At 42.6% G+C, this 1,010,552-nt stretch overlaps 3 protein-coding genes across 6 annotated transcripts; all 3 read left to right on the top strand.

The window, feature by feature from the left end:
• Window positions 1–45,348: 45,348 nt before the first annotated feature.
• On the top strand, window positions 45,349–47,168 carry LRRC30 (leucine rich repeat containing 30). The gene has a single exon (XM_059894430.1). It carries the CDS (start codon window positions 45,628–45,630, stop codon window positions 46,531–46,533), a length of 906 nt encoding a protein of 301 aa, XP_059750413.1. The 5' UTR covers window positions 45,349–45,627; the 3' UTR covers window positions 46,534–47,168.
• Window positions 47,169–244,117: 196,949 nt separating this feature from the next.
• Window positions 244,118–991,595, top strand: PTPRM (protein tyrosine phosphatase receptor type M). 4 transcript variants are annotated; one of them, XM_059894847.1, is made up of 33 exons: window positions 244,118–244,564; window positions 425,314–425,436; window positions 523,960–524,231; window positions 541,106–541,184; window positions 550,770–550,885; window positions 574,514–574,688; window positions 583,399–583,692; window positions 678,573–678,881; window positions 686,209–686,318; window positions 700,096–700,297; window positions 703,010–703,112; window positions 726,769–727,042; window positions 728,059–728,095; window positions 757,492–757,624; window positions 840,189–840,340; window positions 843,964–844,038; window positions 844,267–844,293; window positions 848,968–849,155; window positions 891,357–891,444; window positions 906,803–906,879; window positions 910,540–910,576; window positions 932,137–932,234; window positions 958,599–958,715; window positions 959,426–959,476; window positions 963,299–963,453; window positions 963,690–963,825; window positions 965,581–965,730; window positions 966,438–966,611; window positions 967,604–967,735; window positions 971,473–971,598; window positions 975,741–975,904; window positions 982,346–982,481; window positions 990,857–991,595. In XM_059894847.1, exons 1-33 carry the CDS (start codon window positions 244,492–244,494, stop codon window positions 990,908–990,910), a joined length of 4,437 nt encoding a protein of 1,478 aa, XP_059750830.1. In that variant the 5' UTR covers window positions 244,118–244,491; the 3' UTR covers window positions 990,911–991,595. The 4 variants fall into 4 exon arrangements, with proteins under 4 accessions (XP_059750830.1, XP_059750831.1, XP_059750832.1 ...); XM_059894848.1 differs by lacking the exon at window positions 844,267–844,293; XM_059894849.1 differs by lacking the exon at window positions 959,426–959,476.
• LOC132347915 (transformer-2 protein homolog alpha-like) lies at window positions 715,068–716,271 on the top strand. Its single transcript, XM_059894851.1, is given in 1 exon segment — window positions 715,068–716,271. A coding segment is annotated over 1 exon segment (846 nt). The 5' UTR covers window positions 715,068–715,176; the 3' UTR covers window positions 716,023–716,271.
• Window positions 991,596–1,010,552: the final 18,957 nt, after the last annotated feature.

Here is a 1,010,552-nt window from a genome sequence, read left to right as displayed (position 1 = left end):
CCCACTTGCCGCAACTAGAGAAAGCCCTCGCACAGAAACAAAGACCCAACACAGCCAAGAATAAAAATAAATAAATTAAAAAAAAAAAAGTATGCAATATGGTTGGGTAAGAAGGTACTCATCACAGTACTGAATTTAAAATGCAGACGTTCTTAACTATTAAAATATTTAAGTATTAAAGTATTAAGTATTTAATTAACAAATCAATGATGACATTCAGTATTTAATAAGTAATCAAGGATTGAGCATTTAATATTAGACAGAATTACAAGTGTTTCTGCACTGAAATAACTTTGTATGTACATTATACACATACAGATATATCTTTTTGAGTGTCTTAAGAGCATTCATGTAGATTAGCTCATGGGATCTTCCCAGTTCTAGAAGATGCAATTACCTTTGTATGAGAGATGAGGAAGTGAATTCAGGGGGTTTAGGTCCCAATGTCAGCGAATATCCCATCCAGAGCTAATCCCCAGATCTGATTTCTGGTCCCGCGTTCTCCCTAGCTGCACTGAGACCGTGGAGGATGAGCTGAAAGGCAACAGGGGAATCACGAGGGGTCACCTGTCCCCCTCATATCCTGGGTTCCTAGAAAGTCCCTCCGGACTTCAATCAGACCTTGTCTTTGAACTGCAGACAGGGAACTCAGGCTCCTGATTTAGGGAAAGGGTCAGCACATCTGAGGAGTGAATAAGAAGCATCAAAAGTTGCCAAGTTGGCCCGTTTTGTCACTGCTCAAAATTAAGCAGAAAGATTTCAGCGAAAGAAGAATTTCAGAAGCCACTTTAATGAACAAGCTTGGGTAAGATGGAACAGTAAAAATGTCACAATTCTACGTGTCTTATGAAACCCTGCAGTGCAAATGTTCCCATTCTTTAGCAGGCTTGGAAATATCTAAATTAGCTACAGCACCATGGAAGGTCAGAGGTGGCCCGTTCAAGGTGAAAACGATATAAGAATGCTCATGTTTTGTGAGAAAGTAGAAATTCAGCTCAATCAGGCACCCAAAGATGCTGGCTTCAATGTCACCTGTAAATAAAGAACAATGACAATGCCTAAATGCTAAGCAAGGGTTAAATGGTTAATAATTTACAGTAACCAAGTGATAAGCTATTATGTACCCATTTTTAAAGTATGAGACTTTTAAAATTTACAAAAAACACTAAGTTAAGTAAGAAAAGCAAAATTCCAGTTAACATGGGCATCCTGGTTGTAATTATATAAAATAAGCACATGTGTAAACAAGACACTAGAAGGCAGGATACAGAAGAAAACAGTTGGGTTCAGCTGATAAGAGGGCAAGTGGTGGGGTAGGTGCTGCTAGCAATGATAAAGAACTTGAGCGGAGCTCAGAGACGGCTCTCATTCCCCCTCACTTACTAGAAATGACATTGTGGGCAAGTTTCCTCATCTGTAACATAGGAATAATAATAGTGCCAACTTCCTTCATTCAACAAATACTTTTTAAATGCCTGTTAAGTACCAGGTGCGATGGATTCACCATTAAACTAGACAGGTTCTCACCTCTGTGGAACATTCAGTCTGACAGTTAAGACAGAAAGAAAAGTATACTAAAATTATAAACGTAATAAGTTCTGTAAAGGAAACAACAGTTCACTGAGATAGAGGATTTGAGACCAAGCATTGATTGGGCAGTTTGGGAAGGTTTTGCTGAGAAACTTTGTCATAAGGATTCAATGATCCAACGTCTATAAATCACCCACACTCTGCCTAGAATACACTAAATGCTCAAGAAAGATGAATTATTATTTCAATTTTTTTCTAATACTACTATACTTTTCATTAAAAGCAAAAAAAATACCCTGCTCGATTATGAACATTTTTCAGAACAAGTGTTCAGACAGAGTGAGACGGGCTAGATCAGAGCTTTCAGAACCACTTGGGGGATCTTGTTAAAATGCAGATTCCAGTGCAGTAGGGCTGGGATTGGAGGCCTGAGTTTCTGCATCTCTAACAAGCTCCTGGGTGATGCTGATGGTGTTGGTAGGCAGAGCACACCTTGAACAGAAGTCCCTGGCTTGCCTGTCCTTGATCTTGCCTGCAAATTGGAATCAATGGAGGAGTTTGAAAAGATACTGATGCTCATTTCCACTCCCAGAGATTCGGGTTCAGTTGGTAAGGGGTGCAGTCTGGACATTAAAATATTTTAAGGCTCTCCAGGTGCTCCTAACGTGCAACAAAATTTGAGAAACCCTGGGCTAGACTGGCCAGCTCCTGCAGGGAAGTTAATCCGGGTCTAGTCATTGGTGGCTGGGCAGGCTGGAGGAGCCAGTCTCAGAGAAGTATGGTCACAGGCAAGAAGAGGAAGCACGGCCTGACAGATGTTTTCCCGCGAGGACAGACAGCCACATAGCAGGAACCCAGCCAGTGTTGCCCAGAGCATGGGGCAGGACCGTTTCTCTGGAGGCTTGGAATAAGCAAGGCTGCCCTTTAGTTCTGAAGGAATTTAGATTCCAGGCAGGGACATCATACCAGGATCCAGGCACCAAGCCTGGAGTATAAAGCTGGGGGGTTAATCACCAGGAAAGAGGTAAGAGGTCAGTCACTAAAATTGGGTTATGGTGTCAGAATCTGATCCAAGGCAAAGCTAAAGAGGCTGAGTGTAAGCTAAGCTTCTTAATGTCCCACGGCAGTAAATAAGGTGATTAGGAGACTAAGCCTTAGGCAGGGGTGAGGGGTACTGGTCCAGTAGACAGAGTAAGCAAATTAGGGATGGAGGCCGAATAGTGCACCCCAAAGATGTGCACGTCCTAATGGCTGGAACCTGGGAGGATGTTATGCTACCTGACAAAATGCATGAAAAGTTGCAGCATGATTAAATAAGAATTTTTACAATAAGTTTATCTATTGATATTTATTCATTCATAACCCCAAACTGGAACCAAACCACGTGTCCATCTCCAGGAGAGTGGATTTTAAAATGTTGGATGTTTTGCAATGGAATATTACTTGATAGTAAAGCAGAATGAACCACTGGCTCACTCACCACATGAATGCATTTCAGAAACATTATTCTGGGCTTCCGTGGTAGCTCAGTGGTTAACAATCTGCCTGCCAATGCAGGGGACGCGGGTTCGAGCCCTGGTCTGGGAAGATCCCATGTGCTGCAGAGCAACTAAGCCCGTGCACCACAACTACTGAGCCTGCGCTCTAGAGCTCACGAGCCACAACTACTGAGCCTGCACGCCACAACTACTGAAGCCCGTGAGCCACAACTACTGAGCCCATGCACCTAGAGCCCGTGCTCCGCCACAAGAGAAGCCACCACAATGAGAAGCCCGCGCACCACAACGAAGCGTAGCTTCTGCTCGCCTCAACTAGAGAAAGCCCGTGTGCAGCAATGAAGACCCAATGCAGCCAAAAATTAAAAAAACATTATGCTAAGAGAAAGAAGCTGGACCCAAAAGAGTCCGTTTAAGGGAAGTTTAGCAACAGGCAAAACTAATCAAAAGAAAACAGTGCTTGCCTATGGAGAGAGTGAAGATAGACTGGAAAAAAACAAAAGGGAACCTGGGGTCATGGAAATGTTCTGTATCCTGGTTGGGGTGTTGGTTTTATGCATACAAACATTCACCAAATGTTTCACATTCACATTCACCAAAATTCATTCAGTTATATAGATTTAGGGTCCATGCATTTCTCTGTATAAATAAGGATCTTGAGATGAAGTGATTTTCCTGGGTTTTCTGGGTGGGCCCAATGTAATCCCAGATGTCATTGTAAGTGAAACGGGGGGTGGGGGTGGGAGGAGAGGGGAATCAGAGACATTTAGTGTGACAAAACCGAACCTGCCATTGATGGCTTTGAAGACAGGGGAAGGGGACCGTGTGTCCAGAAATTCGGCAGCTTCTAGAGGCTGGAAAGGCAGGGAAACACATTCTCCCCCAGAGGCTCCGGAAAGAACCAGCTCTGAGGACACATTGACTTCAGCCAAGTGAAAGTCCATTTTGGACTTCAGACTTCCAGAACCGTAAGACAATAAATTCGTGTGTTTTAAGGCACTAAATTTATGGTGATTTGTGATAGCTGCAATGGGGAACCAAGACACTAGGTAAAGACTGTGGCCCAGAAATCAGATACAGATGATATTAGGGGGGAAAAATAATAAGTAGCTAAAATCTAAGCAGATAAAAATTGAGATCTAAGCAGTTACTGAAGATTCCATTCGTGTCCATGATAAAGAAAGATCAGAAAAAGAAATAATTTGAAGAAATTACATGAATTATTAAGGAGAAGGGAAAAAAGAAGAGAAGGTCTCAGAGCTCAGTAGTAGAGGAGGGCCTGGGGCCTGCGGAGGGACAGGACTGCTTTTCTGAGGGACGGTGAGGTTTATAAGCTTTGGTCTTCATATAAGAATTGATGTTCTGGGACCTCCCTGGTGGTCCAGTGGTTAAGACTCCTCACTCCCATTGCAGGGGGCCTGGGTTCGATCCCTGGTCAGGGAACTAGATCCCACATGCCACAACTAAGAGCCCACAGCAACTAAGACCCGGCACAGCCAAGTAAATAAATAAATAAATATTAAAAAAAAAGAATTGATGTTCTACAAACTCTGTAAACGAGTGGGCAAAGCAGCTATAAAGTGACGGGCAGGACTCTGCTTGTAGCCCAAGGGAACAGATAGCTACTTGCCTCCTGAGATCCAGGCTTCTCTTTTGAACACATGGTCACCCAGGTGGGACTGCATTTCCAGCCTCCCTTGCAGCTAGGCAGAAATAGTATTAGTCTGCCCAGGCTGCTGTAACAGAATACCACAGACTGCATGGCTTAAGCAACATGAATTTATTTTCTCACAGACCTGAAGTCCAAGATCATTATTCCAGCTTATTCTGTTCCTGGTGAGACCTCTCCCAGCCTAGTAAATGGCCGGTCTTCTTGCTGTGTTTCCATATGGCCTTTCCTGTGTGTGCAGATAGAAAGCTCTCTGCTATCTCTTCCTACAAGGACATAGTCCTATTGGATCAGGGTCCCACCCAGTCCTATTGGATCAGGGTCCCACCCTAATAACTTCATTTAACCTTAATTACTTCCTGAGAGGCCCCATCTGCAAATACAGCCACACTTAGGGGTTAGGGCTTCAATATAGGAATTTGGAGAGGACACAAACATTCAGTCCATAACAGACTCTGACTAGGTTCAAGCCAATAGGAAATGAGCAGAGGTGAAGTGTGTGACTTCAGTCCACCTCCGACCGAAGACCTCCTTGCCCTGCACGCTGGGTTGGCCCCTGTTCCACCGGCTTAAACTCACATGTTGTTTTGCCATGAAGCTTCTACCCCACAACTGTGAGCCAGTCCAGGAGGATGGCAAAGGAACATAAACAACTTCACGAAAGAGAGCTGCCTTGCTGCCGGGACTGCATTTTGGAAGAAAGAAATAAAATGTTGTTAAGCTAAGCCATTGTATTTTGAAGTCCTTTATAAAGCCAACATAGTCTTACCCTAATACATCCTGTAACCCCCCAAACCAGGCTCTCTATGTAGTTAACAGAAGTAACTTATCGTGACTTTCCACCAGATTATTTCAAAATTAAAATAGAAAATTTTTAAGATAGCTAAGCTTACTTAATGAACTAGCCACTCCACAAGAGTCAGCTTCAAAAGAAGTTAAGATAAATACCATCTCAAAGCCAAATCTTACCCTCAGCGTGCTCCAGGCCTGAGTAGAAAGCTACTTTCTCCCTCACCCTGAATTTCTTAACTTTGAATTAATTTTGATTCAAATAGTATGTCCTCATTTCATTACTTCTTACAAGATTTTTCTCTTTTTTTTTTTTTTTTTGGCTATTCATAGCTTTTTCTTTTGCCTCAAACATTCTGTCTTATATCTGCTTCAATGTCAGGGAAAGCTTTACTTTTCAAAACTCTGTTATTAATATTTGTTTGCAAGAGTACAGAACCACATGAGTAGAATTGTAATTAACGTCAGGAGCCTAACGTGTCTTGCCTGGTCTAGAACTGCCTTATCAAATGAGAACATTTCTCACCATTCAATTTAGGCCTGTACTTTTGACGACATTTCTTAGAAAACATTTCTTAAGGAAATTTCCTAGCTTCTCCACTGTCTTTGTAGACATGGATGGGACGGTTTAACCACACTCCCACGCACTCTCTGAGAACTACCTTCCCGTGGTTCTGTTGTCACCACAAGAAGACCCAGTTGGCACCACATGACCTTATTCTACCCACCCACATCCAGGCCACCACTCCCCGCCTCACCCCCCGTAGCTTGGCCAATCACAGTCACTGTCTGAGACCCCACCTAGGTGGTGTACCTGAATCTTGGCACCATCTTGGTTTTTCAGCCTTCCTTACCTCCACCTGCCAATAAACTCTCCTCTTTCTTTAACTATTTTGAGTTGGGTTTTTTTCACTTGAAACTGAGTCTTAATGCACTTTTTAAATATTTATATACCTTCCATTACTGATCGTAGAGAATGTCAGGTAGCATCTGCTTTCTGACCCTTAATGGTTTCTTAAAGTGCTTGTATCATTTTACATTTGCAAATCTAAGTTTTCAGAGCAACTTAGAAAATACATTTAAATAGACTTCCACAAGAATTTCACACACAAAACAAGCCATGGCAAAAAATACAGGAATCAGACAGCCTAAGACCAAATATCAGTTCCCACATTTACTTAACTGGGTGATCGTTGGGAAATTATTCAGCTTTCTTGTCCTTAGTTTCCTCATCTGTAAAATGGGGACACATAGAAGACCTACATCAAAAGATGAGAATCAAGGTTCTTAGTGTAGTGCCCAGTATCAAGTAAGTGTCCAATAATTATTTTCTTCTATTATTGTCATCATCATCATCAGAGGATTAGGAAGCAATGTTGTTACAGCCACTGTCATGAAGATGGGCAGATTTGTCAGCACAAGCTTATAAAAGGCAGTTGGACACACGTGAAGAGATAAACCATTATTCATCTTCTTATTTATATGGAAGAAGCACAAGAGACCCTGAGGGGAAAGGCAAACTAGAAACGAACATCTTCCTGAAAGCCAAGTAGTAGACAGCGATTAATGTAAAATAGCGACCAGCTACAGAAAAACCCAAAAAGATTTTTAAAAAATTTTGGCAGGGAATTGGTCATTAGGGAACTTCGTAAGTGTGTTTTTTCTTTCATCAAGGAAGAGGAAGCCAAATTGGGAGGTGGGGGGTGGTCTGGAAGACAGCTGTTCATAAGGACATGTAAACAGCCTTTGTCCCCCAGACCCTGCAGGACGGCCCTGCCTGCTGGGTATTTGTAACAATGAAAACCTTCAACAGGAAAGTTAGATTTTGAAGTCAAGGTTTGCAGCACACAAGAAATTTAAAGCTGGACACAAATTATCTGAAAATTAGGAAATAGATGTTGATTTTAAAATTTATTTTATTGAAGTATTTACAATGTTGTGTTAATTTCTGCTGTACAGCAAAGTGATTCGGTTATACATATATATATTTTTTTCATATTCTTTTCCATTATGGTTAATCACAGGATACTGAATATAGTTCCCTGTGCTATACAGTAGGACCTTGTTGTTTATCCATTCTATATATAATAGTTTGCATCAGGAAATAGATGTTTATAAAGATACTTGTCATGTCATTTTCATCCGCCCTGGTTTGGGAGAAGACGCCTACAAACCATCACTGTTATTGGTGCTTTCTTCTGTTTTTTATTAAGTTCTCCTTCTATTCACTCCTTGTGGAGGCAGATATTCTACAATATTCTGCACTTTCAGTTCTCAGAGCATTTCCTTTCTCCATGTTTACCTCCAGATTCCCGTCTTTCCTCTTTTTATAACACCTTCTACATATGTTTCATCAGGAAGTCAATTTATAGTCAAATAACCTATAAACCTGGTAGTGATCTAGTGGCAGAGACAATATTCAAATTTTAGGAAAAAGACATTACTAAGAAATAGGATTTGCCGTAGGAATAGACAGCATTCTTCCATCAAAAGGTCCTTTACAGGATGTAGGAAGTAGTTAATTCTGGAAGGCAACGTTGTATATTGCAAATTCAGAAGATCTAAGATTAAAATTGTGTTTCTGGAAAATATGAGCTATTTGACTCTTGGACAGATCAATTACCTTCTCTGAGCCTCGGTGTTTCTCCTCTGGAAAATCTGGAAAACAACAGATGTCGTAATTACTGCCTCTAATGACAGCAATAATAATAACAGCTACCAGGTACTAAATGTTGAAAGGGTACTCTCCCGTATTCTGCTTCAATCTCTGTCCCAGGACTGCATCATGTCCGTGGAACGAGGCTGGACAACTACACTGACCAGTGTCTCTTCAACACATGCCCACAGTCGTTAAAGTCGACCTTTAGAATTGCCTAGAGATCTCAGGACCTGCTCTAAACTGTTCACATGCCACTGATCGACCCCATCCTTTCAGAGTTCAGCCGCATTTCCCTCCGTCTAGGATGCCCATCTCTTCCTTTTTCCTCCTGTTGAATTCCTGGCCATCCTTCAAGACCCACCTCAAACATCCTGTCCCCTAGGCAGCCTTCTGTGATTGGTCCAGTGCTCAAGGACTGCTTGCTCCTTTTTGTCACCAACGTACCTTGTAACGCAATCTCCATCATAACCAACCTGTGGTTTTTATTAACCTGTTTTTCACATTAAGCAACGAATGCCTGCCCCTTTCTAGTTTATTTTATCTTACACTTCCCACAGTGTCTGAAATTAGACAAATTCTTGTTGAAAATGATAATAATGTTGCTGCATTCAACACTATGTAATAATGTTGGTGCAGTTCCTGTGTTATGCTAACATGTCACATAAACTATCTCCAAGTACTCTAAACATCCCAAGGTGGCAGAAGGCAATGTAAGCTACGAAGTACAAGCAGAGTTCTCAGTTACAGGCAACACAAGCTGACTCTGGTCACCTAAAAAAGGGCAAGTTAATTGGGGAAATATTTGTGGAGTGGGGAGAATGGGGGTCACAGAATCCACAGGAACCTGGAGGATGGGGCTTGGAGAACGGGTAGGAACCGAGAGAGTTCCAGACGCTCGGCAACAGGCCCAAGGGCAAGGTCTCCCATCTGAACAGAACAGCTGACACGGACTACAGCCCAAGAGCCATCTGACCTTCAGATGCCCGCTTCATCTTTGTTTTTCTAGTTCAACTTCCAAAACCTGGGGAACCAGTCACTGGCAGAGCTTAAATCCTGTGCCCATGGTGGGGGTGGAAGAGGCATGGACCCCTCTCTTCCCCAGTAGTTTTGCTTATGCAGAAGCAGAACCAGCCCTGGCCTCACTGTGCTGCCTCCCCCTCTCCTAACTCTCTTCATTCCCCTCTTCTCCGTTGCCATGGATTTCACCTCCCAGCTAGAGTATCAGCATTTTAATCTTTGCCTCTGCATCTGTGTCTGAGATGCTGGGCTCAGAAGAGAGCAACTAGGGACAAGTGGGAAGTTGGTTTGGCTACTGCAGTGAGACCATGGTGTGTAGGGAGAAACTGGGGCGAGGAATTTGAGCTTGAAACAGAAGGATGGGAAGGGATTCTAGATTCTTAAGCAGAGAAACAAGAGCGAAGTCTTTCTTAGAAAAGTCTGTCTGCTGGCAGTGAACAGAAGGAGTGGAATCAAGTGAAATGGAAGGTGGGTGACCTGGGAGGTGATGGAGGTGAGGTGGGGAGGACGGAGAAGAGAGGGAATGGGGAGAAAAAGGATAAAACGAGATTTCAAAAGAGGAAACGCGACTTAGTAGCTAATTGGATACAGATGATCAAGGAAATCGGGGATTTACATTTTTCTTTCCAAAAATGCAAAAAACTGGTTAGATGGGCAGGTGAGCCAGTGGCAGAGGAAGTCGCGAGTCCAGTTGTTTGTTGTAATTCTGATGTTACAAGATAGTCCAAGGGAGATGTTAGAAAAACAGCTGGAAATTCGAGACAGATGGAGAGTTCCATTCTCTCTGCATGATCGTGAAGCCACAGACAGTCGTGAGCTCACGAAGTGGGATACTCAGAGAGAGAGGTAGTGAGGACTCAGGTGAGAACAAGGCAAGGAGGGGCTCCTGGCAGACGGCCGAAGCCTTCTGTGGAAAGGAGGTGCGGAATCATCCACGGAAGGCGAGAGCTAGAGGAAGGAGATTCGAGGAAGGAATAGGACAGAGGGTGAACTAATGGCTATGGTGGGCGCTCCAGGAAGCCGTAGGGAAGATGAGTGACATCCACTTTACTGAGCAGTCATGACGCCAGCTGCTTAACCCTCACGTGTAGAATCAACATTATGTCCATTTCAAGGGTAAAACAATAAGAGGCTCCGAGAGGTTAACCAACTTGCTCAAAGTCACACAGCTAAAATGTATATCAGTTCGTTTCTGCTAGGGTCACAAATCACCCCCAAACGTAATGGCTTAGAGCAATAAACATTTATTTTCCTCCAGACGATTCTGTGGGTTGGCAGGTGGTCCAGTTCAGCGGGGAGCTTTTCCTGCTGGTCTTCCCTGGGCACGTTCACAAGGAACTAGTGATTTAGGGGGTGCCATGGTCGGGATTGCTTGGAGCTAAACCACAGGAGAGCAGCATGGTCCGAGGATGCTAATAGATTCCGTGACTTCGAAATTAATAAATTTAGGATAGATGAAATTAGAATGAGAACAAAATATCCAAAATAACAGGAACGGAGAGCGAATCTAATGTGTGGTAGAGAGCAGCTGCCTACAGCACATGGTAATAACAACAATGATTAGAGCTAATGGCTGTTGAGCATTTGCAGTGGGCCAGGCACTGCTCTGAGGGCTTTTATGCATGATCTCATTTAATCCCCACCACAATCCGATCCGGCATGGTCGTTAGCTTTATCTTTCAGTGAGGAAACAGGCTCAAAATGCCTGGTAGCTTAACCAAGATGAGTCCAGGCAGAGGGGTCAGGAGTTTGGAATTTGGAAGAAAGGTTTGACTGAGTGATTACAGTCTTGGTGTAGATGTCTTAGAATAATGAATTCCAGGACATGAGCCTGTTGGATGCTGACTAATACAAAGAAAAGTTTTAAAGGTAATGAGGGCACAACTATGAGCCGAAGATACTGAAGGTCATGAGCTTGGCTGTGGAAGTCAAAAAGAATAAGGATGGATAGATAATAAGGCAAAAAATTTAAAAAAGAATGCAAACCAAGTCCTGAAGGCTCCAGTAAAATACAGGATGTGAAAAGTTTATACAATACTGTGAAACAAAAATAATAGACAGGCTTCCCTGGTGGTGCAGTGGTTGAGAATCCGCCTGCCAATGCACGGGACACGGGTTCGAGCCCTGGTCTGGGAAGATCCCACATGCCGCGGAGCAACTGGGCCCATGAGCCACAACTACTGAGCCTGCGCGTCTGGAGCCTGTGCTCCGCAACAAGAGAGGCCGCGATAGTGAGAGGCCCGCGCACCGCGATGAAGAGTGGTCCCCGCTTGCCGCAACTAGAGAAAGCCCTCGCACGAAACGAAGACCCAACACAGCCAAAAATAAATAAATAAACAAATAAATTTATTTTAAAAAAATAATAATAATTATAGACAAACACAGGAGAGGACGTATTGTCTGGACATGCCAGCTGTACTGTAGTAACAAACAACTCCCGAACCTCAGAAGACAAAATAACAAAGGTATCTTTCCTGATCAACCATGGTGGGTTAGCAGTGGGCTCTGTTCACCCTTGTAACTCAGGGATCCAAGCTGACGGAGGCTTCATTCAATGCCTGCTTCCACAGGGAGATCAGCTCGGTGCTTTGTGTCCACCTAGAGGGATGGGATAGGGAGGGTGGGAGGGAGATGAAAGAGGGAGGGGATATGGGAATATATGTATACGTATAGCTGATTCACTTTGTGATACAGCAGCAACTAACACAACATGGTAAAGCAATTATACTCCATTAAAGATGTTAAAAAAAAAACAAAAGCAAAAAACACCTGCTTCCATAATCACTGTGTCCGCAAAAGAGGTACATCACAGGCCAGCTCTTAAAGTTTCCATGTACATGTTTTGGGCCAAGGCAAGTCACTGGGCCATACTAGCCTCAGGGGAATCTTACTGTGTGCCTGTAAGTGGAGAAGACCCAGAAATACTTGGAGAAAGGCTGCTAATGACAGCCGCAGAGACATTCTTGTGGATTCTGCTACGACATGAGACATGGTGCTATCCCTAGACATGGTATAGTCTAGGGATAGCACAGGGACACCAGCTGAGTATGCAGAATGAAATGGGGTGCAAGGGAGACAGAGCCGGGTGGTGAGGCCAGGTGAGGGGGCAGCAGGATCAAAGCACAGTCAGGGACACTCTCCAAACGGCAGCTCTGCGGATGGAGGTTGCTGCAAACAGGGAAGCTTACTGTTAGAGCAGCTTGGAGTTCTCCTGAGCTCTCTCCTATTCAGGAAACTCTATTTCGTATTGGATGAGAAGGTTCTTTTCCTTTTGGTCCAGGCATCCTCCAAGTCTGCCCTGGGATAATGTATTAGCAATTCAAGGGTGCGGTGAGAACTTCACTGGGGACCAGAAAGGCCTTCAGTAGCAGAAGTGGCCAGAATCATGTTATCCCCAGGGCCAGGGGGTCCATGGCTGGGCATGTGCCAGACTGTTAGAAAAACAAACATATCAGCTGTTAATAGGTGTCTAAGCTGGGCTCATCGTTACAATTCTTCAGAAGGTTTTAACTTTATGTTTCCTAACAACCAACACAAAAATGAAAATGCCCCAAGCTACTTAGTTTTCATTTTCTAATAAAATAAAACATGGATATTTATCTGCAAAGACAAACATTTAAGTGTAAATACATTCCAGGATGAATTTACTATTTGTGAATTACTGGCATAACGGACAATATTTTTCGTTACAGGTTTCCAAGTGACAGTGCAATTCAGAGACTCTTATATTCACCTACTTGAGTGTCCAGGGCACAGCTTCACATCTGTCACTCTGGGAGGGCTTTTAGGAAGGAAAGGGACTTTTGAGATAATGTTTGTTTGGTTTTTGATTACCTACATTCCTAAAGTATTTACAACCTAAAGAAGGTAGAAGAATGCATTGATTATTTTTCTACTAGATTGTCTTTCTTACGTATCAGATGTTTCAGCCAAGCTTGTACTAGATCTCAGTCAATTTATGCGTGAATTCTTTGACAACTACCAGGAACGAATCATGAGCAGAGAACTTAAGTTATGCACAGTCCTGTAACTCACCCATAAAGAGCTTTGTTCCTGAAATCTAGATAGTGGCAGGGACCAGCCTAGGCCTATTTTAATGAGAACCGTTGGTGCAAGGCAGGCGTCTTAAATTTCAGCACAGACATCAGAAATGGACGCAAAACCTATGTAGTGGGGGAAAATAAACATATTTTAAGAGCAAAGCGGCATATTCTTTCCTCTCTGAGAGTTTGGCCAAAAATGTCCTCCCTTCAAAGCCAGCAGGACAAGCAAAGTAGCCAAGGATTGAAAACAAAACAACCCAAATGAAGGGAAGGAAAAGAGAAGTTTAAAGAAGGTCACTCACCACATGTGCCGGTCACAATATCACAGCTTGTTCAAGGGGAGCTTAATCTTCTCTTCCCTAAAGTGCCAGCTCATGGAGCTGCAGGATTTGCTTGAAATGTGTCTTTTCATTGAACAGCTGTTATTCAGTAACAGCTACACACTTTGGGTCCTCAGGAAGGGTTCAACAGGTAATTACCTATTCATGAAAGGCTGCACTGTAATTATGAGATGATCATGTATGATTTTTTTTTTTTTTTTAAATTTATTTATTTATATATTTTTTTATTTATAGCTGTGTTGGGTCTTCGTTTCTGTGCGAGGGCTTTCTCTAGTTGCGGCAAGTGGGGGCCACTCTTCATCGCGGTGCGCGGGCCTCTCATTATCGCAGCCTCTCTGGAGCACAGGCTCCAGACGCGCAGGCTCAGTAATTGTGGCTCACGGGCCTAGTTGCTCTGCGGCATGTGGGATCTTCCCAGACCAGGGCTCGAACCTGTGTCCCCTGCATTGGCAGGCAGATTCTCAACCACTGCGCCACCAGGGAAGCCCCCGATCATGTATGATTAATTCGAATAAGGACGTTAGTGTTCTCGAAGCCTGTAGATCTGACCTTGGGTAGAAGACACACCTGGTTGTAACCCCACTTTCCTTCTTGCTGACAACCCCCCAGTTAATCCAGGTTTCTGATGGTCTGTGTTTGAGGGAAGGTGAGCTCTTTCTCCACCCCAGGGCGTGAATCTCTATAAACCCAGATCGATCAGGGAATTCTATTCTGTTTTCCAGGGATTGGCTTAGATAAGGCTCGTGACTCAGTTCTTTTCTTAATCAGCATTATTGAGGTATATACTTCTACACATAATAAAATCCAGCAATTTTAAGTGTACAATTTGAAAAGATCGACAAACATAAACAGCCCTGTAACCACTGCCAGGTTCACGACATTCATTTTCCTCACCCCCAAAAGTTTCCTATTGTCTTTGTGCAGTCAGCTCCTTCCCCCACCTTCTAGAAACAATTGCTCTGCTTTATGTCACTATGGATTGGCCTTCGCTAAGTCATCACGTGTGTGGAATCGTACAGTATGAGGTCTGTGTACCTTCTTTCACTTAACCTAACGCCCTGAGACTCTTCCATGATGCTCGGTGATTCAGTGGCCTCTTCGACGCATGGCTGAACGGCTCCCCCGCCCCCGGACACCTCTATTACTGTAATTTACTCGTCAGTTTGGATGGCTGACAGATTTTGGGCTCATACTCGCAAAGCTGTTGTGAACATCCAAGGACAAATCTTTGCGTGGACCTGTGTCGCCATTTCTCAGTAAATATCTAGGGGTGAGATTGCTGAGTCATAAGCAGGTATATGAGAACTCTTTAAGAGGCTGCAAAAGTGCTTTCTGAAGCGGCGTTCCCATCAACAATTCTTGATTTCCAAGATTTCCGGTTGCTCCACATCCTTGCTTACATTCGGTATTGTTCCTCTTTTTAAAGCAATGATTCCAGCGGTGGGAATTCAGCGTAGTTTAATTTGCATTTACCAGTGACAACAGATGATATGATAATCATTTTTTCACGTGCTTATTTGTCATTTGTACATCTTCTTTGGTGACATGTCTGTTCAAATCATTTGTCTTTTTTAAAAAAAACCTCAGTTTATCTTCTTAATATTGAATTGTCAAAGTCCTTTATGTACTCTGGATATCAATCCTTTAGCAGATATGCTTCAAAAACATTTTCTACCAGCATATGCTTGTCCTTTCATTTTCTGAATAGTTACTTTTTAAATGAAAAGATTTTCATTTTTAGAACACTTTTAGATTTACAGGAAAAGTGAGCACCTCTCATTTCCTCACTCCACAAAGCTCCTTGAACACTGGTGGGCATGGCGCAGTCTTTTTCTGAAGAAACTATAGGAGGATTAACATTAATAAAGGTAAGTATTCCAGTCCATGAAACACCCTACATCTCTCTAGGAATGTCTGCAGGGGACAAAACATCAGGTGACATAAGTGAGCCGACTCCTGACAAGACTCCTACTCTGTTATCTGGCACATTCTATTAAATATTGTGCAAATTTAAATTAAATGAGGGAGCAAAAGGAAACAAAAGAGCAAAACCCTCCCAAATAATAAGTTTAGTCATAATTGTCATAATTATATTTTCACTTCTAACATAGGCCTAACAATAGATTTTTTTTTAGATTTTATATATATATATATATTATATATTATATATATATATAAATTATATATATATATAATATATAATATATATATATATATATATATATATATATATCTCCTTCTGCTGGTATTGATTATTTATTTCAATTGATGGAAAAATCCTAAAGAGATTCCCTCACATTTTGAAAGCAAGCGTCAAACATTTTATTTGGGAAGTTATTACTGTTATCCTCTTGTTTTCTAAATAAGGGATGCTCAAGAATATAACTGAGCCCTTTTGTGGAAAAAAACATGCTTGGCAAACTATGAAGGAGCTGGACTTCGCTTGTCCTAAGAACCTAATCTAACAAAGAGACTTCTTTTCCCCTTATGTGTGGAACTGGTTGAAACACGTCTACAGACCTGCTTGAGATGATGTGGAAAATGTGACAGAAAAATCACCAGAGTCATACGTTAAAGGGGACTATTTCTCAATACCCGAGGGAAAAGAGGAAGAGTAACTCACAGCCAGGAAATCCAGGAGCGCCTTGGAAAGAGATCCAAGAAGGCCTGTTGAAGGCAGACAGGGGAGCTTCTGGCAGGAGTGCCAACAGAACACGAGGAAGTAGATGGCTGTGAAGGATCACCTCTGGCACACAGACAGTTAAAATGCAGGGGGCAGGACAATCTCCCTATTACATATTTTCGGGGGAGAAGACAAACATTCAAGAAGCGTGTATGTCCCAATGATGCTCTTGGCAGGAAGAGAGGGATCCAAGCAAAATGGCGGCAGGTAGGGCCACGAGGGAATGAGCATGGGGTGAGGGTCTCTCCGTAACTGTGGAGAAACTGAACAACGGTGATGTGTTCTGGTAACTTGTTTAAAAACCCCGCTAAAACGGCCTTTTCTTCAGAAAAAAGACTGTTCCATGCCAGTCCTAGAGGAGTTTTGTGGAGTGAGGAGAGAGGGATTGTGCCTGGGATGAGGAGGAAGATGGAGATGGAGGGAGGAGGTGATGGGGGTGGTGACACAGGGGATGACGGAGAATTCCTCGGGAGCAGAGTTTGAACAGGAAGTGACCCAGGGGCCATGAGGGGATCCTTCAGAGAAGCTCCAGAAGAGGCGGCAGGGCCCAGACTTGCTACCCTAGATGCGGTGGGGACTGATTCATTTCAATGTGATCTTTTTTTTTTTTTAATTTTATTTATTTATTTATTTAGGCTGTGTTGGGTCTTCGTTTCTGCGCGAGGGCTTTCTCTAGTTGCGGCAAGTGGGGGCCACTCTTCATCGCGGTGCGCGGGCCTCTCACTATCGCGGCCTCTCTTGTTGCGGAGCACAGGCTCCAGACGCGCAGGCTCAGTAATTGTGGCTCACGAGCCTAGTTGCTCCGCGGCATGTGGGATCTTCCCAGACCAGGGCTCGAACCTGTGTCCCCTGCATTGGCAGGCAGATTCTCAACCACTGCACCACCAGGGAAGCCCTCAATGTGATCTTAAAGGAAGAAACAGTCCTCAAAGGAAGGGGGATTTGAGGACATCGGTGGGACAGACACTTGGTGAAATAGACGTAAAAAACACCCCTCCTTATGGTTGGTCTATTAACCTGATCAGGCCTTCACTGCTTTGCCCTTTGTGCAGTGCACAAACCTACCTTCCAGACTTTCTCTTCTGTACATCATTTACTGTGTTTGATCTTACATCTGTTTACATCAAATTCAACTGCATATTAACAGAAAAAGCAAAATACTTGTATTTTCTCACAAAGAATTTTGGAGGAGCCAGTTCAGGACTGCTTTGGAGATTCCAGAAAGTCTTCAGAATGTTTCTGCTCCATCATTCTCTCTCTGAGGCTTCTTTCTTGAAGGTTACCTCGTGGCCCAGTAATGACACTGGAGTTTTGGGTGCCTGCAGGTCGTCTTTGGGGAGATGACTGATGGGTGTTAGGAAATGTGAGGGAGACTGGGAAGGGCTGTAGCGTATGAGTCACCAGAATAAACGCGGCAGCTAAAGTCGAGGGTCTAGAGGGACATGGGCTGAGGACAGCTCCCAGGGGGGCACCTGTAGTCAAGGAGAGTAGGGAGTAGCAGAAATGAGCCTACCATTGGGATGGCACAGATAATACTAATACTCAAAACTAAAAAAATTAAAATTAGGACGTTCCTTTTATATCAAAAACCGCAGACCTTTGAGTGTTCTAGAAAATTGTATACACTCAAGATTGTCTCTCTATAATTTCCTAGGATGCAAATGTGTGAAGCAGATTCTCTGAAATATGAGGGAGTGCCAACGCAAGACTATGCATTTCTCACGACGGCAGGGTTTTGCGGTCACCCCACTGCAGCCCAAGGAGGGTCTGGTACACGGTGGGCATTCAATATCTGTCAAATGATAAAATGTTGTTCCAGCCAAAGATCCCTGTTTCCTCCCTTCACTCCTCCCAAAAGTCTTTTCTCTTTAAAGTTATACCCTAATCTGGAATAAATTAAGTTGAACACATGCATACGGAGTAGAAGAGTTGGATGGGAAAGAGGACGTGGGTCCTTACCTGTTCCGGAGCACGGGCAGTTTGTACGCGGAGCCACTAGATGGCGCTGCGTATCCACTCATCAGGAGAAACCCGCACTCTCTGAGCCAGTTTCCAAACGTCTTATTCAAATGTAACAAGTGTAAATTCCTGGATGAGATCACAAAGTGAGTCTACCATTTCATTTGTCTTTAGTAACAGTCTGACTCCCTAAACAAAAAACACTACCTCCTGATAATGGGTAGCACGCCGAACACAATCAACTATCAAACCCTATCCCCCACCCCCGGGTCCTTTTCCTGAGGTTTCCCAAACAACAGCAGGAGGCTACCTTCTCTTCAGTTAAGTAGACGCCTAGAATTTCCTTCTTTTCCTTCTTTCCCATCTACCTCTCTCTTCCTCAAAACCCTATTGCTGTCCTAAAAGAGCCAGAGCCTTTGACCCCTCATCCTAGGGACCCACGCCCTTCGTCAGCCATCTGCCAGGACCACCTGCAAACACCTGGCCTGACTCTGGAAGCCACCATCTGAGACCTGGAGCCGGGGTTCAGCTCCTTCCCTCTACCCCTAAGGAGGGAGGTGTCCTGGCATCTCAAGTCTTCCTTAGGATAAACATTGTTTGACCAGTTGTCAAATGCAGCATTTTACTTCAACTAGACTAAGGATTTAAAGGCTTTGGGGAGGCTGGTGGAGATCCCAGCCACCGATCCTAACAATCCTATCATGTCAGGGGCCCCGAACCTAAACGGGATGATTGGCAGGGATGACAACTAGTTAACAGTATCGCATTGTGAGCTCTGTAATAGGGCTATGAAGAAAACGCAGAGGGCAGGTGATTTGTTCTTCCTGATGCTGGAAGGCTGAAGGAAGACCCTGCAGAGGAGGTGATGCTGAGCTTGAACCAGGAAGAGTTCACTCAGCGGAGGGTTGGGGATGGGTGGGGCGGCCCACAGCGACCATCCCATGCAGCCCCACTAAGAAGTTCCCGAAGCTTGAGTGTAGAGTCAGCGGGAGGTTGGCTGATTGTACGATGGGAGGGACTGCTGAGGATGGACCGTGTGTGCCCCTCTGACATCGAGACCTGAACACTCTGAGCTATGAGGAGCCGGCAAAGGCTTTCCAGGTCTGTTACGGGTTGAACTGTGTCTCCCCTTCAAAAGATACGAAGTCTTGACCCCAGTCCCTTTGAATGTGACCTTGTTTGGAAGAAGGACATTGCAGATGTAATTGGTTAAGGTAAGATGAGGTCCAACACGGCTGGTGTCCTCGGGAGAGAAGAGATACAGGCACGTGACGAGGGAGACAGAGCCTGGAGCCCCATGGCTGCAAGCCAAGAGAGGGACACCAGAGATGGTCCCCAAACACCGGAGGCTGCAGGAGGCGAGGAAGGCCACCCCCCCCGCACATCAGAGGGAGTACGGCCCCGCTGACCCCTTGGCTTTGGACTTCTGGCCTCCAGACCCGTGGGGCAGTACCTTTCTGTGGCTGTAAGCCCCCCAGTCTGTGGTGCTTTGTGACAGCAGCCCTAGGAAATGAATACAAGGTCATTGCCATGTCTGCTGGCCACTGGAGCCTGGCCTGGAAGGCTCACCCTGGCCTCACCCCTTCCCCGTTCTCCTATCCATGCTTCAGGGATGGACTTGAAGCCCAGCTGTCCCTTCAGGGAGTAGCAGCCTTAGATGTCGGTCCCAGGTGTGCGTGCCTGAGCCCCGCGAGAGCAGCCATGGGACTAGCCCTCATCCTGGCACTCCTGCCGCATGCGGGGAGGGAGGGCTTCACACAGCAGCCCCTTCCTCCTTCCTGACTCCATCCTGCCCCTGCCCCGTGAGTTCCCAAACCCGGCCAGGCCTGAGCTGTGGAAAGCTTTGGTTTGAAGGACAGACTTACATTTTGAGTCACAAGGGTCTTGACTTCTCAAGGTCTGAAAATGAGACGGTTCTAATCCTTGAAAGCGACAGGAAAAGCTTAGGGACATCCTCAGGCCTTGGAGATAGGGACCAGATCTTACAGGTGTGAAGACAGTGGGGTGAGAGGGGAAAAAAGTTCCCCTTTCCTTGTTCTGAACAAGGTCAGTTCATTCAATAAATGAGTTAAACACACCGAACGTTTTCTCCCTACTGACTTTATTAGTTTTTGAAGAGTTGGCATCTTAAGTGATCCTAATGACACCGAATCTATCTTAATTATAACCCGTCCTCTCAGGGCACAGAGATGTCTATCGGAGAATTTTCTAAATTTCTTAATTAACCTGCCCTGACTTTACGTTGCCAAAGATTGTGTTCTGAAACCATTATGAGATATTCTGTATACGCTACCCCAGAGTAGTTAAAAAAAATTTTTTTAAAATTTGTTTTAACACCATAAAGCAAAAAAAGTATAGCAATAACCTGCTCAGTGACTAAAGGTCAGAAAGACTAAAGAAAATAGACAACGACCAGAATTTAAAGGTCAAGGGTTACAGAGATTCATATTCTGCACACATCATTTCCAGGGGAATGTTTGAAGATAGATTTTTTTTTAACCTGCCCCAAATCTAATTTTTGATGGTGAGGGTTTTATAAGCAAGCTTGAATTCATTAATATGCGGCTGTTTACTCTCTACTTTATCTTTCAAAGAAAGTAGTTAATCCTTTATCTAAACAGAGACCAGACGTGGAGTTTAATGAGCCGAGTTTAACTGGGAGGAAAATTCATCTTTTTCCCTGTTTCCCTTTATGCTCTGCTTCCTTTCAGCCAGAGGAGGACTTACCTGCAGACGTAATGAACCTGCAGCTCCTTCCTCCGGTTCCTTGTGAGGCCTGAGAGGGACCCACGCTACTGTCACATGGTCTTAATGGCATTTCCGACTGACAAAATTAAGATGATTTAACTGCAGTGGGTCAAGAGCATCCTATCTTTTCACTCCAACTTGTCCTTTCCAGAAGTTTCTTTAAGGTCAGGTGGCATTGGGGAGGCCGTGGGCATTTTGGGGACCCAACTAAGGCAAAGTGGAGCTAATGCGGGTTCAGGGGACAGGCCTCTGAGGTGTTATTGGGGGAACCTCTGGCTTCCGGCTGGTACTTGGTAGCTGCTGCCCTGGGGAGGGTCCCTGGGCTGCCGGGGCCGTCTGAGGCCCACATAGGTTGCCTCTCTGACCCCTCCGAGGGCCCTGGGGTCTTCGGCCTCCCCCCACTGTGGGCCCTGGGACCCTCTTCACCTGCATGGCTCCTGGGTACCTTCTCCTCCAGACCCTCCTGGGCGTCTCCTTGCTCTGCCCCTGGGCCCACACAGGCCACTCAGCACTCCCAGGACAGGGCTTCCTGGGAAGACCACCCCGAATTCTAATCTGGAGCTGCCACCAAGGCCATGCCAACCTGGAGATTATACCACTGAAACCACTGTCATTGCTTTCCTAGAACTCTGCCCCGGGGGGATAGTAGTGGGTGGAGAACAACAGTTCCTTTCTTTGCTTCCTGAGCTTCCCTGAGAGAGGAAATGAGGAGCCTTATTTTGCTTCCTTCTGGATGTCTCTCCTACGCTCTCTCCCCCGTGGATAAAGCAGATCACTCCCCGACCTCATGAAAGGAGGGCTGGTGTTTATTAAGGGCTCACTACCTGCCGGGTTGGGAAGGCACTGTTCGAAGTTCCGGATGTGTATTAACTCCTTTAACCTTTACAAATATCTTCTGAAGTCGTTCACTGTCACCCCCTCTCTATGGATGAAGGCACCAAGGCCCAGCAGCCCAAGTGCCGGGTCACCCAGGCACGCAGCCCCGCTGCCACTCTCCAGACTCACCAGCCCAGGGACCGTCTCCAAGCAGTGCAGGCGCCTTGCTGGGTCTGTGCTAAGACAGGCCTGGAGGAATTTGGAAAGCCCTCTCTCAAGATAGTCCTGCTTTCAAGCCTCTAGTTTTGCTGAAGAGGACAAGATTCATCCTGTGGGTGGGAAGATGCTTATAAGCTTCAGGGGGAGAGTAAAGCATCAGCAAAATATTTCCCAGGTTCAGAAAGCAGTGGGGGAAAGATAAACCCAGGTTGCATTTGGGAATAGTGCTTCCCTTTCCACCAGGAGCCCACCTCCACCACAGAGGCCCCCACCAGACCCCCATCAGGCCTCTCGGCTCCTCGGGCAGGAGCCCGCCCCAGTGGGGATGAGGGTTCATAACCGCTGCCCTAAAGGATGCTGGAAATCCACCCGGAAACAGATTTCTTTCTGGAAGAGACTGCTGATCACCTCCTGCCAGCCCTTCCCCTTCGTCCAGAGACTCAGAGAAGATCACCTCCTGCCAGCCCTTCCCCTTCGTCCAGAGACTCAGAGAAGAAGGCAGCCTACCCCAGCCCCCCGAATGCACGCGCGCACACACACACACACACACACACACACACATACATGTATATACAACACAGCACAGACCACACACACACAGTACACATAAAACACGTACAGACATGCGTGCACAACATGCACACCAAAAACACCTAGTAATCGAGATAATATCTTAATACGATATTTTCAAAAATCAAAACTAACATAAAAATTCCTGATGAACAACATATTAACATTCTAAAGATCGGATTCGACCCTGTGTTTGCACAACCTCACTTGCCTCATGTTCATCCCAGCTCTGAAATAAAACGTTATTTATGAAAAGAGGGGGCCAGCCTGGGAGCCGTGGTTTGCTAACGTGACTTCTTTTTATACATTTATTTATTTTTGGCTGTGTTGGGTCTTCATTGCTGCGCGGGCTTTCTCTAGTTGCGGCGAGCGGGGGCTACTCTTCCTTGTCGTGAGGGGGCTTCTCATTGCGGTGGCTTCTCTTGTTGCGGAGCACGGGCTCTAGGTGTGCAGGCTTCAGTAGTGCTAACATGACTTTTTAAAATACTGCATTAAGATAGTATCTGTCCTGATTAATGAGTTGTCTGGAAACCTCTTAAATTCTGTGCCCAAGGCCAGGGCCTCCCTCTCCTTACCCTAGTCCTGCCCTGGGTAGTGGAGTCAGGATTTGAACACAGAAAGCCTGGCCCTGACCCTGTGCTCTCAGACACTGGGCTCACCTTCCCTTAAAAGGATTGGCGGGGAAGGAGCATTGGGCCATCCTTGAGGTCAGGGGACCTGGGGATGTGAGGAAGCCATTCCTTCATTTACCCGTCCTGGTCCTGGTTGACTTGAAAAAACATCTCTACATGGCCTACACTATGCTCTTAAAAATTTTTTTTTAAACTGGCTCATTTTTAAGATATGGAAACAGATTCAGTGATATCTGAAGCAATTTGCCTCAGTTTACTCAGCTGGTAAGGGGAGGGGCCAGAGTTCATCCTAGGACTCTGCTTCCAAAGCCAAGCTCTTCCCAGGACCGCCTGGAGTGCTTGTAATCTATGATACGTGTATTTAGTGAAACTAGACAAATGTAGGCCTGGAATAGAGATTTTACCCTGAAATGAAGCCCAAGACACACAACGAGATAAATAGGGACACAGGCAGAGATGGGGGGGGGGGGAGGAAAGGTGGGGGAGGGATGCAAGGGCAATGGGGGAGGAGAGGCGGGAAAGTGCAGGGCAGGCCCCGGAAGGATGCTCTCATTAGCAGAGGACGTTTGACGGACAGTACAGTTTGTCCTTCCATCTCAGGGACAGCCCTGTGAGGTACACAGAAGAGATGGCACAGGTGGGGAGTGAGAGGTGAGATGCTAGGCGACTCGTCCAAGGTCAGGCACTCAGTTGTGATGCCAGGACCTGCCGGGGAGGGGGGGGGGGGCGAGCCTGGCGCCCTCAGCTCCAGGCCTGCTGCTCTTTCTATTTTATCAGACGACTGTGTTTGGGAAAGAGACAGGGTTGGAAACACGTGACCATCAGAGCCTCCGTCTGAACTTGGAGTGGGGACCATCGAGGGAGGAGTCGTGGAGGCTGATAGCAATGATTTCCCAAATCCCCTCAATGAAGAGATGCCTCTCCCTCGCCCCACCAACCCCACTTCCTTTAAAGCTCAGCTCACTGGCCTGTTGATTCCTGGAGCTCCTAGAAACACCTGCTCCCCACCCCAGCCTCTCCTATGTGACCTGCAACTCCAGGAATGCTGGAGGTCTTTGAGGGCTCAGGAGAGAGTCTGACAACATTAGAGCAGGGACGCGTTACCTCCCAGGCACTGAGGTTGGGTAACTTGCCCAAATCCCTTGCAGAATAAGTGCAGAGCCAGCGCCCGCTCTCTCCAAGCCAGGCTCTCCCCCGACTGAGACCTGGAAGGAAGTGTCTCCAGTTGCCAGCTCGCTGTCTGCATTAATGTGACTCCATGGTCCTCCCCAAAGTGTTTACTATTCCAGGAAACTCTCACCCAGGAAGTTGCAGATTACTTTGGCTTCCCAAATTTTCTTCAGAGGCCCATCAGCTTTTCAATAGAGAGCATCAAAAATAGTTCACACCCCAAGACGCTTGCAACCTCTGCCTCTCTAATCCTTGCCTTGTGGTGTCCAACTGTCATCCTAAGGGGTGAGGTTAGTGAGCTCACCCTACCTTAATCAAGGCTCCTTCACGTGAAAACCCACCTCAACCAGCCTTCAGAATCTCGGTGAGGATCCCGGCTTTGGCCTCCTCCCTCTGACTCTCCTCCCCTCTCCCTGCACAGTAAGAATAAACACAGCTGAGTCTGCTAATCAGCAGATTGTTTGGGTGATATTTTTGCGGAGCTGGAATTTGATAACAGAAAGAAAAGAGGAAAAGAGAAGTGAGAGTTCCCTGTGCTATACAGTAGGTGCTTATTATCAATAGTTATTTTATATATGGTAGTGTATGGGACAGGAATCTTAAAAAAAGTGGATCTATGTGTGTGTATAACTGATTCACTTTGCTGTACACCTGAAACTAACACAACATTGTAAATCAACTATACTCCAATAAAAAAATTAGTAATATAAAAAAAAGAGAAGTAAGACAAAGAAGAAGGACGAACAGGGACATTTCACTGGGGACCAGGGACCAGCTCATGCAGCCCCAGGACAGACTGGGGCCCCGGGGCCCACAGGGAACTCGGGCCTTGATGGACAGCAGAAGTAGAGGCAGCTACGTGGAATCCCAGGGTTAAACCTGCGGCCCTCCTGTGGCCTGTGTAGGCAGATCGCAAACTTGGTTCCCCATCCGCCAGGTGGAAGGGAAAGCTGTGTCTGCTAAAGAACCATCTTTCAGTCTCCTTTCCGGGAAAGGTTCAGGGTTTCAGGTTCCACAGCCCACGTCTCCCTCCCCAAGATGCTGTCCGTCTGGCCAAGGGGAGCCTGCTGAGCCCCAGGGCCTCGACGGTCCTCGGCCGCGGCCACTACTCACTCTGCGGGCGTCTGCTGCGGGTGGCCCACCCCCGACTCAGCTGGGCCTGGTGTGCTCCCTGCTAGCCTGGCCTCACCGCCCTCTCCCAGGAACAAGGTCCGACCTTGACTCCCATGTGCCCCCTGCAGGGAGTCCAATCCGCGGTCTTCCTAGAGTCCGGCCTCCTCTGCCCGCCCAGGGTGACTGTCCTCCGGCGTGGGTGCTGCCTGCCCCGCCCTCCGCGGGGCCCACACAGCGGAAGACACCCTCCAGCCCAGCTCTGGACTCGTGGCACGCAGGCGGGACCCCTTCACTAGATCGAGGTCTTGTGGAGGTTTTCTGCCCAGAACCCCAGAATGTCCAGAGAACAAATGACCTGCCGTCAGCCTCCCCTCAGCCTGTTCACACATCAACCCTTCTCCAGACGTCAGCCAGGAGAGGGAGGCCGGGGCCTGTGCTACCACCAGCTGGGCGCTCAGCCAGCAGAAGCCTATTGTCGCCCAGTTCGGGTGCTCGAAGTTGAAGAGCAGGGTGTGGGCAGGGCTGGCTTCCTCTGAGGCCTCTCTCCTTGGCTTGCAGGTGGCCGTCTCCTCCCTGTGTCCTCACTGGTCGTCCCTCTGTGCCTGTGTCCTAAATGCCTCTTTTTTCTTTTTCTTCCTTTTTGAATTCCATTTCACTTTTTTTTTATATACAGCAGGTTCCCATCAGTCATCCATTCCACACATACTAGTGTATACGTGCCAATCCCAATCTCCCAATCCATCCCCCGCCCCTGCTTCCCCACCTTGGTGCCTCTCTTATGAGGACACCAGCCGTACAGGATCAGGGCCCACCCATAGGACTTCATTTTACCCCAGTCACCTCTTTAAAGGCCCTGTCTCCAAATGCAATCACACCCCGAGGTGCTGGGGGTTAGGATGTCGACATATGAAATTGGGGTGTGGGACACAATTCAGCCCCAAGAACACGGCTCTTCTCTGCTGTTTCCCTCACGTTCCATTCTGTTCTCTTCCAATCCCCAGGGGCCAGAATCCCCGCCTGCCCATTTCTTTTTTCTTTCCAGATGGGAGTTTTCTCATCATGTCCTCTTTCTAATCTGCCGTCTCCTCTTCCATAATGGGGAAAAGGTGACCGTGGGACATGACTTTGAGGGGAAAAATGAGAAGTCCTTTAACTTCACATTGTCAAAGTCTTCTCTTCCTTAGCTTTACGTGGAGGTCGAGGATACCCATGGATAAGCCTGGCAAGATGGTGAGGAAAGGAGGTTGACAGAACCGACCAGCAGGAGGAAGAACAGGGCCTCCAGCAAAGGAGGGTGAGCTCACCTGGGCTCCGGGATGCCCGGTGTCGCTCCCTCAGCCTTTCCTGCCCAGGCCCCTGCGGCATGTTTACATCCTGGGAGGAAAGGCTCTGTGCCGGTGGGGAGAGTTTGCTCCCTGCTTCTGTAACCATTTGGACCCCGGGAGAAGATAGAACCATAAAAGAGGGAGCCTTTTCCCCACCTGGAGAGACTGCTGGGGCTCTCAGATTCTAGAACAGTGGGAGCACTTCCCAATGGGGCCAAGATTCCACAGTGACAAAATGGGTCTAGCAAGCCACTGAAAATCCAGATCTCGGTGATCATATGAACTCTTTTGCACCCTCAAGCTGTGAGGGTTAGGAATATCCAGATTCTTTGAACTGGATTGGAAAGGAAAAAAGTAAAAAAAAAAAAAAAAAAAAAAAAGGAAACTAATTGACAACATTTTCATGGTAGTTTGTTCTTTAATAGGCAGTATTGAGACCATTTACCATGTCCCTTTTGACCTACCATTCCTTTCGACTGTAATGAAATGAGTTTCTTGTATGGAATTTTTATAATTTTACTTTCTATGTTAGAGTAGTTAGTATTTGACGATGGGCCTAAAGCAAGCTGAACATTCTTTAGAAGTTTTCAAGGTATCTGATTGAGTTTATCAGCTTCTCTTTTGAAGCTTCTTTACTGCCTCTCTGAATGATTAGAGAGTATTTTTATAATTGTGCAGAGCTTGACGTGATAATGAAACAATCAGAAAGTAGCTGCACAGAGAGGGCAGAGCCGCTGCTGCTTTACTGAACAATGAAGGACCAACAGCTCTCCCTAGTGAAATAACAGGGGTACTAAACGTTTCTATGAGCTAACTTAAAAACCCCATTCAATCCACACAAAGTCGGGATCAAACCTCTTTCTATTGCAGATCTTCACAAGTAGAATCAAAACGTATCAGTAAAACTTCTGATTATCAGTTAGGAATAAGTTAAACAATATATTAATTATTCTATTTGCAACTGAAAGACTTTATAATATCATGCCCTTATTTAAAGAGTCTTAAATCTGAAAAAACAGATAAAAGTGAATTTAATTGTCTCAGAACAATCATTCATCTTAACTTATCAAAACATAATTATAAGGGCTTATTAAATGAATAGCAAATATTGATAGACTACTGGTAAGACCAAAATATTTTGACTGGATTTTCATGAGAAATTAATAAATATGGTTAAGAAACTGTCACTAATACATTTGGGGAAAATTATAAAATGCCAAGAAAGAAACCCATATTCAATTTTTCTTTTCTCCAGGTGTGAACAATGCTTAGTAGAGACTGGGATATTCATGACTGTCTTCCCTACTTGCTTCATTCATCCAAATGGAAAGTTATTCTGCATAATTCTCAGTTAATGCACCACGGGAGAGGAGAGATTCCCAGAAGACTTTGAAAATTAAATGGAAAGAGACCCAAAGGCCAAAATTACATGGAGCCACAAATTGCATACAGAAGTCAAATCAATAAGATTTGATAATCTAATGGAAAAGGCTTGATAGAGAAGAAATTACTTCTTTCAGATTCTACTAATTGTTGAATAGAACACGTATTCGTGGGATTCATTCACAATCTAAGTGCATTCACTTGATGGGTTAGAGGAAAGCTCTTAACAAATTAAATTTTTAAATGTAAGCTGTACAGGGTTGGTTAACATTTAATATTAACCCACAATTTTGAGGCATTCAGTGAAAAGAACAAAGAGAAGTTCAAGCTTTGAACCAGGAAGTGAAAAGTTCAAAGTTGTTTGGATTTTTCAGGCAGAAGTATATGTGGTGACCTAGATGGGTGGGATGGGGGGATGGGGTGGAAGGGAGGTCCAAGAGGGAGGAGATATAGGTATACATATGGCTGATTCGCTTCGTTGTACAGCAGAAACTAACACAACATTGTAAAGCAACTATACTCCAATTTTTAAAAAATCGAATAATCCATGGTTAGGCATAGAGTTTCTGACATAGAGACCTAGAAAAATGAGTTTCAAAGCAATTGGTTTTCATTAACAGAATGTGATGGGTCATAAAAACCCCATCTAAATGGATATAATGTCTGGAATGGGATCTAAATTTGGATCCCCACTAATGTGCAGCAGTGGTTATTTGGGTCTCTCTATCCTCCTAAGCCTCTTCAGATGCACCTGTCCTGACCACGGAAATCCCTGGAAGTGAGGAGAGCTTGCTGTTTCCAGCTCAGGAGTTAATATCCTGTCTCCCACTTGCCTGCTTTTAATCCTTTGTGTCTCCCTGGTGACCTTGGCTCTTTGATTCTGTTGTTGTTTTTTCTCCCCTCTCTCGACAATATTTGCTCTCAAAAACTTAGCTATGGGGACAAGAAAAGGAAGCATATTTTCCCAAAGTAGCATCTTTTCAATCATTGTGAATGAGACTATGTTGACACAATATAATCATTGTTGAGATAACAATGAAAAGACAGTAGAAGTCTTGTGATTCCAACACTCGGGTGCGAGAGACCCTGACCAATTCTTCCACTTACATAAACTAAGTCTGCTGGGCTACAAAATAATTAAATGTATTGACAAACTAATAAGAATCTTAAAAAAATGATGCAAATGAACTTATTTACAAAAGAGAAATTGACTCACAGACATAGAAAACAAACTTATGGTTACCAAAGGGGAAGGGGGGGGAGGGATAAATTAGAACTTTGGGATTAACATACACACACTACTATATATAAAACATATAAACAACAAAGACATGCTGTATAGCGCATGGAACTCTACTCAATATGTTGTAATAACCTATAAGGGAAAAGAATATATATATTAAAAAAATATATATATATTAAAAAAAGAGAAAAACAAGTCTTAAAAGAAAAGAAATTAAGGCCAAAAACTAAGTGAAAGTGGAACGTGAAATAGAAAGTACATTGCAAGGAGGTTTTAGCCCTGGGTTCATTTGCCAAACCTGGCGCCTTGGTCTTTGGCTTTCATGGCTGGTCCAAGAAAGAGAATCTAATAGGAGACCCCCTTGGTTTTTTTAATTGATGTGTAGTTGATTTATAATGTCATGCTAGTGTCAGGTGAATAGCAAAGTGATTCGGATGTGTGTGTGTGTGTATATATATATATATATATATATATATATATATATATGTGAAGGCTCTACTACCATAGGAATGGGTCAAAGGGAACATTTGAAGAGATAATTGTGGTGGATTTTTCAGAACTAATAAAAAATTTCAATTCAAAGTTTAAACCCAACAATTTCCAAACACAATTAAAGAGAAAAGAAATCCACATTTAGTTGCATCCCAATGAGACAAAGCGATCTTCTCAAAAGCTAGAGAGAAAACACATATTATCAACAATGGCATGAGATTTATTCTGAGATCTGATTTTTCACAGGCAACTGTGGGAGGCCCAGGAGAGTGAAACTCTATTTTTAGTGCACTTAGAGAAAATAGATGTCAACTTAAATAATTTTCAGATCAATAAAAAAGCCAATAGGGCTTCCCTGGTAGCACAGTGGTAAAGAATTTGCCTGCCAATGCAGGGGACAGGGGTTTGAGCCCTGGTCTGGGAGGATCCCACATGCTACAGGGCAACTGAGCCCGTGCACCACAACTACTGAGCCCACGCGCCACAACTACTGAAGCCCACACGCCTAGAGCCCATGCTCTGCAACAAGAGAAGCCACTGCAATGAGAAGGCTGCGCACCGCAACGAAGACCCAACACAGCCAAAAATAAAAAAATAAAATAATAGAATAAATAAAACAAAAAATATGTAAAAAAAAAAGCCAATAGCTTTTGTTAATAAAATTCTGAAGGAAGTGTTTCATGAAAAGGAAAAGGACCCCAAATATAGATCTGAGATGTAAAAGGGAACACTGAGAAAGGACACATTTATGCAAACACTGGCTGTATAAAATAATATCAATCAACCCTGTCAGATGAAATAAAAACAAGACAGAAAAAGGCACTACAAAAAAAGGAGTAATCAAAGTTATGGTGTTCCAAGTTCCTCGTATCATTTAGCAAAACTATGGAGCTATTGCTTGGCTTTAAACTTGGTTAAGTTAAATAATATGTCAACCATGGAGTTGGTGAGAGACACGGGTGGGATTCCCAAGGTCGTGGTAATTAGTCATTTCTTAATCTAAGCTGTGGGCACACAGTTGTGCGTTATATCCCTATTCTTTTCTCTTACACATCTTGGTATCTGCTCAGTGCTATGAATTAGCCAGGAGAGAGGTTCATGTGATTAGAAAGTTGAGTGAAATGCAATACTGCCTTCAAGGTGCTTTCTCTGCAGTGAAGGAAATACACATGTCCTTGAACAATTAAAGTTCAAGGTAGGAACTGAAAAGCCACTAGGAATTTGCACATCAAATATAAAGTGATAGGAGAGGGCAGAGAGCAAAATGGGGCTCATTAAGTGGCCAGAGAAGATTTGTAAAAGGGGTGCCCCTGGAAATGAGGCTTAGAGGAAGAGTGCCTGCAATGCGGTGGCTGATTCTAGGTAGGACCTGGTGAGGAGAGGCCCTGGAGTCACATGGAGCAGACAGAGAAGAGAGTCGTCATTGCAGATGGGAATACAGCTGAAAACGCATAAAAGGGATGAATATTCTGTCTAGTTCTCAAATTGAATAGACCAGTTAGGGGTAGGTAATTGAAAATAAAAGCACTGATTGTTAGTGATGCTTTACCCACTTTTCTTCATTTCCTAGAAAGACTCTGATTGGAAGGCCAACACTGTTCCATTCTCAGACATCCCTATTTAGCAAGGAATCTGCCCTTTGATACAACTTGAAAATTTCTTCATACCCCTTGGTAATTTTTGCTCCTCTCTGCTTTCCTTCTTCCTTTCTGATCTAGAAGACTTTTCTTCCTTTTCTCTCTCTTATTGCATTGGCAAGGACCTTTAGTAAATGTTGAATAGAAGTGGTGAAGTAGGTATCTTTTCCTTGTTTCTGATCTTAGGGGGAAAGACGTTAATCTTTAGCCATTGAGTGTGATGTTATCTGTAGGTGTTTTCTAGATGCTCTTTATCAGGTCAAGGAAGTTTCCTTCTATTACTTTGGAGACAGTTTTTTTGTTTTTTTTTTTTAAATCAGGAATGGATGTTGAACTTTGCCAAATGATTTTTCTGCATTTATTGAGATGATCATGTAGTTTTCTTTTTTAGCTTGTTAATATGTGAACTATATTGATTGATTTTCAAATGTTAAATCGACCTTGCATTTCTAGAATAAACCCCACTTGGACATGATATATTATCCTTTTAATATATTGCTTGATTAAATTTGCTACAGTTTTGTTAAGGATTTTTACATCTATGTTCTTGAGGGTTATCGGTCTGTAGTTTTCTTTCCTGTAATACTTTTGTCTGGTTTTGGTATCTGAGTAATGCTGGCCTCATAGAATGAGTTGTTAAGTATTCCTTCCTCTGCAATTTCATTGAGGAGTTTGTATAGAATTGGTATTATTTCTTCCTTAAGTGTTAGATCTGCAAAGGGGTCCCCTCCAGTCTGCAGCTGAGTCATATTTTCTTACTTCTTTGCCTACCTAGCATTTTCTGATTGGATAACAATAAAGTTGTGATTTTTACCTCGTTAGAGCCTGGATATTTTGTGTTACTATAAATATTTTTGAGCTTTGTTCTGGAATGCCATTCATTTCCTTGAAAAGGATTCTATCCTTTTGTGACTTGCTTGTAGGTTTGTTGACTGGGTACAAGCACATCTGCTTTTGAAGTTTTTCCACTACTGAGGCAATACTACATGAGTCCTTTAACTGATGTAGTATATAGTTTTAAAATTTATGTTGTTGAAGTATAGTTGATTTACAATGTTGGGTTAATTTCTGCTGTACAGCAAAGTGATTCAATTATATATGTATATATATATATAATTATATATATATAATTTTATATATATATATTCTTTTTCATATTCTTTTCCATTATGGTTTATCACAGGATATTGAATATAGTTCCCTGTGCTGTACAGTAAGACCTTGTTGTTTACCCATTCTACATGTAATAGTTTGCATCTGCTAATCTCAAATTCCCAATCCATCCCTCCCCCACCCCCCTCCCCCAGCTGATGTGTATAAATGGCAAGGGTTCCACTCTGGAGCAAAAACGATGGCTGGTCCTGTGTGAGCTGAAGCAGCTGTTCTCTGTAATCCTTTCCGGTGGTTCTTTTCCTGGCCTCGGATCGTTTCATGACGTGCCTATGCTGATTGGCACTCTGCAGACAGAGGGGAAGGGGCCGTTTGCAGATTTCTAGAGCTCTCTCTATGGAGCTCTTGCCTCTCTGGTTCTCTGCCCTGAAAACTCCAGCCCTTTGACCGCCTCTTCCTCCCAACATCTTCTCCTGAACTCGGGGAGGCTGCCCAGCTCTTCCTGGTTGCCCTCTCCTCCAGGCGATGGCGGGACTCATCTTGTTTGTTTCTCCTATCTCAGGAATCTCTGTCCTTTGCTTTTGTCCAATGTCTAAAAATCATTGTTTCATGGATTTTATCCTCTTTTTTAGACATCCCATCTTGACTAGAAGTGAAAGTCTCAAATTTACTATTTACACTGATTTCGATTTACATGATTCTGTCTCTTCTGCTTGCCTTTCTACTTCTAATCAGATGTTAGGATTTCATGAAACCAAAGTCATGTCAAATGAGGATCCAGGGTTTGGAGGAAAGAAGGAACAGAGAATTAATCAAGTTAAAGATAAAACTAGTTCAATACCTTCACTGGGTTCCTCCTACCTGTGAAGCATCATGCTTGGTGTCAAGCAGGTATTAGACGTTGGCATAAGCCATAGTCCCCTATGGATTTAGAGTTGAATGCAGTTAGGAAACAGGTTTTCTGAGACTTCAGGATTACTCTTTGAAACAGAGAGTACCCCTACCCATTTCTTTTTTTCCTCTGCTTCTCCCTCCATTCATTTCCTAAGCCTCCTAGAGAACTATTTCCCCAGCAAGACGGCCTGTGTTTGCCACTTGGAAGTTCTGCAAGCATCTTTCCCTGGTTGCTAGGGGCTTCCTAAGGCTTCCTACTCAACCATTCAGCCCTGATCTGAGAAGCAACGAGGAAGCCATTAGCCGCATCCACTCAGGGATGATCTTACAAAACCTGACTCTTGTCTGCATCTCAGTTCATTTATGCGTTCTGTTTGTCCTGTAGTTGCTGATGTTTTATTTATGTTGGGCATTCGGGCAGCTGTGCTGGCCTTGTTAGAGCGGCTGGTGCCCTTGCGGGAGCATTCCGTTCTGCTACATTTGTGTCATAACGTTTGCAACACACTGGAAGGCTGAATCTGGGTGGTTCAAGGAAATGTCAGCCCGTGATGGGTGTGAGGCTCAGCTGTGCTTCTCCATCTACCAGAAGAAACATTACTAATTGATTTGTCACTTGCAAAACCACAATCCTAATAAAAGTTTCATGAGAGGGTGCTACCAACTTTTACTGGGACACTGGCGGTCTCTGCAGGCTCCAAATCTGACATGAGCTGATTTTTAAACTTTTACTTATTTTTTGAGCTGCCCATCGAATCATATGGTAACTTCTCCTTAATAGAAGCTTAGCCAAAGAAAGGGCTATATCTTCCTGGTGGGGGTAGTCATGATGCTCAACTGTGCCCTCCCACATGAAAGAGAAGCCTAGGAAGATGTTCAGAAGGAGTAGAGAAAAGTGAGAACCTACTAAGTGCACGGACCAAGGTACCAAGAAGCAAACTCCTCCCTCCCCCCATCTCTTCACACAGGGCTACAGTTAGGATGCAATCTTTGATTGTGTTCCTTGTGTTTATGTACCTTGCCTGGCTCTTCCGTGAGGCTGAGACCTGAATATGTGGCTTTAGGTGACAGGTGAGGTGCAGAGCAGCAGTTCCTCCAGATGGTACCCCTCACCTGCCAGTCTGTCTGTACACAGCATCTCCATCCCTGGAACCAGCCCGGACGCTCACCTCAGCTCTGCGAGTTTAGGTGAAAGCCCTCGTGAGCACTGTCAGCTTTAGTGAACATTGGGGGATGGGGGTGTGGGAGGGGGGTTAGATCACGTGCTCCTCAGCAAAGAACTCGAATGTCCTACCTTGACATTGACATTGATGTTCTCCAAAGTGATTTCTCAGCCAGACAGCAGGCTGCAGCGTGGCCTCTCTTCTTCCCATTACCCTATATCAGCCTCTCTGGCATCTTTCCCCTCAAATGCCTTTCCTTTCTGTCATGGAAAGAACTTCTGCTCTCTACTGGCAACTGCCCTCCAAACTTGCATCCCCGAACTAGTCACCGTTCTTCAGCAGAACTATGTGCTGTCCAGGTAGCAGCTCCATCCTCTTTAGAAGGCAGCTGGTGGCCATCTCTTGTTACTGATTCATTCTTTTCAATCTCACTTTTAATCCAAGAAGATTTTCAAGTGATTTTCGCAAAGGGGATTCTGGTGGAGAAAATCTGCTCCATCACTTTCCATCAGAGTTCAAAGTATGAGGACAGGTGGCTAGGAGATGGAAGGACCAGAGAAGGTGTTAAAGAGAAGGAGGGAGTGGAGTTGGACCTTGACACAAAAGTAGACTTAATGGGTGGGGATGAAAACAGAGGACCACTTCAAGCTATTTTCTGAACTTCCAAGCTGTTCACATGTTAACTCTTCCCAAATAGAAACATGACAAAAAGAGCTGATATTCTCATCACATTCTCCATAGGAGTTGACTAGGAAGGGTTCTAAATCTTTCGTTTGGCTTTTTTAGGTCCCTCATATAGGTGATATCATACAGTATTTGTCTTTCTCTGACTTATTTCACTTAGCGTGTCCTCAAGCATATCTATGTTTTCACAAACAGCAGGATGCCTTTCTTTCTAATGGCTGAATAATATTCCATTGTATGAATACATACTACATCTTCTTTATCCATTTATTCATTGACAGACATTTAGATTATTTCCATATTTTGGCTATTGTGAAAAATGCTGCAATGAACATGGGAGTGCAGATAACTGTTTAAGATCCTGTTTCCATTTTTCTTTGGATAAATACCCAGAAGTAGAACTGCTGGGTAGTTCTATTTTTAATTTTTTTGAGGAACCTCCAAACTGTTTTCCATAGTGGCTGCACCAGTTTACATTCCCACCAGCAGTACACATGGGTTCTCTTTCCTCCACACCCTGGCCAACATGTCATTTCTTGTCTTGTTGATAACAGCCACTCTAACAGATGTGAGTTTTGATTTGCATTTCCCTGATGGTTAGTGATGTTTGTCTGAGGACATCTAGCTTCCATTGTTTCATTCACAGCCAACACTCCAGTGAATTCACCTGAATTAAGTTACTGAATATGCATAGATTCTTCTTTTCCTTGGTTAGGACTGCTTTGTCCTTTTCTCCATCATTCTCATTTCTAGCCTTTCACCATCTGCCACTGTTTATTTGTGCTCTTCCTCATTTCCATTTCATAATTTTTAAAAATACTGACTTCTGACCACAGTTTCATACCTCCAAAGCCCTTAACTGTTTTTTTTTAAGCCAGTAAGGAATATTTAAAAATAACATTACCAAATAACGACATAAAATAAAAACCAAATATCAAGAGCTGTCAGGTAAACTAATAAAACATTACAACTTTTCATCCAAACCAGAATGGATCATGGTGGGTGATTTCTCAAATCCAGATCACCTTTCCTTGGTGGCTGGGTCTCTAAAAAGATCACAGAGTCAGGGAAACCCAACTGAAAATGCAAACATCCTTGTGCACAGGGAGAGCTGCAGGGTTAGTGACAGTTATCCAAACAGAGGGGGTTGGAGAGGGGGTCCTTGCGGGTGGGTGGGACTGGGAGGGGCAAGCTCACCTGAAGACCCAGAGGAGAAAGGAAATATGAGAAAGCCTAGAGAAAAGATTTGAAATGCGATTTAACAAAGGCCAGAAAAGAAGAAGGAGAAGAAGAAGAAGAATGAGGAGGAGGAGGAGAAGGAAGGAGGAGGGGGAGGGAGGAAGGGGGAGGGGGAGGGAGGAAGGGGGGAGGGCGAGGGAGGAAGGGGGAGGGGGAGGGGAGAAAGGAAATCAGGGAGTACATTAGGAAAATTAGGTAGTCAACATCAAAGGAATTGAGTCTGCTTCACCTTTTCTAATTCTTCCCTTTCCGATCTGCCTGTGTGTATTTACTATACTACATACCTAGCGTTTCTAGTCCTCTGTCTCTTATTCCATCCAGCATCACTGCTGAGTATCAGACACTTTGGCATCTGCTAGGGCAGCGGCACCAGGATGTGGACCCTGACCTGAGCAGCAGCCAGAAGGAGGAGGCGGTGATGGGAAGGGCAGGTGGGAAACTGAAGATGTCATCGCAGGGCCGAATAGACTTCTGACAGTGTAATGGTTTTTATTAACTAATTACAAGGCTGAACATAATCCCAAGAATGACATTTTACAGGTCTAACAGATTCAGCAGTTCTATCAACTAGCTAGACTAGCCCCGATGTCACAATAAAACTCTTCTGTTTACTGAAAGTCTGTAAGAGATTGAGCCCTGGGCGTTTTTCCAAAGAGTAGAATAGACAGTGAAACTAAATGGAATAGAAAATAAATGGAGAAAAGCAGGGCGTGGGGAGGGAGCAGGAGGGAAAGAACAAAATAGAGAAAGTGCATGGAGTAAATATGAAAAGGACGTAGGGTTTGATGACTACTGAGAATAAGAGCTGGAGGGATTTGGGAAGGTTAGCTTCTTTGAAAGTCATTGTAGGAGCACATCTGTACTCAGAATCAAGTTGACACAGAAGCAGCCTCTTTTCCTACAAGAATATTCAAGAAAGATTTTGTCTTCAGCACCTTCAACAAGCTTCATTTGAAATAGCCTAACCACAGTCAAGTCCTTCCGTATAACATCCTGCCAAAAAGTTTCACAACTATCTTTTTGGAGCCAAGTAAATTATTTTTAACCAGTAGACACCAAAGACTCTCTCAAGTAGGTCATCAAACTGAAGTCTGTGTTCTTCCCCTGCTGATTCTAATCTCATAATTCAAAACAGTTGAAAGGTCTAAACATCAACAATGAACATACAAAATGCTTAACAAAAACCTAGCTCCTAAAGTGGGGAGGACTCCACGGTCTCTGGTTTACCGCCTCTGGATTTATAGATAGTTGAACTGAGATTTGGTGCCCTTGAGTGATGGTCTCAGAGCTACACAGCTGATAGCAAAGCGGGGGCTGAACTTGAATCCCAGCATCCGGACTCCTGAGAGCAGCATCTCCCCCCTAGCACACCGCCCTCTCCTAGTGAAGAAATAGTTTCAATCTCCTCTTTTTTCTGCAGCCCCTCTGCTTTCAGGATTCTCGCGAGAGTCCATATAAGGTCATAAGAGCAAGACTCGTGCATTGAACAGTCTGAGCTCGGGCACAAAAGTGAAATGTTTTTATTTTCTCCAACTGCTGCCTTTAACTATGCTTTCCCTTTCCTATCGCTTAAGCACATCTTGGGTAAATTCCTCAGTTCTTCTGTTCATTTTATGTATTAAAAAATGTCCACTACCATTTAAAACTTCAATTTCTTGTCTTCTTGCCAACCCACTATTGAATGATTCTTACAATTTACTTCACACTGAGAGAGTAATTGCAACTTATTTAATTGTTCATCTTTACCATTTTTGTTTCATGTTCCATTACTTAAAAAAAATTTAAACACTTTAATTTGAAATAATTTTGGACAGAGACAAGTTTCAAAATGGTACAAACAATTCCTACATATTCTTAGCCCATAATCCCCCAATGATAATATTTTACTTCTTTGGCTTTATTATTCGGTTTTATATATATATTATATTTAAAAAATACACTTATGTGCACATTTTCCTAACCATTTGAGAGTAAGTTGTAGACATTATGCTTCTTTGCTCCTAAATACTTCAGTGTGTATTTCTTTTTTAAAAATGACATTCTCCTATATAACCATGAAATGATTTTCAAAGCATAAAATTGGCATTGATGCAACACTACGATCTAATCTACAGGCCTTATTCAAATTTCAGAATTATCTCACTAATGTCCTTAAAATAAAATGAGAAAATTAATTTTTTTCTGGTTCAAGATCCAATCAAGCATCACTCATTGCATTTAGTTGTCGTTTCTCTTTTGGCTTCTTTTATCTGGAACAATTCCTTAGTCAGGTGTGGGTGTGTCCGGGGGGAAGGGTGGGACGTAAGACTGCGGTTGTGCCGTGGCCCAGGGTGTGGGGGGAGGGGGGGAGGGGGGGAGTGGATGGACCACAGAGGGCTCTGGGAGGGTAGCACGAGGTGCCCTGCTACTCGCTTTGCTAGTATCATCCCATCCATCCTCACTACAGGCCAGTGAGGAGGAAGCATAATCACCATCTACAGATGGGGACGTAGAGGGGCCGCACCTCAGCTGCCCGATGCCCTGCGGCTCGCAGGAAGGTGGGACCAGGACCTTCCTGAGACGGCACCGCCGAGGCCTCCTCTGAGAGATGGACTAGACTTGGCTTGTGGGACAAAGCTTTGCTCGAGGAGCTGCTGCCATGGCGGTTAGATCGGGGATTCTGAAAAAGCAAAACACAAAAAACTGAGCTCATAGATACAGAGAACAGAGTGGTGGTTGCCAGAGGTGAGGGTGGGCGACATGGGTGGAGGGGGTCAAAAGGTACAAACCTCCAGTGATGAAATAAATGTCCTAGGGATAAAATGTACACCCTGGTGACTAGAGTTAACGTCGTGTTGCATGTTTGAAAGTTGCTAAAAAGTAGATCTTATAAGTTCTCACCACAAGAAAACAAAATTCTGTAACTATGTGTGGTGATGGGTGTTAACGAGACTCAGTATGGTGATCACGTCACAATATGTACAGATGTTGAATCATGTGGTACACCTGAAAGTAATATAATGTTATATGTCAATTATAGGCCAATAAAAACAATTCTGGATTATGTGATGAGCCCATGCACACAGGACGCGGGTAAATGGAGGGGTGCATTAAACAGACAAATGTCAGAATATAGTAACAGAGAAGCTATTAAAGGCAAACGGGATAATACTACTCAGCCATAAAAAAGAACGAAAGTTTACCATTTGCAGCAACATGGATGGCCTTGGAGGGCATTATGCTAATTGAAATAAGTCAGACAGAAAGACAAATACTGGATGATATCATTTCTATGCGGAATTTAAAAAATTACAACAAACTAGGGAGTATAACAAAAAAGAAACAGACTCACAGATACAGAGAACAAACTGTGGTTACCCGTGGGGAGAGGGAAGGGGGGAGGGGCAGTGTAGGGGGAGGGGAGTAAGAGGTACAAACTCTTACATATAAAATAAGCTACAGGGCTTCCCTGGTGGTGCAGTGGTTAAGAATCTGCCTGCCAATGCAGGGGACACAGGTTCAATCCCTGGTCTGGGAAGATCCCACATGCTGTGGAGCAACTAAGCCCGTGAGCCACAACTACTGAGCCTGCGCTCTAGAGCCGGCGAGCCACAACTACTGAGCCCGCAAGCCACAACTACTGAGCCCGTGCGCCTAGAGCCTGTGCTCTGCAACAATAGAAGCCACTGCAATGAGAAGCCTGCACAATGCAACGAAGAGTATCCCCTGCTCGCCACAGCTAGAGAAAGCCCGCGCACAGCAACGAACGAAGACCCAACACAGCCAAAAATAAATTTTAAAAATTAAATAAATAAAATTTTTTAAAAAGTAAAAATAAAATAAAATAAGCTACAGGGATATATTGTACAACATGGGGAATATAGCCAGTATTTTATAACAACTATAAATGGAGTATAACATTTTAAAATTATGAATCACTATGTCATACACCTGTAACTTACATAGTATTGTACATCAACTATACATCAATCAATCAATAAAAACAACACACAAACAAACAAGAAAGTCAGGTGCCTTCTCTGTTGTTTTTTTTTCTCACATCAGATTTCCATCAGCACCCAGATGTTTGTTCGTTTCAGTGAGCATTTATTGAGCACCTACTGTGTCCTCAGAATTGTTTCAGGGATCTGGGGAGATAAGGAGCCTGAAATCTAACTGAGCTGAAGGAACAGACTGAGACTGAACAAACCTGTGGATAAGTGAGTTTGGAAGAGGAGCCGGACTTTGAGGGAAAGCAGTTGCGCTTGGATCTACCCCAGGACCCCCCTGCTCACCAGGAGAGCATGCTGTGCCCTGGAAAGAGCTGATTGTCAGCACAGCTTGGCTAAGAGGAAGGTCCAGGAGAGGAAAGGACGAGGCTCGCCCTGCACGGATGAAGTTCCTGTCACTCGAGCCCCGGGGCAGCCGTGGAATCGGCCGTCTTTCCTGTGCTCTGTCTAGTATCCATTCATGGGCTACCTATGGAGATGGGTCCTATGCATTTTATGTGTATTAAGCCATTTAATTCTCACAGCACCCTTATAAAATACTGTGATTATCTCCACTCGACATATGAAGAAATGGAAATACGTACAAGCTAAGTACCTTCCCCCGGTTCACATGGCCTTTCAGTAATAAATCTAGGATGACAACCCAAGATGCTCAGCCCTGGCAACCACGGCTCACGACATTGACCACCAGGCCGGGCTGTCTCTCACTGCAGTGGCTCTGAGCTGGCAGGCGGGGGCCTGCTCTAATCAGAGTAGTAATAAGCCACTTTACTAAGAAGAAAAGCTGTGCAGAGGGATGCTGGCTAGTCACATGGTAGAAAGAGAACAGGATTTAGATCAGAAGACCAGGTGCTGATTGAACTCTGATACTAACTAGTTATATGTCAGTTAACCCCACTGACTCTCAGCTTCCTCATATTTAACCTAAGGTTAACAATATCTACCTCACGAGTCTTCTGAATATCAGGTAGACTGTATAACTGTGTCTAAAACAGCTCCTGGCACTAAGTAAATACTCGGTAAACAGAAGGTGAGTGAAAGATCAGTGAGAGACGCTTCATAGACACAGGTCTGATTGCCCTTGACGAGAGTGTGAAGTTCATGAACAAGGAAAAATAAGCGTCAAACGTGTGGGGATGTTCAGTGAATGAATCTAGGGGTGTCTGTGGGGGGAAGACGGGTGGTCTATGTGTATAATAGCTGCCATTCATGGGGCAACTGTCATTTACTGAGGTCACCATGAACCTTCAATATACCATTAATAACCATGAATTAAGGCATTTTGTTATGTACTTTGGGTTTCACCGTTACATGCATTTTACAGATGCTTGAGCAGGGACTGTTCTGAGACATGGTGGTCCAGCCACCGTGCAGATGTCTGTGAAACCTAGCAACAGGCAGGGCTTGCTGCAAAGATGTGGCCAACTTAGCCCCAGAGCTCCTGCCTCCAGCTATGCTATTGAGGAAACCTGGGCTAAAACAGATGAAAAGAAATTTTTTTTGGTACAAGAAAATACATTGAAGTAGATATGTATAGGAAAAAGCTCGAAATTTACATATGCAAAACATTAACTGGATTGTCTCCATACTTTTCTATACTTTCTATTTTAAAAACTTTAAGTCAATGAAATGGTTATTTTAACAAACAGTTGAAACGGGCACATTTCTTTCTTCCAAAATTAACAGACATGATCTGTAGACATAAGCTGAAAAGCCATAGTGACAATAAAGAGATTTTCAGTGGATGTTCCATTAGTGTAAATTCAGGAGAAGCTCTGGATGTTTTCATAACCTACTATTTTATACTCTCCTCGTTTCAGTTGTATTTTACTTAGGGTTAAAGAAATAAGAAATGTTGATTTTCATATGTTGAACAAGAATCACTTGGAATATATAACAATGTAGTTAACATGGTAGGCTTATTAAATATGTTTCTATAATTCTATAACTTCTTTAGGTTTTAAAGACAGTCAAATTACTTACATGCCCTGGAATTTCAAAAACCTGTCAACAATGCAGCCCTCTGAGGCTTATGCCAAACTGAAATCCACTCAGCCTCAAAGAGTCTCTTTTGGCAAAAATTGGATGTGTAGGCTTAATAGTAAGTCCCAAAGCCCCACAGCATTTCCTGTTACTGTTTATTCCCCAGGGACCAAACTTAATGCGAGGAAAATAAAAGCTGCCTTGGGTTTTGCCTGCTTTCACCAGAAAGCGTTAAGTCTGACTTGCATTTCCCTACAATGGTCTCACTTGTAGTGAGAATCTTGACTCGCAGGGTAGGAAGGGGCTCCGGGAAATCACCGCTCACAAACGGCCCACATCATAGACGAGGACACAACCCAGAGACTATGACCATCCCCTCCGTGAACCTGCTCTGACTGGAGCTCGGACTGGATCACCATGGTTAATAAGAGGCATCATCCATGTTTCAAAAACTTAGAAGAAACAGTCAGCTATCCACACAACTCGTCCATTTGATATATGAGAATCTCGCTAAAGAACTGAACTATTTTGGGGAGGGGATTAAATCCATTATGCCAAAGTCTTCAGGAATGGTATTTTAACTTTGGCTTCTCCTAGTTGTGTTGGGGGAGAGAAAGTAGGGTTAATGCCTAATTATGTAGTTATTTCTATTATGTGGTTACATAGTCATTTCTTTACCTATGTTCTCTCCAGACCTACTCCATAGAAACTTGAAAACAGAAAACCATATCCTAGCCACAGTTATTCCAGCTCTGTATATGTTTAAGTCCAGAGTTTTCTTATGGTTCCAGCCAGGGCTGTTGAGTCAGACTAACTGGGTTTGAATTCTGGTCCTGCCATTGAGTAGATACTTGAACTTGGGCGAGTGACTTGATCTTGCATTAGTAACTTGACCTCTCTCTGGCTTCCTTTTCCTCATATTAAAATGGAGACCATTTTAATATTCATCTTCTATGTAAAGTGCCTAGTGCAGTGCATTTCACATAGTAAATATTCGATCAATATTGGCTATTGATAAGTGCTCAAAAAGTATTTACTGGAAAGAATGTATTAAGGGGAAAGAGAGAGAATTGTCACAAAGAAGAAAGCCATGACTCTTTCTCAAACCATCCCAGCTCCTGCTGGCCCCCACATTTCAGATATTCTAGCATAATTTCTCAGGCTCATGCAAGCAGCAGAATTCTATTGTCACATGAAATTTACATATATAAGGTGTGATCTGCTCCAAAAACCTAGGGCACAAATTTAGTCACGTTACTCCCCCACCACCGTCCCCAATTAATACCTATGGTATACTCAAATATACCATAAAAAAAGTCTAGAGTGTCCACCTTTGTCCAGGAGTGCCTGGGGCTTACTCAGTTGAAAGGGGTCAGAGCGCTCTCAAATGCCAAGTGGGGCAGAAATGGCCTGGCATTGTCTTACACCTCCTGCTGCTCCGCCACAGTGGATGGGCCTGAAGCTTCCCCAGGGCGGCACCCAGCCAGAGCCCAGCTCAAGGTCCTGGCTTGGTGATGACCACAGTCACAGGACCAGCACTGCTGTCCAGGAGGCCCAACTGCTATGCCAGGGCCGTGCCAGCAAAAGCTGCAGGCCTGCGGGCCAAGCCAGCCCTCGCAAAGCCCATACGCCCTTTTCTCAGAACCTGGGCCATCAACCTCGATATCTCTTCTCTCCTTAACCACAACTTATTTTTAGGGTTTTTTCACCTAGGCAGATGTGTCCGCCTGTGCCCCAGCTGGGTGAGTTTGCCAGGGCCGTCACACAAAGCTCCATAGACTTGGCCAGGCAGGGTGGGGGGCGGAGCTTAAACAGCAGAAATTTATTTTCCACAATTCTGGAGGCTACAAATCTAAGAGAAGGTGTTGGCAGGTAGGTTGCTTCTGAGGCTTCTCTCCTTGGCTTGCAGACGGCCGTCTTCTTCCTGTGTCCTCATGTGGCCTTGTCTCCAAACACGGTCACATTCTGAGTTACTGGAAGTTAGGATTTCATCGTTGGAAATTTGGGAGTGGGGGCACAGTTCAGCCCATGACACCAACAACTGACTCTACCTACCTAGGGTATAAGTTAACTTGTTCAGTGAGAGAGATGGAGAGAGAGAGATGCAGAGAGGTGTGTACCCAGGGAGGCCTCTTCAGACTACTTTCCAGGACAATAGGCACCGTGCTTTCCTTACTAAGTGGCCGGTCAAGGGCTGTCCAAACATTTACAGAGCACCCAACCAAACTCAGGAGCTCTCTGCAGAACAGAGGACCCCAGAGCTTCTCTAGGAGAAAATGGGAGTGCGGTCAAGACCCCTTCACCCTCTCTTCAAGGAGTCACCTCTGACCAGCACTGTGTAAAACCCTGTTCTGGAGGATTCCAGGTGTCCGGGCTCCTTCTGTTACTTTTTCACAACGACATGACTCACCGCGGTTTGAATCGGTGTGCATGTTACGTCTGCAGATCCTTAACTTTGGGAACGTGACTCTGCGACTCACATTCAGCCCAGCTCCGCTCCGCGGTCCGGATAAGCCTGAGACCTGCAGACACCCTGGCTTTATTTTTCCCCTTGGCTTCTTTTCGGAGATGGGCTGGTTAATCGCCCTGCTCAGCTGTGACACCCAGAAAAGCGGAGACAGGAAAGTCAGACACGGCCTCCCCTTGACCTGTTTGCACACACCAGGCCAATAAAGTGCAGGCAGAATGACAGTGACAGCTGCCCCGTGGTGTTCAGAGGGACTCGAGAGGTTCAGTTCTGCAGCCTCAGGGACAAGGGTATCATTACAGTCCGGCTGCTCCCAGAGAAGCCGCTTCAACCCAGCCTGGAAGACGGGCGGCTCTCGGCGGCACGGCTAGACATCTGGGACCCCGAGGACCAGGCATCTGGGACCCTGAGAGCCGGGGATCTGGGACCTCCCCCCAAGTCCTACTCCACCTGCAGCACCACCGGCCGCAGCTCCCATCACCCGATCGGCTCCCTGCCGGGCTTCAGCAGTGGGCCGGGAGCCCAGCCCCACCTGCGGCGACAGAGGAGCACAAGGAAAGCAGGTAAATGGGGGCCAGGCAGTCTGTTGCCCGCTGCAAGGACAAGGGCCCCCCGGGGCGGGGGGTCCTGCGGGGGAGGCAGAAGTTCTCCCCGTGGGACGATGCTCTGCTCTCGGGGAGGGACCCGCGCTGTCTGCTGAAGCGGGGCCTGCGGCACGTCAGTTTCAGCCTGGTCACCAAGGGCATGACGGATGCTCCCGACTTCCTGTGGAGCCTGTCAGAGGTGCAGAAGCTCAACCTGTCCCACAACCAGCTCCGGGTCCTCCCGCCCGAGGTGGGGAAGCTGACACGGCTGGTGGTCTTGAACTTGTGCGGGAACCGCCTGAAGACCCTGCCCCGGGAGGTCAGCCTCCTCCAGAGCCTCAAGGTCCTGTTTGTGCACATGAACTGCCTGACGGAGCTGCCGGCGGAGCTGAGCGCCTGCCGGAACCTGGAGGTCCTGAGCCTGTCGCACAACTTCCTGTCCCAGCTCCCCGCCAGCCTCGCCGACCTCTCCCGGCTGCGCAAGCTGAACCTCAGCCACAACCGCTTTGCCCACATCCCCGTCTGCGTGTTCTCGCTCAGGGAGCTCGACTTCCTGCACGTGGGCTCCAACCGCCTGGAGAACATCGCCGAGAGCATCCAGTGCCTGGCCAGCCTGCAGATCTTCATTGCCGAGAGTAACAATATCCACGCCTTCCCCCGCTCCCTCTGCCTGCTCACGAGGCTGGAGCTGCTGAACTTGAACAACAATGACATCCAGACCCTCCCCGAGGAACTCTACCTGCTGTGCAGACTGGCCAGGATCGCTTGGAACCCCATGGACAAAGGGCTTCACATTTCCCACAACCCTTTATCCAAACCTCTGCCGGAGCTGCTGGAGGGGGGTCTGGAGATGCTCTTTAGTTACCTGAAGGACAAAAAACACACCTGACATGGGCGCCGGAGACACAGACAGACTCAGCCGGGTAATTTCCTGGTCTAAACCTTCTCCTCTTCCTGTTTCTGTGGGTCGATGCTTGTGCTATTCTTTGCTAAATCACACTGAACGCCCTTTCTAAGGAGGTGTTTGCTTTTAGCTCTGTATGTTCTTAATAACCCGCATAATACTATGTTCATCTCCTTCTAAACATTAATTGAAAGAGGACTTGGGTTTTCCCCAAAGAGGAATAATTCTGATTCTTCTGGGGAGCGGTGGGATTCAGCCTTTGGAAGGGAGAACAGCTGGTCTGATTCAAAGTCAATCAAAAGTGAAATATTTGCTAAGTACGTGCAGTGGGCCAGGTACGATATAGGAGGCATTGACACCATCTGGTTTCAGCCCCTGAATTGGCCACGTGCAGCTGGGTAGCAATGGCAAGACATGCTGCCACCTCAGCCGCCATCAATCATCCCTTGGGACCAAAGAGCAAGCTGGGGCCCTGCCCTCCCGGCAATGACCAAATCAGCCAGAGCTTCCACACGAGTCCGGGGGGAAACAACCACAGGAAGTTTGCCTCCAGAATGACTGTCGGGTAACAATCCAGGCGCTCATGCTGACGTCTGGTGGTGAGTGACGGGGGTACAGCGTGATGGCTTTCGGAGAATAAATACAAACCAAAGCTAACATTCAGTGTCCACCTTCTTTCCCAATCCTCCTCTTGCACTCGTGGTCACATCCTTGAGCTTTTCTAGAGACGCTTGCCAGTGGCTACATTATCCTTTAATAATTTCATTATTCCTCTCTTACTACATTTGCCTTCTCAGAGATGAGCTAATAATAGGGGAAAAAATGGCCAAAAGGCAGGAAAGAGGAGGTAAGGCAAAGACAGGCCACCCAAAAAAGTCATTACCTTTTTCACATTCAGAGAAGGGTGATATTTGCCACTTGGCTTTCCCATATGGACATTTAAAAATGAGTTGAGCAACATGCAAAACTCTTTAGACAAAAGGAGCTGTAAAAATACGGTTTTGTTTTGTTTTTAATTCTAAGGGTACACAGTTGTCAGTTAAACGCAGAATCAGGATGAGGAATTACAGAGCTCCTGCCACGAGAGTCACTGAACCTCGCTGTTGTCACAGCAGCCAAGAGCCCCTGAGACATCACTATGTGGTGACAGTTCAAGAATTAGAATGAAAAAGTGGCAGTGAACCTACAGTACCTTCAGATCAGGGGAAGTCCAAGCATTCGGGTTTCTTGGCACGTTTGTCTACAGGACACAGCAAACAATAGCAAGACAGGAATGGGGGTTGCTGCTAGGATTTATCTAACTTCTTACTACCCTTAATTTAATTCAGTTAAATTTATATTTATTAGCACCTTCCCTGGGCAAGGACCTCGAGAGGAATAACGCTCAGCTCCTTCTACCAAGGAGCTCAAAGTCTGGTGAAAGAGACAGACCCACCTGGGTTTCCACAATGTAGCAAGTTGTGATCCCCATGAAAGAGAAATTGAAGCAAAGATAACACACTAGATGGCGTAGAGCAGACTGAGCCCCGGGTTTCAGAAACCAAAGAACATGATCGGGATGAATCAGTCAAACCCCCATTCTAGCAGTCATCTCACCCTAATTCCCCCTTCTGCCTTCACCCCATGTGGGGAAGGGCAACAAAGCCTGGGGCAGTGGATGGCTCATTCTCAGGTTCAGACTTAGGCAGCTTTAGTATGGGGGACTGCCGTCTTACATCTTCGAAGAGCTGCTCAAGGCTGGGGCGGGGGGGTCCATGTAACTTATTCACAGGACAAGTGATTTATCCAACAGACCCCAACATCAATTTCCCATCCAGCAAAGAAGGCAGCCAATTCCTGCCTTTACCATCAGACACCATCGTTCCATGAGCACCTTAGTGCATGAGCTCTTGTGTTGAACCACTGCAAACAGATCTTACCAGTGTCACTGGGAGGCAACTGCAGTCCCCTCCACATGCCCCTCCAGCAGCAACCGGAGACCTGCTTATCCCCGCCAGGCACACACAGGCACACTCAGTAACCACACCCACGTTTGCTTGCTGGAGCCAAGACTATTTAAAGACATCAGAGGAATTCTTCCTTGACCTCATGACTCAGTGGGAAATTGTGGGACACACCTTCCTCTGCAGAGCAGGACTGAGGCTGGAGCTGGAGCCCATGTATGCAGCTGTCACACAAACACCACTTGTGCCAGGATCGTGCTCATGGTGTCTGCTGCTGAAGACCCACTTGGGCTCACGCTGAAGTTCCATGACCTTGCTCTGGCGGAGAGGCAGGCTGGAACACCACCATCACGTTTTTCCTGCTGAGCAATCATTTTATTTCCTCTCCTCGCTTTTTCAGTCACTTGATACCTCACGGTAACTCTACTCCAGGGAAAGAACGTAACCATATTTTGAAGGTGACCCAAGAGCTTATTATACTTCTTGAGAAAAGAGTGCTATCAATGTGGTTGCCAGCATCTATCGGTGCCTTTCAGAGTATAGAAGCGAGGTTTTCTTTGTTAAAGCTCGGCATTGAGGACATCATAAAAGTAATTGCGGTTGCCTGATGAGCTTTAGATATTGATTCTCTGTGAATGCTCCTTTTTATCGATAAAGGGAAGTGCTGAGCAAAAACCCGGCTAATGTGCTTGGTTATTCAAAACATGAACGTGGAGGGAATTTGATACAACCCTGGGTGTCTGCTCTCAAATCCTACAGTTTGCTGACGGGCTGTGAAATGCTTCCTGCTTATCTTTTGTAGTTCTGATACTGCCACATTCAAATAACTCCCAGGTATTTCTAAGGCTTCCAAATCAAAGCATTGAGGCTCACTGCATTGGCTGAAGAGTACGTTTAGCAAAAGAATACGAGCTAATTGTGTGCTTGATGTGGGGAGCTGGCCATTCACATCCTGAAGATGGGGTGGTTTGCATGTCACTGGGCCCTCTGTAAGGAAGGATCTCAGTGGTGTGTTCAGAGACACCTTTCGAAGCAGCTTACAAGCATACAATTAAGAAATCCTCTGTTCCTAGGAAAGGAAGACAGCTTTGAAAAGACACATCTGTTCAAGGAATAATACCGCTAAATGCATAAAACTGCTGCACATTAGAAAGAAGAGTGTCGTCATTAGTTACTTGTTGACTTAATAAATGGTTAATGGTAGAAATGGGTTCCATTCTCAGGCTTTAGTTAATGCACTGCGTCTCTATATTAACCAGAGAGACAATCAGGGTGCACGTGTGCTTCACAACCAGGCATGCCTGCAAAGAGATGGAGAGGGAAAGCTGTCATTATTTGCAGAGATACTTTAAACCCTTTTCTTGTGGGAATGGATTATTGCATTTTAAAATTCCATTTCCTATGCCTCAAAGCACAGACTGAGTAGGCATGTGGATGGCTATACACTACACACAGAGGAAGATGAAAGCACTGTGGGCTTGGTCACTGGAAGACGATGCAGGTATCAACATCCTCAGATGACCAGGGTGAGTGAGGCTCGAAGCTGGGCTGGGGTGCCTCTCATCAGTAACATACATCGGTGAGGGAGAGTCTGGACAAAGTCACTGAGATTCTGTTACAAACAGTGAAAAACAGAAGATGAGTTCAGGAAATGGTCTTTTTTTAAAAAAGCAAACATTAAATCTGTTAGATTTAGCTAATAGGAAGACACTACTCCATGACTCCATCAATACCTCCTGAAGTATCCACATGTGCTCTATCTTCTTATCCCACCAAAGAATTATTTTCAGCACTGTGTGAGATATAGAGAAACACAAAATCCCCAGCCTAGATTAAATGCGCAACTAAGTACTGGTAACCGTGATGTAATTATAATTAATCCAAGAGCATAAAAATACAACTTTTCATAGATTTTAAGAAAATGAAACAAAATTCAGAGGAACATGAAAGCTATCATAAACAATAATGGGAACAATCTTGACCGTGTTGAGAAAAGAACTTTTTACGAGTATTCCTTTGATGGTACCCATCAAGTTATATGTTGAATCCAAAGCATTACTAATTTAAAAAAACGACAGCATAGTAATAAAAGGGAAGCAGAGAAGGCTCATAATGAATTTGTAAGAGCTTGGGCGTCATTAGGCGAGCATAACTGAAAGCTATTAGCATCAAGCTTGCTATGCAGATTTTTTTTTAACATCTTTATTAGAGTATAATTGCTTTATCAGATTTTTTTGTAGTGTCGTAGGAATCTATTTGCAAGGAGAGAGCTTATCTCCCATTGCTTAAACTTACTTCTCTTTTTTTTTAACTTTTTATTTTATATTGGAGTATAGCCGATTAACAATGTTGTGATAGTTTCAGGTACACAGCAAAGAGACTCAGCCATACATATACATGTATCCATTCTCCCCCAAACTCCTACTGTATAGGACAGGGAACTCTGCTCAATGTTATGTGGCAGCCTGGATGGGAGGGGAGTTTAAACTTACTTCTTATTTCAGCACAGGACAGAAAATGAAAGTGAACTTGAGTCCATCAGGAAAGTGTCAAAGTATTTCTGGACACTCTGGAGAGAAGCGTACATTATGAAATTTACGGTACTACTGGCTTCTGCAGAATGAGCTATTCTTTGGCCCATATTCTTTGGTCTTCAGCGACTTGAGTTCCCCAGAAGAGCCAGGACATGCCACTGGGGGCAAATCCACATTCCAGCCTCAGTGGCTCCTCTGGTGCTGCGGATTCTCTGATTGCAAAGCCACTGGAATTTGTCTTCTTGGCTGACTTGGATCTTCGCATCCAGCATAGGGAAGAGATTCAATCATAATGCATCCAATGAATAGATGAGAAAGTGAACGAGTATGTACAGGTGACTTCACCTGTCCAGGCCTCAGTTTTCTATAAAGTGAGGCGACTGAATTCACTTTAAAGTAAACTCACTTTAAGCTTTTTTTAGCTTTGAAATTCAGACTGTATTTTTTTTCTTTGTCTTCCCCTTGTCTAATGCCTCAGTAAATAGCTACCTGAGATAAGAATTGTTGTGATGACTCAAGAATAGCCAAAAACATTGATGAAATGGGTCAAGATCACTACCTCCTTGCAGTACCATAAAAAAGTATAATTTAATTTTGTTTGACTTTCAAAAATATGAAAAGAGCTAAGCCTTTATTCAGGGTGAGTCTAGGAGTTTGCAGACCTCTAGATTGTCTGGATTCCATCTATAACTTTTTATTGGATTGGAGGCTCAGAGGGAATATTTCTCTTTGGCTTTGTTGATTGAAAGATTTGAAGCCCCTCTTACGTTTCTGGAAGAGAAGGAATTCCTAATTATCTGTTTCCCATTAAAAAAAAAGAACGAATTGGATTTGATGAAATAATATCATTTGGGTACGCAGAGCTGAAATCTTTTCTCTTATAAAAGAGAAAGCATAATGTGTTCCAAAGCTTGAGTTGAACTCTTTTTTTTTTTTTAATAAATTATATTATCCCCTAGCCCCCAGGACTTTTTTTTTTTTTTTTTTTTTTTGGCTGTGTTTTGGGTCTTCGTTTCTGTGCGAGGGCTTTCTCTAGTTGTGGCGAGCGGGGGCCACTCTTCATCGCGATGCGTGGGCCTCTCACTATCGCGGCCTTTCTTGTTGCGGAGCACAGGCTCCAGATGCGCAGGCTCAGCAGTTGTGGCTCACAGGCCTAGTTGCTCCGTGACATGTGGGATCTTCCCAGACCAGGGCTCGAACCCGCGTCCCCTGCATTGGCAGGCAGATTCTCAACCACTGCGCCACCAGGGAAGCCCCGAGTTGAACTCTGGTAATGAGTCATGCCTTCTCTACATCCCAGTCCACATACATATGTGAGTCAAACTTGAATTTTGCTATAAATTTTCCAAAGCAGCTCCTGCAGGTGGACACGCAGAAAGCTGTGAAACAACTCTTCCTTTGGTTTCTTTGATTCTTAATAAAATTGCTCCTCTCTCTGCCTCTAGTGGTTTAATCAAAGCCACAAATGGGTGATATTTACAGTGTGGAAATTAGAAATTAATGACTATAATTTGGTTTTTGACTACCCTTCCTTCTAGAAGGGCAAATTACAATTGTGTTGGATAAGAAGTCCTGCATAATTTTGTTGCCATAAGTACTTTGAAAATTCAAAGGATGGTTCTGGTATTATCCTCCTTAGCCAAGGTTTATGAGTGAAGGTTCAGGAATATTTTCACTCTGGAAATCACAGGAGTAGTGTAAACTAAGAATCTAGCAAGAAGGATAAATGTCTACTTTATGTTTTATTGTTTTATACTTTCTTCTTATCGTGATTAAATGTCTATGGTAAATAATCAAGAAATCTGTTTAATCTCTCAGAAATGTATATGTTTGTTAGAGAAAATTTTAATTGTTCAACTAACCATGTAATATGTTGGTTATAGAATAACTGAGTTGACCCACTTAGTTTGTACATGAACTTGCCAGGGTCTCACGGATTCATCCACTACTGTCATTTTAGCTGGCTTGCTTCTGTGGCTGAAGAGGGAATATAATCCTTTCTGATCAGAATGAACAGGTTCCTTTTTTTCTGCCACTGAGGTTGGGTCCTTCATGGTCATCATCTATTGTGCAAAGACCAAGGATGCATTTGACAAAACCACACGGCATGTGTGCAGTAAAGGTCTGACTCAGCAGTTCTTGGGTGTTGAAACTCTGTACATTTCAAAGAAAGGTCTGGCCTTTGACCAACTCCTGGGAAATAACCTCTAAGCTTTTGGGATACCCTGTCTGATAAGGGCATCTTTGTTTACTGGGGGCCATGGGTCACACCAGACAGTCTGGGCTCACAGTGTGATTTATGGTGAGGTCTTGGGCAACACAACAGCTATGTAACCTCTGGAGCGGCTGGGAACCGAGGTACTAAGGTCAGCCACGGGGAGCTCCATGCCTCCAAGACACACTCCCAACAAAAACCCTGGACACCAAGGCTCAGGTGAGCCTCCCTGGTTGGCAATACTCCATACACATCACATATCATTGCTGGGAGAATTAAGCAATGATCATCAAATTACTCCATTAGGAGAGGACAATGGAAAGCTGTGCCTGATCTCTCCTGGACTCTGCCTGGATGCACTCCTTTTATCTTTGCTGATTTTAACTTGTGTCCTTTTGCTGTAATAAACCATAATCATGAATATGAGAGATTTTCTGAATTTTATGAGTCCTTCTAGCAAATTGTTGAACCTGAGGGTGCTCTTGTGGACTCCAAAAAGCATGAGCTAAAAAGTAGACTTTATTAAGAAAGCAAGAGAATGGATAAAGAAGATGTGGTACATATATACAATGGAATATTACTCAGCCATAAAAAGAGATGAAATTGGGTCATTTGTAGAGATGTGGATGGACTTAGAGTCTGTCATACTGAGTGAAGTAAGTCAGAAAGAGAAAAACAAATATCATATATTCACACATATATGTGGAATCTAGAAAAACGGTCCAGATGAACCTATCTGCAGGGCAAGAATAGAGACGCAGACATAGAGAACGGATGGGTGGACACAGCAGGGGAAGGGGAGAGTGGGATGAATTGGGAGATTAGGTTTGACAAATACACTACCATGTGTAAAATAGATAGCTAGTGGGAACCTGCTGTATTGCACAGGGAGCTCAGCTCGGTGCTCTATGATGACCTAGATGAGTGGGATGGTAGGGCGAGGGAGGTCCAAGAGAGAGGGGATATATATATATACATATAGCTGATTCACTTCATTGTATAGCAGAAACTAACTCAACATTGTAAAGCAATTATACTCTAAAAAAAAAAAAAAAAAAGAATACTTGCTGGAAAACAAAGCAAGAAAAGGTAAGCGGGAGGTCCTCACATTCCCCCTCCATGCCGGCCACATGTGGGGTCTGCCCTCCTGGGAGATAACTCACCTGCCGTATAGTTCCTTGTTTTTATAGGGAAATCATGAGCACAATATCCAGACACCTTTGGTGTCTGCCTGTCTGGTTTTGATTCTGGGAGTTGTCTAAGAAAGCCAGCTGCAGAGCACCCCAAATTTGGGGGCATGCTGGATTTGCCACAAGGGATGGATGTCACGAGTCCCAGAGAAGACAACCTGGGGTACCATTCCCTCCTCCGCTCCCACCCACTCCAAGCAGCCCGGTGGGAGCTGCCACATCATTTTGGACATTCTTGTTCCTCATACAAACTTTTGAGAATCTATTAGGCATATCACAATTTCCCCCCAGGTGGAATAATTCTGCTCTATTCAGTAGTCATTTATAGGTCCATCTCAGTTATTCAGGATATAGCTAAGACCCCAGAGTTAACATCATACATTTTACTCATTTATTCATAGGTAAGAGCTTTAAGCCATAAGAATAATGAATGAATGAATGAATGAATCCATCCATCCATCCACCCATACTATGTTATATAATGATAAATGTATGGAAGAAAAATAAAGCAGTGAGAGGGAATATGGCGGGAAAGGTATTTGTTACAAGGTGGTTGGGAAAGTTGCCAACAGCATCCTGTTGGAACAGAGAGACCTGTAGAAAGTGAGGGACATAGTCACGTAGGTATTGTAGGAGAAAATATTCCAAACAGAAGAGAAAGCCTATGGAAAGATAGAGTGTGTTTGGCATGTCCGTGGACTGAGGTGGGTGCAGGGGAGGGCACTGAGGTCACTTTGGTGTCAGGATGGCTCATGGACAGCTTTGGGCTGTTGGAAGGACTTTGGATTTCGCTCTGAGTGAGGTGGGATGCCATTGGAGGTTTTAAGTAGAGAAGAAACACATACTAACTTACATTTTAGGGGCATTACTTTGACTACTGTTGAGAATAGACTGTAGGGGCAAGAATAAAGCATGGAGACTAGTTAGAAATCTGTTGCAGTATTTCAAGTGACAGGTGATGGTGGCTTGAACCAGGGCAGAAGTGGTGGAGGTGATCTTACTGTGGAGATACTTTGATAATAGCAGTAGCAGAAATTGCTGATGAATTGGATATGAGGAGAGAGAGAGAGAGAGAGAGAGAGAGAGAGAGAGGTACAAAATAACCTCAATGGGTTTGACTTTAGCAACTGGAAGAGTAGAATTGTCATTTACTGAGAGAGGAAGGGTTTAAGAGGGATCAACATGCTAATTTTGAGATGATTAATAGATTTTCAAATGGGTCTGCTAAGTAGGTACTTAGATAAAGAAAATAGGGTTCAGGGAGAAGTGTCCATTGGAGATATAAATTTAGGAATCACCAGCAAAACATACAGGAAGAAGTCAGGAAAAAATGTATCTATTGTGAAGGGCTTCAATCAAAATCGGTGATTCTTTTTCCTTAAGTTTTGGTACTCAAAGTGCTATGCTCAGTAAGCTGGAAAATTCCATGTTTGGTGATGCTTGTTTTTTCCAGGTGCTGGATAAATAGTATGTTACTATATCTAGATCTCAGAGCTGTATTTGTGAAAACCCTTGAAATTATTGGTTAACAGGAAGAGAGGCTTTCTCTAGTCACATAGAAATTAGAGCACAGAAAGGCAAGTTCCGAGTGGACACTGATACCCCATTTGCCTTCCTTCTGCTAAATTACCATCCACACTGTCCTACCTGGCAGGTGATTTTAGTCAGTCATCAAGTAGACAAATATGTTGGTATTGCTCAAGATTCACCGAAACACAGTTGGAAAAGCCTCAATTTGTCTTCCTTCACCCTTTTTCCTTCTCTGTGTGTTTTAATTTGTTTAGATCTTAAGGAACATGATTAAGATTGTTTAAAACAAGGGAGAGGGGGAGCAAACTCAACACTTGCATTAGATTTCCTCTCCAAACTTTGGAAATGAAATTTTTACTCCAATCTATCATTCTAATAAAAACATTTTAGAGTGCACAATGTGACAAATATAGTTGACGAGCTGGCCCTGCATTTTCTTTTACCTGTGTACTGCACATACCTGCTTCACCCCATGGCATCTGGGTGGGTCCGCAGACAAGGGGCCCAGAAGGCTTCTCTGTTACTCTCTGTTGTCGTGTGTATTCTACTGCTTTTCTTGATCTGAATTACTAATGCCCCTCCTATTTAAGCAGAACCAAAGAGCTTTCTTTTGGAACTCTAAATATGATATTTTATTTTGGCCTCATTTCATATTCTCTCCACAGGCATGGAAACACCACGAAGTCAGGTACAAGGAGAAACTGTGGTACTTTAGATGATGATTATTATGTGTAAAACAGAGAAACTGCCCCATACATTCTGATCCCGTTTTACATAAGTCACAGAGAGAAAGGATGCCCTTTCTGGGATCAATGCAGGATGTGATCCATTGTTCCCCCCCATCCCCCTTTTTTTTTGCACAGCGTATTTGAAAGAAAATAAAACAAAATGCTGAACAGTTTTGAAAAACAAAGAAAAAGTCCTACTGGCATGTATGTGCTCTTATTTTACCCACATATTGGTCCAATAACCTCATCGTCCTTTGCATCTTGTAAACACAAGTCTTTTTGAACATATTGTATGCCCCCAGCTCAAACCGCTCCCAGCTCAAACCAGATAGCCCACAGCATTTTAGCTTCTCACTGGGAAATTATTTTCTCCACATACGTTTTGATGATGACAGCCCTTTTGCCATCTTGCTGTTCCTCCTCCTTGGGGGAACAAAAATGTAAGGAATAATTTCCGATTTGATACTTGCTTTCTACCCATGTACCACTGCAGTTTGAAGACTGTCTACATACCTGCTAATAACTTACTTTAAATCTATACTTTGGGAAGATGAGAGACAAAGGGGAAGAGAAGAAGGAACTTAAAATAATACGTTTGAGAAAATATGTGTAATATTTGGAAGAAAAGATGATTCACTAATTCTACTGGCTGTATCACATTCTATAAAGCTACATCCATAGGGGCTGGGCAAGCTCATGTCTAAGCTAAATTCCATAATTCTGCTACATAGGAAGAATTATAGAATCTCACTCTAAGTGAGGATGTTTTCCTCTATACATCACCTAATTCAAAACTGTCATAGTTCATCATTCATTCGAGAAAAGAATGATCAGTATTTCAGTTTACCTGCTAAAATGACACAGCCATAGGAAAGTAATAGACACACAATTCAAAATTCACAGGATTAATCAACTTTGAAATTAAAATTCCTGATTTTTCTTTTATCGAACTCTAGTTGATATACAGTATTGTGTTAGTTTCAGGGGTACAGCAAAGTGAATTCTTTTCAGATTCTTTTCCATCATAGGTTATTACTGGATATTGAATATAGTTCCTGGTGTTATACAGTAAATCATTGTTGTTTATCTATTTTATATATAGTAGTGTGTATATGTTAATCCCTCCCCCCTTTTGCCTTTTGGTAACCATAAGTTTGTTTTCTATGTCTGTGAGTCTGTTTCTGTTTCGTAAATAAGTTCACTTGTATTATCTTTTAGATTCCACATATAAGTGATATAGTATAATATCTGTCTTTGTCTGACTTACTTCACTTAGTATAATCTCTAGGTCCATCCACGTTGCTGCAAAATGCATTATTTCATTCTTTTTTATGGCTAATATTCCATTTTGTGTGTGTGTGTGTGTGTATACATATCACATCTTCTTTATCCATTCATCTGTTGATGGAAAATTCTTAATGTTCTTTAACTTAGAGGATTGACATTATTTTGAATTTTGTGCAAGAAATGAGGCATTGTTATTCATGTCACCACATTATTTCAAATCTATAAAACTCAAATTTTCATATAATATAACAATATTGTATAATTCAGAGACGTGTCAGTTATTTTGGTATTGAAGGTAATAGAAAACTGTACCTTGTACCCAATTCCATAGGTCAAGATATGGCCAAGCATTTATGTTTTTTCTCTTAATACTACCAGGCTGCCATCCAACCAATACTTGCAAACTCTAGAATTAGAACAAACGAACCTTAAAATTCATCTCCTCTAAATTTCTCCCCCATATGTATGTTTAAGAAAACCATTTATGCTCAAACACTCTTCAACCACAGGGGGCTCACCCATGTGCAAATGGTCCAGTCCATCGATTTCTTGATATGTCTTCTCCTTGTTCTCCATCTCAATAAATGGACCCTCCACCCACCCAGAAACCTGAGATGCATTCTAGCCTTCTCCCCCTCTTAATCCTTCATCTAATCTCTCACCCAATCCTGAGATTCCGCCTCCAAAATCCTCTTTCCACCTCCTCCTTATTGTCCTATTCAAGCCACCACTGGGCCTCATTCTGGCCTCCATATTCATTCCTTTGGCCCCTTTTTCATCCATCCTTCACACAGGCACCAAGAGGGACTTTTAAAAATGCAAACTGGGCCATGGCAGACCCCTGCTTAATGTTCTATCAAAATGTACTTGCAATAAAATCCAAAAGCCTTAACACAATCTACAAGGTTTCGCAAACTCCAGCTCCACTGTTGTTCATTCTCTTACGAATGTGCACCCATCCTGGCCCTCTTTAGTTCCTGAAGATTCTGAACGCTGTCCTGTCTTAGGACTTTCAAGCACACTCTCCCCTCTCCTTGGAATAACCTTGACGACTAACACCTGCTTGCCCTCCAGGTTTCAGATCAAAAGCACTTTCTCAGAGATGCTTTCCCTGACCTTTCACTTTTCCTTCCTAGCGCCTGCCACAGTTGAAATTACATGCATGTGTGTGTAACTGTGTGCACATACAGTTAAATGCATGTCGTCACACATATACACACGTACAACTAGTAAGGATCTATCTCCCACCCTTATGACAGCATGCGGCATATTTTCCTTATTTCACGGCTGCATTGCCCCACATGTAACTTTCTTTCTGGGCCGCGTTAAGTACTTAATGCATTGTACAGAATGCATTCATATCTAATTATTCAAAATCATTAATCTGAAAATCGTGCCTTAGTTGAAATTTGTTTTATCAACCAGATGAAATAAAATGATGTATGTGTATCCATCATGAAAAAGTGCTTTTTGGTACAAAACAAAGTTACATTCATTTAAAAATATCGTACTTGAGAAGCAAAGAATAAACAGGTGAGAGTGGTCATCACTTATTTAGGTGAACGCTAACATTAACGGTGCATAATTAATCACGCAGTCATGAGTTAAATGAATAAATGATGACCTTGGGGACCGAATGGCCACCACGCACAGTATCATCTCATTCACTGTTTGTCTGGTGGACGACATTACCTAATTGCTGCAGTTTAGTTACATATGTTTCTTAGTTGGTAGTATGTGGAATAAATAATAATGATCTAATATGATATTGTAAAAAATATAGATAACATTCCTTGAGTACTTACTCTGAGTCAGATTTATTTAATTCTTATAAGATCTCCATTACATAGATATCATCTTCCCACTTTACAGGTTGGAAAACTGAGACTTGGGGAGCTTAAATTACTTGTCAGTCTAGCAATGGAAGGAGCAGGGCATCGACCCCAGGTCTGTCTGATTCCACTGTTCTGTGTCTTCTCTTGGGTACGTTTCCCTGACCTGCCCAGGGAGGGCACAGGGGACCACCTTCCTTTCTGTTTAGATATCTCCCCTTAATAGCACACAAAAGATTTCTTAACTCAGCTTGATGAGAAAAGACTGAAGTAAAGAGAGCTATGTAGTTCACTGATGATTAAATTCTGTTTGTGCACTTGAACGTGTATTTAAGAAAGAGATTAATATTCAAGCTTGTCCACGGTAGTTCCTGGCATTACTACCAAATTCCCCAATATTGGTATTGGTGAGTCCTCATCTAGGAACTGATCCCCCCTGGGTAACACTATAGTGATTTATATCTCCTAATTAATCTCTACAACAACTCTGTGAATTAGGTATTTTCCATAAATAAGGAAAGTGGGGCGAACACTGTGTCCAAGTCAGGGAGCAGCCAGCCTGGAGCGAGTGGACGCCTCCTCCCCACCTCCCGGAGATGCTGGGCGCATCCCTGCTTCCTTAGGGAAACGTCAAGAGTCAGGACCCTCATGAACAGGGGGCGCCACCCAGGCAGGGACTGTTGTGGGGTTGATCAGAAGTCAGTGTGAGTCCAAGCTGGAACCAGTAAGAGAAAGGAGGGGTGGGCCGTGCGAGTGAAACCAGAGGGGGCTGGATGTCCAAGCTTCCGGCACAGGTGCTGAGCAGGTAAATGGGTCCGAGGGCGCTGACCAGGCGGGCAGACCCCTGCCCGGCCACCAGCCAGGAGCCTTGGGGACAGTCTCGTCTGCTTCTGGGAAGGCCTCCCCCTCACCTCCCTGCTCGCCGGCACTGTCCCTGCTGTCACCGTTAGAGTGGACCCTCCTGAACCACAACCAGCTCCTCTAAGAAAGCTGTTCATTTTGAGCTGTGATGGCCCGCGGTCACATCCTCCAAGGACAGACTTTGCACTTTAGCTGCACGGAGTGCATATCACCACCCTCCCACACCGTCACATTTCTCCCAAAGATGATGTTCGAGTTCCTAGTGGTTGATGCCCCAACTCTCAGCCCTGGGGAGTCAAGGTGCCTCTGATGCGGGCCTCCCACCCCAGGATCCAGGACATCCTTGGCTCCTGTAGGCGTCTTGTTCCCAGACTTCCCTGGTGTTTTCCGGAGAAGAAATTCTCACGTGGGTTGCGTGCTGGCAGAAAGGGCTCTGTCCTTACCCCGGTGGCCCATCCTCTCTCACCCCACAAGCATCCTCTGTCTGACTCTGGGCTGAGGCTGGCAGCCGTGGTCTCCCAGGTGGAACGCCATCTGTGACACGCTTCCAAACCACAGTCAAAGCTGGCCAGCGCTAAGCCCCCCCGCATCCCGGGCTCCAGAGCAACTTCATCGTTCAGGGCTTCAAATGCCAACGTGTCCGCCTAGAAAGTCTATCATTTCTGACTCAAACATTGTAGTAAGTTCCACAAGACATTGTAGTAAGATTTTACTGCTTATTTTTTTCCAGTAAACAAATGCAAACATTTTTACACCCTGGTTTCAGTTGCAGTAACTGAGTTAAAATATTTGGCCGAGAAAATCGAAGACAGTTGAAAGAGTGTTGTAGACGTCAACTCAGCCCTTCAGTAATACGTTCAATACCTCGAAAAGCGACAGGAAATCAAGGATGAAATGAAACAGTAAACAGAGCGAAGGCAGATTTCACATATGGTGGCAGCTCCGTCATTTCAAGCCTCAGATGGAACAGTGAATCAAAATGCCGAACGTGATGGATGAGGTTTGCATGTCCCAGATGAGTTGCTTTGGCTGCTGACGCACGCAGAGCATGCTTTTTGCACAATGTATTCTAAGTCAGAAGAAAAAAAAATTTAATGTCTGGCAAAGTTTAGTCTCATCCCACGGGAACTTCCATGCCCCGGGATATCCTTGCAAGAGATGGGAGTCCAGGCACGCTATTCAGTGTTTAGCCCCTCACTGGGAGAGACAAACAACAAAGAGATCAACAGCTCTGCCAGACACCCCGGGACGGTCCCTTGCAGGATCCTCCCGGGCCATGCCCACCTCTCAGATACTGATTCTGCCCTGACTGTCTCACCAGCAGAGTCCTCTCAAGCCCAAGGCCCAGGCGCCCCTCATGTGTCCTAAAGTCTCCATATGGTAGAGCTTCATCTCCTGCCCACTGCAGCGGCTCCTAGTTCCATTTCTGGCTCTGGTTTCCACGCAGAGTCCTCTGAAGCTATCTCCCTCTGCTGGATGAAACATTATTTGTGGAGGAACAGGATCAGCCACTGGCTTCTCTGATCCCAGGACTCTGTGGGAGCCCCCTCCCCACTTCCCAAGACGCGGTCATGGGATCATCTATCCCCCACGAGCTGCAAGTGAGACGTGGTCCAGGCCGTCCTTGTTAAGTGGCTGAAGGGGATTAGCATCACTTGCCTCTTAGGCTCTTGCTGTGCCTCTAATTTCAAAAGTCACATTGTAGAGCCACCTGTCCTGCACTATATTTATCATGTATTTCAACAAGGCTAATCCCTGTACTGTACAAGGAAACACCTGTGTCCACAGCCTCTGGCTCTGGTATTCCAGCAGCGCCCAAGCATAGTCGTAGGTATGTGCCCGTGAGGGACACTTGTCCAAAGATGTCATCTGATTGAGTGACCAGAACCTTTTGTGCCTTCTGTGGGTGACAGGAGATTTGTGGCCTCGTGGACGCCGTCCAGTGATGTGTGAATTACCTGGCATAGCCCACTTCTGCCTGAAACCATTCCTGACATGCCATCGGTTGCCACAGAGACCATGTCGCAGTGTCTGTTATATTTTTCTCTCTCTATCATGGGTCTTAACCTCCTTTCATCACTTTTTCTCTCTGGACTGAATTCTAAAAAATCTCTTCAGGTCTGTCTTTTAGTTCGTTAATTTCTCTTCATCTGAGTCTCGGTCAGTTAAATAGCCTTCACTGAATTTTAAATTTCAATGGTTATATTTTTCACTTCTAGACATTCTACATGGCTCTTAATCCAATCTCCTAAGTCTGTCTTTCTAATCTCTTCCTCATTACTGTTTTTGATCCCTTTTCTTTCCATGTCATTGAACCTATCAAATGTACTTGTTCTAATGTCTGTTGTCTGATAATCCAACATCTAATATCTTATTCCAGTTCTGCTGAATTTTGTTTCTGCCTCATGCTCATGGGCCTTGCTTCCCTGTAAATTTCATGATTTTTAACCATGAAGCTTTATCTGAAGGAACTGAAAGCATCCTTTGAAAACTAGGTTAAAGGTGGGAAGGAGATTCCTTCAGAGAGGATCTGCATTTGCTTCTGTTGGTTCCTGGGTGCCTTAGCTACCAGGGATGGCTTTCAGCTAATGTATAGGGTTTAAGTTTTGGACTACCCATATAAGACTCACCTGCTTGAGGCCTGGCTTGTCTTTACAAATACTAGGTGGAAATTTTCTTTCTGTACCCAGCTCAAATCTTTAAAATTGGATATTTCTCTAGCTATCTCCAGGGGAGAGGAATGTGGGTTTATTTCCAGTTCACCTTTATCTTGAGGGCTGGCAATCTGGTTGAAGTTGCGTTCTTTTGTGGGGCAGGGGCAGACTTCTCACCTTAGACAGACCCCTGGTTTTGTCTCCTTCTCCTTATGCCCTAAAAAGCTATGGACGTGTAAGCTCAGGTTCATCTAGGTTTGGCAAATACTTTAGTTTGGAAAATACCTGCTTCGGTAATTCCTGTCTTTCTCTAAATCCCCACTTTCCAGGTCTCTGCAGCATCGAAAACATTTTTTAAAATACAACACCCAGGACTTCCGTGGTGGTGCAGTGGTTAAGAATCCGCCTGCCAATGCAGGGGACATGGGTTCGAGCCCTGGTCCGGGAAAATCCCATACACCTCAGAGCAAATAAGCCTGTGCGCCACAACTACTGAGCCTGCGCTCCAGAGCCTGCGAGCCACAACTACTGAGCCTGTGCTCTAGAGTCCGTGAGCCACAACTAGTGAGCCCACGTGCCACAACTCCTGAAGCCCGCACGCCTAGAGCCCCTGCTGCACAACAAGAGAAACCACTGCAAAGAGAAGCCCGTGCACCAACGAAGAGTAGCCCCCGCTCGCTGCAACTAGAGAAAGCCCGCGTGCAGCAACAAAGACCCAACACAGCCAAAAATAAATAAATAAATAAATAATATAAATAAATTAAAAAAAAATACAATACCCAGAATTTGTACCTGTTTTATATGGAATCAATTGGGTTTGGCCATGTGCTAGAGACAAAAGCCTGGAATTCAGACTTTATGAAAATGTCAGTTTACATCTCTTAGCATTCAAGTAACTTTATGCATGTATAACATACAGTTTTAATGTGAGTGTTTTGGGTAACATTTCAGAAATTAAGATTGAACAAAATGTTTATTGCCTTTGTTCTGATTATAACAACATTATATGCTCACAGCAGACATTAAATGAAATGGAAAAGTACTGATAAGGAGGTTATATCACCACTAATCCCACCATTCAGAAGTAGCTGCTATTCATATTTTGTTATATCTACTTTTATTCAGCTTCGATAGGCTATTCTATTTTTAAATAGTTGAAAATGCATTGTTTCAAATAGATTTATTTAACTGGAAGATGATCATTCTTTTTTGAGATGTAAGTCACAGGATAGCTTTATTTCTCTCCCTTTCTATTCTGAGGTCGCAGCAGATCGGTTAACTGGCTTGTAAGATACACTACATTCCTCAGTGTAATCTAGCCTGGTGCATCTAATCAAAAGAATCCACTTAGAAAACCACAGGGGAGTAGTAACTGAAGAAACAGTGCCACTCGGTCAGGGGTGTAAAGTGTCCAGCTGTAAAGGACTGAGGCAGAAATGACCTTGCCATCATTTAAATACTGCTGTAGGCTGTGTTTGAGCTCCGAGGAACAGAAAGGGGGATATGGTGGAATGAGGGCCAGGATCGAAAGTGTCATTTGTATTTTACAAATAAAAATGCTTCGATATAATAATCTGATTATAATTACAGAAGTTTCACATTGGCTCAGACCTCCAGGGCCTGTCTCCAAGACAGGGAAACAGGTACACCCACCTCACACCCCAGGCATCTTGAATGTGACCATCTGGACTCCCTGGGTAGATAGGGGCTTTTTATCCAAGATGCTAAAGTCCCTGAAAAATAACAAAGATCTCCAGCTGAGCTGAAATACTTTGGTCTGTAACCAGGCTTTCCTGTCCATTAAAGCCTGGAAAGGAGCCTCCCTAAGTGAACACGGACCCAATTTCCTGGTGCGGGGAGGTGTAAGGGGTGCAGAACATGGGAGAGGATTCCAACGAAAGGACCCAAGGCCACAGGTGTCAGCAAGGCCCAGGAAACACAAGTACCTCTCGTTAGATCCCAGGAGCACAGAAGGTGGAGGGTCATTTTTTGACTCGTTTAGAAGTCCTAGCTGGGTGTACGCTACCTTTTGACTCAGAGCCAGACGAAGGATAACACATTGAGCTTTATTTAGGGTGAGTCAGACCCCTTTCTATGACAAAAAGCACAGGCTCTGGTGTCACGAAGATCAGAGTCTAGGTGCTAAGTCAGCAGCTCCTTGGCTGCATGAACTCACAAGAGGTACTTACTGTCTCCTCTATAACATGGTGATGATAATCCCTATTGTTGCTGGGGTGCTGGCAGGATTGAAGGTGATCTCTCTACCTGGCACAGGTAATCAGCAGTGATTTCACCTGACTGTGTAGGTCCATGTGTTCTGAAGTCACACTTTGATCATTATTGCTCCTAAAATAGCTAGCACATAGTAATTTTTTTTATGTTCCAGTAAAACTTTATTAAAAAAAAAAAAAAGCAGGTGGCAGCTGGATTTGGCTTACTTGTCAGTTTTTTTAATTTTCTATTTTCTATTGGAGTATAGTTGATTTACAATGTTGTGTTAGTTTCAGGTGTACAGCAAAGTGATTTTTATACATATACATATATCCATTCTTTTTCAGATTCTTTTCCCATTCAGGTAACTACAGAATATTGAGTGGAGTTCACTGTGCTCTACAGTGGGTCCTTATTGATTATCTATTTTATATGTAGTAGTGTGTATCTGTTAATCCCAAACTCCTAATTTATCCCTCCCCCCCTCATTTCCCCTTTGGTAATATAAGTTTGTTTTCAAAGTCTGTGAGTCTGTTTCTCTTTTGTAAATAAGTTCATTTGTATCATTTTCTTAGATTCCACATATAAGTGATATCATATGATATTTGTCTTTCTCTGACTTACTTCACTTAGTATGATCATCTCTAGGTCCATCCATGTTGCTGCAAATGGCATTACTCCATGCTTTTTGATGGCTGAGTAGTATTCCTTTGTGTATATACACCACATCTTCCTTATCCATTCATCTGTCGGTGGATACTTAGATTGCTTCCATGTCTTGGCTATGGTAAATAGTAGCACGTAGCAATTGTTCTGCAAATTGTCATTGAATGAGTGGACAATGTACTTTTGTATAGAAAGAATCGATCTTGGAAAACAGAGGCAAAGGTACATTGATGTCCTACCAGGAAGCTCTCAGAGGGACCAACCTTTGGATGACTTTTTTTTTTTTTTTCCAGGCCAGGCTTTATTGGGGCCCCTGCTGCAGCAGAGGGGAGCAAGGACAAACAACAGGTTCCCTTGCTTGGTTCCTTATAGGGGGTGAGGGTAGGGGGTGTGTCCAGGGGTGGGGCCGGAGGCGTGGCTTAGGTGGTCTGCCCGCCCCTTAGGTGGTGCTGTGTGCAGGGGGCATGCGCAGTACCCTGCTTCTGCTGCGAGCTCTTCAAAACTGGAAGTTGGGTTTTTTGGTCTCTTTGTATCTTTTGTCCAGAATTTGCCCCAACTGTGCATGCATTCCAGTTATTTTTAGTCCCATAGAGTTTCCTTGTATTTTGTTGCTTGAGGAGAGGTGTGTCCAGGTGCAAGCACGGTAGCAAAAGGTCTCAGGTCCCAGCCGGTCTCGTTCCCCCCTGAGAGACTACACCCTTATTCTTTTTTTTTTTTTAATTTTTTAATTTATTATTTATTTATTATTATTTTTTTAATTTTTGGCTGTGTTGGGTCTTCGTTTCTGCGCGAGGGCTCTCTCCAGTTGCGGCGAGTGGGGGCCACTCTTCATCGCGGTGCGCGGGCCTCTCACTATCGCGGCCTCTCCTGTTGCGGAGCACAGGCTCCAGACGCGCAGGCTCAGTAATTGTGGCTCACGGGCCCAGTTGCTCCGCGGCATGTGGGATCCTCCCAGACCAGGGCTCGAACCCGTGTCCCCTGCATTGGCAGGCAGATTCTCAACCACCGTGCCACCAGGGAAGCCCCTACACCCTTATTCTTAAGGGGTAAGGGGCCGAAGGTCTCTGCTTCTGAAACTTCTTCCTGCTGGACAGGGGCCGCAGATCCTAGCCTACCTTAGAGGTGTAGAAGTCCCTCGCTGACTGTTCCAAGGACCTGGAGGGACCTGGGCTGCTTTCCGCTGGAATGCGCTGACTGGGACGTTCCAACAGCTCCAAGCATCCGAGTTGTCCGCTCAGTGTCTGCTCAGGCATCTGGACTTGGGGGTGGCCCCTTATTTCCAAGCCTTCTGCCTGAGTCCTGATTCTGCCCACGAGACTGACCAGATGTCCGTCCACACCAGTTTTTGATGCACCCCACCTCCCCTTGACACCTCAACCTGTCCATCTGCTCTGCTCACGTAGCCGGGATTCCCCACGTGCACGTGCACCTGCGGGGAATTGGAAAGGGAAGCAGAAAGGAAGACACAGGTTTGCAGGTGTGGCACAAGAGGGCGTTGAAAGTTGAGTCCCACTGTGAAAAACGATCAAATCGTTTTACCTGGAGGCTGATTTAATAAATGATAGCTGTGAGTCAGTAGGGTGATGTCAGATAAATGAAATATTTAACACGATGTAATAATCCCTCCAGTAATGTTAGAATGCTCGCATTTGTTAATCCAAGCACCCCCTGATGAGATGGCTGAGTGGCTGAACGTTCTGGAAAGCTGCTCACTAAATCATGGGACCCCCTTGAGTCAGGGGAGGGAGGTCCTTCTTTCCTAGTCCTTTCAGGGAACCCGGCGTGCTTTCCTCCAATTAACAAACCATGGATTTAAGGACACGTAGAAAATTACTCTCTCTCTCTCTCTCCCTTGTGGACAGAATTTGCACAGGCCTCCTGCAAGCTCCCTTCTCGGGTGGAGGATGCTGGTAAAAGTACCTCCTCTTATCTCCCACCTTGTAATTTGGTATCTGCTGTGAACAGAGGGACAGACAATAGACCTTCCCCAGCACGGTGGTTGGTTTGCTTGTTCACAAAACTGGGGTCAGCTGAGGCTTTGTCAACTTTTGGCTTTCTGATGAGCAGCATAAAAGAAAAAAAAAAGAAAAAAAAGAGAAAGAAGAGTTTTTATTCAGAATTCCCAGGCTCACAATAAATAGAGTTGTTAATTCAAGACCAAACTGCTTAGATAAATCGACTCATGGCACCCTATTAATTTATATGTTAAGTACTCAGTATCCATTTCTGGATTATTTTCATTCGATGATCAAACAGTACTACCTCTAAGGGAGACAAGAGCAGTTGTATTTTTCCTGTGTCCCAGAGGCCCCTTTCACTGGCTAAGCCTTCTACAGCACGACTGCAAACTCACCGAGGACCAGACTGGCTGCATGTGACACGGACGGGTCTTTGCTCCAGCCACCTGTCAATCACTCTGGGAAATATATGTGAAGTCATATTTTTAAAGCTTCAAAGAAAGCTCTTGTTCGATTTCAAATAGGATGACTTCCAAATCTTTGGGAAAGATATGAGCAGGAAGAACCTCTTGCACTAACAGAAAACTTAAAACACAAACCTTAGCAAAGAGCCACGAAAAACAGTCAATTTTTAAGGACAAGGGAAAATATGCAGAACTTTATATATACAGTGCAATTCAAATTTTAATACGTGCACATGCATGCATGTGGGTAGATGTTAGAAAAAAGACCGAGGAGAAATGGGCCAGAATGTGTTGGTTTCTATATGAACATATGTTGCTTTCGTATTTAGAGAAAACAATGTCACAGCAACAACCACAAAATAAGAAGGTGGGACCAGATGTGTAGACAGATGTGTAGGACATCCCCAGACCAAACCGTTGGTCAACCTTAGGGGCTGATGGGGATGATGTCTTCCCAAGGGGCTGGGTTAGCAGACCTGCCCAGCCTACCTCTGCTCCCAGCACCTCGTCTTTTTGTCAGGGATGTGTTTCATCATATGAGACACATCATTTGGTAGGAGATGAATGAGTTAGGAAGATATATAGGGCTTAGAAAATGTTTCATTTTTAGAAATGTATCATGCATAGCAGTTAAAGGCACCTCATACCTTGCAACAATCATTTTGTCTCAACGAGAAACAACCAGGTTTAACCTAAAATGGAAAAAAAGAAGCCAGTATAAAAAAACTCCCAAATATTGACATAGATTTTTTTCAGCCATCATTCCTGGATCAACATATAATTATTGAAGACCTCCTATGTGCTTCTAGTCACTGACTGAGGTTTCAGAAGAGAATAAGAAAGTCTCTCCCCTCATGGACCTTACCTTCTTCTGGGAAGAGACAGGAAACCAACGAGGAAGGAAATGCATGACGGGGGTGTGTTCATGGGTGTCCAATACGTTAGTTTGCTTTATAACTGCTATGTATGATTTCAGAGAGTGTTAACTGCTATAGAGGAAAATTAATCCAGGCTAACGGTGTAGATGGTAATATGGGGGGAAGCAGTTGCAGAAGGAGACAGGTTTGGACCAAGAATGCAGAGAAGGTAAGACCCCATCTTATTCACTCTTCTTCCCCCAGACGCTAAGCACAGTCTGCGGAACTACAGCTAAGAGTTTTCTTAGTCAATGTTATCAATATCATAAAAATATCTATTACGACTGACATGCTTTAATAATTTTTTGAGATTTACCTTAAGGAACATTTCTCTGGCCCAGAAAGCCTTCAAATTATCACTGAAATGAAAATGTCATATCAGCATGAAATGAAAATGTCATATCAGAAATTAATTTGACTTTCTAGGCTCCTATTGCAAACGATGTGTGAACACGCTTAGGAGAGAAATTCTGGTCAGCTGATATTCTGGTTAACAGGGACTCACCAAATGTCACACTTAGCAAGGCTGATATGCGATGTTAGGAAATTGGGTCATGGGAAAATAGACTTGACACTAGAATCTCACTGAATGTAACCCAACCATGGATGGTTCAGAGCACCTTGGGGTCTTGTGGTGTCTGCTGTGACGACCACCTGATTCTGCCCGTGTGCCAGTGAATCATGATGGATTATTTGGTCCACTGCAGAGAGAGATGGCATGAATACACGGGGACCAGAATGGGGACTCTTATTGGCGGTAGGACAGGGGATAAATCACATTTCCCCTACTGGTTGTGAAATAAGTCCCACACAAAGGAAAAACAAAGCAGTAAAAAGTTGAAAGATGAAACTTGACAGAAAAAGACCCTCTTACATTGGAGACCATCGTGTTAAGTTATCAGAGGTTATACATGTCTTTGGCTTTGTAAGCAGGGCTGTGGCTCCCACAGCCCCTCTTCACTTTCCCGGGCTGCCAGGCGGAGAGGCTGAGCTGGCAGGAAAAGGATGAGGCTTGTCCCCCTCCCAACTTAGCCCGTCTGAGATCACCTGTCCTGATCACGTGTCCTTGGTCTGATACCACCCTAGTCTTTTGTGCTTCCTTCTGCCCCCTTGATGTGATCGCCATTGTCAACCCTTTTTTCTTTTTTTAAATTTCTAGCTCACCCATGCTAGATAACCCCTGCCCTCACATCTCTCCAAAACTTATTTCAGGAAAGAACTTAACTTAAAACCCTTTGCTGTTTGGAGAAACACATGTGAGTCTGTGTTTTCTTGTTTTCTGTGGTATTTGCATTTTAATACTCACCTTGAATTTTTTCTAAAAGAGCTATGTCTCTTTTTTAGGATTTTCAGAAACTAATTAAGAACGGTGGTCTTGTATATACACTACCAAATGTAAAATGGATGGCTAGTGGGAAGCTGCTGCATAGCACAGGGAGATCAGTTCGATGCTTTGTGACCACCTAGAGGGGTGGGATAGGGAGGGTGGGAGGGAGGTGCATGAGGGAGGGGATATGGGCATATATGTATACATATAGCTGATTCACTTTGTTTTGTTTTGCTTTGTTTTTAAATTTTATTTATTTATTTTTGGCTGCATTGGGTCTTCGTTGCCACACGTGGGCTTTCTCTAGTTGCAGCAAGTGGCGGCTACTCTTCGTTGTGGTGCGCGGGCTTCTCCTTGCGGTAGCTTCTCTTGTTACGGAGCACGGGCTCTAGGCGTGAGGGCTTCAGTAGTTGTGGCACATGGGCTCAGTAGTTGTGGCACACGGGCTTAGTTGCTCCGCATCATGTGGAATCTCCCCGGACCAGGGATCGAACCCATGTTCCCTGCATTGGCAGGTGGATTCTTAACCACTGTGCCACCAGGGAAGTCCCTGATTCACTTTGTTGTACAGCAGAAACTAACACAGCATTGTAAAGGAATTATACTCCAATAAAGATATAAAAAAATAAAATAAAAAGGGAAAATAAATAAATGAATAAGTAAATAAAATGTGTTAAGAAGCAAAAAAAAAAAAGGTGGTCTTTTTTTCCCCTCATCCAAGGAGTGAGCTAACAAAAAATATTTATCATTATCACCATCATAATCACCACTATAGACTTTCAAAGCTCTTCCATAGGCACCATCCTCTCCAGGACCCTACAATGGCATCTATAAGTTGTCAATCACATCACCTACCCTTGAGGCTTGCTACGGTTCTTGAAAAAAAATATTCGAAAATCCTTCCTAGTTCTAACATCCTGCAGTTGACCTGTTCCATGGAACAGGCTCCTGCAATCTTCTTTTTCTGTCTAATCCATAGACATAACTATTTATTTCGATACAGTAACTGTTCATTTTCAGTTGCATCCGCCAAGAGTGTTGCCGTAAAGTGTGGCATACTTCCAATCTTCGGGCGATGCGCCTCTTTAAAGACCCAGATGCTGGAGAACATGTATCCCTAGGAATCACTATGGACGTGTGGTACATTTGCCTGCTCTGAGCTGGGCCAAGCCTCTTGTGGGAACTACGTGATGTAGGCATCATGCATGTATGGCTTCGTGCAACGTTAACATAGAATGTCCACATCTGGCCGTCTGCTTTGAAATACGCACTACTTGTAGGTTCTGACCATGGACAGCAGATGGCGCTCTCGTTTTAGGATCCCAGCTCCTAAGCGCGGCAGTAACCACGGAAAATTTCAGGTGCATATAAACATTTATGCATTTTTTTTTTCTCTGCCAAGCCAGAAATGTACTCCATTTTATTTAATCGGGTTCATTGGCTTCCTACTGTGTTACTTCAATTGGATAATAGTCAACCCGGCTTCTCCCCTGGCTATCTTCTTTCCTAGCGCATGGTATGAGGTTTGAGATTTGCCCGAGTTGGGGAGTTAGTGGTCAGTGCAGGTCTGGCAGAGACGTTAAGTGCTGTATTTTCCTGCAGAGCTGGGTGTCCTTCCTGACAGTTCCAAGTGGCCTCGTGCAGATGCCGTCTTGACGGGGGCATGTTTGCCCTGGGTGTGGAGCCTGTCTGAGGCAAGGGAGCCTGGAGCCGGGAAAAGGCTTCCCCAGAAAGCTGGGAGGGCGTCTATGCCAAGCAAGGAGTGTGATGGGGGCAATTCCCAGGGGCACCCAGCTGGCCTCCCGGGAGGCACCTGTGCTCATTCCCAGTGATGGAGCATGGGCATGCCTTTGGTCAGCTACCGGGCACTGGTTCATTCACTCATTCCTGCAATCATTCATTCAGCAAACACAAGGCCTCCTGTATTCCCAAAGTGCTGTTTGCCCATGTATTAGTCAGGGTCCAATCAGGAGACAAAAACCACATCAGCTGTTTTAAGGGAGAGACTTTAATCTAAAGAACTGCAAACGCTGCATAAATTGTTAATTAGGCAACCAAACAGACAAAACAAGAGCAAGGTATCCTCCGGCGGTGGTGATGGGAGGAGTGGCTGTCCCCTGGGGGTGGGGATGGGGGTGGGTATCATTTCTGGAAGCTCCGACCAGTCCTGCTGGGTCTCAGCTCTGAGAAGGCTCCGCTCAGCTGGTGCGGGTCTCTGAGCCTGTGTGATGAGAGCGGTTCTGTGAGTGTCAGAAAAACTGCAAACTGGAGTCGGCCGCTGCTGTGGACAGGAATTGCCGCCAAGCGCAGCCAGCAGGGGTGCTCAGAGGAATGGGGAGCCTTGGGAGGATCAAGTCCCGGCTTCGTCCTCCCTCCTTGCCGGCTCCCTCTAGCGCCCCCCACTGGCAGGTCGGGGCCAGGGCACAACAGTGACGAGCAGTCAGGGCCCCTGCCTCTGGGGCAAGGTGTAGAGACATTGCTGAGTCATGCACGGAACTTCATTCCCACCCCCATGGGCTCAACGTAGACGGCGAGCAGGACCCATTTCCTCTTATTGCGCCAATGTGACATACAATTTCACTAAACGTAACATAACTTATTTCCTCTCTTCTGCTTGAAGATTCAAATGAAATTTCCTCACTCCCATCTTTTCACCTCCCTCCCATCATTACATACTCCTGTTTCCTTAGCCTGGTCTTACTCTTCACAAAAATCAGATATAAGAGCAAGAAAAGTATGTCACAATGTCATCGTGGGTCTTTTGTTAAATGCAAATGGATGTGTTGGATTGAATTAATGCACTTTGAAACTAGACAGAGCGACTACACTTTCAACAGCTTTCATTATGACGGTAACATCTTGTTATCAGATCTAATCCATTTGACATATACTGGCATTCCCATTCTTTGTTAGAATGTTGACTTACGCATTTCTTAAAAAATCAAGCAAAGTAGAAGTGGAAGGTATTGTGGAGGTTTGGGTCCAAAGGAGAGAAAATAGAATTGAACGGAGAATTATTTTGAAGACCACCTGGTCATTGCTTTTCATCCAGAAAATGCATTTATCAAGGACAATAAGGATCAATGAACAAGCACCAGTCAACACTGTACAGAGGCTGAAAGCTAGGAAGGCAGGTGGTTGGTGAAGGAAGGGTACCAAACTAGAAGTACTGAAGATAGTGGTTGGGCTGGGAATTATCTGTTGGTAATACATCTCCTGCTGTTGTTTCTCATGGTTCACAGGCCAGAAATTTGGAAACTGCATTTCCCCTCCTCCCTGGCCAGGAGCGCTTGGCATGCATTTAACATTCCATCAATGAGATGAGCTCAGTTGATATTTGGAAAGCGGCAGGATGATGTTTCCTCCTCTGGAAGCCATGGTTGTGCTTCCAGCAGATGAGTTATCAGCAACTTCAGCCCTGACATTTGCATCAGCCGGCAGAGGTTCATCTAGGGGACCCACGCAATCCTCTGTAGCTTCCTGACTTGCAGCGACAGCACCTCTTTGGTCTCTAACAGCAAATCTGAAAGTTATAGTGATGCCTGATTCCCCCTCCTTCAGACTTCCAGTGGTTTTATAAGCACCTAATTTGGTGCCTTTCCTGCTTGATCTACTAGAGTGGTCTCTACTTTCCTGAGCAAACTCATACTTCTTCAGAGGTGTGAGGGGAGCACAGTCCAAAAGGCACATTCCTTTATAAAGTCATTTTCTCTGATGAGTAAGTCTTATGCCACCGTGTTTACCAGCTGGACAAGTTTCAAGAAGCTCAGAGATTATATTCGCTATATTTCTTGATGACCAAACTTGGGTTTGGACAAATCTTGACAGCTTCAGAAACCTCTTGTTCCTGATCCAGAATTAAATATCCTTCCAGTACCTTTAAGGTACAAGGGACAGCTGAGGTGGCTATTAAGAGGAAATGACTGCCTTTTTTGCTGGTATGAACCAGACAATCCAAATTAGAAGCAAGCAGACAGTGCCCTCTTTCCTGTGGACAAAGGTAACTGAGAATCACTTTTCACACAGTAAATCTGACTCAAGTCTTTTATGAAAGGTGAAATTTAATTATTCATCCCTGGAATGAAGATTCATCTCTTTAAAAGCTGTTCACTGTCTCAGGGTGTTAGTACTCACGTGGGATGGATTGAGATGGCTCCATCAATTCTGTCTTCCCAGGGGTTCTTGATCTGCAGGAAAAGAATTTAGTCCCTGAAACTAAATTATTTTGAACAGTCCTTGTCACAAATAGATTCTTTCTCTTTGCTCTATCTCCCACTATTTATTCTTTTCTCTAGTTTTAATTTGTCTTAAATCTGCATTATATTATGAGTTTATAAATGTAAAATTTTACAAATTGCAGAGGGTTCAATAAATGCTTTGTTATTATTTCCCATTCACAATTTCTTGAATAAGTTCTTTCCTTGTAAATACTGAAAAGTGGAAGGATCTGGTAGCATTGTTGGTCAGAATAACAGTCTGAATGGAGACCACCTCGTCCATCTGGTCGCGGCGTTTCTGAGCAAGGACCGCGCTGACCCACGCAGACCCAATCTACAAGGCTATTGTCCTTTCATTTGGGTGATGTGTTTGGTATTTGAGTGAGAGACGTTGATTGATAATGCTTAGTATTTGCTTTCCTTAAGTGCTGTCACACAGATGATCTCATTGGTTGGTCACAAAGATACTGGGAGGTAAGGAGAACAAGTAGGAGCATGCCTCCATCTGACCACTTTGCAAGGACACACACTTTTCCCTGCAGCTGTGACAGCCAGGCACCCCAGTTTGGCCCAGACCAGAATTAGTGCAGAGTCTGCCCTGCTCTCTTGGCCTGGCCCTGATAATCCTTGGGACAACAAAAGGGTAAGACAGAAAGAAAAACCAAAAAAGACAAAAAGACGTTTCTCCAAAGAAGACATACGGATGGCCAAGAGGCACACGAAAAGTTGCTCAACATCATTAATCATTAGAGAAATGCAAATCAAAACAACAATGAGGTATCACCTCACACCGGTCAGAATGGCCATCATCAAAAAAGTCTACAAACAACAAATGCTGGAGAGGGTGTGGAGAAAAGAGAACCCTCTTGCACTGTTGGTGGGAATGTAAATTGGTACAGCCACTATGGAAAACTTTATGGAGGTTCCTTAAAAAACTAAAAATAGAATTACCATACGACCCAGCAATCCCACTACTGGGCGTATACCCAGAGAAAACCATAATTCAAAAAGACACATGCACCCCAATGTTCATTGCAGCACTGTTTGCAATAGCCAGGTCATGGAAGCAACTTAAATGCCCATCGACAGAGGAATGGATAAAGAAGATGTGGTACATATATACAATGGAATATTACTCAGCCATTAAAAAGGAATGAAATTGGGTCATTTGTAGAGATGTGGATGGACCCAGAGACTTTCATACAGAGTGAAGTATGTCAGAAAGAGAAAAACAAATATCGTATATTAACGCATATATGTGGAATGTAGAAAAATGGTGCAGAAGAACCTGTTTGCAAGGCAGAAATAGAGACACAGACATAGAGAACAAACATATGAACACCAAGGGGGTAAAGCAGGGGCTAGGAGGTGGGGGGTGGGATGAACTGGGAGATTGGGATTGACGTATATACACTAATATGTATAAGATAGATAACAAATGAGAACCTGCTGTATAGCACAGGGAACTCTACTTCACTTTGCTGTACAGTAGAAACTAACACAACATTGTAAAATAACTATACCCCAATAAAAAAAAACAACTAATTTACAATGAGTTGAATAAATTGTTTATCAATATGAAAAAAACCAAGAAAGTTGGCCAACCACTGTTCTAGAGGCTTTAAAGTTTTAGATTTTATGTTCCTGTCTATGAGCTACTTCACATTACTTTTTGTGTGTGATATGAGTAGGAATGAAGATCCACTTGCTTACCAGTTGTCTCAACACATTAAACATGACTTTATTTTCCACACTGAATGGGTAGGTCATTATCTGAACTTCAGTTTCATTGATCTATTTGTTTATCATGACATCAACATCAAACTCTCCTCGATTACTGTAGCTTTGTATACGTCTTGCAATCAGGGGCTGTTAGTTCTCCAAAATTGCTCATCTTTTTCAGGATCTTTTTTGCTCTTCTAGGTTCATTGCATTTTCATATAAATTTAAGAATCTGTATGTCAGTGTTATAAAAATTTCCATTGTGATTTTGAATGGGATGGCATTAAATTGATAAATCAGTTCAGGGAGAATAAGACCTTTAATACTTCCATTCATTGAACATGGTATGTATAGATCTTCATTTAGGTCTTTATTTCTGTCAGTCGTATTTTGTAGTTTTCAGTGTAGAGGTCTTAAATATCTTCCATTAATTTTTTTCTGCATATTTTGTTATCCAATGATACTATAAATATAATTGTGTTTAAATTTTGGTTCTGCAAATTTGAAGACAAAGTAAGAGTCTATTACAATGAGTCAAAAAAATAAAGACATGTTTTTGGTGTAGAATTTATTATTACAAATTACATTATAATCCTATGATTTCTGCCAAGTGGACATATTTGCTTATGTTGCCACCTCACCCATATTTTGTTGCTGTTGTTCTTAATAGATGGCAATATTTGCATGTGATTCTGGTATACTAAAAATAAAATTTTCCTTTTAAAGAAAAAAAAAAGGAAAAAAAGAAACCTTCAAGAAAAGTAGAAATAAAACTTGTCCAGCTATTCTAAAAGTCTAAAAGGTGAAGAGAATAAATTTATCCTGTCACTTAAAGAGTTGGGATTCTAAAGAGTTGCCATATGATCCAGAAATCCCACTTCTGAGCATATATCTTGACAAAACTATAATTCGAAAGGATACATGCACCCCTATGTTCGTAGCAGCACTATTTATAATACCCAAGACATGGAAACAGCTTAAATGTCCGTTGACAGAAGAAAGGATAAAGAAAATGTGGTGTACATATACATATATATGAATATTACTCAGCCATAAAAAAGAATGAAATAATGCCATTTGCAGCTACATGGAGGGACCCAGATATTATCATATTAAGTGAATTGAGTTAGAAAGAGAAAGAAAAATACCAAATGATATCATTTATATGTGGGATCTAAAATAAGACACAAACTTATCTATGAAACAGAAACAGACTCACAGACATAGACAACAGACTTGTGGTTGCCAAGGGGGAGGAGGGGTGCAGGAGGGATGATTTGGGAGTTTGGGATTAGCAGATGCAAACTATTATATATAGGATGGATAAACAACAAGGTCCTACTGCATAGCACAGGGAACTATATTCAGTATCCTGTAATAAAACCGTAATGGAGACAAATTTTAGAAAAAGAGTTGGGATTCTATTTGACTAAAACTCTAGCCGGCCTTCCAAGCTGCTGATCAACACCCACAAGCACCAAGCTCCGTCAGCTCAATGAGCCTGCCACGCATGTTGGTCGGCTGACGCAGGTGCCCTAGAAGGTTCTCCGTTTCTCTGAGTGTCTTGTCCCATCTCTTTGACTAGATTGGAAGAGTCTTGGACAGAAACTAGGAACCAGAGAGCCACACACAACCACCGTGGCTATCCTGCCTGGCAGCCCATCTCCCGTGAGGCTGACCAAAACACCATGTGGTCACTTCTGACCCTCCAGCCAGCGTTCCCTGGCAGATCCAAGCATGACTCCTGTGTAGGGAGGGAAAGAGGCAACCCTCCCGTGAGAGAGTGTCCCCGCTTTCCACACCCACACCAGCACCCTCTTCCCCAGGAGCTTCTCTTCATCCTAATACAGATCAATACATGGATCAATTGTGTGACTGTGCACTTGTGGGACTGCGAAGACCGTGGGAGAAACGGCCTCAGGGAAGGCTAGATGCAGTGATGCAAATAATGTCATCATTCTCTCTCTCTCTCTCTCTCTCCCGCTCTCTTTCTCTCTCTCTCCAGCTTGTCTTTGCTTATTTTGGTAGGTTGGCTTGTTCTTTCCCTTCTAATCCAAACAATTTATATTCACTTGGCGTGGGGCGCTGCTGAAACCAGGCTTACGTCGCATCAATGCAGCAACCCCAGAGGAGAAGAGCATCTTCCGCCTCCTGAAGCTCTCTCATGGGCCTCATGTGGGTGACACGCTCACTGCAGTGACCAGCCCCTGGGACGGGGCTGGTGTTATGTGTCCCCAGGCAGGCTCTCAGGAACCACGATTGGTAGCCCCACTGGAAACAAGAGCTGTGGACAGGCAGCTCTCCAGAGCAAGGTACCCACCCTGAGTGTCTATGATGGTGATTCCCCTGAAGAATCAACACACCATTTGTGCAGCAACTTCCTCCTCTTACGGATAAAGGGAACAATGAGAGTGAGTATTTGATCCCATAGCCATACATCTCTGCACAACCACCCACGGGCGAGTTCTCCTGGGTTGAGCAGTGGAAATCAGTGGAATTCAGGTCAGAAGTCATCCTCTTTGGCAGAAGCCGGCAGGGAGACATCCCCCGTGGCCATTTCAGCCATTGGTATTATGTCTGGCTCAAGCCAACATTATCTGTCATTCAGTTTCAGGAACATCTGACACACCTTTTCATGCTGAGAGCTAATTGCCCTATTTTCAAACCTGGAACTGTCCCTCTTGTGATGTTTTTCCGATCGCAGTGATCTATTTGTCTAGCCAGCAAGCACAGCCAAAGCCAGAGCTATTCTGGAGAGTAGTCGGGGTAGCGAGCAGGGAAATTATTCAGCCACACAGTAAACAAAGGGAAATTCTCTCTGAATCAAAAGCTCCATCCTTTCCTTAATCACACATATATGATAATAAAAATGATTTGCTATCCATTTTTAATCTTCATGAAATGAATACACTCAATCATGAAAGTTGTGCAGGAGCTGCTTACTTCAAATAAGACAATGAATACATTACAAAAGTAATTAAGTGAGAACCCAAGTGAAATAGAGCTGTGTTCTATACCAACAGTTCTCTGTAACCAGATAAAAAAACAAAACAATCCACAGGTTAGACACAAGAGATAGAGAAGTAAAAACCAAGGCAATAGACATGTAAAAATAAATAAGATCCACTGCAGAACATTGAGCTGGATCTCACATTTCTAATACCCCTCATCATATTATTTTTATTACCTAGGAAAGAAGAAACAATAGGGACTCACTTTAACCTGAACTTTGATTTATTACTTTATTATTAATAGTTATTGAGCACTTGCTATGGATAAAGCATTCTGGCAAGAAATATAGAGAATACAAAAAAAGGGGAATAAAACATTGATCCTGTCCTCCAGGAGATCAGAGTCTAGCTGAGGAATTAAGTTATATCCAGTGCACACAAAACTATGAAATTAGATGATGAGGGTTCTGTGTCCTATAAGTAGAATATATGCTATTTTCCTCTGGAATTTAGAAGAAAAGAGAAGTTAAGGTAAGGCTTTTTGGAGGTGCCATTTGGCCTTGGCCTCGGCATGTGCACCAAGGTGTCATAAAAGGAGATGTTAAGTGGAGGGAGGGAAGGGGTGTGCTCTGGAAAAACATAGTGGGGTCTGGCAAAGAGTGGCATATGCAAGGAACAGAAATGCAGATAGGAAGAGCAGGAAGATGCAGCTGGAAATGGAGGTGGTAACAAACCAGTGCAAGCCTTCAACGCTAGGATGAAGCTCTCCAGACTTTCTGTACAGGGACGAAGAGGCTGTCAGAATTTTTTGAGAAGGGGTGTGCTGTAGTCAACGGGGTGATGTAGAAAAATTATTCTTGGTCATGCAGAAGGACATTGGCATTGGAAGAGGATAAATTGGGGGCGTGGAAAGTGGTCAGTAAGCTAATTAGAGCTTGGGTGTTGTGTTCGTTTGCTAGGGCTGCCATAACTAAGTATCCCAGGCTGGGGAACTTAAACAACAGACATGGATTTTCACAGTCCTGGAGGCTAGAAATCTGAGATCAATGTGTCGGCATGGTTGGTTTCCTCTGAGGCTTCTCTCCTTGGCTTGTAGGTGGTTGTCTTCTCCCTCTGTCTTCTCATGGTCTTTCCTGTGTGTGTGTGTGTGTGTGTGTGTGTGTGTGTATATCTTAATCTCCTCTTCATATAAAGACATGGTCGTATTAGATGAGGGCCCACCCTAATGACCTCATTTTATCTTAATTACCCCTTAGATGCCCTATGTCCAAATACAGTCACATTGTGTGGTACCCGGAATTAGGACTTCAAGCTGTGAGTTTGTGGGGTGGGCACACTTCAGTCCGTAACAGGCATAATAAGGGCTTGAATGAAGATGGTCTCCTTGGGCGTGAAGAAGAAGAAAAAAATCTGGAGGCATCATGAAGGCAGAACTAACAACTCTTAGTGAAATGCTGGAAGTGTGGGGAAGGGAGAAGATGCAGTGGAGACCGCGTTTCCTAAAAGGTAAGGGATGGAGGGGAAGGAAGAAGAAGGATGAACAAGGTGAGCACAGATAAAAGTTTTGTTTTTTGTATAGAGGAGAGTTTAACACAAAAGGTAAACAAAGGGAAAGGAGGCAGGAGACAAAGAAACCAAAGGTGGTCTCGGGCAGGTGGAAGAGGGAGAAACGCAAGCCACTGAATTCAGTCTACCTATGGGAGGGGTCGTTGTTGCCTTTTAGTTAAGACAAGAGAAAATTTAGAGAGTACAGAAGATTGTGAAGACACGTCAAAATGCAGAAGATGGAAAACAAGGGAATTCCCACCAGGTGGTCTCAATTTTCTTGGTAAAACTCAAGGCAAGATATAGTGGAAACATCTAGATAAGTTAATGAACTGAAGTTTTTTTTTGGGAATCAAAAAAGGGTGTTGGGGTCCCAGCTCTGCTGTGAGACCCTGAGCTCCTCCTTCCCTGTTTGCTGCTTTTCTAGAACAGGAAGTCTACCTCCCTGAGTGCACCTGAAATATGAATGTAAAAGCGTCTTACAAGTTGGAAAGTCCTCTGAAGTCATGGGCTGTTAATCATTATTTTGTTTATTTATTATGTGGGCGGGAAGATGACCCATCAAACAGACTCTTCAGGACCATATTGGGTCCAAATGGATCTCAACCTTCAGATGCCCTGGGGCCCCGTCCTCAGACCAGATTGAGCTGAAATAGACCTATTCTCCAATATGTTGGGCAGACTCCCCTTCCCCGGAGCTTCCCACCTTCGACCATTGGACCTTGAACTTGGTACTTTCCTAAAAAGTTACTGATGCGTCTCACCACGGTGTCCAAAATAATTTAGTGCCCGCCCAGTAGGAGTTAACATGAAGTTAGCTGCTGGCACTTCATAAATTACTTCCGTTTCTTGCATTTTTTATATCAGGATGTCATATTCCCTTCTAATCTCATATATCACTTCAGGACACAATGTCACTCGCAGATTTTTGAAAAATTGTAGAAAAGATCTTCACTTCTTTGATACATATCAATGACTCTCATTATTCAGAAATTGTCACTATTACTCTTGGATTGATGAACAGCTTGGTTTCCAAAAGTTTGTCTGAAGTCAACTGTTTTCCCCAAGATGAATATTTTCTATTATAAAAATGATATACGTCAGTTAGGTTTATAGGTCAACCTACAAGAATCTATACAACCGTAAAAGAGAATGGACACCATAGCCTTACATCACCCTGTCCAAGCCACGGGAAAGCGTTTCGTCTCCCAGCTGCCTCAGAAGCAGAGAGAAGATTCTTTCTCAGAAACACACATCTCAGGACCCCGAATTGGGTCATGTGTCCATTTCTAAACACTTTCTCTGGGACAGGGTGTGTTCATTGACTTCAGCCAATCAGGAGGTGGGGGTGATGTAAGACCTCCTTGAAACTCCTGGACTGACGGGGGAAGGACCAATCAACACCTGAATAGAGGAAAAAAGAGGAAGGGAGTCTGGATGCTGGACAGCCAGGTACATCACCCCCATTCACCACACACGTGCTACAGAAAGAAGCAAGAGCAAGAAGTGTTTTCTCTCTGCTCTTTGTACGATGCCAGCTTGGAAACCTCCAACTTCACCTTTCCTCCTTAAATCCCAGCTGCCAGCATACCCAGGCTTCCACTGAGGCCAAAGTGGTCCATAGCAGAGCTCATGTTTAGAAGCCCAGTGCAGAATAACCCATTCAATTCCCCCAGTTCTTCATGCCAACCATTCCCCTCTCCCACGCCCTCCCCCTACACCCACATTGGTGTTGCTGATCTCAGTTGACTAGTAAGAAGTTGCTAGATACACTAAGACACACTGAGATCGATGAGTCACTAACTCAGGTATTTGTGTCGTTAAAGTAGGTGATTATTTCTAACCCCAACATCCCAGTAAATCACGGATTGGTGAAATTTCAGGCTGCATAAACAGAGAGAGATAATAAAAAGAGGAGGAAATGGAAGTAGGTAAGCAAGCCAGCTGTGCCTCGGTCCAGCTGTGCCTGGGTCCAGCTGTGTCTAGGTGTCTTCCTTTGGATGCACTTTTCTTACTATTCCTTCTATTTCACCTATGAACATACATGGCAGTAGCAGCAGGGGGAAGGAACATGGTGGGGACTGTCGCATTTTGATATGTTACGGACGCCTTCCACATTCATTTGTCAAGTGAAGGCCACTGCATGGAGTTATAAATGAGTTACTAGATAGGCAGGCGACGAATGATAGAGACCAACACACTGTATTCCGTCATCATCCATTATAGGAAGCACTATTATTACATAACACTAAGAAAGGGAAAAAATACTGCCAATTATAAGAGTCACCAGTGTTAAAAATGAAAAAAAAAAGTGCATTTCGAATTGATGGAATACAGTATGCACCTTCTTTCCCAAACCAGGTTATTTTCTAACTCATTTAAGTGCAGTTTGGAATAAGGAGTTAGAAGCATCAGAGATCTGAAGATGAAGACTTGAGGAATTCGTTTTCCTTTTTACCAAAAATACATGCAGGGTTTCCCATTCCTGGGTCTTTTAGACCATCCATTCAAAAATCCATTCATAGTATATGAGCAGAGGCCGTGTACAAGGCACTCTGCTCGGCTCCGTGCAGCGCGCAGAGAGATATAAACCATGGCAACCACCTTCAAGACGTCGTCTTTATGACTTAGTCGAGGAGAGGAATCACAGAGAATAAAAAAGAAAACCTTAAACAGAAGAAGCCATCATATTATGTTCCAAATAATTCTGGAAGGATCACTGTGGTCTGGCGCCATAGGGAAGACTTCGGACTTGAACTGGATCTTGAGAAACGGGTACAGTCTAGACAGCAGTGGCGGTGTTCTGTGTTCCGCTACAGGGGAAGAGCAGAGTGCTTTGATGTAAAAAGGTCCTGAAGAACCTAGGGGTAAGACGGGAATAAAGATGCAGACCTACTAGAGAATGGACTTGAGCATACGGGGAGGGGGAAGGGTAAGCTGGGACAAAGTGAGAGAGTGGCATGGCCATATATACACTACCAAACGTAAAATAGATAGCTAGTGGGAAGCAGCCGCATAGCACAGGAAGATCAGCTCAGTGCTTTGTGACCACCTAGAGGGGTGGGATAGGGAGGGTGGGAGGGAGGGAGACGCAAGAGGGAAGAGATACGGGAACATATGTATGTGTATAACTGATTCACTTTGTTATGAAGCAGAAACTAACACACCATTGTAAAGCAATTCTACTCCAATAAAGATGTTAAAAAAAAAAAAAATTCATCGGAGACCTCCCTGGAGCCAGCCAAGTGCTAACGCCCTCCCTCCAGCCTCCGTTAGGGAACAGTACACTGATTTAGTTTCCTCTGCCTTCACCACATTGCTTCTCTCTGTGATCTTCCAGCCAGTGAATCTAAACCAGGTTCTTCTCATTCAGTTCTTAGCCCTGCATCTTGGTGGATTGAATTCTCTTTATGCCCCAACTATCAATATCCTGGGACCGATCGGTAGAGTTGTTATACGGGGAATGGTATTCTGAGAGCACTTGCTCAGGGAGCCAGGACTATTAAAACCCAACCCATCATCACAACTCTCTCCTAAGTCTCTGAGATTCAAGGACAATGATTAGTATATTAAGGGCTAAGGAAGTTGGCACCGCCTTTGGTTTTGACCCAGATCCCAGTGTAGAACTCCAATAGGCTGGGCTGGATCTTGGCAAAGACTCAGTTGTCCAGGACTGATGCCTTAGTAGTCACATTTCTCTCTGTCCAAACCTAAATTTCAGATTATACTGTTGCACAAAGAAAAGCCATATATTTCTATCCCTGACAGATAAGAACTAGAACAGAGAGTCCTCCTTTCCTTGTAAGAGTTTATGCTCATCTCCAAGTTCGACCCGCCCGAAAATGGGGCCCGATCCGCTGGCCCTCCTCATTTCTTCCTTGACCGTGGAGTCAAGCAGGGAGACATCTCTGCCCTGGAAAGTCTCAGGAGTTACCCTCGTTTCTGATCTGCAAAGTAGAATACATCGGATGGCAAAGGAATAAAAACAAAATCACATAGGATTCCCTTTCCAATGAATATCATTTATTGACAAGAGTAAATGATGTGAAAATCTAGGCACTACAAAGCCCAGGGAAAGAGGTAAAATATTCAGAGAATTTTTATATACGTAAGCAAACAGAATGTTTCAGATTAAAATAAAAGAAAATATATTTATTTTCAAAAGCAAGTTGGGGAGGGGAATAACGGAGACATCTTTCAATATCAGAATTACTGCAGCAGCTCTGGACTTGGCTTTGTCTTTTGGGCCATCCGAACACAGACAACGGGGTCAGCTCTCAGCTTGAAATGCCCGCTCTCTCCCCTCCATCCCCTCCTCATCGGCCTCTATCAGGACTCAGCATCTCCGACTTTTCCTGCAATGTTAAATAGTAAAAGGCCCCAGAAAGTTCTTGATTTACTCTTTGTCTTAGACTCATCAACCAGTTCTAGAAAATAACGCTACAAGTCACGCTGTTCTATGGTAACAACAAACGATGGGTCATTAGTCTCAAAGACCAAAAAAAAAAAAGGTTCTAGCCAAAGTTTTGACTTCCCGCTACATTAAAAAAAATGGAGTCAGGGAGACTCCCGTTATTCTGCATGAGGTCCTGTACAGTCCCAAGCTCCACCCACTAGAAAATGAACCAAATCTCCAGCCCAGAATGTGATTAGCTGATCAGCAGAGGGTTGAGTGATGGGTGGGGGCTTGGGACCAGGTGGCTTTCTTCCTTCTCAAAGCCAAATGCTGATCTCAAAGGGAGATGCTTGGCAAGCCAAGTCCAAACTCACATCCTCTCTGAACTTCCCCCTGAGGCCCCATTTCCCATCACACACACTCTCCCTTCCACTCCCACTCCCCCATTGCCCACCACTTTTCATTCCCTGCTTCTCTCAGCCCCCTCAGCCTGATGGTTCCCCCTCAGCTGGGGGCTCCTCGCCACGCCCATGGCCACCACGGTCGGGTCAGAGGGTCATGGGAAAACTACATAGAATTAGTCTTAAACACACAGGCACGCATATGCACACCCCCCCCCCATACGTAAGCATACACGCGTGCACACACATACACACACCCCATACACACATGCACGTACAAGTGTACACACACATGAATTCTTTTTAAAAAACTCATTAGAATGCTTTTTTTCAGACCCACCCAGATTCCTTGCTCTCCCTCCCAGCATTTCCTGTTTGAGTTTACAGTTGACGGTGTTACAGTCAAACGCTGTCAATAATAGTCTCCCACTAAATGACACCTGTTAGAAAGTTCCTTCTTTATGGGTTTCAGAACACAGGGTTGGGGTAGGGGGAGGATGAGAGATGGATTCAAGCTTTTCAAATGTCACTCTATTGATTTATGTATGAAAAAATATGGAATCTGTCAGGGCAAACAGCACTCTGTTCAATGTAAAATGTAATACCAGCTGTGGTAGCCACTGCTGCCAGTATATATATTTCAGGAAGTCAATTTACTTTTAAATGGAATTTTAACATTGGTGAAAGGCGTCACACTGGAACCTTTATTTATGTGAAAACTGTCTTCAGCAGTGAGGAACAATGCACACGCTCTCAGTCTGCAGAGACGGAAACTACACAGACTTCAGGAGACATGTTTGTTTTCTCAATCATTTATTTACCTGCGGATGCAGTGGGCAAAGACGGAGAAGGAGGAGGGGGGCCGGGAGGATCCATGGGACAGGCCTGCCAGCTTTCCAGCTCCTGGAGGTCCATGATCAGTGTGAGTGATCCCCTCTTTGGGGCTTGGGGAGCTACCTTCCTTGGGAGAAAGGGGGGAAGGTGACGATGGCAGAGCCATATCACCCTGCTGAAGGTCTACATGGAAGGGAGGTCCATTCTCTACATCACCTCTGAATTAGAGCTATGTGATCGTGGGCCTTTTGCTTAACCTCTCTGGGCTCAGTTTCTTCATCTGTAAAGTAGTGTTGGCAACCCTTACCTGTCGGGATTTCGTGAGAGTTAAATAAGAGGACACATGTACAAGTGGCATCGGGCAAGCTAGTCAACAATGAAAAGGTACTATTTCTCTTCTCTCTTCTTTTTTTCCCTGAAGTGAAGACTTGTGTCTTGCTCAAGGTCCAAGGGTAAGGTGGATGAGGCCAACCCACCTTTCTGATTCACGGCACGGCCAAGGAAGCCTCTCCCTTCCTTATAGGCAGGAGCTGAGAAGCATCTGAGACTGGTTCGTGCTAATGAATGGGGTAAACTTACTGGTTAAGTCTTCTTGCTCAATTAGTGGAGGTGCTGATTTGTCTTGGCACAGGGGGACTTGCTCTAAGAGCTTAAAAACTGTATGAATAGTAAGCCAAGAAATGCCTGCGGCTGGGCTGGAGACTACCCAAGTAAACAGCAATTCTGATGATGGCACATTTTCAGCACCTAGAAAGGATCCTCTTCTTAGGCAGAACAGCAAGTCCTGTCTCTCCCCACCTTGTGGAGCACGGAGTTGCCTGTGGAGGAAAGTCACAGAATAACCTCTTCAAGAACAATAGTTTCCGACCATCACGGAACCATGAGGGAACGTAAGGTCATCTGTCCAGCTCCCATCAGATGCCCGGTCCCCAGCATCCTGTGGGCATCTCCGGTGACCTGCCCATTGGTGAGGGTTCTGGAGCTGTGTGTGCATCAGGCACAGGCCTGTCCTCAGGCCCCGCGGACGGGGGACTCACTGGAGAAACCCCATTCTCTCGGATCGCCCACTTTGGCTCCCTGACTCCTTCGGACATGGCACGAAAAAAGAGTTTTATTAATATTATAATGTACCAGATAATACATGTTAGTTAACAAGAATCCACACAGCTCATTTTGGTTCTAATTAAAATCTGAAAATACATTCTCCACTGTAAAATCCGTATCATTTAATCATCGAATTACATAACCCGTCCATGTTCGTAGTCCCCAAATTGTGGTGCCTTTGATACAAATATCATTATAGAATGGATTACATGCTTTTAGTTTGACATCATGAACACTGATATGTGCTTTGGGAAAGATTATAAAGAAATCACTTAAGCACCACGACGCCCCTACCCCCCGGCCCTGCCACATAAGCTTTGGGGAGATCCACACAAGGGCACAAGAAAAATGGACCCCTGACTCTCCTCATCCCCAAAACAGCTTTTAACACATTTATGATTACAGTTTCCCCTTCCCTCTCCCTCTCCCTCTATTTCTCTTTTAAGGAGAAATAGAATCCCCCTTCAAATAATTCTTTCTGTGTGTTTTTTTTCCCCCTTCCTTTTTACGCTGCAGGTGCCTTGGTATATATTGTATTATATAAGCGGATTAATTTTCTCCATTTTGGCTCTAAAACATTTCGTTCAACTTGTTTTGGATTTCAAAGCTCAGTCTTTCTGGGTGGGCAGCACTCTGAGTTTTCAAAACAGACTCCTCACAGGCTATTATTTTTGGTCTTTAATCACAGGGAAACAAAACGTGGATTCGGCGCCACGCCCCCTCCATCCCTCTTTCCTCTCTGCCCCTACCAACCCCAGAGCCGGCACCTGGAAAATGCAAGGCAAATACAAAATCGAACCTAGCAAAGACCCAGAAATATGCCTGGTGCCGTCTTTGTTTTAAGTGCGACCTTCATCTGCACCTGCGCCCCTGGGGTCAGGAGAGGGACCCGTCTGCTGTAGGATTCCCTTGCAGAGTAGCCCTCGCCTGTATCTCCCAGCTCCACCCCTATTGGTTGAGTGATGAACAGGGTAACTTAACCTTTCTCAGCCTCAATTTTCTCATGTCTTAAATGGTGATATGGTACCTAAGCCATAGGGTTCTTGTGAGAATTAAATGAGGGACCCATGGAACATGGCAGGGACATGGTGAGCATTCTTAGGGCACCATCATCACCCCTCTGAAGGTTCCTTCCCCAGCAGGTTACGGTGCGCTCCCCACCCCAGTGTCCTCCTGGCCCTGGCAGCCAACACAGCCATTCTCATCCCTTCACTCTCTATTCCTATTTCCTACCAGGGCAGGGGGGCCATTACTTGAAGACAACCTCTCCTGTAACCGACCAGGGCCCTTGGACTCTTTAATCAATAGAAACTGATAAGAGGCCAGAGGAGAATTTCAGGTGGGCAGGATAGGAACTTGGACCTGGCGTTTGTTTCAAGTCACCTGTGACAGGTGTGACAAGGCCAGAAAGGATGGAGAAGAGACAGAGGTCACGGGGAAGCCAGGGGGGCCAGAACCTCTCCTCTCAGGGCTCACAGTGGGTGACTTTCTCAGGGACGCCTGAGACGGTTCAGTCAAGGTCAAATCCATCCTGCCCCTCCTTTCATAACGTGGTGGTTTGGGGACAACTTCATCTCACCCCCAAGAGCAGCATGTGGCTCTGTCCTTAGCGTGTGGTCACCCTTCTCGTCTCTCCTTCTTCAAAGATCATTCCTGTAGCAAAGGTGCTCGTGGATATTGTTTAGAAACCAGTAAGGCTCTGTCAGTAATGTTTCCTGGAGGACTGCAAATTTGAGCCAGTGTCCAAAATACAGTAACCTGGTAATAAATCATTATATCTTCTTTTCCAAAGAAAAGTCACTTCCAGGACAGATCTCTGCTTTTGGTTCTCCACAAAATGATGAATGTCTCCGTACAAAGACAGATATTATATTAACCAAGCCAGATCTGGGTGCGCGGCCGGGGCAGAGCTTAGGGGACTGCATGAATGTAATGCCCAGCCTCGACACAGCTCCACTCACCGCATCTCCCCCAAGACCCCATCACACCCCCACCCCATGCCCCCCTTGGACTGGAGGCCCCCTTCCCTACAAGCCCTCCCATTGTTCGTCCTCGCACTTGTGTTTCAGGGCATAATGAAGAAGCTGGCTTGTAACCCGCACGATTTTGTCCTGACAGCACCTCCCTGTGTTTCCTTCTGGCTGCAGGCTCTCTACGGCAGTCTGGAGAAACTTCTGAAATCTCTCTTCAGACCCATTAACTGGAGAGTGATAAAGCTCCGAACCAGAATACTGGATGATTTGTTATCCCAGAAACATTTCATTTTAATTTTTAAGAAATTGCTCCGGGTGATTCTTGGGGAAAAAGAAAAAAAAAAAACCCCAAAAAACTATAGTTAAATGCTTTCACAGTCAAAACCACTTGCTGTTAAAATCATTGACTACATTTTTTTTGGAATGCTTGACTGATTACACACACTCTTCTTTAGATATATTGACAGATTCTCAGGCTGGGTTGGTTCCCCAAGCACACATAACACATAATCCTTGGCAAAATTACTAAAGGAATCGTTTATATGGGCTGGAAGACTGCAGTTCTGCCTGGAGAATTGCATTATTTCTTATCTCAACTACCCTGCTGTCATTCTCAAAGTGAGCTCGCTGCATGGCTCTCCGGGGACCCGCCACCGGGAGGCTGGGACGCTGGCGGCAGCAACTGCCTCCCGAGATGCTGAGCCCGGGGTGTGGGATAGAGAGCGGACGCCCGCTCACTCCCTCCCTCCAGAGAGAGCTTCTGCTCTGCCCCTTGGACACCGAGGCCCCCTGGGCCCCAAAGTGACACTTGAGGGACAGAGAAATGGCTCAGAGGGTGGGTTCAGGACTGGTGCAGGCCTGGCCTTGGCCGAGTTAGGTAGCATCTGGCTAAGCCTGGCATCCGCATCTAGAACATGGTACCCACCTTGTTTGATTCTATGAGGATGAAATCACATCAAGCAGCCGAAGAGGCAGGCACGAGGCCCTCAAGTCGTAAGCCATCCAGAAACGTAAGCCATCCAGACATGGTCCTGTTCATTCTACTGCTTCATGACCACATTCTCTGCGAGGCTAACGCACCTGTGCTCCCGAACCAAACTGGAAACCCATATTGTTTCATCCCAAGCCTGCTTTTCTGCAAGACTGGAAAAAATGGCTGGGATATCCACACCCACCTCCCACTCGTCTCCCTTAGGAGTGAGGACGTCCATCCCCAACGCTCCCCTGCTGAATCCCCCTCCCTCCTCATTAGCCCAAGTAGGTGTAAGCTTGTCTGTTCTGAGCCACTTCCTGACAAGGCGAATAGAGCCAATAGAATGGTCTAGTATAATCCCCTGGCGGGCAGATGTTGGAGGCTCCTGGGATCTCAGTCTCAGGAGAGCACTGCACAAGTCCAAGGAGCCAAAAGAAGCCCAGCGAGCAAGGGGGCAGGCGGGGGGCGGGGGTGAGTTTAGAGAAGGAATCACATAGGAACTTGTATGGGAGCTACCCCAGGGTTAAGCAGGGGAATGATAGAATCCAACTTGCATTTTAAAAAGAGGATCCTCAACACTCACTCGCCAAATGGCACAGAACCAGAGCAGCCTGGAAGGGAGGAGAAGGCAGGGACCTGGATGAGGTGATGTTTCCCTGTCAGGTGTGAGGAAAAAAGTGAGTTTAACACATGCCACAAAGAGGAGAAACCCTTCCGACTTCTCCAAAGAAAGTAGAACTACTGAGTTAAAGGATGATAACATAATTTCCTAAATTAGGTAAACTTAACGATGCAGGGTAACGCAACGTCTAGTTTAATAACAAAGTCACATAGTCAGGATTATTCTTGGTAGACAGCTGGCCCACGACATCCTTCTAGAAAAAGCCAACAGTCAAACCAAAGAATGCCGGATGGTGACATGAAGCATACAAGAGCGTGGACCAAAATGCCCTCAGTTTGGACCAGGAAAAGATGCTAAGACATAAAAACAGGTGAATTAGAGGAGCAGAAGCCCATTGGGGGGATGAGGGGGAAAGATGGGGAATGATTATGGCAAACAGAACCTGCCAGGACCCAGGATCTCAGAAGACACGGCTTATAGGAGGGAGGCCAGACATGAGGTGTTCTTTCAAAGTTCCTGCAAAGCCTCTCTCTAAGCAGAGCGCATGGGGGCCTCTCCATGGGTTGAGAGGCGCCGACGGTGGCCCCAGTCTTGGTCATTTCTGTGCACACTGAGCACTTTCCCCCCAGGATAGGAGGCCGGGCTCAGCTGTCTGCAGTGATCACCTGCGTATCAGGTCCTGGGAACACGAAGTGAAGACATGTAACAAAAAGATGCTGGGTTTCAGACCTAAGAGCCCATGAAAGGAAAACAAACAGATTGAGGTTGTTTTCATTTTTCTCAAAAAAAAAGAAAAAAAAAAAAAAGTCACCACTTGTCTGAACCGGCATACAAAGTGGTTTCCCAATCAATCCATCAGCAGCTCTAAAAATCCATGTTGATCCACTCCAGAAAATCTGAAGGAGAAGAAAATCTCTTGAGAGAAGGAATGATTTGCTTGCTCTCTAAGTAGACTGTTTGCTATGTCTTTTAACACCAGCTAATGTTTGCAGAACATCACTGAGGTCAAATTGGATAAAACATATTTAGATACAATCAGATCGTTTTGTATTCAAAACAACTTCCAGGAGAAAGGCGGCCTGCTGTCCTGTGGTTGAAACCTTCCAGGGAAACGCGACTGAGGATTTGCAGGTTTACTTGGCCTGCATGCTGAATGTTTATGCTGTTGCTGTGTGTTTATGCAGTCCTGACTTACGGGCGATGTGCAGAGACTCCAGGAAAATCTGCACAAAGGCTGCTTAAGCAGATGGCAAAGCTGGACTTGGGCAGAAAGGGAACTTATTTGTCTCTTTTGTTCTATGCTCATCACTCCTTTCCAGGATTCTCTATTCCCCACCATCGTAGGGTCTTAGAAGCCCATAGTCTCCTCATATTTGCTTCTGTTTTCTCCAAGCTGACTCCCTCCCACGCAGATAGGAGGTTGATGTGACGGGCAGGGTCTGGGAGCCGCTGTTGAGTGCTCTGCCCTGTGTTAGTGTCCCCTTATTCATCCTCTGTGCCTCAGTTTCCCCATCTGTAAAGCAGTGGAAATGAAAGTACCCACCTAGCAAGGCTGCAGCTAAGATCAACTGAGTTGATCAGGTTGAAGCAATCAGGCAGTGCCGGGGTCTGGTAAACACCCAATAGAGGCAGGTGAGACTATTACCATGCTTATCCTTCTCCCAAGAAATTTTCATGGTTTTTCCCCCTTCCCTTCAAAAACTTTTCATCATTTCAGGTCCTCGCTGCTGAGGGAGGGCTTCACTCAGCAGTATAGCATTCCAAGCTCTATCAGCGTCTCTTGATGTCCCCAACCTAATTTTTCACTTCTGTCCTTAAAGCTCATTTGCATCCCGGAGACTCTCTGCCTCATTCAACGTTTGTAGAAATTCCATTTTGTGCCAGGCTCTGTGCTGGGGGAGGTGAAATAAAATGAATGACATTTCCCTTATCTCCCAGGAGATAACAGAGCTCTCCCACGCTGCTCTGCCTTATCACGAGTCACCGGTGGTCTCTGTCTCTCGTTTTTTGGGGATGGACACATTGGTACAGAGCCGCCGCCAGCCATCCGCTGCGGGAAGAGGTGGACCGTTGGTCGCAGCACTGATCACGATGACAAAGTAAGTGAGCGGATAGCACATTTGTAGCAAGACAGCTGAGTGGCTGTGCCCTTCTGGGTGTATGTTTGTTTTTCTCTCAAGGAGTTCTGGTGTTGAAGTCTAATGTGTGATCTCACTGAGGTTTACAAAGAAGCAACGGTTCACGGAGGCACATTAACTGCACAGCTGGATTTGACCTTGGATCTTGCCAGCGATCTTGGGGGAGGAGAGTGGTGGCAGGTCTGCAGCCCCTTCCTCTGTGCGCCCAGCACACAGCACTCGGCTCGCTGCCCTCGTGACCCACTTGTGTGACTGCCACCCGATAAGCCTCGTAGCCCATGGTGCCGGGAGAGTACCCTATTGATTGGGGTGCCCCCGGCACCTGTTCAACTAAACTGAGGAAGACAAGAAGTTGACCGTGCCCGTACATTTTACGGGAACACTGTCTGCTCATTTGAAAGGACAAGGGAAGCATCCCTTCCCCACAGAGATTCCATGAGAAAATAGAGCTGCCACTGCTTATTTCTTATATCTGTTCAAGTGGAATATGGGATTTGCCACTCATGCCAGCAGGCCACACAAAGTAGCTTCTAACCCAGTGCCTTTAAGGGAAATGTGTACACCCAAGATACAGGATGTGATGACCGAGTGAGGGAAGAAAATATCAGAACCTTACATTTAAAGTGAGCATTTACAAATGTATATTTTATGTATATTTTATAATGTACATAACGTATAGCACAATGACACAGGTAGATATATAGAACATAGGTGTATATATTGAGGAGGTTTAACGCTTCTTACGGAGGGGCTACAATACAAACGTTTGAGAAATGCCATACCTGGATAATCATACATAGCATCTGAATTGTGTATAACTTCTGAATGAGTATTAACAAATACCTAAATGCCTGGATGGGGGGTTGGGGAAGGGAAGGATTGGGAGTTTGGGATTAACAGATGCAAACTATTATACATAGGATGGATAAACAACAAGGTCCTACTGTATAGTACAGAGAACTACATTCAATACCCTGTGATAAACCATAATGGAAAATATTATGAAAAAGAATATACATATATATATGTATAACTGAGTCACTTTACTGTACAGCAGAAATTAACACAACTTTGTAAATCAAGTATACTTCCATACAATTTTTTAAAAATAAATTTATCTATTTATTTATTGGGTTTTTTAGCTGCGTGTAGGCTTTCTCTAGCTGCAGAGAGCGGGGGCTACTCTTCGTTGCGGTGCGCGGGCTTCTCACTGCGGTGGCTTCTCTTGCTGCGGAGCACGGGCTCTAGGCCCGCAGGCTCAGTAGTTGCGGTTCACGGGCTCTAGAGCGCAGGCTCAGTAGTTGCGGCACACGGGCTTAGTTGCTCCGCAGCACGTGGGATCTTCCCAGACCAGGGATTGAACCCGTGTCCCCTGCATTTGCAGGCGGATTCTTAACCACTGCGCCACCAGGGAAGTCCCCAGTTTTTTAAAAAATAAAATAAATGCCTGAATGATTCCAATTGTGATTTGCCAACAGTTCTTCCCAGTCTCAGGGCAATTTCTTCTTCCTAAGATGGGTAAAAATGGATTTCGTAGATGAGCAGGTGGGTGGGTTGAGGGACGGATGGACGGGCAGTATTTGTTTATATACGTTAACTGGAGGTTCTTGTGTGGGTGTACAGGATTCTGAGAACCCTCGGAAATTGCGGTCAACCTACCGCTAAAATGTGAAGAACCCCTGTTTAAATAAATATTGCGGGAATCTTTTAGAGAAGTTTTTGTGACCTGATGTAATTCAAGGTGCTTAAAAGCATTTTATTCTTCAGATCCTATTCATTGCCTGCGTTAGTCCACGTGGCAATGTTCTGTGCTGCAGGGCAATTAGAACAGAGCCCCTCCACCCCACCCCACCCCACCCCACCCCACCCCCAGCTGCAGATTTTTAAGCGGGGAAGAAGGGAGAGGATTGTGACAGTAGGAAGAGGGTGAAAATCATTATAGAATTGTTTTTTTCGCTTTGCCTTGGATGCAGTTCCATCCTAAATCAGAGGTTGTAATGTTTAGTCCAATCTGCGTTTCTTTAGCATTTAGACATTTACTGATGTTACTTAACTTTGGAAACCTTGTCAGAAGGGGATGGGCTTCAATTTATTTATTCAGTGTAGCAGACAAAGTCTCAGACCTCGCAGAGTTTCTCTCTCAGAATAGGCTGCTGAGAAAGATCTGTCCCCTGGAATGCCTCCCCTCCCCTGAGCTCAAGGAGCACTTGGGTACGGAGCATCTATAGGGCAGGCGTGATCTTTATTCCCTGGCACCTGTGTGGGTCAGGGGGCCAGGACATCTCCTCCTCAGTCCCGAATGTCTTGTCTTCCTCTCTGTTAAAATTTGAGCAGCATTAAAACCCCACATACCATGATAAAGCCATCATGATGATGAACAGTGGCCTTAACTGGGTATCAAAGGATATTTATGTTGGGATGACTGAGTTAAAACCCCTAATTGATTGGAGACACTTGAGTAACGGGATCCATGGAGCCCCATTAGTATCACATTGACATACTCGCTTATCTTGGTAGCTGATGGCTAAAGGATACAGATGAGAACCTTGCCTCGCATCACATCGAGGGTAAGATTTCTGACCTTAGATTTATGTTTGCTAAAGCAACAAACCCAGATGCTGACTTCATGGTCTGAATTACAGATTTTTCATTTAGCTGGACGACATGAATCTGTGGCTCCAATTATGTCTGCACTTACAGCCCCGCCGAGTGCCCGCCACATTCTAATGCACTTGTTTACCTCCCCCCACCCCAGCCTCCCTTGGAGTAAAAGTACATCGGCAGCATCCGTCCCCTTGTCCCTCATCCCTCGGCAGAGCTGTCACTAGACAGATGCCTGGGCCGCTCTCGGCAGCACCTTCCCCTGCTGTTCTGTTCCTTGCTGCCTTTCTCTCTTCCAAGGAGGCTTCCTTCCATCAGAACTTTCCAATCTAAGAAATAATGAACTCGATCCTCCCCCTCTGTTCAGGGAATGCACAGAGCAGAGCAGAGAAGAGCTTTTTAAATTTAAAAAGCTGTGGCTGAGTCCTGCCTTGCACTGGGCACTAGAGCCCCCTTCCCAGTTTTGGGGTGGAGGGGTGCTCAAGTTCTGTGCAACCAGCAATGTATCTGGTCCCAGAGTTTTCTCCCAAACTTTCCTTCCAGCTGATTGGCTTTGGTCCTGGAATTTTGAGACCTAGTCTGCATCCTACATCCAGGCTCTGGTCTTTCCTTTTTCCTTCCTTTTTTTTTTCTTAAATGAAAATATAATCATCCTATACCTGCTGTTTTATGATCTGCTTTAAAATTTTTTTTAAATTAATTGCAATGGTGATACATACTTTGTTTGAAAGTTCATATGTTACCTAAATACGTAAAGTTAAGTCTTCAAAGAATATTTCCAGACTTTTTCCATGCGGAAACACGAGCATTAAACTATAAATGTACAATTAAAATGAAATTTTAATATACATCTTTTCTTGAAAATTATTTTTTATTTTTATTTAGCACATGGTGGATATTTTCCACATCAACACATTACATCTATATCATTCTAGATGCACAGGTCAGATGTAACATCATTTATTTAATGTGCCCGTTATTGTTAGATATTTAGAATATTACCTATATTTTGCGATCATAAACAATTATTGGATGAGCATTCTTTTAGCTGAATCATTTTTCCTTTTTTTTTCTTTTTATTATGGAAAATTTCATCCATACACAAACTAAAGTGAATAATATAATAAACCCCAAACCCAGTACCTAAGTTCAAAATTATCAACATTGTGTCCATCTTGTTTCATCTGTTTCCCTCCCCAACACACACACACACACACACACACACACACACACACACACACACACTTTTTGTTTCCCTAGAGTACTTTAAAACAAATACGACACTTTCTAAATTCTTTCTAAAAGACAGGAAGAGAAGTATAAAAAAGGATCACCAGATAAGACCTACTTCCTTCCTTTCCTGTCTCACCCCGACCGCTCCGAGGGCCCTGGTTTCAGGGAGGTTAAGCCCTGTCTCCTGCTTTTCCTACGAGGTTAGAACGGCAGGTGTGTTGCACACCTATTTTATAAGGTACGTCATTTCTCACTCATTGTCTTTCTGAATTTAATCGAGTTACTTAGCCTTTCTAAGCTCGAGTGTTGAAATAATAATAATAAGCAGATTGTATGGTTGTCCTGGGCGGTGAATGAGATCATGAAGGTGGGTAAGGAGGCAAGCACAGTGCTGGCATGGAGGAGAAGACACATGGTCCACGCTAAGCCCTTGCCCTTAGGAAAGCAGGTCAAGCAGAGCCTCCGGGCACCTGAGACCAGCAGCCTGGCCTTGACCTTGAGGAAGGTGGCTCTACAGCACCAGTATGTGTCCCGACTCATCTCCACGAAAATAGACACCCCAGTGCATGTCTCTGCAGCAAGACCGTGCCAGACCGTCCATGTGACTGTAACATCATCAATCCTCCAAAAGCCAAATGTCTGACCAGACTGTAGTGGGTTAAACCAAGTCCCCTGTGACCCGCATTTCCTTGGTGGGTCTCACATGGGTTCCAGTTCCTGCTCTGGGGCCTGCGACACCACGTAAGTCATGGCACATCTCTGGGCCATGGTCTCACCTGGGGGACCAGAGCGCTGGATCCCACCATCCCTGAAGGCTATTCCAGCACAGAGGGCACACTTAGAACCTGGAAACACCTGCTCTCTGGGTAGGCTGGAGGCTGGTTGTAGGATGGAGGGTGCACCCGGCGTGCGTGGTGGGGCTGCAGGGCTGGGAGGGCCCAGGGTTTACAGTCACAGACCTGCACCCAAGGCTCATTCTTCACCAGCTCCATGAGTCACGGAAAGTCTCACCCTCACTGGGTTTCTGCTTCCCCAGCTGGGACGCAGACATCATAATGCTACCTCACAGGGTTAGTCGTTCACTCACTAGCTCCTTCACTCATTCACCCTTCAAACTCCGTTGAGTGCCTACAAGGCACGATGTCCCTGCCTGGTCGCTGAGAAGACATCAGTGAACAGAACAGCGGAACTCCCTGCCCGCTTTCTTGTGGGGATGCATAGAACAGAGGCAACATCCTTTATTGAACTTACCCATCACTGTTAGATATTTAGAATATTTCCTATTTTAAGGTCATAAATGATTATAGGATGTGGTTGGGAGTAGAGGAGAAGTGAACAAAAATAAATTGTAAAATAAGTCGTAAGTTGGATGGAGATAAACGCTAAGGAGAAAATAAAGTGGAGGCAGGGATAAGGATGATCAATGGACCAGTGAGAGAGGCGACAGGGTGGCAGTTTTAGAGAGGTAGCCAGGCAAGACCATGGAAAAGGTGACACTGAGGAAAGTCCTGAGGGATGTGAAGGAGTGAGCCGTGAAGACACCAGGGGGAAGAGCTTCTGGGCTGAGGAAACAGAGAGGGCAAAGGTCCTGAGGCAGGACCACAGTTTAGGGCTGGGAAGGAAGCTAGTATGGCAGGAACAGAGGAAGGAGAGGGCCAGGCGAGGCAGGGAACGGGACAGATCATACTGGTCCCCGATAAGATAGAAGGATCCTGCCTTTTATTCTTCCTGTGTCTGGGAGCCACTGAGGGGTCCGGGCAGAGGCATGGTATCATCTAACTTAGCACTTTTCAAAGCATAGTCTCCTATCTCCTGGGAGGCCCTGAGACCTTTTCAAGGACCCTCATGAAGTCAAAATATTTTCATAGTTGTGTAAGGCTTAATTTTCCCTCTCCATTCTCATCTTCTCACGAGTATACGGTGGAGTTTTGCAGAGGCTACACGACATATAATGTTTAATTGCTTGAAAGCAGAGGCAGATCAGAGAATCCAAGTAAACTCTATTAAGCCAGACGTTAAGGAGATTTGCAAAACATACTTTTCAAATTGTATACTGTTACGTTTCTCACTGCATTGTTTTTGTTTTAGAAAATGTTATTTTTCATAAAATTATTTATGTTAATGTGCAATGGGTTTGTTATTTTTTTACTGAATTATTTTTAAATTTTCAGTTTTTAGTCATGATACGGTAAATATCAATGGATATACCTGATGTAGCAAATCTTTTGGGGGTCATCAATTATTTCTAAGGATATAAAATGTTCTGAGACCAAATGTGTGAGCCCCACTGGTCTAACAAAGGTTTGCATGGACCTCGTGTGTGGTGTCAAGATGGAGGAAGTGATTTCAATAACAGGACAGAGGGTGACTAGGATGGTGGCACTGGGGACGTTGAGGAGTGTTTAGATTCTGGATATATTTTGAAGGTAAAACTGACAGAAATTGCTGATTGGACCATACGTAGGTTTGAGAGAAAGAGTCAAGAATTCCTCCTTGGTTGGGACCTGGTCAACCAGAAGGATAGTAGTGCTGTTGATGAAGTGAGGAGGGCAGTGGGGTGGGGGGCAGGATCGAGGTGGGGGAGGGGAGGGATGGGAGGTCAGGAGCTCGGCCATGGACATGACAGCTGTTAGATGTCTGCAGGTGTCCAGGCAGAAATTTCTAGCAGGTAAATGTACATACAAGTCTGACATCCAAGAGCGGCATCCGGGCTGGCGATATAAATTTGGGGTGTCATCAGAATACACGTGGACTTAAAGTCATGCGCTGGCTGAACTCTCCCAGGGTGTGAGTGCAGATAGAAGAAAGAAAGCATACAAAGATGCTGCAACATCCAGGGAGATGAGAAGAGGAAATAGCAAAGGAGACTGAGCAAGAATGGGAGAACAAGAGAAGCTGTGGGGTTCTGGGTTCCAAGTGAAGAAAGTGTGTAAAGAAGGAAAAGTGGTCGACAACCTCGAGCTGTGAGCAGTACTGACTACTGAGTTCACACCTGGAGTTCACAGTGCCTTGGATCCGGGCAGTTTCTGTGATGGCGTGGACGAATGTGGGTGAAAGGTGAGGATAGACAGCTCTGCTGGGGAGTTTGCCGTAACGGGATGGAGAGAAATCAGATGGTTGAGGAGGGGAAGCAAGGTCCAGAGAGAGTTTTTATTTATTTCTTTTCCTTTGATATTGAAGCGGAAAGATAGTATATTCCCTCTTTTGATGAGGACACAAGAGTAGAAAGGCAGGCTTTGACAAGAGAGGAAAGAGCGGGGAGGATGAAGGAATGAAGGAATTCTAGGAAGGAGAGGGGGTGGGGTCCAGTGAAAAGAGGGGAGCTGGTCCTGACCGCAGTGATGGGAGAGAGGCAGGGAATGCGGGCGCAGGTGCAGAGGATGCGGTGTGTGTCCACTCTCTCTGTTCCTACTTTCTCAGTGGGAGTGGAAGCAAGTGCATCACGGGATAGTGTTAGTGTAGCAGGGGATGGAGGCTTAGAGAAAGAGAGGGTGTGAGATAGTAATCTTGGTAACTGTAAGACCACATGAGCTATTCTCCACTGCGGGATAGATGCTTGATGCCATTTCTTGTTAACTATAGATGTGGGAAGACACAGCTATTTTTCACTGGGTCTTATGTGTCCCCAGTATAGAGGGGATTATTACTCACTACAGGTCGAATGCACACATTTAGTAATATTTGCGTTCATGTCGTCACCCTCCCAAATTTCCCACGAGAATCCTCAGGTCTGCAGGGACACTTTATGTAGACACTTTACTGTAGTCTTGATGACTGATGATGAGAAACGCATTCTCTTAGGTTCTGTACCTCCTGCGGCCCATACTCACCCATCAAAGAGCCTGATGGAATTAGGTAAAGTAAGTAACCCAGTGCAATGTCTCTCGGATTATGGAGGACGTGCCTGGAAAATGCTGCCTGGTCTGTACATCCAGAGCCGCGGTACCCGCAGACAGAGGAGGGGAGGAGTGCCAAGTGGGGGGTGGGAAAGGCATTAAGTCATGTGTTCTCTTTCCAGTCAATTTCTCCACGAGGCCCCGAGGGCTTTCCTCCAGCTCAGGCAAGTAGCAGCGATTCATCACTGTCTAAGGGGGAAGTTGCCTTTGCAGAACCAAACAAAGGCATTAAATTCTTGACTTTTAAGTTCAAGAGGCTTCTCTTTCCCTCTCCCTCCTCTAAGGTGGGGGAGAGGAAAAGCAAGATAGGTGGACACTGGCTGTCTCCCCCCTCTACCTGTATTGGGGGTGGTGGAAAGGGGGAGAGCCCAGCCGGACACAAGGACCCAGTGACAGAGGGAAATCACACCAGCATGCGTCACCAGCAGTGGACAGGAGCACAGCAGGGTGCGTCCAGGCCAGGAGAGTCTGTCCCCATCTCAGAGAAGACAGGGAGCAAGTTCTCAAGTTTCCTATGTCCCAGAGGAGTCTGTGGTGAGGACAAGGACGATGCAGAGTGGCGAAAGCCCTTTTGAAGTGATGGTAGAACCCAGTGGATGCGTCAGGGAGGAGTCCACAGGAGAAGCAAAGAGGATGCTCTCATGACACCGCGGGTACCAGCACGAGGAGGACCAAGTCCCAGCCACCACCGCCGCTCCCTCCTGACGGGCGTCACAGCGCCGTGTAAACGTCCCAGGACTGAGCGAGGAATCCTGAATTGAACTGAGTGCATCCAATCCCGAAGAGGACCAAGTCTATCCATTAGGTGGATTGTATTTCTGCCATCAGGAAGCATGAATGAGAGACTAATTGGGTCACAGAAAAAAAGAGAAATTGACATTTCTGCCTATCTGCATCGCTCTTCCTTGGTTCCACTTACAACATGGAAATATTCATCAAAGAAGTACATATTTAAGTCACTAACATCTTAGTCTGAATGAGCTAATCACTGTGGTTCTCAAATGTGGGAGACTGCGCTCCCAGGGGACTTTGGTAATGGCTGGAGGCATTTTTGATTGTCACAGCTTGGGGAGAGGGGTTGTGTTGCTGGTATCTAGTGGGATGAGGGCAGGGAGGTGGCTGGACATCCTATAACGCAAGGGTCAGACTCCACAACAAAGACCGACCCGGTACTGAATGTCGATAGCGCTGAGGTTGAGAAGCTCTCCATTTCTCTCCTGAATCAAAAGATAGTTTCATCATTAAAGGACTGAATTCCTCAAGGAGGAAGGTCATGCAGATGGGGAAGACTAGAAATTGAAACTGAGAGAGAAAATAAATCCTAGCCTACTCCAGATTTGGAAGGGCCCATAGTTTCAGCACAGTCACTGATTATACATACCACCAAGAGAAGCAGGAAGGTCAGGTTAATTGCATCCTACTTTCAAAAGTACACAAGACAAAGATTCCAAGTACTAATAGTCTGAGGGGAGCAATAAATTAGGATTTGGGGATTAGCAGATACACACTACTATATATAAAATAGGTAAACAACAAGGACCTACTTTATAGCACAGGGAACTCTGCTCAGTATCTTATATTAACCTATAATGGAAAAGAATCTGAAAAAGAATATATATGTATATACATATATATGTATAATATGTATATGTATAACTGAATCACTTTGCTGTACACCAGGAACTAACACAACATTGTAATTCAACTAAACTTCAATGAAAATAAAAAATAGTAATAGGCACACGATATGACAACAACACTGAGATTTCATTTCATCCCCACCTGGCACGCACAGCCTCCACTGAATCTGGGTGAGATTCAGGCCAAGTTAGGCTTACAGCTTAGCAAACTCCTACCCTTGGAGGTCAGCGAGTTGCCTTCGACAGTCAAAGGTGAGATAAGCCTTGCAGTTCTTATCTACTCCCATTCTGAGGGAGTCGCCGGATCACTTTTCTTTTAAAAAACCCAGTTCAGTGGAAGTTCCAGGCAGAAGTGACCCCTGGCACACACACACAGCCTTTCTCACTCCTGTGTCAGCCGGTCCCCCTCCAGAGCCAGCAGCGGCCTGCAAGATGGGCTGCTACCCCCAGAGCACGAGCCTGGGACGCAATCCCCACACCATGCAGAACCCCGCCAGGAACTTGACGTCTGTCCTTATGGGCTTGGGTTGACGAGCTGGTACAAGGGAAACCTTTCTGACGATGGAGAAATTCACAGGCATGCGGTTGGGTCAGAAGCCACCAATCCAGCACTGGTGACTATCCCCCTCTAGCCCCATTTCTCCAGAGCGTCTTTGCGCTCACGAGCTGGTCATTCTCTTGTCTCTTGCCTGGTTTTCGCGATGCTGTCATTTGGTTTCTTCCTAACCCAATGTTCCTTTTGGGGCTTTCCGACCTCCCCTTCCTCCTGCGATGTCCTTATTTGTTCTTTAACTCTCATCCTCTGCTTCGCTATTTGGCAACCTGCCTGGACCTCTCGGCCTCCGCTACCTCTTCTTGGTGGATAATTTCTGGATTCTTGTCTCCCTTCTGAATTCCCTCCTGAGGTCAAGGACTGAATTTTCAACTATTTACTACTCATGTGACTCTCTGCCCAGTTTCATCCTCCATAAAATGAGGATAATAATAGTGTCCGCCTCATGGGGTTATTGTGAAGAATAAGTGGGTAATACTCAGCTTGCCACAGGGGAAGTGCTCAGGGAATGTTGGCTATTGTTACTATTACTGTTATTATTGTTATCTATTCCTACTTAGAAGCCCAAACACTACCTCAAACTTAATATGTCCACAACCAGACTCATTTTCCTCCGAAACCTGATTCTTTTTCTCCGTCCTACCTTTCCAGTTACTCCGCTTTAACTAGAGTGATTCTATCATTTCTTGTGCAAACTGGTACACTTGTAAAGAGAGAGGTCTTAATAATCACACCAGAACAGCAGGCTGAGGGCACGAGAGTCCCAGGCAGCCTGGAGGCTGTGTGGTCCTTCTGTCCTGAAACCGCTTCTCTGGACCACCATCCCCTCTAGTTTGCGTTAGTAACAGGCTCTCCTCACTGAGCCCTCTCCCCTCCAGCTCTCCTCCTATTTTCCCCTACGTATCTTTCCCTCCTGCAAAACTTGCAACGTTTTCTAAGAACTTAAGGAATAGGGCAGGAATTATGTAGCCCAGAGTTCAAGGCTTTCTGAGATCTCAGCCAGCGTTTATAACCTCATGACTCAGAACCAAGTCAAACAAATGGGCCACCCACTGCCCAGGGACCTACCCGCCACCTTCCCCTCCCCCGCTCCTGCCTTTGCTCTGGAATGTTCCTCCAGACTCCCACCCCCAGCCCATCTTCATAGATCCACGTCCTACCTACTCACCACCCGGACTCCTCCACAAAGCCTTCCTACAACAAGCGTTGAGAGTGTAAGGGGGCCTGATTTCCTAGCCACGAGTAACTTTCTCTCTTTTGAACTAATATGATACTTTTGTATCCTTTTTGTGGCGTTTATCCCCTCTGACCTTGAATTGGAATTGGAGCTACTCGGATTCATGCATTTATCTCCCCATAATATACTGCAAATTCCTTCAGAGCAAGGACGTGAATTCAATTTATCCAAGGAACTTAGCACTCGGTAGGAACTCAGCAGGTATCTGTGATCCTTCCACAGGATCTTTTGAATACTTTTTTATTGACTGCATGTAAAAGTACATTGACTGAACTTCCTTCCTGGTTTTGTCATCAAATAGTTTCAGCCTATGTACAGTCCCCAGAAGCTGGTTAAAGCTCTCGTTTCCCTTTTTTCCCTGGGTGGGGGGGGGGGGGGCTGCATGACATGAGGGATGCTTCGAGAGAGCTGGAAAGAGACTGCGAAGGTCATTAATGTTCATACGAAGTCAGTTGCCATCAGGCAGTGACAGTGGGGTTTACAGACAGGCAAACTGAGAATTGGGAAGTATAATACAGTTTCGCTGACCGACACCCAGGAGAGGTGCTGCCGAAGGGGCTCCGAAGGGCTGTCTCAAGCACCCCCTTCACTTTACCCAGAAGAAACAGCGACACAGAGGGGTGAGCAAGGTGGCTGCGGGGTCACAGACCACGTGTGACATTCAGAACCCCTATCTCCCACCCTAGATGTTTGTATCTTTAGACCCATGTTCACGTAAAAGAGATGCGTCACTGGGTTGTATCCCTGGGAAGCAGAAGGGAAACATTCGAACTTGCGTTATCTCTGTAAGTGGTAACGCTTCCTCACTGACGGGCAGGGTTGGTTTGAGGAGACAGGGTGGCCTGGCACCTGCCCGGCTGGCCGGTCACTGCCGGCGGGTCCCACGCGGGCACCGAGCAGCGCTCAGCGTCTTTTCACCCTCACGCATCTCCGTGGGTTCCCTGTTCCCGGAGATTAAGTACTTGCCCAAAGTCAGGTGGCTGTCAAGTGGGGAGCTGGGATTGGAAGGCCGGCGGCCTGATTTTACTAACCGCTGTGCCTCGTGCAGGAAGAAGGGAGGGAGGGAGGGAGGGCGGCTGGAGGGGGCGAGGCACATTCACACCCGCAGCCCGCGGCCCGAGGGGAGATGTGCTGGCTCACGTGGCAGCCCCCCCTCGCTGAGGTGCGCTGAGGGCCAGGCAGGCTCCTTCCAGAGGCTTCTTACCTGTCCTCACAACGTGTAACTTATCTGCACACAGACGAAGATAAGCAGGGTCAGCCGGGTACAAACGGAGACACTCCCCAAATTGTTGCCGGCCTCTTTTTTCTTTCAAGAGCATCTTCTTCTAACCCCTGCCAGGCGACCATTGCTCTCCTACATGTCAAAGGTTCTCCAGCACAGCTGTTGATACCGTCTTATACTGTTTGCGTGACATTTCTTCACTCTTCTGTGTAACCTCTCCTGGGCATTAGCAGAGTAGAGCTTTCTAGAGATCCCAGCAGAATGAATGGCCGAACTCGCCTGAAATGAGTTTCAGGTGACATCCAGGCCTTAAGGGAGATCCTTGCGGGGGGGGGGGGGGGGTCATGGAGACTTCTAGTTGTCCTCTAAATCATTCTCTGCCTAAGGTTGGCCTTGAAGGTAAACCTGCTTTCCTTACTGATGCACCTGGGAGTGGGGCCTGAGAAATCTGGATCCTGGATCTCCCCCCAGCACCCTAGAGCAGGGCAGCCCTGGGTTCCTCCAGCAGAGGAGAGAATTCTGAGCAAAAGCCAAGTGTGCATTTTCACCTCCCGTGTTGCCTTTGTCTACCTGAGCTGTAGCAGCAATAATAATAATAGAGTAATGACTCTACTAATTAAGAACCTACTATGTGCCAGGCACTGTCCTCAGTCCTTTACATGCTTTACCTCTGAAGCTGTAATGAGTAAGTGTTTGGATTTGGGTATCAGGTTATCATAGTATATAACTTTGAAGATTTGCTGTAAGAATAAATGAAAAAATCTCTAAATACTTAGTACAGGGACTAGTGTATAAGGAGTGTTCTGTCAGTGTTAGGCTTTCAAGATTGGTGTTATTATCTCCATTTTACAGATTTGGAGACTGAGACTCAGAGAGGTCAAGTATCCTCGATTGTATAGCCAGGAAGCAGAGAAGTTAGGATTTGAACCCGCTCTATCTGATTTTGTCCACTGCTGATACTTTCCACTGCTATTAAGTATCAGGTATGTTACACTGAGTGTCCCATAGGTTTCTGGAAGTATAATACTCCTGATTCAGGGCATCAGATTTGTCCCCATTCATTTGACTCAATGGATCCCATGTACCATCTCCATATATCATAACAGAAGGTGAGGGATTTTCACTTCTACTATAATATGGTAAATATAGTAGCTGTTTGGCAATAAGCAACTTCTTTTTCCAGATTAGCAATTTTACTTTTTAAAATCTGGAGCTCATAGTTCACACATCATAACCAAACCATAAGCCTTCTTCATTCCCATGTCTGAGCTGTTGTTCATGGTAGAAGTTCAAGGAATGGGAAGTGGTGCATGGACTTGTGGGGAGTCATCCCCTGGGGTGTATATGTTCATATAATACTTGTGTATCTTCATATGATACTTGTAAATCACAAGGCAGGCCCACCTGGAATCCCATCCAAGAGCCTACAGAAACTATTACAGCTGCTTTAGTACCAAAAAAGCCTCTAGATAAACTTGCTCGAAGATGTTCCCATGACAACGACCCAAGGACAACTTGAATCAGGTCCAACAAGTGTCCATTTCAGTCCGAGTAAGTGGCTGCACTCCCTCCATTTTACTAGGAAAGCCCGGGCATGACTAACTAGGTCTGTTCTAACCTGTTCACCAACATCCTACTATCACAAAGGATGACTCTTGGGCTTCTTTTCTGCTATTTCACTGCGAAGAGCCCTGAGATATAGGTCCTCAGCCCCTGCCACTCTTGTTATGGGACTTAGGACTATTCATTCACTGTGGTGGAATGGGCTCTAATGCACAGCTGTGGCTGGTGATTGTACCGTAATCTTACTTTTCACTTTATGCATGACCCTCTCCGTGGGCACATGTTCAAAATGAGCATCAGTGCAGCTGTATTATGTACAGCATACACGGCTTTGATACGTCCTTGTTCCCCTTGTTGTCTGGATGGCATTGGCTCTGCAGAGCACAGGAGCGCCTCCAGAGAGACAGATGCAAGGCAGCACCAATCCTGTTTTCCAACTCAGTTGCAAAGGAATATTAGACCTCTTAGTACGTCCTCTAGAACATGTTCAGGCCAGACAGCGTTTCGCAAGGTTTGAATTTAAAGATTTCTGGAATGATCCAAACCAGTGGTTCTAGAAATATCTTGGCAAAGGACCAGTTTGTTTTTGTTTTGCTTTTTTTTTTTTTTACTATTTATAATTCATTGCACACTGATACATATTTTAAATGTGATAAAAATGAATTACTAGAAAACTTAAATGAAAAAGGACATAAAAATATAAGCCCTAAGTTTAAAATATTAGATTCAGCAAGCATAAAATGACTCTGTCAAGTTTCTATAAAAGTTTCTAAATGCTTATTCTCAATGTCAGGACTCATCTCATGGACCTGAAACAAACTGTTGAGGGCCACCTTCCTGGGATGGCGATTTGAGGATTTGTAAGTTTCCGTGGAACAGGACGTGCTCTCAGGACCTTCACCCTCCCCTCTCTGAGAGCCGGAGCTCTGCGTCTATCTTAAGACCCAGCCTGAGCCTGGAGTATCACCTTTGGCTCTTATATTACGACCCTGATTGTATCAGTACCTGGTCCAAGAGCACAGCTGACTGTTATCTACCCCATTCATGAACACACAAATCACAGCTTTCCTCTCTGGTCCCTTAAGAAGGGATGCCTTGCTGCTCTGATTAATTATGCATCAGTTAATTAATTTGTTGGCTTTAGTGAATGGAATCAATTATTTTAAATGGCTTTTAATTGTTCATATATGCATTATAACAAAAGACAAAAGCGGTTAATAGAATTCAACATGAAAACCTCCCAGGACAGGGGCTAGCCTTGTAAAATAAATTATTTAAAGTTTCCCAAAGTGTCTCTGTGACTTCCAAAAAGCCAGTGGTATCTGAAGCAAGACAGGATTCTGTGTAAGCATCCTTTTACAAGTAATCCTAAATGCGGTGTGAGAATATATTGAAAGATCACTGCGACTCATACAACTGCCTCTAAGCTCTTGCATGCAGGTCTTTCAGGAAAACTCAACGGGTCCTTGGGGACAGGATCACCTCTGTTCATCAGTGTGACCCTCATGTACAGCTCAGTGATGCATCGGTGAGGCGGGCATTGAATGTCTGTTAACAAGAATGGGTGGTTGGGAGGGTTCTAGATTCTCTCTTGTTTCAGGGAAGAAGTGAGAGGGTAGACTCTGGACAGCACTGGCTGGGGTTGGAGATAGGAGGGATGTTTCAAGTGTCACTTTCTCATCTCAGCCAGTCTAGAAACCTGAAACCCAGAAACCAGTGCAGAAAAGACATCCACACAGCTTGCAGCCCCCTGGGAGGGACAGGGATACCCTCAGCCACTCCCTTCTCTCTAGGGCCTTCCTCAGCAGCCACAAGGAAGATCTTCCATAATGAGCCAAAGTAGCTCTTGGGCTCAACTTCAGTATTTGTACTAGGAAGTCCAGCTCATCCATAAATAAGCTTCATTTCACAGGCTGATTCCTGCTTTTGAAAACTGTCTGTCCAACGTTCAAAAGGGGCGGCTGGTAGCCAGTAGAATAAAATTGGGTTGAGGTGTTTTTTTAAACCATTATTTTTTTTGAGTTTTCTTAAAAGATATTTATTTATTTATTTGGCTGCACTGGGTCTTAGTTGCAGCATGCAGGATCTTTAGCTGAAGCATGCGGGCTCTAGTTGCCTGACCAGGGATTGAACCAGGCCCTGCATTGGGAGCACAGAGTCTTAACCACTGGACCACCAAGGAAGTCCGAAACCATTTGATTAATTCATTTACCTTCCAAACATTTGAGAGCCCCCTATATGCCAGGCTGTGTGCTAGGTGCTGGGGAAAGAGAGAAAGCTGTCTGTCTATACCCTCAACAGGATGAGTCTCTGGTTGCAGACATTTGCAGCACTGCGTAATGAATGTTACAAAAGGCAAATACTGAGGGCTACAATAACATACTGAAATGCCACTTAACCCAGGCTAGCAGAGTCCTGGAGCTTTCATAAAGGAGGTGAATCTGGAAGGACAGGGCAGGAAGCATCAGCTAAGCAAAAAAAAGTCAGGTCAGAGAGGAAAGGCATGTGGCAGAGAAAGAACCAGAAGACCTGCGAAAAGCGGCACCACTTCTGAGGAGATTGTCAGGGCCAGGGTGTAGGGTGCTGGAGGTCCAGACTGAACCACACAGGTGATGAGAAGCCATCGTGTGGTTTTAAAGTGAAGAATGGCACGACTGGGTCTGTGTTTAGAAAGTGCATCACAGCAGCTGTGTGGAAAATGGATTGGAAATGGGTGAAGAAGGTGAGCAGAAAAACTAGGACCCTGCTGCAGTGATTCAGGAGAAAAGTGATGAGAACCCCGAATAGCTAACCCACGAGGCTGGGGATGGAGATGGGGGTGGCGGTGATGTGGACTCTGTGCTGCGTCACCCAAATGTCCTGTCGGAGAAGGACTTGTTGCCCTGTTACTGGGAACACTGTGGCTGAGCCCTCAGGGATGGTACCTGGAGCGGCACAGAGCCCCTCCCCCGAGGTCACTCCCCGTCCCACTGTGGACTGATGGCTGGGTGATGGGAGGGGGTGCAGGCCTGGCCAACGTGGTTTAATTCAGGGCCACCCTGGAGGGCTGTTCCAGCCCTTTTATTCTGATTTCACTTAAGAAAGCATGGTGAGCTCCTGCTCTAAATCTGGCATCATCTAGGAGCTCAGAGGATGCAGGATGGATAACAAATAGTCTCTTCCTTCCCCAAATTCTCAATTTAGTGGAGACTAACACTTAAATAATAGTGAAGCAGTATGACGAAATCTCAATGCAGACAGAGGTGTTTACAGAATACAGAGTAGAAAGGTTATTTTTGTCAACTCTTTCTGATGTACTAACATCTGGCCCCAACCCACCCATCCAATCTAGTTTTCCCACTCCCCACATTTGTGTGCTCACTGCCTGTGGGAGGTAACGAGCCTCCAGAGATCCTTGACTTCAGAAATTCATGCCCCCCTCCTCAAAACACACCCATTGGTGAGGGCTGCTTTCTCTAACCAGCAGGATTTTGTGGACATGATGAGGTGTAACTTCTGAGGCCAGGTCATAAGACATCATACTTTTTGTGAAGAAAATATACGATGTGCTGGTTTTCAGGACACTGGACATCAGTCATGAAGGACAGTGATTGCCATGAGATGGGAAGCAAGTGATGGGAACCCTGTGACCACCTGAGTTTACTGCCTTGAGAGAGTCCCCAGGGCACAGCACAGGAAGGGGGCGACCAGGAGGCTCACTGAATTGAGGAGACAGAGCTGAGAATCTAGGAGAAGAAGGTGGCCAGAGTTTACAGGACAGGCTTTTTTGGAGGACAGAATGGCATTGAAGGAGAACTCCAGAGATCTGCAGGTCACCCCTGCATGTTCAGCTGAGTACTGATCAGTGCGTGTAGGTGAGGAAAACAACCTAGGGACAGGGAAAGAACCACCCTTTCTTCTCTTAAAGGATGACAAGGACTCGTAATTGACATTCAGAGAGAGCCAGGAATGGTGCCTGTTCCCACCAGTAAGAATGGAAATCTCATAATTCACAGAGCACTGGGTAAAACATTCAGAAGGGTCTTGCCCCAGTGGTGGATGGCACTACTCTTGTCCCACATAACAAATCGTAAATTCAAGACCTGAAACAAACTATTTCTAAACAACTTAATTATATCCCAAAACAAAGCTCAAGAAAAAAATGATAGGAATGCAAAATATCAAGTACCCCAAAAGGCAAAATTCATAATTTCTGGCATCCCATTAAAAAAATTACCAGGCATGCAAAGAGCAGGAAAATATGATTCATAATGAAGAGAAAACTCAGTCAATCGAAACTGACCTAGAACTGACACAGGTGTTAGAATTAGCAGACAAGGACAAGCAGTTGTTAAAAGTGTATTTTATATGTTCAAAAAGTTAAGCAGAGACATACAAGATATAAAAACAACCAAACCCGACATCTAGAGATGGAAACTAACCTGTCTGTGTTGAAAATACATTGAATGGGATCAGTGGCAGGTTAGCTGCTGCAGAAGAAGAGATCAATACACTTGAAGACAGAAACTATCCACACGACCATAGAAACAGTATTTTTTAAAAATAAAAGGAGCATCAGTGAGCTGTGAGACAACTTAAAGCACCTTAATATACACGGCATTGGAATCTCCAAGGGAGAGCAGGGGAGAAAAAATATTTAAAGAAGCAATGGCCAACAATTTTTCAAAATTGATGAAAACTGTAAACTTAGTGTCCCAAGAAGTTCAATGAACTCAAAGCACAGTGAACATGAATTAAACTACACTGACAAATCAAGACAAAATTGCTCAGAAATAGTGATAAAGAAAATTTAAAAATCATCCAGAGAAAAAAGATACGTATGTACATGTACAGAGGCACATGCTAAGAATGACAGCAGATTTCTTGTCAGAGCCAATGTCAGAGATAAGACAATGGAGAAACATCTCTAAAGACAAAGAGTCAACCTAAAATCTATGCCCCAAAAAATATCTTTCAAAAATGGAAACAAAATAAAGATATTTTTAGACATACAAAAGCTGAATGTGTTCATCACCCCAGGAGACTCATCCTGCAAGAAATGCTATTAAAAGCAGTCCTTCAGACAAAAGGAAAAGGATGCCAGATGAAAATGTGGATCTGCACAAAGAAATGAGGAGCATCAGAAAATGGTAACTAATGGTTAAATAGATGATGGTCTTTTTCCTGTAGTTTCATTATGTTGAAAGATAAATGATTGTTTAAACAAACATAATAACCATGCATTCTGGGTTTTATAACATACAAAAGTAAAATATATGACAGCAATAGCACACAGACTGGCAGGGAGAAAGGGACTATACTACTGTATGTCTCATATATGGTATGGACTGAATGTTTTGTGTCCCTCAAAATGTGTATGTTGGAATCCTAATCCCCCCATGTGATGATATTAGGATGTGGGGCCTTTGGGGGGTAATTAAATCTTGAAGGTCCATCCTCATGAATGGGATGAGTGTCCTTATAAAAAGAGACAGGGGAGCTTGTTCTCTCTCTTGCCTTTCCACCAGGTGGGAACACAAGAATAAGGCCATTTGCAAACCAGGAAGAGGGTTTTTATCAGACCCTGGATCTGCCAGTGCCTTCATCTTGGATTTCCCAGCCTTCAGAACAGTGAGAAATAAACGTTTGTTGTTTCAGCCACCCAGTCTATGGCCTTCTGTCATGGCAGCCCAAATGGTCTAAGGCAAAATGTGTGGTGGTGTAATATCACTTGAAGTCCAACTAGGACAAGTTAATGATGTGTACTATAAACCGTAAGGGAACCATTCAAATTACAAAATGGAGTTAGAGCTAGTAAGCCAACAAAGGAGATAAAATGGAAACATAAATATATTTAGTTAATCCAAAAGAAGGAAGAAGAAGAAGGGGAATGAAGAAAAGATGATACAAATGGAAAATAAACAACAAGGTGATGGATATAAACCTATGCAAATCCATATTCACAGTAAATGGTTAATGGTCTCAACACCTCAATTAAAAGGCCAAAATTCCCAGATTGGATAAAAAAGCAAGACACAACTATATGCTTTAAATAAAGGACACAATTTAAATATAAAGACACAGATTAAAAATAAATTAATGAAAAGATATATTCCATGCTAACATTAATTAAAGGAAAGCTGTGGTAGCTATAACAATTTCACACAAGGTAGATTTCAGAGAAGAGAATATTACCAGGGATAACGAAGGTTATTTCATAAAGATAAAGGGGTCAATTTATCAATAAGACATAACAATCCTCAATATGCACCTAATAATAGAGCTTCAAAATACATGAAGTCACAACTGATAGAAGTACAGGGAAAAATAAACAAATCCACAATTATAATCAAAGATTTTGGCATCCCTCTCTCAATAATTGATAGAACAATTAGAAAATCATGAAGGCTATAGATGTGAACACAATTATGAATCCACTTGACCTGATTGATATTAATTCAAAACAGATCATACATCTAAATGTAAAACCGGAAACTATGGAACTTCTGGAAAAGAAGGTAGGAAAAAACACTGGAAACTCGGGTGAGGCAAAGATTTTCTAGATATGACACCTAAATCATGAGCCATAAAAGAACAAATTGATTAATTAGACTTCATTCAAATTAAAGTCTCCTCTTCAAATGACAATGCTTAGAGAATGAAAAGCTAAGCCACAGACTGAGAGGAAATATTTGCAAAGCATATGTCTGATGAAGGACTTGAATCCAGAAAATATAGGAAACCCTCCAAACAATAACAAGAAAACCAAGAACCCATATAAAAATCAGCAAAAGCTTTGAAGAAACATTCCATCATTAATCATTAGAGAAGTGCAAATGAAAACTACAAGGATATACCACTTCACAACTTTTTAAATAACTGCAATTAGAAAAGACTGAACATATTGAAGCGGACATAGAGGAAATAGAAATCTCATTTTCTGCTGGTGGGAGGGTAAAATGATAAAACCACTTCCAAAGACAGTTTTCAGTTTCTGAAGAAAGTACACATACACCTATAGGATCCAACCACTCCACACCTACGTATTTACCCAAGAGAAAAGAAAGGATATATCCATACAAAATCTTGACAGAACTGTTCATAGTAGCTTTATTTGCAAAAGCCCAAACCAGGAAGCAACCCACATGTCCATTAATAGGGGAATGGATGCAAAATTGCAGCATATTCATACAATGGAATACCACTCACCAAAACAAAAGGAAGGAACTACTGATACCTACCAACAACATGGGCAAATCTCAAAGTATTTACACTGAGTGAAAAAAACCAGATGAAAAAGAGTGCATACTTTTATTTATATAAAATTGTAGGAAACGCCAACTAATTTACAGTGACAGAAAGCAGATCAGGGGTCGCCTGCAGGCAGGGGGAGGGGAAGGGGTGAGAAGGAGGGATCACTAAGAGGCATGGGGAGACTTGGGGATACATATATATAACATATGTTTAGCATCTTGATTATGGCAATGTTTCACTGGTGTATACATATGTCAAAACACCAAATAACACAATGTAAATATGTATATTTTATTATATATCGATTATATCTGAATGAAATAGTTTAAGAAAATAAAGAAATTGTGAAACTTATTAGTGACATTATAGTTGCAAAGAAATCTAACCTGGCTATGCAGGCAGCCTCCCTAAGGACTGCGTAAGTGACTGTTGCGGTCCTTCTCTGCCAGAGTGTGTTCGGGTAGAGGGTCCAGAGAGCCCCTCTTCTGCCTACCCTGCAGACAGAGAGTAGTTCTTTTTTATTGCTATGTTCAACCCTATGGCCTGCAGCCTCCACTCTGTTGTGCTAAAGACAACGAGCCCCATATTGGACCATTTGAGGTGCTGTAAGCTCCTCCTTAAGGAAGGGTTACGAGCTGTGGCCTACCCCTTCTGTCCTCCTGGCACCCTAGTTTTGGCTCAAATTCAGCAGTGAATACACATCTATTTTATGAGTGAATGAACAAATGAATGCTTAATGTAAAAAACACAAATTTCCCGGTGATTCTACTACATAATAATATGCACAGGTTGTAATCTAAATCTTAGTTCTAAGAAAGTTATTTAGAATTAGCAACATATTTGCCTACATAAAAAATGAGAGCTAACATTTATCATACATCTGCTATGCTAGACACTTTTCTAACTTTTTTAAAAGCATTTTTTAAATTGAAGTATAGTTAATTTACCATGTTGTGTTAGTTTCAGGTGTACGGCAAAGTGATTCAGATATAGTTCCCTGTACTCTACAGTAGGTCCTTGTTGTTTATCTCTTTTATATATGGTAGTGCATATATGTTAATGTGAACCTCCTAATCTATCCCCCACAGCCCCACCCGCTATCCCTTCTGGAAACCATAAGTTTGTTTTCTATGTCTGTGAGTCTACTTCTGTTCTGTAAATAAGTTCATTTATATCATTTTTTAAGGTTCCATATATAAGCGATATCATATATTTGTCTTTCTCTGACTTACTTCACTTAATATGATCATCTCCAGGTCCATCCATGTTGCTGCAAATAGCATTATTTCATTATTTTTATGGCTGAGTAATATTCCATTTTACATATGTACCACATCTTCTTTATCCATTCATCTGTTGATGGACACTTAGATTTCTTTCATGTCTTGACTATTGTAAATAGTGCTGCTATGAACATTGGGGTACATGTATCTTTTCAAATTAGAGTTTTCTCCAGATATATGCCCAAAAGTGGGATTGCAGAATCGTATGGCAACTCTATTTTCAGTTTTTTAAGGGACCTCCATACTGTTCTCCATAGTGGCTGTATCAATTTACATTCCCACCGACAGTGCAAGAGGGTTCCCTTTTCTCCACACGCTCTCCAGCATTTATTATTTGTAGACTTTTTGATGATGGCCATTCTGACTGCTGTTAGGTGATACCTCATTGTAGTTTTGATTTGCATTTCTCTAATAATTAGTGATGTTGAGCATCTTTTGACTCATGCTTCATCTCATGGAATTCCCCAAAAGCACCCATATTAGTTTGCTAGGGCTACCTTAATAAAATACCACAGATCGGGGAGCTTAAAGAATAGACATTTATTTTCTCACACTTCTCGAGTCTAGGAGTCCAAGATCAAGGTGTCAGCAGGGTTAGTTTCTTCTGAGGCCTCTCTCCTTGGCTTGTAGATGGCCATCTTCTCCCTGTGTCTTTACATGGGCCTTCTTTTTGTGTGTGTCTTTGTCCTAATTTCCTCTTCTTATAAGGAAACTAGTTGTATTGGGTTAGGGCCCACCCATAGGACCTCATTTGATTCAACTATCCCATTAAAGGCATCTCCAAATACATCACATTCTGAGGTCCTGGGGGTTACGACCTCAACATACGAATTTTAAGGGGACACAATTCAGCCCATAATAGTACCTATAAGATCAGTTATAACTATTGTTTTCATTTTACAGAGAAGAAAACTGAGGCAAAGTGTTGCTGAACTGTCCAAGCTCACACCCTTAACCAATGTCAGAGCCTGGAAATTAATACGGGTGGTCTGAGGCCTCTAGAACCACATTCTTACTAAACACGCTGCCCTGAGTCACAACTGATCCAACTGTTCTCAGGGTGGGCACATTCTCAGGCTCACCCTCAAAGCCTGATTTGTCACAGTTGGAATCACCACAGTTGGAATACTACTCAGAGTCTCCAAAGACCTGAGTGCCGGAAGTATTCAGGCATAAAGGGGAGACATTGAGATTGGAAATTAGCAATGGGGGCTCCACAAGCAGCAGCTCTGGGGTGTTGGTAGGGTGAGTGGCAACCGGAATATTTGGTGGCCGCAGCCCTTGTGACATTGTGAGGGGTCGGAGGACCAATGACTGTTTCTATGTTTCTATGTATTCATCAAGTGGTTTACTTCTGAAGCTGCCTGTATTTACAAGAGACAAACGAATAGAGCAGCAGGCATAATTAATATGCCACTGGGATCTCAAAATAATATGTGGATTGTTTTAGGGCTTTTAATTTACTTTAACTTTCTTAATGTACTGTAATATACTACACAGATATATGCAATATAATTTTAAATCACTGGAGGCTTTCTTTTCTGATAGTAATTAATTTCACAGCGCAGCAGTATTTGACTACATCTCTCAGGCAGCCAACGGCACGGATTCCTATTTTCCTCCACTTAAAATGCTCTCAGGAACCTGTCTATTTCTCTAGGCCATTTTTTTTTCCTGGCCTGTTTGTATCCTGTGCAATATTTAGATGTGTCAACCCCAGCTTTTGTTTTGTCTTTATTATGAAGTAATGCACATTCTGAAAGGTTTTTATAAAAGAGCCTATGTGAAACCTAGGGCATTGAGGGATACCCCCCATCCGTGTGGTTTCATTCAACAAATATTTAGGCAGGATTCTAGGCATTGGAAATGCAGCTGTGAAAAAGCTGTCTCGATGACCAGTGATGTATGACAGGTGAGGACAGGCCTCCGACCTAATCATGACTCTTCTCTCGGCCACTGGAGAAGATGATCCCTACAGAGGAAACGCCCAGGTGCAGGAAAGCCAGGCTGGGTCTGCTGGGGAGAAAGTCCAGAATATGAAAAGTTGCCTGGCCCTGGAAATGCTCTCTGCTCAGGGCTGACCCAGCACCCAGCCCTCCAAGCCCAGTGGTCCCTGCATGGTGGCTTTCAGCCTGTGTGCGTGGGTAGGGAACACATCTGGCTGATTTCTCCTCCACCAGCGGCATGGGAGTTACATTTTATGTGTGTAACCCAAATAAATCTAAACCTTCAAGTTCTCAGTACAGCATCACATGCCAAAGAAACACCAGTCAGCTCTCAAAAGGAGCAATTCAAAGCAATTAAAAAATCTGAATACATTTTCAAAAAAGACCAAGAAGGGATTTCATTCATAAATTTGAGCAGAGTTGTTAAAAATCCATTTTTACCATCTGTCTCCCCAAAGCCCCACTCATAGCACAGCAGCTGCCTCCGTTGGCTTCTCAAGATTCTAAAGGAGATGGGGTGGAGGCAGAGAGCTGCATTTGAACTTTTCACCAAGCCTGAGGTGTGCCCATGAACGCAGGCTGGCTCGGGACAGAACAGGAGCCTCTGACTTCTGTGCCATCCTCCTGCTCTGGGAGATCAATGCCTGACCCCCAACCTGGTCCCGTAGAGGATGGGTCCTGCCCGTGCTGCGGGCTGCCCTTCCCTTGGAGCCCTGCTATGCTGTCTGTTTCTCCTGGTGGAGTTCTTGTCGAGGGGAGGGCAATCACTGGAGGCTTCTTTCCTGATAGTAGGTGACTTCATAGCACGGCGCTATTTCTTGGGCTGAATCTCTCAGGCAGCAGATGGCGTGGATTCCCTCGTGATCCTCTTCACTCGGCTTTGCCTACACCTAAAGGAAAACTGGCTCATGGCGGGGAGACAGGTGTAGTATGGGGGCAGCAGTCTAGGCTAGGCAGCTAGGCTTTGTCCTGTCTGGTACCAAGTGACATCTAAGCTCAGGCTGGAGTGTAAACGTGTCCTGGGCTTTCCAGGATGCCTTCCAGCACTGGGTCAGCAGGAACAGCGGGACGCTTCTGTTGGTCCATCTTCTTCTCCCCATTCTTATTCTGTCCCTTCCCATCATTCATGACTATTAAGAAACGTTATTTTGGGGGACTCAGCCTCTCTTCTCCCTGCAATCCTTCTCTCCCTCCGTGCCATCAACTCTTAATTAGATCTTCCCTCCCACCCCTAAGTCTACAGTCCATAAATTTGTAAGCCAAGAGTACCTTCGCGTCAAGCTCCTCTACACCCAAGACACTTGATCATGTTTGGTACCTGCTTCTAGGCCATTGTCAAAAGCCAAGGAACAGGAAGGTTTGGGAAGCCTCATTGAACACCTTTATTTCTTAACAAGAATGAGTGATATTATGTATAAGAAGTCTAAATATTTTATATTAATTGTATTAAAAATGTTAACTTGATACTGATTATAGATTTTTTAATTTTGACTTTTTATTGAAATATAGTTGATTTACAATGTGTTAGTTTCAGGTATACAGCAAAGTGATTCAGATATATATATATATATATTTTCTTAGATTCTTTTCCCTTATAGGTTATTACAAAATATTGAGTATAGTTCCATGTGCTATACAGTAGGTCCTTGTTTGTTATCTATTTTATATACAGTAGTGTGTATCTGTTAATCCCAAATTCCTAATTTATCCCTCCCCCCACTTCCCTTTTGGTAACCATAAGTTTGTTTTCTATGTCTGTGGATGTATTTCTGTTTTGTAAATAAGTTCATTTGTATCATTTTTTTTTTAGATTCCACATATAAATGATGTCATATGATGTTTGTCTTTGTCTGGCTTGCTTCACTTAGTATGATAATCTCTAGGTCCATCCATGTTGCTGCAAATGGCATTATTTCATTCTTTTTTATGGCTGAGTAATATTCCATTGTATATATATACCACATCTTCTTTATCCATTCATCTGTCAATGGACATTTAGGTTGCTTCCATGTCTTGGCTATTGTAAATAGAGCTGCTATGAACATTGGGGTGCATGTATCACTATTGGTGAGAACGTAAATTGGTACAGCCACTATGGAGAACAGTATGGAGGTTCCTGATTATAGACTTTTTGATACTGATTATAGATTTTTTTTTTTGAAATTAACAAAACAAGAAAGGAGAAAAATTTTCAGAATTGTATGGGGTTCCCACCACTTTTGCATAGTACAAAAATAACCATGTATCTCATTGAGTATGCCAAATTAACTTTGTTTAAGTTTCATTTTATTACAAAAGAAAATAAAGGAGTATTTATTATGGAGAGAGACCTAAAGTTGATACATTTCTACAGCGTTTCATTATATATGTATAATATAAATATATATGTATATATTTGTCATAGTTTGGTGTATATGTATCATGAGTTCTGCTATTGCAGTTGTATTTTCTGCTCAAAACTATAAAAAATTTAGAGGAGCAACTACCCTGGTGGCGCAGTTGTTAAGAATCCGCCTGTCAGTTCAATATCAAAAAAACAAACAACCCAATCCAAAAATGGGCAGAAGACCTAAATAGACATTTCTCCAAAGAAGATATACAGATTGCCAACAAACACATGAAAGGATGCTCAACATCACTAATCTTTAGAGAAATGCAAATCAAAACTACAGTGAGGTATCACCTCACACCGGTCAGAATGGCCATCATCAAAAAATCTACAAACAATAAATGCTGGAGAGGGTGTGGAGAGAAGGGAACCCTCTTGCACTGTTGGTGGGAATGTAAATTGACACAGCCACTATGGAGAACAGTATGGAGGTTCCTTAAAAAACTAAAAATAGAACTACCATATGACCCAGCAATCCCACTACTGGGCATATACCCTGAGGAAACCATAATTTAAAAAGAGTCATGTACCACAATGTTCACTGCAGCACTATTTACAATAGCCAGGACATGGAAGCAACCTAAGTGTCCATCGACAGATGAATGGATAAAGAAGATGTGGCACATATATACAATGGAATATTACTCAGCCATAAAAAGAAACGAAATTGAGTTATTTGTAGTGAGGTGGATGGACCTAGAGACTGTCATACAGAGTGAAGTAAGTCAGAAAGAGAAAAACAAATACCATATGCTAACACATATATATGGAATCTAAAAAAAAAATGGTTCTGAAGAACCTATGGGCAAGACAGGAATAAAGACGCAGATATAGAGAATGGACTTGAGGACACGGGGAGGGGGAAGGGTAAGCCGGGACAAAGTGAGAGAGTGGCATGGACTTATATACACTACCAAATGTAAAATAGATAGCTAGTGGGAAGCAGCTGCATAACACAGGGAAATCAGCTCAGTGCTTTGTGACAACCTGGAGGGGTGGGATAGGGAGGGTTTGAGGCAGATGCAAGAGGGAGGGGATATGGGGATATACGTATGCATATAGCTGATTCACTTTGTTATACAGCAGGAACTAACACAACATTGTAAAGCAATTATACTCCAATAAAGATGTTATATATAAAAAAAAAAAAACTAGCTGTGGATTTATAAATAAATAAATAAATAAATAAATAAATAAATAAAAGAATCCGCCTGCTACTTCAGGGGACACGAGTTTGAGCCCTGGTCCAGGAAGATCCCACATGCCGCGGAGCAGCTAAGCCTGTGCACCGCAACTACTGAAGCCCGCGCGCCTACAGCCCGTGCTCCGCAACAAGAGAAGCCACCACAATGAGAAGCCCACGCACCACAACAAAGAGTAGACCCCACTCTTTGCAACTAGAGAGAGCCCGCGCGCAGCAACAAAGACCCAACGCAGCCAAAAATAAATAAATATAAATAAATAAACTTATTAAAAAATATTTAGAGGAAAAAGAGTTAGTTGCTAATTAGCAGCTAATTGGATAAACTAATTTTAGCAGTGGATTTAATAGCTGATAATGGCTAAGGGCTTGCCACACCCAGATAATATGCTGCATTTTAATAAATGCCCTCAACGTCTTATCTAATGACTGAGCAGGAGAAGAAACTTAATTATCTATTTTAGGCTAATTTGGAGATATTTTGTAGGATTTTCCAGTTCACTGCCAGTCCTACTACAAAGACAACTCAGAAGGCCTATTTCAGAAGACATATTTCCCTATCCATATGGAACTGGTCTTGTCCTAAGGAAAACAATGTATCACAGCACACCAGGGAACCTTCTGATAAGATGATCTTTTCAATTTTTCTAATCTCTTGCAATTTGACAAGTGAAAACTTGAAATGAGATCTCAGTATTTAATCTTGCATATCTTTGAGCATTAATGGAATTCAACATTTTAATATATCTTTGGTCATCTATGTTTCTTTTTGTAAGGTGTCTTTTCATATTCCTCGTCCAATTTTTAAAGAGTATTTGTCTTCTTCTGGATTTATACAAGTTCTTTATATGGTAAAGGTTATTATGATATTTTAATCAATATAAAGCCCAAAGGTATAGTAACATAAGTTTCTGCTTTTGTAAATTTGCAGGGATGGGAATTGACTGCAACTGAATGCAATACTTCTGTTCATCCTGAATTCTGCCTTCTATTGTTGGATTACCTGTCTCCCCAAAGGACTGCACATGACATTGTTCTTCCTGGTCTTTGACATTTAAAATATTTATAATTTGGCCAAGATAAAAGGACTAGAAAAGAAAACATATCAGTTTCTCATAATGAATCACCCACAAGAGATTTTTCCACTGTGTGACTGGCATTGTATTTGCATAAAGTGAGAGGTAAGACATACGAAGTGTATGACTCATCAGCAAAAACAATTTCCAAATGTCACATTTAAGCTGCCTTTTACTGATAGCCGAATATGCAATACAGCAGGACCTCATACTCTGGACAAACTATTCTAAGGGGATCTTAGGATCCTTCCCCAGCTCCGTGGCCCCCTTGCCCTTTGCTTTGCTATGCTAAATTCATCTTTGTCACCTACCTCTCTCTCTTACTTGTTAGGAAACATTTCAGACATCAAAAACACGCAGAGACTAAGTAGCAAATATCGGTTTGTCCCTACTCAGCTTAACCAACGACTATCAAAAGCAGTGGGAACCCCCTGTATTGTTCTTCATCCAAAATATCCTGTTTCCTCCCCACCCAGAAGTAACTGCAATCCTGGATGGGGTATTTATTCATCCAATGTGTGACTATACTTACCTTATGTGGTCATGAACCTTTAAACAATATATAGAACTAACTGGTTGGCATGGTTTTTTAAAGTTTATGTAAACAATATAATGCAACATGTAACTTTTATTCAACATTGTTTCTGAGATTTATCCATGTGGTTACTTGTAGCTCTAGTTATTTTTGCTGAGCATGGTATTCCATTGTAAGACTTTTATTCGACTTTCTCTCCTTGAAATTCATCTCCCACCTTCATTTTCCTCTATAAAGCCAGGAAATGTTCAGTGTCCCCCATTCATTTTCACCCCCATAATTCCAGAGCATTCAAAAGAGGAAACCCTTTCTCCACCATTAACTTTTCAAAATATTTTTCAGTGTGTGCTGCCTTTGTGCTACTGTATTACCCTTTTGCTTTATCTGCTATTATCTCTTCTTCATTCTCTATCATTTTATACACAGTGGGAGAAATGAAATGGAAACTTTTCTTTTTTTTTTTAGAAGTCCTGACTCTTATCACCGCTCCCTCATTTGTGTACAGCTCAGTATTTACTGACAAGCAGGGCCTCGAAGTTCCCAGGCAGATTCATACTTTACTCCTACTCCAACCAGACTGATACCCCGCCCTTGACCTCTGACCCACTGCCACCAGGCACAAAGTTATGAAATGGATGAAGTTTGTCTCCAGGAACATAAGCTTTCCTGATTTGGGGGGCTCTTTCTCTTATTCAAAATCTTAAAAAGTTTTGCTTTTGATCACAAATGAAAGCCTGTAGTGTTTTCGGTTCTATCAGAACTTCTGGCCTCTACCAACAGGAGTGGGGGGTCCAGGGGGCTGTCTTTGGCCTGGCATCATTGTTCCCTGGATAGTGCATGGGTGTTGGGATCAGAGAAAGCCATCTCCCATCCCAGCTCTAAGGCAGTGGCAAGTGACTTACCCTCCTTCTCTCAGCCTGTATCTCCTCATTAAAAAAAATAAGTAAACTTCCTCTCAGGATTGAATAGGATTAAACATACTGCATATGCAGAAGCAGGCACCTAGAGCAAATACTAAATAACTTAGTTTTCTCATTTTCTTTCTTCCTCGATGATTCTCCCCAAAGTTCCATTCACACCCAGGTGGATCTGATTACCTCCTCACCCCAGCATCCAGAGGGCTGGGAGTTTGACTGCATCCAGATCTTCAGAAAGGTCCTCCCTGGTTTCTTAAAACTTGGCTAGGAAAAAATCATAGAAAAAACTAAATGAAAGTTAATGTGCTGTATGGACTCAGTTTCATTAGAAATATCCTACATTACAGCTCTTGCCAGAGATGAGATAGGAAATAACCATCCCAATGCTGAGCTCCTGGAGTCATGTGGAATGGCTCAGACTTGGGACTTCAGGGTGCACCCCTCAGTCCCCTCTCCCTAAATGGTTTCAGACACGCTGGAGAACCATGGTGCCCTGCCTTCCCACTCCTAATCCTATCTTGGCTCTCAGCCAAAGATCCAGACATTTGTCCATTTCCTCGATGCCTCCCTGGTCTGGATCCATGGATCAGTTTCTCTCGCATGTTTATAACAGTGCACCTGCTTGCTTCTCCATCCAGGTGCCAGAGTTGCATTTCTCCAGAAGACTATTTGAGAAAAAAAAAAAAAAAAGTATATATATATATATATATATATATATATATATATATATATATATATATATAAGAATTTTTTCATTCGTAAGTAAAGTAAACTCAACTCAAATCAGCCCAGAGCAAAACAGCATGAGTTGGGGCTTTATGGGGTCCTGCAACTTTGAAGGCCAAGGGTAGGCTGGATTAGATGTGGTTGCATCCAAGGGGCATACCCCCCCCCCACACACGCACCTGCTGTGTGTGTGTGTGTGTGTGTGTGTGTCTGTCTGTCTGTCTGTCTGTCTATCCTTTTCTCCCCTTTGCCTATTGTCCTCAGACAAGACTTAAGAAAGTGGCTCTTGTCAGCTCAAGCCCCTTTCCTTTCTGTTCCTGATGCTATAGAAACTGAAACCTGCCTTGCCTTAAAATCTAAAGAGGCTTTGAATTTTAATAGAAATGCAGGATCTCGGGTCAGACAATCCCACCAGAACCATAGGGGGGTCTAGAACAGAAAGAAGGGTGCAGGTGGGTGAAAAGCCTCAGATATTCTCAGGTCCAAGAGACTTCTGAGGCTCTATATTCTGAAAAAATAGTGATAGAAATAAAGAGTGTAAGTGACCATCTGAAGTCAGGTCCAAGGAGCATTCATGAGCCCCTTTCCGTTTTTGGGGTTCACCCAGCCTCTTAGCTCTCCCTTCCCAGACGTCCGCGGAGGTCACCCTTCCTGCCCCCTTGAAGGAGCCATGGCCTTGTGCTTTGCTTTGACCAATGAAATGGGAACAGACATGATGTGGGTCACTTATGAGTGGAGGCGTGTAAGAGTCAGTGTGCAATTTCCCACCCTTTTCCCCCCTGCAGCCACACATGAAGGAGTTTTCATGATGAGAAGGAGGAGCCAGAGATACAAGCGGCCTGAAAGACGAAGCCCCAGCCAGGAGAGTGGTGGGTCACAGATCACAATGGGATCTGGAGAGATGAGCCTTCGTGTCTCCAGCCCCTGAGATCTGGCTGTTATTCTGTAGCATCGCCTAGCCTATCCCAACTAACACAACTGGGTCTTGAACACTAGGTAGCTCAACCTTTTCAGTGAACCCTGTGAACTTGAACATTTCACTTAACTCCCCTGAACATAATTCATTTTTGTGAACTGTCTAAGGTCACTGCAGAGAAGAGCGTCAGTGAACTATGAGTGGAGGTGATGACTGAAATAATACCCAGGGTGTCAGACGGGCTAGATGCCCACCATACCATTGACTTGTCCTGCCCCTCAAGGAGACTGCATTTCCCCGTCTTCCTTGCAATGGCCCCAACAGGGACCACGTGCTGAGTCCTGGCTGGTGGTCTGTGGGCCAAAGAGAATCCTTGCCTCCCAGGCTTTCTTTTCCTTTTCCTTTTTGCCAGGCTGAGCACAAAGGACTCCGTCAAGGATGGAGCCCAATCCCTGAGTTATCATATAAGGGGAAACCTGGAGGATTGTGGTCCTTGAAAATCACGTGACCCACAGCATAACCTCGCCTACCCTACGTAACATGCCAAGTAAGAACTATGTCAAGGCAGCGGACCTGAGTACAGAAAAAGCACCCTGGAAGGTTTCATGATTACGTGGGGAGCATGGGGCCACCATCACAGGCTGAACACCTGACACCCAGGACCGAGGTTCCAAACACGTGGCTTTTACTTAATTGATGACGGCCAGGCTCAGCTGAGTGGAGATCAGCTTGGAGCAAGCCACTCTGAGATGGAGCATCTTTACCAACGACTTCCAAATTTGTATTTTGCTGGCCTGTTTTGCTTCGTGTGTGAGGAACACCTGTGCTCCTCTGGTCTGTGCTCACAGGACTGTCCAGTGTCCTTTCCCCTGGGGGCGGGGCCTTCCGTGATCCACATGGAGCCAGGGCCAGAAAGATGCTGTGGGCCCCCCCTCCTTGCCTCCCTGCCCCCCATCCAACATACATGCCTCTCTTTTTCTCTCCCTCGTTGTTCCCAGGCATGGAAATGAACAATTATAATAATAAATATTAAACAATATTTTAAAAGGCCTTTAATCATGTTCTAGATTTACCCTTAAATACCCTTGGGGAGACTATACCCATTCTGAAGGAAAGTTAAAAGCTTGAACTAGGGTTTTGAAATTCAAACCTAAGACAGGTTAGATGTGCTCTGTCTGGGATTTCAACCCCGTGTGTCGAAGTTCAAAACCTTTGCTAGCTTTAATACATCCTGTTATCACTTAAATAAGGCTTGTCTTAGCTTCATATGTGTCAGGCATGGTGCTCAGTGCTTTACCGGGTGGGATGGATGTTATTCACCCAATAAAGTTCCTTCCCAAGTGGCATAGTCAATCCTTGAACCCCGGCCTGAGTTCAGAGTCCTCAGTTGTAACTGTCTTGTGTTACCCTTTGTGTCTCTGTTGTCCTGATTTGTACCCTTCAGAGGGTTGATGAACACCTCCACACCAGGGAGGGCTCCCTCTTTCTACAAAATGACCCCGGTCACAGCAGGAGGGTTGGGCCGGCATCCAGGGTCGCACAAGATGCTGAGAGGCAGGAGAGAAGGAGGGGAAGGATGAATGAAACATACAAGCAACCCAGAAGCGCTTGAATCCCTGATTATTATATTTCTGCTAGGGTGGAACTCAAGAATAATGAAGCAGGCCTCTCATCAGGTTTACTGTAGAATAAGTCATTTAATAAACACAAAACAGGGGGCTTCCCTGGTGGCGCAGTGGTTAAGAATCCGCTTGCCAATGTGGGGGACGTGGGTTCAAGCCCTGGTCCGGGAAGATCCCACATGCTGTGGAGCAACTAAGCCCGCGTGCCACAACTACTGAGCCTGTGTGCCACAACTACTGAAACCCGCACGCCTAGAGCCTGTGCTCCGCAACAAGAAAAGCCACCGCAACGAGAAGTTCACGCACCACAACGAAGAGTAGCCCCCGCTCACTGCAACTAGAGAAAGCCCACGCGCAGCAACGAAGACCCAAAGCAGCCAAAAATAAAATAAAAAATAAATAAATTTAAACACAAAACAAAGCTGCTGAAAGATGACTGTAAAGCAGTTTGTTTCATGGAGCATAAAGGGTGATTTGAGTTTTGAGTGCAAGCATTAAAACAGTTATCCTGGAGCAATTATGGATGTAAGTGACCTCAGACGGGCTCTGAATTAGCAAGGGATCTCGCCCAGGAAGCCTGAGGTTGGAAGGGGTGCCATCTATTCTTTATGCAGTCAATGCCTCTTTTGCCCTTTTACACACGAATAGAGAAGGAAATACTTCCAGGGCTACTTCTCACAACTGCGGGGGAAACGTGTCTGCATTCCTGCGCTGGCCATTGTGGCCGTTATGATAATAGACAATAGAGGATATGCCCTGCAGGTGGAACGTGGGCTGGGGAAGCAGTGTTCAGACTCCCATCGCGAGAAAGACACTCCGTGAAAGAGCTAATAACACTGACCGCTGACGAGTACTGACCTCAGCATCCGGGCTGGGCCCCGTGCAAAGTGCTTTCCAGCGAGATTTCACGGGAGCTTCATGACCACCTCTGGGGCGAGCGATTTGATTATCCCCGTCCTACAGACGAGGAAACGGGCTGTAGCTGATGTAAGCTCTCTCAGCAGCTAAGTGGCAAAGGCAGCATTTGAGCCCATGTGCTGCTGGCTGCGGACTGCACCCGGGTCTCAGGCCAGGCCAAGGCCCTGCTGCCGCGCCTCTGCTGTCCAAGTAGCACGTCCACACCCGGCTTGGCCTCAGTCTTTCATTCCTGGGAAGATTTGGGTGGCCCTGCGAAGGGGATAGCAGCAACCCAATTTAGGGGCAGAATTAACAGTCTGTGGTGACCCCAGGGGCCCCTGCTACCCCCTTGGCCACCTCTCATTTTGGCTGCTGCTGTAGGAGATGGTCCGTGCAATGCTGCCCGTGGGACCACTCCAGGTGCCCACGGCACCTTCAGCTTTTCCAGCCTCAGGTCTTTCTCCAAGGCCCCCAGAGCTCAGTCAGCCCAAGAACAAGGGAACCCAGACATGGGAGAAGGATGTGGAAGAGGGAGGCAGCCCTCAGCCATCAGGACTGCGAGTGGGTGAGGAGAAGGGAATGGAAGGAGAATCCTGCGTGTTCCTTAGCAGGTCCCTGGAGGACTGAGCCCAGCCGCCCCGGGTAGGACCCCTCAACAGTGCCCGTTGGTGGCTTTTCCTTGTCCCCCACCTTCGTCTTCTCATTTCTTACTCCCATACGCTGGCATCACCTAACAAAGCCCTGCACCCAAGGCTTGACTCAGGCTCTGCTTTGGGGGAAACCAGACTAAGACAGGAAGTACTTGGGGTGCAGCCCTTCTCCGGCAAGGACAGCAGTGGAGAAACAACAGGAGGGGCTGCAGGCCTCTCCCTGGGCCTCCCCTCCCCACACTGCCCCCCGGGACCCTTCTCTGTGTACTGCCCTCGGCTCTCTGGGAGCAGACGCTGAGATGGAGAACAAGGCGTGGAGTGGAGATGGGCCCCTGTGAAAGGAAAGGGCCCGGCTGGAGTGGAAACCAGGAGGCAGCTGGAGTCCAGGCCCCCGGAGACTTGACCAACCCTGCGGGCTCCTCGCTGGGTCACTGGATGTTACTGCCCAGGAAGGGCGTGACCTTGGACACAGCTCTCTGATCTGGACAGCAAGCTCTTCCCTGCACGGAGACCTGGGCGAACGGCCCTGCGTCTGCCGCGCTGCGGGATGGTACCCTTTGCTCGTGGGCCCATCTGTACCCCCGTGTGCAGGGCACACCCCTCAAAGGCAGTGGCCTGAGCTGTTTGGTTCAACAGCCAGCATGTCACCTGACACAAGTAGGCAACCCATAGCTGCTAAATGATTGAATATCTAATAATGATTAGAAAAGCTCCTAGTATGTCCTTCATTTTACAGGAAGAGCTGGAGCCTAGAGTGATTCAGTGACCTGCCCAAGGTCATAGACAGGGAGAGGGAGGGGTGGAGCGGCTTTAAATGCAGGATCTTGACCCTGAGTCCATTGGTCCTTCTATCTGCTCTCAGAAATCTGGACGGGTAGTGTGACGTTTTCTCAATTTGATTCTCTGCAGGATACATACAGCTGGGCAGATTTCCAGCCATATTAAAAATAATAATGAAGAAAAAATCCAGAACCGTTAACCACCTAGGAGCTTCGGGGCTAGAAGGACACAGTGACAGTGGTCTGTCCCCAGCACGGAGGGGAGAGGCTGAGTTGTCGTCTCGTGCGCTGGATGGAGCCAATAGGCATATTTCCTGACAGGTGATCCCAAGCTCTACTTTTAGAAAAGACTGTTCTAGATCACGCCCACCTGCCCATTTCTAATCCTGCCTCTGGGTGGATGAAATGACCCACTTTGTACACTACCCTCCAACTCTGGGGAGTCACACTTACGGGAGGACAGGTCCTTTGGGACAAACCTATAGCCGAGCTAGGGATGCCCAAGGATCAGGCAGGGTGGCGTTTTATCCACCTGGAGCGAGCCAAGGAGCAAGATGTGCTCTTGTGTCTTCCTGATCACCTAGGCAGGACCTCAGCGTGGTAGAGATGCTGTCTCTCACAGCCCAAACCCCAAATGCCGCCTTATCAAGCCACCAGCTGCCGTTCCAGAGGAATCTGATAATTAGTTCCTAAGTTTGGCCAGCTGCAGGATGTAAGAAGAATAGAAGGAAGCTGGGGCCTTGGCGGCCACATTTATAATTAGCAATGTGCTGATTTTCAGGGTGCTCTCAGGATGGAACTCGAATCTCCGTGCTGCACTACTATATTGTGATCCGGGGCTTGGTAGTTACAAGCCCTTTGCAGAGAGCCAAGCACCTATTCCTATTAGGAAAGCAACACAGGGGCCCCGTGCGGCTTCCTCATCCAGGTTAGCGGAGTTACCGGGACAGGCAGGCAGGAGGGCCCATAAGTCACAGCCTGAAAGGGCACTTGGCGTATTTATTACACCTACATCTTGGGTCTCTTGTTATTTATGCACTTGTTACTTTGTACTCAACCTCACCTCTCTGAAATATTTCTGAATCTGGGCAAAAAAAAAAAAGAAGCTAGAACACAGCTGGGTACCTCTACCTCTCTGGTAGCAACCGTCAGGAAAGTCTGCCAACTTCTCACCTCCCAGTGTCGGTCAGTGAGGCATACGTGTCAGGACTCTTCACACACTAAAGAAGACAGAATTTGGAGGCAAGAGAACTAGAGTCAGTGAAAAAGGATGCCCTCAGGGCTGTCCCTCCTCTGCCGGCCTCATCCCTGGCTCGGCCAGCTCATCTGCTCTGTTTCTCCTGTGGTCCCTGTGATGGAGTTTTCACAGTCATTGGGCGTGGGTTCCACTAGGGCAAGGAGGTGCATGGCGGCTGTGAGAACACCTTTCTAGTGACACGTTGACCTGGTGTCTAAAGGGAGGACGCGAGGAAGACACACCAATGCAGACACACCTTCTCCCTTTTCTGGGAGATGCAGGAAACGTCAAGATGGGACCGATAGCTCTGAGAATCTGGATCCCCAGGTCATGAGACAGAAAGGGGCGGGGTCAACAGGAACTCAAGCACCCAAGAACCATCCTCCTCTTCAGGGACCTACCCAACTCACTCCAGACAGCAAACCTGCTGTCAAGGTGGCTCTTGCCCTGGGCTGCTCTCCAGCCGCCACCTGTGCATCAGCTCTGCCCTCCTCCCTGCCTCCCCTTCTAGAACTTTCCGCTTGGATCCCTCATTGGCCTTATTAATGACATGTAAATATCACTGATGACTTTCTTCTTGTAATTTGTTCCCCGGCATCTTCTGCAAAGTATTCAGTTAAAACCGAATTGGAGATCAGAAAGGCCTGGGCAGACAGGCAGCTACATGCCAGATTTTCCTGCCTGGGGGAGAAGCAGCATTCCCACCCTGTTCAACCCCGGAAACGCGGGCTGGGAACGCCAGCCCCGCCGGGAACTGGTGCCAGGGCTACCTTGAGCCACTGCCCTCAGAAAACCAACCCGGCACTGACTCTGGTGGGAGTGCAGCCCGAGAAGAGGAGAAAGTAATCTCCTTTCAGGAAAAGACGTCATTTTCTCCCTGCAGCTGATGGGAGGCGGGGTGGCGTGGAATTCATCAACACAGCACAGCCAGATCTGACCGGGGTTTTGAACAAACATCTTGTGAGTTGTTTAAATTGGAGACAGTCACAGATAAAGACGTATTTGGTCCAGCTGTTTGCTCAGGACTCAGCCCTACTAGCTCAAACGCTGCTCATTGTTTTGAAGGCTTTATATTCCGAAGTTGTTCCCAAGCATATCTGCAGGGGAAGAAGCAGAGCACTGATCGCATGGGTGAGCTGTGATGGGCTGGCTGGACTCAGGAAAGAGACGGAGATAAACTCCAGAGTGGGGGACCACTTACAGTGACCGGATTTTGTGCAGAGGGCGAGACCTCAGGGGACACAGCCACTCCCAGCGGCCCCAAGTTCTCGCTGAGTGGAGGGGCCGGAGCATCTGGGCTCACCGAGGCCTTTTCTGGAGCCGGGCTTTGGCATTGAGGTCAGACGGAGGAAGAGGAAGAGGAGTGGCTTCCTGTCTGCCTGTGTGTCTCCCAGAGTGGGGCTCCCTGGCCCTGGGCAGGAAAAAGATGGCCTTCTCTGATAGGAATGCTGTTGAATTGTTTGGAACAATAGATTAGGGTCTTGGTAAAGGCATTATTTGAACTCAACTGTTTTGTCGCGTTCTGAAAAAGGTTATGATGTGATCTCCATCTGATTAGCGTGGGACAGAGCTAAGCAATCGCTTTTCTGAAATACCAAAGTCTCAACAAGCTTGGCTGTCGTCTTGGCAGCTGTTCCCTGGGATGTCTGAAACTGCCAAGGGCAAAGGGCAAAATAATATATTCGGAAGAGAGGGATAAAATATATTTTGTGGTCGAACCCCATCCCTACACATCCACACAAAGCCTCCTGATGGTCCAACAGCCCAAGAGGGTGTGAGAGAGAAACGCATTGCCTGCTGAGGAAGATGAAAGTGGGCGTGAGAACGCGGAGTCAGAAGCAGCCCAGGATTCGGGCCACTCTTTCCTTTTCCCTGAAGGGGAGAGACAGAGTTGAGGTGTCCTTCTGGGAAGCCACCTGGCTTCTCTGGGCACCAGCGGGTCCCAGACCCAGTTCTCCTTATCTCAGAACAGTGCTCATGGCAAAGTAGGCCAAGCAACCAGGGCTCCTGGGAGCTGGCTGGAGGGTGGAGCCAGGTGGATGAGGGTGAGCTTGTTGAGAGAAAGAGAGACAAACTGGATTGGGTTCCAGCTGCAAAGGGCAGATTGGAGATGAAGACAGGTACATACATACAGAATGAGGAACTAAGCCAGGAGGAGGGGTCAGCAGGGGTAGGGCTGGCAGCGGGATGGTTCTTTTTTTTTTTTTAATTTTATTGAAGTATAGTTGATTTACAGTGTTGTGTTAATTTCTGCTATACAGCAAAATGATTCAGTTATACATATATATACATTCTTTTTTAATATTCTTTTCCATTATGGTTCATCACAGGATATTAAATATAGTTCCCTGTGCTATACAGTAGGACCTTGTTTATCCAGCCTATATATAATAGTTTGCACCTGCTAATCCCAAACTCAATCCTTCCCTCCCCCACTTCCTCTCCCCCCACTTGGCAACCACAAGTCTGTTCTCTATGTCTGTGAGTCTGTTTCTGTTTCATAGATATATTCATTTGTGTCATATTTTAGATTCCACATATAAGTGATATCATATGGCATTTGCCTTTCTCTGTCTGGCTCCCTTCACTTAGTATGATCATCTCTAGGTCCATCCTTTTTGCTGCAAATGGCATGCGGGATGGTTCTTAGCGTGTCACCAGAGGTTACGGTGAAAAGGCCTGGATTCTACCCCATCATGGTATGGTCACGGAGGAACCACTGTACCCCATCGTGAAACAGCTTCATTTAACCTCTTTTGAGAAGTCTTTTGAAGATGTGTGAAGCAAACCTAGTTGTTAAAGTGAAAAACAAATTAACTACTATTCCTAAGTATAAAGTGCAGACCTTTTTGAAGGGGCATCTGTAGGGCCCAGGAACTCATCTCTGAGGTAGAGAATGATTAGGGAAGGGCTGGAAATTTTTCTTCTTTCCCCAGGAAGAAAACATTTGCTCCATGGAAGCCAACTGTATGTGTGCGTGTGCACCGTGAATATTCATGATGGATAAATGCCTGTTGAGAGAGGTGCTTGACAGCAAGTCCTCAACAAGGACAAAACTCCAAAATGGGAAGTCCCCAACTCACGTGCCTACTGGGGCCGGGCAGAAGTAAGTAGAAAGAGGATTATAATCCTCACGAGGACTTGATTTTGGCCTTCTACTGCTATATAACAAACCATTCCCAGACTTAAAGGCTTCAAACAACAGCTTATTATTTTCTCTCATGTTTCTATGGGTTGACTTGACTCAAAGGAGACCTTGCCCCAGGAGTCCCAGAATGTTCCTTCTACATTTTATTAGCCAAGCAAATCCCTCAGATCAGCCCGGATTCAAGTCTCTTTGTTACTTTCTACATTCTTGCATCTGAACAGCTTGCCTTTATCTCCAATGTCCCTTTTGAATTTGACCACCGATTGGATTCTCAGTCTCTCTCTCTCAAGCTTGCATTCCCCCACGAGGCATCACCCTAGAAGGAGCCTGCTTCCATTGTAACTTGGCTCCCTTTTACTTTGCCATGAGCACTGTGCTGGAATCAGAGGAACTGGGCCTGGGATCTGGTCGTACTGCAGGTTACCTGAGTGGCTTCAGAGCAAGACCCTCCACCTGTGTCTCCTCAACTGTAAACGCCCCGTGTTGTTGAGGGGTGACCAGTCACATTACAGGAGAGCCTATGGGAGGGAGACAACGCCACAGCCATCTTTGGAAAAACCATTCCCCACAGCATCTTAAACTGTCCTCTTACCAAATGGACTGTCTTTGCTTTGCACATTGATTGTATAGACACCATATACAAATAAATAATCACTATACTCTCTCCTAGTTTTCTTGAAACATACAACCCTCCCAGGTCTAATTTTCATTTTCCTTCTTTGGGTGGAGACCTAGTACAATCAAGATTCCACTTTCCTTTGAACACATCTGTGAAAGAAATGACAGAGCAAACATGGTGACAAATGGCAGCTGACGCTCTGGCAGGGAGATTCTAGGGAGCGGTGGGGACTATGGTGAAATGGGGCACGTGGGCCCGTCTCTCAGGGTGGCCGAGTATCATCACGTGAGAAAGACTGTTGATTCTGTTGCCTCTAATTTACTTTAAAATACTTCAGTGCATTCAGTAGAATTCATATGTGTGTACAGTTTAATTTTAATCAACGCCCTAGGTGCAGTTAACATTAAAGGACCCTTCTAATTAGAAATCCATACTCCAGGGATGGTTAGTTACCATTTGAAAGACCCCAATCAAAAGTCAACATTCCAGACACAAACACTTCAAATATTGCATCTGGATCTGGGCAAAAGGCTTCAGTAATCATCCTGAAAATGGTGACTCTGCCTCCTGGGGTCGTGCGTTTATACCTGCTGTTCGGGGACCATCATACATGAGGTGTGTGCCCATCTGGCCTCTGCAACTGCAGGGTGCCCTCAGCTTCACTGAAATCAAGGAGCCCATTTGAATGACCAGATCCCCTGCGTTCACACCTGGCCTACAAAAAGGGGCAACCCTAGAGCTTTTCACGGACATGGGTGTTTCCCCTCGTTGATACAGGTCTCTACGCCTTAGTGCAGAGTGTCTTCCAGACCTTCCGGAGGCAGCTGGGCCAGGGCGGACGGATGTGCAGGTCACACATGATTAGTCCAGGTCCAAGCTCCTACCTCCCTGAGTCTCGGATTCCCTCTCCTACATTGTGCGCAAAATCTCCCAATTTGTAAGTGTTGGCAAGTGAATGTGGTCCATGATGTTGGCCAAATAAATCCACATCGTGTGACTTTGGGCAGTTACTTAACTTCTCTGTGCCTTTGTTTCCTTATCCGTCAAAGGGGGATCATAATAATAATACTCACAAGGCTGTGTCATGGGCTAAGATGAGTATATATTGAACATTTCACAGGGACTGACCACACGATAAGCACTATGTGTGTGGACAATTTAAAAATAACTGAGTACATTTCCGCCAGTCAAATGTCCAGGAGCTGCCTACTCTTGACCTCCCCTCAGTTTTCCTGTTGCCCATTTGCACTGTCCTCTTAGCCCCATGGAGGGGGCAGAAGTATGACTTGCAATAAAAAATGCACTAAAGGAAGCCGTTTTACCAATGAGCTGGACAAATACACACCCTGGAAGAAATGTTCAGAGCTCATGACATCACTGCCTTCTCTTCCCTCCTGCTCCTCTGCCATCTCCAGGCTAAAGGCAAATGTGGCTATTGCTGCCGCCAGACACTCAAGAGTTGATTCAGTCCAGATCCGGGCACAGGGTAGGTGCTTAACAAAAGTGTTGACTTATCTGGACACAGTTAATGCCAGATGCCTCATCTGGAAGCCAACTTTCCCTGGCAGAAATGTTGGCCCAACACTCTGGCATGAAAGCACCAGAAATCAGCCTAGCAATTTTCTCTTCAAGCCTGGCCCACTGGTTAAAATCTTGAAGTTCAAATCGAAGCTTCTAATCTTTCCCCCATCACAGTTGGAGTTGTTACCTTAGGAGCAGATGTGTCTGAACTTGAGCACAGGTAGAGGACCATGGCTTCTTTAGGAAACCCTATTGCTTTTCCTCTTCCTCAAGCCTTCTGTCTCTGAGAACTGAAGAAAGATCAGAGGTGAAAGGAAGCGAGAAAAGGAGCTTGTTGCCTACTAGGTGGCTTGGTACCAGTGACAGAAGGGATTTTTAGAGGAGGCAGGATGTCTCTGAGCAAGGCTGGGGCTCATGAGGAGACGGGAGACAGCAGGACCCCCACAGCCCCCAGTGGGAGGTCATCCATGGGGTGTCTCCATCCTGGAGTGACCGTCCCAAAGCCTCATACCCTCAAGTGGGTGCCGTCGTGATGTGGCAATTGTACCCAGAAGCCTGGACGAACTGCTATGCCTTCTCCATCTTCCCATGGGGTCACCCTGTCCGTCCTCTCTGTCCTCTCTGTAAATACGGGCCCTGCATATTTCAGACACTTTTCCTCTGGGCACTGTCTCAGCCCCCAACTTATGCTTAACATTTTGAGCTAATGCCTTTCTCTGCCACCGTGTTTGGGAGTAAACAGGAAAGAAGTTCTCATTTGCAATCTTCACACTCCATACTCTACGCTGAAGGCTTACACAGCATTCCAGAACCAGAGACAAAGTCCATCAAAAGGGTTATGGCTAGAAAGAGAGAGGGACCTCCTACAAGGGAGGGCTTTTCCTAAAACCCTTCCCACCACAGCTGACCCCCATCTTGAAAAGACCCGAGACGCCTTTGTTCACAAGATGCAGTTGGCTCTCTGGGTCCAGGTCCTCAGAAGAAAGTGAAAATTTCCCTGAAGGGAAAAATTCCCTGAAATTCACTCACTCCTATGCATTGTTAATGACACAAATCTGGCAGGACTATGTGATTCTCACTGGAAGAAAATTTCAGGAGAAAACATTCACAATACCATATTTTAGCTCAATTTCGACTCTACAAAGAGTAGCTTATTGATTCAAAGGCTGGATTTGAAAGTCGGTCTGTCCAGGTTTGCACCCTGACTCTACCACTTCCTAATTATGGGACAGACTTCACTCCTCTATACCTTGGTTGTCTTATCTTTGGAGTGAGCACATTAATCGTTCCTCCTCCATAGGGTTCTGGCGATAATTAAGGGAAATAAAAAATATAGGCTTAGGACAGCGCCCGGCACACAGCAAGTGCTCAGTGTTGTCCGTCACTGTTCTTGTGGCTCCTACCGCTCCAGCGTCACTGGTAACTGTTTTCTAGTTGCGTAAGATGAACCACAGTTTTGTGTAGGGAAAAAACCTGTGGGTCTATGTGGATGTGCTGACTGAACATCAAGACACAGAGTTTAAAATAAAATAGGAGAAATAGAGGAAAGGAAACCATACATAGTTGAAAACCATTGAACTGGATGTAAGAACATGGATGTTTCTTTTTTTAATTAATTAATTTATTTTTGGCTGTGTTGGGTCTTTGTTTCTGTGCGAGGGCTTTCTCTAGTTCTCTAGTTTCTCTAGAAACTAGTTTCTCTAGTTTATTGGGAAGCCCAATAAAACTTGTTTTAAAACAAGAAAATCATGTGCTCAGCTGCCCGAACCTGAAATACTGATGCCCCTCCTCCCACCCTGTTTCCTTGGCTGCCAATCCACGTCCACTAAACCACCGGTCACTTAGGTTCTGACTCATCAATACCCTCTCCATCCTTCCGCTCTTCTCTATTCCTCTTGCCGTCAGCTCGACTCAGGCTGCCCTTCTAACCGGGATTCCTGCAAGCAGCCCCCAGTCTGGCCCTCCGACCCAATCTGCCCGTGCAACGAAGAGTGACACTGAAAGTCACACCACCTTCAGATGAGGGGCAGGCCTGTCACGTGACCTGGAAGGCTTTGCGGTCTGATTCCTCTCACTGTCCGCGGCAGCTCCAATGTCCTGGCTGTAGTGAATTTTCCGCACTTCCTCAAACCATCCCTGTCCGTTAAGTGGCCTTTGCTTGTGTTTTTCTTCCTACCAGGACCGATCTTCCTCGCCCTACACCTAATTCTAATTCAACCTGCAATTCTTGGCTTCGATGCTACTTCTTTCAAGAAGCTCTTTCTGCTCAAAAACCCTCCAGGTGGGCCAGATACCCTTCCTGTAGGCCCCTCATATAATGCTTACCGAGCACTCCCGACCCAGAGGTCAGGCCAATCAGAAGGAGCACAGTGGGGCTTCCCTGGTGACGCAGTGGTTGAGAATCTGCCTGCCAATGCAGGGGAGACGGGTTCGAGCCCTGGTCTGGGAAGATCCCACATGCCGCGGAGCAACTGGGCCGTGAGCCACAACTACTGAGCCTGTGCGTCTGGAGCCTGTGCTCCGCAACAGGAGAGGCCACGATAGTGAGAGGCCCGCGCACCGCGATGAAGAGTGGCCCCCGCTCGCCGCAACTGGAGAAAGCCCTCGCACAGAAACGAAGACCCAACACAGCCAAAAATAAATAAATAAATTAATTAATTAATTAAAAATGCAACTGCGGGGAAAAAACACTAAAAAAAAAAAAGTTTTATTGAAGTAGAGTTGATTTACACTGTTGTGTTAATTTCTGCTGTACAGAAAAGTGTCTCAGTTACACACATACATATTCTTTTTCATATTCTTTTCCATTATGGTTTAATCACAGGATATTGACTATAGTTCCCTCTGCTATACAGTAGGACCTTGTTGTTAATCCATCCTATATATAAGAGTTTGCATCTGCTAATCCCAAATAGCACACGATTTTCTCAAATAAGGAGGAAGAAAGAAGGAATTTGGAGGGAAATGATATGGGGTGGGTTTTGAGGATGCTGTGTTAAAGGTGCTTTGGGACATCAGTAGAGGTGAGATGTAGGCCATCAGATATGGGGCTCTGAAGGGCAGGACGGAGTCCTGGCTGAGAAATCACACACACACACACACACACACACACACACACACACACACACGCATGTCTTGGCTCTGTTCCCAAGACTCTATGGAAGGCTGTCATCAAGGGCGTTGGGATTTTGATTGCTGAACGAGTACCGCTTCCTTCCAAAACCCACCCCTCTGGGACAGGATGGGAACACAGCTGGTGCCCAGCAGCCCACATGCCCTGACGCTGGGCACGCCCCACGGGGGATGGGCTCCCATCAGTTTCGGCTGTGCTGCGCCTTCCTTGTTCATAGGGGATGAAGATGCAGACTCAGCCTGTCTGCTCCAGAGTGGGGGCTCCCTGAACTCTCCTCCGTAACTGCAGACGGGGATGAGTAGCTTCCTCGGCCAACATGAAAGCACGTTCAGTGTTGGAGGGGATGCTCATTTTGGTGCTTATAACTCACTCCCACCAAACACTCACCAGGGCGTCCAGGGGGAAAATAACCCCCTTGCCATCCACCAGGTGCGTTTATTGCAGGGAAAGAAAAAGCCTAAGCAAACCTCACCAAATGGTCAGAATCTTAACAAGGACGCAATTCCCTTAACATTCAGGTACAGCATTAACTGCATCCATAAGCCAAATTGAAAAACAGCAGAAATAATAATAAAAAGGAGATATTTACGGTGGCAATGTAGGAGAGGGGATAGTAAAGAGAGTCCCCTCCCCCATCCTCAGCCCCTGAGTTCTGCAGTCCTGAAGGACTGGCGACCTTCCATCCTCGTAAACCCCAAACACTCACCTTCCCAGCGCAAAGCCTTGGGATCCTTACGGAAAGATGCCATGACCAGCCTGCGTACCTTGGGACAGAAGATGAAAGTCGTCTCTATAAAAGTCGGCTTTTATTCTAAAGCAGAAAATTTCCCAGTGTTTATGGAAAATCACCATCTCTGTGTGTGTTTTAAAGTTTTCGTTTAATGAAGGAGCAAAAATGTCAGGTGGGCTCAAGGGGCAGTCCCTGTGCTGTCAGGGCAACCGGCCACCCTCTGAAGGACACGGGAAGCCAGAGGGTTGGTGGCGTGGGTGTTGCTGGATGAGCTGCTACAATTTCTGAACAAAAACCTGGATAAGGGTGTACAGTGAGGAGCAATGGGGCTGGGACAGAAGTGTGAGAGAAATAACAACAATGCTTTGTCTTCAGATCACAGCTCTTGGTCTCGATTTCAAAGCCCTGCATGCATACATTAAATCTCCAACATTCATCCGAGGTCAGCATCCTTACCCCATTTCACAGATTGGGAGAGCCGTCCAGCCAGGCCCGAGAGCAGCCACACGCACAGGAGAGCAGTGAATACAGCCTCTTTTTTTCCCACCCAGGCTGCATCCTTCCTTCTGCGTTGGAGTCACAGCCAAAAGCTCAGACTGGAACAGAAGTAAAATCAGCTGAGCCTTTCCTCCTTCAGAGGGAATCCAGGCTCATCCCCGGCCGCTGCGCATGGAGGTGTCTCTGGAAGAAGACCTTGCAGAAGCAGGGCTCCCATCTGCTCTCTGTGGACATTGAGTATCTTGGAGACATTTCCGCAAAGTTTATCCCAGGCCCTGAGCTGGATGCTCCTTTCATGACACGCAGGGGCTGTGCACTGTCGGTGTTCCTGGCCGTGGCTCTCCCAGCCCTGATGACCCTGGATGAGAAGCCCATCAGGTGGTTTCTGTGTGCTGGTGGCTTAGAAATGGGGAGGGGCGGCAGACACAGAGATGGAACCCCCATCTTTAATCCTGTACCAGCGCCAGCGCAGTTGGTAACTTGCCTCTCTGGAGCTTTGGTTTCCGAGGGGACGAGTCCATTTAAAAAGGACACAGTGTTTTCCCATCAGGCTGATGAAATTGACTTCCCTCAACGGTAGGATGCCCCGCAAATTTGAAAACAGGAAAGCATTTTGCTTTGCTGCAATTCATTTTTTGGTTAAAGAGTATTCAAAGAGGTAGGGAGATAAAACTCATTCTGTCATTTACCAGCCCTGAGGGAAAAAAAAGGAGGGGGGGTAGGGTGGGAGCAAAATATGGAAAATAATGCAATTGTCAAATAGAGCCCAAATGCTGGTCTTGGCTACCTCTCATTTCCTAAGAAATCTTTAAGCCTCCACTTAATAAAACCCAGAGTCTGAAACAGACTCTGATTTTGACACTGTCGATTGGTGTGGTGTGTGACGAGAAACGAAAATCATAGTGCAACTCTTTGGCAGTAATCGTCTGAACACTTGAAGTGCTGCAGGAATGATTTGCCAGACCCTGTGAGGAGTATTGGGCTGCTCTCCACCAGGATGTTGGAGGCTGTTTGATTGTCTGTGTTTTTTCCTCTTTCCTGTTTGTTTTCCAAGCAGAGGGGTCAAATGTAGAGCAGCGAAGCAGACAGAAAACACATTTGGATTTTTTGGGTCCCACTTCCTGCTTGTTTCTCTCCTTCTCCCTTTTGTCAGTTTCCCTCTTAAACTCTGTAAATGTTGCCTCCCCCATGACCTTTCCACCATTTCTATCTTCAAATACTTGCCTTCTTCCCTGATTTACCAACACAGTATATCTCCCTCCGTTCCTCTCTAGATGGAAGCCATTCTAGCTTAAAAAAATATATATCAACGTGTTTTGGGAGGTCAGGATGGTGCGCCCCACACTCAGCAGAATTTTTTCCCGTCATAGAAGATATAGGGGCAACTAGGAAGAAATGCTTCCCCAGACCGGTGGCACCTCCAGGAAAGTAGCTTCAAGCACAGATTTCACCTGTGGTAAAAATTACAAAACAATAACACCGTGAACGGCCCCGCCTCCCGAGCTGTTATAACCTGCAGACCAGAGGCACTGAAGCAAATCTGCTGGGTCCTGCTTGAGCAGTACACACTGGCCTTTCAAAACAATGCATCCAGATGGAATGAGTAAACAGACATAGGAAGGCCAAGTAGTGGAGGGAGTAATGAAAGCTTCTCAAGGGCAAATCTGTACCTACCTGAGATTCTTGGTCTCTGCTTGAAGGAAGACAAGACGTTTTTTGCATGAAGATCTCTCGTGGAACAGCTATGCTTGGGATGCACGTGTGGATGAGAAGGGCCTGATGGAAACAGTACCAGGACCCTGCTGAGCATCTGGGGTGGAGTTCTCAGACATGCCCTGTCTTAGGTTGGGCATCCCAGATGAAATCCCCTGGACAAAGGTTCAAGTGCAATTAACACTTGAGAGGGCACCCAGGAAGCAGCTTTAGGACAGAAAGTGAACAGAGAAGAAAAGGTAGCTAAGAAAGAGCAAGGTAGTTCCTGTGGCAGGTGCCTGGAGCTCCATCCTGCTGTAGAAACCAGGAGCCAGTGTAGAAGACACACTTCCAGACATCCACCAGCTGTTATTGGCTGAGGGCTGCTCCTGGGACTCACGGTCCCTTGGCACTTTGGCTTTTACCATGGGTGGATGAAGTTCACTCTGGAGGCCAGTGAATGCTTCCAGGAAAGGAAATCTGGGTGCTGAGAGCTGTAAACCCAGTGTACTGAAGTGGAGAGGGCCATGGATACAGGTGGGGTGCTGTGATGGCCCCTCATGGCTTCTCATTTCTATGTCACAATAACATATATATATATTTTTCAGCCGAGCCACATGGCTTGCAGGATCTTAAGTTCCCTGACCAGGGATCGAACCCAGGCCCCCTGCAGTGGAAGGTCAGAGTCCTATCCACTAGACTACCAGGGAATTCCACAATAGTATATTATTAAGTGGAACTTAAAGTCACGTGGCTCTTTGGTGAATGATGCTCATAAGTGGTGGCCCAGAGTTACGTAGATGGGGAATACTAAGGATTTAGGAGATTAGTCGCTGAGTGGCCCGTGGAAGGGAAAGCCTTGTCTGAGAGGGGCTTGGGTGAAAGTCTCCCTATAGATCCTACAGAATAAAAGGTCGTATACCAATTGCATATATATTCCTAAGCAGGCAGATGAACAGAGGAGGATGAAGGGCCTTTTCCTGAAAGGAAACCTCCTCCTAATTCAGCAGCTGGAGTGTTCACTATGATCTCCAAATACCTGAGCCTTCTTTTTATAAAAGCCAGTCCTTAGCACGTGGGCACATTCTTTGCATCCTTGTTTCCGCAACATACTTTGACCCAGCACTGGGCACATAGTAAGGGTATCCAAGAGATGTTTGATAAGTCAATCAATGAGTGAATGAGGAGTCATATCTCTCTGACAAAAAGCCTGGTCTCTGACAATTTGTCAGTGACCTTCCCTGCAGGTTTAATATAATTTGGTGTAACCAGAGTGGCATAGGACAGCAACAACCATAAGCTTTTGGCTAGTACGTCCATCAGACATGAGGATAAGCCCGTGAGGGCAGGGACAGTGCTACGTCACACACCAGTGAATTTCCAGGGCTATTGGAAGTGAGGTGAGTGAACAGTCAGTGTTCACCCAGGGCAGCAATTTGCAAGGCAACAGATCTACTCACCACACTCCAAGAGCAGCCGCCTGACCCAGGGGGATGCCATGGATTCCAGAGCCCTGGTCTCCCACCCTACACTGTCCCAGCATGTTCTAGGCAACAAATCCAACTGGATTTGTTGGATGAATGAATGAATGAACAACCAATGTGAAGGCACAGGGTAGAATAGTTGCTAAGAGCATAGACTTGGGAATTATGTGGCTTGTGTTCAACTCTCAGCTCTGTCCTTTACTAGTTCTGTGACTTTGAGCAAGTTACTTAAACTCCTTGTGCCTTGGTTTCCTCAACTATAAAATGAGGTTAATAATAGTATCTAGTCCATAAGGCTGTTGTGAGGATTAAATGACTTAATGCATTTAAATCATTTACGATAGTGCCTAGCAAATAGTAAACCTTATTTAGAGTTTTGCCATTGTTCTGGAATCTCAGAGCCCCCTGAACATCAAGAATTATTTTCCCAAAAAATGAAAATATGTCCAATGTGGCCATTGCCTTTTAAGTAAATTCTAATTCCTGCTTTCATTGTCTGTAGAACTTTGGAGATTTCGCAGCATACCAGGCAAATGAGTTTCTTCAACCTCAAAAAATTTCAAAAATGCAATCCCTATCAAAATCTCAGTGACTTTTTACAGTCATAGAAAAAACAATTCTAAAATTCATATGGAATTTCAAGGGACTCTCAATAGCCAAAACAATCTTGAAAAAGAACAAAGTTGGAGGTCTTGCATTTCCTGATTTTAAAACTTATTATCAAAACAGTATGGTACAGGAATAGAATAGAGAGCCCAGAAATAAACCCTCGCATATATGGTCAAATGATTTTTGAGGAAGGTGCCATTCAACAGGGAAAGGACAGTATTTTCTACAATGGTTTTGGGAAGCTAGATATTCATATGTAAAAGAATGAAAGTGGACCCTTACCTTATGCCACATATGAAAATTAACTCAAGTGGATAAAGAGCTAAACATAAGAGACAAAACTATAGAACTATTAGAAGAAAATGTAGGAAAAAAGCTTCATGACATTGGATTTCACAATGATTTATTGGATATGACACCAAAACACAATCAACAAAAGTAAAAAAAGATAAGTTGGACTGTAACATAATTAAAAACTTATGTCAAAGGAAACAACCAACAGAGTGAAAAGGCAACCCATGGAATGGGGGGAAATATTTGCAAATCTTATATCTGATAAGGGATTAAGATCCAGCATATATAAAGAACTCCTATACCCAACAACAATAACAAAACCTGATCAAAAAATGGTCAAAGAACTTGAATAGACATTTCTCCAAAGAACATGTACATATGGCCAATACATATATGAAAATAAGCTCAACCATGAATTATTAGAGAAGTGCAAATCAAAACCACCGTGAGATGCCACTTCATACTCATTAGAATGGCTTCTATCAAAATACACAAAATAACAAGTGTTTAAGAGGATGTGTGCACAGTCCCTTGTGCACCATGGGTGGGAATGTAAAATGGTGCAGCCACTATGGAAAGCAGTGTGGAGGTTCCTCCAAAAATTAAACAGAATTATCACATGTTCTAGCGATTCTGGTTCTGAATACATACCCCAAAGAATTGAAAACAGACTGTTGAAGAGATATTTGTACACCTTTGTTCATAGCATTATTCACAATAGTGAAAAGGTGGAAGCAACTCAAATGTCCAGTGACTAGTGAATGGATAAACAAAGGTGGTCTACCCATACAATGCAATATTATTCAGCCTCAAAAAGGAAAGAAATTGTAGCAAATGTTACCACATGGATGAACTTGGAGGACCTTATGCTAAGTCGCAAAAAGATGAATACTGTGTGGTTCCACTTATAGGAGGTCCCTAGAGTACTCAGATTCATAGAGACAGAAAGCACAGTGGTGATGGCCAGGTGCTGGGCAGGGGGATGCGGAGGAAGTGGGAGGTGTCATTTAATGTGTATAGATTTCAGTTTGGGAAGATGAAAATGTTATAGACATTGTTTGTACAACAATGTGAATGTACTTAACACTGTTGAACTGGAAACTTAAAAATAGCTTAAGACTGTAAATTTTATGTTATGTTAAATGTTATGTTATTTACCACAGTTAAAAAACTTAAAAACACACACACAGAATTGAAAAATACAGTTGAATGAATGGAAAGCTAGACCAGGGATCAGGAGATCTGGATTCCTATTCTGAGTTTTGTTCATGCATATCTTAGCTCGACTTAGCTAAAAGATAAGTGAGAAGCAGTACTAGAAAAGCACTTTGAGCATTTTTATTTATTTATTCATTTATTAAAATAAATTATTTTTGGCTGCTTTGGGTCTTCATCACTGTGCGCGGGCTTTCTCTAGTTGTGGCGAGCAGGGACTACTCTTTGTTGTGGGGTGCGGGCTTCTCATTGCAGTGGCTTCTCTTGTTGCGGAGCATGGGCTCTAGGCGCGTGGGCTTCAGTAGTTGTGGTGCACAGGCTCAGTAGCTCCGCGGCACATGGGATTCTCCTGGACAAGGGCTCAAACCCGTGTCCCCTGCATTGGCAGGTGGATTCTTAACCACTGCACCACCAGGGAAGTCCCTGAGATTTCTTAAAAAGGATGGTATTGTTATTGAGGACCATTGGCATAATTACATTATTAGAACACTGCACTAGCAAAACAAACGTTTTTGCCCTGACAAATTGTAGGCAAAAAACAGATGACTGAGAAGCTATCTTGTCAGCTCATATTAACACCCTAATAGTAGAAAGAGGGCAAACCTGAAAAAATGCAGTCATTTACTTAAAAGCAATTTTAAAAGGAAAAAAATAATAACAGTAAATCTGTGACCCAGACTTCATTTGCTATTAGGAACGAATTTGGATGGGTCTTGGACTCTTGCATCACGAAACAAAACTAATTTGAGTTTGGATGATTTTCTGTTTCATATGGTGTATTTAACTCTTATCGGATGGATGTATGGGCAAATAAGTATTGACAGGTGCACAATAAATTAAGCTAAAGCCATTTTCTTCCTTTAGGGATTTAATGTGGGGAAAGCATTACACAGGGATGGTTTCTTCAGACACTCGCCCTTGTCAGAGAAAGCTATAGACCTGAGTTATTAACATAGTAGAAAAGGAGAAATGTGGTCCTCACACCCGTGTGCTCGCCCTGAGCCCTGTTGACTGGACTCCGATATGCCCTGTGTAATGGGCTTGTTGCTAGGTAACAGACACAGGGACCCCGGAAAGCCTTTCCTCGGGGCTGCATATATTTTCTACTAAAGCCCCGGCTTCTGTGGTCTGGAAACTGTTTCCATTAGTCATTGTCTCTGTTGCTCTTCCTCCCATTTGTTTTTGTTCACAGATCCCAATTTAACAAATGAGTTCATACATCTTATGCCATTAAACAGCCCTGTAAAATGGAGACACCACTTTAATGGTCCTGGTTTACTCCAACAGGTAATTTAATAAAGAACATTTGGCTACTTGTATTTGTCCCCACTTCGCACAAGGAGAGGCGCTGGGAAAAGCATGCAACCAAATGAAAATGTTTCCTAACAATAGAACGCTGTCTTAAATGTGGTTTCAACCAAGCAAATAAATAAATCAATAAAATTGCTCTTTGAAATCACAACGGTTTGGGGGCAAGTGGAGAAATTTGAACATGAACTAGGCATTCGATGCTTTTAAGGAATCTTGTTAATATGTTAGAGGCAGAAGTTACATCGTGGTTATGTACAAGAATGTCCTCATTTGTTGAACATGATGCTCAAGGTATAAGTGCCATAATATCTGTGAATTACTTTCAAATGGTCCAGGCAAAACTATAGATGAAGCAAATATGACAAAATATTAACAATGATGAGATCTGGATGGTGTAATGTACGGATGTTCATTGTCCGTTCTTTTTTTATATGTCTGAAATTTTTCATAATGGAAAGTAATTTATAGTCGAAACAAACAGACAAAGAAACCCACAACTACTACCTTAGGAGGAAGGTCTTACTTATAACATGGAAGGTCCATTTTTTCTGCTCCTGCAAAGGATGAGAAGAATTTTAAAGGGTAGGGGTGGAGTAGCAAAGTAGGAGGAAAGAGACAGGGGACGCAGGGAGGAAAAGGTGTGATGCTGAGGACCCTGTGACGTGAACTGCCATTAAAAAACCCACTGTTGAGTGAACAAGGACTTGTGGTGTTCGATCTGAAACCGTCATGCTTCTGAAATATGATTCACTCCTCTTGAATCACAATTATTCAGTAAACTGAGCTACACTCAGAATGGGTTGTGAGAGTGAAAAATGAGTCAGGTGTCAACTTCCATGTTGCAGAAAGAGCCATAGACTCATCCATTTCCGTGGAAGCTGGGGTCAGAGGTGAGCATGAGAATCTGGTTCCCATGGAAATCTTTGGAAAGGGTTTGAACCCTACAAAGAACGGAACTGGATATGAAGCAATCTCATCTTGATCTCAGGGCTCAGCTGACATCGGGCCAATAAATTTTAATCTTTTGTCAAGTCTAAGAAGATTGAAATAAAGTGTTATGTTATCCCATTTGTAACAATGTAGGACATACATTAGTTGATCAACTAATCAGATCATAGAATAAGTAGAATATATTTACTGTGACAGTCATTCAATACCTATTTATGGAACATATACTGCATTCCAGGTATATGTTTATGAGCTGAAGACCATGCAGCAGTAGGGGGTTTTATTTTGGCATGGCATTATAAAAGAAGGTTCTAGACATCACTTGAAGACAGAGCAAAAGAATTTGCTGATGGACTAGATGTGAGATAGCAGAGAGAGAGGGGAGTAAATGGTGACAGTAAATGATACAGGGAGACTGGGGGAGGGGCAGGTTGGGGGCAATAGTAGGCGATCAGGGCCTGGATATAAGCATTGACATCAGCTATCTGACATCTAGTGGAGATGTTCAGAAGGCAGGTGTTCACGGTCTGGATAGAGACGAAGAGTTTGGGGTGAGTGTGTGTGTATGAATGTGTGTGTGTGTGTATGAATGTGTGTGTGTGTGTGTGTGTGTGTGTGTGTGTGTGTGGTTATTGCTGTTTTAAGGGTATCTGGGATTTGTTTTAATCAGGTATGGTAAGACACACAGACACAGAAATAACTATCACGAAGGAAGAGTTTATTATACTCACAGTTCTGTAGAAACAGGAATCGTGGCATGTAGGGCCACGGCGGAAGCACCAAGGTGAGATGTGTGGGCAGACAGAAAGAGAAAGAAGTTGTGGGCAAGAGCCTTTATTGTGGTTTCCGTGGGAGAGAATGGGCAAAGCAGGGTAAGCAGGCTTGGGACTGGCTAGTTGGAATAACTTCAGTGGGCTCTGGGGCGTAGGGCTGTGTCTATATGTCTGGTACCTGGCCCCAGGATGATTAGGGCAGGTGGATAGTGGCTCTAGATTGGTTGGTTTGCATTTGAAAGGTGAACTCTGAGGCAGGAGAGCTGTTTACTACATCTCAGAATCTGCCAGCCCCGGGAGGAGCAGTCCCTCCAGGGTCAGCAAGGCCCCAGATGTCAAAGCATCAACATGCAGGAAATAAAAAACATGGTTATTACAATAATATTTAAAGCCATGAGCATGGATGATATCACAAAGGGTTGGGACCCTGTGCACTTCAAGCAAGAGGTCAGCAAGATGAAAAGGATCTTGCAAAGAAAACTGATACAAGGGAAAAAAAGCCAGCAGAGAGTTTAAAGGGAACCAGCAGAACATGGTAGCCCCAAAGTCAAGTGGATGGAGTGAGAAACTGGGCCAGTGCTACTGATAAACCAAGTAAATGACATGGGGGCCATTGGTGACCTTTGCAAGAACAGTTTTGGTGCAGAAGTGGGGACAAAAACGCAAATGAATCAGATTTAAGAGCGAATAGGAGGGAGGATGTGAGACAGAGTATCAGTCCCTCTTCTGGGGTCTTTTGCTATAAAGGGAGGGCAGAGACGGAGCAGGACCTGGGGTGGGGCCAGTTTTAAGATGGGAAGAAAACCTGTTTGCGTCTGATCAAAGGAACAGGAAGAGGCAGAAGCTTCGCGGGAGAGATGCCCAGGGGTAGACAAGAGGGGCCTGAGAGGAGAGTCCGGCCTTGGAGAGGGGCAGGGCCCGCTCAGCCAGAGCCTCAGGGTCAGGCCGAGGACCTGGGCACAGGTGCCGGCCGTCGTGAAGATGCAGTGATGGGAGCGGGTGGAAGCCCGTCCACTGGCTTCTTCTTCCTCAGCGGTGATTAGCTTGAAGCTTGTTCTTTTTTCTGATGCTGATTTGAGGCTCTTGACTGGATGGGAGACAACCATCTGATTCGTAGGGAGTGGAGGAGCCTAGCCCACCTCCTTTTTATTTTGGCATGGCGTTGTGTACGAAGGAAATTGCAAGAAAGAAACGTAAATCTCTAAATATAGTGACATAAACTAGAAGAATGTGATCCCGATTAAATGGCTTATCCCACGTTGTGAACAAATGTTCGGGAGAAGAAAAAGACCCGCATGTGATAACAGTACACATTTTAACGCTCCTTCCAGTAAGCAAAAAGTTACTGACTTACCAGAGTATTCTAAAGGTACAAGAGAGAGGGGGAAAAAAGTGGATTCAGCATTTGACTATTACATCAGGAAGGGCTTAACAGCCTCCAAGGGAGTTCCTGAGAAAGTGGTTTAGGAGGGAGACATGTGCGGGCACACACACCCGGTACACTCAACACGCTGACCCTCCCCCGCCCCGACAGAGCACAGTCTTGGGAGATATGTTCCAAGGACTGGGACGCCTTTATTCTGACAGCTTATTTTTTTGACCTGGCAGTTGTTTTGTGCCAGTCACAATGACATGTCCCCTGCTCCTCAATTATAAATAAAGGCAATTTACTCATCAGCTGTCAAACAGTGCTCCAAGGTACCTATTTTTTCTTTTTTCCCCACGTTCGTAATTTAATCCTCTAAGTGGATACGGTAGACTTCATGGAGATCATGGGATTCTGAGCCTGATAAGAAATCATCACTTCTCCCGCCCTGGTCCAGGGTGCAGGTGCAGTGGCAGCATGCCCTGGGTGCCCTAGGCTACGCCGTTGCCCACTGATTCTCCCGGAGACCTTCCCAGGGGTTGGGCCTCACCAGGTCTGGGCTGCAACTCCCTGTCAAGGGTCTATAAGGAGTTTCATGAGCAGTGGCTGTTCTTGCCTCATTTAGTGAACTCCCCACCACCTTCCAGAACCTACAAGCTTTCCAGATGCCCTGTGAGCATTTATTCACCTCCGTTGGGGGAACGCTCGGCATCCAAATTCAAGTCGACTCACTCGGGCCCTGAAAGTCACGTAACCTTGAATTCATCCATTTGCTACTGAGGAGACAGCCATTGTCAAAATTTCTGGCCTGGGTCATGCCTGGCTCTCGGAGAGACAAATCATAGTTAGCTCCATCATCAGAAAAGATCTGGCAGGCAGAAGGTTTTTATTTGTACAGAAGGCCCCTGTGTTATCTTTTATGCTGGTCACAACTCTTTTTTTTTTTTTCCAGGCCTCCTTCTCCATCATGAAAATGTATCATAGTTAAGAAAGCTCCCGCATCTGGGGTCCTCTGAGGCCCTAACTGATTTAAACCCTGGGCCGACTTTCCTGTTTGCTCTTTCTTCCCATGGAAACAGAATCCACACTGTACGGCCAGGGTTCAGGGGAGGGAGTTATTAGTGTTTACCACAGTGATAGCCAGCACCGCTTCCCAGCTCTCCTTTTCCAGGTCTAGATTACAGATGAATCTTGATTCAGGCACAGAAACCCTTGATTTATGTCACTAATAAGTATGTGCTTTGTGTTGCAGTCACTGTGAACCGCTCAGAATACATGATGTGCTAGTCTTAAATTGATAACCATCTGTTGTAGATCACGGGCAGCTCAGAAAAAGGAGACAAGGATGGGAATCAAATACATACGATATGACCGGAACTCAAGATGCAAATCCCAGCCTCGGGGTCAGGGCGTCTCAGCCGAGTCCAAATTACCCAGCACATCATCAACATCGACTTCTTGAGGTCACTAAGAACACACAGACCCTCTTTCACTTTGTCAATGTCTTGCTTATGCATCAAACTATACACGAAGAACCCTGATCTCACAAATGAAAAATTGCTCCATTATCTGCCTGCCTTATGGGGAAAGGAAGGTCCCACTGCATTAAGAAACAGGTAAATTTCAAACACGACATGAATAAACTTCGACTCCATACTGAAGGGTGCAATGCCTTTTCCCTGCATCTGCACAGAAAAATGCATCCTTTCCACGTGAGAAGCTGCAAGGTCCATGGGAAGTCCAGCAGAGCCTAGCACGTGGCCCTTACTCTCTTCCTTCTGTCCCTTGTCCTACTTCACTTGCTTTCACTAATCAAGATCTCGAAGAAATGTGTTCTCTTAAAGCTTCAGTTTGGTTAATCACTTCATTGGGTTACTTTTCAGAAAGCATTCTTGATAGTCCTTGAAATGGAACATGATTAATGGAAATTCACAGGAAACATTAATGAGGTTGAAATGCCTTTACATCCATCTTGGAATTCTGGGACCTCCCCAACCCCCGGGAGCTGCATTTTAGTCTAGGCAGCAAGGTAATTGAGCTTTGCACAGTGAATGGCATGAGATGGGTGCTTGTGGGCTCTGATAAGTTCATGGAGGAAGGGTGATCCTTGATGTGATGACACTAAAATTTGCCTAATTTTTAGAATCTTCCGGGAGCAATTTTTACAGTTTGTATCAGTAACTGTTTTCCCCAGAAAACGGGGGGGTGGGGTCATCAAAAATCTGGTTGTCCTTTTACATTGTGCACCGGGTAGAGACAATCCCACTTTCCCTAAAGTTCTGAATCGTGACATTAAATAGCACAAGGAAGTAAAAGCATGGCACTCCACCAGGACTGTCAGCTGAGATAGAAAACCTGATTAGCAGCAACTTTGGCACCTGAGACGCCTGCACATGGAATGAATTGCCAAAGGCGTGTCTCGCTGAGAGAACATTGCCTTTTCATTCAGTTATAGCAGAAGTATGTGCTACTTGATATGGTGCATTAATTGTTTTCTTAGGAAGCGGCAGTCTAAATATAATTTGTAGTACGTGCTTTGGTAAGAGGCATTTTATGTAGCTGGATCTATATATCATCGTTGACTATTTTATTAAATGCTAAAACTTTTAAAGCAATTGTGCCATATTTACAAATTATCTAGACTAGCAAAAACCATATAGGGGCGTGCTCAGGTTAATTACTGCCTGGGAGATTTTGGGGGTCTTGACATATTTTCAATTTCAGTAGGAAAAACTCAGCATTGCTAAGAGTGTTATGCCAGTAACTAATTCCCATAGACGCAGACATGTTGTATGAAACTCAGCTGTCAAGATGGACGGTCTGAATCCACGGCCATGCAACTTAGGAAAGGAGGAATTTTAAATGAAAACTTCTGGAAGACAAGGAAAATTCAGCTAGTCTATTCCTCTGACTCTGCTTGTCACCACAGTGACTACATCTCAAACATTTGTTTCCTTATAAAGTTAACTTTGAGGCCCAGGTGACTACCACCTCTGGTAAAGGGTAGGGAGGGGGCAAGTACAATTAAAAATCTAGCATCGGATATATTTGATACGGCATTTTTGTCTTTGTTTTGTGAAATGACGTCATTTTCCACCTGCCCTCCCAGAGCACTAAGGTCTGCTAGAGATGTGTTAGGGACCATTATAGGAACCAACTGGGGAGACTACACAAAGTTTGGGATTAGCAGATGTCAACTAGTATGTATAGGATGGACAAACAAGGTCCTACTGTATAGCACAGGGAACTATATTCAATATCCTGTGATAAACCATCATGGAAAAGAATATGAAAAAGTAGATATGTATCTATAACGGAGTCACTTTGCCGTACAGCAGAAATTAACAAAACATTCTAAATCAACTATACTTCAATAAAATTTCAAATATTTCTCATTATGCCTCCCGCTCCCTGCTCCGAAAAGATCAGCTCCACATGAATCTCCCTGTAATACCAAGGTTTAAGAAAGAAGTATTTTGCTACTTACAGGAGTTTGTAAACAACTGGGTTGTTTTCATCCATTTAACACCAAAATACATTTAAGGATATTATAGGGAAAAAATATAAACATGGAAACCTATGCATGACATACTGTTAAATTTAAAAAATTCTACCAAAGAAGTGTGAACATTATAAGCCCTTTTTGCAAATACCTGCATATTTACATATAAAAAGAAAAAGAGGAATAAAATAAAAATAAACCATACTGAGAGTAGAGTGTTGGAGAGTAAGATAATTTTTTTTTTATATTCTGTTTGCATCTCTGTATTTCTTTAACTTTTAGTTTTGAAATAATTCTAGATTCACAGGAAGTTGCAAAAAGAGTACAGAGAGGTCCTATGTACCCCTAACCCCATTCCTCCTGTGGTAACATCAATAGTAGCATAATTGTAGCGCAATGACAAAACCAGGAAATTAACATTGGTACAATGTTATTGTACCCTTATCAGATTTCTCTAATTTTGCATGCACTTGTGTGTGCGTGTGTCTGCATGCGTGTGTGTGCAAAGTTCTATGTGATTTAATCACATGTGTAGATTTGTGCAACCACCACAAAAAACAAGACACAGGACAGCTCTATCACCAAAAAGATCCCTTGTACTATTCTTTGACGGTCACCACCCCCAACCTTGTCCCTAACCCCCTGGTAACCACTAAATCAGTTTTCTATTTCCATCTCTGTATTTCGGCGATCATTTCAAAAATGTTACATAAATGCAATCATATAGCATGTAACCTTTTGAGATTGGCTTTAATTCACTCAGCATAATTCCCTTTGCTGAGTCGGATTCCACGGTGTGGCTGTACCAGAATTTTTTTTTTTTTTTTTTTTTTTTTTGCCATTTATGCATTGTAAGACATTTCCAACTCTGCAGTCCTTATTACAAATAAAGATACTGTGAACATTTGTGTACACACTTTTTGTGTGTGGACATAAGTTTCAATTTCTCTGGGATAAATTCTCAGAAGTGCGATTTCTGGATCATACAGTAACTGTGTTGAGCGTTTAAAGAAATTGCCAAAATATTTTTCCGAGTGGCAGTGCCATTTTACATCCCCACCAGCAATGCATGAGAAGACATACAAATGAGGGTAAATACTATAGACCCTCCTTCTTCCCTTGAATTTTATAGCATATGTTGGATGAGTGAAGCAAAGACTATAACATTATCTGATGTGGTTCTCAATACATGTAGAGGAAATATTAAAGTCAACTGTACTATGAAGGGGGAGGGCAAATGGACTAAATGGGTGAAAGTTATGTTCCCTTTACTCAAACTTTAAAACGCTGAGATCAGCAGACAGTAATACGTTACTTGTGTATGATGTAATACCTAGACCAACCACTCAGTGTCTGTACAAAAGCTACACTCAAAAACTTTATACAGGGAATTCCCTGGCAGTCCAGTGGTTAGAGCCAGGTGCTTTCACTGCCGGGGTCCAGGTTCGATCCCTGGTCAGGGAACTAAGATCCTGCAAGCTGCATGGCATGGCCTAAAAACAAAACAAAACAAAACAAAATGTTATACAAATCAGAACAGAATTCTAAAAAATGTTCAAATAAACCCCAGGAAGGCAAAAAAAGTGGAATAGAAGAAAGGAAAATGAACAGAACAGAATTATTAAAAATGTTCAAATAAACCGCAGGAAGGCAGAAAAAGTGCAATAAAGGAAAAGAGGACAAACAGTAAAGTGGTAGAATTAAGCCTTAACATACTAATAATTAAATTAAGCGTAAATTCAGCTCATCTTAAAACACCAATTAAAAGACAGAGATGGGCAGACTGAATTTTTTTAATGACCCAGCGATATATTGTCTAAAATAAACATCAAATATATTTGTGTGTAGGTAGGTTGAAAGAAAAAAATGGGAAGAGACGTATCATGTCAACATGAATCGAAAGAAAGCAGAAATTAACCTCCGATCGGGCAGATTTTAGAGAAAGGTGCAAGTTCCCCAGGCTGCCTTCCACCTTCCAGAATCTTTCTGTGCTCACTTACTGTGTTATGTCCACGGATTTGTAGTTAAGAGCAAGGCTGGTGGGAGTAGGAAACAACGGGACCACTACATCTTGGCCAGAATTGAAGTCTCAGTACTTTTCTTATTTCTAAAATAAACTAAGCTAGATATTTAAGTAGTTTATTTAAAGTATATTTAAATTATTAAAATAAACTCTCTATGAGAGAACTTAGAACTTACACTGAATTGCAAATCAAAGTGATTTTTAATTTTGTGAATTTCAATTTGGAAAATTCTATTGATTCATTCTTCAAAAATATTCTTGATCGAGGTTTGAATAAAGCTAATGTGTGTGCCCACAGTCACCCAATAGGTAGGTAGCAGAATCTGATTCCTTTCCAGGGAAGTCTGGCTTCAAAGCCCACATCCTTCCCTTGGCCGGCCCCATTCCGCCTCTCCTACACACCAGCGTAAAACAAGAATGCTGGCTTATGACATTTGCCATGATTTGTATGTTTATCCCCTTTTTGATTTCCATTCCACCCTCAGGCACACCCCTCCTTCTTTCCATTCTTTATGTCCATAGATGAAATATATATCGGTAGAGAAAATATTGCATAAAACATGGCAGCCTTTTTATGAAAATACACCAGATCAAAGGGAAAAATAAACCACTACACAAAGAATCATTGATAACACTAGGGAAAGGGCTTCAGAGAGAGAAAAATCTAGCTTGTTTACCTAACTTCTGGTCATTAAATTGCTTATGGTCCTGAATTCTCATGAGTCACACTTACAGACAGGAGAGCTTCTACAGGAAAAGAAAAGAAGTGAGCAAGGGCAGAAGGAAAGGTGCCCTGGTCTGGCCGGCAGAAGAGATGAGGAAGCCAGGGGTGAGTCCTCCCGTCCCCAAGTGTGTGTGGACAAGACCCTATTTCTTGCCCTCTGTGTCCTGCTTCTGCAAGGGGAAGGCATCTTCCCCAGAGAGTGTTCTGCTCTGTTATGTAGAGACCCAACCGCATTGGCCAAGGGCCTAACTGGTCTTACTTGCTCTTAGCTGAGCGAAATTCCACCCATTTAATGTAGGAAACCTGTAATTCTCCCATTTTGTATCACATACTCTCCATGGCCTTACAGGAGAAGTATTGAGGCCTTTTCAGCTGCCTTGACTCTGTGCCTTTCACACCAAGCCTCATCCAAGATCCAAGAGATAGGCTCAAGTTTAAGAGCATTAGGTTGCACGAAAATAGGGCACTGCATTTAGACGCTCTCCCCAGAGACTCTGGCAGAGGCAATGGGAAATGGCGAGCTGAAATGTAGACGTGAACTGGTGGATTTAAGATAGTTGACCAGACTGTGGGTTCATTACCTGCCGTGATGGACAAAGGGAGACTAGGGCACGGCTATATATTTTTAGATATCAGGTCAAATGGAAAATAAGTAAAGTAGTAAGCTTTTAAAAGGCATTTCTTTTTTTGCCTGTGGACTGAGGTGGACATTCCAGTCAGTAAAGAAGTAAAAAGATAGGGCTTCTTCCTTCTCACATCCATGAAGATTGGTTTTCAGTCCTTTCCTGTGTAGGAAAGGGACGAATCCTGAACTGAATGACACAGCCTTATATGTTAGGACATGCTGATAATCAGAAATCTTTCATTTCCCATATCGTATAAAGAGGCAATGCTGTTTTCTTAAAATTACCTTCTGACAATCTTGTTAAACCTACATCAAACAATAATAGAGCCTATTTTATTCATTCGATAACAAGAGAAATAATCATTTAGAAGCTTTTATCGTAGGATTCCTACGATAGGAATTTAAGTAGTTTTCTTAAACTCTACTTTATGGAGAAATTATGTTCAAAAACCAAATCCATGGAAAGTGCCCCATGCCCTGAGTTTGACAGTTACGTCACCCTCGGGAGATTCTTTCTGCCCCTTTACAGCCCATCCCTCCGTCCACCCACAGACACAGCCAGCCATTCACCTTTTTCCCACAATTTTTTTTTAAGCCACAAATGTGTGTTTCCACTTTTGGTGAGGAGTGAAAGAGGGTCACAGGGGTATAAAGAACTTCTGGGGTTATTTTGAAAGATCGTCCAGGGTCTATGCCATGCACAAGTACTATCCACGAAAGGTTAGTATGCTCTCCTTCATTTGCCTAATGCCAGGGAGGGGCAGATAGGGCTGAAGTTAAGCTTAGCTCTGAGCATTTGAGAAAAAAGGCACAGTGGGGAGACTAGATACGCCCTCTCTTTTTCTCCGGAACATCGGACAATGCAAATTTGATAGAAGTGTTAGCACATGTGTATGTGCTGGGGGCGGGGCAGAGCGCTGGGCTAAGCCAGGTAGTTTCCACCTGTGTGGTTTCAGGTACGTGATTCCGCTCCCAATCTCTTTCACTTCTCCAGTAAAGTGAGAAGGCAGGACTGAATGATCTCTAAAGACTCTTCCGTGTCTACAAATCCGTGTTCAATCATAAATAAGGTCTTTAAAACACCACTGACTGTGAGTTGTTTTAATCAGTTGGAATAAAAACAGAGAACGAAAAATTTGCAAAAGAATTACTTTACAGTTCTCTGTATCTCTTGCAGACATTATCCTATCACCTGGGTGGTCTGGCACAAGCATTAGTTCAATCGTCTCTTTTAGCTCTTTTTAACCTTTATTTTAATGATTCTGTCACTGTGATCTTACTTTGAGAATTAAGAGGAAAATGCATAAAAAGTAAACAACATCAGTGTCTCTGTATCTTGTTGAAAAATACGGTTTTCCTGGAGGAGGTATTAGGTTTACTTTTTAAAGACTGTGGTATTTTAACTTAAGTTCTGGGTCACTTTCATTTAAAGAGGCTTTTGAAACTAATTAACACAAAAATTATAATTTTCTAATACTGATTTTAGCAATTAGAAGAAAAACAGAAAAATACTTGAGGCCTTTCAGAATATTCCAAACAGATTACCGATAGAGGCAACCGTAATACTATTTCAAGTTGAGTTATAACAAAAGTTATAACATCTACTTTCTTTTAATAAGAAAAATATTCAGAGAAGGGGCAAGTCAAACTTCAAAATCACTTTTCTGCTTTTTCAGAGATAATTCTACATTTTTCTTCTAATTCTTACACAGTGGATACATGAATCTTGCAAATGTTAAACTCAATTATTTTGGGGTTTCTGATCCAGTTTGTGGATTATATCACTTTTTCCCTTCTTTGCAATTACCCTCTGATACCGCAAATAAAAGCTCAAATAAGTCCATTATACTACTTATTATTGTAGAATACTTAATGGAAGAAACTAGAATCTTTAAATTATAATGAAATTCATGGGTTTTTGGCAGCAACTTTTATGGAACCAAAAGAAGTCATGTGCATTTTTTAGAGTCTCCATCTAAACCAACTGAAAATGTCATAATTTTTTAAAAATTTAACTCAATTCAGCAAACTGAAAACAATGAGAAAATACATTTCAAACAGCAAGTAAACTTGAATCTTTTCTAACATAATTGTGGAACATGAAAATAATTTCTGAACTTGAACCAAGCTGATAGTTGTTTGATTTGCATCTCAGCTCTATAGATCTATAATTCTGTTTATTCATTATCTCACTTAAAAGTTATCATGGATATATCATCTTCAATCGCTAACCATATATGGACTTCCCTGGTGTGCAGTGGTTAAGAATCCGCCTGCCAATGCAGGGGACACGGGTTTGAGCCCTGGTCCAGGAAGATCCCACATGCCTCGGAGCAACTAAGCCCATGCGCCACAACTACTGAGCCTGCGCTCTACAGCCCGCAAGCCGCAACTACTGAGCCCACGTGCCACAACTACTGAAGCCCGCACGCCTAGACCCCGTGCTCCGCAACAAGAGAAGCCACCTCAATGAGAAGCCCGCACACTGCAATGAAGAGTAGCACCCGCTGGCCGCAACTAGAGAAAGCCCACGCACAGCAACGAAGACACAACACAGCCAAAAATTAATTAATTAATTAATTAATTTTAAAGAAAGCTAACCATATAGATTTTATTTTAAATGATACATATTAATGTAGATTGTGCTTATATAGCAAAGTTGTATATCGTTTCAATAACTTATACAGACATGGTTATATGTGTATATATAGATATATGTATAATGTATATGTCTATATAGATATAATGTAATATATAGCATAATGTAATATTGCTATACCTCACAGGTAGTTTAAAAACTATCAAAGATTTTAACCATTATATATTGATAATATTTCATATATATATATATAAAACATTTTTTCTTTTTTTAAACCTTTCTTTCCCTGGTGGCAGGCTGCGGAGTGTGTTGTAAATTTTTAGTTAAATGCTTACTTGTCCATTAGTTCATTTTAGATCAGCTCAATTTCTTTCAAATCCTGAGCATATAAACCTCTGCTAATTTGCATAGCTGTGCATGCAACCTTAAATGTGAAGGAGATTAACGGTAGGAAATTGGAACGTACTGGAGGAGGGGTCAGCAACTTTGGTCGGCCCATTACCCCTGGGACAGGGGACGGCAGTGTCTCAGGTGTCGAGTGTCACCTCTGTGACTGCTTGGAGACAGACAGCGGCTGAACCCTCACCCGCCAGCTACTCCAAGTCCCAGAAGCAGAGGCCCCAACAATGCCTTCATTCACAGCCTCCAGATACTAACTGGGGACAAAGTCCCACTGAAGGTCAAGAGGGGCTGTAGCTATCAAGACAGACGGGCTCAAGTGTCACATCGAAGCCAAAAACTTGTACCTGCTGCAATTACAGTGATCAGGGCAGGTTCCCATGCTGGCAGGGCCTCTGTCCTGAGAGGGGCCTTGTGGGCTGGGAGGTTCTGTGTGTGGTCCCCGGTCTCTGGTTCATTGGCCACTGGTGATGCCATAGTTTAAGCTGTATTTAAACTGTCAAGGAAGAGAAAGGGTTCATTAGAAAACTAGGAACATTCTCCCAGGGTGGTCACATCCTCTGTGCAATGTGCCTGGATAGACAGGATTTAGGCTTCCTGGAATGCTTGTGACATTCGTGATGAAAAAAGTCAATTAGATTTTTCATAGAACTATCTGAGTGTTTGCTATAAAATGAGAACATTTATTGAGTATTGGCTATAACATGTGAAGTCCATGAGCTTTTGAGATGTGTGTGTGTGTGCGTGACTTCTGTCTCTGGTCCACTGTTGTTTCCCATAATGCTAAGCCCTGGCCCATAGGCACTAAGTAAGTATTTGTTGAATGAGGGATTGTTTCAAGCACCATCTATAGGATCTCATAGTTTACATATAACACGTCACTTAAATTTTAACAACCCAAATAACACAGTGCTCACACCCCAGCTGGCAGATGAGAAAACCTGTCACAGGGAGTTAAGTGACTTGCCCTCCATCACACACACAGAGGTGACAGTCTCAGCGTTTGAACCCTGGTGCTCTCTTTGCAGTCTGTTCTCTTCATCACATCTCACGATCTCAAAGGGTCAGTGCGTCACGCTTACTTTATACTAAAACATAGCCAACCTTACCCCAAATATTTCATGACCAGACTAGTTTCCCTGCTTCTAGCATGTTCTGACACTTGGGAAATAATTTCCTTTCAGATGTGCAGTTCTTGTCTGTCCGCTCCTTTAACTGGCCGTGTCTGAGTCTGCCAGAATCGATCAATCTGATGTCGTGAGCCTGTAAAAGGCTAACGATAGATTTCAGGATATGGCCGTACTCTCCATACATGGGGAGCCCTGACTCTCACCACCTGCATTACCTACTTGCACGAGGGGATGATGGGTTACTTTTCTTTCAGTGTCTTTGAATGGGTTTAGCTCCGAAGATAGATGTTGTATGGAAATCCCTGGAGAAACAGTTTCTTCAGTTCATGCTTACAGGGGACTGTGGGCCAGAGGTACGGTCTGTTACAACCAATGAGCCCACACCTACCCTGAAGGGCGAGCACCTCAGCTTCCACGACTGTTCCCTCCTAAGCGACAAAAGCCATTGGCAGCCTCCATTGAATTAGGAGCTGGGCTAAGACCAGACGGGCAGCAGATTGACTCTAAAACAATATGATTACTTTCAGCTATGATAGGATTGGACCATGGGAGTCGCAGGTGAGCTTCTCGATTTTACCCATTTTCCATATGAAGGTCTGGCTAGCTTTTAAAATTTTTTCCTTAAAGGATTACCTTCACATTAATGTTGTCTTTTTAAAAAAGTTTTATAACTGTCTCATTTGCAGTAAACTTCATTTATGTTCTGGGGAAGAGCATAATAATCCAGAATAAAATGGAAGGTAAGGATTATAATCTACCTCCAGGGCTTTTTTGAGTAACAGTCAAGATATAGAGAGAGAGGAATAGGCTATTTTCACCCACAGAATTCATGCCCTGCTGGAAACAATATGAACTGGGCAATAACGTTCGCAATAACTATTTGTATTTTGGACATGTTCAATGCATAGAGATTAGAGAAGAAAAATGTATTCCAATTGAGCAGCCCATAGCCATTAAAATAAAGTATTCTGTCTGAAAGTTGGCCTGAACTATTCTCCTCTATCTTATTTCCCCCAACGGCCAAAAAATCTAAGAGGGCAATTTAGAAAGTTAAACTGGACAAGGGCTAAAGTGAATTCAAGATCTTATGAAATAAATATTACAGGATACAGGGACAAAGAAGCATGGGTGTGCTCTCATCAAGATGTAATTGTTTGTGTCCCAGAGAGAACATGACACTTGCCATCTTGAAAAGACAGCATTAGGTGTTGGGGGTCCATGAGCAGTTTTCTGAGGAGAGGATTCATAACTTCATCAGGCTCCCATCGGTGGGTATAATTTATTAGGTTATGAAGCATTGTTTTAGCAAAGTATTGAATTTTTCACACTATGACAACATCTGCCTTCTGGTCCTTTAACTAGGATGTCGGAAGGTTTAGATTCCCCAGGGCTCCCAATTGCTTCTAGGAAGAGAGTCAGACCTGGATCTGGGGCGAACAAACTATACCATGGGAGTAAAATGATCTCAAATGAGGCGACATAAGTAAACTTCTCAGGCTGCTGTTGAGCACACAGAAGAAAATGTATTGGATAGTAGCTGGTTGCCCTAAAAAAAGTTTACCTCCTCATCGGATAAGCGGGTCACTCAGAGACACTTCCGAGTCTCATTCTGACTCTCCCTGGACAAAGCGCAAAGAAATCAAGTGCGAGGATGATTTCTCCTCCCAGCACCTCCCGCACTCTCCTGCCCAGCGATGCCGGCCCCATCATCTGCTGGATCTTCCAGGGCATCTTTCTTTGTCTCACTCATTACTTGGTCCAGCTTAAATCCCCCCAAAGTATTTGAAGATATAAAACTTTGCATAAGGAGCAGCTTCACCGGGTATTAAGACACAGCTAGAGTATGAAGACACAGATCAGCTATAGCTGATCTGAAACTATAGACCTCTCAGAGCATCTATTGACGGTCATGGACAATTGCCACAGAAAAGTGCACACTGGCCTCAAGTAGACCTTATAATGTTTAGGTGGGTTCCTGGATCCTCAGAGCCCATCTCTGAGTCTGTGGTTCTCAGATTAAGAAGCCCTACTCTAAAACACAAATGCCATATGATATCACTTATATGTGGAATCTAAAATATTATACAAATGAACTTATCTACGAGACAGAAACAGACTCACAGACATAGAGAACAGACTTGTGGTTGCCAAGGGGGAGGGGGGTGGGGGAGGGAAGGATTGGGAGTTTGGGATTAGCAGGTGCAAACTATTAAATATAGGATGGATAAACAACAAGGTCCTACCCTATAGCACAGGGAACTATGTTCAATAGCCTGTGATAAACCATCATGGAAACGAATATGAAAAAGAATCTATATATCTATATCTCTATCTATCCATCTATCTATCTATATAACTGAATCACTTTGCTATACAGGAGAAATTGACACAACCTTGTAAATCAACTATACTTCAATAAAATAAATTTTAAAAAGACAAAGAAGCCCTACTCTAGAGCAGGAGTTCTCAACCTCGACAGTCACATTTGGGGCTGGAAGAGACTTTGTTGAGGGCTGTCCTGTGCACTTAGGATGTTTAGCAGCATTCCTGGTCTCTACTCACTAGATGCCAGGAGCCCCCTTCCTCCATCTGTGGCAACCGGAAGTGTCTCCAGACATTGCCCCTCCCCAGGTGAGAACCACTAGGGTGGACACATCCCAGTGGGACTATATGAAATCATCTTCCAAGTGGAAGGAGGCCCTCTTATGTCCTCAATGTGGCCAGACTGTCTAGATTCACCAGGGGAACAGGAGCCCACTTTCGTGTGATATTTTTACCTTCATGCACTCACTTAGCTACACAAACACCCAGTGAAATAGCGGCCACAAATGTAATAAGCAGCAAGTTCAGGTTTAAAGCCGAGTCTTCTGTTGCCAAATCCAGGGCTCTTTCCAGATGCATGATAAGGTAATTGGACAATAATTCAAAGTTCTAGTAGGGGTCTGGCCCTTAATCAGCCACATAAGCCCTTAAATTGTCTGCGACTCAGGCTTGCGTGGCCCAGCTGCGTAACATGAAGGATACCTCCGCCTGCTTCCCGGCAAAGTTAGAGGAACAGATTGCTGAGTGACAGCAATTAAAGATGACCCACACCAGTTTAAACGCAAGGTGTTATTAAATTGAAAAGTATCCATTAGTCTGTAAGAATTACATGGGCATCAGCACTCTGAAATCTCCTTTATGAATAGAATCTTGAAAAATGATGATGCTTGTGGAATATTAAAAACTGAAATGGCCCAGGGATTGGCTGTCATACATGACATTAATTTCCTTTTGTACGGTCCGGTAGAGCAGGCATATTCAAAACCGGTTGTTCTGTGTTCCAAAAAGAAGCCACTCTAAGAAGAAATAAAATGAGCTAACAATAACTGACTATTATTTTTTTTTTTTGTCGATTTCCAAACCCTTCATTGGATTTGCAGCCCAACAAGGATGCTATTTGAGTAGAATAAAAATATCCTGACTTGCATCTGTAAAGAATTATAAATGAGTTACGTCTTGCTCTTGCTTAAAAGCAGAAAGCCCACATGACTCCGAAAAATGGGTGTAAAGGAAGATGAACTGGTAGTGGTGGGTCTTGGCTACAATCACCTCACTGCTTGTTATGGAGCCGCCAGGGACAGTCACCCCATCATGAAGGTAATTGGTCCTTCCCCACGAAACACGTGGGCAGGAGGCAGAAGAAATCACATCCCTTGTTAGCTCCTGGGATTCAGTGATGCAGGGCATCAGCAGCCCATCTGGGCATCAGCAGCCGTCCAGGCATCAGATGTTGGTCCCTCATCCTAGGGCTGCGGCATCTTCACGATGATAATTGGAATAATTCTTATTCAATTGCTCTTGGGAGCCCATGAGGACAGAAAAATTATGCTTAGCCCCAGAGGTCACTTGCTTGGCTAATTTTTCACTAATTATTTCTTAGTTGCTTCTTTTTTTTCAGGACAGAGGGGAAAAAAGAGTTCTCTTCTAGGGTTTTATGAAGAAGGGTTTAGAGCCTTTACAAAAGTGCAGGAGTCATAGGACTAGGGCTTTTTTTTTTTTTAATTTATTTATTTTATTTACTTATAATTTTTGGCTGCGTTGGGTCTTCGTTGCTGCGCGCGGGCTTTCTCTAGTTGCAACAAGCGGGGGCTACTCTTCGTTGCGGTGCGCGGGCTTCTCATTGCGGTGGCTTCTCTTGTTGTGGAGCCCGGGCTCTAGGCGCGCGGGCTTCAGTAGTTGCAGCACACGGGCTCAGTAGTTGTGACTCGCAGGTTCTAGAGCACAGGCTCAGTAGTTGTGGTGCACGGGCTTAGTTGCTCCATGGCATGTGGGATCTTCCCAGACCAGGGATCGAACCTGTGTCCCCTGCATCGGCAGGCGGGTTCTTAACTACTGCACCACAAGGGAAGTCCCAGGACTAGGGCTTTTAAAAAGAGGTCAGGACATATATGGTACACTGAAATTGGTCAAGACAGCACCACGCCTACAATATAATTTTTTAAAAGATGAGACTTGGCAGGGTGCGGCACGGCAGGTGAGGGACAATCAGTGATAGGGTGAGAGTAGGCGGACTTGGTCCAGAGATGGCTACGAGGCTAGTTAAGTAATAATAAAAGGACCCTGAGTGAGGCTGGATTCTGAGGTTTATTGAAACACAGATGGAGAAACATTTAGTAGGAACTAGCTAGTCTGAGCATCGTGCAAAGTGGACTGAGCTATTGATAGCTCTCATAAATTGTTATTTAAGACTTAACAACCCGGACTTTGGCACTTGTCCTGTTATCTGATTAGTGTGTTTCTGTTGTTGGAAGCACAGGGTCAGAAGGAACCTCTAAGGAGTGAGAGTGAAGAGTTTCCTTCTAAGGGAATTGATGGTCTTGCTGTCACTCACCCCGGAAGGGTGCCTATCCCAGGGCAGAAAATGTGGTTGGAAGTAAACATAGGACCAGAGGGCGAAGAGGAGCCTCTTCATCTCCCTGGGGCCAAGGAGTGAGTTTGGCGCTGTGATGGGTGTGCAGCCGCTTGGCACTCAAGGTGGTGGCGACGGGCCGGGGGAGCGAGGGCCGAGGAGGTGGGCTGGGTGTGAGGTATCCAGCACCAGTCCCTTCTGCTGCTTTTGAAACTTCAGTAAAGTCTGATGGAAAGCATGGCAGGATCAAGCTCTGAGAAGATGAGAACTGTTTTTCCCCCACGTCACCTTTTGTGGTACTCACCCTCTATCCATTCCAGCAGTGACACACACGGCTGCGGGCTGTCAGACACACCAAGAACAAAGACGTCAACCGAATGTTTGAATACCGTTTTCTTCACTGAAAGCAGAGATGCCGAAGGCTGATGCCAGAGTTACGTTGTTTGGATGCTGAGAAGGGTTTGTGAGCCTCCAAGGCTGGGACAAGTCGAGGAGAATGTAGGCTGACATTTTGGCAGTGCTTTTACCCAAAAGATAAAAACCATCAAGCAACTGATGGGAGGGAAGGTTCTAGAGCAGAGCATGGCCAGAGCGCGTGTGGCAGGGGTGCCTCGGGAAGGCCCCTTCTCCCTGACCCTCTGGGCTAAGCGCCAGGGGAAGAGAGAATGGCCCCCCTGAGGTTGGGGGCATCTCAGCAGTAGAGCCTGAGAAGCAGCCGGTCTTGAAGTAAAGGACCAGCCTGCAGACAAGGTGTGGCTTGTAGAAACGGATCAGGGGTTTTCAGCAGAGGGGAGCTGAACATGTACCTCTTCTTTGCTCCGAGCCTCTCCCAACTCCAGAGCAGTAAGAGAGTAAAGTCGATTGTGTTATTTGCTCAAAATATCTGCACCCTTGTGCCTGGATCCCAATGATACGAGGACATCAGTCAAAGCCGCAGCTGATAACCTTTATTATTGCAAGCCACTGGGATTTTAGGGGGGAGGTTGCTTGTCACAGGCTGATGCAGAAAGCCCATCCCAAAGCTTTCCAAGCCCACGAGAAAGACAGGGAAGGACTGGTGGGCAGGGGACCCTTGAAGAGGCCTTGTGATTCTGAGCAGGGCTAAGATGACACGGAGAGACCTGGGTCGACCTGAAGACCAAAACACAGTAGAACATGGGACCCTCAACGGTAGACCAAGCACGGGAGAATTCAATGAAAACATGGATGTGACATTGGCCATGGATGCAATATTGAACTGGGCCAAATAAAGAAGAAATGAATGCGCCCTGCTGTTGAAGCCACGGTGATTCTTAGATTACCCATGGGGGGAGGTGCTGAGAAGGGAGAGGAAAACATCCCCAAGGATGTACACAAAATAGAGCGAGGAATCCTTAGAACATACTTTCTATTCATTTGGCAATAGCAAGTTTTCTGCCATCCGTGGAAATGGGGCTCAAGAACTCCATTTATAGAGAAGTCAAGTCTCCGTTTTACACACTTGACTTGGTGACAATGGAATTCAGACCTGCGTGTGTGTGTGTTTCGCGCTGTGGGGATGAATCCCATGGGCGGCAGAGAGACGCAGACAAGAAAGAGGGCGGGGTTGCAGCTGCGCTCCTGGGGACACCTTTGACCTTGAGGCCACGGAGCCCACGTGCAGGGGTAGTGCCTGATCCATGTTCCCGGGACCCCTCACATCGCTGCGGAACGTCTTCAGAGACTAATTTCTAGCAATCAAGCTGCTGGGGGGGGGGGGGGGGTGCCACAGTAACTCATCGTAATCCGGTTTGCACAGTGACGGCAGCCATGCTTTATCAGGGGGTCTACTGAGCACCACCCACTTTGAATACAGAGAAGGTTTGCATCTTCTGGCCATTTACTCAAGTATGCAGGACATTAGAACAGGCTTCGCTGTTCTAGGACTCAAGCTCCATTTCAAGCCCCATTCTGCCAGATGGCAGAAAATGTAGTCTTAGGCAATGACAGCTTTTCTCCATCCCTTCAGACGCGAACTTCCCTCCCAGTCCACCTTTCCATGTGGGGTGGCAGCGGCCACAGGCATCCCCCCACTTTGAAACCCTCTCTGATACGTCCCTCTGGGTTCCCTCACCACTTTTCTGCACATCATTTCTGCGGCCCTCTGCCCTCTCTCGACAAATCCTCTTTCTGGGGCAGGAAAAATTTTCAAACAATCCACCTTTCTTAGGGCACAGAAGACTCAGGGGGCTGTCCTGTGTCCTCTGCATCCAGACCCACCCAGCTACAACTTGACTTCCACAGCTACTCCACGGGCATGTCCAGACAGGAAAGACGCTTGGCGGGGGGGGGGGGCGGGAGGGGGGGACTGGGGCCTCGATTGCTTCGAGGTAAAAAGGAGTGTGTGTGTGTGAGTGTGTGTGTGTGTGTGTGTGTGTGTGTGAGAGAGAGAGAGAGAGAGAGAGAGAGAGAGACAGAGACAGAGAAAGAGAGAGAGAGAGAGAAAATTTGGGGGTATACTTCAACTAACACTTCTCAAAATAATCTTGCCATATATCGTATCATTTAATCCTCACTGAAATGCCATAAGGAAAATATTATTACCCTAATTTTACAGAAGGTAGAACTGAGGTTCAGAGATAGTAAATAGCATGTAAATAAATAGCATGCAACTCAGTAGCATCTAAGTAGGTTGCAAAGGTGGTCGATGGTTTATCCAGAGCCCAAGCTCAGATCTGTCAGATTCCAAAGCCTCTGTTTTTTCCACAGTAGCACATTTCAGTGGTTCCCTTTCCTGGGAACTTTTCTTCCATGTTCCAGACAGGGTGCTGATATCTCATCTTCCTCCTCCTATTACCTCAGCTTCACCAGCTAGTAGATCCAACACCCATTGAAGAGCTTACTACAGATGCCGTCAGAATGGCCAACAGCCTGCTCCAGGGAGGAGCGCTGGGAATTATCTCTCCAGGGGTCACGTGTGTTTTCTGCTTAGAACCTATAGCCCATCCTATAGATACATCCTGCAAGGTCCCATCAGTGATTATAGCCGTGCTCCCGTTTCGTAGCCCCAAATGTGTCCTAGCTCCCATCGGCGTTTGATGGCACACACAGGGGCATAACCAGACCTGGCAACCTTTCATTCTTTAATCCATCCATTTGGCAATACTTTCTCCTGCAAGAGCAAAAAGACCATCTTAGGTGTGTTTTCGAGTCGCTGACACGGAGAGTGAATCGTCGCCTTGAAAGCTCTGGGGCACCCCAAGATGCCACCCACCCGTCTGGAGCAAATGCGCACATTTACAGATGCCTGTGGTTTGCCTAATTACTTTTTCACAAGCCCTCAGAAACCACTGAGGGCTTCAGCTGCACCATGCGTGTGGTTTAATGAGGTTTCCGAACTCCGTGTTATGAAATTGTCACCAGTTATTTGTCAGGAAACAAGCTGCCTTGTGAAGAGAGCAGACTTAAAATTTGGGGCACCCACATTTTAATAATAATTCTTTGTAATTACAAAAACATCACATGACTTCAGTTACACGCAACAGATATTTTCTGGGCATTTGTTTTTAATGCACCTGAGGTTTCCAGGTTTTGGGTTCCTCTGAGCGTCTTTGAGGGATTGAAAGTGACAGGCACTGCTACCCTCATCCTTAAATTTGAGGAAGAAATAATGGTTTTCTCATGAAAATAGAGCTCTCGAATTGATCAATGTTGATTTCCTTTCCTTGAAGATGGATTAACTACTGTATGCTATTATGTTTACCCTCTTCACAAATCATTGTATTTTATCATAGTCATTGCATTCAGTGTTTTCTAAAGCGTATTTAATGTAAGTACTATCATCCCTTGGTTATTAAAGGGATTGATTGGTTATTAAGGGGGTGATGATCTGGTGAGTGGATCATTCTTGCCTTTGGCTGGTAGGTTTTTTCTCCTTCCTTCTTCCTCTTTGGGCTCCTTGCTATGTAACCCCGCTGCTGCTAATTACGAGTTCTCCACACCATCTGGACCATCACTACGGCCTCATGCATCCCTGCCCGGGTCTGATAACACCCCTGTGGCCAAGGGAGGCTCCCATGCCCTGGAGCCACCAGGCCTCCTCTCAGAGCCAGGGAGCTTAGTACCGGGGCCTCTTACCCGCTAGCAGGTGGGGTTTGGAAATAAACTTCTACCAGGGTTTGTCCTCAGGCCAAACCGCCTGAGCTTATTCAACTCTCACGATTCACAAAGCCCCCGTGGAGAACTTCTCCAGCCTTTGGGGGAGGGGTATCTCGTTGTCCATATTCCTACTCCAGGAATCTCTCGGGTTTCTCTGTCCTGCTCTAGGGAGAACCCAGTCCGTACTCCGGAAAATAATTAAGTTAAATTACTAATACACGTTCACTGTACAGCATTTGGAAAATGCAGAAAAATAAGCACACCCAAAACAAGGGTAATGTCATGACCCAGAGATATCCCCAGTTTTTAATCTCCATGTATATGTCTATGTCTATTTTATGAAAAGGGATTATATCATAATACTGTTTTGTTAACTGATTTCTTAAATTAACAATCTTATTATTATTTTCACATTGCTAAGTAATGCATCGTATGACTATCATTACTTACTTAACAAATCTTCTAATGCTGCCTACTTAGAGTGATTTCTTTTTTTATTACAGATAAGGGGCAATATAAAAAGATTTCCAAGGATATGGGTGCATATCTTGTTATTTCCTTATGATCAATTTCTAGAATTGGAATTGCTGTGTCGAAAGGTAAAGTGAGGGCTCTCTTCTGGACCTGGTTCTACTTCTCGACCTGGTTCTACCAGTTCTGCTTCCCACTGCTAGGTTTTCCTAGTCCTGTGTTTGTCAGTTCTGATACTCAGACCCCCTTCAGCAGAATTAGATGCAGATTCTTGGTTGCCCCACCCCCGCGACAGGAGCTGCAGATCGAGTCTGCATACCTAGCCTACAGCATGGCTTGGAAACAGGAAAGTCAGGCTCCTCCAACCCGTCTCATGTGACTAGGAACCCTGTATGTTAAAAATGTACTGGGCTTTGTTTTATTTTTAGTTTTAATAAATTTATTTATTTATTTTTGGCTGTGTTGGGTCTCTGTTGCTGCGCACGGGCTTTCTCTAGTTGTGGCGAGCGGGGGCTACTCTTCGTTGTGGTGTGTGGGCTTCTCATTGCGGTGGCTTCTCTTGTTGCGGAGCACAGGCTCTAGGCATGGGCTTCAGTAGTTATGGCACGTGGGCTCAGTAGTTGTGGCTCATGGGCTCTAGAGTGCAGGCTCAGTAGTTGTGGCGCATGGGCTTTGTTGCTCCACAGCATGTGGAATCTTTCTGGACCAGGGCTCGAACCTGTGTCCCCTGCATTGGCAGGCAGATTCTTAACCACTGCACCACCAGGGAAGTCCCTGGGCTTTGTTTTAGTCACATGTAGTAAGATGGCAGACGTGGAAATGAGTGTCACGAAGAAGTTTATACTCACAGATCCTTAGAAAAGGATGCACACCAAGCCACCAGGGCCACATGGGGAAGCACCAGGACCCATCCAGAGACAGAAGAGGACTGGAGAGAGCATGGCCCAGAGCCTGTATTGGGGTTTCCTTGGGAAGGAATGGCAAGGTGGGGTAGGCACACTGAGTAGACGTAGGATTGGACAGTTTGAACAATTTTGGCAGCCCAGGGGCTATAGGGGTGGTCCCTAGCTGTCTGCTACCTGGTCCTGGACTAATTCAGGGCAAGGGGACTGTATGATTACAACCTCCTTTGGAAACAGGTATTTACTAGAATTGAATTAGAATTTTGCTAACCTCTTCAGACTTAATTACAGCTCCACCCTCCCAGATTTCCTAATGACTGGCCCTAGGGATCAGCTTCTAGTAACGCCCACCAAAGTCTCCTGACACCCAGAATAGTCCCTAAATGAGCCTGCCTCCAGCTGAAACAAGATCACCAGGACTCTGCTGAATTCTCCTCTGCGTCAGCTCACCCAACATCAGGCACAACAAAGCTAAAGCATCCGAGCCCAAAACAGGTTAGCTTAGTTCAAGTGTTCTATATAGAGAGGTCTGCTCCGGGAGAGGCTGAAATTCTTGGCGAGATAATATTTACGAATTAGCTGTGAATTTCAAATATCCCTGCATCCATCTCACTTCATTAGTATGGAATCAAAAATTATAATTATGGAGTAAATGTTTTTCAAAGAGGAGAGAAAAAGGGTTTTTGCCACAATCCTTGTTATTTCTCTTTTGTAGGAAAATCTAAAATTGGACCAGAAAAAACGCGACTATGAGCTTTCAAAACTCTCCTTGTGACGGGATTACTACATATTATTATTTCTATTCATAGTTTCATTGCTTCTGATAGAGCTGTTATTACTGGAAACAAAAACACAACAATAACCCTCTGAAATCTTTTCCAGCAAATTCTCTAAATAGGTAGGCATCTTCCTACTTCGTCTCAATTCTTTTCTAGGGGGTCAGCTAATTTTACCTTTTAAAACCATTGATATTCAAATCCACTATTTCTTTAATATCGAGTTGCTTGCCAAGAATTGTCCAACCTCTTCTTGAGCACAGAAGTGAAAACGTCCTTATCTACCGTTGAGGAAGCAACTGTTCTCTGTGATCCCCACTGAGGAGGTGGGGACGCCTTCCCCCCTTCATCAGCATCCTTCTGCCCATGGGCTGTTTGTTCCTGCCTCACCTGACTCTCCTCAGATGTGTGCAGGAGCTGTAAGTTCCCTGTGGCATCAGCCTGCAGCCTCTGTGCCCTTCCTCAGCGTGACAGCCCTGGGCCGGGGAGAGACATCCCTCGCACAGCTGCAGGGAGGTTTGGTCCTCATTAGCCCTCTCAAAGCTGCCAGCTCATCCGCCTGCCCTTTCACGGACAGGCAACAGGTGACATCCTGCAGCAGCCGTGGCGCTGATAGAACTCCTTTCTCTGGGTCACTGTTGTCGCCTGGCGTTTCACTGGTGTTGATCACGTGGGCACAGTTCGCCTTACTAAGACCCTAGGCATCCCTTGTGCGCTCTGGTCCAGCCCTGCAGGCCAGGCGCTGGGCTGGAGCCGTTTTCCACCTCACTGCATGGAAATCAGGGCAGCGAGGAGCAGCAGAGACCCATTTTAAACAGTCTCTCGAAGCTGGGTTTGATGTAGCAATGTCGTTGTCGGAGATCAGCTTCTCTGGTCCCTTTATGCACCAATGGAAAGTTCTGGAATGGTCACCGCAAGAAAGCTCTTCTCTCTCCTCGCCCCTGCCAATCATTGTGTGGATCCCTGGTGTTCTTCTAAGGCGGGCCTCCCACCGCTGACTCCCTCTGTCCCTTTGATGGTCAACCTGGTGTAGATTCCTGTCTATTCCAGCTGCCCTCCTTCTCAAGATTTTCTAAAATGTGATGCCATTTCATTTTGCTTCAGCCAGACCCCAAATACTAAAGCTCTGACAAAGACACTCAAACTGTGTTTTAGAAATGAGAGGAAGAAATCCAAGTTTTAGAGCACCGTGCAGGAGTGAACGTTAGCTCTTTGCAAAGTCAGTTTTGACTTGTACTCAGAATGGATTGAAAGACAATACAGACTGGATTCAGCTACAGAAAATGGTATGAAATGTCCCTGACACAACTTTATGCAGAATATCTAAAACCTCATGGAGAGGGCTTCTAGTGGGATTTCCCCACTGCTTATAAATTGTGTACACTCATGCCAAGAGAAAGAAAAGACAAGCAGGACCACCTCTTCTGTCCGATGAGACACTCTCTTCTTGATATTTGGCTCTGCAAACACCAGCATCATGTCAGCTGCCGGTTCTACAACGAGAAACGCTCTGTACAGATTTCAGTGGCAAACAGGTGATCAATCGCCCACGGGGGCAAAAGGGGGTGCTCTCCCAAATCTGCACACGACTTGTTTCTCCTTTGAAAGAATATCCGTGTTCAGAGACATCTCGGGTCTCATCTGCAGCGTATGTGGAAAGGCACACACATGGAAACAACACATCTTCTCCAAACATGTGACAAAACTAAGTGATGCTCTGGGGACTGTGCTTGGGAGGGAAGGAGGGAGAGAGCTGTTCCCGGGGAGGTAGTTTGCTGAAACATTTCCTTTCCTGTTCTATGGCTTGGGAGAAAGAGGAAGCAAAAGCCAGATTGCAGGAGGAAGCCTTCTTTTCTGGAGCTCACTTGTTTGTCAGCCTTGCAATGCAGAATAATGCTTGTGATTTGGGGTAAGAAGCAAAGGCTGGGACATGTGACTTTTGCAGGCGTCTTTGGGTGGGTAGGTGGGGCTCTCCAGGGCTCTTTGTCCCCTGTTAGTGACTTAAAGGTTGTCATCTTTACCACCCAACCCGGCTGGTCCATCAGTCTTTTTTGATCTGAAGTCCTTATTATTTTATATTTTGTTTGGGTGCTGGCTGTCTCCACACTCCTGGGGAAGCCGTGCTAAGGAACTCCATGTCCCGGACTCCAGGAAATAGAGCAGGGACTTGCATTTTGCACAAAGGGTTTGAATATGAAGCAAAAACAAAAACCCAAAACACGTATTTCCTAAAACTTTGCGGTCATGATGATTTCCATTACTGTAGCATATTTCAATTTATTTCTTTTTTTCTATAAATAACAATAAATGTGTTGGAGAACCGTGTCATTTCTAGCATTGTTTAAAATTTTTCAAATTCAAAAATGATGAATATTTAAGCAATTAGATGGAATTGATGATACGTATTTTGTCAGATGAAAGACGTGTGATTGAGTAAATGTGCTTTTCTCTAGGCAGTTAGTAAAGCACAACATTTCTAGCTGGGGAGAGCAGAGTCATTCACATCCCATGGTACCACCGCTGAGCGCAGTTCACTCTCTAGGCCAGGGCACATTACGGGGTCGGGGTGCCCACTTAGTAACTGGGGCTCTCACTCGGAGCTTGCAATGAACACTCAAGGATGAGCTCCATCAGGAGGCTGGAGGCGGCTGGAGGCGGCTGGAGGCATGGGCTCAGGTGTGAGTGGTGCAGCCAGAGTTAAAGAGTTTCATTCCAGGTCAATTACACCTCCATTAGAAAAATTATAACCCAATACACTGGTAGGATTATGGAAAGAGTGAATGATGTTTGACTTACAAGGATGAACACCTAGAAGCTGGTAAAGATTTTAAGTTCTTAAGTTCACAGAAATCAAACTGAAATCATCCCTTCGTGACTTTGAAGGTGTAATCATATCAACATAGTCTGTTATATGTTTTTAATGTCCAGGAAATAGTCCTCTGTGTGTTGCCAAAACAATCCAAATAAAAAGCACTACAGTCGAGTTAAGTGTGATACGCTTTCTATGTATTTGTATTATTTTGTTTTGTTCTCACACATGGGGCAGAACATATACCCAGAATAAAAATGACTGATACTTTTTAAGCATTTAGTTTAAAAAAAAAAAGAGTTTCAAAATGTTCAGCAGTGGATAGGAGAGACTCTCATTTACAGCATCTTCATATCACCCTTCTCCCTTTCATGTTTCCTGATTCAGTCTAAATTTGGAATGGTATAAAGACAAAAGAGGGAAACAAGGGGGTATGTCTAATAACTGGGCTGTATTTTAACAGGTTAATTCTCCACCAATATCTGGGCTGCCAGTCTAGCTGCTACCTGGCTTCATTTCACAAAACAGTCCCCAGGAAGATCCTTTCTAGAGACAAAGCAGACTATCATCCTCCAGCAGAAGAAGGAAAGACCTGCCTCTCAAAGCTGCTTTCTCTACGGACAAAGTAGCTACGATCAGAAAAATTGGAAATACCAGGCAAGATTAGGAAATCAATAAATTTTTCCCCTTACAAAAGAGCATGTGATTGTGAACAGCTTCACATGGCTTAATTTTTGGCGGTGTAAATGGAATTTAAACGCAGGCAATAAATCAGGGACGCCTTTGATTCATTATAGATAATCAAGAGGGAGCTCTTCTTTTTTTTCTAAATTTGTTTATTTATTTATTTATGTCTGTGTTGGGTCTTCGTTTCTGTGCGAGGGCTTTCTGCAGTTGCGGCAAGCGGGGGCCACTCTTGATCGCGGTGCGCGGGCCTCTTCACTATCGCAGCCTCTCTTGTTGCGGAGCACAGGCTCCAGACGCGCAGGCTCAGTAGTTGTGGCTCACGGGCCTAGTTGCTCCGTGGCATGTGGGATCTTCCCAGACCAGGGCTCGAACCCGTGTCCCCTGCACTGGCAGGCAGATTCTCAACCACTGCGCCACCAGGGAAGCCCAAGAGGGAGCTCTTCTGATGCTCGGTGTCAATGGAGTCATAGCTCCGATTTCCTTCAAACTCTACCATCAGTCAAGAGAAGGGACTGGCCCCTGGTGCGGTGGGAACAGCACTGGGCAGTGGGTCACTGCCACCCTGTCCAGTGCCTCCTGGGAGCCAGGATCCATTTTACTGCAGCCCCTGTGGTAGATGGCGTAACCCTCCGGGGTGCAGGCAGCGTGACCGGGGCAGTTATTTACCTTCCAGGGGCCTCGTACGCCTGTACAGGTAGCACCCACTTTCAGCTCATCCTGAAGACTGCTTCCCCCTCTTCCCACTCCCACCCCCCGGGCCCCCAAAGCCCCTGCTGCCATCTGACCGCAGGCCGTTCCACCAGCCCAGATGTGTGGTTCAGCGCCCGCCCTTCACCCTCGCCATGCAGGCCTGTCTTCCTCATCACAGAGAGAGACCGATGTCACTCAGGTCGTTTCCGCAGCCCTCCCGGTCACATAGGGCCATCCTCCTCATGTGCACACGGGCTCTCGTGGCCCTGGGCCCTTGCACTGACCCTCGGCCCCTTGGGTTCTTCGCCAGCCTCCCTCATGCCACCCCATAGGTTCTTTCTTGGGGATCCTATGGCTTTTCCTGCCATTTTAATTTTTGTCTTTGAAAGCCCAGGCTGTGCTAAGGTTCCTGCCCATTTTCTTCCAGGCAGTTCCGCAGACTAGCTTAAGTTCCATTTTCCTCTAAGATGCTTCTCTGCTTCTTCCCATTTCCACACGTTCATATCCCTGACAGCACATGTGTCTTAGCCTTGATAGTGTTCTGCAGTTAGGACTGACAGCAACTTTTTAAATTAATGCTGCGCTAAATAATGGCACATTCTACAACTGATGGCATCTTAGATTTAATAAAATACAGCAAAGGGAGGCAAAGAAGACGCAAAGCAGTGCCTGGGGCGAAGGCGCTGCCCCTGTATCACTGGTACAGAGCATCCAGACCCCAACACAGTTGTCGGGTCAGGGAGATGAGCTGCCCCCCGTCCCCAACCAGGGCACAAGAACCTCTGCTTGGCAACCAATATTTCCCCTTATTTCCTTAGGAATTGTGAGCCTGTGAGTCAAAAGCTTTCATAGCTATCATCACACAAAGGGGGAAAGTTGCTGTCTAGACAATAGACTATAATTACTAGTATTATTTAAAGTCACTGAAATGCCTGAATTGCAGAAAGGAGCAAAGGGTCTCATACAAGCCAAAAGCCCTACAATGGGCCCCAGCGAACACCTCCCTGGAGGATATGCACCTACTCCAGGCTTTGTTGGGGGTAGGGTGTGCCTGGTAAAAGAAGCTGCAATGGATATAAACTATAGGCCGTATTTCTTTAGTAAGCTTTTTTTTTTTTTAAGTTCTCTTAATTTGGTTTCCTCTGAGGTCAATTAAAATCTTGAAAAGCCTCTGCAAGGCAGCACGGATGCCAACAGAAGCCAAGAACTTGTCAGTAAGTCATTACATTTGTGCAATTGTCAACAGATCCTACCTACCGCCCCTGCTTTTATACTTTAAGAAGTACAACTTATGATTCATTCTTAGATCTACACTGGTCAAAGCACAGTATTTGGAAAACAACCATAAGACTGTGGCAGTGTATATAAACATTGCAAGCTTTTAACAAAATAATTCGGCTTCCAACATTTTCTATTTAACCACCTTTAATCACACTTTCCAACATGTTTGCTCTCCCCACTCACATCCGTACCCTTTTACTGTTTCTCACAACTGCAAAAATACCCTCCCTCCCGGGCAGGATGGAGGGTTTGGATGTGGGCTGGGGAGACGCCCAGACCACCAGAGTAGTCCTCCATGGAACCCTGGGCTCGCCTCAGCCGTGGCTTCCCTTCCAGGCCCCAGCTGTCACCTGCTCCCATGGCAGGCAAGGCCATCTTCCCTGGACAAGTCCAAATCTAAAAAGACATAGGTTGATCTCTGGGGGCTACACACTAGCCATCCTCCTGCCAGGGTGCTCTGGTTCCAACACCCAAGGTCGTCCCTGTGCTTCCACTCTTATACTTGGATAGTGGACCTTGGCAGGCTGCCTCAGCCCATCTGACTCCTGGACCTCAGCCCGTTTGACTTTCCCACCTCCGTTTCCAGGGCCTGGGTCTCTCTTTCCTGAGCCCCAGCTGGGGGCTTGAGTTCTTCACCCATATCCGTCATCTTGACATCTTGGCTTGGATGTCCACTATGCATCTCCAACAGTATATTCTGACTCGAACTGCACAATCTCCTCCCATGGCCAGACACATGCATCTCCTGATCTTCTTCACCTCATTAGTGGTCCTATATTCATTCCATTCTTCAAGCCAATACCCTAGGACTCATATTTGATTTGACAGTATTAGATCCTTGGGTCTCCCTCTCCCTTCTCTGCTCCCTCCTCTCTCCTCCCCTCCCTCCATCCTCCTCCCCTCCCCTTCCCTCTTTCCCTCCTCCCCTCCTCCTCCCTTCCCTCCTCCCCTCCCCTCCCCTCCCCTCCCCTCCCCTTCCCCTCCCCTCCCCCTCCCCTCCCCCTCCCCTCCTCCCCTCCCCTTGCCCTCTGTGCAGCCACACCACATGGGCATTCTTGCTGCTTCCCCTGAGTTCTCCGGCTCCCTGTGCCAGGCCCCTCATCCTCCAGGACAACCACGTGCCTCTCACCTTCACCTCCTTCAAATGTCACCTCCCAGTCAGGCCCTCTGAACCAACCTATTTAACATTGTGACCCAGCTCCATCCTACAGGGCCTTCCCCCTCTCTGAGCAATGGTCACCTTTCAAAACACTGTGTAACTTACTCTTTATATTCTGGTAACTGATCATCTCCCTCCTTGAGAATATCATCTCCCTAGAGGCGAGGCTTCTGTCCGTCTTGTTCACGACACATCCACACACCCAGAATAGTGCCAGCATGTGGTAGGAGCTCCATATATATTTGTTGAGTGAATGAATTCAACAAATCCATGTCCTGAGGAAAAGGCATGTGAATGATCAACACCAGGAAACGTTTTGGTAAATTTCCAGGACACATTTTGGAATTTCCAATTTCAAAAAAGGAATCCAATGGGGATCCAGGCAGAAGAAGAAAATATATAAAGGGGGCAGGGGGAGCATATTCCCCGGGTCATCAGTGCCAGACCATAGCGGGCCATGCAACATTCAGCGGGACAGAGCAGGACACCAATCTTGTGTAAGAAGCCAAGTTTTCCTTTGGATATAGATGCAGCAGACTGTCTGGACCAGGCAAGAACCCAGAGGAGCTAGCAACGCCCAGCCATCTCTTCTTCTTTTTTTTTTTTAACATCTTTATTGGAGTATAATTGCTTTACAGTGGTGTGTTAGTTTCTGCTTTATAACAAAGTGGATCAGTTATACATATACATATGTTCCCATATCTCTTCCCTCTTGCATCTCCCTCCCTCCCACCCTCCCTATCCCACCCCTCTAGGTGGTCACAAAGCACTGAGCTGATCTCCCTGTGCTATGCGCCAGCCATCTCTTCTTGCGCAAGACTGCTGAGAACCGCTCGTAGGAAGGACAGGCCGCACTTGGCCGTGGGCTATCTCTGTTCCCCGAGAGCTGTCACAATGCCACTTCAGCCCCAGACCACAAGGCTGCCATTTATTGAGTGATGGATCCCCTTGGGCCAGGGCTTTTCACCTCCTGACCAATGAAAACCTCACACCCCCATTTAGTAGATAGACGGTCCCATTTTATACATGAGAAATCCCACGTGGACCAAGTTAAGCTACTCCCCTCAGTACACAGGGGTAGAACCAGGATTTCAACCCAGGCACAGTAGCAACCCAGGCCTTACACTACATGGCATTATAAACATTAACCTGGCGTCTATCAAACTGCTGGGTCAACAGCACCCACTGGCCTCCTCATAAAGCTGAGAACTCCATCCCGCAAAAATAGTTTCCAAACCTCTATTTTTCTGCTTTTCCAACAGTTCAAGCAAATGTCAGAAAGCAGAGTCCCCTCCCACAATCAATACAAAAAGTATTGGGACCTTCCATCTGGAAAAGATAATACGAATAAAGGACCTCATGAATATAATCTTTAATATTCTGAGTGTCATGGATAAAGTTGATGTACTTTGAAACTTGAGACCAATTAAGTAATAAGTAGAACGGTGGTTACCAGAGGCTGGTTGGTGATGGGGGGTGTTGGAGAGGTGTTTTGGGGTGCTTACTTGGAACTAGTAGATAAATAAGCCCTGGAGAGCTAATGCACAACATCATGATTATAGTCAACAACACTATAGTATAAACTTCAAAGCGGCTAAGAGACTAGCTCTTAATTGTTCCCACCACAAAAAATAAATGATAATTATGCGATATGACAGAGGTGTTAGCTATGGTGTTAATTGTATCGCAACACACAAATGTATCAAATCAACACGGTTTATACCTTAAACTGACACAATGTTATATGTCAATTATATTTCAATTAAAAAAAAATGGGGCCTTCCCTGGTGGCGCAGTGGCTGAGAATCTGCCTGCTAATGCAGGGGACACGGGTTCGCGCCCTGGTTTGGGAAGATCCCACATGCCGCGGAGCAACTGGGCCCGTGAGCCACAACTACTGAGCCTGCGCGTCTGGAATCTGTGCTCCGCAACAAGAGAGGCCGCGATAGTGAGAGGCCCGCGCACCGCGATGAAGAGTGGCCCCCGCCTGCCACAACTAGAGAAAGCCCTAGCACAGAAACGAAGACCCAACATAGCAATCAATCAATCAATCAATAAATCTTTAAAAAAAAAAAATGAAAGAAGAGGAAGGGGTCTTAACAGTCTATGATAAACCTTTAACGTTCTTACTCAGAAAGGTGAGAGTGAGAGGGAATGAAAATAGATTCAACCTGTTTGGACTCTGTGAGGAATCTCATGCCCTAAAAATCTATATCCCGTGTGAGAATGAAATCATGAGCAAGAGAACTTGAAATCAGAAAGACCTGCATTTGAGACTCATCCCTTATTTAAACAACTCTTCACTTACCCCACACTCTCGCTGTCAGGACAGAGCAATGATTTGTTTCCCTCTGCTCTGAGGACTGGCTTCATTTAATTTGTAAGGAATTATTTGCATCGTTTCTGTTGCTACTTGATAAAGAAATATTGTATCTTTTAAGAAATGGTTGGAAGCTCAGACAACAAAACAATAAAGAGAATAGAAAAATAGCAGGAATGAAATAGAAGTAATTAGACTTGAACCTGACATCACTTTCCATAGCTAACACCATGTATTAGTGCAAAAGGGAGAATAATGGTTTTTCATTTACCTTCATATTTATGTTCATTATGAAAAATCACATAACATATTTAGGGAAATCCTTGGTTTAAGCCAGTGTATAAAAAGCTTTTTATTTGAAGTATATTACACTGGTCTGCTTCTGAGCAAGTAATTTTTTCTGCATAAGGAAAATATTTTTGAAAAAAAATATTACAAGCACCGTTCTTTTTTATTTTAGAATTATATATTTTCAAATAATGAATACAATATCTACTACTGCTCCACAATATTCTCATTATTTCTATATCATCAGAGAGTATCCTTTTGGGGGTAAAATTTCAGAAATTACCAGAACATAGAGGAACACTTTGTTGTATTGTTGTCCTTTAAACACATTTTGTTGAGTAAGACACAATGGAATTGGGCTTATTTTTGCTTTCCTTAACTGGATCTGTATTGTGAAATGAGGTTTGCATCTTATTACTTCTTACTGTTGCATTCTTTAAAAAAATTTTTTTTAATTTAAGCTTATGAATTCTATTCTAAGCAGCATAACTAAAATGAGGTAAGACATCATTACTCACAGCACTCTGGTTCCTCAGTTGGGGAACTCCACACCTCCTGCCTGAGAAGGGAGAAGGGATAGATACACAGCCGACCCTGAACTTGTCCCCAGAGCCACCACTCTGGATGCCGCCTGGCTCCCATCAGGCCTTCAATCCCAGACTCATCTCCACATCACCTTCCCGCAGCCAGGGCCATCAGGTGGGTACCTCAGGCAGCAGCCGTTCTTAAAAGCTTTGAGGGCCATAAGTGCCCGAGGACCTATGACTGTCGTAGGCTTGTGGGGCAGTCGGGGAACCCTACCCACGTGCCCCAGCCTTTCTTGTCCCCATCATCCCTGAGGGAGCCCCTGACCATGTCATGCTCAGAGCCACCCTCCAGACAAACACAAGTTTTGCAACTTCCTCTCTTGGCCAGACCTGGCTGATGGGAGCATGCCAGCAACACGGGGTGGGGGAGGTCCAGAGTCAGCAGGGTGCCCCCCTCAGGGTGCTGTAGACATAAAGCAGCCGCTAGCCACTGTGGCTTTTCAAATTTAAAGTTATTAAATGTAAAAAAAGTTTAAAACTCGGTTCTTCAGTTTCACTATCTCACATACACAACAGTCACACGTGGCCAGCGGCTACCATATCGGACAGCAGAGAGCGTGGAAGATCTTGGCCATTGCAGAAAGTTCTCTTGGGCAGCTCTGCTCTAGAAAGCATCATATTTCTCCCAGCTGTTGATTCTGGGTGAGGAGTTCCGCTGGGTCAGCCTGAGTGGAAGAAATCCCGATCTTGTTCTGGCTCTGTCACCAACCTGCTATGGACCGGGGCAGGTCACCTCCTTACCTGTGAGGGCTTCCTGGAATTAGATTTTGTTTCGTAATGGAAGAAGGGCAGGCCTCACATGACCCAAGGGTCCCAGGTTACTTGTTTCTGCTGTGGCCTTTTGTAGAATCGCTTTTATTGAATGTTAGTTTGGCATCATGCTTTCTACTTATGTAAGGACAATCACATACAATTCAGTACCGTGTTCATTTTGGGGAACATTTGAAAAATTATATTACATAGTATTCTCTTTATGAGACCCAACTGGAAAATTTCTCTCAAGTCTCAGGACCAGGACAAAATGTGTTCCTCATAAGCAAATAGTGGGCATTTAGGTTTCAAAACAACGTGAATATTGTAACTAATCCAATTTTCCTCTTTGTTTTCACAGCAAGGAGGCTCAGAGCAATACCATTAGAAGCAGTTAGACTGAATCTTATGGTCTACATTTTTCTTCCTAATTGTATCTCTAATAAAAGCTGTTGGGAAGCCATCAGAATATTTTTGGGAATGAATTGGAATAAATTATTTTATGAATTGAGGGAAACATATGTTCAGAACCCCCGAATCTTTAAACACATCATGCAAATGCATAACCTAAATCCGTGCTAAAAGAATCCATCTACTGGGAAGATATCCTTAGAAAGACATCTTCTAACCAGACTTGACCTTGGATTTGGAAATTTGGTAGACATGTATTTCTGGAGTATAATAAAAGACTAAAAGATATTAGGGGGCCTGAAGTTAGAAACTCAGATGTTCTAAAGACTGAAAAATGAAAATACATCACTGTTTTTAAGCAGAAGCCTTCGTTGTTGTTGTTAAAGAAAAAAAAAAATTGGAAGTTTCCAGAACTGTCACATTAACAGAGTTCTCACTCCTCCCACGTTAAGCATGACTCTATAATCGAAAAACACCGCTCGATGGAATAAATTAGTAAAAGTAAAAGCATCTCACCTCTCAAAACACTTCCATCCTTTTTGGTTTGTTTGTTTTGATCATTGTCAAAAGTATACTTTTTATGTAAAAGCATATTTTTCAAATAAAAAAGTGTCATAGGAAACTAAATAACTTTCCACTTGGAGTTGTATTGTCATGGTATCAGACTTCATGAAGAAGGAAAAATAAATGTTTTGGAATCAAATTTGAAAATCCAGACTAGAGTGTACCCAGACATAGTATATAAGGATTATGTGGACATCACTGGATTTGTGTGTCCTTGCAGTACAGAGACCCAAAAGAATCTCCTAAACAAACACAACTGTAGGATTCCAACATGAACATGTGCTCTGTAGTAATCATATAACAGGGATTGTTTTCAAGAAGAAACGGTATTCAGCCTTATACTGAAGCATAAAAAACAACACTGAGTGTTCTTTTCACTAAACATCTGAGAGTCTCTTCCTTCCATACCGGTCACACAAATATATGATCATTAGTATATCTATGTCTTCTCAATCATTTGTCAAGTAAAAGGCACAATAAAGGAGGATTATTTAAATAATAATAAACGGCGTTTATTGGGAATTTACTATGTGCCAGGCACTCTGACCCACATTCCTGATGGATTCTCTTATTAACAAACTGTGGGGTAGATACTGTTTCTGTTCTCATTACACAGTGGAGGAACCTTGGAAGTAACTTTTTCAGAGTCCACAGCCACGCAGCAATGGATGGGACCCCAAACTGAGACAGCTTGGCCAGGACCCCGAAAGTCCTCTGCAGAGGGGAGGGGACCTGGCTGCAAGTTAATGGTGGGGCTGAGAGAAAACCCAGGGAGAGGGACCCAGATCTCAGCACCCCTCGCTTCGAGAGCCCTTCCAAGCTCCTTCTCCACTGCCTGGAGAGGATGAGAGGGACCATGTCCTTGGAACAACAGGCATGGACAGGGGGACCCAGGACAGATGGCTTCCCCAATATCTGGGAGAGAGAATTCTGGCCTGGCTTCTTTTCAGCTAATAGCAAAATTTTTCATTTTGCTTCTCCCTGAAGAGAGGACAAATTTGTTTTCACTTACACATGGCTAATTTGCCTGTAGTGTGTTTAATAATCATCATTCTAATTATCAGAGTATTCTGACACCAGATCACTGTGACCCCAAGAGGCTCAGCTCTCCTGTCTCTCTGCTTCCAATTCTATTAAACAAGGACGGATCAAAGGCTTTCTTATCCAAGTACCTTTGATGATGACTGCAACAAACAAACAGACACTGAGCTGCCTTGATATCCAGCTTAAATGGCCAGGCATTGTCCACTCACGGCTCCATCCACAGTGAAAGGCCTCATCCAGATACAGATTCTATACAGAATAAGTAAGACATCCTATTTGAGACCAACATGCTAACATTCACAAGTAATTAAATACTAACAACCGGCTGGGCATCTTTGTATGGTTTGCGGTCACTTCAACTTAGAAGATGCCTTAGTAACATATACACACTACTATGTATAAAATAGATAACCGACAAGGACCTACTGTATAGCACAGGGAACTCTACTCAATATATTGTAATAACCTATAAGGGAAAAGAATCTGAAAAAGAAAAAAGAAATATATGTATGAATTGCTGTGCTGTATACCTGAAACTTACACGATATTATAAATCAACTATACTTCAATAAAAATTTTTTAAATAAATTAAATATTTGTAGTACTAAAAAAAGGATATATAACTGTGAAGTTGTAAAAAAAAAAAAAAGAAGATGCCTTAGTTATCCGTAGAGTGAACATAGGTGGACGCATCCTCCTTTCCAGGTTGAGTAGAAGTGGCTGGAGTGGAGGGAGGGTGGATCAGATGTTTCCCCTTATCTGGAACAAAAGCATCTCAGCTTGAAGACTGAGGCTCTGCAGGCTGCCCAACCCTGTACCTCTGCCCCAGGGGATGCGGTTAACAGGACGGAACCACCTCCTTGATGAGGGAGGACGCCCAGCTGGGCCTGCCCCAACCCTGGGTCCTGGCAGCTGCCTCCTACCCTGTGAAGGCTCTGGCCAGCCTGCAGGATTATTGGGTAAGCAGCCCCAGAGGAGCTATAATTCAAGCATTTTTATGATATTTTTCAGCTCTCTTGGGATCCTCACCATATTTAGACGTTGGCTTTTGCTACTCATTCCATGTGAAAGTAAGTGACTGCCTGGATTTTGGTTTAAGATTACAATTGCTGTTTATAAATCTCATTGACCTACTATTGTTTGTAAATATGTATATAGCTTGTTTAGATACATTTATTTGATTAACACACTTGGGTTCCCTTTATATGTGTTACTTTACATTCTCTCTTGAACTTGAAGGAAAATAGCATTCCCTCGGCTATTTCTTTCGTTCTGGTCCAAAGGGAAAAATAACTTGGCTCTCGTTGACCAGCTACTGGTCACCTGAGCTTGCTGATATGATTTCCCATCCCCTCATCAGCCTCCCACCTCCCACCCTTACCCTACGCCGGCTGTTTAGAGACAAGTGTGTTGACAAACAGGCCCTGGACTTTGCATGTGTTCGTGCTTTGTCAAGTCCGGCAGGTTTGCCGTAGAGCAAGGCGTGAGAACTAGGGGTCCTAAGAGGGTCTTCTCGAGGGGTTGCCATCCAAGGGCCCTCAGCAGACTGGGACGGCTCCTTCCAAGCAAACGGGCAGATCAAAAGCAAAATGATCAAACAGAGTCTTAACAAAGACCTTGAGCTCAGTGTGGTGAAGTGTGAATTGCAGAAGCTCTGCTTCCCGGTCCAGCTCCCCAGGGAATCAGGTACAAAGGCAAATTTTATTGCAGTAATGAAAAAAGCCATTGATTTACAGGGTTCTGGAAATGCATCCAGTCAGATGAAAGAACACAAACGAAACAAGAAATAACATGCTGTCCTCCCAACTCCTCCCTCCTCCTCCGCTCACCGATGTGGATTTGAGGGAAAATATGATTTGTGGATGAGGCAGAGAGCAGGGCTGAACATCAGATGCTGCCTGGTCCCCCCGGTGGAATCGTCCTGCTGGTCATCAATATGGGCCGAATGGCAGGGGGACAGCCTCTTGCCAACTCTAGCCATCCTCATCCTGGCCCTAGCCTACATTTTTGACAATTACTTGGATACAGATATAAAAGGCATGGAGAGTGTATATTTGTCTTTTTTTCCCCCTGCTGGGCGTCTGAACCTCCTTCTCGTGTTTGGAGAATTGCTTACAGAACAAGCCCTGCTGGGAGCAGGGCTCACCTTCGACACCAGAGCCTGAAAGAACCAGATGCCTGTGTTCCCGGCCTTCCTTGCCGCTGGGGGGTGGGGAGGCGAGCTAGGCCCAGCCGCTCGGCCTCACACCCCCCAGCTCTGAACCAGAGGATGGGGGCTCAGAGCAGTAACTGGGGGCAACCCCTGCTGGTGGCAGGAGATGGGCTGCATCGTTAGTTCCAGGTTTCTGGGCCGCACTGGCACACCCACCGCAGGGCCACGTCCCCGGTCCAGGGCCAGAGGCTGGGGTAGCTGTACCTCCAGGCACAAGGGGCAGCAACGTCCTCCCAGTGGGGTTCCGTAGACTGGTTTGTGATGGCATCTTTCCTGCAGCTCAGCCTGCCCTTCCCATGCCTTGGCCCATGGTTCTTCTGTGGCCTTCCCAGTGAAACTCTGAGCCACCCCAAATCTTTACAATCAATTACTTCTCTGCTCGCATCAGCCAGAGTTGATTTTTTTTAAAAATTAATTTATTTATTTATGGCTGTGTTGGGTCTTCGTTTCTGTGCAAGGGCTTTCCCTAGCTGTGGCAAGCGGGGGCCACTTTCCATCGCGGTGCGCGGGCCTCTCACTAACACGGCCTCTCTTGTTGCGGAGCACAGGCTCCAGACGCGCAGGCTCAGCAATTGTGGCTCACGGGCCCAGTTGCTCCGCGGCATGTGGGATCTTCCCAGACCAGGGCTCGAACCCATGTCCCCTGCATTGGCAGGCAGATTCTCAACCACTGCGCCACCAGGGAAGCCCCAGAGTTGATTTTGTTGCAGGCAACTAAGAACATTGACTTGTGGCATCCTTTCCAAATCTGCTGTCCATTAGATGACAGAATTGAGAAGAAAAACGTCTTCAGAAATGCAACCTATTAAGAGGACATCAAGCCGGGACAACTGTGTGACCCTACATTTGGGCCCAAGAGCCAACTCCGTGAGATCAGACTGCAGCTGGAGACACTTCTCCAGCCTGAGTTGGAAAACACAGACACTTTGAAGAAACAGAGGGACACCCTCTGGGTCGATTTAAAAAAAAAAATTTTTTTTACCACATTGCTAGTCAAATATAAAGAAACATAAAGTTAGGTATAAACGCCTTAAGATTGTGGCTCATTTACAGCTATAAAACCAAAACAAATTTACAAATTAATTACCAGCAGAACTACAAAAGCAATAACATTAAAATTAACATCATTAATTTAATGCAAAGATGATGATGTTTTGCTGAAACTGGTTCATTGCTCACCACACGGTCCGGCACCAACCGCTGAGGCTCGGGGGCTTCTAGGCGGGGACGGCCCTGAAGCTAGCAACCCACTGAGCCCTGGGTGCCCTCACATCCATCATTCTTCAGCTTCCTCTGGATCTTCAGCAAGAGGCTTCTCTCCCGATAGCTGGGCTTCTGTCTCATTGCTCTGACTTAATGCACTGAAATTCCTTCTTCCTCCAAATCAATCCTTCCTTAACCGAGTCCTAACACCCTGACATTGAACTCACTGGCCCAGCATGAACTCAATACTGACCCTAGTCAAGCCAACTGAGGCCAGGAGGCAAGATCAAATGGTACTAAGATGATGGCTCCCTCAGCATCCATGTTCACAGTGCAGTGCCAGATACCACTTCAGAGAGTAAAAGCACATGGTGAAGCCCTACTTTTCACTCTGGTGCAAATGTCATGGAAATTAGGATGTGTACCCATCAGGGTCCATGTCTGAGGATGTTCAGCGAAGCACTGTCTATGGTGGCAGGAGGTTGGAGGTGACCTAGTTCCCTTCACTGGGAAGGTGACCCATGGCAGGTGCACACTGTGCTCTACCGTGCAAAAATTAGACCCTGTGGAAGTTCACATATCAACCTACGTGAACCTAAGAACCATGGTAGAATGAGATTTAAAATACTATTTACATTAGCTAAAGATACCTAAAAAAACCAATATGCATTTTGCAAGAAGGCATGCAAATACAAAGATGCATATTACGTTTAAATATTCGCCTGTAACAGTATGACAGGAAGGGTAGTGAAAGATGCTGATAAAAGAGACTAAATATAAAAACAACCAAACTTACTCACTCACTAGCAAATGAGAGTACAGCCTTATATGGGCCAATGATAATGTCCATGAACAGTAAGGCTTAATAAACGCTTAAGTCAACACACTGTACCCAAGGCAAAAAAGAAGAAAGAGAGAGGGGAGGAAAAGGGAAGGGAGGGAGGAAGAAAAGGAGTGCTGATATTACAGGGATCTGCCACACACGCAGATTACAAAGATTCTGGTAAAAATCTTATTTCACGTGATGAGAAAAAAGTCTTTTGAAAGTTGCAATTAGAAAATCTGGCTTTGAAAGACAATAAGAATATTGTTTGATACAGAGTAATGAACAGCTATTAGGATTTGGGCAGTTCCTCCCAGAAGCCTCCTTCTGTCCCACAGATCCACATCTTTAAAAGTAACCCAGGGGCTTCCCTGGTGGTGCAGTGGTTAAGAATCTGCCTGCCAATGCAGGGGACACGGGTTTGAGCCCTGGTCTAGGAAGATCTCACATGCCGCGGAGCAACTAAGCCCGCAAGCCACCACTACTGAGCCCACTCGCCACAACAAGTGAAGCCCACTCCTAGAGCCTGTGCTCTGCAACAAGAGAAGCCACCACAATGAGAAGCCTGTGCACCACAATGAAGAGTAGCCCCTACTCACCACAACTAGAGAAAGCCCACATGTAGCAATGAAGACCCAACACAGCCAAAAATAAATAAATAAATTTATTTTTAAAAAAATGTAACCCAGCCATTACCCTGACTCCAACTTATCCAATGCAAGTCTCCCAAGCGTGATTTGAACATAATGAACATGGCGCTATTCTTTTACTGCATAATAAGTTTGCACACAGCTTTATCTTTTCAAGCCAGAATAGGCTGTGCTATTTCAGTTACATTTGAGTGAAATACCCAAGTCATGATTCATGAAAACATTTCATTAACTGATTATAGATCTTGTCGCTTCAGCGGGGGAGCCAAGAAGAGTACTCTGACCTGAAAATCCTTCGGTGGAGGTTGAGTGACACACCAAGTGTTAGAATTCCTTGTCCAATTTCTAGTAAGAGAGGCTAAGAAAGTGACATTTCTTTCTAACCAGGCATCGACCACATATTAAAAAAGGAGGTGAGTTCCATAGCCATCTTGGGATACACGAAAATCCTTTAGGACTTGGCAAATAAGTTTTAAAAATAGTGGCTTTGTGTCCACAAGAATCAACACCTGTTGATTCTTAACTCCAAGGCATAAAATAAGCTTGTTATGGTTTGGCATTGAATTGAGCTGTCACCTTAAATGAAATCACAGTAAGAAGATAATTATTCTCATTTCTGCAAATAGATGATGTGACATCTCTCGGTGGTATGAAACAGCTACTATCTTGAAACTACTGTCTGACCATCCTAGGTGAGGTCAACCAATTTGCGTGACTGTGAGTTATACATGATACAAATTTTTGCTTCAAAATCTATGTGCTCTCCCAAATTTTGCAGTTAGCCGGGGCCTTGGGAGTTTCTCTGGTCAAAAGGCTGTGAGTGGGAGTAATGGGTGTCACGTCTGATCTGAGGAACTGAAGACCTGGAGTGAGTTCCCCACTCTGTCAACTCCCCACTACAATGACCACAGAGCTCACCTGTGAGGCATGCTGTGTCCGTCAGCCGGGCTCTCCAGGGGATGACGAGGGGCAAGCTCCCCAGAGACCTGTACTGGGTGAGTAGCACCGACAAGAAAGAAGTTTCTGCTCCATTAAGCCACTGAGATCTGAGGGTCACTTGGTCACTGCAGCGACCTAGTCTATACCGACTAATATTCATATTGAATGACTTAATTAACAATAACCTAATTTATCACATCTTGGCGGGAACAAAAACAAATTTAAAAGATAACTATCATTGGAGTGTTAAGCAAAACAAAAAAAATTTGTTTTTTTAATTTTTAAATTCAGAGGAAGAATATCTGGAGGCTGTATCATAGGATGAGGGGAAAAGTAAGTGATCCCAAGATCAAGTGCTCCTAATTCAGAGGGGGTGTCAGTGGGCTATAATGTTAACAGAAGAAGGTGGATAAATTGGGAGATTGGGAATGACATATACATACTACTATCTATAAAATAGATAACTAATAAAAACCTACTGTATAGCACAGGGAACTCTACTCAGTACTCTACAATGATCTATATGGGAAAAGAATCTAAAAAAGAATGGATATATATATATATAACTGATTTACTTTATATATTCCAACTATATTCCAATAAAAATTAATTTTAAAAAAATTAAATTAAATTAAAAACAAAAAACAAAAACAGAAGAAGGTGGGCTGTGAGCCAAGCCTTGTAATTTAGGCCCAATTTGAGAAGCTTAGAGCAAGGAAGTGAGGGAAGATCTGGAATTAAGATTGGGCCTGGACTGGTTCAAGACAGTGGAAAGAGAGGTGTATTTAGGAGAATAATTGGAAATACAATTTGAAAGTATTTTAATACCATGATGTGAAGTCCACTGAAAGTCAAGCTAAGGATTTTGTACTTATATTAAAGGCAATAGAGAGTAACTTGGTTTTTCAGATATTCGACTGAAGAGAGAAAAGAGAGAGACGGAGAGAAGCGGGGAGGGGAGGTGTGACATCAACTCACATCAGTGTTCAGGGTGGATTTGAGAGCAGACTGAGGGGAAGTTGGGAGACCTGTCTTCAGACAGAAGATGCACTGGGTTGTGATGATGACCAGGAAAAGGAAAGGAAAAGCCTCGTGAAGAATTTACAGATATTGGTGAGTAAGTAGATGCAGAAAGCAAAGCAGAAGGATGGCTAGCAAGTCATTCATTCACGCATTCATTCATTCAGCAAATACATACTAAGTACCCACCATGTGCCAGGCACTATTCCAGGTACCTGGAACACAGCAGCAAACAAAACCAAGTCCCTGCTGTTATGGGATTTAAATACTAGTCGAGAGATGCAGACGATAAGCAAATAATAAGGCACCAGAGGTTATGTCGGGGAGGGGGGAGAAAAGAAAAGAACTGGGTGAGGGATAAAGAAGGACAGAGGCAAATCTCCCTGGAAACCTGAGGAGAATCTGAAAAAAGTAAGGACACAAACGTATTTAGGAAAGAGAATATATAGACCACCTAGTTCTCTTTAGGTAATTACTTCTTGGAATAGGTATTCCATGCACATGGAAGAAAAGTCAAAAAGTGCAGAGGGTACACTCTGGAAATTCAGTCTCCTTCCCTCCCAGCACCACCCAGTATTCCCAATGGAGTCAACCGATACGGAGGAATGAATGAATGGGTGAATGAATGAATGGATGCCCACATACATTTTTTTTTGCCGACAATACTTTTCTAATGGAATTTTTAAAAATTGTATTTATTTCTGCATTGAGGAGGAGGAGGAGGGAGAAGAGAAGGAGGGGAGGGGAAGGGAAGGGAAGCAGTATCCGACCAGCTCTTTCCTCTTCCTAGTTCCTGGAGGCTTTGAGAAAGCAGGAGGGATCCCTGGCTTTCCCAGGCACGCCCTAAAAAGGGGTGGAGGCTCACTGTAGCCTAGAGCCTTCCCAGACCTTCTGATCTGGGGGAGATGGCTGGACAGAGTCCTCCAAATCTCCCTGCAGACAGGATTTCAGGGTGAACCTCTCCCCTGAAAGACACAAGCTTCTGAATCAATTGTTCTTTTATTAACCCATAACATGGAGTTTCTTTCTTATTGTAAAAGTAATAGATGCTCATTTGTCTTTTCAAAAAGGGAGAAATCATCAAAGTATGAAAGATAGAAATAAACTGTTAACTAGTCATACGTCTACCATTGACATAATTGTTTAATCCTTAAATATTACTATGGCTACTGAGCTAATAATTGAAAATAAACGAAAGCAAATTAAACAGGAAAGTTCATATCACATCTAAATATCACAATACAAAAAGGGAGCCTTGAAACATCTCCACTGAAAACAGACGTTATTTTCAGTAATTTCTAACATTACTTAATAAGCAGAATTTCAATATGATATTCAGGTTAACTTAAATTTCCTTTACTGTGTCTTTTTTTGACTAAGATGTAAGCATTTGAGAATGCTAAATATACTCCTTGAGGGATGACTTTTAAAGCAAATCAGCTCTGGCGAATAATTCATTGTGTGTGATGACAATTCTGGATGTTTAATTGCTAGCATTTTGTTTGCTGTTCTTCGCAGAAGCTGTGCTTGGTGTTTGTTCCTCATTCCTTTCTTTGTCTCGGTCCCTTTTCGTTCAGAATCAGAAACAAAGATTGTCACTTCACAGGGAGAAAGGAAGCAAGGAAGTCAAACCACAGTAATGCAGAGTCTATTTCAAAATTGGAATTAAGTGTAGATAGGGGCTGATTTTCCAAATGAGTCTGTCTCCTTTTACTGCTAGTATAAACTAATAGCTTAACCAAGATAAATGTTTAAAATATTTATAACCAGCAAGACTTACATATTTTTTGCAGTCAGGTAACTCTTATTTGTTCGTTAAAAACAACTATTTTTTATCCTAGTTTATGTTATGCATCATATTTATCTTAAAGTTTTAAATTCATTTAAAATGAAATGTTTTGTTTTTTCTCCCAGCAAGTCCAAAATAGTGGGATTTTAGTGTATTAACTTTTCCAGGAATTTGCCTTTTTGTCTCTTTGTAGTACATATACGTGTGTGTGTATATATATACACACACACATATACATATATATATACACATATACATATATATTTAATTACACAAAGATATGTGTTCATTATAGAAATAATAGGAAATATAGCTAAGTTTTGAAATATTTAAAAGATCTGAAGGTCTGAACTTGAACCATCAGGTGAATAATCAAGATTATTTATAATGAAGATATTCATAAGAGATATTAAAATTAGACTTCAGTTCATCCCCCAGGATTTAGTTAGGTAATTAGAACACACAAATTTATCACCCACCTTTATTTCATTTAAAAATGAATGCATGGTGACTGTGATACTCAAAATTGCTATTAGTTTTTTTCTCTAATAACCAAATAGAGAAGATATTGACTAATTCAACCCACAGCTGAACTATACCTAACTAGTCAGAAATAAGAGCTTTAAATTCCATTTGTAAAATATCCAAAGGAAAAGACTGCCAGTTTTCCCCAATCACCTGTTACTAAATTTCCTTCCTGCTCTGAATAGCTTTACTGTAAAGAAGCTCTTCACTGCAGTTAATTCAAATCTCTTAAGCCATAACTACAACTCCACTTCTTCTCCTGGGATCAGTTGTGTTTGACTCTATCACCTGTGATGTTCACTTCTCTCCAGGCATCTGTCTTGATTTCTAGGCTGTTTTGGTTTTTCCTTGCCTGTAATTCACTTGTGCTCATTTGTTTGAGAGGGACAACTGTTTGAGTTGTGTACTTGTAACACACAAGGACAAGTACACACACCTTCAAACTCGATTTCTAAAATGGTTATGACCAGTGGGGGCACTTTTTTGGTAAAAATTTGTAAAACCTTGTGAAAATTACCTAAGACATGCCAAATTCATTCTTACTGTAAAAGATTAAAAAATATAGAGTCAAATACCAATACTTGCTCTCACCTAGCTTCACTTACTTCATATCCAACCCTTTCACTGTCTACACTTTGAGTCCAATTCTTTGGCATTCTGTCTGCCTGTGTTGACTTTTTACCCCCAAGATTCAATTTGGCCTTATTTTCTCTGTCTGTGTAGCAATAGAAGAAATACAGATCCATAGAATCAAAATACAGTTAATCATCAATAGGAAAAAAGTCTTACATCTTCTTATAGAGGCTGGATACTCAGATCTGGTAGCTGCTACTTGACCAGCCATCTGAGTCACACCAATGGCTGGATTCAGTGTCCAGTCGCTGGTAATCCACCAGGATACGCTCAGACAGAAGAGCCGGATGGACATCCTCAGCAAAGCCCCACTCTATCCCCCCACAGAAAGCCCGACTTAACCTCAACAACCTTTCACAGACCTACTACCTTTAAATGGTCTTTCAGGGCATTAAAGGGCCCACTCACTAGCTGAGTGACTTTGGGAACCTCGTTTATCATATTTAAATCAGTTAGTCATATTAAACCACTTCTGAATTTCTTCCCTTTTTCTAAATTATTTTATATCCTTTATTTTCTTCAAATAAAAGGCTAACCTAAGATAATTATATTAGCAAGAATATTCCCCAAAAATAGCAAGCATTTTCCACTGGGGAATTTTCTCCCTGTTTTCCTATTTAAAATACTGGTTGAGGCTAACACAGCGTTGTGTATCAACTATACTCCAATAAAATTTTTAAAAAAAGAATACTGGGGCTTCCCTGGTGGCGCAGTGGTTGAGAGTCTGCCTGCCAGTGCAGGGGACACGGGTTCGAGCCCTGGTCTGGGAGGATCCCACATGCCGCGGAGAAACTGGGCCCATGAGCCACAATTACTGAGCCTGCGCATCTGGAGCCTGTGCTCCGCAACAAGAGAGGCCGCGGCAGTGAGAGGCCCGCGCACCGCGATGAAGAGTGGCCCCCGCTCGCCGCAACTAGAGAAAGCTCTCGAACAGAAACGAAGACCCAACACAGCCAAAAATAAATAAATAAATTAATTAATTAATTAAAAAAATAAAAAGAAGAATACTGGTTGAGAGACCTTGACATCCACAACCTAGAATGATTCCTATTCCAGGATCGGAAAGAACCAAGGTATCTTCCCTGAACTATGAAGTCCCTGGCAGGAAGATTTTTCAAAAATCAAATTCCACAGATGAGGCCAGGCCATAAAGGAGAAAGAAAAATATATTGCAAAAGAGACCAGAAATAGACGGGGTATGAGAGTGGGAAAAAAATAGAGTGTCGTGGGGTAGAGAGTTGGAGGCTTTTTGAGTTCTGTATTGGTTATCTATTGCTGGGATAACAGTTTACCCCAAAGTTAGCTGCTTGAAACAACTAACAGTTAATTTCTCTTACTCTTTCTGTGGGCTGGGTAGCTGGGAATGACTTAGCTGGGAGTTCTGGCTCAGGGTCTCTTACAAGGTTGCGATCAAGCTGTTGGCTGGGCCTGCAGTCTCTGAGTTCTTGACAAGGTCTGGAGGATCCACGTCCGGGCTCACTCACATGGCGTTGGCAAGAGGATTCTCTCCACGTGGGCTTCTCTGCAGAGCTGATCACAGCATGATTTCCACAAGCCAAGTGATCTCCAGGGAGAAGGCAAGAAAGAGATCAAACTAAGAACAGCGTCTTTTATAATGTAATCTCATAAATGGCATAAAATCACTTTCACCTTATTTTTCTGGTCACAAACACCATCCTAGTGCAACATGAAAGGGGAGCATACAGGGTGTGAATGCCAGGATCACTGGGGACGTCCAGGGCTGGCTACTTGGCTACCACACGTCCCATGTCATGGCCCCTCTGTTTGGAGATGGTTTTTTGGCATAAAGGAAAGAAAAACTCAGTGTGGACTTCTAATATAAACAAAAGCTTCACAGAGTATGAGGAGCTAGGGTCAGACTCAAAGGTCACTAATGCTAGAGGCTAGGGGAGGTGGGCAGGGTTGCCTGCATAACAAAGTTCCTAAATGTCCATCGACAGATGAATGGATGAAGAAGATGTCATATCTACAATGGAATATTACTCAGCCATAAAAAAGAATGAAGTAATGCCATTTGCAGCAACATGGATGGACCTAGAGTTTATCATTCTAGGTGAAGTAAGTCAGACAGAGAAAGACAAATATAATATGATATTACTTATATGTGGAATCTAAAAAAGTGATACAAATTAACTTATTTACAAAACAAAAAGACTCACAGACATAGAAAACAAACTTATGTTACCAAAGGGGAAAGGTGGTGGGGGAGAGATAAATTAGGAATTTGGGAGTAACATATACTCACTATTATATAAAAAAGAGATAACCAACAAGGACCTATTGTATAGCACTGGGAACTATACTCAATATTTTGTAATAACCTATATGGGAAGAGAATCTGAAGAAGAATATACATATGTATGTATATATATATATATAAAACTGAATCACTTTGCTGAACGCCTGAAACTAACACAACACTGTAAATCAACTACACTTCAATAAAAAAATAGTTAACAGTTAATCAGAGCAGAAGTTGTCAAACTTCTTCTGGAAAAGGCCAGATAATAAATTTCTCAGGCTAAATCTCCAAAATATACAAACAGCTCATACAACTCAACAACAAAAAAACAAACAACCCAGTCGAAAAATGGGCAGAAGACCTTAATAGACATTTCTCCAAAGAAGACATACAGATGGCCAGTAGGCACATGAAAAGATGCTCAACATCACTAATAATCAGAGAAATGCAAATCAAAACTACAGTGAGGTACCACCTCACACCAGTCAGAATGGCCATCATTAAAAAGTCTACAAATAACAAATGCTGGAGAGGGTGTGGAAAAAAGGGAACCCTCTTACACTGATAGTGGGAATGTAAATTGGTACAGCCACTATGGATAACAGTATGGAGGTTCCTCAGAAAACTAAAAATAGAATTACCAAATGATCCAGCAATTCCACTCCTGGGAATATACCCAGACAAAACTATAATTCAAAAAGATACGTGCACCCCTATGTTCATAGCAGCACTGTTCACAATAGCCAAAACATGGAAACAACCTAAATGTCCATCGACAAATGAATGGGTAAAGAAGATGTGGTACATATATACAATGGAATACTACTCAGCCATAAAAAAGAACATAATAATGCCATTTGCATCAACATGGATGCAACTAGAGATTATCATACTAAGTGAAGTAAGTCAGAAAGAGAAAGACAAATACCATGTGATATGACTTATATGTGGAATCTAAAATATGGCACAAATGAATCTATCTGCAAAACAGAAACAGACTCATAGACATAGAGAACAGACTTGTGGTTGCCAAGGGGGAGGTGGGGAGGGAGAGGGATAGAAAGGGAGTTTGGGGTTGGTAGACACAAACTATTACATTTAGAATGGATAAACAACAAGGTCCTACTGTATAGCACAGGGAACTATATTCAATATCCTGTGAAAAACCAAAATGGAAAAGAATATTAAAAAAAAAAAGAATGTATATATATGTATAACTGAGTCACTTTGCTGCACAGCAGAGATTGACACATTGTAAATCAACTATACTTCTATAAAAAATTTTTTAATTTAAAAATAAAGAAATACATTTCTCAGGCTTTGTGGGCCATAAGGTCTCTGTAGCAATGACTCAGCTCTGTCATTGTAGTCTAAGAGCAGCCACAGACAGTATATACAAGGATGAGTATGAAGGTGGATCAATAAACTTTATTTGTGGACGCTGACATTTGAATTTTATGTAATTTTCTTGCAACACAAAATATTATCTTTTTATTTTTTTAAACCATTTAAAAATGTAAAAATTGTTCTTAGCTCATGTGCTATACCACTGTGGGCCAACTTGGTCCATGGCACATGGCTAGCAGATCCCTGAGGCAGAATGAATGTATTGGTGAAGGTGAGTGAGACCTGATTGAAACAGGAGTAATATAGCAAAGTGCTGTTTTCCAAGATAGGTTTTCATCTTAATAATATGGTGAACACTTAATGCTCCTTATCAAGTAATCAAACCTCAAAATATATACGATCCCCTAAAAATGCTTATAAGCAACCTTAAACTCCTGATGTTTTAGTTAATTGGAGGAAATGGAATCAGACCAGATATATAGGAGCCCAAGATTTAATTCAAACTTATATCATCTTTTAAAAACAAAAATCTGAAAGTTCTTTTTTCTTAGCACTTGCTATGTAAATATTTCATTTGATCATATTTACTTGTTGAGAATGCTTTTCCCATCTTTCAATAAAATAATTAAAAAATAATTTGACACACAATTAAGAGGATGTATACAATTTAAGCCAAAGGTATTTCGCTAGGGAAAGCAAAGACAGCCATGGGAATTGGAGATTAGGAACTAATCTTTAAAGGACTGAAATTGTGAGACCAATGTGACTCCTAAACAATAGACACTGAATTCATGAAACGTCATTAATAAAACTGTAAGTAACAGAAAGGCCGGACCTGGCACTGAACATTATCAAGTCTGCTGTGATGGGTCAGGAGAAAGTTAGTGCTGAGGTCTGAACTCTTGCTCTTTTGAATTTTATTTCATCTGTTAAAAAGATGAGGAATACAGGGCTTCTCTGGTGGCACAGTGGTTGAGAATCCGCCTGCTAATGCAGGGGACACGGGTTCAAGCCCTGGTCTGGGAAGATCCCACATGCCGCGGAGCAACTAGGCCCGTGAGCCACAGTTACTGAGCCTGCGCGTCTGGAGCCTGTGCTCCGCAACAAGAGAGGCCGCGATAGTGAGAGGCCCGCGCACCGCGATGAAGAGTGGCCCCCACTTGTCACAACTGGAGAAAGCCCTCGCACAGAAACGAAGACCCAACACAGCCATAAATAAATAAACAAATAAATTAAAAAAAGAAAAGAAAAGAAAAGAAAAAGAAAGCCAGAGCAAAAGGAAAAAGGAGTGTTAAAAAAAAAAAAGATGAGGAATATAATAAGGACAAATTATTTTGCATATTATTTGTGTTTTCCAAATTGGAAAAAAATTGAATCAGTCTGTTTCCTTTAATGATTACTTAGATTTCATTTCAAGAGCCGGCTGAATGCAGGTCCCTTTAATACAATAATAGGACATAAGCCATCCACTGGGCAGTCTCTTCCTAACTGCCAATGGCCTCAAAGCACAGCCTTCTGAGCTGTTCCCAGGGTCGCTCAACTGAGAAGAAGTGTCCCTGAACTGGCCAGATCACCACATGACCATGCCGTCCATTTCTCGGTCTCATGCATGCCCTGCTTCTTAGTTCATCCAGCCATTCAAACATCTATGTTTGAGTTTCTGTAATTTTCCCGGCCCCAAGCTCTGCATAAGAGAGCTGCTACCCAGTGCATATATGACTGAATCCCAGCAAGGCTACGGAGCCCCTCACCTCTAAAAATTTTCCTCAGTTGTGCAGTCAGAGAAACTCAATCCAGCCATTTCCTCTGACATTTATAATAATAAAATACAGTGCCTTTTTTCATTGATTTTATCTTTGTTGTTTTCAAATGTAAGTAGCAGCCAAAGCTAAAAAAAAAAAGCCCAATAGCATATTCTTATACTGATTAAGAAATGAACCTAATATTTATTCTACATAAAGAGTTGCTAAGTAATAACTCTGTATTATTAAATTAGAAAAACAAAACCAAAATGGTGCTTTTAATATTTGTCTTTTAATCACCTCCAAATAGGATGTTGCGTGTTAAGGAAAATACATTTCTGATCACTGTATAGCATCCTTAGTTCAGAGAATCCGTGCTCACACATGGACAAAAGCACTACTTGGATATGATGCCCAGGGCTGTTCTCACTTCTCACATCCGGGAACCCAGCGTGACATCTCAAAGGCATGAGAAAAAGTGCCAGCTGGAGTAGAGGATGTTGCTCATAAACTGTACAACCGTTGTCAGTGATCAGGAGTTGTTTTCGTCGGAGAGACTAGAGCAATGCCCTAGCGAGATCTGATTCTTTACTGATTTCATTTGGTCAGAAGACACACTGCCCTATGAACCACTGCTTTCATTCTTAGGAGAGAGCGCAGTTAGTTAGAAAGGAAAGAAGTGTACGCCCTGAGAGACAGATCATAAGAAGGGACATTCCCTTGCTTGAACTACTACCCATCCGTTAGGGATCTAATAAACGTTGGCACTTGTTGTGATGTCTGAGCTGGGGTGAAGCATGGAAGGCGGGCCCCTGTGTCATCGCTGCGTGGGACGCTCTCCATTTTCCCACTCAAGCCTGCGAGGTCATTAACCAACATTCTCTCTCTCAAACCTCTTTCCGCCCCACTCTGACCTCTGGAAAATTAGGTCTGCTAATGCTTTAGGACATTTGTCAAAATGATAGTTCGAATTGATTTAATAAGAAAGGATGCATATAATTTTAAAAGATTTCTTTTCCATGTGTGATATATTTACTTACAGTCATAACTGAAGAAGAAGGAGTGTCATTCTCAAGCAGGGAAAGAAACGCTTTTAGGATTAGCAAAAAGATATAAATGGTAAGCACCTAATTGCACATCAAAGAGACTTACACGATCTTATTTCCTGTCTTGCCCATTCCGAGTGGAAATCACGTAGATGAAATAGAAACTTCAGCATAAAAGCAATAAACCAATGCATGAATATGCAGTGCCTTATTTACATCCAATTCAAGTCAAAAATGATTTAACGATAGAGATTATGAATAGTAGTTTTTCTGGGGCGGGACTAGTGAGGTTGAACATACAATTTCAATTCCAGTCAGGAGGGAGAAGTTTTAAACTCTTCTTAATCAATACAGAATTTTCCCTATGTATCAATACCTAAAACAAGCTATTACGGGTGTTGGGAAAACTGGACAGCCACATGTAAAAGAATGAAACTGGACCTTTTTACACCATACACAAAAATGAACTCAAAATGGATTGAAGACTTGAACTAAGACCTGAAACGATAAAACTCCTTGCAGAAACCATAGAGTGTAAGATCCTTGACATAAGTCTTGGCGATGATTTTTTTGGATTTGACATCAATCAAAGACAGCAAAAGCAAAAATAAACATGTGGGACTACATCAGCCTAAAAAGTTTCTGCACAGCAAAGGAAACCATCAACAAAATGAAAAATCAGCCTACCAAATGGGAGAAAATATTTGCAAATCATGTATCCGATGAGGGGTTAATGTTCAAAATAAGTAAAGAAGTCATACAACCTAATAGCCAAGAAAGAAAACAAATGATCCAATTTTAAAATAAGCAGAGGAGCTGAATGGACATTTTTTCAAGGAAGACATAAAAATGGCTAAGTGCTCAATATCACTAATCATCAGGGAAATGCAGATCAAAACCAAATGAGATATCGCCTCAAACTCATTAGAATGGCCATCACCAAAAAGACAAGAGATGACAAGCGTTGGCAAGGTTGTGGAGAAAAACCCTTGTGCACTGTTGGTGGGAATGCAAATTGGTGCAACCTCTATCGAAAACAGTACGGAGGTCCTTCAAAAAATTAAAAATTGAACCACTGTGTGATCCAGCAATTTACTTTTGGGTACATTTCCAAAGGAAACAAAATCACTATCTCAAAGATATATCTGCACCCCCATGTTCACTGCAGCATTATTTACAATAGCCAAGGCTCAGGAAACAACCTAAGTGTCCATGGATGGATGGATAAAGAAGATGTGATATACATATATAGTGGAATATTATGATTATGCAGCCATAAAATAGAAGGAAATTCTGCCATTTTAGACAACATGGATGCACCTTCAGGGCATTATGCTAAATGAAATGATAGATAAAGACAAATCCTGTATGATCTCACATATATATACAGGATCTTAAAAAACCAAACTCAGAGGAACAGATGGGTGGTTGCCAGAGGCAGGGGTGAGGGGTTGGGGGAAATGGTGAAGGGGCTCAATAGGTACCAACTTTTAGTTATAAGATAAATAAGTCCTGGAGATGGAATGTAAAGTATGCTGACCATAATTAACAATATTATACTGTATATTTGAAAGTTACTAAGGGAGTAGATCTTACAAGTTCTCATCACAAGAAAAAAAAGTGTGACTTATTGTGGCAATCATTTTGCAGATATACATATATCCAATCATTATGTTGTGCACCTAAAAGTAATACAACATTACGTGTCAATTATACCTCAATAAACCCTGACAGCATAGGAAGTCCTTTCTTTGCCTGCTAATCTGGCTTGAAGAGACCAAATTGCCCAGGTAACAGACTTGCTTTAGCTTCCATGGAAGCTTACTGTGCCCAGGTTAAAGAAATCTTCTACTGGGAACCTAAATTTTCAACCCATTAGAGCTTAGAGTGATGGGGTGGATGTGTACTGAGAGTGATGGTCAAAGAGTCAATCCTACTTTTACCCCTTAGCTTCTGCACCCATGAAGTCAAGCTATCTTTATACCAGCCAGTAATTCAACACATATACCCCATCCTGAAAGACAGCATCCCAAGCTCATGCTTTTTTGGAACCTTTAATAAGCCATTCCAACATTCTTATTGCTTCCAGGTAGTGAGATGTATGGGAGAACCCACTGCATTCCGTGGTCACGTGCCCATTGTCATATATTTTTGCCATCAAATGGGTCCTTTGGTGCAAGACAAAGCTTTTTGGATTCTGTGTCTATAAATGAATCATTCTGTAAGCTCTCAGATTGGTGCTTGCAGATGTACTGCAGGTGTGGATTGCAAAGAGATAGATGTCACTTCTAATAAGGACAAATCACTCCTCCTTCCAGAGTTGAACGTGTCCAGTGTAACTGACTGGCCATATGTCTGGCTGGCAGCTCAGACATATAGAAATAGAGCTCCTGATACTCTCCCTCAAACCTGCTTTCCCTCAGTCGTCTCCCTCATAATTAATGGCAACTCCATCCTTCTGGTTGTTCAGGCCAAAAACCTCAGGAAAAGACTTTTCCTCACATTCTACATCTGACCTGTTAGTAAATCGTGTTGGCTCTGCCTTCAAAATATATCCAGAATTCGTCCTCTCCTTCTCCATTGCCACCACCTTGCACTTACCACTGTCAACTTTCACCTGGATTATTGGAATAACCTCCTAACTCATCTCCCTGCTTCTGCCCTTGGCCCCCTGAAGTCTATTCTCAACCCATCACCTGAGTGAGCCTGTGAAAACACAGCTCATATTACATCATTCCTCAGTTCAAAACCTTCTAATGGCTCCCAGTCTCACTCAGAGAAAAAGGCAAAATCCTTACAAGGGTCCATATATCCCTGTGTGACCCGAGTCCTGGTAGCAGACAGACGCTAAGGTGGTTCCATGATCCCCCATCCTGGGATGCCCTGCCCTTGAGTGTGGGTGGAGGCACCATGACTGGTTTCTAACCAACAGGATACAGCGAAGTGTTGGATGTCATTCTTGTAATTACATTGTTTTGTACAACATGCTCTCTTGCTGACAGACTCTGTCTCACTCTCCCGCTGGCCTTGAAAAAGCAAGCTGCCATGCAGTGAATGGCCGGTGGAGGGGCCATGCAGAAGGGAATTCTATGCAGCCCTAAAAGTTGAGGGTGGCTTCACTGATACCCAGCAAAAAAAAAGAAAAAAACAACCCTGAAGCTCCCAGTCTTACAGCTGCAGGGGAATAGATTCTGCCAACAGCCCAAGAGAGCTTGAAAATGGACGCCTCCCTAGTTGAGCCTCCAGATGAGAACACAGCCCAGCTGACACCTGGACTGTTGCCTTGTAAGACCTGAGCTGAGGACCTAGGTAAGCTGCCCCTGGACTCCTGACCCAAGGAAACTGTGAGCTAATAAATGGGTGTTTTTGAGCCTCTAAGTTTGCTGTAATTTGTTATGGGACAACAGACAATTGATGTAGTCCTGTTACTTCTCTGACATCCCTCCAGTACTGTTCCTTCATCCACGCTGCTTGAGCTACACAGGCCCCCTTTCTGTGTCCCAGAGGAGCCAGACACATACCCATCATGAGGCCTTTGCATTCGCTGTGCTCCCTCAGCTTGGGATGTTCTTCCCCAAGATACACACATGGTTTTCTGCCCTCACTCACTTCCTGCTTTCACATGAAAACCATCTGCTTGGTAGGCATTCCCTGGCCACCTTATCTAATATTTCACATCCCTCCCTCATATCATAACTTCCTTCCCTGCTTTAATTTTTCCTCCTTAGAATTTATCACTCTCTAACTTACTATATGTTTTAATTATTTATCTTGCTTCCTGCCTTTTCTCTCCACCAGGACAGGGATTTGTGTCAGGTTTGCTGTTATTTTTTGTACAGTGAATCCAGTCCCTGTGGGTGTGTGATTCTCTTCTGCCACAATCAATGCTCAGCAGTGGGTACCAATTCAGAGGATATTTGGGTTTAGCCAGGGTTGGAGTATGATGAGGAGATGGGGGCCCACAGGCTCTGTGTGTTTTCTGGGGACTAGTTCTGGTGCTAGATCATGGAGTCTAGGAGAGAAGTGGGGACATGAAGGTCTGGGGTATGGCTTTGTGAGTGACTGGTTGAAGTCAAGCGGAATAAAAGATTACTGGGTCCAAAAGACTAAGGAACTGGGAGACCAAGGTATTGGATAAACCATTTCTTAAATTCTGAAGTCTCCAAGAATGCTGACTGGGTTAAGAGTGAAGTGACTCAGGTTATCTAAGAAGAAGGGAACATACAGAGAGGTTGGCAATTGACAGCCCTGACCTTGGAAGGTTCAAGATGGAAAAGCAGCCTTCACCCCAAAGCTGAGGATAGTAAGACCCCCCATGGAGTAGCCGAGTTGCTGTCAGAGCAAGAATCAGAAAACTACCAAGTCCAGCCTGCCCCCTGATTTTGTAAATAAACTTCTACCAGAATACAGTCACGCTTGTTTACATGCTTCCTAGGCTGCTTTTGCACTAGCGAGGCAGAGTTAAGTATGCAACAGGTGCAAGAGACCGTATGGCCCTTGATGCCTGAAATATGTACTTCTCTGACCTTCACAGGGAAGGATTGCTAACCCCTGAGTTAGAGCAAGAAGGGGAGTGGAATATTCAGGCGAGGAATTGAAGATACTCTGGGACTTTGTTGATGGTGCACCATGAATTTCAAAGGGACCTTTGGAATGATGTGGGAGAATGGAAAGGGTAGAGGGTGAGGTCAGACTAAGGGCATATTCAGGACAACCTGGCCAGTGATGGTGATCTGGAGGCTTGGACTTCCAGTGGTGACTGAGGCAGCCGGGGAGGTGGGAGGCTTAATGGGCTGAACCCAAGGACGCTCCAGGTTGGGGTGGTTGCCGTGGGTGGAGGTGGCAGCTGGTGGAGCCAACAGCAACAGAAGACCTTGGAGGGTTGACTTGCCCTCGGCTGACGCAGGGGACACGCAGCCGTGAAGGCCCGCATGGGCTGGGCTTGCTAGCCTGTGGTCTGGGGACAGGGCAACCCCTGGAGTGCAAGCACTGCCCAGTTCCTGGACAATCAAAGTAAGAAATCTTATTATCAGTGCTAAGGCCTCTTCCGGGTCCTAAAAATCCATTGTTCAACAATAGCAAGATACACTGTGTATCTTTTTTTTTAATTGCAGTATAGTTGATTTACAATATCGTGTTAGTTTCAGACGTACAACACAGTGATTCAGTTATACACACACACGTACATACTTAAATATATATACAATATATATGTGTACATATATATATTCCTTTCCAGATTCTTTTCCCTTATAGGTTATTACAAAATATTGAGTATAGTTCCCTGTGCTATACAGTAGGTCCTTGTTGGATTTCTCTTTTAAATATAGTAGTGTGTCTATGTTAATCCCAACCTCCTAATTTATCCCTCCCTCCACCCCCCTTTCCCCTTTGGGAACCATAAGTTTGTTTTCTATGTCTGTGACTGTCTGTTTTGGAAATAAGTTCACTTGTATCATTACACTGTGTATCTCATTCCTTCTCAATTTAGTATTCTTCTAATCAACTACCCACAGCCCTCACCGTTGATTAGAGCGCTTCCTTAAAATTTACCTGGATTCTCGTGTCAAAACTCTTGCCTCCTAAATGAGTAACACGTGGCCGCTGGCGAGCCCTGGCGGAACTGCTCCCACACCCCCCCCCACCACCCCGTTAACGACTTCTACCTGCCTCAGCCACGGGCAACCTTCCTCACCTTCCATCAAAATAATGACGGGGAAGACATTTCTTCTCCCATCTCCGCTCCACTCTGCTACGAAGATCCACGCCCCGCAGCTCCAAGTCCTCCTCTTTTTCCGGCTTCCCATGAGGATGTATAGTTTTGTTATAGCCTCAGAGAAACTTAACCCAAATTCCCAGTAGGTCAGGGCCAATTCTAGAACATTGCACCAGTTAATGACTGCATTTTAATACATCTTTTCATAAGAGCAGAACAGCCCTCCTCCCTTCTCTTTCAGTCTGGGAGCTGCCTTCCTGATTTGCATACTGTTAAATATTTCTCCGCTCGGATGCCTTTAGCAAAGGTTTTTTTCCGTGTAAACTTCCTTCTACCAAAGGGCCACCCCTAACAGGAAAAATAAAAACAAGATTCTCAAAAGAAGATTTAATAGCAATTCCCAGCAGAGTTGATCTGGTTTCATCATAGAATCCTTGACATTCCACAGGGAAGAAGCCTAATTTAAGGGTGGAGAGGGAAGGAACTCTGATAGCCAAAAGTTCTGAGAGCCAGAAATGAAATCTAAAAATAATATTTGTCAATGTACCCAGAGGCTATTGCATGATGGGCGCCCACAGGAGAAGGGCTCCAGGCAGCTGCCTCTGCCTCGGGCTGCTTATGTTGATTCGCCAGAAATAGCAACAGCAAGCGTTCACCTAAGGCTTCTGCCATCATCCTCCCAGCTACAAATGTAACTCTCAACCTGAGGATCAGACCGATTCTTACAAAGAACGTCTTCCGTCCCCTTTGTGGGCAAGTCTGAATTTTGCTGCAGTGCTCGGTCTGTTTTCTTTGGAATCAATGAATTGCTATTCTTCTTCTAGCTGCCGTCTCCTGTGTTACTACATTTATTTACTTCCTCCTTTCCGTGTGCTTTCTCTACTTTTCCTGCCTTTATTTATTCTTCTTTCTCTGGGCTCTGGAACCCCAGAGGAGGAGCAATTCCAATATGGGAGCTCTCGGGAAGACTTCACAGAATGTTTAACATTCTAGGGAAAGGAAACAGTACAATCAAAGCCACTTGGTATGTTCTGGGACCTATGAGCAGTTTATTGTGGCTAAAGCAGCTACATCAAAGCTCAGTCAGACTATGAACCTTTGTCCTAGAGGCAGTTGTCAGCCAGGGAAGATTCTATGCCTGTGACATGACTGTTGGAACAATTAATGCTGTAGAACAATTAATCTTTATATCACGGAGGTCTGCAATAACTATCTATGGCTGCACAACAAATTATCCCCAAACTTAAGACTTAAAAGTTACTATCTTATGGTTTCTGTGGTGAGGAATCCAGCACAGCTGGTGTCAGCCAAGAAGGTGGTCCTCTCAAGGCTAGACTGGGGGGATCCAGTTCCCAGGTAACTCGAGGGGTTGTTGGCAGGCTCAGTTCCTTGCTGGCTGTTATTTAGACGTCTACCCTGGTTCCCTGAGACTTTGCTCTGGGTTTCTCCATGGAAAACCCAGTTCCTGTCAGCTTCTCCACAGAGCAGCTCACAGTATGGCAACTGGCTCCATCAGAGAGAACAAATGCGAGAGCAAGAGAAGGACACCAAGATGGAAGCTGAAGTCTTTGGGGACCTACTCTCAGAAGGGACATCCTATTCTCCCTATTGTGGTGTCTTCTGGTCATTAGAAGGAGGTCCTTAGGTCCAGTCCCCGCTCAGGGGAAGGAACTACACAAGGACACAAATACCAAGGGGTGGAAATCATGCGAAGTCACCCAAAATAGGAGGAGAATCTGAAGACGGTGGTGTCCATCATATGTGGCACAGAGGAATCAATGCCCTCCAGCCAAAGCCGCCAGGAACCCACTTGCAGCTGAAAAAGCTGAGCATTTATTTAAGTGTTGCAAGGGGGAGGCCACACCCTGGGGAACCTCGCAGTGTCTCAGAAGGTGGAGTCAGATCCTGCTACAGGGTCTGGGCCTCGGTTGAGTGATTGGAAGGCATCTAAGGAAGCCGATCTCACTGTGGCCTGGGTGCTGTTGAGAGCGGGGGCCCTTCTGTGACTGGGTGTCTCAGTGAATCTTACCCACAGGGAAGGGGGGACTGGGAAGGGGATAGAGCTGTAGGTGGTGAAGAAGAAGCAGTCTCTCATTTTGGCTGGGGGTGGGGGTGGGGAGGGGTTTGGTACTTTGTGGTGTCACCATGACCTTGCTCTTGCCTGTTCTTTGGCAAAATTATGAAGTGGCCTTGTTTTGGCTCCTTTACCAGGGTCTGAGGCCGTTTACGTCTAACGGGAGAATAACAGGATCAGCCACGAGCGCAGGGCCAGCTTCAGAGTGTCAGGGGCTGCCCTTTCTTCCTTCTCAGCCGTCAAGTGAAAGAGGCCGTTGATACTGCAGTTAAGACAAATGATGGTTGAGAACATGACTCTGCAGCTAGACTGTCTGGATTCAAGTCCTAACTCCACCGTTTACAAGCAATAGGACTTGGGCCCATTAGTGAAGCTCCCTGGACTTCAGTTTTCCAAACTTAGAGTGGAAATGATAAGAGTATTTATCTCATTGGCTTGTTCTGATGATTCAGGAGTTAACATACATGTCAAGTATCTAGGACAAAACTGGCATATGAGTATCACCTGTGATCCTTGAAGGAGCAATTCTGTCAGAGTGGCAGAAGACAGAAGCCAGGCTGCAACGGCCAAAGATAAATAGCAATTGATGAAGTAAGTTCACTATGTGCTGAATAGCCCTTCAAGAGGGATCCTGACAGAAAAATCTGGAAATCACGCAGATAGGGAAAGGGAATTGGTTTATCCAAGATCATACAGAGCAGTGCTTCTCAAAGTGTTAGAAATGCAAAATCCCCAGCCCTCCAGGTGACTTTTTTTTAAAAACAGTTTTGCTAAAATATAATTGGCATACAGTAAATCGCATTGACCTAAAATGTACAATTTGGTAAGTTTTGACACGTGCACACAAAATAAAACCATCACCACAGTCGACAAATTCATCACCTCCTGGTAATCCCTCCCTCCTGTCCCCCCACCATCCCCAAGAGATTCTGATGCTAATGTGTGAGAACCACTTTGGTCTCGAGACAAAGCATGTCCTTGGGAGGACCTGAAGTCATGGTCCCCAAAATAGTAATAAAGATGAAATTGTAACTGTGAGGAAAGGAAGAAAATGGGAGGTAATTGGCAAAATCAATGCATGGGAAAGGCAGCCCCAGGCTTACAGACCAGGTGAGGATTGTCAGATTCAAGGCTGTGAACAGAGCACATACTCAGTTCTCTCACTGGGCAACAGGGCTGGGGGCAGTGGGGACGTAGGACTTTTGGAAGGTCACCATCTCATACTTCTGCTAGGAAAATGTTTCAACTCCAGGTCTGTGATCATGGCACATCCCTGTCAAGAACCCTTAATGGGGACTTACCTGGCGGTCCAGTGGTTAAGATTCTGCGTTTCCACTGCAGGGGGCGTGGGTTCGATCCCTGGTCAGGGGAGTTAAGATCCTTCATGCTGCACGGCCAAAAATTTTTGAATTAAAGAAATAAATAAATAAAATAAGCCATGGCTTCCTCTTTAAAAAAGAAGAAGAAAAAAAAAAACCCCTAATGGACTCCTTTTTCTATAAGATGCAGCAAAAACAGACAGACAGGAACAAGCTGCAACAGAACCATCTCAGCCTGGCTTTCAAGCAGTCTGACCCCAACTGCCCTTCCAACACTATCTTCCCTCTTTCCGCTCCAGTTAGCTCTGGTCGCATCCCAGGGGGTTGCTTCCTGTTCTGCCTAATTGCTCTCCTTTTCCTCCCTTCAGAGAGCACATCCTCCTCCGTGCGTCCACAGCCCGTCCACTGAAACACTGCTGTTTCCTGAAGCCTCCCCCGGTGGCACACCTGGGATTAATCTCTGTTTGCTTGGGATGGTTATATCATACATGATATGGCGTTCTTGTTGAAAGTGGCAAATTCTTAAAGGCAAGGATGGTGTGCAGCCCATCTTTGCGTCCTAGCGCCTGGCATGCACTGAAACATACACTGAACGTTTGCTGATGAATGGATGGATGAACAAATGAATTTGCCCAGAATTCTTCGTCTTTCATTTGTATGGCTGAGTCAGGGTACCAGGGTTTCTCAAGCTTGGCACTTTTGACATTTTAGTCCAGATAATTCCTTGGGGTGGGGCTCTGTCCTGTGAACTGTGGGGTCTTTAGCAGCATCTTGGCCTCTGCTCACTAGTTGCCAGTAGCATTCCCTTCCCGTTGTGACAACCAAAAAAGTTTTTCAGACATTGCTAAATATCCCCTTTGTGTGTGGTAAGGGGAGGGTTTGGGGGAGAAGGATAATTCTGTTTGAGATACTCGAACATTAACTCCCCAGGTGTTCCTATTAAATATTCATTAAAAAAAAGGATAGTGGGGCTTCCCTGGTGGTGCAGTGGTTGGGAATCTGCCTGCCAATGCAGGGGACACGGGTTCGAGCCCTGGTCTGGGAGGATCCCACGTGCCGCGGAGCAACTAGGCCCATGAGCCACAGTTGCTGAGCCTGCGCGCCTGGAGCCTGTGCTCCGCAACGGGAGGGGCCGCGATGGTGAGAGGCCTGCGCACCGCGATGAAGAGTGGCCCCCACTCGCCGCAACTGGAGAAAGCCCTCGCACAGAAACGAAGACCCAACACAGCCATAAATAAATAAATAAATAAATAATTAAAAAAAAAAAAAAAGAGAAGAAAAGGATAGTGGTAATGATCTAATTCAGGTCAAGGAAAGAAGGAAAATGATTAACCCCTGGAAACCTCCTAAGTCCTAGGAAACTCCCTACATGTTCTGAGTGGCTTCCTCCCCCCATCCCCCCCATTCCCTCCCCGTTCCCTGCTACTTAGTACTTTATTCCGATAGACTGTCCATCAGTTCCTTTTAACAGCAAAGAAAAATATGTCCTAAACCAGAGTAGTGAAGCTTTAGGAATGGAATGACTTCAAGTCAGTTGGAATTTTGAATAGGATACCACCGTGTCTGAGCTATGCATGTACCTCTTACTTTATCTCCTTATCGTGTCCACTGTGTATGATCTACGACCATCTGTTCTCAGGAACTGAAGATGCTAAATCACTTCCCCACATTTGTTGTGAGATAAAACCTTTACCATCTTGACTTCATGTGGACAAGTTCTGAAAGTGAGAAAGTCAGGAAGCATGAGTCATGCTGCATCTCCCTGAGCTCTCTAGATGTTTACAACCTTAAGTATTTCCCCCTCCATCTTTTAGATGCAGTCTCAGTTTTAATACATTTTCTTCCTTATTATAATATGATCTATGGTGCTCATTTTGCAAGTCTAATTCAGTGGACCATTTGCTAAAAATGGACTATTAAAACAGAAGAGCGGCATGTAACCCTAAGCCTCTGTCCAATCAGGCTAAGCCCTCAGTGTACCTCCTGTGGGTACCACTCGCTGCCCCATCATTTCCCCCTCCCCTGCTATAGGCAGGTGGTTGCTTCTCTCCTTCACAGCCTCTTCTTCTTCCCACTTCTCCCCTTTCTTCTTTCTTCTCCATCTACCTCACGCTGACATTTTCCTTTGATCCTTTCATGCTTTACAGACCCTTTGTCTCTGTTCTCACACTCAGCTTCTGTCTGTGCTGTGTGCTTCAATTTCAAATCACCGGGAACATAAACTGTATATCACTGTTCCCCTCCTTAAGTCACAAAAGCAAAGAAAAAAAAATGAAAAAGAACTCATCTTTCTGCCCGAGCGAAGCCTTATTCATGCAGTTAGTTGGTGGGTCTGTTGCTCAGTACCAGCTGGAGCGAACCCTGGACACGATCCTCTTAATGAGAGAACTTCTGATGCAAGTGAAAAGCATATGCTTGTAGGAAGTAGCCTGGAAAATATGGTAAGATACCCACCAGTAGGAAAATCAGATCTCATCATGGTATTCTTAATGTTTTGATATCCTCACAATACTTAGCTTTCCATAAAATTCTAGAATGTGTCCTGGAAGCAATGACATTGGATTTATGTATTAATTTTGAGTGTGTCTCACACGAACGGGAAATATCTTTGATTTTGGTCCTTCACAATCAGTGAGAGATTCAGCAAGATTGCCTCTAGGAAGTCGGCCCCAGGGTGAAGGATTCTGCCATTCTAGGCAGGTCACTGCGACTGCATCCATCTGTTTCTTTCCCTCATTGTTAGCAGGAGCATCTATAGCTGTAGATAAACAGAAATGGACATATAACCAGAGGTGTGGATTCGAGTGTACCTATAATAGCTGCTTAACAAATGTTACAAACAAGTTCGGGGAACAGTGATCCACGGTTCCTTCCTAGAAAAGCATTTAGTTCTTTCTCTCTCTGGTCCTCTGTTCTCTTTTGAACTCTCATTGACTCATCGTGTTCCCTGATTACCTGTGCAGCCTGCAGAACTTAGAAGGAAAGACAGTCCAGGTTCTTACTCCCAACTACCAGAAAAGTCTTTCCAAAACAGAAAAATGCTTATTTATCTCTTCAAACCCCAGGGAAAGTTGAGAACTTGACAGACAAGCAAGTTGAGAAAGGCAAATGTGCTTTGCCTAAAACTGAAAGGTGTTGGCAACTTTTGCAAAAATGGAATCAAGAGACGAGTGATCAGAGAACCAGAGGTAAAATATGGAGACCTTATTAATTCCTCCTGAGTGGATCTTCACAACATGGTCTCAGTATTTCATTTGATATGAATTCCCTGAATAACAAATATACCCAAATTCATGTTGCAGTTCAAAATGTATTTTCCAAAGCCATATACAAATAACCTTGAGTATCCATAACTCTATTACTTTTCAAAAAAAAAAGAATATATTCTTCTTCGTGCTTTTATTAAAGACATTTAAAAGACCAGGCTGTTGTTTTTTCAAATTTATAACTTCATAACATAATATAAAAGGAGTATGCTTCTGTAAAAGATACCTCATCTTTTTTTTTTATAAATTTATTTGTTTTGTTTTCATTTTTGGCTGCATTGGGTCTTCATTGCTGCTCGCGGGCTTTTCTCTAGTTGCGGCGAGCTGGGGCTACGCTTCGTTGTGGTGCACGGGCTTCTCATTGTGGTGGCTTCTCTTGTTGCGGAACACGGGCTCTAGGCATGCAGGCTTCAGTAGTTGTGGCACGTGGGCTCAGTAGTTGTGGCTTGCGGGCTTAGTTGCTCTGCAGCATGTAGGATGTTCCCGGACCAGGGCTCAAACCCGTGTCCCCTGCATTGGCAGGCGGATTCTTAACCACTGCGCCACCAGAGAAGCCCTCCACATCTTTATACTGACATTGACATTTCTCTTCCTGAAAAGAGGCAAGATAATGCTAATAATATTTTAGCCTTTCTTCCTTATGAACTCAATGAATTCATAAAGGTAAATGTCATAAACAGAGATCAGCAATCATACAGTATATATCACAAGGGATTTCATTTTGATCTGGCAAGAGGTATTGCTTTGCAGTACTTTAAAGATTATTATAAAAATTTGGAGGGTTCTTGTTTTTAATATTAACTCTTTAGCTAATGTAACATTTTCTTTCTCTATTCTCTTACAGCTTTTCTCCTTTTTTATTCTCTGAATCACATTTGTTGTGACTGCATCTCCACTGGATGTCCACAAATGTATTATCAATGTTTTTCCCCATTTTCAGTCATAATAGATCCTTGAATTGTAACCTTTTGGGAGATAAGATTCACCAGTCCATAATTTCAGGTAGTCTTCATGATATTCTGAAGTAAAAATATGGCAAATTGTCAGATCTGGAAGTGAGACAGGCTTCTGACAAAATCCAACACCATTTCATGATAAAAAAAAAACCCTTGATAAACTAGGAACAGAAAGCACCTTTCTCAACACGATAAAGACCATATCTGAAAAACTCACATCTAACATCACAGGTAATGGTGAAAGACTAGGTGTTTTCCCCCCTAGGTCAGGAACAAGATCAGGGTGTCTGCTCTCACCATTTCTATTCAACCTTGTACTTGAGGTTCTTACCAGGGCAATTAGACAAGAAAAAATAATTTAAAAGCATCTACATAAGAAAGGAAGAGGTACAACTATCTTCATTCACAGTTGACATGATCTTGTATATAGACTATCCTAAGGAATCCACTTTAAAAAAGCTAGTAAATCGGTTCTGCAGGGTTTCAGGATAAAAGATCAGTATACAAACATCAATTGTATTTCTATACACTTGAACGATCTGAAAAAGAAATTAAGATCTAAATAATTGGAAAAATATCTTGTGTTCGTGGATCAGAAGACTTAATATTGTTAGGATGGCAATACTCCTCAAACTAGTCTACAGATTCAATGCAATCCCAATCAGAATCCCGGCTGAATTCTTTGTAGAAATTGACAAGCTTATTTTAATTTTTTTTTTTTTTTTTGGCTGTGCCAAACAGCATGCAGGATCTGAGTTCCCCGACCAGGGATCGAACCCACTGCCCCTGCGTTGGAAGCACAGAGTCTTAACCACTGGACTACCAGGGAAGTCCTGACAAGCTTATTTTAAAATTTATATGGAACTGCAAGGGACCCAGATTAGCAAAAACAATCTTGAACAAGAAGAACAAAGTAGGAAGACTCACACTTCCCAATTTCAGTGCTTACAACAAAGCAATATTAATTAAGCCAGTGGTGGTACTAACACAAGAGTAGACAGAGATTAATGGAATAGAAATTAGAGTCCACAAATAAACCCGTACATCTACTGTCAATTGATTTTCAACAAAGGTGTCAAGATTAACCAATGGCAAAGAGCATTCCTTTCAACAAATGCTAGTGGGGAAACTGGATAATCATATGGAAAAGAATGAAGTTGGGATATATGAAAAAAAAAACTCAAAATGCATCAAAGGCCTAAGTGTAAGAGCTGAAACTAAAAAACTCTTAGAGGAAAACACAGGGACAAATCTTTTTGACCTTGGGTTTGGCAAAGGATTCTTAGATATGACACCAAGAGCACGAGGGACAAAAGAAAAAATAGGTCAATTGTGCTTCATCAAAATAAAAGCTTTTGTGCTTTAAAAGACATTATCAAGAAAATGAAAAGGCAACCAACAGAATGGAAGAAAATATTTACAAAGTATATATCTGAAAAAGGACTTGTATCCAGAATATATAAAGAACTCTTGCAATTCAATAACAATAAGACAAATAACGCAGTTTAAAAATGGGCAAAGTATCTGAAGAGACATTCCTTCAAGGAAGAATATAGAATATGAATAGAGTAGTAGAATTTGTCAATGTGCCCTCACAATCTGTAGGGAAGGAAATACGCTGATTCTAAAGACTATTAGGGAGTATCTTAGGAATGAATGTTCCTAGGATGAACAAAGAACCATTCTTCTTGTTGCATAGTTAGATAGCCCCTAATTACAGCCAGATCTATCTGTTCTTATTCTACGTTCACTAATCAGTCTGCTGATCCAACAGATGACCAACAACCAACTCCCATCTGAGTGGCCCGAGAGTCAGGTGCGAAGGACCACTAACAGTCATCCTATTAGATACAATTCCCAAGATCAATTAATGGATGAATATGCTCATTTCCAAACCACTCAGTGAGTTGGATCAAGGGAATTGATCCCCTAGAGTCTGCTAATCTTAGATGACTAATAAAATAAATGTACATTCTACATGTGTGGCTCTCATTCAAGATCAGGTATATCAAGATATGGGGCATAGGGGCTTCCCTGGTGGTCCAGTGGTTAAGACTTCGCTTTCCAATGCAGGGGGTGTGGCTTCGATCTCTAGTTGAGGAGCTAAGATCCCACATGCCTTGGGACCAAAAAACCAAAACATAAAACAGGAGCAATATTGTAACAAATTCAGTAAAGACTTTAAAAATGGTCCACATCAAAAAAGTCTAAAAAAAAAAAAAAAAGACATGGGGCATAAACAACCAGTTTCTTTTCTCTCTCTCTCTCATGCTTTTTTTAATCCCCCCAACTTCATTCATTTCGCATTCACTCAGGCTCAAAATCTTAAAGACTTTCTTTGAATTCTCTATCTACATCCTATTCTAACACTCATCAGAGCCAATGGATTTTTCCTTCTTATCCTTTCTCCCACCTAAGTCTAGCCTTGAGGACAGCATAATTAGTGGGGGCAAATTATTTCAAAGTACAAATTGTTGTGCCCACTCATCCCACCCCTACTCCCACGTCAGTCATTCATTTGTTCCCTAAGCGCCCCCTGTAGATCAGAACTAGACAGGAGATGCCCATCGTCACCAGGGAACCAGGAAAAGACAAGGCAGCAAAAGCAGAAAACTCTTGATTCTTAAGTTCAAACCCTTGGGGTAATGCTGAGTCAGATCCACATCTGTGACTCCCCTACCTAGACTGAAAAAAAAAAAAGAATCTCCAGGCTGAAAAAGAGAGAAATGAGGGGATTGGTTGGCAGAGAAAAAGAAGTAGAGTTAAACGTGAGTGTGAGAGTGTGCTGTGCCTTCTGCCTGCTCAGCATGAGTCCTGAGAGAGGACATAACCGATCTTCTTATTAAGTTTGGGGACCCATGAAAAGAAAGTATTTCTGATAGAGGGGGGCTGGGAGATAGCAGACAGCAAGACTCGGAGAGAGAAGCCCCTCCCCAGCCCTGCCCATCTATCCTGCCATAATTGAGAAGAAGCTGGGGATGGGGCTCAGATGCTGTGACAGCTAGGGACAATCCACCTGGTGCCTTATAGGCTGGGGTGGTGTGGGTGGTGTCTGGAGGATCCCACAGTCCTCCAGTTCCGGAAACCAGGGTTATCTAAGGGAGGGTCTGTAGGGGCTCTCACAGTCAGAATGAGGGAGCTCTCAAAGGAGGATTCTATGGGGACAATCTCTGCTCCCAATGACTGTCCAGCCTTTGTCTGAGGGACCATGATCCCATGCCCACACAGAGGACAGACGAGAGGAGTGACATTGGGATCAGTTTCCACCATAGTGTGGAGAAGGTTAACATGAATGTCTCTCATGTCCTCCTGCCCCACTCCTTCCGCCCCCTCCTGAAATGGTGGAGCTCCCAACCCTGAGGGCTTGTTTTACCTGGAAGTGACGAGAGTACAATTTCTTCAGCAAGTAGAATGGAGACTTAGCACCAGAAATTGAAATGAATTCTAGAGAATGAGGGCAGTTACGGGTTTTGTTTATGTTCTTGTTGCCCACTTGAGGAGGACCTTTCAAATCAGTGCCTGCTCTCCTCGTATGACTAAAATATCTTTTTAATAAGCTCCCTGCCTCCGTCTTACATGCAGCTGCCAGGTTAATCTTCCTAAATGCCCACTTTAACAGCGCATTCGATGGCTTCCTGTTGCTTTAGGATGAAGTCCAAACTCTTCATCCCGGAGGCGTGGTGAAAGGCCCTACGCCATCTGTTCCCCAACTACTTGTGAACGTTTTACTTTCTGCCATTTTCATTCAGGATCCTCTGTTTCCAGAAAGTCATCCCTCTGACCTCCAGCCTCTATGCCTTTGTTTATCTTCTTCTCCAACCACCTTCACCGTATCGTAAATGTTCTCCCTGCTTCTTTTTTTAAAAAAATATGAATCTCAAGTTACCCCATCATTTGCTTAACAAACGGTTTTTACAGATCATTCTTGTAGGTTTCTAAACACACCTATCCATTTTCATTCTGCCATGTTATAAGAAAAGTAGTGATGAGTTGCCATGGGAAACGAGAGGAAGGGGAGATTAGTGCAAGATGGGGCTGTCAGGGAAGGCTTCATAGAAGGTATGCACATGTGCTGGGTCATTAAAGCAGGTAAGATTTAGATATACAGAGATAGTAAAGGTGGGGGAAGAGGAGTCTGCAAGGAAGAGATAAAACTATGAACAAGGAAATGACCCACACATTTAGGGATTGTTGAATGGTTGAATCCAGCACAAGCTGAGTTCCATTTTCTTAACTTCTAAAATATTTTTTGTCTGTACCACTTATTTTGTATGTAACTGATCTCTATAGCTATGCCATATCATCTCTCTGTATATACCATATTAAATAAGCTATCTATCAACCTATCTATTGGAATGATTCATGCACATGACTTGTCTCTAAGTAGAAAAACATTACCTGGGTGTGGGTGGCATGTCTTAAGGATCACAGATAATTTCCGACTGGGTTGCACCACCTTTATTAATGACAAGACATGAAAAATTAAGGAAACTTAGATTCTGGACCTGAGCATTGACTTCTCTGTGGAGCTAAATGCCATTTCTTTATCATTTAGAATGTTTCTAGCAAATGAAACATTTAAAGTGACAGATGCACAGATGCTGAGACTTAACAATGATGATTACAGAATCTGAGTACAATAAAAGAAACTACAGCAGACGTAGTAGACATGGAAGAGAGAACAAGAAGATCCAAAGTAAGAGTAATTGGTGTTCCAGATGCAGAGAACTAAAACAAAACAAACAAGATGGGTCAAGCATATAGCAAGGACTTTTTAAAAATGCATAACTATATGCTCCATTACTCAGTGGAGCCTCTGATGCCCTATATCATTGCTAGAGTCAGTTATTCCAGGCAGGATATTGAGCTTCTAACATTACAAATTGGAAAACTGGATCTTTTTTTTTTTTAATTGAAAAAAATTTTTTTTTTTTACTTATTTATTTTTGGCTGTGTTGGGTCTTTGTTGCAGTGTGCTGGCTTCTCACTGTGGTAGCTTCTCTTGTTGCGGAGCATGGGATCTAAGTGCACGGGCTTCAGTAGTTGTGGCTCGTGGGCTCTAGAGCGCAGGCTCAGTAGTTGTGGCGCACGGGCTTCGTTGCTCCGCAGCATGCGGGATCTTCCTGGACCAGGGCTCAAATCCGTGTCTCCTGCACTGGCAGGCGAATTCTTAACCACTGTACCACCAGGGAAGCCCTGGATCTTTCTTCACATAGAAAAAATAAATAGTGGTTAAATTATTTTAGACTTAATTCAAGTAACTTTTGAGTTTAATGGGATTTTGTAGGCTGATTTAGGTACAGAGTCAGTGTTTTTAGTATTGGTTCAATGTGGAAATGCATTCTGAGTGAGAAGGCCCTAACTTAGAAATAAACTTCTAGAACATAAATCACTTTTTCATTTGGGAACTATCTGTATTTTTTTTGTAATAGCTTCAGAGCCTCACAGAAAACTATACTCAGAACAGGAGTCTAGTAAACACCTGTTGGAAAAAGAATAGATGTATGTAGGTGATGAAATCTGAATTCACTTGCAAGAAGAATAGTAGTTTGTGTACTGGATAGGAAACCCTCATATTCTTCAAGTGATAATTATGAGGAATCACAAGCACAAAATAGTTACTACACACTAAAAATGATAGTAAATCTTGTCACAACAGGGCAGAGATGGTGGTTCCACCCATCTCTTGGGAGTTGTATATGGGACAAAACTTTGACATATGTCCACAAAATGAAAGAAAGGATTCAAAAGACCTTGGAAGTGAAAGTGACTTGTGACTCTACAACTCTCTTGGAAACTATTTAACAATTTCCACTCCTAACCTACATTTGATTCACTTATTCATTAATTCATTGTTATTCATTTATTTATGTATTTCCATTTACTTATTCAGCCAATGTATGGATTTTCTACTGCTACGGTTGCCAGTAACACAAATTTAGCAGCTTAAATCAATGCAAATGTATTATTTCACAGTTATGTAGGTTAGAAATACAGGTCAAAATGAAGGCATCAACCAGGCAGGGTCTTATCTGGAGGCTCAGATGGGAGTCCATTTGGGTTGTTGGCAGAACCCAGTTCCTTACAGATATAGAAACAGGTCCTCATTTCCTTCCTTTCTGGCTGCTGGCTGGGGGCTGCCCTCAGCGCCTAGAGGTCCCCTCTCCCAGTCCTTACATGTGAGCCTCTGAATATAAGAGCCAACAGGAGGGCATTGATTCTTCTCATACTTGGACTCTCTCTGACTTCCTGTTACCAGAATAATTCAGAACAGCACCCACCCTATCTTAAGATCCATTACCTTCATTATATCTGCAAAGTCCCTTTTGCCATGAATTGTAACACGTTCACAGGATCCAGGGATCTGGGTGTGAACTTCTTTACGGGGCCATTCTGCTTACCACAGCCAACAATAATTATTGTTGTTACAGACCTTTTTCATTTTTAATAAATTCTCTACTCAGTGAAAATTGCAGGGGAAAAAAAAAGCTGATCATTAACCTTGTTGAAACCCCGCCAAGAAGCGATCTCTTAGTCACATGGTTCATGAGTAACCTAATTTTTTAGCCTTAAAAAAATCATTTCCAACCCTTAACTATATTAGTGGTTCTCCACTGGTTACTTTGCAAATTATCAAAGTGTATTTTTTTATGATGGAATCATGAACAGCATAGAGAAATTGCACACAAATATATAACAAGGATATGATCTGTGTAACTAATTTACTGCTAAATTTTCTACCATGTGGAGAGATGAGCATTTGCATTCACTGGTGTTGAGAAGTAAATTTCTGGAGGGTGATTTGGTCACATATAGAAAAGCCCTAAAATATGCATATTCTTTGACACATAAATTGCCCTTCTAGAAATTACTCTTAAATAAATAATAAGGGAACAGATAAAGCTCTCACTACAAAAATATTCAAGACAGCATAACATGATAGTAAAGGATTAATGCAATCTAAATATATAAACAAGAAAATGGTTAAGTAAATTATACTTCTTTCATACAATGAAATGTTTTTTGATAAAACTCCTGGAGACATTTTGGAGATCTGACCTCACAGGGGACCTCCCAGGTCAGGGCCAAACCTGGGAGAACTAGAAAGGGCTGGGATTTTTCCATGCCCAATAAATGCAGAGACAGAAGAAACATATGCATGGTGAATCCAGACCAAGTTCCAATATGGAGCAGGGAGCATAATTTCCCCTGTCCCTGGGTGGGACTTAGTTGTGGTGAAAGACCTCAGACTATGAGAGGTTTCTGCAATTCCAGAGCAACACAGACGACCTGCCCAAGGTTTCTGACATAGAGCCAGACCTGGGTAGACTGTGGCAGGTGAGGGTGCAGGTCCACGCAAGTTCCCTGGAACTTTCAGGTACAACCCCAGGGCAGGGGGAAATCATGAAGTGAGATTAGTTCTTGCTCCCAGTAGACTGAGAGTTAGAAATAAAAATTAAGGTGAACTTTATTTACATTTCTTAGATACCTGAGATTTCTACACACAACACATGAACACAGAAAGTCTAGATACTCTATAATAGTAATGGTAGTTACCCCTCTAGGTGTTACTGTTATGAGTGATCCTAACTGTATTCTTTGAGATTTTCTATAATTTCCATTTGTTAAGATAATGAAATAGGTATGAGTCTTACATGTGGAAGAAATATGATCATTCTTTATTTTCTGTTAGTCTAATATAGAGTCTAAGCACCAGCCATGTAACAGGTAATTCTACCCCAACTATTCTGGAACTCTCTCCTACATCTAATCAGGCTTCTGGAGCGTATGCTGTATTAAAGTACGTGAACGCCTGGGGAGAAAAGGGTCCCTAGTATCACCACGTCTGTCCACACTGGATCCCACTGTGTCATGAATGAGGTGGGAGATCTACGGTCTTCCCTTTACCCACACCTGAAACAGGCCTTGAAAATGTGCTTGTCCTGAAGGAGACGTCACTGTGCAGCTAAGAGCACATCCGTGAGTTCTAGATTCTGCTCCCAGGAAGAAACAAATACCACCCCCTCTTGAGCAGATCCTATGACTCTGAGCCTACTTCAGTAACAAAGACTATGACCTAAAGTTGCAAAAGATGACTTAGGTGGAAGTGTGCCTTTTATAGATGTGGTAGGTATGGAAGCAAGTTTAATCCCTTTTAATGTTTGCACTGCATAGAAGCTTCTCTTTGGATCCATGCCACATGGGAGACTTTTCTCTGTGCTGCGATGAACTCTTATTTCACACACGAGGTCTACTGGTTTGCAGCTCTGATCAAGTGAAAAGGAATAGATTCTGAGTTAAGGTGTGAAGTAGTAAGAACAATGCGAAGAAGAGCCAGGGCCCAGAACAGGTTACAAATTCTGGGCCATTCTCTGCAAGCCTGGGTCTTTTCGTTTTGATTAAACAAATCACAGAGAAGGAATTACTAAGATCCCTTCCTAAGGGGCTTTCTGGCTTAGCGTCCACACAGATAAAACCAGAAAAATTAACTACACTCCACATCTGGCAAGTGGCCCAGACTCTCTGTGGGAGAATGATGAGGCCTGGCTTGGGTTACATAGATCACTGATTAGGTTTTCAGGTGGGGGCAACTAAGAAAAAGCAGTAAGACAGTACATGATATATCTAATTGTGATCTTTCTTGATGCAAATAACTCCTTGAAAATAAGGGCGTAGACATGTATACCTATCTTTAACTTCTTGATAGAAAAGCGGGATAAAATATATGAGAAAACATGAAAAAATACTTATACCAAGGCAGAATAAAATTTATAACCATTACAGTTTGACGGTCATCAACGCATTTAATATAAATGGATTTTTCTCATCGGGGCTAAATAGACAATAAACCCTACAGTCAGTTTGAGTCTCTATGTACACTCAGAAACTTCTTGGTTCTGCTTGCTCATTATGTGGTGTTTGAAGACTTTAGAGCAATAGGATATAAAAATGTGTCACTTTGGTCTACTTTGCCTTCAAGTGACAGAGCCTGTATTATCTAATTTTAATTACTGTGGGTCGGTCCATATCTGTGCCTTGCTGATCTTACGCCTCTGGTCATGATCTTAAGTGACACTGGCTGACATTCAGAAGACACCCGATGTTTTCTTTTCTAGGGCCTAGAATTCCTCTACTCAGATAAGAGGGCAACAACCCAGGAGACCCCTCCCTGGAAAGGTCTCTCTCCTCCTAATTGGGGGGCTTACTTGGCAACCGCATGTGTGCCTCACTCCTTCACTAGAACTGGACTTAACCATTGGACTTGCTTTGTTCAATCCTGAGTGCCCATATTTTACAATCATTCACACTTTTACACAATCGCTTTTTACCCTCAGGGAGTTTTGCTCTTTTGAAAAATTCAAACCATATTTTTATTATTCAGCCTCAGAGAGGAAATACTTATGAATATTCTGCTTTCTCATGTTCACATTCATTTGTGAATTCCAGAAACTTTTGGCTGTAGTCCAAATGTCCCTGTGTCCATGATACTAGTTCCTCACCATTCAAAGGGATCTTTCATCTCCAGTTGGCTATTAGCAGTGAAGTCAGACTCTCAGAAGAGCCAAGAGAAAACATAAATCGGTGTTCTTTTAATTAATGTCATTCTTGCATCTTACTGGTGTAAGCCGTCCAGTCTGGGTACTAGAATATGACAGTTTTTGGTGAAATCTGGAAGAGTCAAAAGGATGACTTCTTTGCTAAACAATGATAAAAAAGTAGATAATTGGGAAAATAGATATACATTTCTAAGGTAATGCCCCTCACCACCAAATGAATACAAATACTTATTAAGTAAGGGATAATTGCGTTCTACTGTATGAATATGAAACTTTAATTAAACAGTTTTCTGTTCTTGGATATATTTCCAGTTTTAACTTATAAAACGAACATGGCAATGCATATTCATGATTGTTGTTTCTTTAAAAAGTTCTTTATTTCTTAAAAATATTAATCAAAATTTTCATATTATAAATATGACATTTTTTAAATATAAAAATTTTAAGAAATATGCCTAGGGAAAAAAATTTAAATTACTCATAATCCAGCTACTTTTAGGATTTGGGGGTTTGGAATATCTATCTCCAGAATGCATAGTATTCACAGGTGAAATCTTGTGATACTTCACAAGGTGTAATAATAAATACAAGGTGGATAAAATTCCCCATTAAGTGGTAAGTTCCCATTATTTAAATTTTAGCAAATATTTAAATTCTATCAAATATTTAAATTCTATCTGTGAAGGTCATCTCTCTATATTTCATCTCTATGTCTCCCTAAGTCCCTGAAGCCCGGTAAAATCTAGTCATTTTAGATGTGGTTTATGTTGGGAATGACAACTACCCTGAATATAAATAGATATTCATTAAGTAACAATGGTCAGAAATCAAATGTCTATGAGGGCTCTGCCAATGGGTTCTAAATTTCCTGGGCTAAGATAGGGTAATACAAACACCCCAAACTTGCCCAGCCTGGCCATCGGTTTCCCAAATATCCGGAGGGAACTCAGAGCTGCTGTGACATTGATCCCCAGGAGACAAAGCAGCTCATGGGCGCAGCAAATCAGGGGCTAATCTGTGCCCTAATTGGGGACTTCTCTTCCCTGTGGATCAAACAAAGACAGCTTTCCTCTTCCCTCCAGCAAAATATGTATAAAGGGAAATTATGCCTGACTTATATACTAGCGTTTTTGAGAGTAAATAATGAAAGAGCAAAGGGAAAACTAATAGATCCAATTAACATAAACCTTCAAAATAAAATCTGACAGTTTCAAAAGAAAGGCAAATGAGCCATGTCAGGTTGGGTAGGGGGCTGTGATATTCGGTCCTATCAGAGACATTTTGTTAGCATGGAAAACTCTTTGGGAATAAATAAGCAGGTAGAACGCTGCCTGGTTCAGCACTGAAACTGGTCTTATTGTCAATTTTACAAAGTTTCAAAAAAGGGGAGAATATGGTGAGACGTCCAAATGTGCACTTGACATCAGGCTCTCCTGCAAAGAAATGGGCCAAGCCAAATGGAGACGACGTGTAGACCTTTTGAAGTGGAAATGAGCCACTGAAAGGGCTTCAGTGTGGATAAGAAGAGGGCAAATTATAGGAATAATGATCTAAATTGTGCTTATTGATTACAGCTTCATAACAGAACATTACTAGCATCTGTTAGATGCTTTCACACATATTTTTCAGATAATCTTCCAAACAAATCCTGTAAAATGATGTATCCCCACTTTACCTATGGAGAAACTGACATGAGGAAAGTGTAAGTGACTTAGCTGAGGTCATAAAGCTCATAAGAGGCAGAGCTACCCCTGACAGTCTGCAAAGGTGGGGCAGTTATTATCCAAGAAAGCGGTGTGGAAAGTACTGTGGGCACACACCACAGACTCGGGCACAAGCTCTTACTGTAGCAAACACTGTTAATACAAGTTTTTAGACATAATCAGAAAGAATATTAAAAAATAAATGCAAAATATTATCCTAACTTTATGTCAGAGTGCATTCCTCTTTGGAATAATGTGTGTGATCTTTACGTTCAACTTTTCCAAAAGGAGAAAGGTCAGAGCTGCAGAAGGTCCAGTGATTGGGAATAAAAACAAATCTGCTCTGAGCCAGTGGTGTCTGTTCAACTCAGTGTATCCCTGAGAAGACGTTGTCATCACAGCAACAAAATGAGTTCAAGTGCACTGATGTTAAGTCTTGCGTGTATATGTTAACTTTGTCCTCTCTTCTGTCTTCTCCTTTCAAACATGAAGCAGATATCTGCCGTGTTTTGCCTCTTCTCCCCAACCCTCATCCATTTCCAGCTGTGCTTCCCTTTTGGGGAACCTCCCCCTCCTGTACTTGGAGTTCATTTGCCCTTGAAAGTCTCTGCCTCTACTCCAAGGATGAGATGGATAAGCCGGCTGACCTGACAGCGCTCAGTGATTGGTTCAGAGTTGGTCATGTGACTCAGGGTGTTCGAACCAGAGCGACCTGCTTTATCTGATGTATTAGTGTCCTGTGGCTGCTGTACCCAGTGAACACAAACCTGGTGGCTTAAAACAACAGAAACTTATTCTCTCACAGTTTTGGAAGCTAGAGCCTGACATCTGTTTCCCTGCGCCACAGTCAAGGTGTCTGCAGGGCCATGGTCCCTCTAGGGGCTGCCAGCATTCCTAGACTCCTGGACGCATCGCTCCCATCCCCACCTCCATGGTCACGTGGTCTCCTCCTCCTCTGTGTGTGTGGTGTCTCCCTCCACTTTCTCTTATCAGGACACTTGTTATTGCATTTGAGGTCCACCTGGAGAATCTAGGATAATGTCCCCACGTCAAGACTCTTAACCTAACCATATCTGCAAAGACCTTTTTTCCTTATAAGATAACATTTACTGGCTTGAGGGATGCCGACCTTCCATCTTTGGGTGGCCATTACTCAGCCTGCTGCATCTAGGCAGAATTAATGACAGGAAACATATCTTTTTCATTCTGGACTTGGGCTTGCTTCCAGTGGGCGAGCCTGTAGAATTCTTGCCTGAGAAGCGACCAGCAGGAGGAGAAGTGGGGCAGAACACAGGTCTTGATGACATCCTTTCAGGATTCAGCCAGGCCCCAAACTAGGTCAGCCTCTGGACTACAAGTTATTTTAGCCTCTAAATTCCCTTTTTCCTTTAGCCAGATTTTTTTTTTTCCCACAGATAGAGCAATATAAATTACATCTCCACTATTAGAATACATCTTCTGGAAAAGTGTCTCACATTGGGCCCATTTCATAATCTAGGGGAGTGGCAATTTTCTACTTAAACCCAATACTTTGGAATATCCATGTGTGCATTTTATGATCATTTACTTTGAGTCAAAGGTAGAATCAAGTTGTTTCTGAGAATTCCTGTTCATTTTTTTTTTCTCTCTTTTTCCATTGTCTGGAGGTGTTTCTTATCCCCTCCTTTCATGCTGTTTTTCTTTCCACTTCACCTGACTCTCATTCCATTCCTTTTCCTTTCTCACTTCAAAGGTCTCCTAACTGAAACGTGCTGAGGCATTTGAAATGTGGTACCTTGGCGAATTACTGTCAGACACTGTAACCTTTGGATCAGCTAGAATCTTGCTGTGAGAGGAGACAGCAGATATTGATGGAAGCTTAGTAAAAAGAATCATAAGGAAGTTCACATTGGTAAAGTTCTTCTATGAAGAGAAAATAATAGAAAAGAGTTAAGTTGTAAAATGGGCAATTAGCTGTTGACAATTAAAATGTTTGGTATAAAATATTCTGAGCATATAAAGTAAAATATATGTTGCAGATACAGAGATTTGGGGTCATGAAGCAATGTAGCTTTCAAGATTTAATTTCAAGAAGATGGCTTTTTAAAAAGTTTCTTATGGTGTTTCTGCTAACAGGATGGGGAAACTTGGGCTGAACAGTTGGATATGTGCTGAGTGTGTGGCCAGGTGAAAACTAGATTGAAGGGGGTTTATCCATGTACCCATGTTTATCCAGACGTGGATAACAGCAGATTTAGAAGATCTGCTAAAGGCTCTCTTTCATTTGATGTGTTTATTAGTAACTTCACTCAGGCATGTTTATCAAGTTCAAGTATGACATGAGCTGGGAGAGACAGAGATGAATATACTGAGTGATAGAATCCAAAATGAAACTGTCAAGCTGGATCTTGAACTAAATCTAATGAAACCAAAGTTAAGTGGCCTCTATATTAGGTTCACATTCAAGTTCACAAACTCAAGATGAGGGAACTATGGCTTAACAGCACTTTCAGGAAAAAAAAAGAGTTATTTTTGGTTAATGGCTAGAGTCAAAAAGTTTTTTAAGTTGCCAAAAGAGTTCACTGAATCTTGGTTGTCTGGCAACTAACAGAGTCCGGAACTGGGGAGATAACCATGACCCTCAGCCCATAGCAATCACTGTGCTTTCAGTGAGAACCAGGTAAACTGGCTTTGGTCCAAAGGATAGGGACCAGGTGATGAGTGGCAGGAGGAAGTACTGAAAAGATGCTTAAGACGCTTAGTGAGAAAAAAATATAATTCCAAAGTCATAAGACGTGTGTTCAACATTTGAAGCCACACAGAGTCCCAGGCCATATTTCAGAAATTTAGATTCAGTAGTTAGGAAGGAGACTTCAGTAATGTATCTTTTTACAAACCTCCCCAGGTGATGATCAGACGGACTAATTTTTAAAACTCGGACTCTAGATTCTAGAGCAGCTTCCAACTTTTTATGCACCGAAGAATTTTTGCTTTCCAAATTGTCCACATCTTTTAAAGTATTCCTTAAAATCGATCCATCCTCAAATATACATCATGGGTTTATCTTTTGCCGGATACCGAGTTGGAGAACACGGGGATCACTGCTGCTCTCAACCCCAACCTCCAATCACATCAAGAGCTTTAGGAAATGCCCCACCCCCATCTCCAGCCTCAGGGGTGATAAATACAGGCCTGGGAAACTGTCATTCTGAAAAAGCTTCCACAATACACTGAATGTGACATGCAACAAGCCTTTCTTTTGCTCAAGAATTCTGTCTTCCATAAATTGACAAGTTTTATTTCTGGAAGTGCTAGGGAAGCAATGATGAAGGTAGAAACAAAGGCTAGAAAGAATCACCGACAACAGCTGGCTAAGGAGTTACGATTCTACCTCTCCAGATGTGGTGGGCATACACCCACCCTCTGCACATCTGCATGTGACACAGGAGGCCCTGGGGGACCAGACCCATCATTTATGTCCCTAACAGGTTCTCAGAATTTCACACGTGTCACCCCATTTCTGCTCATGCGAGCTTGTGCGCACTTAAGCTAGGGAAGAGATCCCTGTTAACTGTGGGATTCTGTATTTGAAAATAAAAGGCTCACTGAATGTTTCAGACTTTTGTGAAGCCTTCCTGGCAGCCTTATTAATTTGTTCTTATTTTGGTACTCACTGTTCTTTCGTCTGAGTGGTTATTTTAAAATGGGAAAGGAACCTAAATTAGTATTATACATTTTAAGACATACATTTGCATACATCATGAACTTTAATTTATAGTTGGGCCAAATAATTTTAACAGTTGCTATAAAATCCGTTATTTAATAATAGTTTTTACTACCATACTGAATGCAACAGTAGACAAGCTTAATAGCCTCGTGTCCACAACAAATTTCCAGCTATTATGTGTACATCCCGCACGCCTTTGACAACTCCATGGACCAGTCAAATTCCCACTGATTGCATTATTTGAATCTTGCTAGAAACTAGTTCACCATGTGAGCACAGTAGTTTTTTAGTGAATACATCTGTTTTTCCGACCTCAATTTCTTTTGCTTTCTTAGATTTACATCATTATAAAAACGACTGTTATTTTCAATAGAATAATTTTCCATAATCATATATGTACCCCTTCATAGGGCATCTGCAATTCAGTTCTAAAGCACAAAGAGGAAAATGTGCATAAATTAACTACATTTAACATTTATACTTCTGGTAGTAAACATAAGAGAAGATTTCAAGGGGATTAAAAAAACCCATATTTTAGACATATACCAAGGTAGTTAAGTAAGGAAATTTAAATTGGGCAATTGGAGAGAAAATGTAAAATTAAAAAGTATAAAAATATAACACTAACTTGATCTGTTTTTGGCAACTTGCTTTTTAAAATTATGTTTATTTTCTTAAAAGTGTGACTGCGGTTTTAATTGAGTTACCTAAACTTGAGGTAGTTTTGGTTCTCTGAATTTAAGAAACTCTACAATTATTAAATCTGATTATGCTAAATACTCAATTTATCTCATTTATCTTTGTACCAGCCTCAGTTAACAATAGACTTGTTTTTTGTTGGCTTAATTTTCTAATCATCTAATTTCTAGCACCAATTCATTCCAAACTCTACCTATAAATATCTAAATCTTCTCCCAGCATGTTTAAACATAGCATTCTATTAACTTCATCTTCTTGGAGACATCTCTCTTGGACTCCTGACCCAGTGCAGTCTTCTCTGGATCTTCCACACGGCTGTTCTCCTAGATGTCCCTATGCTTTAATCCTGAGAATTCTGTCTTTTCTGTGTTGCTTCCCTTGTTATCCCAAATTCTATGCTTTTGAAATTATTGGTTTGCTTATCTGTCAGTAGTTTCCTTAGAAGGAGTTAATTTTTCCGAAACTTTGCATATTCGAACAGGTTTTTATTTCACCCTTATTGCAGTATGGCTGAGAATGTGATTCCAAATAGGAAATAATTCACTTTCAGAATTTTGAAGGCTTTGCTCTGTTGTTTTCCGGCCCTTCTGAGTGCTACTGAGAAGTCAAAGTCATTGTGCATCACACTGCATTTTCTGAAGCTCGTTTTATCCTCTCTGGAAGCTCAGGGGTATTTTCTCTGTCCAACTGTTCTGAAATTTCACAATGATGTGCTGTGGTTTGGATCTATTTTCCTCTATTATGCTGAGCACTCAAAGGGCCCTTTCAATCTGGAGGCCCTTCTTTTCTTGGAAATTTTCTTGGTTTATTTCCTGATTATTTCTTTCCCACTGTTTTCTCTTATCTTTCCCCTTGGAACTTCATTATCTAGATAATGAATGTTCCTGGCCTAATCCTGTGATTTTCATCTCCTTGTCTTTTTGTTCTACTTTAATGGAAATTAAATTTTTTCTACTTTAACGAATAAATTCATCAATTTTATTTTCCATCCTTTCTACTGAATCTTTCATTTCTGCTATTATATTTTTAATTTCTCAGAATTCATTTTTATTATCTGGATATTCCTTTTCTCCAACATCCTGTTCTCATTTTATTTTATTTTATTTATTTATTTATTTTTGGCTGTGTTGGGTCTTCGTTTCTGTGTGAGGGCTTTCTCTAGCTGCGGCGAGCGGGGGCCACTCTTCATTGCGGTGCACGGGCCTCTCACTGCCGAGGCCTCTCTTGTTGCGGAGCACAGGCTCCAGACGCGCAGGCTCAGTAGTTGTGGCTCACGGGCTTAGTTGCTCCGTGGCATGTGGGATCTTCCCAGACCAGGGCTCGAACTCGTGTCCCCTGCGTTGGCAGGCATATTCTCAACTACTGCGCCACCAGGGAAGCCCCTGTTCTCATTTTAAAGAGTCTCTGTCTCATTGCCCTAAGAGTGTTATTGATAGATTTTTTTCTTGTAGTTTTCATGTCTCTGTCCAATATCTGGTATTGTTTTTTTTTTTTCTGTTTATTATTTATGGGTTTCATAGTAGAGATTTTCCTCTGCTTTTTGTTAGTCTCTGGTTCCCTCCTCATATTTAAAAGTGGGGCTTTATTTTATGGTTGTAAGTTATACCTCAGTAGGGCTGTAAACAGACAAAAGAGAAACAATGGGGTATTATGAAGCTCCAAGCATGTGGGTGAGTCTTGTCAATTCCAGTGAGCTCCTGGATGGTTTCACTGGGAGAACTCCAATGTCAGACTCCACGTCATGTCTCCTGGGCTGGTCAGATTGCTCAGAGAAGAATCTTCCCATCTTCCATCTGGAAGGCGAAAGCCTGGTTGTCAGTGTTCTAGAACCTGAGTGGGGAAAAAAATGGTTGAGGTGTTTCAAAATTCATTATTTACACTGTCCCTTAAGCTCATTTTCAACCTGGTATTCCCAACCTCAGTGGTGCCGAATGTCCCCAAGCTGTGTCACCTCCTGTCATGACTTTGCCTGAACCTTAACCTCTTGTCTTCCGCCAGAGCCGATGAGAAGCCGTCGCCTGTGGAAGCCGACGAAGGATGATTTGGCTGGGGACTGTTAACTACATTTGAACAAACTCTTAGCCAGTCCTCCTGTTTGCAGTCCAAATAGACCCCTACTTCCTAAAACCTTTGGAACTTCCGGTGCTTCTTGAATTTCTTAAATGCCAGCGTAGGGTTTGTTTTTCCTTGTTCTGCTGGGTAAATTGCCATTCTTCTTTCCACTTTTCCACTTTCAAAATTTTGTTGCCCTTGCCCCCTCTCCCATTTATTGTCTGTGGGGTTTAACTCTTTTGTCCCCCTTATCCCTTTTTTTTAAGGTTTCAATATTTCATTCAAGTTTTATTTTAAGCGATGTTAATTACAGCATTTGAAGGGGAGGATCTAATTCCACACAAAATGGAAGACTCTAAAATGTACCCATTAAAACTGCTTAAAAATGAACTGAATGGCGAGAATACAACAGAAGTCCAATTTAGATTCTGAGTGTGGTCACCATGTGATTATCATTATTTGGGGCTTCCAGGAGGAGGCAAAGGTACACATGTGGGTTCAATATACTAGCTTTAACCCAAAGCACTAATACATTTATGGGTCTTTCTGCCTGCAGTATCTTTTCCTATAAAAGGGGAATAAATATAGGCTCATGATACTATTTATAAGACAATCATTTTCATCTCTGCATCGCTTTACACTGTATAAAGCGTTTCACATATATCTCCTTTCGTCCTCCTGATACTTTTATAAGTCAGTTAGGGCAGGTACTGTTAGTCCTTTTACTTAAGTAAACTGAGGAACACAGAGGTTCCTTTGCCGGAGGTCACATGCCAGCCAGGGATGGAGTTGGATATGCAGTGCTTCTGGGTGCCTGGGGGTCTGATGGAGCTATTTGAACAGAACAGACAGCAAGGAGAGGAGCAGAGCTGATTCTGGAAGCTGACTGAATGTCTACATAATTCAGAAAAAAATGAACGTGTTAGGCAGGGATAAAAGATCTCAGTTTCTATCAAGTAAATGGTTAAAAAAAAATTCCAGGTGAATCTGTGGTTAGGGAAACAGAATGAAACCTAGAAATTTAATCAAGATTTCAAGACATCAAATTAGATTCCCTGGTAAGGATGCGTATGACACAAGTCATTATCTCAGCACAAAGCCCTATTTCTTAAGGTTAAATACTGATTTTCTTATCTTGGATGTCCTCTGGAAATCTTATTACCCTCATGGCTATTCTTCTGTATTAAAGGAGCATGGAAACACAGAAGGCAGCACACAGTATCTGCAATCACCATCTACTAGCATCTCTCTCCTCTGCTGAGCTGTACGGCCCATTTGGAAGAAAAATACAGGAAACCTTGGGACTTATCATCCTTTTTTTCATCCTAATTCTGTCATTTTTATCTTCAGCCCCTTATTTAGTGAATTAACAAATAGCCATGGAGTCCCTTGGTAGGTGGCCCCAGAGGAAATACAAAGAGGGAAAAGGCGACCTCTGCCCTGAAGAAGTCATCATTTTTGAGGGAATAAGACATCAGATCATAGCACTGAGGTCGAGATCTCAAATCTTATCAAAATATGGGATATTCACATCCTGTCACAATATGTCATTGAAAACAATTCATTCATTCAACACAATCTAGCTCCTTTCCTGGGCAGCTGTTGAGTGATGGTGGCTGATCTGGTTGGATTAGGGCCATGCTGGACTTGGGATTTCTGCAAGAGGCATGCCATCTTCTTAGACTGTCTCTGAAATTGGGCCATTGACTCCACCATTCTTGGGCAGCTCTGCCTTGATGTCTGGCCTCTTAGTTCTACTTTCACATCCTTTTTTTTTTTTTAATTAATTAATTAATTTATTTATTTATGGTTGTGTTGGTTCTTCATTGCTGCACGTGGGCTTTGTCTAGTTATGGTGAGCGGGGGCTACTCTTTGTTGCAGTGTGCAGGCTTCTCATTGTGGTGGCTTCTCTTGTTGTGGAGCACGGGCTCTAGGCATGCAGGCTCAGTAGCTGTGGTTTGTGGGCTCTAGAGTTCAGGCTCAGTAGTTGTGGCGCACGGGCTTAGTTGCTCTGCGGCATGTGGGATCTTCCCAGACCAGGGATTGAACCCATCCATGTCCCCTGCATTGGCAGGCAGATTCTCAACCACTGCACCAACCAGGGAAGTCCCCACATCCTTTTTTCTTCCAATGTTCCACCGCGGCAGGAAGGGTATGGCTCTCCACCTTGTGTTCTCTTTGACGTGGACTCTCACATACATCCTCCTCCCTCCTGAGGGGACTGCATCCTGCCCTCGTAGCAGGGGACACAGTAGTGTACCATAGGCAGGGAGAAAGCCCTGCTTGTTGAGAATATAAAAAAGAAAAAAAAATCATCCCTCTTACGCTGCCGATTGAATTAAGCATCATGAAGGAAATAAACAGTACGAAAAAGAGGATAAGAAGAGAGACCTGGATTCATTCATGAGAGAATTCCTTCCCCAGGGGAAGGCATTCACTGGAACCTGAAGGATGAGAAAAACCAACATGCAAAAGGCAGAGAGAACCATAAATTAAGTCCGAAGCAATGGTAAGTCATGTCCATTAAGCTGATAATTAGGGAGGACAAGCAGATGGGAGGTGAGCTGGGTCTTCTCGGTGTTCCTAGAAATCAGTTCACCCAACAACCATTCCCAGCCACCTTCTCCGATGCTTCCTCCACTAGAGAGGCTGGGAAACTGCGACTGAAATTCCCAGCACCCTGGGAGCAAGACGTGGCCATAGGACACCATTTTTGCTGATGAGTTGTAGGAGAAAGTCCTTTCGGGGGCTTTCCCTTCCCCAGAAAAAGTCAAAAGCCCACAAGAAGAAGTCATCTTGTCCCTTGCCATTCCTCTTCCTCCCTGCCTGGAGTGCAGAAGGAGGCACTTATGTTTCACAGGGCTGAGAATGAGCAGTAAGACCGGAGGAACGTAAGCCCTGCATGGCGTGGTGATGGGGCTGCATCGCCTGGGCTACTCATCTCCAGGTGAGAAACTATAGCATGGTAACTTCTTCTTCTTCTTTTAAAAACATTTTCTGAGCAGTTTACTTGAATTCATAGTTAAACCTCATAAGAACTTAAAGAAAGTAGGTGCTGTTGTCATCCCAGTTTTTAGATGAGGAAGTTGAGGCATGAAAAGGTTGAATAATTTACCCAAGCGACTCGGTTAGTCAGTGGAAGAAGTTGGACTTTGAACACAGGCAGTGTGTTCCTCAATCCCATCCCCTTGACCACTGGCTACATGCCAGTGTTGGCTGGGTTTTCTGTTACCCACAGATGATTGCAACCCTAACCTATCCATCCTTGAAGGATGGATAAAGTTTAGACGGCAGCTTTCAGATCATATCAATACATGTCGGTGCAGTGTGTGCCAGAGGAGGGCAAGTGAGACAACAATTTGATGAAGAATTTAGGCTAGGTAAAGAGACAAAGGTGAAGACAGAAAATACAGCACAGTGAAAAGACAAATACCATATGATATCACTTATATGTGGAATCGAAAATATGACACAAGTGAACTTATTTACGAAACAACAGACTCACAGACATAGAGAACAAACTTGTGGTTGCCAAGGGGGAGAAGAGGTTGGGGAGGGATGGAGTGGGAGTTTGGGGTTAGCAGATGCAAACTATTATATATAGGATGGATAAACAACAAGGTCCTACTGTACAGCACAGGGAACTATATTCAATATCCTGTGATAAACCATAATGGAAAAGAATATGAAAAAGAATGCATATATACATGTATAACTGAATCACTTTGCTGTACGCCAGAAACTAACACAACACTGCAAATCAACTATACTTCAGTAAAATAAATTAAAAAAAAAAGAAAAAGAAAATATAGCAGAGTGAACCAGAAAGGGAACGTTAGGATAATTGCCTACAAATCACAGATCTACCGGCTACCACTGACTGTGGCCTAATTATACTGCCTTATCTTTAGCAGATCTAAGTCATTCTGTCTTTAAGCCTCAGTTTCCTCATCTCTCAAATGGGCATAATAATCATACATGTCTTTTAGAGTTTCAATGCCCTAGCAAAATGCACTGCTCCGAGTAAGACTTCAGTAAATATTAGCCCCCAAAACATAGTGAGATAAATTCAAATGTTTTCCTCTGTGGCTTGTCTCATCTTCACAGTAATGACTGTCTGGAATTTTCAATTCAAAATGCAACATTTGGAAACTTTAAAATATTAAAGATGAAGAGAAAGTAAAGATGATCTTTTCTTTGATGTTAGCAGTGAAATGTTTTTTCTTTTTTTTTCATATTCTAGTGAAAACCTGGCCTTATTACAGATCACAGGCCCCTGCACACCATTGTTGCAATAATTTAATCTGAGGGAGGATTCTGACATTGTCAGTGTAACGTTTCTTAATAGTATTAGTCAAGCAGACCTTGAAGGAACCTACCTATTGACTTCAAAGGATTTGTTTTAAAGAAAGTGAAATACAAAGGAAATAAGAATTCATGGGAACTGGATTGGATACCATGATTTCCACCCCGAGTTTAGGAAAAGCTGCCTAACCTCCAAACTGTGTTCTGAGAAAACAGTTGTCTGGTACAAAGGCACAAGGACTGATATAAAACGTTAGTTCAAAGCCTTTGGGGAAAAAAAGAGGGACCCAAAGACAGTCATTCTCTCCTTTAATGAACCCCCATGTGGAGAGTGGCTGCAGCATGGGGAGCTGGTGCCTTTGAAGTGAATGTGAATCAGACAACCAAGTGCCACCTCACGGCCTCTCACTGAGCTAGCAGATTTCCAAGGCTTCACAGCTCCCAAAGAGCCTGCACAAAGCATTTTCTTCCAGGACTTCTTGCAGACTTAAACAAAAGACGCAGAGAGTGACTGTACAGGGACCACCAGTGGACTCTGAAAAAATCTTCAGAAATCAGGGTTTTTTTTTTTTTTTTTTTTTCCTTTGTCTTTTTCCATATTCAATGAACCAGCCTGAAAACTATGGCCGATGTGTGTGCGGAAGGCTGTTACCGTGTCTCTAAGGTTGCTGCTTCCAACAGGAAAAGCCTGCTGCTGGCTCTCCATCCCCCGGGACAGAGCAGACAGGCTTTTCTGGTCAGAGGGGTGTTTTTGTGCAGGCAGTCGTTTCCCCTGGTCCAGGATGCAGGGGTGGAAGTAAAGGGTACAGCATGGCTTGTTTCCCCAGAGGGGCCCTCGGTGTGCAACAGCCTGAGCACCCTGCCCTCCCAGCGCAGGGAAGGCCCCAGAGAGCTGTGTCCTTCCCCGCAGAACATACAGAGCAGCCCGCAGAGGCGACAGACTTTCTGGAGATCAGACGGTTGCCAGGGACTCTCCAGCACAGCCCTTCCTATATCTGCCGTTCCCGGGAACACAGGTTTGGACGTGGCTGTAATAAGCATATTTTCTAGTATCTTGACGTCACCATGTGGGGTCCACCTTGCTACAGACCCCATGAGTAAGCAGGGAATATTTTGAGAATATCAAGCTACCATTTTACCTAAAATAAAGCAAAAGGAAAAAGTTCCATAGAAACAGATTGTTATAAAAATATGACCTATTTGCAAATCGCGAACTTATAGTCCCACCTGGTAAGATGAAAGAGAAGAGTTGCATAGTAAACTAAAAGTTTAGCCATCGGGGGCCTGTTTATAAAGAACTTGTCCCGACAATGTCGTTGACAGTCTTACGACACAATGAGGTAGACAGGACAGAAATTATTATTCTCATTTTGCAGAGGAGCAAACGAGAAAGAGCTGTCATGATAAATCTTGTGGTTCCCTTGGATGTGGCCTGGTGTTGGGTCTGGCAGCTGATATAAACTCAATGTGCCCAAAAGCAGAGACCGTTGAGAAAAGATGGAGGGGAAGCCCTGTTGAAGGTCGTCCCATCTAAATGGTAATTGTGCGGCCCAATTAGATGTTTCTGTCCCATCTCCCTGCGCAGAACCCCAGCACAGAACTTCGTGCAGAGTTGATTCTCTTCAGTATTTGATTTTAAAACCAGCGCTTAATAACTTATATACCTGTAATGATGTGCCAGGAACTATTCTGAACACTTTATATCACTATCTCATTTAATCCTCTCAACAACTCAGTAAAGTGGGTACAATTATTACCTTCATTGTACAGGTAAGGAAACCGAAGCACAGAGAGGTTAAGTGACTTGCCCAATGTCACACAAACTAACGGTGTCAGAGTTAAGATTTTTAAAAATAGGCAAATGCATTGTCCTAGTATCAGCATTTCAGGAGCTTAATTTCTATTCTGAGGGTAATGTGGGCAAAGCAAAGAACTGAAACCTATTCCCTCTCCCCTTTTAATTAGGCCTTGAGAAGGAATTCCTGGGGCATCTAAAAATTCAAAAAATTTAAGCCTTTATGCACAAGTGGCTTTGAAGTCTGCTTGGAGGAGCCTTGCCTTTTGCTGGTGACAGGTTCTGGCCTCAGGTAGGATACGAACAACTTCAAAAAAGGGTACCTGCCCCCATTCTTTCCTCTGTGCAGGTGAGAACAGGGCTTCACTGGTGAAAGTTTAAATGCCCTGGTTTCTTCTGACCCCGTGAACCGCTAATGTTGTGTTTTTCACACACATTCAGAAGGTGAGTGAAGCTGTTAAGTCCTGACTGAGTAAGCCGACTCTGACGGCGAGGGCGTGCACCCGCTCAGCACTGCGTCCACGCTCCCCACCCCCCAGCGCTGCCCCGAGGCTCACGTGCTTCTCCAGGTAACGACTAGTGGGGGCGGGGGGGCGGGCAGAGACTGTGATGCACGGGCGGGGGTGGGGGCGGGGGCGAGGGGGCGAGGGGGGAGGGGGGCGGGCAGAGACCATGATGCACGGGCGGGGGCGGGCAGAGACTGGGATGCGCTCTGCACCCTTAGGGCTTTACTTCATCAGAGAGGTTTGTTCAGGGCCTCAGATACACGCAGAGCTGCCACGTGTAATGCCATTTCTGCAAGCCAGGAAATGGAAACTAATTTAAATCACACAGTTGGGACTCAATCAAGCTAGACTCCAAATTCCAAGCTAGCTCTGTCTCCCACTTCCTCTCTTTCCCCCTTCTTTCCTTCCTTCCTTCCTTCCTCCCTCCCTCCCTCCTTCCTTCCCTTAGTTATTTTCTTTTCAACAACATACTATCTTTGATCAAGGAAAGAATACATCATCGTGAAACCCATACGAGGGGGCTTATTTACATTTTCCATTTATTATCTCAAAATACACTTCCACAATCTCAATGTGCCTCTAAAAAGGGAATTAATCATTGCAGCAGGGCCTAGAGAACAAAACGTGAGTTTTCTAGGACAATGTTTTCCGTTTCTGCTGGGTCATGTTAGCCCCAGTTAAGCCACCTGGGAGGTATTTAAATGATTCTTTTGTCGATGCTTTTCGGCAGGTGTGATAGATACTTTTGATGGATCAGGAACTTTCTGCCTGTGGTTAATCTCCAAATTCAACCTGACATTGAGGATAGGTGGGGATAGCTTATGGTCAGTTTTCTTTTTTTATTTACATTTTGACTTTCAAGAGGTTGGGACAAATGTCACAGAGTTACTGATGCTAAAAACACTGTCACAGCACAGACAGTGGGCAGCGTGGGCTCCTGCCCTGGGCCTGGGCCTTACAGGACCCTGGGGGATCACTAACCTATAAAAATAAATGTATTAAGGGGCACGTGGTCACCTCTGTCACTAGGGATCTGGTGCTCAGTGTTGAGAGACCATAAACCGTAACCCTAAACATCCAGTCTCAAAACCAGCTCTGGGCTGGCTCTAGAGAAACGCTTCACCCTGAGTTTTGTCCCCTGGCCTTGGAAGGGCACTGTGAAGATTTCCAGGGTGTGCTGCCACTGACACGCACATGGACACACCTAGGTGGGTAGATGATGTCATGGCAGAGGCACTTAGTTAAAAGTCCAATCAATTAAAAATCAAATCCTTGCTTTCAGGTAGCAGGAATAGGACACAGTCTTAAATGTGAGTGAGTGGGGTTTCCTCGCAATGCCAACCACCAATTTTCTTGCTTCTCTTTGGGTTCCAAGTCTGTAAGAAGTCACACGCTAGTGTAGTATTTGCATGTGTTGAACTTGCTGATTGAGGAACATCTTTCAAAATGAAATGATTAATATTACTGTTAAAATGGTAGATATGCAGTTATACGTGAAACAGGATACTGATTCTTTACATTGACAACTAGGTGGGCATTGAATGCTCACATGGCTAATAGGTTTCTGTTTATTCAAAATTCATCACGTATCACTGAATTTAAAATCTTAAAGAAAATGTTAAGCTTTTTATGAATCATTTTATTTCAGTCTTGGTATTCATAATCCTAATTTGTAGTTTGCATTTTACTTCTAGCAGATATCTTTGAATCATTGGGAAGAAAGGAATTTTCAGCAACTATAGGAAAGTAATTTTAATTTTCTGATTATAAATTTTTGAATTTACATTTTTGATGAAAATATATACTCAAATTTTGCATAATTTGAATACACTAATCCTTTCTCAGTGTTTTCCAAAAGAGCTTTCTGTGATGACGGAAATGTTCTATATCTGTGCTGTTCACATGTAGCTACTGAATACTTGCAAGCACCACTGAGGAACAAAACTGGGTGAAATGTGGCTATAAACGTTCCATACAGAACAAATCATTGCTATCACTAGGACAAAAATTATGTGACAGTCTCGATTACGGCAACATATGAGCAATTTTACTAAAATAAAGGCAAAATAAAACTTATGGAATAAATACATAATAATGCATGAATTATGTATGTCTTTATTATTGATCCATACAGCCAGACTATCAACAGAAAATTAAGATACGCACAATGATATATTCAGTTGTCTTTGATATTCTGCTGATTTTCGTCATATGAAAACTATAGGCTTTCTTATCTTTCAGTATTGTTATCTTTGTCAAGGTAGGAAGATATAACATATTATATAATAGTTTGCCAGCTTGATGAATAACTTCAAAATATTTAGACATATGATGGGGGCTGGCTTGACAGCACCCCTGTGACCAGCCATTCTGCAAATGTCACTGTTGTCCCCAGAGAGACAGGAGTGTCATGTGGTTGGATTAAAATTTAAAAAAACCTCTCTGCTGAAAAAAAAAAAGTGACAAGAAATGTCCCATTGGAAGGACTCCTACAGCATCCTTTCCTTAGAGGAAGTCCAATCCATTCCTTTTGAAGAGAGGCCTTCCATTTGGGCTCAGTGCTGCTTTGGCCAGTTACCTGGAAGAGTGAAGAAACAGTAGCTGTTAGAATTGCCAGGGAAGGAGCTGCTGGCAAAAACCCCACCACTGTTTGCAATGCGGATTTCAGGCTAATAAGGGCAGAGTTGGCTTAACACTGTAATGTTTAGAGATCAGAGATAATGGAAATTCACTGGGTTTCCCACTGAGCTTTAAGTAACCTGAGGAAGGGACAGGGCATCTTCCGGTTACCAGGGTAACAGCACTGGGAGTCCCTACAGGGCTTTCTCCCCACTGGTGAAGGGACCCCTATCTGCGTAGCTGTCTCCCATGCCCCCACCCAGCCACCTCACACACGTCCTTGCCCTGGGGTGGGGTGCTCCAGCTCTAAGGCTGTTCCATACTTTCTCCTGGAGGTCTCCAGGGGAGTGAGTTCCAGTTGCCCAGAGTGGCAACTTGCTCATTCATACACCCTATATTGACTCCACCTCACCCTTCTGTCTCACTTTCCCATTCCTCTTGTACTGCGTCCTGGGATTACTTCCCCAATAAAACCTAAAACCACTTATGCTTAAATCCTTAACTTCAGGCCTGTTCCTGGGGGAGCCCACCATAAGACAACCTCCAGCCCATAGCTCAGTGCCTGGCAGATATATGGCCTTCTTAGATATTTGCTGAAAGAATTCACATACTTTGCAAATGAAATCCTACCTTAATATGAACTTCTTCACCCAACTCAAAGAAGGAAAATGACTAGATTGACATCTCCCTCCTTATCTGGATCCATCTCACATCTACTAACATAACAGCTCCATTGGAAAGCGCATGACCATTCAAATAAAGGAAATTTGGGCTCCATCACATCACGGGACCTCAGCACCAGGGAAAGCCCAGGTGACAGACTCTCACTGCTGATCCATGGAGGTATGTGACCCCCCCTGCCTCTCCATACTTCAAATGTTATTTTGCAATCGAGATAGGGCTCAACAAGTACATATTTGGGAGAAGAAGCAGGATGATGTAAGGTCCGTAGTATTAAAACGTTAATGATTAATACAGAGCCTTCGAAAGAGCACTTCTGATAAGGATCTAATAAGTGGAATTCTGCAAGAAAGAGGAGCTAGCTGTTCGTTGGGCACCAAAATCAAAAGTCCAATCCCTCAATTTGCCCCAGGGAAGTGACAGCTGTGACATATCCTTGTCTGTTGGTTCTAGGGTCCACTGGAGACAGCGTCGAGGTGAGCGTGGGATCAATGCACTTTCTGGGCCTTTGTCAGTACCGGGAGGGAGCCCGTGGCCCACTTGCTTCATGGGTTTGCCCTCTTGCTGGCGCGGTTCCCCGCCCTAGAATACCGTGCAACTCACGGGTAGTTATTTGGTTTCTAATTTAACCTCTTCCCAGGCCTTCTACTGCTTTCAGTTAGCTAGGCCTGGCGTCTGCAGCTCCATGTGTGTTATTCCAAGGGAGATAGAAGGATTCCCCCCCCTCACCCTGCCTTTTTTTTTTCAATTTTACAAACTGAACCTCTTTACTGAAGCATTGGAAGCTATTTTATCCACTTAATGAAATAGGCATTCCACACCCCAAATGGTAAATTATATATTTCAAGACATCATTTGATTCATTACCCACGCCTCCTCCCGCGTTTCCCAACACTTTGCACCAGACACAGAAATCACAGGATACGTAGGTCCGTGTGACCGCCGCCTTCCGTGCATGGCCCGCGGCTCGCTCGGGCCCACCCGGGACGGCTGGGACGCAATGAAGCGGCCGAGCGTGTCCTGCTCAGAGGGTTCGAGGTTCCGGGGGCAGGAGCGCGGGTGTCCCGCGGGGCTGCCGGTGCGCTGCGGGGTCTCGGTGCCCGCGGCCGCAGCTAGCTGCCCGGGCGCCCGCCAACTTCGCGGCGCCCACGGCGCGGAGAAGCCGCAGATCCTCGCAGCCCCGGGAACTGCCGGCTCGCCTGGACCGCAGCCGCCGGGGAGCGCGGGCCCCGCGACTCCCGGTGCCTCCGGCCCTGCCCGCCGACACTGCCGTCCGGCGCCTGGATCGGAGCCGCCTCGCCCGCCCGCGGGGCCGCAGGCCGCTGTCCCGCCCGCCGCGCTCGCCAACTCCCGGCGGCCCGTGACCCGGGACAAACTTCTGGTCCTGGCGCGGCCCCTGCGCGGTCACCCTCCCGGAAGCCAGCCGCGAAACCAAAGCTGCGGCGGGGCGGGAGGGGAGCGGGAGGGAGCGGGTGGCACCGCCCGGCCGCCGCTCTCCGCGCGGTGACGCCGCCCCCGCGGCCACCCCCCGCCCGGCTCCCCCCGAGGCGCCGCGGCTGCCGAGCGCCGGGCGCGGGCCGGCGGGGCCGGGCGCTCACGCCCTCTAGCGGGCCGAGGCGGCGCGGGCGGCCGTGACGTGGGCGCTCCCTTCAGTCGGCCTGCGGGGCACCGCCAGGCAGTCGGGGAGCAGGAGCCCCGCTTGCAGCCGGCGCGGGCTCGGCCATCGGCGCGCCGCCGCCCGGGGGCTGGCTCGCCTGGCGGCGCAGAGGCGGCGGGCGGGACGCGCGCGGCCACGGCCCCGGCCCTGGCCACCGCGGCGCCGGAGGCGCGGGTCCCGAGCCGGGGAAGGAGAGCGGCGGCCAGCGCAGCCGCCGGCACGGAGGGCGGATTTTGGCTCCACGGGCGCGCCCTCCGCTCCGTCTCGCAGCGGCGCAGCTCCGAGCGGGGCCGGCGATAGGGCGGGAGGACCCAGGACCCTCGCTCCCGGCCCCGGGAGCCGCCGGAGTTGGGACTTTTGCAACTGTTAGCACTTTGGGCGTCTGGCTCTGGTTTTGGCTGTTCACCCTCCTCTTCTTGCCGCCTTGGAGGCAAAGCTCCCGGCCGCCCTCCGCCCTCGCGCCCACCCAGCGCCGCCGGGAGCGGCCCGGCGCGCACTCAGCACCATGGGGAGACTTGGGACTTGCCTGGCGACTTTGACCGGACTTTTGCTAACTGCGGCGGGGGACACGTTTTCAGGTAAGCGGGGTTGCGCCTGCCGGGGCCTGGGGCGCGCGGGCCGGTGGGGGCCCGGGACGCGGGCAGCTCCCTGTGGGAGAGCCCCAGCGGCGAACGGCAGGGCCGGGCAGGGGGCGCGGCGGGCCGGGCACCGCGTCTGCCCGTCCCCGGCGCGGGCGCGGGGCCGGCGGGGAGGGCGGGCACCTAGCGCTCCGGAGGGCCGAGCGGACGAGTCCCGGCGCTGGCCCCGGAGCCTGGCCCCCGTCTCGGCCCCCGCTCCTCCGCGGCCTGGGCGCGTGTCGGGGCGGACGGCGCCACTCGGAGTCCCGGGTCGGTTCCGAGAGCAACAGCAGAAAACTTTGCCTGAAGTTGGGAGTTGCAGCCGCCGGCCGCCGGGCGTGGGCGCTGCGCGGTCCTTCCCACGGCGAGCGGCGGCCGGGCCGGGTCGCCGTGCCCGCTGCGCCCGCGCGATCGCCCGACCAGTCAGTGGCTCCGGCGGCGGCGGCGATCGTCGGTCCTACCCCCGCCGCCCGGCTCGCGGCGGCCTTGACCCCGGCTCGTCCCGGTGGCTGCGCGGCTGCCCGGGAGAGCCGAGGCGGCGTCCTCGTCGGTCCCGAAGGGAGGACCGGCGGCCCGGAGGGAGTGGCCGGCCCGCAGGCCCTGGGCCGCCGTGGCTGTGCCCCCCGGGCTCCCTCTCCGCACTCTCGGCCCCGCGGAACGCCCGGCCGGGGGCATCGGTCAGCCCGCCTCGCGGCCCGCGGTGCCGGGTGGGGAGGAAAAGGAGTGGCGGGGAGGTGCCTGCTGCGCGCGGGCGGTCCGAGCTCGGAGAGCTCCTTGCCGGAGGACGCGTGGCCGGGAGTCGGGGGTCAGGAGGGGCGCGAACCCCGCACGGTGTTAACCTGGAACACACACGTGGATGGACAGCCGGCGCTTGCACACCTGCACACTAGCACACTTTCTTTCTCGTGTGTCAGTTTAATTAAGGTCCACGTAGAATGGTGGCACTGGGCTTGTTTTTCTTTTAATAAAAAGCCTGCTATTTGGCCTTGAACTTGGGTTGCAAAATAGGTTTCTATGTTTATTCGGGAGGAATGAATAGGTTGAACTTTTTGTTTGTTTTTTATATTTCATGAAGGACATTTTCACTGACGGTAAAGCGCATATTTTAAAACGTTTCAAACGTTTGCCTCTGTCAGATCTGTGGAAACGTACATCTTTACTTTCCCGGAGCCCGAGGGACACGCAGGCGTAGAGGCCGTGCCCCACTCGTCCCTGAGCCCAAGGACCCTTGACCACAGTTGGCCGCCGCCAGGAAGCCGAGCGTGGAGTTGGCTGCTCGCTCTGTGCTGTCAACTTCAATAGAGAAATACCCTTTTCCCAAGTTTAATATGTCCTTAACTGTCTGGTAATTGCACGTGCGCCGGAGGATTTAACAAATTGATCCACTGCTGTCCGCTATAAACTTGATGTAGATATTGGTCTGCGTTCTTTCTTATTAGTGAATTATGGAGTAGACTCGCCAGTTGTAGAGCCTTGTAACTCATTAGTGTTAGAAGCCAAGGATGAGGGCCTTAGTTGATGGTTTTCTCTTTATTAAGAATCCATAGCTCCCTGCCTGGGATTTGTTTCAAGTTAAGCTGTGTCAGAAAGCATTTGGATGGATTTTCAAGTTGTGGGCAAGGGGGTGAAAAGAAATATTTATGTAGCTTATTTAAATGATCGGTTTCTCATCATTAAAAGGGACTTCAGCCTATGTAGTACTGACCTGTGTCCTTGTTAATGCTTATGTAAATTAATAGTCAAACCAAAAGACTTTTTTTAACTCAATTTTAGCCAGATTTTTCTTTCAGAGGAAATCTGTCATTCTGTTTTTTTGTTATCATACCACTGATTGAACTGTGCCTCCTTTTCATTTGGAAGCCAGAGTTATCCTAGTATGTTAGAGGGTTAAGAGGAAATGAAGGGCAGTATCCCAGAGAGAATGCTTAGCAACGATGAAATTAAAAAAAATTGAAGTTGGCAAAATTGGTGTGTGCAAGGATCAGATAAACTGCAGTGCATTATGCTTTTTCTCTCCACTTTGGGTTTTAGGTGGAACATGTGGGAAGCACTTAATGCTTTGGAAAAGTCTATTTTTTTTTTTTCCTTGTATGTTGGGAAAGTTAATTCTGATGTTATGAGTGACACTGACACTTATTTCTCTTTACGAGTCTTCTGGACGTTGAAATACTTGGCTGCTGTCCCCTGACATGGGGATCCTTTTAGAGACAGAGGAGCTCGATCGTAAGCGGCTTGAGGGCAAAGGCAGTTATTTTTCCTTCTTGGTTCCCATAAAGCACTTACATTCACTGTTTGTTGAATAAATTAGTGATGTGACTTCTGATTATTTGCAAACATTCTAATTGTATGTGAACTGGCTGACATAGAAGGGAGGGAGAGGAGAGAGTGTGAGACTGGCTTGCACCGGCCCTTCTTTTGAAATTAACATTTTCATCACCGATTCTTCTTAGGGCACCCAATGGACTGGATCAGGAGGTTTTATGTAATCAGTGGAGGTTTGTGTGTGTGTGTGTGTGTGTGTGTGTAACCAAGATTTATACACAAGACACTTTGCTATTTCCCCTTTGCATCCTCATATCCTCTTTTGGAATGCATTCAGAATTGATGTGACTGTTGATTAATCATTTCTGGAAGGTACTACACATAATTTGAATGCCAGATATCAGAAATAGAGTGCTAAACATATTGGAAGAAAAAAGAAAAGAATTAGGTTTTTTGTCCAGGAGGACTTTTATTTAGTATATATAAACATTCCATTTTAAACATCACTTTCCATGTTTACAATTTCTAACTTGTTAGGCGAAGTATTGGAGGCTCACTTTCTGCCTTCTATCTAGGCTTTGAATGATCATTCAACATAACTTCTGTAAAAAGATATATAAGTAAGAAGCTAGGAAGAAAGTGAAATCATTCTTGCTTCTGCTTGAAATTCTCTTTTCCAGATTGAGAAGCCACATAGCTGGGAAGTCATTCCTCTTTGACCCATTTTCTCAAAAGCCAAGTTGTAATATATCCTATGCAAGGAAGTGTTTGGTTTTATATAATAATGAGACTGATATGGTAAGGTCTGGTAAGCAAGCCTTGGTTTGCAGAAGTAGAAATGCAAACAGATTGGTCCTTTGCTTCTACCGCAGTATTTGGAATAGATTAAACCTTAGTATAATCTTGTGAATTTGAAACTTCTTGAGAAATTTCTTTTTTAAAGTACTCTTTTAAGGACATTTGTGGGAAAACAGCCAAAATCTGAATGGAGTCTGTAGATGAGTTAGAACTGTACCAATATTTAGTTTCTTAGTTTTGGATAATTCGACTCTGATTAAGTCAGATGTCAACACTAGGCGAAGGCGGGCGAAACATGTACTTGAAATCTTTGTACTGTTTTTACAATAAGTTGAAAATTATTTCAAAATACAAGATTGTACAGTACCTTTTACAAAGAGTGTGAATAGATTTGTTTAGCAGTTTGATTTATTTTTTCTTTTTCAGATAACTAGAGTCATGACATTTTATATTTTTATGGTGCTTTAATGAGATTGATAATGGACGTGATGAAAAGATTTCAAGTTTAAATCAGGGCGCATGATAGAAATATGCCAAGAAATCACTTTAACATTTTTAGTGTTATGTGGTTATGTGGATGTAAAGAAGTACTGCTTGAGCTTAATCAATTGTTCTGATCTGGAAAAATCACAGGTTTTAGTCTTTGATGTTTTCAAAGGGTTATTTTACAGATTTTCAGTAGAGAAGTTACTTACATATATTGATATGTAGATACATGTGTATGTAATTTGAGTAATTCTAAATGAACAAGTAATCTGAATTATGTCTTCACGTGATATGAACCCCACCTGAGTCTCAAGCACAGCCTTTAGTTTTGGGAAAAGTAGGTTTTAGAATTTAGGTACTTCTGTGACAATTCGATAAAAGTTGATGGCTTTATTGGAAATTGTCATAGTTTTATAACAATTGTAATACATTCCAGGAATTGATAGGCTGTACATATCTGTTTCAGTAGAGGCACTGTTTTGGATTAAGCATTGTTTTTTTTTTTTTTTTTTTTTTTTTTTTTTTAATATATATATTTTTTAATTTTATTTATTTATTTTTGGCTGTATTGGGTCTTCGTTTCTGTGCAAGGGCTTTCTCCAGTTGCGGCGAGCGGGGGCCACTCTTCATCGCGGCGCGCGGGCCTCTCACTGTCGCGGCCTCTCCCGTTGCGGAGCACAGGCTCCAGACGCGCAGGCTCAGTAGCTGTGGCTCACGGGCCCAGTTGCTCCGCGGCATGTGGGATCTTCCCAGACCAGGGCTCGAACCCGTGTCCCCTGCATCGGCAGGCGGATTTCCAACCACTGCGCCACCAGGGAAGCCCGGATTAAGCATTGTTTTCTCTCAGTTTTTGTTTTAGGTTTCTCGAATAAGTGTGTATTATCTAAATATCCTAAGACAGTTTTTAGTTAGGGGTCAGGCATTTTAATAAGTAGTTACATTCTTTTTCAACAGCATAACATTTTTTTTTTTAAGGTGGTGTCTATCATGCTTTGTAATTCTAGGATTCTTCTCTTTGAAAACCAACTTTCCCACGAACTTTTCTCCAGGGGCTTCTTATCTTTATGACCACAACCTATTAATAAGCTTATTTTGTAAGTGAGAGAAGGTTTCATTACTAATGTTTTTCAAACTCACTAATGAAAAGTTTAAAGAAGATGCAGAAGCACATAAACCTCCCATCAGAAGAGGCTGCTGCTTCTCCAGTTCCTACGATCCTGCCGTGGTTTAGCGTTTAGTCATCAGAAAGCCTGCGTTTATACTGTTGCTCCGAAAATCAGTAGGTAGGGCTGGTGTTAGGTGGGGAGCAGGAAAGCTTTCGTCATTACCCTTGGTAGCCTGTGGTCCCCCCGCCATCCAGGGGAGGCGGCTGGCAAGGCCAGAGCCTGATAAAGGGGTGGGAACGTGGGAGAGGAGAACGAAAGAAGAACACAGGCCTGAGAAGGGAAGGGTTGTGTGTGCTCACCCGTAAGAACACAGGTCTGCAGATCCCGGCAGGCAGGGTCGCCGCTCCTCCCCTCTCTTTGCTGTTAAGGGTGAAACGTATGGAGAGTTTAGGGAGGAGGATCAAAAGAGTGACAAACGGGCAGGGAGAGCAGGTGACAGTCCTACACGTTGGTGGCTTTAGGTGGCCTGGGGGAGGGCGTGGGCTGTGTTCAGCCTGTGCTGCTGGTGAGCTATGTGTATACCTGTGCTGCTCAAAACCAAGCGTGCCCGAGGGTCACCGGGAGTGGTCCTTCCCAACTTGGTCTCTATGGCCGGCATGGTGACTGTGATGTCCAAGGCCCCTGGAGGGTCCCACAGCATCCCCAGGTGATCCTGGCCATCTTTCGAGAAACGTTGTTCCAAAAGAACAGTTCTTAAAGTGTTATTCTTGGATTAGCAGCCTCAGCATCAGTCAGGAACTTGACAGGCAGACTCCTGCCCCCCCCCGCCCCTCCCTGCCCCCCCCCCCCCCCCCCCCCCCGCCAGCGGGACAGAATCAGAAAGTCCTGGGTGGAGCTGGGGGTGGGGGCAGCAGTAGGTGCTAGAACCAGCCCTCCGGGAGCTTGGGATGCCAGACAGAGTGTGAGTTCTAAAAGGCCTGGCATCCTCATTCTGCATTTTCAGCCTCCCTTGACAAGAGCTGAAAGGACCCAGGGATGAAAATATAACTCACGTCCATGCACTTGTGAACACCCCTGCCCCGCCATCAGCATGGCCCAAGTTATGAACAGGCCGATGGGATGGTGCTGTGACTCTCAACCTGTTAGGGGAAACCACCAGCGTGACGTTTCAAATAATGGTCTTATCTGGGGAAGATACTGGATCCAGCCAGTTGTGAAACGAAAATGAAAAAAAGGCTCCTCTAATTTTACTTACCACAGCGTAAAGTTTTAATTAAATCTTGCAGTCACGATTAGCCACTGGAAATTTCTCTGGGTTGATACTGTGTTTCGAAGATATTTGTTGGCTTGTTGTAAGAAGGGCGTAGCCCAGTGCACCTATTAAAATGATGCTTTTAATTCAAGTAGATATTTATTGAGCACTTACTGTTGGGAAGTCCCCTTTAGGGGGTCGGGCAGGCATTGGGGGGTGGTAATGGGCAAAGATCGGAAAGATATAGTTAACCGTACTTTGGAAAGTTGTCCAATTATTAAAAGTTTCAAAATCTACTGAAATCGAAAGAAGCAAGGACTTTCTTAGGCGAGAATGAGAAATTTGCATAAAATTTGGAATTTTAATATGGGAATGTGACACTTTGCCTCTGGAAATGAACTTCACTTCCAAACAGAAAAGAAAAGCTTTTCAATATGTATCTCTTTAAAGTACTGATAACGTACTTTAACGTATCTCCTAAGATAGAGCCTCGTTTCTCTGTTATCCACAAAAGACAATCCCTGACTCTCTGTCATTTAATGCTCCAGGTAAACAAAATCTATTGTGATGTCATTTAACAGATTTATCTTAAAAACATTGTCACCAGACTTTCAGAGAATCAGTGGCAGGTGGAGTGCTTTCCACGTGGCAGGCGGGCCTCCAGCTCCCTGCTCCTCGGGCTGCCATCCCCAGCCCATCACCAGATGTAGCTCCATCCCTAAACCCACCTGCCTGCACCGGGGGGAAGGCCCAGCCTCACCCGCAAGGCTTCCCGGATGCATCTACTTACAGCTGAAGGAAAGCACACTCTTGATGGGCCTTCACCTGCTTGTAACTCATTCACATCAAAAGAAATTCTTTAGTGGAAGTTGCTGCATTAGTCGCACTTCTCAACACTGACCTCAAGACAGCTTTAGACTCTGCCGTGATTTCTTCTTTTTTTGGCTGTTTCATAAATGGCTGCTATTCTGTGTATAGCAGTAGGACTTGGAGAAGTAGTATATCTGGCAACTACCTAAGAGTTCGTGGTAACCTCTGGTGCCTTCACCATCAGGCCTTTCGGTAACTGACCAGAAGAGTGGCCACGAGCAGGTGTGTGTGATGTGTTCACGAGGAACGGGGGTACCGCGCTTACATCTGCAGGAGATGCCTTCTCCAGCATCGCCGGTTCACGTATATAATTCAGGAAGTCATTGAAATTTGCATGGACATCTGGATTCAGTCCATTTTTCTGCTTAAAACTGAGAAGACTCCTGAGTCGTTAAAAACTTTTTCTACGAAGCAGAAGGTTTGGGCCCCGAGTTGGAGGCAGAGGGAGGGTGGAGGATCTGATGCAAGGCTGCGTCACTTCCCTTCAGGCTGGGGCTCCAGGGGAGGGAAACTGTGGTGGTCAGTGATCCAGGACCTGCAGCCAAGAGCGGATGGGAGTTAAGTTGTCAGAGACTTGTCAAAACGGAGAAGTTTTTAGACCTTCCCTTGGAGGAGGAGGCTAGTGTTTAACAGAATGATTTATTTAAAAATACAACAGCCTAGGACTTCCCTGGTGGCGCAGTGGTTGAGAGTCTGCCTGCCAATGCAGGGGACACGGGTTCGAGCCCTGGTCTGGGAAGATCCCACATGCCGTGGAGCACCTAGGCCCGTGAGCCACAACTACCGAGCCTGCGCATCTGGAGCCTGTGCTCCGCAACAAGAGAGGCCGCGACAGTGAGAGGCCCACGCACCGCGATGAAGAGTGGCCCCCGCTTGCCGCAACTAGAGAAAGCCCTCGCACGGAAACGAAGACCCAACACAGCCAAAAAATAATAAATAAATAAATTAAAAAAAAATACACCAGCCTAAGCAGAAGCAAAGCATTTGCTTTGTATGGGGCACAGAGCAGAAACACTTAATAGAGCATTGGTTTTTCTTCAGATGGGTGAATGCTCACTTTCATCTCTTTCCTATTCAGTATGCAGAAAGCAGATTTATTTCAGACAGTGAAAAGAATATGTTTTCGTTTGGGTTACTGTGGATGTCAGAGGCCCGGTACTTCTCCCCGGTTCCAGTGGTGGAATCAGAACAGGGTCTCGGGTGGGCTTCTGAGCATGGGTGAGGGGGCTGGAACACACCCTTCCTGCAGTCCAGTCTCGATGGGTTCTATTTGATCTCTCTTCTCAGTTGGTGTAGTTTGAGATATTTTAAATCGTGTCATGACCACATGCTTGAAGTTGGCTCATTGTGATATTCTCTCTAGATACAAAACTATAAAGTCTAAAGCATTTCTTTTAAAATAAATACTCATAATGTATAAAATCAAGTTACTGAACAGTGTTTACCATGTAGTAATCACATAGTAAATTAATAAAGTTAATAAATATTTGTTGAAGGAATGAATAAATGAATAAAGTTCCCTTAGGGAAGAAAAAAATCAAATTACTTCTGCTTACTGCTGTTTTTTTAATCTTTCTATCAAGTTTGATTTTTTTTTTTTAAAGCATTTGTAATCATCTTAACAGTAGGCCCAGGTTGTGGGTTCGGTGCTTGACACCCTTAGCAATTTATAGGTGCGTAGAAATTCAGTCGCTAAATTTAAAGGAAAGCAGTTACCTTTTGTTAATTAAGTGTGCAAAAGTGAGCCTATAATTTTATCGTGTACAATAAAAATTTATAAATCAGTTATTGCCATAAAGTAGAATTTTGGTATAATACTGATCTCTAAAAAAAAAAAAGAAATTTACTATGTGGTAGATTGACCATGTTTCTACTCTAGGGGCATTCGATTTTAGTTACTGGTGTGTTAAAAGAAACATGTATCACCAGTAAGAAGTTTCCATGACAGGCAATAGTGTGTATCATCTCCTGTTTTTATTTCTGATATAGAATGAAATTAATTGCACCTTCTCAGAGTTCAGCCTGCACCTTTCCATCCGCTCACGTTTGGTACGCAGGCAGGCTCTCATTCCTTCTTCATTCACTGTGGCATATTCTCAGGTGATGAAACTTAATAAAATGAGGCAGCTTTGACAACAATCTTGTGATCTGTTCTCCACTTCCTTGACTTTTGACACCTAAGCCTAGGAACGTGGTGTGAAATCTCCATGATTGACATCCATTGGCATACGTCCTGTGTGTATGTTATGGGGACTCTTGCCCTATTTTCTCTATTTGTCAGTTACCATTTCATCCTGTTCGTGTGGCTTTTTAGAGAGCCTCTCCCTTTGTTTCTAGCCCCTGTGGGGAGCTTGCTGAGAGGCCTGGGTTACCGACCTCGGAAGGTTTGGAGCGGGGGTCCGGCCATCACAGTGGGACTTGGATAACTGGAGGGTGTTGTGGCCTGATGTCAGCTCTGGGGCCCCTGGGGGAGGAAAGAAGGGCAGAAGTGCCCCGGCACATCAGGTGTTCCTGATTTCAAATTCTGTTTCCGCCACTGAACAGCCATGTGGTCTTGGACATGCTGTTGGATTTTTCTGAGGCTTAGTTTTCTTTTCTGGAAAAAATACCTTGCAGGAGTATCCTAAAGACTAAACAAGTGGACCAATGCCGCGAGGTTAGGAGACCTCATGAGGAAAAGAGGGGACCAGTCGGCTCTGCCATTGCCCCTTGTAGGTGTAACCACACGAACTCCCTGTTTTTATGTCAGAAAGGCTTGAATGTTGACAATGTCATATGGTTCAAACTCACAGACCCCCTTTCTGGGTCCAAGGCTTTGTTATTTGAGTTGCCTGGGGGCTCTATGGGTGATGTGTATGTAGATGTGCTTATACACATATTTATGTTATAAACATATGGCCAACCTTATGTTTTAAAAGAAAAAAAAAAAACCTTGAAAATTACAAAATGACCCCCTCAGAATTGGCACCGTGAAAAGCCAGCACTGCTTAGTGCTGGAAGGCAGTGTTGGACACCTGCATTGGAATCACCCGAAGCTCTTCTTATAAATGCAGATTTCTGGTCCCACAGAAGTACTGAGTCACAATCTCTGGAATGGGGCCACAGAAACTGGTAAGGAAACACCTCTGATGGTCTTTTTAAAAAAAAATTAATTAATTAATTTAGTTTTGGCTGAGTTGGGTCTTTGTTGCTGCCCACGGGCTTTTTCTAGTTGCGGCGAGCGGGGGCTACTCCTTGTTGCCGTGCGCGGGCTTCTTATTGTGGTGGCTTCTCTTGTTGCGGAGCATGGGCTCTAGGCGTGTGGGCTTCAGTAATTGAGGCTCACGGGCTCTAGAGCCACAGGCTCAGTAGTTTTGGCGCGCGGGCTTAGTTGCTCCATGGCATGTGGGATTTCGCGGACCAGGGCTCAAACCCGTGTCCCCTGCATTGGCAGGCGGATTCTTAACCGCTGCGCCACCAGGGAAGCCCCCTCTGATGATCTTAATGCTCGTTAAAGTTGAAAGTATACTGGCAGGATGTTAGCAATGACTCAGAGACCCTGCCCTTTGGAGAATTTACCACATCTTTTCGAACTAGTGTTAAGAAAGCATCTGAGGATGGTTACATGAAGTTTCACGTACCACACTATAATTGACTGGAGAGTATTTCTCTTAAGAAGCAGAGGCTTTCTGGTGTCAGAAGAGAAAATGAATTACAAAACACGGTATTTTATAGAAACTAAGCCACTTTGTACCCGTCTTTCAACTTGGTGACCTCCAGTAAATGTGACATCCATCTGGAATTTTTAGGGTATAATAAAAGAATAAAGATATTTCAGAGAATCAGAACACAGATCATTTTAGATCTTTAGATTTGCAGCTGTGAGCCGAATTTTGCGATGACTCATTCAGAGAAGATAACAAGACATGATGACATTGGGGAGGTAATTTTCCAGCACTTATTTCTATCTGACATTCATTGAAACATGGACACTGTAGAAGAATCGGTCTTAGGGGCCCCATAAGCAGGGGCCAAAAGCGTGGCATTTTTATTGTAGTCGTTCCTAAAAGACTTGCTAACCTCAAAATGGGCATCCCCGTCTGTTACAGCACTTGAAGTTTCCACCAGCTCATTATTTTTGACCAAGGAAGAAAGGTGCTTGTTGAAATGACATCTCTGGGAGCGGTGGCTCATTAAGTCATCTTAAATATGACATCCCCAACTCGCTATCACCTCAATAAGTTAATATCCTTAGATGTCAGATTTCTCCCTCGTAAAATGAAGACGTTTGATTCAAGGATCTGTAGGGTCTCTCCAAATACTTAGAGTTTGAGGATTGTCACCTGAGTTCACGTTAGTTTGTCAGGTAGCACGGTGTAAGGGAATGAGACCTGGATCCTTGGGTCATTTTTGATAGGTGAGGATGAGAGAAATGTCTAGAGCAGCAGGTCCAATCTGAGATGGCGCTTGATGCAGCAGGAAGGTGCTTGTTAACACGAAGTGGGTGTAGCAGGGATGTTGGAAGGATTTTAGGTGCTTCCCACGTTTGCCATCGGCTGCCTCTGCTCAGATGTGCACAGATGAAGCCTACTCTTTCCCTCCATACTTGGGGATGTAGCTGCCACCCAACAGCTGCCACCAAAGGCTCTGCAGCAACAAGGATGTTTAGGCTGGGCTTTTCTGCTTAAATCTTGGCAACATAGATAAGCCTTATTTCAGGGGCTTAGAATTGATAGTAATGAGTGATAACTATATATTGGGCATTCATTGTGTGCTGGGTACCATGCTGAGAGACTATGATATTCTCAAACCTACCGCTGCCCACTAGCTAGTCAAAGCTTGGCTGAGGTCTTTGGTGGGAGCTTTGGGAGGTAAAGCGGTCTCCATTCCTAACAAAGCCAGGTTCCCTGAGCACGGGGTGCATGCACTGTATTCTCTCTCTCCTCCCCTCCCCGTGCGCACAGATGCAGGTTGCCTTTTCCTGATTTATGCCTTGATTTGATGCCATGCACCTGTACTGAGGTGTGCTCTGTGCAAAAGCATTTCAAATGGAGTGTCGGATCTGTTAGAAAGATGCTGGGTGATGTTTTATTATGTGATGTAGAATCTTTATAATGACCTTCTGGGGAGCTTCCTTCGGGGTCACAGTTCCAGGAAAAAGTTTGAGTTTCCTTGTGATCTTCCTTCTTGTGGACACAGCGAATTGTATAACTCATCACGTTTTCCTCTTTACGTGGGCTGTTAGGATGCCAGATTCACATATGTGTGCTGTAGTAGTTAGAACTTTTTTGAACAGAAAACCTCAGTCAAACTGGACTTCATCAAACAGGGGATTTGTGGGCTCTTGCAACAGAGAAGGCTATGGGTGGCCCAGCTGGTCCTAGTGGCTCAAGGCGGCAGCCAGGAGAGTTCTGAGTCTCCTGAGCTGAGTCCTCCAGCTCCAAGCCCAGTGGAAAGAGAAATTCCCTCCCCCGAGCCGTACAGACCACTCCTGCCGCGGGGCTTGTAGAGTCAGCTCACATCACCTGTCCCCACTTTAACCTCGTGCCCTGCTTGGCCCGCCCACTGGGCCAGGCGTGGGGTCCGCCCGCAGGAGCCACAGAGAACAAGAGTGCGGAAACTGAGGCTTCTCCACGGAAACTCAGACTCTGTTACCAGCTGGAGAGAGTGGCTGCTGCCTGGGCCTAAAGCCGCCAAACACCGAGAGCCACGATCTCTGCAAGAGAACCTTAATTCTGCCTCCTTTTCTGGGCCTGAGTCTTAGTACCCCTCTTCACTTGTCTTACCTCATGCCCCTTTATCATGCTGTGTTTTATATATCATGATCAGTGCATTGACTCTTTTGGAGCTGGGTGGTGGTGATGGCAGAAAATAAATGAGTTCCAAGTCTTAGCATCTGAGCGTTCCGTACGCAACTTTTGTGTATGTGCACTTCTTTTACGTCCTAGTGACACCAGGAACACGGTCTTAGCTCATTAACAGTGAAGAACACGGGTGTGGGAAGACGTCAGGGAGGGTATGATAGCCGAGTTCAGTAGTTCCCCAACTTATTGTTTAAAGCATCAAAACCTTTTGGTTAAGCAAACTCTTACATAGGTAGAAAAGCATAAAAATCTTTTGGTTAAACAAAATTTGATGTGGGCAGGTTTAAAAAATGACTCTCCAAATTGGAAAACCAGATATCTGATGAGCTACTGCCCAGTAACAGATGCCCCCAGGCTTGGTGGCTTAAACAACAGCCATCTACTGTTTTGCCTGTTCTGTGGAGGGGACGCGTGTCTGCTGATCTAAACTGGGATTGTATGCTTTCTGTATACGTCTTTACTCAGCTGACCTTGGCTGGGCATCTGCTGATATTTTGGGGTTGGCTGGCTGCAGGCTGGTCTAGGATTGGCCTCGGCTGGGCTCCGCTTCACATGGTCCTCCACCCCCCAGCAGGGAGAGTTTCCAAAGAGAGGGCAGAGGGTTGCCAAGTCCTCTTGGCTTACGCTTGGCGAGGGCACATTGTCACCTCTGCCTCATCCTTCTGGTCACAGCCAGTCACACGGCCAGTCTGGAATCTAGGGTGGGGAAATAGGCCTTGCCCTTGGTGTGCGGGGCGGCAGGGCCACATTGTGAAGGGTGGACACAAGGACAAGGGGAGAATGGGGCCCTACACAGGGCTCTGCCAGGCCCCAGGGCCTGCGTCCCGAGATGGCCTCTGCTTTGCAGAACATAGTTGGGAAATCATTGGCACATGAAAAAAGGGAGTATAGAATTGCAAGACCTGCGTTCAAGGGCCCACCGGCCACTTGCTGTCCTCTGAGAGGAAGCTGTTGAACTCAGTGAACCCAGTTCCTTATCTGTAAAGAGGGTCATTCTGGGATGTTCTGATTCAGAGGTTGGTTGGCTTCAGAGATCGCATATGTTAATGGATGGTATACAAAGAAACTTTTACAAACTGCTGTGTCTCTGGGTGTATTCTGGAGGTGATTAGAGCTTGCTTAAACCTGAGTTCTCATCCTGGCTGTGTCATTCATCAGCGGGACAGTCACGTGGCTTCTCTGAGGCTGGTTTCTGCATCTGTGGAGAGCGATGCTGTCTTCCCCCTTGGTCACCCTGTGGAGAACACAGCACGCCATCTGTAAGAGCCACGGCCCCTGTTCCTAGAGGCCTGTGACCACGGGATAACCTCGAGCCGTTGTCTGGTGTGTTTCCTTTATGTCTGCAAGCCCCAAAGGGTGTGGGTCCCAAAGCCCCAGGTTTTCTTCTATTTGTAATCCGATTTATCAGCTTATTGCTACGTCCTCTGGCTTCTCAGGAGCAAGGGAAGAGGAAATAGGAATATTTCGTGCCACTAGGTGTCGGCCCTTCACGTGTTCGTTGCCTCCCAAATCAGTCCTGTCAGGTGAAATGATGGCTCTGTCATTTGATGGTTTTTTGGAACTGAGGCTCCAACATTTCAGGATGTGGCACAGACACTGGGTACAGCTCTTTGTGGAGCCTCTGGGGCCCAAAACACAAGTCATAATTTTTAAGTGTGCTTAAATATTTGGTACGGTTTCTCATTTTAGTGTTAAAGACGATTGTAAAGTTGGTGTAACCCAGCAGTGCACTGTAGCTACTGCTATTTTATAGCCTCTGAAATAGCAAATTAGAAGGAAAAGTACTTAGCTTCTAAGTAACTTGTACGAAATGAATGGATGAGAGACGTTATCCATATTTTTCACAAGCAGAGGAGGGGTGAATGCTGTTTTCTCCATGGTTTGAAATCCTCTAGATAGAATTGTATTTTTGTAATTTCTTGTGTTTAGCATCTGGAGATCGGATTGAGGTGAAAAGTGTAAAAACCTTCGCAAAACTCTTGTCTGTGTGCGTTCGTGGTCTCGGGCAAAATGCCACTAAGGTCAGTGAGATTTTATTTTAAGACTTTTCACTTCAGGTGGAGGTGAACAGGCCTTTGGAGATTGATGTTAATTACCTTCTTTAGAACAAATTGCGTTTGCTTTTGAGGTTGGACAAAGGCAAAGATAGCACGTAGATCCCTATTGGAAGGATTGAAAACACTTCAGTGAGTCAGGTCTGATTGCAGTCGTCACGGGAAAGAACTATTTGGTATATAATAGTTTACAAAGGTTAGGTACTTTGCTTATTTAAATCACTTTTTTTGTTGCAACATCATTGGGGAGATCTATGCCAAAATAAACCGTGCATTAATAAAAGTAGAATAAGTGAACATTAAGAGGTTATTAGCATCTTACAGAGTGATTTTTAAGAAATTATGGATTTAGGTTTTTTCAACAGAAGTATTTGTGAAATGACTGTCATTGTCAACAGATGCAAATTTGCATGGAAGTACCTATTTTGGAAAGATTCCTGAGCAGCTGGAGGTAAAATGAGGGGGTCTGTCCATTGCTAGGGATGAGGGAGAAGCCAGGACTGGACCTTGGGATTCTGATGTTTGGTTCTACCTCCAGGTGGCACGTGATTTGGGTCAGGTCTCCTAATTGTGACTCAGGTCCCAGAAGAATAAAATGGATATTATAATAACTCCTTCGAGTGCCTAAATTATGAGGATCAGATTAAATAATTTAAACATTTGCTTTCTCAGCTGCAAAGTCTTGGCCACTTGTGGTCATCACACACCCTGGGTTGGCTCTTGCTCGGGGTTGCAGCCTGAGTCAGGACCTTCTGGGGGGCTAATCTGTGTGCCTGCAACCCCCCTCCCAGGCTGGCGTTTAGTGAAAATCAGAAAGCTGCCAGCACCACGTGGTTGTCCTTTTGCTCTTTATAGATGGGAAACTGCTATTAAGTTGGCATTTTTTTCTTCTGGGGATGTTTTCTGAGTGCATCCTGTTTGTTCTCTTCTGGACCAGCCCCCATGTGCCAGGATTATCGTTGATGTCTCAGTTCTATGGACTGAACCCGAACACGGGGTGAGGCATCTTCCATGGTGGGGCGGATAGCTCAAGAGTTGTTTGTAGGGCATCCTTTTCCAGAAACGAATAATTATCGAGGACTAAGCTTGGACTGAGGCAGGATGAGGTCCTCCGCCAGAGGAAGTGGCTGTGGCCTCGAGGGTGAGGACTCGTGGGCTGCTTTGCGCTCAGCCCTTGGGGTCCAAGGGTGTCCAAGATGAGGGCTGGCTCACAGGCACCCACAGAAAAACTCGAGGGGCACAGGCAGGCGGAGGGCTGGCCCGCAGGGAGCTTGAAGCTGACTCTGCAGGAAGGGAGACCCTTGAGGGCAGCTCCCCAGCCCACAAGGGTGGATGTTGGTGGAGATAGGACCCCCCCCAGGGGGCCTGTGGGGACTCCTAGGTGCTATTCAGAGGGAAGGGAGAGAAGTGACTTCCAAATATCATCTTTAAGTGTTTTGGGTTCTTTTTTTTTTCTTTTTTAAAGATTTATTGATTGATTGATTGCTATGTTGGGTCTTCGTTTCTGTGCTAGGGCTTTCTCTAGTTGCGGCGAGCGGGGGCCCCTCTTCATCGCGGTGCGCTGGCCTCTATCGTGGCCTCTCTTGTTGCAGAGCACAGGCTCCAGACGCGCAGGCTCAGTAGTTGTGGCACACGGGCCCAGTTGCTCAACGGTATGTGGGATCCTCCCAGACCAGGGCTCGAACCCGGGTCCCCTGCATTAGCAGGCAGATTCTCAACCACTGCGCCACCAGGGAAGCCCCTTTTTTTCTCTTTAAATGGCATGTCTCCTAAGCAATTAAGTTGTTTGAGGTGGTGGTCATCTACCTAGAGTAGATGCAGAAGGGAAAAGGCCTGGGGAGTTGGGGAGAGGAACCCACTTTTCATACGTGTTTAAATTGGAAGATCATTTTGTGGCTGACGTGGTTTCTCTCCCTCTGTCCCCAGGCTGTGGGGCCTGTTTGCTGCTGTGTTTAAGGGTCTCTGTGCAGGGTGGGAATTTGGCCACAAGTAGGAAAATGTGGGGTGTTAGCGAAAGTTCAGGAACCAATAATTTCTTCTTTATTACCACACTTGGTATCACTGTCCCGGGCTTTCTCTTTTTCCTTTTCTTCTTTCCTCCTCCATCTACATCTCCTGTAATAGGTGGGTTTTAAAAGAAAGTGATGAACAGGTATCTGTATCCCGCTGGACCATCATCCCTCTTATTGTTGAGAAATTATCAGTGACAGGCTACTTGGTGTCCTGTTCCTCCTCTGAAGGGTGAGGACAGGACAGAGGGTGTTGGTCCCAACAGAGAGAAGTGGTGAGTGAAAGCATGACCACGGCCATGCCTGTGAGGCACTGGTGGGTGCTTTATCTGTTTTATTTCTAATTGGCACAGCAGTTCTTAAGGGTTAAAAGATTATAATACAACGAAGGGACAGCCAATGCTTATTGAATACTTAAAATGTCTAGGCCTTATTCGAAGTGCTTTTTATATGTATCACCTGGTTTAATACTGATAAGCAGCTAAGTGACCCCCATTGCACAGACCAAGGAATAAGCTCAGAGGCTAAGCAAAGGGGCCTAGCTCAGGCAAGTTGCACGGGCAAAGCCTGAGTCTGAAGCCGCCGAGCCATAGAACCTGCCAGTTCTTTGTATCCGACACAGTCAGGATCCCCCTGCACACACCATGGATGTAACCTGCTTCTATTTCAAGACTCTGCATCTCTTTGTATGTATCCCTTTGATTTGTTTGCTGGGAGTCCAGGAGGGTGGACGGATGCTTCAGGTGGACAGGGCACTGGTCCCTGAATGACAGGCTGAAGGAACGGAGGAGAATCCCAGCTCTCGGGATGACTTTCCCAACAGAGTCAACGGGTGGATTTACTCATTCTGGAGACAGTGTTGTAACATAACCAGCAAAACTGGTAAGAGTCAGGAACAAGGTTTGCAAAACTGGTAAGAGTCAGGAACAAGGTTTGCAAAACTGGCAAGAGTCAGGAACAAGGTTTAGATCCTGCTTTATGAGCTCTTGCTCTAGTTAAATATTTTTGCTGAACCAGGAGCCAATGCTGGTAAGTTCCAAGATTTGTGGAACTTGTGTGTCCAGAGGTAAAAATAATCAGACACTTCCTTGCACGTTGATAAGCTCACATCTGAAATTTTGCATCATATGTTTATACAGTTGAGAAGGAGGAAATTTATGCCCTATGGTAAATACTGACATTTTAAGGTAAGACTTGTACAAAAGTCTTATAAAGGCATCCATCAGAGAGAGAATCCAAATACCAAAGGCATTTGATACTTCCATTGGCCATTTAAAAATACATGAACAAGGTTTTCTTTAATTGAGAGAAATTTTACCTGACTAATTTTTCTTCCTGAGCTGTTATTTACATTTTATTTCTCCATAGAATCTTATCCTATTATAACATGTTTAAACTTGAGAGTCTTTTAGTGATGACTTATCAAACTTGTCTGCAACAAAAAATATGTATAAGAATGAAATTTTAATTCTATTTAATTTAATTTTATCTATTTTAATTTCTAGCAACAGAAATTATTCTTAATGACTTATAAGTTGACGGCTTGATTAGTTTCATTCCCAAAATTTTTCAAAACAAAAACTTGGAAACCAACTAGTCTCTAAAGGACTTGTTGTCCAGTCCTGTACCTTCTCATTTGCTGGCAGGTAAACCGAGTAGATCACACCTGTTGGTTTTTAACTTAAAGGCAGCTTATTTAACCAGAATTATAGAAATATTCAGAAGTGGTTCTGAAAACAAAAATAATATTAATTTTAATATACTTTATAGTCAATGCATGCTTTAAATATACATATATATTATGTAAATATATATATACACATATATATTGGGTTGCCCAAAAAAGTTCATTCGGGTTTTTCCATACATCTTATGGAAAAACCCGAACGAACTTTTTTGGCCAACCCAATCTTATGTTAAAGAAATATCTATGTATATACACATATACACGTTTTTTGGTCAAACCTTAGAAATGAAGATTTAGGCTAGTCGGTGAATGAAAATATCTATGATACCATTCCGTTTATCATAGCAGTCCTCATCAAAGCTGTCATTCAAATCAACCTTACTTTCTATCAGAAAAAGTCTAACAGTTTTTAATTTCAAATAAGTGTTAATTTGCATTTTGAGGAAAAGATTTAAAAACAGCAAAAAGAAATATGACAGATTATTAAAAGCAGTTTAATCAAGTTTAAAATGATGTAGATTTAATAAAATTAATTATATTTTGTAATAAGTTATAAAACCATGGCAAATCTATACTGTTTCTCATTAATTTATAGGAATGTAATATAATGGTCACCTAAAATTATGAGGTATTATAAAGTGAGGATTAGGGTTAAAAAAGCATGCTGTTTTTCTGTTAAATGCGTGTGAATGTGTGTATTGAACTCTGGTGTTTTACCTCTGGGAATAAAGAATTATGGACATACTTTCAAAAATAACTACATCAATTTCTGAAGATACCAGGATCCAGTTTTTCCTATGGATGTAAAAGAGAGAAGTACGTGCTACTCAAAATAAATTGACACGGCAGCAAACTAAAACATAGCATGTTTTTGTTAAGAGAAAATATTAAATATTTGCTGGGGTTGACTTTTCATTGAAAAACTTGCTTTATAAATAAATGTTTGATAAAGTGGATATTAACTGTTTTACTGTATAATGCAAACAGACCCTAAACTAAATCTCAAGGATTTTTATTTGTGAATTTTTCCTGTGTAATTTGAAAAATGTGGCAAGTGTTGCAATTATATTGAAAAGAATCAGCGTCAGGAACATCCACATTTTTACTTGTTTGACGGTTGTTTTATTTCCAGCTAATATCATGCTTGAGTGTGAGTATATTTGCTAAAAAAGAATTATATTTAAGTGCATTTAAAACTGATTTTTTTTCATTATTATTTACTGGTATCATTTTAAAAAAATTTTTCACTAGTTCTTTGGCTGTGAAGTGACTTCTTTATGGTCAAGGGAAGGAAGATGTGTGGTCGTTAAATTTATAATATATCTGATTTTATAACATTCCACAAGGGCTAAAATATTCTATCTCTAGTACGGTACGTTTTCTTACCTTTAAATGAAATATGGATACAACAGGGAAAGTCATGGAGCCCTACAGTGAGCGGCTGGTGTTTGAGTCATCATTAAAGAAGGCTTCCGGGCTTCCCTGGTGGTGCAGTGGTTGAGAATCCGCCTGCCAATGCAGGGGACACGGGTTCGAGCCCTGGTCTGGGAGGATCCCACATGCCGCGGAGCAACTGGGTCCGTGAGTCACAACTACTGAGCTTGCGCGTCTGGAGCCTGTGCTCCGCAACAAGAGAGGCCGCGATAGTGAGAGGCCCGTGCACTGCGATTAAGAGTGGCCCCCGCTCGCCGCAACTAGAGAAAGCCCTCGCACAGAAACGAAGACCCAATACAGCCAAAAATAAATAAATTAAAAAAAAAAAAAAAGGCTTCTTTGACAATTACAGCTCTGTTTCTTTGAAGCCCTGGACGTTTTTATACTGGAAAAGTGTGCCTTCCTTTTGTATGGTGTGACATCTGTTGAGAAAGGGCGGGCAGGAAAGGAGGACCTACCCGATGCTAGGACGGGAGTTGGTGCCCTTTCCCCCGTCAGCGCTGTGTACGCCTTAATTTTCCCATAGCCTTAGCTGGGAAGTCCCCTGCTCCGTGGCTCTGTTGGGACTTGCACACTGACACTGGAAATGATGGGGCCGGGCCCTATGACTCGGGGTCTGTAGCCTTTATCTTTCTAGCTAGAGATCTTAATTTTTAAAAAAAGACATTTTTTTAGAGCAGTTTTGAGTTCACAGCAACACGACGAGGAAGGTACAGAGATTTCCCATATGCTTCTGCCACCACGCATGCGTGGCCTCCCCCTGTCATCGACATCCCCCACCAGATGGTATATTTGTTACAGTTGATGAACTTGCACTGACACATCCTTATCACCCTAAGTCCATAGTTTACATTAGGATTCCCTCTTGGTGTTGTGCGTCCTATGGGTTTGGACAAATGTGTAATGACATGTATCTGCAATTACAGTATCACTGCCCTAAGAGTCCTCTGAGCTCAGCCTGTCTCTCCCCGCGCCCCTCCCCCGACAGGAAGAGGCAGAAACCCAGCTGGTGAACTTGGGTTTACAGTAAGTCCATTCTAGTCTTGACTAAGTCTGTGACTAGACAGATATTTTATGTTTCTCTGCTTCAGCTCCCCCTCCTGAGATGGAAACAGGTCATTACAATTTAAAAAGTAATTTAGATGGACTTTAGCTTCTGTCATTAATAATTATATGAATACCAAACAATAAACTCCTGATTTGACATGAAAGAATCTTGCAAAAACATTAGTTTCCCATTGTGTAACTAAATCTGCTGGACAATTGGTGGTTTCCAGTTGAATTCTCACGACTTGGAGGGAACAAGAGACACAGGGGGCTGTAGCCATCTTTCCAATGGCTGCATGTCTCCAAGGCGCTGTATTTATTTGAGATTTCCCTCTCCACTTTGTGTGGCCTTTCTGATGTTTCTTTAGTGGGATGTGGGTAGGAATTGTCTTACTACCTGGATCTTGAAGCCCAGGCTAAATGGTTTGTTCAGGCCCTAGAGAAAGCCAGGGCTCTGGTTTCCCGTGAGTTCTAAAGCCAGGCAGCAAAGCTTTTGTGAACCCACTACTTGGGGAAATGATGAAGCATATTATCCCTTTACTAAGAGGAAGGCACATTTCTCCTTTGATTTGCTTTCAGAAAATAGAACACCAGCAGCTAGTCATTTTTTTTTTTAGTAATTTTCATACATAAGGATATTTATAATGTGCTTTGAGTGGGACTGGAAAACATGGCAAGATGGTGGGTTATCGGAGATCAACCCATGGGCCAGGGGTTGTTTCCAGAATGATGACCCTCTAAAGCACAGGTCTCTAGAATGTGCACCCCTGGAGTGTGGAAAGGTGATGCATCGGGATGCAAAAGGGGGACAACTTTAAATGTGAAAAAAATCCATCCTAAGGGAATGAGTGGCTATGTATGGAGAATCCCCTGAAAGCAGATTTGTTAAAGCATTATTTACAGTAGTGAAAAGTTGGGAACTACGGAAATATCCAACAATAGAGAATGGATTAAGTCATGGTCTATTCCTATGAGAGAATGTCATACAGCCACTAGGAACGATGACAGAAAAGAATGTTTAAGGACGTAACATGATCACAGTATCGAGATGTGAGACAAAAACTAGTGGCAAAATCATGTGTATAGGATAATGCCAACTTTATCAGATGATTCAAAATGTTTTTTAAAAAATCTATGGAAATGTATAAAGTAAAAGCAAAATATTAATAGTGGTTCTTTCTGGATAGTGGATTTGTTGGTTTTTTGCTTTCTTTTAACTCTTCTATGTTTGCCAGATTTCCTTCGATGTGTTTATATATCCATCTTATGTTGGGAGAAAGTTATTTAAAATAGTTGTTAGGTAAGAGTTGATTCCATGAGTAGTTAACTCAGTAAAGAAGTGTGATGATTTGGGGAGTATGAACCAGCAGAGAGGAACCGAACAAGGGAAAGAGGAAAATTCTCAGAGGACACAATCTACCTCCACTTTCCCTTGCTCTAAAATGTGTAAAACACAAACCATATAAATGTAGGTGTGAGAACACACTGCAGTGTGATTTTTAAAAACAGATTGTACCCTTAGCCAGCTGTCTCCTAATCCTCACTTGGCTGGCTTTTCTGTTGGAATTGTTTCTTTGCTAGGGTGTTAATGGATTGGTTAATTTGTGAGCGGCACTCCTAATTGTATTAAATCTCTAGAACCTTATTAAGCATTTGTGCAGAATTAGATCAGAGAGTTTGGGGAAGCAGTGTGCCAGTGGTCGGAGGGAGGGAGAGCCAGGCTAGCAAGTGGGTCTGACCCCATCCCCAAATAAAACAGCACAGAGTGAAAACCCCACTGCTGGAAGTTCAGAAGGATTCTAAAGCACATAAAACAGCCTCCTCGCTGTATGTTTAAACACCACTAATGAGAGAGAGAGAGAGAAAACCAGAACCAGCTTGTTCTTTTTATTTAGATCTGTTAGGATTTACTTTTATTTGGGGGAAAAGAAATGAGCAATAACTAACAAAATGTCAAGAGTACTAGGTTTTTAATTCTGGTCGCGTGTGTTTCTATTTAGATACCAGGGTAAAGGTATTCTGTGCTTAAAGAGAGAGAAACGGTTTCAGAAAATAGAGTTGGACCATGTTTATTTTGAAAACTAAAGCCCCAATGGACTGAAATATACTGCTTTTTAAAAACCATGGTCGGCAGCTACTTTCTGCCGCAAGTAAGGGGGGTGGATTTGGCCCCTGAGAATGCTTAGCGCGCCTTCCAGCAGTGGGTTTGGGGAGGATGGATGAGGAAGCTTTAACATTGACCTCTGGGCATCCTGACTGTGTCCCATTGCTCATCTGTAACTATCGGTGTACGTTTCCCCCCAAAGTTGAAAGTTTATTACTCAGGATTATCACAACAGTAATGAAAACCAAGTAAAACTTCTTAGCAGCCTTTTGTTTGATTTAAAGTTATCGATTCCTTGTATTGTGTGCTTTAGCACTTTCAAAGGATACCGAAGTACTCTTAAGGATGAAGACGGTTCAAACCCAGAAGCATTCAGAATTTTGACTTTCTTGATAGCTCCACAGTACTGCGCTAAGAGCGTTTTTCTTGTCACTGTGGTTTTAAATTGGATGGTCCCACAGATTTCAAGAGTCACCTGGAAAATAGAAAAATAAAGCCTATCGTTAATTTTAGAAGTTTTACATAATCATGTCTGTGCCGGGGATATGGGCTTGGAGAGTGAGAATAAGGCATATAGGACAATAAGGAAAGAGAGGGGGATGAGACGCTGCCTTTCCAGCTCCTGGGGAGCTCAGCTCAGCGTGTATGCCACACGCCAGGTCAGGAAATCTGTAGGGATGTCCCCCAAAGCGTTCCTCTACCCCACTAGGCAGGGTCTGCCGTCTCCTCTGCCTGGATGCTGTGGGGATGGCCCTGCCCTGGTTGCCACCAGCACAGGGTAGCCTTGTGGCCCTCCCTCCTTGCTGGCTGCAGTGTGCCACCTGCTCTGGACCGTTCCTGCCCCCTGATGTGGGGAGCGTCACACCCAGCTAGTGGCTGCCAGCCTCCCATCTCAGAGGCAAGGGAAGCGGCTCCTTATCTTAGCCCCTGCTCTGGGGCTGTCGGTGAACTGGCCTGACCTTTGCAGTCAACAGGGTCCTAGAATAGGGGAGTTAAAAGATTGGAGTGTGTGTTATAAAAAAGGGGTTAAATGCAAAGGTGGTGAAGTGTGTGTGTGTGTGTGTGTGTGTGTGTGTCTGTGCGCCCATGTGCTGGGGCCAGGGGTTGAACTGCAGATACAGGGGCCCTTTGCTTCGCAGCCCTTCTATGGGGGTTGGGGCGGTGTGGAGGCAGAGAGATGCTGGAGGAACTTTCCATGTTTGTGAGAGGTGAACAGGGGGTGTGGCTTCCCCTCCCACCTGGATCTGAACATTTTCCAGACATGTGTACAGCAGGTTCCTTCCGTTCCTCCCAGATTTTCTAGGTCCTTGTAATGATGTGAACACATTTCATGTTGTTTACTCAGTTAAATATATAGGATGCTTCCTGGAATAAAATTGGTGGCAAGGAACGTGTGCCGACCGACTGCTTAGTTAATAATTGCTGGTGTGGAGCGTTCTTTTACTTTGCTTTTTTCCCCTTAATTGGCTGAGTATTAATAAACTCCTGGTTTGTTTCAGTGGCACAGCCAGTTTTTAATGGTCGTACAGAAATTTCAGGAAGAAAGCTAAAGAATTAACATAATAAATAATTATTGTTTCCAGAATTTTTTTGTTGTTAAGATAATAAAATGTGTTAAAAAGCAAAGCCACTTGAGCGGAAAGTAATTGCCCTGACAAGCACGGTGCCAGCAGCGTTCATAATGAAGCAGCCCTTCCCTCAATGTCAGGCAGATTCGCGTCCCACGGAAACGTTTCCTCACATTATGGAAATGTTCTTTTCCCATCAGCAGTGGAGAATGAAACTCCAGGCTTCTAATTAATCTTGGCTGACGTTTGATTTCATACCCAAGTTCAAGGCAAGAGGTGGTGGGGTCTCCCCCCTCCTGCCATGTACATGACCACAGGCAAATTTCTCCATTAATGTCAGAACACATCTGTGTGGCTCATTGTCACTGCCACATGTCAGTCATTAATGCATTAGCAGTCACTTCCGTCCACTTGCTACCCGCTCATTCCCTGCTGGAGGAAGGAGCATGGCAGGAATTTTACTTTGCAGGCCTTTAACCTTGAACCTCTGTGTTCATGACATAAAGAACTTGTAATGTTTTACAGATTATAACTTGTAACGCTCATACATTTTCTCCCAGCTGTGAATCTCAACAGCTTGGTGAGGAAGGCCCTACACCCTCAGTTCACAAAGGCGGGGACCAAGATTCAGAAAACCTATGTGGCTTTTGTTCCTAAGTCAGATGGAATGATTTTGTTCCTAAGAGGGTTAGAGGGCTGCTTTGAGGATAGAATTGTCTTCACCATGTCTCTCTATGACACCCCTCTCACCTCTTGCCCAGTCTAGTTCCTGAAGATGTTAGGGAAGCAGTAGACATTTTTGATTGTCCAAAGGAAAAAAAAATCAGATGTATAGAAGAAATGGTAAAATCAATTCCCATTAATTAATTTGAAGTGGGGCGTAAAAGGATAAGAAAATTACTAACATAAGAATGGAAAATAAAGCTGTATGTACCATTAGATATCGGTTGTGAGCTCCCTGGCGATCAGCGGAAGAGGGAAATGCAGGTAATCTTGCTCTGAGAGAGGAACCCTTTTCCTGCTCCTGGGTTTCCACCGAGGGCTCCGTGTCAGCAGATCCAGTGATGTAATGGGCCATCCTTCTCATGGACAGTTTCAGAGTCATTATGGCAGCATAATGCACGCAGCTATTTTTTTCTTTCAACCTGACCTCCGGTTTGAAGGAATAACTTAAAACAAGTCAGCGAAGGCAACTCTGTGGGAGGTACAGAGGATGCCTGGCTGATTTGATTGAGGGACAGAAATCAGCATACCTCGCTGAGGGAAAAATTGCTTCTTTCTTAAGTGATCATCCTCGAAGCCCACTGCTCTACGCTGCGTGTTGACGGCCGAGACCTCAGCAGCCCTGTCGCTGCGCTGTGGACTTCTAGAGGCTTCCAGTCTCTGAATGTCCAGGCTGGACTTGGACAGGAGCCAGGGTGCCCTTGAGGCGCAGACAGGACTTGGCTGTGATCCCAGAGAGCCCCACCGTTGCGGATGGCAGGGGCAGATTTTGCTGGGAGGATTTTGGAGCAGGCAGTCACCACGGCTGTAGGAAAACCTCAGGAAGGCGCCCGTGAAGTATCAAAATCTAAGCAACCTTAAGGCTTCCCTGATGTGCTTCCGAGGAGGAATCAGCTGCAAATAGCCCCTCTAGGAAGGAAACAGATTGACCTGCATGTGGAATGGCTTTTTTATTGGCTCCTTAAGTGCTGGGGAATATCTATCAAACAGTGACTTTTGTTCTGTTCAGCACTTTCGGGGGGGATAGTAATTAGGCAAAGGTTGTTTGGGAACACCTGTTCATGACAGTGTCACCCTAGGAGATGCAGTGTGGCTGGGAGATGCTTTTTACCCCACAGAGAAGTCTCAGGCGGTTACATCCATAGAAGAAAGTGGGGCACAGATACTTCAATAGCGGTGTTGCTCTATCTGCACTTTTAATATGTTCACTGTCACTGATGGATAGAGGGCTTCCTCTTGATTGTATTATGAATGCTTCTGGTCCCATTTTGGGGTCTTTGCCACGTTCTGTCGTTTATCTGTGAATATTTGAATTTGATGTACATCTCCTATCCTGAGGCCACTTGAAGCAATGAAGTCTTCATTTACCAAGATAATAATAAAACTTAACGTTTTCATAGTTTTTCAGTTTTTATTTTTTCCTTTCCCCCCCAAACTAATTGTGTCCTAAAAAAATAATCCCGTGAGATTGATAATAGCTCTCACATTTTAAAGTTAGGGAAATATACTTAGGCCTGGAAGGGCTAATAACCAGGATGTGAACAGTGGCCTTTGGGGTCCACACCCAGTATTCTTCCCATGACCCCATAGAAAATGTATCAAAAAAGATGACAGGAAAATTTCCCCAGCTCTCTGTTAGTTACAGACTAGGAGAATAAATACGCATGTGTTAAAACGTCGAATTCAAGTCTTTTACTTCTAAATGATTAAAGATATTGAAACGGAAATTCAGAAGTGAACAAAAGCAAATTGAAATGTAATACATTATTTTCAGTTACCTTTTAAAAAATATTGTATTTTCGTTCTAGATTTCCAGTTATGAAATACTTTTCCACTAAATATTTAACCTTTAATTGGGACTAAATATATAAACTTAATACTTAAGGTGGGTGAGTTTTTTTAAAAAGAATTACTGATAAAGATTGCTCAGGTAAAATCCCATTTGCTATTTTTAGAAAATGACCTAATTTCTCTCTTTCATTTTGGAGGTAAGCTCTAGAGTATTATTTCTTTCTGTGCATAGACTTTTTCCAAGGCGTTATGTTTCTTCCCCCTTCCCCTAATAAGTAGGAGGGTGCTTCTTGGTCATCCAAGTGAAGATTCTCACCAGATAGGCACCTCATTTATAATTAGGTTAATTGTTTTTAATTGAACTTGATTGTTCTGTGTCCCTGATCCCTAGAATGCTGTGTGGCATGTATAGGACACTAATTTCTTCAATAAGTGAATGAGTTTCATAAATTATTGCATTGGACACCTCACTTTTTACCCTAAAACATCGCTAGCAGAAATTTCATTATGCAGATAACCTTTTAAAATGTGTTTGGCACACATACTTTGAATTTAAATCTTCTAAAAACATTTTAGTAGAATCATTTTTTTGTAGTTTCTTTAATTTTTATATATTATACAGTTTCCCCTTTAATTTCTTTTTGTTAAAGATAATATTTCTTTTTTCATAGAGCAAGTTTGGAAAGTAGTAAAAATTACAGGAAGAAGGAAAAAATGTTTATAATGCTGTCACTCATCCTTACCATAATTCAGTATTTTTCTTTCCAGTTTGTTTGCAAATTGTGTATGTGTTTTTAAGAATTAGAGTCATAGAAATTTCATCCTTTTCTTTTTTTAACTTAACCTTACATTGTGACCTTGAATTAAATTAGCCTTAAATAATCTTAAACTATATTTTCCTTATATCCTTAACATTTAAGAAGACATTTGAGAGCATATTTCCACAGCTGCATAATACTCCTTGCTATCGAAGTGTGTTTTTTATGCATTAATGAACACTGAAATGTTCAAAACCTGGAACAATGACATTTCTAAATGCATTGCATTTACCAACATGGGATATTTTGCATTTTCAAAAATGGCCTTTATTGGAAGGGCTCTTTTGAAATGAATGAGAAGTTTTAGATATCACATTAGATCAGATTCTTAAATAAAACAAAGGCTTGTATTTGAAAAACTTCCACTTATACGAAACTAAAACAAGATGAAATTCTTTTGATCTTAATTGGAATATATATTGGCTGATATTTTTTGTGTCTGAGCTCGGAATTACCAAGAAAATCTTTGGTTTTGCAAAACTCAAAATGTTTATTGCCAACAGCCAAATAATGCCTTCTAGTAAATAGCATGGCTCAAAATTGTGTTCCTGTGTTTATCTAACTGAAATCTGAATGGAGTGCTGTGATCGTATTCTGAGTTGTACATACTTTCATAGGAATGAACACAAAGCATAATTATGAGGTTAAGATAAATGTGTTCAGTGTTCATGAAACTATCTCTACTCATCCAGTCTACGTGCATTTATTGAGCACCTACTGTATGCTCAATTCAGTGCTTAGTTCTTTCAGGGGAGAGAGAGGAAGTTAGGCACTCAGAATTTTCCAGAATTAAGTAACATTATCTTTCAGGCAGGTATAAAATAGTGCTAATCTTGTGTCCTTTTCTAACAGGATTCCAACAACCATTGCCGAGCTTTGCTGTACTAATAGTGTTGCTGATGTCAGCACTTTCTTGGAAGAAGTCTTTTTTGCTTATTCAACTTTGGCCTCCTGTTAGATTTTTTTTTCTGCTAAACATTGCTGTTATCTTAGCTTTTTTTGTTGTTGTTGTTGACTGGCTCTGTGGCCTGAGAATTCAGTTCTGAACTTTTTCTTTTTTTAAAGCAACATAGGGTAAGCAAGCCACTGTGTGTACAGCTTAAGATGATTTATACCCACTTACTTGGTAGTCAAGTCTCATTCCTAAAGGATATAAACTCCGTATTCCTAGTAGGGACCCTCACGTTGTTGGAACTCTGTACGTGGTAAAGCATGAGTATCGAGTTTTGGGCCAAACAAAAATATTCTGTCTCCTAATTTTTGCCATTCTGAAACACAGTGGCCTTCTGTGGCTCAAGTAGTTTCATCAAGTGTTTAGAATTTCTTGGCTGCAACCTGTTTCTGAGAAGTTTAACTCAGCTTTTGTTGAGAGAGGTCATTCTTTAGTCACTATGAAGCTATTGTAAAAGTATGTTAAGAGCTGGTAAAGAAAAAGGAACTTGAAGTCTTGATTAGAAAATAAGATGCCCTCCTTGTGCTTTAGGTTTTGAGATGTAGCTAAAATACATATATTTAATTGCTACAGGGCTGTATTCAAACTTGAAATAAAAAATGGCTCGGGGGGGTCCGTGGGGAGGGATAAATTAGGAGGTTGGGATTAGCAGATACACACTACTATATATAAAAGAGATAACCAACAAGGACCTACTGTATAGCACAGGGAGCTATACTCAATATTTTGTAATAACCTATAAAAGAAAAGAATCTGAAAAGAAATATATATATATGTGTGTGTGTATATGTATACATATATATATAAAACTGAATCACTGTGCTGTACACCTCACCCTGTCCTCTTGCCCAGGCTCCCGTGTGGGGTTCACCCCACGTTCCTCTTGGCAATCTTCTCGTCTTCCATAGTCTAATCTCAGGTCACCTTTCACTGTACTTTTCTCCTCCAACACACCCTACTGTGGTGGGAAGTCCATCACTCCCTTATCTGTGTTCTCAGAGGGCTTTACCCAGTTCTTGAATCCCTTTTCGAACCTATTACAGGGCTTGAGGGCAGGATTCTGGAGCCCAAGTGCCTGAATTTGAAGCCTGGCTCCTCCTTTCTAGCTGTTTGACGAAGGGTAAGCTCCTTAACCTCTCTGGGCCTCAGATTCTTCATGTGTAGTTACCTCCCTGTCTGTGCCAAGGACCAGATGAAATAACTGTACAGGATGGAGGAAGTGTACGGGTAAGGAATAAGCCTGCCCCAAAGGTCAGCCGTTGTCGTCTTCATTTCGTCTCTGTTGCTGCTATTTCATCATCATCCTACAGGGCTCCCCAGCCCCAGAAACCCAGAGGGCAGGGATATCGCCACCACTTCACACAACCTGCTCCGCACAGCGTGATGCACTGAATTGACCTCACTTGCGAATCCATTCTCTGACTTGGATGTCGCCCGGGCTTCACCTCAGCAGTCACATCTGTGGCTGTGGGTACGTCTCTTCTCTGCTCCCCTGGGAGCCTCCCCAGGGACAGTCCCGTGGAGGTGGCTGTGCCCGCCGTGAGCTGTCAGCATCGGCACCCGGGAGCCCCTCCTGATCCCCCGCAGGTGCCCTGCAGCGCTCCGGAGCCACACTTGACACTCCCTGGGCCTCCCGGGGCTGCCCAGGTGCCGCATCTCAGGGGAAACTGCTTCTTCATCTGCAGTGAGTACTGCTTGCCCGGGAGCAAGCCCATCCCTCAGAGACGCAGAGCCTGGTTTGACGTTTGGAGAATTCGGCAGTCCTCGGAGGAAGCTAGCCTGAAAAGAGCACCTTGGCCTTGACCCCCCTACCCACCATCCCTGGGTGACCAGCTTAGCCCTGCGGGGGACAAACGTCCACCTTCCTACCTCTCAGAAGACCGAAAACTGACCCAAGTGTCCAGATGACTATTTTTTCCACCTTGTTCAGTTTGTAAACAGTTTCATAGATCTCAAGCCCAAGGGTCCATCAGAGTTTCCTCCCTCCTAGCAGTTTCTGTGAGAAGTACAGTCCTAGCTGTGGACATTGCTCTTCCCCCTTTTATTTCTTACGCAACAGATCACTACGTTTTCTCTGGAATATTTGTTTCCTGGGGCTGCCGTAAGAGATTACCACAAACCTGGTGACTTCAAACGACAGAAATGTATTCCCTTGTAGTTCCGGAGGCCAGAAGTCTGGAATCCAGGTGTCGGCAGGACCGTGGTCCTCCTGGGGCTCTGGGGACAGTCATTCCATGCCACCCCCTGTTTCTAGTGGCCACATCCCTCCTGTCACTTCCTCTGTCTTCACATGGCTTCTCCTCTGTGTTTTTTTCTCTTCTCTGTGTCTCTTTTAAGGATTCTTGTCATTGGATTTGGGGCCCACCTGGATCGATCCTAGATTACCTCCTCATCTCAAGATCTTTAATTCTATCCAAAAGATCCTCTTCCCAAAGAAGGTAGCATTTACAAGTTCCAGGGATTGGGACTTGATAGCTTTGAGTGGCCATGATTCACCCTCCTACATCTAGGTGCTAGGAGTTTCCACCACCACCATCATATATCGTTTCATCATACCAGGTTTATAAACTAGTGTCCGTTAACTTTGGTAATCTGGTTGCTGCCAGGAATTTTTCATATTTGAGAGAGAGAGAATAATAACAACTACAGAAACAGTACAGTTTTTTGAGCCCTTCCTATATGCCGTTGCTGTGCCATTACAGTGCCCTGGGGGAAAGGTGTTACCATGATCTCCATTTTCCTGATGAGGTGACAAAGGCCTGGAGCATTTAAGTAACTTGGCTAAGGTCTGCTTAGCAAATGGCACAGTCGGCCATATACTCCAGGCAGTAGCCTTCAGAATCTGTGCTCTTAAATATGGTCAGCATCTGTAACCGTATAACAGATTCACTTTGCTGTATACCTGAAGCTAACACAACATTGTAAATCAACTGTACTCTAGTAAAAATTAAAAAAAAAAAAAAAAAAGAAAAGCTGGTCAGGGCTGCAGAGAGGTGACCTCAAGTAAGGGCAGGGCAGGGGGTCCTGGTACACTAGTTTCTAGCACTAACATGCTGTTAGACCATGGGTGAATTGGTCCACCTCTGTGAAAATCTCCATCTCTGAGATTTTCAGCCTCATCCAGTAAAAGGACTATGGAAAGGGAATTAATAGGAGGGAAATATCAAAAGAAAGCCAGTGAGAAGCTCTGGACAAAGGTTTGGTTGGCTTCGGTTGAATTTCACGTTAGCTGTTTGGGTTATCTGGGAAATTTGATGGTGACAAAGCTTCTATAAAAAGCACTGTGTAAACTGTTAGGCACTATTCAAATGTTAAATGATTCTGTTACTCAGTCCCATTTCTGCTTGTACTGTCAGCTTGGAACGTTAAAAATAAACTTGGAATAAAAGAAAGGGGGGGAATGCTTCAATGAGTTTAAATATATATATGTTGATATTTGATATTAAAACTATTGGGAGAAAAAGATAAAGTATTACAAATACGTTTGAGAACAGTGTCTTTGGAATAACTTTTATGACCTTTGTCCATGCTCTCCTTTACCTTTATGGTGAAGAAAAAAGTTGAGACTGATTGCAAAACTCCAAAAATATCTTCTTGTAACTCCATTTTAGGAGAGTCGTTTGGCATCTTTTTGGGCGTATTTGATTTGGATGTTAAGCTGACTTTTGGTGAGAGCTCCTGCCTATTAACGTCTGCCAGGCCTTGGCTTGCCCGGCTTTTCCTCCTCCCCCTAGGCCGGGGCTCTGCGAGACCAACGTGAGGTGCTGTGGGTGCAGGACCTCCCATTTCTACCTCCCTCTCTGCTTTGCTGTAGGACAGTTTGTCGGGGGCCCAGAAATTCTCCCCCTTCCTCCATCTTCCTTTCTTTCTACCGCTGGCTGGTGGGTTTGGCTTTAAAACGGACAAACTCCCTGCTCCCCTGTCTCAGAATTAGTGATTTCTGCCCTTTCAGGGAGCCGCTGTGAACACACAGTGGCCTGTTGAGTTTCTGCTAAGCCTGCGGATTCACAATGAAGCATTGATGCCGGGGCTGCAGCAGCCCAGCCTGAGCCCCGGCCAGACGCACTTCCAGTGGGTGTTTGGATTTGTCACGTCGGCTTTTGTTTGTAGTCAAATGGGGGGGGGGCTTGCTCCCCCCTCATCTCCATCCTTTATAACGTGGTGATCAGCCGCCTCATAGGTTTTGATGCCAACATAATCCTTTATGAACTCATCACATCACATCGCACTTGCTGATTTTTTCCTCATATGAGAAATGGTTTTCAGGGGACGTATTGATGGGTGTAGTTCCTGTGAATTGAGCCTGATCTTTTATTTGAGATTCACTAAAATTGTCACTCTCTTTGGGAGACCAAAAAATGATTCAGGTTGCGAATGAGTTGTTCCAAGTCTTTTCATGCCGAGCAAGTCTCCATGCTAAATTTTGGACCTCAGGAGACAGATTTAGGGTCCCGAGAGTTAAGAGCGAGACATGGTGGCTGCCTGGCCACGTGCCAGAAGCCGGGAGGTAAGGCTGGTGGTTCGCGGCAGGGCTTGGACGTAGCAGCTGCTGTGTCAAAGCAAAACGAAACAAAAACCAAACTCCACCTTGCTTCGTGTGGAATATGTGCTAAAATCTAGAAAAGCGAGGTTCTCTGGTGTGGGAAATCCCGTGGAGTTCCCAGCACGCGTTGTAGCCCCTGGAAATACTCATTTCAATTCAGATATGTCTGAAGTGGGCCCTGCAGGGGCTGTAGGGGGGAATTTGCAAGTGGTGTTTGTTTCGGGAATAAGTATTGATGGTGATACCAAAAGTAGGAATGTTGAAGGAACGTGTCTACTCAGGAAGAGGAAATAAAGGGACTTTGACATTTTCGTTTGATACTAACATCCTGTGAGATGCATGGCCTAGCAGAAACTGGAAGCAAAGAGAGACGTGACAGAGGGCTTGGCTCCTGGAAGATGTCCGGAGATGTCCTTTCTGCCTGGTGCCACATTTATTTCCACGGGAATGCGTGGGTGGTGAGTGTCACTGCCAGCCCAGGTTTCTTTCAGCCGCGGTTGGAAGAGAAATATCTCTCCTAACTTAGTTCTGGATGGAATGGTAAAACGGTTCAAATACGCTCCAATTTCTCAGTGGTGTTACACAGTGATTTTCAATTTACATTGCATTAAAGCTGTCCTAGGCCCCCAAAACAGAGTTTTGGCTTTTCTCTTTGGTGCTGCTGCTTTGTTAACATTCAGAATACCGAGAGAAACTTCTAACACATATGAATTTTTAATGTGATCAACTACTTCAGTTTTACTCACTAGAATCTTAATAAATATTGTGCAGCAAAAAGCCTGTGCTTATATAAAACGTCAATGATCAAGTCTTAGAAATTAGCTGTATTTATCACCCCTTTTTTTTTTTTTTTAAGAGATCGGCAAAAATGTCCCCCTTCCCCCTTTTCTTTGGTAGCATGCTTCATAACAAAAAGTTTTAGGAAAGTAAAGATATTCTTGTTCATAGCACATCCACATTCTTTTCTCCAACAGAGGTAGAAGGAAGGCACGGTGAAAATCAGATCGTCTTTTCAAGACCTTGCAGGGGATCAAGCCAAATCTTCTCAGTTATTTGAAGGATTAGTTCCTTGGTTTCTCTGCGGAGTTGAATCGCCTGCAGTGAGTTGATGTTGAGCGGGCCTAGCTCCTTCTGATGCTGCCTCTTCTGGACAGTTTCAGTTCTGTTTCGGTTCTGAGGCCTGTGGTAGGGATTTGGGGAGGGGTCTGCTGTGTTGCCAGCCCAGCCGGCCCAGGCCAGCTCCCTAAGGCCTATTTGGGCCCAGACTGAGAGAAGGCATGGGGGGAGGTGGTGTGGGTGTGGGGTCTGGTCCTCCCCTTGGGATAAGCCTTTGCAGAACAGAAGACACAGGCAGAGGCTGCAGTGTGGGACCAGGGAAGTGCTTCTGGGGGTGAGCAGAGCTGGGAATGGGGAAGTCGGTATGCTCTTCCGGACCCCCCTCAGAGCAGCTAGTCCCTTCACTTGTCCTTTGGATGGATCAAGATGCGGGGGGCGGGGAGGAGGCCTTCAGCCCCCTCCCAGGACTGAATGGGGCGGGGAGGTAGCTGCCTCGCTGTCTGCTACCTGCCCTTGATACCTCCCTAGCCTTGCTGCTACCTGCTACCTGCTCTGTTTCTGGACTGAAGACCTGGACCATCCTGAAAACCCCTGAGGATCTGGTGGCCTGCATTGGGGAAGAGACTTCTCTGGCTAATGGCGTTGAGGCTGGAGAATCAAGCAGTCACCACTCCTAACTTCCTGGGCACAGGCGATTTGGAGGCCTTTGGGGTCGGCCTAGCTCCAGGAAGAAAACACACGCAAGCCGGGGTTGCTTCCGGGTCCATCGCCCTCCTTCCTTGAAAGATGCAGATCAACCTTAGGCTCTGATCCTGGATGGGTGGGGGCCAGACGGGGAGGGGGCAGCGGGAACACTGCTTCTCGTTCTCTACCAACCAGAAATCAGATGTGCAGGTGACGAGCACCTGATCCTAGGGTCCAGTTCTGAAGTCAGCAGAGAAGGTAAAAATCTTTTTACTTTTTCAGGGCAGATTTTGAATTGTCGAATTCACCCAAGGATCACGAATCCTATGTGCGTCATATGGACACACAGTCACGCATGCTACGTGCTAGCGTAGTGTGGCGATGTTTCACAGCGCCTACCTTTTGGAGGTGGGCAGAGCGGTGCTGTGTTGTTTGGCTAGTTTATATGGGTTTAAAGCCCAAAGAGGCTCCTCAAGCCCTCCTGCCCTCAGATATCTTCCTGGTTCCTAAGCTTTTCTCCAGACACAGGGCCTGGCTCTAGTTGGATGTGTCTTTTGTCATCTGTAGCCTGTCGTATGGATGCTGAGGGAAGCTCCCTTGTCAGTTTTGGGTCCCCGGATTCAGAAGCAGATCTGTCTGACCTTCTCGGCCTTGGTTTTTCCACACACTGCTCCTACCTCATTTTGATGGAAGCTGCTCTGTCGAGGCCCCCTGACCCGCCAGCTCGTCCAGTGGCTCCCTGAATGCTACTTCTTGGCCATCACTGACTTCTTTCTGCTGCTTCCATCTTGCCTTGGAGGTTCCTAACCCGCATGTGGAGTCTCCCACTCGAACTTCACAAATGTCCCGGGGAAGGTGGAACCGGGAGCCGGGTGTGTGCAAGGCCCCGGGTGCAATGCTTACACGTGCTGCTTCATCAGATGTTCCCACCAGCTGCTGAGGGGAGGGGCTGCTATTATCACCGTTCCAGTGACGTAGAAACTGAGATTCGGAGCTGCAAGGAACGGAGATGTCTTCTGCACTTTTACTCTGGAAATTCTCACGGCAGCCAGCCGATGCTTCCTTTCTTTGCTCTTCGCATGTGGAAAAGCCCGTAGGTAAACCAAGGCCAGAGAGAGTGACGTGCTCAGCTGTGCCCAGCTGTCTCCTCTGTGCGTTGTCTCCCACCTGAGGGAGGCAGCCTGGTGGAGGGTTTAGACCAGAGCTTACACCCTGGGGCTGGATTTCTGGCTCCAAGACTTTACTGTGTGACCTGGGGCAAATGACTCAACCTCTCTGTGCCTCGCTATGGGAGGTACTGGTTAACTAAATCGAGCATTTTGAGTACAATTCTAATAGTCTCCTACCAGAAAAGGAGTAAAGATTTCTCTTGCCTGTGCCAGCCTGATCTGGTAGAGGACAGGGCTGCGGGGCCTTCTTTAGGGTAGGCTCGAGGCTGTTCAGTTTCAAGTTGCTGACTGCCTGCTGAAGGCTAAGATGTCGCTTTCCTAAAATAAGAATCCTGGATGCCGTAGGTAAGCTGCTCATTCCTGGCTCTGCTGTCCTCAGAGAACTGATCATCCTGTCTACATAGGTCAGAGTCCTCGTGGGTGCTTCAGCCCCACCCACCCCCCAAACGTGATTTTCTTCCACCTGCCTCTGAAACTGAATCCCAAATGGCATGGCAGTGGTGGGGGGGGGGGGGCGGGGGGGGGATGGGCAGCTCCGTAGCTGGCCTGTTACCATCTTAGCCTTACCAGCTGCCCATGTGCTGGCCTTTTAGGGACATCAAGCCCTCTTGCTCTGCAGGATCTGTCCCCCACCTGTTCAGTAATGAATGAAACTGTAAAGCTTCCACTCCCTGGTGAGAGAAGAGGCTGGACAGGCCAGCACTCCTGGGAGAGGCATCACATCGACTGATAGTCACATCAAAGGAAGGAGAATCCCCTTTGCTTCTGAACAGATCTTTTTGGAGACCACAGGATAGAAGTGCCCTGAGAATATTGAAATGGAATGGGAAAGAGAGGCAGGGAGAGTCTGGAGGGACGAAGAATCATTTTTCCTGATTCAAGTTTTATTTCAGGCTGGCAGGCTTCTGCACACTCCTGACATCACACCAGTTTACATACAGCTTGTCCAAGACAAGAAAGGGTTCTACTAATGTTTTACATTCCACTTTTACGGAAAATCTCAGAGTTCCAGGCAAAAGACAGTCTTGTTGATCTGTAAGATTGAATTAAGAAACCACTCTATTGGTTATCTGATTTTTTTTTTCCCTTGAAGCTCCACATTGATCTCTGGAATTAATGTCTGAACTTTCGAGGTCCCTAAAATGAGAATGGGAAGGACGTGGCTCTTCTCCATCGCTGAGAATCCAGATTTCCTTCCGATTTTTCCTTGAGTCTAAAAGCACTCAAATTTTCCATATAGGGCTAAAGGCACTAGAATTTTCCATTCTTGGGTCCCATGCTTGAGCCACAGAGATTTGGGGATGAACTGGAGTGCAAAAAACCGTAGTAGTGTTGGCAGCTCTGAAACAGCTTGAAGAATTTGAGGGGAACTCTCTTGGGAACTGGGGTGGGGCTGTCTGAGTGAAGAGTAGCCTCTCCCAGTTAGAACAGACGTAAGGAGAGAGAGCAAGTCCAGGAACATCTGGAAGACCCTGGAAGTGCAGACTAGTCCCCGTGGGCCCAGAAGGTTGGCAGATCAGCGGCTATGGAGGCAGATGTCAAGGTTAGCTATCCGGGAACCTCTTCACAATCCTTGTTTACTCCCCCAGGGTCCATTTATGCTGTTTTTAAATGAAGACACACTTGTCCATGCCTGTCTAGAGTGTCCTTTCTAGCTAATGTCATTTAAAACTAAAAATAATTCTATACGCCTTAGAGTTCCTGAGATTTTTTTTTTCTGCCCAGCCCTCTTTCTTCTTCTGAGATTTTGGTCTTCTGAAATCATAGTGAGTTTTGACCTCGTGATCTTTTTTGGCCTTGCTCTAAACGATTGGAGTTTCTGGGTTTTTAACTAATTAAGTAATTAATTTTTAATTGAAGGGTAGTTGACATGCAATGTTATATTTAGTTAATTCCCTGTGATAATTATAAATTAAGAAGAACCTTTAATTTAAGGGTTAAACACAATTGAACCCTTACTTATATATTGTCTTAGTCCCTTTTGTTTCATTCAGTAGGAGCTCAATAAATAATGTTTGCAGCTGATGCCGACCTAGTCACCTTGTCTCTTCCAAGGAATTGAAATACCCCTGAGAGTTGGGGCCCTGTTGCTCATGCAATTATTTATCAGGACGTAAATGTTTGGTTGATTTCAGTGCAATGGAGAGGTGACCCTGTTTGATTAATCTCCTGGGATCAGCAGATTACTACTGTCAACCCCAATAGGGCTAACTAATAATTTTTTTCACTTGAACCAGGTGAATAAGTTGCCCTGTTGCTTAGATGGAGAAGAGGGTTGAGTGGAAATCTGAATTTTCCCTGGTAACGTTGATAGCTTTATTGGGGCTGCTACATAGTTACTGGAAACAGGAAGATGGCACATGGATGAATCAGTGGGAGACTGATGGATCTGGCTCACTGAGGCTATAGGATTTGCAGTGGGGAACGCATCACAGTGGAGAAAAACCTCCATTTTCTGCAGAATGATTTAGGGCAAGAAGCAGAACCAGAGAACGTGTGTTAATCAGAATCCAAATCAGACCTACCAATTGTGCAGATGATTTAAGGGTTATTTTGGAAATTTACTTAAACCACCAACTCAGCATAAAATAGCATAAACAGGAGGCAAAGCTGGTGTTGCCATAGTGATAAAGTACACACAGGGCAATGAGCCTACAGTATATGTAAGGCAATCAAGTACATCTGGAATGCTGGTTTCAGAAACAGAAGAAGATGCTACAGGTTTGATTTTATGAGATCAAAGATCGTTTCGAAGCTGAGGAACTGAAGGAATATTAAAGAACCCAGAAATGTTCATGTTTGAGGTGATGAGAGCTTCTTGTATGCTTAGAAGGAGGGAGTGAATGATAAGTGATCCTACAAAGAACAAAATAGTTTGTTGTCACTCTGAAGGGATGTCTTCTTCTTTAGAGAAAATTGGATCACTTGTAGGCAATTGATCTGGTTAATAATCTGAATTTTATCCACTCCAACCAAATCATCTGGGTGAACATTTCTTGCCTTTCCTGCCTAATGTGAAACACTAGTTCAGTGTACCTCTCCTTTTTCATAAAGAAATTGTCAGCTGCTATTGACAAGCAGCTAATGAGTTTGACACGGGATCAATATTGCCATCAGTCTTTAGCACAGACATGTATTTATCCCATAATGTCGCTTCCTAAAGCATGGACTTAAAGAGTTGTTTTCTACTCCATGGGCATGTAAATAAACTTCATTCTAACCACTATTCTTAGAAGATTCATCAAATTTTTAAGAGAGATGGTCAGTCTTTAACTGTTTTTACACATCAGGATGAGACTGGAGTTGAGGATTTGACTCTGACCCTACTTGGCCCTCCTTCACCGACATACGATATTACAGTAGGATTCAACCGGTGGCTTTTTTTTTTCTGTTTTACAATTTGAGGTTGGTGTTAACGTTGAGAATTTTCAGGAAGGTTATCTTCAAAATCACTTGTGGCTTAACTCTGATAATTTTTCAATTTGGGGAGCTGGTTTGATTTTGCTTGAAAAATACCTCCACATTTAGATACACTTACAGTATTTTAAATTATAATTTTAAGGTAACAATAGACAAAATTTGGGACTTGTAAGAGGAAAAAAAAGTCAGTCATGATCTTACCACTGTAATGAAATCACTGTAGTCATTTGTATGTTTCCATTCGGTTTTTTTTAGGAGGATGGTTTATTTCATATTCTCTACTCTTTGGGTTTATTTGTTCTCAATGTACCTGTAAAACATTCAGTGACTGGGTGTCAGGTGCAGAGATGACCCTGGCCCTGCGGGTTATCTGTGACCATCCCTTCACGTATGGTGTGGGGGTGACTGGCGTGGGGTTTAGGGTCAGGAATTGGCACAGGGGAGACGCCCGAAATTTCTTCTTATGCCCACCGATGAGGGTGCCAAAACCTCAGGACCACCAGTTGGGCCTCCCCCAAGATGTGGTCACTCTGTGGCAGAGGCTCCGGAAGATGGCACATCCTGGGGCGGAGCTCTTCAGAAATTTCTGCTCAAAGTCATCTTGACTTGTAAGATTTTCCCCTGTATGTCTGAAAAGTTACCCGTGTATCGATACTTGCTGTGCAGGTGTTTTTACCCACACGTTGGAGCTGCAAAAACCTAACTGGCTGAGCCAGCCCCCACCAGCCAACAAAGCAGCCACATAGAATGTAATTTTTTCCAGAAGAAGTCTGGCTTCGCTTTTGAAGTCACACCCGTGTGTGAATCGGTGTCTCTGGTGGCCTCTCATGTCTGCATTCTCATGCTGAAATAGGAGTGGAGGCACCTAGGACTCTGTTGGAGTTTCCCACCCCCTCTGTCTCTCTCTGAAGTTCTCTGTCATTTGCATCCCCGTGACCTTGCACAGAAAGTATGGGTTGGGGATGAGGGGATCCCTAATCACCATAAGATTAGGGGTCCTGAGAGGGTTTTGCACAGGGGCTGGGAAACAGTGGAGGACGTACGGGGTGGGTGGGGGGATGGAGCATTGCAGCCCAGGCAGACGTGGACCAGCATTGGGAAGGACACACTGAAATACGCTCTTGTCCACCGCGAGTACTTTCTGGAAAGGCTTTGACTGTCCCTCCCCCACAGTACAGGGACCCCTCTTGGAAAGATCTCTGTGCTTCCCTGACAGACTCTCCACATGCTGCTGAATTAGGGAGCAGGAAGTAGTTTGAGATGGGCTGGTCTTCTTAGAGTCAACCTTTATTCTTAAAGTCTCGTCCCTTTATTTTGACAAGCATTGTAAAATGCAGACCAGAGACCTTCAAGATGGCAGAGGAGTAAGACGTGGAGACCACCTTCCTCCCCACAAATATACCAGAAATACATCCACACGTGGAACACCTCCTACAGAACACCTACTGAACGCTGGCAGAAGACCTCAGGCTTCCCAAAAGGCAAGAAACTCCCCACGTACCCGGGTAGGGCAAAAGAAAAAAGGAAAAACAGAGACAAAAGAATAGGGACGGGACCTGCACCTCTCGGAGGGAGCTGTGAAGGAGGAAAAGTTTCCACACACTAGGAAGCCCCTTCGTGGGCGGAGACTGCGGGTGGCAGGGGGGGAAGCTTCGGAGCCACGGAGGAGAGCGCAGCCACAGGGGTGCAGAGGGCAAAGCGGAGAGATTCCCGCACAGAGGATCACTGCCAACCAGCAGTCACCAGCCTGAGAGGCTTGTCTGCTCACCCGCCGGGGTGGGCGGGGGGCTGGGAGCTGAGGCTCAGTCTTTGGTCGGATCCCAGGGAGAGGACTGGGGTTGGCTGCGTGAACACAGCCTGAAGGGGGCTAGTGCGCCACAGCTAGCCGGGAGGGAGTCTGGGGAAAAGTCTGGAACTGCCTAAGAGTCAAGAGGCCATTGTTTCAGGGTGCGCGAGGAGAGGGGATTCAGAGCACCGCCTAAACGAGCTTCAGAGACGGGCGTGAGCCGCAGCTATCATCTCGGACCCCAGAGGCAGGCACACACCACCACTGCTGCCACTGTCACCAAGAATCCTGTGTGCAAGCACAGGTCACTACCCACACCCCCCCGGGAGCCTGTGCAGCCCGCCACTGCCAGGGTCCCGTGATCCAGGACAACTTCCCCGGGAGAACACACGGCGCGCCTCAGGCTGTTGCAACGTCATGCTGGCCTCTGCCGCCGCAGGCTCGCCCCGCATTCCGTACCCCTCCCTCCCCCCGGCCTGAGTGAGCAAGAGAGCCCTAATAAGCTGCTGCTTTAACCCCGTCCTGTCTGGGTGGGGAACAGATGCCTGAGTGTGGCGTGCATGCAGAGGCGGGTCCAAATCCAAAGCTGAACCCCAGGAGCTGTGCAAACAAAGAAGAGAAAGGGAAATCTCTCCGAGCAGCCTCAGGAGCCGCAGATTAAATGCCCGCAATCGGCTTGATAAACCCTGCATCTGTGGAGGAATACCTGAATAGACAACGAATGTTCCCAAAATTGAGGCGGTGGACCTTAGGAGCAACTGTTGACTTGGGGTTTGCTTTCTGCATTTGATTATTTTTGGTTTTATGTTTATCTTAGTTTAGTTTTCAGTGCTTGTTTTCATTGGTGGGTTTGTTTATTCGTTTGTTTGCTCTCTTTTTTTTTTTATCTTTTTGTGAGTGTGTGTGTATGTTTCTTTGAGTGATTTTGTCTATTTAGTTTTGCTTTTACCATTTGTCTTTGGGTTCTGTCTGTTCGTTTTTTGTTTTTTTGTTTTTCTTTTTATGAGTGTGTGAGTGTATGTGTCTTTGTGTGATTTGGTTGGTTTAGTTTTGCTTTTACCATTTGTTTTGGGGTTCTGTCTTTTCATTTTTTTGTTTTTTTGTTTTGTTTTTCTTCCTTTTCTTCCTCGTGCCTTGTGGCTGTCAGGGTCTTGGTGCTGCGGCCACGTGTTGGGCCTGAGCCTCCAAGGTGGGATAGCTGAGTCTAGGACATTGCACCACCAGAGACCTCCCAGCCCCACATAATATTAATCGGCAAGAGCTCTCCCAGAGATCTCCATCTAAAAACTAAGACCCAGCTCCATCCAACAGCCAGGAAGCTCCAGTGCTGGATGCCCCATGCCAAACAACTAGCAAGAAAGGAACACAACCCCACCCATTAGCAGAGAGGCTAAAATAAAAAAAAAAAACAAAAACAAATGGGACCTAATGAAACTTAAAAGCTTTTGTGCAGCAAAGGAAACCATAAACAAGACGAAAAGACAGCCCTCAGAATGGGAGAAAATATTTGCAAACGAAGCAACTGACAAAGGATTAAGTGCCAAAATATACGAGCAGTTCATGCAGCTCAATATAAAAAAAATAAACAACGCCACCTAGAGGGGTGGGATAGGGAGGGTGGGAGGGAGATGCAAGAGGGAGGCGATATGGGAATATATGTATACATATAGCTGGTTCACTTTGTTATACAGCAGAAACTAACACACCATTGTAATTATACTCCAATAAAGATGTTTAAAAAAAAAAATCCGGTCGAAAAATGGGTCTAAGACTTAAAAAGACATTTCTCCAAAGAAGATATACAGATTGCCAACAAAAACATGAAAGGACGCTCAACAGCACTAATCATTAGAGAAATGCAAATGAATAGCACAATGAGGTATGACCTCACACCCGTCAGGATGGCTATCATCAAAAAATGTACAAACAATAAATGCTCTAGAGGGTGTGGAGAAAAGGTAACCCTCCTTCACTGTTGGTGGGAATGTAAATTGATAACAGCCACTATGGAGAACAGTATGGAGGTTCCTTAAAAAAACTAAGAATAGTACTACCATATGACCCAACAATCCCACTACTGGGCATATACCCTGAGAAAACCATAATTCAGAAAGAGTCATGTACCACAATGTTCATTGCAGCACTATTTACAATAGCCAGGACATGGAAGCAACCTAAGTGTCCATTGACAGATGAATGGATGAAGAAGATGTGGCACATATATACAATGGAATATTACTCAGTCATAAAAAGAAACGAAATGGAGTTATTTGTAGTGAGGTGGATGGACCTAGAGTCTGTCATACAGAGTCAAGTAAGTCAGAAAGAGAAAAACAAATGCTGTATGCTAACACATACATATGGAATCTAAAGAAAAAAAAAAAAAAGGTTCTGATGAACCTAGGGGCAGGACAGGAATAAAGACTTCTCTCGTGGTCCAGTGGTTAAGAATCCGCCTTCCAATGCAGGGGATGCGGGTTCCATTCCTGGTCGGGGAACTAAGATCCCACATGCCACGGCGCAACTAAGCTTGCACGCCACAACTAGAGAAGCCCGTGCGCCCCAACGAAGACGCAACACAGCCTAAAAAAACAAGAACAGGATTCTTAACTTGAAGGCCAGAATTGGGATGGTTTGCAGAATATCCTAAGTGGGCTCAGCACTGGAACCCCTGGGGACCCGCTCGGGAACGTGCTGGGTGATGGAGTACCAGGTGCCAGCCATTGGCCAAGCCTGTGGGCTCCTGTGCTGTGGGTATGGAGGGGATGCCCGGGGCCCTTTCTAAAGTCCCACATGTGCTTTGATGAAACGGGGACATGGGCAAAGGAAGAAAGATTGTGTGTCATGGAAAGCAGTAGGTTTGGACCCGGGCCAGAGGTCATGTTTGTGTTTGCTTCTTGTCACTCAGAGGAGGGGCACTTTGGTGGGAGGAAAGTCTCCTTCCGACCCCAGGAGCCACCCTGTCACATGAGAGGTGGCCACAGAGGCACAGAAGGCCTTTGCCTGGGGTCAAAGATCCGGGGTCCCGAGCAGCAGGAGAAGGAGGGAGGGCCACCTGTTCTCCCTTCCCTTCCCTCGAGGTGCTCTGGTGGGATCCTTCCTCCCTTCTTGTAAGGGGACTCCTGTTAGGGATGCCACCTGTGTTTCAGACACACAGAGTAAGGCCCTTCTGCAGCCATCAGGTTCCCACAGACTTGACCCAAAGTAACAGCCGCAGAGCCTTGGGGATTGCTTGCTGATTTCCTTTGGTTTGGGTTCTGGGTCTCAGAAAGGCCCGTGTGCAGGGCAGAGCTTTGGTCCTCTCTCCGGGTACCGCGGTGCGCGGCAGGGATGGGCTCTGGAGCGTCCCTCCCTCTTTGGCCTTGTCCTCCTTCCTCCCGTCCTGGGCTGGCTTCCCAGAGGGCTGGGAAGAGAGTGTGGTTGTCCCGGCTTCTCCCCCTTTCCCTCCCTGCCCAATCCCAGGAGGGAGCTGCTGGTGGCTTCTGGGGCCAGGATTTACGGGAGGCCAAGGTGACCCGCCCGTCTGCACTCATGCGGCCAAGTGGAACCCGGCGTCTCTTTCACGTCTGGCCTGCTTTCCTGGCCGGGGCCCAGGACGTGGTTTCTTAGTGTTTCCACATGTGAGAGGCTGGGCTGGAGCCTCTGACATTGTTCTTACCATCAGCACCTCTTTGATCAAAAGAAGTGCAGAGAGGGAGGTTCCGTATTCACACAAAAAGCAAAAGGGAATTTAAAATAGTATGTTTGAGTAGGTGCCTTGGAAGTGGAATTCACAGCTGAATGGGGCCTCTGGCATGTTCCGAAGCTACCCAACCATGTTAGTCAGTGGATGTGCAGGGATCACGGTTCTGACAGCAGGATCTTGTATGGGGATTTTATAGTTTTAATGGGGATTTTATAGTTTTAAGGTAAGTTTGGAAAGGAAAATTTGGAAAACTTGAAGCGATGGGAAAGACATTTTTATTCGTAGGTTGAAGAATCAAAATCGTCCTCAGTTTTCAAGTCCTTGCTTAAATGTCACCTCTTCCCTGAAGCCTCCCTGGATTCTCCCTGATTAGCACTAATATCCCCCTGCCTGATGATTTTCTAGTGCCCAGAATATATGACTGTTACACATTGCAACACTTACTGTTATTTGTTTAAGTGACTTTGTCCTCCGTTCATCTGTAAACTCTTTGAAGGCATAACCTCCCTTTTTCCATTCTATTTCCCTGGAGCATAATTACATCCTCAATAATAAAGATTTATTGAATGGAATCAAAATATATCAGATAGTATTTCTCTTTTTGTGTATGGGAAAAATGTAGTTTTCCTGAGTAAATTTAGAAGATAGCTGTTTCAATGAAAAAACTTAAGGCTTCATTAAAAAACTTCGTTTCAAAGAGGGTTTGCATCAAGCTTGGACACTGGGCGTGTATAACTATACATCTATTTCACTGTAAGCCTTTTGTGAGAAGACGATCATCGTTAACCATGTGACTTAGTGTGTGTGGCGGAATGTCTGGGAAGTGGGAGGTTCAGGAATGCCGCAGCGATGAATACGTTGAGAACATTTCTGGTTTCAATTTGGTTTACCTACTCTCGGTCTGGAAGATCTGGAGCGCTGCCCTGGACTTGTGGCTCTGCGTGAATTGGCTGTGAGGAGGAGGAGGAGGAATTCTGAGCTTCAGGGGCTGGGATCATGAGAAGTAAGCGGACAGGAATCTGTTCTCTAAGACAAAGCCATTGAGTCTGCCCTGCTGATGACAGCCCGGTGTTGGAACTATTCTTCCCATCATTCATAAAAAAGGTTTTATTTTCACATGCAACTTGCTCATAACATGGCTCAAAGCCCTGAAACAAACAAACCAGAAAGAAAAAAACAAAAACAAAAAAAAAACCACAAAAATTTTCTGGAAGTGATTACTTAACAGTTCCCATTTCATAGACAGTTGAATAAAACAATGTTGTCTTTCCTTTCCCTGAGGGAACTGGGGATGGGGGACGATGAGCTTGAATCTCTGAAGGTATCACAGTCAAGGAAGTCTGAGGCTTGTAACTTTCCCTTCCTTCTCCTCATCACCTCCACTTCTGTTTTTCTCATTTAATATTTATTCCACTAGAATAGTACTTTCTTAAAGTGTATTTTTCTCCCTTTCACTTTGACTTGACACATTTTGGAACTTCTGTTTAATGTGTTCATAACGTTAGCTTGAGTATGAGTCCTTGGTCTATAAGACATAACACCCAGGCTGAGTGAACAAATTGGCTAAGAGTTGTGTCCGGACAGTTGGTGTTGTTTTGCTTTTGCTTCTCAGGCTCTTATACAAGAAAACAAGTCCTTTTCACTGGCTCCAGCCCTGACACAGACCTTCCCCCTTTCTCCTCTGTATAGCACGGTGGCCAGCAGAGTCAACAGGGCAGGGTGGGCAAGGCGAGAGGTGGCGCCCTTCCCAGCAGGAAGGTCATTTCTCCCCGACAAGGATCACACACTGTGGATAATGACTGCCAGACCCCTTCAACCTCAGACGCTCGCTCACCTCCTAAGTTATTTCAGTTTGGTCTCGTTCAAATGAGTTTGTCACATTGAAATGGATTAAGGCGAGAAGGGTGCCCACAAGTGGTAACTGAGCAGGAGAAGCCAGATGAGGATTAAAAATATATCTTGAGGGCATTATGCTAAGTGAAATAAGTCAGACAGAGAAAGATAAATACTGAAGGATATGGCTTGTATGTGGAATCTAAAAAAGTATGACAGACTAGTGAATATAACATAAAAGAAGCAGACTCACAGATGTAGAGAACAAGCTAGTGGTTACCAGTGGGGGAGGGGCAGTATGGGGGTGAGTGGGAGGAACAAACTGTTGGGTGTAATATAGACCCAGGGATGTATTGTACAACACGAGGAATATAGTCAATATTTTGTAATAACTGTAAATGGAAGGTAACTTTTAAAATTTTATAAAAATAAAAAAAATTTTAAAAATTGAATCTTTTAACCCATAAAAATATGTGTCTTGAATGATGAGGTGACCTGATCAAATAGCAAGTGTTTGTAGTCAGGATATTATTGAGAACAACCTCAAGAATTTTTACTAGGGTGCTTCTGAATCTTTTGGTCAGGAATTGAAAGCACTCACTTCATATTTTTCACTACTCGTAGTAACACAGCTAAAACGGGCTCTTCATAGTAAAATACTGTGTTGTTAGAAGCAAACCCAATATAAAATGCTGTGAAAGAAAAAGGAAATGATGATCTGTATTTGACTGTTGACCTACAGAATACCTGGAGGTAAAAACAAAACAAAACAAAGCTAAAAGTAATTGCCCTCTCATGATTTGAAAATGCTGTCTTTTCAAGTTGATATGTATGGACTTATAAAGGATGTCCTCCAACTGTTGGTCAGCCTATAGGGTGTACCCTAATCGAAGCCATCTTTAACATACCAGTAAAGAGTAGAAGATGTATATTTGGGGAAAATAAGGTCCCAGACTCATAGGAAGTACAATGGCTCTTTAATTTAGGGAGATTGGCACAGGATAAGGTATTGCTAATATAGATAGTGTGTCATCATTGTTCCTCCCCCAATATTCATTCTTCCTTTCTTTCTTTCTCCCTCCCTCCCTCCCTCCCTCCTTTCCTCACTCTTTCTCTCTCTCTCTCTTTCTTTCTTATATTGGAGTATAGTTGATTTCCAATGTTGTGTTAATTTCAGGTGTACAGCAAAGTGATTCTGTCACACATATGCATAAATCCATTCTTTTTCAGATTCTTTTCCCATAAGGTTGTTACAGAATATTGAGTAGAGTTTCCTGTGCTATACAGTAGGTCCTTGTTGATTATCTATTTTATATTTAGTAGTATGTGTATGTTATGATTGTTTTTCAAGTCAAGATCCCAGTAGGTACCAACTGTTTTTTACGCCACAACAAAATTAACAAAGAAAGCCTTTTCTATAAATGGCCGACAGCAGAAACTGCATTTATGGAGAGAGACACCTAGGTAGCCTTTTCAGTAGTTAGGGAAGAGCTTGGTTACCTGGTGTGTAAAGAGAGGTCATCTTCATAAAGGAACATAACTTGGGAAGTTCATCATTGGTGGTTCACTTGATAATCTTGCTCCAGGGTTTTCCATGAAGGAAGTAGTATCTTGATGACTGCAGTGTGTGGTGGTTTGTTACGGTCACGATGGGGCAAGTATTGGAGGTCGTAGGGCTGTTGAAAACCATTGCTTTAAGACACTGGTTTTCCAAATGGTCCTCTGCTGGTTCTCAGAAGTTTTACAAGCACCTACATTACTAAAGGCTAAAAACAAAACAAAACAAAAACTTGAGAGAAAAAAATCCAAAAGAAATCCCAAATCCTTATATCCCATATCTACTATCTTTCAAAACCAAATAATAAGAACCTCAGTTCTGCAACGTCTTTCTTCATTCTTCTTTTCATAGTTTGGTGTCACCTTTGATTTGAGTTCAAAACTAAATGTTTAGTGCCAGCTTAAATACACACACACACCCCTGGAACTGTTCTTTTGAATCACCTTAAAAAAAGAAAACCTCTTCAAAACCATCACTACGATCAGACTTCACCCCTGTGACATTTAGGATGTACGTTATAAAAAAATACAGGAGCTGGCAAACCAGCTCCATAGCCCTTGTTAAGCTTTTTCCATTCTGCAAAGGCAGCAGCTCTGAAATACAGAAGTGATTGCATTAAATCCTTGGCTGGCAATTTTGTGTGGGATTGGGTATTGAAATGCAGCAAAGCAAATAATGAAGGCATATGTTTACCTATAATTCTTTTTACCTTGGGAGAAGGATTAAATAGGAACAGTTTGGTTGTTGTCAAATTCTTAGCAGTTGCTTTCAAGCATGAAACAGTCCCTGGGCTCTCGGAGGATTTACTTAGCAGTTTGAATAGAGAGGTCTTTACTGCTAATGGAACTGAGATGGCAGGCTTAAGCAATGGGTTGCTTTATAGCCTCTTTAGCCACTTGAGAAGATGTAACATCAAATAGCTGAAACCAGCTCAGTCTCCATTGGTGTTTAGGAAGTTGTGCAAAATTGGTGAATAAATAATTCAGGGTTGGACGAGCGTCCGGATGCCAAAAGTGTTGAGAGTATCTAAAAGCCCAATTCACGGAAGGTTTCTTTCTGGGAGGACCTCTGGAAGCGCCTACCTGAGCTTGGCCCCAGGGAACAGTTACAGACGATGACATTTTCTATGAAAGAAAGAGTTTTCGTTTGGGATTGACTGAGCTTTGTAAAGAAACATTTCACTGGGGACTCCAATCCTGGAAAAGTGTTATTCATAAAAAAAAAAAAAGAATATTTTATTTTCAGTACAGATGGTTGGCACTGACTGCTTGTGTATGGAGGCATGGATGTGTGTTTAAAATATAGGATAGTGATGATTGCTTAGAGTCTTAAGTAACTGTTTAAGCTCTTTGCTATCTGATGGTTAGGTTTTAAGAAAATACCTCTTGATGCGGTGGGAGAGAATGAGTCACAGTTTGTCTCATGGTAGCTGGTCGAAGCTTCTGCTTCACCCTGTAGTCGGCCTGTTTGTGATCATGATGGAGACATATCTGGAACGTGTTCTCTAGTGAGCAGGTGGAAAGCAGGTGTTGGGGACCGGCTGGATGGATGCATGGATGTTTGCAAACATCCTAACTCTCCTTGGCAGAGTAAGTAGAACTGTGCTTCCATGTCCATTTGAACATAGGTGGCCACGTGACTTGCTTAGGCCAATTAAATGTGTCAGTTCTGGGCAGAAGCATGAAGAGCCAGCGTATGCCTCACCACATCCCATGCCCCCTGCCGGAGCAAACTGCAATATTTTGGCCCCAGGTGAGGAGGACTTGAAAGAGCCCCCGCTGACCTGCAGTGGGCATGGAGGATCTGTGAGAAACGATGCACTCCTTGGTATTTTATGATTGTTACTGCAGCATAACTTGGTTGACCCTGACTAGTATAACCCTTGAGGTCCTAGATTCTTCTTGAGGAAAAGAACCATGCTCAGGAGGCCTTGTAGCTATTTCTTTACCTCGGGCGCAGCAGAGAAATTCCTGCGCTGACCTGTTGAGTCCGAGGTCACACGGCTAATAATTGGTGAGCTGGGATTTCAACCCAGCCCCCAGAATCCTTGCTTTTAATTACTGTAATTTGACTGTTAAATGAAGAGGAGAAGAGTATTCTTAAACTTTTATAAATAATACTTGGACTGCATTTTCTGAAATATGTAGTTTATGGTTCTTTTTTTGGTTTAGGACTCCCCAGATATGTACTGTATGTACTTTTTTAAAAAAAGATTTTATTTATTTATTTAATTTATATTTTTTGGCTGCATCGGGTCTTAGTTGGGGCACGCACGATCTTTGCTGAGGTGTGTGGGATCTTTCGTTGTGGCTCGCGGGCCTCGCTCTACTTGCGGCGTGCACGTTTTCTCTCTCTAGTTGTGTCATGCAGGCTCCAGGGTGTGTGGGCTCTGTAGTTGTGGCACGTGGGCTTAGTTGCCCCACAGTGTGTGGGATCTTAGTTCCCCGACCAGGGATCGAACCCACATCCCCTGCATTGGAAGGAGGATTCTTTACCACTGGACCACCGGGGAAGTCCCTGTGTATGTACTTTTGCTTTATCTTTTAAGCTTCTTACCACCTCCACTCTCTCTCTCTTATGATGGTTGGGGTCAGGGCTGTCATATGAGAGGAACTGATACTGGGCTTCCTTTGGTCTATACTGGGCACTCTGTGGTTCATACTGGACTCCCTGTGGTCTATACCGGGCTCCCTGTGGTCTGTATTGGGCTCCCTGTGGTCTCTACTGGGCTCCCTATGGTCTATAGTGGGATCCCTATGGTCTGTACTGGGCTCCCTGTGGTCTATATTGTGATCCCTATGGTCTATACTGGGCTCCCTGTGGTCTATACTGGGTTCCCTGTGGTCTCTACTGGGTTCCCTATGGTCTGTGCTGGGCTTCCTAATTTATTGGTTTTGTCCTTTCAAAAGGAGCTGTTGACGCAGCTGTTTTCTGCAGGATGAAAACAATTGGAGGAAAAGACCAAGACTGGTAGTGAACTTGGGACCATGCCTGAGATTTGTGAGTCTAGGTGAGGAACTGTCAGGGGGACCCCGGAGGCACAGACGCAGCTGAGACAGGCCTGGCTGACACGTCTGCTGGGGGCTGCACTGTGTCTGGGCCCCAGGTCAGGGTGGTGAGGGAGCGGCAAGCCCGAAGGTGGGCTGGCAGCCCTCATGCAGGTGTCGGGCTGGTGAGGGGCTGGGGCAGGGACAGGCCCCAGGCCAGCTGCAGCGCTGCGTGGGACGGGGCCTCCGTGGTGGCTGAAGCGGCAAGCATGCTAGGCTCCTGGGGAAAGCTGCACCTTTTTCATCTGAGAGTCGAGAATCGAATGCTTGACTTGGCCAGCCTGTGTGTGTGTGTGTGTGTGTGTGTGTGTGCGCGCGTGCGCGTCTGTGATAAGGGAGAGAAAGAAAACAAGAATGGGGCTGTTGAAACAAGCCAAAGTTTGGCCAAGTTCTCCTCCGAATCTATAATCACTCCAGGATATTTTTTCCAGGCCTAAGAGGAAAAATCATTTTCTAAAACTCTGTCTTCCTGATTTCTCTGTGATTCTGTGTGGTCACTTGTGGAGCGTTTTTATCTCTAAATTCTCTGTATGTTAAACTTGCTTTAGTGCTATTTGAATTTCTGGAAATGATCATTTTTTTCTATTTTCCTTTTTTGGTGTTAGGTCATTTCTTGTTGGGATGATATTTTACAGTTTAGCTCCTTAAAAATAGTTTTGCTTATAGTGTTAATTTCACCTTTATTTGAAAAATGTATGTTTATTCTTAGTTGGAAATCACTTTCCGTTGTTGACCCTTTTCTCTGATTACATGAGTCCTGCATCGTCATAGGAAAAACCAGAAACTACCACAAGATAGCAAAAAGAAAATAAAACACAATCCAATTACTTAAAGAAGTACTATTAACAATTTTTTGTCTTTTTTTCCAGATTTCTATGTATGTATATATGCTTTATACATGTGTACTTACACGCAAAATAGTGCAGATGCTACATATGTAGTTTTTACAGCTTGCTTTGTTCAGTGACCAAGATCAGCATTATTTTTCCAGGCTAAAAAAATAATCCTGGAAAACATGATTTTTAATAGCCGCCTATGATTTTAATACTATTCCGTAATTTATATGTTCTTACTTTTTGCAGTGTTGGCCGTTTGGGTTGTTGGCAGTCTTTCACTATTAATGATGCTGTGTTGAGGGTCTTTGTTTCCATGTGAGTTGAGAGATGACGAAGGCCTAGAGTGAAAAAATAACTCCTGTTCCTAAGCTCCTCCCGTGACCGGCTATGTGCCCAAGAACAACCCATTGAGGGGATTAGCATTGTTCCCCGCAGAGACACAGGCAGACCGACCCATCCGGTGCCCGCAGCTGCAGGCCAGGGAGCTGGGATGTGAACCCAGTACCTTGGGGATCCAGACCCAGCTCTTCCCCACCCCTCATTCCGGCGTGGGGAGCGCTGAGACCAAATGATGAAAGAAGGACTCTTGGCTTATATGTGGAATCTAAAAAAAAAAGATGCAAATGAACTTATTTACAAAACAGAAATAGACCCACAGACATAGAAAACAAATTTATGGTTACCAGAGGGGAAAGTCTGGGGGGAGGATAAATTAGGAGGTTGGGATTATTAACATGTACACACTACTATATACAGAATAGATAACCAACAAGGACCTACTGTAGAGCATGAGGAACTATGCTCAATATTTTGTAATAACCTATAAGGGAAAAGAATCTGAAAAAGTGTATATGTATGTGTGTATATGTATATAAAACTGAATCACTGTGCTGTACACCTGAAACTAACACAATATTGTAAATCAACATAGTTCAGTTAAAAAAATAAATTAATTAAAAAAATAAAATACAAAAATAAAAAGAAAAGGAAATTGTGTGGGAAAAGCTATTATGATTAAACAAGAACCTGCCCATGCTGATCAGACCTGAATATACGGGAAACTATCAAACAAACCCTCCTTCCCCAGCCTTGGCATTTTAGATTAAAAAAAGGCGGCCTGGAGGGGTTTGCCTGAGACCTCTGATTCTCTGTAGCTATGAGTGGACCACAGCCCCGAGGTTGGTCCCCCATATTCTTTCCTTCCACTGTGCTGGACTCTTCAGGCCTCCTTAAGACTAAAGGGTGAGGGTACCAATTCTCTATTCATCAGGGGGGCAGATTACATCTGTAAAGGGGCTTCTCCCCACATTACCTAGTTTGAAATCAGTATCTTCCGAAGTCCAAGGGTGGCCGTCCTGCAGACTGGCTGGATTGGAATTCCACCTCCACCTTTTCCCAGCCCTGTGGCCTGGGCAAGTCATTTCACTTCTCTGAGTCTCAGTTTCCTCTTCTGTAAAACGGAGACAGCAAGAGGGTCCGCCCCACGGGCTTGTTGTGAAGACAGCACTAGCAACAGGGCAGCTGAGATCTTCAAGGACGTTGAAGGAATCATTTTTTTTTGCCTCTAACAAAATTTATAGAAACTGCAAGAACTTGAAATATACCTATAGCCGTCATTGAGAGTATATATTTAAGAAGAGTATTAAGATAAAAGTGTTTGTGAAAAAAGCTTTTAGAAGACTAAGAAAACTCCGAGTTCAAAGGTTTTTTTTAAGCCGGCACTAGAATGTCATCTCAAATATGCTTCCTTTGTTTTCAGATATGAGAGTTGTTGGAAAAACACAAAACGAAATAACCTCATCACATATCAATAAGCCAGAGTTCCAGATTTCCTGATTTGGCTTCACCTACTAGTAATTTTCCAGCTCTTGGAAATTGAATGCAGATAGATGTTTTTAAAACATCTAGTTTTAAAACATTTAGTTTCCCACACGATTTGATTCAGTTTGCTCTTTTGGACATGAAAATGAAGAAGGAATAAGGCCTAATCCTGGCCTGATGGTAAGGTCACACTGCAAGGTAAAAGAATAGGGAAGGAAGCTTCCATTATAACTACTCCATGCCTTCTGGAATGGAAACACTGGGCCACAGCAAGGGGGTTGAGGCTCACCAAGATGCATTTGTTCTGTCTTTGTCAGTCACCAGAGAAGTGGCAGTGATACCAGTGGTGGTGGTCGGTCTGTGACATCGGCAGTCACAGGCCTGGGTTTGAAACCCAAGCCTGCCGTGTGCATCGAGGTGACTTAGAACGGGTCACCCCCATGTCTCCCAGCTTCTATTTTATGTACAAGGGAGAGTCCTTCCTCCTGTGAAGATTGAACGAGTTAACATTTGTGAGAGTGTGTGATGGAAGGAGGGCTCCTGGGATTCCCCCCTTTTCCTCTCGTGATGTTCTTTACCCGGGAAAGGGGGCTGCGTGGATCGATCATCAGAACTTCATTCTCCGCATCAGAATCACCTTCTAGGTTTGCTTTTAAACTAGGTAATTTTTTTTTAAAATAAATTTATTTATTTATTTATTTATGGCTGTGTTGGGTCTTCGTTTCTGTGTGAGGGCTTTCTCTAGTTGCGGCAGGTGGGGGCCACTCTTCATCGCGGTGCGCGGGCCTCTCACTGTCGCGGCCTCTGTTGTTGCGGAGCACAGGCTCCAGACGTGCAGGCTCAGTAGCTGTGGCTCACGGGCTTAGCTGCTCCGCAGCATGTGGGATCTTCCCAGACCAGGGCTCGAACCCGTGTCCCCTGCATTGGCAGGCAGATTCTCAACCACTGCGCCACCAGGGAAGCCCCATAAACTAGGTAATTTTCTTATACTATCCAAGCAGGTGATGTGAATATGAATTGGTGTGCCCTCTGTGAGACAAGCACTCACTTTAGAAAAGTTTGTCGCCCCCCCCGCCCCCCCTTTTAAAAGGGCTTAACAATCCTTGGACCTTGGCAGGTCCATAGAGTGTAGGCCTGACGTACAGAGTTTAGGCAGCAAGGAGATTTCCATTTCACAATCTCATATGTAGGGACCGGAAACCTGCAGCTGGCAGCCTGGAGGTCACGACCAGAAGCGCATGTCGGGGGAGACGTCATGGAGAATGGGAGGGAGGCTGCACCTCGCCCCCTGTGCCCGTGATAAAGCTGGGGGCTTCATGAACTTAATGGCCTGCTAGTCACGAACAGTAGTGTGGCTAGCTGTGTCCCTGCCGGGATCTGAGCCTGACCTGCGTTCCTCCAGATCCTACTCTAGCTTGCTTGGATTACAGCTGTGAGGTCTGGGACCGGCTCTGGTGTGCTATCCAGTCAGATCCCCTGGTGGGAACTGATGGTACTCAGCTGCCCCTCCCTTGGACACCTGACTCTGGCCTCCCCACCCTGTGTGGGCAGCTTAGTGTCCTTCCTCTCTGCAGGGGGAACTCCTGGGTCCCCTCCTCTTCTGGTGGCTCTGGGATGACTCACACTACAATCTGGGTGGAATTAGGAGTCCTTCTGGAAGCTGTTTCTACCACCTCCTGACCCCACCGACCCGCACAGTCAGCCACTCAGTCCGCACTCTGGGCAGGGCCTGCTCCCTGCTCGGTTTTTGGCCATCAGACATCACAGTCGCTTGGAGCCTCAGACATTGGCCTTTCCCTTGTCAGGGTCACAGCTCCCTCCCTCGAGGGCCTGGTGAAGCCCTGTAGCTGGACAGGGAAGCGGTTTACTCTTCACTAACGAGGCTCACGTGTCCTGTCCTCGACCCCCTGGTCATCCTGTCCTTGGCCTCCCAGCCCCTGGGAGTGGGATCCTGTCTGCCCAGGGCTGGACTCCAGGCCTTGGGGTCCCCTAGGAGGGAGCCTTTGGGATACAGAACGCCCAGGGACCTGTGGTGATGCTCGGTTCATGGCAGCCAATGTTTAGGAAGCACCTGCTCCCTGCTGGGCCTGTGCTGGATCCTGAGGGAGGGTGAGGATGAGGCCCCTGGGTGGGTACCAGGCGCACAAGCCCCCCTGTGCGTGGGCTGTGCTTACCCTCAGCGCCGCTGGAAATGTTTCAGATGGGGGGATTTTGTGACAGGGAGTAGAACTGAACTTTAACCCAGTTATTTTCCCTCTAAAAGGAGTAGGAAGGAAACCAACAGTACAGCTTAGTTAGGAAACAGGTTAGGGAGGAAACCCTGCTAAAGTGAGCAGAATTCCATTTATTCCAAATCAGAGGCCCTTATTTGTGTAAATGGGAATCCCGCTGTGGGCAGCTCCCCTGCCTCCTCTATTTGAAAAGAAAAAAGCCAACTGGTTTTTTTCTAAAAGAATTTGCAATATTTTCCAATGGCCATATGGCAAGTATACTAAATATATTTCATATTTATTTCCATAGAAATATAAAAAGTATGTATGTCAGGATACATGTTCTAAGAGCCACTATTAGGTTTCTGTAGGCCAGGCTGGATTTTTTAAAGTGTCTGAAGCATTCACTGTTTTTCACTTTAATATAAAAACATTAAAATAATTCAGAAACAAAAAATGTGAAGTCATTTAATGATCCTACTTAAAATTAATGCAGCTGATTTAGTGTATTTCTGTTATCCCCTGGTGTCCTATTGTTGAACAGTAGTTATTATCTTTGAAATGAGAGTTGAAAAAGATAACATCGCTTTCTATCTGTGTCTTTCATAACATTGCAAATCTGGTGCAGAAACTTGTTTCTAAATCAGACATGTCTTATTCCATTTTATTTAATAGGATAACATATTTAAATCACTGTGTGATATGCCAGAACCATTAGTTGGCATTTTAAGAGTCATTTAAAGAATGTACTTTAATTTACATCAGAAGGAAAACTAAATTAGAATTCAATTCCATCTTACTTCTGTTTTTTTTTTTACTCTATTCAAAATGAAAACTTTTCTTATTTTAAATTCTAGTTTTGTCCATGACTGTTAATACAGTCATTCAACAAATAATTGGGTGCCCACTCTGTGTCAGGCACTGTTCTAGATGCTAGCAGTGCTAAACAAAGCAAAGTTGACATGAAGCTCTGTCCTCAGGGAGTCCCCATTCTATTTATGGACACATGTGTGGGCCAGGCACCAGGCTGTGTGCTTTCCATGCAGGAACCATTTTAGCCCTTGTATCAGTCCAAAGAGGAAAGCGCTATTATTGTTTCGGTTTATGGAATGAGGACACAGAGGCTTGATCTGGTTTGCAATCTCCAGGCTCATAGGTGACAGGCTGGGTTTCCAGCCCATTTCCATGTGGCCTCGTGCTGGTTTTGCGACCACTGTGCAGTGGGAGAGCCCTTAACTGGGTTAGCTTCAGGGAGGACCTGGAACCATCCAAATACGGTGTTAGGAACTAAGCTTAAAGAGAGTGGTGGGCTGTGGACTCCAGGTGATGGTGATGTGTCAGTGCAGGTCATCAGTCGGTGGGATGGGGGTGGATGTTGATCATGGGGTAGGCTGTCCATGTGTGGAGGCAGGGAAATCTCTGTACGTTTCCCTCAGTTTTGCCATGAGCCTAAAACTGCTCTAAAAATGGAAATGCTTTAAAAAAAAAAAGAAAGAAAGTATGCAAGCAGCCTCAGAGGAAGGCCATTGAGATGCTGAGGGTGCCAGCCACATCCTATGAAGGGGATTTTAAGGAATTACTGAACTAGGATCAATGGGTTAGAAGGTTCCGGAAAGCAGGTTCCAGGTCAATATAAGGAAGAGCTGTCACCTGCCCACGGAGGGATGGATGGCCTCATTAATGGAGACCCCAGGCCTGTGGGCATGGTCAGGACTCAAGTGTTAGATGCATTCTGGCCTCCTGGAGATGCTTTGATTCTCTAGGTTCAGGTGGGGCCTGATCCTCTGAATTTCCAGTCAACATAATAGATGATCCATCTGTGGGGTGGGAGTGGTGGTGGTGTGGCAGAGGTCACAGAGGTCCAAAAGCCCTTTTTTGAGGAGAGTACATGGATTGTATTAGAAACTGAAAGGCCAACGTGGCTGTAACACAGAGAGTAAAGCGAGCGTTGAATTAGGAAAACGTGGAGGAGTAGGTCGGGGTGTGTGTGCAGAAAGGGGAGGGTTTGCTGAACCCTGGGAAGGATCTTTCCTGTAACTGGAAATCTTTTAGCCTCGAGCAGCGCAGGGTAACAGGATTATATATATGTGTGTGTGGAGTGTACACACACACACACACACACACACAAATACACACAGTATTTTTAAAGCTCACTCGGGCTGTGAAGAGGATGGATTTAAAAGTGTGGAAGGAGAGGGGCAGGAGTGGATGGCCGCAGATGATTCCGTAGACTGGGTAAGCATCCCAGGTGAATGAGGATGGAAAATGAGGAGGGTTTGGGAGCTAAAGTCAGGAGGACTTGACGACAGATTGGATAATGTGGGTGAGGGAAAGGGGAGAATTAAGGGGGGAGGTGGGGAGGATTAAGAGGGGAGGTTGGAAAAAAAAAAAAGAGAGGAGGTTGGGAGAAGGGGGGTGGGATGAATTGGGAGATTGGGATTGATATATATACACTACTATATATAAAATAGATAACTAATGAGAACCGACTGTATAGCACAGGGAACTCTACTCAATGATCTGTGATGACCTAAATGGGAAGGAAATCCAAGAAAAGGGGGATATATGCATATGTATAGCTGATTCACTTTGCTGTACAGCAGAAACTAATGCAACACTGTAAAGCAACTATACTCCAATAAAAAAAAGGGTGAAGGTTGATGGCAGTTAGTCATGGAGGGAACCCTGGAGGAGGAGACCCAGGGTTGGGGTAGTGTTTTGAATGTAGGGGATCTGAGATGGCTAATGGGAGCTCAGAGGGAGAGGTTGGGCAACGGAGGCCCAGGGGCTGCATAAAACTGGGGAGCGAGAAGTGCCTTACTCAAGGTCCAGGGATGAAGGCAGACGTGCCTGATGCTGCCTGCCTGGCGGGGGAGGAGTACCAGGGCAGAGAGAGTGAGTCAGGACAGGAGGGGAGATGAAGCCTGAAGGGGATGGCCTTCGACTCCCTGTCCTGGAGGTGGCCGGGGCTTCGGGGACAGCCCTCGAGGTGCAGCGTGGAGGCTGCAGATGCTGGAGGGGACAGGAACTTGGAGGACCCTTTCTGAGAAATTGGGTTACAAAGAGGAGCAGAGAAGTAGGACAGTGGCTCAAAGGAGATGTGGAAGGGAGGTTTGAAAACAGTTTAAAAACTGGGATAGACTTTTGGCCTCTTTGCTGATTTATTTGAGAATTGGAGGGGGTGAATTAAAAGAAAATTTGGAGTAATGCTTTTGAAGTTTCAACTTTGTTCCTTTAAAACGTTTTCCATCGTGAACTCTGAAGCCATCTTTGAGGGGATGATGGATTTCTGTTGCCAGTCTCTTCTCGGGCGGGCCCTGGAGAAGGGACTTATTTGAGACCACAGCTTTTTCTCCCCTAGAGATAAGATAAAGGCACCGTGAACACCACTCTCTGCCTTATTATCTAAGAAGGGGGGTGGTCCCAGATGCATATTGTAGTTTTAAGAGGTACCAGTGGTTTTGTACCCGGGCCCTGAGATCTGCTCACTTTACATCCTCTGAAAGTGAGACCCCACGGCCAGGATCTGATTTTCCTCTTTAATTGAGCATCACATTAAAATCCGGAGCCCCAGGGACTACCATGCAGAACCATTTCCCCCTCCTCCTGATTTGTTTTTCTGGTCTGCAAATCTATGTCCTGTTTCATTGAAAACAAATGGACCTCTTTAATTAAGAAGGTTTTAAAGTCATGAGATTACAAAGTAATCTTGAATCCAGTCCTCTGGAATTTTTAACCAAATCACCCAATATCTTTAAGCTCTAAGAGTCTGTTCAGTTTTAAATTGAAACTGAATCCCACGAGAAAATATTACCAGGTCTCATCAAAACCTGTGTTAATTTCCTTCTTTGTTTTCACTTTTCCTGTCTTAAAGAATCAATCAGCTTGCTTTTCTACCGCAGTGAGTCTCAAGTTGGGTAACTGTGATAAGATATAATTCTTCCCGTTAACTTGACTGTAATAACACTTTATATTCATAATGGCCGGGAGTTAAGTGACAGAGGGCTGACATTTTAATTTTGTAATACACCAGGGCATTCCTTGTGGAGCTCCTGAGGATGGTAGGGTCCAGTATGGGATTTAGATAATGGTCTGGAGAAACAGACCTATTTCCTATGTAGATGGGTGGTTTTTCTAATACTGTCCCCGTCTCCCAAGTCTGCGTTTTCCCCTGCGATTGTTCTAATGCTATATATCCATCAGGGGTGAGGCAGTACCATTAGCTGTGGACCTTAATGGGTTTTTTCCAACTTTACTGAGGTATAATTGACAAATAAAAATCGTGTATATTTAAGGTATTCTCATACATGTACATTTGGTATATGTATACATTGTGAAATAATTACCACAGTCAAGCTAATTATAACACGCCTATTACCTCACATAATTACCACTTATTTATTTGTTTATTGTGGTGAGAACATTTAAGATCTACTCTCTCAGGAAACTCCAAGTATACAATACAGTATTATTAACCATAGTCATCGTGCTGTAATATATCTCCAGAACTTACCCAGCATAACTGAGACTTTGGACCCTTTGACCAACATCTCCCCATTTTCCATCACCCCCATCCCTGCCCTGCTTTCTTGCCCAGGCTCTAGAAACCACCATTCTACTCTCTGCCTCTACGAGTTCAACGTTTTTAGATTCCATATGTAAGTCAGACCGTGGAGTATTTGTCTTTCTGTGCTCAGCTTATTTCACTTAGCATAATGTGTTTTGGGTTCTGGACGTTAATGAAACGTGATTGTCAATATATCCTGTGCTGATTGTACTCACTCAAGTTAAACAAAATTGTAAGGTGCAGATGGATAAAAACCCAAATGTCAAATGCTGGCTGACCAGTTTACAGTGAAAATGTGATTTAACGTTCTGTGATGGACACGTGGTACCCGGATCTAAATGGTCTCCGGGGAAGCCAGGTGAGAAGGTTGAGTGCCTATGGAATCAGCACAGGGGATGATGTCAGTGGCCACTTGTCATCCGCTGTTTGACATAGTGTATCCATTTCTATTGTAGCCACACACGTATGGCAAGAACCAGACCATGACATTTCTGTGGCTGTGCCATTTTCCTAGCAGTGCTCTATTGGACATTTTATATGCAAAGACATGAATGATATCCTCAGTTTATAGATGAAGAAAGTGAAGCTCAGAGAGGTTGTGTATTGGCCTAAAAGTTGCACAAATCATAAGGGTCAGAATTAGAATTGGAGCTCACGTTTAATTCTAAAGGTTGTGTTTCTACTTACTGTGCCTTACCCTTAAGATGTGGGTGGCCCGTAGGTCTTCAGTGACACAAATCATCTCTAAGAAACCTCAGTGTCCCAGCACCTGATGGCCTTTCCAGGAGCAGAGCATCTGGTTCACTTTGCTGAGGCCTTTTCTGAGCCAGGGCAGCTGAAAAAGGCTCCCTGCTGCCACTGGGGACCACTTCTGCTCTAATCAGGGATGTGTAAAATTCTAGCCATCAACTGGGCCTGGAGTCTGGATAAAGTGAATATTACAGGTGATAAATGATCCCAGGCAATTTATCCAGATTTAGGGATGGTATTTGGGAAGGAGTTGTAGAGAAGAACTGATGAAGGCGCGTTTTAATGGTTTCTCACCAAAGCTGTGTGCTGTTTACTGTTGGAATTAGTATGACTGATTAGTACAGTGCTCTGAAAAGCTGTGAAAACGGCTAGAAAAATTCTGATTGCCTCGGTGCCCTAAATAGCCTTATGTCAGCAATTAGCATTAGCAGTCTTTCGTTAATCCATCAGATTTCTGATGCCACACATCCTAAAGCAGGCGAATCCTCAGGATTAGCCAGGGATGCATCACACGGCGGCTTGTCATTACAGCAGCGGTGTTGAGACAGCGTGTGGAAACAGAAGCGTCAGAGCGAGATGCTTCTCTCAAAGCAGCAGTGCTCTCCTTTCTTCATTCAGAGAACATGGGCACATTACTAAACAGCAGTCTCTATCATGGACTCTTACACTCTTTGGAGGCAACTGGGCTTTTTAGTTGTAGTAATAAGACGTAAAAACAACATTCCAAGTGCCTCTTGGAAAGCGGACTGTCGCTGCTAAATTCCCCGTGGTTCAGAGTGGGCAACCGCTCCTTGCTGAAATGGCCTCTCCGTCTGTTTTGTGAGCACGTGATCTGTTCTGAGCCTCAGTCTCCATGTGCTTTGCCCTTCCTTTAATTCGTCTTGGGTCGATTCTGTATCAGAATCACCCAGCAAATAGTCCACGTCTTTTCTGGTTTCTTCAAGCCCCCAGATGCCTCCCTGTCCCGTGTTGCTGGTACCCTGCCCCGCCTTCTGTTCAATAACTTCCCCATTTTGTCAACCCTCCCATCTTCCCTTCCCTCCGCTCAGAATTCTTCGTATCCCATGTTGGTTCTTGCATCTCACGCTTTATCGAGGCTGAACAGAGAGTGTGCGGGCGTTGGAGTTTGGCAGATGTAGTTTCAGATCTGACCTGCTCTATACATCATGCCGGCAGAGGGACCAGGCACGCCCACGCGTAACTCCGGATTCTCCCGTCTTTCTCTCCAGAGACGACTCCTGCATCTTTCCCATCTCAGTCAGTGACAGTGCCATTTCAGGCCCCCAAAATCTTAGAGCGCTCCTCACTTCCTCTTTCTCTCTGCCCCACCTTCAACCTGTTAGCAAATGCTGTGGGTTCTACCTTCAGCATATTTCTGACCACCTTCCCTGCCATCATGTGGGACTCGGTTGGTGAGATCCTTCTCTGGGATTATTGCCTTACTAACTGGGCTTCCTGCTCCCCACATGGCCCCGTGGTGGTCCACTCATACTTCCAAAGTGTGAACCAGTCATGGAATCTTTGGTGGCTTTGTGTTTCGTTGGGCAAAATCCAGAATCCTTGTCAAGGCCCCAGGTGCTGTGTGATCTGCTCCCCACCCTTCTCTGGTTTCATCTCCTGCTCTTCTCTCAATCCCTCCTCCTGACACAGGCCCCCCCTGTCCTAACCACAATTTCACACACTTCCTCCTGGGAGGCTGTTCTGGATGCTTCCCCTGCCTGGAATACACACCCCCAGTATTCCTCACAGCTTTTCTCAATTCCTTTAGATCAGACGCCACCCATATTAAAATACTCACCCTATTTATTTTATTTCATTTTTATTAAAAACATTTTTAAAATGAAGTATAGTTGATTGACAGTGTTGTGACCACCCTTGTATTATCCATCAAAATACCATTTATTTTTAGTAGTTTATATCCTCCAAGAGGATGTTCTCAATAAAGAACAGGATTTGTGTTGTTTTTTTTTTTAATTTATTTATTTTTGGCTGCATTGGGTCTTCGTTGCTGTATGAGGGCTTCTCATTGTGGTGGCCTCTCCTGTTGCAGAGCATGGGCTCTAGGCACGCGGGCTTCAGTAGTTGTGGCGCACGGGCTCCAGGCACGCGGGCTTCAGTAGTTGTGGCACACGGGCTTAGCTACTCCGCGGCATGTGGGATCCTCCCAGACCAGGGCTCGAACCGGTGTCCCCTGCATTGGCAGGCGGACTCTCAACCACTGCGCCACCAGGGAAGTGCCAAGATTTGTTTTTTTCATTCTGTTCACTGCTGCATCGGTCCGCTCTGTCCCTCTGCCCTGTCACCCCTCCCCCATTTGACAAGCTCGGACCTGTTAAATCAAGTCCAGACCCCTTCCTGTGGCATTTGGTCGAGACTGCAGTGCCCAGGTCCTTATTTAATTTAGGCCATTACAGTGAGCACCCCAGCTACACCCGCGTGTTTACCGGACTCCAGGTTTGCATTGGCTGAGTCTTTTGTTCCCGTGGCCGTGAAGGTCTTTTCTCATTTTTGCTTGTCCAAGGCCCAACTTGACTGCTACCCACAGAAAAATGTCTCGGTTTCCTCCCAATAAAATGTATCCCTCTCTGCTCTGAAGTCTGCTGCCACTTACACAGCACCCATCCCACTGGGCCTTATGGAAGCGGTGAATGAGCAGCTGTCTCCTCGTTATCCTTGAAAGCTCCTTCAGGATGGATTTATTTTCATTTCGTGTTTGAGTCTTGTATCCTTAGTTGTAACATTGTGGCCTGTGTTGACCCAACTTACTGATAGAAACAGTTCTCAATTCATATTTCAAATGATCTCAGTGAGTGGGGAAAGTATATGAATTACTCACTTGAACAAGAAATAACATGCATATAATAAATTAGAATGTGTTATTTTCTTATTATCTTAGGATAATAAACAGTGGATTATTAATAACACACCAGCATATATTTTATTTCATTTTTATGTGTTTAAAATATAAAAACAAAACTAAATTGGACTTATTATTGGTCCTAATAGGGTGTTTTTAGGATTTGGGGGAAAATGAGTATTTTTACTTACAAAGAAATCACTAGTTTAAGAAAAAAAAATTTAAATGTGCATTGTGCCCTCTAAAATGTTGCCATGTATTTGGAATGTATGCTCTAAATGTATTTGGAATGAACATTCTATGTATGTTAGAGTTTTAAATATTTTTACAAAAGTATAAAAAAAATAGAAAAAAATGGACTTCTGTTCATTGTGAAATCAACCTTTATTTTATCTTCCTAAATTTAAAGTTCTTCTGATTTGAACAGCAAAGGCAATCTTATAATGCTGGGTCCAAATCTCATTTTCTTCTTATCTTTTCTTCCCACCAAATAAGTAGCACCTCATGATTTAGTGTACTAATATTTAGCATAAAGTGCATATTACTTTAATACAGAGTAAGCACTCTATAAGTGTTAGCTTTTATTATTCATTAAGAAGTGACCTTCCCTTGTCAGACTCTTTCTTGACTTAGCATTCATCATATACGGCCTTATGTGATACTTATTTTTGTATGTCTCTTCTAACTAACTATTCTTTAAGATGGTAGAGAATTTTGTGCATGGTAAGGGATGAATACATAATTTATCCACTGAATAAATAATGAACTTGTGAACATTCTTCTAAAATTTAAGTCGCTTTATTTGATGTTCCATAACACGGAGCCCAAGCATGGGGAAACACCTGAGCGCAGACAAGTTAATTCCTAAAGGATCCCAGAAAAGCCACTGGAGACAGAAGGAGCCCTTGGGAACTAAGCAGGAGTCCCACCTGCCTGTCTACGGCTTCCTGGCTGGGAAAGTTCTCCTAAATTACTAGGGGATGCATTACAGCCTTCCGAGACCTCTAAGGCACCGTAAAACCCACAGAAGGCCGTCTTCAACTGAATTTGATAGACTTGCCCATTTGGTTAAGATTAGTTACTCAGTTTATTTATGGTGACTGACTCATTTGGCTTCTATTTGTTCAGGAAAGGTAGGAGGGAATGTCAGAGACAGCACAACAGACAGCGGCTTCTGTTTCCCAGCTGTGCAGTCACAGGCAAGAAAGGGGGCCTTTTTCAGAGCTTTTGCTGGGGTCCCTCACGTTTAAGGTGAGAGCAGTTGATTTTTCAGAGCCCGGACCTGGCCTGTACCCCGTTCTTTTTTGTGTACTCGTTAACCATCACAAGACTGGGAATTTAGCAGGCATTCAAGGCATCCTTGGAGGGCTGGCTAGTTGATAGACTGTGGCTCACCTGCTGAACTTGCTCCAGGCGAGTCTTCATTTGGTTCTCCCAAGGCTCTGTGTTTGGCCTGCAGCTTCAATCATTTTCAGATCAATGAATGGAATTGATCATTACATTAATTGTATTGTATTGTACCATTTACTTTCAAGTCAAAGCGGTCTTTCCTGTCATGATGATATTCATTTTATTTATTCTCTTAATGATTCAAACCTACTGTGCATCTCAGAATTGTAAGTCACTCTGCTGAGAAATAGCAGGGTCACACATCCACAAGAGGCATCTTCTGAGCTGCTTGCAGCCCAGCAGGAGACGGGACCTGCCCGCATCACTGTCAGGACAGGACAGCAGGCCTGTTACCTGCTGAAGAGGTTTAAGAGGAGGGAAGGTTTTTGTAGAACTGGAGAAATCCAGGGGACTTCAGAGAAGAAGGTGCATTTTGAACGAGGCTTTGAAGGAAACTTCGGATTTAAAGAAATGGCTTAGGTGGGAGATTTCGAGTGTAGACATTATAGTAAGAGAAAGAAGCAGACATGGTTATTAGTAACTGTGTGGCCATGTCAATGAAGTTATGTAATTAAAAGTGTTAAACTTTTAAACATTAAAAATAAGTTAATTCTTCATCCGTGTGTAGGTATCTAAGTACAGTGATGGATTTTGTCAAATTTAAGCTAAATTTGATTTTTCCCCTTTGGTCTCCTTTTGGTGCAGGACATATTTCAGAATAGTTTTGTGTTGTTCAGGTTTTTTTGTTCTTTTACTGTTTTATTTCTTTTATGTATTGGGATTCTTCATAGTCAAAATAGAAAAGGAAATATCAGATGCTGTGCTGTCCTTTGAAGGTAGGTTGCACGGTGTCCCTGGTGGAGGTAAGGACATCAGTGTTTACTCCGTAATGAGTACACGCCGCCTCTTTCCCACTGGCCTTGGAGCCGTGTCATTCATTTGTTCACTCATTCAAAAACTATTTATTAAGCACCTACTATGTGCCCCAGACACTGTCTGTTGTCTGTAAATGTGCATGCATGCCTTACGGTATGTTTTATTTATTTTTTCTTTCTCCTATTCCATTAACATTTCTTTGGGGAATATGGTAGGTTCCTAATAATCATCATATGAGTGCATGTCGAAAAATCTCAGAAGGGAATAAGGACATTGATGAGCAAGATGGGCCGGTTGAAAATGCCATTCCTGTTTTGGACTTGAGTGCAAATATTAAGCACTCTGTTTCATAGAGGTGCGTTAGAACAGAATGCGTTGATACTTTTGAAACATTCCTGGTGCTTTGTATTAATTTAACAGATAATTCCACAGAAGAATCAGAGCAGTGTTCAAAAACTTAATTTTTCATTTTGATTAATCTTCCTACCTACTGGGGTTTTGGTAGTGACTTAAGCTTGAAGGACTTTTCTTGGCTTTTGACAGAAGAACAGATATTTGAAGTTTTTCATACATTTATTAATGCTAAACTTTCTTTAGCACATTTCAGCTCTTCTCTGATTTGAAGGTGAGCCAAAGACCATTCAATCAACCAAACAGAAAACTAGAGGTCGGTTAGTTAAAGCCTCACAGGGTATGTCTTCTCTACCCTACCCCATGCTCCCAGTTAATGCCATTCTTGGAGAGACCCAGCCAAACAAGATTAGTAGAAAGAGGCCCAGAATAAAATGTCTGATAAAGAGCATTGTATCTATATGAGGAAGCTCTTTTGGAAGACAGAAGTTGAAGGCTAATAGCTTTGACTTTATGTGATTAATCTAGTTTGTTTCATTAAAAATTTTGTGCTTCTTGATGTTTTCATCTAGGGCTCAAGGTTTTGGAAATGCAGAAAGGCAGTGTATGAGTACAATTAAAGTTTCAAATTCTGTTATAAAGAGGAACAATCAGTGTTTCTGCCTGCCCTGTGTTGTACAAACTTCTCAGTGGCTTTTAATGTCCTAAACATGGGTCTAATGACATGTGCCTTCAGGCATCCACCTTTGTGTCTGTTGCAGTCTTTTAATGATTTTAAGTTCATTTTTATTGGTTGAGAATGAGACTGTCTTCTGAGGCAAAATCGCGAAATAGTACATGACTGTATTAAGTTATTTAAATTAGAATTGCAGTTTTAATGCATTTGCTATTTGAGTATTATTAGGTTGATTCTTATGTTAATTTTAGATTTATTAACAGATGTGCTGGAGTCTGAGAGTAATTAATTTTTTCTCTTGATTCAGCAATCATTTGTATAGTCCAAAATGCAGATGGATTTCTTATGGTCTTTTAGAAAATGGTTTTCTTTTGATTTCATCACTTGGTACAAGACATGTTTCATTAATAACACTTCTAAATTTAATTAAATATTACATTATTCCATAAGCAAGAATCATTTCTAACTCTTTTCCTCACAGTGGAAAACTTGATCTTCTTAAATAAACTTAACCATGTTTGTTTCTCTAACACTGTAGTATTTTACCTTGTGTTTTTTTTTTCCAGATGATGCATTTAAACTAGGTATCTCATTTCCACTTTTAAAGCTTTTTTTTTTTTTTTTCTGATTTGATCGACTCGTACTGTTCTGAATGCTTTTACTTCTTATAGATGTTGAGTTAGCAGATCCTTATATTGTGGGGCATGCAGTTTCTTGCTGTTTCGATTGACTGATTTCCTGTGAACAGATAAAATGTCTTTACATTAGTGTTCATGTCCCAGTTAGAATATATCTGTGCTTGAACACTTACCCAGAGAATGCTGCCACCTCTTTTTTTTTTAAAGTTTTTTTTTTAAAAGAGATGTGCGAAATTTATTTATTTATTTTTATTTATTTTTTAAATTTTTTGGCCGCACCCCGAGGCATGTGGGACCTTAGTTCCCGACCAGGGATCAAACCCACGCCCCCTGCATTGAAAGGCAGAGTCTTAACCACTGGACCACCAAGGAAGTCCCTGCTGCCATCTCTTAACAAGGGGATCAGTAATGTAGGAAACAGCCTTGTTATCATGCTTTATTTTACTTGTACCCAGATACAAGTTCCTAAGTCATTCAAAAGAAGTGAATACCAGTCTTTTCCATAGAATTTATTTGGTGGGAATAGTGGGAATAGAGGTGGTCTACAGTTAAAGATGAATGGTAGGATGGAAAAACAATTGGCCGTGATAGATATTGACCTGAGAAAGGAAATTGATACTTCAAATAAGTTTCCTGTATCTTCTAAGGTCAAAAAAATGTCATATACTTTCTACTTTATTATACTGATGATTGGCATTTGGGGTCTCTCTTCTGAACCGGTACAGATAAGCAAGTTTGAAAACCAAAACTCGCTACAGCAAGCAGCTTTTTCCTGGTGTCCAATTGAAGGGATTACTTACAAATAGCTATACCATTCCAAATTATCAGATAGTTACGTAATTTGAAACAAATAATTATATGGAAGGAGACTTGAAGATTATTTTATTGGGAGCAATTTTGTGATCAGGAGGAAAACCAAGGTCCAAGGAAGCTTACTTTTCACAGGTGGTTGTGTGTTAGGATGTTTTTGGTTGCAAGTGGCAGAATCCCCAATTGAAACTAGTTAAGCAAACTGAAAACAAAGAGGTATTGATTTACATGACTGGGAAGTCTAGAAGTGGATTTGGAGCAGTGACAGTATTTCCAGGACGTGTCTCTGCATTTCTTGGTACAGCTATTCTACTGGTGTTCCTACCATTTTCTCCTGCATTGACACAAGAAAATTACAAGACAGTAATTAATTCTGCATCTTGTGTTTCCTACACCAGGCCCCTTAGACAAGTATGACTTTTAATAATAGTGGCGATTTTGAGCCTATTCTAGATTAGCCGTCCCAATAAGGGAGGAGAGCAGCTTTCTCCTGTATATATAGTTGTGTTTAAATTATCAGGAAATAACCCGATTTTCCTGCCTTGGGTCGTCTGCAGATCTCCCAGCCGATTGGGTTGAGTATCATAATTTTAGGTTGTGTGCTCATTCCGAGGATGCCGTGGGAGAAGGACACATACGTAATGGCAGGGCCACTAGAGCCACCTGGAAGGGGAGAGGCAGGTCTCTTAAAAAGGAAGCAAACCCACCTAGCAGAGTGGTATGATTGATGGCTAGTGGGGTCTGGCTTTTCGACTTCCAAGCCAAGGTCATTGCCATCAAAACCTTAATGCATGGTCAAAAGGATGGATTAATTAGGAGGATGCCTGACTCAGTGGAGAACATTGTCTATTTAATTCTCACTTCGAGAAGTTTGAGTTCCAGAACCTTGACTCGAAGCCAATAAAAGCTTGTAGTTACAGTCTTTTGGCGAATAGGGCTTTTATAATACAAATTCATTGTCAGTGATGTGATAAACATAGACCAGAATAAAGTGTGAATTTGCTTTAAAAAAATTTTATTTTTCTAAATGAGAGTGTAAATAACTCCTGAGGGCATGTAAACTGTGATCTGTTCAACAAGCAGGTCCCTTCAGCCTTTCCCTCCCCCAGCACACCTGGGCCTAGCCCCATGCCTCTTCCTGGGGCTGCTGTCCTGGCCTTTTCATAGGTCTCATATCCTCATGGGCTCCAACCCACCCATGCTTTCCAGCTCCAGGGCCCTTTTGGTATCTTCCCAACCACTTTCTGTTCATTTCAATAGATGTTCCCATTTCTTTCACCAGGTGTTAAATTCCTCGAAAGCAGGGCCCATCTTAAGTTTTTCTATATTCCTCACTTTTCCAAGGAGAGTGCTGAGAATGAAGTAGGAGTTTCATAAATACTTGTTGTGTTTCTTATTTGATTTGCTATCGGAAGCATCTTTTATATTCAGGGGCCCATGCTAGGCTGAATTGTATTCAACCAATTCTTCATTTCCTTAGTCATATAAAAGTTCCTGTGTTACTAATCCACAAGGAAGTCTGAATTACTAAGGAGAGAGGTTTACCCAAAGTGTAATTTGTAGACAGGTTTCACCTCAGCCAGTAGATTTAATTTGTCTTTATATGTTAAATACTGTGTGTTTATATATGTGTGTATATTAAATTTACATTTGATTTTTCCTAATTGTTCTTGGTGAGTTGTTATAAATGTGATCAGAAATATTCCATAGTATCAGAAAGGAGAGGAAGAGACAAGAAAAGTCTTTGTTAATCCCCCAACTGCATAATATCAAGATAGGATTGCTATCATGTAACAAGAGAATGTTTAAATTCTCTCACTCAAGATGTACATAGCTTTCAGATATTAATAACAGAAATGTGTGTACTTTAATCATACCCTGTATATAAAACCAGAGGGAGAGTGTGAATCTTAAGAAGAGGGTAATTACCCAAGTCTGTATTTCTGTATCAGATGGGCTGCTATAATCACTAAACATTTTTATAGGAGTTCATATGATACTGAGAACGTAGTGATTAATCAAAGGTAATTTTATTTTTTAATTTATTTTTTGAAGTGTAGTTGAATTACAATGTTGTGTTCATTACTGCTGTACAGCAAAGTGACTCAGTTATACATATGTATATACATTCTTTTTCATATTCTTTTCCATTATGGTTTATCACAGGATATAGAATATAGTTCCCTGTGCTATACTGTAGGACCTTGTTGTTTATCCATTCTGTATATATATCAAAGGTAATTTTAAAATGGAAGGCTTTTATTTATAGACATTGGTTTGTTAGGATGAGAGAATAGGGTAGTAAAATATAGGTGAAAATTTTATTGAATACTCTGGGTCCTGCACTGTGTTTTCATGCATGCGAATCAATGTTCCCTTCCATCCATGAAGCAAGCACTATTGTAAATAATACTCTACTTTACAGATGTGGAAACTGAGGCTTCGAAGGGTCATTAAATGATGTAAGGTGGATCCAGCCCTGACCCCAGGCCCTTGGGGTACTATGAGGGATGTAAAGCACTGTCTGGGAGCACTGAATACATAAGGTGCATACTGAGGGCAGGCATCTGACTTTGCAACCACCCGTTCTTCTACCTGCATCCATGGCAGACACTGCCCCAAATACCTTAGGATCTAAAAGCAAGTAGCTCTGCTAGGCTTATTGACTCCGTTCTGTGAAGAAAAGAAAATTAGACATTTGCTTCTGAGAAAGATTGCACCGAAGCAGAGAGTGCCCTTAAATTGTATTGACTTTTAAGAAGTGTTTTAGGCAAGGCGAGTCTCCAGCTTTTTCCCCAAGAAAAGCTCCACAGCATTGTACCCTGGGAGGAATGGAATATAGATTAACCTCCTTCCAGAGAACCATTTGTTCTCTTTCAGAGATGAGGTCTGCTCTTACCAGTTGGGCAGACTTTACATCTAATTATTCTACTGTCGTTACAATTTCCTCCCCTAATCCTAAACCTCGTGGAGGTTTTATTACATGGGTTGGTGGCATTAGCCTGTCAACAGCTGGATGAGACAGAAGTTAGAAAATGGACTTTTCAAGGTCAGGAAGCTAAGCGGCCAGAAAAACCAATTTGTCAACTTAAATCATCTTGGGAATGGAAAAAATTATTCCACAGCGTGGGAGAGGAAAGGCTGCAATGAGCCCCTGCTTTGTTTTTTGTTGTCTCCTGTTGGTTTTTGTTTTTTTTTTAATAGCAGCATCATGTCTGGATCACAGACGGTTTAAGTGTTGACTTGATTTGTCAGAAGCTGTGGTGTGTGGTCACTTGTGGTGCTTATCTGAACGTTTATCATGAAAATCGTGGGCCCTTTTTACCCTTCTGGCTTAATTACCTGCAGCCACATCAACCTGCAAACACGTGAAAGGTAAAGGGGCCTGAGCATTCAGTAATAGCCTCTCAATCAACGTTTTGTTACTTTTTTTTTTTTTAATTTTTATTTATTTATTTTTGATCTACGGCTGTGTTGGGTCTTCGTCTCTGTGCGAGGGCTTTCTCTAGTTGCGGCGAGCGGGGGCCACTCTTCATCGCGGTGCGTGGGCCTCTCACTATCGCGGCCTCTCTTGTTGCGGAGCACAGGCTCCAGACGCGCAGGCTCAGTAGTTGTGGCTCACGGGCCTAGTTGCTCTGCGGCATGTGGGATCCTCCCAGACCAGGGCTCGAACCCGTGTCACCTGCATCGGCAGGCAGACTCCCAACCACTGCGCCACCAGGGAAGCCCATTTTTTAAAAGACTTTCACCTTTGTATCTGTTATCTTTTAATAATGAGATATTAATACATTTTCCATATTTGGGGTGATAGCTTATGTGGAATGGATTTCACTTACTGGCTTTATAAAAATTATTCTTTCACAATATTTAGGACTATATGGTGTAGTATTTTATAAAATTTAAATATAATCTTCTCTTAAAATAGATATTCTTTGTGCTCTAAGAGCAAAGACATGGATTCCTTTTTGAAACCATGAGATGGGGGTGTTCACGACAGCAAAAACACATGTTCCCTCATGATGCTCCCTTTCAATTAATTGAGCTTTGTTTTTCCTTCGTATAAGTCTTCATAAAAATACAATTTTTTATATACTGCCATGGCATGAAATAAAAGCCATTATTGGAAAGCCTCTGTTTCTTAACAAGGCTCAAAGCTATGTTTCTTTATTTTCAGAATGAATCCATGTTTTTCAGGTTAGTTCAATGGACTGAGAAATCCAAATTACTGTTTCTTTAAATAGTAAAGCAAATATGCAATTTAAAATAATCTGGGCTTTTTATTTTTTTTTAGAAGCCCAAAGAAAAGTTGTTAATTTTTACTCAGCTTATCTTTTTCTTTCTTACGTTGTGTTTGTACATATAAGTACAATTCATGAATGGATAATCTATTGATTAATTTCAAACTATCATTCTGTTATTAAAACAATTTAATATATTGAAACCAAATTTTTAAAAAAGTTTTAAAACTTAAAAGTTTTTAAAATGCAAGAAAACTTGTAATAACCAGGCAGCACATATTTAAATGTAATAATCCTGTAGGAATTTGTTTTTAAAAAATTTCCTGTACACTAGTATTACTTATTATAAGAAGAATGTTTTTCTCTTAAAGGTTGCATATTCATTGAAATGCCATAAATAGAGTATTTTGTAATACTCTGGGGCTTTCCATGACTAAAGATGCTCTGAGATTAATTCTTTTGCAAAATGAGGACTGAGTTTTAAAATAAACACCCTGTTAATTGTGTTACTAAATTTAGATCGTTATATACTGGATTATCTTTTCTTAGAGTGAAGAGCACTTTATTTTCAAATCAGAAAATTTTTATTTACTGTGGAAACATTTTTAACACAGATGACCAATGAATAATCTCCCTTACTTCTGTAAAACATGCTAATTCATGTCCATCTCATGCTCAACACAGTAGAATTGTGTGTCCAGGAAGAGTCACTTGTATATATTCTCAACCCTGTTTGTGCAGGTTGTATTTGTAATCTAATTAATGTACCAAATTACCCTATCAAGAAAATTGATGAGAGTGGGTAGGGGGTAGAAAGAGAGTTGTCCTATAATAAAAACTTAGTTGAATCCTTTGGAACAAACAAGAGTGAGCTGTTTCAGGGCAAAAAAAAGTTTAAAAGTTACAGCACTAAGGTAAGCAAACCAGCTGAAAAAAAGAATTAGAAAAGGGGTAGCAGAAACCTAGACTGGAAATCTGAGAAAAAGCATAAATGGTTGAGGTTTATGCAAAACAGATGAGGGGAACCTCTAATTGGCAAATCCAGGAAAAGGCTTTGGCAATACCCCAGAGGATTAGAGGATGACATGCACGTCTGTCATTTAGCTTCAAAATAAATTGTTTAATTTCTTTATTATTTTTTAATTCTCATTTTGAAACTCCTTTCCAATTAACTGAAAAAGTAAGCATTCCTGAAGGTTGTACAACTGGACTTCTACTTTGGTGGTTATTATTAAATATATGTTTATATATTTTGTAAACATATTTAAGTATATTTAAATACAATTTTAACATTTATATATATGTTATATATTATATAAAATGTTATGTATGTATAATATGAATGTTATATATTATATATAATTAAAACTATAAACAAATGAAATTGATATATGTATATATAAATATATAATTTAAAAAATATATTTAAATTTTATAGACATATTTAAATATATATTATTATAATTTACTAATATTAAAGTATATAAATATATTTAAAATAACCATATATTTCATTTCACTTAATATGTCTACATACAACTTTTGTCAGCTCTTTCAAACAGTTATGCATCTTCTGTCATATTAAAGTAGTTAAATAGAAAAAGAATGTGTTTCTCCCTAAAACTCTTAAAAACCTTGTGTGATTAAACTTCGGAGTAGTTTTGTTGGAAATGTTATGTTTTTAAGTGAAAGCCAGCAAGCATTTAATTAAATATTAAGTATTTAATTGGGATAAAAACCAGTTTAATTTAATTATATAAAAGCGATTTTTAAATAACCCACCTCATTTGACACTATTTATCAGGAGAGTAGGCATCAGGTGCATTAGCATGCCTGTGATTTAATCATGTTTCCATTCTACTTATGTAGCCATTTCAACTATTCCAGGAAAATCCTTAGTGTTTAGAAATGAAATTGACTCATGACCCATCTATTTTATCCAAGGGGCAAGCGTTGGTTTGCTTTTGTTTGGCGTACTTCTAATCGTGAAAAAATAAGGGACACTTTGAGAAAGCATGTGGAAGTAAAACTTAAAGCCGTTTTAGTGGTAGGATGCTGACATGCATCTTGGCAAAGCATTACAACGCACACATGCTACTGTAAAGCATGTAGTAGCAGTAAATTCCTGAGCTTCTTCCCTGCCTCTGCGGAATACTGCTCATTTGGCCATCAGACCAATGACAACTCAATAGAAAATGCAGATGAAGGCCAGCCATGGTGCCATCACTTCTGGATTTAAAACGCCTGCAGAAATTAAAAGAAAAAGTCCATCTAGTGAGTGACGTTATAGAGCAGTAGACCATTGAGCTGCCCAGATCATCCTAAGAGGGCAGTGTCTCAGATCCAGAATCTGGCCTCTGGTCTTGGAAGAAACATAAGTCGAGTTTTGTCAGTTCTGCAGGATTGGGTCTGTCCCAAGCTAGAGTCATGTTGGTATTTTATTATTTATCTTGAGCGAATAAGGCAGACTTGAAAAGAACTGGGTGCCCACACCCTTTAGCCAGGACAGCCTTTCTTTGTTGGCAAGCTCTGTGCGGACCCATTAGAATCACACTGTTCTTGGTGGACCTGGAAGCAGGGAATGGAATGTACTAGGAGGCTTAGGTTTCTTCTGTAAACATGGGCCCGGGTTTACACTCGCCCATGTGAACATTAACAGGAATGCATCCGTGTCCACTGCCTGTGTCCTGCATAGACGGATAAGCTGTCAGGCAGGAGTCCTGTACTTACTGAGCTTGCAGTGTAGACGGGAGGCATCTTGGCCACATCCTGAGGCTCCGTGAGTGCAGGTGATGGAGGCGGCAAGCCAGGTCTCAGGTCCTTGAGGACTTGACACCCATCTGAGACCAGAAGAAAGAGAGGGGTTACTCCTGCGAAAGGAGGGGTGAAGAGCACCGCGGGGAGAGAAAGCCCGTGTGCAGAGGCCCTGGGATACAGAGGAGTGGGTTTCCATGGAAAGGGCAGGGGGCTGGTGCTGGGAGGGAGGCCGGGGAAGGAAGGGGAGGGCCTGTGGTGCTGGAGAGAGGCGGGCCAGTGTCCACTGTCACCCTGGGCATCCTTGCGCTCAGCCTTACTGCCTGCTTGGGTACCCCCACTTCCTCCACTGTGCCCCATGTGCCCACCTGAGGCCGTTCTCCTTCTGTTCTTGCCTTTTATTAGACAGGATCCAAATCAGCAGTGTCGGTGGCCAGAGTCGTCAGTGACACATCTTTGTTTCCTTAGAACCTTCTCTGCGTAGAACTTGCCCTTGAGTTAGTTTGAGGTTGAACCAGGAGGCACGTCTCAGCAGCTGTATCATGGCACCGGGGACCGTCTCTGTTTTGACAAGGGAGGTGGCCTTGCCATTTCTTCATTCTTCAGCCTCCCTACAGGATCCTCAGTTTTTCTTTTTATGCAAGTAGATTTCTGATGAGCTGCCCCCCACCCCGCAGTCTGTCTTAAAATCGTATTGTTGGTTGGGGGGGGGGAACATGGCATCCTTGTTGGGGTGGCTCCTGCATCCATTGCCAGAGTGGCACACGCCTGCGATCCCCACTGGCCAGGTGTCCCGGGGCATCCTCCCCTCTCCTGTGGCCTTGATGGACGCGGCTGGTGTTTGCCTCGAGAATCTCCGTGGATGACAGAGTGACAACAGTGGATCCTTTGATGTGTTTCCTTTAAAGCTTACTTTGCGTATCTATCGACATTTTGGGTTGAATTGTGACGTTTTTGACTTTCAAGTGGCCGTCTCAGTTGCCAAGCCTCGCAGTTCTGAGGCTTTACTTCCCTCCCTGGTCAGGCTTTCATCCTGCCTCTGCTGGATGGCCATCCCGGTCCCTTCTTAATGCCCAGAAAATAAAGGATCGTTTTTTTGTTTTTGTTTTTTGGCTAGAAGCTCTCCAAAGCCATTTAACATTTATCTGGAGCTAGGCATAGTTCCATACTGGTACTTCTGTATATTAGTCAGCTCCTAGTGCCTTTAGTTCCTAATCTGTAAAACGGGAAGTTCACATTTTTTTCAGGGTTGGTATGAGGCTCGTACGACATCTGTGTAAAAAACACGTCCACTGCCATGTTTGGGGTAAATGTCAGTTTTCTTCTCTTTTTCTCCAGTCTGGTCTCTTCCAGGCTTGCTGCCTGCTGTCCTGCTGTGTTTCGGACTCTGTCTCCCAGGGAGGGCATGGGACCCTCACACCCTGGGCTGACTTGCTCTTTGGAGAGGAAGCTGTGAACCGGGCATGTTCGTTTTTCATTACCTGGCTTCGCATTTCACTATGCCCACCTCTCTGCTGAGGACCTTCTCCTGCTCTCCCTGTGCTGATGAGCTGCCCCCCACCCCGCAGTCCGTCTTAAAATCATAGGGCCCTGAGTCACCTTGCCTGTCTCATCTGAGCAGGACTGGCAACTCCTCCTGCGGTGTGCCCAGCACACTTTGTCCTGATTCTGGGCTGACACTGGCCACTTCCTCACACTGTGACGTTGTTTGCATATCTTCGGTAGATGGAAGGCCCTTGCGAGTGACTTGTGTTTACTTCAGCCTTGCTTCCTCCAAGTTGGAATGTTTGGGGAGGTCTCTGTTTGTATATTTTTAGGAGTGGAGGCGGCGTTCTAGAGGGGAGAATGTCACAGATGGAGGAGAAATGGATTTCTGTTCCTCCTTTAAGATATGATCTCTAGTACTTTTTGTCCTATGTCATGAGCACTTTCTGAGGCCACTACAAGCTCTTTTTATCTTTGGCAACTTGGTCATGAGACAAGTTTTGGTGATACCAGGGGTGAGTGAAATAAATTTAAGGTATCATTTTCTTATATATTAAGAGAAACAATTTAAAATGAGAGGGCTTCCCTGGTGGCACAGTGGTTAAGAATCCACCTGCCAATGCAGGGGACATGGGTTTGAGCCCTGGTCCGGGAAGATCCCACATGCCACGGAGCAACTAAGCGCGTGTGCCACAACTACTGAGCCTGTGCTCTAGAGCCCTCGAGCCACAACTACTGAGCCCTCACGCCTAGAGCCCGTGCTCCGCAACAAGAGAAGCCACCGCAATGAGAAACCCACGCACCACAAAGAAGAGTAGACCCGCTCACCACAACTCGAGAAAGCCCATGCGCAACAACGAAGTCCTAGCGCAGCCAAAAATAAAACAAAGTTATTAAAAAAATTTAAAATAATGAAAAGTAAAATGAGAGATGATTTTCAGATGCACATTGAGGGTAAAGATTTATCCTTAAATCAACCAAGCAAAACTCTGATGAACTGTGAACCAGTAGTTTCCTGTCAAGTGCAAGAATTCCGTTGAAAAACTCAGTCTCCCGAGGGTCAGTTCAGATTCTTTCTTGGATGGATGAAAATAAAATCCAGTCATAAAATCTTATGTTAGATTTTTAAAGTGTTGTCTCTCTCTAATATATGATAGTTCTGGGCTTCTCCTTTACTTCTTGTGAAAGTGAGAGTGAGAAAATTATTAGATAAATTATCAGTACTCAGAGGCAACATTCCAGATAAAGGTTCCTTCTACATAAGGGATGTGTATCACGGACAGAGAGAGGCAATGTGAACCCGTGAAGATGTTGTTTTCTACGAGATGTTGTAGCTTGGTTCTATTTTAATTTTAGCTTAACAAGGAAATATGGTATAGTCAGAGGAGGTCTAGATTTGAAAAGCTCCCCGGGTGTGTCCTGGCCAAGTCCCCAGCCAGCTCTCTCTTGAGTCTGCCTCTTAGCAGATTGGAATCTGGCAAATGGTGATGAAGGCTACTTGCTTCCTTGACTTCGAAGCGTGATTGAGGTTGTTGTATAGAATACAGCAGTGGTTCTCAAACTTTAGAGGGCATCAGAACTACCAGGAGGGCTTGTTAAAATACAGGTTGCTGGGCCTCATCCCCAAATTGGGGTAGGGCCTGATAATTTGCATTTCTAACAAGTTCTCACGTGGTGCTGATGCTGGTCTGTGGATGTTCTTGGAGAACCATTGGTATAGATAGGTATGTTGAAGTGCTTTGGAAGCTAAGTTTCTATAATATTCTTGGAATAAAAGGTAGATTTTGATCTCCTTACATTAGCCTTATATTTGTTTAGGATAAAAAGGACAAAACCAATGATTGTTTTGCTTGATGAAATTCTTAATGAAAAAAACATCTTGTTTTGTGTCTTCTGTCCCTTACTGAAACAGCATAGAAGTGTCAGATTCCCCCAATCCATAATTTATTGTGGTATTTGGCACGAAGACTTAAAAATTAATAGGAAGCTCAGATATCTTAGCTTAAAAATACTTAATTCTTGGATTAAAGATCCTTTAATGTTTATCTGAAATGGGTGACAGTATTTTTTCTTTATCTGTGACCAACCCATATACTCTTATTGCTAGAAAGAAGACTTTCTGTATATAGTGCCACAGTGATATGGAAATTCAGGATCCACACTGGTCTGAAGCACCTAACAGCATCTCACATCCCGTTTATTCATTCACCGTCTGTCAGCACAGAAGGTAGAAGGAACATTATGAAAAACACATGGGTCTTGTCAACGGTGGTGCCGGAACAACTGGACATCCCCATGCTGTTTTTACCGACCAGGGTTCTTGCCCTCCTTAATCAATAGAAATTGATCAGAGGCCAGACAAGAAATTCAGGCCAGGCTTTATTGGGGCCCCTGCTGCAGCAGGGGGAAGCAAGAACAAACAACAGGTTCCCTTGCTCATTTGCTCTCCCCCACCCAAGGCGGGGGCGGGTGGGTGGTGGTGAGCTGGGGTGAGGGTAGGGGCAGGTCCAGGGGTCAGACTGGAGGCGTGGCTTAGGTGGTCTGCCCACCCCTTAGGTGGTGTTGTGTGCAGGGGGCATGCGCGGTACCCTGCTTTTGCTCCCAGCTCTTCAGAACTGCCAGTTGGATTTTTGGTCTCTTTGTATCTTCTTGTCCATAATTTGTGCGCAAGTGTGCATGCACTCGGTTTTCAGTCCCTCATAGTTTCTTTGTATTTTGTTGCTTGAGGAGACGTTTGTCCAGGTGCAAGCACTGCAGCAAAGGGTCCCAGGTCCCAGCCTGTCTCAGTGCCACAAATGAACATAGACACTGACATTATCTTTTGCAAAATTTTACTCAAAATGGACCATAGACCTAAACGTAAAATGCAGAACTATAAACTCCTGGAATATATCGTCGGAGAACATTTAGGTGACCTTGGGTTTGGTGATGCCTTTTTAGATACAACACCAAAAGCATGATCCATGAAAGAAAAAAATTGATAAGTTGAACTGAATTAAAATGTAAAAATTCTGCTCTGGAAAAAAACATTCTTAGGAGAATAAAAAAAGACAAGCCACAGACTAGGGGAAAATATTTACAACCACGTATCTGATAAAGGGCTAATATCCAAAATATACGAAGAACTCTCAAAACTCAACAGTAGGAGAACAAACAACCCAATTTAAAAGTGGGCAAAAGATCTGAATACACACCTCACCACAGAAGATGTACAGATGGCAAATAAGCACATGAACGGACGCTTGAGCAGTATACCGTGCAGTTAGGAAATTGCAAATTAAAACAGCAGAGATGCCATCATACACCCATGGCATCCAAAATGCTGACAGCACCAACGGCTGGCAAGGCTATGGAGGAACAGGAACTAAAATCCAGAATGCTGACAGCACCAAAGGCTGGCAAGGCTATGGAGGAACAGGAACGCTCATTCATTGCTGGTAGGAAGGCAAAGTGGTACAGCCACTGTGGAAGACAGGCTGGCGGTTTCTTACAAAGCTAAACATAGTCTTATCAAATGGTTTAGCAGCTGTACTCCTAGGTACAAGTTGAAAACTTATGTTCATTACAAGACCTTGCACGTGACTGTTTATAGCAGCGTGATTCATAATTGCCAAAAATTGAAAGCAATAAAGATGTCTTTCAGTAGATGAAATGAATAAACAAACTGTTTTACATCCAGACAACGGAATATTATTGAGCTAAAAAGAAATAAGCTACCAATCCACAAAAAGACCTGGAGAAACCTTAATTGCATATTACTAAGTGAAAGAAATAGTCTGAAGTCTACATACTGTATAATTCCAATTATATGACAGTCTAGAAAGGCAAACCTCTAGAGACAGTAAAAACATCAATAATACCTTACTATCCAAAAAGGTTTTTAAAAAAAATAAAATAGTGTGTGTTGGTGAAGACATGAAGAAATTTGAACCCTTGTACACTGTTGGTGGGAATGTAAATTGGTGCAGCCACTATGGAGAACAGTATGGAGTTTCCTCAGAAACCTAAAAATAGAACTACCATATGATCCACAATTCCACTTCTGGGTATATCTCCAAAATAGTAGAAATAATAGAGATATGTGCACTCATGTTCATAGTAGCATTATTTTCAGTAGCCAGAAGGTAGAAGCAACCCAAGTGTCCATCGGCAGGTGAATGGATCAAATAAAATGTGGTTTTTACATATAATGGACTATTATTCGGCTTTAAAATGGAATGAAATTCTGACACCTGCTACAACATGGATGAACCTTGAAAGCATTAGACTTGGTGAAATAAGCCAGTCACAGAAGGACAGGTACTGTATGATACATTTCTATGAGGTCCCTAGAGGAGTCAAACTCATAGAGACAGAAAGTAGAAGGGTGGTTCCCAGGGGCTGGGGGAGGGTTGGAGAGGGATGGGGATTTTCTGTTTAATGGGTACAGAGTTTCAGTTTTGCAAGATGGAAAGAGTTGTGGTGATGGTTGCACAACAACATAAATGTAATTAACACTACTGAACTGTACACTTAAAATGGCTAAGATTGTACGTTTTATGTTATGCATATTTTACCACAATTTAAAGCAGGAAAAAAATGATCAGTGTTTGCTAGGGGCTGGGGCTGGGGCTTGGGGAGGGGTGAATAGGGCAGCGAAACTGCCCTAATCATGGGTATATGACATTATACATTTACCAGAACCCATTGTAGGTCCATCACAGGGTGAGCCCTAATGTAAACGTGGACTTACTTAATAGTAGTGTGTCAATAGTAGCTCATCAATTGTGCAAACGTAGTACACCCCAGCAAGGTGTTCATAGTAGGGGAAACTGAGGGTGGAGGAAGGGAAAGGAAATAGGTGGGAACTCTATTTTCTGCTCAATTTTTCTGTAAACCTAAACCTGCTCCAAAAAATAAAGTCTATTCATTAAAACAAGCAAAGAAACTTAAAAAACACATGGGGCTAAGCAACCAAGTGGTACAATTGGGCTAGTTTTTGAAGTAATTCACATACTGGAAATAGTCCCGGTGAAATCAACTACCTGGGATCATTGGATTGTTAATTCGAATATATTGTTAATCTTTCTCTGTGCATCTCACCCTTCCCGCCGCCATCACTGCACAGATGCCCCGGGAAGAATTCAGTGCCACCTTGGAAAGAGAACAAGGGCTCGACTTTAGCTGACGTGTTAAATAGGGACATATGTTAGGAGCACAGTGAGAACCGCCTTGGAGGTGCAGCTGGTTACCTGCCTTCCTTTCCAGGGCTGATTGGCTGGATTTCCCTTTTCTTTGAGAGAATTACGAAAGTTTCCCTTGTTTCCCTGTTTCCTTCGTGGAGGGGACTCACTTGTGCAATGGTTTTCTCTTCCCTCCAGCCTGGTGCCGTGTCGTCATCCTGGGGGGAGCAGTGGGCCTGTCCCAGCAGCATCGTTACCCTAGAGTGACGGTCTGGTCCCCTTCCCACCCTCCCTCCTCTCTCTCCTCCCACTCTCTCAGGCGGAGGTGGGATTAGGAAGCAGAGACAACCCCATTTTCCTTCCATTTCCCTTTGGAATCTTCCGGCTTCTTACTAGCCTCACATTTTCAGACATGCGGTGACCATTTTTGCTAAACTCTGGGTTCTTAACTGAACGGAAGATTGAGAGGAGGTAGTTGTGTCCTGGTCCATTTATTATTCCTTTAAAAGATGCTAAACACGACCATCTTTACCCCGTGAGCCCAGCGATGCCAGATCGTTGGAAGGTTTGAAGGCCAGGCGTCCCCGTGCGCTGCTATTTCTGGATTTCCCATTGACAGCAGCCGGATTACAGTGAAGCCCGTAAACTGACAGTTCCGGACAGGACCACGATTGCCGTAGGCAGTCAGAGACAGCGGGCCTCTCCGTGCTCCTGACTCAGGACAGGCATTCCTCCTGAGGTGCCTTGTCCTTTCTGATGATGGATTGAGAGAGACAGGCGGCACATGGGCAGACAGACACCCCGCCCAGGCATTTGGTGCCATTTCACAGCTTCCTCCCGCTCCTGACATTTTCATTTCCCTCCTTCGCCCCGCGCATCACTAACTGTTTGCATCTTTTCTTCTTTACACAGCAGTAATGCAAAATGACAGAAGCCACATCCAGGCTCCATTCCTCATTTCCTCGCTCTGTTCTAGTTCATTTACACAGTGGGTTTTCCACGAGCTGAGCCACGAAAGGCACGTTCCAGTTTTAATTGTACCCTGGCCTGTACGGGGTGGAGAGGAGGCATCATTCAAGATAGCCTGAAATTTGCATGAACCATCGCTGCTCAAAAAGCAGTGGGGAAACAGAAAGGTGTTTCATCTATGAGTTGCTCGCGCCGGCTTGGGCTTGCCTTGCTTGTCAGGAAGCCTCTTTCCCAGGAAAGAACAATGAGGAGTTTCAGTCGTATCCCTTTGGGAAGAGGACTGATGTCTGCTGTTCGTTCTTGAGTGCGGTTCCGGGCTGTGCGGCAGCTCAAATGTAGCTTCGCAGAATTTGTCTCTTTATCAACGGAATGATCCCTAGGAGGCTTGAGAATCTATTTAAAACTTTGAGACTTCCTTTCTTTAAAAAAGGTAGCTTTCTTTCATAAATATATCTACGTAAAACCTGAACAAATTCAGTGCAGGGGTTGCAGAATGGTCAGTGATTGATGGAGACATTTTTCAAGGTTTTCAGCTTCTGACTTAGATTCCATCAGCTGGCCTCTTTATCTCTTATTTGCTGGCTTTTTTATCTCTTATTTCCAACATATCCCATCACCTGTCCTGTTAGGGATTGCACGTTTAGTCCTTTTATTCTTTTCTTTTTAATATAAATTTATTTATTTTATTTATTTATTTTTGGCTGTGTTTGGTCTTCGCTGCTGTGCGCAGTCTTTCTCTAGCTGCGGCGAGCAGGGCTACTCTTCATTGCAGTGCGCGGGCTTCTCATTGCGGTGGCTTCTCCTATTGCGGAGCACAGGTTCTAGGCGCACGGGCTTCAGTAGTCGTGGCCCGAGGGCTCTAGAGGGCAGGCTCGGTAGTTGTGGTGCACGGGCCTAGTTCCTCCGCGGCATGTGGGATCTTCCCGGACCAGGGCTTGAACCCATGTCCCCTGCGTTGGCAGGCGGATTCTTAACCACTGCACCACCAGGGAAGTCCCCCTTTATTCTATTTTGAGGGCTTGCTTTCTCCTTTCTCCTCCTCGTAGGGGCTTTGTTGGTAGGTTGGGAGGTTGGACATGCAGCCCGACATGACATGACCATGAAGTGTGACAGAGGAAGGGCAGCCCCTGTGTCCCACTTAGAGCAGGTGCTCACTTACTGTTTGGTTGACTTAGTAAACAGCCGAGGATGTGAAGATGTGCTGTTTATCTCACATGAAGTTTGCCTGGTGAATAGCCTGAATGGTGACTGTCAGCAGAGACTGTCTTCTTTCTCTTTTGGCCGCCTTTCTCTGGGTTCTGAGAGTACAGTGGGCCTCATCTCCTTCCCCTCTTCTCACCCCCTGTGCTGCAGTCACACTGATGCCATTTTCAGACTTTAACTCCTTAGCATTGTTTCTGCCGCAGGGTCTTTGCACTTCCTATCTCTCTGCGTGGAGCTCAGGGCTCTGCCCACAGATCTTCATATGGCCAGTGTCTCCATACCCAAATCTCCATTCATATGCCTCCTGGTAGCTAATGAGGTCTGATGTGGTAGCCTCGTCTGCAACTGCAAGGACACACACACACACACAGCATATCTCCCTCCCCTGCTTTATTTTTTCCACACTAAATTTTTCATTATTTTGTTTGTTTGTTTGGAAAGAGCCTGAATAATAGGCATTACTACCTCTAATGGTTTTATTCTCAAGCGGCAATATAGTTACCCAAACATGTTCATATATTGTATGTAGTTGTAATAAAAGATTCATGCTAAGGACCATGTTGTGTTTGTGTTTGCACCTCCTTTAATGGCCTGGAATATACTTCTCTGCATCTAGTAGGTGTTTTGTCCCTGTTGGCAAGATAAACGCGTTATGCCCTCGGCATCTGGAGGCAAGCCTGTGTGAGGGTGTGGTTTCCATGGGCCAGGAAGTTGTCCTCCGAGGGGTGCGTGACTGGTCCAGGTGGGGAGGGCACTCCTGTGTGCCTGGCGCTAGCTCGGTGCCCCCTTCCTGGAGCCACCAGACCACTAACGGCCAATGGCCATGGGAAGGACCACATTCTCCCCATCCCTGGCCGTCAGCAGGCCTGCATCACAAGCTTTCCAACTATTTACCCTCAGCAGTTCCAACTAGTCAAGTTTTCCTGTGCTGGTGACCCACTTCTTTGTAGCCTTGTTTAAAGAGATTTCATCAGAGTGGGACTTCAGTTCATTGAACAGATATTTATTGGGCAAGGACTCTGTGTGAGGCATGGTTCTAGGTACTGGGGACACAGCAGTGAGCAAACACCCTCAAAATCACTGCCTTCCCAGCATGTGAAGGTACGCAGCTAAGCGCCTTAGTTACCTCTTCCTACACAACCAGCCACCTACCCCACGCCCGCCCCAAGCTGAGTGACCTAAAAGCACAGCAGCCATTGCTCTGGCTCAGGAATCGGCAGTTTGGGCTGGGCTCAGCGGGAAGACTCTTCTTGGCTTCACGCGGCATCTGCTGGGGCAGTTCCCATGAGGGCTGGAGCAGGCCTGGTGCACAGGAAAATAAGAGGGCCCTTCTCTGCAAACTATCAATGGAAAAAAGTGCTGTTAAAGGTATTAAAATACAGAACATCTTTCCTTCCTTCCGTGGTCTCTTTCTCAACACGTCACAGTGTTTTTTATTTGTCCCGTAAAGGATGGGTTGCCTTGGACTTGGGGATGCTTCCTGGGCAGTGCAGCCCATTCCTGGCCCCGGGGGTGGGATGGGGTGCCCTGCCTTGCAATGCAGCACACACAGCCCCCCAGCCGGCCCAGGTCAGATGCCCTGTGCCCCGGCCCGGGGTGGGGAAGGCAAGCCAGGCTTCCCCACTTCCTGTGGACCTGCCACCTCAACCCCTAGTGGACGAGTGACCCTCAAGGCGGTGCACCCTCCATGCTGGACATGCTTGGTGCCTGGATTGGGGGTGCATGAGGGTTCACCCACCTCAAGTCACTTGTCACACGTGCCATGGCTGCCAGCTTAGGGGGGGACAGCCCCTGCCATGCTGTGCCCTGAGACATCACAGGATACACCCCTATGTTGCTGCCCAGGCCACAGCTTGGAGCAGAGGAGGCGGTGGTCACTGGCTGAGGGTGGGCAGAGGAGCCAGGAGTTGGAGGAGTGGGCAGCTGGGGACCTGTCCCAGGGACCCCTCAGGAGCCCAGGCTCCAAGTCCCCTGCTCCTGTTTCCTTGTCTCATGTACAGAATACAAACTCAAAGGTAAAGTTGTTGGGAATTGCAAGATGGTGACCACAGAGCATTAAAGCCAAGTGCAAGTCCACGTGAGCCCAGGGCCTGGGTGACAGCACCGATCCCACATCCTCCGCCCTTGGCAGGAGGAGGTGCTTCTTGGTGACTTGCCCAGTGGAGAGCAGGTTGGTGGTGGCTGTCGGCTGGGAGCTCAGTCCAGGCTGAGACGCGCTGAGGTGGGGGGGGGGCTCTTCTTTATGGTGTGGTGGCTGGATTCCAAGAGGAAGCCAGGCGGAAGCTGCATGGCGTTTTATGATCTAGCTTTGGAAATCACGTAGCATCACTCCCGCCGTTAGTGGGGGCGATCACGGAGGCCCGCCCAGGTCCCCAGTGAGACTCCACCTACCGACGGAATCATGGAGGTTCCAGAGGAACTTGGGTCTGGATGTATCGTTGGAGCTGTATTTGTAGAAAACATCATCTGCCCCAGTAAGAGAGTTTGTGAGTCAGGGATTAGTGCTGTGAAACAAATAAGCAGAGCCAGGCAGAAAAGGAGCCTTGGTGAGGGTGAGGTGGTTTGCACCATCGAATAGAGGTCAGGTAGTGCCTGTCTGACATTTAGGGGAAGTTGGAGGTGGAGCCACACAGGTACCTGGGAAAAGGACTTTCCAGGCAGAAGAGAGAACCCGTGTAGGGTGAATTATGAAAGCAGAGGGGCAGATGCAAAGTGAGCGTGGAGGAGAGAAGTAGGAGAGGGTTTCAGAAAGGGAGCAGGGGACAGTCCTTTCAAGTCTTGGAGGATGGTGTAGAGCTTTTCCTTGTGTACACGGAAAGCCATTGTTTTTGAGCCATAGTGCTGTACGGCCTGGCTCACTTTTTAAAGAGATCCCTCTGGCTGTTTTTTATAGAACAGATTGTACAGGGACAAAGGTGGAAGCAGGCTGACCCATTAGGAAGCTATTGACATATTCAATGCAAGTGTTGATGGTTGCTTGGACCCGGTGGTCACGATGGAGGTGATGGAGTGATCAGCCTCTGGATGTATTTTTCAAGGTAGAACCAGTAGGATTTGGGGACGTGTTGGATTTGAGTTAGGAAGGACTGGGTCGAGGGTGACTGCAAGGTTTCCGGTCTGAGCAGCTGGATTGGTGGCATCGCCATGAACCAACCTTTGCCCCACTCTTTCCTATTTAAACAGTTTGCATAGCTATTTACAGAAGGCTTGGAAACCTTATTATATTTGGAGGTTCCAAGACAGTCAGACTTTTGAGGGGATGGGGTGCTGGGCAGGGTGGGTGGGAGGGTATTAAGAGGGAGTCAGAAGCAGGGACCCATGATTCTATTTTCGGGTCGGCCTGGGAGGCGGCTGGAGAGGTGAGTCTGCGGGTCTAGGCCAGAGTTCAGGGGCACGCTCGTTATTTTGAGTTGAAGCACATTTTTAATAAATAATACTGGGGACCAGCTCTGTAATATGCCCGGCTGGGGGAAATGAAGCACAGTTACTTGACTGATAATGATGCCAAACAGTTTCAGGTGTTAGAATGTCATTAAGACGGCGTGTTGTCTCTCACTGTATGGTTTAGATTTTGTTAGGTATTTCAAATTAATCACGAGCATAATTAATAGTTGTAGTAATTAGATTACCATTTTGTGGTGATCTGCAGTGCAACAGAGAATGTGAGGAAGCAAGAAAAACAAGGACCTCGCAGGTCTGTGTCCTCTGTGTCCTCGGTATGAGGGACATCAAAACAGGTCACCTCTGAGCATTTACATATTGGTGCTTCATTACAGGTTGGTATATTACAACAGCTCAATACGGAGACAATTTTAATGTAAAGTGGAACTCTCCTAGGGCCCTTTGGTCCCAAGCCACCAGAAAAGAATTGTTTATGAGGATACTAACATTATAACAATAGTTCAGTTGAAGTGTGGGTTACTTTGGATAACTGTGGAGTAACCAGGAAGCAAATATATGGTTTTACGTTCCTTAAAAGCTTAATTCAGTTAAGGATCAGTATGCATAATCTAACAAAAATAAGGAAGTTCAGCATTTTAGAACTTTAATGAATTACTGAACGTATATCAGACAGAAGATTGTTAAATAGCATTTTGAATAGTTCTTGTTAACCTGAAGAGACACTTAAAACTATCCATAGACTGATAGAAAAAGGGTATTTGCATAGAAGTCCCTTTTCTGCCATGGTTCGCCCTGGAATGATTTCGAAGGGTTGCATAATGAGGGCAAAAAGTTTCAGGGCTACATAGAAACTGCATGCTACTTAATAAATTATTCATGTTAGCCCAAAGGTGTAATTATTCAGTGAAATGAGAACTAAAAAATTAGTTCTGTATTAGTATTTATTTATACTGGTAATTTTTTTTTTTTTTTAACATGCTCACATTTTCCTGCCAGAGGTAATCCAAAGGCAATTCACATAAAATGTTGAATCAGGTTGCAACTCTCGGGGTCAGTTGTGTTCATCCTTTTCTATTTTTGTTGTTGTCTTTTGTTTGCTTTTAGAGAAAGTTTCTTTCATGTAGAAAGAAAAGTCAAACTCTCATTAAAGCTATCCTTTTGCAAAGAAGGAGAGCAGTAAGGCCCTTCACCACAGGCATGCCTGCAGCCCAGGCTGGGGTCTGCCACATCTGCTCTGGAGTGAAGAAGGGTCACAGTGACACAGTTTTGTGTCCTGGTGGTCCTGGGTTCCCCCACTTCCCCGACCTCCCACAGTCCAGGTCAGAAACCATGATTCTTGTCTTTCTTTGTCTCAATTGTTATTACTTAGTTTTCAGTTGCAACAGTGTTTAACACATTTTAGTTCAATAGTCTGTGCTTCTACCCTTGACCCCTAGGTCAGGGTAGAACAATATCCAGAACAATAGGCAGGGTGGTTCCTTCAAAGCAAATGTCAGAGCAAATCATTCCTCCACTTAAAACCTTGCAGCAGGTTCTCATCTCAGAGTGAAAACAGAACTCCTCACCATGGCCCAGAGTCCTGCATGGTCTGTCCTGTTTCCTCTGTGTCCTTCTGTCACTCTGCCCCTCCCCCAGTTGACTGCTGCCACACTGGCCGCCTTGCTGCCTGTGGACCAGGCCAACTGTGCTCCCCACAGAGGGCCCGGATGCCTCAGCCCCATTCCAGGATGCCTGCTCTGCTCACTTCCTCACCCTGGACCCTGGGAGGTCTGTGTAGACGCCACCTTCCCAATGAGGCTCACGCTGACTGCTTGCTCCCTATAACTACTGCTCTGTGCATCCTCGGTCCCAGGCTCCCCCTTACCTTTGTCCCGGTCTGAGATTTTCCTGCTTAGCATTCACCAGTATTTGTTGAATGAATGACTGTTGTATATCCTGAAACTCTTCTGTGGAAGTGCTAAATGTGCTGTCTCCAACGTTTATTAGAGAGCATGCAAAGGCACGTTGTGAATGCCCCACGACCACCAGGAGTGTCCAGTTAGAGAAGAAATCTGGGGAAGCAAGGGCAGGAGGGTGGGAAGCCGTTGAAGCAGTGGAGAGCTTTTGTAGGCTTAGGTCTGGGACTCAGCACGTGCACATAACCCCGTTCCACCCCTGTTTGGTGGTCATGATAACAGGATGAGAATGGCACAGGTGGCTTGAGTGGGTGGCCTGACATGCGTGGATGTCCTGCTTGTGTTTAACCTGAGGGAATTTCACGCGCAGGTGTCTGTCCCTTCCCAGACCTGTTTGAATCCCAGTTTCTAGAGCAGTGGTGGCTGCCATAGCTCGAGTGATCTGTAAAGTGTGTGCTTGCCTCCTGGGAGACGGGGTCACCATTTGCTTGGAAACTTTCATAGCAGGAAGCAGTGGAGCAGAGGAAATTTTTGGAAGACTTAAATGTCAAGAGATAAGGCTAAAGGCAACGAGCTGAATCTTTTGTTTCAGAGACCTTCCTGATGGGCAGCTTTGCAATTCCAGCCCTCTGCAGCACACAGACACACAGACACACAGACACACACACACACACACACACACACACACAGACACACACACACACACACGAAAGGTAGGGAGAAAATGCGTGTTATCTTACACCTTCATTTGATTTAGTGGATGGTTGAATTGCCTCTTAGACTATTTCAACACTGTCCAATAAAAATATAATGTGAGCCAAAATTACAATGTAACATTTTCTAGTAGCTACATTTAAAAAGTAAAAAATTTTAATATCGTTTCATTATATATTTTAATGCATTTTATTTACCCGAAATATTGTCATTTCAAAGTGTCATCAATGTAAAATTTATTAATGAGACATTTTGCATTTTTTTAAACCGAGCTTTCAAAATTTGGTGTGTATTTTATACTTGCATCTCAATTTGGACTAGCCACCTCTCAGGTGTTCAGTAGCCGTACGTGGCTGGTGCCTGCTCTGTTGGACAGTGTTGGCGGCTATAAAGAGTTGGCTGTAAGATAAAAAACTTCCTATGTATGGATTCTCTTTTAAAATGGATTCTCTCTCTTTTGAAAAAGTTTGTTTTGATTCAAAGTATATTTTCAGTCTATTAATTATGTTGCAGCAAGCTTGATGTGATGAATCAGACTATGGAAGACAGAAAAAAATGTGTACTTATAGATGATCATGAACATGGTTATTAGTGATGACAGTTATATTTCCCCTTAATCATTGGTGAATCAAGTAGCAAAGATATAAACAATAGAAACAGAGCAGATAAGAAGTGGAATCCACGCACACATTCATGTAGCAGTCTGATATAGCTTTCTGTTTTGGTACATGCGAATTTATAGAGGTCTGGCTTAAGAAGTCATGTACCAGTGAGTGCTCTTTCGTATATTGCAAGATTATCATCTTTTCAAAACTGAGCTGAAGCTTATATAAAGCAGTTATATTTTGGTCCTCTTCCAAGGAGTTGTAGCTACTAAACACCCCACATGAATTCTGAAGATAATATTCTAAGGGTGCTTTCAGTACTGCAGGGAACTCGACTGACTCTGAAAGATGATTGGAGGGTGTAATGCCTGCTAAGAGTCCTAGGGTGGTCTTGGATGCCCGTGATAAATAAGACAAAGAAAGTAGCTCTTCAAATCAGAATAAATGGCATTACATTTTGTTCTTATCCTTCTGAGCAAAACAAAGGTGACAACCTTTATACTTAAAACAGAAAACCTATTACTTAAAGATGTTAAAATTAAAAAAAAATAACATTGGAAAGAATCCCTGTGTCTCAGTATCTTCCAGTTCATTCCCTTCTGTGAACACTTTGTCCCTCCTTGTGCTGTTTTCCACTCCCCACCCCCAATTCAGAGAGACAAGTAATTATATACACACCAGCTAAATGTCTGGTAAAATCTCTGGGCAAAACTGAGTTGACTCGTGTGGAACTGAATTTAAAAATACTTGATGGAATATTGCTGCAGTCTCTGCCTCCTTGTCAGGTTGCATTTCCTGCCTTGCCTCGCTCGCAAGGCCTGTGCTTTGGTCCTGAGCGCTGTTGCTTTGCCCAGCCTCTCCTCTTCCCTTCCTCCCCACTACGTAACGCTAGTTTCTGAGGGCTTGCCACCTAGCCGTCCTTCATTTTGTCACTCTCAGTTAGAAAAAAATATAATCATAGCCTATTTGAAATTTTTGTTTCATACCTAGACAACTGTCTTTTTAGGAAGAACATATTTACATAGTAAAATAGAGGAATGTTTCATTATTGTGTAAGTGGCAGTGGAATAAAAATAATGCACTGCATTAAAAGTCTGTCCAGATCTATAGATCTGCTTTGGTAAGCTCTTCCTTCTGTTTCTGTCGATGCATAGAAATGAAGCCAAACACTATCCTTTTGCTCAGTTTAATGGAAAAGAAATGACTTTTAGTTCTCATGGTTCAAAAATATAAGTAGGAGTAGCTAAAGACCCAGACTCTTTCCCTAAAGTGACACATTTTGTCCTACATCTAGTGTGTGATTTGCAGTAGAGAGCCTTGTGTGTTGGCATGGTAATAATTACATGTTGAAACAATGTTCATACTCAAGCTGTATCTAGAAATATCATTCTCATCAACCTGGAGTAAAACATAAACGAAATCAGTTTTAATAAAATAATCCTGCCATGTAAATATTACAAATAGAAAAGTATTCTTCTTTTGGGGTGTTATTAGCAGGATCCTTGGATTAGAGATTTTCATTTTAGTTTAGGGCCTTCATTCTTTCAGTGTTTTATAAACACTGTTTCACCTGCTCAGGTAGTTTGCATTTCATTTCATTTCGTTTTGGTTTTTTTTTCATTTTTTTTATTGATATATAATTGACATACAGCACTGTGTAAGTTTGTGTACAGCGTAATGATTTGACTGAAATACATCATGAAATGATCACCACAATAAGTTTAGTGAACATCTATCATCTCATATAGATACAACATTAAAGAAATAGAAAAGAAAATTTTTCCTTGAGATGAGAACTCTTAGGATTTACTTTCTTAACAATTTTCATGTATGGCGTACAGCAGTGTTAGTTGTATTTATCATGTTGTATGTTACATCCCTCGTACTTATTTATCTTCTAACTGGAAGCTGGTACCTTCTGACCAGCTTCATCCATTAGTTTGTATTTTAAATCATCTCACATAGCTTGTTGGAACCTGTAATCAGTGCTGAGGACACTGTGACATTTTAAGGGAAAACTGAATGGCATTCGATGTGTGAGGGGGGTGCCTGGTTTGCTGGACCCACTGGAAGAACATGGGGCTTAAATTCATGACGAGGAGCCAGCTGAGAGCCCAGGCCTTTTGAGGACAAGAAAAGTGTAGACAAAAGTTAAATCCAAAGCATGCATGCAGTGTCAAGCGTCTCTGAAAGTTTCCTGTTATCACAACTTCTTTTCATTCCAGTGGTGAGGACAGAATAAATATCGGCTGTTTGGACTTGTTTTCAGAACCACTTCCTGATCTTCTTTTCACCTGGTGAAGAACCACTGACCTTTTCCCTGCCTTGGACCCTTCTTCACACACTTACTTTTGCAGATAATCAGCAGGGCGCACACCTTGGCGGCTGGTGGGATGAAGTCGTTTCCTTTTTCACTCAGTACATTTTTTTGTTGTGAAACTGCTAAGTGTGTGGTGCTGTGCTAGGCTCCAAGGGATGAAGACATAGTTCGGACTTGGCTCTGGTTCTCCAGAACTGGGTTCTAAGCTTGTAGAAGCTCCGGGAAGCAGAGGCAGTTTTCTTCGCTTACTTCTTCAGTGTTTCCATTCCATAGCATTCTTGGCTTGCAGAAAACAGAAACTATTTATTGTTGCAATTGCTGGAAAAAATTCTTTCCTCTCCTGATTTGCTTCCTTAGTGACAGGTCAGTTGACAGATAACCTGTTGGTCACCTCGGAGCCCTGGCATTCGGGAAAGAAAAGTTTGATAACTGCTGATCATCCCAACCCTGGCGGTGTGATTCTCTCCGTTTCCATTGCTTGGGTGAACATGAACTTCCTGTCTCATCCTTGACCTTGAGCCTGACTTATACTGCATCTGGCTTGCACAGGTCAGCCGTGAAGGATTTACATGTAGCTGAAATCAGTATTACTGATTTTTGAAACTAAACTCTCATCCCCACCCCTCACCAAAATTTCAGGTCTCCATATGGTTGGTTGACGTCCCATCTGGGTAAGTTTTCCATCAGCTGCAAGTTGATTGTAGGTCAGCGTGTGTGTGAAAGATTAGTGTTAAGAGGCTACCCAAATCTAAAGAGTTAACTGCACAGATCTTACTGACAAGTGTGTTACCTGTTTGAATGTGGCAGATTATTGAAAAGTTAGAACAATATAAAAAAGATGATTTTTGTTAAGTCCTCAGAATATGAAAATATTTTTTAAGAAGTACTTTTTTCGTTCTTTGAGAGGCTCTTATAAATCTCTAAACTCATGTTAATTTTCTACGCTTTGCGCAGTTTTGCCTATGAAGTCACTGCTAAGCCAAGTCTAGGGCCAGCCGTAGATACTATTTGGGAATTTAATCTGGGATTTAAAGAGTTTCCTTTTCTCTTGATTTTACTCTAGCTGACACTTTCTAGTCAGACTACATTTAATATGCTACTCATCCCAAACACCCTTCATTTCTCCTCTTAAGATCTTTCTCTTTCCATTCTGATAAAGCAGTTGTATAAACCTATATGTCATTTCTAGAATTGCTTCGAGGCACCCAACGATTACACTTTCCTTACAGTTTATAAAACCCCACCGGACTCTATCTGAACATGAACTTTTAGAATGGTTGGGAGATTAATACGTGCATTGTGTCAGGGAACTACTTTACTTTTTCAGCAGTAGTATTGGATGCTTGCAACCCCAAATGACAAGTGATTACTGGTTTAACAGCTGTATGTTTCAGCAGATATAGCAAAACAATACGTTTCAGTCTCTACGTGGAGAGATGGCAATCCACCAGAGCTTAAGTTTTTTTCCCTCTTATCCTTAGCAAGAGAAGCAGATGGACCACAGTTTAAAAGGGAGTTGATGAGAGGTGCCTTCCTTAGAAGGCCTTTATTTCGCTGGTTGATTAATATCTTACTGTCCCCTTTAGACACTAGTTCCATCAACACAGAGGCTGCTCTGTGTCTGCTCACCACGTGGCAGTGTTCTTGGCTCATTTACTTGGCTTATTTTTCGGAGGAAAACCCAAAGTCCTCCCTACCCGAGCAGACCCACTGCTTCCCCTGGGCTCCCTCCTTGAGCGCCCGGCTCTCTTTGGTAGCCCTCTCCTGCCCTTTCTCCTGCCCGAAAGGCTCTGCCCCCTTTCCTTGAATCTCTGCTTAGGTGCTAACTCATCAGAGTTATTAAAGAGCTCCCCCATATTTAAGAGCTACCTTCGTCCCACATTCCCTGTGCCCCTAACTTGTCTGATTTTTTTCCTTGGGACTTAGCACTCAACCGATGACATATTGATTTCTTTCTTTATTGTCTGTCTACCCTAAGCAGGATGTGACCTCCACAGAGACAGGGTCTCTGGGCTCAGCACTGTTTTATCTCTGGTACCTGAGTGAATGGCAGGCACTTGGTTATTCTTTGAAGGAGTGAATGAAGGATTAGGGGCGCTTGGCAGGTATCTGTGGGATGAATGAGGGAGGGAGGACGTGGCACATATGGTACCTAAGTGTGGAAGGACTTGGACACTGTCCCTTAGAAAGTAGGTGGTGATTGTACTGAGTTAGAGGGATACAGCCATCCCTGAAGAGGACTTACCATGAGGAAAGGGGGTGCTTCCCCAGTCATGGCTCAGTGCTCCTGGGTAGGTGACTGTAGGTCTGTTTTTCCTTTCATACACCTATTTTCTAGCCTAATATCTAATAACACCCTCTTTCATTCTCAGAAGTTTCCTGGGTTGGATGGTAAAATATGTGGCCATCCTACTTAAGAGATCCGATTGCATCCAGGGTTGCAGTTCTGTTATGAGAACTGACAGTGGGAAGCACTCAGAGGGGCAACTTTGTGGGCAGCCCTGGCTGGACAGGGCCCTAGGGGAAAGGGAAGGTCTTCCTTCAAAGGACCACTGAGCGTGTGCAGTTCCGGACCAGCAAATGCTATGACGTCGCCCATCCTGTTGAAGGGGACTTCACGGTGACTCAAGAACAGTAGTGACCAGAGGAGATTCTAGTCAGTCCTCGTGGCCTATGCAATCCAACCCCTCCCCACCAATCCCATCCTGCAAGTCCCCACCCTGGCCAGTTTCAGCTGTGGGTCAGGGACCATTTTCCTACTAATAGGAAACTTGTACCATTAAATGAAAAAACCCAACAAGGTGGGACCAGGAGGCTATCCTGAGTTTGGGGAGCAGTTGATGTCAGGCAGATATCCAAGAAGAGTGTCACATGGGCTATATTTGTTACAGGTATCAGATAATGATATTTAACTAAAAAATTATCTGAATATGCTCACTTATAGTAAATGGAATATGTCAATCTAAACGTCATCCTATACCTCTCAACTCTTCTTCTTACTTTGCTTATAAAAAAATAATTTAAACTTGCTGTTAGAAGAGTTAAGTCTTCTTTCTCTTGTCAACCCAGCCTTCTTGAGGTTTTCAAAGTTACCACTTTGGTTTATGTCTTTCTACATATTTTCTGTGCTTATGCAAAGGCATATAAATATGTACATATATATAAAGCTCACCCCTCTGTTTTATTTTATAGATATGGCATTATGTCATACCCAAGGCTTACCAAAGTCTTTTTCACTTAGCATTTTCAGAACATCTTTGCTGGTCATATTGATCTTCTTCATTCTTGTTAATTGCAGCATAATATTCTATAGATGGATATATCATCATTTATTCGGCCATGTCTCTGCTGATGTGCTTCAGGCTATTTTCATTTTTTACCATTACAAATAATTTTTTAAACTGCATATATCTGTTTGTACCTATCTTTAAGTGTTGATGCTTTAATTTCTATGAAACAGACTCATGCCAGCAGGACTGCTGAATCAAAGGGCATTTAAAATTTTAACTATCATCACAGACACTTTCCCCAAAGGATGTACAGTTCATTCTCCCTGTAGCAACATAGAGCATGCCTGTTTTCTCACACCTTTGCCAGCAATGTATGCTCAAATCTTTTTATATTTTTCTAATACTTTAGGTAAAAAAAAATGAGATTATCTTTTACTTTTGCCCTTTATTTTTGAGTATGTATTTTATCATATAGTCAAGTGTTTTGTTGCATTCTGTACCTCCAAGATACGTAGCGATTACTAACTGCTGATATTCATTAAAGATAATATAGAAAATTAGGAAGATATACTGTTTAAATTTTAAAAATCAATTTCATGTTCATATGCCATATTTTGTCAAGTTATTTCACATACAAGGTAATTTTTTTTACAGATTTCCAGGTTTTATTTCTAAGTATGGCTAATAAAGAAGTTTCAGATCAAGGTTTATAATTGGAAAGGTTTTTCTTTTCTCAGAGATCTATAGGTAAAATTTTAGCATTCAAAGTTTTGTGGTGAATTATGACAGTCTCTAGTAGATTTTGTGTGCCTAAAACAATATGGAAAGTCCTAAGACCTTAACAGACATCTCACCAAAGAAGATATACAGATGGCAAATAAGCATATAAAAAGATGCCCCACACCATATGTCCTCAGGGAAATGCAAATTCAAACGACAATGAGATACCACCATACACATTTTAGAATTACCAAAATCTGAAACACTGACAACATCAAATGCTGGTGCGGATGTGGAGCAACAGGAACTCTCATTCAGTGCTGGTAGGAAAGCAAAGTGATATAGACACTTTGGTAGATGGTTTGGCAGTTTCTTACAAAACTAAACATGCTCTTACTGTATGAATCGGCAGTTGTGCTCCTTGGTGTTTACTCAAAGGAGTTGAAGACTTATGTCCACACAAAAACCTGCTCATGGATGTTTGTAGCAGTTTTATTCATAATTGCCAAAACTTGGAAGCAATCATGATATCCTTCAGTAGGTGATTGGATAAACTCTGGTCCATCCAGACAATGGAATATTATTGAGAGCTAAAAAGAAGTGAGCTATCAAGCCATGAAGAGACATGGAGGAGACTTAAATGCATATTACCAAGTGGAAGAAGCCAATCTGAGAAGGCTGCATACTGTGTGATTCCAACTACAGTTCACCCTTGGACCACATGGGTGTGAACTGCACGGGTCCACTTATATGAGGATCTTTTTCAACAGTAAATACTACAGTACTACCCAATACATGGTTGGTTGAATCCGTGGATGCAGAACTGTGGATACAGAGGAACCGCGTACAGGGAGGGCTGACTATAAGTTATATGTGGACTTTCAACAGTGCAGAGAATCAGTTCCCTTACCCCCTGCATTGATCAAGAGTCAACTCTCTATGACAGTCTGGAAAAGGCAAAACTGTGGAGGCAATGACAAGATCATAGTGGTTCCCAGGGGTGGAGGTGGCGGGAAAGGTGAATGGGCAGAACACAGAGGATTTTTAGGGCAGTGAAAACATTCTGTATGATATTTTAATGGTGGATACATGTTATTATACATCTGTCCAAACCCATAGTATGTACAACACCAAGAGTGACCTGTAATGTAAACTGTGGACTCTGGATGATTATGATGTGTCAATGGGGATTCATCCTGGGTGACATATGTGCCAGCCTGATGGGGGACATCAAAAGTGGGGGAGACTCTGCATATGTGGGTGCAGAGAATATGTGAGAAATCTCTGAACCTTGCTCTCAATTTTGTTGTAAGCCGAAAACTATTCTAGTGAAATAAAAACATTGATAAAACAAACAAACAATATGGAAAACTGTGATCCATTAATTGGTCATGTAATTTTTAAGTTCATAATTAACTTTGGCCATAGACTTTTTTCATCCATTATTGAAGTATGATTTAGTAGAAACTATGCATTCTGAATATTTCCCATCAGAAGGCATCAGATGTGACGGGGAGGGGCAAGTTCATGAGTGATGGTGCACTTGGGCCGTGTGTGATTCTGTGCTTGTGATAATGGCTTTCTTGTCCCTTAAACCAAAAGCAACCATGTAAACAGCGACTTGCTTAGAGCAGTGTGCTATAGTCAAGGTGCAGGTTTCTTTCTCCAAGGGCCTTAGTGTGTCATGAAAACTTCATTGATTGATGCTTGAAATGTTGCAGCACAAAATAAAAATATGTTGCCGTCTGGTAGTGATGGAGGGAATTGTGTGCCTGCACTACACGAGGGATGACATTTTTGAGTAGACAGAGGAAAAATGTCCCCACATGTTAGAACTGCTGTGTGTTTCCTCTGTCCAAATGCACATAGACAAGGGACCGAGGTGTGTGGGAAGTGCTTCTCCACTGCTTTTCCTGGGGAAATGGGCATTTTTTTGCTTGCACAGGGAAAACTGAACAGATACCTATTATCTTATAGCTTTGTGGTGTCTTTGAAAATATTGAAATGTCTCGTTCTCTTTGGTGCTCACACCCTGCACTGGCCTCGGCCTCATCTACCTGTGTGCCATGTGGGTGTCACTCTTCCTTCCTCTGCCCCCCCAAGAATAGCCACCCTTGATTCTGCCTTGGGTGCTGCCTCAGCGTGTGGCTCAGCCCCTAGTGGACCTGCCAGCCTAGCCCATGGGAGATGACCATGTCCCCTGTTCTGTAGATGGCGCAGACATGTTTGGACCTTGGAGTCCAGCATGGAAAGTTTGAAGGCGTTGAGGGGACACGTGTGTGAACTGGGTCCAGAGGTCATCCTTGAGCTCAGAGGAAAGATTGGCCACTGTGCTTTAGAAACCCTTACGTCTCTGAGGGTTGACATGTGCAGAAAAGAATGAATTCATCTTGAGGGTTTTTTCTCCTTTTGTGATATAGTTCTTTTTTTAATGTGAATCTCAGAATTGCCTGAATAATAATAATGATAATAATAATAATGGATACACTTAAAGAGACCTTCTTATTAATTGTTATGTTTTATCTGATTTAATCCTCATAACTATGAGAAGATACTCATAGTATCCATTTTGTTGTTGAAGAAACTGACATTTAGTTGTGTTGAAAGTAGCTTGCCAAGTTAAGCATAGCTAGAAAGTAGAGGGTCTGTCTGCCTATGGGACTTTGCTGAAAGCAGTTTTTCTTAATGAGCAAATTTGTAACTGTTGGTTAGTGGGTAAGTGGAGCCTCTTGTCAGATGCCATCAAATCTCTCTTTGTAATTTTGTTTTTAGCATCCGTTGGATGATGCATATCTCTGCCCTGTACCCTCTCACTTCCTGTGTTTTGGAATTAAAATGGTGTTACATTTTGAAAAAGAATGCTTCTTTGTGTTCAGAAGTGGTTCCCAAGTGCATTGCTGGTTTAACTAGTAAATGTTGCTAATTGGCCCTGCCTTGCAGATGGCTCACCTCACCAGACACATCACCTACTTGGTTCTTGCTTACTTTTCCTTGCATAACAACTCTGAAATTTTTAATATTCATTTTACATTCATTTTGAGTTTTCATATATGTACTAAAAATGAGGTCCTCTCCTACCTGTGGCTGGAGATGAGTGTATTTGTGGTTTAATTGAGCAGATGTAGGGATGGGGGACCCTGGACGAGAAATTCCCAGAAGTCTCTCCTGATTCCTCTTCGTGTGCTGGCAATGGCTGTAGAGGAGAGTTTGTTATAATAGAGCAGAACATTCTCGAGCTGATACTTACAGCCATGCCTCGCACCTCATGAGCCCTATGTAAGTGCTCACCTTACTTGCTACACCTTACGGTGCTGGTCCTCTTGGGATCTTCACTTTCCAGAAGAGGGAGCAGGTTGGGTATCGTTTCTTCTCAAGGCCTAGCAGCTAGTAAGTGGCAGAGCTGGGATTCCAATTCAGTTTGGTCAGATTCTTGAGCCCGGTGTGTTACCTGTAGGCTTTTAGCCTTATCCTGGTTCACATGTATTTTTTTTTTTCCAGTAAAACTTTAAAAAAACAGGTGGCAGCTGGATTTGGCTTACTCAGTTTTGCCAATCACTGGAATAGACCATTTGCCTAGTGGTTTTAAAAAAAAAATTATTGAAATGTAGTTGATTTGCGATGTTGTGTTAGTTTCAGGAATACAGCAAAGTGATTCATTATTTATATATATATATATATATATATATATATATATATATATTCTTTTTTAGGTTCTTTTCCCCTAAAGGTTATTACAAGATCTTGAGTATAGTCCCCTGTGCTATCTAGGAGGGCCTTTGTTGGTTATCTATTTTATATATATAGCAGTGTGTATATTTTCCTCTCAAACTCCTAATTTATCTGTTCCCTCCTCTCCCCTTTGGTAACTATAAGTTTGTTCTCTATGTCTGTGAGTCTGTTTCTGTTTTGTAAATAAGATCCTTGTACTTAAATATTCTGGCTGGAGGGTATCTCATCTCAGGTAGAGCTATTTTGAGGGAATGTCTAAGAAGATATATGAAACATCTTGAAGTCATATATTTCATCAATCCTACAGTTACACCACAATGGGTCTTTTTTGTTTGTTTGTTTTTTTGGCATCTCTAACAAATAGAGCTGTTGAAATACTTTCTACTGGTAAATGCGAACCAAGGGGACACTGTACCAATCATATAATTGTCCCATATCCTGGAAAAGCTAGAATAAATCAGGGAGAGCTTAATAAAAGTCAGGGGGCAGCACTGAGTGAAATTTAAGATGCTACAGGCTTCTTTATTCCTTTTTTTTCCAAGAAAATGTATCATCTTGATGACATAGACCCCATAGCCAAATGATTCCAAATACAATTGCCAGTTAGTGTGTTTTTTAATGCTGGTTTCTCAATCAAGATGTTTCAAGAAGTTTTATAATGTAGCTTAAAATTAGACATTAGTTATTTATAAGAAGTGACAAATTTTTAAGGCTTACAGATAATTTGCTTATGGGCTTGGGCGAAGTCCTTTGGGATTTTTCATTTTAAATGGTGCTGTGAAGCTCTGATTTCCTTTTGTTTCAGGCATTGTGAGGTTTTGGCCAGAGGGCCCTGGGACTGAGACCTACTCTTTGGGTTTCTTTAGCATCCTTGTGACTTTGTGTCCTGCAGTATTTTTCGGGTATGTGTAATTTGGGATCAATTTTAAAGTAAAAATCCAGTTTAGAGAACAGCTTGTTTCTAGTTTGCTTTCATCTGCAGCTGTGTAGCTTTGACCTTCTATGTAACCTAGTGTCTGGGGGGCTTAGTTTTTCCTTCAATGAAACAAGGATGCATTCTCTGCCACCAGGATGCCCTTTTAACATCCCGGGCACTGAAGCATCACTCCTTGAGTGTTACCATCCTTTCCCTTATCTCTTCCCCTTCAGTGACAACTAGAGGATCGTATTGGGTGCAGGAGGTTGGCAGAGGAACTTGGAGAATGATTTCCCAGAGACACCTTCTTTTCCACTGGAAGAGACCTAGAAGCCCTGGTCTGAGAAGTAACTTTCACTGACCCAGAGTTTTCTGATGTATTCACATTCTCTGGTTGCCTAGCAACCACAGACTCAGCAGATGAAGACACCAGGCACTTCTTAGCTCATACTACTCTGTTGGAAGGCTGGGCTGGCTGGCTGTGCTAAGCGCATCACCAGGCCAAAATCAAGGTGTCCCCTGGCCAAGCGCTGGTCTGGAAGATCTGGGGAAGAAGTCACTTCCAGGCTCGTTCATGTTTCTGGCAATCCAGTTGCCTGTGGCTCTTATCTGAGGTCCCCATTTCCTGACTGTCATGGGGCAGGGGGTGCTCTCAGCTTCTTGAAGCCTATCTGCCTTCCTTCTTGTGCCCCTCCAGCTTCAGGGCCAGCAATGTCTCATCCTGTTAAATCTCTCTTGACTTTCCCTTTTGCCACCAGCCCTAGATAGCCCTCTCCTTTTAGGGCTCGAGAGAATAGATCAGACTCAGAGATTAGAATGTCCTACTCTTAAGGTCAACTGTGTCATATGACAACATGGCATCAGCATGTTTTCATAATCGTCATCGTGCGTATGATGATAAAGGTAACAGTGAGTATAATCCCAGGAGTGACATGTCTTCATATTTACAAGTTCTACACGGTGTGGAATCTGGGGCTGGATGCATTTTTAGGATCCCACCCACCATGAGGGCTATCTCTGAGCGACCCCGGCTCCGTCTGTACCCTGCTGGAGTCAGCGCCAGTCTGGACCATTATTCAGTGACCCAGCAAACATCTTATTTCTGTAGGTTTGGCTAATTTCATTTGGTTTTAAGAAATTACCGACAGAAATTTCAGCTAAAGTATAATCATTATCTTGATGCCTCGAAGGGTGTTAAAGATTCCTCATGATGATAATAAACCTATTAGAAAAGACAGCATTGTTCCAGACTTATAGGGCTCTGGATGTGCAGACTCTTAACTGTCTCGCAGGTGAAACAAAGACATGGGTCAGTTCACTGCTCATTTTATTGTGGGAATGAGTTTGCGGAACTGGTTTCCTCGGGGTTCCTGCAAATATAATTTGAGATTATAGGTCGTAAATTAGAAGGTCTGTTATATAAATGGGCAAATGCAGCATTACCTTATCGATCAGTTCCCGAAGTCCTAGGGTGAAAAGCAGCAGCACAAGCCTTAGAAGCAGTTTACCTTATGCTATTGATTTTTTTGAGTTTGCCGCCTAAGGAGTCCTCGGGGCCACCAGGCAAGGTCAGGCAATAATTCATGTCTGGGAAGAGCACCTCGAATGGAGTCAATGTCTGTTACTTTATCATAGAGAAAATCTCACAAAAGGGCACCTGTATCAGTTAGAGTTCTTTGGTTGCAAGCAATAAAATTGGACCACAGTTAATTTAAAGCAGAAAAGGAGTTTATTGTAAAGATATCAGGAAACTCACAGAATCCAGTGGCAGACCAGGGAGCAGGGCTGAGGATAAAGGTCAGGAGAGATCCAGAGCAGTTTTAGGGAGAAGATTTATTACCTAACTACTGTCCTGTCTTTTCAGGGCATGCCGCAGGGAACTAGATGGATTTTTTTTTCTCTCCCTGGGCACCACACTAATCAAGACTGAAAGCCCTGGAGAGACTGTCCTGTGGACCTTTCCAGAAAGGCAGGGACCCAGAGCCTGCACCCACTGGTGGAGGAATGCACACCTGGCAGGGATGCAGGATGCAGTTACCAAGCAAGGAGCGAGCAGCTGCTGGGGAAGTACCCTAAAACAAAAAACCGACCTTCACTCTGAAATCTTTTTGCTTAAAATGCTTTCTTAAAAACTATCCTAAAAAATGTATTGGGTGGTCATTTCAAAAACACACTTTTGCCTTAAACAAGATTGTCTTCTGTTGCTACATAAATGCTGCCTTCAATCATAGAAATCCAAAGTCCTCAAAAGCTAATGTGAAATTAGAATATTTCAGGCGTATCCCCGTATTTGCATAATATCAATGAAATCCTTTGACTAGGTGGATAAGAAGGGCCCATTTAGCATATGACAGTGAAAACCTGTGACCAAAAAAAAAAAAAAAAAAAATCTGCAAGCGAGTAACACAGGAGCAGAAATCATTGTTTGTTGTCCTGGAGTAATGTTTACTGATTATTTGTAAAGTGAATACAAACTACGAAAATAATCCACATTCTATTTGTTGCATGATAATAGCTTTTAAAATGAACAACGTTTGTGTCTAACCTAAAAAACCCTCTGTATCTGACAATTTATGGGTAAGTGATCATGTTGTAATAGCATTGTTTCAAAAGCTGCTTTTCTTTATAAACCCTTATATTTAATCCCTCCAACCAGCCAACAAGCTACATGCTTCCCAGGGAATTAATTTAAGATTGAAGGTAAAAAAAAAGAGGGCAAAGTTAACGATATCAAAGAGAAAGCTCCTGAAAGAGGTAATAGTTTCAAAAAGAATTTTGACTGTTTTATAAAACAAATGTAAGCTGCTGTAGAAAGAATTGGTGTAATATGAGGTTATTGCTTTTGACTTACTCAAAATGATTTTTTTCTAGTGTATAACCTCAACTAATCTTGTAAAAAATGTTTTAAAGTAAAATTTTAATGGGAGCATTGGGAAGGACACTGACCAGTTTTACTATTAGATCACAAAAAATGTTTTAAATATTGGTAACGTAATTTTGACAAGAACAAATCATTACTTGTGATAGCATAGAATTTTTATACTTAAAATATGAGATTTCTAAATGGATAAATAGGCAAAAGGGGGTTTGTTGGTGAGTTAGATAGAATCTAAGATTGAATTCTGTTCTGACAAGGAAATAAAATAATGGCATAAAACCACCAGGGAAAATTAAAAAATGATACTTTTGGTGAATGTTCTCCATTTTAAATAACCTTGCCACATAATGACTTACACCTATAGTGGAATTGAAGCACCATATTATTTACACATTTAATCTTATTTTGATTTACTCTAATTTATCTGATATTGGCAGCCTGTTAGATGATAATTTAAAAATCCGCTGCTACCGTAATTACCTTAGGAAACCTTCCTAATGGTAATTTTATTCCCCAGAATAATTTAACTTTCCATTTAAAATGCACCTGTAAACACGATGAAGTATGTATTGGCAACAGAAGACGTTTATGTTCATGTAGAATGCTAATTTCCTTAATGGACAGCAATACTGTGCTTCATATTTTATGGTAATGGAGATGGACTAAAATTACTTTTTACTACAGGTACCTTCTATGTTTGTGTGTAGCATAAACAAGGAGTTATAAGAGTTGAAGACTTGAAAAAAATTCCCCAGAAGTGCCTTCATGGAGGCAACTGAGATTATGATGTCATATTTTGTCAGTTCTCACTCATACTCCAGTTCAAGCTACTTGCCCAGCATGGTCACACTTTCGAAGACCTACATCTGGCTTTTTCCTCGGAAGATGGGTAGGACTGGTTCTTTCTCAGAAGCATGGCACTCTGTTTCTGAATCTTCATTGCACACCTGAGAGATACAGTCCTCTCCTGCCCTGGACCGTGGCTTCCCTGCTGGAAGCTTTATTCCACAGGGAAGAAATGACAGAATAGTCCTTGAGTCTACCCTCCCTAGAAGAAAGGAGAGGGAAGATGGAAAATCTTCCAAGGAAAGATGGTGTTGGAAATATGGAGATAGTCCTTCCAGAAAAGCTCTGGGGATGGTGTTACCCCCAAGCATCCGAGGATGCTCTCTGAGTGTCCTCTGCCAACCACTGTAGGACGGAGACTTCTAACTGTATTCGGCAAATGTTGAGGACAGGTACAGGTGTTGGGGAAAATCAATCCTAGATGATGGCATTCAGGAGAACCCCAAGGTCAGCCTGTAATGGAGGAAGGTTGAGAAGACTTTCATGCCTAAGGTGTCAACAGCGGGTGCTTAATCAAGTTAGGAACAGAGGAGCCAGCACTTCCAAATCCTGGGGGTTTGCCATAGGGTGAAGACATAGGGCAATAGTTGCCCCAAGAATCTCTCACCCTGTGCTTTTTACTTTTGGTGGAGCATGTAGCCCAGTTGCTTATGGCCCAGTTGGCAGGATATGTTTATTCCGGGAATTTGACTTTGTGGACTGAGGCAAATTTATGCAGATAGAGCTGCTGAGGCAGAAATCCCTCAGAAGGGGCCACTGCTCCTGGCCAGCCCACGGGCATCGTGCTTGTCCAGCACAGGAAGAGACATTCCGCTGTGGTGACTGTGGAGGAGGTCTTAGTGACTAGATGCAAATTAGCATACTACTCCTTCCCAGATTTCTAGAATAAGGTAATTTCAGGAGTTATCTGTTAAGTATTTTTTTTTTTGAACCCATTACTCTGAACAAGATTTGAACTAGCAGTATGACACGTCCCTGTCCTCAAGCATGTCATAATCTTATGGAAAAAAATAAGATAGATACTGAGGCAGTTCCAGTATAAATGTTATATTCGCGGAATATAAAGTAAGTAGAATTGATGTGAAAAAGAGCTACTTCCTGGTTGAAGTGAATTGCAAAGAAAACGTATCAGGGTTTCTGCAAGAAACAGAAGGTACCTTAGAAATGGGTGATTGAGGAGGATTTAATAGAGAAACTGGTTACAAAAGTGGAGCCAGGATTAAGATACCCTACGAGGGGATGGGGAAGCACCTGTCCACCCATCGGGATTGGAGACGGCTGTTGAAGGGAATCAGGCATAGGAACAGTGACTTTCATAGATGAATTCAGCTGGTGCTGAACCAGAGACTTCAGGGGGGGAGGCTGTGGATGAAAATGCCAGACCTCTCCTTCCTTGAGCCTTCCGACCTCCTCCTGATGCCCTTGCTTCGAATCAGAAGCAGAGCCCATGTACATTGGCCTCCTGGTCATGGAGGGTGGATTTCGAGTAGCCAGTGAGGAATATCGAGCACAGGCTTTATATAAAAGTTTGAAGTACACAAATTTATATACCATTTCATGTTGTGATGAATAGTTTAAAGCACAATGAATCGCACGTGAGGTTTACAGATCATATTTAAGATGGTGAAACCTCAATCTTGTCTTTCATTCTTTGGGCTAGGTAATCAGAGGAATTCATCATTCGGTGTTTTTCCTGACACTCCAGAGCACTTCGAGAGGTGTAGGGGGACTTGAGCACATATAGAATCCAGACCCAAGAGTGGAAGTCTACTGGTACCTCTGGGTGTAGGGAAGAGGGATGGATGCTGAGCTACGTATGGAGACACTGAGCTGTAATAACCTCTCTTCATCCTTTTTTGGCATTATACTTTTAAAAGGTGTGAAGTTACTAGAAGCTGTGCAGTGGTAAGCTTTAAAAATGCCAAGGAATCTTGTAAACAGATGAGAGCCGTGACATAGAGCATTTGAATGGAGAATTGAAGCCATGAAGACAGAGACAGAGAGATACAGACCCCATAGCTCAAGGTGACTGTAACTCTCTCCTTTGAGTGTGGCGACCTCATGAATTGTTCATATATAGAGATTTTTTTCCCCCTTTGCCTCTAGTATTTATAGGCACACTGTTAACTCATAGCTTTAATATATTACTCAGAGGAGTATTGTGGGTTACTTCAAATTTCAGAGATGCTGCAGAAAACCATTTTTAATTTGAGAAACAACATATAAACTGTATCCAATGTAACACAAGGGAGAAATGTTCTTAGGTAAATTATTTAAGTATCCTAAGAAAATAACTCAGGACATGATAGAACAGTATCAAGGTGCTGGAAGAACGTTTTTATTATTCAGAATAACTCCTGAATAATATCATTTTATGTGTATCTCTTAAATACACAATAATAAAATATGATCTTTAAAATATGGTACAATGGAAATCAAGCTAGTGAGGAATCATGCAAGAAAGCCTTGTACTTTCATGTGGACTGAGTCCAACAGATACTGATACCAAGCAGGTGTGATAAATACAGTTATTTGGTTTTAGGGATAAGGAAGACTGTTACAGAGGAAGGCAACCTTGTGTCACCTTTATCCTAAAAAGAAAACGTTATAAAATGTGCTTTTAATGCAACTCAAATATAATTTGTGTGCTAAACAGATATTTGAGCTAAGTAGAGAAATATTAAAACAGCAAGTTTGTGCTGCTTAGCTTCTTAAATCTTGGTAATCTGAAGCTGAAGTAATTGTTGCATTGTGTTAATTTAATAAATTATTTGAAAAAAGTTAGTAGGGTGTGTATGACAGCTGAGATCTAGTGATCCTCTTCCTTTATTGAAAAGGGTTGTAAAATAGATAAAAGGACGCAAGCTTGTGCCATAAATAATTATTTTTAAAAAAGCTCTGTGTGTGTGTGTGTTAACAAAGTGAGTCAAATGTGACTTCCTTGGAGTATTTTCTGATTTTCACCTAAGTCAAAGCAAGTTCAGTAATAGTATTTGTACTTTCAAGACTTTCTTTACAATCTACCTGTATCAGAATTTCCTCAATAAATCTAACCATGTAGACATAGAAGGGGTCACATATTGTCTTGGCCTGACTGTACTCTCCTTGGAGGTTCAGGGGAGTGGAGAGCACATGTTTAGTGCACTGAAGGTCATGGATTAATACAGTGCAGATGGTGAATCGATGTGCTGGGGGAGAGTTTCTGGAGAAAAATAGAAAACACCAAAACTCTTTTTTTCAGTTGTTCATGCTGTCATCTTTGGTAAGCATAAAATACTACCTTGTAATTCTCAGTGTGAATAAAATACAATGATCAGAGTAACTTTCCTGATAATAAGTAAGTAACTGATGTATACATTTTTGCCTAACTTGCTTACTTGAATCAAGCTTAAATGAGCCAGTATGTTATTAAATGAGCCTCTGTGCCTCCTTCTGTTTAAATTTTGCTGTGTATGGTGCATTTCTGGGGGACCTGTTCATTGAGAAATGATGGATGCCAGTAAGAGAATGGCAAATTGAAAGAAAATTCATTCAACTTCTAGAGGGAGAAAAACTGTTTCTCTTATTCCTCCCACCAATGAGCCCAGCATGACTGAATTCAATGGAAGTTTCAGTGGGATTGAGAGACAACTTCCAGCTCTCTCTACTGTTCTGGACAAACACTGACAGTTTCCATCTTTTATTCTTACCATAGCCTGACTTGAATAATTCATCAGCACAAATTGAGAGATGATGAAACCCTAAAATGACACAATCAAAACCACAAGTTATAATATCCTGAGATATTTCCAAGTTTACTTGCCAATGAGTGAATGCATCTTTAATGTTGATTTTTATTCTATTCTATTTTGAGATCTAAAATACCAGGTTTTCAGAACTACAAATGCTCTGTAATTTCAACTAATTATAAATACTTGAAGATACTTCTGTCTTTCTGTGTTATACTTTGATATAAACTTAATAAGCATGGGATATTCAGTAGGTTAAGAATACAAGTGGCTTGGTTTAAAATGCCGTGATTTTAGGGTACGAAGCTGGAAATCAGTTTCTCAGTCTATTCCACATTTAACACTGACTGAATAGGTATTTCCTGAATGTTTATAATACACAGGCCATTTTATTACATACTATGAGGAATTAAGGAACGAATTAGACAGATATCCTGTCCTTATGTAGCTTACAAGCTAGTCTGTGAGACAGATTTCATTGACGTATGAAGCTTTTATAATTTGAAATAATAAATTCCAGAAAAGACTTAAAAGATGTGTTAATGCACTGAACATGCCTAATGGGAATGCATTTTGTGTAAGTACTGTGCTGGACACATAGTCATCATGTTTACGTGGCTTTGGGTATGGAATGCCTGGGGAGCTTGGACAGGTAGTTAGAAAGGTTTCTTGGGGTCATGATTCAGAAGAAAGAGAAGGGAAAGATCATATAGCATAATATAATATTTTACTGTATTATGTGTTTAGTAGACTTTAATATTAGTAATATTTAGTAGACTATAATGTAATGCCATATAATATCATATTGCATAAAACTATATATATATATATATATATATATATATATATATATATATATATATATATAGTAAGGAATTTAGACTTTAAAGGCACTGAGGAGCCACCGGACTCTTTTGAGCAGGACAGTGACTTGATCTGAGTAAGATTAATCTGAAAACCAATGGGACAGAGATTAATGCAAAGAAGAGACGTTAAACAAGAAGCAGGTTGGCATCTGTACCTGAGTTCTGCGTGGTGTGACCTCGGACCACGGCAGATCAGACTCCAGGGGCAGGAAAGAGGTCTCATACCCAACCATGTTGAGTGTGTATGCCCACCCAGTGCTGCAGGACCTGTGATCCACAACGGCCCTTGGACCTGGGGTGGCCCCAAGCCCCTCATCCCTGTCTTTGAGGCAGCTCTTGGATTTTCTCCCCACCCAGAAAAGCCCCTCGTACACAGGAAACACTCCACTTTAAAACTCCAAATCCTGTCTACTCTGGGGCTATACTTATGACCTCCCACTTCCTTTTTCATTGACTTGATCTTAGATCTGAAATGAATGAGGAAGGTCTCATCATTTTGTGGATTATTTCTCCAGGCAGGTCTTCTGGAATTATTTGTCCACTCCTCTGGGCTTGGTGGTTTCCTGGTTTGTAACCATGTCTCACCCAGCTGCACGGCATAGAGAAAATGATGTTGACTTATGTGTGGCCTGCCTGACAGCACAGGAGTGCCGCCATCAGCAGTATGACCATCCTTTGTAAATTGCAAAGCCCTTTTATGTAAATTATCCCCTTTGATTCTTAAAACAACCTACCTCTGGGGCAGGTGAGATTCCTGAGCTTAGTTGAGAGTTGAGACAAGTGAGAGATGGTGACACGTGTGAGGTTTCCCAGTAAGTGATGAAGCAGGGGTGTCGCACAAGTACAGGTACCTGAGCAGTCAGGACTGAAAACTTATGGGGCAGGAACAATGAAAGACAAGCACAATTTTATTGCATTTCTAAGCACCAGGCTTTGTGCTAAGCAAATGGCTTATGTGCTCACCTAATCTTCATCACAGCCCACAGGATAGATAAGGAAACAATGTGCCTTATGTTAAAAAGTATCAGAAATCTAAATGTGACCCCGACCGTCCCACTCTGCACCCCACACTCTCAGCACATAGCTCAGTGCCCGGCCCCAGGCTCTGAGACCACACCTGGTGTGCTGTTGCTTTGTAGCGTCAAGGAGCAAAGGGGCCTAGCACAGACCAGCAATGCCAATGTGTGCTGTTCTTACATGAGGGAATCAGGTAAGTGGTGCGAATGTGAACCCGAAATTAACAGTGATCTACTGAAAACTTTACAGACCAGTGTCAGAAAATAAGCAACCAGTGATGCCTACTTTGTGAATTTACTTTCCTGACTATATTCTTATTTATTTTACTCATTAAAGTTATAATTAGTAGCAAGTACCTTTTAATTAAAAAAAATCATTTTCTTAGCTCATATGGGTGGTTTAGATTCAATGTTTTTACTTGAATAATATGCCTTCCTAAGAGGGGTTTATCTGCCTTGATGGTGATAAATCATTATCCTTTATCACTGTACCACAAAGGATCCAATTAAATAATTGCCAGCTGTATTATTTTCCACATTCGGGTACCTTAGATTGTACTGTACGAATTGACACTCTGTTTGTTGGTCAAGAATCAGCAGAAATCAGAGAGGGAACTGTTTGCCCGATGGGTACAATCAGGATCTTTTATGAACAGCTGTGGCATTTCACATCAGCCAAAGTGAAGTCTGCATTGTGATAGATGAACAGAAGCGACGGGCGGCTGGACAGCTCTCTGCTGTTTCTATCTGGAAAAACATATATAAGTAGACGCAGATCCACAGTGGCCCTCTGGTCACCAGAGGACCGCAGCGTGGAGCAGAAGCCTGCATTTCTACAAGGTAATTTGTTAGTTGTTGAGAATGGCTTTGGAAGGGAAATCATCTTTTAAAACTGTGGTTAGGTTCTGAGGCCAGCTCCCAAAGTGCATATTTACCCACTGTGCATTCTTCCATTGCTCTGCGTTGTGTGTTGTTTATATTATTACATTTATCACATTATATTATACCTGCTTTCATTTTTTGGTTTTGCTTATTGGGCTGAGAATTCCCTATGAGCAGGGATGGTGTGTCTCAGAAAGTACTCAGGCCTATTCCTGGCACATAGGAGTCACTAAGAATTTTCCTTTTGGGGAATGAAAATATTGGGTTGGCCAAAAGGTTCGTTCGGGATTTTCCGTAACATCTTATGGAAAAAACTGAACGAACTTTTTGGCCAATCCAATATAATGTTTAGTAGGTTCTAGAAAACTACATGGATAATAAATGTTTTTGAGAGAGAAATCTATTCAGAATTCCAAGTCTGGAAGCCAGGAAATACTCCTGGCACAGTAAATTGGAGAATGTCTGCAAGCAATATAATTCAGTATTTTAAAATGAAGGGTGTAGGGACTTCCCTGGTGGTGCAGTGGTTGGGAGTCTGCCTGCCAATGCAGGGGACACGGGTTCGAGCCCTGTCTGGGAAGAGCCCACATGCCGCGGAGCAACTGGACCCATGAGCCACAACTACTGAGCCTGTCCTCTAGAGCCTACGAGCCACAACTACTGAGGCCACGTGCCATGACTACTGAAGCCCGCGTACCTAGAGCCCGTGCTCCACAACAAGAGAAGCCACCGCAGTGAGAAGCCCACTCACTGCAACGAAGAGTAGCCTCTGCTCGCCACAACTAGAGAAAGCCTGAGCACAGCAACAAAGACCCAATGCAGCCAAAAAAAAAAAAATGTATAAAAAAAAAATGAAAAAAATAAAATAAAATGAAGCATGTTACCTAAAGTTCATTAATTCTGACCACCTTGATAAAACCCTTTAGGAAAAGCTTAACCTTTCTTCAGCTACATAGTAATCAGAAATAATGGGTTCAGGGCAGGCCTTCTTCAAATCTGTAATTGTACTCCAAAGGGAAACTAAATTATGATTATATGTTGAGTTATTTGTTTTCTGGAATTTTAATGGAATGTGAATAATGCTATTACAATAGATCTCAAAAGCCTAGTCCTATGACCCAGAAAGATATTTACCTTTTTTCACTTTGGAGATGAATATTTCTTAGATACCACATCTCCATTGATTAAGTAATTTTAGAAAGAGAATGGTTCAGTGAATGTTTTGATTGTACATTTTTGTATTTTTGAGACCTCTAATTACTTTAGCCAACTTCCTTATAGGGGAAAATAGGAAAATCAGAGTGCTTTTATGCTTGGAAATATTGGAAGTAAAAGTTCTAAAATCTTGTGTTGACTATATGGGAACAACATGGAAATTTTTGAACAGTGCTTAATAAAAACCTGAATCGGGTTGTATGTTTGTATTTTGAGACTTGAGTCTCTGTCACACTGGCCCCCTTTCTGACTGTAAGACCCTTGAGGAGGGATCACGCCATAATTTTCTTTTTACCCAAAGTGACTTTCACAGAGTCTGAAATATAATAGAAATTACTGATGTTTGTGGAATGAATGAATTATGAAAAATTGACTCAGGCATGTTAAAAACCAAGTTAAATATTTTTTGCCTTCTCTTTCCGGGCTGCTATACCTCATGCAGTCCTAACTATATATCAAAACCCATGACAGTACCTTTGATCAAGCCTGAAGGGTATTAAATGGCTTTAAAAAGTCAGAGCATGGCTAGCAGAGCACCTTAACAGGAGCAGACAATGTATTGCTATACTGGCATTATTAAGGACCACCAACATTTTCATTTTGAATGATTATGATGTGGAAACAGTTGGGTAATTAGAAACATTGAAGTGATTTGTAAGGCCAATCATATTTTTTTATGTATCTTTATTGGAGTATAATTGCTTTACAATGTTGTGTTAGTTTCTGTTGTACAACAAAGTGAATCATCTATAACTATGCATACATATATCCCCATATCTCCTCCCTCTTGAGCCTCCCTCCCATCCTCCCTATCCCACCCCTCTAGGTCATAACAAAGCATCGAGCTGATCTCCCTGTGCTATGCAGCAGCTTCCCATTAGCCATCCATTTTAATTTGGTAGTGTATATATGTCAGTGCTACTCTCTCACTTCATCCCAGCTTCCGCTTCCCCTGCTGTGTTCTCAAGTCCGTTCTCTACATCTGCGTCTTTATTCCTGCCCTGCCACTAGGTTCATCAGTACCGTTTTTCTAGATTCCATATATATGTGTTAGCATATAGTATTTGTTTTTCTCTTTCTGACTTACTTCACTCTGTATGACAGACTCGAGGTCCATCACCTCATTACAAATAACTCAATTTCATTCCTTTTTATGGCTGAGTAATATTCCATTATATATGTGTGCCACATCTTCTTTATCCATTCATCTGTTGATGGACACTTAGGTTGCTTCCATGACCTGGCTATTGTAAATAGTGCTGCAATGAACATTGGGGTGCATGTCTCTTTTTGAATTATGGTTTTCTCAGGGTATGTGCCCAGTAGTGGGATTGCTGGGTCATATGGTAATTCTATTTTTAGTTTTTTAAGGAATCTCCATACTGTTTTCCATAGTGGCTGTATCAATTTACATTCCCACCAACAGTGCAAGAGGGTTCCCTTTTCTCCACACCCTCTGCAGCATTTATTCTTTGTATATTTTTTGATGATGGCCATTCTGACCAGTGTGAGGTGATACCTCATTGTGGTTTTGATTTGCACTTCTCTAATGATTAGTGATATTGAGCATCTTTTCATGTGTTTGTTGGCAATCTGTATGTCTTCTTTGGAGAAATGTCTGTTCAGGTCTTAGGCCCATTTTTGGATTGGATTAGTTGTTTTTTTGATATTGAGCTGCATGAGCTGCTTGTATATTTTGGCGCTTAATTCTTTGTCAGTTGCTTTGTTTGCAAATATTTTCTTCCATTCTGAGGGTTGTCTTTTCATCTTGTTTATGGTTTCCTTTGCTGTGCAAAAGCTTTTAAGTTTCATTAGGTCCCATTTGTTTATTTTTGAGTTTATTTCCATTAAGAGGTGGGTCAAAAAAAGATCTTGCTGTGATTTATGTCAAAGAGTGTTCTGCCTATGTTTTCCTCTAAGAGTTTTATAGTGTCTGGCCTTACATTTAGGTCTTTAATCCATTTGGAGGTTATTTTTGTGTATGGTATTAGGAAGTGTTCTAATTTCATTCTTTTACATGTAGCTGTCCAGTTTTCCCAGCTCCACTTATTGAAGAGGATGTCTTTTCTCCATTGTATATTCTTGGCTCCTTTGTCAAAGATAAGGTGACCATAGGTGCGTGGGTTTATCTCTGGGCTTTCTATCCTGTTCCATTGATCTATATTTCTGTTTTTGTGCCAGTGTCTTGATTACTGTAGCTTTGTAGTATAGTCTGAAGTCAGGGAAGCCTGATTCCTCCAGCTCCGTTTTTCTTTCTCAAGATTGCTTTGGCTCTTCTCGGTCTTTAGTGTTTCCATACAAATTGTAAAATTTTTTGTTCTAGTTCTGTGAAAAATGCCATTGGTGATTTGATAAGGATTGCATTGAATCTGTAGATTGCTTTGGGTAGTATAGTCATTTTCACAGTGTTGATTCTTCCAATCCAAGAACACAGGCCAACCATATTTCATCTTGAGTTTCACACGTGAAGGCTGCTCTAGTCATAATGTTCTGTCTTCCTCTATTTTTGCTGGTTAAAACCAAATTTTCTTTGTTTTTCTGATGATACCAGGAGCATGCTATCCCTGTGTCCACAGAATACACAGATTATCTGAGGATTGGAGAGAAATATGGTGACTCAAGAAATGGCATTATTGTATAGTAAGCATGCATGAGAGATTTGGGTGGAAGAGGTATATTTGTCCTTCCTTAATTACCTTGTCAATAAGAAAGAGAGAGTTGGAGAACAAAACCTTGAAAGTTACAGAGGGATCTGAAGAAATAAGATCTCCTGGAATTAGTTTGCTTCTGCTTTGGAAGTAGTATTTCTGGGGCACTGAGTTCACATTATCATCATAGCAAATTCTCAGGCATTGCCTTGGACTGGTGTAAATCCTGTAAACGTTCACTCTGAAGGCGGGGTGGGTGATGGTGCTGGCAGGCTGAGATGGGACTTTCTTGCTTTGACATTGCTCATTTTATTTTTATGTGGGGGGATCTAGTGACCTACATGAATGTGTTTTTATGAAAATGTTAATAACTAACATTGGAGGGGTGACTGCTTGCTGAGCACTCCACCGGCGTGACCTTATTCTACTTCCTACTGACCCTATGAAGGTAGGAGCTGGTGTCATCCACTTTTGCGTGAGACTCTCACATCTCATTTGTTGGGAGAAACTTGCCCACAGTTCCACAGCTAAGATGTGGCAGAACTAGGATGGAAAACCAGACAGTCTGATCCCAAAGACTAACCTTTGCTATTACTAGTATTTTGCAATGCCTTCCTGTTCTAGAACTATTAAAAGGCCAATGAACAGAAATAAACAGAGACACGGTACATGAGTAACCGGTAATATATGCCGAACATTTAACTTAATTCACTTTTTCTGCCAAAAAAATGTATTGACTCTCTACCATGGGATATGCTGTGTGGGAAATATGAGGATGAGTTCCGCACGAGGTTCTCTGCTCAGGAAGTAAGAGGGTATGATAGAGGCCATCTAGAATATCAGTAAACAACTCGAATTCAAAGTGGGAAATAAGTGCTTTCTAAAGGTTATAAGAAGAGTAATTACACCTAAAGAAAGTCTAGGAAGGCATTGTAGAGGATGTGGCATTTGCACTGGGCTTTGGAAGACCAGGTAGTTATCAGAAATGCAAACTCGGGTTGGGGATGGGGGGCATCAGGCTCAAAGGGGAGGGGGACATACATGAGTAGGTATCGGGAAAGGAAGAGATGGGACTGGAATTCTCAAAAATGAGAAATGTGGTTTGAATTGTCATGTGGTAGAAAGAGATTTGGTGGTGCCAGGTGTTAGAAAGCCTTAGGACCTGAGCAGTGATCTGTAGGCAGCGGGGTGTCACAGAAAGCCTTGGGGTTAAGTTGTCTTGGGCACGGCTGGTTTCCACTGTGTCAGTCTAATGATCGAGGCCTGGAGCCAGTGATCCCAGAGGCGTGGTAGCTTGTGTTCTGGGGATGTGGTCTTTCTGAAGCTGGTCAGACTCCTCCTCTGGCCATATTGCCTTTCCTTTGTGTTGTCAACTTCCCTTAAATCGGAAGACTCATCGGCCCCAGATCATAGGAGGGGCGGGCTTGTAATCTTAATGAATCCCATATGTCTCGTGTTTCTGGAGTCATTTTCCATTCTGCAAAATGTCATGAGAAGATACACATGATGATCTGTAATGATGACTCTTCCTCCTAAAGAACAATGCTTTGGAAAACACTTTGAATTTGATCAGGTGTGGACAGTCAATAGTACAGGAAGCACAGGAAACAGTATAAATACAAAGAGAAGGAATAGGACATAAGAAAGTGTTCACGGAAGATTATAGCTCTTTTATAGAATGTGCTAAGTTTCTAATGGTCAGAATAAATACGTTTAAAGCAGTAGTTTAAAAATTGAGGTTGAAAAAAAAAACTTAAAAAAAAGGGAAACAGAAACAAAGCTTTCTTGAAGCCTTACTGAAAACAGCCTTTGTGCTGAGTTTTTCCTAAGTATCGTCTCAATTAATCCTGGCAGTAGCCCTGAGCTGGAGGGTTGCATTATCTCCATTTTGCAGATGAGGAAGCAGAGGCTTAGAGAATTTGAGCGACTTGACCAGTGGGAGGGAAGTGCTCACAAGTGGCAGAGTGGGGGGCTTGAACCCCGGTCAGATGACTCCAGAGGCTGCTGTTCTCCAGCTAAATGGAGGGTCAGAGCTCATCCTGTTAGTAAAATCTCCTAGCAAGACATGCAAACCAAAAAGGATCCCAGACCCTTTGAGTTATTCAGAAACATACATGCATCCCAGTGTTCATAGCAGCACTATTTACAAGAGCATGTAAAGCTATTGTAAGACATGAAAGCAGCCTAAGTGTTCATCAACATATGAATGGATAAAGATGTGGTACATACATACAATGAAATATTACTCAGCCCTGAAAAAAGAATAAATAATGCCATTTGCAGCAACATGGGTGGACCTAGAGATGATCATACTAAGTGAAGTAAGTCAGACAGAGAAAGGCAAATGTATGATACGGCTTACATGTGGAATCTAAAAAAATGATACAGATTAACTTATTTATGAAGCAAAAATAGAGTCACAGACATAGAGAACGAACTTATGGTTACCAAAGGGGAGAGGTGAGGGAGGGATAAATTAGGAGTTTGAGATTGACACATACACACTACAATACATAAAATAGACAACCAACAAGGACCTACTGTATAGCATAGGGAACTCTACTCAATTATCTTGTAATAATCTATAATGGAAAAGTATCTGAAAAAGAATCAATTGCTGTACACCTGAAAATAGCACAGCATTGTAAATCAATTACTGTATATTTCAATTTAAAAGTAAATTAAAAAAAGAAGAAAAGTAATTTTTAAATGTCAGACTGGTTTTGATAATACTTTCCCCCTTTCTGTTGTGGGTTGTGTTTACAGGGGCACAATGAAGCATGAGGCATGGGCTCCCTTTAGCTGATGGAGATGGGGTGCCACACAATCATTTGTGCTACTGTATCACGTGTCAGTCAGTGGCACTTAGCACTGGGATGGGACGTGCCGGGGTTGTCAGGGTGGATACACTGCCTTGCAGTCATTTCTGAAAGTTTTGAGTGCATTCAGTCGTCCAGTAAGTTTATGACAATTTACCTGATCTTTCTGTGCATCATCATGTAATTTTAAGCTTTAAAAATGCCCTGGTGAATTAGAACACTCCCTGACACCATGCACAAAAATTAACTCAAAATGGATTAAAGGCCTAAGTGTAAGGGCAGACACTATCAAACTCTTAGAGGAAAACATAGGCAGAACACTCTATGACATACATCACAGCAAGATTCTTTTTGACCCAGCTCCCAGAGAAATGGAAATAAGAACACAAATAAACAAATGGGACCTAATGAAACTTAAAAGCTTTTGCACAGCAAAGGAAACCATAAACAAGATGAAAAGACAACCATCAGAATGGGAGAAAATATTTGCAAATGAAGCAACTGACAAAGGATTAATCTCCAAGATTTACAAGCAGCTCATGCAGCTCAATAACAAAAAAACGAACAACCCAATCCAAAAATGGGCAGAAGACCTAAATAGACATTTCTCCAAAGAAGATATACAGATGGCCTACAGACACATGAAAGAATGCTCAACATCATTAATCATTAGAGAAATGCAAATCAAAACTACAATGAGATATCATCTCACACCAGTCAGAATGGCCATCATCAAAAAATCTAGAAACAATAAATGCCGGAGAGGGTGTGGAGGAAAGGGAACCCTCTTGCACTGTTGGTGGGAATGTAAATTGATACAGCCACTATGGAGAACAGTATGGAGGTTCCTTAAAAAACTACAAATAGAACTACCATACGACCCAGCAATCCCAATACTGGGCATATACCCTGAGAAAACCATAGGTCAAAAAGAGTCATGTACCAAAATGTTCATTGCAGCTCTATTTACAATAGCCAGGACATGGAAGCAACCTAAATGTCCATCGACAGACGAATGGATAAAGAAGATGTGGCACATATATACAATGGAATATTACTCAGCCATAAAAAGAAATGAAATGGAGGTATTTGTAATGAGGTGGATGGAGTTAGAGTCTGTCATACAGAGTGAAGTAAGTCAGAAAGAGAAAAACAAATACAGTATGCTAACACATATATACGGAATCTAAGGGGAAAAAAAAAAAAAAAAGGCCATGAAGAACCTAGTGGCAAGACGGGAATAAAGACACAGACCTACTAGAGAATGGACTTGAGGATATGGGGAGGGGGTGGGGTGAGATGTGACAGGGTAAGAGAGTGTCATGGACATATATACACTACCAAATGTAAAATAGATAACTAGTGGGAAGCAGCCGCATAGCACAGGGAGATCAGCTCGGTGCTTTGTGACCACCTAGAGGGGTGGGATGGGGAGGGTGGGAGGGAGGGAGATGCAAGAGGGAAGAGAAATGGGAACATATTGTATATGTATAACTGATTCACTTTGTTATAAAGCAGAAGCTGACACACCATTGTAAGGCAATTATACTTCAATAAAGATGTTTAATAAAAAAAAAAAATGCCCTGGTGTATCTTTGACATATAGTTTATTTTCGATTTACTCGGTATTTCTTGTTTAGAGTTTAGCTACCTCAGAGGGCTTTTATTTAGAATTAGCTGCTCTGACCATTGGCTTCTGGAAAGTTAATAGGAACAGTGGTGTTTGGTGCCATGCTGCCTGTTAAGGTGGTTCAGGTGATATGGTCCATGCCTTGTGGCCACCCTCCCATCAAAGGGCAGCTTCGCTGTCTACCTTCACTAAAGCACATGGGTTTTGACAGGAATTGACATTGCTCTCATGATGGTTTGAAGATAAATAGGTAAAAATGTTGTTTAAACTCCTTAATGTAAAATATTTTTATAAAAGTTCCTTTCTCAGGGCTCTGATGACACTGACAGCATTGTTAATACTCAGTATTCTACTGATAGCAATCATTTGACATCAGTTTAATCATTTCACTGGTCAATGTTGGCTTTTTAGCATGATCATTCAAATATACCAAAAGTTTGGGTTGATTATTCCTCACCAAGTAGATTCATTTTAGAGTCAAGAGAATTGCATCACTTGTAACATCAGCTATGCCTTTTCCAGGATTCTCCTTTAAATCAAGTCATTATAACTTATTGTTCTGATACTTAGTTATAGATCTATTTTGACTCATTTTCTTTCTTAATAGGATCATGAAAAGTCCTTTTGCAAATTAGGCCTTCAGAAAATGAAACCAATCATGTTCCCCTGATTCTAACAACACTCTTAAAGTTTAGCACACAATATCTCAATTTTAATCTTCCTCTGTAGAAACAGGTTTCCTGAGTAGATTTCTTTTCATGCATGGTAGTCTGTTGTATCTGTACCACAGATAATTGTTTGCATCAGATTTGTCACTTTCTGGCATACTTTGAAATAGTAATGCATAGGAATGTGTAAATATTTCATCAGCTACAGAAGGTGCAAATGTACCATATAAGAACGGTTTGAAAACTTCTAAGAGCATCTGTGTTTTCACAGTTACCGGTTCATGCCGGTCAGCCTATTGCCGGGTCTTTTTTATGCCTGTTTCTATGCGGAGCCTGTTCACAGGGCTGTCCTAACTGTGCAGGCTTTATCTTTATGGATGATCTATAGACACACAAACAAGGAATTGTAGCAGCAGTATTTCATTCTTAAGGCTGAATGATGACAGGCATAATTACTGAGGCTAACATCTGGAGTATTTTATTAAAGGGAAACCTGCCAAGATTGTTAGCATATACCAAACAGCATTATCCATATGTGCCATTTTATCACTATTGACTGTCAGGGTGTGTTCATATGAAAGGAAATGGATAAAATCCAGCAAAGGATCACTACTAACATATCTTTCCAGAGCGGATTTTAGTTTAGCTCAACGGAGCAGTTTGCTAGAGATTTTCAAGACCATGAACATCACCCATCTGGAGGGTTCCTAGATAGACCAGTAGTACCTGGTTACTTGGTCTTCCCAGAATTAAAATGTACGCTTCATTAAAATCCTGCTGAGGTTTGTTTGTTTTTTTTTTTAATGTTCTCCAAATCCTTAAAAGGAATAAAGGCTATCAATAAAAAATAAACAAGATTAACAGATTTTGAGGGCCTACTGTGTGTTCCATCTTTTTGAAAGCTTGGTACACACACTTGAGGAGTGTAGTAGGGATCTCGTCCCGTCGAGTGATAAAAGAGCACTCTGGTGCAATTATCAAATTTCTTGGAGTAGTACGGAATTACTGTTCACTCTTTTCCTTAGCAGACAGCTCTACAGTTGAATAGAGGGTATTAAGTCGGCAGATTGGTCCTTATCAAACTGTAAGAGGTTCGATTCTGTGCATACTGCAGTTCTTGTAATAATCATGCAATTCAGTTTATTTAAATAGTAATCTAGAGAGGCTACCCCACCCTGGCATGGTCATTGTTGTCCTCCTTAGGCGCGAGTGGAGGGAATCGTGCCCGTCTGTATTCTGTACACAGGAATTGAGGAAAAAGACAGATCTTCAAAAATCATACCCAGATAGTTTTTGATGGAAGGGAGAAAAAAACTGGTCCCCAGAAAATGCTCCTAGTTTGTCCTCTCTGCCAATCACTGCAGATGCTGAAGATTGAAAAAGGAGTGAGAACACGGCCATCGTTTGGTTCTAGTGCGATCTGGGTGATGGATTGTGTTTATGAATAATATCTGCTAGTACTTCACGAGTTGTGTGGTGGAGGTCCATGCAGGGACACAGGGAACACTGGAGGAGATGAGTGGTTTATTGTGCCTGTTGGAGAGATCTGCCTACCACAAAATTGCATCTCCTTCTATCGGAACCAGACAGCAAACTCCCTTCCACACCCCACATGCCGTTCCCTCACCTGGTGCAGATTCTCCCTTTACAACGTCTGCACTGAAAGCAAAGTCTTCCTCCCCACCTGGGTCCTGCTACCCTGCCTTCACTTCCTCGTTGTCCCCTCCAGCACCCACAGCCACAGCATCGGGGCAGCCCATCCTGTCTGGGTCTTTGAAGTCAGCTCTGGCTGGTCTTTTGCTCTATTCTTCCTTTGCTCCCAGCCATCTGCCACGTTGCTGTCATCCCTGCAGGGCACACGTCCCCCCTTACAGAAAACCCAGACTCCCTGGGAAGACCCAGTGGCCTTCTGCCACCCCTCTCACCCTCTCACTGCAGCCAGGACGTCTGCCCTTCTGACACTTTGCCTCTGCCTTTCCTCCTGCCTGCAGGGCTCTTCCCACTTCGGTGGATTTCTTGTTAATTTTCAAAGGGACAGCCAAGTCTTAACATTTTAGTTTCTGGGTGATAGATCTTCCTCCTCAGAGTCTAGTGCCTCTTTCATTCCCTAGGGATGCACGGATCCCATAGCATTTCAGCGTTCTGTCTCCTGCAGTAGAAGGACCAGGAAGATTTGTCAGAAATGAGTACTGAGTAATATGCATTCACCATTCGACAAACGGGGGCAGACCCCTCACTTTTAATTAAAAATGTGTTTCAGCAGAATACATGTCCTGCAGGTAGATTGAAAAGCAGGCTGTGCATGAACCCTGCAGGGAGAGGTGGGACTTTGCCGCTGTTGTCTTCCTGCAGTATTACAAGTCTGTGTCTTAAATATGTGCAAAAAAATCTGTTACACAGCAGTGTTGACTTGAAGCTTTTTACTCATAGCTTCGATATTTGGCTTGTTTGATTTTCAGATATTCTTATTTCTGTATTACTATCTTGCAGTTTTAAAATGCACCAATCACCAGTGCCTTAGTGTTTCCCATGTATGCATGCGCGCGCACACACACACACACACACGTATGTAAGGATTTACACTCAGTCATCGCATCTATAAACATTTTCATGTTTCTGAATGTATGTATACTCTGTAGAGGGAGAAGGTTGCTGAGATCATCTAATCCCAAGTGTCACCCTGAAGACAGAAGTACACCATCGGTAAATACGCACAATTAAAGAGACACTAAGTTGGGACTTAGAGGGACTTCGAGGCTCTGGGAATGGAGGCGTCTGAGTTTGTTGTGGGCATTTTGCCATCCCCAATAATGGGCATCTTTTTTGGCTTCCTTTCTTGCATGAAGCCGCTTCCTGTCCCTCCTCCCCCGCACTCTCCTTTGCTAATCCCTGCCAGTGCCCCTCCCCCCAACCCCTGCATATTGTCTGTTGCCTCCTAGTGACATGAGAGCTGGGAAGACTGTAAGCAGTAAGCAGTCAAGTCCAACCAGAAGCGATGTGGCTACACAGCCTGGCACGCAGGAGGACTTTGGGAGGCTCATGTAGTGACTTACTGACCATGTGGACATCCACATCAATAGTTAGGGAATGCAGGAAGGTGCCCAGAGAAACAAGAGCAACTGACTCAGACTGTATCTCCCACTGAAGTTTTGTTCTTGAAGTAGGTTGGTGGAAGGGAGTTGATTTGCAATTTTTGGATTGATAGTGGATTTGAACATCATCTAAACTTTAATTGTTGATTTGTGTTCCTTCTATTTAATGTCTTTTGCCCATTTTTCTGTGTGACTTTAGTAACAGACAGAGCATTTGGATTCCCTACAAAAGAACTACTTACTTGGTGTATGCCTTGTAGCTGTGAGTAGCTAAGTACGTAAGCTGGCTGGGGCAGGATGTTGCCTGGGATGGCTGAGAATAAAACAGGGAGTTTCGAATTTTCTGAATGTCCTGATTGGTTGATGTTTAGAAGTCAGCTACAAGGATTGAGGTGGAAAATATGTTCATATTCTGTCTTTTCTGCTTCTATTGAATATCAATAGTGTGAGTCCAGCCTTACTGTAAAATGGCCCTGGAGGTGTAGCTTCGTTTCCTTGGTGGTTTTCTTGTTTTGTTTTGTTTTACTTTTTTTCTGTAATGGCTTTCCAGAGAAATAACTTCAGGCTCAAATTACTCATTCTAATCCCAGGATTTCCCTGTTTCACCTGGTTCAATGCAGTCAACATTTCATAGTTCATATAAATACCTTACCCATCCAGCATCATGATAAAAGGAAGGATATGTTTAACATGAGTAAAAATTTCTTGGATGATTGAAACTTATCTCAAAGTACAAAATTTTGCATTTTAACCATTCTATGGGAAAATTACCTAAAATATATTCCCTGTATCAGACTTCTAAGATCTTAGTGTAATCATTATTTTCTGATGGGTGTATATCAAGAAGTGGAATTAATGAATCATAGAGTATGCATATGCTTAGCTCCAGTAGACATGATCAAACAGTTTTCCAGTGTGATTGTACCAATTTACACTCCTTTAACAGTGTAAGAGTGTTTTGGTTTTCCCACCTGCTCACCAACATTTGGTCTGTCATTTTGATTTTATCTATTTTGGTGGCTGTGTGGTATTGTCACATTGCAGTGTTGGTTTGCAGTTCTTTGGTGACTAAGGAGGCCCATCACCTTTTCATATATTCCTAGCCATTTGAATATCTTTGTGTGAAGAGTCTGTTCAAGTCTCTTACACCATGTTTTCTTTGGATAACCTGTCTTTTAAATACTCATTTGGGGTAGTTTTTCTAAATTCTGGATTTAAGTCCTTTGTTGGATACGTTTATTGCAAATACATTTTTTCCACTGGTTGTGTTGCATTGTTACTCTCTAAATGATGTCTTTTGATAAACAGAAGCTCTTGATTTTAAGAAGTCTAAATTATGTTATTCCTGTAATAGTTAACATTTTCTGTGGCCTGTTTGAGAATTTTTTTGCCTATGCCAAGGTTACTAAGATATTTTCCTATGTTTTTCTATAAACACTTTATTGTTTTATCTTTTACATTTATATTTTCAGTCTTCTGGAATTGATTTTTGTGAATTGTGTGAGGTAAGGTCAATCTATGTGGCTTCCAATTGACCTAGCACCATTGACTGAAAAAAGAAGCATCCTTTCCCCCATTGCACTTAAGTGTCATTGCTGTAATAAATCAGTCTTTTGTGCTGTCTTCATTGTGAAACACTCTGATGGGGACTTAGAGAATTTTATACATCTCACAAGTTTTCTTCCAAAAAATGTATAGGTTAGAATATGCCACCAGAGTGAGTTGCTGTGGAAGGTCCCTTATCTTTCCATTCTAATATGAATGTTAGTGTTGTGTGGTTTTAAAATATTCTTCTTTATTGTCTCTGTTTTGTTATTTTTCCAAGGTTAGATTGTAATATTTTATAAGGAGAAGAAAGAAGGTAATCTCATGTTGGAGGAAACACACAAAACACCATTGTAAGCATTATGTAGTATTTATCATATGCAGCAACTTCACAGTACTGGTGATAGGCAGAGTCCAATCAACTATGTCTCGTTTTTTCCTTGATTATAAGGGTTAAGTTGAAGTTACTTCTGCATTTTAAATTCCAGTAAATAATTATAACTTTTTAAATTTTCTTTAAAAACTCAAAGGATAAAAGAACACTATATTGATTATTCAATATATGAATGCATGGATCTTATTTCTCTTTATGATTCTCTACTTGTATAATTCCTTTTATATGTTTTTTTCTTTCTAGACAACCAAAGGACATTGCTTTGGGTCCAGATCATGTGAAAGTGACATATGGCGACCCTGTAGTGATTATAGGCAAGAGGGTATGAGAGAAGTAAAAAAAAAGGCATTAATAGAGGGTTTTTTGTGGGGGACGGTTTTTTTTTTTTTTCTCACTGAGATTTTGAAATAGTTCAAGAGAGGTACCTGTTTCAGATAGAAGATAACTTCAGAAGTATTGGAAGCCGAGATTTGGATAAGGAGAAACAGACTGTCCCAGTGGAACACAATGCAAACTACACTCTTGTTCTTGCCAGTAAAAAAGCAGAGTTGCTTCTACTTATGTAAAAGAGATTATCCTGAAAATAGATGCTGCACATATTGAGAATTTTGAGGGTGTTAGGAATGAGTTGTGATTTAAAACAGAAAAAAATATGAAAAGGAACTATAAATTATTAGCCATCTAGCCTTTAAACTTCCCTAGGAAATAATTTTTTTGAGGCTACCCATGTAGAACTGTTTCAAGATTTGGGGGTCGGGGAGGAATGGAGTAGGAGTGGAACAAATACAAAATTTAACTTTTAAGGCAGTAATTTTTAGATCATTGATAATTGGTGACCCTTTGATGCCTGAATTCCTTTTGGAGATAACTGTGGAATCAGTTTTAAAAACCCACCTCATGTCGGAGAGAACATTTATAAATCTCTTTATAGGCAAATATATACAAAGCACTATTAATTACTTGAGACCATATCCTTTTAACTTTGTATTATATGACATAGATTATGAAGGAAAGAAAAATATTTTATGAATCTCCTGCAGGCTCTTTTGAAATGACTCAAAGGAACTTTACTTCTGGGTCTTTAAGGAAAATATAAATTGACATCCAGTGCCAGCTACCTAAAAATACACTGTGTCATTCTTTACAAGATGTGTCCCATATTTTCTGTGTTAACTGTGGTTTAGAGAGAGAAACAGAAAAAGTGGGAAACCCAAAACTAGTTCTGGCTCTACTAAAAACTAGACATGTGGCTTGGGAAATCATTTATCCTCCTTGAGTTCAGTTTTTTTTCCTATTATGTAAGAGGGTTGAATTTATTAGTAGGTGATCTTCAGAGTCCTTGCTACTACAATATTCTATTTGTGTGTTCAGACACAATGATCCAAAAGTTAATACCCTATTTATTTTCCAGCAAGAATTACATTAGCACTAGAATAGTGTGGAATATGCTGTTTAAAAGTATTTTTGATTATTTATACCCAACTTCTTTATTCAGCTCTTGAGTTGGCTTTCAGAAAACATAGGGTAAGGTTTTTAAATAAAGTGATTATCTGGACTATAGAAATATAAATTAAACAGGAGATCAAGAATATATATTTTTGGTAGTATATGAGACTTTCACAATATCATATTGAGAGCCTTAATTGTAACCAAGTAATGTTCCCAGTCTGTGTTTAACTATACATCAACTCGGTGGATGGTTCATAAAGAATATAATTGACAGCTAGTAAAACCCGTGCAAAAATGAATCAGCTTTTAACTTTGTATTAAATTATCCTTTTCTAGAAGATTGAAAACTATAATCAAGTTCTTTCTGTGTAATTTGCTACAGATTACTACTCTAAGAGAATAACATCCTTTGTTAAAAAGGCTTTTCTATTATTGGCTTATGGTGTCCCCTCCTCCCACTGAACTAAAGCTTTCAGCCTCCTGTCAGATGCCCTGAGCTTTTCACCTGAACATTTTTACAATGAGGGCATAATGAATGTTGGAACTGGTATAGATTATTTAAAATAGGCTTACATTAGCTGTCTATCACTGTTCTTGACCTCCAGAGAGAGAGAAGAAACAAGTTCCTTAGTACAGAGATGGAATTTTTATCAAATGCTTTAAAGCTTAAACTGTACAGGTGAGGTCTGTAGCCTCCTACTGCTAGTTTTTCTTTATTTCTCAGGTCCACTTATTACATGAGCAAGTATGGGTATTCTGACAGTTATAATGTGCCCATTGTATATCATAAACACTAGAAAACAATATAATAATCAATATGTTATACAGAAGAATTAGGAACTTAGAACTGCTCTTTCATGCATTTATCAAAAATAATACTAAACTTTATGTATTAACATTCTGTAGATGGAGTATTGAAAAATGCAGCAAAGGTCCCTGCCTTCATGGACTTTATGGATAACAGTCAAAACCTTTATTATGATTCTCTTTATAGAGGCTAAGTGTAGGCCTTTCACAAAATTTAGCGCCCATTCCTGACTTAAAAAAAAACACTCAATAAAATAGGCATTGGTGACCAATTCTTTAACATTAGCTAAGCTATTTAGATTGAAGAAATAAGGTTTACATCTTTCTTCATGTTGAAATATAAGAAGCATTCCCATTAGCCCCTAAACAATGCAAGGATGACACCATCTTCACCTGGTCACCTTTTTATTAGAAGTATTAGCCAATGAGATAGGACAAGGAAAGATAATTAAAGGCATAAGAACAGTACAAGGGGGAAGTAAAACTATCCCTTTGCAGGTGATACCTGGAAAATCCAAAAGAATCAATGAGAAAACTAACACAAACAATAAAAAATTCAGTAAAATACCAGGATATAAAATTAACTTACAAAAATCAAACATTAACTGATCAGAAGATAAAATGGAATAGAAAATCCTATTTGCGATAGGAGCAACAAGAAAATAAAATACCTGGGAGTAATATTAAACATATATGTACAAAATCTATATAAGGAAAGTTACAAACCTTTCCTGAAAGGTCTGAAAGTAGATTTGAATAAATGGTTAGTCCTAACCCGTGCTTGTATAGGATAACTCAACACGGTAAAGATATCATTTATGTTCAAGTTAATAAATTGAATGCAACCAGTAAAAGTGACAAGTTTTTATTTTGAACCTGACAGTTTGATTCTCATGTTCACATAGAAACTAAACATGCAAGAATATCTAGGAAAACCTGAAAGGGGAAGAGTCATGGGGGATTTGCTTTCTCTGATATTCAAGCCTCTGCAATGAAATAGTGAGGTGCTAACTAATATACCTGTTGGCCACTGGGGGAAGATAAAAATAGACCCTAGAACACATGATAATTCAGTGTACTGAAAGTGGATTCTCAAATCTGGGAAAAGATAGACTTAAAAAATTTAGACATTATTTATTGTATTTTTCATACTGGCAAAATACACATAACATAAAATTTACCATCTTAAACATTGTTTTGGTATATAGTTTAGTAGTGTTAAGTACATTCACATCAGTGTGACCAATTGCCAGAACTCTTCATCTTGCAAAACTGAAATTCTATATACATTAAGTAATAACTCCTCACCTCCCCTCCCTGACCCCCCAGCCCCTGGCAACCACCATCGTGCTTTCTGTCTCTATGAATTTGACTAGGGACCTCATCTAAGTAGAATCATATAGTATTTGTCTTTTGTGACTGGCTTATTTTACTTAGCATGATGTCCTCAAAGTTTATCCTTGTTGTAGCATGTATTAGCTTTTTTAAGGCTGAATAATATTCCATTGTATGCATATCCTACATTTTGTTTATCCATTCATCCATCCATGGACAGTTGGGTTGCTGCCACCCTTTGGCTGTTGTGAATAATGCTGCAATGAACGTAGGTGAAAAAATACCTCTTTGAGACCTTGATTTCAATTTTGGGGGGTGTATACCTAGGAGTAGAATTGCTGGATCATATGGTAATTCTAGTTTTTATTTGAGGACCACCTTACTGTTTTCACAGCAGCTGTACCATTTTACATTCCCACCAACTATGGATAAAGGTTCCAGTTTGTCTACCTTGTCGCCGATAATTGTTATCTTCTGTTTTCACACATGTATTTGCTTATTTTTGTATAAAGAAACATTGGGAAGATAAACCATAAACTATGAAACATGATTACTTGGGAGGTAGGTGGAAAGAGTCAGGATGGGGGTGAGATTTCTCTTAGCACATCTTCTGCTCCTGGCCAAGATGGAGTAATAGGGACTGGATTTGCCCTTCTACTTGAAGCAACCTACAAACCCCACAAAAGCACAAAATACACACACAAACAAAACAACGAAAAGAAGACAAAAATACAAAAAAGGAAGATAAACTGAAACAAAGGTTTTCAAGGCTTGGACATTGGGCAGCGAAGGGCAGTGAGCCCTGAGAGAGGGCATACCAAGGAGGCAAGCCTGTGGTGGTCTCTGCTGAGTCACGGGGAGAATTTCCAGAGCACGGGGCAGGACAGCCTGCGTGGAGTCTTGCCGAGTCACTGAGTTGAGGAGACGGAGATAGGAGTCTGGGGAGAACAAGGCGGCTGGAGTTCACAGCAGAGTCCTGGACAGGAGAGAGCCCCCAGGGGAGGACCCCAGGGCTGTGCAGTGTGCCCCTCTGTATGCAGCAGCTGAGCACATGCAGGTGAGGAGACTTGGCCAGCTCTGGGAGAGGAATCATCAGGAAGGATGGGAAGGATTGGAAGGAACGGTGCCTGGCAGCACACACAGGGCCGGGAACGGAGCCTGTTCCATCAACCAGGCTGAGGAACCTTCTGGACTCAGAATTGGGGAATCATCAACCCTACACTGACCTCCGTCTCAGACCCGCCTAACAGATCATTAATGCAAGACCTACAAGGATCAAACTGTCCAGGTGACTTCACTGCTTCCCAGGTCAAAGCAAAGAAGGTTTGTAGAATGTTCATCCAGTTTTGATTTTTGAACAGTGTAATGCTTTAAATATTCACATTTAAAGTTAAAATGTCAAGGAATGAAAAAAGCAAACCAGAAAATTGAAATCAAACAAATGGTCCTGATGATGACCTAACCACGCAGAAGAAAAGTCTAATTCAGGTAAATCTTGGGCTCCATACACTATATATTCTCTAGAAGAAAAACACACACAACTGCAAAGAAATCTTGAGCTCTCCTTGGTGGTACTGATGTAGGCACTCTGAATTATATTTGTGTATCGTTGGATAGAGTGAATGAGTAAATATATTGATGTTATTGAGAACCAGGGCTACATCGTAGGATGGGGAGATAAAAGTATGGAATGCATAGATCCTGATATTTGACAAAGCTTTTCTGAGGCTACATTGATTCAATACATATTACAAAATGTTCAGAAATAAATTTTCAATTTATTTTTTCATTGTCTAAACGCAGTAAGTTAAATCTTCCTTACACCTACCTTCTAGTGACTGAAATTGAAATGTGTCTGGGCAGTAAGGCTCTACTCCTAGCACCCTCCAAAAGTGACCTGTTTCTGATTTCCTATTGATTTACCTATTTATTTTAAATAAAATCCATAAAAAATATTGTTTATGTTTGGCATAAACTCCTGGAGAACAGTTGGGCCTTTGCCCAAAGCTGTCACTCATACGTATCTGTTGAATGGAAAGTAGTGACACTTTTCTGCTTTTTCATCCCATCATTCTAGTGTTACATATACTAGTGTGATAGTTATAAAACATCATATATATATATTTTTTGTTTTAATCCACCACCATGTTAGGAACTGCAGGTAAAAAGACAATCACGATGGTTTCTATTGTTGGAGAAGTGTGGCTTTAACTATTTTTCCCACTTCTAATTTTAAAATAAAAAAGTGAAAGCAAGATCGACGCAGTAAAACCTGATTTAAATTAAACCAAGCCTAGAGGAAACCTGGCCCTTGACAAGTAGTGACTATATCATTAAAGAAGACTGATTGATTTATGCTGTCATCACTCCTGCAGACTGCCGGTGCATTGCATGGTTTTCCACCAGGATCAATTCCTTGATCTTGAGTGTGAAGATTTTTCAGAATCCAGCTGTGAACTTTCATTATTAGTTTTTAGCAGGACATATGCAATTCCCCTTGGTCAGAGCGCATACACTCAGATAAAACCAAAGGCAGCTTACTGTTCAATGGAAGACAGAGAAATTAGCAAAAATTAAGAAAGTAGTATTAAAGGTTGGCTGCTCCTGATATATACATATATGTTAAATAAACTTTAGAAATTGTAGGGTGATAGGACCCTGGCTCATATTTTATTTTTACTTTTAACTATTTATTGTTACAGTAGTGTTACTGAAGGATGTATTGAATTAAAATGTTCTTATTTTTCATACACTTGTCAGTTACAGACTGGTAGTAATTTAGAGTTGCATTTGAACTTAGATTTCAACAGATCCAAATGGCTTATCTCAGCTCTAAGGTGTTGCATCTATGGAGCTTACTCAGCTTCTCCATGAACTTGTGGTCTTCAGCAGTGAGAGGGCTCATGCTGGTCACTGACCACATCTGAAGGATGGACTCTTTAACTCTGCCCCCGGATTTAACTTGCTTATTCTTCTAAGCATTGATGTTTAAGTCTCCCTTCTGAAATGACAGAGTGCCATTTTTTTCTTCTTAAAAAAACATAGCTTTATTGATACATACTCCACATATCATACAATTCACTGATTTAAAGTGTACAGTTCAATGGTTTTTGTATATCCAACGAGTTGTACAACCATCACCACAATCTAGTTTTAGAGCATTTTCATCACCCCAAAAGAAGTTCTGTACCCATTAGCAGTCAATCCCCGTTTCTGCTCCCCAATCCAGCCCTAGGCAACTACTACTGTACTTTGTGTTTCTACAGATTTGCTTATTATGGGTATTTCATCTAAATGGAATCATACAATAAATAGTCTTCTGTGATTGGCTTCTTTCACTTAGAATAACGTTCTCAAGTTTCATCCTTGTTGTAGTACGTATCAGTGCTTTATTCTTTTTTTATGGCTTAATAATCCATTGTGTGGATATACCACATCTTAACATCTTATATGTCTATTCATCAGCTAATAGGCATCTGGGTTATTCCTTCTGGCTATTTATGAATAATTTTGCTGTGAACATTGGTGTATAAGATTTTGTATGGATGTATGTTTTCATTTCTCTTAGTTATATATCTAGGAATAGAATTCCTGGATCATATACTAATTCTATGTTTATGTTTTAGAAAAACTGCAGGGCTTTTCCAAAGAAGCTGTACCACTCTTATTTCTACCTGCAATGTATGAGGGTTCCAATCTCTCCACATCCTTGCCAGTGCTTGTTATTGTCTATCTTTTTAATTCTAGCCATCCTGATGGTGAGAAGCAGTTCTCAGCATTCCCTTCATGACTAATGATGTTGAGCATCTTTTCATGTGCTTGTTGGCCATTTGTATATCTTCTTCCAAGATCATCTCTTTAGATCCTTTGCCTGTTTTTAATAGGGTTATTTATTTCCTGAGTTTTAAGAGTTCTTTATATATTCTGGTTATCAGTCTCTTATTAGATGTATGGTTTGAAAATACTTCTCCCATTCTGTGGGCTGTTGAGAGTATTTTTATTTTTACTTTTAAGCCCTCATCATCAGTCAAATATTTAAAGATTACTGATCTGTGACTTGCACAGTGCTGGTACCCAGAAGGTCTTCCACAGAGGTTTATGAGTAAATGAACGATGTGTCTTCACATCCCCTCTCAGTCTCCTACCCACACTAAATATACTTCATTCCCCAGTTGAGTCCATATTCTGCCATCTCTCAATCTCTCACTGAGTGGGCAATGGCCATCCTACGGGAGTCTGCTGATTTTCCCTAATGCGGCATCAGAGGTGTGGGTGTACTGGAACCATCACCTCCTTTGAACTTGACACTGCTTTTCTCTTTGCTCAGCCTGAGGTTTCCTGACTTTTGAATGCAGCTCTGTTATTTTTTGCAAGTAAACAAACTGTAATAATCCGTCTTGGAATAACAGGTCTAAGCGACACAAAGCTCTGCCTTTAGTTTAAGAAGAATGGGTAGGTAAGTGAAAAGCAGAGGATGTCAACCTTGACAGCAGCTTTATGAAAAGACCTGGCCTTTTCAGTTAGCTCGTTACATACAATTCACTAGTAGGACAAAGTTTTTTGTTTCGTTTCTGCTGTTGTTGTTGTTTGGGGTTTCTGGGTGGTTTTATTTTTAATGAAGAGCTTCCCATCATTTAGAGCTCTGAAACAATGGAACGGGTAATTTAAGGGAGGGACAGTATGTAAACAGCATCATTGACAGTATGTAAGTAGGGGTTGGATGAACGGTGGTCAGGGATACAGTAGGAGGGACACTTGACTGGGAGGGACTATGGACCGAGTAACTCTTAAGAGCAACCTCTCTCTCCTCTAATTCTTTTCTATGACAAAGATACTTAGGAGAAAGTTCAGTTCTTTTTGTGTTTGTGTGCATTCTGAGGTTATATTTTCAATTTATATAAATTTTCAATTTATTTTTTCATCAGATACTTTTTAACCTCAAAAGATCGCTTTTATTCTTTACTAAATTATTTTGGCTTCTAAGGAAAACATGTCATTCTTAGTATTAACCCTTAATGAAGTTAAGTGTATGCCCAGATAAATTTTTGCTTAGTTGTGTATTTTCACTTTTTTTGTCGTTAAGTCTCACAGCTGTATTTAGTAAAGTCTTCTGAGAGACGGCCAAGTAGCTGATTTTTTTTTTTTTTGGTGTAGCAAGCCAATAGCATGTCAAAATTTGAATTTATGTTGAAAAGCTGTTTTGCAGACATAGAAGTCCATATAAACAGCCAAATTACTATTTCTCCCCAGTTTGGTTGTGGGAAAGTGAGTATGTGTTTGGCTTTTCCTTCTAGAATAACTTGAGAATGGATAAATAGTTTTTCCTATGTGCTGTGTTAAGCATTTGCAATTTTGCAGCAAATCCAAATTGTAAGAAATTTAACCCCAATTAATTATGTTAAGTGGTTGAAAAAATATCCATTACTTAGGGTCATCATCTGTGTGCTAGATGTTTTACAAATGATATTTTTTCAAACGTAATCCCCAAAATAGCACTGTAGGTATTACAGTCATTTCTGTGGTATGGACACTAAAATCAAGGGCATCAGAGTTTAAGGTAATTTGGTCAAGGCCACAGAATCAGTAAGTATGAGTTACAGATTTGGGATTTGAACCCAAATCTTCTTGGCTCCAGTCTCAAACCTTTTCTTAAAGCTTCTCCAAGTTATTCCAGTTTCTGTTCTTTTGTACCATAACATGAGATACTTAACATTCAAATATTTTTATTTATTTGATATTTTATTTATTTATTTTAAAATATCGCTTCAGATTCATTACTCTGGTTTTTCATGACTACCTAATATCCAAAATAGCAGCATTTCTCTTTTAGTAGCTAGAAACAGGAATGATATATCTGTGTCCTGGACTATCTGTGACTCCAACCTCAATTTCTATGTTTATTCATAGGTTAAAAAACTGAAGGATCATAAAGAAACTAGCTATTAATCATTTTTAAAATTAAGTTCTCTCCAACTTTCTATGTGTGGTTTTCCTGAATGAAATGCCTTCATGTTTGTTGTACATCAGAGAAATAGAGAAATGCTCCCTTATGGCTTAACTTGTTTTCCCAGAGGACTTCGCAAGTATGGTTTGTGTGTCCCTGATTCAGGGCACGTGGATCTCCTTTGGGCAGTGAAGTGGACGATCATCACAGGGTAGATTATGGAATCATGCTCAAGGCTGATCGCTGGGTGGAATATTATCTGTTTTCTCATTTTACTGTTATTCTTTAATTTTCTGCTACAGCAGAACTTCTGTTGTATCTAAAACCCAGCATCTATTTGCTAGGAAGGATAAAAAAAACAAGCAGTGAAAAACATTGGAAAGAATATAGTCAAGGTAGGGTTCATGTCAGAAAAAAGGTATAGCATTCATTGAAGTAAAGCAATTAAAAATGATCTTGGGACTCTTACTTTTACTTTCCGTACTGTTTGTTATAAAGCTGCTCTTAAGTGTTTTTCCCTTATCGTCCCAAAGCACACATTTGAGTTTCTTACTTAAATTATTATCCTTACCAGCTGCTTCGATTTTTTAAATCCCTCTGACTTAAAGGATTTTTAAAACCTCTAATCATATGGAACCATATAAATGTAACCTAACTTTAAATCCTGGTCTATTATTTTTATCTTAATGGCAAAATAATGAATTAAAACCAAGCTTTGGGCATTCTGTGTTGTTGAAGTTACCTCTCGTGTACTCCAGGAATGAAAAATATATACTCTAAACATATGTTAATGACTATATGAAATCCCTTTCAAGTGTCAAATGTTTATGGAAAAAAAATCTGCTTTGACTCTGAATTTTTATTATGCCTGAAACCTCACAGTAACATTATCTTTAGATTGTGTAGGCGGGGAGGGGCCATTGTTATAAATATTTGGCACTTACACAGTAAGATCTGTTCTGTAAGGACCAAGATGGGCCCTTGCACGTGAAAGTGGGCTCTCAGTATTATGCTGAAGCACATCACTTTTAAAGAATCTGTATTCCCAGGTTTTTGAGAGTATGTCACCTTTGGATGATTAATGCTGAAAATGAGCCATGTCCGCTCATTTTTTCTCTGTCGAGCATTTAAAAAACCTATTTATTTAAAAAGTTGGCACATACATTATTTTCTTAGCTGAGTATTTAACTGCCATTCATTTCTATATTAGTTTCTGCTTTCCCTCCCCAAGTTGTAAATTTGTGTTTTCATGGGGTAGCAGAGAAGGGTCTCTATTACCGTAAACCATGCATAATTAGAAACATAAATGTGGTTAATACACACAGACTAAGTAAAGAACTACATTGTTGCTGTAAGTACAAATGAGTATTTTTGGATTATATACAGTTTTGCTGATCTGTGATCCTCTTCATTCAAACTTAGACAGGTAATTAAAAGTCATTTATGTGGGATTGTTGTATTACTCAGGAAATAGGGGACATTGAAATGTAAAGTTTCTGTACCAGTGCCTCACAGTAAATTCTTTCCCTAAAGGCAAATAATTGCAGAGCCAGAAGCATTTTCTTTCCCTGGGGGGTGGGGGGAGTTTGCTGAGAGAGCTTACTTAGAAGTCCAAAATACTGCAAATTTGTTGAGACAGTTTCACTTAGCTGACATGTTGATTGCATGTCACATCAGACACAATACCCAGGGACTTATTCTGTAAGGTTTCTGGCCTTCCTCTTTATCATAATTGTGGAGTGTCACATTGGTCTGATGGAGACAGATTTAGAACAATTGTTGATTGGAAGCTCTTGATAAAGACAGGGAGTTCAAACACAGGCCCTGTCTGGAAATTCAGCAGTGAGCATTACTCATCGATCATAATTTAACAAATGGGAAAGATCAAGACAACCTGCCATCCATCACATCCATTTAACTGTACTCCAGCGTGGATTAAATTGTATTTAACAACTTTTCTCTTACAGGATTTACATACTCCAAAAAGGGAGTAACACTTCTTCATCAAGCTTTTGTTTTCTGTTTATCAATGTGAGATTTTGAAATTTTGTTCCAGAACATTCAGTATCTGGTAAATTCTTTTCAAAGTCTTTATGGCCCTTAATTTTCTCCAAAATTTGTTTTTAACAGTAAGCATGAATATCAAGTTAGTAGAACAGCAAAGGAAACATAGTCTTAGGATACAATGGTATAAAATAGTAAGTTATTCTTAAATATGAGTGTTCTGAGTTGAAACAAGTTTGACTGGTACTGCAGGTATTAATTTGGAGCCCTTGAAGAACCTTTAAGGGGCATAATTTTAAGACCATAGCACCCTAGGGTTAGAGAGCACCTCAAGATGTCACCCAGTCCCTTTAGTTCACAGCTAAGAAGATGCGGCCCTAAGAGGTCAGTGACTATCTCAGCACGGTCATCGTGATCTTCTGCAACAGCACCAGGATAAGAATCAGGTTTCCTGACTCCCAGGAATAGCTTCTCTTTTCATTTCCGCTGTACATCGTCATGTATCGATTCTACACGAATTCTGTGAACCTCGAGCTTTATCAGGATCTTGGGGATTTAAGGGCGAGGGGAAGGATGATCATGGTGAGAACAAATATCACTGACTCTTAAAACTTGATACTATCAGTTTGAGTTAAAGAGGAAATGTGTGGGAGAACGTAAGGGAAAGGAGATCACTCCTGTTCCTGTGTCTCTCCAGCTTACTTAACACTTGTGAGCTGATGAAAAATTTATTCATGAATTTTGCTAATGGAGTTGCTGTGTATTAGATACTTTGCTGTGTATTAGATACTAGATGCTCTTAGATACTTTCTACATCTGCAGAGGCAAAGACAAAATACTTAAGTTTTCTTTTTTGAAGAGCAAGAAAATCCAAAAAGAAAACATTTTCTAACATCTTGATGGATGTTATTGGTATAAAACATTATGTATTAATTAGGATTAGATCCAGCCCAAGGTGATGGAAAACACAAATAAGAATGTTGTAAGCAAGTAGAATTTTATTTTTCCTTTCCAGTAAAAGAAGTGTGGAAGTAGACCCTGACTGGGAGGACGGGCAGTCTCCTTCTTTCTGGATCCCTATACCATCCTAATGTGGCACCTCAAGATTCAAGATGACTGCTCGAGCTCCAGCCATCACTTCCTAATTTTAACTAACATGAATTAAGTGATGAAGAACAGAAGCAGGGAGAGGGGTAAAGGGCCAGGGTGAGCTGGTTTATAAGGTAGTTTCTGGAAGCAGACACATAACACTTCCACTTACATTTCATTTTCATTGATCAGAACTTTAGTTATGAGAACACTTCTTGCTGCAAAGGAGACTGGAAATTTTGGAATGATTTTGGAAAATTCAGTTTCTATTCTGAGTGTCAAGGAATCCAGCTAAATCAGCGTTAAATTATTCTATTTGATTTTGGTAAATTACAGTATTTGAATTTGAAAGTTTTATCTGCTGTTTTTTAATTGGCATAAGTTTAGCATGTCAGGCTGGAGACTCTGACATTTGTGTCCAGTGGTGCCACTAAAGCTTTGACTATTAGCCACCTTTTCCATTTCACATTCTCTCTGTAAAGTCCGTGTTTATAGTCAATGCATTTTCCCTGGACCAGGACATTTGCTTTTTTTTTTTTCTCTAATGAGCCTAAAGAATGAAAAGTGCTTGGTACATGCCCTAGGACTTCTAAGAAAATGCCTCAAAGAGAAATTTTTTGGAACACCTATTTATTTTTCAGTTGTCTTTGATTGTCTATGACTTGAGATGAAAGGTACAAGCTAATGAAAAGTCAGGCTCTGGGAAGGATTTCTGGGGGGACCATCCCCCCACACTGGTACCAGCCCATCACTAGACAGACCCATGCACACAAGGCACAAGGCTATCATACAGAGGAAGGGTCTCTTTCAAGCTCTGCTTTGCTATAAAGTATATCTTCAGACTTCCTTTCTCCCCACCCAGATCCTTGGATCCTCCTCTGTATTCACATGCTGCCTCTCCACCTCCCCGTAGCCTTGACCTTGCTGCATCCTTGAGAGAGGGGGTTCGATGTAACTCAAACCAGCACGGGACATTGCTTCTTTAATCCACCTGATCTTTGGAAATTCCTGGGGGGGTGTTTTCACAGTGTGGACTCTTGGGTCTCATACCTGAACCACTGAATCAGAACCTCTGGGCGTAAAGCTTATGGGTTCATTTCCAAAGCTTTCCCAGGGCTCCCTAGGCAGCCAGCTTCCTGCTCTGTTGAGGAATCTTTTCACAGCAATACAGGCACTAGACATAAACCCCCTCCCTCCAAAAATAAAATACTCTCCACACTAAACGTTTCACACCTGTGAAGGGCTTGAAACTCCCAGTCCTGTGTTCCACACCTGCACCAAAGCCAAAGGAGGCCCAGTCCAGATTGGCATTAAACGTGCCAGAGCCTTTTCTGAGCCATCTGTGCCCATGGGCCCAGAGGACACATGATTAGTATTAATATCCAGTGCCACGAAGAAGGACAAAGATGGGGCACCCCAAATCTGTGTGCGTCAAGGGTAGCGTGGTTTGGGAGGGGCTTGGAGAGGGGCCTGTAGGAAAAAAAAGGAACAAGGAGGTATATTGCTTCTGTCCAAGGCGAATGAGGCTTCAGCATAAATGCAGCACGTTTGCCCAGCATCTGTGATATTTCAGCTTTAAACTAGGTTTTGGTTTAGCTAATAAATCTGGAATATATTTATGTAATTGTGATTTTATGTATACTTAAGAGTTTACGTTTTAATTAAGTTGCTACTAGTGTTCTAAGTACTAAAGAATAGCATGGAATTCTGTGAACAGATAAAAATTTGGGGGGGAGAGGTAGGCAAGTCTGGATTCTAGCAGAGTTGATATTAAAAATTAATCAGAGTTGTAGTTTCTTTCTTAAGAAGTGAGGCAGACTACAGATCTATTATGGACGTTAATTAGAAAAGGAGAGAAAATGGTATGGGATTTTACTACTGCTCGAAAAAGCCTTAATGGCATTAATGTCCTCGGAAGTATTGTGACATTGCTCAAGTTCAGTTGAAAATAGTCTCTGGTAGCCCTACTGGCATGTGGGGAAAAGTTAATTCTCTGAAGAGTGATGGTTCCAAATTCATCAGGACAAAAACTCCCTGCCTTCCTCTGGTGTTTATTTTTACTTCAGCTGAGCTCCCGTCTTAGCTGCAGTTCTGCTTTGTAGCAGGGACACCGAACGGTCCACGGCAAGGGCCCTAAACCCAGGTGACTTCCTGGGTGAGTGACAAGTGACATGAGTGAGTGAGGGCTCAGAGAAGAGGGGCTGCTACTCAGTTCCATGTGGGAATACGGGCCCAGCTTTGCCAGATCTGTTGAGTCTGGAATTTTCAAAGTGAAAATTTCCTGATCTATGTGGCCAAGCCATGCAGAGGAAATAAAATAAAAAGAATTGGGTGTTTGATGCTGTGAAACCTGAATGCGGCCCTCGGGCCACATGTTTGCTTCCTCTGCCCAGTGGTGGAAGGTTTCGTCTGACCCCACGGATTAGACAAGGCTCCAGACTCTCATGTTCAACTGGTCTGCATCTGGTTATTAAAACGTTAAGGGTTGGTGAGTTACAGGGCCTGGGGTGGGTGCTCCTGGGAGCTTTGTGTGTGACGGATGTGGTGGCCTGTGCCCGCCCCTTGTCTGCTAGCCTGTCCAGGGCAGTTCCTCTGCCCCGTCCCCCATCCCGTGTTCCCTTTGGACCATGCGGACCAGACCCTGATGGGGACGTGGCATTCCCAGTGGAGTGGTCATGAGACACACTGAAGGACAAACATCTCCCTCAGCCCAGGCAATGGCCCGTTGCCCCACCCAGTGTTGCCCTTGTGTGGCCTATTGTAGGTGCTCTAGCTTCCCTAGTGACCACGCTCATAGCATATGTGGGGTTTCACTCTGCCATCGGCAATGCATGCATCTCAAAAATGCTTTCTCAAGACATTTTGCCTTTTTCTTAGAATGATTCTTTCCCGTGGACACATACTTCTATTTTTCGTTCCTTTGTATTAGTGATGCTTTTCCCTTTGCCTTTTCACACCTCAACCTTGTGATTTAGTGGGGAATGCACACAATAAACAGCTTAACAACGGACTAGATTTTCCTTGTCTCTTATGTTATTTTGCCATGTTCTCTGCGTTTTACATCTTCCCATGTTTAATCATCCAGCCACACGGGGCTGGTGACAGTACTCTCATGCTTGCTTATCGTTTCCTTGTCTTTGCTTGTACTACTCCCTTTGCTTAGAAAATTCTTCTTGCTTCCACCACCTAGGCTGGTGTGGTCAAATCAATTTGATTTTTTACAGTAAGAGACAGTATCTTCTTCCTTGAATTTTGAAAGCAAGAGCCTTCGTCTGAATGTCTCATAGAGCAGGGGTCCCCAACCCCCGGGCCGTGGACCGGTACCTGTTAGGAACCAGGCCGCACAGCAGGAGGTGAGTGGAGGGCGAGTGAGCAAAGCTTCATCTGCAGCTCCCCGTCACTCGCATTACAGCCTGGACCATCCCCTGCACACACCCCGCCCCAGTCCATGGAAAAATTGTCTTCCACGAAACCAGTCCCTGGTGCCAAAAAGGTTGGGGACCGCTGTCATACAGAATTCACCCCTTTATATTTCCTGTCCCGTATGGACACCTATGAGACAAAGTCTTTTCTCTCTCTTAAACTCTAAGGCTGTCCGCTATGGTAGCTGTTAGACACATTGGGCTATTTAAATATAAAAGAATAAAAATTAAGTAAAATTGGGATTGACATATACACACTACGATATATAAAATAGATAACTCATAAGGACCTACTGTATAGCACAGGGAACTCTACTTAATACTCTGTAATGGCCTATATGGGAAAAGAATTTAAAAAAGAGTGGATATATGTTTATGTATAACTGTTTCACTTTGCTGTACACCTGAAACTAACACAACATTCTAAATCAACTATACTCCAATAAAAATTATAAAAATATATATATAAATAAAAATTTTATTCCTCGGTCCATCACACTAGCCACATATCAAGTACTAATTAACCACAAGTGGCTGGTGGGTACAGTGTTGGACTGTTCTGACCATTTCCTTCATTGGAGAAGCTTCTGTGAAACAGGGCTGCTCAGGTCTCTGAGGGCTTTGATTGGTTTTCTCCATCCCACTTTCAGCTCCATCCCTATTCTTAGTGGGTGGGGTTGCAGAGGAAGCCGTGTGGGGCAGTGGTGAGTGTGTAGACTGGAGTTTAACAGCTTGGCTTGGTGAACTGGAGCAAGGTGCTGATAATCTCTCTTGGCCTTGGTTTCTTCATTGATAAATGGGAATAATCATTATATATATGTGTGTATATATATGCATATGGGCTATTCTGACTGCAAAATGAGGTCCTTCATGAAAAATTCTTAGTGTGGCGGTGACCACACACTGGCTGTTCAGTGAGTGTTGCTTGTCTACAGTAGGTGTTCCGTGGGCATCACACCACATCACACCACGCCTCCCCGCCTTGGCTGTACTCATGCTGTGACATGGGGGCGGGGGGCCACCTGGGTCTGTCGTCCAAGGGTTCAGTTTTACTGAGGACAGGGAAGAGCCCATCCTACCTGCTATGGCTGCCTCACTGCAAGGGTGAAGCCAATGTTTGTCACTGCCACTGAGCAAGGGACTAAACTGAATCACTTTGCTGTAAGCCAGAAACTAATGCAACATTGGAAATCAACTATACTCCAGTATAAAATACAAATTAAAAAAAAAAAAAACTAACCCAGAAACAATGAGCCCCTGTAGCAATTAATTTTTGGCCTTGAAACACTATTTCACCACTAAAAGAAACCAAGTTCCTTGGAGAAATGGTTAATTTCTGGTCTGAAGAATGGAACGTATAAAAGGAGCTCAGAACATCTTGTCCTGTCAGATCATAATTAATATTACAGACGAAATAGCACAGTGTCCAAGAAACTCAAGAGACAAACTGAAGAGAATTCCACAGGCCACAGATAGAAAATTTTGAGCAAAAACAGGGATAATAATTGCAATGGACTGAAACACATAAAATATGATGAAATTAGTGAGAGTATAAAGACACTAAAGAAAAATAACTTAATCATCTTTGGAGGATAATCAGGAACCAAGTTATTATTTTGAAAATTAGAAAATGAAGGTGATGTGTTTTTATCTGAACTGTGGTGGTGGATACACAGATCTACACATGCAGTACAATTGCATTAAAGTAAATGTACACACACACACAAATGTGTATACATAAAACTGGGGAAATCTGAAAAAAATAACTAAAATATTGGCAGCAAGTAACTTATTTTCTTGTGCCCAGAAAAATTTATTTTCCTGATTTTTAACAGACCATTATCTTTGTTGGTCACTAATATTTTCAGTTAATGGAAACACAGAGGAATGGTTCTGTTTCCCCTATGACATCTGTGAAGCCCTGAATGTGGTCATTTTTGATAAAACCGTTAAAACTCTTAATAAGCGACTGACCTTTAAGGCTGGGAAACTACATCTTAAGGGATTTTCATCTCGATAAGATGCCCGTGCCTCTGATTAGATTGGATTCATCTTTCAGGTTCTGTTCTGAAAGAAACCATGAATTCCTTTAGTGTAAATGAAACATTATCCCTGGCTTCGCCTCAACAGATGCAGGGGAAATCAGCCTTTTTGTCCTGTAATTGCTTTCATCAGCTCTCTAAGGCAACAGCCAAATTATAGATCCCAGGGGAGGAAGTTTTCCTGCAGGGAAGTTCCTGTTTACAGGAGTGGCTGGCACCCATTTGTCAAGAGCTGTTCTTCTCCTGACTGCCACCTCCATTCCTCCCAGTTCTATAAAAAACACATCTTTTAGAACCTAATTACTTATGTCATTAACACATTGTCCCCTGCTGAAGTTTACCAGAGTTTGAAGGAAGACAAGCTATGGGTGTGTGGGAAATGTATACATATGGCTGCTTCACTTCACTGTACAGCAGAAACTAGCCCAACGTTGTAAAGCAACTACACCCCAATAAATAAAAAAAAGAAATCTTCAGATATCTAAAACTAAAGGGGATAAACTTGGAATTACTTGGAGAAAGGTGATATATGATAGCATAGTATAAAGGAATCCTACATGCAGTTTTCATATTCCCATTTTTAAGGCGTCATATACATTGAAAGAAGAATTTAAGTTGCAGGGAGTGAAATATATGTTGGCTGTTTCCAACAACTTTAAAAAATAATACAACACAGAATTTTGGATAAATGGATGCAAAAATGAGCTTGTCATTTCTTTTCTTAAGCTTCTGGGATTATCTCAGTCTGATTCTGCAAAATAATTTGAGTCCCTGGACTTTTCCTATCCTGTGGTGTGTCTTTCTATTCATCATTTCATTTATTCACCCAACTGTTTATTCATCATTTCTATTTAAGGTATTGCATTAGGAAATTAAATGTATAAAAAGATAAATGTATATTTCTTTATAAAGAAATATAAAGAAATGTATATTTGAGAAAAGTGGTTCTGTCTTTTAAGAGGACTCCTTTCGTTTGAAGGAGACCCTGGGCTTCTGTGTAGCAGATCAGAGTTTGGGCACTGAACAAGTCTCTGAAGCATTCTTGAATTCTGTAAGACAGAAGTGTGAGAAATAGCCAGAGATAGGTTATGGTGAGCCTGCATTTGTAAAATTGTTAATAATTTCTACTGAAAGTAGAAATTTAACTTGAAAATTGAAAATTCAGTTGCACTGATTTATATAGGAGAGTATTGGCCCATTACATGGGCACCAGTGTCAATGCTCTATGTGCTTTTCCTGATTGAATTCTGATAACCGTACAGTGAAACCAGTGATTATATTCCCATTTGACTGATGGGAAAAGAGAGGGCAAAGATGTTAATTAGCATATCCAGTTGTCACCTAACCCTGAGCATCCAAACCTAGGTCCAAAAGATTAGAGTCCAGTGCTTAGGCCTTAAGTTATTCCAAGTAGTAAGGAAAAGGGTCCAAATATCAATTCTGTATTATCACCTGTGTGGCCATTGATGGTCCCTTAACTTTTCTTTGCCTTTTGTCACGTATAAGAATGGTAATGGTAATACCTGTCTTATGAAATTTAAAACACTGTTATGGGGATGTTGTGGAGTAACACATATAAAAATGTTGAGTGTAATGCATCATGTTATATCAGTGAAGCTAAAATTCTTATACTTATGCCATTGCATTTTTACATGGAATCTTTCACAACACTCTAAGAAATTCTTCTGTCCAGGATCATAGCCATGACTTGTCAATTTGTACCTGAGTGTTTACTGGGTGATTACTGTGGAATACCAGAGTGATAGAAATAGATACAATTCCTTGACTCATTTTGAAAAATATTGTATTAAAAGAAAAAGGGAAAGGCTGGCTGAAACCTGGTATTTTCACAAACCAGACAAATGGAACTCTTGCCTTATTTAAGAGATAGATGAAAGCCTTTCCCACTATAGGCTTAAATATGTAGCTGGGTAGGTCTGTGAATCTTCCCTTGAATATTTTGGACACAAAACAAAAAAAAGGGAATTTATGTGTAGTATAAATTATTCCTTACATACATATTGACTTGTAAACTGGTTTACATAGAAACCTATGCTCTTCTTTTAAATTGGAGATTGAGAATATCCATAGAAGCTATCAAAATTAATAATACTTTGTTTACAAGAAAGCAGGAATACATTATTCAGCAGCTCTTGTTCTGAGCTTAGTGTGTTCTTATCTGAGAAGCTTCATGAGTATTCTGAAATTACTGTAAAATTCATCAGACAAATGGCAATAATTACCATGAAATCAGGCTTTTGACTTAGGTTTTTCTGCAATTAGTGGGAAAGCCTCATACTTGGATTTATGTTATTTAGATTGGGGAAATCCTTTTTTTTTTTTTTAACATCTTTATTGGAGTATAATTGCTTTACAATGGTGTGTTAGTTTCTGCTTTGTAACAAAGTGAATCAGCTATACATATACATGTATCCCCATATCTCCTCCCTCTTGCGTCTCCCTCCCACCCTCCCTATCCCACTCCTCTAGGTGGTCACAAAGCACTGAGCTGATCTCCCTGTGCTATGTGGCTGCTTCCCACTAGCTATATATTTTACATTTGGTAGTGTATGTATGTCCATGCCACTCTCTCACTTCATCCCAGCTTACCCTTCCCCCTCCCTGTGTCCTCAAGTCCATTCTCTACGTCTGCGTCTTTATTCCTGTCCTACCCATAGGTTCTTCAGAACCATTTTTTTTTTATGGTTCCATATATATGTGTTAGCATATGGTATTTGTTTTTCTCTTTCTGACTTATTTCACTGTGTATGACAGACTCTAGGTCCATCCACCTCACTACAAATAACTCCATTTCGTTTCTTTTTATGGCTGAGTAATATTCCATTGTATATATGTGCCACATCTTCTTTATCCATTCATCTGTCGATGGACACTTAGGTTGCTTCCATGTCCTGGCTATTGTAAATAGAGCTGCAGTGAATATTGTGGTACATGACTCTTTTTGAATTATGGTTTTCTCAGGGTATATGCCCAGTAGTGGGATTGCTGGGTCGTTTGGTAGTTCTATTTTTAGTTTTTAAGGAACCTCCATACTGTTCTCCATAATGGCTGTATCAATTTACATTCCCACCAAAAATGTAGGAGGGTTCCCTTTTCTCCACACCCTCTCCAGCATTTATTGATTGTAGATTTTTTGATGATGGCCATTCTGACTGCTGTGAGGTGATACCTCATTGTAGTTTTGATTTGCATTTCTCTAATGATTAGTGATGTTGAGCATTCTTTCATGTGTTTGTTGGCAATCTGCATATCTTCTTTGGAGAAATGTCTATTTAGGTCTTCTGCCCATTTTTGGATTGGGTTGTTTGGTTTTTTTTGATATTGAGCTGCATGAGCTGCTTATAAGTTTTGGAGGTTAATCCTTTGTCAGTTGCTTCGTTTGCAAATATTTTCTCCCATTCTGAGAGTTGTCTTTTCATCTTGTTTATGGTTTCCTTTGCTGTGCAAAAGCTTTTAAGTTTCATTAGGTCCCATTTGTTTATTTTTGTTTTTATTTCCATTTCGCTAGGAGGTGGGTCAAAAAGGATCTTGCTGTGATTTATGTCATAGAGTGTTCTGCCTATGTTTTCCTCTAAGAGTTTGATGGTGTCTGGCCTTACATTTAGGTCTTTAATCCATTTTGAGTTTATTTTTGTGAATGGTGTTAAGGAGTGTTCTAATTTCATTCTTTTACATGTAGCTGTCCAGTTTTCCCAGCACCACTTATTGAAGATGATGTCTTTTGTCCATTGTATATTCTTGCCTCCTTTATCAAAAATAAGGTGACCATATGTGTGTGGGTTTATCTCTGGGCTTTCTATCCTGTTCCATTGATCTATATTTCTGTTTTTGTGCCAGTACCATACTGTCTTGGTTACTGTAGCTTTGTAGTATAGTGTGATGTCCAGGAGCCTGATTCCTCCAGCTCCGTTTTTCTTTCTCAAGATTGCTTTGGCTATTTGGGGTCTTTTGTGTTTCCATACAAATTGTGAAATTTTTTGTTCTAGTTCTGTGAAAAATGCCATTGGTACTTTGAAAGGGATTGTGCTGAATCTGTAGATTGCTTTGGGTAGTATAGTCATTTTCACAGTGTTGATTCTTCCAATCCAAGGACATGGTATGTCTCTCCATCTGTTTGTATCATCTTTAATTTCTTTCATCAGTGTGTTATAATTTTCTGCATACAGGTCTTTTGTCTCCTTAGGTAGGTTTATTTCTAGGTATTTTATTCTTTTTGTTGCAGTGGTAAATGGGAGTGTTTCCTTAATTTCTCTTTCAGATTTTTCATCATTACTCTATAGGAATGCAAGAGATTTCTGTGCAATAATTTTGTATCCTGCTACTTTACCAAATTCATTGATTAGCTCTAGTGTTTTCTGGTAGCATCTTTAGGATTCTCTATGTATAGTGCCATGTCATCTGCCAACAGTGACAGCTTTACTTCTTCTTTTCTGATTTGGATTCCTTTTATTTCTTTTTCTTCTCTGATAGCTGTGGCTAACACTTCCAAAACTATGTTGAATAATAGTGGTGAGAGTGGGCAACCTTGTCTTGTTCCTGATCTTAGTGGAAATGGTTTCAGTTTTTCACCATTGAGAATGATGTTGGATGTGGGTTTGTCATATATGGCCTTTATTATGTTGAGGTAAGTTCCCTCTATGCCTACTTTCTGGAGGGTTTTTATCATAAATGGGTGTTGAATTTTGTCAAAAGCTTTTTCTGCATCTGTTGAGATGATCATATAGTTTTTCTCCTTCAATTTGTTAATATGGTGTATCACATTGATTGATTTGCGTATATTGAAGAATCCTTGCATTCCTGGGCTAAACGCCACTTGATCATGGTGTATGATCCTTTTAATGTGCTGTTGGATTCTGTTTGCTAGTATTTTGTTGAGGATTTTTGCATCTATGTTCATCAGTGATATTGGCCTGTAGCTTTCTTTCTTTGTGACATCTTTGTCTGCTTTTGGTATCAGGGCAATGGTGGCCTTGTAGAATGGTTTTGGGAGTATTCCTCCCTCTGCTATATTTTGGAAGAGTTTGAGAAGGATAGGTGTTAGCTTTTCTCTAAGTGTTTAATAGAATTCACCTGTGAAGCCATCTGGTCTGGTCTTTTGATTTCCATTTGCATGGAATATCTTTTTCCATCCCCTCACTTTCAGTCTGTATGTGTCCCTAGATCTGAAGTGGGTCTCTTGTAGACAGCATATATATGGGTCTTGTTTTTGTATCCATTCAACCAGTCTATGTCTTTTAGCTGGAGCACTTAATCAATTTACACTTAAGGTAATTATTGATATGTATGTTCCTATTACCATTGTCTTAATTGTTTTGAGTTCGTTATTGTAGGTCTTTTCCTTCTCTTGTGTTTCCTGCCCAGAGAAGTTCCTTTAGCATTTGTTGTAAAGATGGTTTGGTGGTGCTGAATTCTCTTAGCTTTTGCTTGTCTGTAAAGGTTTTAATTTCTCCGTCAAATCTGAATGAGGTCCTTTCTGGGTAGAGTAATCTTTGTTGTAAGTTTTTGCCTTTCATCACTTTAAATATGTCCTGCCCCTCCCTTCTGGCTTGCAGAGTTTCTGCTTAAAGATCAGCTGTTAACCTTATGGGGCTTCCCTTGTATGTTATTTGTTGTTTTTCCCTTGCTGCTTTTAATATATTTTTTTTGTATTTAAGTTTTGATAGTTTGATTAATGTGTGTCGTGGCGTGTTTCTCCTTGGATTTATCCTACATGGGACACTCTGCAATTCCTGGACTTGATTAACTATTTCCTTTCCCATATTAGGGAAGTTTTCAACTATAATCTTTTCAAACATTTTCTCAGTCCCTTTCTTTTTCTCTTCTTTTCTGGGACCCCTATAATTCAAATGTTGGCACGTTTAATGTTGTCAAAGAGGTCTCTGAGACTGTCCTCAATTGTTTTCATTCTTTTTTCTTTATTCTGCTCTGTGGTAGTTATTTCCACTATTTTGTCTTCCACTTATCCATTCTTCTGTCTTAGTTATTCTGCAATTGGTTCCTTCTAGAGAATTTTTAATTTCATTATTGTGTTGTTCATCATTGTTTGTTTGCTCTTTAGTTCTTCTAGGTCCTTGTTAAACGTTTTTTGCATTTTCTCCATTCTATTTCCAAGATTTTGGATCATCTTTACTATCATTAATCTGAATTCTTTTTCAGGTAGACTGCCTATTTCCTCCTCACTTGTTTGGTCTGGTGGGTATTTAGCTTGCTCCTTCATCTGCTGTGTGTTTCTCTGTCTTCTCATTTTGCTTAACTTACTGTGTTTGGGGTGTCCTTTTCGCAGGCTGCAGGTTCGTAGTTCCTGTTGTTTTTGTTGTCTGCCCCCGGTGGCTAAGGTTGGTTCAGTGGATTGTGTAGGCTTCCTGGTGGAGGGGACTGGTGCCTGTGTCCTGGTGGATGGGGCTGGATCTTGTCTTTCTGGTGGGGAGGACCACGTCTGGTGGTGTGTCTTGGTGTGTCTGTGACCTTATTATGATTTTAGGCAGCCTCTCTGCTAATGGATGGGGTTGTGTTCCTGTCTTGCTCGTTGTTTGGCATAGTGTGTCCAGCAGTGTAGCTTGCTGGTCGTTGAGTGGAGCTGGGTTTTAGCGTTGAGATGGAGATCTCTGGGAGCGCTTTTGCCGTTTGATATTACATGGAGCTGGGAGGTCTCTGGTAGACCAATTTCCTGAACTCGGCTCTCCCACCTCAGAGGCACAGGCCTGACACCCGGCCAGAGCACCAAGACCCTGTCAGCCACACAGCTCAGAAGAAAAGGGAGAAAAAAAGAGAGAAAGAGAGAGGGAGAGAGGGAGGGAGGGAGGGAGGAAAGAAGGAAGACAATAAAGTTATTTAAATAAAAAATAAAAAATAATTATTAAAAATAAAAAGTAATAAAAAAAGAAAAAAAAGAAAGAAAGAAGGAAAGAAGAGAGCAGCCAAACCATAAAATAAATCCACCAGTGATAACAAGCACTAAAAACTATACTAAGAAAAACAAAACAAAACAAAAAAACAGACAGACAGAACCCTAGGACAAATGGTAAAAGCAAATCTATACAGACAAAGTCACACAAAGAAGCACACACATACACACTCACAAAAAGAGAAAAAGGAAATATATATATATATATAAAGGAAGAGAGCAACCAAATGAATAAAGAAATCTACCAGTGATAATAAGCTCTAAATACTAAACTAAGGTAAGCATAAAGCCAGAAACAAATTAGATGTAGAAAGGAAACCCCAAGTCTACGATTGCTCCCAAAGTCCACCTCCTCAATTTGGAATGATTCGTTGTCTATTCAGGTATTCCACAGATGCAGGGTACATCAAGTTGACTGTGGAGATTTAATCCGCTGCTCCTGAGGCTGCTGGGAGAGATTTCCCTTTCTCTTCTTTCTTCGCACAGCTCCTGGGGTTCAGCTTTGGATTGGCCCCGCCTCTGTGTGTAGGTTGCCTGAGGGCATCTGTTCCCGCTCAGACAGGACGGGGTTAAAGGAGCAGCTGATTCGGGGGCTCTGGCTCACTCAGGCTGGGAGGAGGGAGGGGTACGGATGTGGGGCGAGCCTGTGGTGACAGAGGCCGGCATGATGTTGCACCAGCCTGAGGCGCGCCGTGTGTTCTCCCGGGGAAGTTGTCCCTGGATCACAGGACCCTGGCAGTGGTGGGCTGCACAGGCTCCCGGGAGGGGAGGTGTGGATAGCGACCTGTGCTTGCTCACGGGTTTCTTGGTGGCTGCAGCAGCAGCCTTAGCGTCTCATGCCCGTCTCTGGTGTCCGCGCTGATAGCCGTGGCTCGTGCCTGTCTCTGGAGCTCGCCCAAACGGTGCTCTGAATCCCCTCTCCTCGCACATCCAGAAGCAATGGTCTCTTGTCTCTCAGGCAGTTCCAGACCTTTTCCCGGACTCCCTCCTGGCTAGCTGTGATGCACTAGCCCCCTTCAGGCTGTGTTCACACAGCCAACCCCAGTCCTCTCCCTGGGATCTGACCTCCAAAGCCCAAGCCTCAGCTCCCAGCCCTCACCTGTCCCGGCAGGTGAGCAGACAAGCCTCTCGGGCTGGTGAGTGCTGCTCGGCAGCGATCCTCTGTGCGGGAATCTCTCCACGTTGCCCCCTGCACCCCTGTTGCTGCGCTCTCCTCTGTGGCTCCGAAGGTCCCCTCTCTGCCCCCCGCAGTCTCTGCCCACGAAGGGGCTTCCTAGTGTGTGGAAACCTTTCCTCCTTCACAGCTCCCTCCCAGAGGTGCAGTTCCCATCCCTATTCTTTTGCCTCTGTTTTTTCTTTTTTCCTTTGCCCTACCCAGGTACGTGGGGAGTTTCTTGCCTTTTGGGAAGTCTGAGGTCTTCTGCCAGTATTCAGTAGGAGTTGTTCCACATGTAGATGTATTTCTGATGCATTTGTGGGGAGGAAGGTGATCTCCACGTCTTACTCTTCCACCATCTTGAAGGTCTCCTTTCAATCGGGAAATCCTTTTTAAAGCCTAAACCAGACTATAGTTTCAAGAATTACTCAGTAGAACTTCTTTATAAGGTTTTGTGAAAAATAAGTAAAATCAGATTTGAAAAAAATCAGACTCCATTTGTCTGCAGATTTGGGGCTCAAAAAGGCCACAGTGTGGAGAATAGCAGATTCTGTTGCAGAAGAATAATTTATGTATTTATTTTCCTGCAAGTCATAAAGGCATGGTAGTTACTCAGAATGGATATTGAGTGCTAAGGGTTTTGCCCAAGGGCATTCAGGAACTTGAATTGGCAGGTGAAAAAAAGTTCAGTTATTCTGTAAAGAAGCATGTCTTTATGATGAATGGAGTGGGAATGAGGTGGAGTAATTATCAACAGTATTTTAGCAAATCTTTTGTAAAAGTAAAATCCTGCGACCTACCCTTTATCTCCTGTTCTGCCCTCCCAATCGTTTTACACAGCTCTATTTTCCCCCATAGAACTTAGGAGCTGTATAATTGGCCTATGTGTGATGTTTATGTTTATATTCTGTTTCATCTATTAAAATATATCCAAGTGCCTAGAACATTGCCTGGTGTGTAGTAGGTAATAGATAAATACTTTTTGGATGAATAAATGAGCCCAAAGACAGAGTCTTTATTTTGTGGTCTTCAGTTTATTTGTCTAAAGAATGAGAACTATATGAGATTACCCTCCCCTCCAACATTTTCCCAGAGCATCTTTGAGGATAATTGTGACCATAGACATTATCTTATTGTCAACTGAGATGTGATTGTATCTCAAAATGTCTTTTGATTCAATTTAGAATTTATCCTCCCATAGGAAAAGACAAAAGCTAAATGTATTTGGATTCCAAACTCCAGTAGAAAGACTACCAGGAAGATGGGATTTTGAAGTCAGAAGTCTTGCTCTAACCCCAGCATGCCATTTTCTGTGTCTTTCTATCACGTAGGTTATATTAAGGATAAAATCAGAGAAAGTATAATAAATAGTGGTTAAGAGACTCAACTCTGAAGTTCTGTTGAATTGGACTCAAATCCTGATTTTGTTTTTTGGTAGCTGATGAATCTGGGTAAATCATCAAAATTCTCTAATCATCCATCTTCTCTACTATAAAATGCCAAGAATAAGTGGTACTTCTTGGGATGTAAGGATGGAAAGAAAAGGTTATCAGCCCATCAGTCAGTCGTAATAGGACTAAGTTGTTTTAGGTTAACTGTTTTGCTGAGAACAGTTAGAAAACTGGAGTATTTATATATAGCCGTCTATTTGAAGTCAGAGGCCTTCTAAAGAGTAGTTGTGTGATCCAGGAAGCTCAGAGCTGTGAGTCCTGCATGTGGGGCCACTTTCCTCCCCAAGAACAAGATTGAGTGTCTCAGCCTCTTAGCCTGCGCTTTGGTAACTGGCAACAGATATCAAAGAGCAGAGCTTTCAACTTAAGAGCTGGGGGTAGGGCCACTAGATTGGAGCTGAGGGCCTGCCAGGGAGAAGGTAAGTACCCCAGGCTTGGGGACCCCAAAGGCTATGTCCTAGGTGTTAGGGTGAATAGGAAGGAGACTAGCTCAAATCAGCTCAATCACTGATAGATTAAGGGGGTCTGGAATTGCTAGTACCCCAGACCTATCTGCCTGTCAGAAGCCCATCAGAAATAACCAGGCATATGAAGAGATGGCAAACCTGTGACCAAAAACCAAGAGAAAACACAGACAGTAGAAACAGATCTACAGGTTATCTCCAAAAAGGAATTGAGATTTATTATGTGCTTTAAAATAACTATGATTAATATGTTAGAGGAGGTCAAAGACAAGTGTGAGAATTTTGATATGTTACTAGAAATTCTAAAAATGAAAAGTACCATAGCTAAAATTAAAAACGCAATGGATGATTTAAACATATGAAAAGTAGTGAAAAGACAGAATGAAATATCCAGACTGATGAAAAGAGAGACAAAAGATGGAAAATACAGAGAAGAGCCTAAGAGACATGTGGACATGGTAGATACATGTAACTAAACATGGCAGAAAAAGCAGAGAGAAGAATGGGAAAGGAACAGTGTCTAAAGAGATGGTGCCTGAGAATTTCCAAAATTGATAAAAGGCATCAAGCAGACATTTGGGAAAATTTCAAACCTCAACAAGATAAACACAAAGAACCGAGGCACATCATGGTCAAATTCCTGAAGATCAAAGACAAAGAGCGGACTTCTCTGGTGGCTCAGTGGTTAAGAATCCATCTGCTAATGCAGGGGACACAGGTTCGATCCCTGCTCCGGGAGGATCCCACATGCCGCAGAGCAACTAAGCCTGTGTGCCACAACTACCAAGCCTGCACTCTAGAGCCCACGGGCCACAACTGCTGAGCCCGTGCACCGCAACTTCTGAAGCCCACGTGCCCTAGAGCCCATGCGCTGCAACTACTGAAGCCTGTGCTCCACAACAAGAGAAGCCACTGCAATGAGAGGCTCCGTTCACACACCGCAACGAAGAGTAGCCCCCACTTGCTGCAACTAGAGAAAACCCGCACGCAGCAATGAAGACCCAGCGCAGCCAAAAATTTTTTAAAGAGTTAAAAAAAATAAGACAAAGAGAAAATGCTAGAAGCTTTCAGAGGAAAAAAGACATCTGATCTTCAAAAAGCAGCAGTAAGATTTTGAGTTGATTTCTCAACAGAAACAGTGGCATCCAGAAGACAGTGACATGATATTTTTGAAGTCCTGGAAGGATTCTGCCAATCTAGAATTCCACATCCAATGATGATAGCCTTCAAAAGTGAGGACATAAACCAGCTATTTTCAAACATATACAATTTTATCAGTCCACTGATTTCTTTAGCGCCTGGAATAGACCCAAAAATTCGTATTTTAAATCATTAGAACCAGACCGCTATATACAGTGATCTTTCTGTAAAATCATGCTCAGAGTTCCTACTTGGGATATTGGAATACCTCTCCCTTCTGCCTTTTCACCCCATTTTTACTTTGACGGTAGGGTGAGACCCCCGATTCCCACATTTCTTTTACCAGCTGGATGGGAATGTCTGGTGACTGTTTCCATGGAGAGCTTGGTCCAGCCAAGGAGGATGGAGGGGGAAGAAGGGCGTCAGGGGCTGTATCTGTGTGTTCAGGGAGAGCAAGAGGGAAGATGATGGGACTTCAGTGACTCCAGGGGCCCTTACAGTCTTCGCCCTCACTTGAAATAATCACAGGTGGCCAGTAGCCCTGGACTGAATGCCCTTCTCCCCCGTCCTCCATCCTTCCGCCAGAAATGAGAAAGAGCCGGATGGATGGAGCCCCATCTCCACACTGAGGTCAAGGCCACCCCTTTGGACTGTGGAACCTCGGGCTGGAGGGATTCGGATCTCTGGGGACATCGAGGAGCATAGCTGTCATATCCGCCCCGGGCACTTACACAGACTTCATCTGTTTGGGAGGGGAAATCTCTGGTGTTTTGTTAACCCACTGACATTTGGGTTTTCCTGCCCTGTTTGACTCATCTAATCCCCATTAATACAGGAGGCAAAAGCCAAGTGTAATTTCCCAGCCTCATTAGTGATGGTGACAGGTTAGTATTTTATAGCACCCAGCATCCTCGTGGTCACCGTTAAAACGAACCACTTTGGTAAACAGGAGGCAGAGTTCTTGACTTGGGGACCCCAGCCTTCTATTCCCCTGATTGGAGATGGTGCTGATAAGGAAGCCCCTATCCCCCCACAGTGTAAGTAATCCCCGCCATGGATGTGATATGCTAGAAACTTCTCTTCAGTACAAAGCTTAGAGCCACTGGCCAATGTTTCACTCTAGGGTAAGTTTAGAATTCCTCAGTTGATATTTCCTGATAACAAATTAAATGGTCCAAGTCTGCTTAGGACGAGATCTCTTCCAGTGAGGAGTTATTTCACTGAATGTGACATGCTTTGAAGGTCTTCCAGCCTCTCTCACGTTTGCCTTTGGGGTTCTTTTCCCAAACGGGCCCCCCACATGGCCTTGTTAAGAACAGGAATCTCTGCAGGGTTGGGAATGGGATGTGGGCAAGTGGCTCACTGCTGGAGGGGAGTCCTTGGGAGGGGGCGGGATGCATCCTTTGGCCCCCACCCCCGTTACAGCCCCATTTGAGCTGGCAGACTCACCACCCACCTTTTTTGTTGGCAACACTACTGCCAGATGTGTGTGTGTGAAAAACCACCATTTTTTTTGGTCAAGCTGTTTTGACAGGGGTTTGGTCTTTAAATAGTAATTGATCACTAATTGCATTTCTTCCTACACACCAGAACCTGTCTAGTCTCCCTGTATACTTTGGACTATCCAGATGTAAATTAATAAGATTTTTATTTTATCTGAGATTATGGGTGTGTTAAAAAAAATTCCATGGGACCACGTGGGAAACGCATGGGAGGACTTGGAGCCCTATTTAGGTGTAATTACAGTCTGACCCCATTTGCTCCTAATAGCCTGAGCTGTCATCATGGGATGGCAGACGGTTTGTGCTTATAGGGTCACAGGCAGAAAGATGGGGCTTGCTGGGAGAGCCACTCACTTTAACGATGGTTTACCTGAATCTAGCGTTCTGTGGTTTATAAAGCCTAGGTATATATTCTCATTCCCTATGTCAGGAATATTAAAAAAATATCTTTTCAGAAATCCCTAGGGTTAAAAAATTCTGTTTTTTAAGTGAAGTTGCCTGGGGAAGCTAGATCTGCTCTGCTTTGTCAAGCATTTACAAAATTCATTTAAAGCAAGTCGGATAAAAGCCTGTGTTTACAGAGGGCTTAGGAAGCCTGGTATCTGGTGTTGTAATGGCAGTTAAAGTCAGTTAACTGTTGCTTTTTTGACTTCTAAAGCAAGGTCCGTATTCACTTTAGGTTTTAAGACCTGGTATCCTACATGATAAGAGTTTGCATATAAATCCCCGAATACATTATCTCTCTCGAGGTTTTGCTGAGAAAATTGGAATTACAGGCTAGTTTTGTGACTAAAGGATATTTTTCTCTGTTATCATTTTAATAAATGTAAAAGGAAATACTGTGGGGATAAGTTAAGTTCTGATAAGCTACATTTAAATTTATATCCTTTGTTCACTTTTAGATTCTGTTGTTTTGTTTTTAAAAGAACATTCAAATGATTTCTAAGCCTCTTAGTGAAACAAGCTTGCTATTTTTTAACACACCATCTTTTATATTGCCACATCTTCCTCCAACGTACTTTGTGGATTGAACCATTTCTCCTAATTTGGAAGCCACCTGTGTGCTCCTGGGCGATGGTTAGTCTCTCTTTTGTTCTGGTTTATACTGTGCAGCTGCAAATTGAATTTTATTCCTTGCATCCATCTCCGCTCAGGAGTCCAGAATGGCTCTTTATTGGCCATGAGAGCAAATAAAAGTTTTCTGTTAGACGTGGAAGACACTCTAGCACTCTTAAGACCTGACATTCTTACCTGGACTGTGCCACACCCCCATTTTCTCCTGCCCACCTTTGGTCACTCCTGGAACAGTTCTTTTCTCCACAAATCTGGATGGAGCGTGTGCCGTCTCATGACTGCAGTTTATTGCATCCGATTTCTTCATTTGTGGATGAGTGCCTTTCCACTGGAATTGCCTCCTGCACAGCCTCTGTCCCCGACAAAACTGAACTCTAGGATAACAAACCTTCTATGTCCAGGGTTGAACATCCAAGACCAGAAATGATAAGATGGAAGCAAGTGCCCTTGGGTTCGAGTGTATTTGTTTTTTTGTTTTTTTTAAATTTTTATAGATTACACTTTATTTTTTTTTTTTGATAAATTGATTGATTTTTTGGCTGCATTGGGTCCTCGTTGCTGCACCCGGGCTTTCTCTAGTTGCGGCGAGCGGGGGCTACTCTTTGTTGCGGTGCACGGGCTTCTCATTGCAGTGGCTCTTTTTGTTGTGGAGCATGGGCTCTAGGCGCACAGGCTTCAGTAGTTGTGGCACGTGGGCTCAGTAGTTGTGGCTTGCGGGCTCTAGAGCGCAGGCTCAGTAGTTGTGGCGCACAGGCTTAGTTGCTCTGTGGCATGTGGGATCTTCCTGGACCAGGGCTCAAACCAGTGTCCCCTGCATTGGCAGGCAGATTCTTAACTACTGAGCCACCAGGGAAGTCCCGTTGAGTGTATTTGTTGAATGAATGATTTTTTCGTCTGGCATTTACCAAGCCTAAGAACAATTTTTAAATTATTTTCCTCCTTCCTGTTCCCCCTCCAAGTTTCCCTTTGATTATATGTATATAATCAAATGGATAATGTGTTTTTTGGTTTCAACCAACTTCAACTCTTATTGAAAGTATCATCTTGTAAGGATTCACCAAGTTTTCTGCCTAAGTTAATAAACCAAGTTAAATTCTGCTGAATGCATTTCTGTGTTTTTTGGATATTGTCATCTCTGCAGTGTGATTCTGAGCGTCATTTGTGCTTGGCCTGTATGACATTCTAGAAAAGTACCTTGAGTACTTTCTTCTCTTTTAATATTTCTGTGATTTCTAGAAGTAGGAAACATGACAGTAATGGCTAATTTTAGGTTTTATTAAGGTTGGACATGAACTTGTGAGCAATGTAAATAATACTCAAAGAAAACTACGTACCCAGCTCAGATGTCCTTTGACGCCTTAGCTGTGACCACTTGGCAAAAAGTGCTCCTGCTAAGCTTATTAGGGACTTCAATGGATGCTCTTCGCTTAAAGTCTTTCTTGTTTATTTTTTGTAAGTATTCTAAATTTTCTAATGCCTCTTTAAAGGAAAAAGTCATTTAGGAGTTTAATAATTGGGGAGGGGTGGATTCTGGAAATGTTATGATGAACAGGAAATGGAGGAACAGATCTTTGGTTTAGTAGAGAGTTGAAGCCGGTTTCTCAGGGGATGCAGCTCTTTTTCTACCCGTATAAATTTGACTGAACATATTTGGAAATTAGTCATTTTGTAAAACATCCACGGAGAAGTAGCCAGTGATCTCTCTGTATCCCATCCAGTACTTGTGAAAGGAAAAAAATTGAGGTGAGCAAGTTTCGAAAGCAGCCACATACTGACTTGAGGTCTAGTTACTGTTACTGACTTGCTTATATCATCCTGAGAAATTTTTCTCCGCCAGCTTTCGTTTGCTCCTCAGTTGAAAGAGCACGATCCTTCCTAGATGGTAGGGTTGTTAAGTATGCGTGTTCAGTGAGGTATGTCAAGTCACTGCTACATAGCAGGGGGTCAGTAGCATCAAATTCCCTTCTCATCCCCTATGTGTAATATAACCAGGGTTTAAATCAACACACTGAGTTAGTTCATATATGACTGCACACCAGCTTTGTTGTACTACCTTTAAGGTGTTTCAAATAGCTAAATTTGCTTCTCTTTAAAATGCCATTTTTATCATTGTTCACATAATTTTGTTTTGGCTGTGTGGGCTCATGTTTTTGGTGGAATCACACCATTTTCTGTTGGTTTAATTTATAATTCGATTTTCTTTTTGGCTGTATGCATACTCTCTCATTTTGGGACCCGTGGCACTGTTGGATTTTTGACTTCGCTCACCTTTTTTTTTCCCCTTCTCCTCTTTGGCCCATCTCTTCCTGTTTCATTTTGGCACCACTGACATAACTGTTCACGTGTGATTTGTAAGTCTGCCCAGTACATCTTTAATGGTGCAGTATTCCTTTTTATTCTTTTTTATTTTTCAAAATGACAAGCTTATATTTCAAGTATGTGAAAATGCCTTAGAACAGCACGTTGAATATTGATTAGTGGGCATTTAAAATCTTAACCAGGGTTGTGTAGTTCTGTTTTGGTTTTCTATTTCTTCTTTACTTTTTTTTTTATCATATACCTGGTAGTTTTTGTCAGCAATGAACGTTTACTAAGGATCCTTCTGTGCATAGCACTGTGTTGGGTCTTGCAGGAAGCATTTTAAAGAGACCCTTTGCAATGAATCCCCATTTCCTGTGTGTTTTTGTAGGCAGAGTTTCATAGAATATGATTGTCATCTTCTGGGTGCTTGAATCTAAAACAAATATGGACACATAGCCCAAGTAAATATTTGAACGAGAGTATGTAAATAGTAAACAAATAGACATTCGCATCACTTACCGTGGACTAGACTCGGACTCCCCCTCTTCCTGCTCTTCATTTCCTCCAAGTATTGAGATGTTAGGCTGCTCTCCACATCGCCTGGAATAATTTCTAGGCAGTTGTGCTGCTTGAAAACAAGGTAACACGTCCTTTGATTGGACAGGCTGTTGCACTTCCTGTGATGGATAGCATCTTTGCAGCAGTGTTGCTTTATTCTTTCCAGTTTGTTCTCTGGAGAGCTAAGCAGCAGGAGTGGACATCAGTGGTTCGGGGATCTCAGGGCAAGAGGGAGGCAGGCTCACCTCCCTCTGAGGAGGCCAAGCTGGAACGGAGGCCCCTGCCTTCTCCTGGCAGCTGGAATGTGGACCTGTCGACGTGCAGCCAACTTAGAAGCTTAACGCAGGAAATGTGAACCTTGAGGGAATGACCAGGGGGGCGAGTTAGAGATGATTCCCTGTGTGGCTTTGGCAGAGGGCAGAGTGCCGTGAGCGTCCAGTGGTCCTAGGCGGACTGCAGTCCTGTCTGTGTCTCTCCAGGTCACCGCCAGAGCATGGCTCTCCCAGCTACCATTTCTTAGTTACCCTTCTCATGGATTCCTCTTTGTTTAAATTGACCAGGGTACACTTTGTGATATTTGGATCCGAGAATCTGAAGATAATAGGCAAATCAAACAAGTGGTCATAGCGGAGGATGTGCACCCTTACAGGAAAGGGTAGAATTATCCATGAAAAAACAGACAAACCAGAGATTGGCCTGGAAAACAAAAAGACCATCCAGAAGGAGTCAAGGTAGATCTATTAGAGGTGAGAAGGGAAGTTTAGGTCTGATTTACGGGACTTAACAAAGAAGAAAACAAGCGTCGTTTTTCATCTCGAAGGTCCTTTGAGGAGGTAGATATTGTGATCTTGTTAATCAGCCTGGCTTTTTTACGCAGTGAGAAGGACCAGAAGTAAGAAGATGAATAAGAAAATGGCAACACATCCTTTCACAGTGTGGGTAGGGGTGGGCTTCTTGCTACAGGGAGGAGAAGAACCTGTGTGACCCACACAGAGGAATCATTGAAATTAGGTCCATAGCAAACACAGGACTTGAAGACAGTGCAAGAATTTGGTGCCATGTGTTTCATTTGGCTTTTAAACTGATCCAAAATAAAGTGAGATGAAAACACTTTGCTCCCATCTGTTTCTTTTCTTAACTATTGTCGGCCCAGTGTGTGACCAAACGTTTTTGATATAGAAAAATCCTGCCTTAAAAAATGATAGGATACAATTAATTATCTTTGTGCTCTTCCATAATTTTTTAATTTTGTGGTCCCTTTGCCACTTTCTGTGTGGGAGACTAAGGTAAGGATTTGAAGGATGGGAGTTTTGAACTGCTCTGGTCCCATCCATTTCAATGCAAACCTCGCTCTCTCTGTCTCCCTCTCGTTTCACTTGCACAGATTTGTTCCATTTTGGGGTCTTTGTAAGATCTGTCTTCGTCTCCTCTGTCCCGTCAGACTCCTATATTTCCTTGTCCTTTTTGGCCAAACACCATTGTTTTCGTCCTCCTGGTGGAACAGTAGATGCTCTTCGAGCTTTGGTGTTAATTTCTTTTCTCTCGCAGCAGCTTGGAGCTGGCGAGCACTAGCACCTCTTTCCAATGTTGAAGGGAGATTTGATCTCTCAGCACCCTGCCGCCGTGTCTGCGTTTTCTTGATGGTTCGTTGTGGCTGCTTTCAGTGCAAGATTGGATTTCTGATGCAAATGGCAAAGCAAACAAGCAATTAATTCTGTGCATGCTTTTGTCTTCCTGTAAACACACCTGCCACGGCGTGTTACCCCTCTAAGCGCTCCTGCTTAACGTGCTTCGGTTTGTCAAGAATTGATTTGTTTGGCAGAATTACTCGTAGTTGATTCTAGGAGTAAATTTTCTCCGGTATCTATTTGTAGCAATAAATCTCACTTCTCCGTGCCTTTCTTTAATTAGCTTGTTTCTGTTGTCATCAAATATTTATTTAATGAGTCTATAAAGGATCTTCAATGGTGTTAAGTTGTCAGTGCTGTTTGGGGATAAAATTCAAGATTGACATCAAACGTGTCCATTTTAGTAAAGATGCAATTGACTTAAGTAGTCTAAATGGAAGGGGTGTCCATGAAACAGTCATCCTGCTGTAATCATGTGTAACGATCATACTGTAAGGAAAACCTGCCGTGAGGAGTTGCGAAACCAAGGGTCAAGTTCACCTCTGCCGTCCCCTGCCTCCCTACTGTTGGCAAGTCAGAGCAATGGTCTAACCCAGGGGTCCCCAACCCCTGGTCCGAGGCCTGTTAGGAACCGGGCCGCACAGCAGGAGGTGAGCGGCGGGCGAGCCAGCGAAGCTTCGTCTGCTGCCCCCCATCACTCCCATTACCGCCTGAGCCATCCTCTCCTCCCCTCCGCCCCGTCTGAGGAAAAATTGTCTTTCATGAAACCGGTCCCTAGTGCCAAAAAGGTTGGGAACTGCTGGTCTAACCTATTCCTTTGTCTGTAAGATGGGATAACATTGTTGCCCTCCTTTTTCACCTGGCAGTTGTGGCGACCACATGGAATCGTGAACGTGGCAGTGTGGTCATCCCACCTGCCCTGGGAGGACCCCAGCCGGGGGTTATTCTGCTCTGCTCGGCCTTTGCATCCTGGTCTTCATCCCTCCTTTATACTCTTCGTGCTAAACAGCCTTCTCACAGGTCCCCCTCCCTCTGTGTTTATACTCTCCGGAATCCCTCTAACTGCCCCTCAAGGCTGGAGCCATCTTCCTGGACACACCTTAAATGCCTTCTCCCCTGTGGATTCTCCCTTGTTCATCCTGATCTGCAATAGCCTCTTAGTGATCGCTGGTCCTCCATCACCTCAGCGATCTGTGGCTCTCTGTCGTCACGATGCTGAATCATCGTTGGTCCCATATGTGTCCTGGATTTCCAACAAGATTAAAATCGAGGGTCAGGATCCTGAGCCTTGCACTCTGTTACCACACTGCACAGAACCCTGGTGTGGATCAGGGGTTACTGGATGCTGACTGGAGTGGCTTTGATAAATCAGGGAAACCCCGCAGACTCAGCCTCCTTCCTTGCGGTAGTACTTTGGGTGCTCTGTGTGCCTGGGTAGAAATGTAAGTTGACCATCCTTAAGTCTTACTACAGATAGTTAAGGGGTGACCAACCTGGGCAGCCAGGTGCCAGGCTCTGCATCTGTAATAAGATCGGGGTGCTCCCGTGTGGCTGGGGAGACCAGGGCTTGAGTGTACACCGTCCAGAGCAAGAAGAGGGATGTGGTCTCACACGGGAGAGTTATGGGCATTCAGTGAAGAGCCAGTACACTGGGAATAGGGTGAGGGCTGGCACATTCGGTGGCAGTGGGTCTTCATGGACGAGTGAGCAAGAGTTTGCTGGGAAGGTGGGTGGGACGTGCCCCCAGCGAGTGTACAGGAGAGTCCAGGAGCCTGCTGTGCGTGGGGGCCAGTGTGGTTGTGTGCGGAACCCGGTGTGCAGAGCAGGTGAGGTTGCAGGGGGAGTTGCCCTTTGGTCATGTGGAAATGATCTTGGAGAGCTGGGCTCCTTAGGAGAGAGGCACGTGGGAGCCAGAGGAGCCTCGACTTCAGGACCAGTCGATGCCACAAGAGGAGAGGAAAACGGCCGTGGCGGAAGGTCTTCCCTGCCCTTCAGTCAGTGGCAGCATCACAGGGAAGAGACCTAAAATTCAAAGCCCCAGCATTACTTCCAACAATTCTGATTCTGCAGGTCTGGGGTGGGGTCAGGATCTGTGTCTTAAGAAACTATCCAGGTGATCTGATGCGGGGGGGGTCATTGACCCACCCTTTGAGTAAATGCTGAATTGTCCCTAAAGAGCTTTGTAAATCCAAAGAATTATCAAATTTGCACGTTATCCATTTGTCCTGGCAGACAGGTCACGGATAGCTCTGTTCAGAGTCTCAAAAGGATCCATAAATTCTATAAAGCTTAAAATCACTGAGCTAGGAAAAAATAATGTAAGACAGAATGAGAACAGTGCTATAGCCAGAATACAGGAGAGTGGTAACCTTTAAAGAAACATTTTGTGATATAGGGAAAGTTGATGTTTACAAGAACCCGACTATAACACATTAGGAAAGGGAAGGCTTGACATCCCGTTTGTAAATCAGGATTTATGTTTGGGTGAATATCTCAATGTTTAAAAGAGATACAATGCTTGGTGGATCTAGAGATTTCACGATTTATCTATAATAGGTTTTTTTTTTAAACAATTTTTTCCCTGACCTAATTAAATCATCTGGTTTCCCCTGAGTTTTATTTTTTTAATTTTGAAGTTAGCAGTATATAGCAGTTCAGTATCCTGAAGGCCTTTACTGAGAATTTTTAGTAACGGTGCCACATTTTGCTCTCCTGCGGTGAAGGTCACGCCTGCATTTCGATGATAAACATCTTTCTGAAATTTATGAAGGAAAAAATTGATATTGATGCAACTTGGTTTTCACTCCCAACCCAAGAGCTTTCACGTCAGTCAAGTGTACAGCTGAAAAGTGGTACCTGCTCCCTCTTTTCTTCCTAAACCCAAAGTGGGCATATGGTTGATCCTGGCAACACAAGTATCACGAATGGGATGCAGTAACTCTAGGGTGGAGGCTCTGATCACGGATGTATTTCCCAGTGATGGTTGAGGCTGAGGGATCCACTGGTAACCACAGTTGTTCTTGGCAGTGGGGTTCGGCTCCTGGAGTCCCATATTTGATCGTTGGCTTAAACATTACATGAAAGTTTACTGTTTCTTAAGTCCAGTCAATATTCTATTGGTCCACAAGGGTTTATTCTCCATTCATATGGTACCCAGCACTAGGTTAGATATTGTCCATATGGCCAAGCGCACGGGCCAACAACTAGCTTACTGAAGAGCATCCCATAAGGGAGACCCAGGCCACATGTGATCAAACGCAAAATTACACTCTCAGATGATTAAAACCAATTATGCAACAACACTTGGATTAACTAATCCCAGTGACCACAGCTTCTTGTAACAACTCAGCCAGATTGAAAAAAAAAAAATGTTTCATGAGAAGCAGAGTTCTCCACTTTCCTGACTTTATATTAAAAATATCCCAGTGAATCATTTCTGAAGCAAATAGGGCTCATTGCAGGCATGTTATGAAGCCACTGACCTTGATATTATATTCTTTTTTGGAACCTTTCTCCATCAGTGTTTTCTATGTCTAATGTTATCTTTACCAAGATAAGAAATATCTCACATCTTGTTCTTTGTACTTGTGGATTTTTTGCCTAGGCTGCACACGCTAGGTCTAAATAAAAACTTTTTGGAGTGGGTGTGGTTAGAGAACCAGTTGTATGAATACATTTTGGTTAGTGTTTGTTTGAGTTTTAGATTTTGAGCCTCTTTGTTGGAGACTGAAAAATGTAAACTGGTTCAGATAATTTTAGTCATGAATCCACAGGTGCCAAGGAGTGGGGTATGTTGAGAAGAGTCCTACTGAAATTATATTGGTTGTTCTCAAATAATCCTTTCAGCACATATGATGTAATCTTTTGGCGGTGTGCTTGGATAGGAACGATCACCCCAAATTGGTCCCAGCCCCCATAGGATCAAGAATGGTGGGTGCCTGGTCCTATGATTTTGTGTTCTCTGCTCTTCCCAGCCCTCACATCCATGTTCATATCAACTGGGTTTCTTCTACCTACTCACTACCTCGTCCTAAACATTCTCTTCTCTCTTTAATGTTGGGCTCAGCCATCCTTTTGCTTACATTATTTAACATTATCTTATTTAGTTTTTATATGATAATCAGCCCCCCCCAACCATACACCTTGGCTACACACCAACACATTTTAACCTCCATTGTGTTCCTGATAAAGAAGTATTGTATTTAAGGGAAGAGAGAGAAAAATAATAGGATGTATACCTTTAGAATGGAAATACAGTTGACCCTTGAGTGACATGGGGGGTTAGGGGCACTGACCCTCCACGCATTTGGAAATCCAGGTATGCTTTATGGTGGGCCCTTCATATCTGGGGTTCATCCGTATCCAGGGTTCCTCTGTATCTAAGGTTCATCTGTATCCCTGGTCCTGTGTCCCTAGATTCAACTAGCCAGGCCAGATCACGTAGTGCTGTAGTACTTACTACTGAAAAAAATCCGAGCGTAAGTGGACCCATGCAGTTCAAACCCCTGTTGTTCAAGGGGTCCACTGTATTATCTTACGGATCATCTAGACCTGAATTTGTTAAATGTTGTTAAATATTAGATTTTGATGGTACAAGTCTTTTGTTGGAACCCCAACATTTAAAGTAAATAAAAGTTGACTATATCAGGTTGACTCAGGGTTTAGAATGACCTGGAATGGGTCTGGAAGAACCTTCACAATCTGAGGGTTCTGAGGATCACAGTGTGAAAAACCAGCAATTTAGTTCCTCCTGCTATTTTATATAGATCAGGACGCTGAGGAAAGGGAGCCAACATTGACCTATTTACCAGATAGGAAGGTAGGTAAGTGGATAGGTAAGTAGGTAGGTGGGTAGGTAGTGTAATATGTATGTGTATATATAAACACATATACTGTATATCTACAGTATATAGTAAACACATGTACTGTATATCTACAGTATACAGTAAAGTCGTTTAATCCTTATAACATTCTAGAAGGTAGATGGTTTTACAGGTGATTAGATGAGAAAAGCTTTTAAGTTGACAGAGTTGGGGCTCACCTTAGGTCTTTTTGGTGGCAAATCTACATTCTTTGCATCATACCTCCACGCTGCCGGCTGGCGCTTCGCCTGAAGCCACACAGGCAGGGACAGGACTGGGACCCAGACCCCCTGCATCCTGGTCCAGGGTTGTCCCCCTAGACCACCTTTTCTCTTTAGTCAGTGGCCAAATAGTACCTGCTAAAAGAGTAAATGGAATATTGAGGAAGCAATTTAAAAAGAAGGACACTCCAGCTGTGCTGACCTTGAGAAGAGTTAAAGTTCTTAGTTCCGTATGTTTTAGCAACTAATTGGTCATGTAAAATGGCTGGAAGGAAGCTGATTCACAGGGATTTTTGTGCTCTGTAAGTATTGTTCTTAGCTCAGAGAATTTTGCATGGAATCCAGCTTCCTAATTTAAAACATTATATGATGAATTATTTTTCTTCAAAGTATACTCTCTTTATGGCCTGAGAATTGAAGTTTGATGTTGAGTTTTCAAGTATTCACTACTTTTACGTTTCATAAACTTGAAAGGTACAGAACATGTCATCATTAACATTCTTTTTATGTTTCGAACATAAAATCAAACGTGAACGATTGAAGCATTAAACCAGAGTTCCAGTACAATACCCAGAAAATCCCTCTGCTTTTTGTTGACTTATGCTGAGGGCTGCCAAATAACAGCCTTATTATGCAGATGCTTAGAATAACGGGCCGTGGATATCTTAGCTTCTTGCCTCTTGTTGCTGACTCCGATTTTCTTTTTCTCTGGAGCGTTTAGGGACAGGAGATCTTCAGGATGAGTTTTGTTTTTCTCTTGGCTCCTGCAGCATTTTCCATCTTTCTCCTTTGTAACTACTTCCTTGGCCCCCAAGTTGTCTTCCTGGAGGACCAGGGCATCTTTATCACCCTCCACATCTTCCCCGTAACCCTCGTCCCTTCCCCCCAGGGCCCGATATAACATCCGGCACACAGTGAGATGGGGGAGGAAAGAGATGCCGTGAGTCAGATCAGAAAGGCAGGAGCTCCAGAAGCAGGATTTCTTCTTTCCTTGCTGTAGCCAGTGTGGTTAGTGAATAGAGTCCATTAGTATTTCTTTTTCAGTGTTTCTAATAAAGATAGAAAGGTGAACAATTTTCCGTCTTACTTTTGTTACACAAATCTTTAAGAAATTCCATTAAACCCAGTAGATCTGTAATGAGTAGCAGGCACCTTCCAAGGACTGGGGATGCAGAGGTGGAGAGAGTATTTCTAGGCCCAAAGAAGCTCATGGTGCAGTAGAGAAGATAAACAGGTCACAATCGTATCGCCGTATAGGTGATACGGACGTGTACAAGACCTATATGTCTTGTGGTGATGGTACACTGGAAGGAGTGGTTGATTTTATCTGTGAAACAGGTACCCAGGAGAGGTGGCCTGTGAGCTGGGATTTGAACAGCAGAGAACAGGAGTCTGCCAGCCATACTCTGGGCTGGGGATGCAGGGACACAGGGAGAGCACGTGGGCAGCAACATCACTGAGGTGGATCTCCAGACAGTCGGGGATTACTAGATTATACTCTGAAAGGGAAGCGGCGGCAGGAAATGAAGATAAAGAGGTAGACAAGGTCAAGTCCGGAAAACACCCTGGGTTACATGATAACATTTGCACATTATCCCGTGGGCAGCGAGGTGCCCATGGTGTAACACATGGGATAACACATAAAACAGCTGTGTGCTTTATGAAAGGTCAGCTTGCTGGGCGTGTGTGGGGTAAAGTGGAGAGGGCAGAGTCTAGACCTGAGAGGATGGGCCAAGTTCAGTGGGGATGTGAGCTGAAACTCCAGTTGTGGTGTGGCGGGGATGGGAGACTGATAGGAGAAGCTTTTAGGAAGTTGTTTTGGGGGAAGGTGTTGGACAGACTCCTGGTTGACTCACAGAGTTTTGGCTTGAGCCTCTGGCTTGTGGTTCCATCAGCCAAAGTCGGCTGTATCCACACAGAGACGCCTGGCACTTTAATTTCCTGCTTCAGGTAGCATGTCCCCTTGCCTGGCTGTGGCCCCCTTTGATGTTCACCATCTTGTAACAGGGAGTGCACTTTCCCATCTGCAACCAAGTCCAACTGTCACCCTCTCCCTGGGAGATAGATCATAAATATTACAAAAGTGTCCTATCTTCCATAGGCATTAAATCCTCGGGGATTTGCCTGTGGTCAGAATTGCCCTCTGAAAATCCTTCAGGAAACTTCTGGGTTGAAGACCAGCATTCTGTTTGTCAAAAGACTGTAGGTCTTTAAACATGAGAATGATGCTGAACCCAAGAGATGTATGCACTTAGAAAGGAAAGACTTCTATCATCATCCTCCCATTTTCATGGTTGAAACCACACACGTTAATTGTACCTATGATGTAAGCCCTGCATATGCCCTTTTTGTACGGTGAGCGAGACACACCATCTGTGACTTGCCCAAAGATAGAATAGGTAGCTGAAAGATCCAGGACTTAATGAATCCCGGGTCTCAGATTCCAGTTAAGTTGAATGAGTCTTACAAGTTCCCAATTTTTGTTGTAGAATAAGTACTCCTAATAATAGGAAATTGGAATGAATGCTTTACCAAGAGGATATAGGAAATTGTATTTACTTTTTCCTTATACATAATTTGATTCTACCCAATGAATGGGATGTGTAGAAAAAGTGTTCATTGAGGGAAATATATTTGGTTGAGTTTGGGTTAATCAGCGAAAATAAACAATTGGCTGGCTGTTTTAAGCTGAATAACACGGCTTGGCTGTACTGCCTATTGGTGAGTTCAGGAGTTTATTTTATCAGCTGTCCCAGATAATGATTTTATGCTAATAAAATCATCAAGAGATGAATCTGTAAATCATACTAAACTGGCAGGAGCACTACGGGGCATAAAATTAAATTCTGTCCTTTATTAATTTCCTGGGTATCTCTGACCAACAACTAGGATCGTTTTCTACCTAGGATACCTCTTCTTGTTGGACAGTTCCACTTAGGAGAAAAATTACAGATTGGGAGTTTCTTAGCATGAAATTAGAGAATCGAATTCAGTGCTTTCATCAAGCAGTGTTATTCTGTTGCCCTTATTCACCTGAGAGAAACTTAAAAAGAGTTATTTAGAGCAGTGATCTCCAAAAGGCTTTCTCCATGCCCTTTGAGGCATATAATACACAATCTGTTGATGTATGGAAGAAAATAATTGAACTTAATTTATATTTATTTTCTAGTTTGTACTTTAAAAGGTCAATTATATGTGTGTCTAAGAATCTGAATATGTGGAGTACTACATTATATAATTTATAAGTAAAATGGGATGGTTGGGCCTTTTAATTTTTATTTATTTATTAATTTTTAAAATCTTAATATCCAAAATGTTTATTTAGCTTTTTAAATTGAAGTATAATTTACAATGTGTTAGCTTCAAGTGTACAGCAAAGTGATTCAGTTTTATATATATATATATATTTATATATAGTATATATATATATTCTTTTTCAGATTCTTTTCCATTATAGGTTATTACAAGATATTGAGTATATTTCCCTGTGCTATATAGTATGTCCTTGTTGTTTATCTGTTTTATACATAGTAATGTGTATCTGTTAATCCCAAACTCCTAATTTATCTCTTGCTGCCACCTCTGCTATCCCCTTTGGTAAACATAAGTTTGTTTTCTCTGTCTGTGAGTCTATTTCTGTTTTGTAAATAAGTTTATCTGTATCATTTTTTTTAGATTCCACATATAAGTGATATCACATGATATCACTTTCTCTGTCTGACTTACTTAGTTTGATAATCTCTAGTTCCATCCGTGTTGCTGCAAATGGCATCATTTCATTCTTTTTTATGGCTGAGTAAAAGGTTGTGCCTTTTTAAAAATCTGAAGTTACCTTTACCTTCCTCAAAATGTTTGAAACTACTGATCTAGAGCACTTTTCTAAAATGGGTCAAGGATTAGTTTACTCTGAGACCTCTTTTAAGACCCCCTATTCCTGAAGATTCTGGTTAAATAGGTCAGACTAGAGCAGTGGTTATCAAACCTAAGTGTGCATCAGAATTACCTGGGGGTCTGGCTTGTTAAAACACAGAGTGCCGATGCTGGGGCCCACCCCAGAGTTTCTGATTCAGTAGGTCGGGGGTGGGGCCTGAGAACTTATATTTTCAACAAAATTCAGGGAACCACTTTGAGAACCTCAGCTCCCACCTGGGACTCGGGACACAGGCGACTCCCAAAATGAGGTGATGATTACTGATCTAGATTTTGTTCACCTACCCTAGACAGTTCTTGCAGATACTTCAGCATTTTGTTTTCCTTTCCTACTCCTATTGCTCCCATAGAGGCAGGCAGCTGCTTTTCACACTGTGCTTTTCAATACTGGCATGGAGGATAAAAGCACCAGCATGATATTAAGGGAGATTCAAATTTACAGGGAATTCGTATGAGTGGTTTACTTAAATCCTCCCTGAGGTACTTATTTGTATATGAAAACTGAGACAGGTCACTAATGCTATGGCTGCATCTGTACAATATTTTGGAGTAGAAATAGCACCATTACCCATTTTTCAAAAAACAGATCTTGCGATGAATAAGAAAAATACATGCTTGGTTGTTGCCTTTTTAAAATCAGGCCTTGTTAAAAATTAGGAATTGATAGATGGATATGAAATGAAGAATGCAGTAAGTGTGATGAGCCGTAGAAACTTTTAAGGACAAGACAACTCATAGCCTTTGAATTATATAAAGTGTATCTATCGGCAAATAGCATTTTTTACAATAGAGTGTGGCATGAGCCATTTAAATGCCTGTGCCATGTGTAAAAACTGCTTGCTAGATTAAATTACGTAGAAAAGCAATGCTTAGTGTCCGATTCACTAATCATCAGTGGGGCATTCAAAGTTTAAGAGGCATTGTATACTTTCATTGTTGGCAGGCAATTAAATGTAGATGTCACTGGGATTGATTTACAAGAAGAAAACAGTGGCTTAGCTATATTGGTGCAGGGTTTTTTTTCACTCTTAAAACAGTTAGGTATATTATAGCTCACTTCTGTTTATCGTTTGAAAAATGTATTTTATAGCCATTTGTCTCACAGTTCTAAATTTGAAATAAATGGAAAGGACCACCTGAGATTACATGTATTTTAGGAAAATAGAGCATATAGCATTAATTCTTTTAGCACTAGTTTTTGATCTGCCCTCTCTGTAGAGAGTCCCATTTAATACTTTATGCATTTGATAAAGGCTGCCTTAAATGGGGTCATTCTGTATTTAGAACAAATGAGAAAAATGTTCCAGAAATCTCCTCAAGGAGTATTACAGTCTTTTTACAAAATGACTTTTAAAAGGACTGTAATTATGACAAGGAGAATGATTGCCGGAGTATATAAGTCAATTTAACCTGTTAAAGTCAGAACAACTCAAAATGTGTGTGAATCTTACAAAGAGTGTGAAATTAACATTTGATTGTCCTCCATTAGCTCCTTAGAAATGGCACTTTCAGGGGCTTATTTACAATGCAATTCATGTAACAATCATCATATAAATACCACAGGTGGTTGTTTACTTATTTTACCGGGGCAGATTTAGGGTGAAGATGTGTAGACTTGAAAGGCTATGAGCTTTGGACGCAGACTCTGCTTGGACTGCAAGTCCTACACCAAACTCTGGGTGATGTGGGCAAGATATTTGACCACGCCAAACTGCCATCTGTAAACAGAGGGATGTATCCATCAAGATCCAATCAGGAGACAAGAGAACAGGCAGTAATTTGACCAAGGAGAGTTTAATATAAAGAATGTAACAGCAGATTAGAATGGAGAGATTGGCTAGTGGAAAGAGTGCTCTAAAGAATAAAGGAAGAGCAGATGTGAGGGGCGGCCCCTGCTCCAGGGCAGAAATGAAGTCCAAAGAGAAGATCCGTCCAGAGCTGAGATCCAGGGCCCAGTGGATGGCAGGGAAGTCACTGTGGGGCCACACCCATAGAACTTGGAGGAAATGTGTCCTCTAGGGTGGCCGGCAAAGCTGTTCATGGGGGTGTCCTTCTGGGGCGGTCTCTCACAGAGCCGCAGAGGGGAGCGCTGGCAAGCACTGTCTGCAGGGCCTTGCTGGCCACTGTGCACTGGACAAGCTGGGCCTGGGAAGCCCCTGCCTTGTGGGCCTCGGGCTCCTGAAGCTGTGTGCTAGAGAGCCTTCCAGGGACCTCTGCAAGCTCCACCCTTCCTCCTGCCCTGCCTTTCCTGGACCCTCTACTGGCAAAGCTTAAAGTCTTGCCAACTGGGACAGGAAGTGTAGTCAGAGGGCCTGGCTATATTTTTGCAGAGGAAGCAATGGAAAGTGAGTTTAGGGCTGAGAGGTAATACATCGATACTTGGCCAAAGGGTATTGATGCTCGCCTTTAGACCTCGTAAGATTAAATAATACACGTGGACATTTGCGTGGGTTTTGTTATGTGACAGTTTCTTTGATCAGACATATTGAGACCACAGTCTTACACTGGTTGTGAGGATTAAATGAAGTAATGACTGTCTGTTGTCTGAAGCAGAATCTGGCTGGCATGTAGCGGGTGTTCAGGAAATGTTTGCTGATCACATGGCGTTCACATCGTAGTGTTGACTAGTAACTTCAGGCTAAACAAAGGGTCCCAGGTAATGGTTCTCACCCTCACACCTTAAAGGCTACAGGTAGCACCCTTCGATGGATCATGAAGTCAGTTCTGTGGACCCAGACCCAACCTTTTACAAAATAGAATAGAACAGAAATGAAAAAGGCCAGTGTATCTCAGTAGAGATAAATGTGGTTTGTGAAATGTACATATACATGTGCTGGGTTACGATGTCATGACTGTGGGTCACAATAAAAAAAAAAATTTGCTTAAATACTGCTCTAAAGAGTGCACTCTAATCCTTGTCCGTTTGGTTTCCTTTGTCTTCTCTCTAGTCCTGAAGCTTTAGTAGGATGTAGAATGGTCATGTGAAAGAACTTATAAGGTTTCCTTTGGGGAAAAAGTGGACCATCCTCTCCTTTATAGCTCCTGTCTTAATGATGTCATGCTACTCTTGGATCTACTGAATAATTCTCTGCTATTCCAAAGAAAGAAGAAAGATAAATTCCCTCCAATATGCAAATGACAATATTTTATTTTCATAAATCATGGATGACCTTTATAGGCAACTAGCCTTGCTATCTAATTATGGCCAGGAAGAAAATAAGAGTTCAACTTTTCTAAAGCAAAAGTCATAATTTGTGGAGACTTCATTAACGTTTAACTGGCTTATAGTTTTCAACCATAATAAAAAATGAACATGTTCAATGATTTAGTCACATTTGGAGCTGATTCATCTTGGAATACACCAGGACAAGGCTAGGTATTTTGTGGGGCTTAATTGAGGTAGTTTTCATTGTTTAAGTGGATATTACCTTACACTTAGAAAAAAATTTTGAGCAAAATTATTGCAGCCAAATTCTGCATAGAATTTTGGGAAATTCATTATCCATTTTTCTGAAGAAGCATTTATTGGGTGCCTACCAAGTACCAGCTCTAGGAAATGTCAAGACGACTAAGAGTTATAATCAAAATGACTTTTGAGCAGAATTCCGAAGCTTTTAGACACCCGTTCCTTTTAAACTCCGCAGTTTTCATGAAAAAAAAAAAAAATAACATGGTTTCATCTGATTTCTAAAGCACATGGCATCACGCTTCAGTAATAGCACAGACAGCCTGTACTTTTTAGTTGGGGGGTAAATACTCAAGCTCATGGCAGCCCATTAAGACTTTGTTGAGAGAAGCAATATTCATAAAGACTGTTTCAAGGAATATTACAGTTTTATCCTAAAATGCACTGAGCTCCCACTAAATCAAGTTTATCCAATCAAAGTTGGATGACATGCTATCCTGACATGTTACTGAAAAATCCCTAAAACCCATTGCTTTGCTGTGGTGGCCGCCCCTGAGACTATGTTCATTAACTCATGTTGATTGTTTCATACTAGGGCCCTGGGAACATATTTCCCTCTGGATTTAGGATTAGGAGTTGTGTTTCTTTCAAGTTTTCAGTTTGGGAGATAGTGTCACATAGTGTTCAGAATATGGGTTTGAAAGACAGGATCCCTGGGTACAAATGTCTGCATCACTCTCTTCCAGCTTTGGGACCTTGCGTGCAAGCTCTGTAACCCTTCTGTGCCTCAGTTTCTGTGTGTGTAAAACTCGTATCATGGTACCTACTTCATAGGGTTGGCGTGAGGATTAAACACGTCCCCAGTAAATATAAGCCCCTGTTATTAGTTTTAGTATTAATGTTATCATCTCATAGATACTGTGAATTGTGTAATCATTTTTTCCTCTTGGCACTGGCTACCCCAAAGCTTAAAGTGAAATGTGTGGCCAGTGCCCCATGAATGAGCCTAGTGATATTTTTTATGACTTGGCGATAATGGTGGAGTCCTAGTTATAATCCTGATATCATCTTGTCCTTTTTTTTCCCCTGCTCTACTTTCCTTGCTTTTTAATTTTCACTTCCCCTCAATTTTATTAATTTAATTGTCATGTTACTGGGCACTACCTGTCCTGGAACAGGCCATACAGTCATCATGCTTGGTCAGAAGCCATCATCCTTCTTGTCCATTACCTGGGTATTTGACACCCATTGACACTCCCTTTCACATAATAACTCCTTCTTATTCCAGCACAAGTTGTGTGTTGTGTTCAAATTTGCTAAGGAAAAGCCTTTCTCAAGGTATGATGGAAGCAGGTGGGCAGGCACGTGTGTGTGTGTGTGTGTGTGTGTGTGTGTGTGTGTGTATTTATGTAAGAGAGAGAGAATAAGAGTGATGCAGACCACCACCCACCCGGCTTGCATCACCTTTCCTCCATCTCTTGTATGACCTTTGGTTTAGTCCTGATTCCCCTCCACAAAAGAGAAATAATTTACCATGATTGAGGGGTGAATATGGCCCAGCCATGAGCTGTTGGGCCTCGGTCCAAGTAAGACAATTCTGGGGAAACCTTGGCAATTTGTTGCTAAGTGTATGCCTCTACATGATGGCAAACTGTCTGTGTTATCCTGAAAAATGCAGGAGACTTATTTTTGGAAATGCTTCATTTCATGATGTTTCAGGGACTTTGCTTCCTTATCACATTCTTCACTGGCCCTAAGGCACTCACTTGAAAAGCCCAGCTCGCGTCTGTTCTTTGCTCCTGTAGTGCCACAGAGGAGCCCACACACTTCACCTCCTTACAAAGTACACGTTAAATTTTCCAATTCTATATTCCAACTCTTTGCAATGCGGTGAACTCCTGAGAGTCCTTGTAGGAGGTATAGTTGGCAAGGACAATTTAAGACCTAGTAATAGCTGGTACTGGTGGACTTACCCGACTCTGTTAGACCAGCCACACTTGCTGCCTAAATGATTCATCAGAAACACCAGGTGAGGGACATGTTATGTTTGTTTTATAGGTAAAGACATTGGGGTTCCGAGAGGCTAAATGATTTGTCTACAGACACAAAGCCAGCAGGGCAAGAATGAGGAAGTGCCAGGCGTCTGACCCCGGAACCCGTTCACATCACCTCTACACAGTGTTGCCTTGAAACCTAAAACCTTCATTTTGCTCTCTTGAGTTGGTTATATCCCATTGCTTTTTACCTTAATTGCCTTATTTTAGCTCAATAAACCACCTTTGCTATTTTAGGGTCTTGCATCTGTTGGATGAAGGCCAGTGGTGGATCTGAAAATCGATGTGCAGGGGGCCATATCTTTGGGCAACAGGAAATTCAGTCTATCCTATTTTCCAGTGGTTCCATAATCCTATGTGGGTCTAGACGGACCATGGCATTCTTTTTATGTTTCCTTTCAAGTGATAAAAACAGCTTTATGTAATGGGAAAATTATATCCTTGCACCAGTGTTGTATTAGTCTTTGGGGTTTGCTGTCAGCCATGCAAGCTTTCGCCTTTATATTTGGTTATATCTGCAGTGCTAAGAATTGTTTCCTAAACCAGATCTTTAACCAGCCTTGAGCTGTTTTGCAGATGCCCGCTCCCCCCCCCAACCAACAAGCTATTTCTCACTGTTTAAGATTGCACTGCAGGACTTTCATCAAAGTGCTATCTATGCTTCCATTGGGGGGGCCCTTTTCTGTCAAAATTCATGGTTCTTTCTTTCTTTTGAATATTATTAGTGCTACTGCTGTTTGGACTTATTCCTACAGCACTGAAGCTATTTTCTATATCAAAATTAGGGTTTGCAACCAAGGGAAAATATTTCTCATAAATGTTTGCGTAGCCTTCTAACATTTCTTACCCCAGATTGGAAAGTTGTTAGTATTATGTGCTTAAAACAAATCCACTTTGTTTCTGAACTTGTTAAAGCTGAGTAAGAGGGAAGTATAAATTACCAATTGTTGTCAAGGTGAAGTATTGAGTTAATGCTGTATCTTTATAATGAGTTTTCTGTTCCCAACAGAATGTTTAATTGGCCAATTCTGTTAAAAGTGTTACAGAGGATGGTGTCCAGGGCCACTGATTTCACCATCATGCCTAGAGCCAGTGACTAAGACAAAGGCAGAAAGCTGGGGGACACCTCTTAAAATGGCCCGAGGTCCCTTGTCTCTGCCCTGTTGAACACTTTTTATCAGTGATTTGGAGGCAGACAGAAAGCATGCTTAATCAAATCGGCAAATCACCCAAATCTAGGTAGGAAGACTAACACCCAAATGGCAAAATCAGGATCCCAAAAGCTCTCAACAGGCTGGAGAGATGCCCTGAAAACATTACATGGGGTTTAGAAAGGATAAATGTACAGAAAGTCACTTCCCTTAGGCACTTGCCTTATTGCAAAGGGGAGAAATGGCTCGATGGCAGTGGTCTAAGGAAGACATGTGGGATTCCAGGCTCCAGGAATCTCGGGAAGGACCAGCAGTCAGCTCTGACTGTTGACAGTCTGAGGTCAAGGGAAGTAGCCAGTTGAATTCGGGCTGCAGTACTGGGAGTTATTGGTTTGGAAGAGTGCTGATGAACTGGACAGTGTCCAGAACACCTGCCAGGATGGCAAACATCTGAGAACCTTCTAGTGGGAGGGAGGGAGGAGGAGCAAAACATGTTTTGCCTGGAGAAGCAAAAATATAGAACTTGACGGCTCTTTTCAGATAGTTAGCTTTCCCGTGTAAAAGCTGAGATTTTTTCACTGTTTCTTCACAGGGAGGAGGTGAGATAAATGGGTATACATTTCAAGAAGCAGTGTTTGGGCCTTTTTAAGGGGAATTGTCTACATGGCAGGTATGCTTTTCTAAATGCTGGGTGCGCACCTGTTCAGAAGCTGTCTGTCTGTCTAGAAGGTTGTAGAACTGATGGAAGCATGTGGATGGAAATTGGACCAGGTGACCCTACCTCTGAGTTTGTGCAGTTGCTTTATTATTATTGTTTTATTTATTTTCTTGCTGCCAGGGCATACAGTACAGCCATAATGGAATTATATCCTTATGTTTGTGTTTTCTTGACCACACCCTTAAATCTCGTCATTGGCAAGTGATTACAATTAATCTTTTAAATTGATATAATTAATAGCATTATATAATGGGCAGTAGAATTTTCATGATAATTAAGATGATTGATATAATCCTTCACTTTGGCAATGTGAAGCATTGGGGGAAAGATTTGATGCTATAATAATTTAAAGTCAACAGGAGACATTTAAGAAGATGCGGGGTGGGACTTAAAATCATCACAGTGCCCAGGGTGCTGAAACAGCGGACCTGCTTTGCATATACTGCATTTTCTTTTATTCTTTGTTTAAGTTGCTTCATTTTTAGCATCGACATCAAGCAGATGTTTACCACATGTTTAGTTGTGAATTTATTCTTGCCTTTCAAAATTGTGTGGACTGTAGGCAAATTTATAATCTCTTTTAATTTTGAGACCTCAAATCTCCAAAGTATTCAAGCAAAACCTGTTTCTATGTTAGATTTAGAATAATCCTTAGAAAAATATTTTGCAAGCTAGGTCCATAATCTTTACTGTGGTTTGTCCTCTACCAGTGGTATGGTGGAAGTATCTCTCTTCATTTTTTTGGATAAATTATAATGTTTTTTTTTCTATTGAAAACACATTGAACACCTAGGATGGTTCTATTAAAGTTTTGAACATAAGATCAATTATACCTAATTCATATGAATCTGGAAAATATGGGTTATAAATCTGCTTAGGTCTTACTTTCAGTTGGATTATACAGACGTTGGATTCTTTTGGGGGAACAGTATAATATAGAATTATTGACAAGGCATGGTGAATACTCAGCTAGCGCTTCGCAAGGATGCAATGGGGTCAGGATCCACAGTTCCTGAGCAAAAAGGCCAAATCAAATCGCGTTGAGCATTGAGTAGGTTTATGGTTTCCTGCAGTCGTCATAGCTTACCCCAGACCTCTGGTCGTTATTTATTAATGCTACTCTTCCTTCTTTTACATTTTAGGTGGTTGCCTCTTTGATGAGCCTTATAGCACGTGTGGATACAGTCAGGCTGAAGATGATGACTTCAACTGGGAGCAAGTGAACACCTTGACCAAACCAACCTCTGATCCATGGATGCCATCAGGTTTGCTTTTAAAGTTCTCTTTTTAAAACCAAAGGTGCACAAGAGTCTTAATCACAGTAAATGTTCACTGGGTATTGGTTGAATGAATGAGGGTGTTGGTCTTGGAGTTTGGTGGCAAAGGCTGATTAGCTGGTGAGGATGGTACACGAGGACCAATGACAAAGAGTTGACCCTTGTATCTCTCCCTTTAAAATGTAATGCTTACTTCCTTTATTGTTAGATACACCTGAGCTACATTAATGGCCATTACCCAATTGACCCTTCCCCAAGTAGCAGAATATATGGGAAATAGATTGACGTCTCTTCTGGCAGATGAGTTTGGTGTTTGGAACTCTAGCTGGGGAATCCAAATAACAAAGTCTCCATCACAAATAGACCTTGGGAGGTGACTCATCTGGCACCTGGGGGATCTGGAGGTTGCTAGTGATCTTCAAAGCATTCTGATAAAATGGTTTTGCATGCATGTGGATCCTTTTTCCACTGTAGAAGCACTTAGTAAATTTTCTGATGAGTGAGAAACATTTGATCCATTGAACACCAGCAAGAGTTCTACTTCTTTAGTTGCAAGATCAGGAAGATGGTGACTCACGGACTCTAATCAGATTGGTGCTTGATCATTTTGATAGACACCATTTTTAGGCTGCGGGTTGCATATCCATTTAAAATTTTAGATTTGCAGATTCACTTGACAGATGGGGTGATGACTGTGTCCCATTCAGGATTCAAACTGGAAGATATGTTATTCTGATTTGGATTTCAGGTAAAACACGATTTTTATACTTTTTTAATGGCTCTTAAGGTCTTCATCTAACTGTGTCCCAATAGCAGTATTTATGAATACATTTAGTAAGTAATCTTGGAGAGGTAGCTTTTAAACATGAAGTAGGGTTTAATGTTGTTCTTAGTTAAGCTGTAATAGTTATGATGCCCGCCATGTTCTTTCCGTTTCCTTCCCATGTTTAACTCCTTATAACTTCAGAGAAAGGAAATTGAGCTCCTTAGCACTGTGGCTTTACTGGACTCCAAATCCTTCCTAGTTCTTGGTGATTTCCCCACAGCTGCCAGCCTCCTGTTCTGTCTCTTTTTCTCTCATAGGTATGTACTTTTGAATATTACTTGTGTTTGAGTCAGTGGTACTTTAGTTGTTTTTCCAAATTCCAGTCTGGCTCCATTCTTGTCAGTGATGGGAGAAGGGGTAGAGCAGGGGTTAGCAGCCCCCCTCAGGCAGAGCTGTCCTTTCCCAAGCAGCCTTCTCACCCTGAAGGCCTTTGTCCTCACCTGCTCTGTCTCTGCAGCCTGTGTCCAGAGAGGCTGGGGAGGGCACTCAGGTTTAGTTCTGGGAGTTTTCTCCACAAGAGTGCACTCAGGTTTTCTCTGTTTATTATCTTCTAATTTGGTGAACATTTTGTAGTTTTCCACGGTAGGGAATTGATTTCATTTTTGTGGTCCTTTAGACTGAAGCCTGATTAGGAAAAATCGACTTTTACAAAGGAACCCCCAATAAGGCAGGATCTTTGTCAACCTCCACTGGTTCTATTTTTGATATAGGATGACCCATCTCCCTCCATGAAGGAGGGGAAGGTATAGCTTCTTGTTACCATCTTGTCCTTTTCTTCTTTCTGATGTCCCATAATACCATCTCAGACCAAGATGTCCAAGCTTTAAATATAGAAAGGATGGGTTTCCAGCAGAGGCCATTACAAAAATGGTTACACATATCAAAGACCAGTTGTGCCCTGGAATAGTCAGTTGGGTAATTGAAGCAACACAGGGAGAGTGACCTTGCAAGTATTTGGCCTTTGAAGGCCCTTCTGCCTTTGGAAGAATGAAGTGGGGGCATTAAACACGCTGCTTGAATTTATTTTTCTTCTGTTGACTAATAGAATACTTGGTGATTAATATTAGGACTTTGTAACTTAAGATCTCTGAATGTTCTATTTTCTAACACTTTTGTCAATTCCATCTGGTTTCTGATGGTTACATAAGATGTATCCTCAACACCTACCCACAAACAGGGTGCAAGTTTTGGGTTAGGGTTAGGACATGTGGGTGGTTTGGGTGTCAGCAGGTCTGGAGAGAGTTGGGGAAAGACTAGCAGTGGATCGTCTCTCCTCTGACTCTGCCTATGGACATGGGTCCAGATAAGGCTCCTGAAAATGTTTACAATAATATAAAACTGCAGATACTTGTATTTTTTCCTATTTATTAAACAAACTTTAGTTATTAAAAAAAACTTCTTTGAGCCCTAGTATATACTAATCATGATTACTGAGGGAGATGAAGGATTATGAGATGATTGTTTCTAGGAACTTACCTACTTGGGAAAGAGGGTTACAAAAATACAACTAGCGAGCAATCTAAAAGTGCATAGAATTAAGTGTGGTATAGACTAGAAGTATTCTAAGAGCAGTTTTCTTACTGTAAGCCCAGTGTTTTTGGAGGACGTGGACTTGGGCCCAGCTGACCTACCCACCAAAAGTGAGAAGTTAAGTTCTCAATGAAATGTCATTGTTAGAAGTTACTGTCTCGTAAACGTGCATATACTATCCTGAGGTATGGATGTGAAAACTGAGTTTCCAGTAGGTATATATAGCCATGAGTTTTAAATACTCTTCAATTTCAGGATTTTTCCTCTTCCTCCTCCTCCTTTTTCATTAATAGGTATAAAATTTATTCCTTTCAAAACCAAATTCTAAGGCTGGCCTTCTTACACTAAAACAGAAACTAGTTTTATGAATTTCTCAGGGTAAATGGGTGGCAAGATCAGATACAACCATAGCTTTATAAGGGTTACTTTTTAAAAACCTTTATTTAAAATATTGTTGGATTTGTTCTCACATGTGTATTTGTATTTGGTCTTGCATGTGCAGGCTGGTTCTGTGATGCCTTAGACCCAGGGTTGGCAAACTATATCCTGCCAGCCACAGCCAGTTAGCTGCTGTTTTTTCGGTGTGGCTTGCAAGCTAGGAATGGTTTTTACATTTTTATTTTTTATTATTTTTTTAAAACTTTATTTATTTATTTACTTACTTACTTATGGCTGCACTGGGTCCTCGTTGCTGTGCGCAGGCCCCCTCTATGTGCGGCGAGCGGGGGCTACTCCTCGCCTACGTGCGTGGGCCTCTCACTGCGGCAGCTGCTCCCGTTGTGGAGCACGAGCTCCAGGCGCCTGGGCTTCAGTAGCTGTGGCACACGGGCTTAGTTGCTCCGCAGCATGTGGGATCTCCCAGGACCAGGGATCAAACTTACGTCCGCTGTATTGGCAGGCGGATTCTTAACCACTGTGCCACCAGGGAAGTCCTAAATTGTTTTTTAAAATCAAAATAATAATAATACTGTTTTGTGACACATGAAATTCCAATTTCAGTGTCCATAAACAAGTTTTATTGGCACACGGGCATGCCCATTTGTTAAATATTGTCTGTGCCTGCTTTTGGGCCGCAGTGGCAGAGCTGAGTAGTCTGAGTAGTTGGAACAGAGGCTGTAGGGTTCACAAAGCCTAGATATCTCGTTTCTGGACCTTTCCACAACAGTTATGCTAACCTCTGTCTTAGACCATTTTGGCATCAGCTTTAATTGTTGTTTTGGACTCCTGGCTTATATTGTAATGATTTTCTGTATTCATATTATAACTATTAACATATAAACATTTTTTCACATTTTCTTTCACTTTCAGATGACTTCTTTTCCAAACATTGAGCTATTAAAATCAGTAAGAAAAAAAATGTGATGATCAGGGATTTTCTCTGTCTTTCCCATAAATTTGCTATCTATTGGAAAGCATCGTGATGTTCTTTATTGTTTAGTACCAACGTCCTTGTGGAACTCCTGTGATTCTAATAAGCAAATAATCCACCAAGATGAATTTAACAATTATGATGGTGAGATAGACTAAAATTTTTACTCTGATTTTTAAATTTACTGTAATTAAAGTTTACTTTTTCTGTGTCTTTTTGGAAAATGATGCTTCAATGTGCAGGGTTTGTTTCTCTGTATCTTCACATGTGAGGCTATTTTTTAACCACATTTAAACTATTTAAATACAGTCTGGAGCTTTATACAAGCTGGTTGATAACTATTCTGATGCTGTGATGTTAGCTATGGAAAATACATAGTTAGGGAAAATAAATACCAAATGCCATTTAATTTTTTTGTATTTCAAGCCAACATTTATGTGATAGTAGATGATACTTTTGCAGCTAGCTCTGAACCACACAGTTTTCCTGATGGTGAAAGCGTGCTACATGTGATTTCTCTTTTATTGGAAAGCACGTGGTTCATTTCATATTCATTGAGCTCCATTAGCAATGGGCAACTCTCTTAAACTTTACCATAAGGATTATACTCTGAGCACAGGAACCCTTGATTAAGTAACCAAATAATAACCTGGTGCATTTTGATAGCACCATTGCTTCTATCACTTTATATAGTGCAGTGCCTTGTATGATTATCCCTATAGACTAAGAAGTATTTGATTAGGAGTGTTTCATGATGCAAAAACATCTGCACAGTTTGAGAATAGTTGATGTGTTTATATGTTGTTAAAGTATTCATGTTTGGACCCTAGTGCTCCAGTTTTATGAAATGGATATTCAACATATTCCATATCTTATGTATTAGAAAATGTGATCCTCTTTAATTTAAAAAATTAGCAGTAAATTCATCCATAATATTAAAAATGTAAAGATAGCTTACAACCATAGCCATTTGATACTTATAAAATTGACATTTATTTATAACCCCTGTGGTCCCCGTAAGACATCATACCTCTAAAAAGGCTGTAATGAAGTAAATTGGGCCCTAGTGCTGGGAGAATGTAATACTCTTCCAGGTTGTATAGTGCTCCTATACAGGTTGTATAGTGTGCATCCTGGGCAACCTCACTTGGCCTCCACATCTTGGTTTTATGTAATGCAGATTGGGAATGGTGGCCAATCTTTGGGTTGCATATCTTTGTGGAGATGTTGTGACTGAGGATTGAGTCATTTCCGAGGGTATCCATGTGAAAGGCAGAGAGAGGGCCATGCAGGATGAAGGAGCAATGTGGACTCTTAGTGTCATGCCCCAGTAAATAGAAAAAAAGTGACTGCATGTATTTTTTTTGGGAAAGATGATGGATTGACAGACAAAGGAATTGCAGTTTCCTCTTGGGGTGCGTTCACCAGGCATGTTTTCCTCCTACTGGGGAAGACACCCTATGTATTCACACTTCAGGGCTTATACAAAGTCTTCTGCTCTTTGAGTGACAAAGAGCAGAAGACTTTGGGCTTGAAAAGACATTTTTCCTCCTTAAATTTCAGTGTGTATCTAGTGAGTAATATTTTTGGCAAAGAACATTCACACAGTTGTTTAATTATTTCTTTCATTCTTTGAATCTGTCAACATTCAACAAATATTTATTGAACACCTGCTATGTGTGAGGCATCGTTCAAGATGCTTGGGCTTCATCGCTGAATGAACCAAGTAAGGATCCCCTCCCCGGCGATGCACCTACATTCTCAGTCTAGTGAGATCGTTCTTGGATTGCCAAAAGATCAGATCCTGTGAGACCATGTTTCCCCTCATTAATTAATGACTTTCTGGATGTAAAAATGTAAAAGGTAATATGAAATTCAGTTCATCAGACTCAGCACACCATAGCATCAAATTTAGCTTTCTTGGCTATGCTGTCTCTTAAAAACACACAAAGAGCAAAAAACAAGAGCAAAAAAAATTGAAATCCCAGGCAAGTGGCAGTGCAGTACCTTCCGATAATTCTCCCTCATAAACCAAAGTAATCTTGTACAAGTACATGACTCCTAGCAGTTGACAAAAGTTGCTTCTATGCTGTGTATCCTCTGATCCTCATGACGACCCTGGGAGATCAGACGGCGTTATATCTGTCTGACACCCAAGAGGACTGAAGATCAGAGAAGATACACCTGCCCCAGGCTTATAGGAGAGAAAAGCCCCCGTTTTTGCTCTTCTGAGTGCCAGGGAGGGAACCTCCCACCCGAGCACTTGCATCTAGTGAGGGGGGCACGGGCAGCCTTCATCCCAGGTGGCAACTATTTGGATCTTCTGGAAATGAACTCGAAGGCTCTCCCCGTGGGGTTGCTGCCCACTCCCGGGTCAGATTCTGGCTCTGTGGCTTCACAGCTGTGGACCTTGGCCGACTCTTCAGCTCTCAGGTCCTCATGGGTGTAGGATTAGTCCGTGATACATGTTCGTGGAGTGATGGCCGGGGGCCTGGCGCTAGGAGCTGGAGCGACAATAATGACGTCTGTCCTCTTGCTGACTGTGAGGCACGCAGGCTGTGATAAGCAGACAGACTTACGCTGTGATGGGGAGACGTTCTAGGGCTGGGAAGAAAAACTAAATCAGGACAAGGGCTTAGTAAGGGACGGGAGCGGCAGACAGGAGCAGCCGCTGTGTGAGCAGAGATGGGGTCCCATCAGGGACAAGGAGGCCTGGAGGCTGAGGGGTCCTCCCAGAGGGAAGATCAGGGGCAGAGGCTGAGGCAGGGGGAGCTCTGCGGGGGGAGGGGGCCGTCAGCCCTACAGGATCGCGAAGGCGTTGGAAAGGCGTTTAGAACCTGCCTCATGGGGTTACTGGCCAAGGGAGACAAAACTATCCACTTCAGAGACTTAGCCTCCTACCTGGCCTGGCACAGAATTCAAAAAACGTCCTCCTTTTATTACTAAGTAACTTTCCAGGACCAGTTGGTATGAATTCATCTTTGAGTTTAATTTGGACTCTCTGTGAAGTGGGCAGTTCGTGCCGATTTCCTATTTTCCCTTCTGAGTGATACCAAATAAGAAACAAAAGGTATAGATCTTCATATAATTTTTGAATGGATCGAAAAGCAAGTTGAAAGAAGTCCATTAAAATATGAACTTTTTTTGCCAGCATGGTAGGATTTGGGGTAATTGTCCTGTCACTTCTACATTACACATTTTCTTTATGATTAAGTGTAACTTTGTAATAAAAAGTATTATAAAATACTTTTAAAATGTGTGGGGGGGTGGTCATTGAATTTGGTGTTATTTTAGTTGATTCTGAATATTTCTGCTCCAGAACTCAGGAAATGACACGTTTTATTGTCTTTGAGCATCTTATTCAGGTGTCCCATAGTGAGGTCCCTGCCTGACATCCAAGGTGTAGGATGGTCCTTGATGAGCATCCTCTCTGCATCTCACTCGTATCACCCTGGTGATGCTCCAAATGGGTTTCCAGTAGCTTGGAAACAGTGAATGATGAGACACGGTGAGAGGAACTGGACTGGAATTGCATCCTGCCGGCAGTTTCTAAGTTACAAAAGTTAGAAAAATAACTTTAGATGATAACAAAAGAACCCCATTTCAGATCAGTGATCTTTGGGGAGTTCTTAGTTAAACAGCAGAGGGCTCTGGGCGGACTCATCTTAACATGAGTGTAGACAGTGTGCTCCATTCAGAGGCAAAAACACGTAACATACAATTTACCATTTTTTTAAAAGATTTGTTTGGTGTGGACCATTTTTTTAAAAGTCTTTACTGAATGTGTTCCAATATTGCTTCTGTTTTATGTTTTGGTTTTTTTGGCCTCGGGGCATGTGGGATCTTACCTCCCTGACCAGGGATTGAACCAGCACCCCCTGCATTGGAAGGCGAAGTATTAACCACTGGACCACCAGGGAAGTCCCCAATTTACCGTTTTTAAGAGTACAGTTCTGTGGCATTACGTACATGCACACTGTCGTGCAACCATCACCACCATCCATCTCCAGAAACTTCTTCATCTTCCCAAACTGAAACTTTGCACCCATTAAACACTAACTCCCCATCCCCCCTCCCCCCAGCCCCTGGCCACCACCATCCTCCTTCCCGTCTCTGTGAATTGGTCCACTCTGGGTACCCCACGTAAGAGGCATCATGCAATAGTGGTTCTTTTGTGTCTGGCTTATTTCATTCGGCATAATGTTTCCCATGATTCAGTTTTTATTCAAGATCAGGGCAGTCATTCTTTTTTTGAAAAGTGTCTTGATTTTTAATAGTTAAGTGTTTCAAGGGGGCCAGCGTATTCTGTATGACCATTTATTTCAATAGTTTATATTCAGTGTTCCACAAATGTTCTCCTTTAGATTTGTTCTAAATTCCTGTCTTGGCTGATTGGGAAACTGTTACAAAAAGGAAGAACAGTGGCTGACTATTTTTTAAATATTTGCTAAAAAGTATACAAGTGAGCCTGTACATATAAATATGTTAGTTTGTGTTTTTTTAATTAATTGATTAATTTAAGGCTGCATTGGGTCTTCGTTGCTGCGCACAGGCTTTCTCTAGTTGCGGTAGGATTGCGGTGGCTTCTCTTGTTTCGGAGCATGGGCTCTAGGTGCGCGGGCTCAGTAGTTGTGGCTCATGGGCTGCAGAGCGGAGGCTCAGTAGTTGTGGCGCACGGGCTCAGTACTTGTGGCTCGTGGGCTCTAGAGTGCAGGCTCAGTAGTTGTGGCGCACGCACTTAATTGCTCCGCAGCATGTGGGATCTTCCCAGACCAAGGATTGAACCCGTGTCCCCTGCATTGGCAGGCGGATTCTTAACCACTGCGCCACCAGGGAAGTCCCAATATGTGTTTTTAAAATAGGTTTATTTCTTGCTTAATTTCCCGTAAAATTGTACAAGATGACATCATAAGTTATATGAAACCAAGTAATGGAATAAACACGCAGGCCAATCGTGACAGATGCTGTAAATCTCTCTGAGGCTGAGTTGAGAAGGGGCTGAGGGTCCAGGGCGGGGTCCAGGGCGATGGGTCCACTGGGCAGTTGTGATGCCAGGCTGAGAAATTCACACCCAGGCGCTGGCTGGTGCCCACGTACCCTGTGTTCTGTGTGCAGGCGCCCTGGAGCTGGGCCTGGCCGCGTTGTTGGAAGGGAGGAGGGTGGGGAGAAGGGACAGCAGGTTTTGATGGGACACTTGGGGACAGTCTTACCATCTTTTAAGATACCTTGGACCACAGAGGGGCGACGAGTGGGGATGGACTGAAGACCAGAGAGCCCTAGGCCTGAGGAAGACTTACCAGTCGTGTCCAGGGAGTGGCAGCCTCTCTTAATGGAAGGCAGGGTCTTTGGGTCAGAGGAGTTTTGGGTGGGCTGCTGACATGCTAGCTGGCAGGTTGATGGTGGCATGAAGCCGTCCTCACACAGACACCAGCATGGGGAAGGCCTGGGCCATTCTGTGTGGTGCGGGGGTCCGGTCACCCCTGTCTCCAGCCTGCCACAGACCAGACCATCACAGGGGCAAGGTCCCCTTTCTGCCCCTTCGGGGGCTCCCATGGTCCAAGAAATGGAAGAGATGAATACATTTAAAGAAGAACCAGTTAAGCCTGGATTGTTCTTTTTGCCATAGACCAGGAGGAGATGGAAGGCCCTTCCCTCTTTGGGCCTCCAACTGTGTGAGGCCCTGTGTGTGCTCCGGGCACTGGGATGTAGCGATGACCCAGAGCCAGTCTTCCAGAACAGAAGTGGTGGGCCCAGTGCTCCGGTGGGGCCCAGGCTGCTGCCCAGACAGAGGGCAGGGGTGAGGGCAAGGAGGAGGTGGCACCCGAGAGGGGCCAGGCGAGCGTGGGCCGTGGGACCGGAGCAGGCGGGCCTGCCGGGCAGGAGGATTGCCCTGTCCCGCGGCAGTGCTGGACAGTGGGGGGCACAGGCTTGCCCAGGGCTGCTCAGGAGCGGACAGTGTCGGGACTACAGGCATTGTGGACGGGGAGGAGAGGGGCGAGGCTGGAGGAAAGGCTCCCAAAGGCCGTCCTGAGCTGGTGAAGGACGCACAGCAGGGAGGCCATTTGACTGGATTTCTGACAAAGGGAACAAGAAAGAAATTGACCATGTTTGCAGAGAGGAAAAGAAAGAACTGCTCATATGAGGGATCAGGGAAAGATGTAAGAAGGAAGTTTGAGATATGGGGATATATGTATATGTATAGCTGATTCACTTTATACAGCAGAAACCAACACACCATTGTAAAGCAATTATACTCCAATAAAGATGTTAAAAAAAAAAAAGAAGGAAGTTTGGTTAGTAAATAAGTATCATATCACAAAGCATAGTAATAAGTAGGAGAATTCCCTTGTTCTTAGGAGATTCATGTTAAAAAGTGTATGTGTGTGTGTGTGTGTGACAGGGTATGTGTGCAAATGTGGTGAGATGTTAACAGTTGTTAAGCTTGGGTGAAGTATGTATAAACATTTATCATACTACTTTTTCAACTTTTCTATAGTTTTAAAACTAAGCAAAATTTGTACTATAAACGTGGGAAACAAAAGACACATGGAGCGTCACTGACTTAGTGCCAATGAGATTCTTATCCACAGATGCCTTTTAGGCAAAAAGCTATCCTGTCCAATCGCATTGAAAATATTTGTATTTAAGAAGCCTAGGTTGACCCCCGTCTTCCCTTCTGAGCATCTCGGGTTGATTCCTTGGTCTTCACTTGAGAAGTTTAGTGGAGCTGATGGGCCCATGTACAGTGACACACTTCAGGGATATAATTTTAGGACTTTCCAAAATAGGACAGATGCTTCACACTGCGGTCTTATGCCTTGGTGGGTGAATCAAGTATAAAGATCGTTATCCTATTGGTAGATATTTTGGTGGCTGACTGGAACTTTGTAAGAGGATGCATAAGGAATTATTACATTTTATTTTTGGGTACATGCTTGAATTCATTTGTATCTCATCCATAATGTGGGGCTGAACACAGAAAAATTCATAAAGAATTTCTTGGCAAGCTTCATGAAATGATTGAGTGGATCATTAAATAAGTGGACTTTAATTCATAGTTGACTGATATTTTATCCTAGGAGATTGTGATAAATTATATCTTAAAGTGACATTTAAAAGCTTAAGTGGTTGAAAGGGAAATAAATATGGCTATTTAATTAATTGTCGGCTGGACATCCTAACTCTTTTCTGTGGTGGACAACACATCCAGACAACCTATTATGCAACTGACTATACCCCATATGTGCAGGGTAGCACGTGAATACAGCAGTGCTCTCCGAGAGGACACCACGGAAAGTTGTTTTTGTCCAATGCCCTGTTCTTATTTGAATGCTTCAGGTTTCCTAATACAGAGGTGCTTCTTAATTTTATTTTTCCTGGCTCCTTCTAGGGAACATCTTTTCTTCTGTGACCCAGAGAAAATGTACAAAATATTGAAATCCTTGGCACAAGACTTGGAGGCATAGACTGGGTTTGATCCAGGCAATTTTAAGGCAAATAGGAATCAATAGGTTTCTGGGGGTCATCTTGGGAAATGATGAGACCTCTCTTATAGTCATTCCTTTCATGCTGCTTCCTCTTCCCATCTCTGTTGACCGTGACACCTTTTCTGTTAAACACAAACCTTGTGGAAATGGTGCCACCTCCCCAATTGTACTGTATAAACACAACGTGCCTGAGTTCCCCCGATGGTCCTGGCTCACTGCGGAGTGACAGGCTGCAATTTGCCAGCAGGTCAGTGACTGAGCTGATGACAAGCGACCTTTCTGACACTGCAATCGATGCTTGTTATTTGGAAAACAAAATGATAGTTTGTATTTTTCAGCGGATCGGTCATTGGGGCAGCCCACCACTGACATGTGAATTTGTTACTTGGGCTGGATGAGTCAGTTCAGACAGGAATGTTAATTTATTTGAATTGATCTGGGTCTTGCTCTTATAAAAAGGTGTTGGACATTTGTTAATGGTACAAATTATTATAAATAATTGGTTTTACATGTCGGTCAGAGGCATTTAGAATACCTGTTTTACACAATAGCGCTGTATACTAGCTTTGGCAAGCCTTTACCATCCATATTTTGTTTAGATTTGATGTTTTGCAATTGTTTTGAAATAAAAAACAATTGAAATATGTGAATCTGTGTATGTCGTATTTCAGTAGCGTCTCTCCACATGTTTCCTGAAATGGTTTGTGAGGCCCCATTAATACATGGTCACGAGGGTGAATAACTTTGGGACAAGATGATGGGAAGAGAAGAGCCGCCTGAAGGGAGAACCCTGTGGTGTTGGGGGGAGTGTTGAGTCACTGCTTCCAGCTCCCATGTTCTAGAAACAGGGGAGCATGTGCACCTCTGTGCCCTCTGATGTGGATGTGGCCACACCTGCTGTGGCTGGTGAATGTGCGTTCAAGTGACACGTGTCGCTTTCAGGCAGAAGCCTTTAGAGCCAGATTCCCTGTGTTCTCTTCCCTTTTTCCTGCCTTGGTGATTGCGATGCTTTTACCCTGGGTGCCTGAGTGACAAAATGTAGAAACGACTCCTCCTGAAACCCAGTCCTGCTCCCAACACACACACACACATACACACACACACAAACACACACACAGCTGGGTAGTGCCGGGGTCATGTGCCTGAGTGAGAGGAAAACTTCCTGTGTGAAGCCACTGAGATTTTGGGGTTGTTTGTTGAATGGTTCTCAAACTGTTTGGTCTTAGGACCCCTTTACACCCTTAAAATTGTTTTTGAAATATCCAAAGAACTTTTGATCACGTGGGCAATTTCTATTTATATTTTCTGGGTTGAATGAAAACTGAATAATTTTGAAAACAGAGTACATCAGAGTACACGCACTCCATTAGCCATCAGAGCAATGATGTACACCTGTTAGTAACTGAGAGCAAAATGGGAATAATAAAATCAAATAATGTCCTATTACTATCAGGAAAACAGTTTTGACCTTGTGGACTCCCTGTAAGTAACTTGGGGATTTCAGAGGTCCTTAGAAGATACTTTGAGAACCGCTGAAGTAGATCATCTTAAGAGATATGCCTCCCTTGATGATTGACAGTTAAAGGCTTGGAGGAGTCTGGAAGGAAAAGAAAGAAGGGGAAAGGGTTTTGTAAATACAGGTGGTCCTTGACAACGTGAGTTTGAACTGCGTGGTTCCACTTATATGCAGATTGTCTTCAATAGTAAGCACTACAGTACCACATGACCCATGGTTGGTTGAATCGCGGGTGCCCAACTGAATCGTGTATACAGAAGGACCACCTCTCAGTTATACCCAGAATTTTTGTCTGAGCGGAGGGTTGGTGCCCCTAACCCCTGCATTGTTCAACGGTCAACTATTGCAAAAAAGGATATCCTTGAGTGTTACAATTCACATTTTCTTTCTGAATAAAGACGATATAAATAGTTTGTTCCTATTATTGAAAAAGTATTTTCTTTTCACTAATACTCATTCTAAATGAAATAATACACAAAGTTACATTGTATAAAGCCACACAACTGTGAATATTACAAATTCTATGAAGTTGAGTTTATGAAATCTCATGCTCTAGAAAAATTTGAGAGTAGGATTAATATTCATATATTTGAAATTGTTTGTAGGCTTTCTGGACAGCTGTGGGTTGGATAAAGTGAATTATTTAAACTTATTCCTTATGAATAAGCCTGTATAAAGTCATTCAGTAGTGCTGCTTCTGAGATTTTTAACTGTGGAACTGTCGTATATATTGTCGTGATAAGATAACTTCAACCCCTTTATTATGAAGTGCATAGTGACACAGTGCTATAAAGATGGCTGAGCATTATTCATGGAGACTTAGAAATTGTGCTTGATAGAAATTGCATATGAATTGATAACAAATTCTTAGGGGAACTTACCAGTCACACATCTCCTATCAATAGCCCCGTTATGTAAGATAACACATTTATTTCCAAAGACATGAGTTCTAACAGAATTTGCTAATATTTAAAAGGCATGATGGAGAAACATTTTTTGAACTTAATGTTAATATAGCCATGGAAAGAGTTAACGGGGAAATCTGGTAATCTTTATAGATTTTTACAGCTATGAGAGGTAGTTAATACTTAATCTTGAGGAAGAAGACAGATGTGGATGACCTTTCTAGCTCTTTCTAGTGCTAGAAACTTTTCTCCTTTTTCAATAAATCCTTAGGAAGCGCCTGCTGTGGGCAGGCACTGTTTTTGTATCCTAAGAGGTAAAGAACGTCGTGGGCAACCTAAAGTATCAACACAAGGAGGCGATGCTTTGCCTTTCAGAAAGACCAAGTATTAAAATAGAATAATGTGCTGAACGGAAGAAAAGAAAATTAAATTCATGAAGTGGCAGAGACTTACTCAGGATTAATTTAATCTGCTAATTGCCTACCCATTATGGTGGCTTTTGAAGCCTGGGACTCACTTTAGAAAGTCCTTGTTATTTGGAGTCCCCTGCAGGCTGAGAACACTTTAACGAGGCTTCCTAAGAATTGATGGATGTGATGTAGAGCCAGAAGTGGCCATCTGCCCATTGGCTGTGGCTGGCGTCCACAGCTGCCCCAAGATGCTGAGATACACCCTTCTCCTTTCTCAAGTACAGTTGCGTGGAGGGAAGGGCAGCCTCCACTAATGGAGAGTACGTCTCTATAAAATGCCTGTACTTGGTTCATACATTGTTTGCCCTGACACTGATCAAAGAAATGGAGTGTTATTTGTTTCATTGCAACCTTTAAGTGACAAAAATATATAGTTGTGACTGGTATGGCCAGTCACACTTTCTTACCCCTGAAATGAGGTGGTAGTTTCTTTTCTCATTTAATGTATCTTTTAAAAAAACTTTTAATTTTTATTTTATATTGGAGTATAGTTGATTTACAATGTTGTGTCAGTTTCAGGTGTACAGCAAAGTGATTCAGTGTGTCTTTAATAAGAATTTTAATCATCATAAAGCCAAGTCACTTTCTAATTTGGGCAGTTCCTCAAGTCCCCCAGCAGATGGAGACGTGCAATTCTTTGCTCTTTCATTGGATGGACTGCTTCTTACCCCTGTGACATTGCTGCACTTATAAAATGCAGTGTCAAGTTCTGCAAATGAGCTATCAGCCATGCCCTCTGCTCCCCTGCCCTTTCTCTCCTTCGGCCCGGTTAAGAGCTGGTATTTATTCCTGCATTTCATAAGGTCTTCATCATTAGCGACCTTCCCCAGCACATAAGAACAATATTTTCTTTGATGATATATGCACAGCAAAGCAAAGAGCAGAGAACCCCCTGCACCCCCGGGGAGCAGGTTTAAACCCTCTGTGATCCCTCTGCAGGCCACAGCCTTCTGTGATTCAGAGTAAATCCCAGAGGTCAGATATTTTTGCAGCCGGCAGGGTAAACTTTGGTCACAGATTTTTTCTGAGGTCAGCATGGGGAGTAGAGAGAGGCTATCCTCATTTGCCCCTTTCCATAAAACTCACACAAAGAGAAATTGTAAACAGTCTTGGTTCCAAGGAGTCTTTTGATCAAGTGAGTTTTTTCTTTTCTTTCCTTCTTGATTAACTGATACCATTCAGTTCCGGTGAGTTGAAGAAGAGATTGCTCATCTAAGACCCCATCTTTGACAAACTCAACAAAACCTTCCAAAAATATTAATTGTTGTGAAGCCCTTTAACATCATGATATTTGTTGCATTTCTTGCTATTACTACTAATCAATGGGGGAACATGATTGGTTTTCACATTCTTAAGTCCGATACTTTCTGAGCTGATGAATTTTCCTCCAGTGCATTAAAAGGGAAAGAAAGGTAACATCCTGGGGTCATTCATGGGAGCAGCTGCTAACACTTAAGAATTGCAAGTGAGAATTGGTTAACAAAAAATGGAAAACAACTCGACTACCAAACAAGTAAATAAAAACCCCAATTGTGACCAAAAGCATTGTTCTTTAAGGAGCTAGTAGTTTATCATATTTTTGTAGTATTAGACTTTCTCTATAATTGGAAGACACAGTTTACAAATAGGTTGTTTTCCAAGTCAAATCATTAATTACATTCATGGGAGGCATTTTCCCTTACTTTGTCTTTGTGAAGCAAGTGCAGTGATGATGCCACAAATGTCTATTGACTTACTGAATGAGTTCTGAGAATAGGACTCATCCAAACTCAATAGATCCTGTGATCTAATCTAGTTCCTTATTTTCAAATTAAAGAGCTTTCTAAAGAAAATGAAGCTCTTTGTTTTTTGCTAAGAATTTATAGAGTACAAAGATGTAGTAGATACCATGACAAATAAATCTCAAAATCCTAGTGCCTTAACACTGGAGATGTTTATTTTCCATGTATATAATAGTCTAGAGTGGTTCCAGTTTGGAGGCTTTGGGGTTGGGAACCCCATTCCAGACAAACATCCAGATTGAGAAGGACTCTGCCATCTTTATTTTATTTAAGTAATTTATTTATTTTTGGCTGTGTTGGGTCTTCGTTGCTGCGTGCGGGCTTTCTCTAGTTTCAGCGAGCGGGGGCTACTCTTCGTTACGGCGCGCAGGCTTCTCACTGCAGTGGCTTCTCTTGTTGCGGAGCACGGGCTCTAAGCGCATGGGTTCAGTACTTGTGGCTCGTGGGCTCTAGAGCGCAGGCTCAGTAGTTGTGGCACACGGGCTTAGTTTCTCCACAGCATGTGGGATCTTCCCAGACCAGGGCTTGAACCCATGTCCCCTGCATTGGCAGGCAGATTCTTAACTACTATGCCACCAGGGAAGCCCCAAAATGACTCTGCCATCTTTAACATGCCTTCTCCAAGATTGCCCTCAAGTGGACATCTAGACGGCAAAGGGGAAAGTCCGTGGAGGATCCACATGGGAAGTTTCTATGGACCAGACTTGGAAGGGGAGAGAAAAAAGTCAGGGGGGTCCCTGCGACCTGCAACAGCAGCTGGGGGTATAGTTTAGTGAGATTCCCCTGCAGAAGGAAAAATAGAACATTCAGTGGCTAGCCTGTAGCCCCTGCCACACTTGGCCTTAGAGGATTTCATTTAAGAAAAGGTCATAGAGTACTTCCTGGTAAGTTATTATATGAGAAAATTACTTGAGATTGAATGTAATGTTGGCTTTCTTTTTCTTTAAAGAAGTGCCATCTTTAAAAATTCCAGTTAATTGACTAAAATAAATTTTGAGAATTAACTTTAGATTTATGGTGTTTTGATATAAAAGTCAGTGAAGAATTAATCCATAACTGATAGATTTTACACACTTAGAGCCTTTCCTAAGCCCTATGTTATTAAACCATGCCCTAATATTTCTATAAAACAGATATTCTCTTACCTTAACTCTGAGAAGATAAGTTCCCAGATACCGCAAAGATATATGAGCATATATTGCTACTTAATTCAGTAAAGTAAATATCATTGAATAAATGTCAGCTTTTCCAGGGAAATCACTGCATATAACCTCTCTGGATGATATATTTATCAAAAAAAAATCAATACTAAGAGTAAACAGATTTTTAATACATCTGAAGGAGCTTGCTAATAAACCAAAATGCCAACTCATAATTTAAAGCTATTGATACCAATGGGCATTTACAGATGACATCATCATAATTTTTGTAGATTATTCTTCATAGTGGTCTGATGTGATATATCAAATTCAGTTTTAACCTTGGGCCTGGGAGAAGTGGTGTGTTGTAGAGGTATGTAAAGACCACTCTGGCTTTTCTTGCTATGTAGGAAAACTCCATGGGTGCAGAGCCCATGGTGCTTCTTTTCTCTTCCATTCTGTTCTGCTCTGTCAGTGCTGCGTGGTTTCGCTCCCCTCTCCCCCCACCTGCCATTCCTCTGACATCTGTGCTCAGCTTCCTGGGATTCACTCCTCTCATTACATGGGCTTGTATGTCTCAACCTTTTGGTGCCCACTGATTATATGACTGACATATGATACCTTTCTTCTTAATGTCAATCACAAATTTTATTTTATTTTATTAAAAATTTTTATTTTATATTGGAGTATAGTTGATTTACAATGTTGTATTAGTTTCAGGTGTACAGCAAGGTAATTCAGTTATACATATACATGTATCTATTCTTTTTCAAATTCTTTTCCCATTTAGGTTATTACAGAATACTGAGTAGAGAAAATGAATGTTGAACGGTTGTATTTTACATTGGCAAAAATAAAATGGCTTCTTTCCTGCAAAAGATTTTTTTTAACTTTATTTTCAACTTACATACACAGCTGGCCCTTGGGATTTCTCCCCAGCCTATGCAAGGAACATCTCACAACCGAAAGCTGGAAGTTTGGATATTTCAAAACTTGGAGATAATAAGTAGATCCCCAAACCACAGTTTTGTTGCACTCAGCTTTAGAAAATGTTTTCTGATTCTATTGAAGTATCAGGGTGGGTTCTAATTCTCTCTGGAATATGCCCAATGGGAAGGCAGCGGTTAGCATACGTTGCAAGAGCTCCCTGACTTCAGTACCCTGACTCTAGGACCTTGTTCAAGCTACTTGACCTCTCTAAGCCTCAATGTCTTCATCTGTAATATGAGAATATTACTTACGTTATAATGTTGTTGGAAGAATTAAATGAGAGAGAACAACGTTTGGTGCAGAGTCCAGTGAATCATTTTCTCCTTTTATGGAGCATGCTTTTGCTGTTGTACCTCAAGATCAGATCGATTTTGTCTTAGGTTTTCTCCTAAAAGTTCTGCATTTACTTTCTTCCTACATGTTTTCCATTTAGGTTCAGGATCCATTCTGGTTTATTGTTGTATATGGTGTGAGGCAAGGGTCTAAGTTGATTACTTTTTTGGCACTTGTATATCCAAAAGGCCCAATCCCATTTGTTGAAAAGACATCTGTTGTGGACTGAATTATGACCCCTGCCCTCAACCCCCACCCAAATCCATGTGTTGAAGTTTTAGCCCCTAAGGGTAACTGTATTTGGAGATTAGATCTTTAATCCCATGTGACTGGTGTCCTTAAGAGAAGAGGAAGAGACATAAGTAACGTGCTGGCACAGGGGACAGGCCCTGTGAAGACACGGCAGGAAGAGAGCCACCCGCAAGCCGAGAGAGAGGGTTCAGAATGAAGCACCCCTGCCAGCACCTTCATCTTAGACTTGCAAACTCCAGAACTCCAAACATTTAAAATAATGCCGTTTCTTTCACTTAAGTCCCCCAGTTTGTGGTATTTTTTATGGCAGCTGTAGCAAACAAATGCACCATCCTTTCCCCCATTGAATTATCTTGGCACTTCTGTGGGTTTGCTTTGAACTCCCAGTTATAGAGAAATCAGCTGCTCCCAATACTGAATCTGTTGCTGAAACGGGGGACTTGACTTTGCCACGAGAAGGCGTAGACTATCTTTACTGGCACATCTATGACCTACCAGGACATTTCATTGTAGCAAGTGGTTCTTTTTCTCCATGCACAGAGGAAATGCTGGAAATGTGGTTAAAATTTGGTCATTTCCCCTTCCCACTCTTTTATTCAACCGTGCACCAAGGTTGGGAGGCTTATAATGCTGAGTCCACTGGGAGGGTCATGGGTGAGGGTGGAGGGACAGGAGAGCCATAGGCCCAAGCCTCACACTTAGACTCTCCACATTATCTTCAAAAAAGGATAAACTTCAGGGCAAAGAGACACAAGACTGAAAGTAGAATGTATTCCTCATATGGCCAAATCTGTGTCTCACACCTCTTACCGTCTACCCAAAATTAGTATTTTTAATCTCTTTTATTCTCTTCTGAATAGCACAACTATACCGCCTTATAATATATTTAGTGTTTGAAATATTCATATGTAAACAATTAAAATAACACCATTGAAAGATTATGCCTTGGCATCTCTGCATTTTTTAATGCTGCGGGTATCTCAAAAATAGCACTGACATGGGACACATTGGCCCTGAGTTGCCTGGTGCCAACTGCTGCCAGTGAATAAATCAGGGTGTGGGGTGATTGTCCGAGGCAGCTCCGAGCTCCCTGACGGAAGCCTGGCCAGGCCTCCAGTAGGACGACCTCAGAGCACTTTTCCAAGTCTACACCATGCCATACAAAGCAAGCCTCCAATACATCCAGCAAAATGCTCAACCCCAAAGTTGTAGAAAGTTCTTCCTGTAACCCAGCCTGTTCTAAGAGCTGGTTCAAAGGCTGCCTTCGGTGGTTATTTCCTCCTGGAAGGTATTGTGGGAGCAATCATCATTCTCCACTGTACGACTTCGATTTTCTATGGCCATTGTATCTTGGTAGTAGATGGGTGGCCGGCAGTGTCATTTGATGTGGGGATTCTGCCAGGAGACTCTCCTGCTTTCTCTCTTCACATAATCTGGTTCATCATCCTTGCAGCTGGCTTCGGGAGGGCCTCGAGGTGTGATATACATTTATTTTTCCTGTGGGAATAATTTTGAATAGCGCCTCTGTAACTGGGGGTTTCTCTTTCTATCAGGACATCATTTAGGTTGATAGAGGAAATTAATGTGCTCATTCTGGAAAATCCCTATTGGATTACCCAGAGATGCCACATGGAAAATGTTGCAAACTTTTTGTCGTGTCACTGTTTGTGAAAGATTTATGATGGTCCCCTTCCTGAGAACTGGGGGCAAATGTACTGTGCACAGGACAAGTCAAATCTGACTTTCCTCTGCAATTGTCACATCTCCGTGGACCGTTTTGGTCGCCCACCCACTGGGTATCACCAGACAGAGTTAAATGCTCTGTGAGGCCAGCTGCCATGGGCAGAATCACCACCACTCATCTCTCTGCCCCTTTTCTGCCCTGAGTCACTAGGTTTCTAGTTTCTCTGGAATGAAGATGGACTACCTACTACTTGAATAGAGCGTCCAGGACTGGGCTTTAGCCCTCCCTCCTCCTCCTTGCTCCACCATCCTGAGCACTTGAAGGTGCCTGACTTTGCCCGTCTCTAGTACGATTGCTGCTCGAGACCCCCTTCCTGTGAAGCCCGCTTACGCCCTGATGTCCCCCAAGTTTGTTCTAGTCCTTTGGGCTCCTGATACTTCCCGTGGGGGTTTCTGTGGCACAGCTGTTCTTGCTCTGAATGGTGAGATGTCCCCCCATCTGATGTGGTCTCTCCCTGAGACCAGGGGTGCGCCTCCACTCAGAGAAGCCCCATCTTGGCCTTCAGGTGTGTTTGTGTAGCATGCAGTGATCCTCTGTCATTGCAGATAACAGCATTGAGAAGTGTTAATGATGCACACCATCCCTGTGGCTTACCAGCTACTCAGATGCCTATGAACTGTTGTAGGTTTGTGGGCTGTTGCCTGGTGCCTTGGAAAGTACTTAATTGGGCATAGCCCTCGCTTCCCCTGGCCTCTAGGTGTGGGTGAGCACCACCAAGGAGAATGCAGGGGATCTCAAGAACAGCAGAAGCCCTGGGACTTAAGCCCCCAGAAGGCTGCCTTTTTCCTGGCAAGGGCTCTGGGGCTTCTGCAGTGGTCTGGGACATCCAGTGGTTTCTTAAGCCACAGTCTTGGAAGCAGCTAATCCCAGGTTCAGGGTCTACAGCTCCTGTTGCTGTGGCCCCTGACAGCAACACCCTACCCTCCCACTGAGGAATCCCAGCAGGGCCACTGGGCTTGATTTTGACATTGATGCCCTGTGCTGCTTTCACTGAAGCAGGGGAGGACTCTCCCATTCAACTTAGGACTTGAATTAGATTCATTAAAAGGTCTCGGAGCTTTGTGACCACCTAGAGCGGTGGGATAGGGAGGGTGGGAGGGAGATGCAAGAGGGAGGGGATATGGGGATATATGTATACATATAGCTGATTCACTTTGTTATACAGCAGAAACTAACACACCATTGTAAAGCAATTATACTCCAATAAAGATGTTAAAAAAAAAAAAAAGATCATCCTGTTATCTGCTGTTTAGAGTTACCCTGGGGTTAGAACTCTGTTTCTTGACAAAGAGACAGAATGACGGAAATGAGTGAGTTTGTGATGTGCTCTCTTAGCATAAAAGGGGGAAATAAGACATCCATGAAGGTTGGTAGTTTAAGAAAAAAAATCATGGCGATGTTTGAACAGCAATGTGAATTATATTTAACACTACTGAACTGCGCACTTAAAATGGCTAAGGTGGTAAATTTTATGTTAATGTGTATTTTAGCACAATTAAAAATTTTTTTTTAAATTTTAAAAATCATCTCCAAGTCTCTTCCAGGCTTCCCAAGGTTGGTGATGAATGAGGATTCAGAAGCTTATTTATTAATCATTTCAGCAGGCTAAAAGAGGTTTCTCCAAACCCAATCAATATGCATTTTAAAAGTTAATTTTTCTACCATTTGCTCATAATAATCTTGATGTTTTTGTATTAGTGAGAATTTATGTAATATTTCATAAATATTCATTGTTCTTTTACCACCAGTTGGCTTCTGGTTTCTGGTTATAAATATTTAGGCTACATTTCTCTCTGTAATCAGACTTATATTTTTAGTTGCCAACTAGACAGATACTTCAAACTCAAGGTGTTCAGTGTTGCACTTATGTTCTGTCTTGTATTTGCCAGTCTCTGATACTAGATGAAAACACCTAGTGGTCAAGACAACGAAGTGGTTAAAAATAAACATTTCGTTTTGATTTATAAAATTCAGAGGAAAATTAGAGCACTTGGCAGTATTTTTAGTGGAAGATTTTGTTTTGTTTTGTTTTGTGTTTAAGTTCTAGTATTCATATTTTTTATTGTGGTAAAATACATTCACAATGTGTCCATCCATCACCACTGTCAAGTTCCAGAACATTCTCATCATCCCAAAGGAAACCCTGGGCTCATTAGCAGTCACTTTCCATCCCCACCCCAGAACCCCCAGCCCCCAGAAACTATTAGTCTTCTTTCTGTCTCTATGGATTTGCGTATTCTGGACATTGCCTACAAATGCATGGTATTAATTTAATTGAGATTAGTCTTCCGACAGGTAAACCTGTTCTCAATCATTTTGTGGTTTGCTGTTTAAAAAAAATCTCAATGTCCAGCCACCTGGCGTTGGTTAATCTTTGTCTGGGGCATCCCTGTATTAGAAGATGCTAAAGCCGTTAAAAGGGGCTGTAGGTACACGTTTGTTGACCTTTAAAACTATTTATATTATTTACTAAGGGAAAAGTTAGATTAAATTATAAGGTGTGATTGCATTCTGCAAAAATGCAGGCACACAGGCGGTGTCTAGAAGGAGATAACCAAGGTACCGACAATGACAGTTTAAGGTAGATAGCTTGAGTTTTCTCAATGATCTTTCCACATAGGTCCTTAATTTCTGCTTTGTGTGAACATTTGCTTAAATGAGAAATAAACGCTTATCTGTTGCCTCAATCAGCCCTAAAATGATTTGTGTAAGACTTCTTGGTATTTAAAAAATCTAACTACAGTATATTACTCTTCTTTTAATTAATTATCTTAGACAAAAATTTATTGCCCATACAATATTGAAAATGAAAATACTGCAAGTGAATTAGTATTGAACCACATCAGTCTATCTTCACAGAATGCAGTTGTGGCAAAAATCAGTGTTTGAATATTTTAAAGTGTTTTAAAAATGGATGTATAGATTAGCTTGACTAATGCGATTTCCAGAAAAGGGCAGACAACTCAACCAAGCAGTAAAATAAAGGATTTGGACCAGATAAGTTAAAGCTCTTTAATTCTGCAATTATTTGGCATAGTGATTTTAATACTCATGTTACCTGTTTTTTGTGACTGTAAAAAAATGACTTTCTAATTATGTGCCTTATACTATAGTCACAAAACTGGCAAAATGATTGAATTAAAAGAAAAGCTAGTTGAGAAACCTATTAAATATCCCTTTATGTTATCCTGATGGAGAATGCAACATCTTTTCAGAGACAGATTTGAGATGAAAACTCTGTTTTAGTCTAAATTCTTTTATCCGTTATTTGTCTTTAAGATTATTATGTGTTCTCAGATTCTTTTTTTTTAATTATTCTTTTTTAAAATTAATTAACTAATTTATTTTTGGCTGTGTTGGGTCTTCATTGCTGCTCACGGGCTTTCTCTAGTTGCAGTGAGCGGGGGCTACTTTTCATTGCGGTGCATGGGCTTCTCATTGCAGTGGCTTCTCTTGTTGTGGAGCACGGGCTCTAGGCACGTGGGCTTCAGTAGTTGCAGCACGCGGGCTCAGCGGCTGTGGCTTACGGGCTGTAGAGTGCAGGCTCAGTAGTTGTGGCGCACGGGGCTTAGTTGCTCCACAGCACATGGGATCTTCCCAGACCAGGGCTCGAACACATGTCCCCTGCATTGGCAGGGGAGTTCTTAACCACTGTACCACCAGGGAAGTCCCTGTTATCAGATTCTTGACACATCTTAGTATTGCACAAATACTAGCCATGCCTATCTTCAGCTAATTTACATTGATAATGTGCCGTGTTCTGATGTTATTTTCACCATATAATATTTGACAATAATGATATTAAGAGCTGACATATTTCATGCTTTCCATACCTACACATTCTCTGCCTCTAGTTTGCCTTCCTAAGACCCTCACTTCAGCCACTTTTTAATTATGTGCTACCCATGATCATACATGATGATCACTCATTTTTGTTACTTTATGTATATTTTTAATAACTTAAATAGGGAAATTTGAGGAAACAGTATATAGTATTCAAGGTGCCTTGGTGTAGGGTTTCACAGAATATGCTACATATTTATGTGATTTATTGAAGTTCTGGTTTTCGCAAAGCATTTTCATTGTGAAATATACTTACAATAAAGTGATTAAAGTATGAATGTACTGTTAAACAGCTATGATGCTGTTATCTACTTAACCATCAACCAGAAACAGAACATTGTCCAAATCAAAGAAGTCCTATATCAAAGAAGTTATCATTTCCATTCACAATTGCCTTCCTCTCCCCAGAGGTAACAAGTGTCTTGAGTTTATCTTCCTAACTTTATTGCTTTTGTAAAAAAATTTTATCATTTATGCATACACCACACTCAGTTTTAATTTTGCCTACTTTTGAGCTTTGTCTAAATGAAATCTTACTCTCTCTGCTAGCTTATATCTTAGATGTTTTTTCGTCAACATTAAGATTCAAGATTGTTCTTGAGAAAGAAAAATGGAGCTGGAGGAATCAGGCTTCCTGATTTTAGACTACACTACAAAGCTACAGTAATCAAGAGAGTATGGTACTGGCACAGAAACAGAAATATAGATCAATGGAACAGGATAGAAAGCCCAGAGATAAACCCACACACATATGGTCACCTTATTTTTGATAAAGAAGGCAAGAATATACAATGGAGAAAAGACAGCCTCTTCAATAAGTGGTGCTGGGAAAACTGGAGAGCTACATGTAAAAGAATGAAATTAGAACACTCCCTAACACCATACACAAAAATAAACTGAAAATGGATTAAAGACCTAAATGTAAGGCCAGACACTATAAAACTCTTAGAGGCAAACTAGGCAGAACACTCCATGACATAAATCACAGCAAGATCCCTTTTGACCCACCTCCTAGAGAAATGGAAATCAAAACAAAAATAAACAAATGGAACCTAATGAAACTTCAAAGCTTTTGTACAGCAAAGGAGACCATAAACAAGATGAAAAGACAACTCTCAGAATGGGAGAAAATGTTTTCAAACAAAGCAACTGACAAAGGATTAATCTCCAAAATATACAAGCAGCTCATGCAGCTCAATATCAAAAAAACAAACAACCCAATCCAAAAATGGGCAGAAGACCTAAACAGACGTTTTTCCAAAGAAAACATACAGATTGCCAACAAACACATGAAAGGATGCTCAACATCACTAATCATTAGAGAAATGTAAATCACAACTACAGTGAGGTGTCACCTCACACTGGTCAGAATGGCCATCATCAAAAAATCTACAAACAAATGCTGGAGAGGGTGTGGGGAAAAGGGAGCCCTCTTGCACTGTTGGTGGGAATGTAAATTGATATAGCCTCTCTGGAGAACAGTATGCAGGTTCCTTAAAAAACTAAAAACAGAACTACCATACGACCCAGCAATCCCACTACTGGGCATATACCCTGAGAAAACCATAATTCAAAAAGAGTCATGTACCACAATGTTCATTGCAGCTCTATTTACAATAGCCAGGACATGGAAGCAACCTAAGTGTCCATCGACAGATGAATGGATAAAGAAGATATGGCACATATATACAATGGAGTATTACTCAGCCATAAAAAGAAACGAAATTGAGTTATTTGTAGTGAGCTGGGTGGACCTAGAGTCTGTCATACAGAGTGAAGTAGGACAGAAAGAGAAAAACAAGTACCATATGCTAACACATATATATGGAACCATAAAAAACAAAAATGGTTATGAAGAACCTAGGGGCAAGACAGGAATAAAGATGCAGATGTAGAGAATGGACTTGAGGACACGGGGAGGGGGAAGGGTAAGCTTGGACGAAGTGAGAGAGTGGCATGGACTTATATATACTACCAAATGTAAAATCGATAGCTAGTGGGAAGCAGCTGCATAGCACAGGGAGATCAGCTCAGTGCTTTGTGACCACCTAGAGGGGTGGGATAGGGAGAGTGGGAGGGAGACGCAAGAGGGAGGAGATATGGGGATACATGTATATGTATAGCTGATTCACTTCGTTATAAAGCAGAAGCTAACACACCATTGTAAAGCAATCATACTCCAATAAAGATGTTTAAAAAAAAAGATGTTAAAAAATTAATTAAAAAAAAAAAGATTCAAGATTGTTACGTAACTGTAGTTAGTTCATCTACATTGCTTAAAGATCTTCCTGTATGAAAATGCCTCATTTTTTTTATCCATTTTACTCTTGCTGGACGTTTGGGTTATTTCTGCTTTTAGGCTGTCTTGGAACGATGCTGCTACAAATATCCTTGTGTACTAACTACCTAAGAGCATAATTACACAAAGATTGGAACTGAGTACGGAGTATGTGTGACTTCTACCTTATTATCGGTACTGACTGATTTTTTCCAAGATAGTTGTACTCGTTTACATCCTCAGTAACAACTTATGAGAGTTTCCTTTGTGGTACTTCTTTCTAATGCCGGGTATTGTCAATTCAAATTATTATTATTTTTTTAAAGACTTTTTTTTTGATGTGGACCATTTTTTTTTTAAGTCTTTATTGAATTTGTTACAATACTGCTTCTGTTTTATGTTTTGGTTTTTTGGCTATGAGGCATGTGGGACCTTAGCTCCCTGACCAGGGATTGAACCCGCACCCTCTGCACTGGAAGGCAAAGTCTTAACCACTGGACCACCAGGGAAGTCCCCAATTCAGATTATTAACTTAAAATACAAAGATGTTAGGTATGCCATAGAATCCCATGTGGTTGAAGTGTGCATTTCCCTTATTGCCAGTTAGGTTGAACACAATTTCATGCATATGGCCATTCGGTGTTCCTCTTTTGTAAAGCCCTTTTCTCACTGGTTTGTCCTAGTTCTTTAAATATTCTTTATCGGGCTTCCCTGGTGGTGCAGTGGTTGAGAGTCCGCCTGCCAATGCAGGGGACACGGGTTCGAGCCCTGGTCTGGGAAGATCCCACATGCCGCGGAGCAACTAGACCCGTGAGCCACAACTGCTGAGCCTGCTCGTCTGGAGCCTGTGCTCCGCAACAAGAGAGGCCACGATAGTGAGAGGCCCGCACACCGCGATGAAGAGTGGCCCCCGCTTGCCGCAACTAGAGAAAGCCCTAGCACAGAAACGAAGACCCAACATAGCAATCAAGCAATCAATCAATAAATTAAAACTTTAAAAAAAAAATATTCTTTATCAGTCCTTTGTTAGTTGTGTGTTAACTATCTTCTGTCATTCTGTGCCTTGTTTTTCACTTCCTGCATGGTGTCTTTGAATGAGTAGAATTCTTACCTTAGTCAGACTTACTAAATTTTGTCTTTTATGTTTAAGACTTTTTGTGTACTATTTAAGGAATCCTTCTGTATACCAAGGTCTAGAAGATATTCTTCTCTATTATCTTATAGAACCATTATGTATTTTCCTCTCTATTTTGTTGTTTAATCAACTTAGACTTTATTTCTGTGCATGATGGAAGGGCCACATTCTGTTTTCCTCTCTCTTCCTTTCTCCTTCCTTCCCTTCTTTCCTAACCACTAACTTCTAATATGGAAACCTGATTTCCCCAACACAGTTATTTAAAAGATTCTCTTTTCTGCTGTGCCACCTTTGTCATAAATCAACATAAAGACAATAACCATATACATATATGTAGTTATGAATCTGGGCTCTCTATTCTGTTGCACCGGTCAGGTTGTCCATTCCTGCACCAACAACTACACAGTCTTGACCACAACGGTTATCTATTATGTTTTCATATCTGCTAGGACAAGTCCTACCTTGTCCTTTTCCAAGTTTTCTAAGAGTATTTTAGAACATTTCCATTCATATTTCAAAATCAGCTTGTCAAGTTCTACAAAAATGCCTGTTGAGATTTTGACTGGGATTGTCTTAAATCTATAGATCAATTTGGGAGAGATTTAGTATCTTCAATATATCATGCCTCTTAATCAGTGAACATGATGATATCTCCATGTATTTAGATCTCCTCTAGTCTTGCTCAGTGAAGTTTTATAATATAACTTAGAGAGGCCTTGAACAGCTTTGGTTCAGGGTACTTGATATTTTTTAATGCTATAATAAAGTTATATTAAAAAATTCAATTGTTGCTGGTACATAGAAATATATTCCTCCTTTGTGTGTAGACTTTGTATCTACCTACCTTCTTAAATTCACTTATTAACTCTAAAAGTTTTTCTGTAGGTTCTTTTGTATTTTCCATATATATAGCATTCTTATCTTATCAATGCACCTTCATTAATCATTATTAATCATTATTAAAATCAGTGGAGTTCACCGAGACTCCCCGATTGCTGTCCTCACCTGTGATTGGGGAACATACCATCTGTGAATGTATCTGTGAATGTGAGATGATCCTACCCTGCCCCAGATCTTTTAAGGAGTGTGGGATACTTGGATTTGGGCATCTTGCAAATATGAGTCTAGCTAGAGGCTGATCAATAAAGTTGTCCCACTTACCCCAGGCCCTTAAAGTTAATTGTGCATATTATTAATATGATGAGAAGCTATTTAAATCCGACACTGACAGCATTAAACTCCCCCCGCCCTAGTTGCTAGCAGTCAAACTCAATAGGCAGTGAGCCCCCAAACATATAGCAAATCTATTATGGCGCCGCCCGATAGAACTTCTTCTGATGGTGGAAATGTTTTATGTCTGGGCTGTCCGGTATGGTAACCACCGACCACGTGTGGCTATTGAGCACTTGAAATCTGGACAATGCAACTGGGAAACTAAACTTTTAATTTTAATTAATCAAAATTTAAATTTACATAGACACAATTGGCTAATGGTTACTGCTCTGGGGAGTGCTGTAGAGAACCCACATTTAGAAATATCCTAATCCTTTCCTTCTTATAAGTCTGGCAGCCTTTAGCCAGAAGAACTTTTGCTTTCTCCTGTCTCCTTTCTCTGAGGCTTTCTTCTACCTTTCCTAGTTTGAGGCAGCTGTTTAGCTTCATTTGCTGGGCCCTGTGTCCTGAGGACTCTTACCTTGGGCATCTTACCGTGGTTACCCATTTCCCGTTTTCTGATATTTCTACATGGCAGCCCACCGATACTATCACAAATGGGCAGTATTTCATCTGTATTGCAGTTTGGAAAGACGTAGATAAATCCAAGCACTTGATCAACATTGATGTCAGTTTTGAACTCAGCCTCCTAGTAAATTGAGTTCTGCCTATAATAAGACAGCTAGTCTATTTGAGTTCTACAGAGAGTACTACATCTCTTTATTGATTCATTGCTTCATTCATTGATTGTCATTCATTCACTCAAATAATTATTGAAAAACTATTATGTATCTGGTAGGTAGTGCATATTCAACAGTAAACAGACTCAGGAAGGTTACAGTTTATTGAGGAATATAGGCAAGTATAGAGGTAATTCCAATTGTATAATGGCAGTTAGAATTATAGAAGAGCAATGCTGGGAACACAGGGTGCTGTGAAGACCCAGAAGAAAGGGTACCCAACATCGGATGCTCGTACAAAGCTTCAGAGAGGAAGTGAGGTCTAATCGGAGAGCTGGAGGATGGTAAGGATTTATGGTGAGAGGATGGGGAAGGAAGGCTGTTCTAGACAGATACGTTAGTTCCCTGTTGTTGCTGTAATAAATCACCACACATTTCATGGCTTAAAATAAGAAAAACTATCTTATAGCCCTAGAGGTCAGAAGTCCCCACATGGATCTCACTGGGATGAAATCAAGGTGTCAGTAGCACTGCATTCCTTCTGCAGGCTCTAGGAGAGAAATAATTTCTTTGTTTTCTCCAGCTTCTAGAGGCTGCCTGATTTCCTTGTCTCGTCCATCTGCGAGGCCAGCAGCCTGGCTTCTTCCTGTCTACACCTCTGACCCCTTGCCTCCCTCTGCCACTTGTAAGGACTTTTTTGTGATGACGTTGGGCCCACCTGATAATGCAGGACAATCTCCCCATCTAAGGGTCAGCTGATTCGAAACGTTAATTGCACCTGCAATCTTAATTTCCCCTTTTCCATGCAACTGAACATAGTCACAGAGTCTGGGGATTAGGTCATGGACATCATTGGGGGTGGGGGAGGGCTTTATTTTGCCTTCCACAGAAGAGGAATAGTACAGCATATTCAAAAGGCGGAAAGAAATTCAGAATGGCTGAAAGCTTAGCCCATGCAGGAGCAAATAACAGGAGAACGGATGAAGAGGGAAAGCATGAAAACGTGACTGAATTTCATCCTAAGGAAAATGGGGAGGGGTGGTTAGATTAAAGGGAAATAATTAGATTTGGGTTATTGAAAACTTCCTCTGCCTGCGCTTGGAGCCTTCATTGACTATGAATTGAAACTTGTTAATTTAAATTATCAGAACTTAATCTGAAATGTGAAAGAGTAAGAAAAATGAATTGGCCTGTATATAGGCAGAGCACCAAATATGCAATGCTGAAAATAATATGATGGGAGGCTATTCAAAATACTGGTAAGTATTTAGATGTGGTCTCTTCCATCTAGTGAATACCCATCAAAGGTGGACCCAAACTACATAGGAGGATTTGTTGGTTTATGTAAGTGAAAATTGCAAGGGTAATCTTTCAGGCATACTGGGTCCAGGGGCTCAAATAATGCCATCCCTCTTTTCTCCAGGTTGGCTTTGTCATCCATCAGTATGTCCTACAGGAGCTCCAGGCTGTAACCCTACTGGATAATCACCCCAGCACCAAGCGGGGGGCCAGGAGTTCAAGTAGAAGTCCTAGGATTTAGTGCCGTGCTCATCCCTGAACCCGTCTCTGTGGCCAGGGACACATGATATACGAATTGGGCAGGTCAGAGTGATAGTTGTCTACTCTGATTTTTAGGCAATGATATTTTGAAAGCTTGCTTCTGAAAGTAACAGTATGTTTTAAGAGTTGTGAGGAACTTTGTAACCAAATTTCAATTAAACCAGCTCAGATGGGTACATTGTCTAAATTTCTTTGTCCTATGTTACCATCAGTGTGGATCTGAAATCTATATTATCGCTAGTCTCTGATTGCATTCTACAGATGGACCTGGATTTGAAATCTTAAGATGTACATGCCTATGTTCTACAAACTTACCCTTTAAAATCAGCACAAAGGCTTTTGGTAATTGATATCATTTGCCTGACTTTGAAAATGGAAATATTTAATTAAACTTCCTTTAAAAATGAAATAAAACCATGCTTTTATTTTAGATCACTTTCTTCCCTTAAGCAACTGACTGTCTCTTTCAGTCTCCGTCAGCAGACTTAATCTCACTTCCGGTAAGTCCTTTTCAGTCATATTACCTTCATTTAAATACAGATGTACTTTAGGATAATTCCATGTTCTTTATACATTGAGTACGTAATGACATCCTACTCCCAGCATTTCTTGCAGTTGTGCTTAATGTTTGTAAATGAGCCATCTCTACTCTTTTAAGGGCACAATTTCCTAGTGAGCAAATGGAAAATATATTAGAGTGTGGTTATTTCTATGATTGGTTTTATTTATGTGAAAGTGACAGAAACACTTGAAATCACTTCCCATCTTTACCATCTTCTGTTCTGAGGTGCTGCCGTTCCTGACACAGCCTTCACCCACGTTTCTCTGAAGGTGACTCTCAGAAACACAGTTCTGAATCTGACACCTTTCTCTCCTTCCACGTTCCCAGCTTTGTTTTTAACATTTAACTGCTGATAACACTTTTTTTTTTCCAAACATAAGCATCTCTGAAACTGACCTCATCATCTTAGTTTCTCTGTTGCGCTCGCTCCCCCTGTTCTGAAGTCACCATGGTTCCTCATTTCTTCCCGCACGGTTTCTACCCATTTCTTTCCAGAATGATTGCTATCCATCTGTTCAGTTTCTTAGAAGATTTTCTGAACCTCTTCAATAACCTGGTGTGCTTCTGTCTAAATCTCTTTCACTTCAATCTCAGTACGATTGAGATAAAAACTTTCTAAAACACTATTAAAGTCCAAAGAGTTTTGAGAGTTGAGCTTATATCCCACTCCTCCTCTTGGCAACAGGTTTAGAAGCAATTTTTGTGAACTTCTTAGTCCTTGTGCATTATTTGGTAATACTTGTTTGTTCCATGGGCACCTGTCTTTTTAAAAAAAAATTTATTGAGATATAGTTGATTAACAATGCTGTGTTAGCTTCAGGTGTACAGCAGATTGACTGAGTTATACACACACATACACACACACGCATAATCTTTTTTCAGATTCTTTTCTACTATAGGTTATTATAAGATATTGAATATAGTTCCCTGTGCTCTACAGTAGGACCTTGTTGTTTATCTATTTTATATATAGTAGTGTGTATCTGTTAATCCAAAACTCCTAATTTATCCCTCCCCCTTCCCCTTTGATAACCATAAGTTTGTTTTCTATGTTTGTGAGTCTACTTTGATTTTGTAAATAAGTTTATTTGTATCATTTTTTTAGATTCCATATATAAGTGATATCATATGATATTTGTCTTTCTCTGTCTGACTTACTTCACTTAGTATGATAATCTCTAGGTCCATCCATGTTCCTGCAAACGGCAATATTTCATTCTTTTTTATGGCTGAGTAATATTAGATTCTGTATATATACTACATCTTCTTTATCAATTCCTCTGTTGATGGACATTTAGGTTGTTTCCATGTCCTGGCTATTGTAAATAGTGCTGCTATGAACATTGGGGTGCATGTATCTTTTCAAATTATATTTTTCTCCAGGTATATGTATGGTTATCTGTCTTATCGTTTAGCCTGGACCATGAGCTCTTGGAGAGCAGAAAGCATGGTTTATGTTTCCTGGGTAAATTATTTACAAAACCGAGTACTAATCTTTACAAAAGGTAGCTGCTTGGTAAATTTAGTAGGGAAATGATAAAAGAGAGTTTTGAAGTTAGGTGAGAAGCTTGTCTTTTCTTCAAGACGGCAGAACCCGTTGACATGGGTAACCCCTCCAATCTTAAATCAAATGAAGTGCTAGACAAAGGCAGTTGACCCTTAAGCAATGCGGGGGTCAGGGGTGCCGACCCTCCACTCAGTTGAAAATCCGTGTATAACTTATAGTTGGTCCTCTGGATCACAGTTCCATATCCACAGACTCAACCAACTGTAGGCCCTGTAGTACTATAGAATTTACTATTGAAAGAAATCCACGTGTAAGTGGACCCATGCAGTTCAAACCCATGTTGTTAAAGGATCAACTGTACATCAAAATTTTAATGTTAAAAATATTTTAAAAAATACGTACTCAAGCTCAGAACCAATTATGGGAAATCTTCAGGTGGCAGGAATGAAGAGGGAGGCCTCAGCCGTGAAGGACGAGGGGACAACTTGAGCAGTCATGTATGTGCTTTAGGGTCTGGAGTTTTAGGCTGAGGCTGTAGACCTCACTGGAAGTGGTCTTAGACTTGGGTGTGGAAGTCCCACCAGAAAAATTAACTTAATCCATGTTGGAACTTGGACCCTGGCAGGCACCTGCACTTTCATGTTTGATGAGCTAAATTTTCATCCTATGGGGAGCCCCCAATTCAGAAGCGAATGTCAAATTTGGTCTGCAAATCAGTGTACTTCAGTGGGGATGCCTCCACAACCAGGACACTTGTGGGACCTCCATGGGAAAAAAGGATTCTGCATTATTGTGAGTTCACAGCCAAAAATTATGAACACATCTGAAAATCCACTGTCGTGAGGTGTAGTCAGCAGACACAGCAAACCAGATCAAGCTCATCAATTACAGATAATGAAAGCCAGAGGAGTGCAATCTGCAGGGCACAATGAGGGCATTAAAAAATAACATACAACTACTTGGAAGAAGGAGAACCTAGAAATAAACATAGAGCCATTAAATGTTTTAAAATATCCAATATATTGGTTCAAGAGTGGACCAAACACAGCAAAGACAGGATCCGGGTACGGAAAGATGGATCTGAGGCCGCAGCGGGGTTGGTTTGTGCAGAGCTGGGCTGTGACTGCCCTGTAGATGGATGGTGATGGATCCTCGTTCTTCCTCGTTTTCCCCCTTTTCAGTGGACTCGGGGCATCCGATAGGCACAGGTGCAGAACTACAGGCTTCATTGTTTTGCTCCTTTGCTTTCAATTTAGGTGACCTTATTTTTCTTAACTGTGTCTGCAGAGGTGATGTTATGATGCTGGTTCATGAGGAACTGGGCTACCATTTTGGTGAGGATCTGGTACCTAGAACTGTTTCAGGGATGGAGGGAGATAACCTATGTGGATCAAGGCTGCTTTCTGGGGGGCCAAACTTGCTTTTCTTTTCCTTTCTCCCTGATTGCAGGGCTCTCTGCTGGTTTTCATTGTCCACATCTCTTTCCCCTTCTGTATGCGACAGGTGGGTTCTGACTCCTCTTAGGTCCCTGGGTGGTGGTCCTTTTGAGAGTCTTGCGTGCGCATCCTGAGACAGGCAATTTTCTTCCTGCATTCCCGGCGTTTTCTCCTTTGATAAACCTGGGTCTGCTTCCAAGGTTCATGTTTCTTCACATATTCCAATTTTCAAAGATGAAATTGTTGGTGGTGTCATTGTTTTTTTTATAATGCTGACATACAGTGGTTTTTAAAAAAATCAAAGTATAGTTGATTTACAGTGTTGTGTTAGTTCCAGCTGTACAGCAAAGTGAGTCAGTACATATATATATACTTTTCAGATTCTTTTCCCCTATAGGTTATTACAAAATATTGAGTATAGTTCCCTGTGCTATACAGTAGGTCCTTGTTGGTTATCTATTTTATATATAGTAGTGTGTATATGTTCATCCCAAACTCCTAGTTTATCCCTCCTTCCCCAGAGTAGATTTTTTAAAAGCTATCTGCTGAAATGTCTCCTTTAGGAAGACGATTTCCTTATATACTGCTTCTGGAATATTGGCAGCAAAAATGGGAAACAGAAAAATTAAACTTTTTATAAGTTGACTAAAGTTTATTAAAATATGAGCTATTAGGCAGTCCTTTGGCACTTTGTTACCTTAAATTACAACCCCCCCCCCCCCACAAAACACCTGATACCTGTAGGTTTTTAAAAACCTTGTTTGCTACTGACCCACATACCCATCTGTCTGTTCCCTGCCCCCATTTTATGTATTCTACTAACAAGAATGCCTAGTTAAAATTATTACTTAAATATTGAAAAGGCATCTGAAAAAGAAGTTATCTGTGTTTAGGAAGTGATTGTTTGAATTTCTTTTTGTTGTTATCAGTTATTTTTGTGATTTTTAACACCCAGGAAGCCCCCCAAATGACCAAAAATTGCAGCACCATGTTGAGAAATGAAAAATAAGTACTGCCTAATTTGCTGAGCCTTTGATCATTGATTTTAGGTAGTTTTATGTGTTTGAGGAAATAGGTATAAGTATTTGACTATATGTAATTTTTGACTTTATTTTTACATTTGACTCAGTGTGGGTGGAGTCTATACAAGTTTACTATTTGTTCCATGGCTATAGGTCTTGCCTCACATAATTAATTACTCTAGAGGTACAGATATAGCCTTTTATCTTTTCGTCTCAGATTCTTAACATTCTTTTCTAAGTTTAAAGATGAAGTAGTACATCTTTCCGGCTATCCCAGGTAAAGACATGTTTTCTTGTGTCCCAGTGTCCCATGTACATTCATAACATACTGGAGTCTGTCTGTTGAGGGGACTGGGAGGAACTTGAGTGAATGTATTAAAGGCATTTCCCCAAACCTCCTATTTGCCAGTATTTCTTCCTTCATCTCTATTTCATCAAACCTGTGAAGTAGAAACAAACTTGATAGAGTGGAATTTAATGTTCCCTTTTTATGTCTTCTCACACTCCCTTGAAGAATTAGAGCTGTGTCTTGAAGTGGTTCCAAAGCAGAGAGGAGAAGCAGGGGTGGGCATGCGGGCCTAGGAGGCCACCATCCCTGACCACAGGGAGGGGACTCGGTGCCAGTGGGGAAATAGGTCTTCTTCACTGGGAGATTCTGGGCAGTGATTCCTAGGCAAAATCTACTTCATTTAAATGTGTGAACCTAACCACCTAGAGAAAATGTAGCCTGTACTTCTCAAGGGAACTCTATGAGGTTCAAAGCAAAGAGCTGTGTAATTTTTAATTCTTCACTGGATTCAACTAGAAAATGGGCTTGCACTGGGTGACATACTTGAGATTCTTCTCCTGCTGTGCTCAATCTTCCTGTTTGACAAAGGACAAGGGAGGTTGAATTGTTGAAATTACATCTGCAATAGCAAATGATCTCAGCTGATCCTGCAGCAGGTTTTTCATCAGTTGGACATGCAGTTAAACTGTAAATATGCGAGATGAGGCATGTCTTTGAATAAAGAATATTTTATTAGCTTTGTTAGTATTATGTCGTAACTGTCTCTAATATTTTATATTAAAAGTGAATATATGGGACTTCCCTAGTAGTCCAGTGGTTAAGACTCAGCGCTTCCACTGCAGGGGGTGTGAGTTCGATAGATGCCAGGTCGGGGAACTAAGATCCCACATGCTGCATGTCGAGACCAATAAATACACAAATAAATAAATAAATAAATGTTTATCTGTCCAGCGTCTGTGGTTGGAAAAAACTCCTGTTTGAAAAAAAATAAAAGTGAATATAAACTGAGTAGAAACATATTCACCTCTGTTTTCTCCTTTTTTTTTTCTGTTTGCTTTTCACATTCACCCCATCCTTTCCCTGGCTTGCGTCTCTTCCGATTTGTTCTCCTTTTTTTTTCACTTCTGTTTTATAGCATTTTCCTGGTTGGAAGAAATGGAAGCAATTCTGAGACTCTCAGATTTAAATAATAGTAATAATAATAGTGGCCAATTATTATTAGAGCACCTGCTCTAAGTCTGATGTGGTGTTGTTTTCCTGCACACTTAATTCTTTGTAATCATTACCCGCGTTGGGGCAGTGAAGGACCCTGGGGCTTAAGGAGATGAAGGAACTGTCTCAGTCCCCAGAGCCTGGCTTTCCCTGACTGCATCCTCCTGGAATCACCCAGTCTTCCTTGGGAGTTCTCTAGGAGGAGGTGGGGGAGAAGACAGCCAGCTCTGAAGTGGGCCTGGGTTCAAGTTCCCGCTCGGGGGCTCGGGCAAGTTCCTTGGCATCTCTGAGCCCCGATCCCATCTGCAAGTTACAGCACTGCCTCTTCACTAGGCTCCAGGGAGTTAATATAGGAAGAGAGCTTGGAAGGGTAAAGAGGCTCTTCCGAAGCATTCCCTTCTCTGGACAGCTGCTCTCGGCCCGTGTCACCCGCCCTGGGTTTGGGCAGGGCGCCCGGAGACAGGGCGCCTGAGTCTGCAGCTCCTCCTTCCTCGCTGCGGCCACTGCCCGCGCTGTGTCCACAGCCCCTGGACTGAGTTCCTAATTCCTGTCCACCTCCACTGTCCCTGCCATACTCCTCCGACCTCAGCAGCCCTGTTCTGATTAAATGCTCGGGATGACCTGGGCACATGTTAATTTTGCAGTGAAGGTAAGTTTTACTGGAGCCCTAAGTGTGATGGGGCAGGGTGAGGGGGGGAGAATGCGGGTGGGAGCCGAAGAGGGCAGCAGCCTCAGGATACTAGAGACTCATTCCTACCAGAACCTCAGGGGTGCCTCTTGCTTTGGGAGCAAGCGAACATTCTCAGCAACGAGTTGTCTGGAGAAAGTCAGTGGTCCTGAGCTTCTGCACAACATGGCGACTTTGGAATAATAGGAGGCGGGTGGAGTCTGGGAGTGGGGATGAAAAAGGCAACTGGAGAAGCAGCTGGAATCAGAAATACCTACTTTTCGGGATCTACAGGAGCAGAAGACCCCCCCCACCCCCTTTTTAATCCCCTTCCCCGGCTCTGGTCCCCGCTTCTCTGGGCCTCTGGGACCGCCCTGTGGCAAGCTGCGGCTGAGGTATGGATGGAGCTGAGTCCCCCAAATGCAATGCAGTTGCCCTGGAGGCATTGTCACCTGGTAATCAGGTTAATGGTACACGTGTTACAGCGTTATCCCTGGGACACACAGGGCCACATGACTCATTGTGAATTGCCCAAGGATGCAAATTACCTGACATACATAGTTTCCTTAAGAACATTCATTATGATCTCTAGGTAGCCTGCTTACAAATGCATTTCTTGGGCAAAGCCTGTTTGTAAGCAGTGGGCTATATACATTTGCACTTGACTTATAAAGCTTTAGAGATGCCAGAAATAGTGTGAGCTGAGTGCCTTATTCGCCTGAAAGACACCTACTTAGCAGTGTGTGTGTGTGTGTGTGTGTGTGTGTGCCCATGCACACACACACACACACACACACACACACACGAGAGAGAAACGGAGGGAGGGAGAGATTGCAGTTTGAACAGACGTTTAGAAGGTACTGTCTCTGGAGTTTGGTGGAGGGCATTAAAGCTGTGGACAGATTGTAGCAAAATTTCTAAAACATGTCCCTTAGAAGTAGTAGTAGTAGAATGCATTGTACTTGTCAAGCCTATCTTGTATGAAATAGGCTTCAACCAGAGGGTTGATTTTCCTTAGCAACTTTTTTTCCTATTTGAAATGTCTAGCTTTTTACCAAAGCCCACTTTGTTTTTTCAATACTTTTTGTACTTTATGCTATTTTCAATGAAGATAGGAATTTAACTTCATTCTCAATGAATACAAATCAATATTATCCATGGTTTTACATTTTTTTTCTGAACAGTTGAATACTTGTTCAAGTCTGCGTTCTGCTCAGTGATGTTTTTCAATCAATATTGGGCTCAAATTGCCACAAATCAGTTTGCAGCTTTGGCAACCAGCTTGCCTCTAGAAAACAGTCCGACAAGGAAAAGTACGCAAACGTCAACCAGGTTGCGTGGAACATTTCTGCAGGGAGCAGGGGAGAGGCAAGAGTGACCTATCCTATGTCACAGGCTGGGCCGGCAGGTCCTGAACTGGTTTCCGTCACAGCCAACCTCCTTCCAAGTACAGAAGAAGTCTCCCTGCGCCTCATCCCCCTGCAGTGGAAGCTGTTTGCCCTGATCGCACAGCCCCAGTTTGCACTGGGCTGGAGTGGGATGCTGTGCCAGTTCAAAAGCCATGATGTCTGCACTATGACTGCAGCCAGGCCAAGCTGCCATCTGTGGGTTGAGAGCCAAGGTCACGGGGCCCAGGGGCTGGCTTCCCGGGGGCTGGCTTCCCTGTGGCATCACAGAATGACTTGGGCCAGAATGGGTTCCCGTGTCAAGAAAGCCATGCCTAGTTCTCTTTCTCCAGCGACCCCCTAACCCATGTGCTTACATGGCAGCCTCTGTAGATGCGAGACCCTGGAGAGAGTAATATCTGGGATCACCTTTTATAAGATGAAGTTCCAGCGTATGGCATTGGGGTGAACATGAACCCCGGCTCTGAAACCTTTTTATGATCGTTCCTGTCCATCAAGGCCCTTGCCCACTGGTTCAGAATCAAGACAAAAATGAATTAAATCCAGTTTCAGGTTACTGTGTTTTCATTAGCAACCCTGCCTCTGTGATAACATTGTTGGGTAAATGAGACACCACTGAGTGACGGACACTTATTCCTGGAATCCCAGCTCCTCTATGGCCATCCTTCACTTTCCTTTTTTTTTTTTTCTTTTAAATTTAATTAATTAATTAATTAATTAATTTGGCTGTGTTGGGTCTTCGTTTCTGTGCGAGGGCTTTCTCCAGTTGCGGCGAGCGGAGGCCACTCTTCGTTGCGGTGTGCGGGCCTCTCACTATCGTGGCCTCTCTTGTTGCGGAGCACAGGCTCCAGACGCGCAGGCTCAGTAGTTGTGGCTCACGGGCCCAGTTGCTCCGCGGCACGTGGGATCCTCCCAGACCAGGACTCAAACCTGTGTCCCCTGCATTAGCAGGCAGACTCTCAACCACTGCGCCACCAGGGAAGCCCCTTCACTTTCCTTAAGGCTTGCTTTTTCCCTAATTTCAGCTTTGCAAGTAACTTTTCACATTCGTTTTTATTATTTAATGAGACTGTAGGTTCTGTCAAGTCCGTTATGTCTGTTCTTGCTCTTCCTTTTATCTCTCCCCTTCTGTATGCTGGAGTCTTTCTCATAAGCCGCTTTTCTCTTTCCAGTTGAGGTACCTAGCGAACGCCCCATTAAGGTTTGTGGGGGGAGGGTGAAGAATTGTCTTCGCAGTGGGAAGTGAGCCTCTCAGATCTTAAGCTCCCTGGGTTTAGAGCAGGAGGGGCTTGATCTGCCCCCAGAATCTCCTGCAGCTGTTTATCAAAAGGTGAGCTCTTTCTCTTCCCTTTGGGGACAGAATGTGATGGATTCTCATGGCAAGTATGAAAATAAAACTCTACAAAGCAGTATGGGAGAGCTGTGTAATCAGTCCAGAATTTAAAATATCTAGTTGCCAACTTCCCCTCTGAATATTGAAAACTGAGACTTGGAAAGTTGTTTTCTTTTTTTTTTTTCTTTCATAGGGGTACTAGTTCAAAGTGCACTTGCTTGTGAAGGAGAAACTGGGTCTAGACGGTCTAGCTCTTTGAAGAGTGAACACCGGGTACCACTACACAGTGTGTGGAGAGGTGTGAAATGTCAGCGAACAGCAGGAGCGCAGAGGCGCCCGTGGAACTTGTCAGTCTGAGGTTGGACTGAAGCAGAAAGAAGGGTTTGCTAAAACCTGTCCCAGCTCATTTGTGCTGTTCACGTAGAACGCAGCTGACAATGTTAGAGCCACGTCTTTCTATGAGACATCGTGCTGATGAATGTACCCCTGTGACTTGCATGCAATGGCAGATTATGCCCACTTCGATGACGTTTCCCTTCTAGAGGATCTCTTACGCGATTTTCCCACAAGATAAACAGGTGCCAAGGCCAGGTCCCCAAGGTTTTGCATGGAAATCAAAGTAGGAGGGATTGAGGACTTGGCGGGAAGGGGCAGAGAGAAATGAGAGGAGAGAGAATGAACATGGATGTGATCGTAAGGATACAGGAGGTGCGCATTCGTGTGTTGTGATCTCAAGAGCTCTTTTGCAGCGGAAACTTCATTAAGATTGATAAAGAGCGAAAGCTTGAATTCAGAAGCCAGTAAGACTGTTTTTCAAAGACAGAATCAGTCATTCATGTCTGGTTCTCCTTCCATGCCATAGTTTAAGTAGTGCGTATCCTTTATTTTTTAAAAAATATTTATTTGTTTATTTATTTATCTTCAGCTGCGTTGGGTCTTAGTTGGCACTCGGGATCTTTTGTTGCGGTGCCTGGGCTCTCTAGTTGTGGCACTTGGGCTCCAGAGCACGTGGCCTCTGTAATTGTGGCGCTTGGGCTTAGTTGCCCTGTGGCATGTGGGATCCTAGTTCCCCGACCAGGGATTAAACCGACATCCCCTGCATTGCAAAACGGATTCTTAAGCACTGGACCACCAGAGAAGTCCCAGTGCGTATCCTTTCAATGCAACACTTCTGGTATCCACAAAGGAGCTGAGTGTTTAAGACAAGAGGACCTGGCTCCAAGGAGCTTCTTATCCAGGTGTGGGCCTTTGTTCCCTGGCTCCTGCTTGGAACTTCCTGGGTCCTCTCCACTGAGAACATGTGCCTTCACCTCTGCACATTTTTCTTCTATTATTTCTTTGGTCGCTTCTGTTACTGTCTCAGTTTTTTTCTTTCAAAATTCATATTAGATACATGTTAAAATTTTTGGCTTAACTTTTATTTCTCCAGACTTGGGTGGTTTCCTCATGTGCTGATGAATACTCAGATGAGCACTTGAGGGGAATGTGCTGTGGGTCTCAGAGCTCGATCTCCGTGCAGCTGTCTTTTCTCCAGTGCTCTGTCCTGCAAGCTCCAACCACCTTGGCCTCTCCAAACTCTTTCTGACTGTCCCTTCAACCCAGGGAATGTGTTGGGCTCCCTGAAAGCCCCCTATCTGCATGCAGCCTATAGACTCTTGCAAGGGAGTAACTGGGGTGATTGTAGGGTTCACTTCCTTTGTTACCCATCTTTCAAGTATCACTTTCCTTTGTTCCCCGGAATCCAGTGTCTTGTAAACTGTTGTTTCTTATATTTTGTGTGTATTTTATTTGTTCCTTGTGGGATGGTTAATTTGGCCTGTACTCCGTCTTTGTGGCAAGCAGAATTCCCTTTGCGGTGTTTCTCAGATTTTTTTTTTCTTTTTGGCTGCACCGCATGGCATTTGAGATCCTAGTTCTGCGACCAGGGATCGAACCCGTGCCCCCTGCAGTGAAGTGCAGAGTCCTAACCACTGGACTGCCAGGAAATTCCCAGTGTTTTTCAGACTTTGAAGATGGGTCCCTTTTTCCAGAGTCTGTATCTGGACTACCATTGCCTTTGGAAAATGCCACTGTCATAGAGAGGAAGTGGTGTTCTGTTGGTTAAGGAATTTTTACCTGATGCACTAGTCCTTAGAAACTAGAGTCTCAGAGTTGATGTGGCATAAAGAGTTGACATAGGCCAGTTGTCTTCAAACCAGAATTTTTTTAAACAATAATGTGCTCCTCTCACACACTTAAAATTGAATGCAAAGTTTTTCATCATAAGTTGCAATATGTGTAAAGCATGTAATTCCAATAAATTATAAATATTGAGATTTTGATATAAAATCAATGATTATTCTATAAATAATAATATAGCAAAATAAATAATAATATAACATAATAAATATGTCATCTGGAATCTAAATACCATTGTAGTTTGAGGCCCATTATTTTCATTTTTTTTAATTAAAATTTTTTTTTAATATATTCTTTTTAAAATAAATCTATTTATTTATTTATTTATTTATGGCTGCGTTGGGTCTTCTTTGATGTGTGCAGGCTTTCTCTAGTTGTGGCGAGCAGGGCCTACTCTTCATTGCAGTGTGCAGGCTTCTCATTGCAGTGGCTTCTCTTGTTGTGGAGCATGGGCTCTAGGCGCGTGAGCTTCAGTAGTTGTGGCACTCGGGCTCAGTAGTTGTGGCTCCCAGGCTCTAGAGCTCAGGCTTGGTAGTTGTGGCACACGAGCTTAGCTGCTCCAGGATGTGGGATCTTCCTGGACCAGGGATCAAACCCGTGTCCCCTGCACTGGCAGGTGGATTCTTAGCCACTGCACCACCAGGAAAGCCCTATTTTCATTTTAAATCATGAAAGAGTTCTTCTTTAACATTTAGAGATTTTACATTATTCCTCTTTCTTCTTGGTGTCATATTTCCATTCCACTTTCCCCATTTTCTGATATTTTCTAATGTCATATGTTTGCTTCTTTAACACGTTCATGCATCACCCTATTTTGTTTACCTACATCTAAAATTAACATATAAATTAAAATAATACTTTAAAAAAATTTCTCGTGACCATAAAGTTTTATGTTTAAAAATCAAATTCTTCTGGATTGGCTTGTCACTACAATTATCAGTAGCACACAGTTGATCCAAACAACATAAATATATAAAGGACTGAAAGATAATATTTCAGCATAATGACTGAAATTTTATTTGAAATGCATCTCTTTGGGAAAAGAGGGTCCTTTATTTTTTCTAGTTAGTCTATTTACCTGTGGGTAATAATTATTTATTGCTAGAATAAGACCAGATGAAGAGATTACACTGATAATCCAGGTAAATTTGACATGAAGGAAACACACAGTGGTAACTCCCAAAATATGTATGTATTATGTGAAGCAAGTTGACATAAGTATAATGGCACATGACTTCTGTACATAATTTATTTGAAGTTTTGTGAATTTCAGAGACAATGCACTTTTGCCTGGGGGTGGATATATACCAGAGTATTAGATACTATTTTGGGCTAATTTTTTTGTCCTCCTCCTGCTCTTTTCCAGTAGTTGACAGTTGACTACTATATAAGCCTAAACTTGCACAATGGATAAAATATAAGATATGGCTTTTATTATAACAAAAGGATCCCTAGCTTTGTGAAGGATTTTAAACGATTCCATTTACAAAATGATTTCTCTGCTATTGGTCATATCTACTGCGTGAAATGATCATACCTGCCTGGGGATGCACTTTGGCCATCCTGTTGTCCTGTATCGGTATGATGGATAGAACCTTCTCCAGTAGGATAATTGGGGTCACATTGTAAAACTGGACTTGTCTTTGCACCATGTGATTCTCAGAAGTCATGGAATTTGGGCACAGGTCCTGGAAGCCGTCCCGTGCAGCTCTGGGCAGCGTTAATCTCACTGCTGGTCTCCACTTGGAATGAGTTTCAAGGAGGCCAGTAGGGACTGAGGCTACTGCCCTCCTTATCCAAGCACTGAAGGATGAAAGAGGCTTCGTGCCAAAAAGGGACGCTCTGCCACACAGATGGTCCATGTGAAAAATGGTGTCTTTCCTTAACCTCACACTCATTGGCCTAGGGATTTTACAAATTAATTGCTCCTTCCCCCGGGGTGAAATTAGTTTGCTTTTGTCTTGGCCAACACCCTCTTTGGAGGGAGCTTTTAATGAAAGTTGTCAGAGAAAGATGTAACTTAATTTCTAGGGAATATAATTCCAGACGACCAACCGCACTGCCTCTTCTAAACTCGATGAGTTTTGTTTGTTTGTTTTATAAGTAGCTCAGAGAGTAAAGAAAGCATTGTTAATTTCCTTGGCTAGATCTGGGTATTATTGCTTCTCCATGAGAGCTTTGAAATTTATCTGACCGCATTCATTCAGTCATTCAAGAGCAGCTGTGACTCCATCCTAAAGTGAAATTAATCCTTCCCTTCTTTGTGGCCCATCCTCCCGGGTACAGACTGACATCCCGGCCTCTGTGACACTTAATTGCATCCTTATATATCTTCCCTTCACCCTATGGACTCGGGGGTCTTATTCATCCTTGTATCTACTACAGACTCTGGCACATAGCAGATTCTGGGAGGGAATAAATAAAGAATCGTCTTAAGCACATCTGAATCCTGGCTTGTTCTTAGTAGCTATGCTATCTTGGGGACAGTTCCCCACCTTTCTGTCCCAGGTTTCTGCATGCCAACATGGACATAATAAACCCTACACACAGAGTTGTGGTCAAAATTAAATGTCTATGAAGTACTTACTCTGTGCCTGTGAATGAATGCTTAGTCCATGGCCTTCTTCAGCGGTAACCTGCCAATCTTATTGCTATGGATGGAGTGGACGCAGGAATGCACTTGTGTCGTTGCTGACTTCCATGCTAGGACGTGGAATTCGTGTTCTGATAGTGACACAGGGAAACTCCTGGGGAGTACAGTGCAGGAGAAAGGAAGACTCCAGGGTGAAAGGTTTAAATCAGTTTAAGGTTAGGGTTGAGGAAGTTTCTCAGGAGAGATAAGGTGTGGGCAGTGATTTCAGGAAAGAATATCAACATTTTCTAGACGGTCAGTGTAGTAAAGTAGAGGTAATATGGCTGAGGGATTTCCAGGGGTTTAATAATTGTAGGGTGTGCCATTGAGAGTGGGGGTGGGATTGGGGGAGGGTTTTGGGGAGGGGTGGAGAGAGGGTGGAGTGGGAAGCAAGCCCCTCCACAGAGGCAGCCAGGAGCCACGGAAGGGTTTTGTAAAGTAGAGGGTCATGGTCAAGGGGCAATTTGTGAAAAATTAATACCAGATGAGTCTCCAGCTCTGGTGATGAAGTCCATGGCTAATTTATACCTGTGCTGTACCTTAAACTTGAGTGAGACTGCGGGATCTTCCTGGAAAGAAATGGGTAGGGTCTCCAAAGGACCCCTTGGCAAGTCCTTTGGACCCTCAACCCTCACTGCCCCCCCCTCCCCTCCCCTCGATTAGTCACATCTGCGTTGGTCCTGATGTTGTGCCACACACAGCAGGGACCTCCCCTAGCAGAACTTCTCCCTGGAGCCGGGGAGGCAGGTGATGCGTCTCCAGGTGACCTGTTTCCCTCCTGCTTGCCTGAGCCTGGCTGGTGCAGGACCTGGTCGGAGGAAAGTGAACTAACTGGATTCTGGCTGCTCCAGCCCACAGCCGACAGTTGGGATCACCAACGAAATCAAAGGTAGTCCTCTTAGAATAGGTCCTCTCTATTTCCTGGGGCAGTCACCCACGAAAGCTACTCACCCGACACTGTGAAATGCACTTTGCTTTTATTTTTGTGTGGCTTTGGGGAAGGAACACTTAGAATCTGTCCGCAACAGACACTGATCTCGAACGTAGAGGAAATTAGGATGAGAGCCCCTAGGTTTCCTGCTGGAAACTGGCCCCTTGAAAGCTTCCCCAGGCCCCAGAGCTCCTTCCCTGGGAGGCCCACCTTCTCCCTAAAGACTCCAGTGTTCACGTGTTGCCAGGCTGCTGATTCTCCGTTGGTGACTTCTGCTGCCGGTGCCACCGTGGCCAGTAGGGAAGGGGAAGTGCTTTCCCTTTGGCTGCTCTGTCCCGAGCATCGGTCAGACCCTTCCCGTGGATTCTTGACTGGACAGAGCAGGCTGGCATCTGCAACCTGACTTTGCCAGGGCTTCAGCTCCAGTGGAGGGAAGTGCGGCGTGGGGATCCTGCAGCAGGGCAGGACCTACCCCTGGGGCCTCTGCTGACCCCTGCCTGTCTCCTTCTCACCCCTGTAGCGCACCCCTCTCTAACCCCTGAAGTAGACCTACTTACTCCCAGCCCAGACAGAGGGGACTGTTGACTCTAGGAAGGAGGAGAAGTTCTGGAACCCTGGTCCAAATCCTACCTCCACATTTCCTACCAGGGTCCCGGTGCATGCACAAGAACAGCCCCGTCCGCGGTGGTCTGATGGTCACCAGCCCAAGGGCAGTTGGAAGCCACCGTGTTTGTGTGCTGGGGGTTGCTGTGTTTTGATTTTTGCTCCGTAGTACTCTCTTTCTTTGAAAAAAAGATCCTTTAGTATTAAAAAATTTCCTTTTCTTGCTCATTGTTTTCTTCTCTCCTTTTCTCATTTCTTTTTTTCCATTTTCTTTCAGTAACTAGTAAGACTAGTCCTATCTAGACTAGCAAGGTACATTGTTCAGTTCACTTGTAATTGAGGAGGAGATAGAGTAAGAGTTTGGGATTAACATATACACACTACTATATATAAAATAGTTAAACAACAGGGACCTACTGTATAGCCCAAGGAACTCTACTCAATATCTTATAATAACCTATTATGGAAAAGAATCTGAAAAAGAATATATATACACATGTGTATGTATAACTGAATCACTTTGCTGTAAACTTGAAACTAACACAACACTGTAAATTAGCTATACTTCAATTAAAAAAATAAAATAAAATTCAGTTGTACTTTGTAGTTTCCTGTCCAATTACTAAGGTTAAAAGCTCTGCCTTGCCATTTACAACACAACAAGACACCACCTCAAAATACGGCTCTCTCTGGGAATGTGGTGAGAGGGGAAAGACCTCCTGGTTCCAGTGGCCTTTGTCCGGGCTGACTTAGAGCAGGACAGGCACCTGCTGTCAGGTGCACGGTCTGGCCCAGAGGCATGGGAGCAGACCTGCTACGTTACGTAGCGCTGGGCTGGCTGCTCGCTGGAGCCTCTGGGTGAATGGATTATCACTGTGCTTTCCAGACTTCAGTTTTTCTTCATGGATCCATGCCCCATGCTTAAACATGTCCATCTGTCTGCCTGTGTTAAACACGGAGATACAGGTCTTCTCCTGCTCCTGTTGGTAGAAGGCTTACTGTCATTTCACATGTGGTGTCTGTCCGTGCCGCGGGGACCAGGGTCTCTGTCTGGCTTTTAGGAGGAAGTGGCAAGGAGCCAGGATGTGGAACTATGTGGCATCCCTAATTTAGGTGCAGTCTATCCTGAATAGAATAGAGGGTAATTGCTAAGGCCCTGGTTCCCAAACCATGTGCCAGGGCACCCTGGAGCATTATAACAAACATATGCGGTATTGCAGGATCTTTATGTTTTCAGGGGAAACACAGCAATATGGGCTGGACACCATGCAAGTGACTACCATCAAGTTGTTTAGATACTTAATAAGCAGAGTGAGGAGGTATTTCCTCTGGCCTAGGGGCACCGTGAAAAAAAAAATCACTGAAACACTGAGAGCGATGTGAACGGAGAAAGTTTGGGAACTTTTGCCGTCAGGGAACAGTGAAGGCCCTTTAGAGCCAGGTGTGTGAGGGACGGAGTGAGAGAGAGAAGAAAATGCAGATTTGGCAGCTGGGAAACTAGGTCAGAATGACTAATTTAACAGGCATCCAGGGTGGCTGGTAGCCACCGATCTCCGTGGTGGTCCGAACTAGAGATTGCTGCCCTTTCCTCCGACGTGAGAGCCTGACACTCCCACCCCCTGCTGGTCACCCTGCTGCTGGGTGTAGGGCACTGCCCTACACCCCTCAGACCAAGCGTTTTGCATCTGTCTTCTTTCCGCAGGATTCGTTCATCCACTGAGTGTTTCTCGGCTACACCTGCATGAGGAGACGACAGTGAGCAGAACAGACAGAAATAAATCCCTGATGTCTTGAAGCTTACATTTTTCTGGAATAATATCTAATAGGATATTATCGGTGTTTACTGTGAGCCAGGCATTGTTCTAAAAGCTTTGCATATATTAACTCATTTAATCCTGACAAAATTTGTTCCATAAGTATAATTAGTTTTGCCGTTTACATGCTTCCGGTGTAATGGTGATGACGTTGAGACCATCTCACTGCCCCTACTCATTGGCTGGCATCCTTGGCGACCTGGTACCAGTCAGGCAAGACAGCAGCGTTTAGAGTGAAACGTGGCCCCTTTGGTCTGTTTGCACGTATCTCTCTGCTTCTCTGATTGGGTCATGTGAGCCTGCTCTGTATTATCTCACAGCGAACCACACCCTTGACTTTGTCTACAAACCCTGGTGTCTGAGCGTGTCCTCATCTGCATGTGTGAGATTTACGTTTCAGACATAATGGAAGCCGCATTAGCAAAATGTTAAGCCTTTCAATGGGCACGTCCCCTGGTAATGTGTCTTTCTAGGACTTCCTGTAAATACAACACGGTGTATTTAGGTGGATGTCAAACTGGCAGTGCCACCCAAGCAATTTCTGATCACACTGAAGAGTGGTATACTTGCCTGGCGTGTCGTCCTGCGAAGTCAAGGGCTGTGACTTCGGTAATGAGAGTTGGACTTAGTAAAATGGTTTTCTCCCTTTTTTTTTGCTGGGCTCAGTGGTTTCCTAGAAAAGCAGAGTCAGCAGAAACTAAGAAATTAAAGGTGTTGAACAGTGGATAGTTGTATCCAATGAGATTTCCATGAAATAACAGCTCATGCTGTTGTTCTTTTTTTTTATAATGGATGTAATACTTGCTCATCATAGAAAATACAGAAAATTATGTAACAAAAGTAACTGCAGTCATATCGCCCAAAGAAAACAACTCTCTACTTTTGGACATATGTTCTTTTACTCTTTTTCCAAGCAAAGATATGCTTCCCTCTCTTTAACAAAATCTTATCATGTGTTGACGATGTGCATTGTGGTTGCATTTGGTGCAGAGTAACATAGACGTACGTTCCTCATTATTAGTGGCAGAAAGAAAGGCAAATTGTCATCTCCTGAATCTTAGACACAGACCCAGTACTTCCCTCGGCCACACATTCCCCTCCAGTCTGCTGTCCTTCCTTCTTTTTCTTCTCTTGGCTGTGGACCTGATGTCATTAAACATACCTGTGGCCTTGTAGCCCTTCTCAATTCTTCATTAAAATTCACCTAATGGCAGAGGGGAAAGAAAACGTGTCCCATCTTTACCCCTTTGCTCTAGCACCTCCCACGGCTGAGCTCTGGTCCACAAGTCTCTCTCCTCTTCTAGAGAGCAGATTATTTGAGGTCAGGGACTATCTCCTATACATCCTTTACCCTTGCAGAATAGTAAGGGTTCAGTAAGCGTTTGCATTTCCTTCATGCTAGGGCCTTGCCCCAGGGCACCACGGATCTTGGTTGGGCACAGTCGCTGAGTGCCCACGGTCGCCTGAACTCTGACCACAGAAGCCAAAGGGAGTCAGCCCCCCACTGAGCATTCAGGGCGTCTGCCTGCCTCTTTACCAGGGCCCATCCACATGGTCGTACTGGGGTGGATTTAATGTCCCACGTGAACACATGTGCCCATGATAGCATCTGCATCTCCGTCATGGACACATGTGTCCTGGGGTTGTCAGGGAACATGGTTTTCTCCCAATTGTGGACATTGTCAGTTACCTGCCCAAAAATCTGTAGACACATTCTGCTTGTATTGTACAGATGCTTCAGGGGTTCCAGAGAGGGGCCAGACATAGTCCATGACCACAGGGAGTTCACAGCCCAGAGCAGGTGGCAATGCCCGACACAACCTGGCAAAAGAGCTGAGTCATTTGGGAAGTTTTTAAAAAATTGTGTGTGTGTAAATACGTACATGTGTGTATCACATTTATATCTGGTCCCACCTCATATTCACGAAAATCAAATGGGTGCAAGGATCTGGAATTGTAATGCTTCTCCTGGTTCTGATGAGTAACACGGTTTAGGAGCTACTGAGTTGGAATTTGTAGTGCCAAGCAAAGTCTATGAGAGGGGAGGTGGAAACCTGAAAGCCACAAGACTGTAAAATCCTTGAAGCAGGGCCATGCTTCTGCATCCTCATGTGTGCAGGGGCCTGGACCCCTCCCCCCATGCACGTGGGAAGGCCCTTCGTTCGTGAGTTCTGTTGAACTGAGCTGAGTGTGATAGAATTCACTGTGCTATGCATCTGGCAAGAAGGATGCTGTGTTTTTCTAGACTGAAAGATTACAGGGAAGGGGATCATTCCAGGCTAAAGATAACCCGTGTTTTAGAAGCCATCTCAGGACTCTGGGATATATAGCCAGCCCTGTTGGTGCTACAGTCGCTATAATAACTGTGCTGGTGTATTTAGGGTTCTTGAAAAGATAAATGAAGTAAAAGATATGAAGTCTATTTGTAAAAGAAAAATAGTTACAGAAATGAATGATGGCATCCTGTAAGTATTTCAGTAATGAACCACTTTTCTTCTCTTTTTTGTTTGGCCTTCAGTAAGTTCTAGCAGTTCACATTCAGTACTGCTGAGTCCCGTGGTATCAGAGATGTGCATTGACTATAAAAACCAAATTGTATTTTGAAATCAAAATGAAATGATTTTCATATTACCTGCCATTTAGATTATCTGTCCTATTGTTATCATAAATAATGAAAACCTGAATGTAGATGATAATAATAGTGATATCTTTGTGACAGTGTGTCTGGTTCAAAGCACTTCTGTGTTGAGAGGAACAAACAAAATAATGTATATAAATGTTGGAGACATTTTTGTGCATAATATTTTCAGGAAACCTGAAAACCTGAGTACATAATAATTATACATTTGCCTGCCTTAGAATTCAAGATGACACTCTCTTCAGATTCAACATAACAATAGATGCATATTTTACTTCCAGGAAAATACTAGTATGTTCTACCTTACCTAATCAAGGTATTTATATTCCAGAAATAGGTGGCCAAAATTAGATTGCTAATGTAAACTGGAATTTTTATATCATGGGCTTATAGATACTTGGAATATAAATTGCAAAATTATATGGATAAGTAGCCCAAACACGTGATTGTGTTATGTTATTGAGGTTTGAAAATATTGGCTGTGAGATCACTCGTAAAGATGTCTTAAGTCGACGTGACATGTAAATTTCAAGAGTATCATCAAAGATCTGCAAGATCATTTGTAAGACCCTAGAGTATATGTAATTGTGGGTCTCATGCACTGAAATCCTTTCCTTTGGTCATACAAAGGAAAAAGCAAAGACTTCCATGTGGTACTTCTAAAATTTTTCTATTTCTAGGGGAAACTAGATTGCTCCTTCTTGGGAGAGAACTGCCTAACCAGGGTCCTGTCTCCCTTGGGAATTTGTATTTTTCTTCTTTTCTTTCTCCTTTGTTTCTGTCTGTTTACCTATTTATCTATTCACGTTTGCCTTCATTTTACTGTTGAATATTTTAATAATTGAGTATTGATTATCTTCCTTCTTTATGTCCACGTAGTAATGAAATAATCATTTAACAAGTATTGTCTTACACTTTATCGAATGAATGTTCTGGTTAACTTGGACCTAAATGAAATGCCTCCTTTCTTCCCACGGTTGTGAGTTAAATCTCATTAACATAGTTCAATGCACTTTTTTGATTCGATAAATGTAATATAACAGGATTTAGCCAAGGTGCTTTGCAGATATGCAGCCCTTGGAAAAGGTGGGCCAACTATACTTACGATACCTAATACAACATAGATGCTATGAAATAGTTGTAAATACAATGGAAATGCTATATAATAGTTGCCTGAACATGGCAGATTCAACTTTTGGTTTTTGGAACTTTCTAGAATTAAAAAAAAAAAAATTTTCCAGCCAGTGTTGGTTGAATCTGTGATGCAGCACAGAGGGTCAACTGTACTTAAAAATTTCAACTGCAGTGATAGGATTTGTAAGAGATTGGCTTGAAATGTATTCTTTGAAGTCCCAGAATAGGGTTTAGGCAGAATTGTGGTATCATGTGGGGGAGAATTTAACTTTCTTAAAAGTTCTGGACAATCACAGTCTTCAACCTTACTGCACTTCGTTTGGAGGAAAATACACACTCCTTTTATTGTCAACAAGGGCTGGGTTGCAGTTGTCAACTATTGATTCTCTGTACTGGAAAGTGGAGCAGTGGTCTTAAATGTTGCCAAAGGTAATTTATTTTTTACTTTGAAATAAAACCTTTGGGGAGCAAGTCTGCCTTCCTTATCCTGTCAGTCTTACGCCAACACAAAAATATATTTATTTTCTGAACGTTTCAATTAACATTACAGGCAGGATCCCTGACTGGCAGAGGGTGGCTACCTGAGTTTTAAAGTTTGTTCTAGATGAATTTGCGAGGAAAAAAATATACATGTGATTCACTAAAGAATAAGTTAAACTATTTATTAGAGGATGCGTATGCACCTACAGTCATCAGGCAAATTCTTCTTTTGAAAGTATCATATCTTGAGGCTTTGGGGAGAGATCCTGTGGGATGGGTCTGTGATAATCTCTCTGTCCATCTACCTCCAAAAGTTCACAGGGAAAGTAATCCAGATTTGTCACCGTTCTGGCAGGGTCTGTGCTGGGAAAGCATTGGCAATGTGTCCATTATTTTCAGGATTTGGCTTCCTGTTCCGACGTCAGAGTTTGCTGTAGCAAGAAATTGACAAATGGTCAGAAATGTGCCTTCGGTGATGTGCCCCTGTGATGTTGTGTATTCGTCAGATGATGAATTGGCTTTATGCAGAATAAAAGCCATTAGAAACATATGGTATGACAGTTGGCGGCAGAATGTGTTTGTTTTGTTGTAACTCCAGAAGCTGCTACTATTTGGCGTTGACATGCCCTTGAAAATCCAAGATGCTTTGGTCAATGTGTTTGTTGTGTTACACTTCATATAAATTTTATTGGGAGATTTATTGTACGAGGCAGGCTTCCCTTCTTTGTTTTTAAATTTCAAGTTGATCTGAGATGAAAGGACAAGATGCAGTTTTTAAAGCACAACTATGAAGGTACTTAGAGAAGCTGTGTGCAAAAATCAGGTTCATCGCTTTTTAGTCACGTGGCATTATTTTAAGCCCCTTGAGTTGAAAAGCAGATTATACAGAAAGAATTTCTATCAACGCTGAAGCTCCTGGTAAATTGTAAGTGATCATAATGTAACTAAAATTGTATAATTCAGAAAAGATATAAGGGTTATTCTGGAGTCTCTCTTCTGCTTACTGTTTCTTTACAGAACAATTTTATTTCTAACTTTAGGTCAGACAGATTAGGGCATTTGGGGCTCAAACTATTGCTTAATGAGAGGCACAGTCTGCACCTGATTATTCAGAGAGGAATTTGTAGATAATCTGGCACCAGAGTTGCTTAAAATACTCTGACATAAACTGCTTCTGAGGGTACCAGGGTAAGTAATAGTTAAGCTTTCTAGAATTCTGAGAAAGGAGTCACTCTGAGAGTTTAACACAGGAAGTGCCAACGTTTTGAATTTAGCTTTATTGTGAGGACTTCTTTTTCTAAAATGAATGGCGTATTCTTCTGATGCTCAAAATAGAGATGTGGTGAACATAATTTGACTTTCCTTGTTGATTCATAATTCAGAGACCAAGTTCCTGTGAGGGGTTGTAACTGTGGGTCTAGTTCCTGGAGCAGGTTAGGGTACCCAGAGATGAAGAGGACGCTGCCCTAGACTAGCTTCCTCACAAATGCCCAGCGTGGCCCCTTCCTTTTTCCTTCAGAGTCACTTTCACATAAAGGTGGGTGAAGCGTGAGACCAAATGATCCTCTGGTTTGCGAGATTAATTTGTAAGTAATAATTAAGGGACACAAGGGTGCTATTTATAATTTTATAAGAACTACCGGTATAAACCAGGACTTTCCGGGGAAAATCATGGTCGTTCCAGTAATAATTAGCAGGTGTTGAGCATTTAACTGCAGCAGTATGCTAGGCGCTAGGGGCATTATCTCACTTAAGCCACAGGACAACCCAGTGAGGTGGGCACTGTTGCTTATCCCTGTGATGGTTAATATTATGTGTCAACTTGCTAGGCCATGGTACCCAGTTGTTTGGTGAAACACCAGTCTAGATGTTGCTGTGAAGGTATCTTTGGATGTGAAGGTATCTTTGGGTGTGATTAACATTTAAATCAGGGAACTCTGAGTAAAACAGATAACCTTCCATGATGTGGGTGTGTCTCATCCAATCAGTTGAAGGTTCCCTGAAAAAGGAATTTTCTTCAAGACTACGTCATAGAATCCCTGCCTGAGTTTCCAGCCTGCTGTTCTGCAGACTATGACTTGCCATCCCCCAAAATTGCATAAAACAATTTCTTAAAATGTCTCTCTCTCTGATATATACTACGATATAACCAGTGTACACTACTGGTTTTGTTTCTCTGAAGAACCCTGACTCATGCAATTCCTTTTATACAGACGTAACAAAGGCCCAGAGAGGTTAATTAAACCATCTAAAGTCAAGTTAACACTGTTCATAGATGGAAAATATGAGATTTGAGCCTAGATTTTTGGACCCCAGGTCTCAAGCTCTTTACTGTTAAGCTCTGTTGTGTCTTAAGAACATACACAAAACAACCACAAAAAACCCTCATGTGATTTTTGTTTTGTTTTATTTATTTATTTATTTATTTATTTTTGGCTGTGTTGGGTCTTCGTTTCTGTGCGAGGGCTTTCTCTAGTTGCGGCGAGCGGGGGCCACTCTTAATCGCGGTGCGCGGGCCTCTCACTATCGCGGCCTCTCTTGTTGCGGAGCACAGGCTCCAGACGCGCAGGCTCAGTAGTTGTGGCCCACGGGCCCAGTTGCTCCGCGGCATGTGGGATCTTCCTAGACCAGGGCTCGAACCCGCATCCCCTGCGTTGGCAGGCAGACTCTCAACCACTGCGCCACCAGGGAAGCCCGTGATTTTTGTTTTAACTGGCCTCTTTCTTGCTGAGACTCTTCGTTGTTACTGAGAGTTTTGAGCTGTTTCTGAACATCAACCACAGCCTTTGTGATGATTTTTTTTTAATCAGTATTATAGGCACAGATACCTCTCATGGAGACTATGCGTTCTTCAATCGCCCTCATACACACTTTGTTCAGGGCATATGAAGGAATATCCCTGTGCATTTTTCAGAATTTCTGGTAGGTGTTTCAGGGGAGGACCCACTCCTACTGATAGATTATCACTGTCATCATCAGCGCCAATTCAGAGGTGACACAACAGGCTGGCGTTTCTCAAACCTGCTGGAATGGGTAACCCTCTGGACCTAATATTGTACCGGTCATGAGAAACATTCAGACTTTCGCTTTTATATTACAGTCAGAGGTACATTCCTGTATGGAATTTATAATCAAGATTAACATTTTGAGGCACAGACGTGTGCATGGCTCAAAACAACAATCATTATGATCTCTCACCGTTTCCGTGTGTCATGAATCTAAGACATGGCACAATGGGAAAGACTTATCTCTGCTCCATGATGCTGGGGCTTCGGTTGGAGGTCTCAGAGACCAGGGGCTAGGGTTGTATGAAGGGCTGTTAACTCTCGTGTCTAGCAGTGGATGCTGGGTCAGTTGGAGACCTCACTGGGGCTGCTGTCTGGAGCACCCACATGTGGCCTTCTCATGGGGCCTGGGATTCCTCCCAACATGGCGACCATGTTCCAAAGGCAAGCATCCCGGTGGGGAGAGGTGGGCACTGCGTTGCATTTTATGACCCAGCCTTGGACATCATGCAGCATCATTTGCACTGCAGTTGCAGAGGCCCCCCCCATGTTTAAGTGGAAGTAAACAGTGAAGGCATGTCATCACCGCCTTTTAAGGAAGAGTTTCTGGGACAGGATATATACTGGTGTGGCCATCCTTAGAAAATGCAGTCTGCCCAGTGTCCTGGGACCAGAGCCCTTCATATCACATCCCTCCTGTAAAATACTCTCACTTCCTCCCCCAGGACCTATAAGTCTCATCTCATAAAAGCATCAGCTCAAAGCCCAGGATCTCACTACCTAAATCAGATTCAGGTGTAGAAGAGGCACCTCTGGTGTGGTTTTGTACAGTTCAAGTACAGATCTTCTCAGTCTGAAGACCTGTGAACTAAAGGACAAGTTATCCACCCAACCCAACCCCGGCCAACACGTAATGGTGGGGCAGGTGTAGGAGAGCTGCCTGTAGAGCCTCCTATCCAGACAGGGCTGGAATGGCAAGCATGACAGGATCACTTGTCCATAGAAGCTTTGAATCCCCACCTGGCCTGGGCGGTAACTACTTGATCACAGCTTAGTCCTGTGACCTAGGAATGATTCTTCATGACTCTGGTCTTCTGTGTGAGTGCTCTGGCTCTTCCATAAGAGTTGGAAGTTGAGTAGTTTTCCCAGCCTGATTTCTGCTTGCAGTAGTTTGGGTGTCCAATGGCCTCTTTCCATTAGAATCGTTTCCGTCCCGTTTAGTCTGAGCTGGCAGTGTTTCTATCAGCCCAGTTTGCTTAAAACACCTGAATCTTATTGAGGTTCACTGCATAGGACAGAAGCCACACCCATAAATGTCTCTGAGATAAGCCCTGGTATGTCACCCTTAAGGTGTTTAGAGGCAGCACAGGATCTGTGAGGCGTGCCCGTAGCATCCTTAGCCTTTTGTCTGCAGGCACGGTTCTCCAAGGCTCTGATATACGTCTTTCTGGGATCTTATTAAAGGGTTTTATAGTGTACCCTTAGCTTCATCAGTCAAAGTTGTTTTCCAGTGGAATTCATTATTATCTTTCCTAGAAAAGAGATAATACAAACTGTAAAAGTTTGAGGTTCTGAAATTACTTTTTCCTGAAACAACAATTAGAATATGACCAATTGTGTTCAAAATTGTTGTACCGCATGAGCTTTCACTGGGTAAATCTTGGATGAATGTGTGACGCCTGGAGAACTTAGTGAAAACATGAAAAATGCCCATACCTACAGGCTTTACAGAGGCTAAGTTGGGTGTTCAGGCACTTTTTCATGAAGCGATGGACCCTTGTATTCTCACTCATGCAAAAGCATCTCACTTTCTCATGACTATACACGTCCTGAAGGATTTTCTTGTGATTAAAGTTGTTCTACGTTCTTTCCCGTAAGCATCTTTGCTATAGACACCTTGGCCAAAGACATTTTTGTCATATAACTAATTGGCCATAAGGCAGTTTTGCTGTGAAAGATAAAATAATGAAAAATAAAAGAGGGGCATTAAAAAAAGACATAATGAATCATGAGAAATGAACAAAAATTAAAAAGAATTCATTGCAAAATACAAAATATTTGAATACATTTAAAATGTGTGTAGATTCATGGCAAAACTGTGCAAATAATTTTGTTTTATTTTCTGGGTTGTACTGAAGCACTTGTCTTCCAAGTCTTTTGTTCAGAGTGTTTTGTACTTTTTTTTTGCTGTTCAGCCATCATTTGGCATCGCACTTTTTCTTTTTCCCTGAAATGTCTTCCTTCATTAGAAGAGGGATCAGTTTCCACACAGTGGGATGCATGTTTGTATGATCTTTGTATTGCGTTGTGAACGCACACTGCTGTGTGTTCTTCACACAGACAACAGACACTGTTGCATGGCTGTTGGTAGACGTTCCAAAGTTCTGTGGGAAATGTGGGTTCAACTCTGTGCCTTCCAGGCCCTCAGCCTCTTTCTTCTCCAACGTAGTGAATTTCAAAATAAGAACCAGCTCTGGGGGCAAATCATACTCATCTGTCAGCTCAATAAGGCCATAAATGATGTCGCTGACTAGAGGAAATATTAATATGTTTCAACCAGTTGAAACCAAACTGTCAAACCAAAAACCAGTTATTTTATTTTGCCTTACGGCCAATTCATTATGCAGTGAAAATCTTTGTGGTGAAAATGCTTGTAGCAAAGATGCTTATGGCGAAAATACTGGACTGGAATCAAAACTTTTTTTTTTTTTTTTTTGGCCACACCACACGGCATGTGGGATCTTAATTCCCCGACCAGGGATTGAACCCACGCCCCCTGCAGTGGACGCGCCGAGTCTCAACCACTGGACCACCAGGGACGTCCCAAAACTTTTAGTTTGTGGAAATTTTTCAATACGCTGAAGCCTAAATATCTACGGGATCAATGAAACAGCCTGATTAACGATATTCTTCTGTAGCTATTGATTTGTCCTTTTTATAGTTATAGATAAAACTCCCTTCTACTATGAGGTTGGCAGTACCTTTTTTATGTTTGCCTTTTATCTTGCAATAGCAGACATTTAGAAACAGGAGTTCCTTTTCCTTCTTTCTAGAATCCCTGCAGGGTCCACAATGTCCGGAGGTATGACACATTGTTGCAGGTTGGGTCTCCTGGGATGCAGACTGGCGCTCCACTCAGCCATTCTGAGTAGTTGCCGCTGCTCCTAATTCTAATCCCTAATCTTACCAGGGTTTCTGGACCTGTCACTAATATTGGTCCCTCTTCCAAATACTTGTCCTTTTCCTTATTTCTACTGTATTTTATGTGAGCTCTGGGGCTTCTTGGATAACCTACCCCCTATTCGATCTCTCTCCCTATTTCAGAGTAGCACTTTATTCTCAAGAACAGAGCAACCAAGCAGGTTTCAACTATGAATCTTTGGAAGGCCCCTTAGAATTTAATCTGTAGCTAGTTTTCCAGTAGATGCTTCTTGACTGTCAGAGTGCTGTTTAGGTTTGAATGTAGAAGGGTGTTCTAGTCTACTTGCTTGGTTGTAGTTTTTGAAACCCAAATCTAGGTTAATCGTAAATGGGAATTTATTGGTTTATCGAGTTGGGAGTGGAGGGGTGGAGTATGGCTTCAGGCACAGCTGGATCAAGGGGCTCAAAACAATGCCAGCCAGGCTCTGTGGTCCTTTCTATAGCTCAGCTTACTTCCCCTTATGCTCTGGCTTTGTTCTCAGGCAGAGTTTCTTCCTGTGGTATGAGATACAACGAATGACAACCCTAAGCTTATCCCTCAACAACTCCATAAGGAAAAGGAGGAGGGACCTCCTTTCTCCGTTTCAGCATCCGTATTATACATTTCATGGAGAGAGTCACATACCCAAACCCTAGTGATGCACTGATGCACGTGATGCGTCATTACCAGGGCATGGAGAATTCTCATTTGCCAGCCAGAGGCCTCTGCTCACCTTGGCTGACAGACTGACCCAGACCCTGTGCAGTTGGAGAGTCCCCTCAAAGGAGGGGATGCTGGCAAACTCAAGTGCCTACTGTCACCCAAGAGGGAGAGTGGTTACTCACATATAGAGGGCTATTTCTAGAGGGAAATGGACAAAGCAGAAACGGTCAAAAGCTTCATATCACAGTTCCATCAGCTCCAGGAGTCAGAATTTGCATACAAATATATTACTTTTCAAGAAATGTAGACATGATATACACACTACTATATATAAAATAGATAACCAACAGGGACCTACTGTATAGCACAGGGTACTATAGTCAATATTTGCAATAACTTGTAAGGGAAAAGAATCTGAAAAAGTTATATATATATATATAAATCACTTTGCTGTACACCTGAAACTAACACAACATTGTAAATTAACTAAAAAAAAAAAAAAAACTAAAAAAAATGTAGACATAGGGTTGCTTCATACTCACATTGTATTTACCTCCTTCATTCTGGGATGTTCACCGGCTTCCATTCCCTCCTCACCAGATGATGTACCTGTGTGTGCGCCCAGCCTGCAGGAGGCTTGTATAATGTCTGCTGCAGGAAACTGAAACCAGAGAGTCAAGGTTTTTATTTGCATCTCTACTTAAATAAGTAGCATATTTCAGAGTAAGATGGGCCAGGCAGCGCTGCGAGATTTTGTCGTTCTGTAGTCAGATGAAACAGTATGAAAAATACTGAATTTAGTTTAACCATGCAGGTTGTCATGTTGCTGATAAACCTTACTCATGCAATAAAAGGAAAACCACCATATTTCACATGAAAAAAAAAAAAAGATGTGGGTTATTGTTATCTAATGCCTGTTTTCAGTAAGTTTTGAATACAAGGAATTGCTTAAAAGTGAAATTTGCTTTAGGGAACCCCTTCTTTATACAGTAAGGATAAACCTACTGTTTCTAAAATGAAATATTTGCATTTTTCTTTTAAAACTGTGGTAATTTATTGAATGAAGTAGCACATTAATTTCTGGAAATTAAATAGCTCTCCCTGTAAATGTGGCGAATTTGCTTATAAATAAACTCTCAGGGGTGTTTCAGCCTTGATGCTGGCTTAGGAATGGGAAAGTCCTCAGTTCTCTTCCTCTCTAGTGCCACAGGGGAGCGTCTGGCTGACCTGGCTCCGTCTGAGGTGGCATCTGCCTCATTAATATGTATACATTTTTGTCGAATGTGTTACACCCAGAATGATTCTGACTTTCCCTCTTACCTGTGAAATGGCTTTTCCTCCAGTGGCCAACTGTGATGTTTTGCTCATTTCACTTCGGGTGAAATCCTGATGCCTATGATTGCAGGCGCCAAGTCTCATCATTTTCAGTGGGGATCCAGACTGTTTCAAGTTATCAAGAAAGTGCTCTTTTCTCGGAGACTTCTGGTGTGTGTTTTAATGACATTCTCCCCAGGCCTTCCTCCTGTACCCCATGCTCACTCCCTGCCCTCACAATCTTTATTAAGGAAAGAGAATGAATCCTAGACTTGTCTGTTTGAGAGTATATAGTTGAAATATTCAGATCTGGTCGATCTCTAAAAATACATATGACTCTAGCTCCAATTCTTGAGTAGGAGATGAGAGTAAATGCTGGCCAGTGCGTCCTTCTGGGCATGATGGCACCAAACACAAGGGGGTTTTTATGCTTTTAGTCTGTGTCTCAGTTTAAATGAAATGAATGGAATTGGGCTGTCTGTTAATTTGTGTCTTTGTGGCTATGATATGTAGACTTTTTGGAAACACCTTAAAATAATGAGGTGCCGGTGAGAGTTGTGGGGAAATAACTTAAAAGAACAGACTAGCCACACTGTAGAAATCAGCAGTGAGATGCATCTTTATCCAACAAAGATGGAGTGCAAAATATAGGAACGAGAGTCAGAGTGACCAGAAGTAACAGATTCAAGGGAAATTTCCAGTACAAACCATGGAACTGTCTTTAAGAATGCATGGTATGACAGCTGCTACTTACATTCATATTTATTGTAATAATAATAATCATAATAGTTGGCTAACATATATTGAGGGTTTACTACATATAGTAGGACGTACTTTCCTAAATACTTTCATGTGTTTTGTTTACATCCTCATGGCTACCCATGATGTAGGTGGTAAAATGATCCCCATTGGACCAATAATGAAATGGATGCTCATGCTGTCCAAGTTCTAACAGCCAAGATTTGGTCCCAGGCTATCAAATTCCAGACACGGGCAATTCATGCACCTTCACGTCTTGAATAAGAACTTGCATTATATACGTATGTTTACAACAATTTTGTCCCAGTGTTTATTTTAAAATATATGTAATTTGAGAGACAACTAAATGGGCACTTGAAATTCTGGGCTTTGTTCTTGAGCTTTTAAATGACAGTGTAGGAATCCCATTTCCAGCAGTGGCCAACTAGCTTATTTCAGACCATCCTTCATGTCGGACAACTAGATAATCTGGTAGGGGCGAGGGATATCAGTTTCAAAGCATTGGGGTTTGTAAGGCAGCGAGAATTTGTGGGGCTAATATTCCAGGGAGAGGGCAGCCCCCCAAAATGGGCCCAGCATTTGGTGCAGCTTTTCCCATCCAGGCATTTGCTGAATCAGAAGTGTCACCTGGGAAGCTGGAAAGAGGACCAGAGCTTGTGGAAGACACATGAAGCTTTGGAGTCCCATCCTGCCAAGGAGGAGGAGCCCTGGTAGACAGCTGATGCTCTCAGTGGGGACCCCAAAGCCTTCACCGAAGGAACAAGAGTGAACCTGAGAGAGACCAGTTCTCATAGAAGCTCTGGAATAAAGTGATTTGTTCCTAACCCATCTGTCTTCCACAAGAAAAAAAAAAATCCTCCTTGGAGGAAGATAACATCAACTGGAGCCTTGAATTTTCTCTATAATTTTTCATTTACAGTGTTTAAAAAACAATTTAAAAAACCAGGTATCCACAAACATAGGATTTAACTAAAAATCAATAGGACAAGGAGCATAAAAATAGAAACCGTTAAGTGATCCAGATATTGGAGTTATTTAACTTTAATGTAACATTAATCAAAGGACTTTAATATAACAGTGATTGAAATATTGAGGGAATAATTAAATGACAAGATGGGAAATTTTCAGAGAACTGATTCTATTAAAAAAAATCAAATAGAAATTCTAGAATGACAATCTGTATTAATGTAAGTTAAAAAAAGAAAACCCAGTGAGTTGGTTTAACAGAAAATTTTACACAGCTGAAAGGAGAATTACCCAAATTTGGAAAGAAAAAATATTTAGTTTGAAGTTCAGAGAGGAAAAAAAAAGAATGAAAAACAGACAAGACATAAGTAAGTGAAAGGTCTAGCATGTATAATTGGAGCCCCAGAAAGAAAGAAGACAGATAAAGGGGCAGAAGTAATATTTGAGGAGATAATGACAGAAGTGTTTTCAAGATTGACAACATCAAACCACAAATGTATAGAAAGATTAGGAACCTAAATAGAGTAAATGCAAAGGGAATTTGAGCACGCTGTAGTCAAACTGCTAAAAACCAAAGACACGAAAAAGTCTTAGAAGCAGCCAGAGAAGAAGGACAAGTCACCTTCATAGGAACAGCAATAAGACTGACAGCTCCCTCGCAACAGAAATGACAAAAGCTAAAAGCCGATGGATTGACATCCTCAAAGTACTAAGAGAAAGTATTTACCAACTCAGAGTTCTACTTCCAATGAAGATGAAACAAAATTACTTTTATCCAAAAAAATGAGGAAATTAATTACCAGCCCAATTGCGCTAAAGGAATGCTAAAGGGGGTTCTTTAAGCAAAAGAAAAATGACCCTAGATAAAGAATGAAGGTGCAAGAAGCAATTAGGGTTAATGACAAGGGCAACTCTAAATAAAAACCAACTGTGAGAACCAAAGATAATAGTAGCTTTTGGGGTCTCACATAGAGATTTAAAATGCATGAGAGTAACAGCACATAAGTCAGGAAAAATAAAATTGAATTAGAAGTATTTTAAATTTATTGAGTTTTGGGGTAAGTGGTGTAAGTACAATCGATACTGAACTTCAGTAGTTCAGGGAGCCACATTGTACTCTCTGGGGTGATCATGAGAAGAAGAGAGAAAGAATGTGTGAATAACAAGCTACTGGCATAGAAATTCAAATAATAAAAACACTTAATCTGTAAGGGGGCAAGAAAGGGGAGAAAAAGGAACAGGTGGCTTATTAGGAAGTTTAAACCCAAATATAACTAAAATTATGCTAAATGTGCATGAGGTAGATCTCCACTTCCAAGGCAGAGATTGTCAGATTGGATAAAAAGGACAGGAAAACAGTTCTACTGCTTACAAGGGACATATCTTAAATATAGAGAGAAAGGGTAAGAATAAAAAGTTGCATCCCCTAAACCTAAGAAAAGCTAGCGTATTAGACCGAAATCAGAAAAAGTTGACTTAAGGCAAGAGGCATTAGTAGCAAGAGGAAACTTTACACTGGTAAAAGATTCAAGGTAACAGAAAAATAGAACCCTTTAAAATGTCATCTACCTAATGGCATAACTTCAAAATTTTAAAAAGACAGCATATTACCTAATATTCCGGCGGCTTGACTGCAAAGAATAGAATTTGCCAAAGGCACAACAGATAGCTGTCAGGGCATTGGGAAAATCCTGATAATAGCTCCATCTATACGTAGCTTTCAAATTCAGCCCGAGTCACTCCTTTCCACAGTTCCTTTCAAAGGAAATGGATATCTTCTGTCATCTCAGCTGTGTAGTTGATGGCTTGTAAGGGAGGGCTCAATGTGAGGTTGGAGAGAAAAGACTTGGTCTGCCTTCCCAGGGGCTGAAGTTGGTGATGTGTGGGCCACACCTGGGAGCTTCAGATAAAGTCCAGAATTGGTAGTAAGGCTGCTTCCTTTTGTGCCATTAGTGGAAGTCTTACCAGAAATACATGGACTCCAGAAGTAGCTGGTAAAGAGAAAGCATCCAAGAAGGGTGAAAAGCCCAGCTTCCCTTGTTTTTTGGTATCTCACCCAGTGCATCGAAAATATGAGCAACTAGAAAATCTGCACTGGGTTTCTGAATCTCTTCTTTCTTCTGTTTCCCATATTCCTGTTATTCTTTGTCTAATGAAAGCATCTCCATTGACTAGATGTGATGGAGACACGTATTTGCCTTTGGAAGGTAAATATAGAGCTTGAAAAAAAAAGTATTCTTGAAAGAGCTTAAAATAATATTCTTTACCAAGCCAATTCTCATTAAAACTGCTGTTGTCCAGCAAGATAAACAGCTTCAATCAGGGAGCAGTTTTTTCTAATCAGGTTGATAGTTTTGAACTTCAATGAAAACTGATTTTGTAAATTGTTAGCTGGTGGGATTACGTTTTCAGTCTGGTTGTCTTTTTATTCAAAGAAGCCTAGCTGATGAGAGCAGGTGTTGGAGGGAAAATGAACCATAAAATTATCTTTCTCTATCTGTTGGACCTAGACTGCTGAATTGGCCATTTGTTAGAATGCATTTTAGGATTTCCTCCAGAAGTTCTATAAAACAGAAAATTTCAACAGAAATATTAGTCTTTATATATCATAAGAGAATAAAAGAAAATAATTCCTTTAGTTAAAGGAAATGATGGATGCAGTTGCTTGTAAATAAATGGTTGTCTACCTTTTTCTTTTTCATTGTCATTCTTCTTTTACCATATGACCTCTGGTTTTTATTGCTGAAATATAGGAGAAATAAAAGTGTATTACAAAAAGAATTCTGTGACCTTCCAATTCTGGTCTTATACTTCTTTTTTCCTCTTTTGGCTAAAGTAGAAATAATGAGCATCTAGTGTGTTACCCCTTTACACTTCTGTGAAGGTTCTCCTTAACTTTTGTAAGAATCAAGTGAATTCTCGTTGTAAAATCTTGACAGGTCTTGTCAAAAAAAATTAGTGTGAAAAATGTAATGGAGCCTAATTTTATTTTACTTGAAACTCCATTAAGGATTGCAAGTTTGTAGTATAAGATACTGGTAACCACTTGACAGTGCAGGTACCAGAACAGAAATATCCTTTTGCTTGCTTCCTATCCTTGAAATACTATTTAAAGATGAATCTAATATCTGGGGGTGTACACACAAGATTGTTAGCATTTGGTCACCTCTGAGCCATGGAATTAAAGGTTTGAGAGAGTGGGAGATTTTTTTATTTTTACTTTTTAAACTTTTTGACATATTAGATTTTTTTTACACTGATGTGGTTTTTTTTTTTTTTTTTTTTTTTAAACATCTTTATTGAAGTATAATTGCCTTACAATAGTGTGTCAGCTTCTGCTTTATAACAAAGTGAATCAGTTATACATATACAATATGTTCCCATTTCTCTTCCCTCTTGCATCTCCCTCCCTCCCACCCTCCCCATCCCACCCCTCTAGGTGGTCACAAAGCACCGAGCTGATCTCCCTGGGCTATGCGGCTGCTTCCCACTAGCTATCTATTTTACATTTGGTAGTGTATATATGTCCATGCCACTCTCTTACCCTGTCACATCTCACCCCACCCCCTCCCCATATCCTCAAGTCCATTCTCTAGTAGGTCTGTGTCTTTATTCCCGTCTTGCCACTAGGTTCTTCATGGCCTTTTTTTTTTTTTTTCCTTAGATTCCGTATATATGTGTTAGCATACTGTATTTGTTTTTCTCTTTCTGACTTACTTCACTCTGTATGACAGACTCTAACTCCATCCACCTCATTACAAATACCTCCATTTCATTTCTTTTTATGGCTGAGTAATATTCCATTGTATATATGTGCCACATCTTCTTTATCCATTCGTCTGTCGATGGACATTTAGGTTGCTTCCATGTCCTGGCTATTGTAAATAGAGCTGCAATGAACATTGTGGTACATGACACTTTTTGACCTATGGTTTTCTCAGGGTATATGCCCAGTAGTGGAATTGCTGGGTCGTATGGTAGTTCTATTTGTAGTTTTTTAAGGAACCTCCATACTGCTCTCCATAGTGGCTGTATCAATTTACATTCCCACCAACAGTGCAAGAGTGTTCCCTTTCCTCCACACCCTCTCCAGCATTTATTGTTTCTAGATTTTTTGATGATGGCCATTCTGACCGGTGTGAGATGATATCTCATTGTAGTTTTGATTTGCATTTCTCTAATGATTAATGATGTTGAGCATTCTTTCATGTGTCTGTAGGCCATCTGTATATCTTCTTTGGAGAAATGTCTATTTAGGTCTTCTGCCCATTTTTGGATTGGGTTGTTCGTTTTTTTGTTATTGAGCTGCATGAGCTGCTTGTAAATCTTGGAGATTAATCCTTTGTCAGTTGCTTCATTTGCAAATATTTTCTCCCATTCTAAGGGTTGTCTTTTGGTCTTGTTTATGGTTTCCTTTGCTGTGCAAAAGCTTTTAAGTTTCATTAGGTCATATTTGTTTATTTGTGTTCTTATTTCCATTTCTCTGGGAGCTGGGTCAAAAAGAATCTTGCTGTGATGTATGTCATAGAGTGTTCTGCCTATGTTTTCCTCTAAGAGTTTGATAGTGTCTGGCCTTACACTTAGGTCTTTAATCCATTTGGAGTTTATTTTTGTGCATGGTGTCAGGGAGTGTTCTAATTTCATACTTTTACATGTACCTGTCCAATTTTCCCAGCACCACTTATTGAAGAGGCTGTCTTTTCTCCACTGTATATGCTTGCCTCCTTTATCAAAGATAAGGTGACCATATGTGTGTGGGTTTATCTCTGGGCTTTCTATCCTGTTCCATTGATCTATATTTCTGTTTTTGTGCCAGTACCAAACTGTCTTGATTACTGAAGCTTTGTAGTATAGTCTGAAGTCAGGGAGCCTGATTCCCCCAGCTCCATTTTTCGTTCTCAAGATTGCTTTGGCTATTCGGGGTCTTTTGTGTTTCCATACAAATTGTGAAATTTTTTGTTCTAGTTCTGTGAAAAATGCCAGTGGTAGTTTGATAGGGATTGCATTGAATCTGTAGATTGCTTTGGGTAGTAGAGTCATTTTCACAATGTTGATTCTTCCAATCCAGGAACATGGTATATCTCTCCATCTATTTGTATCATCTTTAATTTCTTTCATCAGTGTCTTATAATTTTCTGCATACAGGTCTTTTGTCTCCTTAGGTAGGTTTATTCCTAGATATCTTATTCTTTTTGTTGCAATGGTAAACGGGAGTGTTTTCTTAATTTCCCTTTCAGATTTTTCGTCATTAGTGTATAGAAATGCAAGCGATTTCTGTGCATTAATTTTGTATCCTGCTACTTTACCAAATTCATTGATTAGCTCTAGGAGTTTTCTGGTAGCCTCTTTAGGATTCTCTATGTATAGTATCATGTCATCTGCAAATAGTGACAGCTTTACTTCTTCTTTTCCGATTTGGATTCCTTTTATTTCTTTGTCTTCTCTGATTGCTGTGGCTAACACTTCCAAAACTATGTTGAATAATAGTGGTGAGAGTGGGCAACCTTGTCTTGTTCCTGATCTTAGTGGAAATGGTTTCAGTTTTTCACCATTGAGGACAATGTTGGCTGTGGGTTTGTCATATATGGCCTTTATTATGTTGAGGAAAGTTCCCTCTATGCCTACTTTCTGCAGGGCTTTTATCATAAATGGGTGTTGAATTTTGTCGAAAGCTTTCTCTGCATCTATTGAGATGATCATATGGTTTTTCTCCTTCAATTTGTTAATATGGTGTATCACATTGATTGATTTGCGTATATTGAAGAATCCTTGCATTCCTGGGCTAAACGCCACTTGATCATGGTGTATGATCCTTTTAATGTGCTGTTGGATTCTGTTTGCTAGTATTTTGTTGAGGATTTTTGCATCTATGTTCATCAGTGATATTGGCCTGTAGTTTTCTTTCTTTGTGACATCTTTGTCTGGTTTTGGTATCAGGGTGATGGTGGCCTCGTAGAATGAGTTTGGGAGTGTTCCTCCCTCTGCAATATTTTGGAAGAGTTTGAGAAGGATAGGTGTTAGCTCTTCTCTAAATGTTTGATAGAATTCACCTGTGAAGCCATCTGGTCCTGGGCTTTTGTTTGTTGGAAGGTTTTTAATCACAGTTTCAATTTCAGTGCTTGTGATTGGTCTGTTCATATTTTCTATTTCTTCCTGGTTCAGTCTCGGCAGTTTGTGCATTTCTAAGAATCTGTCCATTTCTTCCAGGTTGTCCATTTTATTGGCATAGAGTTGCTTGTAGTAATCTCTCATGATCGTTTGTATTTCTGCAGTGTCAGTGGTTATTTCTCCTTTTTCATTTCTAATTCTATTGATCTGAGTCTTCTCCCTTTTTCTCTTGATGAGTCTGGCTAATGGTTTATCAATTTTGTTTATCTTCTCAAAGAACCAGCTTTTAGTTTCATTGATTTTTGCTATTGTTTCCTTCATTTCTTTTTCATTTATTTCTGACCTGATCTTTATAATTTCTTTCCTTCTGCTGGCTTTGGGGTTTTTTTGTTCTTCTTTCTCTAATTGCTTTAGGTGCAAGGTTAGGTTGTTTATTCGAGATGTTTCCTGTTTCTTGAGGTAGGCTTGTATTGCTATAAACTTCCCTCTTAGCACTGCTTTTGCTGCGTCCCATAGGTTTTGGGTCGTCGTATCTCCATTGTCATTTATTTCTAGGTATTTTTTGATTTCCCCTTTGATTTCTTCAGTAATCACTTCATTATTAAGTAATGTATTGTGTAGCCTCCATGTGTTTGTATTTTTTACAGATCTTTTCCTGTAATTGATATCTAGTCTCATAGCGTTGTGGTCGGAAAAGATACTTGATACGATTTCAATTTTCTTAAATTTACCAAGGTTTGATTTGTGACCCAAGATATGATCTATCCTGGAGAATGTTCCATGAGCACTTGAGAAAAATGTGTATTCTGTTGTTTTTGGGTGGAATGTCCTATAAATATCAATTAAGTCCATCTTGTTTAATGTATCATTTAAAGCTTGTGTTTCCTTATTTATTTTCATTTTGGATGATCTGTCCATTGGTGAAAGTGGGGTGTTAAAGTCCCCTACTATGATTGTGTTGCTGTCGATTTCCCCTTTTATGGCTGTTAGTACTTGCCTTATGTATTGAGGTGCTCCTATGTTGGGTGCATAAATATTTACAATTGTTATACCTTCCTCTTGGATCGATCCCTTGATCATTATATAGTGTCCTTCTTTGTCTCTTGTAATAGTCTTTATTTTAAAGTCTATTTTGTCTGATATGAGAATTGCTACTCCAGCTTTCTTTTGATTTCCATTTGCATGGAATATCTTTTTCCATCCCTTCACTTTCAGTCTGTATGTGTCTCTAGGTCTGAAGTGGGTCTCTTGTAGACAGCATATATATGGGTCTTGTTTTTGTATCCATTCAGCCAGCCTGTGTCTTTTGGTGGGAGCATTTAATCCATTTACATTCAAGGTAATTATCGATATGTATGTTCCTATTCCCATTTTCTTAAATGTTTTGGGTTTGTTATTGTAGGTGTTTTCCTTCTCTTGTGTTTCTTGCCTAGAGAAGTTCCTTTAGCATTTGTTGTAAAGCTGGTTTGGTAGTGCGGAACTCTCTCAGCTTTTGCTTGTCTGTAAAGGTTTTAATTTCTCCATCACATTTGAATGAGATCCTTGCTGGGTAGAGTAATCTTGGTTGTAGGTTCTTCTCCTTCATGACTTTAAGTATATCTTGCCACTCCCTTCTGGCTTGCAGAGTTTCTGCTGAAAGATCAGATGTTAACCTTATGGGGATTCCCTTGTGTGTTATTTGTTTTTTTTCCCTTGCTGCCTTTAATATGTTTTCCTTATATTTAATTTTTGACAGTTTGATTAATATGTGTCTTGGCGTGTTTCTCCTTGGGTTTATCCTGTATGGGACTCTCTGTGCTTCCAGGACTTGATTAACTATTTCCTTTCCCATATTAGGGAAGTTTTCAACTATAATCTCTTCAAATATTTTCTCAGTCCCTTTCTTTTTCTCTTCTTCTTCTGGGACCCCTATAATTCGAATGTTGGTGCGTTTAATGCTGTCCCAGAGGTCTCTGAGACTGTCCTCAGTTCTTTTCATTCTTTTTTCTTTATCCTGCTCTGCAGTAGTTATTTCCACCATTTTATCTTCCAGGTCACTTATCCTTTCTTCTGCCTCAGTTATTCTGCTATTGATCCCATCTAGAGTATTTTTAATTTCATTTATTGTGTTTTTCATCATTGCTTGATTCCTCTTTAGTTCTTCTACGTCCTTGTTAAATGCTTCTTGCATTTTGTCTATTCTATTTCCAAGATTTTGGATCATCCTTACTATCATTATTCTGAATTCTTTTTCAGGTAGACTACCTATTTCCTCTTCATTTGTTAAGTCTAGTGTGTTTTGACCCTGCTCCTTCATCTGCTGTGTGTTTTTCTGTCGTCTCATTTTGCTTATCTTACTGTGTTTGGGGTCTCCTTATCACAGGTTGCAGGTTTGTAGTTCCCGTTGTTTTTGGTATCTGTCCCCAGTGGCTAAGGTTGGTTCAGTGGGTTGTGTAGGCTTCCTGGTGGAGGGAACTAGTGCCTGAGCTCTGGTGGATGAGGCTGGATCTTGTCTTTCTGGTGGGCACGTCCACGTCTGGTGGTGTATTTTGGGGTGTCTGTGGCCTTATTATGATTTTAGGCAGCCTCTCTGCTAATGGATGAGGCTGTGCTCCTGTCTTGCTAGTTGTTTGGCATAGGGTGTTCAGCACTGTAGCTTGCTGGTCATTGAGTGATGCTGGGTCTTGATGTTGAGATGGAGATCTCTGAGAGATTTTTGCCGTTTGGTATTACGTGGAGCTGGGAGGTCTCTTGTGGACCAGTGTCCTGAAGTTGGCTCTCCCACCTCCGAGGTACGGCCCTGATGCCTGGCTGAAGCACCAAGAGCCTTTCGTCCACACGGCTCAGAGTAAGAGGGAGAAAAAATAGAAAGAAAGAAAGGAAGGAAGGAAGGAAGGAAGGAAGGAAGGAGGAAGGAAGGAAGGAAGGAAGGAAGGAAAGAAAGAAAGAAAGAAAGGAAAGAAAGAAAGAAGCTATAATATAGTGAAGTAAAATAAAGCTATTGTAAAGCAAAGCTATACAGACAAAATCTCCCCCAGAAGCATATACATATACACTCACAAAAAAAAAGGAAAAGGGGAAAAATTAATATATCCTGCTCCCAAAGTCCACCTCCTGAATTTGGGATGATTCGTTGTCTATTCAGGTATTCAACAGATGCAGGCACATCAAGTTGTTTGTGGAGTTTTAATCCGCTTCTTCTGAGGCTGCTGGGACAGATTTCCCCTCCTCTTCTCTGTTCGCACAGCTCCTGGGGATCAGCTTTGGATTTGGACCCGCCTCTGCGTGTAGGTCGCCTGAGGGCGTCTGTTCCCCGCCCAGACAGGACGGGGTTAAAGGAGCAGCTGCTTCGGGGACTCTGGCTCACCCAAGCCGCGGGGAGGGAGGGGTACAGAGGAGGCGGGGCGAGCCTGCGGTGTCAGAGGCCGGCGTGACGTTGCAGCAGCCTGAGGCGCGCAGTGCGTTCTCCCGGGGGATGTTGTCCCTGGATCACGGGACCCTGGCAGTGGCGGGCTTCACGGGCTCCCGGGAGGGGCGGTGTGGAGAGTGACCTGTGCTCGCACACAGGCTTCTTGGAGGCGGCAGCAGCAGCCCCAGCGTCTCACGCCCGTCTCTGGGGTCCGCGCTGATCGCCGCGGCTCGCGCCAGTTTCTGGAGTTCGTTTAGGCGGCGCTCTGAATCCCCTCTCCTTGCGCGCCGCGAAACAAAGAGGCAAGAAAAAGTCTCTTGCCTCTTCGGCAGCTGCAGACTTTTTCCCGGTCTCCCTCCCAGCCAGCTGTGGTGCGCCAACCCCTTCAGGCTGTGTTCACGCCGCCAACCCCAGTCCTCTCCCTGCCGCCAACCCCAGTCCTCTCCCTGCGATCCGACCGAAGCCCGAGCCTCCGCTCCCAGCCCCGCCCGCCCCGGCGGGGGAGCAGACAAGCCTCTCGGGCTGGTGAGCGCTGTTCGGCGCCGAGCCTCTGTGCGGGAGTCTCTCCGTTTTTTCCTCTGCGCCCCTGTTGCTATGGGATCCGCGCTGTTAGCTGCGGCTCGCGCCCGTCTCTGAAGTTCGTTTAGGCGGCGCTCTGAATCCCCTCTCCTCGCGCACCAGGAAACAGGGAAGAAAAAGTCTCTTGCCTCTTCGGCAGCTGCAGACTTTTTCCCGGACTCCCTCCCGGCTAGCTGTGGTGCACTAACCCCTTCAGGCTGTGTTCACGCCGCCAACCCCAGTCCTCTCCCTGCGATCCGACCGAAGCCCGAGCCTCAGCTCCCAGCCCCGCCCGCCCCGGCGGCTGAGCAGACAAGCCTCTCGGGCTGGTGAGTGCTGGTCAGCGCCGAGCCTCCGTGCGGGAAGTGCGGGAATCTCTCCGCTTTGCCCTCCGCACCTCTGTGGCTGCGCTCTCCTCCGTGGCTCCGAAGCTTCCCCCCTCTGCCACCCGCAGTCTCTGCCCGCAAAGGGGCTTCCTAGTGCCTGGAAACCTTTCCTCCTTCACAGCTCCCTCCCACTGGTGCAGGTGCCGTCCCTATTCTTTTGTCTCTGTTATTTCTTTTTTCTTTTGCCCTACCCAAGTACGGGGGGAGTTTCTTGCCTTTTGGGAGGTCTGACGTTTTCTGCCAGCGTTCAGTGGGTGTTCTATAGGAGCAGTTCCACGTGTAGATGTATTTCTACTGTATCTGTGGGAAGGAAGGTGATCTCCGCGTCTTACTCTTCCGCCATCTTCTCTCCTCCCGTGTTATTTTTGAGGAGGGATTTTTAATGACGTAGAAGTTTCCTGTGTAAACATTATAGTATAAGGAGTATGGAAGAGAAGCTTCTTTTCTTATTGTTTCATGCAGCAGACCAGATTTTTGGTCTTTGTTTGACAGATTTGTTTCTAAGGAAATGATTTTTGATAGTTAACCATTTTACACACATATCCTTGGAGGTGAGGTAGCAACAGCCCCTGCCTTCAGATGTGCAAACCCCACTCCACAGCCCTCCGCACGTGGGCGCCTGAACGGGGAGCGCAGCCTGGGGCCTCTTGTGTCTGCAGAGCAGAACCACTGGCCTCACCCTCAGTGCACACTCAGGCCTGACTCAGGCCCCCGGCAATGAGCTGTGCAGGCCCCAGGTCCCAGCCTGCTGCCCTGCCAGGGACGGAAGCTAACTCACACCCCGCCCACTACTGAACACGTGCCCAGTCCCGGCCGTCCCGTGAGCCTGGCCAGAGAGCCCAGGCGACTGCAGAGCCCGCCCTCCAGCCCCACCTGCGGAGGAACCCAGCCAGCCGTCGTCCACCTGTTCCCGGCCGGGGCACAGCCCCCACCCCTGTCCTCTGAGCTCAAACGGATGCCTCCCCCCAAATAAACCCTAACAGCAGGCCCACCTGCCCAAGGGCTTTACCAGCAGACACGCCCAGGAACCCAAGCCCAGCTGACTGGTGAGGAACCGTCTCTGCCAAAGCAAACTGCACAGCCTGGAAGACAAGCCCCACTGCTCAGACGCACAGGTTCCAACGTGAGGAACCAAGGATCATGAAAAGCCAGGTAACTATGACACCAGCAAAGGAAATCAATAAAGCTCCAATGGCTGACCCTAAAGAAAGAGTGAATTATGAACTGTCTGACAAAGAATTCAGAATAGTCCTCTTAAGGAAGCTTAATTAACTATAAGAAAACACACACAGACAACTAAATGAAACTAGAAAAACAATGCATGAACAAAACAAGAAGTTCAACAAAGAAATAGCCACCATCAAAACAACCACAATAATAACAAAAAAGCCCGAGAGTTCAAAAGTACACTAACTGAACTGAAAAATTCAGTAGAGTCTCAAGAGTAGACTGGACCATGCAGAAGAAAGGATCGGCAACCTGGAGGATAGGACACTGGAAATTCCCCAGTCAGAGGAGCAACAAGAAAAAAGGAGGATAAGAGAGAAGAAAGCGGGGCGGAATTATGGGACACGGTGAAAAGAAACAATATTCGCGTTATGGAAATTCCAGAAGGAGAAGAGAAAGAGGAAGGGATGGAAAGTGTATCTGAAGCAATAATGGCTGAAAACTTCCCAGATGTAGGGAGAGAAATGGACGTTTCACATCCATGAGGCCCAAAAGGGCCCCAAATAGGTTAAACCCAAATAGGACTACACTGAGACACATTATAATTAAATAGTCAAAAGTCAAAGACAAAGAAAGAATTTTAAGAGCACTAAGAGAAAGGGAGACGTCACATACAAGGAAAACCCCGTAAGACTATGAGCCAGTTTCTCAACAGAAACCTTTCGGGCCAGGAGAGAATGGGATGGTTTATTCAAACTACTGAGAAAATAACTGTCAGCCAAGAGTTCTATACCCGGCAAACCCATCCTTCAGAAACACAGTAGGGATAAAGACCTTCCCAAACGAGAAAAAGCTGAGGGCGTTCATTATGGCCAGACCTGCCTTACAAGAAATGCTAAAGGGAGTTCTTTAAGTAGAAGTAAAAGAATGCTAATTGATATGATAAAAAACATAAAAAGGTAGTGTAAATCTCCTTGGTAATGGTAAATATATACCCATTGATTCTGCATTATGTTAAATGGTACATTTAACTTACTACCCTAGTTTAAAAGTAAAAAAAAGAACAAGTTAAAATAACCATAGCTACAATAACCTGTCAGTATTTACCCACTATAAAAAACATGTCAATTGTAATAGTGATAACCTGAAATGCGAAGAGGAGGAGAAGTAAAAGTGTAAAGTTTACCAATTCTATTGAAGTTAAGTTGTTATCAGTTTAAAATGCGGTTTTATAAATTTAAGGTATTTTACGTAAGCCTCATGGTAACCGCAAAATTCTGTATTAATTACACTAAAGAACAAGATTGAAGAGGTCAAAGCATAGTGATACCAAAAGACATCAAAACACACGCACAAAAGGACAGTACCTGCTGTCCACGACTTGAGAAATCCAACTGCTAAGGTCGTAGAACTCATTAGCCTGTCCAAAAGGGAATCCTCTGCTCAGCCCCTTTCCTCACTTTTTCTCCTTGTCTGTCTTACCCCTCTGAAATACTCGGATTTTACAGAAACAAGGTTTACCCAGTATGCAGGGAAGTTATCTGAGATGTATGTTATAGAGGAATGATTTTATTCGACACGTAAGGGTCTGTGATTTGCACCAAATTTGCCCAGGGATGGAAATGCTCCTGAGCATGGGAGAGGCCCCCTCTTACCCTGGACCGGCCACTCTTTACCTTACAGGCCGTCTCCTGCCCTTGATCCTGCCTCTACCATTTCAAAGGAAGTCTGCTGATCGGTGCTCTGAGTTGCCTCCCATTTGAATCCCTGTCCTTGTTATTCTGTGGCACAGGTGGCAAACGCATCATTTAAAAATTCCTCCTCTGAGAAAGAAGCCGTTTCTCATCTGACTGTCCTCCCTCCCCCCCCCCACCAACTACTCCCCCCTGTACTACATCCACAGCCTTGCTGTGTCCCCGTTCCCTAAAGGATGAGACTACACCCCCTGTGGCCCAAGGCTCTGTCCTCTTCAGCTTTGAATCCCAGCCCCTAGCTCCCTGTCTAGACCATGAATAAATGGTTTTGAGTGACTGAATGTACAATTTCTCAGCCTCGCTTGGCTTCCCTGTAAGTTTTTTTTTTTTTAAACTGGAGGTTTGCAGTTCTGTAAATCCCTTAAAAAAATGTATGCTTTGTGCTTTTAAGTTTCTGCTTATAAAGTAAACAGAATAATGATTAAAATGAAACACAGTATATATAGTAATATGAAAACTAAGTGAGGCTACAATTACTCACCGGGGATTTTCACATCTTTAATATTTGAACGCAAGCTGGCTTATAGCAGCACAGACTCGCAAGTGACAGCATAATATTTTAAAATATTTATACTTGCACCTAATAAGCATTTGCTATAGCTTATTTTGGATACATTGAAATGAGCCTAAAAACTCTACAAAATATATCCCAAACAAGCCTAAAACCCATCACACTTTGAAGGCTTCTCTTAAATTACCTCCTGTGTTGAGGTGAGGATGGATTCTCCTTCTGAGGATGTGGTCTGTTTCGGTGAATCCAGGAGACAACTGGGCATACAGACCTCAATCCTCTGGTAGACAGAGAGTCTACACAAAAAGGTCTCTACCTTCTGCTTGCAACCCTGCACACCCTTTTCCCAGAGGAGGTAGTTGGATGGAGAGTGTTTGGTATTGGGGTGAGTATGAGTGTGAGTGTGTTTGAGCATGTGTGTGTGTGTGTGTGTATGTGCGTGTGTGTGTGTGTGTGTGACAGAGACAGAGACAGAAACAGAGAGAACCCTCCTATATTCAGGAAGCCAAAATCATGACACAGATAGCAGTAACTACCAGGAAAAAAATGTAGACAGGAATTTATAGGTAAATGGTTGATTGAGTACTGGGGAGAAAACCTTTCCTCCAAAATTCTGTCTTATCTAGGTACCTGAAATTCTGTGTTTTTTAAAAACATCTGTAAAATGCCAATGGACTTAAGGGAAGGGGGATCATAGAAAGGCTTGAGCATCTAGAACATGGGTTCTTAATTGTTTTTGTGCCATAGACGCCCTTGGCAGCTTGGTGAACCCTACAGACCCCTTCTCAGAATGATGTATCTAAATATGTAAAATAAAATCCATTAGATTACAATGGAACCAATTAAATTGCAACGGAGGAATCCATATCTTAAAAAAATATGACATAATAATAACAGTGTCTTTGTAAATCATTGCATGAATAAAGTAGTTAATATAACATGGTAATGTGATATGAACATCTGTGTGATTTTCTGTCTGATGAGAAAGTCAGAAGTACTGCTAACATGATGGTGGTTTGTTGCCTATATTGTATTTGAAGGAAATGCTACATTCAGTTAGAAGGTATTGAAATTCAAGAAGCAATTTCGTTCTCACCCAACTTCGTGAACTCCCTGAATTTTATTCAGGACTCCTACCAGGTATTTTTCTAATTTAATTGAAGAAATCTTTAAGTAAATGAATGCAGAGGCATGGAGGTGCAGGGGAAGAGAAGTAAAATGAGGTGGAAGATGAACTTGACACTTCAACTGGGCTCCTTCTGCTAAGACCATTAATTTGGTTCCCATGACACTGAACAGACTAAGAATTGCAGTTACTCAGTAAATGTGACTAAGTCTGAATAGTTTCACCTTCCTTTGGATCTAAGGGGAAAGTATCCCTCTTTCATGAATACATTAATGATTAATTAATACATTCATACAGAATCAGGATGTCCCCAGTGACAGGCAGGCCTTGGTGTACAGCCTGCCTGGGAAGTTACCTGGCGATTAGGGAGGTGGGCCTATGGCCTGTCAAGTGGGTTAGGTTATCAGAAGTCACTGTAGACACTTTGACCGGAAAAGAATGAAACATGCTCCTATCTTCTTCAGCAAGATTTCTTTTTAAAAAAATTTTTTTAAATTGAAGTATGGTTGATTTACAATGTTGTGTTAATTACTGCTGTACAGCAAAATGATTCGGTTATACATATGTATACATTCTTTTTTATATATTCTTTTCCATTGTTTATCATAGCATATTGAATATAGTGCTCTGTGCTATATACTAGGACCTTGTTGTTTATTCCTTCAGCAAGATTTCTATGGAAACTGTACAGCTTCCTATAGTGATACTTCTTTCTGTTAGGTTTTGAAGGGGGAAAAGTTTGGCAATAGCATTAGTCATCAGAATTTCACCACCCTTTTACGTAAGTGCTTGCCTTTTCTTTTAAGCATTAAAATGTAATATAAACTATGGGTTTGACTTAATTGTTCTGGGGCTTGGTGGTTTCATGTGGGTAGTGAATGAAAAGGCTGTAAGGGTTTTAGATTGTAAGCTTCCCTAGGTAAGAAATTATCTTTTCTTCCTGAAGTGGCCAGAAGGTGGCAATTATTAAACTGATGGCTTTGTGAGGAGTGCTGATACCTGCGCATATTCTGATGCAAGTATTCATTGGATGCTTTCTGAGCTTTAAGTACAGCTGACGTTTTCGTTATACTCCCACCGGTAACATTTCATGGTTACGGATCGAGGATCTCTCTTAGTTGAAATCTCACAGATTCCTAGTAGAAGCTAGGTCCAGCGTCTTCCTGTGGGCTCCAGGTTGGGCCGCAGGCAGGTTAATCTCTGCCACGTGGTCATGAAAGCTAATGGTTCTGTAATGAATGTGCCGCCGAAGTTGAAATCACAGCACAGGCGCGGTCCTCCTCATCCTTCATTGGCAGATGAAGTTGTTCTGGAGAGCTGCATTTCCAAGACGGTTCACGGTTGACCACCGTTAGTACCAGGAATCATTTTCAGCACTTTTACATGAAAATCATTCTGAACTCTCTCAGGCACCCCTCTGCCTTGCTAACATGTTGGTGATAAGCTGAGGTCATCATTAAGAAAACAAAGGCTTCCCCACAGACCTGCTGCAGTGGAGTGGTTACGATGATCTTAACTACCCCCGGCTGCAGAGCTGGCACTTATCCTGGCTTTTATATCTTATAGCGTCTTTCCTTTTGACAACTCATTTTCCTCATTGTTGCCTGCGTGTCTGCTTTAAGGAGTCTCTTCCTTTCTTGTGAATTTTTGAAGGTTCAGAAACCAGATAATATAATTTTTGTATATTTGGTGAGCACAGCCTGTGGGTCATCTGAATAAATGCATGGATTCGATGACGTTTGTTTGGGCTGTTTGAGGTTTTTGTTTTGGTATATTTACACCCTACGACTTAATTTTTCATGTTGCTGATAGATAACTCACTTCTAAATAGATGATAACCCATCCTCCCATCTCTTCATTTCACTGTCCATCTACAAAATATAAAGTCTGATGGATAATTTAAAATATTAAACCAACTGAACGATTTTTTGGATTTCATTGTATTTTTTATTTTTTTCCTTTTCCATTATGGTTTGGTACAGGGTATTGAATATAGTTCCCTCTGCTATACAGTAGGATCTTGTTGTTTATCCATTCTGTATATAATAGTTTGCATCTGCTAATGGAAACTCCCAATCCATCCTTCCCCCACACCCCCTCCTCCTTGGCAACCATAACCAACGAATTAATTTTTATTTGAAAATATGATAAAACCCATTTAAGATTTTTTTCCTTAACAATTTTTAAGTATTTTTTGCCTTTAGTTCGGTTTTCTCCTCTGGGTGTGGAAGTAATTCTGCCTAATGAAAAGGTTTAAAGATGCTCTGTAAAATGTTCTCCAAAAGAACTGCCTCTCTGGCAATTAACTCCCATGGGGGTAAAGGAGCTTTCAAACCCCTCACAGTAATGGTTAGTTTTAAAGTATCTGACTCGTTTGTGTGCCAGGTGGGAGCTCAACTCCCTGGAAGACCACTTAAGGCAGCAATGCAGCTCTTGAAAGAAGTTTTGTAAAAGCAAAGCACCACGCTGTAAAGAACAAAGCGTTTTAATGTGAACCACGACTCCTTCTGGAAGAGCTCAGCTGCTCTCCTGGAAAGACGTCCTGTGATTCCTGAAACAGCCCTGGAAGCGCTGCTCCTTGTGTGGTCCAATCACACCTCGATTTCAGTTGTTGCCTGCAGGTTAATCCTGCTAACGTTTGCACAGTGAATAAAGCAAATCACAAGTATTCCTCTATCTTCCAAGATAAGGATGATCACTATTTGCATTTGTGTGGTGCTTTAAAATGTCCCAGTGATGATATGGTACTGGCACAAAAACAGAAGTATAGATCAATGGAACAGGATAGAAAGCCCAGAGATAAACCCACGCACCTATGGTAAGCTAATCTATGACAAAGGAGGCAAGGATATACAATGGAGAAAAGATAGTCTCTTCAATAAGTGGTGCTGGGAAAACTGGACAGCTACATGTAAAAGAATGAAATTAGAACACTCCCTAACACCATACACAAAAATAAACTCAAAATGGATTAGAGACCTAAATGTAAGGCCAGACACTATAAAACTCTTAGAGGAAAACATAGGAAGAACACTCTTTGACATAAATCACAGCAAGATCTTTTTTGATCCACCTCCTAGAGAAATGGAAATAAAAACAAAAATAAACAAATGGGACCTAATGAAACTTAAAAGCTTTTGCAAAGCAAAGGAAACTAAAGATGAAAAGACAACCCTCAGAATGGGAGAAAATATTTGCAAACGAATCAGCGGACAAAGGATTAATCTCCAAAATATATAAACAGCTCAATATTAAAAAAACAAACAACCCAATCCAAAAATGGGCAGAAGATCTAAATAGACATTTCTCCAAAGAAGACATACAGATGGCCAAGAAGCACATGAAAAGCTGCTCAACGTCACTAATTATTAGAGGAATGCAAATCAAAACTACAGTGAGGTATCACCTCACACCAGTTAGAATGGGCATCATCAGAAAATCTACAAACAACAAATGCTGGAGAGGGTGTGGAGAAAAGGGAACCCTCTTGCACTGTTGGTGGGAATGTAAATTGATACTATGGAGAACAGTATTGAGGTTCCTTAAAAAAACTAAAAATAGAATTACCATATGACCCAGCAATCCCACTACTGGGCATATACCCAGAGAAAACCATAATTCAAAAAGACACATGCACCCCAATGTTCATTGCAGCACTATTTACAATAGCCAGGTCATGGAAGCAACCTAGATGCCCATCGACAGACAAATGGATAAAGAAGTTGTGGTACATATATACAATGGAATATTACTCAGCCATAAAAAGGAACGAAATTGGGTCATTTGTAGAGACATGGATGGATCTAGAGCCTGTCATACAGAGTGAAGTAAGTCAGAAAGAGAAAAACAACTATCGTATATTAACGCATATATGTGGAACCTAGAAAAATGGTACAGGTGAACCGGTTTGCAGGGCAGAAATAGAGACACAGATGTAGAGAACAAACGTATGAACACCAAGGGGGGAAAGTGGCGGGGGTCGGGGGGTGGTGGTGTGATGAATTGGGAGATTGAGATTGACATATATACACTAATATGTATAAAATAGATAACTAATAAGAACCTGCTGTATAAAAAAAGTAAAATAAAAAATTCAAAAAAAAATGTCCCAGTGATGGTCCAGTTGGAGTTCTTAATTTACCCTGACAATAATCCCAAAGTTGCCACTCTTTTCTGCAGTGCTTCTCTACCACTTAGTGATTTGAGTATATCTCAAATAACTTTGCATTCTAATTATTTGATTCTATGGTTGCCTACCCTGTTAGACTTGGAAGTTTCTAAAGGACTGTGTGCAAGTCTTCCTCATGCCCAGGATCAGTGGCCGTTACCTGTAGGGATCTCACCAGTGTTTCCCGACTGAACAAGTGCTGAATCCCTCATCTACTTTCCTTCCACCTCTGGTCTGGCTAACCGCTCACCCTGGGAGACGCCCTTCCTCTAAAGAGCGGTGACGGAGTCCAAGCTCGTACTGCTCGCTGCACAACAGGCCAATAAATCGAGAGGCGAGGTGTTAGGGCAAGGCATAGGGACTTTATTCAGAAAGCCAGCAGACCGAGAAGATGGCAGATTAGTGTCCCACTGAACTATCTTCCCCGAGTTAGAGTTCAGGCTTCTTTTATACTGAAAGGGGAAGGAGTGTGGCTGGTTGTAAACTTCTTGGTGCCTGCCAGACCCCGGAGGGGATGTGATAATCCTCTGTTCTTGCAGCTGTCCAGGTAGGTCTGGTTATGATGTTCCTGTAAACCTCCAACAAGAGGCAGAGCCTTGAGAAAGGGCTACTATGTCTATTTCTGGCTATAGGTAACATTCTTTGACAAGACAGAGGTGCAGAGCCGGCATGAATAAGCACAGGCAACAGAGCACAAGGGTTAGAGCTAAAGGAAGAGATCCAATATGGAGTCAGGTTTGCTCTTCTCTGTTGCAAAGCCATCACTAACACCCACCTCCTCCAGCTGGCTCTAGTGCTCCTTTTCTGTGTGCTCTAATGACTGCTGGTTGGAATAGCTCTATCACTGCTCACACCTTTGCAATATAATTATTCTCCTGCCCCACTAGAATTAAGAATGGGGCTTGAGTCTTACTCAACTTTGAATCAGTGGTGCCTACTACAGTGCCTGGCACACAGTAGTTGCTCAATACATGTTTATAAATTTAAGGAGTGGAAGAAGATAAGGTTGGAATTGTAGACTGGTGAGACTTTAAATGCCTTGCTTAGAAATTTGGAATGTATTGTGGAGGTACTTGTGAAATACCTCAAGTTCACTCTTTCTTCCTAGTGTGTTAATTATATACGTGAAAAAGAGAAAAAATTAAAGAAAAACTATTGCTACCAGTAAGAGATATAAAGTGATTTTAAATATATCCATTGCCATTTCTTTATTTCTGATGCATTCAGGCTGTTAATTCAACAGCTAATCCAGTGCCCACCATATGCTAGATAATATGCAAGGTTGGGGATATAGAAGTACAAAATTTAGTATTTTGCTTTTCGTCAGGTAAAATTCAATTGTCAGTGTAATATAGAATCACTGTTCTTCTACATCATTTGAGCTCAGAATTATATTGGACACCATCACCTCCTCAGCCTCTCAGCATCCATTCAGACATAAATTCCTTTGACTGTAACTCAAAATGTCCCTTTTATCTTTCCCTACTTCTGTAGTATCACTGCCCTAGCTTGGTCTACTGTCATTGGTCTGCTCTTCCTTATATGTCCCCTGTGTGCCATAAACAGTTATATTATTGTTCACTTATATTCATGTTGCTTTGTAACTCTATCCAGTATGTTTATGTGCCCATGGTCTGTTTCTCCATCTGGATTAAGAGCAATGCCTTGTATAAGTTATTCACAAAAATGTTGGCTAAATGAGAGGGAAATTAGTCTTGAATAAAAATACCTAAGATAATCAGTACTTTTAACTCTTCTACATTTCTTCCCATTTCATTGCCAGCAGCCATGAATGGATTCTTTGTACAATAATGAATGTTAGGAATGATTCTTGTGGTGACTCTTGGCAGAACAGATCTGTGGAGGACTCTTTTTGAGGAAGAAGACGCAGTGCACTAAGCACCGTTGATGGCCTCTATGACACATCACAACTGTGTCTGACCCCCAGACTCTTTTAGCACTTAGCAGATAGTATTTGTCTTCTCTAGGCTTGTGTAAGCTAAGGAAATTGGACATCTGCTTTGAATAATATGACCTTAAATCACATTTTTAAGTAAAGCCACATGGTTGTTATTATATCATTTTATTGCATTAGGAAGCAACCAGAACAAACAATATCCTCTGGGCTTCTGAAGAGATGCAGGGGCTGATCTAATTGTTTGTATGATATTAAATGTCTTATTTAAAATTCGTATTTTCCAGTGAACCTTGGTAGTTTTTAAAGAAATAGATTTTATTCACATCTCTTTATTTTGCATTTGGTCACTAACTCTTGTTTACTTAAGAAAAAAATAATAAAACTAATTTTGGCTCCGTACTTTCATCTTAAACATGGTGGGTTTTAATTTTGCTTTTAAATAAGAGAATGGCTCATGTGATTTGAGAATCGACTAATTTTATTTTTAAAGAGTTAATTCAAAGCTGAAGATGACCCTAATACCTTCTAGTGCATTTTTTGTTCCCCTAATTTTAATTTTCTCCAAAGAGCATATGCCACAAATATTTTGCTATCTGACTCTGTGACATGCTATGAAATTTGGATTATCTGTTGGGCTAAAACATTGGCCCTAGAATCAGACTAACTGGGTTAAAATCCTGGTTTCCTGTGTGACCTTGGGGAAGATTTTTTAACCCTTCTGAATATGAAATGATACTAGTACTCCCCCCACCCATCTGTTATTGAGGGGATCAAGTAAAAGAATGGATATAAAGCGCTTAGCAAAGTGAGGGGCACATAGCAAGTACTCAGTAAATATTCAGTAATACCACCAATAGCAATGGCAATAATAATAAACAGAGGAAGCCATGGTGATTGTCTGTGTTTGGAGCAGAGAAGGCCAAGAGGCAGCTTCCTGTGGGCTCAACCCCACTTTCACGTTAGCCAGCCTGCTCATGTTGACCCTGTGACAGGACCACTCTATGTAAACCACTGGCCATTATCATTAATAAATAAAAAATGACGATTTTCATGTCTGGAGCGTTGTTTAGTATTTATATCCCATAAATCAAAACACTGGAGACTTAGAAATGCATATGCCTTTCAGTGCCCTGACTCGTAGGGCTCTATTCTATGGAAAAACAGTGTGTTCACATGGATTTTATTGGAATATACATGGTAGCAGCAGCAGGTTGAAAAGGTTGAGCTGGGTCTGTATGTCTCTATTGGCCTCAAGAGTTATCCATGTTATATTACTGGTTAAGGGACAAAACAAACTCCAGAGGAAAGTGTCAGGTTATTATTCTTTGAAAAACATAGGAAAAGGCTAAAAAAAAAACATACATGTTTGTATGTATATAAAGAAGGATTTTGAAGGAAATACACTATTACTTTAGTGGAATAGGTTTGTGGATATCTGAGTGAGAAATGGTTAATTTTCTCTTTGAAATCCTTCATTTTTTGGCTTTTTATAATGGTATGTGTTACTTTTATTATTTCAAAAAAGTAAAGGAAGAAGTTAAAGCACAGGGAAAGTAAGAACTAGGTCTCTATGTAAAAGAAAAAAGTCTGCAGGGATATTTAAAATGTGGTTATCTATTAATTTGCTAATATACAGATTTTTCCCTGGGATTTTCCCAAGTACACAGTTATCTCTCCTGTAAGCAGAGCAGTTCATCATCAAGTGAGTACATTTTGAAAAGAGCTTAATAAAAATGAATAATTTAATATGGTTAGAATTTAAGCTATATTCAATCGACTTAAAAGGGAAAATAAAATATGCTGGAAACAGGAAAAAAAAAAGCAACCCACCTCTTTAGAACTCTGTGAAAGATGAGAAAGAGAGATGTTTGAAAACCTTAGGTCTTAACAGAAATGATTTATACTGTATTCTGAAGGACAAAAACAACTAAAAGCTAAATAGTGGAACTCTTATAAAAGTAATTTTCCACCCAACCAAGCTCAGAGATACAATGATAGAATAATATATCTGAATTTGTTTCTAGATCACCTAACTAATAAACTGACTCAAGATGTACTAGATTGAACTATTTTAATTAAACTACAGTTCCTACTGGTTGGAAATACTGAGAGAGAAAACCAAAAGCTTCTTTCTGAAATTTTTCGTGAATGATAAGTGAAATATCTAACAGTGGGTAAATTATTCAACCTGTTATGTTATATCCAAGGATATCATGGGTATAAACAGAACATTTTTGGTAACATGCACCATTCTTGTCGAAAATCTGAATGAGCTTTACATCTTTACTTTTTTTTCATTAATTTTGTTTGCAAAATCTGTTCTCTCTCTCCTTGTGTATGTGAATGTGTGTATATATGTATACTATGTGTGTGTATGTGTGATTCACAAACATCATATTGATATAAACTCATTCTTAAGTGATTTTTAAAAAATTAATTTAGATTAAATTAGATTTTCAAATTTATTATCCTTTTTTGAATCACACGTCCAACATGTTCTCAGAAAGACGTATTCATTTTCTATAATGCATTTTCAATGATGTAACATGATCCAAAATTCAGCCCATTTAGGTATTGTTAGCTTAAAAATTGTTTTTATTATATGAAACTCTAATTATGAAAATGTTCAACCAAAAATGGCTAAATTTTGCAATGTAACACAGTGTCCCCAGAGTTGGTGTCTTCAAGTAGTACCCGTAGCTGTCAATTCTGCGGGTCAGCAGTTTGGGCCGGACTCAGCTGAGTGGCTCTGTGATCTGGGTTGTGCGGGGCTGTCTTGCCTGGGCTCCCCCATGCATCAGTGGTCAGCTGTAGGTCAGGGTCAGCTGGGGCCTGGTTGGGACAGCTCAGCTCTGCTTCCCACGGTCCCCGTCCTCCAGCAGGTGGCCTGGACCTTTTCACCTGGTAGTGAACAAGTCTTCTTCTTCTCTGGTAGCCTCAGGTTTATTTATCATAATTAGCCTTTATTTCTTTATAGACACCTATCATATGTATATATAGTATCTAGACTTAAGAGGGTATAATGTTCTTCCTAAAGCTATCTAACTAATGTGCCACATGCTTCATACTGAGAGGCAGCTTGGTATCCTGCTGAAAAGCACAGACTCTGAGACAGTTTGCCTGGGGGTCATATCTCATCTCTACCACTTACTAGCTGAATGACCGTGGACAAGTTCCTTAACCTCTCTACACCCCAGTTTATTGTCTTCTGTAAGAGTTAATATAAGTAAAGCATTTAGAAGAATGCCTGGTATATTTTATATATATATATATTTATGTAATATGTTAGCTATTATTACTCATCATTAATAGTCAATGTATTTACCTATTTATCTGAAAATTCTTAACACTTCATTTTGTAAACACAACTAACGCTTTCACAATCACCATTAACTATTGTAGCATTTTTTCCCTTGCAGTAAAAAATGTACATTTATAATTCAATGGATTTGGTAAAATTTCAACTCAGATTTTTCATTCTGAGTTACATCTAGAATGATTATGCATATCTGAAAATTAACGTTTGGATCTTGGAAAGAAATCTGAATGGCATACCTGGTTAATATTTCTGACCTTGTTAAGCTGAATAGGCAAGGATGATGTAGTCTATATAATCACATGATCATTGATACTCATGACTACAGGAGGGCCAGAAATTACCTTGAAGTAGGCATTCAGCTATTCCATCTCCCTAAGCTAAAACCAGATACATTTGGATAAAAACTGGGGCCGAGGCCAGACTTTGGCACATGGCTATTCTGTACCAGGCACTCCTCTAAGAAGCGTTCTAAGTGAATCATCTCATTCAGTTCACTGAACACCCTCTTTGAAACGGGCACAATTTTATCCCCACTTCCTAGTTTAGGAGACTGAGGCAGAGTGACGTTAGCTAACTCTCTCAGTGACATCCAATAAGTAGCCGAATCAGGATCCAAATCCAAGCTGCCTGGTTGCAGAGCCCCAGCCCTTTCCACCAAGGTCAAGGCGCCCTGTGTCCTATCCCGCACCAGGAGTCCTGGTCCACATAGCCCTCAGAACCTCTTTCAAAGTAGGCACTCTTCTTGTTTCTAGATTAGTCTACTCAGGATTCTCCCCAGCCTGCTCTAGAAGGGCAAAGAGCGTGACTCTATGTCTTTACAATAGGAATGCTGTAAAAATCTCTGTGCCTCCTTCCTGATCACGTGCAGGAGCTTCACCAGAACCTCACACATGTTTGGGTTTGAAATTTTTACGTATTTAAGAAATTTACTCATGTTTAAAATCATACCCGACATTTGCTCTAACTTAAATGTCTTGATTTCATGGTGAGAATGAATATTTTCCCAGGCATCTCTTCTCTAATTGTATTTCTGCTAATATGAATTGCCTCTTCATATCGTTTGCTAATTATTTATCGGTGTCTTAATGCTTTTTCTGATTAATTATCCAACAGATTCCTTAAATTCCAGACTGTTCTGATCACTCATAAATTTGATGGTGTATCATCAGTGTAATGCGAAGACCAGATTAATTTCCTTGACTGACTAACCTTGCTAAATTTTGATAATTCCTCCTTTCTGCCCCATGATCCCGCGAATGCCTGCTGGGCTCCGCCTTCTGACCCCAGCCAGGCTAATGAAACATCTCATGCAAAATCTTTTGCTTCCTCTTCAGGAATACGGGGAGCTCCCAACTGGGGATGTTAACAGAACCCTTGGAGTTTCTTGGAGAATGATTTTTTTTATGGCAAAGGGTGACTCCTTAAGCTGAAAATGTCAAATATGATGCACTTTTAAAATATTTCAGTTTGGTTTACATTTCATATAGAAGCTTACTGTGTAATGCCTTCTTAAAATCTTTTTTTGTTTGTTTGTTTTATTTTGTTTTTTTGTTTGTAATGTCTTCTAGAAACAAGACGTAGTTTAGCTGGTAGACAGACTATCACCAGACACACATGCAAAAAAAAAAAAATCTCTAAATTAACAGTAACTTAGGGAAAAAATAAGCAGAAGCTTATATTGTGATGGCTTGTGTCATTTGAGACTTAGAACAGAAATGAACTCTTTTCTAAAGCCGTCAATTGATTGATAAAAAGCCTGACTTACATGGGAAATTAAGCAGCCTCTTGAGAACATTCTAACCAGGCTACCTGTCACTTCCCCATCCTCGTACCTGGGGCTCATTTGCTGAGATACGGTCATTAGCGTCGTCAGATAGTTAAAACGTGTTTGCTTTACTCTGTGTTTGTTCTTTACTTATAAATTATAAAGCACACACCTAGTATTTTCCAGCTAAGTCATTAAAGCGGTTTGTCTAGATGACACACTAGAATACAAGTGAGTTCTCCTTAAAGCATCACTTTTCTTATGGAAGGAGAGACATTACTTCTCTCAATGGAACCCCCAGGGTTTCTTCTGTTTTCCAGAAACCTCTTCCTTCCTGCTTTGTCTCTCATATGATAACTGTGTCTCAAAACTCTTTTTTTTTTTTTAAGAGTTTCTGGTTGACGGTTCTAGGTTGTAAACCCACACATTTTACAGCCACTTCAGGCTGCAGTTATGTAAATATTGGTGACCTTAATAGATCTGATTTGTTAATCTGTAAATTGTTTTTGTTTCTGTGCTCAATTCAAAATATTTCTAATACGATAGACAGCCTAGCTGTGAGGTTCTTGCTGGAAGAATCGGTCCAAGTTTTGTTGTTTGTAGTTCTCAAAATGCTCAGTACATAATGTATCAGATGAGTCCTGCCATGGCTAAAAATGACTAGTTAAGGCAAATTAATATCTTTTGATCACCTCAGTATTTCTATGAGTAATAAAGAACAAAAATACCCATTCAGTTATGCTGTGAATCACTAAATTAACAATTGCATTATCTTTGAGGCATTTAATTTAAATGTCCTGAAGCAAGTGTTTTATACACATTTTAGGTGTGAGCTATGCTTATTATTTTTTTAAATTATTTTTTTATTGACGTATAGTTGAGTTATAATGTCTCAGGTATACAGCAAAGTGATTCAGTTATACATATATATATATATATGTATCTTTTTCAGATTCTTTTCTGTTGTAGGTTATTATAAGATGTTGAATGTAGTTCCCTGGGCTATACAGTAGGTCCTTATTGATTATCTATTTTATATATAGGAGTGTATATCTGTTAATCCTAACTTGTCCCTCTCCCCCTTTCCCCTTTGGTAACCATAAGTTTGTTTTCTATGTCTGTGAGTCTATTTCTGTTTTGTAAATAAGTTCATTTGTATCATTTTTTTTTTAGATTCCACATATAAGTGATATCATGTGATATTTGTCTTTCTCTGTCTGATTTACTTCACTTGGTATGATCATCTCTAGGTCCATCCCTATTGCTGCAAATGGCATTATTCTATTCTTTTTTATGGTTGAGTAATATTCCATTATATATATTGATATATACCACATCTTCTTTATCCATTCATCTGTCAATGGACATTTAGGTTGCTTCCATGTCCGGGCTATTGTAAATAGTTGAACTATGCTTATTATTAATTTTATAGCACCTAGATTGATGCAGAATTCCCTTGGGGAGCACAGAGTGCCTTTTACTAGCCAGTATGACATGCAAGAAGGCCGGGCCACATGAGTCCCCAGCTTCCCTCCTGCTGAGAGCACGTACTGGACTCTTCAGGAGGGAAGAGATCGTGCAGTTGGAGAGTATAGCTTGAGCTTCCCTGTGGGATGGTGTTGCTTCTTTGCCATCTTACTGTATTTTCACCAGAGTTTTAGGAACATGGCAAAAATCATTGCAACTAACAGATGTTCTTCTAGCTCAGTAATTATTGAGAATCCACAAGGAAGGCAAGAAGAGAGAGGGGAAAAATAGAAAGGGACAGAGGGCATCTGGATGAAGAGAGAATTTTTTTTATTAAAAGTTTTCTTCTCTAGTGGTTGCGAAATACGTATTTCACATTCGTGCTCGGGTGACATTTTCGAAAGAGGCGCAGAAAAGGCCCTTCGAAAAAGGAAGGATGCTTGATGCCTGGTCTGCAGAACAGGAGTGTGGCCGTGGAGAAGGAGGTTTCATCAGGCTGAAATGGGTGCTAATAAGTGCTTTTAAAGTGCTGGTGGCACCTCCCCGCAGAGGTTTTGTTCCCTTGGAGCTTTGTTCCCGAGTTCATTTATTTCTCCACAGTCTTCATCTTCCCTATTTCACAAGATTTCTCATCAGAAAAGACGTTGTCTTTAGCACCATTGTTATACTGGCTGAGGGAGCAGGAGGAGGGATATAGTATTTTGGTATTATGATATTTGAGGGATAAGATCAAATTTAAAATTACACATTGGAAAGAAAAAGCTTTCTCACTGAGGAGGCAGAGCACAGGTTAGATCTTCTTGATTTGGGGATACTGGTGGGCCTTAAAGTACGGCCTTAAAGTGGTCTTGGGTTATGAAATCAGTTGTGGGTCATATCCAACGTTCATTGACTTATTTATGTTGCAAGATGAAATAGGGTAGAATAGGAAATGTGAGTATAATGCACAGACACACATGGTAAGAAACACAGTGATGCATTTTTTTCATGAGAGTTTTGTCCGAATATGTGTGTGTTTGCACACACGTATACTGCCTTGCAGCATGCTGTCTGTTTGATACAATGAGTTATGGTGAAAATGTTTGAGAAATATTGTTTTTGGGGCGTTACCTCCGGAGCTTGAATGTAAAAAATTCAAAGTCGCCCCAGCTCTATCAGATGCTGTCAATGGGCCACTTTGGTGAGTTAAGGACTTCTTTGCGTTTCTTCCAGTCTTTACTATTGGGAGAATTTAATGAGTTGGCCTGAGCACTAACTGCACATCTTACTTCCCTGCATTCTCTATTCCTTAAGAACAGCCCAGGTATATGGTGACCTCCGTGTGCCTTGCCCACCAGCTCTCTTCTTTTCTCCTTGCCTTGAAACCGGTTCTTTTTCAATTCCATTCACCATAGTTGAGTCTGTCTCTTCTCTGTGTGTCCACTTGCGTCCCACTCTTCCTTTTCATTTTCTTGTACCACTTTCTGTCATAGTCAAAGGGCTTAACTTGATGACCGTTATCTCTGGCTTAAGAAACCAGAGAATTTTTTTCCATTCCTTTCTTTCAGTTTTTCTGTCTCCGTCTTCTTCTTCCACTGTCTAGAAAACATGCCTCTTGGGCACCCGGGGTGCTAAGCCATTGTAACTTTAAGTGTATGCCACTCAGTGGGCTCTGCAGGTCAGAGCTGGTCCCCACAATTTTCCTGGTCCAGGACTGCTATAGAAATTGAGGGCAAGTCTTTAGAAATTTTTATAGGAATTTAAGAGTAAGTTTATGTTTATTTAAGCTAACAAATGTGGGCTTGCATTTTGCATGTCTTTCTATTTCCTTTTTTCTAGAAATCCATGTTCATTGTATTTTACATAAACTCGATCTGAGCTGCAGCAGAAAATTACAAAACTGGTCCTTCATCATCAGTGGTTTCAGAGGCACTGCTCTAGATAACTGAATTGTTACAACCGGCGTATCTAACGGGTCAGAGGGAGAATGGATGGCCCTGTAACCCAGATTTTGGATATATGCTAGCAAAGGTGGAACTTGTAAACTTTTTATGTAGCTTTTGGATCTTAAGTCCACCGATTTGAAGGCATGGCAGTAGAGGGGAAAATGAAGACAAAACAGCCAAAGGGAGAGAAGAGCCAATGATCTGTGTGCTTTTACTGAAACCAAGAGGCTTAAATAGTGAAAGTTGTAATGGCTTTAAACTTCATAAAATGCTGCTTCTCTGTCAGCAAAGGTACTGAATAACACACACAATTCTCTCTTCCTGCTGCATTTGTTGTGTGCACAAAGTTTCTCAAATGCTGGAGGAGAATTCTTGCAGTTTCCTCAGCCTTTAAAAATCTGGAGGCTCTAACACCAATGCAAATTTTAATGATGGGGTAGAAGGAATAGCTAACTATATGTCATTATTGCCGCCATCACCAGCAGTGATGGGAGATGGCCTCATCAAATGCATTTGCCAATGGATATGATTAAGCTCATTTAATTCACCCAAAGATTCAAGAATACGAACATCACATGTTCTCATAACAGAGTTCTCCTTTTCAGAGAAACCAAAATAATGATTCTTAAAGACCTTCCAAGTCTGCCTGTAGAGACGGCCCCTTTTGAAGCCAGCTCCATTCCGTGCAGATCTTTCCATTTACCTGCAATGTTATATTCTCTCCGCTTCTGTACTAGGTGACTTAAGGGTGTTTATTATCTGAACAGAAACAGAATTTCAATGTTAATTTGAATTCTGATTTCTTTTATTTATTTGCCCAGTTGGAGTATTTTTTGTAGGGAAAAAAACTGAGGTAAGGGTGTATCAAAAAGGGGGACCCAATTACTCTTTGGAAATGCATTTCCTCACAGTCCAAACATTGAACTAGAAGGTGAAAATTAAATATTCAGCCATACAGGGACATTTAACAAAGCAGACGTAATAGTCTAGAATTGAATAGAAATGCTTTTAATTCTTTAAACATCAGCTATGATGTTGACTTTCCTTCCATAGTAGGTAGGTGATAAATTCAAACAATTAAAAGGCATCTCACCTGCTATCCCTTTAGACACAACTGGGAATTTATCCCAGGATTCCAAGTTGCTAGACGATGCTAAACACAAATGTTCACACTTTCTTCTGTACGTTCAGCATAGGACAATAGTGCAGCACTGCCAGGAAGTACGAGTGCCGGCTGAAATATCTTCTGTACTTCAAACCATGTGATAAGTCCTCATGACCACACACAGAAGTAAAGATCTCCTTCCCAAAGCTCAAATGTAGGGGCAAGATGGATCGAGTTGAAGGTTTTGTAAAGCTTCAGTACTAATGTTCCTCTCCCATAAAGAAAGGGAAGTTAAACATTACCATTTTCGGTGAAAAAGGATAGGACCCAGGAGGGTTGTGGACAGGCAGGCAGAAATAAATATACAGAGCTAAATGCTGAAGAATTACATATAATTTAGAGAAGCAGGCATTAGGAGGTATGAAGCAACATAGTAATCGTAATGATAATCACCAATAATTTTTGAACCTGTGCTATATGGTGAACACTGTCCTAAATGCCTGTATATGCATTAATCGTTCATTGTGAAGCTACACAGAAATACCAGCTGAGCGACACTTCTCAGGGGACTATACCCCAGGGAACAGGTGCTCAGTAAAGAGAGACTTTTTCTCTAAAATATAGTGTGCATTAGAGAAAGACAAATACTGTTGATGTCACTTATATGTGGAATCTAAAAAATACAACAGACTAGTGAATATAACAAAAAAGAAGCAGACTCACAGATACAGAAAATAAACTGGTGATTACTGGGGGGAGGGGGAAAGGGGGAAGTGAACGGAGGGGACAAAATTAAGAGATACAAACTATAAGGTATAAAATAAGCTACAAGGGTATATTGTACAATACAGGGAATAGAGTTAATATTTTACAATAACTATAAATGGAGTATAACCTTTAAAAGTTGTGAATCACTCTATTGTACACCTGTAACTTATATAATATTGTACAGCAGCTGTACCTCAGTAAAAAGAATACTGTGTGTTGACGAGCTGTTCATTGCTTTCTGGACTGTTTAGAGGCAGGACCTTTGCCTGTGACCAAGGGGACAGTCTAGATGGAGCTGCTTCCAGAGGGCAGAACCAGTGAGGTAGGAAGATGGTTCGGGTAGAGCAGGTGTTTCGACCAGCACCACACACCTGTCCTTGGAAACCCTTTGACTATTGCACAAAACCATGCACCGAAAATGCTAGATCTTGTAAGAAGAATGGAGCTGACTATTCAAAATCTACACAGCTTTGTAGCCAGAGAACCAACGAAACAGTCACAGCCCTAATAAAAACCCTGGCCTCATTAACTTCCGCCTGGCACTTAGAATCCCTGTGAGTCCATCCTTCGCCCTGTGCCTGAGGGCTTCCACATCCTCCTTCTCACCAGAGGGGGCCTCGGAGTCAGTCCTTCCCTTCTGATGGAGACCACTCTCTGCCAGCTGAAATATATGATCCGGGTTCATCATCTCCATCAATCAGCGTGCTTTCCTCTCTAAACTCAGGAGGGAAGCAGAAGCTTCACAGCTTCTTCATCTGGTCTTGCAGTTTCCCAGACAGCCTCACAGAGCGAGAAGAGGTATGGCTCTGTAGAGCCACTAAACTTCTTGCCACTTTTGACCCTAAGCGAAGGCCCTTCTGTAGGAGTTTCACTTTTGTCGAAAGGCCATCATGTAGCCCTTTATTGGAGAGAAAATTTGCCTTGATTGCTCTACAACATTAATGTCCTGCAAAAACTTGCACATGGTCTGAAGGGACTCTAGTGTTATATGGATGTCACTCCCCTATTTGCTAATCCTGTTAGCTAATCTGCATTGCAGCAACATGCCTTGTAACAGGATAGACTGTATTCTGGTTCAAAAGGGGGAAAAAAAGGAGAAAGTATAAAAATCAGGATCATTTGAGTGTTTGCAACTTAAAATACCTGAGTTGCACCTTGACCTCAAGATAAAAATTAGTATTTTGTCCTAGAATGAAGCTTAATGAGTAAATATTGAAGGATAGGCTGTGTAGTTGGGGAAAACAGTATTTTAGGGAAACCCAGTGATTTCCCAAACAACTATGGTAGGATGTTACCCGGTTTATACCAACGTGTGAAAAGAGACTCTTCATCCAAACTAGACTTTCCAGGATGCAGGAAACCTACTTTTGCTCTCCTATGCATATTGCCATATTTACCATCTCTGGTCGCCCAAGTTTAAGTGATGGAAACACTCCAAGAAGTAATATTCTTGGCAGAGTGACAATACTAAAGCTTTTGGTGATTCAGAGTTGGCTTCAAGGCCGACTCATGCCTTAGCCCCCCATCAGGGCATATTCTACATTGCAACTATGTTGCAGATGCCAGAGCCCCAAATGATTGAATGTGGAATAAATACACTTATATTTTACTAAGAGCGACAGAGTATAATTTTTAACTCATGTTATAAACACCAACTGCCCTCTTTCAATTTGTGATGGGGTTGGTCCACCCTGTGTATTTTGAAGAGCTTTTTTTTTCACATTTTGTAGAGCATAGCTAACCCAAATCACTGCAGTGATATTCTCTTGTCACATAATCCCTCTTTCTGTCCCCAACTCTTTCTTAAATCACATTTGCAGTTCTTCCTTATTACTGAAATACATGTTCCACAATAACCCTTCCCTTGTGGCTTGACTTTCATATTTCCAGGTGCGTAACATTCGTCTCTTGAAAAATTGCTGTATTTTCAGATAGCTCCCATAATTTTCCTTCACTGTCATGAAAGGGTTTGTTTTCTCTATATGTGCTCAAATGGCGCATGAAGAAATGTGGAGTTATTGGAGTGTAGCAGGATGAGTAATGGGCTGGAAACCCAGAGGCTCCAAGTTCTGATTTCACCACTGACTCATCCTAAAGCCTGGATAAGATGCGTCCTCATCTCTCTGTGACTCAGTTCCTATTTTCCTTACATGGCATTAACACTAGCTGATCTCATGAAGGGGCCCTGAGAGGTAACAGCCAGAAGCAAACATTTTGTAATATTGATCCTTTAACAATAGTCTATTAATTTATAAAGGATATATCTACATTCCTGGTTTTTATTTAGTCCTCCTAATAATTCCCTGGGAAAAGTAGTCTTCTCATTTTGCTGTTTAGGAAATCACAGCTTGTAGATGAGAGAAAATTTCCACACTTTTTCTAAGATTGTGTATGTATCTTTATAGATATGTGTGGGTGTTTACTAAAATATATATACCCACAAACGAGCATACACACACCTCCTTGAAAATTATGGTTCACAATGAGGGATGTTTTTAAAGGAATACTCAACTGAGGGTAATAGTCTCTTCATGCCGTAGAAACCATGAGTCCAACCACCCTGAGTAGTATTTTTTTTTAGTCTTTATTTTCCAAATTTAGTTGTACTTCCCCCTCAGAATTTGCATACATTTTTCCCTCTCTGCTAAAGAAGGCTTGTAATGACCTGTTTTCCCGTTCATCTTAGAACATTTTGATTTACCTTTCTTTATGTGATATATAAAATTCATATATTTATTTTAGTTGCTATTTCTGGTGATCTTAGGCATGGGGAAGGTCCAAGTGACCTTTCCCAAGGTCAGGGTATCTGGGAAGCTTGAATCCATCTGGAAACTCTTCAGCACTCATGGGTGGGTGAGTACCCTGGATGAACAGTTGAAAACAAGGAGCTCACAGAGACTTCTGTGAACGACTGTCCCCCATGGGCACAACCATTGATGGGTAAACTCTGTCATCCCCCCATTATGAGAACACCCCTAGTCAAGGAGAAGCCAGTTGTGACAGTAGTGGGGGGATGGGTGCTGAGCTGCAAGAAAATCATGTTATATTGATGACAAGGAGCATTATCGGGCCAATTTTCTAAGATTCCACAAACCAGAACAATCTGTTCCCTTTCTCTAGATTATATGAGAATCTCAGAGTGTCTGTGATTACTCAGTGGTGGTACCATTGTAGAATAGGGTTGTTTAGAGATGATGGAAAAGTTCAATATCTGTGCAGCCCAGTATGGTAGCAACTGGCCCCATGTGGCTATTGAGTGCTTCAAATGTGGTTCCTGGGGCTGAGGACCTACACTTTCAATATTACAGAACTTTTTTTTTTTATCCAGGTGCTGAATTTTTTTTTTAATTCATCTTTTTTTTTTTTATTGAAGTCTAGTTGATTTACAGTGTTGTGTTAATTTCTGCTATACAGCAAAGCGGCTCAGTTATCCATATGTATATTCTTTTTCATATTCTTTTCCATGATGGTTTATCCCAGGATTTTGAATATAGTTCCCTGTGCTATATAGTAGGACCTTGTTGTTATCCATTCCATATGTAATAATTTTCATCTACCAAGCCCAAGTTCCCAGTCCATCCCTCCTCCATATGCTCCAGCAATTCCACTCCTGGGCATATATCCGGACAAAACTATAATTCAAAAAATACATGCACCCCTATGTTCATAGTAGCACTATTCACAATAGCCAAGACATGGAAACAACCTAAATGTCCATTGACAGATGAATAAAGAAGATGTGATGTATATATAATAATATATTTTATATATATATACACACACACAACACACACACACACACACACACACACACTCACACAATGGAATATTACTCAGCCATAAAAAAGAACAAAATAATGGCATTTGAAGCTACATGGATGGACCTAGAGATTATCATACTAAGTGAAGTAAGTCAGAAAGACAAAGACAAATACCATGTGATATCACTTATATGTGGAATCTAAAATATGACTCAATATTATAGAATTTTAATTAATTAAAAAAAAGAAAACTCCGTGTGGCTAGTGACCACCAGATCGACCAGTGCAGATCTGCAAACCATGCATATACCTATTATTTAGGAAACTAATTGCAGTGACATCAAGGGAATTTGCCATCCCCACTGACCTTGAGAGCACTTTGGGGATGAAAAGGTGTGAAAGAGGTGGGACTTTCAAAGCCAAGGTCAGATGTGTGGAACTGCAGTGTCGACCCATGGAAATGACGGTGACTTTTCAGATATGAGCAGGAAGTAGTGTTTCCGGTTGTGACCGTCCTTTGATTTTCTTTTCGCAGGCTCCTTCATGTTGGTGAACACGTCTGGGAGATCTGAGGGACAGAGAGCCCACCTCCTCTTACCTCAACTCAAAGAAAATGACACCCACTGCATTGATTTTCACTACTTTGTATCCAGCAAGAGTAATTCTGCTCCCGGGTTACTCAATGTCTACGTGAAGGTCAATAACGGGCCTTTGGGGAACCCTATTTGGAATATATCTGGAGACCCAAACCGTACATGGAACAGGGCAGAGCTGGCCATCAGTACTTTCTGGCCTAACTTTTATCAGGTATGCCCTTTATTTTTCATTTCCTGTTTTGATGCATCCTCTAACTTCTGAAACTATAAATCAGTTTTATATTAGTCTAATCAGAGAATGTATTAGAAGTGTTGGTATTTTTAGACCAAGGTGAGGAAAGCTTATGCTCGTGGATAGGGAGTGTATTGAGGCTTTGTTTGTACATTACCTTGAGAAATGAGTAAAATGCACCATTCAAACTTGTTTACGTATGTATCTATTTAAGAAAATAAAAGCAGCCACCTGCAGCAGGGCAGGAAATGCTGTCTGCAAGGATGTTTTACTTTCTATGTTAAGTAGCCACATCTGACCCAGGGAGACCAGAGCACTTGATGGTAGAAGAAAAAGCCTCTTCTTCCATGAGTGGATCTCAGGAGTCATGGGTCATTAGGAAGTGAGCCCGAGTGGAGGTCAGCTGGTGAGATGCAGGGTCCTGCTCCCACCCCATCAGCAGTGGGAAGAAAATGGCATGTAGACCGAGTCCTTGTCATGGAGGAGCTGCTCTGTGGGATGTTCTGTTGGGACCACTTTGCCCACCTAGAGTGGGCACTGAAAGGAAATGAAGAGTGCAGGCCAGAAGCGGTTAGAAAGTGGTACCAAGGAGGTCCCGCTGGTCTGTCCGTCCTCTCGGAGAGGGCCTGTGCCCCAAGAGCATCCCGACTTGGCATCAAAGGTGGGAAATTAGTGACGGTGGTGTTCTGTGTGCTTTCTCCTTTTGTCCACAGCCTCTGAAAATAACTTCACATTAAGACCTCAGTTAATTTCAAGCTAAGAGGATGCATTAAGAGAATTGCAGTATTTTGCTTTTCTCTTTCTTAATTCCTTTGGCTCACTCGGAAGCCAACGGGAACATGTATCCAAGATCATCTCTCATGGTTAATTGAGGTGCTTGGCTAGACCCAGGGAGGAAAGACTGAGTCTTCTCAAGGGCTGCTTGTCATCTGAGCGGCATGATCGGCGCCCGGGAACCCACTCTGCAGGCTTGGTGTTTATTAGGGAAGATTTATCAATCCCAGTTCCTCTATCCCTGGATTTGATCATGGGAATAAATGGGCTGTAAATTCTGTGCTTGTTTTATCTTTGTGCCCTCGTACCTGCAACAATTTCTGGTATTTAAACGTCTCTTAAATGGAAATGAAGGGGTAGTAAAAGCTCTGTTAGCACACATGTAAATTGTTAAAATCCTTTTAGAGTGCACTTGGGCAATACATTTTAAAAGTGTTAAATATTTAAATAAGTCTAATTTTAGCAATCTACTGTTAGGAGTTCATCCTAAGGAAATAATGAAAAGTGGTAGCAAACAGTTAGCTACAAGGATATTCACGGCAGTGTGTTTATAATAATGAAACACCAGGAGCAGTATTACATTTATTACAATAGAGGATGAGTTCATCTATGCTACCTCAATACAAAAATTCATTTTGCAACCGTTAAGAATAATGTTATGAAAGATCATTTCATGATGTATCTCAGCTTATTTTCTTAAGTGGATAAAACTGTATAAAATCATAAAGCAGTATGTTAAATTCAACTTTAAATTAAATATATGTACTAATATGTATTAATTATACATTAATATGCATTAATAATATTAATGTTATTAATATGTTAATAATATTAATATGAATTAATTATATATAAATACATATAATATTAATATGTATTAATTATATATATTATACATATAATTAAACTATATGGTGAAATAAATATATTAAGAAGTAGTATCTCCCCAGCTAGTGACTTGAATTTTTTCTTTCTGTCATCTGTCATATTCTAAATTTTCCCCAATGTACATGTGCTGTTTTTATGTATAAAACAAAAAAAAGAGTTAAAAAGTAGTTTTTCTTGCAGAGGGAAAATGCCCTACTTACTGAATATCCTTCTTTTTTATAAATATATTGATAACCAATCAGGGTATAATTCAAAAATATGGCCTTTGGGACAAAGTTTCTTCTTTCGTAGGATTAAAATGGAAGCAAGGGAAGTGGGTTTGGCTAAGGCAGGCTTCATAAGGCTGTGTATGATGGACTAGACTAAGAGGCTGAGTGTTTTTAGAAACTTCTTTTGGAGGGGACCTTCCCACAGTAGAGAAGGCCTAGCTAGTTCCCCTCTGGAACCTGCACTGGACTCTTCCTTGGTCTCCAGGCATCTAGACAAGATCAGAAGTTCTGTCCTGCTCAACTTTGCCCTGATCTTCTTCTCTTTCCCCTTAGCAATGCCCACCCAAAACCTGTAGGAGTGAGCCCTTGTGGGGCTCCACAGCTGCCAGAGCCTGGGGCATTCATTTAGTTTTGACACTGGCTACAATCCAGATCTTAAATTTTTGTTTTGCCTTTGTCTTAGTCAGCTTGAGCTGCTGTGACAAAAAGAAAAACAAAAGCCCACAGTCTGGGTGGCTTAAACAACAAACCTTTATTTCTCAGCTCTGGAGGCTGAGAAGTCCAAAATAAGGGGCCCTCAGATTCCATTCTTGTTAAGGGCCCCCTTCCTGGCTTATGGAGGCCCCTTCTGGTCTTCTTGTTGTGTGCTCAGATGACCTCCCCATGTGTGCAGCAGAGAGAGCCCTGGTCTCTCTTCCTCTTCTTATAAGGGCACTAATCCCATTACGGGGACTCCACCCTCATTGCCTCAGCTAAGCATAATCACCTCTCTGATGCTCCATCTCCCAATTCCATCACCGTGGGGGTTGGGGCTTCAACATATGAATTTGAAGGGGACACAACACTCAGCCCATAATAGCCTTGAACACACCTGGCTCAGACAGTCAGAACTAAAGGAATGATTTAATTTATCAACAGTCTCAGGAGATCGGCCTTTAAAAGGAATTATCAAGCTACAGTTGGCCCTTGAATAGTGTGGCGCTTAAGGGTGCTGACCCCCAACACACACACAGTTGAAAATCCATGTGTAACTTTTGACTCCGCCCAGACTTAACCACTGATAGCCCACTGTTGACCAGAAGCCTCACCGATAACATGAAAAGTCAATTAGCACATATTCTGTGTGTTATGTGTATTATATACTATATTCTTACAGTAAAATAAGCTAAAGAAGAGAAAATGTTATTAAGAAAATCATAAGGAAGAGAAAATACATTTATGGTACTGTACTATATTTATTGATACATTAAGTTTACATCATCTGTTTATAAGATGAATCACCTGTCAGTACCTACATCAACAGTGTCTTATATGAAACAAACACCATAGATGTTATACGTATTGCTAACATGAGATAACAATAATGAAAAGATAATGTGAAAAGGAAACTGATATTTATTTACAGTTGTAACAATTCATGCATCGATAACGAAGAAGCAGCAATGTGTTTGATTTACGGTCACCTCACACAATCCATACAGTTGCTTCTTCGTAGCCTAGCCTATATACCAATGAATGAATTGTTATCAGATTTTTATGGCACACAGTATTATGTCATATTCATAATACAGTATTGGAAACATTGTTACATTAATAAAAACACCTACCTGTTGATGGTAGGCTGATAGTTTCTTCAATTACTAGAGAGAGAGGTGTAAGGTAATGAAATTCTTTGAAAGCAAAGTTATAAAACAATAAGAAAACAAACTGTTCTAACCTATAAACCTATAAAATGTTATTAATTTTATATTAAATATCACCCACCTTATGCCTATGTAAGATGAGACTAGTATTGACATGTATTTCATGCATTCATGGCATACCTTTTTCTTAATTTTTTCGATATATCTGGGCCATGCAGTTGGCGAGTTTTTTCAAATTGTTGCAAATCTCCAAAAATTTTCCAATGTATTTATTGAAAAATCCACATATAAGTAGACCCACAGAGTTCAAGCCCATATTGTTCAAGGGTCAACTGTATATTGAAAATAAGGTGATCCTGTATATCAGACCATTGTCATTGTCAGTGAATTCTTCCTTTCTTGGGCTCTTTTGAATAAAATATTTTGCCTTCCCAATTGTGAGCCTCTGACCCTCACCCCCAAACTCTCCTGCTCCTCACTGTGACCTCTCACATCGCTGAGCAGTACCTGCTTTACCATATTCAACTGGAATGTAGTTCTCATTATAGCTTTTTGGTTCACTGGGTGATTCATAGTTTCATACTCTGGGTTTAAAGGTGGATTTGCAGAGATTCTTTAAACCAGTGTTGCTAAATGTTTAAGAACTTGGTGATCAAAGTTTGTTAAGCATCTGGATCCACTGAAAATGCATTTGTTCATTTAATTCCCAAGGAGTCTAACCAAGCCTCAGCCTTTCACGTTTTAAAGGCATAGTTAAGGTTGTATTTCCCTCTTTTCTCCCCTTTATCTGCTGGGCAGTAAACATAGTGAAGTCATTACCCTAATAGTAACATAAACTATTAGATAAATGGCACTCAGTAGATGATACAAGAGAGATGTCAGCAGGAAATTTCCCAAATGCTGAGACAGACCTTAAAATCACCATGTTAAGACTTGAATGATGTTCCCAGTTGGCATGAGAAAAATACATTGTATCAACAGGTGGAGAGGAAGGAAAATACCTACCAATCCTATTTCCACCCTTGGCCCAAGATGTCAGCTGAACTGGAGGTGATCAGAAAAAAAGCTGGAAAAATCAGTTGTCCATATTCAGGCAGCACTGCCCTGGATGGGGGCTTCCCCGCTGCAGCCGTGGGGCGAGCACACCCTTACTAAGGAAACGGCTGTCATATCCTGATGTTCGTAAAAACCTGACTTATGCAGGAGCCATCTGCTTTTAAATCAATTTCCCAGACAGATTTCTCCATCAGGAGTTTTGTACTAGCCTGAGGATGTGCTTCTGCTTTAGGTGACTATTATATTTCTAATTGCAAAATACACAAAATTATTTTTCTGGTATCACGTGTACGTGCATGCCTGTGACATTTTCTTTTATGGACATAGTTCATAAAAGTCAGTATCCAAATGATGCATTCTTAGTATACAGATAGGCTGTTTCTGGGACCAAAAGCTGAGGACAAGATAATAGGACATGGACATTTAAAGGAGGTGATAACACAGGGACTCTGCTTCCCCCAGATGCCCCATTAGTATTTAGGCTGCAAGATACGTGACAGAGATCTAAAAAATTAATGTAGAGTGAACAAATGCTTGAAATACTAGTATATTAAAATATTTTATATTCATATAGTACTTTATAAGATGCTCTTCACACTTTGTAAAGTAGTTTTGATCTAATGAATTAAGATTGATGAATTAAGTCTTAAAAGATCTCGTATTACAGTATTGCTTGTAAATGAGCGGCATCATACTGTAGTAAAAGAACATATGCTTTGCATCAGACAGAACTGGATTTGAATATGAGCCCTGTTTACTTATAAGCTTGGGCAGCTTAAATTTACTGAGCCTTCCTGATTACGGGACTAAATATAAAGACAGGGCAGGGTGTGAAGATGGATGAAAGAACACATTTTGGATGTGCTGGCCTCTCAATAAATGGTGGTAGTTTATGGAGATTCAGATGTGTGGAAAACAGAAAAAAGGGAAGCAGGTAATAGTTGAGTGCTTTCTCCTGCTAAGTCACTCCTTAAGTGTGTTTGGTGCGATGGCAGAAGGTATGCAATGAAAAAGGGTTCTGGGAACAAATCCTTCAGTGAAACAGTGGATGAAACGGGATGACCCAAGGGCTTTCCCGCCAGAACATTCTAGCATGTTAGCCCTGGAACTGCTATCGTGGTGCTCTGGGCACTCTGCCTACACTTGGGGAGCAGGTGCTCGGGGGGGGGGGACCGGGAACGGGGGTGCTGGGCTGGGTTCCTTCTGTCTGTCCTGTTCCTGATCCTCCCATGCTTTTGTCAAGAATGTCCATTTCTCCCTCATCTTTGGCTGCAAGATACTGAGTTGATTCTCATCTTGGTCAGAGTCTGAGTCTTGTAAATTGTTGGATTTGGGGAGGTTATTGGTGCAACCAAACACCACTGCACTATGTACTTTGGATAAACATAGTGGGTTCTCTTGGGCATCTCTTTGTTTTTATTACCTTTCTGCTAACATGACCTAGATTAGCATGTGTAGAGTTTCAAAATGGTTCTTAGCAGAGTAAAGTGTTCTTGCCACTTTATGGAGCTTTCCTTATTTATGGGAAAATAATATTCTACCAGTACACATCACAACGGTAATCTGCATGGAATACAGCTAATTGCAGGTTAATTACTGTTCATTAACACATAAATTGTCAAGTATCTGGTGATTAACATGTATTTAATTACTTAATTAGTGTTTGTTCTAACTGCTGTGACATAGAACCTGCCCCTCTGCTGGGTGGCAGCATAAGTGCGGGCTACCTGCTTTCACCAGGGCACCTGGGCTTTCACACCTGCTTCCTTTGATTTAGACACTGCCTTTTGCCCTTTTAAGAATAGCATTTTCCTCTCACAAGCACCCTTTTACTTTACTGTGCTGATTAAAAAAATATTTCACTTTGATTCTGTTTCTTCTCCCCTCCTCTCTCCTCTTATCCACCTGCAAGTTTCCGAGGCCTCTGATGGATTCTTCTGGGTTCTTAACCCCACCTGCACCCAGAGACGCCCCTGGAACCCCACACTCACTGCCTTTCTCCCTGCTTTTGGAGATAGTGATTCTGAGTCCTGTCGGAGGCCAGGAGGGCAGTGATCTTTCATACAGATGGTTGCTTTGAAAAGGAAAAAATGCACAGGTGGCCTTGAAATCCCTCCCCCTGGCCCCTCAATAAAGGTGTTATGCCAGGCTGTGGGCAGTGACAAGAGGGATGGGAAGGTAAAGTCAGGGAAGATACTGGCCTTCTGGTTGCACCGAAGGGCCTGGCAGGAGAGGAGGCGTGGATCCGTGCTCTCAATTCTCTGTGCACTGAGCTTATCAAGGGGCCAGCACTTCGGGGAGGCTAAGCCAAGATTTACCCTTTACCCGTCTGCCATCTTTCCTGGTGGATGAGGGGTGAGGGAATCGGAGATACTTGATCTTTCCCACCCCTTCCCATCACACTCCCACCTGGACTCCTGCACAGCAGCCTCGCTTTCTTCGCTGGACCGGCCTTCAGCCCACTTATTTTATTAGAAGGTCACGTAAGCCACGCTGAGTGGCAGCAGCTCGGCAGGCATTTGCTGCCCAGAGACAGTGTTTAAGATCTGCGTGGGTGAGTGTTTTCCAAACTGTGTTCCAAGGATGGTTAAAAGGCACCGGTCAACCAAATGGGAAGAAGCACTGATTTAAGCGAAGCAGAACACATTCTGTACTGCCAGGCCTTTCAGAGCCCGGGAGCGTTTCTGCATCTCCCCGGGTGACACATGGCAGGTGCAGGTGCCTGGCTGGAGCGTGCACATCCGTTTGGTTTTAGCAGAGCATCTCGAGTCCAGTATTCCCTGGAGCACCTTGGGAAATCCTGATATGTACTGATGGAAAAAGAGAGCATTCCCTGACTCCATAAATTCCTTAGCTTATGGCCGTTATTCCAAGTGTGTGACCATTGAATTGCTTTGTACCAAGTGCAAGACAATCGAATTGCTTCGTCCCTCTAGGAGGACACGGGAATTAGATGTGGCAGTGAAATAGAACCCTGTCTCAATCAGGAAAGCTATTCGAAGCAGGTACTCCTGTCCTCTGCATTTTGTGCTTAAAAAAGATGAGTTTTAAGAAATCAGTGAGGACATATGAGGCTGTCACTTTACTACAGACTCAGAGCTGCATTTAGGAAGAAGCAGAGGGAGTCACGTGACAGTTTCGTATCTTCAAAGATAATATTTTATATATTTATTTTGAAAATCTTACCATGTCTCTGGGTTTCCTTCTCAGTTTGTATTTGTTATTTGATGATCAAGGACAAGTCCTTCTTCTGGGTGAACATCTTCCGCTTCTCTGTGGTCTGTCGCTTCTTGCTTCTGAGCACTTTTCCTTATCACTTTCCTATTTTTTTCCCCCTGCCTTAATTTTCTTACATATCCCATTTTATAGAATGGGCATTTGAGCCATGATTAGAAAAGATTGGAAAAGAACACTACTTCTTTTCAAAAGGGAAAGGGAAAACACAAAAGTGAAGAAAGTTGTGTTATTTATTGGTAGAAAAAATAGATGACATCATTTCAGAATGTCCTAAATGGCAAGACAAAGCACTGATAATTAGCTTCATTGTGAATCTTATCCTTTGAATGCCTTTAACGGAGAGAAAGTAGGTTTTAACTTTACTTTGATAACATGTTCATGGACTTCCCTGGTGACTTCCTGGTTAAGAATCCGCCTGCCAATGCAGGGGACACGGGTTCGAGCCCTGGTCCTGGAAGATCCCACATGCCCCAGAGCAACTAAGCCCCTGAGCCACAACTACTGAAGCCCACGCACCTAGAGCCCGTGCTCCGCAACAAGAGAAGCCACGGCAATGAGCAGCCCGTGCAATGCAACGAAGAGTAGCCCCTGCTTGCCGTAACTAGAGAAAGCCCGCGCGTAGCAACATAGACCTAACACAGCCTAAAATAACAAAACTAAAAAAAAATGTGCATATAAACAAAGGTTTCAGTACTTTGTTCCTGATTTGGTAAGGTCTATCGTTTGTGGTTTTGCTTTGACTCTTCATCATTACAGAAACTTTTCTTTTCCTATGTTTTTGTTTTTTATTTAACTTATTTGGATTAAAAAAAAAAATCAGTTTTTGTGAATATGATCCACCTTAGCTTTTTATTTAAACCAAAACCAGAAAGGAACTACAAGGCTCTGTGTGGGAGGACAGACAGATGCCATGGAATCCCCTTTGTTCTAGGGGACTGACAGTTTCCACCAGCCCATCTTCTGAGGGGAGTGTTTGTGTTGGTGAGATAACACCTTTGCTTTGCTTATACGTGGCAGGAAAAGTGGCAGCGTGGAAAGCTAATTTTGCTCCTCACTAAAGCAGGGAGCATCAGAGATGCTACAGTGTTAAACTTCTTCCCGTCTCCTGTTTGGCAGACTCAGATCCAGGATGGCTTTCCACGAGCAAACAAAACAGCACTAGTCAGTGGTTTAACCAGTTGCTTCCTACCTGAAAGCCAGTGGCTTTTCCCCAAGGCTCCAGAGATGGTGGAGCTGCACCATCTTGTCTCCTGAGATGTTATTTGTTGAGCGGTTGAAAGAATATGGATTCTCTCTAGTCTACATGTCTTTACGTCCCATGGCTGCCAGTAATATCTGGGAACCAAGAGCAAAAATGAGCATTGAGTCCTTCCAATGACCAAGAACTTTGATAGAAGGGGGTCTCGGTGTGAATCCAAACACACGAATACAGTTTTGTTCTAAACATCACGTTGAGCGCCAAATGAGTAAACACTGGACCGCTGCTTCTGGGGGACATAGGGCATTAGTCCCGTGATGAGAGCCTGTGGTCACAAGCCTTTCATCAACTGATCGATACATAACCTTGGTTTGTGTGTGTTTCTGTAAAGATGCCTTATTTAATGTGTATCATTGATTCTTAACAGTGAACTCGGCAAAGAGTGCTAGGCTTAGGCGTGAAGGAAGCTTATTTAACACACATGTTTTCTCTGTAAGACACATCATGGCCTTCTTGCACTTGGCGATACCAGACAGCGTTTCAGCATTGCGTTGGGGGCCATCTTAAATAGCAGCATCGCCAATAAAAGGCATAAAAAGGTGAAAATGTGACACATTTAGACGAAGATAAGGACACTTGTTAGTGGCAGGAGAAGGGAAGCTGGAAGGCAGAGCTTCTCCTGGCCCGGCCTCTGCTGGGATGTGTGTGTCCAGCGACTCCAACCTTTGCCGCTCTGTCCATGTTCACAAGTGACCAAGAATGCTTTGCAGGTATTGATTTTGGGGTTTTGAATAAATTAACGAGTAGACAAATTCACAAATTCAGAATCAGCAAATAGTGAGGATTCATTGTATTTTCTGTTAAGCCAAATTTCCCCCACCAAAAAAAAAGTGATGTAAGATTAAATACTATGTGACGACAAAATTATTCCAGAATACGGTAGTTTGGCTCTGTGATTCCATCATACCCATCCCCCACTTCAGCTTTCAACTTTTCAAATAATCATAGCTTAGATTAGGCTAGAGAGCAAAGGCATTTTTCCTAAAAATGTATGTGTTTGGTAAAAACAAAAACATTTAGCTGTAATCGAGCTAATGCCAAAGGACATTGTGCAGAATGAGATCTGAAAGTCAGGTTGGAATACAAAAGTGTTATAAATTCTCAGTAGTTTAGCTTATTTATAGAGGATTTGCCTTCTAAATGAGCTGGATTTTCTTTCATTTTTTAATTTAATTTTTAAGACAGTGTTTTGAGGTCTATCAAGTAATTCGTGTCTATGGTTTTTGTTTTGGTGTATTGCAATTATGCTTTTAAAAATTGGTAATGATACTCCAATGCTACGTGGGCATTTAAAACACCACCCGTATATTAGAGCTGAAACAAATCAAGCCAGGAGAGGGCTTTCTCCCTGTCATTGCTAGAGTTCAAGGCTCCCCCAGGAAGTGCAAAGCATATTGTTTTTGCCTGAGACGAACTACTGCTATTGATGTGTGCTTTCTTGTTATCTAGAGTAATGGCAGCCTGTTGGTGAGCAAACCAGGAAAGCTTCCTCTTAAAGCAGGAGGCTGGATAGTAAATATTTCAGGCTTTTCGGGCCAGATGGTCTCTGTGGCAGCAACTCCACTGTGCTGTGATTGTGTGAGAGTCGCTGTAGACAATCCATAAATGAATAAGTGTGACTGCCTTCCAAGAAAGCTTTATTTTCAGACATGGAAATTTGAATTTCATATACTTTTCATGTACCACAAAATCTTCTTCTTCTTTTGATTTCCTCCTACCAGTGAAAACTTGTAAAAACCATCCTTAGTTTGTGGGCCAGACAGAAACAGAGGTTGGGGCAGATTTGGCCCATTTGCTGACCCTTGTCTTAAAACTGGCATTGTTAAAACTGTGTCATATGACTGTCCCTTGCATCTGTATTTCTAGGTCAAATAGATGATGACTACATTTCTTAGTTCAATCTGGAAGTAAAGAATTTAGAACATATGTACATCTATGCATTAAAAGTCATATATATTTGTGTGTATGTATACATATGTGTGTGTATGCATGGTTATATATTATACATTTGTGTGTGTATGTGCATATGTATATGTCTATGTATTCTACATATACAGTCTCTCATACCTGCTAGATTAGGCAGTCGGGTAACATGAAAGAAGCCCAGACTTGGAAGTAAAAGAGACCTAGAATTATACCCTGATTGCATGACCTCGGAAACATTCCTTAACCTTACTGAGTCTGCCTACTCATCCCTAAAGGGGAGTTAATATTATCTACCTCATATGGTTGACTGAGAAAAATTAGATAATATGTACAAAATGTACCTGGGACATGGATGTATATGATAAATAATTGTGTTTTGAATTATTCATTTTTTTATAAAGAAAAGATTTGGTGTGTTTCCCTCAGGAGATCCACGTCTCACGTCTAATGTAGATTTTCAGTATATTCTGTCCTGTTTGATAAAAATAAGCATGGCCACATCCCTAAATCAATTTTCACACCTTTCTTTATTCTCTTTCCGGTGGTGCTGTTAGTGGCCTTGTGTTACTGTTTGCTGTGACCTCAATGTTTTTGTCCTTGGATGCAGGCATCTTTAGACATCCCCGTGACTGCCACCCCCATCCCCACCCTGGGCTCTGCATCCCTGTGTTATAATTCCCCTAGAGCAATATCTGTCCTTTCAATAGAGTAGTCCCTTATTTGACAGAAAGAGACAAAACTATTTCTGCTTCTGAAACTTTCTTGGTAGGGGCACTGGCTAGAAAATAGTACAAAATGGAAAACTTGCCAGACAGCAAGAGTTCATGACAAGGAAACCTTTTCAGGGGGTGCTTAAATCTGTTTTTAAGAAACCTATTTAAGATAGGCCTCATCCTTTGAACTGCATGTTTTAACCCTGTTGTTTGTTAGAAAAAAAACAAAGTCGATTTCTTAATGGTGAGGTGGTAGGTAAAATCAAGATAGTCGTCAACCTATGATTGTCCGACAGCACCTAAATTCAGATATCTTCATTTAATCACATTTACTTCAAAGTAGCAAACATTCAGTGCAAATCATACCCACTTTATAGTCGTGGTATGTGTTGAAACATTTATATCCTAAATTATAAACTTGATGAAAAAGCTAACAAAACTTGTACTCATAAGTCCCTTAATTGAAATGAACTTCTAAGAAAGAGCTGGAAAATGACCTTTTAAAAAACGTGCTTCAGTTTTTTGGAAAGAAACATTGAAGTGATTGCTTCAAACTTGCAACACATTATGCACCTTCTGTTGTTTAAAACCTAAGGTGTCCTACTAAGTTTTTATTTATATATTTCATAGAAATCTACATGTCTGTGCATCTGTGTGCAGGTGTATAGACACAGACCCGTAAACATATCTATAAAGATTGTTTTCCTCTTTTTGTCTCTGCAGTTAGCTGTAAGTCAGTGCTGGAACCTGCCAAGTTCAGAAGTTTGCTTCAGAAGTTTCCAGTTAATGGAAAGGGCCAGTCCATTGGTCTCCAGTGTATCTGTAATCAGACTCTGTCTTTCTTTGCTTCTTGGCGTTCCAGCTGGAAGACTGAGAGCAACAAAGTTTCAGGCGTAAACTTATGTTCACTTCTTTGGTTGTGGCCTCACTGGCGAGCCATCTTGCTGGGGAATTTGGGGAATTGGCTTCTTGCTGAGTCTTGCTGTGTCTCTAGCCTGGCTGAGACGCTGGGTAAGTGCTTGCTCAGGCATCTGTGCGTTTGCACTTAGCAGGCTGAGAACTGGGCTGGAGGTAGTGTTAGGTATATCACGGGCATCCTGGCTGGTTAGGTAAGGAGGAGAGAAGGTGTGTGGTCCTACGAGCTCCATGCTGTTCCCATCTGTCATTTGGCTGTTCTTGTCTCCCTTCTGTTCTTTCATTGTGTTCCTTATTTTTTCTCCAACTAAACCTTAAATTACATAAAATTGTCTAATTTTTTGATGCCCTCCCCCCCAGAGCATGTAGTAAATATTCTATAAATATTTGGACAATAAGGCTCAGAATCTTGGGGCAAAAAACTTTTGAGGGTCCTAAGTTCTCTTAATGTGATGGATGAAAAAACAGATTCAGAGGTTTTAACCTGGCTTTTCTAGTGTCTAATTCCTTTCTCCCCACCCCCTTCCTTTCTCTCTCCTTTTCCATGGTAGGGCCATGGCCTTGTGTTGGATTAAATTAAATATGGTGCATTAAATTTACACGTGACAACTTTTAAAAACAGATCCACATGAGCATGCTTTATATATGTACGTTATATTCTAAGAGTTAATGCATCCCTTTAAAAATGAGGATTATTCCATTTTTATGAGACGCTTCAGCCCTTGTAGTTGATAAAGGAAAAAATATAACTTTTGGTAAGAAGAAGGACAAACGTGCTGAGGAAAGGGATCTTCATCTGTTCCGTTCATGATGGACTCCCAAGTGCCTGGAGTAGAGAGATGCTTGGTGGAGACTTGAACCGGATGAATGCATGTATAAGAGGGAGGGAAGAAGGCAGGAAAGATGGATGAACTTCTGGGTTTGGCTTTCAAAGTACCCTTTTCATGGCCAGAGTGATGGCGTTCTCGGGCCACTGGTGGCGCTGGGCATCAGTCTGTGCTGTGGCCACTCTGATCAGAGCATCTGGCCGGTTCCTGCTCTGCCTGTAGCTGCTCCCGCCAGGCAGGATACGGCTGTTTCCCGGGAGCCCTGTCTGGAGAGCCCTGGGAAGGCTTGTTCCTCCACTTGTTCTCAATGTCCGTCTGCTTTTTGCCCCTCAGTTGTCCTGTCTCAGTCTTCAGTAGAGAGAGAAACTAGCAAGATCCCATTACAGGAATATCTGTGCATCTCTTCCTTTCTCTGTATTCTCAGTGAAAAAAATGTATATTAACCCCCTAAACAGGACCGAGTTTCATTTCATTTCTGTTCTCCTGCTGGGCCCCTCCTCCCCCTGTGTGTTTCGTATTTCAGTTTGGCGGCATCCTGGCACAGGGACGTCTAGTATAGCAGGTGTTTCTGGGATGACTTCTATCTGGGAAGCCCCCTGAGCTTTTCCATTGCGGGTCCTGCTCATTGCTTTCTCCATGCTTGCATCCATCGCACAAACATAAATAATGCAGTCCTTTGGTTGCAGTGTTCATTCAGGCAACGGGCAGTAGTGAAAATGCCACGATATTTGGAATCAGGAAGATTGGGTTTTTAAGTTACACCCGCCATAGACTCATCTCATGTTCTTGGACCATTACTTTGTATCTAAATCTCTTTGTTCTTGAAATATTGAATCCTTGAAGAATCTTCACCTGAAATAATAAATAAGACAGTGGAGTAATATCTGCCCAGGGTATGTAACATATTATGTGTGTAGTAAATGGTCACTTATAATTACTTTTTTTAAATTGAAAATTTTATGGGGATAATTGTGGAGTCAGATGCAGTAGTAAAAAATAATACAGATTCCTATGTACACTTCACCCAGTTTCTTCCGATGGTAACGTTTGGCAAACCTAAAGTATAATGTCACAAGCAGGATACTGACATTGTTAAAATCTAGAGCTTTTTCAGAGTTCCCCAGTTTTACTTGTACTTGTGTATGCATGTGGCTGTATTTACTGCTATATAATTTTTTCACTGTTTTATTGTCATAAAATACAAATCACTTAAAATGTATCATCTTAACCATTTTTAAGCGCACAGTTCAGGGGTATTAAATACATTCATAATCTTGTGGAACCATCACCACCCTTCACCTCCAGAACTCTTTCGTCTTGTAAAACTGAAACTCTGCACGCATCAAACAATAACTTCCCAGCCTCAGGCAACCACCATTCTCTTTTCTGTCTCTGTGAATTTACTACTCTGGGTATTTGCCCTTCTAGGACTGACTTATTTCACTGAGCGTCACGTTTTCCAGGTTCATCCATATCATAGCACGTGTCAGAATTTTTTTTGTCCTTCTTAAGACTGAATAATATTCCATAGTGTGTATAGACCGCATTGTGCTTATCCACTTATCCATCAGTGGGAACTTGGGTTCCTTCCGCGCTGTTGTGACTGATGCCGCTATGAGCTGTACGATTTTATTACCTGGGTAGGTTTGCGCCTCCATCACCACAGTCAAGACCCCAGCACTTCCAGCATCACAAGGATTGCTCCTGTTGTCCTTTCGTGACCACACCCATCTCCCTCCTGTTCCTTCTCCCTCCATCCCTGAGCCCTGGCAACCACTCATCTGTCCTCCGTTTCTAAAATGTTGACATCACATGATGCTACGTAAATGGAGTCAAATAGCGTGTAATCTTTCATGATGGGCTTTTTCACTCGGCACAGTTCTCTGGAGATTCATCCAAGTCGGGTGTATCCACACTATGGACGTCCCACTGTCGGTTTAATCATTTACCATTTGAACAGCATCTGGACTGTTTCCAGTTTCTGGCTGTCATAAATAAAAGCTTCTATAAACATTCGTGTGCAGGTGTTTAAAAAAATTTTTATTGGAGTATAGTTGATTTACAGTGTTGTGTTAGTATCAGGTGTACAGCAAAGTGAGTCAGTGATACATATATATATATGCACTCATTTTTAGATTCTTTTCCCATGTAGGCCATTACAGAGTACTGAGTAGAGTTCCCTGTGCTATACAGTAGGTCCTTATTAGTTATCTAGTTTATATATAGTACTGTGTATAGGGATTGACATATGCAGGTTTTTATATGAAAGAAAATGTTCATTTCTCCAATGGTGCAATTGCTGGGTTGTGTGTTAGACTTACCCTCCTCGTGTTGCATCAGCCGTGGTCTCCCTGGTGACACAGTTTCCTGCTGTGTAGAAATGGAGGTGAAAATAATGTCATGTGGACCTTTTATCACTAACACTAGCCTGACAACAGACACCTTTAGACAATCATGTTAAGAACATTGATAATTTTGTTACTGGTTCTTTTATCTCCTTTAGCCTCAGTTTCTCTGAAGTGGCTCCACCATCTCAAAAACGTCATTCTGAGAACCTCAGAGCGTGTTGCCCTTCTTCTGTTGCCCTGCTTCTCCCAGGATCAAACAGTCATAAAGCCCTCTTGATTTTGCCACTGCAGAGATTTTTATATCGCCCTCCTCCTAATTGATACTCTGCTATCTGAATTTCAGTTAGTATAGTCTCTTCTCTGTAGTACTAATGTGCTGTGTTTCCTGGGATCTCCGAGCCGGGTCACAGCTGACCTTTATAGCTGCAGATTGCAGTTCTCCTCTTCATGGCCACCATCATGTCCACCTCAGGGCCTTTGCACATGCCCTGGAAGGTGCCTTATCCTCTTCACACTGTTAGCTCATTCACCTTCAGCTATCAGCTCAAACGCCACCTCCTCATGGGAGGCCATCTGGTATATGTTCTTCTAGTATCCTGTCCTCTTCTTTCATAATACGTTTAAAATTTTAATTGTATGTATTAGTTGTATAAAACCCCACGTGGTTCAGTCTGGTGCTAGAGTTTCCTCAAAGAAGTTGACCAGAAGATATGTCATCTTAAAGCAATTTAAATCTTATCGCCTCTGGAAAATGACTCAGCCTCTGTCTTCCACGTATCAGTTCTTAACCATGGTACCCTGCCCCACTTTTATGAGGTGAGTCCTTGAGGTACAGTGCTGTCTGACCCACCGCCGTTCACGTCCCTGAAAACTGGGTTTGAGTCTTAGTTGTTTTTGTAGTTTTAGAACCTGGAACACTGACTGGAGGATATTGGGCATTCCATTAATATTTTTGGAAAACATCGATGAATGGTTGAAACTACATATCTTATATATAGGAAATGTTTGGTAAAAGTTGACAAAATGAGTGAATAATGAAAACCTTTCTTAACTTTCCAGGTGATTTTTGAAGTCGTAACTTCTGGACATCAAGGCTACCTCGCCATTGATGAAGTGAAGGTGTTAGGACACCCATGTAGTAAGTTACCTTAGCTTCTAATCATCCGGGGACGTGGTTGGGGGTGTATTTATGTTATGGATAAGAGAAGGCACTAAAACCTGGGGGAGGTCATCCTACTCAGAGAGTCCCTGATGGGCCTCTGGGTGGTGCTGTGCTAGCCCAGAAGTTCAAAAACATGTGCGTCATGTGTGATGTCTTTGTACATATCTAAATGTCTTTAAAGTGAAAATCAGGAATAAGGACTAAGGGAACATCCACATTCAACCCCAGCATAGAGCTTTGTGAGCTGAGCAAGCAAAAGTCTGCAAATGTGGGTGTCTGTGTGTGTGCTTAGGTGTACCAGCATGTGTGCTTGTGTGGGCACGTGCATATGTGTGTGCGTGTGTGTGTCTGCATGTGTGCATGTGTGTGTGTGTGTGTACGTGCACTGAGTTTCCCATAATCACTACATGTTCATAAAAAGTCAGACAGTCATGTTTGCCTTTTGTAAATTCTGATGAATGGTAGTGAACTGTACAAATTACTCGGTATTCTTTTTTCCCCCACTTAGCATTGTATTTAGGTCAATCCATGAGATTGTATCATATGAATATACTACATTCTATTTTTTCCTATTCCTCTATGAACGTTTAGTGCCCCCCACCCCGGTTTTCCTCTATGACAAACACGGTTGCCGTGAACATCCGTGTGTGTGTGCGTGCCTCTGTGTGCAGCGTGTGAGAGCTTGGGCGAGGTGTATTCTTCAAGGCAGAATTGCTGAGCGGTAGGGTAGAAACATTTTTAGTTTTACTAGATGCTATGAAAAATGTCTGACCAGTTTATATGCCCACCAGCAATGCACGGACGTTTCATTTGCCCTATATCCTTGCCCCAAATTGATATTGTCAGACATTAAATCTTTGACCATCCCAGGGATGGCAGCCTGCTTTATGTTTTAGGATCCCTGGCATAAAAGAGAAATTGGCTCATTCAGACGATTCTAGATCTCTGCTGAAGGTCCCCACCCAAATTCATGAGAGAATGGTTATATCTACACTGATACTAGAAATACCGACACACGCAGGAGTGTCTGCTTTTACAGCATGGATTGAGAGATTGGCGCCATGATCACTCCCTGTGGTGGTTACAGAGAAGCCTGGGTGGTTGGTATCTGATGGGCTGTCATGACACTGTTGTCTGACTCCATCCAGAGGGGTTCTCCTCTCTGAGATCTTTACCTGGTGCTCCAAGTTCAAGCTCAGCAGTCATCTTGTTCATTACTAAGGCAGACGTTACTTTTGTAGCACGGTGCTTGGCCTTTTATTCTGTCAGCAAGACTGGAGAGTTCAAGAAGAATTTCTGCCCCTTTTTTTCTGAAAAGGCAAGAAAATGAACAATGCTGTACCTAATGGGAACAGCATGGCAAATTTAGGAAGCAGAATATAATTACCTGAGTTGGAGCTTGGCCAAATCCTCAGAGTCATAGCCTCGGGCTTGGAAAAGTGCCGTGAGATCTTCTAATGTGCACGAATATTCAGGGCCTCTGATTCACCTCTTACCGGGAGGTAAAAAGTCAGACAGTAATACTGTAGGCCTACTATGGGCTGAGCACTCCATTTCCCAGAGCAAACCTCGCCACAAGGCAGATGTCGCTGCTTCCCTGGGTATAGGTGTGGTGGCCACTGGCCAACAGAATAGCTCCTCAGGTGTAGCCCCTCCCATCCCGCAGGATCTGAGTCATTGCCTTCAGTAAGAGAGAAAGACTTAATGCTTTTCCTTCTATCAGAGCCTTCCTGAAATGTGTCTCCTGCAGTTTTGTGCATTCTTTCCAAGCCCAGCTGCCTGCAGCCATAGAAATGGAGTTTATGTCTCTCCTTTGGAGAATACCGGTGCTGATAGTTAACTGGCTTTGCAAACTGCTGCTAGGAGATACAGAATCACAAAACAGGCTCTGTCCCAAGGTGATGGATGCTACAACAACGTGTTGAACTGTGAGCTTTAAATGGTTTTGATGATGGCCTTTCTGTAGTTATTTTTTCCTGAATCGCTAAGTTTATGGGGAAAACATGCAAATGAAGATTTTAAAGAATGCAGTCGTTTTGTCTTAAAATGGAAAGCTTTACAGTTTGTATTCTAAGGGCTTTCCTATCAAGATTTCTAAATAATAATCAATTATTTTGAAATGCTGATGATGTTCATTAAATTTACATCGTGAAGAAACATAAGTATTTCATATCCAAAACTATGCTTTCCCAAAAGATGCAGAACTGCTGAACTTTATTTATTTCGCTCTAAAGGCTCCTGTTTGGATTCATATAGGTTTATGGTAGACATTATGACATTTTTTTTTAAAAATAGCTGTTCTGTTAAGTGTATACAGTTGCTCATAAAATTGATTTTCACGTAGTGACAGTAAGATGCCAGATCAGCCTGAAATGTGAAGATGGCTGTGCAATGGCTTCAGACCACTTATAATGAAGATAGATAATTTTTGTATTTGGTACACATGCTAAAGCTATATTTTGAATTTAGTTCAATAATCCTAGTAGGAGAAACTGAAGAAGCATTTTTTTCAGCTTCGTAATATTGTCTCCTGTTTTTAAGTAGGTTGTAACTTATGCATAGTTGGGTATTACTATTATTACCTTGTGGTGCTGATATATACTTTTATATCTTGTAAGCCATGCAGCATTTTAACATCACATATCATTCAATTCATCCACTCAAAGTGTATGGGAACATGGGATGTTTTTCCTTTTACTCGGGTCTTCTAAAAGTTCCTTCAGTAGTGTTTACGGTATTCAGGGTACTAACTGAACTTCTTTCATTATACTTTTTTTGTTAAATCTATTCCTATGTGTTTTATTTTGATACTACTATAAATGGAATTGTTTTCTTAATTTCTTTTTTGGATTGTTTATTGCAAGTGTATAGAAACGCAATTGACTTTTGTATATTGATTTTGTATCCTGAGACCCTGTTGAGCTTACTTATTATAAACTCTAATTGTTTTTTGTGGATCCTTAGAATTTTCAATACCCATGTCATCTTTAGGTCGAGTTAGTTTTATATCCTATTTTTCAATCTGAGTGCCTTTTATTCCTTTTCTTGCCTAATTGCTGTGGCTGGAACCTCCAGTACAATGTTGAGTACAAATGGAGAGAAGACATCCTTGTCATGTTCCTGTCTTAGGAGGGAAGCTTCCAGCCATTCACCATTCAGTATGATGTTAGCTGTGGGTTTGGGTTTTTCATAGATGCTCATTATCAGGAGAGACATACTCTTTTATTCCTACTTTGTTGAGTATTTTTTAAAAATCAATCATGAAAGGGTGTTGGGTTTTAGCAAATGCTTTTCCTTTATGTATGTAGGAGAGGAAAAAGTTCTCCTTGACCCTCTTAGGGTCTCTGACTGGGTCTGAAAATGAAACTGACAGATTCATGGGAGTAAAGCATACAGATACATTTAATGTATGTTTTATGTGACATGGGAGCCTCGTAAGGAAATGGAGACCCGCAGAAACAGACCTGGTGTATTTATGCTGGTTCTCGTGAAGAGCAGACATTCATGGAGGAATATGATATGATAGAGATTGTACAGCAAGTATGGCAAACTGAGGAAGACAAACAAGATGCGTGCATTGATTCTTCTTGGTGAACCTTTGTCTTTGGAGATAAGAAAGCTCCTTTCTTCTGGTGCAAGGAGGGCACCTCTCACATGAGGGTTTTGTGGCCTGTTTAGGGGACAAGGGAAGGGAAGGTCAGAGTGACCTTCTTGCTACTGCTGTTTTCTTGAACTCCTTCAGCTTAATTTATTCAGTGTGCAAAGGCACCATATTTTGGGTAGCATTTCCTGGACTCCATTATTTATCAGATTATCGTATGGCTTTTATCTTTTATCCTATTGGTGGGGTGTGTTATACTGATTGATTTTTGGATGTTAAATCAACCTAGCACTCCCAGGATAAATCTCACTGGGTTACAGTGTACAGTCTTTGTTATATGTTGTCATATAACACCTTAAATATGAAGTTATTTGCATATATGATGCCTTGAATTCTGAAATCTAAAAATTACACAGAATAATGCCTCATTATTTTTCTGCCAATTTTAAAAAATAATAATATAATGAAAAAGATTGCAAAACCCTCATAAACCTATGTGCCATATATGGGATAAAATGAATACAAAAATCCAAGACATTTCTGTATTACTACTTTGCAATATGAAACAAGTCAGCAATTTCTTTAAACATTTAAGAAATGCTGAGTTCATAATATGGCGTCCAAGGTTCAAATTTATTCTTATTTTATAAAACAAAATTAATTTTTCACTCATATTTATTTGCACACTCAAACATTGCTTGCCTACTTTCAAATTTAAATTTTTATGAAGACATTAAACAGTGTGATTAAAATAAGAATAACAGAGACATATAAAAAATTGGAACTGTTTTCTGAATTATGTTTGTTGAATAAAAACTGACCCATGTGCTTTGGTTGAGAGACGCACAGAACTCAGAATTGAGTTTCTTTGAGTTTATCATTTTATTTATTTATTTTTATTTTTAAAAAAGTTTTATTGGAGTATAGTTGCTTTACAATGTTGTGTTAGTTTCTACTGTACAGCAAAGTGAATCAGTCATATGTATACATACATCCCCTCTTTTTTGGATTTCCTTCCCATTTAGGTCACCACAGAGCACTGAGTAGAGTTCCCTGTGCTATACAGTAGGTTCTCATTAGTTATCTATTTTATACATAGTATCAATAGTGCATATATGTCAATCCCGATCTCCCAATTCATCCCAACCCTGCCTTCCCCCTTGGTATACATACGTTTGTTCTGTACGTCTATGTCTCTATTTCTGCTTTGTAAATAAGATTGTCTACACCAGTTTTTCAGATTCCACATATATGCGTTAATATACGGTATTTGTTTTTCTCTTCATTTTACACGTGGGAACTTAGCTTGGATTTTTCTCCAGTGTACTATCATTCTTCTTCAAGAGATGGGTGACTAATAAAAGTTATTTGTACATAGTGCCTAGCTTATTTTTCTATGATAAGGATGTTGACTGTTTTTCCCTTGACAAATTATTCCATTAAGATCCATTCTTACCTCTCAAGCAAAACAAAAGTAGTTTTGTCTTGAACCATGTTAAGAGCTTCCTACTCACAAGAGTTACTTGGCCTCTGTGGCCCTATAACCTCGCTCATGTAGTGGAGAATAATAATGATAATGCTCTCCTCACAAGGTAAATGTAGGGATTAAATGAGTTAATGTGCATAATGAACTTAGAACAGAGCTTAGCACATTCTAAGAGCTCAGTAAATGTTAGCTATTATTATTATTATTAGGCCTACATCCTGATTGGCCCACTAGAATGAATTAGATGGAGATTTTAACTCTAAGTGGCTAAATTGATTGATTTCTTAGATGGGATAATTTAGCAGTGTCCATTTTAAAAATTAAAAAAATGTTTGCGAAATAGATTGTTTTCAGGCAGTCCCGGCTGTTCTTTTCAGCAGAAGTTGGCTCTCTTCTTTGTGATGATGTGCTACACAAATAGAAGCATTGACTGTGCATTCTGGCAGGCGGGCATGGCTGCAGCCCATCTCAACCTGTGCCATTACATTAAAATGTAAATGAAAATACAAAGGGGTCAGGGCACAGTCCGCTTTTGTCCATTTCCGTTTGCACTTTGATCTCGCAAATTACCATTCTCTGATTTTGTTGTTAGTGTTTTGGTGCAGGCTTTGAAGAGGCAATAATATGAGACATCTACAGAAAGATTTGCATTCTGGTCAATGATAATTCCTGGCTTTGGGACCAAATGCTGGTGTGAGATCAATTAATACCCGAAAACCTCTATTCTTTTGAAAACTGTTTTCTTAGTAAGAAACAAAAGAATATGGCAGAAATGAAAAAATAGGAGAGTTGTACTCCAAAACCTTTTAGTATTCATGGAAGATGTTTAGTTTTTAGAACTCCTGCAGATTTTAGAAGAAAACTGGCATAGCATTTTGAAAGGGTATCCAGGAGACAAATGGGCCTATAAATTTAGAGGGAAAGAGAGAATTTTTCTTCCTGAGTATGGGATAGATTGAATTTTTCCACTGTAATGGTGCTCTACCTGTGTTACAATTAGTTTGGCAAGGTTCAGAGCACGCAGCTGAGCGTGGAATTGAAACTTTTCTGGCTGTGGAGCTCTTTTTCTTGGGGTCTTTTCCAGTTTCCAGTGATAGATCAGTTATTTTAAATAATAATGAACATTTCTGAGGCTAAGTACCAGGCACACAGAATACCTCCTCCTGGCAGCATCTTGTTTAATCTTTATCCCAACACTATGAAATAGGTACTAATTTTAAATCCTTATTTTGCAAGTTAAAAAAAAAAATCCACTAAGGCTTGGGTTGAAGAATTTTTGCTTCTATTCAAAGGTAGTAAGAGCCTGAGCTTGAACACGTATTATGCTGCAATCCTGATCTTAAAATAGTATTAACCTTCAGCCGCTTCCTAACTGAAAACAATTGTAGGGTTTACAGCACTAGGCAGGGAGATTCCAGGCATCTTAAACCTCTGGAAAGATTATATATGCCTTTAATGTTTATTGAAAAAACTTACAAATGTCACCAGTAGAAATTTTAACCTTCATGATCTTGGAGGAAACTGATCTGGAACATAGAATTCCACAGCCCCTTTGTCTTATTCACCCTGGTGGATGAATTAATTAATTCAGTTAATTCTCTTGCTTGAAAAGGATAATTTGCTGATAAAAGTGTTTACACTTAATAGGTTTTTCTCTCTTCATCTGGTTTCCATTGGAGGTATGGCTTTATTATTTTAGCCAGACAATTTTTTTTTTTCTGGCAGTCTTCTTCTCAACCAAGAAACACTATTTCCCAAACTGAACACAGCCCATCTGTTCAGAGAAGAACCCTCCCAAAATGCAATTTGAACAGAGGTATCAATTCCTTAGACTCTTAACCTCACTATGCAAGTAATAAGCCCTGGTGTCTTTGAGAAAACCATATTGAACATCAAATCCATTCTAAAGGAGAAGGGATAGCCCTCATTCTGGGCAGCATGTCTTAATAAGGATGGGGGTAAAGAAATACTATCACACAATCCTATCTTTGGCCACCAAATTAAAAATGTAAGTTATATTCTAATAGAACTCCTAATACAATTAGCAAGTTGTATTGATAAATGAGCTTTGCTATGTCTTTCTCTTTGGTTCAGTAGCCATTGCTAGAAACAGGGCCCTTAGGAAAACAACCTTCCAGGGCGGACTTACTATGGATGGACAGACCTATAGCAGAACCAGTGACAATTCTGATATGCCCGTTATTTATTATTGTTAAGTGAGCTGATGAAGCAGAGCACATATATTTAATCAGATTCTCCAGAAAGATTACAGAAATGAACACTTAGCATTTTTGAGGGGGTGGTAAAAAGAGTACTCTTCTACTCTGCTGGTAGAAATGCCAATTGTTATATGCGCTAAGGAAAGCAGTTCAGCAATTTGTGTCAAACGTATTTTAACAATGCTGACTATGGGAGGATACACCAGGGGTGATACTCAAAATAATTAACAGCCCTTCAGCATAGGCTCCGAACTGACCCTGCGCTTGACCACGTGCGGTGACACTGCAGACCAGCAGCCGCAGGTATAACACCCCCTTAACCCAAGTTGCCATGAAAGATGGCTACACACCCAACACTCTGTGTTAGAGACCCACTGTGTTATAGTGACCTGCAGCCAGAGGCAAGCAGAGTTAGGAGGCCACGAGATGGACAGGAGAGGGTAACATCAGTGAGGCGTCCTGACGGAGGACGTGTGATATCTCAAGGGTCTAACAGCAAGCTAAGGGAATCCATGGAAGCTTTATGGAAGGAAGAGCATTGGAGAAGGTCCTTGAAAGTAGCAGGAATTCCAGCAGTCAGACTGGGAGCCATACCTGGTGGGATGAGAGCACGGGAAAGGCAGACACCGGGCTGCAAGGCTCGCCGAGGCAGTGTGGCCTGATGGGCAGAGCCTGAGCTTTGGAACTGGCTAGACCAAAGTTTCCACTCTGCCTCTGACGCTTAGTAGCCAAGTACCCACAAGTAAAATGGAAAAAATACCTTCCTCACAGAACATGGGTGAGTCATCAGTGGAAAAGTTTCCGGCCCCTGAAATGCCCAAAAAAGAATGTTACCTTTTTCCATTTTCTAAAAGCAGTGGGTCTTCCAGCTTCTTGGGAACAGGGAGTAGAAGAGAGATTTGATGCAGGGACTTTTTACACAGATCTTTAAAACCATAGAATCCTGTTATTCTTGACCAAGGGGAATTTGATTAAGTTAATGAGAAATAGTTTACAGGGTTTTAAGTTAACATAATAGTATTAGAAACAATGACCCAGAGTTATACTGGTTTTTTAGAAGTTACTTAGGACATTTTGCATGCCAGGCATCATGAATGCATTGTCTGAATTATTGGTGGCCTCCAAATTAGTAATGGGGGTTTCCTCTGTGTTACTGATAGTAAAATGCATTTTTCTTTAGTAATTCATTTCCACTCCTAATTACGTTTTTTACAGGATCACGTTAGTGCGTGTTTATCATCTTTGGGTGCCCAGGAGTGGGGTACCATTCTTTGAAAGTGTCTAGATGTGGTCCAGAGACACGTTGGCACTGGGGGAGGCTTCTAGCTGTCATCCAGGTTTATCCATCCCTCCCAGAAAACACTGGCATCCTATTTTCTTCTCTTCTACTCCCTCACCTCCCCCCACCCCACCTCTTGCTGCTCTCTCTCTCTCTCTCCTTGTTTTGATAAGAGAATGTTTCCCTAAAAGTAGAAGTTATCATAAAATTTCATTCCTGACCTGTCACTCCAGGTCTTGACACGCATTTTCAGTGTTCTGTGGAAATGGGTCTGTGCTTCTCAGGTCAGACAGAGTGATCCTTTATTTAAACAGCTGTCCCCTATGGACGATGTATGTTGTGAGACTTAATGCTGTTTAGCAGTTGGAATCATTCTTTCTTCTCGAATTGGAAATCAGGATCAGCCAACACCGCAGTGCTATAGCAGTCCCAACGTAATTTCACAGAATCTATCTGTAGGGATAGTATTTTTGGTAGCTGGGAAATATTGCACGAGTAATGCTGCATACCAATGAGTTGTATTAAAATATATATTACTCACAGCTCTGTACTTGGCTTACAGAGTTTCCTTGGCAGCAGCATTTCACTTCTTACTGTTCTTTTCATGTTGCTAGTATAAATAGCTAATATGTTTTTGTTCACAACATCAATTAGGCCTCAGTATAATCTTTATTAATACAGGTCTGTTATTACAAGAAGGCTGCTGAGCTATGATTATTTGCACAGCAGGGACAATAAAGTATCTTCTTTCGTCCTGGTTCTATCCCAGAATGCCCGGCTGTTGCAGAACACACCAGAGCCTTCCAGAATCTCTTTTACAATCCTAATGAAATCTTTAAAGCTCTTAGAAGCAAAGGCATTCTTTCCTTCAAAGGTAAACAAAAGGGAAAGGCCGGAAATTGCAGAGAGATTCAAAAAGGCACCCATGAGTTCAGATCTCCACTTTTAACCTGTTTAATTCTTTCTCTTTGTGCAGCCAGAACGCCTCACTTCCTGCGGATTCAGAATGTGGAGGTCAACGCGGGCCAGTTTGCCGCCTTCCAGTGCAGTGCCATCGGCAGGACTGTGGCCGGCGACAGGCTCTGGTTACAGGTACGGTAACTCACTTTCACGGTTCGGAGAGAGTCCAGCGGGCAGAGTGCGTGTCCCCTGGGGAGGGCCCCAGAGGTCGGGTCAGTGTCAGGCCCCTACGGGAGATGGATGCTCTGAGCACTTTCCCCAGTTCTTTTCCTTCTTCCGCAGTAAGTAGCCAGATTACAAAGAGCTCTAGACAAGCTCAGTGTTGTTTTTCACAAACCCTGTTGTGAATTTCTGGTTTTTCCCTTTGCTTCTGCTTAGCCATCTCATGTGGAAGATCTGGTTACCAAATTACTTTTGGAGCAGTATGTTGGAGTCCAAAATACAGTACCTTTCCCCCACTCTTCCTCTGGAGAAAAACCCAAAGAATCACACGCACACGTGCACACACACACACACACAAGTTTATAGGCCTTTTTGTAATTTTCATTTCCACAGCAATAAGCCTAAACTTATAAATTAATAGCACACCTTTTACCTTTGAGCATTTAAGCAGACTTTTTTTAGGGTCATCATAACTTGTGTGTCTCGTTTTATTGTCTTTCAAACTCCACCATCTGTATTTTGCACAGCCAATAGTTTCATGGACAGATCAAGGGTTTCAGGAATTCTGACCAAATGAGCAGGAGTAAGTGACCTGTCCCCCCTAACCAGCATGCCCCCCACTTCTTTAGACTCTGGGTTTGGTTTCCCCCATAGAATTCTCCAATTTTATTCTTATTGCTTCTTGTCGCGCATTGATCTATAGGCTGCTGGTTCTCCACCTTGACTCGTGTTGATTTTACCCCCCTTTCCTTACAGATCCTATTGTGGGTTTTGTTTTGGTTTGGTTGGTTATTTACTTATTTTAGTTTGCGACTGAGCTGCCTTATGTTCTAAACCTTCTCTGCGTCCGTTCTGTTGCACTTGGGCTCTGTTCCATGGGTGCCGAATTTTCCTTGGTATATGTCACTCTCCACCTATCATGTGTCTCCTTCTGCCGTGTAGTAATGATTGTCATGTGTCACATTTGCCTGACACTCTATTCTTTTTAAATCCCATATTCCTTTTAATTATCACAGCTGAAGTCAGTGGTCACTTTTCTTCTTCCTCCATTTCTGGGGGAAATGAAAAACAGCCAAATGTGCTATCCCAAGATTACTCAGCAATGTGTTGACAAATGGCGAATACATTCTGAAGGAGGCTTCTTAAATGCTTTGGGGTCCTCTGCACACAACCCTCCACCTTCTTCCCTGATGTCACTCTCATTTCTCATATCCTACTGTCCCCATGAGAGAGTCCCCAGGCCGGGAGAGAGGAATGTGTGCAGAGGACTGAAATGGTATGTACCAAATTCATCTTTTTTTTCTGTTTTTCCAAGTGCTTTTATTTTTTTAATTAGCTTGTATTGGTGTGTAGTTGATTTACAATGTTGTGTTAGTTTCAGTTGTACAGCAAAGTGATTCAGTTATTCATATACATATATCCACTCTTTTTTAGATTCTTTTCCCATATAGGTCATTACAGAGTATTGAGTAGAGTTCCCTGTGCTATACAGTAGGTCCTTGTTGGTTATCTATTTTATATATAGTAGTGCGTATATGTCAATCCCAATCTCCCAGTTTATCCCTCCCCCCCATTTCCCCCTTGGTAACCGTAAGATTTCTACAGCTACAACTCTACTTCTGTTTTGTAAATAAGTTCATTTGTACAATTTTTTTAGATTCCACGTATTAGCGATATCATATGATATTTGTCTTTCTCTCTCTGACTTACTTCAATCAGTATGACAATCCCTAGGTCTAAATTTATCTTTACTGTTTCCTTCGCTCTAAAAATTTTGTAACCACTACTTTAAGAGCTTTTTGCAGCATGTGAAAAATGTACTTGACCCTGGTCTTTGGTATTCAAATTTTTTTTTATCCCACGTCCCAGTTATTTTAGCTTCTTGATGTTAGAGCTTGAGAATTCTTTTTTTAGTTAGTGGTTGTTTCGTATTAAATTTGATCAAGTTTGGCTATGTATGTATGTATGGTAATTGATGAGACAGACGTTTTTAATTGGCATTTTTCACAATGCCTTACCTTCCTTTTAAAAATGAAAATACCCTGCCAAAATTTTTTAAAATAAATAATGAAAAAATGAAACTACCCTCGTCATCTTTGATTTATCTCCAGAAATCTTAATTTTTCATGGAAAGCATTTTTTTTGTCCCTGATATTTGTTTTAACGTTATTTGAGAGACTACAATAAAAAGTCTAAGCTTTTGTCTCAACAGTCTTAGACATTCCCAGGAACTTACAGGCAAGTTGAAAATACAGTTTCCTTTTTCGTTTTTGTAAATATCCTGGCCTTGGGAGGGTCCTGCTTACACTTGAGCACTTCCTTGGGGTTGGGATCTTTAACTCCTTCCTCTTAGGAAGTGGGAGACTTTGTTTTAGAGAATCCATCATGCTGTAGGGAGAAAGCTATCTACCAGTTTGCAAAAAGGGTCTAATTGCAGAATTAGATTCTGCATTAGGTCTAAATGCAGAATTCCCATTCCTGATTCCACTATAGAATCACATGGAGAGTTAAAAAAAAGGGTGGTCTACACTGGATTCTGATTTAATTGATCTGGGGTAGCCTGGATCTGACTCTCATGGTGAATTTCCCACCTACCAGGTCTGTCTTGTTTCATTCTATTAAATTTAATCATAGTGTTGATAAATTGTTTTCCAATCAATCCATTAATGCCTCTCTTTGCCAATTACCCCGTCTTCTCTTGCCCTTCTTATCATCAATGACTGCATATTGTCCTGCAGCTTTCAAGAAGGGTCGTGTCAAGAAGGGAATGAGGGTAAGACAGAACTGGGATGACTTTGAAATTCTAAGTGACACCGAGTTTGTCCTGGACTCAGCCTGCTATGTGGTTTGTGAGTCTTTGTGATGTTAGAATAGTTTTAGTGTTCAATAATTTATTTCCTCTGTTTGGATAGGCATTTTGGGGGCAGATGTTTATTTCGTTAGCAGCTGATGAAATAAGACAAGCATCTTTCGCTTGCAAGGATGGCTTCTGTTAACCTGTGTTGTGTGAGATGGTTTCCAGCAGCCATCGGGATTTGTGGCAGGGGATGGTTTCACAGCGTCCTCCTGCTCTCTTGCCTGTGCCCTGGCCCTTTGCTTCAGGCAATTCTTTACAAGTTGTATGGAGAAGCAGACCTGGAAAACTAGACCAGGCCTCTCTGGTCTTGGAGGTATGAATACGGACTTTTCTTCCTTCCTACCTGAATGTTCTAACACTTTCAAAAATGCTTTCCTGCATCTGAACTCCCTTGGATCCTCAAAATAATTCTAAGATTCAGGCAGAAAACTGAATGAAAAAATTGTTTAGGTTTTTCTATCATTTGAATCTTCCCAATAGTAAGTCAAGATTTAGAAATAAATAATACATCCTTTATTGGGAGAACATTGATACTGTGAAGTGTGATCATTTACAGTCATTTGCATTATAATCTTTTGAGTCCTACTGTAGGTACTTTGTGGAGTTTCATGGTGTAGTCCATGGTTTTGTACTTCTTTTTTTTTTTTTAATATTTATTTATTTATTTATTTATGGCTGTGTTGGGTCTCTGTTTCTGTGCGAGGACTTTCTCTAGTTGCGGCAAGCGGGGGCCACTCTTCATCGCGGTGCGCGGGCCTCTCACTATCGTGGCCTCTCTTGTTGCGGAGCACAGGCTCCAGATGCGCAGGCTCAGTAGTTGTGGCTCACGGGCCTAGTTGTTCCACGGCATGTGGGATCTTCCCAGACCAGGGCTCGAACCCATGTCCCCTGTATTGGCAGGCAGACTCTCAACCACTGCGCCACCAGGGAAGCCCTTGTACTTCTATTTTATAGATGAGGCTTTTGAGGTGCAGGATTGGTGAGGTTCAAAAAGGTAAATGGCATAGCTGGGAATAGCACACCCCTGTTTTTTCACTTTTACTTCACCACTGATTAATTCCACTCTGCTGTGCTGGCTTCTCCTATCCTGAGCTAGGTGAATAGGTAATATGCACTTACTACTTTGTTAGAATGATTTGGATGTAACTGACATTACATAATTTACATCCAGGAGGCAGCTTGACAAAAAAAAAAAAAAAGTCCATCTGTATTACATGTACATCTTGATCCACGTCTATGAAAAATGGCCAGTGGTTTGATTGTTTAAAAATACAGATTAAATATGATCAATGTCAGAGTCTTTCACAAACACATAACACACATAAATCTGAGGATGACACTAATGAAGAAATGTTTATGGTTAGCAGATGTGTCCCATCTGCTTCCATTTTCTCCATCTCATCCATGGGCCACACAGGTTATTGTCAACGTGGAATCGGTCTTTCTAGAATACAGAACAAGGAAATAAAACACAGCTCATGAACCTCCATTATTGTAGCTGCAAAGTACGTAAAAGACCTTCGAGACAGTGTGCAGGAGGAAGACAGCATCTATCAAACTATTTTTACTTAGTAAAAAACTGATGTGCATTGAATCTGCTGAGGATACTTGCTATGTGCTACCAGATATGGTGATCTTTGCGTCCAACTGGGCTGTAACCATGGGAGACACTCAAATGAAATGTGTTCGTAAAACAATTCAAGCACCCAAAACAGGACCATGTATTTCTTGGTATTATCAACTTTCTGGTCACTGTGGAGCCTACATTTTGAGATATCATAGAGTATGTTTATATTTAAGATACTGAGAAGAGAAAATAGAATTTTAGATGTTCTTTTTTTACACTTAAATGTTATTTGCTGATGGGCAGTTTCTGAGTTACACATTTTTATAGTCATTGACACTTTAAGCCACATATTATTGTATTACAATTACTATTGTTCTTTCTGAAGTATTTAAAATTTTATTTTCTGCCATAGGCTTGTTTCTCTTGGGAATTAATATTTATAATGCCTCTTTCAGCTTTTCAGTGAATCACCAAAGCTGATATTGACACTGGTAAATCTGAAGATGGTGTGTGCACATTCTTTTCCAGGGAATACAGCCCACTTTGCCCTCTTCTGCATCTGGTCCAGTTTGGGGCACTTTTGTAGTTTCTGCCCTTTAATTCATTTTTGATACATTGTAGAGGCTCTTCCATTCCTTACTCTTTTCTTTTTTTTTTAAATAAAATTTACTTATTTATTTATTTATTTTTGGCTGCGTTGGGTCTTCGTTGCTGCGCACAGGCTTTCTCTAGTTGCAGCGAGCGGGGGCTATTCTTCGTTGTGGTGTGTGGGCTTCTCATTGTGGTGGCTTCTCTTGTTGTGGAGCACGGGCTCTAGGCGCATGGGCTTCAGTAGTTGTGGCACACGAGCTTTAGTAGTTGTGGCTCACGGGCTCTAGAACACAGGCTCAGTAGTTGTGGCTCATGGACTTAGTTGCTCCACGGCATGTGGGATCTTCCCAGACCAGGGCTCGAACCCGTGTCCCGTGCATCAGCAGGCGGATTCTCAACCACTGCACCACCAGGAAGTCCAATTCCTTACTCTTTTTACTCCATATCTTAGTCAACTCGGGCCACTGTAACAAAAATGCCATAGACTGAGGGGCTTAAACAACAAATATTTATTTCTCACAGTTCTGGAGGCTGGCAGTCTAAGATCAGGGGCCAGCGTGCATGTTCTTGGAGAGGACCAGCTCCCGGTTTGCACACTGCCATCCTCTTGCTGCATCGTCACTTGCATCCTCTGGACTCTTCATCCCCTTATAAGGGCCCTAATCCTGCCATGGGGGCTCCACTCTCACGACCTCATCTAAACCTAATTACCTTCCAAAAGCCCCACCTCCAGTACAATCACATTGGGGAGCAGGTCTCATCATATGAATTTGGCGGGCATGCAAATACTTAATCTACAGCACTCAGCTACCACATCAAACTCAGAAGTGGGTGGAAATGAAGGTGCTTCGGCCCCCAGGAGAAATGGCAGAAAGCAAGGAGGCAGTGGAGGTGCCTTTTCAAAGGTAGACGGTTGGAGGCTTTGATAAAACCCGGGATTGACACGTGCGTGTTGGGTGAATAGAAGCTGGTAAAGGAAAGCTGGAAAATCATACTTTTCTCTCAACAGATCTTAGAGGCCCCATCATTTTTAAATGGCTCACTTTTTAGAATCACAAAATTATGTAACTTCTGAATTTGGAACAATCTTCAAATTAAATTCCTCATTTTATTAATGAGAAAACCAGCTCAGAAGAGGTAGAGAACTTTAACACAGTCATCTATCCAATTATTATATTTATTATAGATAATTCCATTCTGCTAGTGAAAGTCAATTATATGTACAAATATTTTTGCTTATTTATAAATTAGTAAATTTTGTCACTTGGACATTTTTCTTCACTGAGTGACCTTGTATTTCACATATTAGCCTTTTAACCAAATATTCTCAGATTTACTATGAAAATATCTGCATTAACTTTGGAACCATTATAGCACAATATAATTTGAGTTGTTTTCTTTGAGCAAACATCCCTTGGTGTTTATTTGAAGTAAGGTACCAGAATAGCATCTTAAAATGACTTCATAGCGTGCATCAATTCACAGAAATAGAAAAGGAAATCAGATGGCATTACTCTGAAGTACGCTCTTAAAAACGCTGGTGCAACCCAGCACCTAGAAGGGTACCTGTCACATAACAAATCTTCAGTAAACCTGCTCATGGCTCTTGGCTTACAGATGCCTGAACGACCAGGTGTCTCCTGCAGGTGAGTCCCAAAGGCACATAGTTGGACCAGGAAAACAGGCACAAACTCTGTCTTTTTGGAATGCTTATTTTAGGTCTATGGTTCATCTTCAGAGGAATGGTCTTTGATGAGAAGAGGGATGGATAGAATCTGGTCGTGTCTTTTCTGCTGTTTCAGAATATACAGCAAGTATCATGCAGAGTTTGAATAATTTTAGAAGAAAATGTGATCAATACATCATCACTTTTCCTTCATTTCTTGTAACCTTTCCCTAGGCTTTTTAAATTCTCTGTTGTAAATTTTTGTTCTTTAATTCCCCCTTCAAAAAAAATTTCTTGCCATTGGACCTCAGTAAATGGTAATAGAAGTATAGGTCTAATAAAGCTGGTCCTCTTGAGTTCTCACCATGACAGCAGACCTGTGTCATAGTAATTGATGAATAACCCCACCCACTCATGTTTTTGGTATGGAATATAATTCAATATGAGCTTTTAATTTGGGAAGCTTGCTCTTTGAAAAATAATATTCACTTGGGATTAATTTTCTTTTTTTAATTACTGGCCTAGCGGTATTGTTTTCTACTGAGAGTTTGCTATATCATTCCTCTTAACTGGGTATGACCTATACAATGGTGAAAAAGGCATTTCCACCAGTCTAATAAGTTTCTCACATTTCTTTTCTGAGCTCAGATAATTTTAGACCTTTTTGAGAAAAAAAGGAAAATCCTGAGATTTTGGTAACTTGATTCTCATAGCTCCTCTGACCTGTATAATTTGGTTCATGAATGAATATGTACATTGTATTAATAATATTTACATTACTAGCTTCAACATATGTGTTTGAAATAAAATAATTATAACTCCTTTTGCTGAGTCCCACTGTTTGCTGAGTACTCTGCTAGGGTGTGTTTAACCATTTTTTCCCTTAACTGATCCCAAGGAGAACTCTTTTATGTGCCCATTTATGGAAGAAGAAAATGGGCCTCAGGAAGTTTCAGTGATTTTTCCATTTGCACGTTGCTAGTAACAAGGTCTGGGTTTTGAACCAAGCCATCTAAGTCTAGACTCTATGTCCTTAACTGTAATGCCTCTTGCATAGCAGAAAGACCCAAACATTTCTTCATGGATTCATAAACATCGTATAGTAATTTAAGTGATACCTTTTATTGACATTTAAAATGAAAATTTTATTCATGTGTGTGTACTATTGCCTTGGCTTCTGTGTTATGGAATGTGTATATTTGGTCAACCTTTCTTGGTGGTTTTTAGTTTCCTTTACAGATTCTGTGGGAAAAACATCACAGCTGTATATCAGAACCATTTTGTAATTATACATAAAAGCCATAAAATGATTTGAATAGGAGTAAAATTATGGCTCCCTTATCAAGCCTAACATGGGTGTTTTTAGACCCAATATTTCAAAGCATAAATTTAACAGCACTTACTGTCATAGAAAATACCAGGGGCTTCCCTGGTGGCACAGTGGTTAAGAATCCGCCTGCCAATGCTGGGGACACGGGTTCGAGCCCTGGTCCAGGAAGATCCCACATACTGTGGAACAACTAAGCCCGTGTGCCACAACTACTGAGCCTGCGAGCCACAAATACTGAGCCTGTGTGACACAACTACTGAGCCCGTGTGCCACAACTACTGAAGCCCACGCACCCAGAGCCTATGCTCCACAACAAAAGAAGCCACCACAATGAGAAGCCCGTGCACCGCAACAAAGAGTAGCCCTTGCTCGCCACAACTAGAGAAAGCCCGTGCACAGCAACGAAGACCCAATGCAGCCAAAAATAAATGTAAATAAAATAAATAAATTTAAAAAAGAAAATACCAAGAAGACACAAAGAGGACTATCTTCAGTGCTATAGGAACCACTGGCTCCTTAAAATTTTGAGTGGTTGAAATCACATCCATTATTTAGTCAGTTAAATATCCACGTATATGATATACTATTGAACATTCAGCCTGAAACCACCAGCAGCCTTGAAAGCATACAACATATCTTTTAACTTATATGATTTTGGATTACCTTCATTTAAAGTTAAAGATTTATTTTACATGGATGAAAGAGTAGGACATATCTAAGGGGATTCTGAGAGAAATTAATTAATGAATTTTACTCTGTGATATTACCTGTCTCAGTCAAAAAAAGGTGTAAACAGCTGGTGCTTTGAGGAGGCTGCACCAGGAGCAGCTGGACCGTTCTCCTCCGTTGCAATCTGAAGGCCTCTGGGCCAGGATGTGAAATTGTACTGTGAAAACTGCAGGTCAGGATGGTTCATTTTGGAGGACAGAAGAGAAAGGCATCAACTACTAGCCTTAAGGACTGCTTGCTTTGGACCCAACAACCACACTTCCTGTAAAAGCATTTGTTCTGTTTCTTTTCTCATATTCATCAAAAGGTTCATTTGTTTCTCTTGCTTCCAAGAATCCGCAGCTGTGTCACGAGAAGGGAAAGTGGAGAAAGCCCTGCTCTGGAATTCCCGTGGTTGAGGGCTGAGAATACTAAACACTGTCTCTGCTGTCTCCTGTTAGTGATCCAGGCCTTGGAGTGAGGGTCCTGGAGAGTTTGGACACTGTTAGAATCTCTGGTTTTTTCCTCTTCTGTCTCTTCTTTTTGGAAGGGGAAGGGAAAACATGGAAAATGTTTTAGCTAGGAGGTAAACATATCTGCTTTAGGTAACTTTGAAAGTTCTAGGAGATTTTCAGTCTGGTAATCTGGAATTATGTACCTAGAGAAGAGAGAGGGAAGAAACATGACAATTTTTGATGGGTTTTGATTTCAAAAATGTCTTTAGGACCAGAGAAATGGAATGGAAAACAAAGCATGCCGCTTGTAGTCCTAGAGGGACCCAGTTTGGGATAAGGCCAGAGACCTCTGAGACAGGCACACAGTGGCAGTCAAGTGGCTCCTATAGAAGATGAACTTTGAAATCATAGAGCAGGTCGTTATTCTCTTCTGCATCTCTCCTACGTATAAAAAAGCCACCCTTCATTCCCTTTGTTCAAAGAAAAGGGAATTGGCTATTGTCCAAGTGTACGAAAATTATGTTTGGACTTCCCTGGTAGCGCAGTGGTTAAGAATCCACCTGCCAATGCAGGGGACACAGGCTCGAACCCTGGTCCGGGAAGATCCCACATGCCGCGGAGCAACTAAGCCCGTGTGCCACAACTACTGAGCCTGCGCTCTAGAGCCCGTGAGCCACGACTACTGAGCCTGTGTGCTACAACTACTGAAGCCCGGATGCCTAGAGCCTGTGCTCCGCAACAAGAGAAACCACCACAATGAGAAGCCCGCGCACCGCAACGAAGAGCAGCCCCCACTCGCTGCAACTAGAGAAAGCCCGCGCACAGCAATGAAGATCCAACACAGCCAAAGATAGATAGATAGATAGATAGATAGATAGATAGATAGATAATTTATTTAAAAAAAAGAAAATTATGTTTTTTCAGTTATAAGAAGTGATGTCCACTAAGCACAAAGGACAAGTGACAAACTAATGGAGTTTCTGTTTATCCTGAAGGTTTAGAAGCTGATGGTTGCTCTCATTCAAGAATTGTGTAGTATATACTTTCCATGTCTGGGTGTATGATTATTATAATAGTTATTCAAATGTTGCTACAGCTTGGGACTGCTACCCCTGGCATATTGCTCCCCTTTCCCAAATTGCATTTTTTTTCCTACTGTGGTGGGATCTTTACCATATAGTGACTTCATGCTTTTGCAGGAGGTGAATGACACCTGGACAGAATGGTTCTTTGATTCCTATAGCTTCGGAGTATTTATAAGCCAGCAGCAAAACCATCTATTTTTCCTGGGGAAATTATGATGGTTAAAATAGTTGTTCAAAAATACAAAAACGAGGGATTTCCTTCTAATTGCTTCTTAGATTTTCTTCATTTATATTTTTTCTTTTCTTTTCTTTTTAAATACTGAATATAGTTCTCTGTGCTACACAGTAAGTCCTTGTTGGTTATCTATTTTATAGATAGTAGTGTGTATATGTTCCTCCCGAAGTCCTATTTTTATTTTTATTCTAGAAATTATAAGTGTATACAGTGGTAGAGAGAATGATGTCATGAACTCAATATACCCAGCATCTGACTTCAAAACCAACAATATGTGACCAGTTACATCCTCTGTGTGTCCACCTGCTCCCCCTCTGATGATTTTGAAGCAGTCTTAGTCATCATATCATGTAACTTGTAAGTGTTCTCTAAAACAGGAGTTGGCAAACTTTTTCTGCGAAGGGCCAGATAGTAAATTTTGTAGGGCAGAGCGTCTTAGTTATAGCTCTTCATCTCTGCCATTGTAGCAGGAAAGCAGCCACAGACAACACAGAAATGGATGAATGTGGCTGTTTTCCATACAACTTTATGTATGGACACTGAAATTTGACTTTCATGTCATTTTCATTGTCACAAAACACTATTCTTCTTTTGATTTTTTTCAATCCTTTAAAAAATGTAAAAAACGTTCTGAGCTTGCAAGCTGTACAAAACAGGTGGCAGGATGGACTTAGCCTCAAAACCCTGCTCTAGGGCTTCCCTGGTGGCGCAGTGGTTGAGAGTCTGCCTGCTGATGCAGGGGACACGGGTTCGAGCCCTGGTCTGGGAAGATCCCACATGCCACGGAGCAGCTGGGCCCGTGAGCCACAACTACTGAGCCTGCGCGTCTGGAGCCTGTGCCCCGCAACGGGAGGGGCCACGATAGTGAAAGGCCCACGCACCGCGATGAAGAGCGGTCCCCGCACCGCGATGAAGAGTGGCCCCCACTTGCCGCAACTAGAGAAAGCCCTCGCACGAACCGAAGACCCAACACAGCCAAAAATAAATAAATAAATAAATAAAGTAGCTCTAAAATTAAAAAAACAAAAACAAAACAAAAAAAACCCCTGCTCTAAAAGATAAGAGCTCTTAAAAAAAAATAGAATAATCACCGTGTATGCCCTGCAAAAACAGTCAGTGTTCGTATATCCTTGGCTGTCTTGTAACTTTATTTCTTTTAGCAGTTTGTTTGATTGTGATTGCAGTAAAGTTCACACTTTGCAATTGGGTGATGAGTGTCTTAAGTCCTTTTTATCTTTAGGCTTCCCTGTTCATTTCCCTCCATTTGTGATGGTTGTTATTGTTGTGGAAAGTGGGTTTGTCCTTCACAGTCCTCCCGTATTTTGAGTTTTGCTTATTGCCCTACAGTAGTGTCATTTAACGTGTCCTTCTGACTGCTGTGTTTCTTGCAAATTATGTCTCCTTTTGTGAAGTTATCAGCCACTGATGATCATTCCTAGGGTCATTAATTCATTCAGGGTTGCAGAACGGTCCCATTCTCAGTCCTTCTTTGTTTAGTCACTAGAATACTTCTAAAAAGAAAAACGCTCTCCCATTATCAACCATTTGGGTATCCTGGTATATAAATCGTAAAGGGAAGGTGGTATTGATACTTGATATTTTTGTTCTTGTAAGCAAATTGTCAAAAATAGTGAGGTAGTTCACTGGTAGTTCACAAGTGACCAAAGGGGTTATTTAGTATTATTGTCACTGATGTCATTATTGTCATCATCAACCTGTGGATTTAAACACATTTGATGAGTTTCGATCCATCGCACTTATTATCTTTATTGCTGCTCAGATCTTCCACCCCTAAACAGTGGTGCTTACCTGACCTGGGCCATCTCGATGGCTTTCTTGCTTTGTGGTGTAACCGTATGTTCCAAGCTTGTATTTTCCATCTTAATGACCTAGAATTGGCCGTTTCTCCAAGGAGCCCTGGTTCTTTTTCTGGGGGAACTGGTAATTAGAAATTACAATCTGATCACAGAGGTGCTTATTCCTACTCGTTATCGTTTCTGGATCTTCCCATCCTATGGAGCTGGGATATATACGTATGCGCACATACACACATTTAAGAATAAAGCCTGTCCTGAGATCGTATTAACAATTCAAATTCAGAACTACAGGGCTTTTAACCTTTATCTTGCGCCTTTATCTTCTTTCAGCTATGTTTTCAGAAAAGAGTTGTATGTTTTAAGGCATATTGATTGGGGAAAAGTGACGTTCTTAGCCTTGTTTATGTTTAACTAGCCTTGCCTCTTAGATTATGGATAACTCGGTAGGTTCTGCCATCTTCCTCATGGTCAAGTTCTGTTATCACAGTTTTGAAGTAAACAGGGTCAAGTCCTGGCCTTGCAAACCCAAACCTTTAACCCAACAGGAAATGTCAGTCAGCATCAGGCTCCTTAGTCTGATGTGGCTAGATTAGTCCCGTCAACAGATTTTAAGAGTAAAGAACTTCTAATTTCATTGGTACTTCTTTTTTTTTTTTTTTTTTTTGTATTTCTAATTACTGCATTCATTATATATATCCTATATTATTTGGATGAACTTTTAAATAAAATTTAAACACAGGTTGTTAAATATTATTCATGTATTGCAAACATATATTGAACTATGTCTAAATATCAGAATGAGGGTCTAAATTTTCGTAATCAAATTCTTTACTTGAATATGCCTATAAGACTATCATATGTTCAAATAATATGTTACTTTGGCTATCTGTATACCCATTAGCCAGTTGAAGAATACGTGTCAATAGCTATTCATAGAATATGATAGCATAAGTAAGAACTTCTGGTTCAGTATTCCAAATTGATAAATACTTGTGTTAGCTTGGTTATGGAATAGAAATCAAAGGTCAGCACCATCTTAGTTATTAAAATTTAAAAATACATGGGCTCCAGAAAGTCGATTTGTTGAGATATTCAATTATTATTGGATTTACATTACAGGAAATGTTTTAAACAAAATTATTCCTGGCTCTGCTGATACTATTAGTGATCCCAGTGTTAAGAATTTCAACCGGTATCTTACAAATGGGCATATTTGAAAGTGGGGTAAGACGGACTATTTTCTCTATTAAAGAAATGCAAGTGCGGTTTAATCCCCACCTGTATGGCTAAGGAGGGGCGAATGGCTCTCCTGTATCTTCTCTTGGCCCCTGCACTCAGAGTGGCTCCAAAATGTGATTAATTTGCCCGCACTGCTGTTAACTGCCCGGACCTCAATTTCTTTCCATCGTTGCTCTGATTATTGCAAAACTCTTTCTGAAAGACTTAATATGTATCTTTTTTGCTGGCAAATTACTGCTCATTTAGAAGTCCTAGAGTTAGTCCACTGCAGAAAGAAGGTTGGAAGTCTAATTTAAATAACTATCAGGGCTTTTTCTCAGGCTTGCTCAAATTGAAATGCATGCGTGTTTGAAGATGCTCTTGCTTTTCTAAAAAGCTGCATTTAAACCATTAAGATCATTTCCTTGCAGATATGGCCGTTATGGTTGTCTCATTAAGTTGACAAAAGATGGGTCAGCAGTTTCTTTAACACCTGGACACCTGGTGCCGTGCTCTGCCTGGAACCGGGGGTTTTGTCCCGAGGACTCGGAGCCTCTCTTATGGGGGGAACTCATATTCTGAAGAACAATCGCAGTCCCATCCTTGGTGATGCCTTATTGTCCTGCTGTAATGTTATTAAGAACCAGCTCTCCAGTCCTTGTCAGGGCCGCCTCTTTCTAACTCTGTGAAAATTGAGAGAAAACTGCCTGACAAAGGTGCTGTCTCTACCCAGTGGACATTTTCATCACTTTGTTTTGCGGGAATAACAGTCTCCCCATAGTTTCCTCGCTGCTCAGGGGTACCCCAGGTTCTGAGCACGTTGTCCTGTCTGGTCCTCCCTGTCATGGGGAGAGGCAGACAGGGAGGGGGACTCGGCCCTTTCACATCGTCCAACATCAGAGAAAATGGGCCAGCCACGGTTCCCTGCCTTCCCTGTTGAATTCTGACCTAAGGAAGAGTATCTGGGGACCAAAAGGCATCTTAAAAATCAGTCTGGGGCTTCCCTGGTGGCGCAGTGGTTGAGAGTCTGCCTGCCGATGCAGGGGACACGGGTTCGAGCCCTGGTCCGGGAAGATCCCACATGCCACGGAGCAACTAAGCCCGTGAGCCACAACTACTGAGCCTGCGCATCTGGAGCCTGTGCTCCGCAACAAGAGAGGCCGTGACAGTGCGAGGCCCGCGCACCGCGATGAAGAGTGGCCCCAGCTCGCCACAACTGGAGAAAGCCCTTGCACAGAAACGAAGAACCAACACAGCCAAAAATAAATTAATTAATTAAAAAAAAAATCAGTCTTTTCAGTTACCCATTCAATGCCTAAATCCCTTTCAGTATTACGCAAGACGGAGGAGATACGGGGATATATGTATATGTATAGCTGATTCACTTTGTTATAAAGCAGAAACTGACACACCATTGTAAAGCAATTATACTCCAATAAAGATGTTTTAAAAATGGATATATATATACATCTCCATTCTCTTTCAGATTCTTTTCCTTTATAGGTTATTACAAAATATTTAGTATAGTTCCTTGTGCTATACAATAGGTCCTTGTTGGTTATCTCTTTTTTATATAATAGTGTGTATATGTTACTCCCAAATTCCTAATTTATCTCTCCCCCACCACCTTTCCCCTTTGGTAACATAAATTTGTTTTCTATGTCTGTGGGTCTATTTCCGTTTTGTGAATAAGTTCATTTGTATCCTTTTTTTAGATTCCACATATAAGTGATATCATATGATATTTGTCTTTCTCTGTCTGACTCACTTCACTTAGTACGATAATCTCTAGGTCCATCCGTGTTGCTGCAGATGGCATTATTTCACTTTTCCTATGGCTGAGTAATATTCCATTGTATATATATGACACATCTTCTTAAACCAATCATCTTGACGCACATGATCTGAGAACTGGACTAATACAGAACCGACAGGTGCTGTTGGACCTGATGAATGTATTCAGCCTCAGGAAACAAGACCAGGATTAAAGTGTGAATGCCAGGATTTCAAAGGGAAAGAATGAATATGGCCCTCAGAAGCGATTCTTTCTCTGGCATTTGGGCACGTGATCTGTTCTCGTTTTAATCCTCCCCCCGTTCCTGTCCCCATGATCTTCGGTCCTTTCCTTGGGGCGCCCCCTCCTCTCCTGTCCTGTCACTTTCCATCTGGCACTGGCATCGCCCCTTCTTTCTCTGCGGGTCTCACTTCTTCCTCTTCCTTTTGTTCTCTCTGTCTCCCTGCCTCTCCGCCGCACCTTCCACAGACTTTCCTGGTTTGTTTCTCTGCTCATCTCATTCCCCTTACGTGTGGCCTCAGTGGTCGACAGTCTTCAGGCAGCTATTCTGCTCACGTTTTCCAAGTGGGATTTTCAACTTGCATGAAATTCCTGGTGATGCCACAAATTTAAATGAGATGCGTCAATCTGAGTAATTAATCTTATAGATATTTAAATATTGCCATGTGTCCCTAATTCTAAATATATATTTTAGGAGTGCTACATGCTCTTCAGTTAAATTATGTTAAGCACACTTAATCTTACTTAGTTTGGTTTGTATTTTCCATTTTGGGGAATATCCAGTTATGGATACTGAAGATGTGAGTCTCAAGGAGCATCCTTGCCTGATGGAAAGAGGTCAGAGTTAGCATCTCATAGTATTGTAGGGAATTTATCATTCTTCAAAATATTAAAAATGGGATTTATTTTAATTTAAAAGTGCTATCGAGTGAGAGAATAAATGAATTTGTACCATAAAAGGCATGTAGTACCACAGAAATATAAATATTCTTCTGAATATTTGATCTTTTACCCAAGATAAGCTTATTTTTCCCCTATTGTATTGGAAATATTAATAAGAAAAGGTCAGTGGTTTAGGCCAATGCCCTGTCCTGTTTGATCTGTTTGTAGTATTTAAAAGGAGTTGGAAAATAACTTGATTTTAGGAGCCATTTGAATTCCCATTAAAAAACACAATTTTTTTTTTAAAGGAAGGTTTTATTTACTTATTTATTTATTTATTTATTTTTTGGCTGCGTTGGGTCTTCGTTGCTGCGTGCGGGCTTTCTCTAGTTGCAGCGAGCAGAGGCTACTCTTTGTTGTGGTGTGCGGGCTTCTTATTGCGGTGGCTTCTCTTTTTGTGGAGCATGGGCTCTAGGCATGCGGGCCTCAGCAGTTGGGGCACACGGGCTCAGTAGTCGTGGCACACGGGCTTAGTTGCTCCACGGCACGTGGGATCTCCCTGGACCAGGGCTTGAACCCATGTCCCCTGCATTGGCAGGCGGATTCTTAACCACTGTGCCACCAGGGAAGTCCAAACAACACAATTCTTATAAATACATAATAACTCTATAGAGATTTTTAGGTTATTCATCCAAAAAAAAAAAAAGTTAAAATTTTTATTCCCTTTTGACCTAATAATTTTAGGAAATAGGGATTGTCCTAAGATCATTTATAATAGTGACGAATATAAATAATTTAAATGTGTAGCAATAGAGAACTACTTATATAAATAATGGCTACAGCCATATAGTGGAAAACATTAAAAAGCATGTTTTTGAAATTATCTAATGCTATGAAAAATTCTACAGATATCACAGGAAATTTAAATGAAGAGATCATATACATATAAAACCACTATTTCAAATTTTATTTAAATTAAAATGATCTGTAACAAAAAATAAACTAAACCTTGCCAACGCTTGTTCTTTTTCTTTTTCTTTTCTTTTTTCTTTCTTTCTTTCTTTTTTTTTTTTTGGTATAATGGCCATTCTGCTGGGTATGAAGTGATATCATTGTGGTCTTGATTTGCATTTCCCTAATGGCTAATGATGTTGAGCATCTTTTCATGTGCTTATTGGTCTGTATTATTTCTGTATCTTCTTTGGGGAAAATGTCTATTTAAGTCCTTTGCCCATTTTAAAATTGGATTGTTTGGTTTTTGTTGCTGTTGTTTTGCTGAGTTGTAGAACTTCTTTATGTATTCAGGATATTAATCCCTTATGAGATAAATTATTTGTAAATATTTTCTTCCATTCTGTTGGTTGTATTTTTACTCTCTTGATAGTGTCCTTTGATGCACAAAAGTTTTTATTTTGATGAAGTCAAGTTTACCTATTTTTTCTTTTGTTGTCTGTGATTTTGGCATTGTATTTAAGAAATCAATTCCAAATCTAGGATCATGAAGATTTCCCCCTATGTTTTCTTCTGAGAGATTTATACTTTTAGCTCTTAATTTTAGGTATTTGATCATTTGTTTTAATTTTTGTATAAAATGAAAGATAAGGGTCCAAGTTCATTGTTTTGCACATGGATGTCCAGTTTTACCAGCACCATTTGTTGAAAAAAGTATCATTTCCCCATTGAATGGTCTTGGCACCCATGTCAAAAATCCACTGACCAGAGATGTGAGGGTCTATTTCTGGGTTCTCTATCCTATTCCATTAGTCTGTGTCTGTCCTTATGCCAGTACCACACTGTGTTTTGATTACAGTAGCTTTGTAGTAAGTTTTGAGGTTGAGAAGTGTGAGTCCTCCAACTTTGTTATTTTATTTTGGCTACAGTGACGGCTTTTGAATAGAACTGTTGCTAGCCCATAAGACCTAAACTGGCCTTAAAGATTTGCTGTGTAACTCTGACAAATCAGTATTCATGACTATTGTGCATCTCTGAAAAGGCACAGGAGTTTTCAATATCCTGATATTCATTGTATTACTGTCCTATTGCTGCTGTAACAAGTTACCACAAACTTAGTGGCTTCATTATCTCACCGTTCTGGAGGTCAGAAGTCCTGAAATAAGGTGATGGCAGGGCTGGCTCCTTCTGGAAGCTGTAGGGGAGGATCTGTCCCTTGTTTCTGCAGCTTCCAGAAGCTTCCTGCATTTCGTGGCTCATGGTCCCTTCCTCAGTCTTCAAAGCACTTGCTTCTCTGGTCACATCTCCTTCTGCATCTGACCTTCCTACCTTCTCCTACCTTATCATTACATTGGGCCCACCTGGATAACCTAGCATAATCCTCCCATCTCTAGATCCTTATTTTTTTATTATTATTTTTTGATGGTGCTAATATATCCTTTAATGGCAGAATGTGGTAATTATTGAATTAATTATTGCTAACTTAGTTTTCAAATGAAAAAAAAATAGAAAAAAAAACAAATTAAATGTGACACAACCTGACCAAACACATGTCAAATTACAGTTTCAAGGTTATTTTACAAAATACCTCCATTTATACCATAGATCCTTATTTTAATCTCATCTTCAAACTCCCAGGTTCTGGTGACCAGGGAGTAGACATCTTTGGGGGCCGCTATTTTGCCTACTACGATTACAATGACTGGGCAGTGTTGCTGACCGAGGGGCACACAGATCCTCTAAAATATCCTTTTAGTTTTCCCTGTTGGTCTCCCTTGTAAATAAAGATTCGCTGTCCAGTTGTAAGGATCAGGTATAAGTCTGTTAATATAACAATCTCACATTTCTTTCCTACCTATGGAACTTTTTTCCACCGAGACTATGATTCCTAGAGTCAGCAAATATTAATTGAGCTCTATTCCCTGTGCACCCATGTCCACAAAATGAATACATCTGTTTCATGACCTTGAGGAACTTATAATCTACTAGAAGAGAAAGATGGTACTGCAGTGTAACCCCCTTTTTAAAAATTTCTTTCTTTTTTATTTAATTTTTATTTTATATTGGGGTATAGTTGATTTACAATGTTGTGTTAGTTTCAGGTGTACAGCAAAGTGATTCAGTTATACATACATATATATATCCATTCTTTTTCAGATTCTTTTCCCGTATAGGTTTTTACAGAGTATTGAGTAGAGTTCCCGGTGCTATAAGTAGGTCCTTGTTGATTATCTATTTTATATATAGTAGTGTGTATATGTTAATCCCAACCTCCTAATTTATCCCTCCCCCCCACCTTTCCCCTTTAGTAACCATAAGTTTGTTTTCTATGTCTGTGAGTCTGTTTCTGTTTTATAAATAAGTTCATTTGTATTGTTTTTTAGATTCCACATATGAGTGATATAATATGATATTTGTCTTTCTCTGTCTGACTTGCTTCACTTAGTATGATAATCTCTAGGTCCATCCATGTTGCCGCAAATGGCATTATTTCATTCTTTTTTTTATGGCTGAGTAGTATTCCATTGTATATATGTACCACATCTTCTTTATCCATTCGTCTGTCGATGGACATTTAGGTTGCTTCCATGTCCTGGCTATTGTATATAATGCTGCTATGATCATTGGGGAGCATGTATCTTTTCAAATTTTGGTTTTCTCCAGGTATATGCCCAGGAGTGGGATTGCTGGATCATATGGTAACCCACTTTTATAGATTATATTTCCTAAATAGCTTTAGAATCCCTCCCTTCCTGTCTCTCATCCCTCCTTTTGTCATGTGTTACTATGATTTTTGCAGAAAATACAGCCAGTTTCCTTGACATCAGTTGGGCTCCCACACTCCTTGCTTTGGGCCATTACTGTACCCACAGATGTGCTCATGTCACCCTTTTGCCAAAAATCCTTGTGTTCCTGGCATCAGGATAAACTGTAACCCTCCACAGGTCCTATTCCTGGGTGTGGGCTCTACCATTCCAGCCTCATCACCTGCCATTCCAGGAGCACTTTGTGCTGTAGCAGAATAGAATAAACCTACCGCCCCACAGTTCAGCTGTCTTGGCTGTTGACTTTTACAGAGCTCTTCTCACTTACTGGCTCCATTTTTCCTCCTTCACTGCCCGAGAAAGTCCTGTGCATCCCCAGTTCTGGCCTCAAGTCTTGCTTTCTAGAAAGCCAACCCTCACCCCCCTCGCTCGTGAGGCTCTTTTCCCTGGGTTTACTGTGTCAGGCAGTTCCTTGCTCTGTAGTGTAATTAATGCCTTACCTGTCTGTTTTTCTAACCAGACTGTGGATTCAGTTAGGTAAGGGCTGATTCTCTTAACCCCATGCTCCCTGTATAGGTAGAGTGCCTGCCTCATAAAAGATGTTAACTAAGTTTGGGTTGAATGAATGCTTGGATCCACGTACATGTGAATGATGTAATAGAAAACACCTGCAGATTGAAGCAAGATTTATGATGGCATATGGATTCTAAGCTAAAGTGATTGCTAGCTAGCACTTGTTTTCTCCTTTCTATATACTGTTTCTCTTGAAGAAGCTGAATCTAACTTTCTGTGTGATTAAATACATGTGCTTAAAAACAAGTCCCATTCCTGAGAGTTCATGTGACTCATTGGAGTTCTGTAAAGCTGTTAGTTTGAAGCTGTTTATTTTAAAGGATAAATTTGTGGCATGAAGTCAACAGCTCTGAAGTAAAGCTCCTCTCAACATATATATGAATCCAACACAGAAGTTTTCTTAAACTTGACTGCCCTCAGTACAGCCTTGAATACTTGTAAGGGATCCATAAGGGCATACTTTAAAATTCTTTTGAATTAACATTCTTTTGAGACAGGCTTATTTCATTAGGACAAATATTACAAGGCAACTAAAGAAGTATATTCTTACAAGATTCGTGCCACAAGTAAGTAAATAAATAAGTAGATAGCCCTTTTGTTTTTGTCATTGTTAATAAACAAAACAAATAATTATAAATGTGAAGTATGCCTTTCTTCAGGGCTCTTTTTTTTTTTTTTCCCAAAACGAGATTAGATTTTCTTTTCAGTCTGAAAAAGACAAACTTAATTTTATAGAGTAGTAGCTCTGAGGTTACTCCTAGTGGTAGAATTTAATTATTTATTATATTTATTTGGGGGAGAGGATGGGAGACAATGTATGAAATACAGAGAGAAATACTTTCTCCTGTTGTATCAATTAATAATGCTGGATTGATGTTTTGTTTTGTTTAACTTCTCAGTGCCCTTTGTCAGACCAAATTGAGAGGATTTAGTAATAAAAAAGACTCACATAGGATATATAAGGTATATATTTAATGTCACATTCAGATCTATGACTGTTTAAGCTATTAGCAAGACTGTTCTGACAGCTAGTACTAAAGATGGTGGGAACTGTTCTTCCGCGTCCCCGACGTTTCCTTCGCTGTGGCAGGAACTGTACTGGCGCAGCACCGGGATGCTTTGTCTCTGTGCACGCGGCTGCCGGACAGGAAGCGGGAGCACGCCAGGCCCAGCCCCTCCTTTGGGAGCTCACTCCCCACAGCAGCCCTTCCTCCACCCTGCGAGTTTGCCAGCAGCACCCCACGTGGCGGGCGGGGGTGTGTGTGGTTTTGCAGTGCGGCCCGTGGCTGGGTGGGTGAGTCTGATTCCGTGCTTCAGTTCTAGCAAGCCCATGGTTACCGCACGTCGGCCGCGTTCTGCGTATTCTGCAGGGCCAGGTCCACAGGTACTAAACGAGGTGTTTGACCGCCTGTCCGCCTTTCTTCTTGAACTCATCCCTCAGCTGGTCCAGAATCCGGGCAGGGACTTGTGGTCCTGGTCATTAGGCAAGTGTCCTTGCGCATGTATATCTTTAAATTCTCACAACTGCCCTGAGAGTTGTATTGTCCCCTTACAGATGAGGAAAGGGGGGCTCCAGGAGCATAAATCACTCTGACGTTAGGTTTGGCACCCTGGTCCGTCTACTCCCAAACTCATGTCCGTTAGGACATACTGACAAAATATCACAGCAAAAGCTTCTAAAAGGCTTTGCATAATGTAAATCACTGAGTTCTACAGGTGAGTTTTATTATTGGTAGCCTGGCGTGTTCATACCTATAAACACAAAACATTTTCATACGGTCTGCGAGTCCCTGAATGCACAGGTGCGCGCCCACCTCCCCAGTTCCCCTGGCCGCCTTGATGTCCTCCAAAGCTTTCGGCTCTTTCTAACCATCCCGGGCCTCCTGTTCTCTCTCCTCTGACCGGAGCGCTCCTTTTCTTCCACCCTCCCCTTTGCCTGGCAGCCCCTACTTACCCTTCAGATCTCAGCTCCAATGTCACTTCCTCAAAATGGCACCATATCTAAAGACGGCCTCATTGTGATTTCTGCCAGCCACCTGCCCTGGCCATCATTGGTGATCATTTCAAGCCTATATTTCCCAGCAACTGAAGCGCTACTGTGAACACTGAGGCCACTTTTCTGTTGTCCACTGTTGTGAGCCTAGTGTCCTAACACAGTGACAGCACGTGAATGGCACCCAGCATGGTTGCTGGGTGAATAATTGGACATAATACTTGGTGTTGTGCATTTGCCTTAAGATCTTTGCCCATTGTTTTCTCCTTAATACTTGCAAATAACGTGTTAAAGATAGCCTCTTTCCTGATAATTGTAAGAAAAAAATATACAGGACTGAAATCTATAGTCTTTCTTGAGGCTTTAAACTGTGGGAAGCATAGAATGGATTTCCAAGTGTACGTAACTAAGGACTTAATGTCTCCGGGATAGTGTAAGACAACACTGTTCCAGTGTTGGAACCTGCTTTGTGTGGTCCTGGGCTGTGGGATGTGTAAAGGAACTTCTCTCCTAGCATTTCAGTGTCAGGTAATATTAAACACCTACTTCTGCTTGGTTTTGATAACTCCAGGAAGAAAATTCTAAAGCTGAGACTAGTCCTTCAGAACTTATGCTAATACCTACTTAACATTTTTAATGTAGTTCTTGATAAGTTGTTTATCAGTTCATGTATAAAATGAGGTCAGTCATAGGGTAGTGTGCGAATTAATTTTGTTTCCTAGCCAAGTATAAAAAAAAAAATGATTAAGTATTACAAAAAGACTAAATGTTGATAGTTTGGGAGCAAAATGAGGAATTTTTCCATGTGCTTTTTGCTCTCCTCCTGTTGAGGCAGAATAACATAATGAACATATTAAAGGGGCAAAACCAAAGACATTTCTGCACACTTAATTTTGCATCCCTCAAATCCTGAAAGTGTTGGTCGAGGCAGAATTTCAGTTTCTGGGCACCTGTTTTCCTGTAACAACTGCCATGGGTAATAAACCGTGGAACCAAGATCTGTAAGGAAGTAGCATCAGTAACATCCATTCTGTGCCTTCAGATGTCTTCCTGGTTCCATGTGACAGCTGATATTGTTTCTTTCTGCTCTCTCCATCCCCACGTTTACAGGGCATTGATGTACGGGACGCTCCTCTGAAGGAAATAAAGGTGACTAGTTCCCGGCGATTCATAGCATCGTTTAATGTCGTGAATACAACCAAACGAGATGCTGGAAAATACCGCTGCATGATTCGAACCGATGGAGGAGTTGGCCTATCCAACTATGCAGAATTGGTAGTTAAAGGTATTTAATGTTATTTTTATACCTCCAAATAGTCTGTTAAAAGAGACATGTGGGATGGTTGTGAGTTCATGATTTGTTGAAAGCTCAGACTTATCCTCGTCTGTTTCTGAACAGTAGTTTGGTGACAGGCTGTACGGATGGATTACATTTTAAGTACAAATTTTGCACATGAGCAATAGTTTTGAAAAATGTATTTTGTTTGTGTTGGTTCAGTTGCATACAAAGCAATGAATGTGCTCTGGGCAAGTTCTTCTGCCAAGTCTGTGTACAGAGATTACAACCCTATAAATTTTTGTTTAAGGAATAAAATTTTTTTACTGATAGAAAATCACTTAAAATGCAAATATTCCCCAGCCAGGGTGTTTATGATAGCAGGGTGGTTAATAAAATGAAGCAGTGTCAGTATAAAAATGTGCCGTCATATCATACAAGCCACGTTGATAGTAGTGGGTTAACATTCATAATGTTGCTCTTAGGTTCTATTACTGTATTTTGCATGACTGAAAAATTGAGTCATTATATTCAGGAAGGTGGGAGATGAGTAAAAAAAAGGGGGGGGATAAATTTCCTTTGGCTGGTTTGATGTTTTTTTGTGTGTGCATGGACTTAGGAGTTTATAGTATTAAACTGGTAAGGCAGTTTTTGGTCCCAGACAGAATTTGGACTTTTAGATATACCATGAGGCATTTTTATATCTTATAGCAAGCCATTGCTGCTTTCTCCTAGGGGAAGAGAACGATACCTGCTTTTTACATGTTCTCCCCTGCATTTATTAAATGGGGAGCATAAAATTGGTCTCTTTTGGATGGACTATTCCTTTTGTCAGCAAATTTCTCTATGTCGGCAGTTTTACAGACTGCAGGGTTCAAACCCCAGAGCTAGCTGTGTGGGCGTGGTCCTATGGCTTACCCTCTCGGTGCTTCTGTTTCCTCATGTTTAAAATAGACATAATAATGTGACCGACCCTAAAGGGCCATCAGGAGGACCGGATGCAAAAGGTATGTGAATGGCACTTAGAACAGGAGACCTAGTAGGCAGCCGGCACCTGTTCAGACCGTGATGGGGCATGGGGTGGCTCTTGTTCTCCATTCTAGTCCATCAGTGGTCCTCAGCTGAGAATGCATGGCTGAACCACCTTTCCAAATAAAACAAAATACAGATACAAATACCTGCCCACCTATTCTCTACCACCACTACACACCCATGTTGAATCAGAATCTCTGGGACCAGAGCCTCTGCCATAAAATCTATAGGTGATCCGGGCAGATGGCTTCTTCTGTGAAATCAGCCCTGCCAACGTTAGTCACGCCTGGCTTGGGGGAGAGCCTGCCCCCCAGCACTGTTTATCTGCAGCAGTGGCTAATGTTCTGTGGAAGGAAGCCAGGAAGCACACCCTGCAATATCTGCTCACACGGTCTAATTTGCCACACCAGAGCCCTGTGATTTGGGGTTTGTAGTGAAACTGTAGCCCGTCTGGCCAGTTTCCGAGTTTAGGTTTCACCTGTAAGAAAACTAAAACTCTGCATAGATGTGCACACCCTCCCCTGCCGAAGGCTCTCGGGGAAGCGAGGGGTTTCCTTGTGGAAAATGGACACCATTTGCCAACAAATCCAGCAGAGCAGCCGCCTCGCTGTTGCCACGGCTGAGTTCTTTACTGTCATCACTGTTACTTAATTTTCATCTTGGTCCCGTTCTTTGTGTCTGCGTTCTGTTTTCTGATTTCTGGTTGCTACGGTGCTTCACTGTGCCCGTGCCCGGTGAGGCGTGGTGCTTTGTAATCAGTATGATAGAAATCTAGTCACCTCTTTAAAAATTGCCTCTGTGGGAAAGTTAATTTGTTGGGAGTTATAAGCAAGTCAGAAATTTCTAGTCTGCCACAACACACATAAGCACAGAGGCTGAGTGGGTCCTTACTCACATTTCTGCCGCACGTTTTCCTGCCTTACGACAGCGTGGAGGGATCTTGGGTCATGTTGATAAAATGTCCGGGCACCCTTTGCATCTCTGCACCCTGCCACAGCTGGTGACAGTTGGCTTGCAGATATGGCTCAAATCTGGAGTTTGACTTTTCCTCCATTTATAATTTTTATAGCCATATTTTGCATGTAGTTGATTTTTCAAAATGAGATAACATGCTGGATTCTACTAATTAAATAAAGCATTGCGTTGACACAATTACTTTAAAATATATAATGGCATGTTTAGACCACCTGTGTGATTGAACACTTTTTATATGCATGTGTTTAGAGTGCTAATTTTTTCAAAATGGGAAAAACTAAAGTCCAAAGAGTTTATAACTTTCTTAAGGTCATTCCCTAATTTGGTGCTGGCCTACAAATGAAGCCCAGGTCATTTTAAACTATAATTCTTGTCTGTTTTATGTCTACCACTGCTTTTGGTAATCAAAGACATAAAAATGTTTCATGTAATCTCCACAATTCATGTATATATGCATATATGCCAACATCATATTTAATTATAGGAGACATATATTAGGAATTCATATATGTGTATCAATTAGAAATATGTATATGATATGTATCTATAGGTATATAAATTCTTTCTTTGCTGGCTTCATTTAGAATTATTTTTATCATGCCCTTTCACTTGGATTAAATATTTTAAATTGCTTTTTATCACTTAGTATAGATTGAGTTCCTCTCTTCTTTCCCTTTGAGAACATTTATTCAAAATTTAAATATTGAGATTGGTTCAAGATGGCAGAGTAGAAGGACGTGCTCTCACTCCCTCATGCAAGAGCACCTGAATCACAACTAACTGCTGAACAATCATCGACAGGAAGACACTGGAACTCACCAAAAAAGATACCCTACATCCAAAAACAAAGGAGAAGCCACACTGAGATGGTAGGAGGGGCGCAATCACAATAAAATCAAATCCCATAACTGCTGGGTGGGTGATTCACAAACTGGAGAACACTTATACCACAGAAGTCCACCCACTGGATTGAAGGTTCTGAGCCCCACGTCAGGCTTCCGAACCTGGGGGTCTGGCAATGGGAGGAGGAATTCCTAGAGAATCAGACTTTGAAGGCTAGCGGGATTTGATTGCAAGACTTTGACAGGACTGGGAGAAACAGAGACTCCACTCTTGGAGGGCACACACAAAGTAGTGTTCACATCGGGACCCAGGGGAAGGAGGAGTGACCCCAGGGGAGACTGAACCAGACCTACCTGCTAGTGTTGGAGGGTCTCCTGCAGAGGCAGGGGGTGGCTGTGTCTCACCATGAGGACAAGGACGCTGGCAGCAGAAGTTCTGGGAAGTACTCCTTGGCGTGAGACCCTCCCAGAGTCTACCATTAGCCCCACCAAAGAGCCCAGGTAGGCTCCAGTGTTGTGTTGCCTCAGGCCAAACAACCAACAGGGAGGGAACCCAGCCCCACCCATCAGCAGACAAGAGGATTAAAGTTTTACTGAGCTCTGCCCACCAGAGCAAAAGCCAACACTACTCACCACCAGTCCCTCCCATCTGGAAACCTGCACAAGCCTCTTAGATAGCCTCATCCACCAGAGGGCAGACAGCAGAAGCAAAAAGAACTACAATCCTTCAGCCTGTGGAACAAAAACCACATTCACAGAAAGATAGACAAGATGAAAAGGCTATGTACCAGATGAAGGAACAAGATAAAACTCCAGAGAAACAACTAAATGAAGTGGAGATAGGCAGCCTTCCAAAAAAAGAATTCAGAATAATGATAGTGAAGATGCTCCAGGAGCTCGGAAAAAGAATGGAGGCGAAGATCGAGAAGATGCAAGAAATGTTTAACAAAGACCTAGAAGAATTAAAGAACAAACAAACAGAGATGAACAATACAGTAACTGAAATGAAGAATACACTAGAAGGAATCAATAGCAGAATAACTGAGGCAGAAGAACAGATAAGTGACCTGGAAGACAAAATGGTGGAATTCACTGCTGTGGAACAAGGTAAAGAAAAAATAATGAAAAGAAATGAAGACAGCCTAAGAGACCTCTGGGACAACATTAAACGCAAAAACATTCACATTATAGGGGTCCCAGAAGGAGAAGAGAGAGAGAAAGGACCAGAGAAAATATCTGAAGAGATTATAGTTGGAAACTTCCCTAACATGGGAAAGGAAATAGCCACCCAAGTCCAGGGAGCGCAGAGAGTCCCATACAGGATAAACCCAAGGAGAAACATGCCGAGACACATAATAATCAAATTGGCAAAAATTAAAGACAAAGAAAAATTATTGAAAGCAGCAAGGGAAAAATGACAAATAACATAAAAGGGAACTCCCATAAGGTTAATGGCTGATTTCTCAGCAGAAACTCTACAAGCCAGAAGGGAGTGGCAGGACATATTTAAAGTGATGAACGGGAAGAAACTACAATGAAGATTACTCTACCCAGAAAGGATCTCATTCAGATTCGATGGAGAAATCAAAAGCTTTACAGAGAAGCAAAAGCTAAGAGAGTTCAGCATCACCAAACCAGCTCTACAACAAATGCTAAAGGAACTTCTCTAAGTGGGAAACACAAGAGAAGAAAAGGACCTACAAAAACAAACCCAAAACAATTAAGAAAATGGTCATAGGAACATACATATCGATAATTACCTTAAACGTGAATGGATTAAATGCTCCAGCCAAATGACACAGGCTCACTGAATGGATACAAAAACAAGACCCATATATATGCTGTCTACAAGAGACCCACTTCAGACCTAGGGACCCATACAGACTGACAGTGAGGGGATAGAAAAAGATATTCCGTGCAAATGGAAATCAAAAGAAAGCTGGAGTAACAATACTTATATCAGATAAAATAGACTTTAAAATAAAGAATGTTACAAGAGACAAGGAAGGACACTATATAATGATCAAGGGGTCAATCCAAGAAGAAGATATAACAATTATAAATATATATGCACCCAACATAGGAACACCTCAATACATAAGGCAACTGCCAACAGCTATAAAAGAGGAAATCGACAGTAACGCAATAATAGTGGAGGATTTTAACACCTCACTTATACCAATGGACAGATCATCCAAATAGAAAATTAATAAGGAAACACAAGCTTTAAATGACGCAATAGACCATATAGATTTAATTGATATTTAATTAAATATTCCATTCGAAAACAGCAGATTACACTTTCTTCTCAAGTGTGCACGGAACATTCTCCAGGATAGATCACATCTTGGGTCGCAAATCAAGCCTTGGTAAATTTAAGAAAATTGAAATCATATCAAGCATCTTTTCTGACCACAATGCTATGAGATTAGAAACCAATTACGGGGAAAAAAACGTAAAAAACACAAACACATGGAGGATAAACAATACGTTACTAAATAACCAAGTTATTATAAGTAACAAGTTACAGTAATCCAGACAGTGTGGTACTGGCACAAAAACAGAAATATAGATCAATGGAACAGGATAGGATGCCCAGAGATACGCCCATGCACTTATGGTCACTTTATCTTTGATAAAGGAGGCAAGAGTATACAATGGAGAAAAGACAGCCTCTTCAATAAGTGGTGCTGGGAAAACTGGACAGCTACATGTAAAAGAATGAAATTAGAATGCTTCCTAACACCATACACAAAAATAAACTCCAAATGGATTAAAGACCTAAATGTAAGGCCAGACACTCTAAAACTCTTAGAGGAAAACATAGGAAGAACACTTTTTGACGTAAATCACAGCAAGGTCTTTTTTGATGCACTTCCTAGAGTAATGGAAATAAAAACAAAAATAAACAAATGGGACCTAATGAAACTTGAAAGCTTTTGCACAGCAAAGGAAACTACAAACAAGGTGAAAAGACAACCCTCAGAATGGGAGAAAATATTTGCAAATGAAGCAACTGACAAAGGATTAATCTCCAAAATATATAAACAGCTCATGCAGCTCAATATTAAAAAAACAAACAACCCAATCCAAAAATGGGCAGAAGACCTAAATAGACATTTCTCCAAAGAAGACTTACAGATGGCCAAGAAGCACATGAAAAGCTGCTCAACATCACTAATTATTAGAGAAATGCAAGTCAAAACTACAATGAGGTATATCACCTCACACTAGTTAGAATGGGCATCATCAGAAAATCTACAAACAACAAATGCTGGAGAGGGTGTGGAGAAAAGGGAACCCTCTTGCACTGTTGGTGGGAATGTAAATTGGTTCAGCCACTATGGAGAACAGTATGGAGGTTCCTTAAAAAACTAAAAATAGAATTACCATATGACCCAGCAATCCCACTAGAAAACCATAATTCAAATTCCCTGAGAAAACCATAATTCAAAAAGAGTCATGTACCACAGTGTTCATTGCAGCACTGTTTACAATAGCCAGGACATGGAAGCAACCTAAATGCCCATCGACAGATGAATGGATAAAGAAGATGTGGCACATATATACAATGGAATATTACTCAGCCATGAAAAGGAACAAAATTGGGTCATTTGTAGAGACGTGAGTGGAACTAGAGCCTGTCATACAGAGTGAAGTAAGTCAGAGAGAAAAACAAATATCGTATATTAACGCATATATGTGGAACCTAGAAGAATGGTACAGATGAACTGGTTTGCAGGGCAGAAATAGAGACACAGATGTAGAGAGCAAATGTATGGACACCAAGGGGGGAAAGTGGCAGGGGTGGAGGTGGTGGTGGTGGGATGAACTGGGAGATTGGGATGGACATATATACACCAATATGTATAAGGTGGATAACTAATAAGAACCTGGTGTATAAAAAAAATAAATAAAATTTTTTAAAAAATTTATTCTTATTCTTGTACAGGTTCTTTCAGCAACCCCAAAGTCCTTTTGAATGGCTGTCTCAGTGATTTCCAAATTCTAGTTGAATCTTTCATTTGATTTAACATATTTGGTACTCTTCTTAATGGGGAACTAATAGAGAAAATAGTCTCGGGACAAATAAGCATTAAAGTCCTGTCTATTTTAGGATACCAGTAACAACGTCCTAAATGAATTGTGTGCTCACTAACCTTTGTGGCTTTGCCCCGAGTTATATTTTGAATGGCAGCTCAGGAACCCTTGCTAGCATTTGCAGCTTCAAAGTAATTAACTGCTCTTTCAGCCTGCCTATGTAAATGTCTTAGGATATACTATGAAAGGCCCATTTCATGTCTTGGTTCAAGGAATCTCCTAATGATATAAATTGATGTTAAATCACTATGAGTTGAATCAAAACTATCTAAAGAAATGAAAAGCTAGCACAAAGTTGTAGTTTATAAATAATAGGAACAATATTTTAGTAAATTTGCACTAAATTTATGGGCCCCCAAATAAAATTCATCTTTTAAGTGTCTTCTTTAGACTCAGTCTCATGAGATTTCCCCAGCTATTTTAAAAGTCAGTATGACTTACCACACCTTGAATACGTTAAAGAAGAACAAAGATGCCCCAACCCAACAAAAGGAACTTGCGTTGCTGGTTTCTTGTTGGTCTAGGGATCTACCTGGTATCATCGTAGGGGCCAGCCTCAGATGGGACCAGCTGTCGTGAGGTCCCCAGCAGCAGGAAACATGACAGGGAGCAACGGGTTATGTCAGCTATGGAACAGACAGGTGCATATGCCAGTAAAAGAATAGCAGGCTTTATTTTACATGCATTTGTGTGAGCTAAATGAGGAGCTAAAAACCCACACCAAAAGGCCCAAACCACCTGCAGAAACATCCTTGAAAAAAATCACTAGGACTTAACGTTTTCTCCGATGGAGACTCATTAAATAGAAATACATTATTTCATACAGTTATCTCCTTCCCTAATGTCATGTGTGGTGCCACTCACAGTGACACTGGCACATGGAATGCCTTTATTTGGTGCCTGGAGGGCCATTCAGCTGGCACCTGATATACTGTTGAAAACAAGATTGCCTCTCTCTCCTGCCTCAGACAAAGATCCAGAAAAAGTCAGTCTCAGGTTTTCAACGATGAGAGAGACCTTCCTGGGTTGTAAAGAGTGTTTGCCATTTATTGCTTAGAGTTTTATCAAGCTGGGCATGACTTGTGCTTTGCTTTAGAGCTTTTCTTTCTATTCACTGCTTTAATAAGACTCATTACTGCAAGATCCCTGAACAGTGGCGGTGCTGGACTTTATCACCCCAAGTGCTCACTGCTCCTGGAGCAGAACGAGTCCATTGGGATAGCTTTTGGGGGGAAACGAGTCATCCTGGAAATGCATTTATGATGAGATAAACTATAATTCCATCCGTGTTTTTCAAGTGATGATATCTTTGGAATACAAATATAAGGAGACTGAATTTAATGATATAACTAATACCTTGGGTGATTTTGAAGACACTCGGGGGTTTTTTTTTTGTTTTTGTTTTTTTTACTCTTGACAATGGAGAGACTTCTAGAGTTTAATTACTACCACTTGAGAGAGTTTTCACAAGTTACTTTTAGTGCAAAAAAAATCCTTTGGTGCCTATGTAGCTGTTCGAGAAAAATGAATTGCGTCCTAAAACAAACTGGGGATGTACCTACCTGAGCAGGCTTAGGTTTTAAAGATGGCTTATTTCACAGATATGAACACTACGCAAACCTCCCTCAGTATGCTTTTTTGTATTAACCTGAGCAAAACCATTCTCATCAGTTCACTGCTGAAATGTTAATGTCTTCCCTGTTTTAGTAATTGATGTGCGTTTAGCTCTTCTCAAGTGTCTGAAGGATGGCCTCCGGTTTGCCTTTCAGAGCCCCCTGTCCCCATCGCCCCCCCTCAGCTGGCCTCCGTGGGGGCCACCTACCTGTGGATCCAGCTCAACGCCAACTCCATCAATGGCGATGGGCCCATCGTGGCCCGGGAGGTGGAATACTGCACCGCCAGCGGGAGCTGGAGCGACCGGCAGCCAGTGGACTCCACGAGCTACAAGATTGGGCATCTCGACCCAGACACAGAGTATGAGATCAGCGTGCTTCTCACCCGGCCAGGGGAGGGCGGCACCGGTTCTCCTGGGCCCGCTCTCAGAACCAGAACCAAGTGTGCAGGTGAGTCCGGGGATGCTGGGACCACTTATCATTGTCTTCTGGGTTTTGACCTGCAACCTCCGTGCAGGTGGCTCATGCTTCCCTCAGCTCTGCTGGGACCCTGTCTGGGTACAAAAGGTCCCTTCACCTGTGGACAGCAACCCAGTAGCCTGTGGACTTCAAACCTCAAGGCTTGATATCTCTCAGGAGGCCTCCGCCCCCTTTTCCCCCGTTCTTAATTTACACCTTCTTAGGAGTATCACCTAATTCATACGGAATCATCCCAAAGTTGACAGAAACTGTTTGCTTTAATGATGTCTGCTCATAGGTCAACGCCTCTCATCTGGGTCCCTTTGTTTTTATGTTCCCCGTTGATGTGCTTGTAGCCTCGAGGGCCTTTGGAAGGCTAGATTCCATCTTAGCGATAGCTTTAAAGCTGTGTTTTTATGGACGGATATTGAGTGGAGGTGCTGCTTGCCAATGACATGGGACCCATTTGTAAAATAAGCCAGGGTGATTTGTGGACTGCACGCCGGCTTTAAATTCTTAGATGATAAAGTTCTAATTGACTGTGCAGAGCCCACTCTGTGGGTTGATGGAGAGAGAAATGCAGAGTCTTATAAAAATCAGACCCTAAAGGAAGAGCCTGTTACAGGTTCGAGTGCTGTTTCTGTCTGGCTGCTCTCGGGTCGGAAGTAGAGAGAAATAACAGGTTGGGATACTGAAGTGTTCTTTCATCCTTTAAATGCAGATTCTTGCACTGAATTGAGGGCTGAATTGAGGGCTGAAAAATTTCTCCAGAAATTTTTATGGAGATAATTGATTCTTCGGGTGGCATTATTTAAGAGGACACTTATCAGTAGGTTTCGTTTCCTCTTAAGTTTTAAAAGTACTCAGAGCGCAGTCTAACCCTGTCTGGTAGGAGAAATGATTAAGCCTTAACATAACTGCTTCATTCTTTCTTCATAATTTGGCGTGTATGGTTTCGAAAAGCCCAAAGCTCATGGAAAAAAATTATTTTTGTATAACTATTTTTGTTAGAAGAGGGAACAGGACCCTTTCTCTTCTTGGGGTATGTTCTATTGGGCCTGCCTTGTCCACCCAGGTCTGTTTCCCAAGTCCCAGGCCCCCACGGTCATATCACACTCAGCGCAGAGCCTCTGGTCTAAGAACTGTGGTGATTCCCACAGCCGCCATGGGCGGTCCGAGGAGAAAGGAGTTTGACAACACTTTCTCTTCCTCACTTCTCTACACCATGTCACCTCCTCTCTCTCTTTAACTGAATAAAATTTCCCTGCCTTTTTTGAAATAATTTATCATCTGTCGTAATGCAAACAATAGCTGTGTAACACTGTATCTATCACTTTACACTATAAGAATTGCTTTCAAATCTGTTCTTTATTTTATAACTGCCTCTTGAAGTCTCTGGGGCCAATACTGTGACCCCCTTACTAGGGGCGGGGAAATAGAAACCCCTGTGGTCCTCCACGCATGCTCTGTGAGCAATAAGTTTGTGTTCTTTCACTTCAGCATTATTTTGAGGAATCCTGTTTGGGGGCATGGTGCTAGATCGTCTTCCTTTCTCTCCAAAAGAAGGTTCGAATCCCATTGTCTAGGCTGGAGAAAGGATCCAATCTGTCATTCTAGTCACTGACAACCCCACCTACCTATTGTTTTCAGTTCTGTTCTTTTGTCTTTTCTCCTGGTTTTGTGCCTGTACATTTCAGGTATCAACATGATTATTATCTACATTTCCCCTAAATATAAGGCATGCAGCTCTGTTTTCAAGAAGCCTTTTTGTTAGGCTGCATGATGTGTAAATGTAGAAACTTTCATAGTAGAATGGCAGTCCTTTTTTAAAACATTAAAACCAATCCTGAATGGATATTTGCATGCCAGCCCTGTGCCTTAGAGGTTTAATCTCACTTAAGCAAGGAAGCCTGTTGAGAAAGCAGGCTTTTTCCTCTTACCATTTGTAACCTGCCATGGATACTGTTGCACACCTGTCCTGCACGGGGATTGAGCATTTTTGAAAAAGCTGTGGTCGAACAAGTCAATCTTAGGAAATAGAAATATGTTAGGTGAGAGGGTCAAAGCTAGAAATGAGAGGGGGAGATGCTGGGTGGGTGAGGAAAGGGAAGTTGAATGAGCCTTTTACTGTTGGAAGAAATACAGTTTCACCTTTTGCTGAACTGAGACTTTGAGAAAATCTGCAGGAGAGCTTGTTGACTGCTCAGGTGAGCCGTGTGAAATCGTGGTATGCAGGACGGAATGAAAAGGGGGAAGGTGGCTGCTATACACTCTAGACTGAAAAATGTGCTAATGGTCCTGGCCTCTTCCTCAGATGGTTCGCGAGCGTTTAGGGTTCAGAAAGAGCAAGTCACGGATCTCAAAACCTGAGAGAGACACTGAGCATTCTGCAAAGCAGATGGAAGATGGAAAATGGCCTTGGCCAGGCATGAACAATGGATGAATCTAATAGGGTGACAGGTAGTAGGAATAATTGGGCATCCATCCCGTGTGGTTTAAAAGGCCAAGAATATATGTCTGGAATTAGAGTAATAAAATTTAGCAGCAGCACATATAAAAAAAGAGATTGAGGATTAGATTTAAATACATATGCATCTACAGTATGGTCCATATTCTGTTAATCACTCTGTAATGCTGTTGCCTCACCACCCCCTCCAAAAAACAAAAACAAAAAACAAACAAACAAAAAACCCTAATATAAGTGTAGGTTGCATTAAGAAAGCAAAGCCTATGTTGTAGGTGGTGATAGTCTTCTTCTACCCGTGCTGGGAAGCCTCCCTATTATTGTCACACTTACTTCTGGTCCCCACATTTTAAGAGAGAAAGCACAGAATAGACTGTGCTCAAGGGAAAGCACCCAGGATAGGAAATGTTCTGGAACTTTGCTCAACCAACGAGGAATGATGGAAGAATTGAGAAAGAGGATGGGGACGAGCAGGGTGTCTGTGCAGATTTGACAAGAGCTAAGTCATGCATAATGAGTTTCTAGTGGCTGGTGGGTTCAGGCAGAACCTGGCGTTGCAGAAGGAGATTCTATACTCACGAGAGGATTGAGCTGGCTGAACCTGAAGGCCTCTTCAACATGAAGAGTCTATGTTCTCTTTCTAATGAAATGATCCAGTGTATATTTCTACCCTGACCGTCTCGGAGTTCACTTCTATTTTATCCTTTTCCAAATTCTCCCTAATCATGCGTATCGAGTGCTCTGCTGGGCAGTGGAGGTCTGTGATGACGTTTGCAAAAATCTGAGCAAACGGGGGAAAACCACTGAGTTTTTCATACAGCTAAACAGGTTAAATTTGAAAGACTGACTCTTATTCTGAGCTTCCCACCTGGTTTTGTGCTAAAATATCACTTTCATGAAATGCCAGGGCCTGAGGATACTACAGCTGGAGTCAGCAGTTGAGAATTTGGGCTCTGGCACCAGGCTGCCTGCGTTTGAGTCCTGGCTCTGCACGGAGCTAGACACGTGACCTTGGGAAGACTTTGTACATTCTCTGAGTTTCTCGTCTTATCTATGAAACAGCGGTGATAATAATAGTGTTGGATCTCCTAGTGTGGCTGTGAAGCCTGAAGGAGCTAATGGTGCATGTAAGGTGCCTAGGACAGAACCTTACACGTAACAAGTAGTCAATACAAGTTAACTGCCCGTGGCGAAAAAAAAAATTACCGTTTAACATTTTCATTCAAAAGAATTAGATGTTGGCAACCTGATTTTGTTGCCTTAGATTACTTATCTGGTAAATCGAAAATCGGAGGGATACAGTTTTATATTTGGACTCAGAGAATCCCCTGCAGTTGGGCATTGTATCCATGGCAAACGCCATTCTCTGATTCTTTTTCTATCAAATCTGTTTCTTTTGGACAAGCTCTGTTTTCATTTCGGTGCTGCACCCATGGGGCCTGTCCTATCACGCTGGGGTGACACCCACGAAACCGTATTTCATTTCATGCATTGAAATGGAAAGATCACTGTTCATGACCCATCTCTGCGCTCTGGAATTGATTTTCACGTGTGGCTTGTAGATGCGATCTCATCACCTGGTCATATTTCTTTCAAGAATCGTACGGGAACACACTGCCAGACCTCTTGCTTCTTATGCTTCTGAAAATTATTTTCAGATATGTGCACAGGCTCTTGCACGTGTGACCCTGATCAAATCACTTGGCTTCTCTGATTCTCCAAACAGGGGCCCTCGACACCTGCCCTGATAATATCAAAGGTGTTTTTGAAGATCGGATTAGACATTATCTGTAAAGGTATTTTACACATGAGAAAAGGCCCTGCCGACATGGGATATTAAAAATGATTATAGTCAGGAGCTACTTTGAAGATTTATACACATATCTACTTATTTTTCAACTTTGCATTTCAGCTATAGTTGGGGAACCTCAGAGAGCTGAAATTATTTCAGTATCCAGTGAAGCAAAATGCAATTTAGTTTGTGTTTTGTATTATATCTTATATCCTGATAATTATGTGCAGCCTGTATATCACAAGTCATTAACTGGTAGCTACTTGAAAAAGAGAAATGGGTGATGCTGTTAGCTTGATTTTCACAGTGGACTTTTTAAGTGCTTATTTGGGGATATCGCTTTTTATGTATCCTGGTTATTGTTTAACTGTGGTTAAGTGGCTTGCTAATAACTGGCACCAGGAGTTAAAACAGGATGATGGTAAACTAATGACTTTACAATTAAGGTTGGTGAGAGTGAAAAAAAGCTGAACTGAAACGTGTTCTTTAGAATTAATATAACTAAAAATATTTGAAAAAAAGAATGATTGCACTGTTTAAAAATTCTATGCATAAGAAATTTATTAAGCACCCATATTTGTAAGGCACTGTTCCAGGCCCTAAGGGCAGAGCAACAAGATGAGATCTGGCCTTCAGAGCTGATATATTTGGGGGTATTGGAGGGAGGAATTGTACAGGCAATAAATAAATAAATATATGTACATGTTTGTATATGTAAATATATGTATATTACATACACACACATATATAATATAATAAATGCTATGAAGAGAAATAGAGAAAGAGATAGAGAATGGAAAGGTAGGATTTTTTCTTATTAGATTATTTTTTATTTCTAATCGTGCTAAAATAACCTAACATAAAATTTACCTTCTTAACAATTTCTAAATGTACGGTTCAGTAGCGTTCCGTACACTCAGTCAATCTCCAAGACTTTTTCATTTTGCAAAACTGAAACTCCATACCCCTTCCCCCCACTTCCCCCCTGGCAACCCCCATTCTACTTTCTGTCTATATGAGTTTGATGGCTCGAGGTCCCTCATGTAAGTGGAATCGTTCAGAATTTGTCCTTTTGTGCCTGGCTTATTCACTTAGCATAATGTCTTCAAGGTTCATCCATATTGTAGCATGTGTGATTGCACCTTTGTAATTACTCTGATAATGTTGTATGGTGTATACTTAGTTTATGGGATTCTTTGTAAACCCCTTTGAGACTTTAAGCAATTGCATTGGTTTTCAATGAATAATTCTCGAAATTTAAAAATGTTTTATCTTTCTGACTTGTGGAAATCTTGCCTCCTAGAGGAGGTGGTAATGCTGTGTTTCCAGACAGTTCAAGTATATGCATGTAAGTGCTGCATCAGGATGGTATAGCCATCCCATCAGCAGACAGCCTTCTGTTTGTCAAGAATAACGAGTGAGATAAGAAATTGGAGGGTTTTTAAAAATAATGAACTATTCTTTTAAACTAGTAAGGGGGGGTACATTTTATATTTGTAGAGAGGTATATATTTGTTCTATATATGCCTAGTTAGAACCTTTTCTGTGACTGTCATAAGAACTTCGATTATGTGTTACATTAAAATGCATTTTTGTTCTACTTGGGATTTGATAAACACAGTTATAGCTACCTTGTCTATCCTACTTGCAGTGACACGAGAGATGGGCCATACTTTTCATCTACTTCAAGTCACTTCACCTTCCATTGCTCTGTGGCCTGTGAGAGAGTGAATTTATGCTCAGCCTATGGTGGTGTACATTTTTGTGCATCTCCTGTTCTTTGCGATGGTGGTTGTACTGCTGCCCTAGAACAAATGTATTTGTGTAGCTCTCTCCTGCCTTTGCAACGTGCTTGGATGGCCATGGGGAATGTTCCATTGACTACAAGTTAATGTTCCGTGATGTCTCTTACCATATACCCTGAGACCATCTTTAACATGCTTTATGTAGCAACACGCCCTGTGCTACCAGGCCTAGTCTAAATCTCACTAGATTTAGGTAAATATTGGTTTTGGAGTATTAATTCGCCATGTTTGCTAAATGTGACACAGGAGTGACTTGTTTTATTTTATTTTTAATTTTTATTGGAGTATAGTTGATTTATAATGTTGTGTTAGTTTCAGGTGTACAGCAAAGTGAATCAGTTATACATATACATATATCCACTCTTTTTTAGATTCTTTTCCCATATAGGCCATACACAGTATTGAGTAGAGTTCCCTGTGCTATATAGTAGGTTCTTATCCGTTATCTATTTTATATATAGTAATGTGTATATGTCAATCCCAATCATTTTAAATACTCTTGAATGGGATTCGCATATTGGAAGTGGAAAGTGATGGGTTTCTTGGCAACAGGGCCTTCCATGAAGCCCAAATTGCGTGATACCTGCATTACACTGAAGGCCGACCTCTCTGTGTCTATTTATTTATTATTCTTAGTTCCTCTTGTGGGGGCAAAAGAGACAATCTGTTTGGGATGGGTCTGATCTGAATTTAAACCCTGTCAAAACTTGATTTATTTTCTTCCTAAATCAAGGGTAGCCAGCTTTGTCTTTTCTGTACAGAACTGTTGCTGGCATTGCAGTACGTCTTTGGACCCGCACGGATCGCCCACAGGCACTGGGGGGCAGGTGGGAGCCCATCTAAGACCTGGCAAAGGCTGAGATTCAGAATGAATACAGGCCAAGACCTCACTGGATGGAACATAATTTATTTTTCATTTAAGTTTATTTACCAGGGAAAAAAATTAAAGTGTGGTAATTCTAATTCTAAAAGAGCTCTGCCAAAGGGCAACAGGTTTTTTTTTAATGCATTTCCAACATATTAAACCATTGAATGGTTTAATGTGACTTCCCTGGTGGCGCAGTGGTTAGGAATCCGCCTGCCAATACAGGGGACACAGGTTCGAGCCCTGGTCCGGGAAGATCCCACATGCCATGGAGCAACTAAGCTCGTGTTCCACAACTACTGAGCCTGCACTCTAGAGCCAGTGAGCCACAACTACTGAGCCTGAGTGCCACATGTTAAACCATTTCCAACACATTAAACCATTAAAACCTCTTTTTTTTTTTTTTGAATTTTATTTATTTTTTTATACAGCAGGTTCTTATTAGTTATCTATTTTATACATATTAGTGTATATATGTCAATCCCAATCTCCCAGTTCATCCTCCCCCCCACCCCGCTTTCCCCCCTTGGTGTCCATACATTTGTAAGAACCTTTCTTAATTATAAACATTAAAAGGGTATTAAAAACTATCTGCCCTATTAGTCTGCAGATGTAAATACATGGCATTGGGGAGTGCATCGCAATTGGGCAGAGGACAGGTGCAGAGCAGCAACGTGGCACCTTTTTTATTATAATATATTCAGTCCCTGCCTTACAGGCTTTCATGCCCCAGAGGCCGTAATACCCAAACCTGAAACCCTGCCTTTACACACTGAGTCAGCACTTTCCCCGTGTCTGAGCCCTGAGGCCATGGCGGGGGAGGAGGGGGATAGGGTTAGAACTACTGGAGCAACTCTGTATGAGAGGTTTGGAAAGGCCTCTAGGAAGACCAGACAGATGGAGGTGGTTGCTTTCAGAGTCCTCGTTATCCTGCCTCTGTGACTCTTAAGTGCCCTGGTAGTTCTAGAAGGTGCCAAGCAGGCCCCTTGACGGTGAAGAGTGAGCATTGCTAACAGACTTCTAGGTGTGAGGTTGAAGCCTTTGTAGGCAGCTCCCTGTGTAGCTTTGAATGCCCTGAGGAGGCAAAGAAATTTAAGAGAGAGATCCGGAGATTATCAGTCAGTGGCTGTGGCTTCCTCCCGGCAGTACCTCTGATGGGCCATTTGACACTGAAAAAAATCACAGAACCCGCCGGGCTGCGTTTTGTATGTCTTATCAACGAAGGGCTTGACCAAATTCCTGGTTCTAGTGCTTGGATCCCATCAGTCTCTGTCAGAGGGGCTTTGCTGTCATAGAGAAACATCCTTGCGGTCAGGATTAGTCCCCTATTAAGTACCGACTCCAGCATGTTGAGTGCGCCTAAAGCCACCAGAAGGCTTAAGGATGCTTCTGCTTCCCACAGCAGTATCTTCTAGAAAGAAGAGGACGCCCACTAAATCTTAACCTGGGTAGTTTTTAAAGAGACCCTGGGTCATCTAAATCTTTCCCCAAATCTCTTATATATTAAAAAAAAAATTAGTACTGAGAATGAAATTTTTAATTTTTATTAGAGCAAATGCCTTAGTTCCTTCTCAAACTTGTGATTCAGTAGAGTTCTATTTTGTGGCCTCTATGTAAGCATTTCTCATAGACTGGGCCCCCTGCATAATCAATGTGCACTGCTTACTTGGGTTTTTTGTTAAGACTCAGGGCATGATTGAACATTCTAAATTGCCTTCGTGAATATTTCGGACATATTCAGAGAAGACAGTGTCCATTGGTTAACTTCTTTCACTTTAAAGTCTGCCTGACTTGGGGTGAGTGCTGCTTCTGACACTAACAGCTAAAAAATATCTCAACAAATTACTAAACTTAGGAACCTAAGTTTCTAATAATTCTAGTCTGTTTTCTACCAATACCAGCACCTTCTTCATAGCACTGTTGGGAGAATTAAATGTGCTAAATGCATGAGAAATGGTTAGCAGAGAACTTCGGTCACTCTGAAGTCTGAGTATTTGGGTTGGCCAAAAAGTTCGTTCGGGTCTTTACATACTATGTTGAGGAAAACCCAATAGGTCTGCTAGCAAATTCTGATAAAACGAATGACACTTCTTGCGACTGAGCATACACACTATTATGGCAAAATCTTCCAATAGGACGTTTAAGCTGGTCAGCTGGGTTTTGGTTGACACACTCATCAAATTGCAGTTTGCTTTAAGTAAAACAAAAAATAGATGTACGTCCTAAAGCTAATGTCAAAAGCTGTTGCAATATTCACTGGAACCTGGGAAAACGGTGCATTTTTGACTCTTTTCCCGTGTTGTCGGGAAAAAGCACAGTGACCTAAAGTCCCTGAAGGGCGGCAAAGAAACAGGATAACTGTGAAGGCGTTATTCACGTGTGAGGCGTCAGTCTGCAGTGGTGGATGTGTTGCCATTATTAGTGACCCGGTGAGTGTTTTTGACACGTTAGCCCTTGGAAGAGCACTGCTCCAGGCCCTAACACCTCTGAGTTTGCTGAGAACACACAAAGCCTGACAAGCACAGTGTGATTAGAGCAGTAAGGCAGGCTCTCACTGTGGTGGAGGCATCCTGGCGGATGTCCTCCCCTTTGCCCATTTACCTGCAGACATCAGGAAGGTATATAAGACCCTCATGGAATGAGATTGGAGGTGAGGGTCCTGATGCTGTGGATATAAGGGACTGAAGTGTGCACAGGTAAATTCTTTCCCTGTGGACTGCTTCTGAGACAGACCCTACCTGGCTTCTGAGCCCCTGACCCAAGAGCAGAAAGAACTAGTCTCAGTATGGCCTTTGTCTTCAGGACATTTCAGGAAAAGCTCACGCACCCTTAACTCGCCAGATTCGCTCTGGGTTTGTGCCTCAAACGCAGCAAATCCAATTTCACAAATTGGGAAATATATGGATTTTATCTTTGACCTCATAGGTCCCGTGTGCTTCTATCCATCTTGCCTGGGCAGGCTCAGATTCATCCTCCTCTTATCACACCAGCTCTCAGCTCATTTGTCCTCTTTAATGTGGATGGATAACTCATTGGAACACATTCAGTGGCATTTGGGCTCCGATTAGAACTTGCCTGCTTCATGTGTAAGGATAATGTCACTCGCGTTGTTAAAAACTAAATTAAAAAGAAGTAAAATAAATGAGAGCTAAAACTTGCAGAGTGATAACAACAGATTATGAAAACTTGATGATATGTCACAATTTCAGTTTATGAGGGTTAACCACATTCCTGTGTTTGGGTAATATTTTTATAAATTAATTTTAAGAATACAAAGAACCGGTAATTGCATTACCTATTAGAATAAATTTTGAGTGAATAGAAAGCTTTAAAAATGAATAATGCATATAAATGAAATTAAAACTACAAATAGCAGAAATTTTATTAGGAAGTATGGTTATACCTATTATTAAAATAAGAAAGATAATAGAACAGTTTGAGATCAAGATTGCTGATCTTCCATCCATGTTATTACCTTTGTAGAATGAGTAATATAAGTAATATAACTACTCAGGTAAAATATTTCTATTGACCAAATAGCAGTATTTCTTTCTTACAGATCTAGACAAATGACTATAGACATGGATTTATAGCTGGCATTGAAAACTCTTTCTAGTATATATTAGCAGTAGAAAAGATACAGGTATTAACATATATTTCCATTAGGTGTTATATATTGTTACATATTTACTATTCCTTAGCTAGATTATATTGCTCTTAAGTTGGATCATGAATTCATCATACATAACATTTTATTTGTTAATGTTTGTAGCTTGTTGATGATCTATTTTAATTACTGAATTCATAGGTACCATATAAGAAGGTAAAAAATATGGAAATATATAGTGAAGAAGGTCATAGATTTCCTCATCTTTCTTGCAGTTCCTTTCTTGGGGATAATACTTGGGTGTTTATCTTTGCACATCTCTCTCTATGCCCATTTAGACATATAAATATCAATCTATGTCCCAGATCTGTTACTTACTAGTTCTAACAACGCGATATTATATCGTACGTAAGGTTCTGCAGTTTGATTTCGCATCACTCAGTACTCTCTGAACACCTCTCTAGTGGCTGGAGTCCAGTGCAATATTTATATATCTTTAACTCACTCTTAGGACCAGCTACTTATTATTATGAAATAAGGATACCCTAATTATTCAGCCCTTCCCCCTTTTGATAGATAGTCACTGTTGTTTTTTCTATTAAAAAGAATATTTCAGTAAATATCTATAAATGTATCTGCTTTTTTTATTTTTTATTTCTGTAGGTTACAGTTTTCAGATAGAATTGGTGGGCCAAAGATACATGCATTTAAGATTTTAGTAGAGGTCACATTACTTTCCAGAAGGTTCTAGCAAGTTAAACTCCATCAGCAAAGTGTGAGAATGTTAGTTTCTAGACATGCTTTTGAGATTGCGTATTAATGATCTTTTACAATTTATCAATTTACCAGTTTAGAAATGGTGTGTTACTATGTTAATTTGCATTTTACTATTTTTCATGTGTGTATTGACTGTATATTTTTTTAACATCTTTATTGGAGTATAATTGCTTTACAATGTTGTGTTAGTTTCTGCTGTATAACAAAGTGAATCAGCTATATGCATACGTATATCCCCATATCCCCTCCCTCTTGCACCTCCCTCCCACCCTCCCTATCCCACCCCTCTAGGTGGTCGCAAACCACCAAGCTGATCTCCCTGTGCTATGCAGGTGCTTCCACTAGCTGTCTGTTTTACATTTGGTAGTGTATATATGTCAATGTTACTCTCTCACTTCGTCCCAGCTTACCCTTCCCCCTCCCCGTGTCCTCTAGTCCATTCTCTACGTCTGTGTCTTTATTCCTGTCCTCCCCCTAGGTTCATCAGAACCATATTTTTTCTTTTAGATTCCATATATATGTGTTAGCATACGGTATTTGTTTTTCTCTTTCTGACTTACTTCACTCTGTATGACAGACTCTAGGTCCATCCACCTCACTACAAATAACTCAATTTCATTTCTTTTTATGGCTGAGTAATATTCCATTGTATATATGTGCCACATCTTCTTTATCCATTCATCTGTTGATGGGCACTTAGCTTGCTTCCATGTCCTGGCTATTGTAAATAGAGCTGCAGTGAACATGGTGGTACATGACTCTTTTTGAATTATGGTTTTCTCAGGGTATATGCCCAGTAGTGGGGTTGCTGGGTCATATGGTAGTTCTATGTTTAGTTTTTTAAGAAACCTCCATACTGTTCTCCATAGTGGCTGTGTCCATTTACATTCCCACCAACAGTGCAAGAGGGTTCCCTTTTCTCCACACCCTCTGCAGCATTTATTGTTTGTAGACTTTTTGATGATGGCCATTCTGACCAGTGTGAAGTGATACCTCATTGCAGTTTTGATTTGCATTTCTCTAATGATTAGTGATGTTGATCATCCTTTTACGTGTTTGTTGGCAATCTGTATATCGTCTTTGGAGAAATGTCTGTTTAGGTCTTCTGCCCATTTTTGGATTGGGTTTTTGTTTTTTTGATATTGAGCTGCATGAGCTGCTTGTATATTTTGGAGATTAATCCTTTGTCAGTTGCTTCATTTGCAAATATTTTCTCCCATTCTGAGGGTTGTCTTTTCGTCTTGTTTATGATTTCCTTTGCTGTGCAAAAGCTTTTAAGTTTCATTAGGTCCCATTTGTTTATTTTTGTTTTTATTTCCATTTCTCTAGGAGGTGGGTCAAAAGGGATCTTGCTGTGATTTATGCCATAGAGTGTTCTGCCTAGTTTTCCTCTAAGAGTTTTATAGTGTCTGGCCTTACATTTAGGTCTTTAATCCATTTTGAGTTTATTTTTGTGTATGGTGTTAGGGAGTGTTCTAATTTCATTCTTTTACATGTAGCTGTCCAGTTTTCCCAGCACCACTTATTGAAGAGGCTGTCTTTTCTCCATTGTATACTCTTACCTCCTTTATCAAAGATAACGTGACCATATGTGCGTGGGTTTATCTCTGGGCTTTCTATCCTGTTCCATTGATCTATATTTCTATTTTTGTGCCAATACCATACTGTCTGGATTACTGTAGCTTTGTAGTATAGTCTGAAGTCAGGGAGCCTGATTCCTCCAGCTCTGTTTTTCTTTCTCAAGATTGCTTTAGCTATTTGGGGTCTTTTGTGTTCCCATACAAATTGTGAAATTTTTTGTTCTAGTTCTGTGAAAAATGCCATTGGTAGTTTGACAGGGATTGCACTGAATCTGTAGATTGCCTTGGGTAGTATAGCTGTTTTCACAATGGTGATTCTTCAAATCTAAGAACATGGTATATCTCTCCATCTAATGTATCAACTTTGATTTCTTTCATCAGTGTCTTATAATTTTCTGAATACAGTACTTTGGTCTCCTTAGGTAAGTTTATTCCTAGGTATTTTATTCTTTTTGTTGCAGTGGTAAATGGGAGTGTTTCCTTAATTTCTATTTCAGATTTTTCATCATATAGTGTATAGGAATACAAGAGATTTCTGTGCATTAATTTTGTATCCTGCTGCTTTACCAGATTCATTGATTAGCTCTAGTAGTTTTCTGGTAGCATCTTTAGGATTCTCTATGTATAGTATCATGTCATCTGCAAACAGTGACAGTTTTACTTCTTGTTTCCCAATTTGGATTCCTTTTATTTCTTTTTCTTCTCTGACTGCTGTGGCTAAAACTTCCAAAACTGTGTTGAATAATAGCGGTGAGACTGGGCAACCTTGTCTTGTTCCTGATCTTAGAGGAAATGCTTTCAGGTTTTCACCATTGAGAACAATGTTGGCTGTGGGTTTGTCATATATGGCCTTTATTATGTTGATGTAAGTTTCCTCTATGCCCACTTTCTGGAGGGTTTTTATCATAAATGGGTGTTGAATTTTGTCGAAAGCTTTTTCTGCATCTATTGAGATGATCAGATGGTTTTTCTCCTTCAATTTGTTAATATGGTGTATCACATTGATTGATTTGCGTATATTGAAGAATCCTTGCATTCCTGGGCTAAACCCCACTTGATCATGGTGTATGATCCTTTTAATGTGCTGCTGGATTCTTTTTGCTGGTATTTTGTTGAGGATTTTTACATTTATGTTCCTCAGAGATATTGGCCTGTAGTTTTTTTTTGTGACATATTTGTTTGGTTTTGGTGTCAGGGTGATGGTGGCCTCGTAGAATGAGTTTGGGAGTGTTCCTCCCTCTGCTATATTTTGGAAGAGTTTGAGAAGGATAGGTGTTAGCTCTTCTTTAAATGTTTGCTAGCATTCACCTGTGAAGCCATGTGGTCCTGGGCTTTTGTTTGTTGGACGATTTTTAATCACAGTTTCAATTTCAGTGCTTTGTGATTGGTCTGTTTATATTTTCTGTTTCTTCCTGGTTCAGTCTTGGAAGGTTGTGCTTTTCTAAGAATTTGTCCATTTCTTCCAGGTTGTCCATTTTATTGTCCATAGAGTTGCTTGTAGTAATCTCTCATGATCCTTTGTATTTCTGCAGTGTCAGTTGTTACTTCTCCTTTTTCATTTCTAATTCTGTTGACATGATCTTCTCCCTTTTTTACTTGATGAGTCTGGCTAATGGTTTTTCAATTTTGTTTATCTTCTCAAAGACCCAGCTTTTAGTTTTATTGATCTTTGCTATTGTTTCCTTCATTTCTTTTTCATTTATTTCTAATGTGATCTTTATGATTTCTTTCCTTCTGCTAACTTCGGGGTTTTTTGTTCTTCCTTCTCTAATTGCTTTAGGTGTAAGGTTAGGTTGTTTGTTTGAGATGTTTCTTGGGGTAGGATTGTGTTGCTATAAACTTCCCTCTTAGAACTGCTTTTGCTGCATCCCATAGGTTTTGGTTGACTATAATTTTAATCATCAAATTATCTGTTTCTGTCTTTAGGATGCTATTCGAATCTTTTCCTTTTCAATTTGTAGGAGTCTTTTATATAGTAGTGTTATTAACCACTTGTCTGTTATATGTTTTCTAAATATTTTCCCTCATTCTACTATTTGTCTTTTGACTTTATTCACGATACATTTTGTTAAAGAGAAATGTTTACATTTTGTATAGTTAAATCTATCAATCATAGCCTTTAGAACTATATGATTAAATTATCACTAGAATTTAAATCAGTCCAAATATATTTATTCTAGGTAGATGGTGAGATGGTGAGATATGCAGTCACTTTTACTAATCAAACTATTGTTTTTCCAGTGGCTTGTTTTCCAGTCTTGTTTTAGAAGGTTTCCACATTTTCTTTGAATATTTTAAAAATAGTTAATTTTCACACTTCAGTCTTCAACCAGTGAAATTCTGGTCCAAAAGACATGCAAAGAAAACCACAGGGCTGGGGAGGCTTCTGGAAAAGGTTCCTTTTGCTCTTTAATGATGTACAAGGAGAAACGGTCCTTTGTCACCTTTGGATGTTATGTGATGTGTCATCCAGGAATGCAGCAGGCATCAAACGACCCCAGGGGAACCAGCTAAAAGGACAGCCAGTGGGAAAGCTGAGTAGACATAACTGAATTAAAATACCCTCCACACCTCATTTTGGTTCCCCCCTCCCCTTCCTCCCTCCCTCCCTCCCTTCCTTCCTCCCTCCCTCCCTCCCTCTCTCCCTCCTTTCCTTCCTTTATTCAACAACTATTTATGGAGACCTTCTTATTTGATAAACACTCTCCTAGGCATGGGAGACAAAGTGGTAAAACACATGAGCGCTGGCCCTCGTGGACACAGTTTTAATCTATAAAGTTGTCCATTTGGTTTGCAGTACATGCACATATTTATCTGGAGCAAAGCTTGCAGGGATTCCCAGGATAGCTGTAGGGAGGAGGTTCTAAAAGGAAACATAAACATAAGGGCACAGAGGAACTTTAGAAATAAATTGTTTTAATCAGGATGCTTTGGGCTGCAAGTAACATAAAGCCTGCCCATACAAACTAACCACAAAGGAAATGTATCAACTTGGAGTAAGAGGAAGCCCATAGATAAGTCACACTTTGCAGTTTGTTGATTTAGTGGCTCAGTAATATTACCAGGGACATGAGATCCTTCCAAACCTCTCCTGCGTCAGCTCCAACCCAAAGATGGTCCTCTTCATGACCATGAGGAAAACATGCTTTGTTCATAGCTGGTGGAGGGGGAGAGAAACCTTTCCCCAAACCTAGAATATAACTCCTTTCTTTCAATCTGTTAGGCCAACTTAGGACCAATAATAACAACCAGTAAATTTTTTTTGAGCTGATTTACTTAGTGTCCTTATTCTCAAATGTTAATGTACTTTGGTGATGTTGGTATACATCAGAATCACCTGGAAGGCTTTTAAAAGATTGCTGGATCCCACCCCAGAGTTTATGATTCAGTAGGTTTGGGGTTGGGCTCAGCAAGTTATATTTCTACCAAATTCCCAAGTGATGCTGATGTTGCTGGTTGAGACTGACTTGGAGCAATAAAGCTGCAGTCTTGCACTAGACACCTATTAGAATGTCCAAAATCCAGAACACTGACAACACCACCTGCTGGTGAGGATATGGAGCAACAGGAACTCTCATTCAGTGCTGATAGGAATGCAAAATGGTGCAGCCACTTTGGAAGACAGCTCCACACTTTCTTACAAAACTAGAAGTATATTACCACACAGTCCAGCAGGAGTGCTCATTGATATTTACCCAAAGAAGTGGAAAACTTATGTCCACCCAAAAACCCGCCCAAGGATGTTTATAGCAGCTTTATTCATAGTTCCAAAACTTGGAAGCAACCAGGATCTCCCTTGGTAGGTGATTGGACAAATAACCTGTAGTCCATCCAGACAAGTGAATATTATTCAGCGCTAAAGAGAAATGAGCTTTCAAGTCATGAAAATATATGAAGGAAATTTAAATGCATATTACCAAGTGAAGGTAGCTAATCTGGAAAGGCTATGTATGTACAATTCCTACTGTATGACATTCGAGAAAAGACAAAACTATGGAGACAGTAAAAAAAATCAGTGGTTGCTAGGAGGTAGAAGGGAGGGAGTGATGAGGAGGCAGAACAGAGGAGATTTTTTAGGGCAGAACAGAGGGGATTTTGAGGGGATTTTTTAGGGGATTTTTAGGATTTTTAGTCTCAATATAAAAATATTCTGTATGATACTGTAATGGTGGGTACATGCCATTGTACATTTGTCCAAAGCCATAGCAAGTAGGACACGAAGAGTGAACCCTAATGTAAACTGTGGACTCTGGGTGATAATGACCTGTCCATGTAGGTTCATCAGTGGCAACAAATGTCCCATCTGGTGGGGTAAGTTGATAATGAGGAGGCTGTGCTTGTATAGGGCAAGAGGTATATGGGAAAGCTCTGTACTTTCTGCCTAAATTTTGCTGTGAGTCTAAAACTGCTCTAAAATAAAAGAAAGAAAAAGATATATCCTTGGATCTAGGGATGGGATGAGTCATACCTAAGCTACAAGGTGTGGAGAACTAAATAACTATTGAGAAATCGGGTAAGGTTTACTCCCGATCTTGAATAAATGTGTTCAAGGTTGTTAGTACTATGTATGAATCAGAATTGAGATCTGCAAAGAAACTTGCTTTTTATTTTTATTTTTTTAAGATGCTGATTTTTAGCAGGATACTAGTAGAATTCACCCTTGGGATCAGTTGGAAATCTATTCTTCATACTGAGTGTGTCTCTAACCTTGAGTCCACTTATGATGAGAGAAATGTGTAACACCTGAATTGTTCAGAGGATGTTGGTATGCCATTCTCCATAGGTTTCTCACGCTTCTGCTCATTTTGCCAGTGGAAGCACTGATGGTCTTTGTTCTGGGCTGTCTTTTTAAGGATGCTGGTATAGCGAACAGCTGCGGGGGACAGAGGCAGCACCTGCTCCTGAAGCAGAGGGCAGGCTGTCTTCCTGTTCAGTATAATAAATGCCTCTCTCTGGAGCAAAGGACAAACAGGTGTACTTACACCCAAGTAAGAGATTTGGATTCCCTGAGCTCAGGGTCCCTCAGGCATAACACAAACCTACTGCGTGTGTAGCACGGCCTGGCCCCTCACTGTTGCCCTCATGGAACTTTGGGGGCAAGGGGTGATGAGAGAAGCTTGAAGCTCATGCCACTTGTCAGTAATGAAGTCCTTCATCTCTGACCCAAGAATCTCATGTCTTCTGCTAACATACATGAAACTGAGGCAGGCAACTCGTTAATTTGAAAGTTGGGTAAAATCTCAGACCCTTCAAAGTTCTTGACAGTATGTACTTAGAAGAAAAAAAAGTTAGTTCTTTATAACGTCATCTGACTTCTACCTTTTGATGAGTAGGAAATTGAGACCTGGATAAGCGAAGCAACTTAACACAAGTGCACAGTGAATCTATTTACACAAGTGCACGGTGAGTCTGTTTGCACAAGGGCACAGGGAGTCTGTTTACACAAGTGCACCACCAGTGTGTTTGCACAAGTACACAGTTGCAGAAGCTGCTCTCAGAGCCAGCCCTTGGGTCAATCAGCACACTCCGCTTTGCCCCTCACCACAAAACGGGGCTCTGTGAGTACAGCCCACAGCCCGGGTTTAGAGTTGATTTAAGGATGTAATGAGAGAGAATTTCTCATTTCAAGAGAGAACCAGATAGAATTGACATAAGCTGAGTGAGGTGGTTAGTGGTATAGAGCGCAGAGCTGTAACCTGACAGGGTGATTCAGCACTAAGAGATGCTTGGAGGAGGAAAAGATCATTATCAGCCAGGGTCACTGAGCTCTAACTCTTCTAAGAACTACAGAGTGAGATTAGTTGGCCTTCCCTGTGATTTCTCGATTTGTGTGTTTTCTGATTGCTGCCATTCTGAGGTGGGTGCTGATGTATTTTACATTATAAAGTGGGGCTCTGTTCGACCCGCAGGTATTAAATATGTCTCATAGCTGGTAGGGTATGCAGACTTCGCAAGGTGGTCCTATTGAAGGTTTTGCCCTCAGTTAAGCTCTGGCACATTAGCAAGGCCCTTCTGCTCACTTATTAGGTGTATGTTGGTGTAGCTTGTCTTGTTTTTACATGGTAGCATGTATCTTTTTCTCTTTTGAAGGAATTTCTTTGTAGTACTACTTTGTAGTAGAAATCGTAACTCTTCTATATTTTATCAATAGTATTCCTGACCCTTCTAGCATACTGATCACGTCTCAGGTTCAGTTATTAAAAAGGTTTATATCATAATAGTAAGGTTAGGATATTGACTGTTATGAAGGGTCTATGAGCAGATGACACAGTCATCTTTCATATAAATTCCAATGTGGTTTCATAATTTTTTGAAAACAAAGACACGTCTCTCCACCTCAGAATTGCCTATAGCTACTTTTTAAAAACAAAGCTTCACCATGGAAGCTGACAGAACGTGGCCCTGGGCTCTGCACCTGGGTTTTCACTGAGCCTCAGGCCCGTGGCAGAGAAAAGAATGTTATCTGGACGACCTGTCTATAAGCTGGTTATTGATTCCACCGTGGTTATTGAAGCTCTCGCTGTAGCCAAAGTGAAAACAAAAGTGAGGCCAGAGAGGTGATTTCTGCGGATGATCTGGATCCAACCAACAGAGGAAATCATTGACACGCCCTGCCACCGTTACAGCTTCCTTCTCTGGCCACCTTTGTCTAACTCTAAGTATATAAAACACACAAACGTTCCAAGAACCGCACAATTTCTGAGAATGATTTCTAAAGAAATCAGTAATAGAGGTCACTATATTTTAAATTATTAGGGATTTGGGAAGCAGAAATTCCAACAGTTAGCAATTATAATTCTTCCTAATAAGTTCACCACTTGGGTACCATTGGAAACATTTTAATAACAGGTTCAGAAAGGTAAACCTAAGCTATTCTTTTGGACAGATTACGAATCTATGGTATTTCATTTGAGACAAATAGCTAACATGTTACGTGATGTGTTTATTAGTCCAAACGAAAAATATTTATGTTAAACCTTCTTCTTCCAAAGAAAGTGTAGAGCCTATAATTTATTTGCATTACTTATCTTTTTTCAGCAGTTTATGCTCAGAAAATGATATCATTTCAAATAATTAGTAGCAGAAATGAAATATAAAATAAAAAAAGAGAATGGGAAATCACAGGCTCTGGGGTCTTGGTGCTGTGGTCAGCGTCCCCTTGTCACCTTGCAGCGGCTGGCACAGGGGACGCTGTGATGGGGATTTAGGAGATGTCAAATGGGCTGCACTGGCATTTCAGTTGAAGCAGCTTTGGACCCATTTCCTCTTCCAGATGGAGAAAGACTGCAGGGCGGGGGATCAGGTCATCCACCCTGGAGCCACCACTCCTGGGAGTGTGCCTGGGTCCCCACGTCCCTGTCCTCAGCCAGCCTGGAGGGAGCTCCAGGTGCTGCCACCCCACCTGGATGCCCTGGGCACCTTCAACTCTGCTTCCCTAAAACACAACTGAGCCTCTTCCTCTTCCCCCCAAGCCTTTTCTCTCTTACCTCTCCCCCCCTCCCCGATAAATGTTCCTCTGCCCATGTCCCTTAGTTCAGTAAATAATTCCACGAACTGCCCACTCCTTCCAGCCAGAAACCTATGACTCACCCTTGGCTCTGCACCGCCTACACCGAACCAGTCGGTACATCCTACCCGTTCTTGGTCCTAAGCGCCCCGGGTCCAGGAGGTCGGTCTGGGTCATGTGCGCAGCGGCTGCGCTGGTCTCAGTCGCCCCACCCGCGCTCCGGCTCTCCGTGCATCCTTCCCGTTCATCATCCTAGGTGCCCTTTGCTCCCCTCCAGGGCTGCTCTGTCCTGTAGTCAGAGATCTCACTGAAGTGCAATGTGATCATACCAAGTCTAAGCAAAAGTGGAAAGACGGTAAAATACCGACTCCTCACCCTGCAGCCACCCAGCTCTCCCGGCCCCTCCCGGCCTCAGCTCTCTCCATCAGCCCTCACATGTTGTGCGTTGATCTTTCTCTGCTCCGGGAAGGCAGGGCGTTTTGTCCTTCTCCTTGGCCGTGCGGGGCCATCTGAGGCACTCGGGGAACAGGAGTGAAGACCAGTCGGCTCCCAGGACCCCACCCTCGGGCTCTGTCCTCCTCTCCATCAGCTCCCCTGGCTCGTGCTGCCTCCGCTTCAGCCGTGTTGTACTTTGTTCGTTTATCAAACGCTGCTCCTTCCTGCCAGGAAGGACCATGGGGAAGGTGCCCCCGCCCACCCCATCTCCCCTGCAGGTCCCTTCCCCAGGGGCTTGCCCTGAGCTCTGGGCTCTGGGAGAGGGAACCGTGCATTTCCGTAGGGTTACTTTTTAGCCGTCTGATCTCTCGGCAACACGGGAAGCCTCACGTCTTCGGGACTAACATCTGTCTTGTTCACTGATAGACACATAGCGCCTGCCCAGTGTGGGCTCTCGACAGATATTTAGTGGATGAATCCATGTCGTTCAGAGTCTGGATTGGCATCTAAGGAGCAGCGAGTGATACGGTTTTTTCACCAAAGGAGCAGTTACGTCAGTCAGAGTGTGAGGCTATCAGTCTGATACCCACCTGCCAGCATCCTGTTCCTCCTGTACTGACCCCCTGAGCTGCCAGAGGGCCTCCAAGGAGCAGCTGCCCTGCCCCAGCGCTTGAGTGCAAACGAGGGTCAAGTACACAGATAGTTCCCTGTGGGGGGCGGTTAGAATCAGGGGCTTTAGGGAGGCCTGTGGGGTCTCTATGTTCAGGACCCCCGCCCCGGGCCAGCTCCTCCCCGGAAGCTAACATTTCGGTCACCTTGGACCTTGCCCCCCCTCCCCGAGCACATCATCGAGGCCTTCTCCGTCACACCTCCGTGCCTTCTCACATGTTGTTCCCTGGCTCAGAAATGCCCTTCCTCCTCTTATCTGCTTGTCAGCCGCTTAGCTCCTCCCCTGAGTACAGGAACCGCGAGGCCTGCTCCGTGCCCCATGCAGCCGGTGCCCCATCCCGTCCGGCGAGAAGACACTGACCGTGCCTTTATGATGGCGTTTATCTCAGGCCCTCAAGACTCGCTCTCCATCTCTGGCTCCATCGTGACTCTGTCGGAGAAAGAAGACAAACTCAGACTGAGTTCTTTTCACCCCGTGTGCACCAGTGCCCGGCACACACGGGCGGCTCACAAACGTTTCGGACGTTGAAAGAACGGCTCCTGCTTCCTCTCATCCCCTCTAGGTCAGACTCCTTTCTCCGTTTAACACGTTCTCCCGTCGTCTTTGGCACTGACCTCCTTGGAGAAAAGAATCTGTGGAAGGTCATTATCAAGTTATCTCAGCGCTTATTTAATGTGTGTTTAGCTGCCTTACTGTCACATAAAAACGTGTGGCCATAAAACAAAGTAATAAAACTCTCAATAAGAGCTCCACTTCCACTCACTATTTAATGCCAAAGAGCAAGAGACATTTGAGATTTTCATCTGTAGTAGTAAATCGGCATCATCAAGGTTGGTAGGCAGTCAATTTGCCTTGAAATATTGTTAACTTGTTGAATAAAAACGGATATCGTTAGAGTAGACAGCAGTGTGTTTCAGTGTTCCTTAAATGGCTCCAGATAAGGTCAGGATATGAAGGAGCCCCACACCATGGGGCCACCAAGTGTTTTTAAACAAAGAAACGTAGTCCCTGAAGAATCAGGAGAGATGCCCCACTGACACCATCTTCAGTGCACTGTCATTTATAAGCTACTGCCGCATCCATTTTCTTACCTCATCCCCCAAATGAGTGTGAGGTGGATAACAGTACCCTCATTTTCCAAATCAGGGAGCTGAGGGTCTGGGAGGTCAAAGGTCACGCAAAACGTGGCTACAGTTCCATGTGTGTCTGACTCCAAACCGTGTTCTTCCTGTCATGGCACAGCTGCTTCATGGCTGGGGAACTAAAAAATTCAAATTGATGCAAACATAGAGACTCTTTAGAAAATACACCATCAGGCTTACTATCCAAAGACTTAACTTCCCGTAGTGTCCAGGGGCCAGGTGGGCTCCAGAATACTTGTAGCCCTTCCGCCGTCCCAGGGAGGGTGTGGATGCCAAAGAAAGTTCGTTCAGAGTCTGAGATTCTTTCCTAAGGACGTCAGCCCATTGTCCCTGATGGTATAGAACTTTCGGAATTCACAGGAAAGTAAACCTTTATTCCCAAATTATACTTTGAAGTCGGAAGATAAAAGGAGAGCTGTCTCAGGCCCAGTACTCAAAAGAGGGGCTAAAGACTATTTTCAAATTCTAGAGACCTTATCAGAATTTGAAGTGAATGTGATAACAGATCTCTCTAGTTCAAGTTCTTAGTACCATGAAACAGGGTTTAAAGCAGCTTAGCTCAGCCTAACACACACGGAATCAAAGCCTTTTGTAGGGTTTTGAAATGTGTTTTCATTTTCTCAGGAAAGAGAAAAGCAGATTCCTGACTTTCATGTACCTGGTTGCCTAGAAAGGTTTTCTATTCTGTGGTTCGGGTCCATTCTTAGAGCAACACAGAGAAGCACAATGGCACTTATTCACATCTGTGATGGCCGGCCCTGGCCAAGCAGTGTTTCCCATCGCCTCGTGTGCCAGGAGGAGCTGGTGGGGTGGGCTTAGGAAGCTCAGGCGCAACATCGAGAACAGCGGACACGCATCCCCAGCCAAGGCTCCTGCACGAAGCTGGTTTGTTAGAGGTTCAGCAGCAGTGGCAGGACCTGGCGTTAACTCAGCATCAGTAAGCCGCAGAGGGTAGGTGTGGACTTAGGATGGTCCAAAATGAACAAATGCTATTAAATTTGGAAAACAGCTTTATACACAGTCATTTATAGTGGTCTTCTGAGTTGGTGTTATGGGCTGAATTGCCTTCTCCCAAAATTCATATGTTGAAGTCCTAACCCCCAGTCTTCAGAATGCCACGGTATTTGAAGAAGGGTCTTTAAGGAAGTAATTCAGGTAAAACGAGACCATTAGGTTGGGCCCTGACCCAGTATGACTGGTGTCCCTATAAGAAGAGGGGAGATTAGGACGCAGACACACACAGAGGGATGACCACGTGGGGACACAGGGAGAAGACGGCCATTCACAGGCCCAGGAGAGAGGCCTCAGGAGAAACCAGTGCTGCCGACACCTTGATCTTAGACTTTCCAGCCTCCAGGACTGTGAGAAAATACATTTCAGGCCACCCCGTCTGTGGTACTTTACTATGGCAGCCCTAGAAATCAAATATAGTTAGTAACCCCAAGGTGGAGACTATCTAAACACAGCTCTCTCAAGCTACGACTGTACCCCCAAATCTATCTTTATTTCCCTCCTCACTATAGTACACCCCTGGAGAAATGTGTACAGTTTTGTGAAAGCCCTCGTTCCGCTGTGTTTAAATATGATTTTGTGAGGATTATTCTTTCATTATAATTAGAGGGAGGTTGAGGCAGCAGTGAGTAGGAGTAACCGCTGAAGCTGGCTAAGCCACTGCTGAAGGACCAAGTGGAGAAATATTTGCTGTCTTTAATTGTTCTTAAATTATTAATAGCATAAGCTCGCACTTCAGAATACTTCATGTGTAATAGACGTGAATGTCCGTGATTGGGGAAGAGGAGCATGATTGTTCCTCGGTGGCCTCTTGGCCATTTCATCACGTAGCTGATTTCAACGAGCAGAGGATAAACCCTACAGCCAACAGCTATGTCAGTGATTCTCCAGGAACGAAGGGTGGAGAGGGTGATCCACTGGACCCCCGGGCACAGCAAGGGCTGGTGTTGAAAACAACCCAGGTGATGTTTTGATTTCAATTTTACCTGGTTTCGATAGACCCACGAAAAGCAAGTGCATTTAACGCCCTTGTTACTATAGTACTATCTCATTTTAAAAACACATCATAAAAGATTAAAAGCAACATTTTCAGGGTCAACACTGCTATGATTGGTCTCTTTTTGTTCACAGTGCCTATTGATTTATTTTGAAATTTTAAGTAAACAAAAACTTTTCACTCTTCTTTACTGTCCGGAAAAGCAAATAGGTATTTGAAAATAAAAACGATTTGGAAATAATTCTGATGATCTGAAGTTTTCAGGAAAATAAATGTACCCCTTTCATCAGTTTATGGTTTGAATAGAATGAATAAAGTCTTCCTAATTTTTATTAAGTGTCATAGGAATCCCTAGTAAGGGTTTTGTTTTTAAATGTTTATTGTGGTGAAATATACATAAGAATATTCATCATTTTAAATATTTAATAAATATTCTTAACATAAGAATATTTATCATTCATAAGTGTACAAGTCAGTGGCATTAAATACATTCACAATGTTGTATAACCATTGGTACTATCTATACCAAACACATTTTCATCATTCCTAAAATATTTTTATCATCCCCAACTAAAACTCTGTACCATTAAACAATAACCCCCACTTCCACCCTCCTCTCAGCCCCCCCTGGTAATTTCCGTTTACTGTCTCAGTGGATTTGCTTGTTCTAGGTACTTCATATAAGTGGAATCTTACAATATTTGTCCTTCTGTGTCTGACTTATTTCACTAAGCATAATGTTTTAAAGGCCCATCCATGTTGTAGCCAAATCAAAATTTCATTCATTTCTATGGCTAAGTAATATTCCATTGTATTGTATAGACCACATTTTATTTATCGATTCATCTCTTAATGGACGTGTGAGTTGTTTCCAGCTGCTGTGAACATGCACATAAAAGTAATTGTTCAAGTTTTAAGGGCTTCTGATACATGTTAGATTTAGGGCCCACAAAATTTTTGGCTGGAGGTTGAGTTTGAAGGAAGCATGTGGAAAATGCATGTGGAAAATCAACTACAGAGTAAATGACTATCACTAACACCTGAAGATTAGAGAAAATGGTACCTTTTCTTAGATATTTTTGTATACATTGCCTATGGTATTAATAGATATTCAATTAATATTTATTGGATTTAAATAAGGTAAAAATTCACTCTGTACTGTTTATGTTTATTATTATTATTACTATATGTTAGTATTAGTTAACATTTGGGCTAACCACTTTTGTCAAGTAATCTATGTCATAGACCAGATGGAGTTAATGGTTTTAGTAGCTTATACTTTTAAGCCTACAGGAGGGGGCACAGTTTCTGCTTTGAATCTGGGCTCTGCCACTTAACTTCATAGATCACCTTGACCCGGGATCAGTAAACTACAGTTCATGGGCCAAAGCCAGGCTGCCTCCTAACTTTGTATGGTCTGAGAATCATGTAGTGGTTGAAAAGAAAAATCAAGAAGACAATGACATTTTGTGGCACATGAAATTGTATGAATTCAAACTCCAGTGCCTATAAATAAAGTTTTATCAGGACACAGTACTGCTCATTCCTTTACGTATGGTCGGTCTTTGGGCTTTAAAGGCCAAATTGAGTAGTCGCGACAGAAACTGGTCCACAGAGCCTAAAATATGTACGCTCTGGCCCCATACAGTGAACGTTTGCCCAGCCCTGACCTTGAGCAAGTTGTTGAACCAGGCAAGGCCTTAATTTCCTAATCCAGCAAATGGAATTAGAAATCGTTTCTCCTCGTTGGGCTGCAGTGAAGCCTAATGAGATGGTGAATGCAGAGCCCCTGGTTTCTCTGAATCACAGTAGACACATAGCCACCGGTAACAGGATTTTTGTTTGGTGGTCATCATGTTTATTATTATAATTATGGTTAACAGCCAGCTGAGAGAGCAGTGTTAACTGATGGAGCTAACTTAACCTAAGGGCAAATAAAGTACCGGGAAACAATGGATGTCGTCTAGTAGCATGCCAGAGGCCAGCGGGCTCTGCTGAAATCTGAGCTTGTCTTGCTTACCTGTCGCTGGTATTATCCCCAAACTTCCCCTCCAGATCCATCTTAACACAGAAATTTCTTTACCATGTGTATCAATCTTCAATTCTTAACACTAATTAAAATCTAACCATGACTTCCCTTGTGCCCGACTTGTAAGAACAATGTGTTTCTTGCCCTCCTGCATCTCCTTTCCTGCAGCAGGGAGCTGCAAGCCTCCCCTCCGTCCGTCACTCCTGTGTCCCTTCACTGCATCCTGCTGGCTAACCTGCTGTCCCCTTGTTGACTTCAACTTTTCTACCATATCTGCTCAATTCTTAGTCATAGTCAACCTTTTAAAAGAATTTCAGCTTTATTTTATTGTATTTTTATTATTATTTTATTTTGTCATTGGATACCTGAGATGTATTATTTGGACAGGAATGTATTTCTGCCATGTAGAGATACTGGTAAATACATGTAGCATGTATGGTCATACTATGAAAAATAAATCCAGGATCAGGGAATAGGCTTGTGCCTATGCTGAGGAGGATATATCTTAAAATACAGTTAAATCTCCATTCTCCAGTAATCATATTCATTTGTTAGATTTCTAGTTTTTAAAATTCCATTTATATACATCTTGATAATTTTTTTGTGCGTGCACACACGTTCAATTCTTTTTCTTCAATTTTTTATTTGTAGACAGTTTTTAAAGGTTACTTTCCATTTACAGTTATTACAAAATATTGGCTATGTTCCCCGTGCTGTACAATACATCCTTGAGCCCATCTTACACCCAATAGTTTGTACCTCTCACTCCCCCACCCCTAGGTTGCCCCTCCCCCTCCCCACTGGTAACCACTAGTTGGTTCTCTGTATCTGTGAGTCTGCTTCTTTTATGTTATATTCCTGGTTTGTTGTATTTTTTAGATTCCACGTATGAGTGATATCCTACAGTATCTCTGTCTGACATTTCACTTAGCGTAATGCCCTCCAAGTCCATCCACGATGCTGCAAATGGCAAAATTTTGTAGTTTTTTAATGGTTAATTTCAGCTTTATTGAGGCATAACTGACATGAAAAATTGTAAGATATTTAAAGTATACATCATGATGATTTGATATATTTATGCACTATGAAAGGATTCCCCCATCTGGTTAATTAACATACCCATTACATATTTACCTTTTTTTTGGTAAGAACATGTAGGTTCTACTCTCTTAGCAAATTTCAATCAAACAGCACAGTGTTATCAACTATAGTCAGCATGTTTTTCATTAGATCCTCAGATGTTAGCCATCTTAAAGCTGAAAGTTTGTACCCTTTTAACTACCTCACCCCATTTCCCCCACCCTCCAGCCCCTGGCAACTACTTTTCTACTCTTTCTATGAATTTGACTTTTAAGTGATACCATGCTGTATTTGTCTTTCTCTGTCTGGCTTATTTCACTTAGCATAATGCCCTCAAGGTTCATCCCTGTTGTCATAAGTGGCAGGATTCCTTTCTTTCTCATGGCTGAATAATATTCCACTGTGTATCGATCTATCTCTCTCTATATATATATCACATCTCCTTTGTCCATTCATCCATTGATGGACACATGGACACCTGGGTTGTTTCCTTGTTTTAGCTATTATGAATAATGCTGCAGTGAACATGGGAGTGCAGATATCTCTTCAAGATCCTGTTTTCATTTCCTTTGGATATATCCCAGAAGTGGGATTGCTGGATCACATGGTAGTTTTATTTTTAATTTTTTGAGGAACCGCCGTACTGTTCTCCATAGTGGGTGCACCACTTACCTTCCCACCAACAGTGCATATTTCCCTCTTCTCCACACCCTCTCCAACACTTGTAATCTCTTGTCTCTTTGAAGACAGCCATTCTAACAGGTGTGAGGTGATACTGTGATTTGATTTTGATTCCCTGGTGATTAGTGATGTCGAGCATCTTTTCATGTGCCCGTTGGCCATTTGCATGTCAGTCAACATTTTTAATGTTGGATTCGTTCACTTGCACACTTTCCACACACTTTCTGTAAGGTTAGATTTCATGCCCAGAATACAGAAGCTGCATTTCTATGTTATCCCCTCTGCTCTCACTCTCAGTCCTCACTTCCCCTCCCACAGGCATAACTTTGTTCTCTCCTCCTTCATTCAGCTCTACAAGGCCTTCTCTAATTTATAACATGGTATTTTCTCCTGATCTCACCTTTCAGAATATACACCTTTCACATCTGTTCCAACACTAAGCATCATTCAAAATGCACCTTTGCATTTTAGCAGTGTGATGAATTGCACGTGAGTGTGAGTGTGTGTGTGCTATGTGTGTTTAGCTTGATTCTCTAGGTAGTTCACGGCAGCCAGTTATCTTATAGTTTCCTAAGAAGGAGGGGCTATATTGACTTTCTGGGATAATGCCACATGTAGATTGCTGTCCAGTGAATGGCTTCAATGACGGTGTTTTTGAGTGGTAACTACTTATATAAGCATTAAAAAATACGAATATAAAATGTATTCCATATACAGCCGAACTATTTTAGGGTTAAAAGTTTCCACTGGGTTATTTTCAGGGTTCAGTAATTCTTCCCAGAAGGTCGGCGGTGCTGGTTAGCATTGATGCACAGGTGAAGGTGTAAGCCTTCCACCCTTGAGAGAAACCACAGGAGGCTCGCACGTGGGCAGTGCACCCCCATCACCTAGTCGGAGGAGTGCCTTCTGCCTTTTTATAAGTTATGTTTTCCCCTCAAGAATGCTCTGTGGTCATGTCAGCCCAGTTCCATGTGTACAAATCATGGTTGGGCCCTGGGGGCAGGGGAATGGGTGATCTCCTGAAGCTCTTCTCAAAGTGCCACGGTTTCCGGCGGATGTTTTTAATGGTGTCTTACATGAATGACTGTTGTAGCTGATGGAGGCCTTGTGGAAATGACTCAGAGTAAGCTTCTGCTTTGCTTGAAGCTTACTGACCCGGTATAATGGAGTGTAATTCAGTGGAATCAGTAAATTGATATTCTTACAGTTAATATCAGTGTATTCTCAAGAATGAAAAAACCATGAATGAGGTTCCTAATCTGTTTTTCTGCTTAGGCCCTGACCTCAAGGAGAATATCATGAAAGCACGGGGGAAATTTTATTTTAAAAATCCTCTTTAAAGACCCTCCTCACCCCACCCACTATTAAAGCTAAGCACCATGTCTGTGGGTCACCATTTTAAGTGAAGAGTGATGCAAATAGAGGGTATAGGTTTTATTCCAGCAACACAGTACTCTTAACCATTTGAGGATTGTAATGACTTTAGCAGTAATGTCAGTGGAATTACTATTCTTTGTCACTGGAAGATGGTTCATGACTGGGGAGGGAGGGAAGAAGGAAAGAAGGAGGGAAGGAAGGGAGGGAGGGAGAGAGGGAGGGAGGAAATGGACAGAGGAAAATCTAAGGCAGCCTTCAGAATTATTAAAGTAAAACAGAAATGTTTGTTTGCAAGGCAGTAGCACATAATAGAATCCCAGGGTCTTAATTTCATTAACATCCTTGCAGCAAATAATTCTCCTTCAAGAAAGGAGCCAGCAGCACCAAGCATATTTATATTTTTCAGTAGCAACCCATCCTAACAACTTTATAGAGACTATCTTTGGTTTGGTTCAGTTTCAGACTAGTAAGGTATTAGATGCCCGATTCAGGAGAACTTGTTCCCATTAGTTTGAGGCTAACTAAGGCTTTTGCTGGTGGTCCATGTGGTTCCTGATTCCCAGGAAAACATGAGCAGTGAAGGTTTAAAGGCTCGTAATTTATGGGACATGCATAGGAAGCCCATAATTTGTGGGAATTATGTAGGAAAGAACCCATCCTGAGATGTGTGGGTGATGTTTCAGATTCTCAGAATTAACAAGCTCTTTATAAGGGTGATGTTGGTTCAAATGTCTGGTCATCTCAAGGCCCAGTCAAGTTGACACATAAAATTAACCATCACAATTATGAATGCCAGAAATTTAATTTGTAGATATCTGAAAATTGTGCTGGATTTAGGCAACAGTTCATATGAGATAAACTATTAGTAAACACAGTTATTAAAGTGATATGTGTATCTTATTCATCAAACCCATTTGTTTATGCCACTCTCCTTGATGTATTATGGTGTTACTATGTGTCAGTAAGAAATAATATGTTTGGATTTTTAAAAACATAGTTACATAACAGAATTCTCATTTCTTATGAGAACCTTGCCTCAATTCACGTTTTTATGCAAAACTAATTATTGATGTGGTAACTAAGCCCTAGTTAAGTAAAAAAATCATCACCCTCTATAACTGAGCTGGAAATAAGACCCTTAGGAGTAAATAGTTGTGTTTATGGACATGAGTCTAAAGTGGGGTCTTAGACCTACCATTCTAGACCAAGTTTGATAGACACATAAAGATGAACCTTACAAAGGCTACATCATCACTGTAAACCATCCATGATGAAGCCACAAGGAAGGAGAAGAAAACCATCAGTTCTGGATGGCGGAGTCCCTAACCGTCCCTAACTGTGCAGGGAGTCAGCAGGGTCGTGGGTTTTCACAGTGGCTCACGCGTCTTCCTACTTTTTCAAAGACTTTTTCACCATCTTCAGTGGCAGCAGGCACTTGAATGAACTCAAGTGGGAACACAGCATATGACTCCAAGATGCAAGAAGAAAGGCAGTTGGAATGAACTGGTGAAGCATTGTGGGCACCCAGGAAAGAGAACACCACTTCCAAAATGTTTAGTGAAAAATGGCATTTTAGAGCAACCTGGAAATCTCTGACCTGAGGGAATAGAGTGAGCACCGGAAGCTTTGAAAGATGCTCCATTCAGCACATGCCTGGCGGCATCAGGCGGCACTGCCTCCATCACTCACGATCCCTGGCAGCCTTGGTGCGGGAACGAATCATCAAAACTCTGCTGAGCAGGGCTGGCCCTTCCTGTTCCTGTGTCCCCGTGTCCCCTGATGGGGGTACAGATGTAGACCTCTCAGAAACCCCAGAACGGAGCTCTGTTTATGCCTGTAGGTGCTGGTGCCTTTGCTGCCAAAACTGCTGGGCTAATTACTTCCACTGCCCAGTTTCGAATGGCATGAATCATTGGCCAAAAACCATAGTGAAAGTTTGTGTGTGTGTGTGTGTTTGTGTGTGTGTGTGTGTCTGGCCTGAAAGGTTTACTGAAAGTTCGACAGAAATTAATAAAAGCTGCTGACAGAGGGGACTGCCACCCAGGCAGCAGGTTTTCTGGCCATTAGAAGGCTGCATGAAAGGTGTGGTTTTTGATTCTCCCCTCTACCTGCCTTCATAGTCACCGACTTTTGTGACTTCAGAGGGCTATCCTCAGATATAGATTCCCAAATTAGGAATAATTCTGAAACGATTTCAAGAACCCAGTAGTCAAGTCTGCTCCGTCCCATCCTGTTCTCTGCACCGATCTCTCCTTGGGGAAAGCCAGCAGGGTCCCAATCGATTGCCTTTCTTTGCTGACCTCCAGCCCCAAATTGGCCTGAGATTGAGATTGACTGATGCCAGGCAGCGCTGTCAGACATTTGGAAACCCTACAGGCAGAAGGCTTTAAGACAGGCCGTACTGCACAAGTCATATTCTGCCAGTGTTAACATGTATATTTATGGCTCGCCGGCCCCAAAGTTCACTGTCAGCGCCTGCTGTGCATTAAAATGGATGTTTCCTTTGGTTTCCTTGAGCAGTTCTGCCTTAGCTCATGCTGTCAAGGTTCAGAATTTAAAAATAGTTCCTGTTAAATGTTGAGAGCTGCTCCTGATTATTGTGGCCACCGGTGGACCACGTGGGATGAGATATCTCCTTGAGATAATAGGAAAATTGCAGGTAATCCACTCACATTCGAGCTGTATTTAGATTTATGAAGCCCTCCTCAGAGGCAGAAATACCACATAGGGCTGGAGCAGGACTCAGAGATATTCAGGTGTCTGTTGCTAACGATACGCATGGACACAGAGTTTCCTTCCTCTTTTCTTATTTGAGCTTGGTTTCTGAAAACCTTGATCACACTGAAAAGCCAACACGCAGAGGGGAATGAATATCCTGCCCTCAGGATGGTAGAGCAAGTAAGTCCTTACCAGGTATGACTTGACCTAAACGTACACCAGCTCCTTGACGCCACCTGCACCCACTGTTGACTAGGTGGCAATCAGAGCCAGTGGCCAAGAAGACAACACCAAGTCAGGAGATGCCTCACATGGGTGAAAATGCTGGTGGGAAAGATCCGAGAGTCTGGGAGAAGCTGCGTGTTCTTGTTCTCAGCCCTTGTGAGGACCAGACCTTTATATTCGACTCTGTCAGGGGTTCTCAAAGTGTGGTCTCTGGACCAGCAGCTTCAGCATCCTGGGAGAACTTGCTAGAAACTGCAGATTCTAAGCCCCCAGCTCAGACATATAGAATCAGAAACTCTGGGTGGCCTAGTTCTCCTTGAGCTGCCTCTTGGCCCACCAGTCTTGTAACAAGTCCTTAACATGATTCCGATGTGTTCTAAAGCTTGAGAACCAATAAAGAATCACCTCCCCACAGAGGTGAGATGAGACCGAATCTTGGTTCCATTTTCCCACAGTCTCAGTCCTCAGGCAGAGGGGAGGTATGAGAAACACTGAGACATCTCTACTCCCCAGCTTGACACCCAAGAGACCAACAGGTGTGGGGAGAGGTGATTTTTAAATTCCAAAGCCAGAGTGCTTCTCGCTTTGGCCCGGCTGGGAAGGAGAATGGGCACAGCGGGCCTCCCATCTCAGGTGGGGACGGCAGAACCAGTGTTCTCCAGATTACAAAGAGGGAGGAACGCTCTCCATCAGAGCACGGGGCCCCTAGGCTGGCAGGAGGTGTTCTCGAGCCTTCTCACACCTGCTGCATGAGGACGCAGCAGCCCCTGCCCTCGTGCTGTCTCGAAGATCACAGAGGCAAAGCAAGACTTTGACTTCTGCAAAATAGTCATAGCTGGGCCTAAAGCCCTAAACGAAATCTCTGGAGTTAACTAGACTACATACATTAAAGATTTGGGGAGATGGTGTGTTTCTTTGCATCTGTATAATCGCACCGTCAGTTCAACGGCTTCATTTACTACACATGCGAGGGCCTACTGCAGGCAAGGTGGCATTCCGTAATGATTCTCTCCTCGAGCTGCCTCTTGGCCTTCTGCCTGTGACCATTCTATTTAAGGTAACTTAGGGAAGAAGGGAGAGAAATATTCACTTTCCTTTTCTTCTCAGTAGGAACACCAAGTTCAGTCTCTCATTTCCTGCCAGAAACTCAGAGAATGCAATAATAGTTGTGGCAAATGGGAGCTGAATGAATTCCTCCAGCCTGGAAAAAACACTCTAACCCTTCTGATGGCCAGGTGCTGCCTGTATGGAAGGATCGTACCCCTCAAAAGAGATGGATATTCTGTCTTCATGGACTGACTTCTAACCTCCATGAGCCCCAGGCGACCTGGAGAGAAAGTGCCAGTGGCGGGGGGAGGGGGGCGGCGGGTGCCTCAGCTGTGCACTGATTTTCTCTAATCCAAATTACTTTGTCTGATCTGAGGGTGAATGCAGGACCTTTTTGAAGGCTAAAAGTGCTTCGGGCTTTAAATTGAGAGCAGTCACGCATCCAGCGTGAGGGCTGAGAGGTTGCACACTGGATAAGCCCCTTGTTTTAAAATAATGAAAGAGATTCATAGAATCGCTGGTATTTTGCAGTTCCTGGATTTTTCCTGTTTTTATGTAAATTGTGTCTGTGTGCGCGCACGTGCACGTGCCTGCCATTCAAGTACTGTCTTTCTTGTACGGAATTGGATAGAAAAATTGCTCAGACAATTCATATTGCTAACACTTGGCACTAGTTAGCATATTTTGACTGGGTGTTTGCCTGCCTATCTGGTGGACTTAAAAAAATAGAAAAAGATGTTCTAACGGACTTGGAACTGAGTGATGCAAAGGTAGGATGGGTGTGGGCCTAAGTTAGTATCCCCTGCAGCTCCCAATAGCCCACTTCAGAGGGCGGCTGACCTGGGGCGTGAAGGAACAAAGTCATAATGAGGAAAAGCAGTAGCACCAGGGGAAGTGGAGATGCTTGGACAGCTAATTGACAGAGATTTCACACAGCGGGAAGGAACCGTGGGAGAGCTCGTGGCTTATGGTGTAAGTCAGAATAAACACGGAATCATATAAAGAAAATCAGCCCCCACCCCACTTTTCCAGAAAACTTGAATTTGTTTTTTAGTTATTTATTTTGGATTTGTTGAGAACTCTTTCCCCTCAAAGGGTTCCCCTGCCCCTTGCATTTTGGTGAGGAATATTTCCTCGGTGCACGTAAGTGATGACAGCATTTACAGCTCTGGAATCTCCAGCTGTCGGGTTATGTAAATGATGCGCACACACCGCATCCTAGTTTACACAAGCGTGTTTGCAGCTTGTTGAGCTCAGTGTTAAATTTGTTTCAGAGCTTGTTTAAAGAAAGGTCCTTTGGGCACGGCAGGTGAATAGTTGCGTGGAAATCTACCTCAAGGCAGGGTAACAAAGCCTCAGAACAGGTATATCTCAATTAAGGAATCCCCTCTGATAATCGAGTTAACTGTGCTGCAAACCAAGCAGATGACTCATGCATCCTCGCAGGTGGGGCCACCTGATTTCGTAGCCGCGGAACCAGAAGAGCTTCACGCTCTGCACCACCTGGGCTTCGTCCTGTTAAACCAAACAGGCTCCCTTTGGACAAGGTCCTGTCTCCGGGGGTTATTCGCTGCCTCCAGCCTTCTGATGCACAAGTATGGCTTCACGTGGATACAGGGCTGAGTACCTTCACAACGCTTTTCCGTAAGTGATCCCAGCGAATTCCCGGAGCCGTAGTGGAGGCTGACATCGTTCCCATTTTATAGATGAGTAAACTGTGCTTTGGCAAATGGAACTGTCCTCGAATTTCACAGCGAGCGAATCGCGGCACGCAGAGTTGTCCCCAAGACTCCTGCCGCCGCCTCTGGTGGCATTTGTCGCTGTGGAAGGGCGTCCTTTTGTCACCTCCGGGTCAGCCGCTCCTGTTTGGGAGCCTAGTCCTTCCCAGGGTGCTGTCTTCCTCTGCTCTGGTTAACAGTTCTCAATAGTCCCATTATTATTATTATTTTACTGTTGTGCAGCCGAAAACTCACTTATACTTAAACACTGCCTCAATCTGTCTTTGGTATTTTAAGCCTTTTAATTCCTAATTTCTGGAATGCGTGGCTTGTTTTCCTTCTGAAAAGTGATTTCAGGGGCTGCAGTGGGTAAGCCTGTATCGGAGATGGGAGATATCCTTCCTGGAATCCCCTGAATCATCCTGGATCTGTGGAGCTCTCCCTGTCAGCGGGAACTTAATTTACTTGGTTTTAGAGTGACTTAGAGGGATGTGAGGTAAAAGGAAGGATTCTTGATCTCTTCGTCTTCTGACGGTTTGTCTGTGGCTGCTGAAGACCTGGCTGAGGTTTGCTGGAGCCGATGAACCGGAGACTTTGGGAAGGAGCTCCTTCTAGGCGTGTTGCCAACCAGCCCAGGTTCCTGCGTTTCGATTACTAATCAGAAAAATCTGTTTTTACGTGGCTTCTAGCTACGGCTCTGTGAATTCCTAGCTCACGTCCTTCGTCTCAGCTAAACATTTATAAATACTTGGAAGATGTCAAGGAAATTTAAACTTCCTTATAAAACTTTATCTTATGAATAATAAGCATGCATGTTTTGCAGGAAAAGCTCATAGCCGTGATCAGTGTTTCCAAGCAGGAGTGGGAGCTACGTCAGAGCTATGGTTCTGTGGGCCTAATGCATGCTCAGCAGAAAACATGTGTGTCACATTACATGATGAGGCTTCCCGCCTGGCCTTCCCGGGCTTGGTCAGTCATAAAGTACCCTAGAACATCCTTGCATAGCTGTAAGTACAAGGCAAAAGAGCACGTGGTGGAGGCAGGTTCCCCTCCAACTTCTCTCTCTGAGCTGTGGGGTTTTCCCAGCAGTGGAAGCTGACATGTTCCTGGCCCTGTTTCCAGAAGATGGGAGTGAGATCTAGAAGGATCTTGTATCCCTAAAACTGTGGCAGCCTCAGACAGAGTCAGGATTTTTTTTTAAATTTTATTGAAATATAGTTGATTTACAATGTTGTGTTAATTTCTTCTGTACAGCAAAGTGATTCAGTTCAGAATATATACATGTATTTGTTCTTTTTCATTTCATTTCCATTTCTATATAGATGTATTCTTTTTCATATTCTTTTTCCATTATGGTTTATCACAGGATATTGAATATAGTTCCCAGTGCTATACAGTAGGACCTTGTTGTTTATCCATCCTATATATAATAGTTTACATCTGCTAATCCCAGATTTCCAATCCATCCCAACCCCCCTCCCTCTTGGCAACCACAAATTTGTTCTCTATGTCTGTAAGTCTGTTTTTGTTTCGTAGATATGTTCATTTGTGTCATATTTTAGATTCCACATATAAGTCATGTGGTATTTGTGTTTCTCTTTCTGAGTTACTTTACTTAGTATGATCATCTCTAGGTCCATCCATGTTGCTGCAAATGGCACTGTTTCATTCTTTTTTATGGTTGAGTAATATTCCATTGTATATATGTACCACATCTTCTTACCACAGATGAATGGATATTCATCTGTCAATGGACACTTAGGTTGTTTCCATGTCTTGGCTAGTGTAAATTGGCTGGTATTTCTTATATGGAATTATCTGCTCCATCCTGAAATAAACAAAGTAGGAAATCAGAGAAGTCTATTTTTAGAAATGTGTTATGGCAGCTGTGATGCCTATAATAGTGGGTAATGCAGATGCAGGAGGACATTCTGAACTAAATGACTTTTTAGGGTCCCTTTATTGTTTATAAGATGCTTCCTGCTGTCCTCCTTTTCCTTGGTGCCATTACCAAATTAATTTTCCTAAAATCTCTTTGGTCATTTCCCTGCTCAAAAGCCTTCAGTGTGTCTTGTCTCACAGGTCAAGTACAGAAGCATTAGTCTTTCTTGTCTGGGTTCATCTTCTTTTCCCTCTCTTACTATTTTCCCTTAGGACATTTCTGTTCCTACGGGTGTGATTAACTCACAGACCTGAAAAACGTCCCAGTTTTTCATGCCATCCTGGTTTTGATGTCAGCAGTCTTACAGCCTAGCTTAGTCTCACAGCCTAGCCTCGTAACAAGCTCTCTTTGTTACAAGACTCAGCTCAAGAAAGAGGATTCACCATGTTGAAACGAGCAGGAGTTGAGAAGGAAACATTAAAATGTTTGTATGACGATTCTCCCTAGGCTGGGTGGCAGCATGTGGTAGGGCAGGCAGATACAGAGGGTCAAGGAACTCACAGACTCGTTGAAGTTGGAGAGAGGTGGAGATGGAGGGTGGGTAAGATCTAAACTGGAGATGTTGGACGTCGCATACTTTGAGGCCGAAGATGTCTCTGGAAATGAAGGTCAAAGAAGAAGAGGTGGGGAGGGGCTTGGCGTTCTTTGAGCCAGATTGACTTGAATGTGGCTCGAATAGATAAAGGCTTATAGGCTGTAGGAGGTGAAGGGCAGGAGAAAGCTGGACGCCAGAGGTGAGACTCATTGGGAGGTTGTTTGTGTGCCGTGGAAGTGATTTGGCAACAGTATCTTGAACGTGAACTAAGTGGTGTTAAAAAAAACAAAAGTCTGGAAGATGCAAAGAGGCATAAAAGAGCCCAACCCAAGATCCTTTCCTCTAATCCAGGGTATTTAGGAGGAGGAAGCTCTTTGGATTTAGGAAAATCCAGATGGAAATAAAGGGAGTAGCTTCCAACAGAACAGGTTTTCCAAAAGGGCCAGGGGAATATCAGGGCCCGTACACCAGGGTGGGGTGGGTTGGGTTGAAATTGTCCAAGGAGAGGTAGAAGAGTGTACAGATCATGTACAGTTCAGGCTGGAAGGTAGATTGGAGACAGACGTTGGCAGTGGAAAACCACGGCTGACATACTGACGCCCCAGACCTCTGGACCTGGGCCTCCTGCTGGCAGGGTGATGGGAAGCCAGCAACTCTGTCCTTGTAAGAGAGAGACTGACTGGGACATTTTCTGATGTTCAGTTCTTCACAGCCAACCATCTGTAGCCTTTAGTACCAGTAAAAAAAACAAAAAAACAAAAGCCTCTGACATAGTTTTACTTCATTCCAGCAAGTTTCTTATAACCCATTTTTAGACTCATTTAAAGGTTTGAGCATTTCCAGTGAGTTCTGCTGCTAATTCTTTGTCACTGAGCTCTGAGTCACTCTTTGGCCAACGCAAACTATTGTATCCTGGAGAGGACTTCTGCAGAAATATGGAAATTGTTTTGACGATTTCCTACTCTGGTCCGTCCACCTTAACTTTCCAATGCGAAGGCATCCTAATAATATTTACTAAGAGTAAATATTGTTATAGATGATGTGCAGGGTTTGGGGTGGCTAAAGAACTCAGCAGAAAGATCAAGAGCAATATACCATGTTTGTAACACAACTAACGATTGAACGTTAACTGTTGGTTTCTGAAGAGATACCTCCTTCACCATTAAAAGAAAAAATATACGTTTATTAGCACTTATCTTAAAATCACTTACAGTAAAATGACCAAATTATCGAAACAGGTATAAAGTGAAATGGTGTTTTTGACCTGGTATTTCCCCTTCCGTCTCTTAGAGAAGAAAATCAGAGTTTTTGTTGCTGTGGTTTCCTTTTCTGTACTTCTGGGGACTCCCTGGTGGGTATATGTGATCACCATTGCCCTGCGGTAACATTAATCTGTGTGACTCATGGCACTGTAGTGAATTCTCACCTCTTTCAAAGCGGTAATTAGACTTCTGGTCGTTTATTTTTTTTCAACACAAAGTTTTCTTTATTGATTCCATACAACTCTGGGAAATGATACATCTGCTTTTATTTCAGACTTAAGGGTTATTTTAGAAATGCTTTTTTTGTTTGGTTTCCTGAAACTCTAAAGGATATCCATTTCTATGATACATAGCTGTAGAGAAATTCTCTAAAATGGTTACTTTGCTTCTTCCAGGAGTCCCTTTGGCATTCCACAGCCTCCCAATTACATTGTCTTTGTTCTTGGTGCACACACCTCTGTCGTGTTTGGAAATACCCTCTGTTAACAAAGGGAATCAGGATTCACGTTGAATGGTATGTCTCTCAAATAAAGTATGTTTTTTGTTTTACCCAGAGCGTGGACAAATAGGAAACACACAAAGGAGCCAGACCACTCAAGGGTGAGCGGTGGGTGCCTCTAGCAGCTCCTTGGGATGGGAGGGTCAGGGCCTTGAGGGGGAGCAAAGGGCCGTTCATCAGCCCCGGCCCTTCCCTGTGGGTGCAGGTCTCTGTCCAGAAGGAGGGAAGCCTGGCGACTTGGGCAAATACAGAGCTTGATGTAAACGCTGTTCTCAGTGTTTTGTGTTTATAAGGACTGGTCCAGTCTTCAACAGCATGAAAACATTCAGGAAGCAGTATGAAAGTAGTATTAAATGACAGAATTTTTTACTTTGTGGCAACCAGAATCCTAGATTTCAATGTCTTTTAACTTAGAAAATCCAGCCCCTGACTCACCTCCCTTAGTCAGCCCCTCTGATGGAGGAATGCCATTCTTTCAGCGATAACAGGGACTAGTGGAAATGGCCACATATTCATTTAGGGGAGAAAATCCATTTGGGCTTCTAAAAGTTTTTCTATAGTTTCAAAAACATCAAACTGTAGGAGTTATATCACTCTATTTATAGAGATTATACTTCTTAGCATTAAAAACTTAGGCCTTTCAAAAGAAAAGTATGAATATATGTTTTAAGTGCAGAGTTCTTTTACATCCATTAGTGAAAATTATATCTAAACATACTATCTTGAAATTCAAGATTTCATCATAAACAATGAAGTCAAGTTAAAATGAAAAAAAAAAAAAAAACCTAAGGTTTTAGTATCATTCCAGTTTTTCTTCTTCTTTAACACAGACAATATAAGAAGAATGAGATTTTATTTTGGTGTAGATTTAATTAGATTTTGAGGAAATTAGGACATTCTTTTCCTGACTATTAGAATATAAGAAATTAATATTGGACCAATTTTTTGAAAAATTACCTATCCCCAGGAATTTAGATAATCAAACTTTTAAAAATATGTAATAGTTAATACTTAAGTTTATATGCATATATGTATATATTTTATTTAGAAAGCCTGTGTTAAGCCAAGGATTCAGTTATTTATTGTAATTAGGCAGTCTTTTGACTGGAAATTTTATTTTTCATATTTTGTCATTTCCAAGATTTCTTGTTTTTGAAGAAGTGATATTCTCCTGGATTAGTGAATTCTTAAAAAGAACATCTTTTCAGTCTACATTTTTTTTTTCTTTTTTGAAGAAAGCAAACATTTGTATACCCACACACTTAAGGAAAAAAGAGCAAGTGTTACAAGATAATTAGAACAGTTAGGATAATTGCCTTTTATGGATATATAATGCTTGAGTTGTTTACTGCTAAATGAAATGTAAGTGTATTAGATGAAAGAATAATGCATAAAATAGATCTAAGTACAAGGGAAATTGTGTTTTGTTTGAAAATGTGTAGATAGGTCTAAATTAAGAATAAATGAAGAATACATATATACACACACACATATATATGTGTGTATGTGTGTGAGAGTTTACACACACACACACACTTATATGCATACACACCAAATACACTGAAACAAGTCTGTACTTAGTGTCACAAGTTTGTGGTGAAAAACAAGTGTGATTTATCCTCTGTAATAGTTCATCCTTTCTGTTGCCTTCCAGTAATGCATTACTATGAATCCAGAGGAGTTTGTCAATTACAGAGTTTATTTTTCATGCTCCAAGAGTTACCTGGTGCCTCAGAGAAAAGACTTAACTCATCCCTGCCCCTCACTTTAGATGTCTGGAAGTGTTGTTTGAGCTCATCAGCAGAACTCATTCTTGAGCAGCTCACTGAATTTCAGAAATTATCCTTTTCAATGAATCCACATTTCTGCGTGTAGCTTAGTGAGCCGCCCACCACTGACTCAGTAATAGCAAGAAAGGGCATCATGTTTCTACATGACAACAAATCTGGGGCCTACGGTCTCTGCTCAGCATAAAGACCCTCTACAAAGAACAGGTTTAAGACAAAATGAACAGTGGCTGCTAGTCAGGTTTTTTTTTTTAATCCCATTTTATTTTAAAATTGACAGAATAAATATGCTTCTCAAACTTCCAGGGGGATTTTTGGTATTAAATAAAGTCATCTTCTCATTTAAAGCTGTTTATACTCAATTCAAAATAGGACACGCAGCTTCAAATCCAACAAAGAAATGTCTGCCGCCCTTTGAATAACACGTGGGGACTTGACTCTGGCCATCTAACCACTATAATTGACAACCTACCTTACTTGGGTAGTTTACTTGACTTGGGATGATTGTCCAGAAATTAATTTAGAGCAAGACCTTTCCATCTTATCTATGACAAGAATGTCTGAATACTTGTGTCTGAGAAGGAAATGGTCTCTATACAGATGCTCCTAAGTTTTGAAAGAGGATTGCTACTAATTATTTTGGAAATAAGTGTAGAATTGAGCATTTATCATTTTAAAGCCTTTTAATTGGAATTATAATAGAAAATTCCACCCCCCCCCCCCACAAAAAAAACCCTACAACTTTTTAGGTGCATAGGTATAGGAAAATTTGAATTTAATGGAATTAACCTTAGAATGAATACTGGAGTTAGTGGGAAAAGCTCCTGAGGTGGATTAGTCCTCAAGGTATAATCCAGTAACGAACGATAGTGCCGTAAATGTCTTCTGAGAAGCATAGCCTGTTAGCTGGGGTGCCTTGTTGTCTGTGTAAACGTTGAAATGAAATTTTGGAGTAAACTTGAGATGGTCCTGAAATGCTGTTACCAGTAAAAGAAATAATTGATGGGGAAGTGGTGGATGGGTAGACAGGGAAAGAGGAGAGAAGTGGAATTCTGATGGCTGATAGGAGAAAACAGATGATTAGGCTTATGCTCTTGAGGGTTTGATGTAAACACCCTAATACGCGTCACTTCTGATGCATCCGAAAGGTACTGATTTCTGCATTCGATGGGTACAGGACAAAACAGAAGCTAAACATGTGGGCGTGGAAGCTAGAGGACAAGAGGAGAGTTGCCAGAAGGGTTACTGAGACAAACAGCATAGAATTCATGCAGCTGTTGGTACCATTTGATCACTCTAGATGCACACTCATTTTTACAAGAACATTTCTGTCCATATAAATAATATGAAGGTGATCCCACATTTTAAACACAGCACATAAGTGAGGGTCTTAGGGGATGATCTGCTTCTCTGCATTTCCTTCCATCTGTGTTGCTGGCCAGTATTCCTGCCTGGGTAGATGTTGTCACTTCTCTGGTCCCCACAGTCACAGGGTCACTGTAGTAGCTACACTAAAGTGTTTGGATGTTCATTATGTAAACTGATACATTCATCTATAATGAATTATTTTTTCACTACATTCATCTATAAATTAGACACCAGTTGGGTAATTCTTTCTCCTGCTGATTTCTGAGAGTATTTTCCTTAAGCATGTTTTTCACTGAAGCGGATCAAATACGCTATTACATAGACCATGTATTCATTATTTCAAGTTGTCTTACATGGTATAAGATAGCTTATCCTTAAAAAATTATACACACATCTAGGTATGATACCTTATACTTGTATAGCAAAACACAATTTACAAAGCAAATTGTCAATTATGCTTCGGGGTCAGAAAAACAGCTTCCCAGAAGCAGGTTTCATGGGTACATTTTACAGTGAGGTAGCAGAGGTGCATGGTATCAGCTGTACAAGGCCGAGGATTTTATAGCTGGAGGGATCTCTGTGGTACATTTGCCAAACATTCAGGGCTAACGTATTGGAGAAACAAAGAGGGGGATGTCCTAGGTGAAGTACAGAGAGAAAATATGCCTGGCCCACCTGTCAAGGAGTGCACCGCCTTAGAAAGGAAGGCTGTATAAATTATTAGGGAGCAAATGGGAAATGCCTGCTTCATAGAGGAACTACTAAAATGCTCTATGACCAGGAGGAGGCATGTTCAAGCCCACAGTGTGCAGCCCAGGCGGCCCTGAGGAGGTGGTCTTTCTGCCGAGCCTTAAAGGATAACTAAGATTGTTCCTGGTAAAGAATACAAGTGGGAGCTAATTTCAGGCATTAGCTGAAAGAAAGGGCATTCATGGAGACACAGAGGGGTTAACGTACTTTTAATTTTACTTTTAATTTTGAACCATCCACGGGACTCCATTAAGTGAAATGGGCGTGTCATATGTTGAGAGCTTACAGCCCAACCTTGATATATGCATTTTTTCTGAATTCATTTTCACTTTTGTTAGGTGACCGCTTAAAAGATAACTTTTTGGTCAAGATCCAACTGAAATAGGAGGCTGATTATTAATAACATTAGGGGTTATTGGGAAACCTATAGAAAACTTTTAAAGTGCCAAATTTTTGTATTTGCTGTGTGTCTGTAAAACTGGGAAGAAGCTGGCTCGTGAACCGAGTTGAGCAGAGAGAGACACAAGTTGTTTTATGTTTGTTACGCTCCGCTCATGGTCAAGGAGCGTTAGACTTGTCCTCTAGGCAAAAGTAGCACTCTGCTCCTGGTGAATAGGGAAGGAAACATTTATCAGAATGACATCATTCTTTTTAAGAACTCTTTAAGGGAAGGAAAAATAATTCATCTACAATGTTAGGGGATCGACTCCTTTAGGAGAGAAAAAAAATATTTGAGTGTAAATTGCTGGATAAATTCATTTTCCTTTCTCATGTAAAATTGTTGTGACATGTTAAAATAATTTATGTAATTATAGAAGAAAATTGGATTTTCTTTCGACCTTTATATATGGATATGTGGTCTTAAGATTGAATATATACTGAATATTACACTAGAATCTGAATGATGACTCAGAAGAGTATAGCTGACATTTGGTTTCATTAAAGATTAATAGTAGCTCGGCTTGTGTGTTTTACCATATCACAAAAAGCAAGATTTAGTGGCTGGGGCTCTGGATTATGTATTAGGTGGCACGGCTTGTGGTCTAAACTGCCACTCGCTGACGTTCCCACTCACCAATGCTCACTTTAATTTCCCCACGCATAATAACAGTAGTAATAATATCCGCAACCAGCATGCCCAGATAAATGGTGAGGATGAATAAGGTCATGTCTACAGGCTTTAGACTTCTTAGAAAAGTAATGAATAAAAACGCAACAGAAAAGCCTTCTGGGGAGCATTCATCACTTCTTCACTCTTCAGAGGAGGAGGACATTAAAACTCTAGTAGGTGGTGTAAATCCCATTGGGATGGTGAGGGAGGAAGCGCAGTGGAGTGACCTTGGACTGACTTTGTCACTCATTGTTCATGTGACTTTGGATGAGTTAGTTGATGTGATGGCGTCTGTTTCATCCTCCTTAATGAGAGGTAACACGCGTAACCCAGACATGTAAGAATTGAATTCATGGAAAATTCCACCTAAATTTCCCTCTTTAGTTTTGGGCCATGTAGAGAAATACATAAAGAGCATTATTATCCTGTAGAGTTGACAAAATGGGGTTGTACACATAGGACGCTTTGGTTATTATTTCTAATAATTTCACCATCTCTCTACTCTTCGTTCTGTATTTTTAACATGCAGCAGTGGAAAAGAAAACACCTTTTATCCTTCCTTGTCTTTCTTATCCCTTGTTGACTGTCACAGAGTCAAAGGAGGAGGATTAGAGATGGAGTTTTGTCTTTGTTAAATGGGCTTGCGGTTCACTGTGTATGGAAACATGGAGTTGATGACATTGTTCTCCTGAGTCAGAGCCCTGCAACTCAGGGTAACTGAAAAAGGATCCTCCCAAGAAAGCTGATTAGTATTTAATAAAGGGGCACTATCACTTTTTCCCCAACAATCTAGGGCAACAAGAAATAGTACTTGTGAAAATCTTACCAAGGAGAATCCTTGAAGGCAAGTTTTCACATGTATGAATCATTTTAATGAACTGTTGACACTGATTCGCATTAGCTCTTTTTATTGAATTATCTGTGGCAAAAAGTATCTGAAGTATCTGAGCTCATTACTCTCCATTTAAAGAAATCACACCCCACCCCATCCTTTGTTTCATGCATATGGTGAAGTCATCCCAATCCCCTGCACAAATAACCTTCATTTAATTTAAATCACACTTAATGGGATTCTCATTGTGGGCTCACATGTCTTTAGGGCACGCACGAAAAAGAGACCCAAGACACTGTCTTTTCAGTATTACTGTAAGCTATGTGTCTGAAAGATAATGCATGTGATTAAAGAGAATTTCCTTGGTCCTGTGAATATTCAAAATTTGAGGGGAAAAAGTCTTAAGACGTATTCAATGCCCTAGATGATGCTTTTTTTTACAAAATGGCATTTTAGTAAGGTGAAAATACTTTTGAAAATATTTATAGATTACATGAGAATTTCTTAATATGGTCTAGAACATGGAGCGTACTCTGTGCTCCATTGGGTACCCGGTATGTTTGCTTCATCAGCTGAATCCCTTCTTGGTCTCTAGTACTTGCTCGATGCACTTCCAGCCCAATTATGAGATATTTATATTGTGCTGTACACTATTCTTGCAGGATTTTTTTTTCGTCCACTTTTGGTGGATGGTTTTGTTCATTGGTGGTATGAAAAGAAAAAGATGACAATCACCCAACGCAGTAAACACCTGTTTTGCATATTGTTTCTGTGCGGCGGGTGAGCACAGAATCTAAATGTGCTCAACAAATGTGCTATCATGTGGAATATTCCTGTAAGGACCATGATTTTTTTAAAGCTCTGGCACTCGTGATCATTGAAGCTTCCTGGGCACAGTGCCAGTGGCATTCTCTGAACCTTTAGTTTCCACTGCAGTAAGGGACTTGGTTGTAACTGGATAAATTCTGATAATAAACGTGTGGCGATCCTGGGCAGAAACACCTGTGGAGAGGGCTTTGAGAAGGTTCTTAGGGTCTAGCAGTCTTCTGAGTAGTACCTAGTGACCGTCCTGCTATGTTGGAAAATTGCATTGGGCAATAGTAAATACTCTCTGTGCATGGTGACAATTAAGCCTTTCTGACCTTGGCCTTGGTTGATGTCAGGTGGCTGCTTCAAGCCATCTCTTAAAGGAGCTGTGATTAACTAGTTAAGTTGCTTTGGTTCCAAGTAATAGAAACCAAGTGATACGTGCTTAAAGCATGAAAGAGGCAGAGATGATAAGAATACAGACAGGACTGATCTGGGACCTGTAACCCTGTCTGGAATGGAACCCAGGACTCTGTCTCCATCTTGCATCTCTGCTTCCTCCCTTCACTTCTTTCTTCTCTCTGAGGGTTGCCATCTCCTGCCCTGTAGGTCCTGTGGAAGATTAAAAGGCTGTCCACAGCTCCCACATTGTATCCAGGCAGGAACAAGGATGCTTCAGCTCTGGGACTCGCTTCTATGGACAAGAGGACCATTTAGAAAGACTAATTGTGAACTGGGCAAAGTCCCCACCATCCTCACACAGTGATGTCTCGCTCCTGACATTCCTCATTCTTGGTCCCAGCTCCCCGTAAACAGAGGCAGGAGCTTAGTACTGAGCGAATCGGGGCAGTGCTGCAGAGAAAGCATAGACTCTAGGGAAGCATTTTCCATCCTTTTCTGTTCCTGCTCTTTTGCTTATTACTCTGCGTGCATCATCCTTATCATTTCACAGCTCATGGCATATCTTTCTTGAATCTGACTCTTTAAGGGACCTTTAAAGATCACCTTATCCCCTCAGCCACGGTCACCTGTACAAAAACTCTGAAAGGTGTCCACCCACCATTACTAAAGCACACATCTGGGTAGGAAGCTCACGCCTTATGAAGTGAATAATGCTTAGCCAGCTCCTAATTGCACTCCTGTTGATCTGAAGTCTGTCTCGCTGTAGCTTCCTCCCCAGGCCCACACTCTCCCTCTGGAGCAACACCCTTCAGCCTTTTGAGTGACCTTCAAATTCCTTAATATGTAAGGAGTTACTCTGTCATTCGCTTGAAGGTATTTCAGTGCTTATGTTTACCTAGTATTGTGTAACTGCTGTGGATGTGAAATGTTTGGCCAAGTGTGGAACAGAAACTGGACAAGCTTCCGAGGGGGTGGGAGAGGACAGGGGAGCAGCAGAATCCCTCTAACAGTGTTTCAGCCCCAGGGAGGCTGCATAGCCTCAATCGCACGTAGCCATCCTCGTATTCAGAGTTATCCAGCCATCGACAAAGTCCTTGATGTAGTAGTGAGAAGTCAGGGTGAGGACGTCTCACACAGGAGCGTAGGGCCTGCCGCGTGAGGTGCAGGAAGCACCAGGGTCAAGGGGTTTGGGATAAGCCAGGCCACCCCCGCTGGGGAGGGAAAGAAGGAAAAGCAAGGAAGGAAAGGGACGGACCATCTGGGAGAAGTGGATAAACTGAAGAAACTGGAGATTTTATCAAGTTCAAATTTGGGGGGAACATGAATTCCAGGTAATAGTAAAGTACTTATATGTTCTCAGGGGCACGATTGCTGAAATCACATACTAATGTAAGAGACCTGCAATGTCTTCTCATTGGTTTCAAAACAAACCATATTTATCTTATCATCTATGTTTAACTTAGTAATAGGTATAGTTCTCATTTTTATTTATTTATTTATTTATTTATTTATTTATTTATTTATTTATTTATGGCTGTGTTGGGTCTTCGTTTCCGTGCGAGGGCTTTCTCTAGTTGCGGCAAGCGGGGGCCACTGCTCATCGCGGTGCGCGGGCCTCTCACTATCGCGGCCTCTCTCGTTGCGGAGCACAGGTTCCAGACGCGCAGGCTCAGTAGTTGTGGCGCACGGGCCTAGTTGCTCCGCGGCATGTGGGATCTTCCCAGACCAGGGCTCGAACCCGTGTCCCCTGCATTGGCAGGTGGATTCTCAACCACTGCGCCACCAGGGAAGCCCTATAGTTCTTATTTTAAGTAAAGCTGGCATAAGTAAGTTCACGTTCATAATTTGACACAAGGACTTTATTCTTAAGAACCCACTACTTTTGTTTTTTGTGGTTCATTGCAGTAAGTTGGTGTATCATTGGATAGTTTTAGATTAGAGCATTCTGGTGTTTTTCTCAGAATTGAACTCTAATGTGAGGGGAGTCTTAGAAAATTAAGTGAAAAACTTTAGGGCAGTGACATCATCAAAATGGCAGTGTAGGTCACTCCCGACTTCAGTCTCCCTCACAAGAAGGACAACTGGCAACTGTCCACAGACAAGACCCCCCTGTGAAGACCCCAGCACCGAGGATGAGGCTGAAGCCACCCCTGGAGCACAGAGACCGAGAAGCCTGGGCTAGAAGGGCCTGAGGAGGGGTTCCACTCTAACCACAGCGCCCTCACCAGGCCAGCCCAGCACCGCACCCAGAGGGCCCTGGGCTACAGTTTCTCCAGTGGGAGGAGGAGAGCCAAGGTGGACACCCAGCTTCCCCAGCATGTGGGTCACTTCCCAGGAGGCCCGCTGGCTCTCACCTCTCAAGGATGCAGGGGCGGGGGCGGGTGTCTGTGCAGCTTGAGCCCTGGGGATCAAACAGACATGGAGAAAGGGCCACCGGCTCTCAGGTCTTGGCAGGCGTCCTCCTGCTTCCAGTGGCACCCGAACAGAGGCCCCAGCCAGTGCCCTCACCAACTGCAGAGCTGAGATGGTGACCCGTCTGGCCAGGGAGCTCAGTGGGCAGTGCCGCCTGGCTTGGATCCTCCGCCGATGGGCCGTATGCACCAGGAACACGTGTTAAGACTCACCCAGGTAGGAATCCAGCTCGCAGCCCTGCCGGGCTGTATGGAGAGCCTCCGGCCCTGCACAGCCAGGGATCCTAACCCGTGACCCCAAGCAGCCTCAGACCTCAGCCTACGGTGCCCCCCGAGCCATGGAGCACAGCCCACGACTCCCCAGCCCCAGCGCCATCCCATGGCTCTGCTGATTGCTCAACTGAGCCAGTAGCCTCTCCGGGCAGGGGTCCCAGCCTGTGACCCCGCGCAATCGCAGAGCACAGCCTGCAGCTGAGCCTGACCTGAGACCCTGGACAGCGACCCCATCTGACCACAGAGCTGTCTGCAGCCCCACCAAGCTGCAGGTACAGCCAAGGGCCCCTCCCGCCAGAGAGCCTGGCCAGTGATCTCCCTGGACAGCAGAGCACAGCCAATGGCCTACCTGAAGTCCACCCAACTTTGAGCACAGCCTGTGGTCCTGCCTGATCCCAGAGCACAGTGCAAGGTCCTGTCCTACTGTGTGGTCAGTGAGCTGTGCCCGGAGCAACTGTGAACTGCCCACAGTCCTGCCCCATCATGGGTAGGTAACCACGTAAGGTGATTGTTGTGTGAACTAATCTTATGGTGGTAATTATTTAGCAATATATGTGTACATCAAACTATCATGTTGTACACTTTAAACTTACAGGATGTGATACGTCAATTATATCTCGGTAAAGCTAGAAAAAAAGAGTTCAGTGTTAGGCAATTTTTGAGAAGGTTGTTATTTTCAATAAAAGGAAAAAGTTTTAAATGTATTAACGTCAGCTGGAATTGAACATCTAAAAAATTGTTATGGGTAATATACAAAGTGAATAATTGATAATATTTACCTATTTATAATGGTTAATTATCAGAATACACACATACACCCCCATACGTACGTATCTCCTCCAAGTGAACCGTTTTCTGACTTTATTCTAATACTTATTTTAATCAATAGAGTGAGAGCTAAGTTGTAATCAATATAACTGCTCTGCTTCACCATGTCAGGTACTTATGGATCAGTCGGCTGGATACATGCCTTTATGTTGGCACTGTGGATTCGTATTAGAAAACTGTGGAAGATGCTATACTTGCCCTTAGGAAATCTCATGTTGATCTGTGTATTATGAGGGCAGAAATGATTTTTCATATCTGGTATGAGACGAGCTCTGTTTCTTTGTTTATTTCTTTGTTTTTAATTTCTACCTCTGTTTAGTATTAGGGATTGTATTCATTGATTTGAACATTTCAGGCAAATATTTCAACTAAATATTTAGATGTCAGATTTCCGACAGCCTTACCATTTGGTTGATCTCCATCCAAGTTTCAGTGGGGACCTGATGTGATTGGTCATGAGTTTGGCTGTCATTCTTATTGTCCCATGGCTTGGGGGCATTTCTGCCAAAGACAACTGTGAGTCTAGAATATGGTGTCAGTTTCATGGCCTATAGGCAAGGTAACCATCTACTTTGTCATCCAAACCCAGATACATTTGGCTAATTATAATTATGCCAGAACAACAGGCTTAATCCTGGGCCTATCCACTGTAAACTATGACATATGGTACTCTACTTATAGGTGACCATTTTTTTGTTCAAAGTCTTAAGTTGTCCATATTTCAGCAAGTCACTTTCTTAAGACCACACTCCTCAAACCAGGAGTATACTACTTCATATGTAAAACTATGGGGTGGAAACGGCACCTTCCTAACATAGCAGTTTTAATCAATGATAAGTATGAGTACTACTCTTATATTAAAATATATTTTTATGAAATAGGATCCAAAGCCTGCATATTTTTAAGATAAACTTTTGGGTCTTCACAGAAATATCATTTTTGCAGTAAGTTGCTTAGTACAGCGTCCACCGGCCTCTGTATTCTCTCTCCTCTGCTGTTAGTGCTATTTTTGTCTACATGTTTGAAAAGAACTGACTTGCATGACCTTAAATTTTGAAGATGAGAAAACTGATTAACTGTTCTGAAAACGTTTGAACAGTCCTGTGGCTCCTGTAGCCTCCAACGACCTAAAGGTTATGACTAGAGGGATGGGAGGACCACCTACCCTGTGTATCTCTTGAAAATCTGCCTGATTTGGTACCACAAGAGGTTCCTTCTTTTGTGTTAACCATTGCATCTCCTTTGAGCTTCTGTAAAGGTTAAATACTCTCAAGGAAGGTATCCATTTAACAAATAACATTTTTTTGTGTGTTTATTTATTATGTTTGTATTTCGTATAATATGGAGTATTTTACAATCATATAAACCTAAGAAATGAGTTATTTCAACAGCTGGCACCAGATTAGGGAAGGAACTTTGTTCATTTGGGAAAATGCCTTGGTAAACCTCTTAGTGTGACATAGAACCTAAGACCATGGGTTTTCAGGTGTCAAGGAAGCAAAGATAGCTCACCCATCCCAAATAAAAACAGGGATTCGAGTATGGGGAGAGTGAGAGGAGATAGGGATGAGCTTCAGGGTAAAAAAGGGCCAAAGGGTATCTTTTCAATATTTCGTTACCTGCCACATGGGTCTGTTATAAAATCCTTCCTGCTCACCCCCTGAGAACCTCAGTAAGACCTGCTGCACATGTAAAATGCCAGTGTGAGAGAGATTTTCAAGAGAGAGCCAGGATGGAAAGTGCTTGTTCAGTGAATGGCTGTATAGCCCTAGTGCACTTGAAAGCTGTCACAGGACCCATCAGCAAAGGAACTGACTCAGAGCTCAGAGCCAAAAGGAAGAGAGAATATATTCCCACCTACTCAAAAGCCCTTAGAGGAATTGTTGGACACAGACACTGGCATCTTGGGCTAACTTCAGGGTGAAGACCACCCCTTCGGCGCCACAGAAGCTGGGTATCTCAACTCACCTCTGGGTTACCAGATGGCAAGATGTTCTGCCTCCAAGTCCAGTCTGAGAGGCAGGGGAGGCTTAGAGAAGGGAAAGCAAATGGTATAGAACACCAACTGCTTCTCCATTGCTTAGATGTGTCAGGCTTCAAATCCTGTCCTGGTACTTGATGTGTGCCGGAACTCCAAGTCAAATGGTACGTAGGAATTAGAATGGTACTTGTGAGTGTTGCACAGTGACAGATAAAAGAATATACTAAGTGCAAAATAATTAGGGTCCAAAATCACATACAGTATTGAGAAGATCGAAAGAAGTAGAGGGAAGAATATTGGTAGTTATGTTTACTTAATTCTACGCTAACTTCCTAATGGATGCAACATTATTTAACCAGTATTTCAGTTATCCTATTTCCAAGTTTTGGTATACTCAAAAATCAAAGTATGCCATTTAGTAATAAGACTTATATGGTCTTGGCTGTGTGTCTTATATTATAAAGCGCTGACTTCTGAGGCTGGTGCTATATTCATAAACAAACTATTTCCCCTGTCAAAGAATCTTTTTAAAAAATAGATACCAAATGTCTCCAGTTATTGATGTTTATCAGTGCACAAATAGATATCCATTGGTACTGATTTATATTCTTCTGTATTATGTATATGAAACAAAGAGCCTTTGCCTGAGTTTGATAATATTTATTTCTTCATCAAAACACTACAAAATATTGTTAAAGTTGATTAAGTCTTGATCTATCCATTCAAGGATTAGTCTTTCAGAAGACTAAAGACTAAAGGATTAGTCTTTCAAAACTTGAGTGACATATAATTCAATACTTTTATTATCTTAATATAAATAAGTTAGACAGACGGTTATTTTGTCTTCCTAGTTACATTCAATTTTTACTTAGAGAGATAACCTGATAATTAATTTCTTATATTCTGGAATGAGACGTGTATCCCTTAAGAAAATAGAAGTCCCAGCAGTTTCGGTATATGAGAGTTATTGGGATTTTACATTCCTCTGGAATGTATTTTGTATGGAAATGTGTACACTCGTGAGGTAATAACCTTCGTAAGTCACTTTGAAATTTCTGTTTAATCAGATTCTGCATATTCCTGCTAACATATTTCAAAGCCAAATATATACATGTATAAATATATTTGTTTATTAGGCATTAGAGACTTCCCACATAGCAAATTTTTTTTTTTAAAGCAAAGCAACATACAGCAGGAAAGAGCTTAACCTGTGAAAGTTTGATATTTAAATGAGGAACATAATTTTAAATTAGTATGGAAGACTCAACAAAGTAGGACATGTGTAAAGTAATAGATTTACTGCAGTTTTAAGAGAACAACTGAATAGAGCCAAGGACAAGTCCTATATTTTAAAAAGTAACAAATAAAAAAAATAGAATTTATCTTTGGGCTCCTTTCCATCTGCTCCTACTTCCTCCCCCTCTCTGCCTTCCCCACCCCCATCCCTTCTTCCCCCTCCTCTGTTACCTTGTACCACTGCCCCCCTACCCCGTTGGTGGTCTTTCTGCTGCTTTACAAGGCCATTCACTGTCTTTCTAAACGCATTCCAATCTGACTCTCCATCCTGATTACCGTTCTTAGCTGTACAGACCCCTAATCTGATTACTTGATTTTTCTTCTTGGAGAGGACTGGGTAGATCCTAGCAAAATGCTTAGCCCTTAGGATCACTAGAGAAAAAATTATTAAATAACTGTAGACACAGCATGTGCATTTTTGTATTTATAGTTGGTACCTTCAGCATGTTTTTAGTTCATGGACATAGTCAGTATGAAATATTATCCGGAACTTGTCCGTTACAGCCTTATGAGCAACTCTGCTTCGATTAAAAGCAAGAATCCATATGAGCATTATTGTCTGTACCACCTCCTAGAGCCCTAATTAGCAGTTCCCATAAGCAATAGATTATTCATTAATTAAGCTAATATTTATTAAGTACCTACCACCTCATACACTGGAGTTATTTGCTGAATTGAATGTTTTCCTCCTTAAGTCTTCCTGATGTCCGAGGCATGAAGTTCAAACTCAGCTGCCGCCCTGGTTGATCTGGTCTCACCTGTGACGGAGGCAGCGTGTCCAGGGGCGCTCGGCCCGGATCCAGACACACTGAGTTCACATCGAGCTTTTGCTAATGCTATCATCCTTGCCGAGAATACCTTCCTTCTTTTTCCCCACCTGTGAACAAGTCAGATCAATCTCTCCCCTTATGCAAGATCCCAGATCCCACCACCTTCATAAACCAATCCCAGCCCGTTTTATGTCCGTCTTCTCAGAACCCTCAAAGAAGAAGTCATGTCTGCTTTGCACAATACAGTGTGGGCATTCTGCACCATCTTCACCTCATATTCCATGTATGTTAGATTCATGCCCACCACAAAAATAACAAATATTTTGAGCATTAGACTTGTCCCATATACTTGGTTTGTATTCCCTGCAGCACTGGACACAGCATTGGGCCTGATGTTAGGGTAATCAGTCATTGTTACTGTAAGTAGAATAGAGTGGGAAGTGATTTGGTGGCCTGGAACCTGATAGACTAGCTTCCCAAAGTCACTGCTAAGTAGGTGTCCAATGATTCTTCCCTTGCCATGTCACCTTAAAGCAAGGATTTATTCAAAGACACGTGCAAAGAATATGTAAACAGTGTTATTGGTGTTTCTGTAGTAAGCAGTCAGTGTGCTAACCTTGGGGTTATCTTAAAGCTCATCTGTCTATTTTAATATAATAAATCTTGAAATATTAAGTTCTTTCATTTCCATTGCTGAAAACTTTTTCTCTGTGTCTCCTCTTTGTAGAACACAGAGAATTCTCCCTTACAGAGTATGGAAAATAGTACCAAGCTTATGAATAATGCACAGACAACATGAGGTTTACAGATGAAATTCTCAATCCAGTAACTAGCACATACTATAGTTCCTCAGTATATAATTGTTGAATAATGAATGAGATCATTAAATCTCGGTGAGACGCTATATGTTGTATATATAAAGGGATAAATTCTGTGTCATAACATTTTGCAAAAGACAAGTCTTTCTACTCTTGATGTGAGAAGAAATTACACATGAACTACCCAGTCTTTTGTTCCTAAATTGCAATATTGAATACTTGCATTTTCGATTTTGGATACTTTTTCTTTTCTTTCTTTCTTTTTTTTTTTTTTTCCAAGAGTGTGTGCTTTGTGTGTATTTGGATTCTTTTCATGGAAATCAGTGGCCATTTCATCTGTTCTTTGAGAAACTTCGTCAGTCAGTTACTTAGTATTTATTTCCATCTTTCCGATTGGGTCATAAGTGGCAGGTTGCGTAGGCTGTTCAGTAGTAAATATTTGAAATAGCCCATGCTGATCACACTCCTAATCTTCACCCACTTGGAGATAACTGATGTAACCTACTAGAAATTAAGGCTGTAAATTTTCAGGTAGGGATTTTAGTGTTAATGCAGTCAATACTTTGCAGATCGTGCTAACAGTTTTTTCTATGAAATATGTTGGCTAGTGGGTGGAAAATCAATGCCTGGGAATGAAAAAGAGGTGTCAAGTTTGATAAGAACATCATGCGTTTGATGTTTGGAGGCCAGAGGGTCCTGTCAACAAACACAGCAGTAATTCTGTCAGATACAGTATGGGAGGAATTAATGAAAATGCCAGAAACAAAACAGTCTGGACAGCAAGCCAGTTCTGCACAAAGTCAGGGCAAAACATGCATCTTCCTCTTGCATGTGAAGTGAATGCATTACATTAAGGCAATGGAGGAGAGGTAAAATGAGGCACATTTGCAGAGCTGTGGTCTCTGATACAAAGAGGAAAGGAGACAAAGGTGTCATAGGTGGCCTTGCCATCAGAGGGGCTGTCACAAGTGTCTGGTCTGGCAGACAAATGGAGACTGTTGTAACAGAGCATCGTGGTTGGGTTTGGAAGTTGCACATCAGCAGTCTTTCCTAGGCTAGTCAAGCTTGGCCTCATGACATTTATCTGTTAATACTTTGGGCATTTTTGCCCCTCTTATATGTCATCATCTAAAGAACTTGGTTCTACTTTTGAAATTCTTACTCTGTATTGAAACAATTGTGTAGCACTGATGCTGATGTAATAGACTCTGAGCTCCTTGGATCCTTCATATGTAAACACCCTTATAATTCATGACTCATTCTCGGTCACTCTCCATTGAATGACTGAAGATTCGCCCTCAAATAGCTCCTGTGAAACTGTAGGATAGAAAGGGGTCTCTACTGCTGTCTTCCATCAGACTCTGGAAACATCTCTGGAATTTAGAATAAGATTAATTGACATGTTAATCAAATTTTCACTGGTTTTAGCAGGAAAGAAATTGCTGCATAGATAGGTGGAAAAAAGGTGCCAGCACAGTTTTTTCTAACATACACTAGCTCTTTGCCTTTTTTTTTTTTTAACATCTTTATTGGAGTATAATTGCTTTACAATGGTGTGTTAGTTTCTGCTGTATAACAAAGTGAATCAGCTATATGTACACATATATCCCCATATCTCCTCCCTCTTGCGTCTCCCTCCCATCCTCCCTATCCCACCCCTCTAGGTGGTCACAAAGCACCGAGCTGATCTCCCTGTGCTATGCGGCTGCTTGCCACTAGCTATGTATTTTACATTTGGTAGTGTATATATGTCCATGCCACTCTCTCACTTCGTCCCAGCTTACCCTTCCCACTCCCCGTGTCCTCAAGTCCATTTTCTATGTCTACATCTTTATTCCTGTCCTGCCCATAGGTTCTTCAGAACCTTTTTTTTTCTAGATTCCATATATATGTGTTAGCATACGGTATTTGTTTTTCTCTTTCTGACTTACTTCACTCTGTACAACAGTCTCTAGGTCCGTCCACCTCAATACAAATAATTCAATTTCGTTTCCTTTTATGGCTGAGTAATATTCCATTATATATATGTGCCACGTCTTCTTTATCCATTCATCTGTTGATGGACACTTAGGTTGCTTCCATGTCCTGCCTATTGTAAATAGAGCTGCAATGAACATTGTGGTACATGACTCTTTGAATTTTGGTTCTCTCTGGGTATATGCCCAGTAGTGGGATTACTGGGTCATATGGTATTTCTATTTTTAGTTTCTTAGGAACCTCCATACTGATCTCCATAGTGGCTATATCAATTTACATTCCCACCAACAGTGCAAGAGGGTTCCCTTTTCTCCACACCCTCTCCAGCATTTATTGTTTGTAGATTTTTTGATGATGGCCAGTGTGAGATGATACCTCATTGTAGTTTTGATTTGCCTTTCTCTAATGATTAATGATGTTGATCATGCTTTCTTGTGTTTGTTGGCAATCTGTATATCTTCTTTGGAGAAATGTCTGTTTAGGTCTTCTGCCCATTTTTGGATTGGGTTATTTGTTTTTTTGATATTGAGCTGCATGAGCTGTTTGTATATTTTGGAGATTAATCATTTGTCAGTTGCTTCGTTTGCAAATATTTTATCCCATTCTGAGGGTCCCATATGTTTATTTTTGTTTTATTTCCATTTCTCTAGGAGGTGGGTCAAAAAGGATCCTGCTGTGATTTATGTCATAGAGTGTTCTGCCTGTGTTTTCCTCTAAGAGTTTTATAGTGTTTGCCCTTACATTTAGGTCTTTAATCCATTTTGAGTTTATTTTTGTGTATGGTGTTCTAATTTCATTCTTTTACCTGTAGCTGTCCAGTTTTCCCAACACCACTTATTGAAGAGGCTGTCTTTTCTCCATTGTATATTCCTGCCTCCTTTATGAAACATAAGGTGACCATAGGTGCGTGGCTTTATCTCTGGGCTTTCTATCCTGTTCCATTGATCTATATTTCTGTCTTCCTGTCTTGATTACTGTAACTTTGTAGTATAGTCTGAAGTCAGAGAGCCTGATTCCTCCAGCTCCATTTTTCTTTCTCAAGATTGCTTTGGCTATTTGGAGTGTTTTGTGTTGCCATACAAATTGTGAAAGGTTTTGTTCTAGTTCTGTGAAAAATGTCATTGGTAGTTTGATAGGGATTGCACTGAATCTGTAGATTGCTTTGGGGAGTATAGTCATTTTCACAGTGTTGATTCTTCCAATCCAAGAACATGGTATATCTCTCCATCTGTTTGTATCATCTTTAATTTCTTTCATCAGTGTCCTATAGTTTTCTGCATACAGATCTTTTGTCTCCTTAGGTAGGTTTATTCCTAGGTATTTTATTCCTTTTGTTGCAATGGTAAATGGGAGTGCTTCCTTAATTTCTCTTTCAGATTTTTCATCATTAGCGTATAGGAATGCAGGAGATTTCTGTGCATTAATTTTGTATCCTGCTACCTTACCTTTACTTTACATTGATGAGCTCTAGTAGTTTTCTGGTAGCATCTTTATGATTCTCTACTTAGAGTATTATGTCATCTGCAAACAGTGACAGTTTTACTTCTTCTTTTCTGATTTGGATTCCTTTTATTTCTTTTTCTTCTCTGATTGCTGTGGCTAACACTTCCAAAACTATGTTGAATAATAGCAGTGAGACTGGGCAACCTTGTCTTGTTCCTGATCTTAAAGGAAATGCTTTCAGTTTCTCACCATTGAGAACACTGTTGGCTGTGGGTTTGTCATATATGGCCTTTATTATATTGAGGTAAGTACCCTCTATGCCTACTTGCTGGAGGGTTTTTATCATAAATCCGTGTTGAATTTTGTGAAAAGCTTTTTCTGCATCTATTGAGATGATCATATGGTTTTTATCCTTCAACTTGTTAATATGGTGTATCACATTGATTGATTTGCATATGTTGAAGAATCCTTGCATCCCTGGGATAAACCCCACTTGATCATGGTGTATGATCCTTTTAATGTGCTGCTGGATTCTGTTTGCTAGTATTTTGTTGAGCATTTTTGCATCTATGTTCATCAGTGATATTGGCCTGTAGATTTCTTTCTTTGTGACATCTTTGTCTGGTTTTGCTATCAGGGTGATGGTGGCCTCGTAGAATGAGTTTGGGAGTGTTCCTCCCTCTGCTGTATTTTGGAACATTTTGAGAAGGATAGGTGTTAGCTCTTCTCTAAATTTTTGATAGAATTCACCTGTGAAGCATCTGGTCCTGGGCTTTAGTTTGTTGGAAGATTTTAATCACAGTTTCAATTTCAGTGCTTGAGATTGGTCTGTTTATAGTTTCTATTTCTTCCTGGTTCAGTCTCAGAAGGTTTTGCTTTTCTAGGATTTGTCCATTTCTTCCAGGTTTTCCATTTTATTGGCATATAGTTGCTTGTAGTAATCTCTCATGATCCTTTTTATTGCTGCAGTGTCAGTTGTAACTTCTTTTTCATTTCTAGTTCTACTGATTTAAGTCTTCTCCCTCTTTTTCTTGATGAGTCTGGCTAATGCTATATCAATTTTGTTTAATTTCCCAAAGAACCAGGTTTTAGTTTTATTGATCTTTGCTATCATTTCCTTCATTTCTTTTTCATTTATTTCTGATCTGATCTTTATGATTTCCTTCCTTCTGCTAACTTTGGGGTTTTTTTGTTCTTCTTTCTCTAATTGCTTTAGGTGTAAGGTTAGGTTGTTTATTTGAGATGTTTCTTGTTTCTTGAGGTATGATTGTATAGCTATACACTTCCCTCTTAGAAATGCTTTCGCTGCATCCCATAGGTTTTTTAAAAATTATTTATTTATTTATTTATTTATTTATTTATTATTTTTGGCTGTGTTGGGTCTTCGTTTCTGTGCGAGGGCTTTCTCTAGTTGCAGCGAGTGGGGGCTACTCTTCATCGCAGTGCGTGGGCCTCTCACTGTCGCGGCCTCTCTTGTTGCGGAGCACAGGCTCCAGACGCGCAGGCTCAGTAGTTGTGGCTCATGGGCCCAGTTGCTCTGCGGCATGTGGGATCTTCCCAGACCATTGCTTGAACCCATGTCCCCTGCATTGGCAGGCAGATTCTCAACCACTGTGCCACCAGGGAAGCCCATCACATAGGTTTTGAGTCGTCGTGTTTTCATTATCATTTGTTTCTAGGTATTTTTTTATTTCCTCTTTGATTTCTTCAGTGATCTCTTGGTTATTTAGTAGTGTATTGTTTAGCCTTCATGTGTTTATGTTTTTTACAGATGTTTTTTCCTGTAATTGATATCTAGTCTCATAGCGTTGTGGTCAGAAAAGATACTTGGTACAATTTCAATTTCCTTAAATTTACCAAGGCTTGATTTGTGACCCAAGTTATGATCTATCCTGGAGAATGTTCCATGAGCACTTGAGAAGAAAGTGTATTCTGTTGTTTCTGGATGGAATGTCCTATAAATATCAATTAAGTCCATCTTGTTTAATGTATCATTAAAGCTTGTGTTTCCTTATTTATTTTCATTTTGGATGATCTCTCCATTGGTGAAAGTGGGGTGTTAAAGTCCCCTACTATTATTGTGTTACTTTCGATTTCCCCTTTTATGGCTGTTAGCATTTGCCTTATGTACTGAGGTGCCCCTATGTTGGGTGCATAAATATTTACAATTGTTATATCTTCTTCTTGGATTGATCCCTTGATCATTATGTAGTGTCCTTGTTTGTGTCCAGGAATAGTCTTTATTTTAAAGTCTATTTTGTCTAATATGAGAATTGCTCTTCCAGCTTTCTTTTGATTTCCATTTGCATGGCATATCTTTCTTCATCCCATCACTTTCAGTCTGTATGTGTCCCTAGGTCTGAAGTGGGTCTCTTGTAGACAGCATATATACGGGTCTTGTTTTTGTATCCATTCAGTCAGTCTCTGTCTTTTGGTTGGAGCATTTAATCCATTTACATTTAAGGTAATTATCTATATATATGTTCCTATTACCATTTTCTTAATTGTCTTGGGTTTGTTATTGTAGGTCTTTTCTCCTTTGTGTTTCCTGCCTAGAGAAGTTCTTTTAGCATTTGTTGTAAAGCTGGTTTGGTGGTGCTGAATTCTCTTACCTTTGCTTGTCTGTAAGGGTTTTAATGTCTGTGTCAAATCTGAATGAGATCCTTGCTGGGTAGAGTAATCTTGGTTGTAGGTTTTTCCCTTTCATCACTTTAAATATGTCCTACCACACCCTTCTGGCTTGCAGAGTTTCTGCTGAGAAATCAGCTGTTAACATTATGGGGATTCCCTTGTATGTTATTTGTTGCTTTTCCCTTGCTGCTTTTAATATTTTTTCTTTGTATTTAATTTTTGATAGTTTTATTAATATGTGTCTTGGTGTGTTTCTCCTTGGATTGATCCTGTATGGGACTCTCTGCACTTCCTGGACTTGGCTATTTCCTTTCCCATATTAGGGAAGTTTTCAACTATAATCTCTTCAAATATTTTCTCAGTCCCTTTGTTTTTCTCTTCTTCTTCTGGGACCCCTGTAATTCGAATGTTGGTGTGTTTAATGTTGTCCCTGAGGTCTCTGAGACTGTCCTCAATTCTTTCATTCTTTTTTCTTTATTCTTCTCTGTGGTAGTTATTTCCACTATTTTATCTTCCAGGTCACTTATTCGTTCTTCTGCCTCAGTTATTCAGCTATTGATTCCTTCTAGAGAATTTTTAATTTCAGTTACTGTGTTTTTCATCCTTGTTTGTTTGCTCTTTAGTTCTTCTAAGTCCTTGTTAAACATTTTTTGTATTTTCTCCATTCTATTTTTTGTATTTTCTCCATTCTATTTCCAAGATTTTGGATCATCTTTACTATCATTACTCTGAATTCTTTTTCAGGTAGACTGCCTATTTCCTCTTCATTTGTTTGGTCTGGTGGGTTTTCACTTTGCTCCTTCATCTGCTGTATATTTCTCTGTCTTCTCATTTTGCTTAACTTACTGTGTTTGGGGTCCCCTTTTCGCAGGCTGCAGGTTCATAGTTCCCGTTGTTTTTGGTGTCTGCCCCCAGTAGGTAAGGTTGGTTCAGTGGGTTGTGTAGGCTTTCTGGTAGAGGGAACTGGTGTCTGTGTTCTGGTGGATGAGGCTGGATCTTGTCTTTCTGGTGGGCAGGTCCACGTCTGGTGGTGTGTTTTCTGGTGTCTGTGACCTTATTATGATATTAGGCAGCCTCTCTCCTAATGAGTTGTGTTGTGTTCCTGTCTTGCTAGTTGTTTGGCATAGGGTGTCCAGCACTGTAGCTTGCTGATTGTTGAGTGGAGCTGGGTCTTAGCTTTGAGATGGAGATCTCTGGGAGATCTTTCACCATTTGATATTACGTGGGGCTGTGAGGTCTCTGGTGGACCAATGTCATGAACTCGGCTCTCACCTAAGAGGCACAGGCTTGACATCCGGCCAGAGCACCAAGACCCTGTCAGCCACACAGCTCAGAAGAAAAGGGAGGGGAAAAAAAAAGAAAGAAAAAAATATATATATAATAAGTAAAGTTATTATAATAAAAAATTTAAAAATATATTATTATAAATAAAAAAGTAATAAAAAAAAGAAAGAAAGAAGAGAGCAACCAAACCAATAAACAAATCCACCAATGATAACAAGCGCTAAAAACTATACTAAAAAAAAGACAGAACAAAACAAAAAAAAACGGACAGGACCCTAGGACAAATGGTAAAAGCAAAGATATACAAACAAAACCACACAAAGAAGCATACACATACACACTCACAAAAAGAGAAAAAGGAAAAACAAAAAAAAATATATATATATATATAAAAGAAGAGAGCAACCAAATCAATAAAGAAATCTACCATTGATAATAAGCTCTAAATACTAAACTAAGATAAACATAAAACAGAAACAAATTAGATGCAGAAAGCAAACCCCAAGTCTACAGTTGCTCCCAAAGTCCACCACCTCAATTTTGGGATGATTCATTGTCTATTCAGGTATTCCACAGATGCAGGGTACATCAAGTTGATTGTTGAGATTTAATCCTCTGCTCCTGAGGCTGCTGGGAGAGATTTCCCTTTCTCTTGTTTGTTCGCACAGCTGCTGGGGTTCAGCTTTGGATTTGGCCCTGCTTCTGCATGTAGGTCACCTGAGGGCGTCTGTTCTTCGCTCAGACAGGATGGGGTAAAGTAACAGCTGGTTCAGGGGCTCTGGCTCACTCAGGCTGGGGGGGAGGGAGGGGTATGGATGCGGGGCGAGCCTGCGGCGGCAGAGGCCAATGTGATATTGCAACAGCCTGAGGCACGCCGTGTGTTCTCTCGGGGAAGTTGTCCCTGTATCACGGGACCCTGGCAGTGGCGGGCTGCACAGGCTCCTGGGAGGGGAGGTGTGGATAGTGACCTGTGCTTGCACACAGACTTCTTGGTGGCGGCAGCAGCAGCCTTAACATTTCATGCCCATCTCTGGGGTCTGCGCTGATAGCCGCGGCTCGTGCCCGTCTCTGGAGCTCGTTTAGGTGGTACTCTGAATCCCCTCTCCTCATGCACCTGAAACAACAGTCTCTTGCCACTCAGGCAGTTCCAGAGTTTCTCCCGGACTCCCTCCTGCTAGCTGTGATGCACTGGCCCCCTTTGGGCTGTGTTTACGCAGCCAACCCCAGTCCTCTCCCTGGGATCCGACATCCGAAGCCCGAGCCTCAGCTCCCAGCCCCCACCCGCCCCGGCAGGTGAGCAGACAAGCCTCTCGGGCTGGTGAGTGCTGGTCGGCAGTGATCCTCTGTGCAGGAATCTCTCTGCTTTGCCCTCCACACCCCTGTAGCTGCGCTCTCCTCCGTGGCTCCGAAGCTTCCCCCCGCCACCCCCTGTCTCCACCAGTGAACGGGCTTCCTAGTGTGTGGAAACCTTTCCTCCTTCACAGCTCCCTCCCAGAGGTGCAGGTCCCATCCCTATTCTTTTGTCTCTGTTTTTTCTTTTTTCTTTTGCCCTACCCAGGTACGTGGGGAGTTTCTTGCCTTTTGGGAAGTCTGAGGTCTTCTGCCAGCGTTCAGTGGGTGTTCTGTAGGAGGTGTTCCACGTTTAGATGTATTTCTGATGTATTTGTGGGGAGGAAGGTGATCTCCACGTCTTACTCCACTATCTTGAAGGTCGCTTTGCCTTTTTTTTTCCCCTCTGTAGTTAGCTTCTTGAATTTTTAGCAGATAGCCTTATTTTTAATCATAATATTGTCACAATATTAGTAGTATTTCCAGTCGCCATTTAGTCAGCCTCTTGATTTTTACCAGGCAAGGCCTCCTCCCCTGTGTGAATTCTGGAAGACTGCAGCATGATTAAAGTTAGACACCTAGCCAGAATTAGGGTGTTTGCTAGAGGTAGTTCTGGGAACAAAATCCACGGTAAAACATGTCATATAACATCTTGAAAAGGTGTTAATATGGATGAATAACTGGGGCTACATTTTTTAGTTTATTTTCTACCAGAAATGTGTTAGCAAAAGCATGATACATTTTATGATTTCATATATCTCAGAAGTAATTACCAAATTCATAATTCTGTAAGTAGCAGATTTTTAATACCTGCATTATTAGAACACACCAGATTGACTGCCTTGAATCCAGCCTTGGAAGTTAATAAAATGCACTTGTCAGTGTTGCAAATACCCGTTAATCTTGTATATTGTTTTGTTTTCATACAAACCATCCATGAGGAAATGATGCATCCTAAGAAGTTCTGGGAACTTTTACGGATTACTGTATTTCTCTCCTCAACGATTTGATGCTTGTTCAATCCTGCTTCCTTATTTAAATTAAAGGAGGTTTGATCTTAATCTTATATTCTATATAATCCCCTCTATATTTAATTAATAATTTTGCCAAAAAATATATACATATACCTGCCTAGTATACTGCTTGGAAGATAACTGTTCAAAAATGGTAGACATTATCTTTAGTGTTATAATTTAAAATGTGGTATTTGATGCATGGCTAGATCCATAATTATTCCTTTCCAGGATAGAAGATTTCCAGAGATAGTGGGAGTTGAGATTAGAGCTCGAGAGGTTCTTGAGACTTTGAGACTATTGAAAGGACTTTCTCTTGTTTGTGGATCCCCATACTCTGGTCCCAAGTAATAATCAAAGGCCTCAATTAGAAGGAAAAAATTCTTGGATGTATTCCAAACTGGATATACTACAAGCTGATATAATATTAGGCAATTTAAATCTTTTTCATTCATAGCTTTACCAAAGAAGTCATCATTTTTATGAGATGGAAAAAATGAAAGCTTTGGTGGATGCCTTCCCCCTAATGTGAGGGTTAGATGCACACAGGGTGGGTACCTGTCCACTACTAGAACATTCGTTTGCCCTGTGATGCTTCCCCAGGCTCTGACGCCACTCCCATCTCCCCAGGTGCATTCAACTTACTCTTGCCCTTGGAGCTCTAGTGAGTGATGATGCGGTGTCTTTGCTTCCCACTGCAATCACTTCTTTTAGTTTTAGCCTCTTGCGTGACCCATCTCAGGCTTCTAGATTTCGGCAGTAACTCAGGGTGGTGTGTCTCAGCTTATGAAAAGTGGACGGGTGCTGGCTGGTGTGCTTTCTCTGAATATGTGTGTACCCTGTGTTTTGATATATGACAGCCAGGCATGAATCTTACTCTCCTCCCCACCCAAATACTGTTGCCATTCCAAATTATTTTTGTACTTGGATGATTCCCCAGGTCCAGAGCCAGATACCCCTGCTTCCGGTATGGTGGTGGGGTACAATAAATGGAAGGTTGCATTGGGATAGCAGCAGATGTGCTACTCTTAAAATCATGTAGCAGGTCAACCAAGCGGACTTGGAGTTGAAGAGATAAGATACAGTTCAAGGTCATTGGTGGAGGTAGCATTCAAAGGAAAAGAATCATAGGCTTTGTGAGAATAGTGATATGGATTTTTTTTTTTTTTTTTTTTTTTTGGTGTGGGGAAACAGAAAAAGAATAAGATTTAGCCAAAAAGTAAAAGTGAATTTCTTTTGGTGCTTTACCTTTTAATCTCAAGTCTCTCAGTTTCCACATCTGTGCTCTATTCTGTCTTGTTGCCAGATGTTTAGAACAGTCGTTGCATAATTGCCTTGTGAGAGGGCTATTTCTGTGCATTCTGGGCCTGAATGCACCGAGCAGTTCAACATGTAGTCCTCCAGTTGATCTGGAGAATATTGTTCATCTCTCAGTTCCTGCGTTTGAGAGTTAATTTGCCAAAGTTGCTTTCATTCTACACGCCTTGGCTCGGGCAGATCACACATATCAGAATGTATCCGTTTAGAAAAAAATGAACTCTGCTGTTTAGCCATGTAGCATTAATTGATGACATTTCTTTAGCATGTATTTACGTGGCTGTGCAGTCTTGTCTCCGGTTCAGTAAAGCCTTGTCTGAGACTCTCGATTTAGCTCACATTGTTGGGCTAATGACTTTGAATTAATGCAGTTTGTCAGCGGCAATAGACTTGCCATGAGAGCGGGTACATCCTGCTACGTCTTCTTTAGACTGATGTGTGGAATCACACATCCCATTTATTTCTCTACAGCATTATAAACAACATCTGTGCCTCTGCTTTCCTGGCAAGGATGGAGCTGCTCAAATCTGAGATTTATACCGTGGTTTATCATCTTCCCAGGTGATTTTCATGGCAACCTTCAAAGCTTAAACCAAGAGCTTAAAGTGTTGCTCAAGTGTGATCATAGATTGGCTTAAATAATGCCTTGAAAGTCAGTTTACTCTCTCAGCTGCTTGGTGCTGTACAGACCCATGTTTGACACGGGGAGGGGTTCTGAATTTAATTAGAGGCATCACAAGGCATGACCTTGGGTTCGTCTGCATCGAAATGCCTTTTGTGGGAGCAGATTTGAAATGGCCAAGCATATTTGTCATTTCTAGTATCGGGTGGTAATATTTTCTGCCTTATAAAATGTAAGAGCTGAAGTTCTGCGTTATGTTTGTGCAGCATTTAAATCCAGGCCCTCTTACGAAGACCCCACTGTCATGCTATGATTGAGTCCAGTTGTGGCTGGGATTCTGAACCCCTTCAACTCTTCGGCTTGGGGTGAAGAGCGGTTGGCAGCCTGCTTACTTCTTGTTGACTTAGATGTGAACCGTGGCACCTGGAGTGCAGTTGGGTCAAATTGTCACTGACATGAGGGTGAGGTGAAAAGCATATGTCTGTAGTCTTTTATCTTTCCTTTAGCAGCTAGACACATGTTTCCTTCATGCAAAGGGAAGAAAATCACAGGGACCCGTGCTTGTCTCCCTTTAGAACTCTCTAGAATTAGCTTGTCATGAAATGTAAAACTAATGTGCAATTGTAAAAACTGCTGCCAGCTCTTTCCTCACTGCTGCCTGATGGCTAAGTAGATTTGGAAATGAAAGGGGTTATTATAAAGTGATTACTGAATAGCTAGGTATGTCATTTTAAACAAGCAGCTAAAATCTCTCTGTTAGACATTCAGGCTGTAGTCTTGTTTTGTATCATTCGTATTTAAGACATGATTTTGATTGTGGAGGAGTAATCAGTAATCAAGCACTAGGGGTAATTTAAGAAAAAAAAGCACATACTGGGTGATATTTTCTTTCATTCCTTATTAAAATACATTAGAATTTAAATGAGGCATTCTCTAAAAATGTGTAACTATTAAGTAGGTACCAAATATAAAAATCCAGATACCAGCTGGCTCTAGTTCAGAGTTGAAGATTCTTCACTTGACTAAAAACTTTTCTTTTAAAATTCAAGTAAAACCTATTATAAAATAATATGTTGAAAGTGGCATATATCAAAGAATGAATGGCTTAAAAATTATAACTCTTAATATCTTATTACTGTCAGTTTCATAGGGGAGGGGAGATGCCTTGAAGAATCTTAAAAGGAAAACATGAAACCAAAATAAAATGAGGTTCAGCTAATATAGGCTTTTCCTTTATCCTTCTTTTTTCTAAATGCTTTTCCTTGGAACCACCATCTGTGTTAGTGGCTTGAACAGTTGCACAGCCTCCAAATCCTTCACCCCTGATCTTGAGCTTCAGGTTTCTCCTAAGGGTCATGCTGGCTGTCCATTCGTGGACGTCATGCAGGCAGCAGACAGTCAGGTCCATCACAACCCCAGCTCTTCTCCCTCTGTCCCCTGTCTTGGCAGGACTGTCTCCTTCCTGTCCCTGGTCCCACCCTCCACTCCAGCCCCTGACCATTTAATGGATGACATTCCGTGGTGCGTATCTCCAGGATGTTTATGGGGCTGCCATTTTCCTGGTACAGGCTGGCTTGGCCATCACCAGCAGGTCCTCCGGGGAGAGCCCAGCCTTGTACCCTTCCCTGCAGGCTCTCCCCTCCTCAGTCCACCCTCTACTGCCAACAGGCCAGTCCCTGTGTCTGCCCCACAGGTCACCAGGCCTCCTCTCCCCGTAGCTGAGGCCCCTTGAGCCCCCGTGTAGGCCTAACCCTTTACTGTCTCCAGGACCCACACTGACCTCGCACGGGGAGGTCTGACGAGGACACGCAGGTCGTCGCCTAGTCCCTTTGCTCTGGCGGCCTTATCACCTTGTCTTAACCCCCGAGATAACTGAGCAGCCAGATCCCAACTTAACTCCACGTCAAGAACTAGATGCCTGTCTATTGCGGTACTGGACCCTCTTGCTTTATGACATGCCTGATACTTTCCCTGGAGCACATTCTATGCCTAGGACCTTGCTGGTCGCTGTTAGAATTTCCTAATGTTACCCTGACCCCTCTGTTTTAGTCTCTGCTGAATGGACATGTTATGGGACCACCCAACATTGTGTCTTCATTTATCAATCGTCTATTCCACCTGGAATATCTCTCCTCTCTCTCTATTATTTGGTCCCGTGATCATATCTTTATAATATATGCCTGCTCTTCTGGTTCATTAGAAGTAAGCTTTGTGTGTACTACGTTGACTTCCTTTTTTTAATTTATTTATTTAGATTTTTTAAAGTTCTTTTTTATATCATCCTCCTAGAATCTCTCTCCTCTCTCTCTATTATTTGGCCCTGTAATAATGTCTTTATAATATATGCTTGCTATTCTGGTTTACATTAGAAATAAGCTTTGTGTGTACTATATTGATATTCTTTTTCTGTTTTGTTTTGTTATTTATTTAGTTTTTTAAAGTTCTTTTTTACATCATCCACATTGGGGGAATGCTTATCCTCTACTCCTGATGCTTCCATGGAGAGGAAAGTCCTCGGTCCCCTCTTCTGCCCTCTATCAAAGATAAACAAAGCCAGATACTAGTTAAAGTGGCCAGGACAGATTTTAACCAGAAATACACTATTGTACTAGGGAAATGAGTCCAGCATGAACTGAACTCAGCTTGGAGATGCTCAGAGGTGACTGGGCCTTTACAGGAAGGATGAGGGGGTGGGAAAGGGGTGATGGGGGCTCAGTAGGGTCAGGGAAGGAAAACATTGGTCCATGTAACACCATCTGGTTTGCTGACCGGCGCTTATGGAATAAGTCAGGTCCTCCCGTCCACAGAGGCTGGGAGCCGGGACCCTGTCCTCAGGTGTCACTGGGACCAACATCCGTTCTCCGGGCAGCCTTGAGTTTCTCAGGGGGCCTAGGGTCCCGTAGGGATGCACCCTTGAGCTGTTAGAAATTATGTCCGTCTTTGTTCAAGTCTCTGTGGGCCCAGGTGGGGGCCTGGTGGAGAGGAGGGCTCAGAGGAGCCTGACTGGGGTTTGGTCCCAGAGAGAATCCTGTCACTTCTCCCTCCTTCCCGTGTGAGCAGCAGGGGCTCATTGGACTGGTGGCATCTGGAAAAGGAAGCGAGGACGTGTGACCAGCTTCTCCTGGGCATCGTCCTCAGGACACAAATGTTCTTTCTTACAACCACGGATAAATTGACCTCCCCTAGGTGGGGGTGGAGGGAGCTTGTATCTGCTGGTGAAGGAAGGGGTACGTGTGCATTTAATTCGAGAATGGATTCACTGTACAACTGCAGTAATCAAGGCAGTGTGGTGTTGGCATAAGGATGGATATATAGAGAAATGCAATAGAATTGAGAGTTTGAAAAAAAAACCCTTATTACATTTATGGTCAGTTGATTTTAAACGAGGATGCTAAGACCATTCAGTGGGGGAAATAAAAGTCTTTTCAGCAAATGGTGCTGGGACAACTGGACATCCACATGCAAGAGAATAAAGCTGGACACCTTCCTTGTATCATTGACAAAAATTACCTCAAAACGGATCATATGTCTAAATGTAAGAGCCAAAATTATACAACTCTTTAAAGAAAAATAGGTATAAATCTTTGTGACGTTTGTGTGGATTAGGCAGTGGTTTCTTAGATATGGCACTAAAAGCACAAGTGAAAAAAGAAAAAAACAAACTGAACATCATTACATTTAAAATGTTTGTGCTTCATAGAACACCGTCAAGAAAATTAAAAGACAGTGCAGAGAATGGGAGAAAAATTTTGCAAATTATATATCTGATAAAGGACTGGCATCTAGTATATAGGACTCCTACAGCTCAACAATAAAAGACAAGTAACATAGTTTAAAAAAATAGGCAAAGGATTTGAATAGACATTTCTTTAAAGAAGATATACAAATGGCCAGTGAGCACAGGCAAAGATGCTTAACATCATTAGCCGTTAGAAAAACGAAAACCAGAACCGCAGTGAGATACCACCTCATATCAACTGGCATCCCTTTAAAAAGATAAAATTAAAAATGGGAAAATTAATAAGTGTTGCCAAGGATGTGAAGAAATTGTATCCCTCATACATTGCTGCTACTTTGGAAACAGTCTGACAGTTCCTCAAGTGGTTAAGTTACAACATGACCCAGTAATTCCACTCTTAGCTACAGACCCAAGAATGTACAGAGGACATATGTCCACACGAAAACTTGTACATGAACGTTCACAGCAGCACTATTCAAATGTGGAAATAGTCTAAAATTCTCATCAATTGACGAATGGATATAAAACTTGTATTATATCTATACGATGGAGTATCAGTTGGCAATAAAAAGGAGTGAAGTACTGAAAAATGCTGCAGTATGGATGAACTTTGAAAATGTCATACAAAGTAAAAGGAAGCCAGTTACAAAAGACCACGTGTGTATGATTCCGGTTATATGAAATGTCCAGAATAAGCAAATCTATAGAGTGGATTAATGGTTGCTGATGGCTGGAGGTGGTGGTGTTGGTGGCAATTGAGGAGTGACTGCTAATTGATATGTAGTCTCTTTGGGGGGGTGATAAAAATGTTCTAAACTTAGACTGTGGTGATGGTTGCACAACTCCGTGAATATAGTAAAAAAACATTGAATCATACAATTTAAATGGGTGAATTTTATGACGTGAATTAAAGCTCAAAAAGGTGTTAAAAAAAAAGGGCTTAAATGAATGTAATAGCAAGCTTATCTGGCCATAGATACAAGCTTTTCTCTTTAATCACCTTTATCAGCATAAATCTGATAGCATGATCTTCACCTGTCTAAAATCAATGGGTCTCTGTCCCTCAGTTGAGAACCTAAAGGGAAGACAGACTATTATGTATTGGCTTCCTAAGACCTCAACGTTATGCATAGCTAAGGATACCTTGTATCTTGTATCCTGCATCTATATTTTATCTTGTATCCACCTTGTATCTAGACTGTTGTGTTTATATTTCTTCATTGGTTCCCAATTTTGGTGAGGCAGTTGTGGAAGAAATGTGATTATTTATCAGCAGCCCCTCCTCATGACCCCCAGTCTGTTGGTCATCCATGATATGACTTCCTGACTTGAATCCATTATCTTTTTCGATCATCATTTATTGTATTCTCTCATCTTCACCCCCGCAAGGAGGTCTAGTCTCCCCAGTGTGGCAAATTAACTCTGTCAGGTCACAGCATTGGAGGAATAAATGTGATCATATTCAATGGGGCTCCTCAAAATCCAGATTCCTGGATGTCCACCCCAAAGCTCAGCATTGCCCCCTCCTCACACCATCCAGGTTCGCTCCTACCACATCTGACCCACCATGTGCTCTGGCTACAAGGTATTAGTAAGTGAGAACGTGTCTGGAAATTCAGGAAAATGAACGCTATACCAAAGAAAGGTTGCTTTTAATTTATGAAGACTATATTCTTTACCAAGAATTCAACTTCAGAAAGGATGAAAAAAGCTAAGATATGTCATACTATTTATCATATCAATAAGTTATTAGAATTATTATCTGTGGATCCTCATGAAAATGTCTGATTTTCAATATGTAAGAATCATGAGTATTTTTTAACTAAACATTAAATGGCAAATGAGTCATCTCTCTTATTAAGATTATAATAATATATTCCATAGTTTTTAAGCCACTTCTAAGAAATATTCAAATGCTCGAGGAAGCATAGTTGTTTGTAATTTTTTAAAACAAGTTTTTGTGGCAAGTTAACAGAAATAAAAGATACATGTATCAGTGAACTGTGATTTATTTTCAAAAGTTGAGTGAGGAATGAGCTGTAATAAAATTCTTATTCATGATCGTTTCCTTGTTCTTTTATTAAAGAACAGTTCTTTTCTTAAAGATAGAAAAGGCTGAGGGAACACTCTGGTGATCCAGTGGTTAGGACTCCGAGCTTTCACTGCTAAGGGCCAAGGTTCAATTCCTGGTCAGGGAACTAAGATTCCACAAGCCGTGCATTGAGGCCAAAAAAGAAAAAAGAAAACATGGCTGAATTGTGTGCTCCCCAAAATTCAATTCAGAATGTGACTGTATTTGGAGAAAGGGTCTTTAAAGAAGTAATTAAGTTAAAATGATGTCATTATGGTGGCCCCTAATCCAATATGACTGTTATACCTTATAAGAGGAAATTGGGACACAGACATACACAAAGGAAAGACACAGGAAGACACAGGAAGAAGATGGCCACTTACAAGCCAAGGAGAGAAGCCTGGAACAATCCTTCCTTCGCAGCCCTCAGAAGGATCCAACCCTGATGACACCTTTGTCTCAGACTTCTAGCCTCCAGAACTAAGAAGAAATAAATTTCTGTTGTTTAAGCCACAAAAAAAAATATAGAAAACATGGCAAGTTAAAAAAAGAAAAGGTAGCACCAAACAACACAGCACACTTTCTCCAGGTGTCAAATTAATAGTGTATGTCTGTCTGTGTTTGTAATTCAGGGATTCCTTACCAGGTGGGAAGAGGGTGGGCCCCCGATCACCTGGGCAGCTGATTCCTGACCCCCTAGGGAGGTGGAGTAGTGAGGTCGACACATGGGGTTTTGGGCGGGGGGGTTGTGACCCCACCCCCCTAATCTTTATGGACTGCAGAGATGGGGATTTGAGTGCTATGAAGTCAGGAGACAAGGGTTCATTTGAAGGAGAAGTTTGGGGTGGTTACTGATAAGGGATATGGGCAGACGACAGACCTGCAAGAGTGTTGCAATAAGTGACTATGAATCAGTACATCATTAATAAGTCATCCATTGATTTTCTGGCTTCCAGGAAAACAAACAAACAAAAAAATCCACATTGCCTTTCCATTTTGTAAATGAGAAAATTGCACTTTTTCATATTACCTGAGGCTTCATATTTGAAAAGGTCAGAAAACTAACACTGCAAAGTAAGAGAGATGGGAAAAAGGAGATGATTCCACACAGAAACTACTTTTAGGGTAAAGTCGATGCTAAAATGGTGCTAATTTGATAGCAAAATATGGAGAAATCTCAGCAGAGAGGTAAACTACACCGTATTTACAAAAAGAGCAAGTTTTTAAAGTTTGTTGTTTGAGGGAACAGAAATAATTTCAAGTTAGAACCTTTGTTTTCTTTCTTCTTACCTTTTTAAAGCAAAGGAAACTGGTTCCTTTCTTCCCATGGAAATCCCTTTTTCTGTCCTAATATTAACACCCCTCAGTGGGCTGCTGGCAGCATGCTGTCCTAGAACTGAGTTTTCTACCCTTCATTCCCCAAGCGTCCCTAGAAGGTAAGAAGGATGGAAAACTTAGGTTATTAAATACAAACTTGTCCATCATATGTGAATTTAAATGGAGGAAAACTCTTTTTAAAACAAGCTTTTGATGAAAACACAGAATTGTTATACAGTGGTCCCCCCTTACCTGCGGTTTCAGTTACCCTCGGTCAACCGTGGTCCAAAGGTATTAAATGGAAAATCCCAGAAATTAACCATTCATGTTTTAAATTGGGCACCATTCTGAGTAGCATGATGAAATCTCTCACCTTCCAGTGTGTCCTGCCCTTAGTCACTTAGTAGTGGTTTACCAGATTGACTGTCACGGTATCACAGTGCTTGTTTTCAAGTGACCCTTATCTTACTTAATAATGACCCCAGGGGCTTCCCTGGTGGCGCAGTGGTTGAGAATCCGCCTGCTAATGCAGGGGACACGGGTTCGAGCCCTGGTCTGGGAAGATCCCACATGCCGCGGAGCAACTGGGCCCGTGAGCCACAGCTACTGAGCCTGCGCGTCTGGAGCCTGTGCTCCGCAACAAGAGAGGCCGCGATAGTGAGAGGCCCACGCACCGCGATGAAGAGTGGCCCCCGCTTGCCACAACTAGAGAAAGCCCTCGCACAGAAACGAAGACCCAACACAGCCATAAATAAATAAGTAAAATTTAAAAAAAAAAAAAAAAATTAAAAAAAAAATAATAATGACCCCAAAGTGCAATAGGAGTGATGCTGGCAATTGGTATGTGCCCAAGAGAAGCCGTTAAGTGCCTCCTTTAAGGGAAAACCTGAAAGTCCTCTACTTAATAAGGAAGGAAAATAAATTGTATGCTGAGGTCGCTAAGATCTCTGGTAAGAATGAGTCTTCTATCCATGAAATTGTCAAGAAGGAAAAAGAATTTTGTGCCAGTTTTGCTCTCGCACCTCAAGCTGCAAAAGTTATGGCCAGAGTGCATAATAAGTGCTTAGTTAAGATGCGAAGGGCATTAAATTTGTACAATCAGATATTTTGAGAGAGAGACCACATTCACATAACTTTCGTGGCAGTATATACTAGTAATTGTTCTATTTTATTATTAGTTATTGTCGTTAATGTCTTACCCTGTCTAATTTATAAACTTTATTATAAGCCTGTTTGTATAGGAAAAAACATAGTATTAGTACTATCCCCAGTTTCAGGCATGGACTGGGGGCCTTGGAAGTCACCTCCCTTGGGTAAGGGGGCCTAGTGTATATAGCAATAAATCTAGCAGATTTGAGTATGGTCTTTTGTGAAGCCATTTGCCCACATTCACAAATAATTTCAAACAGAGAACTGTGTAATCGTAAAAAAAATTGTAAATACTACAGTAAGAGGGTCTGAACAGGTAAAAATGTTTTTAAAAGATTTATCTGCTTAATATCAACTAGTAGAGAGAATGATTCATATGGGTAAAACTAAAATTGTGTTCAATTGGTTTTTTCCAATACTAATCACATTACTTCTGTAACCAGAAGTGACTGGTTTGGGTACTCTTTTGCTCTGGGTGAAATATCAGATCCAAACTTCTAAGGTTTTTTTGTGGGCATCACAGCTTTATGAGGGTTAGAGAAGGTCCAAAGACATTCCAAACCAAGTTTTGACAGTTCTGAAAAACTCTGAAAATCATTTGCCTCCTCCTTTAATATAGCCTGAAATAAATACAAAGAAAGTCTTTTACTGGAGAATCATTTTTATTTCATACAACCGTTTCTTGTAAAGTTCATCTATAGGATGAATTACAGTTCATTCATTCCAGGGCATCAAAACAATTGAAGATTCTAATTTTACTGTACAACAGTAGTGTTCCTCCTGCAGGGATGAACTTTACACTTTGGAAATGTCACTAAGGAACTCAGGCAAAAATGGACTATTCTGGTTGTTAGGGGAGCCATGTTTATAAAGCAGCAAGTAAGACAGAGACGCAAGTCACAGCACAGAACTTAGAAAGGCTTTTCATAGAAAACTGGTAAATACTGGAGAAAAGGAGATGTTTTCTGAATTGACTTACAAAAACAAAGGAACTGAGCTAGACGCTTGGTATTTATTATTCTGTTAGCATCCTTTTATCAAATGCATTGATTAGTAAACATAGGATTCTTCTAGGATAAAGCATTCCTGTTAGACGTGGGATCAGTAGTCAATGAACTTGACTGTTACAGAAGACAAGAAAACATATAGAAACATAATCAGCGTATGAACATGAGGATTTTGACATTGTGGGTGTATGAATGTCTGAGTTTTTATTTAAACTAAGAAGAAATAGTCATAAAAGAGATTGATTTTTGAACCAAGATTGAAAGGGATTGAAGGCTACTTTTTGGCAGATAAAAAGGTGACTATTACTGAGAACAGAGATGTTAATTTTGGAGGGAGAACGGTATTTGGGATACGGCAGACAGACTCACCCGACTGGTGAGGAAAGCGAGAATGGTTACGATCTGTTTGTCACTTGTGACTTACTCATAGAATCATTCTTATTTGGTTCCTATGATAAGGGGGCATCAATTAGAAGTCCTCGGATTGATTCAGACGAACTTGTCAAAAAGCAAAGGTATGAGGGACAGATAAGATTAGGGAGGAGTAGCTAGAACTGGTACCTTCGTGAAAATGCAATTTTAAGTACTATATGTGGATGTATGAATGTTGAAGTTAATATTCATGGTTAAATGGTTAAATGAGTAAATGGTATTAGTTTGCTGAAAAAAATCCACACACTTCTGTCAACAAGCACACCTCACAGCATATGCACTTCTGCAGACCTGCTTTATCAGAAGTTATAAAATTGTCCATTAAATTCTCTCAGAACTCTGTGTGTGCAGCATATATAGGTCTTTTTGGTCATGGAACTTGCACATTTAGAACAGCACATAAACATATGCATGTAGACATACACACACAAGCACACTGATTCCAGCAGGGCCATGGCATACGGTTGTGCAAGCCGTGCACAGCGCAAACATGCGGTGCCGATTCATGGCATGAACCCCATAGATTTGTATATTTATTGTGCAGTTTTCCAGCAGGTGACAAGACGTGCCTTGAGGATGGGCCGGCCATGGCCTTGGACGGTTGGTTACCTTCCTCATGCTCTTTCCCTCCTCACATAACCGTCCTGAGTTCCGTTTTGGACCTCTCTTCAAGTATCCAAGAATGAAAGAGAGCGAGGTTCAGAAGTTTGGACGGGGCAGGAGAAGCAATAACTGTACCCTAAGTGGCCAGAGCCAGGCCTGAGACTCAGCCTTCAGGACCCAAATGTCTGGTTTCAGGGGTGAGAACATCGCTGGTGTGATGCCTGTTACCCCTTGTGAGTACAGGGCTTTGTAAAGCTCTTCAGGTCACAGGCCCCCAGCCATGGGTATGTATCCAGAAGAGTTAAATCTTCAATGAGATATTGTCTTGCTTCCATTAGGTCTGGCTGATAGTAACCATAGTCTCTCTCTCAAAAGAACCAAAGGTAGACTGCTCTCCAGGAAGGAAACTTCAAAGAGCCAACAGTGTTTCTGGGATATTCATGCCTTCCCTGTAATAATATTCTTTTAAGTTATTATGCAATATTTGATAGAAACAAAAGAGTAGAAGTAATCTACCTAAACTGTACAGCATAATAATAATTGACTCCTTGGCTTAAAATAGAGCATCCTTAGAACCTCTGCATCTAACTGCAAGCTTCTCATTTTATCCCTCTTCCTCTAGGACTGAGGTCAACAGTATTCTGAGTTTTCATGTAAATTTGTCCTTTGTTTTTCTCTTCTTTTGTTGTTAAAGTGGTTTTAACACATATGTATGTTCTTAATTCCCTTTTGCTGATTTTTCACTTTTATAAAATTATACAATAGTTCTCTACTGTGACTTGAGTTTTTCCCTCAATTCTGTATTTCTAAGATTCATTATTGCTTCTTTCATATTCACTAGAGAATACTTTTTTATTATTTTTTTAATACAGCATGTTCTTATTAGTTAACTATTTTATACATATTAGTGTATATATGTCAATCCCAATCTCCCAATTCATCCCAACACCACCACCATCCCCCCCCGCCCCCACTTTCCCCCCTTGGTGTCCATATATTTGTTCTCTACATCTGTGTCTCTATTTCTGCCCTGCAAACCGGTTCATCTGTACCATTTTTCTAGATTCCACATATATGCGTTAATATACGATAGTTGTTTTTCTCTTTCTGACTTACTTCACTCTGTATGACAGTCTCTAGGTCCATCCATGTATCTACAAATGACCCAATTTTGTTCCTTTTTATGGCTGAGTAATATTCCATTGTATATATGTACCACAACTTCTTTATCCATTCGTCTGTCGATGGGCATTTAGGTTGCTTCCATAACCTGGCTATTGTAAATAGTGCTGCAATGAACATTGGGGTGCATGTGTCTTTTTGAATTATGGCTTTCTCTGGGTATCTGCCCAGTAGTAGGATTGCTGGGTCATATGGTAATTCTATTTTTAGTTTTTTAAGGAACCTCCATACTATTCTCCATAGTGGCTGTATCAATTTACATTCCCACCAACAGTGCAAGAGTGTTCCCTTTTTTCCACACCCTCTCCAGCATTTATTGTCTGTAGATTTTCTGATGATGCCCATTCTAAGTGGTGTGAGGTGATACCTCATTGTAACTTTGATTTGCATTTCTCTAATACTTACTGATGTTAAGCAGCTCTTCATGTGCCTCTTGGCCATCTGTGTGTCTTGTTTGGAGAAATGTCTATTTAAGCCTTCTGCCCATTTTTGGATTGATTTGTTTGTTTTTCTAATATTGAGCTGCATGAATTGTTTATATATTTTGGAGATTAATCCTTTGTCCGTTGATTCGTTTGCAAATATTTTCTCCCATTCTGAGGGTTGTCTTTTCGTCTTGTTTATAGTTTCCTTTACTGTGCAAAAGCTTTTAAGTTTCATTAGGTCCCATTTGTTTATTTTTGTTTTTAATTTCTCAATGGTGAAAAATTGAAAGCATTTCCTCTAAGATCAGGAACGAGACAAGTATGTCCACTCTCACCACTATTATTCAGCATAGTTTTGGAAGTCTAGGAGGTGGGTCAAAAAAGATCTTGCTGTGATTTATGTCAAAGAGTGTTCTTCCTATGTTTTCCTCTAAGAGTTTAATAGTGTCTGGTCTTAATTTAGGTCTCTAATCCATTTTGAGTTTATTTTTGTGTATGGTGTTAGGGAGTGTTCTAATTTCATTCTTTTACATGTAGCTGTCCACTTTTCCCAGCACCACTTATTGAAGAGACTAACTTTTCTCCATTGTATATCCTTGCCTCCTTTGTCATAGATTAGTTGACCATAGGTGCGTGGGTTTATCTCTGGGCATTCTATCCTGTTCCACTGATCTATATTTCTGTTTTTGTGCCAGTACCATACTGTCTTAATTACTGTAGCTTTGTAGTATAGTCTGAAGTCAAGGAGTCTGATTCCTCCAGCTCCATTTTTTTCCCTCAAGATTGCTTTGGCTATTCTGAGTCTTTTGTGTCTTCATACAAATTTTAAGATTTTTGTTCTAGCTCTGTAAAAAATACCGTTGGTAATTTGATCGGAATTGCATTGAATCTGTAGATTGCTTTGGGTAGTACAGTCATTTTCACAATATTGATTCTTCGAATCCAAGAACATGGTATGTCTCTCCATCTGTTTGTCTCTTCTTTGATTTCTTTCATCAGTGTCTTATAGTTTTCTGAGTACAGGTCTTTTACCTCCTTAGGTCGGTTTATTCCTATGTATTTTATTCTTTTTGTTGCTGTCGTGAATGGGATTGTTTCCTTAATTTCTCTTTCTGAACTTTTGTTATTAGTGTATAGGAATGCAGGAGATTTCTGTGCATTAATTTTGTATCCTGCAACTTTACCAAATTCATTGATTGGCTCTAGTAGTTTTCTGGTGGCATCTTTAGGATTTTCTATGATTAGTATCATGTCATCTGCAAACAGTAACAGTTTTACTTCTTCTTTTCCAAATTGTATTCCTTTTATTTCTTTTTCTTCTCTGATTGTCGTGCCAGGACTTACAAAACTATGTTGAATAATAGTGGTGAGAGTGGACATACTTGTCTTGTTCCTGATCTTAGAGGAAGTGCTTTCAGTTTTTCACCACTGAGAGTGAAGTTTGCTGTGGGTTTGTCATATATGGCCTTTATTATTTTGAGGTAGGTGCCCTCTATGCCCAGTTTCTGGAGAGTTTTTATCATAAACAGCTGTTGAATTTTGTCAAAAGCTTTTTCTGCATCTGTTGAGATTGTCATATAGTTTTTATTCTTCAATTTGTTAATATGGTGTATCACATTGATTGATTTGCGTGTACTGAAGAATCCTTGCATCCCTGGGATAAATCCCACTTGATCATGGTGTACGATCCTTTTAATGTGTTGTTGGATTCTGTTTGCTAGTATTTTGTTGAGGATTTTTGCACCTATATTTATCAGTGATATTGGTCTGTAATCTTCTTTTTTTGTAGTATCTTTGCCTGGTTTTGGTGTCAGGGTGATGATGGCCTCATAGAATGAGTTTGGGAGTGTTCCTTCCTCTGCAGTTTTTTGGAAGAGTTTGAGAAGGATGGGTGTTAGCTCTTCTCTAAATGTTTGATAGAATTCACCTGTGAAGCCATCTGGTCCTGGACTTTTGTTTGTTGGAAGATTTTTAATCACAGTTTCAATTTCATTGCTTGTGATTGGTCTGTTCATATTTTCTGTTTCCTCCTGGTTCAGTCTTGGAAGGTTATACCTTTCTAAGAATTTGTCCATTTCTTCCTGGTTGTCCATTTTATTGGCATAGAGTTGCTTGTAGTAGTCTCTTAGGATGCTTTGTATTTCTGTGGTGTCCATTGTAACTTCTCCTTTTTCATTTCTAATTTTATTGATTTGAGTCCTCTCCCTCCTTTTCTTGATGAGTCTGACTAAAGGTTTATCAGTTTTTTTATCTTCTCAAAGAACCAACTTTTAGTTGTATTGATCTTTGCTACTGTTTTCTTTGTTTCTATTTCATTTATTTCTGCTGTGATCTTTATGATTTCTTTGTTTCTACTAACTTTGGATTTTATTTGTTCTTCTTTCTCTAGTTCCTTTAGGTGCAAGGTTAGATTGTTTATTTGAGATTTTTCTTGTTTCTTGAGGTAGGATTGTATTACTATAAACTTCCCTGTTAGAGCTGCTTTTGCTGCATCCCATAGGTCTTGGATCATTGTGTTTTCCTTGTCATTTGTCTCTAGGTATTTTCTGATTTCCTCTTTGATTTCTTCAGTGATCTCTTGGTTATTTAGTAATGTATTGTTTAGGCTCCATGTGTTTGTGTTTTTTTACATTTTTTTCCCTGTAATTGATTTCTAACTTCATAGCATTGTGGTCAGAAAAGATGCTTGATATGATTTCAGTTTTCTTACATTTAACAAGACTTGATTTGTGACCCAAGATATGATCTACTCTGGAGAATGTTCAGTGTGCACTTGAGAAGAAAGTGTAATCTGCTCTTTTCGAATGGAATGTCCTATAAATATCAATTAAATCTGTCTGATCTGTTGTGTCCTTTAAAGCTCATGTTCCTTATTAATTTTCTGTCTGGATGATCTGTCCATTGGTGTATGTGAGGTGTTAAAGTCCTCCACTCTTACTGTGTTACTGTTGATTTCCTCTTTTATAGTGGTTAGCATTTGCCTTATGTATTGAGGTCCTCCTTTGTTGGGTGCATATAAATTTATAATTGTTATATCTTCTTCTTGGATTGATCCCTTGATCATTATGTAGTGTCCTTCCTTGCCTCTTGTAACATTCTTTACTTTAAAGTCTAATTTATCTGATATGAGTATTGCTACTCCAGTTTTCTTTTGATTTCCATTTGCATGGAATATCTTTTTCCATCCCCTCACTTTCAGTCTGTATGTGTCCCTAGGTCTGAAGTGGGTCTCTTGTAGACAGCACATATATGGGTCTTGTTTTTGTATCCATTCAGTGAGCCTGTGTCATTTGGCTGGAGCATTTAATCCATTCACATTTAGGGTAATTATCAATATGTATGTTCCTATTACCATTTTCTTAATTGTTTTGGGTTTGTTTCTTAAGTCCTTTTCTTCTGCTGTGTTTCCCACTTAGAGAAGTTCCTTTAGCATTTGTTGTAGAGCTGGTTTGGTGGGGCTGAATCCTCTTAGCTTTTGCTTCTCTGTAAAGCTTTTGATTTCTCTGTTGAATCTGAGTGAGATCCTTGCCGGGTAGAGTAATCTTGGTTGTAGGTTCTTCCCTTTCATCACTTTACATATATCGTGCCACTCCCTTCCAGCTTGTAGAGTTTCTGTTGAGAAATCAGCTGTTGGCCTTATGGAAGTTCCCTTGTATGTTATTTGTTGTTTTTCCCTTGTTGCTTTTAATAATTTTTCTTTGTCTTTAATTTTTGCCAATTTTATAACTCTGTGTCTCGGCGTGTTTCTCACTGGGTTTATCCTGCCTGGGACTCTCTGCGCTTCCTGGACTTGGGTGGCTATTTCCTTTCCCATGTTAGGGAAGTTTTTGACTATAATCTCTTCAAATATTTTCTCTGGTCCTTTCTCTCTCTCTTCTCCTTCTGGGACCCCTATAATGTGAATGTTGGTGAGTTTAATGTTGTCGCAGAGGCCTCTTAGTCTGTCTTCATTTCTCTTCATTCTTTTTTCTTTATTCTGTTCTGTGGCAGTGAATTCCACCATTCTGTCTTCCAGGTCACTTATCTGTTCTTCTGCCTCAGTTATTCTGCTATTGATCCCTTCTAGAGTATTTTTCATTTCAGTTATTGTATTTTTCACCTCTGTTTGTTTGTTCTTTAATTCTTCTAGGTGTTTGTTCTTTAACTCTTCTAGGTCTTTATTAAACATTTCTTGCATCTTCTCGATCTTTGCCTCCATTCTTTTTATGAGGTCCCGGATCATCTTCGCTATGATTATTCTCAATTCTTTTTCTGGAAAGTTGCCTGTCTCCACTTCATTTAGTTGTTTTTCTGGCGTTTTATCTTGTTCCTTCATCTGGTATGTAGTCTTCTGCCTTTTCATTTTGTCTATCTTTCTGTGAATGTGGTTTTTGTTCCACAGGCTGCAGAATTGTAGTTCTTCTTGCTTCTGCTGTCTGCCCTCTGATGGATGAGGCTATCTAAGAGGCTTGTGTCGAGAATACTTTTCCATTGTATAAATATCTGTCTGTTTTCTGGTCAGTAGATATTTAGGTTGTTTGCACATTTTCCTTTCTTATTCTTTTGTTAGCAGTGCTGCTAAGAACATTTCTATACATATCTCCTGGTGCCCCAGGGAAGAATTTCTCTAGAGATGTGGTTTTCACTCTTGCTGCAGTATGAAGTGTATTTTACATTGTGACACAGTCATACACACACCTGTAAATTTACAGGAGTGTGTGTAGGTAGAACTAAAACAAAATCTGCACAATCCTCACGTTTCAACCTAAAATGCACTCTAATGTTTTAGTTTCTATCTCTTTCTTTAAAACGAATGCTAATCTAAGACCTGAGGGGCCCAGCCTGCATTCTGAAAAGCACTCCTCTAATTCAGAGTTTCTCAGACTTTAATGTGCACTAAAGATTCGGCTTCAGGAGGTCAGAGGTGTGGGCTTCCTGTTGGTACCACTGCTTATTGTTCACCCCTTGTAATAGAGAAAATGTAGACTCAACCTGTCTGTTCCTCAATAGGGGGATGCGGAAGTAAACTATTGTTCATTTATTTACTGGAATTCGATACACCAGTTAAAATGATCTCTATGATCTATCCATAGATATAAACTAGATCTATGTATTTCAGTTTGACTGATGTTGAACCAGTCAAGTTGCAGAGAATGGTAGCATTTGTGTTAAATTTTAAGCATCCCAGATACATGTAATAAAAGTACAAAATCATGTCTGGAAATGACACATAATAACCTTAAGGTAGCCTGCAGGAACATCGAAAGGATTTGTATCAGCACTATTTTATTTCTTTAATCAAAAGTGATCTGAAGCAAAACACCTATGTTAATATTTGATATTAGTCGGTACACAGGTGGTTGTTTTATTTTGTACTTTTCAATGTGCTTTAAAGGTCTTATTACTTAAAATTTCAAAAACTTTAAACTAACACCAGAAAAGAATACTTTGTATTTAACAGAATAACATCTTTCAACCATTGTGGGACTCCTACCCTTATTCTTTACAGTTAGTCAGTTCAGGTGGAATAAAATATGACAGATGTTAATGTCAGTGAGTGCATTATCAATGCCAACATTTCTTTATTTTGGACGGTTGAAAACAGTAATTTGTTTATTCCCTCTTTTTTTCCAACCCCCATCCAACAAACTCTTTACTTGAGAACATTAAATCTTAAAATTCTTTTTAAAAATTATCCTAGAAGACTTGGTGACACTAGCCTAAAACCAGACACCAAGGGTGACTAACCAAAGGTCTAAAATGTATTCTTTTACTTTAATTTTTTTAATGTACAAACCAAACCAAGACCTAAACAAAGCGTCTATACACAGTAGTCTTTTCGGGTTACCTGACACCACAGGTAAATGCTCCCTCCAGGCTGTCAGTGGTCACTTACGTTCAGAGCATGGGTGCAGCCTTACCCTCTTGCCTGAGAAGGTCTGTGTTCTCACCTTAGTCTGTGTCCTAGTCATGTGTTATGTAAGATAATCTTTACATTTCCCATAAGACATGAATAGGAATTCTTTCTACTGCGATCAAAATTAGAATCATCGGTAGAATTGATACGTGGAGAGTCCATTTCCCAGCAACATAATGTAGTGGGTTACTTACCTTTACGATTTAGGCTGAGTCGAAACCACCACTTGGAAAACAGGAAAGACATTGTGAAGAATATGTCCATCCTAAACCAGGAAATATGGGAAAATGTTTGCTTCTGTGTGAGGCTTGGCATGGCTGCCCTTTCCTTCATTTATTCAATGACTGTTTTTTCAGCTCTGAACTTCGTACTATTTTTGAAATTCAGCTTGTTTTTTAGGAAGAAACTATTCTTTTTTATAGGATTGTGTGGTATATTTAAGAACAGATCGTTTTCAAGTGCATTTCTTGATTCTAATCATGATGTAATGTAAGAATTACTAATGTGAAAAGTATTTTGGTGGAAGAGGCTATTCAAATTCATATAATTCTTATGACAAGTTTTCATTTATTTAGTTACATCACAGGTATATAATGCCTGTAGGGTAGCATAGGTTGAAGGTTGATATATTTCAGAACTTTCAACTACACTGACAAAGGGTAGTTTCTAAACTATGGAAAACATCGGCTAATTCAAAAACTATAGCTGTGTTGCTTACAAACACTGCCATGTGCCTGGAACCTTTGCTGCTTAGGAATATTAAATGACTGGGTAGGCCAAGATAATACTAGTTAACCAGGTCTTTGCTCTGATTTAACTGAATAGTAAAGTAAATAAAGCTATTACCTTATTATTTTGTCACCTTCTTTTGTGTGACTGGCAAGGCAGAAATTCAGTAGCTGAAGATGACAAAAGGAGCCCACCATGCCATTCTGGTTGTTATTCCTTTTATTGTAATAGACCTCTGGAAAGTCCATGAAGAGGCAGAAAAGAGAAACCTGTTAGCAGGAGCCTTGGTTTGTAATCTGTGTTTTTGATTATCAATGACAGGATTCTAAAATTATACCCAGATCTATCTCACAGGTTCTGCAATTGAGTTTCTGAAAAAGCACTGTAGTAGTAATGAAAGGTAAAGAGCAGAGTTCCAGAGAAATGAGCTGTGAATTGAACCTGCAATGGAAATTGATCCTATCAGTCAGTTTCTGCCCTTATCCGTAGAAAAAGAGGACTGAGTGTAGAAGGAATCGGGATCACTGATTAAATAGGATGCCAAAGTGCTGGAGGCTAGAACCGGCTCGCTGGTCCCTCGGGTCAGGATTGCAAGTGTCAGACACCTCTGCTTGAAACCTGGCTCGAACTGGCAGAAAGAGAACAGAAGGAAAAATGCTGCCAGTGGTGCCAGCAAGGGAATCGGCGGGAACTCCCTGCCTAAGCTTCGGGCATGACAGCCACCGCACTCCTCAGGGGCACCGTTCTGGTCTCTTGTCGTGAGACCGTGGGCCCAGACTGGATCCGCTGGCCTTATGACTTGTGCCAACGGGGCCTTCATTTACCCATCCTACTGTGGGCAATGGGGATATGAAGAGAACTGGCCTTGGAATCCACACACATCCTCCAAAGCATCTTTAGGATTGTAAGAAAAGAGAGGCAGATATCCTCCAACTAGTAAATACAATTAACTACCCTATTATCTGACTCTTAAGAGATTTATTTTGTGCACATGGAATGGTAGTAATAGTATGCCAAATTTGGGGAGCAGTATTTGCATTTTGCTCCCAGAAATGCCTTGTGAATTGCAATTAGCCGACTGAAATTACGCATTTCTATCTATGAAGTTGCCGTTTATTTCCTGCAGTGTGATCTGTGTCGACAGCAGTGCCCTTCAAAGTCTTCAGCGATCGTCAGCGTAACTCACTAGGGGAAATGTCCCTGTGGAATGCCTCGTTCACAGCTTGCAGCACACTAATAGACACGGTTCTGGCGGAAACACTGAAGATGAAGGTGCTATAAAACACCAAATTAAGATATAATCATTAGAAGCCATCACTGCATCAGAGCTCGGTTTTGCAGAATGGCAGAAGGAAAGGAGAAAAGGAGTAGTGAAATCCGGCAGTTTGCTTAGCATGAGTTGAAAGGATTGTCAGATGCCCTTAGTCACTGGACATAGCCTAACAGTGCTATCGTCAAAGGGGATATTATCACAGGTACTTGGTAGCCCAGGACATTCAGTCTGTGTTATCAGATGTCATTTCCCATCTCACTTAGCGCTTGCCTTTGGGCCCTGGCAAGAGACAGTAGACTGTGTCGCCTGCATCGTCGTATTGATTCAACTTCTCTCTTAAGCTGTTGACTAAAGGGAGAAGCATTTAGGACTCATCCCTCCCCCTGCTGATAGGATTTGACTCCGCCATGTTGCTATTGACATATTAAGAGACACAACAGAACTGTACTTATGGTAGGCAAAGGTCCACAAAGGGCACAGATGGAAATATTCTGTTTGGAAATGATACTAGAATACTTTTTAAAAAGAAAAAAAAAACAGAAACAGATTTACAGATATCGAAAACAAACTTACGGTTACCAAAGGGGAAACGTTGGGGGAAGGGATCAATCAGGAGCTTGGGATGAACACATACACACTACCATGTATAAGATAGATAGCCAACAAGGACCTACTGTATAGCACAGGGAACTCTACTCAATATTCTGTGATAACCTCTATGAGAAAAAAATCTGAAAAAGAATGGACAAGTTATTGAACCCACCGTAGCCACAATTTTTTCATTTCTATACTGGGAAGAATAGTACTTAAGCCACAGGATTGTTTGGAGGAATAGAGATTATATACAAAACAACTCACACACAATAAGTACACACACAGTACGTGGTAGCTATTTTTTGTTTGTTTTATTTTTTGTTTTGTTTTGTTTTGCTAATCAGTGATTTTTTTTATACTAATTGCAGCTTTATTTTAATAAACCCTATCCTTGGTTATTATATCCTACTCTTCCAATAATGTTCTTTTTATTTTATACAGCAGGTTCTTATTACTCATCAGTTTTATACACATCAGTGTATAAATGTCGATCCCAATCGCCCAACTCATCCCACCACCACCCCCACCCCCCTGCGGCTTTCCCCACTTGTTGTCCATACATTTGTTCTCTACATCTATGTCTCAATTTCTGCCCTACAAACTGGTTCATCTGTACCATTTTTCTAGGTTCCACATATATGCATTAATATACAATACTTGTTTTTCTCTTTCTGACTTACTTCACTCTGTATGACAGGCTCTAGATCCATCCATGTCTCAACAGATGACCCAATTTCGTTCCTTTTTATGGCTGAGTAATATTCCATTGTATATATGTACCACATCTTCTTTATCCATTCGTCTGTCGATGGGCATTTAGGTTGCTTCCATGACCTGGCTATTGTAAATAGTGCTGCAATGAACATTGGGGTAAATGTGTCTTTTTGAACTATGGTTTTCTCTGGGTATATGCCCAATAGTGGGATTCCCGGGTCATATGGTAATTCTATTTTTAGTATTTTAAGGAACCTCCATACTGTTCTCCATCGTGGCTGTATCAATTTACATTCCCACCAACAGTGCAAGAGGGTTCCGTTTTCTCCACACCCTCTCCAGCATTTGTTGTTTGTAGATTTTCTGATGATGCACATTCTAACTGGTGTGAAGTGATATCTCACTGTAGTTTTGATTTGCATTTCTCTAATAAGTAGGGATGTTGAGCAGCTTTTCATGGGCTTCTTGGCCATCTGTATGTCTCTTTGGAGAAATGTCTATTTAGGTCTTCTACCCATTTTTGGATTGGGTTGTTTGTTATTTGAATCTTGAGCTACATGAGCTGTTTATATATTTTGGAGATTAATCCTTTGTCCATTGATTCGTTTGCAAATATCTTCTCCCATTCTGAGGGTTGTCTTTTCGTCTTGTTTATGGTTTCCTTTGCTGTGCAAAAGCTTTGAAGTTTCATTAGGTCCCATTTGTTTATTTTTGTTTTTATTTCCATTACTCTAGGAGGTGGATCAAAAAAGATCTTGATGTGATTTATGTCAAAGGGTGTTCTTTCTATATTTTCCTCTAAGAGTTTTATAGTGTCCAGTCTTACATTTAGGTCTCTAATCCATTTTGAGTTTATTTTTGTGTATGGTGTTAGGTAGTGTTCTAATTTCATTCTTTTACATGTAGCTGTCCAGTTTACCCAGCACCACTTAGTGAAGAGACTGTCATTTCTCCATTGTATATCCTTGCCTCCTTTGCCATAGATTAGTTGACCATAGGTGCATGAATTTATCTCTAGGCTTTCTATCTTGTTCCATTGATCTATGTTTCTGTTTTTGTGCCAGTACCATGTTGTCTTGATTACTGTAGCTTTATAGTATAGTCTGAAGTCAGGGAGTCTGATTCCTCCAGCTCCGTTTCTTTCCCTCAAGACTGCTTTCGCTATTCGGGATCTTTTGTGTCTCCATACAAATTTTAAGATTTTTTGTTCTAGTTCCATAAAAAATGCCATTGGTAATTTGATAGGGATTGCCTTGAATCTGTAGATTGCTTTAGGTAGTATAGTCATTTTCACAGTATTGATTTTTCCAATCCAAGAACATGGTATATCTCTCCATCTGTTGGTATCATCTTTAATTTCTTTCATCAGTGTCTTATAGTTTTCTGCATACAGGTGTTTTGTCTCCCTAGGTAGATTTATTCCTCCTAGGTATTTTATTCTTTTTGTTGGAATGGTAAATGGGTGTGTTTCCTTAATTTCTCTTTCAGATTTTTCATCATTAGCATATAGGAATGCAAGAGATTCCTGTGCATTAATTTTGTATCCTGCAACTTTACCAAATTCATTGATTAGCTCTTGTAGTTTTCTAGTGGCATCTTTAGGATTCTCTATGTATAGTATCATGTCATCTGCAAACAGTGACAGTTTTACTTCTTCTTTTCCAATTTGTATTCCTTTAATTTCTTTTTCTTCTCTGATTGCCGTGGTTAGGACTTCCAAAACTGTGTTGAATAGTGGTGAGAGTGGACATCCTTGTCTTCTTCCTGATCTTAGAGCATCAAACTAATGCTTTCAGTTTTTCACCATTGAGAACAATGTTTGCTGTGGGTTTGTTGTATATGGCCTTTATTTTGTTGAGGTAGGTTCCCTCTATGCCCACTTTCTGGAGAGTTTTTATCATAAATGGGTGTTGAATTTTGTCAAAAGCTTTTTCTGCATCTATTGAGATGATCATATGGTTTTTATTCTTCAATTTGTTAATATGGTATATCACATTGATTGATTTGCATATATTGAAGAATCCTTGCATCCCTGGGATAAATCCCACTTGGTCGTGGTGTATGATCCTTTTAATGTGTTTTTGGATTCTGTTTGCTAGTATTTTGTTGAGGATTTTTGCATCTATATTCATCAGTGATATTGGTCTGTAATTTTCTTTTTTTGTAGTATCTTTGCCTGGTTTTGGTAACAGTGTGATGGTGGCCTCATAGAATGAGTTTGGGAGTGTTCCTTCCTCTGCAATTTTTTGGAAGAGTTTGAGAAGGATGGGTGTTAGCTCTTCTCTAAATGTTTGATAGAATTCACCTGTGAAGCCATCTGGTCCTGGACTTTTGTTTGTTGGAAGATTTTTAATCACAGTTTCAACTTCATTGCTTGTGATTGGTCTGTTCATATTTTCTATTTCTTCCTGGTTCAGTCTTGGAAGGTTATACCTTTCTAAGAATTTGTCCATTTCTTCCAGGTTGTCCATTTTATTGGCATAGAGTTGCTTGTAGTAGTCTCTTAAGATGCTTCGTATTTCTGCGGTGTCTGTTATAACTTCTCCGTTTTCATTTCTAATTTTATTGATTTGAGTCTCTCCATCTTTGTCTTGATGAGTCTGGCTAATGGTTTATCAATTTTGTTTATCTTCTCAAAGATAGTTTTATTGATCTTTGCTCCTGTTTTCTTTTTTTCTATTTCATATATTTCTGCTCTGTTCTTTATGATTTCTTTTCTTCTGCTAACTTTGGGTTTTGTTTTTTCTTCTTCCTGTAGTTCCTTTAGGTGTAAGATTAGATTTTTTATTTGAGATTTTTCTTGTTTCTTGAGGTAGGCTTGTATCACTGTAAACTTCCCTCTTAGAACTGCTTTTGCTACATCCCATAGGTTTTGGATCATTGTGTTTTCATTGTCATTTGTCTCTAGGTATTTTTTGATTTCCTCTTTGATTTCTTCAGTGATTTCTTGGTTATTTAGTAACGTATTGTTTAGCCTCCATGTGTTTGTTTTTTTTGCTTTTTTTCTCCATGTAATTCATTTCTAATCTCATAGCGTTGTGGTCAGAAAAGATGCATGATATGATATCAATTTTCTTAAATTTACTGGGGCTTGATTTGTGACCCAAGATGTGATCTATCCTGGAGAATGTTCTGTGTGCACTTGAGAAGAAAGTGTAATCTGCTGTTTTGGATGGAATGTCCTATAAATATCAATTAAATCTATTTGGTGTATTGTGTCATTTAAAGCTTCTGTTTCCTTATTTATTTTCAATTTGGATGATCTGTCCATTGGTGTAAGTGAGGTGTTAAAGTCCCCCACTATTATTGTGTTACTGTCGATTTCCTATTTTATAGCTGTTAGCAGTTGCCTTATGTATTGAGGTGCTCCTCTGTTGGGTGCATATATATTTATACTTGTTATGTCTTCTTCTTGGATTGATCCACTGATCATTATGTAGTGTCCCTACTTGTCTCTTGTAGCATTCTTTATTTTAAAGTCTATTTTATCTGATATGAGTGTTGCTACCCCAGCTTTCTTTTGATTTCCATTTGCATGGCATATCTTTTTCCATCCCCTCACTTTCAGTCTGTATGTGTCCCTAGGTCTGAAGTGGGTCTCTTGTAGACAGCATATATATATGGGTCTTGTTTTTGTATCCATTCAGCAAGTCTGTGTCTTTTGATTGGAGCATTTAATCCATTCACGTTTAGGGTAATTATCAATATGTATGTTCCTATGACCATTTTCTTAATTGTTTTGGGTTTGTTTTTGTAGGTCCTTTTCTTCTCTTGTGTTTCCCACTTAGAGAAGTTCCTTTAGCATTTGTTGTAGAGCTGGTTTGGTGGTGCTGAATCCTCTTAGCTTTTGCTTGTCTGTAAAGCTTTTGATTTTTCCGTTGAATCTGAATGAGATCCTTGCTGGATAGAGTAATCTTGGTTGTAGGTTCTTCCATTTCATCACTTTTAAGTATATCATGCCACTCCCTTCTGGCTTGTAGAGTTTCTGCTGAGAAATCAGCTGTTAACCTTACGGGAGTTCCCTTGTATGTTATTTGTCATTTTTCCCTTGCTGCTTTTAATAATTTTTCTTTGTCTTTAATTTTTGCCAATTTTATAACTCTGTGTCTCGGCGTGTTTCTCCTTGGGTTTATCCTGTCTGGAACTCTCTGCGCTTCCTGGACTTAGGTGGCTATTTCCTTTCCCATGTTAGGGAAGTTTTCGACTGTAATGTCTTCAAATATTTTCTCTGGTCCTTTCTCTCTCTCTTCTCCTTCTGGGACCCCTATAGTGCTAATGTTGTTGTGCTTAATGTTGTCCCAGAGGTCTCTTAGGCTGTCTTCATTTCTTTTAATTCTTTTTTCTTTAGTGTGTTCCGCAGCAGTGAATTCCGCCATTCTGTCTTCCAGGTCACTTTTCCGTTCTTCTGCCTTAGTTATTCTGCTATTGATTCCTTCCAGTGTAGTTTTCATTTCAGTTATTGTATTGTTCATCTCTGTTTTTTTGTTCTTTAATTTTTCTAGATCGTTGTTAAACATTTCTTGCATCTTCTCGATCTTTGCCTCCATTCTTTTTCCGAGGTCCTGGATCATCTTCACTATCGTTATTCTGAATTCTTTTTCTGGAAAGTTGCCTATCTCCACTTCATTTAGTTGTTTCTCTGGGGTTTTATCTTGTTCCTTCATCTGGTACATAGCCTTTTCATCTTGTCTATCTTTCTGTGAATGTGGTTTTTGTTCCACAGGCTGAAGGATTGTAGTTCTTTTTGCTTCTGCTGTCTGCCCTCTGGTGGATGAGGCTATCTAAGCGGCTTGTGCAAGTTTCCTGATGGGAGGGACTGGTGGTGGGTAGAGCTGGGTGTTGCTCTGGTGGGCAGAGCTCAGTAAAACTTTAATCCTCTTGTCTGCTGATGGGTGGGCCTGGGTTCCCTCCCTGTTGGTTGTTTGGCCTGAGGTGACCCAACACTGGAGACCACAGGCTCTTTGGTGGGGCTAATGGCAGACTCTGGGAGGGCTTACGCCAAGGAGTACTTCCCAGAACTTCTGCTGTCAGCGTCCTTGTCCTCACAGTGAGACACAGCCACCCCCCGCCTCTGCAGGAGACCCTCCAACACTAGCAGGTAGGTGTGGTTCAGTCTCCTGTGGGGTCACTGCTCCTTCCCCTGGGTCCCGATGCACACACTACTTTTTGTGTGCCCTCCAAGAGTGGAGTCTCTGTTTCCCCCAGTCCTGTCAGAGTCCTGCAATCAAATCCCACTAGCCTTCAAAGTCTGATTCTGTAGGAATTCCTCCTCCCGTTGTCGGACCCCCAGGTTCAGAAGGCTGACGTGGGGCTCAGAACCTTCACTCCAGTGGGTGGACTTCTGTGGTATAAGTGTTCTCCAGTTTGTGAGTCACCCACCCAACAGTTATGGGATTTGATTTTATTGTGATTGCGCCCCTCCTACTGCCTCACTGTGGCTTCTCCTTTGCCTTTGGATGTGGGGTATCTTTTTTGGTGAGTTCCAGTGTCTTCCTGTCGATGATTGTTCAGCAGTTAGTTGTGATTCTGGTGTTCTCACAAGAGGGAGTGGGAGCACGTCCTTCTACCCATGGTAGCTATTATTTCTCAAGTTTTCATGCTTATTTTCACTTTCCAATTATAGATCTCTTTATATTCAGAAATGGTGACCACATTCAGGAAAACAAAAATCAAAATATATGGATCAATTGTGTGTATGGATATACTAAAGCAAAGTATTTTAGATTAGTTTTTCCCCAAACCCGTGAAAGATAAACTTCTTAGAAAAGTGTAAGGTACATAATAAGGGCTCAGTAAATGTTATGTAGTTAGTATTACTGTATTTTCATCATCATTTCATAAACAAGTTTAAGCTTTCTCATAAACAGCAAGGCCCTACTGTATAGCATAGGGAACTATATTTAATATCCTATGATAAACCATACTGAAAAGAATATTAAAAAAGAATGTGTACATATATACATATATATGTATAACTGAATCACTTTGTACAGCAGAAATTAACACAACATTGTAAATCAACTATACTTCAATAAAAGAATAGATATGCATAAAAAGAAAGTCTTCTCTGTATATATTCTTTCTTTTAAGCCCATCAGAATGCTTATAGTCCCTGCATTTCATTTAGATTTCTAAGCTCAAAACTCTGTCCCTGGAGCTTGGACTTCAGGGGTAGCAAAGAACTACTTCAGCATTGACTGCGTGTAATTCTCTACAAATCACAACCCGAAAAGGCCTGGAGTTCTGTTCAGAAGTTTATGCTCTTTAATCATTGTATTATTTCATGCTGAATTCTCAAGCTTTTACTCTGTTTTCCAATTACATAATGATGAATTAACTTAAAAAGATAAAAAATATATACATCAATTAGCATTAAGACTGCTTTTGTGTATCAGAGCCCCAGAGGAAAGAGCCTTAAGTAAAAGCACTGTATTTCTCTCTAATGAAAATTTTGGAAGTATACCATTCAGGGTTGGTATGGTAGTGCAGTGATTATCAGGAACCCTGGGTTCTTCATCATCATTGCTTTGAGTTCTTAATGTTTAAGCCTATTATGGTCCATCATGGCTGCATGAGCGTGAGACACCCTATCCTCAATCAAGCTAATAGGAAGGAAGGAGGAACAAGGATGGTGAGCCCCTTCCTTTCAAAGACACCACCCAGAAACCATTCTTGACGTCTCACGTTGTGTGCTACCCACCAGAACTTGGGTAGAAGGATAGACCTCACTGCAGAAGAGACTGGAAATTGTAGTCCTTATTCTGGGCGGCCTCATGCCCAGCTAAGATTTAGGGGTTTTTTTCATATGGAAGAAGAGAAGACAAGATACTGGGGATAAGGAGGATTATCTGTGATACCTGGGCTTCACTGGAACTTTTATTATTCTTTTCTCTTATGTTCTCTTTTTCCTTCTTTTGCATCTTAGATCCCATGCGCGGCCCAAGAAAATTGGAAGTCGTCGAAGTCAAATCTCGACAAATCACTCTCCGCTGGGAGCCATTTGGGTATAACGTGACTCGTTGCCATAGTTACAACCTCACAGTCCACTACTGTTACAAGGTCGGAGGGCAGGAACAAGTGAGAGAAGAAGTAAGCTGGGACACGGATAACTCACACCCTCAACACACCATCACCAACCTCTCCCCCTACACCAACGTCAGCGTGAAACTCATCCTCATGAATCCCGAGGGACGGAAGGAGAGCCAAGAACTCGTAGTACAGACGGATGAAGATCGTGAGTACTTTCAAGTGATATGTTTATGGGAAACGTACAGTCTTTCAAAAAACCAGCTCATGTTTCTTTCTAATTGATATCTTTACACTGAAAATGGAAGGAAGAATTACTTACTGGGTTGAATAACACAGATGTGTATCTGTGAGGCTGTATACTGAAGCACTGATTAAAAGGGGTAAAGGGAATAAAGATCCAGAAGCTTATTTTAATTTTTATGAGTCATATAATTACTTTTCTACATATGATAATTCTGTATGGTTCTAAGTAGTTCTTCATTCAAGTTTTATCATCATGTTGGACTGAAGAGGTGTTGTTCTGGGTATTCGATTATTTATAAGAAATGCTTATTCAAACGGCATTCTGAAACATTTTTCATAGTTCAGATAAAAATTCAGCCCCAAATAGAGGCTGCCCTTGCTGTTCAACACAGTGCTGAGAAATTACCTCATTAGGTCGGTGGTCATGTAATAGATCATGCTTTTCCATAGGAACAATGCTGTAATTGGATATGACCTCAGTAACCAAGAATTCAATAAATAGTGCATGTCTCCAGCAACTCATCAAAAAAAGCAAATACACAATTGCAATAAGCCTCTAAAATAATTTAAAATGGTGAAATGACACCTGGAATCCCATAGCATAGGTATAAATGTGCTTTTACACTGATTATACAGGGGACTTTCATGTACAATAATGAGTCCATGTAGCACATAAAATACAGTGGTGGTTTATCATATATTTGGTTTAAAATTCATTTGCCAGGCATCAGAGTAAGTGGCAAACAACCTGGGGAGCCACTTACTTACTTACTCCTGGGAAAAATAGATTTCACCTTTTTCTCTTCAAGCAGCTGATTATGATCTTTATTGATTGTAACATGTGTTAAATGTTTATCACAACACTATTTTTTCATTTAAAGAGCTGACAAAGTATTTTTGACTGTTGATGACCTATGCAACACCAAGCATGTTGCTATAAAATAAAAACATGGAAACAGCCAGAGTAAATGGAAAGCTCGACCACATCTTCTCTTTTCTTTTTTTGTAGCCCCTCAAGTCCTGCCTGTGTTGGTTGCTCTCAAGTAGTTGTTTTATTCCAGTTTTTTTTGTGAGAAGTATAGTTTGATACGAGTCACTCAGTCTAGGCTGAGCATGGAAGCCCTATCTCTGTTTCTTCCAGATCTTCCTTGTCTCCCAGGAGAGACTCAAGAACGTTTCAGCACTGTCAGCAGGTCTTTTCTGGCTCCCTCCTCCCCTGCATTTTTGTATTTAATTTGGTCCTAACTCCTGTTGTTGCTACTTCCAAAATCTTAGATTGTTCTTTTTTTGACTTAATTATTTTTATTATATTTCTGTTTTTCATATGAAGAAACTGAGTCAGGAAAGTGAATGGTAAACCCAGAGGTCTGGTTCCAGAAACTGTGGCCTGTACTTCTATGTGCCAAAGTACTTCTAAGTACTTACTAATATGATCATTAGTATTCTAGAGGCCTTATTTATATAAACATTGATATTACTGTCTATTCTATCTTCCTGCCCTGAGGTATTTTTTTACAATCAGCTTTTTAATTGAAGTATAGTTAATTTACAGTGTTGTGTTAGTTTTAGGTTTACTGCAAAGTGATTCATTTATATATATATATATTCTTTTTCAGATTCTTTTTCATTATAGGTTATTACAAGATATTGAGTATAGTTCTTTGTGCTCTACAGTAGGTCCTTATTGGTTATTTTATACACAGTAGTGTGTATCTGTTAATCCCAAACTCCTAATTTATCTCTTCCCTGCCCCCTACCTTTCCCCTTTGGTAACCATAAGCTTGTTTTCTGTGTCTGTGGGTCTATTTCTGTTTTGTCAAAAAGTTCATTTGTATCATTTTTTTAGATTCCACATATAAGTGATATCATGTGATATTGGTCTTTGTCTGACTTACTTCACATAATATGATAATAGATCGTTCTTTTCTCCCAACTTCCACTACCTATATCCAGATTTTATGCTGAAATTTCTGTAGTAGTTTCTAACCTTTTATTGTAGTTCCAGCTTTGTCCAGTTCCAGTGCCCTCTACTTGTTCCCTAAACTAATCTCTAAAATACATGTGCATCATGTTACTCTCTCCACAAGAGCCGTCAGTGACTCTCTTTACCCATATCTCGGTATTCCAGGCCCAGGCTCTAGACCTGGTAGCTTTTCCTCCCCGACAGTGCATCCTGCAGAGACGTGCCCTGGGTGCTGGCCCTGCTGCCACACTCCATGCATCCTGAGTGCTCCCTCACTGTCCTCCTCTGCACGTCCTCCCCACCTGGCTGCCTACGTTCCATCTCCTCCACGACCCTCCAAAGTTCTCCTCAAGTTCAGATCCTTCATGAAGCTGTCCCCAACTCTCTCACCCTCATTCCTCTCTCATCCTTCTGACCTCATTTGCACTTGACAAGATCTTTAAATCTCTGAGCCTTAATTTCCTCATCTGAGAAGCAAGAATAATACAGTTCTCCAGCATATTAGGGTTAGAAGCCATTTCCATTGGGTGCTATTTGTAGCTGCAGAGAGGGGCGTTTTAATAGGTGAACGTTATTATTGTTATTGTAAGAATTCAGAGGAACTTATCGTGCCCCTTTCTTGTTCTCTCATTATGTTATATATAATTTTTTCCTCTTAACTGTAAACCACTTGAGAGAAGAAGCCATCTAATTTTCTTCTATAGCAATTTGCATGGTATTGAGTAGGCAATAAGTACTCAAAATACTTATTAGTTTTTAAAGAAAATAGTAAAATTTGCTGATAATCATTTAATTCAGGCTTAAATCAACAGTAATGTTTCCATCAATGAGAGAGGAAAGTCAAGTGCAGTCGTTTCTAGAGATGAGAGATGTTTTCCTGAAGCATGAACTCACCAACACTTTTGGGTTTCGAATTGACATGAGCTAATAATTCTGTTAAGTGCTGTTAAAACGTAAGGTTAAATAAGTCACTTTTTTGTTTGTGTGTTTAAATTATCTTGCTAGTCCCTGGAGTTGGGGCATGCATTACTTCCAAATAAAAATCTATTGTTTACATAGCACACTGGCATCCGGTTCATTAGAAAAACTTTGATTTCAAATTATATTTCCTAACAAGAGCAAAAGAAAAAAAGACTTCAAAAAAGACAGAAATAGAAAAATTGTTAACACCTACCGAGCTTGAAGAAAAAAGAATTGAAGTGTCACTTTACTTATCTGCCATTAACAAAGGCTACAATTTGTTGTACATTGTGAGTTTTATTGTAGTATAATATTTTTATTGAAATATTATTTATTTCATCAGAAAATATGTGGGAAAAAGTTATCTTTTTATTACTGATAAGAGTGTCACTAGACACTATAGGGCTCAGTTCCACAAACTTAGATATTATGGTTCTATATCCCAAATCATGAATTCTTAGAACTTCTAAAAAAAGGCACCAGACCTAAGTTCCTGTGAGGTACCAGTTTCCCTAATTCAACTAAAACTCTTCTGGTATTTTATTTTAATTCACTTGATCTGTTCCTGACCTAACAACAATTATATGAATCACATTTAGGTTTTCCTGTTATTAACATTTTCATGATTACAAGCCCTCCAGTACATTTTATTACATTCATCCTTTTAAAATATCCTCTGTTCAATATAGTTTTGACAATCTCTCTTTTTTTTTTATTTTACTCTAATTTATACTAATTGAATGAAACCAAAGATTTGTTTTTTTCTAAGTTTTCACCCTCTTTACATCTGTACATAGATTACTAAATATTTTCAATTCAGAAATATTATCACAAAATAATAGAACCACACACGCATCATAATTATCTTGATCCTGTGAGGAACCTGATGACGTCAAAATAAACACTTTCAAGGTGAAGAGGAAGAGACTTAGTAGAGCTTTTTTTTTTTAATTTTTATTTTATTTATTTATTTTAAAATTTATTTATTTTTGGCTGCGTTGGGTCTTCATTGCTGCGCATGGGCTTTCTCTAGTTGCAGCGAGCGGGGGTTACTCTTCGTTGCGGTGCGCGAGCTTCTCTTTGCGGTGGCCCCTTTTGTTGTGGAGCATGGGCTCTAGGCGCATGGGCTTCAGTAGTTGTGGCTCGCAGGCTCAGTAGTTGTGGCCCACAGGCTTAGTTGCTCCGCGGCATGTGGGATCTTCCTGGACCAGGGCTCAAACCCGAGTCCCCTGCATTGGCAGGCAGATTCTTAACCACTGCACCACCAGGGAAGTCCGAGACTTAGTAGAGCTTTCTCTGGCATGACCCATCGTAGTCCAACTTCTGATTGTGATGAGCATTTTAGTCTCAGAGTCCAGAATCCAAATATTCTTAGAACTCACCAGTGTCATCACTTCTTAAATACTTTGTTTCTTTGCTTCAGTGTAGTTTCACATCAATTCCTTCAACCTAAGACAAACGATTATTTTCACATTTATATATTTTTTAGAGTTTGGACATTAGGGATCAACTTACTCCAACTTCCTCATTTTAGAAGTGAGGCAACTGAGACCTAAGGAGGATCCGTGAATTGCCCAAATTTCACAGTTTATTCACTGGAAAGTCTTAAATCAGAACCCAGGCCCCCCATCTGAATCAGTGATTTTTTTTTTTCTGCTAAACTCTCCTTACTTCTGCTGAGAATAACTATCAATATAAATGTCCTAGATCTACCTTTAAGTAGCCCCTCAACTAAACAAATGTGTATTGCCTATGAGTCCTTTTGTAATTCTGGTCAGTCTTTCCAGTCTGAGGAGATCTCACCAACCCTTAAAGGGCTATTCATACCCTCCACAAGCTAACCAAACATTTCTTTAGCGCCCATCTTTTAAACTTTATTGAGATATGTTTATACAGTCATGAGTTGATTTGTGTTGTTTCTACTTTTTAATTATTGTGAATAATGCTCCTCTTAATATTTGTGTACAAGTCTTTGAGTGACATGTGTTTTCAGCTCTCTTGGATATATATGTAGGAGTGGAATTTCTGGGTCATATGGTAAATTTATCTGTGTTTAACCATTTGAGGATCTGCCAGACTGTTTTCAAAGTAGCTTTGTGATTTTACATTCCTACCAGCAGTGTATGAGGGTTCCAGTTTCTCCACATTCTTGCCAATACTTGCTATTATCTGTCTTTGGATTATAGCCATTCTAGAGGGTGTGAAGTGCTATCACACTGTGGTTTTGATGTGCATTTTCCTGCTAGCTAATGATGTTGAGCATCTTTTCACATGCTTATTGGCCATTTGTATATCTTTTTTTGGAGAGCTGTTTATACAGATCCTTTGCCCATTTTTAATTGGATTATTTATCTTTTTATTGGGATTTCATAGTTCTTTATGTATTTTAGATACAAGTCTCTTGACAGATACATGATTTGCAAAAGCTTTCTCCCTTTTTGTGTGTTGTCTTTTCACTTTCTTGGTAGTGCCCTTTGAAGCACAAGAGCTTTTCACTTTACTGATGTACAGTTTATCTATATTTTCTTTTGTTATTTTTGTTTTTGGTGTCATATCTTTGAAACCATTGCCTAATACAATGTCATGAATATTTATACCTATATTTTCTTCTAGGAGTTTTGTAGTTTTAGCTCTTATATTTAGCTCTTTAATCTATTTTGTATAATTTTCATATTTGGTGTGAAGTAGGAAACCAATTTCGTCCTTTTACATGTGGATATCCAGTTGTCCTAGCACCACTTGGAAAAATTGTTTTGACCCCACTGAATTTTCTTGGCACTTTTGATAAAAATCAATTGACTGTAAATGTGGGGCTTTATTTCTGTACTCTCAATTCTGTTGTACTGATCTATCTGTCTATCCTTATGCCAATATCATGATGTCTTAATACTGTAGCTTGTTAGTAAATTTGAAATTGAGAAGCCTGAGTCCTCTCAAACCACTTTTTGATTACTCACACCGTCACCAAAAAGTTTGATCGCACCATCCCCAAATATACATATATTTATAGGTAGTACAGATATACTAGTTTATAAATAGGATAGGTACACTAGATACTAAATTGTGTATCATATAAAGCATACTCAAAAACTTAATTTAAATGAATACGAGATAAATGATATTTTAAAAATAATATTATATGTTATTTTGTAGAAAATTGGCAAGTACATTTCTATCTTCCCTTATGTCAATTAGATTTTCTCACTAATCAAAAGGTGTTACATACTTTAGGTTTTAAAAAATGGCCTCAAACTTTCCCAAATCTGTTTTTTGTTTTTGTTTCTGTTTTAATTTTTTATTTATCTATTTATTTATTTATGGCTGTGTTGGGTCTTCGTTTCTGTGCGAGGGCTTTCTCTAGTTGCGGCAAGCGGGGGCCACTCCTCATCGTGGTGCGCGGGCCTCTCACTATTGCGGCCTCTCTTGTTGCGGAGCACAGGCTCCAGACGCGCAGACTCAGTAATCGTGGCTCACGGGCCTAGTTGCTCCGCAGCATGTGGGATCCTCCCAGACCAGGGCTCGAACCCGTGTCCCCTGCATTGGCAGGCGGATTCTCAACCACTGTGCCACCAGGGAAGCCCCCCAAATCTGTTTTATTATTAATAAATAAAATGAAATATTTTAAAAATATTTCATCTACATCACATCTTTGTAGAACTTCTATTTTGTGTGTACTTTTCATAGACATATTAAATATAAGTCCAAGAGTTCATATATATTCTTCTTTGACATGCTTTTATCACTCAGTGTTATGGTTATAGAATTCATCCATGATGATGTATAAAGCTGTAATCGATTTTCAGTCGTTTTTGTATTTTATTGAGTGAATATAAAATAATTTCTTAAACCATTTTTTGTCTCCAATTTATTAGTTTTATTTAAAAATGCTACTATGCTGACATCCTAACCTATGTCTCCTGGTACATATGTGCAAGAATATTACTAGGGAATATACCTGAAGTGGGATTATTGGGTCGTATGACATGTGCCTCTTTAACTTTAGTGAGTACAGGCAGATTATTTTCCAAAGTGGCTCTACCAATTTATGGTCTCACAAGCAATGGGTGGGAATTCGCATTGCTCCGCATACTTCTTTATTTCTGAAGAATAAAAAAGTTTATTTACAAGATGATACTGAGTTTTGTCTAATTGATTCAAACTTTTTAGAGGAAAATGTGATGAAATTCTTTTCTTTATAAAGACAGTATGGCCAAAATGGTTTTAAATTGCAGGTGTTTGCAAGAAAATGGAGTATATCTATTAAAATCTTACACCTCAATAGAGAGTTAAAAACCTGTCAAGTCTAGAAAAATGTATTTTGTTTTTGGTTTACTTAAATATGTATCAATTTTTCCCCCCCTTCTAGTTCCAGGTGCTGTTCTTACTGAATCCATCCAAGGAAGTACCTTTGAAGAGAAGATATTTCTTCAGTGGCGAGAACCAATTCAAACCTATGGTGTCATCACTTTATATGAGGTAGTATATACATTTGTTAGTAATTTAATTTTTACTGTAACTTTTATGATAGCTAGACTATCTAGTATTTAAAAATGCATAGTAACATCATGCCTTTTAAGAAGTTGAATGCCTTTAATAGTTATAATGGTTACTGAATAGAAGCAAAAAAATTAAAAATAAGTTTTCGAATTATGTATAATTTCAGGATGTATATTCACAATGATTTAGGTGCTTCCAGATTACATGTTATTGTATGTAAAGCCACACCATAATATAGTTTAAAAATCACCTTTGTTAAAAACAATAAGTGTTCTGTCATATACATTATTTAGGAGGCAACCATGGCATCCTGTTCTCGCCAGCTCTAAAATATTTTACTCCTGAATTATAGAAGAACACTGATGATCCAATTAGTGGAGTCGATAGACATTGTCTTGGGAGTAACAACAGAATAATGTCTTCTGGTTTCTTAGCACTAGCAAAACAGCCTTTAGACTTCTGTGACATAGTTTTGTCTACTGATAGATAGATAGCAGAGAAGAATTCAATGACTTGTTCAGGGAAAAAAATAACAGCAATAGCGGAGTGGCAGTCATCATCACATCTGTATGAGCGTGATTTCACTCTGCCTATTGTCATAGAAACAAGCAGGTGCATTTTTTTTTTCAAGCTAAGATTTATGTGAATGCAAATTCAACAAAATTATATGTTGTTAGGGTTCTAAAATCCGCAGCCATTCTTCCTATGGGACCTCTACCTGAATACCTTTCAGAGCTACTGACAAAGCTGGAGTAGATTCACTGTCAGACAGTCACCATTGGTGAACCCTCTCCCTGACCCAACTAGCCTCACAGCTATGTTTCCTTGGACCTTTTGAAAATTGGTATTGAAATGCAAAAAAAAATTGTTGTTCGTCAAAAGCTAAACAAAGTAAGAGAAAAGAAAAAAAGTTGATTTTCACATTAAGTTATGATGCTTTCCTTGGCTGCTTCATTGTAAAAGAATCATGAAAATTCATGGCTCTCTTTTGTAGAGTTGGTTTTTATAATGAAATCAAACAAGTTCATTTTTTTTCTCAGTGATCAGAATCTTTTAGTTAATATTTTTGGCCCCATGACCATTTTTTAGTTCTGTTTTGTGGATTCTTACCTCAGGATAACAGAATATTTTACTAGAAAAGATACAGTCTTTGAAATCAACATTAAGTACCAAGAAATCAGTCCACCTCTCCTGAAAGCCACATGTTGATATCTAGACGGACAGAATATAAAGGTGAGATCCTTTCTTTCTGATCCCATGGAGCATAATATTCATGTAATAAGTAACTTTAATGTGAAAACAATAGGAAAATCAGAACCCATCAATCTCTCTGATTTCAGCAGCCAGGATGTCCCTTCTAGCTGAACACTGATCTAAATGCTACTACAAAGGGGATGTGTAAATGTTTCGTAAATCAGCATTTTAAAACGCAAGATATAGGTAAGAAGAGCAGGTCAGTTGTTTTTTCTAGGCACCAAAGGGAAAATACCAAATGTGTGAATCAGGCTTAAGTGATTAAGTATAAGTTTCTGACTGTCGAATCTTTCTCTTCTTTTCTCCATGTTTGCTAGAAGTAGGAAGGAAGGTATTCCAGATCCCCCAAGGTGGGCCTTAGATGGTGTCTGTGCAGGGAGCTCCTCTTTGGCTAAAACACACTGCACCCTGGGGCTCGCCCAGCCTGCACCTGAGTCTGCAGGAGACCCAGCTTCCTCCTGGTGCAGGGCTGCTGGAGAACCAGACCAGTCCCCTCCCTGGAGGACCACAGTCCCCTGGGACAGACATGCTAAGGAAACAAAACCGTTGCCCAAAGGGAGACCAAGACCTTAGGAACAGCGTATTCATGGAAACACAGTTGACTGTAGGCCAAAACTGGAAGGCAAGATACGTTATCATAGTTGGAAAAAAGCTTAGTAATAAATGCTATGGGTGTTTCTTGAGGAGCACACTTTTAGGGTTTTTTGAAGAAGAGAAGGAAAAAACAGAAGGAATGTTGTAAATGTTGTAAGTGAACATACTGTGGGTTCACGTTATTCTCAAGTTCTCTCTTTACCTCTTAAGAAAGATATACCAGATCATTAATGATTGGAAAATGCTGACAATGTCATCTTTTGCCGGGAGTTATGGCAATGACGGCACTAAAGCATCCTTCTGGCCTCAATTCTTTGTCCTCCCCATTCTCAGCCTTCTCAAACTAGCCTTCCTTCCTCTTGCCCCCACCTGTGTTCTAACCCCAGCCCTTCTCATGCCTTACCTCCTGCTCAGCCGTTTCATTCTATCTGAGACATCTTCCTAAAATCTGGGACTGGTAATTACACTTTTCCTCAATGGCTATCCAGATTTTTATTTTATCAAATTATAAATGCAGTATTGTTCTCTGAAAGGATACTTTAAGTACAGAAGTATTCAAAATAAAATGTCTTCGCTTCCCAAATTCACTTTTCAGAGGTAACTACTATGAACAACTAGATGCATGTGCTTCCAGAATTTTACAAGGTAGAAATTTATAGTGCAAGTGCACTTATGAATATACATGGATAAAATCTAATAAATGCTAGCAAACCCAGCATTTTATTACAAGAATAATATGCCATATAAGACCCCCTCCACATCATACAAAAATAAATGCCAAATAAGTTCATGATCTAAACACAAAAATTAAACTATAGCAACACTATAAGAAAAATAAGGAAGACTTTTGTAATAAGCTTATTTTGAAATAAGCTTTTGTAATATATCTTGACATAAAACCCAGAAGTCATTTAAAAAAGATTGACAGATTTGGTTATATAAGAATTTAAACTTCTGAATGATAGAAGATGCCACAAAGGAAAGTCTAAATACAAACAGAAGACTTGGGGAAATTATTTTCAACATTTATAGCAGTCAACTGGCTGGTGGCTGTAATTATAACACACTTGATACAGATTGATAAGAAGTAGACAACACTCCATTAGAAAAAAATGGGTGAAGAATAAAAGGAGTTGATTCATAGGAAAAAAAAAATCTGAATGGCATAAGCAGATGAACCTAACCTTACCAAGGATTAAGAAATGAAATGAAACAAACACTTCAGAAAGTTTAAGTTGGTGCAAATCCAGTGTTAAGGGGTGATGTGGTGAAATTTGTGTGCACAGACCGTTGATGGGGACATACAATTTCGCAACCTCTCATGTAGACAATTTGGGAATATCTATCAAAATTCAGACACTGCATGTCAAGCCTGTTTAGGGAAGTTTCTCAGTCAGTAATACTCCCAAATGCACAGGGATGTATGTCTCAGTATTTTCATTGTACCCCACTAACTTTATATGGCTCTCGATTGCTTAGTGAATCAACTCCAAACTCCTGGTCACGAGAGTAACACACCAACAAGTTTTTGAAAAAAACATTTAGTATGTATAAGGTATTAGAAGAGAACAAAATATAAAAGATCCTCTCTCTCCTCTACTAGAAGTGAGCAGTCCTATCAGCAGCTAATTATAGAAAAGAATGAAATGAGGACAAAATGTCTGCCTCGATGCAGCGTGTGCAGGGTTGTCGGGCACATAGTAAAGGAGAACAGTCTGGACTCATCAGCCCACTGGGGCGTTGACGGATGGAGAGTTGAAAATACCTCAAGACCCCCCACCTGGAGAGCGGGGCTCAGTGAATCACTCTCCCCTGAGACAGGTCATAGGGTGGAGAGAGGGAGAATTGAGGGGTCCTCTTTGCTATCAGTATTCAAGGCCATACATGGTACCATCCCAATTGATACTTGTTACTGCATCTCCCATGATTCTCTCCTGGAACTGAATGAGCCATGTGTATGGAGTTATCTTTTCTCCATGAACCTTCTGATTTTTCACACCTGCTTCTGCTTATCCGCTTCTTTCCTCCTGACTGCCTCCCCTCGTTCTCCTCCTATGGCACTTCTGCTTATCTTTCAGCATTTCAGTCAAATTTTGAACTTTTCCGTGGAGCATCCTAGGTTCTTGCGTCCCCTGGAATCTGATTTACTTGTTGGTTCCTTTGATTGCTTGCCCCTCTGTTGAAGGACTGTATTTAAGGCTGGCTGGCATTGCAGCCTACTCACACTCCCTGGAAGATTGATTGCCCTCGTGGTCAGAGATTACGTGTTATTCCATTTTGGTTCTCCAGAATTTGAGACTTAGAGGAGGGGAAGATGATGCTGGAGTATTTCAGGCACTGACCTGCCAATCAGAAGTCATCCGATGTGAGCAGCAGCTGACTCCACCTCACCTGATCTAACCCCACACATGTTGTCTGCGTGTCGGTTTGCTTTCAGCGTGGGCATCCCATCAAGTCCCTGGGTCCACCCTGGAACGTCAGTGTTCTCCATGGAGACATCATTAGAATCACCTTGGCCCTCAGCCAACGAAACGGCCAAGTGTGAGCTCAGCCCCAGACCTCCCTCCTGGGAGTCTCCGGATGCTCGTCCTTGGCCTGGTACTTACTAGGCACTTAATAAACGTGCTGAATGAACCAGTGAAAAAATAAATACTGAAAGTACATGTTGCATTTGGATGTGAGCGTGGAGCTGGGTGCCCTTCAGAAGTACTGCTCAGGAAGACAGATGCTTACTGACCATCAGCTGCGCAGGCAACAGAGTTCTAGGGTCAAGTTCACCGTGTTCCTGAGGAACCGTTTTATTCCTGGAATTCAGACTCCCAGGGCTCTGGATGGGTTTGAGGGGGAATCCATGCACTTTCTGACATTTTGTGTCCACTTGGACACAACATAGTTGCTTGTTAGGGATTTGTTAGAGGTGAGGGAGAGGATTCATGATTTTTAAGAGCAGCGTATATGTGCTTTGTTACGGGTTGGGGAGAGGATCTGTGCTTTTTAACAAATTGTCAAGGACTGTGACCGAAAGAACCCCAGTCTAGCTGATCCTGCAAGGCCATGGCTAGAGGCGAGTACAAACCCATCAGCACTGGTAAAACAGCAAGTCCTCTGATAATGCATTTGCTTTTTGCTTTGCGGAGCAAACGTCCTTCTTGCCGCACCGTGAGCATGTGTGTGTGTGCGTGCACATCCCTGCTCTCCCTGGAGTCTTTAGGAAAATATATACCGAGTGCCAAATAGTTACTGATCACAGTGGGATCAGAAAGAAGAATAAGCTATCACTATTCAGAAAGAAGAGACAACTGTATGAAAAGTTTCAATTCCTTTGGCATGTTTAAGTCGCGATTTCAGACTACAAAGAGCTCTTACAGCTCTCCATGATTTATTGCCGAATAGATGGTAGGGACACAGTCACAGCAGCCGGTGTTGAGCAGATCCAGTGATCATTAGGACGGGTTTGGGAAGCCTTTACGGATACGTAGAATGGGAGCTCTGGCTCGAGACATGGATAGACATGTTTTTGGTTCCAGTCTCAAACTCCCGGCAGCATCTTTGAAAGCATTTCCTTCTTAACACACTGTGTTCTTTTGATTTCTATGACAGCTGTCTCTTTTGGCTTCTCCCTGCTTTCTGGCTCTCCTTCTCTGCCCTAAATTAAATATCAGCGTTTCCCCAGGGACCTCATCCAGTCCTGAACCGTAATGTTCCAACGCTGCTCACCCCCAGGTCTCTACTTCCAGCCCAGAACTCTCAGCTCCCAGCCCTGTGTCCTACACAGTGTGTCCTCCTGACTGTCACAGGCATCTCAACCTTGACATGCCCACCCCCCAACAGTTAACTTCTCATTCATTCCGTCCCATTTCAGTAAGCAGGACATCCTTTGCTCAAGCCCAAACATGGAACCTGTCTTGGTTCCTCCATCTGTCCCCACATCCAGTCCATCACTGACTTCTGCTCATGTCGGCTCTAAAACTTGCCGATTCCTTTCATGTATTTCTCTCTTCATGGCCCCACCCTTGGTCCAAGCCACTGCCTTCTCTCACCTGCGCTGCGGCCTCACCCATGGCCTCTGCCAGGGCTCCTAGGGGTCCTCCTACTACCTTTGGTGCCCCCTTCAAGAAAGCAACCCTCCACCTGGCAGCCAACATGATCTCTTTATAAGGGAAGTCAGATCATTTTATCATCACACTTAAAATTGTTCAAAGGCCCCTGTTGTATGTCTCCACACTTTCTCCCTTGGGGTACTGAGCACTGCAGGGAATTGCCCCCCCATGTTACCAGCCCCCCAGGGACCATGCCACCTCGCTGGCTGGGCTGCAGCCACAGGGGCCTTCTTTCTGTCCATTGTCTGTGTCCGGAATGCTCCTGCTTCATGGTCTTAGTTCATGCTGTTCTTCCCCAGACTCTTGGCCTGGCTGACTCCTTCCCAAGTTCAGTTAACTGTCATCTCCTCAGGGGACGCTCCCCCGGCCATTCTGAATGGCTGAGCATGGGCCCCGCCCCCAAAATCCCCTTCATCTTAGCATCCTGTTTCTTTCTTCCATGGCACTTGGTGTTTACAAATTATTAATTTACTTCCTGGATGTCTCCCCAGCTCCTCCCCACCCCAGTCCAGATTCTTGGCTGCCCGAGGGCAGGGCCTTTGTCTTCCTGCTGACTGCAGTGCTCGTGCTTGCACAGTTCAGTCAGTATTTCAATGGCAAGAGTGAATCTGAATTCATGGTGGAGGAAAGAGGACAGAGTTAACTCTCTCACATTCCAAGGAAGTGAGAGTTTATAAGCAAAAGCCGCGTCAGAAAAGCCCAGTGTTTGTGGGGCAGTAAATCTTTGTCCCCTAACCAGGACAGAAGAAAATATGATGTCATCCCATGTGAACTTCTGCTGCCAGTGTCCTTGTCCCTGCGGTGAGCCACAGCCACCCCCGCCTCTGCAGGAGACCCTCCAACACTAGCAACCGCGTGGCTGACAGGGTCTTTGAATGAAAAGAATTGAGGACAGTCTCAGAGACCTCTGTGACAACATTAAATGCACCAACATTCGAATTATAGGGGTCCCAGAAGAAGAAGAGAAAAAGGGACTGAGAAAATATTTGAAGAGATTATAGTTGAAAACTTCCCTAATATGGGAAAGGAAATAGTCAATCAAGTCCAGGAAGCACAGAGAGTCCCATACAGAATGAATCCAAGGAGAAACATGCCAAGACACACATTAAACAAACTATAAAAAATTAAATACAAAGAAATATATTAAAAGCAGCAAGGGAAAAGCAACAAATAACATACAACGGGATCCCCATAAGGTTAACAGCTGATCTTTCAGCAGAAACTCTGCAAGCCAGAAGGGAGTGGCAGGACATATTTAAAGTGATGAAAGGGAAAAACCTACAACCAAGATTACTCTACTCAGCAAGGATCTCATTCAGATTCGATGTAGAAATTAAAACCTTTACAGACAAGCAAAAGCTAAGAGAATTCAGCACCACCAAACCAGCTTTACAACAAATGTTAAAGGAACTTCTCTAGGCAGGAAACACAAGAGAAGCACCTACAAGAAACCTACAAGAAGAACACAAGAAAACACCTACAATAAAAAACCCAAAACAATTAAGAAAATGGTAATAGGAACATACATATCGATAATTACCTTAAATGTAAATGGATTAAATGCTCCAACCAATAGACATAGACTGGCTGAATGCATACAAAAACAAGACCCATATATATGCTGTCTACAAGAGACCCACTTCAGACCTAGGAACACATACAGACTGAAAGTGACAGTATGGAAAAAGATATGCCATGCAAATGGAAATCAAAAGAAAGCTGGAGGAACAATTCTCATGTCAGACAGAATAGACTTTAAAATAAAGACTATTACAAGAGACAAAGAAGGACACTACATAATAATCAATGGATCAATCCAAGAAGAAGATATAACAATTTTAAATATTTATGCACCCAACATAGTAGCACCTCAATACATATAGGAAATGCTAACAGCCATAAAAGGGGAAATTGACAGTAACACAATAATAGTAGGGGACTTTAACACCCCACTTTCACCAGTAGACAGATCATCCAAAATGAAAATAAATAAGGAAACACAAACTTTAAATGATACATTAAACAAGATGGACTTAATTGATATTTATAGGACATTCCATCCAAAAACAACAGAATACACTTTCTTCTCAGCGCTTATGGAACATTTTCCAGGATAGATCATATCATGGGTTACAAATCAAGCCTTGGTAAATTTAAGAAAATTGAAATCGTATCAAGTATCTTTACTGACCATAATGCTATAAGACTAGGTATCAATTACAGGGAAAAAAAACTGTAAAAAATGCAAACATATGGAGGCTAAACAATACACTACTAAATAAACAAGAGATCACTGAAGAAATCAAAGAGGAAATTAAAAAATACCTAGAAACAAATGACAATGAAAACATGACCACCCAAAACCTATGGGATGCAGCAAAAGCAGTTCTAAGAGGAAAGTTTATAGCAATACAATCCTAACCTCAAGAAACAAGAAACGTCTCAAATAAACAACCTAACCCTACACCTAAAGCAATTAGAGAAAGAAGAACAAAAGAAACCCAAAGTTAGCAGAAGGAAAGAAATCATAAAGATCAGATCAGATCAGAAATAAATGAAAAGGAAATGAAGGAAACAATCGCAAAGATCAATAAAACTAAAAGCTCTTTCTTTGAGAAGAAAAACAAAATTGATAAACCATTAGCCAGAGTCAAGAAAAACAGGGAAAAGACTCAAATCAATAGAATTAGAAATGAAAAAGGAGAAGTAACAACTGATACTGCAGAAATACAAAGGATCATGAGAGATTATTACAAGCAACTCTATGCCAATAAAATGGACAACCTGGAAGAAATGGACAAATTCTTAGAAAATCACAACCTTTCAAGACTGAACCAGGAAGAAATAGGAACTATAAACAGACCAATCACAAGCACTAAATTGAAACTGTGATTAAAAATCTTCCAACAAACAAAAGCCCAGGAACAGATGGCTTCACAGGTGAATTCTATCAAACATTTAAAGAAGAGCTAACATCTATCCTTCTCAAACTCTTCCAAAATATAGCAGAGGGAGGAACACTCCCAAACTCATTCTATGAGGCCACCATCACCCTGATACCAAAACCAGACAAAGATGTCACAGAAAAACAAAACTACAGGTCAGTATCACTGATGAATATAAATGCAAAAATCCTCAACAAAATACTGGCAAACAGAATCCAACAGCACATTTAAAAGATCATACACATGATCAAGTGGGGTTTATCCCAGGAATGCAAGGATTCTTCAGTATACGCAAGTCAATGTGATAAACCATATTAACAAATTGAAGGACAAAAACCGTATGATCATCTCAATAGATGCAGAAAAAGCTTTCGACAAAATTCAACACCGATTTATAATAAAAACTCTCCAGAAAGTGGGCATAGAGGGAACTTACCTCAACATAATAAAGGCCATATATGACAAACCCACAGCCAATATTGTTCTTAATGGTGAAAAACTGAAAGCATTTCCTCTAAGATCAGGAACAAGACAAGGTTGCCCACTGTCACCACTGTTATTCAACATAGTTTTGGAAGTTTTAGCCACAGCAGTCAGAGAAGAAAAAGAAATAAAAGGAATCCAAATAGGAAAAGAAGAAGTAAAACTGTCACTGTTTGCAGATGACATGATACTATACGTAGAGAATCCTAAAGATGCTACCAGAAAACTACTAGAGCTCATCAATGAATTTGGTAAAGTTGCAGGATACAAAATTAATGCACAGAAATCTCCTGCATTCCTATACGCTAATGATCTGAAAGAGATGATCTGAAAAATCTGAAGGAGAAATTAAGGAAACACTCCCATTTACCATTGCAACAAAAAGAATAAAATACCTAGGAATAAACCTACCTAAGGAGACAAAAGACCTGTATGCAGAAAAGTATAAGACACTGATGACAGAAATTAAAGATGATACAAACAGATGGAGAGATATACCATATCCTTGGATTGGAAGAGTCAACATTGTGAAAATGACTTTACTTCCCAAAGCAATCTACAGATTCAGTGCAATCCCTATCAAACAACGAATGGCATTTTTCACAGAACTAGAACAAAAAATTTCACAATTTGTATGGGAACACAAAAGACCCCGAATAGCTAAAGCAATCTTGAGAAAGTAAAACAGAGCTGGAGGAATCAGGCTCCTGGACTTCAGACTATACTACAAAGCTACAGTAATCCAGATAGTATGGTACTGGCACAAAAACAGAAATACAGATCAATGGAACAGGATAGAAAGCCCAGAGATAAACCCACGCACCTATGGTCACTTTATCTTTGATAAAGGAGGCAAGAATATACAATGGAGAAAACACAGCCTCTTCAATAAGTGGTGTTGGGAAAACTGGACAGCTACATGTAAAAGAATGAAATTAGAACACTCCCTAACACCATACACAAAGATAAACTCAAAATGGATTAAAGACCTAAATGTAAGGCCAGACACTATCAAACTCTTAGAGGAAGACATAGGCAGAACATTCTATGGCATAAATCACAGCAAGATCCTTTTTGACTCACCTCCTAGAGAAATGGAAAGAAAGACACAAATAAACAAATGGGACCTAATGAAACTTAAAAGCTTTTGCACAGCATAAATGAGACAAAAAGGCAACCATCAGAATGGGAGAAAGTATTTGCAAATGAAGCAACTGACAAAGGATTAATCTCCAAAATATACAAGCAGCTCATGCAGCTCAATATCAAAAAAAGAAACAACCCAATCCACAAATGGGCAGAAGACCTAAATAGACATTTCTCCAAAGACGATATACAAATTGCCAGTAAACACATGAAAGAATGCTCAACATCACTAATCATTAGAGAAATGCAAATCAAAACTACAAGGAGGTATCACCTCACACCTGTCAGAATGGCCATCATCAAAAAGTCTACAAACAGTAAATGCTGGAGAGCGTGTGGAGAAAAGGGAAACCTCTTGCACTGTTGGTGGGAATGTAAATTGATACCGCCACTATGGAGAACAGTATGGAGGTTCCTCAAAAAACTAAAAGTAGAACTACCATATGACCCAGCAATCCTACTCCTGGGTATATACCCTGAGAAAACCATAATTCAAAAAGAGTCATGTACCACAATCTTCATTGCAGCTCTATTTACAATAGCCAGGACATGAAAGCAACCTAAGTGTCCATTCACAGATGAATGGATGAAGAAGATGTGGCACATATATACAATGGAATATTACTCAGCCATAAAAAGAAATGAAACTGAGTTATTTGTAGTGAGGTGGATGCACCTAGAGACTGTCACACAGAGTGAAGTAAGTCAGAAAGAGAAAAACAAATACAGTATGCTAACACATATATATGGAATCTAAAAATAAAAACCAAAAAAAAAGCAATGGTTCTGAAGAACCTAGGGGCAGGACAGGCATAAAGATGCAGACATAGAGAATGGATTTGAGGATACAGGGAGCAGGAAGGGTAAGCTGGGACGAAGTGAGAGAGTGGCATGGACATATATACACTACCAAATGTAAAATAGATAGCTAGTGGAAAGCAGCTGCATAGCACAGGGAGATCAGCTTGATGCTTTGTGACCACCTAGAGGGATGGCATAGGGAGGGTGGGAGGGAGACGCAAGAGGGAGAGGATATGGGGATATATGTATACATATAGCTGATTCACTCTGATACAGCAGAAACTAGCACACGATTGTATAGCAATTATACTCCAATTAAGATGTTAAAAAAAAAGAAAAAGAAAGAAGTTTAGAGAAGAAGGTGTAGGCAAGTCTTAAGCACGGAGCTCAGAAGTTTGAACTTTGTCCCGTACGCATTTGTATCTCATTGAAGTTTTTCATAAGGCCAGTCCTTATGCTAATTATACTGCATTATCACTGCTGGGTTGGGTCTCCCCTTACCCACCAGACTGCTACCTTCCCCCCAGCAGGTACCGTGTTTGAATCACCACATGAGACCCCAGCCCAGAGTACAGTGCTTGGCACACAAGAGACATGCAGTGAAGATGCTGTGAATGAGGGAATTAATAAATTTGGAGGAGCAGTTATGTTGTCACAGCTTAGATCTGCCTTCTCTACCTCTTCTCTGGAGCTCTCAGGATGGAGTTCAAAGTGCGCAGCTAAGCGCATAGCAGTGATGTTGAAGTCCCCCAACAGCAGCTGCTGGTGGGCGTGGTCTTGTCTCTTAACTCAGAGGAACCTGGTGCAGGAAGCCCATGAGAGGGTTAACAGCAAGTCTGCTGCCTGACTCTGATGGTGTCGTGCACGGCGGTGATTAATATATACAGCAAACATTTTCTTGCCAAAGTGTAGTTGACTCAATCTAAATATTCTTTCAGAGAGGTCTCCTTAATTATAATGACATGCTATAAATATAAGAAGAAAGAATGTCAATTATCACTTGGTATAATAACAGTGTTAGTGTTCATGCACATAAATTATCAGTAACTTTAACCTATCTAAAAGCAAGAAAAGTGCTCAGTTTTGCAATTTAAAACTTTTGAATATGCCACATTTAAAAATTATGCCATTACAAGGAGGAGAAGTTAGTAATCACCCCTAAAATGCATGTTCTTGAAGAGTTGATGAACTACTTAGAGTGAAATTTTTTAAAACGTCATTTGAAAGGGCAAAATTTAAAGACACCTATGTTATATTTATTTTCACGCAATCCAGACTCATCCAGAGTGATGTGAACACCCGTCATGTGGCAAACATAAAGCTTCCAGAATTGCAATGTGTCCAGAATGGAAACTCCTAGTCATTCGGAGCAATTTAAATTTAAATTTTAGTTAATTAAAATAAAATGACTCACAGACATAGAAGAGATACTTACGGTTACCAAAGGGGGAAGGGAGGGAGAGATAAATCAGGAGTTTAGGATGCACATATACACACTACTATATATAAAATAGATAACCCACGAGGACCTACTGTATAGCACAGGGAACTATACTCCGTATCTTGTAATAACCTATAATGGAAAAGAATCTGGAAAACAATATGTATATATGTGTGTATAATCGTATAATCACTTTGCTGTATACCTGAAACTAACACAACATTGTAAATCAAGTAACTTCAATTTTTTTAAATGATTTTTAAAAATAATAATAAAATGAAATAAATTTTTCAGTTCTGCAGTCTCACCGGCCATGTTTCTAGTGCTCTGTGGCCACTGTGGTTAGGGGCCGCCACATTGAATAGTGCAGAATAGAACATTTCCATCCTGACAGTCCTATTGGACAGCATTGCTCTGAAGAAAAAAGTAAATAGGACACATCGCAAGCACCACAGTCACAGCATTAAGGGCTACTGACACGCATCTAGGATTTATTTTTGGAGCAGGTATCTTTGCCCACATTAAGGAAAACACTTAAAAGTGCCCTTGTTCCCAGCATACGATAATCCTATTCAGGGCAAAATCAGACTCTGGCCCCTGGATGAGAGATGAGGTCTTCCCCTTGTCGGGTCCTTATCTGTTTGAGCTGGTTGTCTATTTTGTTATTTTGTTTTAAGCCAGCTGTAATGTAGTTTTCCAACAAGACACTTTGAAAGCAAACAACTTCAAGGTATTAGCTTAAACCTGAACTCATTCTTTATGTTCTAATCTACTGGCTTTCAGTTCCTCTGTCTATACAAGTAATAACTCATCACAGTTTTGGCTGAGTTCCTGTGCCCCTTCACTGGATCCAGGATTTGAAGAGTCTAGGGGAGCAGGAGAGCTTATCATAAAGCGTCTGACGGTGCATACATCAGGAGGGCTTATTGGATAAAGATGCAGTCTCGGTCGATCTGCCTCAGGTATTTCATCACATCCGTCTTCTCTTACAGATCACCTACAAGGCAGTCAGTTCCTTTGACCCAGAAATAGATCTATCCAATCAAAGTGGAAGAGTTTCAAAACTGGGAAATGAAACCCACTTTCTGTTTTTCGGACTGTATCCGGGAACCACATACTCCTTCACCATCCGAGCTAGCACGGCTAAGGGTTTCGGACCCCCGGCAACAAATCAGTTCACCACCAAAATATCAGGTATCGTACATTCCTGAGCTGTGTCTCTTATCAGAAGTAGCATTTGGGTACTTTCTCATTCCCCTTGTCAAGTCTGCAGAGCTCACCCAAACGTACACGTAAATTCATATTTTTGTAAGTATGAAAATCGGACTCATGGAATTCAATGAAACGCTGCAAATGTTTATCATGTGGGAGCTTCAGATCGTCGTCCTGCGTCAGGAAGTAGGCACTGTTTTAAGAGTGTGTGTCGGAGAACTCAGACATGAGCGGGCGATGCTGTTCCCAGCACTCTCAGCCCTTCGCAGTCCCCTTCGCAGCCTTCCGTGGGGCCTTCACCGTTAGTAGTTTCACGTCCTCAAGAGAGAGGCTACTACGGAGATGGGGGCACCAAGCGCTTACATCCGCCAGCTTGTTTCTTGTAGAGACTCAATTACACCATCCAACAAAGGACATAATTTGGGAAATATTTCTGGGCATGTGCAACTGTGCAGAAAATGTCTTTGTGCTTCAGACTAGAGGAAATGGAGTTGCCATCTGGTGTGGGATATGCAGCAGCAATAAACACAGTTCCAGGGGACGTTTTTCCTTTTCCATGTTTTCCCCTTTGGATCCGAGTAGGGCAGTATTTGAGTTTGGGCTGTGACTGTTTTGGTTGGGGGTAGAAGAGCAGGAGGCAGGTGATGGAGTAACTTTTCATCAGTCGGGGTCAGCTAAGTAATATTTAGCCTGATTTTTATATCTGTTGTTCCTCATCCCTAGTTCTGTGAGCGATTTTCTTTAGGCCTGAAGGAAGGGAAGGAAATACAACACAAGTACTCTAAGCCTTCTACTAGGTTTTGAGGGAGGAGTGAGGTTTGGAATTTTGTTTTTTAAGCAATTATAACTTAAGGGATAACTTTGCATTGTGTAAGATTTAATTTATGAGCACAAACTTAACTGGAAATTTAATAGACACTTGATGTTTGATATAAGACATTAGCTTATAGAAACAACATGGAGAGTTGGAAAAGAGGAAGGATACTTCAGAGGTTAGGAAAATGACATAAGTTGTACAGATGCCTGAGCAGAAAGACCACTGGGCCTGGAATCAGAAAATATGAGTTCTAGTTATAATTTTTCCCAGTGCTGCTTCTCTGATCTTGATCAAGTGAATTTACCCCTGGATGTAAATTAAGATGATATTATCTGTTATATGAACTTATCCTGGAGATTTAAAGAGGTAATGTGTGCCAATGTACATACTTCCAAGCCCCTTTTTTGGTAATTTCTCCCTATGGAAGCCACATTTCAAAGATTATTATCTTAAAGAGGCTATTCTTTTAGAAAAAATAATTCATTTTTACCATTTGTATTAGGTAAAAATTCTGGTTGGTGTGAGTCTGGCCGCTCTTAGCCCACCAAGTTCAACAGTTCTATGCCAAAGCAAAGCCAGTTGACATTTTAGTTAGCCTGCAAAGGCTCGTCAAGAATAACTCTTTGATTTTTCTGGTTCAAAGAAATTACGGATTCTGGGCCCCTATTTTCTACTTCCATGGACCTCAGAGAACTACTCTCTATCCAAAATGTAGTTCTGTGTTATGAACTGGAGTTAATTTTTAACAGAATTAGAGCTAATTTTAATGCTGAGAGAATCCAATGAATGGACCTGAGCTATAACCCATGTCTTTTACATAAAATCTTCTTGTATGGAAGAGATTTAAAAAACGATACTCGCCAAACTGGCCTCTACTGTCCTCATCAGGGACCCGACCTGACGGCCTTACAAAGGCCGGTGCCTCTGCGGCCAGCGTCACAGCCTTCGTGCGGCGATGTCTCTTGTGCACCGTGATGACAGAATTACCGAAGAGCTGTTATCTTCTAGTAACGAGCTGAACAATAGAAAGCAAAGACTGCCAGGAAATGGCCTTGGAAATGGGATCCACACTGGGAAGAGGGCTGACATTTGTAGAACTAGATTTGCCCGTCTCTCTTTATCTATTATCTCTTTGAATTCCCGTAATAACCCTGGAGGGTAATTTCTCCTATTTTGATGGATGAGTTAACTGAAGCTTCAGAGATAATTACCGTGCCTAAGCTCTCATGCTGGTCGAAACAAAAGGCAACAGAAAGTCAAGCCCAAGCCTTTCTCACTTCAACTCATTATCTTTTCCGTGGTTGTGCTTTCCCAGAGAGCCCACCGGTGGTCACTAGGTCCAGCCAGGCCCTCTGACTCCTAAGGACCTCTTCAAATCTCTGGATGGATATTTGGTACACAAGAAACCTTGATTTAGATGGGAGAACTGAAATGATCAGTTTTATGATCCTAGTAATTATTTCTTAAATTTGCATTTAATATTTTAAGAAAAGCATATGTACAGAAAAGCACACAAATTAAATTTATTTTACAGTTTACAATTTAATTACAGTGATGTACATGTATGGATGGATGTAATGGCTACACCCATTTAGCGAGAATCTGAATAGAGAAACAGTATTACTAACACCTTCTAAGCCCCCCTCGTGCCCCCTCCCAGGTTAAACTCAAGACCAAAGTCAACACATGATGGTTTTAACAGCTGTCCCTGATGTTCAGGGTTGGGTATATACGTAAAGGCTGTTCGTGGTTGGTTCACAGACGCAATTTAAACTAAGTGTGCTGTGTTCTTAATGCTCATTGTAAATGAAAGTAGAAAGGAAACGGAAAAGACAAACCAGAAATCATGAGTCTCCTGTCTCTTGAATCTTCCCTAGCACCCTCCATGCCGGCTTATGAACTTGAGACGCCCTTGAATCAAACCGACAACACGGTGACGGTCCTGCTGAAGCCTGCACACAGCCGAGGCGCACCTGTCAGGTACCAAGCGGAGAAGGGGTGGTTTTAGGTGAAAACTGAAGTCAAGTCTCACATGTGTTTTCTGGGGATTTGCTACAGGCCTCGGTCCACATGTAAACCCATATTCTTATGAGCTCTAATTAAAAGAAAGGACTGAGGGGAAGGAAAGGGTTTTGATGTGGGGTGATCAAGTATTGTGTAAAGAGTTTGATTCTGATGCAAGTGGGTTGTTCTTTGAAGATAAGGAACAAAAACCCCAGTCCTTTCGGAGGTGGCTTTACTACTAAAAGGTAATTGCTCCCTGCAATTTAGTTACCCAAGGTCAGGTGAGCCCTATTCCTTAAATGGACTTTCGTGGAGTGCTTTTGTTTGTTTTGTTTACATGGAGTTTTAAGTGCTTAACCTTCAGTAAATTGGCTAATCTCTCAATTGAATATGTGGTGTATAACTATTTTTTTTAAAGAAACAGGTGATTGGAAAGATGATTGTGAAGTCTTTATTTGAACAGATTTAAGTTTATTACCATGCTGTAGGCCTCATTTCTCATCATGTGATGATTTATATAGCTAAGAAATTACAAAGTATAACTTTTACTGTGAATGAATAAGATAAATTTATTCTTCGTAGGAAGGAGCAAAGGAATGCCTGAATAACTCTTGAGTATGAACTTGTCATAAGCTCATTAATCTATATAAATGAAATTTCTACTTGTTTCAGAGGGATTCAGATATTTTTTACTATCAGAGTAGATTCCCTTGAAAATAATCTATTCCTTTGAATAGCATTCTCCAAGGAAACATTTACATTCACAATTAAGGCTACAGGGCCGGGGGTGGGGTTCCTTTCCCTGTGCCTTTTGTAGAATTTTATTTCATTAACCTTTTGAAACCTGGCCTCTCTTTGATCACGTTTTCACTACAGTATCCAAGGCCGATCCATTGGACTTCTTTCTGCCTGATAAGATATGTAAGTTTCAGTTCACAGACTCAAGATGAAAAACAGACAAGCATTAGCTGATAGAGAATTCACATTAGGGTAGAATCAAAGAAACTTTTATTTGAAAACCCTGCAAAATGATATGAAACAAGTTTTAGCTTGTTGACTTACTCAAAGTAGTAGCCCATGTAAGGGATTTCGGATCGCCACTCATAGGTGCAGTAAGTGAGAACTCTCTGAAATATGTAAAAGCTCTGTTCCAGATGTAAGATATTACTTCTGCAAGAAAAGCGATGCCACTGACACTGCCCAGCCCTTTGGGTTGATTTGTTTGGCACTGAGGGTTTGCACGAACTGAATGACCCCAGGCTCACCCTCACTGGATGGCTGTCCAAGACCCAAGCATACCTATGGCCGCGGGTCAGACTTTTTCACTCCAGCAAGCTGAATTATTATTAAATGAAAATTGACGCTCTGACCGTGGCCTTGAGAACATCGTTTTTTTCTGAGCAATTGAGTTACCCAGACTCAGCAAAACAGGCCGTTAGGACAGGAGTCCGGGTTCTACCGCAGAGGCATCTCGATGAAATGAGAGGGTAGAGGTCATTCACTTTAAGAGCCTCCAAACTGAAGGAAGCTGAAACCCTAACCATTTCTCCAACACTCTACTTTATTCTCATAAAAACTCCTTTCACACATTTTCTATTCTTGTTGCTTCTTTCCTTCTAACCCTTTCAGTTGGATTGCCATCCTCATCTTTGTATAGATCTTCCCAAGTCTAAGTTTTCAAATAACATTTCTTTGGGCAATCCATGTTAGTCCTGTGCCCAGAAACCCTTTTCTTATCTTTTCAAAGTGTCAGTTGTGTCCCAAACGACTACTCATATTTTCCATCATCTGCCTTGCTAAGGCACGGTTTTGTTCTTTTACTTTACACCTTTCTAGTTGTTTTTGGAGACTTTGAAGTCTTACTACTTAGTTAGTTGTAAACATCCTCAGGCTTTTTATTCTTATGTCTATAAAAATACAAATTCAGATGCTGGTTGGGGTATCTAAAACGCAGGTCTCACATCATTTCATCAGGCCCAGCTCTAACTCTGTGAAGATTTCAGTTTATCATGTCACATGCTCTTTCACATCTGTCATACTGCCTGATTTTCCAAGTTCAGCACTGCTTTGCTTTTATGAAATATCATCTTGTTAACTGGCTAAGCATTCCTGGAATTGACCGGGGTCATTTTGCATTCTGCCTCTATGATGCCTTCTTCTACAATGTTAGCAGCTTGAAATGAACAAATTTACTATCTATATCCATCGTGGAAATCTACAATGCTAGAATCAAGATCAATTCTTGTGGCAAACAGTTCAATAAGCATTACAGGGAAATCCACTACAGATGCCACCTTTACTGGAAGGATGCTTGTCTTAAATGGGTAAATTTTATTGGCACAAATTTGAGAGAGGAAATTATCTCAAACTCACCTGTCAAAAAGATTTTTTTTTTTAGAAAAGTGAATATTCTCTTCAAAGGATTCATTATGATAGTACAGCATAATGGGACTGATTATCTATTGAGTAGATGGAAGACCAATATATCTAGAAAGACTAGTTTGGAAAAAAAATGTCCATAATACTCTCAATCTAAATGGGGTATATGAAAATTTTCAATTTCATTTAATGTTTAGAGAAATAAGAACTCTGATTAGGGACTCATAGGGACCTAAAATATAAAGCCATAATGTAGATTGAAACATTTGAACACATCTGGAAATTTGCAAAATGCACATGTAATCAACTGCAATACAAGAAAGCTTTTCCCAAATGGTGAGATAAATACTAGAAGAAGAAATAGAAGTGAACATCTGTTGGCTTTCCTGGATTTTGCACAGAATTATGTGTTCAAAAATACTGTCATTGTGTGATTGCAAAAAACCCATTCTTTTGATTGATTTGATTTTTCTTTAATCCATATTCATTGGTGTTGAAAATTTAGTCATACTTCACTGAGGCACTTTACTAAGTGAGGTGGTTGTATATTGATTCCACTACAAACACTCAGCTTGGTTAATGCGGATTCTTGAAATTGCACTAAACTCTCAGTGTAAATGATTGTTGTCTTTTTATCGATCAGCGCATCAGCTCTGTCACATAAAATTATTTAAATCCTGAGATGGCCGGGAAGAACACAAATTCCATCATTCCAGCCAGTAAACTAGCACCTAGGACAGAATTTTAATGTCTGTTCATGGATTCAATTTTTTTTTCTTTAATAAGACAGGGAAAAGCTTAATTTTCTTTTACTCATTTAGAATCACCTCATTTCTCTCTCTTCTTCTCTCCAATGTTTATTACATGCAGACAGAGTCCAACAGAGAAAACCCTAATAATTTGGCAGTAAAAGAGCAACTCTAAATAAAGAATGAGTTTTACACTAACTGTGGTGCTTTTCTTGCACTAACAAAAATTCTGTCTGTGATTTTACTCTTGTGAAGTATGTCTTTATATATAATCTGCTGTGTGCAGTAACCCTCATTAATGATGTTTTATACCTTCTAATGGGCTGTAACTTGAGACTCAATCACATTTTTGTAATTCAAATGACCCTCATTTTTGTTCCTTAGGCATTGTTGCTTTAATTTGTTCATAAATGTTTTGGAGCTCGGTGTCTTCTTAATTAAAACTCAGTGCTTGAATATGTTAACTAATTAAATATTTTGATATTCATTTCAGTGGAATGTTCAAAGATTACCAAATCATTCTTTGATTCTTTCATTCAGGAGAAACTGTTGAGTGGGGAAAACATCTATTACAGTTGTGTGCCTACAGGGAGGGATGGAAGGAGGGCAGTAATCACAGCAACAACCAAAACATTAACACCGAGGCTGAACCATGTGAATGTAATTTTAATTCATGGCAGCCACTTTGTTCTTCTAATGGTAACGTAGTCCAGATTATTTCTTTTTAATTTTATTGAAGTATGGTTGATTTCCAATATTGTGTTTAATTTCTGCTGTACAGCAAAGTGACTCAGTTATACATGTATATAATTTTTCATATTCTTTTCCATTATGGTTTATCTCAGGATATTGAATATAGTTCCCTGTGCTGTACAGTAGGACCTTGTTTATTTATCCTGTATATAAGAGTTCGCATCTGCTAATCCCAACCTCCCGGTCCTTCCCTCCCCCTTGGCAACCACAAGTCTATTCTCTCTGTCTGTGAGTCTGTTTCTGTTTCATAGATACGTTCATTTGTGTCGTATTTTAGATTCCACATATAAGTGATATCATATGGTATTTGGCTTTCTCGTTCTGATTTACTTCGCTTAGTATGATAATCTCTAGGACCGTACATATTGCTGCAAATGGCATTATTTCATTCTTTTATATGGCTGAGTAATATTCATATATATTATATATATACACACACACCACATCCTCTTTATCCATTCATCTGTTGATGGACATTTAGGTTGTTTCCATGTCTTTAGCCCCGATTATTTTAATGCTGTGCATTGGCAGTCATTGGTGACTTATACTGTGGCTATCCTCTAAGTTGAATGCTTCCTCAACAGTTATGTTTAAAAAGCAATTTGTGAATAGTTTCTGTTGCTGAGAATCGGGGCCAAAATCTTAAAGCAAATAGGAACTTCACTACCTTATGAATGGGGAAGAGAGGAGGCATAGGGAACGGAAGACATATTTTGCCTAACTTTTTTCAACAATGTGTCCTAGGTAAATAAGGTTTCAAATGAGATAGGAAATATTTCTTGTTAGTAAAAAGCAAACATAAATGCTTTATTCATCCAAAACACCTCTGATTTAAAAACAGAAAGACTTGTATCATTTAACACTGCAGTTTCATAGATAAGTCAAGAATTTGTTTATTTTTATATACTATGTCCAGATTTTTATCAAACTGATTTTGCCTTGAATTTGCTCTCATGGTAGACTGCAAATGTGTGCTATTTTCATTTACTCCTAACATTTTTTTCCTTATGCTGCTTTGTTTTACGTGGTAAAGTAGGAAACGTTCTGATATTAAAGCGTCATTGTTAACTTCAATATTTCTTGATTTATTCAAATTACTCATCAAATATTCTTTTGTAACAAATTAGACAGAAAATGAAAAATGCATTAAAGGATGCTATTTTTCTCATTATAGAACTCTTTGTCTTTTGAAAAATCCACTCTTAGTCTTAGAAGAAGGTGAAGGACAAGTTTTCATTCCATTGAGGATAAATAGGCAGTAAAGCAATTGTATTTATTTTAAGAAAATGTGTTATATTTCTCATACATATTCCATTTGATCCTGGAGCTGTATGGGAAACGAGCTTTATTCTCTTTGTGGGCCTGCACTCATGTCCCCAAGCTGGGTATCACACAGCAGTTTTTGTTAAAGGGACTCAGCGTGAGAGCGCCAGGGAGTCTGTGACACTTGCCACCTCGGATGGGACAGTGAAACTAACCTTTGTCGGTAAAAGAAAGGAAAGAGATCATTATTACTAATGAAAGGTAGGAGATAATCATGCATTTTGTTCTAAGAAGTTTGCTATTTTAGGAATTACAGTTGTTGGCATATGATTGACTACGGTTTAGAAGTTTGATGTTAGGAAGTATGGACCAGATTCTTTTTACATTTTTTTTAAAGCAGCAGCAATCTATGTGATTGTCTCCCATTTCTAAGTCCCAGGAAAGACATTATCACTGCGTTGTCACCACCTTCTTGGACACCCCTTTCTCTTCTGCTTCATGCAAGGAGCCTTTGAGCATTTCGACATTATAGGGTTCTTGTGAGGATTAAATGAGGTACTGTTTTTCAAATAGTACTTCAAACCGTACTTCGCACACACTAAATGCTACATAAGTGTTTCTTCTTGCCTTCAGACTGTAGCAGTAGGTGGTTCTCATTGTTTCTTTTCACACGACCAGCCCTGGGCCTCTACCTTTTCCTTTGTTGGTCTCATTCTCTTCAAATCTGCTATCACGAAAAATCTAATTTGTCATGAAAAATAAATTAAGAATGTAATAAGTGTGTCTATCAATAAAATCCTAAATAGAATTCCTATAAATTCTAATGTCTCTACTGCATTTTAAATTTTGATTGCCTCTGGTTACCTGTTTATTTATGCATTTGCACATTTTGAGGAACTGATACTATAACTAGGTAATGAACTCTGCCCCAACCCCAGTTCTGTACAACAGCTTTTTAAAAAGGTTAGGTGTTTCCATGTTGACCCCTGAGTCATTAGCTAATTATGGGCTTTATCAGCTCTAAACTTAAGTTTATGAATAAACTTAAGCATAAAACAAAAGGAAACCGATCTTCTGTTTAGAACCACTCTAAAAGTAAAGTTTGCAACTGTGCCATACCAACGAAGAGTCCATGAGACAGGTAACTTGCTTGGCTCAGTGGGGTCTGTTGTTGTCTCCACCCTCAAAGAATCTGCTCCTCCTTTCACTTTCTTAAAAGAAAGGTATCTGTTATTCAAGTACCATTTTATGGTCATTCAATCATTATGATTATATTAGAATTTATTCTCCAGATTCTAAAAATTGTCCTTTTTTTTTTAAATTTTATTTTTCTGTACAGCAGGTTCTTATTAGTTATCTATTTTATCCATATGAGTGTATACATGTCAATCCCGGTCTCCCAGTTCATCCCACCACCACCCCCACCCCCACTTTCCCCCCTTGGTGTCCATACGTTTGTTCTCTACATCTGTGTCTCTATAAAAATTGCCCTTTAATCAGAATAGTTTTATCTATTAGTTTGATCTTGGCTCAGAGGAACCATTTAAATAGCAATTTGCAAATATTTTATTATTTATCCATAAAAAAATTTATCTCTTTATATTACTTTCTTGCTGGATGAAAGAAAAAACTATAGTGTAAAACCTTACAATGCAAAGTTTACCTTAAGATCCAAAGATTCTGTAACTTAAAAGTAGCTTCAGAGACTTGCCTGGTGGCGTGGTGGTTAAGAATCCGCCTGCCAATGCAGGGGACACGGGTTTGAGCCCTGGCCCAGGAAGATACCACATGCCGTGGAGCAACTAAGCCCGTGCGCCACAACTACTGAGCCTGCACTCTAGTGCCAGCGAGCCACAACTACTGAGCCCGCGCTCCGCAACTACTGAAGCCTGTGCGCCTAGAGCCCGTGTTCCACAACAAGAGAAGCCACCGCAAAGAGAAGCACGTGCACCACAACGAAGAGTAGCCCCTGCCCAACGCAACTAGAGAAAGCCAGAAAGCCTGCGTGCAGCAACGAAGACCCAACGCAGCCAAAAAAAAAAAGTAGCTTCATTTTAAATTAACCTATTATAAATCAATGTATAATGTTTAGATCTACCCAGTACTTTGCTCTAAATTAATTGGAAACTACTGAATCTATCAATAATGAATAAGCAAGATCATTACGGCCTAAAAGATAAGACAGTATCAGGTGTCACGCATGGTCTTTTGGATGGGCAGAATCAGTCTTCCATCTTTTGACACAGGCAGGAAACTCTTCTAATATTCAAATAATTACTCTGATTATGCATCACATGAATAGTGGACCTAACTCTCTAAAATGACTCCCATGATACAGGGAAAGAACATACTCTTTGGAGTAAATAAACCCAGTTTCAAATCCCAGCTCTCTCAACAACTATCTGTGTGATGGTTACAAATCTCTTAACATCTCTGAGCCTCAGGCCACTCATCTTTCCAAAACAAGGGGTGACGCCACGTTAGCTCACGGAGCTGCTGTTGGGGTTACATTGACGCGGTAGACGCTAGGTTCCGAGCACTGTGTGACTCCCTGGGGATCCAGAGGGGCCTGTCGTGGGCTCTGTTCTCCCGGGGGTTGCAGTCTAGACACATGAGCCCAGTCTAGACACATGAGCTCTGGTCCCCTGTCTCGGGTGCTGAGGAGCCTGAGGGCGGGGCTGTACCTGGAGGGCGGGGGTTGAATAAGATTCCAGAGAGGAGCTGAGTCTTGACAGATGGATGTTGCCCACGGGATGTATGTCACATGGAGACAGGAGGTTACGTATGTGGCAGGGACTAAATACTGAGCAAGACAGATGGATCCCAGGAGGGCGGGGAGGACCAAGTTGGCCTGCTCTGGTGATGAGAAGTGTGATATAATTAGAGATGGGAGAAGCGGAAGGGAGATCAGGGGTAGATTGATTGATTGGGCGACCTTATGCTCCATACCAGGGAGTGGAGATGTATCCAATGGGCAGTGAGCAGCCATCCCAGGGACTTAGGTAAGGAAAAAATGTAGGGAAGATCAGCTGCAGCCGTGGAGGGTGGGTTAGTGGGACGGGGCATAGGACAGGTGTGCAGGTGTTCCTTTTCATCCGCCCAGTTAAGGTATCGCTAACCCTTAGGGAAGGGATCTTGTACATGTCAAATGCTAATTTTCATTAGAAACGGGACTTAGGGGAACCAGAAACATTTAGTTCTTTTAGAAGAAAAAAAGAGAATGTATCGCCTAATCAAAGTGATTGGTGATGTTAACTGTTTAAAGTACTGTTAAAGTGCATACTAGGACACTCAAAATTGAAAAACTAGCTCAGCCATGACTCTCTGGTAATTTACTGGAAATTACTAATCATGTGAATATTGTTAAATCCCAATTTTCATAAGCGGTAAAGAGGTGGCATTGTTAGTCCTTCTTGCTCAGAAGAACCTTCTGGACCTTTCTCTTTTTGCTTCTCCGTACCTTCCTTTTACTGTATCACCCTAACCCCTTTGCCCTGAGCCTGTGCTAGGCACTTTTGGGACGATTATGAAACACACTGGGGTGTGTTCGCAATGCCAGTGAATGGATGAGGCGGTGTCTTGGCTTTACTGAAGGAGCGCAAGAGGCGTGAATGCTCCAGCACGCTTAGTGGGTGAGAGTGGCTGACGCTTGGCTGAGGGACGGGGAAGACTCCAGGTTTTGATCACACCGTTTCTCGTTTTTCTCATTCCTATACCCAAAGGAACCCATGCTTGTCTCTGCAAAGATCGATGTCTGAGGTTGGACCACAGGCTATGCGAAGGCCCTTGAGTGTCATTTATAGTGGAGGCCGTACGTTATCATACGTGACCGCCTCCCTGGAGGTGAGGTCAATAGTGCTGGGCACAATCCCCCCACCCGCCGACCAGGAGCCCAGAAGCCACCTGTCAGGATGGGGAGGCAGACATGCAGGTTGAACTCACTGGCCACTGACAATAGAGAAAGTTACCTCCTGCTTCTTCCCCCCACGCCGTCTATCTGGACCATCCATAAATGTAACAGTCGAATCACAGCTTTTAGCTGTCTCAGTTGTAAACCCAGAGCCCCAGAAGGTTGCCGATGCCTTGAATTGAACAACTTATCGCCTGAGTGACAAATCTCACTGCTGTGCTGCCATTTGCTCTCAGCAGCTGCTGGGTCTTCCTGATCACGATTATTGATTCCATGGAGTTCAAGGGATGAATTTCTAGAGGTGTTCCAAGCTGAGACTGTTAGCATTTGGGAGACAGGATCTTGGACATTTTGACAAAGACTAACTGATCCGACTATGGGTGCTTCACTTTCATTTTTTTAAGTGTTACAATCACATAAATACGTGGGAAAAGATGACAAGTTCAAAGAGGCTGATAGTTACTCTTGGGGCAGACAGTGAAAGCCAATCCAGGGAGCTGCTGAGAGCTGTGGGCTTTGGGGGCCAAGGAGCCACTCGGAGAGGACCTGACCACTCTCCTCAGGTGTCAGAACCTCGCGATCCTATGGAGGGGGGCAGACATGGCCATATAATGAACACTATTTTATGTCATTCTCTTCAGCAGAACATTTTCTCAACCAGCGCTTCTAAGTATGTACAGTGTAATTGTTTAGGATGAGAACAACAAAGCACAGGAAAATGCTGATGTGCCTTCTATTTCATCAAAAATTATTTTATTAAGTCTATTATTACATTATGCTTGTGATGGTTACCTATATTTGGTTTTCAGCTCCTTAATTTAATTAACAGTCAATTCTTCAATCTGTGAGACAGTAGAACGATTGGGTAGCAATGTTTGTTTTTTCCATATCGTCATATCCATTTTGAGCTGTTCTCTATGTCCTATTTTTTTCATTTCTCTACATTTCCCTAATAGTGTTTGCCTGTCCAGTGTCAGTGTATTTCCTGCTCAATGAGAATTGGTAAGAGCTCTCTGAAGTTATTAGTCTCTAGTTAAAATTCTTGCCCTTTATAATACTGCCAAGTGTTATAGGAAATTTGAGGGTTGACATTTGCCTATTATTCATTCATTTGTGCACCTAATATCTATTGAGCATCTTTATTTTCAAGTCACTGTGCTAGGATGGTGATCAAGCTGTGTACAGAAGTCCAGAGTACACTGAGAGCATATGACAGAAGGATGAAATCCCAACAAGGAAATCAGGATGTGCTGTTTCAGCTGAAACTCAAAGGAAAAGTAGGAAGTGGCCAGTCAGGGGCTGGAAGGCAGGTGTGGGTCCACCAAGGAGAGGAGCAGCCTTTAGAACAGCCTAGGATCAGAGAAAGTAAAGAGATATAGACAGCGGTCATCCCAGCAAATACAATTAAAACCACACACGTAGTAAATGAAGCTTGACCAGCACTCAGGAGTATTAATTAGATTTATGAATTTAATGTTGGAAGTGAGCCTTTTCCTAGGCTAATTATTATGTAAAATGTATGTAAATGTAATAGGAAATGCAAAATGATCACAAAATGATTTTCATAATTTAGTTTCTGAATATCCTTCGGTACCTCAAACCTAATTAAGTGTGCAATAAATGTTTATTGAATTGAACGTCATCTTTTTCTTGTAAGAAGTAATTATCGCTGAAACCTTTATAGATAAGAAGCTGAAGGTCTCAAACCTCCTTTTAACTCGTTGGATGTATAAGGAAGACGAAGAGTTTAAAATTTATATTCTCATCTCTAAATAAAAGTTAAATACCATGACCCTTCCATAGAGTGCAGAAGTATAAAAAAGTATCCTACCCTTACCCTTGGATCAATCTTATTTTTTTTAATAAGAAGAGAAATTCAGAAGGACTACTTCAAATAAGCCATTGGTACAAGTTCAGATTTCCTCAGGAACGTCACTAGAATCTTGCACGCCTATACTGACCCCTTTGAAACTTCTCCTGCTTCTCACCTCTCAGGGTCACTGACACCCTCCTTTCTCCTTTGCTTTCCACCTGCCCCCCATAGGTGGGAAAGGGAGTTGGGAGGTGGGAGAAATGGGCGAAGGGGCATGAACTGTGGGGTGATGGATGGTACCTGGACTTGTCGTGGTGGTCCCTCTGTAGTGTATACAGATGTTGAATTATAATGCTATATACCTGAAAGGTATATTAGAATTATATTTTTTTTAAAAAACTGGGAACCATGGAGAATTATTACAAAGAATTATCTGAAAACAATTATCATCAAAATCAAATTAAAATGTAATGAAAGCTTAATATTAATTACTAATTAATTAAAAGAAAAGAACAATTGCATGGACCAGAAGCCTTGGGTTTGCATCTGGGCTGTGTTGTTTACTACTGTGTGACCTTGGGCATCCTGTGAACTCTGAGTCTTTCTTTAGTTCTGAAATTGGGTCTAACACACGATCTATCCGTTTCACAGCATTGTCGTGAGAATTAATACAGGCGAAAGTTCTTTGTAAACTGAAGTGCTAAGAAGGGTAAAACTGGGGCTTCCCTAGTGGCGCAGCGGTTGAGAATCTGCCTGCCAATGCAGGGGACACGGGTTCGAGCCCTGGTCTGGGAAGATCCCACGTGCCGCAGAGCAGCTGGGCCTGTGAGCCACAATTACTGAGCCTGCGCGTCTGGAGCCTGTGCTCCGCAACAAGAGAGGCCGCGATAGTGAGAGGCCCGCACACCGTGATGAAGAGTGGCCCCCGCTTGCCGCAACTAGAGAAAGCCCTCGCACAGAAACGAAGACCCAACACAGCCATAAATAAATAAATAAACAAATACTTTAAAAAAAAAAAAGGGCCGGAGCCTGCGACCGAGTGGGAGTGGAGTGGAGCAGCTGTTGTTGCCGACTCTTTCCTCCTCCCCACGGTCCAGTCAGCTGGTTGATTAGGCCATCGGCCCTCAAGCCGAGACCTGTCTCTTATTTAGTTCTGGGGAGTGCCTGGCCGACATGAGTGATGTAGAGGAGAACAACTTCGAGGGCAGAGAGTCTCGCTCTCAGTCAAAATCTCCAACGGGAACTCCTGCTCGTGTAAAATCGGAGAGCAGGTCAGGATCTCGTAGTCCATCAAGAGTTTCCAAACACTCTGAATCCCATTCTCGATCAAGATCAAAATCCAGGTCGAGGTCAAGGAGGCATTCTCATAGACGTTACACTCGATCCAGATCCCATTCTCACTGTCATAGGAGACGATCTCGAAGTAGGTCCTATACACCAGAATACCGGCGTTGAAGGAGCCGAAGTCATTCTCCAATGTCTAACCGGAGAAGACATACAGGCAGCAGGGCAAATCCAGATCCCCACACTTGTCTAGGAGTGTTTGGCCTCAGTTTGTACACAACAGAGAGAGATCTTCACGAAGTATTTTCTCGATATGGACCATTGAGTGGTGTCAATGTGGTTTATGACCAGCGAACTGGACGATCACGAGGATTTGCTTTTGTTTATTTCGAGAGAATAGATGACTCAAAGGAGGCTATGGAAAGGGCAAATGGAATGGAGCTGGATGGTAGAAGAATTCGTGTAGATTATTGTATCACCAAGAGAGCGCACACACCTACACCAGGCATATACATGGGCAGACCAACTCATAGTGGTGGTGGAGGCGGTGGAGGAGGTGGTGGAGGTGGAGGAGGTGGCAGACGTCGAGATTCTTACTATGATAGAGGATATGATCGTGGGTACGACAGATATGAAGACTATGATTACCGGTACAGAAGAAGATCGCCTTCTCCTTACTGTAGTCGATACAGATCACGATCAAGATCTCGTTCCTACAGCCCAAGACGCTATTGATAAACAGAGTGGTTGCAGTTGAGGACATCTTTTTCTCTCTTTTTTTTCCCTTTCTCTTTTTTTGTTTAATTCTGGATTTCCCCAAGCTTCTAATCCTTCCTACTCCTTAAAAAGAGCCCTTAAAAACATCTTTGGTTTATTTAGCATCTACACTTTGTCGATTGTATTGTTGTTTTCACCCCTCTTATTATATTCTTAAAGATGTAATTGTTGTCATTTTGAGTAGTTAAACATCTTGAGTTAAAAAGGAACCCCCAGTGTTATGCTTTTGTAAATGGTTTTTTGTTTGTTTTTTGCTTTTACAGAAAATTAACTCCTGCCTAATTGAATGAGGAAAGAAATGATCTTTTTAAAGCTTCTTTTGTGTTAGATATTGTATTAGACATGGTATTAGAGAGCTGCATTTACTACAAACTCCTTTTTTAACTTTCTTTTGGGGAAGTTAGTAACATAAAGTAGTTCAGTCATGTCAGGTTTGTCTGGGATGGCATGGAGCAATCAAATAATTGAGTGTAGAAAGTTTGAAGCTATAGAAGAAAACACTTGGTCATTTCTTTTGAAGAACGGAATTTTTGAACCCTAAAAATTGTCGTTTTTTAGAGATGAAAAGCTTGTGGACTCCTACAAAACATGTTGTATTTAAAATACATTTGTTAAAACTTAAAAACGTAAAGTTTGATTTTTGTGTTGAAATTTTTGAAGTTTAATCAGTGAAGGACAAGCCTTATTATTTATTATTTAGAGCAGTTGTATGCTTTGCTGTTAGAAATTTTGGTATTGGGGAAATGGTTTAAGTAAGCTGTTGTATAGAGTCCTTAGAAATAGTGAGGGGAAGGGTAGTCTCCTTTCAAATAAAAGTTAATTTCTTTGAAAAAAATTTTTAAAAAAAAGAAAAAAAAAGAAAGGGTAAAACTATAATATCAGGATTTGCTTAACAAAACACACTGACTAGATTGATGTTTAGTTTTTATTCCCTTTATTCCTTGCTTTTGGTAATATGCTTAAAATTTCTAATCACTACTGCCCTTTATCTTTTATGCCAATATACCGAGATTATCACTTTAATAGTATCTGTGGGGACTTCCCTGGTGGCGCAGTGGTTAAGAATCCGCCCGCCAATGCAGGGGACACGGGATTGAGCCCTGGTCCGGGAAGATCCCACATGCTGCGGAGCAACTAAGCCCGTACACCACAACTACTGAGCCTACACTCTAGTGCCAGCGAGCCACAACTACTGAGCCCGCGCTCCGCAACTACTGAAGCCTGTGCCCCTAGAGCCCATGCTCCGCAGCAAGAGAAGCCACCACAATGAGAAGCCCACACACCGCAACGAAGAGTAGCCCCTGCTCTCCACAACTAGAGAAAAGACCGTGTGCAGCAACGAAGACCCAACGCAGCCATAAATAAATAAATAAAAACAAATAAATTTATATGAAAAAAATAGTATCTGTATTCTAAAGGAAACCCATACTTTGACAATAAGTTTATGGTCGTTGTAAGAAATATGTGCAGTCATTCTGTAAAATCATCAGAGTTTTAGAAGACCTACTGTTCCAATCCAAACCCCACAGCGATGAGAAAGCACTGCTGGTTGGAGTAGTTACAAACAAGGGCTCTTTCCTGGGAAGGAAGGTGCAGAGGTGTTCAGAAGCATCAAATATGCAGCCAACCACAGCATGGGGTTTGGTGACCCTGCGTTTAAATCCTAGTGCTTATTTGCCCTGTAATCTCAGGCAAGTGATACTTTTCTGTCTCATTTTCTTCCTCAATTAGTTGTGAGTGATAATATCTACCTCAAAGGGCAGCTAGGAGGTGAAGGACAGTAAGCAAAGCAGTCAGGACAGCATCTAACACAGACGTCATCAGCTCGATATAGAAAAGCTTTTCTTATTTATTGTTGACTCTATTCTGGTCTGTAAAGATGGCAGTACCTTGTAGATAACATGGTAGTCTCTTTTCTTATGCCTGTGTCATAGGAAAGTTTCTAAGTCCCAGTATAATACTTCTGAAACTCAGTTATGATCTGACAGGAATAATAATAATTATGATAATTAAAAAATGAAGAATTGTTGTTACTTGGATTGAGTAGCTATAATGTGTCAGTCCCATGCTTGGTCCTTTATGAAATGATTTCTAATCATCCAGAGCAGAGTTCCTGGTCAGATGCCAGCACTCTGTGTACAGATATAGGAACTGAGGTCTGGGGGGATTAACAGTCGGCAGTGCTCTCCCTGTGCAACAGTGCATGGCCTGCAAGGCCCCTCCCAGGAGCCATCGCCACCACAGACATCGTCCCTGCAGAATCTCTCTGGAACCAGTGTGGTTACACCTTCCTTTGCAGACATGGGCTTTTCTGAAAATTAATATCCTTTCTTTACTGTCTCTTCCAGTGTTAAGAAAATATATAATGCCTTTGTTTTTAGATTATGATCCTTGCAATCTTTGGGGTTTCTCTCTAATACTTCATTCTTAGAAGTTAGAAGCAGGGTTTTTGGTTTTGGTTTTCTTCATTATTTCTTCATTATTGTTTTTAAACTAAGACTTCCTTTTTATTTTTTTGGTCAAGCCTAACTCCATCAAAATCTGCTCAATGTTTACTAGCGAAATTTTGAGCACTTGAAGGACTTGGGTTAAACAGCTTTGTTTTAGTGTATTGGATTGTTTTAATCAAATTCATCAGTCTTTTTTTGTTGATATGTATGTTATTTTTCATATTACCGTGTTTAATAGTCTCCAGAGAATAAAGAAAGAAAATACCAATTCTTTTGAAATGCTTATTAATAGTTTTTTTTTTTTTAATTGTTCCCTCTTCTTTATTGAAAAGTTGTAAACTGCAAGACCATCTCAAACCTTTGGGGCTAAAGGTTCTTTTGTCACAGTTCTGGAACCTTTTGAAAAGGTTCTATCCATTGCTAAAATTGTTTAAGGAAAGGAGCTCTAAATACCTGACTTCCAACCTAAAATTTTTCCTTTTTTCATTGGTACACATAGTCACAAAAACCGAAATGTCATTTAACAGTAAAACTTCAGTTTTATATTACTATATTGGCTCAGTTTTTTTATGAGTTATTGTAGCTGAATTGCTACAGAGTGTGTTCACAGAAGGTACTAAATCCCTTATTACCACTGCCACCACCCTTCCCCCACCTGATTTTAGGTGACTTTTATTGTATTAAAAAATAATACTCTGGATTCCTTTACTGCCAGGAAACAAAGATCATTTTTATTAAAGTTGCTTTTAGGATGACAGTGTCAGTCATCTCTTTGAAAATGCATTTTGGAAACTAGGTTTGTTCTTCCAGAACCCTTGAAAAGAAGCCAGAAAAATTGCAGGGGAAGATAATAATAATAGAGTAGATGTATTTGAGCAGTTATACTGTGAAACTTAATTTAACTTTCCCTCAGACTCCATTTCCAACTTGCTTTTGTGCATGAAAATATACTGTCTCGCTTTCCTTCCCTTATGTCTCAGATTTTCTTTTTCTTCAACATAATCCCCTCTGAAGGATTCTGTGTAGGAGATCAGAGCTCCAGTCTGATGCTCCGGGACCTGCAAGGCAGGTGCACAGGCCTTGCTCAGGGCCTTCTCTGCAGAAGGCCGGGCCAGGGGCCACTGGCCTGGGAAGGGCGCAAGAGGCTCCCACTGCCAAATTCTACCACCACTGCCCCCAAAACAACCAACACACCTGTAATATTTTGACTTCACCTTAATGATTAAAATGGAGAGCAAACGAAATACTAAAATTGAGAGTTGATGGCTCTTGTAACCTGCGGCGTGATTAGAGAAGGCAGAAAAGGGAGTTCCAAGTTTGCCTGGCAGGCACCTGTGGGGAGGTGGAGGTGAGCAGAGACCGAGGCTCTGCGTGTTTGCAGGCTGCTCTCCCTGCCCTCCCCCAGAGAGCAATCTACCTGGTTCTTATTCCTCACCTTGGGCATCACAGCGGGATGGGAGTCAGCAACCAGCCCTGATTGTCAGGCCCTGCAGCGTCCTTCTGCCAGGAGCTGGGCGGGATGGAACCTGTGAGGAAAACCCTGCCACTCCTGGGATTCCTCTCCGGGAAACTCGGGCACTGTCGGGACAGGCCTGCTGGGACCCTGGCAGGCATCTGAGCCAGAGCCCGGCCATCACCCTCAGTGTTTGGTCCTATTGATGAAGGATCCTCATGCCTCTCGGGAGTCTGATGGGAGACTTGTTGAGACTTGGGAGGGTCTTTGTTGGCACAGGTGGGCGTAGTGAATGGAGATTGCATTGGGAATCCAAAGACATGAGCTTTTTGTTTGTTCTCATTGCTTTATCTCTAATTTGGGGGGAAAGTTGATGGCTGTAGGCAGCACAGGACAGTCTTCAGGCGTCACCGGCAGTAGGAGCGTTCGGGCACTAGGTCCAGGCCAGATGTCCTTGGGGAAGCTGATGCCACAAGAGATTTTTTTTTTTCAATAGATCTTTTTTGGAGTATAATTGCTTCACAATACCATGTTAGTTTCTTTTGTACACCAAAGTGAATCAGCCATATGCATACACATGTCCCCATATCCCCTCCCTCTTCAGGCTCCCTCCCGTCCTCCCTATCCCACCCCTCTAGGTCATCGCAAAGCACCGAGCTGACCTCCCTGTGCTATGCTGCTGCTTCCCACTAGCTATTTTACATTCGGTAGTGTGTATATGTCGATGCTACTCTCACTTCGCCCCGGCTTCCCCCTCCGCGCCCCCGTGTCCTCAAGTCCACTGTAGACACTGACACTCCCCCTCTGTACCCTCTTTCACTCTGTACAAACCTCTGTCAGCATCTTGTCCCAGTTCTTTGTTGGAGGTACCTGTTGCTAACACCCCGAGAACGGGGACAGTGTGGACCTCATTCCTCTTTTTCTTCTTCCCTTGTGCCTGGCACAAGGCTTGATATGTGATAAATATTGTAGAAAATAAGGAAATATGAATAAAATAGTTTTCTTCTCACTTGCTGATGTCACAACTTGCCTGATCTTGTACCAGGGATTATAAAATATCAGAGCTGGAAAGGACCTTAGTGGTCAGGGGATGATTTGGTGGCAGTGCTGGACCCAGTCACCTGGGCATGGGGCTCCCAGTTCACTGTGCTCTCAGCGGCACCCACTTCGGGATGGTGGCAGTTGTATTCTGGCTCACCTGGCCTGCACTACTGCGACTTTTAGGGACTGAAAGATTCTGACTTGAGTATAATAATGAAGATATTTAGTGTGGCTTTGATAGTATTTGATTTTTCTAGTTTTATTCAAATCCCTAGAGCTATTTAAGAAAAACGAGCTTTAAAAATAGTAGCAGACCTTGAGTTATAATTTTTATAGTCATGCATTTGTTATGAAATTGTGATGATTAAATTATGACAAACGTAGCTGAAATGAAATGTGCAAAGGAAAACGTCTTCACTTGTTAAAAGGAGGAGAAGTCACTCTTAAAGATGTTCCATCTTGGACTAATTTACTTGAAATTTGGTGCCTGTCGTGAAGATTAATAACATGTGGCCTTTTACACAGCTTCTCAGCCCGAGTCTAATGTTCTAGTTGTCCTTTTATTATCCCAAACCTCCATAACTAAAGGATTTTTCCTTCCTGCCCTTTGTTCACAATATGGAGCTGTAATTGAGTTCATATTTCTCACCCAACCTTTCAGCTATAATTAATATTTTATTATATCAGATTTTGTCACTAACTAGCAGAGCAGCAGGGTGTGGGACCACGTGCTCAGGCGTGCTTACACATACACACACACATGTGCACACACATGCAGAACAGAAGTAACTTAGGGATGCCAGGCGAGCTCCTGATGATGAATTATGGCCGAGAGAACATCAGTTTTATTTGTGGTACCCTGAAAATATGCCACAGCAATAGATGGCCGATCCTATCTAGAAGAGAGCAGGACAAAGAGAAATTAAAGTGGGGAACATAGAATATTCGACCCCACGGATCAGTTTATGCTGTGCAGTGTGTTACCCAGGGTCCATTGTGTGTGGAAAACTAGTGATCAGACCTCATTTGTGAGTCAATGAGCAGGACAGGCTCGGTCAGCTGCTCTCAGCACCAGTGTTAATGTGGATCCTAGTCATGATGACAAACACATTGAACTGACCTTTCTTTTTCCTCATTTTAAACTGGTGACAATTCTTTTAAAATGTAGTTCAGTTGTACCAGGTCATTTGGATCTTCAGGGTGTCATTTCAGTAAATGCTGGCAGGTTTAGGGAAAGGATGTGACTGAAAAAGAACAGGAAGAAAATACATTCTGTGTTATTGCATAAATAAACCTGAATTACACATTTATTTTACCTGCCTTGAATATAATTTATACTTTCATTTTCCCTCACCCCCCCCAAAGAGGTAATCTTCAAGAAGATATTAATACTAGACTCTATTCTTTTTTTCTAGAGAGAGAATAGGTGGTTTTTACCAAAAATTGCAGATCAAGCTGAAAGTCACTAATAGTGCCATGAAATGAAAAATATTGTAAGTCCTTGAAATGATGAGAAATGCCAACTTTAAAGGACTGGCAAAAGCAGCAATGAAACGGATCAGTACTTTTCTCCTCCTCACCCCCCCATCCTGCTATCTGGTTGGATAATCCTCCAATATTTTATGCTGATAAGAAACAGAATAAGTAGATAGAAAAATGGACTTATGACTAAGGGCTTAATCTGGAAATGAATTAGGACACACATCTTGAAGTCAATTTCAAATCTGCAGCAGGCTTCCCCTAACATCTTCAAAGTTAGAAAAGACCAAAGCCATTTTGTCACATTTGAACTTTCAAGTTTAACAAACTACATGAAAGATGTTCAGATGTTCTTTTCTAGGTTATACTTCATGGGCTAGTCTATATAAATGCAGATTTCTTATTCACCTTCTAAAAGCCTTAGAGTTTTGTTGTAGAAAAGCGTAGCATCAATTAAACTTTAAATTAAATTTCACTCTGTAAGAAAGTTCGGATACAGTGATGTCACATTTTTGGCAGATTCATCTTCACGATGGATTGTGCCCTCACATTGCACATGCCGTAGGAAAGTTTTATGTGATTTTCAATTCCAGAATAGTGGTGGAGGAAGGCTAGGAATGGTGAGACTTTGATAAACAAAGAGGCCGTGAGTAACACATTAAAAGGATAAAAGAATTTTAATTCAGCTGACTAAGCTAGAAACTTCCGTTTGGTTTTCCATCTGTGAGAATTTGCTTTTTTCAATCATCCTTTTAGGAAAAACATTCAAACAGTGAGATTTTCAAATCTGCTTTTGAGATGACACTTGTGGTTGGAGAGATCTTGTGAAAATCATCAGTGGGATGATGTTATTTGTACAAATGAAAAGCACATCAGTCACCAAGTTCTGTCCAGGTACCATTGACCTGGATGCCAGTAATGTGTTCATTTCCATCCAGGAGGCAGCAATGTGTGGCCACTGGGCAGCAGAACGGATTCAGCCATTTTTCATTAGCACTTGGACTTTGATAAAGGGGAATAGAAAAGAGCTGCTTGACCTTTCAGCGCTTAAATTATTAAAGAGCAAATAGATTTGAGGTCTGGATGCTTGCAAATCTAATTTGTCTTGTGGAGCAAGGATGAAAAGACATTTTGGGTTTGAAATTGCTCTAGTCAACTTAGTTCTTCCTTTAATATATCTGAAGATGAGTAGATGGTAGCTATTTAAAAAGTAATATGTCTGGAGTAGAGTGCATGGCGTAACATACCAACTGGCTGAAATGGAGGCCCACTAAATAATCATTTAATTCTTGCATTTTCATCTGATCCTCCTAAACTTGCTGCTTGGAAAAATTAATTTTTTTCATCCATATTCACTTAGATGGCATTTAAATTACAAAACAAAATTGTCTTTCTCTAGGGAGTGTCAAATATCATGTTGTTCAAGTTAAATCAGGCCAGTGCCTGGCACATACTAGGGGCTCAGAAAGTATGCATTGACTTAATAAATGAGGAAAGCTGGGGAAAGATGGGTGGAAAGTGAGGATGGAGATGAGGGGAGAGAGGAAACAGAGTTGCAGCTTCTGATTCTCTCCATTTCTCCTTATTTGCGGTTGTACAGGGTAAACTTGCAATCTAACCTGCATTATCTTATCGCAAAACCTTTTTCTTGACAATTCCCTTCTCTCTTACCTCTTGGGTATTCAGGAAATGAATACAAAAGAAACTTAGTATTAAATTTTAGTAAAGAGAAGCATATTAGTGAATATCAGTATATTTCCTCCCTCCTACTACATATAAGGTATATAAAGTAAAAATTACTTCTGGATTACATTACGCTTTCAAAAATATGTACTTCGTGGCCCACTTCATTCTGTCTCATGAGATACAGAAGTGACTGACTGTGTTGTCGGATGGTCAGCAGACCACATCTACTATTTAATTAACTATGTGCCCCAGATAGAATGGGCACCTCACCTCTGAACCTTAGTTTTCTCATCAGTAAAACCAGAAAATAAAACCTACATGTGCAAGGCTCCTGGCCTAGCACTTCCTGTATGGAATAACTTCTGCAAATTTTTTTCTTTGCATAAATCTTCATATTTCTACTTTGTCTAGTATACTAGGCTTCCCGGAAGGTGTTTTTAAAGTGGAATTTTGAAAATCATGTCCTATAGCAAGTAAATTGGAAAAGCTTGCTGATAGAAGAAAACCAGTGTTAAAAATTACTTAATGGAGAATCTCTTTGCAAAGCAATTAATTATTCTTTGATTTATCCATCTTGTGAGAGTAGTTCTTGTATGCTGAATAAAAATTCTGAATAAAAAAAATATAAAATGTACCTTGGAGACCCATCTAGTTCTCTCATTTCATAGGAAAAAAATAAGAACCAAAGACGTTAATTTAAAACCCCAGTTTTAGCAGAACTAGGAGTAGAGTCTAGGGGATGCACACGCCAGTGTCTGCTACCCTGACAGAAGGCGTTGCAGGAAAACAGTCACACTCTCTTAATGATGTTTGCACTTCTCTAACCGAAGCCTCGAGTTACACGTTGTCCCTCTGTTACATTCTGTTGGTTGCATGCAATCTTCAAGGTTAGCCAACACCATACTTGGTGGGAGAAATGTCAAAGAACTTGCAGATATAGTGGAATCGCCACATCTGACTGTAGATGTAAGAGGTCAGGGAGAAGGGGGAGTGAAATCAAAGCCCCCTCTGTCTCTGCCTGTGTTCCTTGTTCCCCCCACCCCCAAAGGAAGGTCCTTCCTAAATTCTTCCTTCCATGTTGGATACACCCTGCAGTGAGAACTCTGCAAGATTTGGTGGAGCATCTTATGGGACCAATAGAAAGTCTTGATGTTAGGAAGTAAGAGTCATATTTCTTTTCTTTTCTTTAAGTTTACATCCCTGCTCAGAAGTCCCTTTATCATTATTTACACTGTAAACCTGCTGGACTCCCTGCCTACTGAGCAATCATTCTGATGTTGTACAACCATCGATTTTTGTTTGGACAGAATTACAAACTGAACGGCAGCTGCGTTGCATGACTGAAATAGAATGTGCTAAGTGGTTGTACTTCCAGAAACAGGAGATTCACTGGGTGCAGATTCAGAGTTCACACGGACAGGAGCACAGAGAGGGACCTCTCCGGGCCGACCCCAGCGCGTGGCGTCGGTAGGCACCTCCCTTCTATTCTGTTTCCCCGGCTTTAATGAGTGGCTGTGCTGAGGAGCCCCAGGGTTACAGCGTTGCTCGGGGAGTCACGGTGCTTTTCTGACAAAGTGAGAAAAAGATATATCTCCTTGTCAGAACGACTTGCAATCTAGTCTGGATTCAGTTTTTGAAAGCTGCTGTCAAGGTTTGTTTTTTCTCAGTATTAGAAACTTTTTTTTTCCCCAACCAAACTGCACAACAGTTCATCATTCTAGTAAATGTATATAGCTCAATAAAGAAGTCCATCCCTTCAAGGTTTCTCCTATTCTCCTAAGGTTAATTCGAAATTCACAGATATTGGAAGGGGGTGGGGAGGGAAAGGTGAGTAGGGACCAGGAGATCTACTCCTTGCCGGGGACGTCTGTCTCTCAGGCATCTTCTGAGGATACTCATTCCCATCTTATCTTTATATAGAATTCAAGTAGCCCTGTTCATGATTTACTCTTAGAAACCACTTGTAACTCCAGGGTGTTGGCTTTTGAAATTCCAGTGCCTTTTCTCTGCTTTTCTGATGTCCTCACTTTCCGCTGACCGAATATGGTGCAAGGCAAAGGAATAGAAGGAAAATATGGGAAGTTACACCTTGGTTAACCCGAATCATCACACACTGTATCTTGTGACTTGATAAAACTTCACACACGTTCATACAGATGTCACTGAAGAAAATATTACGTTGCCTTTTTTAATAAACTTACGGTTAATATTGATTGGTTCATTGACTAGGTAAACTGAGTTCATTTTCTACAAATTCATCTTCATTTACATGTAAGAAGAACGTTACCTTGGTGTCCTGCTCGCATAAACAGCAGAGATTGTTATATAAAAACGTTTTAACTATGGTAAATTTTCTTTCCCTCAAGAAATTGTCTTATTTGGGGGTGAGAGAGTTCTGTGCAAAAGCATTAAGCACTTTCCCTCTCTTTCATGGAGCAAGTGTTGAATCCGTGTCCATTAGGCACTAAACACTTATTATTGGCTCTATCCAGTGTGTTCTTTATTTGGGGTGTCCTGTGGGTCTCTGCAGTTGAAGACCATGGGGATCAACTCTGTTATCCGAAACTATCACTGATAATACTCTCTTTTTTCTAGTGTCTACCAAATAGTTGTCGAGGAAGAGCGTCCTCGAAGAGCTAAAAAGACAACAGAAATCTTAAAATGCTACCCGGTGCCCATCCACTTCCAGAATGCTTCTCTACTGAACTCCCAGTACTACTTCGCTGCTGAATTCCCAGCCAACAGCCTCCAGTCAGCTCAGCCTTTTACTATTGGTGATAATAAGACATACAATGGATATTGGAACACCCCTCTCCTTCCCCATAAAAGCTACAGAATTTATTTCCAAGCTGCTAGCAGAGCTAACGGGGTAAGTTTTATAAATGGCTGTTTACTTAGGCCATTCAGCATTATCAATGCGAACACAGTCAGATCACATAAGGTAGCCGTAAGAAGGAAAGTCATGCTTTTGTGTGCTTTTACTTGGAATAAATGTGTTTTATTCTCTCTTTTTAAAATTATTTTCACCTGGAGAAATTCATGGGAAGAAATGCATATATTCATATTTGTTTGGGTAGGAAGAATATATTGTCAACATGATGGTTTTTATTTTCAGTTTTTACTTGTTACCAAAAGTTGGCTAGTAATTCTGCTTAGCCTACTATTTTACAGGGAAATAGTACAGCTCTAACACGTACATTCAGCTCATTTACAATTTTGTGAGATTCACAACATCTGTCTTTTCAGCATATTCTGTCCCATTTCTTTGGTTCCACAAGAGTTTAAGCTTCCTATAGCTGGGACTAAATTAGTTATCTTTCTTTTTTTTCTAAGAGAAAACAGCTTTGGAAAGATGAAATAGAAACAAAATAAAAACTATCAAGTTGTTTTTGAATTTTTTTCCCTTTCCTGTTCAGACCAACCCAGAGCTCTGATGAGATAGGAAAGTCTCCTTAGAAGGAAGGGCAAATTTTCCAGATACGACAGTGGTTTCCTCCTTCACAGCGTGGGTCTCGGTACCATCATTGCCTTTGGCCAGTGAGAAGGGGGGGAAATCAGGGGCACAGATTTTGCCCACAAGTGTCTGCACAGGGAGCCAGTGAGGGTCCGGAGGAGGAAGCCAGGGGGGCCACCTGGCAGAGGCGTTCTGTGTGTAACTCCAGGCTCGCCATCTGCTCCCGGGGTGCCCACCAGCGCCACCGCCAGCACTGGAGCCGGAAAATGTATCAGAGCGCAGTCCAAGCGCTAATCACTGTGTGGTTAATGCCACACTTGGAACAATGAGAACCTCCCTTATCCGTATTTAAAGAGAACTGCAGAGATTTTATTTGTTTCACATAAAACATGAATAGTGATTTTTTTTTTCCCCCTCTTTATTTAACACAGGAAACCAAAATAGACTGTGTCCAAGTGGCCACAAAAGGTAGGTTGAAATTGTGCGAAGCTCTGCTGGCTTCTGTCCTTTACGAGTTTAGATGGCGTTTCAGGACTTCTTGAAATGTTCATGTCATTGAAATCAGTGTGTGGGGGGATGTGTGCTCCTAGGTGTGTGCTAGGATTGTAGGCCAGTTAAATTTGACTGTGTTTCACACAGGTATTTTTTTTTAATGAGAAGTCACATTGCTGTGTTTCAAAGCAGTTTTCAATGGTTCTCTTTTTAAAACTTCTATTAAAATAGAATTGATTTTTATATGATCTCGTTTATACTGTGGTATAAACCACAGTACCCTACATAGTAATACTGTGTCTAGTGAATGTTCAGATGCACAATAGTAAAATACCTCCTGCTGTTTTAAAGCAATTATCTAGTTATAATAGATCTGTAGAGTCTGCGTGGGCTTTTTTCACTGGGGATGTGTGTCTCTTTGAACCCAGGAACCAGGTGATGTTATTGTGGACCTTCTGTTTCCCAGGCCTGGTTACAATACTGAGAAAATGTGATTGAGGATGAAAGGTAGATTAGGATGAACCAGCGTAAGCTCACCACACAGGGCTTCCTAAAGAAGAGAGTGCAGGTGTGTGTGTGTGTGTGTGTGTGTGTGTGTGTGTGTGTGTACACATACTGTAACATCATCTTGTCAACCTCACAGTGTGCTTTTGCCATCCCATGTGGAAGTATTTGAGAAAATGCCACGAGAAACATCCGATGCTGCAGGAAAACGAGGCAGTATACGTTAACACTTGTAGTTAAACGCAGTCTTTCAGATCAGTAGAGGAGCCATGAGCACAGGGAGGAAGTGCTGTGAGACTGAATTTGGGAAGGACGGCAAGAAAGCAGAAAGCACCAGATTTCGTCAGCTCATAGGGAGTCACTTGACAGGTTCTGTTGGATGAACCTATCTTGTTTTTGCTGTTTAACGTTCAGGCAGCTTAGTTTGAATATATCGTGGGTGCCCATCGGCATTTTCAAAATTCTCATTGAATTCTTATTTCCTGAAGAAACATGACCTTTTTATTCCATTAACTTGACACACATTTCTTGGTTTCATGTTATGTGCCAGGCCTTGTGGGAGGTACTCACCTTATTTGTATTTTGTTTGTCCTCATGGGCTCATAGCTCTATCTCCAAGAATCTCCTTATATTGATTTTAAAACACTCAATTCTTTATATCATATTGTACCTGATTAAGAGCCTTTATTTTTAGGGATAAATTAATAAAAAATGAAATTACAGACATTGATGTGTTTTCTAAACTGTAATTCGCTGTTAACTATTAATTATCACAGTATTACAAGGCTTTTGAATGAGGTATCGACGTTCTCAGGCCTCTGATCATGGCCCATGCTCAGGCTGCTTTATTGAATTCTGCTGACCCTTGAGGTCTCAACAGAAAACCCAGTTCCAGAGTGCCTGATTCATAATGCCTTGCATTTCACATCACAGCTGAAAGTTAAAATTACTTTCATATGTATGTTCTCATTTATTTCTTCTAAATTACTGTGAGAAAGGAGACATGTATTGCTATTTTTATTTTTGAGACGAAGAAAATGCATATTTGGGGAGATGAATTGACTTGCCAAGGTCACTCAGCTAATAATGTGTGTGTCAAGGCTTGATCCCAAGCGTTTGGCCTCCTACACCAGTGTTTCCCTGTATCTCATGGCTTTTCACCCAGCAGAACCTCTGGCCAATCGTAGTTCTGCAGCATATAAGTATCTGTCCTCCTTTTTATTAGAACTGAGTCACCACCCAGTTGACTCTGGAAACAGCAGAATATCTGCCATCCTGTTCATGTGCAGAGTTAAATAATTATATAAACAACACACTAGTAAATATGGAAATGTGGCGTTTGCTCTTTTCACAATAGATTGAATTAGATGGTGATTTGGATCGTTTTCTTCTATCATCAGCTAGATTTAATCAATATTGTAATTTGTTTTTCAATTCACCAAAGGATGATTAGGCAATCAGATGACCTGATTGACTAAATATTTCTCCGCTCATATTTTCTGAGTCATTTGCAAACATTTACACAGCAACAAACTCTATCCAACCAAATAACCTTTTGCGAGGGAAGAGGGAAACAAATTTTAATTTTCATTGCCTCACTTTGTCATTCCTATTCATAAAATCACAGCACAGGAGGGAACCTCGGGAGATAGTCTCCTGCTGGGTGAAAACTACACTGTCTGGTACCATTTTATTTCATGAATTTCTATATGTACAGGTTCAGCAACCTTCCTTTACAGCACCGTCCAATGTTTCATCACCTTTATAATCAGATCATTTTTTGCTTATTCATACTAAAATTGATTTTGCAATGAAGGAAGCCATTCCATCTTGACGACTTCATCAAAACAGAGAAATTGGCAGGTCTGACAGTGTTACTGGTACCCTATCATAAAGATGTTTGAAATTTAAAAGAGTTAAGCATCTTGACTGTTTTTGCCACTTAGTGCTGACAATATAGTGGCTTAATTGAATTTTCAGACACTAAACCACTTTCCTGAGCAGCATTTTGAATTTACAAAGATTTCAGTGTTCTCGTGAAACAATTGTTGACAAGTATCTTTATAGAGAAAGTATGGAGGTGGATTTTTTTCCACAAGGAACTAATTTGTAATTTCAAACACGGATATGTCTCTTAAAGATACATTTCATGCTAGTTATAAATTTAATGTAGTGATTATTTTAATCATATTCCAAGGGTACATTTTGATTCTAATCATCTCAAATATAAAGCCTCATAAAAAATTGGACACCAGAAAATACCTAAGGTGGGTCATTACATATCTCCATATGTTGGGGGATTGCCTGTATTTTTATGTATCCTCCTTTAATTTATATACCTAGATTCATCATAAGTACATATGGTTAGCTATAGGCAAACTCACCCCAGACTATTCTATCTCTTGAGTTAAAAAGGCACCATACGGGACTTCCCTGGTGGCGCGGTGGTTAAGAATCCGCCTGCCAATGCAGGGGACACAGGTTCGAGCCCTGGTCTGGGAAGATCCCACATGCCGCGGAGCAACTAAGCCCGTGTGCCACAGCTACTGAGCCTGCACTCTAGAGCCCGTGAGCCACAACTACTGAGCCTGCAATCCACAACTACCAAAGCCCGCGTGCCTAGAGCCCATGCTCCACAACAAGAGAAGCCACCACAATGAGAAGCCCGCACACCGCAACGAAGAGCAGCCCCCACTCGCCACAACTAGAGAAAGCCCGCACGCAGCAATGAAGACCCAATGCAGCCAAAAATAAAATAAATAAATTTATAACAATTAACTAAATAAATAAATTAAATTGTAAAAAAAAAAAAAGAAAGACACCATACGATGACAATATACTTGATGTTTTGGGGTTACCCTCCCAACAGGATTCTTTTTAATCTTTATGGTGGAGTACATAGAATGGCTTTTAGTTATTTTTAGATTCTCCTAATTTTTATTTTGATTTTTAATCACATTCACATTTTTATAGTTGAATTCTGTTTAACACCACTTGATCCAGCTGTGTCTTAGCAATCCTTGTATATGTTTTCCTTAACTTTCACATACCTTATGGCTGCCTATGGTAACTAGTAGGGTGGAAACTCTTTTCTGCTAGTTTTGGAAGAATTTGTTAATGATCAATTCTAAAGAATTTGTTGATGATCAATTCTAAACTGACAGGAAACTTTTACTTTCACTTAAAAGTAAAAATCCGTCTTGTTAGTAAATTAGATTTCTTGTATTAAATGAGGTATAGTCATTCTAATTGATATAATAATTAGTTTAAACTGTTTACTTTGCATTAATCTCCCATAAAATAATTTTTTCCATGACATGATGCCAGCTATGTTTCTCCTTGACAACATAGCCATTTGGGAGCTTTCTTGTTATACATTTATTTAAAAAAAAAATATTTGAGGACACACATAGATCAAAAGTGAGGGGATGGAAAAAGATATTTCATGCAAACGGAAATGGCAATAAACCAGGGATCACAATACTCATATCAGACAAAACAGGCTCTAAAACAAAGGCCATAAAGAAAGATAAAGAAGGACACTGCATAATGATAAAAGGATCAGTACAAGAAGAGGATATTACACTTGTCAACATACATGTACCCAGTATAGGAGCACCCAAATACATAAAACAAATACTAACAGACATAGATGGAGAAATTGGTGGGAATACATGATAGTAGGAGACTTTAACACCCTGCTCACATCAATGGACAGATCTTCTGGACAGAAAATCAGTAAGGCAACAGAGATCCTTAATGATACAATAGAGCAGTTAGAGTTAATTGATATTTTCAGGACATTACATCCAAAAAAAACCAGAATACACATTCTTTTCAAGTGCACATGGAACATTCTCTAGGATTGACCACATACAAGGGCACAAAACAAGCCTCAACAAATTTAAGAGGATAAAAAAAATTTACGTGCCTATTATGTTAGGCATAGTGTAATCTGTAAAACTTCCAAACATAGGTACATAAATATATCACTTTTTAAATTTTGAGGATTTCGAGTTCATAAAAGTTTTGAGGTTTTTGTTTGTTTCTTTGTTTTTAGTGTATGGGGGGAGGGGTGTCATATGTATTAACTTATTCCTCTCCTTGCTATGATTTGACTAGCGGCAGTATAGCTAGAAATCAAGACAAAAACTGCATGAAAACTACATGTTAAATTATTTTCAAAAGTATTATAGTAGTCAGATATAAACCTTAAAGAAAAAGAAAACAAAACCATTATTCTAATGTCATATTTTAAGGTGAATTTTCTGTGTGAAAGTGCTCCACTGTTTTTAAGTGTAGTCTTTTATTTAACTTACATTTTTATGGCAATGTGTTTTGCTGGGAGACCTTCAGGAAACTTTGAAGGATTTCTATTGTTCTGATACAATTTCTAACTATATTCAGAAATGGGAATGTTTCTCTTTTTAATCACTAGGCTCTTTGAGAAGTTTCTCTACACTGTTTTTCTCTTCATTGTTTTGTTCAAAGAAATGCCATCCTTTCTAGGCCACAGTGCTACAGAATGAAAGTACACTGATAAAAAGAACTGAAAAGAATGTCGAGATGTAAAGCTAATTAAGATTCCTTTTAATTACTCATATTCAACACACAAGCAAACAAATTATATAGTAAGGCCGCTCATATATGCTAATCTGCTATCATTTAGCTATGGGTTTAGAAATAGAAACGTAAATATGATACGCATTTGCCGCTCTGCATTTTGTAGAGAAAATATTTCCTTTTCTCGACTTGAAAGTCTCCATACTGTATGTCATGAGTGCATTAAGGCCCCCAAGAAGTTCCTAAGGAAAGGAAACCTGTTTAACTTTGTTCAGCCCTACAGTTTCTAAATTTATTTGACCCAATCTCATTTTTCAAGGAGCCCTAGAGTCATATAAAACCCAGTTTGGTAAATACTGGATCTTCAAATTCCAGAAGATACCACCACCTGTAACTGAAATGGCAGGTTAGGAGCCGATACACCGGGTGTGATGTTTACTCTCCCGTGTGCACCTTTGTACCTAAAGGAGACCCTAAGCTTATCAGCACTAGACGCCATCTTTAAAGCCTAGGAATTTAGCGATACTCTCTTTCATAATGCATTCTTTTGATATTTTAAGACATAGTGCAGCAAGTTGTTCTGTAAAGGGCAGATGGTAAGTATCGTAGGCTTCCTGACCCACACTGTCTCCATCAGAGCCCCTCAGCCCTGCCTTTGCTGTGGAAGGGCAGCCGTCATCATGGGTGAACATGACTCTTTGCCAATAAAACTTTATTTGCAAAAGCAGGCAGTGGGCCAGCTGACCCCTATTTTACAGTAATTTGTAACAAAATCAAGTTTTTTCCTTGTAACCAAGAATAATTGTCACAAAGGAACACTTTACAAGGCAGAACATAGAGATCAGATAGAAACCCTTCCTGATCCCTGTCATGGACTTTTCCATTTGAGTTTTGAGCCTCAGTTTGTAACTTGTCTTCCTTTGAGTTGTGAATACAGGGCTGCCTGACATAGCCCTTTTCAAATATCTTTTTGTTCATATTGTTTACCAATTTCAGTATCGGATAGATGTTCTATTTTTATAGAAACAATGTAATTTTTCTCAGACGTAGAGTAGGTCAAATTTTCCTGTAAGTAATGGAAAACTGCACAGGAATGTTGGTTGAACAACAGTATCTATGACCAAGCAAGTGTTCTGTGCATAAACTTGGAATTGGTACCAACTTTATCACGAGTCTTAGAAATAACATTTTACTGTTTACAGTTTATTATGCAATTTTGCATACTGTGTCATACCAAGAAAATTATCTTTGTGATATCTTGGGAGCTCTCCATTCTCTGTCCAAACTGTTAGTTTATTCATCTCACTGAGCAAAACTAAAAAGTTTTCATTAGTAACACGTGAAAGATGATGATACCACTTTTAAACTCAGTTGCCTCTGTTGTCTGGCTACAAGGAGCAACTCTGTTTGAACAGTGCAAAGGGATATTTCAAACTATTATGTACCAGCAGTTTTGGGTTTAATTGTCTGCAGATGGTAGATGATCTATTTTCCTTACTTGTTGCCACATTTCTGATAGCACCCAGGCTGTTCCATGTAAATTAGTCATCTTTCATGTAAGCCTGTCCTTAATTTTCCAATATTTTTTCTTTGCATCATTTTTCAGCTGTATCATGTTAGAACTGACGTTTTAATTTTCTCTCTTTTTTTTTTTCAATATCTGTGTGTCATGAATGTTAACCATTTAAACTCAACTGCTGAGCTCTTCAGGCAAACCAAGAAACCCGCCTGGTCCGCTTCAAGAATCTTAATCATTTCTCTGGTCACATGTTAACCATGACAACTATAGCAAAGGCAATGATTAGTCTCTTTTTTTTAACTGATGTTTTGAGATGCGTTTTTTTTTCATTCCCTGAATGTGACAAAATAAAATTCCTAAATGGAAATTCTCTACAGGAAATTTAGTTATCAGAGAAATTTCTCTACATAAAAATGTTTTTAGTGAAGGAAGATAATATTCTTCACAAAGGTGATTTTAGCAAGAAGAGAAAATATTGTGACTTAAGCAGAAGAATTTTAAATAACCTATTACATGTTGAAAGCTTCAAGTTTGGCTCATCAGAATTAGCAATGAATCTTTCTACCCCCTTCTCAGGAGCAGTTGAAAACACTATTCCATCTAGATCCTTATTTAGAACGAATGTTTTTGGTTTTTGCTTTTTTTTTCCCCCCTTTAGTCAATCTATCCACAATCTCAGCCCAAGCTTGCAACTGTGTCATGGTTAGAAATCCAAGTGCCTGATGAAAGCCTGTTTAAGGGAAACGAACTCAGAAAATTCAACGGCTCGCTGCGGTTGTTTTCCTTTCTCCTTCTCTTTTTGTTGTTGCTGGAAGAAAGTTGAGATGATGTGATATGCGGATGGAGATTCTCCTTGCTAGCCTAGCTTCAGTCTGGCTTTTTCTTCCCTCATGCATGCTGACCTGGGAATCTTCCTTTGCCATAGCTGCGATAATCGTGACTCAGCTTACGACACCTCACATTCGCATCGCCCCTGCTGCAGGCGACGACCAGCTGACAGGTCAGACCTTCAAGTATAGATGAGTCATCTTGCCCATTTCCTCCTCATTTTTCTCAGCTTCGTTTCCCCTCTACATCTCCTCCTTCGCTTTAAGGCTTGTTGACAATGTCTCCGACTCTGGGTGCAGACCTGTGCCCGCGTTAAATTAAGTGGTGTGCTCGGCCTCTTCTGTGTGCACATGCATACCCCTGCATTCAGCACAACCCCGCTGCATGATCCCATTGTCTGTGTGTCTGTCGGTATGTTCCTTTCTAGCCTAATGTTATACAGAATGAAATTTGCTGGATTTGCAATGGCAATGCCATCCAAGAGGATTTCAATCAAAACACGTAAAGATGTTTTCCCAGCTATCCAAATTAATCCAGAAAGGCGTCGAGATCTGAGCGTGAGAGGTTTATTTTCACCTTGCAGGGTCTAGTTTGCACACGCATTTAGCGATCCACAGGCTGATCTGCCAGTGTTGTCAAGTGAAGCCCCCCAAAGATGTTTTGGGGTGACGCTGTTCAAACAGCTTTTCAAGTTCCTACAACTGGAGCAGAGCAGATCGCATTCCTTATAGATCCTTGTTTCAAAGCACACTGTTTATAGCAAGCAGAGGCACATCTGCAAGTCAAATGCACTGAATAATTTAGGGAAGTTTTTAAAAAATTGAATGGCTTCGAGTCGTGGAATTGAACTATGTGCCTCTTTATACCAAGGGAAGTTAGCTTGTCCATTTGAACTGCCTCTAAAGGTATACGGACAAACGTATAAACTTATATAGGAAAAGAAACCAGTACATTACTGCATATCAAAGGTGAGTGGTTAGAGAATGCCAGAAGACCAGCTTTGGTCCTGCAAGAGAAGCAAGCCATTGTCAAGGTTTCTAACACAGTCACAGGAGCAGGACTCAAGTTCTGCTTTCAGAGGCATCACCAATATGGTAGTTTGTTGCATGAGTTATAGGCGTGAGGAAGCCAAGTAAGAAACATGCAACTGCATTCCATAGGATTTCCACTCCTGCAACTGTTTTGTGTGTATGAGATTAAGGCATATACCCTAACGTTTAAGAAAAAAAAGTAAAGCTTAACTCATAGTAAGAATTCATGAATGTTTATGTTGTTCCGTGAGCTTATTATTTTGGAATATAAAGCAGCTGAGACTCAGGAAAATTATAGACTGCTTTTTCTAAGGTAAAGAACTGTAGGATAATTTTACTTCTTTCTCAGCTGGAATTCCATACATATTTTCAGCCCTCTGTTTCAGGGCCTAAAAGCTATAAACTTATTACTAACAGTTCTGCCTTTGCTTTCAAGTTTCTTTTAAGCATATTTCTTTTACTGGTTGAAGTTCGGTTGTTGCAGACACTCTCTTATCCTGAACTTCTGATGTGTTCCTCCCAACAGTTGAAGTACTTAAGGGATCGTGTCTTTCTTACACAAGTCCTCTCCTCTAAAACCTTTACGTCTCAGGCCTGGCCCATGCACTCTGCGTAGGGTTCTGTGTCCACCTTGAAGGTAACCTGGGATCTTCAGCAAGTCTGACCCCTGCCCCATTACATCTGAGCTGGTACCAGTCTTGTCAGCAAACATTAAAAATAGGTTGGCCTCACTCTCATAAAGTGAGTACTTGTAGGGAGTATAGTTAAATAGCCCCTTTTGAGACTTTCCCCATAACCCACTGCCTTCAAATTCAGCACGTGGTTTACTAGGAATAAAGTAAGAGAAACTTCTGAATATAGTGTTCCCTCTAAAACTCCCATGATTAAGAAGACACCTCATAAATCAGCCTCCTTCCCAAAGCTTTCAGATCCATTGTACCTTGTTATTTTGTAACTAATCTGCGGAGGACGCATACATAGCTGAAGTATGTGGCGGCTGTCTTCTAAGGGCTGCAGGTGATCACCATCATTTACTTTGGTTTATTAGGGATGAAAATGATGGAGTGTTAGAATAAGCCTCAAAAGCCAGTACAAAACTACTCTTGTCCTTTTTTTCAGTATTTCCTGCTGCTGTTAGTGATGGTTACTCTTACCCAGATAAATTCAAGCTCATGTAATATTTCTTTTGTATTTTCTATTTGCATCAGCCATCCACTTGGATAGCAGTAACACTGTCTTTTTAAAATAGATTTATTCCTGAGTTGTACTGCAAGCATGAGACTTCATTCATTCAATCGCTGATTGACATTTAGCACCTTCTGATTGAGCACTGATTGAGCACCTTCTGTGTGCCAGGTCAAGGGCTACTAGCTCTCATAAATACGTTTACTTTGTGTGGTTGCCCAGACTCTTGGCATCAGACATATTTGCATGAGTGACACCAAAACCTAAACGCACACATGCTCTTATGAATGAAAAATGACCATCATGCTTGTCATTTCGTAGTTGAGAAGAGACAACAGCTTTGTAACAATGGGGGGAAAGGACGTGTATTTCAAAATCTTTCTCTTCCTGTCGAGTTGCTTAGAAAATGGTCAGTGGGACAGTTCTGAAGATTTCACATCTGTGACCCATTGTTTACTAGATCAACACAGGCCCTTCCGGAAGCCCAACACAGGCCCTTCTGGAAGCCAACAGGAAATCACGAGGGATGCATTCTGAATGCCTAGCAATTTTCTGGTCCGTTTTGTTTTAATTGTGCTGATATCTTGCCCCTGCAAATGCTATTGGAAGCTGTACTTAGAGGAAACTTTGATAAGACAGTGAGTTCTCCACAGCCTAGATCCTGTTGTCCCAGAATGTAATCCATGCTGGTTCGGTTCACCTCGGTGTAGATGGGACCCCCCTCCCTTCTGTAACAGAGAACGCAAGCACCCGGTGACCTGACTCCCAGCACCTGGACCGTGTCAGACACAGCAAAAGTGCCCATAAATGTTGGCTAATTTAATTCACTGAATGAATGGACCTCAGATGCAGGATGCTGGTATGTTTGATAAGCAGGCCTGTCATCACACTGGGGCTGTTTCTTAAACTTTTTTGTCCTCAATCAACAGTAGGAATACATCACCACCCAACATACACACATACACATACACAGGTGTTTAACTGAAGCAAAAGATTTAGAAACTGTCCTACCAATGCTACTCCCTGAATAAGCTGCATTCCGACCTGTTCTATTCTGTTCTATCTTATTCTATTTCATTTTTTTAAATTTAGGTGCTACCTACCAAATCGATTTCATTTCCCACTAATGGGTTGTAACCCACAGTTTTAAAAAACAATTTACTAAACCACTATAGTTAGGGGATTATGAAAGGGAACAGAATATATAATTGAATTAATGGTCCAATCTTACCTCAAAACTCCTACTGTAAAGAGAGCACACAGAAAATTCTAGAAACTGGAAATGCTTCTTTCTACTTCATTCCCTCAGTTTCGTTATTAATTGTCTATAATATAGAACTGCTTTGGGAAGAAAATTAAAAGCTGCACATGCTAGAAATTTCTCAAGATTTTTTTACTTCACTTTATAAATACCTCTAGGCTGTTTATGTTATATTGATATTTCTGTTTATGATTTAAAACCCCAGCCAGCTCTGAGATGCTGTGGAGAATGGTTTCCTTCAACAAGTACTTTTTATCATCTGTTTTGGTTAAGACATACATCTAAAATGATAAGATCTGTATTGTAGAGTATTTATAAACAAGGTGACTTCTGGGATTCAAGTACAAATCAGATACATCAGAGCATGTAGAATTACTTGCTAGATATAATTAGTACTAAAAAAAATAGAGAACTAGCCAACACTTATTCCCACATAAAGTTTGAAGTTTTGAAAAAGATACGTGTAGGAGATGTGTGTGTCGATAAAGATAAACACAGCCCGACATCAGCTAAAGTGGCGAAAACAGATTTTATTCAGTAACTGCTGACTTGTAAGGGTCGAGCTGTGCTCCAGTCTGATTTGCTGAGAGGTGACTGGGCCTTTACATGGAGGATGAAGGGGTGGGGAGGAGGTGATGGGGGCTCAGTAGGGTCAGGGAAGTGAAACATTGGTCCATGTGACACCATCTGGTTTGCCGACTGGCGCTTATGGAATAAGTCAGGTCCTCCCATCCACAGAGGCTGGGAGCCGGGACCCTGTCCTCAGGTGTCGCTGGGACCAGCATCCGTTCTCCGGGCAGCCTTGAGTTTCTCAGGGGGCCTGGGGTCCCCTAGGGATGCAGCCTTGAGCTATTAGAAATTATGTCCATCTTTGTTCAAGTCTCTGTGGGCCCAGGTGGGGGCCTGGTGGAGAGGAGGGCTCAGAGGAGCCTGACTGGGGTTTGGTCCCGGAGAGAATCCTGTCACTTCTCCCTCCTTCCCGTGTGAGCAGCCAGGGAGTTGATACAGTCTGAGTCCCTGCCCTGGGTTATTGATCATCTACAATCAGCATGAAAGAGCACATGATAGGAAACTAAAGGGACAGGTTCCAACACATCTTAGCAACACGTTGAGTACCTTGGAGATGGGATGGTTTCACTCAGCCTCTTGCCTGAGATCACCACTGCATTTATTTTGCGCGCTATTTACCGGGGTGTGCATGTGAATCAAAACTGGCAAAGAACATAAAGGATAATAAAACTCAGCAATACTGCTTGAATATATGCGCACTGAGATAGTCTCACCACTTTTAGCTGCAGACAGTTATATTTTGCCCTTTCAGGAATTCAGTCATCCATCGACAGATGAATGGATAAAGAAGATGTGGCACATATATACAATGGAATATTACTCAGCCATAAAAAGAAACGAAATTGAGTTATTTGTAGTGAGATGGGTGGACCTAGAGTCTGTCATACAGAATGAAGTAAGTCGGAAAGAAAAACAAATACCATATGCTAACAGAGATATATGGAATCTAAAAAGAAAAAAAAAATGGTTCTGAAGAACCTAGGGGCAGGACAGGAATAAAGATGCAGACATAGAGAATGGACTTGAGGACACCGGAAGGGGGAAGGGTAAGCTGGGACGAAGTGAGAGAGTGGCATGGACATACATACACTACCAAATGTAAAATAGCTAGCTAGTGGGAAGCAGCCACATAGCACAGGGAGATCAGCTCAGTGCTTTGTGACCACCTAGAGGGGTGGGATAGGGAGGGTGGGAGGGAGACGCAAGAGGGAGGGGATATGGGGATATATGTATATGTATAGCTGATTCACTTTGTTATAAAGCAGAAACTAACACACCATTTTAAAGCAATTATACTCTAATAAAGATGTTAAAAAAAAAGAATTCAGTCATTAGGCTCATAAAGTGTTGTACTGGAGATAGTTGCTTGTGTCTACTATGAAATATGTGTGGAAATAGATGGGGTTTTTAAAAATTAATTAATTTATTTATATTTATTCTGGCTGCGCTGGCTCTTAGTTGCAGCATGCGGGATCTTTTAGTTGTGGCATTCAGCCTCTTCGTTGCTGTGTGGAAATAGTTTTATCTACTACTCCAGGGGCCGTATTGTATGTCTCTTTATACTTTCCACAACCTGCCACTCAGAGCTGGGCAAGTGAAAGGTATTCAGAGACCAGCTCTCATTTTCCGGTGGAATGAATTCACTTGTAAAAGATAAAATGGTCTTAAAGGTGTGGACTAATTTCCACACCACTTTTTAAAAATAACATCCCCCCGAGAGGAACTCCTGACTGTCGCTCCGTCAGGACTGGGTCTCCGGGAGGTACAGAGTGTCACGTGACCAAGTGGCCCATGGGCCTCCGATGGCCAGCCTCCCGTCCGGCACTTCCAGGAAGGGCGTACCGTTCAGTTCTGATAGAAATAAGTCACAGCATTTCAGTCCCTGAAGCCCTTAGCTGTCGTGGCTGTGCTCTGCACTGCTCCACGAGCATCCACTGTCCGTACTTTAGGAGGCAAGCTTCTCTCGTTCATCCTTCACATTGAAGACCTTCTTATCTCCTTGGAGAGCTTGATGGGTAATGAGCTCTGCGTTAAGAGATGAGGATTCAAGGAAGTGTAACTTCTGTCTACCATCTTTGTTAGGACTGACATAAAACAGTTCAATAAATAACCCACTTCAACAAATTTACCAGTTTCTTGAACTCTTTGTAATACGATACGTGCATAATGAAATAAGTTAACTTATAATCAGTTGGGCTCTAAACGTACTATCCTATTATTCCCCAGTCATGGAGTCATAGAGCTTCGATTGGACCTTTTGAGAGAATTTTGGGTGAAAATTAAGCAAAGAAAATGCCTCCTTTAGGCTTCCTTATCAATTAAAATGCCAAACTCTTTATTGAAGCCGATAATCAATATATTGGAAATAGTGGCTGAGTAAGACCTACCGTTTTCCAACTAGTTAGGTGTCCTGGCTTTTTTCAAATGCAGTCTCCTGTCAGTACAGAGGATGAGCAATTCACATGCCCCGTCTTGGGCATTTCTTAGTAAAGAGGGAACAGGGTATCAGTGCTGTGCATTTCAGAGGCCAACATGGGCAGTTAATGTGAGGAGAATTTGGTTGGAATTTCAGCATCTCTTATAAGGGTTGCTTGAGGATTCTAAAATTTCCTTTTCATCTAGAAGAATATAAAGTGAGGGGAAATTTTTATTCTTCCTGCAACACCAGCTGAATGCATTTTAATGGGCTATAGTGTCACGGGTAATTTATTGCCCTTTTTTGTTCTTTTATGTGTTATATTTGTCATTTTGCTATGGCAGTTTCATCTATAAAATGGCATAGTTAACAAGACAATGGTGAGAGGATACAGGACTGCCAGGGAAGATTCTGTTCCTTTTTCCTTGTCATTTTTGGAAGGAAACACTGAGTCAAATGTCAAGCATTTAGTTTCAGAAATAATATATTTTAAAAGATATATATTACCCTGAAATAGTGTTGTTTTCCATTTTTACTACATAAACTTTAGAATTTCTATGTAAAAGATTTTCAGTGTAAGGGAGCCATTTAATTTTTCAGTATCCTTTTGTGTTTTCTCTTTCTGTCAGCAGTGTGATAAAGGAAAATAAAACAATGTGTTTAACTGTCTTTTTATTTGCTTAAGGCATAGAGCTTCCTGGCTTGAAAAGCATAAATTGAAATTTTATATTTTAGGAAATCTACCTTATAATTTTGTTATTAATCTAGTGCATTGTGCATATCCAAAAGGAATGCTGAAGGTAAAGTTTTGAGCTTAAAAGAAACCAAAATTTGGGTAAGAGATGCAAAATACTGGGAAAAAGACAATGCCTGCAGTTTTAAAAAATAGAGATTTTGCACAAAAGATTTTATGTCACTGAGTTAAATTATTCTTGCCTTTTCTGTAAGGAATATATAGTATCAATTTTATAGTGAAATTATATTAATTCATACTTGATATCAGTTAACATGGAAAAGGCCTGGATATTTTTTTAAATATTTATTAAAGCTGAGTGACAATACCTGTTTTATGAGGTGTTTCTTTTTACCTCAGTGGCTAGCATGGAACTAGACAACATTGTAGGCATTCACTGACTATTGTCGATAGATACCAATTGTGATACTTTGGTTTTCAGCACTTTACTTGCTTTAGAAAAACGTGACTACCATTTAGAACATAAGGCATCAAGATGAATTCCAACAGCTTAATGTCTAAGAAACCAGTGAATTCCATTGAGAATTTGTAGGCAAAGGGCCATGTCTTACTGCTGTGCTTTTTTGGTTGACTTTGGACTAGTTTCTCCTATAAATAATTATTTTTAGAATACTGTAAAATGCTTAGTATTTGTGAGAGGTTGTTGTTTTGTTTTGTTTTATAAATTTATTAATTTATTTATTTTTGGCTGCGTTGGGTCTTCATTGCTGTGCACGGGCTTTCTCTAGTTGTGGCTAGTGGGGGCTACTCTTTGTTGCGTTGCATGGGCTTCTCATTGCAGTGACTTCTCTTGTTGCGGAGCACGGGCTCTAGGTGCGCGGGCTTCAGTAGTTGTGGCTCGTGGGCTCTTGAGCATAGGCTCAGTAATTGTGGCACATGGGCTTAGTTGCTCTACAGCATGTGGGATCTTCCCGGACCAGGGCTTGAACCTGTGTCCCCTGCATTGGCAGGCGGATTCTTAACGACTGCGCCACCAGGGAAGTCCCTGTGAGAGGTTTTTAAAGTATTTATGGGTGTGAGCCAGTGTACTGAGTCAGAATGGAAAAGAAGTCAGAACTTCCTTCAGCATCTTAACAGGGCAACATGTTGAGGAAGCAAATCAAGAAAACTTCCAGGATAGATCTAGCATAGACAAAACTCTTTTCTGGAGAAAGAATTCTTATTTTAAATACTCTACTGACCTTATACGAGAATCAAGGGAAAGGTCCAGGACCAGAACAGAAAGTTGAAAAAGCACAGTCCTTTCAACCCAGGTGCCTCATCTTATTTGCCCTTTTGACAATATCAGTGTCAAAACTTGTTCATCAGTGTCTCCAGAGGGCTGACGGGGAGGCCCAAAGTCTTTAAAAAGATTGACTTCTGAAGTTCTAGCACGTTCAAATCCCCCCCCACAGGCACACGCAGGCACATATGTACTGCTTTTAGAATTGTCACTGTTTTCATGTGAGAGAATCTTGGATTTGGCTTTGAATGTCTGATTCGTTCTCAGGCCATGGTTTTTCTAGCTTAGGGACCATATATTCTTAATCAAATAACCTGTCTCTCTCTCTGTAACGGTTGCCCCAGGGGGAAGGAAGAAAGAGGGGTCGCTCTCCTTTGTGGTGTAGCCCTTGTCTAGCTGCCTTCCCATCTCATATGCTTGTCAGACTGGAATCCAGGGCTTCCAGAAGGGAGTATCACTTTCCTTGGTGGTAAATCATTTAAAACATTATTTGCATTAAAAATCAGTATATCACAGAGCAAAAGGCAACATTTACATGCTGCATTCAAAAAAATAGAGCTGCGGACTTAAAAGAAAGTTGAAGCCAGTGGTGGGCCACTCAGGATAAAGCGCAGATTCAAGCTTCGGCCTGTCCTCTCCCGCCTGCCTTATAGGCACAAATGATGGGAAAGTGCAAGAGTCGCAGTTACCCTTGACCGGCTCAGAGGGAACAGTGAAGGCCCTCGGGTTTAGACTCCGGATCATCTTCAAAGCCACACTTCCTAGGGCCATTTTCAAACATGTCAGACAGGAATCTGGGCCTGGATTTAACAGGGCAGTTCTCAGGGAAACTCTGGGTCCCAGCGCACAATTCAGAAAGTATTTGCTTTAGATAAAAGGTAGTGAGCTCAGGTCCAGACTTCTTGGGCAAATCTCTTAAACTCCAAAACTCAGCTTCCATATCTGTAAAACGTGAGAATACTATTTCTTAACCTCACAGGGGGCGGTGGGAGAATTAATACAATAACATATGTAAAGGACCTCTCACAAAGCTGGCTGGGGGTCAATGCAGAGGAGTTGGCAGTTGCTGGTAACTTCTTTTGTGGCTTTGTTGTTTGTTGTTGTCCTGATAGAGGATTGTTTATGGCTGTTAGGGCTTTCAAGAGACCAACTTAATTAATGCAGGCCACTGCCCCTCCCAAACTTGAATGCTAACCCCGCCCTTCCTAGAGGTTCAAACTTGAACTTCCCAGAAAATGAATGGATTTCTTGATGCTAGGTAGGGTGTTATCTACACGAACAGCATGTGGCTACTGGGGTCTCCAGGAGCACTAGAGCGTGAGAGCAATGTGATTATTTTATTATATGTCAGGACCTGTGATGAGTCTCCCACGGATGATACTTCCCACTCACCTGCCTTTGGTATATAAACAGCATCAGCAGGACCCAGCCTATTCTCTTGCCACTAGCAACAATGGTGATGATGCTACTGATGAAAAAAAAAAAAAAAAAATCACTGCATTTTCAAAGACAGCTGCTTTATTTGAAGCAGTAATAGCCCAAAGCAGTGCCTAACCTAATGTGCACTTCCCTGTAGCCCAGCGCACGGAATAAAACGCCAGGCTTTCTTTTGTGGTCCTGGCCATTTGGGGGTTCGTTCGTTCCTTCCTCACTGTCCTTGGTTTAGATATGGACACCTCTCTTTGTGTTTGTCTCTCAGTTACACCGGTTCTCAAGGGAGCACGAGACAAAGCGCTTTAATAGAACTCTATTGAGAGGGATGATAGATTATCTCATTGAGTACCTTTTTCAGACACTGGGTATGACGTTGGAAAAATATAGAGCGGTTTGTAAGGGAAGGAGAAGCAACATAAGTTGTTTTCATTTAGAGGAGTGAATAACTATCTCTGAGAAACAGTCTTTGAAAATCAGCCTGGCACCTGCCCGGGAATTAGTAAATGGCATGTGTTCAGCACATCTATGAGAATCTCTGATGAGTTTTCCCATTTCCTCCAGTAAATATCCAAGCAATACATCACTCTAGCCATGTAATTGATGTTCAGTTTAATCTGTATAATGTACTTATTGGTATTGTAATGATGCAGTTATTAATTATGGTTTATTATTAATTATAACAGTTTACTCAAGTTAGAGTTCTTGGTCAAAACACATTATCAGCATACCAGTTTTTTTCTGAGATTTTTGCCTAGGTGCTGTCCTTGCAGTTGTTTAATTTTGTTCTTTTTTACTCAAGATTATATCTAACTTCACAGTAAACGTGATGAAAAAAAAAATTGTGGGATATTACCAATTTGGTGGGTACTTCTTTTATGTCTTTGAATAATCTCTTTAGGCTTTGGCATATATTTATGTATAAATATGTGTGTGCACACACACGCACCCCACACCAGAGTGATTTACATGTGTCTTTTAGCCAGTTTAAAGGCTTAATAAAGGGAATTTTCAGATTTCTACCTTATTTCTTCTCTGAGTAACAAGGAAGTTAGAAAATGCTTCTAAAGTAAGGTCATAGGAATGATATAACCATTTTATTAAATAAAATTGCTCATAATAATTGTAATCATATTAGCATCATCTTAGAAGTTTCTCCTTTTTTTTTTTTGCTTTCTAAAAAGTCCCAGACCATTGTAATTATTCTCCAGCAGAAATTTTGACTCGTTTAAAGACTGCTAAAACAAATTTGACATATGATCATGAAGAATGGTCTACAGCTACCTAATCATTACAAGTATTAAGTTCATAACACTTTATTCTTGACAGATACTCATTTCCTGTCTCTCTGATATGTACCCAGTTAACTTTCTCATCATTGATGGATATATATCTCACTGTTTTGGTGCTGGAAATATAACATTTTGCCACTAGTATTTATTTCCATGCTCTTTCTTTCTAGTAATCTCATTTTATCATTGATGAAAGTTTGGTCAGTAAATTCACTGGCAAAGACTTTTATCTGTCATCAACATACTGAGGAAAGCCTTCTGTGCCCTGGCTAATCTCCGGCCTGGTCCCTGGAGCCAAGGTTCAGATGGTCCTTCTTTCTCAGCGTGTTGTCTTGATGGCCACGGAAGGTCATCCGAAGGCAGCCGCAGACCCCACTCATCTTAGTAACCCCCCGCTAAATGCCAGGGGTCGGTGGAGGAAAGACCACAAAATCGGACTTGTCTTTACACTTCTACTTTTTCCTCTTTTTTCTTTCCTTTTATACCCATCACCCTATGTCTGAGAACTTTAACGCAAATGGAAAAAGAATAGGTCGGCTGTGAAGAGAGTACAGATGAGAAAGACAGAAAAATTAAAGTGAGACTTATTGGGAGAGAGCTTTGATTCAGCATGAACTGCGGGCACGTAATAAGATGCTGGGCCGGGTAATGTGAGGGCTGAAAAGTAAAACCAGCTTTGTCCCAAGGAACGCATATTAGCGTGTAATATAAAGGACTTACCAAAATAACTGAACTCAAGGTTGAAAATAGTCAAGAGGGGGGAAAAGAAGGTGCTATAGCAGTTCAGTAGGAGAGAGAACACTTCCTTCAAAGACACAGGAACAGTGCTGGGCTAGGTGGCCTTTGAAGGATGGGTAGGATTGAACCTATGAAATGTGAGTAGGGATGGGTCCATGGAGAAGGAGCGGCAGGGCCAAAGGGGAAATGTTGCATGTGGGGGGGTGGGGGAGACTGAGCATCTCCATTTGGTTGGAACCCAGGTAGATGCAGGAAGGTAGAGAGAGAAGAGGCATAAAGTTAAGAAAGGGGCTGGGAGCCGGTTCATAGGAGGCCTGGCTGCCTTTTGAAATCAGCATTAGGAGGCTTTTGGGTTTTTTGTTTTGCTTTTTAAATGAAAGAATGGCATAATTAGGGCTCTTCTTTAGGAAGATCAGTATGGCTGGAGTATCTAAGAGGCCGGCTGGGATGTCTCCTTAGGAGTTAAGAGCAAAATCCAGAAGAGAAATAAACCAGGTCCATGGCAGTGGGAAAGGAGATGAAGAAAGTAAAGCGTTTTTTGCATTTTTAGACATTGGGCAGGGAGGTAAACGGACCTAATGTCAGGTGACTGTTCTTCAACCTGAGGATAGAGTAAATAAATATCCTTTGTAATATATTTCTTTTTTATGTGCTGAGGGTCAAAATGTCCTTTCTGGACAACCAAATTCATTTCCTTGCTCTGAATTTGATTAAGTACATGCCACATTCTAGGCACCAAGGATACAGAGAGGGAAAAGGGGCAGCTTTTCTCTGCAGGAACATGGACTCCTGCCTTTGTTTAAGCCTATACATTCAAAAACATTCCACTCACGTACACAGATGGCACATGGTCAACGTTCTCTTTTAAAACTCCCCCTCTGGGGCTTCCCTGGTGGCGCAGTTGTTAAAAGTCCGCCTGCCAATGCAGGGGACACGGATTCGAGCCCTGGTCCGGGAGGATCCCACATGCCGCGGAGCAGCTAAGCCCGTGCGTGTACCACAACTACTGAGCCCGCAAGCCACAAGTACTGAAGCCCGCGTGCCTAGAGCCCGTGCTCTGCAACAAGAGAAGCCACTGCAATGAGAAGCCTGTGCACTGCAACGAAGAGTAGCCCCCGCTCGACGCAACCAGAGAAAAACCCGCGCGCAGCAACGAAGACCCAATGCAGCCAAAAATAAAAATAAATAAATTTACTTAAGGAAAAAAAAAACAACTTCTGTGTTTTAAGACTTTCGTTCAGGAAAGACTTATCAGGTGACCACTAGGTTACAGACATCGGGTTAACGCTTACAAGTCACAAGTGGGTGAGAAATAGTACTTCCTCTTGGGAAGCTCCAGACCAGCCGTGGCACCTGCTGGTCCATCCTTGGTTAGATAAGTGCCCTTTGCCTTTTATCACAGTCCTTCTTTTCTACCCTGCCGATCATGTGTGTTTCTTTTCTTTGATTCCCTTTCAGCCTTGACCAGCGCACTGTGCACTGGAAGGATCTCATGCATGTCACTCCTCTGGTCCAGTTCAGAACCACAGTGATCCGGCCTCTCTTGCCTGGACTTAGGCCTGGGGTGTCCTTAGCCCTCATCTATTTGTCTTATTTTTCTTGCAGGATTTTAACTTCCTTATGGCATTGTTCTGCACTTTAATTTATCTTCATTCTTTTGTTAGGCTCTCCTCTTTACAACTGGTCATGATGATTTAAGCTGGAGTCTTGTCCTCCAGAATGTCAGCCTTAACCACCCGAGTGATTACTGTGTTCCTGGGGGAAGTGGAGATGCAGTGAATCCCGTGGGCTTCAGGGTCACACCGGGATCCCGAGTGTAGCGCCCACCTCCCCCCCATCCCCACTCTCACGTCCCTTCTCACTGGCTTGCGACAGTCTCCTCTTCCTGACTGCTTCTGCTGCCTCGGTTTCCCCATTTGTAAAATGGCATTAATTATACCTCATGGTGTGATGTTAAATAAAGGTTACGTAAGATACCTGGCTCACAAAGTAGGTCTTCACGAAGATCAGCCTTCTTCCTTTCCATCTAACTTAGTAGCACCTGGGCAGTTGGTCAGCATACTTTAAATTCCTTTACAATTAAGAACACTTTCCAATCCCTACTAACTCTGGGTGATCATATAACCAGGGTTTGATTCCACCAGGTTTGCCTTTTCATTGTGTCAAAGGATCTTTTAAAATAGTGCAATGAAGGACATTGGCTAAATGATAAAGTATGATATTAATATATTAGGAGGTATTTTATAAACAACCACCCAATTAAGTATTTTTCCCATTTTGCCATAGTCTGTGAAAACCTTCCTCAAAGATATTTAGGACCAGTGGTTCTCTGGTTGGATTTTTCCTCATGTCGTGTAGAGCATTACCTAGGGCGGAACATACAGATTCCTGGGTTCGACCTCAGACCTTCCATCCGGAGTCCCTGGGAAACCCAGCCATCTGCATATTCAAAAGCTCTTGGAATGATTCTTAAAGTCTCTGTAATTAGAGAACTTCTGTTCTAAAATATATTAACAGAATGATACAACTAATGTAAGCCTTATTTCTTAAATAACTTCATTGTTTGAGGAAAACTATATGCTTAGTAAATGAGAGTCAGGGGATGATGTGACCCCACTCTCTGCTGAGACCCCAGGAATCCTCAGTACGTCTCTAAGGGTCACTTTTTGTGTGTGTGGCTCATTGGCCTGTAAAAAGACATGTCACACTTCTGCAGGCAGTTTGCTACACCCTGTACACTTTTTGAACCTCAGAAATACGGATTTTTCTAGCAAGGACATAGAATTTATTAAGTACACTTAACTTTTTGATAAGAGAGTGAATGACCAATTTCAAGCAGCAGAAAAAGCTGCAAGGGTCTTTTGCAAACAGTTACTGCTTTGTGCAGGATGCTGTGTGATCCTTTCTCCCACATAAATGATTTTTAAGAGCTAAACGTAAGCGTGACCCAAGACACAAAGTATGGAAAAAATGTCAGGGACAGTTGATTTTTATTTTAACGCCTTCAAAGTTTAGTTTCAAACAAGCTGTTGGAAATGTCCACTCTTAACTGATAACATCCTCCAAATCACCCACTCACATTTCCTTTATTGATTATTCAGTTCATATGAAAGGCGAACACAGTTGATGCCTTCTTATTGACAAGCTGTTCACTCATTTTATTACTTGACGGTGATTTGAGAAATGCAGATGGAAAAAATAAAGCCATTTCATCAGACCAGTAACGGCACTAATAATTCTCTGGAAACTTCCAGAAAGTAAGTTATAAGGGTTTTATCATCTTACCCACAGGCTGTAGGCCCCATCAATAAATGAGAGCAGTAACTGTCATGAAATTAGAACAAAAATAAAAAAGTAGATTAATTTTTTAGAGATGGTATATATCAAACAATCTAGCATCTCAGTTTTATATGAAAAATTATGTTTCTGATTATTACTTGTACGTCATACATGCCCTGCATGCCCTATGGTGGAAATGAGGTACAAAGGAAGAATGATAAATTCAAAAGCATAATCAGGTTACAAATAATACATAAAGTGTGAATGGAGATTATTCCAGGGGTACTGACTGACTTTGCATTCCCAGAAAGAGAAACAATGATGTACAATTTAAATGAAAAATCTTGGAGATGTTTCGTGATTATATATAATGTTAAGGTTCAGCTGGAAAAACCAGAGATGGCAAGGAATTCTGATTTTCTGAGCAGCAAGACATGAAAGAACTGACAATAATCTTTAAAACCAGGGTGTTGCTATTTTTAAGACAAAGAAAAGACCTCTGCAAAAGGTGAAAAATAACTATGAAAATTATTTGAAATAGATTCTCTATTCCATAAAGTCGTAAAAATACTAGTCCAAAGTGGCTGAGGCTTCCCTGATGGGTACTTTAGAATATCTTTGGGGACCAGTGCTCTTTTTTTTTTTTTTAATTGACTTACCAGAGCAAGGCTCTTTTTTTTTTTTTTTTTTAATGAATTGACATGTTTTTATTTATTTATTTATTTATGGCTGTGTTGGGTCTTCGTTTCTGTGCGAGGACTTTCTCTAGTTGCGGCGAGCAGGGGCCACTCTTCATCGCGGTGCGCGGGCCTCTCACTGTCGCGGCCTCTCTCGTTGCGGAGCACAGGCTCCAGACGCGCAGGCTCAGTAGTTGTGGCTCACGGGCCTAGTTGCTCCGCGGCATGTGGGATCTTCCCAGACCAGGGCTCGAGCCCGTGTCCCCTGCATTGGCAGGCAGATTCTTAACCACTGCGCCTCCAGGGAAGCCCCGACCAGTGCTCTTTGAAACACACTCGGAGAAACAATATTCTTATGTGTTTCCACAGCTTCTATTTTGTTTTTTCTCATAAGGTTTCTCAACCTCCTGTTTCTCTTTTCAGCAGCTTCCCATGGTTGCTGTCCCCCGACTCTTTTCTCTCTTTCCCCCCTCAAATACCAGAAGTGGAATTTCGGTATTTGGTTTTGCATGTTGTGAGAATGAAGTATTTTGTTGTTTGAATTCAGTGCAAACGTTGAACCCAAACACCAGTTCCCCCATCAGAAAGCAGGCCAGGTATTTCCATGAGTGGCACCGACATCCACGCAGTCAGTGCCTGGCGCTCTTAGACCGGAGGGCACTGTGTGCGGCCAGTAGGGTGCCTTCCGTTGAGTCCCTGCATCCTTGCGGTTCCCATCACACACTTGGACCAGACATTGGAGGCCCCTGGCCTGGGTGAGGCAGTAGCCTTCATTGCTCTCCAAAGGGAACGTCCTTCTTTCCTCCAGTTGGGTTTTGAAGCTCACCCGTGGCACCTCTAGTGGCCTCTTGCATCGGGCACGGAAGGCTGAGGTGTCACTCGTCTTGCTCATCTCGAGTCCCCTGCAGAGCCTCTTTACAGGACCTGGAGCATAAAAGGAGCTGTTTATTTGAAGACTGTGAAAACCAAGATTGGCCGCATCACAGGGATGGGCATAGGATGGCTGGGGCAAGCATCCCTTCCCTGTGTCCATCGCAGCGATGCTCCCGCCTCTGACGGGCTCACTCTCAGTGTCCATCCCACCTGCTCACTGGGATGGAACTCGGAGCAGAGCCCCTCTCTGCCTTTTCTCCTCCTCCTCCTCCCCTTCTTCATCTGGTTGTGAGGAGGGAGGAGGGGGCCCAGCTCTGTGCTCCTGGATAAACCTGCAACCCCACCTAACCCGCCCATGTCCGTCACCGTCCGCCTTGAGATCGTCAGGATTCATCTCATGAGGCCCTTTTTCTCAAGGAGCCCAGCTGTCCACCTCCCCCTTCTTCCCCTAGACCTTCGCCCCCTTACCTCTCTGTACAACTCTCTCCAGGCCCATCCCTTCCGGCCCCTTCAAGGTCACTGCTCCAGCAGCCATCTCCTTTCCCTCCTGCGTCATCAACCTTTCCCTCTCTCGGGGACCGTACGCATCACCGTTCAGAATGCCCTGATTTCTTGCATCTTAAGGAAGAGAGCGTCCCTGGATCCCCACACCCGCCCTGGCTCCGTCCGTAGTGATGCTCCCTTTCTGCCTGTATCACACTGACTCCCTCCTCCTCCTCGCCGATTTCCCTCCTGCCCCCTCCCTCAATCTGCCATTCCTTTTTGTCTCCATTACTGGTCCCTCCTCGTGACGCACCGTCTCTCTTCACCTCCCAGGTGCCCTCCTGAGTCTCATGGCTTTAAAGACCATCATTTTGCTGGCAACCCCCCAAATGTTCACCCCACGTCTAGACCTCTCCCCTTTATGCCCCACAGCCTACTTGAGATCCCCTTTGGGTGTCTAGTATCTCAAAACTAACTTGTCCAAAACCAAATTCCTTATTTCCTCACCTACCCTTCCACACCTGCCCCTCCAAGTCCTCTGCATACCAGGACATGGTAACCCCATCTTTCCAGTCACTGCTGCCAGAAACCTGGATGTTGTATCAACACACCCTCCATCCAGTTCATGGACAGATACTGATGGCTGGACCGTCAAAATAGATCTCAGGTGTGACCATGTCTGTCAACCTCCACTGCCACCTTATTCCAGACCATCCTAATCTCTTGTGTGGCTTATCGCAATAGCCTCGTAACTGACATACCTGTTTTCACTACTGACCCCCAACGGTCTGTTCTAAACACTGCCACCAGTCACCCTGGTGATCCTGCGTGATCCTGTTGAAAGCTAAGCCAGGTCACATCCCTCCTCCACTCTGAATCCCCCCGTGGCTCCCATCTCGTGCAGAGGAAAAGCAAAGTCCTTTCAGATTCTCTTGAGGTGCCCCCAAGTCTGTCATTGTGCCCCCCACTTTCCCCGGCATATCCACTCCAGTCACACCTCAGTGTTTCACAGTCTCGTCTTGTAGCTTTAAACTTTTTCTTCCCGCTGTCCTCCCTGGGTGTCAGCATATCTCACACCCCTTCCTCTTTCTGGTCTCTGCTCACATGTTATTTCTCAGTAGTTCTTCTCTGATAGCCCATCTCAGAGCTCAGCAGCAGCCGCCCTGCCCTGCCATCCCCACCCCACACGGGTTCCTCTGTAGCACGAGCACCGATTGACAACCTGCACAGTATCGTTTACCTCTGGGTCTGTGTCCCACAGGAATCTAATTTCCACAAGGAGAGAGGCTTTTGTTTTACCCACGTGCTCACTGCTGTGTTTCTAGAACAGTGCACGGCACATCGTTGGATGTGCAATAAACTCTTGATGTATAAATGGAGAATATTACTGATTTCCCCCACAGTCAAGGGCAACCAGCCCTAGTCACCATCGTGCAGAGGTTCTGGGTAGCCACGCCCCCTCCCTTCCCTCTAGAAAGGCTCTCCGTTTGCTCAGGAGAGGAAGACGTGGCCCTGGGGCTCAGCCACTCCAGGCAGCGGTGATGCCTCCGTGTCCTTCTGGGCTGGTGTCCGTGGGTCTTCGGGGGAAATTTATGCAGCCTGTTCAGTGGCCAGAACTGGGCCCAGACCCTCGAGCCGGTGGCTGAGTACATCCAGTTCTCAGCCTGAGAGCTGCTGTTAGTGAATTTAACGTCCAACACTGGACCAAGACGGACTGTTTCCTGCCAGGTTAAAAACCAGCCAAACACTGCATTGGCTAATCGCTCCCTTTCTTTTGAGAGTTTTCACGTTAGACATTATATCTGAAACCTTAAATAATGCAGGTTCACTGGAATACCATCCTTTTTAAAAAAAAAAAAAACTTCTTTTGGTCATCGAAACAAAACAACACGCCCGGAGCTGTCACTGGGAGTCAGCAGCGTGGGCATCTGTGGAGATGATGTTCATTCTCCTTCCCACTGAAATATTTAGCTTATTTATCATTTTAATGAATACGTCCAAGCCTAGATAATGCCCACTGTGAAATGCATACATTTGAATTTATTCTCTTTAAAAGGAGCTACATGTGCAGTAACCTCTAAGCAGGATGCACAGTAGAAGAGAATAAAAGCACCTTTCCATGAAGAATTAGAATTTAGACCAAGAAAACAAGAATAAAAGTTTATACCATTAGAAACCCGGCAAGAAAATAACAAAACAGAGGGGGAAATATTATAACAACTCTTTTGCCAAGCAGTTTGTAAATTACACTCTTACGTTCACAGATTTGGGTAAAGGGGGAAAAAACCAAGCTATCAGTTGCAACCACATTCTCACGTTTTTTCAGTTGCTCCCCCATTTTGCACGATTGCTGCCATGGTTACCGTGCAACTGTGTCCCACAGAGGTTGAACATTTCATTTTCTTGACCTGCAACGTGAAACGAGTTAAAAGTAGGTGCTAAAGAAGGATGACCCTGACCTTCGCTGGCTGCATAACAATGTGCTCGCCTGCTTCCTGCAGGGAATGAGGGGCTGCAGGGCTGATCTCTTTCCCCGACCCAAGGATGGGCAGGGTCACTCCTCACTTCTCAGAGAGCTTAGGAAAAAGGCTAAAGCACAACGTAACTAGCCGTTTAGGTAACAGGAGCAAACGTGTGACCATCAACAGGACGCTCTTCTCTTATGGAGTGTTTTACAGTGTATGAGTTGAATCCTTGTAATTTTTTAAATTTAAATTTTTAAGCCAAATCCAGTTTTTCTAAATAGTTTCTTCCCCAAGTGTTGTATTTACTGGAATAACTTAGTTACAAAAAACTTAGAGAATCATTTATTTAGAAAATGTATCTGGAGAACTTGCATTCTATCCCTAGTGAGATAAATGGAATGGTCCCCAATATGCCAGCATTTGGAAGAATAAAACCAATTAGATTTTATTTTTTTAAGTTAAGTTTTCAAATTGGGTAAAAAAAAAAATCAAAATTGAAAACCATTGGACTTTTTGTCAGTTTTGTGAATTTGAAATATGTTATTTTTACAAGAATGGCTTTTTTCACCTTTTATTCATCTTTTAAAACATGCACAATGTTTAAATTTTTCTTAGCAGTTTATTCAAAGTAACAATATCCTCCAAATCTACCACTTGGCTGTATGTTCCAGTGGCCTAGTGGAGTGGTATACTTCAGATGTTATTAAAATAAAAAACAGTAAATATTTTCAAGGTTCATTTGGACAGCTGTTTGAGGGATATTCTTTCAAACAAAATAGCAGGACTTCCTCCTGAAGTGGTCAGAAATAAAAATGGCCTGTAAAGAGTCATTATATCCGGAAGGGTTTGTAATTAATAAGGTGTGATTTTTCACATCACCACTGCTCTCCTTGCAACCGTCGCTTTGATTGGAAAGTACCCGTCGGGTGGAAACTCAGGTGATCGTGGCCCTCCGTCTCCTGCCTTGTGTTTCTCCCCTGATCTTGACCAGCTCCGTCTGTCTGATGGCCACGGCCATGTTCAGGGTGCAGAGTCTCATATAAAATCTTAATATGAATAACTTTTGAAAGAAACATTTGTATGTTCCAGTGGAAACAGATGGAAAGTTGCAGCTTGACACCCTGTTTCTCTGTGATGACTCATCTTATACTAAGCCTTGCCTGGACTGCACAGGAGACAGTGATGGTTACGTTTGTCAAGAGTCAGATGAAGCATGAATGCAAAACCCAGTGGAAGAGTAGAAAGGCCTGGTACCATATAGTCAGTGTTGATTTCATTTTTACCAACAAAAGCAAGAAGAAAATTCTAACATGAGAAATTTGGACATAAAATTCCTCCCTTCCCAATGACCTGTCTCCCTAGGGAGGGGACGTGATGGCTCAGATGCCAAGGACTGTCGTGTTCTGATTAAAAAGGGAGAAGCCCTTCCAAAGTGGATTCTGTTTAGTGAATTGAACATTACAGTCCTAATATTTTTCATCCTGAACTCATTTAGCAGAGGAAATGGATATTTCATCAGACACAGATTTGACATTCCATCACATTATACTGTAAACAGGACAGATAGTGTTTTGAAAATGGGAAAGCAGGAGAGCTAAGACAGTGGCCAATGGAAGGCCCTGGTTATCTCATTTAAACAGATACAAAATGTGGGTGCCAGTAGTGTGATCATCGGCTGCTTCCCACTTTGTGAATAAATTGCTTAGAAGGAGTCTTTTGCCTACCAGATGTGACCTAGATTTAGATTTTCAAAGGCAGGGGGGAAAAGAATCTCTATTGTGTTAAAAAACAATTGCTGGTAAAATGCACAGTAAGTGAGCTTATCTCTCTTCTCCAGGTGTTTGGGCTAATATTGTTATGGAATTACTGCTTCATTTATGAAAAATAATTGGGGGAAATGTTCCAGCAAATCAACTTTGGATAAAGGCTGAGGATGTCTATTGTGTTGTTAGCAAGTTTCTAAAAGGCAGAAAGATCAGGGAGCCCATAGAGATAATAAAAATATTTTAAAAACTGTGTTTGAGAAGAGTCTCTTATAAAAGGGTCAGGTGTGGGTGTGCTTTCCAACTTGCGTTGGGATTTAGTGAAATATGGAAGAACAATGCGAACAATTACATTCCTTTCAGCGCCTGTGAAAGCCGTTGAAAAAAATCAAAGCTCGTCTGTCTGCTAGCTCTGATAAGTCTTATGACTCTGTTAAATGCAGCAAAATTTTAAAAAGCTAACATTTTTATTCTCCCTTACCCACCGTGTCTTCTTTCTCGTTTCCTCTCCCCTTCAGGAGCTGCCACTCCAAAACCAGTCCCAGAACCCGAGAAACAAACAGACCACACAGTCAAGATCGCAGGAGTCATCGCTGGCATCTTGCTGTTCGTGATTATATTTCTTGGAGTCGTGTTGGTCATGAAGAAAAGGTGAGCTCCTGGCCGTTGCCACCCATATGCTCCTGGCCCGCTGTTTGCCGAGAGGCTTCTTGTGTGTGAAAATATTCAGTTACTCATTTGGCTTTGATGACCAAGATACATCTGTGGCTCTGGTTGTTCCTATTTTGCATCATAAAGCAGTCAAGGTTATGGGACAAAATTTAGAGTACGTGGCTATGATTTTGTGTAAATATGCAGTTTCTCACGCCGGGTCAACATAAGGATCATGTGTCTTCCCACGAGTTGGTACATAAAACTTGGCAGAATCAGTAAAATCATTTATTCACCAGGAAATGTTTAGTATTTACTACCAACAGACTAGGTCTTGAGGATATGAGAAAAAAGACTTTTCCTTCTCATAATCTTGAAGATTATGGCGATGACAGAATTTATTGGGCCCATGTTATGTGCAGGCACCATGTTAATATCCCATGAGAAAGGGACTCTCAGAAAGCAGCTGGACAGCAACGCAGGGCATGGACACATAAGAATGGTAGCATGTTGGATGTTATGATGCCCTGTTTGGCCAGGGGTGGTCAGAGGAGGAGAAAAACAGATAAATAAGCAATCTTCACCTCTAATATGTGAAAAATAGGCAGTGTCTTTTGTCTTGTGGAAATGAGCGAAAACTTGCTTAATAATACAATGTTCAGTTTATATAGGAATGATCAACATAAAATATAGACAGCAAGAAGTGAAAAGACAGATTGTCCCTTTTTTTAAAAATTAAATAATTTATTTATTTATTTATTTTTTAACTTTATTTATGGCTGTGTTGGGTCTTCGTTTCTGTGCGAGGGCTTTCTCTAGTTGCGGCAAGTGGGGGCCACTCTTCATCGTGGTGCGCGGGCCTCTCATTATCGCGGCCTCTCTTGTTGCGGAGCACAGGCTCCAGACGCGCAGGCTCCAGACGCGCAGGCTCAGTAATTGTGGCTCACGGGCCTAGTTGCTCCGCGGCATGTGGGATCTTCCCAGACCAGGGCTCGAACCCGTGTCCCCTGCATTGGCAAGCAGATTCTCAACCACTGTGCCACCAGGGAAGCCCCAGATTGTCCCTTTTTTATGTAGTTTAAAAACAATTATAAACAACAGGGTCCTATGTCTAACACAGGGAACTGTATTCAGTATCCTATGATAAACCATAATGGAAAAGAATATGAGAAAGAATATGTATATATATGTATAATTGAATCACTGTGCTGTACACCTGAAACTAACACAACATTGTACATCAACTAGACTTCAAGTTAAAGAAAAGATTTTTTAAAATTATGGAGTGTGAGTAAGGTTACGGATGATAGGAGGTGAGGACAGAGGGGTCGGCAAAACCAGGTCTTGGAAGTCTTGTCTGGTCATCTAAGGAGCTGGACCTGGTCGCAAAATCCACTGGTGGCATTTAAGCAGGTAGTAATGTGATGTGCTTTTGCTCTTAGAAAGATCACTCTGATGTTAGGGTTGAGGCCAGCAAGGAGAGAAAAAGGCTGGAGTTAGGAAGACCAGCAACTTCAGAAACATAAGGAGGTATGTTGTAGTAGCCGTTTGGAGGCCGATCTGAGGGAGATGGAGCAAAATAGAAAGAACCTCATTGCTGCCGTGGCAGTTGGTGGGGGTATCGCCACTCCCCAAATGTGGAATGTGTAGGAGGTGGGACATGTGGGGCGTGAAGACGGGGAGCTCAGCTCTGCACTTTCTAAGTTTATTCTTCCTGTAATGTGGAGTAGACATGACCACTGAGCAGTCAGATATGCTGGTTTGGACCAGGAAGAGTACTTTCCACAGTCAGAGTCATCCATCCACGTACGTCCAGCTGAAGCTGGGGCTGGGACAAGGGCACTTAGAGCTACTGTCGAGTCAGAAGGAGGTCAGGGATGAAGGTAAACCCTTGGGTCACAGCGATATTTAAGGGGGGAGTTAATATCCAAATGTGTATACATACATATACATCTTTCCTTGCTTCTTCCTTCGTTTTCTGGTAACTGGTCTAGTTAGGCCTTAGGACAAACAGCTGCTCTGTCCCAGCTCATATGTGACTTATTGGTCCCCATCATTTCAGCTCCTCCTCCCCACTTGTCATCCATCCTCTCTTCCTTTCTCTTTGCTCACACATCGTTTAATTTCTCTCCATTTTTAAAATCTTTTTTCTTGTGTTGAGAACTTTCATGATCTACTCTCTTAGCAACTTTCAAATATACAGCACTATAGTGTGGTGTATATGTAGTGTTACTAGTATAGTGATATTAACTATAGACACTGAGCTGTACATCCCATCCCCAGGACTTGTTTATCTTATAACGGGAAGCCTCCTCCTCCTTTTTCATTTCTCGTTTCTCTAGCTTTCTTTTCTTTACCCTTCTCTGCTTCTCTAGCTGTCAGTCTCTTTATTTCTTTCTCCCTTCACATCTCTATCTTTTTTCTTCCTTCTTCTTCTCCGTCACCTCTCATAAACTTTTTCCTGGATGTGCTTTTTCTCTCCCCACCTCGGTGTTTATGTGGAAAGCTTAGCTTTAGTACCAGTGGTTGGTACTTTTTTTTTTTTTTTAATATGATCCAGTATAAATTCTAAGCATCACTAGGCCCTTGTACGCCTGGATATTCAAACTAAACATTTTGGAGAGTTGATTTTTAGTTGTGGGAATTTGTTGGATTTTTGTGTCATCTGGCAAGTTCTCTGTGAGGAATAGCCTGAAACTACAAATCCAGTTGCCCTCGTGACCTTAGCTAAATGTTAATTCATCCTCCAAGGGTCTGTTTCTGCAGGAGTAATTCATTATTCTACCTTGGACTCTCAGGCAGTCATGGAGGTTGTGTTATAAATTATGCATTTGAAGAAATTGCCTATGGTAACATATGGCCTTGATACAACTTTAGACTAAATTCCAGTGACTCATATCAAATTTACATGATTATTTACTAGATAATAACCTTAACAGGGTTATTTTCACAGCATGTGCCACTTGTGTATTTGCTTTTTCTGAAATATAGAATATGCTCCCTTGTAAGGCAAATTTGCCAATATACTATGCCTCTAAGTACAAAACTTGTAAGATTTTGACCTGAAGAGTCATGTGGTCCAAACTGTCGTATTTAATAGAAATTCTAAAAACTTCTAACTGTTCAGGGTTTTCTCCCAAAATTTGAGTCTAAATTTTAAAAGTTGTATTTTTAAACAGAACCGTTAAAATATGATAGTAATCGTGAATAAGTGGCTGGAGAGTTATTGATACATAACAAGCTACAGTGTTTGGTTAGCAACAGGGAGTTTAGATTTGGAATTCCTAGACCTGTGTTTTAACTAATTTTGCGATTCTGACCTTCTCCGGGCCTTAGTTCCTTCATCTTTAAGTTGAGCAAATTGCACTCCCCGATCTCTGAAGTCCCCCCAAACTCTCCGGTTTTCTGTTACGCGGCAGCCACTGGTGACACGACTACGCAGTTGCTGTCCTGCAAGTGCAGTGGGGGCTCCTTACTCTGTCTCATGCTGTAAACATACACAGTTGCTTCTCCAAAGCTCGCTTTGTGCAGCAGATTCAGGTCTCCGCGTGTTGGCCGGTGAGGGGTTCATCTTTTAGCCACGTGTTTACCATTGTCACACAGGAGGCACTCAGTTCAAAGGCGAGCAGTGGGGAGATGTAATGAGAGAAGGAGGGTGAACAGGAAAGAGCTGGCTTTCAGTGTAGTGCTAGTCGTGTTTGCTTGTTCGAGCCTGTGCTAATCAAACTTGCAGGCCCACTCCTGCCCGGGCTAGACTCTGGGTCGCCAATGCGAGCACATGCCATTGGTCATAAGGACATCCTGGGCCCAAGAGAAAGTGTGTGTGAAGCAAATGCATCCGTAGTTCTGGAATTACAATTGGAAGTCTGTCCTGCCGGGGAAAAGTCAGTAGTGACCATCTGGGTGGGTCAGCGTGCCAAGCCACGTGGGCCTGAGCTCTTTGGAGGAGGGACAGCAAATTTCACCAGGAGACATTGCCAGTTATTAGCTTAACTAAGATCGTGTGGGCTTCTGAAGGCTCAGCCTTCTCTAAAAATTAGTTGCTGGAATAGAACCTGTAAAATCTGTTCAACTCATACTAACTCATGGAATCCTTTCACACCTAGGCCATAATGACTGAAAACTGAGATGACCTTCAGTTTTATTTGGCTATAATGTTTTACAAACCTATCACAAATTAGACTAGTTGTTACCTGTTTGTGAATATTAATACATTTGAGCCTTGCCTAGACTAATACAATACAAAACCTGCTTTTCCTTAAAACATTTTACAAAACCTTTCCATGTATTTGTATCTTATTCTTTAAGAAAGCAATTTCTTATTACTTTCCCCTTCCCAGAAGTATGTGTTCTTCTGAGGGTGCAGTGTTTTGACGCAGCAAATGTTAAGAAAGGGTGTTGAGATGAATAGCTATGAAATAAAACTTTCATGCAGAGTCACGTGACAACACACTCTCAAAATTAATATAAAATAAGTTGAGTAGCAGATACTTAGTTTTTATCATTTTCATCCCTGTATAATTAAATTTATTTGTATAAATGAAAATGCCTGCATTTTCAACATTTTTCATAAGGAATAATTTATCTCAATAACATGTTTGACAGAATTTAGTATACAAGCACCATCTATTTTACCCTGATTAATTATATTTACTATTGTTTCTAAAATTGCTATAGATCTTTTAGAAATTTGAGAACATTTGTATCAATTACAGTAATATTTCTGTCTCGGTCATTCTGGTAAATAGAAATTACAGAAGTTGTGACTAAATGGAAATCATTAAAGAGATACACATTCTTGCTCAAAATAGCAGATGTTAGTTATTCTACTTCATGAACACCTGTTATAGGTAAATGTGACTATTTTCATCCTCCAGCACCATACCTCTATCTCCTTCCCGTAAAGCTTTTTAACAGATGTACATTTTGCAAAAGCAGCCTGTATCATTGAATATTTAACACCTTTCTATTATATTTTAAAAACACTGGAACTACCAAGATAAAAAAGTTCAAAAACATAGGAAGAGTATCTGAAAACATGAAACAAAAAAGATAAGGGAAAATGTCTGTTGAAAGCCCTCTTTTCAAAGAGACGCCTACAGCATGTGAGTGGAGGTAAGTCGACATTAACTGTTCCCCCACTAGAGTGGTTGACACTTGACATAGGAAAATTTTTTCCACTACAGTTAAGTGTGAGTTACATGTGAAAAATGTCTTAAGTCTGGATGCTTTATTTGAAGTCCTATTTCAAAATCACATTTTCTGAAAGCGCATTGAGAAAGTCACATCTAGACATGTCTTTGTGGTTATTTAGAATATGTGTACTTGATATGTAGCCGTGTAAATAATAATCAGATGCTGAGACTTTTCTACTCTAGCACATGCTTTTGGCATATGTGAAACAGGATACACGTGTTCACAAATAGGTCCGGAAATGCCCTCCTAATCAATCAATCAGCTAGTGTCCTTCAGTTTCCTAGATGATAATTGAGTGGGCTCCTTGTTCAGCGGTAAATTAAATTGACCTTTTTAAGGGCTCTTCTAACCTGGACTTCATATGGTTACTCTAATAGCTGCCATATTCTGACTATTTCTGGACTCAATCTAATGGTTTATTTAATTATGTTCTATTGGGGGCTCTCTGGGCCCTCTTTATAAAGAAGATTTTAAAAGGAAGGTGGGAAACATAGGCACCAGTTTTTTTAGTTTATAGGAGGAGAGTGTCAGAGAATGATAAGGGCAGCCAACAGGCTTTAGAATCTCACAGACCTGTGTTCACACCCCAGCTCCTACCTGATGGCAGCATAGATTTAGGGAAGTCACTTAACCTCTCTGAACTCAGTCTGCAAATGTGAAACGTGACGATAATGATGATGATGATGATAATGTGTACGGGGGAAGTCTGAAAATCAAGTACGGGCGTAGCTGGTGCTTGATAAATGGTAGCCCAGAAGTTCGGAAAGCTGTTCGAGGCCACGCGGGTATACGCGGCAGAGCCTGGGGTCAGTCCAGGGGTGTCTGAGTGTTACCACCCCACTGGTCACAGCAGTCAAGCTCAGAGGTGCCTCTCACTCTGTCAGCCTCAGCTGCTCTTGGGTAACCAGTAGCTGGAAACACCAAATAGTCGTCGGCTTGTTGCTGTCTACTCTTGCTGGAAGTCTACAGATATTTCAAAGTGCCAGCCTGTTTTAATCTCCTTTTTGAGCTATCATTGGAGAATAGCTACATGAAAGCGTTTTCCTCTTCCTCCTTTACAGAAGCGTTTTGTAAGTCCTTTCGAATACATGTGTTCCGTGGCATTCTTAGAGCCGGTGGTTTACTTCTGATAATTTGCAGCAGTGAGGATGCTGTGTCCTCGTCTGGTTTATTGAGTGAGAGAACTCTGTTGAGTTTTTGTTGTTGTTGTTGTTTTTTTAAACATCTTTATTGGAGTATAATTGCTTTACAATGGTGTGTTAGTTTCCGCTTTATAACAAAGCGAATCAGTTATACACATACATATGTCCCCATATCCCCTCCCTCTTGCATCTCCCTCCCTCCCAGCCTCCCTATCCCACCCCTCTAGGTGGTCACAAAGCACCGAGCTGATCTCCCTGTGCTATGCGGCTGCTTCCCAATAGTAAGCCTTCAGCAAGCGAGCTTCTCTCCTTCCTCCTCAGAGACAAACCCTAGATTCTGGGGGCTGTGGAGTGGGCAGCGGCCCCTCGAGACAGAGGCTGACACGGGCTCTGCTGAGCTGTGTGACCCTGGCACGTGGTTGGCTTTCCGTCCCCCAGCTTCCCCAGTAAAATGCCCCGAAGGCATCATAATAGGACTTTCCCATGAGTGTTAGGAGAAGGAAATGAGTTAGGACCATTACAGTGCTGGCCTCAGTGAATATTAACTACTTTGTCAGTACGCATGCTATGCTGCTTTGCCCGTGAGCTGTAGCTGAGGCTAGTCTCAGGTCCATTGCCCACCTTAAAGGCTTTGTTTCCACCCTCAGAGGCCGGCCGGGACCAGGAGCTGATACTCCTTTGGAGGGGGTCCGCCTCTCCGTGCGGAGTCCACGTGGAGAGCATGGGTCTTAGTTGTGAAGGTGGCCGGGAGCACAGCCACCAGGAGTAGGACAGGTCGCAGGCCCCGCAGCCTGAAGCCAGGCCTGGGCAGAGATGCTAGAGCTGAGAGCGTGGAGGAAACGCTCTTGGGCCAGACTGGCCCGGCGGTATTCCTTGTGCAGAGGCCCCTGCTCCATCGGAGGGTTTTACTCCCTACACAGAAGGAAGCTAAGTGCTGGGGCACCGACACCACCTCCCTCGCAGACTTCCCGCTAAGCCCCAAGTTCATCTGAGTAAGCATGGCCTTGGCACTCAGCGCAGATTCTTTGGGTACCCGAACCTGTCAGACCCAGACCCGGGCTGGGGCCGGTGGTCTGCCTCCCGGCTCAGAACAGAGGACAGCATCAGTCTTTCCCAGGTCCTTAAGAGCATCCTGCGTCTATAGGGACGCCCCGAGCCTGCTCTAGCACCTCTCAAGGGGTGTGGACCCTCCTGCCACGTGACCAGCCCTGAGCCTGCACACACTGAGCTGGGCTCTCTCCAGCCATCTCAGGGCGCAGCTGTCCTACTGATTCCTATTGGAGTGACCTGTAGCTTTCCAATACAGCTCGTTTGTATCCTGTATCCGTTAGCACAGCTTATTAAAACGTGTTCTTTCACTGTATCATCTCTCTGAAGTTCAAGTCTGACGGTACCTATAAGGGGTTCAGAAGGGGTTACATATTTACCACTGAGGTTGCTTGTTCTCCGTGGCTGCTATCCCCAGATGCTGTGTTGATGTCCCCAGCTCTGTCCCAGGCAGGCTCTTCATGTTGTAGAGGGCGTCTGTCTCATTCATGTTGACATGACCTCACGTTCTAGTTTGTAGGGTAGGAAATACCCAGGGCATGAAAACTGAGGATGTTTTACTTAGGGTGATTGTTTAAACCTGTCGTCTTGGTTGGTGAATCCGAGAATTCAAACTTAATAGTATCACTTGTTCAGTTCTTTCTAGTTTTGTATTAATGAGTAAAACAGTAATGAAAAATACTCAGACTATAGAAAATATATATATGTTAAAAAAAAAAAAGTAGGCCAATATCTAACCTGACTTCTTTGGGCAAAATTCATGGTCCCTCTTCTTCTAACATAAATCTAAATTTCTTTTTAACAAGGAAAGGAGTTATATCTGGAATCTTTAACTTAGGTTCATTTATAGAAAGTTACATAAAATTAATTTTCAAAGAAGATAAAGAGGAGCTACTGTGTTAGTAGAGGAATGCTATTTTCTTTTTCTTTTCCTTTTTTTTTTTTTGGCATATCTCAGCATTGTAAGATGTGATGCCGTGTTAAATAATATATTGACTAATAGGAAAGGCATGTTTTTGCCCAGTGTCCTCACAGACTGTGCCTTTCAAAGGGCATAATGCTTCACTGGAAGGAGTTTTTGTTCTTATTTTCATGTATACTGTTTTCCTCTTGGCACTGCTGTGGTGGAACTAAAGTCAAGCTATTTTTATGGGTTTTACAGCAACAAGTAAAAATTGACTCATTTATTAAATCCAACATCCTTCTATTTGTTTGTAAAAACAACACAAAACCAAAAATTGGCCAAAATGTAGCCCAGGTTATCCTATCTACGAATGGCCTATTTTCTCTCTCCTGCACATGCAGGCACGAACACAGCTTTCTAAAGTTAGTTATGTTCCTGAGATGACTCGGAGCACCAGTAGCCCGATAGCAGAATTCCAGGGTGGACCTGGGATGTGATGCTTCCCTGACTCACCTCATCACAGCGCTTAGGCTGCACCTTCCATGCATTTAGCCTCCTGAATTATTCGGGTACCATCTGCCTCTTCTGTTAGATTCTAGCATGTTACAGGCTGTGATGTGATCCTATCTAATTCTCTCTGACACCCGAACACAGTCTTTGCCCCTAGTAGACATGGAGTATATTTAGTAATTAAAGACAAAAAGCACTCCTTTCATGCAAGCCCTTCAGTGCCACCCTGGACTTTGAATCGCTTTGGCTTTTTATTATTAGGGATATATAAGTTTTATAATATAAGATGCTTTATTAATTTTTCTGTACTGTAGGTTTTCTGGTGGACAGATTCCCTCTTTTGAATAGTATGATTTTTAAAGGTCTGAATAACAATTATTTACGTTTTTTATTTGATATATTAAAATCATTTAAATGAATAGGAATATATTTAAATTCAGATCTGGCTTAATTAAGAAAAAGAAAAATGGGCTCATATCTATCATTTACTTAAATTATCACTTATTTCCAAACCACCTTTGAAACATTTTTTATAATAGTGTACTGCCTTGCATATTTTTCACAAGCAACATCAATCGAGATAGAAATTATTATATTCAAAAAAAGAATAAGAGCCTCAGGATGAGGTTTTATCTACACAATGAGCATGTGCCCTAAATAAATTAAAATATCCAGTTCTTCAGGTCTTCATTTCAGTGGGTTCACAATGGAAATGCTCAGACTTACGTCTTGGTAATTCATGCGGATCTTCTCATCGCCAGCCCTTCATCTGCTAATAGCACTCCCACTGCGTCCTTGCACAGCATTGTTCCTCCAAGTGTGCTTGATGAGAATTTATGGTAAACATTGGCTCACTGGCCTTATGTCAGAAGGAAAACATTAATAGAAACAAAATCAGGAAAAAGCCATTTCCTGAACAGCTTAATGTAAGTGTGGAGTTATCCGGAGCTATCAAAATGTCCTTCATCCCTTTCCCTGATTTAGCTAAAAGCCTGGGTTGTGGGTTTGGAGTCAGAAGTCAGTTGTGGAAGAATTGGCCGCTCTGCAAAGCAAATTGCTGCCTAATTCCTAGGAATGGTTCTTACCTTTACTGAAAGGGAAGGAGGAAAATCTCAGAAATACATTAAGATGGTGGGAACAAAGTGGGACATAGCATTAACTGAAACTCTTCACTCGGTGGCTGTCATCTGGGAGTGGTATTGTCCCCTTAGGGGACACTGGACATGAATGAGGGTGTCTGCATGGAGAATGGCTTAATTGTATACATCTGTCGGCTGTATAGTTTCATAGTTACAATTGCCAAGGTTTTTCTTTTATAATTTATCCAGGTAGGGTTGACTCAGAGTTCTGGTCTTAAAGTCACAGGAGGTCTAGATTAAGGTCTCAATCAGAACTGCCTACAAGGAGGCCCAGGAGGGCTGACCCGGGGTGGGGGGCCTGGTGAAGAGTGTGTCTGGAGAAGGTTGGGCTGCTCAGGCCCATTAGGTGTGCCACTATGTCACAGATATTACTGTCCCCTCCCACCCCTGGGGAAGTGAGAAATCTTGATTTCTTTTGTTAAATCTTCTGAATTTTTTTCACACTGGCAACTAACCATTTTTTAATGCTGTGTTGGCCAGGTAAAATGGGTATCCAGTTGCCAATTGGTGATTCCTAATTCTATTTTAAGATAAACCAAGCAGGAGACATGAAAATAACCCCATTTTAAAATTCACTTACACGTTTCTGGCTGTAGATAATGCTTATGCCAGAAAAAGACAATAGACTCTTTCCTTGCCCACATCTTCAGTACCTGAGATGCCGTCAAATCGAATAAATGGTTCCTACTTGGAAATACAAGAAATTTAAGCTTCATTTATCTTGTCCGTGATGCCGACAGGTGGTTTGGATTATGTGCCTCCAGTTTATGACAAGAGCCCATCCCATCTTTCCTCACTTAGAATTGCTGTTGACTTCTGTATCGCTCTGTAATCCAGGTTGGGAAACTTTGGAATCTAGAGGAGCCTCAGATTGTAACATCTGTTAGAGCGCTTTCACTCAGAAGATTAACATTAAATTTCTTAAATTCTATTTCTATTCTAATCATCTTCCTGGTCTTTCAGAACAGTTTCCCTAGCATGAGAGGGCCCTAGGCTGCCCCTGAAGTTGAATTTGGCCTCTGTACCCAACACCAAATTAAATCTTGGAGACAGAGTTTTGGGTGAAGTAGAAAAGAAAAGCTTTATTGCTTTGCCAGGCAAAGGGGGCCACAGCAGGCTAGTGCCCTCAAAACTGTGTGTCCCGGCTTGGAGGGGTAGTGAGGAGTTTTATAGTAATGGTTCAAAGAGGGCGTGCTCAGCTCATGGACATGCTCCTGATTGGTTAGTGGGGAGACAGGAGTCAGCATCATCAACCTTCTGGTTCCAACCGGTCTGGGGTCTAGTGCTTGTGGACAGTACACCGTTAACTTCTCCCACCTGGTGGGGGTTCCAGTATCTGCAAAACAGCTCGGAGATATTGTGTATCCCTTGCTGGAAGCAGGACCCTGCCCCAAGGCTGCACTGTTGTTTCCTGACTGCTCCTCCCTTGTCTCTGCATCCCCTCCCTTCCCTGATTAGCACCTGTTTGAACTGCCCCTCGGAACTCAAGGAAGGTCATGGGGGCTGAATAAAGCCTATTTCCTGTAATCAAGAAATGGGGGACACAGAAAGGCTTTTGTGCCCAGGAGCTCCACAGGGTCCTGTTCGGTTTCACCCCTGACCATGCTTATCATGGTGGATGGGGTCTCGGGAGGGAAGCCGGCCCCCATCAGCCAGGCCCTCCTTCCTAAGGCAGCCTCCTGATGGACTGTGCCCAGCTGACCAAGTCAGAGCCCGGGGTGCTATGGGTTCTCCCGCTGCATAGCCCAGCCGAGGTAAGAGAGCCAGAAAACCTGGGGATCCTGTGAGAACAGGCTCCCTGCTAGCACCGTGGCTGTTGATTTCGTTATGCTGGGTTTGAGAAGCAGTAGGACTTAGGTATCTGCCATCATCTGAGAATAAAACGGTAGTGTATTTCCCTGTGTACCCTTTACCTCCCACCCCAATACACATACATCTTTACGGCCTGTCTTTAAGAAGGAGAATCCAAATTTAAATAATCTCCGGTGCCCTGAAGTTTTGGAGCTGCGCCGGTGTCCAATCCAAGACCCCACTTGGTCTTGACATCAGACTGCAGTTATGAGACTCTTCTGCTGATTTTGGCTGCGGCGAATCCTGGAGCCTTCACAGCACATCCAGAGACCTGACCCCGCAGCCCCGCCCCCTCTGCTCAGCGGGCATCTAGCACTTTCCGAGGAGCCCCCAGGAGCCTCAGAGCCACTCCACGGCCGTGCCACACTCACTCTGGGGCCAGGAACACCCACTTGCATTCCCTGGCAGGAAATTGCTCGATGCCTGAGCTCTACGGCCTTCACTTCCAGAGCAATTTAATTTCCTACTGCCCTAATTGCTGTGCTGGTGCCTGGACTTAAATGGCCCATCCATTTGGATCTCCAAACAGCCTCTGACTCACCCAGAAACTCCTCCCTAAGTTCTAAAATGGCGATTTTTTTAACCTGGAACTTTGGGGTGCCAGCCTGATTCTGTAAACCTTGCGTAACTCTAGATCAAGTCTGGTTTATTGAACGCCCCTCACGTGGTGACATGCCCATCATTGTGGCAGTGTGAGGTCCAGGCTCTGTCTGTCACCCCATCCTGAGCCCCTGCCATCCACGGCTGATACCCAGGTTGGTAGTGGTAAGTCGCCAGGGAAGCCTTCCAAGCACAGAGCTGCTGACAGTATTTTAACGAAGGAAAGCAACATGAATAAATGGTTCATTCTTATTCTGCATACATTTTTACTTTTATGATCTACACTGATACAAAGAACAACAATGACAACAAAATTTAACTGAAGTTGTAAGTAGCAGAGTCAGAATGATGATTCACTATATGAACGGAAAAACCGACTCTAGGAAGAATGTGGTTGATTAATGAGCTTTGTTAACAAGTTCACAGTTTCAAAGGTCAAAATTATAGACCTGATGACGTACAGCGCAACACTCTTCACTGATGTTCAGGTCCTTTTCCTAACACAGAGCGTCAGAGGGCATCACCAACAATTATTTTAATACCGTGTGTTCTATGACTTATAAAATTTTGGATTCTTAAAATATCTTTTAATTACTATCCTGACCAGTGCATTAGCCTCAGCGTTTTTTAGTTTAAACTGAGGGCACTCAGCAATCATTTCTCTTTCACTGTGACACTACTAATTTTAATGACAGTATGTGAAGAACCTACAACAATTAAGCTGGAGCTCTGAACAAATAACAAATCCTGTTAAGCTAAGGAAAAGGAAATAGCCATAATGACAGATCCATAAGCTAAGAGTGAAACTAAGTAGGATATAGAAAGACAAATTAAAGTAGATTTTTGGATTCTAAATTATTGTTGATTATGATAGCTTGAGGGGCTCCCTGGAAGAGAATGGATTAGCCCACAAGTCTCTCCCAAGTTAATTTCGTGATTTGGCAGAACACAACCTATGAAACTTATTTCTCTAGCCACATGCAATCCCTTTTTAAGTATGCATGAAATGAGAAGCATACTGAACCGGGACCCAGAGATGCAGCTCTACTGTTTTTATTGACAAAAATGTCTTTCTACGTATATACCACAAAGAATTGAAAGCAGGGACTTGAACAGGTATTTATACACCCACATTCATGGCAGCGTTATTCACGATAACCAAAAGGTGGAAACAATCCAAATGTCCGTCAACAGATGAATGGACAAACAAAATCTGGTGTGTCCATACAATGGAATAGTATTCGGCCTTAAAAAAGGAAGGACATTCTGGCACCTGCTACAACACGGATAAACCTTGAGGCCATTTTGCTAAGTGAAGTAAGCCAGACACAAAATCACAAGTATTATATGATTCTACTTATGTGTGGTACCTAGGGTAGTCAAATTCATAGATACACAAGTAAAATAATGGTGAGCAGGAACTGGGGAGAGGAAAGAATGAGGATAGTGTATAATGGGTGCAAGTGTTTCAGTTTAGGAAGATGAAAAAGTTCTAGAAATGGATGGTGGTGACGGTTGCCCACAATGTGAATGTACTTGTTGATGAAAATTTAATTAACTTATCAAGTTAAGAAGAAAAAAGGAAATTTTATTTGAGCCAAACTGAGGATTATAACCCAGGAAGCAGATTCTCAGAAAGCTCTGAGAACAACATAAAGTTCACCAAGGATACATAGTCCAGGTAGGCACATACAAAGTGAGCAGCAAGTCACCATGACCCCCTACGGAGCTGGGAAAGCACACAGTTCTTTTAAGTTACATTTGCTAGCGTCAGAAGAAAGAAAAGAAAATTGATATTTACTGTTGAGCAGGTCTTCCCATCTTTGAGGAGCTCTGATTAATGTGTATGACAGATGCACATTGCACATTAGGGAGGGAGAAGGCGCAAACAAACACAGAGAGAGAATTTTATGTTTAATTTTTTCTTGGCTTGCCTTAAAATATAAATTTTATTTCATCATACTTAATGCCACTGAGCTCTACACTTAAAAATGGTTGTTAGTAAATTCTGTGTTATGTATATTTCACCACAATTTTTTTAATGGTTTAATATTGGTAGACAAAGGAGGTTTAGACAGGTTTTGAAGTACTGCCCTCACCATTCTAACCAGCAGTCAGCCTCAGAGCATTAGGCCAGCCTTGGTATGGGGGGCTGGGTGTATGATGGAGCGTCTGCCTTTTGAACTCTCAGGCCTGGGCTGCTGGGAGGGTTGCTTTGCCGAGCTCACAGCAGGAGAAAACTGATGCAATTGTGCGTGTTTACCTGGGGTTAGGAAAGCCCCAGAAAGACACCCAGCCACATTCAGAGCACGCAGCCTGGAGTATTCCTGCATCGTTACTGACAACGGTGAAAGCAAGGAAACCAAATTGCCTCCGAAAAGCACCTCCTGAATTGTCACCTTAATACCCCCCAAAGCCAAGCAGGCTGGCCATCAACCTGGAACCAGCCGGAACACATGTGCCCAGATTCCTGGGGAGGCACAGGGTATGTCAGTCATAAGTGAAGAAAACAATGCGCCCTGTGCCTTATTTTAAGCCACCGGAGAGTGGAATGTGGGTAGTGCTGGCGGAGGCTCTCAACAGCTGTCAGTTTGTTATTTTCTTTACTAGTAACAGCGACTCTGCACAGATCACCTACAGACAGAATATGAGTGTGTCTAGCATTCTAGAAGCTCACAGCACTTCAGATCCAATCCACATCACTCCCTAGTGCAGGCCTCAGAAGTTGTGCAGTTTCAGCCTTACGGCTTTGATTAAAAAACAGAAAACAAAGAGAAACTAAATCCAGGATGTAAATCCCGTACGTGCTGCCTAGAATGTAGGGCTGGGGCTCCTCTCTTTCCATGGGTGGGTCCTGAGTCGGTCTCTGGTTTGCCTGTTTCTAAGCAGACTTGCTGCCTCTGAGTTGACTGGAAGCCCTCTGAGGGCAGGATCGCTGAGTGACTGAATAGACAGCAGGTCCTGCCAACGTGACCCCTGGGCACTCTTCCTACCGCATGCCCCCGTGCCCCCTGCCAGCTCCTCACAGAGGCGTAGCTGACTCCAGACCACCTGCTTCCAGTCATGACCAGGCAAGGAACAAGTCCTGTTCTTGCTCGCCATGCTCCTCTTCCTGCAAAACCCTTTCCCTGAACTGCAGCCTCCCTTTTGTGACTGGAGTCACGTGAAGACAGCGGTACCCCCAGAATGGAATTCTGCATGACTACCCTGCCTTGGGGCACCACATTTTTGTATATATTTATGTATGTCATCTGTAGGAAACTTCTTACAGGGCCCGTCCTTCCTTCAAACAAGTTTATTGACCCAGTGAGATGATAATGACCCAAAAAAAGGATACAAGCAAGATTTACCTTGAGAAATCTGAATTACTAAACATCCACGAGTGAACATGAGTTGGCTTTTCTCAATAGTCATTCCATCTGTGTTAGTTGTTACTTATTTAATAGTGATGGTGATGATGATGTTGATAGCCAATAAAAATTCAGCATCTGCTTCATACTAGGCACCATTACAAGTTTTTATGAGTGTTATTACAGTTAGGCCTTGTAGCAACACGGAGACAAGTAAATTGTTTAAAGTCACGCAGACCGTAAGCGACAGAAGCAGAGGTGAAGCCAGGCCACCTGTCTCCAGAGCTCCGTTCTGAGCCATTCTGGCTCTTTAGTTGAAATGAAACAGACATAGAAAAAAGACGGACACAATGCCTACCCATGGAAAAGAAGCCACAAGAAAGTCCCATGACCTATATTGTAACCAGCATTCCTGTATTTCTCATCTCAGTCATTTGGTGAGAGAAGAAAATTGTGCCCCGTGTGAGAGAGGAGCCCCGCAGGGCCAGGTGGACAGGCTCGGAGCTGCCCCTGGAACCCAGCTCTACCGCTTACGCTCAGGAAGCAGAGAGGGGACCTGGGTGACTCAGGCTCCTTTCGAAGCCTTTGACAAACCGAGCATCTCAGTAGGCTTGAAATGGGCCACAAAAAATGGCCACGTTCATGCCTAAATAATGTTCAAGCGTCACGGTCCACACACTGTAAAAATCCACATTGGTTCTGCAGCCTCCATCACCCAAATGCAGCAAATACTTGGCTTGGGAATCCTGCAACTGCCCCCACTTCTGGCACATGTAGTATTCGGCCCATGAGTCCACACAAAGCCTGTTGGTGCCGTGTGTGTGCATCACCCCGAGGGCCAGGCCCAGCTCCTCAGCGCTGCCCTCATCAGCTGGGCTCACCTTTCCGATGCAGAAGTCCGTCATTTAGACCCTGTTTCCACCCCACAGGAAAGACTGGACCTTGACACTCCAGCTGGGTTCTCGTTTCTCATATCCTCGCTTGTTAGATCCTCAGAGGAGCCGCAAGGCCGCCGGGCTATGGGGGAACAGGGTCCAGCCCTGCGTTTCAGCACTGCCAGGCCTCTCCTGAGGACGAGTTGCTGACTGGTGCTGGTGGGGGCGTCTGGGGTTCAAAGGCAAGGAGTCTAGTGTCCTGAGTGAAGAAATGCCAGGCAGCGTGAGGTGTGAACCTTAGCCAGCCAGGTACAGGCTCTCCAAGTGGGCTTGTGAATCCTCCCTTCAGAAACAGGCAGGGGTGTCCTGTGGTCCTGATGTGTGGAAAGTTGGGTAAGATGAATGTGATAGAGCAGCTCTGATTTTTTGGTCTCTGCTGACGTAGCGTAGCATCAGATGCTGAGACAAATATTACCTTCCAATGATGTAGGGAGATGAAATGGTGAGACTTTAAAGTGATTTACATCTTACCATTCTGGCTGGCATTGGGGCTCTAAAATGATTTTCATGCCAGCTTTCCGCGCTTGCTGACTTTCTTAATGGGAGTTGTAGCTCCCATTCATATTCTCTTCTGCTAGACAGAGAGTCGTCCAGCCTGCCAGCACTGTCCGCAGAGAGCCATCCAGCCTCCCAGCTCTGGACAGCCCTGAGGGTGTTTCTAGCACTCAGCTAAAAGCATTTACTGACGTCTATATCTATTTCAACATTATTTTACAGTATTAATCTTAATCTGAAAGGTATTTCCTGAGAGCTATTACATATTTTAAATGAATTTAACCAGGACATATTTTCATTTTTGATCACGTCTAATCTGATTTTGATGCCGAACTGTTTGGTTTTCACGTTAAACCTGGCAGTCCCAGACCACTTTATAGCCAAACTGAAGTACTAGGAAACTTATGGCAAGGTCTTTATAACATCTTTTGTAATTCTTACAAAATATACTTTGAAGTAGCATCATAAATATCTTAAATTAAACTTAGCAAAAATAAACACTTAAACTACAGTTAGTGCCTGCGGTACTCTTGGTTTTAATTTTTTTTCCTCCCTCTCACTAACAGATTTGCTAAATTTGGTAATTTGCAGACTGTTTCTTCTATATTAGTGAGAAAAATAAGTTAGTTCCATATTCATTTTTCTTAAAATAACTATTTTCTCAAGTTCCCTGTATAAGAATCAGCACTCAATTATTTGTGTTAATGGAGGAGAGAAAAGATTCGGATAAAACAATGGATAATCACAAATTGTTTACATAGGGGAAAAGTGCTGAATTTTGTGAAACAAAGCTGACTTACGACCGTTCACCCCTCTCTTACTAACTTGCGTGGAACAGGATTTAACCAGTGCAAAATCTATATAATAACAAATTTTGTTGCTTTGGAATTCCCCTCAGTAGGGCCTTCCAGTGTGTGCCCAACCTCACGATAGCACAGACGCCCTGTCGCCATAGGTAGGTTGTAAACAGGAACCTTTGTTCGTTCACCCGTGATCCAGATTCATCTAGTATCACACAAGTAAGCCCTGCCGGACTCAGTGGAAGAAGTTAAATAAAACATATCGCGTTCCTGTTTGACTTTGGAATTAAATTTCTCTATAAACATCCTATCAACATCCTTAGAGCAAGCTTCCTTAAAGAAATATTGTGAGTGTATGGAAGGAAAATGCAGACTGAAAAGGATAAAGGTCGCCGACATATCACAGTGAGAAACGCAAGACCATGGTCAAGAGTCCTGTCCTCCCCTACCTTTCTGTGTTCATTATTTTCTTTTCCTTCCCCCAGAAAAGTTAACTGAGAAAGGCCTATTGCAGTGTATGACAGATACACATTAGCAATGGCTGCCCCAAAAGTCACACCTCCAAAAATATCATGTTGACTAAGGCAAGTATCGCTTATCAAATTAATGAGACAAAAACTTTTTGTTTGTTTTTCCAGGGCATGAGGGAAGAGGGAAAGTCATAGATTTAAATGGATTTCTTTAAAACTACCCCTCCCCACTGCTGAGTGCATTCTCTGAACACTTCATAAAGCGTCCTCCATGCAGCTTTTCCAGATAGCAGTGCTTTAGACACAGAAACAACATTCTCAACGACAAAGAAGAAAAAAAGCGTACCTCACTCATTGATAGCCATCGTGAGATTCTCTCTAATTCATAGGATTGGTAAGAATCTCGCCCAAGGCAGGAATTCAGTGTGGTGTATGTGTGTACTTTTATTCAGTCTAGAGGAATCACAGGGACTGATTACAAATTTTTTTTTTTCTGAGAAGCATATATATTCATATAGGCTGAATGGATGCTAATTCCCTGAAATGTGATTTTCCTTTTAAGGCTGGGTACATTTTTGTTTTCTGTAAGTACTTATTCCTGACACAACAGTGTAAGTAATTTGAAAACATGATTTAGTATGCAAGGATTCACTTTCCATTTCTATCATTTGGAATGCGTTTAATGCGCGAGATTGTTCAAACTAAATGATGCATAGAATTTCAAGAGCTACAAGGAGCCTTGGAGTTCATCTCTTCCTAACCTCTCATTTTATAGATGAAACAAACAGAAGCCCAGATAAGCTAAATGCTTTGGTGGTGGTGTTGGGGGGTGGAGGAGGGGACCCACAGCTGTGAAGCCCAATGTGCAAACTTCTGCACAGATTGCTTTAATGCAACTTTTCTGGTGACTGCTTAGCTGAGTGATGTCAGCCGAGCTGATTTCGGGACGTGTCACTGACAATGCAAGGGCCAAGCGATTAATTTGAGAACATCTGTATTTTTCTAGTGCAGCTAGGTGAGCTCCACTAAGCAAGAAGTCTTAATCTGTGACAGGCCCCAAACATGGAGACAAAGTGCCCGGCCCAGAACAGGCCGGATGTGATTGATCATCGTGCCAGCCACACAATTACAGTCATCACAGGCTTTGCTCCCTCAAACTACCAAGCAGTAAATTTGTACATGAGCTGAGCATTTGTTGTTATTAAAGCTTCATTTTACTGTTTTCTGTATGCAACAAACATTTAGCATTCAATTCACTCAAGAAAAAAAAGCTCTCAAAATTATATATAGGCAGTCTTAGGCCTATAGCTACTTTATTTAGGGCCTTTAAAAGTAATATTCAAAGGTTTGCCTACCTTTCTGTTTGTTATTAGAAATAAAAGTTTAGACTCATGGCCTTGGCTAGGAGGAGAAACTCATTAAAGGAGCAAAACACAGGAAGATTCCTGAAGGATCAATCTCTGGACCAGTCCAGGCATCATTAGAGTCACTGGAGCAGAAGGTCTCTTCTTTCCCTCCCTCCTGGTGGCCAACACAGAGGTCCAGGCTTCTGCTGCTTGTGAAGTGACAAGTACATTTAAAGGTGGTGTGGAGTGACCACCAATTGTCAAAACGAGTCCAGAATGAAACCGTTCATCCCTATTTACTTCTGATTCGCATAATTTGCAGATGTCCTGCAGCAAAAATAAATGAGCTCTAAATTTTCTATTGAGCAGAGCCTTCCGACAGGGTGTCTTATGAATATTCTTCAGTCAGTTTGCTGAGGGGGAAGAGAGGCTCGGAAGATCCCCAGGCTACAAGAGTGGCAAGAAACTCATACTCCCAAGAAAAGATGCTACATTAAAATTAAATACCTGGATAATTAATGCAAAGCACAAAAATCATGCATTGTAGACTTAAGTAAACTTTTCTTGCTAAAAACTTTTTTCTTTTAAGTTCCAGTGTTGACCGTCTGAGGGAGGCTTACAGTAAAGGTTATGCTTCTTGCATCCAGAATGTGCAGGAAGTCTGCAGCTATAGATGTCTCCGTGGCAAATGGGCCTCACGGTGTCGCCACCGCAGCCCGTAATTTATGTTGCTTAGGGACTGTAATTTTCTAACAGATTGAACTGTTAGTTTTCGGGAGGACTTAATGAGATATTGGACCAAATGCCACTGATCTGCCATGGATGCGGGATTGTGGGAAATGAGGAAATGTTGCTTTGTAAACAGCTCGGACCTCTGTGAGGGGAAGCAGGCTGGGGCCTTGGTGAGAGAGAACCACGGCAGGAGAAAACATGGCATGTTTCAAGTCCTGTGTTTGCATCTCTGTCCTGTGCTCATTTAGAACAGGAGGCTGTGTCTAGCTTGGGACCCTGTTGACTGCTCAGAAAAAATGGTCCATATCTGGAGGTAGGCAATAAGGGGCTGAGGTTCTTCTGTCGTTGTTGTTGTTATCTGCATGTTCGTCGTCTGCATGGCCTTATAATTCCCCCAGATATACTTGTGCTGTATTCCCATTTTCAATAATATTATCAGATAATTGGCATCAAGACTGAACTAAAAGATTTTTTGCCAAGACAACAGTCTCTTCAGAATTAAATTCTTACACATCATTTTGAGAGCCTTGACAATTAGACTCTTCCCCTAACATTTTAGGACTATTTCTTTCTTTCCTTCTTTTTTTTTTTTTTTTTTTTTTAATGACCATGGTGTCAGGACAAGAGGTCATTTCTCCAAAAAAAAAAAAAATTTATTCAACTCATGAATTCAGATTTTGATTTGTCTCTTTAGGACAGGCAGGTATTGTTAGATATTTCCTCTTTTCTGTAAGCACTCATTCCAACTTAAAACACTTTTTGAGCATCACCCAGGATATTTTACTTAAGATTTTTAAAGTTGGCATTTAAAATATATCTCTAGTTGTCTTCTTTTAAAAAGCCTTCTTGATTCTGCACGACCCATCCTAACCAGCACCTAAGAGCACTCGCAGAGGGCCACAGGCAGTGAGAAAGGTCTGGCATAGGTCTGGGTTAAACATGAAAATATACTTGCCAATTAAAGGAAAAATTGTGAGTTTAAAAATGAATAATCAAGTCCACAAGGCTTCATGTCCATGGAGAGATTGTCTGTCTAGATAATCAAATACCCTATGTAACCTGGATTAGCTTTTAATGGGAAACTGAAAGTCATCAGTTTTCTCTAACTACTTTTAGATAGAAGTAGACAACATAGTTGGAAACGTTGCTTATGTAATTACATCGGTCCTGAGCCAATCCTTAGCAGCTGATCCTAGGAAAGAGGTGGGACGCTAAAGGAAAAAAGACACCTCTCCTTGTCAAGTTCCCCATAAAAACCACGGTGCCTGCTCTGTACATATTTATTTGTACCCGTTTGATAGTATAATATAGCAGTTACTTCTTACAGATCATTCAAGGGAACCCTAGTGGAGTAAAAACACTAAAGTTCTCCTGAAAAAGGTTAAGCACATCCTGGTTTGGAAGCCTAGGCAACGGGCCCTGTCCGGGGGCCTGGATCGTGACCCCAGCAGGGCCATGAAGTCGTCTGTGACCTTTGGCAAGTTTTGGGACCTTTCCTGGCCTCTCCTGTTTGTCAGTTTAAGAACTGCCAGATAGGGGCTTCCCTGGTGGTGCAGTGGTTAAGAATCCTCCTACCAACGCAGGGGACACGTGTTCGAGCCCTGGTCCAGGAAGATCCCAGATGCCACGGAGCAGCTAAGCCCATGCGCCACAACTACTGAGCCTGCGCTCTAGAGCCCGCGAGCCACAACTACTGAAGCTCGCGTCCCTAGAGCCCGTGCTCCGCAACAAGAGAAGCCACGGCAATGAGAAGCCCATGCACTGCAACGAAGAGTAGCCCCAGCTTGCTGCAACTAGAAAAAGCCCACGTGCAGTAACGAAGACCCAACGCAGCCAAAAATAAATACATTAAATAAATTTTTTTTTTTAATTTTTTTAAAATAAAAGAACTGCCGGATAATCCTCAGGGTTCCTTAGCACTACTGGTGTCTGATTCTAATAGTACCAGCTCTGATCTTTCCAACAAAGAAATAAATGGGATAAACTAATACCCAAGTAGCCTCTAGGAGAACCCTAGTCCACTTATTTGCTTTGTCCATTTCTATGACGCTCACTCCAGTCCGGCAGATCTGTAGCCTTCAATGTACAGGGAAACCTGTTTCCTGTAGTATTTTTTATTGGCGATGGCTACCAACGAAGTTTGAAACTTGTTCCGTGGGCTCTCCCGTGCCCCTGATCTTGCCCTCAGCCTCTCCCTGTACAGTAATAAGGACCTGCTGTTGCCTCAGCCACACGCCCATCAGTCCGTTGGCCAAAAGGGGAACCAGGAATTAAGCAACAGAGGATTGACAGGTACATTTCAGACATTTGCCCTCAATGTCCCTCAGATTTATATGATGGATGGCAGTGGTGCAGATAAACCTGACTATTCCTATGTAACGTTTCGAGTCTGACCCTCTCTCAGTTTCTGGATTACCCCTCCCTACAGCACATGCAGGGCGGGCACCATCCCAACCCGTCTCTTGGGCTTGCTGCAGTTCATAGCCAGTTGTAGCTGGTCTTCAGGGCACTGGGGGTTCAGTGTTGGGCAGGTTGGAGCTGTTCCCAGACACATGACTGTGTTCCTCAGTGTTTAGTCCAAGGACCCTCTGCCTCGAAATCACCGGGGGTGCATGTGATAGTGGATACTTCAGGGCCACACCCCCAGGCACAGTGGGAGGAGGGAGGGATGTGTGTAACAAATTTCCAGGTGAGACAGTGATGCTGTCTGATGTTTAAAGCCACTGCCCTAGATGCTTGGACCAGCTGTTGACACTCCTTACATATGTGAGGAAGGTTCTCAACCCTAGAAGGTTAGCTTAGACACCGCAAGAACCAGCTGCCCAACCCCACAAGAGCCCACTGAAGAAGAAGGAACATTTCAAGGAGAACTGATTCTGTGGTCGTCATTCTGCTGGTACCGTGTGACCATCCTACAGCAAACGCCTTTTAGTATGAAGGCAGCTGGTCTCATGTGGTCCCAGATGGACTCACCTGGCACCATAATTAATTGAGTGTGATGTCCATAAAACAAAGCTGTGTGTACGCATGCACATGAGTGTATACACACAAATTCAAGTACTTGTGTCTTAATTTATGGGGTAGTTAAGATTTCATCCTTTTTTTTAAATTTATTTCATGTATTCTTTTTTTTTTTTTTTTTTGTCTGCGTTGGGTCTTTGTTGCTGCGCACGGGCTTTCTCTAGTTGCAGCAAGCAGGGGCTACTCTTCATTGCGGTGTGTGGGCTTCTCACTGTGGTGGCTTCTGTTGTTGAGGAGCACAGGCTCTAGGCGCGCGGGCTCAGTAGTTTTGGCTCGCGGGCTCTAGAGCACAGGTTCAGTAGTTGTGGCGCACGGGCTTAGTTGCTCTGCGGCATGTGAGATCTTCCCCGACCAGGGCTCGAACCCATGTCCCCTGCATTGGCAGGTGAATTCTCAACCACCGTGCCACCAGGGAAGCCCAAGATTTCATCCTTCTTTATGAAATATTGTGCTCAGTTCAGGGGTTCGGAGTGGTAGAGACACATGGATTCATTCAGTGAGTACCTGAGTGCCCCCTTATTCAAAGCACTAAGCCAGGTGTCGTGGGGACAGCACACATCAGACTAACCCAAAGACCTCAAGATCATGATAGCCTAGCAGGAAAGAGAAGCCACATTTAAAAAAAAGAGAGAGAGAGAGAAGCCACAGACGTAAAGACAACATTGGGTTGAAAATGATAAAACACCATGGAATGTATAAGTAAAGGCTCTGCCAGTTCGGAGGGAAAACTTGCTTTCAGCTGGAGGAACCAGGAGAACTTCAGGGAGGAGGTGGCACTTTTGTTGAAATTTTCAGGGAGGAGAAAGGAGAGACAGGTGGCAGCATGTGTCATGGGAGTGAAGTGCTGTCCTTATCAAGAATTGTGGTGCTCAGAATACTTCATGGCATTTGCTCTGACGGAGCACCTAACCTGCTCATTTCACGTCAGCGCCCATGCCAAGCGATAGAAACAGGTTGGGTCTACTTTCCTACAAAGCGTGTTGGTCCCCTTACAAAAGCAAACGAAGTAAGTTTACTCTGGAAGTAAACTAAAAGATCAAAGCAAAGACAGATTGCACGGGGAGTTTCACAGCATAAGAATCGGAAAGGTACTCTCGTTAATTTGATGAAAGAAGTTATCAACCTAATGGTAAGAAGTATAATGCAGATGGAGTGTGGAAAAGTACTTAGCTCAGAGATGGTAAAGCAGGAAGCAGAGGGGGAAATACCTACCGAGAAAGTGCAATTTGCTGTCTCTTATTAAATTAAAAAATGCATTGCTGCCTGAGTCAGGATGAGACTGTCTTCTCTTCTTAAAAACTATCTTTGTCTGAGGATTGCCTGTTACTGTCTGAATCATAACTTCCACTGTTGCTTTCATTCAAGAGGAGCCATGAAACTCACATACTTCCTGAATATGCCCAGTGTATGAAAGCTTTCATTAAATCTACAAGCAGAGCCTTAAAAGAACAAGGATCAAATTAATTGCAACATGGGCCATGCATTTGTTTCTCTGACAGTCCCCGTGCTTTGGAGAAAAGGCAATCTGTGTGCCCTTATCCTGAATTAGTAAACTCAATATCACTTTCCATTAGCATAGCCAAGTCAGCACCATACGTGCTGCTCTGACACTGCTTACATGTTAATGCTCCCACAGAGTCTGTTCCAACTGGTTTCCTGTCGGGTTCCCAAGCAGTAAATCCACAAACAGTAATAAGGGGTCTTCTGCTCTCTGCAGAGCTGTTTGTGTGAGTTCTTCTCCAGACCGAGGTTCATAATTAGACTGTGGAGTAATTAAGAAAAATTCAGCACATGCAGATAGGGCAAAAGGACTTGCTGCTATTTATGGCTGTTATACCACCATCAAGAAAAATTAATTTATAATATTATTATTCGGCTTTTCAATGACCTGCAGAAGTCTAAAATGAGGACGTGGTGTTTTGTGCTCCGGAAAGACTTCTACCGCCAGAGTTAATAAATATTTGCCCCATGAGGAAATTAGAGTAAAAGTGATATATTTGAAATTTTAGCCAAAAAAAAAAAAAAAAAAGACTCCAAAAATTCCTGTGCTCCAAAAGCTTGAACGTTTATTTACTTTGCTTTTATTGGGGGTTTGTTTTTAGAAGGTGCTGGTTTTTAATATGCCCATCTTATAGTATCATCCCACTAGTAATCTATAAATACCCACTTCCCCTACCAACTTTCAGCACTTGCAACTGGGAATTTAATCAGACAGTCTATAGTTTTCCTGTTTTAAGATCTTCACCTTTTAATACCTTCACCAAGGCCAGATGTTGAAAGCCAGTGGCCCCTGACTGGTTATACTCAGCTCCTAAGAAGGAGGTAGGTTTGAACAAGGTGGCCTGGCTGAGCCCCCAAGTCAAATAGGTATCTTCAAGGTAACTTTGTTGGTTGCACAGTGTTTAGAATTAGAGCTGCAAAGACGTCTACTTTGACACATTCCGTGTTTGCGCACCAGGATTGTTTCCCGGGCAGAGAATTACGTTCTCTCACTGGAAATGGAAAGATTCATTTGTGAGCTGTACACCTCCTCCTTGCTACATGTTTTCTTCCTTGTTTCTCATTTCCTTGAAGCTGACGATGAAAACACCAGCATGCATTCTTAGGACTAAAACAGGGGAAAGCAGCATTTTTAAGAGTAAGGGCTTTGCATGTGAATTAACAGAAGCAATATTCACTAAGTATTAAAAATTCAAGGTTTAGTCCAGCCAGGGTCAAATTGGGAAATTTAAAAATTGATGAGCTTATATTGTTAATAGTTTCCTGAGGGCAAGTCCATCTAGTATTTTGAGCTATTAATGAATTGCGTTTTGTATGGCAGTATAATAGAGAGAAAGCGTACAGTCAGACATAATCTAGAAGTTCTTTTTGGAAACAAGCTAATAACAAGGGAGGCTGTGTAATCTCTAGCCACTGCAATCTCTAAAAATAGGCTGGATAACCATCTATCTCCAGAGATTTCAGAGTGATGTGCCTGGAGGCTGGGAGTTGGATCTGGTGACTTCTGAAGTCCCTTCCACTTTTTTAATTCCCATAATTATTCCTGCAAATATAAATACAGACAACACAGTTTTCGTTATGCCAGTTTTCACTGTGTAAAAAAAAGAAAGTCTAGAATTCAGCACTCCCATTATAGAACATTGCTGTCAGTTATTCAGCTTCACCCCAAAGAGCTGTCTTTGTTAATAAAGGGAACCAGAGTGCACATCGTCACCAACAAGATGGTCATTTGTGATGTCTTTTAAGTGGCTGGATGACCATGGCATGAAGGGCTGAGAGAAAGGTCACGCAGATTAGCTCCAGACATACCCAGTTGTTACTCAAGAAGGATTTTGCTCTGATGAGCAAAACACCAAAGGCCAGTCAGGGCAAAAAGGTCAAGGCCAGGAACCTTCTGGAAAAGAAGTCAACTTAGTAATAAACAAAGACTGCCACCATCTATCAGGCCTCCACACCCACGCAGGATTGATAATAATATCCTCCACTGTGCCTCGAAAGCCTTGCCCACAGTTCCATTTCTAATTATTTGTGGCTCAGATGGGACTGAAATACATCTATTTCTTTTCCACCTTTTCTTTTTTTACCCTTTGTTTGTATATGCCTTAAATTTCTCAATAATTTTGTACTTCTTTTTATATCTTTTCTATCAACTCCATTTTCTCTTGCCTTTCTGAGGAGATGTGGTTTCTTAGGACTCATTCGAATACTGATAGCCTTTGGAACAAGTGAAATAATTTTTAAGCTTTTTTTTTTTTTAACCTTTTTAGAAATACAGAAGCTTTTCTTGTATTCACGGTATATATTTTCTCAGCCCATTATCCAGCCAATGAAATAGTTTCTTTAGTAATTCTTTACAAAGTCTTCCCTGCCTCCTTCTTTGTTTATTTATTCATTCAACAAATTTTTGGGAACCTATTCCATGCCAGACACTCTTCTAGACATTGTGAATATAGCAGTGGACAAAATAGACAGAAATCTCGATCTCTCTGGAGATCCGAAAATTACTTCAGAAATTTTGCTCTGTGAGCGGTAATCAAGGAGGAAAAGGTGAGAGCTGGAAGTACTTCTGTCTTTCTCCAAGTGCACCCCAATCGTCTTCATTTTAGTAAATGTTGGCTAAATGACCACAGTCCGCTAAGACTAGCCCAGAGGAGACATGCAATTGCTAGAGGCACGGATGAATCAGAGCTTCTGCAGGGCTGGGAAGGGATGCAGGAAAGGAGGGGAAGGTGGGGAGCAGGTCTTGTGGCAGAGGGGCTCCCCCCACCTCCAGCCAATCACGGGAAGACGGCGACCTCTGCGGGACGGATACAGGATGCAGGAGCCACACTGGGCCTCGCCAGAGGATGGGGTCCTCGCAGAGGATGGGAGCTGCCAGCACAGCACTTGTCCTCCCCAAGGGCACCAGAGCCTGGACCAGGGGGTGGAGAGAGACGAGGCCGGGCCCGGCTAAGCGGAGAGGACAGCAACCCGAGTGCAGGCAAGGCAACTGCCTTGGACAGCGGGTGTTCCCCCTGGGTTAGTGTTATTTTCTCCTGCTTGTGCATCTTAGAAGAGTGAAATTGTGTGCTGAAATCTCTCCGTCGGCTACTTCTCCTGACCCTTCAGTTGAATCAGACAAACGGAGAACCTCTGAGGGCACATGAACCTGCACCAGGTCCTCTCCAAGTTAACCCACTCCGTCCCTCAGTGCTGGCCACGTGGCAAAGGTCGTTTTCTGTAGCTGGGCATCCCCAAAGCAGGTTAGCCTCTTATTACCGCTTGGCAAAGAAAAACTAGACATCAAAGGGAGCTTGTCCTTCTAAATGTTTTGCTTACACTTTCAGATGGAGTTGAGTAGTGTTAGTTGGGGGCTTTACTTATACTGAGCCTCTGGCTCACCTTCTGAGCCAACTTTGATGTTTTCAGTTCTTACTCTAATTGAATTGTTTTTCCTGTGCCATGATTACGTCATGAAAGGCAGTCCCTCAGATTGTTCACTGTAAAGCAGAACCACACATAAGTGAGACTATATTTATGGGTGCCGAGCACGTTAAAGAGTCTCATTTATTTTAGAGAAATCTCACCTCCAAGGCGGGGCTAAGGCTCTAAGATATTGTTTTAGCTAATCTTTAGTGCATTTTTAAATATTTTAAAGTTAAAGTGAGCTGTTATGAATGCCTTATAAGTTATAGTACCTTTTCTCCTGAACTTCTTTGTTGCTAAACTTACTTCCAAATCAGAATCAACGAAGGGACTTTTTAATTTTAATTTATTTATTTTTTTGGCTGTGTTGGGTCTTCGTTTCTGTGCGAGGGCTTTCTCTAGTTGTGGCGAGCGGGGGCCACTCTCCATCGCGGTGCGCAGGCCTCTCACTATCGCGGCCTCTCTTGTTGCGGAGCACAAGCTCCAGACGCACAGGCTCAGTAGTTGTGGCTCATGGGCCTAGTTGCTCCGCAGCATGTGGGATCTTCCCAGACCAGGGCTCGAACCCGTGTCCCCTGCACTGGCAGGCAGATTCTCAACCACTGCGCCACCAGGGAAGCCCGGGACTTTTTAGATACACAGATATCTCGCGCCCACCCACCCTATGTGACCCCACAGAGAATAATCAAAGAGCTCTGTTTTTAAAAACGCACCACAGGTGACCCTATTTGGAAATGACTATTATACTGTACTCAAAATTACATAGTATAGCTGCAAAATAACTGATTAAATGATAGTTTTGATAGCTTTCTTATCTTTGGAAAGCTAATAAATGTTTATTGTAAAATATTCCATCACAGCAGAAAAGTGCCAAGAGAAAAGGAAAATCATCTAATATATTCCCCTGCCACCAATTCTGTGATTGTTCTGGCGACGATGTGTGCACACGTGTATCCATGTGTGTATGTGTGTGCGTGTGTGTGTGTGTGTGTGAAGGCGACGGATGCTATCTGTGTGGTTCTCCAGCTCATTTTTTTCACACAGTGTGCCACAAACATCTCGCCCTGCCAGGAATTATATTTAACAATTTAATGTCAGTCAATAATCTCCAAACACTCTGCTTTAACAGGAAATTAACTTTGTGGTCACACAGTCCTGACGATTAGATACGTTTACATGTCTTTCCAAAAGTTCCTTTTTATCGGAGTTTAGACTACCCCCTGTAGACCCCTGAAAACATTGGGGAAAAGCTCCTCATGCCGACATAAACTCTTTATTCTAAGTGTGAGTCACCAGCTTTCTTATTTCTGAAACGTAAACAAAATACACTTAGCTTCTAAGTGGTTTTCAGCGTTAAACTGTCCTAAAAATAAATAGCTTTTCTTCTTGATTTAGAAGGAAAACCCCACAGCGAGTTCTTTAAATATCACTAAATTCTGCTGTGGTTCAAACCCTAATTTTAATATTATTTCTAAAGATGTGATGTGGTGACTTTGTTATCAGAGTCCCCACTGTGGTCCATGATATAATCACGAGACAGAAAAAACAGGGAGGGAGGGACGTCCCTGGTGGTGCAGTGGCTGGGGCTCCGTGCTCCCAGTGCGGAGGGCCTGGGTTCAATCCCTGATCCAGGAACTAGATCCCATATGCATGCCACAACTAAGGAGCCCTCGAGACACAAATAAGGAGCCTGCCTGCCACAACTAAGGAGCTTACATGCTGCAACTGAGAAGGCGGGGAGCCTCAACTAAGAAGCCCGAGAGGCGCAACTAAGGAGCCCACCTGCCGCAACTAAGACCCAACGCAGCCAACCAAATAAATAAATATTTTTAAAAAAGAAAAACAGGGAGGGAAATGATCCAGCTGTGGTTCTATAAGGGCAGTAGCTGAGACCTTTTGTCATTTGTCCCAAGATAAGCCTCTCCCATTTGCTTTTATTTTTTTTTAACATCTTTATTGGAGTATAATTGCTTTACAATGTTGTGTTAGTTTCTGCTATATAACAAAGTGAATCAGCTATACGCATATGTATATCCCCATATCCCCTGCCTCTTGCATCTCCCTTCCACCCTCCATATCCCTCCCCTCTAGGTGGTCATGAGGCACGGAGCTGATCTCCCTGTGCTATGCAGCTGCTTCCCACTAGCTATCGATTTTACATTTGGTAGTGTATATATGTCAGTGCTACTCTCTCACTTCGTCCCAGTTTACCCTTCCCCCTCCCCATGTCCTTAAGTCCACTCTCTATGTCTGCATCTTTATTCCTGTCCTGCCCCCAGGTTCTTCAGAACCATTTTTTTTTTTTTTTTTTAGATTCCATATATATGTGTTAGCATACAGTATTTGTTTTTCTCTTTCTGACTTACTTCACTCTGTATGACAGACTCTAGGTCCATCCACCTCACTACAAATAGTTCAATTTCATTTCTTTTTATGGCTGAGTAATATTCCATTGTATATATGTGCCACATCTTCTTTATCCGTTCATCTGTCAATGGACAGTTAGGTTGCTTCCCTGTCCTGGCTATTCTAAATAGTTCTGCAGTGAACATTGTGATACATGTCTCTTTTTGAATTTTGGTTTTCTCAGGGTATATGCCCAGTAATGGGATTTCTGGGTCATATGGTAGTTCTATTTTTTGTTTTTTAAGGAACCTCCATACTGTTCTCCATAGTGGCAGTATCAATTTACATTCCCACCAACAGTGCAAGAGGGTTCCCTTTTCTCCACACCCTCTCCAGCATTTATTGTTTGTAGATTTTTTGATGATGGCCATTCTGACCGGTGTGAGGTGATACCTCATTGTAGTTTTGATTTGCATTTCTCTAACGATTAGTGATGTTGAGCATCCTTTCATGTGTTTCTTGGCAATCTGTATATCTTCTTTGGAGAAATGTCTCTTTAGGTCTTCTGCCCATTTTTGGGTTGGGTTGTTTGTTTTTTTGATATTGAGCTACATGAGCTGCTTGTATATTTTGGAGATTAACCCTTTGTCAGTTGCTTCATTTGCAAATATTTTCTCCCATTCTGAGGGTTGTCTTTTCATCTTATTTATGGTTTCCTTTGCTGTGAAAAAGCTTTTGTTTCATTAGGTCCCATTTGTTTAGGTCCCATTTTTTGTTTTTATTTCCATTTCTCTAAGAGGTGGGTCAAAAAGGATCTTGCTGTGATTTATGTCAAAGAGTGTTCTGCCTATGTTTTCCTCTGAGAGTTTTATAGTGTCTGGTCTTACATTTAATCCATTTTGAGTTTATTTTTCTTTACGGTATTAGGGAGTGTTCTAATTTCATTCTTTTACATGTAGCCGTCCAGTTTTCCCAGCACCACTTATTGAAGAGAATGTCTTTTCTCCATTGTATATTCTTACCTCCTTTATCAAAGATAACGTGACCATATGTGCGTGGGTTTATCTCTGGGCTTTCTATCCTGTTCCATTGATCTATATTTCTATTTTTGTGCCAATACCATACTGTCTGGATTACTGTAGCTTTGTAGTATAGTCTGAGGTCTGGGAGCCTGATTCCTCCAGCTCCATTTTTCTTTCTCAAGATTGCTTTAGCTATTTGGGTTCTTTTGTGTTCCCATACAAATTGTGAAATTTTTTGTTCTAGTTCTGTGAAAAATGCCATTGGTAGTTTGACAGGGATTGCACTGAATCTGTAGATTGCCTTGGGTAGTATAGCTGTTTTCACAGTGGTGATTCTTCAAATCCAAGAACATGGTATATCTCTCCATCTGATGTATCAACTTTGATTTCTTTCATCAGTGTCTTATAATTTTCTGAATACAGTACTTTGGTCTCCTTAGGTAAGTTTATTCCTAGGTATTTTATTCTTTTTGTTGCAGTGGTAAATGGGAGTGTTTCCTTAATTTCTATTTCAGATTTTTCATCATTAGTGTATAGGAATACAAGAGATTTCTGTGCATTAATTTTGTATCCTGCTACTTTACCAAATTCATTGATGAGCTCTGGTAGTTTTCTGGTAGCATCTTTAGGATTCTCTATATATAGTATCATGTCATCTGCAAACAGTGACAGTTTTACTTCTTCTTTTCTGATTTGGATTCCTTTTATTCCTTTTTCTTCTCTGATTGCTGTGGTAAAACTTCCAAAACTATGTTGAATAATAGCGGTGAGAGTGGGCAACCTTGTCTTCTTCCTGATCTTAGAGGAAATAGTTTCAGTTTTTCACCATTGAGAATGATGTTGGCTGTGGGTTTGTCATATATGGCCTTTATTATGTTGAGGTAGGTTCCCTCTATGCCCACCTTCTGGAGAGTTTTTATAATAAATGGGTGTGGAATTTTGTCAAAAGCTTTTTCTGCATCTTTTGAGATGATCATATGGTTTTTATCCTTCAATTTGTTAATATGGTGTATCACATTGATTGATTTGCGTATATTGAAGAATCCTTGCATTCCTGGGCTAAACCCCACTTGATCATGGTGTATGATCCTTTTAATGTGCTGCTGGATTCTGTTTGCTAGTATTTTGTTGAGGATTTTTCCATCTATATTCACCAGTGATATTGGCCTGTAGTTTTTTTGGTGACATCTTTGGTTTTGGTATCAGGGTGATGGTGGCCTCATAGAATGAGTTTGGGAGTGTTCCTCCCTCTGCTATATTTTGGAAGAGTTTGAGAAGGATAGGTGTTAGCTCTTCTCTGAATATTTGATAGAATTCACCTGTGAAGCCATCTGTTCCTGGGCTTTTGTTTGTTGGAAGGTTTTTAATCACAGTCTCAATTTCAGTGCTTGTGATTGGTCTGTTTATATTTTCTATTTCTTCCTGGTTCAGTCTCAGATGGTTGTGCTTTTCTAAGAATTTGTCCATTTCTTCCAGGTTGTCCATTTTATTGGCATATAGTTGCTTGTAGTAATCTCTCATGATCCTTTGTATTTCTGCAGTGTCGGTTGGTACTTCTCCTTTTTCATTTCTAAACCTTTTGGTTTGAGTCTTCTCCCTTTTTTCTTGATGAGTCTGGCTAATGGTTTATCAATTTTGTTTATCTTCTCTAAGAACCAGCTTTTAGTTTTATTGATCTTTGCTATTGTTTCCTTCATTTCTTTTTCATTTATTTCTTATCTGATCTTTATGATTTCTTTCCTTCTGCTAACTTTGGGGTTTTTTTGTTCTTATTTCTCTAATTGCTTTAGGTGTAAGGTTAGGTTGTTTATTTGAGATGTTTCTTGTTTCTTAAGGTAAGATTGTATTGCTATATACTTCCCTCTTACAACTGCTTTTGCTGCATCCCATAGGTTTTGGGTCGTTGTGTTTTCACTGTCATTTGTTTCTAGGTATTTTTTGATTTCCTCTTTGATTTTTTCAGTACTCTCTTGATTATTTAGTAGTGTATTGTTTATCCTCCATGTGTTTGTATCTTTTACAGTTTTTTTCCCTGTAATTGATATCTAGTCTCATAGAGTTGTGGTTGGAAAAGATACTTGATATGATTTTAATTTTCTTAAATTTACCAAGGCTTGATTTGTGACCCAAGATATGATCTATCCTGGAAAATGTTCCATAAGCGCTTGAGAAGAAAGTGTATTCTGTTGTTTTTGGATGGAATGTCCTATAAATATCAATTAAGTCCATCTTGTTTAATGTGTCATTTAAAGCTTGTCTTTCCTTATTTATTTTCATTTTGGATGATCTGTCCATTGGTGAAAGTGGGGTGTTAAAGTCCCTTACTATGATTGTGTTGCTGTCGATTTTCCCTTTTATGGCTGTTAGCATTTGCCTTATGTATTGAGGTGCTCCTATGTTGGGTGCATAAATATTTACAATTGTTATATCTTCTTCTTGGATTGATCCCTTGATCATTATGTAGTGTCCTTCTTTGTCTCTTATTGTAACAGTCTTTATTTTAAAGTCTATTTTGTCTGATATAAGAATTGCTCCTCCAGCTTTCTTTTGATTTCCATTTGCATGGAATATATTTTTCCATCCCCTCACTTTCAGTCTGTATGTGACCCGAGGTCTGAAGTGGGTCTCCTGCAGACAACATATACACGGGTCTTGTTTTTGTATCCATTCAGCCAGTCTGTGTTTTTTGGTTGGAGCATTTAATTCAATTACATTTAAGGTAATTATTGATATGTATGTTCCTATTACCATTTTCTTAATTGTTTTGGGTTTGTTTTTGTAGGTCCTTTTCTTCTCTTATGTTTCCCACTTAGAGAAATTCCTTTAGCATTTGTTGCAAAACTGGTTTGGTGGTGCTGAATTCTGTTAACTTTTGCTTGTCTGTAAAGCTTTTGATTTCCCCATCGAATCTGAATGAGATCCTTGCTGGGTAGAGTAATCTTGGTTGTAGGTTTTTCCCTTTCATCACTTTAAATATGTCCTACCACACCCTTCTGGCTTGCAGAGTTTCTGCTGAAAGATCAGCTGTTAAACTTATGGGGATTCCCTTGTATGTTATTTGTTGCTTTTCCCTTGCTGCTTTTAATATTTTTTCTTTGTATTTAATTTTTGATAGTTTGATTAATATGTGTCTTGGCATGCTTCCTCCTTGGATTTATCCTGTATGGGACTCTCTGGGCTTCCTGGACTTGACTGACTCTTTCCTTTCCCATAGTAGGGAAGTTTTCAACTATAATCTCTTCAAATATTTTCTCAGACCCTTTCTTTTTCTTTTCTTCTGGGACCCCTATAATTCAAATATTGAAGCATTTAATGTTGTCCCAGAGGTCTCTGAGGCTGTCCTCAATTCTTTTTATTCTTTTTTCTTTATTCTGCTCTGTGGTAGTTACTTCCACTGTTTTATCTTCCAGGTCACTTATCCGTTCTTCTGCCTCAGTTATTCTGCTCTTGATTCCTTCTAGAGAATGTTTCATTTCATTTATTGTGCTGTTCATCATTGTTTGCTCTTTAGTTCTTCTAAGTCCTTGTTAAACATTTTTTGTATTTTCTCTATTCTATTTCCAAGATTTTGGATCATCTTTACTATCATTACTCTGAATTCTTTTTCAGGTAGACTGTCTATTTCCTCTTCATTTTTTTGGTATGGTGGGTTTTTACCTTGCTCCTTCATCTGCTGCATATTTCTCTGTCTTCTCATTTTGTTTAACTTACTGTGTTTGGGGTCTCCTTTTCACAGGCTGCAGGTTTGTAGTTCCTGTTGTTTTTGGTGTCTGCCCCCAGTGGGTGAAGTTGGTTCAGTGGCTTGTGTAGGCTTCCTGGTAGAGGGGACTGGTGCCTGTATTCTGGTGGGTGGGGCTGGATCTTGTCTTTCTGGTGGGCAGGACCACATCTGGTGGTATGTTTTGGAGTGTCTGTGAACTTGGTATGATTTTAGGCAGCCTCACTGCTAATGGGTGGGGTTGTTTTCCTGTCTTGCTAGTTGATTGGCATGGGGTGTTCAGCACTGGAGCTTGCTGACCGTTGGGTGGAGATGGGTCTAGCGTTGAGATGGAGATCTCTTGGAGAGCTCACGCTGATTGATATTACATGGGGCTGGGGAGGTCTCTGGTGGTCCAATGTCCTGAACTCGGCTCTTCACCTCAGAGACTGAGGCCTGACACCGCGCCGGCGCACCATGACCCTGTCAGCCACACGGTATGAACCAGGAACTAATCTAGGTCCATGGATTTCAGTAGTAAAAAGCAGTCAAAAATGTCTGGCTTCATGGAGTTTGTACTCCTCGTTACAGGAATTCCAGTGTCTCCTTTCTCTTTCCTCACCTTGCAAATAACAGTCATTTTCTCGCAAGCCAGAAGGGAAGATCCTTGAGGACAGGGAATATCCTTCTTTCTCTAGTGCCTATTCTAATGCCTGGTCCATTGCAGAAACCCAACATGTAATCGGGAAGAACAAATCTGACTCCATACTGGATCAGTTTCTTTTACTTTAACCTTTGTATTCGATTGCTTTTGCTTAGTTGTACTAGCTCAAGCAGGCATGAAACCCCCATTTACTTTTTTTTTTTTAATAAATTCAGTTATTTTATTTATTTTTTTATTTTTGGCTGTGTTGGGTCTTCGCTGCTGTGCACGGGCATTCTCTAGTTGCAGCGAGTGGGGGCTACTCTTTGTTGCGGTGTGTGGGCTTCTCATTGCGGTGGCTTCTCTTGTGGCAGAGTTCGGGCTCTAGGCACGCGGGCTTCAGTAGTTGTGGCATGTGGGCTCAGCAGTTGTGGCTCACGGGCTCTAGAGTGCAGGCTCAGTAGTTGTGGTGCACGGGCTTAGTTGCTCCACGGCATGTGGGGTCTTCCCGGACCAGGACTCAAACCCGTTTCCCCTGCATTGGCAGGCGGATGCTTAACCACTGCGCCAACAGGGAAGTCTCCCCCCCATTTGCTTTTAGTAAAGGTTTCCGGGCGTCTTTGTCCTTCCTTCTTCGCCCCCCTTGACTCCCTCAGGAGCTGCCCCAGAGTCCCCTTCATCTGATCACAGGAAGGCCAGCATCCAGGGCACCAAGGATGCCATGGGCGTCCTGAGAGGAATAAGACAGACATGGTTGCCACTGTCATGGTGCTTGAGGTCTGGGGAGGTGACTGAAAATAAACAAGAAAACAAAGGGAATCGGGACAAACAGACCCCTCTTTCTATCATGTTTACCTCCTCATCCTCAGAGGTGACTGAAAATAAACAAGTAAACAAAGGGAATCGGGACAAACAGACCCCTCTTTCTATCATGTTTACCTCCTCATCCTCAGAGGTGACCTGTCCCAGGATTTTGTGAAAGTTTCTCTGGGTGGGTTTGACCACCTGGGGTCCAGGACCCTCACCTGAAGAGAGGATTCGTGGGTAGCACAGAGCAGAAAAAATAAAGTAAAATACTTAGGGACCGTGTTCACGTATAAATCGAATGATTATTAGCTTCTTTACTTGTTTTCCTCAGCCAAGGAAAATGAGGCACAGAATTTTGGAGGAACCAGACTAACATTAAGAAGTAGCTAAATATCTGACAATTGTAGCCAAGATATGGATGTAGGGTATTTGTAAAAATAATAATAATAACAGTATAATTTAATCAATGTATAAGCATAAATAAAGTAAAAAATAAAGGCTCTTCCCCGGCTGCCCATGCCCCCTCCATACACAGCCCCACCCCTCGGACAGGGAATCTGACTCCTAAAAATCTGAAAAAATAGAGTATACTAACTTATAAAAAGAAAAATAACTCAGAAGCTTATAAGAGAGTTTGATATTCATTCTACTCCTTTTATTCTTTACCCACATATTTATATGAAAAGATAAAGTATTTTATGTTTTGTTTGTTTTTATATAAATTGAATCATTCCTTACTGCTAGTCTGTGACTTTTTATTTAGCTTCATATGTCTTAGGGCTCTCTCCTATCACGCAGGGTATTTGATCTACGTTATTCTTTTAACGCTTAGTGTTTTCACCTTCCTTTATTGATGAAAATGCAGGTGATTTCCAGGTTTTTTTTTTTTTTTTTTGCTTTCTTTTTACTTTCACAGGAGTAGCTGCACTGATCACTCTCATGTGGGCCCCTGAAAGCCTCTCTCACCTCTGTTTCCACATCAGTGACATTCATCCACCTCCACAGGAGTATGGGCCAAAGTATATTAACTGATCTTTTAGAATTCCCTAGAAAACCATTCACCCATTTGGTATTTTGGGTGCCTTTAACAATAATAATAACGGTAGTAGATATTGGTAGTGACCTAATAGCAAACACACATAGAGGGACCGCGTGCCAGGCACCCAACTCATTTCAGCCTCACAACAACTCTACTTTTATTCCATTTTACAGATGGGGAAACGCAGGTCAAGGAGGGTAAGTGACTTTCCAAAGCCACACAGTTAACCAGTGGTACTGCTAAGGTTTGAACTGAGGCCAGCGGCTACAGAATGTGTGTTTAGTTACAATGATACCCTCAACGGGCTAGGCCCAGTGTTGATGAAATACGGTGACTAGTAGCCTTATACCTGCCTTCATGGGCCTTTCGCTAGTTGAGAAGATAGGTACTGGTAATCACACAGTGAATGTGCAAATGCTCTGTGGCAGGTGTAACCGAAGGTGGGGCACACGGCGGTCTGTCTACGAGCCCACAGTCAGGAGAGAGACTTAGCGTGGTCCAGGAAGGCTGCCCTCCGGCGGAGGCTCCAGTGAGACCTACAGGTGGGAGGAGTTAATGAGATGACCTTGAAGCTGGAGCCTCCCAGGCAGCAGAAGCAGCATCTGCAGAACGCCCTGTGCCAGGAGGGGCGTGGCACGTATGAGTGACTAGAAAAGGCCAGGGAGAGAGGGTTTGGGGGTTCTCATTGCAGGGGGCGGGGGTGCAGAGCCTGTCGGGTGAGGAGGCTGCATGCAGATGCAGACTGGAGTCGGACCCCAGGGTGCCTTCGAGGTCAGGGGAGGAGTTTTGGCCTCATCTGGAAAGGAGTAGAAACCACTGCTGTGCTTTAAGGAAGAGATGTTGTGATCAGATTTGTGTGTTCAAAGCTCTCTCCGGTGAGTGTGGGAAAAAGCAGATGGAATGGGGCCAGTCTGGCTTCCAGAGACCCGCAGGGAGGCAATCACTAGAGAAGATGGAAGCCTAGACCAGTTGGCAACGAGGACATGGAGAAAAGGGGACAGATTTAAGAGGCGCATTAACAGGACGTGGATCCTAGGGCTTCAGGTGAGGCAGACGTGCAGGAGGCATGACAGTGCTGCTGACCAAGTTGGCCAAAACACAGCGTGAAGGGAAACGCCAGGTGTGGGACCTGCACCCACCTGGAGAGTGTGTGGGCTTCACGAGATCCGCACACGACTCCCTGTGAGCTACTTTACCCTTGAAGGGCGGCCTCCAGTGTGTATTGAGCAATATATCGTGCTTTATTCCGTTCGCCTTTTGGAGATTTGTATGCAGATGGCCATTTCAGATGCTTACATTTAATATCATATTTTTCCTGTTTCTTTCCAACGATTCTTAAAAGCATACAAAGCTTTTCGTTCCCTGAGCTAAAAATATTTCATTTCATAAAGAGAAGAAACTATGTCAGAAAGTGTAGGTTCCTAAATCCAAAAAAAATTAATTTTGCTTACATTGATTATTTCTCAGATATTGATAGAGAAGTGGAAAGGAAATGTTCAGCAGAGCATCTCATTTTTAAACAATAAAAACCAAAAAAGTCCAGAAGGCACGCAGTTCAGCATAAAGCTAGCCACAGTTGTGCGTAAAATTTGAAACCGTGTAGTCAGAGGGAAGGTTCCTCCTGTGCTTTGTACAAAGGAGGTGCACGGCTGGAGTTTTTACAGACCCTCATTGTAGCAGCAGCCAATATTTTTCTGCATGCTCTAACCCTGAACCAACTCATAATTTTGAAGCAAACTCTGTAGGAAATATTTAAGTGAATAATGTAGTTCTATAATGAAGCAAATGCTGAAGGCTTCTGTAAGTCGCGGGCAGTGCATTACCATAATGTTAAAGAAAGCATCCTTCCAAGGGGCTCGTCTCAAGCCCTCGTGGTTTGCCTGTGTTGTTTACGTTCAGTCTTTGAGAGACAGTGACCCAGTCATGCTCTTTGTGTTTAACTTCGGTGAACAGCATAGGACTTAAGGTTGAAGACCATAATGTTGATGGTCTTTACTGTGAAATTTTTCTTAGTTTCATTGTAACTAGTTCAATGAACAAAATCTAATTTTCTTAAAATGAAGGAGTGTGCATCAGAAGCACCTAGAAAGCTTTTTTTTTCCCCTAAGTACAGAGATTCAGATCCGCCCCCGCCACATGGATGATGTACAAGCATGTATACTTTTTAAAAATTTATAACATTAAAAAAAATTAGTCTCCTTCCAGTTAAAAGCTATTGGATTAATAAGGGTTGCGGCTACATTGAACCAGTTTTTCAGAAAATGCCTTTCTGAAGATTGCTGGTTATAAGTTATTTTTGTTTCATTCATTCAGAGGTCTCAGAGTTGAAGGATAAGTGGAGAAAATAGCCTCTGTTCTTGGAGACGCCAGCTCGGGGGTGGGCGCTGTTGTCTCTTAAGTGGTCAAGGCAAGGACATACTGACCCTGCCACATCACTGAGGGCAGTACCTTGCCAGCCCGGTCCTCCTTATAAAAGCTAAAGCATCCTGCCAAATAAGCCCACTTTCTTCTTGTATCCTCAGCCCAAAGTGAGATGATGACAAAGAAATTTTGAGAACGCTTTCTCTATGCCTGAGATTGGCATCCTTCAGAACCAATATGTCGGGTTTTCATTTTTCCTTGGAGTGGAGTGGAGGGGAAGGTAACCCACCTGAAGGAGGAGTTCAGAGGTTGCCACTGCCTACAGGTCACCTCCTCAGCTGGCCTGGAGTATCTGGGGAAATTCTCACCAGGGAGACCTGACCCCAGAGTGACCACGGGGCTGCCCATCACCCTGAGACTTTAAAGAATCGTCTTTTAAGATGTGATGAGATAGTGTTAGTAAATTTACTGTATTGGCACACAAACTGCTTATATTTGCAAATTGGTAGGAATATGTCACTTTTTCTTTGCAGTTGCCTTTTTACTTTTAATTATTTACTTAAAAAATAAAATTAATATTACCATATTTTAAACACATACTCAATGCCAACCCTGTAAGAGTAGGCTTACTTTATCTCAATTTTCTGAACCGATAACACAGTGACAGCTGCTAACATGCTTTTTCTACTGGTTGTTCTAGACTCCTTTGGCTTTCAAAAGACAAAGATAATACCATGCGTTTAAGAATCAGTAACTAAGTAAATTTTATTTGAATATCTTATTTTAGTTCACCCTCTGAAAGTAGTAAATCCATGTTCTACTGTTTGTGTATAATAATTGCATATAAAATACAGTTACTCTAACAGATACATTAGATTTTAAATACAGTGGAGTTAAAAGTAATTGACAAGGTGATTGCTTTACTGAGTGCAGATAGTTGTAATGCAGAGAATATATGTGGAAAAATGTAGAAAACTACTTAGTCATGGCAGATTGTTTTCCTGACACTATAACTAGACTGAATTTTATTTTAATGAAAAAAAAATTGTGCATGTATTGGGGGTGGGACGGAATGTCACGTGGGGCAGGTCATAGCTTAACAGTTGTGGACTGGCATAGAAAAGAGTTATTGTTTTGTTATTAAATGGAAGGCTGCTAAGGGCACAAGTAGGAGACTGAGCCAGCCTCAGGAGAAGTCTGTGTTTGCCGCAGAAGGAATTGCTGGGGGAGTGGCAGGGTTGGTGGGAGAAGCTGCAGTCAGACTGAGCCGTTGACAGCTCTGCCCAGTCACCAGGGTACCAGCCTGAGTTCACAGACAGCCTGGGCTTTGGGAGGGTGGCCTTCAGGTTGGTAACTCTTCATGTGGCCGTGTCACCTGATACTTAACCAGTGTGCCTGGAGGTCAAGTTTAAGGTAGAAGTTGGTAGAACATAGGACACGTCTGAATGGCCCATCTTATTGAAAAACCACAAGAAACTATGGAGCATCTGTCAGCCTCCTACTCAGCTATACAGGAGATGGAAAGACTTCTCCAGATAGAGTGGAGTGGTTTCCAGGGAAGGAGACAGGCAGGAGAAAATCTCTTCTTCACAAAAGAACACCAGCTGATCACTGTGGAAAGGATGGCAGAGTCAGAGGGCTACCATTTTGAAAAGGCCAGTGAAATATAATGTGCAAATGATTACAGCTGGAGTGATACCTTTTGAGTAAGAAAGAAAGGAATAAGTAAATATATGTATTTGTTTGTCTGTAAACACACACACATACATTATTTTTGCAAGGAGAACTCAAGAAGAATATGCCCAAAATGCCTGAAATTGATTACTGTGAGGATAGATATGTGGGAATGAGGTGGAGGAAATAAAGAATAATGAACAAGAGACTTCTCTGAGTATAAATTTTTATATAGTTTTGACTTTTGAAGCACGTAAATGTTTTGCAAATTCAAAAAATTAAGTTAAATTAAAAATATGAAACAAGGCTTGTGTTCTGAGTCACCCCGAGATTGAATATAGATGGAAACACAAATTAAGAATATTACTGCCCAGAAGAAAAAAAATTAAGTAACTTTTGAACACAGGCCTCTGACTATGTACTCTTAGTGGTGTTGCCAAACCAAACTTGGGTCCACTCACCCACGCACAGTAAAGTCAATCTACTGACACCTGGTAGTGGTGAAGGAAAGTGCAGCATTTATTGTAAGATGGCAGACAAGGAGTGTAGGGCAGCTAGTGCTCAAAAAACCCAAACTCCCTGATGGGTTTCAGGGAAACATTTTTTAAAGACAAGGTGAGAGGGGAAATTGCAGGGTATGTGATCAACTCGTGCACAGTTCTCTGATTGGTTGATGGTAAGGGTAATGTCACAGGCGATTGTCACACTATCAATCCTCAGGCTCCAGCCAGTCTGGGTGCTACGTGCTCATGGTCATCAAGTAGTAACTTCTTCCATTTGATGAGGGCTTTAGCATTTGTAAAACAACTCAGGAATGTGCATCAGATACTGTTATCGATGTACTTCAGGGAGGAACTAAAGATTCTGTGACTGCCATATGGCTGATTTACTGTTTAAATTGTTACCAGTTCTCCTGGCCCAACTGCTACTTTTGTCACTAGATGTTCACATCCTTTCAATCATTAATGTTGATCCAGGCTTTTGCGACTCAGGGGAGGCCTGGGAGACTACAGCTTTTCTACAAACAAGAGGCAGGCAGAGGACATGGGGGGACCCCATAGGGTCCTGCTCAGTTACAGTGGGATATATTCTAAGGACAAAAAGAACTTAAATTAAATCTTCAACATTTTTAGTAGATTTATTTTTCATAATAATGTTCATATTGCTATTCTGAAATGATTTTTATATAGTAAGATAAGCAAATAAGCCCCAGAGTTTTCACTGTAAGAGAAGAGAACCAAATACTTTTTTTAAAAAGAAAATCTCTGTAATGTTAAATTTGAATTGGAAATATCAGTATGAAGTCATATCAGCATGAAGTCATGATTCAAATATATACGGTATATAATACATATAAAATTTCCTAAGCTCTATTCACTCAAAAGAGCTAGAAACAATGAAACCCTGGGTGCCGTGAGCATACATAACAGTGAGATCTTGATTTCTAAATGCTGTTCCCTAATAAAAACAGTAGGGCTTCTTGGAGAAATGACTAATTCCTGCTCTAGGTCAGGGAAAAACCAGGTGAGCCTGTAGCATCTTATACCAGAAAGCGAGGTCATACCCAGTGACTAATGGGATGATGTCAGAGGGACACAGCGGCCAGCTTGAAAGGGCCACCAGGTGCCAAATGTGGGACAGTTCGATCATCCAAAAGAATAATGGCAGTAATTGATTATGAAGCATGGAATTTTTAAAAATCCGTTCATCTGTGGTAAATATTTAAAAACCAAAAAAATAAAAAAGAAATAAAGAGAAGGGGACAAGGGAAGTTTTTCCTTACAGGGCAATGCCAGTGAATAAATGTAGAAATGGGAGGATTAGAAAATCACCATTTTGCTAAGCCCAGTACAGTAATTGATTCAGATAAGAATCATCAGTGTTTGCTAAAACGCCTGGGTGAGAGATAGTCTGGGAGTGAGAATATTCACACAATCTTGTCACTCACAGATAATTTTATTCTGAAGGAAAACTTAGCCTTTACAATGGGAAGGTCTGCCAGTCTACATCTTACTCATCAAATTTAGCAAAGCCGATAACGGCACAATTGAACATTATGTGCCCCCCGAGGGGATACAACTAGTTAGAAGGGTACAGAGTCACCTGTGTAGCAGCTTTGACATAAATGTTTAATCTGGGACAACCAGAAATGTCTGTCTAGGTGAGACGCTCTGCAATAAAACTAGCCTTGGACTCTTCAAAAGTCAACGTTGTTTAAAAAAACAAAAAAAAAAGCAGAGAGACTTCTTCATTAAAGGAGGCTAAAGGGATATAACCCAAAGCAATGTCTGAACCTGGATGCAGAGTTTTAAAAAAAGCATTTGGGGAACAACTGGGGCTATTGGATGAATAGACTACATATTAAATGACATTAGAGAATCATTGTTTTTCTCAGTTGTGATTGTGTAGGATGTGCAAGTGCTATCAAACGCTTCCGGGGGTAAAACTACCTAAGGTCTAGGTACAGAGATAGAGAATGAAAGAGTGAGCTAGCAAACGCTCACAGTTGCTCAGTCTAGGTGGAGGGTATTTGCAAGTGTATTGCGCTGTTCTTTTGCCTTTACTGTAGACTTGGGGATTTTCGAGATAAAAAGTCGTGGGGAAGAAAGCTATCAAGTATTGATAGTACAGTAATACAGCTGCATTTTCTCTTCCAGATGCTTATAGATTGATTTTGTTGTGTGATTTTTATTCTTCTTCCCAGTATAAAAGTTGTCAGCAAAATGTGTGTAACTCCCAAAGCCCTTTAAAAAATATGATTAAGTGACAGCATAAGGGTTTGCTTCCCCCAGCGAGCTGGGGTCAGCAGTACCGAGTGGAAGCAGCACAGGGTGCCCGGCCTGCGGCCCCGGCCAGATGCCGTCCCCAGAGCATCCTTCCGTGCGGACTCTTCTCGTTAGGGCCCCACTTGCGGCGGGGAGGCAGAGAGCAGGAGTGAGTCCCAGGGGTGCCTGGGTGGAGACCAGGGCTGCAGGCAGGCTTTGGGGGGAGAGCCCTGCTCCTGTCTCTGGTCCAAACTCGGGGGCTCAGGGGCTGTAGGGACAGGGCCCTCGGCCTGGAGCCCACTGTCTGCACCCTGGCTTGTCTTGCAGAAGTGCTGTGGGGATTGCAATGGTTTCACACACATCGGGTCTTACATGTCGAGTTCTCCTGGATGCGTGTTAAGAAAAGCCCCAGCGGTATTGATCTGGGACGGCAGATTTATACTGACATTGTATACTTTCTGAGTGACACCCTGTGGTGTCACCCTCCTACCAAAATCCTCCTCCTTATGAAAGGCCATTTTTGAAACCAAGCAACAACTTTTACTTCCAGCCTTCATCCTTCCAACTTTTACCCGTTATTTCGCGTGTCTAAACACCACAATTCAAACTATGTCTAGAATATTTGATGCGGTGCCAACACTGCCGTGCCATCTCCCCTTCCTCGTCTTGCCGTCCTCTTCCCCGTGATCCCCTTTGGCAGTTTCTCTGCTTTTAAGCTGAATCATGGCGGCTTAGTTAACGTGAGGACTTGCAGTGACCGAGTGTGCGGATTGTTTTAACTGAGGGGGTTTTGAGAATAGTGGGGGAATAAGTGTGAGAAAGTTGTTTAGAACAAAGAGATAAGAAAGACAAATACTATATGATATCACTTATATGTGGAATCTAAAATATGACACAACTGAACTGATCTACGAAACAGAAACAGACATAGAGAACTCACAGACATAGAGAAGAGACTTGTGGTTGCCAAGGGTTGGAGGAGGGAAGGATTGGGAGTTGGTGACTAGCAGATGCAAACTAGTATATATAGAATGGATAAACAACAAGGTCCTACTGTACAGCACAGGGAACTATATTCAATGTCCTGTGATAAACCATAATGGAAAAGAATACGAAACAGAGAAACAGAACAAAGAGGTAACACGTGGAAAACAAGAAAAATTTAAATCTCAAGGTTCTGTCTCTTTTAGAAAGTTCTGTCTGTGGAAGGTTATGCATGTGCTCAGGGCCCCATGCGAGCAGCAGTGGAGCGTGCTGGACCCCAGCCTCTCACAAACCAACCCCTCACAGATCAGAACCCCCTGGTCCGTCCGTGGTAGCACCGGATATTCCTACATCAGGCCGTGTTTATTGTCGTGGTCCCAGTATCACAGGGGATTACACCGCAGGCCTCTGGAAGTGGTGTGAGCAGAAAAGCATGTAACCACAGCTGCATCTACCCAGCACATCCTGCCCATTCACAGTAAATGTAGACATCCACTTCTTAAGGACATTTCGCGCTGCTTTTTCATTTTTCTTGCTTTTGAAATACTGTGCTGTCCTGCGCACTCCTGTTTGGGACGCCACGTCCTCACTGTGACCTAGTGTCAGTCAGCCCAGGACTTGGGTTGTTTTCTCTGTTGCGTCAAATCTGAGCTACAAGAGCCCTTTTTATTACTGGGAGGGTCGGGCATACAAATCCTCCCTCTGGGAGTCAAAGAAAAACTCCCGGGAAACTGCCTTTCCCTGAGGTCCCAACTCCCCCTGAGAGCAGGACTCCGCCTGGAATACGGTTCATCTTGACTCTCACGTTTCTGCCCATAAACCTCTCCGGAGCTGCAGGATTATCCACACACTGGCCGGGGGCACTGGGGGGTAGCCAGGGTGGAAACGAGTCAAAATTCTCAACTCTTCGAATTTCCTTTTTTGTGTGTGTTCCGGGAAAGCCAAAAGCAGAGGCCTTTCACGTGAACTCCAGCAGCAAATTCTGGGCTCTGGCTCGAGTCTGTGTTTGCTTTGTGGCCCCATCGCACGTGAAAGTGGCCTGAGGGTATTAAGTGGTGACAGCCTTTCAACAAAGCTCAGCGGCTGTTCCCACGTGAGGGGTCCCCCAGCACTACATGGGCGATCCATTTTGAATGGGCAGACTAACAGTAAAAAAAGAAATATAAAACCAGTTGGACATCGTATGAGAAAAAGTAAAAAGGGCACGTCTGGATCCTTACCTAAGCTTGAGTAATCTCTTGTTACTAGTTAGGGGGGTTCCTTTCCTTGAGCACTTGGATCAGCTGGTGGGAGTCTTTTAGGAAGGTCTTCATGCTCTAGAATTACGGAGCCTCTGCTTCCACTGACTTAGCTGTCCTCTAGCATTGGAGCCATAATGTGGGTTGGGTAGAAGTGGTGGTCAGGGAGGCTTGCGGGACTCCCTTGCATCAGCATCTCTTAAGAACTCTGGGATGGGACCTCGCACATCAGTCACTTCCTCGATGTACGTACAGGTAAGCCTATGTTAGGGTGCCTGAGATCAGTCAAAGGTTTTTTGCCAGTAATGTTAACGAAAACTCTCAGCTACTGTCTCTTTTTTCAGGTAAAGTCTAATGCCTCTGTTCTTAGTGCTTTTACTGCAGAGAGATGGGAGTAGGAGGAATTGAGATGAACAGTGTCTATCTCCTGGAAGAAAAGTGCTGTTGATGCAGGGAATGTTGTGCCCCTAAAAGATGCGCCAGCTTCCGGGTCTTGCAAGGCTCAGAAACTCTCCTGTTTGCATGCAGCATTTGCCTAGAATGTCAGCTATCTAGCATTAGTGCCCATTTGGGGGGTTGACCAGAGCATTCTCATTGTAGTTGGCTTTCAGATTGCTTTTTACATTTGACAGTAACTATGTTAAGAAAGATCACTAGCTTATGTCAAAAAGTCGTTTGGGGAAATATTTGTCTGTTGGAAGGACTCCGGCGCTGATGTTTCCAAACGGAGTGTGATGTTGCCATGTTCCCATACCAGTCCCAGCTCCTCTGTCATGAGCTCGGGTTAGAAGCCGCTGTCCTTCTGAACCATGACGTCACTCAGGGAGGTGTGTGGTCGCTCAAACTCAGAATTGCATGGGGTATGTGGTGGGACAGAAAGAGCTCCCAGTGTATCTGTATCTGACCTTGGTGAATATCTGACCTGAGGATATGGAAACAGGCAAACTGAGGGGCCATTAATATCTCGAAATGTTGATTGCCTCTAAGTTAATTGGGAGTGTGTCATGTAGAAAGCCAAGTAAATGCTAATTTCAAGCACTTTGAGGTAAGGACAGTATTTGATTGTGGTTTGATTTGAAAGACTAGAATGGTTTTTGCACGTAGTAGGTGCTCAGAAATATTTCTTGAGTATTTGAGGGAACACCAAGGCATCAGGTAATGTTGTAGTCACTGTCGTCTTTATTCGCTCTAAGCAATGTTTTCAGTAATAAGGGGAATTCTTCAAGGTTCTTATCATGTATTATTTTAGGTAATAATGTCCCTATTTACGCATTTATGTTTTCATGGAAAATAGTGTGTGACACACATGCTCTGACACTAAGCTAAACATCTATGAAGCGTCCTGGATATTCACCCCATTGATGATTACATATAAATTTTAATGTGGTAATCAACGCTTAAATTTTTGGAAGGCTGTATTTACAATGAAAGGATAAGGAAAACTAAAACACATGTTACTTTTTATCACTCTGTGAAATTTCATGACTCAAGACTTGGGCACTTTCGTTTCTGTTCCTAAGACAAGGTTAAGGTTAAGGGAAATAGAATTAAGAAGTTGCTTAGGAGTAAGCTTTTCTGTTTATTGGGAGCTGCTATTGTACATTCATAAATTTATAATCTGCATTATGTTCCAGCCGTATGTTAATGCTGAGTTCATAAGATTCGTCAGGCCACATGCTGTCCTGTGCTTTCACTAATACAGTTCTCGGTTACATCAGCATCTTCTCTTTAACTCTACACACAAAACGCCATACAGAGCAGTGTGTAAGCAGTCCTAACAGGCAAATGTTCAGACATAATTAAAGATGAAGTTTAGCTTTTCTGTTATGGTTGGTGAGCAAGCTAATGCTCTTTAACTGTATGATAGGAAAATAGAGAGAGCCAAGGCGTTTGGCTGTCAACCCTTGCTCATTGAAACTGCAGGCAGGATTTCTCCAATGACTAGAAGCTCATTCCAGGAATTCCAGCCTCTAGGGATCAGGAAGAAGGCTGATAGAATGAGAGGGTTCCAAGTCTGATGGGTGGAAACAGGTCATCCCGGCTCTTTGGCCACGTTTTCCTACGTGTACAGTCTGCTTCTAGAACTTTGAGTAACTGGATGTCTGTTGGAAGATCACTTCCTTTGGTGCAAACTCAGAAGGTCGGTGCCTTTCACTAAAGCAAAATTTTGCTACTGACTGTTAGGAATTGGATCATAATTTTAAGCTGAGTTGTGTCTTCTTAATTAAAGACATGCCCCCAGATATTTCACAAAACAGATCAGCTACAATAATCACTCATTGAACAGATGTTCACCCAGCACCTACTTGTGCTGGGCACCCGCTCGGTGCTGGTCCAGAAGTGGTGAGCGGAAGGGTCCAAGTGTAAGGTCGTCCACGGGGTCACTCTGTTGTTCTGAATACTGACCCAGTGCTTTCCGCCTGGCCTTGTGGCCGTACGCCTTAGACACCTGCTTCCTCGTAGTCTCTGTTGAACAGAGCGCTGCCCACTTAGACGGAACGAAGCACGGACAGCTTCTAAAACTGCCAGAGTCCAGAATCAACTCCAAATAAATCATGAAGATGATGGTTTTAACCGGGCTGGCTGGACTGACTTCTCCAAATTTACCAATTGTTATCGGGTTGTGGAGCAATGACAGCAAAAGAGGATCTGAGGATGCAGGTGTGCCAGGACCTACCTGGAGGAACAGGATGCTGGGCCCGCTGTCCTTCAGACATCTGGCACTTTGAGGGAGAGAGATCAGGTCAGGCTGCCCCCGTCCAGCCAACTCATCTTCTCCCGCCCCCGCTGCATCCGCTCTTGATTTTTTTCTGTATTATAATAATAATCATCATCTAATTTTTTTCAGCCTTCCCATGCATCGACTAGTGGTCTCATATTATACAAATCTGTTTTACAGTAAACAGACATATTTTGAAGTGATGTTACAAAAAAAGAGATGCCTCTCTGTGTTATATGTATCATATTCTGTTTATTCTGTGTTTAATTTGGGCCCAAGGGGGACAGAAGGACATACATTCACTAATTAAGCATCTCTACTTTTTTACCTCCTTTTTAGCTCATATCCAGACATTTGTCTATATGTAAAAACAAAAAACACAGATTTGCATGTATCTAGAGTAACCCTGCCCTTTAAGATGCTCATGTATGATTTCAGTCCAATTTTTAATTCTTCCTTCCGCTCCTCTTATGTTCTTAGAAATGAAGAGAATTTGTCAGCCTTCTCCCTGAACCCCCAGCAGTGAGCACGCTGCTGGTAATTCATGGCACCTTTGCCTCATAACAGCTTTTCATTTCTTCCCAGACCAAGACCATCCTCCTATGATTTTAAGTATTTTTCTCCTTGGCGCTCTCTCAGCTATCCTGTTCTTCCCCATCTCCTAGGCAAGCCCCTCCTCTTACTAAAGCACAATTAAAGCTGCAGAGAATTCCAGTAGGCCCTCCTCTGTACCTGAGACCCTGAGACCCCCAGTGTCACCTGACAGCCCATCTCCCTCCTGTACCCACGCCCCTGCAGCCTCCTCTTCCTGGTGAAGGACCCGCGCACCTCGGCTCAGACGCCCACAGCTGTGATTACCTTCCCATTCATCACCCCTAAAAATGAATGTGCACTTTAATTTGCAAATATAAAATATATGTATTTGCTTACAGGGAATTTAACTGAATGTGTATCCATGTAATTACTGCTAGTTCTGATGATTCTTGGGGAAATGCAGGGAGGAACTCCCATCCGACACAGTTATTAGGTACAGCTCCGAGTATAGCATCATTCTGAGGTTTTGAAGGCAGCAGGATGTAACTGGTATTGCGTATATTAACACTCACCGGGCTTCTTTGCTCTTAAAAATAACTGGAACTCAGAGAAGCGTGGTACAAACTACTTTGGAGTGAATTCCTTCTTATAAATCACATTAGAAAAAAAAACACATAGGTTACAGGAAGTTTTTATAAAACAACTGGTTTGTATTCTTCGAAAGGCCAGTATCATGAAAAGAAAAAATTCAGAGACTGTTCTAGATTCAAGACGCTAAAGACACATGATAAGTAAATACGATACATGATCCTTGATTGATTCTCGAGCAAAAAAAAAAAAATGTAAAGGACATTATTGGGACGATTTGGAAGTTTTCAATATGCATGTATATTAGATAATATTTTTGTATCATGGTTAGATTTCTTGAGAGTAGTAATAACACTGTAGTTATGTAGAATTCCTCATTCTTAGGTGATACATGCTAAGTATTAAGGGTAAAATGTCATAATGTCTTTCAACTTTCAATGATTCAGCAAAATAAGTGTACATATTACACATGTGTGTACACCACACACGCACAGACGTGTAACTTGCAAAGATTCATTCCTGTTATTCCTTATTGCTTCTAAAGGAGTGAAAAATAGTTTTCTAAGTTAACTTTCCTACTGATAAACAAGAGATTTTTCTTACACTCCATGAGGCAAAGTAAAGGGAGTGAGCAGCGTGGGGTCGCAAGCATCCTGACCATGGTCTCCCGTGCCCTCCTTGGAGTCACCCGTTCTGTACGTGCAGAATTCAACCACACCACCTGCCAACTGCAAGAGGTGTTTCTCTGCTATTTCTTGAAAAAAGGAACCCAAGAAATTTAAATCACATGTTGTCAAATGATCTAAAAAGGGTCGCCAACTTTTGGGGTGTAGGTCTCTTGTTCGTAAAAAGAGTGAACAGGGGGGAGAACTGCAGTCAGTATTGTGCCCTTTCTTGCTGTCTCAGCAACAGTGCCCTCCGTGACACTACTTATTGGTCATCGCCTCCCATACTTTGGGATGTATGTTACCCTCTGCTTTATGGGTGTATCGAAATGTGTGGGAAGGGAAATTGAGTCATAACATTTTGAAATAAAATGACCTTTTCTTTTTAAATCCCTTTAGCTGTTGAGTGAAATAGTTCAGTAGGTTTTTTAATTGATATGCAAATAGGAGGCAGATTTGTTTTGAAAGCACAATGCCATTTTAGAAAATACAAAAAGAAAGGGGAAAGAAAAAACCATGAAGCCTCTGCCTAATGTCAGTTACAGCTCTGGGGAGGAAGGGAGGGGACCAGCCACAGCCTGTGGCCACCTCCACGCGTGGCAGCGTCAGTGGTGCAGGGTGACAGGAGGGCCATTTCACCTGTACTTTGCTTCACTTAAGAGTTGTCCAGAGCTGCGTTTGGACTTGATACAGAAAATGACTGGATTGAGAGCGTTCTTCATAAGTAATCCTTCTGTGGTAACTTAAAAAAAAAAATTTTTTTTTAAACCTAATATTTCCCATCATAGAACCAGAAAACTTGAAGAATTTGTATGTCCTCTTGTTTTCTGTCCAGTGTATTGAGTTTCGTGAGTCTTCTGGTCAGAGTGTGGAAAGAATTTGGTTTATCAGCATGTGCCGTATTCTACTTGTTTCCTATACATTTGCAAACATAAAATGATACTTTACTGTTTAAGTTGCTGTTGTGTGCTTAGGGTTTTTTTTTTAATAGAGTTATTCTTCATTGTTAGCAGCCAAAATATTGTGTGGCTAAATGATTTCAGTTTATCTAATTTGCTTGACAATTAGACAACCATGCTAGCCTTGGGAAGAAAATATGTTCACCATAAAAAAAATTAAGAATGTGATATAAAGTTCAAAGCAAAAATATTAAGCCCTTTAATTAGTAGGAAGCTTTCAGAACTCTGCACTTAGTACGCAAAGAAACCATGATTTCTCACTGCTATAAATTCTGTTTCTGTCCATAAAAGGAAAATATATCAAGTTTAATCATTTGATAGAAAAAAAAAATTCCATTAGGCGACTTTGGGCGGGGGGGTTCGCCAGACTAGCATCCCTATTATTCCTATATGCATGTATAACCTTAGGTTATGTTTATGTGATTTCATTTTTAGAAATGTTTACCAAACATGCATACGGTTTCCATTACCAAGAATCAACTACACTAAGTTCTTTGGATCTGCTTTCTTTATTCGTTATGTTTAATTGGTTACATGCTTTATAATTTTCAGTATTTTGGCATTTTGGAATACATGCAGCAATATATTGCTATGGTGCGTATACAGACAGTCCCCAACTTAGAACAGTAGGACTTAAAAGTTTTTTGACCTTACAATGGTGCGAAAGCAATCAGTAGAAAATACTTGGAATTTTGAATTTGGATCTTTCCTGGGCTAGCGATATGGAATATGATCCTTTCTGGTGATGCTGGGCAGTGGCAGTTCCCAGTCGGCCACGTGATCCAGAGGGTAAATAACTGATACACTTAGAACCATTCTGTACCCAGACAACCATTCTGTTTTTCACTTTCAGTGCAATACTCAATAAATTACATGAGATATTCAACACTTTATTATAAAACAGGCTTTGTGTTAGAGGATTTTGCCCAACTGCAGGCTAATTTAAGAGTTCTCAGATCATTTAAGGTAGGCTGATGTTTGGTAGGTTACATGTATTAAATATATCTTCGACTTAGGATAGTTTCAACTTATGATGGGTTTGTCGGGACGTAACCCTATCGTAAGTCAGGATGATCTATGTAGTTATATTTGGGATGATACATTACGCTTCAGTTATAAAAATAATTTGACACATCCACTGTGTTCAGTGGATATCGTGTCCGCCAAAAATATTTCCATTTCCACACGGCTAGCTTTCATGCATAATTACTTACTTGTTCATCTCAAGATGTAATGTCAGCTTGTACTGTGTAATATGAAATAATCTCATCTAGACACATAATGAATTTCTATTATCTAAGAGTTGTTTATATTTGATGACATTTTCCTTCTTTGGGAAAATATATTTCAGGAAGAGGAAAATTGCAGATATTTTTAAAATCAGTGTTTTTTTTGTTTGTTTTTTTGTTTGTATTGTGTTATGTTTGGCGTGCCCACTAAACTATCATTTAGTGGCAACGTGCTAAGTCTGTGAAGTATGAGAAATGTTTTTTTGCCTCACGAATCTCATAAGACATTATACATATTGAAAGGTAATTAATCAAATGAGACAGGATGAGGTCAGGATAATTACTGCTTTGGAGTTCAGAGAAAAGTGACGTCACCATGGACCAAAAGATTATATGCATCAAGGAACCCAGCCTTGAAGGATGAGAAAGAATGAGCTGTCGTAGGGAAAGGAGAGAGCAAATGCACAATGAGATGAGAGAACAGTGGAGGCAACGAAAGACTTCCAACCAGGCTGAACATTTTGTAAAAAATGGCTGCTACTCTTAATGTAATCCATTCAAATCCATGAATGGTGCACTAAGATTTTAATAGAAAAATAGGCAAAGGATATGAATAGTTAGTTTATAGAAGGAGAAGTGCAAACGATCAATGTATGCATTAAAAGCTGTTCATTCATTAATAAGCAATGAAATGTAAACTTAGAAAGTAAAATACTCTATTTTTCACATCAAATTGACAACTACTTTTAAAAGCCAGTAGGTTATAGTGAGAAGGGCCTCCTCATGCATTTTCTGGTGAGAATAGAAATTGGTACACATTTTTTTTTTTAAACATCTTTATTGAAGTATAATTGCCTTACAATGGTGTGTTAGCTTCTGCTTTATAACAAAGTTAATCAGTTATACATATACAATATGTTCCCATATCTCTTCCCTCTTGCATCTCCCTCCCTCCCACCCTCCCCATCCCACCCCTCTAGGTGGTCACAAAGCACCGAGCTGATCTCCCTGTGCTATGCGGCTGCTTCCCACTAGCTATCTATTTTACATTTGGTAGTGTATATATGTCCATGACACTCTCTCACCCTGTCACATCTCACCCCACCCCCTCCCCATATCCTCAAGTCCATTCTCAAGTAGGTCTGTGTCTTTATTCCCGTCTTGCCACTAGGCTCTTCATGGCTTTTTTTTTCCTTAGATTCCGTATATATGTGTTAGCATACTGTATTTGTTTTTCTCTTTCTGACTTACTTCACACTGTATGACAGACTCTAACTCCATCCACCTCATTACAAGTACCTCCATTTCATTTCTTTTTATGGCTGAGTAATATTCCATTGTATATATGTGCCACATCTTCTTCATCCACTCATCTGACCACTGAGAATTTTTTCAAAGGGAATTTTCAGATTTATTGATAAGGATAGTCATCACAGTATTATCTGTGACAGTAAAAAGTTTAGAAGCTAGCTAAATTACCAAAAGACATTATTAATGTCATTTTGAGTAAGTATTGTTTAGTCATTAAAACCTATGTTTTCAAAAAAATTTTAATGACATTTGGAAGTCATAGAAATAAGTAGCACAGAAAAATCCAAATTTTTAAAAAATTAATATGTGTAAAAAAAAAAGACTGTATTAAAATATCCTGAACTGTTAGCAGTTATTATTCTGAGGGGTAAAATTATAAGTGGTTGTATTTTCTTTAACCTTCTCTCTATTTCTAGATTTTGTCCAATTGAAAATGAATTATTTTTAGAAAAATATGTTAAACTTTCACTTAATTTATTGAAACAGGACAAATAAGGTAGTTAGGGTAAAGTCTCAAAGAGAGGATTTCATAAATCAGTAAATGCCAGTGTGAATCCTTTGACCAGCTAGTGAAATGAAGTTGCTGAATAACAAGTGTGTGTGTCTGTGTGTGTGTTGGTGTGTGTGTGCACTAGTATATTGTAAGGCTGAGAAAAATGTTTTAGTGGAGACCCTGCTGAGGAAAGTTAGGGTATTGTCCACAGTCTAGGGGCTACAGAGGACCTAAGCAGAGCGGGGTTACACACCCGGGCCAAAAACATTAGTGAGAGTCAGAATAGGGTGGGAATTGATGTACAAGATTAATAAGAACCGGCACCATTTAAAATAAATAAAACATAATAGAGAATAGAAGGAGCTATAATGGCACCTATCTTGTGTAGTAAAGGTGGGAATTATTCTAAGAAACTTCTTGTCGTGAGTTTACACACAAAATGTGTTCGAATGACTTTGTAAGTCTTCAGAACTAAGTGCCCTTTTCAGGGTCATTTTCGGCCTGACCTGCCAGTATGTCAGCCTGGCATGGTCACGTCTCAGGAGTGTGACAACACCAGTGACCAGTGAAGTGATTCTGGCCTGTATTTCAGAGACATTGGTTTCTTCTAGTCACCGTCAAATATCAGCAAAATTCTAGATGGCACATGAGTGAACATCTCTGTAGGGGCTCTTTTAGTTGAAATTCTACCATTTACTTGAAAAATACCTAAATGTTTGTTATAAAGGAGTAAAAAAGACCCTAATTAATGATTACTATTCATATTGCCAAATTAAACACAATATTAAAAGTTCAAATAGATAAAAACTAAAGGATAGGGCTTCCCTGGTGGCGCAGTGGTTAAGAATCCACCCGCCAATGCAGGGGACGCGGGTTCGAGCCCTGGTCCGGGAAGATCCCACATTCCGCGGAGCAACTAAGCCCGTGCGCCACAACTACTGAGCCTGTGCTCTAGAGCCCACGAGCCACAACTACTGAGCCCACATGCCACAACTACTGAAGCCCGCGTGCCTAGAGCCCGTGCTCTGCAACAAGAGAAGCCACCGCAGTGAGAAGCCTGCGCACTGCAGTGAAGAGTAGCCCCCGCTCACCACAACTAGAGAAAGCCTGTGGGCAGCAACGAAGACCCAACGCAGCCAAAAATAAATAAATAAATATATAATTTAAAAAAAAAAAAAAAAAACTAAAGGATAGTGAAAACCTTAGAATGAAACACAATTTCTGCTCTAGAAAATGTGTATAAATAATAAATTGATCATGACGAGCACAGTAGAATTAATTCTAGTATTTGTACCATTATTTGGTCTTCCAGATTTCACAACAAATACTAAAATTCATAGTAAAGACTATCACTTTTAAAAAGTATTTGGCAATTTGAGAGAAACACTTGGGTACTTGATCAACAGATACTCAGAAATCAGATATTATGTCTAAAAACCTTAAGCATGATGTCTGAGAGGAAAAACACGAAGGGCCAAGTTCAGAGGAAATGGGTAGAGTTAGAACCACAGTGAGGGGCCCTGTCAACAGCACAATCACAGGACAAGGTCCATTCACACTCCTGCTGGTCTAGACTCGCGTATGCCCACGTGTGCAGCCACCTGCTTCAGTATACAGCCCGTTTACAGTGCAAGTGAGTTATTTCAGTCCTCCAGTAAACACACTCACGTTGGCTAGTACTTATGTAGACACTGAATATGGGTCTCTTCATTCATGTAGTGGACGCCAAATGAGCAGCTGTGAGCAGCATTCTAAGTTCTGCAGAAAGGAATCAACAAAATTTCTTCTCTTGTGGAGCTTGCCTTCTGATGGGAAGAGACAGACCACAAAGGATATAAGTAACTTATCTGTAAAACGGAGGAAAATAAAACTGGGAGGTAGCCAGGGAGTGGAGGGGAGGGAGGGAAGTTGGAAGAGGCTAGTCTTGTAAACAGAGTGGTAGTCAGATTTCTGTTTTAGAACAGAAGCGTTGTCTATACTTGCCTTCAGATCCTTTTAAAAGACTGAACGTGGCCACTGTGCTAAAACCAGACCATGATAGTGTGGGCATTTAACAATATTAGTTCTTCCCGTCCATGAACATGGAATGTCTTTCAATTTATGCATATCTGCTTTAATTTCTTTCCTGGGTGTTTTCTAGTTTTCTGCATACAAGTCTTTCACCTTCTTGGTTAGGTTTATTTCTAAGTATTTTATTATTCCCCAGACCACAGAATGTGACCTTATTTCGAAATAGGATCTTTGTATAGGTAATCAGATTAAAATGCAGTCATTAGGGTGGGCCCTAATCCAATGTGACTGGTGTCCTTATAAAAGTGGAAATTTGGACGCAGACAGTGTGAAGAGACTCAGGAAGATGCCACATGAAGACAGAGACAGAGGCTGGAGTGTCGTTGCTGTGCTGGGAGAACCAGGGAGATGAGGTGCTGAGGTCACTGTCATGACTCCCAAGGGACGTGACCTGGGTCAGAAGAGAAGTGAGGACACGAGAAGATATAAAAAGCTTGCTGAATGAATAGGCAAAGGTTTAAGAAAAGAAGAAACCGTCATCACAAGCAAGGCAGTCTCGTAAAGAAAAGTGTCATAAAAACCAAGGGATCAGGTCTACAAAAGGGGACCATGGAAGAGGCGGTGGGGACGTTCCCAGAGGAGGAGGGTCACCTGTGCCAGGGGCGGAGCACAAGGAACCACTTCAGAGAGGAAGTCATCAGGAATGAATGGGAATGAACAGATGGGCAGGTGCGCGGAGAGAACATCAGTGCAAACAGGACCCCCAGGGATGACAAGGGACGTGTGGTCGGCAGACAATGCACTGATTAATAGACCTGGAAACTAGCGTCTTCACTATCTAAGATTGTGACAGTACCTATTGTATTTCTTAATTACAAATTTAATGCTTCTTCATCCCCCCCAGTACATGTATGTATTTTTGTGTATTTATAATGTGTTATATGTAATTTGCATACAAAAACTGATTGTGTAAATTCTATATATATAAGATTTTTAACTAACATGAGCGTCTCATAAATACAGAACAAAAATACATGGTTTGTCTTTCCCCCTCTGACCACCTACCACCACCTTCACCGCAGCCTCCTTTCTCTGACCTCCTGAGCATCCTTCCCAGCCATTTCCAGGATAATCCCTCACCTTCTGGCCTTCATGCTACTCCATCTGCCAGCACTCCAGAAGGCCAACTTGAAAATGCAAGACCCAAAGCTCTAGTGTTTCGTGTGGGTCCCCAGCAGATAACACACACCGATATTAAGAACAATATGACAGAGCTTAACAGGGCTTGGCGCCCTAACCTATTGGTCGCGAATCGTGAACGTTTCCATGGGGTTTTAAAGTTTTTGTTCTGAATTGTTGAATCACAAAGATAACAGAGGTCCCTTTTGCTAAGTATATTCTGTGAGGACAGTCCTTGCATGTAAATGTTTTCTTAAATGCTTACTATGGTAAGGTGTCAGCATAGTGAAACCTCAACAGGCTGCAGGGTGTCATGGTAACCTGAGCGCGTACTCCTGTACCTGCAGCCCGCTGGTGACAGAGTTGTAAAAGCTCACACCCAAGACGGTGCAGGGCGCTGTACCAGTCAGCACGGCTCCTGATTAATTACAAACCTAAAGAAATCCCACTTACAAAAACCCTATGGGCCAGAGAAGGTTCATTGGAAAGGGAGACTGAACACACCTCCCTGGGGCAGAAGCATAACTTGTGGGTGGGGGCAGCTCCATTGGCATGTTTACAGCAGGTGTTTCAAGGAACCCATTGATGAGACAGTGATAAGCTGTAGATGAATAGATTGTGAACACACAGAGGGAGAGGGTTATCAGAGTGGCACCTCTGTCCTTCATCCCACCAATGCTTACTGAGTGCCTACCCTGTTGTAGGGCCCAAGACTCCAGGGTGAGCAAGATAGATGAACACGCATTCTAGTGCTGGCCGGCAACTTAAAAGAAACGAGTGTATAAAAGAAATATAAGAGAGTAGTGTGTGCTATGCAGAAAATTGAAACGGGGTAATAGGACGGAGAATGGTCGATGATTACTCTTGGCCTCCAACAAGCCTTAATACCCACGAGGCTGTGTCCAACATGAAACAGGACGGTCAGATCCACGTTCACGGAGCATTCATTAAGCACACGTCCTATGGCAGGCCCCTGACAGGAAGTTTCGTAAAACGGACTTCTTGTCAGCGTTCTTTTGCTTCTTCACAAATGACAGAGGTCATCAACAAAAGAGTCCTGGGATTCAGGTGTATGTCACCCCAGTTTATGCTACTTTGGACTGGGTTACACTTTGAAATGGGGATTAGTCATATCACACTATAAATTCAGGCCCAGAAAATGGTGGAGACTGAAGGAATTCCCAGAGCCACTAGGATTCTCCCACATTTGAAATGCCAGGTCCCTCCTGCACCCATAGAGCTTGGGGGTGGTGGCAGTTGGTCACCAGGAGCCCGGATCCTATGAGTTCAGCCTTTCATGAAAGGCATGCAGAGGTTCTTAGTAATGCACAAAGTAGGTGTCACTATGGTCACTGGATGAAATTACGGCCCCTGGGCCCCTGTAAGAAAGGGTCTTATAAAGGGTCTGCTTCTGTTTGGTGGTGCCTTTGTTGTGACCCAGGGACAATATTGGTCAACAATAACGTTAGGTAGCAGTTTCTGAACCACAGCTCTGAAAGCATGAGCAATGGTCGTTTCCAATTTCATTATTAAATTCTTGTTAAGAGATTTGATTAACTCTGATGGCAAAGAAAATGCAGATTGCATTAAGTGATAATTTTGTATTTCTTAGCATTCTGTTTTCTTTATCAACTGACGAATTTTCTTCTTACCTACGGTAACTCTGTCTCTTGAACTTTTAAATCCAGACTTTGAGTTTTCAATAATTAGTTGGTATTTTTCATATGAAATTCAGAACATCCATGTTAATGATTTAAATACATTTTTCCATAGGACCAAGCTTGATTTCCTGTGACTAGCACCATTTTGACCGCCTCATTAACACCAATGAATAGGATGAAATTTGAAAATTATACTCTAAAAGTATAACTTCCATACCTCTAGAACTGGGTTTCTGAAAAATCATGTATTAGGAAAACTCATGGCTGAGGAACAAGATGGGAAGCAGTGGAAAGAGTTGACTTATGACATCCCTAAAAGAGTTCTGTTTCCATTCTATGATACAATAATGATGAAGCACCACATAAACGGGCCATCAACTGCATAATCATATTTTAAAATAGTAATAACCAATATTATGCAATAATTGTCATTTACCATCTCTTGCTTGATAGAAACTTTTCAAGATCTGCCATTCTCAAAATTTTGGGAAGATACTTATAGAAGCATTTTCCATTATTTCAGGAAATACGCACTTTAAGAGGCATTGTCTCGTGTGTCTGGCTGTATAGACAATTGTTCAAAGCCTTTCTGATTTTAAGGCTCAATTTTTCTCTCCTTATTTTAATTCTTTCCTCAAGTCCTACCTTGTGCTTCTTATTTGGTTCCCCGGATGCAGAGTAACTTGTCTGCTTTGAGTGAGAAAGGCTTGGAGTGACCTTTTTGTAACCTCCAGAGCATATTTCACGGAACCTCTCCCTTCTCCCAAGAACTGTGGTTGGCCTCAGTTGAAGCACATGCCAAGGGTTCCTCCTCACAGGAGTGTGCCTTTCTATGGCCCTGCTTTCTTCCTCATTTTCCTTCATGTTGACTGGTTTTATTGCAAAAACCCCTATTTCTGTTCCATCTTTAACTTTACCTTGGTTTTCTCTTTCTGAAAAGATCTCTTTTTACTGATTCCTAATAGGATTGTCTGGCCATTCATATCCTCTGTATCTGAAATTCCCCCAATGATGTCAGATTTTTGAAGATATAAATTTATGTGCACTACAATTTTGCATAGAGAGAATTTGTGGTTGAAAAGAGATCATGGTATCCTGTTTTAATTAATCTCAAAAAATAAATAACACATTATTTCTAGAACCATAGTCATATCTACACAGAACAGTAATAGTTCAGATATGTAAAAACTATTATTAATACTCTCATAATATCCTATAAGGTAAAGAAAACATATTCTGCTGATTTATTTCTTTCTGATACTTTTCCTCTGATTCAATGTAATCATGTTGATAATATACTTGTTTTAGTGTGTCTTCATTTTTATGGTTTTTGAGGGGGATTGTTTGTTTTGTTCTGTTTTGTTTTGTTTTCTGAAAGGCCAAATCTCTCATTTGGTTACTCTTTTCCAAAATGTTTTTTTTTTAAATACCAGGTATGTTTTGATTTAATTTTTTGCCCAACTGGTTTATAAACAGTCTCTGAGTCATATGGTGACATATTGTTTCCATGAGCATGCATTTTCAGGGCAATTACAGGCATTTTGTAGGAGTGGTGGCTCTTTTTTGCAAAGAGCTGGCAAAGAGTTTTTATTTCAAATATTATAAACCAATATACTGTTGATGTCCATCGAGAGTTATCAAGGAACTCCTCCACAGCAGCTGACATGGGATACTCGGGAGAATAGCCGACTTCTCTCTGGAAAATGGATTAGGAGGGCTGGTGTATATCCGTTGTGGAAAGAACAGGTCGTGTTTCCTTCTGGAACCAACCATGTTGCTGATGGACACAGCTTTGTGGAGAATGTTTGACTCTCAGGCCACTTGGAAACCTTCTGCCTTGGCAATATCTACCTCTTTCATTTAAGACTGTGGCAAGGTTAATAATATTTACACATACTTTTCTCTGTGTTGCAAGGTGTTAGTATAAACTGGGACATGCTGGCTTGTCGATTTCTAAAGTGAATCCGTTTATCTTTGGTTTAGCCTGAAATTGCAGCGGAGAGTACGTTTCCTCCTGGGATCAGAATGTAAAATAACTGAAGCAGATTGAAGCTGGCAGTGACTAATGACGTCTCTGCCCAGGTCGGCAAGTCAGTGGGTTTCTGAGTATCAGGTAGGGAGAGCGGGAGTAGCCAGAGCCTCTTTGAGATCAAGGCGTTTCTTCCCTTTCCCCTTGAGCCCAGCTCCAAAGTGGGAGCGGGACTTAAATAGCCCTCCTCCGTTCTTTCTAAAGACATCAGATTCACAGTATACAAATTCGTTACATTACTGATAATTCCCAGCTAGCTTCCTTGTTTAATGAGCCATTTCAGCTGCCTGAAGGTATTCCACATGCAATAATTTTAATCAGTCACATAAAATTTATGAAGCTGAGTGTCCAGCGAAAATTAGCATGAATTAGAACAGTTTCTTTGAGGACTCCTCGAGCCGTTGGCTACCTTGTTCCACCGTTAGTATTCTGGAAAGTACTCTGCATTGGTGATAGACGTCAGAATGACCACCTTGTTTCTTAGAGTCTCAGTTTGCAGGACTGCGGGTGGCTTCACTTGTTATTTTGTTTTGCTTGTGGTCAGTATCTGCATAGATTCTCCTATCCCTTAAACAGACACACCTTTACTTTAGAAAATACCAGAGTAATTTCTTTATTTCTCTCTTGAAATGTTTTATTTTTGCAGCTATTGTTTAAGCTTTAAAATGGTTTCAGGAACCCACAGCATCCCATTGAATTGATGAGATTACATGCATACCATTTGCTTGGCGCATTTAGAAATACGTTTTGAAAGACATCACTGTGCACCCTCCCCTAAGTTCATCTCTCACAGTCTGTGCCCACACGGAGAGCAGCAAGATTTGTGTTTTCCAGCTCATTAAACTGACAGCAGAAATTAGTTTCTGGTATTAAAAACTAAAAAGTTAAATTACAGCTACACGTGTCCTTTATGCAATGGGCTGTGTGGAAGACGTTTGATTTTAATATTTGCTATAATGGAGAATTTAAATTACAATGTTTGTCAAATCTCTAATCTTTGTTACAGGGCAGAATATTAATTAGGCTTTTAACTACGAGAGGTAAATAAAACGGGCATCCACCACATGCCCAGGGGTAAATTGCAGATTACCCACAACGCGGCAGAACACACTAAATGTCAGTTTTGTCAAACAAATTTAGAGGAACAGTTAAACTATTAGCTTCCCGTTGTTCTCAGGCCTTTCTTGAAGCAGTGACTGTTTGGAGCCGCGGGGACACCATGCCGTCTGGAAGACGAAGGGGGTTAGATTGAATCAGCAAGATGAATGAGGAGACCCTGCACTCAATTAACTGATAACTGTCTATTAACTTCTGTAGATGGTTTCAAATAAACAGCCGATTAACCGATGCACTTTGGGGGAACTCGGGGAGCCAGGGCACAGGGGCCGTGAGATGCTCAACGGGAAGGAAATTTTCGGGCTCTCATTTTTCTCTGTCTTCCACTTTCATCGTTTTGTCAGAGTTTTCTGCGGGTTTAGAGGATAGGCCTTGAGCAGCGGCCCCACCCTTGTGTTTCTCTTGGTCTGTCTTGCCTGGAACCCTGGCGTAAGCCTCTCCAAAGAGTAAGCAGGGTCCAGGTCACTGCGAACCTATCCTGGGGAAAAGAGCTCTGACTCTTGAGTTCTTAGGATTCAGGAAGAGGAAGAGTCCCCATCAATGATCAAAGCCAGGGTTTCCTTCAGCAGCTGAGGGTGCGGAAGGGGTGCTGAGCAGGGAATCCTCACCTGATGGGCAGCCGTGCGCAGCCTCACAGGGTGCGTGAAGCCTGCCTTGCTTCCAGTGAAGGTGTCATTCCTCAGCTCGGTGTTTTGTTGTTGTTGTTTGATTGAAGAATAGTTGATTTACAATGTCATGTTAGTTTCAGGTGTACAGCACAGTGATTCAGTTATACATACATATATACATTCTTTTTCAGATTCTTTTCCCTTATAGATTATTACAGAATATTGAGTAGAGTTCCCTGTGCTCTACAGTGGGTCCTTGTTGCTTATCTATTTTATATCTCATCTTGTGCTGCATTGAGGAAGCATTACATGGTATGATGATTACATTACTCTTGAGAAGAGCTGCACATTTTGATATGAAATTGTTAAAGAAACAGTGTGACTTAAAGGGGAAGAAGGAGATCAGAGACAGGAGAGGGAGGGAAAAACAAGACCAAGAAAATGTGGAAACTGTGAGTGATGATTTCAGGAACTTTAAAGTATTTCTACTGGTTCTGAACTTACTTTCTTCAAGTATGCATATCAACTTCCTTTTTGGGGGCTGTAGACATTACGTAACACAAGCCATTTATCAGAATCCTTGTGTATAGCACAGATTGCCGTAAAATACTCCTGCTTTTCTTTACACACACATGCACACAAACATATACACAAAGGGATTTCATTTTTCTTATGCTAATTTGAAAAAGCTAAGCAATTTATACTCAATGCTCCCACTGGCCAGGTTGGGGCATCCCCCATGTGGAAATGTCCCATTGGGAGCAATTGTCATAAGAGAATTGGGAAAAAGCACAACACTCAGTGGATGGGTTCCCTAAATCCGTATTATTATTTTGAGTTAGAAAAGCTATGGTCTCTCCTGAATAAGCCTCCCTTGAGGAAGAGCCAAGACTTTCTCTAGCTCTTGAGTGTCAGTTTTGATACCTGTGACTATAATTGCTGCTTTACTTTATAAAAAGAGTGTTTTCTTTGATCATCCCTTGAATTACCTATCTAAAGATCATTGATGTTTTTAATACCTAATTTTACTTTGGATTATATGTAAGCATTTATGTGCTGATGGATGCTGCATGTCCTTTATAACCGTTAATGAGAACCATCAGAGTGAGGGCAGTTTACTTATCAAATACTGCATGAAACCCTCAGGAGCTAAGATCCCAATTACCAAAGTTATAGCAATCAGGTGGAATAATAATCAAGTGATTGCCCTTGAAAAATAGAGACATTTTGCTTAACCTGAACTTGAACTCTCTTTCTTCTGTGCCCCCCCCCCACACCCAGAGGTACTGCTGGTTTAAGAGGGTGTTTATTTTGCAAGCTACAGTTAGAGGCATTCGTTATAGAAGAGTAGGGAAAGTAGACATGAAGAAAAGCATCATCCAAATGATAGTCCAGAGTCTATTCTCTCATTTGCCTGTGTACCCTGGTACCATGTAGAGTCTGTATCAAACGCACTTTACTGCTGCTCTCGTTGCCTCTGTGGTGGTTTTACGTGCCCATCCTGGCAGCTTTGAGCTTCTCAGATAGGAGAGCTGACGTCTTCACCCATGTCCCCAGCTGCTAGCACACTGCTGGGCTCACAGTGCTTATGAACTGCTGAATGAATAAATACTAGAAAAAATAGAGTGAAAGACATCTTTTGTGGATTCTCAAATATCCAGGAACAGCAGCATTATTTGAAACAGCAGTCAGCTGTTAGAGAAGGGTTCTGTCTTATTTTCCCTCCTAACTATTGAGTCCTTACCAAGTGTCAGGAAGTGTACTTCACCTGTATTCTCACTTAATCCTCATAATCATCCTACAAAATATGTGATACACTCTCCCCATATGGGGAAACCCAGACTTAAGAAAGTGTCTGTGTCTTTCAAACAGAAAGCCAGAACTGGCAAAAATATGTGTATGGGGGAGGCGGGTATCTCCTTTGTTTGCCGCTATTTACTCAGTGAAATAAGAGGTGTTCACCTGACAGAGGAGAGGGGGAATCATGGAGGTATGAAAAGATGAGAGAAAATGGAAAATTCTTTTTCCTAAAATCTAATTCCTATTATATTATTTCCTGCTCAGTGTAGCTTTTCTTGTCTAAGTATTACCACCCACCTTCTCAACTTCACCTCCAAAGCCTTCCACGGAATAACTCCTGGCCTTCACTGTATGTAGGCAGCTCAAACCCTATGTGTTTTGCTAAAAGTTGGTTGACTTATTACGAACTCCAAGATGCATAGCCATATGATAGTAATTGTAAGAATTAATGATTGTATTTTGTTGGAATGAAATGTTAAGGGAGCTTCAATGCAGTGGCCTAGAGTTGCTGGGTAGAAATTCAGCCCATCTCTCCAGTACACATTTTAGCAAATAGTTTTCAACTCTCTCCATCTTAATATAAGTCTCAAATATTACAGAGACTTTTCACGTAATTGTTTTAGTTCTCTACGTCGTTAGCAGAATGAAACGCTGAGCATTCTCTCTGTGACTCAGGGAGCAGAACATTCCTTTGCACAGCCACCAAAGCAGCCCAAAGTCACAAGTTTGAAAAAAGAAATGTGCATGTGACTGAGGATGATTTGGGCTGTTTTTGCTGTTCCCCTCACCCCCAGGAGTCTTAACTCTTCACACTGCTCAAGCCAATACCCCACACAATATGAATTGTGATTTATGTCAGCTGCCATATAAGTTTGCTGTCATGCCATTTAATGGGGAGGTAGGTGTTTTATAAATTAAGCAAAGCCATGAATCTCTTCTGTGTATATAGCCTATGCAAGGGACGCTTTCAAATACCTCCTACACGTGTCCCTTCCCCCTTAACTCTTTGATGTGCGTCAAGAAACGCCATAGCAAGACACAGACAGGTCATTATGTTTGAATTAGTTGGGGGTGGGGAGGGGGATGGCAGTATTTCTCTTTGCTTCAGAAATCGAAAGAAAATGCAGTACCTGCTGCATACATCTCCCCTGAAAGTTGCCGGCACTGTTCACAAGACAGCTCCCAGATAAGCCGAGGGCTTCTCTAATGATTAAACCCGATTTTTCTAAAATGCTAATTAGCTGGAGAAGGATAATTTGAAAGTCTGTCATACTTTGCAGGAAATGTCTTTCATGGCTGTGTTATTTGCTCCTACGAATCACGCAGCCATCACCTGAGTTGGCTCAGTTTCTCACTTTTTATTTAAATCATGTGACTCTTCAATCACAAGAAAAGGGGAAAGACCATTAATGAGGAAAAGGAGACTCCCCTTTTCAGGATGAAGTGCTCAATTAAAAGGAAGGCTATTTTTCTCTTTGCAGAAATCAGCTTCATTGTTACTTTTGAGCTCTGCATTTGGAACAGTCACTTCAGTGGCTTCGTATGGCAAGTGCATCTCAATTCACTTTTCTATGAATTTCCACTGAAACATGGAAAAGCCCAGTTATCGCTATGAAAGTTCATTCTGACTCTGAGCTTGTCAAGCTAGAGGTCTTGGTCAGAATGTATTGGGAAAGATGAATTAAAGGGTTGGAGACCTGGCTATCGTTCTGGTCACCTAACCTTTCGTAGGTGCGTCTTCATTCATAACATGGACTCACGTGTTCCACCCACCCTCACTTGTTGAATAAGCCATTTATTCTGTGGAATCTCCTGCGTTCTGAATTTGGCTGACCTGTTCTTGGTGTGTCATCTAAGGTGCCTTTCATCATCTGTACTTACTGTGATATGGGTGAGAGAGGGAGGCTGAATCAGATTCAGGCTTCTTGTTTTGGTAGGAACTGCTTGTGGTCATGCTTTTACTTCCCATCACGCTGCATCGGGAAGCACGTAATGCTCAGATTGATTGGCGGGTGGCGGTTTCGCCAACCTGATCCATCCATTACAGAGTTCCACTTCAGCCTTTCACTTAATGGCTTTTTAAGCTACTGATGATGATTGCCTAGATCTATTATTTTATTAGGGGTTTCAAAATGGTGACATCTTAATTCCATCACTCCATCCATATTTATTAAGTGCCATCTCGGCTCAAATATTTGGTTATCCTGAAATACAGTTCCTGTAGGAAACTCGAGATAAATGTTTAATTCATTCCCTTTATTTTCTAGTTTCAGAATGAATTGGTGTCATAACAACTTTATACAGTAACCAGTAGTACCATTATGGACTCAGGGATTTTTACCTATTTAATATGTTTGAATGCTTTACAATAACTAGTGTTTGCATGTTGAGAGCATCTCCTCTTTGGCCAGAAGGAGCCCCTTCTGGTTGTCTCTTGTGTTCTTTCAACGTGACTCCAGAAATCTTTGGAGCTTCCCTGCTTTCTGGTCCAACAGGATGGTCTCAGCTAATCTTACTCATTGTCTGCCCCATGACTGGAATCAGCCATTTCTGCAAGAAATCTTGGAGGTTTTAGTAGGCAGTGGCACTTAGAGAATATATTCTGGCTTCAGGGGTGCTCATTGAACCTGGTTGCTTCTAGACCTACATCAGCTACTTTCACCACCATCTTGAACCCTCTTGTCTGCTTATCTTTTTGCCGTACCTGACAAGCCAGCATCTAATTCATCCCCTTTGCCACTAGGAAGAGAAAGAGCACCAGGTATAATAAAGTATAGGAGAATATCTTTGTAACTCAGGGTAGGGAATGCCCTAAAACCATCATGGACATAATCATAAACTTTTGTATACCAAAGGACACCATAAACAAAATTTTAAAACAAGCTATAGAAGAAAATATTCTTAATATTTATATGTCGAAGCACTAGTGGCCTAACTGTAAAAAAATATCTAGACATCAATAAGAAAAGACAAACCCAAATGTACAAATGGATATAAAATATACATAGGCAACTTACAGAATACCAGTGTATGGCTAAGTGACATTTGAAAGTATATTCAGCCTCACACATAATCAGATATACGCAGATCTACACAATATGAGATGCCATTGTTTTACCCATCAGATTGGCAAACATTTTTAACTGATATCAAGTGTTGGTGAGTATGTGGGAAAACACAACTTGCTAAATATGATAATTTAGTACAACTTTGGTGTTACCTTTGAGATTTCATTTTAATTTTGAAAAAAAATTCCTCTGTCTCCCATCAACCCCCTCTGCCACATACACACATACATAATAAATAAATAGCATATAAAGGCGAGATTATTTGCTTTTCACATTTCTAATAGCAAGTAAGAACCTTTTGCTACCAGTGTACCAAAGTACTAAAATACATGTAGTTTGCTTTGCCTTTATCTGTAAAAAAGAGAAACTTACAAATTCAGAATCAGAGGTAAAATGTTTTAGGTGTGATTTTTGTATTTTTCCATGGGGAAAAGACTATTTTTGTCAATAAAGTGACCACAGTTTAGAATAAGTTAAGAAAACATAGACCTGGATTGGGAAGAGTGGTTGGTAGATAAATGGATTTTTAGAAAGGCCCAGTGACCAGTCAGATGACCATAGGGGTGCCTGTAAGTAATGAAATATTAAAGCTGGTGCTTCTGCAGCAATCTCTCTCAGTTGCTGTGTTCCACACAGGTTGCTAGAGCCCCAAAAGAAATGAGTTGTATTTGCCCCTGAATAAATTGACCAGCAGCCGTATTTTACACTTGGAATAGAACGATTTTGTGAAATTTTTTCATCCTGTATGTTTATGAGCTTCTTGGATACTTAGTTCTGCATATCCAAGGGGTCACCTGGATTTTATGATAATGTCCCTGGTTAATTCGGAAACAGAACACACAGTTTTCTTGTTTATTGGACTCTGATTTCCCTGCGTGTTGACACCAATGGCTTGCTCTGTTTTTCATAGACAGGCATTCCAATTTTTTAGTGAGCTTAACAAACTTCGTCAAGGGGAAACTAGAGGTACTATTCCGATATGACACGCATTAAAAATTCCTCTCACTCGTGTTTATAGTCTGATGGAGGATCAACAGTGTACCAATTTAGTCTTGCGGCAGAGTGACATTTTTGAAACCATTAAATCTCAAGATAATGTGCACACACAGAATTCAGCCACATAAGCTGACTGTGAGCGGGGAGGCGCTAGCACTAATGTCGCTTTATTCCTATTTTGCTCTGTTGTGGATTTTACCCATTTCCTATTTTCTGTGCCATCGCTGGTTCTAGCCCCTGTGGATTCATATTGCCCTGATGCGAGAAATAAGACTAAACAAAATATTACTAAGATTGACAGATACTGCATCTATTATTTTTACTACTGGCTTTTTTTAATGTTTCAAAATCTTAGGCTGGTCTGGGAAATTACAGTAGGCGCTCATATGAGCTGTGAGTTACTCCCGAGTGGAAGATGTGTGTGTCAGGAGAGCAGAGTGTGTGTGTTCGTTGGTCCTTGCTGCAGCCTGTTTTTGGAGGAGGCCAGCTTAAAACATCACCAGACGGTTATAAAACAGGCGCTGTCACCCTCCGGGCCAGATAGAAAATGGGGGAGGGTACGGGGAAAAGCTGGGCTCTCAAGGAATTTCTCTTTGGTAGGAAAGGTAACCAGGGAGGTGGGGAAGATGTCCAAGCAGATAGGAAAGATGGGGGAGAGTGATAATTAAGTGCATTTCAGGACTGACCCAACAGCTTTTCCTCCAAGGCTGTTATAGGGATAATGTTAAGTTCAAGTTACCCAAAAAAAGAGTTGTGGGTTTTTTTTTTTTCAATTCCTCTTTTATCACTTGGAAAAATACATCTACATCCATGTTTTGTGTTTTCAAACTGGCAGGGTCCTTTTCATTCTTTCCACAAACTGAAAAGCTCTAGGATTGAGCCCTGAGAAGTGCATGTCAATTCCAAGTACTGACCCAGAGACCTTTAGCTTCATTAGCTGTGCGTCAGAGTCATTGTCTCTCTGTCTGTCTCTCTCTGTCTCTCCCTCTCACAAATATGTTCATCCCATATTTTTATAATTAGGAAATAATATTATGATTAATCAGATAATCAGAATAAGAACAAATAGAAATATTTGTTGAATGCCTACCACAGGCTAGTACAGTTCTAGGACAGGGCATATACAGCAAACAAAAGAGGCAAAAGCCTTGCCCTCATGCAGCTGATGCTAACATTTGCCAAGAAACATAGTGAAATACCTGTGGGCTGAGAATAAACACAATGTTCCCCAACCATATCCGGATAATGTTTTCCAATCAGAGGTTCCTTTGAAACTCAAGGGTGAGGAAAAGTTTTATCAGTCGAACACTCTACGGTTCAAAAGCTTTAGGTACTTGAACTCCCTCCAGAAAATAACAGATTCTATTCTTAATTCTGTTAATTCCAAAAATAAAACATAGGATATTGGAATTATTTTGTTCCCACATGTTAATTTAACATATGAGTCCATGAAGTTTCTTGCAATAAATAACACGTTCCCAATCCCTTTATTTATTGTAATTTGTAATAATAACTGTCATCATCAGAGTCATACAAAAGATATACACATCATGATTTTGAAGTGATCCTGGATTGTAATACATGTAATTTCAACTTGTTTTCAAAGAAAGTCAACCTTTTCCAGATATTTCCTTTACAACTTCTAAGTTTGAGAAAGACTAATCTTTCATTAAATTTGTATAATATGACTCTGTTATTTGAGCCTCTTCAACATGAAATACTCGTGGTTATGGTATGTGTACATGGGTACAAAGAGAGATCCTGACAGCTACTAGCCTAAGAGGTCCACAGGGTTCTTCGCTTCTCTTGGCTGGTGTGTGTTCCTTGCAGACACCCTGACTGGTCAGTGGAGCATTCTAGGGCATCTTTGCCTCTAGGTAACCCAACATAAAGCTGTAGCCTTAAGTAATATGTTCATAAAATCGGCCCCCACTTCTCAGTTGCAGGGGAAGAAGACCAGTGTCGAAGGCCCCCTCCCAGTCTGCCTGAGGCAACTCCAGCCTATAAATTTATCTCATCACAGGGTCAAGAGGTAAACTCTGAAAAAGAGACCCAACCAAGATCAAAACCCTGACTTGTCTCAACGTGAATCTCTATTCTTTGTGATTAACACGCGCCATGTTCACTAGTCAGTGAGAAGCAGAAGGCAGCTGGGTGGGGAATGAGTGTGTCCATAGCGCTGTGTCTGCAAGACATAGATGCAGTGGTCTCTTAGGTGATGATACAGTGAGCAGCGAAGTTAGAAGAACACTCTTACGTTGGTCGTCGGCCACAAAGTCCCAGCTGGCAAAGAAAACTAGCCTTTATTTTCTGTGTCCAGATTTAAGCAACCAATAAAGTTTGCTTAGTGATGCTAATAACAGTCTCATGGAGATGGTTTTATCTCAACACAGGAAACGATGCCAGAGGTCTAGAGTTGTCTGGCCATACGGTCTTGGGAAACTTAACAACACTGTGCCTCAGTTTCCCTCTCTCTAGGATTGGGATAACAACAGTAATCTCCTCACTGGGCTGTTGTGAGAATGAAGAGTTAATGAATGTAATGTGCCTGGTTTATCTCAAGTCCTACATAAGTTTTTGTAATTATTATCCTCATTGTTTTTCTATTAACTGTTACAGTGCCAGTTCTTCTGCATTGAAAGTATTTAAAATGTCAGATCATTTTCTTTTCCTTTTCCTTAAAATTTTGCCTTTAAAAACAACATCATCTGGTAGTTCTCACAGATCCATCTTTATGGGGACAGCCCCCTATTCACTGAGGTTTATTCAGCCGTATCTTGGCAATTTGGTATAATGTATGCATTCTTTGACTCAACCAATATCCACTTCATCCCTACTGTGAGAAAAAATTAAATACTTCTTCTCCGTTCCAGCTTCTGCACCAGTCCTTAACTAAGTCGAAGCACACACTTAATTGTAGAAGCCGGGACCAGAAAGCCATTTGCCTTTTCCTTCTTATGTCTATATGCAATTTGCAAATCCTCGAGTTTTGCCTTCCCTGTAGAATTTTAAACGACAGACCATTTAAGAATGAAGATACCTTTTTTATGGCCAACCACTGATCTTCAGGTCAGTGTTACCAAGTCCTTTGTTGGTCATGATCTTTGTTGGCGTAACCCAACGTGGCAGGGTCTCTATTAGGGTTGGGAGTGGGGCCAGTCCAGCTCGTTGGGGAACTGTGTCCTATAACCCTGAGTTGCAGTAAACCAGGAGCTTGACTAGGGTCCAAATGGAGGTTGACCTTTGGATTCCTTCCCCTTGAATCTGCTTGGTGCATATGGCAAACATGCCCTTCCACCCTGATCCTCTGACAACTGCCACTCAGTTGAGATTCAGGGAGGAAAAGAAGAGGAGGAGTTATTTCTGCTTTCCTCCCAACCGTGCTGCACTTGGGTCTCCTAACTGGTGGCCACTGTCCTGTGGCTCTTCCTCCCATAGGACACGATGCTGAAGACATTCTTCACCGTGTTTTCTTTACTGGCTCTAAGTCATGCCTGTCACATAGTTAATAACTTGCCAAGGAGTTTTCTTCCAATTCCCTTACCCTCGTTCCTTGTTTTTTATTTTTACGCCAGGAAAGAAATACAAAAGAAATGTTGGAATAGAATAAGCATGAAGGGCCATCCTTTTAATTTGAATTCATCCCACATTTCTTTCCTCCTCCTCTTTTGTTCTAGTTGGGAAATTTAGGGCTCTAACTCTCTTTTTTTCTCCCTCTTAATTTTTTTTCCAGGCAGTATTGCAGGGTTTTTTTAATAGACTTTATTTTTTAGAGCAGTTTTAGGTTTACAGCAAAATCAAGCTAGAAGTACAGCAAGAGAACAGAGAGTTCCCGTATACACTCTGCCCCCCACACACAGCTTCCCCCTCTGTCAACATACTGGACCAGAATTGTACATTTGTTACAACTGATGACACGTCATTGTCACCTGAAGTACATAGTTTACGTTAGGGTCCACTCGGTGTCATATGTACCATAGTTTTTAACTGCTGAATAATGACACATACCCACCATTATAATATCATACTCCCCTAAAAATCCTCTGTGCTCTGCTTAGTCATTCCTCCTTCCCTGCCTGGAAAACCCTGATCTTTTGTTTTTAATTGAAGTATAGTTGATTTACAGTGTTGTGCTAATTTCTGCTGTACAGCAAAGTGGCTCAGTTATGCACATACATACATTCATTTTTTATCTTCTTTCCATTATGGTTTATCCCAGGCAAACACTGGTCTTTTTATCTTTTTATCTCCATAGTTTTGTCTTTTCCAGAATGTCATGCAGTTGGAATCATACAGCAGGGAGCCTCTGCAGATTGGCTTCTTCACTTGGTGATATGCATTTATGTTTCCCCATGTCTTTTATAGCTCGATTGCTCATTTCTTTTCAGTGCTGGATAATATTTCATTGTCTGGATGGACCACAGTTCATTTATCCATTCATCTATTGAAGGACATCTTAGTCACTTCCAAGTTTTGGCAATTATGAATATAGCTTTTATAAACATCAGTGTGCCATTTTTATGCGGACAAAAGTTTTCAGCTCCTTTGGGTAAATACCAAGGAGCATGATTGCTGGATCATTTGGTTTCTATTCTTTTAAACTTATTAAGGTGTGTTTTATAGCCCAGAATGAGCTCTATCGTTGTGAATATTCTCTGTGAACTTGAATATGTGTTCCAGTATTGTCGGATGAAGTATTCTATAGACGTCAGTTATTGATATATCAGGTTGATGGATGATGCTGTTGAGTTCAGCTATGTCCTTACTCAGTATCTGCCTTATGAATCTGTCCATTTCTGGTCGAGGGGTGTTGAAGTCTCCAGTGATAGTAGTGGAATCATCTATTTCTTCTTGCAGTTCTATCCGTTTTTTTTTTTTTTTCACATAGTTTGATGCTCTGTTTTTGGGCACATACACATTAAGGATTGTTATGTCTTCTTGAGAGCTGACCCCTTTATCATTACCTAATGCCCTTCTTACCCCAGATAACTTTCCTTGCTTTGACATTTGCTTTGTCTGAAATTTAAAAAGCTACTCCTGCTTTCTTTTGATTACTGTTAGCAGGTTATAACTTTCTCCATCCCTTTACTTTTTTTTTTTTTTAAAGCAAACACTGTTTTCTTTCTTTTAATATTTATTTATTTTATTTATTTATTTATTTATTTGGTTGCACCGGGTCTTAGTTGCAGCACGTGTGCTCCTTAGTTGTGGCATGCGAACTCTTAGTTGTGGCATGAATGTGGGCTCTAGTTCCCTGACCAGGGATCAAACCTGGGTCCCCTGCATTGGGAGCTCGGAGCCTTAACCACTGCACCACCAGGGAAGTCCCTGCATCCCTTTACTTTTACTCTACATGTATCTTTATTTTTAAAGTGGTTTTCTTCTAACAACAGATTAGTCGGGTCTTGCCTAAAGTTAGCAATAAACATTTACAACCAAATCAAGTCCACTTGCAAATAACACTATACTGCATCACAGTTAGTGTAAGTACTTTAGAATAATGAAATATGCCTAATTCCTCCGCCATGTCCCTTGATTCATTCTATCATTCACTTCACTCATACATAAACTATAACCATCAACAGTATTGTTGCTGTTATTATTTTGAACAAACTGTTACTTGTTAGATCAAATAAGAATAAGCAAAATAAAAGATTTTATTTCACTTTAATTTATTCCTTCTCTAATCCTCTTCTTTATGTAGATCTCCTTCTGACCTATGTCATTTTCCTTCTTTCTGAAGAACTTCTTTTAAGATTTCTTGCAAGGCAGGTCTACTGGCCACAAATTCCCTCTATTTCTTTTATTTATTTATTTTTTATTGAAGTATAGTTGATTTACAATATTGTGTTAATTTCTGCTGTACAGTAAACTGATTCAGTTATACATATATATACATTCTTTTTTTATATATTCTTTCCCATTATGGTTTATCACAGGATATTCTCAATTTTTGTCTGAGAAAGTTTATTTTTCCTTCAGTTTTGAAGGCTAATTTCACAGGGTACAGAATTCTAAGTTGGTGGTATTTTTCTCTCAACAGTTTGAATATTTCACTCCACTCTCTTTTTGCTTGCATGGTTTTTGAGAAGAAGTCAGGTATAATTCTTATCTTTGCTACTCTATAAGTAGGGTTTCTTTTTTCCCCTTGGGCTTGTTTCAGCATTTTTTCTTTATCTTTGACTTTCTGAAGTTTGAATACGCTAGGTGTAGAATTGCTGGTATTTATCCTTCTTGGCATTTTTTCAGCTTCTCAGGTCTTTGTTTTGATGTCTGACATTAACTGGGGGAAATTCTCAGTCACTGTTTCTTTGGATAATAGAAATAGTGACTTCTCTTTCTTCCTTTCTCCTTCTGGTTTCTCACTATACACATGTTACACCTTTTTTAGTTGTCCCAAAGTTTCAGGATATCCTGTTACCTTGTTTTACAGCCTTTTTTTCCCTTTGCTTTTCAGTTTTGGAAGTTTCTATTGTCATATACTCTGGCTCAGAGAAACATTCCTCAGCCATGTCCATTCTCCTACTGAGCCCATGAAAGGCATCCTTTGTTTTTGTTGCAGTTTTTTTTTTTTTTATCTCTAGCATTTCTTTCTGATTCTTAGAATTTTTCATCTCTCTGCTTTTGTTTTCCATCTGTTCTTGCATGTTGTCTACTTTTTCTATTAGAACCTTTAGCCTATGACTCATAGTTATTTTAAATTCCCAGTCTGATAATGCCAACATCCCTCCCATATGAGCCTTATTCCAATGCTTCCTCTGTCTCTAAACTGTGTTTTCTGCCTTTTAGTATGCATTGTAATTTTTTATTGATGTCCAGACTTGATGTACCAGGGAAAAAAGACTTCTGCAAATAGGTCTTTAGTAATGTGATAGTAAGGTGTTGGGGGAGAGGAGGTGACCTATGATTGGGTCTCAACCTGTTAGTGAACTTGTGCCCCTGAACCGTGACCTGCACAGGTGCTTCAGTGCCCCCACCTTGGGTGGACAGGATGGCTGGAGACAGCTGGATTTGGATATTTTCTTCCCCCAACAGGTTCCCCCTTCCTCAACCATCTAGTAAAATAGTATTCTTGAGGGCAAGCCCTTTTAAAAAGCACAGAATGCTCTGGGTGTATTTCAAAATGTCTACTTTCCCCCTCCTCCTGCTGGAAGCCCAGTTTTTTCATTCAGTCTTTACTTTGAGAATGAGGTAGGGTTCCTGGAGATAAAATTCAAAAAGGTGTGGGGTACCCCTAAGTCTGGACGCCCTTGGAGTTTTTAAGTCTCAGACTTGTCCACACTGACCCTCCAATAATTCAATTCTAGTTTAGGTTTTTCTACCCCAGTGATGGTTCTCACACAGATTTCTGCTCATGGATTTCTGCTCTGGTGAATTGTGATTCTCTGTATCCACCTGTTTGTCTCTAATTTGGGGGGCACTGGTTTGCCCTGTGTCCTCAGTTATCTGACAAGTTAGAAGGAGTTGTTGATTTTCCATCTCTTCAGCTTTTTACTTGTTGTTAGGACAGAGTGATGACCTCCAAGCTCCTTACATGCCTGACCATAAACCGAAAGTCCTCTCTCTAATTTTTTATGCTCCATTTTTAGGTGTTGGTAGGAACATTTTTAGTTGTTGTTGTTACTAAGGGTCTTCGAGATTCATGCAATCCAAATTTAGGGATTTGAGATTGAAATATCTCAGGCAAACCATTTGTTTAAAAATCAAAATGGAAAATAAATTAACTTGTGTCTTTAGATAAGATTGCAAAGAAAATTGCCTCCACTTCAGGAGTTTTCCTGCACAAAACACTATTTCATTAAGTTCACAATGTTTTTCTGACAGTTTTTAAAGTTTTCTTTAAAATATAAAATACAGATCTGAAACACAAAGTCCAAAAGAGAAATAGATAGTAGAAAAAGAGAAAGAGAATAAATTTCAATTTATCCACACTCATTCCCAGCTCTCAATTCTAAATCTAACCTTCCTCAACCATCTGTAATTATGGACTCGCATTTAGCTGTGCATGAGGACAAATCAAAAATCCCAAGCAATGACTCAAAACCTCCGTGACCAAGCAAGCTGCTTTTGATTAGGAGGTTGCAGAAAAACTGTCTTTTCTAATGCTTTGGTGTAACTATTGTTAATTCAATTAACAAGCATATTTAATACCACCTGCTTTGTGTAAAGCGTTGGCTAGGTGCTAGTAAATTAATCTATACAATAAGAAGTAAGAATAGCTCTTACCAGGTTACTAGGATTAAATGAGAGAACACTTGCAGAGCACTGCCATACAGTAGTTATGTATTATATGTCAGTTTCCACTCCCTTCCCTTCCAACACAATTACGTTTCTAAGTGCTGTATTAGTGGAGAGCAGAAGTGTCCACAAACGTGCTTTGTTTGGGCCACACAGTCTTTTAAATTTTTAATTTGAATTATTTGACAATACTTAGAATTCAGATAGTTCCTATAAAATCTGGATTTCTGGTTTCTCCTGCAATTTACAATGTCTGGGACCCTTATGGGGCATCCACCTTCTGGAGCTGAGAGGCTGTCTCCCCTTCCGTTTCTCCAGTGCCCACCACTCCTTATTGCCTTAGACCTGCTTCACTCCCTTGCAGTACCTGCCTGGTCCCCAGTGAGACATTTGTATCTGTGTTCAGAGGGTGAGGTTAATGCAGGAAGGCTTGCTGAAGACGTGGGAGCCATGTTTTGAAGGTTCACGGACACAGAGTATATGCTTAACGGACATGAGCTTAAAGCTGTGGGTCTCCAGCTGGACCTCTGCTGGATTTGAGCAGGTTCTCATGAGTCCTTAATGGGCTTCTTTTGTGCTTAAGGAAGATCAGCAGTGGAGTGTGTAGCGTGACATCACTAAAATTAGTTCACACACGGAGGATTAGAGAGGAGAAAGATCTTTCCAATACAAGCTTGGCTTTTATTGGAGCACACATCCCCCCTCCACCACCACCTCCCACCAGCAGTAAGAAGCACTTTCACTGTCATTTCCTAACCTGTAAGGGTTAGAGAAACACAAGCAAGAGAAGACAAAGAGGGAAGTCTGGCGAACTTGACTACGTCTCTCTTCATAGGCAAAACAAAAGAAAATATTGAGGCAATTATCTGCATAACTCAGTCCAAAGCAAATTAAAGAAATTCCAGCAAAGGGGGGATGTTTTGCCTGAATGATGGCGCTAATTATCTCAGTCCTCCACTTTAGTGCTCCTGGGGAGACCTGGCTTAAGAATGCTTTTCCAGTGAGCTGGCAGACGTAGAAGTGGAGAGCAAATGTACTGTTGTAACTGCAGCTGTGGGTCTGGAGCCAGTGCTACCTCTATCCAGAACACCTGTGGAGAGCATCCAAGCCTAGACTCTGCCTCTTAGACTAGTGTGATTGGCTGGAAAAAAGGGGGCTCTGGAGAAGATGACCAGCATCTGCACACTGGCACCCAGAGGAGCCATGCCAGCTTCCTTTTCCAAAACCTTTACAACTTTTTTTTGTAAATGCATATTTTTTTAATTTTTATTGAAATATAGTTGACTTACAATGCTTTGTTAGTTTCAGGTGTACAGCAAAGCAATTCAGTTTTTTATATATATGTATTGTATATATATATATGAATATACATAAGAATATATATTCTTTTTCAGATTCTTGTCCCTTATAGGTTATTACAAGATATTGAGTATTGTTCCCTGTGCTGTACAGTAGGTCCTTGTTGGTTATCTATTTTACATATAGTAGTGTGTATCTGTTAATCCCAAACTCCTAATTTATCCCTCCCTCTCTTCCCCTTTGTTAACCATAAGTTTGTTTTCTGTGTATGTGAGTCTATTTCTGTTTTATAAATGAGTTCATTTGTTCATCATTTTTTTAGATCCCGCATATAAGTGATATCATATGATATTTGTCTTTCTCTGTCTGGCTTACTTCACTTAGTGTTACAGTCTTGAGGTCCATCCATGTTGCTGCAAATGGCATTATTTCATTCTTTTTTATGGCTGAGTAATATTCCATTGTATATATGTACGACATCTTTATCCATTCATCTGTCAGTGGACACTTAGGTTGCTTCCGTGTCTTGGCTATTGTGAATAGTGCTGCTATGAACATTGGGGTGCATGTATCTTTTTGAATTAGAGTTTTCTCCAGATGTATGCCCAGGAGTGGGATCGCTGGATCATATGGTGGTAGCTCTGTTTTTAGTTTTTTAGGGAGCCTCCATACTGTTCTCCACAGTGGCTGCTCCAGTTTTATTATACATTCCCATCTTTACAACTTCAACACTGTCACAGAAGTTATAGATCATTTTCATTTTTCTGTTTAAAAATATCTTTTTTTTCCAACAACTTTTGGCAATAAAAAAGGGGCAACTTATTAATGAAACCCTTCTGCCTTCCAAGTATGAAATCAAAAGATTATTTTAACTACGGGCAAGAAAGCATTTGGATTATGTGGCATTTGGAAATGAAAATAAAGTTTATCCATATGGTCTAATGTTGTCAGTGTCTTACACTGCATTAGTAATCACCTAATATGGGGGTGATTTTGATTATGCAGCTCATTTTAAATTCTGCTGTGTCCTAGGTTAATCAGAGTCAAGATGATTTAGCTGCCATTTTCTTGTGTACATGCTAAGCGCTTAAGCAAAATTAGAATATTTAGAACATTATATTTTTAGTATTACGGTGCTCTTGTCTTCTTAAAGCTTCTTGCTTTATACCTTCTTCTTAAGCATCTCTAATTCTATTCTTGTCTGTCCTGGGTGCATCAAACAACCTCCGGTAGTAAGAGCTATAAAAATGTGTTTTATCTGTGTATTCGAATGTCAGTTTCCCTTAGGTTTTTATGGGTTTTGTCCAGGTCTCTGGAACTTAAGATTATGGGCTTCTGGCGGTTAATGAGCATGTTAGAAAGGCCGGGGTTAAACTCTGTCTCCAAAAGAACTGGAACTCTCTCTGCCTTCCAGGGCCTTTTTGCATCTCGTTCACCCAGGGAGGGAGCCTGAGGACTCACTCCTCTGCAGAACTTGGCAGGGAAGCCGACAACTTGACTTTTTTTGCCTTCTGCCCTGTTGACCAGCCTTGATGGGGAACTACTCTGGGTTCATTTGGGGTTCGGTCCAGTGTCACAGCCATCTGAGGTTCGGCAGATGCCCCAGAGGCCTCCGTCCGTGCAGGCTGCCTCATGGCCTCCTCCCTTCCCACACCCACTCCAGCGATGCTGTCTTCACACCTCGCCTGGGCTGTTCTTTGGTTCTTTCTGCAGGGCGCCCCTTAGATTCATTGCTTGGATTATTTCGGTTTTGTATGATGAACGTCTACTAGGGGGATCTACTCTTGGACCCTGAATATGGCATGTCAGGAATAATTTAGTGAAAAGTTAGTAACTGTAGAAGCCTATCAGTAAGTATATCATGACTGCGTTGTACTAGGGTCATTGGCCCTTTTACTTTAGCTCAAAGTAGGAGAAGTGTAAGGTAATGTTTAGGCTGTACATTCCTAACATGACTGAGGGTTTTTTTTTTTTAATTGAAGTATGGTTGATTTACAATGTTGTTAGTTTCAGATGTACATCCAAGTGATTCAGATATATATATATACTTTTTCAGATTCTTTTCCCATATAGGTTATTGCAAAATATTGGGTATATTTCCCTATGCTGTACAGTTTGTTGTTTATTTTACATATAGTAGTGTGTATATCTGAACTGTCTGAGTCTGTTTTGTAAGTTCATTGGTATTACTTCTTTCTTTATTTAATATATAGTAATATGTATATCATCTGAACTGTGTGTCTGTTTTGTAACTAAGTTCATTTGTATCATTTTTTTTTAGGCTCCACATATAAGTGATATTATAAGATAGTTGTCTTTCTCTATCTGACTTACTTCACTTAGTATGATAAACTCTAGGTCCATCCATGTTGCTGCAAATGGAATTATTTCATTCTTTTTTTTAATGGCCGAGTAGTATTCCATTGTATATATGTATCACATTTTCTTTATCCATTCCTCTGTCGACGGACACTTAGGTTGCTTCCATTTCTTGGCTATTCTAAACAGTGCTGCTATGAACACTGGGGTACATGTATCTTTTTGAATTATGATTTTCTCTGGATATCTGCCCAGGAGTGGGTTTGCTGGATCATATGGTAGCTCTATTTTTAGTTTTTTAAGGAACCTCCATATTGTTCTCCATAGTGGCTGCATCAACCTACATTCCCACCAGTGGTATAGGAGGGTTCCCTTTTCTCCACACCCCCTCCAGCATTTACTGTTTGTAGACTTTTTGATGATGGCCATTCCGACCGGTTTGAGGTGATACCTCGTTGTAGTTTTGATTTGCATTTCTCTACTAATTAGCGATGTTGAGCATCTTTTCATGTGCCTTTTGACCTGAGGGGGTTTTTCTGAGGACAGGCAGGAGATGGGTCTCCTCTGCATGTCTGCAGCTGGCAGAGGACCTGCCATCTAGAAGGCATCATGAGACACTGTTATGGATGAATACCATTAATTCCATGCAAGTGATTCCCGGGCGTTGGTCAGTGTACCTTTTCCATCCTCACGCGTGTCTGCATAATGAACTCTCTGTCCCAAGGAAACTGGCCAAGAAGCGGAAGGAGACGATGAGCAGCACGCGGCAGGAGATGACGGTGATGGTGAGCTCCATGGACAAGAGCTACGCAGAGCAGGGCACCAGCTGCGACGAGGCCTTCTCCTTCATGGACACGCACAACCTCAACGGGAGATGTGAGTGCTGCGCGGCGCCTGCCTTCGGGGCGGCTCTTGGGTTTCCGGGATTCCACGTGGTGCCGGGGGTTAGGAAACAAAACCCCCCAGAGAATTCTCGGGCCCTGTTGGTTTCTCCAGTCCCTTCAGATGATCCTGGACACGTCCCCACGTGCCACGGTTGCTTAGGAACGGTGATGTGGGAGGGGTGACGGGACCAGAGCAGACAGCACGGGCAGCCACGGCCACGTTTCTGTAAAGACCCGAGAGCAGTGACACGGAGGCTTCCCTCCTCACCCAGAGGAAGGCACCTGCTTCTCACCATCCCCGTTGTTATGCAGCTCCTGTCTGTAAGCGAGGCAGGTGTGCAATCACACGGGGGAAGCCCGTTATAAAACAGCTCACTAAATGGCAGTAACAAGCTAATTGTTTATTTGTTTAGCTGACAAGTTCTGCCTTTATTACAGGGCTGTTAGTGGCAATTAATAAGCTAAATTGTATTTCCACTTCAGAAGGCTTATGTTTCACACCAGGTGGGTAAACGGAGCTCAGCTAACACCTTCCATGCTGCCACCTGCCATCCAGGTACAAGGCGTTATTTTAGGAAGCCAACAATTACATGGATTGTATGAATACAAAAAGTGCAGTTGCCGTGTCCCTGGTGATCTTCTCGGGGACCAAAAGTAAATCCTGTGGCCTGTGCCTAATGATGTGGTTCACAGCCCTGACAGGTTCAAGGTCAGAGGTTTCTTTAACGTGTGAAATCCATGCCCAAAGGCTGCTGCCGACCCTGGCTGTGCAACCAGGATGCTGGACGGCTTGCGGATGGATAAAGGACAGCTGTCACCAATAGTAATAAAGTAAAGGCTGGGGATTGGGAGAATCACAGAGACACGGTCTCTGGTGCGAGAGGGCTGATCCCAGTGCGGACGGTGTGCGCCCCTGTCCTGACCACCCACCTGAGCTGTTGGGATCCGCATCTCCCCCGGCCCTCCACCCTCTGTGATCACGCCTGCTGTGGTCCGCACCCTTCTCCCACACCTGCCTTTCCCCTACATTCAGCAAGGCTTCGTGGAAAGGCGTGTTCCTTTCTGTTCACAGTGACTACCATTGTCCCCCTTAGCCCAGATAGAGGCCCTGCGTTTATTTATCCACGTGCAGCCGCGGCCCGCTGCTGCGGGACTTCAGCAGACATGGCTCTGACCCCGGTGGGCAGGACTCACTCCTCAACCATGGTCACTGTCCTTTGCTCTTTCATGTCATTTTCAGTGTAGGTGGCAGAATCTGCGGTACTTCAGTTTACCACAAATTCCATCCCTTTTTTTCGTACAATTTTCTCTGCTTTTTTGTAGCAAATATATTTTCCATTTAAAGATATGTAATGCGTTTAACTGTCAAAATAAAGCAACTTAGGATGCATTTGTGGGGGGGGGGGGGCGGTGAGTCCTTCCCACCACAGACAAGATGAGAATTTTTGTCAGAGCAGTTATTTCTTGACCAACAGTGTGGAAGGGACCACGCGGATACATGCTCGCTCTTTCCATGATAACCCATTACTGTTCCAAATCTTCTATTTCATGGTGAAATTCCTCACGAATAAATTTACTTGGAATTGCCTGCCCAAAGAACAGAAACCTACACTGGTAGTTTCTAGGCTTTTGAAGTTTGAGCAACAGGAGGTATTTGCCTCTGGACAGGATATTTAATTTGGCATTGACTTTTTAAAAAATGAATGTATCTGTGGAAATCCAAAACTGCCCATGTCGAGGGGGCTGCTGCAGCAGTGGGGACACAGCTTCTGGGGCTCACCCGCCAGGAGGCGTTATTTGATGCTTCCATCCGTAAAGCCAATGGAGGAAGCATGGCACGAGGCGTTCCACTGACCTCCCGCTCTCTGAACAATGGGTAGGTCTCATCCAGTGCCATCCACGGGCAGTGACCCTAATGGTAAACTTTGTCATCGTCATACTCTCTAAATGCCTTTAAATTAAAAGAGCAGTTACTGGGGAAGGAAGTTTTCATGAAAAGTGTTCATTAGACCACTAGGCTTCTAGCCCAGACCTACTCCAAGCCTGGATATGTTTGAGATCTTTTAGGATTGGGAAGCAAGTAGTTTTTAGGAATGAGACGGTGAGAAAACCGAGGTTGGAGAATTTAAAAATAAGCCCGAGCACATTTATAAGAATGAGGAATAATCCGTCCACCAAAGCAAATGGGAGTCGTACCTAAAAGGGGGGAAAGTAGTTATGCATAGTGGGTATGGGTTTAATTCTTATACAAACAAAGGGTTTAAAATATGTTTTTAAAGGTGAAAATAAACATAGTTATTTTGTATCTGCTTTGCATATTTTTACAAAACAAATAAAAATGTCAGCAGGTAATAGGCATTCTGCTCCCTGACCATGGCATGTTTTATAGGTACTCGGGTTTTTGTCCTTGTTTTTATCAATTGCTCTCTTTTTTCCTGGCAGCTTATCATAAGCATGCATTATAAATGTGATACTTCTCTATTTTAGAAAAATATAACTGACAGGCAGCCTGGGTTCTGTCTGGTTCTGTCATTTGCTAATTCTATACTTGAAAAATATAAACACAAGTAAAATCATTGTCTGAAGGGAACTGCTCCAAGAGAGTGATAATATATTAACACGTCATCAGGATAAAGATGACGTGCAATAACCACAGGGATTTGGTAGAGCCTCCCATAAAACAGCCATGTAGGTGGGTATTAGTGTCCTGACCAGGAACTCAGCATGAAATAAACCGTATAACCACATCAGAGGAATTAAAATTTAGACTTAGATCTAACCAGCTTGAGCACTTGAGCACATTCAAATAGTTTATCCTTACACTTTAATGAAATTAAAGTGTTTTTAAAGCACTAATCAATTAAGATGTTGAAGAGAGTTAAACTACTTTAAAAATAGGAAATATCCACTTTCAACGGAATCAGATAAATTGGATGGGATTGACTCTACCTCTTAATAACAGGGGGAAGAGAAGGTGTTATAGTTAAATCTTGAGTGTTTCAGAGGAAGATTTCAAAGAAAAATAAGCATGTTTACGAGGATTTAAAGGCCTAATAAGACAACATGTAGGCATGCAGCTTTCACGTTAAATATAGTACACATGGAGCGTCATCTTTATTTTTCATAAAACAGATCATCGCATCGTGAAAAGCTCCCTGAATATCCAAAATAGGAGCAAGGTGAGGATTTAGCGAACTGCAAAAACACTGACATTCGGAATATTCTCCAAAAGCCATGTGTAGACACACTCTCATACTTAGTTGTAAAAATCAGTTCAGTGTAATAGTAAAATTCTGCAAGCAAAGGCTAGAAGTCAAAAGGGAAATTAATGAATTTCTTAATCCAAAATGGCGGCTGTGGTTGTGGGTTTTTTTCCTTCATTTGTGGGATCAGAAAATCTTTTCAGTGAAAGGGGGGCATGTCCTCTAAAGTACAAGTAACTCCCCGCAGAGTCAGTGGAGACTGATAGTATTTACCACATAGACTCGGGTAAACCTCTGTTGTTTCTTTGGTCAACAGTCTACCCAGTGTGGTTTCCCCATGAGTGACCTCAGGGCCATATTTTCTGGTGTTGCTTCTCTACCCCCGCTGACATGCCTTTTCTCTTATTTACAGCTGTGTCTTCCCCATCGTCCTTTACCATGAAAACGAACACCCTGAGCACATCAGTGCCTAATTCCTATTACCCAGGTAACAAAGCTTTCCGTTGTTTCATCTCTTCATAAACCCTGAGCAGTCAGAATCACCCAGGGCTCACTTTGCTGCCCAGGATGCTTTAGGAGCTTAGCGTGTTTGAAGTGTTGTAACCCGATGCTTTCTATGGCTTTCTGCGGGAAAACTGGGGGGCCTTTCATCAGTCATTTACTGTTCTTTCTCTTTTTACTTTCTCTGCATTGACCTGCTTATGATGTATGACAGACCCATTTGTGCCAACTGCAATTTTAGGTGAGAACATTTCCCTTTATCACAGTTTATTACAGGAGTAATTTCTAAAGTCAGTGGCCACTCTGTAGGAGACGGCAGTTTGATGCAAGGATCGTAACCCGGACACGGGGGTGGTGGATGGCCTGGAGGGGTTGGAGGGTGGGCATAGATAATAAAAAGACTTTCTCTAAACAGTCTCCATTGATAAGAAGGGTTTGCCGTGTGTGTGTTGGGAATGATACCAGAAGGTTCCAATGAACGATCCCGGCTCCAGCGCTCTCCCTGTCCAGGTTCAGAATTAAAAGTCAGCCTTGATCCCAAGGAAAAACACAGTTTGTCGTCACTCAGCTGTGTACTTGCAAGACCTAAAGTCTGTCCAAAGTGGTGACAGTCATAAACGTGAAAATAGCTTCTTATTATTTTCACTTACTGCTAAGCACTGAAAACAGCAGTTTCAAAAATAGCACTTTTCTAATTATGCCAAATGTTACGCAGAAAAATCATCACAGTAAAGATTTGGCCCCCTCCCCCTCCTCGGAGCTACCCAGGGCACCCCCGGCATTTCAGATGCCTGTCACACAGTGGAATTTCAAAGGAGCCGATGTTCTCAACAGCAAAACGACAAGCTGACACTTTATAATCACATGGTTCATTATGTGTCGGATGTCACCGGAAATGAAATAAAATGTTAGCCCCCATGGGGCAGAATGCAATGAAAGTAGGAAATATTCCCAGCGGGAGTTAAAGAAAAAATCCCATTTGTCCAAATATAAGAAGGGTGAGGAGAAATGGCATTACCTGGCCGTGATAGAACCAAACAAGCATGAGCTGCTGTTGCCTTTGAGACCGTAGCCCGAGCGTACCCGGCTATGTTCTCTCTCTATCAGTACTACTAACCTTACAGAAAAGGAGCACAACACAAACGACTTCAAGGTGTGTAACCATCCGTCGCAGCCAGAGCTCCATCCTCAGCTGTGCCAGTCCTGCTTCCTAACTCTCTTTACAAGGGTTTATATCTTGGCAACATAATTTTTCCCCCTGTGCTTCTCTTTTCTCTTAAGTTGTTATGACTTTCATGTAGAGGGTGGGGTTTTTTTCCCACCTTATGGTGTTTTCTGGGCTTGATTAAGCAAGTTTGTTGCTTGAGGAAAAAATGAACTCAGACAGAAGTTGAAGAATGGACCTAAAGCAGACTTTTTGAATTTGCATCATTTTGAGGACTAATAAACAAACCCCACTAAAGCTGCCACCTTTTAATCCTGACTTTAAGGGAAAGAAAGCTGCATTTTTATCCTTTTCAAAAGTGAGGGGCACAGGCTAATCTTAGGTGCCCGAACAATGCAATCTAAATGCAGATGACATTTGCAGAATCTCTTGATAGGCGAAGATTTGCGGTTTCTTTGTGTGCCTGGCATTCATTCGGCAATTCCTCTAGTAAATGTTCTGACCTTGGGGGAGCTATGAGTGGGGAGGGCTGAGATGTGCATTGTCAGAGGGAAGAAAATGTTCTGATTTCACAGCAGGATTTAGATAAGCTTATTAAACAAATACCATCTTTTAAAGTTGGGGCTTTGTTATTACGAACACTAATGACATCTTTTAAAGTTGGTTAGGCTTCTCTACAGAGAGAGAGTCACTTGAACAGACAATTCAAATAGCAAAAATGATGCACATTGTGAAAAATAAGTCAGCCAGATCAACAAATAACTGTTACCGTGTTGAGCTGGTACCAACATGCCAATGTGACAAATGGCGGTGCTTGGGGACTGTCCCTTCCATGTCACTCGGTGCGAAGGTGAATCCATATTTTACATAGGTTATCACTTGAAACCATGCAATGAAGATATGCTGTACATCTACCCTGGCACTTTTTGGGAATAGTGCTATTTTAATTTACACTAAGACAGGAAGATGTGTTTTGTTGTGACTCACAGCTTAGCACAATTAAATCCTCTAGTGCCTTTTATTCTCACAGGCTAAGGTGCCCAGCCCTAATGTATAAAGCTTTAGCGTGCCTTTATATCATTTTCTTGCAAAAAAAAATAGATAGATGGATAGATGGATAGCTAGGTAGGACCATCGCCTACCTCAAAAACAGCATCCATTTCAATTCAAGATTTTTCAGCTGGTTCATTGAAAATTCGAGATCGTTTGTTAAAGAATGTAGGTAGAATGAATTCTCAGTTCTTAGAAAACCATCAGAACTTTTAGTGAGAAACTTTATTTCTGATTTCCTCTTAGCCATAATTTTTCATTAAAAATTGCGGGGGGGTAATTTTTAACAAATATAGGAAGTTAGTGACAAATGATGTATTTTATCAGTAATCATTCTTTTTGAAGAAGTCAGAGGAAACTGATGAATCACTAATTTTGGTGGAATCAAGATTTTCTGCTAGGTTAGGTGACACAATTTCAGAACAGATATCACACCAGAAACCTTCAGTTCCCTCGTCAGCAGCTATGTTCTCGGTAATAGTGTTCTTTTCTTAGATGATCTGGTAGTGTTTAAATGCTTTAAGACGTGTCCACATAATAGTGAGGTCAAGATGTCATAGTGCAGTGGGGGTGATACATACAGTGGGGACAGTGGTGGCCGCTCTGTGGACTTAAAACTTCCAAGAATGCCTCGCCCTGGGATCAGAGCACTGTGAGGTTGCCAGTGGATCCACATGGAAGACCCACATGATTCATTTGGGGAAGTTTAGAAGGTCAGTTCACAGTGGAGGGCATTTAATTACGTTCATCCCAAAAGGTGCAAAACTGAGAGAACGAGAGGCACAGTGGGGAAACTAATTAATGTTCCATGTATTTGAGTATGAAGAGCAGAACTTCCTGCTGGAGCAGCTGAAAGCTCCAGGGCTTCAGGGCTTCAGGAGGGAGCCTCCCCCACATTGTGAGCTTGGCAGTTGCCTACAAGCAAATCCGATGTGAAAATGTCCCGGTTTATTTGCAACTGTTCTAATAGATGGGAACATATGAATTTCTAAATTTCAAAGCAAATCCAAATGAAAAAGAAATCATAAAATCAACTTACCACCTTTTTTATTTTGTCTTTGTGTCTTTAGCCACCTTGTAGTGATCCAGGTACCATTTCAGCAGCAGCACGTAGCTACACACCTGTGTGCCACCCTTCATACCATGCATCCCAGGTGCTTTGCAATGCAGATAGAAGTGAGGTTTCAAAGCCAGGCCCAGCTCACCAAGCGCCCTTGAACTAAATTTCCTTTGGAGCTGAACTTCTCAGTTTAAACAAACAAACAAAAACCCATAGCTGAATTCCCTATTGATAAACAATCTGGTCATTTTTTTAGTTGAACTTATCTTTTCTTACATGTTTTCACTCTTTATGCCTGAAATCAATTTTGATTTAATGTTCTCATTTTAAGTGACTTTCTCATTATATTTTGATGAGACAGACCCTCAGTTGTAAAACGGCTGAGGGGATTCAGCATTATAATGAGTTTACCTGTAGAATGTGGAACTCTTAACCTAATAGCACCTTCCTGCATAAGACATTTTTCAATAGCTACAATTTCTGCAGTTCATTGATCTAATTTACTAGGAGTCTTCCATTAAAATATAGCCTCTTTAGGCTTATTTGACCAAATTCTGACATTAATTTTGTAATACAATTTGGTTGACTTGTTCAAGAAATTTAAGTGAGAAAATGTATGGAGTACAACTAAGACTTATTTAGTCATTACTTGGTTCATGGGGGATGAAAAGCGATTATGATACTATTTTAACCTCCTTTTCTTACTGAGTGCTTAAATTAAACACCTCCATCCTAAGGTGATGGGAGAAATGAGGCTTTGCCCTCTGACCACCTATGAATAGAAAACTTAACTGTAAAATTAAAACACAAAATAAAAACTACCTGTACTTATTCACGCAGTACTATTGCTTATGCCCTGTTTCCTTTTTCTCCTCCTCTTTTCTCCTGATATGTATCTTCTTAAAAGTGCCTATAAATGGTAAGTTCCCCCATGCGCCCGCCCCATGGAGAAGGTGTGGAGGGAATGGGGGGGGTGGTGTCTTCTCTGTAGAACAAAGCCAGCTGGTTCTGCTGTGCGTTGGCCTGCATGTTAGCTCCTGTAGATCATCCCATGAGTGCTGCGTTGGCCCACCGTATTCTGTCCAGCTTTCTGATCCTGGAGCATGCGAAGTGACTCATCCAACCAGGTTCCTTTCTCTCCCCCTCCCGCCCCCCCAGTTATCTTGGATCTCATGTATCATGTCCACGTTTTCATTGCTAGCTTTGTAAGCCAACCCATCTTGTGCACTTTTTCTTTGCTCACAGAACATTCATACAGAGTTGATTTCCATCATCATACCAACTAGTTCACAAATCTTCAGAAGAACACAAGACTGGTTTTTCACCAGGCCTTGATGAAGTTTCAGACCGAAACTTCGATGAACTTGAGCCCCCGAAGGCTAAAGGATTCTTACCAACTAGCTTTGGGAAAGCAAGAGATCGTTTGGACTGCTTTGTAAAAACAAAGATTCCTGCCGCATCCCTACTAGTATTGCCAACCCCACTGAAATCTCTAGACACTTAACTTTTCTTTTTTGCTGAGCCATCACGGGGATCGTGGCAGCCGTAGGTTGAGGGGATGTCAGCAGCCGCTTAGATTCTCGGCGACCCCGGTGTAGCTGCTGGTTCCCCTCACTTTTTCCACGGCCTTCTTTTCCCAGACGAGACGCACACGATGGCCAGTGACACCAGCAGCTTGGTGCAGCCCCACACGTACAAGAAGCGCGAACCGGCCGACGTGCCCTACCAGACGGGGCAGCTGCACCCTGCCATCCGGGTGGCCGACCTGCTTCAGCACATCACGCAGATGAAGTGCGCAGAGGGCTACGGCTTCAAGGAGGAGTACGAGGTGAGCACGCGCCCCGCACCTGGGCTCCCCCTCCGCCCGCCTGGGCGCGGCACTGGGGCTGTGCGACATCTCCCCTAGCCGGTGGGGCCCACAAGGCCGCCAGGAAGGGACCAGCTGTTTCATCCCTGGATCCACTTCCATCCAGCCGTGAGACTTAGCCACCGGGGGGATGTCCTACCTTAAATGAAAAGAGGAGAAATACTTCTTCACCTTTTTCTTTATTCTGCATAAATACGCCATGAAAACAGAGGCCTGCCAGGCTCTCTTCCCCATTCCTCGTCACCTTTCCTGGCTTTTCCTATAATAAAGTCTGATGTTAAATCCCAATAATTTTGAGGGTTATCTCAGGAAGAAGCTGTCCACCTAGAACAGTTGTAGGCCAACCAGCAACGTCTTGCATGGAGATGAGATGGCAGTAGAGGGACCGGCTAGTGTCATGGCAGTGACAGCTGTCACCGTCCCGCCAGCCCAGGGAGCAGGTCGCTGTCCTGGGATCCAGTGCAGGCAGCCCTTGGGGGCCTTTCCAGGAACAGCGATATATACTCTGGCACCATATATAAATGTAGGACTCACCCCTTTCACAGCCTCTGTCCTCAGCCTAATTCTGTTGGAAAGTCTTTCCCGAACTGAAGAGAATTAATTGATTTGAAGAGTCTGGTTCAAAAGAGCACACCTTCACTGAGTGTGTGTGTGTGTGTGTGTGTGTGTGTGTATGTGTGGTGAGGGGGGAGAAGGAAGGAGCTTGGATTTCTCTGTTACCTTATTAAGTAAAATTAATTCACAATCATTGGTGAAGATAAAGTAGCAGCATGCTTACAGTAAAAATAGGATTAGAAAGCCACATGGCTTAAATCTAAGAACGTGTTTCTGGTACTGCATCTACCTGACTAGCTCCTACTTGTAAAACATCTTGTCTGGAATTAGAGTATTTTTAAAATCAGTTTCTACCACCTCCCTATCCTTCGACGTTCAAACTCTGCTTCTTTCTCCTCTTGGGGGGCCCTCATGATGCCTGAGTTTTATGCCCCAGATGCTTCATTATCTTGGGTTTAGCTTAATTGTCCAAGGCTCATTACAGCAGTCAGAGCCCCACCACTGCTCTGCTTCTTTGAAGGCCAGGTCTTTGTTCAACGCAGGCAAATACACAGACACACTTTGCTCTGCTGACACGTGTGTCCTCACGTATTACCAACGACCACAGTTCAAAAGACTCCAAAGCCAAGAAAACAAACACAAACCAGGGCCCAAGGGTTTGATTTAAGTCCAGAAAATATTTCCAGATGAAGTTCTGCATTTTAGCCATCCTGAAATTCTTAGGTATGCCTTTAGTGATTTAATTCATAATTCAGTGAAACTGACTGCCTTTGCATATTTCCTCCTGCACTTTAAAAGGCTGGCTTAGGAATTAATAGGATTAAGAACAAGACTTCCAAAAGCATTAATATCTTATGAAAGACAAAATTAGATTATTGAGAAAATATAAGCCTAATGAATACAGACGGTGTCTTTAGTTCTATCCAATCTTCTGAATGCAGTATTGCTCTAATGTTTATTAAACATGTTAATGTCAAAGCGATTAGTTATAGGCTCAAATAACAATTCATAAAATAACCTGAGTTCAATTTTGCATGGACTATTTTAAAATACCTACCTTAGGACTTCCAATAACACACCATAGATGATGCGTATTTGAAAGTATGCAGAAAATCAGTTCCGATTCACATCTCCTGAAGAAATATGATTTATAAGTGCAAACTGAAACAGTGTATACTCATCTTAAGTGTGTTATAATTGATGATTAAGAGTTGTTATACTCTGCAATAAAATGTTGTATTAATTACAGTTCAAAAAACTCTTTTTCCCATGCTAGCTTTTCAGTGGGTCAGAGAAGACTGTTTCTTTTTTTAATTTATTTTATTGAAGTATAGTTGATTTACAATGTTGTGTTAATTTCTGCTGTACAGCAAAGTTATTCAGTTATACATATATATTCATATTTTTTCATATTCTTTTCCATTATGGTTTATCACAGGATATTGAATATAGTTCCCTGTGCTATACAGTAGGACCTTGTTGTTTATCCATTCTATATATAACAGTTTGCCTCTGCTAATCCCAAACTCCTATTCCTTCACTCCCCCATCTCCCCTCCCCCTTGGCAACCACAAGTCTGTTCTCTCTGTCTGTGAGTCTGTTTCTGTTTCATAGATACATTCATTTGTGTCTTATTTTAGATTCCACATATAAGTGATATCATATGGTATTTGTCTTTCTCTACCTGACTTACTTCACTTAGTATGATAATCTCTAGTTGCATCCATGTTCTGCAAATAGCATTATTTCATTATTTTTTATGGCTGAGTAGTATTCCATTGTATATATGTACCACATCTTATCCATTCATCTGTCGATGGACATTTAGGTTGTTTCCATGTCTTAGCTATTGTAAATAATGCTGCCTTGAACAAAGGGGTGCATGTATCTTTTCAAATTATAGTTTTGTCTGGATATATGCCCAGGAGTTGGATTGCTGGATCATGTGGCAACTCTTATTTTTAGCTTTTTGAGGAACCTCTATACTGTTTTCCATAGTGGCTGCACCAACTTAACATTCACACCAACAGTGTAGGAGGGCTCCCTTTTCTCCACACCCCAGAGACAACTATTTAAAACTAACATATACAGGTATCCAATCATCACATTATACACCCTAAAGTTATACAATGTTATATGTCAGTTATATCTCAATAAAACTGAGGAGGGGGGGAGTAAAAACTTTTCAATGCCAAAATCATTATCAGCTTTTTTTAAAAGAAGGAAGGAAAAAAAAGAAAAAAGAGCAAATACTAGAGAGGAAAGCAGGAACAAATAGGAACGTGCTATTGGGAGAAATATGAGATGGAAAGTTCTGTTAGGAATAATCCTAGCACTCAGTAATTTTCAGGTTATTAAGTACCCCCCTCCTGGGGGCAGGGTGCGGATGTGGGCGGGAGGACCGTGGTGGGACAGAGTAAACGGGACATGAGAAGTGATGCTGGCACAAGGGTAAATTTGTAGAGTGGCCGCAGGGAGAAGGGAACACCTGCTCAGTTTCTCAGCTACATCCCGAAGTCCTCCCTCTCCCTCGCCATCCTTGCCTGCACATGGCTGAATTACATGCCCACATCTTCCCTGGAGGCACAGCCAAGCTTATGGGGATTAATGGGGCAGCGGCAAACCCCAGCTGCCGTTATCCTGCTCGACTTTCCTTAGAGAAAAATCCCAGGGGATTTTTATTCCAGTGTGAATCTGGAAACATCCTTAAGCAGTTATGTTTTAAAGCCCAATTTGGCTTGTAGAACTCTAACCAAACGCACCTCTTTGAATCTTGCTGTGAAGTCTGCATCCTTCCCTCAAACCCGCACCAAAAGTCAGGAGTGTGTGGCTGCCTGGTGTCGTGTGAAGCTCGAGGATCAGACGGTAAGAGGCCGTGGTTTGGGAAGAGGCTCTGGTACCAGACTGTGGGTATTCCAGCTCAGCCTGGGCCAAGCTGTCTAACCTCCTGGGCCTCAGTTTCCCCATCTGTAAAATGGGATAACTGTAGTATCAACCTCATAAGAGTATTGTGAGGCTTGACTCAATGCATCATAAGTACTAGAACTGAATCTGATATTCAGTGGCAGCTTTAGCTAATAAAAGAGGAAAGGACTAATTTACAATAGGATCCAAGGCAGGGCATTCACCCCGTGGTCTTTACAGGGAAACTGTGTCAGTTACAATTTCAGTACCTCTCCTGTGTTCACACTCTGGATAGATAGTTCACTTACCGTGTATCATCAAAACTTGCCATTAAAAAGTAACTTAAATAGATAGGTAGGTTTGACTCTGTGGACAAAGAGTTTGAGAACTGAGAAAATAAGTTAAATCTTTTTTTCTTTTTTAAAATATTGGCGTATAGTTGACTTACAATACTATATTGGTTTCAGGTGTACAACATGGTGATTTGATATTTTTATAGATTACCCGTCAAAGTTATTATAATATTATTGACTGTATTCCCTGTGCTGAATATTACATCCCTGTAACTTATTCTTTTTTCTTTTTTACAGTTTACCAGATAAAATATAGTTTGCTCAGTTAAAACTGAACTTCAGATAAACAGAATAATTCTTTAGTATAAGTATGTCCCAAATAGTGCATGGGACATACTTATACTAAAAACTACTCACTGCGTATATGAAACTCAGTTAATATTTAAAAGCATATGCTGTCAACTTTTATTGTTGAAACAGTATTTTCATATCTAAGTTAGAAAAGTCCTAAGGATTGGCGTAGCTACAGACCACAGAATACTATCTTTTAAACAATGGTTCTATGAGTGTCTTTGCAAGGTCGGATTTGGGGCAAAGCTTACCTTAAGCTGCGCTTGTTAGTTTCACTGGAGAATACCAAGCACGTGGGGTGAATGTGACACGTCTGGGTGCTGGGGACATGGAGGACACCGAGTGTCCTGCCCTCAGGAGTCTCCCTCTGCAGGAGGAAGCAGTCATGGGGTGGTTTTAGCACCTCTCATGAAACCTCACAAGAGAGATTTGCGTTAGTACTTTGAAGGCTTGGGGTGCAAGTCTGGGCAAGGATGACTTTTTCCTTGAAGGATGTGTTGGAGTCGGCCAGGGGAAGGCAAAAGAGTGGGATTCCAGGTTGACACGGAAGCAAGAGAACGTGGGCAGTCAGGGCGCTGTCGTGAAGGACCACGTGTGTCCCACCCAGAAGCTTAGACATCATTCTGGCCACCGTGGGAAGAGAAGAAGAATTCAGGTAACGCATGCGTCTCATTCCTGCACCTGGAGGGAGATCTGTTAATACAAACAGCTTAATTTTAAATGCTGTTGTACGCAGCACACAGGAACTGCTTGAAAGATAATAATCCACACCCAAAAAGTAAAGGGGAGATGGAAAATGTATTTACTGGAAAAGAGTAGTATGAACTACATCCCTTTCTCCCCATGCAAAAAATTGCAATGCCGTGCTTGGCTTCCAGATTTGTTGAAGCGATGAATTACTTCAATTCGGAAGCATTTCTTGGGGGAAACCATCAGGAAAGCCTCAGGTTGCCTCCGTGACTCAGCACAATCACCCAATCAGTCGGTTTTCTTCAATCCATGTACGTTGGGAAACACCAGCCACTTAGACTGTAAAATACTTTTGAAATGGTGACTTTCTCTCTGTTGACACTGTTTCAACAAATTCGTCTTTATCTTTTCCAAGACAGAGATGTCTGAAAGCTGGCCTTAACCCTGGAAGGGTTCCTTACTGCTCAAGTAGCCGACAGAAGTGTGTCCAAACCAGAGGGAAAACATGCTAGGGATAAGACAGCAGCACTGAGTGCAGACTTTTTTTTGTTTGTTTTTGTTTTTTGTTCTAACAAGATCGTCATATGGCATCTCTCACCAGGGAAATGCAATAATTTGATTCAGAAGAAACTCAGACATGAATCACAATAAAAAAGTAAACAGGCTGAATTGAACAGAAAATGGCATGTTGTCAGCAGAGACTGGTTTGGGAATCTCAGGAGAAAGACCCAGCGGAAAGGGCAAGTTTGTTTACATTGCTACAAAAGAGGAGCTGATTCTTTCTTCCAAAAAGCAAAGATCAGTCTGTGCTCAGCCCTTGGAGAAGATCCGTGGGTTTACCAGAAGTGGAGAAAGGAGACAGCTGCACTCAGGAAACAGTGGAGGCCTGAGCAGCCGCCCCTGCAGACTCCTGGGCCTTTATCACCTGGAATGAAAAGGAAGATTCTCCAGCTCTGCCCTGAGCCAGTAGGCCCTGCCCTAGATGTGGGAGCTGCTCCCTGCTACCTGAGTGCGATGGAGAGGGTCCCAGCCTCAGGGGTGACCCTGCACAGTTGGAGAGTGAATTCCTGCCCCTCTGTCATCCCCAAAAGGTCTTCTTTGGTCCTGGATTTTTGAACTGATCCTAATTGTCTTCCGGGATCCAAGCAGAAAAACATTAACCTGAAGTAGGAAAATAGTTGTGCAGTTCTGAAAGAGTGTATGTTGCTATCGTTGTAAAATTAAGATAAAGGAAGGACAGCAATTTAAAACTACTCCCACATAGGACCTCCTGAAAAACACTGATGGTACTATTTTATTAGCTAATAATTAATATTGCTCTGGGGCACAAACATTTATTTTCCAGTTACTAGATCTGAAATGTATAAACCTAAGTAACTCGTGGCAGCTACTTGTCAAAAAACTATGTGTGTGTGTACATATATGTCTAAAATTATTTAGAAAAGCATTATCCTGACCCCACCTACTTTTATCCTGTGTGTTTCTCTAGGGCACAAACACGGATGATTAATTTTATAATTGAACATGGAGACTGGTTTTTAGCTCAGTTTAAATTGGGGAATTGGAGGCTTTATGCCAAGATCTTCAGGCTTAAGTACAACCTATGCGTTTTTCCAAGGAACCTGGAGTTTTTTTAAACATGTCTAACTCCTAGTAGCTCCTTGTAGATCTTATTAAAATGTATGGATTGTATATTTTCCCCTCTCATCCTTCCCCCTGCTTTCTAAGTAAAACAACTGTTTTTGTTCAATGTAAGCACAATGTTATATTGGATGGCTTTGTCTGTATTTGACAAAGTGTGGTGAGCTAAGAAGGAATCGTCTTAGCAAAAGAAAGTCTCACTTGCCCTCCAAATCTGAGTTTCATTTCGGTTTGTTTTTTGTTTGTTTGTTTGTTTGTTTAATTTACTTGCCCCCCACCTCAGGGAAGCCAGTGAAAACTAAATAGAGAAAACCACTCCCTGAAAAATCACCTCCTCCCCATGGAGGCTGCAGTTCTAATTCCTGATGAGATGCCCTTAGACAGCTGGGAAGACAGGCCAGCATCCCCAGGTGGGCGGCAGTGCCGCTGGGGAGAAGGGCGCCCTGTGCCTGGTCCCTCCCCCGTGCGGGGCTAGCGGGCAGGTACCTCTAGAAAAATTCTAAGAATAGTGCCCAGCGGCCCCTTTGCTGGGTTTTGAAAACAGAGGCCGAGGCAGGTGGCATGAGAGGTGCTTTGTGTTCTTACCTGCTGGAACCATTGCCAACACAGCTGGCCCGTGCTCGTGGGTGGTCCAGCGTGGAGGGACCCCCTTCCGCTCACCTCCAGCCCGCACACTCTTCAGATGTGCTTTTCAGTTCCCGCTTCATATTCTGAGGCACCAGCTGAGTCCATCAATTGCCACAATCAGTGCAGGTTATTTTCTGTCCCACAGGACACAAAATAAACAAAACAAAACCATTGAAAGCCAAGGATGGGGACATGGGGGAGCCTTGGCAAGCTCTGCAAATACATTAAGAATCACAACAGCTGCGCCTCCAATGGCTTCCGCAGCCAAGTAAGTTTTGACATTTTTTTTTCCTTTAATTATTACGGTGATGCTGAGCCAGGTCCATGAGAAAATGATAAAAACTTCTATGTGAAATTTTGAGGCTGCTTCAAGCTGTTTGGGGCAAGTCAAGTGTATGTGTTCATGAACACTTTCTTAGTAGATGAAAATCTCTGCGTATTTTAAATAACGCAACAGAGACGGTTGATTTTTACTGTGAATACTCGGTAGATTTTTCACTAAACTACGAATATAGAAGTGTCTTTTATTTGTCGCGTGGTCCATTTTGTCATGCTTGCTTTCAGGACCTCTTATGTGTTAGCTGATTTTTTTTTTTTTTTTAAGGAATTCCTTTATTTTTATTTTTTATTTATTTTTAGCTGTGTTGGGTCTTCGTTTCTGTGCAAGGGCTTTCTCTAGTTGCGGCAAGCGGGGGCCGCTCTTCATCGCAGTGCGTGGGCCTCTCTCTATCTCGGCCTCTGTTGTTGCGGAGCACAGGCTCCAGACGCGCAGAGCTCAGTAGTTGTGGCTCACGGATCTAGTTGCTCCGCAGCATGTGGGATCTTCCCAGAGCAGGGCTCGAACCCACGTCCCCTGCATTGGCAAGCTGACGCTCAACCTCTGCGCCACCAGGGAAGCCCTAGCTGATTTTTTTAATCCAGTTTCCTTTTGCCTACACCCCTGATAATATCCTGGACTCAGAAAACTTTGGAAAATTTAGTTAAAAATTGTTATTTCCCACGACTCTCTGTTCCTCCCTCTGATTTGAGTTCATGGTGGTGGACCTTTTCCAGTTTGTTTGGAGTAGTTCTAGTTTACCGTCTGGTTTCCATTTTGAAGCTGGTCATTAGAACTGTCTTTATCTCCCCCGGGAGGAGTTAGGCGCTTTCCCCACTTGTTAACATGCTTTTAGTGTCGGATGCCATTAGTCACAGGACCTGGCCCAGAAGGGACTGTCGGGATGCCTGTATCCCACACCTGCCGACCTCGTGTGTCTCTGGTATCAGCTGGATGCTGTCACCGGCTGCTAACCTGGTCCAGCTGGCTGCAGCACACTGGTATTGCCCCTCCCCCCGACCTCCCCTCAGCACCTCCCAAGTCCTATCCGCCTCCCCTCCCGCCGTTTCCAATTCCATCCCTTCCTCTCCCAGCCCACCGGCCGCCCTCATCTCTTGCCCACCCCCTTGTAACTCTCCCCGACATTTACTCTCCCCCTTCACATCTACCCTCCACTCTGCAACCAGTTTTCTTTGGGAAACACAGATATTATCACATGTGATGCTAAAACATCTGCTCTGGATTCTTTGCAAAATTAGGCCCCTCCTTAGCAGGGAGTGCTCAGTCCTCCGGGACGCGGCCCTGGGCCTGCTCCAGACTGTCGCTGTAACCACGGCAGCTTCCCGCCACGTGCCTCAGGGCCCAGCTCCTGTGGATCCGCCCCTGCACCTTTCACACCCTCAGCACCTCGCTGTCTCTGGGCTGTGCTCCACATCGTGGTTTCTGCCCGGAGTGACTCCCAGCTCCTCCTTCACCTGCCAGCTCCCTTCAGACCCAACATGGATGTTACCAGACACCAGGCCGTCCACGGTCTCATAGCTCTGCATTAGAATAACATAGTGGGCAATAATAATACCGTGGGCAATGTATTAACTGATAATATGGTAAAGTGTATATTAATTGATTATCCAATACATATTTGAGAAACACTGCTAAATATGTTACTTTACATTTGTTGAATTGATTTCTGTGTATTTCAACACATACACCCCTAGAAGGGGAGATGAAATTAAAGATGGATAGAACTAATTACAAATACACACTCAGAATGGTACACATCATCACGTAGGAGCAAGTGGATTAGCAATGTCCAACCAGGAAAAACTGTGCTGACCGACTTGAACCTAACCAATACCCGTCACTGAAAAATGGGAAGAATGGCATGGTTCCATCTGATCATTTTTACTCACTGAATGCCAACCATATGTTTAAAAAAATTAGGGTAAATATTTTTATCCCATATTTGCTTTCATTTCTTTTTTAATCCCTAATAGAAATAATGTAGAAATATCTAGTGACTTCAATGCATTTCAAAACGTGACTGTTGCAAGAGAGAAACTGTATGTCATCATACACAGATTCAAAGCTCATAAAGGTAATTCGTGTTATCATGAACGTATTTTCAGGGGGAGCAAGGTTTTGAGGGGTGGATTTTTCATGAAATCTTGCTTGGTTCCTAGAATGATGATGATGATGTTGATGGTTAGACCTACATTGGTCTAGCCCTAACCCTAATGTGGTAGCACTCTACAAAGATACACACACAGATAGAGAGAGACACACATAGATATTTCTAACCACAGTGCTCCTACACTGTTATCATACCCATTTTACAGATGAGGGAATGACTCAGAATGTAAGTCATTTGCCCAAGGTCATCCCACTTTGGAGTGGTGGGATTTACTCTATAACCTGTTGACTCCAAAGGCCACGTTGTTTTCCACTACACCACATAACTTCTTCATGGAACACCACGAAACACAGACCTACAGAAGTTAACCTTGGGTTTTATTGATTTGACTTGTGATTTCATGGCAGGAGCGTTGTTTTACTCTGTGCAGTTCTATCTGCTTTGAAGTGTTCTGTCCTTTGGCAGAGGACAGAGCCAGCCCCAGGGGCCCCGCTGACAGCGCCAACTCTGGTTTGTTTCAGCATCTCAGTATCAGCAGATGCTGCCCCTTAAACTTGCTCAGCATCTCAGCTCCAAGAGCGCGGTCACTCCGACATTGCTCCTGCTCTGGCTTTTCCTTGTCAAGAAATGCAGGGAAATTATTCTGCGAATATCAGCCAGCCTGGCTCGTCGGAAACCCACTAGGACCACGTATAAGCTAAAATCAAGCTGCTGCTCTTGAGAGGCATAGATCCCATAGGCTGTCTCCCTGGATTGCTGCACGACTGCCAGCCAACCCAGTAGAGGGAGGGAGAAGAGGAAGTGTAGACGCGAGTTGTGTGTGAAAGCTGAAAGTTTTCTCAGAGATCCTCTCTGGAAGACATTCTGGAAGAGGTTGCATCTTTTTTCAATGAGGTGATTCAACACAATGGTAACAACCTTGTGAACTGGATCTCTGACCTCCAGGCAGGACCAAGATAACACGTCTCAGCTTCGACTAAATGATGCAAAAAATAACCAGTTGAAAAGGCAATTATTCTTTTTCAAAGAACAGTGCTGGGAAGTAGAAAGGACAGTGGATTGGCCATGAGAAGACTGGATCCCAAGTCTTTGACCTGTCACGTCACTGAAGAGTCTCTCTGAGACCCTAACCCTAGACCCTTGAGCGAACCACTCACCTCCCTTGAAGCGAGTGGGTCAGTTCCGAAGACCAAGCACTTCCTAGAGTCTCTGTATCATTAGTCGAGCTGTCACCTTGGTGATGTTGGACTCCCAGTTTGGTTGACACATCTCCATGGACGGGATGTTTTTTGGTTCATGCTTCTCCATGGATGGGATGTTTTTTGGTTGATGTACCTCCATGGATGGAATGTTCTCCAGTGGGCAGCCCTGACCAGCTGCCTGAGAACTGAAGCCTGGCGGTCACTGGTGTGTAGAGGGCCATCACTTGGGACCCGCGGGCAGTTCTTTGGCCCCCTCTTGCCAGTTTTGAGTTTATTCAGGATTTCTGAATGAGGGAGTTTCTGTCCTGATGTGCCCTTCCTCTTTTTTCCTCCTCTCTTTTCCCCGTTTCAACCTCTTCCCACTCTCACTTCTAACTCCCACCTCATCTCCAAAACACTGGGAAGGCCAAGTGGAGAGAGTGCAGTAGTGACATTAGTACATTTTTGTATAAAGTCCTCACCGTGTCTGAAAGGTGTCTGTGATCAGAGTTCCATTCCATCTCTAATCCCCACTGTCCCCGTTTGTAAGGATCTGTGAATAATAAGGAAATATATGGATTAAAAGTTTGGAATTAATTTCTTTCACATTTTATATTATATAAATCCACATTATTGTTACATGTCTTATTCAGACCAAAATAATATTGAATCAGAGGCCATAGCCTTTTTGACCTGTCCTGTCTCTGAAAAGAAAGAGAACATGCTGACTTTTCCAACTTCTTCTGAAAGAAAAGTAGCTTTATGTCCTCAATGGGCTTCACCTATTATTCAGCATCTTCGAAATTTTTAAAAACTTCTTCACTCCCTTTATCTTCCATTGTTGCCCTTTAGGGACACATGGAAAACCTTTCATCTGTTTACTTCAGGGAAATTATACAAGAGATACTGAATAATTATAATGCATTCAGTGTAATTATAAACGTCTAGCATATGTTTTTATATGTATTGTATTTATGTGCTTTAGGTAATTATGCATTTGAGTTCCTTGACAATTTTATGGCCAAAATATTTTACTTGGCTGATTACTAAGTGTATTTTAAGCTTACTTCTTGAAACATGAAGAGAATATACTATAAATCCAGTTAACATAATTTATCTGCCTAAAGAGGATGCTTGCTTTTATTTTTTTCTCTATTTCAATGATGAAAACCATTTGTAAGGATGCAGAGTAACAAAATATGTTTTTAAAGGTTTCCAAGTCCCGATTTTATCATGTTCTTTTAAAAAGAAAATTTTGAAAGAAATTTGAAATTTTAAGAAAAGTGTAAAGAAAAAAAAAAAAAGACAATAAAAATCACCCTTAAACTTACTCTCAGTTTTCAGTAAGTTTCCATCCAATATTTTAATGCATTAGAATCTTTATATAAATCGTTTCATACCTTGTTTGTCTTTGCCATGAACACTGCTATGAATAATTCTTTGGATTTACCTCCATTATTTTCTATAGATAGATTTCAAGAGGTGGAATTAATGGTTCAAAGTATATAAAATGCTTAAGTTTCTTTATGAACCTATTATGTTGAAAGCTTGCTTTCCAGAAAAATTGAACCAATTCACACACGCCGTTAGCACTTTCCATGAGAATGCTTACCTCAACATACCAGCACTCAAATAAGGATTAGTCTTTTTTTTTTTATCATCTTTGCCAGTTCGATAGGTGGAAAAAGAGTATCTCATTATTGCTCCATTTGAAATTGGACATGTCTTTATATGTTCACCAGCCACGTGAAAAATCTTCTTTTGTGAACTGTTCATATGCTTTGCCTGTTTTTTTACTAGGGTGTTAATGTCTCCTACTGACTTGTACGACCTCTTCTATGCTTGCTTTGTCCTTCTTTAAAAATGTATTGGCTGTCCTTAAGCTTTGTGCTGCCATCATTTTAGAATCACCTTGTCCATGAAAAATGGACATTTCATGAAGTTGACATTTTATACAGTCAGCTTCATGAAAAACTCTGTAATTTTGTTTGGAACTGCGTGGGATCCACTTACAAAGTTCGGGAAAATTGACTTCTTGGCAATACTGGATCTTCATGTCTTAGTTTGGTTTATGCCTATTTATTTGGATCTTCTTTTATATTTTTCAGCAGAGTTTCAAAATGTTCTCCATGAAATCTTGTACATCTTTTAGTTATGTGTACTTATTTGTTATGGTAATAGTATCTTTCAAAGTTACATTTTCTTTTTATTGCAAGTATATAGAGTACATGTATAAATATATAGAGATACAGGTATATATGTGTGTATACGTATGTGTGTATGTATGTATATTTGTATATTGCTCCTTTGTCCAGAAACATTTCTCAGCAATCTTTATTTCAGTCATTTCTCTGCAGATTATTCTGGAGTTTTCCATGGAGAAATCATGTCAACTTTCATTACTGACAGTTTTGTTTCTTCTTAATCCTTATACATTTATTTTTTCTTATTTATAAAGCTTACTGGAACCTCCAGTACAACACTGAATAAAACTTAGGTTGGCAAGTATCATTGTCTTGGTCCTGATTTTCAGAGAAAAGGCTTTTAATGACTAATAATTAGTCATAATTAGTTTAAGGATATTCCCTTCCATTTCTGGTTTATTAATACTGTTTACCATAGATAAATATTGAATTGGATAGAATGCTTTTTTAGCATTTATTGTTATACAAAATAATTATTTTATTTCTCTTTCTTAACATGTTAGTGTGGTGGGTTAATTAATGTAGTTAATATTCTAATTTTGAACCAACCCTTCATTCCTGGGATAAACCTAACTTGGTCATGATATGTTTTAAATATTGCTGAAGGCTGTTCACTAATGATTTTTACATCTATGTCCATGAGTTACTGGTCTCTTAATGATCCTTCTTGTATTTTTATTTTCTCATTTTAGAATGAAAAATATATCTGCTTTTTAAAATGAATTAGATAGCATTCTGTGTTCTTTCTGTTCTCTTAAAAGAGATCATGTGAGATTCAAGTTATCTTTATTTTTTTTTTTTAGATGTGACCTTTTTACTTTTTAATTGGAGTATAATTGCTTTACAATGTTGTGTTAATTTCTACTGCAAATTATCTTTAGAACTCACCTACAAAACTGGCTAGGTCTGGCATTTTCCTCATGGTAAAATTTTTAATTACTGAATCTTTCAGTAGTTATAAGACTATTCTGGATTTCTAGTTTTTCTTGAGTTAATTTTATAGTGAATATCTTCATAGAAATTGTGAATTTTGTCTAATTTTTTACTCAAGGGTATACATTTGTTCATATTTTCTTATTATCTATCCTTTATCATCATTAATAGTGTTTATTTGTGCCTTTTCTCCTTCTTCTTTCTTGACTATTCTTGCCAACATTTTGTTGGTTTTATTAGTTGTTTCAAAGAGATTGCCTTTGACCTTGTGGATCTTTCATATTGCATGTTTTAAATTTCTGATATTCCTGATCTTTTTTCCTTCTACTTTCTTTGAGTTTATTCTATTCTTATTTTTAAACAAGATGCTGAACACATTAATTTTCAGTCTTTCTTTTTTCTAGTAGAAGCATTTATTTAAGTATTAATTTTCCCTCTAAGTAACAGTCGAGTACTCTTATCCTTAAGTATTTTTAAATTTTTATTACAATTACTTCTTTGACCCATGCATTATTTAGAGCATGTGAGTGCATGAATGTGTGTGTTTTATTTCTCAGAGCATGGGAGATTTTTTGGTTGTCTTTTTATTAATGATTTCTAACTTAAATGTATGATGATTGGAGAAAATTCGTTGAAATTTGTGGACATTATTTAGAGCCATCCACATGGTCAATTTTCTTAAATATTTTATGTATTCTTTACAACAATGTTGAGTGCCAAGTTCTGTATATTCTTTAGATCACGCTTTTTAAAAAGTTTGCTGTTCAAATTTTCTGTATACTTACTAGCTTTTTGTCTGTTTGATCTATTACTGAAAGAGGTTAAAAGAAGTCATATATTTTGAAGCTAAGTTATTAGGTAAATATAAGTTTAGAATTGTCTCTCCTAAGTGAATTGAACATTTCATCATTAGGCACTAATATCATTGTCGTTAGTTTATATTGTCTAATTTCAATATAACTATGCCAGTTTCCTTCTAATTAGTATTTTCTTGGATATATTTTCAATCTCTCTATTTTAGTTGTGTCTCTTGTAAATAGCATATAGCTGGATTTTTTTTGAATTTTTGCATTTTATTTTATTTTTTTTTATACAGCAGATTCTTATTAGTTATCCATTTTATACATATTAGTGTATATATGTCATGGATTTTATTATTTCAGCTTTTACCTTTAAAAGTCTTACAGCTTTTACCTTTAAAGTCTACTGATTTACAACTTAGTACATTTTTAACTTGCTGCGATTACTGATTTATTTGAATTCATTTCTGCCACTTTATTTTGTGAGTTATGTTTGTTCTACTTTTTCTTATGCTTCTTCCCCCCACCCCACCTCATCTTGCCTATTTTTAATTAGTTAAATTTTTGTCTCGTTTTATTTTTCTGTCTACTAATTTGGAAATTATACACTTTTTTCTTTTACTAGTCACTATAGAAATGTTAGCATGCATATTTTAATTTATTTCTTTATTTATTTTTGGGCGCGTTGGGTCTTCATCTCTGTGCGAGGGCTTTCTCCAGCTGCGGCGAGCGGGGGCCACTCCTCATCGCGGTGCGCGGGCCTCTCACCATCGCGGCCTCTCTCGTTGCGGAGCACAGGCTCCAGACGCGCAGGCTCAGTAGTTGTGGCTCACGGGCCCAGCCGCTCCGCGGCATGTGGGATCTTCCCAGACCAGGGCTCGAACCCGTGTCCCCTGCATTGGCAGGCGGACTCTCAACCACTGCGCCACCGGGGAAGCCCTAGCATGCATATTTTAAAATCTAGAATTAAATTAATTGCTTAACCTTCTCCTCTCAGATATCTTTCCTCCCCTATAAATAGCTCATGGTAAGGAGATTCTCTGAGAACAAAGATTCCCTGGGATTTGTAGCATCTACGAGGTAGTATTTCTTTAATTTGCTCATTCATGCATTCAGCAGATGTTACTGAGGACTCTCAAAGCTAGACCCTAGGATTAAAAAGATAGGTAAATCTTGGTTGCTATTCTTAAGACCATCCCTTTTTGTTTTCTCCTCCAGGAGTAATTAGGCACCTACCAAAGACCACGTATCTTTCTTACATCCTGAAACCATGTTTTCAACCTGGTCGTCACGTAGTTCCAGTGGCTGCAGGGTTGCAGGCTAATAGCCATGGTGGCGTGCTTCCCGTGCAGTGGGGCCTCTGCCCCCCTTTGCTGTTGGTTACTGATGCCATTGGTTACTGATGGCAGTCGTCACTCTCGGCCACCGCCTTCCCATTACCAGAGATCCTTTCTGCTGTAGCCCCTTGTGTTTCTCCCCTCTGATTGCAGACCCCCCAGTTCTGCTCATCGCCTTTCCACACAGGATGTACATGTAGATGGACTGAGCATCCCTGTCTAATTTCCCTTTCATACGCGGATCTCTCTGGTCTTCATCATTCACGTGAGCCCCGATGTCCCTCTGAATCACAGAGCTTTTGGAAAATGGGATAGTATGTTCCGCTCCCTGTGCTTTGTCACCTCTTCTTTCCTGCTTCCCTGGGCTCACCATCCCTCTTCCTCTCTTCCTTCCACTGCTGGGCCTTCGGAGCTGTGTATAAAAGCTCTAATTTCTTTTTTTTGGTGTTTTCTTCTTCTTTTAATTTATTTTATGGAAGTATAGTTGATTTACAATGTTGTGTTAGTTTCTGCTGTGCAGCAAAGTGATTCAGTTATATATATATATATATATTCTTTTCCATAGTCTTTTCCATTATGTTTTATCACAGGATATTGAATATAGTTCCCTGTGCTATATAGTAGGACCCTGTTGTTTATCCATCCTATATGTGCTAGTTTGCATCTGCTAATCCCAAACTCCCAGTCCATCCCTCCTCTATCCCCCCCTTCCCCTTGGCAACTACAAGTCTGTTCTCTATGTCTGTGAGTCTATTTATATTTCGTGGATAAGTTCATTTATGTTATATTTTAGATTCCACATAGAAGTGATATCATATGGTATTTGTCCTTCTCTTTCTGACTTACTTCGTTTAGTAGGATAATCTCTAGGTCCATCCATGTTGCTGCAAATTGCATTATTTCATTCTTTTTTATGGCTGAGTAGTATTCCATTGTATGTATGGACCACACCTTCTTTATCCATTCATCTGTTAATGAGCTTTCAGGTTGTAAAAGCACTAATTTTTAAACAAGATCATCCCGGTGAAAACATCTCCTCAGTTGTCAGAGGTTGGGGGGGAATCAGCAGGTACAGTGTTGACAGTTGGTCTGGATGGGTCATTTTATAAGTTGTATGTGCAATTCAAGGCTGCCTGTATTTAGAAACAATTCAGCCTGTACTGTAAGTCTGGTGAGCAGGAAAGAGGAGAAAATGGACTTGGATAAACAATTTAAAACTGATAGAAAAGTACTTTGCTGAGAAGCCCCGTGTCGTTTGCCCATTTTCCCTGGCCCTTTTGAAACTCCTCTGCGTGTTAGTTCTGACTGTCTGCAGGGTTCCCACTGACCGGAGCATCGAGTGGTGCTGGTGGGTGGAGCTGGTGGGCGGCGCTGGTGGATGGAGCTGGTGGGCGGAGCGGGTGGGCGGAGCTGGTGGGTGTTGCTGGTGGGCGGCGCTGGTGGGCGGAGCTGGTGGGCGGAGCTGGTGGGCGGCGCACATTGTCATGCTGCTCCACGCCTTGTTGGTGGGGAGTAAATCTTTCCTAGAGTCTTCAGTGGTTTATGTTTTGTTTAGGATCTCGATGTCCAATTTTCTTGTCAACTTTTTGTTTATAGCCTGTCACAGATCTCATTAACGCCACTGACCTCTTAACCATTTTAAAGAGCGTAGGGTGGGTTGCAGAACATGGCATTTGATCTCTTTTGCACTAAATAAAATTTTTTAATTTATGAGTTTGAGTTCTAGCCATGATTACTGCCTTGGTCAGGTAACTTTACTGCTTTTTTTATTTTTAAAATGCCAATATTTGACATCAGTGTTCCCATAAAATAAATGATTCTTCATAATTGCTTTTCCAATGCTTTTCCCATGTGACTCTCCCCAATAGTTTTCCCCCAGAAATTGAGTAGTGGCTGTCACAATTCTTGTGAACTAGCAATTATGTCAAATAATTTAATCAGTGCTTGAACTGGGCTGGCATTGCTCTCGGAAGACCATTTTTCAGAATGACATACCTCTGAGCATTTGTTCCATAATTAAACCTGTAAACACTTTTTCCCACAAAGACCCTCAGAAGTACTGTTAGACATTCAGAGCCTTCAGGGAAGAGCCTGGGCACCACTGCTGGGCAAAGTTAGGAAACTTTGAGCAAGGATAGGCAGGAGTCAGAGTTCTCTGTCATGCAGTGTCATTGTCAAGAGCCTGCATACATAATTAATCAAGGCAGAGCTCATTGGGATTTTGATTGACATCAGACACCATTCCGGAATCGTGTGTTGAAGGACCACTAGCGGGGTCTCCCCTTAATTTACGGAACGTATGATTCTCCTTCAACCAAAGTCACTGTGGAAAATGTGTTTCTTCTGCAACCTGCGCTGGTATGTTCTGTGAGAAAGTGATGCTGTAAAAATTAGGACTAGATTTAAAAATCGTGATTAAATGGATGATAAAAATCACAGCATCCGCTTTCAGATGTGTCCATTTGGTTTATGAGGAGGCTAATAATGAAAAAGGAAAGACTTTAATGCCTCCAAGAGACTCTCCTGTGTTCGGACCTTTGCAGAAGAGCAAATAGGAGAGCAGGTAAGTAAAGGAATTGTTGGCCATTTAGATGAGGCATGAATAAGGGCAGAAAGTCTAAACATCTTAAGACATTTCAAATAAGGCCCCCGTTACGTCTGTTCAGGCCCCGCGTCATCCAGCTCTCCCTCAGTCAGCTTTGCTGTGCTGGTTGCTAAATATAAGACACACCCATTTTTAAAATTTTTATTTTATATTGGAGTATAGTTGATTAACTATGTTGTGTTAGTTTCAAGCGTGCAGCAAAGTGATTCAGTTATATACATGTACAAGTATCTGTTCTTTTTCAAATTCTTTTCCCATTTAGGTTATTACAGAATACTGAGCAGAGTTCCCCGTGCTATACACTAGGTGCTTGTTGGTTATCTATTTTAAATATAGTAGTGAAGACACACCCATTTAAAAATAAAAAAAGTCCCGGCATCCTCCTTGTGCTGCTGACACAAGGGCACACTCTGCTCTGGGTGCCCCCTTCTGGTGCCTCTCAAAACCTCCAATCCCTCATTTAGAAGAAGGGGTTAATGTCTCCCCATAGGAGACTGTTGTGGGAATGATATTCTATGTGTGCATCCATGTATATGCGTAAATATACAAATAGACCTTTTCCCTGTGCTCTGGAACTGGGCCCCTCCATTCTTGGATCACTGCCAGAGCTTTGAGCCACCGTCTCTGATGGAATCAGTTATTAGACCACCGCCAGGCTTCAATTTCCTGTGTCACGTTGAAATTATTCACTCCCCTGTGCTTGGAACCCCCAGTGTCTACAGCACTGGGTGGTGATGACTGCCAATAGCGAGCTGCAGCCCACGCCTCCTTGTAGCCTTTTCTCTGCGGTAAAGATGCCTCACTTGGGGCAGAGCATCTCCTCCCTCGTTTCCGCGCCTCTGTCTTTGTTGCAGGCGTCGCTTGCCTATGCTTGGAGCCCAGTCTCCATGAAGCGTCCCCACCCGTCAAGCCCTACCTGATTTCTCCAGGCCTTTACCGCACGTGAGGGTCTGCACCACGTAATTCACCCTCTCTTTGCATACCACTGTTACCCTCTGCTGTCTGTGTCGTGACTGTGACCACTGGATTGTAGCTCCTCGGAGGACGAGGCCGTCTACCCGTTGGTGTGGTCTCCGCACTGTCCGGCCCTATGCTCAGCCCCTAGTAGGCAGGGTGGTTGTCTGGGGCGAGGGACCTTTTACAGGACTGTCTGAGGATGTGTCAGCACAGACCAGTGGTGCCCAAGTTTGACAACCGATCATTATAATTTCATGGTTTTGAAAATTATTAGAACCAGGTAGCGGGCGTCTTCATGGTGGAGGTTGGAATAATCAACCTTCTTGTCGAAATAGCAACTAACACTGGTTGAGCATCAGCCAGGGGCCACACTGGGTGAAGCCCTTCCACACATTATCTGATTTAAGGCTCACCACACCCTCCCACTCTGGACAGGAGGAAACTGAGGCTTAGGGAGGTTCATCTTTTACCCGTGTCACAAAGCTCACGCGGCTGCTGGATTTGAACCCGGACAGCTGCACCTTCTGGACACAACAGGGAGTCAGGGTCTCCCTCCCTATTTCCCCCACACTTTGACCCTTAAAATGTGAAGAGGTAGGAAAGATTGGGCAGTTGGAACAGGGATCCTATGTACGTCAGACACCCAGAAAGCTTGACAACTTTCTACTCATTGGGATGAATGGCAGGTCACAATTTCCTAAAATATAAAGAAACGGTAGAAATGTTGGAAATTAAGTTTACTGACTACATGACTATATGGTGTTGATGTAGAACTTTCATCTTGTAAACTGACCTTGTTTTATTCATTCCGTGTGTACGATTTTCACTTTATTTGAAGGTGTTAAGAGTCAGATGTAAGTGTAGATTTGCTCCAATTAATACTCAAGGGGCCAGAGGAAGGAGGCTAAAGAGAGCCAGGGCATTTGTCCTTTGGCCCTGGCCACCCACGGGATGCCATATTGCACTTAAACATTGTAACAGTTTTTCCCAGTAAGTGCAATAGGTGTGATCGAGTAAAGGAACAGTGGAAAAGAGACATCGAAATGATTTTGTCGATGTTCCATATGTAGAAATAAACATATTTCAAAAGTCAGTCTTCCAATTTTACAACTTTCAAAATCTAACTAAGTAAAATCCTCCAGGGTAAAGGCAAAGCTTAAAGTGACCAGGATTTTTAAAAGCGTGCTCTTTTGTGTGTGTGGGGGGGTGTGTGTTGTGAATGTGTGGCTTTGTGTGTTTAAAGTTCTCATGGCGTGATGAGCTGGGAAATGGTCCACGGAATATCGTAGGTAGGCTGCCAGAAGTGCTACGGCTTTTAAAATAGTTTCTGACCTCTTTTTTTTTTTTTCCCTTAGATTCCATATATATGTGTGACAGGGTGAGAGAGTGTCATGGACATATATACACTACCAAATGTAAAATAGATAGCTAGTGGGAAGCAGCCGCATAGCACAGGGAGATCAGCTCGGTGCTTTGTGACCACCTAGAGGGATGGGATAGGGAGGGTGGGAGGGAGGGAGATGCAAGAGGGAAGAGATATGGGAACATACGTATATGTATAACTGATTCACTTTGTTATAAAGCAGAAACTAACACACCATTGTAAAGCAATTATACTTCAATAAAGATGTTAAAAAAAAAAAAAGTAGTTTCTGCCTCTAGCACAGTAAGTGAATCTTCAGGTAACAATGACTTAAGTGGAAAAGGCAATATATTTTTTGTGCCTGTAACTTCGCATTAGTAGGAAAAAAAGTAGGATAGGGAAAAAACTATGGAAAACCATAAGCATGTCTGCACAGTAGGATTTTGGTTTCTCAATATGTAGTGTTTCATTATGATGTTCTGAATGGGTGGCACACACTCTTTCTTTAGTTCTTTTTTGGCCAGCCTCCTACATGCATCTCAGTACATACCCCCTATGTAATCCAAGAAACCACCTAAATCAATCTCTAATGAAAAGGAAAGGTCTGGAGTCTTTGTAAACATAGTATTTATATAACAGTCAAAGCTTCCTAAGAGTTCTTATTTGGGGAGCAACGCAAAAAACAAAAACATCGGCTGTCTTCTAGGCTGAATATTTGTAATACTTTACAGCAGCTAATTTAACTCGAGGACACAGTTCTAATGAAAGAAGTCATAGGACAAAAAGGTAGAGCTGAAATATATGTCTTCGGTGTCCTTGTAAGTCTGATAAACTGCCTTGCTCTCCTAAGCTTCTGCAGAACAGAAAGTGAGGAGACCCATTGCAGAAAACTAAATTATACATAATGTCATTAAGCCTCCACCTTCACTTCTGATTGAGAGATTTGCTTCAGGAGACAGTGAGAGCAGAGGCAAATGAAAAAATAAATAAATGAAAGACCTGATCACGTTATACATTTTGGTGGAAATGTAATTGCTTATAAGTTCACCTGAAGTTCTTGGGTACATGCAAAGTCATGTGTAGCTGCTGACGATAAGAACGGAGCCATGGCCCACAGCATCCTCGTGAACTCTTGAGTGTAACCCTCAGGTGGATGGGTAAGGAAGTAAGAAGTGGGCTCACCAGTGATGCTGGCATTGGCACATCCTGAGTAACCCCAAACTCTCCTATGTATTGAAGTGGTCACTCTTTTTCTTGCCCTGGTTTTCCACCCAGAGATGTATTTCTGTAGATAACATGCACTGTTTACTTCTTTTTTTTAAATTGGTTTACAATGGTGTGTTAGTTTGAGGTGTACAGCAAAGTGATTCAGTTATATGTACATATATATGTATATACACTTACATATATATATTCTTTTTCCAATTTTTTTCCACTATAGGTTATTACAAGATATTGAGTATAGTTCCCTGTGCTATACAGTAGGTCCTTGTTGGTTATCTATTTTATATATAGTAGTGTGTAAATCTTAGTCGCAAACTCCTAATTTATCTCTCCCCCTGCCTTTCCCCTTTGGTAACCATAAGTTTGTTTTCTAGGTCTGTGAGTCTGTTTCTGTCTTATAAATAAGTTCATTTTTGTTGGTTTTTTTTTTTTAGATTCCACAATTAAGTGATATCATGTGATATTTGTCTTTCTGTGTCTGACTTACTTCCCTTAGTATGATCATCTCCACGTCCATCCATGTCCGTTTACTTCTTTTCCAAAGTGGTTTTGTAACTGCTCCTTTGAAAGCATGTCTAAACAGACAAGCTCGTTAGGAAGGTTATGAAATCCCCTTTTCCAAGATGATGTATCCTGGAAAATGCTCTCATCTGTCAAGGATGATCTCAATGTGAGCCTTTTGAAAGGATGACCATGCAGTAATGCCCTCTCTTGAGGTCATCATCTAGTGCCAGGACTATGAAATGGAAACATCAGTGTACGTATAAGACTTCATAACTCGGAGTCCCCACATAGCAGGCAGAGCTGGAGAAAGCAGCAAGACCCTTTTCTGACCCTTAATTAACTTCCAGGACTCTGCAGATTGCCGCTGGCTCTTAAGCATCCCCATACAGTTCTTAATTAATTCTAGCTGCCGGAGTGTCCCACCCTATATCACTGCAAAATAAGCCCTAGCTGAGGAGTGGGGTAATAGCCATCGTAAGCCCATGGACCACATTTCCTCTTGTTTGATGCTGTGTCTTGAAGGCTATGGCGGTGGGACGTGTCTGCCTCTGTGAGTGAGTCTGTTTCAATCCACACATTACAGGACCATGGTTTTGGGACAGAATGTCTCCCTGCTTTGTATGAACTGTGGCTCAACGAAGAAATCAGTGATAATGCACCTCCAAAAAAATTAAGCATATGAATGCTCGCTATGGAAGAGATGTTCAGAGAAGCAGAAAAGGCAGGCTGTGTCTCTAGTTCTGCATGTCACCTGCAGGGAGGGCATGTGTCCTAGAGAGCCTTGAGGGGTCCTCAGGGACATAGAACCTTTTCATTGTCATAGAACTGCCATAACCTTTTATGTCTGGAAGGGCCGTGCTCAAAGGCTTTGAGACTCATTAAGGTGATCCTTGCAACAAGCATACTACTGCCACGTGCTTTGTACCAAGTTAAAAGGGGGGATATGGACCTTCTCTTGGGGCAACAGATAATTTAACCTAACTGTGGTGATGAAAATAACATAAAATGCCACATATCAGATCTGTAAAGAAAACTTAAGTGGCACATACTGACAGCTATAATGGAATTTTGGGGTGGGAGGGAAGATCATTGGAAAGTAGAGAAGAAAACACGTGGAAGAGGTAGGTTTGAGCTGAGTTGTAACAGTTAGATCAACTTTGCAAGGCAAGGCCAGGAAGGGCACCCCTGCTAGAGCCACACCACACCCCACGGAACTGGATCATAGGAAGGCATAGAAGGCCACTGTCGTGCCCTTGTCTTGGACGTACGTCAACGTTGCTTCCATTCTCTCCTTTTTACTTCTTCCTTCCTTGTTCCTTTCTCGGCCTTTCCCACTTGTTCCTTAGCACAGCTGGGCTCTTGCGCATCCCGGCAGACCCACAGAGCTCTCCTTCCTTCCCCTGTCTTCCTCTAGATCTGTTTTGTCTTCTCCTCAGCCTACGGTAGGATGCGTGTTGCAGGGTTCACCTTCCTGACCCCCACATCAGCAGAGCCTGGCCCTCCTGGGATGACAGAAGATGCTGTCTCCAGTGCTGTGGCCACGGCCATGTGTGTTGCTTACGCTTCCCGTGTGGCTGGTGCCCCCGGGGAGCCGAGCAGCAGGGATGGAGCCTTTGCCTTGTTTAGGGAGCTCGACTGAGCCTTGGACTGACAGCCAGCAGCTTATTTTGCTTCAGCCTTGTCTGCAACATCCTCCTTCCTCTAGAAAGGATGCAGGTCACAGACAGTAACCCTGGGAAACAGGGGCCACCTCCCAATTCATTCAGAGGCAAAGAAGGAAGCAGGGAAGGGAGGGAACCCAAGGTCGTCCTAGAGAGCCTTGTGGGGTCCTCAGACACGTTCACGAAGGCATCTCCCAACTTACGTGCTGACATTTAACACTGCCGTCTCTGATGCAATGTCCACATTTCAGCATTCATTACTATTTGATTTAGTGATTAATTATCAGGCATTACAGATTTCCACAGTGTTTTAAATCCAATAAAAGTTATTTTGGGGGGAACCTGAGGTTTGGAGACCGGTTTTTAGATGCCACACCGAAAGCATGATCCATAAAAGAAATAAAGTCAAGAAAATAGACTTCATGGAAATTAAAAACGTTTGCTCTGTGGAAGATGATCCTAAAAGGATAAAAAGACTAGCTCTAGACTGAGGAAAATATTTGCAACCCACATATTTGACAAAGGACTTGTATCTGGAAAATATAAAGGACTCTCAAACCTCAACAGTAAAAAAGCAAACAATCCAATTAGAAAATGGATAAAGACATGGAAGACACTTCACCAAAGAGGATACATGGAGAGCAAATAAACACATGAAAAGATACCATGATCAGCCATTAATAAAATGCAAATTAAGATCATGAAGAGTTACACACACATAATAGAACAGCTAAAATAAAAATAGGGGCAGTACCAAATGCTGGTTAGAATGGGGAGGCCTTGGATCTCTCATAAATTACCAGAGAATGTAAAATGGGACAGCCATGCCAGAAAAGAGTTTGGCAGTTTCTTAAAAAATTAAACATACACTTAGCATACAACCTAGCAATCACACTCCTGGGCATTCATTACAGAGAAATGAAAATTTAAACTCTCCCAATAAAATGGCACCTACATTGTTTCAACTTCTGTTTCCTGGTTTCCATATTACACTACGGTTATGTAGTAACCATTAGTAACCACTGGGGAAAACTGAGGAGTAACCGGGACCTCTCTGAGATATTTTTGCAGCTTCCTGTGAACCTAGAATTATTTCAAGATAAACAATTTTTCAAAAGTTATTTTTTGGTATAATTTAAAATTCAAAGGTATTGGTTACTAACATAATTATTTCTTAACTCACTGGTGATAATAATAATAAAGTTGACTTTTATGAATATACTGAAATCTCTTTCCCTGAGCATGAGTAAAAGCTGTAACAAGAAAATGCATGAAGGATTTGTTTTTTTTAAAGAAAAGATGTCTATGAGATGTTTTAGTTAAATAACATACATATTATCATGGATAATAATAATAATAAGGCTTTATTATTATGGGTAATAATATCTATGAGATATTATGGGTAAAGCACCTAGAATAGTACTTAGAACTTAGCAAATATGCTGCATTTATCTTGTATTATTATTAATGTCATTTATTTAATATTATCTGGCATTCTTATTAATACTACTAAATTGAGAGCTTACGGTGATTTCACTAAAAGAATTATGTAATCAAAATATTTTGAGCCAAAGTTTTTTCCTCCCCACACTTCTTCTTGGCAAAAATTCAAATCCCCTTTCAGAAGTCTTCTTTGCTGAAACAACAGTCTGACGATCATGTGAAAGTCCATTCTGTCTTATGATGGAGATGTTAATATAGGTCCTCCAAGGGCATTAGACCTTTGTTGTTTGCATTTCAGTATTGACCCTTGAGTTCACTTTACTTTCAACTCTCTTGCCTTCTCTAAAATGTTTTGAGGCAGTACTTCTAATAGCATTAAGCATCTCATTTTTAGTTTAATCCCAAACCTTGTAGTTCTAAATAAAAAATTGAACCGCGTGCCCCCAAGGTTTTAATCTAATATCTGCTTCCTTGAATTAGGGCCAAGTCCTCGTTTTTTAAAGCATCAGCACGTTCTAAATACACTTTCTGCTACTTCCTTTTAACATCTGACCTTGGTTCACTTAAACTAATTGTTATCCTTTCAGCAGATTGTGATCCTAAAAAAAAAAACACAGAAATTACACTATAGAACATTGGTGGAATTTTTAAAATTCTGAGTTCAATGCCCTCCATTGTAAACTGTGCCGCTTCAGTAGTACTCTATTTTTTTTTTAATTTTTTTTCTGGTATACATCAAAGGGATTCAGTTATACGTACATATTCTTTTTCATATTCTTTTCCATTATGGTTTATCACAGGATATTGAATATAGTTCTCTGGGTCAGTAGTACTCTCTTCATCATGATAGTAATTTATTTAAAACCAGATAAAAGCATATAATTTTTTTAAAACTTTTTAAAGAACCAAGCCTCAAAAATATTAAATTCATGTACACTTGTAATGTAGGAATCTTCTGATTTTTTTTTTTTTTTTTTTTTTTTTTATGGCTGTGTTGGGTCTTCGTTTCTGTGCGAGGGCTTTCTCTAGTTGTGGCAAGCGGGGGCCACTCTTCATCGTGATGCGCGGGCCTCTCACTATCGCGGCCTCTCTTGTTGCAGAGCACAGGCTCCAGACGCGCAGGCTCAGTAATTGTGGCTCACAGACCCAGTTGCTCCGCGGCATGTGGGATCTTCCCGGACCAGGGCTCGAACCCGTGTCCCCTGCATTGGCAGGCGGATTCTCAACCACTGTGCCACCAGGGAAGCCCGAATCTTCTGATTTATAATTGTCACCTGTTCATTCACTAATACTTACAGAGCTCCGCCTATGTGCCAAGTGGATGCTGGGCACCAAGGAGGCACAGAGGCTCAGCTCTGCCCCGTGGGGCTCCCGGTAGGGGAGGAGACTGGCCTTCATGCTCAAATGCCCTGTGCATGACATACATTGTACTGATTACATGACAGTTGTAGGGCACTTAATGTGTATAAGCTCCTTACATGTTCTCTTAACTGACATTCATTGGTTTGAATACTGAAAGCAATGCTGTTAAGTAATTTAAATTATTAGAGTATTCCAATTGGACAAATTAAAAAACAAATTCAGTAACTGGCCTGTGGCCACATGCTTAGGAATCAATCAGAGCTGGGATTCCAAGGCCAGTCTTCTGGTCCTAGATCCCATGCTCTTTCCTCTTCTGCACCCTGTGTTGGGAGCCAAGATTGAAGGTAAGGTGAATTCAGAGTTCCCCCCAAGTGTGAAATGCCAGCAGCGGCTGCTGTTCCAGGTGGCTTTTAGGAGGTCCACTCATGAGGAATAAACAGTGCTGAGACGCAGGGTGAGGAAGTGAATGCCTGTCCAGTTGGTTCTTTTGGTCCTTAGATTGATTCATCCGTGAGCCTGTGTTTGGGGCTAGAGCATCTTTCTCTCCCGAGGAAGAGGAGGCCTCGGGCTCAGAATGTGGCTAAGCAGCAGTGCCAGGCAGGACTGACATCGTTGTTGTGAGTTTGTTGCCTTTACTTTTTCTGTTATCTTTACCTGTGGTGTGTGTTTTGGCCTTCCACTTACTGAAGTGATGTGAAATCTCATTTCCAAATAAACATTTAAATATATAATACTTTAAATAAGTAAATTAGAGGGAAGAGGTGAGAGGACAGGGGAAATAGCGAAGGTGGGACCCAGGGACTGAGACTTGGGAAGAGCTCGTGGAGTGATACTGGCTACTCTGTCGACCTCATGTGCCTTCGGGATTTTTGTTTCATCTTCCCCTCCACCTACCTGCGACTTCCCAAACCAAAAGCATCTTCAGATGATGACAGTTTGTAGGGAGCACATGCAGGTGAATAAAGCATTCCACCCAAGGTCTGTGGTAAGACGATTTTAGCCACTAATGTTTGATCTGCTTTGAGAGATGAGTTAGTCCTTTCGGGATTCCCTCTCTCGGGAAGGGTGATCGGCACATGGAAACTTCCACCAAGATTCCCGCCCTGCCTGGTGCAGCCTCACTGTTTCGACTTTGTTTTCAGTCTCCTCCTCACACCCAGATTCTAAGGCTCAGAGCCAAGACTTCCGTCACAAGAAGTCTCTGGACATCTAGGGTGATGGTGTCCCCAAATTTTTTATTAACTTTTATTGGAATATAGTTGCTTTACAATGTTGTGTTAGTTTCTGCTGTACAGCAAAGTGAATCAGCTATACGTATATAAATATTCCCTCTTTTTTAGACTTCCTTGCCATTTAGGTCACCACAAAGCACTGAGTAGAGTTCCCTGTGCTGTACAGTAGGTTCTCATTCGTTATCTGTTTTATACATAGTAGTGTGTATACGTCAATCCCAATCTCCCAGTTCATCCCACCACCACCCCTGCCCCCCTTGGTAACCATAAGTTTGTTTTCTACATCTGTGACTCTATTTCTCCTTTGCAAATAAGTTAATCTGTACCATTTTTCTAGATTCCACATATAAGCAATGTTGTATGATATTTGTTTTTCTCTTTCTGACTTACTTCACTCTGCAAGACAATCTCTGGGTCCATCCATGTCTCTGCAAATGGCATGATTTCGTTCCTTTTTATGGCTGAGTAATATTCCATTGTATATATGTACCACATCTTCTTTATCCATTCCTCTGTCGATGGACATTTAGGTTGCTTCCATGTCCTGGCTATTATAAATAGTACAGCAACGAACATTGGGGTGCCTGCATCCTTTCGAATTATGGTTTTCTCCAGATATATGCCTAGGAGTGGGATTTCTGTGTCATATGGTAGCTCTATTTTTAGTTTTTTAGGGAACCTCCATACCCAACTTTCAATAAGAAATGACATTTGTCCAAACATCAGTCAATAAAGGAAAGCAGCTATGACTCCAATTTCAAAATATGTTATAATTTTTAATAAGAATGTTTGCTTCTAAGAGAAGTTAAACTTTCTGACAGAATACATTGAGATGTAATTATTCTTCACTAAACTGTTAGAAAAGGTATTTCTAACCTTGGTTTCCTAATTTCTAAAATAATCCTCCCTTCTAAATTTTTACCGTGAATCTCGTGTCTCGGGTCCTGCAGGAAGAGCCTGGGAATGGTGCCGATAGGTTTTAGAAATGAATAGATGTCGAAGAGAGAGTCACAAACCTCTCATTAAAATTCCTTTTTCTGCTATACTTGTTCATTTCCAAGCCTGTCATGTCTAAAAAAGTCTCCTTAGATTTTCAGTCACATTTGATGGAGCATCTGTGCTGTGATTTGTGAGGTGAGGACATTTTAAAACTCACAGCTCTCCAAGAAATACCATGGAAAAGATGTTTGTTTTTTCACAGAAAGGAAAGAACAAAACAATAATCGCCCCATTTCTAAATGCTGTATAGAATCCGTGGAGGGAAAACACAGAGGAAAACAATGGAAAGGACATTGTCAGGGTGACGCTAACAAAAAATGGCAGCAAAGTCAGTAAGGATTTACCGTCATCGAAGTCTGAAGCTCTAATGTTAGAACAACAGTAATTGCTAGCGCTGACTGAGCACTTCCTGTTTACCTGGTGCATTGCACGTGTCAAGTCTCTAGGTCCTTAAGACCGCCCTGTTGTCAGTAGGGAGACTTGCTATGTTTTCAAATAGGGACATGGCAGATGCCCACGTGCTTTTTTAAAAGCTTACCCTAGGAGAAGTGTATAAACCAGAGGGAGGTGAAGTGACCAGGTAGGAAGCTACTGCAGTAATGCAGGCCAGAAGTGAGTGGAAGTCAGCTTTTCTGGCTAGTCCCCGAAGGAAAGGAGCAGCTCGCTTTCTGCAGAAGCATCCATTTGTTCTCCAGATGTTTCAAGGATTCCTTTTTCCAAAGGGGACCCTTGCTCATCTCTGAAGATCTGGGCACTGTTAGCACAGGCTCACCGACAAATCACTCTTCCAAGGCAGGTACAGAGGTGGAGGAAATTACAGTTCTCGAGTTGTATTAACATCTCAGACCCTGGCAATATCTGCATCTGAGGGGAAATGAAAATCGTTATCTCTCCTAAAGATGGTGGCATTCTCTGAGGAAGGACTCAAACCCAGACTGATTTAGAGAGTCAACAAAGCAATTACATCAGTCGCTTTCACCTGCCTTTAAAGCAGAGCACTCCCCTTTTTGGTGGCCACCTGTGACAAGCCGCTCATGGGCATCACGATTTTGACACCCCATCTGATGACTGGGCCTCCTTGGAAGCCCCGGGGTAATACAGTGAGGACAGGGCCAGGACCAAGTTCCAGAACCTTTGCAAAATTGCTTGATCTCATGATGTCCTGTGACTGATCAGAGATAGGCATGCCCAAACCAAAAAAGTAAACTTGGACCAAGATTTATGTAGTGAATATAAACATAGAAACAGTGCTGTAAATCCCTTTCAGTGCAGCCGCTCTGCTACCCCATCCTCACTGCTCCAGAAGCAGCAGAGACCCTATCGGGACCATCTAGAAGGATAAGTCTGTACATGCAGCCTTTGACTTTCAAACTGAGGAATATCCGCCTCAAGCCCCCTTCAGGGGACCGGAGACTCCCCGAAACTCTGTGCCGCCTCCACAGCATCAGCGGGTGAGAACGTCCTCGTGAAGCCGAAAGTGGGGTCCAGCTGCTCGCCACTCAAAAACCGGTAAAGAGGCAAGGTTGCTGGAAAGGAAAGTTTGCTTTATTTTGGATGCCGGCAACTTGGGCGGGGTGAGGGTGGGGGACTCCTGTCCAAAGGCTGACTCCCCCCCAACTGACAATCAGTGGGCAAGAGGTTTCAGAGACGGAGGGAGGGGGCTACATGCAGAAACAGCACAGTCAGCCTTGACCGTCGTCTTGTTATTGGTCATCGGTGGTCTGACCAGCGTCGTCTTGATTGCTTTAAGTACAGTTAGTCTTCAGTTCCAGGGCTGGTTTGTTCCCATTTCCTTGAGGCCAGTTCTCGGAATTGTGGCAGCTTATATCATGGCTACAGTCTGGTCATCATGTAGTTAACTTCTTCCACCTGGTGGAGGTTTCAGTATCTACAAGACAGCTCACAGGAGATGGCTCAGAACATTATCTATAGCCCTTGAGGAGGAACTAAATGTCCTTGACTTTGCTTAATGACTAAACTATTATTGTTTAGTCTTGTTGGACTGTTTTCCTTTGTTTCTGCATTTTCTCACTTCTCTGATTAAAGTTATTCTTTGGCTAAAGTTTTTCTACAGACAAAAGGCAGGTGGAGGACATGGGGGGAAGGACCATAGGGTCCTGCTCGGTTTCACTCACGTGTGTGGGACAGGGTCTTCCAGGCCTGAGAAGGTAGACCAGATGGGAGGTGTCACTGGGCCCTACTGAGCACAGCGGATCTTGTCACTAAGCTTCCTTCCAGGGAACAAAGGGAAGAGGAATGAATGCCAGGAAAGGGTTGACTATCCCCAAACAGCTATCCTCTGCCTCTTAAAATAAATGCTCCACTGAAACTCACACCAAATATATCAAAATAGCCCCCTTTCTTGTATAGATATTTTATTTATTATTGATGTACAATGGATGTACAATATTATGTAATTTTCAGATGTATAATGTAGTGGTTCACAATTTTTAAAGGTTATATTCCATTTATAGTTATTATAAAATATTGCCTATATTCCCTGTGTTAAACAATATATTCTTGTAGCTTATTTATTTTATATCTAGTAGTTTGTACCTCTTTATTATTTTTTTTTGTTTGGTTGCTTTTTTGGGTCTGTTGCTGTGCACGGCTTTCTCTAGTCGCGGTGAGCAGGGGCTACTCTTCGTTGAGGTGCGCGGGCTTCTCATTGCAGTGGCTTCTGTTGTTGCGGAGCACAGGCTCTAGGTGCGCGGGCTTCAGTAGTTGTGGCGAGCGGGCTCTAGAGTGCAGGCTCAGTAGTTGCGCATGGGCTTAGTTGCTGCATCGCATGTGGTATCTTCCTGGACCGGGGCTCGAACCCATGTCCCCTGCATTAACAGGTGGATTTTTAACCACTGCGCCACCAGGGAAGCCCTAGTTTGTACCTCTTAATCCCCTACCCTATCTTGCTCCCCACCTTCCCTCTCCCCACTGGTAACCACTAGTTTGTTCTCTATATCAGTGAGTCTGTTTCTTTTTTGTTGTATTCACTGGTTTGGTTTTTCCACATTTAAGTGATATCATACAATATTTGTCTTTCTCTGATTGACTTATTTCACTTAGCATAATACCCTCCAAGTCCATCCATGTTTTTGCAAATGGCAAAATTTCATTCTTTTTTATGTCTGAGTAGTGTTCCATTGTGTATATGTACCACATCTTCTTTATCCATTCATCTGTTGATGGACACTTAGGTTGCTTCCATGTCTTTCCTACTGTAAATAATGCTGCTGTGAACATTGAGGTACATGTATTGTGTCAAATTAGTGTTTTCATTTTGGGGGGATATATACCCAGGGGTGGAATCACTGGGTCATATGGTAGTTCTATTTTTAGTTTTTTGAGGAACCTCCATACTGTTCTCCACAGTGGCTGCACCAATTAACATTCCCACCAACAGTGTACAAGGGTTCCCTTTTCTCCCCACCCTCTCCAACATATGTTATTTGTGTTCTTTTTGATGATAGCCATTCTGACAGATGTGAGGTGATATCTCATTGTAATCTTAATTTGCATTTATCTGATGACTAGCGATGTAGAGCGTCTTTTCATGTGCCTGTTGGCCATCTCTATGTCTTCTTTGGAAATATGTCTATTCAGGTTTTCTGCTCATTTTTTAATCGGGTTGTTTGCTTTTTTGCTGTTGAGTTGTATGAGCTGTTTATGTATTTTTGGATATTATCCCTTTATCGGTCGCATCATTTGCAAATATTTTCTCCCATTCTGTAGGTTGTCTTTTCATTTTGTTGACAGTTTCCTTTGCTGTGCATAAACTTATATGTTTAACTAGGTCCCATTTGTTTGTTTTTGCTTTTATTTGCTTTGCTTTAGGAGACAGATCCAAACAAATATTGCTACGATTTATGTCAAAGAAAGTTCTGCCTATGTTTTCTTCCAGAAACTTTATGGTTTCCAGTCTTACATTTAGGCCTGTAATCCATTTTGACAAAGCCACCTTACTATGCCTCAGTCTTTGTGATTCCGTGAGATATTGGCCTTGCCTGTGGAATGTTCAGCAACAACCCAGGCTTCGAAGTTACTGTTTCACCTCTTCTTCTCCATCACTGAACTGAAGAGTATTTTTTTTTCCTCTCTGCCCACTTGATCAGTGGTTTTCAGATTTTTTTTTCCTGCTTCGATTCACTTGAGGGATATGTCACATCATTAGCGGGAGCTTAGTACTGCAATGATTCTGAAGGTGGAAAGAAAAGGAGCTTTGAAATTGGGCAGATTTCCTGAAAAGCAGGTCTATTGAGGGTCCCTCCAGGGCGCACATGGCTTCACATCCCGGGAAAATCACTGTGCAGATGGCAACAGAGCTGTGTGTCATCCAACAGGATTATTCCACAAAAAGTGGAAACCAGAAATGCCTGGCGACTTATGACCCACGGCCAGGGCGACTTCGGAAAACTGAGTGTGCAGTGTGATGCAGTGTGATGCAGGGTGATGCAGGGTGATGCAGTGTGATGCAGTGTGCACAAAGGCACGTGTCCTCGGCCAGCTAGGTGGTCAAGCAGGGTTCAGAACCAGGCAGCCCTGGGTCCAGGCCCCAGCTGTTCTGCTCCCTTGCTGCGTGGTGGCAGGCAATCCACTTCATGCCTTCTGATCCTAAATTCCCTTCTCTATGCAGTAGAAATAAAGACTTGCCTGGTAGAACTTCAAAGATGCCATAAGCATATCTTATTCATGTAAGACATTGCTGTGAAAAGTCACTCATTCGGAGTAATACCCAACAGAATAAAAAACATTTTTAAGCTCAGTCAAATGTCAGGGATACTGTTCCTGGGCACTAAAACATCACATAATATTTTGGGCTCTAAACCTCAAGTCCATTATCACGTAAGAAAGAGATGTTAGGTAAAGGAAGGCAATATGGCAACTACTGCCTAGAGCATCACCAGCTGAATCCTGCAAAATAGAAATTACATTTGGAATTGAATTACATTGTACTAAAACGTGGCCATTTGAAGTCCTGAGCTTAATTAGCAAGTTCTTTAAAGATATCGGTGTGTTGGCATTTAGATTTCAGTTTGTTTAGAAATAACAGTTCCTGGATCAAGGTTCTTGTTTCACCCAGCCCTCACCTCTCTTGCCCTTGAAGGCTCACACGCTTCCTTTGGCTGCCTCTGTGCAGGACATTGATGATGGCAGTGACCGGTGGCCACCACTGCCTCTGGCCCCGAGCTGCCAGGGCCACCTTCCCATCGACACTCCACCCTGCGGCCTGTCAGGCAAGTCTAAGTGGCTTCAGTGCAATAGCAATAAATAGTTTATATGGACCAAATAAAATGCAGCATTGGAAGAACCCAAAGAGGCGTATGGGTAGAAAACAAAGAAGTTCAGAGACTTGGCACGCCCCAGTGAGGGCCTCGTCCTTCTTTTAGCGTGATGATTTTAGTCATTTTACGTGCACAGTTTTATTCATACGAGAAAGGGAGGAAAACTTCGATTTCAGAAGCTTCTAAAAACAACTCGACCCTGCACTGCCTGAGAACAGGCCGTGCATCAGATACAGCCTTGACCTGCATCCCGTTCTTCCCGGCAGCTTTTCTGTTGAATAGGGTTTGGTTTTTTTTTTTTCTCCTTTTTTAATATCTGGGAGCTGTGGCATTTTCAACCGACTGCAGCATTTTGGAGTAACATTCTCTTGAGGTGGGCAACTGCGATGTATAATTACATCCTGTGGAAAATGATGGTGGTGTGAGGGGTGGGAAGGAGGTTACTGAATCACAAAAGCATGTTTCCTGTTCAGAAAAAAACGGCCGTGTGTGAGAGGTCCCACGTCCTCCTGCTCTGTGCCCAGGGAGCGTGCGGCACCTTTACGTGGAGTCATTGGTATTCGCTGGACCTTTGCCTGCTTTCATTTTTATTGTTTCGGAGACTTATTACTCTTGCAGAGTGGTTCCCCGGTTTGCTGCCTTTTCTCAGTATATATGAGCGAAGGTGGTCAGAGGAAACAGTTTAATTACATTTTAAGCAGAGCCAAAGCCTAAGTCTATTTATGAAAATTCTAAGAGACGGTGCAGTGAGACCATTAACTTCAATCCCCAAAATAACAGAAAGTGTTTTCTTTTCATGATAAAAAGTCCATAGTTGGTGCGTTAAATTGTATCTGCATATTAAAAATCTGCCCTGAACACTAAACATTGCCTAAATGTGCGTATTGTATTTAAAAATCCCTCCTGTGAAAAGCATCCCTGGAGCGTGGGCCGTTGTCATGTCTCCCAAGCTGGTCCTTACGCAGCTGCTCTGAGGATGGGGCATCAGCTGCTAAGGATGCTCTCAGCCGTCGCCTCCGCCCTCTCTCATTGGGCCTCTTTTTCAGAGAAACGCCTGTGCTGTGGTTGAATTGGATTTTAACCACAACCTGCTCATAACTTTTGTCAAGCAAAAACTGGAGAGATTAAGGAGGAATCGGAGGTTGTACTAAAACATGAACTTAAGGGTGGGGGAAATGTTAGGAGTAGGTAAGCCAGGTGTCCCCCGAGCGGCCAGAATTCATGTGCTCAGGAATCCTCTGAAGGAATTCCTTCAAGGACCCGAGCTCTCTCTTTCTCAGCAACAGCAGGATTCAAAACCTGGTTGGCTTTCCTTCCAGTAAATGTGAGAGGAACAGCTCTTGTCTAGACCCACATAAATGATGTGGTGATTACTTACTTCCCAGGAATACTGGTTCAGAGTAGGAGTCTTCTGAAAGCATTCAGTAATTCAATTTATGCAGTCTTATTGGAACCACGTACAGCTTTTGACCTTCTTGCAGACAAAAAAGATAGCCAAAAAACCTTTTGTTCTTACCCCAAGACAAATGCACAGCAGAAAATAGTCTGAAGCATTTGTTGATTTGCTTCATTTATTAAAAGATATTTAAAAGCCAAAAGGGCTGTGAAATAGGACATGGTAGAATGATTGTATAGCAAAATTACTTAATTTTCCTCAGGCGCATTTCACTGGTGGGTTTATTAGTGACTATCTGTTCAGCTCATGGTCTGCAAAAAAAGAAAGGTGGTAGGTCACAGGGTCATCAGAGAAGGCTCGGTCCCTCGGGAAGACAAGGCCTGGAGGAAGAGCCACTTCTGCCTCTGGAGTCTCACGTCTGTGCCAGGCCTTGCTGTGGGCCACACAGGAAGTGGTATTCTATAGCCCTGATGACCCGCATTTCTGCCCTGATTGCTATTCTTGCTCAGAATTCCCAAGCCAGGGGCTTCCCTGGTGGCGCAGCGGTTGAGAGTCTGCCTGCCGATGCAGGGGACACAGGTTCAAACCCTGGTCCAGAAAGATCCCACATGCCACGGAGCAACTAAGCCCATGTGTCACAACTACTGAGCCTGCGCTTTAGAGCCTACGAGCCACAACTACTGAAGCCCGTGCACCTAGAGCCTGTGTTCCGCAACAAGATAAGCCACTGCAATGAGAAGCCTGCGCACCACAACGAAGAGTAGCCCCTGCTCACCGCAATTAGAGGAAGCCCGCATGCAGTAACGAAGATCCAACGCAGCCAATAAATAAATAAAAACAATTTCCCAGACAGGAAGGCAGCCAGGGGCTCACTATGCAAAAGACCCATATGTCATGTCACAGCTTCTCTGAGTGCCCAGTGGCTCTAGAGCAATAGATAAAGTTTTATTTTCTAAGTAGAAATTTAAACAGTTGACTTTTGTCCTACTTCAGGCACAAGAGGGAATCTAAAGTCTAAGGTAAATATTTTCTCAGCTATTTTGAAAATGTATGCTAATGGAAAGCCATGACATTTAAAACTGGGTCCATCTTAGAAATTTTTTTAAATGACAATCTCCATAACAAAAGAAAACAAAGCCAGGTGATCAATCCAGAAAGCCCTTTCTTCCTCTCTCTGGGCTCCCCAATAGGTATATAAGAACACATGGTCTTCATAATGCAAATGTATTCATGGGAATGTATTCATGGGGAGATTGGCTGTATAATTGGAAGCAAAACTGTGCCAGAAAAGGCGAGACCCGATCACCAAATCTGTAGAGAGTCAGGAGACTGTGGATGGCACCAGTCATCTGATCTTTTCCTTGAAGCAGCTTTTTGTTTTGTTTTGTTTTGTTTTGATTTTGATCTTGTTTAAGAAAAATACATTCTGCCACTTAAACTGATTCACATAATTCCTGGATAGGAAGTTGGGGAGGCTCATGGCAAGAACTCCCGCTTCTACTGTCACTCTCCTGCTGTTGCTCCCCTGCAACGATCACATTATCTTAGGAGATAAGAAAATTTCCTATTTTGTGAAAGCAGTCAACAGTTAAGCAAAGTTTACTTGACATCTTATATATTCTCTTGTTGCGAACCTTCATTTGGAGACAAGGAGATACGATCTAGGTTGGAAAACAGGCATTGGTCATGTGTAGATTTAACTGTATCCCCTCCAAAGCCCTTGTCGGGAGGGGTGGTCCAGGAAGAGCAGTGGACTAAGGGTCAGCAAGCATTGAGGTCTGACTCAAGCTGGTCTGCAGTGAGCTGGTTGTGGTCTTTCTGCATCTCCTGTCTGCAGCAGTAAAGCAGGCAGGTGGTCCTCCATGGCTGCTCCTCTCATGAATAGTAGTCAAGCCGATGGACTCTTTATTCTGCTTGCTTACTGATGCCCGCGGTCAGTGCTGAGAGATGGAGAGCGTGGGCCCCACGCTCACAAAAACATGCAGAGGTCAAGTGCAGGGAGATTGGTTATCATCTCGTTGTTGATGTTGTCTGTTTTCTGGTCACCAGTTAATGAGAACAGTCAAATGAAAATAACTTTTTTTAGACTCGCAGACTTAGAGAACGAACTTATGGTTTACCAGGGGGGAAGGGTGTGTGGGGGAGGGATAGATTGGGAGTTAGGGATTGACATATACACACTGCTGTATTTCAAATAGATCACCCACAAGGACCTACTTTATAGCACAGGGAACTCTGCTCTATACTCTGTAATAACCTAAATGGGAAAAGAATCTGAAAAAGGATATATATATATATATATATATATATATATATATATATATATATATATAACTGAATTACTTTGCTGTACACCTGAAACTAGCACAACACTGGTAATCAACTAGACTCCAATATAAAACAAAAGTAAATAAATGTTTTAAAAAACAACTGTTTTTAAAAGCAAGGGCTATTGGAATTCCTGTGATCACCCTAAATGCTAAAGAAACCCAGCCTGTGATGTGGGCACCTTCCCCCACAGAAAGCGTCTGTTTGTCAGGAATGGGAAGGAACTGGTGTGGCTCAGGGTGGCTTTGTCTCCGGTGGCCCAGCAGCATCTCCTTGTACTGGTGGAGCAAGTGCCTCCTCCCTAATCCGTTGTTGACCCCCTCTCCATCGGTCTGTCTGTCTCTCATCCTGTGGGGAGTTAACTAGTGGCCGTGGGTCTGCTGGAAGACACCCAGGTCTTCTTCAGAGTCAGGTCCCTTTTTCATCTTCCCATGAAAATAGCAAAATCTGGAAACTTTCACATGGGTGGAGAAGGCAGAGGGGAATGAAATTGTAATTACATCATGACAAACTCAAAGTATTAATAGAATTAAATTGTTATAAGGGAAGTCAAATAATAGTTATTACTCAAGGGTAAAATAAATGTCATTCATAGAGTAACAAAGACACTATTCAGAAAAAGAGGATGACTTTAAAATCCCTGAAGCTATTTTAAATGCATATTTTATGGCAGAATAGACGTTACATGTCTAAATAAATCCTTTATCTGTCCTATAACGGTCTTGTTCTAGATGGAATTAACTAACGATTTTTACTGTATTTTTATTAGCTTAATTTATTAATAATCCTGAAAATGTTTTTATTTGTTTTTGTCCTGCATTGCACAGTATCTTACCCTTCAGTTAGCAATGTGTATTGTGAATCTGTTAATACAGCTCTAAGTGTGTAGTACATCTGATCCTGGTCTGCCTCCATGGTTTTATTTCAAAATGATAAACACAATGTAAAAACTATTATGATAATGAGGTGTCAACAATGACCATGACCAAGGTACCTTACTTTAAAATGGGCAATTGAATACTGTTGGTGGGAATGTAAGTTGGTGCAGCCACTATGGAAAACAGTATAGAGGTTCCTCAGAAAACTAAAAGTAGAATTACCATATGATCCAGCAATCCCACTCCTGGGCATATATCCGGACAAAACTACAATTCAAAAAGATACATGCACCCCTATGTTCCTAGCAGCACTATTTACAATAGCCAAGACATGGAAACAACCTAAATGTCCATCAACAGATGAATGGATAAAGAAGATGTTGTATAATATATATATACAATGGAATACTACTCAGCCATAAGAAAGAACGAAATAATGCCATTTGCATCAACAGGGATGCAATTAGGGATTATCGTACTAAGTGGACTGGGCGTTTGGGGTTAGTAGATGCAAACTATTATATATAGACTGGATAAACAACAGGTCCTGAGATAAACCATAACGGAAAAGAATAGAAAAAAGAATGCATATATATGTATAACTGAGTCACTTTGCTGTACAGCAGAAATTAACACAACATTGTAAGTCAACTATACTTCAATTTTAAAAAATAAATAAATAAAATAAAATGGCAATTTCAAACTCTAACTCTTACGCTTACAGTGTTATCATTTCCCTCTTGGATGTGATGAAATGGTGTGTCCTGATGTTCTGGTGTGTGGAATTAATAGTGCGAGGGGGACAGAGTCAGGACAGGGCTCTTTTCCAACCAGTCTCTGTTGAGGGCTGAGCTGTAGGGTAACAGCAGCTTTCACACACAGCAGTTCACAGAAAACACGTGCACTTTTTTTTTTTTTAACATCTTTATTGGAGTATAATTGCTTTACAATGGTGTGTTAGTTTCTGCTGTATAACAAAGTGAATCAGTTATACATATACATATATCCCCATATCTCCTCCCTCTTGCGTCTCCCTCCCACCCTCCCTATCCCACCCCTCTAGGTGGTCACAAAGCACCGAGCTGATCTCCCTGTGCTATGCGGCTGCTTCCCACTAGCTATCTATTTTATGTTTGGTAGTATATATATGTCCATGCCACTCTCTCACTTCGTCCCAGCTTACCCTTCCCCCTCCCCGTGTCCTCAAGTCCATTCTCTAGGTCTGCGTCTTTATTCCTGTCCTGCCCCTAGGTTCTTCAGAATGTTTTTGTTTGTTTGTTTGTTTGTTTTTTAGATTCCATATATATGTGTTAGCATACGGTATTTGTTTTTCTCTTTCTGACTTACTTCACTCTGTATGACAGACTCTAGGTCCATCCACCTCACTACAAATAAGTCAATTTCCTTTCTTTTTATGGCTGAGTCATATTCCATTGTATATATGAAGCACGTGCACTTTTACCGATGGACAACATGAACCCTGCAGACAGTCCCTGTGAAGGTCTCCGAGTACTCCAACTCCGCACACACCCACACTGCAGAAGTCAAGCTTTATTTGGGGATCAAAGCCCAGCAGACTGCCCCCAGACATTGCAGTCACTCATTCATTCAATGACTAATTATCGGACTCCTATCACGAAGCGTGGGCTCCACACCAACAAAAATGAGGACCACGCAGCCCCTGCCTGGGGGCATCCACAGCCTGGGGCAGAGACAGTAGGGTATGCCCAGCGCTGTCCACCGTGTGGTCGGGTCTGAGCCACCTGCAGGCGGCAGGGCTCCCCATGGGGTCTGTGAGCAGGTGTGTCCCCACTCCGGCCGTACTAAGGAGCAGCTCAGCTGATAAGACACAAGTGGACCCATGAAAAGGAATAATGAATTGGTCCCATTGAACCGCAGACTGATCGCTCAATAGTGGCCATTGGTGGCAATGGCCAAGATGGCCAAATGCTTTAGCGGGGGATGGAGAGTAGGGGAGTATAAAGGAGCTTCCGTTCTAAAGAGGGAACTTGGAAAGCCATGCTGGAGCGTGTTTGAGGATGTGAGTTCCTGGTACCACATTCTCTGGCCCCAGAGCGTTTCAGAACGATGCTTCCACACACCTGATCTGCCTTTGTGTCTTCCTCCTGCTCTTCCCTTCTTTCCCAGTTGGTGCCAGGAAATATAAGAGTAGGTACAGAAAAGACAACAAATCAGTGTTACTAAATGCTTCTTGCTACCATCCTTCTTCCCAATACCTCCTTATAGCGTTGACTACGTGAAGGTGAAACAGAACGTGAACTAAAGTGGAAATGAAAATCCCAGATTTTTTTTTCACTTGTCAACTGATAGCAGAGGACATTTTCATTATAACTTGAACAGAAAAATGTATATCTGACTAATAACAAGAAGATTAAAGACCCTAGGCATAATAATGCCAAATCCTTAAATAAATGGACATCTAAGCTCCATTAAAAATGAAAACTCTGGCAGAAGTTCTTAGAGGATTTTAGGCTGGAAGTCGTGAAGTCTTAGCTTACCTACTTCCACAGTTTTAACCAAAAATAACCTTCCTTCAGTTTGCAGTTGGGAAGAAAAATGATATCTTTATATCTCATAGGAGAATATTGAAAGGATGTAATGTAATTAAGAAATTGAGAGAAATGTTAAATTTTCTGTAATAAATATTCAGGTAGGATGGGGATGAACCCCCAACCATTTTCAGTAGATGGTACAGATAAATTGTGGGCTTACTCTTCAGCCCCCATCCGTGTTTGTGGCATTTTAACTAAAGGAAAACAAAAAAAAACTAAATGAGATATTTAAGATATAAAGTAGTTTAATAATCCATTATTTCATTCCTGTGAATATTCTTTTCCTTCCTTGAACGTTGTACATTTTTTAAGAACACCCCCCAGTCATTAAGATCCCTGTGTTTGTTTACCGCACTGAATTGTAATTCGTCATGTCACTTTTCTCTTTCTTCCAGAGCTTCTTTGAAGGGCAGTCTGCACCATGGGACTCCGCTAAGAAAGATGAAAACAGAATGAAGAACAGATATGGGAATATTATTGCATGTAAGTGGTGACAGCATCATTGTGCTGTGATGTAACTTTCTTTTCACATCTGCTAAGATTGACCACCAGCCTCATGCGGCAAGAATTTGCAGTGCAATTACTGCCTTCATCCCGCTGGAAAAGCTGCTGTGATGCTCGTATTAGGGAAAGGAAAAACTACCTAAATACCCCCGCTATGTCCGTGTGTCTTGCTGTGGGGCTAGTTTTACTTTTAGATTTAAGGTTCGGGTAACCTAGGTAATGTTCAAATGCTGACACAGAAAATGCATTTTGGAAGGAGTAAACATAACAGATCTAATGCTTCCAAGCTGCTCCATGAGAAGGAATAGACATAACGATTCGAAGCACGCCTTGCTGCCAGGAGCTTCTCAGCAGACATGAGCTCATTAATCCTCAGGACACTTGGGGTAAGGAGGTCAGTAATAGCCCCATTTTGAGGACAGGAAACTGGAACTCAGAAGTTAAATGGTAGTGCCTGTATCACAACACTCATTAGCAAAAGAGCTAGAATGATATCTCAGAAATTCCCAGTTCCTATGCAAAGGAATGGTACCAATCCATAATGCCTCGGACGGTTTTTAAATCGAGCCCAACCTCATTAATGTTCCGTAACGATGCCGGGATGCCTGGTGGATTGATGAGCTTCCTTCTTCCAGGGCTGAAGCCATCCATCCCCTGCATTAAACTGCTCAAAGCCACACGTGACTGCACCGAGGTACTGACAAGGTACTCACGGAATTAATACTATCTCTAAAGATATGTAAATTTAAAAAACAACAGTAATGTGAAATATAGAGCACCTAGCTCATCCTCCCTTATTACTTGTAAGAGAACAAACTTGAAAGGTTTGGATACTCCAGCGGAGCTATATATTATCTTTCTTGATTGTGAAAGTGCGGTTAGATTTTATCTGCCTGAGTTAACATTTTCTTGGTAGGACAGTTGAACTTCTATAGCAGCGCCACCCAGTAGAATTTTCTGTGATTGTGGAAATGTTCTGTGTCTGTGCTGTCCGGTGCAGTAGCCCTCACCATACCAGCATTTGAAATGTGGCTGGTGTGACCAAGGAACTGAATTTTCTATTGTATTTAATTTTAATTATTTTTAATTTAGATCGTCCATGAGACGAGAGGCTCCCATATTAGATGGTGCAGACCTACAGTGTGTTTCATTTTAAAAAAGAAAGGTGTCGGGGTTTACATATAATATGAACCATCCCAACTGGGCCTGAACATGTCCTGTTTTCCCTTTGGCCACTCACAAAGCCAAACCACTGGTTTTGCAGATGGCAAGTGCTAGCTTTGGGTGTCTTGTGCATTCATTTACTTAGAGCTTCATTTTTAGAGAGAAGATGTTCCCCTGAGATCTAAGGCTTCATTGCCCCTCAGTGAATTCAGTCAACACTTGGCCCCCCGAGGACCCCAAGGTGATGGGGACGATGTCCCCGCCCCCAGGACAGAGCAGCCCAGGCAGATGAGAGGCTGTGAGTCTGGTCACTCTGCACCAGGACGCAGTCCTGCGTTGGAGCTGTGTGTACAGTGCTGTGTGCTGCAGGGGCTCAGAGAGGGAAAGCATTATTTCCAGCCAGAGAGGGTCATGGGAAGAGTCCACTGGCCAATATAGATCCTCCCAAGTTCCTTCGTGTTCTCTGCGAGCCTGCTGAAGCTTCACACCCTCAAAAGAATCCAGATTTCTCACAGTGGCTTATAGGAGCCTTCCCAGGGTTCCTTCAGCTCTGCCACTAACTCCAAGGAGGTCCACGGAGGTAAAATGGGGACTTCACAGCCATACCACCCACGCCAGGTGGAAGAGATGTCAATGAGCCCTTGTCCTGCGGTCGCCATATCCGAGGTGTGGGCCTCACCCCGAGCATCTGGAGAGCAGCGTGCAGGGCTCTGATTTGGGCTGTGCTCAGAGACCCGGCCTGCCTCTGTTCAGTGTGACTTTGACTCTGCTTCTTCCCAATGTGTTGTTTGACGGCTGCACTTGGTAGATGCTTGAGAAGTAGTTTTGAATGCTTAAAGAAAAAAGTGATAAAAGCTAGCATTTGCTGAGCACTTGCTATATGCTAGACACCCCTGTTATACCTGTTAAGCCCTTTACACCTGTTAACTCCCTCACTCCCTGTAATGATCCTGTGACATGAGTAATATTGTTTATCTGTTTTACAGGAGAGGAAAACTGGGGCATAGAGAAGGTGAAAGGGTTGCACAGTTAATAGGATGGGGACAAGATTCCAGCGCAGGGGCAGCTCTTATAACCACCACCCAGTGGATGCTGATAGTCAGTCCCCACCGGCCGTTAGCATCATTGCCTGCACAGGCCAGTGTCTGTGACAAGAGGCAGCTTAAGGAGACTTTCACCCCCCTCATCCCCATTCTTCATCTCCCCAGGCCACCTGCAAATAAATGTACAAACTAAGTACAAAGAGTACACTCCCTGTTGAAGGCAGCTTCAAGCCAAGTCCTCCAGCCCCCAGGCTGACCCCCTGTGGCCCCCTGTTCAGAAATTCTGGAGCTGCCGCTGTTATGGGCCTTCTGCAGAAATTCTTCTTCGATGGCTTCAGATCTGTTGTCTAAGAAAGATATTGGGGTCAGGGTCTAATTTATGTATTAATTGTTAGCCTATCATCACTGACCATCACTAGCTCAGAATGGGCGTCACCACCAAGATCATCTTCAACTCTCAAGACCCTGCGCTTAGGGCGGATTATCTCATCGCCCTAGGCAGGCACTGGCTGTGGTCTGTGTGTCCAGCAGAATGTTGTCAGAGGTGGAGAAGGTTTAAATCTGCCTCCCACCCCCATGAATGTACCATCTGTGGGCTGGACCAGACTAGGATGCACATGAACTAATAGGACAATGTAAATGACTAAGGGAAAAGCCTTTGGGGGCAAAAGAGAGGAATTTAGGATTGGGAACTAGAAGGCACAGTTCAGAGTCTGTTTCACCACGTGTTAGCCAAGTGACCTTGGGAAAGTCATGAACCTTCTCAATGTCCCAGTTTCCTAAAAAGCCAGCTGTTGTGGAAATGAACTGAAACGCCACATAAAAACATCACTGATTGTTGTTACCTTTGAAAAATCACATCTTTCTTCTCTGTTACTCCTTACCCTTCCTCAGCTTAGTGGACTCAGTAGGTCATTTAAAATGGAAAAACAAAAGCAGCATTTGGAAGTCTCGGGTTGGAAATGATGAACTTGTGGATAATTGCAGGTGCCACGTTGCTCCCTAATTGTCAGCAGGATTCGGCACAGCGACCCGCTCTTCATGGGCTGTGACCAGGGGCTCTATTTCTGGAGAGTTTGCCTGGCTGTCGCCTTTATTCCTGATAAATCCCAGAGGGGGAGGATTTACTAGCTCTCACCTGCCTCCACCTCACCTGTTGGGCTCTTTCAGTGTTTCTTCCATCAGCTTGCGTTGTTTTTGTGCTTTTGTAGGGACAGCGTCAGAAAGATGTCCTCTGCCCAGGCAGCTCTGTCCAGTCTCCTGATCTCACCCCTCAGCTGCCGTGGCATTCTGAAGGCTTTCCCTGTGCACACATTGTCTTTTTTTTATGTATTTTTAAAGTAAAAATTGTCTATATTTAAGGTGTACAACATGATGCTTGATATAGATAAATAGCGAAATGATTACAATAGCCAAGCTAATGAAAGTATCTTCCCCTCACATAGTTGTCATTTTTTATGTGTGGTGAGAGCACCTGAAATCTACTCTCTTAGCAAGTTTCTGGATTCAATACAGTATAATTAACCATCGTCATCATGGTGTACATTCAATCTCGAGACTTAGTCATCCTATGTAACTGCCACTTTGTACCCTTTGACCAACACCCCCCCCCCATTTTATCCCTTCCCCCCGCAAACTCCTGGTAACCACCCTTCCACTCTCTGCTTCTATGAGTTTGACTTTTTTTAGATTCCATGTACAAATGAGATCATGCAGTGTTTTTCTTTCTGTGTCTGGTTTATTTCACTCAGCATAAGGTCCTAAAAGTTCATCCATGTCGTTGCAAATGGTTACCTTTTCCTCTAGTTTTCTGTTGCTTTCTAAAATCCCTCTAGAACTGTCTGTGGTTGTTTGTATAATTGTCTATAACGGTCTATGCTGACGTATTCTGAGACATCAGCCACTTAGGCCACCTACCGAACAATTATTAATGCTCTTAGAATAGGGTGTGCAAATCCTTAGATGCTACTAGAGCTAAATAGCAGGAGTTTGATACCACATATGGGTTGCAGAAATACCACTACTGCTGGCTGGCTTAAATACCAGAACTGCCCTAATGCCAGCCCATGCCAAGTCTGGTGTTAGAACTCACAGCCTGAGTGCCGTTTCTCCAGGGGGGCCCCAATCCAGCATGAGCTTCCCAGTAGGGTCTGATGAAGCCACCGCAGTGCTAAGCACCCCTCTGAGAATCACCATTTGGAGCTGCTTCATTTGAGACTGTATGTCTTTAGTTACGGCAGCGAAAATGAATCTTTGATAGTGCTAAAGTTGTAGAAGGATTTCAGGAACAAAAATACTTATCTAAATCACCCTAATGTATACACTCATACTGGTTGTTTCTTTAAAGGCATGGAGAAAAGTATTACATCTCCCTTCCCCACTAAGAAATTCTGTAATTGTGGAAAAATCAGTTTCCCTGACTGGGAAGCCTGCTTCAGGGAGTCTAGGCTTTGGGAATAGCACCACTAACTAGGATGAGGAACTGGGGGATTCAATGAACTTGTCCTAGAGATTCTTGTTAGTGCTTTTCAGAGAACATAAGAAGTGCTTTAATGATCACATTCGTAGTTTTGCAACAGTGTTTGCATATAAAATGGTTTTAATGGTGCTTTAAAACTGTTTATTGGCTGTTGTTCTTAAGTAAGGTGAACTTTTCCCTCATTTACACGATGAATTTGCCGAGCTAGCCCTTTCCAAATATAAACAAATACCCCGTCCACCATTAACAGACACACACACACACACACACACACACACACGCAAGCGTAGCCCTCCTGATAGTCTCAGCAGTTCTTAATTGTAATTAACAATTACAATTGAGAGAATAAGATGCAAGTCAGACAAAAAGAATGAACTCTGCCATTTGCAGCCACATGGATAGACCTAGAGGGTATTATGCTCAGTGAAATAAGTCAGACAGAAAAAGGAAAATGCTGTATGTTACCACTTATATGTGGACTCTAAAAAATAAAACAAACAAATGAATATAACAAAACAGAAACAGACTCACAGATACAGAGAACAACTAGTGGTTACTAGTGGGGAGAGGGAAAGGGGGAGGGAATTGAGAGGTACAAACTACTATGTATAAGATGAATAAACTACAAGGATGTCATGTACAGCACAGGGAATATAGCCAATATTTTATAATAACCTTAAATGGAGTATAATCTATAAAAATATTGAATCACTATCACTATTTTATATACCTGAAACTAATATAATACTGTAAATCAACTATACTTCCACTGAATAGATAGACGTTAGATAGATAGATAGATAGATAGATAGATAGATAGATGGATGCAAGCCAGGGCCTGACGCAGGTGAGGAAGGGAGCCCGGTCCAGGCGGAGGCCCTGAGGGAGGGACAACCAGCCCGGGTCAGCGTGGCGTCGGGGACAGTAAGGAGCTCGTGTAGCTGGAGCAGAGGGGGCGCCATCCAGGGGAGAGGCCGGAATTGTGAAGACCCTGGGGGACAGCAGTGAGCCAACACAGACTCAGCCCCTACACTCGGGAAGCTGACATCTCCTTTGAGAGGAAGAGAGACTTGATTATACAAATAAATGAAATAAAAATAGAAATGAAATAAAAGTCAAGGGCCGTAAGGAGAGGAGCGCAGTCCTGCAAGAACCTGTACGTGGGAGCTGACTGATTCCGGAGGATGTGGAATGAAGACAGCTGACCCAGGGGCTAGAGCAGGGGGGGCGCAGACATGCGGGAACCCATAGTTTGAGGAGGGGAAGGAAGGCAGGGTGGCCAGAGCTGGGAGGGGTGGAAGGGGGAGGTGGGCCCGAGAGAGAAGGAGGTGGGAGCCAGGCCTGCAGCGACTTCTGGGGCAGATTCAGTGTTTTGGTCGTTATTATAAGAACAAGGGACACCTCATTAAAGGGTTGGGAGGGAGGGTTAATCTAATTTACATTTGGAAAGATTAGTCTAACTGCAGTAAAGAGTGAATCAGAAGGGGACCCTAGCTAAAAGATTCTCTCTTGGCCCAGGTGACAAGTGATGGTAATGTGGACTAGAAAGTAGTAGTTGGATTCAAGGAAGACACAGGGTCAGAGGTGACTCCTGTGCTTCTGACTTGGGTGGATGGAGGATGGATGGCGGACAGATGGACAGATGGAAGGACGGGCTGTTTACGAGATGGGTAACCCTGGAAGGGAACCGGACTTGGAGCTCAGGGGCGGCAGTGAGGTCGGCGGTAGCAGGGAAGGCTTGTGAGTTGAATCCGGGGATATACTGAGACGCCTTTGAAACATTCAGATGGGATGTCAAGTAGACAGTTATGTGGACGGCTCCGGAACCCAAAAGAGATGTAAATTTGTGAATCTTGGGGCACATCAGTGGTGGTCGTGAGGTCCTCTGTGGAGGGAGCATGGAGGACGTCAAGGGCCTAGCACCCAGCCTGGAGGGGCTTTAAAAATGAGAAATACTGAGACAAAACCGCTTAGCATGTGCAAAGGAGCACGTGTCGTGGAGGGGAGGGGGCATGCAGGGCGTCCTGCTGGGGGGTCTAGTACAGTGAAGACGGTGATGTAACAAGGTGAGGAGCAACAAGGTGAGGAGCAGCCGTGAAACTGCTGGAATGCGTAGGGGAGGGGCGAGGGAGGTGCGGCCCTGACCGTGAGGACCCACGACTCTTACATGAAGGGGAGGCCCTTCTGAGGTCTGGTTTCCGTCTGGACTCAGGGTGCCCGTGCTTAGTGAGGCGACTAAGAAGACAGTGTGAGCTGTGACACGGTCTGTCCCACCCGAGTCTTCTCACCAACAACCCCGTCTCCGTGGCCCGGGCTGCGGGCTGCACGTCCCCAGGACTTTGTCTTAAAGCAAGGTGCTTCTTTCTGCTAACTGAGCAACCGTGTCACTTCTGAGGGACGTACTACTGTCTGGTCCAGGTTAGGTATAAAGGCGGGAGAGGGGGACGGGGTGAGTGTAGGGGGCAAGATGCACTGGGAGAGGGAGTTTCCTGCATCAAAACTCCGGCGGACGAGAGCAAGACAGAAACATCCCACAGTATGTGCGGGAAAGAAGAGGGTAAATTCTAGAAAAATCAGGCAAAATAAAATAAGAGTCAGGGGATCTGCCAGGAATCTGAAAATAAAGAGTAGGCATCTCTGACAAAGGGTCCAGGTAAAAAAGTCAGAAACAAGGCAGGACTAAGAAGTTGGCGACACAAAACCAGCAGCAGGAGTGAAGCTTAGCACAGAGCCAGCCAGCGCTCAGCCGAAAGCTCCTTCTTGCTTCTTGCTCAGAAGCTGCCTGGCTGGGCCTGAGCCCACCCTCCATCCCCACCCCCGTGGGCAGCGGCAGGGACCCCAGGCTGGAGCAGTGGGGAGAGGTGCAGGACGCCCAGCGCTTCCTGTCGGTTACCTTGGCCCCTCTGCCTCTTGTACCTTGAAACCAGTGCAGACCAGCCCTTGGCAAGATGTAACCACAGGAAGAGCAAGGCGGTTATTTGCAGCGATCAATTATAATTAAAATTAATTTTGAGTCTCCTGTCGGTGGGCAAATGTTACATACATCACTGTGATACCAGTTTGCCTTAAATATGTCATCAATATTCAGCAGAAAGGGAGAATTGGTTAGAGATGAAAGATTATCAGTGACAGACTCCATTTGTGCCGCTATAATAATATCTAATCACTTACAGGTTCCGACTGCAAGGCTGTGACCCGGATCCATCGTGTTTAATGTGAAAATGATGTTAAAATATTTGAAGCTATGTAGATGTATTTTAAACATAACGTTATTTGATAAAAAGGGCATAAATAACATGTTTCAGGGACTGAGGGACCTGCTTTAAATCTCTAATTACCCCACCTCTAATGTGTGAAGGCAGTCATAGACACACACACACACACACATATGCATGCATATATATACACACACACACATAGATACACACATACATATATACACACATGTAAATACATACATATATAAACACTATAAATACACACATAAATACATACATACATGTGCATATATGTATACATGTATACATACATGCATATGTATATACACACACCATAAATACATACACACATACATAAATACACACATGCAGACATACATTTGGAAAAGTCCCAGCCGATTATAATTTTTTAGCATTAAGCAATGGTTTGTTATGACCAGGTCTTTATGGGCCTGTTTCTTAACCAAAAATATGATTTTTGCCCTATTTCATTTAGTAAGGGCTTTTTTGAAAGAAATTGGAGGAATAGCAACGGATCTTTAATGCAGATTGAGTTTCTCAAAATGGCAGAGTTTATTACCCTTCTGGATGGGGTAGCATTGAGTTGTGATTATTATATAAACATTAATTGAGGTTGATCATATTCCATTCATCCATGGCTAAATAGGTTTCTTTTTCCAATTATAAAAACAATTCATACACATTAAAGAAAATGCGTGCAGTAAACAAAAGAGGGGGGAAATTGTCCAGGACCTCACCAAACAAATTCAAACCCTGCTAACATTTTATTTCTATTTCCTTCAAATCTCTTTTCTCTATGCCTTGAAGTTGTTGGCTTTATTTTGTAAAATAAAAATAGATTTGTTGTTTTCTTTCTGATTCCTAAGACAGTATAAACTATGTAGACAATTAAAGTGGTACATAAAATCATAAATGGAAAAGTAAATATCCCTCCAGATTTTGCCACCCAGCAGAAGCCCCATCCCTTCAGTTGCCCACTATGCCTTCCTAGACACATATCCAAATGCGTTCAATTATTTCATATAAACAGACTCTTAGGAGACTTGCTGCTTTGTAACCTGCTCTCCTTCACTTACAGTATGTCACAGAGATCTTTCCAAGTAAAGAAATTAAAGGTATAGTAACCCTTTGTAATGATTGTTTCAGATTCCATTGTTTTATAAGATCACTGTTGATCAATCCCCTGCTGAAATCATTGAATGGTTTAAACTGGGTGGGGAGAAAATAAATTGTGTTTTAGAAAAGTAGCTCTCAGCATGGATTCACTGGAGGGGGGCAGTCTGGAGGCAAAGATGAAACCGTTCAGGTGAGAAAAATTATCAGGTCATGAAGTCACAGCAGTAATGATACAGGTGCCAGCTCACTTTTACTTAGTTCTAACTGTGTACCAGACACTAATGCATGACTTGTATTAACTCAGTCCTCACAAAAACGCTGCAAGGTAGGCACTATTTTATTTCCATTCTACAGTGGTAGAAACTGAGGCATGGAGGTTAAATAACTTGTCCAAGGTCACACAACTGGAAAGTGACAGAATTAGAATCAAACCCAGGGATTTTTACTCCAAAGCCTGTGATCTTAACCTCTGTACAACACTGTACAGAATCAGGGATGGAAAACGAAAGCTGTGGAGTAGATGCCAGGGGAATCAGATGAAGGAGTTGTTGAGAAGTATTCGGCCTATTTCCAGACCTTTTCCTGTTTCCTCTTTAAAACTAGCTAAACTCATCTTCCCCAAAAAGTGGGTGCGTGGAGTTTTCAGTTCCTCTCTGCTCTGCTGGTCCCCTAACAAGGCTACTGGGCTCATTGTGCTGTGAATTGCCAAACTCAGCAAGGGTGTTGCTTTTATTCGTAGAAGAGAGTGATTTCCTTTTTTTTTTATTTTTTTGATTTCCTTTTTTATTGTGTTTTATTCCTTTTTTTTAGTTGATTTTCAGTGTTTCAGGTGGCAAAGTGATTCAATTTTATGTATATATAAAACTGAATATATATAAATAGGTTATTACAAGATATTGAACATAGTTCCCTGTGCTATACAGTAGGTCCTTGTTGTCTCTTTTACATATAGTAGTGTGTATCTGTTAATCCCCAACTCCTAATTTATCCCTCCTCCTCCCCTTTCCCCTTTGGTAACCATAAGTTTGTTTTCTACCTCTGTGAGTCTATTTCTTTTTGTAAATAAGTTCATTTGTATCATTTTTTTAGATTCCACATACAATCAATATCACATGATATAACTCCAGAGTCAGGTCCTGTCAGCCTTACTGGGCTGTGTCTCCCAGAAACACCAAGTTCTTGCAGTCTTGACCGCTTGGCTTTCGTGGTCAGTAACTGACCTATTGTTAACCACAAATCCCACTGGATTTCCCAACCTTCATACCTGAGCAATCGAGTTCTCCAGGCTTCTTCCTCCTTTTGACCCAGTTGCTGGACTCTGGCCGACTTCCAGCTGGTCGGCCTCCAAAGCCAACTGGGAGGACAGGGCTCAGCCAGTGGGCAGCTGGCATTTCTGTGGATCCTTTGTCTGAGTGACCCCATATGTGCTTCAGGCCAGAAACATCCTCTGGGCATCTCCCTATAGTCATTTGATACTCTTTAGCCCCAACAGAAGGAACTGAGCTTTCCTAAAAGAATGGTTGGTACATATTAGTCTTCTTAATTGGCATCAGATTCAAGGTGAATCAGATTTCAAGAAAATACGGCAGTGAGCCTCCATGTACTGCTTTATTTGCCTCCAACAATCTATATTTATTGCTTTTATAGTCACCTGAGATGAGGGCTTGATGTGAAAGAGGATGCCTGAGAATCCAGTTTCTGTTCCCAAGTCGTTCTCAGGTATCCGAGCAGCAGCTTGGAGTAGACTCTTGCGGCTGGAGGGGCGGATTCTCTTACTTCTTTTGCTTTTACTTTCACTGACAGCGTGGAGGAGGGTGATACTTTCCTATTTATTTCACTGCCGTTTAGGACGGATGGTTTCCCCAACAGCCTGCTGGGAGGCAGAGGATTAACTTGATAAGTGCTAACATCCCACCCAAGAAGGGCAGTTGTGCAAGGACCAGCCCCCCTCATTTCATGGCTGAATAATATTCCACTGTACATATGTACCACATCTTCTTTATCCATTCTTCCTTCCAAGGACATTTAGGTTGCTTCCAAGTCTAGGCCCTTGAAAACAGGGCAGCACTAAACGTTGGGGTGCATGTATCTTGTCGATTGATGGTTTTCCCAAGATATACGCCCACAAGTGGAATTGCCATATCCTCCGTAGCTCTAATTTTTAGATTTTTAAGGAAACTCCGTACTCTTCTCTGTGTGGGCTCAGCTCCTGCCCCCGTGTTCTCCTTCCTACCCGAGGGGCAGCCCATTCTCCCTGCTGAAATATCTGCCTGCCTGTCTCAACTTGCACTGACTCATCAGTACTCACACTTACGTTGTCACAGAAAGAAAGAACACCTCGTAGGCCTCATTTCAATAATTCCCAAACATACCTACTCAGCACACTTTATAAAGTATGGCAGTTGTCCTCAAGGAGCAGGTCATATAGTCACTGCCTCTCCTTCATCGTGGAAGGGAACGAGCCCCTCGCAGGAGGAGACCAGCAGAGGGGACCCCACGGGCTATGAGACAGCGAGTCCTCAAGGTGCCCTTCCCACCTTGAAAGCGCTGCTTCCTAGGAGCCCAGGGCTCGAGTGGAACATGAGGAGGTGTCCTACAAGGAGGCGTGGAGAAAGTGGACTCTTAGTTTTTTTTAATTTTGGTAGCAGACACACAACATAAAACTTACCATCTTAACCATTCTTAAGCGTACCGTTCAGTGACATTAGGTTTCTTCTGCACCCATGAAACAAGAGCTCACTCTTCCCCACCATCCCAGCGCTTGCCAGCCACTATGCTACTTGCTGCTTCCACGGATTTGACCACTCCAGATGCTTCATATAAGTGGGATCATACGGTATTTGCCCTTTTGTGTCTGGCTCATTTCACTGAGCGTAATATCCTCAAGGTGGACTCTTTTATTTTTAAAGTGTGAAATATAGGTACAGAAAAGGGTATAATACATCCATATATGGGTTAATACATTGTTGTAAAGCAAACACTCGTAAAACCACTAACCAAGTCCACAACAGGACCATGGCCAGCACCCAGGGAAGCCCCCGTGAGCCTCGCCTGAACACAACCTGCCCTTCTTCCGCCATATTCATTAGCCTCGGGAAGAGGTCATCCTTGGCGCCCATAGCCGTGTCTTGGGCAGAATCACTGCTGGGCTGTGAGAGGAGCCCTGCGGGTGGGCGCTGTGACCCTCATGAAGGATCCTTGTGGGGATGTTCGGAGTGGACACTACGTGGTCTCTGACCACAAGGGGTCATACATAGCCTTGTAGAATCAACTTTAAAATACAGAAAGAGCATGCATATAAAGAGAAATAAAAACAATCCAGTCTACATAGGAAATAGGTTTTATATGGGTCTTACAGGCTTCTATGTCATGCAGGGTGTGTAACAATTAAATTTGGAGAAATAATATGTAAATGAGTTGTGTCCTTAGGGGGTCAGTAGTTCCAGTAAAAGCCAGTTTTCCATTTCTTTGTAAATTCATTCCATGGCCTATCCTGATTTAGATTATCTACTTATCTATCTATATCTATATACCTGCATAGATTGATCTATCTATATCTATTTATCTATCTAGATAACTAGATCTGGATATAGATCTGCTGGTAAATTCTCCTTGAACCAGTTGTAACATCTTCCTGCTTCCTTCATTAACTAAATAAAAATCTTTGACATGTGTTGCTCTTAAACAAAAATGGAGAAATAGCAGTGAAGTTAAAAAAAAAAACCTGTGCGGGAGGTTAACTGATTGAATAGTAGAAGATGTTGGGGAAATTCTTTATTTCAAAGGCTCTGTTGATGGGAGATGAGAGTGCAGCCTTGTCTGAGATCGAAGTCCCTACTGAGAACATTCCAGAACCACTTGAGAGGCCCAGTGGTGGTAGATCACGGGGACTGGGTGGCATTCGTCCTGAGGTTCTCAGGGAGATAAAGCACGAAAGGAATTCTGACAAGGAGAACAACAGATCCTGAGATAGCCTCGTGTCTAAAGATTAGGAGGCTCGAATGCGGTGCCTGCCTTTTAAAGCACAGCCCAGGGAAAGTCAGGGAGAACAGGGAGTGAACCTAACCTCCTTCAGAGAAGCCGACTGAAAGCCCAGCGTGTGCAGAAGAGCCGTGGTTCGATTCTGTTGTAGCATCTCTCATTCGGGAAGCTCAAATGGCTTTACCCGCAGAACCGCTTCGAGCTCCCTCTGCAGTAGCCGTGTGTGCACTGGCTCCGCCAGCACGTGCGAAAGCGGTGACAATCCACACGTCCCAGTGCCCCAAGAACCCGCCCCCCCCACCACCACGACACGGGCAAACTCTGGACAGGGGCCTCTGGTGTTAAGCAAAATGGATTCTAAGAAACTAGTTCTTGGAGCGGGTCACCACGGGGAAAATTCCTGCCTGCCCGTGGGTCCTGGGTTGCTCTTGTCGGTTTGGGCAGCCAGTGTAAAGATGGTGAGAAGCAAAGCACGAGTGTGTGTCACCCAGCACGTGGTGATCACAACAGCTGGCGTCATCCATCACTCGCTGTATACCGGGCTCTCCGCTCATCTCTTCCTGTGTGTTATTTTCATGCTCACCGTAACCCCATGGGGAGACACTGTGAAGCCCCATTTTGCAGCTCAGGAAAGGAAAGCCCAGAGAGACGAAGCAACTCGCCCGAAATCACAAGTGAGGGGTTCCCAGTGGCACCCCTGACCCCAGAGCCCACACGCGGGACCACTGCCCGCATGTGTTCTCCCTGAGCAGAGCAGGGAGACACGGCTCCCTCCAGGCTTCGCCCGTGTCCCACCCACTTTATCCCCACTCTCCGGGTAAATGTACTGAGCCCAGGCTAATCGTAAGGCACAGACAGGAAATGATATGACCGTCTGTCAGGAACTGGAGTGAGAAGCCCCATCAATGAAGGAGAGTTAGAAGCTCGACACGGATCTCCCTCTAGCCCCACTGTTGGAAACAGAACGTTCCTCCAAAGAGGGCTGAACCAGAGGGACCGGCTGAAACGCTGGCTCTCACTCATTAGCATGTCAAGCCAAGGAACGGGTTCAAATCGACAGTTCGTCCAGTGATCTTGGGTCAGACGGTCTGTCACCTGCAGACCCCCTGGCTCTTGCCTCAGTCTCGGGGTGTCATTTCTCACCCACTAACCCAAATGAAATGTCGGCAGTTTAGAGGCAGGACCTCCCACTGCCCTGCATCAGGAGAAGAGTGGTTTGCAAAGTTCTCCCCCCAGACCACCTGTCAGAGACCACACACCTTCCCCCTCAGAGCAGCTGGCCTTTATCTGCCAAATATTGGGTTTGGGTGTAAGCTTTCATTGGAAGAAAGGGCTCCTCTGCTTCAAAGAACATTCATTTAGGAAAACAATTTTTAAAGGATGCATTTTTTAAAAAAACAAAAAGTTCACTTTTGACTCATTTAAAAGATATTTGGGGGAAATTCTACAATGTTCCAGACTCTGATATAGGGGTCAGGGGTAGGGCAGTGAGCAAAACAGGAAAATCCATGCCCTTATAGAGGTTTTAGCACTTTCCTTTTTAAAATTTAGATTTCAAGGAAATTATTGAGATGTCTCGGTAGCATTTATGGAGAAAATTTTCCATTCAGAAAAAATGTTTACTGTAGCTAATTGGTACCACCATCACGACCCCTATACAGTATTTGGTGTGTGTTGGCAATTTGTGTTTTTGTTTAATCATTAAAACATTCCAATTTGAGGCAGGCGCTGGCATCCCTCCTTCAGGTGAGTGGCCGAGGCTTGGTGGTGTAACTGAGTGGCCTGAGGTCACGTGGCTGATGGGGACAGCCTTGCTCCACCGGCCGATGCCCTCGGGGCAGGGGGAGAGAACTCTGGGCCAGTGACTGAGGTTAGAACCGTGTCCACATCTCCTGGGAGGCTGGGCTGTGGTTTATAACCATCATTTGTCGAGGTGGATGTCACAGGCAACCTTCAGAATCTCAGGGCTCACATATGATTTAGTGAAGTTGTTGAATTTCCAGTCCAAGAAATCAAGAAATCATTCCACTGTGATTCACAGGACTCTAGGTAGAAGTTTCAAACCTCTGCCAATGCTTCACGTCTGTAAATGATCAAAGAATAAGTTAATGAGATTTCCTGTAAAAAACGCAAAGGATTATAAAAACCCTTCCCTGTCTTAAGAGCAAGAATGTAGGCGTGTAGTATTTAATTCTTCGTTTATCTTTAAAGCAGTGTGGATGTGGATGACCTCTCTGTAATGTGCTTAACAAGGTGGGGCTCTGAGCAGCCCGACAGATAGCTCTTGTTAATTGCTGGTTTTTTTCCTTTTGCAGATGATCATTCCCGGGTGAGGCTGCAGACCATAGAAGGAGACAACAACTCAGACTATATCAATGGAAATTATATCGATGTATGTATCTTGAAACTGTCAGTAAACCCGTGTGTTCTGACACATAGCACCCCGTGTGTCTGCTCTAAGATGGGTGGACACAGGCTGGTCCAACCCTGGGAGCAAACACATGCCCTGTCCCATACACGCAGAACATGTCCCATACATGAAGACATGTCAGCCTGGGGCTGGTGAGCTCCCCGTGACGTTCCCTGCCTTCTTTGCCATCCCAGGCTTCTGTGGACTAAGAAAATGGTATTTCCATTTTTTTGTCAACAACTTGGATTACTTGACACTTTAAAAAGTCTGCTTGCATATTAATAGGACAAAACTCTCTAATTCCTAATTTGATGATTTACCATCTCTTGTCATCACAGCACTTTCAAGTTGCCTTCAAAGTCGTCTGCAGCTGTTAGCCAGGACCTCTGATGCATGCAAGACGTGTCATTAAATATGTAGGCTGCTTAATTATTGAAGCCTGCTCCTTTGTTCATTCTGCATCATGTTAACTTAATGTCTTACATTAGAATAAATTCTTTGGGAGACAGCATGTTTTCACTTGAAAGAATGAATGAAATCAAAAGTATAGACTGAAAATCAAGGGAAGGTTGCTGTTACCTCCAAGGCCCAAGTTTACATTAAACAGATCTCAGTTCCCAAGGCATCCTCTGTGCTTGGACTTCATACTGTTTCTTAGTCCATCAGTACTTCCTTGCACAAGTTTTATTCAGATATGTGGATTCTTTCTTGTCTTGGTTGAGTATTACTAAAAATACTAGCGTTACAGTCTCTAAGAGTTATCTAAGAATGACTGCAAGAATGTTATGTGTAGTGCTTCTTGGGAGGGTTTGGCATTTGGGGGTTATAGATTTGAGGCCCGACGGAGGATTATTTGAAGACTAATTCGTATCTCAGTCTTCAAACAGAGACCCCTAGACCCTACATTTGATGATGACCAAAAACATATCCAATCCAAGGTAGAAGTTTTTATTAAAGCAAGGTTTCCTCCAAAGGCACATTGCACTTATTACTTCATTTGGGAAATATTTAGGGAGTGCCTTACAGGAGTGCTCAGAGGTGCCCAAGACCTTGTACCTTCTCCCCGAGGCCTCACAACTTAGGAGCTGAAGTAAGAAACGTCTTCACTCTGACACTCGTTCCCTGGGGAGAGTCCAGGAGAACGTTGTTCACACCGCAGTCCCAGCTCCCACAACCCTCTGGGTCCTCGAGCAGAGGGACAGTGTCCAGGTCCCGCTGTACCCCTGCCCCTGACACAGGCCTCGGATGCTGTCAGTCCTCAGCGTCTGCCGAACCACCCTCTGAGGAGTGGCTGTGATAGATCGGGCTTCGTCCTGGAGGCCATTTGACCTAAGCTTTAAAGAACGGCTGGGTAGAGACACAGAGGAGGGAGGACCTAAAAGTAATGAAAATACCAGATTCATTAGTTCTCGTTTTAACAGACAAAAGAGTCAGAGTTCAGGACCCCTTTTCACTTAGTCAATGAGATTTTATTGAGCACCTATTACAGGTCAGTAACTGTTTGAGGCACTGGTGTTGTAACTGTGCACAATTCAGACCAAAACCAAAAAGAAAGCTCTGACATCATGGATCTGTTGGTCTAACCGGGAGGAAGAGATCACAAATGAAACAAGTCGGTTAAGTGTCTCTGGTGTCGTAGACGGTAGGAGGAACACAGTGGCGGTGGAGTGTCAGCTCCACCGAGAAAGTGGGGGTCTGGGCCGGGGGGATATCTGGGGGGCTGAGCCTCCAGGCCGAGAGGCAGCCCAGGAAAGTCCTGGCTGTGGGGCATGTCCGGCAGCTGTGGAGGGTGCTGGTGGAGAAGAGGGTGGCGTCCGGGCGATGGGGTGACGGAAGCCTGGGCAGGTGACGTCCACGGTGGTGAGGAGCTGGGCTCTTCCTGTGAGCTGGGCAGTCATAGAGGGATGTGCGCAGAGGAGTGAGGGATCTGGAAGCCGCGAGGAGGACGAACTGTAGGTCGGCGTGGGGGTCAAAGCGAGGAGGCCCGCTAGGTGGCTGAGGGTGGCCTGGCCCGGGGCAGGCGGCCAGAGGGAGGGAGGTGGGAGGATCCTGGGTCTGAGCTGAGGTGGAGGCTGGGGAAGGAGGGGCCCGCATGCCTTCAGGAAGTGGGGTCACCGTTATCTGAACAGGATTGTGGTGGGACAGACTCGGAGTGGGGAGGAAACGAGGAGCTGGGTTTATATGTGTTCAGCTTTAAATGTACATCAGACGTCCGAGTGGAGGTGTGAGTCGGCACTGGTTCGCCCCAGGGTTTCAGGGCAAAGGCCCGGCAGGAAGTGAGGATGCAGGGCTCCCGGGACAGCGGGTGCTGACGGCCGTGAGGCTGGAGGAGATCGTCAGGGGAGTGGGGTAGACAGAAGAGAGTCCAGACACAGGGCGTCCCAGCATCACCACCGGGGACAGGAGGAGGGGACGAAGGAAGGAGGCGGAGGAGCCGCGGCCAGGCAGGAAGAAAGCCAGAGCGTCACATCCGGAAGCCAGTGAAGAAGGCATTGCGGGGGTTCGGTTGTGTTCATGCTGCTGGCAGGTCAAGCAGGGGAGGCCTGGGAACTGCCACTGTGCTCAGCATCAGAGGTCTCCGTGGACCGTGCCAGCTGCTGCAGTGTAACAATGAGCCCCCGTCTCCCAGCACCTTGCAGACTGGCACGTACGGTGATGAGTCCAACCAGGTCTTGCTTCATGGAGCTTACCAGCTGGCAGGAAGTGACTGATCATCTGAATAACCCTACTTAATATCTGTCATGACTCTATGTCAGACACCTGCAGCAGGCCAGTTGTACAAAAGAATGTGTTTGCTTTGGTTGTTCCCTCTTGTAGACTTGCTTTTAAGAGCAAAAAGATCTAACAGATATGCATCTAAGTGGCCTGAGAAATTGGTATTTCCTCTCCAAGTATCTTTATTCTCTTTTTCAGCTGGCTTTGGGCATAGTATTTTGGGTCATCTCAGGGGACAGAAAGGGGAAGTATTAAGGTCCTTGGTGATATTATATGTTACCTGTGTGTCATTTTCTCTAAATTGGCTTTATCTTTCCCAGATAACGATCTTGTGATGTCCCTTGTTTCCTTCTTGCTTTGGTCCCAGTTTTCATCTTTCCCCCTTCTTGTAAGGTCATGATAAAAGGAAGGGGTCTTGCAGAACTTCTACCTCTTTAAATTCCTGGTCCTTGCTACAGCATCATGTCTTGGTATTAGCAGTGTTTAAAAATGATGTTTAGTATTACTGTTGATACAACTGCCTATATTGATGTAACAGAATATGCGTTAAAGCTTTGTCACATTGCCAATAACATCCCAAACACAGATGCACATTCCTAGCCGGTTTACACTCTAATCAGAGTTGTGGTCATGTTATTTCAGAAAATCCATAAGTTGTTAGTGTTTTTTGCTCATCCATCATCTCGTAGCCTGTGTGTGATTAAGTTACTCACCCACTCCCCGCCGTGCAGGCATCAGAACTGTTATATTTGATGCATCTTGGCTTATTAAGAGGTGCTCAGTGGTCCCAGGTCTGGTCATGTAACTTTCAAATGATGCAGCTATTGGTATTTGTAGGTGCATTCATTTTGGCAAACTTAGCATGTGACTTCTGTGCTGCTTATTGATTTTTCAGTTTGTCAAATATTCTTTCTCATTTATTTTTAGGGCTATCATCGACCCAATCATTATATTGCTACGCAAGGTAAGTTGATTCCAGCTTTGATGTCTTTCTTTGGTTGTTTGCCCGCTCTGTCATTTCATACCCAGCCCACCCTCCCTAGGAGCTCTGTTGCACAGTGCTGCAGCCCCGATGATTGCAGTGCTAGCCGTCAACACATGCACCCTGGTTTCCCATCAGAGGTCCTGGTGATCTAATCATTCAGTTAGAACTTCATGTTGAGATCATTAGAAGAAATGCGTTCATCAGTTAATTATTGAATTAACTCTGTCTACCTTAGCAATTAATCTGACATTTGCAAAAATTGATATATAGATATTCGTTGAATAAATAGGTACTGAATAAAGACCTGGGCTGGTCACTGCTGGGAATGCAAGCCGAATCCAGCAAGCACCCCTCTCACATTGGTGTGGGTCAGTGGGGAGGACATTTGCACATGCAGTATCACTTAAAACCTCGTGTGCAAGGTACAGATAACAGGTTAGGGAAACTCGGACAAGAAAGAGGTGGCTTTTGGGTGGGATGATTCAAAAACAGCCTTGTGGCAGAGGTGAGCTTGCGGGGAGAAAACATCTAATTGAGAGAGACATCACGAGCAAAGATCTGAAAGCAACGAGTCAGTGCTCCCGGGTAGAAAGCAGTTGGTGGCTCACTTTGGCTAAAGGAAACAGAAAGAAAGTCAGAGGAACGTGTTGGGGAAGTTCATGGCGTGGTTTTGTTCTTTTTTAATTTATTTTATTCAAGTATAGTTGTTTACAATGTTGTGTTAATTTCTGCTGTTGAATCACAAAGCGATTCAATTGTACATATATATACACGGCGTGGTTTTTAGACCCCACCAACGATGGGGCGGGTCATCTGTAGAGGGTGAGGGTCGTGGGAGATCTGAGGATTTCAGGAAGAGGCATTGTCAGGGTTGAGTTGGTGAGTCAATACAAGGTGAACCAAAGAAGTGCTGGGAAGCAGAGAGGACCTGCTAGGGTTGAAGAGTTAGGGATGAATAGAGAGTACATTCTCTCCCTTTTATTATTTTATCATCGTTTCTGGTAATGCATCATATCCCAGAAACAAGAGCAGGGAAATCAAAAGGATGCAACCTGCCAACATTTAGGGGTTGGCCAGGGGTTGCCCAAGAGAAAGTCAAGGAGCAAGGGAACCAAGGATGACAAGAAATCATGGTTGGAAAAGTCTCAGCTTGGAGGCGGGGAGGTCAGAGGTGTCCCGTGCGCCACGAGGAGAAGGAAGGCGCTAAAGGATTGAGGCCAAGTTCAGTGAATGAGTCACGAGGTAGAAGAGGCGGTCGTAGCCAGAGACCGGAATCCCAACACTTAGAGCAGCAGCGGCCGGTAGAACTTCCTGCATTGGTGGAAATCTTCTCAGTCTGTGCCATCCAGTATGGTAGCCGCTAGTCATTCGTGGCCACTGATACTCAAAATGTATGCACTGCGAGTGAGGAACTGAATTTGAAGTTTTAATGTTGACTTAAAGAGCTACATTTGGCGTTTCCCCACTGGTGGTGTTGGGCACCAGAGCTCTGGGGTGGACAAACTCTAGGTGTAGCCGAAATGGAGCCTTACCCTCAATCCCCACGGCCACGGCAAAAACCTGGTGGCACCACTCGTAGAGTCCACAGTCTTATGTCACCACTTACAGATTCTACACCCGGGTCCAGTGTGTTTCCTTCCCTGGAATGACGTCAGTAAGGTCTCCTTCCAAGGTCGCCTTGCAGTCAGAAGAAACACCGCACGGGCAGTGTCCAGTGTGAGCCTGGCACAAGGCAGGCCCTCGTTAGGAGGTGCTAAGGGCTTCAGAGAGCAAGTGCCCAGCTTGTCTCACATCTAGACAGAATGAGGACGTGTTTCCGGACCTCTGAGTCCAACCCTGGGAGCTTCCAAACCGAACTAACCAATGCCTGTGGAGGAACCATCGCTCGTGCTTCACGTCGATCCGCAAGGCTTTCAGAATGCCCCCAAGTCAGGGTCATAACAGCTCTGATTTAATACATCTGATGATTATTTGAAATTTGCAGTTTTTACAAATTTACATGAAAATTTTATTGCAAAATATACAAAATGCTTCTGAGTTCTTGATTAGCAGCCCACGTTTTCATAGAAAGTATAAGCAAAAAATTAAATCTGATTCAAATTTTCACAGTTTTCACTGTAGATTCATGTGACTGAATAGGCAGCAGAAGTAGAGATTGAAACCCCCAAAGCCCTACATGGGTCTCCTCCCTTCGTTCATTCTGTCTGCCCCTCTGTCCCTGAGGGAGGTCACGATACTTAATTGCTTAGCAGTCGTCCTTGGCAGCCTTCAACCTCTCAAGTATAAATGAGCAGATATACTTGTAGGCAGCTGAGAAATAGCAAATGTAATGTTTGTAGGAGACCACCACGGTGCCTTTAGCAGAGAAGGGTACCCTGCTCTGCACAGAGCGTGGCCCTTTCCTTGGTGCTGGGTGGGCTACAGATTGGACTTCACCACCAGGCAGTTCTTACATCGCTATTATTGGTGCAGCAGGAGGAGGGAGAAGTGAGCAGATTTTTTATCTAATATTCAGTCCAGACAGTACCCATCATGTTATGAGTAATACCTTCAGACCGTGATGTGCAGATTAATAGGTCAGAATGTGTTTTCTAGTGTGTGCCACAAGCGCAGTGTAAGTGGTGGCCTCAGGTTGCCGGTAATGAAGATTTCTGCTCGTCTGCAGTAATTGACCTGGACAAGGTATATAGAACATGCTCGTGGGTAGCTTTCATTAAAAAAACAAAAACCACAAACAAGCTGATTCTCAAAGTCCAGCAAAAAGGGTGATGAAGACTAACAGGCAGACGCAATTTTTGAATCCCTCCTTGCTCTTTTTTTTTTCCTCTCTATTTTGCACTGAGTCTTTAAAATCAGTTCACAGCAGGAACCCCTGAAACTACATGAATGGTCCATTTTCCTGACAACTGGTTTTATCCCCAAGAGTTGGAAACACATAGATTTCTAGCAAGTCCCCTTCAATACAGAGGGCATGTCATGAATTTATCCCTTCAGCCTCTCCCCCTCCCTCAACTTTATTGATTTTTTCCACCAGTAACTGGCTTTGACCTTTGATGATAATGGTAATGTTTCTGCAAATTGAAGGGACCGCATTCAAGCCAGATCGGTGGCTTTTTGAGTGTGTTCTTCCCGTCTCCCCACCCTTTAATTGTTTTCCATCTGGCAGCTAGTATATTGATGACCCGGTATGCACTTCATCACATCTGCCTGGCCAGCCATTAATACAATTATAACACTCAGGACTTACGACCTGGCGTCCCAGGGGTCAGAGGAGAGGAACTCACGTCTGTGACTGCTTTTCCACACTCAGAGCCGGGGCAGAGCTGGGATTTCAAAAGCTGGTTCACGGAGAGAGGCAGTACACAGGTGGGTAGGGTCACCCAGAACCGATCATAATCAATCACAAGATTCCCCATGGAGACCACCACACGGGCCATGAGCTGGAGGAAGCTGCACACATCAGAACCGGTCCTCCAAGACGATTTGGGAGAATGCCTGCCAGCCACGTGGTGCGAGAACGAGAAGCGTTCTCTTCATTGTTGTTTAGGTTTATTTTTCAATAACCTGACTTCAAGGGTCCTGCTTCAGAGAACTCAGGAAAGACAGTGCGAGGCAGTTGTGGAAGAAATGGCTGTAAGTCTGGGATGCACATGGCTGTCCAGCGCCCCATCCCCTCTGCCTCACTTCCAAGTTCATCTGTGGGCTGGAGATGCACAGAAAGATGGGGGGATCCTACCCAGAGGATAGGAAATCCGGGGGGGCACATCGCAGTCACGGGGTAGGGCACCCGCGCTTGGCCGGGTTTCAGAGGAGCCGGAGGGGGGAGGATAGAGCGGGAGGCGGGTCTTCATCCAGAGGATGGGCTGAGTGGGAGGACACCCGCGGTCCAGGAGGAGCACGGCCCCTGGCAGTGGGCAGGAGGGAGACCGCCTGAGGGGGAAGGGTCTTCATCCACGGCATTTTGGGTCTTCTGGGTTGCTTCTTGAAATGGGTCGTCTCTCAGGACAAATTCACACAGACACACAGTTTTACACGGAAGTTCAGGCATTCTCCAACTTACTAAAATCCAGCCTGAAAGATCTATACCCCCTAGATTAAGACCCCTGAATTAGAGGGGTTAAGAACAAAGAACTGACAGGTAAAGTGAGGACATGATTAAAAGGCTTTGAATAAGGAGCGTTATTTAATGAAAGGCAGAAAGGCAGGGAGGGAAAAAGGAAGGCTGTTTCTACGCCATGTGGTGGTGAAAACAGTGCTTTAAGAAGATTAATTAGTGTGGAATTATCCTGGAGAGAAAAACCTGCAAACAAAGATAACGGGGAGTAACCACAAGAAAATTTGGGATAGAAATGAATGACTCAGACAACAGGAATGGCAGGGGGCAGTTGTAGTTTTTATTTTACTCAACAATCCAGGTTGCATACAACTAAAGTATGTTTTCTAATATTAAATATGTTCTGGTATCAAAACTGTTGATTTTTAAGTGTGATTCCTTCTCATTTAAGAAAAAAATGATAGATACATTTTCTTTCTGTATTCGTACTTCGGGTTTATATAGTACTTTCCTTTCTGAAACTTGGCATTTTTCTTTGTCCATCATTCAGGAAATATTAAGTGCCTTTTATGTATTAGGCTTTGTGCTGTAACTAATTTAATGTATTTTCTGTCCTCTGACCATTTAAGATATTACTCGTCTCATTTCATAAATAGATTTGAGGCCCATGGGGAGAACTAACACGTAGCTGAGTGCCTGTGCCTTGCATGAGGGCTCGGCAAGCATCTCTCTAGTGTCTGGTAGGGCAGGATAATGTACGATCCCCACCTTGCACTGCGTGCTGCCGCTTCTGTGGGCCTCACGAAGCTCACCCCCCAAAATCACGTGGTGAATCTTTTACAAAATGAGTCTAGGATCCAACCTCTTCCTCCTAAGTTGTGATGCATCTCAGAAAGCAAATTTTCTATGATAGGTTCATATCTGAAAATACTTCTTAATTAAAATTGTCTTAAATGTCCTGAAATATGACACTGAGCGTTTGGAGTCGCCTTGTTCCCAGCTGGGCATCTGGGCATCTGTTTGGAAGACACCCTGGTCCAGGGCTTAGCCGATCCAAGGAGTTAATGCTGATGGTAACAAAGAGGCTCTGCGTGGCAAGATCAAGGCCGAGCTCAGAACTCTAGTTGGGTGGCCAACCCTGTCGAGTTAGCACAATTCAGAAAAAAAGAAACGATAAAGTGGGCGTCGGGGCACCTATACTCGAGGAGAGTAAATTATATGGATTTGAACAATCGAGAATTAAAAATATGTTCATCTTTCCTGCCCAGAGACTCTGAACGCTCAGTGTCACATTTCAGGACGCCAAGTCACGCTGGCATAGACCCGGGAACCGAGAGAGACTTACTGTCCATCGGACAGAACTGCCCTCAGCCTGGCAAGGGTAGTCTGTGTCTCAGGCCAGCCCCGAGAGGAAGATGCTTCAGCAGAAGGCTGCTTCGCGGCCTGGCATACGCAGAAGGGCCACAGGGCTCATCCGCCGATCCCCAAGCGCCTACTCACGGCCTGGTGGGGGGCGGGCACGAAGCAGATGCCCAGTGGGACGGCAGGAGCGCGGGAGGGAGTGAAGGGATGAGCAGACGCGTGAATGGGGAGCTGCCACGTGCCCCGCACCAACCAGGGAGCAGAATACAACATCCAGGCCAAACGGCACCTCCGCTGGCCTGACACGGTGTCTACTGAGCTGGATGGATTTTTAGCTCCAGTATCTGTGACTGCGTCTATTCTAAGTTAAGGGCCGGTCACCTCCTGTACTCGTGAACACTTTCTCTTTCAACATGTCAGTAAATCAAGGCACTGTTTTTGGAGACTGTCCACCTTGTCGAAGTCACTTTGCTTAGCTCCACGCTGACTCTGCTCATGCATATATGGCCCCCCAACTACACCTTAGACAGTCAGTCGTATTTGTCCACAAGTATAAGCTGTTACTAATTTGGAAAAGAGAAACCTAAAGCAAATTTCCTCCAGAGACTTTGAGCTAGGGGCAGACTCTTACATGAAAATAATAAAAACGTGGGGTGTGAAGGTTTACAGTGGAAATACCTCCTGTCCTCCACTACTGCAAAACAGTTGGAACTTTGCTACAGTGACTCCATTCTGTTTACTTTTCATTTGTGTTTCTTCTGCATTTCATCCACATACCCTATGTGGCATGAACATTGTTAGTAAGGATTTTCAGAAAGATGAATATGGGTTAAGTTTTCCCAGGCGTCTGAAGCAGTAATTACCAGTACCTAGAACAGCACACTGCTTCCCCCAGCAAGTCGAGACTTGCCAGAGGGTCAATGCAAGTTCTACACACTCTGTAAAGAGCTTTTGTCTCCTGGGTTCTGACCTCCAGGTGGAGATGAGCACTTGAAATCATTTCTCAGTAGAATTGAAAGGAAACATTTTTTTAAGTCAAAAGCTAAGCCTTCAGTAAACAACTTTTGTTTTTATTCCTCCAAGCACCAGCTCTGCGCACACCTCAAGTACAAACTCTCCATTAGCTGCTATTGTTCTTCCTGGCTAAGCTATTCCCGCATTGTCAGTGGGTTGTAGGTTATGTTTGGATTCACTTATCATATCCTATGAGAGATTGATTTAAAAGTATTGCCCGGTAAACTGGAGTATGCTCTAGTTTCCAAACTTAAATAGGGAGGCTTTGAGGAAGTGTGATTTATACCTGGAGAGACAGTGACCTCTGAGGAGGTCTAGGTATTCCCGACACCCAGGGCCAAGGTCTCCATGCAGGGCCCACCCTCATCTTACTCTCCATCTGCAGGTTTCCAAGGGAAAATGAACAATTTCAAGAAAACAGCTTATCCACAAACTTCCTTTAAAACAATAGTTTTTCTTCACCAGATTAATTTCAAAAGCTACTGGCCAATTAGCCAAAAGGTCGGATCACAGACATGGCTCAGCCCTGTGGTCTTAATAAACTCACTGATTAGAAGTGAGAACGTTTAAAGACAGCTTGCATATTAAAAGATGAAACCAAAAACAGATCACGTTAGGTACCATCCGTCAGTGTTGTCATAGACGCTATCGCGGAAACATATCCCTCAAGGAACAGAACCTAAGTTGATACAGAATAATTTGAAGACAAATGCTGTCCCACAGGTACTGGGTCCTCAACTGCCTGGAAACAAATGCTTTTTAAATCTTTCAGAGTAATTTAGAAGTGTTCCTGATTTGAAGTAGAAAAATGATAGCATCTTTTAGAGGTGGTTGAAACTTTAAAAAACCTTTTAAGTCCAACTCTCTTGTTTTGTAATTGAAACAGATGAAACTTAAAGCACAAATAGATTTAAGTGACTCTCATCGTGTCAATTCAAATGAGTCACGATTGCAAAAGGATTTGCGAACTGTATGGGTGAACATTCGTATTTGAATAGTGCGTACGCCGTGTTCAACTTAGGAGGAACATCATGTGTTTCTGGCCTCCTAAGGGGCCTTGGTTAACAGTGAGGAAAACGTAGGGGGTCACATCTTTCTTCCAGGTTCCATCCTGAAAGGACAGAGCTGTGACTCAACCCCCCAGGTGCTTTCTCTGGGGCTGGCCTCCCCCGGCCTTCACCCCTCATTGCAAAGCCAAGCTGTTCCTTTCAGGCATAGTTCATCGGAAATTGAACCAATATTTCTGTGCATCTACCAAGTGCCTGCTAAGTACAGGGTCGGGAATAGTGCGTGACTCAGGAATTACAGTGTGCCATGTATGTAAGCAACCAGCTGTTACCAATCTGTGAGTTTACAGCAACGTCAGATTTGGGCAGTATTTTAGCTGTTTCTCTCTCCCAGCCCTAAACCATTGAGCAGGTGGAGAAGTGAGGCCTGGTTTTGCCCTAGAACCACACTCTTCCTGCGTCTCGGGACCAGGGTCCTTTATCGCCCATCTATACGGTTTTGGACAGGTTTCTCAAGGCAGCAAACTTGAGGAAGTTTCTAGCCACTGCAAGTTCTTTTTCTCTCCTTCTCACTCAAAGGGATGCTTCTGGAGATATCCCAATGCCGTTGAAAACTTGAGATGGCCTGCACTCCGCCGTGCCTAGGGTGTCAGCTTACCTCTACTTTATTCATTTATCACATTCATTCTCTTTTTCTTAAATAAAAATGGATCCCACTTGTGTACTGAAAAAAAGCTTAATTAAAGAAGATGGTGAGTAATGCAAGCTTTTATTTCTCTGGCAGTGGCCCCTGAAGCATATGAAGGGAGGTTTTCCCCTTCACTTTGCTTCTCCTTGACAGAAGGCAGGCAGATCCTTTGGGTCACCCAACCCCTCCACTCTGAAGGCTGCCATTCTTTCTTTTCTCCTTGATGGCCTTCTCTCTGTGCCCCTCTTTAGACCGTGAACAAGCACTCAGGATGAGTGCGCGAGGGTTCTCTTTGGAGACAGGCCTGATGGATGCTCTGTGACTCCGCCAGCAACAGGCTCTTGTAATGTGGACATCTGTCATGTTCCTCCCTCCCGAGGCTGCAAACGCTTTCTCGTCCGCCTCCTCCCAGCTCTTCGCGCGGTATCTCCATCAAGCCTGTCGCGGGGATCAGGGACCAGTGGGAATGCATCTGCATCTCTGTATCTGAGATTGGACCCTTGCCACACGCTGCCCACCACCCTGCCATTGTCTTCCATACACAAGTTCCTCTTTGGAGGCCTCGTCTTTGCCGCCACTCAAATCTGATTTATCGGCCTTTATCCTTCAGTTTCTATGTCAAGAATAATAGCAGCCTTTGCATTCCCATTCACAGTGGCACCACTGCAAGCTGGAAATGTTTATGTAACTGCTAGGGTGGCGTGATTCTAGAGGAGGGCCGAGTATAGTCCAGAAGGAACAAAATCCAAGTAACGGTTCATTTAGGTAGATGGGGCTTCCAGAAATGCTTTGGAACATTCTAGTCCTGCCAGGAGTCACCCTGTTATTGGTTGTGTTCACAAATATTCCTTTGCTTAGGCAACATGGTCACAATCAAATCTTTGAAACCTAAAGATTTTATTTGGCCCTAAAATTGCTTCCATATACAAATATGTTTTATGTCAGTAACTAGGACAAGGCTTTTTCCCCTGCAAGAGGCAGTAGAGCAGAGTGGTTAGTTAGAGTGTAGACACTGAAGTTACACTGCTGAGGCTCAGATTCCAGCTCTGCCAGCAACCTCTCGGTAAGTATTAGTTAAAATTCTTATCATTATTCCATTGATTCCAAAAACACGTCGCTCAAAGCACATAGGTAGTCAGGCTTTAACCCAAGTATAGCATATGCTCATGTCATTTTCATAAAAGCTAATACATTCTACACCTGTTAGTGCCTCTTCCAGGATGTACCAAAGGGAACCACTTACATTTTCACCAGCATCCTGCATCCCCCTCCAGAGTACAAAAATTATCGTCACTGTTGTTGACTTTTAAACAAACATGGGTTGCAAAGACAATAAGCTAACTCATCAACTGCAGAAAGCATATTTTCCTTCAGTTTTTGAAGTCTTGCAGACATTGACCATCTCTGATAGCAGCAAAGAACACCAGCGTGGAGTCCTGAAGGCCTCTCTGATGCCTCCTTAGAGTCACACTACATGTAAGTGAAAACAGCTTAATTCCAAAGACCAGACAAGTCCCTTCCCAAGAGGCTTCATCCAAACCAATTTCTGATATAAGAATCACACAAGGATGCTTTAGAGAGGAGCTTTGGAAGGCCAAGAAACCACTGGAGGAGAAAATGGGGATGAGCAATGATCTGGGAAAGAGAATAATGATGACAGAGGAGCAGAGGGGGAAATCAGAGGGAGACAAAGGGAAAGACATGTGCTCTTGGCCTGTTTCTGCAGCCTGTCTGTGTTGGGTGGGGCTGGACTGTTTGTGGATCAGAAATTATTTTAAGGCTTCCATGGGTGATCTTGTAGATTTTTATTTTGAAATGATTCAAAATAAATTGATTCAAATTGATTTTAGCACATGTAGCTTTTGTTTAAGAAAAAAGAAAACTAAAAATATTATGACAAAGTTAGGTCTCAAAGCCACTATTTTCATTTATTTTCTTGTTTTAAGGTCTTAAAGTAATGGGTGAGGGAAAGGAAGAAGGTATCCAGAATACTTGGGTCATTTTGTTTTGAGTTTACTTTTTTAAAAATTGTGCTTCTTTACCTGTTTTTACCGTTGACTTGAGACATAGTTAAGAGTGGTGTGGAAATGCACAAACTTGTCCTTGTAAAGGTAACTTAAGGAAAACCACAATAAAAATTATGAAGGCTATAAAAATTTACAACAGAAAAAGAATTATAATAATGACTAATCAAGATAGGATGAACTCATATTGGAACTAAGATACTAGAAAATACGAATATAAAAAATGGGAAAGTGACGATTAAATACGAAGTTTCTGGTATCTCTTAGGAAGAAAGTGGCTATTGATTAAATTTATCTTTATTAACACATTAAATAATACCTACTATATTGTTCTTTATTGTTTTTAAGTATTTTATAATTATTTTTAGTGAATAAGATGAAAGTCAGATTATTAACCAAAAAAGAGCCAAGAGTTGAGGGGTTATGACTGATACTACAGACAGAGGTTTCCCAAGCTGTTTTAGATTTTATATGTAACCTGTCCATTAGTGTTTGGTTTATACCGATTTTCTCTTAATTAAATCTGACACGACCTTTTGGTGTCCAATCAGGATTTCATATGTTCTAGTAATGCACCTGGAAACTGACATCCCATGACACTAATTATCTAGAGAAAGCCATGAATGTTTGCACAGTTCATGTTGGCACCCTTTCTTATTTCAGTCTGAAAGGAGAATTTTAGGGGATGGTATGAGTGAGGTGTAAATATCACCATGTGGATGGTGTGTCCTAGAGGAAGTGGACGCACTCACAGTGGATGCCTAGTTTTTTCAGATATAAGAGGAGCACCTTGTGAGCCAAGTTAGGAGAATCAGGGTACTCAGCAAGTTCCTGCTCACCAGTCAACTATACTTCAATTTAAAAAAGGAAAAGAAGTAGAAAAGTTAAAAAAAAAAAAAAAAGACTCAGGCAGTGGGTAAACCTACTCCAGTGTAAGAAGGGATTTGTCATTGTGTGAGAACCACGGAAATGTAGTAACCAAAAAAAAAAGAAAAATAAGAAAAAACCCACTGTTTAATGTCATTAATTAAGTCATCACTTATGACCCTACCTCTTTTTTTTTTTAAACATCTTTATTGGAGTATAATTGCTTTACAATGGTGTGTTAATTTCTGCTTTAAAACAAAGTGAATCAGCTATACATATACATATATCCCCATATCTCCTCCCTCTTGCGTCTGCCTCCCTCCCTCCCTATCCCACCCCTCTAGGTGGTCAGAAAGCACCAAGTTGATATCCCTGTGCTATGCGGCTGCTTCCCACTAGCTATCTATTTTACATTTGGTTATGTATATAAGTCCATGCCACTCTCTCACTTCGTCCCAGCTTACCCTTCCCCCTCCCCATGTCCTCACATCCATTCTCTACGTCTGTGTCTTTATTCCTGTCCTGCCCCTAGGTTCCTCAGAACCTTTTATTTTTTTTAGATTCCATATATATGTGTGTTAGCATACAGTATTTGTTTTTCTCTTTCTGACTTAACTTCACTCTGTATGACAAACTCTAGGTCCATTCACCTCACTACAAATAACTCAATTTCATTTCTTTTCATGGCTGAGTAATATTCGATTGTATATATTTGCCACATCTTCTTTATCCATTCATCTGTCGATGGACACTTAGGTTGCTTCCATGTCCTGGCTATTGTAAATAGAGCTGCAATGAACATTGTGGTACACGACTCTTTCTGAAATAATGGTTTTCTCAAGGTATATGCCCAGTAGTGGGATTGCTGGGTCCTATGGTAGTTCTATTTTTAGTTTTTTAAGGAACCTCCATACTGTTCCATAGTGGCTGTATCAATTTACATTCCCACCAACAGTGCAAAAGGGTTCCTTTTCTCCATACCCTCTCCAGCATTTATTGTTTGTAGATTTTTTGATGATGGCCATTCTGACTGGTGTGAGGTGATGCCTCATTGTAGTTTTGATTTGCATTTCTCTAATGATTAGTGATGTTGAGCATTCTTTCATGTGTTTTTTGGCTATCTGTATATCTTCTTTGGAGAAATGTCTATTTAGGTATGACCCTACTTCTAACAAGGCATTATTTCATGATAGCTTCAATGCCAATCTTCTCTTCTTTTACTTAATTAAAATTAAAATTCCACTGGACTGGTCACTAAATTATATTTCCACTGGTGGACATTCTAACCCTGTAATGCTGGACATAAAGGGTGTTTCACATGAGAGCTGTCCTTAGAAAATGCTGCCAGTTATATTTTTGAATTTAGGTTAAATAAAGTATTCCCAAGTTTTCCCCATCACGGAACAATTTCTCAGTGTTTGCTTCTAAATCTTTAGTTGATTTTTATTGTTTCTTTCATATGGTAATCAGGGGGAATATTCTTAACAATTCAGGAAAATAAGCAAATCTCATCCTGTGCACCCAGCCATCTCAACTTCGCTCTTCTTTGCAGCTAAAACCAAAAATTATTCATAAAAATTCCATGATTTTCACTTAAGTAGCCTCAGGGGAGAGCAAATGCACCTATCAAATAAGTGTTGTTAAGGATTATTAATTATTAATGCAGAAGCCAACTGTTTTCTGTGTCACCATTATCACTTTTGTGACATACCAGACAGATGCAGTCCGTAAAGCATGGTGGCATATTTTACCTTGTACACTTCACTACTGCAAAAATGAAAAGCTACTAAATGTAAAATTATAAACGTAAGTGTTATAGAAGCATCAGATTGAAAAATCACTTAAAGTTTTGTAATAAAAACTTATTCAGAAACCACTGAAGGGACATCTAATGTTTGGAACGTTGAGTAACTGACTTCATAATACTTATTCTAGATTATCTCTAGCAGCAACGATAACAGTAATGGATCAGAAATTTTGGGCGACTTTTATTTATGAGCAAGAGCTAGAAAATGAATGCGTAAATCTTAGGCCTCTCTTTTCCACATCGGTGTTTCAGCGTCAGGGGTCTTCGGTTCCGATGGAGTGAGCTGGATGCCACAGGGCCTGACCAAGCCCACGCCCGGCCAGCGCACAAAGCCAGGACTCCTAGTTTCTGCAGCTGCACTGCCCTTAGGGTCCCCGCCCCTCCCCTCTGTGCTCCTGCCATTCGGTGTGCACCCCACACCATCCAGTCATGTCAGGTAGTTAAAGGCTGATGTGCACAGACAAGGCCCCCAGGCTTTGGGGGTCATTCTGAAATTTTCAAAGTGCACCTGGATTGATGTGGGTGGGAATCCCAGCTTCACAGTCACTTAGCCTCCTAAGCCTGGTTCTCATCGTAGGATAGAAACATAGTTGTGATGCTGAATAAATGAGATGGTGCATGTAAAACACACCTGGCCTGAGGACTTACCCACCTGCCTCATTTAATTGTCCACCATCCTTCTCAGCCCGCTTCCCAGGTCCCCTTACTTTCCAGCCCAGAGCCCTCAGCTCCTTTGCTGACAAAGCAATGGTACTGCGCTAAAATCCTGCTCGGTTGCATCCAACAACTGTCCTCCAAGGGCAGCCCTGTCGACCCCAGTCTGATTCAAAGGTCAGCCGACGCATCCATGACCCGCCGGCTCCTGAGCCAGCCCAGCCCAGGCCTGAAGCCCACCTGAGCCCCTGCTCTGCACCAGGGAGCCTGGCAGTGGCGCTGTGAGGCCAGCAGGGGCCTGTCCCCCTGCCCAGCCTGCCCAGTGTGACCTTCCTGCCCTGGAATCACCACCGGGAGCCACACGCTGCTCGCGGGCCCTGGGGTTCCAGGCGTCACTGCCTGAATGTCTGCACTGCTGGTTTCCACCGGCCTTGTGGGTACCAGGGAGCCATCCTCAGAATAGAGTCATATTTTGTAATATATCTAGAGTATTTTATAACTTTCCCTCTCATTAATTGGTATGGAGCATGATCTCTTTGTTTACGGTTCTTTACTGTTCATGTTCAACGTTGTCCTGTTTCTCGGGAGTTTTTGTTCAATAAATAGAGTAGATCCCTCCACTCTGGACACTGATGTCTGTCTACACTGCGGGAAGCTCAGGGGCTCCCTCTGGACTTGACCTTTTGATACCTGGGCTCAGCTTTCCAGCCCACTGGGCCCACCTCCTCCAGGCCCCCTTCCTTCCTTCCTTCCTTCCTTCCTTCCTTCCTTCCTTCCTTCCTTCCCTCCCTCCCTCCTTCCTTCCTTCCTTCTTTCCTTCGTTCTTCCCTCCCTCCCTTCCTTCCTTCCTCCTTCCTTCCTTATGGCTGTGGATACCTCGTCACACATCGGGCCGAGCCCACCTCCTCTCAGACAACCAAACACTTCTCCCTCTGCCTTCTTTCTAGAAGGTAGGCTTTCAATCTAAAAGATTGCTCCCTAGTTGTGTTTTTAATGTCTTCTTCTACTACTCATAAAGTCCGAACCCACAATTCTTGTAAAAATTTCGCATGTTGTCTCAAGATGGCTCCCATGTGTCCCTTCCCCACTCAGGTGGCACTAAGTCGCCCCTACTGGATGTTTCACCCAGGGGACCTGCCCCCCTCATTCCTCATCCGCTCTGCACTCCACCACTGCAGGAAGAAGTACAATCTCTTCCTGACGTTGACTACTGTAGACATACATCACTGGCTGACAGTGGTCTGCAAATGGTTTCCTTTGTGAATCCCCAAAAGAAGTTTGAAAAAATTATGTACCCCCTTTGAACATTTTAAGTTGCTATCTAAAGTTTTCATTATAAGTTTATATATGTTTATTTGTTAATAGGAGATAGGCGATATTTAATTATTTTCTAAGATAAAATGAGGATTGATATAATGAGAATAAATATTTTATGATGTGCGATAAATAGAGTTTAACCACCTTACAGATTAAAGCACACCGAATCCGAAAGAAAACACATGAAACTTTCATCCATGGTTTGCATCCAGGAAAACTTGGCTGTCCTACAGAACCCAGTTCCAGTTAAAAGAATAAGTGTTACCAGCCTCTACCACTTTGGATGTTCTGAATTCAGAGCATCTCAGGATGAACCAAAACACCCCATTTTTAACACCAAATTTGTCCCTTTATATAAGTATGTTTCATAAGGGAAGGCAGGAAGCACTGTGAGTTCCCAGGGTCAGTATTTCAGTCCATCCCTTGGTTTCACACCTGCAGGTCTTTTCACCAGGGCAGTGCCCCATAGTAATATTTAAGATGAGTGAGGGCTTTGTCAAGTTTGAGAAAGACCACTGTTCCTGGGACTCCTCAGGGAGATCAGTTTGGGCAGAGTCCATAAAGCCGCTAAGTGTCTAGAAATTACTACTTTAGAAACTACCCATGTCCCCCTTGGAAAAAATCTCCTTGTGTCTGCAGAGGTGTGCACATCTCAGGTGAAGTTCAAGAGTCCCAGGACGCTGACCTTACTGCACTTTATATGCGAGTGTGGTGTGTTCTTGCCTTATCTCCACCTTACACAGCTACAAGCCTCTTGAAAGCAGGGGCTATATTTCTGTTACCACTTTTGCATCCCTCACCATCCCTCCCAGGGTGCCTGGCACAGAACAGGCTAAGGGCTCACCTGTAGATATGGGTCGCACACTCAGATTCCCACCAGGGGACAGAAAGGGGGTAAGAATGAATGAAGCAAGCTCGGAGGGGTCCTGGCAGGGGATCGTCACAGGGGTCCCAGGGAGGTGGCACCTGCGACAGCAAAAGCTGAGACTGGAGACCCGGTCCAGGCACAGGCTGTGCGGGACCACATTTGCCGCATTAAAGAATCTGGGTTTTACTCAGTGGAAACCCCTTGGAAGATTTTTAAGCAGGAAAGTAACGTTTTGCAGAGGCAAGCTGTGGCTGAGATGGGGAGAACAAGGTGGGGGAGCCCGAGGCTGAGGCTACGCTGGTCATTCAGGGGGCACGTGGCTTGGGGGGGGCGGTGAAAATGGAGGGAGTAAACTAGGAGGTGCTGGGTTCTGGAAATGCTCGGATGGGGAGGTTGAGGCTGCGGAGAAGGGGCCTTGGGAGAAGATGTGCCCACGAACTTGGCCTTTATTCTATAGCAATGGGACCATGGGAAGCTTAAAGGAGGGAAATTGATCTCATATAAAAAGGCATTTAAAAAGGTGGTTTTCGGGTGGTTGACATGGCTTTCCTTCTCTTCTACTCTTGCCAGGATCGTGATGACTTGTACACACACACCTGTCAGGTAGGGCCCTTCCCAGTTCCTTGGGTGCTCACCTGGCGGCAGTGTGACCGGTGGGGTTAGACCTCACGCCGTGGACAACTTTGCTGACGTCTCTCTGCCTCAGTTTCCTTTCAGTAAAATGGGGGAAGAGTAGCACCTATCAGATAAGGTTGTGATTTTTAAATTAATGACATAATACATGTAAAACACTCAAAGGAGACCTGGGAAATAGTAAGAGCTCAAAAGAAGTTAGGAATTATCCTGTTTACAGTGGAATACCAATTTGTATCTGTACCCTTTCTTCCCTTCCAAAAACTCGCATACGCCACCGTGAGCTCCAAGGACCTTGACTTCCTGTGGCTCTAATGCAGAAAACATACTATATAGAAATGAGAATATGAAAAGGAGGGGTAGAAGTCATCTATCAAGGTTTGAAATTATGAGTTTTAATATCTCCCACTGCCCATGAACTAGAGAACTGGTCTTACACAATAGAGCCATCCTTGAATGTCTTTCACTTACACTTTTCACGGCTTTTCATTGTTTTCATTCTGCTCTAGTTCTCTCTGCCCTTTTTTGTTGCTGCTCCTCCAGGGCTGGGTTGTGTAAGAACACCCGTCCGCATGTCTCCTGCTCAGCAGAGAGAGGTCTGTGCGTGCTGACGATCGTCAGGGAAGTGGGATGTGGTACTGGCCTGATGCTATTGAAATTTCAGGACCTTACCTTTTAAACGCTTCGGTCCCCCGGGGACAGCTGCTGAGAATAACCATCCCACCTAGTGTGCCAACATCTGTAAATGCATGGCCACGGTGATCGTGGGGCTCGCACCCAGCCAGCAACTGCAGAAATCAGATACCTTCCGGGGCTGTCACTGCAGCCGTTCATGCCAGAGGGGGCGGGGTTCACAGCATCCTTTGCCTGCTGTTTCCTTGTCTTAGGAGTTTAGCTGTTTGTCCACCCTGAGAGCAATCTCCAGTGACCTCTCCATGGATTATTCTCCCCGTGCTGAGGGTGTTTTCCAGCTTTTGGGAGACAGACATCGAAGGTTAGGAATACATCCCTAGCCTCCCCAGGTGGTCCTCCTCAGGTGGTCCTCCCCCAGTTTCAGCCCAGCAACGGTGTGGGACTGAGGGTAAGCGCCCTGTGTACCAGGCATGCATCTGGAGACTCTCGGTGTTGGCTCACAATGGCCACAGTCATCCAACGCCACCAGGAGCTGCTAAAACCACATGGTGTCAGTGAGGTCACCCCGCCCCAGCCTCCAGTGTGCTTTTTGATTTTGTTTGGAGACGTGTATCTCTGAATCATAATGTATTCGGGTCTCAGGAAATACTTTGAAATATGTTGAAGAGAAAAGGAAAACAGGATCGACAAATTTTGCATTAAAAACCTTACCTTTGGGTTCCTGCCTTCTTCCGTGTTTCCCCCTCCAAAAAAAAAAACAAGATTTGAATGAACATTCATGAAAATATCTTGAATCATCAGCCAAGATAAGACTCTGCAGTGCCCACCTGAGCAGTTTCATCACTGAATTGCCCCAGGTGTGGGACCAGGTGTGGGAGGAGCCGAGTGGTATGCAGGAGGGGACCACACTCACATCCAACAGCACATGGTGCCACCCAGGAAGGAGGGAAGAGACAAGGGACAAGGAACAAGGAAGAACAGGGCAAAACTGCACAGGGAGGGTGGGGGAAGGAGGCTGGGGGACCTTTTCTAGCACCAATTCTTTTCTTTCTCAGATCAACTTAGAATAATCTTTGTGTTCAAATTCATTTTCAGATCTTAGCCCCAAACTGTTTTAGTTCTTCTGGATACCTGTCCTAATTTTAGCACTAAAAAGACCCTCACCTAATGCATTCTTCTCTCCTGATCTTTTTTTTTTTTTTTTAGTCCAGGTCAATGGGTAAGAAAATCATCAAGACTAAATGATGATTTAGTGATCATTGTCATCACCCAAGTGAGCCACTGATTCTTATAAATGCCCTTTATTTTAAAGGTAACCCAAACGTAGTTAAGTAAACATTTAAAAACCTGTGTCACCTTAACTACCGCTTTGCCCCTCGGTAAAATGGCACGGCCATGTTCCCAGATAATATTTTATGAGGGAAGTTCCTTCTAAATCAGAAAGAATTGGGATTTCTTGATTCAAAGAGCTTGTATACGGCTTAGACTATTCAGTAGATTCAAAACCTACAAATCTTGGGTGTTCCACAGTTCCACCTCCATAGGAGACCACGTGACAGGTCGGAGGTGGAGCTGAATGCCCCGATGCTGTAGATCTGTGGTCCTTCCCCAGGAGACCCAACCCCCGGCCCCGGCCAATAAATGCAGAGTCTCTTGGGTTAGGACATCAGAATTGTTTAGAAGCTCCACAGTAATTGTAATATGCAGCCAGAGTTGAGAACCACTGCCTTCGACGGAGAACAGTTAGTGGAAGCCAGGATCGCACTCTGGCTCCGGATCATGGGTTGAGTTAAGATTGGAGGCAAAGCCTCGGGGCAGGGGGACTCAGAGGAGCCACCTGCTTAGTGGTTGGGACCAGCTCCTGCAGCACTGCCCGGCGGCGCTCTGTGGACTGGGTAACCATCACGCTCATTCTGAAGAAGCTCCTGCAAAAGATGTTCCCCTTTCTATGAAGCGGGAAGGAGTAAAGGCAATGTGCTTTCAAGCTTCTACAGATAATCTCTGAAATATGTCAAGAAATGGACTCATACAAATATTACCTATTAACATTACTTAATATTTTTATATTTAATATAACAGTATAATAGTAAATAATATGGTTTATCCTGATGCATACAGACTTATTCATTCATTCATTTATTCATTGAGCTGCTATGTGCTGGGTATCCCACAGACACTAAGGAAAGAGCAGTAAACCACGACAGCCACATTCCCCAGCCCCGGAACTTGAGACAAGTCATCACAACAGGGTCTGAAGCCAAAAAAAGGGCGAGTGAGTTGCACCTGGGAACTTGCCCCCAGCCGTGAATGTCTCTGTTGGGCATAGAAGGGAGAGGGGGCTTTCTCCCTGAAGGCACTCGCCGTCCTCCATGCTGGGACATCTGATTCATCCACGGTAGCCCTTGTCATCAGAACTGTTTCTAGAAGTTTCAGAGTAGGTGGCACAGGCCTGTGCATCTAGTGAAGGAAGCAGAAAGCGTCAGCCCTGTGTTTCGGGGTCGCATTGGGAAGGCTATCTGTTTGCACAGAGATGGACTCAGGGTATTTTTTCCTTGTGAGTAAGTAACAAGCTGTTAAGTACACAACGGAGGCACCTCTCTCCCCGAAAGCTAGAAGCATAGTGATTGATGGAATCCAATGTTTACTTGTGTCCCCTGTAACCTTGACTGAAGTCACTGAAATCTTCAGCCTGTGCCTCAGGAGAATGGCACGCAAGTGCCAAGGGACAGGACCAAATGGCAGGCGCAGCTTCGTGGTGGGCAGTGTGCAAGATCCCATAAGGGAACTCGACGCAGAGGCTCAGGAGTTGGAGGGGTTCTCACGGGGAGGGGACGAGTGTAGCTATGGCAGCAGGAGGAACGATAGATGTTTGCATTCCAGAGAGGAAGGAATGAGGCTTGACAGTGAGGAAGAAGAAGAAAAGGTACACAGGAACCAACTGGTAATTGGTCAAGAGGAAGGGGAGATGACTGAAGGCGCCCCCGGCTGTGCCCCCATTGCTCAGCCAATGAGTGACCATTAATAAATATCTTTAAGTGCACCTTGTTTTTTTTGTTTTTGTTTCGGTCTTTGTTTTTGCAGTTTCAACTCTTGTAGTACCTTGGGCTTTAGAAGGTTTGAGTTAAATTCCTTAATGTTCATTTTATAAGGCAAATGAAGGCTACAAGTTCTTCCTAACCTATGGCTTAACCTACTGATTTCTGCAAAATAATTTATGGAGAAAGCTTTCTGTTTTTACTGATCAGATTCTACACTCAATGATAATATATCTCTTTAAAAAAAAAAAAACTTGTCATAGAAAATTTCAAATATGTACAAAAGTCAACAGAATTGTATAATGAATCTTCACGTAACCATCACCTGGCTTAAAAATTGATCAACTTATAGCCCAAATTGCTTTAAATATACCTCCAACTTATCTCCCTCCATTCCTTATAATATTTTAAGGTAAATGCACCTTGTTTTGTTCTGACGCTTGGCTGTGTGTAAAATGCCTAAGTGTGCATTCATTCCACAAATCCTTAAAATAACCCTGAGACGTGTTCCTGAAATCAGTATGTGGATAAAGAGAGATGCAGACACTAAAGGTCTCAGTGGCCCAAGTAACTTGCCCCAAATCACACAGCCAGTTCAGAGCCAGAGGCAGATCTCAAATGCACATGTTTGAGCTCCAGACCCAGTGATCTGCAGCGTCCAGATACAGCATCACAGCTGTCCCAACCCATCCCTAAATGCCCCTCTGAGTCCCCGTGTAACGTGACTCTCCATGCCTTTGAAGTTGTCTTCCTCTCCTGTCCTCACACGTCTGCTGGTCGTATAAAGATTTATGCTGTTACACGTAGACCCTCAGACATGCATGGGCATAAAGTCGAGTTTGGGTTTTTTAAAAATCTGCATTAAAAGAAAGATTAAGTTCCAGCTTTCCATACCTATACAGTATCTATAGCACTGGCATTTTATAACACATATTTTCCCTCTTTTTTCCCCAGTCCATAAAAAGAGCTTCTTAATACTAAGATCCCAAGAGCTGGGGCAGCAGATCCCGGTCACGTTCAGTGACAGGAAGTACAACTGCTTGAATCCAACTCCTCTCTCACTTGAGGGAGTCAGGCGAAAATTTTAAAAAGGATTAATTTGACAGATAGCACAGAATAAGAAAAATATTAGAAACAAGAAAAGGCTATTTTTCCTATAGATGCTCATTTCATTCTATATACCATTTCCCGGGATATCTGCCAGTCGTTAGCAGGAAGAGTAATGGTACCCATTTCTTTTTTTAAATTTCACTCTTGAGTATTATGGAGATAAATGGCTAAATGATGAAGAAATAACTTTCTTTCACAGCAGTCGTTTAAGAAGGGCAAAAGAGCTCAAATGCAGATACACTGGATGACATGAGAAAATTCAACCATGAGTGAAAAATTCAGTATTTCTAAGGGTGTCGTTTTAGGAAGAATACCCTCTCGCACCAACACTAGAAGGAGAGCTCTGTCCACCTAGAAAAGTAAGGGGACTGCCTATGGCCGTCCATAGATGTCTTTGCAAGCCCCAGAAATTTTCCAGTTGCAAACTCACAAAGAAAACAAAAGTCTCTGCTGTGTTTTGCTGCAGGACCAATGCAAGAGACCATCTATGACTTCTGGAGGATGGTGTGGCATGAAAACACAGCGAGCGTCATCATGGTGACCAACCTGGTGGAAGTGGGGAGGGTAAGTGGTCCTCTCCGCCTGCTGGTCATTTGTTCCTTGCTTAGCCAGCTCTGGAAGCAGTGTGTGTCCTTCCAAAAATATCAGCTACCACGGCTCCTCCTCTCGCTTGCTGCACTTGCTTATAAATTATCAGTAAACATAGCCTGAATTGCTTTCATTTGTTGTGATAGCAACAGACAGAAAAGGCACTCAAGATTTAAAAGCAGTTGTTATCCGGCTATATTGAGCGCACAACAACACAAAAACACGGCGAAGCATGCATGCTGGTTGTTGGGTGTCAGAACACAATGGGAGCCCCCAGGAGACAGGACTGCATTCCCCACCTCGGGGAAATCCACTCTGAGAACAGCCAGCAGGCCTGGAGTCAATCCTGGGCTTAGAAATCCAGCATCTCCTCTCGCTTAGATTTTCCTTTCCTCCCTTTCCTGACCTCTAAAGTGGAGACCACACTCCGCCGCCCCCCCCGCCCCCCCCAAGGTCTTGGGTTACTTCATCTGTATTGACTACGGAGGAGCTATTTTTATTTAACCAGGAATTTCTTAAGTAATTAAGATCTTGGTCGTGGGATGCGACAGGATTCTTTCCAAAGGGAAATTTTAAAACGAGAAGATACACAGGGTGCAACTGCTTTGTTAAATAGTGGCCCCAATTCTATGGTTCTGCTGGAGGACCCATTACTTCTTAGAGAGGTTGACATTGTGAGATCTACCCTCAGCCTAGAGATTAGCCTTGAATTGAGATATTGGGGCAGAAACCATAAAGGGGTTGTTTCTTAAGATTAGCTGTCGGCCTTAAAAAGAAAGGAAATCCTGCCATTTACAACACAGATGCACCTGGAGGACATCACGCCAGGTGAAATAAGCCAGTCACAGAAGGACAGAGACTGCACAATTCCACTCATAGGAATGATGGAGAATAGTCGAATTCTTAGAAGCAGAAAGTACAAGAGTGGTTGCCAAGGATTGCAGGGAGGGAGACGTGGGGGGTTGATGTTCAGTGGGTATAAGGTTTCAGGTATGCCAGATGAACAAGTTCTAGAGATCTGCTGTACAAAGTGTGCTTGTGGTCAACAATAGGCATTGCGTACTTGATTTGTTAAGAGGGTAGACCTCACGATAAGTGCTCTTAATACACACACACACACACACACACACACACACACACACACACGGGCATGCGCCAAGAACAAAGGCACACAGGAAACCACAGGAGGTGGTGGATATTGTTGTAGTGATGGTACCAAGGATGTCTGCATGTGTCAGAACCCATCAAATTGTGCACATGAGGTTTTTTGTACATCAGGTATACTTCTTCAATAAATCTGTTTAAAAAAATGGATTTTCAGAAGGTATCAGGAAGCACAAACCAGGAAGAAGAGAGACATTGAGAAGTGGGAGGTACTTACAATCCTAGCAAAAATGTCAAATCAATAACCTGAAGATCCTCCTCCTACAAACATCTAGAAATTCTAGATAAAATGTAAATGTGTTTTAATGTATTTAATATTAAATATAAATGTATATGTAAACATATATGTTAAAAGTGTTTAGCTTAGCTCTTAAGAAAGTAAACTACTAGAGACCAGAAAGTGAGGACGAGAGACCACAGCAAGGGTGGGCCCGGCAGCTGCCCGCTGGAGGACAGGCATGATGGTGCACGTAGGTCTTAGTGAGAGGGTGGGAGGGCTTCGGTCTCACGAGCTTGGATCTTGAGTTTTAAAGCCCACCAAGAACAGGAGGTAACACCTTGGACATGTGCAATGCTAAGAATTTGAACTGAGATGGCCACATAAAACCTAGACCCACAAATGATAGATGCTCAAAGAAAGGGCAAAGGGAGAGGTTGGGTGGGGGGAGTTGGGGAGGGAAGCCAGGCCGGCACCAGAACAGGGAAATGACACAGAAGCAAATGGGTCTTCACTTAGGCTCTGGGTGAGAAAGCACTTCCACTAATTCACTGGTCAAAGCGAAACACCGTAATATAATTCAGAAAATTCTTAGAACTGTGAATCACAAAGCATCAGTTAGTAAATGTGTCGGATGCAAAGAAAATGGTACCCAAAACTATATATATATATATATATATATATATATATATATATGTTCTTAAATGTTGTTATTAGACGACTGAGCTTCTAATTCAAGAAGATAAATGAGGAACAGAGTACAACTAAAGAAAGAAAAAAGAAAGTAATAATAGCAGAGCAGAAAGTTATTAAATAAAAATCAAAGAAACAATAATAAAAATCACCATAATCAAAAAGGTTTTGTGGCAAGACTAATGAAATTGACAAATATCTGGCAATCAGAAGAAAGGAAATCAAAAGTAACAAATATTGGGAATAGAATACATTTTTTTTATCATAACAGATAATATGAGTAACAATAAATTTGAAAATTTAGATAAAGTAGGTAATTTTCTTGACAAATATGATTTTCCAAAACTGACTCAAAAAGAAACAAATTCTGAAGAGACAATCATGATTTAAAAAGTGAATTATAGTTAAAAAGTGACCCATGGAAAAGCACTAGTCTCAAACGTATTATAGGTATATTCTGCTAAATATTCAAGGAATGGGTAATTCAAATCTTATAAAAATTATTCTGAGAAGAGAAAAAGAAAGACTACTGCCCCATTTTATGTTAAGAGGCTAGTATTACCTTGATATCGAAACCAGAAAAGGACATAGCAAAAGGGAAAACTATAGATACCACAAATTAGGTAGAAATAAATACACCAACAGATCAAAAAAGAGAGCCCAGATGTTGATGTAGGCATCTGTGGGAAAATGTGTAATTAGTGGGGAAAGCATGAGCTTTTCCATCAATTGAACTGAGACATTTGGTTATTCATGTGGACTAAAAAAAAAAGCCCAAAAGTGAATACTAAATAAAGACCAAAAGTTTTAAACGCTTTAAAATTTTTAGAAGGAAATATGGGGGAAAATATTTATGGCCTTTGTTTTAAGAGTGTTTCAAATATACCAAAAGCTCAACACGTTAAGAAAAGGATGGGGAAAATTGACTATTAAAATGTAAAATTTTCTGTAGAATAAAGGATATTAGTAAAGTGACAAGACAAGTGAGGAGAAGCTATGGGCCCATTATGTAAAGTAGAAAAGCTTACAAAGCACTAGTTTACATACTAACAGTGTAAAAACCATTTCCCTGTCTCCTGGGAGACGGTGAGAGCAGGGGAGCTGGCAGGAAGTGGGGAGGAGGAGTCGCTGAGCTCCCAACACCAACCCCTCACATGGGCGGTGGAGATGTCATAGCACCTGCTTCATAGGGATCTTGTAAAGACTAAATGAGTTTCTACATGTCAGGTGGTTAGAGAAATTCCCACCCCATTCTGAGGACTACGTAAACATAGATATTAATGTAACCCTTACCTTTTCTCCAGCAAAGCTAAGACCTACAGTGGTATCTATAAATTACCTTTTTTCACCCCAAATCAGTATTTTGCTATGAAAGCAGTCATGACCACTGGAGAAAAAAAAAATTCAACTGCACCAGAAAGCAAGCTCCTTTCAGGGAGGAGACAGCCTTACAAATTTTTGGTCTCTCCCTCCTGGCACTCAGGAAATGCCCAACAAAGTGAATGAATGCGAATTCTTCCCTCTTAGTATCAGAGAGTAGTTAACGTCTGCTAGGTTAACTGTGAAACAGCTAAGCTAAATATTCTATCTGTTTCTTCCCCTGAAACGTATGATTCATCCTGAATCTTCACTCATCTCACAAATACTTGTTGACTGCCTAGTGTGGTAAGGAGCAAGAGAGATCTGGAGACTGCTTCGCACTGCTTTGCTTTCCCAATAACTGTATTCCTTGGAAGTTATTTACCAGATTTTACATATTTGCATCGGAGCTCACTTAAAATAGTCCCAAGATAAATTATTTTGAAAAGTAGATAATTATTAAAAATAACAACTACTACTGGATTTTTTAAAAATAAAGGCACACGTGTATTTTTTGCTTATTTGAAATTGAAAAGTGTGCTATCTCAGGACTCAGTGACTGTGTTACCAACCAGGATTCTTGGCCTCCTTAATCGATAGAAATTGATAAGAGGCCAGACAAGAAATTCAGGCCAGGCTTTATTGGGGCCCGTGTTGCAGCAAGGGGGAGCGAAAACAAGTAACAGGTTCCCATGCTCGTTCCCCGAGTCAGGGTGAGCTGGTTCCTTATATGGGGTGAGGGTAGGAATGTGTCCAGGGGTCGGGCCGGAGGCGTGGCTTAGGTGGTTTGCCCACCCCTTTGGTGGTGCTGTGTGCAGGGGCTTTTGCTTTTTTGCTTTTCCTGCTTTTGCTCCTGGCTCTTCAAAAGTGGCAGTTGGGTTTTTTTGGGGTCTTTTTGTGTCTTTTGTCCAGAATTTGCCCCAACTGTGCATGCACACAGTTATTTTTAGTCCCTTGTGGTTTCTTTGTATTTTGTTGTTCGAAGAGAGATTTGTCCAGGTGCAAGCATTGCAACAAAGGGTCCCAGGTCCCAGGTCCCAGCCTGTCTCAGCTAGAGGTGAGCTGTCTTCATATGATAAACCCTCTTCCTTTAAGGAAAAATCAGGACAGCATGGTCTTTGGCTAACAGGTCAAAGGAAGATTGTGCTAAAAAATTACTACAGTAAAAAAGCTTCAAACACCAAAGCCCACTGTCTATTGGACATGGCACCTTTTGCTGGAATGCAAGTTTCGTTCCGAGTTACCTGCCTTGGAATAATAGCAAATAAAAAGGCCAGGCAGTGGTGGTCTCTCTTCCTTCCATCAGGCACTTGGACCCATCCCATACAGGGTGGCCACTGTTGATATTTTTGATGGAAACTCTTCTTTCTGACAAATAACCGTGGACACTTCAGCTAACAGTGTGCAGCAGAAGAGGGGACTCAGCGTTCAAGTTCAGCCATAAATGGAAGCCCACAGGCTCACAGAAATTCAGTAATTTTAGGTCTGGTAAGCCTACTAAAAAAAAAAATCCTTGCAAATCCTTACCCGGTTTGTGGGGACGTGGCAAGCTCTGGAGAGTCCTCCCCTGTTACCATCAGCCTCTTGGACCAACCTGTCTTCAATTAGTAATGCACTTAATGGCATCTGTCCTTGAAATGTCTGGTGTGATTTGGGGGTGTTGACAAAAGGTCACATGCCCTCCGGGAAAAAGTCGAATCTTATTCCAGGCTGTTTCCCATTGTTCATCCTGCACATTTGTTGAGAGATGACGTTTCCATTTTCCATGCTTGGCAACAGCAGCAGCAAACCACTGAAGAAATGAAAATGACATGCTTTTAAGGGGAGCAACTAGCTACTTACCACGTTGAGTGCACGCAGTGTGTCCTTCATGAATCAGGCATGAGCCCGGGAACGCTGTTTGTTTACACAGACTTGATTCATTAAGTCAGAGCCAGGCAGCTTTCCCCAGATTTCTGCCCTGCAGCGCTCCACATTAGGCCGCTGTAATTGCTGGTGTTAGAGCCACTGGGAGGCCTTCCCTGTCGCAGCACCTGTGCAGAAGACTCAGACGCTGCACTTCCCTCCAGCGGGGTCCCCGGTACATCTGCCAGGACCCGTCATTATCTAAGACTTCCTGGTCACCCCCGTGAGTCCCTCTCAGCCCGTGTGTTGTGGCAAGGGACCCTTGTCAGTTTCCCTGGCACCTGGCGACAGCTGCACACCTGGCACGTAAATTGCGCCGGATGTGCTGTGATTGTTTTCCCTCTTTAATGAACCCACCCGAGGGACGCGGAGCTCTTTATCCATCGCCTGTTTCCCAGGCACTCCCATTGACACCGTTTACGCGGAGCCTCAGGACTCCGTTGTGTTGTTGTACTAATTCATCTGCCAAAAGTCTTAGAACCAAATCTGGGGGCCTCCCAAAGGAGATTTTTTTCCACTGGTAATTTAAGCTAATGATTTCTAAACATATTTAGTCAGTTTTATGAAGGCCTCATTAGAATGTGACTGTTTATTAAAAAGCCAAATGAGGTCTCAGAGTCATGTAGGAAAATTATTGTTGAGCTGCTCTGAATAGTTCTGATAACAGGTGATAAAGGCGTTTGGAGCTAAGAGAAGTAGAGACCAGAGATGTTAACCCCCATCAATGTAAGGGATGCGAGGGGGCCACCTAAACGGATGCTTTAAAGGTTGTCATTTACCCAAAGAGGTTGACCTATAATTCCTTTCACAACGTTTATCACTAAAAGGGTGACAAAAGAAAAAAGTTAAAAATGAACACTGTTCGTCAGAATTAGCTGTCAAATTCACATGCAAGGAAAGTATATTAAGATTTCAAGTGCACCTGTCACATACAACAAAGAACATTTGCTTTTCTACAAAAGCCACCAGATCCAGGATCAATGGAAGAAGCAAGAGAGAAGCAAGATTTTCCCCTTTATAACATGGGGAAATACTGTTTAATAGTAAAAATAACATAGGTAATGCCTAACAGGACAAAATAATAATAGTTTTTACAAAATTTTTTAAGTTGTTCCAATTTGTACATGAAAGGGAAGAGACAAATTCTTTTTGAAGACTTCGCTGAAATTTTTCTGTCTTGAACTCTCACGATCGCCTTTCATCGATCTTTTTTTAATGAATTAAATATTTAAGATTGACATTTTGTGACCTGGGTAATTATAGCGTTAACCTTTGATGAATTTATACTCATTCGATAAGTATTCCTCTCCATTTTGATCTACCACCAACCATTTCAGCGGTCATATTAATGTAGCTGATTCAAGCCTTGCCTCTCTCCATAACTTTAATACAAAACTAGGAGAAAAAAGGAAGTCTGCACCGTGGCCTGTGACGATTCCCACCCAGGCCCTGCCGTGTTTCACGTCACCTCCTCCAGCACATCACCCAAGAAATGAGGCCCTAACTGGTCCTGAGCCATCAGCAGCAGGAGAGGGGCCCCCTGCAAGCCCCTCCCTCCACGAAGCCAGATCGTCCAGTACAGAAGACTCCGTAGCGGCCCTGTGAACCTTTGAGGTTTTCTCGGCCCAACGATCTCAGGTCCCCTCTGTAAAAAGTTAGAAAATCAACCCAAGAGCCTGATTTGTCTTGTTCAAAAACTAACCCAAAAGTGGGCTTTCTGCACCTTTTCAACACAATGTATGCAACACTTAATGATACACTTACTGTATCCAAGGCACTAAGAAATACAAAGGTATTTATAATTCACTTGTCCTGGAAGAACATAAACTATGGTATTAGCGAACATTCAAACCATCAGCTATGATACACGTAAGTCAGAGTGATGGTGACCCTAGTGAAGGGACGGAGTCTGCCTAAGGGAATCTCAGAGGACTGCATGGAGGAGGTAGTGAGGAGCTGGACTTAAATGGGAGAAGAGATTTTAAATGGCAGGAATGAGACAGAAACCACTTGAGAGAAAACACAGAGAAAGGGGAGTAAATGAAAGATCGGGAAGGAGCGAGTGGTCTGACGCAGGTGGCTGGAGCCCTGATGGGGAGGTACTGTGAACCCGGAGGCTGGAGGCTGGTTGAGGTCTTGTCCGTAGGGGTCTGAAATGCCTTTCTAGGAGGGCAAAGGAGGAGCAGGGAGTGGAGGGTGTGCTTGTGTGGTGTACGGAAGGCATGAAGCTGGTGCGTCCTATGTCCTAATTAACGTTGTTGAGAGACAGTTCTAGTGGCCGCTAGAGAAAGGTTTAGAAGGGTTACAGAAGGGCATGGAGACAGGGTAGGCCAGAGCAAGACTCGGTGAGGGACGTGGTGGGCTCGGACTGTGGCAGGGGTGATACCCACCCGGGTCCTTGGACTATGTAATCAGTCGAAATTGATAAGAGGCCAGACGAGGGGTCCAAGCAAGGCTTTACTGGGGGTCGTGCTGCTGCACAAGGGAGAGAAAACAAGAAACAGGTGCCCTTGTTCGCTCCCTGAGGCGGGGCGAGCTGGTCCCTTAAATGAGGTGAGGGTGGGCGTGGATTGGTGGGTGGGGCCAGAGGAGCGGCTTAGGTGGTCTGCCCGCCCCCTGGGTGGTGCCGGGTGCTGGGATCAGCCCTGCTTTTGCTCCCGGCACCTCAGAAGTGACAGTTGGTTTGTGGCCTTTTTGTATCTTATTATTCATGATTTGCCCCAACTGCACATATGCAGTTATTTTTAGTCCCTTATAGTTTCTTTGTATTTTGTTGCTGGAGGAGACATTCGTTCAGGTACAAGCACTCCAGTAAAGGGTCCCAGGTTCCAGCCTGTCTCAGTGGCATTTGGAATTTATGCGAGACACATAATTTGGGTGTTATTTGGGGATGCTGATAAGAGCTTGAATATGAACCCAGATTTCTACCATTGTGACTCGGATTGATGTAAAGGCTATTAACCAAGAATGAGTATCCCTTCCCTTCCCCACCAAGGAAGAAAAGAAGAGCAGTTTTAATAAAGTCGTAACATGATTCATCAATGTATTTTGGGCATGCTGAGTTTGAGACTCTGAATGAACAATGTGGGGCTTTCCAGGGAGAGGGATGCATGAGCTGAAGACACAAACTATGAAATGTGAGCTTCTCCCTTCGTTTATTGAGCATCTACTATGTGCTAGGCTTTGGGCTAGACTGGGGAGGGCAAGATGAAAAGACCTGGCACAATCTAAGAGAAAGACAAGCAAACCAGAAAAGTATGATGTGAAGTGATAACCACTGAAACAGAAGCATGGCATCCTCGGCAGAAAGAGAGAGAAGAGGGCTGAAGACAGCCCTGGAGGACGTCTGTATCTAGGGGCGGGGCGGGGTGGGGGGGAAGGGCTAGAGATGGAGTCAGATAAGAAGAGCAAGAGAGATGGGGCATAACCACGAGACCCAGAACCGTGACAAGTAGGAGAAGGTGCAGGTGAGCAACATGAGGGAAACTTCAGAGAGCGAGGTGCATGGGACTGCGGGGGAGGGTAAGGAACACAGTATATTGAGCACCTGCTCTGCGCCCAGCGTTCCCCTAAATGATTGAACAAGCCTTACTTCCTTAATTATCACAGCTGCCCTATGAGATACAAAGAGTCCTGTTTTCAAAATTAATAAACTAAGGCTCAGCGAGGTTAAATGCAGTAGACCCTTGAACAATGCAGGGGTTAAGGGCACCGACCCTTGGCTCAATTGAAAATCCGCTTGTAACTTGTAGTCAGCCCTCTGTATGTGCATGTTGTTCCTCCATATCCAAGGTTCCACACCTGTGGACTCGGCCAACCTCGAATCATGTAGTACTGTTGTGCTCGTATTTAGTGAAAAAAAAAAAAAAAAAAAATCTGCTCATAAGGGGACCCACGCAGTTCAAACCCATGTTGTTCAAGGGTCAGTTGTAATTTGGCAAAGGGCACAGAGTAGAGCTAGAATTTGAGTCTTAGTCTGTCTAGTTCCAAAGCCCAGGCTCTCTCCACAATTCCCCAGGACCTCCCTGTGAACAACTAAGTTCAGTGTTGTTAACCAAAACTTCAGAAACAAGAGACCTGATTGAAATAAAGAGTTTACTGGGGGTTTGTTAGGACTGCAGCCCGGGAGACACTGATTGAAGAAAGACTTGAATTGTGGACTACAAAATGGGGGAGGCTTATAAAAGCAAAACCTGCACGGTTACATGAGCTGTTTATCAAGAATTACAGTCGAAGCTGGAAAGAAGTGAGGGTGCCGATTAAGCAAGGATTGGTTGGGGTCTGAAATGGTTGCATAGTTACAAGAGGGAAACTTGTAGCTTGCAGCTGTCAGATATTGTTTTAAAAATGGCTGGTGTCCTTGAGTTTGGTGTGGTTCACAGGAAGTTCAAGTTCTCGGTGGTGCAGGGACGTGTCTGAGCCGGGTCCTCAACGGCCGCCCGCCTCCATCTCTGTTTGCCTGCACTGTGATGGCTCCCTTATAATTTCACTTTGTCATCAGTACCTACCAGGTTGCAGCGTGCCATAGAACCAGGACCCCAATGGCCACGGAGTAGTGGCTGCATGTGTGGTGAAGACATTAGTGTAGCTTGTTCTTGGAGAATTGAATCCAAGGAAAGAGATGAAGCAGCACCTAGAGGGAAGCAGGATCAAGATGTGATGATAGAGGTTGGTGTGTGTGTGTGTGCGTGTGTGTGTCTGTGTGTGTTTGTGGGTGTCTGTGTGTGTGTGTGTCTCTGTGTGTGCATGTGTCTGTGTGTTTGTGTGTGTCTGTGTGTGTGTCTGTGTGTGTGTGTCTGTGTGTGTCTGTGTGTCTGTGTCTGTGTGTGTCTGTGTGTGTGTCTGTGTGTGTGTGTGACTGTGTAGGGTAGATAGGAGCATAACTGGGAGTCTGAAGAGAAGACAGAATTGGAAGCAGAGATTGAAGGTCCAAGAAGAGAAAGGGGAGAGATGATCATACTAAGTGAAGTAAGACAAAGAAAGACAAATATCACATGATATCACTTATATGTGGAATCTTAAAAAATGACACAAATGAACTTATTGACAAAACAGAAACAGACTCACAGACATAGGAAACAAACTTATGGTCACCAAAGGGGAAAGGGGGAGGGATAAATTAGGAGTTTGGGATTAACACACTACTATATATAAGATAGATAACCAACAAGGACCTACTGTATAGCACAGGGAACAATACTCAATACTCTGTAATAACCTATATGGGAAAAGAATCTGAAAAAGAATAGAAATATATATATAGATATGTGGAGATATATAGATATGTATGTGTGTATATAACCGAATCACTTTGCTGTGCCTGAAACTAACACAAATTGTAAATCAACTATACTTCAATTTAAAAAAAGAAGAGAAGGGTGGAAGGTGGCAGAGGAAAATTGCAGAGCAGGTGGGAGGGGACTCCCTCAGTTACCAAGCGTGTGCTACACACCAGCCAGTGTGTACACACACAAGAGGCCGCGGCTACAAAGGCATTAAGTGTATGCCTGTCCACAGCAATGGGGACTCAAACAAGGTGATTAAATCCTATGATTAAGGCTTTGCAGAGTGCTGCTACAGTAGTTCAGAAAGAAGGTACCTCATCAGACCGGGAGTTGAGGATGGAGGGTTTGTCAATAAATGCTTCCCAGACAAAGTGGTGCATGGGCCTGAGTGTGGAGGAGCAACTGGGACTGAATCAGCAAAGAAGGCAGGGTGCTCCAGACAGAGGCAACCACAGGACCACGAAGGGACACTGCAGCTGTGTTCAGAATGAACGTGGGGAAGGGGGAGAGACTGAGGCTTTGTCGTAGAGAGGCAGATGTGCACGTGAGGAACTGGGCCTCTTCTTGCGACCAACACAGAGCCCCCGAAGGAGCAGTGAGGGAGCGACGTGGAAAGGGGGTCATGATGGCGATGCTACAGAGAGGAAGCAGTCCCAGGGCAGGGAGAGAGTCACTGGATTTAACAAGGAGAAGGTCACCTTTTGCCTGAGTGGTTCAGAGGGATGACCTCCCAGAGTTCTCTGACTGTATGCAACGGAAATCAACTCAGGCTAATTTAAGCCAAAGGGACATTTGTTGGAAGAATATTAGGAGCTCAAAATGTTGCTTTGAAGAATGACTTGCACACAGACAGGAAAGACGGCAGCAAATCCAGAGGGCCAGTGATTGGAGGGGCCCCACAGCCAGACAGTCTGGCCAGGGTGCAGGCGCTCAGAGGACAGGTGCCAACAATTCCCGGGCTTTTTCACTGTGCTCAGGATTCAAATCACAAGGACGGAGCATCATCTCCCCCGGGTCGGTTCTCGTGCTCATCCCTGGCCGTCCTGGGCCCCTAATTGACAAGCCACCCCATGGGAATGAAGTGAGTCTCCAAGAGGAAGTCAAGGATGTATCGGGAAGGATGATGGATGAAATGGATGTTGTGACAGAAAACAGCATGACTCCCTACAGATGGTGAGGATGGAAGGCAGTCCGCAGGGTCGAGGCAGGAGTAGAAAATCAGGAGGTGTAGACTGAGTTAAAACTTGTCAGAAGCTTAGCCAAGAAAGGAAGGGAGAGACATAAGGCTGTAGGCAGAGGAGCGTTTACAATCGAAGGATATTTTACAGGTGGAAGACCTTTGAAAATTGTACGTGTTAAGCAAAGGACCAGGAGAGGGGGAGAGATTGAGCCGTTAGAAAGTGGACAGCTGAGGAGGCAGGAAAGGAGGCATCCAGAACGCAGGTCTTCAAGTCAGCGGTAGAAGGGGCGACATCTTTTCCTCTGAGCCTGGAGAACAGAGACAGATGAGGATGCAGGAGAATATATGTAACAGAAACACACACAACAGATTTGGGAGGGCACCCGCTCCGATAACACAGGTTTCCCGGGTGAAGACAGGAGCAAGGCTGTGGCCTGAGGAAATAGCCATTTTAGGGCGCCGTCGAGAGCACAGGTGAAGGCTCAGCCGGAGTAGGAGCTGGCGTGCTCCTCTCTGGGAAGAAGGTAAGAGGGGGAGAAAGATAGAAGCAAGGCTCAGTGGTGGCAGCTGGACCCGGGTGCGCGGGGATCCTGGGATCCTGGGAGCCAGAGGCAGATCCTCCCGGAACTGACTGGGCTGTGAACAGGTGACCACGAGAGGGACGTGGTGGTCTTTACCCAGTGAGCTGGGAACCAACCTGTTCTCACCTCCAAGCCTTAGTTCACACATCCCCGACAGGAAGGGAAATTGGCCCAGTGAGCTGTAAAATTCCATGTTTATACGAAGAATATGGCTCAGTTTGTTGATCACATGTTGGCTCAGAGATCCATTTGAGTAACAGATGCATCATCAGCCCAGATGTGCCGTAATCCACGTGGCCTCAGGACCCTCCGGGCACCCACTGTGTCTGCACTGAGTACCGGCAGCGGGAGAAAGCACAGAGTCAGGATTTTGTAAAGGGAGTGATCCAATACAAAGCCATGAGTGTCACTTCCTTGGGAGAGAGCCATCCACTCCTATTTCTTCTGCGCTATTATACACGGATTTTGTAGAAGACCTAGAGCAGAATATTGCAGCGTGATTAGGTACCCATGAGACGAATTCTGCGGGGTTCTGTCTGTACATAATTTATGCAGACCGTAAAAGATGCACAGTCTATAATTTATAGGCCTTCTTTTGAAAATGATCTAATCTGACTACAGATTTGGAGAGAACATATTCTGTTCAAAAGTTCTCAAAATTGCCTATAACAATCCACCGGTTTATCAACTGGCACATCAAGCAATCTTACCTCCTGAGCACATTTCCATCTTTTTAACCGATGCTCAGCAATGCCGCCTCTGAGGCAGGCAGCAGGAAGGGGGTCTTTGGGGGAAATGTGGCCCCTTGCAATCATTTAATAAAGATATCCATGCCCAGCCCATCATGTTCTGTGTAACCCCATGTGTAATTTTTGCATCTGGAAGAAGATCCCCTTGTGCCCAGAAATAGTTACTTTACGCCCAAAAAATTAATAAAGAATCATCACCATCACTTAATGTTCATTAATCCAATTTGGATAACCAATCTGTTTAACTGCAAGGTAAACTGTGGTATAAGGGACATACACAAACAGATACCATTGTGAAACAACTTCGTTTAACTAGGAAACACTTCACTGACTACTAATTTGGGTGGTAGTTGTGAAAAATAGGAGACTAAAGGAAAACAGATCTTCTCAGAATAAAGCAAGGAGAAAACCACAGAACTTTCTTCTTCAGTCTCACTGCAGGCTTATCGAATATTTTACATTAAACACTCAGTACTGCCTTTTTTATTTTTTTATTTTATTGAAGTATAGTTGATTTACAATGTTGTGTTAATTTCTTCTGTACGGCAAAGTGATTCAGTTATACATATGCATATTCATTTTCATATTCTTTTCCATTATGGTTTATCCCAGGATATTGAATATAGTTCCCTGTGCTGTACAGTAGGACCTTGTTGTTTATCCAGTCTATGTATAATAGTTTGCATCTGCTAATCCCAAACTCTCAACTCATATCCCCAGTCCCCTCCCCCTTAGCAACCACAAATCTGTTCTCTATGTCTGTGAGTCTGTTTCTGTTTCGCTAAGTACTGCATTTTAAAGCTTAATGAGGCTTCTTATAGAAAATGTATCTGTAATGCTAACCCCAACTTCTGTAACCTTGATTCTCATAGTGTCCCTGCAAATAAGCGCGTGTGTGCGTGTGTACATGCATGCGTTTTTTTAAGGCTAGCTAGTCCCCTCCCTCACACTTGCTTACATGGGTAACCAGACTAGATCTCTTTCACAGCTTCCGCACTCCCTGTACTTGATAAAAAGTTCTTCCCACATGTACGCATCACACACACACACACACACACACACACACACACTCCTGCTCACACATCCTTACCTCAGTTTCAGAAATGTTCTTTGCCTTGTCGGGAACAGCAGACTGTTCTAAGTGCAGACCACTGTCTCTTTTTTCCTGAATTCTGCATGTGTCGACACGGTGAATTAATGAATTTCCTGGGGTGGAGGCAGGACCAGCCTCGTACCTTTTTCTCACAGGCCCTGTTTCTCTGCCGTTGCCAGTGTTGGGCACCTTAACCCCTTGGAGTCTTTGTCCACCACTCCTGTGACTTTGCTGAGGCACCTGCAGCCAGTTAAGATGCGGTGCTCAAGTGACCTCTTACCCTGCTGTAGGCGAGGCCAGGAAAACACAAGAGAAGCGCCCACCTTCAAAACATTCACCCTCCAGTTATAGAGGAGGACACACCATCGTGTACAAGAAGGAACTAAACACCCTTGGGGACCGTTCTGCCCTCCCAGACCACAGGCCTCTGAGAGCAAAGACTAGAGTATGTCATCTGTGAATCCCACAGGGTCAGACACATAGAAAGTATTAGGAAGTCCTCAGTGAATGTTTCTGAAGAAGTAGAAGAATAATTACAAAGGAACAGATAAGCTGGTGCAAAATAACGACTCATACGAGGGAAACTTCTGTTCACTGCTCCCCTTCGCCTGGTTTCTTCCACTCGGGGAGAACAGACTGCAGGCGGAAGTCACCCGTGTGTGTGTGACGTGGTCCCCTGGGTGCCAGTGAGGATCACGACAGCTCTGTTTGTGACGACAGAGAGAAGGCTACGTCTGGCCTCCCCAGTCAACCCTTTGGTACGATGTTCTGGGTAATTCAGCCCAATCCATCACGTCCCTTTAACAGAAGGCAAAGTCATTTTTACTCAGAGATGGATGAATTCTAAATTAGGCTTCGGAGAGGATTCTTTCTGTGCGGTGAGTCAGCTGATGCTTTCTTATGGGCCGTCTCTCACATCGCTGGGATTGAAGCATGTTTGCAGGTCTGAATAACAGGTGTTTCCCAGAACTCGCTCTCCTGGCCCCCCAGGTCGTGCGAGCCGAGTGCAGATCAGCTGTTCAGTATTCTCCAGCTGCACCCACGGGGGTGAGTGTCGGGTGCCCACATTCATGGTCACCACTGTCAAGCCCTGTCGCTTGCGTCCTGCAGACACTCGTGCCGCTCTGTCATCAGTGCCCGGCCGTGGAGCCTCCTCGTCTTCATCTGGGTCTGGGCTTCCTGTGTATCCACCCCTCTACTGGCCTGGGCTGGGGTCCTCACTGGCTCACTCTGTCGCCTCTCACTTTACCTGCCATGTCTCTGGGGTGCATGTAGGTGGTCACCTGCCTTAGTGTCATGAAGCGCTTAAGAGGGCAGGGGCCTGGACGTGGCAGATGGGCAGGTGCGCTGGGACAGATACATCACAGCCCCTGTCGCACGGGTACCTTCCCGGGCCACAGACACCTGTAATTTCTTGGCAGTAGAATCGGATGCAATATGGGATGGTCTCCAAGCTGCCAGAGCTCTCCTCCTTTGCTCCGCTCACATCACTTGAAAATTGAGTTCTCTGGGAATTCCCTGGCGGTCCAGTGGTTAAGACTCGGCGCTTTCACTGCCAGGACCCGGATTCAATCCCTGGTTGGGCAACTTAGATCCCGCAAGCCGCGCAGCATGGCCAAAAGGAAAAAGAAAATTGAGCTTTCCCCCATCTTTGCACACTGCGGGTATATCCTATCCTTGAATAACTTGTTGAAAACCGTAAATGATGTCCTATCTTGAATGCAGAATTATTTTTTCCCTTCTCTGAACTTTCCAAGTCTGCTGACTTCATCTTCTGAGGCCTTGCTCTGCCTTCTCCTGAAGGCTTGTGGTTATCTGGCTAAGGAAGTATGTGAGTAAATGCTGGGGACCTCTTAGGAGAAGAGGACCAAAGAGGCAAAATAATGCAGCGAGCAGGGTTACAGGCTGTGTACAACTGTTCTCAGATTAACCGAGTGACAAGACATCAGTATGTCTGCATTCCTTTCACTAATTAAGGGATTTCAGTAAAGTAGGGTTTAATTCAGTCGGCTAACAGAACACCAGAATTCACTGCCTCGGAACTTCTCCTCTCAAAGTATCTGCCGTATGTTTACAACCAGAGCAGTACAACAGTTTATGGCTTAAGCCACTGCCCCATTTCTCTGGGACCAGGTTTCCAGCAATGAGAACGTGGGACAGCTCTGGACACTTCTCTGATATAAAATCCAACCAAAGAACCCCCTTCACACCTGACAAGAAGGTGTGGACTACATTGCTTCCTCATCCTGTAAACCTCAGGATTAAGGAATATGCATTTGGGTAACATTATTTGAAAATTGCGGAGGTGCTACTGGATTACAGAAGTGGACTGACCTCATAGCCAGGAGATGAGTTAACTACTAGGGATTTCACTGGATTACTCGCTGGGAAGTAAAAAGAGGTAGAGTCTGAAAGAGCTGAAGGGGACTGTGACATAGTGGAGAATTAGCCCACAGAAGGGAATAAATATGAAGGGTACGGGAGGAAATAGATATTTCAAAAGCCGACATTGGGTTCACCTCTTTTAGCTTCAGACTGTCTACTTTGAAATAGAAACAGAACCCTTATCACTGAAAATTCTGGACAGGCAGAGAAGTCTTTGTTCTAGAAAAGGATGGTACAGTCATCACCTCACCAAAGATAGATTTTTTTCTGATGTTGTTGGGTGGAGAATCCAATATCAAGAGTGAATTTGTAGGAGTTTTAATCCATTCAACTGGTTGAATCACATACATGCCAAACCCAGGACTATTTATATGAGGTTCAGTCAACAATTAGGTAGGTCAGCTATTTGTGTCACTATATATTCTTCAAAGTCTTTGCTGTGTTTAGGAGTTCCTGTGATAATCTAGGGAAGAGGGTTATAGGACAGGTGAGGATATTGAGACCCAGGGAGGCCGGGGCCTTTTCTAAGTTCCTCTTTTTTGCTCCTGACCCCTGGAGCCATTTACCTCCCCCCAAAAGATTAACTGGGACAAGTGTGCACCTCAGACTATCTCAAGGGATTTAGCCCAGCTTCGTGTTTCTGAAACTCAAGTTCATTGTCTCTCTCATCCTGGTAGAGACCATCAAGTGTGAGCTCTTATGATCAGTAGAGCACCTGGTGCTCTACACCGTGAGCTGTTCCCTTCTTAGTAATAGAGATGCTGACATGAAGCAAAGATGGCAGCCAGTGGACATTGTCTGATGCGATGGGTCTTCAGACCTCACAGTGACTCTGTGATGTGAGCGCTATTGTTATCTCCACTTCCCAGATAATACACTGAAGCTTCCAGAGGTTAAGAAACTACCCCAAGGCCATGCAGCTAGTAACTGTCAGCCTGTGATTGGAACTGCAGAACCTCCCTCCTGAGCACTAAGCTATATGGCTTCCAAAGAACCTCATTCTAGAGTCATGAAATCGATTTCCCAGACCTGGAATAATCTTAATAGCCATGTGGCCTACTGTCCTCTTTTTTTGCACATAGGATGCTGAGGACCAAAAAGAGTCTGTGACCTGCACAAGGTCACACGGCGAGAATCAACCCCGAGCCCTCCTGCGTGCCCGCCAGGCCCCTCCTGTCACACCACGCTGTGCCATCACTAAATGCGAGTTTTTAAGAGAACCTTCTTTATCAGTGGTCCTTAAAAGTAAAATGTTACCCCTCTACCTAGAAGAATGTCCGCCTGTGTGTGTGGCGTTTAAAGAACATTTCCAGGTCTGTAACTAACTAAGCCAGAGAGGTCACATCCTGGAAACCTGGGGGATGTGGAAGGCACAGTCCCTGAGCTCACCTGCTCTAAGGAGCCACAGGTGTATCTGTCATGGTGTGCAGCGTCTGCTCAACAGCTGGTAACAGAGGTGCCTGACACACATACCCGGGCGATCGACTGCTCCCAGCCCACACGCGTACACTCACACACGCGTCCCAGCACCCAGTGTGTACGCGGCACCTAGCAGCCCAGCTGGCAGGGCAGCTGGCTCGGCTGCACAGAGCCGCACGGTGGTTCCAGGGGTCGTGTACACTCACCAAAAGGAACGAGTGCCCTTTACAAATGCGGGTCATACAGAAATCCATGTCCTGCGTGCTCCCCCACTTTTCGAACACACACTTTCTACCCCAAGACTGTTCCTCTTATTTTAAAACACAGCACCAGGAAGGTCCACCAGGATAGTGTCAGAAGCAGCTGGAAATCATGCAACAGGGACTGTCTCCTACCGAGGTCGGGAGAATCCCATCCCTCCAACCCCCCGCCGTCCCCCCAACAGGGACTCGGGACCACTCAGGCTCCCCGGAGATGCCCTCCGCCAACTTCGTCAATCCACAGTGCCCTCCCCCTTCCACCACCCAGGGAACCTGCACTTCATCTTTCTGGTCTCATCTGTCACATGGTCTCCCTTGTGAAGCTTTGGGTCTCTTCCTTTAGATTTAACGTTCTTCATTCTACCTTCCAATAGCAGTTTTCGTTTTGCTAATTTTACTGGTGCCAAGCATGATCTAAGAGCTTTACAAGCAAGAATGTAGTTAATCTTTCTAAAACCGTTATTATTATCCCCATCTTACAACTGAAAAATGGAGGCACTGAGAGGTTAAGTGACATGCCTGAGGTCACACAGCTAATCAGTGGGGCCACGCTTTGAACCCAGACAGCGTGGCTGTGGGAGATGTGCTGTGACCACTAAGCTGCCTCCTTCTGCCCTGAGTCAGGTTGGTTATTTCCACACCAGCCTCTTCACCAGCGTTAGACTCATTCCTCTCTCCTCTCAGTGCCCCAGCCGTGCCGGGCCTAGGCTGTGCTCATCATGGCCTTCAGGGCTGTCTGGACGGGAGGACAGCCTGAACGCCACTGCCCTGAGCGCAGACAGAGGCATCACAACACTGCAGCCGTGGTGGGGAGCCCTCAAAGCTCCCCAGTCTGCCTCAGCCTCTCCACTTCAGATGATGGATATAAATAGGGATAGTTCGTGCCCCACAGAATTAGTGTGAGGGGCAAGTAGTCAGATCATTCTAGGACTGGAATGATGGTGACCCCCGTATGGTCTAGCCTGGATGGCTCTGTGACCCACACAGAGACAACAGATAAAAAACTTTATAGGACTGCAAAGTCCTGCTGATCTAAATTGTTACCCTGATACATGGGGAGACTGCCAATGAGAGAAAATACGGAATCTTCTTCTCAAAGATATGTCAAATATCTAAGAAATGTCCCCTCTGATGGACCTCAGGAGATGTATATATATATGTATGTATATATAATATATAGGTGTGTATGTATGTATTATGTATACACATGTATGTGTATATTATATATGTTATATATAATATATGATATATATACACATATATGTATATTGTATATAATATTATATGTGTGTATATATAATATGTATATATAATATATATGTTCTCATAATGTTGTCATTGCTCAAAAGATTTCTGAATGTCTTCTTTCAGAATCATCTTTAGACTGCGTGACACACATTTTCATTGTCCTCAATGGTGACAAATCTCCCTCTATTAGCAGGACGACTTAAATTTGGGGAATGGCTAAAAGTCAAGGCCAGTCTATTGAATAAGGTGGGGAACAAGCAGCCTGGGTAAACGTGTTTCTTCAAAGGGCTGATGCTCTGTGACCTAGCTGGGTAGGACCCTTGTCATCCATGTGCGGTCAGAGAGAAAAGCAGCAAGACATTTCTCGGGGGTTCTGCAAGATGACACTTAGAATTCCACAGGAGGCTTCAGGCCACATGTTTCTTTACAGCAGATGAAAACAAATGTTACGGATATGGATGTGACCTTGTGCATATTATAAGTATTATGTGTCCATTAATTAATAGATGCTATTGGAAGACCAGATAGAAAACCAGAAGCCCTGTGGGGGGAACTTTAGGCAGGAGCCTGAAGGTGAGAAAGAGGGATTTGCTGGTGCCATGAAGTGATTCCTCCAAATTCACACTCTCCAGACCTCCAGCAGTTCCTGATTTTGTGCCAGTTTTGAAACAGCCTTCAAGGATGTTGCCCAAAGGAGGCCCCAGGGCCCAGATGAAGCAGGTTTGGAAGGGAGGAGCTAGGAACCTACAATAAGCCAGGTACTTATGCAGAACTTTTATATAGATTGTGTCACTCTTCACAATCTCCCTTAAAAAAAAATCAGTGCCATTATCCCATATTATGCACGAGAACACTGAGGCTCAGAGGATACACGTCACCGGCTGTAACACCACAAGTTAGCAAGATTAAAGCCAGCGCATGTCCGTCTTACTTCATCACACTGGGACCAAAGCAATCCGCATTTTCAGGATATTTAAATGAGTGAATGTTTTCATTGCTGTGAGAGTTCTGTTAAAAAAAAAAAAAAGGATGCAATAGATCTGTTCTCTTGGAAGCCTCGTTAGCAGCTGCTCTTGGCTGGGGCCCTTTTTGGTCACTGTGCTTCCCAGCAGTGTTTTTGCTCTTGCCAACCAGCGGCTCCAGCAAAGCCGCACTCAGCTATTAATAGAACTGTGGTCACTGTCTCTTTGGATGTCTCCTTTCAGAAAAAGAAAGAGTCTGCTTAAAACCCCCTTGACAAACCAAAACTTGTACCAGTGCCTTTGTCTTTTTCCTGCCTTCCACCTCCTTGTCGGCTGTGTCTATTAGATGGTGCAATGGTACCCGCAGTTGAAGGGCTGACATTTAATTGCTTAACCCTTCGTGATCATGGGCTTCTTAGCAAAATGAGTCCTTCAGGCACAGAGCACAGAAGCAGACCTTCACGTTCTACCCCAGCCCCCTTCGTGCCAACCAGAGAGTTGGTGATACGGGAGCATCCACGGAAACCTAGCCGTTTGTGATCAGGGATACAGAAGAAGGATGCTTTCAACGTGTGCTTCTGTTCTTCCTGCCCCTCTCCCCCTCATACCCTCACTCACCCCAAGAGGCGACGCAGCTAAAGTCATTTCAAGCCTTCCTATTCGGTATCTGTTCCTGAAGCTGGGCCTGGCGAGACTGAAGGAAGCATAATTGACCCTGAGCTTCCTCCTCCAAAGACCCCTGTGCTTGGGGCCTGTCCACAGCTTCTCCCCCGCCACCATCCAGCTCATCCCCTGGAGTGAGTCACTCTTGGTCCTTGGGCCGGCCTTTCGTTTCCTCCTTTCAGGACACAAGCCAGGGAGAGAATGAAGGGGAAGGAGACCGGCCCTGGCCCCTGCTGGCTCTCCCCTCAGGCCAGCCACTGGTGAGGCCACAGTTGCAAGAACCCAGTGATTCCAAAGCAAAATCCAAGCGTGAAAGTCTATGTCTGGCAGTCGTGATGATCTGGAAAAGGAAACTGTTTGGAAACTGTCTCTGTGGCTCCTCACGGCTCTACTGGGTGTGATTCTCCTCCGCAAGTCAGGACACCGTTTCCTAGTTTCTGTTGGGCGTTAATCAAATCTCCCTGGTGAGAGAGTGGACTTGCCCACCAGTGCCCCGAATAGGTGTGCAGGAAAGAGGAGCAGAGAACACCCCGGAGTTTCCTTGGCTTCTGCCTGTGTTTCCCCAGCAGAGAGCTGGCACAGCACTCAACCCTCCACTCTCCCCTCTCCCTGCGCCAGGAAACCCAGCTTCACCTCTTCCGGCATTTAGGGGGATCTGTGCCCTCTGACTGCCTGTGGTCACCTCCAGTCCAGATCACCACAAATCTATCATCATAATAAAATTAAGAATTTCCATTGGTGGGGGGGGATACTCACAGTGAACCTGCTCTAGGGCAGATGTTATCACTCAGTCCCAAACACATCTGCACTTTGGAGTCGCCTGGGGGCTATAAGAAATTACGGATGCCTCTGTCTTACCCGGAAATTATGATTTTTTAAATTAATTTTTATTGGAGTATAATTGATTTACAATGTTGTGTTAGTTTCAGGTATACAGCAAAGTGAATCAGTTATACATATACATATATCCACTCTTTTTTAGATTCTTTTCCCATATAGGTCATTACAGAGTATCGAGTAGTGTTTCCTGTGCTATACAGTAGGTCCTTATTAGTTATCTATTTATATATAGTAGTGTGTATATGTCAATCCCAATCTCCCAATTTATCCCTCCCCGCCTTACCCCCTGGTAACCATAAGTTTGTTTTCTATATCTGTGACTCTATTGCTGTTTTGTAAATAAGTTCATTTGTACCATTTTTTTAGATTCCACATATAGGTGATATCATATGATATTTGTCTTTCTCTGTCTGACTTCACTCAGTATGACAATCTCTAGGTCTATCCGTGTCACTGCAAATGGTGTTATTTTGTTCTTTTTTATGGCTGAGTAATATTCCATTGTATATAAGTACCACATCTTCTTTATCCATTCATCTGTCAGTGGACGCTTAGGTTGCTTTCTTGTCTTGGCTATTGATAGTGCAGCAGTGAACATTGGGGAGCATGTATCTTTTCAAATTATGGTTTTCTCCGGATCTATGCCCAGGAGTGGGATTGCTGGATCATATGGCAACTCTAGTTTTTTAAGGAACCTCCATACTGTTCTCCATAATGGCTGTACCAGTTTACATTCCCACCAACAGTGTAGGAGGGTTCCCTTTTCTCCACAACCTCTCCAGCATTTATTGTTTGTAGATTTTTTGATGGTGGCCATTCTGACCAGTGTGAGGTGATACCTCATTGTGGTTTTGATTTGCATTGAAAATGATGATTTAATTGGCCTGGAGTGCAGCCGAGGCTTTGGAATTTAATAACCCCCCTCCAAATGATTCTAATGTGCAAATTTGGAAACCCCTGCCTTAACCTTAGAGCCCTCTGAGGTAGAATAAAAACCACCCCCCGCAGATGAAGAACCTGAGATTAAGCAAACCTGAGTGACTCACCCAGGCTCACCGCAGCCTTAAGGAGAGAGCCAGCCTCTGTAGTCAAGCTGTCGTCTAAATCCTTGCTTCTCGGGCTTCCCTGGTGGCGCAGTGGTTGAGAATCTGCCTGCCAATGCAGGGGACACGGGTTCGAGCCCTGGTCTGGGAAGATCCCACATGCCGCGGAGCGACTGGGCCCGTGAGCTGCGGTTGCTGAGCCTGCGCGTCTGGAGCCTGTGCTCCGTCCGCAACGAGAGAGGCCGCGGTGGTGAGAGGCCCGCGCACCGCGATGAAGAGTGGCCCCCACTTGCCGCAAGTAGAGAGAGCCCTCGCACAGAAACGAAGACCCAACACAGCCATAAATAAATAAATAAATAAATAAATAAATAAATAAATAAATAAATAAATCAATCAATCAATCAATCAATCAATCAATCCTTGCTTCTCAAAGTGTGGTCCGCAGACCAGCAGCATCACCTGGGAGCTTGTCTTAAATGCAAATTCTGGGACCACACATATCCAGACCGACTGATCAGAAACTCTGGAGTGGGGCCCAGCACTTGTCACAGGCCTCCAGGATCGTCTGATGCCTGCTGAAGTTTGAGAACCACTGCTACAGAGACATCAGGGTGCCCCGAAGCTCACAGTAACGTGCAGCCAGCCTGGCGAGCTAGATGTGGCCACCCCTGGCGACCCCTGCACCTGGAGGGCGCTTTCTGCCGCTACCGCCAGGGGGCGCCCAGCTGCACCCGGGGGTTTGGGGGACGGCGGAGCCGGTGGGAGGGCCCGGCACGGTCAAGATCCCTGGGAACCGAGCTGGCCCAAGGGAACTGGAAGAACAGTCCCCAAGAGAAGCTCTGAGCCTTTGGTACATGGCAGAGGCTTTTGGTTTCCCTGACTCCCAGGCATTGAAGCCTCCACACCCGTAGTTATTGAAACTTTGGGGATGGGGAGGGTAAAGACTCTAAAAGAGAAGAACAGGTGACTATACAATATGTCCTACAGCAATCACATTCTAATAAGGCACTTTTGTTAGACAAGGTACACCTAGTTAACGTAGGTTAACTTTGTAATTTTTGGAGAAATTCACAGATTTTTGACTTATGTGTTCATTCCATTGAGAATTGTTTAATTTTTCTTTTTGGCCGCGTGGCATGCGGGATCTTAGTTCCCCAACCAGGGATGGAACCCCGTGCCCCCTGCAGTGGAAGCACGGAATCCTAACCACTGGACCGCCAGGGAATTCCTGAGAATTGTTTAATTTTAAAAGTGCACGTATATACTCTATTCGTAGTTTTGTATCTATCCACAACCCTCTGCTTGCGTGATTGAAGTCACAAAAATGTAAAAGCAAGTCCCCTAAAATAGAGGAGACTTTGGTACGTGCCATATAAGCATCTTTGTTAATTACCATTGTGAAAGTAATTAGACATTCTATGAGTGAAATTAGGGTTGTTATCAAATTAGACATCACAAATATGCATGATCTGCTCAGACTCACTTTACATCTAGGAAAAGAACTGGAGAAATTATAGATCTCTGTCATTCTGGAATATTTTAGATCTGGCACAGGTATCCATGATATAAATCTTTGAAATATGGATAAGTCAAAATATTTCTAAATGATTATCCTTTATAAAGTCACAGATAATGTTCCCATGAGGGGAAAAAAAAGATTCCCTAAGGAAGCTACAAATTTAATGAGGACAGGGACCATCTTTGTCTTGTGCTGCACTGTATCTCCAACTCCTGAATGTTTCTGGCTTACATCTTCCCAAGTAAAGGTGATAAGGCTTATCTAGAACAGCACTGAATTGGCTGCCAGAAAGTTTCATGAGGAAGCAGCTAAGATAACAACCAGCCTGCACCACACCGGAAGCATGGGTGTACCAAGGTGTTTGGCGTTCTGGGAAGGGCCACCTCAGTCCATATTTCTTTTTGTAAATTTTCCCAACCTGGGATTGTCCTTCCTACGCTGATCCTATGCTTGTCTCCATGAAATTCAGTTTTTTATGTACCTGTTGCATATTTTCCATGTATGGGACACATGCCAGGTTTGCTGGGTTTGCAGAAATAAGCAACTGAAAGCCCTTTGCATGCTGGCAGGTAATAAGCAGGTATAACGCGGTGTAAGAAGGGTGTCATACTGGCAGAACTGGCACATCTTATCAGAGCACCAACAGAGAGCATCCATGCAGAAAAGACTTTGAAGGGGTGTGGCATTTGAGATATTCTTTGAAGAATGGATAAAATGTTCAGCTAGATAAAATATCTGAGTGGGAGGAGAACATTGTGAACAGAAGGAACGGCATGAGTAGGAGTCTGGACCGTGAGGTCTGCTTTGGGGATCAGGCAAACCACTTGTCTCTGAACATAAAATATGTGTGGCTAGAAAGGAGAGTAGTAAAAAAAAAAAAAAAAGGATGAAGATGCTAGTTGTGTCCAAATACAAAAAAGATCTGCCAGGCCAAAGTTAATTTCTATTTTAATTTCACGGGCAGTGGTTGGAAATGGAAGTTTATTGAGCAGAGCAAGTCAGCGCCATTGGGATCGCACTTGGAAGGGTTTTTGCAGTTACTGGTATGGAGGGGATGCAGGAAGTTACCAGAGCCTGAAGATGGTGGCGGAGGGAATAAAAATTTGGAAAACATATTTGAGAGATATTTCAAAAGCTTCTTAGACTTGGCAGTTGATTGGGTTTTGGAGAAGGATCGCCAGGTTTTGTGCCTGGGTGACTGAGGAATTCTTAGAGTCATTAACATAGGGAGTTCACCAGGTTTTGTATACTGAATTTACTTATACTAAAATGAATCTGTAACTCTAACTTGGGGAAAACACATAGCTACTACCTTCTTCAGGAAAAAAAAAAAAAAATCTCTAATCTTTACTTTTGGCTCTGATTTCCTGCTCAGTCCTCCTCAAAAATGTTCGATCAGTTCCTGAAACTAGAAGAAATTTAAAGTTCAGAGGAGCTAAAATACTGCAAGCCAACTTTTATAGTTTATTTTTCCAGGCCATTCCTGAGTAGAGATAGACAGGAAATGAATGGTTACTGTAACTGAGATGTTTGTAGTATAAATACAATTTGTTAACTTTAGACCATTTTCCTAGGTTTTATTCCTCCCATAACTCAAATTGTGTTTTATTCTGGGGAGAGAAAAAAATATATAGGTGATCTAAAAAAATAAAGTTAAGCTGTACTTCTGATTTTGTGTACAAATTGTATCCTATAAATTATACTGTGACCTGTCATTTGGAGAACTCCAAAAAAAAAAAAACCCTGAATCTTCATTTCCTTTGTGTTTTCTAAAGGTCAAATGCTGCAAATACTGGCCAGATGACACAGAGATCTACAAAGACATTAAAGTCACCCTAATAGAAACAGAGCTACTGGCAGAATATGTGATAAGAACATTTGCTGTTGAAAAGGTAAGTTTTCACACTGCTTTGAAAAGCTTTGGTCAGACATTAGTGATACCAGCCTCATTAAGTTATCTGGGATAATTCATACGTGGTCACACCTGAATGCAGGTAGGCTATATCCAGTGATTTCTCAAGAGTGCATCTTGCCCTGTGATTCTGTAATAGCTCAGTTCCATCTTTGAAGCAAATCATTCCCATTTCATGAAAATCTGTGTTTTGCAACTAAACCAAAAGATACATCTAGCTGTCTACTTCCTTTTTCTTTTTAACCTGATTGTTATCGTTCAGCTCATCTCTCTGTCCTTGTTCAGAGACAGTTCAATAAATGTCCTTCATGCTGTATGGTCCATGTGGGTTTCCCAGTGTTGAGTTCGTATCAACTGTGGAGACACAGATCCTAACTCCTCCTGGATCCCCTCCACCTCCTTGAGGCTTTTCCAGCCTATGGTTTAATATGGACTGATGGATTTTCCAGGTGGAAGCTTCTACCTGGAAACACACATAAGCAGACCCGGGCCGCTCTTGCATGAACCAGCGCTTCCATCCATTCCCTCCCATGCTGGTTTCAGCCCTCGGGCCCTGTGGGCGTGGGCTCCTGAATGCTGTGCTCTGTCCCACGGCCTCACCCCACATGCATGGATGGAGCTGCTGCTCTGTGCCTTCTCCACAGGGCGTGACGGGGAATCTCCTTGCTCCCCCTCTTTCTGCTGACATAGGGAGGGACCGGAAGCGAAGCAAACTGCAGTCCATCCAGAGAAGTGTCACAGGTAGGCTGTGGGGGGTAGTGGAGGTGACGTGGCTGACAAACGCTCTGCCTTCCTGTCCTCACCTTGCCTTCGAAGAAGGGGACCCACGGTTTTGTCTCTGAGGTCCCCCGGCTTCTGTCCATGGCTGAGTCTTACACTGGATGTGGCGATGCCGGCACGAATTTACCAGTGGCGGGTGCCCTTGCAGGCCCCGAGTTGTAAGTGGACCAGGGCAGTCCTCATTTAGGAAATGAGGAAATTGCGCCGTTTGCTTACTGGCTCATTTACCCTGATTTTTTCAACTACCTCTTTCGGTTTTCAAATCCCTATTTGTCATACAATCACAAGGCTGAAGAGACTTTCATTTATTTTAATCTGTTTCTCATACTATTTAGCTTTTTTTTTTCCCCCTCAGCCTGTCTTTTTTAATAAGCAGGCAGGAGGCTTAGAGACTTCAAACAACGTGGAGTTCTGGCTGACTCAATTCTTCAAGTTCTGGACCTCACACTTTGATGTCGGGTTTTTCCCTTCTTAGGCAGGATTGGGGGTAAAAAAAAAAAAAAAATATGGAGGATTTTTGTATGGCTCTTGGCAAGAGCACTCATGAATAACTGCATTGAAACAGATAGTGATAAAAGACCCGGAATATTTTCTTCTTTAAAACAAAAAAAAAGCATCCAAAACCATCACTTAAACATAGAGTTCTTTGAACAATAGTCAGCTCTCTAATAAGCTGAAAATGCATCTCTGTGGCTAAAGGAAGGATTTGTTTGTCTTTTTGCTCTTTTTTTAACCTCTTAGTGTTCTCGGCTACATCCCCAGCTGCACAGAAATGTTTCTGAAATACCCAGCTATTTAGTCCTCAGACAAGCAGCAAAGAGGTAGTGGGAGGAAGGAAAGGACTTGAGGAGCTTGTTAAAGCGTTTGGGGAAATCAAAATGACATGTTGCGGGATTTTCTAACGGGGCAATTGGAATCTCTAAGGAAAACAAATCATTAGTACATCTGTGGAGCACTTCTTATAGGTTTCAAACTTCCTCATTAGAAAGGAAACTTAAAACAAAAAAAAAACAGCCAAGTGAAGTGTATACTTTGAGAGTCTTCCAATTTTGATTCTATTTTGAGAGTATTCACATCAGGGGACCTAAAGGTAAAACATGAGTTTGGGCTCCGTTCTGCAAACAAGCAGGCAGGTTTGGAGCCTGAAACTGGTCAGTTCCTGTTTTGCATGGGATGGTCATCCTTCCTTTCCCCTGTAGCTGGTGACTCCAAAAGCTGAACCGCTTTTAAATAACAAAGGGCCCATCGTGGCAGGAGGAAGACAGCTGAAAAGTTTCTGTGGATCTAGGCTGTCTGGTGACTCTACCTCTGCCGAAGCTGGCAGAAAGGAAGCTGACGATGGACCCCGAGTTCTCTCTGCTTAGGAGGTGCCTGGGGCTCAGAGAGGCAGGGATATATGGTCCTGAATCTGCAAGACAGAGCATGTGCCTAGGGATTCATCCATCCACACATATTTATCAAGCGCCCGCTCTGGGCTAAGCACTACTGTTTGTCGTGGGGTATTCCTTCCCAGCTATTACAAGGAAAAGGAAGTGAATAGCTCGCTTTTCCTGGGTTGGCCGAAAAGTTCGTTCGGGTTTTTCCCGTAAGATGTTAACGGGAAATCCGGAACGAACTTTTTGGCCAACCCAACATATAGCGTTAATACTCATTATATTACGTATAATATGATACTCATTTATTTAGTATTAAATCTTGTTAATGAAAAATGAACAAAAAATGTACTTGATATCAAGTTGGGAAATATTTGGGCTGTGATCACTGATCACATCTATGATTTTCCCCCCATATATATTACAAAACAGTGAAAGAAGAAACTGCCATGTCCATGAACAAGAGTGAGAGGTGACTCACAAGCCATTTCCATTGCTCATCTTGTCAGTAGTGAACATATTAGAGGGTGGAGGTTTATTTTGGGAAAAGGTTTGCTGCATCCCAGACACTGACATTTACCCTGCTGAGAAAATGAGTCTTAGATCAGTTGGGCGCCCAGCCCGTGTTGGACGGAGTTCGGGTTCTGGGGATGCTGGATCTGAAATCTAGCAAAGCTAGAAAGGGAAGTGCTCAAAAAATTAAAATTAAAAACAACAGTGTATGGGAGACATAAATGCCCTTTTGTCCTCTTTGGAATGAATGAATCTTTATTATAGGCTTTCCCACTTCCTGGGACCACCCCTGACCTGCCCCGTCGTCCTGTGTAAAGCCAGGGGAGTTCTCAGGGGTTTAGAGGCTCACCATCTGTCTTCTGATGGAGGCTTTAGCCAAATGTTACCATGGTTTCAGTGATAGAAAGTGTGGGCTCCTAACCACCTAGTAATCTTGCTCTGGGGTCACAGAGCGTATTTAGCAGATGACAGTGTTCATTTTCCTTTGTGAATCCCTGACGACTTAATTCCTTAATGCTTCAACCCCCCCTAAAGAATAGCATGATTTTCAAAGAGAAATAAAGCTTCAGCACTTGTGGGTTATTAAACCAAGACAAATGAACGCCCTGATGGCAAACAAGTCTTAACTTTAAAACCTATCATTGTTTGCCTCTTCTAGTCTTTCAAAGGACATAAAAATTCCGAATTTCTTCCTGGCTACCTCTGCATGAACAGTGGCTGGTGGTGAAAGTGACAAGATTCCTGGGTGATTAATGTTAAGATAATAAAACCAAACCCAGGGCCAGTGGAGAAATGGTGTCCAGGAAACAGTGCTGGAAAGAGAGAAGGGGGAAAGTCAAGTCTGATCTCAGGTTACCTCCAGCCTTGATTCTGGAAGTAATTGTTGTTTTCAAAGTAGACTCTTGTTTTAAAACACAGTCTTAATACATAGGCTCATAGTTAGAAAAAAAAAAAAAGATGGATATAAATCAACTTAGTTATTCTCAAAACAAGAGTAAATTTTAAAATAATTAAAAACACTTGAAGTCTGTTTCCTTGTGCCTTCACTTCGGTTCTATGGCGGACCACCCTCTCTCTTCAGGTTACTGGTCTAACATTGAATTCCAGCAAAAATACCTCTGGATTTCCGTGGTTTATATTTCTTGACATGCCCGTTTCCCACAGGCTGACCACTGAAGACAGGAGACACCATCTCCATATCTCTGCAGCCCCAGCCCCTGGAGTCAGGCCTGATGCATTGTGTTTGCATCTGATTGTTGGTGATCAGATGAATGGATTAAATGTTTACCGCAATTAAAGAGAGAAACCTAACAAACTCGAGTTGCCGGTGAAAAGTGGTTCTCTGGCCTCTCTAGTTGGAAAGTGGTCCTTCTTCCAGTGGCCTTTCCGCACATCCTCAGCGTGTGCACAGCCCGAGTGCCTGGTGCAAACGGCACCAGAACACAGAAGAGCTGAACAGGGGTCTGCATCTCAGCAGCTGGTCTTGAGCGCACAGATACCCCTTAGTTCCTTCCCGTCCCCATTCTGTGCATCCTCTGTGGGCTCGCTCCTCACACCGTAGCATCTAAGTGACACACAAACTGTTAACAGAGCCTGCGTTAACAGGCTTAGAAAGAAGCCTCAAGGAATCCCAGCAACGCATCCATTTGCTGCCATTGCACCTGTTAATTAGCGTTTTCCCCTAACATCCCCTCCCCTTTCACCCCCACAAACATCTTCCTCCCTGTGAGGAGGCTTTCAAAGTGCGTGTTGCACCAAAGAATGACCCTCTTCCCAGCAGCTCACTTTCCCAGCCCCGGGCTCCCTGACTGCTTAGGGGTCCTTGGCGCCCTCCTGGCCCCTCACCGTTTGTTCTCCTTTGTTCTCTTCCTGTGCTGTGCTGACCGACCCCTGGCAGCGAGGTGTTCATGAAATACGCGAGATCAGACAGTTTCACTTCACGGGCTGGCCGGACCACGGCGTCCCCTACCACGCCACTGGGCTGCTAGGATTCGTCCGGCAGGTGAAATCCAAGAGCCCGCCCAACGCAGGCCCGTTGGTGGTGCACTGCAGGTGAGGGGGGCCCAAAGCTCCAAAAGGAAGCCCGGGGAGCCGTGGGTGCGGGTCTCCTCGGGGTGATGGAAACGTTTGGAAACTCGATGGATGCGAAGGCGCCAGGTGCCGCTGAGTTGTGCACTTTACGATGGTCATTGGCGTGTTATGTGAGTTTCACCGCAATAAAAATCTAAGCGGAAGCAGGAGCACAGGAATCCTTTCTCCTCCACTGACTGAGCCCTCTCTCTGTGCAGCGCTGGTGCGGGGAGGACCGGCTGTTTCATTGTCATCGACATCATGCTGGACATGGCCGAGAGGGAAGGAGTGGTGGATATCTACAACTGCGTCCGGGAGCTGCGGTCTCGGAGGGTGAACATGGTGCAGACCGAGGTACAGCAGCTCCCGACCGCCCGCCTGCCCGCCCTCGGGCTCTGACCCCGGTGCCTGCCCTGCACCCCACCTCCCAGGGCAAGGGGAGAGAAGAGTCAGCAGTTCTGTCTTCAGAACCCCCCCAGGAGAAAAAGTGAAGCACCTGGCCATCCTTCTTTCCCTCCCTCCCTCCTTCTTTCCTTTTCTGTTTCTTTTATAAACACACAGAAAAGGCCAGGAGTCTCCCAGGTAACAGAATCTGCTCCCTGAGCCTAACTTTCCCCTTACTTCTGTGTCCAGGGTCCAGTCGAGGCTCTACGTTTAAGCATTCGGGGATTCAATACCATTTCTTTTTATTGTGTCTTTTAAACTAGCTGGTAACCAGAGCGAGACCACTCCTGAGAATAGCCAGGCATTTGCCAAGTGGCCTTTAAGGGTAATCTCTGTGCATTTCGTTCTCTTCCTACTGTCCTTAAAAATCCTGTCCAGTGGCCTGGTATCATGGGAATTCGCCCATTTTCTGGAAGTACTCTATACCGACTAGTACTTCTGTAAGTTAGAACTCAAGGTGTATCAGGAATTTAAGTATTTGAGAAAAGGTAATCCATCCTGCTCCTAGGAAATTCACGTTTTTACTACTATTTGATCCTTTTAAGTAGGCATTACACCCACCACCTGGAAAATGATTCATGAAGTAGAATAAGACTCCCTTACATTTAGGTTGTGAATTAAAGTTTACAAAAGCCACTGGGAAACCTAATTTCATTTTTTAACTAACAGAGAAGAATAACAGAAACTGTAAATGCTGCTTCCATGGTCTTTTTTCTTTAGAACAGAGTTTTTGTTTTAAAGATAATAATGATCATAATGTATTTTCAATGTACTTAACAGTTGATCAAATGTCACCACATCCCCTTTTTCTCACTCAATCCATTTCTGAGGTGTTGTTTAATAGGACTGGGCTGTTTTCGAGAATTAAGAATTCGAGTTATTTATAGAAATTAAAGTAAAAAGTAATGGGTCCCTTTTGCATTTCATGTAATTGGAGAGCAATAATAAATATGCTAACACTTTACTAATTAACTGTAGGGAAAGCCAGGGCCAATTCAGAATTAGAGGGTTGGTTTTTAAACTGCAGGCTTATACGTACACACGAGAGCTCTTCCCTGGACACATAAGGACTTTCGCAATCATTGCATTAATTAATGTTTCAAAGTAAGTAGCTCTAAGTGCTCAGAACTGTTGATTTTTCATAGTGATGTCAAGCTTCCCTGGACCTTCTTTGCACTGTTAATTTGGTTAGCACATTCCTCTTTTCGTTATATGTAGGTAAGATTCTGCTATTTCCTCATCTGAAATACTGAGTTCCAAACTCTTAGGATCAGAATTGCAGGGACAGTGTAGCTCCAGTCACTCCCACATGACAGTGCTTGCTCTGGGATTTATCAGTGTCTGAGTGGTTTTCATCGATCTGTTTACGGCTTCTGCATTGAGCCCCTGTTTATCTCTTCCTCCCGCTATACTGTACTCCGCACATGGCCAATCACCAATGTGCCCGCCATCTCGTTGGGGAACAGGATTACTGGTTCTGGAATAACCCCCTCCTAGCGGTCAGGTCGTCTCCCCTGCTTTCTCTCTGGTGGGAAGGCATCGTCTGTGATGGGTGGACCATTGTTCTGTTTTCCTGTCTGTGTGGGGCTGCCTTCCCTCCTTCCCTTAGTTCTTTCTGGTTACCTTGGTTTCTCTACTACTAACGAGTCCCGTCTGCTTCGCCAGGAGCAGTACGTGTTCATCCACGATGCCATCCTGGAAGCCTGTCTTTGTGGGGACACCTCGGTCCCTGCTTCCCAAGTCAGGTCTCTCTACTATGACATGAACAAGCTGGATCCACAGACAAATTCAAGCCAGATTAAAGAGGAATTCCGGGTAAGTCGTGCTAAAGGGACAGGCGGCCGGCTGCGACCTTGCTCCTTAAGAAGAATCTCAGAGTCGGCTCCTGAACCCTTGAGCCAACACAGGGTTTCTTAGCCTCGGCACTGTTGACACTGGGGACTCGATCATCCGTTGCCATGGGGGCTGTCCTGTAGGATGTTCAGCAGCATCCCTGGCCCCTACCCACTGGATGCCAAAGGCCTCCACCACACCGTTCTGACAACCAAATCATGTGCAGACATTGCCAGTGTCCCCCCGTTGAGAACCACTGGTCTAGCAGAGCCAGGCCCCCCCTTAGCAGGCAGACACCACACCATCCCACAGTGTAACACAGGTGCAGCCAGACCCAGCAAGGTGCATTCAGGGTGCTTGCCGGGCAAGAGTTCTTTGTGCAGTTTCTCATATTCACGTTGGGTCTAAATGCACCTGACTCTGGGCCGATCTCTACCAGCTTCTTACCCCCAAGCGCCCAGATGTCCAGCCCTAGTCGGACGCGATGGCACGTAATCCTGCACACCCACAGTGGTCCTTTTGTCTCATGGGCACTGTCTGTGGACCAAGTCCAAGGAGTGTAAAGAGAAATAAAAATCCAGCTGTGTCAGTGGGGTTCGGGGAGGAGGGGGACATCAGCTGCAGGAAACGTGGGTCTCCCGAGGTCTGAGATGGGTTCTCTTCCCAAGTGTGTGTCCTCTGTCCTCTAGACCCTGAACATGGTGACGCCGACCCTGCGCGTGGAGGACTGCAGCATCGCGCTCCTGCCCCGGAACCACGAGAAGAACCGCTGCATGGACATCCTGCCCCCCGACCGCTGCCTGCCCTTCCTCATCACCCTCGACGGCGAGAGCAGCAACTACATCAACGCCGCCCTCATGGACGTGAGCCCCCTCGCCCCCTGGGCAGGATGTGGGGGGATGGTCCTCCAGGGGCAGCGCCTGTGTTCTCTCCTGACTCCTCTGCCCTTGTTTTTTTTTAAGATGTAACCTGTATTTTCAACAAAGTGCATTTCAGATTCCATATCTGTTTCTGCGTCGGGACCAATGTTCTTAGTCTCTCTGAGACCCCCGGTCCAGGCGGATTGATAAATGAAGGATGTCTCGGTTACTCTCTGAGCACTTCCATTTTTAACCTCCTGGCCGGAGAGCAACAGACAGCTATTAAGTCACGAAAGCAGCGAAGTGGGATAATATGGTTTGCAGCATTATTTCAGTTCCCATTCCTCCTCATTTGGGCGGTAATTAACATGGGGGAAAAATTGCCTGTCAGCACAGATAGTACACAACTCATTACTTCCTGTCAGTCTGTTTACTTCTAACTGAATGAACATTTGCTGTTCAATTGATGGGCAAAGTGAACGGGTATTTTCAGTGCTAATATGGAAATTTTAATTCTATTGGTGTGATATCAGTAAAAGCGTATTTAAACTTGTTTGAAGCCCTGCAGAGCTGTAAAAAGCATGTGTGTCCTTTGATGGCAGGAATAAGTAACACCATCACACATTTAAACCACAAGTGAACAGATTTTAGGAAAAACAGAACTATTTTAATTATGCATATTTTAAAGTAAAGTTAAATTTTCTCCATTAAAATAGTTATGTATAGGGCCAACATTGCCTTTCTACCAGAAATACCAAAAAAATTATGAAATACTTATTAAGTTTTCTTAGTATCAAAGTGAGATTATTTTATCATTATTATTCTGCAGATGAGATATTTGGTCTGTTTTGGCATTGACAACGGTGATAGAATTCAACAGTTGTTAAATACATTCAGTGTTTTATGTCACAAACTCCCATGTGTACAAAATAACTTAGCTTCCTCCTGTTACATTTTCCTGGGTATATTTGGATCTTTCTTGTTTGTGTTTGCAGAGCTATAAACAGCCCTCAGCTTTTATAGTCACCCAGCATCCTTTGCCAAACACAGTGAAAGACTTCTGGAGGCTGGTCCTGGATTATCACTGCACGTCTGTAGTTATGCTGAATGATGTGGATCCGGCCCAGGTGAGACTCGAGAATTATGGCCGTCAGGGCCCATGCCCGGGGTCAAATCTGTGTTTGCTTTGTTTGCACATGGGGAAGTTCAGTCCCCCGGTGGCAGGTCACAAACGCCAGGCAAGGACGGAGAACTGGAGATGCTAAAAACCCGTGTTAAAAACCAGACGGGATTAGGGGTGGGCGCAGAAAATAGTCTGAAACCAGAAGAGATGGTGGGAGTGACAGGGTGAGACAGGGTCAGAAACTGGGCTGTTACTGAGGGATAGAAATAGTGACCAGATGGGCTCCCCTGGTGGTGCGGTGGTTAAGAATCTGCCTGCCAATGCAGGGGACATGGGTTTGAGCCCTGGGGAGATCCCACATGCCGCGGAGCAGCTAAGCCCGTGCGCCACAACTACTGAGCCTGCACTCTAGAGCCCGCGAGCCACAACTACTGAGCCCACGTGCTTAGAGCCCGTGCTCCGCAGCAAGAGAAGCCACCGCAATGAGAAGCCCGCGCACCGCAACAAAGAGTAGCCCCCGCTCACTGCAACTAGAGAAAGCCCGCACGCAGCAACGAAGACCCAACACAGCCAAAAATAAATAAATAAAATAAATTAATTTTTTTAAAAAAGGAAAAGAAATAGTGACCAGAGGGAGATACAAGGTAACGGGCAGAGTCAGAGCTGAACCGGAGCCTGAAGGTCGCAGAGCAAACAAACCAGGACTGTGAAGAAAGGCCGTCAGCCTCTGACACAGTCCCAGATCCCATCTGGGAGCATCTGTGCGCCTCCTGGCACGGCCCACTTGGAGCCCTCAGGTGGCATTCGTCATGGAGGCGGTGGCGGTGCAGGCCAACAAGCCGTTCTAAGGGACAGCAATTACTTTGTCAACTCTTTGGTAAAGATATTAAAAAGAAATGAAACTGGGACTTGAAGATAAGAAAAACTCAGAATGATCAATGGGGCTTTTTCACAGCTCTTCTTCTTAAACATAAAAAGGCAGAGAACTGGGTGGTGGTGACTCAGTGTTAGTAATGGAGTGAGAAGCATTTTTTTAAGGGACTTGTCAGGACAGCGTGAGCACAGGGGCCCTGGGAGCTGGATGTATTGCCTTAGGGCCCGGCTATTCCAATCGAGGGCTGACCTGCTGTGACGGAGGCCCTTGTTAAGTAGTTTGAACTTGGCGTGTTGTAAGAATAAACTTGCTCTGGAACTGAATTAATTTTCTATCTCATAGGCACAAATCCTTTAAAAAAAAAAAAAAAGTCTGAAGTATTGCAGCATCCAAACTGGATGAGACTTTTCCTCCCTAAAATCCATTTGATTGTCATCAATCTGCCATAAATCCCATGGACCTTCGCTTCAATTCTGTAATGTTTTTAATTATGTTTGAGGCACTACATTATCTTGTTATGGCTCTAGCCTGAAGACTAGTTAATGAAATAATAATGATAGTCCTGTCCTCATCTAGTCCTTTTTACTTAAGAAGCTTAAATATTTTAGGAGTCTTCCCCAGTGATTCTTCTCCGAAGGATAGATGGCAACCATTGATAAAGACAAGCAGACACCACAGCTGGGGGGACTTCAAAGACACAACCGGAAATAGGACCAAGGATCCTGATTTTCTAACTCACGATGCCATGGGTTAAATGTCACTCATTCAAGAGTCCTTAGTCATAGAGGATAAGCGACGGTTCCCTCTTCAGAATCGTTGTTTTTCCCCTAATGTGAATCCTGAAATGTAGTGATACACTGTTTTTTTATCAATAGTGAACCAGACATCAGTGATTTTCACGTGTTCTTTCTGAACGACAGTGTTTGAATTCTAAAGCTGCATTCTAACCCCAAACTGTCTGGACTCACACCCGGCGGGAGAGACAGAGAAGCCCCAGTTCCATTCGGCAGACAGAGCCAGTATTGAGAGTCAGAGAAAAGTTGCTCCTGGGATTCAGCCTTTTAGAGAACACTAAACGGAGCATTTGAACCGAAAGTCTTTGCAATTGCACAAGAATAGCCCTCAACTACTTTAAGTATTTATAGGTCCGGTTCATGGACATGTTATGCACTATTTAAGCCATTTTCCACACGGTTTCCTTGGGCAGAATGCAGAATGCCGTGTGCCAGGAGCCAAGCACCAGCCTGGGCCGTTCCTGTTTCTCGTGTAAGTGACAAGCTTTAGATCAGGGCCTGAACTGAGAGAACGAACAGAGAGCAAAGCTGGCTCAGTCAGGAGAAAATGGGCAGGACAGTTCAAATGTGCGTGTTTGAGCTTTTATGACCAGCTCAGCTTCCCATCATACACCTGTTAATTTTAACAGTGGGTACCCTCGGGTATCAAAAAGAAGATAAAACTTCAGCAGGCTATCTTTTGACAAGGCAGTTTTAAAACGTCACCAGGAAGCACTGATGAAGAAGGAAAGATTTTGTGTAAGCATTATTTTAAAATAATAAATGTAATTTCTAAAATACTATAGACTTAGCTAATGTAAAAAGGACACTTAGTTACCCTACTTTCATTCTTGATCATGAAATCCAAACCTTTAACTTCTGTAATAGAAGGAGGGAGATGGCTTCGGTTGACCCACTGAAAACTATCTTACAATCTTGGATATAAATCAACTGTTGTAACTTTTGATGATGAGATTTCAGATCCTTTGGAAAATAAAAGTCATCAGTAAAAGGAATTTCAAGCAGTAGGTTCTCCCTTTGTGGTCCATCATTCTGCTTAAAATGAGATGTTCTTCATCTGCTCTTGGCCCAAAAAGAAACAGATTGTAAAATAATGAAGTAGTTCCCTCTTGCCCCTCCCCCCAGTCATTTGTCCCTCAGGTAAATCAGAAAGAAAAAAGTTAAATGCTGCTCCCAAAACATCACTGCATACCAAGTCCCCAAAGAAGTTTCATTTCAGACTTTAAATGCCTTAGTTAAGGTCTTCAGGCTTTCGAAAAGGTTTGGGAGAACAGATCATGGGGGTTTCTCACCTATCTCCAAGTTCAATGTTTCTGTGGGGCAGCAGTAAATGAAAGCCCCTCCCTCATCAGCCACCCTACCCAGCACCCCGCCCTCCACCCTCGTGTCACGTGCATCACATTCTTGCAAAAGTCCTAGTTTCCCAGTATCACCAATACCTGGAGTTTGAGACTCTAGGAAATTGTGTCTTTAATTAAAGCCACCTCCGGGTAAAAACAGCAGAGCAGTTACTCTTATTACACCAGGTTTCCTAGATGTAAGCTGGGAGGGTTTGGACCAGAGCATAAAAATGCAACCCAACACTGTTATCAGTATCTTGTCACAAAACAGCCCTGTTCTTAAAAGTGATTACGAACTGCAAGGCAAGCCCAGACGGGAGGATGGAGATTTGGGCGTTAACAGGTATGTCTTCATCTCAAGTGTCTTAGGTCTTATAGTGGCAGCTCGTGGCATCTCCCCAGGGCCTGAGAAGAGTTCCTTTCAGCAGCGAAAGGGATCTTACAGCATGTGTTCAATAGCACCCACATGACCTCCTTGGGAAGCAGAATTCCACGTGGCTTAAAGATGCTTTCGGAGAAAATGGAGTAAAAAGTACTAGACAGACAGGTGGATTTAAGGGCTCAGTCAACAAGAAAGTCCTCAAGTCGACTTGCTGGAAGGAAAAGAGAGAAAAGAAAGGAAATGAAGTGAATCAAGGGCATTTGGTCCTGATGCTGGTAGTGACCGTATCCAAACTGTGAGCAGTAAATGTATTTTTATCATTAACGTCGCGTCTCTGTGTTCTGAACTCAGTTGTGTCCGCAGTACTGGCCAGAGAATGGAGTCCACAGACACGGCCCCATCCAGGTGGAATTTGTTTCTGCTGACCTGGAAGAAGACATCATCAGCAGGATATTCCGAATTTACAACGCAGCCCGAGTAAGATCCACGGCCACCACGGCTGGTGTTGTGGTTTCATGATTTTCTCATTCATTGAATAGGTAGAGTGTCTGTGTCAGTCACTGTTCTGGGAGCTTGGAGTCCCTTCAAGGAGTCTGTGAACTCACTGACCTTATGGAGCTTATGTTCTAAAGGGAGAAGACAGACAGGAGAGGATGGAGACAACACCTATCCTACTAGATTTGTTAGCAAGCGGTGGGTGCTGTAGGAAAAAAAAGTGGGGAGGCAGAAGGTGCCGGGGCCTGGACCAGAGGGAGAGCAGATGTGCCATGTGAGCAAAGGCCCGACTGGAGTGAGGGGGCAGCCACGTGCTCTCGTGCAGGCAGCTTTGCAGGCGGAAGTGACAGTCAGTGCAAAGGCCCTGAGGAGGGGCCTTGTCTGGTGAGTTCCCGGAACAGTAAGGAGGCTGATGTGGCTGCAGCCCAGGAAGCGAGGGTGGGAGTAGCTGCTGGGGCCGAGGTCCGAGGGGTCGAGGGGACAGAGATCACGTAGGACCTTGCAGGCCGCTGCCAGGACTGGCCTTTTGCTGTGAAGGAAAGAAGGAGCCGTTACAGGGTTTTGAGTAGAAGAATCATGAGCTATAACCTGCCATTTAAAAGGCACACTCTGGCTTCTGTGTTGAGAACAGACAGTAAGAGAGACGCATCAGGAGGCTGTTATAATAATCTGGGCGAGACGGGACAAAGCAGGATGGTGTGGCAGCAGGGGGAGGGGTGGGAGGTGCAGACACTCTGATGTATTTTGACGGCAGAGCTGATCAGATTGGCCGATAGTTTGGATCCCAGGGAGTCGAGGTGGCTCTCAGGATTTGGGTCCTGAGAACTAGATGGAGCAGACATTAACCAGGTTAGGAAAGGCTGTGCGGGTTACGGGGTTGTTAGGGGTGGGGGAACGCGTGGACAGAGGGTCCGTTCAGGGGGGATCATTCAGGAGAGAGGTCTGAACTGGAGACACAAATTGAGGACTTATTGGAAAACTTAAAGCCATGAGACTGAATGAAACCATCGAGAGAGGGAAGAGAAAGGGACCCGAGAACTAAGCACGGGGCCTCCATCAGCAAGAGGTCTGAGAGGAAGGGGGGGGGGGGGCCAGGGCGGAGAGGAGAGAGCAGTGAAGGGGGAGGAACAGCCAGGAGGGGAAGGGGAGAGTGAGATCCCCTGTGTCGGGTGCTGCTGACAGCCACAGAGGATTTAGCCCGAGAGGTTTAGCCATGGCCAGGTTACTTCCTGAATCCTGCAATTCCATTTAATTATGATGAAAGATTAATTAACTATTGATATCTTAGCAAGAGTCACACCAAGAAGCAGAACCATATTCTACTCCCAGGAAACAGGGTGTAATCTGTGTCTCCCTGAGCTCACAAACATCGCCAGGTCATAATTTATCCTTTACCTTTAATTTACCTGTAATTAAAGTCAAGCCTTTTTACCACTTGCTGCACACTGTGGTCAGTGCTCAGGTTTGCGCTATTTTTCACAAAACTGTGTGAGCAAAGGCCCAACCGGAGTGAGGGGGCCCTTTTACAAAACAATAGCATTCTGCTTGCTTTTATTTGTCTGGCCTGTCATTGGAAACACATGGGTTTTTTTTTTAACATCTTTATTGGAGTGTAATTGCTTTTCAGTGTTGTGTTAGTTTCTGCTGTATAACAAAGTGAATCAGCTATATGCATACGTATATCCCCATATCCCCTCCCTCTTACGTCTCCCTCCCACGCTCCCTATCCCACCACTCTAGGTGGTCACAAAGCACGGAGCTGACCTCCCTGTGCTATGCAGCAGCTTCCCACTAGCTATCTATTTTACATTTGGTAGTGTATATATGTCAGTGTTACTCTCTCATTTCATCCCAGTTTACCCTTCCCCCTCCCCGTGACTGTCTGCGTCTTTATTCCTGTCCTACCCTTAGGTTCATCAGAACCTTTTTTTTTTTTTTCCTTAGATTCCATATATATGTGTTAGCATACAGTATTTGTTTTTCTCTTTCTAACTTACTTCACTCTGTATGACAGACTCTAGGTCCATCCACCTCACTACAAATAACTCAATTCTGTTTCTTTTTATGGCTGAGTAATATTCCATTGTATATATGTGCCACTTCTTCTTTGTCCGTTCATCTGTCGATGGACACTTAGGTTGCTTCCATGTCCTGCCTGTTGTAAATAGTGCTGCAATGAACATTGTGGTACATGACTCTTTTTGAATTATGGTTTTCTCAGGGTATATGCCCAGTAGTGGGATTACTGGGTCATATGGTAGTTCTATTTTTAGTTTTTTAAGGAGCCTCCATACTGTTCTCCATAGTGACTCTATCAATTTACATTCCCACCAACAGTGCAAGAGGGTTCTCTTTTTTCCACACCCTCTCCAGCATTTATTGTTTGTAGATTTTTTGATGATGGCCATTCTGACTGGTGTGAGGTGATACCTCATTGTGGTTTTGATTTTCATTTCTCTAATGGTTAGTGATATTGAGCATCTTTTCATGTGTTTGTTGGCAATCTGTATATCTTCCTTGGAGAAATGTCTGTTTAGGTCTTCTGCCCATTTTTGGATTGGGTGGTTTGTTTTTTGATATTGAGCTGCATGAGCTGCTTGTAAATTTTGGAGATTAATCCTTGGTCAGTTTCTTCATTTGCAAATATTTTCTCCCATTCTGAGGGTTGTCTTTTTGTCTTTTTTATGGTTTCCTTTGCTGTGCAAAAGATTTTAAGTTTCATTAGGTCCCATTTGTTTATTTTTGTTTTTCTTTCCATTTCTCTAGGAGGTGGGTCAAAAAGGATCTTGCTGTGATTTATGTCATAGAGTGTTCTGCCTATGTTTTCCTCTAAGAGTTTTATAGTGTCTGGCCTTACATTTAGGTCTTTAATCCATTTTGAGTTTATTTTTGTGTATGGTGTTAGGAAGTGTTCTAATTTCATTCTTCTACATGTAGCTGTCCAGTTTTCCCAGCACCACTTATTGAAGAGGCTATCTTTTCTCCATTGTATACTCTTGCTTCCTTTATCAAAGATAAGGTGACCATATGTGCATGGGTTTATTTCTGGGCTTTCTATCCTGTTCCATTGATCTATATTTCTGTTTTTGTGCCAGTACCATACTATCTGGATTACTGTAGCTTTGTAGTATAGTCTGAAGTCTGGGAGCCTGATTCCTCCAGCTCCATTTTTCTTTCTCAAGATTGCTTTGGCTATTCAGGGTCTTTTGTGTTTCCATACAAATTGTGAAATTTTTTGTTCTAGTTCTGTGAAAAAATGCCATTGGTAGTTTGATAGGGATTGCACTGAATCTGTAGATTGCTTTGGGTAGTATAGTCATTTTCACAACGTTGATTCTTTCAATCCAAGAACATGGTATATCTCTCCATCTATTTATATCTTCTTTAATTTCTTTCATCAGTGTCTTATAGTTTTCTGCATACAGGTCTTTTGTCTCCTTAGGTAGGTTTATTCCTAGGTATTTTATTCTTTTTGTTGCAGTGGTAAATGGGAGTGTTTCCTTAATTTCTCTTTCAGATTTTTTGTTTTTAGTGTATAGGAATGCAAGAGATTTCTGTGCATTAAATTTGTATCCTGCTACTCTACCAAATTCATTGATTAGCTGTAATAGTTTTCTGGTAGTATCTTTAGGATTCTCTATGTATAGTATCCTGTCATCTGCAAACAGTGACAGCTTTACTTCTTTTCCGATTTGGATTCTTTTTATTACTTTTTTCTTCTCTGACTGCTGTGGCTAAAACTTCCAAAATTATGTTGAATAATAGTGGTGAGAGTGGGCAACCTTGTCTTGTTCGTGATCTTAGAGGAAATGGTTTCAGTTTTTCACCACTGAGAATGATGTTGGCTGTGGGTTTGTCATATATGGCCTTTATTATGTTGAGGTAGTTTCCCTGTATGCCTACTTTCGGGAGAGTTTTTAGCATCCCATGGTTTTTTATAATGGCTCCAGATTCAAACTCGTAACTCTTTGGGCCGGTAGACGGTTCCTTCGTTATTTACAGGCAGGCCCCTCCTTCCCTCGTGTCCACTGGGATGAGTAGGTGGGATCAGCCCGCTGGAGTTCAGCCCCGGGAATAATGCCTGCTTTCTCTCCACTCCCCGCTTGTTGCCTGACTCTCTGCAGCCCCAGGACGGGTACCGGATGGTGCAGCAGTTCCAGTTCCTGGGCTGGCCCATGTACAGGGACACGCCCGTGTCCAAGCGCTCCTTCCTGAAGCTCATCCGCCAGGTGGACAAGTGGCAGGAGGAGTACAACGGTGGGGAAGGCCGCACGGTTGTGCACTGCCTGTAAGTGCTCAGACCCACGGGGCTGACACCCTGCTTCACTGCCTCTCATGTCACTATAGATGGAGAAGAAATAAGCAGGGCTGAGTGGAAGCTCATCAGTCCGCTCATTAAGTGTTTGGTTTGCTTTGCAGAAAACAAGATCATGCACGTTTTACATTTGGATGGGGTGTCACTGCTATATTATGAGCCCTGACCTTGTGGTTGGGAGCCAAACCCCCCCCCCAAAAAAAACAATACCTGGGTGGGTTCAGTGAGCTCCTACCAGCTCTTGAGAGCCCATTGTTAAGCTTTGGGGAATTTTCTGAGCTGGTTGTTAAACTGTTGGTAACTTGAAATCATCGGTGGTGGAGGTATTTACATCACGGACGTCAGCAAAGGCCACAATCCGGGCACCCTCCCTGATATGGCAAAGCTGGTTTACCAGCTCACTAGTTGGTAATTCTATTGGATTTCATGTCAGAGGTTTCAAAGGAACTGTCTCCTTCTTCTTTGTGGTTTTTAAGAGAGTTTTGTTTGGTCTCGTTTTGTTTGCCTGGGGATATATATATATTGGGAAGATTTGGTTACAGCCACTGTCTCCAAACTGGTCTCCCGGGTGGCAGTTTTAGCAGGTGCTAAAACAGGAGAACTTGGCTACAGAATAATGGTTCCCGACCTTGGCTGCACATTTGGGGAGCTTTAAAAAAAAAAAAAAAAAACTATGCCCAGGCCACAGCAAAACCAACTAAATCAAAATCTCTGGGGGTGCGAGGACCTGGATTGTTTCAGAGTGCCCCCAAGGTTGAGAGGCACTGGCTCGAGTCTCCGTGCTTTTCAAAGCACTTTCACCTGCATTTTCTCGTAGGTGATGGTAGCAGCTAATCAGCCAGCTGGAGCTGGCTTAATGGAGCCGGCGATTAGAAAGCCCTGCAGTCAGGGGAGATGGGTAGAGAATTTGTGGAAACTGAAAGTGTAAGCTGAAGTCTCTTTTCGGTGGAGTGTCATTAGAAGCGCACAGGGAGATCTCTCCCAAACTGAAAGGAAGATAAAGCTCTACTCCGGGCAGACCGACCCTTGTGAAATCGACAGGCGAGGCGAAGGGCTGGGTTACCGTCCACTCGGTGCTGTATCTCCCTCAATGCAGCCCCCGTACCCCAAACCCCACCCCCACCCCGGGGTCTGGGAGCCTCCCTGGGAGCCCAGAATCTGCCTGCCTTCCGGCACCGAACGTGGCAGTGTCTCGTCCTGCAGGAAACTGCTGTGCCCTCGGAAAGAATCGTATGAACCGACTCACACCTGCCCTCCATCAGAGGCCCCACCCCCAAAACCTTGCCTTCCTTCTCAGGGACCCAGTTCATTAAAAACATCTCCACCGAGAAAATGTCCAAAAGGATCGGTTAACAGCTCACATCCCCGTTTTTATTTCTCTACGCCCAGATATAACTTCTGATCAGAATACAATCAGAGGGTCACCTGTGTGAGTTCATACAAGCCCAGCAAGGAAAACTGACGTTTTGGTTAGAGTTTGTATTCGATCCGCTAGGTTTTTTGGAGATACTAAAAATAGTTTGCAGTTACCGATTTCTGCGTCTGGACTCCACCAGCGTCTGGACTAGGAATGCCACGCTTCCTAGTAGCTTCCTAACAAGGGTCAGTGCTGTAACCCAAAGGGCTATGTCCCAAGAGGGGAGCTGAGGCACAGGACAGGCCTGAGGGGAAGACACAAAGACCCCTTGAATCACTGCACTTCATAGCCACACTCTCCCAAGGCACAGCTGCGACCCCGGAACTAAACCATTCCATTACCACCCCACGTGGTAGCTAAGACAGCGAGCCGTTCTTTAACTCCCGTGGACGTGGTGGGCACCTGCTGCTTCTGCCCTCCGACCGGCCCAGCCCCCATCCCCCTGGACTTTTCTTTGGAACCACCATCCCCACCAAAAGTCCCTGCTGTTCCTGTGGAGCTGCCTCATCGTCTCTCGGCATCACAGTGGGCATGAGACCCAGGCCTGCTGAGGATGCTGATCGTTGTTGAGATTTAAAAATCTTAATCTAAGGTTTTTTAGTTCTGGGAACAAAGTTTGGTTCAATTGGTATTCTCCAGTTCATGCCAGGAAAGGGTGCTTTGACCCCCAAAGGCAACCTGCTTTCCGTCTCTAAGGAGAGATCTTCGTATTTAGCAAAGCGCAGCGCCACCTACTGGCATCGGGCCGAGCGTCCCTGCCCGAGACGCCCTCCAGGGCTGTGAATTAGATGGTTCCTTGAGCCGCATTATGGCTCGCACTAAGCAAACAGGATTCTTTTTCTTTACACATGTCTTCCAGCTAGTAAAACCAGACAGAATGGAGAGAATTAAGATATCACCATCTTTCAACCCTTGATGAAAGTAATGGAAGTAGACAATGGTCGTCGACAGCTGCTGAAAGCGTTAGGTGAAAAGCCGATGGGGGAAAAGCAGTGAGGTGTCAGTGCAAAGAGAGAACACAAACTAAGGGAGCAGAAGAGAAAGTCCAGGAACGGAGCCACACCTCGGGGTCTCCTGATTCACAACAAGGTCCCACAGCACACACCTACTGCAGGGCAGTGGTGTCCCTTCTCATGCTACACACAGAAAGCATCTCCAGGTGGATTGTAGACCAACACGTGAAAAGGAAAACAATGAAGCTTCTAGAGAAAATCTTCAAGACCATGGGGTAACCAGAGATGTGTTACACAGGACAGTATCCATAAAGGAAAACATTGGTAAATTGGATTTCATTAAAGCTAAGCACTCCTGTCCATCCAAAGACCCCAGTGAGAGAGAAAACACAAGACAGGACAAAGAGTTTTGCGCTACATACATCTGACAAAGGGTTCATAGCCAGAATGCCTAAGAACTACTGCAAGTCAATAGGAAAAGGATAGACACTCCAATTGTTTGGGCAGAACACTTGATAAGAACTTCGTTTTTTAAAAAAGAATAGCCAAATAGCCAATAAGCATAGAAAAGACATCATTAGTTTTCAGGAAAATACACACTAAAATACATTAAAATCGGATGCCCCTGCATGCTCACCAGAATGGCTAAAATTTAAACGATAAACGAATAAATGATTCTAAGTGTTGGCAAGCTGTGGAGCAACTGGACTCCCAAACACTGCTGGTAGGAAGTAAATACGTACAACCATTTTGGAGCTGGTTAACAGCATCTACTAAAGCTAAACATAAATGTATCCTCTGAGCTCTTCTCCTCTGAGGTCTGTGACTACAGAAATGAGTCATATATGCAATAGGAAACATGCTTATAGCAGGTATACTCATAATATGGAAAACCGCAAACATCCCAAACATTTGTCAGCTCCTAGATAAAGAAATTATACAGTAGTATAATTACACAGTAGTATATCCATTCAATGGAGTTGTTCTCAGCAATGTAAGAGAACAAACCACTGATACGATATGGGTGATTCTCACACAGATAATATTAAGTGAAATAAGCCAGACTCAAAAGAGTATATACTGTATGATTCCATGTATTCAAAATTGAAAAACAGACAAAAGAAACTTATGATGCTAGACGTGAGAACAAAGATTATCTTGGGGTATTGATGGTGTTGATGAGGAAGGAATATTGGGAGGAGGGGGGTGCAGGGGGCTGATCGCGGTCTGTACCTTGATCTGAATGGTGGTTACATGGCATATGCATTTGTAAAAGTTAACAGAGATCTATATTTACCATTTGTGGACTTAATTATAGGTATGTTATACTTTATCTAAAAAATTGATTAGGAATTTAATCATGGAATGATCAAGCTGGCATTGGAACACAGAGATCAATCTTAAAATCACGGAACAGGTTGATATCTTGTGCCTGCTTCCAAATGAAAGTTCATTTATAAAGTATCCTTGTCCAAAAAAAAAAATCCTGAATTCTTATGACGCTCTGGAGCTAACTCCCAATTAACAGGAAGTATAGGATTAGAAATTGGTGTGTTAAGTGCTTCTCAGAGATGCAGTGAATGAGAACAACCCAGAACGTGGGTTGTCATTTTCCCTGCAGGGGAAAATGACCCCATTTCCTCAACAAATAAATTGCCAAGAGAAAAAAAGAAGGGAGCAAAGAGGAACCTATAGATTAAAATAAACTTGCAAGACATGTCAACCAAATGCAATGTGTGGACTTTGCTTGGATGAGGATTTGAAAAAGTTAACTGTAAGAAAATGTCTGAAACAATCTTGGAAATTTGGACAGTGTCTAGAAATTTGATTCTATTAAACTGTAGTGTTTATTTTAGGTGTAATAATAATGGTATTGTGTTTATTAAAAAAAGGATCCTTTACCTACTTGGAAAAGGGGTTGATTCCAGAGCTGGTGCAGGGAAGAAGATACAGGATGAGCGTAGAACATCTTGTGGTTCTAGAAAGGAAGGAAGTGCTTGAAAAGAGATGGAGGAACCAGCCTGATGGAGCTCCTAATGGCCAAAACCGGAACAATTTCAGCAACAAAATAAATATGGATACTCTTTTAGCTCATGGAAGTGAAATTAACATGTACAAGTCTAAAGTGACTTAAATAAATAATAAAGTAGAAATAAATAAGCAAATAAATTTTCAAATGGTGGCTGAGAGACAACTCTGTCTTCAGAGTAGAATGTAGAAGGAGAGAGGGAAGTGAAAGCCAGTCAGGCAGGTATCACTGTGACTTGTTGCAGATGGGATCTACCAATGGACGCTAAAATCAGCAGGTGAAACTTTGAGGAGAAACAAGATATTTGCATAATCCCAAAGTATCTTTCCCAAGATACTTACTAACTACAAAGAGAAGTTATGATGATCATTATACATAACTACACAGTGAAAAAATCTGCCAGACACCCACCGTCTTAATAAGCAACCAGGGGTGGGATAGGCAGGGTGGGAGGGAGGCTCAAGAGGGAGGGGACATGGGGATATATGTATATGTATAGCTGTTTCACTTTGTTATAAAGCAGAAACTAACACACCATTGTAAAGCAATTATATTCCAATAAAGATATTTGAAAAAGAATATAGTAGAATACAACACTGCAAATCAACTATACTTCAATAAAATAAATTTTTAAAAAAGAATATAGTAGAAAAGGCAAAAAAAAAAAAAAAAAGTGACCAAGGTCGACATCATGAGCAATAAGACAGTTCAGCACCATGAACCTTCAAAGGAGGTAACAGCCCTTCTGTGGCTTTCTTGCCAAAACGCATAACCTCATTTCCAGTGATGAGAAGGCATCAGACGAACTCAAATGAAGGACTTTCTACAGTTTGTATTTTGTGATGACTTCTCAAATCGTGGAAGGGGACCATGGGTGTTTTCTACATCTCACTCCATGCTCTGTACTCTACAAAATAACTGACCAGTCCTCTTTGAAAGTGTCAAGGTCAAGAAAGACAAGGGAAGACGAAGGACTGATCACGTGGAAGAGACTAAGGAGGTGTGATACCTAAATGCAAGGTGGGTCCTGGACTGGATCCTGGACCAGAAAAAGTGGTGACACTTGACTAAGGTCTGTAGTTTAGTTAATAGTGTTATACCAGCGTTAACTTCCTGGTTTTGACCATCTGCTATGGTTATGTGACATCTTCACATCAGGGGAAGGTGGGGAGGCAAGGAACTCTCTGTGCTATTTTTGCAGTGATTCTGTACATCTAAAATTAATCCAGAATAAAAAGTTTATTTAAAAAGAGCCCTGGGCTTCCCTGGTGGTGCAGTGGTTAAGAATCCACCTGCCAGTGCAGAGGACACGGGTTCGAGCCCTGGTCCGGGAAGACCCCACGTGCCGCGGAGCAACTAGGCCCGTGCGCCACAACTACTGAGGCTGCACTTTAGAGCCCACGAGCCACAACTACTGAAGCCTGTGCAGCTGGAGCCCGTGCTCCGCAACAAGAGAAGCCACCGCAATGAGAAGCCCATGCACCACAACGAAGAGTAGCCCCCGCTCACCACAGCTAGAGGAAGCCTGTGCACAGCAACGAAGACCCAAAGCAGCCAAAAATAAAATTAAATAAATAAATTTATTTTTAAAAAATAAAAATAAATAAAAGGAGCCCTTATGTTTTAGAGATAAATCATGACATGCTAATGGATTGTTTAGGGCCAAATCCATCTTTGAGCATAACCCACACCCATCACAGTTTTCCTGCACGTGCTACACGAGTGGTTTGTTTCTTGAAAAACTTCCTGGGTGGTCCCTTTCCATAAAAACTGATAAATTGCCATATCAGGTTACATCATCAGGGCAGAGACGAAGCTGGGAGAGCAGGATGTGCCAGTTTCCCATCACCTCCAGTCAGGTGATCCCTGGGCCCCATGTGCATCAGTAGAGGGATGGGCCCAGGTGGAGAGTCCCAGCCAGGAGGGCTTAGGCAGCAGGGGCGCACAGGTGGTGGGAGCCGTGCGGTGCGAGAGCGACCCAGGCCCACCACCTGCCTCTCCTCCTCTTCCCACAGGAATGGGGGAGGCCGCAGCGGGACCTTCTGCGCCATCAGCATCGTCTGTGAGATGCTCCGGCACCAGAGGACGGTGGACGTCTTCCACGCCGTGAAGACGCTGAGGAACAACAAGCCCAACATGGTGGACCTGCTGGTAGGACCCCGTCCATCCCGCTCGGGGGGCCCTTTCCCGGTTAGCGTGAGACACCCGGCCCCTCGCTCGGGCTGACCCCTGGGAGGGAGAGACTCGTGTTCACAGTGCAGTCGCCTCACTCGTGCGGGTTTTTCTCCCTCGTTCTCCCTTCCTCTGCCTTTTCGCAAGGAGACTCAGCTCAGCACATTTGACACATGGAAATAGTTGAAACTCACAAGCGAACATCCTGATTAATTGCCGCTCTCGGCAGCGCCTTCCACGTGGCTAAGCACTTCATCTTCACAGAGAAGAAATAATCATAGCACATGAAATGCCAGATTTTCAAATTACATATTTTATAAATAGCTTAATCACCTAATATTTATCAAAGCTGGGAATTGGAGTTTGACATCCAGACGATTGCATTTAATTACGGTGGCCATATCTGAGAAAAGGATGAAAGAGGTGGAGAAACAAAGGATGGTGTGGAATTATTTTCTTAGAGTATTTCGTGAAATCTCTGTTTTGTGCGGAGCTGTTGAGATGCCAACCACTGAGACTCAAGAATAGGAGAAGAGCTTAAAGGAGGAAGCTTTTCAATGAGGTCTTTATACTTCTCTGTCAGGGGAGGAAGGATCGGAAGGAAACAGTAAGCCTGATCCCAAGGTGGGGAGGATGGGCGGGGGCGACGGGGTCACTGACGAGCTTGGAAAGCCTGCGTCCTGGGTGCACAGCACTGCAGCAGGGGTTAAAGTTGCAAATGTAATAAAGGGACTAAAGAGGGAGTTGAGATTCAAGCTGAGGCTGAAGAGGCAGCCACGGCCCCTGCCTGTGACGGCCACATCCGAGCCCTGCTGGGCAAAAGCCACCCTCCAGGGCCGTCTGCTTCCCCCACTGACGTGCCTTGCGCCCAACGAGCTGCTCCGGCTCCCAGGAGCACCGTGCTGCCCAGGGAATGTGGTAAACGGGCACCTGTTTGGCCAGGTGCAGACCCTCAAACCATCAGCAATGACCATGTTGGTTTCTGTAAAAAAAGGATCTTGCCCCCCACATGGCAGCTCCCTGCCCTGCCCTGGGGACGCCCCTGCAAACCCACCCTCTAGTCTCAGCTCTGCTCATTGGAGCAAAGTGACCTCAGACAAAGTACCTTGTCTATTGAAGTCGCCTTGGGCACGTCGCTCCAGTTCCCTGAGCCTGAGTCGTGTAAACTAGGGATAGTGTTGGTTTGTTGAGATCGTCCCACGTGACGATATGTGTGAGAGTGTTTTGGAAGCTGCCCAGGCAAGAAAGACCTGGTCCCTGAGAGTGGAGGGGTCTATGGGGCACGGTGTGGCCTGGGCCCTGAAAACAAGCGCTGGGTGGGGGCGAGGGGGCCGCCGGGGCGCAGCATGTATACACAGGTGCTCGAAAGTGCCTTTCCCACGGCCCAGATGTCACGCGGATGGCCTGGGAGGCTGACCCTCACATTCCATGCCCGGACTTCACTAGTCAGAGAACTCTCTCACTCTCCGGGACCGCCCCCCCAATCCCGAATTTTAAAGAGTTCCCCCACCATGGAATTCTCCATCTTCTGGGCTTAGGGCAACTGAGAATAGGCCAGTCGGGCAGTTAGAGGTGGCCTGAGTTTAGAACAGATAAGCAGATTGACAGAGGATGGAAACAAATGCATAATGAAAATATTCTGATTGTGATGTCATTCGGTATTTAACGCCCTGATTCAGGGACGGGTGTGTTGCTTCCAAACTTCAGTTGGTACTTGAAAAAAGCTGACCCTGATTTTTTTAAAAAATGTTAGTTCCCTCTCACTGCAGCCTGAACTAAGCAGATCATTAGAAACAGACCCTTCCAGGCCTTTCCCCCAGTGGCTCTGGCTACAGCTTCCATCACTCACCAATTTTTATGGGCAGGAACAGCGTGGCTTTTCCCAAATCCGCGGTGCAGACTACAGGACAAGGGTGATTTTACATGAAGGAAGCTTCTGATCCCAGTCCACTTTCCTATAATAGCCAGGGCGTTTCCGTAGTTATGTGTGATTCTGATGGAGAAATAGGATCCTTGGATGCCCAAAACTCCGAGGGTCAGCACCAGTTTGAGGGTCAACTCAGTGGCTGAGAAATGTAGGAGAGTCCTACAATTTCCTGAGAAAAATGTCTGATAAACTTGTCACAGTGCCTGCTGGCGGGATAATGGATAATATCTGGTGACCAGAGAAAAAATGTCACGATGCTCTTTTCAGTGGGTTTGAAGCTTCTTGAGTTGAATCAGGGCTCTTATCCTTGGCTTGTTTGTTTTTGCCTGTAAGTACAATTTCTGTTTAGTTTGGTACTCATACATGTGTGTGTTGGCTGAGAGAATTAATTAATTCAAGTCAAGGAGATAAAATCTGGTATAATTTTATTGGGCATAAAAGGCCATCCAAGACCTGCATTTCTCCTAAGCACAAAATGTTATACCAGCAGCTGCAAAGGTACCTCCTAGCTGCCTCTGCGCAGAATGAAGCGGGAGCCAGAATGCCCTGGAGTGCACCCCAGGAGGTAGGCGGGTGGGCGTGGGGAGCCCCGCCAGGTGCCCCTGGGTCTGCTCATTGGGGGCCCCTTCCATTCAGACACCAAACTTTGCTGCCACGCCCTCCCTGCCGGGGCCGGATGAATGTTCCAAGGCGGTCGGTGTGCCTGTCTTCGTCTCCCCTTGCAGCTCATTATTTTTCCAAATTGCTTCTGAGTTAGAAACTTCCCTATGCGTTTTGAAGCATGGCACTCTCCAGGGAGAGCCAGAAGGGCCTATGGATTTATTTCTTCAAATGTTTAGGTGTGGAGGCTCCAGGGGAAAGCCAGTGGACTGCCAGGAAGCAAAATCATTTTAACACAAGACTAGATGTTTTGATGCAGCAGGGGCCGCTGGATTTGTTTCCTGACGCCTCTTTCAGGCCAGCTTCTCAGTTATCCACCTCTTCAGCCAGGCTCCAGCCCCCATCAAAGGCCTGGGTTCCAGCGGGGTGGGGCAGGGGTGTGGAGCAGGCCGCGACGGTACAGCCTGAGGTTGGCGCTATTGGCCTGGTCAGAGGCGGACGGGGTCGCCCGCTCTGAGCCCCTTTGAATCTAGTACAGTTGCTGGAAAACCTGCTGCTTCAATTGACAGTCCTCTCCCATCTTTGCTTCCACATTTGGCTTTTGAAGTTCCCAGGGCTCCTTTTTAACAGAGAAACAGCCTTTAGGGGACAGATCTTGCCTAGAGAAACATATTATCCCCTGGGAGGTGGCGGGAGCTTTGGCCAACATGCTGATGTGACATACGTACGCGTTATAGAGTGGTTACCAAGATCACGATAATCAGCACATCTGTGGCCTCACAGAGTTAACACAGCTGATTGTGTGTGTGCTCAGAACCCTTACGATCGACGGTCAGCAACTTTCAAGGGTACAATTCCACATCATTAACTCTAGTCACCGTGCTACACATTAGAGCCGCAGAACTTACTGCTCTTATAACTGAAAATCTGTTCCCTCACCAACATCACCCCACTTGTCCCTCCCCCAGCAACCACAATTCTAGTCTCTGTCTCTATGAAATTGACTGTTCTTTAATGGGAGCTTTAAAAAGTTCTGAGCCCTGGGCCCACCCCCAGAGACTGATCCAGTTGACGTGGGCCTGGCTTTTCAGCAGCAGTGGTACCAGCGCCCCAAGTGATCCTAATGTGCAGCCGAGGTTAAGGAACTTAGTAGCTAGTCTAGAAAGGCCCTTGGCCCGTCTGCACATGAGATCACCTGGGGCACTTCGCAAACACAGATGCCAGGCCGCAGCCCAGAAGATTAGGGCGGTCGGAGCCCGCGTGATGTGCTACAGGGCAAGAAACACGGCTCAGGAGGATACAGAGGCTGTCCCTGTCCTGCCATGTGGGCTGCAGGGCGAGTTCAAGCAGCTTCCTCTCCATCCCTCCTGCTCCCACTCAGACCTCTGCCGGGATCTCCCATGACGGAGAGGTGACCACCCAGACCGGGCCCCCTTCCCTCTTGCCTGCACTGAAGTAACATGCCGGCCCGGCACTCCTACAGGGGGCCTCACCCCCGCCCTACAGCCTCCCCAGTGTGGACAGCACACTGACTCTCCCACTCACGTGTGTAAACTGCCCCCTAAGCCTCTGCCTGAGAACTCACGGGAAACTGACGGGCTGTGTGAAAGGCGGGGCATGTGGGCGTAGGTGTGGTGTATAGGTGTGTGTGGGTGTGTGCGTGTGTGGGCGGGTGTGCATGTGTCTGGCTGTGTGTAGGTGTGGCTGTGCGTGTAGGGGTGTGTGTGGTGTGCATGTGTGGGTGTGTGTGCCTGTGTCTGGCTGTGTGTATGTGGGACTGTGTGTATAGGTTTGTGTGTGTGTGCGTGTGTAGGCGTGCACATGTGGGCGGGTGTGCATGTGTCCGCTGTGTGTAGGTGTGGGGGGGGGGGTGTCTGGCTGCGTGTAGGTGTGGCTGCGTATGTAGGTGTATGTGGGTGTGTGTGTGTAGGCGTGCACCTGTGGGCGGGTGTGCATGTGTGTGTAGGTGTGTGTGGGTGTGTGTGTTGCAGCAGAGGATGTAGGCCTTGGGGGAGCGTCAGAGAGGCTCACTCGCGTCCCTGAGCTGTGCCCCCACCGGCCATGTGGCCCGTCTCTGGGACACTGGTGGCATCCACGTCCCCTGGGGCCGGGCCCCGCCACTCATCCCCCCAGGCTCGCAGCCCTGAGCCCACTGACCTGCGGTCGCACTCCCTGCTCCTGAGGAGTCTGTGTGAATGCCTTGTGCCCCCGCCCCCCCCCCCCAGACTCTGATCCCCCGGAGGCGGAGCCCCCCCCGCCCCCCAGCCCCAGCTGAGCTTCTGGCTCCAAGAGGGCCCAGTAAACATTTGCTGGGCGAGCAGACTTTTCTTCTCTGTACCTGGACCCGCGTCACCCTGAGTTGCTCCCTGGGACCCAGAAGGTGGCGGCTACAGGTTGACGGGTCTGAATAGGGAACCAGCTGCACGGACTGTTCATGGGCTCTGAGGGAGGAAGTGCTTCAGACTCTTTCAGAGCTATAACGAGGGTGATGACCCACCCATCCATCGTCAGAGACGGGCAGCTGCCTCCCAGGGGTCTCCTGGGCACAATGGTTGGTCACCCAGTGTGACCCGCTGGGAACGTGGAACCAAACGGTCCCACCCAGGATTATTGGCACAAGGGGACCACTTCCCCTCCTGGCAGGTGCGTCAGTCAGAAGGATTTTTTCCAGACTGAAGGATTTGTCAGCAAGGATCCAGCCGAAACTGAAGCTGGTGCTAGTTTCAAAAAGCAGGTGCGCGCGGGAGGGAAGCTTTGCCCCAGGTGAGCCGTGCAGACTCTTCTCTTTGAATCTTCTTAGGCGACGTGGGGTGTTTGAAGTGACAGACTGACCGTAGGGCCCCATTCTGCAGCCACAGGCGGCCGTGCTGACAAAGGCACCGTCCAGCCCTTCAGGGGAGCCCCCTGCAGCCGCCCGCTGACACCGTGGCCTCGTGCCGCCCCCCCGAGAGCGGGGACCTTTAAAGCGTGACCTCACTTTGGGTGCCCTTTCAAACTTCACTTTCTCCCCTTTTGTGGAAACAAGAGTTGGGTCTGGAGTGAAGGTGAGGTCAGGGGTCTTTGAGAGGAGTAGCTTGTTGCCCTGGTTACGGCCCAGCACAAAGATATTCACGTCAGCACAAAGATGTCGGGTGACAGCTAATGTCACCCAAATCGGGAGATTCTGGGACCAAGGCATAAAAGTTCTTTCTTCCCTGAAGCACAGAGTTAGCTCGTGGGGCTTAATTATACTGTTCAAAAACAAGGAAGCTGAGAGGGGAAACCGCCAAAGACGGGCCTATACCTGGTGATCAAGTGTAATCAGTTTGCAGTGTGGGAAGATTTCAGGCATTTCTCGAGGGGGAGGAGATGCAGCAATTCATGGCCCTTCTGCTCGTTCCCCTTATTTTTCTGGTTCAGAAACCAGTCATCACAGAGTCTACGGGGGCTGGCAGCTTGCTTAGGAGGGATAAGATGAGAGAAAGAATTCATTTTGAAAACCATAGTCATGGCTATGACCGGGCACTTTCAGTGACGCCCCTACCACAGCCATCCCTCAGGATGAACCCGAGGGATTCATCCCTGGTTTTCTGGTTTCCTCGCCTGCGTTGTGACCTGAGACCGGCAGCCACATGGCCCTCTAAGTGCATTTTTCTGTGTTAAGAGGATGGTTCATAGTCGGCGCTGAAACTAATTGTAAGAAGGGATTGATCGTGTTTCTGCAAGAAGGGATTGATCTCTTAGTTTTCCATGAAAAAAAAAAGAATTGTCTGTGTGATTCACAAAAACAGAGAAGTGATTGGAGCACTCCATAGCCAGTGTCAGCCCAGTGAGCTTACAGCATAAGAATTTTGAAATTGAAATGATTTCTTTTAGATATTCTGAAAATGAAAGTATCAAACCCTGAAATAATAAATCCTGGAATGTGAATCAGAAAGTTTTAGTGTCACATATTTTTAGTGCCCTTAGGTGTGCTCCTAGGAGTGGAATCGCTGGGTCGTAGGGTGACCCTTCGGAGGGACCACCAGATGGTCGTCCAATGAGGCTACACCATGTTACAGTCCTACCAGCAGTGTAGGAGGGTTCCAGTTTCTCCACAACCTCACCAGCACTTCATTTTGTCTGTCTTTTGTATTTTAGGCTGGCAGGTGCTACTGCCATTGATGTTCAATCTCATGGCGCCTTCGGTGTGTTGAATGATCTGTTTACTTTGTCTTCACCTCTAGATTGTAGGTTCCTGAGGGCTGAGGCTATATCTTGAATTCCCCAGTCTCTAGCCTTAAATGTTAAATGAGTTGAATCAAAAGCTGCTAAACCCATTTTTTTTGTCACCATTTACATACACAACCAATGTTTGACCCCCAGCTGTGTGCCAGGCTCTTTGCTAAGGATGGTGTATTATCCATGGAGGGAGAGACCATGGCCCTTGTCTTCAAATACATAGGTTGGTTTAGAGGGGCATTTAGAGAAAAAAACGTAGGTGAAGAAAGAAAATTGTGATGACTAATTAGGCCCATATCAAAAAAAAAAGGAAATTTCTTTTTTTAATTAATCTGGCAAACCCCAAAGTAAGAGGTGCATTTCCTTGGTCGTGGCCATCCTACTGGATGTGAGACAGTGGTCCTGACCACACGGCTGGTGAAAGCCTCCCTCCGACTGAGGGGGAGCAGGGCCTGCCGGTTGCTGAGTGACTGCGCTGCGGCCAGGGGGCAGATGGAGGCGTCCTCAACCCCCGTGTCCCTGTGCTCGGTTCAGAGGCCACGCCCAGGTGAGCATCCGTCAGCTCACGGCATAAACCCAGGTGCCGAAGGCCCTCCCCTCCCACCTGAAACCCCACCTGGGCCAGGACCTCACACGGGGCTTGCTCAGGCCGTGGTCCAGGATCTGAGAATTCTGTGCTCAAGAGAAATGAGCTCGCTGCCCGATTAAGAACTGGTGTGTGGCTCCCAGAGGGCATCAGACGTCCCCACTCTGTGCCTTTCCTTATCCTGTCGCCTCCACCTGGGATGCTTGCTAGGAGGACCACGTACTTTATCATTCAAACTGGGACACTTCTGAGAGTGAAAGGGCCTACAAGTAACAATGACGCCAGGACAACAGGCATCAATTGGGACTATCCCGGGCAAACCAGGACACATAACCACCGCCCCCCCACTCACGTGCTCATCCTCAAGCTCCCCTGTTACCTGCCACCCCCTGCACATCTTCCTTAAGAAGCTCAGCTCCCTCCTCCACTGCACCCACGTTGGGGAGCATTCGTGGGCCCTGCTCAGCTCTGCCTCGTGAGTGCCATTGGGTCCCCGTCTCATCCTCCTCGTTGGACGTGGACTTCTCAGAGCCAGGGACCAGGTCAAGGCACTTGGTACTTAAGAGGTGCTTAATAAACTCTCATAAAACGGAGGAAATCCTGCTGACTGACAGTCAGAGGTAAAGCTGGGCCGGAGGGAAGCCGCGTTTATTTACTGAGCAAATCATGAAGGCATGTCCCCAGCCCTCATTATCTTTCTTTCCACCTCTTGGCTTTCCAATAATTTGTACTCAGGATGTTGATGTAACAGGTGAACACACACGTGTGGACAAACAGAGATATGTGTTGCAGTTGTCTAGAACTTTCCAGGAATTCTAACGAGCATAGATATCAAAATACCTCTTTCATCGGCCTTGTGGGAAACATCTACAAACGGCGAATATGTGTGTGGTTCAGGACCATGACTTCCCAGTTCGTTTCTGATTCACATCCTTCTCAGTTTGATTGCTTCCAATTAAAACCCTAATCTGGCATCCTTGCTTTCAGAGGAACTGCATCCCGCTATGGCCACGCTGACGTTTTGTCCCTTCTGTGTTCCAGGATCAGTACAAGTTCTGCTATGAGGTAGCCCTAGAATACTTGAATGCTGGCTGACGGCGTACACAGCCCTGCACACAAACCTTTCATCCTGCAAAGCCAGGACGTGCCATGGTGTTTGTGCCGATGAGATGAAGACTTCTCGATATGCTTATTTTGCTTTGCCTAATTGGCTCTTTTTAAGAGCCCAGGAAAGTGTTTATAAAACTGCTTGCCCTGCCCGATTCCCAGTAGTGCCACTGCCTGACGGAAAACTACCCACAGCATCCAGTGGTCCAGCCCTGTCCTCCTAGGCACCAGCTCCGTAGAGCAGCGCGGACAGCTGGCAAATTGAAGAGCACAATTATATTCTTATGAAGGAATTTGTACCTTTGGGGTATTATTTTGTGGCCCGTGAACCTTTGTTATTGTTACAACTGAGTGTACATTTTCGTTCTGTGGAGAATGCTACCTGGCATTATGATAATATATTATTTTAGTTAAAATTTGTATTTTAACATGTCGCATAATATATGTAGCTTTCCAAGACTAACAGATAAACACATAACGAACAAAGAGATGTATGAGCTGTTGTTTCTATCAGATTTGTATTGTTTCCAGGGGAAAAGCTTGGGAGGCGTTCAGTTCAGAAAGGCGGAGATCGATGATCAGATTCACAGACCTGAAGCTTTTCCATGTGTTTATATTGTAAATATTTTTGATTTCATCAAATTATTTATTCATTAAAAGAAATTTTCGTGAAGCACGGTGAGTGACAATCATTTTTATCCAGCCCTGGAAATGACTTACTACTGTATGATGCTACCTTGTGTGAATTCTCAACTCAATAAATAAAGACCCGTGACCAGTGTGGTGTCTGCCTAGTGTCCTGGCACCCCGGCGGGGGCAGCTCCGGTCACTCTGGGCCTTTGGCAGAGAGATCGTGCCCGGGTCTGCTGGCCTGGAGCAGGTAGAGTTGGGACTCTGGAGAGAGAACTTTTGTCAGTGAGAAATCGAGGCCCATCCTGGGAGCCTCTCCTGGTGCACAAGCCCCAGAAGCCAGAGCCAGTGAACTCTGACCGGCGGGCAGGCCATTACAGCGAGCTCTGGGCCAGACACCAGTGGCCTGGGGGTCATGTCTGTCCTCTCCAAGCCCCATTCAAACCTGAAACTTGCTGAGAGAACGCTCTTTAGAGGGTCCCACGATCAGGGTGCATTTGAGCAGGACACCAAGCTGGACAAGACGTTTCCTGCAGGAGGGAAAGACCGCAGCCCGAGGGCTTTCCTGGCCTCTGAAGAAGGAGGAAGCAGGGCCGAGGACAAACACTGAGTTTAAACTGAGCGCCAGGCTGTGTGAAGTGATGGCCAGTAGATGGTGGGGACGGACCTTTGGCGAACGCCCATTCTGTGCTGGAAACTGTGCAGGCGCTTTCCCAAGTGGCAGCAGGGCCTCTTCCCCAGCCCAACAGTGTGATCGGGGACAGCGTGGAGCCATCGAGCCATCGGACAGCTGGAGGCAAAAGATTAAATAACTTGTCCAGTGTCACCCAGGCTCGTCAGTGCCAGGTGCCTCCAGGGCCTGGGGGGAGGTGGGGGCAGTGGCCCCAGCACCGCATCCTTCTTAGGACACTCGGGGTAGGAAGTGCCCCTCCTCCTGAGACAGGAGACGGCCCATCACCCGCTCTGGAAAATGGGGGACTTCCTGCCCACTCTGGGGATCTCAGTGACTAAGAACGACAAGATCAAAGGTTGTCCATCAAGGGGACCGAGGCTGACCGCGCATCCAAAGCCTTCCCTGCTCTGCTGCGCTCTGACTACACGATCCACGCGCTCGGGAAGAGCTGGCCGCAGCCCAGTGACTCTAGACTGAGCCCCTCACTGCCCAGGTCGCCGTGGACAGTGGCCTCTCAGCATCCCCACCCCACTCTCTCGGACGAGCTCCTAAAAGATAAAAAAGTGCTTGCTGTCTACCTCTCCGGGCTACAGGAATGGGGACGGATGCCTGTGGCCGGCCGCACACTTTGTGTGCAGGCAGGGCCGTGATGGAAGTGGCACCCTCAGTCCTCTTGGACAAAGTCGTGGTGGTCTTCACTCCTTGGGTGAAAGGAAAAGCCCATTCAGCAGGGCCTGAAGCCACCTGAGACTGAGTGTGCAGATGCAGCTCACATCCACCCCTACATGATCAAACCCCATCTCACGTGGGAGCAATGGTTTCCTCCAGACTTGTGAATCTCTAGGATTTTTACCTTCCTTTCCCTTGGTTTCAGCTCTTAGCAGAAATAGTGATAGGAGAGCAGGAACATCTGGTGGCTGTTTCTCACCTCCCACGAGGCCTTCCTGCAGGTCGGGATTCCTGTCACCTTCCAGACACAGCAAAGGTCTCTGCCCTTTGCAAACAAAAGAGGCCAACGTCTCGGCTATGTGTTCCTTCTCTGTCTTCTCTCGGTACCCAGGGTTCCCCTCACTGTTGTGTCCTATGATGGCTGTGAAAGCCAGATATCCTGCCCCCTGACTTCCTGACACGGTCCTGCTCAAGGACAGCCTTGTGACAGCTTTCAGTTCGGGTGCTGTGGTGTCTGTAATGTGTCAACTTGGTCTCACTGGACTGCATTTCCCAGATTCCATTCTCTGTGTGTTTCCAGGTAGGTGGGCCCCAGGGGTCATCCTGTGCCCGATGCTCTCAGAAGGCCCAGCTGCTGCCCCAAGCCAGCCAGGGGACCCCGCAGTGACTGGCACCAAGCGTGAGCTGCCCACCAGCTGCTCACTGTCTGGATGCAAACTCATGCCTATATGTTTAGGTTTTGTTAAGACATCCCAGTTCTGGGTACCAAAATCAGCATCAGTTATCTACTGCTGAATAACAATTGCCCCAAAATTCAAATACTAAGTCACCAATAAACATTGATTATCTCATGCAGTTTCCATGGGTCAGAAATTCAGGAGTGGCTTTGCTGGATGGTTCTGCCTCTAAGGTCACTTATGCAGAGACTGTCCAAGTGTTGGGTCAGGGCTGTGGTCATCTGAGCGCTTGACAGGAGCAGGGAGATCCACTTCCAAGGTGGCTCACACACACCTGGCAAGTCGGGGCTGGTCATTGGCAGGAGGCCTCAGTCCTCTCCACATGGGCCTCTTCACAAGCTGCCCAAGTGTCCTTGCAGCATGATGGCGGCTTCTCCCAGTGACCCAGGAAGCAAGGCAGAGGTCTTTTATGACCTGGCCTTGGAAGTCATGCCCTGTCATTTCCACAATATCCTATTGGTTACAAAAGTCTGCCCTATTCCATGTGGGAGGGGATACACCAGGGCACAAATCCCAGGATGTGAGAACCCTTGAGGCCATCTGGAGGCTGGCTGCCACCTGCCATCCCACCCCGGACCCCCACCCCAGCTGGACCTCTCCTTATGTGGGATGGTCAGCTGGACACAGTAAATATTATCCTGGATGCTAAGCCTGTCTGTCAAGGCCACTCCTCTCATGTGCTGTCCATTCCGTCCTGCTGTACTTTTTTCCTACCAGTTTCTTCTGCTGACATTACCTCTAGTCACTTTTACTGTGCCCTAAGGAACCTTTATTGATATGTAAAGGAACTTACTCTAGTCACTTTTACTGTGCCCTAAGGAACCTTTATTGATATGTAAAGGAACTTACTCTAGTCACTTTTACTGTGCCCTAAGGAACCTTTATTGATATGTAAAGGAACTTACCCCGAAGCCTTGATTACCATGAGACTCTCTTCCCCCCACCTCCCGAGGAAATGGCCCCTCTGGACCTCCCCCAAGTCCAAATGCTTACTCAGTTTCAACAGCTGCCCTTCATATTCCACTCAGGCTGATGGATGGCCACAGCCTGCAGCTGGTCACCTGGAATGGCCTCACCTCCGAAATCTTCAACTTGCCAAATTCTGACCCCAGCCTCTTCAACTGCTAGCTTCCTCTTTGCCATATCTCTGCCATCCTTGCTCTTTGAATTTATGAAGCCCTCCAGGCCATTCTCTGGGCGAGCCTCCCCTTCTTACCTTCTTTCCCAGAACAACCTAAGCCCTGTGATGCATCACTTCATCCAGATTTACCAACACCCTCAGTGCTCTTGACTCCTTATAGTTCCATCATATCTATCCTACAAATGGTCAGATTTAGAGAACTCCATCCAGGACTTCCAATCCCAGACAAGTTAGAGTAGCAAAGACCAGATTTACCCTCCTAATTGAAACAAATAAAAAATTGGGGGAAAAAATATTTTTTAAGATGGTTCTCAAGACACTGGACATCAAATAATGAAGGGAACAGGAAACAAGTTAGATGAACCCTAGGATCCTCCAGCTAACAGCCTTGAAAGGATTTCCAGATAATGGGTACAGGAAGGGGGAATCCAGGTATAACCCAGTGGTCTCCCTTATTTGAAAGGAGAGTTCCCTTATTTGAAGTGAGAGTTCAAAAAAGCCAGGGTGGCTAGAGTTTGCAGGGCAGAGCAGCAGAGATGAGCTGATGCATAGAGAAGGAATTCTGAACATCTGCACTGTCCCAATCAAGTCTTCAGTTAAGTACTGATCAGGATAAACATGGAAAGGACTTGAGGCCAAAGAAAGAACGACTCAAAAAGATTAGAAGGAAGAATACTCAGAGTTCACATGGAGCCATATAGCTCCTGTTCCCATTGGATAGAGAACCCAGAAAGGTTTGGCCTCAGCAAGTGGGGAAATTATCTCTAGACTAAACACAGCTGTAGTCCTGCCTAGCGAAGCAATAACCAAAAGGATCAAACTGTTTCCAAGTAGCTTAACTGCACCACAGAACAAAACTCAAGAATATAGGGATACAAAAATATCCCGCACCCAAGAAAGTAAAATTGACAGTGTCTGACATGCAATCCAAAATTACCAGGCACACAAAGAAGCAGGGAAATGGACACACAAAAAAAGAGGAGAAAAAACAATCAATTGAAACTAACCCAAAAATAATATGGATGATAGAATTAGTAGACAAATACATTAAAGCAGGTATTTTATAACATTATTCCAGATGACCAAGAATCCAGAGAAAAGATTTAGCATATTTAAGGAAAAACATGGAAGGTATTTTTTAAAATCCAAGTAGAACTTCAAGAGATGAAAACTACAAAGCCTGAGATTTTAAAAAATATTCTAAAGGGGGTTCACAGCAAATTCGACTGCAGAAGAAAAAAATAGTGAACTTAAGACATCAATAGAAATCATTCAAAATAAAACACACAGAGAAAAAAGACTGAACAAAAATGATCAAAGTATCAGTGAACTGCTGATGTCACCCAAAAGTGGGGGAAAAAGAGAGGCACAAATAATGGCAAAAATTTTCCAAACTTGATGGAAATTGTAAACCCACAGATTCAAGAAGCCTAATAAACCTCAAACACCAGAAACATGAAGAAAGCTACACCAAGGTACATCATAATCAAATTGCTTAAAGCCAGTGACAAAGAGAAAAACTTTTTTTGTTTGTTTGTTTACATATCACATATGACCATTTTTTTCTCTTTTTTTTTTGAATTTTAGAATTTTATTTTTTTATACAGCAGGTTCTTACTAGTTATCCATTTTATACATATTAGTGTATACATGTCAATCCCAATCTCCCAATTCATCACACCACCACCCCCTGACCCCCACCACTTTCCCCCCTTGGTGTCCATACGTTTGTTCTCTACATCTGTGTCTCTATTTCTGCCCTGCAAACCGGTTCATCTGTACCATTTTTCTAGGTTCCACATATATGTGTTAATATATGATATTTGTTTTTCTCTTTCTGACTTACTTCACTTTGTATGACAGTCTCTAGGTCCATCCATGTCTCTACAAATGACCCAATTTCGTTCCTTTTTATGGCTGAGTAATATTCCATTGTATATATGTACCACATCTTCTTTATCCATTTGCCTGTCAATGGGCATTTAGGTTGCTTCCATGACCTGGCTATTGTAAATAGTGCTGCAATGAACATTGTGGTACATGACTCTTTTTGAATTATGGCTTTCTCTGGGTATATGCCCAGTAGTGGGATTGCTGGGTCATATGGTAATTCTATTTTTAGTTTTTTAAGGAACCTCCATACTGTTCTCCATAGTGGCTGTGTCAATTTACATTCCCACCAACAGTGCAAGAGGGTTCCCTTTTCTCCACACCCTCTCCAGCATTTGTTGTTTGTAGATTTTCTGATGATGCCCATTCTAACTGGTGTGAGGTGATACCTCATCATAGTTTTGATTTGCATTTCTCTAATAATTATGTTGAGCAGCTTTTCATGTGCTTCTTGGCCATCTGTATGTCTTCTTTGGAGAAATGTCTATTTAGGTCTTCTGCCCATTTTTTGATTGCCCATTTGTTTGTTCTTTAATATTGAGCTGCATGAACTGTTTATATATTTTGGAGATTAATCCTTTGTCCGTTGATTCGTTTAAAAATATTTTCTCCCATTCTGAGCATTGTCTTTTCATCTTGTTTATGGTTTCCTTTGCTGTGCAAAAGCTTTGAAGTTTCATTAGGTCCCATTTGTTTCTTTTTGTTTTTATTTCCATTACTCTAGGAGTTGGATCAAAAAAGATCTTGCTGTGGTTTATATCAAAGAGTGTTCTTCCTATGTTTTCCTCTAAGAGTTTTATAGTGTCTGGTCTTATATTTTATAGTGTCTGGTCTTACAAGCTAATCCATTTTGAGTTTATTTTTGTGTGTGGTGTTAGGGAGTGTTCTAGTTTCATTCTTTTACAGGTAGCTGTCCAGTTTTCCCAGCACCACATATTGAAGAGACTGTGTTTTATCCATTGTATATCCTTGCCTCCTTTGTCATAGATTAGTTGACCGTAGGTGCGTGGGTTTATCTCTGTGCTTTCTATCCTGTTTCATTGATCTATATTTCTGTTTTTGTGCCAGTACCATACTGTCTGGATTACTGTAGCTTTGTAGTATAGACTGAAGTCAGGGAGTCTGATTCCTCCAGCTCCTTTTTTTTCCCTCAAGACTGCTTTGGCTATTTGGGGTCTTTTGTGTCTCCATACAAATTTTAAGATTTTTTGTCCTAGTTCTGTAAAAAAATGTCATTGGTGGTTTGATAGGGATTGCACTGAATCTGTAGATTGCTTTGGGTAGTATAGTCATTTTCACAATATTGATTCTTCCAATCCAAGAACATGGTATATCTCTCCATCTGTTGGTATCATCTTTAATTTTTTCATTAGTGTCTTATAGTTTTCTGCATACAGGCCTTTTGTCTCCCTAGGTAGGTTTATTCCTAGGTATTTTATTCTTTTTTTTGCAATGGTAAATGGGTGTGTTTCCTTAATTTCTCTTTCAGATTTTTCATCATTAGCGTGTAGGAATGCAAGAGATTTCTGTACATTAATTTTGTATCCTGCAACTTTACCAAATTCACTGATTAGCTCTAGTAGTTTTCTGGTAGCGTCTTTAGGATTCTCTATGTATAGTATCATGTCATCTGCAAACAGTGACAGTTTTACTTCTTCTTTTCCAATTTGTATTCCTTTTATTTCTTTTTCTTCTCTGATTGCCATGGCTAGGACTTCCAAAACTATGTTGAATAATAGTGGCGAGAGTGGACATCCTTGTCTTGTTCCTGATCTTAGAGGAAATGCTTTCAGCTTTTCACCATTGAGAACGATGTTTGCTGTGGGTTTGTCGTATATGGCCTTTATCATGTTGAGGTAGGTTCCCTCTATGCCCACTTTCTGCAGAGTTTTTATCATAAATGGGTGTTGAATTTTGTCAAAAGCTTTCTCTTCATCTATTGAGATGATCATATGGTTTTTCTTCTTCAATTTGTTAATATGGTGTATCACATTGATTAATTTGCGTATGTTGCATCCCTGGAATAAATCCCAGGAAATCTTAAAAGCAGCCAGAGGGGGGGAAAATATGTGCAGCAAAAGATAAAAATTACAGCAGACTTCTTTTTGGACACAATGCAAGCCAGAAGATAGTGGAGCAATAATGTAAAGTATTGAATGAAATAAAAACTGTCAACCTGGAATTCTATAACCAGCAAGAATATTTACCAAAACAGAGGTAAAATAAAGACACATTTTGATATACAGAAGTTGAAAAGTTCATCACCAGAAGATCTATGAATATAAGAAATGAAGGCTATTTCTCAGGTGGAAATCTGCATCTATACAAAGGAATGAAGAGCCCTGAAAAGAGTGAGTACCTGGATAAATATAAAAGGCTTTTCTTATTGTTATTTAAACATCCTTAAAAAATAATTGACTGTTTAACTTTAAAACATAAAAACAATGTAGTGTGTAGTTTATAACATAGGTAGAAGGAAAAAGTATCACAACAATAGCATGAAGATAGAGGGGATGAACAGAAGTATCCTGCTGTAAGATTCTTCTGGTGCAGAAGTGGTAGGATATCACTTGGAGGTAAACAGTGATAAGTTAAAGATTAAATTCTAAACCCCACGGCAAACACCAAACTGCCACAACAAAGAGTTATGGCTACAACAAAGGAGATAAAAATGGAATCATAAAAAAGACTTGATTCATCCAATAGAAGGCAGGAAAAGAGAAAAAATGGAACAAAGGACAGATGGGACAAGTAGAAAACAAAGAGCAAGATGGTAGATTTAAACTTGACTACATCAGTAATCACATTAAAATGTAACTGGGCTGAATGCCCCAATTAAAAGTCCAAGATTATCAGATTGGATTAAAAAAGCAAGACCAAATTACATACTGCCTGTAAGAAACACACTTTAAATATGAACAAAGAAAGAAACCTATCCATCTGCTTTCTTTGATATACCCAAGCTGCCGAGAGCTGCTAGAAAAAAAATATGCAAATGGGCATATTATTGCTGCAGTATATTTATGGTGTCCATCTTTCCTTTCCAACTCCCCATCAAATAATCCAGGACTGTCTACACTCAAGCTATGTACACTGCAACAATGGCTTTATTTCCTCCTTTGCAGGAAAAATAAATGATCCACCCTCATACCTATAAATGCATTTACCTCCACACCCATTCTCACCTCCTTTTCACCAAATTCAAAGAAACAAGCCTTCAAGAGACAGGTTCTGGGGGCAGGAACCATCTCTGAAGTCCCAGGCTTAGGACGGTATCAGGGATGAACAGGTGGGTTTGCTTTCTCTCTCCTGGGGAGATCCTTCTCACCGCCTCTGTTATTTGACACCCTGTTCCCCCAGTTTTTTAATCAGGAAATCTGACCTTTTCAGAACCACCTACCTAAGCTGCTCCCAGATTCCTGACCCTCGGAAACTCTGTGAGATAATACATATTTGTTACTTTAAGCTAGTAGGTTTCAAGGATAATTCTGTATCTCTGACTTAGGTTCCAATTCTGGTACCTAATAGGAGCTTCCAGAAAGAGGTACTTGTAGCCTAGAAATTTAAGGTGTAGATCAATGGTCTTTATTACCCCCTAGGTTCCAGAACCTTCTGCTCAGGGGTTATTTCCCGAAGTATGGCACACAGACCACAGATGGTTCATGTGATAATTGTAGCTGGTGCAAAGATGAACATTTATTTTTATCATACTTCTGAGTATTTCACTATGTATTAGAAAAGCACGGGCTTTCCATTTTCAGTGCTGATGGATTTCTTAGTGTCAGAGGGGCATCTGTGCATGGAGAGGAATAGTCACTACTAATTGTAATTTAAGCAACGTCCCAGTTATTAATCTTAAGAATTTGTTAAACAATTAGCATTTTTTAGATATTAGACAATCAACTTTGCCCTAAATATTTACAATTACTTACAACTAATAAATATTGTAAATTCAACAAAATAAATGTTCCCAATCAATAAAAACCCTATATTACAAAGTTACCCCAGCACTCTTAGGCATTTAATTAAAATCCCAAGTCTAACATACTAATTCCCTTCGATATGCTGACTCTTTAAATGCAAAATGGTCACACAAAAAATATAAAAACCACAAAATTGATTAATGCCCTTACACCAAAGCAGGTTACAAAGATATTGATGCCATGGCTTTCATTTGGTTCCTTTTTTGATCCTCACTGTTTTTATTGCACATCACCAATGTCACACGCTTTACACTGTCCTAGGATTTCAATAACCCTATCAGTTCAGTAACTGATATTTTGCACCTTTCTAGAACGTTGGAAATTTTACCAGACCCCAAAGTAAAAGAATATTGCCTTGATCCCCCTAGGAGATCCAGGCCTTGGGCTGGTGACCTGTTGATTCTTGGTCAGGACACAGTTGAACAGACCAAATTGATTCAAACCTGAGCCAGTGGTCATTGGGGTGAGTTTCTTTTTCTTGCAAAGAAGCTGCACTGTTATATCAGGGGACATTTAGGTTCCTGTCTTCCTTAACGAGGCTGACTTTGAGACTTGGAGTCTTTTCCAGGAATAAAGTGGCCTCTACGGTTTGTATGCATTTATTTGTGTGCAGTCATCGAGATGTGTTAGTCTGGTCTCTTACCGTAGTTGGATGTATGTCTTATTAGTAACTCCCTATAATTAGTGGTGTTGCCAAGGGTTTGATTCCTTGAGAGAAGAGGGAGTGTATCTGGGATTTGCTTTTTTCTTTTAAGGACATTTGGCTACTTTGTTATCTAGGAACACGTGCTTGGATATTAGTTACCTGGTGATATCAGTAAAGCTCCCCCAGGGCTACTTCACTTACCACTTGCTGTCCACTCTTTTTTTTTTTTTTAATTTATTTATTTATTTATTTATGGCTGTGTTGGGTCTTCGTTTCTGTGCGAGGGCTTTCTCTAGTTGCGGCAAGCGGGGCCACTCTTCATCGCGGTGCGCGGGCCTCTCACTATCGCGGCCTCTCTTGTTGCGGAGCACAGGCTCCAGACGCGCAGGCTCAGTAGTTGTGGCTCACGGGCCCAGTTGCTCCGCGGCATGTGGGATCTTCCCAGACCAGGGCTCGAACCCATGTCCCCTGCATTGGCAGGCAGATTCTCAACGACTGTGCCACCAGGGAAGCCCAAGTCGTCCACTCTTGCTCGCGGCATCCTTCCTTCTTATGCTGGAATGACTGTAGCTGACTCATCAGTTTCAATCACTCCTCCTGCTTCTGCTGGTCCGTATCTACATCTGACAAATAGACAGGCGCTTACCAGAGAAACACGATATCCACGAACAGCATAGATAACACTTTTCCATTATGAAAAATAACACGGATGAAGCATATTCTATTAAATTCACCCTTTCTTTGAATAACTTCATTATTTTGTATTTCATATCAACTGACATTTTTTATTCTTGCTCCAGAACATGGATTCAATCCCCAATTTAGTCTTTTTCTTTCCACTGGAGAAGAGTGTCAGAGAGCAAAATCTGGGGCCCACAAGCGTGCATGAGCTTCCAGTGTTGGAAGAAATGCTATTTCCATTGTTGTTGTTGGGACATTTTTTCCAACAGAACCGTCAGTGGTGTTTCTTTTAAGTCCACATATTTACAGTGACTTCCCAAATTTAGTGTATTATAATATTATCCCAATCTCTCTAAAAACATATGATTCCATCAATCACCAAGACTTTCTCTCTAGGTTTGGTGTACAGTGGGGATATACAGCTTCCTTTTATAATATATTTAACATTAAAAAGTGAAGCAATTTAAAAAGATATTGTAGGGAATTCCCTGGCAGTCCAGTGGTTAGGACTCGGCGCTTTCACTGCCGAGAGCGCGGGGTCGATCCCTGGTCGGGGAACTAAGATCCCGCAAGCCGTGCGGTACAGCCAAAACAAAAAATAAATAAATAAAATATACTTTAAAAAATAAAATAAAAATAATAAAAAGACATTGTGAATAATATAACTGGGATAAGACAAACACCCTGAGTGTGGATTGTGATTGAGTGAAGCTCTGAACTTGCCCACTGGTCTGTCCACCTGTGAGGCCCTCCCACCCAGCACAGGTGGTCATGGTTCCTGGACCCGTCATAACAAACACCACAGACTGGGGGGTGCTGAAAACAACAGAAAAGTACTGTCTGGGTTCTGGAAGCTAGAAGTGTGAAATCAAGGTGTCGGCAGGGCCGGGCTCCCTCTGATACCTGTGGGGGAAGATCCTTCCTTGCCTCTCCCAGCTGCTGGTGGTGGCCAGCCATCCCAAGGGCTCCTTGGCTTACAATTATCTTCAGTCTCTGCGTCTGTCACTGCATGGCCGTCTTCTCCAGTGCGTCCGTGTGTCTCTTCTCTTCTTATAAGGACACCACTCAGATTAGATTAAGGGCCCACCCTACTCCACTATGACCTCATCTTAACTGTTTACATCTGCAATGGCCCTATTTCCAAATAAGGTCACATTTGCAGGTCCTGGGGGTTATGACTTGAACATATCTTTTGGGGACACAGGTCAACCCATATCAGGCCTGTCAGGGAGCATAGCTCGCCGTGGCCTAATGAATATTCTAGCCTGGCCTCTCGCTCAAGGTGATGGAGAGCAGGGGCTGGGGAGGCTAGAGGCAGGGGCACTCCAAACGTAGAGGACTTGCAGCCCCATGAGGGCCCAGGGCTCACACCACAGACCTCAAACCTGCTTTGTAGAATCTCGACCAGGATGGTAGTTGGTTGATCAGAATTAAACTGGTAGCGGACAGGCAGTTTGGAAGAAGGGAGAATGGTCTTGCTAACTTAAAGTTTCCTAAACTGGAAAATTAGGCAGTTGGGCTCTTTCAGAGGTTTCCCAGTTTTGTCCAAGGGAGTAACGTGCAGAAGGGTGGACACCAGGGTCCACAGCAGCTCTGCTCCTGTTTCTCTTTCCATTTGTGCAACTGCCTCCTCTGGCCCCAAATCAAGGTTGGTTCCTTGTGCATATCATTTATCCCTCAGTCGTTTCTTTTCGGTGTAAAATATATACAGCATAATATGTAATCATTTTTAAATATACAGTTTAGTGGCATTAAGTACATTCACATTGTCATGCAGCCATCACCACCATGGGTCAGGGAGTGGGTGAAATGGGTCAAAAGGTACAACGTTTCAATTATAAGATAAATATAGTTTATATGGGGACTATAGTTAACAATATTGCATATTTGAAATTTGTTAAGGGAGCAGATCTTCCAAGTTCTCATCACAAGAAAAAAAACTGTAATGTGTGGTGATGGATTTTAACTAAACTTATGGCGATCATTTCGCAATATATACATATATGGAACAATTATGTGTGGACCTAAAACTAATACAATGTTATATGTCAATTACATCTCTAAAACAAAATTTAATCTGAATTTACAAACATCCAAACAAAAAAATGGTTAAAATGATAAATTTTGTCATGTGTATACATATTTTTTTTCTCTTTTTTTTTTTTGGCTGCGTTGGGTCTTCATTGCTGCGCGCGGGCTTTCTCTAGTTGTGGTGAGCGGGGGCTACTGTTTGTTGCGGTGCACGGGCGTCTCATTGCAGTGGCTTCTCTTGTTGCAGAGCACGGGCTCTAGGCGCGCGGGCTTCAGTAGTTGTGGCACTTGGGCTCAGTAGTTGTGGCTCATGGGCTCTAGAGCGCAGGCTCAGTAGTTGTGGCGCACGGGCTTAGTAGCTCCGTGGCATGTGGGATCTTCCCTGACCAGAGCTCGAACCCGTGTCCCCTGCATTGGCAGGTGGATTCTTAACCACTGCGCCATCAGGGAAGTCCCTGTCATGTGTATTTTAACACAACAATGCAAACAAAACAAAACACTGTCTTCCTTCCCTTCCAAGTGAAGTCAATGCCTCAGGGTGAAGGAGAAGTCTTCCAGCTGCTGGAGCCTGCAAGGCTCACTTGCAGCCTGTAACACAGGTTCAGTCGTCACCCTTAGCCCCGCCCTCTGCACTGTCCCCTGGTCCCAGGACCAATTCTAGGGCCAGGGGCTCTGAGGAAAGCAGCATGAAAACCCCAGGCCTTGGGTTTCTTCTCTGCATGTTACACCGGTGGGTTTTAGGTTTGCCTCTGTAGGATTTCAGTGTTGATTTTTCTCGTAGCAGCATGAGGCGCACATGCAGGTGACTCACAGAGGGGTGAGGTAAGGGGAGTTTGCTTGCGTAAACCTCTAAGCCCGCCTGACCTGTTCTGGATCCTTCCAGCCCACAGCCCCCCTCCGCCCCCCCCCACCCCGGGGCCCTCACTGTGTCTCTCCGTGGGATCTCATCCTTCGGGAAACAGGCGAGTCAGGCAGAGAACATCAGCCCGAAATAGACTGGATCATACTTATGACACATCCTTCCATCTCTGCTGGACCTTCTCTTCCGTGAATCCTCACTGTAGGAGAAGTTGAGGAGGCTTTGACAGAGGCTGGACCAGATGCCTGTCTCTGACCCCACCTTGAACTTCCAGCTCTTGTTACTGCGCTAGAACTCACTAAATCAAAGATGCAGCTTAACACACACAGTTCAAAATGATTCCTACTCACGTGCTAGTGGTGGAGGGAAGCACGTCACCATTTAACTCCTCACCTTTTCCTGTAAGAGAAACGGGGTGGTCCCCCAGCCCTCTCTAGTCATAAGAACCTGACCGCATCATTTAAGTCACAGGCAATCCCAGAAACCCAATGTCATTGGATGTTTGTCAGGTGTATTTAGAAAAAGAACAGGACAGCAATTCACTCCACGTCCTCTTCCCCTAAGAGAGCAGAAACTCTGTTCCAAAGTCCACGATGCCCATGTCAGATGGGAATAAATCTAAGCCAGCCATAGCCGCTGCTGCCTGCGTGGCCGCCACTCCCAGCCTCCCTCCTGGCCTCCCTCCCGGCCTCCCTCCCGGCCTGTCCAAAGGCAGCATCTTCTCTATTTTTCCCACACGGACGTGGTTCAGGACCAAGTAAAATAGGAGGCTATAGTAACCATTAAAAGAGCCACATAAATGTAAACTGCAGCCCATATGGGTAGCAGACGTAAGGAATTTTATTTACCCAAAGATTTTCACATGGGTAAAGAAAAAATTGTGGTAAATAAAATGTTATGAATGCAACTGACTACAATGGGCAGGCGTAGAGGAAGTTGATCTTCGTTGCTGTATCTGGGGGCAATGCCAGCCTGGACCCCAGGCTCTTCCAGCTGTTTCCGTGAATAAGATGGGTCCCCCCAAGCCCCACCCCCAGGTCATGAGCTCAGACAGGGGCCAGCTGGGCCCGTAAACAAAGATAAGGCCGCAACTGGGCCTCAGACGCTGTGTGGGGCAGCCTGCAGAGGTTCCTTAAAGCAACACTAAGATGCCCCTTTATCCCTCTCTGTTCATAAAAATAATAGAATGAAAATCGAATTACCCCAGCTAACTTACTTAAGAACACCTCTGAAAGTTGGCCCTTGCTCCTGGGTTAGAAAAGACTGGACTTGGGGCTGTTTGTCCTCACCAGCCCTGAGGTGGACCCCACCGTTTACTTCCCCAGGAAGCTGGTTTTATCAGCCCCGTTTTGCAGGCACAGAGCTGATCTCGGGGAGAGGGGGTATGGCTTCCCTGAGGTTGCACCATCACCAAGGGGCCATGGCAGGACTTGAATTCTGGGGGGGGGGGGGGGGCTGCACCCATGTGCCCCCCCCCCCCGGCCTTCCCGGAGGGTCCAGGCTCTGGAGCCAACTTCCCAGGTTCAAGCCATGGCTCTTTGGCTGTTTGATCTTGGGTGGTTTATCTAAGCTCTCTGTATTAATTTGCGCATCTGGACAAAATCATGTGTTTCTTGGCAGTTGGCGTATTTCAAAAAATCCGTGGCTTCTTTTCTTCCCTCCCTTTTTCCCCCTGCTTGGGGATGAACTGCTGTCTTGTGACTGGTCCAGCCTTGGCAGCCTTACCCCGGGGCATTCCCACAGAGGACTCTCTTTCCCACTCCCATGTAGGACACAGCAGATGTGCAGCGAATTCATGGGACAAAGCAAAAGGCAGCTGGGACAGGTGAGCCGTGGACACGTGATGAATGCCAGGGGCAGGCTCACTGCAGTGTAACTCAGAGCGGCCTTGGAAAACGGACCAAAACTGCCTGAGAGAACTGGGAGTTCTGCATCCCGGAGTATGATGCTGCCGGTGATGCAGACCGGGAGCACCCGGGGCCAAGCAGAGTCATGGGCCGCCCTGGGCTTCCCACAGCCGCTCAGACCCGGGCACGCACGACAGCACAGAGGGGCGCCCCGTGCGCTCCTGAGCCTCTGAGCTGGACAGAGTCCCCTGGCCGCCCGGGAGGAGTGTGGAAACGAGATGCTTCACTCGGCCCCTCAGCTCTTCGCTCTCAGGTTGCAGTGCTGCAGCCCAGAGGCCTCCACGGGCCAGAAGGCTGAACGACAGCTGTCCCTCCTGCACCCACCTCGCCCAGCACCCGCTCCTCTCCACCTCGAACTTGAAGAAGGATGGAGGAGCGGCGGTTCTGCCGCAGGGGGTGCTGGACTGAAGCCCCTCCTCCTACCTGCCCCCCTTGGCTGAGTTAGTGCATTGGGGGCTGCTCCTGAGGTGGAAGCCCAGTTGGTGGGGGGGGTGCGGCAGGCTGGCCCTGCTTCCCACCGGCGAGCGGAAGCGGCGCCTGTGAGGCGGGGAAAGCCCGCCCTGGCCTTGGTCACGGGACCTGAGGATAGAGTAGTTCAACAGAGTAGTTCCCCACCCAACCCCCCCATGCACTGAATCAGGACAGTGGGTCCAGCCTGGAGGTGGGAGCTGGGGGGCGATCGCTAGGCGGAGATGCAGGGGTCCTTTCCTGAGAGTTCAGGCCCAGAGGGCAGCTGGCTCGAGGGAGCACCCTGGCCTCCCTGGGAGAGCCGGTGACAGCCCTTCAGGATGGCATTTGGGGCCCACGTGCCACCTTCAGGGAGTGTGAGCCGACAACACGAGGAATCAGCCTAGAACTCACCCTGAGAGGTGACGCCAGCAGGAGACCGGGGCTGCAGGACTAGCAACCCAGGTGAGATCCACTCTCCGGGCACCTCTGTGCTGGAGCCGGGCCAGGACACAATCCAAGCCAGCAGGGACCGCTCTGCTTTCCTGGGGGTCTGCTCCAGCCTGGCAAGAGAATTTGCAATTCAGGGGCCATTCGTAGGGGCGCTGCATCCTTCCAGGACCATCAGATCCTGGATCATCAGACTAATGGCTCCTGGCTGGTTAGCAAAGCCGAGAAGCTGGTGGCAGCCTTCCCTGGGCTGAAGACAGATGTTCCTGGTGCCGGAAACCTATTGGATTTGTGGTGTGCGTGACCGAGAGCAGGCTTTCCCTGCCCAGCCTGGGGCAAAACGCTTGGTTTCCCGTCAACTGCTGATTTAACGAGGGGTCTGTGTCCATCCACCCAAGTCCTCTTACTTATTCATGCTATCTCAGAGTCTCTATTCCATAAAACACCAATTTATCAGATATTACCCTCTTTTTAAATTATATACATTGGTTTAAACATAATTCACCTTCTCTTTCCTATCCCATTAGCTTATAAAAGCATTAACAAATTGTCACACATTTAAATGACCGTGTAATAGGTATTGGTTTTAATTGTCAGTACCTAAGTGGCCATTATAACCAAGTGTTTTGCTTCATAAGTCAGGTAAGCCCCTCACTCTCCAAGGAAAAATGCTTGAGACTTGGCTGCTGCAAAGCTTAGAGCAAAGTTTGTCATCCCCTGGAAACACGCATGCAGGACACTGGACTATTGACTTTGGCCTTAAGAATTTTAAAAATATTTTTTGTTGTGGGAAAATATCCATAGCATCAAATGTATCACTTTAACCATTTTAAGCGTACAGTTCTGTGGCATTAAGTATATTCACATTGTTCTGTATCCATCACCTCCAACCATCTCCAGAAATTTTTCATCATCCCCAGCTGAAACTCCTGACCAATTAAACATTAACTCCCCGCTCCGTCTCCACAGCCCCTGGCAACCACCCTCCTACTTTCTGTCTCCATGAACTTGACTGTTCTAGGTCCCTCGTGTAAGTGGATCATACAGTATTTGTCCTTTTGTGTCTGGCTTATTTCACTTAACATAATGTCTTCGAGGTTCATCCATGTTGTAGCATGTGTCAGAATGTCCTTCTTTATTTAAGCTGAATAATATCCCATTGTGTGTTTACAGCACGTTTTTTTTTGTTTTGTTTTGTTTATTTATTTTTATTTTTGGCTGTGTTGGGTCTTCGTTTCTGTGAGAGGGCTTTCTCTAGTTGCGGCAAGCGGGGGCCACTCTTCATAGTGGTGCACGGGCCTCCCACTATCGCGGCCTCTCTTGTTGCAGAGCACAGGCTCCAGACGCGCAGGCTCAGTAGTTGTGGCTCACGGGCTTAGTTGCTCCGCGGCATGTGGGATCTTCCTGGACCAGGGCTCGAACCCGTGTCCCCTGCACTGGCAGGCAGATTCCCAACCACTGCGCCACCAGGGAAGCCCCTACAGCACGTTTTTTTATCGGTTCATCCGTCAACGGATATTGGTTGTTTCCACCTCTTGGCTCTTGTGAATAATGCTGGTATTGGCCTCAAGTCTTAGTTTTGTTTTATGTTCTCGTCCTTGTGTTTTCCTGTCTCATCCTCATCCACTTCTAACGTATACTTCCCTGTGACACTAGACTCCATGTCACCCCTCAATAAATTGTTAAACTCCCAAAACAACCTCAATGTCCTAACATCAATGTGGGAGACAAAATTCCAAAACCAAATGAACCTTCCTACACACAAAAGGGTTCTTAACTGTTTTGGGGGTCACCCACCCACTCGAGCATCTAAAACAGTTAAGCCCTCTCTCGTTTAAAAAAGCAAGTACATGTGAGGACTTACACTACAATAAACCTTCAAAGGGATACAAGCTTTCAGTTATAAGATGAATAAGTTCTGAAGATCTAAAAGACAACATGGTGACAATAGTTAATAATACTGTATTATTGTATGCTTGAAATTTGCTAAGATGGTAAATCTTAAGCATTCTCACCGCAAAACAAAAATGGTAAGTTTGTGAGGTGATAGCTGTGTTAGTTAATGTGATTGTGATAATAATTCCACAAAGTCTATGCATATCAAATCATCCTGTTGTACACTTTAAATATGTACAATTCTTTATGTCAATTATACCTCAAAAAAGCTGGAGGAAAAACTATTAAAAAAAAAATTTTTAAAAGCAAGTACACACACTCCCACAAATCACATCCTTAGACCATAGGTTAATCTCTGCTCTAGAGAATTAATTTCTTCCCCAAAAGTAATAAATGGAAGGTTTTCACATCAGAACCTGGTTGAAATGCTGAGTAAAGCAAACCATCACTTCGGGTTTGACAGTTCTAGAAAGTGTCTGTGTTTGGGATGTCCCCAGTGTGGACACAACAGCAGGAAGTTTACAGAGTGTCTGGAGGGAGCCAGGGACCCAGATCAGAGCACTTGGTTCCTGTCCCAGATGCAGAGAGATCAGTGACAGTAGCGCAGAAGGAAAAATGCTCACAAGGGAAGCTCGCCAAGGCAGGAGGCAGAAACCCCCCACCCCTTATTCTAAACAGGGGTCTCCCCGGTGCCAGCCTCTTCCCTTCTGACCGCTGGCAGCTTTGGCCGCAAGAGCCGCCCCTCCTCCACTTAAGTACAAGCACCTTCCCATTTCCAGGAATCAGCTAGGGAGCTGGAGACCCTAGTTTCCAATTTCACTGCATATAAGTTTGTGTTCCGTGCCCAGGAGGGGCTTTAGGAGGATGGGCTGCAGAGTCCCACCTGCAGGTATTACCCAGCTGGGCTGCAGGGCACTGGGATCAGCCAGTATCGTCTACTGAGGAGGGAGAGTACTTCCTACAAATCACCACGTCTGAGCAGGAAATGCA

This window comes from Balaenoptera ricei, chromosome 14 (assembly GCF_028023285.1).
Source record: "Balaenoptera ricei isolate mBalRic1 chromosome 14, mBalRic1.hap2, whole genome shotgun sequence".
Taxonomy (NCBI): domain Eukaryota; kingdom Metazoa; phylum Chordata; class Mammalia; order Artiodactyla; family Balaenopteridae; genus Balaenoptera; species Balaenoptera ricei.
This window is presented reverse-complemented; position numbering and strand designations above follow the sequence as displayed.

Excerpts from the sequence above, each read along its gene's own strand:
- LRRC30 (XM_059894430.1), top strand. The coding sequence starts at position 45,628 with ATGGGGGCCAGGCAGTCTGTTGCCCGCTGCAAGGACAAGGGCCCCCCG.
- PTPRM (XM_059894847.1), top strand. The coding sequence starts at position 244,492 with ATGGGGAGACTTGGGACTTGCCTGGCGACTTTGACCGGACTTTTGCTA. Across the intron at positions 910,577-932,136 it reads TCATTATATTGCTACGCAAG|GACCAATGCAAGAGACCATC; the intron begins GTAAGTTGATTC and ends GTTTTGCTGCAG. Across the intron at positions 959,477-963,298 it reads CATCCAGAGAAGTGTCACAG|CGAGGTGTTCATGAAATACG; the intron begins GTAGGCTGTGGG and ends GACCCCTGGCAG.